General features: G+C 39.2%; 4 protein-coding genes and 1 pseudogene across 13 annotated transcripts; 1 reads left to right on the top strand and 4 right to left on the bottom strand.

Moving 5' to 3' along the window:
* Positions 1-29,690: 29,690 nt before the first annotated feature.
* MBNL2 (muscleblind like splicing regulator 2) lies at positions 29,691-191,623 on the bottom strand. Of its 8 annotated transcripts, XM_026003642.2 has the most exons (10): positions 190,848-191,354; positions 140,490-141,274; positions 85,379-85,543; positions 74,729-74,929; positions 71,739-72,002; positions 65,234-65,287; positions 64,425-64,578; positions 57,201-57,236; positions 55,834-55,928; positions 29,691-32,472 (listed from the first exon to the last, which is right to left on the bottom strand). In XM_026003642.2, the coding sequence occupies exons 2-10, from the start codon at positions 140,661-140,663 to the stop codon at positions 32,458-32,460; spliced, it is 1,158 nt and encodes a 385-aa protein (XP_025859427.1). In that variant the 5' UTR covers positions 140,664-141,274; positions 190,848-191,354; the 3' UTR covers positions 29,691-32,457. The 8 variants fall into 8 exon arrangements, with proteins under 8 accessions (XP_025859427.1, XP_025859432.1, XP_025859426.1 ...); XM_026003647.2 differs by lacking the exon at positions 65,234-65,287 and having other exon boundaries at positions 190,848-191,363; XM_026003641.2 differs by lacking the exon at positions 55,834-55,928.
* A 185,310-nt stretch (positions 191,624-376,933) lies between these two features.
* On the bottom strand, positions 376,934-377,049 carry LOC112923818 (U6 spliceosomal RNA; annotated as a pseudogene).
* An 8,631-nt stretch (positions 377,050-385,680) lies between these two features.
* Positions 385,681-392,974, top strand: OXGR1 (oxoglutarate receptor 1). The gene is made up of 2 exons (XM_072760437.1): positions 385,681-385,713; positions 390,598-392,974. Exon 2 carries the CDS (start codon positions 390,670-390,672, stop codon positions 391,681-391,683), a length of 1,014 nt encoding a protein of 337 aa, XP_072616538.1. The 5' UTR covers positions 385,681-385,713; positions 390,598-390,669; the 3' UTR covers positions 391,684-392,974.
* A 107,844-nt stretch (positions 392,975-500,818) lies between these two features.
* On the bottom strand, positions 500,819-1,141,193 carry HS6ST3 (heparan sulfate 6-O-sulfotransferase 3). Of its 3 annotated transcripts, none has more exons than XM_026003637.2 (3): positions 1,140,072-1,141,193; positions 504,384-508,138; positions 500,819-502,889 (listed from the first exon to the last, which is right to left on the bottom strand). In XM_026003637.2, the coding sequence occupies exons 1-2, from the start codon at positions 1,140,764-1,140,766 to the stop codon at positions 507,430-507,432; spliced, it is 1,404 nt and encodes a 467-aa protein (XP_025859422.2). In that variant the 5' UTR covers positions 1,140,767-1,141,193; the 3' UTR covers positions 500,819-502,889; positions 504,384-507,429. The 3 variants fall into 3 exon arrangements, with proteins under 3 accessions (XP_025859422.2, XP_025859423.2, XP_025859425.2); XM_026003638.2 differs by having other exon boundaries at positions 505,360-508,138; XM_026003640.2 differs by having other exon boundaries at positions 507,055-508,138.
* On the bottom strand, positions 609,867-618,180 carry LOC140599308 (large ribosomal subunit protein eL39-like). Its single transcript, XM_072760871.1, has one exon. It carries the CDS (start codon positions 617,168-617,170, stop codon positions 616,994-616,996), a length of 177 nt encoding a protein of 58 aa, XP_072616972.1. The 5' UTR covers positions 617,171-618,180; the 3' UTR covers positions 609,867-616,993.
* Positions 1,141,194-1,153,433: the final 12,240 nt, after the last annotated feature.

Raw genomic sequence — 1,153,433 nt, 5'->3', positions numbered from 1 at the left:
CAAAAGTTACTTAGCCATCCTAAGCCTGAATGCCTTCAACTATAAAATGAGAATAAGAATAGTTACTTTTCGGGGATCCCTGGGTGGCTCAGCGGTTTAGCGCCTGCCTTCGGCCCAGGGCGTGATCCTGGAGTCCCGGGATCGAGTCCCACGTCTGGCTCCCTGCATGGAGCCTGCTTCTCCCTCTGCCTGTGCCTCTGCCTCTCTCTCTGTGTCTATCATGAATAAATAAATCTTAAAAAAAAAAAAAAGAATAGTTACTTTTCAGTGATAGTATGAGGATTAAGTGTTTTATAGTATGTGAAGTATCCACTGTATGCCAGATTTAAAAATGTATACAATCAAGAAATAGTCCTTTTTCCTATCATTTCCAGAATGATAGCATCATTACTGAATATTTATATCACAAATGTGTGCTACATCTTCTTATAATTAAACTAAATATTGCCAATGGAGTTCTCTATTCCCAATATTGACTTTTACTATTAGAGGCAGTAGTTACACTAGATAAAAGCACATCCCTGATAGTATACATTATCAGAGTCAACATACCTGCACCCAAATGCTTCTCTCGCCTTCCCCAAATGACCTTGGGAAGGTTAGTCTCTGTTTCCTCATTTGCAAACAATGAATGAGTAATGTATATAAATCACATGGCCCAAGTCCTAGTTTACAGTCAATAATATACATGATTACTACTACTATAATTGAGATTAGAGAATAGAAGTCAAGATGTCCATTTAAAGTGGGGAACAGAGAGAGATGTTTCCATTAGAAGAGTTTTATATGGTACATGTACACTAGAAAAGTGTCTGTAAGTGAATAATGGCAGTCGAGAGGATAAATCCATGAGCACTTCATTAACACTGTGGTGTTCCCACTGAGCAGAATCTCATTCATGATCATTGTTGAACCATCTGTCATGGATGGGCCATGATGCTGTGACTCCAAAGAATCCCAACAGCTTTAGATTTACAGTAGGATTGCAGTTATGTTTCCCCACACAGGAACCTGACAATGAAATAAAAGGCTTTGATCAATGAATTCTGTAAACAGTGCTAAGTTGCTCTTACTCATTTTATTGATGAAGCAAAACATTTGATTAACAATAAACCAATTTTTCTTGAGTCCTACTTGCTTCTCTTCTAAATGTTCTTTTGGGGCAATTCACTTCTACAGTTTGTGAAGAAATCTGTGTGCAGTTTTGATTACATTTAGAGAATTGTACTGGGATATTAATTAGGACAGGCAATGTGGACAATAATGATTCATTCAACGTGCATAAGAAACAGAATTAGCAACCTGACTTTTTCTGTGCTGTCTCAATTAATACTAATTTTAAAAAATGACTTAGACAATGGTCAAATGTATCATTGTTTAGTAAAGATTCTGAATTTTCTTTTTTCCCAGGCCTTTTCAACTGAGAGTTAAGTTTACTGTCCAATTCTTTTTAAGGGGAAGGATCTAGATTTAGTATATTTTTGGTTAACTTCTGGTCCCTACTTCATGAATTCAGCACTTCCTTTAGGTCCCTGGCTAAGGTGAAAACTATGGGAACCATATGGATGCTAAAACCCCAACCTGCCTCCATTCCCCAGGACCTGAACTTGTATCAGGCTGCCTAATGGACAGCCTACATCTCTATTCCTACTTTCTATTCTGGGCTTGAATTTCTTCTCTGTTTCTATATCTAATGATTTCCTATTCCATCTTCCAACTATATGGTTTGGAATGGGACCAAAGGCCTATCAGTCAGTCTTCAGATGTCAGTATAAATGAGGATTTGACTTCTCCTGATCTTCAGATCTCCCAGAATGCTGTGTTCAATGTTTTCCATGAACAGAATTGGCATGAAGAAACCAGAGCCAATATCTAAAATCATAGAGGCCATCACAATATGATAGGTTGTTTGGAAAAACAAAAGAAAACAAAAGTCTTCTTTCTACCCTGAAATATTTAATATCTGGAGTAAAAGCCATAAACTTTAACCTTTTATGGCAGTAAGACTGCAAATTTTAAACTTTAGGGAGTAACTGAGATCATTTACTTTACTAGGGATATATGCAAAAGGTCAGGTAGTATTTGTGGAATATTCACTTTTGAATAGGAATATGGTGGTCCCCAGGGAAGGTATGCCAAAATCAACATGCTCCTCTTGGAACATGGAGTGTAATTAGGACAGAGATGTATATTCACCCTACCCTTGTAGTGTCAGGATTCCTATCAGTATGTCACACTGTTCTCCATTTTTCAAGTTCTACAGTCTTTTTAAAATTTTCTTTTTAAATATTTATTTTATTTATTTGAGAGAGTGAGAGAGCACAAGAGTCTGTATGAGTAGGGGGAGGGGCAGAAGGAGAGAATCTTCAAGCAGACTCCCTGCTGAATGTGGAGCCTGATGCAGGGCTTGATCTCACAACCCATGAGATCATGACCTGATATGAAACCAAGAGTCCAATGCTTCGCCAACTGAGCCACCCAGGTGTCTCTCAAGTTCTACAGTCTATATTTATTTTTAAATATTTTATTTATTTGTCAGAGAAAAAAAAGCACAGCAGGGGGAGCAGCAGACAGGAAGAAGGAGGCAGGCTCCCCACTGAGCAGGGACCTGATATGGGGCTCAATTCCAGGACCCTGTGATCACAACTTGAGCCAAAGGCAGATGCTTAACCAACTGAGCCACCCAGGCTCCCCAAATTCTGCAGTCTTTAAACATTTTTCATTTGGTACCCTTCATTCTACCTTAACTGTCTTCTGACAAAATGTGAATTTTTGGAGAAGCATCTTGTTTCCTTGAACACTAACATTCATATTCACACAGGGTTTTCCTGTTTCTGTTCCCCCTACAGGTTTAGTTGGCTGGCTCTCCAGGGCTTAGTGACAGCCCTGGGCAGCCTGAGCAGTCCTGAGCTCTGACGGGGACTGATGAGACCCAGGGCAGCAGGGATGTGTACAGACTCACAATAATTCTCTTCCTTTTTCTTTTCTCCTTCCTGGCGTTTAAAAAGTGTCAGATTACATTGTGAATAAATCCATATTGGAAGGTTATTAAAGTGAGTGAGCACTGCTTTGCCAACCACGTACATTTACAGCCTTCCCAGAGGAAAAGCTGGCTGAGGTTTGTTTCTGGATGCCGGGACCTGTGTCCCAAGAGTTGAGCCTCCCTGTGTTCTGCTGCCTCTAACAGAAATGAGAGAAGGGAGTAAGGTACTTAAACCAAAGTGAGATTTTCACATACTTCCACTGCCCTCTTTTCCCTCCACCCTCAGCACTCCCTTGTGAAAAAAGGCAAGTGAGGAGACAACCCAAGTGTCCTTCAACAGATAACAGATGTGGTTTAGCCGTATGATGGAATATTAGTCATGAAAAGGAATGGAATTCTGACACGTGCTACAACGTGCATGAACCTTGAAAACATTATACTCCGTGAAATAAGCCAGACACAAATAGACAGAAACGTTGTGATTCTACTTATGTGAAAAATCAATCTAGAATTGGCAAACTCATACCTATAGAAAGTAGACCAGAGGTTACCAGGGACTGGGGGCAGGAGGGGTTTGGAGTCATTGTTTAATTGGTACAGAGATTCTGTTTGGGGTATGCAAATATTTTGGAGATGGATAGTAGCAATGGTTGTATGACATTGTGAATATCATTAGTGCCCCTGAATTTTCATGTAGAAGTGATTAACTTGGCAAATGTCAGACTATATATATTTTACCACACACACAGAAGTTAAGGAGAAAGGGGGTGGAGTACTTCTATCTTTCCCACCAAGCACAGCAAAAACTCTGGATGTGACATATCAAACTCAAGAAGCATCTGAAAGGTGGAGAGAAGGCAAACCTGCCAGGGTCCTTGAGACCCAAGAAATGACCTGGCTGTGAGTTCCTTAGGTTTTCTTTCTGCCTTCTATGCCCCAGACTTTCTTCTATAGAAATCAGCAGCCTAGAAACACTAACAGTTGCAGGAAAAAAGAAAAAAAAGCCCTAAGAAAAGTCTGCTTGGTCTTGAAGGTGCCAGATTTCATGGAGGAGGGGCTGGGTTGGAGCTGACATCAAGGTCAAGGCAACTCAGTCTCTAGGCTTCAAGAGCAGCCCCTGGGATTGTTGTGGCTGCAGAACCTGCTGAAAAAGTCTCAGAGATATCTGTTCACTCCCTTCCAAGCCCCCTCTTACCCAGACAGTGCAAAGCCATTGCTTTCATCTACATTTTCACTCTTTTCCAATCTTTCCAGAAAATCTTCAAAGACTGTTTTGATGCCATATGTAGTGAGGGACCTCTTAATTGTTGTAGCTCAGTACAATGCCTGTAGAGACCTAGTGATCTCAGGTCACTATATCCAAAGTACATATACGGTTACTGGGGAGTTTACACCCAGAAGCATCAATCTCGTGGCACATTCAGACCAGAATCCAAGAATTCCTAAAATTCAAACCATCATGTCTGATAAGGATTAGTTAACTTTTAACCCTATGAGAAGAACAAAATTTACAAGTTTAACAACTAAAAGGAACCCCAGATGCACTCTCTTTGCTTCTCCATAAGCAAATAGAATAGTGAGTGGGATAAAGGCTGGAGTTTGAATTTCATTGCTCTTCACTATCTTTGCTGCATTGGACAAATCACTAAATTCTCTTCTCTGGGCTTCTGTTTTCTAATCTGTAAAATGAGAATGATAATTATAAAGATTCTTCTAAAGATTTAAAAAAATCAGATATGTTGCTTACAAGTTTATTATAAACAATTCTTGTAAGTTCTTGTAGAGACTCTCTTCATTTTTAGAATATTCCAGAAAAACCTGGTCTCCTGCCTTTGTAGACACTCAGGGTACACTTGACTAACCACAAAAGAGTCTCATGCCGAGGGTTCAGCACCAGCACTCCAGCACTCTCTGAGCTTCTGAGGGCCCAGCAGGACTCATCTTTCTATCCCTGTGGCCCAGAGATCCATATTGCCTGGTCGCAGAGCCTGTTCTTGATGGTTCAGTGGCCTAACCACTCTCCAGTGGTCACAGTTCTTCATGAAGGGCCTTGAGAAACAATCACATTATCTCTTATTTATATATTATCCCTGAAAGGACTCAGGATTATCCTGGTGTCCTCAAATCTAATTAAACCATGAAACCACCCTATAAACTGGACTTTTTGTTCCTACCTTGCAAGTTATGAAAGCTGAAGGGTTAGTGATTATGCTTACCAGTTTAAGTACGGCAGGGTTTAAACAAAGTTCAACTCTCACTCCATATTTTATTCACTGGGTTCTGCTCTCCTGGTACCAAAGAAGAAAATTTCATGCTTATATTCTTCATGCTTGTTTCTCCACCCCCCCCCCTTCTTTAGTTATCTGAGGGACTTTGATTCCTTAAATTAATGTGGTAGGTAGACTTTAGTGTTAAAAAAAAAAAAAAAAACCTGTACTCACAGGGTTTACTATTTGAGGAGTCTAGATATTAAGGAAACCTCTTGATAAGACAGATAACAGAATTTCCTTGGTTTGTAAACCAGTTTCAGTTAGGCAATGGTTTGTTAAAATGTATTTATAGGACATCCTAAGTCAAGAGTTAATGAAATTTGTCATTTATTTCATCTGCTGTAAATGGATAACCACACAATTTCATCCTGGGGTGTCTTCTGTTGGTTATTTGCATGAATTATTTATCTTACGTCTGGAAATTTAATACATGTCATAGAGCTGCAAATTACACAATCCATCTTAGGTTTTGTAGTTTGTTGTCTAAATGGGTAATCAATCTCAGCTATTATTTTTATTTATTAAACCCAGCTCAAGAAGGAGAGGTTTGACCCCATTTTACATTATGCTAAAAACATAGTTATGGTGAGCCCAAGATTGTTGGATGCAGTGAAGGTAGGAAGAAAACCAATTTAAGTGAAAGGCGAATTAATACCTGTAGCACCAATCCTGCATGTCAGGATGGGGGGGGGGGGGGGCGGAGATTAATGTATTGCCTGTGCCAGGGCCGAAATCAGAGCATGCTGGCCAGTAGGTAAAAATATTGAATTAAATAATGGTTTAAAAGTCATTCTGAATCAGCAAAACACACTGGAAACTTTAAGAAATGTGCAAAACCTACCAACTACCTGTTATCTAATATATATAGTTTTTATAATGCTGTTTTCCATCACAGTCTCCTCAAGCAAAATGTATCAGAATGCCTCATTAGCTTAGTTAGTAAGTCCAGTGACAGACTGCCAAGGAAAATGAGGGATGAAATCCTTTCTGAGTTGGCTTCTGCATGGCTGCCTTTCATTTGGAAGGAAGAGTGCAGAATAAAGGAAGGGAAGTTTTCCACCCTGTGACTATCCATCTGAGCTCAGGGAAGAGGAGGGGAAGAAGGAGGAGTTACAAAAACAGAAACTGAATTTAAACATTTCAGGACACACTCAGGTGTTCACATCTTTTTTTTTTTTCTCCCTGCCTCATATTATGTCTTATACTTATCACTCACCTTCTTCTTCTTCTTCTTCTTTTTAAAAGATTTTATTTACTTGAGAGAGAGCAAGAGAGAGCACAGAGGGGGAGGGAGAAGCAGACTCCCTGCTGAGCAAGAAGCCCAACTCAGGGCTCCATCCCAGGACCCCAGGATCATGACCTGAGCTGAAGGTAGATGCCTAACCAACTGAAACACCCAGGCACCCCTATTACCCTGCTTCTTAAAACAGTCTGCAATTTTAAGGTTTTCAAACTGCTAAATAATTAACTTTTATTAAATAGAATAGTATGAAAAAACCCAGGAACTTGGTCACTAAATCGCTTGCAGATAGTGAGAGAAGAGGATGCTGTGGTCACAAGGATTGGCTAGTAAAGCTGGTTTTTCCTCATTGTTGATAAACACCTTTTCTCAGGCAGCAAAGCCTTTGTGTACACGACTTCCCTCTGCCTCAAAAATTCCCTTTCCCCATCCTCCCTGCAGCCTGTCCATTTAACTCAGATTCAACCTTCAAAGGTCAAGGGGCATGTCTTTTTTAGGAAAGCTTTCTAACCCAAATTCCTTTGTTGCAGAGTCTCATGTACTTTCCACAAGACTTTCTTTCATAGCAGTTATATTTATGTTTATCTAGCAAGTTATTTTTTGGTATCTGTGTCTCCTAAGGGAAAGTAAACACCCTGAGGTCAGGGGCCATGCTTGCATTTCTCATCGTCTAGCTCTTAGCACAGTGCTTGGAGCATAACAAGTACTCAGTTAATGTTTGTTAAATAAATGGCTGAAAAGCAAGAGCAGTTTTGCTCTGGAATTTGGTGAGAAGAGGAATGCAAAACACAACTTCTGTGCCTTCCAAAACCATGAAGGAAGCATAATTCTTGTGACCAACACAAAGGGACGAGTTCTCTGTAGTATTTTAGCTCTGGGATGACCGTGTAAAATGAACAGCAACTTCACAATAAGAGTGGCTAGGTTGGAAATGACTATGAAAGGTGTTTTACATGGTCGATTCATTACTGTGTGATGAATACATAACTGGCTTTAAAATCAACAGCAATTTTCTATCATTTGGTTGAAAGAAGGAGAGAGGAGAAAATTGAGATGGACCCATCGAGCACCTTGGTTATTTATAATTGTATCATTCTTGCTTTTTCCACCATTGTAACATCTGCTGACCTTCCATGCCATATTGCATTACTCTAACGCAATGGGAGAGGTCAGCAACTGGACCATCTTGTGGAGATTAGGATATGAGACTTCCTTTCGCTTCATGACCTTCCCTCTCCATCCCCATTGTGGTGTTTAGTTCCTTTATCCTTTCAGGGAAGGTGTCACCTATGGGTTTCCTCTTCAAAACAGCAAAGGAAATTCATAATTTAGTTCCCTTTCAGCTTCCCACTTGGCTCAGTGGCAAAAGCCAGGTATTGTTTTAAAGATAAATATAAAATTGAGTGGTAAAAATTGAGATGAGTAAGAAGCTCTCTGCAGGGCCTTTCCATCTTGTCTACAATTAATTCAACACATGTTGCATGTCTTTGATACACAAGACACTATGGTATGTTTTTGGCTAATAAAAAAAAAAAGACCCACAGCCTAACGGAGAAGCAAAGATGTAGCTAACACCATAAAGTAGATAGAAATAAGTATTAAAATAGATAGGCCAAGAAAATGTTATAGGAACACAGGAGAAGGGAAGATTAATTTCAATTTAAGGATTTTGGAAGACTTTGTGAAGGATTTGGACCTTGAAGATGGTCATTATAATAATAGGGAAGGCTTCAGTGGGCTTAAAAAGGAAGAGGATTGGGGCACTGGGGTGTGGTTCAGTGGGTTGAATGGCTGGCTCTTGATTTTGGCTCAGGTCATGATCTCGGGGTCCTGAGATTGAGCCCTCTGTGGAGTTGGACTCTGTGCTCAGTGGAGAGTCAGCTTGAGGATTCTTTCTCTCTCTTCCTCTGCCCCTCCCTCTGCTCTCTCTCTCTCTCTCTCTCTCAAATAAATAAATCTTTTTTATTTTTAAAGGAAGAGTTTCTTCTAGGCAGAAGGAACAAAGGAAACCTAGAGAAGAAGATAGGAGAACACAGAAAATAATTTAGAAATGTATAATAATACTGTGTAGCTGGAGTTCCTAATGTTTGGAGATAAAATGAGAGGGATTATAAATGTTCATTGAATCTCTAGAATAGACTTTGAATGCCATGCAAGACAGTTGAGACTATTCTGTAGATAGTGTCTATCCAGGAAAGGTTACCATTATTAGAATCTTAGTAAGTTTTAGTATGTAAAAGTAGTATGGTTTAGTGGAATTCTATTCTGATGAGGTAGTGAGAGATTAGCAGGGGGGCTAGCCCAGTTTTTAGTGTCCATCTTAGGTCTGTATGGTTATTCTCTAGGGTTTTTGGTGTCACTTTACTTGGGGCAGGCACAGAGGCTCTGTTGGAAAGGAGGTAAATGATCCTGAGGTTGCATCAACACCTATTATCTGCAGAAGCAGTTGGTTGCCCCGGGTCCTGGTTGCTACCGACTGGACCCTTGAGCCCTAAGGAAGGCAGTAGAAGAGGAACAATGCCTTTCTATGCGCCTTGCAGGTCTGCCTGTGCTTTTTCAAGACTCATGGCATGTTTCCATGACATCCATGGAATTTAATGTTCATTTCAGTCCTATAAATTTTGTTAGTGGAATTTCCTCCCATAGTCTGGCAATAGGATGTCTGACAGTCTTTGTTTTCATTCTTTTTTTTTTTTTTTCTTTCTGAGTGTCATTTATATTTTAGTACAAAGTTGAGGAAGGCTGAATCTTGGGCTGCTATCCAGAAGTCATATCAGACCAGAAATGACCAGAAATGAGCACACTATTTTCAAGTTCGTTTTGATGATTTCTTTGTTCCACAATAATAGAAATAATAAGAAAATATCATGATCTAGTTCTTGACAGTAATTATTTACAAAAGTCAGAAAAGACCAAAGCATATTGGAAGATCTTCTGGGCCACTGTTATAGCAATCCAGAGGGGTGACTCAGGGCCAGAACTCAGGCCACCATCATGGAAGTGGGGCAGAGAGGTTGGACAGGAGAGTTGCCAAATGGCTAGAATATGTAGAGGTTTATTGCTGATTGGATGTAATCACTGAGAGCAAGGGTAAATTTATAGTATTACCCAGGTTTTGGGCTTCAGTGCCTGAGCTTACATGAACATGTCTCACCAAGAGGATGAGAAGTGTGAGAATAAGTAAAGCTTTCTGTGATATCAACCATGGGTTTGTTTTGGATGTGTTGGGACTGAAGCACCCAGGTGCATATATGAGCAGTGGGTGGAAAATGTATGCAGTAGATCTCAGGAGACAAATCTGGCTCAGATTTGCTGGTCATTAGTATGTTACTCTTTTTGTTAGTTTGTTTTAATATTTATTTATTTATTTTAGAGAGTGAGGGATGGGCAGAGGGAGAGAGAGAGAGAGAGAATCTTAAGCAGATTCCTCGCTGAGTGTGGAGCCTGATGCACGGCTCTATCTCATGATCCTGAGATCACCACCTGAAAAAAATCCAAGAGTCAGACACTTAACCTACTCCACCATCCAGGCACCCCTAGTATGTTACTCTTTTTGCTGAGGAATTGAATGTATTTCCCAAGGGTAAACATGTTTGATTATGCACATAAGAGGGCCAGGGTTAGAAGCTTGAAGACCATGATGTGTAGTGTGAGCAGAAAAAGAGAACACCAGGAATAGAGAAAGAAAGCCCATGAACATGAAACAAAAGGACAACCTGGAGACTGGGAAAGCTGAGGAAAGAAGAAAGAAGAGTCGCATTCAGGAATGGTTGAATGAGCTGGATTGGGAAATATCCACCTTCTATTTACAAACACAGAAATGGTGGTAAAAATTCACATTTTGCCAAATACTTGGCAGAACTCTAGGGGATGTTCTCTGCTTACTGGGAGAGAACTCAGCTACAGTAGTGAACAGAAGTTGACACATTAACATTGCTATTTATCCCAAGGAGGTAAGTGAATTTCCCAAGGGTGAGCATGTAGACTGTGAATATACAAGGTCAAGGATGCTGCAAACAATCCACTCATCTTCCAGGGCAGGAAACATACCTTAGTCAGTGGGTTTATAAAGCTGACTGGGGGTGGGAGTTGTGTCTGTAATTTCCCTATCTAGTGGGGAGCCAGGACCCAGAGAAAGAACTGTCTTGCTGTGGTTCTGATCAACTCCACCCACTGGCCTCATAAGGAAGTTGGGATTACTCCATCTGCCATGGATGCTGGACAGGAAAAGAAATTCCTGAATGGAAAACAGCACAGAGACTTCCCCAGAAGACAGTGATGCTGAAGACAGGCTCAGAAGGTTCATAGTACCAAGGAGACCCAACAACATGGGAACAACACTTTAACACCAAATGATGCAATCCCTCAGACTCTAAATTAAATGTTCAGAATGTTCAAAGGGGACATTTGGGACTGGGGACTTCTTTGGGAACTGGACTTCTTTGGGAAAAAGAGCATGTAGATTTGAAGCATCCCAATATTTTATTATTTATTTTAAAGATTTATTTATTTATTTTAGAAAGGGGAGGGGCAAAGGGAGAGGGAGAGAGTCTCAAGCAGATTCCATGCTGAGCTTGGAGCCTGACAGGGGGCTCCATTTCACGACCCTGAGATCATGAGCAGAAACCAAGAGGCACTTAACCGACCACACCACCCAGGTGCCCCAGCATGCAAACATTTTTAAACAATGATATTGTCAGTAAAATAAAGATTCTTAGATAGATTAAACAGTTGAGTGGATGCAGATGAAAAGAAAATTAGTGAATTGTAAAATACACCTGATGAAACCACACAAAATGCAGAAACAGAAATAAAAGGGCTGAAAAATATGAAAAAGGAAAGAAGAAAGATGGAGGATCAGATGAGATGCTTCAATACACAGCTAATAGAAGTTCTAGAAGCAGGAAGTAAAGAGCAATGGTGGAGAAAGGATAATAAAAAGAATTATCCAAAGTATTTTAGAGTTAAGTTTGAAAAAGCACGGAGGACCCCAAGCAAGATAAATACAACATCTAGAAACATTATACCAAAGTTACAAAACTTCAAGGATAAAGTGGAAACAATATAAAGCTACAAGAGGTAAAACAGATTACCTATAAAGGAACAAATCACAGGGGCAGTTGACTTCTCACTTGTGATCTCTGAGTTCATAGAAACAGAGACAATGAAATATTCTCACAATACTAGAGGAGAATGAAGCTGTGTATCCATTTATAGGTTATGCAGGAAAAACCAACTAGTGTCATACATTTCCAAGGAAGATTATTACTCACTGAATCTTCTAGAGGGAAGTGCTAAGGGATTCACAGCAACTAAAAAGAAACTTAACCTGGAAGGAAAGATGAGGAGGCCAGTACATATAGAAAATTGATGTCTGAGTGGGCACTGCAGACCAGTGGGGAAAAGACATATGAGTCGGTAAATGGTGTGTAGCATTCCATTATTCTCGAGAGAAAAACAAAATGAAATTGGAGTCTTGCTTCATTCCATATACAAAAATCAATGCTCAGTGACATAATTTGCAAGGCAAAATCATTATAGATGAAAATTTAGGAAGAGATCTTTATGACCTCAGAGTAAGGAAGAATTTATTAAGCTGTGAAGAAAAGGTTTGATATATTTGACTATGTTAAAAATGAAAAAAAATTTCCCCCTAAAAAAAAGATTGGTATGCAGAATAATTTTCAGAAAACTCAAAGAAACTTCAAAGAAAAAGGCTTAATGGTACTAGTAATTGGAGAAACACAAATTAAGTCACAGTGGGATAGCAGACTGGTAAAACATACAAGCGGACAGTGTCAAAGATTGGAGAGGATTTAGCATAAAAACCTGGAAACAGGGCAGCCCTGGTGGCCCAGTGGTTTAGTGCCGCCCGCGGTGTGATCCTGGAGACCTGGGATCGTGTCGGACGTCGGGCTCCCTGCATGGAGCCTGCTTCTCCCTCTGCCTGTGTCTCTGCCTCTCTCTCTCTGTGTCTGTCATGAATAAATAAATAAAATCTTAAAAAAAATACTGGAAATAACTAATGTCCACTCATGACAGTAAATGGGTATTTATAGTATTTACAAATCAGGACATAAGTTATAGTCTATTCATACAGTAGAATGCTACACAGCAGTGAAAAAATGAATGTAAGCTATGTATGTGAGCATGGATAACTCTCATACATAATGCTGAAGGAGTAAAGCAAGTTGCAGGAGAATACATATTGTATGACATCATTTATATGAAGCTAAAAATTCAAAACAGTATTACATGTGGTTTGAGGATATATACATAAAATTACAAAAAGATGCACAAGAATGGTATAGTTCAGATTCAGGAGGGAGAATTATGTGATCTAGACACATTCATAGGGGTTTCCCCTAGGGTGTACTTATCTTGTTTTTAAGCTGGGAGGTAGGAACATGGGCATTTGTCTTTTATTTTATGTACCTTTTTAAGTCTCAACTAATGCATAATGCTTTTCTAAAATAAAGAGTAAATCAGAGTTGAAGGAAGGGAGATGGCAAATGAGGACTATTCTTTCCACGTTTTTCTTACTGGGAAGGGAAGAGAACATGTTCTGTTTCTTGACACAAAATTATCTAGAAAAATTTGAAAGTTTGTGCAGTTGCATAAACGGACACATGAAACTGCAAAATGATGAGTTCAAAGCCATCCTATTCAACTTTATGTAGTGCTTTTTATTATTTGGATGGTACCAGGTACCAGGTCTGACTCATGACAACTTGGAATGATGTTGAATTATTAGGAAACATTAAAAAAAGGGGGGGGGAAGGGCGGGGGCACCTAGGTGGCTCAGTGATTGAGCACCTGCCTTTGGCTCAGGTCGTGATCCTGGGGATCGAGTCCCACATCAGGTTCCCCGCAGGGAGCCTGCTTCTCCCTCTTCCTAGCTCTCTGCCTCTCTCTCTGTCTCTTATAAATAAATAAATAGAGTCTTTTTAAAAATAATTATTAAGAAATATAAAAGCTCTTCATAGTTTTTTCTTTTATATTCTTTCTTATTCTCTAACTAACCTAGCTTTTTGAAAAGAACCAAAAGGATACATATAGAAAGAGGATCAAAATTAAACATTGAAAAAAATTAAACATATGGAATCTTTGAAGATATTTGTAAAAAATATTCTTCCAAAGGAGCTGCAATTTAATGATGTTAAGGTCTAAAAACCTGTCATCAAATATAGATTATTTGTGGTTGAGGTTTTTTTGTTTATTGTTCTCAATTCCATGCACCAAACTGGGTATCTTTACACATCTTATTTAATTTATTCACCATAAAATTTTAAAAAATGAAAGAACTCACCAACAGAATCCATATCTCTTCAGTAGATATGGGGTAGATATTTATAAATGTGTGTTAAAAATTATATGCTTTAATTGTCTCCTCTTTAAAAACTAAATCAGTCATTCTCTGAGTAGGGTACAGTGTGTTCTGTACAGAAAGAGAACCCCTGCTTGGAACAAAGGTGTTGCTGAATAGCTCTGCCAGAGACCTTTATTTCAAAGGCAGAATTTTATTTCACAGGAAATGTGAATCTGAAAGTATTTTACTAGTAATTAGCTTTTAAAATAGCAGAGACTTCATATTCTTCATTTATGCTTGGAAGCGGGACATGGAATCTGTGGGGTTTTTTCTGACTTGCATTAAATTGTTAGGAACATGCTATATTCTAGATGGAAAATAAAGATATACCAACCTTGGCCTTTGCTTGAGATGGCAACTTCAGGGTAGTCTCGAGGGGACAGAGAACCCAGAAGATAAGTAAACTCTGGGTATTCTCAGTAGGTCCTGTCCCTTCTATTTTCATCCTCATTTTCAGTGGTTTTAAAAGAATTAGTAATCATAATAGCATTTACTAAATGTTCAAGCTTACTGTCCCCATTTAGAGATGGTAAAACTGAGTGACAAAGAGCCTAACCACTCTGCAAAGGCCCACGACTAGTAGTAAGTGGCCAGAGTCCAGTTTAAACCCAGGCAATATGATTTCAAAGCCACTCACTTAACCACTGTGCTACAACTCTTGCCCTATTTGAAGACATTAAACCAAGGCATTGGTGTGAGCTACTGATATAAGTAGATTCCATCACAGTTTCTGTTATTACTGGCTGATGTTATCACAGGTAAACCGGGGCTTAGATTTCTACCCCCCGGTCTTTACCTATACAATATGCTACTAGTTAATAATGGCAAATCATTTTCTAAAATGATGATACCAGTTTAAACTCCCAACAACAGTGTAACACTGTATGAAAGTATGTTTTGTTCCACACTTAAAGTGTTTGCTGATCTGATAGGTGTGAAATAGTATCCCATTGTGGTTTTAAATTTTATTACCTTGATTATAGATACAATGGAACATTTCTCACATATTTTTGGGCCATGTATATTTCCTTTTCTATGAAATGTCTCATCATGCTTTTTGCCCATTTTTATATTGAGTTTTTTGGTCTTTTTTTCATATTGATTTGTAAGAGCCTTTTACATATGCCAGCTACTAATCTTTTCTTGTATGGTGAGGGATAGGATCCAATTTAAAAAACTCTTCAACCATCAGGTAACCAAATGTTCAAGTACCATTTATTACATAGTTTCCGTGCTCACACTGATTTTTCCATGTCCCTCTTTATTCTGTCATAAGTGAATCTTTTTGATAAGGGCAGATTATTTTTGGCCTTTCTATTTTATTCCATTGGTCTGACTATCTAACACTATATCAGTTCCACATTGTCCTATTTATTATTGTTTTATAATTAATTCTCATGGGGGCTGGGGAAGTCCTTTGCATATTCTCCTGTGAGGGTGTTTTGGCATTCTTAGGTGAGTTTTTTTATTTGTTTGTTTTTGCTTTCCCATATCCATTTTAGAATTAGTTTGTCAAGTACCATCAACAACTCTGTTAGTGTTTTGACTTGATTGCATTAAAGCTATAGATGAATGTGAGAAGAGGTGATATCTTAATGATACTGTTCTTTTCTCATTTGTGGTACATGGGATATCCCTCTGTTTATTAAGGTTTGTCAAAAAAAGTTGAAACCTTTCTCAAAAAGGTTTTGTACGCCTTTGGTTTGATTAATTCCTTGGTACTTTATACTTTTGTTGCTATCGTCACTGATAGCTTGTTTATTTTTAAGATTTTTATTTATTTATTCATGAGAGACACAGAGAGAGGCAGAGACACAGGCAGAGTGAGAAGCAGGCTCCCCACAAGGAGCCTGATGTGGGACTCGATCCCAGGAGTCCGGGATCACGCCCTGAACCAAACAAAGGCAGACCCTCAAACACTGAGCCACCCAGGCGCCTCTGATATCTTGTTTAAAGACTAATTTTTAAACTTCTGTTGGGTGTAATTATACAATTTTTATTATGTGGCAGAGACAACCTTGGTTTTCATCTGAAGTGTTTCCCTTTCTTCCTCAACATGCGTTTTTCTTCCTGGTAGTCTTTCCAATCAGATGTGGCCATATGACGGGTTGTTGACAAATGGGATGTGGGCAACTGTGATGTACGGCCAGTTGAGGTCTGACCCATGAAACCTCCTCTACAGCCCCCACTCCTTGTGCGTTGTTGGACGTTGATGCCAGCAAGGCTTGGGTAGCCACATCTCCACCAGGATGACATTTTGATCAACTGGGTCTGCAAGTGACTGGGCAGAGTGGAACACTATTTCTCATCTGCTCCCATTGAATTAGCTATACATGATGAGAAATGCATTATTTATTTTCTTAAGCTGCTGAGATACATCTGTTACAACAAATAAGATTATCTCAATTAATGCATATTAAGTTTAATCCCAGCAATTCTATAACCACATTTATTAATCTAAATATCTGTTGATTCTTTGCTGTTTACTGCATGAAGAAATTATACCATCTGTAAATAATGAGCTTTGTTTGTTTTCTTTCCTAGTTTTTACGGGCTTTAATTTTCTTGTGCTGCAGTACTAGCTAAGACCTCTTATGCAATACTGAATAAAAGCAACAATGGTTTGCAAGTTACCTTGCTCCTGATAGTAAAGGACATCTTTAAACATTTTACCATTAACTGTTACTCCCTGGGTAATTTTGCATATGTCTTTTATCAGGATATTGATATTCCCTTTTCATTACTAATTTGTCAAGTAATTTTTCATTATAAATAGATATTGTCTTATTTAATGATATATCTGCATCTTTGGAAAAAATCATGTTTTTTTTTTTTCTACTAAACTGAAAATATGCTGATAGATCTATTTTCATGAGTGACATTCCCCATAATTTTAGCTTTTCTTGGTGTCCTTTCCTGATTTTGTCATTACTTTGGTATTAATATGAATTGGGGCATGCTGCTTTTTTCCTATCATTTAAAAAAGTTTGTATAAAATTTGAATTTATGTTTATTGAATGTTTGGTAAAAATGACCTATATGTTGGCCTAGTGATATATGCACATGTGTATGAATGATTAATTTTAAGCTCTGGTTCAATTTGATTAATAAACTGTAGAATGTACTTTTATTTTCTATTTATTTTTGGAGTAGTTTTGATAACTTGTGCTTTCCAGGGATGGTACTGGCATAAATTGTGCTTAAGATATATTTCCTATCCTGTTAATCTGCACTGTGTCTTCAGTTATGTCATTATAAAATATTTCAATCAGTATGTTCTTTATTGATGCCTTCTTCCTCTGTTTGCTTGACTGACTTTTTCAAAGGTTTGTCTGTTGAATTATTCTTTTCTGGTAGCATATATTTGATTCCTTGATTCTCTATACTATACCTTTACTTTATGTTTTAGGGAAATTTTCTTATATTTATTATTCTCTTCTTTATACCTTTTTGGGACTTAAACTGCTTTTTTTTTCCTGACTTTTTAATTTAGAAGTAGATTTATTAATTTGGGGCCTTTGTTTCCTAATGTAACTATCTGAGGCTATACATTTTCCTTTATCATTTTATTTGCATCTTTAAAGTGTATATATATCTCATTTTTGTTCCATTCAGTGGAACAAAATTTCTAATTTCCATTATGCTTTCATTCAGAAGACTGTTTTTAAATTCCTAAATGAATGGACTTTCTAATTATTTTATCTTTAATTTCTAACAGTTGCCTTTTTATCAAAAAAATGTGATTGGATGCATGATATTTGTGATTTATTAACAACCTGGCACAGAATGAGTTTCTGTTAATATCTCGTATGTGCGAGAAAATCACAGGTATTACTTTATGTCTGAGTTTTGTGTTCATTAGAACTGACATTTTGATAGTGTTCTTTAAGTATTTCAGATATTTCCTCACTTACCTGATCTTGCTTGATCAGTTCATTACCAAGCAGATCTATTAAATTTCCTACTATGATGAGGATCACTCATAGTTCTATCAATTTTTGCTTATATACTTTGCATTCATGTTATTACATGCATACCAGTATAGCATTGATTTTTCTGGTGAATTGACCACTTGATCATAGAAAGTGGCCTTTTAAAATCTCTAGTATTGCTTTTGGCTTTAAAATTTATTTTATCTGATATTAATGCAGTTATAACAGCTTTCTTTTGGTTAGTTTTTCCTAACTTCTCTTTCATTCTTTGATTTTCCAACTTTCTGTATGTGTTTATGTTTTTGATATGTTGTTGTAAACATCACATACCTAGATTTAAAAATAATCCAGTCTGGCAATAATATATTAGAGAGTCCAGTCTACTTATATTTATTGTCATTAATGACATTTATAATTATTTCTACTATCTTATTTTGTGATTTCTATATATTTTGTCAGTTTCTCTCTTCTTTTTATGTCTCATTTCTCACCTTTTGGATTGGTTGGTTTTATTTTTCTGAACTTATTTTTCCTTTGGAAGTTATACTTGCCATGGTTACTCTTAGTAGTTATCCTGGAACAGTGTCTTTCAAACTATGGATGGTAAAATCAATTCCATGGTATTGATCAGGACTTTAAAAAAGTCAAGGAATGAGTCTCTGGTAGGATACAATGAAGACAGCTGAATAATATTAAAAACATCCCTTTGAATGCACCAAGGAGCTATCAAGAAAGTAAGGAACCACTTAAAGTCTGATAAAAAAAAAAAAAAGTGGGACTATTTTCATGTGAGCTAGCACCCAGTCTAGACTTTGCTTGGTGGCTCTTGCCCAATGTGGGAAATTGGATTCTCCAGGTGGCCCAGGAGACCAAAAGCAATGCTGGACCTGGTCTGGCAGGGAGGGGGCCTAGGCTTACTGTCAGCAGGGCTGAGGGAGTGTTCATGCGCCTGCCTCAGGCACCAAAAAACGCAGTAACCAACGTAAAGAATACTGTTAATGTACTATCTTTAAAAATCCAAGTAATGAGTAAAGTCTGTGATGAACAAAACATCAAAATTGTGAACAAAGCCTGGCTGTGGCTGTTTGTTCCATGTGCCACCCTGCATCACTGTGGAGCAGAAACCGACCCTTCCAATCTGGTCTCGCGTCCCCCCAATCCTGAAGTGGGTCTATGAGGGTAGACCCTGGCCTAAGGTCAGATTGGGCTAGATGGGGCTCTATTATTGTCATGTTCTTTCATTATTGAAGTCCCATTAGCTTTTTCCCCTTGGTCCACAATATGAGAGGATATTCTGAAAAATGTATATATTTTGCATGTGAGAAGATATCTTGAGAAGTGCATACGTTTTTCCTTTTGCTTCAGGATCCAGTATGTGGAGAGTCAGGATTTGAACACGACTAGCTTGGTTACCAATGCCATGCTCGTAACCACAATGCTAGACTGCCTTTAATGTCACAGAATGGAGTGTGGTCCATGTCAGCCCAGAACAATGCTCAGCAAAGGGTTTCCGGATTGACTCAGTTTCCTGTCTCCCTCAGGGGTTCCTGTGGGTGGAATATATGAAAGTTACAGTCCCCGTGTTTTTAGCTAGTCTGGCACTAAATATGTTAATTGATCTCTGTAAAGATATTTACCAGAGCAAAACCACCAAATATGTGGTTTTATTCGAAACATGTTGATGACTCTTCAAGGAGTTGGGATAATCTCAGTATTGATCACGTGTATATGTTTCCTTAATTACTCCTTGCTGTCTTAATGGAGGCTTTTATCATCGATAGTGCATATCAACTGCATTAATTCCCAAGTGTGACCTGCTTTGGCTTGCAAACACCATGAAGGATATAGAAGGATCACTTCAGTTAGCTTTGAAATGGCTTTGATGGATTGAGCAGGCTGCCTTCTGGAGTTTGATATTTCTTGTGTTCTATTGCTAAATCTGGCTTCAAGATTATATTTACCAAATGCAACCTTAGTGCACTTTACTTTAACCTTATAGGAAGATACTTGGCTTTCATAAGAACCAATTTCATACTTTTTCTGGTTTCTTTTCTTTTTTTATTAAAGATTTTATTTATTTATTCATGAGAGACACAGAGAGGCAGAGACACAGGCAGAGGCAGAAGCAGGATCCCTGTGGGGAGCCTGATGTGGGACTTGATCCCAGGACCCCGGATCACGACCTGAGCTGAAGGCAGGTGCTCAACCCCTGAGCCACCCAGGTACTCCTCTGTTTTTTGTTTTTTTTGTGTTTTTTTTTCAAATAAGAATTGACATATGACTCAGGAATTTAAGGCTAAGAGTAAAAATTTCAACCAAGTTAAACATGACTTTCACTAGTGTCTTTGTAAAATAAAAACTGTATTTCCCCCTTATAGTAGGTGAAATCTGGCCACGTTTTGGACTACTTAATAAAAAATACTTCAGTTTGGACTTCTTTCTTACCAATCTCCTTTTTTTACTATGATTACTTTAGTACTTTCTCAGGCAAGACAATTTTATAAGCAAATAATTTTCTTTGTCAAAAAGAATAAAATTGTGACTTTAAATATATTTCTTGCATCAATTTAAAAGGAAATCAAATACTTGAATAATGGAACTAATCAGTGGTAGATTAGCCTCTCTATCAAAGTTTGAATTCCCTGAAAAACAGACTCTAAGGTAGAGATTCCAACCCGTGTGGGAGAAAAGGAAGCAGGATTGGGCAGAAGGAGAAGTTGGGCTATGACACATTCTCAACAAAGGCCTCAGGCCACCCTGTGAGAGTGGGAGGTGACCCATCAGTGTTGCCTCCAGTTGGGCAAAGTTGGGCCTGTATACTCCTCTCCCAATCAATTGAACAAAGGCTCTGCTGGGGATAGGAGGAGACATTGGACAAGGCATCTCTCATTAGCCAATGAGATTCCAGTTGGTCAATGATTCTGTCATAACCTGAGGGAGAACACAAACATTTCAGGAAAAGGAACAGGAATCCAGGAAACAGAAAAAACTCTGTGTATTTGAGAAATAGAAAAGAAGTCTGAAAGATTGGACAGTGGTTAGCATGGTAGAGTATGACGTTGAATGAGGTTGAAGATATTATTGGCCAGGGTAAAGAGTTTGGATTTTACCATAAGAGCAGGAGAAAACCATTGCATATAAGATCTCATTTTATTTTGGTTTCTATTTTTCTTTTTTTCCTCCTTTTAAAAATTGAAGCATAATTAACATATAATGTTATATTAGTTTCAGATTTATGATCTAAAGGATTTAACAATTCTGTCCATGCCCAGTGCTCATCAAGATAAATTTGCTCTTAATCCCCTTTATTTCACCTATATTCCCCTTGCCCCCAACTTTCCCTCTGGCAACCACCAGTTTGTTCTCTGTTTTTAAGAGTCTGGTTTTTTGTTTGTCTTTCTTCTTTATTTTTTTCGGTTTCTTAAGTTACATATATGAGTGAAATCATGATATTTATCTGTCTCTGACTGATTTACTTCACTTGGCATTTTTACACTGTAGGTTCATCTATGTTGTTGCAAATGGCAAGATTTCATTCTTTTTTATGGCTGAGTAATATTCCATTGTATATCTATACCACATCATCATTAGCCATCTATGGATGGACATTTGGGTTGCTTCCATATCTTAACTATTATAATAATACTTCAATAAACATATTGGTGCATATATATTTTCAAATTTGTGGGTTTTTTCTTTGGGTAAATAGCAGTGGAATTACTGGGTCATATGATATTTCTATTTTTAATTTTTTTGGGAACCTCCATACTGTTCTCCACAGTGGTAGCACCAATTTACATTCCCATCAACAGTGTACAGGGGTTCTTTTTTCTCCACATCCTCACTAACATAATGTCTCATGTTTTCAATCTTTGCCATCCTGACAGTTGTAGGATGGTATCTCATTGTGGTTTTCATTTGCATTTCCTTGATGATTAGTGATGCTGAGCATCTTTTCATGCATCTATTGGCCATCTGTATGTCATCTTTGGAAAAACATCTACTCAGGTCCTCTACCCATTTTTAATTGGATTATTTATTTATTTGGCATTGTATTGAGTAAGTTCTTTATATATTTTGGATATTAACCACTTATTGAATATATCATTTGCAAATATCTTCTCCCATTCAGTAGGTTGCCTTTTTGTTTTCTCGAAGTTCTCCTTTGCTGTACAGTAGCTTTTTATTTTGGTGAAGTTCCAGTAGTTAAATTTTGCTTTTGTTTCTCTTGCCTGAGGAGATATACCTAGAAAAATATTTCTATGATTGATGTCAAAGAAATTACTGCCTATGTTTTTTTCTAGGAGTTTTATGATTTCAGGTCTCACATTTAGGTCTTCAATCCATTTTGAGTTTATTTTTATGTATAGTGTAAGAAAGTGATCCAGTTTCATCCTTTTGCATGTAGCTGTCCAGTTTTCCTTGCACCTTTTTGTTGACTAGACTGTCTTTTCCCCATTGTATATATTGCTTCCATTGTTGTAGATTAATTAATTGACCATGTAAGTAGGACCATTAATGTGACTGTATTTCTGGATTCTCTATTATGTTCTACTGACCTATGTATTATTTTTGTGCCAGTACCATGTTGTTTTGATTATTATAGCCTTGTAGTATATCTTGAAATCTGGGATTTGCTCTTCTTTCTCAGATTGCTTTGGCTCTTCCAGGGCCCTTTGTGGTTCCATACAAATTTTAGGATTATTCTTTCTAGTTCTGTGAAAAATGTTATTGGTATTTTTATAGGGATTGCATTGAAATCTGTAGATTGCTTTGACTAGTATGGACATTTTAACCAATATTGGTTCTTCCAGTCCATGTGCATAGACTTTCTATCCATTTGTTGTGTCATCTTCAATTTTTTTTATCATAACAGCAATGGAAAACCATTGAATATTGGAGCTTATTTTGTTTTTAAAGACTTTATTTATTTTTGAGAGAGAGAGAGAAAGAGAAGAAGCAGAGGGAGGAGCAGAGAGAGAGTGAGAAGCAGACTCCTTGCTGAGCAGGGTGCCCAATATGGGGCTCAATCCTAGGACGCTGAAATCATAACCTGAGCTGAAGGCAGACACTTAGCTGACTGAGCCACCCTGGTGCCCCTTGTTTTGGTTTTTAAGTAGTGGATAGAGGCAGATGTACCATGAAACTAATGAAGCTTAAACTTCAGGACCTCTTATTTGCATGAGTCTTTTCAAGGACCTGGGAGGAACCCTAGCAGTACATTTATATGGTCATGGTTCTAGACAACTTTCAATTGTTGAGGACCCCTGTCTTTTTCCACATTGACTTCCCTTCTGTCACACTCCCTGTTGTGGAGTGGCTTTGGAGTGGCTGTAGTCATTTTGGGGATCTGACTCTGAGGACTTTGAGCAGGGATACTTTTATTTGTGAAATGTAATTATATGGCCCATAACTATTTCTGTATGTAGTTATGTTGTTGGTAGCCACCTTGGTATAAGTACCACCTTACCTGGTATAATAACAGGAAAGTACAGGGCCAGAGGTTTGCATTGCAGTAAGAATGTATCCTATAGCACCCAGGTCTGGAAGTAAGTAGGTAGTGGAAGAGAAAAAAAAGATTTGAAGTCTTGTATGTGTGATGTATATGAAATTGTATATGTGTATAACTCATGGAAAAGTCATCCTAGACATCAGATGCATAAAATACTAAGCAGAAGATTTGGTCTTTATTGATGCTTATCTGTCAGGATATAAAATATAAACAATTATAAATGTCCAATAATTTTTCTTCTTTTTAGATCAGAAATATGAAAAATAGAACTTACTAAACTTTTTGTGTTTGTAGGGCACAAATCTATAAGTGTATAATAATCTGTTTGTGTATGAAGTTGTATGTTAAATTATCAATACAAAAACATTAATACTAAGAAAAAATGTAGCCAACCATGCTTGAAGATTGAATTATCTTTCTGTTCTCTCTATAGGAAATGATATCACAAAATTATTGTCATATGATGATGTGATCAAAAAGAGAGATAATAAAAGTTTAAGTAAAAATTATAGAGGTATATCAAATGGTTAATTCATAAAAATGGAATGTTGTTTATGTTTTTCTGTATGTTTTCATATTTAATTCTGTATTTATTTTTTTGGATTTTTATGCTGTGATATAATTTCTATTTTATGAAAATACTGGGTGCCATATGGAGAAAAGACAGAAGTAAAATCAGAGAGATCATAGTTTGCATCCAATTAATCACAATTCTTTTGAGCCTAGTTATTGAAGATGGGCATTAGAACAGTCAGTGTTGGTACTGGTTTTCTATTGGTCTACTTTCTAGAGTCAACTTTAGAGGGAGGTTGGCCCTGGTTAGCATAGTGCCACTTCTCAGATTTTAATGTGCATATGAATCACTGAGGATGTGGTTAAAATGTAGATTCAGCCTCAGGAGATCTGGGCTGGGGCCTAGGATTCTGCATTTCTTACAAGTGCCCAGGTTCTCCTGAGGCGGATTCAAGGACCACTTTTGGGGTAGTGATGTAGTAAAGCACTGTGGATGTAGAGTCAGATTGTCTAGTTTAAACACCCATTTTACTACAAACTTTGTGACTTTGGTTGTTAATCTAACCTTTCTAGTCCTTAGTTTTCTCGTGTAAATTGGGATGCTGATAATAGAATCAACCATAGAGGTTGTGAAGATTCATGCGGAGAGGTTATCACAATATAAAGGCACCGAAAATACTCAATATCTTTGTTCTTATTACAGATGGACACTTGGCCTTCCTAGCCAAGTGTCACAAAGACTTCTTATGCGTGACTAACTGAAATTCCTCATGCATGTGGAAAGAAAGGAACAGCCTGTCCCTGCAGCGTGGACTAAGAAAAATTAATCCAATCACCCCAAACTTACAAACAATGAAATAGATTTGTAAATCAACATTACCAAGTGAAATAAATATTGAGGCTAATCAAGACTGTGCTAGGTTGCTGATTAAATCACAGAACGTTGCATCTAGAAGTTAGAGTGCTTGTAGTCCAACCACTTCATTCTACAGACAAAAACAAAACAAAACAAAACAAATGAAAGAGACCTGGGGGTCATGCCTGGTTATGGTTACATCATGTAGGTGGGATGTCCTTACTGAAAAGACAGGACACCCTTTCGTTGATACTGTGGGATTTATAGAAACCAGTCTTTGTTTAGGCTGGTATTAGTTGTCATGGGTAGAATCATGTCCCTTGATATGCTATATTGACATCCCAGCCCATAGTACCTGTGAATGTGACCTTATTTGGAAAGCGGATCTTTGTAAGATGTAATCAAGTTAAGATGAGGTCATTAGGGTGGACCCCAAACCCATATGACTGGTGACCTTATAGGAAGATAGTGTGAAGATAGACACATAGGGAGAAGGCCCTGTGATGACAGAGGTAGAGATTGAGGCATCTGTTGTAGGCCAAGGAACATCAACGATTGACAGCCACCAGCAGAGGCTAGGAAGAGGTATGAAAGGATTCTATTCAGAATCTCAGAGGGAGCGAGGTGTTGCTAATGCCTCAATTTCAGACTGCTTCCAGAACTGTGAGAGCATCAGTTTCTGTGGCAAGCTGCCCTCTTTGCTTTGTTATGCCCTCTGGTGCTTTGTTATGGTAGCCCTAGGAAACCAATACAGTGTGCTTTGCTCTTTCTCTGTTGTTCCCAGCTTTATTTTTATGCTTCTGCCACATGGAAAGCTTCCTGAGGGTAGGGATTGGACTTTGCTCATGTTCTCATCCACCGAACAGCCTAGCAATGCTCAGCCAGGGCTCAATGAGCATTTGTTGAATTGAAATAATTGTAGGCTTCCATGGAAATAATGTGGCTCATTATTTGTTATTATAAATTCCCTATAATTTGCCTGCCAGCTTTTGACATTAATTGTCATCGAGGAAATTGAAGAGGTGCCTCTTAGTTGCCAAGAGACGTTTGGTTAGAAAGAGGAAATAAATATTTACAGGGAAACACAAGAGCCTATTTTAATATTATTTTAAGAATAGTAGCTCATATTCACGGTGGGTTTGCCATGTGTCAGGCTCTGTTCGGTGGTCAGTGTATATTCTTTTGTTTAATCCTTATAACGTACTTGTGAGGCAGATCCTATTGTGAGCCTCAGCTTACTGGTGAAAAACACCAAAGCTTAGAAGCTGTAAAGAGCAGAGTCCAACTTGGGCAGGATGACCGGAAACTGCTCTTTATCCCTCGACTCTTGTGAAGTGCAGACCCTGATATTCCTTTTCTGCAGAAGTGAAAAAGCCTCAACTTTGTATTTATGGATAATGCTGTGTTTAGGGGGCTCTCCATATAAACGTGTGTGAGAGTGCTGAATACATATTTAATGTGTAGTGTGCTTGTTATTTCCGTACATGTCCGATCAGGTCCCTCGGACATATTTAAAGCATAGGAAGCAGGTCTCCTAAGCTGTCATGCTACTTGGAATGTACTTCTCTCCCCGGCTAATACCCCAAGTTTTATATTTAAGTGAGTGGCTTTCCAGCTGCAGAGCTTATGGGAGGTTGCAGCTCAGGAGCTGAGAGCCCCTTGCAGTTAGAGTACTCTGCGACTGTTTTCCCTGCATGGAATAATTGTGTGGAGGAGGGCTTCTCTAGCACAGTAAGAGTTAGACTTCCCTCTTCCTTCATTTAGTTTACACATGAAGACTGATAGATAAACTTCTTCCTCTGTTTATATAAACCAAAGTCTTGGAAAAAAACCCTAGTAAAGTTATCAGAGAAAGGAACAGCACCAAAATCTAACTTTGCAGACTCTCCGGACACAGTTGGATTTTAGGGCTATGTGATTCATGTGTGATTTTTGTTGTTGTTGTTGTTGTTTTTCCTTTTTAATATTTTATTTATTTATTTATTTGATAGAGAGAGAGAGAGCACAAGCAGTGAAAGCAGCAAAGGGAGAGACAGAAGCAGACCCCACTGAGCAGGGAGTCTGATGTGGGGCTCAATACCAGGACACCAGGATTATGACCTGAGCTGAAGGCACAGACAGTTAATGGACTGAGCCACCTAGGTGCCCCCCATGTATGATCTTTATGCAGGAATTCATTTTTTTCAGGGACTGCTTCATCATGACTCAATGACAAGTTCTTACTGAGAAAATTATGATGGCTTTCATTATTTTTGATTTCCAGAGAACCATATGGAAGCTTGATTAAAGAAAAATCAACAAAACAAAAATGGATAATACTGGAGAGATGATACAAGGTAACATTCCTTCCAGTCCCCTTTGATCCTAATAAAGAATTAGGTTCCATCATAAATCTAAAATTGTACTTTGCAGGCAGAGCTTCAAAATATTTCGTAAGTCACATTCTTGTGATAGGGAAGAAAACTTGTTTATATAACCTAGTAAAGTGTTCTTATTATAGCTTTACCTTAAGTCTGGATGGATGCTTCACTCTGAATTCTTTTATGAAATTTTGACCTGGAAAGATGCCACAAATAAAGCCCATGTCAACCTGACCATAGAATTAGGACAAGTTGGGGTTTCAGAATTCTGCTGCTCTAAGTCATCTTGAAATAGTTACTTAATTTTTATGAGTCTTTATTTCTTATCTATTTGACAGGTCTACGAGCTCCTTTGTAATGCTAAGGATTATGTCAACTCTATATGAACAAAACGAAGTTACTGTCTGGTCACACCCTATCATGAAAACAGCTAGATGGTTTTCACCAGATTTGGAGGGGATATCTGAATGGTTTAATTAAAACACAGGCCAAGTGGTACATATGACATTTACTCTGTGGGGTTCAGATGGTAGCTAAAGGGACACCTCCAACAGGTGGGCAGTTTTCAAAATAGCTGAATGAGAGAGAGACAGTGAGGCCACATGCAGTTGCAATGACCTGCCTAAGATTTTTGGCTGAGCTGTAGCTCTAGTCATCCCTTGGGCAGACCCTGGAAGGTATTGTTGATCCAGAATAAGGCTATGTCTAAAGCAGAATCTCTGTATGCCTTGAGCAGGAATCTTTGTAGTAGTTAGAATTTACTTATCAGTTATTATTAGTAAGTCTCTTCAATGAAACAGGATGGGCTTGTAAAAAACCTACATAGACCATTTAGTTTAGGACTTGGCACATGAGTAGGTCTCTGGTGAATATTCTCAATTCCATACCCCATCCCCATTCCTGCCATCCACCTCCCTCATCAAGAGCATGTAAGGAAGTCATTATTATGTTTCATTTTGCATAAATCATACTTAGTCATAGTGACTCAGTCATTTCTGCCAAGATAGAGCAGTTCAACAGCAATAATAGCTTAGTATTTCAGACAAACTAGGATGTTTTGGGGAAGGAAGAAATCACTCTGTAGCAAGCCAGTATTTTATTCCCACAGATATTAGAATATTAAACTATATTTTGGTTTGCCTAGCTGCCCCTAAAATCTTTAAAGTATTGCAGAAGAACCTGGATTAATAATGAAAGAGTATGGGGTACCTGAGTGGCTCAGTCGGTTAAGCATCTGCCTTTGGCTCAGGTCATGATCTCAGGGTCCTGGAATCAAGCTCCTCATTGGACACCCTGCTCAGCTGGGAGTCTGCTTCTCTCTCTCACTCTGTGCCCCCTCCTTCTCACACTGTCTTTTTCCCTCTTTCTCTCAAATAAATAAATCTTAAAAAATAATAAAAGAATGTATTTCTGGGTTTGAAATATTATTTTTAATCTGGCCCCCCAATTGAAATAATGTTTCCTTATTGGCAGGTAATTGTAGAATAATTGATATTTTATATTTAACCATTTTCTATGCTGAAGAGGTGAACTAGTTTTACTCTCTCAGGCTTAAGTTTCACTTTTGATTTTGATGTGGTGCCACAAAAAGTCAGTCTGCTGATGGAAATGACACGTCATGAAGCCAGATGTGAAAATTTTAAGTACAGTTTGTCTTAAATCTTTTCCCTTAAGATAACTTGTTCCCTGCTTCACTACTAACAGAGAATGTTTTTTCCTCATGAGTGTCTGATGTGACAGCAGCTTTTCTTTTGCATTACAGTAAAAACATCGCTTGTCCAGACAGCCAGTTTTTCAAACATCTGCATAGGTGTAAGTATTTTTTACCCTTGGAAATCCCGATGACACAATTTAAAAACACAAGTGCCTTTATTTTGCATTTGCCTGATCTCTCTTCCTTGTAAGGGGTATCATAGCCACTGAGAAGGCTGAAGCTTTAAACCTGCCCTAAAAAAAATCCTTCTTGTCTCTCCACCCAGCCCTGCCCTGTTCCTGCCTTGACCTATAGAGGAGGGGATTTCTGCCAACCTCTGCATGTCAAGGACAGATCAGATCCAAACCAATAGCTAATACCACCTGCCTTGAGAAATACCCTTGTCCCCAAAGGGCTGAGGAAGGAGAAGTGTGAGAAAGTGCACAACACCTGGTGGGGGGAGTCGCTGCTGAACACCTGCCCTCAGGTGTCAGGTTCAGCTCTCACAGTCTCCTCAGCAAACCTGGCCAGGGTGTCTGCAGGGAACAGCACTCACCATTCTGTTTCCCTCTTGTAGCCACAGATGTTGTTCAGTGAGGCTCTTACCAGAAGCCTGTCCTGTGGGTTAATGGGCACTTTCTTGTCTTAATAAAGCTGATATTCTATTCCCATTTGGTTACTAATGTTCTCTTCATTATCAAGCAGAATCCTGAACAGGAGGACTCGGGTGGTGGGAGTTATCTTTACTTCTAATTTCAGAAGAACTTCTAAAATGATCCATTTAAGTTGCTTTTCTTATTCTTGAAAAGCCAAAACCAAAAGCAAAACCTGTCCATCTGTCAATCTCCCACTTGAAGACCGGAGCTTGCTTTCCTTTGAATGCACCAAATGTCTTCTGTGTAGACTGTTTCATTTGACTAACTGTCCTCCTGCCTCAACACAAAAAGGAGAAAGACTAGAAATCCTTTTAAATGCTTCTTTTATTTCATTGGTTGTACATTGGGTGAGTGAACTGAATATTACAACCAAAACATAGAGTTGATACAAATTAGACTCCTGTTTACACTGTAAGGTAATGAATGAGGGAATTCTTTAAGTGTTACAGAAAGATTTAGTAGAAATGTTACCAGTGGTATGGCTGAAAGAATATTTCGGTGAAGTGCTGTTATATCCTGAAAACCAAGAGTGAAATGTAGTTCCCATACAAGTGGCGAGTTCATCTCTTAACTACAGTATTTGTTGAATTGCTATCTTCATGTCTTGGATATTGGTGATTTTATTTTTGTAATTAAACAAAGCATTTAAGATTTATTCATCATAGTCAGACTTCTGAATATAAACAAACTTTTGGCAAATAATATTTATACAGAAAAATAGTTTTAGATCCTCTCAAATCCCAGAATTATTCTATAAAATTACATTATAAATAAATAAAAAGCAAAATCTGTTGTACATATATTTGTACATCTATGCATTTGCCTTGCCTCCTCCTTATTGTTAAATGGCATATTTATGACTCTTTGCATATTATAATCACAATTCTGGAAAATGATATCATAGTAAAAATACAGTCTTCTATATTTGTTTGGGGATACAGGTGATGTTTTTGATGCTCCATTATTAAAGGGCTGAAAATAGCTGTGTGCTAATAATTTTAAAAAATCAAAATCATGAAACAAAAGAAAGACAATGTGACAACAATTAGTCTACAAAAATATTTCAGTGATTCCCGTAATTTACCTTTTAGTAATGTATACTATATGTTTTCAATGAGTTTAAGTGAAATAACAAAGAAAGAGAAAAGAAAAAATGAAAACAAGTTTGAATGTTTTAGGCAAGTTGTAGCATAACTACATTGTTATAGTTGAGAAAATTACAAATATCAATAATACATAAAGATGAAACTACCAAAGAAATACAAGTTAGATACAATACTTTCCCACAAATTAAAACAAATGCAACGATACAAGCACTATGTAAAAATCACACTCAGAATGTGATTTTCTTTTGATGGGGTTATCAAATCTACAATGTAAGATAGTCATTAGACTTTGACCAACATTAATTAAGATGGCAGATTTCTTTTTTTCTCAAACAAAAATGATATGGTTGGTGCATCTAGTTTTCAGAACAGGCGGTGATGCCAAAATTTAAAATATTTTACATTCAATCTCAAAAGTCAAAATACTTCAATCACTAATATGTTCACAAAGAAAATGGATGTTTTAAACAATTACACATAATATTCATTTATAACAGCTGTTTTGTTTTTTAAACAATAATTTAAAAACTATGTAGGTACTGTATAGGCTATGTGCAACATATAAAATGTGAAATATGAAATATTTGGTACGATAGTGCTTAAAATAAACTTTAAAACAAACTTTCTGAACAAAATTTAATTGTATCGCTATTACCTTGAAGATCAACCAAGTATTTAAAAAAGTAAACAACATTAAAATATGTTTCATCCATATATAGTATATATATGTATGTGTATATATAATATGTATGTACTTGTATTAAAGTTTTTTATACTTTTGAGACATAAAATATGCTTTAAGGTGAAAGAATTAAAAGAACTATTTTTTCCATGCTGTAGTCAGTTACAACCCTTTAATCCAACTTTTTGAAATGCAAAACAGTAATGGATTTTTTAAAAAGTGAAACTATCTACTTTTTTGTTTACATAGTAATTTAGATTAAAGTCACAGTCAAATTTTCAGTGACTAAACTCAAACTTACTTAAATTAGAATATTATACAGATCTCCTCACCTACAGCTTCGTTGTTTGACTAGATTTTTAGTTTAGAAGTTATTCTGTAACAGGCAACCGGATGGTGAGTTGGAAAAACTAATCCCTTAGATGAGACTGTTGGCATGGGCCTCTCATTCTTGTCAAGCTGGATGAAGTCTGGCAAAATCTAGGCACTTCTACAAAGTCTCTCTTATAAAACAACTTTAAAAATATACTTGTAAAATAATACCTTCAAGACTTTGTTTGGTGGGGTATGAAGCTCATACCGTGCAAAGTTTCTTTTTCGATCTAGTTAATGTTATTCTAGAATCCCACGATTCAATGCGGCATCTCCAGGCAAACCAAATACCACACTTTGATGTGTCCCCCGTACTTGTGCTTGAGTTTCCATTCAAATTCTAGACCTGTAGGACAGGCGTGAGTTTTACTTCACTTCTCACCTCTGCTGCAGCATTCATGTTGTGAAGAAGCGAAACATACTCTTTGATCCATTGGGTAAATGACATGACAGTAAATTGGCGTTAGAATCAAACCTGCCCTCGGAATGGATTTCCTGACTAATGCTAATTGTTTATTGCTAACTTGGAAATATTCTCAATCGAAATGAGTACATTGGTTGGACTTTCTGCATCAGCTATAGTTATGGAGATAAGACAATATTCCTAGGACAGAAACTATGTTTAGAAACCCTTGAAAAGTAAACTTTATCCTTTATGTCTTTAAACGTCACAGCTGGTCTCAGGTAGTTAACTATCTTAGGTTGGAATATACTAAGCATACCATATTTAATACTCATATATGATATAGCAGCACTAGCTTCTTACAGTTGTGGTCTGTCCAGAAGAACTAAATCTTTATTTAGCATGCAGTTTGTGGCAATTCTATTGAGGAGGAAACAGGATAGTATGTACAGTAACAATGTTTAGTTATTCTCAATGCAGATTCTTGGCATTCCATTCCGTTTCTGCTGATTATTTCAGAATTATCTGTTGGAAAAAAAGACAAGTGTGCTTTAGACATCCTCCTGTGTGGGAAAATAACGAGTTTAAGTTTTACTCTTTAAAAATAGGAATTTTCTTCAATTTCTCATTTTGATATATTTCGATCTTTTGAGGGCAATTGTAATTTTGAGCAATCCCCACCCTTCATGCTGAAAAATTTTACATGTAAGCACTCCTGCTATGTGGCTGCTGTAAAGAATGGTGATTTGAATGCACGACTATTTGTATTTTCTGTAAAACTGACAGCGTATATGCGGGCATGCAGTGGTGCTTAGGCCCTGATCCTTTTTTAGTTTTTGCTTCATGTCTTTTTCTGATATGTTCACATTATCATCCAATTAATATTTGCTAAGGTGACCAAGGAGTCTAATCAGAGAATTCATTTGGACATGGAAAGTTGTGGGAAAAGCTTAAATATAAATATTTTTAAATGTATAATAAATCGAGTATTATTTATTTGTTAACTTGCATATAAAATTCAGAGATGTGTTCCCATCGAAAGTAATTTTGTTCCCAAAATATAATAACCACCAGTTTCAAATTCAGGGAATGTCTGAGTGTCCCAAATTAAAGGGGGAATGGGGCAACATTCTAATAAAGCAGTTAAAATATTCTAAATAAATCCAGAAGCACAGGCAAAGCTAAAGTATCAAATGCAAACTGTGCTCCCAGGAGCCTGATTTCTAAGTTTATTTCCAACTCCATACCTTTACAAAAGACAGGGAGTTTGCCCTGTGTGACCCAAGCCTCTAAATGTCAAGCTTTTAAAAAGTCAAGCTTTTGGCATGTTCCAACAAAAGTATTTATTCTTTGTGCAATGCTTCAACCAAACTTTGTGCAAGTAATGAAATATTTATTGATTAAACTGTCGAGAGTCTTTGTTTAGGAAAAAAAAACAGTGAAAGTTCTTTATGATCAAGTTAATATTCCTGCATACTAGGATCCAATTTCTAATAAAAGCCTCATTTCTATGTATAATTTCTTATCCTGATATGTTAGCATTCACACATATGGATCTTTTTCCCTTTAAGTGGGTGCTCCTGCAGTTTACATAAGACAGTTTTAGAATATACCCAAATAGTGCCAATCCAAATAATCCTCCCATGAAATAAATAGGAGTATCCTTTAATTTATCAGAATGTATGGATTTGTATGGAATTGACAAAGGTAGAGGAAGAACTCATTTATATTAAATATTTATACTAAACAGAAACTCAAAACTCCCAACAGATATTTTTGGGAAAAATATCATTCCTTGTCTCGCATACTGATAGACAAATAAAAATGAGGTGTAATGGTTTGATATGTAAGTATTATTCCAGTATCTTTGAATAGCCACTGCAAATTGCCACCATCAAATTCTTCAGATGGTTATATTATAACTTCACTTTTGGGTTTAGATATTTGATTGCTGAATAAGAATTATTCTATTTCATCCCTTTGCTTCAATGCTATCAGTAAGTTTTCCAAATTAAGAATGTGCCCCAAGACATCAAATTGTGTCCTCTTCTCTTTCTTCTTTCCTTTTACGTTATCCAGACTCTCTTTAAAATATTTATGGCACAAAATCTTGCAATTTATTAAATCAATATATAAATAATATATATTTCAGAATATATTCACATCCCTGCTTATTAAGTGACACTAAATTGCCATATAGAATGATATTCTTAACCACCTGGAAAGAGAAGTATTCTACAGAAAGCTTAGCAACAGGCTATTATAGAAATTAGTTACAGTGAGGCTTTGGACTCCTACCTGACAGGGAGTCAGGTACAACACCTGGTGTAAGTGAATTGTAAATTAACCTTGAAGTTAACTCAGAGCATTACCTGGACTCTCCCAGCTTGCCCTTCCCCTCTGCCCCTGTCAGATCCATTATATGGACAAAGACTAAATATAAACGGTCACTATACTATCAAGCTGACAGCTGTTACTGCTGCCTGGCATCTAGGCCAGGATACTCTGGCTCTACCCTGGTCTAGGTCTTTGGCTACCTTGTGGACTATCCTATGTGGTATATATATATATATATATATATATATAAATGAATCACTCTCCTAGCAGCTGCAAGCTTCAAGAGGTCCAAGAGATTTGATTTTAGAAGGTAAAAAAGCTTTGAGTGTTTCATTTTTTAGGTGGTAGCATTTTTTCTGGAAAATATAATTTGATTATTAATTTTTTTTCCCTGAGAAATATAGCTCGCAGGCACAATCTGAATTAAGTGTTCTCTAGGGGGGAAGTACAGTCTGGAAATACAGACAGGAGTCCAGATGAGCAGTTACCAACTGAGTGCCTCTGAAATCACCTGCTGCCCACTTGATTGCTGTTTCGGATGTCAGAAGACTTGTGACAGCGCAGACCCTAGGGCCCAGGAGGCTGAGGGGGGTGGGGAGACAAGGCAGTTTCCAGCTGGAAGATACCCCTCGAGACAAAAGAAGAGCCAAGTGTGTGTGTGGGGGGGGGGCGGATACAGAAGCCATTTTGAGGGAAAGAGGGCTCTTCTGTCTAGTTTCAAATATGGTCTTTCTTTAGTCAGATTATATTTTTAACTCGCACCAAAGAAACATAATTTAAAATCGGATGAAAAGGTACATTTTGTGTGCTTCCCTGTTGCCTCTCCTCAGAGATTTTCTTCCATACCAGTTCCTTTTTTTCTTCCATACCAATTCTGTATGTAGATATAAAATATGTTCTATACATCAAAATTTCTTCAATCTCCATTGTAACTTTAATGGCCAGCAGGATCAAAGCCTTCAGAGGGTGGCTGAGTATTTCAATATAGGGACAAAACGTGCATTCTTAAAAGAGCAGGCTTGGGGGCACCTGGGTGGCTCAGTCGGTTAAGTATCTGCCTTTGGCTCAGGCCATGATTCCAGGGTCCTGGGATTGAGCCCCACATCGGGCTCCCTGCTCAGAGGAGAGCCTGTTTCTCCCTCTCCCTTTGCCCCTCCCCACTGCTCGAGCTCTCTGGTTCTGTCAAATAAACAAAATCTTAAAAAAAATTTAAAAAAAAAGATTCTTTCCTTGTGCCTCTGCCCCTCGGCTCCCTAGTCTCTCTTCTTACATGGCCCTGGAACATGGGCTGATATCAACGAACCCCATATCAACAAGTCCTCATCCTGAGTCCATCCATTTTAAAGAACAGTTGATTACATCACAGTTCACCAAAGCGGCCTCACCAGACTGGCTCTCAGTGGCATCCTTTCCTGCCCTCTACACTTGCCCAAACTGAGACTGGGACCCAGAGTTCCTTCCTCCAGCTCCAGGCACTACAGCCCGTGTTTTCTTGGAAGGGGCAATAAAAAATTCTCCTGGAGTCTGGCCAGAGCATGTACAAGTCAGAGAGATGGCTACCGCATTGGGCTCTCCAGTAACCCCCTCCCTGAAGCATCACTGATGTTCTCTTTTAATTCGAATACATGCCCCTTAATTTTCCAGGGGGCTCTGAGCCCTGTTTGCCAGAGCCCAAAGAAGAGCTAGGTCAGTATTGCCAACCATATTTCTGTGGACACGGAAAAGGCAGCACAAATGTTTTTCATGATATATGAAGTGCTCGTGTGAGCCAGCATGAGTTGGAGATGTGGGCTCACTCTGCCTGCTGGCATGGCAGTCCTCTCCAGGGTGTAGTGAGAGTCTGCGTTGACCAGGGGGAGCAGTGATTCCAAAGGCCATCTCTTATGATGCCAGTGGAGATCAGAGCTTCAGAAGAACCGTTATTGGAGCCTGGGAACCAGGGAAAGGGGAGTCCATGGGGTGGGGTCTAGAGCAAACAGCGTGGGGTGGAACACCAGGCAGGAGGCAGCAGCAACTGTCTGCAGGAGCCAGCAGGGTAGAAATTGCTGAGGGACCATAGGGCTGCTAGGCCCCTCCCGAGGGAGTCCTTGCCTGGGTGGCCAACCACATCCTATCAGGGGGCCTCCGTCAGACAGATGCTGCACCCATGTCTGCTCACAGCAGCAGAAAGCCCTCCCCAGTCAAGGCCCACTGCTTCAGCTTCTGAGGACTCTATATGACAGGACAGAAATCAAATATATTGAACAGGATGTACTTCTGTTCATCTCTCTGATAGATTCGTCTCTCAAATTTAAGTATTTTCTCATATAAGGAGAACCATGATGAAGAAGGGGGATAAATTAGTAAAATAAGATTTTAGTCAAAATCTTGTTTGGTAAATCAAAATGCTGAATTTTGGGAAGTATTATTTTTAATTCCTTTTCCCACTATCAGTACACAAAAATGAGACTAGCTGATGATGCCCACAAAATTGGCGATTCTATTTTTAAAACAAAGACATACTTGATCTCAAAGCATGAATGTACAGGTGGATCTTCAGTGGACCCTCTGGTTGGAACAAGAGTATCTGTGATGCAAAAATATCAGTCAGCTGTAGGGGGGTCTACTTATTAATCCGCATTTCCTTCAGGTGGTGGATTTCAGAATCTAATGATTCTACTTAATCCATATCCTTAAATTGTTCCCATACAAACCCAAGACATAAGTAGTCTGATATTTATTTACTGAAGATAAAGCGTGAATGGCCCCAAAGAACATCAAATGGGTGGTTTTCCCATAAAATGTGTGTTGGGCAGTCATTTAATAATCTCTGCATCCTTGGTGAAGTGCCTGCCACTGACTTGTAGAGCAATGGCAGTCAGGTTTATTAAAAAGAAGACTGGGTTCCTGTATAGTAAACCTACTGACTTGGGTGGGGGGGCCTGGCAGGAAATGCACATAAGTGAGTGGGTCAGGTAGGGAGGGTGGCAGATGGAAGGCCCACACCTAGCAGGAATGCAGGAGCAGCTAGCCAACTCCAGCCAATTGTTACATGCAAAAACCCAGCTCTACATTGCTTGACCTTTCCACTTTCTGAAGCAGGCTGGGATTTCAGCACCTAATTTACATTACACAATCAACTTTGTGTGATTCAAATATATTTTTGGGCTGCATCCCCTTGGAGCCTTACTTGCTGGGAAGAGATATCCACTAAACTTGGACTGTTAGCTTCCTGAGCCAGGCAGCGACCAAGGCTGTAGGCAACACTGAGGGAGCCAGCAGTCACTGCTGCTGGGCTGGATCGGGAGACAGGTCTAATGGGGAGCTAATTCTGCAACTTTCAGACATTTGACTTTCACCCAAAAGAACAGGGTACTTGACCAACAGGCATCCTCTAAGAAAAAAAAAATACTATCCTCCTCTTTACTGATTTACCAGATAGGAAATATCCACATTGCCTTGTCTCTTTCCAGACGATGATAGATTCTGGCTTTTTTTTAAAGAGCCACTCCTTTAATACAGAATCTCCGTTAAAAACCAACCAACCTAGCCCTGTACAGCTGCCCTTTTGAATGGGGGGACCACTATGGGGTCTCTGCCTCTCTGAGTGGCGGCAGATGCTCCTGGCCACTCATTTAACTAACTATCCCCTGGATGGGGCCCAGATGGGAGGGCCTCCCTCCCCAGTGGGGACCCACCTTCCAGGGGACATTCGTGCATGTTTACGCCTTTTCTGATTGTGTCAGTGGCCGCGGCATGGCCACTGGGCGTCAATAAACGTCTCTGCGGAAGCTGGGGGGCTTGTGTGTGCTGGCATCAGGTGAGGGGCAGGGGCCCTTGCCCTTGGTGGACACTTGAAAAAGAGCTGACCAGTGAGGTATGCACTTGGTTAAAAGCAAAATACTCTGTGCAGAGGCTGAAACACTGAACTTGAGGGGGTCAGTATCACCAGTTCAACCACTGGACTAACTAGCCCTCATGTGAGAGGGTGCTAAAGAACACTAGTCAACGTAGGATTCTCCAGGGCTTCACAGGCACCAAGTATTACCACTTTCTGAGTTTTCTACCTTGTGGTGGATATCCAGGAACTGAACATATGAATAATTATGGAAATCGTGAGCTTCCAGATGACTTCTAGAAATATTCACACTTTTTACATAAATGTGTTCATTCCAAAGACTCAGGGGCATCACGTGAGCTGCCTTTTCAAATGTTAGCTTAATATTAAAGTCAGTAAGAGCACTTCCTGCTTGGCTTAATTGATAGGAAAATCATTTCAGTGAAAAGACCCAACTGTTCCTATGGATCCAAACCACAAAACAATTAGAAGAGAGGAATAATGTTAAATCCTCCTGTGAATAGCCATCCAATAGTGTCTTTATAGTGTGGAGTTTGAAGATGTGGATAAAATATGCCTTAGAAAATATTTGTGTGGTTTTGCTGAAATCCAAAGGAATCTCAGTGGATCTGAATGGCACCAGCAAGGGATCTCATGCGGACATGTCCAAGCAAGGCAGCTGCATTAACTGGGTCTCCAGCAAAACTGAGTTTTCTAAGAATGAGGCAATGTTTCATTCATCCTTATATCCCTGATGTCTAGGCTAGCGCTGGGCATATAGGAGAATTTATTAACTGTTGGGAGCACAGAGGGCTGAATCGATATTTACTAAAGACACAACACCACGATGCTGGCATCAGCAGACCAACAGACCACTCACGAGCGAGATACAGCAATGGAGGCAGGAGAAGAACCCTCCAGGCAATGTTTTTCTCTGCGGTCTTTCCAGGCAGTTAAGGATTCGGGACTATCTAAGGAAAACAAACACATTTCTCCCTTCCCCTACTCCGTTGTTATATACAGGTAAAAGGAAAAATATTCCAGGCTGGGGGAAGAATCACTCACAAAGACAGAAACATGGCAGATAAACAAAAATGCCACCTGAAGAAAGCTTCTAGACTCAGTCGATTCCCTAGAAGTCTTCTCCTGTGGTTACAAGGCCCTGTTTCCTTGGAAGGTAATTTTTAAAAGGGTGTTTCATGATCTCCGTAAACAGACTATTAATTTTAAAATTGAAAACAGAATGGAATTTCCTAAAACTATGGCCAAGTAAAGGAGGCTTGCCTGTTGCTCCTCATCCTAATATCCTTTCATTTATAGTTTTTCTTTTTATTCTATCATGTTTCTCTTCACTGCTATCTACTGCCCCCCCAATCTCTCCACTGTTTGATATTCTTTCCATCTTTTCCCTAGTACTCCACACATCTTCCCCATGGCAGTCACTAGTTCCTTGATTTTGTCTGAGAGGCCAAACTTGTGAAGTATTTTAGTTGAAGTAAACTGAACAAAGGTGTAGGGAAATTTGTACAGCTTTGGCTGTAAAGCAATTCTGTACTTAAAAATAGTATGGTTACCGAAGTCAAAAGCAAATGTCTTTGGTTTTGGTGAACGTAACATTATGGGAGCAATTCTAACGATATGTGTTAGTAAATGAACAACCTTTAAGCACTTTGGCTGATTTCAAGACTATGCATCAACTTGAACTGCATAAACAATTCAAAGATGAGCAGTTTATGAAAAGACACTTTGGAAAACAGTCCTATTTGTTATCTGGGGGGACTATTGTTCTGAGAGAAGGCAGTGTTTCATGCCACATTTGACTTGTTTTCAAAATGGGTTTTTATGTAGATAGAAAGGATACATACTGGGGAGAAAATTCTCACACTTGACAATGGGTTTCACTCTTCAGAAGAACAACCTGACACTGGCTGGAATGCCTACAGAATTCAGCAGAGCTTAAAGAGTAGTATAGTTAGGATTCTTGTTTTGCTCTCTGTCATTAACTCAAAGGTTACATTTACATTCAAAGTTCTAATTCCTTCGTGTTCAATGGCCTATCATTTTGCTGAGGACTCATTTCTAATATTTTCCATCTTATAATATTTTTCAGATATACTTTCCAAATTTTGAAAAACTATCATTTAGAATATTAATAGTTGAATTTTTTGCACAAAAGGCAATAATGCTGGCCTCACTGAAGATTATTGACCAGGGTCTACACTGACAATTTATATTATCTGGACAAAATAGGTATGTGGAAATTCATGATGTGAATGAGACTGCACTGCTCACATGAATCCATGTCACGTGGAAAAATCTAGACTCTTGTGAGTATGGGGTGAAGCTTTGATCATGATCCCCTTTTCTACTCCACATCCAGCCTCAACAAATCCAATTCCCTGGGGGGAATTCTGAGGATCATTTCTGGTGTTTTGTTTTGTTTTGTTTTGTTTTGTTTTTACAGAATCTAGTCCTTTGATCATCTAAAAATCCATATGTCATTCAAGGGTGACTTTCTCCTGTAGGATATAAAAGAAGAAGAACGAAAGGACATAGGAGAGACTTTTCGTTTCCCATGCTTCTCCCAATGCTATAGAAGTATTTAAAACAAAAACATATTCAGGAGTGTTGTGTGCTTGTTTAGGAAGAGAGGAGCTCTGGGGCCGTGTTTGCTCTGCAAATGCCAGGGGAGGTCAAAACAAAATGAAAATGAAACCAACTACTAGACTGGAGGGCCACACCACAGCCAGGAAAAAAGAAGGAGGCAGGTCAAGCCATGGTATCCACGGAAAATGGGCAGGAGGGTGGATGAATACACCTGGTAGTCAGGCAGGGACAAGTCCCAGATTTTTCTCTTCCTATTCACCAGCTGACATTCCTGACTCCACACCAGACATCACATCCCTCCACTCCCAACCTTCCCCAGGAAACATCCCAGTCACAGGATTCACCGTGGGTGATGGTTCCTCTACTCCCAGCAGGTGGAGATGGTGAAGGACTTTTCTATCACACAGCTGTCTGGGGCTTTGAGTTAGGCATGTGCTTTTGACATCTCTCTTGAATCTGAGATAGAGAAACATCCACACACACGGTATTTGGCCTGTGGTGTTAGTACCATATTATCCTTGAGCAATGTCATAAGTTAACTTCGGAGACCTTACTATCAAGTTCATCACTGTCTCTATAAGAACATTATTTGAGATTCCAACCAAATAACAAAGGGAGTTCTGAACAAACATTTTTAAAATTAGGGACTGTGGGGGATCCCTGGGTGGCTCAGCGGTTTAGCGCCTGCCTTTGGCCCAGGGCACTATCCTGGAGTCCGGGGATCGAGTCCCATGTCGGGCTCCCGGCATGGAGCCTGCTTCTCCCTCTGCCTGTGTCTCTGCCTCTCTCTCTCTCTCTCTCTCTCTTTCTCTATCTCTCTCTCTATCATGAATAAATAAATAATCTTTAAAAAAAATTAGGGACTGTGTCTGCATATTAAAGAAAGCTAAATTTCCCTACTACATCAAGAAACCGTAGATAACATTTGGGACACACTATATAAGAAAATATTCTAAAACACTGAGGAAAAATTATAAAACATTTATCTAGAAATACCATATTTAGAATATTTTCACTGAGGTGTGGCATGGGAGGCTACCTGGGATTAAAGAGGCTGCCCACATCTGAGGCTATTTCACTGAAGGTGACCTCTGGATGTGAAGGTGGAATCTAAGAAAGCTTTTTTTTATACCTTGAAAAAACAGTTTATGCAGCAAAGGAAAAGAGATTTCAAGGGCAGTCATTTATACCTGCTCTTTTCAATATGGGGTTTTGCTCCCAGTAATAAATGGAAGATTTGGGCCAAGAAAAATCACAGGAACAAGATCGTGTTGGATTCAACATAACGTCCTTAGTCCTGCTCAATATCCTGCTTTTGTATCCACCGCCATTATGTTAGATTTAGAATCCTGAGCACATTTTGGCCATGGTATTCATTTTAACAGTGGAGCAGAATGTATAATTCAGCCTGTTAGCAACTGGCTTTTAGGACGCTAAAGGCAGAAAAGCAATCAAATGCTAAGATTCAGTAATAGGAATGGTAAGATGAATGTCATGTGCAGGACATGAAGTGTGTCTTGGTGTCTTGTAATCATCTCGCACATTTCTGGAATTGGTGGGATGACACTGCCATCTAATAGAATTTCCAGCAAAATTAGTGGATTTTTTTTTTCTATTTTAGTTCTTTGCCTGTATGCTTGCACATCCATGTCATAGAGAGAAAGAGAAAGAGAGAGAGGTTGATTAACAAACTATTTAATTGTGTTTAAAATCATGGTGCAAAGGAAAAATCAAAGAACCCTGGAGTAGAATTTCAGGAGGTGTCTCTGCCACCAAGTTTCATGACCCTGTGAGTCTTAGTTTCTCACTTTGTCTGCGCCACATCAGCACCTCTGCAATGTGGTAGAGAGCTAAACCAGGTTACCATCTGTCTTCCCTAATAACTCCCAGGAGGAGCCAAAGTATCATGGTATAATAGATGGCAAAATGGAGACCAAAAAAAAAGAAAATACATAAAGAAAGCTCCTACATTCTCTTTTATTTCTCAATTGTCTTCTGTTAAAAACTCAGTGGTACAGACCATCCTTTTGGCATTTCTACTTTTTCAGATGATCCTTTTTATGTAATAATTGCTTTGACTGGAAATTTTTGCATGTTGGTTTACTGCCTGTCTCCCTTATTAGGTTAGACTCCTGAGAACAGGGACTGTTTTGTTCGGTTCTGTATTCCCAGAATTCTGAATTTTACACTATACATAGTAGGCTCTTAATCAATGTTTGTTGAGAAAAGGTATGAAGGTGCATTGCCACTGAGTTGAAAGTGGTTTTTTGTTACAGCCTGGCATATCTCAGAATAGATCCAGCTTCCAAAAAGGATGGCTCATTGAGGAGGAATTTATATTTGCGCTCAGTTACCTACTTTATGAAAACAGAACTCATAAAGGAAAACACAGCAACAGGAAAGAATTTTTAATGTAAAAAGCCTAATTTTGTGCTATGGATTTAATGAAAGTACAATCAGATCATCTTCCCAATCCTAATCCCTGCTTCTTTGGAGAAATGTCTATTCAGATCCTTGGTCTAATTTTAAAAATTGTGGTGAAAATAGGCATAGCTTAATATTTGCCATTTTAACCATTATTAAGAGTGTAGTTCAGCAGCATAAGTACACTCACTGGTGAGCAACCATCACCACCATCCATTTCCAGACCTCTCCAGCATTCCAAAACGGAGCTCTGTCCCCATTAAATAGTAACTCTCTATTCTCCCTTTATCCCAATGCTTATTTCCGACTTCCTTCTTCCCTCTCTCTTTCTTATGTTTGGCTTCAAAATGGGATCCCTGGCTTTCTGTGTCACACCTGAGTCATCAGCAACTTCCCAGGCTTGCTTTCTAATTCAGCTCCCTGGCCTGCTTACAACCAAACACCCTCCCAGTGGCTCCTTTGAGTTCCTCCTCGAGGCTGTCCCAACACTCATTTCCAAGTAGTGATGCTCAATTAACCTGAGACTGTAATGAAGTTAAGGTTCTGCAGAGACCGTGGAGAAAAACAGTATCTCTCTTTCTCAATTACCCTTGTTTGAAAAAGCAAAAAATGAAAATCCCAGCTGAGAAGATTCCTCTTGGTAGACTCTTCCCAGCTAAAAGTTATTTGCCATCCTGGGAAGGGTGAAATGGTGTCCTTGTCCATTTGCATTCTAGCTCTTGTTTACTGGCCTGAAATTTGGATTTCCTTGTGGTTTTATCAAGCAGTGATATTTTCAGGCTATTTGTGATATTGAACTTGGATTTCAAAAAGATTTACTTCTATGAAAACTTTCTTCTGAAATGGTTAAAACTTTAAAAGCTAATAGTGAAAAAAAACTAATAGTGAAACTCAATAGTTAGAAGTTTTTAAGGGAACCAGATAAACAGGCTCATCCAGATCCTACTTTTACCATAAGCTCAATCTCATTCAACTATGGTGGAGACACAAGAGAACAGGATTTGGAGGCAGGCAAACCTGAATTCTAAAACTGTCCAGCTACTTCCTACCTACTTGAATCTTAAACAAATTATTCTTTAAGATTTGTTCTTGTCTGGAAAAATGGATAAAACACTTCACGGAATTCTGTTGAGTAGTAAATTAAATCATGTATAGCCAGTGTCTGATATATGAGTGGTTTTTGCTGAATGCTGGCTCCCTTCCCCTAAAGGAGAAGGGAAAACATAAAATTTGGTTTCAGCTTCTATTTAAATGGGCACTCAAATAATAATACTGTGCACTTAAATTTATGCGATCCCTATGGCACTCCATCTATGTTGGTAATAAACCTGATTTGGATGAGATTAAGATGTTAAAAATGTCAAACACACTGACTTTCCTTTCTTTATTTGCATATCCTGACCAGTCACTGACAACTAAATAAATACAGGCTGAATTTCTTTATTTATTCATGAAAGTCTTAACTGTCACTCATATTAGTCATTTTTCAAGCTAAAACCTTTTATTACAAAGCATCAACAGCCATCAGTGTCTGATGGTCAGTGTCCACTGCCATAGAAAGTTAACATCCTATGAGAGGCAGGATCTCCCATGTTTTAAAGTTAGATCACATCCAAGCCCAGCTTCTTAGGCCCATTCTTATGCATGTGTTACCATGGGTAAGTGATTCAACACCTCTTATTCGCAGTATCCCTCATCTCTCCAGTGGGAACCAAACATTGTCCCTAACTCATTAGTTGAGAGGATTAGATAATGTATTTACTGAGTAGCTGGTGGTAAGAAGCACGTAAGACCATTGTTTTATTTGGTAATATTTCACCTATTTTAACTTCCTATGCTAAGCCACAAAACATGAATATTTTGAGAAGATATATACACAGCACTTACTAATAATTTGTAGATCACCATGCTTAGAGCAAACCATGATTTTTTTTTTTTTGAGTAAGGGACAGAAGTTTATTAAGTAAAGATACAGAGAAAATGAGAGTTTTCTCTCTCAGAAGAGAGAGGGGTCCCGACAGGGTTACCCAATGATTTATGGACATTTGTGCACACCAGTCTTGTTTAAGACACATCTATCTACACTTCTGTCTTGAGACCTTCACCTCCCCTCTTCCAGGTCCTGTATACACCATGGACAGAGCCAGGGGACTTATGTTATGAGCTTCTGTTAAACAACAACAACCCTTAAACACCTTTTTCCAAGGCAAAGAAGTATAATGGGGTTTTCTTCTCATTCTTGACACACTCCTTAGATTTCCCCTTTCTGACTCCCCTCCTTGTCCAAGGGCATCCTTCCTGTTCCAGGGATCAGAGAAGAGCAAAGAAAAGGCGAAGAATAGAAATTGATTCAGACAATTCCTTTTCTCCCGAATTCTCACAACTAAAACAGTTCTCTGGCCCTTTCAAATATTTTGGTGTAACAATGACAAATACTGAAAGAATGGCTGGTGGAAGAGCTATGAAATTATTACTGGAAAAAATATTTGGAGAAAAAGAAGGAATCAAGTTTAACACCCCTGGCTATCTTTTAGATTCCTCAAAAACCTTTTTAAATTCTAAGAAGGCAGCAAAGCTATTGATTATTCAAAAACAAATGTATAGTTAACACACTCCTGCTGCGTTGTGGTTTGACAGAGGACTAAGTGTGGTGGTAGGAGACAAGTGTCTAACCCTTATGTGACCATGAGGGAGTCACTTAACCATTTCTAGGGCCTTCTCATTGTGTCATGGAAGGTTAGGGCCTTGGGGAAGTTCTGAATCTGGTTCTGCCACTTGGCTGATGATCTTGGACAAGCTTCTTGGCTTCTCGAAACTAATTTCCTCATTTTCGTACTGGGGATAAGTACAGTCCCTTACAGGGCCATATTGGGTTTTAATAATTCTTATGAAAGGCTTCTTAGCACAACATCTGGCTCTTAGAAAGTGCTCCATAAAGGAGAGCTGTTGTCTCTGTGCTGTCTATGGGTTCTCTACTTTGTGGCCCTTTGAATGTTCATTTAAAGCACATTCTCAGGAAGAGTCAGGAAGACTGTATGCTGAAAGAAGAAGCAGTACCCTAGGAAGGACACAAATAATTGGGTTCTAGTCTTGGCTCTCTTAATATTTGGAGAAGCTTCCCTGCCGACCTGGGCTCCGCTTCCAATTTGTAACTTGCATCACAATTTCCTTTTTTATATTACTGTGGTGGTACGGCAAGATTGCAGTAAATTTGCTATGACTTACTGCTTTTCGGGACTAGGAGGAGTTGATGCCGGTCTTGGGTCAGACCTGCAGTGCCTGATGTAACCATGACTGTGGGGAAAATGGGTGACATTTACAATGACCAGCTTGATGCTGCTGCTACCAGAAATGCACTGTGGTGAACAATGAAGAGGATCTGTGTTTGATTACAGGAAGCTCATTGACATAAGCTCTGAGGATCTCTGGAAACTCCCGAGTGAAGGGAATGATGGTAAGAATAATATAATCTGATCGCTGAAAGTAAAACAGACCAAAAGCGCCGGCATATTAGACCTGATGCTGAGGCATGACAGATTCTAAACGCTAGAATAGCTACAGTTTTGCCAATGTCAGAAAATATCAGTCAACAAATTGGTCCTTCATAGCACAAATAAAAGGGAAGACATGTCAACAAGAACCATTCTTTCTATGTGAGTCATTGGAGAGATGTCTTGCGGAAGGCTGATGTGGCAGGGGTGAGGAACTGGTGAAATCCAGGTACTAGAGGAGCTGGAGAAGACCCTTCGAGAGGCCTGAATTTTCCTGATTCTTATCTATCCCTCTCCATATTTTGTTTTCTCTCTAACCCAGTTTCATCTCTTCAGTGATACAGTAGCTTCCTTCCCTGTGAACCTGACCTTGGCCTGTCCCAGCTAGTTTCCACCTGCTCCCTTGCCATAGATGAATGTTTCCAAGTCTCTCATTTAACACATCACTGTCCTGTGCTTATCACGCCCTCCCAGGCCCTCAGTAACAAATCTCTCCTTGCCTATACAACTGAGTTTTCTAGTCCTTCCCACACGCACCCTTCCCTCACTCCCCCTGCCCGCAGGGTGGCCTATGGCTAGTAGTTTCTGCCCTGTGAGCTAGTGTCCACCCCCCTCCTTTAGATCTGACAAAATAATAGCTGTCCTCTCTGTCTCCACTGTGGGATAAAGCCCAGAACTGATTCTGAAACTCCATCATTACCACATAGGCTATCGGGGAAGCAGGTGTAGCAATGAGAAGGCACAGACTTCAGGGTCAGGCGGACTTGAGGTCAAATGCAGCTCTAGTACTGACCACAGCTGTGGCCAATCTGAGCCTCAATTTTTGTCACATGTGAAAGAGGGAGAAGAGGACCCACCCAATAGAGTTAAATATGAGAATGCATGGTACCTGGGTGGCTCAGTGGTTGACCGTCTGCTTTCCACTCAGGTCATGATCCTGGATCCCCGGGCCAGGGATCTAGCCCCACACTGGGCTCCCCACAGGGAGCCTGCTTCTCCCTCTGCCTGTGTCTCTGCCTCTCTCTCTCTCTGTGTCTCTCAGGAATAAATAAATAAGGTCTTAAAAAAATACGAGAACGCACGTAAAGCGTGACGGTGGTACACTCGTAAGCGTCGGTTCCCTTGTCTCCTTACCCCACACCATCTCCAGCCCTTACGTTTCCCACCGGTTCTTCCTTGTCCAATTTCCACACATCCCTGAAGACCCACCTCCTCAGCCCCTTTAGGGAAAAAGTCCTGCCATGAAGCTTACTTCCCACATGGTAACGTTTGAGTATTTGACTATTTCGCTTTGTGACGTTTCCCGATGGCTCCGCGTTTCTGTGCCCAGGCAGGGAGCTCCAGGTAGCTAGCCCCTCTCCACACCGGCGGCCTCCAGAATGACAGCAGGCTCCGCTGGGTCTGACCTTGGAGCCGACGCTTCAAGAGATGTGGCCTGGAGGCAATGCCAGCAGAGCTGAGCGGCCAGACTGAACGCCAACGGTCTGTGACACACAGTGGCATCACATCCAGTAAGTGGAGGAACAGTCAGTCAGCTGGCTGCCCCCACCCCTCATCAGGAAGCGGTGAGGATCTCTGCCTCCATCTGCCCACACAGGAAGGCTGGCAACTCCCCAAACACGCAGGTGGAAGTACAGGAGGGCGGGCGGCATGGCAGGACTAGTGGAGATAAACGCCTAAACATCAGAACTTTACTCTGTTCCTAACGACTTTTATGAAGACTAAGACCCCATTCGTCTTTCAGCCCTTGAATGTGGATCTGAATTCCTTGTCACTCGGCTCTCTTTCCTTACAGATCTACAGCTGAAACAAACAGGCATGCAGGACGAACTGTACATTCACTCTGCTCAAGAGACGAAAGAAAACCCCAAGTTAGGAAAGTTGAACGTGGTTTTATTACCATCAACAAAAGCCAAAAAACCCCTGGGAATAGAACTTCTCGGTCTCAAAAGACTCACCCCAAATTCCATCAAAATGCAAAAGAGGATAATGGGGTTTGAGGGATAATAAGTAGGACAATTCACCAGGCAGTCAAGTTCCACGTAAGGACCCTTGACATTTTCTCTTCGCCTGCACAAAATTGGAGCTGATATTATGTCTTTAGGTGCTAGATACAAAAGAATTCTACCCAAGTTTCTCACCATGAGGTGTAAATTATTCATGAAAAATGAAAATGTACCAGATTACAATGCTTACATAACTTAGCCTTTCCTCTGAGAATCTGCAGATACGTTTATTAATTAAAACTCATGCAAAGCAGCTGCTTCTGAGGCAGAACACTGAAAGGTCTACTGTCTTCTTATTTTCTGATTTCTTGCAGAGAAACAACCAATATGCCTCTGTATGACTCTCAGAGATCCAAGACCCACCTCTCCTCTAAAAATGTTTTGACCACACTCATTAGTAAGTCTGGCTCCCGATGCCCTAGCCACATTGCGCATGGCATTTACATTCAGATTGCCCAGCAGCTTTAACCAATGGTGTTAACTGAATGCAAGTACCACAGTTTCAAAAATTTGTGGGGTTTTTTTTGTTGTTCTTTTTTTTACTTGAAGAGATACAGCAGACTCCAATCTCTACCCTGCACAAGAACAGGCGCACACACACACACATAAACACACACACCACTCTTTATTGCTGCCATTCTCCACAAAATATTTGATGTGACAATTCTGCCTCACTTGTAGCAACCTGATCCATTACTGAAATGGAACCCCCTTCTATAGTTAGAACATCAGCGAAAAGTTTAAGGTGGCTAAGCAACTCCGGTAGTCTGAAGTCTACTGCTGAGATAGATGTCCCCACCTGAGTACTAGTCACAAAGGGCTGGATTTTGACATTTGCTGTCTGGGCCTTTCTGAAGCACAACATAGTTGGGCCGCAGATGCTTTCTGTAATCTGTTCCCGGGAACCAGCAACCAGGAGAAAGGAGGAGTGTGAGCATCTGTACGTGGAAGCCAGTTACTACACTGTGTTCAGCAGAGGAATCTCACAGAAGCCTCCTCCCCCCCTACGCCCCCTGCACCAAGGCTTTGCAGAACCAAGATTTTTCTTATGAAAAAAACAAGCTTCAAATGGGTCAAGTGGTGAATAGTGGGGAATGTTTAATGCCTCCTACATTTATCCGAATATAGTCCTGACAGATGGCTTTGCATAATAGATATTTTATGAAACTCTTTGAGATGAGAGTTTAAAGTAAAACATGACCTTACCTTTCTAGATTTCTCAGTTAGTACAGGCTAACTTACATATCCAAAAATCTTTATACAAATAGCTTTGAAGTTGTGTTCACTTCAAACTTCAGAAGGAAGTAAAATCTAATGCTTTTAAGCTTTTTTTCTTCCCTCTCAAGTAATCTGTAGCAGGCCAGAGAAAGCATAATGTTCTGAATCCGGTTGCATGTAATTATTTTTTTTTGATGTGATACCGTTACCATTGATCATCATATACAGTACATTTATATCAGGCAGGTGTGGAAAATGGGATTTTCTGATGTAGCAAATATTCTAATAAATAAAGGTTATGTGTGTATATTATTAACTAATTTTCAATAAACCCTTCCTCAGGTCAACTTTCTGTTGAAAGGTTTTAATCTTTGGGGGCGGTGTTCAGAAGATGTGACAAGACCTTGAGGTCATAATTTTAAACCTGAATTGTCATTTTTTGTAGATGTGATTTTTTTTTAAACATATTGCCAGAAATGTAACTTGTTTTCACCAGCTTTGAAGGTCCTGGTGGGGTGGGCACTCCATAAAAAGTTTCCTAATATCCAAGGGTAAGAATTTTTCTTCCTAGCACAGGCTCATTTCCCAGAACAAATTAGATGGATAACCATCCCCCCTACCCCCATAGCCCTCACCGCAGAAACATGAGCAATGTGTATTCACTCCACACCTGGAGGGACTCTGTCTTTTTTTTTTTTTTTTAGATTTTATTTATTTATTCATGAGAGACACAAAGAGAGGGAGAGGTAGAGACATATGCAGAGGGAGAAGCAGGCTCCATGCAGGGAGCTCAATGTGGGACCCGATCCCAGGACTCCGGGAGCACGCCCTGAGCCAAAGGCAGACACTCAATATCTGAGCCACCCAGACGTCCCTGGAGGAACTCTTTCTTTTGAGCAAAGGCTTAGGAGGTATTTGAGTTTTTGTGGTTCTGAAGTCTCACTTAGGTAGGAAGTGGGAAGCCACATGTTAGAGGTATGCCTATGAGGTAGAGGTAGAGGTAGAGGTATGTCTCCACATGGAGACATGTGACCAATGAATGTGCTCTACTGCTGTCTGTGAAGGCACTTAATTCAGATCCTACAGAGGCAACTTCCTGTGGCTAACCCTTCATGTCAGCCCAAACTTCTCCTTCTGCCAATAAATGGGATGAGTTTTGATATCTGTTGGGTTAAAAGTAACTCTCCCCATGTAAAGAGCAAAGGCAAGATGAAGTAGGACCACTTGCCAATGGCCACCATCTCAGTTTGGGCTCTTGTGAAACCTCTCAACAGTCTCCACAGACTCCCCTGCCTCAGAGCCGTCTGCTCATTCTCCCCAGAGTTCTGTCCTTTCTTGAAGACCTTTATCGGCCAAATCAGTCAAGAGCCTCTGCCTTGGCTTTAAGACTCAAACCACAGCGAGGTTGGCACAGCGAGGCTCTGACCAACCAGACTGTTAGCTCCTCATCCTGATCTCACACTTCCCTGCCTGCCTGTGCACATATGAGCACACAGGTAGAGGGCTCGTAGAACTCAGAGGCTAGACAAAGCACTTCTAGCCGCAAGAGTCTACATAAACTATATTTTAGTTGGGCCTTCAAGGATATTAGGTAAAGTAAGTAAACTCTGTATATAAATGAAGAAACTAAAGCTTAAAATGTATTTATTTGAAAATTATTTCCCCCCTCTTAAAAGAAAATGTAGTTTTGAAATAAAAAATAATAAAGCCATGACAGCCCAGACTACCAGTTATAGGAATTTCAATCTGTACTCTTGTTTTGTTAAATGAAATTTCTTACAATATGAAAAAAAAAAACCTAGGTAATCCATATACTAAGCTGTATACCTGTATGGCTTTTAATGTATCCACTGAGATTAAATTTGTCCCAGTATAGGCATCTATAGATTTATACATTCCGACTATCTGTTAGGCCAAAAGTGACTGATGTATATGGTATTCTTATTTTCATTTCTATTTTCCTTGTTAGCGAGCCATTTGTTAGATGATGGCAGAAGTAAAAGTACAGTCTAGGGAAGGGATTCACACAAAACAAACACATGAACCTAGTGACATATGAACCTGCTTCACTAGGAACCTGCTTTACTTCTTACCTTATATAGGTACTGCTCATAATTCTTGGTTTACTCACTGGCTATTCTCTTACACAGAATATTCATATATGGTTATATATTACAATTAACATAGATCAGCTGGGTGGTTTCTAGACATAAGCTGGTTCTTACATCGCTGACTTGGAGCCAAGCCCCATTTCAGTTCATCTCCCTGGCTCAGGAGTGACCTTAGTTTGAGCTGCATTACAAGTGACTCTTTCACAGTGTGTTGCTATTGGGTCCCACATGAAAGATTGTTGTATTTGGGGAATGAAGTGACTTTCTGTAATTATAATTATGAGAAAAGTGGTGTAGCACAGTGGTTAAGAGCAAGGCGTTTGGAGTCAAACTGTCTGAGATTCACTTCCAGCAACATCATTTATTAGCTGTTTAACTCTGGCTAAGGTAGTTAACCTTTGTCTTAGTTTTAACATCTATAAAATAGGAATGACCAAAGCTGTACTCATAAGACTGTAGCAAGGATCAAGGGAATATATCTATACATATGTACCCTCTCTCATATAATATAAAATATAGGGTATGGTATATAATGTAATATGTAATACCTTATATGAGACAGAAACCATTTAGAACAGTATCTTGTACATAATAAGTACTTTGTAAATAATACTATTAGGTAGTAATAAGATTATTAAATATAATTTGTATGTTAAGGCCCAAAGACCTTAGTTAAAACAGGAAGCAGCTACTAGGAAATGTGTTTATTGTATTTTTGTTTATGTATCTATGCCAAGAACCAAGCAACCAAAAAATTGTTTTATATTTCCCCAAAGTATTTGGATTTTTTCTTCACTGAATTTTAAACTACAAGTCTAAGTTCAGTTAAAACTTTCACTGCCAGTTCCTTGATGAAGCTCTGAGGACAGAATTTTTAAATTTGTTGCTTGTTTATCTTTGCTCACTACAGGCTAACATGTAAAGGTGCCCTGGACCGGAGGCTCTGTCATGGGATGTTCTGGTCTATCTTCGGTCTTCTATGAATGACTTGGATCTAATCGCAAATACCCATGAGGTTTGAATTATTTGAACTGACAGTCTAAATTGATCAAATGAACTGAAAGGCTGTCAAAACTTCAGTACATTTTGTGTTAAAGACATATCACTCCATAAAGGAAAAAGGAGGTGGGATGCTTAGCACGCCCTGAGCTCCGAAAGCCCTAGCACCACTTGCCAAGTCTACTTGTGTCTACTTTTCTATCATCCCAGACTAGGGGCCCAGCAGAGCAGCTGAGGAACCACAGGTCTGCTGGATCTTGGGGCTGGATGGGCCTTCAGAGGTGATCTCATGCTAGGCTTCCTTTCACAAAGGAGGAAACTGAAACTTACTATGTTTAAATGATACCTCATTCATGTAGGTAGAATTCCATCTAAGTTTAAAGGGATAAATTAAGAAGAGGATAACTTGTTATGTCACAGTCATCAGCAATCGCTGACTTCGGCGGCCCTGGAAGGATTTCCAAGTTCTTATGTAGCTGCTTCACTCTTTAAAACTTGTTGAAAATATGTAAAAAATATTATGTCTGAAAAATGTATATTTATGACTATTTCTTCTTCCGTGGTTTTCTTGTGTAAGCAGATCTTCACCAAGAGCTGCTAACGGATTTCTGTTCTTCATCAATGAAGTGCAAACCTGCAACTGTTACATCCGATAAACAGCAAAATGCAGGGTCTGGGATTCTCGAGGCTACTGTCAAATACTTTTAATGATATATCTTTAAATTTAATTGAAGTTAAACCTGTTAGTTCCTTTACCAATCACAGTCTGCTGTAAAATGATATATTTGACCTCTGCATGTCCTATGCCTCCTAACCCTGCCTGCCCTACACACACACAAACCTACATGTTTGCATGCAATCACTCAAAGATTTTTCCACCAAAGGGAGCCAAAAAAAAAAAAATCACCAGTCTGGAAATAATTATTTATAATACATGATCAAGTATTTATCATAATAATGGAATTTACCTCAAACACCAAATAGTTTATCTTGACTTCCTTTCCATTAGTAGGAAAGATCTCTCAGTATTAGAAGTACTTAACTTGCGAGGTGCCTGAGTGACACAGTTAAGCATTCAACTCTTGGTTTCAGCTCCAGTCCTGATCTCAGGATCATGAGATCGAGCCCAGCATTGGGCCTGGCACTCAGCTCAGATTCTGCTAAAATGTCTCTCTCCCCTTCTGCCCCTCCCCTCTGTGCACCTGGTCATGCATGCACTTTCTCTCTCTAAAATAAATAAGAAAAGTGCTTAACTTGCTATATAGTATATTTCCATCATAATGAATACTGCTATATTATACTTCAACCTTGTTTTCTTATGAAAGGGCTTTGTCACAAAAATTGTCAAAAATCACAAAAAAATGTGGTTCAAGGCAGCAGGACTTAGACATAAATTTCCAGATATCTAGCTTTGTCATAACAAACAAGCAAAGGAACTGAGTGCTTTGAACCTAGTAACGGAAGGATGCAAACTGTCTCCCCCTCTTCCATCCCATCATTTCTTTGACTCTTCCCAGCTAAGAAACTTACTTGCTATTCTTTGCCATATCTGTTTGGAAGCTGAGTTGGCTTTCCTTAAAGGTAAGCTGGCATTTTTGAGGTGGTAAGTGAAGAACTAAAGAATTAGGAGTAGTGTGTACCTGCCTCTAAGAGCACCTGTGGGCTCATCTCCCCCCATTCCTTTCCTGCTTCGTTACAATTCAGAGGACACAGTGAGAACTATCATGGGATTTGACTTTTATTCCTTCATTCAAGTGCACTCACACTTGTCTCTTCAGTGATGAAACCTTCGGCACTGGAATTACTTATTCACTTGAACGTAGAAAGAGAGTGTGAGTCAGCCCTTCCCACCTGTAGAATGCAGTCTGGAGTCTGCCATTTATGCCCTGATGCAATTTCTCCCATTAGTTTGGATGTTCCCTCCAGCTTACTCCTCTATCTCTTTTTGTCTTTTATCAGTACAGTTGATTAAAAAAAATTAAGCTAAAAACAAAGCCAAAATCATTGCTCTTGTATGAAGGGAGGGCATGCACAATAACATGTCTTTCTAGGCGAGGTCAAGGGTTTGTGCTCACCCATCCTCATGCGCATCTCCTATGCCAGGAGCACATGTTTGCAAGTTGGTTGGCTGGGGGTTAGGGTTACAGTCAGCCTGTGATTACAGGGTGGGAGATGGCCAACTGGTTCTCACTGAGAAATAGAACATCCACGGTCTTACTGGCACATGCATTAAACCAACAGAGTTAAACATCCCTACTCAGTTATATCCAGCCTTTGTGAACTCAGCGCCCAGTGTTCTTCTTCCAGTACGCTCTGGCTCTTACGCCAGTTTCTAGACAAATTGTGAAGTGGGAACCAGTGAGTTTGGGAGCACAAGCGACCAAGGCGAGATGTTGAGAAGGATCATTCAGACCTCAAATTGGACACGAAAGCCAAAAGGGGAGACTTTTCTAAGAGCAGAATTTTTTTTCTTTTCCTCCCCAACAGGTGATAGGGTCTGAATGACCTGAATCGAAACATAGCCAGTTTTCAAGCACCCATGGGCAAGCTTTTACAATTTTTTTTCTGTGGCAATTCACAAACCACTGGATACGTAATGCTGTACTAAAAGGAATTTAAGCCTGTCAGGTTAATTACACAATATTAGGTACGAAAACAAACAGTGCAACACAAAACATAGCTACATCATTATTTGCAGTAAATGTTAACTCTAAATAAGTGCAACCTGTCCATAAATGCTTGCTATAAACTAATTAAAAAAATAAAATTTGATGGATAAACATGAAAAAAAAATTCTCACTGAGAATTTTTTTTTTAAATATCAGCACTCATTTAGAGTTTGGGATTTGTGAAAGAAAGCTTTAAAAGGAGCAAACCTGATTGGCTGTGGCTGTTGCTGCGAAGGGGACACTTGTTGCAGGAGTTGTTGCTGCAGAGACAGTGGCTGACGTAGCGCTGTGCATCATGGGTACTTTCAGGAGGGGAACCATGGGAGCAATGAACAGGAGGGTGTAGCATTATGGTAATAGAAGTGGTATTTTGGCATGGTGAATATCAGAGCAGCAAGCCATCATGGGTTAAACCAGCAGATGGCATGCAATCACAATGCAAAGCAAGGAAGCATGGGAGAGAAATAAAAAAGGGAAAATAGCTTATTACAAGTACAATTAAAGGAAGTTTTAAAACATAATCAGTGATTCCCAGAAAGGCCAAAGCAGATTACTTTGGTTGATGTATTTATCAACATTTTATTTCTAACAATTTATCATTCCCAATTTGGAATCTATGGTCATAGGTACTAATGGTTTCCTCTACAGATGCAAAATGTTAACATCCAATGACATAAGAATATATGATAGTTGGTTTTGTCATTATAAAACATCAAAGGCTCATTTGGGGTAGGATTCTTTGGAATTAATCATGGTTAAACTGAAGACTTTTGTCAATTTGGGGCTGCTTTCTCTAGCTGAAATTGTGGGATGTGGTGGTTTATTTTGGATTAATACATGGTAGTGCAAAAATCGTGGCCTTGATGTAAATTCTAACATAGTTACTGTGAAATAGGCAAATTTTGCCAATGTTTATTTCTCTTTATTCTAAATGGAACTCATCCATGCGTCCTAAAGACAGACTTTTGTAACCAAGGCTCTGGATCCATAGGAATAACTATACAGTATTAGAATTTAACATCTAAGGGAGTGCTAAGGTACAAATAATTATCACAGATAAATCAACACTTAAAATTAAAAAGGATAATAAAGCAAGGTAGTTCAGACATTTGTTTTCAAAATACATCCATGTATAATTTTTAAAAATAAATACTTCTGGGAAACTCTGATAACTCTAACACACAGCAAAGAGGAGATAAAGGCACACCACTATGAAACTTTAAAACATTGATGAAATTAGCCTGCCTTTCTGATAAAAGTAAGCCTTTTTTTTTTCTTATGCTAAAACAAATAAACTATAAAGAGAAACAAAATACAGATAATTAAAAAGCAGTACTTGTGGTTTTATGTTTTGTAGTGGTTGTTCTAGCACAGTGATTGTTCTGGTTACATTTAAACGATCATTTTCTTAAATATACAAGTACATTTTAAAAACCTATACATTAAATCTAAAGCCAAATAAGCCTTCAGATCTACCATTTCCTAAAGCATTTCTACCATCTCTGAAATAAATTTCAAGCAAGTGAAGGTACTGTACATAATATAAAAGACAAATAAAAAAGGTTGAAACCTACCAATACTGGTAGCGGGTGTCATGCACAAAACTGACCCTGCATGTCATGCAATGGTAGGTGGAAAAAGTGAATAAAGGGAAAGAAACAGGTTAGCGGTTTAGAGTTAACATTCAAAGTGAGATTGAAGCACAACCAGAAATAAGTAGGGTTAGTTAACACAGTCTTTTAGAGTTATTCACATTTTTAGTACTGACACAAATATATCTGACTGATTGTAAGCCAATATTATTCAAAGCTCACTCCTTAGATTCTTTTCACACTTTTTATTCATATCCATCGACATTCTTATAAGAATGACATGTGACAGTACTGAGAGTGTCCTTCCTCTAAGACCTCAAAGTATTTTACAGACATTATCAAGGTAATCCTCCAAGGTAGGAAGTGGGTATTTTACAGATGAAAAATCTGAGGCATAGTAACTACTCCAAGGTCATCATAGTGTAAGTCAAGGGTAAGGCTAGAAATAGAATTATATTCCTAAATCCAGGTCAAGTTTTGTATTCACTAGATTAGGCTGACCTTACTGCTTTAAAAGTTTGCTTCTTTGCTTGTTTGGTGTCAAAAATAATGTGAAAATGAAAACAGTAACTAAGATTCCCTATCCTCCAGATCAAAAGGCTCTCAGGTCAGGTGAATTTTAAATTATGACCTGGAAGCCCTACAGCATAGGAAGCCTGATGTTCTTGTGACAGAATGACCTGGCTGTGTATGGGATCTGTTTTCTGCTTCGAGATTCATCCTGATAAAGGAGCGGTGCCTAGCAATAAAGCCTAATGAGCATAGAGGCAAAACAATGCAGAACTGGAGCTGAGTTAGGACCAGGGCTAGTGATTTTGTCATGGCCGTGATTAGGTGATCCCTGAGGGAGATCTTTGGCAAAACTCCTAGGAAATCTCTGGTTGGTGTCCAAGTGGAGGGAGGGAAGAGGCGGAGGGAGGGAGGAAGGAAAGATTTCCATCCTTCCAGCAGAATAGCTGCCTTCCCTACCGGTGGCCTTATTAATGTACTTGAATCCAAAATCTCTGACCGTGAAGACATGTTTGTTGTAGAGTACTGGAAAAAACGAATTATCTACTTCTGGTTCCATTCCTTAGAATAAAAATCAAGGTAATATAAGGATTATATGCCTAAAGATTGGGTGTCATGTAGGTGACAGAGCCTTCATTTTTAATGAATGAATGAAAATTCTCTTTAACAAATGGGTGTACTCGCTTAGAGTTTTAGAACTGCCTTCTGAGATGCCAGGTGAAGACTCTGAGATGTGTAAGCCTTTGGTCTCTCCGCTGACCTGTTCATACTTGAGAGATGCTTTCTGCCTAATCTATGTTTTGGCCAGGCTAACACTGACTAGTCGGGAACAGAGGCTATTTAAACTGGGTTACTACTGGATTCTCCAGCAAATACATGTTAATATATCCAACTTCACACACACACACACACACACACACACACACACACACACACACACCTCAAGATCCTGTTGATGACACCTCTTTCTCCCTATCTTTCCAATCTTCATAAACAAACTTCTGGAAAGCAACCTGCTTGTAAATTTTCACTTCCTTTATTCCACTTACTCTTCCAATCCTCTCCAGTTGGACTTCCATATTCAGGTCTCTACTCCAACTGCTTATGCCCTCAAGAACTCCCTATTTCTGCAATCAGTAAGAACCCTTCCATCTTCATCTAACACGAGTCTTGGTAACATTTAGCACTTGGCCACTACCTCCGTAATAAACCAACCTTTTCCCTTGGATTTCAGATACTCCCTGCCCCTTCCCCCACCCCCGCCATGCATAGACACACACATACTCTATATCTCTAAATGCTGCAGTTTTTCAAGACTCAGTTCTGGTTCCTTTTCATCTACTCTATGCTTTTTCCAGGCATATCATTCAATCCAGGATTTAAATAGCACCTATAAGCTCAAGGCTTCTAAATTTATGCATCTACCTTCCCTCTTGAAATTCTCTGCTCCAGCTCACCAATAAGCCAAAGCAATTCTGTTTCTAAAATGCATCTTGTATTTGCCTGTCTGGCATCTCTACTGCCACTCCTCCAGTCCTGGTCACCATTATCTCTAGGCTGGACCATGTCATGATGTCCTAACTCGTCTTCCTGCTTGTTTCCTGTCCCTTGCTTAATCCACTCCACTCTTCACCTTCCTAAATACAGGTCTGTTCACTGCTCTGCTGGAATGATTCACTGCCTTTTCATTCCTTTTAGGATAAAGGCCCCCTAGGGTCCATTCTCTAACTATCTCCCCAGCTCGGTCCACCCCTCTCTGGAAACTGGCACCATGATCCGGGCAGATTAGCCTCTCATTTCTTTGAACTGAATACATCACACTTTTGTCCTACTTTTGGTCTTCCCCCAAGCTGTCCCCACTGCCTGGAATAATCTTCACCCCACTCTGCATTTTCTAGGTCTCAAGGTACATATCACTTCTTTAGAAAACTGTTTAATTATTCTTTTACCTACCTGCCATTTAAATCAGTTTTCTATTTCCAAGCTTACCGAACTCTACTTTTTCATTCGTAGGACTAATAAAGCATTTAAGTTATATATTTATAAGGGCATTTATTGACCATCCATCTCTCCTCCTTTCCTGTAAACTCGAGGAGGTTCATGTCTGTCTAGGTCTAAGGGACACATAGCAGATGGTCAATTGGTTGAATGAATTTTCTCAGCCATTAGTGAGTGTATTGGGAGCAACTGGTTCCTAAAGTTTATTAAAGTACCCACTGCATAAGTGACTTCATTTTAAAGCGAACTATGGCTGGATTCAAAGTTATCCTTATCCAAATTCTTCTATTCTTTTGCATTCCAATGTTGTGGGGGGCGGTTTCTTGGAGGGCTCTCCTGTGTCATGGCTGCAAATGTCACCAGATTGTGAACCACCACCACCAGCTCCTGTGAACACACTGAGCTGAGATTGAACGATGTCACTTTAGCTTCAGTTCAGGAAGTAGCTGAAATGCTCCACCAAATTAACTTGATGAGCCTCTCTTTCTCTGTGGTCTAAAAGTGATATGAATATTGGAAATGCATAGCTTTTGCTGTGTGTGACTCTCTTAGTCAGTGCCAGATTCCGCACCTCATCTTTTCTGCCTCCTCACCCTCTTCCTATCCCTTACGTACTTTCCACTGCAGCTAAAATGAACAACTTTGCAGTCTCTCAAATACGCTCTCCCCCACCTAGGCTGTCTCCCCCTGCCTGGGATGCTCTTCCTCCACTGATATACGCTTCCTTTGAAAGTCCTAAGCCAGTTTCTTCTCCTTGGCCAGTCCCTTCTTTCTCAGTATCCTTGTCCCCAACACCCACGGCACATGCCCAGGGCCCTAGTACACTGCCTCTTTCTGCACTCTCAAATGGCTTTGCTCAGGCCCCAGGGGGCCCTTAACGCTCACTCAGCACCGTATTGGTTTTTCCCTAGTTCTGAACTCCTTTGTATTCATTCTCATTACTGGATCTGGAACCCAGAACTTAACTATATGTTCAAGAACTGTGTGCCAAATTAAGGAGTGAGGGGCAAATAAATTTTGCTTAATAAATAAAGAGGTGGGGGGCAAATAAATTAAGAGGTACAGTTTCCACTAAATGCTGACAAATCTTTCACCAAAAGTGTGATAGATAACCTTATGTAACCTTGTGGTTTCTGATCATTAAGCAGTATTTATGCCAGTGCTTTTCCTGTTCTACTTATTTTGCACATCCAATATAATGAAATAAATGAAAGAGGGAGTTGGTGGGTCATTTTGTTCTGATCGGCTGAAGCATTTCACTAAGGCTCCTATCAACAAAGATTTCTCAACCGTTCCCTGCTTCAGTTGCATAAATTTTTCAACTCTAGAATCTATGAGTCAGGATACTCTGGATAATTTCATGAGTTACATATTCCACTTTGTAGCACAGACACACAGCCTCAGTTTTTCCACCTGCAAAATGCAAATAATTATGCCTGCCACTGGCAGACCAATCTTGAAGACTAAAGAGACAATGCCTATAAGAACACTTACAGTGTAACTCACAATAAACCTGTCAGAGAGATGCCAAGAATTATTACCCTGCTAGTTTTGTAAGTGTATGTGGTTTCTGCTTGCCTAAAGTATCAAAGAAATAGTATAACTCCTAGATTAAAATAATCCCTATCAAAAAAAAAAAAAGAGAGAGAGAGAAAGAGAAAAGAAAAAGTCTCACCCACTACAAATGTGCTAGGGCATCAACAAGGTGATAATTATATTAGCATGGTTTTGGAGAAGAATCCCCCTTTTTGCACAATGTTTTATGTTACTATCTCCACAGCCTGGAGACAGAATTCCTAAAATCCAAATTCACATTGTGTCAATGGAGGAGTTTTCATAAGCTATCAAAAACTTCACTGTGGGTAACAGATGGTAGGTAGACTTACTGTGATGGTCAAGTCACAGTGCCTACAAATATTGATCCCTTATATCATACACCTGCAACTAATATGTTATGGGACAACTGTACCTCAATGGGGAAAAAAAAAGAAATAAAAATGAGGGATTAAAAAAAAAACAACACCCAAAATTTCACTATGAATGGCCTTTCAGTGAAGGGTAACCTCCAGTAGAACATAAGATGCTTTGTGTTTCATATATATGATAATTGATATAAGGTATTTATAGAAAAATCAAAATCTGTCCATTTTAAAATAATGGGCCCACCATCTACCAAGTCACAAAAATTATTTTTGAACATCATCACTTAACTTGCAGAGATTTAAGACAACAGTGATTAACAATGATTATCATTACCATTTTAAAATTGAGTTGAAAATGTGGTTTATGAGAAAGAAAGCCTGAAATAAAAACTAGAGCCAAAATAAACACTGAGATTTCTGCTATGCATTTAAGTGGGGGAAAGATTATGCTAACTTCCTTTTGATTGAATTATTTTCTTTCATCATTTAAGGAAAACATGTGAAAACTTCTTAGAAGTTAAAATACCATTTCAGAGCATGAGAGCCACATAGTTTTTCACTATGATATTGATATCATGTTACAGATGGAAACCCTTGTAATTCACAGAATTAAGTGGGCTAGGACCCACTTTTGGGCTCCCAAAGTCCTCACAATTGAGGGTTGCTGGACACACTTGGACAGTTTTTAAAGAATCCAGCAGGGGGCAGAAGTGCACAACCACCGCAGCCAGTACAGCCTATCTGTCCTCGATACAATGGATTCATCAACAAATAATCCGTCATTGTATAAGGGATGTTATCCATTCTTGCTTTGGAAGTCTCTAAATGGTTTCCAGGTGAAATATTTTTAAATGAGAATTCTTTCAGCGATTTAACAGAGCACTCATTATTGGACTGAAGTGTTAAATACAAGTTAGAGGCCTTCAGACTTTCACATGACTTAGTTCCAGGGTTTCAAAGCATTCCCAGGAAATTGTAGTGAAATTATTACCCAGTCCCAGAAACAGACTTGTCATTTTATGTTTTACCCCTTGGTACATTCCTCCCTAATTTTTTCTCCTAAACTATCTAGTGATGAGGTCTATAAAGTATTTAAAGAAATCATAGAAGACCTCGAGGTAAGTTTACCTACGAGTAATTATTTTACAAATTTTACAAAGATGTTATATCTAGTGGATTACGAGTACAAGTACTGCTGGGCTACATCTGAACTGAAATGTCACTAGCTGAAGTTGTAATATAATAGCAGGGAAGCCCCAATAAATACTCATGTAAAGACTTACTCTATAGGTCTGTAAGTCTTCTTAAGAGAAGAGCAGAAGTGAAATATGAAAACTGAACACTAAGAACCATTTTGCTAACATAATTTATATTTTTACTATAATTAATATTGTCAACAGGTTGATAGTTTTTTTCAAAGTGTAGCTTTTATACAAAGAATACCGTAGAAATATTTCTTCTTCTCCCTCCTACATTAATGCCTAATATGCTACAGGATTTAAATAAATAAGAAGCCTGAAAAGTCCAATCACGTAGATTAGGACCAACAAGCTCTTTTTGACAAAATTTTTGTATATCTATATAAACCTTCAAGTCACTCTCATGGGATGAAAACTTTGACCTCAAAACTAAGCCCTGAATGGACAATCTCCTCATGAAAGCCTAAGTCACTCTCTGGTTCTTTTTTTTTTTTTTTAACCCTAGGAAATCTTATTTATTTTGAGGATATTATCCCTGCTTCTAATGCAGACCAAAAAGTCAAAACCGTGATCCATTTAAGGTGATTCTATGTTCCTATATGGTGTTTGTAGGTCTGTGGTCAGGGAGGTGGGTGAAAAAAAGGGGGATGGTTGCTATGGATCACACTTCTGTTTCTTCATTTTTATCTGGTGTTTTATGTCTGCCAAGCTCTAAGGGAGAACCCTGTGACTCCACATGTGGAAGCTCGGTGGTGTCGTGTCATGGTATGTTGGGCTGGTCACGGGGAAACTAGGTAGTGGTTTTTTGTGTCATTAGCTGTGCCACCTTGGGAAGTCACCTCCCATTTAGGGGGCCTCAGTTTTGTCATCTGTAAAACAATTGCCTGGATGAGGAGATCACGAAGAATCCTTTACGCTTCAAGATTCTGTGACTAACAGAATTCATCTCTTAGTGGAATGATACCGTTAATGGACCTTAGCAGCTACTATTATCAGGCATTGGCTTAGAAATCAGGATAAGAGCTCTATCTATTTGTGCACTTGGTGAAGTTGAGAAGGATGGCAAAAGAGATAGAATGAATGTAAAATATGAGTGGAGGATTGCTTTACTTGAATAGCCTTCGTTTGTTTTGTTTTGTTTTGTTTTTAGTGCTCTGAATAGGAACAGAAAAAAAAAAGGTTAGTATTTACTGGAATTGCTATTTTTTAGGTCATTCAGGGTTAATGACAAATTTCAATTGTCACACATAAAAAGGTCTCATTGACATAAACAGTCTTACACGGCATGTGTAACTACAAGAAACCGAAAGGCCTAACTGAGATCTCTCTGCTTCTCATGGGTTCCGGCTATCACTTAACTATAAAATATTTGGCTTTAGAATCCTAGCAGTCATTTAGCTATCCTTCCAAGCAAAGTAACTACATCTCGATAGCTAGGACAATGATGAGTCTCAGGCTTGTCTGGACTGTACCTTTACAAGCAAACTAGATGCCACCGAACAGCTGAGAGGAATGAGAAGAAAGCACATGACCGAAGGGCACACGGACACAGGACTTGGAACTGTCAGGGCACATACCTGTTGGAATAAACGCCGCGTGCTGCTGTAGCTGTGCGCTGGTTAGAGCCTGCTGGTAGTGCAAGACGCTGGGATTGAAGACCGTGCTGGCACCGTTGCTTTTTTCAAGTGCTTGTCTCTTTGGTAAAGGATGAAGAGCACCAGGAGGAAAGGCCTATAATAAAGAATTGGAGAAGACATGTATAACTCAAAGTAACCACACCTCCGGTGTCCACAGAGATCGTCAACTACAACATTCTGTTTCAAAATGACAGCTAAGGAGATGCCTCTGCCATGCACCTTAATTTAAAGAGCGGGCAATGTCGAATGAGTGAGAATTTGTTATTGAGAGCGAAAGCATGATTTCTGTAACCCAAAACGGTAGCATCTCAACTAAGGAAAAGAAAAACTATCAAGCAACACCAAAAATAAATAAATAATTAAAAATAAAAAAAAAATAGGCTCCAGCTTTTAAAATGAGTTAAATTATTCTAACGGGGGAAAGAAGCGTTTGTGTTATTATTAATACCTATTCTCTTCATTAACTAAACGGCAATTTCTTGGATTTAAAGGTTAATAAGAATTATAATGAGCACTTTCCGAGGCAAGAAGTTTAAATTTGCTTCACTTTTTTGGAAAAGGTATTAAAATTTGTTAGGATTAATTTATTTCACATATTACGTATGAAAATGAGATGGCTAAACACCTTATCGGATTTTCTCCATTCATTAATAATAATGATTGTTTGCAACCAATTTTACAAGTAATACAAATCTCAGATGGTTCTCTGAAAAGCTACATGCAAAGCGAAAGGTGAAAGGTCAAAGTACCAGGTCTACAGATGCTTCGAGAGGTCGCTTCATTGCTTTGGCAGTCGACTGAGTCTTTTAATAACAGGCAGCGAGCACATGATGGCAGTGGGCCAATGGGATTCAAGCGAATTAACATACAGGTAAACAGCAAGCAGAGGTGCATCATGGGAACGGCATTGCATTGTGGATAGGTGAGAAGGAAAAAAATATTCTGAATGCAATATACAACGTACAAAACACTAGGCATGCACAACAACAAAAATGTTCTCTAAAGAAATGAATATTACACCTTAAATTAGTATCGAAGCAAAAATGCATCTACTATACCTTAGTTAAAAGCATATAAGAGAGTAAAATATAGATGTTTGAAATTCAGGAAAGTTAATTAAAACAGCAGCTTGCATACACACCATCAGCATTTTTTATATTGCTTCAGAAAAAAAATGCAGAACTTTCAAGGGCCGTAGGGCTGAAGAACTTCTGATAAGTTAGTTTTCGAATGTAAAATAACGAATGCACTAAGTATAAGATCCAAGGCAAAAAAACAATTATATATATACATATATATATAATCTTTGACTTTTATAAAAAGTAATTTTTTAGTAAAGATCTAGCCTAACAAAATGAAGTGGCAAACTGAGACAAAAAATTCAGGCAAAAAAAATATTCAAACACAAGATTACTGAAGCAAAACTGTTTGGGTTTGGATCTTAATTTTTTGTCTGAATCATGTGGATAATTGTCTCAATTCTTCTCTTCAGTCTGCTAGTGTGAAACTGGTAATGCGGGATCAGGTTCCAAACTTAAGAAGTTTTGAATTTGAATAGTAAGATTCTCAAATTTCCCACACTCAGTCCATTGTTCTGTTTCTAAAGACTAACTTATCATCCATTCTATGTTTTCCACTACATTTGAAATTATAATTCAATTTATCTCAAACAACTTACCGGGTTATGCTAAGAAAATACCCTTTAAAAAGGTATTTAGTATTCTCAGCTATCAGAGTAATTTATATTTTTAATAATTCTGTGTGTACTTTTCGTTATAATCAATGACCAACCCAGTTAATGAGAAGTGGAATTCTCTCCTAGAATGAGTAAAACAGCTAAAAATAGCAAACAGCTAAAAAATAAAAAATAGCAAAGGACTGCTTGAAATATTAGATGTAAAATAATATTTTTAACTTATAACCATACTTTGGGGCAGATAGTCTCATTTAAACAGCTGAAATAATAACAAATATTGATTGATTTAGGCCGCAATGAGAAAATTTTCCTAATCCTTAATAATTGCTCTAAAAGATGGAAAATTTCTATGATGGAATTCTGTGAAAAAAAAACAAAACAAAACAAAACAAAGGAATAACTCCAATGCAAATAAAAAATGAAATACCCCTTTTCTATGTGTAGCACAATAGGTAAATCCCCAAGGTTTGTATAATCAACACAAAATGTGATATTCTAAAGTTCTGATAGAACTACGGCATTTGAAATAAAACGGGCTAAGTACTAAACTCTCAAAATGGGAAAAAATTAAGATATTTTCCTTTGCAAATAAAGGGTTTTTCATCATCATTTGATGATTCAGGATCAAAGGTATAGAGATGACAGGTGGTCAAGTAAAGATGGGGGGGGGGTGGGTAGAAATAAAGTAGGTAGGGAAAGGATTAAAGGCAGAGAAGAGATTTAGAATGACCAGGAGAGCAATGTTTTGGAAGGCAGTCTTGATAGATGCCATCAAATAATACAAAATCAGTGTTCTGAAAGTAGAACTCCAACATTTTTAAAACCCAGAGAGTTCCACAACAAGAAAGTTTCTTTGTGCTGAATATTCTTCCTTCAGATAGATAGAAGGCCCCCATTATGTAACTTCCATGACACCACGTTACTTTAAAATCTTTGGTTGCCGTAGAGTTTTTAGATTGCAAAATTAATGCATTTCTTTAAGTTTAAATATCTGTGCCAACTACATAAGACTGCGTAGCCTGTTCTCCCAGAGTACACGGAGAACACAAACCCAGAATCATTTTGGCCTCAACCTTCTGGACTCAGTTCTTGTCACCCTTCCAGTCTTTGGGAGTTCCAGAGCAAATCTACTGTTGGGTTGATTTTGTCTGCTGCGCTAACTGGAAGAGTGATTATGTCTCCAAAGGCTGGTCCTTATGAACAAAATTTCAATTTAACAAAGCAACATTTAATGAACTCTCCAAGTAGAAAAGGAAATATTAAATATTTCTCCCTAGGATCATCATCACCTGGAAGGTTAATATTCTTTTTTTTTTTTTTTTCTGATCTTAGACTGATGAAACTCAGCATCCATAGAAATTAGAATAATCTAGGAACTGAAGAAACTGAGAGCTCTCAAATATGCTGGACGGCAAGAGCATCTCCTTTTTTCCCCACTGCATGCTGTGGGTTACCTTTACTAGATGTAGCTGTCATGTCTTTTCAAGGAAACACTAAGGTTTTGGAGGGTTGAGCATACCTATAAGTATCTTGCACGCCTCATGCTTTGAGGCACATGTGTAGAATGTATTTTTTAAAAAATCTGTGTGGATTAATAATCATATTATAATATGAGCTAGTAGTATACAGATATTTTGTTTTAGAGGATACAATTGCCGACATATGTTTAGCTACATTGAAAGGTCTTCAGGCCCAGACTAGACCTTAGAGATTACGGGGCCTGGTGGGTCTTGGGAGTTTCCTTAGGCATCTAAGCAGAGAAAGAGGTTCTCTTTATTTGAGCGTTTACTCTATGTTCGACACTTGGCATCCATTCTTGCTGGCCTCACCAACATTTTGGATCCTCTGCACTCTCTGGGCCCACCTGCAGGTTTGTGTACATCCGGCCAGGTTTTCTTTTCTCTGGATCAAAGAACAATCCAACTGCAAGTCAAGGCGTGCAAACCAAGTGCCCATGCCAGGCATTACGGGCAAGGACCAAAAATCTGAGAAGTCAGAAAAACCGGACAACAATAATCAGAGCTGCCATTTTAATCTGGAATAAAGGGACGTGGACAAATAGGATGGAATTCAAAGTTCCTTTATGTTTTTTCTTGGACAACTGAAACTTATCAAGCTGATGGCAGCTGGTCCTGTTTCCTTTTACAAAACAGGAATCTCCTGTGTAGCCCCATTTTGTAGTGTGTAAAGAAAGATTGCTCGCTTGAAGATCAGATACCCTTTGTGTGAAAATTACCAAAGAGAAGCTCTGTCTGGCTTATTTTCACATTAAAAAAAATCTGGTGAGGATGATGCTCACATTTTAAGATGTATTGTAAAAGAATCAGGCTCTAAAAGAAATAAATGTCTCCTTTTCTGGAATCAAAGCTTTAAGTGCATTTTCAGGGTCCAATTAGTCAAAAGAAGAGGAAATCCCTGGACAATAATACAAATTGCACTACAGAAATTCTTTGTGTTGGGATATGGAACCCAGGTGAATGGAATACTGATATCTTCTGACTGCAACCATCACTCCCATTTGTTCTTTTAAATAAGGAAATAAAATAAGAGGTTTTTTTTTTTTTTTTTTTCAGTGTACTGAGTAATCTTGCCACTAGAGTAAGAATACTTTGACTTTATCCAACTGCATCTAGGCTGGTTCAAATAAGCCTCTCACTTCAACTAAAAAGACATGACAGATTCAATAATTTTCATGTCATTGTCAGAAAGAAGCTGGCTTTTGTTCTGAAACTGTATTCCTTTGGGTTGTCTTTGACGATGTTGCAAGATTCCCTGAAATATCAGAACTCCAAATTTGGGCACAGTATAACAATCCAGGGAACTATGGTAACTAAATATACTGACATCCACTGTAATAACCTCTACGCATCTTGATGGGTATGATGTGAAAATGAGCAGAAGGGCACGTGGCAGGGCATACAGAGGAGTACAGTCTTGATTTATTTTTATTGTTTTTAAAGATTTCATTTACTTATTTGAGAGAGAGGGAGATAGAGTGAGTGTGTGCACAGAGTGAGAGGGAGAAGCAGACTCCTGCTGAGCAGGGAGCCCAATGAGGGGCTGGGTCCCAGGACTCCTGGATCATGACCTGAGCCAAAGGCAGATGCTGAACCATCTGAGCCACTAAGTGCCCCCACAGTCTTGATTTTAAAATTCCTCTTAAGGAATGAGGTGTTTATGTCAGTGGCCATTTTTTCTCTTATCCCTATCAACCCAGGTCACCCACCATGGACATATACCATGTGCATTGTTCCTCGATGACTGAGGTACATATTGATCATGGATGTTAGAGTTGGCACTTCTCATAAACAGGCAGATCCAATCAAAGCTCAGATAAATTCAGGGCTCAGGTCGCAGGTCACGATTAGTACCAGTGGTTTGTTGTGTCAACAGGTATTTGAGGTGTAGGGGCTAATTTTTTTCATACTCCCAGGACCTCATCTCATACCCCCATGGCCAGAGATGGCTATTGTGACCTAGGCTGAGCCAATCATAGCGTGCTATTATTCTAACCATGAGGAGAGCCACCAGAATGACCTTTAATTATTTAGTTTGCTTGTTTCTTGTAGAATTAGAACCAATGTAGAAGATGCTGTTTTCTCTCTTGTCAAAAGACATAAGAATGTGTATCCAAAGATGTTCAGATTCATGGTCAATGTTGCATTGGAGAACCTAGTCTTAGAAGATAGAGCTGATATGCCAAGAGAAGCAGAAAAGAGAAAAACAACAGAGCCCTACTGGTTTTTCAGTTTCTGAATCCGGACACCCCTACCATCTTTTGGACTTCTTTTCCCTTTGGAGGGCACCACACGAAGTCCAAATTTTTAATATAAACCATTTCCGTTGGGTTTTTGTCTCTTGTAGCCAGAATCCTGACTAGCCTTGGGGGATATCCTTGGTACCCAGGTATGATGGGTACCTGGGTACCTGGGTTTCCATGCCAGTGCAATGGAAAAAATGTGTGCTATATACCTAACGATCAACACACCAGTTAGGGCAAGAAAACCTGCTTAATTTCTGTATGCCATCTAGCAAGTGTGCCTGGTGCAATGGAAAAAATGTGTGCTCCATACCTAACGATCAACACACCAGTTAGGGCAAGAAAACCTGCTTAATTTCTGTATGCCATCTAGCAAGTGTGCCTGATGCATGGCAGGTCTCATTACATGTTTTGAATGAATCAGTAAACGAATGAATGGATGAATGCACAGTGTCTTCTATATATTATAACAGGTTTCTGATAAGCCAGAGATCTCATGTTAAAACAAATTAATTAGCAATTTCTACGACCTAGTGTGATGGTTCTCAAACTGTGCTGCACGTGGGAATCCCAGGAGAGCTTCCAAAAAAGGCCACTGCCCCGGCCACACCCAGACCAATTAAATAAGAAATTTTGGAGGAAGGGGGCTGACTTTGGAACCTTTTGAGACCCTTCAGGTAATTCCAAAATACAGCCAAGTTTGAGAAACCAGGGTTGTAGGCAGGTGCTTGCGGACTGTTAATGTGCATCCATAACACCTGAGGATATTTTAAAATCAGAATTCTGGGGATCCCTGGGTGGCGCAGCGGTTTGGCGCCTGCCTTTGGCCCAGGGCGCGATCCTGGAGACCCGGGATCGAATCCCACGTCGGGCTCCCGGTGCATGGAGCCTGCTTCTCCCTCTGCCTGTGTCTCTGCCTCTCTCTCTCTCTCTCTCTGTGACTATCATACATTAAAAAAAAAAAAGAATTCTGATCGCCAAGGTCTGGGGTGGGGGGCCTGAGAGTCTGGAGCTGTAAACAGGCTCCCCAGGGATAAGGAAGAAGAGGAGGGAGAGGAGCAAGAGGAGGAGCAGCAGGAGGATGGAGGAGGAGAGGAGGGGGAGGAGGAGCAAGAGCAGGAAGAGGAGTAGGGGGAGGCGGCGGCAGGTGGTCTCTAAGGGACACTGCAGTGACTCAGGGGCTCCGGGCTGGGTTACAGCCCCCCCTCCCCGGTTTAAAGCACCGGTCAGGACAGCTCCGCTTTCATCCGTTTCACGGCTTGATGTTGTGCACACAAGTTCATTTAGAGGGAGAAAGCTGGAAGGAGGGTGGGAGAAGCAGGGGTGGGGAGGAACGGGTCCCCGGCCGGCTGCCTGTTGCCAGCCTCTGAGCTTGGGGGCTGCGCCCCGAGGCGCCCTCCCCGGGGCTCTCAGCAGCAGGGCTCGGCTGCATTTCTTGCCCCCGCCTGGGCGCGGGTGCGCCGGGCTCCGGTGGACAGCTCGGAGGAGGAGGCGGAGGAGGGGAGGAGGAGCGGCCCGCGGCCGGGCTCCCCGCAGGGGCGAGGGGCGAGGGGCGAGGGGGGGTGTCCCTGCGCCTCAGGGATTTACCTGTTGTGCTGCAGAAGGGAAGGAGAGGGGGGGGGGAACCAAACCGAACCAAACAAAACGGGGCGAACGACAACAGAACTTAGGCAGCGGAGCAGCAGGAATGCAGCCTTCCCTAGGTCCCGACTGTGGGGCAGCGTCTGGATCCCGCGGGGCGCCCGCGGCTCCCCGGGCCCGGGCGGAGGAAGGTGCGCGGCGGGCGCGCCCCACTTACCATGACTGTGGCCGCGGCCGCGGCTGCCTGGGCGGCCACCGCCGCTTGGTTGGCTTGGTGCTGCGCAGCTTTGATTTTGGCCTGCAAGTGTGCAGGAGGGTGAAAATATTTGCATTTCTCCCTCATGCAACGCCCCTTTATGTAATCCATACAAACGGTTACGGTGTTGTCGTTCGTGTCGATCATGGTGCTGTCCGCGGGGTGTGCAAAGCGGCAGTCGGTCTCCCCCCGGGCGCAGTTCCCTCGCTGGAACTCCCTGCATACCTAGGACACGGGAGAAGAAGAGCGGACGATGCACGAGAAGGCCTCCGCAGGCGCAGCCCTGTAGGCTAACGCAAAACCACAGAGGGATAAGCGCTTGTCCCTTCTTGTCGCGGTGGCTTTGGGGCCGTTTCCATAAAGATGTGATATTGTCCAGAACTCAACCAGAATCCCTGGCAAGCTGATGTGAGCTCTGCTGCGCCCTCTTTTCTGGAGTGAGACTCTGTGTTGAGAAGACTAAGTCAAAGTCTGCAGTGGAGCTGACATGAAAATCAGCAAAGCCTCCCTTTCTCTGTGGCTGGTGTGCATATCTCTGTATCTGCTTCAGATACAACAACGAGGACGCGATCTATGTGCATATGAACCTATATACAAGTACATAATTTGGGCATCTAAATGCAAATCCAGATTGTCTCCTTCCCTGACAACTCTGGGATGCCGTAAGTTTTGTTTTTTGTTTTTGTTTGTTTGTTTGTTTGTTTTGCACGGAGGGATGGTATCATCACAGATCAGGCCTCCAGGGCGTAGCATTGGGGGAAATAAACTTGTTCCTCCTCGTTGGAGGATGGGAAGCGGGTGGGGTGAATCTGAACACTCCTGTTTTCCCCTAGGACCCCTCACTCCACAAAGATAACTTATGCTTAGTATGTTAAGTCAGAACTACTACATCTAAGGCATTGAAACTTGCATTTCGGGTCACTATATTATTACTTATGACAGCACAGACAGAAAGATAAAAAGGAGAGAAATATGGGAAGAGATAGAGAGAAATAAGTGGAGGGAAGTGGAAATAGAGTTTGAAGTGCCGATGTGTTGCCGTTGCTTTTTTAGTCCTTAGTTATCCTTAAGCCTGGAGTAACTAGAATGCTCCATCCTCTAAGAATTCTGGTGGATCAAAAGTTTACTATATAAAGAAAATTTAAAGAGTATTCTTAATTCTGCCCTGAATATCAATAACATAAGATGACATGAATAATATATAGATATAATACTTATATCATTAGCAGGGCAGAATTACTAGTAAAATTGTAAGTTATTTTCCTTTGAAGCTCTAATTCCAAAGTCAATATATTTAAGTGGTGCTGGGCATCCCAACCATCAGTGATGTTCCATGAACGGTCACTGAAGTGACAGTCAAGCCTTGTGAAAGTCAAAGGAGCTTGCAAAATAGTTTCACTGACCAGTGGCCAAGAGGGTTTGAAGGATAAACAGATAAGTCACAAAATTGCTCGTCGTTTCCTCCTGTTTTTGGATATAAGCCAGTATTCCATCTTTAGTTTGTAAAATGTACAAAATAAAAATTACTCAGACGTTCCCATCAATTCTGAGTAAGCCTTCCTCTCTAAATGGAATCCTCTGGTCTGAGACTACATCAGAGGTGCAGACCAGCCATCAAGCATTTACCAAGGGTCTCTGTGTGCTGCCGACTTCATTCCTGGTTTGAAATGAGCTGGAAGCTGCCCTGTTGAAGTCTCTGTAAATTATTTTTCAATATCTACTAGTCCTGTTGGGGAGGACGATTTGTTCCCAACTCAGCTTGATTTAATTTGTTTTCTAAACCAGACACTTCAAAAACTGAACACTAAAGCTCCACGGGTCCAGCAGGTGGAGCCCCAAACACTTTCCCCGGACCAGAAAAGGTCTGTTCTACATTCACATGGGCAGGCTGTTAGGCTATAACTGTTAGATTCTATAGTCGTTTCATTTTGGGATCCATATACTCCAGATTGAAGTTGATATTAGGTAGCAACATTTTATTGCCTTCAATATTTATCAGGTAAACATTTTTATAAATTTTTTATTGGGTAAATATTTAAACAAATGCACATGGAAAGGATATTCTCCAGTGATCCAACATAAAGCACAGTGTACATCCTGACCATACATACATCACCTAACAACTTTAATGGGTAATGGAATTAAAGGAGATCATTGAAAAAGCTATCAGAATCTTTACACACCTGTATAAAATGCTCTATTAAATATCACAGGATATAGTAGTTAAGATAAATCCTTTAATTCTGATTAAAGAGAAATGTTACCCCGTCAGGGTTGGCTTGACTCATGACTTATGAATTATGTTCTGTAAATATATGAGTGTGTTTTCTTGACTTTTATAGAACACTTGAACTTAAGTTAAATAAAATATGTTCACTGATAAATAATTTGCCCAGCTTCCAGTTCCCCTGTTTGTCAACAATACTATCAGGGCTGATATTCTGGAACATACCAACATAACCATTCTAGTTCTTAAAATATTCAAATATGATCATACCAAGTGGTCAATAGTCAGTTCTCCTTAACTCCTACCCCTGTCCCAAAGTGTCCCCCATTGCCCTGACTGCTGGGCTTATCACTTGTTCATTCTCAGACCTTTCCAAGATCCATCAAAGGTTAACGCCGAGCACAGTGGAAGGACTTCAGGAGCCATGACTGATTCGTAGTTCTACTGGTTGTTAAATATTTTGCCCCTGAACACACATTCCCCGCGGGTGAATTTTGTTTGTACTAAGCTAATTTTTTTCCTACAGACTAATTTCCTTTATACTTTGCCTTAAATTGAAACCATAGAATTACAAATGCATGGCTTTTAGATGAAGTGTATGTGTGTGTGCGTGTGTGTGCATGGCTGTTTTGCAAGACTGAATTAATATCTTACAAGTGCTCACTTACAAATAATTACACTTCTACCGCAAATGCATCTCAAACCACAAATATAATTGAAGTACCTCCAGTTTGTCAGTCCTGAGAAGTTTCTGAGTTGCAGTTGAGCCCGGGACAGTGACGGGTGGACTTCCGGGAACAAGAACAGGTGTGGTGGGTAGAATTTCCGTTGGGACTAACCCAACTCCAGGGGTGACAGGTGCTAAGTAAGGAGCAAAGCTAATCGCCGTATTTGTCCCTATGGCGGGACCTACAGGAAAAGTGGGCTGTTAAGGGAAAACAACACAGGACAAAGATTTCTTTAGAATGAAACTTTAAAAAATCACCAGCAAGTGTCATTTGAGCAAAACTCACTCATTATTGATAAGATTCTTTGTGTCAGTTGCATAAATCACTATCTGTGAAAGTTCATTAAATTTCCATTTTGTTTTGCTTAATAAAAATGAAATCCATATAGATCATCTCTTCCTAAACCCATACCCCAAACCATGTGAGAATGTCATAGAAACCTGATTACAGCAAGCAGGTAAGACTTTTATTTCGATGAAGGTGTTCTCAAGAAAAGAAGATAATAATTGTCAATGTAATTGCTCATCATTCCAAACACTGAATGTTAGTAAGAGAGTAAAACCTATGGAATACTGACTCATCATCTTGGATCTCTCCTCCGTGGATCTCAAAAAGGAGATGAATAAAGAAAAATCTTGAAAAGCGCCTGATTTTCCAGTTGATCGAGTTTTTATGTTTTCAGAAAGCAGGGATTACTTGGGCCTATATTTGCTCAGACTCCCCAGCATGTTCCATTCTCATAGTCTGTCATTAGCATGCATGTGCCCATGTTCATAGGCAATGTTCATAGAGACCTGCTATTTCATGTCCAGCACAACCATTTCTAGATCCAACCCCTTCCTAAGAGGTTAGATGGAAGAGCATAAACTTTTCAATTGGCCAATTTTTCAACTGGTCATTAAAAGTTGCTTTGGTTTCCTAGGTCAAAATCAATGCAGCAGTGATAACGGCATACTGTACCTTACTTAAACTTCTCTATTGCTACACTCCTTGTCCGTGGATAAGAAGAAATATACAAGGGGCTTGATGGGATGATTATTTTTAAAAACCTCACCTAAAAATACACCTCTCAGAAAGGAAAGAATATAAGAGAATAATAAACTCTGCCTCACTTTTCTAGGACCAACGTTAAAAATTTAAGATGCAAAAATAAATAAATAAATAAATTTAAGATGCTAAAGATTTTTCTTAGAATAAATTTTACACTGAACTGTATCCAAACAGTTTTTGTTGGTTGGTCTATTTTTTAAGTTATTAGGAGATTTTTAATTTCTTTATTTTTTAGGGCAGGTTGCAGATATTTGCCATCACACGTCAATGCAATTTTCTAATACCGAACCATGCTATTGGTCATATCACACTACTGCTCTATTTATACATTGTGAGTAACATTCTTGTTTTCTATTTATGGCTCTGAATGAGTTGTTGAACATATGGGATAAATAACAATCTATGTTTATTAAACAAATTTTTTGTTGACAGCAATAATGGAAAAACATCTCTTATGAACGCTCATGTTAGAAAACAGTGAAATATTGATAGTCTGTGCTGGGAGTGCTCAGAGAGTCTGGAAGTCTTTACCGAAATCGCTGGGGGCTGCAAGAGGTGATTCTAATGGTCTGCGAGTGCTGCTGTAGCCCTCCCACGAGAGGATCTTAGATCTTTATGGCTCAGACATAAAATTCACTTTGGGACAGAGTTGAAACATGAGGTCTCAACATGGGAAATAGATGAAAATTAGGATTTTTCTTCTCCAAAATTTTATACGTGTATGTTTTCCATTTTCAACCCATTTGAGCCATAATTACAGAAAGGTGTAGTTTTCAGGAACTATAGCTTTCATGAGTTAGTGCTATTGAACAAAAGCCAAGTGATTTAAATGGTATGACTATATAATGTCAAATTAAAAAAAAATCAACCCCAAAAGGTCATAAATCACACAGTAGTGATTCAAAAACTTAGCTATATCAGAAATGCCTGTGGGGAATTTCTTAAATAGAGATATGGCCAGACTCAACAGGTCTAAATAGGGGCCTTGAAATTTGCATTGAAAAAAATTTACTACATGATTTGATGTGTGGCCCAGTTTGGGGACCACTGTCATAGATGAAGAGTGAAAATAAGTATTAAAGCTTCTTTGTACTAAATGTGTAATTTAACCCAGAGACCAATTATCAAAGTAAACATTGAGAGAAAAGAACCCTCCCCCACACCCCCAGTTTTGACTTCCTGTAGCAGGATATTCCCAACCCTCCCTCCTGTGGATCATTTGAAGCCAGGGTCAGTGTGGTGACATAAATACAGCTTGTACCTTGACCATCAATGGGATGTCAGAACCTCAAAACTCATTTCCTGAAACCTTTTTACATAACAACAAATCTATTACAATTAGGAAGATTGTGCTTTCCAAAATGAAAGTTACTTGTTCATCTAATTTAATGATCTAAAATGAATGTTGCAGTTTGTTTTACTAACGATAACCCTAACATGGCTCGGAGAGAGTGTTATTTAAAAATAAGATCACAGATTTTAGACTGAGAGCGATCTGAATTCAAATCCAGAGCTCTGCTGGTTAACTTTTATCCTAGGCAGTGATAAGTTAACCTCTCTGGCTGAAAGAGTTGGGCCAAACCAGGTGTTACTTCTACCCCACTTCCCATGGTCAGAACTCAGCAAATAGCACCTACCATTGGTAGCATAAAAGTGAGCATTAGTCAAGTTTTTCCTCCAAATGGCCCACTGATTCTATAACAGGAATATAATCAGCTTAGTAATGTAATGCTAGAAATATAAACTTTTATTAAACGATAGTAAATGCTTTCCTTTCCTTTTTAGCTTCTCCTTTTTGAAATAGGAGCTGGGAAAATGCATACTTTCATGTGTAGCTGAAGTTAAAAGTTTATGGGTCTTATGAAGATAGATTCAATTAGATACTTTCTCTCTTTTTTTTTAATACAGATGTTTTTTACTGAAGGTGATAAGTTAACAGCACAGTTACGGTCATCTTCAGAGATGGGCACTCTATTATTATTACTGTTGACAGTAATACCTTACGCCTCCGAAGGGTTCACTGTGTTCAAACCATTCTCATATGCATTGTCTTCTGTAACCTTCTCAATATCCGTGAAGGGCAAGGGTGGCTGTGAGAACTTATAGGAGAAAGCAATTTAGAGTAGAGACCAAATGGATTACGCAAGGTCAGTGCTGCTGAGACAGAGTCAGGGCAAAGCACCCAGGACTCCTGACTCCCAGTCTGGGGCTATTTCCATTCCTCTGTACTCCCTAGATATTGTTGGTAATTTCTTAAAACAGAAGAGAGACAAAACCTCCAGCTGCCCTGATGTCTTTGAGTGTGAAGCCAGAGCGCTGGCGGGATGCTGTGCCCCACCATCAGCCAGGGCCTTCCCCAGATGGCAGGTGCAAGGCTGCTCCCAACAGTGGTGTGGAGTGCTGAGTGCGGCTGCCCCTTGAAAAGTAGGTCTCAGATCCCGGATTCAAGTTAAACTCCCCAGATGGAGTCCAGACCGACACCATGTCCTTGTGTCTGAATTCAGTTCTCAGCCGCAGCTACGAAAAAAGAGCAGCCCTCTGAGTGATTCCGGTCCTGGCTCAGCAGGCCCCATGGAGAGTCGGCCGCATGGTTTCTGCACCAGGGCTCCTGCCAGGCTGTCTGCGATGGGATCTACTGGGTCCTTGTCATCTCTCAGAACTAGCTGCAGCCCAGGAGGCCAGAGGACCAGAGCCACAGCGTTTCCTGGATGAAAACAGCTTCTGAAATGCTGGCCTTGCTATTTCTAATCTCTGTACTTGGTTACACGTTCCTGTGTTTCTCTCTTCAGCTTCTCATACGTCAGGGTTCTTTCTCCGTGCGTGATACCCGTAAATCTAGGTCCAAAGACCTAGACCTCTCTGTCTCTGTCTCTGTCTCTCTCTTCCTCATAAACACACACATACACACACGCATGTACGCAGATGCAGTAGGCGTTCTTTGATATTTTGTAGCAGCAAGGAAGGATCAGTGCTGATCAGTAATGATTAAGTGGCCTGAGGTATTTTATGGTCCTAAAATTTAGTCTGTTGACTTTTTAAACCAGGAGCATGAGAGTTCATACATTTAGAAAGCTTTGACTTCAAAGGGTAGGTATTTGGCACTCAAACTGAAAGGCTTAAAACATGGCATCCCTTAAGCCCCCTCTCTTTACTTCCAGAAGCATCTCTGGAAGGCAGAATGCTCAATGCAAGACCTTGTCCCTGAGGACTGGGTTGATTAGGCTCTTAAATCTCTATCCAAATCAAGGCTACTCCCTCCCCCCCAACAAACACACACACACTTCATTCTCTCTCTTTTTTTCAAGTTGATGCCCAACTGTCATGCAACGTTATATTAGTTTCAGATGTACGATGTAATGATCAGTATTTGTAAATATTGTGAAATGATCACCAACCACAGTAAGTCGCTAACATCTATCACCACCTGCAAGTACAGAATTAGCCGTCTAATGATAAGAACATTAAGATTTACTGTCTTAGCAACTTTCAACTCTGCAATACTATATTCTTAACTGTAGTACCCATGCTGAGTATTACCATCCCATGAATTACTTTTTTTTTTGAATAACTGGAAGATTGTATCTTATGACCCCTTTATTCGTTTTGCCAACTCCCTTCCCCTGCCTCTGGCAACGACCAATCTTTCTATCTGTATCTATGAGCTTGGTTTTTGTTTTTTAGATTCTCTATATAAGTGAGATCATATACTATATTTTTTTGTCTGACTTACTTCACTTAACATAATATGATGCCTCTGTGGTCCATTCACATTGGTGAAAATGGCAAGATTTCACTCTTTTTAATGGCTGAAAATATTTCATTGTATGTATACCACATCTTCTTTAACCATTCCTCTATAGACAGACACTTGGGTAGTTTCCACATCTTGGCTGTTGTAAATAATGCTGCAAAGGGGTGCAGGTATCTTTTCAAGTTAGTGTTTCATTTTCTTTGGATAAATATCAAGAAGTGGAAGTGATGGGTCATATGGTAGTTCTATTTTTAATTTTTTGAGAAACCTCCACATTGTTTTCCACAGTGGCTGTACCAATGTACATTCCCAATGCAATGGATTTCCTTTTCTCCATATCCTGATCACGCTTGTTATCTCTTGTCTTTTTTTTTTTTTTTAAGATTCTGTTTATTTATTCATGAGAGGGAGAGAGAGAGGCAGAGACACAGACAGAAGGAGAAGCAGGCTCCATGCAGGGAGCCCTATGCGGGACTCGATCCCGGGTCTCCAGGATCAGGCCCTGGGCTGAAGGCAGTGCTAAACCGCTGAGCCATGGGGGATGCCCATCTTTTGTCTTTTTGATAACACCATTCTAACAGATGTGAGGTGATATATTTTTTCAAGATTTATTTATTTAAGAGAGAGAGTGTGTGCGTGTGTGTGTGTGTGTATGAGCGCATGCTCACGTGCATGAGTGGGGGGAGGGGCAAAGGGAGAGGATTGTTAAGCAGACTCCCTACTGACCACACAGTCCAATATTGTGCTCAATCTCAAGACCCTGACATCATGGCCCTGACATCATGACCTGAGCTAAAACCAAGACCTGATGTTTAACTCAATTGAGCCACCCAGGTGCCCCCATGTGAAGTGATATCTTCTAGTGATCTTTATTTTCATTTTCCTGAAGATGAGTGCTGTTGAGCAGCTTTTCTCATTACTGTTGGCCATCTATATGTCCTCTTTGGAAAAATGTCTATTCAGATCTTCTCCCCATTTTTTGCTATTCTGTTGTACGAGTTCTTAATGTATTTCAGATGTTAACCCCTTATCAGATATATGATTTGCAAATATTTTCTCCTATTCCATAGGTTGCCTTTTCATTTTGCCAATGGTTTCTTTTGCTGAGCAGAAGCTTGTTTGAAGCAATCCCACTTGTTGATTTTTGCTTTTGTTGCCTTTGCTTTTGTTATCAAATCCCAAGAATCGTCGCCAGGATTGATGTCACCACCTATGTTCTCTTTTAGGAAAGGAATTTAATGGGTTCAGATCTTCCACTCAAGTCTTTAATCATTTTGAGTTAATTTTTGTCCATGGCAAAGAGAATGGTCCAGTTTCCTTCTTTTGCCTGTAGTTGTCCAGTTTTCCCTGTACTATTTATTGAAGAGACATTTCCCATGGGATATTCTTGGCTCTTTTATTGTAAATTAATTGACTATATATGAATGAGTTTGTTTCTGGACTCTCTGTTCTGTTATATTGATCTATGTGTCTGTTTTTATGCCAATACTGTACAGTTTTGATTACTACAAACTTTGTACTATAGTTTGAAATCAGACAGCATGATGCCTTCAGCTTTGTTCTTTCTCAAGATTTCATTGGCTATTCAGGGTCTTTTGTGGTTCTACACAAATTTTAGGATTATTTATTCTAGTTCTGTGAAAAATTCCAGAGGAATTTTGATAGGGATTCTTTGAATCTGCAGATCATGTTGGGTAGCATGGCTGTTTTTACAATATTTATTCTTCCAATCCATGAGCATGGAATATCTTTCCACTTATTTCTGTCTTCTTCAATTTTTTCATCAATATCCTATAATTTTCAGTGTATAGATATTTTACCTCCTTGGTTAAATTTATTCCTAGGTATTTTATTCTTTTTGATGCAGTTATAAATGGGATTTTTTTCTTATTTTTCTTTCTCATAGTTCATTATTAGTGTATAGAAAGATGACAGATTTCTGTGTCTTGATTTTTGTATTCTGCAATATTACTAAACTCATTTATTAGTTCTAACCACCGATTTCTTTATCTTGAGTATACCCATGAAGGTTGTGTGTTGAGAGAGGAAGCATGCAGTGGGCAAGGAAGGAAAGAAAAGAAGAATTACTGTTATATCCTGTTAGGAATTAGGAAAAGAAAAACTTCCAGGAGGAAAAACGGAAGGAGACTTTTAAAATATAGTGAATTTGAGTTTTTATTCACTCAGTAAGTATTTATTGGTCCAGACAGTATACCAGGACTCTGTGTGCACATTTATTGAACTTAAACCCAAATGGAAAGAACAAATAAAATTACAATTTATTTTTATGTATTTTTATGGATAAGCAGAAATGAAAAGGCCTCACTGGTAGTGATGGAGATTGGTGGTGGGTCACAGGGGATGGATTTGGAGTCCTTCTGGATAAGAGGAAGCTAACATGTAAAGAGCAGCAGGATACTTCCAGCAAGGGCCAAGGCCATGAGGCAAGCAAGAGCTTTGTGTGTTCACAGAACTGAAAGTTCTGTATGGTTTCAGGGAATACAGAAAGAGTGGCCCATGATGATTTGGTGAGCTGATGGGGACCAGACCACAGACAACATTCTAGATCATAGTCATGGTTACATGTTTAGGCTTTGTCTCTAATGAAATGGGTGAGTACTAATGGGTTTTAAGTAAGAGAGCGATATGATGCATTCATGTGTTACAAATATTCCTCTGGTTGCTGTATGCAGAATACACTGGGATAAGGCAAGAGTGGAAATTGACAGATTAGAAAGGAAATGCTTCTAAGGTATTTTGAATAGAAGACTGATGGAGGCTCAGATGAGGGCTTGGGGAGGTAGAGAAAGAAACAGACTTGAAAGCAGATATGACACGCTGATGAACTGGATGTGAGAGAATCTGTTTAATTTTGGTTTTGAAACTACTGGTTGCATTTACTGAAATGGGACCATTCGGGCTTGAACACATCAAGTTCCTGTGAGAAATTTAAAGATGAGTCCAGTCGGAAGTTAGATATTCGAACTTAGGGCTCAGAAGAAAGTACTGGAAATATAGATTTGGGAGTTCTCAGCTTACAGGTGATTTAAAGCCATGGGAATGGATGAGATCATGAAGGAGAGGGTCAATACTAGAAATGTCCCATGCTGGGAAGCTCTACATATAGTAGAGGAACACAATGGGCAACGTCTCCAGCCCTTTCCCAAGGAGGAAGGCAGATTAGAGAGGAAGGAGCATTCCACAAAGGAGAGGTTGATTATATGGATTGGATATGGCTAAGAGTTCATACAAACACATCAAAAGCAAAAGAGACTAGTGCTTTAGCAATATTGTGGTCACTGGTGAGATCATCAAGGGACTAGCTTCAGGGTAGAAGGAAGCTAGGAGGGAGTGGAAAAAATATCCATAGTTTCTAGAGAAGGTTAGCTTAGAAGGGAACCTAAAAATGGAGTGATACTTGCTACTTGTGCTTATCAGTCTATTTGTCTTACGTAATTCCTGCATATATTAGTTTCTTGTGGCTGGTCTGACAAATTCTCAGATTTGGCAACTTAAAACAACACAAACTTACTCTTTCATTGCTCTGAAGGCCAAAAGTCTGAAGTCAGTTTCACTGGGCCCCAATCAAGGTACTGGCATTTGTTGTTCCCTCTGGAGGCTCCAGGGAAGAATCTATTCATTGTCTCTTCTGTCTTCTGGTGGCTGCTGGCATTCTCTAGTTCGTGGCCTCACCACCTATCTCTGCATTTGTAAGTAACTGCCATTCCCCTCTTCCATATGTGTCAACTCTCCCTCTGCTTCTCTCTCATAAGGCTGCTTGTGCTTGCATTTAATCCAGGAGGATTGCCCCATCTCAGGATGCCCCATTTCATCATATCCGCAAAGACCTGGATTTCTCATAAGGTGACATTTACATGTTCTCTGTACCTTTCAGGGCCATTATTTGGCCTGTTATACTATATTAGGCCACCAATTCATTCCTAAGACTGAAGTTATTTGTTTGTAGAGTTCGTGATTTTTAAGTTTATCACACTTTTTGTTCGGGGACTTCTTAGTACTTAAAAACTTTTATTGAAATATTTAAATGCAATATTCCTTTTTCCATAGGCAAATCATGGTTATTAACTTCTAATTAATATTTGAGACAATACATAAACATAACTTTCAAAAAGAAATTCAACTTATTTAACAACGGGAGTGGAATTTTCTTATTAACATTTGCCATTATTAGGTGCCAAGGTCAATCTTTATAAATTCTAAATAAATAAAAAATGAATGATTAAAATGAATGACATAGACACAGAATGCAGTGCTACTATGTTGACCTTGGTGGTTCTAAATTCATTTCTACAGACACTATTTAATATGGATAACTAAATTATTTTAGCTTTAGGTAATTTAATAAAATAATTTATATGTGTACATCAATAGAGAGCCATAAATTATACATGTATCCGGTTCTAAACAGATCCACTTAAATGCCTATATTTGATGTTAAGTGTACTCATAACTCTGTCTATGCTGTCCTCATATCGAGGCTCAGCCTGATTCACATCCTTTGGGATATACTCATCCTTTGAGATATACTCACTCTTTGAGATATACTTATTTGGGACCTTCTCCAAGCAGTATTTCCTGCCTCATTCAAAACCATAATTCCCTGTGTCTTAATCTTGTTTTGCCTGTCTCATGACTGTCTAATTCCAAAAGACTGTATTTCATTTATGTTGAAGTCCCCAGCACCTGGCATTTTTTCCCCCTCCCTGGGCAGAGCTGGGTCCTGGCTACTTTGTGTCACCATTCCTGAGCAGAAACGTGGAGACAAGCAGAGCTGCTAACAATCTTCCCTGATTCACTCGGTCTTCCAGGACCGTTCCCACCCTCTCCATCTCATCACACACTCAAGAAAGTACATCTCTAGGGTAGCTATCCTTTTTAATTCAGCACTTTTCAATAACATAGACTTTTCACACAATAAAGACTAATTTTTAAACAACAGTCTTTTGTGTATGTACTTCTTTATAAAAGCAAATTTCGCTCACTTTACTGGCTTTGTGTTTTTTTTTTTTTAATTAGCTTGTTTTTAACAAATAATTCACAAATGTAAATGAAAATCCACTGAAGCCAAATGCACTCCTTTCCCCCAGGGCCTCATTCCTAAAACAATTTCCAGACCTTTAAGGAAGTACTTGCAAACACTGAAATCAAAGAGAAAATATTACACAATATATATTCAAAGATGGAACTCCCTTGAGCATTTGATCTTGTGGTCCTGGTCACAGCTGAAACACCCTTTGCTGGCCTGGTGGCTAAGGCAGCCTTCTCCGGGGGTGCCTGCGGGGTTTTTGGAGGAGTAGACTGCAGAAAGCTTCTCACTCAGAATGTCTGAGTCCCAGTGCCCACCCCACTGCTTATGAGCTACATGACATTGAGTAAGTCATTTAAATTCTCCGGTTTCTCCCTTTGCTCATCCTTAAAACGATGCCATTGAACGAAATAGTCAATCTGCTGGGTTGCCAACAACATATTCGGCATCGAAATCTCTCCTTTACATAGATCATCACTTCATGCTCTAGACGAAAATGGAGAACACTTTCCATTCTGAGATGGTCCCAGTGTGGAGTTTACTGGTGAGCAAGAGTTGGAGGGACACAGATTTCCCAGACACCGCTTAGAAAATTCTTTGCCTACTGTTTCCCCCAACACATTTTATCCATTTAAATAATTTCAAAAACCCAATTTTCAGCATCCATTTAGCTTACAATGCTATTTGCTTTCATTGTGACCAGAGACAAGAGTCGAGGGAGGCCATTTTAGGTCAAAGTGGCACTGCCTGCACCAACACTTGAATCATCAAGCCCATCATTAGATGTGATGTACTCACCACTGGATGAAGTGGGGTTCCTGGAAACATAAATTGCATCTGCTGGGCAAGCATCGCTGCAGCAGTTTTTTGCTGGATCAAATTGTTCCTCCCATTAATTTCTAGTTGAGTTTTTAAATGTGTTGGAGGATGAAGATACTTGCAGTTCTCTCTTGAACAACGGCCCTGCAAAATGAATGTTTTGATTTTTAGGGCTGTTAAGAGTAGCTTTCATCTATTATCAACCATTTCACAACTGCTTCATGTATACAAAGGCAAGGATCCCCTGCGTGTGAGTGTGCCTGTGCACGTGCACACAGGTGCTCACGTTGGAACATACGACAGATTTGGGACATACACAGAATGAATCAGGCATCAGATGATTATCACCCTTGCTCAAACCTGTTCAGTGGATAAGTGTCCTGAGATTCTTTTGCTGTTGTTTTTTCTGATGGATTCCAACTCTGACAACAGACTCTAAAGAAATGTGAGTGCTAGGACTAAAGGGAGACCCCTCTCCTCGGCAGTATAGAAGGCAACCAGAGGAGCATATTTATTGGGACTTACCAAAAGCAGTTCTTGAAGTTGCCCTATGAGGGTTTGTGTGTGCTGGAGTGATGACCGAATATAAATAATTAGGTGCCAAATTTGTGCTAATTTGTGCTAGTGGGGAGAGTAAAAAGAACTTCTTGAGATCCATGTTCTGGATTGGCTGAAGATATCCCTAATTCAAATCACTGAAAAAGAGGCAATGGTCACATAGGAGTGGGTATTTCTTAGTAATAGAAGCATTAGTGAAAAATTCCAGGCATATACTCAGATAATTACCTGCAGCTAATTAGTTTGGTACCCAAAAGCTGTTACCCCATGTCCCTGCCCCACTCCTATGACAGTAGTATCAAATTTAATGCCACAATATGACACAGTTAAGAGTGTTTATGGCTAATGTAACATGTTGACGTTAAAGTTGGCACAGCAAAAAAAAAAAAAAAATTAGGTGACAGGTGTGCATAAAACCAGCCTTGAAGAGTAATTGCAAATGTAGCTTTCATACTCAATTCCCAAGTTTTCAGAATTACCAATCGAGAGAAACATGTTGATGTGTGAATTATGCAGTTTCTGGAGAAAGAAGAGCAAACTGTGCTAACCAGTGTGAGTATTATCATTCCCTAAAGAATTAGTCTATTTGCAACCAAGAAAAGAGAATATGGGTTTGTTTACCAGATATAAAAATAATTTTAAATGCCAAGCTTGGTGGATCTGGGGAAACAAATTTGTTTATAGTCATCCTAATTCTAAACATCTGGAGTTCTCACTCCGTTTCCTGCTAATTTCAGCTGCACTTTTGGCAGTGAAGGCTCCCTATCCCGTGTGAACCTTCCCCCACCACCGTGGAGAAGGGCAGATGTCAGTGGCAGGCTTAGTTCTGGTGGTATGGGCTCATAAACTGATGCTGTCCTGAGGCTCTACTATTAGCATTAGAGATTGTGTCACCCTCCATAGGTAGGACATGGGCAGGTACCGAGGACATCAGAAGGAATTGGTACCATTTCTGCTAATAAAATTCTGTAACAATAGTTATATCGCAGTATGTCTCCTTGGTCTCAAGCTCATATTGTGAATGCATCATGCAGCTTCCTATGTGTGAAACAGCCATCCCAGGTCAACTATTGCAAGGTCTCTCATAAAGACACAGGTAAACTGGATCTACAGTGAAAAATAATCTAAATCAAAGAGGCCCAGGAATCCGTCTTTTTCTCTCTCCATCTACTTTTCTCCACAATTTTGGGGGGATAGTTTTTATCCTGACTTTCCTTTGCTCTTTGTTTTGTGATGTCCCCCCTTGACAATTGCTGACTTTGCAAAAATTGAATCTCTAGGAAGGATTTGCACTGGGCTAGCTCCCACAACACAGGTGTGTGATCAGTCTCTAGAGTGCTGCCTGTATGCCAAGTGCCCAAATACACTCTTGTCATCCAGGATGGGAGGTGGTTCATGGGATACAACACATAGCTACTGCCCATCAGCAGGGGTAGGAGAGGATTAAACAGAATGATATTTCTTGTACAGAAGATATGCACCCCAGACTTCTCTCTGACAACGTCAATCCACACTCAAGGCACAGTCACTTCACCTGGAGGCTGACACCCAGAAAGGCTCAAGGAAACAAGATACCTTATAGGCCTGTGTGCACAAACATATGACTGGTCCTAATGAGGGCATTTGGGAAAGGAGAATACCATAAAATGGTGATCGAATTTGTGAAATGTCTACATTTCTACCAGTTTGGCTCTTCAATTTTGCTCATTCATATAACTGTCCCTTTGATTCACTAGTCTTCTAATGTAATCCTTTGTAGCTACATGTACAAATTTCGATTAGGCTAGAAAAATATGGTTTTCTTGTAAATGCTATGATCTCTTGATACAACAGGGACACTTAAGGAACTGTATAAACTATTTTCAGCCAAGAGAACATGATTTACAGCACTGAATTACTAATTTATTGATGGAACCTTCTTTTTCATGGGAATTAATGCAATTTCCCAGTGTTCTTACTTACACACTCAGACTAAGGCATATTATTGATCACCCATGTTGGAGACAATCTATACATGGTTATCTCATTTTCCCCTTACAACAGCTATAATGGTCCCTATCTTATAAAATAGCAAATGGGCTCAGAAATATTAAGGAATTTTTCCGAGGTCATATAATTGGTAGGTGGAAGAGCTGGATTCTAAACTCATGTCTACCTGACTCAGTGACATCACTACATGAAGCTATTAATTAGCAATAGCTAAAATCTAGAAAAGATAAAAATCTAGTGTCATCCTTGATAAAATAAAATGGGTGCACCTATATTACATAATAATAAGGATGCATAATACAGTTTAAAATATAGTAAAATACATATGAGAGTTTGGAAATGGAAAAAGATTATTTGCCTGCATCTATCCTTTTGTAGGAGGACAGAGAAATGTTTAAGTTCACAGGTTCTGGAGGCAGACTCCTGGGCACATAATTTAGTTCTGCTCTTTCCTATCTGTGTAACTGTGAGCAAACTACTTGCATTTCTTGTGCATCAGGTTTTTTTTTTTTAAAATCTGTGTTTTCCTCTAAGGGCTGTTGTAGTATTCAATGAATTAATGTATGCATAAGCTTTAGAGGTACATATGCCTGGTATATAGTCAGCATTGAGCAATGTTGTTAATATTACCAAAGAAGGATAAAATATTTGTATATGATTTTGTTTACAGGAAGTGCAGATCACAAATTTAGTTGTATTCTGACTGTCTTCTTGGTTCTTCCATAAAACAGTTTTGCTTCAAAACATGATGAAAGCTACTTAATTATACTTATTCAAGTATTGTATATTTAAAATTATTTTCAGTTCTCTGGGGTATTTCTGCAAGTACTCACATTTAAAGAAAAAGCCCTGGGGCGCCTGGGTGGCTCAGGTCATGATCCTGGGGTCCTGGGATTGAGGCCCACATCAGGCTCCCTGTAGGGAGCCTGCTTCTTCCTCTCTCTTTGCCCCTCCCCACTCATGCTCTTGCTGCCTTGCCTTCTCTCTCTCAAATAAATAAAATCTTAAAAAAAAATAAAAATAAAAAATAAGTGCACAGCCCTGCACTGTAGTTCAATCTAGTATTAATATTGTGAAGTGTGTTGCACCATGGATGTGTCTTGAATACTAATTCAAGAACTGGGAAAATCTAGGCCGAATTTTAGTAAAGGATCCTACAGGATTCTAAAATCCTAAAGGAAAAGCAACTGTCAAAATATAACAAGCTATTTGACACAGTAAACAATTTGTAAGGAAGTTTTGTTAAGGCGTAAGATTTGTCAGGATATGCATCATTGCACAAAACTGCTGATTATCATAGCAAGTTGTCATAACCGAATGGGAGAGGGCAGCATGCACAAATGTAAAGCATCTTTGTATATCATTGTAAAACACAACAGCAGCATCAAAAGTAGTGTCTCCCGATTTTAGTCCAAGAAATAAAGATAAAAATGTCTCAGAAAAGTCTTCCTGTGGCCTCTAGGATTGATTTTGTTTTATTTCAACTCTCCCTCTCTTAGTTCTTGGTTAAACCCTGTGTCTGGGGAAGTAAGAAAAGTAGGATCCAGGATCTAGAGAAGGGGACGGCACAGTTTCTGTGGGATAGAGATGGGAGGGCGCCATTGGCGAAGTCCATGTGGAGAGTCTTATGGAAATCAAACACTGGAGCCCAGGCAAAGGCAGGCAGATGGGCCCATCTGAACAGCCAGTGTGGGGATCAAAGCTCCTGAGACATTCAGGTGCTCTGCCCGCCCCTGTGGTGGTACAGAAACAACCAGTCGTCTGGATCACATTCCCCATTGTTCTCGGTGTACTTCCAGGCTAGTACTCATTCATTCACTCATTCAACATTTACTGAGCTCTCACTAGGTGTGTGCCAGGCATTGTGACAAGAGCTATTTAGACAAAGCCAAGCAAACAGAAGACATGCTGCCTACCTTCCTGAAAGCCTGCAGTCTAGTGTTAAAGATGTGTGTTAACCAAATAATGACACAGATAAATGTATAAGAGAAGAAAAAATAAAACGAGACTGAAATCAGAGTGGGAGACAAACCGTAAGAGACTCTTAATCATAGGAAACAAACTGAGGGTCACTGGAGGGGAGGGAAGGTGGAGGATGGGATAACTGGGTGATGGGCATGAAGGAGGGCATGTGATATAATGAGCACTGGGTGTTATACAAACTGATGAATCACTGAACTCTACCTCTGAAACCAATAATACATTACATGTTAACGAAATGAATTTAAATCTAAAAAAAGAAGTAAACAAATGTATAATTATAAATTGTGATATGTGTTCTGAGTAGAATGCTGAGAGAGAGTGGTGGAAGATGGTCAAAATTGAAACCGGTTGGTCAGGGATGGGAGCTGAAGAAGTGACATTTAAACTGGGACCTAAAGGATAAGAAGGAACGTGGCAAGGCAGAGAGCGATTGGTGCCCAAGTGTGTGTGTGTGTGTGTGTGTGTGTGTAGGGGAGAGAATACAAAGTGAGAATGAGAGGAAGAGAATGTGAGAGGAGAATGTGCTAGGTGATTGTACCATCTGGGGACAAGCTTATCAAGTTTCCCAAGGCTGGAGGATGGAAGGGGTTGTGGGTCGGAGCAGGTGTGAGAAGACAGGAAACAGGTAGCAGACTGGAGCCAAGGGGATTGAACCTATTGCCATAGCATTCTTCAGCAGGAGCAGAGCCTAGTCTTACACTAATTACATGCAAAACTGCACCCTGATTACTAGGCTTTATGCTACTTCTATTTATTACTTTCTCTACTTTTATGATAGCTTGCATTATGTGGAGACTACTTATTTAAAAACAAATGCAGAATTCTTATGGAGTCTAATAGAATTTCTGCAGTTTATTCTACCTTCAAAAATAATCTCTATCTCAGGAATATTTAGATTAGGGAAGATGGTTAGAAGTGAGCCAAATTAAGTTTATTTTATTATTATTTTTAAAGATTTTATTTATTTATTCATTCACGAGAGACACAGAGGCAAGGGAAAAGCAGGCTTCCCGATGAGCAGGGAGCCCAGTGCAGGACTCGATCCCAGGACCTGAGCCAAAAGATGCTTAACCACGGAGCCACCCAGGAGTCCCGAATCAAGTTTATTAAAGTGACCATGGAAGATTTGAATACAGAGCACCCATGCTGATTCTCACCAGAATGTGGAAAGATGCTACACTGTAATCTGTAGTTGGCCGAACAACAGATTGGAGCTATCAGAATTACACGGCCTTGCATTACATGGCGTGGGATCGGATAAATGCAGCCAGTCCTGGCTAAGAAAAGATTTCAGAATCAGGTCGGTGTGAGGGGAAGAAAGCATAATTGGAAAATGAGATTTTCTAAATGCTTATTTTAAAACAAGCAATTTTTAGAATCTTTTTCTAGTATGCTCCTAATTGAAAAAGTCAATTAAAATATGGAAGCTGAAAAGAAAACAGATTAATTAGGGGATTGTTAAAGGGATTAGCAATAGGAGTTCTTGCCCACAGGAATAGCTAAAGGAATACATCCCATTTGTTTTCCATGGGAAAAGCTATGGATTTTATAGGATGTACAACTCAAACAGTTAATAGGCCCCTGCTGTATGTATCACTTCGGGATAATTTGAATTGTGTCTTGGTGGGGGCTGACTCATTGATCAACAGACTCTACAAAGGTCCTTCTGGAGAAGAATATTTCCGGTTGAGGTTCAGGGTGACTGTCTGACCCCCTGAACTCTGCCTCTACCAGTTGGGTCTTGGCCACTCACTGCTCTTAGGATGTGATAGTGTTTTGGAGCTAGCAGGCCAAGCTGCGGCAGGGCAGGTGCCGACTCTGGTGATGGAGAGCAGATATATGTGCTCTGAACGTGGCCTGCAGGGAATGCTTGAGTCCAGGAATCTGCCTTGCACCCCAAAGTTGGCCATGGAAGAGGCTCTCAGATTCCTCTGCATTCCATGTGTGTGAGACCAGCTTAACAAAATCCTGATGTGAGGATCGATTCTCGTCCCAGACATACATTCCTGAGACCTGTTCTGTCTTGGAACCTCTCTTGGAGAAGCAGTTTGAACTAGGACTTTGGCTCCATTCCAGCTTTGCTGTTCTTGCCATGGGGCTTGGTGGCGTCTGGTTGCCACATCTGGAACATGGGAACCACAATAGTTCCTACCTCTAGACTCCTGGTAAAGATGAAGAGCTCATGCACATGAAGTGTTGGAACAGTTTCTGGCACACTGTAAGCCTTCTGTAAGATTTTGGTATTTTTACTCTTAGCATCCTCATCATTACTACTACTAACCAATGTCTTTGCTACATGATAGAGAAAAATAAGTGGTATTAAAAACTACCTCTCTAATCCTAGTTCAGTGTCTATCCCTGTGCTTCCAGGAGGTAGGAAGCTCTTTAACCCTCTGTTACTCTTGATCTCACGATCAGCACCAACACTGGCCATTCCTCTCTTCAGAAGAGCCTCAGATCTCTTTCTCTTTGATATTTCTCCTGCCGAAACTTGCCAGGGCTGATTAACATGGCATGACTCATCCAGAATTTAAAGCAAACAGGCATTACACAATGGGAAAATCCTGGAATTCTAGTTGTGGCTTCATCCCCAAATACTTATACGAACTTTTACAAATCATTATAATGGTCCTTGTCTCAATTTTCTCATCTGTCAAATGGGGGCAATCATATTCCCCTATCTCAGCTCCCTCTGTGGTTGTGACAGCTCAAGAGGCAGCAAAAGTTGCTCGGAAAACACAGTAATGTGCTACACATCATCTATTCCACATCCTTTTCCTCTTGAATGTTCCTAATCTAGTAAAAGGGGAAAGCTCCACATACCAATAGTTACAGTAAAGAGAGACACTTGGGACTTACTTGGCAACAGCCTCGGCATGTTGGGAGAATAGTTGAGAAGTCTACGTGACAGACCAGGCATGAGGCATGCCGGCAGAATGGTGAATTAAGTCAAAATTGATTAAGTCTAGGAGGATTTATTAAGTACCTACAGCGTACACAGCTTGAAAGTGAGAAATTCAACCAAACAGACCACCATTTTGGTCCTCGTGACATCCAAGTCATCCAGCAGACATTTCTAAGGGACTGAACTGGCTGGGAGAGTCACAGCCTATGGTTTCAGGAACTCTCAAGTTTTTTCAAAGTTGGGTGGGGGGTAAGGAATAAAAGCCTTGATTTGACCAGGTGAGCAGATTTGTACTGGTCTATCATTTTAATGGGTCTAAGTCAGGTGGCAAAAGCCTGCGTTTAACATTTGGCCTGAGCCTTCTCTTCCTCCTGCAGCACATTTCCGGAAGGATATGGGCAAGTAAAAGGGAATAAAATGGTTATTCACATCAGGGCCTAATTTATAACATTAACTATGCAGCTAATATAGCTGTACTCTAAGGCAAGTGACAGATTAGGCTTTTAAGCTTCTTTTGAATTTAAATAAACTAATTGAACCACATGAGCTCCTTGTATTATTAGTTCCAACTACATAATAGAGCAAATAAAATACAACCACAGAAGGACTTTGGAATTAGAGGAAACTGAATTCGGGGAATCGCTACAAGCAAATGATAACCAGAACTTCCATCAAAATGAGCAGTTGCCCGGATCATCAATACGATGTATGAATTTAAAATAAGCACTTTCTCTTTATTAGTAATTTAGCTCAATTATATTATAGCTTATCTTTTATAGTCTATGTATGTAATACTCTTTGGGTAAAAAGCATAAAAATACTGTACTTATTAAAGGCAGATTAAAAAGGGCATATTTACGATCTGATTTTCTCTTTTCTGGAGAGTGTTCCTTTATCCCTCACTCCCATGGTATGGAGGAAACGTGTGGGAAGATCTTGGGAAGACTGGAGAAGTGGCCAGATGGGGAAACTAGGGAAAAAATCACAAATGCTGATAGGCAGTTACCAACACCTCCAATTTTACCCACCGCCAACGACTGCACAGCTATGAGTTCGGGGAGGTGGGAGAGGAGGAAGTCTCAATCACATTGAGTGGATGAGAATGACTGGCTCAAGTGATAGTGGGAACTGTAGTTTAGTTTGCTTTTTCTTTCCAGAAAACCCCGGAACCGGCATTATGTGTCATTCTGCTGCTACACCTGGAGTATAGGGTGATGTCCAGAGCCCTCCCCCATGGATAATGTTTTTACCTTCCTTAGAGAGTGCTTCAAATGCTTCTGGGTCTCCATCTGTTATCCACAGAGGGCTGGGGGAAACTTAGAGCCATCACCAGTGCTTTGTGAATAGATTTGGGACTCAGGACCAAAATGCCAATGCACCTGCCCCATTCCTTGTTTCTTTTCTTTTTTTTTTAATTTTTGGTTTTTAATTTTTAAATTGAAGGATAATTAACATACGGTGTTATATTAGTTTCAAGTGTACAACACAGTGATTCAACAATTCTATATATACTCAGTGCTCATCATGTTAAGTGTACTCTTCATCCCCTTCATCTGGCACTGGCAACCTCATTTGTTCTCTGTATTTAAGAATCTGTTTTTTTTGTTTGTCTCCTTTTTTCTTTCTCTCTTTGTTATGTTTCTTGAATTCCACATATCAGTGAAACTGTATTCTATCTGTCTTTCTCTGACTTATTTTACTTATTATACCCTTTAGGTCCATGCCTAGATCGGACCAGGGATAGGCAAGATTTCATTCTTTTTTATGGCTGAGGAATATTCCATTGTATATCTATACCACATCTTTAGCCATTCATCTATCAATGGACACTTCAGTTGTTTCCACATCTTGGCTACTGTAAATAATGCTACAGCAAACATAGAGGTGCATATATCTTTTTTAATTTGTGTTTTTGTTTGCTTTGGATAAAAACCCAGTAGTAGAATTATTGGATCATATGGTAATTCTATTTTTAGTTTTTTTAGGAACCTCTATACTGTTTTCCACAGTGGCGGCACCAATTTGCATTCCCACCAACGGTGTAAGAGGATTCCTTTTCTCCACATCCTAACCAATACCTGTTGTTTCTTGTGCTTTTGATTTTAGCCATTCTGACAGGTGTGAGGTGATGTCTCATCGTGGTTTTAATTTGCACTTCCCTGATGATGATTGATCTTGAGTATCTTTTCATGTGTCTGTTGGCCATCTGTAGGTCTTCTGTTGAAAAAATATCTATTCAGGTCCTCTGCCTATTTCTTAAATTGGATCATTATTGTTATTATTTTTGGTGCTAAATTGTATAAGTTCTTTATATGTTTTGGATAGTAACCCCTTATTGGATAGATCATTTGCAAACGTCTTCTCCCATTCAGTAGGTTGCTTTTTTTGTTTTGTTTGTTCCTTCCTTGTGACAACTGCCTTATTCCTTAAAGCACTGCTGGTGAGTGCCATTAAGAGCTAATTTTGTGGAATGCCTGGGTGGCTCAGTGGTTAAGCATCTTCTTTCGTGCTTTCGGGGTCCTGGGATTGAGTCCCTCATCGGGCTCCCCTCAGGGAGACTGCCTCTCTGTGTGTCTCTCATGAATAAATAAAATCTTTTTAAAAAGGCATAATTTTGTAACCATTTTAAGTAGGCAAAGCATAAAAATTGATAAACAAGGAAGAAAGACAAAGAGGGTTGTTTGTAGTTTGCCATTTCAAAGCATGTTTAAATCTTTATTTTTAAATGGATTTTGGTTGCCTCTCCAGTTTTAGTTTTTCCTACCATTTTTGTCTTGTGATTGGAAAGAGCTGTTTGTCAGTTCTAATTCAGGAGCCACACCCTTTTTTCACTGGTCTTTCCAGTTGAGATGTTAACTGAAAATGTGCCAATGGAGAGAATCAGTGAGACCAAAAATTGCCCCTGCATTCACAAGAGATTTAAAGAAACTAATTTCTGGGCATCAGATGCTTCATTTGAAAATTATTTTATCTGCTGGAAGGTGAATGTCTTTTGTCGCAGGGGTACATGGTGAGTGTGGATTGTGAGAAAATACCAACATAACACAAAACCAGTTTAGCAGCTCTTTGACTTCAGAGTGTCTAGATTTCCTAACATCACATTCATAGATGTGTGTATTGCCATGGCCATGGGTGAAACAGAAGCTCTATGAAATATTAATATCACAGCAGTAAGAATTTTCCTGTGGGGAAGGGCACATGTTTCTAGTCTATTTATTATACTTCTCCTCAAAGTTCACAGTACAGAGACACTTACACAGAAGGCTCTCCATGCATATTATCAAATAATTGTCCTTTCTTCTGGTTGACAAATCTTATTGAGCCACTTTGAAGTGCCATGCCCTGTGATTATATATATATATATATATTTTTTTTTTTTTTTGAGAGAGAGAGAGAGAGAGAGAGAGAGCAAACAGGGGGAAGGGCAGAGGGTGAGGGACAGAGAGAATCTTAAGTAGGCTCTGAGATGGGCATGGATCTCACGACCCTGAGCTTAAATCAAGAGTTGGATGCTTAACCGACTGAGCCACTCAGGTGCTCCCCAAGCCCTGTGATAATAAATGGGCAACTAAAACAAGAGTGACCAATGCCATGAGAGGTGGAATTCAGGGTGCCGTGTGGATACACTGTAGGGAGCTCCAACTAGTTTAGGGGCCAGGGATGACTTTAAAGGAAGGTACATTCCACAGTTAAGCCAAAATCTCCAACTGATTATCTAGTTGGTTGTATGTGGAATGGGGGATGAGTAGGGAGGAAGAGTTGGCAATTTGGAAAATGAAAACAATCCAAACTCCTGTGGCAGTTAAATTCCTCATAAAGGCCTTCACACATCACCTGAACAAAGTAAATGCTCAGTAAATACTGGCTGCCATTTTTATTCTCATTGATGTTTAGCAATTCCAGAAGCTGGCTACTGTGACATCTATCTGAAGACATAAAATGTTATTATACATCTTCTGTTATTGTGTAGTCTTTTACAGTCTGATCTGTAAACCAAGCAGTGAATCACCTACCCCCCGCCCCCCCCCCCCCCCACCAAGTTGTTCCTGGAATTGGGACTCAGATAGGCCATGAACCTTAATGGCTGATGTTTAGGGGAGACAGTCCTATACAGCTGTGCCATTTATCAAAAGACAAGAAGTACTATCCCAGTTAGAAAACAGCTGCTGTCACAAGCGTCAGGTGTTTTCCTCACTTCTTTGGTCGCTCCAGCCACTCCCCGGAATCCTATACACACCCCCGCACACATACACTCCTGGGAATCAAAGCGTTAAATCTGGCATAGCAGGGGGCCTCCCTGACCTAGCTTTGGTGCAATCTGACTGCTCACTGCCCACCTGGGAGGTATTTATTTTAACATATTTTACACATCACACCTGATTATAAATATACTTGTGACAAAGCCAGAGTGCCCTAGCTGCTGGTGTTGGATCTGGGAAGGCTGTTCCAGAAGGAGGTGAGAGAAGGGTGGGTGAGGAATGCATGGAAGCATGGGGAAGGGGTAGGCAGCAAGGGGAGGAAGATTAGGAAAGATACCAGGGAAAAGAGGAAGACTGAGTGAAGAAGCTCTGTAAGAAGATGGCAAGACAGAGTGTCCTTTCAAGAGTGCATCATTTTTAGCAACACAAGAAGAGAACACTTCTCTCAGGCTGGTTTGCATGACTTGGTGGCACGGGATTGGCCAGCAAACTAGACTCCCAGAAGCAAGCTGCACTTTGTTCAGGAAAAAACTGCCTGGGAAGGTGTAGGCATAGCCGCCTGTACCACTGCTTGCTGGAGGAGAAGCTGAACAGCCACATAGCAGAAGTGTGGAAGCTCATCCCTCTGTCTCCTTAGGGCAGAGCACATGCTTCTGTTCCTTTATTCATTCAACAAACATTTTTGGAGCATCTGCTCTATGCCAGAAACTGGGATGGAATTATGCACAAGGTACTAAGAAGTGGTTCGACCCTTAACAAAAATAGCTAAGGCTTATGTAACGGTGCACGTATCATGTACCAGGCAGTCTCAGAGTGCTTTTCATAGATTATACTCTGATCTTCCATGCAAGATCTTAACAGAGGCACTGTTAATATTCTCATTTTATGGAATATGGAATATGGGAGGTACATGGGGTAACTAACCTCGCAGGGTCACACAGGTAGTCATGGCAGAGCCTGGCCGCCAAGGCTGCTTTCTGCAGAGCCACTATTAAGAAACTTGAAATCCAAAAGAACATTTGTATCACACCTTTGAAAAGCATTATTGAGACACAGTATCTTATTACAGCTTCACAACATTCCTGTAATATGGCACCCTAATTTAAAGGTAAGGAAAATGAAGCTTAGAGGGATTTGAAGCTACTTTCCAAGGCCAGGTCAGAGTCAGCCAGGACTAAATTCTGGTCCCAAGTTACAAAAATGTGTCCCCCCTCTCCACTGCCACTGGCAGTCAGTGGAAGAGCTTTGGTTAACAATTTTTTTTTTTTGGCCTAACATACGAAAGATGTGTTTAGAACAGGATTAGCAGCCTTGTGTGATAATGGATATTGGGGAGGTGAAGTGGAAGGTCAATGTTATCATCCCAGAAGGATAAGCCCCTGTACCTAGAATGTGATTTTATTTGGAGATGGGGTCTTTACAGAGCCATTGAAGTTCAGATGAGGTCATTAGAGTGTGTCTTATCCCAGTAAGACTGGTGTCCTTATAAAAAGGAGAAATTCGGATACAGAGAGAAACTTATACAGGAGGAAGATAATGTGAACAGACACAGGGAGAAGTTGGCTATCTCTATGCCAAGGAACGTCTGAAGTGACCAGGATCTGGGAGAGAGGCCTTGAAAAAAATGGTTCTCTAGGTCTTCAGAGGGAGTATGGCGGTGCAGGTGTTCCTTAATTTCAGACTTCTAGCCTCCAAAACTGTGACAGAATAAATTTCTGTTGTTCTAAAGCCACCCAGTTTGTGGTTCTTGTTATAGCAGCCTGAGGAAACTAATACAGTGACCCATAAGAAATGCAAGATAATGTTGCATTCCGTGAGACTGGAGGCTTTGCCAGCAAAAGACCCTGCTATCTCCTAACACAGAGATTTTGTTCTGCGAATGTGTATTCTAACTTTTTTCATGAGATCAGGCAAGAAGATCCCCTTTCCTGATCAAAATCAAACTGGAACAACCCCTAAATCCTTCACAAGCACAAAGATTTTTCTACAAATGAAACTAGCCAGCTTAAATGCTATCAGATTTTTCATATGGAAGATTTAATAGGAGAGATTTATTTTAGTAAAAGACAAAATGTTTCACTAAAGAACTCATTAGTAATGCATAAAGGCCTACTGAGTCTCTGAAGATCCATTTTCAAAGAGAAATGTTGGGATAATTTTTATATCCTGATTACAGAGAAAGACTTGATAAAAATTGTCCTTGATATTAAAATTGCATGGGATGGGGGAAGGGAGAATCATTCAGTGAAGCAGGAGGGAAGTCAAAGAAAATGTGTAAATTTGGCCAACGTTTTGAAGTTGCTTTGACAAAGGTCGATATGCATTTCTGTGGTCTCCCTCATGAAGCGAGGCACTTTGATGCGCTGAGGAAAAGTGGTAGAGAAGAGGGTAAGAGAAGGGGCCTGCTATGTTCAGCTCAGGTTTGCTGTTATTCCACCCTCCTGCGCCCCTTACCTGTTTATTTTAAATAAGATTTTTATTTATTTATTCATGAGGGACACACAGAGAGAAAGAGAAAGAGAGGCAGAGACACAGGCAGAGGGAGAAGCAGGCTCCATGCAGGGAGCCCAACATGGGACTTGATTCCGGGTCTCCAGGATCAGGCCCTGGCCTGGAGGTGTCGCTAAATCGCTGAGCCACCCAGGCTGCCCGCCCCTTACCTGTTCATTCATTCCTGGGCTCCTAAGAAAAATCCTGTACTGAGATCAGGTCTTTCCCCAGGCTGCTAGTGACTCAGTATCCCCAGTATTGATGGCTACATGGCGATCCTGATCCAAGCTACAACTTTCTGCCTTCTTCTTGACCTTATTCATCCACTGGATGTCCCAGTTCTTATATTCTAGGGTATCATGAAGCTTCTCTCTTCACCTCCAATTTCAAGGTCTAAGAACTTGTCTTCATTCAGGATCCTTCCCTGATGGGAGCTCTGCTTGGCCTCTGCATCCGGAAAACTCTGCCCCCAGGCTGGGGTCTGTGGCCTACTAGGGACAACTGTTCCTCATCCACACACCCACCAAGGATCATCTTTCTGGGTTTGCCCCCGCTGTCACCCACCCTTAGGGGACAGATGCCCTGCTAAGTTTTCTCAGACTTCTTGCTGCTGAATGTTTCTCCAAAGTGTACCTAGGAGGGTAGAGTCTTTGAGACAGAACTCTTGGGCTCAGGGACAGCATCTCCTTGGTCTAGAGGGCAGAACTATCTTCAGAGTCTGGGGTCCCTTCTGGTCAGATTTAGCCAAACACTGAAATATGACATTTCTTCCTTTCCCTCTTAGGACCTCCCCATAACCTGTTTATGGAAGATGTATTTTCTATCAGGGAACCCCAAATGTTCCCCATGCTATTGGTTGGGTACTTAAGCTTCTGAGAGTCCAGAAACTGCTGGTCAAATTTATGTATAAACTGAATCCACCCATTATTTAGTGAACCTCGTGCTTTTTTAAAAAGATAATTACTTATTTAATAATACTTGGTAACATTTATCAAATGTAGGTTTATTATTATTGACTACTTATTATATTAGCCAGGCACTGTGCTAAGTGTCTCATGCATTGTCACAGGCAGACCTATGAGACAGGGAGGTACCAGTAATACCTCCTTGATAGCTAGTTAGGAGAACTGACACCTGGGGAGACTGATGATCTTGTCCTAGGTCAAACAAGTAGTAAGAGAACCCAGAGTTCATCCCAGGCAGTGTGACTCCTGGGCCAGTGCTCTTCATCACTGTGCTTCTTTCACTTGTTCATATAATCATAATAAATATATGTTTATTGAATGCTTATGATATGCCCAGCATGGCAAGTGCTTTAATAAATGAACTTTTTGGTATTCATAATAAGCCTCTGCAGTAGGTCTTATTTATATCCGCCTTTTGCAATGTGGAAACCAAGGCTCAGAAAGGTTAAGTCATTTGCCCAAGGTCACACAGCTTAGTAAGATTTGAACATACTTAGGCTGACTCCCAAACTGCCATGCTCTAAGAATATAAATTATTGGGGATCCTTTGGGTCAAGTCATGATTCTAGGGTCCTGGGATCAAGGCCCACATTGGGGATCAGCAGGGAGTCGGTTTTCCCTCCCTGTCTGCCTCTCTCCCCACTCATGCTTTCTCTCTCTCTCTCTCTCTCAAACATAAATAAATAAAATATTTTTTAAAAAAGAATATAAATTATTGATTTCTACTATATGCATGGTATGATGCTAGGCCCAAGTGAATACAAAGATGAAAAATAAATTGTTCCTATCTTTGAGTAACTCTAGATATGTAGATTTGCAATGCATATACACATGAATAGAGAAAGGGAAGAAACCATAGTAATAAGTAGTAGTTAAGTCTAGTATTAGCCAAAAGGATCTACGTAACGTTTCATAAATCATTATGTTCTCACAAATCCAATTAAAGTGATAGAGTACATTTTATAAATATGGTTGAATTATAATACATCAAACTAATAATTGAAGGGGACAACCAAATTAGGCCACTCTCAGCACATCTCTGTGTATGAGAGCAGCAGGATGACCACTAACAGTCCCAGAGGCTACCCTCTGATGAGGAGATTGCAAGCTTTTGAAATCAGGAGGTGAGGCCCTTGGATTTCAGGGAGATAATTAGATTATACATATATCAAACTATAGCTTAAGAATTATGCATGCAAGGCAGCCCGGGTGGCTCAGCGGTTTAGTGCTGCCTTCAGCCCAGGGCGTGATCCTGGAGACCGGGGATTGAGACCCACGTCGGGCTCCCTGCATGGAGCCTGCTTCTCCCTCTGCCTGTGTCTCTGCCTCTCTCTCTCTCTCTGTATCTCTCATGAATAAATAAATACAATCTTTAAAAAAAAAGAATTATGCATGCATGTGTTAGACATGTATCTCTGCTTTGCTTATTGAAAAAGCCTATAACCCCAGCAGAGGGCAGTTTCCCCAGGAAGCGTAAGGAGGGGAGCTCTCCACCTCCTTTGGATGACTCCAGCATGAAACTTCTATCTGTCCAGGATGCAGAGTCTGACACTTCGTGGGGACTACTGAGAGGTTTTAAGCTGTTTTTACAGGACCAGTATTTTGTTCATTTTTATCTACTCAGTTTCACCTGGTTGATTCTGTGATCGATGGCAGTCCATAGCTCTGGAACACTGAATTTTACAGGACCACTTTACCCTTGTGATTGGTGCCTCATCCACCACAAAGCCCTTAATGGGGTTATCTGGCCCTGGATATATGGCCATTAGGTCTCCTGCATCACGGCTAGCTTTTCATTCCCATGCTACTTTCAGGCCAATGCAAGCCCTTGGATGTGGCCTGACACTGACAACAGACCCTCATCCACCTCCCCTCCAGCAGCACTCTGGCCTTCATCCCAAACTCACAAATACCCCTGTCTTCATGGAACTTAGCTTCTAGTTAGGACAGACAGGCAAGAATAAATGAGTATTACAAATAAGTAAGTTATAGAGTAGAATGTGCCTTTCTTTCTGAGGGAAAGAAAGGTGAGGTAAGTGGGATGAGAGTGCTGTAGGGGGGTGGGCCTCCCTTTAAAACTGAGTAGGCAGGGCCAGCCTTACTGAGAAGATAATTTTGGAGTGAAAACTCAAAGGGAGTGGAGAGCTGGGTATGGCCTTTGTCTGGGAGAAGCATGTTCTAGATGGAGAGGACAAATGGTACACAAGCCCTAAGGAGGAGGCATGTTTGGCATGTCTAAGACCAGTGAACCAGGAGGTGTACCAGGAGCCCATGCACCTGGTACCTTGAGCCGTGGAAGAGCTAGAAAGGAGGTTGGAGAAGTAACAGAAGTTTGGTCATGGAGAGCCTTCTAGGCCATTGGAAAGCCTTTCTTACTTTGAAGGAATGGAGATTTTGAGCAGCAGAGTGACATGACCCGACATTTTTGGGAATAGACAGGTGGGCCAGAGTAGTCCCAAGGAGATCAGCTCTGCTCAGCAGTCATCCTGGGAAGGAACTATGATGCTTAGACCAGGCTGGTGACAGTGGAGGCAAGAAATGGTAGGTCCTGGTATACGTGGAAGGAAGACCCAACAGGATTTTCCAATGTACTGGGTATGGATCGTAAAAGAGATCAGCAAAAGGACAGTAAGGGTCTGGGTCTGAGCCACTGGAAGGATAGAACTGATAGCAACTGAGATACAGAAGGCATTGTTCAAGCAGGTTTGGGGAAATGGCAGGAGTTGTGTTTTGGACACATTAAGTTTGAGATGCCCATAGCCTAGCAAAGTAGGGGTTTCTAGCAAGCAACTGTATACTGGAATCTCAATTTCAGGAGAAAGGTGTGATCTGGTGATGCACATTTTGGTAGGTCTGGGCATGTGAAAGCTATTGATGGCCGTGAATAAACCTCCTCAGTTATATATAGCCCTGGGTGCATTACTCCTCCCTCTCAGGACCCTGCAGAAACTCCATTCCTTCCTAAATCATGTCCACATGTCCTTCTCTGTGAGCAAGTTGTGACAACCATGTTGTCAGGCAGAGAGCTTCCTTTCCAGGCTCACCTCCACTAGAACCATGCAGCCTTGACCCAACTCCAGTCAAAGCTGGGAAACCCAAGGCCCAATGACTTCCTGCCTTCTCTATGATTATGTTCAAGTTGTTTCCATTCCTCTTTTTCCCTATTTCAAATGATCCAAATTCCACGTCCCTTCCAAGGCCCAGGTGAACTGACCTTCTTCCATGTGAACTATTCTCCAACCACCCTTGAGAAAGTGTCTTCACCTTCCCTGCACTTCTCGGATAGTGCCTTATACACTACACCTGTTCTTATCATTAGGATTCAGTCTCAGGGCTTTCTCGCAAGCTGCTCCTAAGGGGAAGCTCTCCCACGTGCCTCAGAAAAGTCAGTAATGGAGAGCACAGTGCCTGGTAGAGACATGTACACCATCAGTGTTTGCTTAACAAATGAATATTCGGAAGACACAGATTTTGTCAGGCCAGACCCTTGTAAACCTTGTGGGATGAGATCTTGTGGTAGGGAGGGCGGTAGGAACAGACAGAAGATGATTTCTACTGCTTCAGAGGCCACTTCTTCCCATTTAAAGATCCTTAAATAATACCAATCCACACTGGAATCTAATAGAAGTGTAGGTAGTAGGCTTATTTTTTTCTCTATAAGGACAAAAATACTATTGCAAGGAGTTTTAAAATAGACTCAATGTGTTCCCTAAAATTAAAATGCCAACAGGCATGTGAATTTCTACTTTTACCAATAATGCAAACAGCTACAAATTAATACAAACGATTAACATATATGAAAGAGCTTTCATTTTCACAGAGGCTTGCTATACGCCAGATGTTTTACCCTGACCCTCACAACAACTCTGGAGTTCTGTATTGTGAGCTTTCTTTCACATATTGAGTGAAGAGAGAGAAGCAACTCACCTACATTGAACAGCTTGTCAGGGTCACAAAGCCTATAGGTGGTAGAGTTAGGATTCCAACAAGCCTCTTGAGAGCCAAGGGCAAAGCTCCTTGCACCTTGTCATCTGGCCTCCTCCCCCTCACTGGGAAGCCCCCAACCCTAGGGTTGTTGACTTTAGTGTCTAACCTGCTGATTTTCTCAGTGGAAAAGAGATGTCATGGCAGATGCTTCTAATCATCAAGTCCCCAGACAGAATTCACTACCATGTCAGTCATTCACTCAATGCATATGTATTTAATACTTCCTCTGTGGCAGGCACTGCTCTCAGCACCAGAGAAAGAGTAATGAGCAAAACAGGCAAGAGTCCCTACCCTCAAGGAGCTTCCATTTGAAAGGGGCAGGAAAGACACTAAACAAAGTCAGTGAGTAAAATGCAGAGTGAGTATAGTGGTGATAAATGCTAGGGAAAAAAATATATATATGCAAGGGGCAGAAATGAGTGGGTGGATAATTTTGCAATTTTTGTTGGGGTGTCTGACAAAGGTCTCAAGGAGAACTTTCCAGGCAGAGGAACAAGTCTGGTAAGAGATCGCAGGAACTGCAAAGATCCTGAGACAGGAGTGTACCTAGAGTCTTCTAGAATAGCAACCAGGACAGCGTGGCTGGAGCAGAGCAAGGGCAAGAAGAGTAGCTGAGACTGGAGAGTTGAGGGGAGGGAGGTGACCCGAGGGTGCAGAACCTTATGGGTCGTCAGAAGGACTTTGGCTTTCACTCTGATTGAGATGCAAAATCAATGGAGGGTTAATGCACTGGACGATATTACCCAGAGGTTTCCATGTTCTTCGCAGATTTTTCAAATGTATTAGCAACTTTAATAAATTATGAGAAAGTGCATTATGTCAGACTCCCAATCACTAAATATTGCTGATCTCATACATATCCCCATTTAGCAGCACTGCTCTTGTGATCAAGCAGCAGGCTTGAGGCTGGGGCATCATGATGGGCTTAAATACTAGAGGCCCAGGAATGGGGGCCACCATATCCCCAGCATGCCAGCCCCCAGACCTGTCCCGTTCTCCTCCTTGAAAGGAGACAGCTGGCTCTCCGCAGCCTCCACCTCAACCTCAAAATCCAAACAGCTGGGGATGGATCAGGCCATCCACACCAGGTGGGGGTGGGGGGCAGGGGGATAAGGCTATCCAGCAAAGGCTGTTCAAGCAACAGGCTGCAGATGCTCCTCTAGAAGAACAGCAAGAGGAGGGGATACCTGGTGGCTCAGTGGTTGAGCATCTGCCTTTGGCTCAGGTCTCGATCCCAGGGTCCTGGGATCGAGAGCCTGCTTCTTCCTCTGCCCGTGTCTCTGCCTCTCTCTCTGTGCATCTCTCATGAATAAATAAATAAAATATTCAAAAAATAAACAGCAAGAGGAGAAAAGGTCTTTCTGACCACTCAGAAAAGTCCTGGTCAAACTGTGCCAACCTGATTTACAGCTTACAACAACAAAAAAATCATCCTCAAATCTCATTGCCTCCAGTTTTACCCTTCTGTTTAATAAGATTTTTTTTTTTAATTTGATGAGTAGCCCACAAAGGGAATATTGACTATTCAGAACATGGGTTTCTCCCCCTGTGAAGGGGCCCGACGGTGTATGGAGGGAGGGCAGGCGTACAGCTGGGTGTGTGGAGAAGAGGAAAACAGAGAAAACCACTGAAAATTTGCCTCAGGATAATCATATTGACGACTCAGTTTCAATTTTCAGGATTTAAAGTGAATACACTGGACCTACCTGTAGCCTGACAAATGTCAGGGTGCTGAGGCATTACAGCTTTAGAACTCAGGACACAGCACAGGAGTCTCCATCTTTAAGCTCGTGGCCCTGAGACAGGGCCATTTGCTTCTATTTAACATACATGCATGCAATTCCTTTGTTTTTTTTTTTTTTACTTTTTATTTTTTTAAAGTGTTTTTAAAAATTTTATTTATTTATCCATGAGAGACACAGAGAGAGAGGCAGAAGGAGAAGCAGGCTCCCTGTGGTGAGCCCAATGCAAGACTCGATCCCAGGACCCCGGGATCACAACCTGAGCCAAAGGCAGGCATTCAACCACTGAGCCACCCAGGTGTCCCACGTGCAATTCCTTCTAAGGGTTTTCTGGAACTCACTTTGCTCTGAAATAATCTGTTTCCCTTGGTAGAGCATTGCTACTCTGGTGAAGGGGAGTCTTTGTCAGGGGAACATGGAGACCTGTGCCACAAAACACTGCTTGGCAGTGAATAAAGAGTGTCTTGCAAATACATGTATTAACAGCCTCCCAGGTTATAAAATGCTGCCGTCAGGAATAAAATGCAGATTCAAACACATGACAGTTAACTGAATTCACAGTAACCTTTATAAATAAGGTGTGTTCTCAACATACAGATAATAAAAACATAATTGGTAGCATAGAGGCTCCGAGAAAAACGTTCAATGTTCCAAAAGGAATTTTCATTCTTCAAAAACCTGTAAGTAGTTAAGTGATAAATAATAAATGAATGTAAGTTGCAGGCTATTGACATTTCAATTCTAAACTCAATAGCTGTTGCTGGAGTAGACTAGGAGTAAGACCATGGAAAGAAAAGCATCCCACTCTCCTGGGTCTGAACCTCACCGTGAGAGACTCATTTTGAGGGGATAGTTCCTACTTTTTTTGGCCTAGGCCTTTTTTTTTTTTTTAAATTATTTATTTATTTATTTATGATAGTCAGAGAGAGAGAGAGAGAGAGAGGCAGAGACACAGGCAGAGGGAGAAGCAGGCTCCATGCTGGGAGCCCGACGTGGGACTCGATCCTGGGTCTCCAGGATCGCACCCTGGGCCAAAGGCAGGCGCCAAACCGCTGCGCCACCCAGGGATCCCTGGCCTAGGCCTTTTACTATGAAAATAACCTTGAAATTATTGAAACTTCAGTGTGAAATAATTTTTTAAAATATTTTATTTATTTGAGAGAAAGAGCCTGCGTGCACATGAGCACAAGCAGGGGAGGGGCCGAGGGAAGAGCAGACTCCCCGCTGGGCAGGGAGCCTGATGTGGGGCTCAATCCCAGGACCCTGGGATCATGATCTGCGTGGAAGGCAAACGCTTAACCAACTGAGACATACAGACACCTCCAGGGTGAAGTAATTTCTTAATCCCTTTGCTCAGGTAAAAGAAAATAGTCAATATCATAAAAAAATAAGTGAAATTAGGAGAAATACCTAGAATTGTAAAATGAGGAGGAAGACATGCTACTAGCAGAAGAGGAACTTCCCTCTTTTTATCATGAGAGGGTGCTGGATTTTATCAAGTGCTTTTTCTACATCAGTTGAAATAATGTAGTCTCCCCCACCCCATCCTGTTAATGTGGTTTTTATTACATTGGTTTTTTTTGTGTGTTTGGGAGTGCTTTGCCAGTGGCCAGACCAGTTTATGATACATGCACCTATACTTTTCTTCTAGCCAATTTTCTCAAGTGATTGCAGGGGCTGGCTCATTTCTAGACTGTTCTCACATGCCATGGGAATTTGAAAATGAAAACATTTTCAATGTTTCAACTCAATGTTAAGAGCTAGTTCTTGGTCGTAATTAGTTGGTTTCATTCAAATGAATACCAGGGGTCCACGCTCTTTTCCTTTCTTCAAAGAAATAACAAGATGGAGAGTGGTGCAGAGAATTCGTATCAGCAGTGAGCAATGGGGCAGGTCAAAGTAGGAGGAGGAATACTGGTGGCTGGGTCAAAGGAAGAGATTTAATCAAGATGGGGAGGTCTGGGAGGCCACCGTGGATCTAAGCCATCCCTAGCCCCTTACTAGTACTTTATCATGTGCTTCATGCCACCTGCTGCAAGGACCTCAGAAGCAAACAAGGAGGGCTTCTGCATGACCATCAACATCCACGCATGTTTATAAAAATCGTTTCTGAAAACCAAAAGCTGTTTCAAGGAATTAACAGCTTTTTCCCAAATAATACAGTTTCAGTTTGCTGTTTTTGCATTTCTGAAATGTTTTCCTTTTCTTTTAGCTAAAAAAATGAGATCCCATAAAGCAGAGCCGACGAGTAAAATTTAAATATGCAAGTTGGCTTGTTCTCTTAAATTTAATTGTAAACATTATTAAAAATTTGGTATATACGGGGGGGGGTGTTCACCCTTCAGAGTTATTACTATTTTGAGGACTCCCTTTGATGTTTTCCATATCTTTATGTTGTTATAATCTTGGTGAAGAAATAATTGTATCTCTTGATTATTCTCATGGAGGCTATCATCAACTTGTTCCTCTCAACAGCTGGGGAGTCTTGTTTATGATGCGTACACTAAACTCCCTGTATGGATGCATCACAATTAACTTAACTATTTCTCCCACTCTGGTTCTTTGCAGTTTTACACGTTCATAAATAGTTTCGTGACAAGCGTTTTCTCCCACACGGCTCCTCCCCCTGCCATTTTTATTTCCTCAGTGTAAGTGGAATCATTGGATTAAAAAGTATGGATTTTTGTGTGGCGTTTAATGTATCTTGAATCAGTGTATCCTTAAATGTAATCTTATCTGAGCACTCAGCCTATCTGAATGTTTTTCTCAAGAACTAATCATATTACACTGATTTTTATCAGACAATGAGCACATGTTTTTCTTTTTGCCTTCACTGCCAGGAAACTCAGAGTTAAAGTTCAAATCCAATACTGCAGGGAGTTCACCTCAGGTGACTGTAATATGTTTCTCATTTCCTTCAGATTGATTTTCTATTTTGTTGTCCCTTTTAAAAACGATATAGAATTCTCAAAGTTCCCTCAAATTCCTTTTAGAAACAGGTTGGATTATAAAGCTCATTCACACTCACGTAAGCACACATACAAATGTGTATTTATTGTACCTAACACAAAACTTCATGTAATTAGCATTGTAAAATCCAAATGTTCTCAGATGTGGAATCTGCCATGATGTGGTGCAGTCCTCTCTGTCTATGATGGGCACACCAGGCAAGTCCTAGGACAAGACTTGCCTGGATCACTAGTCAGAATCAGAGCTAAGACCAGCTAGGACCCTGGCCTTTTCATGCCTAATCCAAACCCTCAACAAAGCACCAGGAGAGGCTGCCTGGGTGGCTCAGTCAAACATCTGCCTTCAGCTCAGGTCATGATCCAGCCCTGCATTCAGCTCCCTGCTCAGCAGGGAGTCTGCTTTTCCCTCCCCTTCTGCCTCTCACCCTGCTTGTGCTCTCTTTCTCTCATTCTCAAATAAATAAAATCTTAAAAAAAAATTGCCCCAGGAGCTGTACCGGACACCTTGACATTTCTGCTAGGGGCCCAATAGGAAGCACCTCTCTCTGTCTCCTCATCTGATTTCCCATTACCCCCATCCCAAGAGGTCACCTTCTTGCATTCCTAGAGCATGCTAGTAGAGCACGCGTTCTGTAGCCCATCTCTCACATACTGATGCTGCGTGAGTCTGCCGGGACTGCCATAACACAGCACCAGAGCCTGAGCAACTTGAGCAACAGATATGTGTTGTGTTTTGGTCCTGGAGGCTAGAAGTCCAAGATCAAGGTGTTGGCAGGCCCACCCTCCCTCTGAAGGCTCCGGGGAAGGGTATGTTCCAGGCCCCTCTTGGCATCTTCTTTCTGTGTCTCTTTGCATTGTCTTCTCTCTATTCATATCTCTGTGTCCAAATCCTCACCCACCCCCCTTTTTTTTAAACTGGGCTTCACTCCCAGTATGGAGCCCAATGCAGAACTTGAACTCATGGCCATGAGATCAAAACCTGGGCTGAGATCAGGAGTTGAATGTTGAACCTACTGTGCCACCCAGGCATCCCCAAATTTCCTCTTTTAACAAGAACATTCATCACACTGGACCAGGGCCCACTCTAATGAGCTTGTTTTAACTTCTATCACTCTGTAAGGACCTATTTCCAAATAAGACCATATTATGAGATACTGAGGGTTAGGACTTCATTAAAAGAATTTGGTGGTGGTGGGGGGGATGCATTTCAACATCTAACAGTCACAAAGGTCATTTTTCTAAGTTTTCATCCCCCTGCTCAAAATCTTTCAGTGTCCTGTCTTACCGACTTAAGTCCAAATTCCTCACTTTGGTGTTCAGGCTCTCCCATAACCCTGTTTCAACATATCATTATTATTTTATCTCCCTACACACCCTGTATTCCTCTACACTGCAGTCTACCTATAGTTCTCTCAAATTCCAAACATTCTGCCTCCATGCCCACACTTGTGAGGCTCCTTCTGTGGAGAATGCCCTCTTCCTGAGGTCAACCCCCAACTCAGGCACCCTCTCCTCCACTACACACCTCCCTAGTCCCACTCAGGCATGTCTTCTCCTCCCACAGGGCTTTGTATTGTGTACCTGGCTGACAGATAAGGATTCGATCACTAGATGATGACCACTCTGTGTTTCTTCCAGAGTCAGGACTTACCCACCATCTCAGCCCTCCTAGCACCTTTTCTTTGCTAACTTCCCCCAACATTGTGGCAGGTGCCTTTTATGAACACATAAGAGGTAAATGAGATAGTCTGCTCTAGAGATCAATAAGAACACATAAGGGTCATGGGAGGCAACTCTTGTCCTAACGGTACATCCATGAAGTGTGATACACGTTAATAGTGGAATAAATAAGGATTGGAGGTATCACTTGAGATTGGTGGTTTGTGGGCATGGTGAGTGGGAGACAGATATTTTTACTAAGAAATTCCCTTTGTCCTCATCATTTTCTCCTCCTGACAGAAAATTCCATGAAGTTCATTTCTAAAGAAAAGTAAATATCCAGATGGCCAGAGGAATGACCTTTCTCTAATGGAGGGGATGAATTAGTTATCCAGCCAAATGTTTGAAATTCTTCTACCAGCATGCATAATTGAGAGAGATGTGTTAATTACCCTTAAGTGACATCTGGTAGGACTTCCTAGAGAACTCTGTGAGGAGTATTGATCTGGAATCATTGTAAGTGACTGTACTGTGGTGATATAAAGGTAAGGCCCTCACAACAATTTCTGAATGGGCAGGTCAATGCGCAGTTCTCTATCAACTGAGGCCTGCAGGCATTATGGCAGCTGGCCAATGCTTGTCAGGCAACAAAAGCACCAGCGTAGCTCTTTGTATGACATTTTGATGAGTGACACAGGGAAAATTCCAAAGACAAAATCCCTATTATTGTAATAGCTCTATGGGTCAAAATGGGCTGTTACCAAAGAGAAAGTGAAGTTGAGATCTTCGTTTTACCCCCTATGGCTGTGAATCTGTAGCAATGATCCACATCATTGACTGTTATTTAAGGGAATTGAGCGCACATCTCTTGACTCAGCACTGTGGCCATTTGAGGAAGAAGCAAAAAATACAATCCTTTCCCTAAAGGAGTCACCACCTTGGCATTGGTGAAAAATAATTTAATTCACTAAAGTCTTTCCCAGATTCAAGATTTTATGATTCTATGATCATGAAAGAACTATTTTGTCTTTAAACAGCAAAAAATGTCATGAATATTCTTTTATCTTAAAAGCAACATATTCCCTAATATAATTTGCCATATTGCTTCTACATTAAATTGTTCAGTTTTTATATCACAAATCTGAGCAAGAGAGCTTTTGGGTTTACTCTTCCTTTTCCTGTTGCTGACTAAATATTTTTTTCTTTCACCTGGAGTCACAAGAAATATGAAATTACCTGACCTCTCTGAAATCCAAAATAATGGCATATCAGCTTCTAAAGTAACCACTTTGTTGTTTATTCATACATTTCTGGAAAAAATATCTGATTTTGGTTTAGTCTAGGAAAAACACATTTAGTCTTTTTTTTTTTTCCCTTAAAGTGTGTAGAAGAAAAATATACATCTCTTTTAAACAACTGGAATCAATTTAAGGCTTTGGCACACACAATGGAAAAATCAATGGATGTTAAAAGTTGAAAGGTAAAAGTCTGCTCCACAACTGTCAATAAATTTAGGTCCACTAAGAAAAATAAAAGGAAGATCTTTGACAACGAACTAGAACAGTAGCTCAAATAATCCAACAATCAATTAATATGGTTTTATCGAAGATATACTATATGTTGAACACTGGGAGATAGGATCCATAAGATTTAGGCGTCCTTTCTATCTTCAAAAGAATTTTCAGTTTAACTGGGGAGATAACAGGCACATGCACAATACGATACTGAGTAAGTTGCTACATTGACAAGAATCAAGATTCAAAAGGGCTAGGCATGCTGGTGGACTCATGAACATTGAGTGACCTAACCAAGGTTGAGCCTCCCTATAAATTCCAGACATCTTGTTTGAGAACCCATCCAAATATGCTTCTCAGCTAGAAGAGAAAGTCCTTGAGCCTTGTTCCTGTTGCTTGGCAACCAGTATCAGTCTCTACCGAGCCCCAGGAGACCAATGGCCAAAGGCTTTCTACTTACCATGCATATTTTTTCCACATGGAAAATGAGCTAATAAGTAGGACACCTATTTTTCTCCCTCCCTTACTTGGTGTTGGGAATCCCTTCAGGCTTTTCTAAAAGCATTTGCTACTTTGTTCCTTGCTCAGAGGGAGCAAAAGTTAAATGAGGATCACCAAAGGGTGAACTTCCCATTTATGTTCCAGGCATTCACACTGGTAGCCCAAGGCCAGACTACCAGTAATGTGCACAAATCACTGCAATATCCTGCAATATGTATCATTTAAGTTACAGTGGTGGCAAGAGGAGGCCATCACCAGTTTGGCCTCAGATGGTGATTAAAGGCTTTACAAATACAGGTCTTGGAGGAAAGGAGAGGAAATAAAAGGTATGGCTTGGACAAAGTGATATCCGGTGAGAAAGTGAAAGTGCCCAGCATTGTCAAATACTGCTGAGAGGTCAACTAAAATTAAAAGTCACAAAAGTGATCACTGAATATGGTATTTAAATAGCTATTGGTGATCTGTTCAAGGTGAATTTTGGTGGAGCACTGGGAACAACAATCAGGTTGCAATGCAGCAGACAAAGGTTGAGAAGTGGTTATAGAAATGGTCTCTATTATTCCCCCTTCCTCTGTGTAAAGAGACAAATGGACTATGTGCAGACTAGTGGTGGAAGTTGCTCAGCCAGCAAGCCCCCATGCTTGAGGCAGAAAGAGGCCCACTGGAATTTTGTTCTGCTGTGTTTTCCCTTAAGCAGTGTGTGCGCACACGTACATGCAGGAGGGCACACACATGCGCAGGCCTGCACCCAGGCACGTGGGAGTGAATGCATTCCTTCCATTCCTTTCTTGTGCCTTCTCCACCTCTTCCTCTGCCTTGTTCCTCTTAGAAATGTCAATGACTGATTGAGGAACTTACTGTCAAATGTCTTGAACTCTTCCTGAGAAACCTGCTATGAGAATCTGACAAAAACTATAGATAGCCTGCAGATCTATGATTTCAAATTCTGAAGTAATGATTTAGGCTTTTAAACAGTTAAGCTAAAGCCATATCAACCCAGTATTAAATGAGCACTGGGGACTGATCGGTTTTCCGATTTGCTCATTTTGCCTGATAACATATGTAAATCTAAGATTTCACTCTTATTTCCAACTAATGTAATAGATTGTAATTAGCTACAAAGGAATTCTCTTATTATAGTAATTTCTTAATTATGCATAGGGATAGAAAGAAAATTAGAGAATAGTCATTCACCTAAAAACACACTTTAACCATTAGTTTTAAATTCCACCCAAGAATTTAACCAGAATTCCTGATAAGAAGTCAAGGAAGGAAACTCACTGGAATTTTACCTTTTTTGAATTTCTGTAAAGGTGATAATGAGCAGTTACTTGCTTAAGGGTGGGCTGGTAGTTAAAAGAAGATGAATATGGGCAAAAAGCCCAATAGAACACAGAAGATTTTCAATTGTTTTTCTTTCTTTCTTTCTTTCTTTCTTTCTTTCTTTCTTTCTTTCTTTCTTTCTTTCTTTTTTTTTTTTTCAGCAGCAGATTTCTAAAGAAGCCTTAGCAGAAAACCAATATATAAATCAGGTAGAAGGCAGAAAAGTCAAACAGAGTTTCTTTACATTGAGCAGAGTTAGAATCCCTCCCTTTCACGTTTCCTTCCCTTGGACACTGTCCTGGAGGTAACCTATTATTTTAATTCTATGTGGCAATGCACTTCTTTGTAAGCATTTAATAGTTTTCAAAGCATTGTCATTTTTGTCACGTCATTTGATGGCTTATGAAAATTCTATGAGCTAACAAGCAGCCTAGATATTAGCAGTGTTATCATCTCTTTGCAAATCACCTCCTTACGGTCAGCTAGCCTATCAATTGTATAGATATTGAATCTAAAGCCAGATCTCGGGCAGCCCGCGTGGCTCAGTGTGGCTCAGTGGTTTAGCGCCGCCTTCAGCCCAGGGCCTGATCCTGGAGACCTGGGATCGAGTCCCACGTCGGGTTCCCTGCATGGAGCCTGCTTTTCCCTCTGCCTGTGTCTCTGCCTCTCTCTCTCTCCCTGTGTCTCTCATGAATGAATAAACAAATAAAACTCTTAAAAAAAAATAAAGCCAGATCTTCAGAGTTCTTATATTTGATATACCATAAAATCCTTCATTTATCAGATCATTACACTGCTGGTCCAGGTCGGGTGCATTAAAGAATTTGGATGACATACCAGAGGACAATAGTAGATATCATTAAATTAAAATTAAAAGTAAACAAATCCATTTTTATATGTTTGACCTAGGCAAAAAAGTACACAAAAATTTTAATATGTCTTTAACTTGTAGTTCGTATAAGCAATTAAGTAAACACCTCTCTACTTAGCCCAATTAGGCCAATCCCTACAAGGTTTAGGTAGATATAATACGTGACACAGCTTTCTTCTCTGAATAGCATAGAACTGTGTTTTCTAAATATGACTTTCCAACAGAATTAATCAGAGAACGTTTAAAAAATGCAAATTCTTGCCCTCTCCATTGAAAATATAAACTACTAGGTCTAGGTTGGAGCCATTTTTCAGATGTGGGGTTAGATTTGTAAAAACACTTACAAAATCATAGAATAGACTCAACTTCCCCAGTTACTGCCAGAGAGTGAGCTAGAAGTTTTGGGAGAGAGCTTTTCAGGCCACAACAGTATCATTTATTCAATTATAGCATTAAATTTATCCCAGTGACCCGAAAGAATCGGTGCATATCCAATTATGCCTAATTTATACCCTGGGATGTGCTGGTTCTGGCTCAACATAAAATCCTGGTAGAATCACAATTTAACAAGCTTGACAGGACATCAAAATTGCTATGTTGTTTCCAAACCTCATTAAATGGAAGCCTACACTTTCCTATAACGTTCAGAGGGAATATACACTATTATTATTTTTCTATTTGTTTATGTAAGGCAAATGTTCAGCAAATACTTTATCGGAAAACAATAACCAGCTAGAGGGAGTTGCTGTGAAAACAGGGCACTTACCACCCAAAACAGTGGGTGCCCAAGAGAGTAAATACTTCATTGTCCTTTGTGGTTACAGCATTTAGCAGAATGTAATGTATTCTTTATGAATTTGACATGATTCAAAATATCACGGTGGCAGGCTGGGCAGACTGGAATGAATTGACAGCCACCTGGCGGAGGAGACACGCTTGGATTCAGAACCTCCCCTACATGTCCTCCATGTGCACAGGCTCTGATCACGGGCACCCTCTTATTTTCCCCTCTGGGGCCGGCACTTCTCCATCTCTTGTGCTGTCACCTGCCGTTTCTCCCGCCTGCTACATGTGGGCAACCCTACTGCCTGGCCCCCAGTGCCCTCTTCTTTTGACTACTTGTTTTTCCCTGAGGGGCTGGCATTAGCCTCTTGACTTCTGCCATTCAAACCAGCATTACAGCTCCAGTCCCCAGATATTTAAGAAATTTCTACCTAAACATACACCTGCCACCTCTCCCCCGGAAAACTTCTCTTGCCCATGCCTACTCACATGTTTTTCTCCCTGATGATTTCCCCACTTCTAGGAATGGCACTGTGATTCTTCCCCATGCCTCGGACTCATGCTCAAAGCCATGTTTGAAGCAGTGCAATGAGACACCGAAGACACCAGATTGGGAAGCACTCGAGGCACGGTTTGACTCCCTGCATTGCTACTCAGGAGCTGTAGAAGCACCTAAAATCTCTAAACCCATCTCCTCAACCACAAAATGGGTAAAATATGATCTTTTCCACAAGTTATTGTGGAGAGGGGCGCCGGAGTGGCTCAGTCGGTTAAGCGTCTGACTCTTGGTTTCAGCTCAGGTCATGATTCCAGGGTTGTGAGATCCAGCCCCGAGTCAGGCTCCACACTCAGCTCGGAATCTGCTTGAGATTCTCTCCCCAGCTCATTCTCTCTGTCTCTCAAATAAATAAATAGTTTTTAAAAAATTTATTGTGGAGATTGGTGATATGACCACTGACATATGCCTGGGTGCTCACTACGTGTCTCTCTCTCTTGTCTTTGACTTCCTTTTTGCTGTCAATCTGCAAGCCTTTCCTGTGAATGCCCTCTCCCTTCCTTTCAGTACTATTCCTGGAGCCATCAGACTTTGGAGCCTCATAAAGTATGGACTCCATACCAGCCTCCTGGGAGTTTCTCCATCTTCACTCTACTGACATACCTGTGCCCGCTGTATTTGGATTGAAATCCTTGGCATCAGACTGGGCTCTGCTACCTATCAGCCAGTGGAAACATGAAATTCTCTATAAGGTTCAGTTGCTGCACCCACAAAATGGGCACAAGCTCACAGGGTTGATGGTAAGGATTAAGTGAAACAATGCTTTTTAGAACCCTGGCATAGTGCCGGGCATATATTAATATTCTAGAATCGTGGTGAGACACAGTCTCTTTTTCACTTGCAATTAATCCTACATGCTGTTACCAGACTACAGGTTATAAACTTCAATTTTATCCTTTCATTCTGCTTAAGGAACTCTGGGGCTTTCCCCACCAGATCTCACCCCCAGCCATAATAGGAGAAATTATGAACTACATCATTTAGCATTCAGGTTCTCCATAATGCAGGATCCTCCTGCCGTATCTTTCTAATTGATTGGGATTTGCTTCTCCCATTTGACTGATTGGAATAATGAGGCCCTTCTAGAGGAAAGCTCTTCAAATAATAAGATTTGGGACTTGTCTGTGGCATGGGTCAGAGAATGAAAGAAGGGGACCTAGTGTAGGAAGAGAACTTTTGCTGAGGCTTCCAGATGAGAGGGGCTTCCTGAGGGAGAGGCAAATGAAGACATCCACAGTACCAGTGAGAGACAGCTAAGCAATCTCCAAGGCTGAGGATGTGCCAAACAATTGCTGCAGAAATCCAGAGCCATTTCAAAGGGCACAGTCTCTGAGAAAATACTGCAATACTGTCACCTCATGATGAACTGAGGAAGGGTCCAACCAGAAGAAATGTGACAGAAGTAGCAGAGTTTACTCTCGAGCCCATGTAGGTCAGGGACATGAAGACCTTGCCTGCTCTTGCCTCTAGTGACCATAAGTAATCTGGAACAATGCAGGGCTCTCATCACCATTTGCTTATAGGCTAGGGAGAGGGGGGATTTCTGCAAACTAAACCCCTTTCCTCAACTGGTTAAATTGTTAAGTTGGGCCAGTGGAGGTAGACTGACTCGTAGAGCTTCTTTGTCCCAGGGCTGGGGGATAACTCAGTGCCAAGCGAAGCATGATACAGCATTTCCTACAAGTAACTCAATCTTCTTGTACCTCAGCGCTCAGGCACCAGGATGACCTCAGCCTCAGAGTATATAGAATGACATCCTGCTACTGAACCAGCTCTCCTCCAGTATCTCAGCAGACCAGACTCAGATCCATCCCATTACATTGCCCCTGCTTTTCCTGCCTGAAAGATTTCTCAGACATGGTGAGGTAATTAGAAACCAGACAAATCTAGATCTATCCAGAAAATAGATAGGTCTGGACACAAATTGCAGCTATTCCACTTACTATCTCTGAGACCCTGAATTACTAATATAAGATCTCTTTGCCTTTGTTTCCTTATCTATAAAATTAGGCTACCTACCTTAATGATCTGTTGTGAGGATAAGTGGAATGATGAATGCAAAATTGCCTGGCACAGTATATAGTGTATAGTAGGCGAACAACAAAGGATCACTCCGTCTGTCAAATACATCAATAGTTTTATGTCTTGACAGCCACCCCATATGCCTGGGGACCCTATTCCAGTCTCATCTCACTGAGAGGTCTTTACTTAAACTTCCTTCTCCAGTCCCCATTCACCATTATGAAGTCCTCCTTCTTTAATGGGTGTTCCACTAACTTGGGCATATCCACTGCCACTGTAACTCATCTATTTAGACACTGGTGTATTGTTTGGCCAGTGAGACAGACCTTCTGAAAGGGAAAGTTAGCGTCAACCCAAATTCTCTCTCATTACTTCAATCTCCTACTGTAGTTAGCATTGTCATTAATGCTCAATATATTTGTGCAAGTTACAGAATGAACGGGCAAATCTCAGGGCACAGAGAAAAGCCAGGGACAACTTTTCTTTTTAATAAAATTACAATCCAGTAGGTGTTGAGCATTTCAGTGGTGGCTACCGTGGATGGATAGTGGAGTAAAGATATCGGAAACGAAGAGTAAGATGAAGAGAAAGGCAATATTGCATGAGTTATGAGAGGTCAGTAGAGAGGTCAAGTGGGCTGCATTGAGCTACCACCCACTCAGAGTTGGAGAGATGAGGTAACTGACCTCCCTGCCAGCTGTCAGCAGTCATAATCTCTCCTACTCTTGTTAAACAATTCCAAGAATACTGATAAAGCAAAGATTTCCTTTGATATGCTGCCCCATCCTCACTGGAGAGCAAAACTTCATGTTACCCCTGTTTTCTATTTGTGTTATACTCTCTATATAGTGGAGGAGACAGCTAGCTGTCCACCAAAATCATCCCCTTTCACTTCCACCTTAATAATCTGTGGTTGGATATGTGGTCATCTAGCAAGGGCCTGCATTGCCAACCACCCCCGCCCCTTTGCTGTTAGGGGTGGAAGTTTGGCTAAGTTTTCACCAAAAGATTGGGAGTGGAAAGAATGTGTGCTATCTCCAATTTGTGACCCTTGAGATAGTAAGTGGACTTCTTCCATATTTTCTCCTTTATTTTAAGGCTGGTTGGAACTTGGATATAGCAGTGAGCCAGCTTTGACTATGCAGACTTGAAGACTCTAAGGTTTAAAGAATTACAGAGCCATGATACGGGAGGAGCCCCAACCCTGATTGACTGTGGCGCTCCTACCACATCCTGTATGAAAGTGACATAAACCTTTTGTTCATTGGTCTGTATCATGTGGTTAAAAGCCATATGATTATCGGGTGTCTGCTTATAGCTTAGCTGTTGCAACCCAATTGTAGCACATATAAAATATATAAAATATTATACACTATGTAATATATACAATTATGTAACATGTATCACATGTAAATATTATCTATTATATAACACGTGCTATAACATACAATATGATATTCAATACATATATAATGCATACAGTATATCCCTAAATATTGTATAGGCATATATTGTACCTATAGAAATATCTTTTGGAATACATTTTAAATACAGATACTAATGTATAAAATATAGCAACTAGCCTTTTTTTTTCCTACTGAACAATATATTTTGGAGATTTTTCCAAGGCAGATGTGTGTATTTTATATAGATGACAGACAGAAAGAGTGGTTCCACAATGCTTTTTTATGTGTCACATGCATTTCATAGTAGCAGTGGCGCATAGTTTATTTAGCCCTCCCTGGATGACCTTCCTAATTAGTTTTTTATTGTTTTTTTTTTTACTTTTCACTGTTATTAATACTACTGACATGAACACTCTAGTACATGCTTTTTTTATTCACATAATTAGGTATTTCTTTAGTATAAATATCTAGAAATGGAATGTTGACTTGAATATTATCAACATTTAAGAATATAATTTGTATTTCCAAATTGTCCTCCAACAAGTATAAGCCAATTTATATTTCCATAGTATATGAGAGTGTATCATTCTCTATAACACTGTTGATATTAGGAATCTTTAATTTTGTCCAGCTACTGGGGAAAAATAGAGAGAAAAGAATATTAGAGAAAGAACCAGAAAAATCTAGAGCTGCAATTTCATGCGATAAACTACCCAATGCCTTGATGATCACACTTCATGAAACTGAGTCACTTGGACTATTCTGATGATCACAACAGATTGCTGCCTTTCTCCCAAACCAACCAGGTTTGTGACAAGTTAGGCACTTCATTACACTCTTGTACTTGAGATTACAGTCTGCCCACACATGCCTGGTTACCATAATGACCTTCATTATGAGGATGAGTCATAATGCATCAGTGAGTTTGTCTTTACATGTTAATAATGTAAATAAATTCTGTTGAGGAGACTAAGTTGTGTTGTCCCAGGAGTTGAAGCCCACCGCAGCTGCAACCCCTTCTTTTTTATTTTATTTTTTATTGTAAATATTTTTATTTATTTACTTGAGAGAGAGAGAGAGAGAGAGAGAGAGAGAGGGAGGGAGAGACAGAGGGAGAGGGAAAAGCCGACTCCCTGAGCCCAATGAGGGGCTCCATCCCAGGACCCTGGGATCATGACCTGAGCCAAAGGCAGACACTTGATCAACTGAGCCACCTGGGTGCCCCCAGACAACCCCTTCTGGCCTGTGTATTCCTCTATGGTTTTCCCAGCACCAGCAGTAGGAATAAAGCTTTTCCATTTCTGTTCCCCCCAAAATTATTTTTTAGGAAAGTTGATAATTGAAATTATTAACAGGTATGACCTAAATATTTACCAATATATGCTATTGTGCTAAGTCCTTAAAATAAAACCATATTGGTGAATGACAGATGGAAAAGTATCTCTGAAATTCAAGCAGGCCTGAGATAATTAGAGAATGATTGTACAGAAGCAACTTGACTGGTGTGACGTAAACGAAAGAAGAACATGGGTTGATGTGAGGTCAAGTCCTAAATGATTCCAGTTTATGTGTGATTTTGCATAAAATACTGAATTGTGCTAAGTCCCAGTTTTCTTGTCTTTTAGAGGTGGCATATTTATTGAGCACCTGCCATGTGCCAGCCTCCATTCTAGGTGCTTGGCATATGGAAGAAAGCAAAATGAGGGTTTTTAAAAAAGATTTTATTTATTTATTCATGAGAGACAGAGATAGAGAGGCAGAGACACAGGCAGAGGGAGAGGCAGAGACACAGGCGGAACTCGATCCCAGGACCTCAGGATCATGACCTGAGCCAAAGGTGGACACTTAACCACTGAGCCACCCAGGTGCCATCAAAATGAGGTTCTTGCCCTCAAGGAATTTATGTTCTCGGGGTGGGAGAGAAGGAGAGGCAGACACCAAGCAATTAGAAGCACTGATGTCTTCATTGATTCAGGAAATAGTTACCGAGCTCATACTTTGTGCCAAAGACCCTTCCAGGACTTGTTTTAAGAATCCTGCCTTCCATGGGGATCCCTGGGTGGCTCAGCAGTTTAGCACCAGCCTTTGGCCCAGGGCGTGATCCTGGAGTCCTGGGACTGAGTCCCGCATCAGGGTCCCTGCATGGAGCCTGCTTCTCCCTCTGCCTGTGTCTCTGCCTCTCTCTCTCTCTGTGGCTCTCACTAATAAATTTTTTTTAAATCTTAAAAAAAAAAAAGAATCCTGCCTTCCAGGACCGTTTTTAAAATTACATGTAACACCCAGACAATAGCTGGTACAGTTGACAATGTGTAGATATGCTCAAGAAATGGCAGCCATGATGATGATGATGATGATGATGATAATGATTTTTCTCTCATTTGTCTCTTTTCCTTTCTTTTTTCTTAAGATTTTATTTATTTATTCATGAGACACACACACAGAGAAGCAGAGACCTAGACAGAGGGAGAAGCAGGGTCCCTGTGGGGAGCCCAATGTGGGACTCCATCCCAGGACCCCGGGATCACAGCCTGAGCCAAAGGCAAACAGACGCTCAACTGCTGAGCCACCCAGGCGTCCCTGTCTCTTCTCCTTTCAAGGAACATTTTGTTTACCCATTTTTTAAAAATTCTTGAATGTGTGTATGTATTTATTGCTGCTCTTTTTTACAAGTTAACATTTTGTCTTAATTCTTGTTTTAGGCAGTTATTTCTTCTTTGGAATGGTGAGTAGAGCCATAGTCATAACTTCACCTGCAACTCCATACAGACCTCTGGGAATCCCTGTAGGAGAATGAATAGTCAGACTCCTTCTTTGACCTGCAGCAGGGCCTTTAAGCAGAGCTTATTCTTCATTGTTCCATAATGGTGCAAGGAATGGTCCTCACAGGGTCTGCTCTTTACTCAAATAACCATCCAATAGGAAGACATGGAAGGTGGATACTAATGGAACCAGGCAAAAGGGCAGAGATGGGATGACTAAGAATACAGGTGGCCTCACAGAATCAGAGAAGAAAGACTCAGAGATGGTGTGTTCCACCCTCTTACCCACTACCATCACCTCTTTTTTCCTAGTCAAGTCTGATGAGAAGTTTCCCTGATCTCCTTCAACCCCCAGTCTGAATTGGCTAGCTCCCAGATACTTCCAGAGCATATACCCTGGAACTTTCCATGCTCCTGGGCACACAGATACTCTTCCTAGTACTTATCATACCATGTGACAGTTGCCTGATACTCATTTCTGACTTCATCGCACCCTCACCCATCAAACTATCACCAACTTGAAATCAGGATGACATCTTCACTGCTATATTCTCCATGCCAAAGACAGTACCTGAGATATATCAAGCTTCAGTAAATTTGTTTGATGAATGAATTAGGCAGAGACAAAGTAGAAAAGTTAATAAGTCAAAGGCCTAGAGGTAAAGCCCAGGTAGAAAACGAATCTCCACAAAGAGTGAAAAGCAACATAGACCTTCAAATAGTGAGTCTTATTCAACAGGGATGTTAGGCAGAAAAGCCTAAGAGAAATTTGGAAAGAGGCAGGGCCACAGAGAAGACCTCCACGGTGGGATAACCTCTCCCATCAGAGGAGGTAAAGTTGGACTCTTGCCTTCTGAAGTCCACTTGTTTCTTCAGTCTATGTTCCGCCATTTAAATGGACCTATTGATTAAATGGCAATAAGCCAGGTTCATGTCATGCTTTAGCTATCAAGGCTTTTTTAGTCACATGGAGTCAGACTTGATATTTGGGGCCAAAGATCTAGAGATCTTCTGTGGGTCTAGGCTTCTTCATTTTCTAATATTTAGAGTGAAATACTCAAATAGAACATCTCAACTAAAAATAGTCTTTTTTCTCTTTTCAGCACCGTTTGCAACTACCTGCAAATTTAAATGATAAAGGAAAATTGATGGCATCATCTTTACTATCTTATTAAACCATACTTCTATTACTGATGATTCACTAGAGTGCCAAGAATAGGTATACCAAAAACTTCTATAGCATATTAATGTGTTAAGCATCACACCACATTTAGTTCCTGATATAATTTTGAGTTTCCTCTGGGGAAAAAAACAGTTCTTCTGGATTCCTTTTATAAAAAAAACCACCTTGAAAAAGATTTCAGATACTCAAAAATGTGAATCTTGCTCTATCCCCTTGTGTATATCTGATTTAAAGGTTAATAAGTAATTAGGAAGAACACTCATCCAAAAATTACCAATTAATATACCATCATTTTCATTAAAAGTGCTATTAATTATATTGTTGTACAAATGTCCTGGACTGGCTCATAAAAAGTTACCTAAAGCAATTCTAAATCTTTTGGGGAGAAAGAGAAATTAATCAAAATCAATCACTTTTTAAAATTATGATTTGGGTTTGAGAAGTCAAACAAAAGAGGGTGTTCAAATCAAAAAGCAACCAGAGACCAGCCTTGAAAATTTCCTGAGAAGACAAAAATCTGGCTAGTCATACAAACGAAGTTTAATTTATCTTATTTTGCAAGGTTAACTTGACCTGGATCATTTCTTGCTTAAGTCTCCGAACCTCAAAAGCAAAACGTGAACTGTCTCCCAGTGTTGATGGGAGGTAACCATGGACAAGTTCTCTATGATTTAAGAAAATGCTAGTACTATAACCAGTCACTGTGAATAATAAACCACTTGCTTATGACGTAAGCTGCTTTACAGCAAGGCACCCCGGAGCCTCACTCCCTGTCTTGGTCTGAGTTCTCCCGATTTGCAAACTGTCTTTTTGGTTGCATGTACAATAAACTTACACTCATTACTACGTTGATGATTGGCTGGTTTTACTTCTGTTATTCATGAACTTTTGACAAGGGGAAATGAATGTCCCCATTATTTAGTGTAGATAGAACCTGACATTGACAGGGTTGCATGGTTTATTTTATGTACCCAGTCATTAACACTAAGAAAAGCTACCTAATAAGATATCTTGGCAGATGTTTAATGTGGAAGTTTGACAAATAGCAGCTCTTTGGGTCTTATAATGTAAAGCAGCCCTTTATAAGTGAGATCAAACCTTGGAACTCTCCCCATATATTTTGTCAGTTTCTAGGGACTGTGACTGGAAAGTTATGATGAAAGTCTCTTATATATATGTTGCTCTATACTTAAACTTTATTCTATACCTTAAATGCTGGTCTAAGTCCCTTAGTAGAAACCCACAGAATCCTGAAGTTGGAGAGTTCATGATTAAAGTTGTACCATCACTCTAAGGACCTCACTAGATTAATCCCACTTAATAGTTTTACAGATCTCCAAATTATTCTGTTCTCTCCCTCCTATCCTGTTGCCTCCTGTATGGGCCAAACATCTATTTCTCCTGTGTGCATTTGGGCTAGGCTAGGCAGCTGGCTAGTGTTTGGTAAAGATTAGAACTGTGTAAAGTTGTAGCTCAGCACCATTTTGATGTAATAAACTATAACAGGAATACTTATCATCAATGAAATGAACCAAGTGTGGTATTAGGAACTATACAATCAACCCAGACACAAACCAATGATTTTCCATTGTGTCATAGATATTTACTGGTTGCCAGGCAACTAAATATTCCACCACTGACATCAGGGAAAATTTCTCTTGCTAAGCTTGGATTGGCCATTTTAGTAATTAGTTCTGCATGAGCCAGCCTCTTAAACTCCTGGCGTGGAACTTTTTAAAGGAGACAATACAAATCCCAAGCTTGCATTATTTGAACGGTTCTTGAGATGGGAACTCACCCTCCAGGCATGTTCATATATTTCTTACTCATCTTGAACAAACATCTGTCTTCATTCTTTCCATGGAGCTAGCTTACCTCTTTTTCATCATTCCAACTGTGAATATTTGGAGAGGGCTATCATGTTTTATCTGAATCTTCCTTTCTTCAGAGTAAACATCCCCAGTTTATTTGCTTATTCATCCCTATGGCTTCACATCCTGGTTCCTCTCCCCTCCCAGTGGTGCCCATGGCAATAACTGGTATGGCTTGCTATTGTTTTATAGTTTGCAGTTATGGTTAATCACTTGTAGGCTGTTGTGCTGTTGGATATTTCAGTTAAAACTGGCATAGGAATAAGAAGTCAAAGGGTATGGGACAGAGGCCTGATCTTTTTTATCCTGACTTGGAAAATGCTACCTGGAGACACCATATTTTTGTGCCTTATTGGAACCTTGGAAGACAAACGGAAACTTTAAGACTTTAAGTAATACTTTCAGGGATGCTTACTAGGTCTATGCAGTGTGAGAACAAATGGCTTCCGGGTGTGGTGACATCATCTAGAGTAATATTTTCTAAATTTGGCCATGCATATGAATCACTGGTGAGCTTCTAAAAATACAGATTCCTGGTATCTATACTCAGACTTACTGACTAGATGCCTCCAGAAGTCCCCGAGGAAAAATGTATGGAAGCCACAGATATAGGGTATCCAAAATGAAGGTCAGTCATTCCTTTGAGCTGATCTCTACCTAGCCCGGAAAGCTCTTCTTAACATGTTTTGGTCGCCTCTTGCAGGCCATATGTCTCTTTCCTAAAACAGTCACTTTCAAAAAATTAGTGCCAAATAGTTTAGTATTTGGTTGTTAATTCTGTATGGCTATTTGTCTCCTCGGTTATTTTATAAAACCCATGAGAGCCCGAACTATGTCTTACAGGTCCATGTCTCTCGAGGAATATGGCGCAATATTGGACAGCCACGGATTGGTGGGTGAAGGATTTGGGGGGCAGTGGAAGAAGTTAAGAGACAAAAGGGAGACAGAGGCACAGGAGGTCAGCTAGAAAAGTTTAAGATTAAGGAAATTAAAGAAGATTTTCTTTTAAAAGAAGTTTCTTCTGCATTGTGGCCTGCTACCAGATAGAAGTGATAGAGTTCATGGAGAATGTTGGTCTCTCGCTCGAATTGAGCTTGGTCTTTTTGGACACCAGGCAGTGATCCATAAGACTATGTTTTATCAACATGGCCAGGAGGTCTAACTAACTGAATCCTCTCTCTTCCGGTGCAATTCTTCCATCTGACAAAGTCTACCGTGAGGACACTGCAGACCCCTGATAAAAGTTCCAAACTAAGCATGAAGGGGTCCCTTGGATGGTCACACAGGCTTTTTAAAAAAAAATTTCAAAGACACCTGGAATTTTAAAAGTAATTCAATCTGGATGATGGAAAGACTCTCAAATGATCTTGAGGACCAGCCTCCTCCTGCAACTCCTTCTCTAGGCAGAGCGGCCATCTCAACAGGCAAATGGGAACATGTCATCCTCTTGTGTCAATCCTAGTCCTGAGCAGAGGACTCAAACTCCTACAGGATTTCTCTTACTTACTGTCTTGGGGGTACCCTCTCCCAATGGACTGATCAAGCTCTAGTCACCCTGTGTCCTGTCTTCAGAAAGAGGCAAGTACTTTTATCTCCAGGCTTCAGGGCTCCTCTCTCTCCACATGGTTGCCTCCTCCTCGTCCCTCAGGTCTCTGTTCAGAAAGCGGCTCCTTGAAGAAAGCATCCCAGGCCACCTTTTCTGTTTACATTCTTCCCTGATCATACCGGTTTCTATCCCAGTTTATTTCCAGCTTAGCATTTCTCATGGCTTGAACGTAACTAAATATTTGGAGGAGTGGGGGTAGAAGGTACTGTTTTTAGTGATTTGCTTTCTGTCACTCTCACTGGAACAAAAACCCCATGAGGTCAAGAAACTGTGCTGCTCTTATAACAGGCTATATTGCCAGTGTCTGGCCCAATGCCTGTCACTCTGTGGGCACTCAGTATTTCCTGAATGAACAGCAGTCTTGATAAGTTGTGATTATTTGATTAGTTTGTTGACTTGTCTCTTGTTTCCTCTACTCGACTGTGAGTTCCAGGGGGGGGAACTTGTGTCTTGTTTAGGCACCAAACATAGTGCTCAGCACTTAGTGGGGGCCCAATGACAGCTTTAGAATAAATCAATGGACAAAGATATTTGAATTCTCTAGGAAATGAACTTCGTTCTCTGCAGCTTTACATACCATGCAGAACATCTGGATCTGCCAGGATTCTTCATTAAGAATTCTGCTATCCCCATATTTTCCCGCGATCACCATTCCTGTTAACAACCAAGCACCCGACGGGAGCAGAAGAGAAGCGATGTGAATTAAATTTCTCAAATGAAGCTGCTGATGATTAATTTTACATCCTGAGCATCTGGGTCAGTGCTTCGTTTTATGGCAGGTGTGGAAATAATATCTTTGGTGTCATTATTAATGATTTTACTGAGGGCTGGGAGCACTTGAAATGTTCTTTTGAATGAGATTTGAGATGTGGACCAGACAGGTATTTTTTAAAAAACCAATATATAATGTATCCTACTTTGCAACAAGCATGCTTTTATATTAAGATGGTCACGAATGTACCTTAGTATCCATATCACTTATTCAGTCGAAAACTAAAAGCAATAATTTTTTAACAATACAAAATGTCACTTAAATGACAGTAGACTAAGTGACACATAAACATGTCTCAAGGTGAAATAGTCATTTTGTTTTCCTTTAACTGGGTCAAAACCTTTGAGTCACTTTCCCTTCCTCCTTCTCTTGGCAATATCTCACCTTTGAAGGGGCTTACCATTCATTACCCATACCGTTACCACCAGCTCGGTCATAAGAAAATACTCTCATTAGACATATCCCCAAAATGCTGGTGGGTCAGGCAGGATGGCCAGGTAAGGTTGGTCACAAACAAATATGTTAACATTCACTCCCTGAATCCCAAAGGTCGGTGCTGGGGGTGGATAAGATTTGTCCTCCGTCAATTTTATTCTTCTTGATCATGATGGTGCTGAGAAAGAGTAATACAAACTAGACTGTAATCTTTGAGCCAAAGGAAATTGAAATAAACCAAGTGGAAAGAATATACTACTTAGTATTAGCAGGTCAGTTCATGAGGAAATTATAAAACAGGTGCAGCCTGTCATTGGGGAAACCCCCCCAAGAAGAGCCCTGGTCTCCCCAGCCCCAGAAATGAGTCCCCTTTTCTGGTGTAGAGCCTTGCACTGGATGTCTACTGCCTCTGGCTCCTTGGGGACTTGCTCCCGCACACTGAAACAGACATGTTCTGGGTCTGTTCTAGGTTTCAAAGTCTCCATGAGGCTTGAGCAACCACCACTCCTCCATCTCACCAATGAAAATTTGCTTATTCAATGGATCAATCTGTCCTCCAAAAAGGCCTGAGGAACTTCTGGGTTCCTTTCCGGTAACATGTGGACTTACCAGTGACTTACTAATGCCAAAGCCTTTCTTGTGTGCATGACTCAAACCAGTGAGTCTGATGGTGGGGATTTCAGGCCAGAGAGTATGGATGAGTAGGTCCCTATCTTTGAATTTTATGGAGTAGTAATAATTCCTAAGAAGTATGGGAAACTGGCACAGAGTTGCCCACTTTTTCTTTTGCTGAGTAAGGACATTAAGGAAAAAAGAACAATAAAACTCATCTGTTAAGAAAACCTTTTTAGACACAAAAGGAATATTATGATAGTAAAAAAAAAGAAGAAGAGACAATCTCTGAATAAAAAAATAGATTTTTGAATTGAAAGAATTTCCCTTTATGAAAAAAACGTATTTTTATACAATTTCAGTTGTTCAAGATGAATAAATTCTAGAATGGTGCAGTACAACTTGTCTGTAGATAACAACATTGTGTCATGCCTTTAAAAATTTGTTAAGAGGGTGATCTCCTGTTGTATGTTCTTACCACAATAAAAATGAAACAAAACTAAAACAAAAGTATTTCAGTGTCCCTATTTTATAGCAGAGTAGTGGAAATCTTGTCCAATACCAGCATAAGTCTATAACCAGGCTTTTGGGAACTGAGTTGCTCACAGTGGCCCAACAAGCCAATCCATGAATTTTAATAGCTCTTAGCTGTCACTTATGAGCAAGTCTCCATGTGACCTATCAAGGCAGCCGGAAACATGAACATGACCCAGAAACACCTTTTGGGCTGTAAAGCAAAGAGCTTATTTGTACAAAGCCTTTACCTTTGAGGTTTTATCTGTCTGTAGATTGACGGAAAAATATTAAGCAGTAAGTAGCCAGAAAGGTGATTTGAATTTTGTCAGAACAGTGGTATTTAAAAGTATAAGACTTACGGATATATGTCGCAAATTTGATGGAGCCCCCCATGAGTGCTGGGTACAGGGATAGAATAGGGAGGTCCCTGCCCTACAGCCTCATCTTGTCATGGTGGAGACACAGAGAAGACACACAGATAGGTCATTCCTTAAGGATCATTTCTGAGATTGCTTTTGTGGATAGATGTTTGCCATTTTAGCGAAGTCCAGATGAAAGTCAAGCGCTGAGGCTTGCAGCTACTACGTGGGAGAAAAACATTCCAAGTAGAGAGAGCAGCCCATGCAAAGGCCCCAGGAAACAAAAAGGCCAGTGTGATAGCAGAGCAGTGGTGGTGGTAGGAAGGTGTGGTCAACTAATGGGGCCCAATCACAGGGTGCCTGTGGGGCTGTGATTTCAGAAATGAGATGGACACCAAGAGCAACATAACTGCTAGGTCACTCTGCTCAAGGAGGGAGTGAAAATGCAGGCACCATTATATAGGCTGGTGGTTTGGGCCAGGGCGGTCATGACAGGAGTGCTGGAAAGTGCTCGGGTTTAGGAAATCTTCTGAAGGTGGAGAAAGCAGGGCTTATTGATAGACTGGATAGGGTGGTAATGGTAAGAGAAGACTGAAGCTGAGTTTCAAAATGTTATATTTGATCAAGTGAATAAACAGCACCATCTGAAAATAGGGACACTGGGAACAGTAGGTTGAAAGGGAAGCCAAAAACTTAGTAAATGCACTGAATATGAGATGTCACTTAAATATCAAGGTAAAAATGACACAAGTGGAAGGCGATTTAATACATGAGCTTAGGGGGAGAAATCAGGGCCAGAGATAGAAATTAAGAAATGTTCAGCAAAGGAAAAATGTATACAGTCATTAGATTGTATGAGGTCATCTAGGGAAACCAGTTCTCTGGAATATGGGCGAGAAAGTACCAAGGCTCTGAGGCAAGATCACACCTGGTGAGTTACAAGGCTAAGGTGGTCACTGTGGATGTGAGGAAACACAGGGATATTCAAAGACCAAGGCTGGAAAAAAAAAAAAAAAAAAAAAAAAAGACCAAGGCTGGAATGATGTCAGCAGTCAGAGGTCAGAAGGAGGAGGAATCAGGAAGGCAGACAGAGCAGGAGTGGCCAGTGAGGTAGGGGGATACCGGACAGTGATTCATCAACATGATGTGCATAACGTCTTCCAAGGATGACTCAGAGCAGTTGATGAATGTGATCTGTCCTCAGTGATGGCTACTGATGGAGGGGTATGCACTGCTCTGTTCCCGGCGCTCAGCAGCACCTGTCCCACAATCAATATTTGTTTATTGGTTTTGAACAGAGGTTAAGCGTCGCAGCCTATAGACAGAATCCAGCCTGGAAGTGTGTTTTGTTTGAAAATATTTTAATTGGTTGTCAATATTTAGAAATTGGAAAACTTCACACCAAAATATGGATCTCTGGTTCTTTTCTAAAAATCCCCAGGATTCAGGGCACCTGGGTGGCTCAGTGGGTTAAGCGTCTGCCTTCGGCTCAGGTCATGAATCCAAGGCCCTAGGATCAAGCCCCACATCAGAGTCACTGCTCAGCAAGGAATCTCCTTCTCCCTCTCCCTCTCCCTCTGCTGCTCCCCTACCCTCTGCTCATGCTCTCTCTCTCTCTCTCTCTCTCTCTCTCTCTCTCCCTCTCTCTCAAATTAATAAACACATCTTTAAAAAATATCCCCAGGATTCTCAGAAGCCAGACAGCAGCTGTGTGTGGCTGAGTGGCAGTGGGGTCATGTGCTCTTCTATCATTCCTCTGTAGCCTGCACTGGTCCCCGAGTTTCCCCAACAGTGAGTGCAGATAGAGTGCCTCACTCATATTTCCTGCTGAGTCCTTCAGATTTTGCTTGTTTAGTGAAAGAGGGAATGAATGAATGAATGAATGAACAAAGGAGTGGATGTATGAATGAATATTTCTCCACGGGGCACCTGGAGCCCACTCAGAGAGGTGAAATGATGTAAGAGTAGGTGCAGGAAAGCCAGGGCTCAGATACACACTCCCAGGCCAATGCTTTTACTTAGTCTTTGCTTCATACTTCGCCGTTGTATGAAAAACATCCTAAGAGAAAAACACAAGTCTGAACAAAAGGAAGAAGGGTCCTGACAAAATGCTATTTCCATTTTCAGGAAAAAAAAAATAGTCTATTAAGCAAATCATGGTAAATGTTTCTTTCTCCTTAAGCCTTTGTGAAAAATGGTTTCATAAGAAACTGCTACACAGACTAACAAGTTAGCATCACTGCCCAAGGCAAATGGAATAATAAACAAATAGAATTATTAAGGAATATAATTAAGGTTAAAAGTGATACTTTATTCCATTTGGTTTTTGGAGAAAATAAATTTTGTCATTTTTCTCTGTAGATTTTTTTAATCTATTTTCACGTTTTAAACACAGGTTATTGTAATCATGGAATGTCAACTGATCACCTCTCTTTCTTCTACTCCATACCAAAGACTCTTGCCAACTCTGATGATGGCAAGTGGCTATGCAGGGCAGGGTGTAGAGGCAGATTTTGAAACCAGTCTGGGCTCATGAATTAGACTACAGTATTTGACTTCTGATGTCTTCTAGATTTCGATATTATTCTTATGTTTGAACTATGTCCCCTCCTCCACCCAAAAGATGAATTGAAGGATTAACCCCCATGCCCCAGAAGGTGACTTGATTTTGAGGTAGGGACATCGCAGATATCACTAGTATAACTGGTGTCCCTGTAAGAAGGGGATATTTACACACAGACTCAGAGGGAGGACCATGAGAAGAGAGACACATGGGAAGACAGACATCTACGAAAGTGGAGGTAGAGATCTGAGGTATGTTGCCACAAGCCAGAGAATACACTGAGTTACCAGCAGCTAGAAGAGGGAAGGAAGCGTTCTCTCACACCAGCTTCAGAGGGAGCATGGTCCTGCCAACACTTGATCGGACTCGCAACCCCCAGAACTGACAGATGATAAATTTCTGTTGTTTTAAGCTGCCCTGTCTTTGGTAATGTGTTATGACAACCCTAGGAAACCAATACAGAGATTATTTTGTCTGGCTCTTAATTTTAGACAGGTTAGAATATAGATTTCTCAATGGTAGAAGCTGTGTCCCCAGGAAGGTGGTGCCACTCAAAAATGTCACATACGTGCTATCCCTAAATAGGACACTGAGGCAGATGCCACATTGCTTGAGAATCCCCATTCCTTGGCTCACCAAAGGCACTGAAACTGATTGCACCTGCACTTACACCAGAGCAATGGCTGTCCTCTTGTCCTGGAAGCTAGGAGTAAATTCTTCTTTAGTGTAGAAATATCTCGAGCATCAGGAAGGATCTGGATGTTAATCTTGGCTCTAGGCAAATCTGAGAAATAACCCAAAGATATCTTTAACGATCCTTGGTCATCTTGTGCCCACTTAATGTGTGGGACTTCTCTGTAGGTGAGAGTTTTTTGACTTTCAGTCTATAGATAGTTTCTAGAGGCTAACATGAAACCCTTGAGATCTTAAGATTGTTGCAATTGTCCATATTGGGTAAACATTTCATAGTTTTTATTAATTCTTAAGGATGTTATACTTCCCCACAACGAGAAGAAGAAGGAAAAAGAAAGATTAAGAGTCCTGAGCAGGGTGGTCAGTATCAAGCTAAGGTTTTGTGCCTGGAGTACAAGGCATAAGGATGGAGTGGGGTGATGACTTGGGGTGAGGACAAAATGAAGAGTTTGGATTTAGATATGTTGAACTACAGGCAAGTATGAACCATGCATATGGGGTGTTGGGTGGGCATCTGGAGCCAGAGAGGTTGGCAAGGAAAGAATGGGGATTCTGGGGACACCCAGAATGGGGATTGATAGGCACAGAGGTAGGAACTGAATGCTGACCCTTTCAGAACTGACCACCGACCTGACCTACAAAAGGGGCAACACTGAGTCTTCCCATAGGGGAGTGAGTATTCACATAGGGGAGCAGGAGAGGAAGAGGTGGCATTAGAGGAGAAACTGGAAGGAAGGTTGCAGTGATAGAAGAACGAGGAGTGTACCATGGTGGAAAAGAGCAGGAGAGAACTCCAAAGAAGGGGCTGCTCAGGCTTGCAGAACAAAACAGAGAATTTTTAAAAAAGGATGAATCACCACACAGAGACATTTGGGGTGTGAGGTTCACTGATGATCATCAGTAAGTCCCTTTTGAAACATTCGGGGGACTCTTTCGTTAATTTGTGCACTCTTTGAATGGTTATTATTGCCTTTCTCCTATGTGCCAGATGCCATGCTAGGTGCTTGGACACAGAGATGAATAAGACTCAATCCAACCTTTAGGAGGCTTATGGGGACACACAGAGGGATAAACTGTTATATGGAGGTCTGAATAATGTCACCAAGGGGCAGGTGGTTGATTTGCCAGGGAGGGCAGAAGTCAGATGGCATGAAAATGACCTCTTATATGCAGGAAGTAGAATTGGCAGGTCCAAGAATCCTTAAAGTAAAACATGTCCTGCACTTTATCAGAACATCCAAAATCATATGTTGCACAATCACATGGGCGCACACAGACACCAAGACCTTGGACCAGTGCCACTTTTGTTACTGAGACCTAGTAAGTGATGATATACTGTTTGTTCACAAATACAAACAAAAATCAATACATGTGCCTGGCTCTCTCTCCTTTTCAAATATTTAATCTCTTAGTACCTAAATTGGTCTATTCCTGGGGGCTTCCAATTTAGAATGATTTTGACACTTCAATGTGTTAAACTTGTTAAACATGAATATTATTGAGATATTAAGAGGTTTAGAATTTATTAGACCAATGATTTATTTTGTAAGAGGAGTTAGGGGGAGGGATGGGGTGGTGGCAGCTTTGGCTGCCTCAATTAGACCCTTTTCCCACCATTATAAGTTACATGCGAGTCACTCACAGTTTTGAACCTGTATCCACAGCCATAATGGTTGGCTGAATGGCATTTACCTTATAGAGTTGTCAGAAGGAACTGATAATGCATGACAAGTGCTTGGCAGATAGTAGTCTCTATCTGACTACAGAGATTTCTATTGATAAGGAAATAATTATCTGAGATTATATTTTTCAAATCAAGCCAGAATTGAGCATATAACTTAAAAAATACTCAAGCAAGTTCTGCAAAGAATTAGCCTCTATTTGAAAGCAATTCAAGAACATAAAGTTAAGGTCAAGGCCAATAACATACATTTTTTAGTATGTTTTTAAGGACTATCCAAAATGGTCACCTATCTACCATTTTTTATTTTGAAATTTTCACCCATATATATATGATGATTAAAATTTTATTTGCCATCAGCCAACTTATAGCCAGCATCCTGTAAATAAGTGAACAGAATCTACTTTTTTACATTTTTGAAACTTAGAGAATAATAAAAAGTAGTTTCTGCATCCTGTGTAGCTTCAGAGAAAGTGAAATAATTTGTCAACTTTCTAATGCTGTATTATACTTCTAGAGTCATTGGTGTCCTCCAATTCCTGATTTTGAAATCTACTGGGATATTGAGAATGGGATCATAGCACATGGCTGCACAGGCTCTGCACTGCACAACTCCAGTGGATGCTGGCTACATAGACTATGTTGAGAAATGCAACCCTACTGTACAGCCATATGCAGCAGCCCTATCTGAGAGATTTGAATACTTTCCTGATGAACATGCTCTACCATTCAACAAATGCTTATTGAGTATCTAATGTGTATGAGACATTTTTCTAGGCTCTGGGGAATACGACAGTGATCAAAAAAGATGTAATTATTATCTACATAGAGCTTACATTCCAGCAGAATGCAGGGGGACAGATAACGAGCAAAAACGAAGTATGCATAGGGTTTATCAGGAGGCGATACCGTTAAGGCAAAGAGTAAGCCAGATGATGAGGAAATGGAGTCACAGCAATGGGGAAAAAACTATTTGAAATAAGGTTGGCAAACAGGCTTCACCTTTGGCATTTTTGATTGAAAACCTGAAGGGAATGAGGTACAGGCTGCCCATACAACCTACGCAAGAATATTCCAGGCAGAGCAAAGAGCAAGTTCAAACATCCTAAGGTAGAAGCCTAGTTGGCCCATCCAGGGAACAGCAAAGAGGCAGGGTGGCTGCAGTGGATTGGATGCAGGGACAGGAATAGGACTGACGTCTGGTGATTGGGCTGAGAAGCAGATCTCTTAGGGCCTAAACAGCTTTCCTGAGGATTAGTCTTTACTCAAATGAGATGGAAGCCACTGGGAGGTCTTGAATAGGGGAGTGACATCATCTTATTCAGGTGTGAAAAGAATCACACTATCTTTGAACGAATTTTTATTATGTAAAGTCTAAACAACTTCTCCAAATACTCTAGGAATGCTTTGGTTTCTTTTGCCAAAATTAGCAACAGGATTTTAATTTAATTTTTAAAAATTGTTTCATTTTTAAGTCCAGTTTGAATTAAAATGTTTAAGCAAATATATTAAATACCTCATCAAGTGGTGAAACCTCTAGTCTTGATAAGAACTAAAGCAAATGCATGTATTCAATGTTTCAATTTACAAAACAATCCAGATTAGTTCCTCTCAGGTTACAGGGAAAAGAACATGAAAAGAAAAACCTCAAACATCTCAACCATGAAGGGAGACTGTTTTATGGATTATAAAGGCACAGAGATGGGGTTGGTCAAGGCTACAGGGAAGTTCATTGCTCACAAAGCAATTTGCATTTTGTCAAGTGAACCTAGCTTGTAAAACACAATGTTCCGGAATGTTCTGGCCTTCTGGAAAAAATTTAAGCAACTCTACTGTTAAAAAAATATCACAAATGCCCTGCATGCCTGGTGGTTTCACTTAAACTGCAACAAGGTTAACAGTTGTGAATAAAGTACGGTTGTCATTCTAAGAACTCTGCTCTATTTTCTGGAACATTTTTAATAAAAGTATTTAAATATGTACAATTCTCTTTCCAAAGACCTCAGCAAATCTCTTTTCTAACCTCGTACAAATTTGTTTAGTATGTGTTTATGGATGTTTACTCATGGATGCAAATAACTCATCACGAAAAACAAACAAAAGGAATAGCTCAGGCTCACAGTAGACTGGTTGCTATATTGATATGCCAACATAGTTTCCTCTTACTTGTTTTCATGAATAAAAATACTCCATAATGTTTGAGAAAATTTTGTAACAAATAATAACAACAAAAATAATGTCTGCCTCACACTTAATTTCTTGTAATCTCATGACTAATTTGCAATGCTGAGTAATTTGCTCACACAGTAAGTAGGTTCTTAAGAGTTTGGATACATGAACAGTTGGATGTTTTATGGGTTGGACACGTCTTGCCTATAAAGCCAGTCATCGAAACCAACGTCTAGGCTGTGATACTTTATTATAAAGGGAAAATAACTAACATGACCAGTCCCTACCATGTCCCATCCTATGCTAGGCTTCCAGCATATCCTAGGCCAGTTGGTCTTTGCAGTAACCTTATGAAGATGGAATTATTACTTCAATTTTAAACAAGAGGAAACTGAAATCAAGGAGATAAAATAATTTGTCTCAAATGATATAGCTTGCCTGCAGCCAGCCAGAATTCATTCAAGCCCTGGCCTGACATCAAAGCCCTTGCACTTCGGTTTTAGGCTGGTTCCACTGAGCAACATGGTTTTATTTAACATATTAAATGAGGGGCATCTGGGTGGCTCAGTGGTTGAGCATCTGCCTTTGGCTCAGGTCATGATCCCGGTGTCCTGGGATCCCTGGGATCGAGTCCTTCTCCCTCTGCCTATGTTTCTGTGTCTCTGATGAACAAATAAATGAAATCTTAAAAATATATATATTACATGAAGTAAGATTAAACAGCTTAAGTATTATTGTCATCATAATTTTTCTTTTCAGCTCCCACTTTGGGGTGCCTTTTTTATTTGCCTGTCCTTATTGTAAGAACTCGTAATTCTAAAAAAAAAAAAAAAAAAAAAAAAGAACTCGTAATTCTTATATCCACCTTGCAAGGTGAATATGCCAGCATGGTGCTGGGTACTGTGCATTCCTGAGCCAATTTCAGTGGTGAATAGCCTCATTTTACCGACAAACAATAAAGCTACGAAGTGATAGGTGACCCACCCAAAGCGAGGAAGTGGTGGAGCAGGCATGTATACTTGGGTCTTACTCTTGTGCCTGTGGGCTCCTTTCACATTGTCTACAGTTTCACAACTTTAAAAATAAATAGCATCACACTCAAATTCGATAATCTGAAATTTTACAACTTTAAAAGGGAACTGATAACTTAGGAGAATATGCAACTATGCTTCAACACTTGAAAATGATTCTACTAGACACTTCTGAAAATGATCTTTAAAGCTCAACATTCTCATGGCTCGGTTCATGTTTTTATACTGAACATAGCCTTTCTTGATCCTTTCCCTGTGGGTTGGAATCCTCAAACAATTGTGGTCCTGGTGAATTCACAGTGAGGTAATAAATTATAAGGGTCTGGCAGCTGTCCTCTTGATGTTCAAGAAATACTTAGCCTTGATACATTGGGCATATCTCCCTCATATCTCCTTAACTAGTTTGAAGAATTAAAATTTCTAAGAAATCTCCTAAAATGCTGTTTTCATGCTAAATATGCAACCAGAGAAGGCTTGGATTAATAAAAGGAAGGAAGGGGGATCCCTGGATGGCTCAGTGGGGGAGATCCCTGGGTGGCTCAGTGGTTTAGCGCCTGCCTTTGGCCCAGGGTGTGATCCTGGAGTCCCGGGATCGAGTCCCGGGATCGAGACCCACGTCGGGCTCCCGGCATGGAGCCTGCTTCTCCCTCCTCCTGTGTCTCTGCCTCTCTCTCTCTCTCTATCTCTCTGTGTCTATCATGAATAAATAAATAAATCTTTATAAATAAATAAATAAATAAATAAATAAATAAATAAATAAATAAAAGGAAGTGGGATGACCTGGAAAATGAATTTCTTGTCTCTGACCTGTTTCCATATCTTGAAGTTCTTTTGATCTAGTTTTTAATCTATACTGCTTTTTATAGTGAATCCTTCCATTGGTGACTTCCACAGAAGCAAGTACATACTCAGTTTACTTGTTTGACTAAAAGCAAAATAAATACTAATATAAAAATATGCTTATACTGTTTTACTTTATATAATTATGATTTACCCATCTATTTCTGTGTAGACAAAATAATTCATACTTTTAAAGTCTGATCTAATAAGCTTTTGATAAAAAAAGGATAAAATAGGGTAGTTATTAAGATAAATAACAGCTAATTTTTCAAGTTTTAACCCTTAAAATACTTCTCTTAGACTACAAATGTATCCTTCTGCTTTTCCTGTCTAGACAAATTTTCCCTTTAAGATATACTTAAATATATGAATTCTTAAATTTCAGTTTTGACTTGCAAATATCATAAGACATAACTTTTTACTTTAAGCTAGAAATCATCCCCCAAAACATACCCAACCCTTCAATATCTAAGAGCAGGCTAATGTCACTATTTTGTAAACTCCCAGCAGTACAACTTCCCAGGAGCTTGGATCAACTTTTTTTTTTTTTTTTTTAACTCTTTGGTAAGCTTATTTATATGAAGTTTTGCAGAGATATAAACGTTAAGTTCTTTTTAAGCCATGTATCTTACCTCCATTTGAAACAATACATGATGATGCTCAGACTGTCTTAGACAATCTGGGATTCACCGAATTCATATTTTAGGGCAAAATAAACCTCAAAGAATTATGGGCTGAGTCACTTGTACTTCCTTTCAATTAGATATTTCATTATAATTCCCCTATTTCTGCAAGTCCAAACCTTGCCAGCATTGGTGTACAACTTGGGTTGCTTCAACCGTCTAAAAAATTTCTTGAAATAGTTAGCTGGAAGCCACCTCTCTCTTCTATGTATCCCCACAGAAGTCTATTTCTCCCTTAAAGCTTGTGTCCCTTTCTATCTACTATATTAGTTATTTGCTGACGTGCTATATTTTCCCTCCCAGATAGTGAGCTGAAAGATGCTATCTTGAATTACATTCATTCCTTCTGTGATGGGTTAACTAATACATAGTGGGTTCTCAGGAGTATTGAGTGTGTACTCAATAATTTCTCTTAGCCATGACGAATTGTCAGAGAGAATGAAAAACCTATTTAGAAGTATTTTAGGAAGCCCTTGGTCAAGAAAGAAAGCCACAAGAGTAGAAAATTCTTCGAGAGGAGAATCAGAGTAACTGGCACATAAAAGTGACACATTCAATTTCTTCACCTTTATATAACCTCCAGAAGATCAAACGTTAATAAAATATTTATCTTCAGTTGTCACAAGCCAGACTTTGATTTAAAACTCTTGGGTACATGAATGTCATGCCAGACCCAAAATACACCATCATGTATTTTTAATTTAAACATGGATCTGTGAAAAATTTATGTATGCCCGATACTAAAAAACGTGGGTGAAAATCTCCCACCAGTCACCACAAACAAGAAAATAGAGCCTAAAAATAACCATCGAACCCCCATGAAAGTACCACAGAGAACATTCCCTTGGAAAGTCCAGTGTGCCAAGGATGGGACACGTGAAACGCATCCCCTTACCTTGAGGGAATCGAAGCAGGCAATGACTCTTCCGTTCTCCACCTGGCAGCTCTTGGGGGGGTGAGCAAATTTGCACTCCTCGTCGGAGCGGGAGCAGGTGCCCCTCTGGAACTGCCTGCAGACCTCTAACGTCAGCCACTTTGTGTCTCTGACGGGGGCCACGTTCAAGGCCATGGTGCTCAAGGGACGACGGGGATTCTGTTCGTTTCCGTCAAATGATGAAATCAATCCAGGTCCCAGTGATTCTGAAACTACTGTTGTGAAAACCCCCACATGTGCGTCGGAAGGTAAGTGATAAATTGCTTAGTGAAGTCCAATCCAGGAAGCAGTGAGGAGGGAATCTATCGGCAGGCAGTCACTCATCAATCAATATGCCCCACTTGGAGACTGCGGGCCGCGGCAGAAGCATGCTCAGTGTCATCTCTGGCTGTAAATGTCCGAGTCTCTTGACCGATCTGCAGACACCACTGTTTTTAATAAAGTGACTTCAATATCATGGCACTCCTTGGGAGAATATTCAGTTCTGACGCTCACAGCTATTGACGGTGCTGGAAAATAAGTCACCTAGACGCCCAGATCTTGGCCAGATCTCTCTTTCCTCCCACCTTTCTAGATTCTGAAATCGATCAGTTGGCAAAGTCAGACAATCTGAGGTATCTTCATCCACTGCAAGATCAGGGTAATGTGGATTTGACGGAAGAACGATCTGAACACCACGAGAGCTCGGGCTTTTGCTGCAGTTCCCAGCAAAAGTGACTCCACACAGGCACTTTTAAATCATGAACCTGCAGAACACAAAGAAGACATCAACTTACACCCAAACTCGGTGGAATCAACACTTTGACAAACTGTTTTAGCTCTTACCTAGAATTTGCAAAAGTGCAGTGTAGAGCTTTGAGCTTAGAGGCTAGTGAGGGAAGTTATGCATTAGAGAGAGAAAGAGAGAGAGAACACACAACTGCAACCGTACTGCAGAAATAATCTAGGCAGCAGTCCAAAAGTTAGGAATGACTCAAACACATGAGTGTGGCAGACACAATAATTAGGCATTCCGAAACAATCCCATCTAATGCGCCTCATCGCCCAAACAGCATATTACAATCGTGGCTTCTGATTAATTTCACAGTTAGGCCATTGATTATATTGTTGGAGATGCTATCAACAATCATTCAGGATATGTCTCTCCTATATGATAAGGGTATTGGCATTTTGGATGAATCATGAGCTCCCTGTTCTTTACATCCTTTCCAGTTTGCAGACATTGGAACATAGAAATGGATAGGTCGAAGGTTCCTAATATTTAATTTTAGGTCTCTTAAGCTTGCTCTCTACTCCTACTACTTGCTTCATGTTAGAATTCCCCTCTACTGTAAGCCCTCAGAGGGCAAGGACTATTTGTATTTGTCATTTCTATGTCATTGGTGCCTTAGTTCATGGCTATTAGGCCCTCAAAAAATATTTACCGACCAGTGTAACTGATGACCATCTCACTGACTCAAGGGATGAACACAAGTTAGTTTTAGTTTAGTTCAGTTTGGGTTGTAACAGAGTCACCATCTGCCCTGTTCTGCAGAATGCTGGAGTTAAATCACATATCTACAACAAAAATATAATCAGTAAGTTCAGATTTCTAAAATCATCATATTTGGTTGCGTTTAATATTTTCAAGGATTATGGAATCCTTAAAATAGTAACAACATTGTTGGGTTCAGGATGAGTAAAGGACTGAGTATTAGACGCTGATCAGTTTCATAGATCTTATGTGCTACAAACTACCTTCCCCACATGCCTAGCCTTGGTGTCCTTCTAAGAAAATTTTAAATAAGAACTTTAAGGAAACTGGAAGTTGATTATTTTAAATCAGCATGTACAAATAAGTTCAAACAGTAATAATTTTTGCGCGGCTCACAAATGTCCCTGAAAAAGTAGGTCTCATGATAATTAAGTTTCGTTAACTCCAGGTAAACTGGGCTGAACAGGCTTCTTGCCATAGGGGTTTTGTTTTTTTGTGTTTTGTTTTTCTCTGCTCTTGAGTGAGTCTCTAATAGGGGAAGAGAAACAATGGCATCTCTCAAGCTTATCCGATCATGGAACATTTATTTAGCAAGACACCTCTTGGGACTAGTAGGAAATGCTGCTCCATCCCAGTACTTCTTTTACTTTTTAGTAGAAGTGTTTGAATGAGTAATAATTGGATGTGCATGTAAGAAAATTGGCAACCTCAAGAGCTATGACACATACCTAACTCCATTGTAAAATATTTGAGGGGACAGGCAGGCTCCTGCTTGTCTGTTTGGCAGCATTGTGTTCCCAGCAGCTAACATCAACCCGCTTAACTAGGCAGTTCAAGAAGATGAGTTTAATAACCAAATTTACTCTGGGTCAGGTTTCGCAGACCAGCCTGGACCTGCATCCTCATTACCTCAACCCCCATCTCTAACCCCCGTGGAGAACAAAGGATGAGGGAAGCAAGGGACAAGAAAACATTCCTGTCTGTGTATTCAGTGGAGCCAAGGCACTAATAATGAGGTTTAAAATGATGGGTTGGCCACATCTAGTTTATATTTACACAATATTACATAGAGTCCCTGAGTCCGAAGGACCAAGTCTGATGGGATTACAGGACAACAAAGATGAAGGAGAAGCTCATCCCCAAAGGCAGTGCAACCTTGGCCATGGATGGCTTCATGTGCAGGAAAAGAAACAGGCAAACATTTATGTATTTATGCATAGATGGCAAGTGAGTAATTATTCAAGTATTCCTAAAAACCACACAAGAATAATGCTCTCAACCCAGTCCAGTGAATGGAGTAGGAATTTGCTTATAGTTTTGGGTAAGCAGTCATTATTTTCCTGGGAGGAACAGACTGCCATCTCCAGTTACTAATGAAAATCCAACCAGAATTTGGAGGGTCAGATTCTAGGGAGATCAACTTGCTTTTAAAAGCAGAGGAGCCATGCTTCCCATTGGCAAGATTCCTATGCAAGTCAACAATGTTCCAGAAGGAAATGGAAGTACATCACGTTGTACCTAAATATATTGCTATCTTTTCATGAGTCCCCTCTTTCTTCCAGCTTGTTCTATGTTTCGATCCTAAAAGTTACAGAGCTACTGTGATCAAAGACACTGTCTCCCTTGGGCCATCACAACCTCCATCTCCTGGAATGGGTACCAGCAGGCAGTTGGTGGAACACGGATGAGAGAGCAGATTTGAAGGAGGTTAAGGAAGACCACCAAAGGAGATGGCCAATGATGTGAAAGGATGGAGGAAACCAATTTTTGTCATGGTTATCAAAGGACGAGACTAAACTCTGCTAACACATGGACCAAAATACATATTGGATCTACCAGACTGTAGATTCCCAGGAGGAAAGGTTACATGTTAAGGCTTTGCTCTCCAGTATGGTAGCCACAGCTACATGTGGCTTCTGAGCATTTGAAATGTGGCTAGTGCCACTGAGGAACTAAATTTTAAATTTTATTTATTCTTAATTGATGTAAATTTAACTTAAACATTGACCCTCAGTTTAGTTGTTGGAAAACTTTCAAGTGTGCTTGGAGTGGCTTGGGTACATAAATCCACGTCTAAGTCATAAATTTTATGAAACCTAAATACAGAATAAGAATTTCCAATGAATTCAGCTCCTTAAATGGGTGGTTCTTTTTGTGTAAAGTACACACTGATTTCAAATACTTCATACAAAAAATAATGTGAAAGTACTTCATTAATATTGTTTCATATTTACTACATGGTGCGTTGATAGTGTTTTAACAAATTGTATTAAATATTACCATTAAAATTAAATTCACTTGCTTCTTTTTAGCCCCTCCAAAATTCAGAGTTTGCATAGCTCTCATCATATTGCTACTGACTGCAATGTCTTGGGAGCTTGGAATTTTTTTCTCTCTCAGCCAACATAGAACATTCTGCAATGGCGGAAAGTTCCCTGTCCTATGAGCCAGCATCTAGCCTTTGTTTTGTAAAGTTTCCCTACATGTGACCTTGGGTAAGTCAATTTCTCTGAGATTTAATTTCTTCATCTGTAAAATGTTGATAATAGTTCCCACCTACATTACACAGTTGCTGCATGAAGGACAGGTCACAGAGGAAACAAAAAATACTCCGTAAGCAGTGAAGTGCTGTCCCAACCCAGGGCGACGAAAGGAGGAGCTACTCTATAAATACTAATTGAAGGAATGCACTTCCAAGCGTCCTCTCTGCTAAAATCCTGCATCATGGCTAGCCCTGCACCTCTCGCCAAGCCACAGACGCTGAAAGCAGGACGGTGCCTTCCAGATCAAAGGAACCGACGGAACGGGCTTCGCGGGGCCACTTATCCGGAGCATCCCCGCCGTTCTCTGACTTATCTGGCACCCAAAGGGAACCCACAGAGGAGTTTCCCCAAATGCAAATCCCCCAGTGTTCTTCCAAAAGCCTGACCCCCGCTTTCTTCCATCAGCTGCTACTAACTCCCAGGTGAGTCCAGCACTGTCAGGCCCAGGCAGTCACCCCAAACAGGCGGGAAGCATCCCCAGGGAGCCGACTTGGTCTGCGGGCTTGTTGGAAACGCGGCGGCCCAGGCCACTCCCCGGCACCCAGGGCGCCTGGGGACGACCAGCAGCACCTTCTAGTTCATCCGCCCAGAGGCGCCCCTGGGAAAATGTGTCCGCGTGGAGAGGGCACCTTTTTCTCCTTCTCAAAAAGGCCCCAATATGCTGCCATTGGTCCTGCGTATATGCAAGGCACCTGTTACCCTCCCCAGTTTCTGGGCTGCACCGGGAGGCAGCATCTCTGCTTACATTATTTTCCGGTTCCTTCTGTTTCCGTTTCTCCCAATGCTCTGCTCATGCTTCCATTTTTCTCAGTTCGTTCTGACTTCTGCTTCAGTTGTATTTCCAACGTGCCAGGCGATGCGATCCGGATCAGCCCCTTCCGGCTCACAGCCCAGCCCGGGCAGAACTCAGAAGTGTTCCTTCCCAGCTGTCTGTCTGGCCCTGTTTCTTCGCTGGTGCTCCCTTCCTCGTCCTCTTCGGGCATCCGGCAGCCTGGGGTTCTCTCGGGGTCCTGAGCCCTGAGCTGGCCAGCCTTCCCTGCCCTGCATCCTGAAATCCTGCTCCCGCCGACACCCCCCCCCCCCCCGCCCCCTCTGATGACCTCTCTCTAGCCCACTTTCCAGCAGCGCCTGGCCTGGTGCCCCTTTGGAAGTATGACTCCCCAATTCTCAAGAGCCGAATACTGACTTCTCCAGAACCGCCTGCCCCCAGTGTAAGCTCCGCCAGGCTTTGCCCTGCGTGCGTGATAGACTTTCCCCACCAGTTTCAAATTTTTAAATTTTTTTTTTTAATTTTTTATGATAGTCACAGAGAGAGAGAGAGAGAGAGAGAGGCAGAGACACAGGCGGAGGGAGAAGCAGGCTCCATGCACCGGGAGCCCGATGTGGGATTCGATCCTGGGTCTCCAGGATCGCGCCCTGGGCCAAAGGCAGGCGCCAAACCGCTGCGCCACCCAGGGATCCCTCCCCACCAGTTTCAAATCCTCGGAGCTGAGTTCAGGGCCTGGTGCGAAGAATATGCTCAACAAATGTTTGCCAAATGGACTCCTGATCCTCCTCCAACTCCAAGGAACTCATCTTCATTGTAATGCGGACCAAAGTCTAAACTAAAGGGTTAAGGCTCTGAATAGCGAATTTCAGTATTGTCCTGGGGGGAAACTCAGGCAGGGGCCAGGGGCTGACTTACCCTGTTTCTGCCAAGAAGGTCAGGGGTGAGAGGGAGGATGTGCCCGAGGGGTAAATTATTTGATCTTCAAAACCCAGGGATTTTCAAAGTGTTCTACTTGGACCAGGGCAGCAGAGGCCCCTGAGAGCTTATTAGGATGCAGATTCTCAGGCCTCGCCCAGAGGTCCTGGCTCGAATATCCGGGGGTGGGGCCCAGCGAGCTGCTTTAACAAGCCCTCCCAGGGTGACTGAGGCTGCTGCAGTTGGAGAACTGCTGTAGTAAGCATTCCTTGCTGCCCACCCCCATTTGCGTCGAGGAAACAAGGATGTCAGCCCTGAGTGGATCACAGGGCCTTGGGGTTACTCATTCCCGCAGAAATAATTTTGCAGGAGGGCTGGCTGGAGGCTTCTCTCAGTGGCTGTGTTTCTGCTCGATCAAAACACAACTCAAACTGAGCAAAAAACACCTGAGAGGTCTGTCCCAGACACGATTCTATGAAAATTCCAAGAATAAATGAACTCCCAGCCTGTAGGTTTTGTTCAGGGTGAAGCAGGCCTTTGGTCGGGGTGAGTCGGGGATTGTTTTGAGGACCCTTGACTGAGGGAAGACCATCTCAGAGGGCTGGTGGCCCCAGGTGAGCGACATCTCAGGCCTCAATCGCATTCCGCTGGAGCTCTTTACAGAGCGGCTGCTTTGTAGCGCCCCGATATAACGAATATCGAGGTTCACTGCGGGACCCATCTTCAAAGGAAAAGCAAGATTGAAGTTCAAGGATAAAGAAACCAAGTTCTGTAGTATTTCCTGAAATACCAAAGGACTTGCTGCTCAACTCTACAAAATAATCTCAAGCTATTTTTAGGGTCTTTACTTACATGACACTTCATTTTTCAAAATACATTTAAAACTCCTCTAGGTGTTAGATTTTCAGAAAGCTGTGGTTTTTGACTGTATAAAAAGAATGTGCTGCTCACGTTCTTTTGCAGCTGCTCCATGGTGCAGCAGGCCAGTCTGGAAAGCATGGCCTGTGCTCCCTAAACCAGGCGACCTCCCTTCATTCCAGACCCCTCAGCTCCCAGACAAGCCCGGGCCTTGGACCCCAGGTGTCCTCGCCTTGCTGACGCTTTGTAGCTAGTTTGTACATTTTTGAAGGGGAAAACATCAATCATGCCTGATCTTGAGGCTGAGATTGATCAAAATTTAAGACTGCCTTAAGGAAAACAGTTCACGTTCGGTCACCTACGGCATTTAGCTGTCTGCCAGACATGGGCCTCTTAGCGATCTCATCAAAGGGTCCCTGCTAAACAAACCGATTTCTGAGTCAGACAGTCAAGGACTCATTATCCCTTAAGTAATTTATGGGATGCCTTTAATTTTATTTTCCGTAAATCTAGTTACAATAAAGAAACTGTCTCCTTGAGTTTTATAGTTTCTAATTTTCAAAATCTTTGGGTTTCCTCCTCTTAATTTTTTAAATTCTCCAAATATGTATTTAAAGAACGATTTCTCCTTCCTGTGAGTGGCTTGACGTTTGAGCATCCCCACTTCTATTTCTGGAGCTTGATTTAAAATAGCTCTCAGCGTGCTCTGTCCCCTGATCAATGACTGGCCACACCCGTACCCATCAGATGCAGACCCCCGGGGGCGCGTGAAGGACCAGAGAGGCTGCGACCTCCCGGAGACAGAGACGGTGTAATCCTGCCTGGAATCACACCGCCCAGAAGAGGCCCCTCACTGGGCCTTCCCACCAGAAGCCCAACAGACCAATAAAAATACAGAAACCAAAGAGGCCCCAGGGCAGAAGTAGAAAGGGACTTCATTGACCCTTTGAAAAAAAGGAGTGAAGGGAGCAGCAGAGGTGACCATCCTTAAGACAATGTTTCTTTATGAAACCTTGAAACTGGTTTCTTTTTAATTTACCAAAAATATAAATGAAAGGGCATTTGGAGATTCCCGTTAGGGGTAAGAATCGATTTTTCTATGTGGGGTTGTAGTTGCTCCTCTACCCTGATGAGTTGTGTGATGTCACCTCAGCTCTCTGAGCTCGGTTTCTGTTTGGAATCAAGGGGTCGAAAACACCAAAGCCATAAATATATGTACCACAACCAGTATAGATTAAATGGTATATTCTATATAATGGTATATAACTCCCTTTACAGTGTCTATTCCTTATCAACGTCAGCTATGGCATCTATATGCCTAACATCTATGTGCAGGTACACACAACCACACACACAACCACATGCACACACAACACCACACATACACACACACAACCACACACATACAACCACACATACACACAACCACACACATACTACACACCTACAATCACACACAACCACACACACACCACACACATACAGCCACACATACACACAACCACACACAATAACCACATACACCACACACAACCACACATACACCATGCACATACAACCACACATACACACAACCACACATACACACAACCACACACATACAACCACATACACCATGCACATACGACCACACATACACACACACAACTACATACACACACAACCACACACACAACCATACATATGCACAACCTCACACACAACCACACACACATACACACGCACGTGTGCAAGTGACAGGTGGAAATGACTTCCACTCACTAAAAGTTCTAAATTTCTATAAATTAAATGGAGTCTAACAAAAGTAGAAAAATCCTTTCTATGAAATTCTAGGAGGTCCTTCCCAGAATATTAGTTAGACAGACTTTTGATGGATGCTCTTCTAAGACTCATTCCAAACACACATTCATTCTAAGCAGAGAAAGAACCAAGGCTAACAATGACGCCTTCATTTTACATGGTACTTTGTTCTTTGGAAGGCACTTTCACATACATTTCCTTGAGAAAAACAAAACTGGCCACCCAAGGTCACGATGGCAAGTCTGATAAGCCAATGTTCATGACAACAGTGATAAAATTTTCTTTTGTATCTTAAAATGCAAGTGAAAGACTCCTAAAATCCAGGTCTCATTTTAACACATGAAAATTTCCAGTCCATTTTCACTGCAATTTCCAGGAATGGGCAGAGAAAGAAATCCCATCTTTAATTAGAAGTCGAGAAATTTCTAAATATACTCCTGAAACGACAGCCAGATATAATATATTCAACACATATTTGTATTCAAATTATGTTTTTTTTTCACTGTGTCTGTGTTTTCTATCTAAACATTTATAATTCAGTTAGGAGATGCTCTTATTAGAATAAAAGCAATTGTATTAGATACCATTTAAGACTGACAGCACTTACCGGTTTCCTGGATGTCCAGGACTCCATGGCTGCAGTCAGAAAAAATGATTATTGAGCTGCAGGCTGCAATCTAGCCCCTGAATTCCCAGAGAAGTCTTTGTCAGAACTTCCATTTCCTTCCCTGACCACAGCCCCTGGTGGACAGGCCTGCTTTTCAGCTGACCTTTTTCCTTTTTTCTCTCTAGAATCACCAGCCAAATGGCTATGTTATCCTCCTATACACCTACAATTGCCAATCCTCCCTTTTTGGACAAAAGTGTTGTAACATAACTTTTGCGATCACCAAATGAAAATAATAAATCATATATCCAACAAGAACATGATTTGTAAAACTCAATCTATTGCCACATTGAAATATACGTAAGATGTCAAAGGCAGTCACGTTTAATAAGATAAACAATGTGTATTTTGAAATTTCAGCACTCAGGTACACGTATGTTAGAAGATAGGATGAGGCAGTCAGATGCTCACTCCTGGAGGCCTGTAGCATGATTTTGAGTGTGACAGGTACAAATGCAGACTGACAGGGGTACGACAAGTGATGTGGCTTTTCAAAATGTCAAACAATTCCTGTTACAGTTCCTAAGACATTAAAGAACAACCTTGCCTCAACTTATACAATTGTTGCATTCTTTAAAAATTGTTATGTTAGGACTGTCTAAAAAAATCAAAGATTAAATTAAAAAAAAAAAAACTTTGTGCAAAAAGCACAGTTTAGATCTTGACCCAGATCACTATAAACAGGATTTTTATCTATGTGAATGTCAAGCAGGACAGTCGAGAGTCATGAGCCTTGGGGTTGGTTCTTCCCTCGGAGGGAGTCACAGACATTGCAAGATTCCAAAATCCTGTACTCCTGCCCATTACATTTCAGAGATGCCCCTTAGTCATCTGAACAATGGGGGAAAAATGTTCCCTTAAATTTCCAAAGAAATGTTTCCTTCAATTTACAGGGTGGTACTGCCCCCACTGAGAACAGTGCCATAGGGTTGTTGCCTGTATAAGACTAAGTAGACTCAGGTATAAAACATCAGGATTATTGGTATGGTATATACTGGGAAGCATGGGTGGGATCTAGACAAGACCCTGGCTGAAGGAGGCTCTCCCCAGTAGATTCACCCAGGATGCATTCAAATGAGAAGGTCTCACAGGTGGATAGCTTTGGTTAGCGATCATGACAATGGTCCAGAGATTAGGTATAATCGAGGCTGCAAATTATATTGCAGTAGTGAGAAGGAAAAGGAAGAGGGTGTGGCTGGGGTAAATTAATTAGAAATGGATGATCTTTGGGAATGAACAGAGCAGGGAAGAAATTAGTCAAAGAGGGCTTCAAAATTTGGATCCCGTGTAGACACTGATGCTCTGCCCAGGAGGAAGGACATCAGGAAGTGGAAGCCAATTGAAAATAGGGCCATTAAAAAAAAAGAAGAAGAAAATAGGGCCATTAAGGTTGAGAGAAAGAGAGGGAGAGAGAAAGGGAGAGGGAGGGAGAGAGATCAATTTATGTGCATCTACATCTGTGTATATTATTCAGGGGAGACATGAGAAAGGCTTGAGCAGAGTCAAGGACAGTCCGTTCAGTTACTTAGAGGTGGCAAAAGGAAGAGGAGCAAGCAAGACTATAGAAAGAAGAATAACGAGAGACAAAAGATCCTCTGAATATTGCAGCTCAAGGGTGTGGGAGAGAATTTCAGAGCTCTTAGATGGAGGGAGTAGCCAGGAGGGTCACTGCCACGAGGAGGCCATGGACACGTGGACAGCTAGTGGTGGCTCAATGTCAGAATGGGGATGTCACTGCTGACCTTGCGGGTGGCAGTTTCCTTAGCTCACACCTGCAAGAGGGGAGTGGAAGGGACAGCTGGGAAGTGGACACTCGGTGTCTGGAGCTCTTTGGAGTATTTGGTGCTACAAGAACCCCATGTAGCAACAGGGAAAGTTTTGAACTCTCTTTGCTTTGCAGTCCGAAGGGCACTGGTTGCCTGTGTGCTCCTGGGGAGGTGACCCTGTGTGAACCCGGACTTTGCTCACAGAATTAGAAGGCTGCACTAAGTGAAGTGCCCAGAGAGCGAGAGAGAGCCTCCGTTTCCCATCTCACTTCCAGCCTTGTCTTTCTTTCCTGAGTGGAAGGGGGGAACCACAACAGAGACGTGGGCCAGACAGCTGGAATTGACCCAGGGGACCAGGAGGGATGAGGCCACCAGCTCCAGTGGAAGCCCCTCGAGAAAGAAGACACTCACTTCTCGGACGCAGGGCTGAGAGACGGTGAGGCGTGAAGGAGACAGCCTGGTTTTCAGCTGGAGAGCAGGAAAATGAAATGGGGCAGCTTTTGTCTGATGGCTCCTGCCCTCTGGGTCTGGTAGGAGACGCTCTACCTGCCCAGACAGGCAGATGTGGGGCTGGAGCCTTCCAGAGAGCTCCTGAAGCTTTAGATGGCCCTCACAGGCGGCAGCAGAGGACACGACATCAAGCCAAAGAATGTCAAGTGGCCCAGGAGGCACGACCTCGGTGCGATAGCGTGAGCCTGTTCTGAAAATTAAAGTATGGTTTTGTCACTTTCCCCGTCTGCCTTTGGCATTTGAGAGCCGGGGCAGAGAAGGGGTGCTGTCAATTTCAAAAGTCAAGGCTTTGGAGATGGGGCAATTTAAAGCAACGACAAGGCCTGAGTTCTAGCAAGAGTACCTGTGGAGGTGACTGGAGTTGAGGACCTCGGGGACAGGCTGTTCTCTCCTCATGGAAACTGTATCTGCTATCCGGGAGTGCATATCATATCCTGAAGCCTCTAGGTGTGTCAAGCATCTTGGGGGGTGGGGGTGGGTGACGTCAGAAGTGGGCATGGGGGGTATCCTCCAACCAAGGGGCACTGGATCAGTTAGTTCATGGGCGCTCTGGAAATGGGAGAAGAGCCAGTGGCTTCCCTGAGATTAGCCTGAGCAGCCACACAGAAGGCGCCGTGAGACGTGCACACATCTCAATGGGCAGGAAAAGGCAGGTGCTGGAGCAAGCCTGCGTGCAGAGCCGACTGACAGATTCCTGGGACATCTTTAGTGGTGAGATAAGACCCAGGTATGGGCTTAAAACAAACATTTCTTGAGAACCTCCTGCCAGTGTGTTTTTGAGGTAAAAGGTAATAGAGACAAGAGAGATCAAAGCGTCTATGCCGGGTGGCCCGTGCTGACCGGAGGAGGTGGAGGCCAGCATACCTGTGGCTGGTGAATGTGGAGGTGCTGAGGAACAGGCTAGCACGCAGGCGGTTCGGTTGCAAAATCCCCATGGCTCTGTTTCACCATTCTCTCCCCCGGTTTATGGCTCTCAGCCCACCAGACGGTGACAACGCCCCAGAGTTGTGCCCTTTCGCTGTCTCTGTCGCCTCTTCCCTCCCCTTCCTCTCTCTCTCTCTCTGCCCCCATCTGACCCATTAGGAAGTTCCTCTGGCTCTACCTTTCTAACAGATCCCAAATCTAGCCCCTTCTCACCACCCACATGGCTGCCACCTTCCTCTAAACTACCAGAATCTGGGTTAATGTGACAGGTTCCTAACCAGTCTCCTCTGCTTCTCACCTTGCTCCAATACGGTCCCATCTCAACAAATTATTCTAGAAGATCCTCTGAAAATGTGATCAGAGCATGTCATTTCTCTGCTCAGATATTCCCAATGGCTCCCCACCTCTTGAGTATGGAAGTCAAGAGCCAAGAACCCAAACTGATCTTTCTGAGCAGCCCACTTTCCCTGATCTCCTGCCTCCTTGTTCACTCCCCCTAAGTCACCCTTCCTTGCCTCTGGTGAGTCCTTGAGCAGCTAAATGTTGGCGTGCCTCAGGGCTCTGACCTCGCTGCTCCCTCTGCTGAGAATGTGCCTCTCCCACATAGTCAGATGGCTCAGATGTCAGCCTATGGGGACACTTCCCTGATGTAATATAGTTTCAGTCCTATCTCCATACTCCCGCTCACCTTGCTTTATTTCCCTCCAAAGTCCTTATCATTGTTAGATTCTCACATAGGTACTTACTTATCTTTTCAATGTCACCCCCAACCAGAACGACTTTGGTGAGGGCAGGTCTGTGTGTATCCCTGACAGTTAGTGCAACACGAAAACTGTAAGACATAGTAAGCGCTCAGTAAATATTTGCTGAATGAGTGTGTGGATGAATGGACAAATAAGTGAATGAATATACTACACAGTCCATAGTTTACGTCTGTCTTTAGGGTTTGTTTTGTTCCATCCTCATGTTGTGATTGGAAATATTTCTCATTGTTGTTATTATGTCAGCTTTCTGGGACTCCAGTTTCTTAGCTTTAAACTGGAAGGGGTGCAATAAATTTTAAGGCCACTTCTGCCCTTAAAGTTCTGTGATTGTACAGTGATTGGCAAGGCTGACTTAAGGAGAGATGTATTTTTAGGAACTCTTGTGGAAATCTTATCAGCTCTGCCGGGTTTGGCCTAGATTTGTTAGCAGGCTGCTTGAGCTGTGAGATCTTACAGGAGCATCTGTATGGGAAGGTGGCATTTGGAGAGCCCATTGTGTTCCTGCTCCAGAGTCCAGATCCAAGGGGGCACCCAGGTAGGGTGAAGAAGTGACAGGGTTTTGCACTGAGCACTAGGATAGAGCAGGTGTTGAATACTTAAGCGACAGCCTGCAAAAAGGACACAAATCTAGAACCTTGCACTCCAGAGGTTTAATATTTTTTTACTAAAAAAAATAAATTATTAAATAAATAAACTAAAAAAGTAAATTAAAAAAATACTTTTTTACATTTTCTCTTCTACTAGAACAGCACATTGACTGCTAGTGTGCACTAAAAACTCAATAATACCCCCAGCCCGGTCTTCATGGGTGTGGTGGTGGGAGCTGCTACAGTCTCAGACCTACAGGAGGGTCTCGCACTTTCTGAATGGGAGCAATACTGGCTCCTGGAGATTGCTGGGGGGAAGGTCTGCTGAAAGTGGGTGTGAATACGTTCCTTCATAAGACTGGGCTCCAAGTGGTACCATCCCTGGCCCCAGTATTCTGTAGCAAGTGAAGGCCCAATATTTGAGCCACATGGATTCTCATCCCAGTGTAGTCTGGGGGTTTAACATACCTCCGAAGGCAGACCAGAGAGAGCAAATCTTCCTCTGTCCTCATCCCCTGAGACACTGGCCATAGCCAGGTCCCCTTATTTCTGAGATGTGTAATCCAGCAGTTGAACATCCCAGAGAGGTTCTGATGGGAAGAGCCTCATTCCGCAACCTCTTTTCACATCCAACCCCACCCGATAACTTTGCAGAACATGGTTATTCTGGCATGGAACCAGATATGGAGTATCTGGATTGGACATTCCAAAGATTTAGAAGACCCCAGAAGGGTACAGAATGCTACTAGCTTGTTTGAACACTATGAAAAAGATACCATGAGGGTCACACATGCCAAGGTGATGTTATTTCATGAATATTTAACAAAATGAAAATTTCTTTACAAAGCACCATTTGACTTAAGCAGAACCTAGAAAACCAGGATGAGGGAGAGGTCAATCTATTATATTAAAACAAGTTTTTTTTTTATTTTAATGTCATTTCACTCACCCTAGAAGTTAAAAAAAAAAATCAATTTCCTGCCATAGTTTTTAAAATCGCTGTGGACAAGGAATGACTCAAGTCCCAAGTATAAAGCAGGCTGCAGAAATGAGTCTGAGTCAACGATCCCTCTTACCTTTCAGGAAATTGAACTAACTGCTAGAATCAAAATCAACAACAAATATTTAAGGCAGTTAAAACCCGGAGCTCTGAGTAATAAATTTTTTTTAAAAAAGGACAAACCTGGCAACAAAGTGCATATTCTAACATCGTAACACACTCTGATGTAACCCAGGTGGGCATCATTAGGTAACACGATGCTAATCGCTGGAGGCAGGTAGCACCACACGATCTGTCAAACCCAGCTCACCGGCCTGTTCCTTCCTCCACAGCCCCTCCTCCCCACAGCAGACAGGGCACTCCTCCCACCCAGGCTGATCTCCACTCCAGCTCTGCCTCCCCACTGCCACCAGTTGACGTTATTTCTAAGCAACGGCACCCTGTGCTGTGTCACCATGGCAACAGCGGGCCACCACTCTGATTTGTGCAACAGAGAAACTGGGGGAAAGGAAAAATAAGTCACGGGCTGCATTGCTCTTGGTCACGAGTAACTTCTGAGGGGGCAAACGTGCTTCCCATTTTATGGAAGGGGAAACTGAGCAGCCAGTGCTCTCCCTAAATCCCATGAAAGGAGGAGTAAAGTGCAAAATCTGATGATTACAGCCTACACCTGGGGCTCTGCTCTCTTGTGACATGGCCATTTCCACAAGCGTCCAGTGCAAGGGAAACAAACAGAGAGGGGGTGCTTTGGTATTACGTAGGTGAACCACGAAATCTTCAGACATCTATTTTAATGTACTAAACACTGCTCTCTCAATCACATGTTCTGCATATTTTTCCAATACACAATTCTTATTTAAATGTACATACTTTTGCTTTCCCAGGTCTAATGACCTGTGGACTTCACTCAGTTCCTTAATCTCCTCTACCAACTGCATTTCTTTCAAAAACGTATCCATTTTCCTTTAAGTGTTTTTTAAGAGGCATACTGCTGAGTTGGAAAATTAATAACCTGGCATAACCTGTGATACCACCCTCACGACAAGCTCTCAAGTTACTTGTTCATTATTTTCCAAAATGATTTTATCACCTGCGTTCCCATGTGCATACTTCAATTGCTCTTCTAAGGCTGCTTATTCCTCAAACTGGTCTGACCTCCTTCTCTAAGAGAACCAATAGTTTGAGTCAAACCAAATCTGACAAGATAAAATAAGAGGAAAAAAGAGTCTTGAACAACGCCTTTTCTGGTATGCAGATGATCACATGGCTACCTACTTATACCCTGTATATTCCACTAACTCCCCCAATTTTTAGTCATTAATGGTACATATGAAAAAGCAACTTGCCCACTCAGCAGTGCTTTTACATTTAAAGCAATATTTTGCTAACGAAGTCTCTTTTTAACTGGGGGTGAAATGAGAAATAATTTTTACAATTACAAGAGAACTCTATGTGCAGATGTAAATGATGTTTTGTTTACTGAGATATAATCAACATGACTTTCTTAGGATTTAACAAAAGTGTGTATCTAAATGAGAAATGTGTGGCTCACTTAAATCCACAACTGCTAAGAGTCAAGAGATGTAGTTTGCCCTTGAGCTAACCACTGAACTTGAAACTTCCATTGCCTCATCTATACTCGGTTGTTGCCAAGACCCAAGAGTTATACCGTCTGTGAAGGTATCTGGAGGACTTGAAGCAGAGCCCCAGTCAGAAGGCATCTCATCTCTGGGTTCTTCATCAAGCCAGGGCAGGAAGATTGCAACATTGATGGTGGAAATTTTGGCTGAGGCCACGCTGATAACCTCTGCAGCACTTGGCAGAGATGATCCTGTCTGCACTACTTTTTCCTGTAAGAATGACTCAGCAGCAGAAAATATTTATTAAGCCTGACTACGACTTCTTCATAGCTCTAGCTGCTTTCACTAACTCCCCGTTAGCTCTGCTAACAGGCGTTCTGAGAGTCATCCAGCTTCTCAAATGGTAGTCGCACTATTTTCAGAGAACCACTGAAGATGGAGGTCCTGTTCACTCCTCTGTGACTTAGGCCAATACTTTAGGCTTTTCCAATGGTTTCCTTCAGAGGGAGAAGCATTTGGTTATCAAGAGTTAGGAAAAGGATGCAGCGCTTGAATACACAAGTCCATGGGCAGATAGATTACAGAGCCTTCATAGGTAACTAGCTCACTCACCTCATCCCCCACTGAAAATATATTTAGCTCACTAGACTGCAGGCAGTTTCTAGAAGGCACTTATTTTTCCAAAGTGGAAAAGTGTAAGAAATAAAGGCTCTCTGAAATACACTTGACTACTCTGGGGAATAGCTTAATTGCCTAATTGTCAACAAGCGGGTAGGGCTGGCAGTTAGAAGAGTGGAGTTAGTTTTTGCATGGTCATGGTGGGGAGGGGGGGGAGGGCAGGAGATTTGGGATGAGTCACAGTCCCTCTCCAGGATTCAGCTTACCCAACCATGAGAAAGAGACACTGAACCAAGCAGTGGTTGTCAGACTTGGGTGTGAGTGGGTACATAGTCAAAGGCAAACATAATGTGTAGCTTATAGAAGCATCAGTTTTACTTTAAAAAAAAGGGGGGGTTGAGATAAAAGAGAAAGTCAAATAACTTCAAGGGTAGGTAATTTTGAATTTTTTTGTATTACTGCAGACATATATAATGGAGTAGAAGGTACTATTTAGAGTCTTCAGATAAATAAGAAGCCTTCTTCTGTAAGTCATTCTAAGACTCAGGAGACTAACACCTCTCTCCTCTGCTTTAGAGAGGCCTCAGTGGAAACACTTGAGAAAATACTGAACAACAGGGTCTCCAGGGCCACCTCTGCTCTGACATGCTAGGAGTCATGTTTCTTGCCTAGCAGTGACAAAGATCTTTAGGGAGATATTTGTGATCCAGTGGGGTTTGCTTTGTTACCCAGCAACAGAAACACAAAGTTAAAACTAAAGATTTCATCTGAATCACTAACCATCCTTGGAGGAGAAAACAGTGCTTCTCCAGATTATTCACATGCCTAAAATGACCATGGGAGCATACTCTGGATTTAGTGTCACAACTTTGGGGCTATGAAATCTAACATACTAACTTATTTACTACAATATTAGAGTCAACCAAGGGCACCTGGGCTGTTATTGCCACCAAAAAGTCACATCCATTTGGTTTCAATTGTGTTTGCTCTCACTTGGCACAATCAATCTTGCTTTAGGAAATCCATCAAATTAACTACTTTTCTTAGGAGTCTACACCATGACTGAGGATAATATGTATTTGGAATTGTAGATCATCTTATATCCCTACAAGTATAAGGACTAAATACTAAAGGAGAGGACTAGATTTAGGGTCAAAAGAAGTCAAAAAGGCAAGTTCAAATCAAATGGTTAGACTGAAAAATATATTTTCAAAATAGAGGCAAATACTTTGCAGAGGGCATTTTAAAGATAAGTTAGAGTAAATGCATTGGAGTACATTGATAACACTGGTTTGTGTCTTAATTTAAACTTTTACAACCAAAATTTTCATGAGCCACTCCTGGAATATTGCTAAGTGCCTTCCTTTTCATCATAATGTAGCAAAATCTTCCATCATGCTTTGAAAATTAGAACTAATATGTTTTATTTTATTTTTGGTGTGGATCATAGTTTATTTTTCAAAGAGAAATCATAAATACTAACAAATCTGGAGATGATTCAGTGTTATAATATTTTCATCTAAGTAGTTAAAATGCTTCTTATGCAGCAACACTTATCAGTCAAAATTTTAGATGCTTGAAAAATTTTTATTAGAAAACCCCTAAGAAAAATCTAGCACATTTTTGAGAATGTTAAGCTTCTGAAGAACACTACATGATGACTTCTGCAATAAGTATTAAAAATAAGCATGACGTTACTATAAAAAAATTTGTGTGCATCACCATTTACAAAGGGAAGATTACTGAATGATATTTTTTATGAATGTGAAAACCAGTAAACTTTAAAACATGTTTACTTCTCCCACATTCGCCTGTATAGCTGCAGACTTTCCTCAACCAAAAAAAAAAAAAAAAAGAGACCTGGACAGGCAGAAGGGGAAGCCCTCTAGTAATGAACAAACAGGAACTACAAGCAATATTTGGTTTTACTCACATGTCACAAGTGTTTGTTTTTCAGAGGATCAAGTTTTAGCTCATAAGTATATAATTAGTGTAATAAGAACTTAATAAGTATGTAAGTACTCACTTGATATCATTTAATCAAGCCATGAACATTTTTGGGTGCAGTTATGTGAGCAGAACTATGCATCCTTAGATTCTGTAGGGTTGGGACTAGACTTCTTCATTCTTTTGCTTTAAGCATAGGGTTTAATAAGTTATTTGTTGGATAGGTAAATGGATGGATGGATGGATGGCTGAGACAGAGCAAAAAAAAAGTTGGTTCTCTTTATTTTAAATATATATATCAGTTATATTTTCTATGAAGCAAGAAACTTATGTGCCATCAGTCTAAATGTACTACTCTGCATTTTTTAATATCATAAAACTAATATTTATGAGATACTTAAGTGCCTTGGATTTCAGTTAGCAAGATGAAACATCTACTGCTGGTTGCTATAATTAGTTTAAAATTCCCTGGGGAACCTTACATTCATAGCAGGATGTAAAATATAGAGAAACCTCTATCACTAGCCATTTCTTTTTGAGAATTTTCAAAAGATCAGCTATTCAAAATTTTTTAAAAGTCAGAAATAGTGTGGCCAATACATCAATAGGTAACAGAAATATATGGTATAATTGTTGAGAAAAAGGAGAAAATGTTGTCATTATCTCGATTTGATATGATTATATACCCAGAAAACTCAAGAGAATTAAATTTAAATTTCACAAGGAAAAAGTGATTTCTGTTAAGTTGCCAGAAATGAGATAACTAAATAAAGTAAATGAAACCAATAGGTTTCTTGCTTTGTAGCAATAATCACATAGGATATATAATAGAAAATATATCATTCATAATAGCTACATAAAACACAAAACAACTGGGAATAACGTTAACTGAAAATGTTTTGTATAAAAAATTAAGGAACTTTACCTGGAGATACAAAGTGTCATTTAAACAAACTGAGAGATATTTCTGGATTGACATTCCTATCATTTAAAAGTATTAGTTCTCACCAGATGAATTTATAGATTCAACACAGTTATAACAAAGCCTTGAAAGATTTTTTTGTTCTTGTTGGAAGAAGTTGTTATGAGTATAGGAATGAATTTAATGATTTTGAGATTTTTTTCTAGAAGAAGAAATAGATGAAGACCGAACATAAATTTCATAAAAAGAATCATAATATATGGGATCAGACCTTAGTAGATATATGTTGTATCAGTCAAAAACAAAAGTTTGTTCCTGCTGAAGAATACACAGACAAATCAATGCAATTAACCAAACTCATCTTGAAAGGAATGTCAGTGTACCCAAGAACTCAGGATCCAAGATAATAAGTACTACACATAGAGAAAGGATGTCTTATTCAGTAAGCATTATTTAGGAAAATTGGGGGGGGGGATGGAGAATAAATTAATTGAATTTATTAACTCAACTTGTGCTTTGCCAAAATAAATTGCAGTGTTGATTTGATTAAAAAGATAACTCACAAAAGGGCAAAAGAATATACCAGTGAATCTTTGGTAACAGGCATATAAGTGTCTCTGAGAATAAAAAAGGATGCAAACAACAAAAAGGTCAATCCATTTTTAGTGGCTTCGATACATTTTAACTAAAAACTTCTGACTTCTTGGTACAATATCAACTGAGCAGAAGGAACTACCTAACTCCCCTGCCCGAGTCCCCAGTGCAGGGGGATTTGCTATGAACTAGCTAAAGGTTGATAAAAATATGGGAAAAGAAAACTGGAAGAGTGTTAGAAATAGAGAAATCGTATCAGTTACATATTTTGAAGTCTCTACTGCTACCAGTTGTAGTGGAAAATCCAACATTTTGCCAAGTAGCTACATTAACCTGAAAGCCAGCAGGTCAGTGGTTTGTCTCCCTTGAGCAGTGGGAAGAGCAACAGCAAGGAGGCTTGGCTGAGTTGAATGCTTGGCATGAAGGCTAAGCAGAGGAAACGTTGGGTGGAGAGGAGTAATCCCTATGGCAAGAAAGTACCCATGCTGGTTACCCCTTGGCTGGAATTCCCTTCTCGCTGTACTGAAGCTACCACACCACTGAACTCAATCAAACTTACACCAAGGAATCCTCTGCCTACTATCTAGGAAAATAATTCTATTGATGGTCAGGTGGCAAGTGGGGAGCTATAAAAAGATTTCTGTGCCCTGTCCTGAATAAAAGGAAGCAAGCCTGGACAGGTCTCTTTCCAATAACAAACAAACACTTAGATATGCAATAAAGATCCAATATGACACCAGTGTAAAGAGTCTGCAAATGCAAAAAGAAATAGAAGGTCAAGATGGAGAGCTCAAAGTTTATCATAAAAGAAAATGAAGAAATGTTAAGGTAGCATCTTGCTTTGCATTTTCAATAAAATTCAGGAAAGCCCATTCTTTCTTCATAAACCTTGAAACAAGAAAGTTAAGATAGTAAGAGGGAACAACAGACCAAACTGAAAATGGACTGAAAGAGCAATGGGTAAAGATGGTGGCTGGATGGCATCAGAAAAGAATGTGAGGAAACCACCGCTTTAGTAGCAGAATTAAAACCTTAATTTAATGCAATAGAGAGCACTGTCAGTGTACAAAATGGAGTCAGTGAGGTGGAGAATACACTTGAGACATATTTATTCAACATAGAGAAAAAGGAAAAAGAGGCTTAAATGACCCAAGAGCTGCTCACAGATACAGAGGTCAGAAAACAAAATTGAAACTAAGAATAATTCATGTCTCTAGAGAGAGAAAAATAAAGGAACACACGAAATAGCAGAATTAAAAGACACAGAGTAGAAAATTGGGGGAGGTTCAAAGGGAGTCAAAAAAGAAGAGACTTCCAAGCCCTAGGAAAGCCAATGAAAAACTCTGAGAACCTAGAATATTCCAGTAATCACTAAGACAAGGGAAAATTTCTAAAATGATTTAGCCCCTCTGCCCCAAAAAAGAGTTAACTACAAACAAATTGATTGGCTTCTTTCTTGCAGTACAAAAATTAAAAGCCAATAGGAAAATGTCTATAGAGGGGCACCCGGGTGGCTCAGTCAGTTGAGCAACCAACTCCTGATAATCTTGGCTCAGGTCATGATCTTGGGGTCCTGGTATGGAGCCCTGCATCAGGCTCTGCACTCAGCTTGAGATTCTCTCCCTCTGCCCCTCCCCTCCCCTCTCCCTCTCTCTCACACACACACATGAATAGATAAAATCTTTTAAAAAATGTATTGGCTTCCCTTTTGCAATATAAAGTATTAAAAGCTAATAGAAAGATGTCTATAGAATGTTGATGGAGATTATTATTATTCCAGATAACATACTCTGACATTTATTTCCTACCTGAAAATGAAAAGTATTCTTTAATATTCAAGGGGTAAAAAATACATAGTTTCTAGGAATCCCACTTTAAGGGATATATCCTACAGGAAAAAGATCAAGCATAGGATTAAATATTTATGTATCAGTATATTAATCACAGCATAATTTATGAAAATAAAAAATCAGAACCAATGTAAATGTTAACTGACAGGAAGTGCTAAAGTAAATTATTGTACATTCATGTTATTAGATACTAGGCAGCTTTTAAATTCGAACAATGTAGAATGTCAGATCTAAATGCTTACTATATAATATTAAACATTTTGTATCTTTTCTTCAGGAAACAAATATTTTATCATCAGAAAATAAAATAAAACAAAAAATATTCATAAAATTCTAAAAATGCCCCCTGGGCTTTTATGCTTGCAACCATGTCATTTCCTCATTTAAAACTCAACAATAGGTCAAATGTCATGAAGATCTAGGGATGCTCACGTATAAAATGTGAATATACTTTCCAGACTGAACATCCTAAAATGCAAGAAAAGTAGTGAACTACGGAAGTCAAATTATTTTGCTGAGTTTGGACACATTTTCACTGATGTGAACTTTGCCCACTTAGTTGATACAATAAGCATATTGCATATCATAGTCGGTTGTCCAAGTTGCTTGGCAGAAATTATAATAATAAGTGTGACTGAAAAATAAGTCACGAGTAAAATACAGTTTAATATTTAAACAACTTGATGTTAATTTGAATAATCCAAACTCACAGTGAGTAGGTTGTGGTAGGGGGCTGGCCAACTTTTAAGAAAAGAGATTAAATAAAAGAATGAACAGAGTGACAATGGCTTGCAAATTGTAGCTTCCTAATATAGTAAAATTTGCATAACACTTCTCATAGAACTTGGCATGAAAATGTTAAATTATAACTCCTTATTATTACTTCTAATAATAAAACATAATTAATGTAAAATTAACCACTAAGGCACCAAATGAGACAGTTTTAACATTACATTTAGGATAAGGCTCCACCTTCTCTTCACCTCCTTTTATTATATAGGATTTCAGAATAAAAGGGGAAATTCTAAGGGGAAAAAAGCATTATCTGGGTTTTACTATTCTTAGCAGCAATAGTGAGCATGGAGTTTCCTTTTTGTATTTTACATGGTTAAAGATATTATGCTATGGCTTGATCCCTTTGGGGACTCAGAGCACATATTTTTAGAAGGGTTGGCTAAGGTTTGGGATGAAGCGTGAGTCCATGGTATCAGCAACCCATAATCATTGTCTCTTGCTTTAATCAACTAAGCTATTCAACCATGTACAAGAGCCTCAAACATGTCTATGAAATATTATGAAAAGTAAATTGTTATGCAATGAGTAAATAATTACATGTTAAATCCAGGACTACTAATAAATATGGGAAGGAATATCTGCCAAGAAACATTGTTTCTAGTGCAACATAAAAACATTGAACTAGAATGAGATTGTCTGATGACAAATTATTTTAGGTTTAAAAAATATAATGAAGGATTTGCCCTATTGGCTTTGAGGCAGACTAAATGTTTTCAAGATTGAGTACAACAGTGTTTTGGGGTAAAAATCACAGGTAGAGCAATTGGTCTACAGATTCAAATATTAACAGCTTATAAACTGTTTAAGGTACAAATAATAACCACCAATCAAGATGTGACTAAAATATAGAGTAGGTAACATTGTTAATCATCCAATCATTCTTTTTGTTTTTTAGCTGTCTAATGAATGAACTAAAAACATCTAGAGTTCTAAACAGTTTTCTTTTTTAATTTAAATTCAATTAGCCAACATACAGTACATCATCAGTTTCAGATGTAGTTTTCAATAATTCATTAGTTGTGTGTAACAGCCGGTGCTCATTATTACATCACATGCCCTCCTTAATGCCCACCACCCAGCTACCTCATTCCTCCCACCCCCCTCCTTCCAGCAAACCTTAGTTTGTTTCCCCAAACCATGTTAAGAGTCTCTCATGGTTTGTCTTCCTCTGATTTTCTTCCCATTCAGTTTTCCCTCCCTTCCCTTATGATTCTCTGTACTATTTCCTACATTCCACATGTGAGTGAAACCATATAATAATTGTCTTTCTCCAATTAACTTATTTCACTTAGCATAATACCCTTTAGTTCTACTCACATCAATATAAATAGTAGGTATTCATCCTTTCTAATGACTGAGTGATATTCCCGTATATACATACATACATACATACACACACATACACACACACACACACACACACACACATATATATATATATATATATATATATATATATATATACCACATCTTCTTTATCATTCATCTCTCAAAGGACATTTCTTTTTTTTTTTAAAGTTTATTTTTTTTAATTAATTTATTTATTTATGATAGTCACAGAGAGAGAGAGAGAGAGGCAGAGACATAGGCAGAGGGAGAAGCAGGCTCCATGCACCGGGAACCTGATGTGGGATTCGATCCCGGGTCTCCAGGATCGCGCCCTGGGCCAAAGGCAAGCGCCAAACCACTGCGCCACCCAGGGATCCCTCAAAGGACATTTCAACTTCTTTCACAGTTTGGCTATCGTGGACATTGCTGCTATGAACATTGGGGTGCAGGTGTCCCCACTTCATTTCACTACATCTGTATCTGTGGGGTAAATACCCAGTAGTGCAATTTCTGGGTTGTAGAGTAGCTGTATTTTTAACTTAAGGAACCTCCATACTGCTTTCCAGAGTGGCTGCACCAGCTTGCATTCCCACCAACAGTGCAAGAGGGTTCCCCTTTTTCCACATCCTTGCCAACATTTGTTTCCTGTATTGTCAATTTTAGCCATTCTCACTGGTGTAAAGTGCTATCTCATTGTGGTTTTAATTTGTATTTCCCTGATGACAAGTGATGTTGAGCATTTTTCATATAAACAATACCACAGCCTCAATCGCCGCAACACTTTACATTTATTCTTTTTAACACTTTACATTTAATCTACACATTAGTGTCCCAGACTGTATCATTAAGTTCAGTCAATAAGCAAGAGAAATAGGAGAGAAATGATGCCTTCCCTAAGAGCTCTGAGAAGGACTATAGTAACGTTCTCCTAGAATGAAAAGCAATCCTAGCTAGACCTTAGGAAATATCTCTTCTCTTGTCCCTCTTTCAAAGGGAATCAAAAGGCAATTCAGAATTTTAAAATTCAGGGTAGCATACCATTTTAAAGAAAAAAAAACTCAGCCTGTTCTCTGACAGCTTTTATGAAAGTCATATATACCCAGGATTAAGATGCCTGTTCCTCCAAATATTCTTGAACATAAAGAAACAAACAAAGCATACTGCAGTTTTTAATGAATTCTCTTTTTAAAGAAACACGGTGGGCAGTCTTAGAGCTCTCTTCATGTCTTAATTAAACATTTTAATACAATTACTATCATTAATATTATCACATGGCATTTACAGAGATTTCTATACAGTGAAAAAAATGTTTCTAGCATGCAGTATCTCAATAAATTTCAGAGGTAGACAATGGGATTGGTGGTGGAGACTACTGGTGCGCACAGTAAGAGAGAATTCTAATTACTGGTGCCATTATTGTGTCTACTCAACACTTTCTCCCCAAGATTACCAGTATCGGTCTCATTTTGACCCTGTAAGTGGTTCAGATTCATGATTGCCCCTGTGCTATTTACAGAACAGCAATAAGTATATTAAGAAAATCTACTGGCTTTGAGACAAAGCTGGCTGTAACCAGCTCATAAAGCTGGTATCTATGTCCTTCAGCAGGAAGGAAAAAATCCCTTCTGGGGGAGCCTGCCCTGTTGTGTGGTTTGGTACAATAGTTCTCTTTTTCTTTACAGGGTCAAAAATTCAGCAAAAGAAATTAATAAAAAGCCTTCTCAGAGAAAAAAAGAAGTTTCTCTCTACCGCCAACCCCCTACTGCCCCCTCCCACCAAAAGAGAGATGGAGAATTTTAGAAACAGGAGTTTATTCACAGTGCTTAACCAAAAGCAGACTTCCTCTGGATTAGAACTGCAATTTACATACTGTAGAAAATGTCAGGATGATATTCTGGTTTCTTACACACACTGCTGATTTTATTGTATACTTTACAGTCTTTATACTCCTATAAAAATTTACCCTTTCGAGGTTTCGTTTTCTAACATAAGAAGTAGGCATTCACTTAAAAAAAAAAAAGGTAAGGTGGTTTGCAATAAACATTTGAAGTTCAATAGGCATTCACACTATGTAGACACACATACCCCTAAAGGTATATATGTGCACACAAGAGAGAGAGAGAGGAGAGAGAGAGAGAAAGAGGGAGAGGGAGAGAGGGAAATAGCAGTAGTCAAAATTTACTGAGGACTTCTAAAATGCTAAAGTTCTAGAATAATTAGTCAATACATAAAATATCCCTGAAAAGTCCTGTTCAAAAGTTGGCACAAGTTAAAAAAAAAAGTTGGCACAAGTAGCTTATGTTTAAATTCTGAACTCCACACAGAAATTCCAGCCTGTGTTAGCAACTGGTTCCAATTTAAGCTTCATATTGACCTAATGGTCTAACCTTCCTAAACCTCATTCTTCTTATCTATAAAATGAGACAATATTCCATATCTGTCAGGGAAGTTGGGAGCATTAACTTAGAAGAAAAAAAGTTTTGTAACATTTTGAAAGCAATTGTCAAGGTGCCTAAAACATAACAGGTGCTTTAAAAGAGTTAGTTCCCTTCCTCTGTCCTGTTTGTTATTTGTTATTTAACTTAGAAATAAAAGAAAACTGTGAAGCTCTGCAGCCCTGGCCCTGAGTTTCAGATTTGTTTTAGTGAAGGGAAATAAGCCCCTGTTCACTTTCTTTGTGACAAATGTAATAAAGACACATGAAATTAAAACAAAATATCAAAATACTATTTCCCAAGGGCTCATTCCCACATAACAGCATCCTGCACTCCATTCCCCAAATATCACATGCAGTAGAAAGAAGGGTTGTAAAAATAATTCTGCACTTCAAACTTAGGAAAAATTAAAAATGCATTCCCATAGCTACATTTAGTAAATTCAGTGTACTTTTCTTACCCAGGGTTTTAAATGAATTAAGGGAGTTCAGTGGTTACCATTCTGGTAGAAAGAAGCTTCAGCTGCTGGATTTTGGAGCTACCTACCAACTGTTACCAGCATCACCGAAAAGTTACCATCAGTTTGCAGGCTGTTCTGGAGATGACTCAGTGACAACACCAACGGTGCAGCACTTCTGAACTGCCCAGCCAGGGGTAGCAAATGGGAGGGCACTCATTACTCCTATTCCCACCTTGCCGGTCCACAGCAGGCATGACTAATCAATCCCGGTACTTTCTGCCTATGAATCTAGACTTGGCACTGGAAAATTTCTCAAAACAAGTTTCCAGGCAAGCGGCCACCACCGACTGATCAGAGTTCCCTTGTGAGTTGAAGCCACCCCCAGACTAGGCTAAAGGTCACCTTTGAATTGCTTATGAAAAAAAGGGGACGGAGGGGGTGTGCTTGCTGAATAAATTAAGAGTCTTCACATCGTTCTTTTTTTTTTTTTTTTTCACATCGTTCTAATGGGATTATTTACCCTACTTATGAGACCAAACTTCTTAGGCATTTCATTACCATTCATTTAGATATAAATACCTGTAATACTACTTATAAATCATTCTTATTTCCTCATTAATAAGAACTTCTTAAGAGCCATTATGAGAAATACTCTCGGCCAGTTCAAATTGCCGTATGTTGTTATAATTAATAAAAGTGTACATCTTCATGAATAGTCTATAATTCAGGCTCTTTAGTAATTAGATTGAAATGAAGTTTTATTATATTTCATTTTCATTTTCTGTAGTGGTGGAAACACGGATGCCCACCCCAGTGCAGACCTGGGGTATCTTTCACCCAGATAAGCCTCTGTTTTTATGGGCAGTGTAAAGATGTACCCAGAACTGATTTCTTCAAAACAAGCACTATGAAACAAATGTCTGATTCTTTGGCCAGTGTGCATCAGCGGCAAAACAAACAGGCCATTATATTTGTGGCAAAGAATGAGATTGCAAAGTCAATGAGGAACAAGGCACATTATCAGCTGGTCTACATTGTAAAACAATGGCACAAAAGGGCCGTTAATACATGAAAAAGCCAAAGTTTCATGGTTCTCGGCGAACTTCAATGGTTTGTGGGACCATCCTGAATATAAGTTGACTTATTTCTATTAGTTTCCAGATTTTTCTTAGCTTTCCTGATCATGATTTATTCAGCAGCGTTATTAGGCACTGGCCTCCTTTCCCCTTGGGTTTCCCTCAATTTGTTGCTTTCAAAATTATAGCCCACGTTTATTCAGGACAGCTAAAAAAAGTCAGGCAAGCAAACTTAAATTCATGACAAAGATCTTCACAAGTGGGGTTTTTCTCGGGGCGTAGTGAAATATTTGCAACAAACCGAACATAACTAAATAATCACATTGGAATTTTACAGGCATTTCTATGACCTAATCCTGTAAATCAGCCTTTAAACTATGAGGAATTCTGAAACCACCATTATCCCATGTCATGTGAGATGAATTGTGTTTTTATTTCGTCATTTTTAGCCAGCGGGGAGGGCAAAATACTGTCCACGCCGTGGCCAAGAGAAGGGTGTGGCTCCCTCTCCTGCCCTTTTGATGCTGTGGGAGACAGAGATGTAAGGCGAACAAGAAGGAATCTTCGGCGAAGTTTTTACTCTACCCTTTTTTTTTCTTGCTGCTTCTGATGAATGTTAACAAAACAAGATCTATGCTGGAGGATAAAAATCTCCCTAAATATCCAGCCTTATCCATGCTGAATAAAATAGTTTTGTGTCTGTGCATTCACATTATGCTGTTTGCTGGCAAATTAAATCTTAATTCATGTGTTTTTCCCTTGAAGGGTAGGAAGGAAAAAAGAAAAAAAAACCCCAAAAAACAAAAAAAGGAAACAAAAAACCCCTAACTGCCTATTAGTTTTAGTTTATAGATGAGGCTTGATAAGCTTCAGAAGCCCCTAATTAGAAGGAACATGCTAATTAAAAGGCGATTGTGACACTCTTCTCGCCTTTCTTTGCTGGCTGCCCTTTGGTGCATCTCCACTGCTCTGGCGAACCACTGTCACCCTCCTAGCCCCTGCGCCCCCCTCTGTCTAGTCCTCTTGTCCTTGGAGTTGACCTTGTTGCTGTTGTGTCTGGCTAGAACATGATTTAAAGACCCTAATTTTTCATCCTCCTGAGTGAACTGAAAAGCTATCTACCTAAACCACAGTGGAACTTGATATGAGGAGCACAGTTTCCAGATCAACTTTGTCTCCTACATCCACTGGGCACACTGGCCACCGGCCACTGCTGCAGATAGTCACCTGGGGTGGGGGGGGAGGACGGACGCCTGAGGCATGTCATAGCTCTGGGGGTCCAGGCAGAGGCAGAGGGAGAGAGAGCATGATGGCACCGAAGCACATTGCTGGGCCCCACAACCAGCATGGAGCCCTATCTGGTCCCACATTTTGCCTTCTGCAGGCACCACTTTCAGAGGATGACGTCAGTGTAAAGGACTCCATGATACATGCCACTTATAGTAGCATCCCCACAGATCCAAGCTTAACTGTACTCAAACTGTCAATCAGGCCACACAAAGGGGAAGAAAACAACCCACAAGTCCTGCTCATTTCATGCTTTTTTAACCACTCACAGGTGCCCTTCCCCCACCCCAGCCAGGGGCTCACGGAGCCAGGGAAATTCCTATTTGTCCTGATGTTTACTGAAATGAATGCTCCTCTTCTAGACCCTAAGGTCCTTTTGACTGGGAATGTCATGCCTGTTCTGTGTTCCCCCTGGGGCACCAGGCAGCACCAGGCTGCACCCTAGAGAACCAAAAGCTCATGGTCAGGATTGTATTTTGGACAGAAGATGGCAGGTAGCAAGACTGTCGATGCCACTGTTGTCTAGCTGAGCAGCCTGCATGTAAAATCACTCTGAGCCCATTAAGAAGCCTCACTCCAGTTGGCCTGGCCCACCCCAGGAAGCCAAGAAAGGGCCCCCTGAAGAGACGTGACTCTGCCAGATGGGCACAGGCTGTGCCTCAGCTGGCTGATGGAGCCTGAAGAATGAGTGAGCTTTACCCATAAAGAGACCAGAACATTTGAGCCAAGTGCCTTGCTCCCCACATTTACCTAGATCCAAATACCATAAAGCACAAGGAATCACCTTTTGGGATCCTAAGGACTCATCTTATAATTGAAGTTTCTGAAAGTCTAAGAATGTAGGTAGTTCTGCAAAAATCCTACCCTTTTCACTGCAGCCAGCCCTGGGTTGAGGAAGACACTTTCTCCAGGTTGTGGGAACACAGGCCCAGCCTTTTCTTGTAGCTAGCTTCAGGAGGCATCGGAAGTGTCCTGAATCAGGCAATTTCCTTTCCGTGGAACCCCATGTGTGCACACAATACGAGCTCATTTCCTCCTATTGGCTTTTGTTTGAACAGTTTCCTTTGATACGGGATGTCTTCCGCTCTCCTTGGCAGTTATCTAAATCCAGGCATCCTCAATTCAAGACTCACTCCAATGGGAGTCAGGCCCAACTGGTTGCACTCCCACGGCCTCTCTCGAGCGCTTTCGACTGAGCATTAAGTGTCTGGGGCCCCCAATCCAAACAGGGTTCGTCTCAGCGGGGTCCCCACTGGCCTTCAGAGTGCGCACCTGTGTGCACGCACACGTGTGTCCTAACTCCTCGCTGCGACTGCTGGCTACCAATCAACTTTGTTTTGCTTGCTTTACGGAGCATCAGCGTACTAGGCACACAGTTGGATTTTAATCAGTGCTATCTGAATGGAGGGAATGAGCATTTTGAAAATGATTCACAATGGATTTGCAGATTTGCAGATATACTTTGATTTGGAAACATTTAGAAATCTTTCTCAACTGAAAGCTGAAACGGAGATGTTTCTATCTCAAAGTATCATAAATTTCTCTTTGTACTCCCTCCTCTATTTTTGTATTTCTTTTTCACTTTTCTGTCCTTATTTCTCCCTGTGTGCTGATCACATAAATGGACTCCATACCACACTTCTTTCCTCTGTGTTTATGTGTGACCCAAATCCTTATGACCTGGAGCACCAGTAGCCACCTAACTTGTGAAAATATCTCTGCTGTCGATGGGTTCTCGGAGGGAAGAAAGGGACGTGCCATATCGAGTCTCCCAACACAGGCAACTGGGTCACTACATCCAGGAAGGAAGGAGTGCACGGTCGCAGGAAACACCTTGGAGCAATCCTCGCTTATTTGTTCTCTAAGCCACAAAGGGCCAACCTTTCCCCAGGGACCAGAAGGTCGGGACAGACTGGCAGATGTCAGGAGCATTTCTTGGCCCCACAGGAAATTCGTTCCTTTATTCATTCATTTCCAAAAGTTTAAGTTCAGGAGTTTGGTCCCAATGTGAGCCAGTTACCATCTGCTTGAATGACCTAAAAACGGCCCGAGTGGGGACAGAATCAATTTTATCTGTGCCAAAACAGCTCAAGGCATGGACTGTCATGGAGCTGGGTCAAGTGCTCCATTTTCACACATGCACTGTACGAAGCTTTCCAAGCGTGGCCCGGTCCTCTTGTTTTCAAAAGCAACTGCATTCCTCTGGTCTGGGGGAATTCTGCATTCCTCTGGCCACTGTCACCCCTACCAAACATAAGTGCTCCCAAAAGTCTGGCATAAAATTATTTTGTAGAATATCCTTCTTGCATTTTGTGGTAAAACGGGTGATGCCTTTTTGAATGATAACAAGGCTTTTAAGGAACTGCAGAGATGGGCATGGTGGAGTCTCTACTCCTTGTGGAGTCGTTCAGAGGGTCCACAGCATTACTTGGGGTTTATTTCACAGTAGCTTCATGTTTACCCAAAGAAATCTATATCCTGATAATACACACTGAGTTTTTATTTTGTGCAGGCTAGAAAGTTCTTGGCATAGATGATCTCATGTAATCTCACCTAGAGAACTGGGTATTATTAAATACATTTTTTTTTAAAACCTGGGATGCAAATACGTGTTAAAGTTTGCCTGAGATGGCCCATCTAGTCCGTGGTGCAGCCAGAATTTGAATGCAGGCTTTAAATTGTCTCTTGCCCCCTGTTCCCAGAGGCCTGTTAATCATTTATATTCAAATCACTCTGCTTCTGCAGTAAATGTAGGTTCCTGGGCCCTGCCCCACACATCCCAAGTGAGAATCTCAGGGGCCGTGGCCTAAGAATCTGTCGCCTGCTTTTCTAAGAAGCTTCCCGAGAGTTTGTGCAGCCAACGAAACCAACATTTGGAGTAACTGGTGAAGGGCTTTGAAATGGGTTGGGAAGGAAAACACAACTTCTTTCTTCTCCAGGGGCTGGAGTTGGGTGGGGCAGAGAATGTAGCAGAGCAATATGACCTTGTCCCAGTGGCTGTAAGAGCTCATTCTGGCCTTGACTGTGGGCATACTTGTCTTTTACTTAGTTTTCAAGAGGCCCTCAAGGGTAAATAAATAGGTCACTCCATTCTGTGAGATGTGCTGTACACGCCGTGCAGCTGAACACAGCCAGAAGTATCTGTCCTGCGGCAATTAAACAACTAAAGCTTACTGTAAAAGTTGGGTTCTCCAGATCACTCCCTAGTTTATGCATTTTGTTCTAGTCTCTGACTGCCCATTGCCTTCAGCAGCCAACTTCTGCTCTCACGTCCAAGTGCAAAAAAGAACCCTGGCAGTAGGGGCGAGGGCTTAGCTCCCTCTCTTCCGCACTACAGTACAGCTACACAGACATGTGTACAATCTCTGGGGGGAAGAACGCATTCTCTCTTCATCTGAAATAGAAACTTCTGGGTGCCTTTGGGTGGATGATGGACTGTGAGCTCGTCGCTAATAACCATCTATACAAATACCTGTCTCAGCAATAAGACACTCCCATCATTTCATTGCATTCCAGGAACATTTACTGAGCATCTACTACCTGCCAGGTTCAGGTTTAAAATGCCTGGGGGATTGCTATGACAAAGAAGTCTTACTGTGGCATCTATATTGGCAGATTATTATTTAGAGGAAGAGTGCTAGGCCTGTGATTATCCTTTTGCTGGCTCCAGTGAAATGAGGGCAAAAGCTAAGGAAAATGACAACTAACCAGCAACTAGCACTGGTACAGCACTTTAGAAGGAAGCAGCGGATGCTGTATTACGGGGAAGCCTGCGATGATGTAAAGCCTATCTCTAATTAATATTTGGGGCGTGATGCAGTATGTTGGCCTCCCTATTACAGTTATTTGGAATAGAGCAGGATTCATTTCAAGGCAAAGGCTTCTGGGAGTCTCCCTGGAGAAGCATTTAGCCCTCAACTTACACTTTCCTTCCAATTTATCGGATGATTTTCACCTTTCCTGTTATAGCAGAATCACACCTGTTCCTACAAATCTTCAAAAACCCGGTGGTTTCATCCCATCCCCGGGAGCCTCTTCAGGCTCAAAGCTGCACCAGGTGCCCTCTGCCAGCCTAGCTAACCCTTCCTCAATTCCACACAGTCTCATCTTGGCCCCGATTCCTCTCCACATCCCTCCATCACCCCTTTGATTGCTCTAAATATTCCACACCCTCTGAATGTTTTTGCTTCCTCTCTCCTGGCACCTTGCCTTTCGACCTCCCAGCCACCACTCTCCAGGTGTCTCCCAAAGGTCAGGGTACCAGGCTCAGTCCTCATCTTCACTTGGTTCCCATTATCACCTGCTTGAGGAAAACCGAGTATGCATCTGTATTACATCACCGACCCATGTTTTTTCTAGGACACAGTGAATAGCACGATCGTTTCTCACAGATCCTAAGGCATTGAAAGATGCCTCAAGGCCTGCACACCTGTCCCAAGGAACACCTGCTGTCTCTGCAAGGCTCTTCCCTCTGGGCTTTCATGCCACTGGGAATGTGTCTAGGAAATCCCCTTAAATGTAAGCATTCCCCAAGGCTGTGCCAGCAACCATTTTCTATATCACACTTGCTTCCTTAGCTACCTCAAACTCCTTTATGATTTCAAATCCCACTCCTTTGTGGATGAGTCCCAAATGTACATCTCGCTCTGTACTCTACGGAAAGCCTAGACCTATACTTCCGTGAGAACATTCCAACTGCAAACTTCCAATGATCAGAATCAATCACCTATCTTCCCCTTCATCCTCCTGTGTGCATCTATCCTTGGTGTTGTAAATGTTTCTGTCACCTAAATCCATGGTCTCCAGGTTCTCCCGCACTCCCTCCCTTTTCCTTGGCTTCCCGAGCCCTGCTTTGTCCTTGGGAACCAGCGCATGGCCTCCTGCCAGATCCTGGTCACCACTATCCCAACTCTGTTCTTCATGACTCCCTGGTGCCCTCAGTTCTCAGCTCTATACTGTGCTCACAAGACGCCTGGGTGCTCAATGGTTGAGCAACTGCCTTTGGCTCAGGTCGTGATCCTGGGGTCCTGGGATCGAGTCCCCCATTGGGCTCCCCAAAGGGAAACTGCTTCTCCCTCTGCCTGTGTCTCTGCCTCTCTCTATGTCTCTCATGAATAAATAAATAAAATCTAAAAAAAAATAATAAACTGTGCTCACAGAATTATCTCCCCTCCCCCCCCAAAAGAATTATCTCCCCAAGCAGTGCCTGACTGCCCCACACACCTGTTCACAAACATTTGGTGGCTCTTTGTTGCACTTGGAATGAATTTCAAAATTCAAAGTTTGGCATTCAGGGTCCTCCATAATCAAGACACAACCATGCCAGGCATTTTAGCTGTGCCCTATGCTCCAGGGAAATCTGCATGGGTACTTTCTAAGTATAGGCACTGTGTGGTCTTGCTTTCCCCTATAGGGCATGTCAGAGGCTGTCTCCTCCAGGAAGATTTCCCTGCCTCACCTGGACAGCAGGAATCTATTGACCCTGTGGCATGGATTACCTTCATCGTGGCCATTTATTTACATCTTATCTGTCCTACCAGAGCATAAATTCCACGAGAGGAAGAGAAATGAGGAAAATTTAAGATAGACTCTTTCAACTTTTCACACAGTACTCTTTATTTTTTCCTGCAAAGTTTTCTGCTGCAGGAAGGAAACTTCACTAAGTAGAATGCATTTGCCCCAGCAAAACAGGTGAAGATGAACAGACATCGGCCCCTTCCCAATGACACGGGGCTTTCACTGTGTGCGCGGCACTTCCGGTATCTTGTTGCCCCGAATCTTTATCAAAATCCTAACACATGGCACCATCACCTGGACTTGTGCCAACCAGATCAAAGTTCCACATGACTTGGCAACTTTTGTTCATCATAAGGAGGGGAACCCAGGATTCAAATCCCTGTTGATGACCTGCAAGCTTCACATTCCTGCCATCCTTAGTCACCCTTACTTACTTTTTGAGACCTGCATTCCCTTGACTTATATGGACTCCCACGAATCCAGGGTGACACAGCAAGAAAGGGCAAAGGGTACCGTCATCTGCAGGCCCTGTGGGGTTCCTTCCCCCACCTCAAGTCTTGTTTGTTCAACAGGATAAAAAAAATAACCCCAAAACACTTAAAGCAAAACTTGGAGGGGTTTGTAAAACATAAAACGTCAGCACACAGAAAAGGACATGCTTTGCACACTATGACCAAAGTGGCATTATTATTATCCTTCTTATTTAACAGTGATGATCTCCTTTTCAAGTCTGAATTTGAAGCATTAACTCCCCACTGGCCCTGAGGGCAGGATGCTCTGGTGCTTCACAGACCTTGTCATTAGTGGGAATGGAGCCCCACTGCTCCCAGCTGGAGCCCAGAAAGTACGAGAGGAGAGGCAGGTAAGGAGAGGAGGCTGTAAGGTGAAAGTATACGGGGGCCCCTTCTGACTAGCTTTCCCTTTATCTTACGAGAGATGGTGCCAGGTAGCCAGCTACCTTTTAAATTGTATTAGGAACAGAAAGGAAGTGTCCAGCTGACTATATTTTCACAGAGTGAACACATCTGCGTGACCCACACCCAGGCTGAACAGGACCCTGGAAGCCCCTCTCTTGAGCCCCCAAAGGGTGACCCCTCTCTTGAACTAGCTACTACCTCTCACTAGCTGGCTACATTTTAAATGAACCCTTTGACTGTTCTGGCCAGGACAGCAATGTGTTCTTTGAGAAGCCTTTTCTGGCAGCAACTGCCATTTCAAAGCAGGAAGGAAAAAAAAAAAAAAGTGTGTGTATGTGTGTGTGTGAGAGAGAGAGAGAGAGTAATTTTGTGTGTAGGAGAAAAGTGTTTCTAATTTTCAATCCTGAAAATGTGAGGGGAAGAAGGAAGATGGAAAGAAGGGAAATAAGTCAGTAAATGCAGTCTCTTTCTGCGTCCCCCATTAAAGCTGAAAGAGCTCCAACGACATGTCATTTTGAGAAAGGAAGGGAACAGAATCGTCCCTCTCTACCTGCCTCAGCCGAGGCGGGGGCTGCTTGGCTCCTATTCCCGTAGCCTTCAAGTATGTGCATAGGTTGATGGTGATTATTTAATGGCACAGTGTTCTCTAGAAGCCTGATATTGTGTGGAACATATGGTTTTGATTTTGTTGTGTGTGTGTGTGTGTGTGTGTGTGTTTTTCTGTTTTTAGCCAGTGAGAAAGATGGAGAGTGTCACAAACCTAACTCCAGAATTTGCTGGGTTCTGCCAAACTGTACAGGGAAGCCCATCCCCATGCCGAGGGCCCCCCTGCTTTGGCAGCTTTGGGGGTTGGGGGTCCGCGGGCGAGCCACGGAGGGCCACGGGCTGAAACAGAACTGCCCTGGCCGATCCAAGACGGGGACTCCGTGCTCCCACGTGGGTGCTTGCTCGGCTCTCTGCACCAATTGTTCGGGCTTGGAAGGAAAAGACCAGACTATCAAGTAAAAATCCACAGGCGCAGAACCATCAACTCAAGACCCAACATGTATCTGGCAAAGGAGGCGGATATTAACTCTGGTCTCCACGATGCTTTAAACAGCGACATTCTCCAACTTCCCATCTTGGGTTATTGGCTGTCAATGTTTCCAAAAATAGTCACTCCTCTCAATTATTTTTTCTGATCAATTATTTAGCATTGGTCTTGGTTCTGAGACATAAATTTTACCCGGAGGGGGGAAAAATGTATGCTTCCTCGTGGTCAGCTAGAAAATTTGTAGTTTTAATTAAGAAGGCAAATTTTCAGCTTGGAGGAGAGTGCTGGCTGGGTTTAGGGACATTAATAAAACTAGTAGTAAAAAGGAGGGGGAAAAAAAAAGGCAGAGACAGGGCTTGGGGAGCTTTCGGTTAAATTTCAACCTGAGAATTCTCCTAAGCAAAACCGGGAGCACTGAGTGTTATTCTGTATGTTGGCAAATTGAACACCAATAAAAAATAAATTTATTATTAAAAAAAAAGGGGGGGGAGGCTTTCTTAACTCAAGTCTGAGAGCCTCTGAACAGGGCTTTCTCTAGATGGAAACCTGGCCAGCTAGTCGGGAAGTCGTTGGCCAGCCCTTCCTTTGTTTGCTCAGGGTGGCCCTGAGTGGGCCCACCCCAACCCCCCGCCCCTGCGGAACCCAGGGAGAAAATCCTTCCTGGTTGCTCCCTGTCGGAGGAAGGAGGGCAGGTTAGTGCAGCCACTGCTGATGGGAGCCAGGATTAATTCGTTCCTCTAGTGACCTTGGCATCTACTGATGGCGGAGTGGGTCTCCAAGCTGTCGAGGACTGTGCTGAGAGCCACAGAGGAACCCAGGAGGACTGGGAGCCCCGGCTACAATGATCACAGTTTTGTTGAGCTGAAAAACCAGAAACAACAAAGAACACCCACAACCCGTACTTGATCTCTGAAAACTGCTTTAGTGTGGTGTTCAAAGGGGGTGGATTATCTATCTGTATCTGCATATATACTGGACTGTATCTGTTGCTGCAAGGATATACATTAAAGTGTATATCTGTGTATATAACTATCTAGCTTATGTATATATTAATCTAACTACATAATATATTAATTTAAATCTCTAGCTATCTTTGTATCTATAAATATTAATCTCTATCTACACATATTAATCTAAATCTGTATCTACGTAGTATATCAGTTATTAAACTCTATCTCTACCTATCTGTATACATAGATGTCCATCTAAATCTATCTACCTATCAATCATCCTATAGGTTTTGCAAGTCAATGTCCAGCATCTTGCCAGGTGTTTCCAAAGGCATCTACGGCCTATTGTTGGGACTGAAGACACTTTGAAAGCATTCCCCATCCCCGAGGAAGACATCCGTCCTTCCTCACTTTGCCTCCACCCAGCAGCTCTTCTCCGTTGTGCTCAGCCCTGTACAGAGCTTAGGGACACGAAGTACCCCACCCCTTCCTCTATCACTTGGTGAGGAAGTTCTGTTGAACCTCTATTACTTGGTTCAAAGTTCAAGTAAGATAGTGATATGGTCCACAAGAGAAACTCAGAGTGTCTTAAGTTGCATAAATAAAAGTATTATAGCCTAAGGGAGTTGTCAACTGCTCCTATCAGAGGACGCCTGATAGTGGTCGGTGAATTTGTGAAGAGGCAGGCATTTGGGTCACTCCAAAAGCCCAAATGAGGGTTGGGAGTGAAAGTCACTGGACGTTCACATTTCATTTCAGGACAAGGATGAATTTTATAATAAAATGTTATGATCTGGGGACATCTGGGTTTCTCAGTGGTTAAGAATCTGCCTTTGGCTCAGGTGGTGATCCTGGGGTCCTGGGATCGAGTCCCGCATCGGGCTCCTTGCAGGGAGCCTGCTTCTCCCTCTGCCTGTGTCTCTGCCTCTCTCTCTCTGTGCCTCTCATGAATAAATAAATAAAATCTTTAAAAAAATGTTCTGGTCTGTAAGCATTCTGAGCTAGTGATGGTCTAGTCAACAGAGAGGCAAAGCTGCACTGAGAACCTACTTGTTGGAGCTGTGGTAGAGGATCGATATGAATTATGCTAGATGATCCATCCAATTCCTCCCAATTTGGGATTCCCTCTGATTTGCATTTTATGTTTATAGATTTTGTCAGTTGGGTGGATCTCTGGAGGAGGGGCTATTAGACTCTCGTGTGTGTGTGTACATGCGTGTGTGTGTGGAGGGGGGCCCTCCGCGGGCTCTGAACCGTCTCCCCAAGCCCCCTGTCTGTCCCGACGCCCAAACACCAGAGGAACCAAAGGGCAGGTGAGCATCAGGTCATGGGGAGTAAGGAGTTAAGGAGACCCAAGCTCTCGATGGGTCCCCAGCCCCAGAGGCAGTGAGTCCCTTTGATCCTGACTTTTAATTGCAGCCTCATTGCAACAGCAACTTTAAAGAAAAGCTAGGGAAACTAGAGATAGGGTTTGTTTTGTTTCCTGAGGGGCTGGTCTTTGTGGTGGCAGCCAGGAAGCTGATACTTTGGGCTTGGAGCGAGGGGCTTTCTAAAAGGGCAAATAAACAGACCTTTCTACCACTAAGAGCCAGGTGTGAAGGGAACCCCAGAAACAGTGGGCATCTATGCAGGCCCTTTACCAGAGATGCCAGGGGCCTCAGCAGAGAGGAGAGCCCGTGGGCCAGCTCGGGAGCAGGATGCGCCAGGGCACATGGGGACGGTCCGCAGGGGTGCCGGTGACAGTCACTGCAGGCCTCGGCGGAGGACGGGTGACACACCGAGGGAAGGCAGTGGACGGGAGGGGGGATTCCTAAGAATCCTCACAGAGCATACAGAGCTACAGAACAGCGCCTCTCACGTTAGTACAGGCCTTCCAGCCGATAATGGGCTTTTACATATGGTATTATCTATTTAAGGTATCTATAAGTTGACATCTTTAGGTCTTTAAGCTTCTTACACACACGCATGCGCGCACACACACACACACACAGGAGATGCAAGAGTCAAAAGAAGGCCGACTAATGACAATGAGTAACAGAGAGAAAGCTCTAGCCATCCCCAGTGATTTACCAAGTCCCTTTGCGAGGAGGGGCTCCTTGCTGGAACTGAACTCATGCCTGCACAGTACACCAGGAACTGCTTGTTTGTTGAGTGAGTTTGGCCAGCAGTATGTGCAAAGGCAAGAGAAGTTTCTTTTCTCTCCAAACCCCTAAGGAAGCACCATGGGAAAAGGCCTGGGCGTTTGGAGATCACTGAGTGGGGTCTCACCCCTGGCTCTGCCACGTGTTCGTGTGTGACCTCTGCAAGTAACTCGGCCTCCCAGGACTTTCTGTTCTTCAGAAAAAGCCTTAACTGAGTCCCTGAACATAAAGCTCTTGGCAGAGGGCTTGGCATATAGTAGGCGCTCAATAAACTCAATAGACACTTGTTTCCTTTCATTCCTAAAAGGTAAATTAAAATTCCTAAAAGGTAAATTAAAAATGCATAAAAACACTGGCCATCTGTGTGTGAAGTGAACGGGCATCTGGACAGGGAGGACTTCCTCTCAATCAGTTTAGCTAAACTTCTGGCCCAGGAGAAAGGCCACATGTGGGACACACAGGAAAATGAAACGCTCGAGGAAGGAACACAGGTGGACACAAAACAAGGAGGAAAACTTGTAGTGACATATAAAACTGTCCACAGTCAGTTGGACATTTCCCTTAACTTACCACCTTAGACGGCTATCGCCTCTAAAATTATCTTCATTGGTATCACAAAACGTGAAAACTAGGATTTTTATTTTTTATTTATTTATTTTTTTAAGATTTTATTTATTTATTCATGAGAGACACACAGACAGAGAGAGGCAGAGACACAGGCAGAGGGAGAAGCAGGCTCCACGCAGGGAGCCCGACGTGGGACTCGATCCCGGGGCTTCAGGATCGCGCCCTGGGCCGAAGGCAGGCGCTGAACCGCTGAGCCACTCAGGCTGCCCAAAACTAGGATTTTTAAACAGATGCGATTTTAACTGCATATTCCCTTTCCTCTCTACTCTTTGCAACTCTTTGGAGAAAATGAGGGGGGAACGGCATTATCTGCACCATCGAGGGAAATGAGGAGCTTGTCAGTGTTCCCTGAACTGACGCACTGAGGACTGGAGGGGCCCACGCGAGACTCCCAGGCCCCTGTCCTGGCCACTGTCCAGAGGAAAAAGAGTCTAAGGTTGCTTTTGAACACATAGATTTCATAGGAGAAAAGCATTTCCAGAACAAACATGTAAATAAACTCGCTAGCCGTCCCTGGAGACGGTGAGCAATTCTCTCAGGGAAACAGAGTCTCTGTCCAGAGAGAAGGCCGCCATCGCGAGCATGAGCATGGGAGACATCCAAGGACCAGCCGCCCCCGTGGCCACAGAAGCGCAGGAAACCACTCAAGTCCCCGCCCTTCGTCCTGGACCACAGAGGCTTTGGGGCAAGGCTCATGGGATAAGTCAGTTCAATTTCACCCCATTCTGAGCCTGGGCAGCCTGGAAAGTCTTAGTGTGTCAAGGACGTAGGTCCTGGCCTCCAGACCTATGGAGCCCCCCTTTAAAACTGTGCCAGACCCAGTGGTCTGCTGCCATCTACATTTATGCCAGCAAAGCTACCATCGTGTTCTAGAGCCTTGTGGATGAACAGGGTGTTCATCATCAGGGAGCTTGTTAGAAATACACAATCTCAGGCCCCCCTCCCCACCTACAGAATCAGAATCTAACTTTTAATAAGATCCCAGGTGATTCCCTATGCACCTGGAAATTTGAGAAGGGCTCTGTGGTTTACACGCTGTAGGTAGCTGGTGTGAGGACAACCACCATTTGCTCACTTTGAGGGCTTTCTCATTTTCTTGAGCAGTCCTTATGGCTGGTTCAGTAGAGACCTGCAAGATTCAAGAATAAATGGACCTCTGGGGCTGTGAGACTAGGATGACTGGTGTCCAGGGAAATCTCCAACCACTCTGGAATTCCCATTCTAACCAGTAACACCACCCCAAAATGTGTATTTCAAGATACAGATGCTGAAGTCTTGATAACTGCTGGTTTGAAGTGTTAAAACACAATAAATTGTGGTTATCACTGAAAATCTACTTTTTAAAAAGTCAATTGTATATAAATACAGCTACAAAGATTTCCTTATCCATCCAATATTCCTTTTTTAAAAAGGTTTGTTTATTTGAGAGAGAGAGAGAGAGATAGAGAGAGAGAGAGAGATTGGGGGTTGGGGGAGGAACAGAGGAAAAGGGACAAGCAGACTGCACTGAATGCAGAGTGGGGGGTGGGGGGGGTGCGGGCTTGGTCCCACGACCCTGAGATCATGACCTGAGCCGAAACTAAGAGTCTGATGCTTAACTGACTGAACTACCCAGGCAGCCCCCTCCACCCGACACTCCATAGTCAACATTCTGTGACTCTCACCACGATAGTGAACCAATATTTGCCTTCAAAAGGGCCATGGCTTGAGCACTCCTGCCAGAGAGGGTAAACCATGTACAGTAGGATAATGCATTGTGGGAGGCTACACTGTCATCCCATGGAACCACAGGCTGCGGCATGGTGTTGAGACTTGGTATTCATTTTTTGGTTAACAATTTTGCTCCTTTGTGGGTATTTATATTTTTGATTCTTTGCCAGCTCCTATTCTCTTCTAGGCCTCTGGCAGTCCTCCCCCAGGGCTCATCCTTGATCATCTGCCTGTCTCCAGTTACGGTCCCTTTGTCCTGGAGGTTGCGAGCATCCATGGTCTCAATTATGATTTCAACACAGGTATGCCTCGATTTACATCTGAAACCTTGCATCTAAGCTGTTGTCCATTCCTACATTGTCAAATGTCTACGGGATAGCCCATTTGGATGACCCACCATTAGCTAAAGCACCATGACCAGAACCCAAAATTCATCACCTCCTTCCATTTCTCCACTGCATTCCTATTGGTTGGTCCCTTTTTCTATCTACCCCAATTTTCTCTTAGGGTTCCGTCGATATTTCTCCTTTAGAAACTCCAGGGTCCTTTTGGGTTTTCTAAGCTCTCAGTATCTTCTCTTACTTTCCCTTCAGGACACCTTTTGGATTTGCCCTTTCTCCCTCCATCCTCTCACTGCTCTTCCAATTCAACTCTTTCCCACATCAAACTTAGAATATTACCAAAGTTTTTGCTTTTTTGTTTTTTGCCAGTGGCATCGCTTGTTACAAAATTTCAAACCTCTAGCCCTATCTTACAAGTCATAATTGTGCACTTTCAAAGCATTAGATGTGATGTTATCGGTAACAAAATTAAACCCTTCCTTATAGCTCTTCAGACCTTCCATATTCTGATTTCCCCAGTAAACCTATATCCCACTGCTCCCCAATATTTCATCTTTGTCCTCCAAGGACAAGTTTCCACAATGGCCTCTACATCACCTCATGCTGTTCCTCCCTCTGGAGATGACCTTCCCCTCTCTGATTTTGACTACTGTCCTCTCCCAACTTTTTTGAACATATCCCCATATCAGAAAAATACTTTTGAGCAGGAACAACGGTTGTAAGGTTGTTACTTATTTATAAATGTTATACTTGCATAACAATTACTAATTTGCTATATACATACAAAAACATATGAAAATTGACATTTTAAAAGGATGAGCTACATAATGTATAAGACGCAAGTTCAGCTATTCCTCACCTAGTGAATAATCTTGCCCTACCTAGGCTTGGGGTATAGACATTCCACTTTAGAACCACTGATTGGACAAAATATATCCTTTCAGAGCTACAGGAAGCATCTCTTCCTCTATAAAGTTATCTACTACCCCAGCCTAAACAGAGTTCTATTTTCCTGAACTACCAGAGCATTTAAATTTACAAGCAGTAAATCATTGATAGAATATACACTTCACCAATACTATTTAGTTGATTAATTGAAGCTTACATCTAGGATGCCAGAAATTTTATAGATTTTTAAAATAATTCAGTATCTTAATTAAAAACATTAGTGTCTTTCCCAAATTGCTTGGGTTGGGCTCTATCCACTATGCAACATCCATTACAAGAAAACTTCAACTCAGACTACAGGGTGATTTCATTTAAAGATTGCTTTATCTCATTGAATGTCATGTGCACAGATTCCTATAGTTTTGAGGACTAGCTTTTCTACTTTTTGGCTACTGAAATTTTTTTTTTAACACACTGCTTAACCTCACTCAAGTTCAGTTTTTGTTTAACTCATAAAATGGGGACAAAAGGGGGATTTCATGACTATTAAAGAGATGATAAAAACGGAAATGATTTATACTGAATGATTTAACGTAAGACATTACTATTATTATTACACTCGACATTTTTGCATTATAATGTAAACTATATCAGGTATATCTCAGATTTCTAAAAATAATTGACCTCCTACAGGCATAGGAAGACTCAATGAGATGCTCTCATGGGCAAATGCAGTACTTTGAATTTTGGTTTCATTCTTGACTTTGGTTTTTCCCAGGTCTACAGGCCATTTGCAACCATTAATAAACTTTATGTTCTAGAAACACCTCCTTGCCATCCATAACCAAACTCACCTTGCTACTACTGCGTCGCTAGGTTGAAGCAGGAAGCCAGTGTAGCTTTTGTCCCCTGATGCCTTCTGAGCAGTCAAGCTGAGAAAGCAAAGCCAATCAACCTCTCTTCTTGCTCTGCCTGGCAACTAAACTGCCTACAGTACTAGTTATAAGGGGTTGTGGGGACAGGAGACAGTGACATGCATACATGTAACAGGGACACTTAGAAGTTTTTCCTGCTCTTCAAAATTCAAGTCATCTAACCACAGACAAAATAAAAATGAATAGGGCACCTGGATGGCTCAGTGGTTGAGCATCTGCCTTTGGCACAGGTCGTGATCCAGGGGTCCTAAATCTGCCTATGTCTCTGCCTCTCTCTCTGTGTCTCATGAATAGATAAATAAAATCTTTAACTAAATAAGTAAAAATAAAAATGAATAAAAGTTTTTTTTGTTTTGGGGGGGTTTATTTTTATTTTTTGTGTGTTTTTTTGTGTGTTTGTTTGTTTGTTTGTTTTGTTTTGTTTTGTTTTTAATCCAGGGTATAACTCCTCTCTTCAGGAGCTTTAGCTAGTGCTCTGAATTTAGGCTCCTGGTTTTTAAACCCTCTTTTTGAACTGTTAATTGAGATAATGTCTGTGAAAGCCCTTTGTCAAGTGTAAGAAACTATACATATGTTAATTATCCTTCTGAAGACATTTGTGTGCTGACCTATTCTTATCTTGTTTGTAAGTATCTTGTTCCCCAGTGATTGTGGATTGCAAATACTTTAGACCTAGGACCTACCACGCTGGGTGTTTCCTGGCTCCTCTCTCTGTCCTCTGAGGGGGGCTCACCACCCCCAAAGCTCTCACAGCAGCCAGCTCACAAAGATGCTCATAAACCTTAGAACTGCCCATCTGCCTGCCAAGACTCATAACTAAAAAGACTTCTTTAGGCTCATTTACATCCTGGTCTGCCCTCTCAGCGCTCCACAAACTGGGTCCCTAACCTTGCAGCTTGTTTACACTCAGAAAATACACAGAGATGTTAGAATTTTACAAGGGGTGGGGGGGAGGGAGCCTGGATGGCTCAGTGTCTGCCTTCGGCTCAAGTCATGAATCCGGGGTCCTAGGATCGAGCCCTGCATCGTGCTCCCTGCTCATTGAGGAGTCTGTTTCTCCTTCTCCCTCTGCCGCTCCCCCTGGTTTGTGTGCTTGTTCTCTCATTCTCTCTCTCTCTCTCTCTCTCTCTCTCTCAAATAAGTGAATAAAATGTTTTAAAAAACAAAGCAAAAAGTTTATGTTTAAAGGGAGAAATATATATACATATATATTTATGTATATATATTTTTTTAAGTAACTGATTTTGGGGGTGGGGGAGAGTTAGGTAGGGGGACGTTTAAACCTCCAGGGTCGAGAATCAGGTTTCCTTGCTGGGATTGGGAATGGCAAGATAATTGCATCAGGGGCTCCCCAGTTACCCGAGGCTCAGGAGTGTGGGAGAGGGTCTAGTATTTCCTTTTGGTGACTGGTGTTTAAGGCTTTTTAGATGACGCATCCATGTTCCCCAATCACTTCGGGGCTGAATCTCGGCTGGCTGAGACTGGGCGATTGCTCTCAGCAGTCTCATATTTGGGATTTTTCAGAGCATTCCCATTTGTCTGTTGTTCCTCTTACATTTCTGTATGTTATTTAAACAGCATTTATGCTGAGAAGCATAACAGAGGTGAAGAAAGTACATAGAGACATTTAAAACTCAAAATCCTTCCCTCATTCTCCCCCTAAACACCAAGAACGGTCTGAAACCTACAATGAATGCCTGATACTTCATGCGAAATTAATGTTAGCCAATAAATTTACTATAAAAGTCTTTACAACGTACAACTTTGCATCATTTCTTTCTGCCCCCTTATTTTGCACATACACTAAGTCAGGTATTAGGTCATTGACTCGTTCTAACCAAATAGCAAAAGCCAGAGAACCCAAGAGGTGTTTAATAAACACTTGTTGACTGATTGATAGAATATCCTGACCCAGCATCTCCTAGACAATGCATTCTTTGTCAGAGCCCTAAGGTAAGTCAGTAGGTCCACTTTTATGAGCAGGCGGTCCTGCCATGTCGAGGGGTGCAGGCCTACTGAAAGTTTGTCCACGGGCCTGTGGCTCAGGTTCACAAAAGTAAGCCTAGGGCTTTACCTTTCACACCTGTTTTCACTCTCAGCAAGAGGCGGGACTAGCCGAGCTAAACAATGCAGAGCAGTTGGAGGCCTGATGCAGACCCAGCCATGACGCCACCTTGGACTCCTTACAATGAATATTACCACAGCTGCAACTAACAGTTTGTGCACATTAAAAAACAAAACATAAGAAAAAACTGACCTAAGGAAAAGAAAAAGAAGAAAAGAAAAGAAAGAGAAAGGAAGAACAGAAAGAAAAAAAAGAGACAGGAGGAAAACACAGTATTGTAACTAATTTACAAAGCCCAGCTAAGTCTTCCTGCCTTGTTCCTCCGAGAGAAAGCCGAAGTGTGAAATACCAAGTTCCCAGTTCCCAGCTCCCCACGGCCAGAGATCCCTGCCCATCCGATGCAGCTGAGATGCAGTTGACCGGTCCAGAGAGGCTGCCTGGGGGCGTGACCCCTTGACTTCCCTTCAAAGCCCCTTCCTCTCTTTCCTTGCTAGGCCTGCTGGCCAGCTTTGTGCAAGGAGCTGAGGGCCCTTTACCCTGGCTGCTCTGCCCCTGGGGTTCTGGAGCTCGCCTGACTTGACTCGACCTACGGCTCCCCGACTTTGCTCCTGGCTGGCCTGGATAGCTTACACCCCGCACCTTCCTGCCGAGGCCCTCGCCCCCACCGCCCACCTGCTCCCTGGAGCTGCCAGATTTCTCGGCCTGCCAGGACAGCAGTAATTGTCTCTGACCCTGAACCTGGAGATGTTAAAGGCCCCCAAACTATGTCTTCAACGACCAACATGCCCCACAGATCTACCACCTTTCATTACTCAGAATCCTTTACCCCTTGCAACGTTGCCAACCTACTTCTGCGTGGATAGGTTTCGTCATTTTGGAAAATGTAAACAGATCACGATGCCTTCCTCTCCATCTTCTCTTGTTATGGGTAAGAAAGTGCGGGAAGAGAGGGAGCGGGAATGCCTGCAAGACTGAGCCTAGTCAGTCTACCATCAGGAATTCTCTTAAACTCAAATCTAAACGCTCGTCTCCCGGTTCTTGCTCGGAATCTTGAGTACTTGATCTTGAATCTCGATGGCGCTCCCTGAGCGCGGGACTGGCTGGTAGCCATGTGATATTGATTTGTTTTCACCATAGCAACAGCAAATTAAAACAACTAGCAGAGAGGAGGCAGGCTGTTAACCAGTAAAGCTACATAACCGGTATATTTTGCAAGCATATCCTCCTCTTATTTTCTCTCTTATTCATTCCACTTTCACAAATGTAATGCAAAGTCACAGCAAAAATAGCACGAAACGCTTTGGGCACTACAAGGCCTGTGTCAGAAATATTCTGGTTGGCACAGCTTCTAGTATACTATACCAGATCGATGGAGAAAATGCAAGCACCGACGCTCTGATTTCCTCGGAAATTTTATTTGTTGGTCTAAGAATAAATATCCCTAGAAAATTGACATGAGCACGAAGTAGAGTGAAGGGTTCTGGAAATACGACTATCTTAATACCCTAAGGCATTTGCCAACAGTTTCGTTAATACAGAGGTTTTCACCCTTTGTACTTTAAATAGCTCATTGTAGCAAGAGACAAACGACTTTTTTTTTTTTTTTTGGTACAAGGTCAAGGCCTCTCAAAATGCTAGCATTATGAGAGAAAGTGTAGCAAGTATTACTCAGTTCTATCAAGAGAAAGAAAAACTGAGGTGTATGCTGGCTTATTAAGGCTACACAGGCAGCACGAAAGGAAATGTCAACTAGAACCAGGAACTCCCCAGAACTCCAATCTGTTCTGATGGAAATTCTCTCTTAAAAGGCCCTGTATTAAGAACTAACCTTCACCTGATCTCTATGACCAAGGTTACCACCTGTGACATGGATTATCAGCCTGCAGTATTGGACTTTCCTTCCTTCAGCCCATCTGCACTAGGACATGGTGCTCTTATGGAAAAGCAGCTGTTCCTGCCACCACGACCAGCCACGAAGTTGGTGGCCTAACCTTGGTCCTAAATAGTGGCTCTAGGGGAACTGGGAAGGAGGCCACAGGCACTGTCCACCCAGGTGGCCGCGCTGGGCTGTGCCAGGGGGAGTTGGGCCAGAAGCAAAGCCGAGCTCTGCTCCCCAGGGCTTCTTGCCAGCACAGCCAGAACCCTGCAGAGAACCTGCTCAGACCCGCCCGACGTGAGGCAGGTAGGAGAAGATGCCCTATTTATGCTGGAGATTGCTTTAGGGTTTAGAAAGGCCGGGCTAAAATATGAAGACATAACTCAAGACTTGCCAAGTGAGAGTCAGAATGTTCCTGGCCAGGACATAAAGCAATATTCCTCTCCACAAGCCTGAATAAAAGAACACACAGCAGAAATAGTTGGGGGATGACGTCAGAAGTTCTGGGCTAGTGTCCTGCACTTCTCCTTGAAAGTAAAAACAGTAGGTCTAGAAGAATCTACGTGGCATTGCCCTTCCTTAAATGAATATTTGAACTGGCCCTCACAAAACAGTCAGGATAGCCGGAGAAACTTCATCTTATTTACAGATTATAAGCAAGCCCTCCTCTTTTTTTCTTTTTTTTTGTTTTACTTTATCAGCCCCCCAGATTCACGTATTAACAAATCCACAAACATCTTCCCACTTAACCTTTGTCTCTTAAAAGGACAGTGATGTTTCCTGAAGAACATTCGCGGTGGTAGTGGTTAGGCAAGTCAGATTTTTTTTTTCTTCGCTTCAGTGCTTGCTAACTATTCTAAAAATGTTACACATTTATTGTAAACACATGCTTCCGAGGCCTAACAAAAAAGCACAGTTTCCTCATGCCTGGCAGAAATTTAAAACGGAAAAGGGCAGAAAGAATTCTTTAACAAATATATCATTTCCTTCTCTTGGGCCAAGTGTGTTAAAAATAAATCTCCATCATTTCTCCCTGCTGCTTCTCGGCAAGAAAGTTGATATGGTTCGGCATAGCGAAGACACAGCCTTAAAAGCTAGCCTGCCCTCATTAAATTATTCTGCTGGCTGTGTGTTCTCATTAAAAATGCATAAAGATCAGATAATTGCAGTAAGCATTATTAACCCAGCTTTACTTTTGAATATAATGGTTCCACTTTTAAGCTGGAAACAAAGGCTCAGACATGCCAGAAAAAGAAATGTAAACATTGAACTACAGTATCGAAAACTTGTCAGAAAGCTACCTCTTCTTGCTAGCTTGTTAAAAAATGTGCTTTTGAAACTCAAAGCCGTGGCATTACAGAGCGAGGTAGCTCCCTAATTTCTAATAAATAGACGTATTTTCAGCCGAACACCCGACCGATGATTATCGGCCACGAAGTTTTCTTTTTCTTCTTAATTACAAGCCCCTTCTCAAAGAACAGGGTCCACGTAAACTTTATTTATTCGGGAGTTAACTACGGCAGTGTGAAAATTTTCGATAGCAAGAAAATAAGCACGCTCCCCAGAATTCAAATGGTTCTTTGGAATAATAAACAGATCTATTCTCCGAATAAAAACTCGTTTTATGGTTTTATGCCTCACCCCCAGACAGGCGGCATAGAGTCAAGCTTTGCCATTTCTTTTTCCCAAATCCGAATGTTACGTAAAACTCCAGAGTCCCCTGCAAGTATTACATTTGAATTAGTGGAATCCGGTTTCCCTGGCTTCCCTAAGCAACACACATGGAATGCAGCATACTGCAGCAAACTCTTTAAACATTCAAAAAGGGGGGGGGGGGTGATTCTCTTACCCTGTTTAGCTGTCCCTCTTTTTCCCTTTTACAGTAACCCCGGGAACATCTGGAAGAATCAGGCGGCCGAGGCTTCTCCGCTGCATCATGAGGAAGAAATTTCCATGTAAATAGTCCTCATTCCCTGTGTATTGTACTCTGCGAGCCGTCTGCCGTATCTGGAAAATTTTGCCTTCAGATGATGAAGCAAAGACAGTCTAAACTCTGTTGCTGTAAGCTGCAGCCCTTCCTCCCGACAGGGCCCTCCCAGTGGTGGGCGGCCAATCCGCAGCCAGCTCGTCAGCCCTGCTCCTCCGAAACTGGTCCTCATAGGATGACTGACACAGCAACACGGCGCTTGCAGTGTGTGAAAACAGTGCATCCATACTGATGAAAGAGGAATTTCCCTCTCAGAAGAAAGCAATCATAGCACCAAGACAAAGTGGCACATAATTGGCAGAGCCGAGAGAGGGGTAGCTGGAGAAAACACCCTTGAAGACAGCCAGCCCCAAGCTTGCTTGCGGCTGCACCGTAAATACTTTGGAAAAGACCAACTCCGCAGATTCAAGAGAGAGCCAGGTTGCACAGGAAACCCAAGTCATTCTCCCAGTTGACAAAGCATGTATTTGTTTCTCAAGGAAAAACAATTCCACGTCGGCCGTGGAGAGGAATGCCTTCCAGAGCATCCTCCAGATGATTTCCATTAGGGGGAAGGATGTGTTAGCCCAAGTGCATATTCGAAATCAAAACATGCTTAACCCCCTCGCACACAGTTTCCCTGTAGAACATCTGTTACTGCAGTGGTTAATTGCTGTAGCTCGCACAGCTTTCAGCTAAGTTTTTCCACCACTGGGGTCTTCACTTAGGGAACTCTGAACAATGCATCCGATATGCACACATTACCCTTTTGTCCTGTTGGCAGGCACCCCTGAGAGGATTAGGTGTGCTTCCCTCTAATCCTAAGGGACCTCAGGTACCATTTGATAAATACTGTGCATTGGTCCATACTGTCACTAATGAAGCAGTGGCTACAGGGAGGTATTCACAGCACAACGCACACGGCACATGGATCCAAGGGGCACCAAGCGTCAGGTGCCGCTCCCCAAAGGTTGTCTAGAGGTGCCAAAGTTCCCTGAGATAAAAAAGGAAAAGAGAAATGGAAAGGTTAGTGTGGGTTATTTGTTTATTTTTTCCCCAGTCAACAGTACTGCTGCATGCTCTGAAAAAACCCATATGGCATTTGGAAAACACAAAAAGCATACATTTTCCTTACACTTAAACACATTTTGAATTTAAAAAATGAAGTGTCAAAAAAATAAAAATAAAAATAAAAAAATAAAAAATGAAGTGTCATGACTCCATGACTATACCAAACCAGGAACAAAGCCCCATTCATCTGAAAGGTTGAACCAACACACTATTGTTTATCAGCAACTGCTCAATGCATTTGCAATGAGGTAAGAGTTGAAGTGGAATGTAGTGGTTTCCTTTGATTTTGCTAACTGCAGTTTAAAAACACAACGTATCATATGACATATAGGCTATTTCTTCAATAGACTACCATGCTTTATTCCCCTCGGATTTTATACTTATAATGATGGTTACAACAGTTTTCATCCCAATGTAAATCTATCATATATAACTTTTAGGCTCTTGTCTACTATAATTTTTACTGATAATTTAAATAATCTCTGTGGTCAAACAGGCAGACAATTATTTTTAGCTATCGATATACTTAATATTATACTATTCTATACTACACTAATATTATAACATTATGCAAATGGACAGTCACAGGGTTATGAATCTCCTCTTTCTGGTCTCCCTGATTCAGACTACAAGACTACCATTCCCTTCATTTCACTCCTGAAATTGTAGTCATCTTTGACTCATTCTCCGACCTTCGCCAATGAAACGAGGTCTCACTGACTTTTCCTCTGGACTAGTTCAGAACTCCGACCTATTAACTGGATAATACAAATGCTGGGAAGCTGGCCTCTGGGACTCAAGCCTTCCCATGTTCAAGATGTCCCTGTGACGGGACAGGTTTTCCTGTCATGTAAAGTCATGTTTCTTTCATATTCAAGGTCTTCTCTTTTAAAATCCAGATTACAGACTTTCAAGGATTTTCATAATCTGGCTCCACTCTTTCTATTCAACTTCTTCCATACTGTTTTCCTAAGTGAACTTTCTGATGGAGTCATGCTTATTTCTCTGAGACCTGGTTCTAGCAGTCTATCCCCAGACCTGACTCCCAAGAGCTTCACTTAACAAAATCTTATTCAACCTTTAGACCTTAGCTTGCATCCTCTTTCCTCTGTCAGGGCTTCCTTCTCTCTTCACATCACCTTCTCTGATGTTCATATCTTTTGAAAGCACACTGCACTGTTCATTTTGCCAGACCATTAAACGCCTAATGATGAGATGATCTCCCCACCTCAGAAAGCAAGGATTGCACAGTATATTAAGATAATATACTTAAAACATCTATACAGTGGCTGGCCCAGGATCAGTGTGTGCTAAATGATGGCTACTCATCGCTGTTTCTACATTTCTGTCGTATCTAGCGACATGCCATGAGTAAACTTGCTGATTTCATGATTCCGGTCTCAAGAATTGGTATCATATCCATCCAACTGTACAAGCCAAAAACCTGATGGTTGTTCTTGATCCTCTCTCCCCAAACACCACATGAAATCCATCATTCAAGCTTGTCAGTTTCGGCACCTAAATATTTAGAAATGTTTCACTTCACTCCCGTTTCCACCAATGCAAGTGTGGTCCAAGCTATCAGTGTCTTTCACCATGACTATGAAAACAGACTTTTAGCTCGCTTCCAGCATATCTTCTTGACTCCTTCAGGCCCTTTCCTACACATAAGTGAAAATAAGAATTTGAAAATAAAAGTCTGATTATCCTACATTCCTCTGCTCAAAATCTTTGCTATGGAAGTTGCTGTGTCTTCTCCAAATTCCTGTGTTAAGGCCCTAAGGCCCATTGTGGACATATTTGGAGATGAGGTCTTTGGGAGATAATTAAGTCATGAGGGTGGAGCCCTCGTGATGGAATTAGTGCCCTTATAAGAAAAGATATCAGTGAGAGAGATCTTTTCTCCTTCTCTCACCCAAGGGAGTACACGGCAAGAAGGCAGTCATCGGCAAGCCTGAAAACAGGTCATCATCAAAACCTGACCACACTGCACCCTGATTTCAGACTTCTAGCTTCCAGAACCCGGAGAGAGTACATGTCTGTTGTTTAAGCCACTCAGTCTACATGGCATTTTGTTATGGCAGCGTGGACTTAGGAACCAGATAAAAGTTCTCAACAACACGGCCCACAAGGCCCTGTGCTATCCAGTCCTGGCCTACCTCTCTAACGTAATCAGAGGCCTTTTCTTCGGGGAAGCTTTCCTTGACCCCCATGATGAGTTTAGTTCCCACCTGTTGTTTTCTCTCACATCCTATGCACTCCAGAGAAGTGCTTCTCAAATTTAATATGGATGCAAATCCCCCAGGGATCTTGTTAAAATTCTATCTCAGTAGTTCTTGGGTGGATACTGAGATTCTGCTTTGCTAACAAGCTCCCAGGTGATGCTGCTGCTTCTGGTCCATGGACTACTCTTTGAGTAGCAAGATTTTATAGATGTTGTTTACTGTATAGCACTTTTTATAGGGTAAGGGGACACATTTATTTGGTTAATTACTTAAGATCTGTCTTCTCAACCAGCTAGGCAACATCAAAAGCCACTATTGTTTCTCCAGCATCTAACCTAGTACGTGATTGGCACATGACAGGAGATGCTCAATGGTAAATGTGTTTTGAATTAAGGAATTGATCAATACAACACATTGCAGATCCAAGCTGGGTTTTTCTTTCCTTTTCTTTTTCTCCTCTCCCTCCCTCTCTCCCCCGACAACCCTTCTTCCTCTTTTCTTCCTCCTTCAGTCTATAACTCAATAGTGGAAGCCCTGAAACTCTGGAAAGAAAATTAATATTTATCGAAGTCATGATATACTAAATAGAAAGGAGAATGGTTGAGAGACCAAATAGAACAAGTGTCAAGAAGATGATGAACTGTCAAAGTAAAGAAGGAGGCTAGAGGAATGAAAACCCACAAACATTTGTCCAACAAAAGTTGTCAATGATCTCCTCCAGGTCAATGAATTCAAGATCTAGAACTCCATCCCTTTCTCTAGATCTCTATGACCAATTCATCACTTGAATGGACAAGAGATAACTCATTTTCATCTTGTCCTTAACTAAAATTATTTTTTATTCTATTGAAACACACTGCTCTTATGTTTCCCACTTTAGTGAATGGAGCCACCATCTTTGATGCCAACCTCTGTCCCACTACAACATCAAAATATTTCCACATCCTATAAATTCCTATCTCTTGAATTCATCAGTGTCTCCCCATCTTCACTGCTGTGTCCTTCATTCAAGTCCTCATCCTCTTCCAGTTCTCGCCCTCACTTTTCACACCACAGCCATACCACAGCCAAACTGAAACACAAATCTTATCATGCCATTATCCACATAAAGGCACTCAATGACTCCCATTACCTTCAGGATGAACCCCATGCCTAAATTTCAAGTATATTCTCTCACCACTCCTCTTGAATTTACTTCCCCCTTAATACCCAGTTTTACTAAAAGTAGTCTTAATCCTTAGAATGTGTTATGCTCTTGCTAATTTATAGCCTGGATTCCTCTGTATGAAATGTCTCTGATTCCTTTCATACCCATCTCCATTTCATACCCATCTCACATTTCTCCATCCAGCAATACACAACGTACATGTCACCTCTTCTAGGAAACCTTCCCTTGACCACCATGACTTCCTTGGCCCCTTGACATAGTATTCATCATAGCAACTATCATGGTCTATTGTAAATATAATCTGCTTATTTATGTACCTCACTAGTCTCTGTGAGAGAAGTGACCATGTCTTGTTCATCGGTTTATCCTCAATATCTAGAACATATGGTCATATAATAGCAGACTCTAAATTATTGTTGAAAGGTTAAATAGATAAACTTAAAAATAACACTAGTAATAAAGTGGCAAAGAGAAATGCAGGGTTCAAGCAAAAAGTTGATAGTGAAGGGGTAGGCTCTTGGGTGGCTCAGTCAGTTAAGCAAACTCATCTTGATTTCGGCTCAGGTCATGATCTCTGGGTGGTGAGATTGAGCCCTGTGTCTGGCTCTGCACTGGGTATGGAGCCTGCGTGAGATTCTCTCTGCCCTCTCCTTCTATCTCTTCCCAGCCTTCTTGCTTTCTCTTTCTTAAAAAACCAAAAAACAAAAAAGCCCAACAAACAAACAAGAAACCCAACAATTGATAGTGAAGACACAGGGACAATGGATATAGCCTATAAACATATTAAAGAAAAAGACTAGAGAAGGGAAAGGAGAAGTGATATAAAAGCTAAAAGGTACAGTGCAGTTAGGAGATCACTCCTTTTGTTGGATGCACCAAAGTTAGCAAGCTCATAGGCAAGAGGAAAATGATCTCTGACGATGTTTAAAATGGAGGTGATTTCCATAGAAACAGATTCTTGCTTCAAGTGGAAAAAGATAGGTGTCCTAGAACAGATGGAAGTGCTGACTTGCCAGAAGAGATGGCTAGAAAGGAGAAGTTTGTTTACAGCAGGAGAGAAGTGAGACAGGAAGGCCCACTGTAGATGGGCTTGGCCTGTGACAATTTGGTCTCAGGGCTCATTTCTCTCTCAGTATAACCTCTCAGTATCCTGTTTACAGTGACCTATACAAGTCCACTTAGTCCTTTGGTATATACTGTTTTTTTTTCTCTTATCATTTTATGAATAAACCTTCCAAGTCCCTTGAGGGCAGAGACCATGCATTTAAGTCTTTGTATCCTCCACGGTGTCTAGCATGGAGCACTGCTGAATTAATTTTGGTTGATGGATTTCTACTGGAGAACATTTGCATACTTTAGAAAAGACTAGTGGCTTTTTGTTTGATTGATTTTTTTTTTTAATGTGCGAGTTGTTGAAAATGTAGCAGGGAATAGAAAAGTTGGTTTTATAATTGTCAGAAAAAGTTATAGTGTTTTGTTTCTGTGTAGAAAGCATGTTTCTTCTTACAGTTTTTATTTAAATTCAATTATCCAACATATAGTACATCATTAGTTTCAGATGTAGTTTTCAATAATTCATCAGCTGCACAGAACACCCAGTGCTCATCCCATCACATGCTCTCCTTAATGCCCATCACCCAGTTTCAGTGTTTTCAATCAAATTTATTGCAAGGAAGGTCAACTAGTTCCTAAATTTTCTCTTAAGATCCAGGGGCATAAGCCTCTGGGAACAATTAGGACTAACATTCCCAGGGTAAAGAAAATAGAATGAATAAATCGCATAAAGCATGTAAATAAAATGATATCTGAGAAAACCTTCACATAAAACATAGCACATAATTAATTATTAATATATGTTAGATACTACTATTACTACTACTGGTTTTATCATCTACTAGGTTCTAGAATTCTAGTGATATTTCCCTGAAGAGTGATTATGTGAAAAAATAATCACTAAAATAGAGATTTCCATACTTTCTTGATTTTTAGCACTTTTGATGTTCTGTTTTATTGTTTTCACCATGCTCCTAGACCAAAAGAAATACCTCTAAATGTTCTATTTAATAATTAGGTCCTAACAACTTAGTTGAATGCTTATATTTTAACAACTTTGTAGCTGTTTGAAAAATTAATATAAATACTTTGAAAAAAGTATTTTTATTTCATTCTTAAATAATCCTAATTAGTTAGTAATGGATTATGTGTGCCTTTGGGTACTGCATACAATTCTCAAAGCTTGAAATCAGACTGGAACCACCACTCTTCATTTCCCAGTCCATATTGATTTTTGGGTGGTACTTGCTCTTCATATTACCCACTGCTGAAACTCCAACTTTGCAAAGATAGGTGATATCACTGAAAGGAATATAGTATGATACTCATACTAAAACTGAATTACCTTGAATTAGTAATTTGCACACTGTCTGACACATGTTGAGCATTGCTGTGTTTTTCCTGGAAATAGAAAATGTCTCACGGAACACGTGTGAGTTCACTGAAGTTTCCCGAGGTGACTCACAGCACAGTTTAGGAACCTTGCACTAAGGCACAGGTTGGCCAGTGTCAATTGTCTCATTGTTTTGTTTTTTCTGGTGTCACACTTGCATCAGGTCTCCTATCCTGAGGTCCAGGAGCATATGAAGTTGCAGAAAGAAAGCCGGGTCAAAGGTTGCTGAACACACCAGCCCTGAAACTAAGGGCATTTGAAAATAAGCTTTTGAGATATGGTTGAGGCTTACAGTTCTCCAGAATTTCAGATGCTTCTGGGGTCAAGACAAGAGAATATGAGACAAGGAAGATACTGATGCTGTCAGCTATTCATGGGGAAGAAACTTTCCAGTGACCACTGTCTTTCAAAATGGTGAATTCTGGAAATAAGTGCAAAGAGGAAGGAACAGTGAATCTTTTCCTGATTAGTCCTCTTCATTAAGACCACACGTATCTTTTGCTGCCTGTCTCTACTTTTCTCCTAGGCAGGTTGGGGAATGGCCATGCTTCCTTCATATTCACTAGAGTTTGATCTTTTACATAAATTAAAGGATGAGCATTTTAAGGCCCTGTCTCCACCTCCTTGTATTAAAGTGGTATTTCTGACAGAAGAGAATCCTCCCAAACCTGAAATGCCATAGGTGGCTGGCATGCTCTCCCTCCTGTTGGATTACTTGGAAGATTTTTCCATCCATTACTTCCTGCCCATCTTCTGAGTGAGAGGTCAAACTAGACACGGGTCCAGCAGCAACTGGATAGGAGCAGAACTACTTGCTCTACTTTTCCTTCCTTTTCCGTAGCACCTGCTCCCATTTGCCATAACATATAATTGACTTGATGTTTACTGTTTGTTGTCCATCCCACTTATACTCCACTAGAGTATAAGCTGCCCGCCCCCCCGCCTTGTACAGGCTTTTACTGTTTTGTTTATTGGTATATTCGAAGTGCCTATTATAGAACCTGACCCATGGGACTGATCATAAATGTTTGTTAAATAAATGAAGAAAATGTGCAAGAAATGAAATATGGTACAGGATGAGTAAGAAACTGTGTTTGAGGCCAAGCATCAAAGCACCTCCTTAGGTGCTTCCCAGGGTCATGAGAGTCATGTGTGTGAAAACCAGGGAAGAGTCAAACCCCCTGATCAAGAACAACATCAGGGCCACCCAACGATGCATGCTATTGCAGAGTTGGGATTTTATGGTTGACCAATGTTCCATAAGCAGCACAGCTCCCTAGAAGGGTCTTTAATCGAACGGGAATGTCCTCTTTTCCAGAAGATTGAGAAGTGGGTGGGCTTGAGGAAAAAAGGTGATCTCAGTGAGCTCCTATGACTGCGGGAGGATGTGTGCTCACTGACTAGAGGAGAACACCGTCATCCTCGAGTGAAAGGATGGACTAGCTCTGGGAAATAATAAGTGCAGCTCTGATTACCAGCTTGCATTTAAAGAATGAATGCAACTGGTTTTGAATTTCTGCCATATAATATTCATTGATGAAACTTTCCAGAGCTCACAGTCCCCACTCTGCCTCATTTGGGTCCTCCCAGGATTGCCACCCTGCCTGGATCCACTTCTTCACTTGTCTGATTAGGATTTATCAAATAATTGCTACATATTGGTTCCAACAGAGACATGGATGATCTAAAAAGATGAGTAAGACACAGGCATGATGACCCCAGGGAGCTTGAAGAATTACACAGTGATTCTAGAAGTAAGATCTATGGACACTCATCTCAAAACGTTCCCAAAGAAAAGGATCCAGAGCCAAGTACATTCGGGAAATGTTGGAATAGCCATTAAACATGTGCTTTCACCTAAGGACTTCGTTTGCAGAGCTTTTATTCTGGGAATGTGCTTTTTGAATCTCAAAAAAAAAAGGGGGGGGGGGATATTTAGTTTGCCACGTTTGATAATTTATTTTACCACAAACCTTTTTATTTGAAAAACATCTAACCAGTATGATATTCTGAGGGATGCATTTTGGGAAACACTAGTTCAGATCAATCTTTTTTTGTTTCCTGTTCTTTGAGCCATACCCATATATGCTTGCCTCATTCACCTCAACATCTTTCTTCTGCTGCTTTGTCTTCCTACTTTATAAAGGCCCCTCAACTTTGTAAACAACTCATGAGGCATCTACCATGACTCGATGCTGTTTTCCATTCATTTTTTAGAACTGTGGTTCCAGGATATGTTGGCTGGACCAGACCTTCACTGCCTTCTTCCGTGGTCAAATCTCATTTGCCCAGGTATCTGTGGCCAGCAGAGGGTCCTATTTGCTGTTTAGTGACCTAGGGGCATAACTACCCTTTCAAATATTAATCCCTGTATTCCAAGAGAAACATCAGTTTCCAAGAGAAAACATGTTACTCATTGTTTTTCTCTACCAAATACCATTCATGACAAGTGCTTTTTGAGAATTCTGACAGTTTTTGGGGCTAGGGCCGGGTAGAGACTATTTATTAAACATTTAAGTAACAATTACTATGTGTTGAGTCCAACACTATGAAATACATGCTATTATTAACCCAATCTTACAGATGAGAAGAGTTACCTGAGCATCTAAGCAGCCTTTCTGAGGCCACAAAGCTAGTCAGTGGTAATTTCTTTAGCACGGCACCGTGCTGGCTCTAAATGTAACAAAACAGGTAACACACTCATCAGAAAGTGTCAAGTGTTAAGGAGGAAAAAAAAGATGGAACAGCAGGACACGGTAAGAGGGAATCAGACAGCGTGAGCAGGAATTGGGGGGATAAACTGCATAGACAGGACAGACGGCCTTGAGAAAGTCATCCCCTGAGAGATTTACTGAGGTAAGGAAGCATGTCATGGGCCCTCTGGAAAAGCGTGTTCCAAGCAGAATATGCAAACTCCACAGTCCAAGGACAACTCTGGAAGACACTCTTGTGGGAGGGGCTTCTGTGTTCAACCACTCTGGCTGCCAGTTCGTCACTAAGTTCTACCCTTTGTTTCTTAATAGTATTTCTTGGCAATGCCCTATTCTCTCTGTACAAACGGCACAATCCACTCTTCGGTCTGGATCAGTCTGGTTTCTGTCTTCCTGTCTTTGCACACCCAGGACACTCCTTACCAAAACCTTCCCTCTAACAGTAATCCTAAGGGGCCAGATCTTTCTTTTCACTTCTAGATGTTTCCCTTTCTAAATTCAAAAACACGGTTACTTCTTTCAGGTTGATTCATCAAAGGATCTTACTCTGATTTTACCCATTTATATCTCAGTGTATATTCTTGATAAATGAAAATTTTCAAACTTATATAAAATGTTCTGAGTTTTCTTCCAAGAACATGTGTTGTGTTTTATAATAAAATTTTAATCTTTATTTTAAAAATAATTTGTGCAAAGAGAAAGCATCTGGCTTTGTTTTATCTGCTACAGAAAAGGGATCATGTCATGGATATATTCTTTACCAGAAATGGGCAATTATTGAGCCTTCCATCTGGATTAGAGAGAAAAACAGCTTCACCTTAGCAACAGCATTCTGATGATGATGTCATCACCTTACATCATTTGGTCTCATGTCACCGTGTTTCTTTCTCTAACATCTCCAACCTGAAAAACCTGGGAGCTTTATAGATTTCTGCATTTACAAGGCTTAATGAAAAAGGAAGAAATAACAGTATTTAAATATTCACTGAGTCATTACAATCTTGAACTCTGTCAGCAGGTCTCTCTGCTCCAGCAAAACAAAATGAGAATTGTTCTTTTTGAACTCACTCCAATTTCTGCCACTGCTTTGCCCACACCCTCCTATCTCCCAAGCTAATGCCCACAAGCTCCCTCTCTGTGCCCCCAACCTGTTGCATTGCCAGCCTCCCCAACAAGCCTGGTCACTTACAAATGTAATTATTCTATTTTGCAAATCAGTCCAGTCCTGAAGGGATTATTGGTGAGTACAATCATGGATCCTAGGGCTGGGAGAAATCTGACTATTCATCTAGATTCTCGCCCCTTTTTTGAAAGCAAGGAAACAAACACAATGGTTGGCTTTTGTTAAACACATAAAAGACTCTACCTCTCTGGAAGTTTGTGGTTCCTTGAAATTCCAGTAAGGATTCTCCCACAGTGTCAGACCCCGCATTCCCTATCTTGCCCCATCAGATGCCCCCTCCACCATCGCTGCCTCCCTCACCCCCACCATCTCCTACACACACAAAAATTCATACACCCCAGACTGAATCAGCGCCAAGAATCCTTCCTGCACCAGAAATTGGGCTGAGACTCCACTTAGAAGTTGAAATATTGGCGTTGGCCTCAAAATTAGCAACATTTGAAAACTCCCAGTTGTGTGGAGTCATTTAAGTGATTTTTATTTATGGGAACAAACATTTGTATATATGACAGGAACTATTTGCTGTCAATGAATGGAAAACTATCCACATACATATGAAACTTGGGCAAAATCAGGCTCTCAGTTTTGGAAGCCTCAGACCATGCCACAAAGACAAAGACTTCCTTCATAGGCTTTCATCACACATTAACCGTCGTGCTCCAGAAGTAATTTTAAAAGTTCTCAATTTGCTGGATCCCTAAGAAGCACAGATGATATTTTTAATCTATTTTAATCTTAAAGTTATTTTTAACATAATTAAGCATTTATAACTTTGCTTTATATATACTTTCAGTTATATAACATCGCTGAGATAATAATTTGGACCACACTTTAAAAAAATTCTCTATTCTCAAGATTTCACATTTAAGTCTAATGTGGAAATTGCCTTTTGGTTAGAAATCAATATCTTCCTTTTAAAGGACTCTTTAATACTGAAAATAGCAAAACAAAAGATTCCCAAACTTTTCAAAAAATGTAAATTTTACCAAATGAGCAATTAGAACACATTTTTCATACTGAATCAACTAATAAGTACTTATTGCCCCAATTAGACTAACTGACACCCAAATACGGATTCTATCATTGTTCTCAGAGGAGACAAAAAGGCTGCCTAATTTATCTTTATGTCTTCAATATTGGAAAGATTATTATTAAGCATTCATTGCACACTCTCTTTTGAAAAGCACTTTACGATAATTTATCACTTCATACTCATATTCAGTCTGGGAGGTCACTGTCTCTACCTTCATATCACAAGCAGAGACATTGAGCTGCAGAAGGTTGAAGACTTTGTCCTAGGTTTCTAAAAAATCTACTGGCCAAGGTGGATGATGGACCCCAATTCTGAGCAAAATTTAGGTCCCTCAGTGACACAAACACTCAAGACACACTTTCATCCTAAAATTTGAGCAAAGATTCATACTCAATTGACATGTTTTGGCAGAGAGTTGGCAAGCAAAATTTTGTTGGGTTCTTGCATTCACATAGAAGAATATAAGAAAGGAAGAAATTTTCCTGGAAACATGGAAATATAGAAAACTGCCCAAAATGTTCTAAAGGAAATACAGAGGTTTAATTTAAAAATTCATAAGTTACCCAAATCATATCCTCATAATATTTTGAATTCACTTCTTGTGTGTTTTTAGCTGCATGGGTGGCCTGTTTGATTTTTTGCCCCTTTAAGAACTCTGCTAAATGGACAAACCACTTACCAACTGACAGACCAAATTGATACCTTGTAAAAACACATTTTCAGTTAGTTTACTTAATCACTGAGGTTAATGTCCAGGGCCACTGTGTATGACCAGGGAGGTTATGTTTGGCAAATCTCTAGTCCACTATTCAGGTTACAGTCAATATTCTAGAGTCACCATTCTTGAATTATGTGCACCCCTGGAGTTGTGCAATATATAACCTACTCAACCATACATGTCTGCCCAGTTAACATCTAAGAGTGTGTGGGTAGATAATAATAGGGCTGGTCACAGACTTGCCTTTTTAGATAATCTTTGTGTTTCTCCTCTGACTCTTTACTAGTCTTTTGTAAGTCTCCTCATTATTTTCTCAATTCTTTCTCAGGCCCCCGACCCATATACATCAACAACTAAGACTTCACTACACTGTCCCTAATAGCCTAAGGACTAGTAACTAGAGTTTCCATATCCCAGGAGATCGATAAGATAAATCCATGAATCAGCTTTTACTTCTTGAGTTCTAAGAACAATCTAGTTCTGTTGTGCAATCTGGGCCAGGCTGCAGCTTCCTCAAAAGGCTCGAGTTCCAGCTCTACAATGGAATCAGAGGCATGGTGCTAGTCTCATTGCCTTACTCCCTAAGTCGCAAAAACAATCCCAAGCACTGAGTCCTCCACTTATTAATTGGTGCCACTGGAATCCAAAACATTCCCAAATATTTTCCTGCTAAATAGTCCTAGAAGATGATCTGAGAAAATCAAAAAGGATTCCCTTACAGATACATTTAGGAAACACTGTATACTATATTGTTTACTTGGAGATTCATATAGCTTATTAGCATTTTAAAGGCTCTGAGAAGTCCTGCACGAAATAAGTCTGTTTAATTTTGTTTATACCCAAACTTATTTATTTTTGGTAACTCCTACTAATACCAATGATGCACTTGGGAAATGCAAATTTGCAGAAAAACAAGTTCTCCAAATGATGCTCTGTTATATGACTTAAGACTCCTCCCTGATCTCACCCTCATTAATTAGCTAGTTTTTAACATCAATGATAGTGTGCAGAGCACAACATAGACCATTTACGGGTTTTCCTGAGTACTTTCCAGGTTTTCACCATACAATGAGTTGAACTTTGCAGCAATTTGCATGCTGAAAAGAGAAGGGATACTGGCACTAGGGAGACAGGTGAGTAGAGGAAAACAAGCCAAGCAGGTAACAAAGGGAACTGAGCAAAGAGAACCCTGTCACAGGGCCTGTTTTAGTAAATCCATCTTACATAAGGGGAAACTGAGGCTTAGATAAATTAAATAACTTACTCTAGTTCACTCTACTAGTTGAGCACATAGGTTTAACAGGAACCCACATTATTAACCTCAAATCCCATGCTCTCCACTTCATTACATTTTGCACAATATGACATTGTCATGAATGTTGCTAATATTGGAAAGGCATGGTGGTGCAGTAGAGGAGTGCAGGTTCTAACCTATTCCGGAGTTCAAGTCCCATCTCTCCCAGTGAGTAGCACGTGACCATGCCTGTGGTCCCTGTGCCTAGGATTCGCCTCTGCAACAGGGATGGCCATCCTCACAGGATCCTTGAGAGAATGAAAGAAGTCAGTGCTCACAGAACACTTCGAACAATTCCCAACAATTTTCAAATAAACATGTGAATTGCGCCAATTGCTTCTGTTATTTACTATTCATTGCTGAATTCTCACATTTCACAGACTTCACAGCCAAGGCCTCATCTTCAATTGTCAGGAACGACTGGAACCAAACGTGAGGTATAATTCCCCTGCCCTGTTTTTCCCATAAAGCTGCGGGAGGGCTGAGAGGTCTTCATGTGTGAAAAATCACATACTTACCAAGTGGACTATAGGACGACCTTAGTCACTGTGTGGTAAAGGAGGAGTGAGAGGGCTGAGCGTGGAAGCAGAAGGCAGAAAACACGCTCAGAGCCTTGTGCTCCGAGGTTCAAAATTGTATGAGTCACAATTCAGACACACGGGTGAATTCTGCTGGGTCAATTGCTTTCTTGCTGATTCATTACTGCGAATATAGCTGATAGAGACCAAGGGATGTTTACAGAGAGCTACAGCCCTGCCCCAACTACTCACTGGCTTTCACTTTGATTGATCTAATAGCTTTGATCTATAATCTCAAAAATAACTCAGTGTTGGTTTTTTTTTTTCCATAACAGTGAAATGCTGTTAATACTTTCTGATGAGGTAGACTAGCACTTTACGTGGTTTAAAAACAAAGGAAAATAAATGTGAACTATCTTCTGCTATTTTTTAAACATTTCTCCGTCTAAGTTGTCTTTTGTCTTAATGAGTTTGATTAAATTTAAATTAAACTTTAACATTGGTAGTGCATCCAATACATCAATATATTTTGATGACACATTACTGCAGCAGAGATGAATTTTGTCTTCTATTTAGGTCAGCTATGTAAATCAACCACATTAATGAGCTTTATTAAATCATCTTAGTAAAAGCTCCACTGTCTTTAATGTTTACTTAAATCCATGTCCAACAAAAAACAGCTGTCACCTTCTGACAAATCTCATTCTGAGTGAGAGTTTTCTTCTTACAAGAGGAAAATTGACATACATTGTAATCCAAAAGAAATGTCATATTTAGACTCTTTTAATAGGATACTCTGTTATAAAATGCAGGACTTCTAAGATGCCAACTTATTGTTAAGGAAGAATGTTGGTGAAGGGAAGAGTCCAAGAAGAACACTGTACTCTGTCACTTACTTTATATGCAGAAGATCACTCTGCAGAAACCACTCAAATCCTTTATAGACAACTGTCTTGGTTTGAGGACTCAACATCTCAAGGTCTGGGGAGACAGGCCAAGGGAGACAGAGCTGCAAGCCCCTTCCTGCTCCTTCAGAAGAAAAGGTTTCCTAAATAAGTTGGTACATCATTCAACTGCTACATGGTTTAAGATTTTTTTCAACATTCTTAGGTATAGTTTGTTTCTCCCTTAAATAGTAAATTTAAACAGTCTATGCAAGTAAATGCTTCCAAGGTACGTGAACTAAATGTATTTGAGGAAACAAAGCTAGGAGTTCCTCATACTGGTAACTTAACAGCTTGAATGGCTTCTGTGTGCTTATATTAACAAAAGCGTCTACTTTTGAATGTATTTTGTAAAATATTTAAAATTGACGTCATATTATTTCAGATAAGCCTTTTCCTAAGACATCTGATAATGGATCCAGGCATGAAATCGAAGCACCGATCTAAAAAGTCTCCCCAGACAAGCTCTGGGACCCTACAACAAACAGTGCAGCCTCCACCCCTTGTGTGTACTTTCATATGAAACCTCTGTTTACTGACTTGAGATATTCTCATGCTGTGGGCTACATGAGAAGGTCACATGGCAGTGCTCCTAAGAAAGGGGACATCCATCACTGCTGTGAATATCCAAGGTAAATCAGATCCTCAGACGGATAGCTAGAACTCCGAAGACAGACCCTAGGTAGGCAGGAGAGGAAACTGGCCTTTGTCAATTCAAAATGAATGTACAACACCTTGTAATGACAAGTTTTACATTTATTTCAGTGCTTATTTCCCTTGTTCATTCATTCATTCATTACCAGTCATTTGATGAAATGGATATTTATTCAATACTGCCTCGTAGGGTTCTAGGCACTGGGGATTTATTAAAGGAGAAAACGGGTACAAATACATGCCTGCATGGGGTGGAGGAGATTGATAATCAACCAAGTGAATAAGTAAATCACATCGTGTGGTAAAAGATGATAAATGCTGTACAGTGTAGTAACGTAATGGACAGGATAGGAAATGCGGGTTCAGGCGGGGATTTACAGTATTTATAGTTTACCAAGGAGGCCACATCAAGAAGGGTGTATTTGATCAAACATTAAGGAAGCATACCAGGGAGATACTTGATAGGTCTGTTTTGGAGGTGGAGGCAAAACAAGTAGGAAGACCTTGAAGCATGGGCTTGCTTATCTGGAGTCCGCTGGGGTCGTGATGGAAGTGGTTGGCACAGAAGCTAGACCAGTTCCCATGCTGGGGTGGAAGTTGTGGTGGATGGTGCTCCAGACAGTGTGCAGACTCATATAACATTGTAAAGACTTGGGTCCCTATTCATAGGGTGAGTAATCTGAGTTGTATTTATCAATGCATATGTAAATTAACAATAGCAGGGTTTGTTTGTTTGTTTTTTCTAATTCCATATAGCTACCAGTGTTTACAGTGGGCACCGGCAAGAGAGTGATGACCGCCTCCTCCCCAAAAGTCCTCTTCAAAGTAATGGGTCTTGACTTTTTTATTAAAAGTGGACTATATTATGAATAAAGTGCTGTTCCTTAATTCTGGGCAAAGACATCCTTTCCTATAGCTTTCCCATCTGGGGAAAGATCCTTCTGGTCTACCCACCCCTCTACCATGGCACTTCTCCATAAAGAAAGGACAAGAAGGTCAGTGATGTAGGAGGGACTGAGGAAGAAAGCAAAACACAGAAGAGAAGGAGAGGAGTAGCTGAAGGGAATCACATAATTCCTTTGGCAGTGAACCAAATCTGCAGGCCCTGACAGACAACACATGGTCCAGCCCCAGGCCAAAGCCCCCAGGGGTGCCTACTTCTTAGCTGAGTGGGGGAGTATCAAGCTGCTTTGATTTGGTACAGGCTCATCTTTCCAATCAAGAGGATTTCTTTCTGCATCCTGTGGTCTAACCTGTTGTATTCCTTACTGCATGTCATCTGAACACTTCAGTGAGCCCTCTTTCTATCTCAGATCCTGGGATAATGGTATTCACATGTTTTGTTTATTTAAAATGTATTTTTTAACCATTGAAATAGGTGTGTTGGGGGGAACAGAAGCCACAGAGGCAATGACGTAATAATAGGTGAAATCTGAGTGATTACAAATGTGCTAAGAGCTGTTTAAGGGTTCTATTATGATATTGTTTCAGTTTTACGACCCTAGGAGGAAGCTACATTATGCCCATTCTATAGACTGAGTAAGATGATGCTAGTAAATGGCAGATCTGGAATGGAAATCTCCCCTGTTCTGATTACAGAGATGATGTTTGTTACCTTAATCCTTCCAGGGCAGTGCTTTTTTTTTTTTTTTTTTAAACTGACTTTTTGTTACTGAAAAATTCAAATGTTAACAGAAGTAGAGGGAATGAGGGAATAGCGTAGTAATAAGCTCCTATGTATGCATCACCCAGTTTCAATAATTACCAAATACAGCCAGTCTTGTTTCATCTGTTTTTTCCCCAAAACTATTTTATTTTGAAACAAATCCAAGATATCAGATCATTCAATCTATAAATATCTCAGTATGTATTTCTAAAAGAGAACTATTAAAAAATATAACCACAATACCATTTTCACATCTAAAAATATTAAAATAATTCATTAAAAACATAAAACATCCCGTCTCAAGCTGTGGTTTAACTACAAGGCCATAATCTTATAGGTGTAATATGATTCGGTACAGATGCAAAAGCAGATTTACGAGCCCTGTAATTGCATCATTTGTATTCTAGCATTACCACTTAAATGATGTTTTATCAAATGAGACTATTTTACATGCAAGTTGCTTAGGTCATATATTTCTCTAAGTGGTAGCCTAGAAAACAATAGGATTTAGAAAATCTAGGTTCAAGTTTTGACTCCTTGGCTTGTTACCTACCATTTTAGAGTCTCAATTTTCTACATATAAAATGAGAGGTTTCAGTGGTTTGTAATTCAGAACTCTCAAATTCTAGAACTTTCTGAAGGTTATAGTTTCTTTAAATATATAGAGCCCAAAAGGATATTATTTCATAAATAAGAATTTCTTAGTAGACAAATCTTCCTTAACTTGAAAAAGTGGGATCATTGTTAAAATAATTGGTTAAATTATTAAATACTTAATTGATCACTGTTAAAATAAATGATTTCAAATAGCCCCTTCCTCTCTGACACTCAATATATTATTTATCTATCCTACCATCCATCCACCCACCAATCCATTTATCCATCCATCAATCTATGTGCCTACCTACATATCTAGCAAGACATATGTCTAAAAGTAGTTTTTAAATAATATGTGAAAAGAAACTATTATTTTTTCACAGAACCCAAAACATAGTCATGCATGTGAATTATATGATTTTAAGTACAATTGTTTTGTTATGTAATATGGAGAAAGAAAGAAACAATGGCAAACTCAGAGGAGAATCAGACAGGAGAGCCGATGTGTTTCTAAAGATAAGATGGTCTTTGAAGTCCTGCTTTTCTTCTGATGGGCAGATGACTCTGACCCCCAGCCTCGTTCTACCAAGAAGAAAGTGATAGATCATTAAAAGCTCATCATTCAAGAGCTTCAAGGAAGAAGTGGCTTTCAAAGAACATTTTTCCCCCTCTGTTGCTAGTCTATTAGGTTAATGAGCAAGAGGGAGGAAATAATCTTAGAAACAGAAGAGAGTCAGAGGTCAAAAGTAGGGAAAAAGGACAAAGATGGATAATGAATAATGAAATTTCATAAACAAAGGTAGGGTTTAAAAGGAAATAAGTAAGAGCATAGTACAATGAGATGCTGGGCAAGCGGTCAGGCAGCCAGGTTCTGTAAGGAGCCACTTAGTTCACTTCCTTAAAGCATCTGGAACCTGTCTGCAGACATAGAAGGCAGAGCAGTGTGTTTCCTTACCATACAACTCAGTAAGTCTAGTTAGTTTAAGACACTCCATAATTACTTCATTCATCTTTTACCGCTGTCTGTAGGTGCAAGAATATTCACTAAGATGCTCAAATACAAGGAACTTCAGAGAGATTAAGTAAATTGCACATTTGAGATGTGGCCAAAATTTATTTAAAGCTATTTAGAGTCAAAATCATGAAAATTGTAATCCCAAAGATTTTTTGTTGCTATAATCCAATGCCTATTAATTTTCTTTTACGCCCATTCTATAGATGGGCAAGAGAACTTATAAAATGCAAGTATTATGAATAGAAATTCTTACAACTATGCTGTGTCAATTTATCTAAGCTGGAACTATTTCCCAGATAGCTTTCTTTGAAGGGTTCTGGGTTAATGGTGGCCACAAGAGACACGTGATGTGAATGTGGAAATGAAGCAATAGCCATGCATATTTCCTTCCAAAGCTGAAGAGGAGTGTCAGGCTCCAGATACTATGTCAGAGTAGCTAGCCTGGTTGGTGTGGCACCTCATTCAATCCATCGCACCTCTAGTTCCAGTAAGATCTGCCCTCCAGGCCTTTCCAAGGTTTGGAGCAGGGCCGTGTCCTAAAGGACACCAGCTTCTCCCCACCACAGCATCATGGTAGGAGGCGGTGAGGGACAGATGCAGGTTCCAAATTGTCCTGCAAGTTCCAATTAATTATGTAGGAGCGTCGGTTCATTGCAGTTGCTGTTTGCTCTTGTTCTCAACCACACCCAGCTTTCTTCCCCATTTATCCTTCTGGCTGATTGAAGGCTCTACGTTTCAGGCTCCACCTTGAGTTATAGACACAGAGACACAGCCCACAGAGACTGTGCCACCAGCTCGCACATCTGCATATAGGTCTAACCCCTATAATGGATCCCTTATGTTTTATCACACATAGAAATTCAGCTTCTTGATCCAATATTGGCTGATACAACAACCTTATGTGGTAGGAAAACTATTTGGAGACTAAAATTCATTCAGTACTTGAAGGAAAAAAAAATCCTCCAAAATTCATGGAAACCCCCAAATTGGTAAACAATATGAATATTGTGAATAAAATTGTATCTAATCTTTATTGATTTACCAAGATATTTACTAATCAATATTCTTTCAAGCTTGCAGGGTCAAAATTAAATAATTCTGAAAATTAAGTAATTCTAATCATTTAATTATTATTCAGTTAATTTAATAAAAAGAAATTAATTCTAAAAATTAGATAATTTTAGATGACATGTTAATCACCGAATAATTCTAATTCAAAAATTAAATAATTGTTACTTAATAAAATAATTCATTATTTTAAATGAATTATTTAAATTTTGAATTAAATAATTATTTGACTTATAGGAAGATAAATTTAAAGCTTAAAGAAATCCAACATCATATTTTTTTTGGCTTCATTGCATATTTTTTACTTTACCAACTATAACTAAATTCTCTAAATTAAAGAAACAGAATCAAGGAGAAATGTTCTAAAATCAAAGATAAATGAAAAGTTCAGCAAGTGGTTTCACACAATTGCTTTGCTCCAGCAATTTCCACCTCTGTATGACCATCCCAATAATGCTATTCTAAACTCCAAATCCACATTCAAATATCCACTAAATGTATTCCATTGAATTACTCCACTGGAATCTCAACTCCGAAGTCAGCTTCTCAGTATCTCTTCACCTCTAACCTCTTTCTTCTTGTTTCTAATTTCTATTAACAGTAAAAATTGATATTTGTCATAGTTGTGGCCTCTGAGCCTCTTTTAAATACACTACTTTCCTGGCCTTTCTTGCTACTCTGGTGCAGGTGTCTGATACATGTTACTACCACCAGCAGTAGCCAGGCAAGACTTCCACTTGGAGGGAACTTATGGGACAGAGTAGGCACCGTTTAAAATTCACATTCTGGCAAAGGTGGCAGTTAGATGCTTTTGGACAGCAAGGGTAGAGATTCTGGCTTCTCTTGCCCAGTTCCGAGGTGTGAACTGTGGTGTCCGTTCCCAGTGGCAGCAGTAGGGTCTTTGCAGGATGTTTTGTACAGGGTTCCTGTTAAACAGTCTCTGGGCCTGATTCTTTCATCGTTCTGAAAATTTTCTGAGCTAGATAGGCAGGATTAAACATTTAATCCAATAAGAGCAGATTCTCTTACTTGCAATTAAGGATGCTGGTGGCTGATACAGCTTGAAGTCTAGAATTGTAATGCCTCCAGCTTTGGTTTTCTTTTTCAACATTCCTTTGGCTATTCGGGGTCTTTTCTGGTTCCATACAAATTTTAGGATTGCTTGTTTCAGCTCTGTAAAAAATGTTGATAGTATTTTGATAGGGATTGTGTAGAGTGTGTAGATTGCTTTGGGTAGCATACACATTTTAACAATATTTGTTTTTCTAACCCATGAGCATGGAATGTTAGCCCATTTCTATTTCTGTCTTCCTCAAGTTTTTTCATAAGTGTTCTATAGCTTTCAGCATATAGATCCTTTACCTCTTTTGTTAGGTTTATTTCTAGGTATATATGGTTTTCGGTGCAATTGTAAATGGGATCAGTTCCCTGATTTTCTTCTTCCTCATTGTTAGTGTATAGAAATGTAACTGACTTCCGTGCATTGATTTTTATATCTGGTGACATTGCTGAATTCCTAGCAATTTTTTTGCTGAAGTCTTTTGGGTCTTTTACATAGAGTATTATGGCATCTGCAAAGAGTGAAACTTTGACTTCTTTGCCGACTTAGACGTCTTTTATTTCTTTTTGTTGTCTGGTTGCAACTGATGATTCACTAAATTCTACCTCTGAAACTAATAATACATTTAATATGGAAGTTAAATTGAATTTAAATTAAAAAAATTTTAAAGAATGTTGGCTGACTGGTGGCACCTGAGAGCAACAAGAATGGTTTTCAATTCATAGTGGTAGAAAGACCTGGGTACTTCTACATCCATCTGCAAAACATCTTCAGAATTTGTCCTCTTATTTCTCACCCAATGTCACTACCTTAGTGAAGCTCAGAAAAGAGATAACAGAGGGCTTTCCACATATCAGAACAATCTATGGTTTTTGTATGTATTAATAATAACTATTTAATCTTCATATGAATTCTGTGATGTAGGCACCACTACTGTCTCCAGGAACAGATGAGCCGACTGGGTCTTGGAGAGATTAAGTAACTTGCTGGCATGTTGCAGAGCTGGGGCTGGAGTCCAGGTTTGTCTTATTCCAGATTCCATGCTGCACTAGTAACTTGCACACAGATATCCTTCCTCCATGCCAACTAGAATCAAATGATCCTGATCATGCCATTCCAGACATGCTCCTGTGCAATGCCCTTCATGACTCCCTCATGCCTTTGCAAAAAGCTGACACCTTGTGGCTGCCATCCAAGTCTTCAGTGGTCTGGTCACAACCATCTCCTCTTCTTCTTTCTCCCATGTTCCTTGTGTGTGTCCCCCATGTCCAGAAAGATCAGACATTCCGCTTGGCATAGGCCACAGGCTATGCTCTCTCTGATCTCTGCACCCAGAGAAATTGTCTAGCAAGACGTCTTCAACCATGCACTAACATGTCCCTTTCATGCCAGGCTCCGGCGAGATGTGACATATACAGACCCTTTCAGTCTTCACATGAACTCTAGCAAACAGGCATTAGTAGCACATCTCCAGGTAAGAAAATGGAGAGGCAGAAAGATGAAGTGACTTGCCAAAGGTCACATAACTTGTAAAGGGCATGGTCAGTATTTGAATCCAGGTATGTCTGATGGAAAGCCTGAGCTTTTGACAACCGTGCTGTCAGCCTTCCATTCTATCAAAAAGTGGATCAGAGGTTCCTCAGGTGTGACCTGCCCTTGGTCTTTTAGCCAGAAGTAATCTTCATGTCCACACGCACGGCCCTTGTCTCAGATGGCTTGTATAGCAATCATACATTCAACAACAGTCACTAGTGCACATGCTTATTCATTCATTCAATGGTGATTTTTCTTTTCTTTTCTGTAGTTCCTATGCTGTACTTTACATCCTGTAACTTACTTTATATCTGAAATTTTGTACCTCTAATTCCCTCCACCTATTTCATCACCCCCACCGCACCCCTGACAGCACCATTTGTTCTCTGTATCCAAGTATCTCTGTTTTGCTTTGTTTATTCATCTGTTTTGCTTTTTAGATGCCAAATATAAGTGAAATAATAAGGTATTCATCTCTATCTGACTTGTTTTACTTAGTGTAATCCCTTCTAGGTCTACCTATGTTGTTGCAAATGGCAAGGTCTCATTCTTTTTTATGGCTGAATACTATTCCAGTATACACACACACACACACATATACACACAACACACCACATCTTTATCCATTCATCTATCAATGTGGATACTTTAATTGCTTCCATACCTTGGTTATTATAAATAATGCTGCAATAAACATTGGGGTGCATATATCTTCTTGAATTAGTGTTTTTATTTCCTTTGGGTAAATACCCATAGGTGGAAGTATGGCATTTCTATTTTTAATTTAACTAATGAATTTTAAACTGTATATATACTGTATATATACTGAAGTAGAAGAAGGCTTGGCACATTCTATAAACAACAAAGAGATCAGTATGACCAGCATAGATGGGAAGAAGGAAAGTGGAAGCCGACAGAACAGAGAAGTAGCAATGGCAAATCATTTTGGACCTTATAAAAGCAATTTGTGGGATGCCTGGATGGCTTAGCGGGTTGAGCGTCTGCCTTCAGCTCGGGCCCTGATCCCGGGATCCTGGATCGAGTCCCACATCAGGTTCCTTGCGGGGAGCCTGCTTCTGTCTCTGCCTCTCTCTCTGTGTGTGTGTGTGTGTCTCATAAATAAATAAAATCTTCAAAAAAAAAAAAAAAAGCAATTTGTAACATTTTGCTTTTACTCTGAGTCACACACGAAGCCACGGAGGATTTTGAGCAGAGGAGTGGCATCCACTAACTCATGCATGAAGAGCAGACAATGGGGTGCTATGGTGGGAGCAGTGAGGCCAATTAGAAGCCTATTGATTATTGTATTAGGCAAGAAACAGTGGTACCCTGGAAGGGAATGGAGAATTTGGAGGCAGAACCAATGGGTCTTTCTGAAGGATTGTTGTGGGATGTGATAGAAAAAGAGAAGCCCAGGACAGCTCCAAGGATTTTGGCCTGAGTTCTTGGAAGGACAAAGTTGCCATTTAGTGAGAATGGGAGAACTGAGGGAGAAGCAGATTAGTGGTAGGAAGTCAAATTTTGGTCACATGCTCAGTCTGGATATCCACTGGACACTCAATAGAGTGACACTCAATAGAAGGCAGCTGAATGTGAGTCTGAGGTTTGTGCAGGGGTCTGGGCAGGTGATACAGTTTGGGGTATTCTTATTTATAATAAAATCCTCCTGTCAGCAGGATCTGTGCTGGCTTAACCTTTGCATCCAGCATAGAACTAGGCACTCAAAGCATAACCACAGTGGGGGGAAAAATCCACAAAAACTAAGGGCAAAAGGCAAATGTTTAAGGAGTTAATAACCTTAACTAGTTTAATTGGATCCTAATATAATCCAAATACCCATTAATATTATTCTCTAAGGAAACATTACATTAGTGAAATCAAAATTAGGGGAATTATAAATACTTCAAATAAAGTAATGGTGCATTTGTAGACCAAAGAACACAAATATTTTGTTCATAAGACTTTTATCAAGAGAGCTAAAAGCAAAAGAAAGAGAGTCTAGAGGATGAGCACAACTGATTGGAAAAAAATGGCTAATCAAAAATGCTTGAACCAACGAAAAACTATCTCAGTGGCAAATGAAAAGAAAACAGATTGCATGAGGCACCTGGGTGGCTCAGTCGGTTGGGTGTCTGCCTTCTGCTCAGGTCATGATCTCAGGGTCCTGGATCTAGCCCCATGTCAGGCTCCCTGCTCAGCATGGAGCCTGCTTCTCCCTCTCCCTCTGCTGTTCCCCTGGCTTGTGCTCTCTCACTCTCTACATCAAATAAATAAATAAAATCTTAAAAAAAGAAAAGAAAACAGATTGCAGCAGAAAACTTTCGAGGGATTATCAATACTATTCCAGGAAAATGAATAAACAGAAACTGAGTTTGACACACTAATGGGATAAATGTAGGAACTCAATAACTAGGAATAGCAGAAATCATTTTTTTAACCACGGATGTGTAACAGCTAATTTCACTTACAAAAATATGAATTGAGATTATGAATTCATTCTGCAGTTAAATGTGATTTAGTAGAAATGTAGGGTAGAAGGTAGGATGTGCTCTCAAGGAACAGTAAATTTTTTAATAAAAGTAGGAGTATGGTATCAAGACAATCTACCTACATGGGAAATAGAGTGTTGTTACTGCAGTTAGAAAAAAGCCTTTCGCAGAGTTTACAGGTAGGAGAGTGAATATGGGAGCTATCTGAATCCCCCAGTCAAGTGGCAGGCTGGAGAATCAATGTCTTTTGAGGTTCGGTGACTCTGCTTTTTAATTTGCAGTATCATTGAAAGCAATTTCCTGGCATTCCACAATCTAGCCTGAGGGGCAAAGTAATTGGTGACCCTTGGTCTATGTAAACAATCTGAATAACAAAGATCACAAAAGGGACATTAGAGAGACATTCAATTTAAATTGCATGTTTCTAGGCTGCTGGTTCTCTGAACCAGATGGTGGCAAAGAATAGGTTGGAAATGGGGAAGGTTCAAAAAAAAGTGTGCAAGGGGATCCTAGTAATTAGAACTATGGAATTTAGGTGGATATTCTCCTTTTGCCTCTCCTTCAAGTCTACCTTCCTGTGCCCTGGAGTTGATTCTCTATGAACAGAGTCACTCAGACACCTAGAAGGAGGTATTTTCCTTCCTTGTGTTGAAGCTCACTTCTGGAAGTGACTGTGACCCACCATAGTTCCAGTGCTGGCTGGGCCTCAGGCCAGGCCTCCAGCAAGGGGATAGAATGATTTCCCACTTTTGCCTCCTATCCCACCTTGGTCCCCTTTACCCTGCCTTTACCTTGGTAGATAGCACCTTCTTTAAAGTCTTCTGAACCATTTAAATCGGATTCTGCTTCCCTAAATAACATGAGAGCTAAGCAATTTTTAAATGGCAACAAAAAATTAAAGGGTAGGAACTCTGCAGTCTTATAATCCCCAGAACACTGCCTATGGTGCTTCACATGCAGTGCAATCTTGATATTTCTGTGTAAAAACCATTCACTAATTATAGGTTCTATACAAAGCCGTTCACTTCCCATATCAACTGGATCCACCTCCCTCTCTAGACAGTCACTTTTCCATCTTTGAGGTTTTATCATGCCCACGGAGCATGCTGGAGGAGCAGACAGTCAACCTTGCCAGGCACAAAGGTGGTTTATATTTGTTATTGTTTTATGGAATTAATATAGGACACAGCAAAGGCAAGATTAAAGTTCAAATTATTTGAAAATTCATGTTCTCTAGGCTGAGACAAAAGTAGCAACTTACACATTTTTCTTGCTGAGGCTATGGAAACCCTTGGAGATTATCCTCCAGTTACCTTTGACTGATGCTGTCCAGTGTAATGAATGTGTAAAGCAACATTTGCTGTACCCTTAGAGAGAAAAACACCATGCTGTAGAATATGAGGCTCTCACAACGAAAATGGATTATCACCAAGTAACATGTCAATTGGCAATATTAAAAATGCCCAAGATTACAAAAAATCAACCATTAGTGAAAATGCACCTAGAACCTTTTAAAGTCACTTATCACATCTAATTATGTGATACCATGTATAATGATGCTATTATATATAATTTTAGTACCATGGCTTACATCATGCTAATTCACCCTATATGCCATGCTCAATTTCTAGGTTAAAATTACCAACGTATTGACTTTGGTAACACTAACACATGAATAGGATAATAAAGTTATTCTAAGAAGCTTCCAGAGAGGCATATTTATTAGACAAAATTTTCTGAGCACCAATTAGGTGCTATGTAAGGAGTTAGATTCTGGTAATCTAGTGACGAACATGTCCTTGAGATACACATAGTCCAAAAGAGAGCAGGATTGGGAAGAAACCAATATCTCCAAATAGGTACTCATGCCATAGAGCAGATCTATGAGGGATATGAGAATATCAGCTTGCATCTTTGGGGAGGGGCATGGTTGAAATCATAGAGGAGATGATGCTAGAGTTCTCAAGGAGGACAAGGACATAGGCAAAATAATTCAGGAAGAAGTACTATCCTGAGAGAGAATATTCCATTTAGAGGCTGCTGACAGATTGCTGTGGCCACAGCACCAAGCTCAAAGATGTTAGCAGAAGGGCCTGGATGAGTAGACAAGACCTTGTGTGCTGAGAGCTTTGATCTATGCTACGTAATCTCTGGAGACCACTGAATTTAATCAGTTCAATTCACCTAGTCATTGGATAAGTATTTCAGGAGCCTACCCATGGGTTGGGTACCGTGTCAAGCACTAAGGATATAAAGGTGAACCAAGTGGGAAAGTTCTCTATCATCAGGAAACTTAGATTCTAAAGGGGGTTGGTGCATACGGAAATAAAACCAGTTTTAATGAGTAAAATAAGTATGAATTATAATTAATGCTATAAAATAAATAAAGAGCTGCTGCTGAGATGATGGATTAGGGGAATGCACTTTGGGTGAGATATTCATAGAAGTCCTCTTTAAGGAGGTGTCACTGAAAGGAAGACCTGAAAACTAAGAAAGACTCAGTCATACACAGAGCAGGGTAAAGAATGTTTCAGGCAGAATGTTCTGGAAGGATGCTCCAGATAACATTATGCCTGGAGGCGGGCAAGGAGCTAAACTTGCTCCAAAAACTAAAAGACCAGTGAGGCTGGAGCATAGCAAAAGGGAGGAGAAGGACCCAAGATGCTGCTGGAGAAGTCATTAGGAGTCAGACCAGGGGAGGCTGTGAAGTCCAAGGCAAGAGGTTATGACATCCATTAAAAATGCTAAAAAGAGGTGTTTTAAGACAGTGAGCAGTGAGCTGACATGACACAATCCTGGCTACTAGGTAGAGAATGGATTGCAGATAGGCAAGAAGGGAAACAGGAAGACCAAGAACATGGCAGTTGTCCAGAAAGGAAGTGATGGAGGCTTCGATAGTGGCAGGAGAGATGGCAAGATGAGGATATACTTTGGAGGTAGCACTGTTCTGTCTTCTGTCAACATTGCTGTGGGATATGGAGAAAGCATTTAATCACAGATGATTCTTAACTTTATGGCCTGGAACCATGTCCATGAAGCCATTTACTGAAATGTGGATAACTGCGGGTGGGCGTAGGACAGGAATCACAATAAATTTATACTTTAAAAATAAAACCTTGCTTGTAGTTTGATGCTTGCTTGTAGTTTGATGGATCTATTAAGCTTTGTGGGGTGTAGGAGGCAGGAAGACTTCCAGACACAGGAACATTCTATATTCTAAGGGTAAGAAGGCTACCAATACACACTGGAGAAATGACCACAACAGAAACAGACCCTGGTGAGAAACGCAGAATGCCTGGCAAGGGTACTGAAAGAGTGGTGCAGGGGAGAGATGGCTTCATGGCATTGAGAAGGTACAATTTGCTCATGGAGAGCCTGGTAGGATGGATGACAGGAAGGGAGAGAAGCCCAAGAAGAAGGGAGTGGGCCAGGACCAGGGGTGGCAACTTCCTGAGAAGGCCCACGGATTTGACAATTAGACGGTCAGAGGCTTGGCAAGAACAGCTGAAGGGGTGGCAGGGGGTAGAGGCATAGGTGGATGGTTGGTGAGGAAATGACTTAGTAGAGATGAATCTTTCAAGCAGCTTCATTTTAAAACAAGGTTGGGTTGGGGTGTTAAACCACAGGGCAGATGACAGCGTGTATAGTATAGGCTATAGGGAATGTGTCAGTGGTCAGGGAGTGCTTGAAACAGAAGGTGGATGAATTGAGAAAGGCTTGAGAAGTTGAAGAACTTCCTAATGCAGCAACATCCACCATAGGGAGTGCCTATTCAGTAACTTCTAGCCACATTGCCTCCATGGTCTCTTTGAATCCCCACAGGAACCCAAGAGGTACAACCTAATCATCTGCATTTTACTAATGAAATAGTTGAGATTCAAGAATTTTTCCCCTAGTTTCTCAAGCCAAGAGGCAATACTGCCAAGATCCAAACTCAGTTTGGCTGTGGGAGCTGTCTCTTAACCCCTATGCTCTACTTCCTTCCCATTCTTCCCATTTAATCCCAGGACAAGCCAACCAATGTGTGTCCCCATCAGCTCAACATCCATCACTCATAACTTTCAGTGTCCTGCCTTTCCATTATGGTCACATCTTGCCTTCAACCATCCTAAGGACCCTCAAGGTGTGAGTATCATCTGGGAAGAACCAAATTCAGCTGATTGAGTGAATCTTTCCCCAGGGCTGGCTTGTCTAGGAAGATCGTATTTAGAGGAATGTGTCCATCCTCTGGACGGTGGCGCTGCTGTTACTTTATCAACTTCTGACTTCTTGATGATCTACACCTGGACCAGCCCTCCACACCAGGTCCTTGCTACCTTCAAGGTTCTCTCAAAAGAATTCCTGTTTTCTATGTATCACCCAGCTAAAATCATGTCCAGGCTCTCCAGACTTGGGAGGAGTGGGGATAGGGGCAGCTTGGGTCAGAGTTATCACATCAAAATGCTCACCATGTCTCTCTGGATTTATTTGTTTTGAGACCAAAGTTCAGAATGGTTCTAGTTTTAATTCTTCATCTGCTGATTTCCTTGGTGTGTTTCAACCTGCATGGGAAGCTGCTGATTGATACCGGGCATCTGTATCCACTTTGACTCCAGTTGCCCTTGATCTTAACTTACTCCCTTGTTGGTGTCACAGCTGACCTACTTGTTTGGGGGTGAAATCTAAAACTATCCCTTAGTACACTGTTTTTCAAAGTGTGGCCCACAGATTCCTGGGCCTGCCATAAATCGATCGAATCAGAATCTCTGCAGGTGGAGTAATTCTAACCTCTAGTGAATAAAAGCCCTTCCTGGCCTCTTCTCAGGATCCCGGTTTCCTGATTGTCAAACCATTGAGAGTAAATAGGGCAGCTCACCTGGACTATTTAGATTCAACAACTCACGGGCCCCTTTGTCTATACTGAGGGGCTCAGTTTTCTTTGCTTTCCCAATGGCCTACACCCTGAAGTATTAATGATTTTCTTAAGCTGTAGGATTAGCCCAGCCTTCGATTCCAAATTATTCAGCCTCACTTCTGCCTCTGAGTGTTTGCACTTCATACCTGCCAGATGGATCAGGTCTGGTCTTATCTTTCCAGTGACAGTTTGGGTCCAGTCCAGGGTCCTACTCATCCTAGCAGCAAAATAACATTGGAAAGATGGCAGCAAGGTCAGATAGAAGCTAAATTGAATAACTGGTTCATTTTTGTGAAAGCATGAACAAAGAAGGTTTTTTTGCTCCTTTTTTTTCCCTGAATAAATATACTTCAATCTCATGTCTGCCTCAATTTCTGAAGATGTTAGTCTCATATATTGCTTTCTACCTTTTGAGGAGTTGAATGTTAAACTTGAAAAGGCCAACCAAGCTGCCATAGTAACAAGGCTGACCATCGTGGGGCCAGGTTATTGCTGTTTTTTAGACCTTACGGTTAAAGACTGCCTGTCTTATATGTCTACAACAGGGAATAAAAATTAGGAAATGCATCATAGTCACTCCTTGACCTATAAACACCTAAATTATGAATGTCCTATAAATAAGAATGTCCTGTACTAAGCCCCAAAGCATCCGTGGAGCATTTTTTTTTCTTTTGAGATGCCATGGCAGAGGCAGGGTGAGAGACCCCATCTCATCCTGTACCACGTGCCAGCACAACTACAAAGGGAGTCTCCTTCCCCAGGAGACTCCTGTTATTTTGTGGTGGGGTGTGTGTCTTCCCCATCTCTTGTGAAAACGGGAATGCGTACTCATAGCCCCTTGAGTTGCCGTTCACGAGGACACTTTCCCATTGTGAATGGATAACCATGCTGGTCCACAAAATTCCTTTTAATTCCAAACACAGCAGAATTATTACTCTCTGTTCTGCCCACACTGTGATTATGTAGGCATTGGTTGGTCTGGCCTGACATGGATAACATGTTTTACTGTGTAACTTGAGTTATAAATCTCAACCAAGCAAGTTAAAAGGGAGACTTTGGAACACAATCTTCACGTAAATTGAAAATGCTCATACCTCTGGTTCAGATGACAATTATTTTATCAGAGCTACTCATTCCATTGTTTTATACACAATGGCAAGCCTTTGTTACAGGCACTACTTTCCGAGTAAATGGAGAAACAGTCCATTTCATTTTGACAATTTTTAATGAAAGTGCCCACCTCTTATTAAAACTTTGTGTTATCACCTGAAATCAAAGCAACAGGAGCTTTTTTTAGCCAACAGATGATAAGTTACAATAAGACATTAAACTAGTTCGTGATTAATGAATGTGTAACATGTTCTCCTGTGCATAAGGGTGTTAGGAGTTGATGTATTCTTGTGATACCACAAATTCAGCCTCTGGTTTCAAACTCTGTCATACTGGCCTCTGCAGACAATCACAGGGGTGACAACCATTTGTCACGATGGTAGTCAGCCCCTGGAGGAGGCTAGCACTTCTATAACTGACAATGTTCTTACATATACACCATTTCCTTGGACGTGCCAAGAGAAGATGTTTCTTTTTTAGTGATGAGAATAGCAGGCCCAGAGAAAGCCAGTGACTTGAGCAGGTTCTGTCAATGTATGTGGACAAGCTTAAATATCTTCTATCTCTAAGCCCATTGCTTTTCCACTGTATTGCACTTCTGCTTTGGAATAAATATCTCATGCAAGATAAACATCACTTTTCCAGGCATATCTTGAGTCATTTTGGGAAATCAACTTTAACTCTCTCTTCTCATTTTGTTCATTTGTTTTTGTGGAAAAAAAAAAACACATTCTGTCTTCCCTCTTCTATTGTTGTGGAGAGCAAACAAAATGATACATGTGAAACACTGAACAAACTGTGGAGTGCCATCCAAAGGAAAAGGAATTATTCTGGTTTTCATAAAGCATTTTTCTATCTGCGTTGATGATTGCTTCTTTTTAAAATTTATTTACACAGGACAAGGGAACTGGAGGGACTGGAAAATTTATTCAGAATATGGTCAGCAACAGCGAGGCCATGGGTTGGTTTCAGGAAGGGCTGAGCCTCAGCTCCTGTCACCTACTGTGGCCAGTTGGATTTGCTTTCTGTCATGCTAACACAGCACATGGAAACTAAGCAAGGGATCTGCTGTGGCAGGTGGCCAGAGCCCCATGCCATCTCACACTCCGTCACAGACATACATGGTTTGAACGCCTTTGCCCAAACACAGACTAAGTGGTAAAATATATATGAGGTTGGGCTATCTGGTATTTTCCTCCCTCATCTTTGTAACCAGGCATTACTGAATAAGCACTAGGTAGCAGGTGGCCCGGGCAGTGTCACCAGCTGCACATGCTATGCATGTGGTTTCAGAAGTAAACATCAATAGCCATTTTCTGAGCACTTAAAAGTCCTTATCTGTCCCATAGTTGTGATCATATTAATTTCATTTTTGTGCACTGTGGGTCGTGCAGATATGCTGATAGATGATCCAGGAAAACTAGAATCTTTACGTATACAGATCCAATATATACATATAAGCATACATATATATGCAGATATATATACATAGGCATATATGTACACAGAAACACATGTGTATATTTCCTTCCCCACAGAAACTACAACTATCTTGGTTCTTCTCCTATCAAAACATTTAGTTTCATCTTAAAAAAGCAAAATGTACTGCTTCCATCTTGAACAAACTTCTTTCCTTCCTTCCTTCCTTCCTTCCTTCCTTCCTTCCTTCCATCCTTCCTCCCTTCCTTCCTTCTTTTTTTGCAATAGGCATTTACTAGCACGTGACAAGTCCCTGTAGAACAAAGATGGAAGGTACAGTCCCTTACTCCAACCCTGAGGGACCCAGGCAACTGAACTGACCCCTTAGAATTCAGTGGATGGGTGTTCTGATGAGGTAACTATTGCACTGTGGAGCACATTCCCCAGTTTGGAGTGATAGGATATGCCTCCTACGTCAAGAGGGTGTATGAGCTGTTTAAATAATAAGGTGGTGGGAACCTGGGTGGCTCAGTGGTTGAGTGTCTGCCTTTGGCTCAGGTCATGATCCCAGGGCCCTGGATCAAGTTCTGCATCAGGCTCTCCTCAAGGAGCCACTTCTCCCTCTGTGTATGTCTCTTATGAATAAATACATAATTTAAAAAAAAAAAAGGATAAGGTGGTATCAGTAAGATGGGAACAGGAGAGTCCCAGAGTGGGAGATGAGCATGTGTAGATGATGGTGTGGAGGCCTGAGAGGGCAGAGCTCTTCAAGGAGTTTTAGGTAGTGCTGACAGAGAGTGAAGAAATTGGTGGAGAGTGAGACCTGGGTTGGGGGAAGGGAACTGGGGGTGGTACAGTGAATGATGATCCAGGAGAGATGAACAGGAGTTGAGTAATGGAGAACTTTGGATATCACAATAGGGAAATTAGAATGCATGCTTGTGGGAGCCCTGGCCTATGGCCCAAAGGAAATCAGGGTGGGTTTAGTGAAAAATAAGGCTTCAAAGAATTGTATTATCTTTACTTTCCTTCTTCTTTTGTCTTGGTTTTTACAAGGCTCAGTATTTCAGGTAAATTATATGTGCGTCAGCTGCATACAGATGCTTGATTGCCTCAGCCAATTGATTGAGAAAGCTATAAGAAGCAGCAGGTCAGGTGAAGGAAAAGGCCTTGTGTATTTCAATATGTATGGGGCAGATGTGAGTTATGTTATCCAAACAGAAACTCGGGAGGAGAGGCAAGTGTGTGTCTCCCACAAACATCTAATGCTCTGAGATGACAGGTATGATTATGGCCCCAGGAGGGATGATAATCCTTGATATTTGTGCATGACTATAGTCATCCAGCCCTTGTGTCCACTTGTGATCAGGGGAAGCATCCTGGGAGGGGACTTGAACTGGGATTTCTAGCCCCGTTTTGCAGAGAAGGAGGCCAAGCTCTGGAGAGCTGATGGAATTACCCTGTCTTTTTGATAATGGCTGCAACGGAGCCATCTATCAGCTCAAGTGCCTCCTAAGGACCCTCTTACCTTTTGTAGCTTCATTTTAAGGACAATTATGCTGTGGGTGAATTTAGGGAAAATATTCCCTCTGCAGTCGAAAGCAGCCTTACTCCAAGCATGAATCTGTCGGGGATGGTGATGAGAAACACAATATTCCCCAGCAGATTTTTCTAGTAAATCAAGGGCTACATCAATTCTCCACGGGTTAGGGGCTAATATCTCAGTCCTCAGTGCATTTAAGGAAAGATCTTGTGTCAGTTTCATTTTCATTTTTTTCTTTTTAGCTACATACTGCAAAGTTTGAGGGTTCCCAATGGCAGAAGGAAACAGATAGGTTTGGCTTCCTAATTACATTAGGGAATATTATGTGTGGCTCTGGGCTCTGACTCCTTATGTTTGCTGCCACAGCACAAATAGAAGATTGCTTCTCCTATTTTTGAACCTTTTAGCTTCTCTGTTTCATTTTTTCTCCTCTGGCACAGACAAAAGCTTTTGAATTATTTGCTACTTAGGCAAAATCTTGGAAGAATATGAACCAAATGTAAACAGTGATGAAATCTAAGTGGTAGATTTAAGATCGTATTTATTTTATATCTTAGTTTATACTTACCTTCATTTCTTTGTCATGAGAATATATATTTTTTACAGACAGAAAAACAATAAGGCTGGATCCCATTTGGAAAAATAAAAATTACTTAGTCTCTAGTCTATTCTCCAACAAAGTACATGGCTTGTTCATTTCCATATTGCCCATATGAAGTTCTAAGGAGTCATCTTTTAGTAAAAATCAGGTAAGATCTTTAAGAATCTCATCCCCAGTAGGACAAAGTGCCCAAGACAGGGAACCCTTTGGAGACAGACTTCTTACTACTCTAATTGAGGGTCAAAATAAGGCAGTGGAAGTCAGTGGATCTCCATAAAACAAAGTCATTCAGGGATCACCAGGTGAGCCCCTGGGATCCAATTTCAATACATCATCTCAATCCAGTAATACTTTTTGAGAGCTGGAGGTAACAAGTGTGGAATGCGACCCCTTCTTTTGCTGCATATGATCAAAATGTTAATGCCTATATCATGATTTATAGTGATCATTTTTACTACTCTCATCAAGGTAACCTGGATAGAGGAATAACCTCTTTCTGTTATATGAGACTGATATTAAAAGAAGGATTTACAGTAACCTCCAGAAGAATTGTAAAGCATTCACAGTAGGAGGGAAAAGAGTCTGTGATTAGACAGGTAAAGTCCAGGGAAGTTTTCTAGTTAGCAGGGAGAATTGCATTGTATATTTAAGAACTCATGCATTGCATATGGTTAGATTGTCACTCTGGGCTGTTTTATTAATTGACAAACTATTTTTACTGTTATATTTATTTATATATGAAAATTACATGTAATTTTTATTAATTGCTGATGATAGCTAAGTTATACTAAAATAAGATCTATCCTTTAACCACAGTTCTTGCTGGATATATAAACTATAAATATCCCAAAGTAAACAAGCGAGCAGTTGTCCATACCTGAGCATGGGAATGGCATATACTTTACAGGAATATATAGGAATCTAAAATAAGACAGGTTTGAGGAGGAGAAGACTGGGTATTACCAATAGCCAGGATTGAGAATGCAAGGAAAGAAGAAGGATTTGGGGAGATTGTGAGTTCAGTTTTAGAAACATGGAGTTTAAGTATCTCTGGGCACATCCAAGTAGCATGCCCAGTAAGTCACCAGACACATGCATCTGGAGCTCAGGGAAGTTTGGGGATAGTGATAAACTGCCCATGTTCTTAGGGATCTGGAAACCCTTATCTACTCTCCCTTTTTGGACAAATGCTGCACTAGGTGCTGTTTCTGGCCCAAGACTCCAGGTAAAGCCAGACATTGAAAACACAAAAGTGGAGTTTTCAAGAAAGAGGATTAGGTAAGTCAGCCTGGTTCATTCATCAAAATTCAAAGAGGCTGGGTACGGGGTGGGCGGGTGGGGCGGGGGGACAAGGCATCTGGGAAAAGCAGCAAAATGAGGAGGAGCAATGAAATTACAGGTGGGAGGTAGAATTCTGAAGAGCACCCTGAGTCACGAGAGCAATGTTTTGTATGGAGCTTCTGGAGTTTGGGCCCAGAGTGTGGAAGAGGATTGTGTTTTGTTCCTGTGGCTGATGTCACAAATTACTATATACTTAGTGGCTTAAAAAAACCACCACAAATTTATTATCTTACAGTTCTGTAGGTTGGAAGTCCAAAATGGGTTCTACACATTAAAATCAAGGTGTTAGAAAACCTGCATTTCTTCTGGAGGTTCTAGGCAAGAATCCATTTCCTTGCCTTTTCCAGCTTCTGGAGGCTGCTTACATTCTTGGCCAATGGCTTCTTCCATCTTGAAAGTATATCACCCCAACCTCTACTTTCATGGCCATTACTGTCTTTCACTCTCTTACCTCCCTCTTAGAAGGACCCTTGTGATGACACTGAGCTCCACATGGATAAGTCAAATTAATCCTCTAATCTCAAGATCCTACACATACTCACATTTGCAAAGTCCCTTCTGCCATGTAAGATAGCATATTCATGGTTTCCAGGGATCAGGACACAGACATCTTTGGGAGAATGAGTATTCAGCTTACTATAAGGATGTAGAGAGAGTCCAGAAAAACCTGATTCCCATTCAGAGGCATTCCAGATTCAAGAAATCTTTCTTCTATAAAATGATTATTTATTCAGTGAACAATACTGCATGTGAACTGTGGGTCACATACTTTGTACTTTGCTCCCATTTTGGAAATTTTCTTAGAATAAGTAATTCAGTCTATCATGGATATGAATTTTGTTCTTTATTATGGATACCAAATGTCATTGTAAGTTAAGGTATGAACACTCTACTGAATACTATGCAACAATTAAAAGCATTAAAAACACATAGAAACATTAAAAAAATTGAGATTATTTATGCAAAGTAGGAAAGTAGGCCAGAAGGAAATATATCAATTGAATAACTGTTGTATCATTAGAAATGTGGGAATATAATCGTATTTTGGTCCTTTTCTCTCTCAAACATTCTATAACTTAAAAAATAATCTAAAACTATTTTTTAAAAGTGTCATACCAAAGAACTCATGCATGTCTGACTAAGAGGAGATAGGCAAGTAAGTCATTAATGCCAATGTAAAGGAGGTAAAATAATGGAAATGGAGGAGTCATAGGATTTGGGAATGAGATGGTCATTGGCTATTGATGGTGGGGTAGCAGTAAGAATGTAGGTAAGATGGTGCAGGATAGTGTTGGAGTCCACAGGACAACAGTTAGAGATCACTGGTTAGGGAGAGAAAGATGAGAGCATAACATCATGGAAGCCAGGAAACAGTCCAGTCCAGGAAACAGAAGTCATTGTTTTATTTTTTTTTTAATTTATTTATTTATTTTACAGAGAGTGCAGAAGTAGAGGGAGGCACAGAGGAAGAGAGAGAGAGAGGGGGAGAGAGGGAGGAAAAGAAGCAGACTCCACACTATGTAGTCATACAGAGAGAGAGAGAGGCAGAGACACAGGCAGAGGGAGAAGCAGGCTCCATGCACCGGGAGCCCGACGTGGGATTCGATCCCTGGTCTCCAGGATCGCACCCTGGGCCAAAGGCAGGCACCAAACCGCTGCGCCACCCAGGGATCCCAGAAGTCATTGTTTTAAAGAGAAGAGAGGGATTCTCACGTCTTACCAAAGAATTGAGCAGAGCTGTGTTACAAGAGCTATATATACTGAATGTACACTTGAAATTTTCCTAAGATGATATTCTCCATAACCTGCAGGAAGGAGAAGCAGTGGCTGGTAAGGGAATGGATGTGAGAACAGTCTTCTCTCCTTAACTTCCATTGAATGGGCCTCAGTTTCCTCATTTTAACATGTGTGGTTTAGATCAGAAGGTCTCAAAGGAGCACTTAAGCTATAATATTTTATACTCATCTCTCAAAACTCCTGCTCCATTTAGGAAGCCTTAGTTTCACCCTCTCAGAGTGATCAGACCAAAGCATAATGGGGAAGACAGACCGGGGATTTGGTTTCATATCCAACTGTCTGATTCCTATGCAAGCCAAGCAACCAGCTTCCTTGCCTAGAAGCACTTTTATGGAAACAACTCATCAACTGAAAAAAATAATTGGTAATGGTATAGGAGGTAGACAATAAATTTTCCATCTCAATAATTTCAGAAGGCAGGTGAGCACCATCCATCCAGGCAAGGATCAGAAATTACCAATAAGAGAAAAAATTTCTCCCACACCTAAGAATAGAGGCAGATGGGGTTCAAGATATATAGCTGCTGAATTTTGAGTAATTACTCTGAGAGAGAGGATTCGCTACAATTTCCATCATAATAGAAGGAAGGAATAGTTGGGACAAACAGAGACACACAGAGAGACCACTGGTACTGAACAATCAAAGCAAAAGAGAAAACCAAATTAGAAACACATCCTGCAGCCAGAGTTAGATGAAATGTTCCTCAAATCCTTGTCAAAATTACATTACAGTTTATGAGAGGCCCTTCCTCTGTAATGCTTGATCTTGATACCCCTGCATTCATATAGTAACTGGTAAGCTTCATATACACAGCAACATATATATCCTATAGTGGTGAAATCTGACACTCTTACTAACACTATAAATACCTTGAGTTTAATTATTCTCCAAATATGATAGTAGACATAGTAGACATATCTATAGTTGGTGAAACTTGCTATAGACATTTGTCCTTTTTAGTTCTGTTTTATTGTTGGCTGCCAGCATGCACCCCCTTCCCAAGATTAACTCCATTTCCTTGCCAAGATGAAATAGACAATGGAAGGGAATAATTCCACAGAAGGAGGAATTCAGCGTACCCTTGGAAAGGTGATGGTTCTGGGCAAAAAAAAAAAAAAAAAAAGCTGATGTACTCTTAATATGGTCCACTCGGTTGCCTAAAATCTACCATATCTTTATTCTCATCTTGACAGTTTTAAAAATGCCCAAACTAGCTAACTAAGTTAGCTCTCCTGACATAGCAAAAGTGCACTGAAAGGAAGAGAACCCAAAGTCTTGCCAGCTACTCTATCCATCTCTAAGTTTAGATTATCTAAGTGACACCCACTCTTCCCCTGGTTCCGTTGTGTTTTATCATCCTCATTCCACCTACGAGCTAAGTGGCATATATGTCACTAATAAGTACTGTATATGATAGTGAAGCTCAGGAAGAGGAAAGGGAAGGGGACTCAGGTAAAAGATTTGATCTGCATAGCACAGCAAGGAAGAAAAAATGATTTAATGGCTGCCATTGTTACTTCTGTAACTTGCCACTGAGTGTGAACTGAGCATTCATGAGTTCCTTCTTCCAGCTCCCCTTCTTCTTCCCTTTGGCTGGAGTCTTTTGCATGAGTCATTCAATGGACATGGTATTGAAAGGCAGCATGCATGGGATTCCTTGGGTTTCATCCACACATTTTCCTTCCACCTATTGTCCCTTGACAGTCAGGGTCAAAGTTACCAGCTTAAATGCTAGCCCTTCTTTTTCTCGTTTGTCCAGGGGCATGATGAAATAACCAGACTAAGAGGAAGTTGTTACTTATTTGTCTCAAACAGTACATCTCAGAGTTACAGGGGCAGGAAACAACACTTACATGAGTACCTCACTGGATATAATCATGAAAGAGGTCACTTTCATGGTGGCTATGTACTCTGTGTACTGCGACAATGGCAAAGAAAGTCAAGATGCTAGTACTTTAAAGTGAGCAGACCAGGAAAAGCAGCCCCCTTATCACATGGTGTCATAACAAAACTTGATATGCCATATACTACAACTCACCAAACTCTAGGTTAGAATGCCTCCATAGAAAAGCTGGAAAATTTCTCAAGATGCCAGGATTCAGTATCATTTATTTTTCCTATACATGTTCAAAAGGAGCAATTTCTTTAGGATTAAAAACATATGCAACTTTTTGGGTTCCCAAAAATCCAAACAGCTTGGATTTCAGCAGTATTGTAAGTTCCATTTAGCTCATTTGTTGTACTTCTTTATCTTTCTGAGTTTGAGTCTGTCGTAGTCAAGGAGAAAATGTATCCTTTAAAAGACTTCATTTTTTAAAAAAATCACCGATTCAATAAACATTTACAGGGTTGTATCTTTGTGACAAAAAGAAGAATACCCCCCAGAGATATTCATGTCCTATTCAAGAACGAATATGTCAAAAGAAATTACATGACAAAAGAAATTTTTTTCCAGACATGATTAATGTAAGAATCTTGAGGTTAGGAGATTATCCTAGATTATCCAGATGCACTCAATGAAACCATGAGGGTCCTTATGAGAGGGAAACCAGAAGGTGAAAGTCATAAAGAGAAAAGTGACAAAATGGTAGCAGAAGTCAGAGAGAGAAAGAGTAGGCAGTGGGAGAGATAGACAGATTTGAAGCCCATTGCTGACCTTAAAAAGATGGAGGAAGGAGCTATAACCCAAGGAATGCAGAATGTAGGTGACCTCTAGAGGCTGAGAAGGCAAGGGAACAGGTTCACCCTGAGAGTCAACACCTTGATTTTAGCTAAAAGATATCCATTTTGAACTTCTGATCGCCATTTTGGACTTCTGACCTCTAGAAATAGAAGATAATAGATCTGTGCTGTTTAAAGCCACTAAGAGATTGTGGCAATTTGTTACTGCAGTGATAGGAAGTTGGTACACCTGTGACTACACCATTTTTATCTGTCAACTCAGATAATTCTTCTGTGCTCCAGAACTGTATATTCAACCAGCTTCTTAAAAATCATCACTTAGCTGTCTCAAACACATGTCAAGCTCAAAAACTTATGATCTTCTCCACAGAACTTGGTCATTATCCAGCATCCTCTTTATCTTTGATTGCCACCATGAGCTACTCAAGGTTCAAGTCAGAAATGCGGGGCTCACATGGGAGATGCCTTTCTCTCTTCATCCCTAACCAGTCATTACAGAGACTTGTTGATTTTACCTCCTAAATCCCTCTCTGTTTCAATGACATCTCTCCATCCCCACTATCACCCTAATCCAACTACTGTTACCATTCATATGCACTATTCCTGTTTTTCTCTCATCTACATCTTACACATTCTCTGCACTTCATCCAAACTTATCTTTTATGGAAATATGATCAAAACTATTTCATGCTCCAAACTATCGCACTACTCTTAAATAGAACACAAATCCTCAAGCTGAATAAAAGGCCTTGCCCCATGTAGCTCTAGCACCCTGCTCCAGCCTCATCTCTAGCTCTGTTCTCTAACTTTAACTTCTTCTCTGGATTCTTTTCTATTGCTCTAACATGTGTTCCTTCCTTCTTAGGGCCATGCTGTTTGTTTGCTTGGACAAATAGAAATGAGAATCTCTGGCTCAGGCAACAGTCTCAGGAGTTGGAGCTGGGCAGAAGAATGAGCAAAAGGCCCAGAGATTCAGGCTACAGTTCAAGGGAACCTGGTGACCTCATGTTAGATGAGAGCAGGTGAGGAGTCAAGCATGTCTGGAATTTAAGTCCAAGAGGCAGAGAGAAAGTATTCTGCTGAAGGGTCGGCCCTGGAACAGGGTCCAGAGAGAACCTGGAAAATGACCTGGGAATTGAGTTACAGGTCCATACAGCACATGTGCATATCTCCTGAGCACATTTGCTTATCAAATAGGAAAGCAGAAGCTTTGGAGGGAGTGAGGAGATAGGGAGTGACCAAAGAAGCACAGAAAGTAGGAGATATTCTTGTAAGGAAGCCCCAGGAGAATGCTGTTGACACTGTTAAATAAGGAAAGAGAAGTCATGGGATTGACCAGTACAGAGGTCCGCAAGCATGATGGCTGGATAAGTAAATGTAGGGACAGTGAGGACAATCACCATGAAGAAGCTGGCGTGTGAAGAGAAGAAAATAGAGCAGCAGGTTGGAGAAGTCAAAATGTCAAGGAAGGTTTGTGGTGTTCTTTGTCTTAAGATAGGAGAGACTGGTGAATGCTTACATGTTTGTGAATTAGTCATTGCTTTTTCTTATTGTAGAAGTGAGTAGGTTTTTTAAAGTTAATTAAAATAATTTCTACACCCAACATGGGGCTGGAACTCATGACCCTGAGATCAAGAGTAGCATGCTCCTCTGACTGAGCCAGCCAGGCACCCTGGAAATGACTAGATCTTTCATTTTATAAATAAATACATGTACAAATTTTTAAAAATCTAATGACTAGATTTATTAAATCTAAATAAAAATAAATTTATTTATTTTAATGCCATTAAAAATAAACATAATTCCCCTGTCTCAATCTTCCACCTCCAAGACTTACTCCCGGGAAATACACTCAATGTTGTTAGCTGTTTGCTCCGATATTTGCCATTGTATGCTAAGTAATGTTCTTTTTGGACATTTCCATGGACTCCTCATGAAAGATAAGATGGAAGACCTCAGAGAAACTTCATGTACTCACATATACATTTCTTTACCTCTGTTTTCCCAGAAAGGTTATATAATAATTTTTATTTAAATAAATATCTAGCATTTACTATGTTAATTATTATTCATGTTGAGCCACAAAGCACACCATTATTGTTTCTTCTTTCTTGTTCAATTTGTTTTTTTCATTATATTTCTCTGTGCTAATCATGAATTCTTACCCAGCCTCTCCAAAAGAATTGTATATTCCTCTCAGGATAGTCAAACACATAGATAAATCAATTCTGGTTTTGTAGATGTTAGTGGCATTGAAGCCTTCCTTACTGCCACCCCATACCTGCTCCAATCCTGCTTGCTGTTCTTTCCTCATGCCCAAGGGCTCTCATCCTGGCATTTCATTTTCTTTACCAAAACCCTGTGGATTAATTCCTGCAGACTGTTAGTATATTCAAGCCTCTGTTGCCTATATCCTATGTATTTTTTTTTCCTTTTTGATTTCCTTCACCATTTTCATAGTGCCACTGCTCCAGTAGCTTTCCAAGAACACAAACATATGTGGTAAATTTTTGAAATATCAAATGTCTAAAAATGTAAAGAATCTATACTCATACTTAATTAATAGTTTATCTTGGAGAATTCTAGGTAGAAAATCATTGACCTCCAGAATTTGAGACCTTGTTCTAGTTTCTTCCAGCTTGTAATATTGTCATTGAGAATTCTGGTGCCATAGTAACTCTTGATCCTTCACGTGTAACACATTTTAACTTTATGGTTGTTTTTGAGATTATCTTTTTATCCTTAGTATTCTTAAATTTAATGATAATGAGCCTTGTGTGTATTTTCAGTCATTTGTCTTCAGGTATTTCCTAAAAAGGTATTTCTTTTAATTTTGGAAAAATATTATTGTTATTTCTTTGATAATTTTCTTCCCTCCTTTTTCTCTATTTCTGAAATATTGGATCCAATCAGCTGATCCTCTATGTTCTTAGTTTCTCTTCTACTTGCCTTTTCTTTTTTGCCCCTTTGTTCTGTTTAACCTGTAAACTTCTACAGAGTTACTGATTTGTACTATAATGATTTCTAAACTTCAGAAGCCTCTACTCATTTTTCAGGTGTTCCATTTTGATGATGTTCTATTGTTCCTTCATGGCTGTGGTAGCTTCTTGTATTTCTCTGGTAAGGATAACCATGCTTTTATTCTGTTGCTCCCTGCTTCATATGCATTTCTCCATTTGTTTTTCCTTTATTGTTTGTCTCTGCCTCTCAAGTTAATGAATTTTCTCAATTGTCTGTGGAGCCCTGACTACTGATTCATATTCATTATCTATTGACTTTTGGTTTATATTCATTCTTTACTGACTCGTGTTCATATTTAGGTACTAAAGAATGCTGTTTGGAGGGAAATCACTTCTATAAAGGCTAAGCAGATCATTGCAGACTAGCCTTCTACCTAGTATAACTGAAAAAGATATGACAATATACATCAAACATCTGCTGTGAGGTATCAGAAGGCTACTAAGGTATCTAGGACTTGAGGGACCAAAGTCTCTGAGAGAAACATTTTGAGGTAAGTCTTGAATCCTCTGAAATTTTCCCCTCAGCATTGGCAAACTATTATGCATCATAAGCTGCTCTTCTTAATGATGCCATTTACCCTCTTGAAAGTACATTCCTGATGGTCTGGGTGACAGCTGCATCTACTGAGTCCTCTAGAGGAGAATAAACCTCAAGAGGGATTTGGGGCCTCATAATTTATCTACTCCAGCAGGCCAACACTCCTGCCTTCTATACCTTTCTCTACCATCTGCCAGGGAAACCCAAGCATTTCCACTTTACTCAGTGCAGGCCACACATGTTCAGGCTTACCTAATAGTGAGTTTACCCCAACTCCTGGGATCCTGGGCAGAGTATTTATTCCTGTGTTGCAAGAAAGTACCCCCAAATCAATTTAGTTTTGCTTAGCCAGATTTATTCTAGCCTCTTTGATCAGTTACCCTCAAATTCTAATCCCAGGCATACTCCCCTAGCTCCTCCCAGTACAGAGTAGCTCATTCTTTCAGCTCCTTGGTGAATAACATCTTATGTCCCTTATTAACCCAGTATATTCTCAGCCAGGTTATGCTGGGATTTAACTCTAGTTACCCACCTGGCAGGCAGGAAAGGAGAGAAGCATCCATTGCCTGGCAGGGAAAAAGCCTCTGCAGCATCCTCAGCATTGCAGAAGTAATAGCTTTTACTAAGAATGGGAGGGTTCAGAAGGTTCTGTGTGTTCAGGGACAACTGCAGAGCCAAAATCTTTGGGGGTCATCCATTCAGATATCCCAATCCCATGTTTTAAGGTTCCAGGTTTTCCTGACCATAGCTCTGATTTTAGCATAAACAACTTGGTTTGGCTTGCATATAAGCATCTCTGAAGGTTTGCAACTCTATCAGATCCTGAGTTTGCTCCCCAGCTGTGTCCACTCTTCAACTGCAACAAGACAAGGGTCCCTTTGTAAGCTACCAGAGTCTCTGTAACGCTCATACTTAGCCTTTAACCATGTGGTGCCAACACAAATTAGTAATTATTATTAGCCAACTCTGCTGTGGTTGTGGCCATTGTTTCCCTCTTAGCTTTCAAATATGTGATTGTCTTGAATCACGGCAATAGCAAAGTGCATTCACTTCTACTGAAACATTTTTCCAGGTCACCATCAGTGAAATCTTCAGCAGAGGGGCTACCACCTCATGCCAGGGACTATGTATGCTTCACATTCCAATCAGAATGGGTTCTTCTTGACAGCCAGGTGGTAAATGAACGAGTCTCCAAACCCCATATTGGCACCTGTTTTCTAAGACAACTCTTAACACCCCTTTGTCAGTCAGATCCTCAGAGAGGAGACCTCAGGGCAGCGTTAGATATGCAAGAACTGTACTGGGGGAAGTACCCAAGAAGGATGAAGGAGGAAGGCATGGGGTAGGCATGAAGAGCCATCAGACCACAATGCAGGTGTGGTGCCCATGGGAGAAGAGCAGAACAGAAGGAGTGGATAAGAAGAGCTCCAGATCACAGTGCAATTGTGGGAACATCTTGGCCAGGCTGTCCCTGAGCAAAGCCTGCCTGTTGGAAGAAGCCCCTGGCAGGCTCATATCCCTGAAATGTTCAGTCATTGGCTGGATATAGTCAGTGACAGCAATAAATATGTGGCTGCAGAGTTGGGCTTTGAAACCATTCCTTTCTGAACGCTCTCCTGTTTCCTCTTGTAAGCCTGTCTTCTCTCATATCCTCCCCCTGCCTCACTTATCCACTTCTGGAAAGTTGTATCTTTCCAGAAGCAACTTCTGATGAAATTTCCACTCTATTAAGAGAAATTTCCCTTTTCTGTTATTTTATACAGAATATAGGAAGCAATTAAAAATTACTTTATCACAAGCACTGCATACAAAGCCCTGTGTGCACAAAAAATGTGTAGCACGTGACCCTTGCTTTTAAGGATTTTACAACCAATGAGATATATGACATAATAAGACTATTTTAACATAATGGGTAAATTCTTATGACACAGGAATTTAGAAAGTGGAAACACAGTGGAGGGTCCCTAGGTCAACCTGGGAATCAGGCAAGATTCCTGGAGGCACTGAAGTCTCAGCTAAGACTTGGATGATTCTGAGTTAGCCAGGCAAAGGTAGAAGGGATCCAAATTCCAGAAATGGGTGACAGAATGGCCAGGGTGTGGTGGTGAGAAATATCCTGCTGTACGTGGTGAACCATAAAGCAGGGAGGACAAGTTGGGAGGTTGGGGGGAAGGAAGTCTTGCCTTTAACTATGTGGTGCAAGGGCTGGATCCAGGGGTCCTTTGGTGCCACTTCAGGCAATTAAAGGAGAGAGATAAGGTCTGATTTGGATATTGATATGGTCTGGCTTTGGTCATAAGGAGTAAAGAGAGACCAGGGCAGACTGGCAAGTAGCAATGTGGGCCTGAACTGGGTGGGTAAAAGCAAGAATTGAGAAGAATAAAGTATAGCAACTACAGCCAAAAGACCAGGCTGGAGTCATTATTGTGCCAGTCATCCATGCACGAAGTCATTCAGCCTCATTCCTGCAGAGCAAATCCACACTCTCTGCCCTGTAGCTAATTCTGCGCATCACAGAAGACAATCCCATGAAGAGTCTATCGTCATGCTTGGCACATAAGCAGTAATTTCACTCTCTTTCCTCACCCCCTGTTTTTAAGTAACTTCCAGTCTTCCCTACTGTTGTACTTTCAGTAGTTATTTGAGGATGATGGGAATGGTAAGTAAATATGCTCAGTGGATCTTCTTGCTTTAGATTAGTATGCACCACAGCTCATCCATTTATGTCTATAGACAAGTATACACACACACACACACACACCATCCAACCATCCTTTTTCTCCCCTGCTTTTCTACCATAGTCACCATTGTCCATTGCTCCCATCTTCCATCTTTTGTGCCAAGTATCCTGAAGACTTTTGAGGATACACAGAAATTCAAGATGTATCAGAGATTTCATGAAATTTGTGTATTCATTTGACTTAATTTTTTTTTGAGCACCCACTGTATGACATCAAACAAGAAAACTTCTTGCCCTCCTGGAGCTTTGGAAGGGCTGAGAGAGTTGGAAGCCTTCTGGCCATGCACTGGCTTTCTCAATCACCTGGAGGCATCATGTTCTAGGGCTAACTGATGGCAGTAAGCCAACTAACAGGTGTGATCATTTTATTTTGCCAACGAAATACCATGGTGATTTCACTTTTCAATCTCATGGTACTACTCTAGAAATAATTAACAATGAATTCTCACCTTAATCATGCTGTCTTCATCTATGCAAGCTTCTCTAATATCTAAAAAGCATGAGCCCCCAAGCCAACTCCAGTGGAAAATTTGCCATCATGTCTAGATTAGATGCAGATCCAAGAATCCATCTTCCTACTGTGGGACAAGACTTGTCACAAATAGCTTGGATTTATGGGTGCTCTTCTGCAGCAGAAACCATTTCACCTTTTGAGGTAACCTTTACAGAATCATAAAATCAATCAGTTTTATTTGACATCCAAATCAGAGCTCTGCCCTAAATAGATCTCTAGCATTTTATGTGGAGAACAAAACAGAGGAGAGAAATGTGCCCAGGGGTAGGTGGAAGAGGACATTGGAACAACAGCAGGATGGTTATTCGGCAGTACCCTGAGTGCATTGTGCCTTGGATCCTTGGATCTCTGCTCTCATCCTGGAATGGACCAATGAAAATGAGGTGGCAGGCTAAAAATGAATTGCACACAGGTTGATTCCCCTTTTAATCCTGTTTGGTTTGGTGTACACAGGAATCTGTGTAGACTTGTCTCGTGGGAAAGAGGGCAGAATTCTAGACGTATTCTCTGTAGACAGATGGGATACATCCAACTTAGTCAGTTTCAAACCTTCAATGAGTCATATGGTGAAGACTTCAAGAAAGGAGTGTGAAGTATGCAAACATCTGTGTGTGTGTGTATGTGTGTGCGTGCGTGTGTAGTGTACTATGTGTACACATTACATTTAGTTAGTTTCAAAGAAAAATTTTACAATTCTAATGCTTTTGCAGAACTATCTTCAAAGGTATTTGTTATACTGAAAAGCCAATATAACGTAATGGTTATCAGTAAGCCTCTGGCAATAGGTTTTCTGATTGCAAATTCCAATTCTATAACTTATAAGCTGTGTGACTTTTGGCAAGATCCCTAATCACCCTATATTTCAATTTCCTCAATTACAATAATGGCATTTACCTTATTTATGAGTATTAAATGACATAAAATACAAGCACTAATAATGCCTGGTTCACAATGAGTGCTAAGTGCTATGTATTAACTATTATTATAATTAAGTGGACATGGTTGAACTCTGGAAAAAATCCTGGTGTTGGAGTAGAGAGGCCATCCTATGTAGGGCTTGAGATCAGACAAATCAACATTTGGATTCTAGCACTTCCACTTGCAACCTTGGGGCCAACTTACTTCTTCTGGGGATAATTATGTCCCATAATTATTACTGGGAATTTTAAATGAGATAGCACGTGTAAAGCACCAACCATAATGGCTGATTCATTGTTGGTACCAATAAATGGGAGTGATAATCACTAGTAGCATTCACACATACATGCTCACACACACACACACAGACACACACACACATTTAAATTACATCACAAACCTATATGTAACTCTTAATTGTCTCAGCATTTAGAATTTAGGATGAACCTGGGCAAATAAGAAATTGATGTCCTACTACAGAATAGTGTCCCAAATGAAAGGAGTCACGATAACCCTATGATGTGTAGTGTCAGAATGACCAAAACAGCCACTATTAAAATGGTGAGAACTTCAGCTTTGGAGTTCTAATGATATAGGTAGGTGTCATGAGGATGTGGTAGCAATGTGAGTAAATATGACCAGAAGCTTCTTTATTAGCAATTGCATTTCTTTTCCAAAATGTACTAAATGGAAGCCATCTCATTGTGATCTAAGTTGTAAATCATTGAATCATTGAATGCACTACATGAGTTCCATGCTGAAAGGCCACATCAAACAATATGGCAGCATTTTAGGGAAACAACCTCCCAGAACACCATCCTGTCAGCAGACCAGTAAAATAGAGGAGCTCCTGTTATGCACATGCACCAGACGAGGTTTGGGAAGGGTGATCCCAGTCATAAATGGGAGGGCAGGCTGTAGGAACGGTATAAAGGAAGACTGTTGGTCCTGTTACTAAACTTTCTAACTTGATCTTTTCACATTTGAGCCATAAACACCAGGAAAGATGGAGAAATTTTAAATGCAAAAGACAATACATGGTTATTTTGCATTCATGATGCCATTTAGGGACACAAAAAGCTTTGAAACTATAGTAATATGTTTGGCTTCATCCAGTTTGAGTTTTACCAGAAAACAATGAAAGCAGAGAAATCTTGGTTTTGCAAAATTTCTAACCTAATTTAGCTCTGGCTGAGGACATTTGGGTGAATGCCCAAAGATTAGGTAGAAATGAAACCATCATAGTGTGTGTGTGTGTGTGTGTGTGTGTGTGTGTGTGTGTATGGGTGCGTGTGCATATGCATGTATTTATTAAGACTTTACTTTTTTTATAGCAGTTTTAGGCCTACAGCAAAACCGAAGAGCAGGCACAGAAGTTTTCCATAAACTTCCTACCCACACACATTTATAGCCTTTCCCATTATCAGTATACTCCACTAGGGATGAATGTTTGTTTTAATTGATGAACTTATATCAACCCATTATTATTCCCATAGTTTACATTATGGTTTACTGTTAGTGCTGTACGTTCTATAGGTTTGGATAATAACATGTATCCAGCATTATAGTATCATCCAGAGTAATTTTGCTGCCCTAAAAAGGTCTCTGCACTCAGTCTATTTATCCTTTCCTCTCTCCATTAACCCTGGGAATTACTGATCTTTACCGTTCCTGTAGGTGTTACCTTTCCAGAATGTCATATAATTGGAATCATACAAAATGTAGTTCTTTCAAACTGGCTTCCTTAATAAGATGCATTGAAGGTTACTTCATATCTTTTGTGACTTTATAGCTCATTTCTTTTTAGAGGTGAACGATATTCCATTGTCTGAATAGGCCATTGTTTATGTATTCATTCACCCGTTGAAGGATATCTGGTTGCTTACAAGTTTTGGCTATTATGAATTAAGTGGCTGTAAATATCTCTGTGCAGTTTTTGCATGGATGTGAGTTTTCAGCTCCTCTGGGGAAATACCAAGGAGCATGACTGCTGGATCACATGGTAGGAGTTGGTTTCATTTTGTAAGAAAGCGCCAACTGTCTTCCAAAGTGGCTGTACCATTTTGCATTCCCAGAACTGATATATGAGAGTTCCTGTTGCTCCATATCCTCATTAGCATTTGGTGTTGTCAGTGTTCTGGATTGTGGACATTCTAATAAGTGTACACTAGTATCTCATTGTTGTTTTAAACTACATTTCCCTGATGACATATCATGTGAAGCATATTTTTGTATATTGATTTTCCATCTCTATGTCTGGTAAGGTCTTTGGTCCATTTTTTAATTGGGTTGTTTTATTTTTCAGTTTAAGGGGTTTTTTTTGGTATATTTTGGATGATAGTATGTATTTTATCAGATATGTATTTTTAAAATACTTTCTCCCAGTCTGTGGCTTATATTCTAATTCTCTTTCTTTCTTTTTTATTTTCTAATTCTCTTGACATTGTCTTTCTTAGAGCAGAAGTTTTTAATTTTGATGAAGTCTTATAAATTATTTCTTTCTTGCATTGTATCTTTGGTGTTGTATCTAAAAAAGGCATTACCATTCCCAAGGCCATATGGTGTTCTACTATGTTATTATTTGGGAGTTTTATAGTTTTGCATTTTTCCATTTAGGTCTATGATCCACTTAGAGTTAATTTTTGTGAAAGGTTAAATTTTGTGAAAGTCTGTGCCTAGATTCTTTTTTTTTTTCTATGTGCATATCTAGTTATTTCAGCACCATTTGTTGAAAACTCTCTTTTCTCCATTGTACTGCTTTCATTTCTTTGTCAAAGATCAGTTGACTATATTCATGGAGATCTGTTTCTGGGCTCTCTATGCTGTCCCATTCAAGTATTTATTTGCTCTTTTGCTCATAACATGCTGTCTTGATTACCATAGCTTTATAGTAAATCTTAAAGTCATAGGGTCAGTCCTCCAACTTTGTTCTTCCCTCAATATTGTATTGGCTGCTCTGGGTCTTTTGCATCTCCATATACACTTTAGAGTCAGTTTGTTGATACTCAAACATAACTTGCTGACATTTACATGGGATTGCTTTGAATCAACAGACCAAGTAGAGAAGAAGTGGCATCTTGACAATACCGAGTCTTCCTATTTATAAACACAGACCATTTTTATTTTCATTTTTTCCTTTCATTCATCAGAATTTTGTTTTTTCACATAGATCTTGAAAATATTTTATTAGATTTATACCAAAGTATTTTATTTGGGGGGATGTTAATGTAAATGATGTTGTTTTTAACTTCAAACTTGCTTGTTCATTGCTGGTATATAAGAAAGTGATTAATTTTTGTATATTAACTGTGTGTCCTGCAACGTTGCTATTAGTTCCTGGAGTTTTTTTGGCTGATTCTTTCATATTTTCTACAGAGATAATCATGTCATCTGTGAACAGAGGTAGTTCTATTTCTCCCTTATTAGTTCCTGGAGTTTTTTTGGCTGATTCTTTCATATTTTCTACAGAGATAATCATGTCATCTGTGAACAGAGGTAGTTCTATTTCTCCCTTCCCAATCAGCAGACCTTTTATTTCCTGTTATTATTGTATTAGCTAGAACTTCCTGCACAACGTGAGAAAGGAGGGTGAGACATCTTTGCCTTGTACCTTATTTTAGTGGGGAAGCTTCTAGTTTCTCATCATTAAGTAGGATATTAGCTGCAGGTTTTTTTGTAGATATTCCTTCTCAAGTTGAGGAGACTTCTCTCTATTCATCGTTATACTGAGAGGGTTGTTTGTTTGTTTTTTTTTTTCATGGAAACTATCGTTTTTATTTTTTATTTATTTTTTAAATTTTTATTAAAGATTTTATTTACTTATTCATGAGAGACACACACATACACGCACACAGAGAGAGAGAGAGAGAGAGAGAGAGAGAGGTGGAGACATAGGCAGAGGGAGAAGCAGGCTCCATGCAGGGAACCTGATGTGGGACTCGACCCCGAGACTCCAGGATCACACCCTGGGCTGAAGGCAGGTGCCAAACCGCTGAGCCACCCAGGAATCCCCGAAAGCATCATTTTTAAGAAGGCTTTCTTGTTCATCACTGTTCTTAGTGTATAGCAGAAAGTCTGACACTTTGTAATACGTTTTGTTTTTGATCAACCATTATGAGACATGAATGAAAGAAAATGAAACCACCTGGGATAATTACATCCTCTATTTGATTTGGTAAAGTCGTGTCCAGTAAGAACTATAGGAACATAGTTGTCAAGTAAGAGTTACTTGAAGTTATGAAGCATTAAACAATCTGACCCTAATACATTTATGATAAAAAGTCATTGGTCACTGAAATGGCCATTTACACGGATGCTGCATAGAGGGAAGTTTGGGTGCAGCCTGCATAAGTTTGAGAGGAATCCAGAAATGAGAAGTCATCCAGCCGAGGGAAAAGTAGATAATCTTTGCCCTCAAAGGGCACAGCTTCCCCTCTGGGCTCTAGCACTTTCTGTCTCTGATGTTTTGGGACAAATCCTTTAACCTGAGATTCAATAACCTCCTTTGTGACAAGGTGAGAATAGAAAAAGCTCCCTAAGAGGCTGCTGGGAAACCAAATGAGACAATGCATGAGAAAGCACTTTGTAAATTGCTTAAGTGCTATAGAAATGTTATTCAGTTTATTGTTTCTGTAAAGCATAACCTAATCGTCCTTGAGAAAACGCTGTACTGTTCTAACTAAATACTGATAGAAAATTGGGCTCTGAGCTGTTACGTGTTTGCAGGATATCAGAAGGTTTTTATTAATTCACCAAATACTTACTATGTGCTTAGTATGTGCCAGAACTGCGTGAGCACTAAGGATGCACCAGAAAATAAAACATACAAAGAAATCCACATCCTCACAAAGCTTACTTTCCAGCAGGGGACAGGACAATAAACATTTAATATTATATATGCAATGTTAGTAGACACAAAGTTCTACAGGGAAAAAACAAAGTAGGAAAAGGAGATAGGGATGGGGTGTGCAGTATTTGTATATTTCTCATCTCTTTGGTCTACGTGGTATCTGTTCTTTCTTCACTGCTTCACAACTGTATTGTTGACAGTTCTGAGAAGCCACAAGGTAAATAGAAGTTAATTTGGTAACTAGTTGTGTTCAGTGTGTTTCAAAGGTGATCTTTTTAAACTTCTAGACCAATTTTTTTTAAAGCATACACCAGCAAAAATTGTAAAGCTTCCTCTTTTTCTCCTTGCCACAGTGTGTGTTAATATGGCACGAAATTCATCAATTTAAAACTTGATAAATATATAGGTTAAGTGACAAATAATATAGATACTTTTTGAGACATAGTAGAATGCACTCACTCCACAGACCTCATTTTCTGTTTTCAAAATGATCTCTACTCATTGGGACACAAAGAACCCTGGAAGGATGGGAAATGCATGACTTCTAAGACCATGTCTATGATCAATATAGAATGAAGTCCTTTACTTGAATACCCAACCCAGCTTTATGATTCAAATAAAATTCAGCCATAACCTGTTTTAAATATGCCAAATAAACTAGTTTATAAAAATATAAAATATAATATGGGAGTCCAATTTGAGATTAATTTTATTTTTTTGTAAAAAACGAAATATAGATTTATAAACAATTTCCTATAATTTTTGTTTATTTTTAATGCTTTATCCTCTTTACCTTCTAGACTCTCCTATAAGAATTTCTACTTTCTGGTTCCTATTTTTCAGACATATATTTTTTTAAATGATTAATTGATCATCCCATGTTTGGACGACAATGACAATAACACCATCATGGAGCATGTAGGTGAATGCTACAATGGAGGGGCCATTCTGGCAGAGATTCGATTTAGTTACCTCTTTAAACAAAAGGTACCCTCCTATATATGGTCTGTTTGATTTATTTTGTTATTTTTAGATATTGGCTGCAATTCCTGAGATTTAAAATTGAATGATTCCTTGCTGCTTTGTTCTATTAATTATTATTCTTAATATAGGCAGGTATCTGCCTACTATGTTAATATTCATTTACTCATTAATTTAAGAAACATTGGTCACTTACTCTATGTTGGGTAATATACAAGGCGTTGTCTTAATTTTGTAACAGGCAGCAGAACCAAATGAGGAAGTAAATGAGGAGAATTGGGGTACAAGAGACCTTCAGGCTGGTCCATCCTTCAAGTTGTTGGGGGCTCTCCCACTCCTGCATGCTGCAGTCAGGTTAATCCAAAAGAGGAAAGATGTTTCATGCCTTATGTACCTGTCTCATCCAGGCTTGAATCTAAGATGGTGAAAGCCATTCCTTTTTGTAAGAACATGAATATGCCGAAAGACTCTAAAAAGACTTTTGGAATTCATCTGATTCATGTGCTCCCTGATAATTGATTTAATTTGGGAGAAAATGTTCTGAACAATACATCTCCTAAGTTAAAAATCACCATGTCTGCACCTAATATTATCTTCAATGAACATGAAATACCATTTTCATATTCCAAAGAGACTCATGCAATTTTTTCTCCTCTCCTCTTAGGTCTCTAACAAAATGTTACTCTGTGTTTACATAGCAATTATCCCTTGTGATTAGAAAGGGTTTCTAGTTACTTGTTTTAAAACATTGATAAACAGTAATCATACAGGGGTCACCCACAATTTCAATGATGGAGGAAGTCTATCCAAAGTAAAAGGTTACAGCTCTCAAGTACGGGAACAGATTTCAAGGCTCCTGATATCCAAAGGCAGATATATATGTCATGGATAGTGTGATTTTTACGAAGAGAAAATGAGAGTATTAGGCATGGTGGTAACTTTTTTAAAGCACATGCCTCTTTTTCAATAAGCATAAATATATACATGGTATTCAAGTTCAAAACTGATAAATTGCATCCTTGGGGAGTAAACCTACTGCAGGTGATTTGCTCATACTTCAGATGTCTTTGTCCATACTGTTGAGGATTTGTCACTCTTTACATTCCATAGTTTGTATTATTAAAACATTTAAACAATTTTTTCTAAGAATAAATCTGTATCATAATGTTGAATATGCCTTTCAAACTACTCATGCCCCAAGTCTTCCAACTGAAATCCTGATTTACTATCTTTTCCTCTGAATAATTAATTCAGAACCGAAGGACTCACAAAAGACACTGGGAAATGATGTCAGGAAATTTTTTTTTTTTTTTTTAGAAAAAGTAGCTCATCTTGGGTCAGTGCTTTAGATAATAGACTTTAACTGTGTCACAGATTGAGAAGAAATGTAATAGCAAAGCCCCAATTAAATTAAGGTGACATTTCCCCCTTTAAGGGGATTATTTTAAAAACCTTCATTTCCCTCAGGCTATGTTTTTGCATTGCTCCTTACAGTTTGTTTTGGAAATAGAGCTTGTTTTCTTTTTCTAAGTGTCGGAAGTAAGGAGAACTATCTATTATACCCCCAGGAGGCCTCCACCAGACCTTTATGGGGTCAGGGAGACCTGGTCATTGATAGGATCACATCAGTGCAAAATCAGAACTGGGGTTCCTTATAACTTAGAGCCATTCTTCCTGTTGGCATTATTAGGAACTGGGAAAATTAATCACTTGCTTTTTAATTGTAAAAATCTGTCTAAATTTGGATCCCTCTAAAAGAAGAACATAGAGATTAATGCAATACTTTGAAAAAGTTTCTGCTAGGCTATAGCACAGTAAGAATATTTTGCAGAGTGCTATTTCTACTCCTCCCTTTGTGCTATGGCTGCTACTTCATCCAAACTCATCATTAAGTATTTCATTTTGTTTTTCCCTTTGCATGAACCTTCTCAATTGCTCATTCATTGACTCATTTTATATTATTAAGTATGTCTGTATGCCAGGCACTGTGCTAGGAGATACCAGTTAATATGGCAAGGTAGCAACACTTAACGAAATCATAAGTTAATTAGTTGTACAGAGATGCATGTAAATCCTAATGATCCCAATGGGATAGTGTCTTAATAAAGTATGTCCACATTGAGAGAGTATTAACAAACTGTGCTTGGGATTTTTGGGAATGGTCACTGTATGAGTTTCTTAGGGTTGTCATAACCAGCACAACAAACTGGGTGGCTTAGAACAACAGCAATGTATTCTCCAGCAGTTCTGGAGGCTAGAAGCCCAAGATCAAGGCACTGATAGGGTCATGCTGTCTCTGAAGGCTCCATGAGACATGAGAGAGTATGTTCCATGTCTTTCTCTTGGCATCTGGTGTTACCAGCAGTCTTTGGCATTCCCTGGGGTGTAGATGCGTCACTCCAATTTCTGCCTCCTTGGTCACAAGGCTGCCTTCCTCTGCATGTCTCTGACTTCATAAGGATTCTCCTTGCCGTGTCTGTTTGCATTTCTGTCCTCTTATATGGACAACAGTCACATTGGATTAGGGGTCCACTCTGCTCCAAAATAACCCCATCTTACTTAACTTACTTAACTACATCCACAATGAACTTCATCCACATCAGTTTCCAAATAAAGGTATATTTAGAGGAGTTTGGGGTCTCAATAGTTACTTCCTTAACAAAGAGGGTAAAAACTGATCTGGGTCCTGACTGATGAACAGGAATTGCCAAAAAGGAAGAAATGCAAGGTGTGTGTGTGTGTATGTGTGTGTCTATTAGTGTGGTAGTGGTGGTAGGCATTCCAGGCAAGGGCAGCAACATTAGCAAACAGGAATTTGTTGTTGGCAGTGGCACCAGACCAAATAAAGTGCCACCTGAAACCTGGTCATGGACCAGACCATGCAGCACTGGATCCCACACTTCAGTGTCCCCACGTATCTGACAACACAACACAAAGCATTTTCCCTTTGGTGTAAAAGAAATTGTCTGCAAGTTATTGACCAGTTGAGCAAATAGGAATGACTTGGGGAGGATGCAGGAAGCAAACTGAGCACTCAGGCCCGAGGATAGGACCACAATTGCTGAGAGTATGCAAGTGTGTGCAGAGGGAGGAGATAATCCCAGCTTCTGCCCGTGGAAACCAAGGAATGTGGGAGCTTTTGTCTAAAGTTGGCCATACCAGTCACTCAGGCAATGTTTAGGCAAACTGGGCTCCTCTTACAGCTGGAGCCCTCTTTCCAACTGCTCAGGTTGGCAAAGTTCTGAGAGGTGCTTAGGACTGCCTGATTTGAGGGGTGCCTTGGAGGCTCAGTCAGTTAAGTGTCTGCCTTCAGCTCAGGTCATGATCCCAGGGTACTGGAATCAAGACCCGCATCAAGCTCCCTGCTCAGTGGGGACCACTTCTCCCTATCCCCACTGCTTGTGATCTCTCTCACTATCTCTCTCTCTCAAATAGTCTTTAAGAAAAAGAAGAAGAAAAGAAGAAGAAGAAGGAGGAGGAGGAGGAGGAGGAGGAGGAGGGGGAGGAGGAGGAGGAGGAACTTCCTGATTTGGAATCCTGAGTTAGAAACATGCAGCGTAGAGAGGGGACACCTGTTTGGCCTGGCACCTCGTAGAGCTGTGCAGGGCAGCCCCCTCCTGTATATTTCCTGTGCCTTGACCAGCTTCCCCCCACCATCTATCCCCCAGCCCTCATCTGACACCAGCAGATGTGTTCTAGGTTCCTGTCAAGCTCCCTCATGGCAAGACTACCCTGGGAGAGACACGGCTCTGTTAGCCACCAGATTGGGTTTTATAATTTATGGATTTAAATAAATTAAAAAATGGTATCAAATCTCCATTAGTCCTCAGGTCTCAGGGCACAGATATTATAACCCAGAGGGGAATATGGGAGGTAGGGCCAGCTCCTAAAAGCTATACAATGGCACTTGCACTCCTCATGAGATAACTCTTTCTGTTTATTGCTCTGTTCCCCTCCTTTGATCCAGAAGTACAGAGCACATTCTTTTTGTTGTGATTTTGTTGTCATTGTGTGGGGGTAGTGGTGCTAGTTCACAAACCTGATCAATCTGTGGCTGAAGGTGGACCTATTCTCAGGCTGGCATGGAAATGATCTTCTGTGGTGTCCCTTCTCCTTCCTCCAAGTGTCCAAATCCCCCATTTAGGAGGCCCAAGCTTCTTAAGACCTTTGTTTCTTGCCATTTTTTTCCAATCTCCCCCACTCAATCTATAGTCTTCTCTAGTCACCTAGATCTCAGCTAGATATTAAGAATAAACTTGTTTTATGTTAGATCTTAAAAGTAAATGACTAAGAAATACAATTTTGCACAGGTTTGCACTCTTGGGAGCAAAACGCAAAGACAAGTAAATTGACTCCAACCAGTGTGAGTCAGTGGGGAGAGGCTGAATTGACCAATGTCCTTCTCCTTCCTTAGTAACTATCCTGACTTCCTCCTGAGGACCATGAAAAAACAGTGAGGAGCACAAGATGCCTCTTTTCCAGAGTTTTAGAACCTATGCTTCATAGTTTCATAATTTCCCTAAGTCACAGGAAGCAGGAACTGCAGTCATAACACAAAGAAATCTATGTGTGTGGATGTGTGTATTAAAAGTAACAGGTGTTATATAGAAAATAGACTCATCCTTCCACATGGGCACCCCCTCTGCAAGAATTCATGTCTGAGTCACTGCTTACAAATTGAATGTTTTCACTTATCCAAGGTTAGAGTCTGGTGACCAATCCATTTCCTGCCCCCCTGCCTTAGACTTTTCATTCTTAGGGTTGGTTTGATGTAGATCTCAGCTGACTGTACTCCTCAAACCCTATGTTTCTGTGTTAAAATATAGGGATTTTATCTTTCTTAAAAAAATCACTCATTGTATTTACAAATGGATCCCAAACACCATGTAAGTGTGTCTACCAATTCCAAGTAAATTTCAAAGCTTGGGGTAGCTGAAGCCCTGGCAAGCTTTTCAACTGCTCTTAAGTCCCCAGTTCTATCAGGAAGGTTTATTATTGGTTTAACTACAGAATTCACAGTCATCTAGAGTATGCTATTCCATTATACATGCGTATTTTAGATATTTTCAAAGTAATGCTTAACTTGTTCATTCACAAAAATATTAGAGTTATATTAATTATAATGAAAGCTCATAGTAATACAAGTTTTCCCCCAAACTATTAGAATCCAATAAAAGTAGTAAAAGTTCTTAGAATAACTGAAAGTTCCAACATGTTCTGGAAATTTCAGACCTTAAAGTCCAAACACTTGCATGAAACCCATTTAAAGGCTACCTTTACCAACTATCATGAGGTACAATTTAGCTGCAAAAGGAGAGAGATAATGATTTTAATGAACAAGCAAACAAGCAATGAGAATCAAGCCAAATACTTGAAAGCCTCTAGAGGTGCATGGGCAAAAGAAGATACTGAATTCTTAAAACCAGAATTTGATGTTGATTCGATTAATTTTCCTTTCAATGCCAAATGCCACTGGAATTAATCCGCATTGGTATCAGTGAAAGACAACATCCTACCCAGTGTTTCTCATATTTCATCATGCATATGAATCACTTGGCATTTTGTTAAAAGAGAAGATGGAGAGCCTGAGATTCCTAATTTCCAATATCTGCCAGGTGATGCTCATGCTGTTGACCACTGACTGCAATTTGCGTAGCAGGCACCAACAGACATCTTCCACCCAAACGCCAAAAATCCCATCTTCAATATCACAACATGACTCTGCATGACATTCTCCATCTCCATGGAAAAATTAAGTGTGAACTGCCTTGCCTCTTTTCGCTTTAAAAAGTAAACAATTGTTGGGTGGAATAAAATAAACCCCTCTTCAGCAGGCCAACCTCTGGCTGTTACTATAAGAGCAAGTTTGGGAAGCTGAGATTCCTGATTTTTATTCTAAGGTGTCTATCTTTGAGAATTAAAAGCCAATGCCAATAAATATGGTTAGCTTGGTTCTAATGAAGCAGAGAGGCAGCCACCCAGGTGTGGCAGGAGTGTGAACACTGCAAGCAGATGGACATTGGCCAGCCAGGGCTTCACGTCTTAGCAACACCCATCTGATGCCCTGAGAGCAAGGAAGAAAGTATTTCCACGCTCAGAGAATAAGTGGGGACTGAGAACTGGCTTAAATGGTTTGTGATAGCCTCATAAATTGTGTTCCCTAAATACAATGGTCCAAACACTGACTTGAGTTACTCACCTACAAAGCCAAGAGAGTTTAGTGCTGAGATCTAAAAGAGAATTAGTGGATCCAATATTTTTAATTTTCAAAAGATGCCTTTATAGTTGGTCATATACCTTTTAAGCATATTTATGGGCTCACCTGTCTAACTCTTTCTGTGGGTATATGTGTATGTGTGTGTGTGTTTTCACACCTCACAACCAAGCTACTGAAGGAATAGCCACCTCATTTTTCCACACTGTTTTCAAAGAGTTAAGTGCAAACTAAATGCAATTAGATAGAGACAAAGAAATGTCTGCTCTTTATTTCTAGTAAGCAGAAGTCATCCTGTTTTGGTGGCCCTACATTTATTCCTTCCTTGAAGCAATGATTCTTTTTAATGAAAGCAATCTGGGATTTATTAGGGGAGTTTCTTCTTGTCTTTTGCAATGAGCAGGGGAGCATCCAGCTCAGCAAGGTGAGCTAAATGCAGTCTGGAATTTCCTTACAACTCAACTGAAATCACTCAGCTGCCTTGAGAGACAATTGTTTGATTCCAGAAGGCTCTTTCACTGCAGAGTTAACATTATAATAGAGGTCTGTCTCCTAACAGCTATTACTGTCTTTTAAACAGAAGAAAATAACTTCCTTCCCAATACATATAATGACTTTGGATTTAGACAAGGGTGAGAATGAGTAGAACAGAATCTTATTTTGGAATAGAAAAGTTATTTTAAATCTGTATTTATTTATAGATTTTATTTATTTGAGAGAGGGAGCATGAATGGGGGAAGGGGCAGAGAGAGAGGGAGAAGCAGACCCCTTGCTGAGCAGGGAGCCCATTGCACCAGGACTCCAAGATCATGAACTATGCTGAAGGTAGATACTTGACCGACTCTGCCACCCAGGCACCCCTAAAACCTGTATTTAAAAAAGTAATTAATATGTATTAACTATTTTTACATTATGATATATATAAAATCACAAAATACATTATTTTATGTAATTTATATTACATATTATATATAATATATTATATAAAATTTATAATATATAATATATATAATTTATACATTATAAATATATATAATATATTTATACATGTGATATATATAATATATATTAACCTCAGTAAAGAGAACAACCTGGCATGTGTGCATGGAAAATGTATTTCTAACTCAAATAAAAATACCTAAAAAAATTTCCCAAAGTCTATGTGTGTAACCAGTCTGGTGGTTCCCTGAAATCTAAGCCAAGGAAACAAAGAGCTCCAAAATGAACACTTCTAAAAATGTGTGGCCCTTGGGAGTCTAGGCCCAACTCAAAATTGTACTTATGGAAGGTGAAGACACTGGAATATTCATGTTCTGACTTTACAGATCCATCCAAAGATTTCTTTTTTGGGATCAATGCAAATTATTGACAATCTCCAATGTATGGTCCCTCTACTCTTAGAATCAACTTCTTAGTAAGCCAAGATGAATTTCAGATAAACTAGCTCATCCATCTATTCATCCATTCATCCATCCACCCATCCATCCATCCGTCCATCCATCCATCCATCCATCCATCCATATTTCCACCATTTATTCATTCAAGAAACATTTAAGTCTATCAACCTTGTGACAAGGACTCTGCTAGGCATTAGGGATAGCAACAGAACATGATGTGCTTCTCTCCTATGTTGCCTTCCCTGCTGCTTCTAGACAGATTTAATCACTCCCTCTCTGTACTGCTGATGTGAATCCATACGCTTCAAAACTCAACCGGGTGAAAAACAGGGTTAACATCCTCTTGTGAACACTAAAAGCCTTATCCAAGATTCTTATGCGAATTAGAAGATTGATCCAACTCCAGTGGAATTTTTGTACACATCTTGTTCGCTTTTATGACTATGGGTTCCAAGAGGAAGAAATTTTGCCTGCTTTACTTACCAAGTTTCTCCAGCTTCTATACATATTAGATGCAAATAGGGAAGGAAGGAAGGAAGGAAGGAAGGCAGGGAGGGAGGGAGGGAGGGAGGGAGGGAGGGAGGAAGGAAGGAAGGAAGGAAGGAAGGAAGGAAGGAAGGAAGGAAGGAAAGGAAAAGAAGGAAGGAGGGGAAGGAAGGAAGGGAAGGAGGGGCAGGAGGGAGGGTGGTAGGCCCACTGGCCAGCTGGGCTTTGGTTCCTAAACACATTGCACAGTCTGGCACAGAGTAGTTGTCCTCTAGAAATATTTACTACGTGAAACTGAATTTACAGAGTCAACATCTAATGAACAAGACAGACTTAGAATGTGGTCATTAGAGTTTGGTTAAGTTCCTTCTATACAGAAGTAAATATGTTTAGCGAAATAAGGCAATCAGAGAAAGACAATTATATGATTTCATTCACATGTGGAATTTAAGAAACAAAATAGAGGAGCATAAGAGAAGGGAAGGAAAAATAAAACAAGATGTAATCAGAGAGGGAGACAAACCATAAGAGACATTTAACCACAGGAAAAATACTGAGGGTTGCTGGAAGGGAGGTGGGGGGGTGGTGAGGTAACAGGGTGATGGGCGTTAAGGAGGGCACATGATGTAATGAGCACTAGGTATATCACTGAACTCTACTGCTGAAGCTAATAATACACTATATGTTAATTAGTTGAATTTAAATAAAAAAGGAGTATGTCAAAGGGTAATGGTAGCATAGGGAGAAATTTATAGGCATATTTTATCTGGAAATAAGCATATTAGCAAGTTTTGCAAATATTGGAAAATCTCATGATAAGGTGGATATGGTTAAATTGTTGGCCACTTTGTTGCTGCCCCTTTGTGAATGGGCACCAGACCTCTGGGTTGAGTGTGACACTTATTGCTTGTTTCTGCCAGCAGGGTACACTATCCTTTGTTCCAATCATTTAAAGAATATTCAAGTGTTCACAGATAGTTCTAGCCTTATTAAAAGTTTTCCATTTTCTCTAAATGCAGTTATTTCTTTCTTGTTTTATGTGTATTGTTTAATCAACATTACATGTGTTCATGACATTAAAATGAAATTTTTTTCTGCAAGTGTCATTAAAAAAATCCCCGTAGCCCCTTCTTACCTGTCTCCCAACTACTTTAACTATTAACTACTTCTATTTGATGACTACTATTGATTATGTCTTTTGATTATACTTACATTTATATAAATAATGTGCTCATAACATTCCAGTTACTGATTTTAGTTCTCCACAGAACAGAATTTCATTTTTTAGCCCTTCTCCCTGCAGACACACACACACACACACACACACACACACACACACACACTTCCCTCCCCATATTCTTCTATACAATTATATTACAATGTCGGTTTAGATCAATATATGGCCTGTTATGTTGCTATGAGGCTACAGAATGCTATTTCCAGCTGAGCCATGTAGTGAACTACTGTTACATTTCCTTTCTTACACTCATTTTTGAGTCCCTGGTGTCAGTGTGTGCTTGTTTTTGCTTTCCATTTTTTTTGTGTGTGTGTGTGTGTGTGTGTGGAAGAGTTTGCTTAGTTTTCTATGTGCCTATTACTAATTAATCCCCAAATACTTTGCTATATATGTAAACATCCTCTTAACAGACGCGCATTCAGTATGCTATTGATTCTTCTGTTTTGAGACACACTTTCAAAGCCCGGGGCTTCCTTTCTTGCTAGGCATTTGTGTTCTCTGGATTTACTGCTTAGATGTCCCTCCAAGATCTCTCGCCATTGCCCTTGGGGATTCCCTTGACTACTCTGGGTTTGATTGTTTCGTGGATTCAATGTCTTTAAAATTTATATACTCCCTTGTTTTAAAAATTTGTCTTCTTTCATGGGCACCTGGGTGGCTTAGTTGGTTAAGAGTCTGACTCTTGGTTTCAGCTCAGGTCATGATCTTGGGGGTGTGAGATCAGGCACCATGTCAGGCTCCACACTGGGCATGGAATCTGCTTAAGATGCTCTCTCTCCTTCTTCCTCTGCCCTTCCCCCATTCCCCACCTCCACTCAATGCTCTCTCTCCCTAAGAAAAAATAAAATAAAATACAAAAATAAAAATATTTCCTCCTCCAGTTGCTCCCTATAAAAAGGTCCAAAGGAAGAAAATTCTGGTTTTTGATTTTTTTTTAATTTTTTAATTTTTAAAATTTTTAATTTTTAATTTTAAAGATTTTATTTATTTATCATGAGAGACACAGAGAGAGACAGAGACAGAGACACAGGCAGAGGGAGAAGCAGGTTCCATGCAGGGAACCCGATGTGGGACTTGATCCCAAGTCTCCAGGATCAGGCCCTGAGCTGAAGGCAGTGCTAAACCACTAAGCCACCCAGGCTGCCCTCTAATTTTTTTTAAAAGAAGGAATATTTGAAAGCTTTGAATATAGGACCATGTCTTTATCCTTTCAGTTGATGATGTGCCTGAAAACAGAGTACTATATTGCAAATCATATCCCCCTCCACATTTTGAAGGCATGTATTGACCATTTCTCTACTTTCCAGCATGGTATTGAGAAGTTCAATGCTATTCTGAATCTTGATCATATGTTTTTACTTTCTGAAAGTTTCATGGAACTTTTGCCTCTAGTGTTCTGAAATTTAACATTGATATGCATGGACTTGGGACTTTTCTGTCCCTTTTGCTCATATTTGGTAGTCCCTTTACTATGGAAACTCATGGAGTTCCATTGTAGACACTTTATTTGTAACATTTCTTGGATACCTTTCCTCTCCTTGCTTCCCCTTTCTTTCTTTATGGAACTCCTATCATTTGATTTTGGGTCTCCTGGGTTAATAATCTATTTAAAAATATTTTCCTGTCATTGTTCATTTATTTGCCTTTTCTCCTTTCTAGAAAGTTTCCTGAACTTTATCTTTCAACTTATTTCTTGGGATTTTCGTGCTTTCCTGTTATGCTTTTTTTAAAAAAAATTTAAGATTCCTTTCTGCTTTCTGAATGCTCCTTTACAAAGTCTTCCTTTTCTTGTTTCATGAACGTAATAATCCATCCCAGTCTTCTTGAAGTGTTTTTCTATGACATTGTTTTCTCTTTTTATCCCAAGTTCCTTTTTGCTCTCTCTTTTTCTCACCTCTGACTTTCAAAGTGTGCATATTTCCTAAAATAAGTGGTCATCATTGGATGTCTGCATATATATGAGTAGGTTGATAAAGTGCCATTGAAAGCTCTTTGTAGGGAGGGCTTGTTATCAGATGGACTTCATTATAAAGCAACCTGATTGGCCATTTCATGAGGGCACTCATGACTATAAGCATTTCCAGATCCCATTATCTTTTACCAACCAGTCATATTCTCCAAGGAAAAAGAAAAAATATCCAATCTACTCCCTATAAGGTATTATCCAGTAAGTCTGAATCTGGACATTAAAAGAGAAAATGACAGTGGGGGTTATCTCGCATTTCGGTGTGTAAAATTGCATTTAATACCTCTATATGCAGCATTTTTGGTGGTCTTGGAGCCAGCATGCCCAGTTCAAAAAAGCTAATTATGTGCATCTCTTTCCAACTCCATGATCAGAGACTTTATGTTGTTAGCTTAAAATTAGCTTTGGTGGGAGTATTTATCCCTCTGAATTGGCAGCGACTACAAACTATGCCCCCCTTCCCCAGCCCAAGCTGATTGTTAACAGAACTAGTGCTCAGTGGAGCACACTCTGCCTGCCCCGAGCTGTGTCTGAGTTTTCCCCATGCCAGAACTCCTCTGGCTCACCCCTCCAAAAACACACTTTTAGTTTCTGCCTGGGTTGGGGGAAGGGAACATGCTCATGGTGTTATGCAGAATGGGAAGGGGAGAGGGAACATCGCATTTAACTGCCTCTCAAGACTTTCAACCCACTCTCCTACCTCCAACTCTCTCTTCACCCCTACTTTGAAAAGCACCTGGCACCACCACTCCTGGTTTTCTGAAGCAACAATCAGGTTGCTTCTTGTCTCTACCTGCTGCTGGCTTAGGTTCCAGCTTCCCAGGATCTGCCAAGTCAGTGGCCATTCATCCATCTGTTTCATAATATGCAAAATTAGGTTTCTGTGGTCTCCTTTTTGTTGAGAGTGTATACCTTTGTTAAACCCTTTACACTCCTTTTAGTGGTTTGAGGGAGGGGCTCAATCTGCCTTTTAATTTTTTTATTTTTAATTAAAGTATAGTTGACATGTAATATTCTATTAGTTTCAGGTGTATGACATAGGGATGTGACAATTATATATATTATGCTCACCATGGAAAGTTTGGTTACCCTTTGTCACCATTCAACATTATTACAGTATTACTGACTATATTTCCTATCCTGTACTTCTCACCCTCATGACTTACTTATTTTACAACTGGAAGTTTGTACTTTTAATCTCTTCCACTGGTTCCTCCCTTTGCCCCTATTTTCCTCCCCTCTGCCAACCACTAATTTGTTCTTTGTATTTATGAGTCTGTTTCTTTTGTTGTCCTTGTTGTTCTGCTTGTTTTGCTTTTTAGTTTTCACATATATGTGAAATCATGGTATTTGTCTTAGTCTGACTTACTTCACTTAGCATAATACCCTCTGGTTTCATCCACGATATCACAAACGACAAGATTTCACTCCTTTTCTATGGATTAGTAATATTCCTCTGTGTGTGCGTGTGTGTGTGTGTGCAAAACATATACATCTTTTGTTATCCATTCATCCGTGGACGGACACTTGGGTTGCACCATATCTTGGCTACTGTAAATAATGCTACAATACACATAGGGGTACATAAGTCTTTTTGTATTAGTGTTTTCCTTTTCTTCAGATAAATAAAATACCAAGAAGTGGAATTACTAGGTTGTATGGTACTTCTATTTTTCTGTCTTTTTTACATGAAAATCCAACTGAAGTGTATTTGGTGCAGAAACATTCCTCATATCATGGGCCCACCCAGAAGTACCTCTCAAGACTCTGGGAGGCCCCACAGCCAAGGTGGCCTTTCCAGTGCTCCAGTTAATAGTATGCAGGTCAGCACTGCCCCTGGGGGCAGGAATAGAAGCACATTAAGTAAGGATGGAGTTACCGTGCATATTTGCTAAGTATTTGCCTGATGCTATTCAGAGCTTGGCCAATTGCTACAAACTTGGTAACTTTGACTTCTTGATACTCCTTCTTTTTGGCCTTTGTAAAATACATACATATTTCCTCTTGGAAAAGTTTCCAAGTACCAGGGCAACCTGAAGAGATCCTGTGGATTTGAGCCATTACCTGTTGGTCTATAAATTGGTTAGAATTTATTTGGCAATTGAGAAATAACTAATCTTGCTCCTGTTCCATGCAGCCTCAAGGTTCACACCATTCATCTTGTTAAATTCAGTTTTTCAGCTCCAAGAGGTAAGAAGGCATCTCAGCATGAATAACTCTGAAGAACAAATGGCATTTCTGGACTGATCACTTAACAAAAACGTGTGCTGGGCAAGGAAAAAGCCATGCTGATTCCTTTCATTCTGTGCCTTACGGACCTACCAGTGGTGAGTGTAGGATGGCTGATTACTGAGGACTGAAAAACTTTTCCACTTTCGGTTACAAGATTGGCAATAATTTCTCAGACAAAAAAAAGAAACCACTCTTGGCACTGCAGGCAACCATGCAGTGCCAATGTACAATTGGAAAACATGCTCTAAATTATTGGCCCAGACTCTCAGGAGACCTTGTTCTCTGTGGGCTGGTGTATGACATGGTGGAGCACCTACTTCACTTCTGGGAGGACAACTCACTTGTTGAGACCGGAGGGAAAGGCTTCTATCTCCTTAAGAAGCATCTTTTAAGTGTGGGAACCCAAGAGATAAATGACTCTAGGATAAAAATGGTGCCCCTCAGGGATAGAAGAGTAAGATGTCCACTATATAAACATGTGTGCTTGCAGTTAGATGCATCCAGGTCCCAGCCTCTCTTCACCAGCTCCTAGCCATTTGTCTTTGGGCAACTCTCTCTAAACTTCACTCTCTTTGATAAAATGGAAGTAATCATAAGAATTACCTGGAGAAGATGCTGGGAGTAGTGAAAATCAGGCAGCCCACTAAGAATTTGCTATTGTGGTTACTGTGGGTGACATCTGCCCCCAGTCAGCTCAGAGTTATGTCAAGGTGGCTTCTTTGGAAGGGATAGATCAAGGAATAGGGTCTACTGTCTGAGAAATTGCCAGGACTGCTCCCTGAGAAAGCAGAGGATGACTTAGTGAACCTGAGGAAGATGCAGAGTTGACATTAAATATTTACTAAGCAACCAGGGCACATGAGAAAGCAGATGGATTTATCTCCAGGAACATTTCACTTAACTTAAGACAAGGCATTAAACATCCATCTGAAGCTTGAACATGTCCTCATTGAATCACTAATGAGAAGGTACCTTAGGAAGCATAATATTACATTCTTTAATGCCTGCCAGAGCTGAATCTTGCCCTATCACTTTCTCTCCCATTTTACACCCACACAGTTCACTGGCAAAGCCCTGCATCTCTAAGACACACAGCCGCAATGACAGTGTATTTTGGCTTGAGCACAGGCACGTTTCATCAAATCCACACACATAGCAAACATATTGTGTGGCAAGTTCCCAAGTTCAAAGCTGGGTGTGAGTCTTTGCTCCTCTTTAGGCATTTTAAATATGTTTTGAATGGTGAAATTTCACAAGCGCACACGTGTGTATGTGTAAAAGTATATGTGTGCTAGTGCATATAAGTGCATACGGATTTATACTCATGGACCTAATTACCCCATTTCTCCTTTTAAATTTTGTTTTATTTTTATTTATTTATTATTTTGTTTGGTGTCAGAGTAAGACTAGTCATTATGACCCCCAAACATCTCTTTGGATTCCATTACATCCTTTGCAGAACATTCACTAACTCTGAAAATATCAGGTATAAGGCATATAAAATCTTGAAATTTTCCATGGATGATAGTAAATAATTAAGTAGTCCTGATCCATATCTTATTTGATGCTGCCTCTTCACTTTTTCATCTATATGATCATGGATTTTTCTTTCTTTTTAAAATAGACTTTACTTTTAGGGCTATTTTAGGTCTACAGCAAAATTGAGCTGGAGGTACAGAGATCTCCCATCTACCCCCTGCCCCCACACGCGCATAGCTTCCCTCACTCTCCACATCCCCCACGAGTGGGACGTATGCCACAACTGATGAACTTACAAGGACACATCACCATCACCGAAGGTCATAGTTTACCTTGGGCTCATTCTTTCACATTCTATAGGTTTTGACAAATGTATAATGACATGTGTCCATCGATTATGTTAATGGTTCTTGGGACTCACTGAATTGAAAGAATAGGACACTAATACAGGTTTTTCTCCTCAGGCTCCACAGGCACAACTGCCTAAGCTAGAAACACAGAGCTACCCTTCTACTCAGAGCATTTGCTAATGATATAACAAGGCTCCAACTTAAAAAAAAAAAAAAAGTCTTCACGGAAGTCTCAAATGAACACTGTCAGTGAATGAGTATGTTTTCCGGGACTGAGTCGTGTTGTTATTTTTTGACCCATGCCCAGTTGTTCAGCTTTCTTGTTTCTCAACCATCTATCCTCAAGCATGTGACTTCATTTCTTCCCACAGCCAAGCTTGCACACTGGAAGGCTAGGCTGAATGGAGCCCTGACCCATGCCTGATTCTGTGGTTATTTCTTCTTCTTTTCTAGCTCCTTCTGTCATTGCCCAGAGCCGGGGAGTCCTTGGCATTTCTCATCCCTCTCCCCTCCTACTCCTTGCATTATATGTCTTTGATTATTTACTGCCCCTTATATCTGGAGCCTGTTTGCTTTCCTCACTCTCATGCCCTGGACGTGAAACAAAGCAACCTCTGCCTTCTTTCCTTGGGTACCTAAATGGACGCTGGTTTTAATGCTGTTTCTTTCCTCTCCAGGTATTAAAGGCAGAGAAAGCTCTGGTTTTCATTGGCTCCATGACGTTATTATAGTGCCAAATATTTCCTAAACTATAACCAACGTGAGAAATGGATTACTTCATTTGCAAGCTGAGGAATCAGGTAAATATGAGCATTTCTTTATTTAGTTTAGGAAAAAAATCATCCTAGATCATCCATGTAGGACCATTCCTAGCCACTGGTGGGCTATTGCTTTACACTCAGCCAAAGTTACAGTGCCGGGTGGGGAGGCATGATTATAGAAACAGAGTTAGGGACAAATGCCAAAATGAGCATGTATTATATAAACACAGCTCAAATTACCTCCATACATTCTGAATTTAGAAATCTCACCAATCCACAGATGAAAAACATTCCCCCAAGTATCTAAGTCTGGGATAATATAAAGTGAACGGACAGTGCATTCAGCGCGGGAGCACTGTTAGGAGTTTCTCATGCTTTGTGCAACTTGCCTGCTTCACAAGCAACCGAAGGAACAGGAGAGCCCATCGCAGTAGTTCATTTAACTTTTCAAATTCCAGATGCTTCTTGTCTCTGCTCCTGTTTGGATAACTGCCATTACGTTTCCTTTCCAATAAAACCTGGTGTACAACACTCCTCTCTGGATGCTGCTGCTCTTACCTTGTGCCTACCGAATTATCCAAAACAAACAGGGGTCTGTTGTGGTCCACAGTACAGCAGGAGCCTCCCCAGGCCTCCTGCAGACCCAAGGGTTGCCTTTCCCACCTTGAGATGGCCAGTGTGGCTTTTACTGAGAAAAAGATAGATCCACACCAGAAGTAACCTGTAAGGCTGCATTTTAGTCTTCCCCACATCATCCTCAGGAGTCAATAACCATTATTATTGTTGGGAGACTGGTCATGGTCCCCGGAGAACAGACCCATCCCAGGTGTCCCTGGCAGCTGCCCCCTGGCTTTGAGAAGGAGGGGAGATCAGCCGTGCATTCTAATGAAAATGCTAGAAGACAGCTTTGGACTTTGAACAGGGAAAAGGCTTTCTGTAAAGTGAGAGCTCCAGGCAATTTTCCTGTTCAAGTCATTCCTGCAACCTAAAGGGACATCCCTCCAGGAAAGCTCCACTACAGATCTTTCATTCCCCACTGACCATTCTGAAGGCTCCCGATCAAGGGAGATCCCCGGCTGATAGCAAACTTCCCTTATTTTAAAGTCATATTTTAAATAAGTCATATTTTAAAACTGCAAACGTCATTTCATTCTGAATGAAGAGTTAATTTTATACATCATGCTTGGAGGGAATAACAGAGAAGTGTTTTTTGTGGTTTGTTTTGTTTTGTTTTAGAGAGAGAGAGAGAGAGAGAGAGAGAAAGCAGGGAGGGGCAGAGGAAGAGGGAGAAAGAGAATCTTAAAGCGGGCTCTACACCCAGCACAGAGCCTGACACAGGCCTCTAGCTCACAACCCTGAGGGCATGACGTGAGCCAAAAAATCAAGAGGTTGGACGCCTAACCAACTGAGCCACTCAGGCACCCTTAGAGAAGTGTTTTGGTATCTTGTTCATGGTGGACTGGATCTATAGTTAGAAAACTTTTTTTCCCTTTTAAAATGAGAAATCCTTTCCTCAAATAAAATCTTACCTGGAAGCCTGCTATACACATCAGATAAAAGTTCAACTGCTCTGGGGGAAACCAAGGTAGATCAATTGTTTGTCCAAGTAACTCCTGAGCCACACGGAAGCCTTACCTTGGGAAGCCCCAAGGCTTAAGAAAATGGTTGAAGAACCTGGAATCAGATGTTTTTGTCAGGCTTCTTCCTTCAACAAACTGTTATTTGATAATGTAGCTACACTGTCTGGTCTCAAACACCATCTCATGACCATACATTTTAGTTGGTTTCCATATAAAAATAATGCCAGTCAGTCTTAAATATACAGATTAGAGGCAAAAACTACAAAGATACTAGCTAGCAACCACTTAGCAAAATACACAGTAATATCGAGACCTCTATACACATGGCGGGTTATCAGCCCAGATATGCTGAGCAGCCATGTCTTCCATCATCTTGGTCCCTCACTCTTTGCCACTTTTCCCTTTCTCTTTTTGCCATCTTCTGCTCTTTCCCTTCTCTCTTACATACCTTTTTTTTTTTTTTTGCTCCCTCCTTTGCTCCATATCTTCCATGATCTCTTTTCCTTTTCTCTTTTTCTTCATCTTTAACTCTTTTACTTTCTTATTATGTTTGCTTCTGGCCTTTTCTCAGTTTCTGCCTACTGCTTCAGAATTGGTCAGGCTAGGCTATGTGGTACTAACAAACATCCTCCAAATCTCAGGTGCTTAAAGCAACAAAGTTGATTTCTCAAACATTCTACATGTCCATCTCAGTTCTGCTGGGAGCTCTGCTCACTGTAGTCATCGGGGGATTCAGGCTGATGGAACAGCCGTTTTCTCAAAGGCTGCTAGAACAAAAAGAATGAGGGGAAGCATGCATTGTCTCTTCCACCGAGACATGAAAGACATATCATCTGCCTCTTATTTTTTTGCCAAAGCAAGTTACAGAGCCATACTTCAAGCTGGTGGGTGAACTGTATTCTATCATATGCCTGTGAGGTTAGAAAGTCCAAACATATGAAAATGCCCCCAAGGAGTACCACACTCATTACGTAAACTCTGCAGATCTATTCCAGATTCCTCCCACTCCTCAGCTTCTAATTTTCTTTCCCTCCAAGCCTGTCCCTTGTCTTCGGCTGCGGTCCTTCCTGATTCCCTCCTCTTCCTCAGCCCATCGTGTGGTGGCAACACCAAGGATAATCATAACAAGTATCACTTAACATGTAGAGAGGGAAGCATCATGGTTTTATGCATAATTCCTGGTGTAACATGATGATAGTCCTCGAGGCAGAAGAGAAGGCCGCGTCAGGCCCTGGTTTGAGCCCCTCCCTCACTGAAAGGTACGGTCCTGACAGACACTGGTCGCTTCCACTGTTTGTGCTAAAGCTATGCTGCCTGAGGCTCGTGTGGAGCTCATTTTCCCTCTTCCTGTGCTACACCACTTCACATTAATAATCATTTAAACTTTTTCTCCATAACTGTCATTTAACTGCCCTAAGATAAGTCCGAGCACAATCATTTCCACTATACTTTATAAATACACAGTAAAGGCACAAAGCAAAAATATAAAGGCAGTTATGTAGTAACAATTATAGACATAATGAATCCAAGGAAATAGATGCATTATAAAATTATAAGGAAATCTCTGAGATAAAGCCAAACCTTACCTATCAATAAAACAGTACTCAAGAGTTGAAGAAAAGCAAGTACATTTTATTTGAATATAAGTGTTATTAACTTCATCTGCTTTAGTCAAATAGCACTGGGGACCAGTAAACAAGAAGCCAATATGTCAACTCTGCGAGTTCCTATTCCCTAACTTGCCGAACATCATGTGTAGTTTTGCATCTTAGACCTCTTTCCTGGGTAGCATTCATTGCATAGAGAAGGAAGAGGCTTCAGAAACTTTTTTGTGTTACCTGGAGTGGCATGGTTCAGGTCCGCTAAGGGCTACCCAGAAACAAATTGGGCTGGTGTTGGGAGTGGTTACATGTAAATGGCTGCTTCTATGAGAAAATTCAATTGTCTCCCCCAATGTTCACTACATTGACACAATTTTACAACTAGACAATTATTCCTTTGAGAACTAAGGTGGTTTTTTTGTTTGTTTGTTTGTTTGTTTGTTTGTTTTTAGTTTTCAGAAAAACCAATAAAAAATGTACCTGGGAGGCACAATATTAATTTTTTAAAACCATCATCAACTACCATGGTATTGCAGGGTTACTTAGTACCATAAATCTGGACCAGGTGGTATGTGGGAAGTGAAGAGTTATTGGTGTTAAGAGGAGATAGTTGGTAATTCTTGGGAAACTAGGACCAAAACCAAGATTTATCACCTTCTCATTTTTCCTCAAGGAACAACTCTGATTTTTCTTAAGGTCAACTAGAAAATTTTGTGACAGAAGCAAAACTAAATTTTCCAAAGCTGAAAATAAATAAATAAATAAATAAATAAATAAATAAATAAATAAATAAATTTTCCAAAGCTGTATGTTTCAGCCAAGAGATATAACCCAGATTTCCCCCTAGGGGAGGTAAATATGTTTCAATTCCCTGGGGAGTGTCCCTTCAAATTTTGGTTCCAAGATGGAGGATATGAAGCTGATGTGGAGGTCAGGCTGGGAGAAGATGCTCACAGGAGAGTGGAGGGTACAGAGTGATGTTGGATGCCGGGGCACGCATGACCCAGGCTGAGAAACCCCAAGGCTATTTTGTTCATGGGTGGTGTGTAGGGAGATGTGTCTGGCTTGTTCAACTACAGGTTTTGAAGAACTGAGACCTGAGATGTTTGAGTTTTCCTGCTATTTACAAACACCTTCCAATACACAGCTGGGATGGGAATTATTTTTCAAGGAAAAATGAAATAAGATGAAAACAGAGAGGGAGACAAACCATGAGAGACTTTTAACTCTAGGGAACAAACTGAGGATTGCTTGAGGGGAGGGAGGCGGGGGAAAGGGTGATGGGCATTAAAGAGGGCACGTGAAATAATGAGTGCTGGGTGTTATGTGCAACTGAGGAGTCACTAAATTCTACCTCTGAATTAATAATAACATATATATTAATCAAAAAATTTTAAGAAGATGCTAGTTGAAAGCTGCATTCTAAAAATAAATAAATAAAAATATAGGGCTAGAGACAAGGCCCCTGCATTCAGTATTTCATGATTTTATTTACAATTGAGAAGCCAGAGATGAACATATTACTTCTATAAGACAAGTCAAGTTCCATTCTTTGAGGAAATCAAGTACTATTGATTAATACATGAAAAATGCAGAATTATTAATATATTATTTTTACTAAAGATTCTTATTAAGGCAACCACTTTCTACCATTTTGTATATAATTAATAATAAATCATATAGCAATCACAATCATTAATTCTCATTAAATAAGAATGCTAGCATTGCTTCCACCTTTTTTGTTTTGCTTCCTTCTTACACCCTCTACATAGAATTGTTGCTTAATTTTTTCTTTTTTGTTTTGCAAATCAACTTCTCTTTGGCTTAGTTCCTTAAGGGACCAATGTTGGCAGGGCCTTATTTTAGGGAACCAAATACACAGAGCTGTAAAACCCAAGGAGAAAAGGTGACCTGGCTCTGGCTATCTCTGTTAGAGGGAATGCTCCATCATTCCTGGGTCACAGCTCTCCCTCTTCTGTAGAAGCCTGCTCTCCATCTGCCTCCAGAACAAACAAAGAGCCACAGGCCATGTAGTAGCTAACAACTCCAGCTCTGCACGGGAGTGACTCATGACACAGAGAATATGAGTCATTCTGTACTCCGAGGAGTTCACACTCTTTCCCTACCCCACCCCCCAAGCTTTGAGGACTTTGAACTACATTAAAGGATCTATAGAATGCAAGGGAGGAGTGACAGTGTGTGTAAATTGTAGTGGGCACAGATGCTTCAAACAAATTGTAGGCATAATATATTTACATTTCAGGACAGGAGGAAAAAAAAAACACGTGTGCTACTTTTAAATAAAGAATATTCAGCATACACAACAATTTAAAGAATTCTAACATGGATTACTGCCTCTAAATAAATACTACTTTCTGAAAGGAACTGACACGGTTGGGTTTAAGCATTTTCCTACTCTTATGAAGATGGTTGAAAATTGATTTGCATTTCAGATTTTTTTTAAACACTGAACATACATCATGTCATCAGACCCATCCTATGAAATGCCATCCTAGGAGCAAGCTCATGAGACTGCTGCTAGAGCTGTGTCTAAATGTCAGATGCAGAACAGGTATAAAGAATGATTTTGATCACAACCTAGGGTCAAAATGATTAAAAAGGGTTCTTTCCCTGTAAGTCTCTCCCAAAGAGCTTATGGCTTATCTGCTTATTCCTAAATAAAGCATATTATTTTTTATAAGAGATAAAAACAGAGTTTTTATGATCTAAAGATGGAAGAGTATATCCAATATAATATCGGAAGCAAATATATTGTCTTTACAAAAGACAATGCAAAAGCTTTTCTGGATGTTATCTCTACCAGAATCTGCCAAAGAGAGAAAAAGAATGAGACGGGGGCACAGAGAGTTTCTCAGAAGCCAAACCAAAAAGAAAAATGTTAAGAGAGATAAACATTATGTCATGTTTCTGAAACTTCCTGATCATCCTTAAAGTGGACCATCTGTCCCTGATGACGAAACTCACTGGATGAGACCTTGAGGAATGTAACTCTTTGTAAAATTTCTGAAACACTGAATTTGTTCTCCAGTATTCCAACTCTGTAGCAAATCTGTTACCCAGATGTAAATTTAGAAGCATCAGAGCTCTTGGCTCCCTGAAGGAAGAATTTCAATTTAGAAAAGGCATTATAGACTAACAAGAGAAGAATGCTCAAAACCTAAATTACCCCAAACAAACCAGGATGCAACATAAGGGAAGCAACTAGAGAATTCAGCAATAGGGGAAGGTGAGCTCGAGCTGCTCTTACCACTGGGAGGAAAATACTCTGACAGCCAACAAAAATGAAACTCAGCACCACGCTCCAAACACTAAGCATATAGTCTGATTTTGATGAATAATTCTAAGTATTTTCCTAAGTGCCGCTTAGCACATGAAAAATTCAAATTTGACATTCACTAAAGGTATGTGTACATGTTTAGGAGGACTCTGCATCACCAGGCCTCTTACAGAGAGGCAAATGAGACTGTGAAAAACAAAGTTATGATACAATCCTTAAGCAGAGTAAAACCGGAAGGAGTCATAAAAGTTCAACAAGAAAAGCTTCAAGAAAGGATAGATGAAGCACTTCTTCATGTGCTTTTTGGCCATGTGTAAGTCTTCTTTGGAGAAATATCTCTTCATATCTTCTGCCCATTTCTTGACTGGATTGTTTGTTTTGGGGTGTTGAGTTTGGTAATTCTTTATTGATCTTGGATACTAGCCCTTTATCTGATATGTCATTTGCAAATATCTTCTCCCATTCTGTAGGTTGTCTTTTAGTTTTGTTGACTATTTCCTTTGCAATGTTCATAGCAGCAACGTCCACAATAGCCAAACTGTGGAAGGAGCAGAGATGTCCTTCGACAGATGAATGGATAAAGAAGATGTGATATTATATATATATATATATATATATATACACACACACACACACACACACACATACATATATATATCACATACACAATGGAATATTTCTCAGCCATCAGAAGGGATGGATACCTACCATTTACATCAACATGGATGGAACTGGAGGATATTATGCTGAATGAAATATGTCAATTGGAGAAAGACAATTATCACTCATATGGTTTCACTCATATGTGGAGTATAAGAAATAGTGAAAGGGACCATAATGGGGGATGGACTGAGTGGGGAAAAATTAGAGAGGGAGACAAACCATGAGAGACTCCTAACTCTGGGAAACAAACAAAGGGTTGCAGAAGGGAAGGATGGTGGGCAGGAAGGGTAATTGAGTGATGGGCATTAAGGAGGGCATATGATGTGATGAGCACTGGGTATTACACTGTATGTAATAAATTATAAATATATTTATAAAATTATAAATAAAAATAAAAAATAAATTTTTTTAAAAAGAAAAGACAGGTGAAGTGATGGAAGATGTCAGGAAGTGGTGCTGAGTTGGAAAAATTTAGCTGGAAACGTGCTAAGCAACAGACACTGCGTAAGGGTAAGAGGAGCAAGAGATGGTTCCAGCCTGGATGTAGGTAATAGCCACAAGCAAAAACAGAAGGTGAGGGGCCAGAGGAGTGGATGAAAGAGGGGCAGGAGGACAGCCTCTGCCCTCCCAGTTTCAGGGCTGCCACTCCTTGCTCTGAAAGGGCTGACCCTGGGTGTTTCATGGGCTGGACAGCCTCCCACATCTGCCCAGTGGAAGCCCATGATCCCTCTGGCTCTGGGGTCTTCAGAGTCTCCGACAAGCTTCCTTCTATGTGCTTCTAAAGCTGGAGCACACCAGCCAAGCCGCTCAAGAAGGTTCTTTCTATTCCACTTACAACAGCCATCCCAGTACACTTGAACATAGTGGTTTGGGAATCAAAAAGACTCACCAAAATGAATCTGACATATTCACAATAGGCCTAATAGCCATTGTATACGTGGCAATTATCCTGTAAATAGGTCTTTTTTTTTCCATAAATAGGTCTTATAAATCACTACATTGCTTTTACACCGCTAAATCAAGGTGGTAATTTTCCATTTCATTAGATTTATCAGTCACCTTAACATAGTATAATGAACACCATATACCCATTACCAAGAATGAACAATTATTAACATTTTGCCACATTTGTTTTATTATTTTTTGATGTAGTCTTTAAAGTAAGTTTCATGACAGTTTCCTCCTGAAGATCTTAGCAACCTCTCTAAAAACTAAGGATATTTCCCGATATAACCGCCACCCCCTATGGCATCTACCAAAATCAACCCTAGTACCTGGAGACCAGACAGTCCTTGTACTATATTCAAATTTCCCACATTGTCCCCCAAATATGTTTTATGACTCATTTATTCAAAGCAGGATCTGATCAACAAATTGCATTTGGTCGATACATTTCTTTTTGTTCTCTGACTCTTGCGGGCCTCCTCCACATTTCCCACCTCTGCAGTTTTATTTTCATGTTATTGAAGCAGGTAGTAGAAGACGGGAGCAGGCGGCCTGTGGAATGCCCCTCTTCTGAATTTGCCTAAGCTCCTTGAGTCATATTCCTTTGTTCCTAACCCCTCTGTTTCCATATGCTGGAAGGTAGATAAACGCCTTTTCAGACATTTTTGGTGCAAGGACTTCATTGATGCTGCCACATGTTTCAGAGTTAAATGCAGTAGGATCCACGTGTTGTCCTATGTTTTGTGATGCAAAGATGGATCGCTAGGTTAAGGTGTGGTAATCTGAGCTATACAGTTTTTGCAAAACACCACTTCTTAACACCCAAACCTGCTGAACGTACTGCCCACCAGCAAGCCTTCCTGTGCTTTACCAGAAATAAGCCCACATGATTGGCAGCAGTAAGTGATAGTTATAAGTATTCATAGACTTCCAGCACCTCGGGTGCCAAGACACAGTTATATTTGAGAATAAACTAACTTAATATCAGCTGCTCTTTGGTTTGAAAGAAGGATGGAGGGCAGCAAGCAGCAAAGAGAACACAAAGGAGTAGAAATTTCATGCAGAATGAAGAGGTGAAGAGACGATGAAATAAAAATATAAATTTGGGGAAACTTTTTCTTTAAACTTGTAGAGTGATCTATCGTGGGTCTTGAGAGTTTAGGTTCTGAAATCAGGACACTCCAGCTCTCATTGTCTGACTCTGCCCTGGAGTATCTAATTTAACATCGCTGGACCCTCCTTCTTCAACAGTAACCACCAATAATAAGGGCACTTCCCTAGTAGGGTTTCTGGGCAAATCAGTGTGTGAAAAATGCTTAGCACAGTGCCAGACACACAGTAAGAGCGTGCTAGACAGAGGTTGCTACTATTGATAAATCCTGCACTGAGCTAAGGAGCCATTTTCTTGTCCTATATTTTTCCACAAAACATTCACAGGAGACTTCTTGAGGAAGTCAAAGGTGAGGGAAAGTCATCAGAAGCAGTGGTTGGTTGAACATTGGTTCAAAATTCCCCAAGGATGAGTCAAGGATGGGTGGGGAGAGCAGCTAAAATGGAAATCATCCTCCCGGTCAATGCCACAGGGTCGGAGTCTTCTGAGATAGAGATTCTTCATGCTCTTCTTCACTTGTGGCCACAGCGTTGACAGGACTCAAGGGGCCCAGAGCTCTCTCTCCACCTCCAAACCCCCTAAGAGACATGACCTGAACTTAGCAGGTCTGCAAGGAATACAGTTTAACAGGTAGTTTATGGCTCAAACTGACATCAACAGACCTAGTAGTCAGCCAAGACAAGGGCAGTGAAACAGAACATCATGGAAGGCCATGGAGAAATGCCAGTATATCCATCACGGGACACTTAGAGCGTCAGGCCCCTGATGGAATGCCTTCCTCTTCCTCTGAAGCATTCTCTCTCCCCTCCCCCACAACTAATTTAGTGGGTGCCTCTCAGACAAGAAACTTCGTATTCCTTTGGGACATTCATAATGCGGTATTTTATTTCAATAATCAAGGCAGTCTGCATTCTGTAAAAGGGAAAACCAACGAATTCTACTACTTGCAATTTTACTCTGACAGGAATTAATGTGGAAAGTTTCCTATTTTATTGAGCCACCCACAAAAGGGAGCGGAGAAAGCCTCGAATTCCTCTAAAAGCTCATATTCAAACAAAATAACCCAGATAAACACTGACGCTTCAGCTTTAAGATCATTTCCCCAAGTTCCATTTTTAACTTTTAATGCAGCAGAATCTTATCAGGATGACTGATCCCCTCCAAATGGGGCATCCACCGCTTGAAAGGAGATACTCAACTCAGGAGAGAGTTATGAGACCCTCCACTACCAGCCTCAGTGACCAATCCTGAGACCTGGGGGCTCCTGGGGGCTTTTGAAGGGGATCGCCTCCCCAGCTCCACTCACAGGCAGAATGGATAACACTGGTTTTTCATCTCAACAACTCATCAAACCAGTGCTATGTGGTCACCTGTTCTTCAGGGATAGCTTCCATTTCCACTGGGTTAACAGGAACTGCATGGAGCAGGAAGAAGCGGAAACCACTCCTCCGAGCCCTTGGCCACTCTTACGGCTGATGCTAATAAGTATACACTACACCTTGAAAAAGCCTTTAAAAAATGGCACCATTATGAGGGAATTATCGTCAATTTTTGTTTTGTTTTTGTTTTTCTTATCGTCAATTTTTAAAAATAATTACAATCCACTTTGGTTTCTTGTAGGGCTTTGGGTCAGTCCACAAACTCCTAGAAGCCATAAGACCCTCTACAGTATATAAGAGCATGGGTGTTTGGCTTTCTGACATCCCTCCATCACCTAAGCACAGTGCTGGGCTCATAGAAGTTGCTCAAATACTCCCTGCTGGATTGAACAGAAATGGTCACTAATGTGCAATTAAGTACTCTATCATAACTTTCATTAGCTCAATACTTAGTATGTGCCAGGCACACATACCTATACTAATTTCTTCACATGTGCTATTACAGTGATTTCTTGAAAAAACCAAATGAGGTAGCTATCATCCTCGTTTAAATATGAGAAGAATGAATACCACAGAGGTTTCACACAGGTAGAAAGTGCTGGAGTTATTTAAATGAAGGTCCTTCTAGCTCCATACCCTAAACGCTAAACAGCAGGAAAAGAAAAGAGAGAAAAAGAAAAAGTGGGAAAATGTTAATCTTGCCTTCAAGAGATTTGTAATCTCACCAGACAAACAAGACACACATTCATGAAATAATTGTAACACAAAATGCAATAAACTGTCTAAAATAGGCACTGGGTTAGTTAGCAAGTGCTTCCAGAGGTCAAAGTTGCTGCCGATTAGTGATCACAGGATGGTCAGGGAGGCAGTGAGGTTTAAGGTGGGGTTTAGAAGACTGCCATACTTCTGAGACATGTAGTATAAGGAGGGAGCTTTGGGTGCGATGGGAGGGGGATGGTAAAACCACACTAGTAGACATGCTGACTAGTATCATCCAGGTGTAATATGTCCTGAGTGTTGAGTGGCAAGTGGGAAATTACAGGATGTAAGAGAAAGAAGTAGTGAATGAAGGAGTTACAAAGCTTGGTAGATCTTATGGTTTTTATTTTTTTTAATTTTTATTTATTCATGATAGTCACACAGAGAGAGAGAGAGAGAGACATAGGCAGAGGGAGAAGCAGGCTCCATGCACTGGGAGCCCGACGTGGGATTCGATCCCGGGTCTCCAGGATCGGGCCCTGGGCCAAAGGCAGGCGCCAAACCTCTGCGCCACCTAGGGATCCTGCTTGGTAGATCTTAAAGGGAAAAGATGAGGTGTACAGATTCAGGCTGGAAGAACAATAGCATGGTGAAAACTGACTTCCAAGATGACTTGTCAGGTAGTGCTGGGTGGGATTCACTCCAGGCAGGGGCCCAGGGACAGGGAAGGCATCCTCTAGGTTTTCAGTCCCCAGAAGGATTGAGGAAAAAGAGTATCTTCCTTCCTTTAGCCATGCCAAGTGGGTTTGGACAGTTCCATGGAGAAGGTGCAGACATTCGCCATGGCTAAGACCAGAGTTAGATTTGGGTAAATATTTGCCTTGCCTCAGCTGGAGAAGATGGATTTTTAATAAAGAGACAGTGTGACTCATGTCACAGAGTGTACCAACAATTCAGGAAAAAGCCACTTCAGAAAATGCCAGAATGGCAGGCAAAGTCTCTTGATGTGCTCTCAGGAAGGCTCTCCTCTCTCTCTCTCTCTCTCTCTCTCTCTCTCTCTCTCTCTCACACACACACACACACACACACACACACACATACATTTTCTCCTCCCAGTGGCACAGGCACACTCTACCCTATGGTGTCACTATGGCCTGACAGGGTCTCCTGAGGACACCTTGGATGCAGCTGAAAGCACTGTACCATGTGTTGGCTGTGATTAGAGAATGCTGAGGGCCAACTAGATTATCCTCTATGACACCCTCATAATGAAACCCACCATGGTATTTGCATGGCCCCCTAAGATGGCCCCATGATCTACATTCCCTGGTATCTTGCCCTGTGTAATACCCTCCCCTCAGACATGAGCAGGACCTGGACTTGCTTCTAAGCAATGGAATATAGCAAAGTGATGGATGGGATCCAGAGACTCTTTCCTGATGGCTTTAAAGAAATAAGATACTGGGATCCCTGGGTGGCGCAGCGGTTTGGCGCCTGCCTTTGGCCCAGGGCGCGATCCTGGAGACCCGGGATCGAGTCCCACGTCGGGCTCCCCGTGCATGGAGCCTGCTTCTCCCTCTGCCTGTGTCTCTGCCTCTCTCTCTCTCTCTCTCTGTGACTATCATAAATTAAAAAAAAAAAAAAAAAAAAAAAAAAAAAGAAATAAGATACTATGTTGTGAGAGGACCAGATGGCAGCAACCATGAGTGACCTCTAGTTCCTGAAAGTGGCCCCCAGCTGACAGCATGGGCACCACAGTCCTATAAAAATAAGGAGATGAATTCTGCTAGCAATCCAAGTGAGCTTACAAGTGAATCCTTCCCTACTTGAGCCTCCAGATGAGAACACAGCCTGGCCAATATCTTGATGGTAGCCTTGTGAAACTCTGAACAAAGGACTTCACTAAGCCATGGTGGGAGCTCTCACCTGGAGAAATTGTAGGATAACAGATCTGCATTGTTTTAACCCACTATGTTTGTGGTAATTTGTTGTGCAGTGAAAGAAAGCTAATACAGCCCTCCTTTTCCTACCTTTTCACAGGAAGCCCAATAAAGTGGTGGTAATACAGGGAGTCAGAGATTCTCCAGAAACAAGCTGGAAGAAAGGAGTATGACCTGGAGTTCATCGGAGAGTATGGAGCCCAAAGAGTTTCAAAGACTGCTGTCTATGTAACCTTGGTCAGATCATTACCATTCTCCAGAATCTGGTTCCCCCACCTTTAATGAGATAGAATTAGATGAGAGATTTCTTCCAACCCTAATAGATTCTAATTTATTAAACAGATGAATGAACAAATTTAATGTCTATTGAGCATCTACTGATGTGGCATGCTAAATATTATTGTACTCTGTTTCATTTAAACTTCAGAAAACATCATTCTTGTGTTATTATTACAGTCTCTTGGAGAGATAAGTAAACGGAGGTTCAGAGAAGTTTAATAATTTGCACAAGACCACATGGTTTGAAAGTAGTAGAGCAGGGAATAAGTCTTACGACCTTTTCACTGCATTGTGCTGGACCAGCGCCCAGGAGAAAGTCTACTCAACTATTTAACTAGAAGCAATCAGGGAAACAGAGAAGCAAAGAAACCTCAGGAAGGGACCTGGAGTTGTAATAATCAAGTGGAGAGCCATGTAAGTGGTAATTCAATCTGACAGCTAAGACTGAATAGATTCCAAGTGATGGCTTTGAAAAAGTTAAATCACCAGGAAAGTTCATCAGAGGTCATTTTAGAGTGGAGAGAAGAGAGAAATTAGGATTTTAGGAGAATATTTCCCACCACACACTAAACACTGATGACTCTAAATGGCTTTCTGTGGGCCAGACATCTCTACTCAACCCCAGATCTATCTCTGCAGCCCTCCTTGTGGTTCTAATTTCCAACTCAATATGTTCCCAAACCAAAATCATCCTTGTACCCAAAGGTACCTAGCTAGGTCCCCTACCCTGGTTATATAACGATTTACTCATATGGCTTTCATCCCCAGTAATTCTCTTTGCTTGTCCCTTACTTCTTAGTAGTCACCTAGATCTATGACCTATGACCTTTAGGTTTCATTTCTTAAATGTTTTGAATCATTGTGCACTTTATCACTGTAAGTCAAATTGCCATCACTTCTCTGCTGGGCTATTTTGATGGCTCCTTAACATATTTCCCTATCGTCCAGCCCACCCCTCCACCCTTTCCTTACACAAGTCCATTTTCCACATTGCTTCCAAGGTGAACTCTCAAAAATGCAAGTTGCTATCATATTTAAAGACTCTTCTGAACTAACTGGATACATTTCAAACTCTTTGACATGACAGGCAAAACACTTCTTTTCTGGCTTCTGTCTCTTTGTACAACCTCATATCCTACTACACCTCCTCTTGTCCATTTAACACTATTCTTACCTTATCCATTTTTTACTCCATTGCTGGGTCATTTTCTGCAATGTCTTTCTATATATTGTCTATGCACTCGTTATTTCAAGGTTCAAGTTGAGTGTCTCATTCTCTATGAAGCCTTTTGGTAACTCTTCCCAGAACAGCCATGTTGCACATCTCCAGGGTATCACTCACATAGCAAATCATGTACATGATCCCTCTGGAGGTATGCAATAGAGCAGCACCACATGCCATCCTAAGTGAATTTGGTCACTCTCCCACTATGATTACAATCTGTCTCTCCCTACCAGACATTAAGCTAAGTTCTTTACCTATAAAGCCCAAGCCATATTCATCTTTGAATTCCTTTTTATAAAACATTTTTAAAAGATTTTATTTATCCATTTATATATATATATGTATATATATATATATATATATATATATATAGAGAGAGAGAGAGAGAGAGAGAGAGAGAGGTAGAGACATAGGCAGAGGGAGAAGCAGGCTCCCTGCAGGGAGCCCAATGTGGGATTCAATCCCAGGACTCCAGGATCAAGTCCTGAGCTGAAGGCAGACGCTCAACCACTGAGCCACCCAGGCGTCCCCATCTGTGAATTCCTAATACCCATCACACGTCCTACATCTTGAAAGTTCTCAGTAAGTCTCAGTTGAGTGACTGAGTGAACAGCTGGAAGGAGTCATGAAAAGTGTCATGAAAAGTCAGCAAGTGAAAGGGCAAGAACTTAAACTATACATTCAGATTTAGAATCCAGGGGAAAGGACAAGTTTCTTGAGCCAGTTTAAATCGGGCCCTTCTGACTATACACCCTAAGAAGAACAATGCCAACTAACTGACTGGAATCCGTTGGTCTGAGAATACTGGTGCAGAAAAATACAGTTAGTTCTTTCCAACTGTTTTTGTACATATACAAGGTATTTTTGCTTTCGGTAAAAATCTCAGTGAGCCTGATTCCAGCTATATGGAATGAATTTTTGTTTGTTTGGGGCTTGTTTTTTTTGTTTTGTTTTGTTTTTGTTTTTGGTCAATTTAGGAGAAATTTGGCTATTTCAGCATAGTTAAAAAAAAAATGTCTATGAAAGGTAAATTGGTGTCCTAGTAGTTTTTGAGGCAACCTAGGTAATTACTTGGTTGTAGCTAAAATACCCAAGTCTAGGACTATAAGAAACGTAATTTTATTTATATATTAAGAAATTAGGGGACACTGGGTGGCTCAGAGGTTGAACATCTGCCTTTGGCCCAGGGTGTGATCCTGGAGTCCCGGGATCAAGTCCCACATCAGGGTCCCCACATGGAGCCTGCTTCTCTTTCTGCCTGTGTCTCTGCCTCTCTCTCTCTCTCATGAATAAATAAATACAAATCTTTGGGAAAAAATAAATAAAATCTTAAAAAAAAAGAAATTAGGGTTCCCATCCCACTGTTTCTTCCTGCTGAACAGCTGAGTTCATGGTTTTAGAATGCAGGAGAGTCTGAGATGCTTCAGGGAATTAATCAATCAATCAAAAAATTAATTTTTCTCTATCTCTAGGAATTTTAACTCAGCTCCATAAACAGCAACACAGATATCTACATATTGAGAAACTGATTATAGACTTTCTAGCCCTTACTACTTGTTTATGGGCTATTTGTGTGTGTGTGTGTGTGTGTGTATTTACTCCAAGGTCCCAGAACTAGTCTGGTCTAGAAATTCTTCTGCCATCTGCTCTAGTTCAAAGTAGACCTACTGTCTGGGAAGAGTAGCTTCATAATAGCATGGTATGTATAGCTTTTCCTTAGTTTCAGAACCTAAAACTAAGCTTCTCCAAAGTCATAGTTGCCAGACTCATTGTGAATAGAAGCAGAATTCACTGAATAGTCCCAGTCTGGGGCACTGGGAAAAAAGAGACAATGAAGACATGGCATTTATTCCTAAGGATCTTACCTTAAATATTGGTAAACTGTTTCCCCTACTTTATTCTGGCATATCTCCACTATTCCAATTCTCTAGGATGGAGATTTAAAATCTTCAGAAATAGCCTGAGGGCCAGCCTCACAGGTCAGTGTGTATCTGAGAGGTATATGTGAGTCTGAGTTTCTGGAGTTAAAAGTTTTCAGCTCCAGAGCATCTCCATCAAAGGAAGTCTCCATTTAGGAAAATATTACATTGAATACCAGATATACCCCTTGCCCAGAGATCTGGAGTTCAGGATTAACTCTCAGAAACCCTCAAACCCCCATTATATCTGAGTAAACGCTGACAATGTCAATCCAACCACACTGACAGATCATACTAACGTGGCCATTTTGACTAATGTATTTGGGTCTTTGGGGAGAGGTCACAATAATTATGCTTTTAAATACCAGCTAACCTAATTTACAGATATGGTCAGTGGCTTTGGGTACAGCATAGAGAGCAGTGTATATCGAAACAAAATGTTGTTCAAGTGTCTGAGACCCATCAGACTGTTAGTTGGACAAAATAAGCCTGGTAGATATTATTACCTGATATGAGGTTGAGTTTTTGGGTATGTGAGCTGAAGTATAGTTGAATGCAAAAGAATCCAAGGTGAATATAAAGACAATACTCCAAAGAGGCACCACAATTTCCCAATGAAGCAATGATCCCTGTATGTTCCGTAGGTAAAATGGCAAATGCTGACTGTACTAGTGACAAACAGTACCACACTGGGAAATTGCACTCAGCAGCAGTCCCATTTGTCTGAACACATTTTTAAAAATCTCCGAGCTCATAAACTATTACATGTTGCATGGTTATCAGGAAGATCCTGACACACTGCAAAGTGTTTAGAACTGAAAGATGGAAAGAACAGGATTTTAACTTGGTTCTGGCACTAATTGGCTAGGAAAACTTGGGCAAGCCATTTCAATTCTCTAGGTCTTAAGCTTTCTTTTCCGTAGGCAAAAGTTTTTATGCAGATGACCTCTAAGACCTCTCTCAGTTTCAAATTTGGTTATTAGCTGATTCTCCCCCTCCTACACACTCAGTATTAATTATCTCTCACATCAATAAAGACAAGCCAGAGAACTGAATCTTATTGCTCCAGACAGCAAAGAGCAGTACAGAGAAGTTAAGAGCTCACCAATATTTAAGGTAAGCTCCTTGAGAGTAAAGACCATATCTTTTTGTTTGTTTTAAAGATTTTATTTATTTATTCATGAGAGACAGAGAGAGAGAGAGAGGCAGAGACACAGGCAGAAGGAGAAGCAGGCTCCATACAGGGAGCCCAATGTGGGACTCGATCCCGGGACTCCAGGATCATGCCTGGGCTGAAGGCAGGCGCTAAACTGCTGAGCCACCCTGGGATGCCCGTAAAGACCATATCTTAATCATCTTTCTTCCAAACACCCAGTACAGTGCCCCATGCTTTTTAGAAATCTGCAAAAATCAGTGCATAGAAAGATGATTTCTAGTTAGAATAGTGGCTGGGAAGTGACTGCACTTCCCAGGCTCCCTTGCATCTAGGTGGGACCATATGACTAGTTTTCTCCAACTAAAAATGAGCTCTAGTGATGTGTCCCTCCCGAGACAAGTGGATGTGCCTTCTCCACTTCTTCATAGAAACTCTGTGCTGAAGAAGACAGAATTTTGGGTCCTTAAGTGCCCACATGGAGCAGAATACCCCATTACTTGCTTGGATCAAACTGTTTCAAAAGTGAGAAGCAAATTTCCATTAAGTTAGGCCATTGAAGTTTAGGGGTTGATTTGTAATGACAGTTGTTTTTACTTTAATGAGTACACAGAGAGTAATAACTACTTGAATGCCAAAGCACATTAGATTTGCAAGAGACAGGATGAGGGAAAGAGGGAGGGAGAGAAGGAAGGAGGGAAAGAGAGAGAGAAATAAGGGAAGAAGAGGGTAGTGGGGAGAAGAAAGGAGGAGAACAAAGGAGAGGAAAGGGAAAGAAGAAGAAAGCACTGGCTTTGTTTTTAAAAGCATTTCATTTGGAAGATTGAAAGGTCAAGCTTGTAGGACTCAGACTGCAGAATTTTTACAATAAGCCTAGAAGAGAGAAGTACCTAGGACATTATGTAAGCATGACATAAGCAGTTTCCTCTGCATAGAAAGGGCTGGGGCTTGAACTAAGAAAAGTGTTGCACAGAAGAGCATTAGAATTGGGTCAATATTCCTGAGTAGCTTGGGTCCAGCCCCATTCCACAGTTGAAAGAGTATGGGAGAGAGTACCTGATAAGAGGCGACAAACACCAAAAAGGTAGGTTAAGAGGGAATCTGCGACCCTCAGAGTTTATGCCCACCATTGGTCTGAAACCCTGGAAGATTTGGAACACTTTGCATTATGTTCTGAGCTAACATGATGGCCTTGGATGTTGTGGTAAAAAGGGTCTGAGATACGTTCACTGACTCTTCACGGTTAAGTGTAAGGCAAGGCAGCCAAGAGACTGAGAGGGTCAGTGGGCTGCGGAGGTCTGGAGCAGGCTAAGGAGGAGACATGAACCCATGACTGGAGTTGCAGAAGGACTTTGGGCAGCAGCATCAAATACAGGTGCATGGCACCAGGGGCCAGCTACCCTCAGTAGGTGAAGTGGCCCCAGCTGTTCCGTCCACTCCAGGATGATAGGGAACAGAGGACTCCAACCAGACATCCCCAGCTACTGGGGGTAGCTGACCCCTAGTGCCATGCACCTGTATTTGCTGCTGCTGCCCAAAGTCCTGCAACTCCAATTATGGGTTCATGTCTCCTTCTTAGCCTACCCCAGACCTCTGCAACCCCCTCCTGAGGCTAGTGATACACATTTACCCCAACTTCCCAGAAGAGATGAAAACATGAAGGACTAGAGCATGATGTTCAATAGATTGAATTTAGACCAAGAGTTTTACCTGAAAAAGTCTAGTCTGAAGCTGAACAATCCTCAAAAGACAAAATGTTCCCCTCCATCAGTGGAAAGGAAGGCTCATGGGGAAATTTAATTAAGCTACAGAAAAATGAATTTTCTACTCATCCTAAATACAGTGCATAACTTTTATGTCCACTAAGTATATGTAGTATCCTTCGAGAGATAACATAAACCTGGTCAAAGAGCTGAGGTTAGTTACCGCCTTATTCTGCAGTCCAGAAGAAGTAACTTGGAGAAAAACCATCCTCCTCTCTATGACCAGAGCTCATCTCGTTGTGTCCCAAAACCTGTCTCCTGACTCCAGGGCAAGTAATCCTCTTGATTTCCTGCTGGAGCAGGAAGGCCAGTATAAGCCCCAGGACCCAGGGCTAATGTCTACACCTGAGGCCAGAAATGATCAAACAGCCAGACTTGTTAGGGTGACCAGCAGTCCCAGTTTGCCTGGGATGAAGGGGGCTGTACTTCCTGAAACATAAGACTTTTAGTTAAAACCAGGAGACTCGCAGGCAAACTGGGCAAGTTGGTCACTATCCTCTTCCCCACTGAAAGGCCAGGCCAGGTGGAAGGAAGTACAGAGGCCCTCCTGCTGGATGGAGCGTGGATGGGCAGGGGCTTCTCCTGCAGAGCCGTCTTGCAACCTTTCTTGTAAGTGTGGAGTTACATAATAAAATGAAGATGGATATGATTCATCATCACCGCAAGTGGAAGAACATACACACACCTAAATATAATTTACAAGTGGCTCCTCTTGATGGTATTGCACAACCAAATTAGCTCCTTTAAAAAAAAACACCCACTTTAAAGCACAACAGATGATCTGTACTTATGCTCGAAACCATAAAAGTTTGCTCTGGTGGCAGAAATGGCTGAGACAAACAGGACAGAATTTGGATTCAGTTCTGAGGGAATCGTATGTGTTACTGTACATCGCACATGTCCTGGGCAACTTCCGAGAAGACAATCCTGACCCAACTCCCTATGTCAAACGCTTGGCCTTCACAGGCACACACATTTGCAAGCGCATTAAGTACATCTTATTCCCTGGGCCACAAGGGAGAGGCGGATGATGACCAACAAAGGAAGATTCACAAAAGCTTACATCTGGAATGGCAGAGATCTCGACTGTGCTTCAGAATGATTGATTTCTCCCAGGAGGAGCCAGGATCATCGAAGACTGTAATGCTCAATGGTACTGAAGTTTCAAAGCCTCCAGAACTGGGGACAGGGGGGGCCTGGCTCTGCAAGCTCCCGGAGCGCTGCCCTGCTGAGTTTATTTTGGAAGTCTGTTTTGAATTTACAGCACTGCCTCTTTAGGAGGGTATTTTAAGATGCTCTGCCAACCCGCAAGGGCTCCAAGTAGCTTTTGTTTCTGTACTCACACAGATGAGGAGCTAAACTAATTGAGAGAGTGACCCAAATTTGTGAGTATCACAGAGAACCACAATTGGCCTGAATTCCCCGCACCCTTCGCCTGTATCTGCGTTCATGTCCATTTGGAAGTTGCTCTTGGATCCCTTGCAAAAACCTCCTCACTCACATATAATCAGTGAATAAACCATCGGTTCTGCAACTCCTCAGTGGTAATGTTCCAAGGTCCCAGGAAGAAAAATTTCAAGGGCTAAACTCTTCCAGGGGTTTTTGTTAATATAAACACAGCTTAGCAAAACAATTACTGTTTTCTTTCTTTGTTAGATGACGGCACAGTGCGGCTTGCACTTAGATACCGTCCTTTAATTGACATAATTTGGGTGTCCCAGTGTCAATCTACCCAAGGTTGTAAGAGGAGGAGATTCGCCTTACAGCCTTGGAATGTTTTCATTTTTATTCCTCCAAGTATAGTTTTCTAGCCAAGAGCATTTCAAATCATTGTCAGAATTCACTGAGGAAAATAAAAGGGAAAAACCTGCCCCCACCCTGCTCTTCTGAGCCCCCCTCCCCCCCAAGGCACACACAAAGTAAAGGGAGGGAGGCATTTAAGGTAACTGTAGGAATGGAAGTCCTACAAGGGGCAGCAGGAGTGGGGGGAGCGGCAGAGAATTTTCATTTCAAATGGACATTCTGCATTTACTTTATATGAATGTCTTTTTCTCCCTTTCCTTAGTCCCAGCTTTCAAACTCCTTCATGATTAATAGATATGCCAGAAAGCTTCTTATTCTCTCTCTGGGAATTATGCTCATAACAAAGAGTAATTTGTGCAAAAAAGCCAGTTGCTGAGAGAGGGTGGGCAAGCAGAGCTCAAGAGTGTGTAAGGAAGAGCGGCGAGGCAGGCGTAGCAGGAGGCATGTGGGTGGCCTGCCAAGCCCAGCAGTTGGTAGGGACAGAAGGCTTCAGATGGACACATCCAGGTCCGGGCTGCCGGCTCACAGTCACCTGCACTGCGTCAGGCTTCGTGCCATCGAGCAGGAGTTTGCCCAGTGTCCCATCTCCAGCATGGCTCAGCGGCTGCCCAAACCCAGAATTCTTTGCCCCATCCCTCTCTGTTGTTTTTTTTTTTTTTTCCCTTAGGCACAATACAAATAGGGATTTCACTGGGAGCGGACAAGAGAGCCTGAATCAGCCACTGAATGAAAGCTTAGAGCGAAAAGTGAGAAAAAGAAAGAAAGAAAAAAAGAAAAAACAAGGATCTAGAAGCTAGTTATTCCAAGTGCCATCCACTGACCAGTGGCATTAACATCTTCTGGGAGCTCATTAGAAATGCAAAATCTCAAACCTCAACCCAGATCTAGGAGAAAAAGGAATCTGCATCTGACACTCCTAAGTGATTCATATGCATAAGCAAATTTGAGAAGTGCTGACCTGAGCTATCACATGTGAGCTTTTAACAATTACCCACAGCTCATTCTCTGGTCTGGAGTAGGGCACACATCTCAGGATTCTTTAAAAGCTCCTCTAATTATTTGAATGGGTATCCAGAGCTGAGAAGCAATAGTACACAACAGAGCAATGGTTCTCAAATGTGGTCTCCAGAACAGCAGCATGCGCATCAGCTGGGGAACCTGCTAGAAATGCAGATTCTTAGACCCCCACTGAATCAGACACTCTGCAGTGAGGGACAGCCATCAATGTTTTAACAAGCTTTCCGAATATTTATCCAGGAGAGCTATAGAAGGATCCAAAATAAGAGTAACGGCTGCAAATACGTTCAGTTCGACTACCCAGAAACCTCCAGAAATATCCATTACCTGTGATAGGAAGTCCAGAGTTTTCAAACGACAATACAGGGTCTCTATGAGTTAGTCCAACATACCTTTCTAAATAAACCCCCCATAATTCCTTTTAACAAATGCTGCTAAATTGAGTGGAGTGGATTCTAGGGTCCCTTCTACCTATAAAAGAGTGACTCTATGCTTCTAAAGCTATAACTTTATTTTTTTAAGTTTTTTTTTACTATTTAAAAAATTTTTATTTAAATTCAATTAATTAACATATAATGTATTATTGGTTTTAGAGGTAGAGGTCAATGATTCATCAGTCTTATATGACACCCAGAGCTCATTACATCACATGCTCCTTAATGTCTATCACCCAGTTACCCCATCCCCCCACCCCTCTCCCCTCTAGCAATTCTCAATTTGTTTCCTATGATTAAGAGTCTCTTATGGTTTGTCTCCCTCTCTGATTCCATCATTTTATTTTTTCCTCTCTTCCTCTATGATCCTCTGTTTCGTTTCTTAAATTCTACATAGGAGGGAGATCATGTGATAATTGTCTTTCTCTGATAGACTTATTTCACCTAGCATAATATCCTCTAGTTCCATCTATGTCATTGCACATGGAAAGATTTCATTTTTTGATGGCTGAGTAGTATTCCATTGTGTGGAATATTTCATTCATTCAACTGCTGATGGACATCTGGGCTCTTTACATAGTTTAGCTATAGTGGATATTGCTGCTATAGACATTGGGGTGAAGGTGCCCCTTTGGATCACTACATAATTTTAGCCAAGTTCATTGTCTCCCTGAAAATGGCAACCTAGACACTCAACCTTCTTTGCTTGCTCATTCTCTAAGGCCACATATAAATGCTACCTCAGCCACTAATTGGTGCACCCAGCCAGAATGAACCTCTCTTCCCACATTTTTCATATCATTTGCTCATTGCATTCATTTCACTGTGCTCTATCAGTCATTCACCTGATGCTTTGGCTGTGTTCCTTTAAACAGAACAGTGTTTTATTCTTCCTTAATTCCTCCCAGCTTCTAGCACTGCCCTCTGCACATAGGAAATAGCACATAAACACTGACTGCATTGAAATGAATGGGTTTGAGGGCTCTCCAGAGAATTTGGACTATAAGATGAATCACGACTTTTTTTCTTTAAATACAGTAAGCATGCATAGAATTCCAAACCAGCCAACAAGATATCATGAGTCTAATAAAGGTGATTCTGTTCCAAAAATTTGGTTTCAAAATAAGTCTAAGTCACATCCTCAAAATTCCATAAAAAGAAATTATATCAAATTTTGCACTAGTTGGCACATATTAGTCATTCAGTAATTATTTTGTTAGATGAATTTTTAGATGAATATTGACAGAAAGTTTTTTGAACAAGAGCTCAAGAAAACTAAAAATGTCTTCTCATATATATATATATATACACACACACACACACACATACATATATACACACATATATATGGAATCCTTTATTGAAATGTAATTTGGCTTAACCCTCTGCCAGACACATTACAAAATTTATCTCATAATCTTCAAAACCCTAAGAGGGAGATATTTTTATTCTTCCTTCTGGGGGTAAACTCAGCTTCTAGAAGATTAAGTAAAGTATTGAGACCAACTGACTAGAGAGGAGGCAGGGTAAGGACCCATACTCACACTTTGCTAAGTCCAGAATGTTTCCACTCTCCAGTATATAAAGATGCTTGGTCTTTCAAAGATTTCAAAAACTTTATTTCTCCTCTGTGACTTTGTAGACTTCGTGTCTATTTCTCCTTTTTATGTTTGTCATCAACTACATGCTTCTGAATGATGAAGCAACCAAGAGAGAACTTCATGAGAATGATTCCTAATAAGCCCTTTCAGTGAAAATATTAAAGTAGAGAAAAAAAAAAAAAAGAGGATGAGAATGAGGAAGGAGCAGAGCGTGTGGTTTGAGTGTGGTATCTCTGCATTTGTGTGTTTGCTATGCCTGTAAGAATGTAAACTGGACTTTGGTTGCATCTGGTGAAGGACCTCACACACACACACAGGCACCATCAACCTACCACAACATGCCAAGGGCAAAGGGTGAAAGGGGTCATGGTGGTCTCTTGCAGATGCTGCCAACGGTGTGCTGAAGAAATCTGCAAAACAGGTGATCTTGCCCACCTACCTCCCTTCATCAATAGCACTACCAGCTCATACAAAGTGCTATCTCATATTCTCAGGCTCTAGGATCTTTCTATTTTTAGAATGTTTCCTTATAGACTCTGCCTTCCTGCCTTTTACCTTTAAAAATGATACCTATTCTCAATTTCAATCCCTTACCTTTATCTAGAACTGCCAAATTGTCATTGAATGATAATGTCATTTTATACTAAGGAGTGAATGACTGATAGACATTCCCTAACAGGGAATGTAGCTGGAAAAAAAGAAAAAGATACATGTTTTTAAATGAGTTTTCAATTGACTAAATATGTAGAATTAGTTTGAAAGGTCACCAACTTTAGAGGTGTGTATGTTTATTGAGGGTAGGGTTGGATTTTCTTAGATTTTTTTTTCTTACGTAATCCTTATTTTTGAGAGCAGAAAATTAATGGCCACCACTTGTTCAAGGCAGGAGACTCTTCATTTGACCTAGTTCTGCGTGATGGACAGAGATTAAAACTATGACTTTGATTCTTTCTGGCTTATCTGAGAACAAAACACATCAATATGTAAACTGAACTCAGAGAGGCTGAGGTCAAAGTCAAGCACAATAGAATAACAGAGAAGAACCAGGGATGTTTAGGAGAGAAGAGCTCAGTGCCACAAAGGAGGGATGAAATGGAGCACTGGAGTCAACATCACCACAAACAGAAGTTGTCATGGAAACCCCCGTTGGAAAGCAGGCGGTTGGATTCTCAAAACTGGATGAAGCAAGACTTGATGGCAAGAGAGGGGGGAAAGGCTGAAGCCCCAAAATGTAGCCAGATACTTGAAAGGAATGGGGTCATCATGCCATCATTGTGTCCCTGAACGTGCACATCACTGTTATAGAACTGTAGCATGACAGGTCTGTCCAGCCAGGAGGTCTATGAGTAAATGTGTTAGAATCTTCCTTTTATGGCACTGCAGTGCTCATGACTCATCCTGCAGAACAATGTGATAGGTGGGTGGAATCGCTTTTAAAAGATTTCCAAGAAGAATAGGTAGTGTGTCCACATCTAATTTTTAGCAGAAATTCTTTCTCCACTCAAATGTTAAGAGTAGAGGGAGGTAAAAAAATTGCTGCCATGATTTCTTGTATTAAATATTCCCTTATGAATATGGACATGAGGATTGTGCAGGCATACCAAAGACTGACTTCCCTGTTTTCTGGCTGAAACAAACTCTGAAATTATATGATTACATGGACTTGTAACATTGGCACTCATAATGCACATGGATTGGTTTTCCATAAATTACCTCTTAAAGAAGAGTCTGTAGTACTAAATGTACACATGTGGTTACAAAAATTTTCCAGAGAGGAAAAGCAGACAGTGTGCCAGAGAAAAGAAAGAACTCTTTCAGCAGCACATAAAAACTATAGAGGGCTAATTCAAAAGCAGAGTATAAGTGTATGTTCTGTTACCTGACTATAGAATAAGAGATTCTTTGGGAAAGCAAGTAGTATATGTGAGGAAAAGCTAAAGCAAGTTACCTTAATGTAATATGTAGGGGAAAAAGAGCAGGTGACTTTAACAATATGAAGAGTAGTTCTGACCAGATTAACTGGTCTACGCTTCTATGTTAAATATGTGATGTCTGTTCCTTATGATCCTTGTGACTTCCTTTTGTATTGGTGAGTTATACCCTAACTTGAAGCTGGGTACAACAAGGACTTGAAGTGGAATGACAAAGATAGAAAAACGTTATACTTTTAGGCATTTGATACATTATTACCTTCATAGTATAATCATGACAGGCTCGACTCAGGGATGTGCTGGGTCTTCAAAACTAGACAAGCAGCAGAAGGAAGGAAACAAAACGGATGAGGTAGGACTCAGGCCATGGGAGCAAACTTGACTGTATGATTTGTCACCTGGAGAGTTGGGGCAATAATTCAATGTTAACCAACATTGGTTAGCCAAAATGCAAATAAAGAATGAAAGCAGAAGATTCCAGGCAGAAACAAATATCAAAGTTGGGTCTTGGCAGCCCTGTGGATCCAGAGAGGTTGTCTAGTTTGGAGCGTAAGTCCAGGAGATAGAGTAGATAAGAGGCCATTGTGAGTTCCTTGGAGTGATAGTCCAGCAAAGTTTAGAAAAGGTATCAGGTCTTAGCCAGGTGGGCTGGGACCCATTGCAGGGGTTGAATTCTTGCAGAAGATTCAGAATACAATTCAATATCTGAAGCAGGAGTGGAGTCCTATAGATTTATGCAACCATGGATGGAACAGAAAGGTTTATCTCAGTAAGCTGGAAGCTGTAGCTTGGCTTAAACTCATTTCCATATCATTGGCTACCTGATCTGTGTTAGTCAAGGATAAACTACTCCAGATATTTCCAGAAGAAAAGATTCCATGCAGAGAGTTAAGGGCGCGCAAAACCCCTGGGAGAGGAGGGGAACAAAGGTCAGTAAAAGCTGCTTTTACAATTTAGGGAATGAGTATGTGCAGGAATTTTGGGAAACTTTTGGTCAGTGATTTCAGATGCCTGTAACAGCATTACAGGTGACTACGGGAGTCCTGGAAGCCATGGGTCAGAGCCTCCAAAGCTGCCTGCTGCTGTTACAGGAACAATGTTGATATCAACTTCTTCTCTACTATCAAATCTTACTTGAGATTTTCCCTTTGGTACAATCTAAGTAGGAAACTTCTGAAAAAGCTTCTGAGAAATGTAGTTTCCACATTTTATAGCCCATGCGATTCTGGAAGAGCACAGAATGGGGAAAGAAGTGATCTGACACAAGATCTAAGTAAGAAACACTAATCATATCCTACTTGCTGGTGGAGATGTGATCCTGAAATGAGTTGGTAAGGCTGACCCAGAAACTTGGCAAGGCTGATTCTGGGTGGGATTGATGCTAGGAAGCAAAGTCCGGTAGACTCCACAGGCACAGCCAAATGGAAGGATGGCTTGATGGGTGTGTGGGACCTCATAGGAAAAGACAAGCCACATGGGGGGGAACACCACATGTGCCATGTGATGACCTCCTGAAACAATCAAGCCATGTTCTGTTTATGACTTTCACTGGAGGGGCATCTGGGTGGCTGTGCTCAGTGGCTTAACCAACTGAGCCACCCAGCTGATTTCAGCTCAGGTCATGATCTCAGGGTTGACAGATCAAGCCCCACATGGGGCTTTGTGCTCAGCATGGAGTCTGCTTGAGATTCTCTCTCCCTCTCCCTCTGCCCCTCCCCCTGCTATCTCTCTCTCTCAAAATGATTAAATAAAATCTTTTTTTTTTTTTTAAAGAACTTTCACTGGAGTCTGGAACATAAATGGGAGACAGAAAGCATAACCAACCAGGGGCCATCAAGTTAGGAGGAAGGCTTTATAGCAACCCAGACATTCAAATGATAGTTATCGAGAGGATTTTATGAATAAAAAAATTATTCCAGACCAGGAAAAGATTAGAATAGTCTGAAGTAGGGCAGTGATGTTGGAACTAGAAGGAAAGCAGTAGAAATGTGAGGCATTGAAAAGGAAGTTGATAACTCAGTGGATAGTAGGGAGGAGGAGACCAAACAGGACTCCCTGGTTTGTGATCTGGGTAACCTTGTGAATGATACTACTAATTGAGATACTACTTGAACACTGACTAGAAGCTGGATTTGAGTTGTTCTGTTTTGGGCTTGTTCAAAGTGAAGCCATTAGGATGTCTAAATGGAGAGGCCCAGTAATTCACTAAAGATGGCAATGTGGGTTGGGTTGGTCTTCCCCATTCCATGGACCATCAAGATAGGTCTTATGCATAAATTAAAGTTAATGATAACCTCCATGTGTGACATTGTATGTCCCCTAGTCTTATTTCCTCAACAAATTTGTTGTCTGAAGTTCAATAATCAGCACTTCATTTTGGTAGCTTTAGGTTAAAGCCTTAAGCTTTTGTACGTGCATGCTTCCTGCAGCATAGGTGATGGGATTGCTGCTTCCATCCACCACTTGGCCTGAAGACAATTCAGAGCATTTCTATGTGACTCTTACAACTCACTTCTGCTCTCGTATCTGACTATGTCAGGAAGAAGTAGAGCTAGAAGAACCCTTCAATCTAACATGATGCAGGGATAGTCAGAGAGAGGTGTAGGGTTTGCAGATAGAACCTTCCTGTGATTTCTCTTCTATCTTCACAGGCTTCTCTCCTGATTCAGAATTTTTATAACGTTATTAATAACTTGATTCCTGAAATCTCAGGTGATTCCAAGCCTATTTCTCCCATCAAAACAATGATATCTCCCATCATCATTTGCTAGAATCATGAGTCCATTAAGATCAAATGGTATATCTCCATAAAATTATGATTTACATCGTATGACAGATTAATAAAAATTAAAGCACTCTGTTGGGAGGGAAATATATAAAAGAATCTCTTAGGGCTATCTAACTTACATGAAATAATACTGTGAGAAAACCTGGAGAGAGAGAAAACAAGAGACAGAGAAAGGTATTGACTGAGAAAAAAGCAGAACTGAAAACCCGCAGGCCAGTTAAGTGGTGTGACTCATAGCTCTCGGTTTTGGGCAGACAGCTGAAGCCAGAGAACATTCAGAGTTGCAGACAAACACTTAAATTAGGCATCCTGGTAGAGCAGGGGCTCCCACTGCAACGGCCTGTCCTGCAGCTCATATGAGGTCATTATCGGTATGCTGATTAATAGGGCTCCTGAGAGCCCCTCCTAGCCAAAAGCAATGGGCTTTACAAGTGGTTCCAAGTGGACTAGAATCATCGTTCATTTCAATCTCTTCCAAAGAGTTCAAGAAAACAATCACATGTCAAGAGCTATGTAATATTTTCCATATAATTCTGATCGTTTCAAATGATCAAAAACACTAAACGGTGCAGTCCCTGTAGCTATAGGATATCATAGAGCCTAAAACCCCTCCTAAACCCTCATCCAGGCTGGCATTGCTTTTATGTACTTTATTTACTGATACAAACATAAAGACCTCTGGCCAGAAAACAGTTTGGAAACCACCGGCTTAAAGGATTGGTATGTCCAATGGGATTAGATGTAGATAGAAACAAGATGCAGGATGGGACATGAAAAAATATCAATGGTCATATTCCCCTGAAAAGGTGATTACTTCCATGATGTGCTAGAGCCAGCCTGTACGTGCCAGCTTGCAAGGAAGTAGTGGGCACATCTTTCCCTAACTCTGCATTCAGGGGGTTCGTGTTAGCGGCTCAAAATTGGCACGGTAGGAGTATTTACACCACAGAAACTGGCAAATGCCACACATGAATCAGGGCCTTTTGTTTTTTTTCCTCAGACAGCTGGTTATAAAACATTTGTTAGCCTACTACTGGAACTTAATCCAAAGACAATGTAGCCAGCAAAACAGCTAAAGCCCTAGGAGGCTCTGACCAATCGCCATCTGGGCACGGTCAAGTGAGGGACTGTGTGGAAGTCTGTAGAATCCAGAAAGAGGGAAGGAGTTCTGCTTGGGAAACACACCTTTGCTAAGTAGTCAAAGACATGGCCACCATGCACAAGGGATCGGAGGGCCGATATGGAAAGGGCCATGTGGCAGTCACTGCCCACGACTGGAGTGTGGAACCTTTCTCATTTGACCAAAGACTCCAGATAAGGGAAGGAGTTGGGGAGGCAAGAAAGCTGGAGCTCAGAAGGACCAGCACACCCGCCATTCTGACAGCTAACCTCTGCTTCTGTTGGAGTCCAAACAGAAGAAAAATGGGCTCCAACAACACATTCCTTAAGCATCCCAGAGAACTTTCCGAGAGCAGGGGTCAGCAACCTCTGGGTTAAGGAACTGAGTGACATGGCAGAAACTGTTTCTGAGAGGCTCTGGATGGATCCCATCCATCTATGATGTCTGTAGTCCCCTCCTGACTGAAGCAAAGACTGGAAAATCTCTTCTGCTTCCTTCCTGGGTCCTAAGACTCTTCTGGCAAGATGTGTTATTAACTCTGAAATCACTTCAGCAAGAACTAGGAGGAGTGGAAGCTGTTACACACAGAATAAGAAAGACCCTACAGCCTAATGGAAGGAAGTGTTCCATTTTGAGGGAGAAACCGACTTCTTTGCAGGAGTCAGGGACAAGCCTGCCTTGGCCTAAAAGGCCCCTCTGTAAGTCTTTCTAAGCCATATGTGTTTAAGACGTAGAGACCAGCTCACGCAGTGAACACACACAGCACTGCTGGGCCACGCAGCGTGCTTCCCATTTTCACCAGCTGCTTGACCATTGTGCGTCATTGTCCCTGGGCAGCCAAGCAAGAGAGTGCAGGCAATGGTGCTAGTTCCTTTCATTCTTGCGACCCAGGTTCACAGGCGATGTCTTCCCAAAGAAGGCTGAGCAGAGGCACGTTTTTCCTAGAGGGCGGCATATTTCCCTGATGGCTTACTCTCGAGGAGTACATTTTGCTTTCTCAAGAAAACACTGACTTTATCATTTAGAAAAAGATCTGAAGGAAAGCTTTAAGAGCTGATGCTCAAAATAGTTAACAAGTATGATACAGGCACTGATCAATCAGAATAGACGCTGGCCTCTGTTTCTGGAGACCCTCGTGTGCCAGCCTAAACCCCTTAGATTCTGGATCATGGGGAGGTTTGGGGTGTCCTGGAACTGGAGCGTGGGTGACTGGGCAGCAGGAGAACCCTCTGGGAGTGAGGGTTAACACCGACCACTATGGAAATATTGCAATGTCTTATCCACCAATCAAGTTGTGCCTGTGCATTCCGGCTATAGGAACTTGACTGTCCAGGACTTTGTGGGCCAAAGGGGAAGTCACTTGTGGCTGTGTCTGTTTATATCCTTGGTATTCAAGGGCCTGACCTTCTGAGTGTCGGCTGGAAGAACAGAAGCCAAGGATTTCTATTTCTTAAGCACATATGAGATTTCAAGTCGGTTCTTCATTTTTCTATCTTTGCTAATCTTTGCTGTTTTTTAAGAGCACTCTTTGATGTCACTTTGATGACGTTGATTTATCTTCTCCAAACCTGCTACGGCACTGGTACCTTTAGTCGCAAAAGTGATTCACGCTCAATGTTCTATATTTAGAACCATCTGAGAAAGATCTGAGTCTGCATTTAGCCCTAAGTAGCTACAAGTAAGGGAGGAGCAGCAGCACCCTTCAAAAGCTTCTGTAGGAAGTGCTGTGCCACGGGTGCTATGACATCCAGGGAGTTACAGGTGTGCAGAAGAGCTGTAAGGTGAACGGGAAATCCAGGTAGTGGCTGATGAAAGAATCTGAGTGGTGTACTATGAAGCAGTTTTCCCACTTTTTCCAGATGGGTGTAAGGAAACATTTCAGCGTGTTTATCTGTCTGCCCAACCCTATTTAGCAAAAAAAAAAAAAAAAAAAAAGATTGCTCTTTGCTTCTTGTTACCATGCTCAGATGATACTATGGCAACCAGGCTGCATAAAGGGAGGGGGGGGGGTTGATGCTGCTTAGCAACTTGAAGATTTTTAAAAGGCAAGTACTCATTTTAACAGCAACAGTTTCTAAAATGCCAGTTTTGAGGAGAGAAGAGAGAAGAACATTAGAGAAAGCAAATGGAAGGACACAGTAGAGGAATGAAACCAAGCTTGTGGGAGTTTGGCAGGGTCTCTGCTTACTGATGGAGACACCATGGCTCACGAAGGGTGAGTTGTGTCCTTAGGGTTGGCCAGCTAGGCAAGGGCAAGGTCGGATCTCACAGGCAGACATCCTGGTTCCAAATTCCACACTGTATCACACCATGCTTAAAAAAAAAAAAAAAAAAAAAAGTAATGGGAAAATCTGAGAGAGAGAGGATAAAATTTAAAAACCACATGGACCTGTCAACAATATGAAAAGAGATGGGTATCTGCTTTTCAGGTAGAAACTCAATGGAAAGGACAAAAATACATTTGAATGTATTCATTTAGGGCAAAAAATGGTGACAAGCAGATGGTACTGAATTCCTGCATCCCTTGAATGAACTAGAGAGGTTGCCTGTTCCTGGAACACACAGCATCTGAGGAATTCCTGGACATTGCAAAGACTCAACACAGAGAGGCTGGAGGATAGGTGAGGGAAGGGAAGAGGTGGAGAGGGAAGCGGAGTGGGGAAGGCTCGCTCTGATTTAGGGAAGAACTGTCTTGAGTCAGAAAAACAGGCCTCAAAATTAGTGACCACGTGGGGATGTCTGGGTGGCTCAGTGGTTGAATGTCTGCCTTTGGCTCAGGGAGTGATCCCGGGGTCCTGGGATTGAGACCCTCATTGGGTTCCCTGCATGGAGCCTGCTTCACAGGCTGTCACCTGTGTTTCTGCCTCTCTCTGAGTCTCTCATGAATAAATAAATAAAATCTTAAAAAAAAAATAGATGACCATGTTGTCTCAACCAGGACCACATCCAAAGATGGCTGGAGCTCCCACTGCCATCCTCCCGCTATGTTTCCCAGTTCCTCTGCCACCCCAGCCATTGGGCCTGGAAGACAAAGTACGAGGTGACTTAAAAACTAGAGAGTTCAATCACGGAGTCCTTGTGAGGTTGAGCGGGATGCCCGTGTCCAAGAGCAGGCGCGGGGCTAATGAGCATTCCCAGAACGTGACATCCTGGGAGTTTCTGGATGATGCCCCTCCCTTAGCTACCTCAGTGTTTGAGAGATGCTAGTCAGGTCAGATGGAAGGCCTCAATTAGGCCACCTTACGCCAAGCTAGGGGAAGTTCTGTCTCTGTCTCGGGTGCTTGCAGGGCATGTAGGTGGAGATGCACAGGGATGGAAAGGAGCTGCTGGCTGAGCTGTCTGCTCTTGGGTCACTATTCCACATGTTCATTCCAGAAGCCCTCTCGGAGGGCCTAGTGTGTGCCTGGCGCCAGGCCCAGCCCCCATGCCCATCCTCTCCACTCTGCTGCCTGTTGCTGTCCGACAAGGGGACGACCCCCCAGGCCTCGGGCCTCTAGCTTCCCAGGCCTGGCACATGCCTCCCAGCAGAGGCATCTCCTTCCCACTTAATAGCACAGGGCTGACAAGACAAGTGCAGCTTTGGCTTGCAGCGGTCACAACCAAGTTACGTGCTGGCTCTTCCCTGCTCTGTTTCCGCTTGCTCCTAATTGTGTGGATGCAGAGGCAGCAAGAAACAGTAAACAGACCGCTTTTTCCTGCATGTAGTTAACACAAAAGGTTTTGGTTGTTAAGTCAGGCTCCTCACGAACCAGACGCCCCCTAGCATGAGTTCTAAGGAGCCAAGAGTTTGAGGAGTGGGGAACTGCCAGACGCTCTTCTTACTCACCACATCATAAATGGGAAAGGAGTGAACTTTGTGGTTCTAGTCCTAATTTTGGCATTGGCGCTCCCATCCAGCTTCTCATCACCACCACCACCCCTCACTGTCCCCATGTGCACCACACGCTCAGGGGCAAATACTTGCACACACCTGTTTGCTCTGTCCCCCAGGTCATGATGAGGTGTGCACACCTCACAAGGCAACATTCCGTGTCGGGCTGGAGAGAGTCGTAACTGTCATTTGTGTCATATTTTAAAAAGCACAGATCACTTTCAAACCATTATCCTAATGAATTAAAAAAAAAAACACAGTTTTAGTTGTTTAGAGAGCAACATTCCCCTTTTTATGGATAAGGACATGACAGAAATAGTTTAGCGGGACTTCTCCAGCATAACCCATCTGGGTGGCTAGTAGGGAGCTAGTGGGGTTTGGCATAAGGTCCAACTCCAAATCCCCTGCTCTTTAAGGATTTGCAAACCTCCTTCTCTTGTGGCTTACATTAATTAAACCCAAACCTGCCTTTTAGAGCAAAGCAAAACAAATAAACCTCTGCTTTCAAATATTGGCCCTCTAAATATTTGAAGGCAGCTACTGGCTGTCCCCTGGGCCTTGCTTCTCACTTGAAAGGGCACAAAACTTATGTGGCAGGGAGTTTGTGAAGCTACAGATTCCGATTTGCTGGTTCTGGGAGGGGGTCTGGGCCTCCCATTGCTAACAAGCCCCATCTCTTTTCCAAATTAGTTGTTCAGAGAAGAAAAAAAAGTTGTATCATCTTCATAGACAAGAAAAAGACTTGCCCTATTCTTTGTTTCCTTTCCCTCGCATTTGTAAGAATGCCTAAACTCATAAGGAACACTTAATAAATGTCTAATATCTTGGACAGACACAGTCAAATAAAATACCTCCTCCTTCTCTTCTTTAGAAACAGCCTTTGTCTGTTACCCGTTACTCAGCTCTATCTGAATAACACAGTCATCACCTCTAGATCCAGGATGACGGTGACGCTGCAGGTCAGGAGGCCAGTGTGCACGGTGCCTGGTGCACAAGGAGGGGGACGTGTAAGCAATGTCATGATTACCCCAACAAGCAAGAGCAAACCAAACATAGCAACCACTGAAAGAAAAAGCAAAAGCAAAACAAATTAAAAAAAGAGAAAAAGAAAAAAACCTGGGCACATAGTTGCTGCCAAAACAGTGTGTCCTCCGTGAAAGGAGACAGGAAAAATGCTTCCTCTGAAAAAGCACCCGCGGCCAGCACACTGCTTAGGCCTTCCCCAGACACACCAGGGCCGGCTGTTCGCGGCCACACTGCGGAGGGGCGCCCGGGCGAGCTCTGCTGCCCTCTGCTGGACGGAACGCCCACCCCGCGCCAGCCTGTCTGGTCACATTGCTCCAGCTCCCGGGGGACCCATGTCCTGATCCAGCAGCTTATGCAACACCAGGCTGCAGCCAGAGCACGTCCGAGGAAAGGAAATCACTGACTGCATGGCGCTTCCATAAAACCTGCGATAAGAGGACGGGAGGGCCTGGAAATAGCAAGTGCCCTCCCAGGTGGAAGGCGCCCAGCAACGTGGGTGAATGCAGTCTGCGCTTCTTAGAACCCCTAAAAAGCAGGAGGGATTGCTCCCGCTTTGCTGTAGATGAGGAACCTGAGACTGGGTACATTACAGTGAGAAGCTTACCTGCTTAAAAAGCTTAACTGTTGGGATCCCTGGGTGGCGCAGCGGTTTGGCGCCTGCCTTTGGCCCAGGGCGCGATCCTGGAGACCCGAGATCGAATCCCACGTCGGGCTCCCGGTGCATGGAGCCTGCTTCTCCCTCTGCCTGTGTCTCTGCCTCTCTCTCTCTCTCTCTCTCTCTGTGACTATCATAAATAAATAAAAATTAAAAAAAAAAAAAAAGCTTAACTGTTTAGAATCAGGGCCTTTCTGACTTTGGGATACCAAGTTCCCACACCTGGATGTGCCCTTAATTAGCTGTGGGAGCTGGACCAAATAATTTCCCAGTCGTGTTGGGTCTTGGTGCTCTTCATTTTCCGAACAAGGGGTTGAATGAGGTAAACTCTGAGTTCCCTTTCAGCTCTCACATTCTGAATACAAGCCTTTGTTACTAGTTGCTCTTGTTGCATAGAAATGGACTATGGGGTCATCTCTCCCCAGGGGGCCATGCATTTCTCATCAAGCATAATTACGGGAGACAACTGGCACCCCTGCTCTGCAGTCCCAAGCATGCCAGGTCTCCTGCTATATTCTCCAGAGCCTACCTGGCCTGTGCCCTCCCCCAAATTACGTCAGAGGGTTAGAGAGTCATGTTTTCTAATCAAGCCTTCAAGCTTTTCAAATCTGACCGTTGGTGAAATGTACCAAAGAATGAGCCTTGTCTGTCCAACATGCACAGTTTATGTTGCAGAGAAAGGAATACTACAAACTAAGCTGGTTCATCTAATGCCCACCAGAGTCGGGGAGAAACATTCATATATTCTCCAGGGAAGGTCCCTGAGGTCCCATTGAAGAAGCTGGTGGGACCACTTACTTTTAGTGTTTTTTAAAAAACTTTTTTACTGAGGTACGATCAATGCACAAAAAGCTTTAGATATTTAACGTATGCAACCTGATGTGTTTGGCGGTAAGTATATGCCTGGGAAGCCATCATGACGATCAATGCCGTACATGTATCCATCACTTCCAGAAGTTTCCTCCTGTCCCATATTCTGTTTGTGTTGCTTTGTTACTTTTGCTCTGCATCAGACCTGGGAGCTTCTTTACTGGTCTGACAGGGATGGATGTCTCAGTCTAGTCTAGTTTGGATACTGATTTATGACATTCTTCTAGTTCACTGGAATCTTCAGGTTGTAAAATATTTTAAGGATCTCCTTTTCCACGCGGGGCCAGGAAGCATCTCTGCCTCTCAAACAATTTGACAGAAAAATCCAAAACCCAAAAATACAAAAGCTGGAAGACACCCTAGAGATTATATGATCCCATTTCCCTTATTTTATGGATGACAACCTGAGCTATCTGTCCAAATTAGGAGAGTTCTCTAGAAACAATTTTTTTTTTTTAAGCAATAAAACAGAACCAAAAGCAAGCCAATAAAAAGAAATGGACCAAACTTCTCTTCCCGGGCTCCTGGTACCTTCCACGCGTTGGCAGGAAGGCATTAGGAAAGGTAAGTCATTAGGGAATCAGGGCGGCCACCAGAAAGTCAGGGTTCAGCCCGATTATTATATTCCCAGCTAAGAAAGTCAGATCTAGTGCCAAAAATGCCTTAGTGCCTTTCCCGGAGCTCCCCGCTCCGAACCCGGCGCCTGGAGAGCTCTTCCTGTCTCACGGCCACACGGTGCCACACACAATCTAAGGAGGCCCAAACCATGTTCACCCCTGAACTGAAGATAAAATACCGATCAGACACTGATCAAACCTCTTTAAGAGGCGGCCAAGTTGCAGTTGGAGACAGTATCTGGCAGAGTTTCCAGACTGAGAGCACATGCCAGGCGTAATTGAATGTGAGTATGATCAGCAGTGATGGACCACTGACAGCCTGCAATGCTGTGAGAACAAGATTCCCAGGCGTTCTGGAATTACCGGGAGATACTGGGAGGTCCAGCTGCGGGCCCCGAACGCTGTCATCCCAGCTTAGAGAAAACTCCTACTCTTTTGCCCTTAAAAAAAAAAAAAATTAACTGTTTCAGTCTGGTCTTTTGTTTGGCTGGGTATTTTTTTTGGTCCCATCCACTGTTTTCCCTATTAACATGGAACTTCTGTGGCTTGGGTTTCATTTCATCGCCTCAGGAGCAGTCAAGAAATTGCACAGGACTGTGCAGCAACTCCCAGGGTGCTCGCAAGTGAGCGGGTGAGGCAGGGGGTTCTTAAAGCCCCGGGATGAACCCCCAGGAGGAACGTGACCCATGTTCCAGGAACACATTTATAACTCCGCTAGTTTTTATTTTGCAGGGAGGGGATGAGGAAGAGGGGACTGACATATTACGAAGTAGCAAGTAAATTTGCATGGGTTTTAAGGATAAAGCACAAGATTTTAAAGAAGTTCTTTCTTAGCAGCTGATTGCTTCCAGCTACGGCCCCCTGACCCCACATATGAAAAGTATCAGATTAGACATTTCATTCCATCCAACTCTTTGCCTTGGAAATATGATGACTACTCCTGCTATCACTGCCACCTCCGCCCCTCCTACTTACTACTATTACTCCCACTATTCCTTCCACTATTACTACTACTATGCACTCCCCCTTTTCATCTTTTTTATAATTTGGGAGAAATCCCAGGATTCCCGGGGAATAGGACTGCTGTTAAGGTGTGCAGAGCCTGGAAATATGGTGCTTCCTTTCTCTTCCCACCTAAGGATACATCTAACTAAGAACTAATAATGGCTAAAAATAATTATTAATGATACAGGCCAATCTGCCAACATGCTGGCCATCTGTTCTTGCAAGCCTGTTCAGACCACCATGCATGTCCCACACTACTGTCTGGGTGACACAGTGGGAGAGTGGATGAGGCTGCTCAGGGCCAGTAGTGTGGAAGAAAGAGTCCACCTAGCCCAGGCCTTCTCACAGAGCTGGAGGGAGGAGTGTCACACCTGTAACACATCTGGGGAACACCAGAGAAAGATGGGATTTAGCCTCCTCACAGCAGCAAGCACTTTGAACAGTTTTTCAGTTAGAAAACAGAAGACTTCTCTTTGGGCTGATTAATCCCAGATGTGAAGGAGAGTTGATTGAGAGAAGTCGGTCTGTGACACTGGTCACATGGAAGTCTGCTGTTTTCTCTGCTCGGTTCTGAGATGCCCATTTGTTGATGTTTCTGAAAGATTGGAGGCTCAGTCTGCTCCTAACTGGAGGAGAGAAGGGGGATAGGATAGGAAGGGCAGGGGAGACCAGAGTTCTGGCAGAGGCAGCAACTGGAATCTATTAATGATGTCCCAGCGCAGGGGAGCAGGGCTGCCCCCATATCAGGGCCATTCTCATTGTTGAGGCTACCCAGGTGAGGCCTGCTTCTCCACTGCCCCTGAATTTAACTGCGGCTGTCCCACAGACACACTCCCAGTTGCTGAGTGCAGGAGACTTTGGGTGGTAGTTGGGTTCCTGCCAGTCATTTCCCTCCTTACAAAGCCTCTGGATCCTCACCCAGGCTGGACCAAGGGCAAGGGAAGATGTCTGTTCTCCAAGCTGGAAACAAGCCTCTGGAGAGACAAAGCACACAGATAGGGCTACGTGGCTCCCTTTTTTGCTTTCTGAGATGCATTCCTAGATCTTCGTGATCCAGAAATTTTTATCACAATGTGGAGAAGTCCTAAACAGTTCAATTGCCCTGAAGGCCTTAAAAATGTTATACTAGGGGATCCCTGGGTGGCTCAGCATTTTAGCACCTGCCTTCAGCTTTGCTTTGGATGATGATGATCCTGGAGACCGGGGATCGAGTCCCACATCAGGCTCCCTGCATGGAGCCTGCTTCTCCCTCTGCCTGTGTCTCTGTCTCTCTCTCTCTCTCTGTGTCTCTCATGAATAAATAAATAAAATCTTTAAAACAAATGTTATACAAGCATTACCTCCCAACACAGTTTTTGGGCCTAAATATTTTTTGGTGAATTCTTTCAAGTCCTTAATGATTCAATTCCTATTTTTCCATAAACTCTTACAGATAGAAAAATATAGAATATGAGGCACCTGGGTGGCTCATTGGTTGAGTGTCTGCCTTCGGCTCAGTTCATGAATCTGAAGTCCTGGAGTTTAGTCCCACATCAGGCTCCCTACGGGGAGCCTGCTTCTCCCTCTGCCTCTGTCTCCGCCTCTCTCTGTGTCTCTCATGAATAAATAAATAAAATTTAAAAAAGAAAAATATAGAATCTTACCCAATTCATCTTATGAAGCCAGAATAATCTGTTAAAAACTCCTGACATATCTCCCTCTCCATCCTTCTCTCCCTCCAATCTCTCTCACACAAATAGAACTATTGGTCAAAATTTACTGATAGTTCAAAAGCTCCTACAAAGTCCCACAAAAAGCTAGAAAATTAAAATTTAAAATTAGCAGACTAATAATTCATTACAACCAAAGATGTCATCATAGTTTAAGATAAGATCTATATGATTCCATAGTATAGCCCATTATATTGTCATTTTAAAAAACAGTAAACACGTAAAAGGCATTCAATAAAGCTCAATGACCATTCCTTCTTAAAAATATACAAAAGGAGGGTGCCTATGTGACTCAGTCAGGAGAGTATGCAACTCTTGATCTCAGGATCGTGAATTCGAGCTCCATGTTGCGTGTAGAGATTACTAAAAATAAATAAATAACATTTTTTAAAAAGAGGACTGGAAAGATATTTCTCAAAAATATAAAGAATGTTCACCTCAAAATAACAAGCATATGTAAGAGGACAAACTAGACCTATTACTACTAAAATCAGGTCCATGAATAATGAGCACACTAGCATCATGATTAATTAACAGTGTTCTGGAGGATATGGCCAACACATTAATTCATGAAACTTAAATAATTATTGAGAAAGAAGAAAAATTATAATTACTTGAAGAATATACAAATCATCCAAAATAAATCATGGAGGACAGTAAAATGAATGGATATGAAGCAAATGTCTAAAAATGCAGATTTTTTTAGATATATCACAAATTATTTAAAATATAAGAAATAAAACCCTTCATAATATCAAAAAAACCCATAGCATATGTAGAAATAATGTTACATCAAAATTATATAAGACCTTCATGTACATATAATACTAAGACTTAAATAAATGTAGAAACCTACTCTATTTTTGGATGGGAAGATGTAATTTTATAATGATTTGATGACTTTTACCAAAATCCAATGCTGAAATCTAAGAGTTTTCTTTACAACTTATCAAAATAATCCTAGAGTATATAGAAAAATCCACAGGTGAAAATAGCCAAGAAAAATATTGAAAAAGGAAATTGATGATGAAGGACTACCACCACCAACCCCCCCAAAAAAGGGAAAAGCATAGAATAAATAATAATAAGTCAAAATGCAACTTCTGAAAAATATACAGATAGATTGATGAAATAGAAGAGCACCTTAGAAATTCATTATATATAAAATGTAAATGAATAAAGAAAGCTTTAAAAGACAATAGGGAAGGTATTATTCATCCATTGTTAAAATTAGGAAATTTAGTTAGTGTGGCAGATGTCACTAGTTGCTACCCAACTTTTAGTCTTCCATTCTTCCTTGGTGGCAAAGATTGAATTTGTCAGGAGTGGTTATGTGTCTCACTATCAGCTTATATTTCCCAGCTTTGTTTATGTCCAGTGACGGGCCTCAAGAGTAATCCTACCCAATGACATATGAGTGGAAATGCTGTATGGCATTTTGAGGAAGACAGTTGAACAGAGCTGCCTCAGCCCTCCTCCCCAACCAAATCCCTACCTTCTTTTCTCTGCTGGAGTATGGAAGCCATGTCTGAAGTTCAGTATCTATGTAAGCAATAAGGGGACCTTCAAGCTGGAAGTCATGTGCTAGAATAGTAAAACAGAATGGTACAAGAAACCAGTATTCCCAGTGATGAGGAAGCCACCATAGGGGGCTGTACTATCTACCTCTGAACACTTTTTGAATGGTGAGGAAATCAAGTTCTACCTTGTTCGAGTCATAACTATTTTGGATTCCCTGTTGTATGCAGTTAAATCTAATCCTTATTCCTACAGGTAGCTGGTAAGGGAAAGATAAATTTGGATCTTTATATAAAAGCATCAGCCAAAACAAATTCCAAATGTCTTAAAGAGTTAAATGTAGAAAAGAGACTAGGCATCCACATGTATTCAGAAAAAGCACTGACAAAAATCTACAATTCATGTACAAACATTTAGCAAATTTAGGAAAACAAAATCCTATGGTGAACATTCAATTCTGTGGTAAAACTTTAAAAGTTTTCTTTTTAAAGTCAGACAACAGGGGTGCTCATTATCACCTCTCCCAATTTATTCCATACTAGAATTCTAGTATATAACCACAGGTAAAATTAGAATTAAAACCAAACCAAACCAAACCCTCCAAAATGTATGGTAGAGAAGATACAGTAGAAACTTTTATCTTGTTCAAATAAAGTACTACTTAGGCGTTCTAGATTGGTGGATTGCTCATCTCTTAGTGTTGACTTAGGGACTAAGGCTCCTTTCACATCCTGGTTTCTTCCATATTTAATACATAGCTTTGATAGTTGACACATTCATGTGTATCAAGTTAGCAGAAGGGGAACAAACAAGAGTATCATGCCTGGGAGGTTTTAATGGGCAGCTCTTTAATGAGCATGCTTTCCTTCTGCTCACATTATCTTAGCTAGAATTTTCTCATATGGACCTCCTAATCACAATGGGCGCTGAGAAATGTAGTTCAGCTGTGGGTTCCCAGGAAGAAACGTAAAGCAGGTTCAATGGAGAGCTAGTCAGTGTCTGCAATAACTAGTTAGTACAGTAAGAACACAAAATAAAATGAATCATAAGAATTGGGAAGGAAAGAACAAATCTATAGTAATCTGCAGATAGTAAGACTGTCCATAAAGAACCCCCGCCAAAATTATACATGAATAATTAGAATAAGAGTTTAGCAAATTTACCAAATACCAAATCAATATGAAGAGCAAAAAAATATTTCTATACATTAGCAACCAAGGATTAGGAAATGAAATTACAATAATTTAACAAAATTTAAGAGCAAAATTACCAAGAATCTTAGAAAAGACAAAATAAAGATCAGTAAGGAAAAAAAAAAGAAACTGAAACTGAATTTAAAGAATGAAGACACATCTGTATTCATGGGTAAGAAGATTTAATAATGAAAAGATTTAAATTCTTCCCATGTTGGTATATGAAATCAAGGTCATTCCAACCCAAATCACAAATAGGATTTTTTTTCATTAAGCTTGATAATCTTATTCAAACCTCTATATGGAAATAAAAGAGTCAAGAGAAGCTGCAACAACTGAAGAACAAATGGGGAGAACTGCCCCCTCAAATATTAAGACTTATTACAAAGCTATAATAATTAAGATAATGCAGTACTGTATGGAGATAGACACACTGACCAACGCAATAGAACAGGGTAGCTTCCTAGAGGGCAACTAGCTCAAGTGGAACTGAAGACCAGCCCAAGAAAGAACAGGCCATGTGCCTGTCAAGGCACCATCTTCTGGGAGGAAGGGACATCTTGTTCTAATAGATATGCTTAGAAAAATGTGTTTGCTAATCAGCTCATCCAAATGGGATACCTTTTGCCATCTGACTATGGGAGGACATGCTTTTCCAGCTTCTAAAGCCGTCCATTTGAAAATTGATCACCATAGAAAAAATAAATATTTCCATAAATGACACCAGGCAATTAGGCATCCATATGGAAAAAATGGAATTGGTTGCGAATCTCATACCATTCATAGAAATCACCTTAAGGAGGTTTAAGGAACTGTAAGTAAAAGGCAAAACTTCAAAACTTTCTCAAAACAGGTAATAAAACACAAAACATAAAGAAAATATGTGTAAAATTGACTGCATTAGAATTAAGGACTATTGTTCATCAGAACACTCTACAGAATAGTAAAACAAATTACTAACTGGCACACACACACACACACATTTACATAACTGGAGAAAGAATTTATATCCAGAATCTTAAAAAAAATGTACACATGAATCGATAAGAAAAAAAGCAAATAATGAAACATAAAGTGGACTAAAAAAATTACCAGAGGAAAACATATATATCCAATTAAAATATGGAAAGATTTTAAGCTTTCTAATAATCATGGAAATGTAAATTAAAACCACAATGGACTACTTTTTCATACTATCACATTGGCAAATATTAAAATACCCAATTCCAAGTGTTGGTGAGATGGTGAGCAAGCAAGAGTTTAATGGTACAAACAATCTGGAAAACAATCTGGCAATATCTAGACATTTGGAAATGTACATCCCCTAAGTCCAGGATTTTCACCCTCACATATGAGAGGTAAGGACAACTCATGAACACTTTCAACAGGGACACATAAAAATAGTCATAAATGCCTTATCTGTAAAAGGTAGCAGAACCACAAACTAAAATCAACAGAAGAATGAATAAATAAATGTGATATCTTCTTACAGTAGAATATTAAAAAACAGTAAAAACAAATTACAGTTACAAGCATCAACATAGATGGATCCTAAAATTTAATGTGGGTGCACCTGGGTGGCTCAGTTGGTTGGGTGTCTGACTCTTGGTTTTGGCTCAGGTCATGACCTCATGGCTGTGGGATAGAGCCCTGAATCGGGCTCCATGCTCAGTGGGGAGTTTGTTTGAGATCTCTCTCTTCCTCTCTCTCCCCTTACCATTCCCCTTAATTGCTCATGCTCTATCTTTCTCTCTCTCAAATAAATAAATTTTAAAAAACAATGTGGATTAAAAACAAAAATTGTAAAAAAAAATTATATATCATTGATTCCATTTTATAAAAGTTAAAAATTAGCAAATTTGGTAATTTTTGGTATTTATACTACATAGATGGTAACAGTACACAGAAGAGCAAGATAATTGGATTGTCTTATACTTTAAAAAAATCCTTGGAGATCCTAAAATGGGCTTTTATTACCTACATAATAATAAAAAAATGTTTTGAAGAATATTCCTCAAGAGGTTTTACCAGTGGGAGGCCTTGGTACTTACAGATTTCCATTCCTCAGGGCCTCTTGTCCTATAGTCCCCCAAGATCTTATTCTCCCTGAAGTTTATAACTTGGCCACCACTTGAGGCCTTGGGACCTACATAAGTCACCGTTTCTGTGCTACTTAACTGACAGGGAGTGAGACATGGCATGCGTCAAGTCCCTTGTTCCATGGATTTGGGGAACAGAGGGAGAATGGATAAGGAGATACGCCCTGCCAAAGACTCATGTATATACTCAGAGGTTAAGCTCAGGATGACCCAAAATGTTTTCTGAGATTCCTACATTTGAATTACAAAAGAACACATTTAAAATAGGGAGATTGCATGTTCTTCTGATAATATCAGAGTCTATTTTGCATCTCAAAAGCCTGTCCTGTTGCTTGGGTGGTAGGAACTCTGGGCTGCCTAAATTAATCTTGCTGCAAATCTTAACAGTTTAAGTCTTCATTTACCACTGATATAAATCCATATCACCTCATAACGAAGGTTGCTCCATATAAACAAAATCAGAATGTTTCACCCTTCTCCTACATCTTTGATCTTGATATAGTTTTGGAGTGTTTTTCAAATATTTAAATGAATTTATTTTGAGTTATTTAAAAAGTATATCTTAAAGAGTTCCTTCAATTTAATTTTGTGTGTGTGTGACTGCAGAAGTTAAAATTAAAGAAACTCATGCATGTAGATCAATGGTTCTCAACTGTGAGTGATGTTGCTCCTGAGGATACGTGGGAATGTCTGGAGAAGATTTTGGTGATGGCAACTGTAGATCTACCTACTGCCATCTATTGGGCGGAGGCCAGAAATGCAGCTGAACATCCTAATGCACAAAACGGCTCCTCACAGCAAAGAATATTCCAGCCCCAAATGTCAAGAGGGCACAGATTGAGAATCCCTGGTGTTGATTTACAGTGAAGATAAAGTGCACTGGTATGCATGCCTTTTTCTGTGTTTTGAATATTCAAGTGTTAGTGCACATCAGTCTCATTGCTTCACCCTAGACAACAGCCATTTTGTTAATGTCATACTTAACCAAATGGGTCAGGCTATTTATGTTTCTGCAAAGCCAAAATCTCTTTACCTAATAGAATCTCTTTACCTAATAGAATGCCCTATTTGAGAACATTTTGTTTTGCCCTACACCACTTCACCTACTGGCTTTGCACAGCAACCAAATCTGGCTGCAAAGCCTCATTAGGTTTTTTATTTTTTATTTCCCTGATGAAATCTAATGCAAAAATGTAGTGTGTATCAATGTCCCAGTGATTAAAGATTTCACTTTTTTCTTCAAAATCTAAATGTTTCCATTTTCTGAAGCAATCTAGTCATGTTAATTTTGGATAATGAATGAAAAAATTCTAATTAAAAATAACCCAAAATCATTGCCAGTGTTAGTTCTCAGACTGATCAGAGACCACAGCAGCTTCAGAAAGACAGTTGCACTCCAAGTAGCCTAAGAATCAATTCTTTTTCTTTAATTAACTCTGTCAGAACAGTCACCTGGGTCTCAGTGAGGTGAATATTGCAGCTATCATGGAAGAGTGCCAGAAGGACAGTAAGGCATTGTTTTGTACAGTGACCTCCATCTCAAGAACTTTGGCTGGGAAATCATAAAAAAAAAATTATATAAATGGTTCACAAGACAGTTCCTTAAAATTATGCAGATTCCCAGGCTTCATCTTCCCAGCTTAGCAGGTTCAGAATGGGAGCCTAGAATATCTCAGAGGCAGCCATGAGTGATCTGAAGCAGCTTGCAAAGTCCCAGTTTAGGACAGCATGTTTTACTTCCTTGCCTTCCCTATCAGTAAGTTATTAAAGACATTTCTCTTTCATGCCTGTCATTTAGTGAAAAGATAAGTAATAATGATTTAAAAGAAGTAATCTTGATTAACCACTGCTGTGGAAATATTTGGCCTCAGCACCATCTCTTTTGCCAAGGCAAAATAAAATTAGATGTTACATGTGAAATGCTTTACAAATTGAGAGGAGGAAAATAAGCCTATTTTCATGCACTCAGCAAATAGCTTATATGTTGCCTCTCACACAAAAAGGTGCTTAGTGGCATGACGAAGCAGAGAAAAGCTACAGAATATCAAAATGTGACTGCATTGTTCTCTCTTATTTAGAGCTTAGAAAACAAGGAAGGATCACAAGGCCGGGATTGATAATGTTCAACAGGATGAAAGGAGCCCCTAATTCAAAGAACTTTTGAATCCTGGCAGTCCATCAAAGCAGAAGGTCATCATTCTGAAAATGACTCAGCAGAAATATATAACCCTGCTACGAGTACATCAGCAGATTTTTTCAGGAAGACTCATACATTTGGATTTAGAATCTTCTAGAAGGCTTGGGGGCCTGGAGTGGCTCCTGACTATCCTCCATTCAAGAACTTACTACATGCCTAACCTTGATCAAAATCCTTAAAAGCCTCCAAGATTACCTTCCCCTTTTATGGAAATGAGACAACTGTATTTACGTCAGAAAGTCACTGTGAGTCTTAAAAGAAATAATAAGGACATAAGGAATGTCTACACAATAAAAGTATCTGATCCCCTCCGTTTGAGACCTATGTACCAGACTATAAGTTTGGGCATGCTCAAAAAAGACTAAGTGCCTAGTAGTGTGTAAAAGCCAATTTATTATTATATGCCAAAGCAGCCAACCGTGCTGGGAGCTTGACAAATGGGGACTGAAAACGCACAGTACTAGAAGTTTAAATGTTGGTACTTGATATCGTATGCAATTTATCTCTGAGGCCCATTTCTGAGTCCTTCTGTTCTACCCACCAACACACACACCAACACACATACCAATGCACAGACACACACAGAGTTTCATTATCTCCAGCAAAGGTAGCTCCACTTCTGCAATAGAGCTTCCACCTTTAAAGTCTTGATTACCATCGTTTACCATCCTTTAGCTTCACTAAATGCTCACTACATCCTGAAACTTGCCAATAAAAACCTGAACAGGGCTGCACCCAGTGGTCAACCCCCATCCATTCAGTCAATTATCATTGCTGCTCTATAAAGAGCAAGTCTTTTCTGAGAGGTGTAAACCACACATTTTTCTTAAAGCGTGCTTTATCAGTGAAGGAAAGTTGGAGAGAAGCACAAAGTAGCCAACAGAGTGGACAAAGATTCCCGTAGAAATCTTGACTTAGTGATGTTGGTGAGGCCTCTCTAAGTAGGATGGAGCTCCTCCTTCTGAGAATCAACACTCCAGCATTTATCTAAAACCACCTTCAGAAATAGCTTACATCAATAGGAAAGGTGAGTCACTTGATTCTACTCACATCTCTTTTTTAGACCCTTTATGATGCCACCCAGTTTCCCCCATCTGAATCCTTTGACATGACTCTAAGCACCAGTTTAGAAACCCAAGTTCACCTTCACAAAATTAAGATTTTGAATATATTAAAGGAATGTGCCACAGGCTCTCCAAGAAATTCTTAAAAAGGAGGACCAGCAGAGTTTAAAAATTAGAATATGTGTGTAGTTTTCAAGTTAATTACATTGAAATGCAACATTCATGTGAAAGGAATATTTGATGTGCTTGCTTAAAGGAATCAGTCATATACCTTTTTTCTCTTTCATAGAAGAATCATAGTAATATTTCCCCAAAGGCACGATATCAATTCTTCGTTCTTTGAGCAGCACATAGGCTAGCGAGTATTGAGTATCTCCTAGGAACTGTTTTAGTTGAATTAGAAGGATACTGCAACACGGCTTCTTTCTTCCCACAGACTGAGAATATTTAGTGTTGGATGGCATTGATTATGGATGCAACTTCCAGAGAATAAGAATATTCGGTGTTGGGTACTGTCTATTATGAATGCAAATTAATTCAAAGACGAGAAACAGTGTGCCCTAACATGGTAAGGAAAGCTTCAAGGAGATTGGATGGGCCTGGAAAGATGGCTTGCATTGGTATCAGCAAAGGAGTGGAGGTAGCAAACACATGGAAGCAGGGGTGTGTGAATGGGCTCACGTGACTAGTGTGGCCCTTGAATGTTGGGGAACTGTGAGAAATAAGGTGGTGTTGGGTCAAACTGTTGAGTATTTAATACTTTGGGGAAGAAGTCACTATGGACTTTGGAGCAGGAGAAATAGCGTGATAAAAGAAATGTTTGAGGGAAATTAAACTAAAAATGACATCTAGGGGTTGTTTAGAACACAAGGTGGAGAAAACTATTTCACTTACAGAGTTATGAGAAATCAAGACTAGAATAATCAGCCAATTGCTCACAGAAGCCGTATTTTTATATTTTTCTTATTTTCCTCAGAATTTCTAAACATTTATCTCTACTATTTACCTGCCATTTAAGTTCTACCTATGTGTCTTTTTTTTTTTTTTTTTTTTTGGCATTTCAAGAGATTACATACCTCCTCCACTAGATTACTTATTAGGACCAGATTATACATTTATACTTTTTAATGCACTGATATTCCCCCTAACATTTTTTCCCCACAGTTGGAAAAGAAGAAAACAAAGCAAAATTATTTATGTTGACTAAATTAGAGAAAAACTTTTAAAAGATTTATTTACTTATTTTAGAGAATGAGCACATATACATGCACACACAAGTGGGGGGTGAGGGGCAAAGGGAGAGAGAGAGAGAGAGAGAGAGAGAGAGAGAGAGAGAATCCTCATGCAGACTCCTCGCTGAGCACAGAGACTGAGGTGGGGCTCAAACTCAGGACCTGAACCAAAATCAAGAGCTGGCCACTTAATCAACTGAGCCATCCAGGCAAATTACAGCAATTTTTAAAAATCTTGACACAAGATGAAGAAGCCAGCAGAGATAGTCAAGAGCATCTCTCAATTTTCTAAACTAAGAGATTAAAATGATAGTATACTTAAAAAATAGTTTGTTTTAGGGAAAGCTGATGAGTTAAGTTTTAGCTGTGTTGGTACCCAAGTAGAAATATCATGTCAACTTTTGGAAACAAACAAACAAAAAGATGAAAAATGATCCATAGTTCATTCATTACTTTTCACTGTGTTCTTACGACATTATCCTATTATAACATTATTGATTATTCTGTTTCAAACAAATGTTTTATCTTTATAAATATGGTGAATGCAGGATCAGTATCTATCTTCTTAGATTATAGGACCATATTGTCACTTTCTTGTAGATAAAGTACTTTAAATTCCTCAAAATATTTAGCATAGTGGGGCGCCTGACTGGCTCAGTCAGTATAGCATGGGACTCTTGATCTCAGGGTTGTGAGTTCGAGCCCTACCATGGGTGTACAGATTACTTAGAAGAAAAATTAACATAGTGAATTATACATGGTAGGTTATCAATGATATATCAACAGACAGATTAACAAATGTTTATCAGTGTTTCTCAACTTCAGCATTATTCACATTTTGAGCTATATAGTTGTGGGGCTGTCCTGCGTACTGTAGTGCCACCTTTGGCTTCTACCCACTAGATGTCCATAGTATCCTCACTCCCTAAATTGTGACAACTAAAAATGCAACTAGACATTGGCCCTGGTTGGAGATCTGCTGGTTTAGTTGGATGCTGGATTGGAGATAACAACTTAGGAAGTCATTTAAATAAAGATTGTTCTTTAAGTCTCAGTTCCAATAAAAAATGAACAGAGAAGAAACTGCTGATGGCTAACAACAAAACTTTGGGTAATCAATATGAAATTAGGGAGGGAGTTTCCAAACAAATTTCTAGTTCCATGATATACCTACCTAGACCTCATATACAGTGTCTGCCAGCGTTTAACAGAAATATGTGTTAGGAATGTAATTTAAAATTTTTTAATAGTTGTATTTTAAAAAGTAAAAATAAACTGATGAATGGGGTGCCTGGGTGGCTCAGTCAGTTAAGCATCTACTTTCAGCTCAGGTCATGATCTCAGGATCCTGGGATACAGCTCCATGTCAGGCTCCCTCCTCAGCAGGGAATCTGCTTCTCCCTCTCTGCTTCCCCCTCAACTAGTGCACACGCCCACGTGCTCTCTTTCCCTTGTGTGCATGTATATGCACGCAAATAAACAAAGTCTTTAAAATAAACTGATAAAATTAATTTTAATTGTATGTTTTATTTAATAATATATATACAAACTATTACCACTTCAACGTGTAATCAATAAACAAAAATTATTTATGAGCTATTTACCTTTTTTTGTGAAATCTTTGTGATCTGGTGTATATTTTACACTGATAAAACATCTCAATTTGTCTATTTCAAGTACTCTTTAGCCACATATGACTAGGGGCTGCCAGATTGAATGGAGCAGGACAATTTGGTCCATGTAAATAAATGTTTTCTGGTCCTTTTAATTCATATCATTGCCCTTTTAATAAAGGGAGCTACAAGGGTTAGTGATGTGTCTGAAACTTTTTATAAATTTACTTTATGCTTTATAAACAGCAGATGTTCTTTTATTGGCATAGTGTTCTGTGAATTTTGACAAATCCAGGCAGCCATGTAGTCATCACCACCGTCAGGACATAGAACAGTTCTCACACCCCCAAATTCTTCTGTGCTGCTCTTTTGTAATCAGATTCTCTCCCACCTCTACTTCCTATTTTTTCTCCTTCCTTCCTTCCTCCCTTCTTCTCTCCCTCCCTCCCTCTTCTCCCTCCCTCTTTCTTTCTTTCCTTCCTTCTTTGCTTCTTTCTTTTTCTTTCTTTCTTTCTTTCTTTCTTTCTTTCTTTCTTTCTAAGAACAGAATTCTCTCCTTTTGCCAAGAAATATATGTCAGGAAAAAAGCTGGGTGGAAAACAGACATAGTGGGGAAGATGCAACCCTTGACATTTGGGAGTCTATTCCTTTCCAAAGCTCATGTACAGTGAGCTCTGCTCTACTTGAAGTCACACAAGCCCACTCAGAGAGGGGGCCATGTGTTTTCCCTTCCCCCACATTCATCTGTCATTCCTCTGCAGGTTACAGGAATAGGAAGGTCTCTCCCAGAATACTCCGCATGACAGATGGTAGAATCACACTAGGAGAGACCCAGAGAGGAACGCAGGCAGGGACTCCACAGGTGGGAGCCTTTCCATGGCTAAGAAACAAGGCGCTAAGGTGGACCCACACTGCCTGCTAGATATTCCTTATACTCCAGTTTCTGGATTTTCTGTTGTCTCTATCTTTTCATGGCCTTTTTGCTTTATTAAGGAGAGTAACTTATGAAAAAACAGCCTGTTAGAGCATGTGCAGTTCCTACAGTGGACAGGCCTGGACTGCTGCTTTCAACAAAGCATAGATGACCTGGGTTGTGCCAAACACCATGAGGGCAGGTGTCCTTGGGCCAACTGACAGCAGTGGCTCTGGCTTTGCTGTGCCTCTCAGCATCTCCATTCTGTTCATGAAGCCTAGCAAGCAGATGGGAAGAGGCATGTGGAAGCACCTCCCTCACATATATGTCACTATTGGCACTCAGGCTGGGAAGGGGAAGGTGGTCTGTTTGCTTGACATGGTTCCAGGAGTACATGCCTATTGTGCTGCCCATAGAATCGTGCTCCATAAATAGAGTTCTGCAAGTCACTCACACACCCACAAACACACAGGAACCCAGAATCCGCATACGCAAGCACATCACCATGAGTTCACATTGTTGAACGTTTATCTTTGCAATTTGCAATTTTAAGACTACAATTATAAACTTTAGAGTGTCTATCTTGGACATTTCCTTAGTATTCTTTACACTTTAGATACTTTGGCTAACACTTCTCTTATCCCTTAGCCTCCCTCACATAACGTTTGGAAACAAAACCCCAAGAGATTGAAATAACATAAAGGAAGGCACTGACCTAAAGATATATGTGTTAATTGGCTAAGTACTTTGAGTAATTATGTTGTAAAATTTAAGTAGGAAGAAATCCTACCAAAACTAGAAAATCCTTTTAGCTTCCTAGTTCATCCCCTGCACAGTCTTCCAGCAACACGCCTATACTGGAACACCTGGGACCATCTAAAAGCTTGTATACCTGCAATGGATGACTAACAACTAGTTGGCCAAGCTATTTACATGTAGTTCAACAAAATTAAGTATCTTCACTGGCATGCACTGTAAAAGGTGCAATGTCTTATGCACATTGGGACTTGCCAGGCAAAGAAGGAAAAGAGGGAAGTAGTGGCAGTGGCCATACCATGTATTCACAAATTATTATTTCATTTTCCTCTGGGCATGAGAGAAGGTTACCTTTTCCCATTCTCCCCTGCCACCTGAATTCTGGCTAATGAGATGTGGACTGGAAATGTCGCATGCCCTGTTAAGACCTAGGCTATAAAGCCACTTGCTGAAACCACCATGCACTCTCCTTGAAGGCCAGCCAGATTCAAGACATCCCATGAAGACTCTGAGCCCCCTGGTGATGCTGGAGCCACTCAGTGGAAGGAACCTGGGTCTCTCCTTGAGTAGAGCCAATACTTTCAATCTCCACCAAAGCAAAATGAACTATGAGATGAGCAAAAAATAAAGCTCTTAAATCACTCAGTCAGTGGAGTTGTTTGTAACAACATTGTTTTCACTTCCTTATCAACACAGGTAGCAACCACCTGACTCCCAAGTTTACTTACCTTGGTCTCAAGTTAATCATACCAGGTGCTCCTTCAGTTGGATGTAGATGTGAAGGATATGATAATTATGACTCTTTAGGGGACAAGGCTTGTCTACTGCCCTGATCAATCTTATTACTGTTCAATTTAGTACTGCCTACTGTTTCATTTTGATTTGTTGGGTTTGGTCCACAGGGGCAAAATGAGTGACAACTTGGGTCTCCTAACATCATTGGGGCAAATAGCTGTTACATGCTGGTTGCAACCTGCTTGGTAGTGTGCTAGTAGATGTTTAACAATTGATTCTATGGGAAAAAGTCATATGCATATACATTAAGTGTAAGTCTATTGTTAATTTTACTGATATTAAGAATATATAGCACATAATTTACTTATAATAAAGTGTACAATACTTTTTATTATAAATTTTATATAGTCAATTGATTCTCACAGAATGCTTTCAGCAAATTTTCCCAAACTCTTGCATCCATAGGCAATCTAGTATTGCAATTCAATCATGATCTGATAAAAATTGCGTTCTAGTCTGCTGATTCTTTTCTTAATACATTTATTGTCATTAAGTCTGATATACTGTCTGTTAAACTATTTCTCCACCTCAACCAAATTATATTCACTAAAATGAAATTTCCACTTCAGCACTATACGTATATAATGGGAATTTCACCCATTTGCCTACTAACATGAGCAACTTTTTTGCTGAATTGGATCATTGTTTTTGAATCCTGGAAGATTTTTACAAGTTTTCATGCTAGCCATAATGTAATGTCCATACATACAATACCCTTTTATGTTTAACTTGTACTATCAAATATCTTCCCCATCAGTTTCTTCAGTCTAGGTCAGGGGCTGGGGGACATTTTCTGTAAAAGGCCAGACAGTAAATACTTTAGGATTTGTGGGACAGAGGGTCGCTCTCACCAACTACTCAACTCTGCTGTTGTAAAAAAGGCATCTACAGACAACACATAAATAAATGAGCATGGCTGTTTCCCAATAAAACTTTACAAAAACAGATCTTAGGCTAAATTTGGCTCACTGGCTGCAGTTTGCCAAACCTCGTAGGCAATAAACAAAACAATAAATCAAGCCTTGACATGTAGAGTTTGCCAATTTGTTTGATGGAAATACTCCCACTGTGGTCAATTTCAGAACACTCATGTGGCATCATTGAATGCAAAGTTGGGAAGAGATGTGCAGTAGCAGAGTGCTATGTCATATTTCCACCATACAGATACAATGGAAAAACTGCAGGGCTGAATTGTATCTGTATATGGTAGAAATATGAAAAGATGGGAGATAATACCAAACTGTAACAAAATAATTAGGAAGTGTTGCTGAGTATTTATCACTTTGCTCTTAATGTAATTTAATTGCAAAACTCTATAATTTAATTTTTAATAATAGCCACTTTTCACACTTTGCTCACAAAATTCCTGGATGTTTATTAGTCAAGTCTCACAAGACAGTACAAAATGTTTCTAACACACCACTTTTTTTTTTTTTCTAACACACCACTTGATCCTACACAGTTTCTCTTCTCAATGGTTGTTGGGCTGTTGTTGTTTTTTTTTTTAATTTTTTTAAAAAATTTATTTATGATAGTCACACAGAGAGAGAGAGAGGCAGAGACACAGGCAGAGGGAGAAGCAGGCTCCATGCACCGGGATCCCGACGTGGGACTCGATCCCCGGTCTCCAGGATCGCGCCCTGGGCCACAGGCAGGCGCTAAACCGCTGCACCACCCATTGTATCAGAGTATCTCTCATTGATTTATTTTCTCCTGAGGTACAGTTACAGTTGTGAAAAGGTAAATATTATTGAATCAGTTATCTTGCTTGAAAGATAACTCTATCAGCACTTAAAGCTCAAAGTATCCATCAGTTTGTACTCACATGTTCAAAATTATTACAGGTTTGCTGTATACTTTACACCAAAACATGCCCAATATTTTGCTTACAGATAGTGTGGAATTGATCTATCTTTACTTAAGGGGAGGTATGATAGATTATGATATTGTGTGAAAAATCCTTATGTACCAACTGTTATTCCTTTTAAGCATCCACTTCAAGGTAAGATTATCAAAAACCCAAATGTAAATAAAGTTGACCGTGACAACCCAGGTTTAAAATTGCATGGGTCCACTTGCATATAAATTTTTTGGATAAATACAGGACAGTTCTTGTAAATGTATTTTCTCTTCCTTATGATTTTATTAATAACTCTTTTCTCTAGCTCACTTTATTGTAAGAATACAACATTTAATACATGTAACATACAAAAGTTTGTTAATCACCTGTTTATGTTACTGGTAAGGCTGGTCAACATAGGCTATTAGCAGTTAAGTTTGAGGGGGAGTCAAAATGTATATACAAATTTTCAACTGTGTGGTGATCAGCACTCCTACCCCCCACGTTGTTCAAGGGTCCACTGTATCCTAGATTTAAAAAGTCCCTACATAGATTGTTTTTACATGAGGCAAACATGGTTTAATTGAAAAGGCCACTAACTTTAGGATCAGAAAAATTTAGATCAAATCTCTGCTTTGATATGTGTTTACTATTTAGGGTAAATTCCCTAACCTTTTCAAACCTCAGTGTCCTCTGTAAAATGGATCATGAAGTTTATGAGGCTTAAAAGAGGGGAAAAAAATATGTGATGTACCACAATGTGCAGCTCTTATAAAGCATTCAGTAAATGGCAGTTATTATCATTCACTGAAACTCTCATATTACTCCATTTAGTTTTCTAATCACAAAGTTGATGATACAATAGTTATGTAAATGTCAGTGATTATTCACACTCAAATGGTTTGGAATTGGGATTGGGATTGGGACTGGGGAGCCTGTGCTTCAGAAACCTATGTCTTCTTCACCATACTTGGGGTACTAGCAGTTGCTCTCAATAGTCAGAAATTTTCAGCTCTACAAGTTTGAATTGGCAGTTGGCAGTTACTCATGTGGTAAACTGGGTTTCTTACACTTTTCAACTACACGTAAGAAGCCAAAAGTGGCACACTACCACTTGAGAATTAATGTAGTGGTTCACCATTTCAATTTGTCCAACTTACTTGATAAAGCCATCTTAGATGGTGTGCCAAAGATGAAGAGATGCACTAGCTTTTGAGTGAGTTTAACTTTTACTTTTCTATCTCATTGATGGGTAACATGACTTTTGGCCATGGTATTAAGATGAAAGCATCTACTTCCTCTTGTACTGCTATAGGAGTATCCTAAACTATACAAATGTTCAAACAATTCTTTAGGAAAGATTTCTCTTTGACTTCAATACGAGGTAATGCACAATGCCATGATATGCACTTGAGAGTTCCAACCTAGTATTTAAGGAGCATGCTGGCATCTCTCACTATTGTGAAGTATTATTGTCTGTCTCAATGATCCCTTATCTCCTATAGTTTTTAGTGAGAACTTTTGCTATAGCAAAGCTACATTAGGAATCTGATTCACTATTGCATTTTGAATCTTCCCAAATTCCCACTGAAATGTCCAAAAATATAAAGATGATGATCCTTGACCTTCAATACAATCATCTAATTTTATTATTTTATCATAACTTAGATACCTATGCAATAAGCAAAAGTCATATTCTTGCTGATGACATTAAGGTAATGTCACCATGGTGCCAGATAAACTTGACACACTTGGTGAAATTGTTTTCTTCATCATTTTAGCATACGTAGTTGAAAAAAGTTGAAAAATAACTAAGTGCTCATTTGCTTCGATTTCTATCAACAGGTTAAATAAAACAGTCACTAGGCCCAATATTGTCAAAGTGGTTCCTGAAGGAAAGGAGTTAATGACTTTCTTTCTTTTTGTTTCTTGTTTTTTTCTTTCAAGCAATCTGTACTTAAATATGACTTCTACTTGCTATACTTTGGTAATCATATATCTTCCAGCATGGTACTTTTCTGGAGCTACTAAGCTGTATTTTACTCCTTGTATATTTTAGTTCTCCAATTTCAAGCACATAGCAAAGCCCTTAATATTTTCTTGTCTGAAGAATTTTTGAGAGTGCCCAGCTGGCTCAGTCAGTAGAGTGAGTGACTCTTGAGCTTGGGGTTGTGAGTTCAAGCCCCACATTTGGTGTGGAAATCACTTTTAAAAATAATATCAGGATGTCAGCTCCATGAGACCAGAGACTGTCTCATGCTGTGCCCCCTGTGCCTGGGACTGCCTGCTGCACAGTAGATGTTCAATAAATATTTTGGATGCCTGGGTAACTCAGTGATTGACTACTTTTGGCTCAGGTCATGATCCCGGGGTCCTGGGATTGAGTCTCACATTAAGCCCCCCATAGGGAGCCTGCTTCTCCCTCTGCCTATGTCTCTGCCTCTCTCTCTGTTTTTCTCATGAATAAATAAATAACGTCTTAAAAAAAAAAAAAAGAATTCTTGAAGCTGAAAGCAAAAGCCCTCAGCTCTTCCTGCTTTTTTGGGGGGAAGCCTAAACACAGAGAAGAGATTATATTGGACTTCCCAGAGGGAAACCAGAAGGAAGGGCAGCACTTATCATAGAGAACATGAGTGAGGGTGAACAGGGGAAATATTTTTTAGTAGTGGGCTTTGTGAGATACCAGAAACGTCCAGCATGAGCAAAAACTGGCTTGTAGTTTAGGGGGAAAAAAACTGGTTTTCTTAACTTCAGAGGACCTTAAGATAGATCAAGTGCTCATTGAGTTGCAGGGGCTCCCAATGAAAGCAGTGCAGTGGCAAACACAGGTAAGAAACTCCTCAATACGCAGAGAATTCTTTCCTGAACAACTCTCTTAACAGGTAGATAAAACTCTATGTAGGCAACAAGAAGATGGATAGATTGATTTTTCCTGTTTCTCTTTAAGGATAAAAAGATGTGAATATATATTCAATATATACATTTTCAAGACAACTTATTTGAGCTCCACATACTGGATGTGTCTGAAAGGATAAGAAAACAAAGAACATATTATACAGGAAAAAAAAATCCTGCAGTTCAAAAGAGTGCATGCAGCTAAGTTATCAGAGGAAACATTCTGTGATGAAACAGATTATGCACCAAGCAAAATCCAGGAAAAAAACTGTTTTTTCAAATCTAATTTATATTCTCAATAAGATTCCCTAAGATATTATATAAATGAAAAAGGAAAAAATTGAGAGCAGTGAAGATTACTTTCAGAGGGAAATTGTTATACTAAAAATGACAAATATAGTGGAGGCTCTAAAGAACAGAATGAATAGTAAATCAAGAAATTAGATAAACAGCTTGAGAAATCCTCCAAGAGCAAAAAAACAACAACAAAAAAACCCCACAAGTAATGACTATAAGAAAAATATAAAAAGCAAAGAGAATAGATCCAAGAGATATAAACAAAATAGGACAGCACTTTTCATACATTTTCCCACAGAAAAACATATTTGTATGCAGGTGTGTATACATGGTGAGCAGTAGGGAGAATTGGTGCAAGATGAGGAGGTTCTGACTAGGGTTAGCATATCGAGTGATCCACAAGGAGCAAAAAGTATGTTTTAAGTCTTTTGCTTTATCTTAAACGTTCTTGAAAATTTAAATTTTATCCCAAATATATCCAAGTTTTATTCAACATCATAAGAAAAAAAAAAGAATGTTTCATATAGCTTTCTGCAACTTGTATTGGCTGCTAAAAGGAGCTAAAAATTTGGATGTATATTATTAAAAGTTCTGACTAAATAATAAATAAATGAGTACCCCAAAAGGTAAGAAAGCACAGAAGTCTCTTTTACCTTGAAGATTTGGTATCCCAATATATTAGAATCTTATTTTTGATGGGATTCTAAGTGAGAGGAGATTGAAAAGAAATGAGTCTGTATAAGATGGGGCATGGGCTATAGGAAACTCTCTGCAGCCAATTCCCTCCACCATCCCTCCCAGAAAGTCGCTGAGCCTCCAAATAGCCATGCATTCAAAGGTCAGAGCATATCAAAATGGCAAAGCTCATGGGGGAATTTCATAACAGTTTCAAATCCTTTGGTTATAATACAGGTAATGTAAAGCCTAGAATTTGGTTTAAGGAAGTCAGGGAATTATAGCGACCCCAGGCAATCTGGAGAAGTAGAGTAAATTCTTTCTGGAGGGAAGCACCTGTACTATATGCCTCAAGTAATTCCTAAAAAATATTTTTTTCACATGCAGTGTAATATACAGCCAAAAGTAATCAGATACCCAAGAAAATTAGTCTTCTTGAGCAAAACCAGCAAAATAAAACACAACAAAATACCTTCAAAGTCTCCGTATACTGACAATATTAGAAACAGACTGTAAAACACCTAGAACTATGCATAAATAAATACCAGATAAGCTTACCTGCAGAAACAGGAAACCATAAAAAAAAGTCACATCGTACATTTGAAAAATAACCAATAGAAGTTCTGGAAATTAAGAAGAAATTAACCTACTTAGAAATAACTGATGACTTTAACATCAAATTAGGAACACCAAAAGGGAGAATTACTAAAAATGGAAGATAAATTAGAATAAATTATCCAGAGCGTAGCACAAAGTTGTAAACAGAACTAGACATAATATAGAAGAGCCAAAGAGAATTATAGAACACAGAGTGAAAAAGTTCTATATGGAAAAAAATTGAATGGGACAGAGGCATCACTTCATAGCAGATTGAATTTGGTGAAGACAGTATTGATGATTAGGTAAACAGGTCAATAGAAATATCCAAACTGAAGACATGGAGAGAAGAAAGAATGGAAGTTAACATAAAAGAGCAATAGTGATGTGGGACAGAGCAGGAATATGTAAAATATGTGAAATCACAGTCCCAAAAGAAGACAGAAGAAATGAGACAAAACCATTACTTAAAGATATGATAGTTGAGTTTCCCAGAAATGATAAAAGGCACTAGTCCACAGATCCCATGAAGCCAATGAATCTTTTTTTTTTTTTTTTGAAGCCAATGAATCTTAAGCAAGATAGAGAAGAAATCTACACCTAGATAAGTTGTGGAAAGCCTACAGAAAATCAAAGGGAGAGCAGACAAAATAAGAGTACCCTTCAAGAAGCTATGGATACTGACAGCTGACTTCTCAACATAAATAATAGTATCTAGAAGTCCATGGAATGATACCTACAATGTACATTAAAAAACAAAAACAAAAACAAAAAAAAAACAACTAGGCTAGCTAGAATGCTATAGTGTTTGAAAATATCTTTTAAGACTAAGATGAAATAAGGATATTTTCAGTCAAATAAAAACTGAGAGCATTCACCACCAGCACTGCATTAAAGGAAATTCTAAAACATATAGTTTGGGTAGAAGAAAATGATTCCAGATGGAAGATCTGAAATTTAAGAAGGGATAAAAAGCAAAGGAAGTGGGAAATATATGGGTAACTCTAAATGAGTCTGACTGTAAAAAAAAATTTTTTTAAATCAATACCTTTTGGAATAAAAAAATCTATAATTAAAATATTGGCAAAAGATGAAAGGAGGTTAATAATGGTAGAATTTTCAAAAGATCTTTGTATTGTTGAAGATGAGGATGAAAGTATTAATTAACATTAGACTTGATAAATTAACCTACACTTTAATTTCCAAAGTAAAAATAAAGAATAAAAGCAAGTTATATAATTACAGATAAGTAGAAGAAAAATATAAAATGCTAAAAAGAAAGCCCAAAAGAAGTCAAGAAAGGATAAGAGAAAGCATGGATGAAGTTAGACAACTAGAAAACAAAAATTAGATGGTAAATTTAATCCCAATATATCAGTAGTTGTTAATGTATATGTAAATGGATTACTTGACTGATTACTGTCAGGATGAAAACAAACAAAATAAATTATTTGTTGTTGTTTGTTTTAACAAGAGATATAGATAGTACAACAAAGAACGTTAGAAAGGTTGAGAAGGATATGTTAGAGCATTACTTAGAGAAATGTAGTCTTGAAACAAATGTGTTAGAAATGAAGAAAGGCTGCAAATTAATAAGCTAAGTTTTCAACTCAAAACATGGAAAAATAATAGAGGAATAAATAAATAAATAAATATTATTTAAATTTATTTAAATAAATAATAATAGAGGAATAAAAAATAGAGGAATAAATTGAGGAATGAGACTGAAGGAAAATAAAGTTAGGATAAATAAAATAAAGATAAATAAAGAGATAAATAAAAATACAAATACACAACAGAAAGGAGCAATGAAACCCACCAAATATTGGTCTTTTGAAAAAAGCCTAATATAACTGTTAAATCTCTGATGAGACTGACTCCAAAACCAGAAAAAAAGAGAGGAAGCATAAAGCACTACAGAGCCCTCAGACATTACAAAAGTTCATAACGGCTCATAACAGGATATTATTATTTTATACCCCAAATATGACAATTGAGATGAAATAGACAAATTCATAGAAAGGTTTTCAACTAAAAACACTGGCTGAAAAAGAAATAGAAAACCTGAGCAACCCTATAACCGCTGAAGAAACTAAACTAACTAGTAAGAAAAAAATCTTACATAAAAGACCCAAAGTGGGTCAAGATCATCCAATCCCATTGAGGGGGTTAAATAGAGCAAAAAGGTACAAGAAAGTTGCCTGACTGTTGAGCTGAGACATTGATCTCATGGTCTTGGCATTCTAAGTTCTCAGGTCCTCAGACCTGGACTGGAATCTACACCACTGTTTCTCTGGCTCTCAGGCCTTCCTTTGAACTTTACCAACTTTATCATTGGTTTTCCTGAGTCTTCAGTTTGCAGATGGCACATCGGCTTCCATAACCCCCTGAGCCAATGCTCTATAATTCTCTCTCTCTCTCTCTCTCTCTCTCTCTCTCATTCTGTTTCTCTGAAGAATCCTAATATACAAAAAGATATCTTGTTTCTTCTCATGATGCTACAAGCCAAAGATGGATTCAGACTCCCAAATAAATTTCAAGTTTAACAATGGATGAAATGGAGCTCAGATATAGTCTAAGAGAAGTCATGGAAATCCCATTTAACTTCCATCCTAGGGACAAGTGCCCCTCATTGTCCAGGTTGGCTACTTTGGGACCAGGATGGATGGAGAGACTAATGCCAAATTTATTCCCAGATATTTAGGACTCTTGATTTTATAAATAACTGGTATTAAGAGTGCCATCAGGGCAATTCAGTGGTGAGAGGGAACTAATAAAGATTAAAATATGGAATGTTGGCAATATGTTAACTAATCCAGTGATTCTACAACTAAGCAGCCCCCCTTGCAGCTTTTAGACTCTCAGGAGAAGCCTCAAGAGCTGCTGACTAAATACATCCCTGCTGCTTAGAAACTGCTGCATGAGCTGTATAATCAAGAAGCTACTTGATTCCATGTGCTGCCACCTCCACCCAGGACTTCTATTTGCGGCCCATGTCTGAAGACACTGTTGCTTGCTTGGTCCAAGGCATATCTAACTACTCTAGTCTGATGAACCTTATTGGCAGTCATATCATTAGTTTTTGGTCTCGGTATCAACTGTTCTGGAAAACAACCCCAAATCTCCCTGAGATGCTCCATCCTCACCTTCAAACACTAACAAAGTAAATTTTTAGTATGTTTAATTACCTATATTTTAAGTAAAATCATCCCAATTCTACTTCTCAATTTTTGCAAAATTTGGTAATAGAAAAAAATATTTGTGGACATTTTTTTCTATTAAACATATTTCTCCATTAGAGATTTTGAAAAGACTGATGAGAAATATCCTTAAAATGATAAAATCAGTAGTATCTGAGGGATAGGATTGTAGATGGTTGCTCTCTAGAGTTTATGAAATGCTAGGTCACTTTAGTAACGGGTAGGTTAAATAAATAAGAAAGTAATCTGATTATTTCACAGAAATTTGTATATTTGTTAATGGATAAATGCTTCAGAATTTATATACATACAAAAATGTGTTGTATGTGTGTATGTTTACGTCTAAAAGTGCATACATTAATATGCATACTAATATACACATCAACTCTTAGAGCTAAAAGGACCTTAAAAAATTACTTGCCTCCTTCACAAAATCTAAAATAGTCTGTTGTGGCCTGTGGTCATTTTAAACCTATTTATATTTTAATTTTTATAATAATCAGTTGGTTTGCCTGGAACTGAGAGAAGCCAGGAGTCATTGACTATTAACGCCAGAGGAAACTTAACGGACCCAATTCAGCCCCTGCCAGGAAAATGATGAATTCATAATGATAACAAGAGGTGACTAAGGAAATCAAGCCCAATTTTGTTAACAGGTGTATCTTGGGAATAATTAGGTCTGGGCCAGAAGCCAATTTCAAGATCACTCTTTTCTTCTAAGTAGACTTTCATGTTCAATCCTTTTGCTATGTTTCCACAATGCCAAAACCAAATTGCAACTGAATCATTTTAGTTAAAATGTCAAAATATCATTCATTTAGTTGGGCAACATGATACCAAACCATTGACTTAACAGATGTCTTGCCCTAAATTGAGGAGATGTTTTGTATCTATTGGCATAGTCTTAGGACTTCACCTTCAGATTTCCAAGTATCGTCCAAGACACACTGAACTTGTATATACAGTACACCCAAAAATCAATTAGTCTATCTCAGATAGACTGAAGACTGACTTACCTGTGAAAGATAAAACAATAAATATTCTAAAATATAATATGGGAGAACATTTTTAGGATCTTGAAATAGGCAAAGATTTCTTAACAGTACACACACACCAAAAAAACGCTAATCATAAAAGAAAGACCAATAAACTGAAAACTTTTGTTCCTCTAAAGACATTATTTAGAGAGAACTACAACAAGATGATTATTTTCAATGACAATAAACACATATCCACAATATTTAAAACACTTTTATAAACTAATAGGAAATGTACAGACAACTCAAACAAAACATAGACAAGAGATTTGAACAGGCATCTCGCCAAAAACAGATGTCCAGAAGGCCAATAAACATACTAAAAGTTATTCAACATCATTAGTCATCCCAAAAATGCAAGTTAAATCTAAAACAAGGTACCACTATATACCTAGCAGATGGTCTGTAATAATTGAACAACTTGACATGACCAAGTGCTGATAAAAATTGGAACAATAGCAATTAATTCATGTACACTGTGCTTGAGGATATAAACTGATGCAGTGCTTTTTAGCAGTATCTGGTAAAATGAACACAGGCACACTCTATAATCCAGCAATTCCATTCCTACATATGCTTACATATTAACAAAAAAAAAAGACATTAACAAAAATCTTCAAAGCAGTGATATTCATATTAATCCCAAACTGGAAACAACTCAAATGTCTATGAGTAGTTAAGTGGGTAGATAAAGTGTGTTAAGTTCATACAGTGGAATACTATAAAACAATAAGTGAATACAACAACACTGCAGCACACAACACCTGAATAATAAATCTCAGAAAGATGTTAACAAAATAAACCAGACACACAAAAAATACAGTATGGTTCCATTTATACAAAGCTCAACCCTGTACAACACACCAATAAGAAATGTTTACAAGTAAAGGCAACATAATCAGGTATGTTGTATGCTTGGTCACAATACAAACTACTCAGAAGCATGACTCTCCTATAAATACAGGACACAACATGCCAGTTAGATTTATAAAACTGATTAATGAGGGAAGAAGTAAAAAGGCAAAGCTGGTTCAAACAAGAATTAGGGTCACAGGGGTGATAAAATCCACCAGGAAAGACAACATATTGAAACAATTTTCTGAGTCGGAGACAAAACCATTTAATGTCCAACAGGGCAATAAAACTCATTTTTGTGATTACTAGTTCTACCAGATGGAAATATACTTCGGTCTGACACTGAAAACACCCAGAGCTATCCTTTGTGGGTATCAATGCTGTTAAGCATTTGATTGATCATCTTGAAGGACTCAGGGTGTAAAAGGAAGTAGATTATAAAGAATGAGCAAATAAATAGCTATATATTTGGAATTTGTATAGGTTATCAAAAATAAAGAAAGTTCCAATTTTGTACACATGGTTTCACATTCCAAATTTTCTACAATTCCTACTGGACTACCTAAGCTAGTATATCTGAATTAATGGTTTAAAAATAAACATTACATGAAAAGAGGAATGGGGAAGAATGTGAAGTTCTTGTTTTGCTGAGAAGTAAGTGAAAATTAGCAAGCCATGAGATTGCTGTGGAGAAAAGTCTCTAACACAGTAAAACCCATCACTGGGTTCTCTCACCTCTGCATCCACATGATGCCACGTGAAAGATCTGATGATGTGAAAGGTCTGATGATGTCACGTCACTTCAATCTTTTAATTTATAAAATTATAAGTTATCCCTCCCATGCAATTTCAAGGCATTCAGAAAACAACACACAGTGAGGAACTTGTCCTGTACAGGCAAGTACAGGTCTAAACGCTGGGTGGCAGGAGTCAATGTATAGGAAGTGAGTAGACATATTAGGGAGATATTTTGATGGTAAGAGGATGATTTTTCTAATGAAGTGAAAATGAGTGGCTAGGAGGTGAGATACAAATCAGGAGTTTCATGATCCCATGGTTTTTTCCTAAGAAATTAGAAGGATGGTGTTACAATTTGCCAAGGTGGTAAAAAAAAAAAAATGTAGGAAGATCAGCCTAACTAACTTACTAACTTGAGAAAAGTAGAAGTTCCAATGTGGACTCATTAGGTGGGAAATGCTTATGCGACATCCATCATGGCAATGTTGAGCATGCAGGTACACACCTGAGCCTTACATTCAGGAAGATGTCCAGACTGAAGATACAGGCACAGATGGTTTTTAAAGCCACAGGACTGGATGTGGTCACCAAGCAGGGGAGTATGGACAGAAAAAAGAGCTGAGGACAGAATCTCAGGGCACTCCAAGGTTCAGAGCTCTGGAAGATGAGGAGAAATGAAGCAAAGGAAATAAGGAAGAAAGGATGAGACAGGTAGCAGGAGAGCCAGGAGGGAGTGGGTCCTGGAAAAAGAATAGGAAGAAAGGCAGAGTACCAAGCGAAGCTTCAGGTGGGATGATGGAGGAGACATGAAATTTCTCTTCCACTTGCTTCTAATTTGCAGTGAAACAGGAAGTGGGTTTCTGACAGGAGTGAGGATATGACAAAGGTAGTGGAGGGCCTTGGAAGCTAAACTGGGCAAAGAAGATGGTGGTGCTAGGAGCAGGTAGAGAGAGCAGAAGGGCGGAGGCTCAGTGGATTGGAAATCCCAGTGGGATGAGAGAAGTTCTTGTGTTGAGGGGATATGAGGAAGCGAGCTGGCAAGTGACAAGAGGTGGAAGTCTCCAAGCAGGGCCTTGGAACTGAGGTCAGGAAGAGGGGAGCATGTAGTAATGGGAAGGTGCAAGGTATGGTTATGGGGGCAGAGGGCTAAGAGGGGTGGGGACATGGTCCCTGGTGAAGAAGAAGCCTGAGAGCTGATACAGCAGAGGGCTGGGAAGGTCGATATGCTCACTCCCCAAGAACTACTGCAGGGCTTCACTAATGGGCTCCAAACAATAATTTTCTGCAAAAGAGGAGGGCCCTGGCCACTGCACACGGAAACCATGCAGGTGGAGGGCTTGGTGGTGGAATCTTATACATGAGCCTTAAAGATGAAGGGGGAGAATGTTCTGAAAGCCCAGTGAGAAGCCCAGGGTCAGGACCTCCAGCGCTGAGAGGGAGGAAACTGCCAGGGGTGGGGGGGTTGCCCAGAATGTGTGATCCACAGGGGAGACCCATTCACATCTCCTTAGAACAAGAGACTAAGGATTCAGGAGCTTCTGCTACTGAGTGGTCTGTTTAGAGGGCGGAGGGAGGGAGGGGGTCTGTGATGGGGTCAGAACAGAGGGTCTCAGAGGGATGAGGATCCAGCGTAGAAGAAGGATATGGTGCTCTTTGGGCTCCTGTGGCACTCTGAATAAACACAGGCAGTGGACGCAAGAGGATTAGTCCCCAGGCTGTCCCACTCTTTGTGAGGCTGAGGGTGGTGGAGAGGCAGGATGGGAGGTAGGGGCCTGAGCTCCAGGCTCCTCTTGGGTCTGCCAGTGTAGGCTTGGAGGATAAAGAGGCAGTGGTGATAGAGGAATGCACACTTCTCCAAGTCAGGCATTGGCATCACCACCCCTACAGAGAGCCAAAACAGGCTTACTAAGAGCTGGAAAACGGAGACAACAGGTATCTGCAGTAACCCCTTCCTCGTTGTACCACTATCACTGCTATTTCCAGGTCAAGTAGAAGTATAGTCAGTATACAAGACAATCAGCCCTGCGGTCACTGATTAGAATGGCCTTCCAGCAATAAAATAGGACTCCTTGCTGCTCCTTAAATCCTACAAGGGGTGGGGATTTAAAATCTTTCCTGTCTGTATGAAAAATTAGAGTACTGGCAGACATGGTTTTGGAAACTGACCATAGGTAAAGGAGAATTCGTAATGGTCTCCACCTCTTGTGTTTTCAGTTCATCAGGACGTGTGAAGAATTAATATTCAGCTTTCCCGAAAGTGAGGGAGCTCTTGTGAATGGAAGGAGACGCCTGACTCCACGTTCAGATGTGCCATTCCTGCTGCCGTGCAAAGCCAAACAAAATGAAGTATAATGGAAGTGGGGAAAAATGGAAACTCAGCCAAGAACAGAAAACTGCACTTTAAGTGGATAATGGATAATGGAGATCACTACTGGCCTAAGATGCTGTCCTCCAAAAAGAGTCACCTTTTAAGTGATTTGATTTCACCGCTAAGCTGTTTGCCCATAAGATAAGTGCTCAATTAGGGCAGAGGGGGAGTTGCATTTGAAGAGATTAATGTTTCATGCTTTTAGATTCCATGCGGGAGGAAAAAAAAAATCAAGAATCAACTGTTTCTTTAACCTACCAGAATGATGTTTCCCTTCCCCTGGATTATTGCTGCAGGGAGAGGCCAGCCTTCCCCAACTAGCATCCAACCTAACTGCTGTCCCTGAAGCTGACTCCTTGTGAGGACAGGTCTGGAGGAGCACTGAAATGCCATCATCATGTTGCCTTACAGAGGTGGCCCTCTTTGCCCAGAAAGATCAGAGGGTACTTTGTCTGTGCTACTCCTTGGCTGGCTGGAAATCTTTACCTGGTTTTTAAACCTTAGGTCAGGTTCCCCAGGGCCCTGACATCTCATTTCTGGAATGCAAGGTCAGTTTTAATGGTGGAAATTAGTATGGAGAGAGGATGAGCTTCAAGGTGAAGGGCAGGAGCTGTTTAAATATCCAGTGTTTACCATTCCCCTGGTGGCTATCCGGGCACTCCTGCTTATTCTGGAGAATGTGTTGGTAGAAGGCATGGCTGCAAACAAAAGTGCAGACATCACATTCCACTTAAACACTGGATGCATTAATCTCTAAAGTGTTCTGGGCCCAACTACCCCCCCACCCCTGCTTCCCTGCCTAGGGAGCCCATTAGGTGGGAGGTCCCAAATCACTATTAATTGCAGTGGCTTTCCTTGCACTCATCCCTTATCAAGTGGAAAGGCCAAAAGCAAACTGAACATCAGTAACGCTCTGCACCACCCATCAGGATTCTGTAACACCAGAGGAAAGCGAATAGGCATGATGGTCACATATTCTAAGAACTGTCGAGATGTTGAGCAAACAGGTGATTTATTGCTGTGAAAAGCCAATAAGAGATTACTAGATGGAGCAGGACACAGGAGATCAGTGACTAAACGATTTCCTAATGGCCTGAAAGCCCCAGTGCCTCCCTCCGTACCTAATGTAATAGCAGAGAGTGTCCTCTGGACCAGGGAGAGAATCTGGATCATTAACCCTCGCTGGGTGATTCCTAAGACAAAAGGAAAGTCAGCTGAGGCTAAGGGAAATGCAGATAGTTGGGAAATTCTTCTTTACTAATAGGGATATATCATACACAGACTTAGATCTGTGGTTTCTTGGATCACAGCACATCCTCTTGAGAAATTAAAAAGTTTTGGATTCTCACACTCCAGGGTATTTGTGTGTGTGTGTGTGTGTGTATGTGTGTGTACATACACATAACAGATTGTATATACAATTTCAGAGAGCTTAAGTACTCCTATAGCCCACCCATTATATCCAGTTTAAGAAGTCCTGTCCTATACATATTAAGAGGGAAACGCCTTATCTAGTAACAGAAGCCTTATTCAAGAAGTTTGGAAGTATTTTACTAAGAAGGGGATATTCCTCATTAAAACAAATAAATAGATTTTTTTTTTCTCTTACTGAAGCTGAATTTCTGAATATTTGTGTCTAGTTTCTCTTCCAGGCTTCCTTTGTGAATGTGTCACCTCCAGAATTCAATGTGGGTAAAGTTATTTATTAACAAAATATGTACTTACTATGAATAATGTGCAAAAAAATATGCTAAAAGCCCAGCCAAGTACGCAGAGATAAACAAGGCCCATTCTAGATGCTTGAGAAGTGTTGGAACCTGTTATAAAAATGATATACTTTCAGCAGCAACTCTGATGCTACATAGAGAGTGGCTGCCAGGCAGGAGTCCAAGAAGGTTAAGGGAAGTGAGTCTGTGTCTGGGCCGCAGAATCCGGAAAGATTTCACGAATGACATGCAGTTTAAATGGATGGTAAAAGTGTTTTTCAAACTGTGTTTTTCCAGAACCTTCCGTGAGAAATATATTTCATGTCACAGGATAGTACATATATTCATATATACGAAATAAAACTTTTGCAAAGCAATATTTTCCATTATCGGCCAATAGAGTCTGTTACATCCTATTCTACTCTGTTGTATGCACTTATTTTCACTGAACCAGAAATCATGATTGGAGCCCATAAAGTTTACTTCACACCCCAATGGCTGTCTTCAGTTTGATAAATGCTGCTAATACTGCTTTAAAGGATAACAGAGCTGGGGTACTTTGCATGATTAATATCACTTGAGAGTTCCAGAAATTCTATGCTCCAGGTATCATGATCATCATGGTTTGTCAGATAAGGAAACAAGATTGTGGACGGGAAACGTAACATGTCTGAGGTCATGCAGCCCTTACGCAGTGCAATGGGGATTGGAACTCAGTGTAGGAGACTAGCTAAGGCCCAAGAGCATGAAAAAGCACAGAGAAAGGAAACAGTATTGGGGGAAATATGCAGTTTGGCTGCAGTGTAGAGTATAAGTAGGAAAACTGGGAGAGATGACTATGAAAGGAATCACATCATTTTTATTTTCAAATAATTTAAGTAAAATTCTTTCCTTTGTTTCATTCTCAACTTCCTCCTGAAAAATCTCCCTGCACCTAATTCTCCCATACTTGAACTGCAGTTAGAGTTTTTTTTAAAGATTTTATTTCTTTGAGACAGAGAGAGAGAGAGAGAGAGCGTGTGCGCTCCAGCGCATGAGCAGGGGGAGGGACAAAGGGAAAAAGGGAGAAGCAGACTTCTCATTGAGCAGGGAGCCTGATGTGGGGCTCAATTGCAGGACCCTGAGACCATGACATGAGCTGAAGGCAGACGTTTCACCAAGTGAGCCACCCAGGTGCCCCTGTAGTTAGAGTCTTTAGGAAATACAATTCTTAATGTATTCCTCACAGGATATAGTTGAAAACTTACATGGTTTAATGCTCAGGAAAACAGAAGAAAAAAAGATGACAAGGCTTTTCTTAGAAACTTATACTGGGGGATCCCTGGGTGGTGCAGCGGTTTGGCGCCTGCCTTTGGCCCAGGGCGCGATCCTGGAGACCCGGGATCGAATCCCACGTCGGGCTCCTGGTGCATGGAGCCTGCTTCTCCCTCTGCCTGTGTCTCTGCCTCTCTCTCTCTCTCTCTGTGTGACTATCATAAATAAATAAAAATTAAAAAAAAAAAGAAACTTATACTGGGCAGGCAGCTCTTACATAGGTGATTACACAGGTATATTAAATATACACACACATAAAGGGAAACATTTCTCTTTAAAATAAAATATATAGGAAGAATTATAGGTACAAGTTAAGGGTAAAGAAAGGAATAAAACCATTTTCAGTTGGTTCTTGGGATGCTCTAGGAAGTAGATGGGATTTAGAAGGAAGATGTTCCAGATAACTTAAGAATGGGGGAACCCAGGGGTCCTTGAGATTTGGGTGGTAGGAGCCAGACAGAGCAAAAGGTTATGAGGGGAAGGCAATCAGAAAAGATGAAAAGGGTGGTAAAGGGATTCAAACCTGGGCCTGGATTGTGGAGGACCATCAACATAGTCTTAATTCTCAATTCCCATACTTTTTAAAAAAGATTTTATTTATTTATTCATGAGACACACACACACACACACACACACACACACACACACACACAGAGGCAGAGACACAGGCAGTGGAGGAAGCAGGCTCCATGCAGGGAGCCCAATGTGGGACTCAATCCTGGGTCTCCAGGATCTTGCCTTGAGCTGAAGGCAGGTGCTAAATCACCGAGCCACCCAGGCTGCCCTCATTTCCCATAATTAATAGTAAACATGTGCTATATAAATGTCTGATAAATCTAAACTGAGAATCTGACTCTTATAACAGCAGAGGGGAAAGGTCTAAGCATAAAAATATACCCCAAATCTAGCCTGTGTTTATAGTTTGAAGAGTCCTCCATCATATCTTTTAAGTTAGTAGTAGTATGATTTTGATGAAAGCACCCACATTTTGAACTGACCAGGGGATGCTTCAGTGACTGCTGTATTTACACTTTGCAGAAATAATGAAATACTCTTATTTTTTCCCCATGTCTCATTAAATGCTGCTTAAAGTAAAAAAAAGACATATGCATTCAAAAGAAAACACAGGACTTTGAGTTCAGGTTTTTAATAATGACCATTACTGCAATGCTCATGAGACCATGGATAAGGATCCTCTTCCTACTCCAAAAGTGATCGTTTTTGTTCCGAGTTGACTTGGATTATCTGCCATATATGTGTGCATATTTTTTTGATGATTTGTGCTTTACTTTTAACATCAATATAATGGAAAGAGTAATTCATTAAATAGATCCACTATGATGACTGTTTGCACAAAACAGACACTTAAAAAGGTATCATTAACAACTTACAGATTCTAAGACAACTGGCCTCATAGTTTTAACTGGAAATATGCCTCCAGTAGCTCAGACTTCTCTCCTTCCAGCTCTGATCTAGTAGGGCAGAGACAAGGATGGTTCTTAGCTAATATGAGAATACCAACATGGTAACCAGTTGAGAACCTTGTGAATGTGCGTGTATGTGTATGTGTGTGTGTGTGTGTGTGTGTGTATGCATAATTTTTGAATAACTAGTCAGACCTTATTTTATCTATTTTATGTGAATACAATTAAAAATGGTTTGACTGCCAAACATTTCTTCTCAAAATCTGCACCTGTCTGAAACACATCAGATTCTTGTTTTTCATGGGAGTTAGGTTTTATAAAGTTGCCGTGAACACTGAATTGCTCCTGGGAGAAATATAAGGTTAGGTTCCTGTAAGCCTCTGGTCACATTTTTGTCAACTGATTAATACATGGCTGTTTTATGTGTGTTTCTGTAAAGACACATTGTTTAATATATATTATTGATTCACTGACATTGAGCTTGGCCAATAGCACTATAACTCATGCCCAAAGCTTACTAACTTGAAGGGGTGTTCTATATGCCTAAATATTGAAAACTGGAAATTAAAGCGTGATGTGTTTAGTTTGTCCCTTTCTTGTAAAAACAAAAAGCGAACAAATTCCTATGTAAGTGTGTATTTGTGCTTTCTCAAGCATTAAGAACAGAGCGGAAATATAATACCAGGCTGTTTAACATTATCTCAGGGCTTAAGTAAAGGGCAGAATGGGGAGAGGAGTATTAACGTTTTCTTTATGTATGTTATACATTTTAAATGAAACATAAAGATGTGTTATTAATGAATTATTCTATTTTTTAAGATCTTATTTATTTATTCATGAGAAACACACAGAGAGAGGCTGAGACATAGGCAGAGGGAGAAGCAGGCTTCCCTCAGGGAGCCTTATGTGGGACTTGATCCTGGAACCCCAGGATCATGATCTGAGCCAAAGGCACTCAACCACTGAGCCAGTCAGGTGCCCCAATAAATTGTTTTAGGAAATTTAAATGTATTTTAGAAAATTTAATTTTAAAATATTTATTAACTTATAAAAGGCGGTCTTTTTCCTGTTGGATATTCTTTCCTACTTCATCAAAGATTAATGACCTTAAAATTGTGAGTTCTTTTCTAGGTTTTCTACTTTGTTCCATTGCTCAATTGTCAATTTTTGTGTGGGTACCATACTGTTTTGATCATGACAGCTTTGTGATGTAACTTGAAGTCCAGAAATGTGATGCCTCCAGCTCTGTTTGTTTTTTTTTTTCCCCCAAGACTTTTTTGGCTATTTCGGATCTTTTGTGGTTCCATACAAATTTTAGGATTGTTTGTTCTAGCACTGTGAAAAATTCTGGTGGCATTTTGAGAGGGATTGCATTTTATGTATAGATTGCTTTGCGTAGTACAGACCTTTTAAGAATATTTGTTCTTCCAATCCATGAACATGGACTTTGTTTTCATTTCTTTGTGTCCTCTTCAATTTCTTTCACAAGTATTCTATTGTTTGCAGATACAGCACTTTACCCTCTTTGGTTGGTTAGGTTTATTCCTAAGTATCTTATTGTTTTGGTATCATCATAAATGGGATTGATTCCTTGATTTCTCTTTCTGCTGCTTCATTATTGGTGTACAGAATTGCAACATATTTTTGTATGTTGATTTTATATCTATGACTTTACTGAGCTCCTTTTTCAGTTCTAGCAGTTTTTTGGTGGAGCTTTTTGGGTTTTCTATATAGAGTATCATGTCATCTGAAAATAGTCAAAATTTTACTTCTTCCCTGCCAATTTGGATGCCTTTTATTTCTTTTTTGTTGTCTGATTGCTGAGGCTTAAAACTTCCAGTACTATATTAAATAACAGTGGTGGGACTGGACATCCCTGTCTTGTTCCTGACCATAGAGGAAATGCTCTTAGTTTTTCCACACTAAGAATGATATTAGCTGTTGGTTTTTTCATATATGGCTTTTATTATGTTGACATATGTTCCCTCTAATCCTACTTTGTTGACGGTTTTTATCCAACGGGAAAAAGATAGTCTCTTTAACAAATGTTGTTGGGAAAACTGGATAGCACCATGCAAAAGAATGAAACTGGACCACTTTCTTACACTATACACAAAAATAAATTCAAAATGGATTAAAGTCCTAAATGTGAGACATGAAGCCATAAAAATCCTAGATGAGAACATATTGGCTACAGCAACTTCCTTCTAGATATGTCTTCAGAAGCAAAGGAAACAAAAGCAGAAATAAACTTTGGGACCACATCAAAATAAAAAGCTCCTGCACAGTTAAATAAACAGTCAACAAAGCTAAAAGGCAACCTACAGAATAGGAGAAGGTATCTGCAAATGACCTATTTGAAAAGCATAGTATCCAAAAATATATAAAGAACTCATAAAACTCAACACCCTAAAAATGACTAAGTCAATTAAAAAAATGGCCAGAAGGCATGAATAGTCATTTTTCCAAAGAAGAAATACAGATGGCCAAGAGACATATGAAAAGATGTTCAACCTCACTCATCATTAGGGAAATACAAATCAAAACTACAATGAGATATCACTTCACACCTGTCAGAATAGCTAAAATCAACAATACCAGAAACAACACGTGTTCTCGAGGATGTGGAGAAGGGGAAACCTTCTTACATTGCTGGTAGGAATGCAAATTAGTGTAGCCACTCTGGAAAACACTAGAGGTTCTGCAAAAAAGTTAAAAATAGAGCTACCCTATGATCCAACAATTGCATTACTAAGTATTTATCCAAATGATACAAAAATACTAATTCAAAGGAATACATGCACCCCAGAGTTTATAGTAGTATAACCTACAATAGCCAAATTATGGAAATGGCCCTAGGGCCCACCTATTGATGAATGGATGAAGAAGAGTACAATAGAATACTACTCAGCCATAAAAGAGAATGAAATCTTGCCATTTGCAATGACATGGATGGACCTAGAGAGTATTATGCTAAGTGAAAAAAGTCAGAGAAAGACAAATACCACATGATTTCACTCGTATGTGTAATGTAAGAAACAAAACAAATAAGAAAAGGTAGAAAAAGAGAGAGAGATGCAAACCAAGACACAGACTCCTAACTCTAGAGAATAAACTGATGGTTGCCAGAGGGGAAGTGGGCAGGGAGATGGGTGAAATGGGTGATGGGGATTAAGGAGTACATCTGCTACGTTGAGTACTGAGTGTTGTATGGAAGTGTTGAATCACTATGTTGTATACCCAAGACTAATATTACACTGTATGTTAACCAATTGGAATTTAAGTAAGAACTTCCCAAAAAAAAAAACAGAAAAAATAATTTACTTATTTATTTACAAAGGAATAGAGGTGCCAATCAAAGTAATAAATCATTGGCTCTCCTTAGCCAGGCAAAAGAAAACAAATTAAACTAAGGAGGAGTTTTAAATTGTTTAAATTAAATTATAATTAAAATTTTTAAATTCTAGATTTCAGAATCTTGATAAAAGCTCAGTTTTACAGAAAATATAAACTATTACAAGGACCTGAGAAAAAATAGAAAACCTGGAAAAAGAATAACTATTAAAAAATGAAGTTATCAAAGAATTACTTTTCCAAAGAGACTAAACCATGATGATTTTAACAGCCATTGCTTTTAAACAGGCCGTTTCAATACCGTAATAACAGTCAAGGGAAGGAAAAGCCTATAAAGCTACCTTATTCATTCCATCAAAATGGAAATATATGTGTGTATCCGACACACAAACACACACACACACACACACACACACACACATATAAACACACTGAAAAAGAATACATCTATCACCTTGCTGGGGAAAAAGTGTGAAACTAGAGAACCAGAAACTTTGAACAATGTTTGGAAGAAAAAGCAGACTGGAACAGAAGGGCACAGAAACCAGAGAAAGAAAAATACTACACGCAGAAAAGAAATGTGCATATTAAAACCACACTTTCCCTGTGGAAGCCCTCTAGCCACTTAAACTTGGAAGGGATCATGCAATTCATAAAGCAAAAGCTGCCTTTGCTTTCCACCTTGAAAAATGTAACAACTTTAATCTTGTATGCACTGAATGATGCATATTAATGAAATGTACAGAATGAATAATAATAAACAAATAACAATAAAAATGATAGAACTATAAGGAGAAATGGACAAACTGCCCACACAATGAAAACCCTTTCAACTCCTGAGTAATTGATAGATCAGGCAAACAACAACAACAAAAAGCTATTGAAAAAGATATACAAGATGTAAACACCACCAATAATAAGTGCAATCTAATGGATATTACTAAAGTATTCACCCATATGTTTATCAGTCAAGAGTCAACCACGGAAAGAGAAACCACTTTAAGTCTTTGCAACAAGGGGTGAGGGGATTTAGTGCAAGAAATTGGTTACACATGTGATGGGAAACTTGCAATGACAGATGGGTGTTGCTGAGCCAAGAGATTAGCAGCAGCAGGAAGCCACCACCACTCCAAAGCTGGGATCAGTAGTAACAGACAGCTTTTTCAAGCAGTTTTACCATAATTAGTTGGAAAGGGATTTGGGGTCAGGGTTGGCTTTGTTTTGCTTTTTTAAGGGATCTCTCCCCTTGATCCTGGAGGAAGAGGTTCTCAGCCTCCTCTTCAGTGCTGGGGCTGGAGGTTTGAGGTCCAAGAGGAGAGTAACTTAATAACGAGCAGATGGAGGTCCAGGTCGGCCTCTTTCTAAAAAAGAAAGAAAGAGAAAGAAAGAAAGAAAGAAAGAAAGAAAGAAAGAAAGAAAGAAAGAAAGAAAGAGAAGAAAGAAAGAAGAAAGAAAGAAAGAAAGAAAGAAAGAAAGAAAGAAAGAAAAGAAAGAAAGAGAAAGAAAGAAAGAAAGAAAGAAGAAAGAAAGAAAGAAAGAAAGAAAGAAAGAAAGAAAGAAAGAAAAGAAGGAAGGAAGGAAGAAAGAAAGAAAGGAAAGGAAGAAAGAAGAAAGAAGAAAGAAAGAAAGAAAGAAAGAAAGAAAGAAAGAAAGAAAGGAAAGAAAGAAAGAAAAATCCCTAAATATATTATATAAGGATCATTCTCTGAAACAAATCTGGAGATTGGAGCAGGAGCATACTGCGTTCCAAAAAAACTGTAATGGAGAAAGCTTAACACAGAGGCATATCCTGGTGAAGTGGTTGAACTTCAAAGATGAAGGATTTCTTCAGGCATTCGGGCAGCAATATCATATGACCGAAACGGAGGAAGCTGTCAGGCTGGCCTCCAACTCCCTCCAGTGATGGTGAAAGCCAGAACACATTGGTGCTAAGTTCTGAAGGGAAAAGTGACTCAGAACTAGTATCTGCAAATACTTTGTATTTCAAGCACAACCAGCTACATAATTTGAGGGTCCCAAGGCAAAATGAAAATGCGGGACCCCTTATTTAAAAGAATATGAAGAGGGGCACCTGAGTAGCTCAGTGTTTGAGCATCTGCCTTTGGCTCAGGGCATGATCCCAGGCTCTTGGGATACAGGCCTGCATCAGGCTCCCCACAGGGAGCCTGCTTCTCCCTCTGCCTATGTCTCTACCTCTCTCTGTCTCTCATGAACAAATAAATAAATAAAACCTTAAAAAAAAGGAATATGAACAATTTTAAGACTTTGACCACAGAACATGAAACCAAGCACTGGGTCCTTCTGAGTGCCAGACCCTGGGTGGTAGCACAGGCTGCACACTAATGAAGCTGGCCCTGCTTTCTAGTAGAAAGGAAATGCTCAGGCATACACACAAAATACAGTATAAACCCTCCTCAGCAAATTATCTGATGACAAAAATCCAGAGATGATGTAAAGCAAAGAACCCAGAAGAGACTGTAGTAGCAGTGAGCATTGAATTTATCATATACATACATGATATATATATATAAATACTGAACAACTTTCAGAATTACGGTTATAGAAAATATATATTTGACAATAAGAGGAAGGGCAAAATTGCTAATGCACTTATCTAGCCCTGCAGGTAATGAGCTGATACTGCTTAGAATTATATTATGTATTTAATGAGACATAATGACTCTACATTCTCAAGATTTTATTTAGTCTCTTTCCTTAATTTTAGAGGAATCTTTTATTGAGAAATGTCTCATGGAATGAAGAAATCTTTATGTGAAGGTTAAGGGATCTCTCTGGTTTTACTTCAGCTTATCTTTCTTCTATTAAGTTCAGATAAATTACATTTAATACTTTTATTGAAAAATACATGACTCTGTTTTTATGAAAATCCAAATGTTAATGATTATTCGTGGGTGATAGAAACTGATTTCTTGACCTTCATCTTTGCCTTTTCTGCATTAATTGAATTCTTTATAAGTGGCATGTGTAAACAAAAGCTACATTTATTTTTATTTTATTACAAAATTTTAGTCACATTTTCTCACACCAAAAGGCTCCCAGCCAGAGGATTTTATAGGCGAGGTCTAAAACCTCAAGAAGTGGAGTTTCTATATTTAGGTTGTTTTATAACACAGAAAGCTAGAAAATTTCCAACTCATTCTACAACAAGTCGCTGATATCAAAACAAGACAATTTATTACAAAAAAAACCAGTATGCCAATCACTTTGAATATAAACACAAACACAAATCACTTGGAATATAAACAAATATAACAATGTTCAATAAAATCTTTCAAGCAGGTTAGTCTCCTTCTGATCCAACCCAGTGTGTGTGTGTGTGTGTGTGTGTGTGTTTGCTGTGTTGCTAAGAAGTTAGATTTTGAGAGCTGATCCTACTTTTGCATAGAAGCAAGGGAGATATTCACCCAACACCCTGAAGAATCTCTGCTGGTTGGAGAAATGTGGAGAGCCATGGGCCACAAAGAAGTCTCAGAGATGGGCAGAGCCTAGATTGGACTGCGTGGGTTCAAGCTGTGGAGCTGTCATGATAACAGTGCTTCTCCAGTGAGGGGGCACTGCACTGGGTTGCTGAAGATACCAAGGTGGGTGGCAGGAGTGATACACCCAGAGTACAGACAAAGAAGGGGGTCAATTGCCTGTAGTCAGTTTTATTTATTTATTTATTTTTGTAGTTGGTTTTAAAAACAGACACATGAAAAGTGCTCCACATCACTTGGCATCAGGGAAATACAAATCAAAACCACAATGACCTACCACCTCACACCAGTCAGAATGGCTAAAATTAAGAAGTCAGAAAATGACAGATGTCGGTGAGGATGCAGATAAAAGGGAACCCTCTTACATTGTTGGTGGGAATGCAAGCTGGAGCAGCTGCTCTGGAAAACAGTATGGAGATTCCTTAAGAAGTTAAGAATAGAGCTACCCTATGACCCAGCAATTGCATTTCTAGATATTTATCCATAGGATAGAAACAGTGATTCGAAAGGGCACCTGTACCCCAAGTTTATGGCAGCAATGTCCACAACAGCCAAACAATGGAAGGAGCCCAGATGTCCATGGATCGGTGAATGGATAAACAAGATGTGGTCTGGATAGATAGATAGCTAGATAGGTAGACAGGGATCGAGAAGATGGAATACTATTCAACCACCAAAAAGAATGAAATCTTGCCATTTGCAATGACTCAGATGGAACTAGAGAGCATTATGCTAAGTGAAATAAGTCAATCAGAGAGAGACAAATACCATATGATTTCACTCATATGCGGAATTTAAGAAATATAACACATGAACATAGGGGAAGGGAAGGAAAAATAAAATAAAATAGAAACAGAAGGAAGCAAACCATAAAAGACTCTTAACTATAGGAAACAAACTGAGAGTTGCTGCAGGGGAGGGGTTGGGGGGATGGTGTAGCTGGGTGATGGGCATTAAGGAGGGCATGTGAGGGCAGCCCAGGTGGCTCAGTGGTTTAGCACCGCCTGCAGCCTAGGGCGTGATCCTGGAGTCCCGGGATCGAGTCCCACGGCAGGCTCCCTGCATGGAGCCTGCTTCTCCCTCTGCCTGTGTCTCTGCCTCTCTCTCTCTCTCTCTCTCTCTCTCTGTGTGTGTGTCTCTCATGAATAAATAAATAAAATCTTTAAAAAAAAAACACACAAAAAGGAGGGCATGTGAAGTGATGATCACTGGGTGTTCTATGCAACTGACGAATCATTAAATTCTACCCCCAAATTAATAATACTCTCTGTGTTAACTAACTTGAATTTATATAAAATTTAAAAAACAATAATACAAATAGCTACAAGCTAGTCAGCTTTGTATTATCACCAAGTTCTATAATTCTAACACCAGTGATAAAATATTCTCTTGTGGAAAAAAAATTGTCCCCCTTGGAGTTAATGTTATATCTGTATGTATGTTTTAATTACCTATCCTTTAATAAATATTACATTTTACATGACATCTCACTGAGAGAGCTTTGAGCTATGTCTTCAGCCATCAAGCCATCAACATGCAGAATTTTCTACACGGGACTTTTTTCAAGGGTAAGTTTGCAACGGTTTGGAAATTTTGAGCTTGCTTCAGGAGCAGCTTGTGTCACCAAACTCAGTGGTATGACACATCCCTATGTTTAAACAGTAAATTATATATAAGCGATGACAGCAAAAAGGATTATAAAGTCAAAGAAACAAAACTCACATTATTTTAATTCTATACATCGTGTGATTTCTTGGACCTTTTCTTTGGAATTGAAAACTGTGTAAAACAGAGGGCTCACTGAAAAGTGTAATATTTTTGTTTGGTAAGTGAAAAATCTTAATTCACACATGAAACACACTCGTTCTCTTTCATGACTATTACTAAAGATCATTTCATAGTACAGAGATGGGGTGACAAAGAAGGATCCACTGCAGGTGTGAGATGTGTTGCTTACACCGACACCCCTTCACAATGGTGACAGCAGCCGGCAGAGAAGGGTGCAGGAGTCTTTAAGGCATTGAGTATACTTCCTGTTCTTATCTCAGGTCATCAGATGGACATTAGTCCCGAACTCTCTGGACTGAGTAAGAGCCCCAAACTACTGAAAGCAGCAGATCCAAGGGAAGAAAGAATGGATTTCTCTTGATTCATTGGGTAAAGGCTAGTATTCTTATTCCTCTGGATTTGATATGGACACTTCTGGTTCAGCCATAACAGAGTAACTGGAAATGAATTTACCTTAGAGAGAAAACCAGACAAAAGAAACAAGACAACTATGTTCCTTCAGATATTGGGCCACAGTCAGTGCAGTATGGTGATACCCGTGATGAGGGAAACAAATGAGGTGAGCCTCAACTTTCTTCGTGAGACTTCCTGCACAAGAGCATAGTAATCTCCCAGAGGTGAGGCAACAGAGATTAGTGTTGGAGAAAGGCGAAGCTTCTGGAATCTGTGGGGCTGAGTAATGGAGACGAAAGTGCTCCACAGAGTAAGAGCTGAACAATGCAGAGGCTTCCCGTTGGCTCTGAGGCTGAATAGGTAAGTTTTGCATGTGTACAAAACCCTGAGAACTGGTCAAAGACCCTCCAGGGAGCTTTCAGCTATCAAGTCTCAGAGCTCACAGGGGATGAGAGAATTTGCGGATCCAACCAGCCTGAATGGAAAGCCCCTGCTGCAGGCCCAGGCATTCCATAAGGACAGCAGAGTCCAGCCTTTGTGGGGGACCTAAGCCAGATTGAGATAAAGACTACTCGAAACCTATCTTAACAAAATACAAAAGTAAGTCTCAAAATCATCGGCTGGTCCGCAGGTGACTCAAGCACCTTCTTAAAGTCCAACCTTGTTTATAGGAAGATAACAAAACCCAGAATCCAACAATATAAAATCCACTGTGCCCAGCATCTAATACAGAAGGACTTTGTAATCCAATTTTTGCCACAGAAAAAAATATCAGGTCCAGATGGCTTCACTGTTGAATTCTATCAATCATTAAGGAAGAAATGATACCAAACCTTCATAGACTCTTGAGAAAAAACAGCCTTTATGAGGCTGGCACACTGGCACAAACTCAAAGGGCTTAGAAAAAAAAAACTGCAGACCAATATTCCTCATGAAAACAGTCACAGGGATCCCTGGGTGGCGCAGCGGTTTGGCGCCTGCCTTGGCCCAGGGCGCGATCCTGGAGACCCGGGATCGAATCGAATCCCATGTTGGGCTCCCGGTGCATGGAGCCTGCTTCTCCCTCTGCCTGTGTCTCTGCCTCTCTCTCTCTCTCTCTCTCTCTCTCTCTGTGTGACTATCATAAATAAAAAGAAAGAAAGAAAGAAAGAAAGAAAGAAAGAAAGAAAGAAAGAAAGAAAACAGTCACAAAAGCTTTGAGAAAATGTTAGAAAATCAAATCCAGCAATATATTATATAAGCAGACTCCATATGCATATAGACTATATTATATATACACACACACATACATGTATGTGTGTACATGCACACATATAACACACACACCAGTTTTTATATATTAAATATGTATATATTAGTTGATCTGTACTGATGTATATTATACCTCATTTATAATTATAAAAATATAAATGGAACAAACTAATTGGAAAAATAACTTGCAAAGCATAGATCTGATAAGGGATTTGTATTCAGATTATATAAAGAACTCTTATGAATCAATAATAAAAAGATAAATGACCCAATTAAGAATGGGTCAAGGATCCCAAGAGCCATTTCTCTAGAGATGATATATAGAAAGGACCAATAAACACATCAACAGATGCTCGGCATTATTAGTCATTGGGAGAAAGTAAATCAAAACCTCACTGAAATACCGCTTTACAGGCTCTAGAATGAATATAATAAAAAGTTAGTAAGAAATGTTGCCGATGATGTGGAGAAATCAGAACAGAACTTACACATTCGTGACTTATACACTGTGGAAATGTAAATGGCTTATACGCCTTGGAAAACAGTCTGGCAGTTCCCCAAAAGGTTAAATGCAGCCTTATCATGTAACCCAGCAATTCCCTTCTTTCCTAAATGTACACTCAAGAGAAATGAAAACATATGTTCACATAAAATCTTGTACACAAATATGCATAGCACCATTATTCATAATAGCAAGAAAGTAGAAACGACCTAACTATCCACCAACTAATGAATAAATAAACCAAATGTGGTATACCCATTGTATGCTAATGTTCATAGCGGTGTTTTCATCATAGTCAAAAAATGGAAACAAACCAAATGTCCACGAATGGAGGAATGAATAAACAAAATGGGGCATATTCATGCAATGGATTTGGCCGCAAAAAGGAATGAAGTAGTTATATGCTGTGACTTGGATGAACCCTGAAAATATTATGCCAAATGAAAAAAAGCCTGTCACAAAAGACCACATAGCGTATGAGACTGTTCTTATGAACGTCCAAAGTAGAGAAGTCTATAGACACAGACAGTAGACTAATAGTTGCCTTGGGCTGGGGCAGAGGACGAGGGGATGGGGAGGTGACCACCAGGAGGCTGATAGCTAAGGTGTATGGGGTTTCTTTTTGAGATGATGAAAAAGTTCTAAAATTGTGGTGATGGTTGCATATCCGTGGCTATATTAAAAACCACTCAACTCTACCCTTGAAACAGGTGAACCATACGGTATATGAAATTATGTCTTTTTAAAAAAGTGTTTCTGATGTCTGTTACTGGAACGAGGGTCTATGTTGTCAGAGGAATAACACTCCCCGGGTGCGGGCAGGTCCCCAGGCTACCCACAAAAGACCCCAGCCCGGATACAGCCACACTCCCGAGAAATACCTAAAGAGCTGGTGCAAAGAACTGCCCCCAAATGCAGCCTAAATCCTGTTTTCTTCCTCTTTTTTTAATAAGATTTTATTTATTTATTCATGACAGACAGAGAGAGAGGGAGGCAGAGACACAGGCAGAGGGAGGAGCAGGCTCCACGCAGGGGCCCCGATGTGGGACTCGATCCCGGGACTCCAGGATCACGCCCTGGGCTGCAGGCGGCGCTAAACGGCTGAGCCACCCGGGGATCCCCTAAATCCTGTTTTCAAGGGAGAGCACATGCGGACATCAGTCGGGGAGCTGGGGCACCCTGATGTGACCCGGTCCCCAGGAAGACAGCTGCGGGTAGAGGCAGGCCTGCAGCCCCTGGACCAGCCCCGCGCAGCCTGCGAGCGACCCCTCCGGGCCGGGCCGCTCCGCGCAGCGCCGCCTCCCGCCTCCCTGCGCCGTGTCGGGTGCGCAGCCGACCCCGAGAGCCGCCGCGCCCGTCCGCTGGGTGCCCACCTCAGAGGTGCTCACCTCTGTCACCGACGCTCCCGCTCCTGGCCCTGGAGCCTGCAGCACCCCAGGCCGCGCCACCGGGTGACACGCGCGAGCCCCGCACACTGGGCTCCACCCACCCCCAGCGCCACGCGCCGCGTGCACACACGGTCCACGTGCTCAGCACGTCCAGGGGCCAGGGGCACGCAGCTGGTGAAGTCGTGGGTCATCACTTGGAAGATACCGGGCCTTGCACGGTTTGCGGAGCAGATGGGGAGAGCCAGACAGCCTCTGTGTGACCCCTACTGCAGCACTAGCTGCTCCCTCTCAGCGTCCCCAGGGCTGTCCTGACCGCTTTGGGTTGGATTCCAGATGCCCAGGGCCCCCTCCCGTGGTCCTCCAGTTCAGCGAGGCGCTGGGGGCTGGTCAGGTGCTGTCTGCCTCTAGGTGCAGGTGCAGCGGGAAGAAGGGATGGGGGGGCGGTGCTTGGCCTGGGCTTTGCGTGGAAGAGGGGGAAGGGGGCATGCTCTGCACTACCCGGACTATGGGCCTGGCCTGGCCCCCTTGCTGCACCCCCAGCGGAAATATCATTTGACCATAAAAAGGAGTGAAGTAATGATACATACTGCGACATGGATGAATCTTGAAAATATCCTGCTGAGTGAAAGGCGTCAGTCACTACGTGTTATACAGACTACATATTGTATCATTCTGTGTGGGGGAAACGTCCAGAATAGGAAAAACTGTAGAGACAGAAGATAGATTGGTGGTTGCCTAGGAATGGAGGAACAGGAGGGTCGGGGGCGGGGTGGTGATAGTGATAGCGAAAGGGTATGGGGGTTTGGGCCCAGAGGTGGTGAGGAAAATGTTCTAAAGTTGATTGTGGTGCTGGTGCATAGCTCTGTGAATATACTAAAAACCATTGGCTTGTATCATTTAAATAGGTGAAATGCATGGTTTGTGAATCATACCTCAAAAAAGCTGTAATAAACAAATATTTTTAAAGAGTGGGTAAGAATGGAAAGAGTGGGGGGAAAATGGGACTCTTCATGATATTTTGCTTGGGTAAATTGGGACAATCACTGTGGAAAGCAGTTTAGTAGTACATAGTAAAATGGAAAGTCACATACTCTCTGACCCAGAAATTTCACTTTTATGTGTGATCTGGAGCAGTACCAACCAATCCATGATTAGATGAAGAGCTTTCACCAGAATGTAAATCAGAGCATCACTGCCTTCCTTAAAAAAAGCCTTGCTGTGAAATGTCACGTGAACTAAAAAGTGAGCTTTGTGACATAGTTGACCTGTTCTGTCATAGACTCCTTATCTTGTCATGGACCACGGCCAGTTTGTGAACTACACGTTAAACAGTCTAGAGAAACTTGCCTGTGTGCAAAAAAAAAGTAAACAATTACAGAATTTTGTGATGGTGAAAAATTAGGAACCATCTAATAGTCCATCAATAGTGAATGAATAAATACATCACGGATTATTGATTGAGTAGAATACCATATAGTCACAGGAAGGAATTTAATACATACTTGTATATAAATAGGTCTCAAAGTGTGTAATTTTGTATAAAAACAGATAATATGCTGTCATTTACATGAACTAAAAAACATATAAATCAATGCTCCTTTATGCTCCTGCAAGCAGGTGTGTGTGTGTGTGTGTGTGTGTGTGTGTTTCAATACACTAGAAGGTAATGCACTCAATTCATGACAAGGGCTACCTTTGGAGAGAGAGAGAGAGAGAGTTCAGACTAGGAATTGAGAGCAAAGTCACTTCAGATTTATCCATCATGCTTTTTTATGGTTTTTTTTAAAGAGTTGACTCAAATGTGTCAAAAATATTAACAACACTTAATACTGGGCGGTAGTTCATGGATACTTGATATATGCTATTTGCACTTTTCTGTATTTTTAAATTTCTCAAGAAAAACAACACAATAAGGTGGCTGTACTTTTAGTAAATTAAGGCTGCATGTTATCCAGATATCTGCTCCAGTTATATTGAGAAACTGGAAGTGTGAAACTCCACCATCTGCTAAAGAAATCTTGACATCCGTGGATAGCACAGAAACATCAAAGACTGACGTTTAAACCAGATGACAGAGCAGATATAGTTGGGGACATGTGGACAACTGTAACCATTTGGGCAACAAATCCTGGAGACAAAAATCAGATTCCATCACAGAGTTGGGGAGGAGCATCTAGATCTCCCAGAGGAAATTATCAAGGATATTGATGATGGTTTCATATACGACTTTTCATTAATTTTTCTGCTAGGTGAGAATGAGCTTTTGAGCCGAATAAAACTTGTTAAAAGTGCAAGCTGTTCTGAGGAATCCTTATGTCTATTCCAGTCTGTTATTACAGGATTAAAGCGTTAAGTGTGAGCAGGAACCCAGAAACATATGAGGAATCACAGCTTAAGCCCACCCCCCCCACTAGCAGTGAATTGTTTCTCTGACTCATCTTTTGTGCAAATTCATTAAAAGGCACTTGCATGACTGTGAGGTTATTTCCTTCAGAATGCTTGTGCTGGAGACCTCCTGAGGGCTGACTATGGTGCAAATCTCTGCAAGTAGGTGCTTCCCCTGGTAAATAATGCCCCGTTTAATAAGTAATTGTACAATCAGGCCGTCATTTTTTCCCCATTAAAATAAAATCACATGTACTTATGCTCTAATTCTATCTTCTGGTTTAAGGCAGACAAATCTACAAATTATATGTCACAATACTGACCCCTAAGAGTGTGTAAATATTAGAACTTTTAGATAATAAAGTTTGGGGCTTTATTAATTCCATTCAACCAACTTTTATTTAGTTTTTACTGAGTTCCAGATACTCTGTAAGGTATTGAAAAATACAAAAAATAAAATTGCACTTTTTGCCTTGGAGGTCATTGCCAGAGAGCAAAGACAACTGATAGTAAACATCTATTTATAGTTCAATGAGATGCTAAAAGATAACTATGAACAATAATAAGGCTCCCAAGGGCAGGACCATCTTCTTTTCTTTCATTTTTCACAGCTAAGTTCTCAGAGTTAGCCTAGTGCCTAAAGTATTGAATATATTGGATGAATTTGTTTACTAATGAGCAAAAGGACTACAGATGAGAAAATGATTACAATGAAAGCCCTTTTTTGTCAGATGTTATCAAGGACAGTTGGTTAATTAAAAAATTTGGTCAAAGTGGATATTTAAAGAAAAAGAAAGCCCACAAACCTTAAGCATTTTATTTAAAATAAAAAGTCATTTTGTTGTTGTGTGTTTCTCAATCCTCTTGCCTTCATCCCTTGCCAAGTTCTATCCAGTGGCTAAGCCCACAGATTGGAACCCTTCTTATGCAAACCACATTTATAATGAATCTTCAGTGATTTCCAGTTTTGATGTATTCTAGGCAGTGAACCCCAAAGGCTCTTAGGAACTACCCTAACTCTCTAGATTTTTCAACTTTTTCTTAAATTTTCACAATTATTTTGCCTATTAGTTTTTACATGATTTTTTTTTTTGTATTTTTGAAGACTTACCTTCACCAAGTCTTTTCAACAGAGTATTCAAATTAGTTTTCAGAGAAATATATCTTTTGCCCATGTGCATTTTCCTGGTTTGTGTAAGCTTTAATTGAATTGCACGATTACAATAACACACACCACTGGCACAGATGATTCGAAGTGACTCTTGGTGAGCACATGCTGAAATGATGGGAGAATCCCACTGGAGCGCTGAAGAACACTGGGGAAGAAAACTGCCCTGGGTGTGCTGTGTAGAGCAGCACAGAGCAAGGGACATGCTGGTTAACATGAAAAGCTAATAAGTGAGCTTGGTAAGACCATTCATCTAATGTCAGATGAGTTGGTGCCAAAGCCATTTAAAAGATGATTAAGATTTACTCTGTGGTCTAGGAAGAAACTTCTTCCAGTTGAAGGGTCAAGTCTTGCAAAGATACAATACTCTTAAATAGGACTATACTTCGGGGAATCTGAATTTTGGATGTGCCCTAATAAGGGTTGTTTTGAACAAGAAATGGCTTTTCGGAGATAGTTAACTAGGATTACCAACCCGGTCTTTAGTAAGGTGATTAGCTAAGATAATTAATACTGTTGCTATATGCATGATCCTATTTTTGAACATACCCTTAATACAGAGTTAAAGTTTGACTTTGTATGGGAATAAAAAGAAGAAAGAGAAGAAGGGAAATGGAGGGGGCCAGGGAGCATACATAAATTGATTCAAATAAAAAGTACAAGAAAAATTCTGACTTGTGTGGTGCCATGCTCTAGTATGTTTATCTAGAGGTCTTTCTTTTAATTAAAATTGAAAGAACAACTTTAGAAATAATTTCATTTGTTCACGTATATACTCACCCCATCTGCCCACAGATGCACATGCAATACATACACATTCAGTCCCTTTAAAATATAATTTTATTTTAAAATATGGCCATAAGATTTATCAGAAACTCATAATGTTAATATAATTTTATTGTAAAAATGATCTTTATATTCCAGTACAACAGCCAAATTTTCATGAGGAATCTTTCCCCCAGAAAAATGGTATTTCAAATGAATGCTCACAAAATTTACAAAATTATTATAGTCAACTGACTAAAAAAATATTAAAAAGTGAAGACCATCCCTTAATTGAAAGTTTTTTGAGAGTTTATAATTTTCTATCCCAAAGAAGGGAAGGGTATGAACTAACAGAAAATTTACTGTACAGATTACTAGATTTCTTAGTTTTTTGCGAAAATTCTTCTCCTCCAGTGCTCAAATTCTCCTGTCAGAAACCTTTCTCATGTTTTAGAACACCTAATCTCTATAGTGGGTTTTAGCAGACCCATTTCAGACCATACAGAAATATTTGCTCGCAAACCATGGCAACAAACATAAAATCAAAACATGGAGACAAATCATTTTTGCTTTTACAGTTTTCTTTATTGAAACTTGAGAAGATCTGTTTTCATGCTTTCCTCAGTTATTTATGGATAAATAATAGTTCAATTAGTAGCAAAATAAAACATGCACATACTCTTGTAAGTTAAAATTTCCAAAGAGGAAAAACAAAGATCTTCTGTCCAGACCCTCTGATACCTTTCATTTAAAAATCTTTAAGTCATTTTTACAGGAATTTACATCATGTTTGAAAATATGGTGTCAAAATATTATTTGTTCAATTCATAGATTTAGATACCTATAGATTCTCACAATGATAGATGAAAAGTTAGCCCCCTACTACCTCTCTCTCCATTTTCCCAAAATACCACAGTTCTTCATTAAGTCAATATTCATCATTTCTATTATTGTGACTTATAAATATTCACAAGGGAGCCATGATGTGCAATTATAATTTTTTGCTTGCACATCTTTCTGTTTTCCTGTAATTAACACTGCCTTATTTTATTTTTTGTTTGTTGAGTTGGCCATGTCTGTCCAGCTAATTTTTCTTGAAACTCTCCAGGAGAACAGTACAATTCCTCTGGCTAAACACCATTGCTTTCGCTTTGGGGGGACATCCCTCTTGGTGACTTCTGTTGTTCTGCTCCAGTATGGAAGAGCTGTGCTCAGATCCATTGACCCACTTTCTTCCAGGGACCTCTCATTACCTTCTTGGTGAGTGCTTTTTGCCTGTCTCTTCCAGTCCAAGACTCTGTTCCTTGGTTCCCAGGTCTTTTCTCTGAGTGTACCCCCTTGTTTTGGTCCCCCTTCCAACTGGAGTTTTCTGCACAAGAAGCAACAAGTATGAGACCATGAATATAGGAAAATAATATTGTTCACCTTCACACTTGTTTTTCCAGGTTGGCTGATACAGAATCCTATTGTAGCAGTAATTTCCTCCACAAGTGTTTGAAGACATAGCCTCATTGTGTTCTAGCTTTCAGAGCTGTGAAGAAGACAAATGCCAAAACAATTCCTAAAGTTTTGTAACTGATTTTCTTTTCCTCTCTGTTAGCTTTAAGATTTTTTAAAAAATATATAGTGTTCTGAAGTTTCTGATGATGTGCTTATTAAGTTTTCATTTTTTTTATTGTGTTAGGTATTTAATGACCTCTTTAAATCTGTAGACCTATGTCCTTCTGTTCTGGAATTTCTTTATAATACTCTTCCTTCTATTTTCTTTTTCCTCTCTAATTCTTAATAAGCATATGTTGGATTATCAATTCAGAATACATTCAGATTATCCACAATTAAGAATATAAAAATTAGGATTTTTGTCATATAACAGGCCATGTGGATAGAGGCTCAATGATGACCAGAGCAGTATCTTTGTAAGATTCTTGGACTTTTATTCATCTGTGTTACCTTTTTAATAAGATGCTTTCCATGATAGAAAAGGAGGAAAGGAAATGTGAGAAGGACCATTGTAGTGCAGGGACCCAACTGCTTTTGTTTTGGGACCCCTGAGAGTCAATATCTGCATGACTTTTCTCTAAGGGCTAGAAGTTTCTCTAATACTGAAGGCCATGTGCTCTTTCCAAGAATCTCAAGAGAAAGGTAATGGAGGGAAGGGAAGAGTATGATGAGAGGAAGCTAGAGAGGTAAACAAGAACGGGACCATGCAGGATCTTGCGCTAGAAGATCATGTAAATGCAAAAAAAATGAACAACGCATGATTCCTATCTTCTGACTGGTTAGTCTATGTGAAAGAATTGTTATGAATCAAAGAAATCTTGCTAAAAGATAGTCCATGTTCTTAACTATGTTCTTTTCCATTTAATAGTCTTTAAAGAAAAGGGAATGTTCATCAGACCTCAGAGTCACCAAAATATATCCACTATTGTCAAAGATTCTTCTGGGGCAGCTGATGTGCAAGTGTTCAAGTTAATTCCTACTGCCTACTGGTTGACCTGATACCTGAAAGGTATAATTCCGACGGGGGATAATTTTTTTTTAAATCACAGCTCCTCTTTATATCTCATAAGAGAATTGGCTCAAACACTTGACTGGGTGCAGGGGCGATCTAGAAGCAACAGTACTGCTGCATCAGCCTTGGATGGGCTGCCTCCAGAGTCCTTTACACATGAGAGAAAAATAAACTGTCTTTTCTAGGTTATAGTTATTTCTGTTTTCTATCACACTACTGAATCTAATCCTGTGTGATATACCCAGAATGACTTTCCTTAGATGATGAATACTGAGTATGTTATATGTTTGAATATATACAAACCAATTACTTATAATTGTCTGAAATTGAAGATTAGAAACAAAAATATATGTTCAGAACAAATAATTTGTTTAGTAACAGTACTCCAGACTTAGGTAAATATTGAAAGTTTCAATTTCTTAATATAAAATTTATTAAGATCTGTTCACTATTAAAAGATTGAGAAATGGCTTTTTTTAAAGACAAGGAAAAATGTTTTATATTTCAGAATTTAAGCTTTACCAGGTCAAGAATTGTTACCCATTTTATTTAATAATCTTTCCCAAACATGTCTCATGTAGTGAGAATTCAGTAAACATTTGCTGAACAAATGAATGAGCATACGTAACAGGACTGAATTATTGCCAGGGCGAAGCAGAAATTTTGCTTCATTATTATATTAATACAGGCCCAGTTATTATATGTCTAATTTTTATAGATATATAATGAAAATATATGCACATAGAATATATATTTATTTTAAATTAACATTTAATATTTATTTTAAAGTTGAATGTAATTTAAAGGTGAGTTCATCAAGGCAGATTTTCTCGGTAGAAAACACAGTACAAGCAAAGGCTAAGGAATAAATATACCTGATCAGCTCTATAATTCAAAGCCTTGTGGGTCCTCATAAGTGCCCAGAATTTAGATGCTGGGCAGTAGGGTGGGAACTGCACTGAAAGTTTAACTAAGATAAAGACATGACCAGATCTACACTTCACATAGATGAGGCTGATGGCCATGTCAGAGATGGGTTCAAAGGAGGCCAGAGGACAAGTGGAAGGCCTACTTTATGAAAGTTTCTGCAAAGGACAAGAGAAAGAGGTGGGATTGAGAAATATTTGGAAGGCGGTCCATCAGACTTAGTGATCAATAGTAGGATCAAGGTGAAGGACAGGAAGGGATCAAGATGTCTGGGCAATCCCTGGATGGCTTGTAGGACCACACAATGAGATAGGGAAATATAAGAAGAGGTTGGGGGTGAGGATGTGGTAATGAGTTCCAAGTTTTAAACTTGATGCTTAGAGGATATTCAATTGGAAATGTTTTGAGCAGTTAGATAAATGTAAAGTTTGCTTTAGAAATTTATAAATATCGACAAAAATTTCCAGGTACATATGTACACACACACACATTCTTATTCAGAGCTACACATAACTATTTATGTGACGATGCAGTTTATCTTTCAGAGCTATATATAGATGAATTTATCAGTAAATATTGTTTTTATAAGCTTATATGAGAATGGAGTGCATGTTCATATATTGAATATATACATATGAAATAGAAATAACTATCTGCAACTTTATGTAGATATTTCATAAATATAACATATACATCTTGATATTCTAAAAGGTTACAGTAGGTGTCAGTATATTCTAGACTGTTAACTCTGAAAAGTCACCATGGTAAAAAGAAATTGGTACATCATTATTCAAAATGTTTAAGTTCAATATTCTGAAAAACTCTTAGATTAAATAATATAAAAGATGAGAAGTTCATACAAAAATTTGGAAGGAACGAAGAGAGAACCTCAGTTGGATAACACAAGAATGCTAACCAGGAGCTAAAGCTTCTAAGGTCATACAGCAAGGCTTCACCTAGGACACACTGACTCCAGGATTCTATAGCCTCCACTTGGGGTAAGTCTGGGAAGCAAGTTTTGGTTGCCATGTTGTGCAAATTATTTTTAAAAGCAAGCAATTTTCAAAAATATTTTTCTTTGATGAGCACATTTTCTGTATCAGGAGTCAAAATTTACTATCAAATTCCAAGGGAAAACAGGGAGGAAACCTCTTATGAACCTAGAAACAGAGTCATCTTGCTTCAAAAACTTCTTTTTGAGTTTTCTATTTCCTTCTCAGCAAAATGAGACAAGGAAGATTGTGTTATGTCTCCCCCTTGCGGCTATAACATGTACCATTAGGCATAGAGCACTAAAATTCCTACTGGAAATATTTATTTTCACTGATTTAACCTAAAATTTGTTGTCCAAATCATTCCCTTTCATCAGAACCCTCACTTGCATCTTCTATACCCTTCCCCACACTCTTAATAATTATTAATGATCTCAACTAGCTGTAGCTTTTCCAATGTTCAGTGGGCTAAGATTTATACTTTAAGTAGAGTGCAATTTGGAATATAAAGTTTAAAAGATTATCTTAAGTAACTCCTCTACAAGTTTTTTGTTTGTTTGTTTGTTTGTTTCCATTCTCCTCCTCCCCCAAAAGATGTCTCTTTTTTTTGGGAAATTTAAGAATTAACTAGCTGAGTTTTGGAATATTTGAAACTTTCACCTTCTCAGAAGCTGAATCTCTGGCTTACATGAAATGTCTACATCAGTAGCTATGTACATGACTTAAAAAGTTTTATTTTTTTTAAGATTTTATTTATTTATTCATGAGAGACACAGAGAGAGGGCAGAGACATAGAGGGAGAAGCGGTGTCCCCACGGGGAGCCCGATGTGGAACTCCATCCCAGGACCCTGAGATCATGACCTAGCCAAAGGCAGATGTTCAACCACTAAGTCACCCAAGTGCTCCGACTAAAAAAGTTTTAAATTCTCAATTATTTTAGCACTGACCAACTACTGTGCAAATCAGGTGCCCCTCAATCCTTGTCATCCCTTATCAGCCTCATCTCACTGCCAGGGTAGTGATGGAAACAACATGGGGTCAGGCATCGTGTGGCAGATCCATCATAAAGGCTGTAGTCATGTGTCTGCCATGCCCAATGATCAATATACTAAGTAGAAACAAATGTAGCATGAAAATGAAATATTTCTTTCAGAAAGACATCAGACTTGAGATGCAGATTGTTCATGGTACCTGAGAATATGCAGGTTATATTGCTTAGGATCATGCATAGAATCTTCTGAGATCAGCAAAGGACAAGATATCTGTAGTTAATGTAGTAAGAGTGATATACTTTAGGTTGTGACAGTGGGGAGGTCAGGGGTAGGCAAGGCAACAATCAACAAAAGTTTGTATTTTAAAAAAGAAAATAAGTTATTGTTTTACCATATAACACAAAGGCTATACAGCTTGGAGAGAAATTCTTTCTGAAAGGCAGCTGTGAATCTCTAGGAGGGAAGAAAGATGCTGAGATTTTCATGCTTCTCGGGATGAGCCAAGCATTAGAACTATATTGAAAAACGTATCTGAGAAGGGAGACCCTCTACCCACTTAGACTCCCCATTTAAAATCTTCGTTAGATTGGAGATATGCCAGGAAGTGGGTTAGTGCCAGTCCAAAGACAATGATTGGAGCACAAAAATGATCATACCATAGAGGAAACAATGTCAATCTTAAAAGATTTCTTCTGTAGTTTGGAAACATAAATAAGGGCCATTATTAAAATATTTTTATATATTATTATTGTATTAATAATAAATTTTAAAATAGATCCCAAACTCCTCTAGGACAATGGTTTCATGGGACAGACCTCCTTGAGACCAAAGCTGTTATGAAAGTTATTTTAAAAAGTTGTTTTTCATTTCATTTTTTTCATCCCAAAGATAATTAAGACTTCATATAAATAAGTAAATTCATGGACATGAATTATGGACAAAGAGGAAGTGAAAGTAGTCTCTGTGTAGAGTGAAGATCTGATATGGATTGGGGCTCCTGGCTTGTGATTGTAGCTGGCAGGACTTTCACAGGCTGACAAGGCCGTTTTGTGGCAGCGACATCAAAAATCCTCTGCAGAAGCGTTCAGCTTCTGTGGACATCGCAGGGCCTGACACTAGGGGGCAGACAGGTCTACGTTTATGGTTGAACCTTCCAGAAACAAGATTGAGGCTTCAAATAATTGCAGACCTGATGAAAGAAGAAAAAAAAAATCTGAAAAATGAACCAAAAACTTTGGCAACCCTTTAAATCAAAAAATAAAGAGACAAAGGAAAACTGGTCTTTGTATTTTTGCTCAATTCAGTAAAAACTCTGACAACTAAGCGGATGTATATGTATGCCTATGAATAAAACACACCAGTGAAATAGTGCTTAGGGAAGAAGATCCCAGTACAGGATGAGCGAGATGAAAGACCCAGGCAGCAGGGCACTACGCCACACAAGACAGCCCTATTGCTGAAACCAATGTGGCTGGAGGACAGTGTTGCAGGGGTGAGTATCCACATGAGTTTAGAGAGGTGAGCAAGGTCATTCTTGCAAGATCTTGTAGTCCTAGAGATGTCCGGGTATTCCCCTCTTTGGCTGTACAGATACCTTTGTAAATGGTACCACGTTTCTTGGGGAAAGGATAGGGTGACGGTGATACAGACAAGAAGCATCATCATGGCCCCTGTTGGAGTAAGAACAGATAGGGTAGCTTGATAAATGGAGTCCTGGTCTAGGCCAGCTCTCAATGGGTCCACGGATCACATAGTGCTAATATTCTCAGTCCCCAAATGTATAGCTGAAACGAACACATGTAGACTGGAAGAAAAAAATATAGGAAAACTTATACCTTGGAAATGTTAAAAATAAGAAAGCTAATATGACTTCCAGACAAGTATTGCCAGAAGTACACAGGGAAATGTCATGATGATAAAGAGTCATTTCATCAGAAGTACATGAAACTATAAATGTATATGCCCAATAATGGAGCTCCAGAATACATGAAGCAAAAATTGACAAGACGAAAAGGAGAATAGAGAGTATGTAATCAAAATTCAAGACTTAACACCCCCCCCCTTCAAAATTGGTAGAACCAGACAAAAAGTTGGAAAATTTATTGAAGATTTTAACAATGTTACTCATCTTGCCTTATACTCACAACGGCAGAACATTTGATCTTTCCCAGAGAACAAAAATGTTAGCCAAGATAGACCATGTGCTGGTCCATTAAATAAAGTTTAAAGCATTTCAAAAGATTACAGGGTATGTTCTCTGACCGTAATACAACTAAGTTAAAATTAGTGACAACAATGTATGTTTTTAAAAACCCAAATACTTGGAATCCACTGGTCAAAGAAGAAATCTCAGGAAATTGGAGAACATTTCAAACTGCATAATGATAAAAAGATAATATATCAAAATTTGAGGGATGCTGCTAACATAGCACTAAATGGGTGATGCTTATATTAGAAAAGGACAGGGACACCTGAGTGGCTCAATGGTTGAGTGTCTGCCTTTGGCTCAGAGTGTGATCCTGGGGTCTTGGGATCGAGTTCCACATCGGGCTCCCTGCATGGAGCCTGCTTCACCCTCTGCCTGTGTCTCTGCCTCTCCCTCTGTGTTTCTCATAAATAAATAAAATCTTAAAAAAAAAAGAGAAAAGGACAGAAATTTAAAATCAACGATTTCAATGCACCTTACAAAGCTAGAAACAAAACAGTATCTTTTTTAAAACATAGGCTCCATGCTTAACGTGGAGCCCAAATCAGAGCTTGAACTCATGACCCTGAGATTAAAACCTGACATCAAGAGTTGGACGCTTAACGAACTGAGCCACCCAGGTGCCCCCAAAATAGCACCCAAATCTAATGAATTAGAAATGAAATGGTAAAAATAAGAGTAGAAATCACTGTAAAAGGGAAAAGGCAACAATAGGGAAATTGAAACCAGAAGACAGTTCTTTGAAAAGATAAATGTAATTGAGAAATTGTACTATACAGGAAAAAAGACAAAACAAAAAATAAATATTATGATTGAAAGAGCATCTCACTTCAGATTCTATAATACTAAAAAGGTAGAAAAAGGGAATAATATGAATAACTTTGTGACAATAAGTTTAATACACTCAAATGAAAAATAAATTCTTCCAAACCCAATGCAAAATAAATAGAAAATTTTATTTAGGAGATTGAATTTGCTATCAATAACTTTCCCCAAAGAAAACCTCAAGTTCAGTTAGTTTCACTGGTGAATTCTATCAAACACTCACAGATGAAATCACAGCATTTTTAACTCATTTTATGAGTTTTTAACTTTTTAACTCATTTTATGAGGCTATCAGCGTGTAGATACCAGAACCTAAAAAAAGAAGATTTTACAAAAAAGAAAAATTGTAAGCCAGTATCTCTCAAGAACTTACAAGTGAAAATCCTTAACATAATATTAGCAAAATGAATCTACAATATAAAAAAAGGTATACTTGTGGAATGTGCATACTTTTATAGTACCTCAATCTAAGCACATATTATATATATAGTATTTTTGTTGAATATTTTATACTAAAAAAAGTATTCCTTTTTTTAAAAAAGATTGTATTTATTTATTCATGAGAGACACAGACGGGGGTGGGGGGTGGGGGGAGAGTCAGAGACACAGGCAGAGGGAGAAGCAGGCTCCATGCAGGGAGCCCGATGTGGGACTTGACCCCAGATTCCAGGACCATGACCTGAGCCGAAGGCAGGCGCCCAACTGCTGAGCCACCCAGGCATCCCAAAAAGTATTCCTTTTTATCTGAAATTCATTCTTAACTGGGAAGTCTGCATTTTTACTTAATACATCTGATAACCCTATGAGTTTGAGATGCCTGGAGACTTCCAAATGGTAACATTCTTTAGGCAGTTGGAATGTATGGGTTCACCATGCAGTTTCAACTATTTGTGACCTAGGAATTAATGTTCCTCAGGAGATGTAATTCTGAATATCCATGTAAGTTGAAGAGTACTCTTTGGTCCCCTCATAGCAACGGAGTGTCACCCTCTAGCTATCTTCCTACTGCCAACCACTTTGACCAAAACATAGTCCATATCCAGAAGCAAAGATTGTCATCATATCCTTCTTATCAAAGGAACTTCTGAGATCACAGGACCAAGTAAGAAAAGTGTACTGATTGATCTTGGAAAAGTTCCATAATGTACCCTAAAACAACATCTTAAAATTTAGGTGAAATATATAATTTAGGTGAGATGTATTAAGTAAAAATGCAGACTTCCCAGTTATGTCCTGACTACTGAACAAAACAGAATTTACTAGAATATAAAATAACATTTTCAAGGAAGAGTTATTTTTAAAAATCCAAATAATTGATGCATCTAAAGACAATTACAATTTAAGGTATCCCATTACTTGCTTATGGGATCATTAAAGTAATTAATGATTTTACCCTGATAATTGCTGAAAGCAGTAATCACAGCAAAGTTTTAAAATAGTAGGATTTTTTTAAAGAAAAAAAAGTGTACAAAGATCACATCTATATTTTTCTGGTTTACCAGGGTGGTTTGTGCATTTTTTCTGCCTTCATGGTGAAGGCAGGGCCAGAACCCTGTCTGGTTACTTCTGCATTCCCAGACCCAGCAGAGATGCTCTGAAGGACTTTGTGTGAATCTCATTTCCATTGCCTTTGGTCCCACGTGTCAATAATAGTGCTTTCAGCCTCTGCAAATTCTCTCCTGGTTATTTTTAAGTATTAGAGTATGCCTTGCACATGCCCACAAATAAGTTCTCTTCACTCCTATCCTGTGGCTCTGGCTATTTCTAGAACCTCATGCTCTTGCTGAGCCCTTGTGGCTATGTGAGATGAGAATGACCCCACCCCCCACCTCCCTTCACCCCTAATTCCTCAGTCTCCCTCCCCGGACTACTGCCTCTGACCTATCAGGAAGGCACCAGGCTGTCTGAAACTTCCTCTGTGCTCTGTAGAAGTGGGGAGACATGTTCTCTCTTTCTTTAGCATAATTCTTTGTCTTTATGCCAAAGCAACATGGTTGTACCCAATGACTTTCAGAGATTTTAGTAAAAAAACTCTCATGCTCTCTCCATCATGTTGATTTCCAGTGGATGCTGAACATTCCTGCTGAGAGGCAACAGTGACATCTGGTGGTAAAGGGAAATATTTCCAGGAACTACTATTTTTTTTTTCCCTTCAGAGTTTATAAAACTCTACAGTCAGGTCAAGATAACATTACCCAATAAGAACAGATCTCATTCCTGACTGGTAAAAATCATTTTATTTTTAAAGTATTGTATATTTTTACTGTCTAGTGTATAATATTCACTATTTCAGTAACTACAGGAGATTCTAACCAAAATGGGTGAGCAGCCTAAGGATCAGAAACATAACAGGGATGTCTACTCTCACCACTGCTATTCAACATAGTACTAGGAGTCCTAGCCTCAGCAAGCAGACAACAAAAATAAATAAAAGGCATTCAAATTGCAAAGAAGAAGTCAAACTTTCCCTCTTTGCAGATGACATGATACTATACATGGAAAACCCAAAAGACTCCACCCCAAGGTTGCTAGAACTCATACAGCAATTCAGCAATGTGGCAGGATACAAAATCAGTGCCCAGAAATCAATGGCATTTCTATACACTAACAATGAGACAGAAGAAAGAGAAATTAAGGAATCAGTTCCATTTACAATTGCACCCAATTGCATCTTATGCTTATAAGATACCTAGGAATAAACCTAACCAAAGAGGTAAAGAATCTATGCCCTAAAAACTACAGAACAATTCTGAAAGAAATTGAGGAAGACACAAAGAGATGGAAAAACTTTCCATGCTCATGGAATGGAAGAATTAATATTGTGAAAATGTCTGTGCTACCCAGGGCAATGTACATGTTCAATGCAATCCCTACCAAAATACCATGGACTTTCTTCAGAGAGCTGGAACAAATAATCTTAAGATTTGTGTGGAATCAGAAAAGACCCCGAATAGCCAGAGGAATATTGAGAAAGAAAACCAGAGCTGGGGGCATCACAGTGCCAGATTTCAAGTTGTACTACAAAGCTGTGATCATCAAGACAGTGTGGTACTGGCACAAAAACAGACACATAGATCAATGGAACAGAATAGAGAACCCAAAAATGGGCCCTCAACTCCATGGTCAACTAATATTTGACAAAGCAGGAAAGACCATCCCCTGGAAAAAGGACAGTCTCTTCAATAAATGGTGCTGGGAAAATTGGACAGCCACATGCAGAAGAATGAAACTGGACTATTTTCTTACACCATACACAAAGATAAACTTAAAATGGATGAAAGACCTAAATATGAGACAAAAACCCGTCAAAATCCTAGAGAACACAGGCAACACCCTTTTTGAACTTGGCCACAGCAACTTCTTGCAAGACACATCTATGAAGGCAAGGGAAACAAAAGCAGCAATGAACTTAAGATAAAAAGCTTCTTAAGATAAAAAGCTTCTGCATAGCAAAAGAAACAACAAAACTAAAAGACAAACTACAGATAAGATAAAAGACCATCTACAGAAAAGCTATTTGCAAATGACATATCAGATAAATGGTTAGTATCCAAGAACATATTAAACTCAACAGCAAAGAAACAATCCAATCATGAAATGGGCAAAAGACATGAACAGAAATTTCACCAAAGAAGACATAGACATGGCCAACAAGCACACGAGAAAATGCTCCGCATCACTGGCCATCAGGGAAATACCAATCAAAACCACAATGAGATCCCACCTCACACCAGTGAGATTGGGGAAAAGTAACAAGACAGGAAACAACAAATGTTGGAGAGGATGTGGAGAAAGGGGAAACTTCTTGCACTGTTGGTGGGAATGCGAACTGGTGCAGCCACTCTGGAAAACTGTGTGGAGGCTCCTCAAAGAGTTAAAAATAGAACTACCCTATGACCCAGCAATTGCACTGGTGGAGATTTACCTCAAAGATACAGATGCAGTGAAACGCCGGGACACCTGCACCCCGATGTTTCTAGCAGCAATGTCCACAATAGCCAAACTGTGGAAGGAGCCTTGGTGTCCATCGACAGATGAATGGATAAAGAAGCTGTGGTCTATGTATACAGTGAAATATTACTCAGCCATTAGAAACGACAAATACCCACCATTTGCTTCGACGTGGTTGGAACTGGAGGGTATTATGCTGAGTGAAGTAAGTCAGTAGAAGAAAGACAATCATTATGTGGTTTCACTCATATAGAAAATATAAAAAATAGTGAAAGGGATTATAGGGGAAAGGAGAGAAAATGAGTGGGAAAAATCAGAGAAGGTGATAAAACATGAGAGACTCCTAACTCTGGGAAATGAACAAGGGGTAGTGGAAAAGGAGGTGGGTGGGGGGATGAGGTGACTGGGTGATGGCCACTGAGGAGGGCACTAATGGGATGAACAGTGGGTGTTATACTATATGTTGGCAAATTGAACTCCAATAAAAAAATATACAAAAAAATGGGTGAGCAAGCCAAGGAATTGACTAGAGGATCCCACATTCTTAAGATTACATTGAAAAATATTAATTTACCAGATGTTTTGATACTATGTAGGAAAAATTTCCACTTCCAGTTCTACAAAGACACAAAACAAACAAATGAACAACAAATCTGTATCACACTCAACCATTGTGATTTAGAATCCTGCTTAGACATATGGACTCTTAGAGCTATGGAGTCTGCGTTCCAATCCCAATTGTGCCAATTAACAGCTATCACCTTAGCAAGTAAATTTCTCTGTGGCTCAGTTTTCTTATCTACAAAGTGAGGATAAAGATAATATTTACCTCATAGCATTGTCATGAGGATTAAATTAAATGAGCTAATATGTGCAAGTAATGGTCTCTAAAATATAGTAAGGACTCTATGAATGTTAAGTACCATTATCTTATTTAAATAGTGTTATTAAATGTTTCATATTAATCCTGACTATCTGGAGAACACGTAGGGGTGAAATAAAAGAAACAACTCAAGAAATGTTAAATATTTCATCAGAATCAGCATGAAATCAGACTGAATCAGCCAGGCAATCCTAAAATTTACCGACCTTTTTGCCAATGTAAAACTAGAAATTTTTTGCAGTTTTGAAGTTTCACAAATTATTTTCTTTTTACTGCCCAGTGGATATACTGAAAAGGATCAAGAAAAAAAATAAGAAGTCATTTTTTGCATAAAGATAGAGTTCTGTTTCTTTTAGAATTCCAAATGAATGGTTTTATTTTACAATTTTAGAGTAGCTTTATACTCTCAAGATGAGCAAGATATTAAATCTTATCTTAAATATAAGCAGATCCCCAAGACTAGCATATGGTAAATGGCATCATTTGAATCACGTTAATGGAAACTTTACCTAATATAGGAAACCACTACAGTAGTGTTTTGAGACTTGAAACAAGGCATGAATTAAGAATTAAGAATACTTTGTCCCCTACATGAAGAGGGAGAAAAAAAAATTCAGAACTATTACCATAATAACAGAAAGAGTTACCCAAGGTCAGTGCAAATTTAGACTATACATCTCTGTTGTTTTAAGACAGAGGTTCATTGGGGTGCCTGGTGGCATAGTTGGTAGGCTACTAACTTTTGGTTTTGGCTCAGGTCCTGATCTCAGGGTCATGAGATCACTCTGCCCTCAGTGCAGAGTCTGCTTGGGTTTCTCTCTCCCTCTGCCCCTCCCCCACGTGTCCCTCACTCTCAAAGGTAAGTAAATAAATCTTAAAACAAACAAACAAACAAACAAACAAACAGAGATTCACATATCGCGGGGACAGAACTATGTTGGGGGTATACAGACTCACAGGGAAACAGTGGTCCTTGTCAACGCTTTTTTTAAAATGAACAATTTAAGTAGTTTTTCTTTTCTTTTCTTTTCTTTTCTTTTCTTTTCTTTTCTTTTCTTTTCTTTTCTTTTCTTTTCTTTTCTTTCCTTCTTCTTCTTCTTCTTCTTCTTCTTCTTATTATTATTATTCTTTTTTGCCTTTCTAAGTTTTTATCAAACATATGCACAAATAAAATTTGAATTCCATGGCTCCATTTTATCTAACGGAATGATTCAGGTCATTTTCAGAATCACTTTGAAATATTAAACTGATGTAAAAGGGCAAACAGTGATGCTGTTTTATACTAAAGTGACTTTAAATCTGTTTCAAGTAAAAGAAAGAGAGATAGAGAAACAACCTATCAAAAAACACTTGTCCCATAAAAAAATTCAAACACCAAATTTTAATGTGCTCCAAGCACAAGCTTAAACAGCTGATTGACTGAGGTTAATCCAAATGTTCACAATATTTGCAGGAAAGCATCGAAGTGAGGTACTTGGTGTTTTACTATTTTTTGCTTAATGTATGAAATGATTCTGATCAATTTGTAAGGAATTTCATGGTGAAATATTGAAGTGCATGAGTTTGTTGTCTGGTTCTAATTAAAGTCGCTTTCAAATGGGAGAAACAAGCAGGTGTCTGCAGGCAGGGCCCATTAGTGATGGCAGCCCTACTTCCAAACATGCCAGCAGTCACTGCTTTGTTCATTGGAAATTTTTTTTGGGAAGGCGTATATTCAATGGCTAGTAAAAATAGAACAATTGGCAAAACTTTTTTAAAAGCAAGCAAAAATTATCCCAGATGGAATGCTCAGCTAAGCACAGGTTGTCAGTTCTCTGGCTCATTCTGACCAGCCCTGCAGATGCCAGGAGAGAGGTGAAAGATACAGCTCTATAAAATGCAGAATCAAAAGAGAGAGATAACTGAAATATTTCAAAAATTTTACATTATATATATATATATCTTTAAATATATATAATACATGACATGTACACACATACATAGAGTATTTTGTATATACATATATGTGTGTATATAAAAACATACAATATATAGAATATTATCTATATGTGTATATATTATACAACTAAATTACCATAACTTTGAAAACCTCAATGAAAAAGATAAATTTCTAGCAAAAAATGATTTTTTAATGGCACAGGGAGAAATCAAAACAGAAAATACAAATGGGCTAAAAACCATTTAAAATATTGTCATTGTAGTAATCAAAAGCACATGCCAAAAAGTTTGTATTCCACCAAGTGGGGATACAAGTGCATCCCACCAAGCTTTTATTCTTATTATTTTTTAATAGATTTATGTATTTATTTGACAGAGAGAGTGCAAGCAGAGGGTGGGGCAGAGGAAGAGAGAATCCCAAGCTGACTCTCTGCTGAGTATGGAGCCTGGCATGGGCCATCCTAGGATTCTGAGATTATGACCTGAACTGAAATCAAGAGTGGGCTGCCTAAATCACTAAACCACCCAGGCGCCCTTCCACCATGTTTTTAAAGAACAGATAATCTTCACGGCCTTCTACAAAAATAGAAATCGAGGATTCTTTTTAGTCTTTCATGTAGCCATCTTTGAATCTCTGCTAGTAATAACGATCAATAAGAAATCAATAATAATCAATAATAATAATAATCAATTCTCATACTGAAAGATTATCCCAACTTTCTCTACAACTAGTTGCTTAGAGTTTGACTCCTGCATCCATATCCAAGGCCGTAACACCAGCCTGGGTTTATGTGTCCTTTACTCAACCCACTGAACATGGAAGGTGTGAACCTTGTCAGAGCTGCTGATCCAACTAAAGCCAGCGGATGTATGGCTGCATCTGTCAGACTTTATTCTTGATAGAATACAGTTCTTGATCTGTAGATAGACATCCTGAGAAGTTTCTTAGCAGGAGGGTTTTATGAACCCTATTATTTCAGTAAATTCACGTTTTGTCCTACACCAGCTCAGTCTATCATCCATAACGTAAAGCAGTAAGAATCACCTTCCAACCTGGGAAGTGTGGGCTGAATTCTGGCTAATTCATCCAATGCAGACAATTTTCAAGTGGTCTTTTTTTATAAAGCACACACATCAGCTAAACCAACTTACAGCTGTAGCTTGCAAAAAATGCATGCTAAAGTATTGCCTGAACCAGGCGCTTTTCTTATTATAGAATTGTCCTTGGCCCTAATTCACCTAAATATGTAGTGTAAGACTGCTATTACTATCCGTTAAAATGCTTTTGAAGTTATAAACATTTACTCATTTATACCACATTCTTTTATATGATCAACTATAAAGGACACTAAGTTCATGATGTGAGGGAGAAACTAATGAATAAGACAGATGAGGTCCTTGCTTTTATGGGATTTGTGTGCTAATGGGAGAAGACAAATAAATAAGTAACGTAACACAGTTTCATTTAATAAATAAAATAAAGGGAAAAAAGCAGGGTAATGAGAGAATGACTTAATGGGCCTAGGGCAGGAGGTTAGATACAGTGATATGGGAAGACTTCCTGAAGGAGGTGGCATTTGAACCAAAATATGCTGAATACTGAGAGTTATGGGAATATCAGGCAAAAAAAATTCTAAACAGAATGATCAACAAACCTAAAAGGTCTACATTGGAAATGAGCTTACTGTGGTCTAGAAATATCAACAAGGCCAGAGGGCCTGGAAGTAGTGAATGAGGTAGATGATGGTCCAATCCCACATGGCCTTGCACGGGATCCTGGGAAAGATTGAGACACAAAGTAATACGCCTTGATGCCAGCTAATTTTAAGATAATTTGTTATTACTTATGAATTATTATAAGAAATGCTTCTTAGATTTCTTCCTAGGCTTACAAGAATCTTCTATAGTCCTTTTATGTGAGTCAGTTTCACTAAAGAGAGAGGAGAGAGGTCAGAGTGAAATAATTATCATGAGACTGGTGGACAAAATCCATCTCCCATAAAAAAAATCAATTAACAATTTCAGGTGAATGAACATGGTGTGTGTTTTGTGTGGTTTTGTTTTGTTTTGTTTTTAACAACAAAACAATCTTACAAATGTGATTTCCTATAGTAGACCATTTTAGTCTCAAGGACACATGTCAACCAAGTCCTGGAACTGTTAAGAACCCTTTCAAGATAACAGGAGAGCCCTTTGATCTCCTCAGCAAATAGATGGACACTCACTCACAAAGACCAAATAATAAGCAGAGATGTCACTTAAGTTTGTGGGTAATGAGTATGTATATAGATTAGCTACATTCTCCTATTATATATCTAGCAACAATTAATGCTGGTTGAATAGTTTGTCTTCTTTCCAATATTTGAAAATTTCTTACTAAACTCTGAAGGCAGGCATGTGGTTTCCAGCTTCAGCTACTTTTTCTGAACGAGCGAATGTAGGGTTCATGATTTACTCTTTCTACAGAAATTTGATTTTATTTTAGTTGTAGCAGAAACCCATTGGAGGTTTCTGAAGCAGGAGAGCAATATGATATAATTCATATTTTAAAAAGAACACAACGTCTGCTGTCTATGAAGTGGATGTTGGGAACTAAGAGTGAAAACAGAAACACTGATTAAGAGGTCATGGAAGCCTACTAGGTGTCAGAGGGGGCTCAGACACAGGTGGGTAGATTGGTGATCAGGGATCAGATTAGGTAAGCATTTTGGAGTTGGAGCCGATAAGATCTACTGGTACATTGGTGGGCACCAGGAAGAAGAGGTTGAAAGAGTAGAATCATGAGTTCAGGATTTGAGGTCTGACCAGTTGGGTGTTATGATAATGGGATGGAGAAGATTTTGCAGATGTGTAGCAGAATCAGAATTTCTGGTGGGTATCTGGAATGTAGAATGGTCCATGAGACATCATGTTGGAGATTATTAATACATAGTTCATTATATGCTTTTGGTAATGAGGGTCAATTTCCGGGCAGATGTGAATTAATTCTGTGGGATTGAATGGGATTTTCTAGGACAAGAGTGTGGATAGAGAAGAGATGACTGGAGTGAGGCCTGGCTCATTTCAGTGTTTGCAGGACAGAATGGCAGAAGGATCCAGCAAAGCTGCAAAAAAAGGAGAAACCAATGAGGGTGAAGGAATTCCAGGAAAGCACAATGTCCCAGGAAGCAAATGAATAAACTATAAAAAATGTATGAGCTTGAGAGATTGCCCCTGGACATGGGAGTCTGTGTGTACTAATCAGGACAGGCCCAATATGCTGCCAGAACAAATGGTCCACCAAATATTCATTTCCCACTCATGCTACATGTGCAGCTCGGGTTAGCTGGGGGCCCTGCTCATTGTAGTTGCTCAGGGACAGAGGCTGGTGGAAGTTTTTTTCTGACACGTGCTTCCAGGATTGGCAGGACAGGGGAAGGTGTGATCATGCATTGGCTCCTAAAGCTTTGTTTGAAAAGAACACAGGCTGCTTCCTTTCACATTTCGTTGGTCAAAGGAAGTCAGGGCCACAGTTAACTTCAAAAGAGGAAGGCAAGAGCAATGCTGCCATGTTCCCAGCAGATGAAAATCGGGTACCTGTAAACAGCCCTAGTGACGATAAGGCGGTGGATTGCAGATGATAAGTAGAAGTGGGATGTCAGTGGTGCTATTCACTGCTTGCCGACATTTAGAGACCAGAAAAGGTTTTAAAGAAGATTGTTCAATGTATTTGACCTATCTCAGCTTCAAAGCTAGCTCAAATGGGGGACTTTCATCCATGTCATTTCACAGGAACAGTGGAAAGTTGAGGATTGCTAAAAGTTCCAGTGCTATCTCTTAAGACACAGCTTGGCTGTGTAAGCATGACACCATGCCACCTGAGGTATGAGTTCCTGGTCCACTGCCCACGTATCAGGGTCCAGACAGGAGATCAATATTTTAACAGAGGGAATTTGTTGAATCGAATTCAACAGAATTGTTGACTGGATAAAAGGCGATGATAAGAAGAAGTAAAATAGAGGGATTTCTGGGTGGCTCAGTGCTTGAGCATCTGCCTTCAGCTAAGGTCATGATCCTGGGGTCTTTTTTTTTTTTTTTTTTGATCCTGGGGTCTTGGTATCGAATCCCGCTTTGGGCTCCCCACAAGGAGCCTGCTTCTCCCTCTGCCTATTTCTCTGCCTCTCTCTCTGTGTCTCTCATGAATAAATAAATAAAATCTTTAAAAAAGAAGAAGAAGAAGAAGAAGTAAAAAAGAGCTTTCAGGTTTAACGGGGCAGCGATGGTGGACGGCAGTTACCACCATCATGGTGGAGGGAATAGTGGACAAGGAAGGAATTTGGAAATATTGAGGAAGGCCCTTTAGAGATGAAATTCAGGTATCTGGGCTGAAGGAGTGGTCAGTGGACAGACAGGCTCCTCAGAGAAGAAAGTCGCTGGAGATGACCTGCTTCTGGAGCTTGAGAGCCACAACCGACGTGCCATGAACTCTTCTTGGACCACAGCTGCCTTGTTAGTGGATGTCCCAGGGAAAACAAAATCAAAGAAAAAAATAGTCCTGTGTGGATAGAGTTCATTCCCCCAAAAGATATACTGAAGTCCTGACCCCTGGAACTTGTGAATATGACTTCTTTTGGAAAGAGGATTTTCGCAAATGTCATGAAGATGTAGGATCAGATAAGGTCCGAGTGGAGTATGGTGGGTCCTTAATCCAATGTGACTGGTGTCCTTGTATGAGAAGCAGAGACACAGAGTCGGACACACAAAGAGAGTGCCATGTGAAGACAGACACGCGGAGGGGAGATGGCCATGTGGTCATGTGTGGAATTGGGCATCTATAAGCCAAGAAACACCAAGGACTGCCACAAACACCAGATGCCAAGACAAAGGCTTGGAACAGATTCTCTTCTACCGGCGTCAGAGAGAGCATGGTCCTGTCCACACTCTGGTTCCAGACTTTTACCATCCAGAACCAAGAGTGAGTAAGCCTCTGTTGCTGTAAGTCGCCCGGTCTGTGGTAGCTTATGGCAGTCTGAGAAAACCTGCTCTCCTTCTTCTTGTAGCCTGCAGGGCTCCCTTTACAACTACCCATGGTCAGGCGAGGAGAAATGAGGTTCTTGGGGTCCTCACTTCACAAAGCAGAATAAAGAATGCTGTGTGGAGCTCAGAGGTACTAAACTAATAACAGAAGCAGCCTGGGAGAACTTGGACAAGCCGAAAAGCTTCTAAGATGCTCATTTCCTTTCATATAAGATGGAGAATAGTACAACAGGGCCTCAGAGGTGGTGTTGTGAGGTTATTTGTGAAATGTGTGTGGTTGGCTTATTTTCGTACTTGCCAAAAAACCCCACCATTTAAGATGTCTCTTTGTATATTTAATAGTTTCCACAAGAGTTGAAAGTAAAGGAAAAGGTGCCTGATTTTCTGAAGGAATTTATGGCATGCTCATCTTTCCTTTGGAGAAATAATAGCACAATAAAATGTCAGGTCTTGTGACAATTTAAAGCCCCAGCATCTGGAGGTGGGGACAATCCATGTGTAATCCCCACAAAAAGATGCTACATTTGCAATAACTCCCCAAAATACCAAAATTAACTTAAACTCTTAATCTTTGGGGGGTGCCTGGGTGGCTCAGTGGTTGAACATCTGCCTTCGGCTGAAACCATAATCCCAGGATCCTGGGATCGAGTCCTGCATCAGGCTCCCCGCAGGGAGCCTGCTTCTCCCTCTGCCTATGTCTCTGCCTCTCTCTCTGTCTCTCATGAATAAATAAATAAAATGTTAAAAAAAAAAAACAAATTTAACTTTTCAGCATCCCTACTAAAAAACTGAACTTGAGGTGAAGAACAGAGCAGTCAATTTAAAATAAAAGGGATGTTATATAACAAACATCAATGATGCCAACATCAAAAACGCGGGGCTCCTTTAGTTCTTCAAGAAAGTGCCTCTGCCCCCTCTAACTCATCTGGGTTGTAAATTTGTATTGCTCCCAGACCCACAGCACATTTCCCATAAAAAGGGTGAGTGGTCATCTGCTTCACTCACTTCCATTTAGGTTAATGACCTACATCTTACAATGAAAACTATTTGAGACTCCTTCTAAGAGACCAGTTAGGTCAAGTTTGCTCAACTTTAAGAAGGCTATAGAAATAGAGATTCATCTCTGTTTTCCTGAGACATGGTTATGCTCAGAATTCACAGGAGTTGATTCCAAGGGGAGGGGCAGCATGAAAAACTGGGGTTTACTAATATACTGTGTATATTACAGGGCAATGACTGGGTCCTGAGGATGTGTCACTGGGTCAGATCCTGTAGCTTGGTCCCTAGAGACATACATCGCCTGAAATAGGTCCAGCTTGTTGAATGGCTACCATATGCCAGAGTCTGTACGAGACACAGGGCAAACAGAGATTGACAAGATGTGGACTTATAGCCTAGTAGGGAAAGAAAACCCTGACCAATAATTGTATGTGTGATGATCCTTCTGCATCTCACTGTTTTCAGAACTTCCAGATAACACATCATTTAGGTCATCCTGGGGCTGACCTGTGGTTCCTCATTAGATCCTTGAAAGGCATGTCTTAGTCCAAAGCTTGCTCTGTGGAGCACAAACATCCAAAACTCAGCATGCATCATGTAGCTGCAACTGCAGGTCTGACTCCTGCTGACCATCATGGGTTCTTTGACCACATCCCTGGCTAAGTGTCAGTGTCCACTTGTTCTATCTCCCTTAGAAACTCACCTAAGAAAGTGCTCTAAAAATTGTCTGGTTTTCAATCCTCCCACTGTGATACCTGGTTCTGAGGGAGCACTCTGCTAAAGGCACAGATCTCCAAGAGATCTCTAATGGTGGGTGTCCATCAGTAAGTGGTCACTCGAACACCAAGTTCAGCTGCACAGGATTGGTGTTCAGTACAGTGTGCTGGGACCGTGATTGAAGAGACTGCTCCTCAACATTTAACATTAAATGACATCTCAGGAAGGAAACTCTTGAAAAATAAGCCATTCAGGAAAAAATACCTCATTTTCTGATGTCAAGAAATCTATGGAGCTTTCACATTGCTCTCCCAAGCCCTTAGAATATGGCTTCTATGTTTCTTGTGGCAGTGAAGGGAGACAGAGCTGAAATGAACACAAGATAATCATTAGCAGAGTCAGAATTAGGAGCAGTCACATCAAGATTTTATGAGTTTTGGAAGGAGGAATCAAAAGATGTAAGTGAGGTTTCAGGAACCAGCGAATTCTCTCAGATATCTGAAGAAGGAATATGGGATGGCTCTTAAGTTTGTCATATTCTACTCCAGATCAGCCTTCTCACTAAGACCTCTTCTTCTTCTTTTTAAAATTGTGCTACCTTGGTGTGTTCAAATTGCTTTTTATAATCTAACATACACTTTTGCTCCCTCAAGAGCCAGGAATGCTATTAAATTCTATTTCATTATGAATGGGGCCAATATTGTTTCAAAGGAACTATGCTAGAGTTCAATATTTTTAAGCAAAAGGGCACACACAATGACGTAGTCCTAATAAAATATCCTAGTAAATATGGTGTTCATCGGCAGAATTAGCCACATGTGTGAGCAGAACTCTGACATCCATAGAACGTGCTTGGCAATTTCCTGAAGATCCCCCTTCCACCAGCCTTAGAAGCTTAGGTCTGAGCATCCCATAAAGGCCTTCATCACAAGCTCCACATTTTAAATAAGCTGACAGATTTCGAGAACTTTCAGAAGGGGAGCACAGTAAGAAGGCTTAATTTTTATGATTAGACTATTATTGTAACTTATCATAAAGCTAAAAGTAAGGATCTGCAGGGAAAGATACATAGGGTCTTTGAGAGGATTATCATATTGATCTCCTCCACAACTAAGTCTGCTTAATTATTGCCTATGCTAAATATTTAATACTAATAAAAGGACATGGCATGGTGTCAAGGTGAAGTTCGGAGTCTGGACTTAGACTTCATAGGTTTCATATTTTGGGTTTGCTGTCTTCCCTGCAGCTATGCCTGTGACCTTCAAGCACTATGCAGGATCACTGCATCTCATTACCTCACATGTACAATGGAAATAATCACAGAATCAACTTTATAGACAGAAGTGTTATTTGTTCTTTACAATACATGATGTGGAGATCTAAAAGCACATATTTGTACCACATATAAAGCCTTGCCTCCCGACCAGATTGTGAGCTTATTTCAGAGAAGCATACAGTCTTACTTCTCTTTTGTTCCACACCACCTGGCATGGTATTAGGCACCTGATAGGAATGCCTGACATTGCAATAGACTTTAACAGCTTTCTTATGGTGTGTTATAATATGTGCAGGTTTTTTTCAAGGATATGAAGTTATTTTATTTCACTTCTAAAACTTTATAAATATAAATTCATTAACTAACATAAAACGTATTATTGGTTTCAGAGGTAGAGGTCAGTGATTCATCAATCTTCTATAACACCCAGTGCTCATTCCATTCCATGCCCTCCTGAATGTCCATCACTCAGCTTGTTGAATGGCTACCATATGCCATACCCCATCCCCTCACCCTCACCCCTCCAGAGACCCTCAGGTTGTTTCCTATGATTAAGAGTCGCTTATGGTTTGTCTCCCTCTCTGATTTTGTCTTGTTTTATTTCTTCCTCTCTTCCTCTGTGATCCTCTGTTTTGTTTCCTAAATTCCACATATGAGTGAAATCATATGATAATTGTCTTCCACCGATTGACTTATTTCACTTAGCATTATATCCTCTAGTTCCATCCATGTCGTTGCAAATGGCAAGATTTGATGGTTGAGTAGTATTCCGTTGTATATCATATGTGCAGTTTTAAACCTTGTTCAGTCTCTCAACTGTGAGGTAGGCAAAGAGGTACTTTCGTGCTCCAGTAAACTATTGAGAAAACAAAAGCCTGCAACCAAACAACCAGTCTAAGGTTATCTGGTTAGAAATACGCAAAGGCAAATTCTGAACTGTGGTTTTTATTATCTCCGTACAGCAGCTGCCCTGTTCCTCACCAGCAGATTCTTGAGAAGGCCCTCAGCTAATGCCTTGTGTCTGTTTTGGTTGATTGCTAGCAACACAGTCATGGTGAGTGATGGGTGCTCAGAGAGGATCCTTAAGGACAATTTTTGAGGCCCAGAAGACACAGTACCTTTCTACAGCGTTCTAGACTAGGCCATGCCACTCCACTCCCTCAGCTTCAGGCACAATGTTCCTGGCACACTGCTGTGTACTGTGGCCGAAGGATAGGTCACCGAGACATACCGAGAGCAAAAGCAGAGGCAGGTCCAAACTAGTCTTTGTTGATCCCCGTGGACGCAGAGGGCTGAGGTCAGTGTCCAAGGGCAAGGAGAAGAAGCCTGGTCTCTGCTGCTCTGACTGTGGAGCAGCCCAGGCCCCTGAAGCCAAAAGACTAGCTTTTTTTCTTTGGTTGCAGGAAAAGGACACAGGGGTGTGGGAGTGTCTCTGCCCTCCCTGGTACAAATGTGGTGACACAACCTGGCTGCAGCTCCCTAGGAAACCGTGTGCATGCAGCCCCATGGTTATTTCCATTGATTTGCAACATGTTCAGTCTCTGAGAGAAGTTAAAGATGTAAGGAGCGGTTGGCAACTGTCCTGATGTGTCCAAGGAAAACAGGTTGTTTGGAAAGTCCAACTGTCCTCCTTGCCATCATTTAAAAGGACAAAAGCTTAAATCGTGCATAGAGCCACCTTTAAAAATGTCAGCTAAGAAGAGATAACTTGCTCTGTCAGTCCTTGAGGAAGAAATCCGTGTTACTGCTTCCTCACTGCCCGGCTCTGCGTGTGTGTGTTTGTGTGTGTGTGTACACAATGCTGTGTGGTGATTGTATGACTCCTTTGGGCAAACTTCTTTTTTTCTTTTTTCCACAGTTCCCTTTTTGTTTCTCAAGGCATAATCATCTACCTATTGTCCATTGTGGATGGAGGGGCAGCCGTTGCTGATAAAGTCCACCTGGAATCAAAGCCTTTAATAAATCACAGATGCGTGTCCAGAAGACGTCATCAGTCAAGACTCTGAGAAGGAATGACCCAGAATGAATAGCAGGGGGAGGCTCTGCAACCTTGAGCCTCGGCTTATGTGCCCAAAGCCATTCAGAGATGAAACTGTATCTGAAGCCAGAGGCAATGCATTTCATTCACAGTTTATAGAACTCCTTTGTGGCACAGAACGGGCAACCAGAGGCAGTGGAAGCTATCCCCATGAACTCATTCAAAGGTAACCAGAGTTTGATATCTGGGATGGTTCACACACATACGTAATCGTAACTTAAATGATTCTTCCTAATTGACACTTCCGAAAATATCCCTGACTCTGGTAACTTTTCCAAGGTTGAACCAGAATCGGTCAAGTAAGTGATTTCCTAATTCAGGGCCTGGCTGACTTCAGGGATGCGTAGCCTATGCAGGAGCCCAGGGCCCATGGCCTCAAAAGGGTCCCTCGTTTGGCTACTGGGGTGTGGTTGCTGTCTTGACATTCTTTTTTTTTTTTTTAAGATTTTATTTATTTATGAGAGAGAGAGAGAGAGGCAGAGACACAGGCAGAGGGAAGAGCAGGTTCCACGCAGGGAGCCCCACACGGGACTCCATCCCGGGACTCCAGGATCACGCCCTGGGCCAAAGGCAGGCGCTAAACCACTGAACCAACCAGGGATCCCCTGTCTTGATATACTTAATGATGCTACCTTTGAACTTGTGTTTTGTAAAGGAAATATGATAGAAAATGCACATGTGTGAACAGAGAAGTTACAGGCTGCATGCAAGTGCACGGCCATTCCTTGCGACCCTGTTTACAAATGGCATTTACAGATAGCCAAGTGTTCCCATGGACCCATGAGGCATGGCAGTTCAGTGACTCCAAGCAAGTATAGTATGTTGGGTCTGTGACTGGGTAAGAGGGGTCATTGACAACCCCTCTTGGCCATGCTTTCTGTTTAAACCAGAACTTGCCTCGGACCCAGAAGACAGTGGCCCTCTAATAAACACCAAGGAGCCCCATCACACCATTTTTTCACATGTTATTTTCTTGCATCGGTCAATGTTATTAGAAATGAAGACATAGAACGGAAGAGATGGGGCAACGGTTTATTTTCCTTTCGGTCTTTCCTCACCCTTCAGTAAGCTGAAAATAGAGTTGGTGGAATGTGTGCTATGAAAAGCTGAGTTAGTTTTGTGCAATGTGTCCACTGTCATGATAAAACCGAAATACACATACACGTATAAGCTTCGAAATATGGCTTGTATCATTTTGAGGATGCTACATATGAGTCAAATGCTCTTCTATTTGCATTTAAAACTGGTATTGCACCATATAAAGATGAATGGTAAATTTCATGCTGATCACTTAAAATGTTGATTTTTCTTGATTTAGAATGACATTAAATAGGAAATTTAAAAAACCTCAAATACTATAATAAAGCAAAAGGAGACCTCAGAAAAACGGAAAGGCTGTATATTTTAATAGCTTTAAAGACATTTTTTTTCTCCTTTCTTTCCTTTTTTTGCATGTCATCCTGGTGCAGAGGCTGTGCTAATCTTCTCTATATGGTTCCAATTTTAGTATATATGCTGCCGAAGCGAGCACTCTCCACTTTTTAACAAGAAGCCCAGTATTTTCATTCTGTAGTGGACCCTGCGGATTATATAGCAGATCCTGTTCAAGATCTGTCATGCAAAAGAGAGACTGCTGTAAATGTCCACTCCAGGTGACAATGTCAGGAAAGAATATCGTGCAAGAGCTCAGCCTTCAAAGGGCAAGTGGCTGAAGCCCCTGGTGCACAGATGATAAGAAGGCTTCCTTAGAGCTGCTCTTTGGTCATGATTGCTCCGCAGGGTATCTTCTCAAGAGGAGAGACTTCCAGCACTGGCCTGGGGTCTTCCCAGGCTCCTGCCCCTGCTCCACCCATATGGGCATCTGTCACTGTAGAATAAACACAGGAACAAAGCAAACAGGTTTGAAAGCAGTTATGAGGGACCTAAATGGCAATATTTCCTTTTTAGATAAATATGTAATAAAATTACCAACTACGGATGTATCACTTTCAGATTTTGGTGATCTATTTGCCCAGAGTTAAAAATAAAATAAAACAGAAAGGTCAGCTCTGCAGACTCAAAAGCCACGTAAAACCACAGGACCGGTGATCAGTATATTTGACATGGACAGGGGGTAGGGGAGGATGGCAAAGGCCAGGCACAGACCACTTTTGAAGATGGGATATAGATGAGTGAGACATTTGTTCTCAAAGTGTAGACTAACCAAATGGAACATGCTGTCTCTGATTATCGATGGACAGTGGTAAGGATGTCATATAAGTCTGAAGACAATTAAACTCACAATTGGGATTAAAGTAGGATTTACAATTAAAGGGGATTCATTTTTAAATTTAATTTCATGAAATATCAATATGGTATAATTTGGAAGGGAGTAACATGAAATAGCTTACTGATTTCAGCTGGCAATCATACATCAGTGTGCATAGTGGAAGGGGCAAACTCTCAAGGTCTGTCTGTGAAAAGTCAGAGAAAGGAAGAAATAGCTTCTTTAGTTAAATCACTTGTGTTTTTACTTTTTCTAAAAGTGAGGACTCAGATGAGCCTCTCTAAGATTAAAGACGATGCTATCGTTACATCTCATTTCATTTCAAACTCTTCTTACTCACCAGCAACTTTGAGCATAGAGCCTGTCCATCACAGAGATGAACATGTCTGCTTATTGTTCAGAAAGCCCAGGCTAGTTAGAAACTATTTTGGGTTTCTTACTCAAATCAGATTTCAACTTTTATTTCTCAAAGGTTAATAGGTTAGTACAGTGGTCTGTTGTGTCAACAGGGCCCTAGACAAAAATTAATCATGAAAGCATTATCAAAAGGTCAAAAGAAAGAAATTGAAAAATGCTATAATAAAGAAATTATATAAGCCTGTTATGTGCGTTTCCGAGGCATTTTAATTCAAACGCAGAAGCATGACAAAGAAAACAAGACAACATTGCTCAGCGTGGTCTCTGACATAAGACATAAGACACTAGCTAGGGAGGGAGATGAATTTCAACAGCTCAGGATGGCCTAATGTTCCCTACAGAGCCTGGTGAAACAGGAGAAGTCTGAATGGAGGTAGGAAGGGAATGGAACCTCTGGTAACAAATTATTTTTTTAGTGTGGAGTGAAGTTAATGCAATCACCGTTGGCTGCTATAGAACATGCAAACAACCATTACCTCAGCATGGAAGAATCTGAGTCTCTGAACTTCCTTTAGGGTATAAGTGTGATTAATGTTCCGTACACATGGCAAATGGAAAAAAGTGGGGAATCAGAAGGTAAAACCAGTGCTGGGACAATTTTCTTCTATTTGCTTCACACTAACCACCTTGTGCTGGTTGATCGTAGTGCCCACTGGGACTCACAAAAGCCACACATCGCATTCTGGGTGCCTGAGCAGAGGACAGAGCATGAAGGTAGTTGTATATGCTGAGTGTCTGTGTGTGCATGGGTGGGTGGGGGACATTCTTAGATGTAAAGACAAAGATCGTGTCTGTGCAATGTGCTGGTATAGTTAAGCTTCCTCTTCCTGGTGAGAGACTTAGCGCTGGCCCCTAAATCTACTTGTCTTTCATAAAACAAGAAGATAGCTTGAGGAACCATGTGATTCTGGCCCAAACTTCTTTCCATTGTTTCAAAGGTCCAAAGAAGAAAACAAGAAGTTAAACCTTAACCACAGAAGTAAACACCAGAAGACGAAATTTTGAACAAATAACCAAAATATAACATATACTAAATATAATGACATATAAATAATATAAGAAATACCAAAGATTAAATCTTTAAACTGAAAACTATAGATTGGTTCCTTTCTCTCAACAGTTTTCTAGGATATCCTTTTTATGTAGTAGAACCTTGCTGATAAAAGATTTGAACTAAATGCCTTCTCAACAGAAAGACTAGTGGATAATAAGGTGCTAAATGCATTTAAAATAACTTTTATTACACTTTACACTTCCCCACTCAACCACTTCTAATGGTTTGCCATTGCATGTGTAATTAGATAAGTAGATATAAATACATGTAATAAAATTCACAGATTTTAAATATACAGTTCAATGTGTTTGAGCAAATGTATTTAGCTCAGTAACTGACACCCCAGTCAAGATACAAGATATTTACATCAGCCTAAAAGGTTTTCAGTTGTTCATTCTGGCCAACCCTCCTCCTCTCCCAAAAGCAAACACTATTCTAACTTTTATCCTCATGGATTTTTTTTTCTTGATCTCAATGGAATCACGATGGCATACAAAGTGAGTCTCTTTGTTTCTGGCTTCTTTTGCTCAACATGATTTTTTCAGTTTTTTTGTTTTTAAAGATTTATTTATTTATTTATTTGAAAGAGGGAGAGTGTGTGCACAAGACAGAACAGGAGCAGAGCAGGGAGGGGCAGAGGGAGAAGGAGAAGCAGACTCCCCACTGAGCAGGGAGCCCGACATGGGGCTCCATCCCAAGACCCAGAGATCATGACCTGAGGTAAAGGCAGATGCTTAACCCACTGAGCCACCCAGGAGCCCCTCAACATAATGTTTTTCAGATTCAAAATGGCTACCATTAGCATTATTTAAAATTTTTGAAGTATTTACTTCAAAAATGTGTAGTCAAACTTGAGAAACGAAATTTATCCTAATCATTTTCAGCTTTATGTAGTGTGTTAATCTGGAGAGTTTTTAAAAAAATACCAGTACACATGCCTACCTTCAGAGTTTCTGATTTAAGTGGTGTGGGGTAGGAGGAATCCAATGGTATTTCTGAAAGCTCCCCAGTTGATTCTGATATTGTGCCAGTGTCGAGAACCTTTGGACTAGCTTCAGAAATTATGGAATTCCACCTCAAGTTCATGGTATTCTCATATCCCCTTCTTCTATCTCAGAGGAATTGGTGACCTTTCTCCATTCCATTTGTGCTCCTGACTTAATAGTATCTACTATTTTATGAAAGCTTACACTATGCTATATACTTCTATCTGTGATCTCATTTAGGTCTTACAACAATCATGTTATCCCAGTTTGACACATAAACAAAATGAGGTTTAGAGAGAGAAGCTAAGCAGTTTGTAAAGGTAGAAGCCAGGATTCAAACACATTTATTATTTGCTGAGTCATACCTCCTCACCATGATCTTATCTCCTGTCCATTAATTATCTTTCCAATCTTTTCTCCTTTGGCTTTTTAAATTTTCCTCAGTCAACACCATGCTTAGAGTACCTTAAGCCTAAAGAAGGAATAAATAAAGAATTCTCCTTTAAACATGTCAGCCTTCAAACTCCATCCTCATCTCTTTCCTCCTGTTTTACTCTTCTACCCATTGCACAAAATAGCAGCAGCCCCTATCATGTGACTATGATGGTTCTCAGGTCAGCAGTGATTTCCCCATCACCCCATTCAATCTGTCAACTTAGTTTGCATTCTGTTCAATTCTTGGCCTTTTTCTCTCTCTGTGTTCTTTTCATATGCTCAACTGATTGGACAGACACCAGTGGGAAACTGCTTGGTCTCCATTTGTAACTGAAAGCCCAAAGAACTTAGTATTTAATTAAGATCAAATGAGGAATCAGTTTCATGGTTATAGTAACAACTGCCAAAACAATAGGCAACTGTTAATGCCTGCTATGTATCTATGTAACATGCTGTTGGAGAGTCAAAGAGGAGACTATAAAGTCCCCTCCAACAAGATGGAGACAATCTTGTTGACTTAGGCAAGACTCAAGTTAATAAAAACAATTACAGTTTATTAAACTAGTAAACAATCTTGCTGACTACAAGTACAGCAAGTATCCAGGAAAAAAAAAGTACTTCCGGGCAAAGAGACTCATAAAGTAGTTAGTATTTTGTAAATCTTGTCATATCTCTAAGTCTTTTAATGTCTTTCTGAGTCATAGAGTAGTTAGTATGGTCAGAAAGATGGGATATGGGGACCCTGTACCAGGAAAGGCAAAATAATGCTTTTTAATGATGCCTTTCTCTCTGGCTTGTTTAATACTCCTCTTCTATACCATATTTTCTTTGTCTTTAATCTCCATTTCTATTTCCACTGGTCACCATACTTCACATTAAAACTCCTGAGCAGAGTGACAATCCCATCCTCTGCTTGGCCAACAGTCTACCTGTACTAACTGCCTGGCTCTTTATCCACTCAGAAGACCCTACCCATCTTCCAAATTTTACTGGGATTAGATCTAAAGATAGACAATCTAGTCAATTTCTTTCCCAAGAGTCTCAAATTTCCCAGAAAAGCCACTTTTTCAAAGAAGTCTTCACAACAATGCATCATTTTGAAAACACTTAAAAATCATCCAACGATGTTCACAGAGAAGCATAGCAGATGACTCACATTGACATAGCAAAGTCATATCTGCTTTTCTAAGAAACAACGCTTTGAGCGTCTCCTAGGTTTTCACAACTAAGATCCCTTTAATCTGGAACTGGCCATAGAAAATGTCTTGTCCAACCTCTGCTTTTCCTGGATGGAAGCCCACAAAGGGAATTTCTTTTTCCAGATAATTGAGTTGCTTTCTAAACACTGAAATTCAGGCTTCAAACTTCTGGGCTTCTGTCCACCACACCAGAATGTCTTCTTCATTGGAGAAATATTGCAGGAATCTGGAAGGCATCACAGTAATTGAATTTGTTGCCTAGTAGAGCATAGATCAAAAACCTGCTTTATTTAAACAGCGCATTTTCACTGAGCAATCCATTTTAAAGGCATTAGAAAACAAGTTAACCATTTTTTAAAATCAAGACAATTAATCTCATGAGAACACTGCTATCATACCAAGATATATTGTGTCTGAAGTTACAAAAAAGTCTGACAAGGCTATAAAGGGTGTTTCAAAATACAGGTTTGTTATTATTCAGGTATGGCGAGGTCAGTAGATCAGGAAATGATTGAAAAGATTGTTATGTTCACAGATCCCAAGAGGAGGGAGCACACCACACTAGGGTTTGGGACACACAGGCAAGCATTGGGGTTGGACAGGAGGCAAAAAGAGAGGAGGAACTTTACTGCAGTTTCTGTGGGAAGGAACAGGCAAGGCAGAGGAAGCAGATTTAGGATTGGCTAGTTTGAATAATTTCAGTGGGCTCTAGAGCACAGGAGCTGTCCCTATTTGTCTGGTACCTGGTCTTGGGGATGATTAGGGCAGAGGGATAGTGACCCACAGTTGAGAGCCTGATAAAGGAGGTAGTTGAGGATATGAGCTCTGGGTTGACTGCTCTGCATTTGAAAGTACACTCTCTAGTGAGTTTACTCTCCCTAAAAATTGCCTAACCCTGGGAGAGGCAGTCTCTCCCAGGTCAGCAAAGCCCCTACTGTCAAAACATCAGAATATAGAAAATAAAACACATGGTTAATAAAATGGTCCGGAAATATAAGTTCAGCAGCCATAGTTGAAACACTGGCTGGAAACATGATCATTTGACATTTGGGTCAGGATAACCAGGGGAGAAAGAAATGGAATGGTCTGTATTGTCACCAACCACGTGTCCCTTTCTCACCCAACTGAGTAAGAGCTAAGGCTAGTGCTAATGTGTTACTCCTTTCTCCTGCCAGCCCACTACTCAATAATCAATGGCTCTTCAGAGAATGCTACTTGAATCTACCTTCTCTGCAGAATTCTGCAGAGCTTTTTGGAGCAGGAGGCTTTAAGGTGTCAGTGCTTCTTAACTAGAGAAATTCTGAGAATCCAGATTTTCTTGAAGATAAGTCCCATCCTCTGGTTTGAAGGAGCAATTGCAGCACATTGCAAGTGGCACCTGTGTTGCTCACATAGCTGTGAATGTAAGTGCTGGAAACCTGTTCTATTGAATGTTTCTTTAAAAGAAGAAAGTGGGGATCCCTGGGTGGCGCAGCGGTTTGGCGCCTACCTTTGGCCCAGGGCGCGATCCTGGAGACCCGGGATCGAATCCCACGTCGGGCTCCCGGTACATGGAGCCTGCTTCTTCCTCCGCCTGTGTCTCTGCCCCTCTCTCTCTCTCTGTGACTATCATAAATAAATTAAAAAAAAAAAAATAACAGAAGAAAGTGCATTTCTGAATCTGGGCAAGAGACCAATTTTAAATGGAAGTTTAATTTCACCCTGTAGGTCTTTGACTTACGCTGCTAAATGGACCTAAGTTTGAAGCTTAAGCATAGTCTAAATTAGTGATATCATTTTCTTATTCAAATTGTTTTAAAGATGTGTAAATGATATATTTTTTGATTAGAGAATGATTAAGATCTATATTGGTTAGTATTTTTTCCCTGCAAATGACTACTTTGTAGGTGAGAATTTTGAACTGTAGTAAGAAGTTATATTTACAGGTAAACAATAAAAGAAAAGGCAGTTCACTCATAATAATCATCTTGTTGATAGAGCCAATTTAGAGTGTCAGATTATAACACATTGTTTTCTGATAAAATGGTGGCTCTATTCTGTCTCCATGAATTTGACTACTCTAAGTATCTCATACAAGCAGAACAAATATGGTATTTGTCCTTCTGTGACTGGCTTTTTTTTTTCTTTCACTTACCATCATATTCTCAAGATTTATCCATGTCATAGACTGTATCAGAAGGTTCCTTCCTTTCTAAAGCAGAATAATATTCCATTATCTGTACATACCACATGTGTGTTGCTTCCACATTTTGGTTATTGTGAATAATATTGTTATGAACATAGATGTACAAATATCTCCCTGACTCTCTACTTTCAATTCTTTGGGTATTCACCCAGAAATAGAATTGCTGGACACATGGTAATTCTATTTTTAATTTTTTGAGGAACCATTATACTGTTTTTTTTTATAGTGGCTGCACCATTTTATATTCCCAGAACTGGATATTTTTAAATGTCCCTTGCACATTTAAGATTATAGCACCTAACACTTGTTCTTAAATAATTTCTTTCAGCCATTTCCTCTTTACCTGGAAATCCACTCATCATAGAAAATTATTCCAATGTCTTGGAAGCTTTTCCTGACCTCTCTTTCTCTTATACTTGGATTATGCACCTTCTAGCACCCTTATTTACCAGTGTCAACACTAATCACTTTTTAAATTGACTGGTTTGTGTGTGTGTGTGTGTGTGTGTGTGTACATGAGTTTCTAGAAGGCAGAGATCATGTCTTATTCCTTTTCTCCTCAATACCTGATACAGAATAATCAAGCAGCAAATGTCTGATGAATGAAATGTGTGGATGGATTGGCATAAAACAGGGTCAAATAGTTCCAAATGAGGAATTGAGAAAGTGATTAAAAACAGCAAAACTGGAGAATAATTTTTATCCTAATGCAAAGTATTTCCCTGGAAAGGCCGGGACTCAAATAATAATAACGATAAGCATAAAATGTAAAAGGCTACTATAGTGCTGTCCCAACCATCAGCTAGCGGGGAGTCTTCTCCTTGGGCTCTGGAATGCCTGGTTTACCATTCTTGCTTCACCGGGCTTGCATGCCCACAGAATGGACTGGTTGTTTTACTGCCCACCAACATGGAATTGCAAATGGGCATTCTATGCTCATCCGTGGCAGAGTGCAGAAGGCACTTTCTCCACCCCTCTCCGTTAGGCAATGCAGGAAACCCGTCTTTAATGCTGGAGGGGACCGGGACCGTGGAGTCCAATGGCTCAGAGCCCCGTTATCTTGGACGAAGTGGCTAAGTTTCAGAGAAGGCAAGAGGCTGTTCCCAAGTCCTATGGCAAGAGGGCTTCGACCTAGATCTGGGCATCCAGACAATGCTCTTCTCACAGCTCCAAACTATTTTTAAACGACTTTGCAGAGTGGTGGAGGACAGGCCTGTAATTGGATACGGTGGAAAGACACTTCAGTGGAAGTCTTTCATTTAGAGGGTCGGACTGGAGCTGCTTCCTTTCCAAGCTAGATAAAAGGCCGAGAACTGCGGGCAAGCGGGCCACGGTGGTGATTGCTCTGGGGCCAGACAAGAGGACCCCAGCCCTCCTGGGGCGAGAGCCCAGCTCTGCAAAACCCCCTCCCCTTGCGGCGTGGAGGATGTCCAGGGGTCCCCGGGAGTGCCGGCGGCCGTCCCCGCCCCCCTCCCCGAGCGGGCGAGGGAGCCTGCGGTGGGCGGTCTGCCGGGCGGGACCCAGCGCGCGCACCTGCCGCCCGGCTCGCGGGGGTGGGAGGGGCGGGGCGGGCCGGGGCGGGGCGGCCTCGCTCGCGGGTCCAGCCGCGGGGGCGCAGCCGCGCTCCGACGGCCGCGCGGGGCACAGGTGCAGGTGAGCGGAGGTCCGAGCTGCCCGAGGGCGGAGGGAGCCGGGGCGGGCGCCTGCGCTGATCCCGGAGGGCCGCGGGGCGCCCCGAGCCTGGGGACCGCAGCCCCGGGCACGTCTCTGCGGCCGGCCGGGGGGGGGCAGGCGGGCGGCGGGGAGGGGGCCGACGCCTCCTCGGGGAGGCAGCAGGAGTACCCCGCAGCCCCGCAGGGACGACGAAAGGCCAGGAGGGCCCGAGGTGCATCCCAAGAAGTTCCCGCCTGTCAATCCCATCTTGTGCCTTTTCCAGGACCAAGCATGGGTGTCCTTGGTAGGTGCTTTGGGGCAGGAGTTCACCTCCGACCTGGTTGATTGTGGCTTCTGGATGCTTCCCTAGCTCTTACTGCATCTTCCTGAGTTAGCCAAGTCCATAAAAAGACACTGCCCCACAGTCTCCCTCCCCGACCAGTAAAGGAACAGCCCCTCCCCTCTAGGCCTTTCTTTGCTTTATTGTGCCAGGGATTTAATGATCAAGTTAAGTACTATCCCTAAACCTCCAAATTCTTTGTGAAATTTCTGTGTGTCCCTACATGTAGTTTTCCCAGGAGAGCTTCCATAGATTTTATTTAAAGATCAAATAGCTAAAATCAGAGCTTTGGGTCCCATCAACACTAGGAGTACTGACCGTCTTTAGGGTAACTGAGTGGCCTGTTCTTATTTGAGAGCTGGGACTGAGGATAGGGTTAGGGAGAAGGATGGATTCCTTCAAATTCTGGGAGGACAGCATTCATGTGCCTCTCACATTTGCCTGGGTTAAGGGTTGGTCTGTTTTTCACTATTATGAAATCAAATTAGTTTACAGATATGTAGAGCAGGAAAGGAAGATGAATCTTTGTGAATGAAATGTCTCTCTGCGGCTCTTCTTGATAACCAAATGCAACCCCAGCTGCAGTTTCCAAGGACTCTGAAGGAATGTGAGAGGTGCCGTGTTTCAAGTTTATATGTCCCTGGTTTACTGGCAGCTTGAGAAGAGGAAAGAATGTTAACTCAGCCTTGAAATAGCACCAGAAAAACCTAGGGTGTGTGTGGGGAGGTAAAGGAACTCTGACGTGGTGGGGTCGGGGAAGTTGCATTAGGAGCTTACGGCAAAATTAACAGATAACCCTGGAAAAATCGCATTTCACCATTAATCCCACTGTTCCCACCTCACGGGCAACAGTGTGCTGTGACATAAAGTAGACTGTGCTGCCACTTGAGTAGAATTATTTCTGGTCCTGTCTTCTATATGTGCTGAAGCCTGATATCCCCATCTCTGAGGGTCACGGGCAAGTTGGCATTTAGGGTAGCAGTCCTCAAGCTGTGTGTGTTCAAAACACTGATGTCCTGCAACTAGCCTCAAGCGATCACAGTCTCTTCCCAATCTCAGAGAAAAAAATTAGAGCCAAAATGATATGTTTTTTTTTCTTTATAAAATATGGCAAATCTTTGGTGTTTGCTTTTGCTTGTGTGTTATTTAGTTCAAACACATATCTGGTTACGTTGAAACGTAATGGATCATTATTTTTTCATTTATAGAGTCCGTAATTCTAGGTGGTCTGTAACCTCTCTCTGATTGAGATCCACTGTTGTAGCAAAAAGTAGGGAACACATCACATTATTCTTCAATGTCCTTTGAATGTAAATGATTCTTTTGTTTACATGTGGCGCCCTGGGTGGTGGCCGGGAATTGCACAGGACCCTGGAACCTGCCTCATTCTACTTTGCTCACATCCTGAACAGTTTTGTCCGCTGTTCCAAACTTGACCCTTATTTTGTAAACTCAAACCACTCTTTTGCTGAGGTTTATGGAAGAGGGGTTACATTTCTTAGTCAACCTCTCCTCCCTTACAATTGGTTATTCTGTCTTCATTAAATCTGAACTGTTGTTTTTCAAAACAATGAGGTGGTTGTTTCTACCTACAACCTGTCTTTTCCTGATGTGATTGTTATTTAAAATGGGCCCATCACATGACCAGGGGCTTATTGGGCCGTGACAGAAATTATAATTGTGCTTCTTATTTAAAAAGTGGTTAAAGAAGCAAACTTTAAAAAAATAATATTTGCCACTTCATTAATCCTTCAGCTCAAGATAAAATTTTGCTGATGTCACTCATTGTTCTTTTTTCCAGTAAGTATATATTGAGCACTTTCTTCGTGTCAGCCCTTGGGCTTCCAGGTGATTCCATGTTTCTGCTTTCAGAGAGTTGACAGACAAGCAGCGTGGGCTTGAACCAGGACTTACTAAGAAGTGATTTCTGGAAGTGCTGCCTCAGGGACTCTCTGACCATGACCTCTTTCTTTCAGGTTTAAATACTTGCACATGAGCCCATTTAAAGAACCTGGCCAAGGAAAAAGCTGTCTGCAGTTTCCTGGGCTCAGAGCACCCCTGCTGGTCAGCAGTGCCTGACTCCTATCACCTCCAGTACTGTGTAGGTCATAGTGCTAGGAATATTGTGTCCAGGGAGAGCAAATTAACTTGACAAGGAGGGAAATGTTTGTTTTACATCTGTAATACACAGTCCCAGCGAGCACTGGCCTCTTCCCTGGAGGATCCTAACGGCTGCCTGCCCGGTGGCCTGTTTCATACCCCTAGGCTAGTCTTTCCCCAATCCATATGGAATAAAGCCATAAATGTTTAAAGGCATCCTCATCTGCATCCGGAGTGGGAGCTGGAAGAGTGAATTCAAGGCCAACAAACAGGGGAGGCTCCTACCGGTTTCAGATTAGTGAAGTTGGGCCAGTCTGAAATATATTTCTTTACTACACTGAGGGAAAGCTTGAAATTATAGATTTTGGCACCAGGTAATAGTAATGATGATGGCAGACAATGATATAACAGTATGTGCCAAGCATCCTTCTAAACACTTAATGTACATTAATATATTTACTCACTTAACCTCTCTCAACCCAAAGAGGTGAGTACCATTATCATTGACAGTTTAGCCCGGCATCACACAATTTATGATGTTTGATTTACTTAGCCCTTCCGGGATACAGTCAAATTCGACCTTGTGATTTTAGAGCACTTATCTCAATTCTTGCCTATCCATTGTGAGAGGCAGCCTAGCTCTGCACACAGACTGCCCTAGTCTGTCTTGGTTCACTCCCAACCAGCAGGGTGACCTTGAGCAAGTCACCACTTCTTACTGCCTCAATTTCCTCTGTAAAATGGGCGTGATCACAGAACTACTTTGCCAGGTGACCATGAGGACTGAATGGATTTATACACGTAGGACACTTAGAGTAGTAGTGCCTTGTACACAGGAGGCGCTATTATTTTTGTTATCAGCTACTTTTTCTTCTGGGCTTCATTCCTGCTGCTCCCTAATACAACAGCCATGCCGAGCTACTTGAGCTCCCCTGAGCCTTCTGAACTCTTCATATATCTCAGTGGCTTTGCACATGCTATTCCCTTTGCCCAGAATGTCTTTCCCTTCCTATCGCTACCTTCAGCTTAAATATTCCTTCCTAATGACCTTCCTTTAGTGCCCTCCCCCCTTCACCAGGTAGCCATCCCCGCGCTTCCTTGTGGTCTCAGGGGCTTCGTTCTATTCATCTATCAAAGGACTTAGTGATGAACAACTACCCAACATTTATTGAGTGCTTACCATGTGTTTTTCTTGCTTATATATATATATATATATATATATATATATATATAGACAGCTCCATGTGGTAGGGTTATATTTCGTTAAAATTATGTCCATGTCCATCTCCCCTGGTAGACTGTGAGAGTGGCTTATACATCTGTGTGTGTTATTCATTTTGTATCTCTAGGAATTGGCAGAGTGCCTAATTAATACACAGTGGGCACTCCATAAATGTGTAAGTGGATGCATTTTACCAACATCTATTTACAACCAAATAAAAAGCTAATTTTCAGTAATTCTTCTTTGGAATAATCTTCATGCTTTTCTCATCGCAGAAGTTCACTGACAGAATTTTAGAAAAGACTAATAAGTAATAAGAAAGAAGTTCAAATCCCACTGCTCCCAGCCCTGGAGGGCTCAGCCATGTGATTAGGGACACACAAGTTCTCAGCGGCGAAACTGAGAATCGAGGTCAGGCAGGCTGGCTACAGAGCCCAAAGCTCTTACCGCTGCGTGAATCTGCTGCTCGTCCTCCCCCCAGCAAACAGACATGCCCTCCCATGAACAAATTGTGTTAGCTAGTAAAATAGGTTGGAAGAGCCGATACTTGAAAATGAAATCCACCATACATACGGTGGGGCAAGGCATGAGATCTACATTTAAAAAATGGCCAGTATCCTGTCTTATCATGCCCTCCCATATCCTGTTCCATCACACATTTGGGGGAATCTGATTGGAAAGGGCACAGTGAGCTTAGGTGGAATAGAGGAGAGCTTCTAAATCAGACAAACACAGGTCCGAACCCCAGCTGTGCCACTAGATGCCTTACCAGGGACAGGTTGCAAAACCTCCCTCAATCTTTGTTTCTTCTGTAAAATAGAGATAATAAGAAACACTTCTCAGCATCTTGTGAAGTTTAGAGGTAACACGATGGGTGCAGTGCCTCCCGCTTGATTAATTGTGGGTCTTGTTGTGAAGCCTCTAACGGTGACACCCTATGGCTTCCCCAAACAGCAACCTTGCCAAATGGTTTTCCACATCTATTTGCATTTGTTTTTTCCAATCCTTCATTTTAGTTCTGGTGGTAATTTAACTTTTATATTATTACTAGATGTCTTGCCTCACAATAGTTTTCTTAGAAATTCAATCTCTTCTCCACAGGGTCTCTTTGAGATTAAAGAGAAAGAAGTGGCAAATTTAGGATCTTAGAGCAATTTTCATTTAAAAGAAGATCATTGTTTTCATTACCCCATCATTAATGTTTTCTATTTTCCTTTATCAGCGAGTTATTTCAAAGTCGATTTGAATTGCCAAACCGAACTCTTGTTTTCCTGCAAGATGAAAGGAGACAGCCATGAATGAGCCACTAGACAATTCTGCAAATGCTTCTGACTTCTCCGATTATGCAGCACCGTTCGGAAATTGCACTGATGAAAAAATCCCACTCAAGAGGCACTACCTCCCTGTTATTTATAGCATCATCTTCCTGGTGGGCTTTCCAGGGAATGCAGTAGCAATTTCCACTTACATTTTCAAAATGCGGCCCTGGAAAGGCAGCACGGTCATTATGCTGAACCTGGCCTGCACAGACCTGCTGTACCTGACCAGCTTCCCTTTCCTGATTCACTACTACGCCAGCGGTGAAAACTGGGTCTTTGGGGATTTCATGTGCAAGTTTATCCGCTTCGGCTTCCATTTCAACCTGTACAGCAGCATCCTCTTCCTAACCTGCTTTAGCATCTTCCGGTATTTTGTGATCATTCACCCAATGAGCTGCTTTTCCATTCACAAAACTCGATGGGCCGTGGTGGCCTGTGCTGTGGTGTGGATCATTTCACTGGTGGCTGTCATTCCCATGACCTTCCTGATCACATCCACCACCGGGACCAACAGATCTGCCTGCCTTGACCTCACTAGTTCGGATGACCTCACCACCATCAAATGGTACAATCTAATTTTGACAGCAACTACTTTCTGCCTTCCCCTGGTGATAGTGACACTTTGCTATACGATGATCATCTACACCCTAACCCAAGGACCTCACAATCACAGCTGCCTTAAGCAGAAAGCTAGAAGGCTAACCATTCTGCTCCTCCTCGTGTTTTATATATGCTTTTTACCCTTCCACATCTTGAGGGTCATCCGGATCGAATCTCGCCTGCTTTCAATCAGCTGCTCCATTGAGAATCAGATCCACGAAGCTTACATTGTTTCTAGACCCTTGGCTGCCCTGAACACCTTTGGTAACCTGCTACTGTACGTGGTGGTCAGTGACAATTTTCAGCAGGCCATCTGCTCGATGGTGAGATGTAAAGCAAGTGGGGATCTAGAGCAAGCAAAAAAAATCAGTTACTCAAACAACCCTTGACATACTTCAGCTAGTTAACCATGAAGAAGGCCTGCTGAGAATTTAACTTCTAAGAAGTCCAGAATAACTCTCTCAGTGACTCTCAGTAAATATTGTATGTCCAGGTAACTATGTGCCAAAGCTAGGACTGGGCTACCAGGAGTTCTTGGCAACCTGTTTATTGAGATCTTCCCTAGAGTCAATATAAGAATGGGACATGCGCTTATCAGTAGAAGATTCACATGTAGAATCAAAACTATTGGAACTCAGGGACATCTTGAAAAACATCTAGTCTCACCAACTTACTATATTGAAATAAAACTACTAGTTTTGGGGCATGTGGGTGGCTCAGTCCGTTAAGCCTCTTCCTTCGGCTCAGGTCATCATCTCAGGGTCCTGGGATTGAGCCCTGCATGGGACTCTATGCTCAGGGAGGAGTCTGCTGCTCTCTCTTCCTCTGCCTCTCCCCCCACTTGTACTCTCTCTTCCTTTCTGTCTCTCTCAAATGAATAAATAAAATCTTCAAAAAAGAAAACTACTAGTTTTAGTACTTTTATAAAAATTGAAAGTTCACACACTTGACCCAGTTAACTTAATGCCAAGACTGGAGAAATCCACTCTTCTCACCCTTGGTTTCCTGTTCTTTCATATTGGGCCTGTCTGTATTGAACCCTTAGACTATCCAAGGCAGTACTTGTCTCTTTTCCAGTATTCTGTTTGTTTTCATTTCATATCTTTAGGACTTTTTTTCCTCAAAACTTTGCTTTGAGATGATTAAACTGTGTGTCTCACTAGGCTTTCATCAGTTTTGTAGATTCAAGCCTGCCAGTACAATACACTTGAGACAATTCAAAGATCTTGATGCAGGTGGCTGACATACCCATGAGATATTTGGGGGCATTATGTCTTTATTGCTGTAGACCATTTTAAAAGTTGTAACTGAACTGAGGAAAATTACCAAGTTGTATTAGTGATTATCAACACATCCTGGGAAAGAAAGGAGGGGCCTCTTTAGGGGAACAGAAGTACTTTTAAATACCCTGTGCATATTGGGTAATAAGTAAAATCTAACATTGTTTTGATTTCTGTGGAAAACCATCCCAGGAAACACCAATTCTCTTTAGATACCTTTCTTTTTTTGTAACTCTTTAAAATATGTTATCTATTTATTGTAACAGCTAGAGCTATTTTTGAGTTATGTGTGTGCTTAATTATCCCTAAGTGTAAATATTTGAGAAAATGCCTAGTCTGGATATTTAAAACCTTAGTAAATGTGTTGATACAATTAATAAACTAATTTAGAATCACTGAATAAGCTGGTAATATTTTTCTGTGAAAACGCAGCTTTACCACCATCATATTTACAGGAAGCTTATGTTCTCTGTGTTTAGGGAGAAAAAAAAATTTAAGAGTCAGTTTTAGAATAAGGCTGGAATAGATGGTTCAAACAGAAGAAGGAGTACCGTAGGAAGGCTTTATGAGTTTCAGGTGCTTCTAGAACATTAAATCTGACTTAGACCTGAGTGAGGACATTTCTAGGAGCCTGTGCCAGGCATGCAGGGGGAAGAAAGATGAAAACCAATGGCTCCGCATATGGGCGTTTCTGGATGATGACACTGTCTCCACCATCCACCTTCTGGTGCCTTTCTATAGCGTGAGGAATGAACCCTTTGACTGGAGGGCTTGACTTGCTCACACACGCTGGCCACACAGCATGGAGCAGCCTCCAGAGGTCCACTGGAAACCTGGAGGTTGTGTAGCTGTCCTCTCCTGTCTCCCAAATGCCCAGACCAGCTCTGGGACCCTCACAAATGTGTGGCCAGGTTAGCCTTCATACTGCAGCTATTTTTTTAAGGTTACTTATTTAGTTATTCCTGAGAGACACACAGAGAGAGACAGAGACATAGACAGAGGGAGAAGCAGGCTCCCTGCAGAGAGTTCAATGCAGGACTCGATCCCGAGACCCTGGGATCACACACTAAGGCAAAGGCAGATGCTAAACCACTGAGCCCTGAGCCCACCCAGCCGTCCCTATACCATAGCTATTGTTATTCTAGCCCTGGACGCAAAACCCTTTCCTCTCCCTCTGTCTTTATCTTTCCTTATTTCAAAGATTTTGCCCACCAGAAAAAAAGCTACCTCCACTTCCCTTAGGTCTATCTCAACTTGTTCCTATAGAATCTTTTTTCCTTTTCTTTCTTCCCACCAATGTACAGAACAATAAATCATTTCCCTTTCTTTTTTTTTTTTTTTTTTATCATTTCCCATTCTGATACTAATTCTTCCACTGTGTCTTTGGTCCTTATTCTGCTCTCTTAGGGACCTTGCTCTGACATTTAATCCCACTTTCTCAACTTATTAACATTTCTAATACCTTAGTTTGAGAACATGCATAATTTTCCTTTATCCTCAGAATACCTTCCCTTATTTGACTGTATTGTCCTTCTCTTATCTGGCCTGCTCCCTGCAGTTATGGGTCAGGTGCAGAAGACTGTCTGCCCTCCAGGGTTCTGCTGATAGAATATAATCACAAAGATCCAAGCTAAATTGGATTCAAAGGGTCAGTTTTATTTTCCAAAGTAAAGAGTTCTGGGCTAATTGTGTTTGGAACCAAAGCCAAAAAAAGAGATTGATGATACTTTCGAGACTAGAATGGGACCCAGATGACCTTGCCTCATACTTGTAGGCCAAGAAAGTATAAGGACAAAAGAGCAGAGTCTGGAATATCTGCCAGAGCGGGAGCTGCTCAGACTGTTCCCCACGTAAGGAAGCCATGTTCAAGTTAGGCCCATTTCACTTGAAGGCAGGGAATCCAGAAAACCCTGTTCCAAATTTTGGAAACACAGTAGGCCCTCCACTTTGTTTTTAACTGGATATCATGGAAAACTAAATGGTCAAAGAGGGGTGCCCTGGTGGTTCAGTGGTTGAGCATCTGCCTTCGCCTCAGGTCATGATCCCAGGGTCCCGGGATCGAGTCCCACACTAGGCTCCCCGCAGGGAGTCTGCTTCTCCCTCTGCCTATGTCTCTGCCTCTCTCTCTCTCATGAAGAAACAAAATCTCTTTAAAAAGATAATAAATAAATAGTAAATAAATAAATGGTCAAAGAATTAGATAGAGAAAGTAGCAAAATGACCCCACGTATCCCTGACTTCAGAATTTCACCAGTGATCAACATCCTATTCTTGTTTCGCCTATCCTTTTCCACACTTTTGTGCTAGAGTATTTAAAAGCAAATTGTAGAAAACATAATGGATTTACCTATAAATGCTTCAACATCTATCTCTTTCAAAAAATGGAAAACCAAAACAAAATAAAAAGTGATTCCTCAAGGGACGCCTGGGTGGCTCAGCGGTTGAACATGTGCCTTCGGCTCAGGTCATGATCCTGGGGTCCTAGGATGGAGTCCCACATCGAGCTTCCCACAGGGAGCCTGCTTCTCTCTCTGCCTGTGTCTCTGCCTCTCTCTCTTTCTGTGTCTCTCATGAATAAATAAATAGATCTTTTAAAAATTATTCCTCAATATTATCTAGTATCGAAAACTTATTTTCTTTCTTGGTTACCTCAAACATGTCTTTTTACTTTTTTTTTTTTTTTTTTCAAATCAGGGTCCAAACAAGGCCCATGTATCACATGGGGTTGAGAGGTCTATTAAATTTCTGTTAATCTATTAGATTTCCTTTCCTTTATTTGTTGTCATCTATTTTCTGAAGAAATTGAGTCATTTGTCCTGTGAAGTTTTCCTCTTTGTGAATTTGGCTGTCTTAATTCCATTTTGCTGTTCGTCATGTCCCTCCATGCCCTGTGCTTGGTGTAAATTGGAGTTTAGATTAGAGGCAGATTCTTTTCTCCCACCTTCTCTCCCCCCCTCCTCCCTTGCTCTCTCTCTTTTTTAAGATTTTATTTATTTATTCATGAGAGACACACACACACAGAGAGAGAGAGAACGAGAGAGAGAGAGAGAGAGAGAGAGAGAGGCAGAGACACAGGCAGAGGGAGAAGCAGGCTCCATGCAGGGAGTCCGATGTGGGACTGGATCCTGGATCCCGGAATCATGCCCTGAGCCAAATGCAGATGCTCAACGAGCAAACCACCCAGGGGCCCCTCCCTCTCTCTCTTTTGCCTTCCTCCTTCCTTCCCTCCCTCCTCTCATTCCTTCTGTTTTCTCACCACTGGAACAGTTCTCCACCTCAGAAGGGGCACTGTCCATTTAACGATTGAGCAGGAGTTTCAGGATGCATCAGCCTCATGCTCGTACCCTAGAGACCTCCAGCCTCCTTTGCACTTTGTAATTTATCACTCATTGCTTATCCTTGTCTGGACCCACTAGGGCTTTCACAATGATGACTTTTTACAACTCTCACACTCTTCTGCTTTTGTTCATTATAGCTTCTCTGTAAAGATCTTTAACCTCTGTGTGTGTGTGTGTGTCTCATGAATAAATAAATAATTTTTTTTTTTTTTTTTAAAAAAGGAGGGTCAGCCCAGTTGGCTTAAGCGGTTTAGCGCCGCCTTCAGCCCAGGGCCTGATCCTGGAGATCCGGGATCGAGTGCCACTTCGGGCTCCCTGCATGGAGCCTGCTTCTCCCTCTGCATGTGTCTCTGTCTCTGTCTCTCTCTCTCTCTCTCTCTCTCTCTCTGTGTGTGTGTCTCTCTCTCTGTGTGTGTCTCTCATGAATAAATAAATAAATAAATAAAATATATAAAAAAGATCTTTAACCCATACACTGTGGTTGACCAATTCACTTTGAACCTTGACCCACTGATCAGACTTAGCTCCTCCTCCTCCTTTGGGAAGAGACAAGTAAGGGATAAAAGACATCAGTAAGCTGCCCCTCCAGGGCTCCCTCCAGGAGAGGGAGCCTTACTAGATGGGCCACATTTTTCTTTATCGCTTCAAGGCTCACAGGCATGTGTATGAGGTACAGGGTTAGAGCTGCACCCTTGGGGAAGGAGCTTGCCTTACTGCTGCCTCGCTTCTACAGACCTACCTGGGTGCCTCTGTGTGTCCTCTTGGACCAGAGCAGGGCACTTTAACTTTCCCCTAGAAGGCTCTGAAAGGAGGTAGAACAGACGTTAATAACTACAAGGCCATGTAGCACTTGAAGGTAAACCTTAACTTTCTGTTCTAATTTTATTCTTAAATTCTACCTAGCAAGGCCCTTGGATATAGTCCACCTGATGTTCCACGGTGAGTCCAGGTGATATCAAATGATACAAGGCCCCAATGCAAAAATCCCTGATGGGTGAGAGCCCTTTCCGTTATTGAGTTTCTAGGAAGAAAATATATTTTTATGCACATTGATCTGTTTTCTTTTGATTCTATTTCCCTTTCCATGCTTCAGTCTGAATATTATCTATTTATCTTTCATTAATCCTGGCTTGTACTGTATACAATCTGCTATGAAACCCATGCATTGAATTCCTAATTTCAGATTTTGTATTTTTTTAATTTATGCAGTGTACTTTTGGTTCTCTTTAGTCTACTGCTTCCGTGAGGGTTTTGTTTTTTTGTTTTTGGGTTTTTGTTTTTGTTTTTTTGGTCTTTTGATCTATTTTGTCCCTTTCACTGTGCTTTCTAGAACTGAACAATCAGTTATTTTAAAGTCCATGCTTATTGACTCCAATATCATATAGCCATTGGCTCTGCTTCTTTTGCTCACCATTTTACTCATGTTCATTGGTCGTGTAATCCTGTCTCCTTGCACATCCATTAATCTTTGCCTGAATGACACAAATTGCTTTTGTAGGAATCAAAGGCGCTCCCCTGAGAGGTTTTTATTTCAGTCACTTTACTTTTCAATTGTAAAATTTCTTTTTAATTCCACTTCTCTTCTGAAATTTCTTCATTCACTAAATAAGTCATTCTTCTTTAGCTCTTTAAACATATTTAAACACTCCTTTAACATCCTCGTCTGTTCAATCTAGCATCTGGTTTGTATTACTTTCCTCTGGATGCTGTGACATATTACGACAAATTTAGTGACTTAAAACAACATAAATTTACTCTCTTTTGGAGGTCAGAAGTCCAAAATCAGCTTCACTGGACTAACTTCAAGGAGCTGACAGTCCTAGCCTTACTTCTGGAGGCTCTAGATGGGAAGCCATTTCCTTGCATTTCCCAGCTTCTGGACACCCGCCACCTTGTTCCTTGGCTCATGGCCCCTCCTTCCATCTTCAAAGCCAGCAGCACAGCTTCCAATCTCTCTGACTTGTGCTTCTAGCTAAAAAATCTCCCCTGTCTGACTCTGATTTCCTGCTTTCCCTTTTCTTATAACTCTTGCAATTACACTGGGCCCACCCAGATAACTCAGAATGATCTCCTCAAAATCCATAAAAATCTCAAAATCCATAACTGAATCACATCCTCCAAGTCCCCTTTTCTGTATAATGTAGTATATTTATAGGTTCCTGGGATTAGGACAAGGACATGGTTTGGAAGGCTTTTGGGCATCTGACCAGTATTGTTTTTTTAAGATCAATTGACTAACATCACAATAGTAACAATGTAAAGTGACCCTGAGGTTGGTTGATTGGTTGGTTTCTTTCTTTCTTAAGATTTTTAGTTATTTATTTAAGAGAGTAAGTGAGAGAGAGCAAGAGCATGCATAAGTGTGGTAAGGAGCAGAGGGAGAGGGACAAGCAGACTCCCTGCTGAGCATGGAGCCCAACTTGGGGCTCAATCTCACAACCCAAGATCAGGACCTGAGCTGAAATGAAGAGTCGGAAGCTTAACTGATTGAGCCACCCAGGTGTCCCAAGGCTAGTTTCTAATTCCCTTTAAAAATTTTTTTCTTGGCTGAGAGATACATTATTCTGTTTTGCATGTCTAATCTTTTTTTAACTGAATATAGGATATTGCGAATACATCATTGTAGAGACTCTAGTTTCTATTATTGTCCTCTGAAGATTGTTGGCTTTTCTCTGGTAGACACATCAATTACTTGCTAATCACTTTAAAATTGTGTTGACCTGATTTTCCAATTTTTTAAATAACAGATTTGTAAAAAACAAAAAACAAAAAACAAAAAAACAAAACAAAAAAAAAAAAAACCGAGATGTTTTCCATACCCTTCTAATATAGCTGGATCCAAATACCAAATTCTGTTTCTCCTCTGGTCTTGACAAGACTTGGCTTTAGGCTTTTTTTTTTTTTCCCCAAAGCATATTTAAAATAAAACTTACTCTGGGGCATGGTCTTCACTAATAAGATATGATTTCCTGCTGTCTCAGCGAAATTAGTTATTAGTTGGTGAGACTTTTTCTTTCCTGGCTGGGCCAGAATGGCAATGTCCCCTAGAACTGCTTGAACACTCGTTTCTCTGATGCCGTAATAGCCTCTTGCTGGTGATCTCAAATGGTCTCTCCTTGCAAATACAGACCCAAGAATCACAGGGAATCTCCATATATTTCTCCCCCTACACTCCCCATGATTTTGTCACCCCTGGTGCTCTGCTCCAAATATTTCAGATGCTTCAGCAAAGCCAAGCTCTGGCCTCTACCTTCTTAGCTCAATGGGACCATTGGACTGCTGTCCTCTGCTTAGACTTCAGATCTCTGCAGCATAGTTCAGAAATTAACACATGGACAGAGAGTTGGGGTGACTGTGGGGCTCACAGTATTGCTTTATCAATGATCCCAGTCTGACCACATTGGATCATGTTTTGTCCAGTCCTATTGTTGCTAACAGTGGGAGAGCTGGTCCCTTCTGTTCCACTTTAACCTATGCTAGATGAGGGAGCAGTGCCCTTGTAGGATGTCTTCCTGCCTCTCCAATGCTTTCCACTATTCACTCTTCTGAAATGTGGGAGATTTTAATTTAAACATGGAGGTGGGGGCACCTGGGTGGCTCAGTGGTTGAGCATCTTCCTTTGGCTCAGGGGATGATCCCAGGGTCCTGGGATTGAGTCCCACATTGGGCTCCCTGTGGGGAGCCTACTTCTCCCTCTACCTATGTCTCTGCCTCTCTATGTGTCTCTCTTGAATAAATTTAAAAATCTAAAAAGAAATAAAAGAATAAAAAAATAAACATGGAGGTAGAAACGCTAATCTCCTCCCCTAAAATAACACTAAAATTAACAACAGAAACATAACTATAAAGATATTGGAAAGTTTAGAAACTGAAAGCCTGTGGCTGAATGGTGAAGCCAAATGAAAACAAAGCTGGTCCCTCAGAGAATCCAGAGGCAGGCTAATGTAATCTGCTTAACTACAAAATGCTCAGGCATCATTAGGACTACCAGCTACTTCTCAGAGAGGGTTGTAAGTGGGGCTGGTGGCAAGAAGTTTAATTTATTTTTATTCTATTTAATTTTTTTAACAAGATTTTATTTATTTATTCACAAGAGACACAGAAAGAGAGAGAGAGAGAGAGAGGCAGAGACACAGGCAGAGGGAGAAGCAAGCTCCATGCAGGGAGCTCGATGTGGGACTCGATTCTGGGACTCCAGGATCATGCCCTGAGCCAAAGGCACACGCTCAACCTCTGAGCCACCAAGCCATCCCAAGAAGTTTAATTTAAACCCTGTAAGGGGATCCCTGGGTGGCGCAGCAGTTTAGCACCTGCCTTTGGCCCAGGGCCCGGTCCTGGAGACCCGGGATCAAATCCCATGTCAGGTTCCTGGTGCATGGAGCCTGCTTCTCCCTCTGCCTGTGTCTCTGCCTCTCTCTCTCTCTCTCTCTGTGCGACTATCATAAATAAAAAAAAAAAAAAAATTAAAGCCTGAGTAAGAAATGATGGCATATCTGGATACTCTCCTTTCTCCGATGCAAACCAGTGACTGTCCGTTTTCCACACCAGAATGCAAAGCTTTTCATTTCAGGGAGGCTGAACCAGGAAGATTCTTGGGGGCAATGGATACAACTGAAGGCAACAGAAAAGCAAGATCCTAAATATCTGATAGAAACATGTGCTCTGATACCACTGGTAACTCATGTTTGCATTTCCTAGCAGAATATTGGTGCGTTCTTCTCCACGGAAATTAAAATATGGCAAGAATCAATATAACTTAATAGCACTAGTCATGTGGTGGGCTCTGTTTTCACTGCTTTCTTCATGCACCCAGGGAATCTGACTTCAGAGCTACTGCAGAACCACTACACCCTCCTGACTTAATAAGAGGAGAGAAAATTCTAGATCCTAATCACTGGGGAACAGCTCAGCCCACTCACTCACAGGGCTGCCTCCTGGTTGACCCACTTGTCAACCCCCTTTCTTTGTGCCTCACTCTTCAGAACCAGTGGACAACCACAAATAACAAGGCAAGTGATGAAAGCCCATCATAGAATTGGAGACCCCAAAAGGAACAAAAGGGGAAAATGTGTGCAGGGAAACAGAAATACGCTAGGGAGCATAAGAAAATTTCAAAAAAACTTATAAATTAATCCTCTCAGAGACACCTTGGAGACAGACCAGGAGGCTCTAAAGGGATGACCATTGAAAGAACAACAGAGAGCTCCTGAACACTGAACTGGGGGAGATTAGCAGGATCATGCCCCTCACCTTTCACTAACTGCCCATGACTTGGTAGGGACTTTGCACTGGGGAGTTGAGAGTTCTCTTGGCATCTTCTTTCAATTTATTCTGTGTGATAACTGAAAGAAAATCTCAGAGACTGGTAGCAGGATGCCAGAGTAAATGCCTGATTTCAGTGCAGGTGAAGCATTCTCTGATTTTTTTGTAATTTTGTGTTCATTTCAGAGGTTTTCCTAAAAAGTTTCCTAAGGGCACCTAAACCATGGAGTTTCTTCAAATTGCCCTATTTCCTTATTCTTATTTTGCCTCTATGATTAGGTATGAAATCATAGAAGAGTATATGTTATGTGATTACATAATAGCATATAATTTGTTTTCTGGGATTTGAAAACATGCTCATAGCCTGAACACATTGTTTTTCTTTCTAGAAATGCTCACTAACACTACCTTAATGTTTCTAAATGATGTAGTTTTTTTGGATTAATCACAATACTTTCTACAAACATTTAAAAAATCAAACAGATGCATAAAATCTTCTTTATTTTTTATTAATAGTGTTGCTCATTGAGTACACGGATTTCTAGAACAGAGGCATGCATTTTAGGACTCAATATCATTTTTAACTCTATTCAGGTTAACTCACACCAACATCTTCTAAACCTCTATACCATGTGCAAAGTATTGTGCTACCCTCTGGAGACAGAAACCTTAGTGGTAAGCAAGTCTACTTTTAAAGATCGTGTAATCTTGCAAACTAGCTGCATTATTCACATGTACATTTTAGGTTGATTATTTACGCTATGCTGCATTTACCTTAAATCTCAGTGAAATGTTTATCCAGTTCATTTTGCATCATAGTTTATCATTATTCTAGTTATGTTCTGAAGAGCTCAATCCAAAGGAATTATCTCAGGAATATATATATAATTATCTAAATCTCTCTCACCAATAACTCTAAAGGGTGTTCTAAGTGGCAAATCCACAGAAATATCTTAGGGTACTAATTGTCCATGCTTAAATGCCCCATTTATCTGTTTAAATCCACCTAGGAGATGAACAATACCACAGTATTTGGTATTAAGAACTTAGTATTATCCCATTATCAGAGGCACCATTACAAATATATGAATGTTATACCATGAAAGCCAAAAAAATCTACATATGCACCACAAGTGATGCTCTCTGTATCAAATAACAAACTACTTTCTTCTTGCAAAACATTTTCTGATTCACATAGTCCATTTAAAAGTTTAAATAATAATGCTGTTTCCCTGTCTAAATCTAGATGTTATTCATATTAAGGGATTAAAGCAAGGCCAATATTAAGGCCCTATTCAAATCTCAACCATTCACAAAGGTATTGCTGAAGCTCAGCATTTTTAAAAGATTTATTCATTTATTTATTTGAGAGAGAGAGAGCGCACAAGTAAGAGGGACAGAGGGAGATGGAGAGTGAATCTCAAGGATACTTTGTCCTGAGCACAATATCCATGCTGGGCTGAATCCCAGGACCCCGAGATCATGGTGTGAGCTAAAACCAAGAGCTGGGCACTCAACTGGCTATGCCATCTAGGCACCCTAAAGTTTACCCTTTGAGAACCTCTCTCCAACTACCTAAGCCTAGGATCTCCAGCCTACAACTTCTCTTTCCTTTTCATGAAGCATTTTGAGCACTTTATTACACAGGATTTGGATTACCAGTCTTCCACTCCCCTCTGTCCTTTTGGTCCACAGAGAGATTTTAATGCCTCCAATACATAGTCACATTTATTTTTTTAAAGATTTTATTTATTTGTTCATGAAAGACACAGAGAGAGAAAGGCAGAGACATAGGCAGAGGGAGAAGCAGGCTCCAGGCAGGGAGCCTGATGTGGGACTCCATTCTCAGACCGCGGATCACGCCCTCAGCCAGGGGCAGGCACTCAACCACTGAGCCACCCAGTTGTCCCACATAGTCACATTTACGTGTGTTTCCAGCTCCTAGCAATGTGCTAGAAGGTATGACATATGGAACAACAAAAATGAGCCCCTCTTAGACTAAGAAATACCTGCTTATAATCCCAATTCTTACCAGTTTCTGGTATGGAAAATTCATGCTTAAACTGAGTCTCTGCATTGCCTTTGAAGATAAGGAAGAAGACTGTTGTTACTGATTACATGCTAAATTAAATCTGCTGCATGACCCTCCAGTTGGAGACAGCAAAAATGGCTAAATAAAATATTTTCATAAACACCTGTAAAACTGCTCACTGACCTGGTAGGAAAGTAAAGAATCTACAAAAGGTAAAAATACATATACAGATGGGAAACTAGAAGTCAGGAAGCAGCAAAAGCAGCAATTTTCCAAGTAGTATCTGGTGTTTTGAGCCTAAGTTTTGGTATCTGTGTTGAAATGAGTAGGGTGATCATACATCCTGGTTCACCCAAGACAGCATTAGTTAATATCTGTTGCCTTGGTCTAATTATTAAGAGCACCCACTCTTATTCTTAAATGTGTCTTAAATGATACATGGTCATCCTAACTGTAAGAGATAGGACATAATGTAGGAAGCTCAAAAAAGTAGGCATTCCAATAGGAGATCTTGCAAAACTCTGCATATTAATGGGCTCTACTCTCCATGTTAGTAAGAATGATAAATAAGGTTACAAAGCAGAAGGGAGCAGCATGTGAAATAGCCTGCATTTATTTTGACACTGGATAGAAGGAAAACAAGTCTGCCCCTGAGAAATCAGAGTCAGCATCAAGCCCTCATGTAAATTTGTTGTTATCTGGACGTTAAAATTGAAGTTCAAGTGGAGAATTGCATTTAAAGTGATTTCCAGATGGGGAGTACCACAGGCAACTGGCAGAGCATATGGGAAACCTCTCTGAGGGGACACAGCTTCAACCTAGGTCTTCAAGAATTCCTTGTGGTAAACTTTTCAAGGAAAATGAGAAATACATTTAAAAAGAAATCACAAGATGTGTCAACAAAAAGGCACAATGAGTGAAATACATCAGTTAGTGGACAAAAGAATCAGGTTGCCAAAGGTTTCCTATGTGAGAAATATCAGGCCTGAGTTGTAAAATAGAATGTGTGTTTTGTTTAAGAACTTAAGAAAACTTTGAGAAGAGTGTTGAAAATAAGACTATAAAATAAGCAAATTTAGAGAAACAGACTTCTAGAAATGATAACTATAAGTTGAAAAAACAATATCAATGGATTGGTAAAAGCGGACATTGGACACAGCAAAAGGAGAATTAACAAATTGGAAGTGAAAAAAGAAAGAAAAAACCCCATCTGGAATGCAACCCAAAGAAACAAGAAAATAAAAAGTAAGAAAGAAATCTGGAGGGGGGCAGCCCTGGTGGCTCAGCGGTTTAGTGCCTCTTTCGGCCCCAGGGCCTGATCCTAGAGACCGGGGATTGGGTCCTGCATCGGGCTCCCTGCATGGAGCCTGCTCCTCCCTCTGCCCCTCTCTCTCTCTCTCTCTCTCTCTCTCTCATGAATAAATAAATAAAATCTTAAAAAAAAAAAAAGAAATCTGGAGGGAAGACTGAGAAGCCCGACATATACAAGAGCAGATTTTCTGAAAGGACGTGGAAAAGAGAATGTGGGAAAAGTAAAAGCAGTCATGCAATTAGGTCACAAGTGTTTTTTGTATTGCTTAACAAGCAAACAAATAGATCATACAAAGGAAGGTTTTGCATAGAATAGTGATGAAGGGGCCCCTGGGTGGCTCAGTGGGTAAGTGTCCAACTCTTGATTTTGGCTCAGGTCATGATCTCAGGGTTATGAGATCAAGCCCTGTGTTGAGCCCCATATTGGGCTCCACTGGGTGTGGAGACTGCTTAAGATTCTCTCCCTCCATCTGCCCCTCCCTAACTGTCAAAAAAAAAAAAAAAACAGTGATGAAAATCTATCATAAACCAAGGATTATGATAAATCCAATTCTTTTCACCTGGAAGCTATAAAAGATAGTCAACAAGCCATTAATTAATTAATTAATAACAATTTATTCAAATGAAGTCAAGAAAGGGGAAAAAGAAACAGAAACCGTAGGACAAACAGAAGCTAATAAAATAAGGTGGAAAAATAAATACAAATATGTCAGTAATCACAATAAATGTGAAAATATTAAATATCTCAATTAAAAAAACAAGACTTTTGGGCTACCCTTTCATTTAATATAATGTGTGCTCTTTTAGAGAGACACAGACATAAAGCAACTTATTAACTCATGAAAAATAAAAAATGCAACACGCTTATAACAATGAAAGAAATAGAACTAGATATTGTCTCAAAATAATAGAAGTTTATTACTCATGAAAAAAAAAATCAGTGTGGGTGTTCCTGACCAGGAGGTCGCTTGTGTCCACACAGTGATTCGACCTTTCATCTCATGAGGTCTATGCTGCCCAGGGCCTGGGAGGCTTCTCTTAACCACCTTCCTCCCATTCCATCAGCAGTAACTGGTCACAATTCTCTCCAAATGGTCTTGAGATTCTCATTATCTGGCTATTTAGGAATTAAAAGACATGATTATCTGGCAACTGTCCCCACCTCAATATATAGAAACAGAATAAATTAAAGATAATATCAGTGTAAAAGCTCCTTCAGAAAAAGGAAAAGAAATAAGGTGATAGTCATGGGAATGTTGGAATCCAACCATGCAGGCATTGGGAAGACTGTGGTGTTATCTACCTTGATTAGGCTCACTTCTGTTCTCTAGAAGAAACTTCCTTTCCACTGTTCCCACCATACAGGACATTCTTCCCGATTGTCTTTCCTCTAAGAGAAGGGTTTCAAGCTTTAGCAAGCAGCAGAATCTCCTGAAGAGCTTATTGCAGCACAAATTGCTAGGTACCATCCCTAGAATTCTGATTCAGTGAGTCTGGGTAATTTACATTTCTAGCAGATTCCTGGGTGATGATGAAGCTGTTGGTCTGGGGACCACACTTTAGGGGAACCACTGCCCTAAGGCCCCATATGAAATGGGCTGGAGGAATATGTCCTCCTTGAGAAAGTTCTGTTTTCACTGCCAACTTCCTACAGGGATAAATTGGGAGGCATGGGAGCTAAGTTATAGTCATAGGGTTTTTAAAACCAGACCTCAGTTTATTTAGCAAGATCATTCCCACAGATACTTACTAGATTCCTCATCTATTTGCTTTCAGTAAATTCCATGTATGAATAACCATATTAATTCTCCCCTGGATAGAATTCTCTGATGTGTGTCTTGGCTTTTTGCTCTCCACTTCCCATGGTCGACTCTCTCAATGCAATGACAAGTATCTTGAGGCTATGTCATAAAATAACCTTGAGTTGGAAAGAAATAACCTTGATGCGATCTTTGCCACAGAGCCAAAACCCTCTATGTAACTAAGAACCCCTACTGGACTTTTGCTGTTCGAAGTCCTTTTTATTCTAACTTTTAAAAAATATTTCTTTATTTTTTTGAGGTGGGGAGGTGGGGAGGTAGGGGAGAGCAGATGGAGAGAATCCCAAGCAGACTCCACACTGAGCCGGGAGCCCAGCTTGGGACTGGATATCATGACTCATGAAATCATGACCTGAGCCGAAACCAAGAGTCAGATGCTTAACCAACTAAGCCACTCAGGTACCCATCATTCTAACTTTTAATCCTGGTTTAGAGTGCAGAAACAGTATTGCTAGTATTGGGGACTCTCTATAACTTTCTGCCTTTGTTCTCGAGCCAACCACTACTTGCCAGGACTCATATTCTTTTTTATACTTTGTTATAAGCAGAGAGTAGAAACCAATACACTAACATTCCTACCTCCTTCCAACTACTGCTTGCAGATCTACACATCTACTAGGCACCAGATACATTTTCAGAATTACAGCAGGCAGAGATTTATGCTATCATGGAATGGAGTTCTCTGTATTTCTGTCTTGCTTTATTGTTTTCCTTGCTGCCTCCCACCTACTCATTATGTCAATGTTATATAGCATACAGTTTATTAAGAGGGCTTCCCACTTCGAGATACCAATTTCCATACTGGTTAGGGTAATGCTAGCTGATGAAACAAAATAGCCCCCAGAGGTTAATACAACAGAGGTCTCTTTCTTGCTTAAGTGACTGACCAACATAGGTGTTCCTGGTTGGTAGGCTATTTACCTTTGTGCAGGGGTTCAAGCATCTCTGTTCCTTCCATCTGTGGTTTCACCAAATCCCAGTATCCCAGAGTCCTTGCACCTTTGTGGATGAGGAGAGAGAGAAGGCATACACACTTCTTATATTACAGCCACATCACTTCTACACATATTCCATTGTCAAGAGCGGGTCATTTAGGCTCCATCTCCCTGTGAAGACAAGTTAACTAATTGCTGACTGAGCAGCTACTTCCCCACAGTAGCTGTCCTCAGAAAGGGGAGAAGGGTATGGCATGAGTTCGGGGGAGCCAGTAGGCAGTTAGTTTTCCTTTCCTTGCCACAAATATGAAAGATAATACAGTAACACTTTAGAAGGTAAAGGAGTCTGTCTTTGAAAATCTGAAAAGGAGAGGATTTTTAAACAAGCCACGAAAGTTACAACCCAGAAATAAATTGATAAATACAAATACATAAAAAATTAGGGGTTTCTGTTCATAAAAACGCACCATAAAGAGCAAAAAGACACGTATTGAATGTCTTGAAAGGCTGTCTCTGAAGATATTTGCTATAGAAACAGCTGACTCTGCATAGCCAGGATACACACACACACACACACACACACACACACACACACAAAAACCCCTTACAATTGAATAAAAGAGAGAATTCAGTAGAAACAATAAGTAAAAATACATAGAAAGCTATTTCCCAGAAGTAGCATGAGTGGCCGACAGGTACGTGGAAAGCTGCTTCAACTCCTCGGAATTCAGGGAAATGTAAAATGGAACTACAGAGAGCTGCCATTTCACTCCCGTCAGATGGGTTAAGTGTTCAAAGGTTGGACAACACAAAGTAGCAGTGAGGAGATGGAATGACGTAATTCTCTTACAGCACTGTTAGGAAAGAACATTCACACATTAATTTGTAAAAAGCAGATTGACATTACCTCATAAGGGTGATGGGTGTGGGGGTTCTTGTTTTCTCATTATTCAACAGTAAACTCTGTGTGTGTGTGTGTGTGTGTGTGTATGAGAGAGAGAGAGAGAGAGATCTATTTCAAGATACAAACATTTAACACACTACTCTTTTGAAAATCTTCTGAAAAAAAAATGAAAAAAAAAAAAAAAGAAAATCTTCTGGAAGCATTATGGCAAAGATGGTGGTCACATCTCAATTGCATTGGACACGTTTGTGCCATATTACACTGCCTCTGCTGCCAGGCTGCACACTTAGAAGCGGCCCTTTCTTCTATCATTGGGTAAGCAATGGCTAGCATGTCCTCTCAGATCACAGGAAATGCCAGCCTGAACGGATCCACCTCATCGTTTCAGGCTTCTGAGTCCTGGTGAACAAGGGAGGCGAGAGCCAAGCGACGGAGTGTTCCCCTCCCCACTCGCAGGCCTCTGCACAGACACTCACAGACGAAGCACACCTTCTGTTTATGTCAGAGGGGTTAATTAAGAAGAGTTGGTGTCATTTCCAATAATTACTAGGGATCAAAATTTACAGAAGGCGCACTGAGGCCTGGAGGCTCTAGCAAAATAAATCTGCCGCTGACCACACAGCCACAGATGTTCCGCCTCAGAACAGATTTTTCCAATCACCTTGGCTTTTCCAAAGCCCGAGCGTGAGAGGAGCCTGCCCCCTACCTCGCACACCGGACCTGAAAGCAGGAGGGAAGGACCCCACAGAATGCCATCTGGCTGCATTCAGTGGCCTTAAGAACGGACACAATTCATTTTCCACTTTCTCAGAGGAGTGGGTTTTAAAGCTGCTTCTCCAGGAGCCAGGATTTCAGGACAGAAATAGGCCCTAATATGTCAGCTTTCAAACTGAAATAACCAGTTCTTATAATAAACTATCAAATGCGGTCTAAATGAGGCAGAATTTTACGCAGCCCGGTGCTGGGGAGCACAGGAAAAGAGGTTGGAAAAATAAATTGGAAGTTTGCACCTGTCTTTGTGGAACGCGAGGTGAAGCCGTTCTAGGATTTTCCTCTCTCTGAAGACGATCCCCAAACGACTTCACATACTACAATGAGTGCACAGCAGGTTCTCCTTTATCCCCCTCAGGCAAAATTTTGCTCCCTAATTGCACGTTACCTTGCCTCAAACGCCAGAAAGCAAACAACCACTAGAGGGCATAGAAAACCTTATTAGAAATAAAAACGCCTCGGAGAAAACCCTCAGTATCCGAAAAAATGAAAAGCTTAAAATGCTCTTAGCCAAAGACAGCTGGGAAAGGCGAAGTGAGGATGCATTTTTAAAATACAATCTCTTTCTATAAAATACGATTCTCCTTTTGGAATATGAATTAAATAGACAAAATTAGTACATGGGCACAGTTTCCCACTGATGCGAAACAATTTCTAACCTACCTTGCAATTTAGAACAGCCCGTAGATATCAGAGTGGTTTTCATCCAGAGAAGTCTTTCACAAAAGTACTGTGGTGGCTATTAAACATTACAGCACTATTGGCTTACAAAACCAACACTTCCCTAACTCACGGGGCTTGGAAGCTTCCAAGGGACCCCTGAACCATAAGAGATAGGGTCTAGTGTATGGAGATTTTGTTTGGGAAACAGTAGGATCATCTGTTTTAGGAATCTGTGCGCTAAACTCACCGGGATATAAAACGATCATTTAGCTAGCTAATCCTTCATCCATTCGGTTTATGGTCCTTGTTTGCATTGATGCCGGTGGTCTTGGCTGGAGGTGGTGGTGGTGGTGGTGGTGGTGGTGGTGTTTGTGTTGGATCTGTGAGTCTCTCTACACAATGTAGGAAATGCATTTCAGCTTTGGAATCCTGCTTTGTGATAAAAATGAATTGCTAAGTCATGCTATGATTTCACTTGCCAACTACATTCCTTCAGTACAAAATATCCCAAGGTTGCTGAAATGAGCGTGAGCCACAGGCGAACTCTTGATAAGTATTGACGCATAAGGAAGACAAGGATGTGTCTTGAGGCTGCATCTGGCTGGGCAAGAATGGGGCAGAGGGTGTGGACTGGAGAGGAGATGCTCCGGAAGTTTTGTTTTTTCCAACAGGTAATCACTTGTTTTAAACATGCGGAGAGGGATCCCTGGGTGGCGCAGTGGTTTGGTGCTTGCCTTTAGCCCAGGACGCGATCCTGGAGACCCGGGATCGAATCCCACATCAGGCTCCCGGTGCATGGAGCCTGCTTCTCCCTCTGCCTATGTCTCTGCCTCTCTCTCTCTCTGTGACTATCATAAATAAATAAAAATTAAAAAAAAAAATTTAAACATGCGGAGAAATCGAAGTCAAAAGAGGCATCCTCAAGAAAGAATAAAAAGTTACTCTGTGAGTTATTTGGTTATATGGAGTTTGTGGCAGAAAAGAAAGGAAAAGGAGAATGAGAAATGAAACAAAGGGATAAGGAGTTGTAACAGAGCATATGTCGATAACATTTCAACATGGAGACAGGCTCTTATGATTTGTCTTTAGGGATAGGAACATGGATGAAGTACAGAGAAGCTTTTGGAAGGGACTCTCATCTCTAGTGACATGTACAGTTTCCAGACTAAAGAATTCAGAGGAATCTCATCTAAAATTCCCTTGGGTGCCAGAAGTATCCTAGAGAAGCAGAGATTTGGAGGGTTAAGTTTTCTCCTAGAAAGGCTGTCCTTCTGCATCAGTGTTTCCTGTGTGTTTGCCTTGGCAGGTACAGTCATGGAGATGTTTCAGATCAGAGCTAAGAGGAACCATTAGACCATAGAATAATGATGATGGTAATGATTATGACGATGACAGAAAATTCTATAAAATGCTTGGTTGCGAGCACTTTACATATATTAACTCATTTAATCCTTACAACAACCCTACAAGTTAGAAATCCCTAGTGTTATTCCCGTTTTAGAGCTGGCACTGAAGTACAGGGTGATTATGTAACTCGTCCGAGGTCATGGGGAGTAATAAACAGTAGGAATGGAATTGGCTTTCCGAAATCTGTCTCAGGGTCTGCAATTTTAACCACTGGCCAAAGTGCTTCTCTAATAAATAAATATGCTTTGCTAGCATTTTTGTCTGATATTATATTACTCCATTTTCTATTAGCACTTGTGTGAATGAAAGGTAGTAATCCACAAACTCTTGTAGTTCAGGTGTCCCGTACCATCTGATAGACCCCTGCATAGGCTAAGAAGAATGCCGTCATAGAAGAGGGAGCAGTAAATAAATACCCTTATCTGTTCACAGTTTCATCTCGATTGTGTATCTTAAAATATACAGTTGTATCTCAAATAGTTAATTCTAAGGAAACAGATCTCAACAATGTTCTTCATATTAGAACATGCCAGAAATGTCTAGATTCCTAGTCACCTGGAAGGAGTAGTTTGGGGTGTTCGGAAAGCAAGTGCAGACACTGGTGTCACCAACTCGGCATGTCTCATCTCCGGCATTATCCTCTCCCACATCTTCCTCTTTCTTTTCCAGATCTTTCCTCATACTTGTGATTGTAGGCAATTTGCTCTTGCCAAGCAGTCCAGAAACTTTCATAAGGTAGATATCACACAGTGTTGGAACTTTCTTTGAAGATAAGTTTCCCTCCTATCAGTCATTTTTAGGTAAAGCTTAATTTAAAACTCTATGACTTTGATGGAGCCTAACAAAACTCATCAACCAGAAAAGAATGAGGGAGCGCCCATGAGTCACTGTTGGTACTGGCATAGTTTCCCTAGTCCCATACCTCCCCTCACCAAGCTAGAAGACATTCAAACATAGGTTTTATATCTAGTCCAATCATATGAATTCAGGCATTTTGCTTACCAAGTTTGAGCATCTGCCTGAAATTTTCTAATCATTTCTTTCAGATAATTCTTCAGACATTACACAGGTTTTGAAAACCACACAACAATGCCACTCTCTTCACAAATGTTTCCTGCTTTGGTCAATATAGTTATCTTTCAGAAATATACATTATTTGTGTTAACATATGTTAGGTTTATTGTCATTTTCAAGTTAGTAAACAAACTTAAAACTTTTTTTAGCTTTAATATCTAATATCACATTGATAGATATAATCCAGGAATCAAAGCTCTTTTAAGTCCTCAATACTTTTTTATGAGGGAGAGTGGTCCTGAGACCACAGAGTTTAAAGACATTTGCTTCAGACAGTTGGCCTTAGTGGCCCCAACCTCCACGAAATCAGAGGATGTGCCACCCTGCAGCACCACGACCGTGGGGCTGGATGGAGTCTGCAGACTTGATCCTGATCATGACTGCCTGTTTACCAGGTTGTGAGCCCTCTATCCCTTCACCTGTAAGGCAGAGAGAAGAGTAACTATTTCTAGGAATGTGAGAAAGTCTGTATAAGTTGCCACAGGTAATGTGCCTAGTACAGTGTCCCAAATCAAGTAGACAAGAAAGACACAGTAGATCCTCTGTTTACCCAGATGCCTTGTGTCCACCCTACCATTACATCATATTGTCTTTAAATCCTTTGCTTTTATCCTAATAGTATAACAAAGAACACCTGCTTATCTCTCTCCTAATTAATACTCTTTCTAAAATCTCATGACAAAATCTTCTAACGAAAATGACAGCTTACATTTGTACAGTGCTTGCTGTGCACTCGACATGGTTCTGCATCCTTCATCTGTATTAATTCATTGAATCCCAATTACAAACACAAGAGTTAGGAGCTATTAAATAGAATCGTGGTTTTACACAAGAATAAACTGAAGCATAGTGACTAAGGTCACCCAGCCATTGGGTGCTGGAGTCAGCACTTGAACTCAGGCTCTTTCTGTATTCTGTGCACTTAACTTCTACTCTTGGTGTCAAATATTTTATAAAGGCTTCCAAGGACCTCTGCACAGGACCCCACTGGCTCTGTACACATCCCGTTAAAATGCAACTAATGGCCAATTGACTTAATAACATAAATATGGGGATGCTCTCTCTCTCATAAATAAATAAATAAATAAATAAATAAATAAATAAATAAAATCTTTAAAAAAAATAGCATCAATATCTACTCAGTTGAGAGATTACAATAGATCTTTTCTCTCATTGTATCCCTGTCCCCTTGGAAAACAGACAGACCCATCATTATTTAAATAGGGTAGGACCAACAAACCCACGCTTGTGCTTCCATATGGTAGCTCTCTGGGACTGTAGTTACCTAAATACAATCAGATAATTGCCTCTGGCAGATAGACAAGAACAATTTCATATTTTCCTTCCAAATAATTGCATTTTAATCAATCGATTGGACTAAGCCCTCTGAGTCAATCGCTACTTGACGGGCTATGTTGACCATCTTTAAATTGCCGAGTTTGGAGAGAATGGGACACTGCTGTTTTTGCTGATGTTGGCATGTTTGTATCCACAGATACTGGAAACTTTATATTAATAATGTAATTACATAAATGTATGACACATTGTGTATGCACTCAAGTAGTAATTTCAAAACACATGGTAATTTTTAGAACAGATCTACACAAAACTGCCAGAAGAATCTGAACAAGCTTTTGTTTGGTGCCATGAGGATACTTCTCTTAATTTTCTTTTATACCCCCCTCACCCAGGTGTTAAACAACTGTCATTATCTGTGTCATCTCTGGTGACTAATCAAGTTAATTCAGAGTAGCAAATATTTTTCTACAATAGGACATAACTTTTATTAGTATCCCATAGCTCAGTGGAAAGTTTAGATTTGTAGAATATTAAAGCTGGAGGGCACCTGAGGGACCATCTGGTTTCTCCCTCTAATTTTACAGGTGGGGAAATTACTGGTATATGGTTCACATGAGGTATATGATTTGGGCGGAGATTCTGAATGCGGGATGGATGGTATATCTATTTCTATTTCCTTTTTTTTTTTTTTTTCTTGCCAACTCTGGTGACCCAGTTTTATTCAGAATTCTTTTTTCTCTGATCTCTGTGCCTTTCTCTCAGTCTTAGTCACACAGGGGGTCACAGAGCTGTCTCCTTCACACTTGAAAAGTTCCACTCATGTCATGGTGCCATATTTTCACTGGAGGTGAGTGGGAGTAACAGCACGGGGGCATCGCATCTCATGACCACATGGTAGACAAATTTAAGTTGAATATCAGATCCTTCTTTTTGTCAATGTCTCTGCTTAGTCTAGTGATGTACATTCCCACCTTCCACCTCATTTTCTTGATCCCTTCAGCCCATCCCCCAACTGCTCTGCCCTCTCTTCTCTCCAAGCTGCATCCGGCTTTTTGTGGGTCACAGTTTTTCAGTCTGTCTCTGTGTTGCTCCTGCTTTCTCTTGAGGCCTTATTTGCTGTCAGCTGCAGCTTTTCAGTGTATTTTCCTAAATAAAAATGGTTCTCTCCTTAATAGGAAATTGGTGCCAACAACAAAATAATACAATTCTTTTTACCCAGTTATACCATCACTGAAATATATTAAAGAGTATTTTGAACTATGAAGCAAAAGTGGCTAATTCTATTAGGAAAAGCCATGTATGGCAACATTTGCTCTGGGAAATGGAGGAGGCAAGATGGGGGAGGAAAGCCCAGTCAGGCAAGTAGACTCACCGGGAGGGGAATGTAGAACAAGCAGCAATCTCTAGGGCCTGGAAGGTGCCCAAAGTTCACAGTTGCTGTGGGTGATGGTGATGGGCAGATGGATATAGGGGCAGACGGCAGAAGGTCTTCATGTCATGGTGAAGTATTTAGGTGGGGAACACAAGGTACCAGGATCTACTCCCCTGGATCTTTAACTTCTCTACTAATCATACTCCATCCACTCTGCCATGACCACCGCTGCCATATCTTTTTCTTGGACTATTACATTGCTTTGACACACAGAGAGAAGAACATGATACATTAGGCACATGGACTGTTAACTCAGGAGAGTTAGAGGAAAAATATGTGATTAAGTGACAGGAGATGAGGGGAAGAGACAAGTAAGGCCCAGGGCTCTTTCTAAGGCGGATTCTGTATCCACTCAACTCTTAGATGCCAATTAACCCAGTTAACGATCTACCCAAATCTGTTTATTCAACCTCTAGGAGGGAGCATTCTCACCATCAAAACATTTGTCCCCACCCTCCTCTGAAAAAAACATGAACAATTTATGATTCTAGCAAATTTCTGGTGTAGCATAAAAGTTTCTTATAAAAATTAATATCAAAATAACATTTTATTGGTAGAGATCAAAGAAAGTAGTAGAAACTCTCCACATTTATAAGAACTGGTTGTAATAATGTTTAGTTATTCTAGACCATCTGTGCGAACATGGAAATAGCCTCATTATATGTAAACACATAATAATACTAGTTATTAAAATTTGATTTTCTTTGTAGTGTATTCAAACAAAATGAGAAGCAGAGAAGCTAAGGTACATTTTCTATGAATGTGAAATTGGGAAAATAATTAGATGTGAAAGAAACTGTAGAGTTTTAAATTTTTTTCTAGGGTAACTGTAATTTTTTAAAATTTTTATTTATTTATGGGGAGACAGCAGGGAAGGGGCAGAGGGAGAGGGAGAAGCAGTGTCACATGGAGCATGGAGTCAGACATAGGGGTCGATCTCACAACCCTGAGATCATGACCTAAGCCAAAATCAAGATTCGGACACTTAATTGACAAGTCACACAGGCACCCCTGGAATGCCTATAATTTACATTAGAAAATCCAAGATACCCCATAAATTAGCCTAGCTACTGGCCTAACTGTAGTCCCCCAGAGCTGGCAGTGTTCTGTAGGAGAAAGTTCAGAGTCATCTAAATCAGCAGGCTGCCTTTGGAAGTATTCTCTGTCACACCTTGCTATGCTATTGTACTGAGTAAGATATTCTCTGTCAAAATCCCTGACATGCACTTAGCCTGTAATAGATGGTAGCTTCCTGTCCTTGCTGGGTGGGAGAGGGCTCTGCTACCTCCAGTGGATTTTTACTTCTATAACTTATATTTTTGGTTTCTTTTTTTACATGATTTTATTTATTTATTCATGAAGACACACAGAGAGGCAGACACATAGGCAGAGGGATAAGCAGGCCCCCTGAAGGGAGCCTGATGGGGACTCGATCCCAGGACCCCAGGATCACGACCTGAGCCAAAGTCAGAAGCTCAACCACTGAGCCACCCAGGTGCCCCTATAACTTATGTTTTGATGCTTTTTGTGGTTATAGAAAATATGGCAATAGTTTGCGGGTCCCCAGTATCTGCTAAGCACTATTCACTATAGTTTTCCATTTGTATACCCACATTTTTTTTAAAATGCAGAACTAACCTGTACTGTTGGTTTTACCATCCTTATTTTACAGATAAGGCAAAAGTGTTAGTGAATGAGGGCTCAAGACTGGAGAAATGATGAGCAAAAGAGCCAATATTTAGGTTCTTGGTTCTTGGTTCTCCAAAGCTGGTCCTCTTCTAGCACCTTCCTGTTCTCATGCCATTAGCTGTTCCCTGTGGGACTCATAAGCTAGTTAAAGAGCCTTAAAGCCTTTTCCTTGATATACATTGAAAAAAGATGTCCAACGTTTGAATTGCCTCCTTTTGGGTTTCATAGTTGAAGCACATTTACTATTCACTTAGTAGCTTTTGAAATTCCTTTGAATATAGGTAGTCCTCACTTTGCAGATGCCAGCCTGAAACTTGCAAAGTGATTGGAATAATCAATAGGAAAAATATTATGATTGGATTGTTCCATGGCCCTTAAAACTTTACGTCAAAACATTAAAAACTCCCTTATGTCAGTTGTAAAACATTAGAAACATTGAGACTAGAAGTGTTTTCTTTGTAAAAAAAAAAAAAAAAAAAAAAGGTGTCAAGAGTCATTTGAAGAATGCTTACTTTCTTCTTGTCCTAGAACTTAGAACACGGACATGCCTCTTTCCTGCACTGTGTTGAATTGTCATCCTCCTTTCTACATTTGGATCAGCTTTCACCATTGTGTTTTTTGTGCCTTCAATGTCACAAAACACCTGAGATTTCCTTTCATGTGAAGTTTTTTCGTCTGCTTTGCTTCGTCTGGGACATCTTTATCTTTTTATTACAGCCACTTTCCTCATTTATGTTGATAAGTTCACTTTCAGTAAATACCCCTTGTTGCACATCCAGAGTCTCTCAAGTGGAGGCAGGATCAACATTCCTGTGTCCTGCTGTTGCTTCTATAATTCCTCTTATGTTTGATTTAAATTTCATTGAATTTCACTTACGTTGTTACTAGTTTTCATTTCTTTGTTTTCAATTTCCTTAGATGGCCCTCATTGGTCAAGGCAAGTGTATAGATACATACAAAGTACTCTCGTGGAAGTTTGCAAACCACTTTTAACTCTAATATAAAAATTAAAAGATAAAAATATTAAGAGTAACCACAAGTACAGAAACTTGCCAATGGATATATAGTATAAAGGATATATAGTATAAAAGATAGAAGTATGAAGGATAAAAGGTTCAGCATGGGGAATATGGTCAGTGTTATTATAATAGTTTTGCATGGTGACAGATAGTGGCTAGTGTTGTGCCCAAGATTGTGAAACTGAGAAACCACCAAGGAGCCCACACCTATGCAAACACACGAGGGTTTATTTACAAGCTCGAGCTTGGGTCCAGGTATATCCCACACAGTGGAGCAGGGACTTGGACCCCGAAGCCAAGAGGTGGAGCAGCTTTATAGGGGCCAGTGGCCAATGGGATTGTAACACACATAGAAAGTTGCAGTCATGTCGGTCCACACGCAGGTGGCCAATTGAATCACAATTTACCCTATAGTGACCATTTGAACTGGCCTATCACTCTGGTCAGAATTGGCGTGCAGTTTCGGTGGGCACAAGGCGGGGTTACATTGTTATGAGCTGATTTCCGGTAAGGGTGTGCCCAGCAGCTTGACTAGGGTGGGGCAGCACCTTAAGCAATAAGCAGGTCATGTGGGGGTCATACAGGAGGTGGCGGGTGCAGCACATAATGGAGTTAGTCCTGCTCTGCTTGTCCAGGGGTAGGGGATTTTTGTTAAATTTCCTGGGTCCCATAGCTAGGCTTGTGGTGAGCATAGCATAATGTACAGACTTGTTGAATCACTATGTTGTATATCTGAAACGAATGTGACACTGTGTTTGAACTATACTTAAAAAAAAGATGTAAGCATGACATCAATAACATCAAGTGGAAGGGGCCAATATGTAGAGATTTCGTATGCAATTGAAGTTGTTACCTGCCTAAAATAAACGGTTGTAACTATGAGATGTCTTATAAGCTTCATGGTAGTTACAAAGAAAACACCTGTAGTAGATATACAAAAGAAAAGGAGAGAAAGAAATCAAAGCATATCACTGCATGAAAAGTCAACAAATCACAAAGGAAGATGTCAGGAGAGGCAAAGAGAGAAGGATGAAAGAACCACAATCAGATGGGAAAAAAAAAAAAAAACTAACAGAATGGTAATAGTAAGTCCTTACCTGGCAATAATTTCTTTGAACATAAACGGATATAGCTCTCCAATTAAAAGATATAGAATGAAATCAGGAAGTGCGATGGCTATAGCTTTGTTTTTCTTCTTCAGATTCACTTTCTCTATTCAGGGTATTTTAGGATACCCTAAAATTTTAGGATTGCCTTTCTTTTATTATGAACAGTGCTATAAAGATTTTAATGAGGATTGCTTTGATTCTGTAGATTTTGGGGCAGGGGTAGCATGGACATTTTCACACTATTAATCTTTCAATTCATTTGTGTCTTCTTCAATTTCTTTCATCAATGTTTTATAGTTCTCAGTGTATAGATCTTTTACCTCCTTGGCTAAATTTATTCCTAAGTAGTTAGTCTCTTTGAGGCTACTGCAAATGATTTCAAATATATTACAAAGCTATAGTAATAGAATAGGTATATATACTGCTGGCATAAAAACAGACACAAAATTAATGGAATATAATAGAAAGCCTAGAAATAAACCTATACATATACAATCAATGGCTCTTTGAGCCATTGATATATTTTTATTTTTATATTTTTATTCTTGAGAATACACAGTGGAACCACATGGAATCACAGTGTCTTTATGAAATGGTGTTGGAAAAACTGGATATCCAAATGGAAAAGTGAAATGAGACCTTTATTTTACACCATACACAAAACTCAACTCAAAATGTATTAAAGACTTAAACATAACTACAAACGTCCTAGGAGAAAATATATGGAAAAAGCTTTTTAACGTTGGTTATGGCAATGATTTCTTGTATATGATACCAAAAGCAACAATAGCAAAAATAGGCAAATGGGACTATGCCAAATTAAAGAGTTTTGTACAGCAATGAAAACAGTGAACATTATGAAAAGCCAACCTATGGAATAAGAAAATGAGAGAAAATACTTGCAAACCATATAGCTCATAATGGATTATTATCCAAAATATATAAGGAACTCATAGCAAAAAAAAGGTAACCCAATTTAAAAATGGACAAAGGATTAAACACATTTTTTCCAAAGAAGACATGCAAATGGCCAATGAAAAGATGCTCAGTATCACTCATCTGGGCATTGCAAATCAAAATACAATGAGATATCATCTCTGCACCAGTTAGAATGGCTATTATTAAAACAAACAAACAAACAAAAGACAAGTGTCTGCAAGGATGTAGAGAAAAGGGAACCCTTATGCATTGGTTTTGGGAATGTGAAATGGTGAAGCCAATATGGATAACAGTATGGAAGCTCCTCAAAACATTAAAAATGGAAATACCATATGATCCAGCAATCCCACTCCCAGGCATAAACCACAAAGAATTGAAATTAGGCTCTCTAGGTGATATCTGCACTCCTATGTCATGGAAGCCTTATTCACAACAGTCAAATTATTAAACAACCAAAATGGTCATCAATAGATGAATAAAGAAAATGTGGAATATTAGCCTTAAAAATAAAGGAAATACAGCCATTCGTGACAACATGAATGAGCATGGAGGACATTTTGTTAAGTGATATAAGCCAGTCATACAAGGACACATACAGTATGATTCCACTTACATGAAGTACCTAAACAAATGAACTCAATGCAGAGACTAGAATGGTGGTTATCAGGGGCCAGGGAGAGGGGCAAATGAGGAGTTGTTTAATTGGTTAAAGTTTCAGTTATGCAAGATGGATAGTTCTAGAGATCTGATGTCCAGCATAGTGCCTAAGTCACCAATATGTATTATGCCTTAAAAATTTAAAAGCTCTCAGGTTAACTATTCTTACAAAAAAAAAAAAAAATATATATATATATATATATATATATATATATATATATATATATATCCCCAAAGGGACAGAGCAAACTTTGGAAGTGTTGGATATGTCTATTACCTTGATTTTGGTGATGGTTTCATGGGTATACACATATGTTCAAATTCATCAAATTATATACTTTAAATATATGCAGTTTATTGTATGTTGATTATACTTTAATAATAAAGCTTTTTTTTTTTTTTTTTTTTAAAGCAAGCTAAGTGCAGAAAAGGAAAAGTGAATTTCCTGGAGAAACTCAAAGGTTGTTCCTGCTTTAGGTACCACATGAAATAGTTGTCCTCTGTCTTTGCAACACAAATTTTTAACTCTGCTCTTTGGAGAATTATTTCCATGGTCGTGTATTTACCCAGTTCTTGGAGTCAATGAAAAAACTGCTTTCACTAATATTTACTTACTGCTATTAACAGATCTAAATGTTGAATGGCAGCTGGCCACTTCAGTTTCCACTGGGAGCTTATATCTTCTTTTAGAGACGACTTTGTTTGACTATGTCATCCCAGACTTTCTTTATGATAAGTCAAGATATTTGCTCATATGAATATTTCAGGAAGCAATCCAAAGAGCCTCGGAAAGAATTCTTGAAGAAGATACAGATTTAAGTCTAGATTCTTTTCCTATGACACTTAAATTCTTCCTGTTCTTTGAACACAGTTCCAAAAATACTTCATCAGCACAATCTCTCCAGATTTGAAGTGTCTTCCAGAGAGGGTCTAAAACAGGCCTAACCAGGGGCTGACAGCAGAGCTGCTGTCTCTAGTCTGTGGCGCGTGTGGGACATCACACTCTCATTATAGTGCAGGGCTCTGTTGTGATGGAATAAAGGAGACAGCATTCAAAAGACATATCTTGGTATTTTGAAGAACTTTAATTATGACAAAAGTGGCATTTTGACAATTCTTTAAACACTGTGGAAGAAAAAAGCCTCAAATGGCTTACTTCCTTGATTATTCTAAATGTCGTCCACCTCTGGAGATGGTCTTCCCCCAGTGCAAGGCAGAACACTTGGGTATTTGGGGAGAAGAAGGTGGTTCTGAGTTCCACAAGGTGGATTAGCCACAAGGATGTGTTTTAATGAAAGGAACAATGAGATTCAAACTGCATGGTGGTGATTGTAAACTTCATGCTTCCAGATTCCTCTAAGCTTTGGAATAAATTACTTTCAGGGCCTTGTTGTCTGCAAAACAAACATATAAAACAAACAATAATGATTCCAGCTGTGTCTCCTCCTATATTATCCACTTATTCCTTCAAAGAGCTAATTATAGAAAGAGTCAAGTTTCAAATAAAAAGCATACGTCCTCTTTTAGTAGACCAGGTAAGACATCTTCGTGAGGAGGAATGAGTTGTGAGCCTTCCCAGATTGAAATTATCTTGCAAGTCTGAGCTTCTTGTTTGGAAAATGATAGCTCAATCATCTTCAGAGAAATTGTTCAAGGGTGTTTTAAAGCAGTAAAAATAAAACTTTTAAAGGAAAAAAAGGATCAGTAATAAATCAAAACTAAAGATAACTAAAATTAATTCATCAGGAATTTAATGAGCAAATATTTTGTGCCAGGCAAGTCTGGCATGTGTGATTGTGTGGTGTGTAGACTGCACAAAAACCCCTGTCTATTGACAAAGAAACCATGTGAACTAGTGGAGGCCTTAGAATCAGAAAAGTTTGGATATTGCATATGTGGAATGCCACGGGCACACTCAAGAAAACTCTGATCCAGGTAGAGGCTGGAGACAGCAGAAAAATAGGCTAATACCAGAGGGGGAGTAGGGTCTAGACAAACTGCCATACAGAATGTGGACAATGGGAATGTTTCAGACAGAGGGAATGAAATTGGTAAAAACTCAAAAGTGCTACTGAGTTTGGTACTTCCAAGGCTCTGAGTGAATTCCATTTTAGTTGGAGCATCAGAAGTAAGGGTGGAGAATGAGGTTGGAGAGGCAGACCAAGGCTCACTCCTACAGAGCTCAGCTGACCATAGTAAAGTGGTTAGAGCAGTAAATAAATGTTTTTGAACAGAAAGGGCAGGAGGCAGGGGTGACAAGATCCACCTTTTGAAAAGACCATAGTGAGTGCAAGGTTCAGACTGATTTAAGAGAACCAAGAGACAATGAGTCTGCTTTGGGTACACCCCATATTGTAGATTTTACTTTGGAACCATGTAAATTATTTTAGCTCTGTTTAAATAAATTAAAAGGTAATTACTCAAAATTGAAAGTAAAATTAAATGGATGACCCTAAATATATATATATATTTGGAGGCAAAACCACACAGAGAAGCATAATTCCAAGTGACTTTAAAAAACAGTAAATTGATTGACCCTAGTGCGATAGGCTTTGAGGAAAAAAGCACTGTGAAAAAATCCTTAAGCTGTTTTTAGCAATCATTCTGTTGGAGGAAATGTTAATATAATTATTCTGTGGTTTTTCTGTATGTTTTAGGAACAATATCAAACAAGTAATTATGTGAGCTTTTCAGCAGAGTTGAAAGAAGATATAAATATTACATCAATGAGGTTAAATAAAAACTTTATAGGCCTGAATTTGAATTGCAAGTATTATGATAAATTTATGCTCTATTTTTTATTTAAGAAAAAAATATGTTATTTTCTGCTATCTCCACTGAAGAGTTTAGCAATGATGACTGACCCATTTGCCATGATATCATTAGTGCCCAGAATGCCATCCATAAATAGTGAAAGGAATCAGGGATCTTGGGAGAAAGAAATTATCCTAGGTCTTAGGCCAGAATATGTTCAAAATGAACCTGAAATGTCTTTTTTTGCACCAAAAGAGCCTATCTGAATTAGTTCCTACTGGCCAAAGATGAGGAGATTCAACCGTGAGTAAGCACAATGGATTTGATCACAACGTATTAGTATGTTTGGGCTACTATTACAGAAATACCATAGATCAGGTAGCTTATAAACAATAGAAGTCCAAAACCAATGCACCAGTATGGGTGGATCTGGTGAGATCTGTCTCTGGGGTTGCAGACCACTGACTTCTCACTGTGTCTCACAGGGAGGAGAAGGGAGGGGAGACAAGTTCTTTCCTGAGTCTAAAAGGACACTAATGTTATTCATGAGGGCCCCACCCTCATGACCCAACCAAATGCTAAATTACTTCCCAAAGGCTCCATCCCCTAAAAGCATTGCATGAGTGGGTCGAATTTCAACAGGTGAATTTGGGCAGGAGACACATTCATTCCAGAATAACAAATATGGTTATACCCATGAACTCATACTGATATGAAAACAAACCAATAAACAAAAATCTCACTTGTCAGACCTGGAGGATGAGAATGATTGACCATCCTTAAAGGTTTTGGCATATCTGAAATCTTGGAGCAAGACAGCCAGTTCGGGGAACAGGGTTAGACTTCAGGTTTAAGCAGTGTCACATATGTCTGTGGGGTTTCTGTTTTGCAATGCTTAAAAATCCCATTTACACTCTGAGTCTGAGAGAAAGCCCATTATTACTTAAAGCAATAGGTCTCATTCACCGAGGCGATACTACCTTTCCCATTAAAAATGGAACTACAGCTCTCTTTGGGTTGCAACCAAAAATTTCCTAAGGAACATCCATCACATAAATGAGATTTTGTAATCGTTTAAGCACAAGGATTTTCCAGCATTCTAAAGAAATTGATTCCCCTCCGTTTAAATAAGAAAATGTGTCTCTCTTTTCAGATATAAACAGTGACAGCTACACTAATACTATATCAAACACAAGAAAGAATTTCTTCCATTAAGTAATTTCCAGAGAATGTCATTTTTTTAAAAGCAAAAAAAAAAAAAAAAAAAGACTAATACAAATTTAGATGACTGGGAAAATATTGAATTTTGCCAATTTATGTCACTGTTATTTCTCTCTAACAACAGCAGCAAAGTAAACATTATTGGGAAGCTTTGCCATTTAAAATAAAGTTACCATGGTTCAGAACCATGTAATAGTTGCTAATTCTATATATTTAGTTGGTTAATTGATTTTTTTCATTGTATTTTTATTTATTTATTTATTTATTTTGGTGCCGAAACCCAGGATCATCATTGTATTTTTAAAGGCAGGAAGAGTTTCCACTTGAGGAAACTGTAAGATACTGAGAGGTAATCTAAGAAGGGACCCGATTTGTATCAAGAATCCCACTACACATCTCCCATTAGCCTGTGCTCTCTCCAGTTTGAGATAGTTGCCTGCAACTCAAACAGAAAAAGGACTGACTTCGACCTGCATTCCTAGTGCTCTTAATTAGTCTTTCTTACAAATCAATAAGGAAGAACAAATAAATAGGAAAATATGTAAGGAATGTGAAGCTGCTACTCACCGAACAGGAAAGGTGATGATCAATAAGCACATCCCACTTATAAAGGGAGAAAAGGAAATTAAGCAGCAGTATCATGCCATTTCATACCTGCCTAACAGACTGGCCAAAAATTAGAAGTCTGACCAACCGGCCCTGGGTGAGACGCAGGGTAATGGGGGACCCCACTCAGTGCTTGCGGGATTAGAAATTGGTACGCACATTCTGGGGGACAATTTGTATCATCTGGAAAAGCTGAGTGTTTGTTTCTTTTTTATGATAAAATATTTTGAGTATGTAAACAAGCAGGGAAAATAACACACACATCCATGTACCCATCGCCCAGCATGAGGCCTGCACATGGAAGACGTTCTATAGGAAGCCCATTGTCTTGAATTTGGTGTTTGTCATTTCGATGCTTACTTACCCATGTGTGTGTTCACATGCCAAGTCTTTGAACTTTGTGAAGATGATCTTATATTGTATATTCCTTCCGGGAACTTGGTTGTTTTTGTTTCTATTATCTTTTTAGGATTTATCCATATATCCACTTCTCTCTATATCCATGATAGATGTGGCTTTTGTTTTTTTTCATTTTAACTTCTTAGAGTGTTCCTTTGATAAATACACTGAAACTTATTTTTCAATCCCCTACAGATGATCAATTAGTTTTCTTTTTCCAGGGTTTTGTTTTGTTTTTGCCATTTTAAACAATGCTGCAATAGGCTTTCCTGTGTAGATAGTTCCTGGAAGATGCAGGTGATTTTTCTGGCTATGTATTGTACTCTGGCATGGAACAGTCTAGCTCAAAACTTCCCAACATGGGATGCATGCAAATCTTTTTTATTTTATTTATTTATTAGAAAGAATCTCTACACCCAATATGGGGTTCAAACTCACAACCCCAAGATTAAGCGTTGGATGCTCTACCAACTGAGCCAGCCATTGGAATCTTTTTTAAATACAGATTCTGATTCAAATAGTTCTGGGGTGGGAAAAGAGATTACATTGCCAAAAACTCCAAGGTGATGCCAGTGTTGCTGGGCTGTGGGCCACTTGGGGATTTATGAGATATTCACAGCCATTTGCTTTCCAGGAAGCTTCTTAGAACATTCCCATACTCATTCATCAGTGAGTTTGTAGTGTCTTCATATGCTATAAATGCAATTGGCTTGCTTTACTCTTTAATGCTGAAAGGACCGCTTCTCACAATTTACTCTCTCCAATCAATTCAACATACTGCAACAGTGTTTTTAAGAGCTATGATGAGAGTTTCTTTACAATGTCTTAATGTTGTCATAAGACACACCTTGGTTTTCACATGTGGGTGAAATCATATGTAAGCCTTGGCCAGGCAGGGGCACTGAGCTGTCACCGGGCACATACAGTCCTGGAGTCTGGGTGTATGATGATTGCCAAGTGAACAAAATGCTTTCTCCCTTGCCTTATATTTTATTCTCTTCACCGATTAGTAAAATTTTGGTTTTATGTGTGCATCTTTTAATTAAAAAGTAAACAATGTACCTGGGAAAAAAATTAAATTGTGAAAAAGAATGAAAACTGAATCCAACCCGACTGCATGGTATCATATAAGGTTATATCACTCATCTTGCTTGAGTTTCTTGCTATCTTGCTGGCTTTGAGGAAGCAAACAGCTCTACTAGGAGTCGCATGTTACAAAAAACTGTGGGCATCCTTTAGGAGCTGAGATGGGCATAGGGGTGGCGGGTGGTCTCGGCTTCTGCCAATAACGACAGGACTTTGAAAGCGAATCCATCCAAGTCAATCTCAGGTGAGAATAGTCTGCCTGCCACCATGACTGTACCCCTTAGACAGAACCCAACTAAGCCACTCCCTGACTCCTGGCATACAGAAACTTCGAGATTGTTGGACCCTGGCTCACGGGAGCCAACGTGTCCCGGTGGACGCCCCAGAGACTCAGACCCCAGACAGGCAGATGCAATTAGCAAGAGGGTTTATTGGACGTTTGCGCAAACGGGCTCTCTGCCTCCGAGGAGGAAGAGAGCCCCTATTAGCAATTACAGGTATCTTTTAAAGGCAAAAAACCGCTTAAAGACAAAAGAATCGCGGGAGTCACATAGCATTCAGATTATTGATTTCTCAGAAGGTCAACATGAACCTACTCAGGGACATTTCAATCAGGGCGTGGGGGGAAATGGTTTTCTTATCCCGGACAAACAGAATGCTTTTAGTTGCTAAAATTTCAGGAAGGCGCCTGGATGGGCTGCCTCTGGATTAGGGCTGGTCCTACTTACGGGTGGGGGGGGGGGGGGGGGTTTCTTCAGAGATAATAAACATATATTTCTCTAATCATTGTTTGTAATAACATGAGTGCTTGGCAATAAGAAACGAATACACTACCCTTCCATAAATGGTAAACATGTGCAAAAGATTTATACAATTTTTTTTGCTCCAATCTTAGAAATTCGGCAACATGATTTAGAAATTATTCAACATAGATATATACATCTACTCTCTTAATTTCTAAGGCTGTCTCTTGTATTCCAGTGAGTGAGGTTCCCCATTTTACTATTTAATGGACTTCTAGGTGGCTTTCCTGGGCCTTCAAAAGATCCTGTTCTATCACCAGGAAAAAAACACAAAAGTGGCTTCAAATGCCACTAGGGATGGAAAACCATTTTTAAACAAGTATCTACTATAGTTCCTGCTTCCCAGTCCTTTCTGTCTTTCCATCCTTTCTTCCAGCTGAGGCTTTGTTTTTTTATTGTTTCGGTTTTGGTTTTGGTCGGGAGAGAGGGAGAGAGAGAGAATCTCAAGCAGGCTCCACACTCAGCATGGAGCCTGTCTCGGGGCTCAATCTCCAGACCCTGAGATCAGGACCCTGAGCTGAAATCAAGAGTCAGACACTTAACCAGCTGAACCACACCCCCCCAGCTGGGGTTTCAACTAGGCTTACTAACCATCTTGGTTTGCTCAGGACTAGAGTTTTCTAGAATGCAGGACTTCTGGTGCTAAAACTGGGACAATACCCCTGCCCCCCAAATGGGGCAGTTGATGGGCCTGTAATCCCTTTAAAAGTCAAACAAAAGGAAAAGGAGCCATTCTCAACAATTGCAGGTGATTTCCTCTACTCTCAGCCAACAGGGAAGGAAGAACAGTTCCCATGTCTGGTTTCTGCTGGGTAGCCGGGCCTACTCATCTCAGCTTGGGGCTCCCTCTGAGGCCTCTGCTAAAAGTAAATATGTAAGTGCCTTTATCTAACACAAGAATGAAAGGAAGACTTTGGATTTTCAGAACTATAATCTACCTCTTTTTATCAGAGGGATAAACCACTCAACCTAAAAGAATAGTTACCCACACCGGGCTTGGATTACTGCCTCATAAAACAGCAGGGCTCTTCTATTATCACCTAAATAAAGCTGCCATCAAGCTGGAACAAATAGGCCAGCCAGAGAGAGTCTCTGAGAAACAAGAGGCAACAATGAGTTTTAAAGGCTTCAGAAACGCACAGCAGGGTGGTGATGCTGGTGTCTGGAGTCAGACTGGCTAGAGCCCTGGAGCAAATTACTGCCTGCCTCAGAATCGCTGTTCTCATCTGTAGGGCTTAATGCATGGTAGATGCTCCACAAATATCCATCCCACCCGCACCCTCTTCCAGAAGAGGACATGCAGGTCGCTGGACAGATCCAGGCGAATGTAAATTTCCAAAGCACGTGGGAACTCCGTGCCACCCAAAGCACGAAGAGGGGACAGGTACCTGGAGGAGCCTCCAGAGCATGTAGCCCTGCTCCTGCACCCAGAAAGGTGAAGGGCTACGTTTAGAAGCACGGGCACACCATATCCAGAGACAGACATCGAACATCTAGGTCGCATGTTTGAGAGTTGCCACAAGACTAATGGTTGGGATGCTTTCCAGTGCCCAGTGGAAGGATTTCCATTTTTACAGGACTTTTTTACATGAATCACTTTGTGTTTCGTTGTATGTGTTCAAAGCTACAATTCTAAGGGGGGGAGGGGTGGTGGTGGTGGGGAAATCCCACGCTTTCACATACTGGAAGCCTGTAAAATTAAAGTACCTTTTAGCCTTCTCTTCCTTGGACTTAAAAAACCCACTTCACATACCATTTCCTCAGGAACAGCGAATGCATTTGTGTGGCAGCTCTGAGCGCTCCAACCAGTCATCATTCCGTAGTCATGGTGCTGGGAGACTCTGGGAGAAAGCTGTTACCTGCGCTTGCCAGTTCAATAGTCAGGCTAAGTGGAATCACACAGGGCCCCAGGCAATGGGTACCCTCCTTTCACTCACGGTGCTTCTAAATAGAGACACAGGTGCCAGTATGTTTGCTATTTTTATTTGCGAGTATCCTGTCTGCAGAAATAACAACAAATAGGCATTTGTTGGGGAAGGAAAATTAAATTATCAGTTGAGAGGAATGAAAGTCTCCTGATGATTATAGAAGGCATCACAGATTTTTAATAGACAGGAATCTGGGGTCACACGTGTTTCACATCATAAGGTGTAATCACAAAGAGACCTGGAGGGGCACCTGGGTGGCTCAGTGGTTGAGCATATGCCTTCGGCTCAGGGCATGATCCCAGGTCCTGGGATCGAGTCCCACATCGGGCTCCCTGCATGGAGCCTGCTTCTTCCTCTGCCTGTGTCTCTGCCTCTCTATGTCTCTCATGAATAAATAAATAAAATCTTTAAAAAGAGAGAGAGAGAGAGTTGGATTTGAGCCAGGGTTCCTGGGCTATGGGGACAGGGAAGAAGACTGACCTCTAAGGAGCAGCTGATGAACTTCCCTGTGTCTGGGAGCTCAGACAGCAGAAGAAACAATTCATAGATTCCTCCTCTATATTTTGCCCTCTTACCTCCCTTATTCCCTCTTCTCACACTCTAGCTCTGAGACCTTTTAGTAATGGGTTTTCTAAGGCTCCAAACCTATCATTTATATAGTCATTTTAGGAATAAGCTAGGATTGCATCCCTGAAAATGTCACTCCAGGTTTTTGTGGGGCTTATTTTGGTCTCCTTGGTTACTCCAAGCCATCCAGACAACGTGTGCATCTTTCCCAAGCACATGCTTCGAAGGGGCAGTTGAGAACCCCAGTGTCAGGCCACGGGGTATAGACTACCCGCATTCCATAGCAAGGACAGTAGAAAAGGCAAATTGATATACAGGGTTCATTGGTAACTCAATAACGATGCATATTTCCACTTTGAGATTTTTCATTGTCCCAAGTCATTCATTTGTTTACCGGATATTTATTCCACCCTAGCCACGGTGCCCCCATTGCTCCCAGCTTCTCTGCAAACACCTTTAATTCCCTTGCTCTCTACCAACATGATGGATACCAATCCTGGAGGAACCAAATATCCACTTACTCCATTCCTGCAGCTGAGTAGCCAAACATTGGCTAAGCAAAGCACACGATTTCGTGTGTTTGTCTCGCTTTAATTCATGTTCATACATCCCAAACGGGCATACAATGCAGTTTGCTAATCTTATTATAGATCCCTCGTGGTCTCCCTCCCATTCCCTAAAGTGACTTTTTAACACACTGCCCTCCCTACTCAAACATCTTGCTTCCTCTCCTCCCCCTTCCTTCCCAACAAATGACCTTGCCCTAAAGTTCTCAGAGAAATTAGAAACAATGAAATAGGAATTCCTTCCCTTCCCTCCACTAAATTCACCATGAACCTAAGCTCTGCACCTGCCCTTCAAGGGCAGGGAATAAACTGTCTCCTTGTCTGTCAATCACATGTCAGCCCTCTTTTCCTTCCTTCTCAAGAACATCACTCGTGTAAGTATCCCTTCTTTCTCCTGCGTCATTAGTTTCCTCTTTATATTCTAATGTGAAACAAAAGTGCCTCCAATCTTTAATATGAGACAGAGCCACAGGATCCTCTCTTGACAATCTACCAATCTATTAATCTTCTGTACCTTCCCAAGCAAACATTATTTAAAGAATTCCTGTCTTTACTACACACTGGGACTCCACTACACTGCTCATTAAAATCCCCAGTGACCCTGATTTTGCCATAATCTTTTTCTATTTTTGCCTTACCTGATTTGCAAGTAATAGTTGATGCAGTCAGACATTCCCTCCTTCTTCAAACACTTTTCCCCCTTGGCTTCTGTGCTGTCACACTTTCCTGATTTCCCTTTTACTTCATTGTGATCACTTATTCAGAGCCACTCATTCTTAGACTCCTTTGTTGACTCTTGCTCTTCTGCTGGGCCTTTAAATGTTGGAATGTTCCCAGGGATATGTCTGGGACTCCTCCTCCCAAAACACACTCTCCCTAGGCAGTGTCAGGCATCTCATTTCAATGTCATTTGTTTCATAAAAAGTGTCAGATTTGTGAATATGCAGATTTTTTAAATGCCAGACTGTTACATTTAACTGGTTACTAAACACCTTTACTTAGTAACATATCCCCCAGTCTTCCTTATATCCGTAAGTGACACTTGCAACTCAAAGTCAAAAACAGGATGGAGTCTCCTTTTCCCTTATCCATTATATTGAATTCATTAGAAGGCTTTGAAAATTTTTCTTCCAGAACACATCCTAAATCAATTTGCTTCTCTCCATTTCTATCACTACTACCTGAAGGAAAGTCAATGTCATTACTTCTCTACATTATTCCATTAGCCCCTCAATGATCTCTCTTCTTCCATGTAGGTATTATCTTTATTTTATACATGAGGAAACTAAAGTTCAAGAGGGTTAAATGACTTTCTATTTTCATTCAAAATTATTTCTGAGCAACTGCTTTGTGCTGCCAGATGCTTGTCTAACTTGCATGATGTAAATGGCAGTGCCAGTTTTGACACTAAAGCCCATTCTCAATCTCACATGCCATATTGGTACCAGGAATTTTCCAGAACATTCCCCCAGTACAAGGAACAAATGTATAGAAAATATACTGGTATATAAATATATTACATGCTTTCTAACAACAGAAATAAACTAACTCAGCCCGAGGCTTTGGGAATGTTTCTGAAGGGAGCCAAATCGATCTATAGAAATTTCTCCCAAGGATCCTGATCTCTTTTCCTTTACCAAAATGGCTTTCTCTACCTGGAATATCTTGTAGGTCACATGCCTGGCTAATGACTACTTAACTGTGCAAAAGCATCATCTTATCTAGGAATGAGCTATCCTTAACCTATCCATGTCAATAAATGTTCTCTTCCACTGTGCTCCTTAGTTGTCCAGATTCGGTTATACCATGATATTTATTCTACTGTATTGCAATTTGAGGTTTATACCTACAAATAACTTTGTGAAATGCTTCCAAAAACATTAGGTGCCAATGATAAGTATAGATGTACTCAAAAAGTCCACAGGGGATATCTGACTATTTAACTTTTCTTGGCAAAACCTGATACTCATCATCACATTCTTCTCCCTTACTAGCCTAAATGTCCTGAAAACAGAAGTTAAAAATGTTTATTGAACACACGGTTGAATGGAAACGTTATCCATACCAGTCACTACACAAGAGCGGAAAATAAACACAGCCCCTTCTTTTTGTTTTTTCCAATGAATCACAAGGCTCATCTGCTTTTCTTAGCAAAGTGGTGGTGATATGGGAAACGAAGGCAGAAGAAAAATTACTAAATTTCCTTACTATCTTCAGCCCACTGACATGTCCTTAAAACAGGCACAGTGATTTTCCTCTAGGGATTCAACTGCCTTGATGTTGATAACTTGCTAAGGGCAAAAGGCAATCTTAGCCCAATCCCCAGGATGCTATGAGTCTACTTTAACGTAAAAATTCCTTTGAAAACTTCCTTTGTCTCTTCCCCCAATGAAGATATATGTTGACAATCACCCTCTAAGCATATGACCCACCATATACATGTGAAGGGTCTCATGACTGAGTTTTTATTAAACAGTAATAAATGACCTTTCCTAACAATAGCTAGCTCCCTCAAAATCTTGGAAACTTTGTTTCCAAAATACCTGGGAGGCTTACACTATCCTTAAGCCCCTCCCAACTTGAAAGCATATAATGGGCCAGTCTCCATGACCTAGTACAGCCCTGTCTGCCCATGGGTCATGTCCCTGTGATTTAAGAAATCCACATTTTTGCACCAAAGACATCTCAAGAATTCTCTCTTGGCCGTAGGCTTTGGACTCTAATGTCTTTTCCTACATCAGTGGTACAGTGGTGATGCTACATTCCCCAAGGCAAAACATAAATCTGAAACAACTTTCCTCTCCACTCTAGGAAGTTGAGACTCTATAACCATGTTAAAGATTAAGCCATTCCCAGCCATCAAAGGAAATGGGAGCTAGGTGTTTTGTTTTCATATATATGTATTCTTTTTTAATTGGAATGACCTGAGTTTTAGGATTTAATGTCTGTTGAGGCTCCTCATTCAAGGCTTTTCACCTGGAATTCACCTTTATTCAAACAGGGTTGGGTTTATGGATGCTCAGTGCAGCAAGCAAGACTACACACTTGGGGAACCTTGGGACATTTCAGTCCAAAAGGATAAGTAGCAGAGGATTTGGGCTTCAGCAAGGTGTTTTGGGGGAGGTTTAAGAAAGCAGGAATACTCTCTGCATAGGGTACTGTCAAAAAGCAGGATTAATTCTGTAACTGGGTATCTTAATGAATTTTATCTAGAAGCCCCCATCCCTTCCAAAGAATAAGGTTAAAACTTTAATTGGTAAAGGAGAGGTTCACCAGGAGAAGGGCACTGAGATGTTGTGATTTATAAGATATATACGTATTTGGGATGCCTGGGTGGCTCAGTGTTTGAGCATCTGCCTTTGCCTCAGGGCATGATCCTGGGGTCTTGGGATGGAGTTCCACATCAGGCTCCTTGAAGGGAGCTTGCTTCTCCCTCGTCTTATGTCTATGCCTCTCTCTGTGTGTTTCTTTTTTTTTTTTTTAATTTTTATTTATTTATGATAGTCACACACACAGAGAGAGAGAGAGAGAGAGAGAGGCAGAGACACAGGCAGAGGGAGAAGCAGGCTCCATGCACCGGGAGCCCGACGTGGGATTCGATCCCGGGTCTCCAGGATCGCGCCCTGGGCCAAAGGCAGGCGCCAAACCGCTGCGCCACCCAGGGATCCCCGTCTCTGTGTGTTTCTCATGAATAAATAAATAATCTTAAAACAAAAAAAGAAATACATATTTGATCTTCATTCACACTGCCTGGTTCACAGCTCCCCAAATGCTTGAAATTTCCTGAGTGATAGGAGAAATGGGAGCATCTTTTGTTAAAACACTTGGTCTCTTGTCTTCAGTTCCTGAAAGTGCTTCAGAGCCACAAAGGTGAAATGGGTGTCTTGTTATTCTTAACCAGATCCTTTCTGCCACAACTGAGTTTATGTTAATGAGGCGACTTTTGGAAAGCTCCTAAGAATTGGGGGCTGGTTGTCAGGGGAACCAGTCCTAGGATGGGAGGGGCCAAACTTTAGCCACACCCACTGATTTCCTGGCAGGGAGAGGGGTTGGAGGTTGAACCAATTCCCCAAAGGTCAGTTAGTTCATCAGCCATGCCTAACTACTAAAGCCTCCATAGAAATCCAAAAGGAGGGTGTTTGGAGAGCTCCCCAGTGGGGGAAACAGAAAGCTTCAGCAAGTCACCACACCAGCCCCAAGCTCCAGAAGGACAGAAGAAGCTCCTTTGTGCACAGCTCCTCTGTATCTCTTCATCAGGCTGTTAATTTGTATCTTTTAATATTCTTCACAATCTAGAGAGTAAACTTTCCTCAGCTCCGTGGGCCACTCTAGCAAATTAATTGTCCTCAAGGAGGGGGCATGGGAATTTCTGATATCTCAGCAGTTGATCAGGAAACAACCTGGACTTGCGAGTGCTATCTTGAACTGTCCCAGGGAGGAGGTACTTGGAACCTCCTATTCATAGCTGGTTCGTCAGAAGCACTTGCTTGTTGCGGCATCTGAAGTGGAGGGGGTCTTGTGTGGCAGAGCCCTGACCCTTCAGCATCTGCTGCTGTCATTGTAAGATGGTGTCAGGATTGAGCTGAATTTTGAGATAGCTAAGGATTGTTTGTTGGACTGCCCCACCATCTCAGTGGAATTGGGTGTAGGGACCCCAAAAGAGAGATGTTTGGCCATTTTTGTGGGTAGTGCAGTGGTCCTGGTTTTGTCTGTTTTGAGAGGATCATGTACTAGTCTTGTTTTTACTGCACCTCATCATCTTCTCTGAAGGTGGTGGTCTGTGAGATGGATTGTGTTCAACAAGAGAATATTGAGGGGCTTTTGGGTGGCTCAGTTGGTTGGGCATTTGCCTTTGGCTCAGCTCATGGTTCTGGAGTCTTGGGATCGAGCCCCACATCAGGCTCCCTGCTCCATGGGGAATCTACTTCTCCCTCTGTTCTTCCCTCCTGCCCATGTACTCTCTCTCTCTCTCAGATAAATAAATAACATCTTTTTAAAAAGAGAGAAAATATTGAGGCCTGGCTGTGAGTCCCAGGCCATCTGTTGGGACATCAGGAGCTACCTTTTCTCTTTCTCCTGGGTCCTTATATGAGTAACACTGAAAGGGAGAAAGGGCTTTAATATTAGATGAGGAGGAGTGGATGGAGAGCTTAAGTGAGGAGAGATTAGAAACTTGCACCCCAGATAAAAGAGTGGTTCACATTTGGGCCCATTGCCTGAGCAATGCCATAGAGTGTGCCAGATAAAATTTGCTCAAGTTTTTAGGACTACTGAATCAGTCCTTGCTAGGGAACCACCAAGTCATCATCATCTGACTGGACAGCAGGAATCGGCTGGCTTTTGGAAGGGCAATGGGATCCCAAAACTACCTGCCTTTGGTCCACCCAAGACTCTGAAGTCAGACTACTTAAGTTCGAATGCTGACTCAGCACCCCTTTCCTAGCTTTGTCCATCTATTCTCTGTTTCCTCCACTGAAATAGTATTTGCCTTTTAGGATTATTGAAAAAATCGAATACTTCCATGCACGTGAAGTTTCTAGACATTACTGTGCACACTGCTACCGTGTTACCCTTCAACTCCACTATGCACACATATTCCCAGAATCCTTGGACTTCTGCAGAATGCTGAGATGGGGTCCCTGTCATACCTGGACTTAGTGGTTAGACAAATCCAGTTAGAGCTCCCGGGGGAGGGGGATCAGAGAGTGACTGGGCAAGACTGTTACATGGTATTTGTGGAGCATACAGAGACGAGAGTCTGAATCTGTCATGAGGAGTATGGATTGGTCCTTCCAGTCCCCTGGGCCCTACAGAGAGCTGCCTCTGAGGCAGTGGCCATGGACCATGAGCAGATCAACACACTCTTGAGTACAGTGGGTCAGAAGTGCTATTTTTCTAGATCTCTTTCTTTCAAATGTGCATTTTCTCACACAGTGGACCCCAATAAAGCCTGTAAAACTACCACCATTTCCCCATTTTAAGAAAAGCCAGCTTCCAATTACAGGGAGGGGCTGTGTGCAGCAAACGTTAATGCTGTAAATCATAAGGATGGCCTCTGCATACAGCGACTCCTTGCTTATTAGCCTTTTAATGTCTTCTTCCATCACTGTGGAAGATGTTATTTACTCTCCACCAGAGATTTGGCTTCTGCTCTTCTACTGGCCATAAAAGTAATAGCCAGTGTTTGTGCACAATGACAAATCAGACAAGGCAAATATTATACCTGTGGAGTACAAATCCACTTGAACTCCTTCTGATCCCTATCGCAGGGTTAGGTTATTTAGATGTGTCACAGTAAGAGAATTTGGTTCTGTTTCCTTATCAGTGTAAATCTTACAAGCAAGCAGAGCAAATAGGAAAATACAGAGTTTGATTTGAGGGGCACAGATGAGAGCCTTTATCCAGCTCCCCATCTTCCACAAAATCTATCTTTCCCATTGATCTATTACCAGATTTCAAATCTGGAATTATTTGCATTTTAAGGCATGGCAAGAGTTTAAGTTGAAGAATATACCTCCAGTTGCATAGTTCAATATCAGTTAGTTTGTGGGGGAGGTTTTTGCTGCAACATGGCAGATTGAGGTCCAAGGATATTGGGCTACCATTTGCATTGGATGTGAAATTGGTTTAGTGCCCACTCAGATTCTAATGATATAACAATTCTTTTTAGACCATATGTCCCATTGTAGCCACTATATTCTGCTTTGGCTCAGTAGCCTGCTTATGATTCTACATTATAAGCAAAAAGCTACCATCATGGATCATGATGAAAATAATTTAATTAACGGCTTGATGGAAAGTCAGAAATTCCAACATCCAACCTCTAAAGAATGTATGCTAGTTTCTAGGAGCAAAATTCCCAATTGGATAGAACATGTATGAGCTTGGAGAAGGCTTTCTTTCTTGGAGCTTTGTTCTAAGGGAAGCCCTCTGTTCTGACCATGGGAAAATAAACTATAGACCTAGGTCAACTGGTAATCACAGGTCAACCATTGTAGAAACATTTTTCCACATATTCAAGATGTAGTTTGAAGTAATTTTCTAGAAGGATATTTACATGATGTAGTTAATAAATATTTTTCTAAGTATAGGGATCTGTGGGAGCATTTCTCTAGGTATTTAGGGGACAGGCAAGAGATGGCAGGATGGGATAAGAAAAAGCTTTAAGTCGTTACAGTGGAGAGGACATTAAACAGAAACAGAGTCCTGGGGGTAGTCTGAGAGACAGATCATGCCTTGGTTCTGCCACTAAACAATTCTCTATGGTTGGGTTTTCCTCCTGGACTTCATTACTCTCAGCTGTGTAAAGTAAGGAAGATGACTAGCAAAAGCTCAAAGGTTCTCTCTGATGCTCAAGTTCTATGACTCTCATTTCTAGGAGTCCCAGGGGATGCAAACACCATCGGTGCTCAAGGTAAAATGGCAACATTCTGAAAACACTTCACAAATCTTGCTCAGAGAGCATGATCTCTTGCTGCCTCAGAAGCCTGTCATTGAGAATCTATCAGTCAAGTGAGGGCAGCTGTTGTCCTGCTTGCTTAGTGATCATCCAGGTGCTAGCCTATCTCTTTTGCCAAGAACTCATCTTCCAGCAGCTTTCTAAAATGGAGGCCCGAGAGGGAAATTAAATCTACTTTTATACTCCCTACTCATACTTTATTGATCACTTAGTGGGTATAGAATTCTGAATTGAAGATGATTTCTCATTTTAACTTGAAGGTGATGCTCCACTGTCTGTTAAGCTTGTAATGGTAGCATTTCTTCTTTTAAAAGATTTTATTTATTTATTCATGAGAGAGAGAGGCAGAGACACAGGCAGAGGGAGAAGCAGGCTCCATGCAGGGAGCCTGATGTGGGACTCGATCCTGGAGCTCCAGGATCATGCCCTGGACTAAAGGCAGCACTAAACCACAGAGCCACCTGGGCTGCCCTTGTAATGGTAGCATTAAGAAGTCTAAAGCCATTAGACCCCTTACCCTTTGCTTTTTGTTCCTGGAGCATTTAGGGACATTTCATTACACTGTGATGTTTTGACATTTGGCAGAGAAATAGTTTGCTGTTGCCATCCTTGTTTTAATTATGCTGAGTACTCATTTTCTTTATTTCTCAGAAATCTCATATTGATAACTTCTCCATTTACTCTGTTACTCCTTTCTTTTTCATTTTTATTTTTATTTTTTTAAGTAGGGTCCCAGGGCTCAAACTCACAACCCTGAGATCAGGACCTGAGCTGAGATGAAGAATCAGACGCTCAATTGTGTGAGAGCCACCCAGGTGCCGCTTTGTTATTATTCTTTAAATGAAGGCATTTTTAGTTGGATGTTGATGTTCTAATTTGATTATCTAAATTACTTATATTTTCTCTTCCATCTTTCCACTTTGTTTTATTGTTGTACTATGTGATGTTTTGTAAAGAGTATGTTTCCAAATATTTTATATTTTCATTTCCCAAAATACTCAGTTGAGTTTATTCTTTCCTTTCCTACTTCAGTCTATGCATATTTTCTGTTCAGTAGTGTCATTTCAATCAAAAAATTCTCCAGAATAATAAAGACATAAACAAAACAGATAAACCCACAAGACTACAAAAGTGTCTTGAAACTCTTGAAATACACATGATACTCTTCTACTTCAATGTCCCCTTTGTGGCCACATGAGTTGAGATATTCTTGTAGCTCCAGTGGCCTACAGTGAAATTTTTACCTTCCTCTAAAATTCTGATTCAACCAGAAGTTTTGGGAAAGAACTAAGTTGTCATTGAATCCCTACATGGAAGGGGTATGTAATCTTTGTAGCCAAACAGATGAGCAAAAGCATGAACTAGTAGTTCTTTTGAAACATTAATTCAGATGATGGAAAAGCAGCATTCCAGAGTAGGGAAGGTGTATAGTCATGACCCTTCTGCTCAGTTTCAGAATTAAAAGCCAGACTGCATCACTTTTACCAACTGCAGACAATCAGAAAAGCCACTGAAATTTTTATTGTTATTGTAAATCTTCTTACTGGCAACCCAAGCTCAAAATTCAATGGTAGCCATATGCATGTACCCATACTCTGTTGAGATTAATTTTTTACAAGGAAATATACATTTTTTTCTGGTTTTTGTTCTTTGGGGTGTTGAGATCTGGAATTCATAACTGCAGATCTAAGAATGCTAAAACCTTTTCAGCCTCAGGCAGTTCCCTATTTAAAAGATAGATTCCAAATTGGCATTTATCTTCAGTTCCAGAGTTGGAGAGTGGGTAGCAGCTTATAAGTGCCTCCCTGCTAGGAATAAAGGGCTCTTGGGGTCAAGGAGACCAGGAGAAAGCAAAAACAGAGGTTCGAAGATTGTCTGAGGATTGTGGAGTATCAAATATGCACTGTTCTGTCTCTAAAGACACAACAGTAAAGGAAAAAGTGTTGTAAAGGCCCTATCTGAATATGAGGGGTCTTTCTGTATTGTGAGTCTGTCCACTGGGAAATACGATTTTAGCAAGTAAACCGTGTAGAAGGTGGCTTGGCAGTTGTTTCTCATCCATTCCTTAGCTTCACTCCAGAAATGCAAACTTATTAATTCCATCAAGCCCAGGTATTTCCATTAGGATAATAATACAGATCCCATAACTGTGTTATCACACTGCTGGGTATTTATTCCACAGAAATAATTCTAGATAAGAAAATATAGTTATACCTCTCCTTTGCCACAAAATTACTCATAATTGCAGAACTACTGGGTTGAACCTTTGTGTCACACACAGGAATGATAAGTAAACTATGCCATCCCCTTTGTGGGTCATTAGCAATATGAACTATTAAAACCATGTTATTATTAAAACCATGTAACAGGGGATCCCTGGGTGGCTCAGCGGTTCGGCGCCTGCCTTTGGCTCAGGGCACGATCCTGCAGTCCCGGGATCGAGTCCTGCATCAGGCTCCTTGCACGGAGCCTGCTTCTCCCTCTGCCTGTGTCTCTGCCTCTCTCTCTCTCTATGTCTATCATGAATAAATAAAACCTTTAAAAAAAAAAAACATGTAACGGTAAGAAAAGAGATTTGCAGTTACCTTTTAGTGAGAAAAGAGGAATACAAAATATCACCTATATTATGATTACTACTTTTAAAATGTATTCATATGGCCCAGGATGAGAAAAAAATGCAAAACTAAAAAATATTTATCAACAGTTGCTGGTGGAAGTTTGGTCGGTCTCTCTTTGTTGTTATTTGTCAAATAGTGGTTACTGTGGCGTCTAATTCTGGAACAGCTGCTCTGCAGAGCAGAAATTGGGAATCCCTGGTCTCTGATAATACTTCCTAGGTGTGTTTCATGGTGTACTAGTTAGGTCTAGGATGTTAAGGCGTTCCATGAAAACAATACAAAGTAAAACAACAAAAAATTATTTTTAACCAGATGAATGTTAAATCCATTTGCTCTCACAAATGTTACCGTGGGTCCCCTTAGAGACTTCAATATGCCAATATAGAAGATGAAATTCCCAGAAGGTAAATAAATATGCAGCCTTTTCAAGATACCTGAGACCACAGATCTCATCTGCTTCCTCAGCCCCATCTCCCTCTCCTTCTATCTCTCTCTCTGTGTCTCTCAATCTCTTTCTCTCACACACACATACACACACACACATACACACACTCAGGGATTCTGTAGGGATTGGTGTCCTATTGAACAAGCTGAGTCATTTCTGATTGTGACTCAAGTAGTCGCTTGGCTCCACCAGAATTAAGCAAGCATTTCTCTGGTGTTTGTAGTCTAACATGTGGTAGCCAAGCAATTTCTTTTCCTCTTTCAAGGTTTCACTTGAATGTCACATCCTCTATGAAAACCCTCCCAACCCCTCCAGATAGAACTAATGTTCCTTCCACTTTGTTCCCATTCCACTTTGCCTTTTGTCATAGCGCACTTTATTCTTTGGCAATTATTTGTGTTTGCTCTTCAGCTAGAAAAGCGATTTCCAGTCCTCCCCATGCTTCGGAATCAACAAAGGTCTGTACGTACTACGGTACAGATGCCCAGGCACCGGCCCCAGAGATTTGGTTTCTTTGGGTTTGGAGTGAGAGCTTGGCAAGGTCTGATGAGGCTGATGGAGAGAAAGAATCGGCTCCCCAAGGCCAGGGGTTTTATTGACCTTTGCATTACTAATACCTGTCACTAGTGGGCAGGCACAATCTTTTGCTAAATTAATGTACCCTAGTGAGGAAAGAGGAAATGCTTACTTAAAAACTGTTAAATTCCTCTTCGTGAAATAACATGTTTTGATTAACTAAATTCCTTTATCTGCCATCTTAGTGATGGAAAGACAGCTACAAAAGCATCCAGGAGATAAGAGAAAGGACACATAAGGTCAGCATATGGGAGAGACCATGCAGAGTGGTCTTCTGGTAAGAACCGGGATGTCCAATATTCTGGTTTACCTCAATGCCACACCTTGCTGTTGCTCTGAAACCTTAAGGAAAGAGTATTCCAGCATAAAACTCTGAAGTTCAATTGGTCAGGGCCTGGGCTGGGCTATCCCTCGTGTTTTGCCCCAAAAGAAGGGAGGCCAGAGCCTGGTTTGGGGTGAAGAGAGCATGGTGCTGCCTAGGACACCAAAAATCTCTGTAATCAAGATAAATACTTTTTTAAAAAGATTTTTTAAAAAGATTTTTATATATTTATTCATGAGACACACACACACACACACACAGAGGCAGAGACATAGGCAGAGGGAGAAGCAGGCAGGCTCCATGCAGGGAGCCTGATGCGGAAGTGATCTGGGACTCCCGGATCAAGCCCTGAGCCAAAGGCAGGTGCTAAACCACTGAGCCACCCAGGGATCCCCGATAAGTACTATTTTAATGCAATATTTTAAAAGGTCAAAATGGAAACAAAAATAAAAATCTGTGATCAACAAAATACATTTTATTTTTTAAAAATATTTTATTCATGAGAGACACACAGAGAGAGGCAGAAACACAGGCAGAGGGAGAAACAGGCTCCCTAAGGGAGGCTGATGTGAGACTCGATCCCAGGACTCTGGGATCACACCCTGAGCCAAAGGCAGATTCTCAATCACTGAGCCACTCAGGTGCTCCAACAAAATACATTTTATTTATTTATTTTTTTTAATTTTTTTTTTAATTTTTATTTATTTATGATAGTCACAGAGAGAGAGAGAGAGAGAGGCAGAGACATAGGCAGAGGGAGAAGCAGGCTCCATGCACCGGGAGCCCGATGTGGGATTCGATCCCGGGTCTCCAGGATCGCGCCCTGGGCCAAAGGCAAGCGCCAAACCACTGCGCCACCCAGGGATCCCCAAAATACATTTTAAATAGAGACCGAATCAATCACAGCTGTGTGCCTAACCATACTAGAGCCTGAGGCAAAGGAAAAACCAGTGATCCTGAGCCTGTCTTCATTTAAAACTTTGGTATTATGTTCATCATGGAGTTTGGGGTTCATTTTGATTGTTTAATATGTTGTACTAAATAGTATTTATCAAAAACTTTGCTTATCTTGATCACTGAAGCATTTGGTACCTGAAGCATCTGGCTTGCTCTGCCCTAGCCCCAACCCAGGGATGGACGCTTGGACACTCCTCTGAAATTGGTCTTCCAACCTTGCAAAGGATGCTGTGTTTGAGAACACACATGCCTAGTTACATTCCAAGGAAGGAAGCTAAGCAGCAAATTGTCCAGATGATACAGTATAACCCAATATCTATAGTCACAGAATTCCTTAAATAATAAACACCATTTTTTTGATAGTGCGAGACTTCAGACTGATCTGGAAAAGAATCCCCCATTGGATTTGCCCACTTGAAGCAGACTGCTTGCAACCCCAATCCGGGATTGTCTTGGGAGTGACAGAAATTAGGAGGAGGTTGAAACACGGAGAGAGAATACATGAACGATCTGCTGAGGCAGAAAAGCCTTTTTCTTCTGAAGCAGAAAAGCCAGGAGCCCCTCTACTGGATCAGTGTCTTGGGCACAGGACTCGAAATGCCACAGTGCATGGAGACTTCTGTGTCACAACCTGCAAGTGTTTGTTAGGATGAAATACGACCAGGGCTTCTAGTCTGCAAAATATGGATGATGCATATATGCTGTTTGATGTATACAAATCATTTTCTCTTGGGGATCAGTGTAAACTCAGCTTCCCCAAATAAATGATGTGTTTCTTTCCTCCAACCCCACACATTACTTTGGGGTGAAAATCTGAGGGGTAGGTACCCTTATGGGGGCTGCAGAGATTTTGCTGAGAGGAGAATGCAGCAGAACCAGCACCCCCCCCCCCCGCCCCCACACACACACCCTGCAAAAAACTACTATTGTTGGTATATCAGCTGGTGGCAGGATTCCTTTCTACTGAGACGGAGAATTTTGTTTGTTTGTAGTGAGATACCTGGATGGGTCCTGTTGGTTGGGGTGAGTGAGCAACCAGTCACAGCCTGGATAGTCAGGGCAAATCAGAGGGAGCCACGTTGCTCTGCCTTGAAAAGTGGGAGAAGCTGTGAGTTTCAGGACATTGCCATGAGGCACGGGATGTCCTTCTGGAGAATGGGCATGAAAGGGAATGCTATAGGAAGGTCAGAAACAGGACGAGTGCCTTTGGGGCTTGGGGAGACTGTCCAACACTCTATTTAAAGTTACCTGCTGTGTCGCGCTTTGTGTCACTTACAGCCTCACCCTCACTCCCTCCATCACCAAATTCATCATTCAAAATCTCTCAAAACACAAGTGGCTTCTGCAAACTGTTTTGAAAGAAAAATACCACAAAACTGAACAGGGTTAGCATTCTGCATTGGGGTTGAAAGTGGGGTGAAAGAGAAGTGAAATGAATAGTCAGAGAATGTGAACTTGAGGGGAAACTGAATGAAATTGAAATGGAACAGAAGCAAGAAGCGATAAGAAGAAACAAAAGCCCTTGCAACTCCTTAGCCTGTGGCAGGGGGGCAGGGAGAAACTGGTAATGAGGGTTCTTCCTTGCAGGGGAGCAAAGTTCCAGTCACCCCATCTCACTATTACAGGAAAAGGTGACCCCATAAGGCGGACTGAGGCGAGGACTTTCAGGTGACTGACATAGAAATGAGAGCTTAAATGCCATCACGTGTCACATAATGGCATAATAGAGTTTCTTTTCCCAGAATAATAATAATGCACTTGACAAAAGGCTTTTATATGAGTAAAGAGAACATAATTTCTGAATATTTAATGCAAAATTGCCATAGAATAAAATGATCATTAAATATGTAAATGCTATTTACACGTGCTTATTGCTCCCATAATTCATCTCTTATATAATGCGAACTCTGTGCCCTAATTTGTTACTTGGTCATGAGCTCCACAAATCAAAATCTGGGGCAGCTTTTCACAAAGAAGCAAGTTGATGAAATGCACAGAAAATATCTCCTTTCAGTACCAACAGAGTTTCTGTATTTGGCCTTTTTGCTCTTGATCCAAGGAGGAAAGATGGAGACCAGCACCCTACGGGGACCTGGTGTAATGCCAGGTGGTTAAGGGCCATTCCAATCAAAGAGAAGCCCAAATATCCAGTCTCAAGTAGGCACCAGGAGTCTCCTTAGTCTCCTTTAATGTACTACTAAGCAAAAGATTAAGAAAGTTTTTAAAATGGTCCCTTGATCATCACAAGTGAGCCAATTTTCTGTGTTCTCGTGAGGGCTGCTTAGGCACTATTTATTATTTTAAAAAGAAAACAAAGTGAAGCTGGTATGAACAGCCTTCCTCATCCTGACCCGCATTATTGTGCTTTTCTTTCCCATTTTCATCGAAGAGAACAAGGCCTGCTACTAGTGCAGTCTGGTATCACCCATGCATCTGCGTCAGAAGCTACATTTTTAACAGATTCCCCAGGTGGATTGTATACACATCTGTGATGGTTTTAAAATAGTGGCTAAGAGGGCCCCAAATTAGGGTTGGCCAAAATAAAGATTTGTGGGAGATTGACAAGGTGGAAGTGAAGCAGCATGTGTCCTGCTTTGGGGGCCTCCCCACTGAGGCTCTCCCTACAAACATGCAGTTGGGTTTCAGCATTTCCCTGCTCTCTCCTCCCCCATCTCCATCTCTTCTCTTTACTGTCAGCCCTGCTAACCAAAGAACCTCCAAGTCCACCTCCAGATACAGAGACAACAGCCTTCCCCAGACTTCAGCCTCCTTTCTGCTTCCCACTGGCTCCCGAGATTTCTCTGAAAGCTCCTACTTGTTCACACTGCTTCAGGAAACTTCCTTAGTGACCTTTCTGATTCTCCATATCCACTTCCTGGACCTTACCTCCCATCTCATCCCACAATTACTATAGGTTCAATTCCTATAATCAACCCTTTATTCTTTATTATGCAATGTGTTTTTGCTTTCCTGGTAGAACCCTTACTAGGAATGCATTATAGCTCAGAAGGCACTAGTCTAGGTTAAGGACGTGATTAGCTAGAAATATTGCAAGTTATCTATTCCCCACTGGCCCCATCCCTTAGAGGGTTTGTCTGAATGAAGTATGTGGTTTCCAAGCAGCAGCATAATAAGCTTTGAAAGTCTCTGGTAATTTTTGGTAAGTGCTCCTTATTTATATGAGAACTAGTTAAGTGGAGACAGTTAACCTGGGAAGGCCCATGAGCCCCTTTAGCTAGGTTGGATGTTTCAGCTCAGAAGAGGAAAAGGTGAGCTGTTCTGACTTTGGACACTTGATCCCAGTCCTTAAAAGTTTCCCTGGTTCCTTTTTTTTTTTTTTTTTTAAGATTTTATTTATTCATGAGACACAGAGAGAGAGAGAGAGAGAGAGAGAGAGGCAGAGACACAAGCAGGGGGAGGAGAAGCAGGCTCCATGCAGGGAGCCCGATGTGGGACTGATTCCTCCTACTCCAGGATCACGCCCTGGGCCGAAGGCTGTGCTAAACCGCTGAGCCACCTGGGCTGCCCTCCCTGGTGCCTTTTTGAGTGATTGTGAGCTCTTTGAGCTCTGTGTTGATTAGTTCTCTTTCATTTGCAAGTGATAGAAACCAACTCAACATCAGCCCAAAGGGGTTAGAAGTACCGGTTTTTAAATTTTTTCTTTCTCCCTTAATTTTTTTTTTTTTTTTTTTTTTTTTTTTTGTGGGAGAATGGCTGCTGGAGACAGTTCGTGGCTCTAGATCCAGTGGTACACAAAAAAAGTACCTCCTTTCTGGCCATGCAGGCAAAAACTCTGGGATTAGCCTAATGGGACCTGATGGACTGACATGCCGCCTGCTTATTCATGATCCAACCATCTGGCCAGGAGCAGGGATGCTCTGATGGTCCAGGCCTAGGTTACACGCCTACATCCACCCTAGTGGCTGCAATGGTGATAGTCTCTACCGGAAGTATCCTGCAGTCCTGGGGACTGAGCACAATACGGCAGAGGTGGTTTTCTAGAGACTCGCTGTAGGCAGGCACAAATCACCGCCATCATCATGAAATGAACAGATGGACCCTTCCAGTTCATACTGTAACATTGGTATGGGAGAGCCTGGTTCTTGTCTCATGGAGTCGAAGAATGAGTCTTGCAGACAACAGAGAGTGAGCAAAGTGATAGAAGTTTATTAAGCCGAGATACAAAGCAAGCTCTTGAAAGTGAGAGGGGTCCTACAAGGTTGCCACTGCGGGCTGTTAGGGTCTGTCTTTTATAGGAAAGTGACCAGGGGACTTGGTAAATTTCTTGTCAATATCAGAGTAGATATTTGGAACAAACATGGTAGACTTGTAACTATCATAATAACAAACAGCAATGGTTTGGATTTTCCTGTCAGGATTCTAGAAAGGGAAGAAGAATATCATGGCTTCTAAATTTAAACTCATCAAATGTTCATTGTTGAAATTTTAGAAAGTACAGGAAAGCATAAAGAAGAGGGGAGAAAAATCACAGCAATCTTACCACTAAGTGAAAATCATTGTTATTGTATAGGCAAGTAAACTTTTTTCCAAGTAATTTACTGAAGAGTATTTTCTGTATCATTAAGTACACTTCTACACTGTGCTTTTCAACAGATGTAGTTTTTCATTGTATGTTTGTTCTACGCACTCGGTAGTCTCATATTGTAGACCTCTTTATTGTTTCCAAATTATGAATATAATGTGTAAAATGCTTAAATGTCAATCTTTGTGAATATCTATAATAATTTCCACAGATAAATGCCAAGCAGAGAACTCACTAGGTTAAAAGGCATGAACATTTTCCCAATTTCCAACATTTTGCTACCCATAAATGTATCCATTTATGTTTCTATCAGATGTGCATTTTGCTGCTTCCTCATAGTGATTATTAAAAGGATAATTTAAGCCTGCCAGTTCCATAAGCAAAAATGTCACTGTGGTCTTCCTTTATAATACCTTGTGACATTAACACACTTGTTTATATGAATATTGGTGCTTTTGTATTTTTGTGTGTGTATGTAACTACCTCTTGAAGTTGTTTGCCCGTTGAAGAAATTGGAGTATTTATCTTTTCCTTTTAGTTTTGTTAGACTCTTTGTATACTAGGGACATGAATTTTTAAAATATATGTTATAAATATTTTCCCCAGTTTAATGTGTACTTTTTAATAATTTTTAATGGAAATTTGTATGCCACCCCTTTTTATTTGTAGACAAAGCAACCTTTCCATTTATGTAACTTGCCTTTTAGTATCATTATTAAAATGCCTCTTTCACTACAATAAAGGGGGAAAAATACAGAAGAAAAACAATGTAACCCTTAAAGTTTCTTTCCAGGCATTCTGAGCTATTCAACAGTTAGTAATAGATATTTTGGTACCCACTGATATGAATTGTACCAGCTATGTTGTTGTTCCTCCCAATCGCTTCACCCAAGAAGGGAAATTTTGTTGATAGCCATTTGTGATATAAAATAATGTTCTTTTGCACAGCATTTCCCATATGAATTTGGGTTTCTTTTCATTTGGGCCATTCGTTTCTCATAAGTGTGTAGGTTCTCGTTCCATCACTAGTTGGTAGCATATTTTATTTGCTAGAAGTCTAAGTCACATCTCACTACTTTGATTATGTGAAATTTGACTACTATTTTCTTTCTTTTTTTTTTCATACACCGTAGAATAATTTTGTCAAGCTAAACAAGTCCTTCTGAGATTTTTCTTGGAATTGCTTTAAATTTATGAATTAACTTGGGGAAAATTTATTTCTTCCCATTCAGTAGAATTTCACCATCCCTTCTTTTTCTCAAAGAGTATCATCCCCCAAAATGAATACGTTTTAAGCTCCACAAAACCGTGACACCTTTCCTCCCACACTTAGAAATCTCAGGCTTGGGGCTGATAGCAGTAAAGTAGTTTATTTGTCTTCTTTTTGGTCAGTTTGCTGATCCTTCTGGCATAGCCACAGCTTTCCAGTGAGGCCTGGGGAGCTCTCTGTAAAACTCTTCATAGCCAAGTGAGATCTGACCTTCATCTCCAGCCCTGCCATGAGAAAGAGAGGAACGAATAGGGCCCTCCCAAATTCTTCACTCTCTGAGGGAAAAACACATCTTGTAGACTACTCAGGCTAACCCAGGCTCCTCTGGGAAAACTGGCCAGAACCCATAGTGGCAGAACCGGTCATTTTCTTCCACCTCAGAGCAAATTCTTTTAGAGCAGCAGGAAATGAAATGGTATTCACACTATCAATTACCCCAGCTGTTTACCTAATGAACTCAGCTGCAGAGACAGCCATTTTCAAGACCAAAAGAATATAATAAGCCCACGGTAACCCTGCAGTAACAAGCACCTTGGCAAACTCAAGGTCTGAATTCACACGATTACAGCCTAGCTGCCAGGAAGATGCCATCCCATTATTGACTTATAATGCCATGTTATTTATTGGGATAATTATGCTTTTCTACCCTTCAGGAGCCAGAATCAGAGAAAGTAAGCAATTTATTCTTATTCATTCAGCATGTGAGCAAATTTCAAATTAGAATAGATCTCTCCAAGATCTATTATACTGTGTGGAGGCACTCTGCAGGCTTTGGTCCCTACCCCTAAAGATTACAGGGGCTTAGTGGCATTGTAGGAATCCGTGGGAAGTTGGTTCTTCTAAGTTCAGAAACAAATTTCTGTTTTGTCGGAACTCTCCCTCTCCGCCCCCAAATGTTAGCATCTTGTGCCTGCTCTCTGAGCTGCACATGGTAGGCAGCAAAATGAAAATGTAAAATAGTATTACAGCTATTCCTCATAACCCTGCAAAGGAGTTATTATTGCAGATGAAGGAAGGGAGACTCAGAGTAGTTATTAGGTGACTTCTTTGGTAGACACAAGTTAATAATTTTCTTTTCACTGAACGTGATTCACTTGTTTGCTTTATCTAACTTCCCACTAGGTTTCCAGGTCCTTGAAATCAGGCATCTTCTTGCCACATCTCAAATGCCTCTGGTTCTGGTATAGGTCCTGATATACAGTGGGAATTTAACAATTGGCTAGAAATCAGTAAAATGCTCAGGTTCAGTCTCAGAGCTAATGCTTATTATTAGCCTTGTGAATTTAGGTCTATCACCGTCCTTTGACCTTCATTTTTCTCATTCCTGAAGGGAGATAATCATGCCAAACTTTTCTTTCTCCTTCTCACAAGTTGTTGGTTTCTTTCTTTTCTTTTCTTTTTTGTAAGAATTAAATGAAATTTAGGGGAGGAGAGGGCTTTGAAATAAATTATGAAGTATAGATAAAACGAAATGCATCGTATTAAAGACTTCTTAATAGAAATTGACTAGATTAGAAGAGGCCATTATGAATCCTGCTCTCGTGCCTCTTTAATATGCAGATCAGAGCTGGTTTTATGTCATGGGGTTTACTGAGTCTATTTAAGTGGGCTCTTTCTTCTGATCGGTGGTCTCTAGTTTCTGGGCCCTTTGGAATGGTGCAGGAGAAAGATCTCTGAATACAGAATCAAAGTATTCAGGCTTAATACCTGTTTTGCCGTGAATAACCATATGGTCATGTGATTTAAGCCCTGGGTCTCAATTTGTATTTTCTTTTCTGTAAAATAATGATGGTGATAGTGTTGCTGGTGGGGTACATGGAGAGGGGGAGTAGGGTGGAGGAGATTGTGTAGATTATCTCCAAATGTTGCTGCAGCTTTAATTTTCCACCTTTTCACCTTTGTGACTTTGAGGTGGCATCATTAATGTCCAACTAAAGTTTAGTTAGAGTGTAGTTGAACAAGATGGAATGTTCCACATTTGAGGCATATGTGTAAGCACAGAGGTCACCGCTAAAGAGTGGGAATCAAGATTACCATTTCCCCTTCTCCCCCTAAAAGAAAACATTTAACATACGGCAGCTGGGAGTAAATCCTGCTCTGAATGTGGAACTACTTCCCCTGGAGTTGAGGTAAATTAGACTCCAGGTCTATCCCTAAGTGCCTTCTAGATTGGATGGCTTTCTAATGGCCATTGGAGCTCAGGCAACCCAGCTTCACTGGCAGGGTGTGAGCTGTTGGCTTGTTCAGTGTGAGGAGGGTTCTCATGGGGATGTTGTCACACGCAACTTTCTGAGGCCCACACAAATTGTTAGGCCACGACTGCTTGTGTCCTCCTCTGACTGTTCTTCAAGTTCTTTTTCCTCCTGTAGCCGCCCAGGCTCCATTCTTTATTTTGCTAATGAATATTGCCTACAAGTTGCAATTCTGCTCCTTTGGTATCTCTGGGAAATTCCTCACCTTCTCTGGCAGGCTTTGAACTTAGCTTCTTCCTTAGAGGATAGGATCTAAAATAAAACTGGCTTCTGTAGCAGTGGGATTAATGCAAATTTCATAAAAATCAGAGTCCCATCTTCTCTGTTGTATTTCACATGAGTTGAGATCACGTGATTCACACAAGTTGCCATATTTTACCTTAAGAAATGGACGCTTTGTGTAGGGAAAAAATATGTATACTTGAAAGATTTTCCATGGAAACTTTTCTTCCATTAGCCATGTTCTTTACAGACTCTGCAGAAGCCTGATTCATATTCATAGGAAGAGAAGACAAGCCGCTAAAGACATCTTGAACTTAAGGGTGAAAAAAAATGCCTTGAGGAGACATTTCAGCTACAGAGAACAGCTCAGAGCCACCAAATCTCTGAGAAAGGTGATGATGAAAGACAAAAACATTTTTTAGTCATGGGTTTTATCAGCTAAACCCTGGGGATTAGTTCCTGGTGGTAGAAGAATGTGAGTCACATGGGCAAACAGCCTGCTCAGTAATTTTAATGACCTTTCCTATGAATAAAATAGTCTTATTACTTTGTACCTTTGCTGAGGACTTAGGGCCTAGGAAAAGGCAGGCAGGGCAAAAAAAGATAGATAGCTTTGACTTCTCTGGTAGAAAATATATTCCCCAAATAATCACACAGGGCTGTAATGTGCTACTGGAAAAGCTTTTCTTTAAAAAAAAAAAAAAAGACACTGGAAATGATGGAGATCCAAACTCCACTGGGGTCTGAGTACTGTCTTGCTACTTTCAATCTCCTTTAGATGGCTGCCTTCCATTGTTCAGAGTGGCTATTTCAGGTCTTCTCCATGCATCCCCAAACACCCCATGCGTACTATCCCAGGGACTCCCCAATGATGATCTTGGGTTCAAAGTCATAGTTTAAGAAACAACCACCAAGTTCAAACTCCCTTGACTTCTTGCCTCTCACCTATAAACTCACCATGACTGGTTCCCCATGAGTTAGCTAGGTCTGCTGTAACAAAGTAGCACCAACTGAATGGCTTGAATAACAGAAATGCATTGTCTCCCAGTGCTACAGGCCTGAAGTCCAAGATCAAGGGTGGGTTCCTTCTGAAGGTGCTAGTGAAGAACATGTACCAGGCTTCTCTCCTAACTCCCAGTGGTTTGACGGCATCTGTAGCCTCACCTTGATCTCTGCCTTCATCTTTATGTGACATTCTCCCTGTATTTATTCTTTTAAGGACATCATACATATTGGATTAGAGGTCCCCTATGTCCAGTATGACATCATTTCAACTAATTACATCTGCAACGACCTATTTTCAAAGAATGTTACATCTGGAGGTACTTGGGGCTGAGATGTCAACCTATGAATTTTAGGAAGACACAATTCAATCTGTAAGAGGGCCCCAGGCCTGATCTTTCCAGAAGTACATTTCTCTTCCATGTGGCTACTCCCTCCATGGATGTTTTGGAGACCAACCATTCCTGCCTCCCCCAGAAGCACCTCTCTTTGTTAGCTTCAGTTGTTCCTTCTATATTGACCCTTCTAATCAGCCTTTAAACAAATTCACTTCTCTCCCATCTGAAGAACCAGCTGCAACAACAAAAACTTTCCATGGCCCTCATATCCCACTTCAGCCTTGAACTTGCGCCATATTTGCCGTGACCCCCTCCATCCCTTCCTTCCATGTGCTGCTCCTGTTCACCCAACTCACTGCGGTGTGGCCTTCACTCTCACTGCTTCACTGAAACAGCTCTTGCTGAGAACAGTGGGTGCACTCCTTCTGCTACGGGCTGCACTGACTACATCTTACCTGATTTTCATCATGGCTTAACATTGGCTTTCACATTGACCTACCGTTGACTTCTGGAAATGCTCACCTGTTTCAGTTTCCCCAGCTCCTCATTCTCCTGACATCATGTTGTCTGGGTTCCTTCTTACCTTATTGGCTGCTACAACACAGTCTCCTTTGTTGGCTTTTCTTTCTTTAGCAGTTCCTTAATATGTCAGCACTTCTCAGGGTCCTACCCTCAATCCACCAGACTCCCTCCTCCTGTGATTTCTTTCATCACTAAATTTCAACAACTATCTGTACGCTATAACTTTTAAATATACTTTAAGCTCAGTTTTCCTGAGCTCCAGGCCCACATGTCTAATTATCTGCAGACATCTTGAGGTGGATAACGACAGCCATCTCAAACTGTTCCAATCTGAATTCATCACAGACAATCCAAATCTATTTCTCTCTCTATGCCCAATATCTTAATCACTGGTACTACAGTTTTACCCAGTTTTTAGGTCTTGGATTCTTCTTCATGCTTTCCTTTCTCATGTACCACACCTGTTCTTTAGATTCTCTCTTCTTATCTTTTGGAATTCTGCTTCTGGCAGTGGCTTCTTCAGATTGGGGACATCACTTTTCCAGACTATTACTGGAGCCTATGGATAAGTCTCCCTGTCTCTGATTTTGCAGTATTCTGATCCATTTCCACATTTCAGCCAGAGTGAACTTTCACAGTGCAATACCACTTTCCTGCTAAAAGAAATTTTCAATGCTTTCTGCTTGCTCTACAATTAAAATGCAAGCTCATTAGCCCTGGAGTTTCACACCCTGCCCTGTGCTGGACTCCTCAGCATCATTGGTCAATATTCTAATGGAAAGCTCCAGTCTTCCTGAAATACTTGTAAGTCCCCAGGACACTGTGATTTCTTTCACTTTGTAGCCTTTATGCATGTTGCTGCATGAAACATCCACTCTTCACTCCTTTCTCCCTTACTATCAACTCAACTAGGAAACTCACCCTCAAAGCTGACATAAAAAGTCGTCCTGTGTTTTCTTACCAAAGAGGCTCCTACCAGCTTTCCTAACTTCACCACATTATATGTTACATACTGCATGCACATTCATATATTCCTTGAAGACTAGGACTTTGCAATCTATGTGAAAGAAATGGTCTAGCTTGGAGCACACAGCACAGGGACTGGCATAGAGTAGTTGCTCAATAAATGTCTGTTAAATAAAATGCGTGGATCAAGCCTCTAGAGATAGTCAACTTAGCCACGTTCAGCTTAAATAACAAAACCAGAGACAGCATGCTGATCATTTTGAAACCCCCATCAAATATTGTCAAATGCAGGTAAGTTCCAAAAAATCAAAAAGGTCTCCAAAAGCTTGAGTATATGGATAATGTTTAAGGACGTATTTTGTCGAGAGTTTAAAAATACTACCTAGGTGTTTTTAATGCATCCTCAAGGTAAAATTTGGAAGAAAATATAAATTCCTCTTCATTTGCACATTGATTAAAAAACTAATCCTCCAACTGTTCCTCGTCAAAACCACTACCAAACAGACTTACTGGGATCTGTGTATAATGAAAACGAAGCCAGTGGCAGATTTATGCTGCAAGAAGCAGCACGTTCAAGGCTGCTTCTGTCATTGTCTCTGAAGGAAATCTCAGGAATATCCCAGAGGGCTTGAAGCTAGCATAATAAAATTGCATGAAGAGTATGGCCTTCTAATTCTTCTATGTGTAATATTTCAAGGTAAGATTGTGCCCTCTAAGGGGTATGGTGGAGACTGCTTGAGTATATAACCTAATAACAGACAATTCTGTCAATCCTTCCATCAGAATATACCCCAAATCTAGTTACTCTCCACTACTGCCTCTGCTACTCCTTTGGGCCTAATCACTATCATATTTTGCCTGGATTGTTCGAGAAGCTTCCTAACATCTGCTCTTGCACCTTAACTTTGTATTCTTAATACAATAGCTAAGGGAGTGGTAACTTCTCACTCCCGTGTATAGTTCATAATAAAACCCAAAATGCCTATAATGAGCTTCAAGATCTTTAAGAGCAGCCTCCCCACTTCCAGCCCTGAGCACCCTAACCTCCTGTCCTGCTGCCACTCCTTCACTGTCCCCCCAGCTACACCCCCTCCTTGTTGTTCTTCCCACACTTCCAGCATGCTCCTGCCTCGAGGCTTCTGCACTTTCTCTTCCTTAAGTCCACATGCTTTCTCCAAATATCTCCATGACTGCCTCATTTGCCTCCCGAGGACTTTGCTGTGATGGTTTCTTTTCAGTGATGTCTTCTCTGTTCACTCTATTTTTTAAAAGATTTTATTTATTTATTCATAAGAATACACAGAGAGAAGAGAGAGAGAGAGAGAGAGAGAGAGAGAGACAGGCAGAGGGAGAAGCAGGCCCCATGCAGGGAGCCCGACGTGGGACTCAATCCTGGGTCTCCAGGATCACGCCCTGGGCTGAAGGCTAAACCACTGAGCTAAACCGCTGAGCCACCTGGGCTGCCCCGGTTCACTCTATTTTAAGTTACAATCCATTGTCACCACCGACATTCCCTGTTACCTTCCTGCATTGATTTGCTTTATAGCACACTATTCCACCTGGTGACCCATTGACTTGTTCATGTGTTTGTTTCTATTGCTTGATTTTTCCACATTGTAGGCTCTTTAGGAGTTTTACCTGCTCTTGTTCACTGATGCATCCCCTGCATTTAAAGCAGTGCCTGGCACCTAGTAGCCACTCGATAAGTATTGGAGGAAAACATAAAATCAAATATTAAGACTTCCACTTTCACCATAGTTGAGTAAGAGGGACCAGATTAATCTTCCCACTTAGAAAATCATTAGAAGGGGGAAAATAGAGGAAATAATGTTTCCAGATACTGGGTAATAGGAAGCACAAGAAAGTTATCTGTAGGAGAAGCACATCAAAAAAAAAAAAAAAAAATAAGACTCAAGATTGCTCCAGCTCACTGCCTTGAGATAATTCATAGGGTATAATGGAGGGAGAAACCCAGTAGAATCCCTAAGTCAAGGAGGAAAAGAGATAGAATTTGAAGAGTTCAAAGTAGCTAGAGCTCATAGGGAAGAGTACTGGAGAGGAGATACCTATATATTTATATATTTATGTATCTATATCAACCTATCTTTTTATAGAGGGATTGAGAGAGAAATAGATCTCTGGAAACCTACAGAGGATTCCCTTTGTATCTTCATCTAGGTCTGGCCAGTGCATCTACAAGAAAACTACATGGGACCAGGAATAGATAGCAGGAAGGATCAGATGGGATCCATCCCCAGTAATCACATAGGGCTAAAAATAGTTTGTTTCCCACATAGGGCTAAAAATAGCCAGAGTGGAAAGACTTCTTAATACCTGAATCATCAAATATAATGCCCAGAAGGGTATTTTCACAGTAGTGCAGCAGATAAGAACCAGAATTAAAAATTGTTCTGAACCTATTGAAAAACGTGAAAAGAAAACATAAAGAAAGATCGAATTATTTCCAAGTTAAAGTAACTTTACTGTATTACTGAACAAAGCTCCACATTATGTAAGGGAATTCAAAATTCTCTAGCAAATCATAATGCTAATTTTAAACATCTAGCATCCACCAAAAATTAACAGGTATGCAGAAACACAGGAAGCTCAACCTATAACAAGGACAAAAATAAAAATAAATCAATAGAAAAGATCCAGGAATGATATTGTTATAACTTGAATAGTGTCGCCCCACCACCTCATTCCCTAAATTCATATGTTGAAGTTCTATCCCTCAGTACCTCAGAATGTGAGGCTATATGGACATAGTATCATTGTAGATACAATTACATAAGATGTGGTTATTAGGGTGGTTTCTAACCCAATATGTCTGGAGCTCTTATTAAAAGGAAAATTTGGGGATCCCTGGGTGGCGCAGCGGTTTGGCGCCTGCCTTTGGCCCAGGGCGCGATCCTGGAGACCCGGGATCGAATCCCATGTCGGGCTCCCGGTGCATGGAGCCTGCTTCTCCCTCTGCCTGTGTCTCTGCCTGTCTCTCTCTCTCTCTCTCTGTGTGACTATCATAAATAAAAAAATTAAAAAAAAAAATAAAATAAAAGGAAAATTTGAAGACATAAAGGAAGGTGATGTGAAAAAAATGTGGAGATGATTACCATCTTCAAGCCAAAAAGAGAGTCTTCGAACAGATTTTTCCCTCATAGTCCTCAAAAAGGATCCAATATGCTGACACCTGATTTTAGACTTCTAGCTTTTAGAACTGTAAGATAATACATTTCTATCATGTAAGTCACTTATTTTGTGGTACTCTGTTAAGGCAGCTCACACAAACTAATGCAGACATCAGTGGTAAAATGAGTAAAGAATGACATCATAAAAACTAATATAAACGTAAAGTATATGTTCAAGAAGGTAGAGGAAAATATGCACATAATAAGAAGAGACTGGGAAAATATGTTTTAAGGACTCAAATTAAAGTTCTATAAATAAAAACTGTATTATCTGAGGTAAAAAAAAAAAGCATATGGAGGGAATTAGTAACAGATTCTACCTGTGGAAGAAAATATTAGTGAACTTGAAGACACAGCAATAGAATAATTCAGAATCAAGTACACAGAATAAAACAAAATAAGAGCAGTGTCAGTGGGTTGTGCAATAACTTTAAGTAGTTTTAACACACAGGTAATCTGAGTCCTGAAAGGAGAAGGAGTTGAGGAAGAGCAAATATTTGCAGAAACAATGCCTCCAAATTTTCCAAGAAGCTCAAAGAATTCAAGAAGAAGAAACAAAGAAAATTGTACCATGGCAGATATAATCAACCAGTGTTAATTTAAAGCTAGTGTTAATGAGAAAAAAAATTAAAGCAGTCAGAGAAGCAGAAAAAGAAACATTATGTATACAGAACAAAGTTAGAGTGACATCAGGTCAGACAATACAAGCAAAAAGTAGTATAGGAACATTTTTAATGTTGGAAAGGGGAAAACTACCATCATAAAATTCTACACCCAGCAAAAAGATCTTATTAAAAAAGAAGAAAGAAAGAAGAAAGAAAGAAAGAAAGAAAGAAAGAAAGAAAGAAAGAAAGAAAGAAAAATAAAAGCAATGTGGAATGGCCCAGTTGGAAGTTGCTCACACTGTGGTTTTGTGTTGCAACCAAATAACCCCAAGTTTAGGAAATTCTGATCTTCTAAAGGGGCTGCCAGCAATGTCCTCCCTTTTTCTTCTCTATTACCTTGGTCAGGAAACAAATTTGGACTCTACTGTGGAGAAGAGAAACATTTCTATATTTGCTTGGAAATCTGAACAAGACAGCTAAGGAAAAAAATAAATAAAACAAGAATAACAAAAACCCAATAAACTGTTAGTACTTCTCCACTGTTGAGAAAATGCACAGAATTGCAAGCAGTCCATGGTCACTTCTCTCCCAATCCTAATCAAAAATTTTATGCACCTAATAACAAAAATTTAAAATACCTGAAAAAAAAACTGTTAGAGGTGAAAGGAGAAATAGACACATCTAGAATTGTATAGGATATTTCAATCTTTCTCTCAACTGTTGATGAAACATGTACACAGAAGGTTGGTAAGGATAGAAGACCTGAAGGACTCAGTTGACCAACTTGACCCAACTGATATTGGTAGAACACTCTACCTAGCAGCAGCAGAATAAACATATTTTTGCAAATAAACTTGGAGCATTTACTAAGTTAGGCTATATACTGGTCAAAAGGATATTGAAAAGTTCTAAATTATATAAGATATGTTATCTGATCACTAAAGAATTAAATTAGAGATCTGTAATAGAAAGATATGTCAAAATTCACTAAATATTTGGACACTAAACAACATATTTTTAAATAATCCACGCATCAAAGAAAAAATCTCATGGGGAATTAGAAATTATTTTGAAGTGAGTAGAAATGAAAACATGTAATATCAAACATTGTACAATGAAGCTAAAGCTGTGTTTAGAAGTAAATAGCCCTAAACACTAATATTAGAAAGGAAGGAATGCCTCAAATCAATGACTTAAGATTCCACTCTAGAATCTAAAAGAGGAACAAATTAAAATCAGGCAAGCAGAAATAATGAAATAACAAACATAAGAAGAGAGACTAACAAAATAGGAACCAACTTTAAAAATCAATAAAACCAAAAGCTGAGTCTTGGGGAAGATTAACAAAAAAAGGAGAAGAAGAAGATAAAAATAAATCTCTAGCCAGATTGATCAAGATAGCTAGGGGAAAAAAAAACTTTGAAACCCCCCCCACAAATTACCAGTACCAGGAATTAAAGTGGGGCCATTCTATGGATAGTGCATTTATTAAAAGGATAATATGGAAATAATACAAATGATTCTGTGGCAATAAATTTGCAACTTACATAAAATGAACACATTCCTTGAAAGTCATTGACTACAAAAGTTCATTCAAGAAGGTAACCTAAATAGATTTGTTTCTATTATAGAAATTAAATTTACAGTGAAAAAACTTCTGACAAAGAAAATGAGGCTGATATTTCTCTGTAAAATCTGACAAAGCCATTACACAGAAACTATAGACCAATGTTTCTCCTGAACACAAATTAAAAATCTATTCATAAAATGTTGGCACATGATATCCAACAATATATAAAGGTATAATACATAATGACCTAGTTGATTAAACCACATTACTTAGAATAAAGGAATAAAATCACATTATTAGCTCCACAGGTACAGAACAACATTTGACAAAATTTAACACCTATTTTAAAATTTCGGGGGGACGCTTGAGTGGCTCAGCGGTTAAGCATCTGCCTTTAGCTCAGGGCATGATCCCAGGGTCCTGGGATTAAGTCCCACATCAGGATCCCTTAAGGAACCTGCTTCTCCCTCTGCCTATGTCTCAGCCTCTCTCTCTCTCTGTGTCTCTCATGAATAAATAAATAAATCTTTAAAAAAATTTTTTTAACTCTCAGGAAACAAAAAAGGGAGGAAATTTCTTCAGGAGATGTACAAAATCATATAGGTAACATCCTCATTTAAAATCTGTGTGGACCTAATTTAGGACATAGGAATTCTCCTAGATATTTACTCAGAAGAAATAAGTCATAGGAGTTTTTGTGTATATTCTTTGCAGTATTGCAACTATCTCCTCTCACTCTGCAGCATGCATTGCCCTCTCTCTCTCTCTTTTTGAAGTGTATTTGTTTATTTGAGAGAGAGTGCATGTGCGCTGCGCACAAGAGTGCACAGGGGCCGGAGGGCATGGAAGGTGGTGCAGGAAGGGCAGAGGGAGAGGAAGAAGCAGATTTCCTGCTGAGCAGGGAGCCTGTTTGGGTATGGGGGGCAATTGATCCCAGGACACTGGGATGATGACATGAGTCAAAGGCAGACGCATAACTGACACCCAGGTGCCCTGCATTTCCCTCTCTTAATATGACTTTTGATCAACAGAAATTCTTAATTTTGAAGTAGTTACATTTATCAGTCTTTTCCAGTTATTGGTTTTTATGTGCTGATTAAAAACATACCACCACAAAGATGATATCATAGACAAAACCTGGAAATGACTCAAAAGTCCAGCAACAATTTACTAGATAAACAAATGATGGTATTTTTACACAAACACTGCTAAAGAAAGTGAAGAAACCAGATATAAAAGAATTTACACTGTGTAATTAATTCTATTTATATGATGTTCTAGAACAAAGGAAACCAATCTCTGCTTTTTACAATCAGAAGTGGGGCAGGGCCTGAGATGAGAAAGGGCAGGAAAGAGGTTTCTGGGCTGATGGAAATATTCTAAGTCTTGATTGAAATAATTGTTACACAGATATGTACATTTATCAACACTCCTAAACTACATTTAAAATCTGTACATTTTGTTGTATATCTCTATAATTTAAAAATATTTTATTTTTAAAAAGATTTATTCATTTATTTATTTACTTATTTATTTAAGAGAGAGAGAGCACAAGTAGGGTGAGGGAGGGACAAGGGAGAGGAAGAAGCAAATTCCCCACCGAGCAGGAAGCCCACAACATGGGGCTCAATCCCAGGACCCTGAGATCATAACTGGAGCCAAAGGTAGACACTTAACTGACTGAGCCGCCCAGGCGCCCCTAAAAATATTTTAAAGAAAGGCCTTTCTTTCCTGTCTATGAAAACATGCAGTAATAGGATCAAGAAGGAGCTCTGGCATTAAAGGAACAAGATGAGTGTGAATCAGGCTCACAGACATAGGACAGATGAGTATCTCATCTAGCTTTTTGGAGCATGTGAGTATCTTCCCTTGAGTACATAGAAAGAAATGCACTCAATAGAGAAAATGACTCATTATTGTTCAATGGCTTATTACCCAATGGCAAACATTGATATTTTTTAAAGTTTCTAGAGTTTTTTTCTAGAGGTCCTGCACTTTATAGCCAAGAAAGAAGGGCTTGGGACTGAGCAGACATTTGGCCAGCTGAGGATTTGACAAAAAATCAAGCATCAAGTGCTACTTAGATGAGATATACATTCTGCAGCCATTTAGCAAAACAGGTAGAGGCTAAATGAGTACCCTCATCTCTCAGGAGAAAGGGTAAGCTACCCCTGAAGTAAAATACGATTAGGTAGGATTTCAGTGCTCCTTGCAGCCTGACGGTTACATGGTTCTACAATTAGCCTTACATATGTCCAGCCTTAACTGCAAGCGAGAGCACGGGTCACAGTTTCAATCCTTCTCTGGAGGTTAATGCACCGGCTTTCGGCAGCGTTTGACATGACACAGAACAAGGTGCTGTGTTATTAACTACTCGAGAATTACAAATAGGTTTATGGTAGTACAGATCTGATTTGGAGATTGTGTAAAACAGAATGATGTGTAACTCACATTAACACCAGAATTAAGAAAATGTTGCCTTTGCCTATATCGCCTTTGTCCTAAAGTTCAAATCTATTGAATCCTCATTATTCTGGCTTTACCTCAAAGGCCCTGGGCCTTGTGTTGTCAATGAGCCTCCTACCTTAGTCAATGAGATGCAAACAGGGGCAGCAGTAAGATAAATGAGTTGAGGTGCAGAGCAGAAGGGGCAATTCTCTGGAGCTCCCTGCTGAGAGGCAATAGTCAGTTGTCCTGGAGAGACATGGCAACCAGCCTGCATGCTGCTGCATTCTGCTGCTCCCATGCAAAAACATTATCTGAAGCTCCTCCTGTGCCTACAGCTATTTTTCTCTCCCAGATGTCCAGCAGTGCTCTTGCAAACCAAAGTTCTTAGACACCCACAGATGACAAGCCCCAAACAGCTATCATCTTTTCAAGTACCATATGCCATAGATACGGAAAACAAAATGACAAATACCATTCATATAAAGAGCTCTTGTGGGCACCTGGGTGGCTCAGTGGTTGAGTGTCTGCCTTTGGCTCAGGTTTTGATCCCAGGGTCCTGGGATCGAGTCCTGCATCAGGCTCCCTGTAGGGAGCTGCTTCTCTGCCTATGTCTCTGCCTCTCTGTGTGTCTCTCATGAATAAATAAATTAAAAATCTTTTAAAAAAAGAGCTCTTGTGAATCAACAGTATAATACAAATAGCTTGAAAAAACTAGGCAAATAGCACAGAGAATTTACAAAAGAAGAAATGCAAACCTTGAATCTACATTAAATAGACCCAGGTGTCAGTAGTGAACAATTTAAAGCAAAAAACAAAACAAAACAAAACAAAACTAAGCTTTACATCTCAGGTTGATGATGATTTGAAAAATATGTGTGAGTGTATAGTAAGACAGGCACTCTTATGTACTGTTAATGGAACTGTAAATGTCATAACCTTTTATGGAAGTGATCTGGCAATAAATACTGAGTGACTTAAAATGTTCTTTGAATCAGTCCTTATCTTTTTATGACATGGTCCAAAGGAAAGACTCTCACATGTAGACAAAGGTTTACGTGCAGATATTCTTATCACAGTTAGTAAAAATTGGAAATCACTTAAAGGCCTAATAAAAGAATAATGATTAACCAAGATATGACATGTTTTGAAGTATTATAAGCCCATTATAAATAATGTTCATGGACAGTATCAGAAAATATTCAAGGTGTATGATAAGTGCAAAGATAGGATAAGTGGGCAAAATTGTGAATAGACATTGCAAAGGAGAAGGTACACAATCCTACAAAAAAGGGTTGAAACACCAGAGCAATCAGACAAATACAAATAAGAATGAGAAGATGATTTACAGGCCTCAAAATAGCAAAAATTAGAGGAGTATATAATACAAAATGTCACTAAATATATGAGAATATGGGAATTTGAGTAACACTGGAAAGTAATATGGAAGTACTTAGAGAAGTTTCCTCCATGAGGACCCAGGACCCAGTAATTCTGCTCAGCCCTGGACACATCACAGAGACATTCTTACACAGGTCCCTACAGGAACATGTAAAAGACATCTGACATAATATTGAATGAAAGAAGTAAAAACAGAATGAGGTTTTAGTACAAATGAATATTAAAGAACACATATATGAAACAATGCAGCACATTTTTCAAGAACAGGTGGATATGCAGAAATCGGCAGGAAAGCATCTTTATCAGAAGGGAGTAATAAATATTATTACTATTACATGATTACAATAGAAAAGGACCTTGCTTAGACTGATGTTCAAAGATGGAATGCTCTATAACTGAAAGGCATAATAAATTCAATGCTCCCATACCTAAGATTTAAAAAAAAAGAACCAATATTAATTACACTTATACCACATAGTTCCAAGTTTGTAATTAATGTGCAAAAAACACTGGAAGGGAAGAAAAACATTAAATGCTAAAGTTATAATGTTTATTTTTATTTTATTTTTTTTTTAAGTTATAATGTTTAATGATGATTTGTCATTCACCTCCTTCGTAGTTTGTAATGAGGTGCCAAAGTCTGGCACATGATGTGTCCAGCTGTTGGGATTTGAGGATGTTTGAGCATGATGGTGTCAGGTCGGGTGGGATGGTGTGGCCTGAGAAAGTTCAGATTCCATTCAGGTCAATGTTCTCATGGAGGAAGCCCCAGAGTTTAGGCACCAAAGGGGCAGTATGTGTCCCCTGAAGACCCATTCTTTGGATTTGAAACTTAGGCCAAGAGAGAGAGGGCCACAGTCAGAAAGCAAAAAGTCCTTCTCTAGTGTGCTAGTCCCTCAGTAGGGTCTGACTGGGCGTGGAGGTGGAGAGTACTTTCCTCCTATCTGCATGAAACCTCAGAGCTTTAGTTGCTCTGAGTGTACTTTAGCAACGTAGAAGACTCCAGAGCTCCAAATCCTTAGGGAGGGGATGCTGAGTGATCCCGTAAGGAAGAGCCCAGGATGAGGGGGCACCTGAGGCAACTGACTGACTCCTGGTTTCCACTTGGGTCATGATCTCAGGGTCATGAGATCTAGCCCTGTGTCAGGCTCTACACTCTGTGGAGTCTGCTTAAGATTCTCTCTTTCCTCTCCATCTGCTCTCCCCTCCCCAAATAAATAAATAAATAAATAAATCTTAAATATAGATATATATAGAAGAGCTCAGGGGTACCCTCATTTAATTTTGTAGGCAGCTGATCACACTGAGTATGGTTGGATGTGGACGGGAAATAGGTCAAAAGCTACAAATGATGGGCCAAGCTAAATTGTGAGCATTATCCCCCAGGCCCTTGGGTTCCTGATCTAGAAATAAGAGGATGGAGTGGACAATAATTGGTATTTGAGAATTTACATTAGGAAGGAAGAGAAAGAGCCAGTGAAATATGAGTTATTACTGTTAATGATCTTTCAGGGTGCATGAGCTGCAGAAATTTACATATTTTCTCTATTTTCTGAGCATATTTTCTACATATAAAGAAAATGTATTTATAATAAAAACATTATAATAAGTTAGAAAATTAAAATCTCAACTATAAAAGAAAAACAGAGAGGTAAAGTATTTCAAAGAAAAGTCCTAATAACAAGTTGTTCTTCTCATTCTGGGCTCAAATTGTCTGTTAGTCCACCCCGTCTAGGCTTTGTGTTAGAGTCTGGGCAGGAGAGAGGGAAAGCCCTTGCCTATTTTCAGATGGCTCAGTCTTGTTCTGGAAGATCTTCTAAAAGCAGTTATTTTGACATAAGAAATTTTAATTCTATAGTTCAAGTTCAAGGACTATGAATGTCACATTTCGTGGAAGACGGTCTTCCCACACCACTACCTTCACTGATGAAGATATACCAAATGTTTTCTGTCTACAGCAGGAAAGAAGTAGGTCAGAGTTATCACAGAGTAACCACATTCTGGAAGAGCAATTTCTCCCTGGCTAGTTTCCGGAGTCCTGTGGTTAACAACCCTATGGTCCTTCCCGCACAGGTCTCCCACTCTCTTTCCCAGGGCTGGATTTTGGTAACACCGATTGTCTTCAGTACCTGGCCCCTTTTTCATTTCCCTGGCCTTCGTTTCCTCCATCCCCAGGGAGAGCAGTCTCTCCTGATGCCCCACACCTCCCCTTCTGATCCCCTACATTCCATTACAGAGCCTCTCACTCCAATATTTTCTCTCCCTCCACCTTCATAGTCAGTCTCAGAGCTCTGTTTGAATTTTTAGACATATGTGTTATTATCAATGAATCTGTTAGGCAGGCTGTACACTTTACTTGTTTGTTTCTTTTCTGCTTCTCTGTGTACGCTCTCCCATTCACAAACTACAATGTGAACACCGCAATGTCAGTGATTCGAGTTTCTCATTTTTTGCTGCAGTTCCACTGTCTAAACTGGTGCCTGGCTCAAAGAAGAAAAGCCTAATAAGCATTGATGAAAGAATGAGCAGATCTGAGGGAAATAACATGGGGTAAAATGAACTTCTGGGAAGATAGATCTTAAATAAGACCTGGTAGATGGTTGGCCATTCCATTCTCTCATTCATCAGACATTTATAGGATACCCACTAAGTGTCAATCACTAGTATTGGGATGGAGGTGGGGATTCAATTCTTTTCCTGGAGGAGCTCACAGTCTAGAAGGGCTGACAGGCCAACAGAAGCAAAATAGTGTAAAAAGCGCTATAATTGGATAAGCATTGGAGCACAGAGTGCGGGCATCCAATTGGGGGTTTCCATAAGGGTTTCAATGCCTACCTAGGCTGAAGCCATCAAGTAAGGATGAGCCCCAGAAAAAAACAGGGCTAGAAAGGTATGAAATAGGGAGTTTGGGGCAGAGGGACAAATTGTGCCAAAACTTAAGTGAGAGAAGCTAGCACATTCAGGGCCCAGGAGCTACATCGCTCAAGAGGATAATGTTCACATCATGCCATAAGTGAACAACTCTTTCAGGCATTTACAAATATATAGAAGCAAAGGCTGCAAGGGGCTGGGGCCAGGTGGCCACGGGAGTGCCTGGAGCTTTGTAAATGCTCAGCGTGCACTGGCTCTAACATTAAGAGAGAACAGGAGGCTTCAGATCAGAAAACAAGGAAGGTAGGGCTGATGTTCCTAAGACAATAAGCATGTATCAAACTGAGAGGGATTTCTGCCAACAAGGAGGTGCCTCAGATCATTTTGGAATGATCAGTGCAGCATTTGGAAAACCTAGCACAGAGGGATGAAGTCACAGTTGTTGATGGGATTGACCCAGGAGACAATGCAATCAGGTCTAGTTGAGAGTATTGAGGTTATTCAGTTGTAAAGTGGCTCAAAATGTCAAACAGAATGCAGACCATGGAGCATGAAACAAAGGGGTTCAGGTGGGTAAAGGGAGGATTTCTGGGATTTTGACTAATTACATGAAAGAGTAAAGTAGGTAGATGTAAGGAGCATCCCTGTAAGCCCCAGGATCCAGGGCAATGATGGTGACGTGGATAGAATGACACATGGAGCCGGAAGAAGAGTTTGCTTTCTGGCAGTCAGCCCCTACTAAGTTAAGTGTCTGCCAGCAATCTGAGCTGCTCTGTAACTGCCCACATGACAGGAACTGTCCTGTGCTGCAAATATCCAAAAAGACTCAGGATGTTTCTGTTCTCAGCATTTTAATAGAAGGTGAGAAATGTGAAACCAAACGAGTGAATCTCTAATTATGGAATTGGTTATCAAGGAGCAAGCTAAGGATATCCAGGGAAGGAGAAATAAACTTCAAAATGCCTCCAGCCCATAAACAAGAGAGTGGACATACGTATTAGAAGGGCTACAATACAAAAGATGGAAAGTAATGAGTGTGGGTGAAGATGTGGAGAAATTGGGACATTTGCATATTGCGGGTGAGGATGTAACATGGTACAGCTGCCGTGGAAACAGTTCAGTGGCTCCTCAAAAAGGTAAATATAGAATTGCCACATCACCCAGCGATTCCAATCCTAGTTGTACTCCCAAGAGAACTGCCATCAGGCACTCACAGATACTTGCATGTATGCCCATTGCAGCACTATTCACAAAAGTCAAGGGCCAGAAGCAACCCATGTATGTCAACAGATGAGTGGGTAAGCAAAATGTGGTGCATACATGCAGTGCAAAACTACTCAGCCTTCGAAAGGGATGAAGTGCTGACATAGGCTACAACTCGGATGAAACTCGAGGACATTATGCTAAGTGAAATAAGCCAGACACAAATGGACAAATGTTGAGTGATTCCATTTACCTAAAATCTGTAGATTTGTAGTAGATTAACAGGGAGAAAAGAGAATGCAGAGTTACTGCTTACTGCCTACCGAGTTTTTGTTTGGGAAGATGAAAGTGTGGTAGAAATTAATAGTCGTCGTGGTGATGCAGCACTGTGAATATAACAAATGCCACTAAGTTGTACACTTAAGAATGGTTAAAATGACAAATTTTATGTCACATATATTTTACCATAATAAAAAAATGTTAAATACGTAGACTAAATATGTAGGAACAGGTACTATAAACGTATGTCAGGGATTAATACAAATATTATGGGGATTTTTTCTGTATTTGTGATGTTTGAGGTATATTTTAGCATATACATATATACATAAAAATATATATATGAAGATTTTATTTATTTATTCATGAGAGGCACAGAGAGAGGCAAAGATATAGGCAGAGGGAGAAGCAACTCCCCATAGGAAGTCCCATGCAGGACTCCATCCCAGGACCCTGGGATCACAGCCCAAGCGGAAGGCAGACACTCAACCACTGAGCCACTCAGGAATCTTTTAGCTTTTATATTTTGTAATTTGTTGTGATTTCTTATTTTGAGTAAATTTCCATGCTGAAAAACAAAAAGTCAGTGAGTAGTTGACATAGCAGTTACCCAAATGAGACATTTGAGGAATAGCTAACTAGCTATTGGACCTCACTCTGTCTTCTTTAGTCCTGCTGCATTCCTGGACCATGGATACTCTGTCCTGTGTTCACAGAGAGGGAAAGGGAGCTTGAGAAGTGAATGGACATGGACTTGCAGAGAGCTCCTCATCAGAAGGTCCCTCTGATTCCAAAGAATGTGCTTGTGGATGAGGCTGCTTATGTTTGGAAAGTCTACTTTGGACTCTAATATGGTTGAAGAAAATAACCATGGTGCACATCCTGTAATTCCTTTCCAAGCAAATGTATGCCAAGAAATGTTATTTTCAGACTTAAAACAGTGAGTTTTCTGTTGGAAAGAAAAAGCTGCTATCCTGTCCCAGCTTAGCCACTGACGAGTCATGGAGCACTGGGAAAGCCAGTTAGCTGCTTTGGGCCTCAGTGACAGCATCTGCAAAAGCCAAGTCAATAATATTTATTGAGAGGCCATAGAGCTCAAGATGCCAAGTGAGGATCTACAGGATAGGGAGGCAGTATGAACAGCTTTGCTCTCGGTGAACTCAAGATCCAGTTGAGAAGACAGGATCCAGCTGAGCAGAACCGAGAGGCCCATGAAAGACAGCGGAAGCCAGAGGACGCAACCATCAATTCTATCTGGGGGAGCAATGCTTGATGAAGTGTGAGAAGCAATCTGATAGACATGCAACTGAGTCACCAGCATCTGTTTCTTGGAGACTGGGGATGAAGACTTTCCAGGAGCAGACAGTGAAATCAGTGTTTCTTGTTAGCAGGTTGGCTGAACTCCCTGCTTTGCTTTCTTCCATTCTCATAGTCTCTGGTTTAATGATCTCGAATGCCTGCAGGTGATTTCTAGGAGTTGAGAGAGGCCATGATCTATTCTTTATCCTCTGCTCGATACACAGGCAGTGCACACACATACACACACACACTCTTGAAAAGGTCATGCATGTGATTTCAGTTCTTTGTAACAGAATGCCCTGTACAGAGCTGGTGATTCTCAGGCACTCATATCTATGCTTGTCCTGACTCATGGCTTCCTTGTTCCCACCATCCTGGTGCCTCCACCAGCATGTGGACTTTAACTCCTTCCATCCCTTGGGGTCTTGATCTTCACCATTCTCTTCCTGGCCCTCCCTCAATGTTGACCCTTAGTTTCAGAAACCTTAGATGTGCATGTGAGTCCATTCTGTTTGCTCTTCCCTTTGTTTCTGCTGTTGGGTTGGTCAGGAAGTGGGTATGAAGAACTTTGGGTATAAGAGTGCAGGAAGCTAGAAGGGTTATTTTTGAAAATAGCGTTTCTGAATGGCAGCCTCTTTGTCTCTTCTTAACCTTTAGTTACACCCTGAAGTCTCATTATGTTACCTTTACTTTCTTGTTATTCTTAATTTTTTTCAAACTTGACCACCCAATAGGCAAAAGATAAAAGACCATCCTATCTCAGATACAAAGGAGGGAGATGTATTTCTGGCAGAGCGAACAGAAGGAGCAAAGTGAAAGAAGTGGGAATAGACAGGACACACAAAAAGCATGGGAAAAGTCTAGTCCATCTAGTGAGTAGGGTCTTGGAAGATGGTGGTAGATGAGTTCTCACAATTAAACTGAGGACACATTGTGAAAGGTCTTGAGTGTTTCTATTGGACATGGTGACCTTCATTCTATAGCAAATGGGAGGCGATCATGGAAAGGTTCAGAAGTGTTGCTATCATTATGTCTTTGTTTTAGTTCATTCTGATGGTTGTATAGGATGAATTAAAGGGGGAAAGAATATAGGAATATATTTTTTCATTTATTCAACAAATATTAATAAGTTGCTAGAATATTCTAGGTACTCTGTTAAATGCTGACACTAGATAGAGAACAAAATGGACAAAAATGCCTATCCTCACAGCGCTTAAAGGCTGTGGTTAGATCACTGTGGGACTGCTGTGGCCTTCAATGGAGAAATGATAGCAGGAATATGTAGGAAGTGGGAGATAATATTTTGGAAGTTCAATTAATAGGATGTTCAAACTTGGGATATGAGAGAAGGTAGTACTATAGTTGACTACTTTTAACCAGTGTAAAATACAGAAAATAAGAAGAAAGTTTTGTATCATTTTCAGGAGAGTACGTTGTAGATATACTAAGCACTAAGCATGAATATTTTCTAAGGTATTCCTGTGGTGGTGTCTAGAAGGCAGTTGGAAATGTGTCTGGAGTTTGGAGGCAGTGAGAACTACTGAATTGAGAGACCTCCGAATATAGGTGATAATGAAAGCCATGGGCAGAGATGGAGTTATCCAGAAGGAAGACACAGGGTGAGAAGAAGAAAAAATGAATCTTATAACTTTTGACTTTAGGACCAAAAGACAAGAAATCAGTGAGAGACTAAGATAACGCAATCAGAGAAGTAGAAAAGTAGAGGATATTGATGTCTTAGAATCCAAAGTGTTTTGGGGAGGAATGGGTAGAGGTAACGTGTGAGGAAACTCAAGGTAACCCATGAGAAGGTCAAGCCCCTATGGAAACTTTGAGAGAGCAGCTTCTTTAGAGCAGAAAAAGGTTCAGGGAGGGAAGTCTGATTTTATGAAAGGAAGAGAGTTGAAGAAATACTATAAGGCATTCTTCAACTCTATTTCTTTTCTTTTTTTTTTTTCCAACTCTATTTCTTAACTTTAGTCTAGATACATTAGAGATAGTAGTCTGGGTATTCTGTGACTTCCCCTGTGACACTTACATGACAAAGTTCTTTCACTATAATTTGTCCTATGAATCCCAAAAGACTCTATGTAGGGAATGCAAAAGAATCAAACTTCTTCTCAAATAAAACAGGAAATGTCTGACTTAAAAGAGGTCTTGTTCTCACTCCTCATAAAGCTGGGGGAGTGCCTCAGATTCCCTCTCCACTATCCATAGAAAGGATTCCATAAAAAAAAAAAGGATTCCATAGTTACAGTGACTGAGTGCTACCCCAACATCTTAGGAGATGGCATGGAAATATTTCTCCATTTTGTAGAAGTACCAGGAAGTGTCTTCAGATGGAAGAAAAAGTTCCTGTGAAGGCTTCTTTGTGGTCAAGAAGCTGAGAAGTTTTTGACTGCAAAGCTCTCAAACGTCCTACAGGAAAGAGGGTCCCCTTGGAGGTTCCAACATCAGTTATTCTGAGGCATCTTAAATCAGTAAACAATCTTTGGATCAGAAGAAACTGAGTGAACCTCAGCTGAGAGCTCTTAACTGGATAAGGCCTGTAGGATATTTAAGGGATTAATAACTCAAATTTCTTCCAGCCCACATGATGACACAGTTTGATGCTGTCATAGAACAGCCACTACCCCTCTTTATTTATTGGAGTTCAAGTGCCTCTTCTTTCCTCCTATGGCCATTTTCAGTGAATTTTGTGGCCAGCTCCCACTAATATATTTGTTCAAGTTTGCTCCCCTTCAGCTTTCCACAGAGGTTACAAAATTAAAAATTGTCAGTACCCATAACTGCTTGACCTTTTCATTTGGAAAAGTTCAAAGACTGGCCCATTGGGGCTAAGAGGTAATTCTACCAGGAGCAGCTGTGGCCTCAAAGAATCAATGTAAATATTTCAACAGGTAAATAATCAGACATAAGGCTTGGGCCAAAAAAACCAGAAATGTGGAACCAGACACAGGATATCACAGGTGGAGTAAATTTAAAAGGAAAGCCACAGAAGTGATATTTCACAAGAATAAAACCTTATCAGGAGAAGAGTTTTGAAGTAGAATAATCTAAGTTCCAATAAATGGCTACTCTTCAAAGGAACCCAAGAGAACACATGGGAGAATGTATGTGGGCTTCCATTCATCCTGGACTTTGCATTGTAAGTGCTACATCATCGCAGTGGCCAAATTTATTGTTTAAAAACTACTCAATTTTTTTTTTTTTTTTAGTCTTCAGGAGTTACTCTGCTGTTGGGCAATAGAAAAGAAGCCAAGAAATCTTTAGTGAATGAGGGAAGAAAGATTAAAGTATGATTACATGCATGTCCCAAAAATCTCTCGAAGGTATTATAATCAAGGGAAATGACCAAACTGGAACTTACTGTGTTGGAACTCTTCACCATGAAAGTTCTATAAAAATAGAGGGGTGTGAACATTGAGAATGGAGAAATAAGCCTATACATTTATGGCCAATTGATTTTTGATAAAGGTGCCAAGACCATTTAATGGAGAAAAAAAAAGTCTCTTCAACAAATCGCGCCACAACAATGGAATACCCACATGGGAAGTTTAGACCTTTGCCTCACACATATATATAAAAGTCAACTCATAATGGAGCAGGAACCTAAATAGAAGGCCTGAAACTATAAAACTCTTAAAAGAAAACATAGGGGTAAATCTTCATGACCTTGGATTTGGCAACAGATTCTAAGCTGTGGATACCAAAAGCATAAGAAACAAAGGAAAAAATAGATTAATTGTAATTCATTGAAATTAAAAAGACTTTTGCACATCACAAGATATTATCAAGGAGCTGGAAAAACAACCTATGCAATGGGAGAAAATATTTACAAATCATATTTTTGATAAGGGTCTCATATGTAGAATATATTTAAAAACATTACAACTCAACAATAAAAAGATAACCCAATTTTTTAAATGGGCTAAGGACTTCAATAGAAATTTCTCCAAAAAACTATCTGAATGGCCCACAAGCAAATGAAAAGATGCTCAACATAGTCATCAGGGAAATGCAAATGAAAACTACAGTGAGATATCACTTCCCATTTGTTAGAATAACTATAATAAAACAAAACAAAACAAAACAAAAACTCCAGAACATATTAAGTGTTAGCAAGGATATGGAGACTTTGGGACCATTGTACATTGCTGATGGGAATGTAAAATGGGGTAGTTGCTGTGGAAAACAGTTTGGTGGCTTCTCAAAAAGTTAAACATAGAATTATCATATGACCTATCTACTCCTAGGTATTTACCCAAAAGAACTGAAAACAGGTATTCAATAAATGCATGTGCATGCATGTTCATAGCAGCATAATTCACAGTAGCCCAAAGGTAGGAACAACCTCAATGTCGAATTGTAGATGAGTGGATAAAGAAAATGTGGTAAATATACATGATGCAATATTATTCAGCCACAAAAAAAATGAAGTACTGATATATGGTACCACGTGGACGAATCTCAAACACATTATACTGAGAGAAAGAATTCAGACATAAAACATTACATATTGTATGATTCCATTTACATGAAATATTCAGAATCAATAAATTTATAGAGGCAGTAATTTGGTGGTTGCCTGGACTTTGAGGAATAAGAGACTGGGGATGAACCATTTAATGGTATGAGGCTTCATTTTGGAAGATGCAAATCTTTTGGAACTAGACAGAGGTGATGGTTGCACCATATTGTGAATACTAAAAGCCATTGAATTGTTCATTTTAAATTGGTTAATTTTTTACTCTATGTGACTTTCACCTCAATTTTTTTTTCAAAAAAATAGAGAAATGTAGGCCCCAATTCTATTTAGAGTGACTTGGGCTTGTTCCTTTAGGAAGCATCCAAGCCTTGTAATATAAAGAAATGTGTTTCCATAGAGCTCAGCCCAAGGACATGTGTGAAGTAGCTTTGGAGAATTTTCCCTCCGCATTTTATGGCACCAAGGCTGTGGGTGCATTAGGGGGAGGTTTCTTTTCACTGTCAAGCTCTCATGCTTTCTCTACCCACCCCACATCCCAGAAAGCCCCCAAACAACTACCCTTAACTCTCCATTTCACCCCCCTGCCCGGTAAATGTCATGTATCTTACATGCCATGAGCTTGGGGCCTCTAGAAGTGATACCAGATAGAGTCAGGCTTGTCAAATAGACGAATAAATTCTCCTGCTACAGTATTATACTTCTTCAAAGCTATTAATCAGACTCATTCTTAAGGCTCATCCTAAGTGTTGCCCTCCTCTGGGAAGCTTGCCCAGTGTCCTTAGGCACAACTCCTCCCTCTCTGCTGGCTCAGCTTGTTCACGTTGTTGGTCTCATCTCTCTAGTCGTGCCAAAGTCCAGTGCCTAGCAGAGCACTGGATATATAAGGCACATGAATGCATTGCACTTAGACTGAAATACCTGTCCGGTAATATGTCTCAGACTCAGTAAAAATGCACTTGGGTCCTTAGCAATATATCCAAGTGTGTTTGCATGTGTGTGATGTGGATTGGGTGGAATGTATTTGCTTGTGGAAGCCTTTTCTTGCACCAGATGACTTCTTGTCAATGTCTATGGGTATATCAGTCTTGCTGCCACAGAATTTCTGCCCTTCAAAGAATAAATTTATCATTCAGAAACCAATTAATTTAACCTAATTCTGTCTTCAAAATAAATTGGGAGCTGCTTTATCTGAGGCTGGCTCCCTGAGATGGAGCTGGAGAAATGTGTTTGACAAGCAGCCAGTCGCTGGTTGCTGAAAGACTGGGGGGAGCAGGGGGCAAGGGACACCACCTGCTACTCTGCACCTGGCTGTGATTTTGTCACCCCAGGCAAGCTATGGAGGACTTGGACACTGTCAGCCTCCAGGAGGGGGGGAACAGGAGAACAAGAATGGGGTAATGCAAGAAAGGAATGCAATCACTAAAGCAAAAATTCCCTTTTCTCCCCAAAACCAGAGTCAACCCAATTACCTCCACTTTCTCATTATATAAACTCTCTCTGAACAATGTCCGATTGTTCTGAAAGTGAATTCAGAACCTTGGGTGGAATGTGGGCTGGTGGTGGTTGGTGGTCAGGGAAGAGGATGCAGAAGGCAAGGAGGAGCTGCTAGGTCATTAGAGTGTGCATTCCAGGCACCCAGGTGCAATGCTGCACACAGCAGGGTGACGGCCAATTTATTCAGGCTAAAATACAAGGTTTAATATACAGTTGACCCTTGAACAGCATGGGTTTGAACTGCGCAGGTGCCCTTCTGTGTGGATTCAGTAAATACAGGACAGTATTGTAAATGTATTTTCTCTTCCTTATGATTTTCCTTAATAATATTTTCTTTTTTCCAGCTTACTTTATGGTAAGAATATAGTATATAGGGGCGCCTGGGTGGCTCAGTCAGTTAAGCATCTGCCTTCAGCTCAGGTCATGATCTGAGATCCTGGGATCCAGCCCCATGTCCACTCCCTGTTCAGAGGGGAGCCTGCTTCTTGCTCACACTCTATTTCAAATTTAAAAAAAATTGAATCTTTAAAAAAGAATACAGTATACAATAAATATGCTTACAAAATATGTGTTGATCACCTGTTCGTGTTATTGGTAGGGCTTCTGATCAATGGTAGGCTATTAGTAGTTAAGTTTTTGGAGAGTCAAAAGTTACACTTGGCGTTGTGGCTGTGCAGGAGGGCAGTGGCCCAACCCCTACACTGTTCAAGGGTTGAGTGTATCTCCATTTTACCCACACTGCTGCTGCCACTGCTGCCCATAGCATACTTTGGTTCCAATAACTTCCAAAGACCCTGCAGCGTATTCTTTCTGCTAACTCTCTGGGAAAGAACCATTTTATATGCGTGTTTCGCCAGTATGTTCTGCAGGTGTTTCCTTGAATGCTTATTTTGGGGCTTACGGGCTCAGGCCACTGGAAATCATTTCATGATGTGTTATCCTCTTACCTCGTCTGGTTGGCTCTTCTTTGGAAAGCCACAAGGGAAAGAACAAAAACAAAAACTTAAATCACATTTGTGATGTTTTAAGGCAAGAGAAGAAGAAGCTGGAGTCCCTGGCACAGGAGACACAGGGCGGTGGGAGCTGCCAATTAAGTGGTTACATTATTACTATACAACTTTGAAAGAATCGTAAAGTCAACCTAAAGTTGCATTTCGTTATCACCACGTAGTTGTAATCCTAAAGCATGCTGGGGCGAATCAAACCACCAGCTTGAGTGTATGTATGACCAAGGTAAGCCTGTTCCTGAACTGGGCATTTTAAAATATTTTTGAACATAGAAACATAGGCTATTAAGACCAAAAAGCAACTTACCTCTTTCATTCTTCTTTCCTTCCTTCTTCTTTTTTTAAAATTTTATTATTTGAGAGAGAGAGCACTAGAGAGATCAAGCACAAATTAGGGGAGGGGGCAGTGGGAGAGGGACCACAGACTCCCCACTGAGCAGGGAGACCCTTGGTGGGCTGGATCCCAGGACCCCGGGATCAAGACCTGAGCCGAAGGCAGACGTTCAACCAACTGAACCACCCAGGCGCCCCTCTTTCATTCTTCCTTTATTCCCTCTTTCACTAAAGAAGGATCTAAGTGGCCACTGATAGAGAACACGTTTACCAAGACCCGCCCCTGCCCTTGAGAAGCTTGTAAGTGGGAGAAAGAACGGTTTATTATGACCTTCTCAAGGTCACATGAATGCCAAGAGGCTGAGTCAAAGCAGGATCCATGATATTTTCAAATGGCCTTCTTTCCCTAAGGGATTTAGAAAAGCGAGAGCCCAGGAACCACAGAAATGCCAGGGTCTTGAAATACCTTCCAACCTTTAACTAAAAAAAGAAGTTTAAAATTCCTGATACTGTTTCTTTTTTTTCTGAAAAATTTGTTCTGGGTTTTGCTTTTCCCCTGCAGGATACAGGTAGTTCCTGCGGTGGCTTCTCCCAGCCCCCATCACTTAGTACAGGGATTTTTTTCCCCCTGGCATCACAATTGCATTTTGAAGTCTATGCTTCAAAGTTAGAACTAACAGTGCTCTCCCCAGGTGCCGGAGCTGAGGCAACTCCCCCAACACCACCTCAAATGACTTTTAATTAAATCGAATTCAGTCAGTCATGACTTACGCATTGTGCTTCTGTTTTCCACATCTGAGGTTCTATTTATAAACCATTTAGTCATATGGGCTACTGGATCGGGAACCTAATTAGAGCTGTATTACAGGATGGTCGCCTCAAACATTTGCATCGTTTTCATATGAGGCAGGCTAATTAATTGCTGGGTAAGGACCGATTGTACTTCCCTCACCAGGTTTGTTTGTGGATTCCATCTCTGGATGCACTCCCTCTAAAAGCCCCAAACCACAAGCTACTCCTTGGCCACTCCCTTTGCCCACTGGTTGAGGTATGTGTTGTTATGGGGGGAAGTCACAAGGCAGCCAGCCCCTCCCCGAGCTGTTGGCCCTGGTGACTGCAGGTTCCTGGTTGGCCTGCAGGACTCTGATAACCTTACAGTCTGCTGGTGGACCTGTGTTGTAAGGGTTGGGCCCATTTCTCCTCCTGTCTTGGATGGAAGCCAGGATTTAAATAAAAGAAAGAAAGAATAAGAAAAAGAAATCGAATAGAAATTCAACCACTGGAGTCAAGGGCAAGCGAAATTGATTTTAAAGGGCTGGCTTCAAGCCACAGAAGCAAAGAAAGTTGAGATGGAAACCGTGCTTGGGCTCCTGGTTGAATCGTGGCCACTGCTGAGGGAGAGGGACAGAATGAGAAAGGGGACATAAATGCTTCATTTTCAGCATGCCTAGTGTACTGAAAACTAAGACAGTGGCATGCTCCTTAAAATTAGAGGAAAACATGTCCCCAGAGCAGTTCTGTCTGCTTGAAATGGAAGCAAGAGACACCAAAAAAAAAAAAAAAAAAAAAAAAAAAAAAAAAGAGGCACCAAAATCAGGGCAAAATGAGAGCATGATGGGGAGATAAGCACAGCTTATATCCTGCAACTCTACTTTGTCCCTTTATTACTTGATTTGTCTAAAGTCACGTAATTTGCAGCATGTAAATAAGGTGTCCAATTTAGACATTACAGCCCCACTTGTATGTATAACAGACTGCAAGTAATGTTAGATTTATTAAGAGGTGAATTGCCTTGTGGTTAGGGGAGCTAGTTCTAAAGCCAGAATGCCTAAGTTCAAATGTTTGCTTTGCCACTTATTAGCTGTGTGACTTTAGACAAATTGCTTGACTTCTCTGAGCCTCAATCTCTTAATCTGTAAAATAGAGATCATAACAATAGTAAGTCTAAGCTGTAGTATATAAAATGAATGACATATGGAAAACGGGGGAGGGCAGTATTTGCACCTAAGTGGTAGAATGTTTGCTATTTTTGTTACTGAATATTAATATTTTCTGCTGCCTCTCCTAAGTTATCTGTTTAATTTCCCTCAAAAATTATCAATGCAAAATATCAAAGGGGGAAACAATGAATTTTTACCTGATGTTATACTGATATTATACATAAAAATTAATTCCAGGTAGATTGTAGATATAAATAGTAAAGTTTACACAATAAATCTTCTGAAGGAAATGAAAAAAATCTCCTTAGGACTGTGGTTAAGGCAAAAATAATTTTTAAGCAGGACATAAAAAGCACTCACCATAAAAAACACAAAATTCTACTTAAAATTATTTATGCTGTGGAAGTTAACAAATAAACATGCTAAATAATTTAACCCCTCAAGTCTTAATATTTGGTTAAAATCTATTCACATCTAAATGAACCGTGTGTGTGTGTGTGTGTGTGTGTGTGTGTGTACGCATGTTGTTAGAATGTAAGTTCTATGAAGACAAGGATACTTGACTATGAGATTGTGGCTCCCATCTCCAGCCACTTCAACAGTGTGGCTGGAGTAATATGTAGTAGCCACTCAATAAATATTCGTCAAATGCATAAATGAAGAAATGCCTTGTGTTTGATAAATTAAAGGAAAGTTAATTTAATACTATATTTGTGGGCCAGGAAAATGGAATGGGTTCCTTCCCAGAGGTATAAATATTATGATTGATCTACTTTTATGTTTTCTCCAGCCAGTTTTTCTCAAGCAGGGTTCATAATTGGAGGGGGTGATATATGAGTAACAGTCAACAGTGGGAACCAGTGTGCAAGGCCATGAAACATAAAGGAAATTAATTTCTGAGCCTACCAAGATATCTCAGTATCTATCACTTAACAGAATACATGCATTCCAGTAAAGATAACTCTAAAGCAATTTCTTTGGTAAAAGGAAATCTATTTTCCTATGGGAACTCTCAAAAGAAGTTGAATGGGTGTTTTCACAGGGAAAAGTCCTACAATAAATGAAAGTTACAAAAAAATCTTTCTGTGAGAAAAGGCACAAGATGGTGGTCAGCTTCCTGACAGACTAGACGGGACAATACCTAGGACAGCTCCTAGAATATGCTTCTATTCTAGTTGTTGTCACTTCCACTTTATTTATTTGTATAGGTTTCCCAATTTTAGCCTTCTCTATATTCATCAGGGAACACATTTCTGTTAATTCTGCATTCCCCACCTTCTCTTTGGGGTCAGGTATTTTCTGCACATAGTGAAGCTAATGTGTGACAGCGTGAGTCACCTGCATTAATAATGATGTCACACTCTAGCTTCAACACCCTTCAGATTTGAAGTCAATGGGATGCCTGAGTGGCTCAGTGGTTGAGCATCTGCCTTGAGTTCAGAGTCTGATCCTGAGATCCAGGATCGAGTCCCATATCGGGCTCCTTGCACGGATCCTACTTTTCCCTCTGCCTGTGTCTCTGCCTCTCTTTCTCTCTCTCTCTCTGTGTCTCATGAATAAATAAATAGATAGATGATGATAGATAGATAGATAGATAGATAGATAAACAAAATCTCTAAAAAAATTGATCTCAAGGGTTGTGAAAAACAAATCTTTAATGTGGAAAATTCAAAATCATGTAAATCAACCTTAATTTTACTAATGGATGTACATGTATCATTTGCATACATAGCTTCCAAAACAAATCAATAAGTGATACCTTCATCATCTTCATTATCATCATCTTCACCACTTACATCCAGACAGCTGAAACATAACCAAGCGCTGGGATCCCAATAGTTAACTGCTGGTTATTGCCTGGATGGTCAAGAACTGGAATTGAATTTGGCTCTGAGTTGGTTTAGCAACCTGGCCTGAGGCACTGATTGTGGGGAGACCGGCTATTGTGGCTGCTGTTTCTGGCTCTGTCAGTGAAGAGTAATTCATCACCATGTTTCATATTTCCATCTGCAAAATGGGGCTATACACCCACAGCCACTCACACCAGCAAGAAATTCTGCACTGTCTATCTTGAAAACTGGCTGTGGAGCAAGCAGAATTAGCAAGGCAGTGGGGAGGTAGGAAGGCCCTTGGGTTGCTGGTTGGAAGCGGAGAGCTAGCTGGAAATAATTCTCTCTGATCTATTGCCTGGAGAACACCATGAGCCAGCTGGTCTGAGAAGATAAGAGAATTGTTCTTCTCCAGGCTAGGTGGTGCCATTACCTATCAAGGAGTTGGGCTAGATGCTTAGCAAGCCGTACGTTCACTGTGTGCCAGAGTCTGCCTGCGTTTCATCTGGATTTGAGAATTAAAAAAAAAAGTTTATATTTTAAAAAGTGACTTGGAATAACTTTGGAAATAACAGTAGCTTTGCATAAATACTAAACTGCCCCTCATTGCCTCCTCTGTTTGTATACTTGCTCTTGTTATTGCACTCTGCCTTATTAGAAGCAGATGCTCCACAACTCAGAGGAAAGAAGGGGAAACAATTGGTTTTTGTCCCTGCAGGATGGTGGCATAAGAACAGAATGGGAGCATGGTGATGGGTAATTTTATGTCTACTTGGCTAGGCTAGGTGCCCAGCTATTTAGTCCAGGACCAATCTAGGCATTTCTGTTAAGGTATTTTTCTAGATATGAAACATTTAAATTAGTAGATACAATTCTTTTTTTTTAAAAAAGGATTTTATTTATTCATGAGAGACACACACAGAGAGAGGCAGAGACATAGGCAGAGGGAGAAGCAGGTTGCCCACAGGGAACCCAATGTGGGACCCGATCTCAGACCTCAGGTTCACACCGTGAGCCGAAGGCAGACGCTCAACAGCTAAGCCACACAGGCATCCCAGTAGATACGATTCTAACACCAATTCTAATGTGTGTTTTCCAACACCATTACCCGATGCCACCCAGATGTCCTATAGTTCAACTCAATTCTTGATTCTGACACTGACTACCTGGAGATAACATCAGATCTCACAAGTTAAGGGTTCAGTCCCAGAAGATGCTCCCCAACATTTTCAGATGCCAATCATAAATCCAGAGCTATCGTGTAGTCAGAAAATTTTAAAGTTTTGCTTCTGATGACCAGCTGTAGAATGGAAGTTCTCATGAAGCCCTCCTTAATTCATTTGCTAGAGAGGCTCACAGAACTCAAGGGAAATATTTTACTCACTAGATTACCTATTCATTATAAAAGGACATAATTTAGGAATAGTCAGATGGAAGAGACACATAGGACAGGGTAAGAGGTAAGCGGGTAGAGCTTTCGTGCTCTCTCTGAGCACACCACTGTTTCCAAAGCCTCACATGTTCACCAACCCTGAATCTCTCCAGACTGTCCTCTTCTGTGTTTACAGAAGGTTCCTTACTCAGGTAGGATTGATTAACTCATTGACCATTGGTGATTGAACCCAATCTCCTCCCCAACAGAAGGAAAGTAGAACTGAGAGTTTGAATCACAAGGTTCTCTGGTGATAAGCCCTTACCCTTAGTTGACCTAGGGGCATTCAAATGTGGTGTTATTAACATAACACAAGACACCTTTATTTCATTGTTTCAGAAAATTCCAAGGGTGTTAAGAGTTCTGCATCAGAAATGGTGAACAACCAAATGTACATTTGTTACTATAGAAATAGAAGAAGAAATTCTAAGGTCCAACATAGAAACCCTGCCTGAGTTTCTAGCTTGCTGCCCAGCAGATTTTGGACTCAAGACTGAGATACCCATTCTCACCTGTCTGCAGCCTGTCCACCTGCTCTCCAAATGTCGGACTTGCTAGCCAACCGCCAATTGCGTGGTCCAATTCCTTGCAAGATTTCTCTCTCATTCTCTCGATAGATGATAGATAGATAGATAGATAGATAGATAGATAGATAGATAGATATAGATAGATGGAACAGAGTTCCCTATTGGTTCCGTTTCTCTGGAGAATCCTAGTGCAAGCATCTGACTCTTACAGTTAAGGGAAGATATGCTACTCCCCAGGAGGTATGGTGGAAGGGTTGCCAAAAGATGGCCCATCCTCAAAAGTCTTCCTCCTCTCTTCATCCCCCAGTCTACCAGTTAGCTTGCAAATTCATTCTGGAAGGTCACTGAGATTGACAACATCACCTGTAGAAGGCCATAGAAGTATTCTTACCCCGTTAGGCCATTAGCTTGGCAAATTTTTGTTTGGGTGGGCCCTGAACCCTGAAGAGAGAGACATAATACTGACTCCTGAAAACAGAATTATATTGTAATGTCCATAGCCCTCAGGGGTAAAGGCAGGTAAAGGTACTCGAATGGGATGAGACAGGAGCTACAAGGGATGCCTAGAAGGAAGGTGAAAAGACCGAAGGGAGATGATGTGTTATGTTGGAAAGTATCATAAATGATCAGCATTATCAGATTGGTAAGCCCCAACCTGGCCATCTAGTCACAGGGAAACAAATCCTTACTTAAGCAGATCATATGTTCAGCCAGGCACTGGAATGAGGTCCCACACCCCTGGAACACTTCCAGCACCCATTGCTCACCTAAGAAAGAAATTCAGATAACCCCAACCCATTGGCTTTCTTGATATGGGAAAAGACACTTCAGGCTTTCAGGTTTTAAGGACTCCCTGCATTTCCCCTCCCTGACATGTCATCCCTGGAAACCTATAGCCTGTTCTGCAGTGGGTTCCTTAGCAGCAAAACTTTTCTTCTCACTACTCATTCTTTGGTCTCTTGTCATTCTTTTTCTCTTAAAAAATAAAAAACAAAAAACAATTACCATTGAGGGGTTCCCGGGTGGCTCAGTCAGTTAAGCATCTGCCTTCAGCTCAAGTCATGATCACAGGGTCCTGCAATCTAGTTCTGCATCAGACTCCCTGCTCTGGGAGGAGTCTGCTTCTCTTTCTGCCTCTAGCCCTTCTCCTCTGCCCTTGTGCTCTCTCTCTCAATCTCTGTCTCAAAAAATGAAAAACAAAACCTTTTTAAAAAATTACCATTGATCTAATTCCCATTCTCTTACCCTTGCTTTTCTTTTTCTTTTTTTTTTTTTCTCTTACCCTTACTTATAGTCCTTTGGAGTTAATATCGCTCCATTTTGCAAGCGAGGCAACAGGCTGGCCAGATGTCAGTGGGAGATCAGGGCTGAGAGTAGGTACTTGTGCTGACCCACTAGAGACTCCAGGAATGACAGACTAAGAAATGCCAAGACTGAGACCCATTTGCCTAAGAGGGGCTCCGAGGTAGGGCCCCAGCACATGCCAGAAAGCAAGAGGAAAAGAGATCTATTTAAAATGAAAGCCAAGAGGCTCTTTATTCTGTGAATTTAAATGCAGACATGACATTAACGGCATGATAACCCAGGAATACTAGCTCGCTGCTCGTAATTAGACCTTGCATGTCTTTACTCTTTGACAGATGTGGAGAATTTCAAAATATAATTAAACCTTCCAATACCCCTGTGAGGAGGTAGCATCATATTCATTTTACAGATGGGTGAACTGAGGCCAACAGAAGACAAGTATCTGAAAGTTAACTCCTGAAATCTGTAAGAAAACATTAAGAAGACCCTGTGGTTCTTTGTTCCACTATGTTTCAGCTTCCACCAGTTCAGAGCAGTGGTCCAGAATTTTTAAGGGAGGAATCAAGATTGAATATTGTCAGGAAAACTTTCACCTGTATTTATCCATCCAAATACTTAAAGCAAATATGTAAGGTGACAGAACAAAAGTCAGTTCATATAAGCATTTAGCCCTGGCATGAGTTGCAGTGGATTTATCCAGGGTTCCCTGCAGACTTCTGTCATAGGAGGATTCCTGTGGATGCTATTTGTTAATGATATAGGTCTTTTGGATTCTCCCCTGGAGATTCTGATTTGATAGGTCTGGGGGTAGATCTTAGGAATCTACTTTTTTGACTAGTTTCTGGGTGATTTTTTTTATAAGTAGGCAAGTTTGGGGAAACACTGGATTCATGTTTCCCTAAGTACTTCTGAAGCTTATTATTCCTATGCCTAGTGCTGTGTTAGGTCCTGTCAGGTATACTCAGAGTATAAGAAACAGCCTCTCGAGTCCCTTTCTCCCCCATACCCAATGTCATGGAGGATGCATAGACAACGTCTAACGTATACCTGCTCTACAGAAAGCCTTAGCTCTTGGGCTGGGTGCTACAGCTGTCACAAAGATGAAGAAACCAGAACAGGCAGATGAGCAGTAATTGTAATCACATGAGACAGTGATACAATAGAGGTTTATACAGAGCATTCTGATGGGAGAGACAAGGGAGCAAGTAAATATAGTTGACAGGAAAAGAGGGAAAATGTATACACAGCAAGGGAAGACCTAGGAGCTGGGTTTTGAAGGATGAATAGGAGTTTGTCCACTGGGAGCACATTACAGGGATAAAAACCCAATAACATAAAGAAATATATGGATACGTGCATGTACACATGTACTTTAATCATAACTCTGGAGACAGGGTAATGATACAGCATAAGTCTGTGACAAGGTGTCATAAGAGCTGATTCCTAAGGGTTTTGTTTGGTCCTCTTGTGTGTCTTGCTCATCACTCAGTAAATATGTATCAAGTACCTGCTGGGTGACAGGCAATGTCTTAAGTTCTGGTGATTTATCAGTTACAAACTAACTTTTCAAAATACCTTTCCTTGTGAGTTTATATTCTAGCAAGGGTAGAAAATCAAAAGTCACATGAAATATGTGGGATGTCAGATGATAATAAACACCAAGAAGAAACTGAAGACAGAAGAGGGGAATAGGGAGTGCCCATGAGGTGGTTCTGGCTGGACAAGGCTTTGCTCAGAAGGTGACACTTGATCCTTGCTCTGAAGAGATGAGGGCAGGAGCCAAATGGAGGAGAGTTCTTCAGATAGAGGGGAAAGCAAACAGAGAGGCCTTGAGCATGGACTTTGTCTGGGGTCTCTGAGAGACAAAGAGGAGGCCAACAGGGCAGGAGGGGAGGGAGATGGGAGAGAGTGTAGGAGATGAAGTTAATAAGGTGACAGTGTTAGAGTGGGCTAACCTAACTAGCTAGTTAGGTTTTAATGGGAAGCTTGGAGGCCAGCAAAGGAGGAGTCAGGGTCAGCTATCAGGAAAGTCAGGGGCCTGTCCTGGCAGCTCTCCCAAAACAAAGCAACAAGGAACCAGATCAAACCAGACAGGTCCAAGACAAAAAAGTCTGGAGACCCTGACCAGGTAAGGGAGAAAAGGCAAGGCATGAAATCCTGCTCTCAAAATATCCCCTCCCCAAGTAATAGACATTCCACCCCCTAGTTAACAACTGTCCAGAAAAGATAGAGACCTAAACCTCCAGGTGCAACTCTCCCTTGAGCTCACCTACTCTCATATCTCAAGAGTGTATGCACTTTAATAAACTTTTCCATTTGCATCACTCAACAATTGTATCTGGTCTATCCTTGAATCTTCTTGCCATGAGACCAAGAGCCTCCAGTGACATCCTGGGGATGGGCTGAATGGAAGTCTCAGGGTTGGGGATGTCCCCAATCCACCTAGCAATAACAGTTGGCCGAGAGATGGGGGACCTGATTGTGAAGGGTTCTCTAGGCTATCTTATGGATTTTTGGCTTTTCTTCTGAGTGAGAAGGAAAACCACTGGAAGGTTTTAAGTTGAGGTGTGATGTGATCTGATTTTTCTTTAAGGATGTGTCATTCTGACTGCCATGATGAAAGCAGCATGCAGGGGCTAAGGGCAAACCAAACAGAGGACTACTGCAATGATCCAGGCACAAACTGATGGCGGCCTGGGTCTGTGTAGAAGCAGTGAAGGTGGAATAAAATGGTAGAATTCTTGATGTCTTTTGGATTGTTAGAAGGATGGATATGGGACATGAAGAAAAGAAGGAAGTTGAGGATCTTGGTCTCATTCTAGAAACCATGTGCAAAGGCATTACCTGGTTTTCATTTAGAGGGCAGGCAGAAGTCTACAATAACAGGCCAGGTGAGAGACAAGGATGTTTGACCAAGACTGGGTCTGTAAGTTCCAAAGAAAGAATCAAGGTGAGAGAAGTTTTGGAGGAGCAAGCTATAGAATTTGATGACAAATTCAATATATTTAGTGTGATTGGTATATGAATGGAGACACAGAGTAGCAGTCAGATTCATGGCAGGAGAGAGGATGACTTTGGATTTGGGCTTGTTGATCTTGAGACGTCATTGATCTTTGGATGAACAATCGTTAGAAGACCATAAGCAATTTAGCTCTGCTGTTTGGGAAGGAGGAGATAGCCAGGAAGTTGTAGGGACAGCTAGTAATTTTGGATATTGCTGCTAATTTTAAAGTAAGACTTCTAGATTTTGCCCAGGATAATGATTTTTACAATGCACAGTGCTCATATCTCTAAATGTAAGCACCAAGAGAGCTTAGGTAAAAATGGCCCAGCAGGATGAGCATGAATATTGGGGTTGGGTGGAGGAGGGTTGTATGGGCTGAGAAATGCCCCAGCCGACTCGGATCGGCCATCCTCTCCAAGCAGACCGCATTACTGGTGAATTTTGTCTTTGCATCAGTGCATAAGCACATTTATAAATTGTCTTTGCATTTTTAAAGAATGTAATAAGGATTCCCAGAAAAATCCCTGAGTGGGCCTTGAAATCCCTTTCATGCTCACTGTGTCATCTCTTTGCTTTGGTCATTGGCTGGACAGTTGACATGCTTCTAATGAATAGAAGATGGCCAAAGTGATAAGATATCATTACTAACATTAGGTCACTAAAGACCGTGACTTCACCTGCTGGCACTTTCTCACCCCACCTTGATGGTGCCAGCTGCCATCCTGGGAGCCACCCTATAGGGAAGCTCCTGTAACAAGAACCAGTGGCCTCTGGCCAGTAGCTTTAGGAGAAGCTGAGGCCTGGCAAACACTGGTCCATAAGCAACTGAAGCCTGACTAGAACTATCAAAGGAGCTTGGAAACAGATCTTACCTCTGTTGAGCCTCAGTATAACTACACCCCAGCAGAACCCTTGATTACAACCTTGTGAGGGACTGGGGGCAGGGGCATCCAGCTCAGACATGCCCAGATTCCTGACTCACAGAAAATGTAAGGTAATAAAAGGGTATTATGCCAAGCTGCTAAAATTTGGGATGATTTCTTACACAACACTTAACTAATACACAGATTACCATAGGATAGTCTGGGAAGGTTCTGGAGGAAAAGAAATAAAAGATCTGACATAATGACCCTGTGTAGTTACTAAACATGTGACCCTGACATGGAAGAAAAGCTAATACAAGAGTCCTCAAGAAGCACTGTGGCAGAGCATAGAAGGACAAATGTAGAAATAAATGAAGACCAACCAAGTGAGAAAAGGAGAGGCTACTTAGAGCTGGCTGGAGCGAGGGAGAGGTTGACCATCACCTGCATTTGGCAGAGGCTCAAAGGCAGGCAGAGAATGGGAGAACTTCAGAAAAGAAAGGGGAGGCTCCGGGGGTGCCCTGATAGGAGGCTGCTGGCCTGAGAAGGCTGGAGGTGGGCTAAGCAGAACCTGGAGTCCTGGGTGATCCGTTAGGGGTGTAGATGAGGCTTTCTCTGGTTGACCCCAATTTAGAAGTGAGGACAAAAATTAGGAAAGCTGGCAGTCATTTATCAAGTCCTGGCCATTTGGGGCCAGTTGTTATAGGGATTATTGTTTGGTTTCCTGGGTTGTTGATAAAGATAGTGGTCTGACTGGCTTTATGGACAGCTTAGCACAGATATTGGGCTGGTTGCTGCAGATAGTGGGTCAGAATTTCATTTTTATATATGGTCTGGCCACCATTGTCCTTTCATATCCTTAGTCTCTCAGAATGAAGAGTAGCTACGAAGACACCACGTCAAGGAGATTCCCACAGATGGACTTAGGACCTCCCTAGTCACAGAGGGAAAGTATCAGGAGCCCCTGCTGCTTTTTCACAGGCTCACAGATAAATCCATAAATGAACACCACAGTGAAAGGCTGGGCTGTTCCACGCTTCAGAAATATGGACCTATGACAAGTGACTGGTCCAATTTAAATTGCTTGTGACCATGTTTTAGCCACGCCTGTTTCTCCTTTCATGACCTGGGACTGAAAGCAGATGTGCAATGTCACTCCCATAACACACCTGTTTTGCTCTCGGCTGCATTGCTCTCCATAGAGCCAGCATTTAAGTGGACTCTTACCACGGCAGCTTTTTTTCTAGAACCAGTCCCAAGAGAGTCTTTAGCTCCATCATCCTGAGCGCAGCATAGCTTTCTTAACTGGACCCCTTTTATGATGGTCTTTTTTCACAGTCAGACTTCGGGAAGTTTTTCTCTTTTTCTTTTTATTTTTATTTTTTTTTCTTTTTCTTTTCCTTTTCCTTTTTCCTTTGCCTTTTCACCTGCTGACTCACCGGGAAATTACCCTCCACATAGTAAACGTTATCTCATCCCGTTGCGCGAATAAAAAATTATCTTGTAACTTTGCTCTGCTGGGCAAAAAATCTCTATCAGATCAACACCCCCTCTTAACAAGCAGAGACTTTCAGAAGAGGGACCTGGGTCTGGATAATAGCAGGGCTTGTAATCTTCCCCGTGCTAATGAGGGTCGCATCCTACCTGACTCGCAGGCCTTCTGCACAGAGGCTTGCCGCTTTCCCGCTCTAATTAACGATGGCTGATGGAGGTGGAAGCCTGCACCTTTAAAGGTATCCGTGCAAGTGCTTTGAACAATGCAGAGAACAATTATTTGCGGGCCCAATGGCAAAGACGGTTAATTAAAATAGTGATGATGCTGATAAGAGGCATGACAAACGGGGTCTGTCTTTAATGAGAATGGTCGTATCCTCTGCTCCCTTCTCCCCTTGCTCATCAGGAAATAGCAGAGCGGAGTCCCCAGGAGACTCCTGCTCCATTAGGCCCCACAGGCAGTAGAAGCTGCCAAAGGCCCTGTGAAGAGAAAATTTAACCACCTAATTTGGGAGGGAAGGAGAGAGGGCACAGGCTTTAATGGAATATGCCTCCGGCACTTCCAGGTCCACGCTGATGGGATGCGCCTCTTGAAACAGTTCTCCAGAAGGCCAGAGCGTGGCAGGAGCAGGAGATGTGGGCATTGCCGCCACCCAGCCCTACACTGGGAGCCTCATGCTGGCAGTTTTCTCATTGACAAACAGAAAGATAATGATAATCACCTACCTCATCAAGGGCTGTGTGAGATTATGTGTCTATATGTAAAGGGGGGCGGGGAGAGAAAGAGAGAGAGAGAGAGAGAGAGAGAACATACACTGGGCACACACATCACACAAGGAAAAATTGGCACCTTTCCTTCTGACCTCCTTGTGTCTCAACACACCTGCCCTGATGGACTCATTCCTGTCTGCCCTCTCTTTTGCAACTTGCCCCTTCTAGTTGATAGGACCCGTTTACAGTGGCCCATACTTTGCCCTACTGGCTGACATTGAAGGTGTCTGAAAGATCTTTCGTGGGCATTTTGTGTTATTTCTTCTAGAAGCCAGCACCCTAAGAACAGGAGCCATTCCTTTCTCTGCCAATTTCCCACCATCATTCCTCAATAGACCCCAGGTGTCATATCTGAATTGGACATATCTCTCCCTCCTCCACTGGCCCTAACAAGGGAGGGTCTTTAGAGGGACTCAGAGCTAAAGAACCCTAAATCTGTCTCTTTCATGTTTGAGGAAACCCTCTATGTTGCCAACATCTATCTTTGTAAAGCAGAGGCATCTTGCTATCTCAATTTTGTCCTTTCCAATGACCTTGTGAGGTTGATAGGCTGGCTGGGTAGAGATTCACAAAGTAGTTTCACTTGTTTAAAATCCAAGTTTTCGGAAGAGGCAGAACTAAAGCCAAATATTCTGAGGAAAAGCTGCAACACACTCTCCATCTTCTGGAAATAACTAACATTGGACTCTGTATCTCAGGATAAGTTGTGGAAATCTCAGTGGCTTAAAATAACAAAGATTTATTACTCTCTCATGCAGCCTGTCCATCATAGGCCAGTTGGGGTTCTGCTTACTAAGTCACCCCTGTAATCATCTGCACCCCGAGACCTGGGCTGATGGAACAGATGCCCCTTGGAGCATTGCTAACTGCTGGGGCAGAGGAAAGGCAAGCATGCTTAAGCATTTGCTTGCTCCTAAAGCACTGGCCTGGAAGTGATACATTTCACTCCACTCCCATTTCACTGCCCATGCCTGAGTTTAGGGGGAAAGCAAGGTACAACCCTTGAAGAGTGAGAGGCATGGACAGTGGTGAACACTGATGCAATCCACCATTGGCCCCACTGGTCTTTGTCCCAACTCCTTGGTTTTCTTGAAATAAGCAGAGGCTGCCAGTGGGCTACTCATCCTGGCTAGTGATTGTTGATATGGATGGAGGTTTGTGGACCCCTCTTCATGCTCTTTTTTGAAAGCAGAGACAAAGCAAAGATATCTACAACAGTATTTGCTTTGGAAGAGAAGTTAGAAGGTAATATTTATGCTTGGTGATCAATAACATGGTTAAATCCTGGACTGAAAGTTAATATACGAGCAACTGCACAAGGAGAAGTGCTATGGTCTGTGTTCCCACCTCTGACCTCTTACCATAGAGACTATTCCAGTCTCTGAGGGGTTCAAATACTTATGGTCTTCAACAGTAAGGCATTAACATATCCCACTTTTTTGGTTTGTTTGCTGAAAAGAAGCTAGAACTAAGTAACTCACTAGTGATAAAGGGCCGCATAATCCCTCCAAGAACAGCTGAAATAGAATTTCAAAAGCGTTTGGCATTGATACCACAGAAGATGGCTGCAGGCCTCAAGTAAAGGCCCCATGACTGAGTTCTCCTGGAACTGCATGCAGGTCTCTTGGGACAGGCTATGTGACTTCTCCCTCTCTATCTGCCTGTACATTGCATCTTTATCCTTTAACTCATTTGTTTGCAAAAAGCAACAACAAAAAATAAGAAGCCAAAGCTTCTCCTTCCAGTTTATGCAACTTGTTCCCTACAGATAAACGTCAGATATACTGAATTACCTTCTCAGACTTTATATGTCCTCTACTTCTAGGAGGGCTTGTCTGTTTTAAATTTTACATGAAATAGGATAATTGGAACTGAAGCCAGAGCAGAGACCGTAGAGTGAGTAGATGTTTCCACATCCCTAAAAACAGCTGATAATGTTGCTCAGCACAGTCTCGCTTCTGTAGGTTCCAGGAGCTAAGGTACAACCAGACCACACTGGCCTCTTGGGAGGATCATGCATCTGATGATCCAGGTGATTATGTAAGTGAAGTGCCACTTTGATAGCCCAGCCTCACCTGCTTTGATAGGACTACCTGTCTCCTGCCTGAGCCTTAGGAAAGACTGACTTACTCCTAGGACAGGTACGCAACAGAATCTATCTATCATACCAGCCTACTGACCAACAACAGTGTATGTAGCCCTCTCTCTATTCTGGCCCCTCCTACCTCTCATGGGAAGAAAAACAGTTTGATCTACTTCTGTGTTCAGATGTCATTTGAGAAGAACTCGAGACATGACCCGATTTAGGGGTTTGTATTCATTACATTTATCTAACATTTATATATTGACTATGTATTCAGAGCCTGGAAACACGAAGATGAAGAAGACAGAGCATCTGAGTGTGAACGATGATTGGCAGAACCACCCTGGGACCCACTTTGGGCCTCTGACAGTTGTGCTCCCACCCTGGAAGGAGGGATTCTACTGAGACAGGAGGGATGTGTCCAACTGAAGCCTTGTGACTCTCCCTCCTACTATACGATCCAGGTACCCAGAACCCCAAAAGTCCCTGTCCAAACAACCCACAGCAGCATAAGCCTCTTCCCAAAGTCCAATCTGGCCTGTCAGGAGTCCATGCAAGGGGGTGAGTGGTGGAAGAGAGTTATCCATGGCTGGAACTTTTGGCCTGAAGTGTCTACAGACTTGAGACCACCTCCTTCACAGAGTGGGATGGAGCAGGAGTGGGAGATGGAGCAGAAATGTTAGCAGGCCAGGGCCTCTTTGGAATATTGCCCAAGTCCTGAAAATGTGGAGGTTGCCTCGTGACTGGGCATTTTGGGAGGTAATGGTAGAGCTAGGATAGAGATGAGCTGATATCAAGTCTAGAATGGGTTTCTTCTGGCCGGCAAGGGGTTAATCACCCACTGTTAACTTATTTCTGATTGTTTACGGGAAGATTTGATCATGAAAGGCCAATGAAAGTGTTCAAGAGTCTGATTCTTCTTGTCTATCTAAATTACCATCTCAGGAGGTAAAGCAAACCAATTTACCTTGAAGCTTTCATCAAAGAAATCCGTAGACAGTCCAGGAACTACATGCTAAGAAGATAGTGAGTCCTAAAACAGGAAAACAAACTAAAAAGCCAAACTCAAACTGAAAGGTATAGCTTCGTGATAAACTCCTACTTGTTTGGGCAAAAGAATCTAAAGATAGCACTATCATGGGAAATACAATTAGTTTGGTTAACCAGATGTTAAGTTAGGATTATTTGTCTTCACAGAATTAAATTATTGTAATTTATAATAATTATATTTATTATATAATATTAAAATTATACTAAATATAATTATATCCCTTCTTCTTTGTTACCAACTTCAGTATTTTGGCAGATTGCCTTTGTTGTTATTATTTTTTAAGTTGCTAATGTGTACTTAGGGTCTCTCCTCCAAAGAGTCTAGGCAGTAGAAGTAGGGCAAGATGTCCCCAGTGGTCCTCTCCTTGTTATGACTGAAGACAAATGCACAAGAACTTCTCCTTGGGGAGAGTCAGAAATGTGACCCCCTGTGGGTGACTCATGTTGTGTTAGTGTCTCGATCTTCTCAACTATAGTCACTCTAGAGTGTAGAGCTCACCAAAGAATTCTTTCACGAGAGAATTCCAGGTTTTGCTCTGCCTTCTGTTTTGGGGGTAGTGTGATAGTTGTCTACTCAGACAAAATGATTATCTTGCTATTTAAGTTCTTGTACCTGAAGAATGCAAAGGTTTCTGCTGTCCTTTAACTTCTTCCCTTATCTTTTTTTTTTAATTTTTTATTTATTTATGATAGTCACAGAGAGAGAGAGAGAGGCAGAGACACAGGCGGAGGGAGAAGCAGGCTCCATGCACTGGGAGCCTGATGTGGGATTCGATCCCGGGTCTCCAGGATCGAGCCCTGGGCCAAAGGCAGGCGCCAAACCGCTGCGCCACCCAGGGATCCCTTTTTTTTTTTTTTTAATTTTTTATTTATTTCTTCTTCCCTTATCTTAATCAATACCATCCTTACCCATCCAATAATCCTTTTAAGGTATCCCTTGTTCCAGACCTTTTGGTAGAATTCTCCAGAAATTCTATGTAAATAGAGGAGAAGACAGATTTAGTGAGGAGCAAGATGAAATGGGAGAATGTAGAGGGGGAAAGGTTGGTAGGTCCTAAATGCCATGTTACAGTGTTTACTCGATCCTAAGGTTAATGGATCACCACTGGGAAGGTTGAACAGGGAAGTGATATGACTAGGTCTTTGAAAAAGTAGAATCAGCCTGAGAGGAAAGAGTTTGGAGGCTGGGAGAACAATTATTTCATAGTAGAACATGGGCTTTGGGTTGAAGCAGAGCTGATCTCAAATCCTAGTTCTGATATTTCTCCACTACGTATCCATTAGGTGGTTATAATTTACTTTCTCTGATAACTCAATTTCCTAATTAGAAAAAAAAAAGTTGGAATGCCTCATTGCATTGCTGTGATGGTTAAAATGGGTGTAAGCCAGTGAGAATGGGGAAAATTAACAAGGCAGGAAACCACAAATGTTGGAGAGGATGCGGAGAAAAGGGAACCCTCTTACACTGTTGGTGGGAATGTGAACTGGTGCAGCCACTCTGGAAAACTGTGTGGAGGTTCCTCAAAGAGTTAAAAATAGACCTGCCCTATGACCCAGCAATTGCACTGTTGGGGATTTACCCCAAAGATACAGATGCAATGAAACGCCAGGACACCTGCACCCCAATGTTTATAGCAGCAATGGCCACAATAGCCAAACTGTGGAAGGAGCCTCAGTGTCCATCGAAAGATGAATGGATAAAGAAGATGTGGTCTATGCGTACAATGGAATATTACTCAGCCATCAGAAATGACAAATACCCACCATTTGCTTCAACGTGGATGGAACTGGAGGGTATTATGCTGAGTGAAGTCAATCGGAGAAGGACAAACATTATATGTTCTCATTCATTTGGGGAATATAAATAATAGTGAAAGGGAATATAAGGGAAGGGAGAAGAAATGTGTGGGAAATATCAGGAAGGGAGACAGAACATAAAGACTCCTAACTCTGGTAAATGAACTAGGGGTGGTGGAAGGGGAGGAGGGCGGGGGGTGGGGATGAATGGGTGATGGGCACTGAGGGCGGCACTTGACGGGATGAGCACTGGGTGTTATTCTGTATGTTGGTATATTGAACACCAATAAAAAATAAATTTATTTAAAAAAAAGATACAGCATAGGGAATATAGTCAGAGGTATTGTAATAGCATTGTATGGTGACAGATGGTAGCTACATCTGTGGTGAGCATAACAAAACACATAGACTTGTTAAATCACTATGTTGTACACCTGAGACTACTGTAACACTGTATGTCAACTATACTCGAATACAAAATTTTTAAATATAAATAAATAAATAAATAAATAAATAAATAAATAAATAAATAAAATGGGTGTAAGAAGCTCCTATTAGCAGACTGGTAAGACAGAGGAAGGTCTAAAGTGGGGCTAGACACTAGAGACAAAGTCACCAGGAATGTAAGAGGAGTTTAGGGTGAGTTGGCTTTCTACCTCGAGTGACCCTGTAAGCTGCACAGCTCATGACTGAGTAAAGGTAAGGTAATACAGAAGGAAGCACAGATTATTTCAGATGGAAAGGAACAGATGAGTTTCATTTTATATAAGTTGAATTGAGAAGTGAGTGGAAGACGTTTAGGTGTAGGTGGTCATTAGTTTACTAAAGATAGGGATCTCGAGAGCACTGTTTATTTGGGACCGATCAGAACATGGGCCATAGTGGTTATTATGGGATTTGTTTAGCTTGTCCAGGAGGACAAATTGGATTCACTTCCTCATTGATTCTTTCACCTAATAATTCATTCATCAAATATATACTATTTACTATGTGCCAGCATCATTGCTATTAAACAATTGTGAATACGCAAAAGTTGTCCCTGATTCTCAAGATCTTATGTCTAGGATTTAGGATCAAAGGGGGCCAAGGATACCTCTGATCTTCAATCCTGGGCAATCAGAAGGCCAGGCTGGTATGTGAGCTGGATGCCAGGGTGCTGAGCCGGGTATGAAATGAGGTAGAGGTGGTCTGTGATTATAGGTCAGGGCACAAGAAATGGGAAGGTTGTCCAGGCTGACGGTGTCTGAGAATAAAGCAAATGCTGACCTGGAATCAACTGTGTACAACAGTGGACAAGAAAGGTAGAGTGTCCAGGTCTAGATGGTGGAGAGTGGAAAGGTTTTCCAAGGATAGAGCCTTTTCCAGAACACCTGTCACTTGGCCTGTGAGTGCTAAAGAGATTGCTGAAAACATCAGATGGACTCTATTTTTTCAACTTTAGCATCTAGCATCATGCTTGCCTTAGAAAGTTTAGTGAACATTTCTTAAAATAAAAAGACAATTATAATTTCTAAGACTTTATTTGAGAGAGAGAGAGAGAGCATGAGTGGAAAGGAGGAGGAGCAGAGGGAGAAGGAGAAGCAAACTCCCCACTGAGCCACAAGCCTGATGTGGGGCTCAATCCCAGGACCCTGAGATCATGACCTGAGCAGAAGTCAGACATTTAACCAACTAAACCACCCAGGTGCCTTCAATCATACAAATGATTAATAGGGACAAAAAATTGCTAATCTGAGCTTTGGGGCTATTGAAAATTAACGAAAGCTCGCTCCGATGACTTTGAGTAAAATTGGTAATTATTAACAACAGGATGTGTAAAGTCATAGTATGGTCCTGAATATCTCATGCATCTTTTCCAAAGTTCAGAATCTGATAAGATATAGGGATGGCTTTCCATCCTAGAGAGCAAAGAAAATGACGAAATTAGATTGGGTTCGCATTAGATGGGATGTGAATGAGCTTACTACATGGGGTGCTGGTCTACCTTCCACATGGGGAGCACCATGGGGGTGGCAGTAGGATTACTGGCTGTGACTTGCAGCTGCACACAGGAAAGCTAACTGTCAGCAGCGACTTCTTAGAACAGTAATATATATGCTTCTGTTTAAAACTTAACTGGCAGACTTCCTGGCAGAGCTCCTGGGAGCGATGCCCTGATTTGCAAAGACTTAATGACTTCTTGTCATCCAACACCTGTAGGTAGAGAGACAAGAGAGGAGGGCATTAGCACCTGGCTGTGCCCCAGATAAAGTGAGCTGCTTGGAGTTGTGAAGGGTCTACCTTTTTAGAAAAGAATTCTTTATGTTCAATTTATTCAATAACTGTTACCCTGATTTTAAGATTGCCAGTGTTTTCATTCAGAAATATTTTAAATTATATTCCTAAATTTAAAAAAAAAACACACAAAAATGCTGTTTCCTACTACAGAAGGTCATTTCAATTCTCTCTTTTAAGCATATTAGGATGGGCTTAGTTAGTCATAAATTAAACAAGGACAATTGCATTTCTAGAGTCTTGATAAAATTTTCACTCTTGTAATTTTTTTTCTCACCAAGCAAACATATTATTCACAGGAACCGATGACATCCTGAAAGCTAGCTGTCCCCATGGCTTTCAAACACCAATCTGTGAGGTCCTAATGTCCTCTTTATCATCATATCATCATATTTCACATAAAACAACTGTTTAAATAATTTAAATGATCAGATACATGCAATGTTCTGCCAGAAGTGTGAAGACTTCGGCTTTGAAAATAACTCAGTATTTCCACACTAAGATGAAAATAACAGTTTGCCTAATTTTTACTCTCCCATCTCCTTTTGATATAATCATAATGCTAACTATAATGACAATATGACAACAGCAGTGACAATATGAATCTAAACTCCATATTATTTCAAGTCTAGGGCTGTTACTTCAGATATTAAAATAAACACTTGGAAGTAGGATGAAATGTGTATATCTTCAAACTTCACAAGGAAAGCCAAATAAATATGATTGCATTCTTGCCACTGATTCCAAAGAAATCATAGCCTATCAAAACAACAGAAAATAAAACAGAAAAGAAGCATAACTAGTAGAAATCGTAAAATAACAAAAGACTATAATCTATATAACTTTTCAAACTAAGACTATGACTCAAGCTATGTAAAGAAAACTAAGCTACATGTTAATTGAAAATTACACAAAGCTGAAAACTATATTGAAATGAAAGTAAAATTGAAATATTTTAAATTATACAAAAGGGGTATTTTATATTAAAAATGGTAGCCTCATCAATAAAGAATGTGGAAGTTATAAATACTGAATAATGAATAACCAAACTATATAAGCTAAAAACTGTCATGAAGTGATACACAGATTTTAGTATGCACTCTGTCTTTGATAATATATATGCATATATACACACAGACACACACAATAGAGATATCACTATATAATATAGATATATACATAAAATATATATATAGAATACATATATATGCTGGTATATAATCATTTAACTTGTATACTTTGTGTGTGCGTGTGTGCATGTGCATGTATGTGTGTGTAATTTGATAATGCAATACATTTTCTTTTCTGGTATCCATGAAATTTTTACAAAAACTGATCACTTGTACAGCCCCAAAGTTGGTCACCTGGATTTCTCAATCAGTTGAGTGTCTGCCTTTGGCTCAGATCCTGACCACAGGGTCTTGGGATCGAGCCCCACGTCGTGCTCCCTGATCAGCGAGGAGTCTGCTTCTCCCTCTCACTCTGCCCCTCCTCCCTTCCCCCTCTCACTCTGCCCCTCTCTCTGAAATAAATACAAACTTAAAAAGATATAAAGCCCAAAGGAACCTCAGTAGAGTTTACAAAACAGAAACTGTGCAGGTGGATTTACCTAAGCACAACATGTTGACCAACAATAATAGGAATAAACAAATTTGTTTCACAGGCAAGAAAAGGGACAACGACAAACAACAATTACAAACTGAAATAAACTTCTATAGAAAATTGAGTAAAATGATAAACTGTCAATAAAAATGAAAAGCGGAGCATTCAGAGTTAGATGAAATTGTCAGGATTTGAAATAAAATATAAAAATTAAGACCAATGGAAAAAAACTATAAATAAAAAAGTTAAGATGAAAAAATCCAAGCATAAATGTAAGATTAATACTGGAAAGTGAAAATTAGCAACTGGAGGGATAGAGGCACCTGGGTGGCTCAGTGATTGAGCATCTGCCTTTGGCTTGGGTCATGATCTCAGGGTCCTGGGATGCAGTCCCGTATAGGGCTCCCTGCAGGGAGCCTGCTTCTGCCTCTGCCTGCCTCTCCGCCTCTCTCTCTGTGTGTCTCTCATGCATAAATAAATAAAATCTTTAAAAAGAAAAAAGAACTGGAGGGGTAAAGTAAAATATGAGCAAACATAGGAAAAGAAAAATATTATTAAAGAGAATGACTACAACAGAGGTTTATGAAAGCACTGAGTAAACACAGAGGAGAGCCCCCTGCTCCCCAAAGCAGAAAGGGAGTGAAAGTTATTTGTGAAAATCTGGAGTTTTGAAATAGAACGCGATGAAGAGGCGAATAATGAAAGAGCAATGGAAATAGAGAATCAAAGAAGGTTTAAAAATTGAAGAACAGACTTGTTTCTAGAAACTTGTCAGACTGAGTTAACACAGATTCCTCTTTCAACTATAAACAAGTAGAAATGTTGGACAAAATATGCCACAATAACTTTTCAAAACAGAGCTGATCTCCAAAGCCAGGACGGGAGCTAGAACAAAGCCCAGGAGGCTAGGACGTGGGCAAGACTCCGTGCCCGGAGAGCAGAGTCTATATTTGGGGGCGTGTGTGCAGAGAGTTGACTATGGAACAACTAGCAACCAGTTGAGGAGTAGGGTGCGCAGAGGCGTAGGCGGATAGGCAACTGAACCGCATTAACAGTGAAAGTCTTAGCTGACCCTGCAGTGTGCTTTGGAGCTGAGAAGTCCCCACTTAAAAGACATGGCCTTGGCCTCTGCAGCTCCGTTATTCAAGATGGCCTGGCCCCTACAGATGGCATGACCTTGGGGGTGGCAAGTCCTCTAGGGAGACTCAGATGACAATTGTCAGCCAGTAGTCACATTCCCAGCATCTTGGGAAATGAGCCCTTCCATCCAGGGCCAGGAAAGTGGTTCTGGGAGACATACATGTATTTTTTTGAGTACATGAATAATTTTCATTTTGATTTTTTCCACAATACATTTAGCTGCATGTGCGTAATTTTGACAATCTTGAATAATTTTTATTTCTCAGTTGTTGGGGAGATAAAGTTGAGCAATCCACTGTCCTCTCTCAGACAGGTATACAAAGACATTCACAGAGATGCTACTTAGGTACAAATGTATTCATTTCAGTGTTAGTTACATCACTGGGAACGCTGAAAATGAAAAGAATGCCCCCTAATATCAGAATGGTAGAATTACATGCAGCTATTAAAATTATATTTTCAAAGAATGGTCATTAAGAGGTTAATACATGTATTTACATTATGTAGATTGTGTGATTCCAATTCCCTAAAACATTTGTTATTTTAAATTTTACTCTAATTGCCAATACATAAAAAATGAGAGGAGATAGATCAAAATAATGTCAAGATTTGGCTCTTTTATGTATGCATTTTGCATTTTTTTCTCACAGTTTTTCAAATGATCTAAAATCACGTACTACTTTGTAATCACAAAAATTTAACATTATGTGTAAAATAAATAAGTATGTTGAATTAGGTCCTCTTAATTTTCAAATTTATTTTTATATGAAAACTGATCAGTGAAAGGGAAATCTTACTATATTGAGAGCAAATTTTCAATAATATTTTTGACATTTCTTTCAAGTCTTATCTTGAATACTATTTTCATGGTGAATGGAGGAAAAGAAGTAAATCTCTAGTGTTCCTTGGTTCTTCTCTCAACTTACCTGTTTTGTTTTGTTTTTTTCTTGGAAGACAGAAGCAAAACCTCTGTGCTTTGTGGGCGGGAGGGGAGGTGCACATCTGCATGCATGCACCTGCATGTGTATTTAACTTCTATTGCCTTTGGATCTTCTCTTATGGCCACTCCAATTGCTCTGGAGTCAAGGTGACTTTGGCTATGATTCCCATGAGTTACAGGGACATGGTCAAAGGACGTTTTTCTAAGGCTTTATATCTCAAGAACCCATAAGCAAGGAGGAAAGCCACAAATCCCACTTCTACAGAATAAGAACACGATAAAATGCACCCACTCTCCAAGGGATTTTTGAATGAAGGGACTTTACTAGACATTAATTTTCTCTTTCTTTATATTTGTTATAGGAACTACATACTTACTTAAAAATCGATGTGGACAAACCCTACACTTTGAAATTGTGTTGAAACCCAAGCCAGTTGCCATTGTATTTTTCTTCTTCCATTTTGTCTCCCTTTCTCCCCTTTCCTCTCTTTCTCTGTTCCTTCCTTTTCTCTTGTCTTTCTTTTAGAGTCAGTGCCAGACAGCTTTGCTTCAGTTCCTGCTTTTGTCTCCCAACACTCCCTTCTTCTCCGGGCTGCTTTCCCACGTTTCACAGTGAATTTCAATGTGCGGGGGTGGGCGATAAACAGGGAGGGCCACTAAAACCACCGTTCTAGAAGCTTATGTGTTTCAGAGCCTGTGAAATCCTCCCTGGCCTCGGAGATTTTAAATTGTTTCAATCTATATTTTCTTTGTCTTTTATGCTTCTAAAGCTTCACATCCAATAGCCACATTTGTATCCAAAGCATGGATTTTTAAAAGTTTGACAAAGCTGATCCCGTGGATTCAATTTCCATAAATCCCTTAAAGTGTCTGACCAACTTTTCTCATTTTGCAAAAACGTCTAACAAAATCACAGGGGAAAACAATTGTTCTTGACATCACAACAGTTTAATATGTTAACTTATTCATTAAATTGTGCTTCACATCAATGGAGATCCTCAGTTCTACAAACTATCATTTTTTAAATAGCAATAAGGGTTGATAATGTCACAATACAATCTCCTAGTACCCGAGTTCATACATATTATTACACAGAAACGAAAGGAAATATCTCTTAGGTGAAATAATTTACTATCTATTGAATAACTAACTATCTTTACATCTAAAATGGGGCACCAGATAAAAGTCTAGACTTTTCTTTCCAACATTTTCATCTTTGATACATTAAATGAAAAAATAATGCAAAACAAAACCCAGAAAGTACTTCCAGGGGACCAAAAAAAAAAGGAAAGGATAGAAAAGGAAAGAAAAGACGGCCACATGATCAAAAACAAAAGAAATGACAGGTTGGTGGAAGGCAAATATGGCAATAACTAAATCACACAAACTCTGCTTCCTTAGAACATGGTTTTTCCCTGGCAAGAACTGAGGTTTTTCAGCACTGACATCTGGCCCTTTGATGAGTTCCCACCAGTGCAGCAGAACATGGACCGCGCAGAGGCTCCACTTCATGTGTCAAAGGATGACAGTCGCAGTCTTTTTTATAGATAGCTTAGAACACAACTGTTCTTTGGTGCTCTCAGATCGGGAGTTGGGTTACCTTGAGTCCTTGTGTGCAAGTTCAGGGGCTTTTGTCTTGCAGATGTTGCTGGTGTTCATGGCAAGGCCAGTCCTCCGGAGATCTCAGCACTTCTGCAAGGTAGGTTGGTTCTGCCAATGTGTGGTGTGGATGGGTCCATGTGTGTTCCATCCATGAGGCTACAAAACACACAGGTCTCAGAACCTACCCACTTGCCCAGAAGGGCTCATTCAAAGTTGTAGGAGAACTAATTCGTTCAGATGTGTCCAGGTGAAATGTGGTGAGAGGATGGAAGGATTATTTTTGGTAGAGAATGGAGGAGGGGGATGAAGGAGGTGACTCGAGAAGGAAGCTCTGCATGCTCCCCAGAGGTGACACAGTCAGGTGCAGTCGTCAGCCTCAGCCAGCCCTGAGGCCCAGCCAGGAGATGTTCAGTTGGAGTTCTGATGTTCAGTGGAGGCACACTAACCATGGAAATAGAAAGCCTTGGAGACAGGCTTTCTGTGATCTGATCGGATCAGGGTATTCTTTGCCTCCGTCCACTCTAGCTTTCCCTCTGACCCGACCCCTCCCACGCATTCAGCCTTTATTTCAGTCCCTAGAATGCTGTCAGTGCTCTGGTCCTGTTTCATGACCCTCGTGCTCTTGTCAGCTATTTCAAATGGCCCAAAGACTTATAGTCCACGTGTCTCCACTCTACCCATCTTCTTGAGGACAGAAACTGTATGCCATTTTTAAATTTTTCAATATTTCCTGACACATATTCGATTCCTTGTCTTTTTGCCTTTCAAAGACCTGCTTCCCTTTGAGGAGCCCTATTATCTCCTCCATAGTTACTCCTACTTTCCCTAACCCCCACCCCTGCATGATCCCATTATACAGGACTTTCTTCTCAGCTAGAAGTCATGGCTAGAGAGTAATCCAATAAACTCTGTGTGAAGACATTAGCCTGTGACAGCCACTGCTGCATTTCCTCTCTCTGGCAAATGTGCAAGGGTGCAAGGGGACTCATTTAACACCAAATAAAACCTTTAAGAACCAAAGTAGTAAGTTGCTGATAAAATTCCAAAGACCTGGGGAAGAAGTAGAGAGGAAGGGAGATGTTTTTGAGCAGGGGTTCTATTGATCATCCCTTACACCTAACTATTTAGGCTGTTACTGATTCTGTATATTTCTGACACTGAGCTTCCCTAAGGAGTTGTGAGCATGTTCCCTCAACCTTCATCTTGAATCAGTTTGGAATTGTCTGGGGGTGAACAGCCAGCATGAGGTGTTTGAACGTCTGTGCTTCTCAGGCTCCCCTGAAACAGTGCCCGTCTCTTGGACATTTCACTCCTAATGAGATGATTCCTCACTGGAGGCAGGGGTTGTGAGCCAACTCTGTCAGTCTCCTTGGCATCTTCTAAGTCACTGCAGTTCTACAAGAAGGTAAGGAAAGACATAAATCAATAAAGACTTAGATTTAATATTCTTGCAATTCCCAATCCTGATACTGATGCTGAGCAGTATAAAGTCATAGGGAAGGCTATGAAGACAGGACTGGGGCTCTAAGCAACTTCCCTGTTAATAAACTAGAAATGAGAAATCTTTAACATCTCTGAATCTCCATTGGAAACTACCAGATGGAATAATGAACAGAGGTCCTATGTATCTAGTATACAAGAAAGTCGTGAAGATCAAATGGGATACTAAATGTACAAATGTTTCGAAAGCATTAAATACCATACAAAATTATGAATTTTAATCTTTTCCTTTGCAAAACATATGATGAAATAGATAACTGCAAAAAGCACTTGAAATATTTTTCAATTCTCTTTTGTGTCAGAGACTGATAGTTTTATCAGTATTAATTTTCACATTGTTTTTTTTTTCATAATAGAACCTTCCCCCCATTTATCAAGGCACATGGCAACCAATAATGCCACATTTCTTGGCTTCCTTTGCGTTTAGTTGTAGCTAATCACTAGGTTCTAGCCAGTGAGAGATGAATGGAAGTGATATCTGCTACTTCCTTCCACGTCCTCTCTGCTGTCTGAAATACAAATGAGATGGCAGGAGCCTCAGCAGTCACTTTGGACTATGAGGATGGAAGGCACATGTTAGTAAGAAAGAGCAACAGGAAGAGGGCCTGGGCTCCTTTAATGTCACTCACCAGAGCTATCCAACCAGTTTGCCTTTTAAATGAGAGGACAATGGCTTTGATCTCATTGAGGTCAATTATTTTGAATTTCTCTCTTAAAGTAGCCAAATAAGAATCTTATCCTGTGGATTTAATATTTGTTTTCTGATGATCTATGCTCATCTCCTTGCCAGATCGACCTCAAGTAGACTTTCTTCCCCATATAAATACTATCTCTACTCAGACTTTTGAATAAGTCCTCATATCAAGTCAACAAACCCTTGCTTGATTCAACTGTGACAAAGTAACCTCCTTGAGATGATAAGAAACACATAGCAGGGCAGCCTGGGTGGCTCAGCGGTTTAAGCGCCTACCTTCTGCCCAGGGCATGATCCTGGAGTCCCAGGATCGAGTCCCACGTCAGACTCCCTGCATGGAGCCTGCTCCTCACTCTGCCTGTGTCTCTGCCTCTGTGTGTGTGTGTGTGTCTATCATGAATAAATAAATAAAATCTTAAAAAAAAAAAAGAAACACATAGCATACATGATATCCTTAGCTGTTGCCCAACACTGATTGCTAACGTTATTAGTTATTAGAAGGAGTATCCAAAGAATTTTCAGGGCAGATTTTCTCTGGTTACCAAGAGTAGATTGCCAAAAAAAAATCAGAAGGAGACAGAGGAGATAGTAGGCCCTTTAGTTTGATAACTTAAGCACACACACAAACATGCACACAAGGCCACCCCATTCCAATCTGGGGCTGCCCTTGTCAAGAGAAGGGAAGGAATGTCTACCTGGGAGTTGGAGTCAGTAGGATGTGGAAGTCCCTCTTGGGCTTTTAACACCAATGTATCAGGAATTGATTTGGTTTTGGATCTTAAAGCTGACTCCCCATGGATCCCAAGGCCCAGAAGTCTTCTGTTGGCATCCCTTCTCTGAGAGTCACTCAGCATGTAGGTGTGCAGTCAATTTTTGAAGAACAAACTGTGTCCCTACCTCTTCATTTCTATCAACATAGGACCCCAGGGATATGACAAGCGTGCAGCTTTAGAATGAAATGATATGAGGGTGGAAGCCCATGTCGGTCTTTTTAATTTGCTCAGCACTGGCCTCGGGCCAACACAAAGAGATGGTTTCTCCTCTGAACATCCTGATATCTGGTCTCAAGTGGAGCACCATACATCACGCCTTCAGCGGCAGGCTGTGGAGAGCCTTTTGATATAAATCCCGAGATGCCTAAGGAACAGTGTTAAGTTAGCAGAGGCTGCCTCCAAGTCTCAGCTATGCATGAATTCCCTGCCAAAAATTTAAAGTGAGTTTAAAAGAAACAATCTGAATGCTTTCTAACTTGTTTTGATTTTCTACATGACAAAACACTGGATTGTTATTGTGTGTGCGTGTGTGTGCGTGTGTGTGTATGTGTGTGTCACAGTGGCAGACTGAAGGATAATTTGCAGCTCTGCCATTCTAGGCAGAACATTAGATCTTAACATCGAAATGCAAAGAGAGAGAGAGAGAGAGAGAGAGAGAGAGAGAGGGAGAGAGCGAGCTGCTCATTAATTGTAGCCTTAATCGTCTTCCCTCTCTATCTCAGGAACAAATTGTCAGTAAGGGAAAAGCTAATATTTTGTGAGTCTAATTTCTACCAGCTAGCAAGCAATATTTACTTGGTCCCTTTAGTATGTATGTCTCGAAAAGTGTAAGCGCCTAAAAAGTAATCGATCTCTCAGCTTGTTGGTGGGTCAGGGATGTGGAGAGGGCTGGACTCACCCAAGGCAGCATGGCTCTGGGTCACTGCCGGCTTGGTGCTGTCGCAGCTGTACCACACACGTGGGTTAGAGACCAATCCTTCAGGGTTATAATAGCTGGCTTCTTGCATGATTGGCAGGAAGCTTTTATCCCACATGGAAAACATGATGGAGTAGAAAGAGCTTGCACTCTGCAGTCTGCCAGGCCTGGCATACAATCCAGGAGGAAGCTACTTATTGTCTGTGGGTTTCACTTTTCTTATCTACGTAATTGGGCCTAATAATATCTACCTTGTTGTGAACAGATTTAAAGTATGAATAGTCTCCCACAGTAACTGACACAAGGGAGGTCCCCAATAATGTCTTCCCTCACATGGCAGATGAAACCAAGGGTAGTGAGAGAAGCATCAAAGCCGCTTCTCCAAATCTCTCTGATGGAGACACTGGGCTCCCCTCTGTGCAGCCAGGCACTCTATGAATGCTTGTGGGTTGATTGACTCTCAACCCCAGAGAGAGTATTCTGGAGGCTGAGACGTGGCTTATGTAAAGCTGGCTTAAACATCAAACATGCTAGATATCAATGAAATAGGCTTTTCAATCTGATTTAGGGGTTTCAGTCATTTTGCCTTGAGCTCCTTGAAAGGATTGATCAGATCAATGTTGTGAAACTTTCTACCCACTCTGATCGAGCTACTGAATGCCAGGCAAGGGCTTTCTATTCCCTTTTCCATACTTCTCCCCTTATTATTCGATGAACTTTGTGTTATTGTAGTTGTGACTGGGAAAATTTGAAAATAAGAAGCAATTGGCAATGTGGCACATTTTCCCCTCCTGCTTTATACACTCCAGCCAAGCTGCCAGCTACAGCCACAGCCTAACAACAGGTGAAGATTCCGTGGGTAGAAGAAAGTTACCAGGCTGGAGATATTCAAGATGTTGGGAGGTAGAGTCTGTCTAAACTCCTGGGACAACCAGCCCACTGAGTTCCTCGGTGTCTCCTGGCCTAAACTGACTATCATTTATTTAGTGACCTTGAAGATCTTTTGCATTTGGGCTAGCTAAGCTCCTAATTTTTGGGCCAAATTTGTTTTAAACATCTTTGCCTCTGTGACAACAGGATTTCAAACTTGTCAGTACCATATCAAAGATGATGCCTGCTCCAAGGAGGTAAAATGCAAACATTCCTGAAAAAAACTAAAAGTTCTGAAGCCTGTTTGGAGATTTGAGACGTCATTTAGTTATCCTCCTGCTTTTCTCCCCCCTTTCATTTATTAGTTCTTTTCGAATGAAAATAAAATCGATACAGTGTGATCTCCTTAGGCATTAGTTAATAAGCATATTTTCTCCTAAATGGTAGGGACCAACACTCATTTCTCAGGGGCCTGGCACATCTGTCCTGGTTCCACTAGCTGTTCCCTAAAAGATAGGGAGAGGAAGCGTGGCTCCGGGCTAAGACGTAGGGGCTTTGTGGGGTGCAAGTCTCCAGTGATGGCCAAGAGTAGGATAATCTTGTTTAAAAACAACCGCAACAACAAAACACTGCTACTTAGGATTTAAACCACATTCAAACAGGGTTTAAGACGAGAGCCAACAGCCAAGTGAGGGTTGGCATAAAACCTCATCTAGGGGCTGGAAGGGACTTCTCTCTCCCTCTCTCTCTCTCTCTCTCTCTCTGGACAGACCAGTATTTCCATTACAGAGACAGTGTGAAACAGACCAGTTTTAGCAGAACATCCAAGCCATAGTCTGGCTTTTTATGTGTGCCTCTGTGGGTTCCCATGGTGCTGCAAAGGATATTTTCAACAACTGTTTCCTTTCTGGTGCTTCTCTCCTTGCCCTCCTAAGGATGTCTCTCTTGGATTCATTCCTACCCTACTTAATATCACAGATTGAACAATGTCAGGGAAAAGAAAGAAGACAGATCATCTCCAGCTGGATAAAGATGAAGACAAAGAGGAAGCAGGTGTCCAAATCAAGCCACATACAGCCAGATGTCCTCAGAATGGCCCATCGTCCTCCAAGGTAACCAGCGCCACAGAAGGTCAGTGCACCTGCTCGTCCTTCCCCTCCCGAGGAAGGAGATGGCAGGGGGTCACCATCTCACCACCTGGCTGTTGTAGTCCTCAGTGACTGCCCTCTCCGTGTTCCCATCCTCTTTGGGCCACCGGTGGCCCCTATGCTCCCGCTGCAGCCTGCGCTCCTCCCGCCTCTTTTGCCGGTCCCTCTGGTGTTCTAGCTGCTTGGTGTGGTGGTAGCGCTGCTGGAAGAGATCTTTCGCGTACTCGTAAAGCTGCACATCCAGGAAGTTGAGCTCCTCGATGTGCTGGCGGGCGCCCTCGTTGATGTCCACGTTGGAAGCCCGCGTGATGTTGAACTGCGTGAATGGGGAGATAAACTTGAGGTTGAATGTCCTCTCGAAGAGAAACTGTGTCTTCCTCTGGAATTCCGTGAGGCCGAAGAAGGCCATGTTCTTCAGGTTGTTCTTGGCACTCTGCAGCAGGATGGTGTTCCTCTCGCTCTCATTCATGAATGTCAGGTTGTAGCAGCCCACCAGGCTGAGGTCGGCCAGCATGCGCACCTGCCGGTTGTTGGCCAGGTTGTAGGGACAGTCCATGAACTCCCGCAAGCTGACCCCAGACCAGTCGTCCCCGGGGTAGCAGGTAGGCAGCTCATCGGGGGTGGGGCTTCTCCCATCACACATGTGGAGGGAGGTTTTCCACGTGGCCCCCCTCTGGACGTGTTTCCACTCGCTCAGGTATCGTGACACTGGATCCCGTAACATGGTGATGTAATAGAAATTCCTGGAAGAAATGAGAAGGAAGAGCATCAGTCTCTGACAACTATGGCTCTGGGATTCTCTACCTCCATAGTGTTTATATCAGCACTGAGTCAACGGGCTCTTCTGCCAAATGCTCCCGCGAGAGTGGTTCCCTGGATTTGTACCTATCAGGCAAAATGTTCCATATGTGCATATTTTCATAAACATGCATGGACCAGTTTTCAACACCATTTGTTGGGTGTTTCCTCGCTGCTCCAGTGTGGGGAGAGATGCAGTGGGGGGAAATAGGTGATTCATTCATTCAGCAGTTTACTCGCTGGTAAATTGCTACTGGAAATAATAATACCTTACATTAAGAAAACACACCATGATTTTTGAAAGTTATTCCTCCACCGATATTTTATTTGTAGCAGATGTGGGACTGTGTGACAGGGAAACATGCAAGGAGGCGTAGTGATTTATCCAAGGTTCCGGGACTGAAGAGGGCAAACCTGGAAGCCAAGGCTCCCTAGTCTTTTCCATTTACACTGCTATTCTGGATTACAAGGTAGGTGGAGCTGGAGGGAGGATGTGTTGTGTGTGGAGATCAATATTTACTGGGCACCTACCATGTACTGGGAACTGTGAGAGATGCCTTATGATACCAACACCGATAATCTTCAACACAACTTCGTGAATGGGTTTATTGTTACTTTTTTTTTCTTTTAAAGCTGAGAACCTAGAGACTGAGAAAGGTGAAAATATAGCCCAAGATCCTAGAACAAATTAATACTTGAACTGCAATGGAGCCTAGGTCTATTGATTTTAATGCCTCTGTCTTTTCCTGTGCAGCATATTGATATTTTAGAAACAAAAATACAAGTGGTATTTACTGAATGCCTATCGTCAGTCAGGTACTGTGGTTATTATAATCACAGGTCTTACCTAATGGCATCAGATGGAACATTGAGAAGAAATATATTTTTTTAATGGTTAGATTCAGAATGATCCAGTAAAAGATCAGAGTGCTTCTGGCCTCGAGGGGCAAGAAAAGTGTAAAGAAGCAAGAAGAGAGTTGGAGAAGTCGACAGGTAAAGACACAACACAAAGCATTAGAGGAGAGTAACTATTGATTTAAAACAAGGAAAATCCTTCTCATAATTTGAACAGCCTGCCAATGGAGTGGGCTGCCCACCCTGCCACTGGCACCAGGAGTGACACTCCGAGTTCCCCTGAGCAGACAGATGATCCTGAAGAGCTCTGAAAGGAACACTGGGCTTCCCTTTGCCAAGCTAAACTGGATTCTTAAAAAAAATTAATACCCAGTAAAAGCGATGACAAACATAAAGACTTTAAGGATGTAGTGCTTTTTATGCTGCTTTTTAAAAAAGAATCAATGAACTATAATATTTAAAACTACACATTCACTATATTTGGTTATTTTGAATGTCTAGCCAGACAGTTTTGAAATGTGCTAAGGGAACTACAATATCTTAAGAAACGCTTGCTTCTCCTTAAATTAGAAAGAACATGCTGAAACTGCCACAGACAGGCCAGCTTGAGCCTTTGCTTTGCCAATCATCATTTTACATTACTCTGTTGTCTTTTGTGGTGACAGAATGACAATTCCATCAGTGGAAGGAAATTTCCCGAAAGGTCAGTAAGGAAAGCAGAAAAGTACTGACACAGCTTCTGGGCTCCACAAGGAAATGTCAACGGGCAAGTTTTGTTTAGAGTGGGCATTACTATAGTTGAATATTATATGACAGGTCATTATTAATCCTGCTTTGGTCCTATGTCAGGACTTGTTCATGTTTCAATTTTACAAGCGGAGACTGATTTTTATTTCACAAGGCAATTGCATAATAAATACAGAAACACAATAACAATGATAGCGATGTGACTCAGGTGGGTTAAGGATGCCAAACAAATCAAGACAGAGGAATTTAAATCAAAGAGATCTTTGCACTGAGTCAAAGAAGACCACAGATGGAAAATTTATAATTTTCCTGTTAATTGGTCAAAAACAGATAACACAAAAAAAGGATTTAAGGAAAAAAGATGATGACAGTCAATTTGATGTCTCAACCTCATTCGTGTATCTCAGATTTAGAAACAATCCAGATTTTTAAAATAATCATAAGAGCTGGAGGATTTTAGAGGCAAAAATCATAATGGGTTGGGACATATAAAGGCTTAACCAGAACCTGCCTCTGGAATCTTGGTGGCTTTTGTCTCACTTGGGAAAAACTTGCCATAGAATTCCCAAGGCCTTCATTCCTTTGAAAACTGACATGGTCTCAAAGCTGACCAAAGCTGGCTTGTTTAGGATGGCATTGGTTTCAAATTTAAGCTCATTCAATTTAACATTGTACTTGACAATGACTAGCCAAATGGTAGGATGATGTTTCCATAAGTAAAATAAGTCCCAAATGTCTGCAAGTTCAACCAGCCAAATAGATAAGAGATCAATTTGTAAGTAAAACTCTGACATCAAAGACACAGAGATGTACTGGTGGGACATTTATATTGGTAAAGTACAACCTTGTCCCATTTCATGGTTTGGAATGGAGTGGCTCATAGCATTTGGGCATCACTTTAGTCAGATATCGTCTTGTGTATGCTTGATCTAATTGCTTAAATTCTGACAAGGAGTCAAAATGATAGTTAGAAAAATAGTAAAAATAAACCAACACTGTTGAAGAGTACTCGACTATTGGAGAAGGAAAAAAAAAACACTTAAAATTGATCAATTGTATAATTTTTTTCTCATTTCTATTTTTTTCTCTATTTTCATATGCTTCTCTACTTTCAGACAAAGAACTACAAAGATCACTATTGAAATGATGTCGACGTCCAGGCCACACACTCAGTGGTTGCTATGTACAGGCTTGCTCCAGTTTCATAAATCTGCTCACTCCAAAACAACGTGAAGTCATTTACTTCTATTCTCCAAAGTCCTGATTCAGTTTCTAGGGAGAAGTCGTAGAGGGTTGTGTACTACTTAAATTTGCAAGTTTCTTTTTCACTGTTCAACAACACAGTGGAAGGTAAAACAAAGCACAGAGAAGGACAAGCACCCCCCCGCCCCCCACCCCCAGCAAAGGAATTTGTTAATTCTGCAAAAGTTAATTGAGCCTGGCATTTGCCAAGCACCCAGAGCAAGACATCAGGGATTCAGAGATTACTAACACATTGCCCTCAAGGGGATCGCCGGCACCCAGGGATTTTGGTGCAATGAAAGAAATGCTAACTACCCCATTAAGGGAATGTTCTACCAATCTCCTGGGACCAGAGCAATCTCCAAGACAGATAACTTTATTTGTTGGTGACAGCGTCCTGTCAGCAGGTCAGCTGCTTGCCACCTACTTCACTGAGAGTTTTGGGTGAATTCATTTAAGAGTCTCTGCAAAGCAATTGCAGCTCTTTAGAATTGTCATTCTTGTGGCCCCAGCGTAATGATGGCAGATGCCTGTGTACTCGGGAAGATCAGGAAGCAGAGCACTTTGGTTAGTTCAATGACGGCCTTAACTGATAATGATCAGATGGGCCGTTGTGGAGGACTGAAGTTCAGAGACACAGAACAGACACTCTTTCACGGCTGCTTTAGAACCACTTTAGCATCTTGCTCTGCTGTGAGGCAATGGTATTATGCAATTCTAAATGCAGCCCAGAGGCTTGAGTGGCCTTCCCTCCGTCTCTGCTTTGTCCTTTGCTCATTTGCATCCTGCTTCCTGGTCTTTTCTAGTCCAGCTCCAGCCTCCATATCCATCTTGCCTGACTTTTTCAGTCCCTGGCATCACTTACTGCACTTTTAACTCGCATGTGAATGTCTTGGTCACCTCTAGTCTCTGATCTCCTCTTTGATAACCGGACTCGGGCCTCATGTCCCAGAACACTTCACACAATGTCCTGCTCACGGTGGATGTTCAACATCCGATGCTGCATAAAAGAAATTATCATTGTCTAAGATAAATGTATTTGAATGACTAAGGTTCATATATTGCCTTTGGTAAATACACCTTTCTTTCCTTTCCTAAAACTAATCTGATATTATTTTTGACTCTCTAAAATAGGTAACGAGTAAAAAGAGACTTAATCTATGAGTGTATCCATCATTTGATGTGATGGCTCACATGCAGAGAGAGATAGTCAACAGAGACTTTGGGTAAAAAGTAGAGTGTTTCAAACAACAGGTAATTAGTAGCAATGAGGTGGCTTTTTAAAAATGTGAAGCTTACTAGTTTTCTTCCCTATTGCTTCAAGAACCTGTATTTCACCAAGCAGTTTATTGTATAATTGCTCATTTCTTTAATTAGCAAGCCATTTAATTAACACACGCTTATCGAGGGTTTGTTATGTGTAAGGATCTGCTCTAGCAAACGTGGAGAACATAAAAAAAAAAAAAAGAATAAAACGCCCTCAAGTGTTGTGAGTGTAAGGATGGTAGATTAGAAAAAGGCACTCGGTAGCAAGCTATGAGGTAAGGAGTGGGCAAGTGATATTTAAGAAAAGTAGTTAAGAATGTATAGGGAGCAGTGGTCAAATTCGATCAGGAAGTTCATGTTGTACATTTCACAAAATGTTTGTTCTATAAACGAATGAATGGTAGGAGGGCATAAGCTGGAAGAGGATGCTGAGACCAAGTGGCCATGGGCTCTGAATTCAACTGTCTATTGCTAAAATGGGAAAAGCATTGATTTAAGAAGATTCATTTAGCAACAGTGTTCGGGATAGACAGAAGAAAGCAGAGCCAGGACAGATATTTGGTAGCTGTGGTGAAGGGCCAGCAGGAGAGAGCCCGGAACCATTGGTGCTAATGAGGAAGAATCAGGGACAGGTTCATACCATACACCCATCTGACATCATTCTCTCCCCACTCAGCATTGCCAGCTTCCTCCAAACTACCTTTTCCTCCTCTGTATTTTCTTCTTCCTTTCTACCTAATTCCTCCCTCTCAATTCCTCAATGAAAGAAGGCAGAGCTAGTATGTTCATCAAAATGGCAGAATGAGGAATATACCTGTGGAATGACCCTGCCTGTGGTGATTAAAACAAATACTCACTTTTATGAGGTTATCGCTTGCCTAGCCAATGAAAACACATCTGGAAGAGCCTACAAAATGCTATGGGAGATTTAATAAATGTATTCCTTCCACCACTAGCCTAGCCCTAGTAAAATTAAGCAACCGAATTAGAATCTTCAAGGTTCAAAGTTCTCTGCATTGAGAAAAACCAGCTCAAGTAGAAATGCCTCCAGCCAACCTTCTGTGATATCCTCTGAGGAAGGGATTTCTACTCCCCTGAAGTTTGTGCCACTCGTGTTTTATCTTCATTCCAGTGACCAGTGACTGCCCTATCCCTTAAACAGGCCTCATGCCTTACTCATTATCCCTAGAGCATCTAATGCATGACCTTATACAACATGGTTGTTCAGTGTTTGTGGAATGAATAAATATTTTATCAGCTATTGTTTCAGGGATTCTGATAGTCATATCCCTGGGAAACTGAACTTGTTGCCTTACCCAACAAAGGTTGCCCAGGCTAATGGTTCCTCTTAGCCCAGACCTTGTGAAATATATGGGAAATAATCCATTTCTCCACCTTCCTCTTGCCCTACAGACTTTTCAAGGAGTTTTCCCTAGATAATCAAATTTTGCCAAAGCACAAAGAACATTGTGAGCAGTTGTAAGGTAGAGCTGGGAGGTGGGGGTCATCTGAAGGAGACCCTTGGTCCTCCCATTGGAGTAGTACAGACGTTTAACAGTATACATCTTAAACATAAGCTGATGTGTGTAATTTCAAATAGTGAAACTTAGCTCCCCCTCTACCCCATTGTACTGTGCTGGAGTCATTTTCCGAATGCTCAGAATGGAATTAATTTCTCGACTCTCTTTAGAGCTGCACACTCATTATGGGCTACCCATTCTTCATTATCTCAGTAGAGTATTATCTGTGCTATACTGTATCTGATAGGGGGAACTGTGGCAGTTAGAGCTTGGCAATCAGGCTGCCCTTTGACACGGTGATGAAAAGGCCTTTTATTCAAGCCTTGAAAACAAATTAAGGAATTTAAGAATGATGTTCTAAGCAAATGGGAAATTGGGAACTATGATTGTTAAGTATGGTAATAAAGAACTTTCAGAGGCTGACAATGGTGTGTGTCAGAGCAATTGGTTCCAAGGATGTCCAGTATTGTGATGAGAAAATGGAGACATGCACATGCGGTTATCTTACTTCACACAGAAGCCACGCATCCCCCACCATGTGGCCGCCACTCCTCCCTCACGGCGACTTACAAAGCAGCCAGATCCTTCTGGCTAAGGCATCATTTTACATGCTACCCAGAGATCTTGACCCTTTACAACTGGTAAGATAGAGAGAGAGGAATGCTTCAGCCCATAGTGCTTCCCTTAGAGGAGAGATGCTTCTCATTCCTTTTTTTGCCAGTGTACCTGCTACCTTTAAGGGAGAATATTTTAGATGTAGCTGGCCTGACTTTTTTTTTTTTTTTTAAATCAGTGATTCCCCACCTTCCTCGAGTTAGAAATGTAGTACATTGTCACTGTGGAAAATATGAGCAATGCAGAACAGCAAAAAAAAGAAAAAAATTAAAATGATCTATAATGACTTCACTCCACTCAGATATAGCAGTTACTCCCAGTTAAATTCATATTTCTTTCTTTACCGATTTGAGCTCATAAATGAACATTATATTTCTAACCTGTATCTTTAAGTCAAAACTACAGAGTTGAACGCTTTTTCTGTTTTATTTAATATTCTTCTATAAGAGTGTAATATTCCAATTATAGATGTACCATAATTTATGTGACTAATCTCCCAGTTTGGGACAATTAGGCTGATTCTGTTTGAAGGAAGATACATATAAACAATAATCTGGTGAATATCCTAAGCCATAAATATCATAAATATTTATGCTGGGAATAAATTGCTAGGAGTAGGATTTTGAGTCGAGAATTGCCCCCATTTCACTGTCATAACGCCAAAATATAGCTGATCATAGTCAGCAGAGGAGAGGACAGGGCCGTTCTCGGGGCCTGACATCATGTGCCTACTTGGAAGCCAAGGCAGGGCTATGAAACAGGCTTCTGGCTCTGCTCCCTCCTGGCTGGACCGGGAAGATGCCCTGCCAGGGACGTGAACCTAAGATGGATGTTCAAGGACCCGCCAGGGTGGGGTTTGTGACATGATGGTGTGGAAACGTTCTTCCAAAAAGATGTGTTTATCTTGCACTTCATGAGCAGCTGGAATATGAAATGAGAGACAAAACATTTGTGGAATCAAATCCCACTCATCAGTACCGCAGCTATATTAAAGCCGACATCTGGATCAGAAAGACGGAGGTTCCTCACCCGCCTATATTGGGGCCAGTCCTCAAAGAAACAGCCCCCTAAAGCTGCAATTTTTAGCTGTCAACTAACTTTAATTATGGGAAGCCACACACGGCACTAAAGCAACCAAACAAAAGCGTGAAATAAGCGGCTTCTGGACCACACTGGGCATTTCTCAGGGATGATCCTCCACCCTGCAGCCTCCCCAGAGGAAGGGGTAGTATTTATCAATAAGATAGAATTTTAAATCCTGTCACGTCGCCGCTTTATACTGACACGAATCCTAGGAGCCTCAGACTCACTAAAATGCCATGATTTTCAGGTGGTTGACATATTTGCTTTCACTTTCCCCCAAGTGGTTGCTGCAAGAATAAATTTCAGGGAATGCATGTTCCAGGGGCTTGTTTTTGCTATCTTGCTGAGTACAGTTCCTTCTAGTACAGTTCCAAATGTGCCAGGGAGGGTCCTGCTCTCATGCATTATTCAGGGACTTCCGTGATTATTTGGTTCAGAGGCGCCCTGCTTTGCGCTGCCTTGCTGGGATTTCGGTGCGAGGACGTCTCAAGGCGCTCTGCTCTGCAGAGCTGTGGTTTATGCATGTGGGCATCCACCTGAAGCCTGGAGCCGCCCCACAGTGAGATAAGGCCCAATTCCGTCTCACTTGCAGCTCTAATCCCAGCCGGGCAAAGCAGAACACCAGATAGTACACTCAGATTGTGTTATCAGGCCATGCGTGTTCAGCTGGGCTCTCTTCTTAGCTAATTTCCCAGACGCCGCTTTTAGCAAATGTGAGAATTACACAGGGTAGAAGCAACGAGGTGTTTCCATTGCAATTGTTTTGCTCTAGCCAATTTGGAAAGGAAAAGAAGTAAATCAGGATATTTAAGAGCAAGGCACGTGTTTCAATATTTAGGTTTCTATCTGACAGCTTTGATACAGATTTCCTAAAAATATCCCGGGAGCTGAAAAAAAGTCGTCTCTGTCCAGATTTTGCTGTGCTCTTCCATAAAAGATTCTTCTGAGTTAGGATTTTCCTAGACTCTGCTATCAGTACTTGGCAATCATTTTAGGATATTTCACAAAATATCTGAGAGATCCTCGCTTGATTCCATCCCTTGCCGGTTCTCAAATAAAGAGTGATTTGGAGGTCACCCAATTAGGCAATGATGGAGGAGCAAGCTAAAGTAAAGTATGCAAAGTTTCACGTGGAACAAAAATTGGTATTAAAGACAATATAAATGGCTAACAATTTTTGAGTGCCATCTGTGTCTGGGTATAGTTAAAAGTTACATATGTCTTCATACTTGAAATAACCAGTTTAGTCAACAAAATAACCCGTTGAGTTACACAGCCTTTTAGATGATGTCAGTGATTTCACAAGGATCTCACAAAGAGTTCTGATGGTCTTCTAACCTCTTCTAGGAGTCAGGCTGTCTTAGAGATGCAGTTTGTGACTTAATGCTGTTGTGGTCCAGGCTTTGTTAACTCAAAGCTCTAGATCCAAAGTGAGCTCTAGATCCAAAGTGAGCATCTTAGGGTGAGGGGTTTGTGGTTACCTGTGGAGAGTGAGCAGCAGGAAATGAGGGTGACACAGCATCCTGTTGGGTGGGGTGGAGTCAGGGGGCTTATCTCAACCTCTGGAGTATTTGGGTCCAGAAGGTTCTCTAGATAGTCACAGCGTAACTGTTCAGAAACAATGCTCCTGACTCCAGCACACACACAAAACTGCATAACAAATTTGCGCTTGAGCTTGAGAAACAAGTGGGAAAGTCTGCAGTGCAGCTGCATTCCTTTTTCACACTCCCGAGGAATCCAGAAGCCAAAAACTGTAGTAATCTCAGGACAATGACGGATGCTTGGAAATTGCAGTACAAGAGAATTCAGATAAGCCAAAGCCCGTGCAATGCCATAATTCTCTTCCTGGCTTTAAAATAAGTCTTTTTTGAACACAATAGTACGAAATCTCAGAAATGTGTTCAAAGGAGGTTGCTGAATCCTGAAGTTGACCTTTACTTAGGAAGATTCAAGAAAATACAAGTCAAATTCTACCCATCTGGACCCAGCAAGAGCGCATAATTTCAAGCATGTTGGAAACTTCACTTAAGGTGCACTGGTAAGACAATAGGTTGGTTGTCTCAGAAAGATCTGGATTTCAATTTTGAATCCACCTCCCTCTTCGTGTGACCTGGTTGGCTTATGTGACCTCTGGGAGCCCTGATTTCCTCATCTAAGAGCCAGGGTATAAATGCTTACTTTATAGAGTTGCCAGAATAAATATTAAGTGTGACAGGGCCAGCAGTAGCTGATGCACAGCAGCTCCTCCACTTACACGCACACCCTCCCCTTTCAACACCTTTCCTTCCTCGATGATGATCACAGCCTCAGAAACTACCGAAGTACAGTGAAGTTTTAAATGTTAGAAAGTTGTGTTAATCACAAGAAAAAGAAAAAAAAACAAAAAAACAGAAACCGTGAATGCTTTTCTATTTGTAAACATGCTTACAGGTTTCAAAATACTTTCCTCTTCCTTTATTTCACTTGATCCTCAGTAAAGACTATACCATAGCAGCATTTTACAGATGAGACTGATACCCGGGGATATGGAAGGGTGATCCTGAGGTAAAACAACTCAAAGGCATTGCAGTAAGACTTCTCTTTGTCTTCCTCTCCAGCCACTCTACCCATTTGTTTATTTAAAAATATTTTTCGGGGGCAGCGCAGGGGCTCAGCAGTTTAGCATTGCTTTCAGCCCAGGGCATGATCCTGGAGACTCGGGATGGAGACCCGGAATCAAGTCCCGTGTCAGGCTCCCTGTGTGGAGCCTGCTTCTCTCTTGGCCTGTGTCTCTGCCTCTCTCTCTCTCTCTCTCTCACTCATGAATAAATAAATAAAATATTTAAATAAAAAAATAAAAATATTTTTTGGTTCTGTCATGCCAAACACTGTGCTAAGTTCTTAGAATGTAACGGTCCATAACATGCAGCCTGACCTCAAACAGTTGACTGTGTAGTCATCTTTGAGATCCTACACTGTTGTGTTTTGCTCCAACATAGTCAAGTTAGAATGAAAGCATGGAATTTGCACATTATTCTACAGTTTGGAGGTTTCTTTGATTTGTATATTAGCTCATATTCTCTTTGAAATCCGTGGAGAAGGGAGACGGAGAAGAAACAACCAGAAATGCCAGGATATGGATATACCTTTGGTTAATATTTAAAGTTGTAGAAAAAAAATCTGAAATAATTAACTAGTATTTCTAAGTAAGCAGTATTGCGGACCTCAATGTGGAGGCACATAATGCCAGTCTCTCTTTCTGTGATGCCAGCAGATCATTAGAGGTGATCATTTGAGGATTGCAAAAATGGTGATATTCTAATTCTATCATTTTCTGCTTCATTTGTTAGCTGCAATGTTTCTATAAGGAGAAACTTCCCCTTACCCACTGTTTGATCCCCCAAGGTATAGTGGATATATGCAGGAAAGGTAGATGAATGTTTGACTCATGTTATTTACTGGTTTTCACAATAATAGACTGCTTTCCTAGAATCCTCCAGAGGAGTTTTGTGTGTGTGTGTGTGTGTGTGTGTGTGTCATTTGTTTTTTGTTTGTTTTCATATTATTATTACCTTGTGAATCTAAACAGAGTGAGTTTCAACACATTGCAGGCATTATACTTATTTGATGTTCAAATTATATACTTTTTGGCCAGCAGGAATTTATTCAAGATGGAACCTGAGTCCCTTTATACAACCCTTGTAAGCCCCTTATGCATATTTTTAAAGGATCTTGAACATCGCAAAAGTTCCATATTAACAAAGACCAAGAAAGATGGCGAGTGAGAGCCGGAAATATGCCACTGTTCCTACAGAACAAAGTGATTGCTGCTCAGTCTCTCCTCCTGGCCATCGCCACCTCTCTCGGTCCCCACCAGGCAGTGTAACTGTGCTTGTGCTAATCATACCTGAACATTGAGAGGGAAACAGACCAGAAACCATCTTTGAATTTCCTACGTCCTATCTAGTCCCAAACATCAGGATTTCTGCTTTAATTTCTTCATCTTAAATTAAATATCACGTGTACATATTTTCCTCTGTGCTAGGAACAATAACCAGGACTAGTGATTCACTTGTGACTGGATGCCAATGTCCCTCCACAAACTGATCTAGGAGAAACCAAATTATGCTCAGAGCTCCGATCAGGTTCTCTCCAATAACCACTGATTCCCTATAACAGCCTGAGCACCTTCCAGAAGCCCAGCCTATCATGTGGACACTCCATGGGATCTTCCAGCTGTAGTGGACTCTAAAGCCCCGCTGTCATACTGCCTAATTAGTAAAGCAATGACAGAAATTTAGAAAAGTATATGCACGATAACTTAAATCTCCCAGGAAAAAAATCAATTCGTTCTGTCTAAACTTTGCCTTGGGTGTTCCCTTCATCAATTCAAGTGTGCAGCACGATAACCTAAAGTTGCAAATATTTTTCTTCAGGCAATTGAAGCATCAGAGAGGTAATAGCTTTCAACATGCATTTCTTAGAGATTTAAAAACACTCAAATGAGGACACTTATTTTCCCACTTTACTCTGCTATATGTAAATCAGAGAAAATAGTCCTTAAGATGTTCCAAATAAATGTAGCTTGGGGTTGCTAGAGTTAGCTTTACCTTCAGGCAATAAATACCTGGATTTAAAAAAGGGGACGCATCCTCTAAGAAGCAGAATAATATAACTGTAACGCCTTTGCTTTGTGAACTTCCCTAAACATACCCCTCTGCATTTATTATTTCTCTTGGTGATAAGAATCTGAGTTTAATAATCAGTAAAGAAGTAGTCTGTCTTTTAAAAATTGACACCGCTCCCGTCTGAGTCTTGCATTGAAATGATGTGAAATATGCTGATGTTAATCTCAAATGAGAAACAATTCAAAGCCATAACGCAAGCAAACAAATGTAACCAAAAAGAGAGAAAGAGAAAGAAAAAAAAGAAAAAATCAACAGAAAACCGGCTGAAAGCAGTTCATCAGCTTTAAGTTTAGTTTTTATTACAGCCACAAGAGGGCTCTCAAATCTTTCCAAACACTAGGTAAGTGCTGAGAACTGTTTTTCTAGTAATTAATTTCCACAAATCAATACTACCTATTAATGTACATTACAGAGACAAGCTACAGACTTCTGACACTTCATGCTCAAGTTAAAGAGAGAATATCCTATAAAAATTCTAGGGGCCTGCAGTGATTGTAAGTCAAAACCAAAATGAGTTGCACCTGTGATTTCCTGTGTCTGCTCTAGCATAAAAAATCCCAACACTGCACATTTCATCAAAGGTTAAAACTGAATTTGAAGCACTGTGTACATAATGGAATACATTGACCTCCAATGCATTTTAAAGGCTGTCTGCCTCCTTCCACCACATCATGCACCCCAAAAACAGCCAAAGAGGCTGATACACAAAAGTTAAAATGCAGTGACCCTTTCCTGGGGCCCAGTGGGAGGGTGGGGGTGGTAGTTGCTAGAGTCATTAGTTCTGGAGGGTTTTAGTTCATGCTGAGAGCTTTAGGGTGTTGATGTTTGCAGCCTACACTACAAAAGACGCTCAACAAAAGAGGGTATTTTAACTCTCCGTTAAGCCAGAAGGTAGGGGTAGGATCTATTAGTGGCACTTGGGCAGAAAAGGAGGTTTCAGCAAATGAGAACAGTCTGGAAGGCCCGCTTTCTCCAAAGCTCTAGCAAAAGAGAATGCCACCTATCACGCCTACCTCAGGCAAAATATGGGAACAGAACAGAAGTGCTCCTAAAACATTGTGTCAGACTCATTAAAATATCAAAATCATCCTTGTACAAACTCAGAAAGCCCCTCTGAGCTTTGATATGAAATGGCTTTTGATAACTGCCTTTTCTCTAACGGTAACATAGTTCCAGTGAAGGGTAAGGATTGGTAACAGCTTTATTGCCATAGGGCAGGAGTATTTCCAAGGCATTTTGGGGGATGCAGACCTTCTTGTTCTGGACAGCTTATTCTAGAACCGGCAACACAAGATGGGGGGAGGGGAGCGGGGTGGACACCAGCAAGGACAGAGCAATTGTCCCTCCTGATCAGTTTCCACACATTCATTTATTCTGAAATTAAGAATTTCCATAGAGTAAATGCCTGGTTGAAGAAGGGCCAGTGTTCTGCCTCTGACGCAGGCACCCAGGAGATGTGCTAGGGAAAAACAAATTCTCATGAATCCTATACTGCTTGGCATGTGCCCCCAATGCAGATTGAATTGAACCTTGATGTAAACTGTGTGAATTTTTAAGTAACATTCTTTAGAGTTAGTGGTCCTCTAAGTTTTTTTTTTTTAATTGAAGTTTAACTGACACATAATACAGTTGAATGACCCTTGAACAGTGCAGGGGGTAGGAGCACCCACCCTTAGCACACTTGAAAATCCATTTATAACTTTTGACTCCCCCAAAACTTTACTAATAGTTTACTGTTGTCCAGAAGTCCCACCTTTAACAAGTGATGAACATGTGTTTTGTGTGTCATATGTATTATATGCTGTGTTTTTACCATAAAGAAAGCTGGAGGGATGCCTGGGTGGCTCAGCGATTGAGTCTGCCTTTAGCTCAGGGCCTGATCCCAGGATCTGGGATCGAGTCCTGCATTGGGCTCCTTGCAGGACTCCTGCTTCTCCCTCTGCCTATGTCTCTGTCTCTCTCTCTGTGTCTCTCATGAATAAATAAATAAAATCTTAAAAAAAAAAGCTGGAGAAAGGAAAACGATATTAAGAAAATCATAAGGAAGGGGAAATACATTTACAGTACTGTCCAGGCGTTTATTTTAAAAACATCTGCTTGTAAGTTCAAAATCCACATTGTTCAAGGATAAACTGTATTATAGTAGTTACAGGTATATAACATAGGTATACAACATTTATATACATTATGAAATGCTCAACATTATAAGTGGAGTTACTGTCAGCAAACAAAGTTACCACAATATTATTGACTATGTTCCATATGCTTTTCTACCCCCTTGACTTATTTATTTTATAACTAGTACCTCCTTGTACCTCTTAATCCCCTTCATCTATTTCATTCATTTCCACCAATTTCTTCCTCTCTATTTTTGAGTCTGTTCTCTTGTTTGTTTCTTTATCATTTTTTGTATTTCACATATAAGTGCAATTATATGGCATTTCTCTTTCTGTGATTTATTTTACTTAGCATTATACCCTGTAGGTTCATCCACGTTGTCACAAATGGCAAGATCTCACCTTTTTTATGGCTGAGCAATATTTCATTATAATATATATGTATATATATCTCACAATCTCAATGATATACATACATATCTCACACATCTTTTTTTAGCCATTCATCTAATGAAGGACTCTTGGGCTGCCTCCATATCTTGGCTATTGTAACTAATGCTGCAGTAACATCAAGGTGCATATGTCTTTTCAAATTTGTGTTTTCATTTTCTTTGGTTAAATATCTAGTAGTGGAATTGCTAAATTGTAGGGTAGTTCTATTTTTAATTTTCTGAGGAAACTCTATACAGTTTATCACATTGGTGTACCAATTTACATTCCTATCAACAGTGCATGAGGGTTTCTTTTTTCTCCACAATCTCACCAACACTTATTATTTCTTGTCTTTTTTATTCTAGTCATTCCGACAGGTGTAAGGTGATATTTCGTTGATTTGCATTTCAGTAGTTTCCCAAGTTTAATTCTCAGTTTAAGTGGCAGTAGTCCCTCTGAATTTGCCTAAATAATTTATTTTTTGGAATTTCAAAAGGTGCCTTCTAAGAGATCATGTTTTTTTCAGTTCTAATCCAGACTTCTACTCAAATCCTTCCTCTTTATCACTTTACATCTTACTTTTGTGCTGTCCCACATGTATCCCAGGATACTTTCATTTATGCCACCTCGGAATGTTGACTTCTCATGGGACATCGCTTGTTAAAACATTCTGGCCATGACCTGGGATTGAAGTTTAGTCTAGGACTGAGGTGTACCCATGAGGGCCCTCAGGTTGGTCTTATCTCAGAACCCTGCCCTTCCAGAAGGCAGCTAGGACTGAGGCAGACCTTGGGAAGGAGGACGTCAATCAGTAAGGAGATAGAAATGTATACTTAACCAATCCCATGGCATTTTGTTTTTGGACAAAGCACATCTAGTCAAGTTTAATTTTTTTAAAAAATACATTTTGATCTGTATATTTAAAAATCACTCAAGGTTATAAAGAGATGGAGGGATCCCTGGGTGGCGCAGCGGTTTGGCGCCTGCCTTTGGCCCAGGGCGCGATCCTGGAGACTCGGGATCCAATCTCACGTCAGGCTCCCGGTGCATGGAGCCTGCTTCTCCCTCTGCCTATGTCTCTGCCTCTCTCTCTCTCTCACTGTGTGCCTATCATAAATAAATAAAATAAAATAAAATAAAAAGTTTAAAAAAAGAGATGGAATTTCCCATCTCTCAGCACAAGACAAACTTTATAAACTGCATGTGTGTGCCTCTGCCCCTAAAATTCACATGTTGAAACAGTAACCCCCAATGAGATGGTATTGGAAGGCAGGGCTTTGGAGAAGTGACTAGGTTTAGATGATATCAGAAGAATGAAGCCCCTATGATAGGATTACTGTTCTCATAAAAAGAAAAAGAGACCAGAGCTTGCCCTCTTTTATTACCATGTGAGGATACAACAAGACAGCTATCAGCAAACCAGGAAGAAGGTCCTTACTAGACACCAAATCTGTACCCTGATCTTGAACTTCCCAGCCTCTAGAACTGCAAGAAATAAATTCTTCTTGTTTAGGCCATCTAGTCTTTGGTATCTTATAATAACCCAAATTGACCAAGAGAGCAAAAGGTGTTTTTGAGAAAATAGGGGAACACTTTGTCCACCATCCTTCTCTTCTCATAGAATATTTGTTGCAACATATCTGACCATGCTAAAACCTGCTTTCTAAAGAAATTAAATGACTAAACGATCTTATGTCATGGGCTGGGGTTGGGGCAGAGTTTTTGCCGGACTAATCTTTCTTAATTTAGAATTCACCAGCCCAACTGCTTGTCTTCACTAATCAACTCAAAACCTATCATTGATCTGCCATTGAGAGGAGTTGTGAGTTGAATTATGTTGGTTGCCCCAAGAGATATTGAATCCTAACTCCCAATACTTGTGAATGTGAACTTATTGGTAATCAGGTCTCTGTAAAGGATCAAGTTAAGATGAGGTCATTAGCATCTCCAGTATGGCTAATCCAGTATGGCTGATGTCCTTGCAAAAAGGAGACATTTGGACTCAGAGACAAAGTGAAAAGTGAAGACAATGTGAAGACACAAGGAGAAGATGATCATCTATAAGGTAAGGAATATCTAAACATACCAGAAACTATGAGAAAGGCGTGGAACAGATTCTTCCTCACACAACTAGAAGGAATTAACCTTGCCAATGACTTATTTTAGACTTCTGGACTCCAGAACTATGAAACAATACATTTCTGCTGTTTTAGCCACATAACTTTTAGTATTTTTGCTAAAACAGCCCTGGAAAACTAATGCAGGGGAGATATTTATTAGAGAAACAGAAGAACATAGTGCAGAGGAAACCCACACTAGCTAGCCACATTAATAAGCCTAGTTTTTCTCTACAAATATGGATGAACCATTAAGGTTTATGAAACATTTTAAGGAAAAAAATGAATAAACAGAGTAACTGCCTGGGAGAAATAGGCAATTTAATAAATAAAATGTATTATTTATGACAATCCTGAAAAGTTATTGCATCCATTAAGTAAGAATGGGATAGTAGGAAAAAGAACATGAAAGAGTTCTTGGAAATTAATTTATATTCATATATGTGTTGGACCTGAAAAATATCAATAGATGGAATAAGCAATAGGATCCAGGAAACCTGGCAGATGAGGAGGGGCAGATGTGCAAAATATGAGAAATTAAGAGATTAGGAAATGGATTCTATAGGTCCAATACCTGTCTAGAAAAAATTTCCAATAGAGAGTAAAGAAAAAAACAAGAAACTATGGAAGAAATAATGAGTAAAAGTAGAGTATTTCCTACACCTAAAAAACCATGAATTTTCAAATTGAAAAGTCCTGTGGAATTCAAGGAATGTAAATGAAATTCTAGAGCCTTAAAGATAAAGTTCCCAAAAACTTTCAGAGAGGAGGGATCGAAAAAGAGATGAGATAAAATAAAAAATTAAATTGTTAACAATTTTCTTTTTTTTTAATTTTTATTTATTTATGATAGTCACAGAGAGAGAGAGAGAGAGAGAGAGAGAGGCAGAGACACAGGCAGAGGGAGAAGCAAGCTCCATGCACCGGGAGCCCGACGTGGGATTCGATCCCAGGTCTCTAGGATCACGCCCTGGGCCAAAGGCAGGCGCCAAACTGCTGCACCACCCAGGGATCCCTGTTAACAATTTTTTTATCAGAATTCTGAATGCTAGAAATATTGGATCAGTGACTTCAAAATTCTGAGGGAAAATGCCTTTAAAAATTGAATTTCCTGGGACACTTGAGTGGCTCAGGCAGTTAAAGCACCTGCCTTTAGCCCAGGGCATGTTCCTGGAGTCCCGGGATCTAGTCCCACATCAGGCTCCCTGCACGGAGCCTGATTCTCACTCTGCCTATGTCTCTGCCTCTCTCGCTCTGCATCTCTCATGAATAAATAATAAAATCTTTTTAAAAAATTGAATTTCCTACCTACTCAAACTATCAATTAACTGTAGACTAAGAAATATTGATATGCTCAGGAAATTTACCTCTGCTACACTCTCTGGAAAGAAAAATCTATATTCTAGAAAACATCCAAACATAAGTAAAAAGAATTCCATGAATAAGAGGTGCTATCTAAGACACTGAATTAATAGTCTATAAGGAAACATTTACTATGACGACAACTCAGACAACCATCCCCAAGAAGAGGAGGAAAATGAGAGGTGAAGTGAGAGAAAAGTGTTTTCCGTTCAACAAATATCAGGATTCATAGACTGTATATTTTAGATAATAATGGTGAAAGAACTCTTCTTTCCATAAGATAAAAGAAAGACAATTGACAATTCCAGGAAAAACAAAAAGATGAAAGAAAAAGTCACAATAAGATGTGAAGCAAACTAAAACATGGCAGTATTTTAAGGACTGAATGGAATGCATGAAAGGAGAATCCACTTGATTTGGTGCACTTTGGAGGAACCAGTGTACATTTCTTTTTTGTGTGAATCCAACCACACCATTTGCGAATATTTACATGGTTACATTAGGCATGTTGCTTACTGTTTTGTTTTGTTTTTAATTTTTAGAATCATCTTACAGAACAAGTTTAGAAATCTGTGTTTCAGTTAAGGCCGGAATGAAAATATTCATAAAAGCCTTACAAAATGAAGGTGAGGCTGACAGATGTTGAGGGTGGGGTGAATTGAGGGGGAACAAAGGAATTAAGTGTACCTTAATGTCCCCATTTTCCATAGGGAAAGTCAATACGACTCTTAGAAACAGAGAAAGAAATAAGCTTTTATTCATTGAGAAACAAATACTTGTTGAACCCCTACATAGCAGGGGTAAGAGCAGAAGTGGCACAAGAGTAGAGGCTGTGGTCCAGGGTCTTATTCCCTATTGCACAGTGACACCATCAGGGACAGAGTGCCTAATGGAGTATATCCTTCTCAAGAAGGAGAGTTGCAGGTTGATGCTTTTTCCCACTCTTGCATTCAAAATTACATAGGAGAGGTTCTTTTAAAGTCAGATGTAGAGCCCACACCATACCCCTTTTCTGTGTTTTTTACATTTTCTTTCCTATTTTTGTTTTTATTCTTTTGTCAGAGCCTAGGATAGCTGTGAGATACTTAAACCTCCACATATGCTACTATTTTTCTGGAAGTAAATTGCAAGTTTATCTTGATAGCCAACTAACTTCAGAACCAAGGGTTTTATATATAGTTCCTCTGCCATGCCAGATATCAGATTAGAGAACAGATAGGGCTCATCTCACAGGTACTATGATCAGAGAAGAACAGAAGGAAGCAGGCCCTGAGCCCTAAGAAACTCTAAAGATAAGAAGTTGATAACCCTCTACCATATTCCTTCAGGTTCAAATCTGCAGGAGTCACTGCAAACATGAAATCTTCCAGCAAATCCTAAATCAGGGTATCAAAGATATGTCTCCATTGTCCAATAACAACGCTTAAGAGGAGTGTGCGTGTGTGTGTGTGTGTGTGTGTGTGTATGTATGTTTGTGTCCATTTCAGAAGGAACAAAGACACCACATAGGATATTGTGATTGATAATGAGAAATACATATTTGGTGTTCATCTAGTTCCTGGCACAGAGCTCCCAAACCCTTGGAATTTCCTTAAGTGATGAGAGCATAAAGGTGTCTTTTATTATGTTAATGAGGTGGCTGTTGGAAAGCCCCTAGATAACCTAAGGATAGGAGATGGTTGCCAGGGGAACCTACCATGTGAGTAGTTCCACCTGAACCTTCAGTTCCAGACCTGACCACTCAGGAGGGAAGAGGGGCTGGAGATTGAGTTTGATAGCCAATGGACAATGATTTAATCAATCAAGTCTGTGTAAGGAAATCACCATTAAAAAAAAAAAAAAAGATTTCTGAGAGCTTCCTGGGTTGGTGAACATGTGATGATATGTGGAGAATGGCATCTTGGAGAGGCCACAGAAGCTTTGCACCCTTTCCCCATACCCTGTCCCATGGATCTCTTACATCTGACTGTTCCTGAGTCATATCTTTCTATAATAAACTGGTGATCTAGTAAATAAAATATTTCTTTAGTTCTGTGAACCTTTCTAGCAAATTAACTAAACCTAAGGAGGATGTGGAGGGAAACTCTATGAATTTGTAGCCAGTTGCTCAGAAGCACAGGTAACAGCAGCCTGGGCTCACAAGTGGTGTCTGAAGAGGTGGTGGTGAGGTGGGGGAGGCAGTCTTGTAGGACTGGGCCCTTAACCCATGGGGTCTGATGCTATCTCTTGGTAGATAGTGTCAGAATTTGCTTGAATAGTAGGACACCTAGCTGGTGCCAGAGAATTACTTGGTGGTGTGGGGGAACCCTCCACACGTAGTAATTAGGATTAGAATTACACCATGATTGGTTGACAGCTTTATAATGAGCAGAGCTTCAACTAATATTTGGGAGTAACTGATAGCTCAAAGCTTAAAAGTGAAAGGTTAGCAAGTTGACAACTGTTAGCAGGCAAACTGCCCTTCTATGCAACCTTCCTTGTTCCTATGTGCTAATGAGAAGGAAAAAAATGTTGAAAGGTTAATTTTTAAGATTCAACTTCCAAACTCTTCTCAGGAAAAGAATTCTTCTAGCTTAGGGGAGGCCTCATGGTAGAGGCTTGTTGGAAAATATTGGCCAGCAGGAAGTTTTTAGTGGCAGAGTGTTTGAAACATTTGAAGAACAGAGAAGACTAACATTAACTCTTCAATTGATCTTTTGGGATTCTGTATTGTAAGCCCTCCTTGTCATCCCAAAGTATTGGTAATGTCCGATATACAAACAAACATCTTGTACGGGTGGTGGATTGGGACAATCCAGGACAAACGGTTGAGTTCTTTAGCTGAGTCAGGATTGGAATGCCACTGAATTCAGGGCCTCAGAATCAAAGGTGACCTTGAAGAGGAATGAAGTTCTCCCAGTGAATAGAAAACATGGGGAAGGAGATATGCTCCCCTGCCTATCCCCCACATCTTGATTCTGACACTAAGATCCCAGCCCACCTGGGGGATCCCAGTCTTACCCGCAAGCGCATGCACTCTCTAACCAAGGGTGCCCCATGACCCAAGTCTATTCTGACCATATTCCTTCTGATCTAATAGAAATTGAATCTTCTAGCTTGGCTGTGACTTGGGCTTGAGACCCAGATATTCTTGGTTCTTCCATACTTCCATCTTGGATTTCAAGCTTTAATATTCTTCACATTTTAAACAATGCTTTCTTGGGGTATAAAAAGACTAAATTACAGTGGTAGGTACAAATGGTTATTTATTATAATGTGTTTGACTTTCTAATTTGTTTTTAATGAGGACTCCTATTCATGTTTTTTATTCATTAATTCACCCCGCAGATACTTACATACCCACTATGTTGCAGCCACTGTACATTCTAGTCTATGAAGTAATTTTGCCTTTTTGTACATTGTAACAAATGTATTTGCTTCGCAATATAAAAAAAAAGTTGAATAATATTAAGCTTTTCTTTGGTATTCTTTTTACAAATAACTGCACTTTTTCTATTTACATAGAGCTCCAGACATTTATTGAACATTTTCCAACAATTCTTTTACACTCCAGCCAAGTGGGTAAAAAAGAATTGCTGTTCTGATTCCAAGATGATTTAGGAACAGGGCCCAAATCATATCAGAAGTAGAAAAGCCCTTTAAAAAAAGGACTATTTCTTTTGGATTCCTCTCTGCCAAACCAGAGCAGGGCAGGTCTCGTGATGGTGCCTTATCACTTCCCAGCTAACATGCTGAAGAGATTTCCTTTGCAGCCCCAAGGTAAGTAACAAGAATGGCTTTTCATTTCTGTTGTTGGTTTTACACCACTAAAAATGTTCATTTTGCTTCATTAACAAGAAAAAGATTCACACTGTCTAGGGGCCTGCTGCTCCTTCATACAGAACATTGTTTCCTTATCACTTGTCCTAAACAGACCCAATGGAGCTGGGAGGTCTCTAGAGAATTTGTTTTTGGATGGCCCCTATTATTAGTACTTAGTGTATTGTTCACAGCACAGAGGCCTGTAATTAAGCTGCAGGAAAACTTGAATTGTAATTTCTCATTTTTGACTAACAAGTAAGAGAAAAAATCATTTAAGCTCTTTAGCTACACTTCTGTTGTTATTTTGTTTTGTGTTTCATGGATGGTTTTCCATTAGATAAAGACAAAGCAGATCCCCTCACCCCAAAGCACACCCAAGAAAATGCCCCAAAGTCAGGGCCACTCATATTTCCCTCTATTTCAACTTAACAATTAATCAGTTTTTAAAATTGTTCTAAGATTTGCTCATTAGACAGAATCCAAGCTGTGACACCACTTACTTGAACAAATTATTTAACCTTTCTGAGCTTTACTTTCCTCATGTCTAAATGGTGATAAAAATAGTACCAAGCTCACAGGGTTTCCTGTGAGGATTCAGTGAGACACAATATGGAAAAATCTTGGCACACAGCCGATCACATAATAAGCATTAAATGAAGGTCAGCTATTCTCATCATTCACAGTTTAATAATAATAGTAATAATAATAATAATAATAATATAATAGTAATAAATGAAAACAACCCACATGAATACCTTTCATGGAGCACTCCATGTGCCTGGTGAGGGGAAGGAAATTGGTCTGTTTCCTCCTATTCTCTTCTGGATCTTTGTCTCCCTCACTGAAGGAAGGAGAGGGATTTGTTATCAATTGGTTTGAGTCCGGAACATGATGAAGCCATGCTTTCCTGTTAAGAAGGGCTACCAGACCTTCAAAGGAAGCCACTGTGGTGAGACCACCCTGTACTTGCTTCTCTCATGTGGGAGAGCCATGATGTTGCACCATACCCTCCAGATCTACACCACATTCTCCAAATCAGCTTTGACCTGATTTCAGCCTTGCAGGGTATTGGATACCATCTTAGTCCTTCATCAAGAGGAACTTTGATTCCTACTTGGTATTTCTTCCCTGATCAGGAACCCTGACTGAAGCATTCTTGTGTGCTGGCCATAATAGCATCCTAATAGTACCAAGATCTCATTCCAAATCCCTGGCCCTAGGCACTGGAACAAGCTCTATGGAAACATGACTTCATGGAAGCTCCATATTCCTTAGTGAGGAAGGCATCATTTTCTTCAACCTTCAGAAGACCATGCCAGGTTCAGAGAGGTTACAGCCTCTGTCCCTGAACTAATAAGTGTTAGAGCCAGCATATAAATCCAGGCCTGTTTGACTGCAAAGTCAGCGTCTGTAAGTCTTATTCATCATTGCCTCTGATATGGATTAATAATTAGTGCCAGAGAGAGCAAGATAATCAAAACACAGCCCATGGTCAAAACAAAGCTCATGGTCAAGTCTGGAAGCTTAGAGTCTGTGTCCTACCAAGTGCAGACCCCTTATATATTTGACTTGAGCTTTCTATTGTGTAGGCTCCTAGCCCCTGTCTCTGTCCATTCAGGCTGTGATAACAAAAATACCATAGACTGAGTGGCTTAACATAAGCATTTATTGCTCACACTTCCAGAGGCTGAGAAGTCTAAGATTAAGTATTGGTGGTTTCAGTGTCTGGTGAGAATTCACTTCCTGGCTCACAGATGGGTGTCTTCTTGCTGTGTCCTGATAGGGTGGAAGTGATGAAAGAGTTCTCACTTATATCTCTTCTTATAAGGGCACTAATCCCATTCACGGGGGCTCCACCTTCATGACCTAATCACCTCCCAAAGTCTCACCTCCTAGTCCCACTACATTGGGGGTTACGTTTCAACATATGAGTCTGGGGCCAGATGTAAACATTTAGTCTATAATACTGATCCTCCCCTATTTATGCTGAATTAGAATCACTCTGAGGCAGATCTGCAGATTCTGCATTTTTTTTTAATGGGTCACCAGGTGATTCTTAAAGTAATTAAAAGTTGAAAATTACTGGCTTTAAGTTTAAAAGTAAAAGACGAGACAGAATAAGAAATAGCATCTTCCTAGGAAATCCTCCTAAAACATTCATCCATAAGGGTGTTCTTTTTGCCCAATGTATCTTTTTCTAAATTCTTAGCCTGAATATTTTCTGGGGTTGCTTAAATCCACCAAACATAATTCCTAGTTAGGAAGAATCATGTTAGCATCGGATTACAATAAAAATTTTATTACTAGGCTTCACTTAAAAAAAAAAAGAGGACATTATTACAGGCCTAACAAGGACCATTACTCAAGCGTGATGAATGTGAAATCAGAGGTCCAAGAGCTTTTTCCTTGTGTCTGAAATATTAAGCTAATAGCTCAAATGGTTAGGGGTGAATCTATAAATTCTGCCCAGATTAGCATGTATTTTGTTTTGTTCTGTGTGTGTGTGTGTGTGTGTGTGTGTGTGTGTGAGAGAGAGAGAGAGAGAGAGAGAGAGAGATTTAAAAGAGAGGAATGCTCCCAGTTTAGGAAAACTCTTCTCCCATCCCATCTGCACTCCACAGAAGCCTGGCTAGGCTCCCTTCTTGAATGCCTTTGGACCACTGCCTTCATATGAATCATCACATTAACTTCTTACAGTGAGCCTCTACTCAAAACCAGTAACAGACTCCTGAAAGAAGACCTTGCTTCTCACTCTGACATGCAAAATTCACAATCTGGGCTCCTTCACTTTTTTTTTAGAATGTACTTCCCTTCAAAATTAAGTTTTTTCAAGGAGTTGACCTAGTTAAGATTCTACATTCCCATAACTATGCTTTCTCTTCTACCTTTTCTCCTACAAGTGCTGAATCAGTAAGAATTCAGGGTATTGGATACCATCTCAGTCCTTCATCAAGAGGAACTTTGATTCCTACTTGGTATTTCTTCCCTGATCAGGAACCCTGACTGAAGCATTCTTGTGTGCTGGCCATAATAGCATCCTAATAGTACCAAGATCTCATTCCAAATCCCTGGCCCCAGGCACTGGAACAAGCTCTATGGAAACATGACTTCATGGAAGCTCCATATTCCTCAGGGAGGAAGGCATCATTATCCTCAACTTTCAGAAGACCATGCCATGTTCAGAGAGGTTACAGCCTCTGTCCCTGAACTAATAAGTGTTAGAGCCAGCATATAAATCCAAGCCTATAACAGTAACAAAAGAACCCTTAATTCTCAGTGGCTCAAAACAACAGACTTATTACTTTTTGCACAAGTCAGGTGCCTCTCATGAGTTAGCATGGAGCTGGCCTCATCGTACACACTACAGAGTCAGCAGGCAAAGTAGCTATGTTCAACACTGCTGGTTGCCATGCCAGAGGATAAACAGAGTTTGGGGAGACTCACATTGGCAGTTAAATGCTTTGACTTGTAAGTGACACATATCACTTTTGCTCTCCACTCGTTCATTAGAACTAGTCACATGGTCCCACTTAGCCACAACCCCATCAGCAGCTCAGATGGGAAAAAATATCAGTCAATAGCATTTTGACCAGCCGAGGTATTTTTTCAAATCCTATCAGTACTAAAGGTTGAGTTCAAATACTTCCTCTGTTGCTTTTCCCACAGAAAAAGAGTCTTTCTCCCTTCACTTAGTACTTTTATTTTTTGTTCTGTTTATTTGGTATGGTCAAGTCCAAACATATTCTAGGTGATTATTTCACATACATGTATCTTATCTCTTCTGAGACCAGAAATTGTCTTTGGAAATCATTCACCCAATCTACCACAGCTAAGAGCACATAATAGATATTTAACAGTATATATAGGCATTGGTTACCTTCTTAAATTACATTTAAAATATGGCATCTATCCTACAGTACTTTCATTTTTTACCACTATACATTAGAGTTTCAAACTCCTTGTTTACCCAGTTTAATTCTTATGCTAACCATTTCAAATACTATATCCTTCATTGCTTGTTTTGTCAAGCACTCATATTTTATCAAACACTCCCTTGATGTTTTCTAATGTTTTACATGTATCCCAAATACACAGGACAATGACTGGGAAAAAAAAGCATCCAACAAGTACTGGTTGAATAATTCATTCTGTGTTCAAATTACCCTAAAAGATACTTTCCCCTAGGAACGCCTGGGTGGCTCAGTGGTTGAGCGTCTGCCTTCCACACAGGGCGTGATCCCGGAGTCCCAGGATCAAGTGCCCCATCGGACTCCTTGCATGGAAACTGTTTCTTCTTCTGCCCATGTCTCTGCATCTCTCTCTCTCTGTCTCTCATGAATAAGTAAATAAAATCTTAATAAAAAGAGAAATTTACAGATGAAGAAATGAGTTGTGGCTTAGGGAAGTCTCATAAACGATGTGCAGTGTAGTATAATATTCTTATACAAAATAAAGCTTCTTTCAGCAAAAGTATTAAGGTTATGGTTTTGATTTAGGACGCAATTGATATTTCTGAAACTTTTCAGCTATTATTTTGGCTGGGTTCTTGATGGCAATCAAGAGAAGCCAACTCTATCTGACTTTGGCAGAAAAGGAATTTGGGGGAGGAGAAGGTATAGGAAGCCTGTAGAAATGATGAACTGGCTAGCTGATAGGCTCAGAAAAGAAAAATGGAATCTAAGGGAGGCAAAGCCTAGCTACAGTCCCACAGCAGGAAGACTGCTGAGGAAACCACTCCCCATGCCCTTCCCACTGGCCTCGGGCTCCCTGGCCGCTAGACTTGTCACTCTGCTATAACTCTGACCATCTTTCACTCTCCTCGAAGCTGTGAGCCAATTCTTCAACAACTGACTGGCTGGTACAAGCCTGAAAGAGCCTTCTCACATGTTTGTGTCATAGATGCCCAATGGTAGAGAATGGGGCCCTACCACTCTCTACCTTGGCATAAGAAAAGCAATAAATGAACCAAATGGCAAATTTCCAACACAGTTATGTGGAATTAATCAGATTCCATGAGCAGAACTGACATTCTTGACTTCAGAACTAAAAGATAAGACCGATACTTATATCACACACACAAGAGTAGAGAACATGCTTCCCCAGACATGATCCCCTAGGGGTAGGCATAACTACTACTGGCATTTCACATTGAGAACACAGAGTCAAGTTGGTCACCTGACTAGAATGGTGGAGGCAGAGCCTAAATTCAAGTCTTCCTTTCTAATGATACTATACTTGTTTTACGATGTTATATTGCAATCCATGTTGGAATTCAGGGAAAACAAAAAAATATATTGTTTGTTTATTTTATTTATTTATTTATTTATTTATTTATTTATTTATTTATTTAAGAGAGAGAGAGAGAATCTTAAGCAGACTCCCCACCCAGCACTGAGCTTGACATGGCTCAATCTCACAACCCTGAGATCATGACCTGAGTCGAAACCAAGAGTTGGACCCTTAACCAACTGAGCCACCCAGGTGCCCTCAAGAAAATTATTTATAAAAGATAGAACCAAGTTGTGTTCATTTAGACACTGCTTCCCAACTCCTTTCATGTAATGGCACATGTACAAAATGGTCATTACTGTGCAGCCATCTGGGGTAAAATGGATGAGGCTGGTGAGGCCCAGACTGTTTCAGACTCCACAGAAAGCTGGGGGCATCAGTACAGCTACTAAGAATGACCATGGAAAGTGGAGTATTGACCCATGTATCTGGGAGTATAATACTAATACAGCCCGTGACCAGGGAGAGTTCTCCAAACACTGACTTCTTATCTACTATGGGCCAAACTGAGTGGTCAGGGCAGAAATAGACAGGTCAAGGGGTGCCTGGATTGGTCAGTCAGTTGAACATCTGCCTTCCAGTCAGGTTATGATCCCGGGGTCCTGGCATCGATCTTCCCTTGTAGAGCTCCCTGCTCAGCGGGGAGCCTGCTTCTCCCTCTCCCTCTGCCAGAGGCTCCCCTTGCTTGTGCTCTCTTGCTCTCTTTCAAATAAATAAATAAAATCTTTAAAAAAGAAAGAAAGAAACAGGTCAACATGCATGAAGAGCTCAGATTTTCATGGGAGAGACAAAAATGTAAGCAGAAAATTGCGATGCAGTGTGACATAGCCACAGGGTAAGGAATGCGGGCTGCCACCAGATGCTGGGAGAGGCAAGGAGCGGTAGTCTCCCCTAGAGCCTCTGGAGGGAGGGGGGCCCAGCTAACACACTGGTTTGGGCCCACTGATATTGATTTTAGATACCTCACCTCTAGATCCACGAGAGAATAAATTTCTGTCATTTTTAGCCACCAAGTTTGCAATAATTTGTTATAGCTTTAGCTATTTGTTTTTGTTTTTGTTTTTTTTGATCAATTTGGGAGAGATATTGCTCAGAATCATTTTCTCCATATGGGCCGAGTTAGAGGAGTTCAGCAAAGCAAATTATGTGAGATTTGGAGGTGGAATTGAGGCAAGATTACACTCTGAAGGTCATCACTGGTTAGGAACTAAAATACAGGTAGCAGCGCAGGCAGGTTCTCCTCTGGCCCGTCACCCACTCTGTACCCACATCTCCATCCTCATAGTGACCCTGCTGACTGCCAGCCACCACATGGGGACTCCCAGCTCTGATAGCCATGAGGAATCAGGAACTTTCCACAGGCTTTCTCCACCAACCACCTCATGGCCCCACTGCTCATGCTTCCCTTCAGGATCTCCTTGTGAGCTTCCACCCATTCACCCATACCAAGACTGGACAGTGATTTTCTTTTGATTTTAAAATTCTCCTTTTCAGAGCTTCACTCTTCCTAGCTGCTCTCATAGTTGTGAAAGCTCTTATTCCTACGACAAATCCCTTTATATGTATAGTGGTTTACTTCCTTGACTGAATCCTGATTGATCCATCTGTGCAAGATGAGCTAGGCCTCAGCCAAATACGCTTGGAAGGGCAGAAGAGATGTCTGCGAAAGTACAGGATGAGAGCCAGGGATGGCTGAACGTGGTGACTGGAGGGAGAGAGGGTTAGGGTGGGTCCCGGGTTTCTGGCTTGGGAATAGGGTGGGTTGCTAGTATTAGTTTCCTAGGTTTGCCATAACAAAGTACCAGACTGAGAGGATCAAACAGCAGAAATTTATTTGTCTGGCAGTTTGGAGGCCAGAAGGCCCAAGTCAAGTTGTGAACTGGGCTATGTTCCCTCTGAGGCTGCTAGGGGAGGCTCTGTTCTAGGCTCTCTCCCAGCTTCTGGTGTTCTGCTCTCTTTGGTGTTGGCTTGTAGATGCATCATTCCAATTTCTGCCTTCAGTTCATGTGATATTTTCCGTGTGTGTGTGTGTGTGTGTGTGTGTGTGTGTGTGTATTTTATAGGGAGACCAGTTACATTGAATTAGGAGCCCACCCACCCTACCCCAGGATGATCTCATTTTAGTTAATTACATCTGCAAAGAATCTCTGTCCAAACAAATCACATTCTGAGGTAATAGGGGTTAGGATTTCAATAGGGGTTAGGGGACATAGTTTAACCTATCATAGGAGGATCGAGACTCAATGAGGAATTTAGGAACAGAGATAGGGAAAGATAGAGTTCAGTTTCTGCCATAATTGTAATAAAAACCATCATCTTCTTGAGTGCTTACCATGTGCCAAGAACTGTGTTCATTTTTTCATGTGCTTGAGTTCACTCCCTCTCCATAAGCAATTCTTAATAAATTATTAAAATTGGCATTTGCACTTTCCAGAGGCTTAGAAATGAAGCTGGAGGGAGTTGAAATCATTTGGACAAGGTCACACAGCTAATATGGGCCAGATGAACCCAGATATTTCTGGGACAGAACCCTTGCTCTTAACCTTTGTGATATTCCTCATGTGGGGAATCCTGGATCCCCATGCAAGAGGGGATCTAGTAGGCAATTGTATCATGTGAAGATACAGATTTGGCAAATAGTAGCTTAGAAAAAGCTTGGACATCCTCGGATCTGTCCAAATCTAAGAACAAACTTGAACAATTGCAATCTGCAATCAAATAGTAAACATTCAATAGTTTCACAGTTATTTTATCTATACGTACATCAATTCATTCAATTAATTAAGACTACAATTGACAAAGTAGCCCGGGTGGCTCAGTGGTTTAGCACCGCCTTCAGCCCAGGGCCTGATCCTGAGGTCCCGGAATCGAGTCCCATGTCAGGCTCCCTGCATGGAGCCTGCTACTCCCTCTGCCTCTCTCTCTCTCTCTCTCTCTATCTCTCATGAATAAATAAATAAAAACCTTAAAAAAAAAAAAGACTACAATTGACAGCCTGATAACCAGGAAAATGGAAGGTGCTCTATGTGCTTTACTGGTGCTGATTTTTTTTTTAATGAGTCAGGTAAAGATTTTGTATTTTTTGCTTTAATATTTTTTTCCAAACCAGCATTATTGGGGTTATAATCTGACTAAATCATAATATTCGTTTCACTTTCTATTTAAATGCCATGCCCTCAGAAAGTTTTCTCTTACCTCCTCCCAAAATAAAGCAGTTACCTATGATGGGTGCTGCCCTGTATCACAAATCTATCTGATCCTGGTTCTATTGTGCTTCACGTTAATGGCTTATTTAATTATCAGTATCTATTAGTAGATCATATGCTCAGTGATGAGAGGGGCTGAATATATTCTGTCTCCATTATGCCTCTAATACCTGGCACATCTCAATAATGTTTCTGTGAGTGTATGAATATATAAATTAATTGAACTTTGATTATTCGTCATTCTGGGGCTTGGAAACACTTCAGAAATGCTTTATAAGAAGTGTTTTGATTCTACCCACAAACATGCTCTGGGTGAATTCATAGTGACCTGTTTGCTTTTGTTTCCTTGTTAGTCTCCACCATATTTATAAAATAGAGTCAATCCCTCTTCTAGCTATGGGCTGTATGTAACAAGTGGTATAGATATCTACAATTCCAGGTATTTCTCAGGGAATATAGATACTTCAAAAACATTTTGAGGTAGAGTTTATGGAACATTGTTTTGAAGATAGAACTACTCATGCCTCTAGATATCCTACAACAGATCCTTGGGTTAGACTACAGTAGTAGAGGTGTACATACTGAAATAAAGTTGTATAGCTTCTAGAATTTCATTAGCAAACTGCTCTTGGATGTAATGTAACATTGTAGCAGCTGAATAGTCTTTCCAATGCTTTTTAACTCAATAAGCTTCACCAGAAAAAATATTTTTGAGTATATTGGTCACTATATTGCATTGTGACCTCTTGTTAGTGACTCATGGAGCAAAACTGAGCTCCATAATTTACATCCTTTGGAAATCTGTTATTTTTACCATACTGTCAAGCCTTGGTTCCTTTTTTGGAAAGATGAAGACAATAATACTATCTGCTTCAGAAAATTTGGGACAATATAAAATGGAATAGCACCAAATAGAATGCTTGCTTAGCATAGTGCTTGGTGCATGGTAAGCAATTATTAAGTACTGACTATTTGTCGCCATCATCACTGTCATATTACCTTCTTGGGATTCATAACTGGAAAGTGCCAAAGCACATTTCTGACCACCTCTATCAAGTGAAATTACCTTAACTTCCTTCTAATTTCTCCTATTCTTACTTTTCCCTTGAACCAGTTTTCTCATTTACACATTTCTTTTTTTTCTCTCATTTTTTTCTCTTTTTACACATTTCTAAGTACTTTTTTATTCATACTATTAGACACTGGCTTATAATCTTTGCAGAACCAAGTGAATTATTAATATGCATGTATATATATACATTAGTTTTCAAAGGGCAAAGACAGATCACAGAGAAGTGACTTTGACTTGCACTCAAAGTAGCAAAGCAGAAAGAAGTCTTGTGTTTTAAAGCTTAGTTCTAGTTCTTTTTGTCTAGAAGGCCACTGAAGCTTCTCTTTTGCTGAATTCCTACGCAGTCCTGTCAAAGAGTTTGATGTGCTTTTTGCCATGTTCCATGCTGCCTATTGTTGAAATGAAAGCCTTCCTTCTTATTCGGTGCAGAAACTTCATCAAGGGAAGGAAGGACCCTGAGAAGACAGACCACAATAGCTGGAAAGAAAGAAAGGCTTCCTGGAGTGTTGTGTACTGCCTAGGTAACCTAAATATCGCCTAGTGAACTAATATAAGCAGGGATTTTAATATTACTTTTAAGGAAAGCAAAAGTCAATTTCTTTTTATTCCCAAAGGTAGCTGTGATTAATCTGTGGGGGTAAGAAGAGGGAGCAGCCAGACACAGAGCCCTTGAAGATTTATGGCTTTGTACGTGTAACGAACATAAGTTTATAAATACATTTGTAAGCCTCAGGCTCTACCCTTAAATGCTCAAGACACTTCCCTCCTCCCTCTGTATACCACATGGCTCAGAAGCCACTTACAGGACACTTGGGGCTGCCATCTGCCCTACGTTCCTCTCCAGAGACTGACTTTTCTCTGTTCTGATCACTTCAGCTGCATGTTTTTCCATCCCCACACTACCACCCCACCTCTGGCTTTACATTGCTATTTTCTCCATTTGGATTTGGTAACTTGACTTCAAACCATTTGCCTTGGCACAAGAGAACCAGAAACCCCACCAGGATTGTGGACATAGGCAACTGCTCTACTGCTCAACCTTCAAGCTGGTAAGCCCATATTTTAGGTTCTACCTTTTGAGCTGCCAGGTGCCCAGGTTATACAAGCAGGCATGTCCAGACTCCTGCTATAGTTAGAGGGAGAGATGGGTCCTTAGTATTCTTCCTTCAGATATGCTGCAGCCTTTTGAGGGCAGGTCCCACTTGATGGCCACAGCCTTCTCAGTTCTGAAGACCAGGAACCACATTGAAAAAAATTTTTTTTTGTACATTCCCTCCCACCCAAAGCACAGACACCACCTAGAATTATATTTTGCATGACTTAATAAGTGCTCATTTAAGTAGACTATGGAGCAGAAAAGGATTCCTAATTTCCCTCTCCTGCTGTCAAAGACTCTGATAGAATACTCATACCCTAGTACAAAACTTCTTTCCCATGCACTCTCAGTACTGGATCGTGAACTATAAACAAATAAACAAATTCTGGCAAGATTTCAAATTTGAATAGAGCCTGTTTGTGAGAAAATGTTGAGTGCCAATCTTGGCTTTAACTCAGAGTCTATTTTTGTCTTAAAAGCAAAAACTGAAACAAAACACATTTTCTCATCAATTTGTGCAAAGTCATTCTTACCTGCCCCTCTGGGTACAGTGAGGATTAATGACTTCTATTCCCTAACAATATCCTAGTCTCTCCCTGGTAGTAAGTTAGGGATATGGGCCCATTAGCTGCAAATGTTGCTCCAGTGGCCTTATAGGATTAATATACCTCCCAAAGCCCTTAACTTACTGGGACAAATCTGGCTCAATGAGTTAATTGGCTAATTAGTTAATTGTCAACTCTGCAAGATGAAAAGTATGGTTATTTTCACTTCATCAAATTCTTGAGGATTAGCAACTATAGGGAGTACGTGCTAAGAGGATTTGAAGGATGCTGGATGATTGTGACACAAAGTGTTGGCTCTTGTCAACAAGCTCTTGTCCAGCTTTTCCTGGGAAAGCGAGGGGATGAGGCTATTCACTCTATCCCATGGGTAACTGACAACCAGAGTGGTTGGGAAGAGATTAGAATCCATCGTATAAAAGCCCTCTTGATGTCAAAGTGCATATCCTAAAGTAGAATGAAGAGTCAGGGTGGTAGAATAATTGTCAGTTTCCATGTCTTTGAGTGAGAGAGAGAGAGGTTAGGTAGTGATGTGTAAACTGAGGAAAGAATTGGTCTGCAGCATAACTGGGTATGCAGAATGGTGAGGTACTTTTAAGTAAGGCTTTATAATGCCACTTGAAAATATGGTTAGCTTTAGAGCCAAAGGAAAGAGCATGGGGAAAGTATTTGAAAATGTGAATACTCTATAAATAAGAATGAGTGAGACCAGCATGGGGCATCTGAGTCACAGACAATATTAACAAGGGAACGTCATTGGAAGGTGTTCAAATTGTTAGTTATGATCAGAGATTATGTAGCTCAGACAACTTGTTTCTAAGAACAAACTTTAAAATTGCATGAGTCTCTGGATGGTTTGGGAATGTGTTCAATTCCTTTGCAGACCAGTGTATGTTGAAAAATTGGAAATTCTACACAGAACAGTCACAGACCAAAATGATGGATAAGTAACCATTTCTGGTTCCACAGGAAGCATATTTTATTTAAGGCTCTTGACAACAAAGTAGCCAATTAGACTTTTAGAAAAAAAAAAGGTATGTATGAAGAACAGCTGAAAAGTTGTTCTTAACAAAGTTATTTTTTATTTTTTTAAAGATTTTATTTATTTATTCATGAAAGAGAGAGAGAGAGAGAGAGAGAGAGAGAGAGAGAGAGAGGCAGAGACACAGGCAGAGGGAGAAGCAGGCTCCATGCAGGGAGCCTGATGTGGGACTCAATCCCGGGTCTCCAGGATCACACCCTGGGCTGAAGGTGGTGCTAAACAACTGAGCCACTCGGGCTGCCCAGAAAGTTTTTTTTAAAGGAAAAATGGCTTCAAATGGAACATACACAAACACAGATGGGCAGTTATAGAACCTGAAACACTCCCTGAGATATGGAGTAGACCCTCTTGGATGTCTACCAACAGTCATTTTCTTTTCTTTTACATTGTCCAAGCCCTGATTTTCTTCTGGTTTCTGATCCTTTTTCCTTCCCAAGGAATCAGAAGGTCCTGATAAATCTCAGCCATTAGCAATGGCTGCCAACGTGGGGAGTTTACAAATGGGTACATAGTCAGTGAGATGTGAAAAGATGTCTACTGGAGAGCTTCTGAAAGTTTTCTTTCCTGATACATTTTACAAGTCAGAAATATCTCCTTTTCTATTGCTGGATGATGTTGTACTTTGATGTGCTTCTGTAACTACTTGAGCCATCTTACAGTTATAAGAAAAAACAGCCGTTAGATGAAGCCAACATAGAGGACAGCAAAATAAGAGCTGGTGTGAGCTTGGATTCTTGATGACATTCTGAGCTACTGGTCTTACTATGGTATAACTCTTGAGTTCCTTTCAGGAAGAAAATAAATCCCATTATTTATTCCAGGTGAACTGAGTTCCCTGTTGCTTGCAGCCAAAGGCACTCTGCAAAACCAAAACAAATGACCCCAAATTCCTGTTTGCCCTAGAAATGCTAAATGTAACACTGCACACTTATGAAGAGCAACAGCAATAGAGTCAGACATGGGGTCCGAGCCCGACTTTGCCAACAACTGTGTGAACTTGGATAAGTCTCTTAAACTCTCTAAGCTTCAAGTTTCTGTCAATAAAGAAATAATAACCACTATTTCCTAGGGCCCTTGTAAAGATTATGTAAGAGAACACATGCAAAGTGTACTCAATAAATATCTGAAATACAAACTCTGACAGCTGTTTTCAAATAAAAAACAAATCAAGTGAGAAAATAAACACCATTCAAGCAGCAGGATAAATAAAACTAGAAAGACATATGGTATATCGGACAACATCTGAGTAGAGAACGTAAAGCCTATTTTTTTTATACCCAATTCACGATTAAGGGCAAAAATATTGGTTTCTTTTGTTTTTGTTTTTTTAGATCCTTAGGAGCTCAGAATCTGAAGGGAGAATCCTTTAGAAATCTAGGATCTGGGGCATACTCAGTGTTTCAGGTTCTTGAGATGGTCAGAGAAGGAACAAACAGTGAGATTGAGATAGAATATCCAATGATGATAAGTAGAGCAAGAAGAAATTGAACATTGAAACCACAAAGCCAAGAGAAGTAAGTGTTCATGAAGTATGGAGTGGACAACAGTGCTGAATGATGCTAACTGACCAAGGAGTATAAGAACAGAGAAGTGAACATATGGATTTCCATGGAGGATGATGATGAAGCATTGTGAGAGTGGATGAGTGGTCACTGAGGGCTACAAAACAGGAAACAATGACTATACGTACCCTTTCTATTTTACTAAGGTAGGATAAAATGAAATGAGACAGGAACTAGTGGACCACCAGAGGTGTCTTTTCTCCTTTTTTTCTTTCTTTTAAGATAAGAGATGCTAGAACAGAAACTGACAGAGCAGAGAGAAGAAGATGATCCCAAGAGTGAAGTAAAGTTCTCAAGAACAAAAGATAATGATGGATGAGACATTTGGCCTTAGATAGGAGTGGGGAAACTATTCATTATAGTTAGATGGGAGGTATGGTTATATGCAGACCGACACGGGTACTTTGGTGGATTTGGAAGATAAGTGGATTTCTATCAGTTGGCTTCCATCTTGGACAATGGACAACAAGATACAAAAGTCAAAAAAGTCAAAAGATAGCATTTCCCAGAGACAGAAAAGTGTTATACATTTCCCTTGTTCTAGATTTTGAAGTTTTGACCTTGGGTTAAAATTTCCAAATTTTAAAAAGAAAGCATAAAGAATGCATAGAATTCGCCTTAATTAGAGAACATTCTAATTGCCCAGACACTGAGCTGCTTGGATGAATGGCTTCCTTGGCAGAGATGTCATATAAATGCTTTGGGACAGGATAGACTTGAATTTAACAGGAAAATTAAATCTCTGACAATTGTCCAACTACTTCATGGCAGCACAATGTGGTAGAAAAACAGTTTTTGGGGGTCAGAAGAAATGAGGTGCACTCCCAGCTTTCAAACTGACATGTCTTATGTAATATTGGGCCAGGATTTTAATTTCTCTGCACTTCAGTTTCCCTACCTACATATAAAATTATTATAATAATTCGTATCTAATATATTGATATGAAAATCAAATTATATGAGAATAACAATAATAATGCCCCTGTTGGTAATAAGGGCTATTACTTAGGTGCCTGCTTTGGGACAGTTATTCTAAACTCTGTTGTCTATATGTACTGCTGTTGGCTGAATCATAACTACTCCCCCCTCCCCCCAATTTATTTGTTGATGACCTAATGCCCAGTATCTAGAATGTGACTATATTTGGAGATAAGGCCTTTCAGGCAGTGATTAAGTGAGGCCATTAGGATGGTCTCTAGTCCACTCCTGACTGGTGTCCTTATAAGAAGAGGAAATTCGGCCATACACAGAGACACCAGGGGAGCATAGACATGGAGGAGAGACCATGTGAAGACACAGGGAGAAGGTGGCCATCTGCAAGCCAAGGAGAGAGGCCTCAGAGGAAATCAACCCTGCCAACACCTTGATCTTGGACTTCCAGCCTGCAGAACTGTAAGGAAACAAATTTCTGTTGTTTAAGCCCCCCAATCCCTGGTGTCATGTTACAGCAGCCCTGCAAGCCCTATTTTATCTTATATATAAAACCTCTCATCCCTGCTTCAACTTCACAAGGTAAGTCTTGTTATCCTCATGTTACAGATGAGGATGCTGACAGATTTAGTGACTTCCTCAAGATCATGTATGACAGGCCAATTCCTACAGAGTGCATATTAACTTTAGGATCTCTCTTAAAGTTAATCACTAAAAACTGAAGTCATAGAAATAGAATTTTTTTTAAAAGCTTTGTTTCTCATAACCACTCTCTTAGATTCTTAGTTTATATACTCTGCTTTCATAGATGTTGGCTGTTGTTATTTCCAGAGCTCCTAAACCACTATCTCATCAAGGTTTATTAGAATTTTTAAACATCCTTCTTATTGCACCTTTTATTGGTCCCTCATTGCAATTCTATCATTCAGACTCAATTAACCAGATTGTTTATTCTCTCGGCCTTTGTTCCCTTCTCAGCTAGGATCACTTTAGGGGGTTGCAGCTTGCCAATTCTTCAATGAGGTGCTCAGATCAGAACTCCGAGTGGGACCCTGCTTACTGGACAGCGTTGCAATCGGATGACGCCATGTCAGTGCAGCTTGGGACCTCATTTGTGGCTTGCAAACATCTGTGCTCTCTGCTCTCCCCTGCAGCAATTCACTTCCATTAAAAGCAGAGTCTCAAATCTCCCTTGTGCATCCATGCCTGGGTACTGGGTGCCTTCCAGTTGAAGGGTCAATAAATATAATTAAAAGGATCATTCAACTGGATCTCATTTTCTGAGTGTCTTCTCGTGGAGGGCCAACCCTTTCCATGTCATAAATGGATTTTTTTTTTAACCATGAGGGCTTTGAAAGGTTGCAGATGTTCTCAGCCTATTGATTTGCATAGTAGAATGTCTGTCAAGTTGTAGTCAGGGCCTTAGACTCAAATCTTATATGCTGAAAGTGGTCCCCTACTGAAGAAATATCACCCACTCAGATCTGCTCATGAACAGGTAATAATGATCATGACTCATCAAGAAATAATAGTGAGAGAAAAACAATAGTAGCCAGTTTCTTCAACAACTATCATACAACAGGGCATATCCTTGTATTTTTATATACGTTAGCCCTATTTCTTAAATTAATCCAGCAAACTGCCAATTATTACTTCTCTCTCATTACTAAGGAAACCAAAGCTTGGTGAATTTAACTAATGTATCCACAGTTTCAGAATCATAAAGTGTCTGAGATTGCCTCTCCATCTCCAAGGCTTCTGTCTTCTCACTATTAAATTTTCTTTCAGCCAATCATCACTGACATTCCCAAAATATGAGTTTTCTTTAAAAAGTTACCCTTTGAAACTTCATTAGGTTGAATGTTGCTTTCTTACATGAACAGTCTGAGCTGCTCTCCTGTTTTAGAAGTCTAGATGTTCAGCGATCCTTTGAATTATTGGTTTATTGCCATATCAGTCAAAAGAAGTGACAGTATGGTTCATTTTAAAAATTTCTTTTGCGTCGGAGGTTTTGCCAAGATCTGTTTATTGCTGTCATGTGGAAAAAGGGAAATATGATGAGGCTTGAAACATTCAAATGTGAAGTTTTCCTTTTCCCATTCAAATAAGGGCCAGCACAAATCAAAAGGCAAGATTTCATCTTCAATCATTGACTTAGACAAACTAACGGCTGAATAAATGCCAGGTAAATTAGATGTGGTGACTGCCGCTTAAAATACAGGAATCTTAATGCTTTAGAAAGGTAATAGACAGATTAGAAACATATCTCCTATCAATACTAATGGTAGCATCAAGGATCGTGATGATGGTAATTTGGATTTGTGTTGCCTTTGTCCTTCCCACCATCTCAAAGCTGCCAACAGAACAAAGCCCACAGCTGGGCAAGTCCCACGAGTGCCATTGTGCTGGACCACTGTGCCTCATCACCAATGAGCAGCAGCCCCTTGAGGAAATGCAGCTTCTTGCCATTTGGTGGAGATTGCAGAGGCGAATTCAGTCAGATGCTTGTTGCCATGGGGATAAGAGTCAGGAAAAGACATGTTCAATGAAAACTGGTCTCCCAACATAAAACCCTTCCCTTTAGATATAATTCTCTTCAAGCTCTCTGGGGGCCAGGATGAAAATGATTTGCAAAAAAGTCAGAAATTGGAATGAGTAAGAGAATGGGTTTTCAACACACTTTTAATAGTTAAGTTTTACTGGATTTTGTTTGAAAAACATAAGGCAAGTATTAGTGAAGGAGTAGCAGAAGCATCAAGTTCATACAATTTTGATAGCATAGCAGTGAAGAGAATGAGATTGGGATTCAGAGACTAGCTTCAAATCCTGCATCTGCCACTTATTAGCTATGTGACCTTGGGGAAGTTACTTAACCTCTTTTGTCTTTAGTTGTCTCAAATGTATGCTGGAAATAATAATACTTAGCTTGTAAAGCTGTTGGAAGAACTTAAGAGCCATAATGAATATCAAGTGTATTTCAAATGCCCAGTACAAAGACAACATCAAAAAATAGCAGATTTCAATATTAAAAATGATTATTAATATTATTATAGCACTGTGATGACAAGAGTTGGTAATAATGTCATCAGTCAGTTAGAAAGGTAGGTTTATAGTATGCACTTCCAAAGCTAATAAAGAGGATGGGCAAGAGTGAAAGCTTTGCGTGACAAAAAAAAAGGACTTGTGCCAGAATGACTTTGATATAAATAGGTTTGTTTTGGAGGTGGGGTGTTTTAAAAGAAGCTAAGCAGAACATTTTTTAAAGCCACACAGTGGGGTACTAAGGTGGAAGTCACAGATGAAAATCAATATGCTTTTCCAAAAATATAAATAAGAAAATTCATCAGCTGGAAGAAGCATTGCTACGATGTGCATGTGGCTTCCATCTGGAAGAAAAATGCTAGAAAGAAACTTAATATTCATGACTGACACATTTTCTTTGTACTGTCAGTCAGCTGGAACCAAAATACACAGCTGGTTAGAAAGCCCATCTCTACTTCATGTTTCATCTGATGACCTTATACATCAAATCAAGAACTGTGGGCTGAAACAACACTCTTCACCTAGTTTTGTTTTGTTTTTTTTTTTTTTCCAGAGGATAGCACGGTGACCAAAATCTGTCACAATGAAGGCTGTTTCCTTTCTTCACCTTTCTAGTTCTTATCAGAAATCAACACCAGAATTCGGTAATATAAGTCCACTTATCAGCCCAAGAAATAAGGGAGAAAAAAAAATACACACTTGGTCAAACACCTTATTTGCAGTCAAAGTAATTTGTCAAACAGAAGATTCATTTTTGCTTTCAGAGTGCTAAAATTATGTAGAGATATCTTAAAATACATTTTTTTGGAGACTTGGCTATGAACATTCAGGAAATCTAAATGTTGGAAAGACTCTCCATTGTTAAAAAAATGTCTATTTTTTATAGATTGTAAGTTTCTGAAGTCAGATATCACCTTTTTTAAACAGTTCCCTGGAATTGTTATCTGCACAGAGGAGTATTTATTAGACAGTTTTGCACACACATGGAACTCATGTGCCCAATTATAAGTTCAGGGCTATATATTTTCACAAAGAAGATGAGTGTCAAAAGTTTTACTGTTTAATCTATCATCAGGGATTGAAATAAAGGAATTGACACATAAAGAATGACACTTAAGTGTCTGGTCTCAAGCAAACAAAATCAGTGGCCATTGCCATTTATCTTAGTGAAAACTATCCTAATTGCAAAATCACTAGAAATAAAAGTAGTCACGTAAATGCACACCTAAATCTTCCTAGAAGATTCTATTCCTTCTTAGCATGTCATATTCAACCAATATGAAAATATTTGAGTGATGATGAAAAACTAAAATGAAATTCATTATTATCTTTAAGCAATATTTTATGAAGGAAATAAGTCTTAGAACCATAATCATGCCCTTATTCCCTCTCGAGGGATTACTTCAAACTAACATAGAAGTCCTAGAGCATTGTAGTGGAAATAAATTCTTAGCACTCTGGTCTTCTGAGAATTGATTGCAGATTTACGTATCTTTGCTTGCTATGGTATGGAGCAGGCTGTAAAGACCCCTGAATGACAAAGTGTGGCTGTGATCCCGCGGTATGAGAGATTTAATTAGGCATCCAATGTGCATTGCCTAATGATGGTTGTTTAAATTATCAAGGCGCATGCTGCAATTCTCCAGCCACACACTGGAAGGTAGCATGAGGTAAAAATCCAGTAAATCCCCTTTTGACATAATGGGATGCAGAGAACTATCATGTTATCTTTGGCGGGCACACAACTTACCATCTCTCCTCTAATGTCTGGGCTGTTTTGTATTTCACAGATGATTGCTGCTTATTCTCTGTCTCTCAACTACCCAGTCTACTCACCATCACACTGATCAATTTAATACCTTGGCTAATTTCACCCCAGAATAATGTTTCTGTTTATAGAAGTCTGCCTCTAGAAGCAACGAACACTCAGGGGTTTCCAGGGAAGCGCTGATAGAGGATACTGGAATGACAAGGAGAGCCTCTACAACCAAAAAACAGTCGCAACTTTCCTGTTTTGCCCTCCCTCCCCCACCAGGAGGAATTGGTGATTAGAGTCCTATGTGCACAGCTGTACTCCATGCAGCCTGTTGGAGTAGGATGGCACAGAGAGGGTTCCTCATTACCACAACTCTCAGACTGTAGGGTAAAGAATGATATGAAATGGATCCTTTCAAGCCAAGGTTGGGGCTTCTATGGTATGTTGGCAAGACACAAACTCACTTACTTCTCAGACGAAGTGATCTGTTTTTATTTCCCTCCATCCTTCACCAGGCATGGACCACGCATGGCCAAAAGGAAGCAACTCTTGGTCATCTCAACAAACTGGTGTGGTGCCAGGAGGGAAGGAAAAGTTGCTGATTAGAGAAGGATTGATGACTGCAAGTATTTTCCAGGTATAAACCATCTGGGCAGGTGTCTTTTAACTAAGATTAATAAACATATGTTGCCGCAAGTTTCTCATTACAAGAGGCATGATAGTGGAGAATCAAAAATTTCAAGTCAAACTGCCAGGCTGCCACAGAGCAAAATCTCTCCAGATAAACAAAGCCATGCCAGCTCAGATAGGAAAAGCTGCCCTTACTGCACCTGAAATATTATGCCCAAGGTAAATAGTCCTCTTTGTTTCTGGAAAAGTGAACATGGAACAGAGGTCTCTCAGTCCAGGCCAAAATACAGATTATAAAATTTCCTCTCAATTGGCAATCTGTGCTCATTATGGACAAAGCAATGCCCTGGTCTCTAAGTTAATGCCTGAAGCCAAATATGGGACTATTTTAGAGCCTCTCGCCGGAAATTGGTGGCCAGGGAGCTGAATAGATCAACAATTTCATGGGGTAACTACAAAAGATGAAGAAAACAGTAACAAATGTAGGAAGTGTTCCATGGAACACCAGAGGGGAAGATACATGGTCAATTCAAAATTTCGTTTCTCCCAAAATGTCAAAATAGGCCAGGGCTGTAAGCTCCCAGGGAGCCATCTGAATCGTGGTTTGTATTTCAAATTCAGGATCAACGTGTATTTCCATTTTACAGCTCACGTGTGTAAATCCATCACTGAACATTCATTTAAATCTTGCTGTGAAGCTGTGGTCAAACTGTTTTCACAAAGACTATTAAGGGCTCAGAAAACAGAACATCTAATCTCTTTGCCTACAAAAAGATAATTATTAATTTTTTCCATTTGCTTGAACTTTTGCTTGACTGACCCTTCGTTTTTTTGTTTTTGTTTTTTTTCACTTGAGATGTAGGGTAATGTTTGTGTTACCCTACATGTTAACATATATATGATATGGTGTGTGTGTGTGTGTGTGTGTGTGTGTGTGTGTGCTGTTTATAGATAAATATATATTAAGACACAGGGAAATAATGACTACATTATTTAGCCTCATAAAATCATTATGTTGATAAAAAGTAGGCAAACCCTTCACAAGGACTCACAGGGTATCATCATTAATTTGAAACAATTATCTAGAGCAGTATGTCAGAGATCTAAAATACATGATATTTCTAAAGAATAGCATGGACTATGAAATAAAAACAGATAAAAGAGAAGGACAGACAAAGGAAGAGGTCGTCAGGGTCATATTGTCAAGGTAAAGACATCCATCCTGATTACTTTGCCATACAAATAACGATTTTTAACATGTGAGTGAGAATAGGTGTTATTTTTCCCAGATGACACACATTATTGTCTTTTATAGCCTGACATAGTTATAGCAACTAAACTTTATTCCATGTGTCAAGTTTGAGGGCTTGATGTGGCTGCCTGGACCTCTGTGCTGAGAAGGTTTCTGAAGTTGCATTTGAGTCAAAGAGACCAAAGACAATCAATAGATAATTCCTGCCATGGCTTTAAGACTGGCAGACAGTGATTACATGATATACACTTGTCATGATTCACTTGGTGCCTAATACAGTGCTTAGTAAATGTTTATATTTATCATAAAGAATGGAACATTAGTATGCAAGATGCCAGAAAACCAAAGGTCAGAGGTTAAAGGTTAGTAAGGGCAACAAATGCTAAATTTTTTTTAAAAAATGGAATTATGTCAAACAAAAAAGCTCTTGCACAGTGAAGGAAACCAACACAACAAAAAGACAAGCTACTGAATGGGAGAAAAGAAGATATTAGCAAATCGTACATTCAATAAGGAGTTAATATCCAAAAGACATAAAAAACTTATATAAGTTAATATCAAAAATAAAAAAAACAAATTTTTTTTAAAAAGGCAAAGGATTTGAATAGATGTTTTTCTAAAGAAGACATACAAATTGCCAGAGGCATAGGAAAAGGGCTCAATATCACTCATCATCAAGGACATGCAAATCAAAATCACAATAAAATCACCTCACACCTGTCAGATAGGCTAATATTGAAAAGATAGAAAATAACCAGTGTTGGTGAAGATGTGGGGAAAGGAGAACCTTCATGCTTTGCTGGTGGGAATGCAAACTGGTACAGCCACTCTAGAAAACAGTATTAAAAAATTAAAAGTAGAACTAAGGTTCTTTACAGCATTTCCACTTCTGAGTATTTATCTGAAGAAATGAAAATACCAATTTGAAGGGATATATGCACCCCTATGTTCATTGCAGCATTATTTCCAATAGCCAGGATATAGAAGTGATCCAAGTGTCCATCTATAGGTGATGAATAGAGAAGATGTCATGTATATATGCAATGGAATTATTGCTCAACCATTGAGCAATGAAATCTTGCCATTTGCTAAAACACAAATGGACCTAGAATGTATTATGCCCAGTGAAATAAGTCAGAAAAAGACAAATACCAAATAATTTCACTTATATATGGAAACATGTAGTCAGGACTCCATAATGCCGGTTGAATTTGAATCCTGAGTTACTTTTCAAGATTCCTAGTATTAAATATGAGTTAGGTCTTGGGACCGATTTTGAGTGTTTCTTTCATTTGCAACAATGATTATAAATAAGGGCTGCATATAGTGTAGAAAGGGGTGTGTGTGTATGTGTGTGTGCACATGTGTTAAAATGTTAGAATGTGTGTTAGAATCTGATTATGGAGTTAGTTTCCAGGAAACAAGCTTATAATAAACAACAAGGTTTTTTTAAAAAAAGATTTATATATTTATTGGGGGCAGGAGGGATAAATGAAGAGGGAGAGAGAGTCTCAAGCAGACTCCTTGCTGAGTATGGAACCAGATGTGGGCTTGATCTCAAGATCCTGAGATCATGACCTGAGCTGAAACCAACTGCACAACCCAGGCACCTGTAAACCATGAATCTTAAAGCACAGAAGTACCTGTCCACTGAGTGGTCAGTCTGCAGCAGTGCTTCTCACTGCAGAGGGATATACAATGTTTCCACTGCTCAGTCTGACACTTTTCTAAAAAATGATGAGATGACTGGAGTAAGAAAAGTTGCAGCTCAGAATTTCTAACAAAGCTGATTGTTCGTTTGCCTTCTTTTGCTTAGTATTAGAAACAATACCCCTTGTTACTGGTTTCAGAACCCATTTTTAGCTAATCTGACTTGGTGATAGTTTTGCCTAGAATTGGAAAACACGACATAATTTTAAAAAGTCTTTCTTGAGGTTCCAACCCTGGTAAGATGGATTAAGCAGAGCCTACCTTGTGTCTCCTACTGAATACAACTAAAAACCTCTGACAGAATTCATGGAACAAGTATTTGAGGATTTGGGAAAATAAATGTTAACAGGCACTCTGGAAGATAGATCTTGACATACCATCAAGTCAGAAGGGACTTTCCCAGTGATCTTGCCTCGGTTCACCTGGCATGACTCAAAAGAAGTCTGAAACACCCAGAATGGCACACTGGTTAACAGGCAGAAAAATCTCCAATGGAAGTCCTCTTTTTATTGTTTGAGGAGTGGGAAAGAGACCCACTCTGGAGGTCAGAGAGAGTGGGAAGAAATCTCTGTTTTGTTTTGTTTTGTTGTTTTCTCTTGCCCAAGCTTCCAGACAATTTTATGGTTTAGGTAGGGGCCTAAAATGCTGAGAGAGGGAACCTTTCCTATGACCAGAAAAAGTATGGTCCTGATGGCATGGGAGAGGGGTCCCTATTGCCTTTATTTTACTCCCTAGCCCCAGAGGTGGATGCAGTTACAGAAGGTTTATGACAAAGAAGCCGAATTATGTCCTGGGTTTCTCCCAAGTGTGGCATGAAGGAGTGCTTTTGAAAGCAAGAATGTATAAGGGAGATTCTAGAGGTGAAGCACCAAAGAGAGCGATATCATAAAGCTGTATATGATCTCGTGAACTCACCACCAAGCTAGGCATAGGTGGATCTGAATCTTTCCAAAGCTTTGAGGACTGATGTATGAGGTAGACAACTGCCCAGATCCTGGACTGGCTATAAGGACGTCCATATATGTGACAGATCCAAAGAACACAGCAAAAAACTTTTAAAAATTAACTAACAATAGAACTACAACTCACACAAGGTGGGTAGGAACTTTTGGCCTGAACATAATCTGGTTAATTGCCTGTCGAACAAAAAAATCAATGTTCTCCATACATTCTCTACAGAGTCTTATAATATGACAACTAAAATGTGTGGGGTACAATGCCAAATTACTTAGCATGAGAAGAATCAGGAAAATGTCAACATCCTTCAAGGAAGAAGATAATCAAGAGATGACAACAGGGCAGCCCTGGTGGCTCAGTGGTTTAGCGCTGCCTTCAGCCCAGGGTGTGATCCTGGAGACACAGGATCGAGTCCCACATCAGGCTCCCTGCATGAAGTCTGCTTCTCCCTCTGCCTGCATCTCTACCTCTATCTCTCTCTCTGTGTGTCTCTCATAAATAAATAAAATCTTTAAAAAAAAAAAAAGAAAGAAATGACAACAGATGTTAGATGTCGGAATTATCAACAAAGACTTTGAAGCAACTATTATAACTATGCTTTAAGAAGTAAGAATGAATATCATTGAAATGAATGGAAATATAGAAAGCCTCAACAGATATATAGAAGATATAGAAGAATGACAAAATTAAAAGTTTAGACTTAGAAAATATAATAGCCTAAATAATAAAAACCACCAGATGCACTCAATAGCTGAGTGGTGGTGACAGAGTGAAGTCAGTGAACTGAAAGACAGATTGACAGGAAGTATGCAATCTGAAAAATGGAGAGAAAAAAATTGAAAAATTGAACAACAAATCAAGGACCCAGGAGACAGGGACACCTGGGTGGCTCAGTGGTTGAGCATCTGCCTTCAGCTCAGGGCATGATCCTGGGGTCTGGGATTGAGTCACACATTGGGCTCCCTGAAGGAGTCTGCTTCTCCCTCTGCCTGTCTCTCTGTCTCTCTCATGAATAAATAAAATCTTTATTTAAAAAATAAAAAATAAAAAGGACCCAGGAGACAATACCAGGAAATATTTATATTATCAGAATTCCAGAATGAGAAGATAAAGAATTGAAGAATTAATGGCTGCAAACATCCCAAATTTGGTAGAAAACAAACTTACATATTTAAGAAGCTCATAAATCCCAAACAAGACAAACTCAAAGAAGTCCACACCTAGTTACATCATAATCAAACTTCTACAAACTAAAAGCAAAGAAAAAAAATCTTTAAAATAACCAGGGAAAACTGTTGTATTATATGCAGAGGAAGAACAATGCAAAGAGCTATGGGGGGGTCTCATCAGAAACCATGGAGGCCAGGAGGCAGTGCATTTTTTCAATGTTTAAAGAAAAGAATGTCAACCTTAAATTCTATATCCAGCAAAAATATGCTTAGGAAATAAAGACATTCCCAGAAGAAAACTAAGAGAATCCATCAGCAGCACACCTAAAAGACAAAGTTCTTCAAGGGAAAAAGAAATATCAGCGGGAAACTTGGAACTTCAAGAATGATAAAAGAACATCAGAAATGGTAAATACCTGGTTAATATAATGGACTATTCTTCTTATCTTACTCTTTAGATATACATGATGGTTGAAGGCAAATATTAGAATGTTTGTGATTGGAGCTTCAATGTATAGAGATTATGATGATCTTGAAATTAACATAAAGAGAGGGGGAAAGGACATTTATGGCAGTAAATTTCCATATTCCACTGGAAGTAAAAATAATAAGTAGACTATAAAAAGTTAAGTACATATTTTGTACTCCCTAGACAAACACAAAAAATAACACAAAGAGAAATATTTAAAATTCAGTAGATAAATGGAATAATAAAAATATTCAAATAATCAAGAAAAAAACAGGAATGAGAAAAGAGAAGAATGTAGAGCCAAGGGAACAAATAAACAAACAAAAACCAAATAATAAAAATAGTAGATCTAGCTCCAAGCATATCATATACCAAATATAAAGAGGGCACATACGAATCAAAAGTGAAAGATTATTAGAATGTAAAGGAAAAAAAAAGACTCAATTGTTTGTTGTCTTAAACAACCTACTTTAAACGTAGTAGCACAGGTAATTTAATAAGATATCCATACAAACACTAAACAAAAGAAAGCAACAGCGACCACATTCAGGACAAAGAAATTTACCAGTGTTAAGGAAATTATATACCGATAAGAGGGTCAATTCACCAAGAATACATAACAATTCTCAATGTATATGTACCCAAAACAGAATTTCAAAAATTGTGAAGCAAAAACTGTTAGAATTGAAAGGAAAAATGGACAATCCACAATTCAACATTTTCCCTTCACCTATCGCTTTGACAAGTAAATAGGAAATCAGCAGGGATATAGAACTGAATGACGTCATCAATTAATGGATCTAACTGACATTTACAGAACACCCCCAAATAGAGCAGCAAAACTGTATGCTGAAAACTACAAAAGGCCAATGAGAGAAATCAAAGAACTGATAATTGACCTGACATACCATGTTCATAGTGTAGATGACTCAAAATAGTAAAGGTACCAATTTTCCTCAAATTGATCTTTGCATTTAGTGCAATTCCAATAAAAATCCCAGGAGGATGTCTTGCAGATGTAGGCAAGATGATTCTAAAATTTAAATGGAAATAACATAATCAAAACAATTTTTAAAAGCTAGTTTAATGTTGGAGGACTCACACTATTTGGTTCTAAGACTTTTATAAAGTTAGAGTAATCAAGACTGTGTAGTTTGGCCAAGGGGTAGACATAAAGGTAGCGGAACAGAGCAGAGAACCCAGAAAGACCCACACAAGTATGATAAACTGATTTTTGACAAAGGCGCAAAAGCAATTCAATGGAGGAAGAATAGTGTTTTCATCAAATGGTACTGGAAGGGTACCTGGGTGGCTCAGTTGGTTGAGCATCTGATTCATGATTTCAGCTCAGGTCATGATCTCATGGGTCATGATCTCATGGTTTGTGAGATCGAGCCCTGTGTCAGGCTCCATGCTCAGTGGGGAGTCTGTTTGGGAGACTCTCTCTCTGTCCCTACCCCAACTCCCACACTGTCTCTCTAAAATAAATAAATCTTAGGGGAAAAAATGGTACTGGAGCAACTGGAAATCCACAGACAAAAAAAGAACCCAGACCTAAACTTGACTTCTTACACAAAAATTAATTAAAAATGGATCATCAACCTAAATATAAAATGTAAAGTGAGAAACATATAGAAGAAAACAGGTGAAAGCCTTTTTGACATTTGGTCAAACAAAGAATTCTCAGACATGATACCAAAGGCACAATCCATGAGGCAAAAAAAAAAAAAAAAAAAGATAAATTGGATACCATGAAAAATGAAATTTTCTGGCAGTGCAAACAACACTGCCAAGAGAAAGAATAGACAAGATACAGACTGGAGGGAATATGTGCAAATTACATGTCATACAAAAAGCCTGATTACAAAATATATAAAGAACTCTTATCATGCAATTATAAGACAAAAACCTCAATTTTTAAGACATGCAAGATGTCTGAATGAACATTTCAGGAAAAAAATATATAGATAAAAAGACACTTGAAAAGATAAGGAAATGCAAATTGAAACCAAATGAGATACCACAACACACATATAAGATGGTTAAAATGGGTAAGTACACACATAATATACATATGTACATACATGCATATATAAATGCTAATGCCAAGAGCTGGTAAGGATGGAGAGCATCTGTCATTTTCATACACTGCTGCTAAGAATTCAAACTGGCACAGCCAATCTGGGAAACATTTTGGCAGTTTCTTACTAAGCTAAACATGCATTTACCACTCCTGTGGTAAGAATGGACTGACCCATTCATCCCATGCTTACACATTTACCCCAGAGAAATAAAAACTTATGTTCACACAGGAACCTGTATGGGATGTACAGTTGGTTGAATCTATAATTGTCAAAAAAAAAAAGAATCTGTAATTGTCAAAAATTGGAAACAACCCAAATGTCCCTCAACAGGTGAACAGATAAACTGTGGTGCACTCATACAATGGACCACTACTCACCGATAACACATAAGCAATCAGTATACCCAACTTGGACAGTTCTCAAGGCAGTGACGCTAAATGAATAAAAGTCTATCTCAAAAAGTTCAGATTATATGATTCCATTTACGCCAGCTGAAAAGGTAAAACTCTAGTGATGGAGAACAGATCAGTGGTTACCAGAAGCCAGGTTGGGAGAAAAGTTCTACTTATACAGCTTAACAGCTTTGGCACTGTTCTGTGTCTTGGCTGTGGAAATGATTATAAGAATCTATACTTGTTCTAAAACTCACAGAATTGTCCATCGTAAAAAAAGTCAATTTTATTTTATGTAAATTTTTTGAAGTCTTTTTTGATCTCATGTCAAGCATTCCTTAAGTTTGTAACGTTTTCTCATGCAAAGTGTGTGTGGTTTTGTGTGTGCGTGTGCATGCATTTTGCCTCTGTGTGTAGTTCTCTATTCATCTGTGCAACCATCAATAGGAGGTCCTTACAGTCTAATGGGAGAAACACATGCTTTAGGGGCAAATCAAAATTTGAATTCTTGTCTCACAGATTTATCTAATTATTAGTCACCTACTATATGCTAGGTATGTGCTGGGTTCTAGAAATAGAAGGGCAAATAAAATAGGTGTTTTGACACTAAGAAGCTTAAAATCTCATGACGAATTCAATCAGTTAGCAGATAAACACAAGAGTAGATAAATAAAATGGCTATAGACTGTTCAGAGAGCAGAGGGGGAAGTCTCTGGTGTATTCAGAGAACAGTAAAGATGTCTAGGAGCGCTGGGGCAGGGGGAGAGGAGACAGAAGCTGCCTTGTCATGGAGCCCCAAAGGACCATAGTACACAGTGTCTGATTTTTTTTATATATTTTATTTATTTTTGAGAGAGAGAGAGAGAGAGATAAGCAAAAGAGAGAGCATGAAAGAGAGAGGCACAGGGAAAGGGAGATGCAGACTACCCCCTTCTAAGCAGGGAGCCTGATGTGGGGCTCGACCCCAACACCCCAGAACCATGACCTGAGTTAAAGGCAGCCACTTAACCAACTGAGCCACCCAGTCTGGCTGATTTTCATTGCAATGGGCAGCCATTGGTTTTTGTGTTTTTGTTTTTGTTTTTTTAAGCAAGGGAACAGCCATGATTTGGTCTATGTTATTAATGGCGCCTTTGGAAAATTCTTTTAATTCTAAATCTCAGTTTCTGCATATGCCAAATGGGAGCAATACTTACCGAATAATACTTCTGTGAAAAATATACATACGTGTATGTATGTATGTGTGTGTCTAGAATTGTGCAGGTGCTCAATAAGACATGGGCTTCCTTTATTTTATTGTGTCTCTTTTTCTCTATGTATGTGTGTCCCTTTATTGCTTTTCTGTTTGTGTGAGCTTCTCTCTTTTTTCCTGCCATTCTATCTTTTGTTGAACTCTGTGATCTTGGAAGGAATCTTAGCAAGTCCTCACACACTAGGACAGTCAAAGCCTCTGGTTTCTGCCCTAAAGAGTTTCTGGGCAAACTCTTCAAAGAGGGTTTCTGCCCTCATTTGCAGCTCAGATTCAATTTGGGTGAACCATATGAAGTGGCTGTGTTGGTAGATCACAACTGATTGAATTAGGTTGAACCAATTTCAGGGGACTGAGTTTTGTAGCACACAAAAATGTGACCATCACAGATCTCAGTAGTTTCTTCAACTGCGATAGATTAGATTATTTTTGAGACTCATTATGGTTATAAACTCCATAATCAAGCCCACATTGATCAAAGGCATAGTCTTTCTCACTGGTATAAGTGAGCATCCATCTCTCTTGCAAACTGCCTCAATCACCGACAAATTCCTGGGGTGCTCTTTCTAGAGTCACAGCACAGATATACAAAAGAGCTTTCCCAAATACTGAACTCTGTATCAAAAACATTCACTCCTTGTTATCTTTTTATTAGGCAAATTTTATGGTTTCATTGCATGAAACAGTATTTCTATCACTTCCTTGAGGATTGGCTTGATAGAGGGTACAACAGGATTAAAGAATCAAATCTAGCTAATTCAGTCAACTGATAAAGCTCTAGTTTTCATGTTGAATTTGAGGCATCTAATTTATGGTTCTTTAGGATAATGTGTATCATCTATAAAATGCATTTTGAGCAATGTTTTTTAGCCCATCAGTTGTTTGAAATAGAAATCCATTCTCTACTGCTTTCTAAGCAAAGCCACCTTACTTTATCTGCCCATGAGCAAGAATAACATAACCGTGCATTAGCTGAATGCTGTCCTGCGACGTTGAAGGTAGATGTATAGATCATACTATAGTTCAGCATGACAAAATAATGCTTGACAGTATTTTGGCAAAAGAAACAAAAGTAAACGGATAAAAATTAAAAAGTTACAAATCTCAAAAGCTCATTTCCTGGAGAGCAGATGGACCCTCCTTCCCTTTTCTCCTGCTCTGTGCCACATCTGCTAACTCCACTTCCCAAAGCACTGACTTTTACCACACAGGTCAGTTGAACAGGTCATATTCATTTCCAAAGAGTTTTCATTACCACCATTAATCTTTCACCAGATCCTCATGAGGAGATAAAGCAGATATCAATACAGATAAATATGCTGCCTATTTATTCCTATCAAAGCCCCTTTCTTCTCAGCAGGAAAGTAAATTTTGGTCTCAGTCTCCAATCTCCCATTAGTGATTCATCAAAGGATCACAGCAGGGAGAGCTTGAAAATATTAAGGTTTAGGAGGCCTCCAGGGCCTGGCCATCCTCTGCTTTTGCTACTGAGGCTTTCTTTCTTGGGGTGTTGTCATCAAGCTCTTTGTAAGTGCTGGGGTGTTGCATAGTGGGAATTTAGAGTGAGGATCAATAACACAACAAATATGATGATTTTAAGGCACCCTCTTCTCACTCCAATCAATAACAGCTTTAATGTGATCTTGTGATGCAAAGTTCTTCCACATATTACACCCGGGCTCTGTTTCATCATGTCTCTTCTTCCTATTTGAGTTCGCAGGGCTAAATACTGTGCCACTAGCACCAAAAGGAATGGCTTTATATTGTCTCAAACTGCTTTGCCAAGATTCACTGGCTCCATCCTGTCCATAAGCTGAGGTATCATTGCTCAAGCCCCTCAGAGCTTCTTCATCCTTTCGCAAGAGAGAAGAAATACCTTGACATGTCTAGTACCCCATAGTTATGGGGCATGCTGGTAGTAATTGATTGTGGGATTCAGTTTACTAGAAAAATAGAAACTGTTTTGAATTTCAAACCCAGAGAAAGAAATGAAGGTCGAACATGAGGGAGATTGCTACAGTCTGTAGAACACTAAAATATTGGTACAAATAATGAAAACTTCAGCCAGCCTGTGTGATGTGTCGCTGGCAGGGTGTTGATGTCCAAATGGGATGAAAGGTAAGGGAGGCAGAGTCATGGCCCATTATGGAGACAAATCAGGCCAGGTCGGGATCCCAAAGACTAGCTATAGCCATTAGTTCCTAAGAAAGAAGTGACCCTTTGTGTACTGACAGTAAGCACTCATTCAGGGCCACACATTGTTTTTATATTTTTGTGTCATATCCACGTACCCACCTAAGACTCTTATTTGTTCCTTTGACAAATGATACATTTTGTTTTGTCCTCGTTTGAGCACATGGTTTGAAATAATTTACTCAGCTTACTTATAAATTATTCTGGATCTGGTGCTTCTGTCTGTTCTCACAGAGGAGAAACTCTGGCCTTTATCAGATCATATCTTTCCTACCGTAGAGAGTTTCTGTGTGTTTTCTTTTTCTCCCTTCACCATAGAAACCCAGAAATTTTAGTATTGAGGTATTTGGAGGGCTTCTCCACTCTCCACTGAGAAGAAGGGGTTTTAAGTGAATTATCAGATTAGCCTTATTCAACAAAGCTTCCCAAATTCCAAATCTCCCTTTGTATGTCCATCATTTTAGAGTTGGCCAATGGCCACCCAGCAGCTCATGGCCACATATCCATGTGCAAGGAGAGACACTAAAGCTTAATAGGAACAAAGAAAATTCATTTTATCTGGCAATTATGTGACATGTTCATGGCAACCATTTTGGAGAATATGGCGAAAATTGGCAATCTGTAACTCTGGGATAATCTTACTGCCTTCAGTTTCTTAAATAATTCAATGGCCTTCACTTGAACATTAGCATATATCATCAAAGGAAACTTGGGGCAGGATCAGGGCTAGATTGGTAACTTGATTGTGTTCTCCGAAGAAAAGCATCAGACTCTAGAAAAAACAGTGTAGCCAAGACAAGCGAAAGTTCACAAGCAATATGGATGCTAATATATCACAAAACATGCCTTAAATTTCTATTTATTTCCCTAACAGATTTCTAAGTTATCTACAACCATTCCTGTTCCACATGAGAAGTTTATATTAAGGCTATGTGGATATTGGACACGAGATAATTATTTGGGAACATATTTATGAAAATAAGATTACTTTTTCAGGGTTTTAGTCCATGATTTTTCCTTCAAGGTTTGACAACTGACTAATAATAATGCCAATAAACACCAACAATAACATATTTGTCATTCCACTATAATAGCTAAGTGGAAGCAATTTTAGCTAAACATGATCATCTCTTGAAAACAAGATTTGGATTTGCGAGAAATGAAAAAAAGGTTCACGTTTTCCCTAATAATGGGAAAGAGATTATTTTTGAGGCCCAAAGACAACATAAGTTGTTTTGAATTGGGCTTCATCTCATTATTGATATATTTTCATTTGCTGAACTGCAGCAGAGTTATGATCTTCTCTGGTTTCCTGTTGAGAGTTTTATCTTTCCATTTTTATAGTGTATGCTTTTTCAAAAGAGTAAACTTCCAGAGCAATTTGTTTAAAAAAGATACAGCTACTGAATATCAAGATCGCTGAGAAACTGTTATGAATACATGACAGCTTTTCCTGAGAACAAAGCTTTGTCCTTAGCTCTTCACCTCTGATAGCATTTGGGAGAATTTGGCTCAAGGCTACTATGTACAGTTAGGTAGGTTGTTCACTGAACAAGGGCATCCGGCCAAGAGATAAGGGGGCTGAAATCTGGCCCATGCTTCACTTGCACAACTGTGTGTCCTGGCATTGGGCAGCGTCCAGCTGGAAGAAGGAGTGTCTTTTCCTAGTTCTCACAGAGGCATTTATGCACTCGTGGTGGTCTTTATTTAGCTTGGCAACTGACATATAATAGGAAAATCCTCACGTATTAAGACTAAGTTTTGCTCTATAAAGTGCAGAAAGAAAAGACTGTCCCTACAAGCAAGATGCAGGAATCATAGGTGTGGAAGGAAGAATTCCTCATGTGAAACAGACATAGCTCTCTACCTCAAGATAGTCAAAACGCCTCCAGACTACTTCCTAATCAGTAAATTAGCTGTAGTAATGTTTATTTAGCAGGGTAAAGTGTATCCTATATTGGCTGGTACTTAACAGGCCTGTAGTACTTGGTGGTAGTTGCTGTGGTTGCTGCTGCTACTGTTTTATTGTGCTGTGATTAATCTCTCTTCCTTCCCCTCACTTCCCAGTTAAGACTGTCACTCTGCCAGAATCAGCGTTTGCATACATAGATGTGCAGCTAGGAACACTCCAGAGGTGGGGACACAGCTCAACCCCACCCTTGTCTTCCATCTGCTCTATGTACACTAACGTAGGGAGACAGAGCCTGTAACTTTCCCCCAGAGAAGCTAGGGGGTGCTGCAGAAGAGCTGACTTATTCTCATCCGGACTAGAGTTCTCATTCTGAGGGGACTCTGTGAACCGTCATAGTGATGGGAAATATTCCAGGGTTCGTGAGCCTCTGTAGTTCTGTGAGGAGTGGGTCTCTAGCATTTGCTCCATTCTGAAATCGCCTCCCACCCGAAGGCAAAGACTTATAAGCTTTGGATTAAGAGAAGGGGGGAGGAATTAAGGAAGATTATTTCTCTCTTACCCCCCGAAATGGAGTTCTTATCCAGAATGAATGTGTCAAGAACTGCCCTGTCCAACTCTTTGCCTCCTATTATCTCTTTCTATAAGACTTGGGGGGTCCAACTAAGGCTGCTGCTTCTTACTAATGCAGGGTAATTGTCCCAACTTAAGTGGAAGCAAATACTTGGCATACAGTGTCTACAGTATCTACTGTTGCTTTCTATCTATCTATGTTGTCAACCCTCTGCATGGATCCTTAATCTTTACTATCCATTTTCTCTTCCTTGATGGCTATTTACTTCTTCTGCTTGGTATACCCATCCTCCCTAAGTTCTAGCTGCTAGAGTTCGAGACCTGAGCCTTGTCTCAGGAACTGTGTTCCATGCCTGCCACTGAGACCAGTCTCCATGCTTGCCCTCTGCTCATTCTGCTTTCTGATCTCATGGTTCTAATTCTTTGCCTTAGTCTCCTGCTCTAAGCACAGGCTTTTAAGAATGAATCATGTTATTCAGAAATACATTCCAATAACTACATTTTCATTCTGTGACTGGATAATAGGTCATTGAGGCCTGCAGTTATGATTCATCTTGGCTTCTTCCCACTACTTCCACTTGAATTGCAATCTTAGTGAGCTAGACAAGGATTCAAGTGTCTTTCCCCCACCCCCCCAAAAAACAAAACAGTGTAAGATCAGAGGTTTTAAATAAAGGAAATATACCTGCTTGATCTTGGGGTCAAATCCCACTACTTTACATTTTCATCTCTCTTTACTTCTTTATTTTCCTCTTGCACTTTCAACAATGATCACATTTATCCTTGCATAGATGTTCTGTTAGCAACTCACACTCAAAATGTCCAAGTCCTCAATTTGTTGTCTTCTCCCAAAATGATCTCTAAGCTTAGATGCATTTTTCACATTATTGTCAGAACAATCTTTCCAATATGCAACTTTGATATAGCTGTTGGCTACCTCAAGAAGTTCCAGTAACATTCCATTCCCATATAACAAATTCCCACAAAGTGAGTTCTATGTCCATTCCCACAGAAGGAATTCTCATCCAACCTTCTCCCATTCCTATAGAACAAATGCCAAACTTCTCAAGATAGCATTCGAGACCACAGTCTACTCTGGAGGGTAAGGGGGGAGTGTTGAGGACCACACTTTTGCCAACCATAACTTGGAGGGATGCTCTTCTTATTGAATTCCATGCCTATTCATAAATATTAATGTACCTATATAATTTAATGATACACCTGTATAACTTGCTGCTTTCTGGCACCATGCATGGCCCACAGAAGATGCTTAATAAATATCATTTTATTTCCTCATACCTGTGCCCTGAGGACAATTTTTCAATATTTAACTCCAACACAGAATTTTTAATTTCTATTTCTATTTATTATAAATATTTTTATATTACAATATTCTGAGTGTTTGACGACCATGAGTCAATAACCACATGGCTTTTTTTTTTTTCTCTGAGGTCCATTTTCTTCCTCTTACAAACATATTATTGCTCTCCTTGTTTTCCTTTAACTATGTTTCTTTAGACTAGAGAATAGCACTGGACTCTACCATCCATAGTTCTGATATGTGCTGGAGTTAGGCCTCTCACAAATCCTATGAAAATAAGGCAAACCTTTACCTCTACTCAGTGAATCTCCAGATTGGGGATGGGTAGGGGGCCAGCAGCACCTGATCTAAATAGCACCAAATCTGATAGTCTTGCTGAATTTCACTTCCATCTTGGGTCCCTCTCACTTTAGGAGAGTGGACTGCACCAATATCTTGACTGCAGATGTGTGCTACTATCCATTACAAGTCTGGCTTATGCTGTGAACCCAACAGTCTTCCCTTGCCAACCCTTAGCAAAGCCAAACACCAATGAAATAAAACAAACAATAAAGACTCCACCAAATACGAAAGAAGAATAAAAATACAAGGAACAGAATAAGAAGCCTAAACTTTGTCATGATTATACCCTATAGACTTGTGGTATTGCATAGCTAGTACTTCACCATTGCTGTTCATTGCCCATCCTTTTGGAAGTAGAAGTTAAATGCAAGATGGCCTCCTTGCAAAACACACACACACACACACACACACACACACACACGCTATATAAAGTATATAAATTGTACTTTCTGGTAGTCTTGTCTAAGGTTGATGCCTAATATCTTGAGACATTTTTAGTCAAGTTGGGGCTATGAGTATCAAAGGCCCCAGCCTCTCTAACTACGTGGGAGAAGATGGAATGTCTTCTGTGTAACAGGACAAAGCTGCCAACATCTTGGGAGGCTTGGCACCTTAATAGAGGAGGCAATGAACATTTGTTTATTGCAACATTCCTAAAAGGCACACTACGTTCTCTGGGATTTGGAGCTGGAATCATTAAGTTTCTTCTCTCCTCATTCCTCAGCCATTTTTGGTCTGCTTATTTTATACTTCTGTGAATAGTTGAGTGATTATCTCATTAGAATGATTACCTAGGTTTCTCAAATTCTTTAAAAAAACTAACTCTTACTTTCAATGAACAGGTTCCCCTCCCTATCTGAAAGTAGGGTGTTCCTATGAAAACTTTCACAAGCAAAAATGACCTAAAATGAAGAAGCAATTACCACTAACGTCTATGGGAAAAATTTTAAGCATTCTTAGATCTGAAAAATCACCTCTCTTAAGCTTTTCTAATACTGTAGTGCAAATCTTACAAATGGATCCACAAAATAAGTCAAGATAAAGCATAGATGCCCACAGACACAAGTTCAAAGCTCTGGTGGCTGGACGCCCAGAAGCTGAGTTTGGTTCCCAGGAAAGTAGCTAGGTGGTGCCACACTGGCTTCTCTGCTCAGGGTGCATGCTGCCTTCTTAGATGCTCACTGCAAAACCTATTTCTGTGTTTGGCCTTTTCTTTCATAAAAGTGAAAATCCTCTTTGAATTTCTCGTGGTTAGTTAAAACACATACCAATGAAAGTCATTTCATAATGCAAACCTTCTAAAAGTGAAGTGTATATGTATCATTGAATTTGCTGATGTAACCAGCCATTCTGCCAATGGATTAACTACCATCTACAGCACTGCCTTCCCTTCAGAGACATACTGATCAAGCATGTGTAACCTCATCCAGTCTTCTCTTGATGGCGTGACCAGAATACCTGAGAAAGGCTCCCTAGCTGATAACCTCAGATTCCAATTCACAAGTGAGTACTATTTCAAACTTCTGTTGATTTCTGATAGTTATGACACAATAATTCATCAATCCATAATTCAGTACCAATCTATTGAATATTTACATTGCCACAGAATCTACTATTTTCCCCCTAATATCTCTTATTTCATCCCCAGCAAGAACATCATAGGCTCTTTGTTTTGCATTATAGTTTTCAGCATATTATGGCAGGCAAGTTGTTGCCTTATAAAATCACTACTCCTATGATGTAAATACGATGTCCAATCAAGAATCTCTTACTTCTGGGGCACCTGGGTGGCTCAGTAGTTGAGTATCTGCCTTTGGCTCAGGTCGTGATCCTGGGGTCCAGGGATCGGGTCCCCATCAGGCTCCCTGCAGGGAGCCTGCTTCTCCCTCTGCCTATGTCTCTGCCTCTCTCTCTGTGCTTCTCATAAATAAATAAATGTAAAATAAAAAAAAATACCTCTTACTTCTGTAAGGCAGGTATGTAAGTAAAACATGAAAGTATTAAGTCTGACATATTTGTCTAAGTTTCTGGTCATTTACAAAGTAAGAATACGCTATTATTAAAATTACATGAAAGAAATTGTTTGAGAATTGTTAAATGGCAAAAAAGCACAATCAGGATCCATTTCAATTAATAAGTTCATCCATTGGAGTTCCAGTTTGGCTTCTACAAACAACTGAACTGCATTGGGCAGGAAAGCCAATATGTAGAGACAATAGATTTGTGCACACACAGTTCTGGACAATTTATTATTCTGTACAGTAAATGGCTAGCCCATAATTCACAAGCTGAGAGTTAATGAGAATATCTGTCCTTAATACCCATAAGAAAGATAAGGACTGGCATAATGTGGTTTATCCAGTACTTCTCAGCCCTTCAAGGGCAGGAGTGAAAGCCTCTGACAGCAAAATGCAACAAGAAATATAGTACTGACCTACAGACTTCCCACTCTCCCATCAAACCAATCCATGTGTACAGGCATTAAGGAACAATTCATTCTGAATAACTGTTCCCAAACAACTAGATCCTTTATAATTGCTAGCATAATTAACTTAATGATATAACTGCATTGCTCCAAATAAGAAAGGGATAGAGTAGAGAGAATAATTTATTTCTCCCTCATAACTTAGCTGGCAAAACTAGAATATATATATATATATATATATATATATATATACACACATACATAATATTGTAGAATTATATTCAAACCCATATATAAAATATATGTCCTATATAATAAATTCTATTCAAAACAATAGAAATTTCTGTCTATATTATATATCTATACTTAAATAATGATACACAATATAATACACATATACTACACATATACAAATGCATATATATATAACATATATACACAGAGGGAGAGGATAGGAGTGAGAAACAAATTAAACAGGAAGAAAGTCTCCCAAATGACTAATTGTTTATCAGTTTATCTGATTTTATTACCGATGCTTAGAAAGTAAATATATGCTGGGGGTTTCATCAGAGCAGTAATAAATATTAATAATTACCGATTGACTGCAGGTTTTAAATGGTCCTTCTAAAGCAATGTGTCAGCAATACTGTGTTTCTAGTAAGCACAGAATGGATGTCTGCATTAACGGCTTCTCCTCTGTGTGGGGTTTTAAAGTCAGGGATGTTCTCAATGGTCTATCCTAATGGCCTCTAACTCACTCTGCTATTTCCTTGAAGGCAGTTGAAGTGTCTTGTAAAGAAGATGTGTTACCACTCTGTTGAAATGAACCTACCAAAGGCCCCGCCTTAAATAAAGGCAGACTGTGTGTGTGTGTGTGTGTGTGTGAGAGAGAGAGAGAGAGAGAGAGAGAGAGAGAATATGTGTGCTTGTGTTATTTTAGGTACTGGATCGTGAGGGGTTCAGCCAGGACCAGTGTTCCTCCAAGTGGTTCATGGACTGGCAGCATCAGCATTCCCTCAGAGTTTGTTAGAGCTGAAAATTCTCAGATCCTTTCCATTGTCAATCTAGTAAATTGCTGGAGAGGAGCCCAGGAATCTGTGTTTACAAGCTCTGCAGGTGATGTGTTTGCTCACTAAAGTTTCTGAAGTATCCATCTAGAGTTTTTCTTGACTCAATATTGTGCTATGAATAAAGTGGGTATAAGCAAGCAGATGCTAGAGACTTCATAATGTGATCACTGGCATTTTAGATTTTATATAAATGGTCCATAGGATCAATGGCATTGCTTATATTCTAATGGAAGAGTTTGATATTGCCTTTTATGAAGGACATGCACATGGGACCAAAAAAGTAAAGCGGTATTAGAAGTCTTTTCGTCCCCCTCCTGCATTGTGGCTTACGTGGCAGGAAGGAATTCATTTTCTTCTGAGTTTAATCACACTTCAGTCAGACTACAAGAAATAGAGTTTGAGTATTCATGTTAAAATTCTATTCCCTCAAACAACTGTGTCTGAGGAGAAATGAAGAAAAAGCCAGATAAGAATACAAAAGTGACATAGTCAGAGTTTGTGATCATTTGCTAAGAAAAGCTTATGTATGTACTTAAATGCACTGCCTGCAAAATTCAGGCCCCAAATCACTGTTGGCAATTACTTTTCTACACGGTCAACTAGCTGAGGGAGTGACACTGAGCATTCTCCCTTTTGCATAGACAGTGTTCATCCCCCCTCCCCTTAATCTGTTGCCTCAAAGTCAGTCGAGAGTGGGGTCTACATGCAGAGCAAGTGTGACCTATCTTCCAAGCATTGGCAAGGTAAACAGAGAGGGTGAAGTTGAAGCTAGTGATTGGAAAAATCATGACAGCCTTCTTCTCAAGCCCTCGGAGGAGAGTGTGAAAATCTAAGACTCTACTGCATCTGCCTAAGTAAGAAGAGAGAAAACAAAACAAGGTATGGCATGACCTTGGAGAGGTTTTCCTTTCTAGTCCCTGGTCTCATCCTCCTTAGCTAAAATGGGAGAGCACAAATATTTAGATTTCCAACTGAGATAGAAGAAAAAAGAAGTTACCTCATTTTTAATACTAGCCTCTTCCAAGGACTCAAGGTATCTTGAACCTGGCTGACTTCAGCCACCATTTACCAGCAGATAGTACCCAGACTTCCAATGGCAGAAATTTTTATCAAAATCCATATTTGCCACAGCATGCACACACCCAGCTTGATTTCAGGATCACAATTCAAGACTTTGTCAGATCAATAAGGAAGCAGTTCACAATATGTGTAACAGGCTACAAATGGGCAACATTTTCGGTGTTTTGCAATTCCCACCACTCTCCAACAAATCACCATTTCATAACTGCTCAATATTACACACTTTCCCAGAATAATGGTAATGAAAACAAGCAGATGGAGCTTTTATCAGATAGACAAAGACATAGATGACCCTCATTTTCTTAAACCTTAAGGGTGGGGTGCCTGTGTGTGTGTGTGTGTGCACACACATGTGCATATGTGTATACCTGTCACAGTGCTCTGCTCCACACTTGTGGTAAATGTTTGTTGAATGAATTGTTGAAAATATTGAATATATCTGTTGGATACTCCGTACATAACTAGCAATGTGCTGTAGCAGATGTGAAATAAGAAGAGCATAGTTAGGACTTTGACAAAGGGCTGAGGATGCCAGGAATGATGACATCACTACAGTCTCACAGTCAATAGTTATTTATTAACTACAACTTAGTAAAGTTGCTCGAAGCCTTTGATGAATAGATGCTAAAAAAATAGGGTAATAATTATACTCTGCAAAAAAATACACTAGACTTACAAATGCTTAAGGCATTTCATTCATGGATTACCTCAGCTCAAAAGCTGTACGACACTGTGCCTCAAATTAGCAATATGGTATTGAACACTTAAAAATAGAGGGTAGATCTCATATGAAGCATCCTTACCATCATAAAAACAAACAAATAAATGTATGTATGTTATCCATAACAATTAATTTAAAAAGCAGGCTACTGCTGGAGTGAGGTCCACCTGTATGTTAAGTACCTCAGTCAGTAGGGATCTACTAAAACAAAGTCAGCACATAATTTCTAGCATGTGACCAGAAGAGGTCTCAAATAATCTTGTCGAAGGGCAAACATCCTAGCAGGGGATGGCCTCATGGTCATAAATTGTATTTTGGTGACAAAGGGGGGATTATTTTCATCAGAAAATAAAAAAGACCAAAGCTGGTACAAGGTTGCCTCAGAAATATTTCTTGGTGACACCCCAAAGGAAGCTTATCCTTAGAGAAAGCTGTAATTCTTTTGATGGATTACGAGTGGAAGGATTCCCCTTAAAGATGTTAGAGACTTTCCAAGTCCCACAAACAATTAGCTGCAATCATGTAATCAGTCATCTCCCAATGTTATCCCACCTAGGCTCATAAAACTTCTACTTAATGATTTTGTCAGGCAACTCCACCTAAGGGAAATTCTGCCTGAAGAAAGTAGTGGGAAAATAGACATATGCTAAGAATCTTCCTAGTTAAGGGATTGAAATAACAAGCAAAAAGACAATTAGCACTATAATCAGCACTTTGGAAATTTGCCGTGTTCAAGGTTTTAAAATTTGCTTTTTAAAGATTCAGATTAACAACACACTGTCACATTTGCTTTTCAAAGGGATATAAACAGAACTTTTGTGTTATATGATTTTTTAATCATTTGTTTTCATTTGTAAACTGAGGTTCATAAATGTTTCTCACTAGATAATTAATTGCTGCCCTTTCACGTAGGTAGTAGGCAGAGGAAAGGAAAATTCTAATCTCTACCATTTTAACAACTATTTTTCTTACCCTTTTTTTTCTTATAACCTCAGGGCTCAAAAAAAAAAAAAAAAAGAATAGAACAGAAAGCAACTTGTAGTTCTGATTGATTGACAATAGAATACTGCTGGTTTATGCTCAGAATGTGTACCTGGATATTTGGAAGAATTTGCCTCATACAATCAAATAAAAATCAGTTGCTACCCTGATTTCATTAACTATAATAGCATTTATTACAGTGTCATTTCTACATCTCAGATGAAGCTTTTATCTCAAAATAGAATGTGTCCTCATCTCTTTCTGAGACCTGTTTCATAGTAAAACAGCTGCCAACACTCATAAAAGAAAAAAAAAGCTCTTTAAAACTCTGAGGCTATATTTAGTACACAAAGCCTTTGTTGAATACATTACCATATTCTTTGTCAAGCACTTGGTTCCAATATACAAGGTGAATATAAGAAAGGTAGACTTTGCTAGATGAAGAGAAAGAAACTGAGACAGAGTAAGTGAGCCACTGACCATAGAACCCAAGGCACAGCTGCCAAACCCAAGAAAAATGCTGGAAAAAAATTACAGAATATTAGTGCCAGAGCCATCTTATAGTCATCTAGTGGAAAAATTACTGAATGCTAGTGCAGGAGGGATCTTAGAGTCACCTAATGTAGTCTTTCCACTCTAGAGATGAGTAGATTGAGGCTGAAGCTGAGAAGGATAATGCATTGGCTACTATGCGCTTGAAATATGGTTAGCGCAACTGAGAGACAAATTTTAAATTTTGGTTGCTTTAAGTTCCAACTTCAATTCAATAGGCTCATATGCCTCGTGGTTACCTGTCAGACAGGTCGGAGGCCCTTTGTAGATCCTTCTTTTCAATGGGGTTTAAAGTCCTGGCCAATGGGTTAAAACTCAAAAAAGACAAAACTCATTCAAAATTAACGAAATCCTCAAAACCTTCTGAAACCATCCAAGAGTGAACATGACAGGCATTCCCGGGGAAAGTGATCAATAAAACAAAAACCTACAAAACCCAAAAACATTTGTGAGGACTTAAATTCTGCCTCAGGAGGTGTGCAAAGGGTAAGAAAGAGCCAAAGTGGCACCAGAGACCAGCCAGGGAACATACTTCTCGTTCTGACTTCTCCACGAGAATTTTGCCTGAATGGAGATGGTGTGAAGGACAGCTTGTGGAGAGGCAATCAGTGATGAACAAAAGGGGAGCCACCGAGAAAGATGGCAGGGTTGGAAAGACCGAGAAGATCATCCTGCCCATCTCCTTTGCGCATCATGCATGGAATCGATGCCAGGAAGATGAGTGGGCAGCGGACACTAATCAAGTATATTGGATTTTTATCGGTCTGTTAGCAAGTTGGTGTATGACCTTGGAAAGTACACTTTAACTGGCTATCTCACTTTCTTCGTCTGCTTGAAGAAATGGTAATGAGACTTGGTTTCAGGTGCTTGGGGAAGCATAAGATGAAAGTGTAAGATATCATCGTCACTTGTTCTTTTTTTCCTTTTCTATCAGGCCATCCTTCTCTCTCCTCTTAATAAGACCAGTCACTTTCAAACTATAGCCTAGTGTCTAGTTATAGAATCATTCTTTGAAAACAGTCAGGCTAAACGCTTTTTTTAGCTTCTTTGAAAATATAACAATTGGAGCTAAAATTAGTGTTGTTCGTGTACTCAATAGAAAAGGCTTTACAATATTTAAAGAAGGAGCAGAACTGTGTGAAGTCCACAGACTCTAAAGAAGTAAATGTGAGTAAACGTTGAATTAAGAATACTCTGAACTATTCTTAATTAAAGTTCAAATGATTGTGATTCTGGAAGTATAATTGCAAGTTACTGTAATGTCTTTCACTTCTACTATTTTTCTGCATGCCAGAAAATTTGCTTATTTCCTAACTTCAGGATGACTCCAGAATAATTATCTTTGAGAAGCATGTTGTTGTAATATGACCTTTGTCTTGCTCTCCCATCTAATTTTTCCCCCATCTACTTTTTAAATTTCATCTATTTAGGAAACTATACAGTGCTTGCTGTATATCCAATGTTATACTAAGCACATTCTAAGTGTTAAGGCTTTTACACAGCACCGTTAGGCAGTAGGTACTATTATTATGTCCAACTTACAAAGGAGATGAAGAATCTTGTCCAAGTCCTCGCACTCCTCATGGCAAAGCTGGGGAATGAGACAGTAGTTTGAGTCTCTCAAGCGCGAGGCCACACTGCCTCGTTTTATATATATACTTACGTCATATTAAAAACTAGTCTTTCTAAAATTAACTGACTTGAAAACCTTTTTAGGGACACTGGATGGCTCGGTGGCTGAGCATCTACCTTTGGCTCAGGTCATGATTCTGGGTCCTGGGATCTAGTCCCATATCAGGATCCCTGCAAGGAGCCTGCTTCTCCCTTGGTCTAGTCTCTGCTTCTCTTTGTGTGTCTCTCATGGATAAATAAATAAATAAATAAAATCTTAAAAAAAAAAAAGAAAACTTTTTTAGTAGGCCCCATTTTTATCTCAGTGTGCTTGCCCATGCCATCAGACCCTACTCACTTCACTTCTAATGAATCTCATATACGTGAATCATTTGTCTCAAAAAGAGATAAATCACTACTGGAACAAGGATCATAAAAGGAGAAAACATCAAAACCAGTCTCAGTGTGGTGTTGTTCTTTTTGTTTGTTTGTTTTTGTTCTTTTACTTTATTGTTTCTGAAAGTTAAAGGACAGAAATGGGAAGAAGGTGGACCAGAAACATCTGGTAGAGGAGATCCACGAAAGAAGAGAAAGAACAACACAAGGAATAAAGAAAAGAAATATAGAAGAAAGACACAACACATGTCAGCTTTGCAGAGCCTCCTAACATGTTCAGTTCTCACAGGACAAATTTAGTAAGTGCTAATTATTTAGAGTCAGTGAGTTGAGAGGTTAAAGAATAGGTTGGCCTTCAAATAAATATACCTTACTATCCCAATAGGAAACAGTCTTGAATAAGGCCGCTGAGCCAATGTGTAGCCTTTTGTTACTTTTCTTCACTGGCTGGGAAGGACAACCTGAAGTAGAGAGAATAAGGCTTCAGCTGGAGTTCCAGAGAAACCCTCTAGGAGAGAGATGGGCATGACGGCAAACACTTCCTTCTGTGCTGAGTAAATCCAATGTGAGAGGTTTTGAATTTGTGTCCTCACCACTGTTGATATTTAGAGATTTTAACACCTCCTACACTTGGATTTGATGGCATATATCTAACCATGCATTTGAACTGCAAGCAATGTGACTTCAATCTCATCAGTTTACATACACATGCACTACATACACACAAACTTCATTTTCTTCCGGTTTTATTCGAGACACAATTGACCTACATCACTGTGTAAGTTACAGGTGTGCAGCAAAATGGCTTGATGCAAATATATTGTGAAATGATCACCACTATAATTTTAGTTATTGAGCAAGCCCAGCATCTTATAGAGATACAATAAAAAAAAAGAAACAAAAATTGTTTTTCCTTGGGACGAGAACTCTTAGGATCTATCCTCTTGACAACATTCCTGTGGAGTACTGGGCAGCGTTAACTATAGTCATCATCTTGTGCAGCACTTAGTTATCTTACAATGCGAGCTTTGTATCTTTTGACCACCTTCCTCTACTTTCCCTACCTCTACCTCCCACCCTTTGGTAATCTCATCTTTTTCTATGTATTTGTTTTTGTTGTTGCTGTTCTGTGTTGGATTTCACATGTAAGTGACAGTGAATCCCTAATATATTAAAAAAGATAATAATACATCATGAGCAAATATGGTTTGTTACAGAATGGAAGATTTGTTTACCATTTGAAAGAGTGAACAATATATTTCAATATATACCTTAAGTGAAGAAGAAATATTATATGACCATCTCAATAGATGAAAAAAAAAAAGAATGGCAATATTTAATACCATTCATCACTTAAAAATTCCCCAAATTACAGAGGCGGTTTTGATGGCAGAAGCCTTTCAATAAAGTTAACCACATCAATAAATAAAAGAAGAAAAAATAATACAATCTCTTAAAAGAAAAATCATTGATAAAGTCGATTTACTCATGATAAATGTAATGGGTAAGCTAGAAATGAAAGAGAACTTCCTGAACCTAATAAAAAGTAGTTCCAAAAAAACCAAAAAACAAAACAGTGGTTCCAAAAATTTAGATCAAAAAACATTCCTAAAAGTAAAATGTTAGAAGCAATTACTTTAAAATCAAGAGCAAGAGAAGTATGGCCACTATCTGCTTCTATGCCGATTGTATTCTAGGCTCTTGCTTGTGTTGTAACACATGGAAACCAAATTTCAAAATATAAGATTTAGAATGGGAAAAACAACAAAAAAAAATATCATCACAGATAATATCATTACCTACACAAAAAAATCCAAAGTAATTCAGAGATATTAATTTAGCCATCTGTCTAGAGATAAGATCAATACACTTAATCTATATGCCGTTAGTGACAATTGAGAAAATGTAGGGTTTTTATTAAAGATAGCATTTAAAATAGCAACAGAAATATACAGCACCAAGAAATCTAACAAAAGATATAGGGCACTATGGAAACAATTTTACAACCTTATTGAAAGACATTGAAGAAGTCCTCACTAGATGAGGAGATAGAATGTGTTCAGGGGAAGGAAGCCTCACTATCATAAGATGCAATTCTCCCCAAATTTATCTAAAGACCCATATCCCACTCTTTTTTAAAGAAACTTACCTAGGTGATTCTAAATGTGCATTAAAAAAGCAAAATGGTGACACAGACTACTGAAAAAGATGAATAGTTGCAAAGATTTGTCCCACAAGACCAATTTAAGGCAAGAGCAATGAAAACACCGTAAGATAATTATAAAGATATGTAAAACAAAACAAAACAAACTCCAGTGAAACTGAATAGAGAGACCAGATAGTTGATTTATGAAACAGATGGCAACACAAATCTCTAAGAACAGAGATGCCTCTTCAAGAACATGTTCTGCGGGATCCCTGGGTGGCGCAGCGGTTTGGCGCCTGCCTTTGGCCCAGGGCGCGATCCTGGAGACCCGGGATCGAATCCCACGTCGGGCTCCCGGTGCATGGAGCCTGCTTCTCTCTCCGCCTGTGTCTCTGCCTCTCTCTCTCTCTCCGTGACTATCATAAATAAATAAAAATTAAAAAAAAAAAAAAAGAACATGTTCTGGGACAATTGGTTGGTGACATGAGGAAAGAAGTGAAATTTGAATACTACCTCTAACCTCATTCACAAAAAATCAATTCTCCATGTTTTAAGTATAAAAAGGCAAACTTTCAACACTTTTAGAAGAAAACATAGGAAAATATGTTTATCCTGCTAGAGGTTGGAAAGCATTTTTAAAAGTCACAAATAAAGGTATTAATAGATAAACTTAATCACATTCAGTTAAGAACTTGTATCATTAGGAGAGATTATAAAAATGGTGAAAGATAAGCCACAAAGGAAGAGAGGATTTACAACATATATAACTGATGAGGTAACTAAAATATGTGTAGAAATCCTAAATGCCAAAATGAAAAGGACAAATGATTTAGTAGAAAAATGAGCAAAAAATGTGGATAAACTTCTCACATAGTGGGGAACAAAGATGATTTAAAATTTTCAACTCAGCTATTAATCAGAGAAACACAAAACAATATCATAACTAGATTCCATTTTATCCTCACTAATTTGGCAAAATAAAGGAACCTTATGCTATCAAGTTTCAGAGAGTACGTGGAGTAACAGGAAAGTTTCCTACACTGCACGAGGAAGTGCTAATTGGTGTCAACCCATTGGAAAGCAATTTGACATTACCCTGGACCCCAAAAATGTGTGCATCCTGAGAATCTGCAAGTCCGGTATACAATGGTACATGCACAGATGTATTGTAAATAGCAAAATGCTTCAAACAGATCCAATGTCTGGCAACAGAAAAATAAATACACAAATGAATGTAACATGTGGATAAATCTTAGAAGTGTTCATTGAATGATTAATGCATCTCTAAAATGACTACATTGAGGGGCACCTGGGTAGCTCAGTGGTTGAGCCTCTGCCTTTGACTCAGGTTGTGATCTCTGGGTCCTGGGATGGAGTCCTGCCTCAGGCTCCCCATGGGAAGCTTGCTTCTCCCTCTGCCTGTGTCTCTGCCTCTCTCCCTGTGTCTCTCATGAATAAATAAATAAATAAGTCTTAAAAAAACTAAAATGACTACATTGAGTATAATTCCATTATATAAACCAAAAGAAAAGCAATGCAGTATTTAGGAAAATATGTATTTTTAGAACTTTTAGAAAACACACGAAATGATTTTAAAAAGTCAGAGACTAGTTACATTTCAGGATCACGTGGGAGCAGGAGGACCACACAAAGTAGCTTCATCGGCACTGGTAATAATCTCGCCCTTAATTTTGGTGGTCAGCTGATGATTCTTTGTTTTTAAATTATTTGCTTCAAAATTTTTCTTTTTCTTTTCTGTTTTTTTTTTTTTTAAGATTTTATTTATTTAATCATGAGAGACACAGAGAGAGAGAAAGAGAGGCAGAGACATAGGCAGAGGGAGAAGCAGGCTCCACACAGGGAGCCTGACTCGGGACTCGATCCCAGGTCTCCAGGATCACGCCCTGGGCTGAAGGTGGTGCTAAAACGCTGAGTCACCTGGGCTGCCCCTCAAAATTTTTCTATATGCAACTTAAGCAAGTGATTCTATATTTCTGAAATTCAGAATAATTCTATATAGATATACACTTTAGATTATGTGTGTATATTTGTAATGTATGTATATGTATATATTATGTGTATTATATGTAGATGCATAGAACATAATCTTTTTAAAGAGGAAGGATACAGTATACAATATACATACAATATATTGGAAGCTGATTTCTCTAACCTGGAAATCAGCTCTTATTCTTTAAACACGATATCCAGTAAAAATCGTTGCATTAGCTATGATTAATTACATGCTCTGTTCTGTCCCTTGCCTCTTCCAGCTTCTGGCGGCTGCTGGCATTCCTGAGCTTGTGGGTGCAATGTGTCCAATCTCTGTCTCTTCTCACTGGCCCTCTTGTCTGTGTCTTTAATTTCCTTCTCCCATTCTTGTATAATGACAATACTGGATTCATAGCACATAGTCCACAATGATTTCATCTCAACAACTGTACTTAATCATGGCTGCAAAGGCCCTATTTCCAAATAAAGTCCTACTCATAAGTTCCAAGTGGACATAGTACCATTCAAACCACAACAGCAGGTCACCCATACTCATTTTATTTTAAATTTATTTAAAAATATGAAATAACAATCACAACATATGATGAGGGAAACAAGTTGAGTGATTCTCTTAATTCACATATAGACAACATAAGGATGCTTGGGTGGCTCAGTGGTTGAGTGTCTGTCTGCCTTTGGCTCAGAGTGTGATCCCAGGTCTGGGGATTGAGTACCGCATTGAGCTCCTTGAAGGGAGCTTGCTTCTCCCTTTGCCTTTGTTTCTGCCTCTCTCTGTTTGTGTCTCTCATGAATAAATAAATAAATAAATAAAATATTAAAAAAAATATATAGACAACATATATACAGATGTCTGTAAAGGGCATGGATGTTTCATTTTGTTTGGGAGAAAATAGCAGGTTTAATTTTATATTTTTCTGTATTGTTTGAAGGTGTTTCATTGAGCCTGTAATTTTTAATAACCCCCCCAAAATCAAGCTCTTTTCTCTTTAACACTAAAATGCTATTGATATGTCTCTATTTTATATTTTAAAATCTTCGCCTACATTTCAACTTAGGTTGACGAAATTTTAAAGGAAGCTAATGATATTTCACAATCTGCTATGCCATGGCTGGCCTCCGGCCTGTTGGGCAAAGTTTCCAGTCCTCTTTGAATGTCTTCATGGCTAATTGCTTCCTCTCAACAGAAAGCAGAGGGGTCAGACTCAGATCTGAGTCCAAGGCCAGTGGAGCATTTCTTCTTTTAAAAATAGCCTCTTTTTTGTTTTTGCTTTAGCTTGGGCAAGGACCTATGGAGAATTTTAAAAGCATTATCTCATGAGCAATAATACTCCTGTTGATATAATGATATCATGAATGAGTTACTTAGATGAAGTATGTGGCCATGGCCATGCCTTTGTTTTCACTTCACTGTAAAAGACAGACAGGGCTATGGCTTGTCAAGGCCATCCAATGATGAAAGGGTGGTCTAGGACAGGACCTAAGTTGATGGCCACTGGTCCTAGGCCACTGGAGGCAGTAACAGTGAAATACAACATTTCTTAAAATTGCTGGATTTCCTTGGGACTTGTGCAGAATGAAGTAGTATGCATAGAAGCAACTTCCAAAGGATGGTAGTTTTAGTTGAACCATCTATCACTTTGATTTTTTTTTTTTTTTTTTTTTTTTTACCAACTGCCAGCCTTGAAATGTGTGGTAACTGCTACAAGTTCTTTCCAGGATAATTTAAATATGTAAATGAAAGAATTGGGAACTTCTGATTATTCCAACTGTCTTCTTGTTAAAGTAATGGCATTTATTATAGGCAAAACACTTGTGGGAGATTTTGCAGTTACTAAAAATTCTTTATACAAAATAATATCTTCTTGGCACTGAGTACCAAGAATTTAAGTTTGATTTATCCTCAGGCCCCTAGATTAGGGTAATTGATAAGTCAGTGTATTTGTTAATTCTGGATTATGATAGGAATATTATGAATTAAATAATAAATTAAATGTAGCAAAATAAAGCTAACGAGGGTGGAGTAGATTGAGGATTAAAGTAGAAATTAATTAACTAGAAAACTATAAAACAATAGAGCTAAATAAACAAAAATGTGAAATATATAGAATTTTGACCAATCTGATAAAAAGAGGAAAATACAAATAATAGAAGAATGACATTACCATAGATAGGAAGATTGTATTAGAAATTATAAGAGGGTACTCTGCAGTCTTATGAAGTACATTTGAATATACATGAAAGGGACAATTTTAAATGCAAATATACATCACCAAAATTCAATCAATATTTAAAATATTTCAGTGGGTGAATGATCACAGAAAAAATTAATATTTAGGCAAACTTCTATCCCTAATTTGAGACTACCGACCCAGATAATTTTGCGAGTGAATACCAAAAAAACACAGGGCAATGAAAAACATCTATCTCACTTACATTATTCCAGAAAAATGAATGGAAAATTTCATATTCATTCTACAATGCATATATAATACTGACTCCAAAACTGGACAAGGGGAGCTCTCATGCATACACACACACATATATTCATGATCTAAAATTAATTTCATTTATTAATTGAGTGCAAGAATCCTAAATTAAATACTGCCAGTGTATTGGCAAATTAGTTAATTCACACATGCATTTATATGTGTATATATATATGTGTGTGTAATTATATATCATTATATATGACAAGACTTACTAAACTGTATACATTGTGCTTATTTTTATTTAATATGTGAAAAATATTTTGATTTCTTATCATCTTCAACAATAATATTTTATTAGATGCATAGTATTCCACTGAGATCACCATTTTTTTTTTGAGATCACCAATTTAAGGCAAACTAAACAGTTAATTTGTATTGAACACAGAGTGTATTTGCAGTGATATCAGGAAAAAAAAACACACACTTGTCAGTTACTCATTTTATGCTAGTTTCAATAAATCTCCATGCAGCTATGGAATCAACTGTTAATTTTCTAACCTCAGTAGGAGACTAATTAACATAGCAGAGAGAAAAGTGTGCAGTGCGGGGGCGGGGGGCGGGATTCCAAAGATCTGTTGATCTAAAAGTATTTAAATGTCTGGGCTCTTTATTTCCTAAACTAAGGGGTAATAGAAGAGGCAGAGTGGGAAAGGCTAGGAATTTGAGGGAGGGTACTGAATGCCAACTCAGAAGACAAAATGGCAAGAACTCACACTGTTACAGAGCAGTTAGTGCCAACTAAAGTCTACTGCTTGCTCTACAAAAGTAAGAAAAAACATGATTATCATTTCAGAAATTTTAAATTTTGGTCCAGTTGACATGAATGTTATGCTAGCTTCGCTGTACAACATAGTGATTCAACAAATTTATGCATTATGCTGTGTCCACCACAAGTCTATCTACCATCTGTCCCTGTACATCACTATCAAAATACCATTGACTACATTGCCTATGTTTTGACTTTTATTCCCATGACTTATACATTCCATAACTAGAAGCCTGTATCTTTCACTCCCCTTCACTCATTTTGCCTAATCCCCTACCCTCCTCCCTTTGGCAGATATCAGTTTGTTCTCTGTATTTAAAAGTCTGATTCTACTTTTCATTTGTTTACTTTTTTTATATTCCACTTACAAATGAAATCATATGGCAATTGTCTTTCTCAGTCTGAAATATTTGACTTAGCATAATACCATCTAGGTCCATCCATGTTGTCACAAATGGCATGATCTAATCTTTCTTATGGGTGTGTAATATTCTGTTTCATATGTATGTATGTATATATGCATGTGTGTGTGTGTGTGTGTGTGTGTATACAACCCATTTTTCTTATCCATTTATCTCTTGATGGACACTTAGTTTGCTCCCATATTTGGTTATTGTAAAAAATCCTGCAAATATCTTTTCAAAATAGTGTTTTTATTTCTTTGGGTAAATACTCAATAGTGGAAAGGCTGGATCATATGGTATTTCTGTTTTTAATATGTTGAGGAACCTCCATACTGTTTTCCACAGTGGCTGTACCAATTTACATTCCTACCACATATTCTAAAATTGTAATTATATAGAGAAGATTAGCATGGCCCCTGCAAACTTCACAACCATTTTTAAGTTTGTACAATAAGTCAGGCAGAGCTATAGGTAAGATAAGATATAGTCACTTAATGAAGTTTGAAAGTTTACCCCGTAATGAATGACAGCAGGCAAAACATTTATATAAAAGAAAGTATACAAAAGATTGTATACGGATTGCATGTGAGACATTTGCAAACTAGCCTAGCTCCAAGTAGCTAAATATAAATACATGAATTAGACTGATTAGTCCCACATAGGATTAGCCATGGTTAATTAATTAACCAGGATCAAAAGTTTTTCCTCTGTATTAATTGAATCACCTTTTCATACCACCCTATATTCCTGGATTGCAGAGGTGCATAGCCCTGACCCAAGCCTGGTCAAACAAGCATTGGGTCCCCATTTCTCCATCCTTGATGATTGGTTCAGGAGAGGATACAAGATCCAACCAGGGCTACAGAAATCTTTTCCTGGGAGTTTTATGTTGGTTCTGTAAGGCACAAGTTCTCTTTAAACTCTGCTAAACAAAAAAGTTAGAAATCTGGGGATGCCCATGGCCATCTTTCATGCCATATGGAGAACACTTGTTTGCAACAGCAGAGGATGAAATAAACACAAGAATGAAGGAAGACAAGCTGAGAGATGGACCAAGAAAAATGCCCTGCATCATGTGTAAAGTGGGATACACTTCAAGCCTTCCCATTTATATGAGATAATTAATTTGTTTTTTGCATTAGTCAAAATTTTTGACTCTTGTAATCAAATACCTCCTGAATATATCTTCCCAATATCTACCCTGCTCCTGAGAGACTTTTGTATGTGAAGAATTCATACAACACTCTAGCATCACCATTTTTTTGATTATAGTGTCTCCAGGAGCCCTGAGTCTCAATCTACTTCAAACACCCTTGGACCTTTGTCATTACCCAGAACTGTGCCATGATAAAATGCTATCCCTAATAACCCAGTTGCTCTTAATTGCAGAGATACGCATATTTATTAGCGGCTAGATTATGAAAAATCAATAGCGACAGATTGCATAATATAATTAGGTGTTATAAAAAGTTTTTTTTTTAATTCTTATTGGGGGTAGTAATATTGAAAAAAGCTCAAGTGTTCAATATCATTTCTAGCTAAACATATGGCATGAAGAAGAGATCTTGTTAATGCTTTTCATTGCCCCTATTTTAAAACACATGGTATTCTTATATATTGATCACTCTTTAACCAAAATAGACAAAAAGGGAAAACCGTATCATTCCAATCCTGCTGAACGCTAAATATAATTGATCTTTTTTTCCTTCACTTTTTTTTAGCCTTATGCTGCATTTTTAGGAAGCATATAGAATTAATTGAATGTGATGAACTACTGAAATGTTCTGAGATAGCACTGGGATAATAGAGAGGTAAAGAGCTGGGCCACTGTTAATCATAACAACAACCCACTTAAAAGCTGGAATGTATCAGCAATCTGCTCTTGCCATATTGATTTCACTTAGCCCTTCTGGATGGAATACAAGGGAGATTTTCCAATGTGGAATCAAAACAGATGGTAGGGAGGTTGGGGAAAAAATAGTCTTTCAGTATAATGGAAGTCACAGCAAAGCTTTTTGAAAAATATTATTATAATTTCTTGACAAACAACTGACATAAAGCCAAAAACATCTATTGGTACCATGGCAAGAATCAGTGGCATAAGAACCTTACAGTCTTCAGTGATGTTCACTGGCTGTTTGCTTTTTATCAATGAAGTTAGACCTTACTGAACTGGTGATACGACTCTCTTGTAGGGAAGTTCCTCAAATCACTTTATAAATCAAATGATATGACACCATTGAGTAGATTAGAGCTTCAGGGGAAATCTTGACCTGGAAATGGAATTTTCAAAATAACATTTAATCATAGAGTAAGTGTTTAAGTGTTATATTTTTATAAAAAATGATCATTCATATTCATAACCAAACATTTACAGCAACACCTCATGATTTCATATGAGATTAATACGGAAGTCAAAATCTTCTTCATATTCAAAAAAGATGAAAGCCCAATATCATAAGGAAGCACTTATGGTTTTCTTTATTCTACCTAAAGCATTGGAAGTAACCAGTTTAAACTAGTTAACCATATATAGTTACTAGATTCTATCTCCCTTGTGTATCTCCCTTACTATCCTTTCTTTGATCTTTAGAATTTGAGAGGAACTAAGGCAATTGCTATTCTATGTACTTGCAAAACACGATAGCCTGGTGGGAAAAAAATAGAAATTTTAGTTCAAGGATTTTAATCCAATTCTATCACATATTAAGTCTTTGACCTTAGGCAGGTTACTTAACCTTTTAAACTTTCAATTCCTCATTGCAAAATTGGAATTATATCAAATAATGTTAAAGGTTATTAAGAAGATTAGATACACAATTATATAAAACTGCCTGGATTAGTCCCTTTACTTTCCCTTAGTCTTGGCAAGAAAATACATTCTCTCTTTAAAGTGGGAGTGGGGTTGGAATATTGTCAAGTGGAGATTTTTTTTTTCATCTTTGAAGAGTCTAATGCATTTCTAGTCTTAATACTGGGGGACTGATTCCCTACTAAGCCTGCTATGTTTTTTCATGTGCACCGATGATTTATGCCAGTGGGGAAAGGCAGTTTGATCAGAAATTGCCATTACCACAGGTTGCTTGGGCTTGTCTTTCTGCAGCAATGGAAAAGCAGGCACCAGGAATAAAGCCAAATGAGTAGAAGCAGAGTCCCAGAGTAAATCTGCTTCTGCATCATGGCCAGTAGCCAGATGGCTATGAGAGCATTACTGGAGTCAAAGTAGAAGGTTTCAGGAGTGGTACCAAACCACCTCAAATGTAGGGCAAGCCAAAGACCTAACGCATGTAATCCACTAAAATGAATTCTGAGATACTGAATAAATATTAAGTGTAATTGGCCCATCCTGGAAACTCTTTGCCCTCCACAAAAAGAGGGCCTTGCCTTCTTCCCCCATGCCAAAGCCAACTTTTGGTGACTTTTGGTGCACTACCAAACCATAAATGTTCCCCCCACTCAGCTCTGACACATAGCTCCCAAAGAGATTTCATTCATCTCTTTTAAATGGACATGGAGTCATGTATGTCTAGCAAGATGAGAAGTCATCACTTTCACAACATGATTGACCACTGCCTTAAATCCTACCAGTTTTGTCCCCTCCATTGTTTTGCACTTTATTTTTTCTCTTTTTGCCTTTTGATCTCCTCTTACTTCCTCTTCTAGAGGTTAGTATATGGGTTCAGTTAAGTTCACTGATGCTATAATGTTTGAACTGCAAGGTGCATTAGAAACTATTTAAATTTCCTCATTTTCACAAAGGCCAAGATATTGGGTCATCTATAGTGGTCATATAACTAGTGGTAGAGATAGGAGTAGAACGCAGATGTTTTGAGTGATCTCTTGTACTTAACAAAGCAATGTATCTTCTCCGGGATATGAATCACATAATTTTCTGGGTACTTAGTAGGCCTTCAGCAATAAATATTGGGTTAGTAGTTGTTCAACAAGTAATTTCCACATAAGACATTTGATCTATAAAAAACTAGAACCCTCTGTGAAGTTGATGCCAAATAGAAAACAATCTGATTTATAGGTTAACAATTTCTCCCTGTTTCTTTGGATTTGAGAATGTGAAGCACAGCATAGGTGAGTGGAAAGAGCCTAAGTAACATGTGCTGGCAAACACACAGGCAACAGATTTGGTTTTGGTGGGCAAATTATGGTCGTATTTTTCCCCTTTCATCTTGGCTACCTTGCCACCTCAGAAAGTTCTGCCCTCTGGGCTACAGTGCATTTGCTTATGCGAAGTTTGTATTAAAAACCTGGTTCATCAAAAGAGGAAAAGAAAAAAAGATGATTGTCACAAGGGGAAGGCTTCTCAGAACTGAAGACAAGCTGCTCCTTTCCAACTGAAAATGTCAAACACTTATTCATACGGTTCTTACCAGACTTGATTTATATGAGCAACTGCCAATCCTTAACCTCCCCCTCATGCAAGTGCAAATGGGAAACCTGCTCTTTCAGCCATTAAAATCATGTTAGTTTTGTTGGATATCTTGAATAAAAAATTATTTCTTCCCTCCGTGTGGGAGTTATTGATTGACCCTGTCATTCGCTTTAAAATCTTCTAGTTTCTAAATGTGTTTGTTGTTTACCTGTGGTATTATAAAAAATACGCTTATTTCCTTTATGGTTTTCTAGGAGTTTGGCTTAAAAAAATAAACATTGCTTGCAACCTGACTGATAATTTGAATTCATATTTTCTAAGCCCTGTGAAAATTATAGTCTTTACAGAAAGAGGAAAAAAATCAAAGTAAGATAAAATTTCATGTATATCATGTTTCCAGTAAATAACATGGCTTATACACTGAAACCTATGCATTTTCTTAAGGACACAAATATTTTAAATTTTTTACTTTTGCATTTCCTAAATAATATTTGGCTTATAGAGAAATATTCTTTAAAGAGCATTCCCAGATAATGGGAGAATTACTAGGAAAAATGACATGTACATGATTGGGGCAGATGAAAACAAGGTTTTCAGTGAAAATGAAAAAAAAAAAAGAAGAAAAAGAAAAAGGAACAGGCTTGATCCTACAGAATGAGTCACTTATTTCAGAAAGAGAAGAGGGAATCAGAAAGCATGATTTATAGTGCCGTGGTCCAATAAATCATAGCCAGGAAAGAGTTGTAAGATACAAAACGTTTCCTGTGATATGCCTCTTCAAGCACCAGATTGATAAATCTTCAAAAATTAGTCCCTACCCCCACATGTATATTACAACAGAGAGCTGTCTTGAAATGTCCTGATTCACAACACCTTCATTGTCAAACTAACAAAGAAAAGACCACAAGCTGTGTTTTGGGTTTATTTCATACAGCACAAGGACTAGGAGCCCCAGAAAAACTATAAAGAAACATGCCCCCATTTCCCCACTTCAAAAAGAATAGAAAGATCAGTTATTCACGAAGCAGGATTTCCACTGTCATTATGGGATTTTACTCACAGTATGGAGCACTCCTACAAGAGAAGAATAGAGGATGTTTAATGGCCATGTTCTCCAGGGAAAGCTGGGTCACCTCAGAAGCTTTCCCTCCCAGTACAAATCTTCAGTGCCAAGACAGCCAAAGAGGCAGGGTTAAGTCAATACTGGGATGTCCGGAGCAACTGTCCAATATCCTCAATATTTTTAGAGCATGAATTTTGAACTTCCCAATTTATTTTTGCATTTGCTTTTTCCACATTAAATGACTTTCTTTTGAGACACTTCTGATGAATAACTAAGAACAATGACTTGAGACAGCATATTCAACCACTGTTTGACCAGGAGACTGACCATGTCCTCCAGGATTAGTGAAATCAGACCTGATCATCCAGCTTGGCACTGAAGCATGGAAAAGACTGGAGGTTCCTTTGGAGCTCTCATGCACGTGAATGCAGCCATAGTTGGAAAGGTATTACCACTTTAAAAAACCAGCCACATTTCTCTATAAAGTTTGGAGGATATGACAAATGTTAGAGGGCACCCTCCATAATTTCCTGCGAAGAGTCTCTCTCCACCTCAACGTACGCAGTCTGAACTGGGTTTATTCGGGGAAGCTGCCAGTCTTTCGCATCTCATCAGTTAATGTTATGTGTCACTTAGCATAGCCTTGCAATGACTCAAGTTCATGAGCTATGGCGAAAGAGGGTGCAATTTCCTATGGAAACATGTTTTGTATAGAATGCGTTTTCATCTATAGCATTTTAATAAGTAAATGAAATTAAGACCTCTAATCATAGGAATGCAATTCTTTTCTGAAAATAAACTCAGAAATTGGCATTTTCTAGAGAGAAAAAATGAGCTCAGAATTTAAAACAAGCCTGAATATTCAGCTGAACTATCGTGCACCTGAAATCGTGGTATTTAATTATGTGTTCTTGTTCCTTTAAAATGTGCAGGAGCTAGAAATCTTACAGCTACAGGGAACAGAATAATATGACTGCAGTGGCCTCAAGTACATTTATCATTAACATTCGCCTGGTATATCTTTTTTCTTCCTTTCACTTTCAATCTTTCCCTGTCCTTATGTTTTAGCTGTGTCATTTTATGTGTGTCACTTATAAGGAGAATAGAGCTGAATTTTGGTTTTCTTTTATTCAAACTAGTACCTCTGTACTTTACAGTAGAGGGTGTGGCCCTCTTATACCTTTTGAGATTATTAATATATTTGGAATTATTTCTAAACATTCTATTGTTCTTATTTTTTCTGGTTTTACCTCTTTTTTACTTTTTTCTCCTTTTCTGCCACATTTTTTAATTCAAATTTTTAAATTCCATTCCCCCTACCCCTGCCACTGGTTAGGACATGACATAATCTATTTTCTAGTCTCTTGTAACCATATCCAGTAACTAGGATCTGCTGAGACTAGGTGAAGCACATTGTATTTTTTATTTTTATTTTTATTTTTAAGATTTTATTTATTTATTCATGAGAGACACAGAGAAAGAGAGAGAGAGGCAGAGACACAGGCAGAGGGAGAAGCAGGTTCCATGCAGGGAGCCTGATGTGAGACCCGGGTCTCCAGGATCAGGCCCTGGACTGAAGACGGCACTAACCGCTGAGCCACCCGGGCTGCCCTGCACATCGTATTTTTTAATATCATCATGCTGGTGTAGCTTCAAAGATGATAAGGCCCAATTTTGCTTAAAGAGATGGGGCGTGTTTTGTTAACCTTGTGAAACCAAAGAATCACATGGAGGGCAGAGGAGCATAGGAGAGAAGCAAGTATACCCATTATGCTCCCATACTTGGTCAGAACTGAATTCGTTCATTCAGCCAGCCATGTATTCAAGTGTACTCTTTGCTGAGTGCCTTGCTTGCTATTAGTATATTGCTTGATAATACAACCTAATTGCTTTCTATGCAAGATGTTTATTTCCACTAACTATGGAACAAAGGAACAAAGACATGGTCTGTTCAAAGGAACAAAAACATGATCTTCTATTTATTTTCATCCTCTTGTTCAGTATTTCTCAAACCTAAGTGAGCAGTAAAATCTTGGGGAAGTTGATGGTCATGGGGAGGCCTAGAGATTTGCATTGTCGACAAGGCACTTCACCTTTAGAAGAAGAGGAAGTATGACTATGCTTTCTTGGTCTGTCCTATCAGTTCTGCACACGGTGGTGATCCAAAAATTTTGCCACAGTGAGGCACATAGCTGCTATAGAAGGTGAGTAGAAGTCTAAATTTCTGTAAACCAGTAGTTCTGTTGTTAGTTGACAAGGCTTTCCAAGTGTGGTTTGCAGAATAAAAATTAATCCAAAGTAATAATAGCCATGGTTACATTTGATTGTTATAGCAGTCTGACCCATTTAATCCTATAAAGTTGTTCCAAGAAACTGACTCTCTCAAAATCATCTCTGGCTGAGAAGCTCTCAAAATAAATTATGCCAGGTAGAACGGCATGGGAATCTGGAATTGTGAAAATGTTGCTCACTGGCAAGAAAAAAAAAAAGTACATTAAGAGAATTTCAAGACTTTAATAATGCCACATAATGTCAAATGGCAGCCAATTATACACTTTTCTAAAAGAAGACACATTTCTGTTGGCAGTAAATTGTTTTCCAGACAGAAAGTTACAGTTAAAAATAATAAAGAATGTATTGTTTCCCCTTGTGGGTTTATATTTCAGTTGAAGGGGAAAATGCTTAATGCTAACAAAGTGCCTTTGCTTAGCAACATCCTAACTGCGACTTCTAACTTCCCACAATAACATGCTGGCTGGTATCTGGCATTTGTTTCATCAAGTATTATTTCTGTCTCTGTTTATTGACAGACACACTGAGTTCATCCATTGGTGAGCAGCCATTTATCTGTTGACCTAAGGCTGGCCTCTGTCTCCCACTTGGAGGAAAACACAGAATCTTGTTGCAGCTCAGAGCTAATCTGACTCTGATCTCAAGAGCCCTATCTCTCTAGACACTACTTTTCTGCAAGTTCTCTTAAAACAAAACAAAACAAAACACCTATGATAGTAAACACTAATTCAAAGGAATATCTGCACCCCTATGTTTATTGCAGCATTACTCACCATAGCCAAATTATGGAAGCAGCCCAAGTGTCCATCTACAGATGAATGGATAAAGAAGAAGTGGAATATATACACAGTGGAATACTATTCAGCCATAAAAAATGAAATCTTGCCATTCCTAACAACATAAATGAGCTGGAGAGTATAATGCTGACAAAATAAATCAGTCAGAGAAAGACAAATACCATTGGATTTCACTTGTATGTGGAATTTAAGAAACAAAACAAAAGAACAAAGAGAAAAACCAAAACCAGACTCTTTAACTGTGGAGAACAAATAGATGGTTGCCAAAGGGGAGGGTGATAGGAGGATGGGTGAAATAGGTAAAGGAGATTAAAAGTGTGCTTATCATGATGATCACTGAGTAATGTACAGAATCACTGAATCATGATATTGTACACTTGAAACTAATATAATACTATATGTTAACTATACTGAAATTAAAATAAAGAAACACATAATAAATAAAAAAATAAAAGGCACTCCTCCCCCCCTCCAAAAAAATGAGTCAATGGAATGAGAAAGAATGATCTAGGGATGGAAAACTTCCTCCCTCCAGCACTTCTTACTGACTTACATTAAATTACCATATGATTAGCAGAGAGTGTTGGGTCCAGGGCAAAGAGTGTTGGGTGACTTTGAATGAGTATGGGATATTTCACATTCTTGGTTAGAAATCTGTTACTTTAACCGAACCCCCAGCTGAGATTAAAGCCTTTACCTGATATTTATTCATTGTGTATAAATGATCTATTGTATTGTTTTAAATATATAAAAGCATAAACTTAAAAAATCAAAATACGTAGAGTAATAAATGTTTCCCTTCCCTATTTGTCCCCCAAAATCCACTTCCCTTCCAAAGAGAAGCCTCTGCCCTCATTCTGTTGTAGTGTCCTTCTAGAAATATGCTGTGCCCATATAAGGAATTAATAACTCTTTTGCCAAATCTTTATTTAGCACTCAGTATGTGTCAAGCATTGAATATGGTGTATATATATCAGTGAGGAAAGAAGTCAATATTCCTTTTCTTCAAGTAGTCTACATTCTAGGGTGGGGAGACAGGCAATAGCTAAGATAAGATAAACACGCTAATTTTGTAGTCTAGTAGAAGATGACAATTCTTATGGAGAAAATTCAAACCGAGAATGGTGGTAGGGAGTCTTGGGAAGGTGTAGAAAGGAGTGACAAAATTTAGGGTGCTCAGAAAAAAACTTCATAGCCCAAGTGACATTTGAACAGACTTGGAGGAAGAGAGGAAGTACGTTCTGTGGCTACCAGGGAAGAGCATCCAGGAAGAGTGAGTTTGGCAGCAAAGAGTAGGAAATGGGAGTCCAGGTCTACAGTGGACCAAATCAGGCTGGGATTTGTCAGTGTAATAAACTTGGATTTAATTCTGAAGGAAATAGAGAGTATTGGAGGATTTTGAGCAAAGAATGGTACTATCTGGATTCTATATTGTCAGGATGTCCAGATATCTTGTAGAGAGCAACCTGAAGAGAAGCAACTACTCTCTTCATTGCAGTAACATAGTCAAAAGATTGACCGGTGGCTTGGATCGGGATGGGAGCAATGCAGAGGACTAAAAACAGCCAGACTCTGGATATACTTTGAAAGCAGAGGCAACAAGAATAGACTAAGGCTTGGATGTGGGCTGCAAGTGACTCTAAGGACTTTAGCTAGAACAAATGAAAGATCAGAACTGTCCCGATCTGAAGTAGAAAGACTGAAGAAGAAATAGGTTTGGGGGGAATGATGAGAAGTTCAGTCTTAGATATCCTAGGCTTGAGATGCTTAGTAGACATCAAATTTGGGCACGCTAAGCAGACAGTTGGATACATCAGTATGAAATCAGGGAATAAATGTGAGTGGGACATAAAAATTTGACAGTCAAAGGCAAATAGAAACTGCTCAAAGCTGAGTTTGGAGGAGCCCCCACAAGAGTGAATGCAGATGGAAAAGAGAAAGGGAATCGGGACAGAGCCCCGGGGTCTTGTAACAGTGCCGAAAACCACGAGGAAAAAGCAAAAGCAGTGAGGATGAAAGAAACCAGTGTGAGGTATCCTGGCATCCAAGGGAGGAAAATTATTTCAAGGAGGAGGCATGACAATTTGTGTGTATTGCTGCTGAGCCATTTATCAAGATCGAGGTCAATGGTAATACTGAAGAGAAGAGTTTTAGTGGGACAAAAACGAATTAGAATGGATTTAAGGAGTAAGAAGCCAAAGAGAAACTGGAGAAAATGAGTATAGATTAAGTCTCCTGAGGAGTTTTGCTGTAAAAGAAAGTCAAGAAAAAGAGGTATTAACTAGAGGGATAAAATGTGATCAAAAGGAGCTTTAGGTTTTTTAAATCAGAGAAATAAAAAGCTTTTTTGCTGGTGGTAATGATCTAATAAAGAGGGAAACTGTTTGTATGTTACACAGAATTATTTTGTTGCACACGTGATACAGTTACATGCTAATTTGAACTTTTTTTCCCCACTTAACTACAGTATTCTATCAAATTTTGGTTCTCACTGACCAGAAGATACATCATTATTTCACTGCTATGAAAGAAAAGAAATATTCTACCATTTAAAAATGACAGGTCATTATTTGAAAGACACATCCTGATTTCAAAATGTAAAAGAACAAAAACAAAAACAAAACAAAGACGAAAGTCAGAGCAAAACAAATAAACAAAAAAACCCCATAAACAATGGGCCTTTCATAAACAATGACATGTGATCAGCCTCTTGGCAATTATTTTTTTCCATTTCGATACAAAGAGAAAAGTGTCCTTCACAAAGGGCTGCCGTATATTCCATTTTATCAGTGTACTATAGCATATTAGTAATGATTTATTTTCAATTCTTTAATGCTACAAAAATGCTGTAGTGAGCAGACTCGTATATATATAAAACCATCTTTACCCCATCTCAGTGAATCTGAAAGAGAAATTTTTGGAAGTGCAATTCTAAACTTACGGACAATCCAAATGGCTGTGCATTAGGGTTTTACCAACCTTCAGCAAAGTCTGAGAATGCTTATCGACCACCTTCGTCCAATATGTGATGTTATCAAATATGTTAACTTTGCCAGTATGGTGTGGGAGGCAGAACAGTGGCCTCCCCAAAGATACCCATATCCTAATCCACAGAACCTGTGACTGTACTACCTTACCAGGCAAAGAGGACTCTATGATTAATTGAAGGATCTTAAAATGGGGAGTTTATCCTGGATTATGCAAGTGGATCCTATGTAATCACAGGAGTCCTCATAACTGAAGGAGGGAGGCAGGAGATCAGAGAAGGAGATGGGAAGGGATGTCAGAAAAACAGAGGGCAGAGGGATACAGTTGCTAGCTTTAAAGACGGAAGCCAGCCACCAGCCAAGAATGAAGGTCTGCCAAAACTGGAAAGGCAAAGAAACAGAGTCTCCTCCAGAGATGATGGTTTTTTCTCCTTCCTCCTATACTCTGAAACAGTCTGAACAGCATCAGACTTCTTTCTTATCTAACTTAGTAGAATTGTGCTTTGAAATTCTCTCTCTTATAGAAGTTGGTCTGCATAGATTTTCTATATAGTCCATAATTTCCTATGAATTCATCTTCGTCTGTATTCTTTATTACGTTTGTGTAGAACTGAGCAAAACAGTGTCATAATTTTTAAATTTCTATTGCATTGGTACTCAATGTCATTTTTTTTTTTTTTTGGTAGTTTGCGTTATCCTCTTTTCTATGATTAAGTCAGCTAATAATTTTTTTCTCTGTTAACCAGCTTTTAATTTGCTTGTTAGTTCTATACTTTTTCAATTTTCCCATTCATGAAAATTGGTCTCTATCCATTTTAAGTATTTCCTTTGCTTTTTTTTTTTAAGATTTTACTTATTTGAGAGAGAGAGAGAGAGAGAGAGAGAGGGAGAGAGGGAGAGAGAGAGAGAGGGAGAGAGGGAGAGAGAGAGAGAGAGCATAAGAGAGAGAGGGAGAAGCAGACTCCCTGCTGAGCGCAGAGCCCAGACTCAGGGCTGGATCCCAGGACCCTGAGATCCTGTTAAGTCAGACACTTAACAGACTGAGCCCCTCAGATGCTCCTCTTTTCTTAGTTAGAGTTTAAAATTTTGTTCCTGTTTATAAGTGAATTATTTAGTGTCGCGACTTTCTTTGAGTGTGAGGAGAGGCACGCTACACATTCTGCCCTCTTACACTTTCATCAAGCTCCCCTAGACGTATTTATAATACAGTCTGTTTCGATTTTCTTATTATCTTAAAAACAGTTTAGGGGAAAAATTTAAAATCTCCATGTGGCTATGTTTTTCCTTTGAAATTTTTCACTTTATTTTTTATTTTTTTATTTTTATTTTTTTTTAATTTATGATAGTCGCAGAGAGAGAGAGAGAGAGAGGCAGAGACACAGGCAGAGGGAGAAGCAGGCTCCATGCACCGGGAGCCCGACGTGGGATTCGATCCCAGGTCTCCAGGACCGTGCCCTGGGCGAAAGGCAGGCACTAAACCGCTGCGCCACCCAGGGATCCCCATTTTATTATTTTTGATCAAAGAATGCTTTTGGTCCTAAATCAGCTTTGGTGAATTTGCTGAAGTTTTATTAATGGCCAGTATGCTAATTTTTGCAAATACTTTTTGAACACCTGAAGAAAAAAAACCGTAATTCTCTGTCTTCAGGATAGTAGGTTTGATATATAGTTATGTAAATTAAATCCATCTTATTGTTAGCTAGATTTTCTGTACCTTTAATTATATTTTTTTGTCCATGTGGTCTATTGATAACTATAATAAATAATTTAGAGTCTCCAATTTTGCTTTATATTTCTGGTAATTTTTATAGTGATGATTTTCATAACTTTTTTGTGATCATTTTCATAATGATCTTGATGTAGTATTATTTGGTGATTAGGTCTTCACAGTGGGAGAGTTCCATTGCGAGTTGTTCTCTGCATCATTTCAGTATCATTCTTTGTCTAGATTTACCCTGGATTCCAATTCATCTGATCAACATTGTGGCCAATGCTTTATTTTTGTCTGCATCTGCCTCGGACATCTTTGCATCTCCTGTGACTTTCTTCCTTTGCTGGTCACTTGCTTTTTGGAATCTTCCTTTCATACAGAATGTAAGTGGGTTTTATGTTGTATGTCTGAGAGTCTTCCCCTTAGATGAGTTTAACCATCTATATTTAGTCTTACCTCCTCACATCTTTTACTGCTTATTTTTTAATTACTTGGCATATGGGAGGAGAGAGTACCGGTTCCATTTATTTAGCCCAGAGATCTTGGGAAGTCTGGAGAGAGGCCAACTGGGCCCACTCTTAAATGCCAGGGATGGAGCTCTTGGCTCTTTTTACTGTTTTTCAGAATTCTATATCCTGTGTTCTGACCCAATACCCTTTCTATGTTTTGAATATGTTTTCACCTTTTGTGTTTAATATTCTTCCCTGTATGTTTTTTTCCCCCTTAAGTAGGCTCTATGCCCAGCGTGGAGCTTGAACTCATGGCACTGAGATCAAGGACTGAGCTGAGACCATGTCAGGTGCTTAAGGGACTGATCCACCCAGGTGGTGGATCAGGTGCCCCCCTCCTTTTATATGTTGATGCCTCTTTCAGAGTGAGTGCTTTTCATGAGTAAGAATTATCTAATTGACAATAAGTATGGGTCACTCTTGTGATGAGACTGATAAACATATTACCTTTGTGATAACTTTTAATAGGATTCTGAGCATTTCTGAACTTGCTCATTCCCTTCCCGTGTGTCCATTCCATCAAAGAACACATCAGCCCTTCTCAGGTTTTTTAAATAAAAATAATTTTGTCTTTAGAGACTTTGTGCATTCCTTTGTTTTGTGCTTTAGGTGATTTTCATCACACGTCATCCCAGCTCTTCAAAAAAGTCACGCAAGTAAGTAGCACAATAGAACTTTCTGTCTAATGTACTTGGCTGAGCAGTCTATTCCAATGTGCCATTGAAAATCTGATGACTTGACTTTCTTTGTCAACTTAATATATTATGTTCCTAATTTGAATGAGTATAAATGCCAAAACCCAGCCTCCAAAATAGCCCTGCAGCATCTCAACCTTCAGCTTTGGGGAGAATGCCAGAGTCTGTTCTCTGAGATGCTTCTTAACTGCTAATGATTAGCACCTCAAAGCTTAGAGGCACTCATGACTCTTCATCTGAAAAAAAAAAAAAATACCCATTAGCAGAAGCTACACTGGGGTGTGTGAATGAAGGAAAACAAATTTCTCCAGACACCATGTCTTGGCGAGAGAATCAAATGGGGGGCGGGGGAGCTGTGCTGTCACTTGATCCTTCTCTGCATTAATGCTGCTTCAGGCATTGCTCATTTTAGTTTTGCATTAGCAAATAATCTTATTAAAAAGATGGCCGTGATAACACTGATTGATGGAGAGGAAACATGCCTGGTTTAAAATATCATAATTTATAATCAACTGTGCTTTAACAATGTAAAAGTGTCATTTAAAATGCTGTGTATATTTAATCTATTTCTGAGGGAGCAATTATATCTATATGAAATTCTAATGATTCGAATGTAATGTTCATCAAAGTGTTCTCCATTTTAATTTCAGTCCCCTCCTCTTTAACAAATAGTTGCTTTAATCCATAAGAACTGCATTCTTGAATACTCAATGATTATTAAATGTCAGTGTCTGGATAACGAAAGTGAGGCCAATATAGGAGCAATCATAGTTTTACCATTTGTCACTGCTAAACATCTTTGAGCAATCTATTTTAGAACACTGACCTAACGAAGAGAGTCTATGACCAAGCTAGGAGAAAAGTCTCTCTTTTCCCTTGCAGCAATAGTGCAGAGTATTTCCTTCATCCAACAAATATTTGTGAGGGCCTCCTGTGTGTATGTGTTGCAATGACAGACGGGTCTCTGTCCATGTGGAGCTGTGGTTTGAGGGAAGTAGGCAGATCATGGGTAAACAAGGGGGCTGGACTTTATTTCAAGTCAGAGAGAAATCTCTGCAAGGTGTCAGCAGCAGACTGGCAAGATCTGATTTGCGCTTTGAAGAGGTTAAATCTGACTGTTCTGTAGGCAGTGAATTGGAAGAGGTCTCAGTTGAAACAGGGAGCCATAGTCCATGGCAGGGACCTTGGGGCAGTGGGTGGATCAGAGGGACCCTTGAGAAGGCAATGAGACTTGCTCTTTTGGGATGTGAAGGTGAAAGAGGAAGCCAATCACAGGTGTTTCTGAACTTCTGGCCTGAGCAATGGGGCAGATCTATCTCCTGATATCACTGGGATGGTGGCAGAACTTGCCTAGAGCCCATTACTGGCCAAAAATTTTCCTAGGGCCTGACTTACATCATCTGTGACCTTCATAAAACCTCACGTGGTTTAATACTTTTATCCCCTTATCGCTGACAATGAGACTGAGGGCTGGAAAGGGTTAAGCAGCTTGCTGAAGCCATTTATCTAATGAGTAACAGTGTCAGAATTCAACCCTATTCTGACTTCTTATTTTTTCCCCCCTATTCTGACTTCTAAACTCAGAACCTCCTTTCTTCTCTCCTCTGCCACTCTTGGCATAGTTCTGAAGGACTTTCAAAAATAGGTTTTCTTTCTTTCCTTCTCTTTTAATTGTGTTCGTTCTTATAAGGTATGTCAATAGGTACTGTCTTACTTTAAATATCAATTTATTATAAGATCTCTCAAATTCTATCAGGACTTTGCTAGGGTTATAAAGGCACCTGATTAATATTAAAGTTGATATAGGGGCAGCCCGGGTGGCTCAGCGGTTTAGCGCCGCCTTCAGCCGAGGGCGTGATCCTGGAGACCTGGGATCGAGTCCCACAGCGGGCTTCCTGCATGGAGCCTGCTTCTCCCTCTGCCTGTGTCTCTGCCTCTCTCTCTCTCTCTCTCTGTGTCTTTCATGATTAAATAAATAAAATCTTAAAAAAAAAGTTGATATAGAACACATATAGTATTTGGACGTCTTCCTTGCTAATTGTTTATATCAGCACCTGAATTAAGATAATTTCTAGACTATCAGAAGAAATGTAGCATCCTTAATATTTAAAAGTAGAGAAAATAGCTAAAAGCTGTTTTTATAAAGTCTGTCACAAAAAAAAAGACTCACAATTTTTGTTGGTTTGTTTCATTCTGTTCTGTTTTTGGTAGGGCTGAGGTTGCCAGACCCACAAAAGCAAATGGCTGACCTGGTGACCCAGTTTTGTTCTATTAATGTTTACCTAGTGCTCATTATGTGCAAGGGACTCTATTGGAGTCTGAAATGCCGATCACAAAATTAATTTTAAATGACTGGATATAAGCAGTCATTTAAAATTGGAGGATTGGAAAGTAGCTGGCAAATCCTCAAAAAAAAAATTCTATGATGAAGGGTAATGTGTTGAGCTGCAAGAGGATGACCAGAAGGGAGCCACGGGAATAAATGTCAGGTTCAGTTTGAGGTACAACTTTATTAATGATCTGAAAGAAGATGTACATTAATGAAATTTCCAGATGATACTAAATAGGGAATTGTCAAGCACACCAGTGAAAACAGAGAGATAATATTCTGTACAAAGGCTAATAACAGCAAGAAATAAAGGTTAAGCATACAGAAAAGATCTTACTGCATGAAGTTCTATGTTAAAAACCACCATATTCAACATAAAGAGTAAAGATTCAAAAAATAAATACTTGCTAATTGGATTGAACATGAACCAGAGGTGAAAGAAAGCAGTAAAACAATAAATCTAGAGATTCCAAGGTGTTATATATGCAGAAAATGAAGAGGAAGCTGGAAAACCAATTGCTAACCAAATGCACTAAAAATATTTTGTGATGTTTTGAGTATAGAAATTACAAGCCATTTTGAAAGCCCCTCAAAACTGATAGCAAAACAGAAGACTGAAAAAGTTTACTGAAATAAGCATCTTATGCCATCCAGTTTCTGCTCCATCTTCTTGGTTTTGTAGTTCAGAGGGCAGAATGGCCCATGCCTTCCCCTACTCCTTTGAAGGCAGAGCTTCTTTTTGTATCTATCTCAATTATCTTGAAATAATTCAAGAATAGAATTACTTTTTTAAGTCAGTGAAGGTTCTTTGTTTCAAAGCATCTCTGGGGGTTGGAATTCCAGCCTGAGCGGGCATTCTACTTACTATTCTAGAGGACAGATCTCCTTCCCACAACCCATCCCCAGCATGGGCACTGTAATTAACCGGTGATACTAGAAACCTCTTCCCTCCACGTTCTGATATTCTAATTTTATTATTTATTATTTAAGTTTTTCTTTGGATTAGACAATGAAAGGAGGCCTCAAGCCTTGCTCCTCACGTGCTGTGTGTGCATTTTCACAGATGATTCACAGTGCTTGTTAAGTCATGTATTACTCACCTAAGGATAAAAACTCACAATTTGATATTAAGCAAATCTTTTGCTCTCTCTCTCTTTTACACTACACCAAATAAAGGAGGTAATAATTTTCATTACCATTACCAATCTGATTCATAGTTTGGTTGTAAGATGAATGGTAGAAGGCACTTTTTTAAAAAACAGAATTAGTTTTTACTTAGCAACTATAATATGCTGAGCCCTTTGCTCATAATAGCTCCTTTATGCTCCATAACAATCTTATGACATAAACATAACTGATTCCATTTTTAGAAAGTACTTCATTTAATAAGATCCAGAAAGAAAATTGTGGTTTTCCCTTGAATATGATAAGGGACCAGGGGCAATCCATTAAAATCTTAATTGTGGGAAGGTGCCATGTTCACTGGGTTCCCAGATAAAGCTTTTCAACATGTGAGCTTGTCATATAATGAGAATGGTTACAAAAAAAGAAGCTGAGAACATTGACCTTATAACATTGAAAATAACTCACTATTATATTTATACTTTGTATGGTGTAACATTTAGAAAATACTCAAACAGTAGGTAGGTGGCCTTTCCTTTTAGGAGAAGATAATTTTAAATATTAGGAAAAAAGAACATTTTTTTGTTAGTATTTAAGGCACTTCTGAGTTATGTTTAATCTCACTGCTAGGGTATCTCTCATCTATATTTTAAGAATGAATGATGCCATGAAAAGTACCCTCCCTAACAGAGATGAGTTGCAACCTGAATTGTAGACATGGTCTAACACAAATTAGGTAAATGGATATAAATATTTGGCTTCTTTCTTCATTCAGTAAGTATTTATTGAGCACTAACAAAAGCAATTTCTCTCGCCTTTGATATTAAAAATATACTTTTATTATCTATTTTTATATTTACAGTATTTATATCTGTGTCCTTCTTCTTTTATTTCACTCATTTATTCAACAAGTATTTATTGAGTACATTTGACCAGACTGTGTTCTTAGGTGGGTACTGTCCTTGCCTTCAAGATTTACAATTTATGGATGAGACAGGAAAAATGGATAGTTATAATCAGTATAGCTAGAAAATATATGTGAGGAAATTACCCAAAACCACATACATGTGAGGAACCTGCCGGAGACCAAGGAAAGAACTACCTCTAAAATTAGAGGGAATAGAACTTGGCTTCTCACCCAGGGCAGGGAACTGTGACTGTTTCTGTAAGTCAAACACTAGATAATCTCAAAATTCATAGGTTATTGAGTAAAATACTATTTTCTGCCTCCCCAAATTTAGCAAAAGACCTAAAAGAATCTATTTCCAAATAACTGAATCCAAGTAAAAGGTTTAAGAATATTTATGAGAATATAAAATATCAGCACCTAATAAGTAAAATGACAATGCTTGGTAGCCACTCAAAAATAATCAGACATGCAAAGAAGTGCAAAATACCACCCATAATGAGAAGATAAGTCAATCAAAATAGATCTAATACAGACCCAGATATTAGAATTAGCAGATAAGGATACTAAAATAGTTATTATAACTGCATTTAACATGTTCAAAATTTTAGTGGAGACATTAAAAATATATAAATGATTAAGAGTTAGCTTTTAGACATGAAAACAATTTATGAGATAGAAATGTGTACTAAATAGAATGAATTCACAGATTATAGATTGCAGAAGAAAGGGTTGGTGAATTAGAAGATATGCAATAGAAACTATCCAAATGAAACAAAGAGGGAATGTCTTTTTTTTTTTTTAATAAAAAGAATATCTGGGCAGCCTGGGTGGCTCAGCGGTTTAGCACCACCTTCAGCCCAGGGTGTGATCCCGGAAACCCAGGATCGAGTCCCACATTGGGCTCCCTGCATGGAGCCTGCTTCTCCCTCTGCCTGTGTCTCTGCCTCTCTCTCCCTCTCTCTCTCTCTGTATCTCTCATGGATAAATAAATAAAATCTTAAAAAAATAAAAATAAAAAATAAAAAGAATATCCATGAGATATCAGACAACTTCAAGAGGCCTAACATATATGTGATTTTAGTACTTGAAGTAGAGGATGAAGAAGCAAAAAATAAAAAAATATTTGGGGAAATATAGTTGCAGCTTTAAACACACTGATCCAAGAAATTCAAGAAATACCAAGTAAATCCTGCCAGAAAAAAAAAACACACACACACAAAAATGAAGAAAACCACACCAAAGCACATCATAATCCAGTTGCTCAAAAAAAGTGATAAATAGGAAATCTTAAAAGTAGTCAGAAAAAAAATACATATAACAAAGAGTGAAAACAATGATTGGAGATTTGTCTTTGCCAGCAACACAAATGAGAATAAAATGGAATAACCCTAAAGCACAAAAAGAATATAGAAACTGGCTACAGTGAAAATATCTTTCAAAAATAAAGGTAAAACATTCTTTCAATAATACTAAAGGTGAAATAAATCATCACTCATTCAAAGAAATGTTAAGAAGTCCTTCAAGCATAAGAAAAGAGATACTAGAGGGCAATATAGATAGACATTGGGAATTAAGGTGTAAATTTTCCTTTTTTAAAAAGATTTTATTTATTTATTTATTTGAACGAGAGAGAGAGCATGATTGGGGCAGGTATGCAGAGGCAGAGGGAGAAACAGTTTCTCTGCTGAGCAGGAATCCTGATTTGGGGCTCAATCCCAGGATCCCAAGATCATGACCTGAGCTGAAGGCAGACTCTTAACCAGCTGAGCCACCCGGATGCTCAAGAAGTAAATTTTTCTTTATTCTGGATGACATTATTGTCTATGCAGAAAATCTAATGGATTTTCCAATGTAACCAATGGGATCCAGAAGGAAAGCTACAAAAAAATAATTGAATTCAGCAAGGTCACATGATAAAAGATCAATATTTAAAAATTCATTACTACTTATATATTAGCAACATTGAGGATTTGAAAAACTTAAAAACTATACTATTTACAATATCAAAATATGAAATACTTGGCCATAAATCTAACCAACTATATGAAAGACCAGCATAATGAATATTGCAAAACATTTATGAACAAAATTTAATGGAAAGTTATACCATATTAATGGATAGGAAGAATCAATATTTTTTTAAAATTTTATTTATTTATGATAGTCACACACACACACACACACACACACAGAGGCGGAGACATAGGCAGAGGGAGAAGCAGGCTCCATGCACTGAGAGCCCAACGTGGGATTCGATCCCGGGTCTCCAGGATCGCGCCCTGGGCCAAAGGCAGGTGCTAAACTGCTGCGCCACCCAGGGATCCCAAGAATCAATATTTTTAAGATTTCAGTTCCCTCCCAACTATAGATTTAAAATAATTCAAATAAAAATTCCAGTAGGCTATTGTGGATAATGCAGCTATAAACATCAGGATCCCTTTCAATTAGTATTTTTTATTCTTTGGGTAAATTCTTGGTAGTGTAATTGCTGCATCATAGGATAGTTCTAAACAGCACCAGTGCCATTGACTGATGAATAAAGAAGATGTGGTTTGTACATTTCTATTCCAAACTTAAAGGAATATTATTCAGTCATAAAAAAGATGAAGTCTTGCCATTTGCAACAACATGAATTCAGCTAAAGAGTATTATGCTAAGCAAAATAAGTCAATCAGAGAAAGACAAATACCATATGATTTCACTCATATATGTAATTAAGGAAACAAATCTCTCTCTCCCTTTTTCTTATTTTTTTTTTATTTTTTTATTTTTTTATTTTTTTTCCCTTTTTCTTATTAAACACACACACACACACACACAGGAAATTCAATGAAGAAAGAGAAGATAATTCTTATCAACAAATGGTTATGGAATACATTGGATATCCTTCTGTAAAAAATTTTAACTTTTATCCATATCTTGTACCTATATAAAAATTAACTTCAAATGGGTCATAATTCTAAATGTAAAACCCCAAATTTAAAAACTGATAGAAAAAGCATATGAGAAAATCTCTGTGGCATAGGTTAGGTGATAATTTCATATTTAATACACCAAAATCATAATCATAAATGAATATAATGATAAATTTTACTTATTCAAAATTAAATTATCCTGCTCTTCTAGATACTGCTAAGATAGTTTAAAAACAAGCCAAATACTGGGAAAAAATCTTAGGAAATCACATACCTGACTAAGGGTTTATATACAGAATATATAAAGAACTCACAAGAGTCAATAACAAAAAGCCAAATAACTCAATAAAAATTAAGCAAAGATTTGAAAAGAAAATTTACTAAAGGTGACATATAAATAGAAAATAAGTATATAAAAGGATATTCAATATCATTAGTTGTTAGGGAAAATCAAACATACAATCAGATATCACTACACATCTGTCAGAGCCTACACATCCCTGATACCAAGAACCTACAGGGGTACAGCTGCTTTGGAAAACAGTTCCATAGTCCCTGAAAAAGTTAAACATGTGCCTATTCTATGATCCAATCATGCCACTCTTAGGTATTTATTCAAGAGAAATAAAAACAAGTGTTCAGGGCTCACATAAAATATTCCCAGCAGCTTTATTTGTAACATCCCCAAACTGGAAGCAACCAGATTATTCACCAATAGCTGAATGGATCAACAATTATGGTAATCTATACAGTGAACCACTACTCAGCTCTAAATGAATAAACTATTGATGCACACAAAATATGGATGAAACTCAAAACAATTATGCCCAGTGAAAGAAAGAAGCTAGACCAAAAAATAAAAGTATGTATTTTATGATTTCATTTGCATGGCATTCTCAAGAAAGAAAACTAATCTCTAGGCACAGAGTAGGTCAGTGTTTGCCTGGATGAGGGTGAGAAGAGGAGCTGAAGGAAGGAATTCCAAAAGGGAACAAAGAGAATTTGGGGGGTGATGGATCTGTTCACAATCTTGATTGTAGTTTCATGGTGCATACATGTGTCAAATTGACCACACACTTTATACTTGTATAGTTTACTATATGCTAATTATACATCAGTAAAACTGCTTAAAAAGTTACAGACATAACAAAAGACCCTATTTCCCTTCTCCCTGCCTCCACATAAGTAATCACTATCAAAGTTGATATGTATCTACTTAGTGCATTTTTCTCACTTTGTCTCCTTCTTTGTGTACCCATTCAATGTAGACTTCTATTTTATGTGTTTTAAGTGTACATAACGGTTAATATAACGTGCACATTACACTTTATTGCTTTAATCTCTCTAGAGTGTTGTGAAGAATATATGAGCTTTGCTTCTGAAGCTGTACTGCCTTTTGGGAAGAAGCCAGTCTAATCCCACGAGGAGAATAAAGCAATGGAAAGACAACTTTTTCTAAAATGGAAAAGTAAGACTACAAAAGAAAGCAAGCAAGCATAGATGTGATGAAGAACTTGGAAGAGCGGAGGCAAAAAGAGGAGGCCTAATAAAGTATTTCACAATGAAACATCAAAAGATTCTTAGAATCATAAAATGGGAATTAAAGGGATTTAGGACAAGACCATTAAAAAGCTCTTTAAGAGGCAGGAGGAAATGACAGTAAGATAAAACAGAAATGTCATGAAAAATGCCTTACAAACAGACTGCTGGGTAAGCCAAGATCATGTTCAAGCACAGAGAGGAGGAAGGCATGGCCAGGAGAGGGTATGGGAAAGAGGTAACTACAGCCGGGCTCTGAATGCACCAGAGGAATTAACCAGTAAGCTGCACCTGGAAGGTTCAGAAGACCTGCAGGGAGAGTCATCTGGGTACCAATGAAAAGCAGATTGTGAGAACAGCTCTGGAGAACCAACATTTATTGAGAGCTTTGTCAGTTAGAATCAGGTTCATCTGTAAGCATCAGAATATCCAAAATAGCAATGGCCTAACAAGATGGACTTGGGCATCTTGGTCTCCTACAGGAGATCCAGAAGTAGGCAACGCTGGGCTGGAAGGCCAGCTCCAAAGTGCTGCTTCAAGCTGCCATCTCCAGCAGCATAAGGGGGGACGTCCTCCATCATGGTCCAGGGATGTCTGCTGGAGCACCCTGTGAGGCTTACAGGGTCGCGGAAGGAAAATAGGGGAAAGAACAAAGGGTGCATACCCACTGTTTCCTCCAGATTCTTGGCAGGTGCTGTCTAGAACTTCTGCTTTCATTTCATTTCAATGGCAGTGATTGTGTGTCACAGACGTATCCAGCTTCAAGGAAGGCTGGGAGAGGCAGTCAGCATTTATAGTGGCTATGCAGCAGCGCAAAATTAAGATTCTTCCATTAAGCAAGAGGAGAACAGGGACATTGGTACGGTTAGCTGTCTTTGCCACAAACCCCTTTAGGCTAAACTTATATCTATACTATATATGTATTCTACATTATATATATAGTCTACATTATACATGTATATGTATTATATATACACAAATGTATATGTACATTATATATTTATACATTATATACTCATTGTACACATGTACAATATGTGTATTATGTAGTAATATATACATATATGCATTATATACATATATGTATATGCATGTTATGTGTGCATACATGGATGTGCATACATGTATACATGGGTATACATGTATATATTTAATCCACACAAAAACCGTACAAGAGAAATATTATTATTCCCACTTTAGAGGTGAAGAAAATGAGGTATCAAGAGTTCAAATATATTATGGAAAGTCACAGTAGGATTAACATCTAGATCTGTCTGGCTCTACCACACATATTCCTTTCACTATTAAAAATGGGAAATTTAAGAGTCATGATCCCAGGGTAAAGATTCTTGAGAACAATATAAAAAAATGTGGTTGCAAAAAGAAGGCAGAAGGCCCAAGCAGAATGATTAAATTTTTTTGAAAAATAAAACAGTGTATTTATAATTTTTTAAATAAGAAATTGATAAGCAATGTCTATGGAACATTTCTGGCCTTTGTTAGTGAAAACCTGAGTCTTTGACATATATTTTGTCTAGCTTCATGATCATCTTACTTATATACCAAATCCCCACATTCTGAAAACCAATTTTTTACCTTAAATCATTTATTGGCAAAACCTGATCCAAACTGATATGAGAGTCTTAAAATCTATTACTTAGTTTCTTTGGTGTGATTATTCATGAGCTTCACTACAGAAATATCAATGAGCCTGACCACAGGGACTCCTGTACACTCCATGGATGCTATGTAATAAATGGTACATGTACAATATTACCTTTACAAGCCTGAAACTTTTTTTTGAGAAATATATCTGGCTCCAAGTGTTCAGATATGGTAACATAGACTATTATAAAAATCCTCCTACTACTGAAAAAAAAACAAATAAGGTAATATCTGTGGAAGTGCATGGGGATGACTTAAGAAATCCCTGTCAATGTGTAAATACATCATTATAGCCTGTGACCAGATGCCCTCCTTTGTCTTTAGCTCAGTAAGTCAGTACCTGAAGTGTGCTGTCTTCCATAAAGAGAATGTATCTGCAAATTTACCTTGAATATAAATTTCAGAGACATTATTATTATTAGACAAATATTGTGATTTATGCTAACATTCTAATTAGCTTGGCTTAATTTGGTTATAGAAAAATCTTCCTCAGAGACAACACTTCATGTGTGGTTAATCCCTGAAGACTCCAGACTGGAACACAAATCACCCGCAGAGGCAAATATGAGGTCATTAAGGAGATAAAGATATAAAAATGCTGTGTCTTGTTCTAAAATAATATGTCTAAGCACCTTGCACTCAGGTGATATGCACCATAAAAACACATAAACACCTTGTTCTTTGAGAGGAATTATCATTAGCCTCAGTACAGAGGCAATCAGCGTGAGAGGGTTTTGAAGAATTTAAAACTTTGCTGCCACTTCTGCTCGTTAATTCACAGTTTCGAGGTCTCCACTATCTGCTCACCATGTGTCTTTGTACAAATTGTATGATTTTTCTTCAGTTCCCGCAGTGGTTATCATTACACAGTCTTTCACTGAGCTCTTACAAAGATACGCAATGAAGAGAGAACAGGAAGATGTGCTAATGTGAATTGTTCTTTTAATGACACTCTTAAACATGCGATATGAATGACATAAAACAGTATTTCCTAAGTGAGCAGCAAACTTCAAAATACTACCAGGCACATCTATATCATCATCTGAGGAGCCAGAGGCCTGTGAAGATACAAGGATTATAAACAAAAGAAGAAAATCTTTATTTCCAGATTGCTTTCGTCAATAGGAGAGACTTCCGTTCACAGGATGTGTTGCTTTTTCACCGTATCAGGATGAGGCTAAAAGCAGAAGATGTAAAACAGAAACCAAACAGGCCGTCCATGGCTTAATCAGTGAGGCTAATCATAATTAAGGAGCTAGGTTAGCTCACCTAAAAAGAAATCTGAGAGAACACAGAAGACCAGCATGCCATTAAAAAGCTCCCTGTCCATTCATTCTTTTCCTGACTCTCATAAACTCCAGGAGAAAAAAAGAGAAAGCTAGTGCCAAGCCCATGGATGGAAGGAAAACAGAATGTGCTTCTCTCGAGGGGAGAGCCCCCCTTCCACTTGCCCCGTGCTTTCAGCAGCTGCAGAAGCAGCCTGCAGGGTTAGAGTCTCTCTGTAGTTCCTTACCACCTACTATGTGCAAGTAGCTAGGAGTCATATGAAAGGGAAGAAGAGAGCCATGGCCTCGTGGAGTTTGTAATCTATTTTTTGGAGAGAAGAGGACAAGAACAAAACAAATTTTATAGAAAGTACACATGAGTGACAACAGGGTCTTAGAACTGATATACAATATAGAGGTTTAGAGGAGAAGCAGAATATTTAGGATGCTTCCAGAAGCTGAGTGACTTATTATTTTATTTTATTTATTAGAGAGAGAGAGAGAGAGAGACTACACAAGCAAGGGGTAATGGCAGAGGGAGAGGGAGAAGCAGGATCCCACTGAGCAGGGAGTCTGAATGAGGCTGGATCCCAGGCCCCCAGACCATGACCCAATCCAAAGGCAGACACTTAACTGACTGAGACACTGAGGCGCCACAGTGACTTCTTTTATCACTGCCTCCAGTGTCCGGGAGACCAAAAGAAGAAGATAGGAAGGAGGAGCAGTGGGAAAGAACAGGTGAGCCAAACCAAAGTCTTGGCAACTGGTGCTGTGAATACACATATCTGTGATTTGCCAGCACTTGGTCAGCGAGTGTGGGAGAGCACCCCCTTGAGTCTGGGGAGGGATGTGGATGCCCAGGATGGTGTGAGTTCCTTTGTGGACAGAGCCAAGGAAGACAGCCAGGGTGTTAGGACACTGGGCTCTCAGGCAGCCAGGAAAGTGTGTGTTTTCTTATTCTAGGCTTTACTTGAAGAATCTCTAGGACAACTTTGTGGAAGGTAGATTCACAGTTATAGGTAACGGCAGAGGTGCTAAATTATTTAACTACATTTTCTTTAGTCCTGCAAGCATAAACCTGTAGAAAGACAGATTCACTGAAAAAGCCGAGTGCAGATCATGGAATGTAAAACAGTAATTATGCTGGCAATTACTCATTTTAAAGTCTAAGCAAGCTGGCTTTAATAAACCACAAACCACATATCACCAATACTCTCCTTTTTATTACAATAAAATAGCACTTTCAAGCTTGTAATTGCTTTATAGTCCTAGAAATAGAATGTTGATGAGATTATTTCCACAGGGTTCAAATATTTATGAAAATCCTAATAATTTTAAAAGTCAAAACACAAACATTAACAAAAAAAAACCTTTATAAAATAAAAGAGTCTTTCTGTTGCTTTTTCTGTTGTCTTTAAACCAAAAGGAAGCATTGGTCTCACATTTTCTGGCTTCTTGAAGTTGGAGCTTCTTAGTTGCCATTTTAAAGTAAGGATTTTGAAGAGAAGTGTGCATGGGACACACTGAGGCTATTTAGAAAGGACCAAGCTTCTTTACAAAGATATACTTTACTACAGCTTTAAAAAGCTTCATCACTGAACGAAAGATGTAGCTGGGAAGAGAGAAGTGATACAAAGTAAAAGGAGGAACATGATGATGAATAAAATGGAAAACAATGGTTAATGTAGGCATTAACTAAGTGTCTTAGTCTGTTTGAGCCACTATGACAAAGTACTATGCCGGAGGAGTTTATAAACCACAGAAATTTGTTTCTCACGGTTCTGGTTCTGGACGCTGGAAGTTCAAGATCAGATGCCAGCATGGGCAGGACTGGTGCAGGGCTTCTTCTGGGTTGCAGGCTGCTGACTTCTCTGGTATCCTCATGTGGCAGGGAGCAGAGACGAAGTAAGCTCTCCTGACCCTTCTAATGGCACTAATCCCATTAATGAGGGCCCCACCCTCACGGTCTCATCTTACCTAATGACCTCCCAAAGGTCCCACTTCCTCATACCAGCACATTAGGGAGGGTATGTTTCAACATGGGAATTTTAGAAGGTACACAAACATTCAGTCCCTAACACCAAATTGAGCATTCATTCATTCCTCCATTCATTCATTATCTTATTTAACATATTTGAATTAGGGCTTCTTCTGTGCCCAGCATTAATTTTTGAAAGTTACATTGGTAGTTATTCAGTTCTGTTTCTTTCTTTTTTTTTTAAGATTTTATTTATTTATTCATGAGAGGCACAGAGAGAGGCAGAGACACAGGCAGAGGGAGAAGCAGGCTCCATGCAGGGAGCCCGACCTGGGACCCAATCCCGGGTCTCCAAGATCACACCCTGGGCAGAAGGCGGCACTAAACCTCTGAGCCACCGGGGCTGCCCTATTCAGTTCTGTTTCAAATAAAATCTTACACTGTCCAGATAAAACAGATTAAGGAGGAGTTTTAGGAAGCTAAGATATATGTCATAAGTTCAAATTTATAATCTTTATTTTGTATAATCAATCACCAAATAATATGGCTGCATTCACAAACCCCCAAATTTGAGATCAGTAATTACAGAAGTCAATATCCAATTTTTTTTTGCTACCCCTCTCATTTTTTTTTGTTGTTGTTGTTGGTTTCATAATATAGAAAGAAATTCTGATTCACTCTGAAAAGGAGTCACAGTTGGTAACAGTTCCTTAACAGCATGACAGCATGTCTTGTAATCTCAGGGTGCTCTTCAATTAAATAGAGGCAGAAGGAAAGCTTTGATCTGAGGTGTGCACAAAAATGATTTAACCTGGCATTTATTTATAAATTCAATAAGTCACCGCTAGGGATACAGTGGTAAGAAACTCTTTGTCACCCTGCACAATTTAAATCTGGCAGGGAAGATAGACACTAAATGAAATTAATTTCGCAAATTATTATTTAATAATCATTGCAGTAGATGCTATGCAAGTGTAGCCGGGATTCTGACCCAGGCTGAGGATTCAGGAAATCTCATGCTTGGCTGATTAGTTGGAGGTGGATTAGAGGCTTGGAACAGGGAAGTGCCAAGGAACACAGAAGAGTGTCTGAGACAGAGGACCCTGGGTTTGTTACTATTATTTTATTTTGCAGGGCAGGGGAAGTCATATATGCAATCTCCAGGGTGTTAGAATTTGGAATATCACATTGTTGAATGTATTTTATTTTGCTTTTAATATACAGCTAAAAGATGCATTAAAAATGAAAATTTCCTCTACATATGTGGAACCTCTAAAGCACCTCTCTGGGATCGCCATGCCGCCCTCTCATCAGAGAAGTTCTTGAGAACACATGCCAGGGTTCAGTCCAAGTTCACCAAGTCTAGCTTGACACACCGGGCAAGTTCTGTCTCATTTTTGAGTGTTGATTTCCCCACCTGTGGAATGGAGGCGTGAGGAATAAATAAAAGTAAGTATGATAGGCAGCTGGCACAGTACTTAGTAACTAACAGCCAGGTAATGCATATTATATTTTCATTCCCTTATCTCCTTCATTTTTATTCCTCTGCATGACAGGAATGAGGATATACACTCACTAGGGCTAGTGTGTACATTAAGTGCCATTCTCTATGTGAAAGCACATAGTATGTGGTATACCTCTAAAAGTGTTAGTAAGAAAAAAAAAACTGGAACAAGCACAGCAGTATGGTATTTCACACTTATGTGGGACCAGACACTTTCATTCTTCCCTCTCAGTGCATAATCTATCAATTATAGAAGGGCCTGGTATGCCTGGGTGGCTCAATCCATTAAGCGTCTACCTTTTGCTCAGGTCATGATTCCAGGGTCCTTGGGATCGAGCCCTGCATGGGGCTACCTGCTAAGCAGGGAGCCTGCTTCTCCCTGCCCTCTGCTAATCCCCCTACTTGTACTCTCTCACTCTCTCAAATAAATAAATAAATAAAATCTTTAATATATATACATATATATGTATATACACATATGAAGGGCCTATATGCTCTCCTTTGCCTAAACACTAGTACCTGGTATGCATTGTCGGAGACATGTTCATACAGGTAGACAGCAGAATCATAGGATCCCCTACACAAGTGTCCCTCCTCTATAAAAGTATACTTCTTCTATCTTGACTGGATGTTTTCAGATATAAGATTTCAAAAATTGATCATTGTACACTGCTCACAAATTACTCCTGGATGTTTACAGGCAGCCCAGACCCAAAGGCTAGAGCTTCTCATGCTGCCCAGTTTCCACACAATTTCCCATCAGAGTGTCACATTTCAGACTTTGGATTTGCTGGTGGCTCACCTGGAGAGAGGAAAGTGAAAGTTACATCGGGCATTCTTCCATTATAGTCTGATATAGTTCACGACCTCTGTGGCTGACGTTTGCTCCTTTACTAGGCCCATTTACACTGATGGAGGGGTCAAAAGCATTTGCAATCTTTACCCATGCATTTCTTTTCCTTTTCACTTTACTTTTATTGCACTTTTATTGCATGGTGTCTTCTCTAAGTCCAAAAACTAACTTGTGTCCTTTCTGCTACAGAACTAGAAATAAAATGGAATAGAAATGGGCATATATTTAGAAAGATGGATGGCAAGCCAGAGAGATGATAGATTATGTAGTTATGTAGGTAAGCAGGTAGGTGAAGAAAGGAAAGTGATAAGCTTGTGGGCAAAATAATAAAGATTCTACCCCACAAATTCTCCTACCCTAGTTATTCAATCCATTGCTTATCTAGGTGCTGCTTTTTTTAAAAATTTTTTTATTTATTTATGATAGTCATACAGAGAGAGAGAGGGGCAGAGACACAGGCAGAGGGAGGAGCAGGCTCCATGCACTGGGAGCCTAACGTGGGATTCGATCCTGGTCTCCAGGATCGCGTCCTGGGCCAAAGGCAGGCGCCAAACCACTATGCCACCCAGGGATCCCGCTAGGTGCTGCTTTGAAGGGATTTTGCACATGTAGTTAAAGCCCCAGATGACCTTGATCTAATCACAGGTGCTTTTCAAAGCAGAGAGCTTCCTTCAGATGATAGTGATTTAGAAGTCACATTCCAAGTTTGAAGATGGAGCCAGTCTTTCAAGCAGAAATACTGGTGGCCACCAGGAGCAGACAATAACCACTGGCTGACAACCAGCAAGGAAATGGGATTTCATTCCTAAAACCACTAGGAATAGATTTTTTTCTAAAGATTTTATTTATTTATTCATGAGAGACACAGAGAGAGAGAAAGAGAGAGAGAGAGGCAGAGACATAGGTAGAAGGAGAAGCAGGCACCTTGCCGGGAGGCTGATACAGGACTCAGTCCCAGCACCCTGGGATCATGCCCTGAGCCAAAGGCAGACACTTAACCACTGAACCACCCCAGAGTCCCAGGAACAGAATTGTTGACCATCTGAATGAGTTTGGAATCTGATTCATTCTTAGACCCTCTATACAGCTTGGCTGACATGTTGATATTGGTCTTATTAGACCCTAAGAACCCACCTAGGCCAACCAGACTTTGGAACTACAGAATTATTAGCTAAGTTTGTGATAATTTGTTATGTAGTAACATAAAACTAACATAGACAGATAAGTAGGTAGATTAGATAGATAGTAGATAAACACCTACATAGATACATAGATGCATACATCACTGCTGGCATTTCACATTAATTAGAATATTAGTTGAAATTAGTTACTTAATGACATGAAATAGGAGGACTGTTTGGTAGTGAGTCTAGATCAGTCATATATACCCTCTTGGTTACTGCTACAGACAGAAATTACATTGTACTTTTAGTAGTCTAGGAGGTTATTTTAGTTATCTGCCCAGATTCACTTCTACTTTAACAAAACAAAACAAAGTCTTCTCTAATCATATCAGCCCCCCAAATGGAATGCTTATGGGATATTGAAACAATTCAAAAAATAATAATGGTAGCTAATTCAAGAAATAAAGACAATTAAAATTTCTAGAAAAAGCAAAAAGCAATATGAGAAAAGTAATAAAACCATGATACACTGTTAGAGTCTGTTTTAAATCACATTAAATAATCACAATAATATAAATATTCTTTATTGATTTTGATCTTTTAGAATTAGCTCAAAGACAAAGCACAAAAGATTTAATTATGATTATAGAACAGAATGTAGATGTTATCAACCTGAATCATATAAAAGCACAAAACAAAAAAATCTCAGAGGTGGAAAGGGAGGAAAACAGTAAGTAGGGCCCATCTTAGAAAGTAGAGGAGTAGGAAACACTCTCTCTAATTGATGGAACAAGAAATTAAGATTTAAGTATACTGTGTTTCCTAATACTCAATATGACTAATAAGGGAACTAGAAATCTTGATACAACTATGTTTTAAATGTGGAGGGAAGGTAGGAAATGATGTAAGTGAATACAACCATTAACTTTCATCATGAGAAATAGATAATATCTACCTTAACTAGATAAAGATAAATAAATAAAGATAGAGCAGTAGTAAGTGCTAGAAGAAACAGGTGGTTTCCTCCCCTGGTTTGTTTGTTTGTTTGTTTGTTTATTTATTTACTCCTCTGGGAGTGCCAAATGGAATGGAAGGGAGTCAGGAAGGAAACTGGTGTGTAATTATTTTATTTATTTTTATTTTTATTTTTTAAGATTGTATTTATTCATGAGAGACAGAGAGAGAGATAGGCAGAGACAGAAGCAGAGGAAGAAGTAGGCTCCATTCAGGGAGCCCAATGTGGGACTCGATCCGTAGACCATAGGATCACACCCTGTACGGAAGGCAGATACTCAGCCACTGAGCTACCCAGGTGCCCCTGTAATTATTTTAAATTGGAAATATTTCAAGAATTTAAAAAATATAGGGTAATGAGATAATAAACATTCAAAATACACCCAGCTTTGTCAAATTTAGTATTTTCCTATATATGCTCCAGATTTTTTCTAATTTGAAAAATGTTGAAAAGTAAAATACAATTGTAGAACCCAATGTAACTCTCTAATCCGTTTCCTCAGAGTTAAGGACTGGCTTGGGGTCGGTGTTTCATCTCCTTGAATGTTTTGTTTTCCTCTTCATATGTATAAATTCTTAATACATAAAGTATTACTTTGCATATTTTTAAACTTTAAATTGCCAGTTTGCTTATTTTTGCATTCTTTCTTTGAAACTTATCCATGTTGACATGTAGCTCTACTCCACTTAGGATGTCTGTTTTTGCTATTAGTATATTAAACAAAATGATATTTGTATTTAAAGACTACTCCACAATTTATTAACTAATCATTCCAATTAATAGACAGCTGGACTATTTCCAGATCTTCACTATTACAAACAATCATGAGTATCCTTCATCATCTACTCATCTACTTCTGTATGGATATAGATGTACAAAAGTTGTTCTAGGCTATGTAGCTAACAAGTTGCTAGAGAGCCAGGAATGCACACCTTCACTGATACATCTAAGGCTGCGATGCCAATTAAAATTCCCACCAGCAACACATGAGTGTTCTGTGGCCTCACAATCTCCAACTCTTGGCATTCTCAAACATTTCAATTATGCATACTTGATGAGGTAAAATGGCACTCCTTTGTGCTATTCTGTCTTTACCTGATCATCCTGGAAGAGAAAGCACCTTTTCATATGTTTGCTGGACACTTGGGTTTACTCCTTTATGATTATCTCCTACTCCTACCCTCTACCCAATTTTTAATTCTGTTGTTTTCTTCAGTACTATGTAGAAGTTATCTATTTACTTGAGATACTAATCCTCTTGTAATATATATATTACAAATATCTTTTTCTAGATTGTCTTTCCACCTGATACACATTTTTATAGAGATGTTATACATTTAAATATAGCCTAATTCATCTATATTTTTCTTTTACATTTGTGGGGTTCTGTACTTTTTTTAAGATTTTGAGAGAAAGCACATGAACAGGGGGAGGAGCAGAGAGGGGGAGACATGCTGACTCCCCATCAAGACCTGAGCCAAAGGCAGACACTTAGCAGACAGAGCCACACAGGTGTCCCTTAGCCACACTTTAAATACTTCGTTGTCAGGGCCATTTCTATCACTGCAGAAAGTTCTATCAGACAGTGCTATGTGAGATCTGACAGGAGGGGTAATTCAGTACTTCACAAATCAGGACACAACAGCAGCTCAGCTGAAAGGTCTCACATTTATTACTGAACCAACCTACTGGTATAGAGGCATAGTAACAGAGAAAATCATTCCCTTGATAAGACATGTCTATTGGCCAGGTAGGAAGGATGTTTCCATAATGATAGGATAGGAACATGTGATCTCCATGCGGCTTAAATATGTGTGCCAATTATGTTTGCTATTTCATGATGTCGATGCTTCCTCATAGACCCAGCTTGGTTCTTCTCCAGTGCCTCCTCTTGGAGTTGTACCTGATTTTATTACCAGTTTTCATCTGAATCCACTGGGGAATAGGACGATTCTGCTTTTGTTTCTTGGCCAGGAATTGCTTGATTCTGAAAGTCTTGTGAGAAGACATGGCGATCACAGTCAACCACATGCCGGGTTTTGTACTTTAAATCTTTTCCTACCCAAAATATTCCTAATACTTTCTTCTAAAAATTTCAATGTTTTTCATTTTCACATTTAATTTTTTAATCCACAAAGGAGCTACTTAGGGCCCAATGTAAGGTAAGGGTCTAATTTTTTCCTCATGGATAACCAATTGGCCTCACTATTGGCTAGCCCCACTATTTTTCCTCCCCTGGTTTGTTTGTTTGTTTGTTTGTTTGTTTATTAAGATTTTATTTATTCATGAGAGACACAGAGAGAGAATCCCCTGTTTATATGCTACCCTGCCTACCAGGTTTCCGTACATGTGAAGGAAGTCATGAGGCTTTTTGTCCTGTTTCAGTAATCATTGTTTCATCACCAGGTCTTCTGGAATATTTATTTTAGCCATAATATAGATGAACTTCAAAACAATAAATGTTAATAAAAATAGAAAATCTAATCATGTTTACTGCAAAGGCAGAGAGTAAATCGGTGCAGCCACCATGAAAAACATTATGGAAGTTCCTTGAAAAAATAAAAATAGAACTAACATACAATCCATCAATTCCACTTCTAGCTATTTATCTGAAGAAAACAAAAACACTAATTTGAAAAGATATGTACAGCCTATGTTCATTTCAGCATTATTTACAATAGCCAACATATGAGAGCATCCAGGTGTCCATCGATAGATGAATGGATAAAGAATATGTGGCATATACACAGTATAGTATTACACAGCCATATAAAGGAATGAAGTCTTGCCAGTTGTAATAACATGGATGGACCTAGAGTGTGTATTATGCTAGGTGAAATAGGTCAGACAAACACCACATGATTTTACTTATATGTGGAATCTAAAAGATAGAACAAAACAAAAACAGAATCACAGATACATACAACAAACGATAGTTGCTAGTGGGGAGGGAAGGGGTGGATAAAATAGGTAAAGGGGATTATAATCTTCCAGTTATAAAATAAATAAGATACAGGGATGTAATGTACAGCATCGGGACTATAATACAATATACTATAATTATAAATAATGATAATTATAATTCTGAATAATTTGAATTACAAATTATGATCATTTTGCAACAATTTTGTACGCTGACAAATGGTAACTAGACTTATTGTGGTGACCATTTTGTAACATATATATGTATCAAACCACTACGTTGTACACCTGAAACTAATATAATATAATATGCCAATTATTCTTCAATTAAATAAAAGATTTAATTAAAGAAAAAATAAAGGTAAAGAATCTTCATTTTTCTTTTGAAGCACTATTAAAAGAAAAACGCGCTTTCAATAAAACCATGGCTGGCTGCTCCTACCAAAGCATCACTCAAAGCAGGTTACTTTTACAAAGAGTCATAAAACTGTTGAACACACATGCCTTGGAAAACATATTTTATTTGAAACATTGGGTAAATTACGCAGTAGCATTATCTCCTTCCTTGGTATAAAATAAAATTCATACATGGGAGGTGTTCAGGATCTATTCTTGGAAAGGAGTTATAAATGGACTCTAATGCATCTTTTGGAGCCATTAAGCCTTGCCAGGTAAATAATGTGTGTTTTAAACATCCCTGAATCTATATTTACAGTCATATGATAAATGGTAATGGCTCTAAAGAGAAACGTTAAGATCTAATGGACATTTAAAACAGTCCTTCAATATGTATTTATGCAAGGGATCCAAAGAGACTCAAAAGCAGTTTAGTCCTATTTGATCAATGGCGATCAATGGTTTTGAAAGATGTAGAATATTTAGAGTCCATATTTAAAACTCTTATAACAAGCAAGCCTACAAGCTTATGGTTATAAATGCTTCTTTGTAGCTTGGGACAGATGTGGAATTTTGAAAATATCCCATTAACATCACACCCAAAAAAGGCCAAGAAAATTTAGCACAGAATAAGATGACATTTCACAATAGTAAAGTTGTGGTACCAAACAAGGGAAGCTGGTGCATCCTTTTTATATCCTCAGATGGATTTTCATTTTATGTTACTCGGTAGGAGTCACTTTGAAGACAATTTCTTCTGAAAATAAGCTTTGAAGATTTACTGTTTTAAAAAATCTCATTTGATTCAGTTTGCACAGACCTTGGTTTCTATTTCTGTCCTCTCCTCCCTCTACAATCACTTACATTTCCATTGTATTGTTTGAATGAAAGAATCACTCACACCTACCGAATTCTTTATATGAGCTGGGTGTCTGGGGAAGGAGAAGGTGTTGTAGAACTAGAATTTGTGTCAGGTTCCTGGAAAGTCTTTATTGACTAAAGAGTGTTAGGACACTGTGGGGGACCTTTGGAAGCTATCCAACAGTTGCCTATCAACATATGAAATGGAATCATCTTGACTGATTTGGATTGTAAGCCCATACTCCTTAGTCTGGAAAAATGGCTATTTAACATTCCCAAAGCATTAAGTTGCAGCCTTGGAGGTTAGTTCATTCTCGTTTGCTGTCTGGCCACACAATACCACCCCAGCCCTTACCTTGTAATAATAGGGACTGCATGGTTTTGCTTGGGTGAGCCTGATATCTCATTGAGTTCAGCATATGGAATTCCAATGCAACAGAGTCTATCAGCATGAAACTTAAAATTCCATAGCTCTAAATCATCAAGTGACCCAATCCATCTGTTCCCCACTTTATCGTTGTTCCAAGTTCTTACGGGGCTATCGCACCAGGAAGTATTTACAGATACAGGTGTCAAGAAAGATGAATCTGTATCTCTCAGTGTTCATTAGTGTTTAAGCCCTAAAACTCTATTTAACTCTCTCTCCCATTCACCTTAGTTCAATTGAGGCATTTTTCATGAGTCTAAGCAGCCCTCACACGATCACCAAACTATAGGTCACTGAGTGAAGTGAAGAAAATCAGAACTGGTTCACACAATAGACAAGAAATGGAATCAAATCATTCATTCCTAGCTTATGTATCTCTGAACAAAATCCCATAATAGAGTAAATCATCTGTTATTCCAGAAAACTAGAGTTCTACACAATTCATATGTTTTATATTCTGTAGGGGCAGAGAATCATAGTAAGACATCTTAACTTCACAGATGGAATACTAACTGATCTACTCAATCTATTACAGTTAAATTTGATGCCATTCTCAAGAGAGTTTATACCAGAAATTATAAAACAATTCAGGTTGATCGCAATCTAGATTATAGAACCACAGGTAGAGGTATAAATAAACTTGGAGATATAAAGAATAGCCCACAGAGAGAGTGTGGCACAAAATATATTGGGAAACACATGGAAAGTCTGAAATGAGAGACATGCAATGAGATACATAAATAGAAAATATGTGGGAAGGCAGCCCCTGAAAAAGTCCTATGGATATGCAGGTGCTTAATTGATGCTTTGGATAGTGGCTTAATAAGGAGACATCCTTAGAAGTTAGGAGAAAAAAATATATGTATGCAAAGTAGAAACTAAGAGGTTCATAGAAGGACATGAAGTGACAAAGGCCAAAGAGAATGAAGACAAGCAAAGATGAGGACCATCTTTTCATAACCACTCATACTGTATTTTCCTACAGAGAATAACTTAATAAATTTATATACTTCCTACATAAAAATGATTCATCTCCATGTGAAAATGCTTACTTATTTATTTCTTATTATTATTTTATTACTATGTATTACTTTATTAATAAATTATACATATATTTAGGCATTTATGCATTATGTATCCTTAGAGGGCCTGGTTATTTTATTTTCACCACATAATTATATGACTGCTGGGTGTTCTGTCTGGCCAGGTTCTGAGAAGAGTGGGTCATTCAGGCTGAGTTGACATGTGGTCACCTGGGGGAGACAGGTCAGGCTGAGGTTGCTGGCCAGTGGCAGGCAGGTCAATGTCTAAAAAAGATGGCAAAGCTGAGTATGGAATACAGGTTGCTTGCCTCCATTTATAAGGGCAAGGTCACAGGTAAGCAGGTTCAGATATAGGACTGACTTGGGACAAAAGGTACAGTTTTGTTGGTAAGAATAGCAAAAGACCAGTCAAGGTAGGTATGGAATCATTGAGAAGTCTGAGAAAAATGTTCTATTCTGATACCAGCATGGTTCATTGAGGTCCAGCTGGCTAAAGTCACTCTAGGATACCTCCCATTTCATCTTCAAGGGCAGAAACAGTCCACCTAGGCTGGGTTTCCCAGGGCAGCAGGAGATTCAGCTTCCATCCAGAATTCTCCATGAGGCCCTCATCTCCAGTGTAGAAGCATTTCTCTGCACACAGAGTGAGGCTGTTGCCTGGAAGGCTGTGCCTACAGGAGGCAGAAGTGATGATGTCCATCCCGCTGCAGTAGGGTCAGACTGCTTTTCCTTGTGGCAAGAGGAGGCTGGGGGTCAGAACTGTGCCTGGCTTAGTAGGTATTTAATAAACATTTGTTGAATTACAAATGAAAGAGGAGTTATCTGCCCTACCTGTACTTTTGTTTAGAGAGAGAAAGTCCATTGTTACTTACATTTACCTGAGAAAGGCCATGGTCTGATGTGGGCCAGTTTTATCATTTTAGTCTCTTGGACCTGAAACAACCATCTGTGAGTGGGCTGTGTTCAGGAAGTGTCATTGGTGGGTGTGGGCCTCAGGGGTGGCCCAAAACCAGTTGCCTTTGGGCACAACTCTGCTGAGTCAGAGCCCCAAGTGAGGGTGGCTAGCTCAAGGTTGGGACACGCACTATGCTTTCATTTCTAAACTCCTCGTTAAGTGACACTGGTTAATACTTCATCCTATCTCCTGTGGCTATCTTCTTAACCATTTTCCAAATCTTGAATTATATATTGAGTATGCTAATTACACATAGTGGGAAAATTAGAATAATAGTCATTGCAGTAGATATTACTACCAGCAAGTTATTACTTACTGTGCACCAGAACTGTGTCAGCTACTGTACTTCCCTTACTTCTGCAAGTGACTAAGAAGAAGCACAGAGCTGCAGTCAGAGACTCAAGTCTCAGTATGGCTCAGCCACTCATCTGTACCACTCATACAGCCTTTTGTTTGAATTATAAAATATTTTCTTTACATCTTTTCCAAGTTACAAAATGGTAATCATCATAAGGAAGATGGAGCCTTCTATTTCAACTTACCACTTTATATAGATATTAAAATTAATTAATACAGTATCTTAAAATGTTCACCTTGAGTAATCTATTTGACAATTAGTGATTCTTACAGTCTTAGCTCGGGCTGCCATAAAAAATACCATTGAGAGAGTAGCTTAAACATCAAACACTTATTTATCACAATTCTGGAAGCCTGAAGTCTGAGATCAGTCTCCAGCATGGTCAGGTTTTGGTGAGGACTCTATTCCTAGTTTACAGAGGGCCACCTTCTTGCTATATTATTACATGAAGTCATCTTTCTTCTGTCTCTTTTTATGAGGGCACTAATTCCATTCTCAAGGATTTAACACTCATGGCCTAATTACTTCCCAAAGTCTCTCTTCCAAATACCATCGCATCAAAGATTAGGGCTTCAACACATGAATTTGGGGGAAATGCAAACATTCAATCCAGAGCTCTTACCAATGGGAAAGGCTCCAGGGTTCCATAGATGATTAAGACACAATTCCTACACAGAGAGAAACTGGGGTCATGTGCATGTGTGCTTGAGTGTGTGAGTGTTAGAAAGAACTTAAGAGGGGGATGCTGTGGGGGTAGGGCAGTGGGGAGATGGCATTTAGGAATGAGGGAAGGAGTATCCAAACATCATTTTCTCTCCTATCCTTTCATCCATCCCATCAACTACTGAAAAGCTTCTACTTTGTGACATTGCCTTTCTATTCCCTTGTCCTTCATAGATAGGCTTATCATTTTGCATTTTCTCCCATAATCTGTTGTACCAGACAGCTGCTCCACAGAGGAGTTAAAAGAAACAATCACATTCCTCCAGCTCAACAGGTCTGGTCTACCCAGAACCCTGGGATCCCTCACCACTGGGCTATTTTTGCCTTGGGGACCCACATCTCCCTGGAGAGAATTAGGCTCCAGGCTGTGCATATGGACTGCTTAGCTAAAAAAAAGCCTGACTCATGTGTATGGAGAGAGCAAGGACCAGACGAGACAGGGAAAGAGAGAGGAGAGGAGAATTGGCAATGAGGAAGTAAGTGAAGAATGTGTTAAGCAAATTGAATATTATTGATATCATGCATCAATATTTTCCTGACCTTCTTTGCTGAGACAGTTCGCCTGACAGAGATGAGAGGAGGAGAATGATGCATTCTCAACCTGGCCTGACCGTGCCTTGCAAAATCAGAATGCCCACACTGAAAATTCCATAAATGTTACATGCTAAAATAAGAGGTCCAGACTTTCACGTGGTCTCATGTTTTTCAGAAACCGAATCCGAAGTCATTAGCTACAGTCAAATAATTATGGCAAAAAAAGTAAAGTGGCTTCTAAGTGCCATGTTTATTCATTTTCCACAAACATACTGTGAGGTAGCAAACATGTAAACAAGAGTCCCAGAATGATTTCTGGACACTGTTTTCTTGAACTCATGACACCAGAACTTAGTGTTTTTCTGAAGGCTGCCTGAAAGGTTCACAAATCCAATATCCCCAGGAGTTATTTCATTAGATTTCCTAACTTTAAAGCCCATCTGGAACTCCCTTATTCCACTGCAACTCATATCGACTGACACTGATTATGCCATCAGCAAACCTCACAAACTCCACTTCTTCATTTAGATCACTAATGGTGCAAGGCCTGAGTTCACCCTTCACTTCTGTTCATTCTGAGGACTGACATTGAACACTTTTCCTTTGTTTCTCACTATATGCTTAGCTTGGCTCTCTATGGGGGAAAAGAAGATGAGAGAGAAACAAACAAATCCTAGAACGTTCCTACATGCTTCACCTACGTGCATGAGCTCTAGGATTGTCAGAGCATCCCTTGGTGAGCTGAGCACACAGTGCCAAGAAGAAAATATCAGTGTGTTTGGCTCCCAATGCACATATGTAGAAACCAGAAGGAGGCCCTGCCAACCACAAACCATGGCCAGTGTGCTATAGGAGCCCTTGTGTCAACTCTGGGGCTCAGGCATGGCTGGATGCATCAAAATGCTATGGAAAAACTTGAAAATGCAGATTCCTTGCTGTTACATTTCCAGTGATATCTTAGCTTCCAGAGATTTTTTTAATGCCTTTTTGTTTGAGACTTAGGCTCCCCCTGCCCCTAGTCCGTTTTGGATAGTAACACATGACCCCAAACACAGTTTCCTGGGGCTTCCCGCTCATTTTCTGTGCATCTAATCCTGGGCAAAGAGAACATACTTACTTCCTTTCTGCTCTTAGGGATGGATATACTAAAAAGAAATCAGTCTCCTTATTTGTAAAGAAAAATATACAATTTGAGATTTTATTTTGTAGGAAGAGCCCTCAAAGAAAGGAGTCAATGGATTATTCTGGAAGAAAAGACTCCTAGATGAGCCTGGGCTGGGAAAACTAAAAGAGAAGAACAAGCCATATATAGGAGAGAAAGCAGAAAAGAGGGTGAGGGCCAGGGAGAAGTATCTGTCTCTGTCACTGTCCTTTGGGTGAAATAAGCAAGAGTCTGATTGATGGGACCTATGGCTGGAGATTCAATGAGACCTCTGCCACCTGTGCACTTGTGCAGAGCGCCAGGATTATGGATAGGTAGAGACCTGTTGGAACTGCTGGTGCTTGAGCAGGCTGCTTTCCTGCCTGCCTGTTAGGTTTCTCATGCGCTACAGGCAAGGACTTGCTTTGGGGAATGAATGAACACAATGGCTCCTTGAGGACATGTGTCATGGCAGGACTTGGAGGCTTCAACCAGAAGCTACCTGCTTTCAAATATCACATGTGGGCTTAGAAAGGCCATCAACATCTGGGTGGAAGAACGGAACACTGAGCGGCTGGGATGGCCCAGTGAGCTCCAGTGTCTTTTTGTGGCATCTTTATGTAACATCCAACTTAGACACTCTCATGAAGGTAAATATGGTAAAATGCATCCAATGCTATCATGTCGAAGAATCTGACTAAGAATCTCATTAACAGAAGAGTTCATTGAATCATTCTTTTGGCCACTCCTACCCTTCTAAAAGTGATTCTTACACTGCTTCATATGCAATTTTAAAAGTTTTTTGGGTTAAGGGAAAAGGATGATGAATAGACAGAGCACAGAGGGTTCTTAGGGCAGTGAAACTGTTCTGTATGATACAGTAATGGTGGGTATGTGACATTAGTACATTCATCCAAACTCATGTACAACATTAAGAGTGAACTCTAACATAAACTGTGGACTTTGGGTGTAATGACACATCATTATAAGGTCATTGGTTGTAATGAATGTACCATGCTGGTGGGGAGCGTTGATGTTGGGGGAGGCTGTGCATGTGGCGGGGCAGAGGGTATATGGGAAATCTCTATTTTTTGCTCAATTTTGCTGTGAATCTAAAATTGCTCTAAAAAATAAAGTCTATTTTTTAAAATGCCCTAATAGATTCTCTTAAAATTATTTGCATAGTTTCTGAGAAGAGATCAGATAGCATGCCCAAGGGATCCTGGGCCTCTTGGACCCTTAATGGCTCCCTTCTCATTACTGATAGAGACCTCAGGTTACCTAAGAAGCTTATTTGCAGATTCAGATATTTAGGAACTTGAGGGAATTTCTCACTCTTCTAGTCCCCTGTGGACTCCAATCTCTCTGTGGCAAGTGTCCCAGTTTTCCTGGTTTCCATCCTGCTTCCTCCTATGTGGCTCCCTCTCTGCTAAGCCCCAACGAGCTGACTTTCAGGTGGCCTGGACCTGGTATCTTACTCACCCTGTTCTTCAGCTCAGGCTCTGGAGAACTCAGCAGAGGAGACATATGTTCATTCCAATGTAGAATGGTAGACATATTGCTTCTAGATAGATTCAATGCTTTTAATTTCTTGTCTTTGTTCTTGATCAAATTATAATTTATTAATCTATAATTATCTTCCCACTCGAAGCAGGCACATCAACCTGACTGATTTAACTGCTAATGTTTGCCCTCAGCAAGCTAATTGGGGGAAATGAGACCTACAAACTATCCAGATTAGATCCAGATTGTGCATGGAGAACCAAAGACTTTTGGGTTGGGATTTATTCTGGAGAATATCAGGTCAGAATCCCATCTGATCTGTGTGACTGTGACTTGAGACAGGGCTTGGTATCATCTCTGTTTCCTCTAGGGCAGGTTGCAGAGATGCCTAAGATATTTGGGGCCAATTCAAAGTGCCTGTTTAGAACTATTTTGAGAGCAATGACTAATACCAACATGTTAAGAAAGTTCTTTAATAACAGAAGACACCTAGTATCCTTTGTTAAGCTCTGGTGAAAATAGTAATCACAACAAATCCAGCAAACAAGCATAATACAGTGATTGTCGGTAAGTAACATCGATGCCTGTGATTTTGCTGCATTTTCTTTGTTATTCCCACTTTAGACATATGAAAATATTTGCAGCAATTTTATGCTGAACAAAAAGCAAGCGTTCAATCAGGCTAATAAGTGCCTCTGATGAGAGCATAACATTATTTTCATTTTCCATTTTTAATTAGGACGCACCAGAAAATGACAGGTTGGTTACTCTTCTCACAACCTTAACAAACGCGGAGGAGCAGAGCTGCTTCCAGGGTTGATGCTGGAAGTTCTCAGGGACGCTTGTTAAATACAGTTCGTAAGCAAGCTTAAGTAAAAGCATCAGTTGATGGGCAATGCCAATTCAATAGGATCACTTAGAAAAGTTCATCATTAGTGGAAGGCACCTCATAGATACACATGGCTTGCCATTTGGAAGCAAAACTCTTCCTGGTAACAGAGGTCATGCCCAGTTTTAGAATTTGATTTTATCATTAATGGAAGTAATTTGGAGAGCAAATATGCCCAATATATGAATATTTTAAACCTGGAGGCAACGAGGCTTTGGAGAGCCTATAGTTCAATCATATTATTATTAGACAAAGAAGTCTTGTACTAGTTGGGTGGGCTAGCTCAAAGTTACAGAGCAGAAAATAACAATAATAATTGCACCTTATGATTTATTAACTTTTATAAAACATTTGCCAGTGTATTATTTCTGCTCTGGAAACCTAAGTTCACAGAATTTAATTGACTTGCCCAGGTCACTTCCTGCTTCCCCTTTTACTGTAAGTTTTGTTCCTGGTCTAGTTGGTACACTTTGTGAATGTGAATACTTATGGCATTTCATGATGGATATTTAAAAACTCTTTAAAGAGATCCAATTCTATTAGCTTTATTTCTCTTGCACATTGAAAAGACTGAGCCCCTCAAAATTTCTTTTTTCTGTATATAGAAGCAAGAGATTTGTTTCAGGGATGCCTGTGTGGCTCAGTGGTTGAGGATCTGTCTTCAGCTCAGGACGTAATCCTGGGATCCTGGGATTCTGGGATGGAGTCCTGCATCAGGCTCCCTGGAGGGGGCCGGCTTCTCCCTCTGCCTATGTCTCTACCTCTCTCTCTGTATCTCTCATAAATAAATAAATAAAATATTTTAAAAAGAGAGAGGGAGAGATTTGTTTTGTAGGTTTTCAATAGAGACATGGGCAGAAGATTTGATACAGCTGTGCTGATGCCTAAGTGGTATCAGCGAGAAAGGAGTGGGCAATCCTCCTTGCACAGTACAGTGGTACTTTCAACATTAGACTTTAAAAGTATGGTAGAGGGGCAGCCTGGGTGGCTCAGCGGTTTAGCGCCGCCTTCAGCCCAGGGCCTGATCCTGGAGACCTGGGTTTGAGTCCCCCGTCAGGCTCTCCTGCATAGAGCCTGCTTCTCCCTCTGCCTGTGTCTCTGCCTCTCTCTCTCTCTCTCTCTCTCTGAGTCTCTCATGAATAAATAAATAAAATCTTAAAAAAAAAGTATGGTAGAAATGTTCCATTGATTAATATTATTAATTTGGTTCATTTGCATATTCATTGGGTAAATGCACTCAATCGGGTATTCATTAAATCCTGAGTGTTTTCTTTAAAATGTGCCAATGAACTGTCCAGACATACTGTCCCCAGAGGGCTACTTTAACATGGAACCACCAAAATGGTGTGTTTGAAAGGCAAGGAAATCTCTATAGATAAACCAAATTGCTTTTGTATTTTCTTGCTGGGATGACGGCAGACAGCTTTGACCTATGAGAAATGGATTGCATATTCTTTAATGGTGTTTTCTACATCTGTGGTCCCTCCCAACAACTAAAATGGAACAAACAACCAATATTGCCTCCAACTGACTTCACCTAGATATTTAATCCCATAGGTATTTGCACAGCTGTATTTGCTGTTCCTCTCATCCTCTACCTCTTCACACCCTCTTTCCCTCCATTTGTCTGTGAAGTCCAATGATCATCTTGATCCGGTCTGTGCTCTACATTGTTTTTTCACCTCTCTGTGCTTATAGGTAATTCTTTTATCTCTCTTGTCCTCCTTATTCAGTAACAAACAGTTTGGTCATGGGGACAGTTTAAGTCCTCCAAGTGCTCAGGATCCTGTAAAGTGCTCTGAGTATTAAATTTTGATTTTTCCTTCTCATCTTTGTGAGTTCCATAGTATTAAATTTTATTTTTGTGCCCAGAAAAAAAAAAGAGTCTAAGGCAAGTTAAATATGTATTTTTAACCACTTTCAATAGTTATTTAAAATCCAGCCTCTTCTATTTTTATTCTTAAACACTATCATTAGGATTTGTCTATACATAATGTAGAATCTCAATGAGCTACCACATTATTCGATTAGTCATTCTCTCCATCTTCAGACCAGTAATTAACATTTCACCTGTCTCAAATTGTGCATAGTGTCTTAGAAGAAATGAAAACAAAGTGAAAGCCTGGTTTTAATAATACACCATGCCAGTTGTCATGATAGAAATGTTATGACTTGGGTAAGTATAGTACCTCTTTTGTTAGATGGTAATTTTGATTGATAGGTCAACCCAACTATTTAAAATAGCTGATTATTATCCACCATGTTTCTTCTCCCCAAAATCAGCCCAAATAAAATTGTTCTCCTTATTATGATGATCAAAACAACTCTGTGGGTAAATCATTCACCTTTAAGTTGTGACCAGGTCATTGCAGGATGTGAATTTCCACTAGCTCCACTATTTCTTTGGGTGAACTAAATGAGACCGGATGTCCCAATGTCCTTGCTTCACAAGGAGTAAGGAGTTCACACTCATTAAGTCATTATCTAGCCTAATGTTTAAACCCAATGAAACGAGAATCATTGGCTCTAGGGGAAGTATGTCATCTATTTTGGGCCAAAAGGAAACAATTTTGCAAATGACCTTTTCCAGTGCGACAAGCAGTCCCTTTGGAGCCAGGGGGAATTAAGGCCTCTTCTTCCTTACAGTGGATAATTTTTCCTCCTCTCCTACACAGATCCAGATACCATAAGATGACACGCAAAGGATTCAAGCTGTTTCTTTTTGCTTTAGGACTAACAGATTTATTAGTTTAGGTTTCATGTATTAAGATAAAAATCAGATCCACAAAAATGTTGACAAAGTACATGATGGGCTACCTGAATAAAAAAAAAAATTGAAAAGGGATAAGGTGAAGCTTTGGGCCATTGCTACCAACAAACAAATAAGAAAAAAATGCTGAGGTCCTGAGCAAGGGAGATATGCCTTAGGGACATACAAATGAAAAACAGTTTAGGGGCTTAGACTGCCAATGTGTTCAATAGGATTCAGCAAAAACTACTGTCACCAAAGAGGCTAATCCAATCTTAGTTCACTACTCAGTAGAAATAAAATATTTTAAATGAGTTATGTAACAAACTTGCACGGTTAAACACTGATTATACTATATATGGTCTCCTGTGTTTGTTTCTGTGACACACACTTAAAAGTATATAAAAACATATTATAACAGTCTCTGGAGAATATCAGAGTTATAATATAAAAGTGCTCCAAAAACAAATAAAATAACCCAGCAATTCACCATGCAAAGGTAACCATTAGCAAGTAGAATTCATGATCAAGACTATTTTCCCTTCTAGTTTAAGTTTAAAGACATTGTACTATAGTCTTCAAGCATACATTGTTGTTGATGAGACCTCCTTCAGAGGTTATCTGTAGTTTTAAAATTTCCTATCTGGGAACTTTGTGGATATTCTCTTTCCTCTTGGCGTTCTAAAATTTCACATTGATGTGTCTAACTGGGTGTTATTTCTTTCAGCCTATTCAACACTCAGTAAAAACTTTTAATTGGAGGGATCTTAACCTCCCCTCAGTTCCCAAAATTTTCTTGCATTGTTGTCTTTAGTTTCTCCTGCTATATTTTCTCTTTAATGTTTGGTGGAATTTTTAATTGTCATACATTCAAGTGCATAGATTGATTTTAGTGTCTGTAATATTTTGTCTCAGATTTTCCTACCATTCAAATTTCATGATTTTTGGATTTTTTTCCTCCTTCTCTTTCTCTCTCTCTCTCTGTCTTTCTCTCCATATACACACACGTATGTATATATATACATATACACACACACTATATAGGGACACACACTTTATATATATATGCTATATATATAGACATACACATATACACACACATATATATACATATATATGAAATGTATCATATATATAAATATCATATAATCATATATATCTCTTAGGATACTTGTCTTTTCTCTTGTAGCATCTTATTCTTGTTTTATGAATTGTATTATCTTTTCAAATATTTCTGAATATAACAGTCATTATAGTTATCATTAGTTATCCTCCAATTCTTGAATTTTCTTTTTCTGAGGCAGTTTTTCCATGTACTCTTTGTTTTTTTATATTTTCTTTTTCTGGGGAAGTTTTTCCATGTACTCTTTCTTTCTTTCTTTTCTTTTTTTTTTTTTACACTACGTTTATCCTCAAATGTCTGAAAATTCTGGTTGTCCATTTATATTTAAGGATGAGAAAGCAGAGGGGCAGCCTGAGAGCAGTGTCTGTGTGTGTAGACTGCACTTGTTCATTGTTTCAGTTTAGTAAGAACAGATCTTGAGCTCATTGTCAGGTGAGGCCTCTTCTAAACGCTAAATGCGGCAGGTTTCACTCTCATCTGGAAGCACCCACATTGGCTGTCCTCCTTCTTCCCAGATGTTAGTTCTGCTTCCTTAGAGGAAGAACTCTGAATTTTTTTTGCTCTGGTTTAGAAGTCATTTTTATGCTGCCATGCAAGAGCCCAAGGAAGAAAGATGAGAGGAGGTCAACTGACCTCAGTAAATATCCACTCATCTGCCTTACTTCCCAGTCTCCCCTAAACCTGCCCCTGGGGTTTTGTCATGTTCATTGGGTCTCTCCCCTGCTGTGGTCCCATCAATGTATTACATATGCTGGGCCCTCTTGATTTATCCCATATATTCTTCGGTCCATTTGTGTCTTCCAGAGCCAAAGTTTTATGTATCTATTTGGTGAGACTACAGTTCCCAGTTATTCAATAAAAGGTTAATCTGGCAGCTGCTGTGAAGGTATTTGTAGATGAAATTAAAAGTCCCCAGTCAGTTGACATTAAATGAGAGAGATCATTCTAGGTAATCTCGGTAGGCCTGATTCAATTCCTTGGAAGGGTTGAGGCTTCCTTGAGAAAGGAGGTAATCCACCTGTTGGTGGCTGTTTCAGCTCATACCTGAGATCCAGTCTACCCTCCTGAGCCTGGACTGTGGATTTCATACCTACATAGTGAGACACAATGATCCTGTAAGCCAATTTTTTGCAATGTATCTCTTAATACATATCTCCTATTTCTCTGTTTGGACTCTGATACATTAAAAAATGTGTTGAATTCTTTCATCCAGTCAGCAACTCTTCACCCTATATAGTTCTCTTTATTGTTGTGAATTTATACAACTACATTTCAATGAATTATGGTGAGGGAAGAAGTCAGGTACATAAATTTTCTGTCTACCATTTGGTGCCAGAAGCCCATGATTATTTAATTCACTCGTTATTTAGGTTTTCCCAGGCTTTCATGATTATTATTTATCATTACTAATATTAATGTTGTGTTGCACATTGCTGTGTATGAACCTTGTACATCTCAATCTTTCTTTACACTAAATTCCCATAAGAGCGATTGCTGCATCAAGGATTTTGAAACCTTTTGTTGTATATTGCCAAATTGTCCTCAGGAACTCAATACCTCTTTCTCATTCCCGCCTGCAGTTTGTGAGAGTGGCTATCAAACTTTTTGAAGGGCTATGGAACCGGAACACTTTCAATGGGACTGCTATTACAAAGGACAGAATCTGAAGGTGTCCCATACTCAGAAGAACTAGGGATGGCCAACCCAGAGGAGACACATGTGGTACATGAAAACAGTCTTCAATAGTTTGTCTCAAAGAAGTAAACTAGGGCCAATGACCAGAATCTAAAGTGAGTGATTTTTTTTTTCCTGGCCAACCTAAAAAAGAACATTAAATTAAAGAAAATCAAAAATAATAAAAAATAATTTTAAAACCATGATAATAGTATCCTTACATGAAATGGGTGTTCTCATCACTAGACCTTTCATGCCCTTCACTGGTGAGCTATCAAATATCAAATAGTTGGGACTTTGAACCAAAACATTTTTAAGGATACTTTCAAAACAAGGATGCTTGGGTGGCTCAGTGGTTGAGCATCTGCCTTTGGCTCAGGGTGTGATCCTGGGGTTCAGGATCAAGTCTCACATCGGACTCCCCTCAGGGAGCCTACTTCTCCCTCTGCCTATGTCTCTGCTTCTCTGTGTGTGTCTTTCATGAATAAATAAATAAAATCTTTTTTAAAAAAGGATACTTCCAACCCAGAGCTTCTAGGTGTCTGTGTTTCTGGGCAGATGTGTATGCATGTGAGTGTGTGTTCATGGATCCCTTATTTTGAGATACAAGTGTTTTGTTTTGTTTTGTTTTGTTTTGTTTTTGCCATAAGATTTAAAAACTATGAACAGGGAAAGAAGACACAACTGCCTGCAGATAGGAGAAGGATATTGCTGCTTAAGCTCAGTTGCTTTCAGAGTTTCAGGTCTGTAGGTTGTAAATGGTGGCTGAGGGCAGCAGTGAATGTGTATTAAGGGTCAAATCTGGGCTTGTGGAACTTTAATTTAAAGATGAGTCTCTATGACAGGGCTAGAGCCAGTTGCCAAATGAAAGATGTTCAGAGATTGAGAATGTGAATATGGAAGCAGTCCTTTCTGGCTTTAACCTTTGTGAGCTATGGTCTCCTACTAGCTCTGCCTAATTTCCTCCAACTTATGCTTATAGCCAATCATCATTTTACCACAAGAATAAATAGCTGAAATAATTTGGATTATGCAGTAATGCAACTCTTAAAAATCTGGCTAAATTTTTATTTTTTTTAAAGATTTTATTTATTTATTAATGAGAGACACAGAGAGAGAGAAAGAGAGAGAGAGAGCGCAGCAGAGGGAGAAGCAGGCTCCACGCAGGGAGCCTGACATGGGACTTGATGCTAGGTTTCCAGGATCAGGCCTCCGGTCAAAGGTGGCACTAAACCACTGAGCCACCCGGGCTGCCCGAATCTGGCTAAATTTTTAAAAGTGGAATAACAAGTCACATCTATTTGGCCTTAGGGAAGGTTGTTCTATTTTCAATGATGAAGTTGGAATCTGTTTTCATATTTTTATTAAAAACAGGTGAAGCAGGACAATAAGCTTTCTTGTCTGCCACCTGTAGCATAGAGAAAACAACCTTATCTACATAAAAGTGAGGTCCTAGATGAAGGGTTGATTTCATCTTAGAGAACCAAAATGAAATTGTAAATTAGGACTGCAGGTGGACATCATACTGGGGAGTTATTGTACCTGAGTAGCAAACTTAATTTTTCCATGGGAATTATCATCTGGTCACAATGGCCTTTTCAAGCAAAAAATTCCAGCACGAGCTTGGTAAAATACAGACCATACCACATCCCTCAAATAGCACAGCAGAAAACGTACCAGCCTGACAACAACATATTTTCTCCTACACAGTAATTTTTGAGATTAGTAATTGGATTTGCATAATTCTGAATACAAAACAACAGATAAATAAGACACAAAAGAATTAATAGGAGACCAAAATTAGTAAATAAGTGAATGGAAAAAATATACATTTCTGTTTCATAATTTGACCAATAATAGCTATGCCAGAAAAAGAAAAGAAGTAAAAAAGGAACATCTGTTATTCCATGAAATGTTATTAATATTCATATAGAAATAGTTGTTGCTGAATCATTCAGTATGGAATCTTAATGGAGTTTAATTATTTCCATCTTCAGGATTTGTGCAAGTTCCCTGAAAGCAATCTGTGATTAAAGTTCCCAACAGATTTGGGAATCCGTAGCTGTCCTCATGGTGGCAACTGTCCTTGAATATTCTATGAAACAGGCCATGCCCCCAAGGCTACATGATTCTGCAGAAATGAAGATGGTATTTCTTTCCTAGAAATATTTGTTGATTGAATGAATCTGAAAATTTCAATTTTAGCTGATTACTGAATGGTCAGTCTTCTGCATTTTCAGTGTTAGTCTTTTTCTTAATCACACTAAAGGTGATTTAGCACAGGTCGGGCAAGGGGAAGTACACTGCATCGAGGGCTTCGTCCCAGTCTGAACGCTGCTTCTCTCACTTGCATGTCGGGTGACTTCTGAGTATGCATCGTTTCACATCTGCCACCCGTTTTTCCTTCCGTCGAGTGGGAATATTAATGCCCACCTAATGGTGATGGATTAGAGTAAGAGCTAAATGAGATGAAACAGTCTCTTGATTAAAAGTTAGTTAAGAGCAGAGACTCACAATAAGAGTTAATGTCTTTAGGGCACACAGCCACCAAGTTAGCTATTTTTCTTTAATATTTTCTCAGTGCTGAGTTGGTGTTCAGGCTGTTCCAATGACAGAGGATGAGAAACGTTAAAAGGTGGGAGAAACAAAATAAAGGGCACAAGAGGGGGCAGCCCAGGTGGCTCAGAGGTTTAGCGCCGCCTTCAGCCCAGGGCCTGATCCTGGAGACGGGGATCGAGTCCCACATCAGGCTCCCTGTGGGGAGCCTGCTTCTCCCTCTGCCTGTGCCTCTGCCTCTCTCTCTGTGTTTCTCATGAATGAATAAATAAAATCTTTTAAAAGGGGGGGAAGCAGAAGAGGAAGAGAAAAAGAAAAGTTCTAAAGGAAAGCAAGGCAGAGCGCGGCCTAAGCTGGCCAGCAAACTCAGAATGTGTGAGGTCAGTTTTGGCAGCTTACGAAGCCAAAAACGTCATGTTTATGTAAATTTCAACCGATTGCCTCTTCCTTCTCTTCTCTCTCTATGACTACTGGTCGTAAGAAGAGACATGCAGTGGCATTCTGTCACTGGCCAACCAGTTGCGAGACCATGGAGTTGCAATGAGTAAGGGCAGAGGCACGTGGAAGTTGGTCACTGGTTCCACGTTTCACATCCCCCCTTCAGATGTTTCATCTTCAGTCACCTGTCACTAGAGCAATCACTGACACACGGCCCTCTGACAACTTATCAATTACAAGACAGCTGCAAATTAAATATTTTGGCTGAAAACACCCCCTCCTTATGTCAGGACACATTAATTTGAAATAAACATTTTGCTGAGATGTGAAATGAAGCAGATCCATGAAAGACTAGTAGTCATGTGTTTTGATTTATCACTTTCTGATGTATTATCTACTGTTGGGCAGACACAGTAATAGTGGACCAGTGTGGGGGTTCCTGGGTGGCGAGGTGGGTTAAGCATCTGCCTTCAGGTTAGGTCATGATCCCAGGTCCCCAGATGAAGCCTCGTGTGGGGCTCTCTGCTCAGTGGGGAGTCTATTTCTCTGCCCTTCTCCCCTCTGCAACTTCCTGCTTGTACCCTCTCTCTTTCTCAAGTAAATAAATAAATCTTTTAAAAAATAGTGGACCAGTTTGATGTATTCTCCATGGGACAGAAAGGAAACTGGAAATCACAGAGGGTGTGCTGTGTGCCAACGACTGTGTTAGACTACTTTTTGCCCTAGAATAATCCATCAGGTAGGCATTTGTTTCCAATTTGGGAGTTGAAAAACCTGAAGCCTACCATAGCTGAATAGAGACAGGAAGAAGAATAAAAACCATAGTCAGATTTTTTTTTTCTTATATTTCTTGTGGGCATTCATTCCACAAGGGACCAAACCTTCCCACATGTTCAAAATGCATTTTCTTATTTCCCTATCTCTAGGTCGTTTTCATGCAGAGTAATGGTCTCTGCACAGAGGCACTTTGAAAAGTGATCCAAAAATGCATTTCAACAATTTCATAAGCCCTTGCCACTGCTTAAAGGGTAATCTCTGTCTATGGAAATAGAGGTAAGCGTTACGAGATGCCAGAGCCAAGAGTACTTCCTCAGAATTCCCTCCTGGCATGGGAGATGACTTTCATTTCTGATGATCCATGAAGGTCTTGGGGAGCACACTAGAGAGGTCTATGTTGTATTTATAAGATAGCCTATTATCTGGTTTCAAATACCAAGTCGGAAGGGAATCAGGCAATAGTGTCTAGAAAAGCTTTTGTTATGAAAACTCAAAATACCAATCTATCAAACAAAGATGACTTGATTGCATTTTGAATAGTAAATCATACACAGCATACTACGTCTGCATATAAATTATAACCTGAGTAATGAAACCAAGTGCTCAAGTATCCGTGTACTTTTGCCTGATGTTTGGAGTCCATTGGTTCTTTGTTTCCAGCTTTTTTTTTTTTAAGATTTTTTTCTTCTAGGTTTTTATTTCATTTAATTTGAAGATTAATTTATGTTTATATATATAATATTGTAAAATGGGATGGTATGAAACTCGCCTTGTAAGGATTGAGTCAAATCTCAAATCCATGATGTAGCAATGTTCAGTGCATAAGAGGTGATTTCTGTCCATAGCATCCATCACTGGTTTTCTTCTCTATAATTCAAAACATGAGCAATTAAAGGACCTCTAGGGGTTTTCTCAAAATGGCCAATTTCCCCTGCTTATACACCCTTTCCTGTGAATCTTCAACTTGGCAACCAGTCTATAATATAGCTAAATTCTTGATACTGATTCAAAATCAAAACTGGATGCTGCATATTATCATAAAAAAGAGGTCCCTATGGCCAGTATCATCTGAAGTTAGTAGTATATTTCTCAATAAACACTGATTATCAAGCAGACTTTAGGATACTGAACAAAGAAAGAAAAGCCAAAGAAGCAGTCTTCCTCTTTCTAGGAGAAAGATGAGCCAAAATTTGTACTGGATTTCCTTTATATATAAGTAGGTGTACTTATTTCTACATATCAACCAATAGCACAAACAAGTACAAAGACAAAACAAAACATAAACCCACAAATACCATTCATGATCCCGATGACTAAACAACCAATTAGCTCATTTCTTGGAGACCCTCTTATAAGTATAAACTATGAAATTGTGCCTGTCGTTATGTCAGTGGCAATATAGTTGGGGATATAGGGCATATACATAAACTGCACCGGAATATAGTTTATAATGAAGCTGAATTTGCTAAAGATTGGTATTTTAGGAATTTAGGTGAGGGAAGAATGTGAGAAACAAAGAGGAGCCTGGGTTTTATTGTCTCACAAATTTGATTCTAAATTCCAGTTCCACCACTTACTAGCTGCCACTGCCAAAGAGATCAGAAATACCTAACTTCTCCAGACCCCTGTGAGGATTGGAAGTGATAATCATTTGGTTGGTGCCCACTATGTGTACTGAGCTAACCTTTATGGATGCTATTTTGTGTAATCCCCAGAGCAAACCTGAAGGGCTGTAAAAGATTGTACTTTGATGATCTCCGTTTTACATAGTATGACACCAGGACTCAGAGGTGAAGTGCACATCAATACCACTGCACTAAATTGTCTCCTCACCAGCTTTCTCACAGGAAATACAAGGACCTAGTCAGGACGTGGAAAGAACAGGTGCTTTATAAACTGTGGCTCTTTGGACTAGGGTAACAAGAAAGGCTTCAAGGAGGACAAGATTTAGCTGGATTTTATTTTATTTTTTATTTATTTTATTTTATTTTATTTTTTATTTTATTTTAGAGAGAGAGAGCATGAACAGGGTGTGCAGGGGCAGAGACAAAGGGAGAGACAGGACAGATCCCAACACGGGGCTTGATCTCAGAACCCTGAGACCATGACTTGGGCTGAAATAATGAGTCAGATGCTTAGCTGGCATGCCAATATCACCTGGATTTTAAAGCCTAAGTCAGATTCAAATAGGTGGCAGTTAAAGGATGCATAAATTGGGGAATAAGGATTGGCGAAGCATCTTTGGTATGTCATAAGCTGACCACAGTGGCTAGACAAAAGATATATATGCCAGGGACTAGTGGGACCCTTTGCATGGTGATGGGCAACTTATTTAATGAAGATTATAAATCTATTTCATCAGGCTAAACAGGTCACCAAAGAGGAGAGAGAGTGCTTACACAACTGACAGATTCATAAGTTCAAGAAAAAACTCATTAACAAAAACACAGTTAAATTCAGAGGTTGTGAATATGACAGCTGATAGGGTCAGAATAAACTTCTCTATCAAGTGAATGTCTCTCCTCTATTATTCCTTCAGCAGTGTCATTTAAGACCTGAAAAGGTGGGGGCAGAAATTAAAAACAAAAGGAAGAAAGTGCCTTCAATCTATCTTTTGGATCCACACTAAACTAACCCTACCTCTCCATGTCACCAGCTGCCAGCTGGGTGAAAACACGTAAATCACAATTCACAAAATCCATTAAAAAATAAAAACAAATTTTATTTGTGCATAAAAGCACAGCATCCAGCCAAGCTCCCATAGCCTAGCATCAGGGGGAGGCCTGAAAGGTTTTGGTTGACAAGATTGGTGCTGGAAAGAGTCAATTCCTGTTCACAGATCTATTATCCAAATGGTACAAATAAGGACTAAACCAGTGATTGACTATCTCATTCACTGTCTCAGCCAATTTTTGGTAAGAAATTGCCCTATGTCAGCCATTATGCCTCACTGGATTTTTCCTCTTCATTTATTGTCCATGTCCCAAAAAAACAGAGGGTCTCAACCCTAGATATCACCACCACCCCACTCCCCAGCTTTTACTACTCTATTCCTAATGCCACCAATGAGCCTGCCTGCCCTCCTTCTCAGGAATAATATTTAGATACATCCAGCTCATCCTGTGATTGACATGCATGCTACCAGATTATTTTAGAGATGGAAAGTGCTTCAAATATTTCAGAGATTGGCTGATATGTGAGTTGGAAATATATAATCATTTCTGCCCTTCATTTCAGACAAATCTCAAATACCAAAGTGAGCTCAACTGTGGGCATGTTTAGAGACATTCCACATATTGTAGTCATTCTTTAAATGCACCCTCTCTAGATGTGTTACAAACATAAGTTGCCCAAATTCAAAGTAATTGACTTTCAGCCAACTGTGACCAAATCACAAAAAAAGAAGACGCCATGTGTTAGAGCATAAAACCCACCCCAAACTCTGAAGTTCCCACCCTAAGGAAACTTTTAATAGCCTGCCTTGAAACTGAACACATATTCTTCAGTGGATAAAAATAATGTATTCACTGGGAGTGGAGGGTGTAAATTTGTCTCCCTGTACAGATTATTCTTTAACAGAATGATTTTGTGTATTTGTTATACTAAAAATATTCACAAAACGAACATTTTTACCATCATATTTATAAAAAAATAAAGGTTCTTTTGGCTGTTTCAGAATATATTTGATATTTGCTCAGTGTTTCTTTAACGAAAAGGAGAAAAGAGAGCCTGGAGGAAAGAGAGCAGCAAGCATGCATAAATTAAATTGCACTTTTATCTCCCGTGAATATTAACTACCAAAACCCACATTTTAATATATCTGATTATCACATGCATTGGACTTCACAATGGGGAATAGTGTAGAATGTAGCTATAGACAATAGATGCCAAATAAAATGTATCTATGACATATGGCCATGAATCCCATTCCTCAACACCAGTGTCATACAGTTCACTTCTAAGTCGGTTTCTACAATGGAAAAGTCAAGCTCCAGAGCTATAATTTTACACAGGGACAGTGATTAGAGAACTGGAACAAACATATGGCATTTTAACTTTCCTCAACTGTAAGCGTGCCTGCTTTATCAAGGAGGCTTTTCTACTTTATTATTTAGTTGCACAGATCACGAGCTTCTTGATGGAAGGGGCTGTCTTGTGCATTCAGTGTCTTAGGAATAGAAGTTATTAGATGTACTAAATTAAAACAACAACAACAGTGATAAAAAAATGACCATCAATCCTTCTCGGATGTGTCTAGCCACCATTAAACCCGAAGAGGTTCAGTTACCTTGCATTCAATAGAAAACTACAATAACTCAAGACACTTTTTAGATGGCTTTGGCCTCTGAGCTGTATGTACTAAGCACCACTTCAGCACTATTTACACAGGTAATAAACCATAATTATTAAGGGGGAATAAATGCATTGCTGTGGGCTAAGCCACAATCTGGTCTTCACATCAATAAAAATATCTTTTCACTTGTGACAGTTATTTTCTTGGCTCTAAAGGTCATCATTTGCTTGAATAAATAGGCAAAAAGGAAGCTTTTCAAGCTGCGTCTGAAGGAAAATGAGACCCCAAATTGGAGGAGACGTGCATGGTAATGAGAAAGTGTGATGATGAGTTGTGCATAACTGCAGGCAAACACCTTCTCCCTCGTATGAAATTTTAATGATGGGTTACTTTTCCAATGGGAAAGTAATAACTTAGGTGAGTATAGTTGTACACTCCAAAAATGAAATTATTTTCAGTTTTAAAATATAAGTCCAATGCTATCTATATTTCTAAAATTTCATCTGCCACTGTCATTAACTGAGCACCAGAAATGACCATCTCATTCTCGGGGTTCCTCTCTGGTCCTTATGATCAGGCAGGGAGACATGGGTATAGATCACGTTTCTCAGGTCCTCAGACGTTCTGGAGAATTATTCTGGGTAAAGGAGGGAAAATGGAAATTAAATACAGTTGTTACCATCTTTTCCATGGTATGTCTGTGCATAAGAGGTTCTATTTTAGCTACTGGACATCTAATTCCACTTCTTTTCCTTTCCAATCCCATCATGGGATAGGTATACGGTTAGGTAGGGGGATATAATTCATACATGTCACATGCTTACAGAATGGAAGATCTCAACTGCACAGTGCCATAAATGTTGATGCTCATCATATGTTAAATGAATTGAGGAGTTAATGTCATGTTTATTCTCTTTGTAGTATCTTGACACACAAACTGCACATGGTAGTATGGAACCCACTGCATAAGTGACTGATTAGAAACATGAACTTGTGTGTGTAAGATAAACTTGAGTAAAGAACAAAACACAACGTAGATTTTGTCCCATCCATATCCTGTGTCAGATGCATTGGAATTAACACTCCCTCAACAACCACAAGCAGCCACCTTATTTCCATCTTTTTCATGACAGAAAAAGCAAAAGCAAGGATGAGGTAATAAGAGAAAGAAACTATCTGCATATAATCCTTTTGACTTACTAAAATAATCCATTTCTGGTCTACTTAGCGCCAAAATGATTGGTTTGGCCCTCATTATCATTTTTCATTGGTTTGTTTTGGAATCATGGCAGAGAGAATAGCAGTTAAATGATACTTACCTGTTAAAAATAGAAGACTGCCAGCTTAGAAGAACCAGCCCCAGCCAAATAGATTGCTTCCTGTACTGTGTGCTGAATACTCCTTTTATGTATTGATCTTTTTTTTCACCTGTATATCTTTGCTGCAAGCTAAAAACCAAATAAAAATGCTGTGCAGGTATGTTTGTGTATGTGTGTACATATACACACACGTGTACATACACTAAGCACACACACACAGAGCATTTTTCTACTATTACTGCTCTGGCAAGCAGCTTTCAAATGCACCTAGCAACTTCTTGCTTGGATGGGTCTTCTGCTGGCATTCTTGCTGTCATCCACCACTGTGAAGTGCATTGTAATTAGCTGTACGTTTCATGTCATAGAGCTGCACAACCAAGTGATAACAGGTTAGGGCTGTCAGTTCAAGTGTCAAGAATATGAAAGGATATTTAAGTGCAGATGACAACACAATGGGAATACTTCAAATCCATGAGACATTCAAAGTTTGGTCCTTTATCAAGCAACAGGCTACCTTTGCAAAAGATTTTATTTCTAGGATCAACTAGCCCTCATCATGCCCCCCACACTCCCACCCCCAATATGTGCAAGCAAACTGAGAACTTTGTTCCTAGCCTTGAGTCTTCAAAAAAGCCTCTAATTAAACACACACATCTCCCAGTCCCGATGCCACTTACATTTCTGACTGCAAATGAAGATTTCATTTTAAAAGTGTTGGATGGTATCAAATATTAATGCCAACATTTAATTCAGCTACTTAAAACAGTTCAAAAAGTAGACGTCTCCTTTTGCCCCTGTACTTGGTTTTTCTGGATATATGGAAATGTAGTTTAAAACAGACTACCTTTTGGAGCATCCACATAGAAACCAGTGAAAAAAGTACACTAAAAAAATCAAAATACAAAAAAGAGATGAAAAGATAATTATTTTACTCAGGTTCCTGGAAATTATATATATATATATAAAATAGAAAATTTTCTACTCTGAGCAAAATAGTTTATTGGGGCAACAAATGTATGTGTAAATTCAGTGTTTAAACTGAGCTACCCACATCTACTTTCTCGATAATTACAACTGCTCAACTATTTCTATATAAGTTAATATTAGCAGACTTGCAGAAAGTGACTTAGCAGTCAACATAACCTTTCAGATTCCGCAGTACACAAAGATCATTCCAATCTGAGGAATATACATAGTAATGTGGCATAGAAATTACTATTTCTTAAAAAAAAACACAATAAACATAGCCTTTAAATCCATCCACCCACGTTTCACTTGTTTTCAGATTCTCCGTGGTTGATAATTCTTATACCAGTTTTTATAAAAACTGAAGATAGTAGTAATTGTGTTCTATTATGCTAAATGACTTAGGAGTTCCTTAGGTTTTGTTGTTGTTATCATTACTTAATATTTTCCCCTTACAGAAAAATGTAAGACTCTTTCTTGTGCAAGCAAACAATGGTCCAGTAACACCAACAGAATTTAAACAGATGATGAGAGTATTTCCCAAAGACTGAAGATTATTTGACAACAATGCAATGACTTAGCCAAATTAACCAACATCTATTAGTACAAATGACTACAATCTTGTTTCCACAGTACTTTGGCTAGTGCTTGCTTGAACCAACGTGACAACAATAGATGAATTATGAATGCACTATACCAATGGTTAAATAATACTGCTGGTATTCATGCTTTCACAATGTCTTAGTGAACATTAAGGAGGGAAAGAAGACTGCTTTAGAGGATTGTCTCCATCAGTTAAAATCCCACCAAGGCATACCAAGGTTTAATTAAAACATCAAAATGTGGGGGAGAAACACAATTTGACAGATAAATGTAGATATCATGGCATTGTCACTGAGCTTTTCTAATGAGATTAGATTCCTACTTTAATTGACATTTCCAACTGAGGCACAGATAAGACAGATTTAATGGGAGCAGTTATATATAGCTGGACTCTAGCTAGATGAACAAGTGTTTGACATTTAAATATCATAAACGGTATATTATATGTTCCCCTCACTAATGCACTGTCAATGTTTAAGAGGGATAAGCAGATACTTTAAATATACAAAGCACAGAGGAGAGCACAATGGTGTAAATAAACCTATGGCAGCATTGTTGCATCAAACATACCTTCATGAAATCACTTCCATTCCAGGCGTGCAGGGAAAAGCCTCACATAGAATCCCTAAAAGTAATTTAATTCCAGGCTTATAAAAGGAAAGGGAGAATATAGAGTTGCTTCTCTAAGTGTGTCAAGGATTTTTTTTAATAATGCTAATAAGGTGCTTTTCTGGAATTATTTTCATTTGGTAGTAACAAAAGACACAAGAAAAAAAATCGATCAAGTAATGCAGGGTTGCATTATGATCAAGATAAAAGAAATAAGCCCATCATTTATTTAAAAATATCAATACAAGAGCCTCTTTCTTTATTGGCCTTTAATGAGGTTTCTACCATGAATTCACCTTAAAGCACTTTAGCTTAATGAACAAAATTTGCTATTATGAAGTCTCTTTTGTATCGGGTCTAAAATCCAGGTACCATGGCTCTGGGATCTATGTGCAGTGCAGTACATTTGGTGCTCAGAGGGTCACTGCTGGCCACTGGAGTCAAAGTCATTGTCCTCATTTGTCCCATTTACAGCTAGAGTTCTCCTGAGAATTCTGCACATACCACAGAATCACCATGTTTCTACAAATCTTTAAACCTAACTACACAAGAACAAAGGATGGATGAAACCTAGAAGAGGAATAAAGCATTCAGCTTCAGAAAGCAAAGTTTTACTGATCATGGTAAATACAAAGAGAAAATAAATGATATGAAGATTACATGCTTTAAAAAGTTGTTATTATGCCACCTAAATATTTATGCACAAACATAATTTCAGTGAGTTGAGAATATATTTGTAAAAAGAAAGACATCATATATTCATTTCCAAATACATGTACATCTGCTTGGTGACAAGTATCCTTAATATCCAGATTGAGCCCTGTGTGTTAATTAATGTTTTTGGAGAGGAAAATAATGAATACGTTTATGAATTTTGTTTTCTTTGTTCCCCAGATATTTATGAAACTCCCACGATGGTCCACATGCAAAGATAAATAATGCATCTCACTCGTCTCCAGCAGCTCAGTCAATGGGATAGATAAGAATATATCCAAGCAATCATATTCAACAGTCTCTTGATTTTTGCCTAAGGAGTCAGCACAGGCTTTGCATGGGTTGAGGGTGAGGGTGGTAGTGATGCTGAACTGAATACAAAGGAAGAGGAGATATTTTTCACAGGGATCAAGTGGAAGAGAAAGGAGAAAAGAAGATTTCTAGATGAGGCACGACACAATGAGAACTAGTCAGTAAATGGCCACAAGCTCAGCAAGTCCACACTTGGACTAGTATAAAACAGAATCTCTGTGCAGGAAAAAGTGAGGGAAGGGAATAAAGATGAATGTCCCACCTCCACCCCAGTACTCAACTGGAACAGTCCATTTCCATTCATTTCCATATCAGGCTTTAAACTGGATTTTCTTCGAAGAGGTAGTCTACTGTGAAGAAAATATATTAGAAAATTAATTCATTAGCAGCACATAGTCCATGGTAGAACATATTGGGGATGATACTAAAAAGAATCCAGGTTAACCAAGGGCTTTGTATGCCCATCCAAGAGGTATGGACTTTAATCTAGGGCAATAAAGCCAATGAAAGGTGCAATACGGATAGCGATGTGATCAGTTTTGCTCTTTTTGAAAGGTAAGTCTAGTAGCAGCAGGATGGAGAGTGGTTTGTGGGGGTGGTGGGGGGTGGTGTAGAACAACAGAAACTAAGAGATCATGAGAATCTAGAGCAAAGGAAGCTCCAGTGGAGAGAAGGTATTGTCAAGTATTTGACTATGAGGATGAGAGAGAAAGAACAGAGTACACTGTTATCCCAGGTTTGACAAAGGGAATTGGTTGAAAACAGGTGTCATTCTTACCTTGATCAGTGTAAAACTTATTCTGGGGGGACTAGTTTTATTTCTAACATTCATGCATATAACACATGCAAAGAAAATGTATATGATTAAGTGTTATTCTTATTGGAGTCAAAATTGTGGAAAACCCATATAAGCAGAGCCCACTATCTCAACTAGGCAAAGGAAGCAGCTACCTATATGGTACCTTTTGGTGATTTTTAGGAAAAAATAGCCTAATGATGGTAAGTAATTACCTCCCATTTTAAAGATTTTAAAACTGAGGCCCAGAAAACTTAAATACCTTATCCCAAGTCATATAGCTAAGGAGCTGTGAAGCCTGCATTGCAAATCATGTTTATGTAGCTCTAAAGCCACCACACTCTTCTTCATCCTTTACCACCTCCCTATGTGCTCCCAATTCTTCTCTATTATTTCTCATCATGCCTAGGATTCTAGAAATGACTTTTCTGAAGTATAAAGTCTACTGGAAGTTTAAGTATCCCTATAGTGGGTAGAAAATTATGCCCAGGTTTGAAGAATGGGACAGTTGCACCAAGATGGTGGGTTAACCCCTAGTGTAACAGTGTTCACAAATTGGCCATGCAGACATGACCAAGAGCTATGGCCTAACCTCGTAGGAATATGGTGGTGCTAAAACCTTCCTCAGCTGTGCTAGCACATAGTCTATACTTCTGTTGAAACACATTTCACTGGACTTATGTAGTAGAAGTGTCCTCTCCCCTGTGTCCCCAGACTGGAGTACACTAAAGCATCTTAGTTCATCCCTGGGTAGTGGTCCCTTATGGGCCCCCTCTCCAGCCTGCATTCTAAGAACATTTAATCTGAACTCATTCTCCCTAACCTCTCAGCAGAGTCCTGCCATCTCATATAGCTTACAAATGTATGGGAGGAGTACCCAGTTACATTTATTTATACTGCAAGGGTTCTAATGCAATACAATATACTTTGGATTAGACGAAGAGGTTGCTAACCTGTGCAATGATGAGGTGACAAGATTCATCAATTCCATTGTGAAGTCATTAGGGCGCCAAGGACTGTGTGGTAGCCTGCTTGGGTCAAGTGTACCCCAAAAAGAGATGCAAAGGATGGGTACAGGGTCTTTCCTAGCAAATCTCCCATCCATAAACTCTGGCATCTCCAGGGGACAAGCCTGTCCTGGAGCATTGTGTTGGATGGGCTCAGAGGCTCTACCCTTACACCCAGAGCTGTATCCCTTCTCTCCTCTTGCACTCCTTCTCCATGCTTCTACCAATCTCTCTCTCTCTCTCTCTCTCTCTCTCTTTTTGGTTTGGAATAGAGCCTTTGGGGTTTTGGGCACATTGTTTCTTATTATACCCAAATTATCCTGACAGATTCTAATGTTCTCAAGGCCAGGACCTGTTTTCTTGGAACTTTTGATCCCATTATTGTATCTTAGCCCATACCAGAGCCTTAAATGTTTGATGAATGAATGTGTGATGTCTACCTCAAAGAAAGAAATGGCAGAGAACAATCTGCTGCGTACAGCGTGGTTGCCACAGTAACCAGTGGGTGACCTCCCTAAAAGAAGGTGTCTGTGGGGGCAGAAAGCTAAGGAACAGCAGCATTTCAAGTGAGTCCTCACAGGGAAACAAAAAGAAAGCATCCAACAAAGACCGGGAAGCAGCAACAAGTGCTAAGAGTAAAGTGTCTTTGGACCTGCCTTGTAACAATTGCTCAGGTGGGCTGGCGTTTGAACGCCGAAGTGGGTGTGGGTGATGGAAGGAATGGAGTAGGGAGGATAAAACTCCTAAATAAAGACACCCAAATATGCAGGTGTGAATCTGTCTGTGCAATCCTCTCACATTAAGTAGCTGGGTAGTTGCTGATGTGCAGGGTAGGGAGTAGTCTCTGGCCCAGACTTCTGGGGTGAGGCAAGCAGGGATGCTACAGTGGGCTTTCACCATGCCTGTTCAGAGCTTTTCAAAGTGATGCTCATGTTTCTCATCATTAACTAATTAATTAACTAGTTCAGTCATTAGTCAACTTTTGATGGTCATATTAAGAGGCCAGAATGCCAGCAATCTGCAGATATTATTAAGATGTTCAGGACCCAAAGGTAAGTCCTGGCTCTATCCAAGGAAACAGGTTGGTATTTGCAGAGTATATCCGCATGTAGAAGGGAAATAATAAGCACAGAAGAACTTTGCTGAGGCCAGCCAGAGGGCAAGGGTGTGGTAATTAAGAAAGCAGAGCCAAGCCACTGCCTCCTCTGGTTCCCACAGGAGTGACCTCTTTGTTCTATGACCATTCGAGGAAATTGATGCAATTTTCCTATCATCTGCACACGCAGGGTGAGTCCAGGGTTGACATTTTAATAAATCGTTCTATGGGTAACAAGAGTACCTGTTTGAAATTCTGCTTTCTTTGTGCCCTCTCCCAAATTCTGTGTGGACTATACAAATAGCTGAATTGTTAATAAAAACAAATAAATAATGAAGTTCATAGTGTGGTAGTTAATAGGTGTATAGTTAATGAGATAAATTGGAATCCAAATCAAAGCAACTCTATGTCACTGTCCCTTCTTCATAGTGCTTTTGAGATCAGGTAGCCAGTCTCATTTTTACCTGGTTTTTATTAGTCAGAATACTACAATAATGTATGACAGTAAGAATATTACCAAATATTATAGGCCCAAGTCCTAAAAATATTTCTCTACATTAAAGAACTCACTATGAAACAATAAATAAATAAACATTTTGTCCAAGTACAATATTCACTTAAATTTGAAATGAGATTTATGTGAATCTAGCATGACTCAAGTTCTCAAGGAGAGAAAAAAGATGTAATCAAATATTTACAACACAATGTCATAAGATATATAAGAAAATTGAGTGCAAAGTGATATGGGCACGGAGCTGCTAATAATATCCTGAAAATAAATCTCTTTAAAAAAGAAATATAGCACAAGGAATGAAAATGACATGTAACCTTCTCTTCCACTTTAATTTTTCTTAAACAACAAAAAATGTATGATGTATATACATACATACATATGTAAATACATGCATACATACATATGTAATACATGCATGTATATACAGAGTTGGCCCTTGGACAACACAGATTTGAACTCTATGGGTCCACTTATATGTGGATTTTTTTTTTAAGTATGCTCCATATCTAGCATGGAGCCCAATGTGGAGCTTGAACTCATGATTCTGAGACCAAGATCTGAGTTGAGATCAAGAGTCGGATGCTTAACTAACTAAGCCACCCAGGCACCCCTGGATTTTTTTTTTCAATAAATATAGTGCAGTGCTATAAATGTGTTTTCTCTTCCTTATGATCTTCTTAATCATTTTCTCCAGCTTACTTTAAGAATAAGGCATATAAAACATACAAAACATATGATAATCAACTGTTTGCACTGTTGGTAAGGCTTTCCAGTCAGTAGCAGGTCATTAGTAGTTGTTTTGGGGGAGTCAAAAGTTATATGCAAATTTTGATTGTATGGAGTGTTGGCTTCCTTAACACTCATATTGCTCAAGAGTCAACTGTACACACACACACACACACACACACACACGCCTTACTGAAATTTAAAATGCCAAGAAACACTTACGACTATTATAGAAAGAACCAGTATTCACATCCTGTTTAATGGAGAGGTTTCTGATCCAGCTAGATACCTCATATGCTGTGGGGTGTACACAAAGCCAACCAAAATGTAATCAACAGAAATCTGACTCATTTACCTCCTTTTTAAATGGTTGTTTCTTATCTTACATTTTATTTCATTTTTATTGGTCGAGAAAAGTATATCTTACCAAAATGCAAACCAATTCAAGCAACTCACTTTAATCCAAAAACTCTTGATTCTCCAAAGACAACAACATAGCTATTCTTGTGTTTTACCTCCATTTACTATAATCTAAGAGCCAGGGATGTGGCAAACAACTTTTTCTTTTAATTTGAAAACCTCCCCAACCACCCACAGAGGTGACCCATGTGTGCTCTACCTCAGAGATTGGCTGCAGGTATCGTGATGCAATATTTGACAAAAGGCAAAACATAAGGCTAACTTTGCTTTACTGACTACGACCTTGCCTCTTGTCCTGTTTCTAGTTTACTTGGAGATGTTTTAACTAATAGAACCTGCGGATCACCAAACCTAAGGAGAGGGTGCTGGAAAAATCAAAATAACTTTTTGAGGAACAAATCACAGCCATCTAAATTACTCCTTTGACAGAGTAATGGATCTTACAGATGAAAGAGAGTACAAGGTGTCATTTATCTTGACTTCACAAGACTTGTCAACTTTTCTTGGTCTTTTCTGAAGAACAAAATCATAAATAATTTAGAAAATTATGACTGAGACCTCAAAAACTTTAAGGGAGACAACTACAACCTGGGAATGGGGACTTTAAAAAAACAACAGTTGCCTTTGTCTCCTGGGGTGGAATGGGAATCATAAAGTAATTTGTCAGGGAAATTTATCGAGCCTGGTACTACCTATAATTGATATGAGGCATTCATATCTTGGACAATTCAACTGCATTCAATTCAGTAAAAATACATTTGTTTAATGGAACTGTCATGGGGTTGAACATTGCACTGGTTGTGTCAGTTATGACGTTTACACCCTGAGAGTTGGCTTCTGGTTCAAGCAGCTCTGCTTGTTGCCAGTCCATGGTACTTTGTTACAATAGCCTGAGTAGAGTAATACAGAGCTCTGTGCCAAGAAGCAGTACTGGGTTCCTTGTGTTGCACAGGTAGCTCTGACTGGACCAGGGATTAGCAAGTGACATTAGGGTAACTCATCTAGAAGGCTGACTGACCCTATATGATGGCAGAGAGCACAGCTCTATGTGCAACTGGGCAAGCTACTCAGCCAGGCTGGCTCATCTCAGCACTTGAACTGGTGGGTACAGTGCATTAATAGTCAAAATCTAAAGAAGGTACAGACACATACAGAAAAAGGTGACAGTACAGGGAAAGACCATGTGGTATGTTTGGAAAACTGGACAGGGAGGTTAGTCCTTCAAACTGCTTCAGACATATTTCCAAATCTGATTCCAATCTTCCTTTAGCCTTATAATAATCTCTCCTGACTCACTCCTGTTCGTTCTTTCTTTCTTTCTTTCCTTTTTCTTTCTTTCTTTCTTTCTTTCTTTCTTTCTTTCTTTCTTTCTTTCTTTCTTTCTTCTCTTTCTTTCTTCCTTCCTTCCTTCCTTCCTTCCTTCCTTCCTTCCTTCCTTCCTTCCTTCTTTCCTTTCCTTTCCTTTCCTTTCCTTTCCTTTCCTTTCCTTTTCTTTTCTTTCTTTCTTCTAATCTACCTACCTTCCTTCCAGAATATTTAAGTTCTATTCTCTTACCAATTTTTAATTACATAATACAATGATGTTAACTCTAGATACCATGATATACATTAGATCCTCAGACCTTATTTATGTTAAAGTTGAAAGTTTGTACCCCTTTACCAACCTCTCCTTACTTCTTCCATCCCCCAGTCTCTGGCCATCATGCTTCTACTCTGTTTTCGTGAGTTTGACATTTTTAAAAAAAATTTCTATATATATAACTGATACCATGCAATGTTTATCTTTCTCTGCCTGGCTTATTTCACTGAGTACAATGCTCTCAAAGTCCATCCGTGTTGTTGCAAACAATAGATTTCCTTTTATCCCATACTGAATAATATTCTATTGTATATATACCACAACTCTATCCATTCAACCACTGACAAACATTTAGGTTGTTTCCACATCTTGCCTCGTAATAATACTGCAATGAACATGGGAGTGCTAATGTCTCTTTAAAATCCTGTTTTCATTTCCTTTGGACATATACATAGAAGTGGGGTTGCTGGATCATATGATAGTTCTACTTTTGATTCTTTGAGGAGTCGCCATACTATTTGTCCATAATGGCTTCACCAATTTACACTTCTACCAACACCACACAAGGGCTCCCTTTTCTCGCCAATACTTACTTCTTGTCTTTTTGATGACAACCATTCTGACAAGCATGAGATGATATACCATTGTGGTTTTGATTTGCATTTCCCTGATGATAAGTGATGCTTTCTTAAAACACTTTTATATAACTAGATGTCCAGGAGAGATTTGATCCTCCATTGTTTTTGAAATTAGAAAAATTGTTTTTCGGAATTGGAAAAAAAATTTTTTTCTCTTCTAAAAAAGTGGTACCTCTCATTTTGCAAATATGAGAAAACTCCTGCCCATTTTACCATTTTATTCTTGAGGAAGCCCTGCACTCAGTGAAATACCTAAATTGCTCTTTCTTTAGAATAAGATAGAAAATATACCCTTTAGAATTGGAAATTGAATATATAATATTTAGTATATAATAGAGAAATTTTATATATATTTAGAAGAGAGTGAAGAAGGATTCCCTCTCAAAAGAAAATACATTTTCTCAAATCTAGATTTAGCTTTAGATTTAGGGATATCTAATTTACAAAATCAAATTTATACTTAAAATTACAGTTTATACTAGGGGTGTGTATGTTGGGTTTTGTTTGTTTTTTTGCATCCTTGCCCAAGTACTAGCTTCTCAAAGATAAGGCATGAAAGCCTGAATTTCTCTTCATGTTATTCTGGATGAAGGCAAGGCAAGGCAGAACTAAAGCTAGAATGGATTATTTTGGATGCTAAATTTACTGTTATTTCAGATTAAGCTTTAACATGGTAAGTCGAATCCAGGCATGTATCTCTGCTCACTCCTGAAACATGATTCTTGAAAAGATTTTTGAAAAACAGTAAAGGACTAGAAAGGGCATAAACCCGCAAGGACATTACTTTGGGGAATGGAAAAGGAAGCAGTAGCAAGTAGGAGACAGCAACACAAGTTCTGAGAGGAGAACAGCACTGCAGGTCTGGGGGAGGGGAGGGAAGGGGGGGGCCCAAGCCAAGAAGTGGGCAAGGACATAGGTGTGGAATGGAAGAAGGCGCACAAGTCAGAGGTGCCATGTGTTTCCAAGGCTTTTCCCCAGATGAAAGAAGGAATGTTGACTCTCTGCTAAGAATGAATCAGACAGAGCATATGAACTCAGGAATATCACGTCCATTTGAGGGTCATGGAGGACTAAATGAAAGTCCTCTTGTGAATGGTGAAAAGCTGGCCCCTTTCCCCACTCAGTAACCACAATACTAGCAGCTTGGCCCACACGCCCTAGAAAAAAGTTGGAGGATTTCTCTCTAAGAGCAAGGGCCATCTAAAGGGGAAAAAAAAAAAAAGTTACAGAAATGGACACTCAGAGGTCAAGGTCACCCATCAAAAGAGCGGACTCACTCTTGGATCACCTTTTAAGTGTTCATTACCTCACCACTAAGTTTGAGCAAACATCCAGACACTGAAGAAACCTTCCCACATAAGTGAGAGATGGAAAAACAGACAAACTCATTTCTTAAAGCCCTGGGAAGAAAAAGAGATGATACGGAAAGTTAAAAAAGAAATTAAAAGATCCTCAGAGATGAGAAAATATTGTGGATATGAAACAAGAATTGGATGCTATAAAAGTAAAGGCCACTATTATTAGATGTTAAAAATTTAATATCAGAAATGCAAAATCTAAGTTTAAAGCTCCCAGGAACTGGAGCAAAAAGTTCAAGGGCCAGAAAACATAAGAGAAAACCTAAGTGATTGGGGAATTCATCAGAAAGAACCAGGAGGTTGCAAAAATGACAGACAGGAACTCTTGATATAGATCGGGAGGACATAGGAGAAAAAAGTTCAAAGAATCAATAAAGAAAATATCCCTGAAATAAAGGACATGAGTTCTAGATTAAATTGCCCACAGAGTGCCTACAAAGCATATGATTAACAAAACACATTATTTTGAAATTTTAGAAAGGAAGATTATATTTGCTTTGAGCTATAAAATACTAGCTCCCTCCTCCAGATGGCTGAACAATGGTTGCCCAAAGATATCAGTTCCTAATTTGGAGAACCATAAATTTGGAAAAAGGGTTCTTGCAAATGTTTTTAAATTCAGGTTTTTGGAGTGAGGAGATTATTCTGGATTATCCCAGTGGGCGCTAAATGCAATCATCAGTGCCCTTATAAAAGAGAGGCAGAGGGAAAATTAACACACACAGAAAAGGTAATGTGAGGACGAAGCAGAGGCAGAGGAAGATGCTGGCCTACATTATTTCAAGACTGCTCATTTCCGGCACCAGAAGTTACCCTGTCCCCCAGAAGATTGACAGTGGCAATTCCCTTCAACTGGATCAGATCGATACTTAATCCCAAGGATGGGTCCTGGATCCATGTCCTCAATAGGAGAACTGCCATAAAGGAGTTCCCAGTGTATTAGTTTCCTAGAGCCACCATAACAAAGTACCATCAACTTTTGTCAGAGTTCTGGAAGCTGAAAGTCTGAGTCAGAGATGCAAGCTTCTGTTGGGGCCTCTCTCTTTGGCCCGTAGATGATGTTTTCTCCCTGGGTCTTCACATAGCCTTTCTTCTGTCTATATCCAAATTTCCTCTTTTAAATATACCCATCTTCTAGGATTGGGGTGCACTCTAATGACTTCATTTTAATTACTCTTTAAAGAATGGATTCCCAAATAGGGTCATATTCTGAAGTAATGTGGTTCAGAACCTCAACATACAAATTTTGGGACAGGCACAATTCAGCCTGAAGTGTTGTTGTAACTTATACAGTCTGAAAATATTTTTATCAAAAAACAAAATAATAGGGGAGCCAGGGTGGCTCAGTCCATTAAGCGTCTGCCTTGGGCTTAGGCCATGATCTTGGGTCCTGGGATAGAGTCCTGCTTCCAGCTCCCCAGTCAGTGGGGAGTCTGCTTCTCTACCTCCCCAGACTCAGGCATTTTCTCTCTCTCTCCCCCTCTCTCTCTCTTTCTCATAAATAAATAAAATTAAAATAAAAACAAAATAATAGTTTAAACAGCTAGAGTATTACATAACTTACGGTGAAATCAACACCTGCCCTTCTAGCCCCATCTGTGATATTTGCTCTTCCAAGGTAGCCACTTTCAAATATTTTTCCTTGTCATTTATACTCACATTTCTAAATACCATGTTTATACTTCTATTTAGTTTTCCATTGTAAATATGTATTGGCTCCATAGTGTGGAATGTAAAGATTTTACTCTCTTGTAGCCTTACACACACTTCCCATCCTGCCAGTTAGTCAATATTTACTTTTTTGTCACTATGTATTGTTCACAGACAATCCAAAAAGGAATTATGTTTCCTTTCTTGTGCTATATTTTGTTTTATGTGAAGCTTAAAATTGCCTTCATTTTCCTTAAGTGTTCAGTAAAACCCTCTTAAAGTGCATAGCCCATTCTTGTTTCATTGGGGAGGGGGGTTAATTCCAGGTATAGGAAGGTATGGCCAAGTAGTGGTAGCCCCCAGGGAGGGCAGCTATGCCTGGCAAAATGCACTTATAAGATCTTTGGCTGCACAAACACCACAACACATTCTTTTTTGATTAGCTGCTCATTATCCATTTGGCACAACGGGCCCTCTTCCAAGGGCCAATGGATTATTCACAGAACTAAGAAAATATTTGATTACCTGAAACAAATCTGATTCAAATATCTATAAAGAGGCAGCCCTGGTGGCGCAGCAGTTTAGCACTGCCTGCCGCCCAGGGTGTGATCCTGGAGACCTGGGATTTAGTCCCACGTCGGTCTCCCTGCATGGACCCTGCTTCTCCCTCTGCCTGTGTCTCTGTCTCTCTCTCTTTCTGTGTGTCTCTCATGAATAAATAAAATTTAAAAAATATGTATCTCTAAAAAACAGTTTAATATACTATTTAATGAGATAAATCTCTAAACCTCCTCCATATTTATTTATATATCTAGCTTCCATCTGGTAAGTATAGATGAGCTAACTTGGATAGATCTAGGATCAGTACTTCACTTGTGTGCATTGGATACCATCCCCTCCCAGGCATTTCCTTTCTCTCTGGCATCATCATTTCTCTCTTTCACTGAATCATTCCCACTAATATACATTCTTGCTGGTAGATCTCATACCTTAAAAACATTTACTCTAGATCTCACATTTTCCTCTGCTGCCATCCTGTTCTCTATTTTCCTTTCTATTAAACTTCCTGAAAAGGATGTCTGTATTCACCTAGCTCTGCTTTTCATCTGCCATTGTCTCTTGAATCTACCTCAAACAGACTTTGTCCCTATTACACCACTAAAAATGACTTTGCCAAGGTCAACAAGGACCTTCTGTCACTTGACCTCCCAGCAGCATCAAACACAGCTAGCCACTCCCATCCTCTTAAAGCATTTCTTTATTTGGTTTCCAGGACACCACATTCTCCTAATTTTTCTATTCATCTTTGGCCTCACTTCTTCTGAGTCTTCTTCACTGGTTCATCCCTCTCTTTTCATACCTCAAAATGCCAAGGTGCCCCAGGCTTGGTTCTTTATATATGTAACTTTGCTTTCTTCATTCACTCCTTCAGTTAGCTCATTCAATCCCACCACTTTGAAAATAATCTATGAACTGATAACTCTCACCTGTAAATCTCTAGCCTCATTTTGTCCCCTCAACTCCACATCAGTGTACTCTCTGATACTTAATCTTCAGTTCCCTGCTTCGTCTCCCACACCCACTTCTCTCTGCTTCCCTGTCTCAAGGAACAGCAATGCTCCTGGTGAAGTCAGTGTTAACAACTCTGGTGACAATTTCCTGCTACTTTTGCCTTAGGATGAGAAGTTGTTAGAGAAATTTTAACATTTTAAATACTATGCCTTTCAGAGCAGGATTCAGTGCAAAACAATGATATGAATATCATATGAGTATCAAAAAAAATTAACTGGTAAAGAGAAGAAAAGTATATCCAAGTATAGGAGAGTCGAAGAACCACCAAGCTTATATCCAGCTCTTCAGAAATAAAATAAGAAAACTGAGATATAAACCATCGCTGGAAACACTAGGAGGTGCATGAGAGAGGACTTCCTTACCCAGGTGGGTCCTGGCTAGAAATGGGCACTGAGGAAGGGAAGCCACATTGTCTCTCTGAGCACTTACAAGATGTGGGTTGGTAACAATCTGTTCTGAAAGATTTCAAGACATAGCCTCCCTGGAGGGAGAAGAGAGGATCCAATGACCTCCTGAGGGCCCATATAACTCCTAGATTTACAGTGCACCATTACATTACCACCACACTTTAGCGACACAGTGCAGTAAACATGTAACATTAAACCAGCCGCCATCTGGGACCTTTTTTGGCTTAGACAAACTCAGTAGCTGTCCAGGGTTTACACCTAAGGAGGTGTTCACATATGTGTGTGCCTCCAACATAGTTTATTATAGTTTTATTTTATTTTATTTTATTTTATTTTGTTTTATTTTATTTTATTTTATTTTAATACATAGTGCCCTTCAAGTTTTCTTTTACGTCTACCACAAATAACAGGTTTTAGCACATCAGGTGATATTTTGCTTCCTGAAGCATTTAAATTAATTTTCTATTACCAATGCAAATGTGTACTTTCCAATTTACCCACTGCACAATAAAACCTAATTTAAAGCAATTAATGTTCATTAATGGCCCCATCTGCATGTTTATCGCTTTATCCTTAAATACTTGAGACATGGTATCCATATTTTATAGCTCACTTCTTATCAGCAAGAATTCTTATCCTCAAGGGTAAATGTAAGACTAATGCACCAGGATCTCACATCTTTATACGAAAATTACATTGCCTTTTTTTCTCCTTTCTTTCCTTTTTTCTTTTTTCTTTTCTTTTTTTCAAAGGCTGGATGAACAGGTTGAATGTACATATTACCAAATGAACCTAATAATGAAAAAAAAAAAAAAAGTGTGGGGAGGTGGGCCAGTTATACTTGTGTGCTCACTTCCCTCTTCTGTCTTCCTTTTTCCCCAGAACTGGTGGGCCACAGCACTGAGTGTGCATCCGCCAGTTGTACAGCCCTTAGACAGGACTGTGGCAGGCATAGGATAGAATACAGGCACAGTAACGTTGAGAGGTTTTCCCATCTTGCCTCCTGCTCAATGTCCTGCACAGAATGGGCCAGTGGGCGGCGCTTCTGAGGATGTCAGAATGCATTCTGAGCATGTGCCTTAGTAGCAGCCAGGCATGCTTTGCTCTTAATTGAATTAGTTGTATACAATCAAGGACATTGTCTAAACTTTCTGAGCATCAGTTTTCTCCCTCTTTGATTAGGTTTTTCTCAGGACTGAGTAAGACAATATGCTAAAAGGTAAAAAGGAAAAAACAAAAACAAAAACGAACAACCAAAAAATGTCATCTATAAAAAGGCAGGTTCCACCCAACCAGACTGTCTGGGTTCAAATCCTGTCTTCACCTCTCACCTCTATGTGTGAGTGTGTGTGAGACCTCTCTGTGCCTTGGTTTTCTCATCTGCCAAATGGGCATCAAACAGTATCTATCTCATGGGGTTCTAAAGAGGATTAAAAAGAGTTAATATGCATAAATAGCTTAAAACAGAGCATGGCAAGTATTAAGGACTTGGTGAAAGTTAGAGGAAAAAAACAAAAGCAATCGGTACTTTGAAAATAAAAGCAATTTTTATTAAAGGCATTTTCCTAGAGTCACTGTCTGTGGTGTTAAATGTGGCTTCTGGGCTTTGAGACAAGAATCCTGGCATAAGGGTACGTGCAGGTGGCTAGTCTCACTACCTCTCTCCCCCAGCCTAGAGGAAGGCACAGAAAGTACCTCTTCTATGACACTATTGTATCTAAAGCCCTGACAGCCAAATGCATGTATAGTTCTTGCAAAAAAAAAAGGGGGGGATCAATAATATGTTTACACCATTGTAACAAGGAAAGCAAATTAGTTTGGGAGGAATTTTTAATATAATGTTGCTGAGCCAAAATCGACACATCTGATTTCTCTATTCTTTAAAAAAAAAGAAAGAAAGAAAAGTTAATAAATGTTTCCACACGTGTGATTTCAATGAAATTTACATTTACGAGTCATTATCATTTTGGCGGAAGGCAGAATGATATTCGGCCTGTCACTGGAGGGGCAGATGGAGATGGAGTTTAGGAAGTTGACACACTAGCTGACAGAAATGAGTAAAATTTACGTCCCAACCAACCTAATGGCAAGCAATTATCTCTGAACTAGGATAACAAATGTGCTTTTTTATACTCAAAAGATGACATGCATTTTAGAAGTTTCCAGAAGGCATATTTTCTGTAAGGAAGCAACTGCTTCTGTATTCAACATTTAGTACAAGAGTTTAATTGGATACTGACCCTTTCAGAAGATTTTGTTACAAGTTAAAGTTAAATATTAAGAGAATAGAAAAATCTACCTGAAGTGGTGACTACTTTTGGTTACCTATTTCTGAGTTTAAATACGGCCTTACAAATGTGCTTTTACTTCATCTTCAATACTGTTTATAGACTTTGGCATTAGCAAAATATAAATTACTCTATGCACAATCCATAGTCATACTATCTTGTGAGTATCATAAATAAAACAAATACAAGTGGAAATCTAGTATTTATGTTGGCTTAAAAGACTATCTATCTTAGCATGAGAAAGATGTTTTTGATTCCATGATTAAATGACATCCTACATAACAAAAATTGGCGAATATACTGGTGTAATTCATCACGGATGACATTATATAATTAAAATATATTGATATTATCCTTTAAGACACTTTAAATGTCTTACAGTGTAAACCTCAAATGTTTTGGTTCATAAATTTATTCCACATAAAAAAGTCACCTAACTAGATGCACCATCCTATCTACAAATGATATATCTTGAAACAAGATGAAATACTTACATAAATGACTTTCATCTACTTATTCTTGTGAAGGCATAAAATATAACTACTATTTGATGAAGAAGTAAAATTTTGCGATTTAAGTTATGTGGCAAGTCCAAAAAGATACATTCACAGCCTATTAGAGATGGAAATAACTTTACTTACTCTCTCGACCAAATCCCTTGTGTTAGAAATAGAGAAGCCGAAGCTCAAAAATGTTGTTGTGACCTTCTAGTTGTGATATTAAAGAGCAGCAATGGTAAAGAGAAAATGAAAACACCTTCAGTCAGTTAAAAATTACTATCTCTGTTTAATTGTAGCAAAATCTTAATCTAACAAAAATATTGGAAGGAAAGGAATACTGGGAAAAAATCAGCATGAATGTACTGTGTTTCAATGAATTGATGATGGCCACATGATATCAAAGGAAAGGGCAAAAGAAAGAAATAGGTAAAGAAATCATATCGAGCTCTTACTGGATGCCAAAATCAGTGTAACATAACTTACTCCAAAAGACTTAGTAAAGTCTGTATTAACACTAGCCAGTGTCCTTGAGCAAATCAAGGCCTATGAATCTCTGATCCCACATTTCAAAATGAAGGTAATAATACCTAGAGTTACTGTGAGGAGTAAGCGAGATAATATATGTAAAGTATAAAGTTATTCATGCAGGAGAGTAAGACTATACTGTGTTCTAGATCTTCAGATGGACTCTCACTCCACTGCTCATGACCACATCATGACACAACGTCAGTGGCAGAGCTGGGACTCAAACTATGACTGTCTAGTCCCAAACCCAAGCAATTCTCCTATATTTGGCTTCAAGACATTTGTATATGTTGGTCCCTCTACAGGGAATTCCTTTCCCCACTCCCCTGTCCTACATCTCCAACTGTCTGTTAAATCCTATTCATACTTCACAAATCATTTTAAATATAACTTTCAGTGATCTATCTCTGGAGTTTCCACTATATGTTCTCTTAGTATTCCATTATTTTTCCTTTGTTGTACTTATTAATTATTAAAGATAGTTAATTAGTCTTCTATTTTTTAAAAGATTTTATTTATTTATTCATGAGAGAGAGAGAGGCAGAGACACAGGCAGAGGGAGAAGCAGGCTCCACGCAGGTAGCCTGACGTGGGACTCAATCCCGGGTCTCCAGGATCACACCCTGGACTGAAGGCGGCGCTAAACCACTGAGCCACCCAGGCTGCCCAGTCTTCTAACTATTTTTAACTACCGTTTCTCTACTAAACTGTATAAGCTCCACGAGAGCAAGGGCCATTTTTCTTTTGCTGATCATCATGTCTCCGATCCTTGAGAAGGGATTTGGCACAATGTAGGCATCCGATAGAAATTTGTTGGATACATCAGTGAAGGAATGTGTATAAACAAAGAATGAAAAGGAGCTTCAGATTGGCAAATATTTTGTATTTTGTTTATTACTGGCAGAATGCTGATAAGGTCCTTGAGGAAGTCAGAGGACTTCATCCAGGGTATAAGCAAGAATTGGCCCAGAAAAGGAGGAGGAGGGACAATTTTCACACTAGGAGAAAGAAGATGGAAAGATCACTGGACATGCAGAAGTATTTTCAAAGGATCCCTTCATAGACGTGTTATTCTCTATGAAGTAGGAGGTGACATTCATGTGTGAGTGAAAGGAGGGAGATGGAGTTTTGAAGAGCTTTGACAACAGAAGCTTCTGAGAGATACAGAACTGTCAGGAGGCATTAAGCATTCAGCCAAAGTTAGAGACCACGGATTGTGAATGTTACCAATCTACACTGGCTTGGGTAGTATTTTTCGCTGCCCAATTCAGCAACTACAGTCTTGAAGACAGATGTTTAGATTCCGTATAAAGATAAGGAGAAGGAGGAGGAAGAGGATGAGGAGAACAAGGACGATGATAACAAATATTGACTCACTGTTACTCTGTCAAACACTGTACAGAGTTGTTTCTACGAATTATTTCATTTCTTAGACACATGCACAATGTTGTGTATATCATTTTTTAAAAAGATGGGAATACTAAGACTTTTTATACCACATTTTAAAGGTATAATTCACATGTCATAAAATATACCCATTGCATATGTGTAATTAAATGATTTTTATAAATTTACAGAGTTGGCAGCCATCACAAGTCAGTCTTAGACCATTTCCATCGCTCTAAAACTTTCCCTTGAGCCTTTGCACTAAATCCTGTTTCACCCTCCAAACCCAGGCAACCATTGATCTGCTATGTGTCTCAGTCAATTTGCCTTTTCTGGACATCTCATATAAATGGAATAAAAAAAATAGAAATTTGTGTTTTTTGTGTGGCTTCTTTCACTTAGGATAATGTTTTTGTGGTTCATTTGTGCCGTAGTATGTATCAGTATTTTGTTCTTTTTTTATTGCTGAATAGCATTTAATTATATGGATACACCACATTTTGAAATTCATAGGCATTTGGATTGCTTCCAGTTTGGGACTATTATGAATGATGCTGCTGTGAACATAACAATTCTTTGTGTGCACATATTTTTTTTTTTTTTACTTCTTTCTCTTGTGTAGATTCCTAGAAATGGAACTTGGAACCAGGCAGTATAGTAAGGTTATATTCAAACTTTTAGGAAACTCACAAAATGTTTTCCAAAGTAGATGTATATAGCCCTACCAGAAATGTATATACAATATGTGTTTTCTGTGGCCATTGAGATAGCCATGTTGTTTCTGTTCTTTATTCTATTAATATGGTTATTCAATTAGTTGCTTTTCAGCTGTAAAACCAAGTTTGCACTCCTAAGGTAAATTTCACACCCTCATGGTACAGAATCCTTTTGATATGCCACAGAATTTTTTTCACTAATATTTTGTTAAGGAGTTGTATATCTATATTTTTGAGGGATATTCACCTATAGTTTTCTTTCTTTGCGATGTTTCTGTCTGGCTTTGGGATCAGGGTAATTCTGGCCTGAAACAAAATGAGATGAGAAGTGTTCCTTTTTCATCTGTTTCATAAGCTTATAAAAAATTGCTATCACTTTAAGAACTTGACAGAATGCACAATTGAGGACATGAGAGGCAGGACTTACTTTGTGCGAAGATTTAAAATTACTAATTTAATTTCTTTACTTGTTTTGATCTTTTCTGACTTTCTATTTCTTCTTGAGTCCATTTCAGTAAATTGAAAACACACAATTTTCTACTTTAATCTTTATTACTTCCTTCCTTCTGCTTATTCTTGATTTAGTTTGTTTTTCTTTTTCTATTTTTTTAAAGATGGAAGCTTAGATTATTGGGATTAGAAACTTTCTTTGCAGTTATAAGCATCTAGAGTTATAAACTGCCCTCTAAGCATTGTTTTAATTGCATTCTGTAGTTTCTATCTGTTTTGTGTTAGTTTTCATTCAACTCAAAATAATTTTTTATTCCCTTTTTGTTTTCTTTTTTGACCCATGGATTATTTAGAAGTAGATAAGTACCCAAGTATTTGGCACAGATTTCCTTCTTTTTTGATATCTAATATAATTGTTTTGTGGTCATAAAATACATTTTGCATGATTTCAATCTTTAAAAAATCATACTGAGAATTATTGCATGGCCCAGCATATAGTCCATTTTATAGAATATTCCATTCCAAAAATGTGTGCTCTATAGTTCTTGAGTGAAATGTGCTACAATATCAGTTAAGTAACACTGGTTGATAATGTTGTTCAGTCTTTCATGTCTTTGCTGATTTTCTGTTATGTTATATTGATCATTGGAGTGAAGTACTGAAATCTCCAACCATTTTTAATCGTGTATTTCTGCTTTCTAATCTGTTATTTTTTGCTTTAAGTATTGCAGATCTCTGTTATTAGGTGTGTTTACATTTATAATGATTATATCTTTCTAATACGTTGACCCTTTTAACCTTAAGAAATGTCTCTCTTTGTTTCTAATGATATTTATTATATTGAGGTTTACTTTATTTGATATTAACATAACTACTCCAGAGCCATTATGGTTACTATTTTATGGTGTATCTTTTTCCAACCCTTTTACTCTCAAGCTCTTCATGTCTGCATTTAAGTTATGTTTCTTCTAGACAGTACATAGATACCACAAAACACCAAAGAAGCCGTGACTTTTTTCCTCCTTAATTAGCACTCTAATAAATTACAAAGCTAATGAAGACACCCTCCACCTTCACCAAACAGTTATAAGAATAGATAATAAGATAAAGAAGCTTTAACACCCTATTCTTTGGAAATTTTGCACAGCATTCCTTTTAGGTTATCTCTACAATTTAGGATTAAATGTTTATTCTGGGAGGACACAGATCAATGATTTTGAGTTTCTCAGTCACTCTACACCCTATCAGTTCTAAGAATACAAGGAAAACTTAAAAAACATTTCACTATTCATATCATAATAGTCCTTCACTGAAACTAAAGGAGAATGCACTTTTTTCTTATCGTTCACAAAACTGTGAACCAGGTCAGTGACTGATATACCAACAAAGCAGGTATGCAACATTTTACCCTCAACAATTTCATGACTCTGTTGCAAATGGCACCTACGAGTAATGACCCATTACTTCTTTTAAGCAACCTCATGTGGACATTTCATCTTCTCCTTGCCAATCAATAACATGTATTCTTCTTCCAAAGTCTGTGTTTTCAAAACACTCGTAACGATAGATTGCATTCTCTATGAATACAATTTCATCCAATTCCAGTCATTCAATTTTTAGGAAATGCAGTATCTCCATGTCATTTAAGTTATAATTTCCACTGGCTAACATGCAACAAGCAGGACACTCTGTTAACTACAATATCACAAGACTGGGACTAGTGCTCTGAATAAACCCGTATTTTCCTTAAGCTCAGGAATGTAGGCCTGAGAACTATCCAAGGAGCTAAGTGTGAGGAGCAACATCTTTGAATAAGCAAAGACAGACACATCTTTGTTGCTCTCTACTTTGGGAAGGCTGAAGATGTCAAGGTCATCATGTCTCATGCAGACCATTCTAAAATATCTAAGAGGACCATCCTTCTGCAATGTCATTGCTGAAATTGCTAGTGTCCAAGCAATGCATAATTATCTGACTCCAACCATAGTAAATTTATGGGCTGTTTTATTCTCATCATTTTCCCAGGTCTTTGAATTTATGTCTGAGACACCTTCATTGATTTTTGCAATCTAGGCAAGCAAGTCTGCCTGCCATGCCTCATCAGGTGATGACAAGGAACACAGGGGAAGTTCTTCTCGAAACTTTTAAATCATCTATTTGATTAGCCCAACAATTACAGATTTAAGGTGGCTCCAATTTTGGAGATAATACAGGTACTTAATGTTTAAAAGGTTACCACAATTTAAAGTTACTGAAGATTGGAAGTCTCTTCTGAATTAGACTCTTGTCCCAGGTAAGGTCTATTTCCTCATGAACAATGACTTTATGTTTTTCAAATAAGCTAAAATATTATGCTTGTCAAGCTTTTATTATTTGTTAATAACAAAAGGTGTTTTTATAATAATTTGTAAGTTTCAAAGTATTCCCATGTCCATTAATGTGCTGTATTCTTGTTATAATTCTGAGAACGAGGGATTATTGTGTCCAAATTATAGCTGAGACCTAATAAAGTGGCAGAATCTTGATTGGAATTCAGTTCTTTTGATGCTATGTTAATGCACTTCACACTGTGTAATAGAGCTTCTCTTCATTAAAAATTTAATTGTCTTGATATTCTTACAGCATTTGTATGGAATAAAGATTCATAATGATTCAGTATACATAAGAGAGAAAATAAATTTAATAACTGAATTCATAAGCCATAGGGATTAAGTAAATTTTAGTGCATCTATAAATTAAATACTGTCTATTCATTAAAAGGGCATTATGTTGAATATTTATTATCATAAAAATATAACCATAATATGCTAAGAGGAAAAGAAATTTGCAAAAGACTATGTGTACACAGAATAGGCAGTCCAGAAATAGATGCACATATATACAGTCAATTGATTTATGACAAAGATGCCACTAAAATTTAGTAGGAAAAAATTCATTTTCAAGAAATGTCTCTAGAGAAATTGGGTATCTATATGAGAAAAAAAAGATGAATCTTGCCCCATTATTTCACACCATATTTTAAAATTAACATGAAATGGCCCAAGAAACCAAATGTGAAAAAAAAATTTTTTTCCAGAAGAAGACAGAATATCTTCATATCTTAGGGTAGAAAATAATTTCTTAATTAGTACGCAAAAGCAATATATATCAAAGAAAATATGATAAATTATAGCTCATTAAATTTAAGAACTAATTTACCAAAAGATACCAGGAAGAGAATGAAAAATAATTCAAAAGGAAGAGAAGATATTTATAATATAAATATCCAACAAAAAGCTTAGTATAGTATATCTCAGAAACTCCTACAAACTAGTAAGAAAAAGACAAACCTACTTTTTTTTTGAGTGGGGGAGAGGAAGAGAAAGAATCCCAAGGAGGCTCCATGACCAGTGTGGAGCCCAATGGGGGTTCAGTGTGAGGACCCTGAGATCATGACCTGAGCCTAAATCAAGAGTCAGATGCTCAACAGACTGAGCCACTCAGGCATTTCACAAACCTCCTTTTTAAAATGGACAAGTTTACAACATACAGGCACTATACAAATGAGAAAATCCACATGACAAATTAGCAAAAATCAATATAGTTAATCATTAATGAATTAAAAATTAAACATTCCTCTTAGCATAGCTAAATCCAGAAGACTGATCATACCGCTTGTTGGCAAGCATGTGGAGAAACTAGAACATTCATATCTTCCTCAAGGAAGCCAAACTGGTGCAAACAAATTTGAAAAACTGTTTGCCATTATTACCCTATTATCCAGCAAGCACACTCCTAGGCATTTTCCTAAGAGAAACATGTGCATATATCCATCAAAAGACATGTATAGGAATGTTCAGAGAAGTCTTATTCATAATAGCCAGAAACAAAACAACCCAAATGTTTATCATCAGAAGAACAGATAAATTGTGACATAAAATAGAATAGTAGACAGCATTAAAAATTAAACATGTTAACAATACAGAAAATAATGTGGATAAATCTCATAAGACATCATGTTGAGGAGCCAGACACACACAAAAAGTTCACACATTGTTATTTCATTTTTATAAACGTCAGGGATAAGGCATAATTAATCAATGGTGATAGAAGTAAAAAATCATTGTTGCCTCTGGGGGAAGTATACAGTTGAACATTCTAGAATGCCAGGAATGTTCTTAATCTTGATTTGAGTGACAGTTATATGTAACTGCAAAGTCAGATGCTGCTTCAGTTTTGATGTGCTTCTTTATGGCCAGTGCCTTTTAGTCATTTTGTTAAAGCCTGAGTTCAGCTATGACGCCTTTTTCTTCACAATTGTCTGGATAGTAACTTTGAATACTGAATTTGCACTTGTTAAAACAGAGTTTTAGAGCAGACACTCTTCCTTTCCGCTCTCTCCCCACGTCCTTTTCCACATCTACTGCTAATGTAAGTTTCTGAAAGACTCCACTGAATCCTTCTAGCGTCAGTATGACCACAGCCAAGTAGCTTCTTCACCAAAGTTCCTTCTGCAAAAGTTGCCAATAGCATCTCTAAAACACATTCACAACACTCACAGCAAAGCACTTTCAAGACTCCCCCCACAAATTTCTTTTGAAATAATGATGACAAGATGCACTTTTGCATTCTTGTTCCAGTCCATTTTTGCTCCAGCTTAAAAGTGAAGGAGTTCTAGATGGCTTTCTCTTTTTTAAAATTATCCCTGTTATATTTATAATTTTTGCTTTGAAATAAACAAAAATAAGAAAAGAATACCTCTTTTGTTTGTACTGAGTAAATATCAGAGTTGGTTGAATTCTACCTTTTTTTCTTGCTTGCTTTGCTATGTGAGGTATGTCCAGGAAAAAAACAAAAACAGCCATAGAAATACGTGCATTCTCTCTTTCTCTCTCTTTTACACACACACACACACACACACACACACACACACACACTTAAAGAAGTCAGGGTAATCCATTTGGCTATGACACATAGGTTTTAACAACCAGCATCCAGTGAAGAGGCACCCCAAATATGGCTTTAGAGCAACCATGACACTGTTTTAGGTATAATATACATAAATCCAGTCAATTTGCTATGAGATATAAGATTTAGAACCCACCTAAATCTTGGAATTCAAACATATCAGCCTTAATTTCTCAGTTTAGTCAGGTTGTTGAAAGACCCAACCAGTATCACTCTTTTGCCCTCCTTTCTTCCATTCTACCATGGAATGGCTCAGAGTAGAGCACTGACCAAAAGAAGAAACTTTATGGTAGCCCTGATTTTAAGCCCAGAGCCTTGGCCCCAAACACACCTCTTCTATACGATTGTATTTTGGTTTCATTTAGTTTCCTGACCCTTATTCTAGTCCCAAAGTGAGTAGAAGTTTGAAATAGGATGAAAATGAGCTCCAACAAGGTATTTCTGGTCTATCTTTTGAAGATCAGTACATTATCTAATAACTTACAGATCTGAACTTTTGATTTGTGAGGAATAAAATGAAGTTTCCCTTAAAAAATGAAAGGGTATGTGATTTTATTGGGATATTCTAAAGTATCCTGAGGATCATGGATGGAAAGCATTAATAGAGAATAAATCACTAATTACATTAGTGGTTTGTTCTGCTCAACTCAGTGTATAACTTTTAACTATACCTGGCATCTAGTCCCATTGCTATAATTTATTTTTCTTGCCTTTTTAAAAACCACATGAGTTATTTTTAATAATGCTTTTTCAAATGCAGACCAAAGACAATCTTCATAATTCTCTCAGGTTATGAACAAAGGCACAGAAATAGGTGTCTAAATTGGAAGTTCTAGAGGGGATTCTATCTATTGCTATGTTTTATACATTATCTAATTTCCTTTTGGCAACCACAGATTCTGAATTATAATTATGGTAATCATAATAACAATGAAAATGAGTGACATCTTTTACTAGCATGAACTATGCTCAACCTACTCCTTTGTTCTTGAGATGCAGGATCTCCTTCCAGAATCTGTGGAGAGCCCTGAACAGCATGATAGAAGGCTGACAAGTAAACAAGTGTTAGAATCTTTACTTTCTATCACCATACTGTCTGTCTCTCCTTTTTTCCCAGCCATCCTCACCCAATTCCCAGGATCAAAATGTGCATGTGACACGTATGAAAGGGACAACATCGGTGTGTGGTAGAATTTCATTTTACTCTTCAACCACAATGCCTGGTTCTTCTTGGCACTAGCAGTGATATTCTTCAGCATACAATCAGTATTTTCTTCCTGGAGACAGCTCATTACTGATAACAGACGGTCTTCGAACAATCTTTGTAAATGAAAGGACTAGTTTTTTTTTTTTTTTTTTTTTAATAGGCTTCCAAGAAGACTATTTTGGGATAGATACAAATGAAGAAAACCTAAACAAAAATCAGCAGTCCTCCCTTTGGCAGCCCGTTTACAAGTTTCAAGTAAGAATTCAATGATGTTTTGAACATCAGTAATGATGTTTTCTAATGTATTCACCCTCCTGGAGATAAGCAGCAATCTGTGTGTTCCAACACTTTGGTATTCCCTGTTGAACTAGACTTTGAAGCACATTTTCTAACACATCTGCAATGCCCCCTGATTTAGCCTCCTCAAGGAAGGTGGAAGACCTACCGACTCTCAAGGTTTCAGTTTCTCTAGCCCTGACCATCATAAGTGTGTTAGATTGAGAAATTCAGTTGCAATGAAAAGCATAAAGTAAGGAACTAAGAGTGCTCATTTCACTCTCCCCTGACAGATATTGGCAGAGAGAAAATATAAATTTAACAGTGTCCTAAGGGCTCAGGTGAGTTTTACCTCACTTACGAACACCTTAAAAATAACAAAAATTGCTGGTAAGCCAGCTAACTCAGCCAAGAAGTTCCTTTTTCCACATTTTGTAATGTAAACTCTTGAGGGAAAAAATTGGTACTGCCCTTGTCAAATTAAATAATCGCTTCAGACACGTTAACTCCAGGCTGTTTTCTAATAATGATGGCTTGAGGACAGGCGCATCTAGTATGTGTAAAAGAGATAAAGATGGAATGTGTGTTCTTATATTCATGATTAAAAATGGACCATAGAGAGTCTAGTTCTCTATAGATTTCCTTTGTTTCAATCAGAATATTTTTTTGCAAGTGGTGATTTTAAACAAAAATTTCATAAGATTTTATACATTGCCTACAATTCAACCTCAGTTTCTTGGGAAGGGGTGGAAGAAAAGAATCAGGCACATGCTGTGAATAAACAGTTGGGTCTTCCAACCCTCTTAGTTCAAGACCAGGATGAGTAATGAAGTGAGGTTCTCCTGCCTTCATATTTACCTCACAAAAGATTTTAGCAAACACAAGACGCCAAATACCATTGACATTTAAAAATACATGTTTTTTTTTTTTAAAGCATTTCTATTTTCTTGTGGAGCAGTTAACCGCAAGGGTTTGGTTGTCAATTCATGGATGATTATCATGATATGATTCGAACTTTGTGACAGGATCAGAAAATCCTCCTCACTTCCTCTAGCAGTGCTGCTTGTCTTTATGGCATTTCTAAAGCTACCAAATATGAGATCAAACATGGCCAGCAATGCCTTTTTAAATTCAGTTTTAGAGTAATCAAGAGTCCTATTGCTGACTGCAGCAATATTTTCAGAACCTGTACCCACAAAGGTCTTCAAAGACTGGAGGCATAATTCACAGATTGCTAATTACCTGTTTAAATTCCATCTTTCTTTCAAAGAAGCATGTAAAATATTTCTAATAAACTGTGCAATCAAGAACAAATAGATGAAATGCTTTCAATCCATAAGCCTACATATCAACAATTCAATATAATTACTTTAACCATCAGAATGTTTTATTTGTGTACCAAGTACACCAAAGCAGAGTCATATCTTAAGGAACCAGAAGGCAAGAGATAGGTGGACAGACAGAAAGGGAAGGAAAGGAGAAGGGAGGATGAGAGTGGAAAAGAAAGAAAACAGCTGCTTGTGCGTCTCTTCCTGGGCCTCAGATCGCAAAAGGGAATTGACTGATGTGGTAACTGGCAGGGAGTGAGTTATCTATGTTTGAATGGGGGTCAGGTGAGGGAATGGATTCATTTTTCACACAGAAGAGTCATCCTGCATGCCCTAGCACTATTTTTGCCAGTGCTCCAAAAAGCCTAACCTCTTGTTGGAGAGATGATTGCTCCCTGAGATGGAAAGAGAATCGGGAACTGATAATAAGAGGGTTGGCCTGACAGACACAATACCAGAATGTCTGAGACAAAGGGACAAGGTCAGGACCTGGAAAAGCACCATTGTTTCTGACACCCATTTGGGAGGGGTAGGAGATACTCTCACAGTTTATAGCATATTTCCTGTGCCAGGAGGTGTCCAAGTGGCCTGTGCCAACATCACTCAGGTGTCACCACTTTCACACATGTAGCCCATGTCCTGCACTAGACAGCCATGAGACCATGATGTTCTAAACTGTACTTCCTGTTAGTTAACTATTGAGCTTTCTGAATACATTTAGCCCAGGAGAAGGCAATCATATTAAATTTCTATTATGTACTAGGGACTACATACCAAATTTTATATGTATATACATACATGCTTATGTGTGTATATATAAAGAAATGTGTTTATATATGTGTCTATACAGAAAGACTATACTATTTGACTGTATTATATAAAATAGTGGAGTTTAATACAGTATTATATATACACACATGTGTATATATAAAATAAATATATGTATCTACTATACACATATACACACAACAGATATATAGTAGAAACTTAATATGGTATATTTTATACATACACAGATATGTGTATGTATATATGTTTATATATAGAATGTATTATGTGACTGCATTATATATAGTAGAATTTAATGCCATTTATATGTCTGAGACCATATACCTGAGACTATATACCAAGCATTAAATTCTTATATATCTGATATCAGTCATAACAGTCAACATATAAAGTCAAATATTCATTCTGCATTCTGCATTAAGGCATTCCACACTTATTAAAGGCTTTCCTATGAACAGAGCACTGTGGCACATATTGTGGGGATAGAGAACCAAAGAGAATATGGTTCCTGTGGTCCAAATGAGCTTCAAGCCATATGAAGGAGAAGGCATGTCATTAACTCATAGAATACAAAACAATATGAAGCAGGTACACCAATGCAGTCAAAACCAGATGCTAAGAATGTCCAAAGGAGGGAGAGATTGGTAGGACTTGGTCAAAGAGTGAGAAGGAGAAATGTTTCTTGAAGGAGATGCTTTTGAACTCATTTTAATGGCTAAAGGAGTAAGAGTTATATAAGCTAGTAAAGGAATGTGAGCCAGAGCATGAGGTAAGGAGGGTATGGCATGCTCAGTGATAGCAAGTAGATTCACTTGCCTGGATATAAGGGTACAGCAAGGGAGCCAAGCTACTGGTAACAGGTGGGACAAGATTGTCTATTGGTGTGGATGCCATGGTGAGTCAGTATCTGAAGATGGGGCCATTATGGATATGGTCAGGGCTGACAATGTGGAAGACAAGGCATTTCAACTATGTAATGAAAGATAAATATTATTTCTATAGTCTGAGGTGTGATGTAAAAGTACATTCCAGGATAAAAGGATTGCAATAGAGAAGGGGCAGAAAAAATAAATATAGTGTGGACTTAGGGAATGGTACAAGTATGATAAGAAACTTTCATTCCTGGCATATATTATGGGTCAATAAAAATTTGTTGAATGAATGAATAAATGATTGATCACAGAGAAGTAAGGCAAAAAGAAGTTTCAAAATCTAGGTTGGAGCCGAACTTTGAATTATTAGACTAACAAGTCAGGTCTTTATTCCATAGCCAATGGGGAGACACTAAAGGATTTTAAAAGGAAGGAGTGACAGGATTAACACTGTGATCTGGAAGATGAATCTGGTATTGAGGTAAAGGTTGGGTTAGAGAGTGGTTGTCACAAAGAATAGGCTATTTCTATATCAAAGGAAATAAAAGTCAAAGATGAATTGTCTTTCAAGGCAGATCATTCATTCATAGATACTTACACATTTTCCACTGTATGCCAGTCATAGATTTATACAAATCAGGGAACAAATGGCCTACAGTCCTACTCTCAAGTAGCTTGACTTCTAGGCAGTGGAGACAAACATTAAACAATAGGTATCATAAAAAATATAAATGATGTAGCATGTTTGAAGATGTTAAGTATTATGGAAAAAGTAGAGCAGGGTATGGGGAATTAGCACTGAGGGAAGAAGTAGGATGGGATGCTATATTGAATAAAGTTGTCAGGGTAGACCTCATAGAAGAGGGGTGATATGAGCAATGCCATGAAAGAGATGGAAGGAATTAGCCAAGCTTGTATCTGGGAGAAAAACATTCTAGGCAGATGGAATAACAGGAGAATGTGTAGCAAGTTCAATCAACAACAAGAATGGCAGTATACCTACTTCAGAGTAAGCAAGAAGGGGCAGAAGAGGAAATGAAATCAGGATAAATCCAGGATAAATCTTGAAGGTTTTTTATAGGCCATCATAAGGACTTTGGCTTTCACTCTGAGCGGACCAGGAAACTTTGGAGCATTTGAGGCAAAGAGTAACACCATCTGGCTTATACTTTTTAAGGAATACAGGAGTGTGCATTGAGGGAAACTGTAAAGGAGAAAGGACAGAACAGGGAGATCCATGAGGAGGGCACAGCAGTAATCCAAGTGAGACAGGACAATGGTCACACTAGGATACAACAAGGAAGGTGGTCAGAAGTGAGCAGGATATATTTTCATGGTGAAACCAATAGGATTTCCTCCTGACAAATTGAATAGAGGTGTTAAAGAAAGGGAAGAGTCAAAGATGAGTCAAAGGGTTTGTGTTTGTTTTAGGCTGGACAACTAGAAAGATAGAATTGCTATAAAATAAGGTAGAGAGGATTGAGGTTGGAACAGATGTGTGCATGCAATTCAGTGCCTGTCAAGCTCAAGATGTCTATTTAGCTATCCAAGCAGCTATGTTCAATAGGCAATGGTATGTAGGGGTCTGCGGAGAGGTCTGAGATAGAGACATAACTGGGGATGTGCTCCGCATATAATCTACATAAAACAGGATGAGACAGGATGAAATTACCAAAGGTGCAAGTACAGATGAGGGAGAGAAAAGAAGAGGATCAAGGACCGGTTACAGAGGCAATCAACATTAAGACATTACGTGGAATAATGGTGTTGTCCCTAAGAAAACAGATAATCTGAGTATGGTGGGAAATGGTTGGTTCAATAAATGAATTCTATTTTCTACATGTTATGTTTGAAGTGAAATTATGAAATTCATGTGACAACTAATGGTGTGCTGGTAAATATTAAACAGGGGAGAGGAGTATAATTTGTAGACTTTGCCAGTTTCTCTGGTGTATGTGCTCCCATCACCAATTTAAAACTACCAACTTGCTTTAGTGGCTGATGGAAAAGATCCAAAACAAAAATTTATTAATTTTTTGATTTTGAGAAATCAGCCCTAGGGTGGGGACAATTAAAATCATAGGAAAGGATGAAATCTTCAGAGGACATATTGTGATAAACAGGAGAAAACTAAAGGCAAGATATGGTAAGTGTTCCTATTAAGGGGGTTTGAGAGATTTCCAATGAAGAAAGAGGAGCAAAGAAGCTAAATTCTGGAACAGTTTCATAAACTGGGATCATTTTGCTACTGTTGCAAAGTATTTATTCTCTCTTTTTTTTCCTACTTTTTCCCTGATAGGTGAAAGTACATCAGACTCAGATAAGAATTTTTTTTCTTTTAGCCCCTGAGAGAATGGTCACAAAATTATTTTCATATCTATATAAGAATTCTCATATGAACTTGTTTATGAATAATTTTAACCACTTTCAGCTTTCCTTAAAATAAAATGTCATCAGGATATCTACATACTCCAACACAAATATCATTTGGATTTTCCAAATGGTCAATGTGGTTTTTCAGATATGTTCAAAAAAATTTTAAGTCAATTGACATTTGATACAAGGCATTGGATTTAGCAGCCAAAAGCCCTGCTATGATTAAGAAAAACCATGAGGAAACAGTTGTGTCTAGACAGTTTGCTTTTTTGAGTGCAACTTAGCTTCACTGATAAAGAATAGATTCAAAAGAGTATGGTTAATTCTTAGTCACTTAGATACAAGTCATGCTATGAATAATGAGACATATAACAATCAGACACATACTACAACTTTTTAAAAGCTCTATGTATCTTTGAAGTATAGTCCATATGTATGGTGATCACAGCTCTAGAATTTTTCAGGACAGTCTCATTGTCCTCAGAAATGTATTTGTAATTGTCAAATCATGTATTCTAATTTTTGCATTTGAAAAACATGAACACTGTTAGCAGATTTGTGTTGGGCTAAATTAAATTTAGATTCCACCCCCAATGTCTGCTGGATGGTAGACAGAAGCCTACTAAATCTAAGGATTCCTTGTAGAAAATGCACTCAAAGCCTAACCCACATGCTCCTTAGGTCTCTGCTTTCAGGAGAGCTTGGCCAGCACAAGCTTGCTATAATATTACAAGTTTTCTCAAATTGTAGTTGAACGTTCGCCCTAGTTTTTAGGAGCCCCTCTGAATCAAAAGAGCTCTATGTTCACAGGACATTGAAATTATGACTTGAAAAGAAAAAAAAAGCCAGTTATTGTATTTTCCCTGGATTGAAAATCACACTGAAGACAGTGAACCTCTTCCAAAAGGCAAAGCTCTGCCTCACCATTTGGGGTCCTTGTGCAATCTCCCTTAGGACCCATACACAAAATGAGGACAATACGGAGACCTGCATGTTCACATAATTGATCCACTTTCATCCACATAAAGGGATGAGAAAGTCTCAAATTATTAACAGTCCAGTGCTTTTACAGCTCCCACCTACCATGCACTTATCGCTTTCGGATTTCTCCTAATTGAATTACTCAGAGCAGACCAAATGACCTTAGTTGTCCAAGCACTATTTATCACATTGTATTGTAAATGAATTACCTTATTGGAAGAAAATATTCTCTTGATCCATTTTCCATCTTATAGTAATTATTTCCGCAGTGTCCTAATTTTTCCATGACTTTTCTTTTCAAGAAACAACTATTAGCTTTCAACATAGTGACCTTGTTTGGATGACTCTGTCCCCTCAGGTGACCTTGAAGCAAAAATTATAGAAGCATCAATTGGCAAGTTTGCCAGCATTCAGCAAAGTATGAAAAGGGTAAGAGCTCTTCATTTCCCAGCACTGGCATTCATCATGGAAAGACACATAAAAGAAAGGGCAAATTCCAATGACATGCATCCAATAAATTGGAGACTCTTGTCACAGTAAACGCCAATTCAGCAGTTTATAATCACAATGCATAATACGGCTACATTACTTATTTTTTAACCCTCTAAACAGGAGCTTTTAATACAGGTCTTTCTGTGTCTTCCTCTTTATCACTGAAAATCCTAAGTACTGTCAGCTATGAGGTCATCTTTCTGAGTCTGTTGAATTTCATCTTGACTATTGGTAACAAATCTTTTTTTGCAATGGCATCCAATCAAGCATCATAGATTGTGAAGAAATCTGAAAGGTTACTTCATTTCAAGTAAACCATGAGCAAACTAAACTAGAGGGGAAATAAACTACCAGATTGTTAATAAACTATTTGCATGTTCAACAGACCCAGAAATTCTCTTAGCAATTTACATGGCACTTCATTCCCTTTAATCTGGTAAATGGAGTCCAAATTCTTTTGCCTGAATTGGAGTTAATTCCAACAAATCAACAATCAAGATGAATCATCATTCTTAAATATATTTACTTATGAATCAATAGAGTATTGTTCAATACAGATTATAATATTGTCAACAGAGGATCCACACTAAGTAATATTCTCTATTATATGTGTTTGATTTTTTTTTAAGGTAGTATGAATCCTGTAACCAAAGTGCACATAATAAGGTCAAACATACTTATGGAGATTTCCATGCATGTTTAGGCTCTCTCACCTCTTTGTTATATTTTACCAAGTATATTATTTAAGGTAGAGCAGCAACATGGAACAAGCACTGGCCAAAAGGAATCACAGGTTTGGGGTTAAATCCAACTCTCTGACTCTTCTGAATTCTATTAGTCATTCAAATGCCCTGGGCTTCAACTTACTCATTCAAAAAACTATTTTCTGAGGTCATATGATCCTATAGGTCTGTGTTGCTACAAGCAAGCACCAGATTCACAGCAGGTTTGTGCTCTCTCTCCCTCTTCTTCCAAAGCAAAGCAAAGCAAATAAAATAATAAAATAAAATAAAATAAAATAAAATAAAATAAAAAAGACAGAAAAGATGGCAAGGACACAGCTGGCTCTAGTTTGTATCTGAGATGGTGCTAAATTTCCCAGTTTGGCATGCCTGCTTCCCAAGCACTTGAGAATATTTGTTAGCAGTGAGAAGTACTACTGGGGCAACCCTTGCTCAGATGTTCTGATGGTGCTCTGAACCCTATTAAACAATACCTAGCTTTTTAAAAATGTTTCTCAAGTTTTAGATTTCTAGATCTTTTCATGGTTCATGTCTAGTTATCACAGCATACATACTAGAATTTGAACAGTTAGTATTTCTGGTACAGGATTGGTCTAGGTAATGAGGTAAAATATTTCCTCCACCTAAAATAGAGTCTTGTTTGAGATCACCTTTAAATAATTGCCATTTATGGAAGTATATCATTTTTTCAGCTAGATCTACTTAAGAAAGACGGTCTTAGGACATATCTAAGGTACAGCCATGGGTTTCTGGTATTGATTTCCACATCCAATTTTGAGTTTGCTGGCTGCATGTTATGAAGCCAGTCCTTACAACATTCCACCAAGAATGTCAATCGGTTTTCCAGGCTGTTTCTACTCCCTGCACTCCACATCCCTGAGGCAGTGGTCTAATCATCTCACATGAGCCCTGGCTGATCTCCATGCCCACGGGTGGAGTTGGACTCCAAACTAGATCTACTAACAAGACTAAGGTCTCCTGCCCATACAATGCTATTTCAGGCATCTCAAGGGCTTCCCTGCCTTAAAAACAAAATTCCACTTTTCTAACTGATTCTTCAAATATCTTTAATAAAGACATGCTTTGACTCAGTACACATTTTCCTGAGAAAGGAAACATATGACCCGAAATCTATATAATCTGACAAAGTTGATTAATATCAAATCCCTTCCTGAGGATGGACTTTAAAGGAGGAGCCCCACTGGCTGGTGAAATGGGAAAAGTGCAGCAAAAGGAGGTAGAAGACACAAAATATGTTGCTCCCGTTTTGCTTCATTATTATTTGTAATATAGAATAATTCCATCTCATGAGGTTCTTCTGCTAACTGATAATAAGTAAACACCATTTACTGAGTCACTCAATAGTGAGAGGTAGCATCCATGAAAATGCTGGTAAGCTCCAAAAAGTCTCTCCTCCGTAAAAGCAATGAGAACACTGGCAAATATTATCAGAATTTACTTTATAACTCTGAATATTAGCTGAAGGGTTGCAGCAATTCACAAAACTTTTTGTTGTTGTTGTTAAAGGATAAGTCTTGTTAAGAAGAGCAAGCTTCATTATTTGCCCTATTTTCATCCCTACCCCTTAATTTGCAGCACTCTTAAAAACTGACAGCCACTATCACTGTTACAAACAGCAGTCTGGCAGCCATCACAAGGGGCAGAATAGAGCTGAAGTGCCTTCAAGGCCCCAATTCCTAGAGAACTGGTAATTTTTTGATCTGTCTAGTGGCTCCCCAGAAGACCCTATTTGAAAAGCTATCTTTTTATATGACATGACTTAAAGCTCATCTAGTGTGAAAGCTTTGAGGAGAATTTGCCCTCCTAAAAAAAAATCAGAGGCAACTGTTTAACACTGCAGCAACCTGAGGCAGTAGGCAATAATTCAGACAACTGACTAAGCAAAAGCTTAAAAGATGAGATGTCCATAGGAGGCTGTGAAAATCTCCAATATATTCCTAGTAATCTAGAAGCCCATGTGCATGTGTAGTGCATATGGCTAGGACTATGTGCATGTTCAGGAAGACCTAAGAAACTCTACCTTCTTGCTAAACTTGACATTCTCTGCAAGCAGAAAATGAAGGCTAAGAAGAAATGGCCTAGCTGAGTGCTGAAGTACAAAAATAGAGCTCCTGGTAAAGACTGGGAGCTAGTTAGTTGCAGGCGTTTAAGGAAATCTCTATCCAATTATTAGCTGACCATTAAGAGACCTGAGCCGAGAGTCCAGTGGCCATATGCAAAAAAGAATTCAGAGTTTACAGAATTTGTTCAAAAAAATCACTGAACAACAAACACCAACAGCAACACTGGGGAGGAGGAAGAATCTGATTTCCAGGGTTCCCACATTAAATTAGCTTAATTGTTCAGTTTTCAACCAGAAAGTAGGAGACATACAAAGAAACAAGAAGGTATGGCCCATAGACACACAAGGAAAAAAGCAATCAATAGAAACTGTCCCTGAGACAGACCAAATGTTGAGACTTACAACAATGACTTTAAATTAGCTATTTTAAATATGGTCAAAGAATGGTCACTAAAGAGAGTATGTCAATAAAAAGGTAGAAATTATAAAAAGGAACCAAACAGGAGTTCTGGAGATTAAAAGTATAGTAAAGGAAATGACAAGCTGACTACAGGAGCTCAACAGAAGATCTGAGGAGGCACAATTAAAAATTAATGAGCTTTTATTGGGTATTTACCAACTCCTTCCAAAGAAAAACCAAAACAACTAATTTGAAAAGATATATGCACCCATATGTTTGTAGCAGCATTATTTACAATAGCCAAGATATGGAAGCAGCCCAAATGTCCACGGATAGATGAATGGATAAAGAAGCTGTGGTATATACACAATGGAATATTACTCAGCCACATAAAGGGATGAGGTCTTGCCATTTGCAACAACATGGATAGACCTATGGGGCATTATGTGAAGTGAAATAAGTCAGAGAAAGACAAATACTATATGATTTCACTAGGCATGGAATCTAAAAATTCAAAACAAATAAATGAACAAAAAGCAGAATCAGACCTGTAAATACAGAGAACAAACCGAGGGTTGCTGCTGAGGAAGGGGGTGTGAAGGGATGGGTAAAATGGATGAAAGGGAGTGGGAGGCACAGGCCTCCAGTTATGGAATGAAAATATCACAGGGATAAAAGGTACAGCAAAGGGAATACAGTTAGTGGCACTGTGATAGTGTTGTATGGGGACATGGCAGCCACACTTGTGGTGTGCATAGTATAGTGTATAAACTTGCTGAATCACTATGTTGTATACCTAAAACTAATGCAACATTGTGTGTCAACTATACTCAGATATACAAGTAATCAACATCATCATCATAGTAATAAATACAATCTGTACTTCATGATACAAAAGGTATCAGAGAAGGTGTGTGTGTGTGTGTGTGTGTGTGTGTGTGTGTGTGTGTGATGTTAAATGTTGAGTTTTGGGAAAGTGGTGTCCAGGACTATCACCAAATCATATATATGTACATTTCAGAAATAAAACTATTTCAAAACAATTTAGTGAGCTCAATGAAGATAGGTCAATTGAAGTAATCTGGTAGAGAGAGAACAGAAAAAAAAAAAGAATAAAGGAAAATGAATATAGCCTAAGAGCGCGGAGTAGATTAGCATATGCTAATGAAAGCCCCAGAGGAAGAGAAGAGAGCAGGAGAAAGGGGCAGAAAGAATATTTGAGAAACTAATGGCTGAAACCTCCCAATTTAAAGAAAACCATCAATCTAGGTATCCAATAAGCTCAAAAAACCCCAGGCGAGATAAACTCAAAAAAATTCACAGCTAGATAGACACTTCATCCTCAAATTGTTGAAAGCCCAGGACAAAGAAAGAATCTTGAAAGAATCAGGAGAGTAACAACTTATCATACCCAAAGGATCCTCAATAAAACTAAGCCTGATTTCTCATCAGATATCAAGGAGGCCAGAAAGTGGTTGTTGGGAGGTGGGATCAAGGGGGACCAGGAGGTACCAACAAAATGGTGGCAGACCCCCCACCTTGTTGCCCCCACCTCAGAACTTTCCCATCACCAGCAGACCACCCGAGGACACCTCATCAGGGGGAGACTGGACCTTTGCAGGAAACCTGAACCGCACCTTACCCAGACCCCATATAAGGGCACGGGCAGTTATTGCCCCAGGCCGATTCCACCAGTTACATGCCTAACACCTATTGCCTGGCACAGATACCCCACTCCTTACCCCTCCCCCCTTAAAAAGCCCACTTGACCTCCCCTGCAGGTGACTTCCCCACTCTCTCCCTCCATTGTGGGTCGGGGAACCTCCCCGAGAGCGCGTCCCATTAAAAGCCTGTTTCAACCAACTTTTGCCTGGCCTCTCTATTTCATTTCACCACCAATCGGATTAAACCTGACAGTGGTGATACAACAGAATCAAAATGCTGAAAGAAAAAAGACTGTCAACCAAGAACTCTACATCTAGCAACACTATCCTTCAGAGATGAAGAATTTAAGATAGTCACAGATGCAAACTGAGAGAACTTATTTGCTTGCTTTTCTGCACCACAAAGATACAGAGGGAAGCCCTTCAGGTTGAAATGAAAGGACACTAGACAATAGCTTGAATCTACATAAAGACATAAAAAAGCGCTGTTAATGGTAACTATTTAGGTAAATGTAAAACGTGGTATAACTTTTTGTTTATTCACTTATAACTCATTTTGTCTCCTATCTGATTTATTTATTTATTTTTAAGATTTTATTTATTTATGAGAGACACAGAGAGAAACAGAGACACAGGTAGAGGGAGAAGTAGGCTCCCTGCAGGGAATCCATCTGATCCCAGGACCCTGGGATCACACCCTGAGCCAAAGGCAGACACTCAACTGCTAAGTCACCCAGGCATCCCTCCTATCTGATTTAAAAGACAACTGCACATATAATACTTGTGAATATGTGTTAATGGGCACACAACAACTAAAGATATTTTCATGACAATAGTAGCACAATGAGGGGGAGGAAATGGAGCTACATAAGAGCAAAGATTTGTATACCACTGAAATCATATTGAAAATAACACTAGAGGGATCCCTGGGTGGTGCAGCGGTTTGGCGCCTGCCTTTGGCCCAGGGCGCGATCCTGGAGACCAGGGATCGAATCCCACATCAGGCTCCCGGTGCATGGAGCCTGCTTCTCCCTCTGCCTATGTCTCTGCCTCTCTCTCTCTCTCTCTCTCTCTCTCTCTGTGACTATCATAAATAAAAAAAAAAAAAAGAAAAGAAAATAACACTAGAGGGGTGCTGGGGTGGCTCAGCAGGTTAAACAACTGCCTTCAACTCAGATCATGATCCCAGGGTCCTGGGATGGAGCTTCATGTCAGGCTCCCTGCTCAGTGGGGAGCCTGCTTCTCCCTCTCCCTCTGCCTACTTGTGCTCTCTCTCTTTCTGTCAAATAAATAAACAAAATCTTAAAAAAATAACACTACAATATATCTATATAACACAAAGGAAGGCTTTCATGGGCAAAACATTAAAGGCAGAAGACATAGAAAACATAGCAAATCAGCAGAGGTATATCCTACTTTATCAGTAAGGTCATTTAAGGTAAATGAATCGAACAATCCAATTAAGAGAAAGATATTGGCAGAATATATAATCCAATTACATGCTGTCTGCAAGAGACACACTTTCAAGATGCAAAGAGGTGGGAAGTAAAAAGATGTATCATGCAAACAGAAACCAAAATAAAACCTGCAGCACTTATACTGACATTAGACAAAATAGACTTTAAAACCAAAATTGTTACTAGAAATAGAGACATTTTACAACGATAAAAGAGTCAATCCATCAAGAAGATATAGCAATTATAAACATATATGCAACCAACAATAGGATACCAAAATACTTGTAGCAAAAACTGACAGAATTAAAGAAACAGACAATTCAACTATAACAGATGAAAAATTTCAACAACCCACTTTCAAAAATGTATAAAAAATTAGCAGATGATCACCAAAAATACAAATCTTGAACAACACTATAAGTCAACTAGACCTTACAGATATTTATTCAACACTCCACCCAACCATAGAACATATATTCTTCACAAGTACACACGGAACATTTTCCAAGATATATTATATGTCAAGCCATAAAATAAGTCTCATCAATTTTAAATCTATATTACTAAAATGGAATGAATAAAAAAATCAACAGCCAGGTAATCTCTTAAGTGATTTACATGATTTTAGTTAATTCTCAAAAATATTCAATGAAATATGATATGATCAGGTATAAGAAGCATGATTAAGTATGATGATTATCCACTTATTAAAGATGAAGAAACTATAGTAGCGAAGACCATAGACTTCCCTAGGAGGGAACAGTTCATACGAACAAAGATGGGAGCTAAACTTAATGTTCTACTTATGTTTGAGGTCTCAGCTTAAATTTTGCCTTACCAGGGATAGTTCCCACCCAATCTACACAAGGTCCCTCCTGCAATTCACTCTTATAGTATCCTATTCTTTCTTCATAGAACTTTCCACAGTGTGAAATTATGTATTTCTGGGTCTAATGATGAACAGGGGGATAATATAACTAGTGTGAGAAACTTGTCCTTGTTTGCCTGAGACTTTCCCAGGGTTCACACTGATAGTTCCAAGTACTGGGAATCCAAGCTCTGGGGAAGCTAGCATGGTTGGTCACTACTAAGGAATAAACAGGCTATAAGTGTTTCACCATTGATGCCACACAACAAGGCATTCCCTCCATAAACAATCAGAGCTAACACCGGAGCATAAGGGTTACAGCCAACCCTCTTTCCCCTGACAATCCTAAGTGGCTTCTAAACCACAGGAGCATCTCTGCATCTACCCAGTACAAGGTGCCCCTCTCCGTCACCATGGACACACACAAACTAAACAGAGATGGGGTTTTAAACCAGGCTTTGAACTAGAAACTCTGTGAGAAGGAACTACCAATTTGGGTACCATTACTGTTTGTTTATTCGTTTATTCTTCGCAGAAGCTATTTATTCCATAAGAGCAGGGTGCTCATATTTTTGTTCTCTATTGGATCAGCAGTATGTGTTAAATGCCTGGCACCTGGTGAATAGTCAATAAATACTTGAAAAAGGGACCATGCAACTTCTAAGGCCTTGCTCTTAATCACTATTTATTACCTTCTTTGATGTAATACTTTAATTTTCCTCTTCAATAGTAACACAAGCTGAGAGTATGAACTACTCATAAAATCACAGATATGATATTATCACAATTAAGGTACAGAATAAGCTTTTGAGGTAATTATTTCCATTTTCCAGACAAGGAAACTGAAGAAAAGAGAGATTAAATAACCTATTCAAGACCTCAAAGTTAATTCGTATTTGTTCCACAAATTTGCATTATAATTTTCCAACTCTATCATACTTGTGGCAAGAAATATCTCTGTATCCACACAGCGTAAAGCACAAAATATCAAATGCTGTACAAATGTTCTTTATATAGACTGCGTCTCATGCTTCCAACATTGTTTATCATACCAATCTGGTAAGCTGAATATTTTTCATATCTGGCATAAAGGCAGTCTCAGTTGGGCCCCTCTCCCATTAATAAAGTTTAACTTAACACAGAGTTCTATAAGGCCATAGTGGTAATAAACCTCTGAATTCCTCAGGCACCAGCAAATTTTGAGTCCATACTCATATAATTTGCCAAAGTTGTTTCTTTGTTTTCTAAGGCAATCAAGGAAACCACTTTCTTTCGCTTTTAATTTCTAATTTATTCTATTGTCTATAACCAACATGGCTCTTAAGTTCTCCCTTCTTCTTCTCCTTCTTTTTTTTTGAAAAGAATCCTCAGGTGTACATGTATGATATTTAAACTAAACTCCCTAAAGCTGAATATGCTTTATCTTCAAACAGCAGAGAGGAGGGAGGTGAGTTGAAATCTTCAAATATATATAGATTCATGGCTAGCTTCAACTGAACTCCTGCCCTTGTCAACTCGTTTAGAACACAATTTTCCAAATGCCACTGCTTTCTGGGATTCAGGGGAGGGTAAGAGAGCTCTTTCATTTCATTAGATTTGTGTCAACTCCATTCTGAGTTTCTAGCAATGGGGACTCTTGGAAAAATATGCTGAGTTCCCCTTTGGGGCTGGGCTGCTGCAAGTCTGGCACCACAAAGCACTGAAAGTAAATAAAATGGCTCATATTGTGCTCCAGGCACGAGGGAGCCCAAGAGATAGGACAAGAAATCCAGTGGATGTGCCCAGACTCTACCTCCAATTGCATGCTGCTGTTTTCTCAACAGTCAGAGCTGTAGCCATGGCCAAATTGCACACTTGGAGCCAAATCCTCCCTCTGCTCTGTGTAGGCAACTTCATCCAAAGTCAGTAGGTGTGGAATGCATATCTAAAAGTGACATTTGGCAATACTGGCATTTAGTTCTCTTATCGACCACATACTTACTATGCAGTAAGTGCCTTTCTACCAATTTCTGCACAAACGTGAGCCTGTTTGCTATTATCAGATGGCAGTGCTTGCTGTACAATTTCCTCACTTTTTAAAGCTTTTTGTGTTTTGCCAGTCAGGAGCACATTTTGCAAGTCCCTGGCAAACACAAATGTACTTTCTCCTTGGCTTAAACACTTGTGGAAGCCAGATGAAAGAAATAGCTCCCAGGGAAAGCTCAGGATCTCATCAGCTCATCAGTGAAGTAGTCCTCTGCTTCTCCAGTCAGGTTTTGAAGGGATTGTGTTTCCTTAATTGAAGAAGTAGAAGTGCAGAAGAGGGTAAGTGAAGAAAAGCGCTGAAGGTTCATCTCATGGAGAAGTATTTTCTGATCCTTCTCTCAGCTCTCCTTCCTCAGGCTGAGTTGGTGGTTTCTACTTCTTGTGTGCATCTCACATCCTATTGTGTAGGAGTGGAACTTACCAGGTACACAGGTCTCCCACTGTCCAGTGTGGGCTCCCTGAGGCAGGTCCAACGTAGCGTGTGTCTCCATATTGCTGGCATGTAGCAAGGGGTCTAGCAGTCAGGTCAAGAAAAATGTGTTCTCTCCCTACTCTGTGTTAGGCACTGCACCTCTGCCCAGGAGATAGGAGGGGGTTGCATACTTTTACCCCTTGAGGAACTTAGAGTATAATCAGGACACGGATGCTTAAGCATAGCATTCATGCACAATGTGAATCGAGGTTATATAGAGTATGACCAGGGTGCCAAAGGGAATACAGCAGATGTGTGTGTAATCCTGGTGGCATAGTCCAAGAAGACCGCTGGGAGAGGACTATGCCAGAGCTGAATGCTGACCATAAACAGGAATTACATTAAGAATGAGCAGGACAGGGATTTCTAGACATGGGGAGAGTTTTCGTCGGGGAATGGCATCTAGTCTGCCCTGCAAATCTCAATATCTGGGCTGGGAGTAGGCCATTAAAACTGGAGAGATGGGCAATGTCCGGCTAACCAAGGATTTTCTTTTTAATCTTATAAATTTTTAGAAAGCTAGACATTGAGTAATTTCAACACTGAGAAAACAGATTTGTATCTGTTTTAAACAGTTTGAATTGGGAACTTAATAAAGAATATGGATTTTATTTGCACAAGACAGAAAACAAGGAGCTCAACTGGGAAACAATTCTAATCATCTCGGTGAAAGGCAAGGGGAGCCTGTGTTAGGGCAGTTTTATTAGGCCTGTGAGGAAGACGATGCAAAAAACATTGACAAAGCAGAATGGGGAAGATATCATGCTGGGAAGTGAGTGGTCTGAAGTACTCACTGGGCCTTGGGTTATGTGAACTTGAAGCCCAGAGAAGAGAGATGAAGATTATATTACATGCCTTCAAAATTTATAGGAGTCAAAATAATCCTTGAGAATGGATGAGATTCCCCATGAAGAACTTGTTAAAAGAGCAAAACAGCAGCTGGGAATTCTTGGGGGAAAAAATACCATTTGGAAGGGGGTCTGGGGGAGAGGTGCCTCTGAGGGTGATGAGACCTTCCAGAGACTTACATGTGTAACAAAGATAGGGTGGGATCCAAGAAGCTCAGCAGTAAATATTCTCATAGAAAAGGCAGAAAACAGTGTCAATGTCACATTGTGGTAAAATCAACATAAAGTAATGGTGAATAATTTCAGCAATAAAATAGTCTTTGAAGACCTTTTCTGTAGTAAAGACACTCGTATATATTGTTTACTTAATACATGATTGAATTGAATGAATGAGACCAAGTCTCCAGAGACTGTGTTTCCTAAGGAACGTGGCTTAATTTTTTTGGGTGAAGGTTGAGTTTTAGAGGAGCCCAACCTCTAGCCTTATAAACCCTTACTTAGTAATGGTGATGCAAAACAAGTCATTCTGTCCTTTTTTTACACTTTTCCTCTCCATATGCCTTGCCACCTTGCATATTAGCAATGATAGATGAGACAAGCACTAAGGTGGAAATGCAGAATCCAAGGATGAGCTCCCTTCATCATTTGCATAAATAAGACCTAGTCCCACATTTCATGTATATTTAGGGTCACAGGTCTGTGTTTGGAAAACGCTGATAATTAGATGCCACAAGGTCCATGTTTTAGCACTGGCTCTTTCCTTGTCCACTCAGCACCCAGAAGAGCTAAGCCCACTAAGATATCTCTGGCCCCACATGTCCTCATCCTTGAATTGAAACAACAGACAAACGGACTTCTATGTTCTTTTCCATTTTAAAGTTTTTCTAGACACTCACTCTCTGATGCCTTTGAAGCATATTATATTCACTCAGTAATGCTCAGCAAAGATTTCAATCACTAATTCAGTCCCTGGAGACTAAAAGTTTTATACTTAAGCAAACAGAACTGAGTGTTGTTTGTTCCCGAACCAAGCTGAGATTTATTTTGCTTGCTGCAGTAGCTCTTCGTTTCTGCTCTCCCTGTTGTGTGTGTACATATGCCTTCACTTTATATTCCTGCCTTTCTCTCTGGAAGTCTGAGAAACACTGGTTGCTGCCAATGCGGACGCCCATGCTGACTGATCCAAGGAGTGGTACCGAAATCCGTTCCTCCATGTTTGACTCACTGCAGGGAAGGAGCACGCTGCCAAGCTTGCAGCTTCCACTGTTAGAAGAGTGACAGGAAAGCAAGATGAAAGAGTAAGAAAAGAATTAGAAGAGGTTCTGATTACAAGTGTGGCTTGCAGCACAGTGAGAGGAGAAACACAAACAAATGACCTGGCGGATTTCACTGTAAACACGCACATCTCACAATCACATAGTCCCAGATTTTTATATCTACTAACGTCTTGCCTGGTGTATTCAGATGACACACCATATGGACAGAGGCAATGTTTTCCTTAATCCTTAGTGTAGTGTACAGCCCGAACTATCAAAGTTCTGTCACCAACACTAACAATAAAAAGAAATGGTACTCCTGCTGAAAACCAGTGACTCGCTTTCAGTATGGAAGCTGCTAAGGGCAGGGATCCTGTTCTCAGAGCTCACCAGGCAGTGACTCAATAGCAAAACCAGCAAGCCCATCTTCTTCTACTGAAATACCTCTAAGTCCTAAATTTTCTGGGTTTTCAAGGGTTGGTGCTTTGGAACTGCTTTGCAAAGGTATTTAAAAAGACTGAATTGCAGAAAGCAAGCAATATTTTGATGTTTAGAAATCAAGTTATATTAGCTGATATCCTGAGGCTCCCCCAAAATAACAGTCCACTATTTGATATTCTTGAATTAGGAAAGCTCTCCATTATGTTCAAACGAGAGAACAGCCAATTTACTCCTGTCTCAACTAGCTGGAGTTCTAACTTACGTGTATTTCCAGATATGTCTCCACTGGGCTGGCCAAATGGCAGCCCTTCTCATTCTGCTTTGGCACTCATACTCCATTGGTTTTCTTTCAAGGAGATATTCATGAGTCCCAGAGCCCTGATTTTGACTCTGATCATTATAAGAAATGTTTAAGAAATATATGACATCTCTACCAAAGTGAATTGAAATTAATTGGCTTTTTGAGGAGTTTGCAATATTATCCATAGATATCTGGAGAAAACCTTTAGGTGATGTTTTTAAAATATGACATACAACCAAAGTATATTAAATTTAATTGTATTTTAAAAATTTTGCAACATGTCTGAGATATCAGTAGGTAATATGCTACAGACTGGAGCTGAAAACCAGTCCCTAATGATAACAGAATCTTCCAACAGAATGACTGGCAGTAGGAGGTTGGTGCAGAAAAAAAAGAAAAATAGAACAAATGGCTATTTCTCTTTCCACACAAACAACATTGTTTACTCCTAGAATATTCTTGTTTATCTCATTAAATTTATGATTCTTGGACAAAGTCAGTGCCTTATGTTACCAGCCTTTTATGAATGAAATTTATGGTATTCATTGCTGTTATTTCATGATAAAAACACTTATCATTGCTGTGCCCTTTGATCTAAACAGGGCCATGGGCTGCTATACTTTTATTTTTAGAAACAGAGAAGAATCAATAGATGATACCCAGACACAAAGGAGAGAAAAGGCCCATAACCTATGTCATAATAAAACTACTCTGAAGAAAAGTTGGGGAAAAGATGAGCTGTTTTGTATATGCTTTAGTTTGCCCTTGAAACCAGAGGGGCCTGTCTGAAATATCACTTCCACCTCCCAGCTCATTTGATTACAACCCAGTTCTATATACCTTTATTTCCTGGTAGGAAATTAGCAACAATCTCTAATCCATATGCATTTGTACTCTCACATTTAGAATGTTTCTGCCTTGATTTTACATTTTAGAGTACTGAAAACCATTGATTTCTAATTATAATGGTGAGCTGCATTTCTAAAAAAAAAAAATGTAAAACTCAATAAAATAAATTTCATTCATATCCCTATTCCAACAGGCACTATAGAAAAAGCCCACTTGGGGAGAACTTCCCTTTTCTAAAGGTATGGCAGGCTAAATTTTCTGTTTCCCTTTGAAAGCTCCCAAAATGATTAAATAAAACCTTTATAAAAGCATAGCTTTTCAAAGCCATCTTGGAACTCATGAGAAAAAAAAGGAATCCCAGATAAACTGAATCCTCAAAATGAAATAAAAGCCAGCCCCAGAGAGGTAAGCCAGCATCAAAGCCTCAGCTGTCCTGAGGGTATCGGCCAAATTGTGTGACCTTGACTTTCTATTTGGATGGACTGTCAGGGCATACAAGGTAGTAAGAGATAAGAATTAGGGTCTACTTCAAGTGAGGGACTTAATTGACCAATACAAAGAGCTCGAATTTGTGGAAGAGTAAATAATAAATAATAATAGCCATCAGGAAAGGAGAATAAGGGAACTTGCCTACCGTAAACTTGATACTAAGTATGAGGAAAAATAAATCTCCCTGAGAATTAGTAATCACAAATCAATCCTCATGGGCGATCTGGGATTTGTAACCCACATTTGTGCTTTCTATATGTATTGAAAAACATAAGCATAGAAAATATTTAAATGCGCAGCCAGATTGGTATTAATCGTGGACATCATTTAGAGAACTCAACATCACGGTAGAGCTCTTCTAGTTCTCATACGTAATTCTAAGAAAAACAAGGAAATCACAATAAAAATGACCACAACACACACAAGAAACAGCACACTAAAAATGAGAGATGATGGAATAATCTGCAAAGATCTCAGATATTGAAAACATAATACTCTCAATATAAAAAATTAATATGCTCCAAGAAATAAAAGGTTCAGAAAACATGACAAAATAAGACACTTTTAAAACCAATTCACTTCTACAAGTATACATTGGATTTATTAATTTTTAAGTGAAATTTAAAATTTAGTAGGATAAATTAGCAGATTCAACATAGCTGAAGAGAGAATTAATGACCTTGGAGATAAATCTAAAGTAATCAACCCAGAGAGAAAAATATTAAAAACAGAAAAAAATTGAAAAGAGATAGATAGGATAGGTTCAGAAAGCTTGAAGTATATATACAGTTTCATAGTTTCATATATTCATAATGAATAAAGTTAGAAGGAAATGTTGGAAAAAGAATAAGTAATAAGATAATAAGTAATATTTTCAACAATTAGGAAAGACACTAAATTCATACCCAGAATGCTTAATGATTTCCAAGCATACTAAATAAAAAGAAATCCACATCTAGACATATTTAAAATAGAAATGCACATCAATGAAAATGAAGAACAGATATTTGAAAGAATCAGAGGGGAAAAAGGAATGTCATTTATAAGGAACAATTATTCTGATGACGGACTTCTCAGCACAGCCATGGATATCAGAAGACAGAGTATAATACACTGAAACAAAGCAATCATCACCCTAGCATTTCATACCCAGTATAAATAACTTTGCAAAAACAATGGCAAAATAACTATGTTTTCAGAAAAGTAAAACTTGCAAGTTTTCGTCATATACAGACTATCCCTAACTGAAACTCTAAAGGATATGCCTCAAAAAGAAAGAAAACTAGTCCAGATGGCAGACCTAAAATGCAAGATGGGATTCTGAGCAATGGTATCAGTGGTACATGGTAAATACAAATATTGATGTATAAAACACTTTGATTTGTGAAGATTTAAAAAATATAGAACATAATAAATGGACAACAATAGCATATAAATTGGGAGGGTAGTGATAAAGCTAAAGCATTCTAAGGTTTTTGTATCATGTGGGATGAGAGTAAAGTTATGATTAATTTTAAGCTGTGCTAATTTATGGATGTTAAAATATCCATAGTAACCACTAAAAAGAGGAATAAAGAGTAAATTTTTAAAAATAAGTGTAGAGATGAAATTTAAAAGAAAGCAAGAAATTAGAAAAAACCGTGAATAATGGGATGCCTGGGTGGCTCAGCAGTTGAGCATCTATCTGCCTTTGGCCCAGGGCATGATCCCGTGATCAGGGATCGAGTCCTGCATTAGGCTCCTTGCAGGAAGCCTGCTTCTCCCTCAGTCTATGTCTCTGCCTCTCTCTCTCTCTCTCTCTGTGTTTCTCATTAATAAATAAATTTTAAAAAGAAAAAAAGAAATAACAAAGTAAGACATAAGGCAAAAGAGAAAAAAAGGTAAAATAAAATTCCAGTGAAATAGTCTCTCCAGGAATATTTAAAAGATTATTAGAGTTTACACACACATATGTATGTGTATATCTATGCATATATGCAGGCACACATATATATATATACAAATATATATATATATACACACACACACATTCTGAACAAGTAAGAATGCAAAGTGATTAGTTAAGTCAAATACTAACCCGAAATATCACAAAAAGAATAGACTTTAAAGGAAAAAAAGCGTGAGCAGTGAAAAATAAGGTCTCATAATGATAAAACATTTAATAAACTGATAGATCTGGCAAACAAAAAAACTAGCATGGAGATGAAGATTTAAATAGCATATTTGATTCAAATGGTGTAATACAGATCCCCAAACCAAACAACTTCAGAATTTACTTTGAACTACTAATGAAAATTGTCTATATGAGAGGCTACAAAGTATATCTCAATATTTTTCAGAAGACAGATACCAGGTAGATTTTATTCTATAAACAGAAAGTAATTAGGTTAAAAAATCTAAGACAAAAGGTATGTAGACAAGAACTATATATTTGGGAATTAAAAAAATATATGCTTCTGAAAAATACATGAATCAGAAAAAATCATGACGGAAAATTTTTTAATGAACTGCTGAATGATAATTACAATAACTGCATATTAACACTTGTGGGATTCTGCTAACAAGTTCAGCTAATAAGTTCTGAGCTAATAATATCTGAGCTCTGATATTTATATATTTTTATGAATATATTTAGAAGGATAAAATCTTTAAATAAATGAGTTAGGTACCAAACTTAAAAAGTTAGAAAAAAAACAGTATAAATCCAAATAAAGCATGATGTAAGTATTAAAGAAAAGCAATCCACAAAAAATCAGAAAAAAGACCTACAGTGGAAAGGATCAAAATGCCAAGTCATTTATTTGAAAATATCAATTGAATAGGAAAACCACTGGTAATATTAATTTTAAAAAGGAGAAAAAGTACAAATAAAATAATTGGAATGAGAAAGAAGGCAGCTTCAGATGTAGAAGAGATTTAAATTATAATGAAAGGCTATTATAAACAAACATATAAATACATTAGAAATCACAGATGAAATGGGTAAAATTTTAGAATATACAACTTATCAAAATTGGCTCAAGAAAAATTAGAAAGTCTAAGGAGTCATACAATCAGTAATAACAATTAAATCCATTGCTTAAAATCTTTTCATAAAGAAAATGCCAGGCCCAAATTACTTTAGGGAAAAGCCTATTACACATTCAATAAATAAAAAATACAAGGCATAAACAAACTCTTTCAGAGAATACAAAATATGCATACTCCTTATTTTATGTGACTAATATAGCCTTAAGAAACAAACAAACAAAAGGAGAAGAGTATGAGAGAATAATAGGCCAGACAAATCTTGGACATAGTTTCAAAATTCTTAAAATATTAGCAAACAAAATCTAGCATTATATTAAAAATACACTCACTGTAACCACTTGTCTTCCTCCCATAAGTACAAAATTGTTAGAAAATTCATTCTTTTTTTAAAAATTTATTTATTCATGAGAGATAGAGAGAGAGAGAGAGAGAGAGAGAGAGAGGCAGAGACACAGGCAGAGGGAGAAGCGGGCTCCATGCAGGGAGCCCAGTGTGGGACTCCATCCCAGGACTGCGGGATCACGCCCTGGGCTGAAGGTGGCGTTAAACTGCTGGGACACCGGGGCTGCCCAGAAAATTCATTATTCTAACTCCTCACATCAAAAGATTAAAGGAGAAAAGTATATGATCCACACAACAGATGCATAAAATCATTGGTTAAAATTTAACATGCATTCATGATTAAATCATATGATATAACAGGGGTGCTAGCTAATGTTAATGATGACAATCATATTGCAATATATAAATGTATTAAATTAACATGTTGTAGACCTTAAACTTACACAATAATACTTATAAATTATAACACCACTTAAAAAAATTGGTTGAGAGATCTCTGCCAGGAAGAAAATACAAATAAATAAAAATACAAGAATCAGAATGGAAAATATGAAATTATCCCCATTTGCAAAAGATATGAGTGCATCCATAGAACACAAAAGGAATATACAGATGACATATTATAATTAATAAGAAAATGTTAGCAAAACTGTTGGATATAAAATAAATATTACAAATTAAATTATATTTCCAATATTGCAGCAATAATAAGAAATGTAAATTTTAAAACACACCATTTAAAATAGTACTAAATCATATTAAGTGCCAACAAATAAACTTAACCAATGATATGCAGTACTTTAAAAAAATTACTCATTTCGAACAAAAAGTCTACAAAAAAACAAAAAAAATTGATTAAAATGCCAAATTAATTAAGATTTATTTTTTTAAGATTTTATTTATTTATTCATAAAGACACAGAGAGAAAGAGAGAGAGAGGCAAAGACACAGGCAGAGGGAGAAGCAGGCTCCATGCAGGGAGCCCGATGTAGGACTTGATCCGGGGTCTCCAGGATCACACCCCGGGCTGCAGGCAATGCTAAACCTCTGCACCACCAGGGCTACTGAAGATTTAATATTATGAGAATAACAGGTCTTCCCCAATTTTTCTATACACAAATAGATTCTAAAATTTACATGGAATATCAAATAATAAAAAAAGCTAAAATACACGTGAAGAAGAAAATAAGGTGAGAATACCTCCCTAACATGTATTAGTACTTATTGTATAATAAGAGAGGAAGATACTGATTCAAGCACATATAAATAAACCAGGAAAGTATAACTGAGAGCTTTCAAACTGACCCCAGCATGTACAAAAACTAATAATTGACAGAATTGGTTGTAAAGCTATAGGGAAAGGGTATACTTTTAAATAAATGATGCTGGAGAATTAGTTTTCTATGTTAAGTAAATAAAGTTAGTTTCCCTACCTCACATCGTGCACAAAAAATCAAATCTAGGCATATTAACAGACAATGTAGGAGAATATCTTTGTAAAATTGCTACAGACTAATATTTATAATTTTAAAAATTGGGAAACATTGATAAATTGGACTATTCTAAAATTAAGAACTTCAGTTTATAAAAATAATCACAGAAGCATCTGGGTGGCTCAGTGGTTGAATGTCTGCCTTCAGCTCAGGGCATGATCCCGGGGTCCTGAGATCGGGTCTTGAATTGGGCTCCCTGCAGGGAGCCTGCTTCTCCCTCTGCCTATGTTTCTGCCTCTCTTTCTGTGTCTCTCATGAATAAATAAATGAAATCTTAAAAAATAAATAAAGATAATCACAAAAAGAGCAGCGGGGCTAACAGAAGTTGGGATAAATTATTTGCAACCTATATGATGTACCAATGGGACCATACATACACTTTACCATTCTTTTGAAAAATGGTGGGTTAAATAAGTATATGACCTCACTTACACACACACACACACACACACACACACACACACACACACACACACAGACTGGGGTCCGGGTGAGTCAAAGCTTCCCTGAGAATATACACTCACAAGTATGTTCTCACATAGATTTAGAGTCTGAATCTTTACCGCAACATGATATAGGAACCTACAACTTGATACTTAACATAGAATATTCTCTGCCAGTATATTCCTGAGATTCCTGACTCATCCCCATCTCCACTCTAATGCTGAACCCAGGCTGCAAAGGATTCCAATGAATTAAGCCCCAAGAGAAAAAAGTTCACAATCCCAAGTTACTAAATAAAAACAGGAAAAAAAAATCCATCAAGCAAAAGTCAACAGATAAATAAGACTAGGTCTCTAAATAGATTTCAGATAATAGAACTATGAGATACAGAATAAAAATTAAGTATATTCAAAATGATTGAGGACATAAAGAAGAAGTTGAAAATATCTAAAAGGAATGAGCACTATCACAAAGCCAGGCAGACTTGGAAAATAACCACCTGGAATTTCTAGAAATAATTGAAATATAAAACCCAAGAGACAGATTAACAGCTAAATAATGACCTAAATGAAGACAAAATTCTTAAACTGAAATATAGAGAGGATAAAATTATTAAGGAAGCAGGACTGGGAAAAAAAGTATAAAATATGAAAGAAAGAGTCATAAAGGTTAGAATAGACTAAGGTCATTATGAGTTCCAAAAGAAGCTCTAAGATGTAGGCAAAGCAGACAATATGGAGAGCCATGAGAAGAGAAAGAAAGAAGACACTTAGTGATTTTCAAAAGGTGATTGATCAAACCCTGCCTGAAGTCCATTCCCTTCCTCAACCCTTCTGTTGTTAGTCCATATATTTTCTTAACTACTGAACCCTATTTGTGTTGAGTATTCTTTTTCTTTGCTAGTTAAGTTTTTCTAACTGACATGGGGAGTAAGAAGAGAAAAGTTAGTTAATTTGAGAAACTAAAAAAAATACCCCTTCCTGCAACATCTAGAAAAATATAGATGAAAGCCAGCTGGAAGTTAACAGGAAACCACACTTCTCCCAAGTACATACTTGGGAGAAGATGTAAAGTGTCTCAACAAACACCTTTGGGTGACTACTGGTTTTTTACTCACTGAACTACTTCGTTCTCTAAAATCATTAACTATCAAAAACTTTGTTTTTTGGACATTGTATCAGTAAAAACAAAACTTCTTTCTCTCACATAGAGGACCTAAGCCACTTTGACCCAGAGGCAGCCTCAATTTCCAATCCTGGTGCAGAGCTTCAAATAAGGGGTTTCTGGACACTGCATTATCCGTCTGTCTTAACTTTGTAGTTTCCAAGGAAACAGGACTTTAGATCCACTTCACAGTCCAGACTTGATGTTAAACTCTTTGCACACAGCCCTGCTTTGCTTTGAGCCTATCCAAACACTGCTTTATTTAAATTTAACCTAAACTCCATTATCCCTCAAAATCCTATAATAACCCCTATGCTTTCCTTTGTTTGGTGAGATGCCCCACAGATCCCCTGTTGAGGGGGTCTCCCTCACTGGAATGGCACAATAAACCTGATTTTTCTGAATAAAAACTCCTTTCTGGTGATCTTAGGCCAACTAGGCTAGGCTAGGAGTCAAAGGAAAGCAAATAAACCCAAATACAAAATTATATTTTTAGCATTTGCCCTAAAGAGAATCATATAGAGAGTAATGAAAGAGAGACAAATTATAGAATCGTTTGGTTGGTCTGTAACAAAATAGGGAGGGCTTTCTTGGGCGATATCCTCTTGAAGCCTAGTTTTGGAGAAAGAGAATTTCCCTTCCTTCCACTAAAAACATGGAACTAGCAACAGAGATCTTTAAAGAGACCCATCCCCCTGCCCAACTACATGTACACTTCCAGACAGGGACAGTTCCTCCTTCAATGCTGGTGGCCCATGGGGCTCCCAGAAAATTGAGTGCAGCCTAAAACAAGTGCCAAAGCACACTCTGGGATCCAGCTGCCTCCCAGGGCCAGGGCTGAGCTCCTGGGCTGTATTTTCAGCAGAGAACTGGCAGTCATAAATGTCAAGCCCTGATCAACATAATCCCCTTCGTTCTTCTGGCTTAGTTCAGAGCAAGTAAAGGTGACATCAAGAAGATTTCCTATTTCAGAAAAAAAAATAATTGCTAAACTCAGATTGGCATAATATTAGTCGCATTAACATTATCTATGGCTTTTATCGCCAGCAGGTTCAAGATTATTTAAACATTTGGGAGAATTACATTTATTTGTCATCAAGACAAAGCACAGCATTTTTGCGCCTTCTCTGATGGCTAAGAATGGTTATTTTTTCAGGTGGGGGAACTTATAAGAGATACCTGGTGTAATGCTGCAGTAAAAACAAAAAATGAAACACAGTGAAGATATAGCTCCCTGATATCTTCAATTTCAAGAAACTCCTGTTGCTCTTCTTGCCTCCTTCAAGTCCTACGGCTTTGACCTTGAACAATGAAAGTCATACCCACAAGGCTTGGGTAGGCTACTCAGAGTGCCTTCTTGCATGTAAGATACTTATGGAAGTAAACACTAAGGAAAACCACACATAAACCAAGAACAGTTGCATTTGTAATAGCTTGAAAATTGTTCTAGTCCTAACTTGTTCACCTTTAAATTACTATAACTTCCTTGGCTCTACCAGTCCATGTGTCTGCTCTGCTAAGCATGTTTTTAAATGCCAATATGTTGATTTTCTTGACTAAACCATACTGAATAAAAAGCATCAAAGTGTGTTGGCAGGGGAGGGAAGGGTTGATTCTAAATCCAACATTGAGAGATTGTTTGAGGACACAACTTTTTTTATAGCAACAGTTTGGGTGCTTTAAATAACTCAGATAGGTCATGCATGGGTACCCCCATCCCCAATGGATAGCTCCATCACCAAACTCCATCCACTTGCCAAAGATGCAAAGCACATCTCACCTGCCAATCTCTACAGGTGTCAGCCTTGCGCGAAGAACATGACAACCAGCTTCTCAGAAAGGAAAGGGATCTGCCAATTCACCTCCCCTGTATATTTCACAGACAGGAAATTTTAAAAGGTTTCAAGTTCCCAAGTTTGGCTGTTTACATCGATCCTGCCACTGATATGTTGCCAGGGCCTGCCACCTGTCAACATGGTCCAACCTACCCAAAAAGGAAGCTGTAAGGTGCATGTGCCATTACTGTAGAATATGGGATATTAAAATAAAAAATATTCTAGCTCTTTGATTTCCTCTGATTTTGTGGGTAATACAATAACCAGAATGAGATAGCTGAAACCAATAAAATCTGATTTATAGCATTAAAGGCAATCTTTATAGCACTTATTTATGGTACATTACATCTAAAATCCAATTTCACAGGCTGCTGTTTGAAACTTTCTGTTCAATCATAAATACACTACATACACTGTACCTCAGTGCCACAGAGTTAGATTACATAAATGTCTGTATCCCCAGAAGGTATTAAAATTCGGTTACTATGGTGGTGAGTGAGCTTGACAGTAATTTTCCTAACCAACTCTTCAACCAAAAAGATTCAGTCAGCATTTGATAAATACTGAAAATGCTAGCACTATTATCATTAACCACCACCACCCACTCGCAAATCACTGCTCAGATTAACTCTACATTCTGGAATGAAATTAATTGAAAAGAAGTATAGAGAAATAAGATAATTGATGATGTTGAAGGATACTTGCATTAATGTCATTGGGATACATTTTTAAGCCAATGAGCAAAAACACCTTTTGCACAACACCATAAGTATTACGAAGAGACACATGGCTAAGTCTATACATGCTACTTTGGAAATATAACCTAAGTGTCTACATTCATACACTTCAATAGAGAAGCCTATATTCTGCTCAATTACTATAATCATTGTCGAAGAAAGGGCAAAGAATACAATCTGACTTTCAGAGAACTGTCATTTGAATCTTAAGCAACTTCACATTATTTTAAAAAGATTTTGTTCTTAAAAAAAATTCAACTCTCCATACATTTTGCTTGCCATGTATTAGACAAATGTAAACAAAGTGGCTGGACTCTTCGCCTGGCCTGATGAGTAAGGAGACTCTTGCTTGATGAGAGTTGATACCCCTCAGCACTTAAGTTTTGTTTCCTAAACACATTTCAAACTCATTGTCCTCCAGAAATGTGTACCATGCACACATCACCTGGCTTATGTTCTATGCTGGGAAATCATTCCAGAACACAATTCAGGGCTCAAATGTAGATGGCAGAAAATGGCAGTAATAGGGAGTAGACTCACTACTCAGATAATTGACACTCACTGAGCCTCTGTACTGTGCCAACCATTGTACCAGCCCAGGAGTGCAGAGTGGGATTCTGTGGGTTCTGAAGCTAATCCAATTTGAGGGTCCTCCTTAAGAAAAGAATAAAAACTTCAAAAAAATGTAAAATTTGGTTCAGAATTTAATATTATCTAGAAGGGACTTCAGCAAGTGAAGGCCCCACATTAAAGTCTCATTAGCAATGTGGTAAAAGTATCTCTGGGTCTTGCTTGTTATGTATCATTCTAATCCTCATGACAGCCCAGCAAAGTGGGCATTATTCGTCAGATGACAATATTTACAGGGATTATCCCAGATAAGGCGTTAGGAATCAATTCCTTGGCTAGGGCACCTGGGTGGCTCAGTTGGTTGAGATCTGCCTTTGGCTCAGGTTATTATCCCAGAATCCTGACATCAAGCCCCACATTGGGCTCCCTGCTGAGCAGAGAGTCTGCTTCTCCCTCTCCCTCTCTCACAGTGCTCTCTCTCTCTCTCTCTCAATTAAATAAATAAAATCTTTAACAAAAAGGAACTCATTCTTTGGGATGCAAGCTCGTTTTTCTAGTTGAAACCCATGTACACTGTTGAGTTTCGGTTTATATCAATGAAGGTTTGGGTTCTATAGCCTGGAACTCCCCAAAATGGGATAATACTTTTAGTTGCTGTAGGCCCCAGAGAATGCTCCACATCAAGGGAAGACTTGAGCGTGAATTAGAGTCACCTGGAGGGCTTGTGAAGTCAGATTGCTGGCCTGCTATTTCCAGGAATTCTCCAGTGGTGGTAAGGGTGGAGTTTGGGGGCTGGAATCTGCCAGGTGATGTTGATGCTGCTGTTCCTGGACCATACTTTCAAACATGGACCTAGAGAAGCTGAATTAATTCTAGACTACACTGTTGCCTTCCTCTGGTAAAACCACAACTCCTATCATTCAGGTTTACTTTTACTGGCTCAGCTAAAATGTAGCTAAACCCCATCCTTTCACAAAAGCCTTTAGGCTGGATTAACAGTAGCTGAAATCCAAAAGATGCTGAAAAGGAAAAACGTTAGTGAAGGAGTATGTTGGACGTACAGTATACAACTGGACCATGATAAACTCAGTGTATTTAAATTAGCTTCACTATAGCACAATTTAAAATTGTTAAGTAAATGTAGTTAATGTAAATTCATAATAAATACCCTATTTTTTCTGCAAACTAAGAGGAAAACAAAATCAATGAGTATAGTAAGAAGTCAAAGAAAGACAATCACCATGTAGGGGTGGGGGAAAAAAGAGACTACGGGCATGAAATGTCATTTGAAATTGAGTTAGTAGGATTTAATCAAGGTATTTAAATGCATTCTACAATAGAGTACAACTTACATTCTGTATTTAAGTCTGATTCAATATAATAATGATGGACTTTTATTACACGACAGCTATTCAGTGATACTTAAAAAATGATTGTAGACAAATTATCTCTATGACATACTACAAAAGTCACATCCATAAATTAAGATGCCAATACTAAGTATATCAGGATTTGAAAGACTTCAGTTCACTCTGAACTCTTATGTCTCTTGAATGTGTTTATGGAAAGAAAAATGACCCTTTTGTCACTAGCATCTCATGAATTATTCTGTAGTAAGCATCCTGTGTATTTTGCCCTTTGGTTGAAAGCCTATGAGGCACTTTGCTTATTCAACAAAGAATCACTGACACCTACTAGGTGCCAAAGATACACAAATTAATAAGATACTGATCCAGCCTTCAAAGAATTAGTCGACTACATTATAGTCTTTGTCTACTTTACTTGAATAAAGAATGTAGAATTATTAATACAACTATCAGTAAGTCCTGTCAGAGATAGAAAGAAATAATTAGAGCTTTGGATTCATGGAGCATTTCCTCTGATAATTCTATGGAAGTTAAAAAAAGGATGTTCATATCCAGACTTTTCTCATGGGTGATCTTTGTATTGAAAAACATACTAATTTCTAATATATATATATATATATATATATATATATATATATATTTTAAATATATATATATGGTGAATAAGGCCCTGGTTAGAATACTTTTTACTTTCAGGAGCAGAAGTTCATAGGCAGAGTTGTGTGCATCGGTGTAGGGATTGTTTAAAGAATAGGAAAGTGCTGATAATGAAATTTAGTATTTTTCCAAATGGAAATACAGATTTTCAGAAAAAAGAACCACAGATTTCCTGAAGAACTAATGATAAAATTTTACCTTTGATCTAAGATGATACTCAATTAAGTTCTGTATCTTCCTAGAAAATGTACCAAAGTGACAATAATCTTAGCTCTGACCTCCAGTCGGTTACCTAGTTTATGGACCAGAACACAAGAAAACAATGATTTTCCAATAATTATCATGGACTAAAGGCACCTTCATTTATAAGACATTCTGTAAGAAAATAAATATATGTTTATTTATTTTTTAATTTTTATTTATTTATGCTAGTCACACACACACACACACACAGAGAGAGAGAGAGAGAGACAGAGACAGAGACACAGGCAGAGGGAGAAGCAGGCTCCATGCACTGGGAGCCTGATGTGGGATTCGATCCCGGGTCTCCAGGATCGCGCCCTGGGCCAAAGGCAGGCGCCAAACCGCTGCGCGACCCAGGGATCCCTAAATATATGTTTACAATATCAACATTTGATACTATTCTCATTTTCTAAAAATGTCTGCTTTAAATTTATTTTAACTATACGTTTCATAGGCAGACAAAAAATACTGTTCAACTAAAAAAAGCCCAAACAACCCAAACCAAAAATCAACACAAACATTTCCTAGCCAGTGTCAACTGTGTTTCTATTAATCTGCAATATCTGGAAGTGATTCTTTTGATCCTCTCTTAAAGTTGTTAGCAGAAAACTTTCATTTGGTATAACTAAGGGAAATCATAAGTTTCTAATAGAAGCAGATCACTTAAATGGTGCAAATGCCTTACCAAAGTAGCTTCAAGTCATATATATAAAAAACTGCCTTTGTCAATATGAAACCAGCTTTCAGTACAGTCCACATATGAGGAATGCTGCCCATGTGCACAGTGCCTATGACGACATGTCCAAACACACTTCACTGGTATCACAATATCTTAAAACCTTTATGCTTCACCAGAGTCTTCTAACACATTCTTCTAATAGTTTTGTTTACTCTGGTTCATTGACTTTCAAGTTCACATCAAGTCTTGAAACTCTGAACTAAAAGGAACCTTGGAGATGATTTAGTCCCTTCCCTTCCAGTTCACTTTCAGATATGATTTAAGACCCAGAGAAGTCTAGTGATATGTCCAGGGTCCACATCTGGGTGATGAAAGAGCCACAACTGATTGAAGCCCTGGTCACATGACTTCCTGTCCATCCACATCACTCTCACTGTGCTCCTTGATCAATTGTCTTGCTTGGTGCCCTGGCACCTTCTTTGGAATTACATGTTCTCAGCAGCTGAGTGCATTGCATCTGGACATTGAAGAGCAAGTAAAAGAGAAGCAGGAATTTGTACTTGGAATTCTGGACTAGCTAGCCTTTGCTAACACACCAAACTATTGCTAGAAGCAACAGATACAAAGTAGGTAAAGTGTTAAAACAACAGACTTTGCAAATTGTAAAGCATGGTGCAGACAGAAGGAATTTTCAAGGTCATAAAACCTAAGAGAACATTATTATATGAAAGTTTCTTTTTTTAATTTTTTAAAATTTATTTATTGATAGAGAGAGAGAGAGGCAGAGACACAGGCAGAGAGAGAAGCAGGCTCCATGCATCGGGAGCCTGATGTGGGATTCGATCCCGAGTCTCCAGGATCGCGCCCTGGGCCAAAGGCAGGCGCCAAACCGCTGCGCCACCCAGGGATCCCATATATGAAAGTTTCTTAAAGAAAAACCTAAGTGTCTGGCAAAAGATGTCTGGAATACCATAAAATATCTATGCCAAGTTTTATCCACAAATAAACTGATTGGATACATTTTAAAGATATATTGGGGGTACCTCGGTGGCTCAGTCAGTTGAGCATCCAGCTCTTGGTTTTGGCTCAGGTCATGATCTCAGGGTTGAGAGACCTAGCCAGTGTAACATCAGTGGGAAATTGACTTGAGATTTTCTCCCTCTCTCTGCCCCTCCCCCAGCCTGTGTGCTCTTTCTCTCTCTCACTCAAATAAATAAATCCTTTTAAAAAAAAGATATATTGTAAGTAAATGTTAAAAATAATCTTATTACAAAAATGTATTTGAGATCGAAACAAACCTGAAGTTTAGCCAAAAGTTAATAGCATTTGTAGAAATTTAGCTGCTTTCAAACTGTACCAAAATGCCAATTCCAAGGAGTTAAATAAGACTATAATTTCGCATTTTCATAATTAAAAGGGAATACATTTTTAAACCACCTATAAAAAGATAGCACATTATTTTATTTTCTGTCAGCAATTTTTATACATACGCAATTCTGAACCTTCAATATTCTTGTAGGAATTTATAGAATTAATAAGAAATTGGATTCTCACAAATAGATTTTTTCACAATGAAAGAACAACTTGAGCAAAGATTCATAATATGGTAAGTTTCCATTAATCTTGCTTTTTTCCTTGTCTAGAAAGCCCTCCACCTATCCTCACCACTCAAGTAGCCCCTACCAAGTCGACCTTGTGAATGCTCACCTAACCCCCTCTCCTCCACTGTACCTTTCCTGTCACCTCTCCTGCTCTACCCAATAATCCAAATGTATAGCTCTATGCTCCTGTTGTACCCTTGTGATCATTTTGTACTTACTTACTTATTAGTCTAGCTCTTAGATCAGAGAGTAGATTCCATAGATGAGGGATCATAAAGGTCTTTATATTCACTGCACAGTGCCTGGCACTTGCCATGATCAATATAAGCTTGCTCAGTTTGATAAGGTTAACATTTCTTATCAAATATCTTTTTACTGACTATTTCCCACAGTGCAATTAAGAGGAGAAACTTTCAGAGACAAGCTTATTTTGATTAATTTACTCAACTCAGCACGTGATCATAAAAAAGCAGTCAAGTATTTAATATTTAGTATTTACTGCTGAGTTTACAATAACAGTGTTTTAATAGAAAATGGAATCATGCAGGTCGATAAAAAAAAGCTTAAAAAAAGCAACTTGAGTGATACCCTCAAAAGAAATAGTATATGGTGATTGAACAAAAACAAACTTGCTGATTTTTATCTTTCTATATTTCCACTTGTTTCTGAACACAAGAAAGAATGCTATATCACCATCTCAAATTAATAAAGCCAAAGTTTGTTTATTCATTAAATACTGAGTCAGGCCACATCCTAGGTACCAGGGAAGCAGCATTACAGTGAACAAAACCAAATCTCTGCCTTCAAAAGAGAGAAAACTTCGTGGTGGTAAAGATGGCTAACTACCTGAGTTTGAGTCTGAGCTCCACCACATAGGAGCTGTGAGAGCTTATGTAATTTACTAAACCCCTCTATGCTGCAATTTCCTAGTCTAGAAAATGGGAATAATACTACCCATGTTGTGGGGTTATGAGAATTCCATGAGTTAATATTTGTTAAGTTCTTTAAGGAGTGCCTGGCATACATGTTTGATATAAGTGTTTCATAAAATTTCAAGGTGCTTCAATTCTACCAAAAAAAAAAAAAAAAGATAGACACAAAATGCATCCCTACATGATAGGTCACCTGGTGACAACTATTGTGACAGAAGTAGGAGGCGAAGGGAGCAGAATGCGTAGGTCACTGCTATCTTATACTTGGAGCACTAAAGGACCACAGGAAATAAAGGGGTAGGAGACTGGCCAGAGGCCAGGTCAGAGTAGAACCAATGGAGTACAGTAGCCTCCCCTTCCATGGGAAATATGGTCCAAGACTCCCAAAGGATGCCTGAAACCACAAATAGTTCCAATCCCGATATATACCACATTTTCCCTATACATACATACATATGATAAAGTTTAATTTATAAATCAGGCACAGTAAGAGATTAACAACAATAACTAATAATAAAACATAACAATAATTGTAACAATATACCATAATAAAAGTTGTGTGAATGTAGTCTCTCTTTCAAAATATCGTACTGTACTCTGCTCTCCCTTCTTGTGATGACGTGAAATGATAAAATACCTATCTGAGGAGATGAAGTGAGGGGAATGATGGAGATCTTCTGCTCTGGACCTCAGGTAACTGAAACCTTAGAAAGCACAACCAAGCAAAATCATGGATAAGGAGGGGATGACTGTAATCCCACAAGGCCTTGCAGGTCATGGGCAGGACCACACATTTTAATATGCATGAGGTGAGAAACCACTGGGGGATTTAGAATGGAAGATTAATGTTACTGGGTTTTTGTGGTAAAAGAACAACTCTGCCTGCTACGTAGAGACTCTGAGGTGTGGGGCCAAGAGTAAAACAGGAAGATCACTGAGTAAGCAACAGTCTAGGTCAGAGATGATCTTTCTTCGATGATGATGGTAGCAGAGAAGAACATAAGACATGGCCAGTCTCAGGTTAGTTTCTAGATATAGTCCCCAGGATTTCCCAACTGGGGGAAGCAGGGAGAGAGAGGGGGGAGCCCAGGGTGACCCCAAGGTCTTGGGTCTGAGCCTCTGCAATGATGAAGTTGCTATCATTCGAGATGTGCAAACTAAGGGAAAGTTTCATCGCACACCAGTCAGATAATTTTCCTCCTCAGAAATCTCCAGTCCTCTGGGCATTGGACTCAAGGTCATACTGGCTATCATCACAATTGTGTCTCCATCCACTTTGTCCACGATCTTTCTGCTCCAGCCGCACTCCACACCACCCACTGCTGGTCCCCAAACCTTCACAATTTGATGATCTTTTCATGATCTTCCCTCTCCTGGAAGCACTTCCTCCTCTTATTTGCCTTAGAAAAGGCTATTCAATCCTTCAGTGCTTAACTGAAAATTCCACTTCTCAGATGAAGCCTTCTCTGACATTTTTTGGCAGAAGATTTTGGGCTCTCTACTCTTGTCACATGTATTTCATTTCACCTTAAATTATTTTACATTGTTGTTGTCCTGTTTCATCAAGTAGACTGAATGCTCTTTGAAGGTAGAGATCATTTTTTATTTATGTCAGTAGGTCCACAGTTCCTAACACACCCACTTGCATTAAGAAAAACATTCAAATTTTTGTTGAAATGAAATGAGTATCAGTGTAATTTACAATGTCTTTTGCTAAGAAAACAGGCAAATGCTCTCTTCAAACTACTCTGATTTCATGATTTTGCTATTTTTTATTTCATCAAATAAATTGAATTAAAATTTTTTTCTTCACTTATAAAATGCTGATAGGAGAAAGGAAAGGAAAATGGAAAGGGAGGATTGAGGTGTCTCTGTTTTTTTGTGTTTATTTTTCAGCCTGATACATTTCTTTGGCTGATCATGTAAGTAATACTCTTGAGCTTTACATGATAAGGTGTAAATTTTTTTCTATGATATCCCAGTATATAGTTCAGGCAATATGCCTTAAGTTTTTATTTTTTCTTTTTCTTTTCAGCACAGCTATAAGCTTCTCTGGGGAACCAGCTGTAACACAAAGATTTGGTACTATCTGTCTCTCCCACTTCAGAAAAGTACAAATTATGTGCTTGGAGACACAGGGAAGTAAAACATTGATTGTATACAACATTTCAGTAGAGTAGAAGCTATTCTAATTAACATAATAATCAGTACAGTCCTTTTCATTGGAGGAGATTGTATAATCAAATATTCTTTATGGATTTTGATAAACATACTCTACTCTCTGAGGAATTTCAAGCTTCTCATGCTATTTCTCTTTTCTGGACACCAAGGTATACAATTAAGGCAAAAGAACAAAGGAAGAGCCTGACATTAACTTATAAATTAGCTAACAATTGACTGATTACATGAGGGAATAACACCAGTCCCCAACTCTTCCGGGTGCTGATTAGGATAAATCATACCAGGGAATCCTGGGAATCAATAACAGGGTCTCAGAAATCCTCTACCATTATTTATACTGGTGCATAAAAGCCTTACTTTCCATCTCAAATTTTTGCTTAAAAATAAATAAATAATTTTATGTGGAGCAGGAATATCACAAACCTTATTAGATGAAAGAAATACTATTAATTGAGCACAAACTCAGCCAGGCATTGAACATTTTACATATAAAATCTTAATTTTTACGATAATACAGAAGATAGCTAATATTATCCCCACAGGGTTCCATTTAAATTGAAGTTTAGAGAGATTATGTAATTGCCCCAAGGCTTCAGAAGTCATTAATATTCGGAGCTGGGATTTGAACCCAGGCTACCAGATGCCAGCATCCCGTCCGGAGTCATCTCTGTATATTACTATTTCCTGAGGTCTTCCTGTGTGCCCATCTGCCTGTGTTGTCCCTAGGGATACCATGGTGGAGAACAGAACAGTCAATTCTCTTACGGAGCCTCCCTAATCACTCCGTGAGAAAGGGAGGAAAATGGTTTCTATCGTGTATATTTTCTTCAAGATTTAAGTGAAAGGCTATATCGCCCTTCCAAGTTCATTTCCTATCACCATATTTTGTTAGAAATATTAATGCATTATATATTTCAAATTAAAGTATGTTTTAATGGAATTATTTCCATAAATTCACAGGTCAATTTTCATAGAACATAAAGAAAATGTTTCTATGGTCTTGATTCCATCTGAGAGGACTTACTGATAAATTTACTGGCACCTATTTGGAGTCAGTGTCAGCTGAGTTCTGTTGTTACCACGACTGAGTCGGTTCTCCACTAAAGACATGCCTTGTATGCATGCCTCAGTTTATAACAGATTGTTGTCAATAAACACTGATTTATTATTGATGTTTTATAGCTCACAGAAACATTTTGAAGTGTCATTTCTCTGAACACTAGTTCACAATCATGTCCATATAGTCTGTTTTGAAACTAAATTTTACAAGGATGTAAAAAATGAAAAATAAAGTTCCTCCAAGGTATATAATCCACAGAGAAAATGTCTCTACAACTTGGCACTATCTGTCCAGATATTTTTATACTCATATACAATCACACAGAAATCCTTAACTTATTATATTAACTAGTTTAATTTTTCTGAGTCTCTTTTTTAGTTGGTCTTTAAATTTTAATGGAACTTTCTTTCAAAAAAAATTCCAATATATAATTTTCTTTATGTACTGGGATGGAATAATGCTAGTTTACCAAGTCCTCTGGTTAGTAATATAGGGAAATATTGGGTGTGGGAGAGCTTACAAACAATGTTTGGGATCCAAGAGTCTTAGGAAAGTAATAAGTGTGTAATATTTCACAGACAAACTCTAAGGAGTAAATAAAAAGCTACAGCTTTAATTCTTCCAATCCGATAGAAAGAAGATACAAGTGAACTCTGATGGGATTAAAATGGGTGCCTGTAAGATGGTTCGTTTATTTTAGACATGACGACTAGTGCGTTGTCATATTTTCCAGAATTTTGTAATTATTCAAAATAATATTAATGTAGGATAAGCTCCTGTAAACCATAGGAATGCTACTACTAATTATTTTCCATACTCTCTGCACAACATACCCCTTATCTTTTAAGGGCATAATATATCTCTACTGATAGGTAAGAATACCCTCAGGTCCCAGAACCTATAAGAACTGGAATAGAGGCTTTTAAAAATCTGTTGATAAATTATTTAAAATCAGCTGAGCTAGAAAACCCACCAGAAGAGAAAATATTTGGCAAATGATGTAGAAATCTTAAAAATCATCAATACCGGAATATTTTAAAGTCTTTTCCCTTTTCTTCTCCACCTCTCACCTCACTCATCAATTCTCCAAATGTCAGCTTAAACCCTCTGGCCAAATCCTGTTTCAGGGAATCTACTTGTGGAAGTGGCACAGCAGGCATTAAAGATGCCATTAAACTGACATCTGCTCCCGGACACATGAACCTTAAATGGCCCAAAAGCATATATTGCATATAATGTGCCATGCCAACTTAAGAGAAATAAAAAGACAGAAGCAAGAAAACAGAAACAAATTAAAAACGTACTAACATGAAATTTTAATTTAAATGTGTGCACATGCACGCATACATGCATTAATATGCTCAACTTGTTTTAGATTCATAGCATTGAGTACAGAATCAGAATACCAGAAGCTCCATTCTGATGGTGACATATGTTTTGCATTATTTTTAAAGAACTAATCCTTATACTCTTCTGCCAAAGCATTCTATTATCACTGATGCCATTTACATCTCTGCAACCTTTGGTCATATGGAGAAAGGTTCTCTTCTTGTACTTTTCAAATAAGCCCAAACATACATATCTTAAAAAACAAAGATACACACCTATGCAGTGTCATCCCAAAGAACTGAAATTCTTTTCCCAGCACCCTGACCCTAATGATGCTCTCAGTATCTCCATCTCTAAAATATACTTGAAATTAATGGAAAGTTGAATTACACCCACTGCCTTTATTTTTAAAAATATTTTTACAAAGTAGCAAATTGTTTCCACTCGGTAAAAATGATGGATTATTGTATAGTGTGAAAAAAATTAATGAGCAGATGGAATACCAACCCATTATTCATTAAAATATTGCACTGGGTTAATTCAGCAAATAAAAATGGAGAAGAGAGCAGATGGCCATTTATAGTTCTCTTGATTTCTTAAACTACTTCTTTACAGCCAGAACTGCTCCTATATTTAACTTGAAATGCACAGCTCTTACCATATGCACAGTAAGCAAGCATTCATGTGACCTCATAAGCTTTTCATATAACACAGCCATGATTTTTATGATTTAGTTAAAGGAACACTATACAATCACAGACTAACTTATTCCCATATCCCCAATATTCTGGGGATAATTTGAATTTCCTAGACTCAGTAGATCCTTGCCATCATTATCTGGTCTGGAGGAGGTTCAAGTAGGCACAGGGGTAAAATTTCACAAAAGGAAGTGATCAGCTTTGTTATAAACGCTTAAGTTTGTCAAGCGTCCATAAAATTATTACAGAGTAGGCAGTGTTTCTCTTAAGGCAACTCTTTTGTTTTTTGTTTTTTGTTTTTCATCATATCCCGGTCTTTCAAGCTACTGTCTTTTAAAAAAATTCCTTTCTTATGTAGAGCAAATGGAACGCTCATGCAAGTAAATTGAATCAACCACTGTGGGAGGGTGTTTGGCAGTATCTATTACAGCTGAACATACACATGGTCAATGGGCTAGCAATTCTACTCCTCGGTACATACCCAACAGAAATGCATACTCATACCCACAAAAGACACAAATATGAATAGTCACAGAAGTACTATTTGAACAAGCTCAAACCAGGAAACAACCCAGATAGAATCAATACATAAATTGTGACATAGTTATACAGTGGTATGATCTAGGAAATGAAACTCAAGGAACAGTAGCTACCAGAATGACCTGAGTGAATGTCACAAACACAAAGCTTCGCAAAAGAAGGCAAACTCAATAGTACGTGCTGTATGATTCCATATATATAAGCTTCAAAGGTTGACAGAATCACTCTGTGACAATAGGACTTGGCATAGAGGTTCTCTGGGGGTTAAAGTGGGGAACAGTCACTGAAACAGGAAGGGGGCTCTTTGCTGGGATTTCCTGATCTGGGAGGTTGTTGTACGGGTAGATCCCTATGGGAAAATGTATCGAGTAGCACACTTAGGATCTATGAACTTCTTAGTAGGTATGCTGACTTTACGTTTTTTGAAGTCTACTTTAGAAGCTGAACAGGCACTATAAAAGAAAGGAAGAAGTCCTGGGTGTTAGTTCCACATAAAGAATTGATGCCATGAATAATTGCAAGTTATGTTCTATCAGAGTTAACACAAGTGACATAATATGACAAATATTATATGAACACTTTTTTCATAAAATTCTCCAAACTCCATATTCCAAGAAAGTCTTCAGTATCTTCTCTCCGGTACCTTTATCCTGTTAGAGGAGACGTGCTATTTCTCCCAAGCACTGGACCTTCTTCCTTGCTGTGAGTAATCTAACTTCCATTTGTGAAACTTTCCTCCATGGTGTGTACCCAATGACGTTCTCACCAGCTGCTGAGTGCTGAATGGCTCAAGCCAGTGTTTCTCTCAGGGACAATGTTCTCATTGGGGTGGGATAATTCTTTCTTGTATAGAACTGATCCAAGCACGATGGTGTGGTTAGGTTCCCTGGACTTTACGTAGGATGGCGGTAAGCCTATAGGGGCCTGTAATACTTATTACATGTAACCTGGAGCTCATGATTGGGTTTCTGTATAAGATGGAGAGACAAGAGACCAGGTATAATGTCTTGTTCATTGTTATTCCATCTAAACCTAACTATGCCTGGGGCATGCTAGCTCTTCAATAAAGGTCATCTGAATGTATCTGGCATATATTCAATAAATGGTTATTGAGCACCTTTATGTAGCATGCATGGTTCTGGACAATAAGGATAGAGAAATGAGTAAAACAGATCAAATCTTGCACACATTATTTCTCTTTAGAGAGAAAGAGATGATAAACAAGTAACAAAGAAATGCAAATAGGAAAACTGCAGATAGTGAAGTTAGGAAAATAGGATCATGTGATAGAAAGTGGAAGGGGGCTAGTTGCTTCACTGGTCCTCAACCAGGAGTGATTTTGCCTCTGGGGACATTTAGGTGAAACATTTTTAATTGTCACAACTGAGGGCCTCTAGTGAGTAGAGGCCAAAGATGCTGCTAAACATCTTACAACGTACAGAACAACCCATCCTCACAAAGAATTATCCAACTCAAAATGTTAACGGTGCTGAGGCTGAGAAACTGTACTTGATAAGCTGACCAGGGGAAGCCTCTCTGAGGAGGTTCCATTGGAGCTAAGATCTGATGATGACAGAGATGGGTGAGCATATTGTTGGAGAAAGATTTCCAAGGTGAGAGAATAACAAGCGCAAAAGCCTTAAGGTGCAAATCAGTGTGGGTAATTTGAAGGAAATGAAGGATAGAGAGTTTGAACTTAGCCAGGGTGAGGAACAGTGTAGTGTGTTCAGGACAAGTCTGGACAGGTGATTGTACATGCAGGATCAGATTGGGCAGAGGGGCATGGACTAGATCATTTAGGGCCTTGCAAATCACAGTAAGGAGTCTGAATTCTATTCTAAGTACAAAGGGAGGCCCCTAAAAAAGTTTTAAGCAAGGAGGTGACCATAATGACATTTTAAAAATCACCCTGGGGCAGCCTGGCTCAGCGGTTTACGCCGCCTTCGGCCCAGGGCTGAAGTGATCCTGGAGACCCGGGATCGAATCCCAGCCGGGCTCCCTGAATGGAGCCTGCTTCTCCCTCTGCCTGTGTCTCTGCCATTCTCTCTGTGTCTCTCATGAATGGATGAATAAAATCTTAAAAAAAAAAAAAGAAAGATTTTATTCATTTATTCATGAGAGATACAGAATGAGAGAGAGAGAGAGAGAGTGAGAGAGAGAGGCAGAGACACAGGCAGAGGGAGAAGCAGGCTCCATGCAGGGGAGCCCGACGTGGGACCAGATCCCGGGTCTCCAGGATCACGCCCCCCGCTGAAGGCAGGCGCTAAACCGCTGAACCACCCAGGGTTCCCCAATAAATAAAATCTTTAAAAAAAATCACCCTGCCTGTTTTGTGAAGAATGGCTTATAGAAGAGCCAAAGTGGAAACAACGGGGTGAGAGAGAAGACTCCATCCAAGAGAAACAGGATGGTGTATGCACCGAGTGACCAAATAAAATACAAGATGAAAAGCAAAATTTACATTTCAGGGAAATAATTGAGACTTTTTTGTTTAAGTATGCCCCATGCAATATTTGGGATACGCTTACAAAAATTATTTGTTGTTCCTCTGAAATCCAAATTTAGCTGAGCATCCTGTATTTTTATTTGCAAAACCTGGCAACCCCAGGCATGCATGAATGGATGAATATCTGCAAAGATAAACATAGGACAAGGTGTATTTGAAATATGAGCCAACTGCTACATTTCTCAAATTCAAAAATAAAAGGCTCTGCATGAATGGCAGAATGTGGAAGAAGGATGTGTTCAAATAGTGTTTATATGGGAGATCAATTAAGTCCCTTAATTAGTTTAAAATCTAATGAAAGCAGGAAAATATATAATAAATTGGTTTTCATTGCTGTTTTCTGTCCCATTCACCTAGACCTCCAAGTTCAAAACCTTAGGGTAGGCTTCTTTCATGGATTTAATTTTCATATGTGAACTAAGGATATTTCCAACTTGTCAATTTGTTTTCAATTCCTCTTAAATTAGATCCTCCGTTCCAGTTTCTATAAACCCATTTTTGTCTGGATCTGATTCCTGTTCATTTCTTGCATGGTTGCAAGGATCCTCTCTCTTTTTCACTAGTATTGTGTCACTCTCAGGTTTAAACCTTCTCATGTTCCTTGTCCTGGGAGCTGTAGACTGGTCATTCTTAGGCTGTATCAGCCCAACAGGTATCTTTAATTTAGTTCACATTGTAGTGAAAAAGAGTAAACATTTAATATTAGGAGCATTTCCTTTAAAATCTGGGTATCTGGCTGCATTTGAAAGATCTGAAGATATGGCCACACCAGATCTGCATCGATTCCTGAGTAGAAACTTCCTTCTTTAGACAGTATGTCTGTCTTCATCTGTTTCAGTGACTTGGCTGGCAGCTGACACTGGATTATATTCAAATGCCTCTATAGTGATTTTTGGAGACTTCTAAAATATCTTTCCTGTCCTCCACTTTAGTCCAATACCCAGAAATTTCCTTTTGGATTAGGCCAATAGCCCTAGAAATCTCCTTTTGTTCCCTGTTACTTCACCTTGAGTAGCCATGAGAAGTTGAATCCACATTCTCTTCCTCAGTTCAGCCTATTTTGTCTTTATGTGGAGTCCCTATTTAAAATGTTTTCTGTACAATCTCACCAACACTGTTCATTACCTGGATTTTCTTTCTGAAAGTTAATGTGCAGATATTCTCTAGGTGTTTCTTAGAAGCTTGACTTTTCTTGCCAGGATGACTGTATCAGCTCCCTGAGGACAAGAGCTTTCCTGGCCACCTCTTCTAGCAGTTCTGGGTATCCAGAAGTACTCAGAAAGTAGTTGGTGCATGAAATGACTATACCACAATCTAATCAGCATGTAAAGAGAAAAGTGGGCCTGAATTTATTCCTTTTCTGAATAGTATACTAGTATGGTTTGAAATTAGTCATTTTCCTGACATCAACTATTTAGAAAAAGTAGCATGTAAGAAATAGAAACTGAGAAAGCTCTTTTAAAGTTCTGTTTAAAGTAATTTAATAAAGCCCCTGTATTAAACCACATTATCTCACTTTATTCCGTAGATATATTTGATTCTATGACCAATAAAAACTAAAAATTTCATTTGCCCTTACTTCTTATGAGATTATTAAACTCAAAGATCCAATTTTCTATCATTTTAAGAAGGCTGATTATTTAAATGTTAAAAGCTTGAAATGAGGAAATAAAGCATTCTCTTGGTTTGTATGTATCTATTAAAGCACAAGGGAATAAAAGCAAAGTCTGAATCCTAAGAAAAAAATTAGCTATGTGAGCAGGTACCAAAATCTATTTAAACTGATATGTAAAAAACAGTAAGTTTTAAATAATTTACTTTAATTGTACATCTTTAAAAAATAAGATTCAAAGCAGTCCAAAAAGCAGTATTTCCTCGTTCAAAAATTTTTTTTCTATATACTATAATTACCTTTAAAGAATATTTTTAAAAGGTTCAAAGTCAAAAAATAATTAGTAAGAAATCCACTCACAGTAGGGATTAGCAAACAATCTGTGTTTTCCTAAATCAGCTCCTCTTGATATGTTGTCAGGATCATGAGGCATGACAAATGTTAAATGGGCTTACTGCCGAGAACTCATCCATAAGGTATAACCATTTCTCTCTTACACAGACACATACATACACACACACACACACACACACACACACACACACACACACGGAGACATGAAACTCAAGTGAATAAAATAGCAAACATGCATGGCTTAGCCACTTTCATTATAGTCAGTGAAAGTGAAAATAACATTATGAACAAATCTCTTAGGACAAGCTCAGTGTGCCGATATACTATGTGAACTATGAATTGTATTGTTCATAAATTTAACGTGTATGTAAATTTATATATAAATTTATATGTAAATATATGGCTTGGAAGATGCTTATTCACTAACAAAAAGAACAAAAACATTGCTCAAGAATTGAATCTTTGAGTTAAAAATAGACCTGCCCTACGACCCAGCGATTGCACTGTTGGGGATTTACCCCAAAGATTCAGATGCAATGAAACGTCGGGACACTGCACCCCGATGTTTCTATCAGCAATGGCCACAATAGCCAAACTGTGGAAGGAGCCTCGGTGTCCATCGAAAGATGAATGGATAAAGAAGATGTGGTTTATGTATACAATGGAATATTACTCAGCAATTAGAAACGACAAATACCCACCATTTGCTTCAACGTGGATGGAACTGGAGGGTATTATGCTGAGTGAAATAAGTCAATCGGAGAAGGACAGTGTATGTTCTCATTCATTTGGGGAATATAAATAATAGTGAAAGGGAATATAAAGGAAGGGAAAAGAAATGTTGGGAAATATCAGGAAGGGAGACAGAACATAAAGACTCCTAACTCGGGGAAACGAACTAGGAGTGGTGGAAGGGGAGGAGGGCGGGTGTTGGAGGGGAATGGGTGACGGGCACTGAGGTGGACACTTGACGGGATGAGCACTGGTTGTTTTTCTGTATGTTGGTAAATTGAACACCAATAAAAATTAATAAAAAAAAAGAAACTACAAAAAAAAAGAAAGAAAGAAAATGTGGTGTGTATGTGTGTCTGTGTGTATACACACACAGACACACACACACACACACACACACACACACACACACACTGGAATATTACTGGGCCATAAAAAGGAATGAAATCTTGCCATTTGCAGTAACATAGATGAAGCTAGTGTATAATGCTAAGTGAAATAAGTCAGAGAAAAGCAAATACCACATTATTTCACTCATATGTGGAATTTTTAAAAACAAATGAGTCAAGGGGAAAAAAGGAGAGGCAAAGCAAGAAACAGACTCTTAACTATAGAACAAATTTAGTTACCCAAGGGGAAGTGGGTGCAGAATGGGTTAAATAGGTGATAGGGATTAGGGAGTGTACTTGTTATGATGAGTACAGGTGTTATATGGAAGTGTTGAATCACTAAATTGTACACCAGAAACTATTATACTGGATGTTAACTGGAATTTAAATAAAAATGTCAAACAACCAAACAAAAAACAATAAAAGGTGTAAGGTAAAAAAAAAAAAAAAAAAAGAATTGAATCTTTGGAGAAGTAGAGAAGAATTTTGGATAAAATATATAGAAGGACACTAGTTTCTGATTAGATTAAATTATAAGATATCATATACTAAATAAAAAAATCAGAGAAAATATAAAAAATCAGTAAGCAGAGAAAATTCATGATCAACTCAAATATGAGATAGCAGCCCTTAATTATCCAAGGGAGATTATATTGTTCATACCACAGCACATAACTGACTGATATCATTTGCATAGAATCACCTATCACATTAGCACTTGGAACAGGATATTAATCAGTGTCTAAGACCTGTCACTCCAAAAATACCACCAGGGAAACAGTATACAATGACTTGCCCAAGGTCACTCAATTTGTCAATGACAAATTGAAACTTGGGACTTCCTGCTTTAGAGAAAATACTGAAATTTATTGAATTAGTTTAGCTAATTTCTTGCTTGTTGTTGGCTTCTTTGTTTGTTTGTTTGTTTAAATGAAAGGCTAAATAGTCTATTCTAACAAAGTTTGGGAGAGGTTTGAAGGGCTCTTTGGTCAGGGACCTAAAAACACTATTCCCATCAAGAATAGACTGGGAGATATTGAGCAAGAGATAAAATTGAAAAATGACTCTAAGATATTTTCACTTTCAACCTTATCTAAATATCTATGAGCAAAGGGAGGTCCAGAGAGGCACTATGGCTCCTTCCATGTTAACACAGCTAGCTGGTGGCAGGAATGGGACTAGAACTCCGTATACCCATCTAGTCTAGGGTTCTTTCCTTTGCATCTTGTCCTTGAATTGTGTCTTCAGGGTGAGGCTTCATTGTAACATTGAAAAGAAATTCTTCATTGAATAAGATAATCATATTAAATATAAATGCAAACACCACATTCCAAAATTTGATATAGATGATTTTTTGATTATGTGGTGTTATACGGTGTTATTCGATGCGTCTATTATTGCTCCTTGCCATTAGAATGGATAAAGAACCATAGCCTTAGGATATTGCTCATGTGTCTTTAATGTATTAGTGCATCATGGGCAAACAAATCCAGCCAGCACCAACAAATCATATGGTTTTAGGATTAAGAATTGTGTCAAGCGCTGGCTGAGCTTAACACACTAAAGCTTCATTGACTCAGACTATTTGGGAGGAATGTGGTACAAAATGGGGGCAAATGCATTGGTGAAAAAAACAAAGTCTAAATGAAATAATTTTGAAGAAATACAAATCAATTACTTCAAAGTAAGTAAAAGTAACCCATTTAAATACTGCCAAATATAAGTCCTGTAGGGCTTATTTTAATAACTGAATAACTCATCTGTAATTAGCAAACAAATTGTTTATATGCAAATGGCATCAGAAAGCATTTGAAAATACTTTAGCACATTAAAAATGTGCCATTGAATCTTATGTATTCCAAACTTCACATGGAAAATTCTTCCCCACCGGGAGTAGAGAGATAAAAATAGGACTATTTCTAGTTAAACTATCAAAAAGTCTCAGAGTACTACTGCTCTTACTACTAAACAGAATGATAAAGATAGTAATAATAATTCATTTCAATTCCTCATAGGGAGTCCACAGGTATTATCTCATTTTACTCTAAGAGAGTTCTGTGGCCTGAGGGTACATAGACTTGTCAGGACTTGACCCCCAAGACATAATATAAGCTAGGTTCTACTGTCTGAACTAGAACCCAGGTGCTCTGGGCCCTGCTAAGCACTCTTTTGCTCTTCCACGTATTCTCCACAATAGAGCACAACACTCTGGTTTAAGCCAGATGAGCCCCATGTCATATTTTTGCTCGCAGGACATATATTTCTATGGCTTTATGTGCACTATGATTTCAGGGAGAAAGGCACAAAATCCACATATGTGCAGTTGGGGCTTAATTTCCCTGGATTGCCTTTCAGTGGTCTGTTTTCATCGTTTCATGGATCAGTACCTGTGTTCACTACCATAAATCCTTGTTGGTATGAGTGAACATAAATATTCAAAATGGCAGCTCCTTATCTACCATTAATATCACCAAGAGCTAAATATATGGATAATCTCTTCTCAGGCAGCTACAGTGAGCCTTTCTTTGGTTGGCAGAGATAGCAGACACCGAAAGAATCTGGAGATTAATTTGTTAAATGAAGAAACACATGCAGGATAAGAAAAAATCTTTATGCTGTTAACTTACTACTACAGAGGAAGCCTAAATAAACATGCACTTGTTCAACTCTAGAATCTTTCACCTTACACTGTATGTATGACAGTATTATGTTTATTATTGACCTCACTTCTGTTGAGATAGGTATGATCTCAAACAGGGCTCAGTTTGAAGTTTTTAGTAGTAAAATGTCACTTCTTAGCCTTTCTATATTGATGAGGGAGCAGAAGGCAACCTGAAGGCAAAGCACAAGCTGACACTCCAGGGTGGAATGTGCATGGGATATGTGTGACATTCCTCTTGCACTCCTGGCTGCTCTAAAATGAAGGGAAGGGAAAAAAACAAATGGTTAACTGATAGAGATCACAGTCCTGCAGGACAAAAGTCTCCATCAGTTAACAAATGTCTTTGTGATTTATAAGGGAAAAGCATTCTTATCAATAATCTAACTTCCAGAGACTCATAGACTCAATTTCCTGGAGCCCTACCATCACCCATCACATCCATATTGATGTGGGAAACAAAGGCAGGAGGGAATGTAAATAAAATTAAATTTCTTTATAACCTGCAGCGCATTGACAAATACTTGAGATAGAGTATAACCTTCCTCCGGGAAGCTCCCAACTGTCTTAATGTTAATGCCTTGCTAGAGGGAAAAACAAACAACCTTAGCTTGACAGGACCCAGGCCCCCAGTATCTTTTAAGTCCTCTCTAGCCCATGAAAGTCCTTTTGGACACCTTTCCTTTTTTCCTTATTTCCCCCAACTCCCAATTATATAATCAGTCACCCCTCATAACCCCCACGCAGCAGCTATTCCCGCCCATGGGTCCTGTCCCCGTGCTTTAATAAAATCACCTTTTTTGCACCAGACACATCTCAAGATTTCTTTCTTGGTCATTGGCTCCAAATCCCAACAACAACACTTCAAAACCACATCATATGTGATAAAAGGGGCATCTTTTTCGACTGCAGTGTGTGCACATATAGAACTGCCTTGTGACAGCAGATTAGGGTGACCCAATCCATTATTGACTGATCAACTTTTGGAGGTGACTAACATGAGAGAGGAGGAGAGATGCCTTGAGCCAAAAATAATGCTATGAGTGGATTAAATGAACCTTCCTTACATCACTCTCTCAGTCCTTTATCACCAAAATTTTTCAGCTTGATCTCTCACCATGCATAGCCTCCCCAGTCCCCCATAGCTACTTACTCATGGTTGCTTCAATAACTGTTTTCTTATACTACTCCTTGGCAAATGATATTTTCTCACCTGTAAAGCCCCTTTCTCCTTTCTCTTCTCTGCCCATGGAAACCTACTCATTTTTAAAGAGCCAGATTATATGTCACTTCCTCAGAGAAGCCCCAAGTAAATGTGCACTCATCTGTATTCAAATGTAATCTGGTCAAACCATTGTTATAGCACTGACCATAATGGGCTGTGATTACTTAATTAGCTACCTCTCACACATTAGATGGCACACTCTTCATGGCTTGGGTCATTGTGTTATTCCTTGCTATATTTCTGCTATTCCTTTGTCACCTGCCCCTTACACTTGACCCTTGCCAATATGTTTCCCAGTGTCTTACACACCGACGGGCATAGAGTAGGTGTTCTATAAGTGCTTATTGACTGAGCCAGAATGGATGTGGCCAATGGATAATCAGGATCTAATGGGTAGCTAGATTTATGTGTGATGAAAACCCTCCTAAATATAATGCATAGACCCAAAGTCTCAACTCTCTGACCTTTCATTTATGCTGTAAACCGGAGTGCATGGATCTTTGTTTACTTTTTTTTTTTTAAACATACTATCCACTAAGATTTCAGCCTTACATTAATCTGGGATATTCATTCCACCAGCACTTTTGGTAGAAGCTATAATTTATACCACTGAAAAACCTTCCTGTGGCTTCATATTCAGATGTGTAAAAATACAAATGACATTAAACATTAACTAGGCAAAGAAGTATGAATAAAGAGATTGTACTATGTAAAAACTTAGAGCAAAAATTAAGGCTGAAACATTTCACAATTAAAACAGGATGAAATGAACAAGTGTTACAGGCTGTGTGTTAATCAGAAAGGACATAAACCAAACCAGAAGCGTATTTATTGCTTAAAAAATATTCTCAACTCCCTAAAGCACCTATAGTTATTAATTATTTATAAACAACACTAGAAGTGTTGACACTGCATATTCCTATAAAATGAAACATAAAATAATAATGCCTCAATTTTATACAATCCCTTCAAGTTAATGATACATTTGACAAAGGATCCTGTGAAGTTTTAGGTGGGCAGGTATTGATGACCAGCCAGAAATGGCACCTATTGAGTTAATAATACCTCAATATCCTCTCTCATTAAATATTCTCTCTTGGACACTAACACCGAATAAAGAAAATATGAAGTGGCTGATCCAGCCCTCAGATCTTCTCTTGTCATGCCACCAACTTACTGAATGACCATGAGCGAAGTGTGTATTTCTCTGGGCCTGAAATTCCCAACTTAAATGAAAGTACTAGAATAATTCATCTTTACTTCCTTTCAGTAAATATTCAATCATCTCTATTTCTAAGGTTGATTCTATTTGTTTTCCTTCAATTTGTCCTCTTCACTCAGAAGAACATGGTAGTTTGATAAAAACATGTAATTTTTTAGCATTTTTGGTTAGTTGCAAAGTCAATTTCTTTAAAAACTTTATCCCTTTTGGTGTTTCCAGCCCCAAGTAATAGAAAGTCTGACCTCATGCAAGTATTATCTCATATAATAGGACATGCAGGGTGGGGATGGGCTTAGGTGAAAGGTATCATCAAGGATCCAGGTTCTTTCCATTTCTTGCCCTACCCTTCTGGATGTCAGTCTGTTCTTCAGATTGTAGTAAGATGGCTGTCTTGGTACAATAGAGAATACAAAGATCAAACTCAAAACTTCCTAATCTCCTGGGAAGATGCCATCATTTTCCTCCGAGCAAACAGCCAACAACTTAGCTAAGCATCCTCTCCTTTCTGTCACATTATTAAGGTAGCTTGGCAAGCAGCTAATGAAGCTATTGGGTGCCTAGAAGTCCAGTGTGATGATAGGAACTGTTAGTCACAGAACGAAAAGAAGTATAAAGGAAAATCCGCTCAGTCTTTCATTGTGGAATCATAACTAACACAGAAAATAAAGTATATCTATTTCAGAATCTTAAAGCAGGACAGAAACACTCTCCATGAGGTTAACCCAGCCCTAGATGAATCTCCAGGTACAGTGAGACAGTGTTGCCTCATTCTTACTTATAGAACAGAACACATTCCATGCTTCAGAATGATTTCTTTTATATGAGTCCATTATTGTAGGCTACAGTGACTTTTTCTTGAAGTAATTAAAGCTCAGTAAGGTAGAATGCATTTCAGATTGCAGTGGGTAAAAACCAAAGGTTACCTGAGATATCTAGAATAAAATTTTCAGCAAGAGAAACATGGGATAATCCAAAACATAATCATAGTTGCTATAGTTAAAATATATCATATATCACATATGATAGGGACAGTTCATCCCCAAATCCACTGTTCAGATATGACCTGTTTTAGTGGTAGTGAGTATTATATTAGGGTGTAAAAATGGAGTATGTGATGAAATAGTAATCATAATATCAAGAATGTAAAGATTCTCAGAGTCAAGTTTAAAAAACAAATACTGCCATAGCACAATTATATCTAACCAGGTCCTTATCTCATATTTCCAACAGTGTGGTACTAACACTCACATGTATGCGTCCTGGAGCATATTCCTGACAGTTTCTTTGTGTCGGAGAGCTAGTAGTGGAATTTCGTCTGGGTCATAAGGTATGCACATTTTTCATTTTCCCAAATGCTGCCAAATTACCTTCCAAAAATGGTTGTACTAAATCCCACAAGCTGTATATGAGAGTTTTTTGTTTCGCTGAATTCTCCATAAACACATGATAGGATAAGACATTCTAATTTTTACCATTCTGGTGGATGAGAAATGGCACCTCATTTTTTAATTCATTTGCACTTCCCAAATTCCCAATGAGATTAAACTTGAACACTTTCTTTTATGTTCTTAGTCACAATAAGGCTTTCTCCTTCTAAAAAATACCTACTTGTTCTGTTCGCTCATTTTTCTATTGGGGTATTTTTTATTTCATATGACTTCTTTACATAAGTTTTTTCATACATATGTTGGTTCTTATGGGTTGATGCCTCTTTATCCCTTTACACCCATTTTCTTTTTTTTCCAGTTTTATTGATGTATGGTAGAAAAATTAAAATTATGTATATATTTAGGTAGTTCAATGTGATTTTTTTGAAGGAGCACAATGTGACAATTTAATATACCTATATATCGTGAAATGATTAGCAAAATCAAATTAATTCATATATCTAGTGCCTCATATAGAAATGCAGATATCTCTAAAAGATACTGATTTCATTTCCTTTGGGTATATACCCAGAAGTATTGTTGAATCATATAGAAATTTGAATTCTCATTTTTTAAAAAAGACTTTATGTATTCATGAGAGACTCAGAGAGAGAGAGAGAGGCATAGACATAGGCAGAGGGAAAGGCAGGCTCCCTGTGGGGAGCCTGATGCAGAATTTGATCCCAGGACACTGGGATCATGATCTGAGCCAAAAGCAGATGCTCAACCACTGAGCCACCCAGGTGCCCCTGAATTTTCATTTCTGAGAAACCTCCAAATTGTTTTCCAAAATAGCTGTGTGCCAGTTTACATTCCCACCAACAACAGACAAAGGATCCCAAAGGAAATTCCACATCCTGACCAAAACTTGTTATCTCTTAGCTTTTTTATAATAGCTACCCTAAGTATAAGGGTGATAGATCACATTGCGATTTTGATTTGCATTTCATTGATGATCAGTAATGTTGGGCACCTTTTCACATACCTGTTGGCCATCCGTATGTCTTTTTTTTTTTTTTTAAATATATCTGCGAAGGTCCTTTGCCTACTCTTTAGTCAGGTTGCTTAGGTTGCTTTTGGTTTTTTTTTTGTTTTTGTTTTTTTGCTATTGATTTGTAGGAGTTCCTTACATCTTTTGGATATTATGCCTTTATCAGATACATGGTTTATAGATATTTTCTCCCATTCTGTGGGTTGCCCTTTCATTCCGTTGATGATTTCCTTTAGTATCCAGAAGATTTTTAGTTCGATGTAATTCTACTTATCTATTTTTGCTTTTGTTGTCATATCCAAAAAAAAAAAAAAAAAAAAGCCAATGTCAAGGAGCTTTTTCTCTGTCTTCTAGTAGTTTTGTGATTTTAGGTCTTAATTTACACCTTTACTTCATTTTGAGTTAATTTTTGTGTATAAAGTCCAATTTCATTTCTTTACTTGAGTACATCCAGTTTCCCAGTTTTAAAGAAACTATTCTTTCCCCATTATGAATCTTGTCACCACTGACAAAGATTAGTTAACCATTTATGTATGGGTTTATTTCTAGGCTTTGTATTCTTTTCCATGGGTCTGTGTGTCTGATTTTACACTATTACCTTACTGTTTTGATTACTATAGTTGTGTAATAAAAAAGAAAGGCATCAAATCAGAAAGGAAGAAGTTAAACTGACATGATCAATCTTATATATAGAAAACCCCAAAGATTCTACCAAAAACCTGTTAGAACTAATAGATTCAGTAAAGTTGCAGGATATTAAATCAATATACAAAAATTAGTTCTGGGATCCCTGGGTAGCTCAGCAGTTTGGCGCCTGCCTTTGGCTCAGGGTGTGATGCTGGAGTCCTGGGATCGAGTCTCACGTCAGGCTCCCTGCATGGAGCCTGCTTCTCCCCTCTCTTTCTGTGTCTATCATGAATAAATAGATAGAATCTTAAAAAAAAAAAATTAGTTCTGTGCTTATATGCAAACAGTGAACTACCTAAAAAAGAAATTAAGAAAACAATCCCATTTACAATAGCAGCAAAAAGATAAAACACTTAGCAATAAATTTAACTGAGGAGGTGAAAGATCTGTACACTGAATACTACATGACATTGATGAAAGTAACTGAAAAAGACACAAATAAATGGAAAGATATCTCATGGTCATGGATCAGAAGAATTAAAATGTCCATACTCTCCAAGGCAATCTATAGATTCAATAAAATGCCATCACAATTCCAATTCTAAAATCTGCATGGAACTACAAAAGATCCTGAATAGACAAAGCAAACTTGAGAAAGGAGAACCAATCTGGAGGCACCACAATTCCTGCTTTTCTTTAGTCTCATTTTTGTAATGAAAGAGGAGAGTAATATATGTGGCCAACTCACCACGTCAGCTAGTACTCCTGAGCCCTCTCTTCATATATGAAGCACATCTGGACTCATGCTCTGTCATACATGCTAGTCTGCATATAATTTTTTAAGTCATTTTTTTAATTTTAAAGATTATTTATGATAGACATAGAGAGAGAGGCAGAGACACAGGAGGAGGGAGAAGCAGGCTCATGCCGGGAGCCTGATGTGGGACTCGATCCCGGGACTCTAGGATCGCGCCCTGGGCCAAAGGCAGACGCTAAACCACTGAGCCACCCAGGGATTCCCTAGTATGCATATAATTGCAGCTAGAATAGTCCCATGACCTCCGACCTCGTCCCTCTAACATACCATCCACCATAGCACTTCTGATATCTTCTCTTACCAGAGACAGGTGGAGAGAATGCTTTTATTCTGCAAATACACATGGAAAATGAACATTTTCCATGGATTTAGTGTGAATATTGTCACTATGAGTTCTTTAAATAATTTGGGTTTGTTTGTTCTATTCTTGATATGTTTGAACACTATCCCAGAAGTCAACTGAGTACTTATTTTGGGTAATGAGGAATGTCTTGCTTGTTTTAAAACTAGGGACAGGGATGAGGAAAGATTCAGTTTAATGAGATAGTCTATCATTTCTGTAAATTTAATTAAGAGCTCTTTATTCTAGATTTGCCCAGGTCATTTTGTGCAGAAAAGATGTCCACATCAACTCTCATGACCTTGTGCTTTCTTCTTCTTCTTTTATTTTCCTGTGTTTATTGCTACAGTTTTAAAGAGTCACTTCTAGTCAAAGAGGGAATTTCTTCTGGTTGTGTGACTAAATGATGCTTAAGCAGTATGCCAATGAGACATTCATTATGCAAGGTGCTACAGCAAAGCACCCAATGATCTGTGAAGGAAATAGAACTTCATCTTTGGTATTTTAAAAGTACTTTCCAAGACAGATTATAGCAGTTCACCACAAAGGGGAGAAAAATAGTCTCAAGTAATTTTATAAGACAAAAGAATAGCAAGTATGTACTATCTTCACTCAAAAACACAAACGCTGCATGCACTCTGAGTTTTTCCCCAAACAAAGAGTTCCTGACTAGGTAGAGAAAAGTTCTACAAAATGCATCAGCCAGAAGTACTGTGCTAAATTGCCCAATTACTCATGCTCTCCAGAAACTTTCAAAATGCAGTTCACACCACTTGCAGAACTTGTTAGTTCATTTTCAATTGCAAGGAACAACAAAGGAATTTCTTTTTCCTATTTTTGGGTGGTGAAAAATGAGTAAGCTCATATACTAGATATGTATCATTATCATTTATCTCTGAAGAGGGCCACAGCCAATTATATTATTTCCTGTGTTATCTGCAGGGCAACAAAGAGAGGCAGGAGAAAAGCCAAGATGGTGTTTGCACAGAGGCTGACCATACTGATACAGCACAGACCTCAGGCTTGGGGCCAGAGCTGTGGGAGGGGATCAGGTGGAGATGTGCATGAGAGGCTCTTTGGGCTCAATTCTCTCCCAACAGCTCATCAATCCAGAGGAGGCTGTACCATAAAGGAAGGTGATGAATTTTGGCATCAGTATGTCTCCCCAAAACATGGATATTATCAAGTCACTCAACCTTATGAGAGAAAGGGTATGATAATACATACTTCATAAGGACTCCATGAAGATTGATAGATTCAATCCAGGTAACAGAAACAGTACAATATGTTGTTCTTAACAGGTGCACAGTTAAGCTCCTTCAAATCCTTCCTTTCAGGCTACATGGCGGTTCCTGATCATTAAATTGGGCCTGGTGATCATGCTGGGATGCTAAAGAGCTGGGCATACTTTCCAAACCTTTGAGCCGCTCCATGTAGAGTGACTATTTCTGGACTTCTCTGGAATTATCAGAGGCTCCATTCCTGTATATCCACTAAACCTTCGGCCACGAAGCCCTGTGGATTGTGACTAGCCTTCCCTTCCCTTCTTATACACTTCAGATTCTTCCTCTCAAATGTAACTTGAAGTGTTTCTTCCCCATTGCTACAAGACTTCTTTACGCAAAAAAGTACATATCTGAAGATGGAGCAGCTTTCTGGAAAAAAAATTGTTTAAGACTAATGGGTGTTCATTCTAAAAGAGCAAGGATCAAAAAAATAATAATTTTCAAAGCAAAACAAATGCTCTTGCTCTGTCTCCATCGAAGACACCTGGGGTTTGATTTCTTCTTAAGGTTTTTTTTTTTTTTTTCATTCCTTTGAAATATACATGAGTGTGATAGGTTTTCCCATTTAATCAGGAATGGGTCTGAAACAATGTAAAAGAAACCCAGCTTTGCCTGAGCCACCGCCAGACCTACATCATGGGATCCTTTTACTAAAATTTCTATGTAAGATGACTACAAGTTTGATTTATTAGAAAAATTAAATCAAGATCAAAAGAAAATATTTTCCTGGTTGAACTGCTAACTAGCTTTCCATCTTTGTCTGCTTCTTCTAGTTGAATCCACTGTTCTGTCCAGCCCCACTTGCAGGAAGAGCTCTTTCTCTTTCTTCACCAGATCTCAGAAGCTTGAAGAGTTTCTAGCTGGATCCTTGATCTCAGTGCTTGTTTTTTTCTCTCTCTGCTTCCCTATCCTTTAGTGAACCACAAACAAGTGGTTGTTTGCAACTTGTCTTCTATGCCATCACTGCCTGCTACAAGAAGCGCTCCTGATTCCTTACTTCTGGGTGGGAGATGTGGATTCTAGTCACATCGGTCCCCTGCCCGGTACATGGATACAGTGAAACACAGCTGATTATTTCACCAAAACTCAAGAGCTAAGAAAGATTTTGATCTCAGAAGAGACTCAACTTGCTTAGCAGACCTTTGAATTTATATTTTAAAAATCTGAATTGTCAAGGATGATGTAATAATGACTGTCTTAGAAACTGGGTGGGAAATAAATCTAGATTTACTGGTTAAATATAATCTCTGATGTCCAGCATTTTATTTTGAAAGAGCTACCACCTACTGAGCACGTGCTAAGAACTTGGTGCTAAGGATTTACTTAATACAAATCACCCTATTTCTCACAAGGTAAGGCTGTTCACAGAGGTTAACTAGGTAACATGTCCAGTGTGTGGCCACTAGTAGGTTAAGTGCATGTCTTTGAACCCAAACAAGCATATTCAGAAGCCCACACTCAAATCCCCACACTAACACTTTCTAAATTAACAATGTGTCCACCCGTCCTTTAAGAGGTTGGATAAGCTTCAGGGTTGTTTCCCTGAACTATAAGCTTGTGGAGGGCCTGGCTAAAACTCTCATAGATCTCAACTCAGGAATAAGCACAAAGGAATTTTGAATACATGCTTTTTGATTAGGATGATAATAATTAAAAATAAAATGGTATGAATGATCATAGGGAATACTGATTAGACCAATTTAATAAAAGCCCATCACCACTCCTGTAAAGATACATTTTAGCATCTCAATGATTTAACAGAAGATTGCTATATTGCAATACCCAGCTGCACAAAACCTATTCTCAAGCATGATCATTATAATCTCGTGCTTTATTAAACATCTGAAAGGAATGGCATAATGGTCCTTCAAGGACAGCTCCATTAGGGGGGAAAAATAGAATAATCTACAGTATAATGTGTTTAAAATGCTTTTTAAAATAGTGTTGTCATTAAGGTGATCAGCACCTGGGTTATTCTCACTGAAACAAGCCTGAGGTCTGCTGATTAAAGAGACAGCTACACCCCCTTCTCCTGACCCATTAAATGAACCAAAGATATAATCTACACATGTCTTCCTGTGGTCTAGTTTCATTAGGATGGAAATCTTCAAAAACCAGGTAGTCATCAGTGCAATAAATAGGTTGCGAAATAGAGGAGTGGAATGACACAGCTTTATTGACCAATAAAATTTGATTGACTATATACTCTCACTTAGAAATTGTTCAGAATGACCCCAAAATTCAGTTTGATGCTAAAAGAGCTGCCTTCTAAAGTCAGAACACAGTTTTTTAAAAGCACAAGCCCACCATTCCTCATCTTTGCCTGGCCAAAATTTTTATCAGTCACTCCAAACGATCTTTCCCCAACAGTTAATTAATATTCCCCAATCCGAATCTAAGATTATAGGTGGAACTCTACTGGTCTGAAGACAAATAATAGGATTAATAAAACTTACATTTATATTGTGACATAAAATCTACAGGCGATTTTAATGTCTGTTTCCATTTTTAAATTCTCAACCTTGACAATATTATGATTCCCATTTTTCAGATGCCGAAAATGAGGACCAAAAAGAGTACCCGACTTGCCTGAGATGACAGAGGGCATAAACAGCTAAAAAAAAAAAAAAAGATTCCAAGCCAGAACTTCAAACCAGCCCCGGGATTTTTATACTCAGCTATCTTTTTTTTAAAATTAACACTTGCCCCTTACCTGGCACTTACCATACTGTCCAAATTCTCCAGAACATTATTATATGCTTTGTAAATGAATCTGTAAATGGTTTGTGAAAAATGAACCCCTTACATGCAGCAGGCAGCAGGCAGTGATAACTGCTATCTGCCTGCTGTGAGACTTAAGGCAAGTTAGTAAATCTCTCTGAAACTTCACTTTCTCTTCTTAATATCAAAATAATAACATACTTGTCTATTGAGACACCAATAAAATAGCACGTCAGAGGAGCTCTCATAGAACTTGGCACATAGTAAGTTCTCAAAATGACCTATTTGCTATGCATCTCAGTTTGAGCATTATCAGAACTTCTAGATAATTAGAGTTGAGGGTGCAGTCTTTCTTTTCAAAGATGGGACTGTTGGAGATAAGGTCAGTGGAGAGTGAACTTGATGGCATGCTCGTCTATCAAATAGGAAACAAGAGCACTGGAAAGAGAGAGAAAAAGAGACAAAGGTTAAAGCTGAGGGAGATCAAGAAGAGATTTTAAGAAAACTAATGATGCCCACCCATACACAGGTATCAGCCTGTGGACAATGAGCACATGGCCTGAAGCAGATAGAACATTTATGTAGTTATTTACCCTCCTGCTAACCCTATGATAGCTATTGGCACTGTTGTGCCCATTTTACAGAAGAGTAAATTGAAGAACAGAAAGATTAAGTATCTTACCCAAGGCCACACAGCCAGTAGGTCAGAGTTGAGATTCAAATCCTGGCTGTCAGACTCCAACATCTGCACTCTTAACTCCACGCTGTTGTGTTCCTAGTCAGAGCTGGCCATCAGAGGCAGCCCAGAGGTAGAAGGGGTCCTGCGCATACTGAATTACACAAGGAGAGATCATGTGCGTTGAAGGCGAACAGTGCCCGACCATGCTAGGGTGTGGCTATGCCGGCCCAGCACAGCAGTTCAGTAAGAGCTTGGGATAGTAAGAACATAACACACACTGCTCTTTGCACACTTGTTAAGATGGTTGAGAGGTCACTTCTGGTGCATGATTATGGCTGAAAGACACTACATTTCCCAAGCAATCTTTCTACGAATCAGGCTTGTTAGGACTGCCCTTTCATTGGAAGTCCACAGAGATTCTGGGAGAGCTGGCTGCAGTCTGCTAGGCTTCCACTTTGGTGTGGCATCATTATGGGCTTTCCTTAATCTGCCTGCCTTACTTATGAGCAATGCCACGTCACCTTGTCCCTCAGGGGCTGCCTTAGCATCTCACTGCCTGCCTTTACCACACAGACCCCAACAGCTCAAGCCCTTCAGTACTGGCTCTGCAGTTAGAACTGTTCAGAACAGGTTGCACCACTCTGGCTGTGTGACCTTTAACTTCCCTGAGTACATCCCCATCTACAAAAACTGGTACAACAGGATCTAGCTCCCAGGATAAGTGCAAAGGTACAATGAGATTATGCCTGTGAAAATAATCTGGTATTATATAAGCATTTGTTGAATCTGGACTTTTGGAACAAATATTACTTTTGAACAGCTGGACTGGCTGTTTCTAGACCCTCACTGTTGGTCAATCTATCTCAACTTTAAAGATGACCTATAAATCACCTGGATTAAGCAATTGAAGAAATTGGATGTGACATCAGATATCACGCTACCTCGTCTCAGCATACCCCACCATGGCACCATGCCGTACCTGCTGCTGCCGACAAAAATGAGTGCAGCCAAAATATCCTGAGCCATTATTATATACCATTAATGTCACTTTTAGCATTAGAAAACTGCTTTTTGTCATTTTTATGAGGAATGACTCACCTGTGCCTGGGATGCAGTTACCATTGTTCACTGTTCTCATAGAAGTGGATGGTTTGGAACATACAAAAGGGTTGGTATCAGAATCTGGATGAAAACTGCTTTACTTGTATTGCCTATTGTCAAATCAAGCCTCATGAGCCAGGATTAAAATACACTCGTATTTTCAAAGCAAATTATTTTCTCAATTTGCCCTAAAGTACACCTAAGCAGGATTTTTTTTTTTAATGGTCAAGGAGTAATTCCAATGACAAATTTAGGGATATTGAGTTCTGGCAAAATCTAAGGGTGATTATGGAAAACCAAAGATGCCCATTTAGATATAAGTTTCTAGAAACGGATTCGTAAGAATGAGGGTAAAGCCTAAAAAATATATTGCTTATTCTGCAAAGGAACTTTATCTTAAAGCTAAGGAAATGGGAGACACAACTCAAACTACCTAGCTACATGCCTAGTTAATACAAAAACTAGCAATAAATTCAAAGCCTCTTCCCCCCAAGTCCAGGGTTTTTTTTAAAGCATTATAAATATAAGATTATGAAAACCTAAGGCAGTTTTATTTTATGAGCAACTCGGCCCCTCCTACCCACATACTAGGGAAAGCCCAGATGTATATCTCTCCAAATGTAAGAACAGCCTAGGAAAGGCCATAGTCAGTAGTGGGTTGATCAAAAATTCATTCTGTCACACTAAGAATGGTTTAGATCCAAAGGACCAAAGTGTAGAGCCATCTCACCCTTTAGACCCTTCTGAAATTTTCCACTTCTCCTTAATTCTTATACACAGGAAATCAACATATCATAGTTTATGGTGCTAACTTAAGGTGGCTGAGATCCTGGGAAAATAAATTGTTTGATGCAATTTTCCCACTAAAAAATCTATAATTTATTGTCTTTGCCTGGCATTTATTGTCATTGACATCTGTGAAGATTTTCAGACAAGAATGTATTGTCTTCCACATCTCGCTCCAGTTCGGTGCACCGTATTCCATCCAGGACTTTTTTTTTATAAAGAACCATCTGTTTAAAATGACTTTATTAATTCCTTTTGGTGTATTTTTTGACATGTCTACAAATTACAGATCATAAATTTTCTAATAACAAATTGTTCATGGAGCTCTAGGCAGAACCTAACATGAGAATCTAAATATAGAAGTGGTATTTATATATGTAGCCAAGTAATTCAAACATAATGGAAGCCATGTTTGCTAACACCAATATCACCAGTAGACAAGCTCTGTTAACACGAAATACAATGGTCCTGTAGAGTTTCCGTTAGGTCTAGTCAACTCTGCAGTAAGGTTATAATTTTACTCTTGTTATAAATCTCCATCTTATTTCATTGTTTTCTTTAAAAATATCATATGCGACTTGAATTTAAGGCATATGTTTTCTGGAAAGTTGGCACTCAGACCTTTTTTTCCTTTGTGAACCCTGTTTCCAGTGGTATTCAAAGGAGCAGAAGGGAAAAAAAAAAAAACAGAAGGAGAATTAGGTCTAATACTCTTAATTCACAAATACCCATACATCATCTCACTTTATTCTGCAGATTGTAACATTTTTCAGCCACCACACTTCATGAAATCCCACAGTGCCTTTTTCTAGCTCATGATGAGAAGTGCCTCAGGGAGTTTGGGACTGTAATGCTGGATTATGCCCTGGGAGGGTGTGGGCTGCTGATGAAAGAGGTGGGGCTTCTGTGCCCCGAAGCTGATGAGATGGGCTTTGCTGCCATCTTTCAGGTTGAGACCCACATATCCGGAGATTGCGCCTGGACTCTTCACCAGAGAACCCAAATAGAACATTACTTGTGCAGTGAGCACTGGCTTTGTTATAGCAAAGACAGGGGATTTCTCTCAGCTATTTTTCAGGTGTTCTCATTCTGAAAATGGATGTTAATAGATAAATGTACTTGTGTGGCTATAATACTGTTTTTCATCTCAACTGTTGACTTTTACTATATCCCACTGTAGTTAATATCTCAAACATGTTTAAGTCATAAATACATATATTTTAGCAAAAGCAAGAGATAACACCTTCTCCATGAAACTGTCATGTCTTGGCTTGGCAACACTTATACTTACTGGTTCTCTTCTATTCTGAATGGTCCTTTCTCTGTTTCTTTTGCTCCTCAATTTTCTTCCATCCCCTTAAATGAGGATGAACCCTGAGGTTCTGACCTCTCTTCTGTTTTAATCCCTAACATATTTCCCGAGCTGGTACCAGTGGTATTCCAATTACCCCAACATGTTGACATCCATTTCCACCTAGCTGCCTAATCAATCTATTTGTATTACTGTTGTTGGCATTCATTACCAAGCCTAGTCAAGTATGTACATGTGCCACACAGACACACAGACACACAGACACATACACACACACAGGCCAATTTCTTTTTCTAATTTCCCTAATGCTATTCATTGTACCAATATTCTCTGAGTCAATCAAATTCATATCCATAGCTATCTTTGATTCTTTTCTCTCTGTCACCAAATTGTGACCATCATGGGCACTTCATGATGGTGTCACAAATGCATATGCTTTCTGACATGGCCTTCTTCTTTGAGTCTCCATTTAATTTGATCTGGATAAAACCAAGCACCTCTTTGATTGTATTAATCTTATGCATAAAATAGCCAATAAAGTTCTGGAACTACCATACAAAGCTTCAGTGTAATTTAGTAGAATTAATCTGACAAAGAAGACTCTATCAAATGTAGGCATGTCTGCGCAAGCCTGTCTTTCCATGCTAACCTTTTGTCTCTTGTTGTCCTAAATACCAACAAGCCTAAAGAATGCTTTCCAGTTTATCCACCTGCTATTTCCTCAGTCTTATCCCCTTCATCTACACTTACGGGGAACATTCCTGGGAAGCTCTTTTTCTGCCCCTGATTACTGTGGCATGCTAGGCCTCTCATAACACAACTATGATACAGAACCTTGACTTGTCCTCATCTGTATCCTTGTCAAACCTCTCCACTGTCATCAACATCATGAGATGGAAATCATGCCTTATTGACCACTGTGGCCCTTGCAGCATCTAGCACATGGCCTTTATAGAATAGGTGCTCAATAAGCACATGTTAAATTTTGGAACAATGGACATTTGAGTTCCTAGGAAGAGGGAAGAAGTGCTATTAAACCAAGGAATAGTGGGATCCTGATGCAGAACTGACAGGGGATAAGGTAAATAAATTTCACATGTAGAAGTTACAATGGATCCCTGAAAATACACTTTGTTTCATGATGTCTTACTTCTTCCACCTAATATTCCAGTCTGGTAGCTGTATTCTTTTGCTTTGTGCTATGGCTACAGCTTATGAATCTCCCCTGCCCCCAGGCTCCTGAGGTTTGGCTGATTCTAGTTTGTGTTTCTCTGTGCAACCCTCACACCTCCTTCAGTATAAATGCCTACACTTGAACCTCAGCTGCATGTCCTTGACCTGCTAAAGTAGCTCTTGATACCAAGTGCCTGACTCCTGAAAACCCACTGCCATGCTCCAGCCACCTGTCCAGATGCCCCTGTTGGTCCTTACTGCATAATCCCTCCTGTGTTGGCTCTTGCTGGCCTGGATACCCACTTTGGCAGCCCATTACATTTGCTCCAAAAGCGAGCAGCTGGATATATGTCCACAGTGTCTATAGTATCCAGATGGGAAGGTCTGGGTCAGAGTCCTGGATTCTTGCCTTCTGACTCTTTCTGCTATAGTTGACCTGGCACTGACCACAGATGTAACAAGCTGGTAAAAGGCCAGCTATAGAGAACCCAGAAACACACAGCACAAACACCATGCCACCTTCAGAGCAGTGAGGATCAGCTGCCTCTAGGTGCATCTGACCTCAGATGACCCTGTAAGGCTGTGGTCAGAAAAATACAAAGGATCATACTTCAGAAAAGTTAAACACTTTTAAGAGCAAAGACACTGAAAATATAATAAGCCTCTGTACTCCTAAAATAGGTGTGCAGCATGCATGCATCTAAGCAATAAATACATGCACTTTGAATTGCTCCAAATCATTGAAATAAACCAAATTTCATTTTTAATGCATGCAATAAACTTTTTCCATAGCATATCAGCTAGTATTGCTCTAACTTTAAAAAAAATAACAACTGACTCGTTCTGTATTCCTATAGCTCAGAATAAATAGATCAACTAACTTTAAAGTTGGCAGGTTTATAGTTCTCACAGAGAAGAGAAATTAAAGCCAAAGTAAAGATAAAAAGTAAGTATTTTTTTATATTTATGAAGTCTTAAAATTACAGAGCTGAACACACAAGGTCAATACAGAGATGGCAGCTGAAGTTGGATATCTCCTACATTAGCTTTATTTTCTGAACTGAGAAAAGTATAATCCAGGGGGTGGAGATGTGTGAGCTGAGCAATGGGAAATGGTGGGATGTGGCTCCTATACTCTACACAAACTGCTCATGCGGAGTAAGCATTTACAGGTAAATCCTTAACTCAAGACTCCAGCTAAATCCCTTCCCAAAGAAATGTCAAAATATGAACTGTGAAACAGAATGCTCTCTTGAGTATATGCAAGTTATTATGTCTTCATTTTGTAATTATTTGGTGTTTGTTTTCCTATGTATTTTCATCTCCTTACCCACCAGCAGTAAACTCCCCAGGACAAGATTTCTGTTTCCTTGTTTGTGGTCATAATCTCATTATCAAGAATGGTGCCTGACCCATGGCAGTTTCTCAATAGACATTTGTTGAATGAATGAATACATTTTTATTCCTACTATGACCCTCTCAAGGGAGCTCACCAATCTTAGCACCTACTCAATGTTCAAAAAAAAAAAATTGCTTGTTCACTCTCTATATAGGGATATCCAAGCATTGTAATTTAAGATGTCACTTTCAAAGGTAACATTTTATTTTATCACTTTGAGAGCCCATCTCTAAGCATGAGAAAGAATATTAATCTTCCTTGTATTTGTCTCTCTGATCACTAGAAATTTATTAACATTTAATTGTCTTGAATTTGAATTTGGTTTCTGGGAAGCTTCAAAGAACTAGCACACTCTGACTAAATCCTTGTATGATATTAGTTTTCGATCTCAAAGGACAGTTAATTTAGCTTGTTTACATGACAGATTTGGACAGAGTTAAAGGTTAAATTCTACCTTGAAAGTCTAAATATAACTGACAGTTTATATTAATAATTTTATAATTACTGAAACTATGATTAGAATTGTCTAAATATCTTGTGCTAGTAAAAGTGTCATATGATTCCAACTCGTTCTCCCAGGAGATGACCTGACTTTTGAATTTTCATTACCCCTAAAATTATCAGCTTCAAAACAGCATTTATGAAAAGAAATTAACATAAACCTTTAAATGAGGTTTTCTCTCAAAAGCTACTTGCTCATATAAAATTAGAAGTCAACAATGAAATTACTTAAATTAATCATTCTTTCATTCACCCAACACATAATTATTGAGTATCTGGTATGTGTTGTTTATTATGCTAAGTTCTGGGAATGCAAAAAAAACCAAAACAACCCATAAGATACCATCCTGTTATTAAGGAGTCTATGGGGAGTCGATTTTTATTTGTTGATTTCATAAGCACTGGTATTTATAAAGATGCTAAGACTTGGGTTCACATCAGGCTTGAAGCTCCATGAGGGTAGGAGACAGGCTCTGTTGCTCACCATGGAATGCACAATGGCAGCAGTATTAATAAGTATGTGTACGTGTGTGGTGCTTTCCAAGGTGCTGGTGTGGTAGAAAGACCGATGTGGAAACAGAGACCAACAACACACTATGTGATAAGTGAAGTAACAGAGGAATACAGCACAGTGCACACTGCCTGAATGCCTAAGTTGGCCCGCAGAAGCCAGAGAAGGCCTCTCCCAGGAGCCACTGTTGGGTGGAAGCACCTTTGGGATGAAACGTGAAACGTTACCATATCAGGCATGAGAGGGTTTTCCAGGCAGACAGAACAGCATGTGTCATGGCATGGAAGCATGACACAACATGGCATGCTCTCAACCTATGTTATGGTATAGCTGGTGAGGAAATCTGAAGAGTTCTATAGACATCATCAGAATTTTCCTCAGGTTTCTTTCTAAACTGTTGTTACCTAGACAAAAACAATGCTTCTGCAAGTCATCTAAGTGAAAAATTATTATTGGCCTGGTGTTTACTTTTTATAATTATTTAATCAAAGGATAGAGGAACTTTCACTATATCACTTACAAAGTTCAATTAAGAGTTTTCTTTTCAAAACTAGTATTTTTTTTATTACTTCCAGAAGCACAGTTTGACAGTTTCTCTATAAGCCTGGAATCAAATGAGAGCCACAGCTGTTCCTTGACTCAGTGAGGATTTAATATTCTAATCTCCTATACTCTGAAAAAGCCAGCATCAAAAATTCCTCATGCCACTATTTCCCCCAGTCAGATAAGCTATCTCAACTGTGTATTGAAAAACAAAATAAATTAATGCACACATCCAACCAACAAATAAATGGTGGTTTGTGGAGGCTGTGGAAGTTCTTTATTTAGTGTGCACACCCAAGAATAATTTCCACTGAGTGCCTCAGAAAATAAAACCAAAAAGACAAGTGAGGTCTGGTCACTCCTGGAGAAATGGAGAAGAAATAGCTCTCCTCCTTTGGAACTAGGATGGTGGGAAACAAGGTGCAGTATGAGTCATAGGAGTACAACTAGGGCACTAAAGTACTTCAGACTCAGCTGTAGGACGAATGACTAAAGATCTGGGATGTTTAGGTTGAAGATCTGTATTTTGAGGGGAATAATAACAACTGTCTTCAAATGTTGTAGGGGAAGGGTGATGGCTGATTTTATGTGTCAACTTCATTGGGCCACAGGGTGCTCAGATATTTATTTTAGTCAAACATTATTCTGGGTGTTCCTATAGGGGTATGTTGTATGAGGTTAACATTTAAATCTATAGACTGAGTAAAGCAGATTGCCCTTCCTGATGTGAATGGGTCTCATCCATCTAACAGAACACAATGATGAGCCTCTCCCAATTAAGAGAGAGATTTCTCCTGTCTGACAGCCTGAAGACTGAGTATCCACTCTTCCTGGTTGGTTCTACAGTAGCTGGGCTATTAGCTATGTAGACTTTGAACTTGCCAGCCACCATAATCATGTTAGCTGATTCCTTTTAAGTTGAGAGAGAGAGAGAGAGAGAAAGAGAGAGAGACCTATTGATTCTGTTTCTCTGGGAAATCCAACTAATATAGGAAGTTGGAATAACCATGAAGGAATACCATGAGAAACCATGAAAAACTGAGAAAGTAGAAGATATTTTTGGTTGGCAGTGGATAGGTCAGTTTACAGGATGAGAGTTCTAACTTGGGCATTGTAGAGTAGAAGGTGGAATGGTACATTGGAGCCACGAGATTGATTCCTGCAGGTTTCCACATCATTGGATGTCTTTGAGAGAGGTGGGATATAATTAGTATAATTCCTTAGGAAGATATGTCTGGATGGAGTGTATAACCTTCTAGAAGAGGAAGAATCCAGGGGCCCTGGGTCTGGTCTTACACTGAAGAAGAGTGATTTTCCCCATATGAACACAAATTTGAACCATAAGAACTGGAAAATATTTTCAGTTACAAATGAAGTTGACCAAGGTGGAAAGGGGGAGCCACACTTCCAGAAAAACAGAACTACTGAACAAAATGTAAGGAGACTGGATTTGTCCTTCTCTATAAATAATAATTTTGCAACTTTTGCATTTTTCTGCATTTCTCCTAAATAAAGCTTCAGGGTAGAAGGGAATTGTTATGACTTCTATGGGTGCCTCTGTGACAGCTTCATCTTTCAAGCAAATCTCTAGGATTAAAAAAAGGATTCTCAGGCCTTAAAACGCCCATGATACTGTTAAGTCCTTTAAGCCAGAAACAAACTACAAACCAAGCAACCATAAGACCTAAAACTGGAACCTTTCCCATTTCAGCAGGTAAACACACTACTCATAGCTACACTGGCCAAACACCAAGCAACTCAGATGACAAACGAAAATGAGGCAAAAAGCAATCAAGGTGGTAGATAGAGCATTAAGACTGTATTAAGGACAGAATGCATTAAGATCCTTAGGCTGAATTCTCTCTCTCTCTCTCTTTCTCCACCTTTCTCTTTTTTGGCAACAAGAGAACCACTAAGGTTAATCTTAAGGAAAACTGTTCTATCATGTTGAAGTTTCAAAAGCAATACTAAGAAAGTAATAAATACCACATTAATAGAGTCTCTCTAATTTTTCCCTGATGAAAGAGATCTACTGATGTAGCACTCTGGCTCTAGTGCCCTTTAAGGAATAAAGAAATACTAGTCTGAGTTGCTGGGCAAAACCTAAAAGGAGGAATGAGATGCTAGGATCAGTTGGTGGATTTGCATTAAGCTGATTTTGGTACCAAGTTAACACCCTGATGTTAATAGCTGCCTGAGCCATACCTGAGCTTACCTTAACCTTCACACATACCCTCTATCCCCCAAGCTGTTCTCTCCAGGGTTAATTTCTTCTAGAAAATATTTATTGTACCCTGCTGAGAGGAGCTCTCCCCAGCTCTCCTCACTTCCCTTCTGTTCTCACAGTACTTGTTAATATCAGCAAGTTTTCGCCTAATTCCCATAAAAAGCCCAGCTCTTGCCAGGGACAATGATGCCACAAGACTTTAAGAAGTGACATCCAGATCACAGTAGCTTCCCATTTCTGTAATTTACTGTTTTCTTTCTGGCATCAATGGTGGGCTCCCCAGATCAGATTCTCCTCCTACTATTATTTGTAACAGAATACAAAAGGTCACGTGGCTGGAATGACTGTGGACACTGCTGGCCCTCTAGCAATCTTCCTTACATGATCCCAGGTCAAGGCTGAAATATGTATTGTAGGGTAAGTGCCCATTGTGACTTGGGAGTTTATTTTAAATTGAATCTTTAATATGCAAATGTGAGATTCACCTGGGGCACCATAAGAATGAAATCTATCCTCCATCCTGTCTTGCGCTCTTACATTAAAGGGAAGAAGAGTAATTTTTAACACACCCCTACGATGGTTTTATGCAAATTCTTCAAGCTAGGCAAATTATTTTTGTGTTAAAATTTTTCAACCCCATAAAAACAGGAGTGAATTTATGTGGCATTTTAAAACGATGTTAGGCACATTGTAAAGCTATTTCATCTCATTTATAAAGAAGAGTGAACATAAAAACAGGCCACGGCATAATTAATAGTGAAATGATATATCGCACCAACTCTTTTTCCATTCATATTTATGTATTTTCTGCAGTGTGGTGCAAGTTTTCCCCTCCATACCCCCAATGCCTGCCCTTGCCACAGAACAGAAATGGTATTGGGTGAAACTGACAATATGGAGCTTAAATTGCCTTACACACATGCACACACGTGCACATATCTGTGTACCTTACTGGTATGATGGTCTTCAAACTTGATTACATGCTAGAATTTCCTGGTGGGTGCAAGAAAATATGGATACCTGGCTTCCACCCCCAAAGGATTTGTTTTAATTGATTTGGGGGACAGTCTGGAGCACTGAGATTTTTCAAATGCCCCAGGTGAGGTTAACGTATGGTCTAGATTGAGATTTACTACATTAAAGTATTTTAAGATTATTATTATAGGCAAAGCTATTAACATGGAATTTAAGTCCCTCCTGTTAAATAACTTGAAAAATAAATTCAGAGAACACCCTATAAGGCTGTTCCATTTCTAACTCACCCTGCAATTTATGATGTTAGCAAATTCAACAAGTATTTATTAAGTACCTACAATGTGCCAGGCACTGCAGTATACCCTGTAGGTATAAGAATAATACAGATATGCCTATCTTCACAGAGTGTAGAATTCAGCAGATATTTGTGGGTAGTGTTTCCTACTTTCTGTATTCCAGCTAATGTTCCACCTCTTCTTAATATTTACTTTCCATATCATGTGGTTCTTAAAGTAAGTCTTGGATTTTTCTACCTGGAACTTCTGTTTTTAAATTTCTTATAAATAAAGATGAAAATGAGTGAACTTGCATAATTTTATAAGAGCAATAAGAACACAGGTAATAAATTCTGAACTATTTAACATTTCAAAAACTATTTGAAAGACTAATAGAAACTATTAACTCCTCATGAGGATTTGATCCTATGTTGTGAAGTTTATGAGAGAAATAAAATTTCAACACAAACTATAGTGACTGCTCTTAATTGATCTCCATCAGAAGTAGGGTATTGAGTTATATCACCTCCCTCCTTCTTGTGATTATTGATGTGGGTTTGAATATAATTTGAGATCAGCTCTAAAATATCTCCTAAGCTTTTCAAAAGAGTAGTTTTGGCTATAAAGGGAGTGCAGAATAGTAAATATGCCAGCATCATTTGTAAGATGTCCTTTAATTTTTCTTGACTATGTTCAGCTGAGAAGCATGCTCACAATGGTTTGATGAGGTAAATTGAAATAATTGCTCAATTCTTACATGGGAGAACATGAGCACAATAAGCTAAGTTATCAAACTCAGAATCCAAATAAGTAGCAGAAATTTGAGTAAGAATTGATTCAAATGAAAAACAAATTTCAGTCTTGTACAGAAGCCACCACAACTTTCTCATGGCTGACACAGGCTGCATAGATAATGCCAGCAAGACTTAGTGGTATACAGAGATGTTCTCAAACATTTCTGTTATATATTCACCAGGCAAGGAGTGCATTTTCCGTTTTTTAATTAACAAAGATCTGTTTGATTCTCTCTAGAATACCAATTTTGAAAGTAGTTTCTTTATTGTTATGATTTCCCAAAACTTCTAGTGCAAGCTTCATTTCAAAGCAATACAGATGTGAATTTCTAATGAGGCTCATTTTTAAACAGTAGAATGAGCCAGACTTTCTCCGAGTGCCCAAGTCACTCCTGGGAAGATTTCCTGGCCAGCAGGGGACTACTTACCACATTCCATTAGACATCCAAAAGCAAAGATGGTACTGTGGAAATTGATGCAAACATTATGCATGCATAGGAAGGTAGATAGATATGAGACTCAAAACTAGAAAATAATCAAGTATTTTGGATTTTTCCATATTGTGGGTCAAAGAGGAAGACTAACAATGAGTTGTCTTGAAGATCACAATAATAACTAAAAGATAACAGTGGCTTATATTTTGTAGATTTATTCAAGCTTTCACTCGATCATTGTGAGAAAGCACTGACCTCTTTATTACGGAGCTTGTTCCACTGTTAGATTATTCTAGAATTCCTGTATGCCTGACATCAGTTCTATCTACTCATTCTTCCATATGCTGCCCATGTAAATATTTAAAGAAACTTATGTCTACTACAAGCCTTCTCTCTGTGTGTTAAATTCCTTAGTTCCAGAAACAGTTTATTTTATTACACAGTTTTCAGATGCCCTTCCATTGGATTCAACCTATTTTGAATGCTCTCTGGTTTGTAAATATCTCTGTGAGTGAGTTAGTGTCCAAATTCGACACAATATTCCAGATTGCAGCTTACCAGTGCAGATGTCTGTGGATCTATATTTTCCCTTGTTCTGGCCACTTGCCCTTTTGTGGCCATGCCACACTGTAGACACAGGGTAAGTTCACAATCTCCTAAATCCCTCAAGGTCTTTTTTCCACCTCAACAGTTAGAAAGTCATGTTGGGTCTTTCCAACCCTATGCTAATACGGATAAGGTTTAGAATTCAATACCTTACATTTAATCTTGTCATATTTCATATCCATGGCTGAAACACATCATTCCATCCTATTAAGAAAAAATTTTGATTCTGTCATCTATTTTTGGCTTTGGCCTGTTCAACATTTTTTTCTTAGAATATCTCATATGAAGACATGTTTTAAACTTACTTGCCATCCTTCATAGTTTGTATCTTACACATAACCCAGAAGTGTGTTTTCAATGTGAAACTGAAGCATGATTCACTCCCCCTTTTCTAAATGGTCACTTGGACACAAGAAGAATTGATTCGGAAACTGATTCCCTTCACACAAACATTACAGGAAGATATTCTGGTCAAGAAATTGGCTTGGCCTAGATTTAAGTAAAAAATATATTAATTGCAAAGGTTTTGCTCAATGTTTGTATAGCTAAGAGATGGCCCATATGGAGCAGTGGGTTCTGTAATGGTTCCATTTTTTGTATTCCTATAATTTTCAGTGTAAAGAGCAAAGATCTGCAAATCAGTTAAGATTCTTGAAGTTGTTCATGATCTCTCTGCTGTGGGCAGGGGCAGCTGTGAAGATTATGTTTCTCTTTCTCAACATGTGTTTTGACTCTCATGTCTCTGAGAATTGTTCTTGGAGTTGAGGACCCAATTGGTTTCAGCGATCACCCAGTGGATGATGACCAAAATGAGGAGAGCTATTATATTACTTGCTGGCAAGACCTGGAACCAATCAGCCCTGGGAGAGAAGGGTGGCTAAAGTCTCCCTGCAGATTGTTCTAGACTGAATAAATTAGGTATCCAGTAATACTGCTGGGGATGCTGTGTCCCAGACTGTCTGTAGGGGAGATGGGAGGAAAGAGAAATAGAGTCCTGTCTATGAGTGGGAACAGCACTCCTTAAAAGGAGTCCATCATGAATGTGTGAAGATAAGGATATGGACATGTGGAGATTAAAAACCATAGTGTCTTTTTTTTTTTTTCATAGCACTAGTCACTATCTGAAAGCATTTGTTTGATTATGTTTTTTTCAAGTTTCAGATATTTATTATTCAGTGCAAACCCCAACACAATACATCAACATGATTTTGTGTATTTAGAGGGGAAATCTTTCCTGGATAAGTGGAAAATTGTGCAGATGGCTTCTGGAAGACCTTCATTCTAAGCAGCTTTATAGTGAAGCATTTCATTTAGAAGACTGGACCTTCTTTCTTCAGTTTGCTGTAATCTACATTCACTGAGTAGAACTTGTATTGATCATTGGGACCCAGATTGTTCCAAGGTTCTGGGTTATTCTTCCTATCCCAACTAACATCTGGATGATTACTATTGTCTCTCTCCTACCATCAGAATGTAAATCCCATTTGAACAGGCATTGTCATCTTGTTTTGTTTTTTCATGTGTCCTAGAACAGTTGCCCAGAGAGGCTCTCAATTACTATGTGACTATAATGATGTATTGAAAGGCAGACAGAGGGCAGGATTTAGACTATGTCCCTAAGAGAAAATCTCCGTCAAAGATTGAGAAAGGTGAATGCAGCCATTTCCACACTTACCATGCTGTTGAAGTTTAAGAAGGAAGAAATAGAAAATATAGGGGACTGTGGTCAGGAGGTGTCAGAAAGGAATCAGGAATGAAGAAAAAGCCTCTAATTGCACTGGCAATATGAGATCAAGTTCTGCTTTCCTGAGTACTTCCAGAAGAGATTGACTCTTAAAAAAGTGGGAGGCTGTTACTTTGTTTAATTATGCATTTGCATAATCATGAATAAAAACCCCAAATGGATCTTTAAGGTGACATGAATCTAACACTTTACAGATAGGTGTTCAATCAAAGGGTCCATGTGACTCTATTATTATGCCTTCCAATTTCTCCCTACTCACCATAGGCATATATATCCATACCAGCAGAAAAGCTGCTGGATATCTTAATGAAATAAAGATATATTGGTTCTATGGTTTATGGTTTATGGTTTTTCCCTTCATCTGCCAGCCCAGTAATCCTATCTACAAATGTGAGGAAGTCACTTTGTCGTGCCTTGTTCTTAATGAGCCAGGAACCATCTTTTCCTCATGTAATTGTTCAAACATAATTTGTTAACTATTTGTTACTGAGGTTTTCTGCCCCTGGGGATTTTTGAATCAGAAAGGTTTCAGGTCTAAGGATATCCATAACTAATCCACGGGAAGTAAAAAAATATTTTGATTCAATAATACCAAGAAAAAATGTAAAAACAAAAACTCTCAGGAAATGAATGTGATGTCCAACTTTACCTTCACTGTGTTAAACAGTTGACATAAGAAGAGCGGTTGATAAATTGTTGAAGTGTCTCTAAATCAAATGACAACGAGTTGTAGTCTACCAACAAAATTACTCCATGAATAATTTAGCACTAATGAAAATACTTGATGTGTTGGGCCCCTAGTGACTATTTTGGGCATCATGGTTGCAAGCCATAGCTAATGGTAATGGGCAAACATTCCTCTAGAGTCCAGGAGGTCATACAATACTGGTTGATTTAAAGAAGCACTGCCCATCTGGCCCTGGGCAGGCATCATATCATCCCATTTTCAGAAGCTTCTCAGTAAAGTTATCATTCTCATTACATTTTGCATTTTTACAGCACCTGTAATCATAGCTCCCAGGCACTATACATTGTTAATTTATTACAGGCATTTCAATTTTGCTAGTTAACTCCCTGGTCTCCTGCGCTAAGCCCTAAAATCAGCATGGAGAACTGAAACACTCAAACCAGTATATGCTCTCAGGAGCCAGGAGGCCTGGGTTCCAATACCAGTGTGTCCCCTGACTGGCTCTGTCATTAGGGGAAGTCGCTTCCTCTTTCTGGGTCTCAGTCTTCTCCTGGATAAAAGGTTGAGATTGGACTCCATGTCCTCTAAAATCCTCTTCAGCTCTAAGCTTTTCTGGTTTTGGTTTTGTGTATCGGAGCTCTCAGGAAGATGTGTCTGACATATATCTGTGCATAGATATGGATTAATCTGTTCCTGAGGTCACTCTTCCTCTACACTCTTTAAGTGCATCATCCATCCTGGTGCTTGCAGCTGACAGCTCCCTGTGGAGGACCCCATGCCAAATCTAATTCCATAAGGTACTCAGAACCAGAATTAAATAGGAATGCCTAGGGCTAATTTAGATGTCCCAAGCTAAGCAAAGAGAAGTGATTCCTTCATGAGATTTATTTTAGAACAAAAATGGTTTGCAGAGTGAAGGGAAGGAAATGGTATTAAGTTACAAGAGCATGTTAGTTAGTAATTAATGGCACAGCTTAAAACGTCAATTTAAGAGATTATCCTCAGTGAGGAATCCATTAACCAAATTTAAACAATGCTGACAAGGTCCCTTTCGCTGAGGAGGAACTGGGGATATTGAGGTAGGGACAGGAGAGTAGAAAATGTCCTTATGTGTTTCTTGCCCTTCACATGCTTAAAATTTAGCAGATAAAATGAATCAAACATTTTAAGGAAGGGACAAGTTAAAAAAGTAAAAGAAAGAAATGTCTGAACTGATAGCACATGATAAATATTTATAAAACACTGCATCAGTTTTACATTTACCAAGTGCCATAAAGACCTCGGAATGGGCATCCAGGGAAAGGTGGAGGTTGTTTTGGAAAGTGGCTTAGAAGAAATAAATACAAAGCATGTATTAGAAAATATTAGGAAGAAATGCAATCAGGTTGAACTCGCCAAAGAATCCATTGCGTATTATGGTCTAGAGCAACGCTCCCCACACAGCAAGATCCAACATGCCAGGAAATTTCAGAACTTTGCCTGGTCATCCCAAAGTTAGTTCTCAATTTTGTATCACCATAAAGGAATTCTCTGTAGACATTGGGTTTTAGCTGAGAGCCACTGCCCCCTTGCCGGGCCTGTCAATGACCTCTACCCAACACTCTGCTCTAGTTATCCAGCAGAAAAACCATGACATAGAAGGAATCAAGCAGATTTTCATTTGGAAAAGATCTAGCCCCTGGGCTACAGGAAAATACCAAGCACATGTATGGTGAAGGGCACAGGGAAGTGAGAATCGGGAAACAAAAAACCAGAGCAGTAGTTAAGGATATTATCCAGGGAACTGGTAGAGCAAGTGGGTATGTCAAGATACAAAAGGGAGCCACTGTGGCTTTCTGAACCTGGCACTGGTTATGTGTGGGGACTCAACACCTATTATTGATCAGCCAATTAAAGGGTTTCCTTTTCAATTCCAGGAATACACTAAAACAGAATGAAAACAATGAAGAACCAGTTGAAGATACAGACTTTCACATGAGCACTCAAACTGAGTTGTGCAGATGCCTTGATTGTGCTGGATGTTGTAGAGTCATTGCAGTCATATGATAGACACAAATCTGAGCTCAGGTTAAAATTTATAGAGAAAACCAGTAAATCAACAAATGCTTAGGACAGGACATAAACTGGTAAGGACTTTTCTTATAACTATAATTTCCCTGTTTTTCAACAAGTCTACACAGAGGAAAAAGCACTTACTTTGTACCAACCACTCTTTTCTAGATGGCCTGGGCATCATTCTCTGTTGAGGAATACTGTGCTGAGCAAACCTGGAGGAATGGACCACTCTTACGCCTGCAACAGAATGATGTCACATCCTACAGAGGCACTGGGGCAGGAAAAATGTTGAAATCATGCAAAAACACAGAACAAGGGACAGGCCCAAAGAGAACTTAGAGACTAATTGGAGATTCAGGATCTCCTCTGACCCAAGTTCTCTGTAACCTACCCTCACCAAGGAACAGTAAACTGGTATAAAAAAAAAATCCACTGAAAAAGGGGGATTGGTAAACATTTAGAAATAAGATTTTTCCTAATTTAAGTCTTGAATCCTCAATATGATCTAAATATTGCTAAAGTCAATTCCCACATGGCCAAATATTTCAACAGGATACCTCCAATATTTTAAAACAAAACTATTTTCCTCCCAAATTGTTAATAAATGCACAATGCAAAATATTTCTATAATTAATATATAAGGCAGGAGAGGGCCATGACCATTGTCTCTATTTTTCTTCAAAGTGTGATTAAAATTACTTCATAAATTATTCACATGTTCTGCTAGAATAATAAAATAGCATCCCATTTGACATAAATCACATTACTTATTTGGAGCGTGTAGCAAAGTTCCTTTAAAATGTTTTGATAACACGTAAGACAAGGTACCTCAGGTTGTGATTAGTGTTTGGTTCATCACATTTTGAAGTATACAGTGTAAGCAACACACGCATGAGCATCCACTTCATCTGCATCCATTAGGTGTGGAGCATCACCTTTAAGTTCACCAGAACTTCAGTGGAACTGTGAGGTTGAAGAGAAGAATCTCTTTCTCTCTCTCCTCCACGTTTTCTGGTGCCCACTTTCCCCTTTGAAAGCACCACAACCCATCTGCACCTCATGCTACCCTGAAGCTGTGTCTCACCATAAGCTTCTGCCAACGGAGGCAGACTCTCTTCTACTCTTGTTTAGAAAACAGATTTCTGCCATCCAATCAACCATCAAAACTTACTGTGTCCTAGCACTGGCTTATTCGTTAGTGCCCTTCCTTTTTGAGACACATTAATGAAATTAACTGATCCAAGATAAGAGAACTGTTTTCTATTATATAATAATTAACATTTAGTTATGTGAATGACATTCTGCTAGTCATTAGGGAAATAGATGATACAGCAGTGTATGAAACATGTCCCTTGAGCAGCCCGAGTGGCTCAGCAGTTTAGCGCCGCCTTCAGCCCAGGGTGTGATCCTGGAGATCCGGGATCCAGTCCTACGTCGGGCTCCCTGCATGGAGCCTGGTTCTCCCTCTGCCTGTGTCTCTGTCTCTCTCTCTCTGTCTCTCATGAATAAATAAATAAACAAATCTTCTAAAAAAAGAAACATGTCCCTTGTCATGAGACATCTTTTTGATCTTACGATCTACATGGAAATAAATAAACGGATACAAGTGATAGAATGAATATTTTGAAATGGGGGGGATCAGCACAGAAATATAAAATGTCCAATATAAGATACACATGGAAGTAGATGTAACTGGAAATAGGGATCCTTTTTTAATCATGACCCATCGTAAAATCTTCCTCAGGTCTTGGAGGCAAGAGAGAAGTGCTTTAGTCTAACTAGAAGACTGTGAGTTTCTCAATGGCTTTTCACATCATACACAGAGCAAAGGCCCAACTAAACACTTAAAGAATGATTTTTTAAATGAGAAGAGACTAAAAGGGAAGGCTATCGGGTACATGGGCAAGTGGAAGGATCTCTCCCAAAACAGTAGAGCATCGGCATCGTTTTGAAACCGCACAGCTTAGGTAGCCTCCCACACTTTTGATAGCTTTTCTTCTCTTTTTTGCATAATCATCCCTGAAGAAAGTACTCTTCATCACTCTTTGAGAGCACCTAGGACCACATTCTACCTGGCTGATTCAAATTATCCCAAAAAGAAGATGGCAAGCACCAAGCAGTCCCTCAAGGGACATGGTTTTCCACCTTCTTTGGCCAACCAAAGTCAGCATTCCAGGCATTGCTTTGCCTCTGCTCTCCCTAAGCACAGATGGACAAGAGCCACAATCTCCAGCTGTCTAGAAACTAGCACCCTTAGCTAAGAACGCCCTTTATATTTGATCATTCAGGATCTGTACAGAGTATTTCTCTAAGCATCCCTGTGTGTGTTATTCATGTGGAGAGAGAGCATCTTGTTTTTATGTTGTCTATAATAAATTAGAAGTGTAACAGCGGGAGCTTTTTCAATACTATTTGTAAATGCAGCCAGAGGCTATTAAGTGATTGGTGTATCAAATAAATATAATTAGTAAATAGCAAAATAACATGTTTGTAAACTGCCTTTGGAAATATGTGATTAGACCAAAGACAATGATTTCTGCCAATGTTTTTAAGTGTTTCCAGGAGATACCAGGACTGAAATGCTTTAACAATTTCATAACAACTTTGAAAACTGTCTATGTAAATCTCTTAAGAAGGTAGACAGTACACTTACTTAATCCCAACTCCTTTTGAATGCCTCGCGTTGGAGATTTAAGTGCAGGGGTATGCTTAAGTGTGCAACATAATTTTTTCAAGGGAGTTAAAATGTGCTTGATTATTGACTATATACGTTTTTAAATTGACATTTGATGAGGTTAAGAAGAGTTATAAATATACCTCCATGTGCAGAGTGCTCTCAGGCTGTAGAGTTATTCTCAATTGCTAACACTTAAAATGATCAGTTTAAAGAAAGGTGAATCAGTTTAAAGCAAGGTGAATTCACCCTGCCCTTCTCTCTTATTGGCATTATGAAAGTTTGCTCTTCACCAATGACGTGATTCTCATTGTCTGGCAATGGAAAGTGAAGAGTTGCCCAAATCTGCTGATTCTTCTCTTAGAGATGCAGAGAGACACTCATGCTTGTCCTTTACTCATCTCCCCTTAACTCATATGGGATTGCTCCAGGACCCTGCTTCACTCATTTCTCCCCTCCCAATCTCTCATCCCAGGCCACATTAATGACTCTTCCAAGAACCTCACTTTACATGTGACTTCCTGCTAAAGAACACAAAATAGATTTCTAGGGCAGCATGGGTGGCTCAGCGGTTTAGCGCCACCTTTGACCCGGGGCCTGATCCTGGAGACCCAGGATTGAGTCCCACGTCAGGCTCCCTGTATGGAGCCTGCTTCTCCCTCTGCCTGTGTCTCTGCCTCTCTCTCTCTCTCTCTCTCTCTCTCTCTCTCTGTGTGTGTGTGTGTGTGTGTCTTTCTCTCTGTCTCTCATGAATAAATAAATAAAATCTTTAAAAAGAAAAAAGTAGATTTCTTTTTTTTAAAGTAGATTTCTATGCACACATATCAAGCCACAAGTTTAAACCCTTCCAAGCTTTCAAGATTGTCCTGAATTTAGCTCCACTCATACACAGAAAATTTAGTTTTCTACTAACCTCCAATCAAACCCTCTAGTTTAAGTTAAAGTAGTCTCCTTAATGTCCCTGGGATCTACTCCCAGGTATACCTCCATCCCCCACAACATTCAGGACTCTCTGCTACAATGACTTGCCCTCTAAGACCCACATACTTTCCCACCATAACAATTTCTCCATACATACCTGAGCAGGCCCTACTTTTAATTCTTTGCATTTATGGTCTTTTCTGCATTTCCCTGGTATGTCGTTCCTGTATGTGTATCTTTTTTTTTTTTTCTTCTCTTCCCAAGCCCTTAGAAATTCCTTCTGGGAAAAGAAAAATTTTAAGCCTCTTGCCTCTTCTACATTGCCAAGACTGGTGCTGACCAAAAAGCATGTAAGGAATGACAACCGTGATGATGATGACTGTGACTATATTGTAACGATTATACTGCTATTTTGTTTATGGAGCAGGCCCCAGGCTACCAGTGGCAATAATTTATTGCACCTAAGTCTTTTAACAACCACATGGGATAGATATTGTTAAATACATTATTTCAAACATGAGGAAATAGAAACATAAGAGGTCAGTTTGATTAGCTAGTCAATTACTCAAGACTGAATTTTAGGGGCTCCTGGGTGACTTAGTCAGTTGAGTGTTTGACTCTTGATTTTAGCTCAGGTCATAATGTCAGGATTGTGAGACTAAGCCACATGTCAGGCTCCACACACAGTCCAGAGTCTGCTTCAGATTCTCTCTCTCTCTCTCCCTTTGCCCCTTCCCCCACTCAGACACTGAGTCCCTCTAAATAAATAGAATAGATCTTTTTTAAACCCTGAATTTTGAAGAGGTAGGTATATTATTATCCTTGAGATATTTATGGAGTCAGCATATACATCTGGCTCACAATCAGAAATATACAGCTCTTAATCCCCTGATCAGAATATTCAGCTGAGTTTCATGATCACTCATTTACTCATTCATTCAATATACACTAACTGAACCACCTCTATGTGCTATATGCTAATTTCTAAACTCTAGGGATAAAGGAAATCAATAATATATGCACCCCCCCCATCCTCAAATAGCTCACAGTCTTGGCATTCCCCAAAATTATACCTAGAATCTTACTTCCTATGATTTGGAGTCTGCAGGAGAATAGTGTGGGATGGTAGACAAGGAGTATTTTAAAAGCCATCAAGATCCAATAGTCATTTGGGGGCCTGGATGATCAATGCCTGATGGGGTAAAGAATGATGAGAAAGGCAAAGGTATATAAGGAAAAGACAGATTAGCTAAGTGACTGGGAGAGCTCTAGCAAAAACTTCTGGAAAAGCAAAGACCAAGTATACAGATTTCTAGAAAAATAATCTCTGGATCCCTGGGGCAGTGCACTAAAACCCATATTTATCTGTCCAGAGCAGAGGTGTGAACGTGTGCAAAGACCTCAAGGCCAGATCAAATGAGACTGTGCCTCTTTCCAGTTTGGGGGACTCTCGGGATTACTTTTAATACTGAGCACTTCGTCATCATGTTTGATGGCTTCAGCGGCCTCATTTATCAAGGATCTATAGTTAAATTTAATTTTCCTGTGAGTGGAGGACAGCCATGGCAGCCAGGCTCCTTGTTGCTGATCCGTCCCCGTTGATGCCTTCTGAAGTGGAAATGATGGATGCCACATGTTCTGGCTGTGATTAAATTTGCTTTGACAAAGCAGCATGGAAATCTGATTTTCAATAGACTTCTGCATTTCACCTAGTGCTGAGTAAACAGATACAGAACATAATGCTTACATGGCTGTCAGGCCGATAGCTAATTCATTGTGCCCATCTAATCAGGCTGTCCATTAAATTATTATTTGTCAATAACATGCAGGATCATTTTTGAAACTCTGAGGAATGGGAAACTTGTTTTTAAGTAAATAAACGTGGAGGACTTGACAACAGCAAGGGATTTTCTTAGGAAGATCCAAGTAACTCATCTGTCTCTATGTCCCCACTCCCCTGAAGAATCAAAGCACCATTTAAGAAGTTTTTAGTTTCACTCCACTTGGTTCCCATTTCAAATGCAAACAACAGCATCCAATTACAACGAGAAGGAAGCTACAGAGTTGACACTTTACCTCCCCAGTTTATCTTTAAAGGAGAATGAAGCAGAAAATCACATTAAGTATGCATCTTATGTTAGGGCTTTTAACCTCCTGCCTGGAATTGCTGCTTGCTGACCACCTCCTGGAAAAGGCTCCCACTTTTGGGGAACACGGAGAGCATTGTCTCAAGAGGCGAGCAAAAGTCACAAGAGGGTGATGCTAATGCTTGTTCTTTTCCCCAGTCAGTGGTGTTAAGTATAAAATCTGGGTCCTTGTCATATCAGGAAAGGTCCTCTTGTAACCTTTGCACAGTGGGGCCCCACTCAGCCCAGCTCTCAAACTTAGACCTGCCTGCTCTCTGTACTCATTTACTTCCAGAAGTTCACATTAAGCATTCTCTCACCTTGCCTGAAGCCTTTCTTAAAACATAGGAGCCTCCATCAACACTCCTTTTGAACCAACTCCTGGCCAACCACCTGCATTGCCCTGAAATATACTTGCCGATGGAAGCCACAGACCTCACGCCTCCTGCATCACCGAAGAGCCAAGAGTGGGCACCGCAGTTGCATAGCCACGCTGGCTGAAGACACTCGAACACTTTTCTTAATCTGTCTAACCCTTGTATTTCTCCTTGGAAAAATACCATGCATGTCAAAGTGCAGGTGCCAGGATGGAATAAGGTATGTGTAGAAGAAACCATTTTCTCTCTCAATTAGCTACTCCCTTGCAATGCATCAGATAGGAATTACCCTCTCTCAAATGTCTTGGGGACCAACTATTAGTCTTCTTACAGTCATTCTTGCTGTCCCACAGAAAAGGGCTAAGTACTCCAGGAGGTCTGGCTGCTCTCTGGATCCAGCTGGGGCAGATCCTACCTCTGCGGGGACAGTATGGGGCTGCCATGTATGCAACAGCCTGCAGTTACCTCTCTAGCTCATTGGCTTTTGAAGGTAGGTCTGTTGCATTCAGGAGAAAAAGAGAAGGGCTCACATAATTGGCCTCCAGTCCATGGTGTGTTCTTCTACTGAAGCTGCTATCTGACAGTTGTGTTTATTTCTCAAAGGGGAAAGGACCGGGGAGAGGTGCAGCATGAATAATTTATTACACACATCGCCCTAACATGGATGGCTGGACCTACCAGCTTCGTCATTTCTGGTGGCTTTCACAATAAATAGGTGACTTGACAAGATATAAGATGAGAGTGAAGTTTCTTATTCCATCTAGCCTTCATGACACCCCAGGTCAGCAAGTCAGGCAAATAAAACCTCCATTTCACATATGAGAAAACTGAGTTTCACAGATGTTTGCTGATTTGCTCAAGTTCACCAGACTTAGGATCCAGGACGAGAAGAACCAAACTTTAATTCCCACTCAAGTGCACGTTCTACGACTACACATCGTGTGTCCGGGAAGGGAGGGACCCTTGAAATAGCCCCCTGGGTTCTGAAAGTCCCTTGGATTTCTCAGCGTAAGGTTTCAACTCCCATCACCCCAGGCCACTGTTTGACTTTCCCCACTCAAAAGCATTTTGTTGCACCTTCAGGGAAGCTAGTATTTCCATAATGCTTACTCTAAAGATGACCAGGGATTGGCCAATGACCCTGTCATAGCCAGAAAGATGGTCCTAGCTGCAACAGTGGATCATGGTCCACCCTCTGCCCTGCTGACCTGTACTGAGAGAGCAATAAATACAAGAAACAGTTCAAGGCTTAACGTAATTAGCATGAATTGAAATTCATGCTAACACTCAGCCAACAGTGAGATGTTCCCAGACCACTCCCCTTCTAAAGTTTCAACACATAGTAACCTTATAGAGTTGGAAAAGAATCAAATCCTCTGCAGTATGTCTAAAAGGCAATAAAGAGACATGGCTAAATCCAAGGAAAATCCCCTTTTTCCAGATATCAATTTGCCACCCGACCTAGAAAATTACAATCTCTCAAAGCCTGGCTGTGCAGATGAGGTCGGAGATAGAGGGTGTGCAAACTTTTACTTTATGCAAATAAATTCAGTTTATTAAGAGAGTAACTAGAACAAATGATGAGGGCAGAGAGGAGGATGAGTGGAGGAAGAAAGTGTTAAGAGATGTGGCTAGCAATACAGACTGGACAGTTTCTGATCAGCATTGAATGCTGCTCTGAGGGTGAGGCATTGATTAGCCATGAGGAATGCTCTACACCCCTGCTACTCTTCATGGCCAATGGACCAGCAGCATTGGATTCATGTTAAACTCATTAAAAACAGACTCATCAGAGCTACTAAATCAGAATTTGCATTTTAACAAGACTCCAGGTGATTCTAATGATACTTAAGATTTGAGAAGGACTTTCTGGTTATGGCTTTAAAAAATGGGGATGATACTGGGATGCCTGGGCAGTTCAGTCAGTTAAGTGTCAGACTCTTGATTTCAGCTCAGGTCATGATCTCAGGGTTGTGAGATCAAGCCCCATGTTGGGATCCCTGCTGGGTGTGGAACCTGCTTAAATTCTCCCTCTCCCCCTCACACAACCCTCTCTAAAAAAAATGGGGATGATACTAAGAAATCTATGTTTCAAGCAGGGCTGGGAAGGGTGGGAGACCAATAACAGTAGGGGGAAAAATTATCATTAAGATTATAATATCAGTTCTGCATATGATCCATTTTGATATGTTATTTTGGTGGAAAGATATGAGAAAATTTACCTCTCACAAATAGGTAGTTGGAAATGACAGGAATATTTTCAAATCACTTTTAGATAATTATGGATATTTTTCTTTGGTATGACATGTAAACTTGAGTGATAGTTTCTTCATGGTTAGTTGCAAAGTGGAATCTAAAGCTTTATCAATGAACATTTGTAAGGTATTGTGATAAGGTACATTGCTCTCTCTTAAAATTTGAATGAATCTTTACTCAGGCATGATTTTTAACTTTATATATTGGTCATTAGTTCAATCGGTTATGCAGAACTGTCAAATGTTAACATATTTCATGACACAGTATTTAAAAATCACGTTTGTTAACATTACCACCAATCTCATCAATACTGGGCAACTGTCAAGCTCATGGAGGCTGATACAGGTCTTCCAAAAATTCTAATTTTCTCTTGAGAGCTCAAATTTTATCATTAGCAACCAATAATGCCGTTTGTTTCCCTTGAAGTGCCAGGCTCACTTTTGAAGAGATAGGTTCATTTTTGAGAACATTTCTGCCAAATACCTGAGTCTGAATAACCATAGTTTGTAAGACATTATTTCAAGTAAGGGAAAATGATGTTCCATTGAAAACATTGCCAGTTGGACTCACAATAAATTGTGCCCATGCTCTTCCTTGGGACAACCATCATATTTGGGTATGCAGCAGAATTGCTTAATATGTACTTCCATGTCATTAGAAAGAATGTTGAAAGGATGTGTACTCACAGCTCAAGATTAAATGCAATTAATAATTACAGTGCTTTAGGAAGGTCATTCTTAAGTGAACCTGGCATTATGTGTACTGGTCCCGAATGGCAATGAAGAATACAGTGACTAGTACAGTTTGGTGCCCTGCCTAGATGAGCTCTAGGGCCCCACCATTACCTTTCCATCAGGAGTGCAAATATTGACAGAGTAAAATAGTTTTGACCTTGCAGATGCCCCCTGAAAGGTCGTGATATCCCCAGAGGTCTGCCAAGCAGATTTTCAGAACAACCTCGCCTTCTTCTCCAAGGGACCTTTTACTACTACCCACCTCACTCTGCCCCAGCCACACTGTCTTTCTTGCCATTTCATCAACACTGAGCTTGTTTCTGTGTTGGGGAGGTGAGCTCTATATTTGTGGTTTCTTCTGTTGGTGACACTCCTACCTGCAATGCTCACTAGCTGGCTCCTCCTTATCACTTTCAGTTTCTACTGAAGTGATATCCCCCATAAGACACTTTCTCCAATGCCACCCTCCCCATATTAGGCTTCATCTTCACCAGCAGAGCCTCGGGAAATTCTCTACTCCTTAAGCTGCCCTAGTTCTTTACATTACTCACACTAACCAGAATTCCATCAGGCATTTATTTGCTAACTTGTTGGTGATTTGCCACGCCCACCAAAATACATTCTCCATTAGAGCTAGGACTTTGTTTACTCATCATGAAAAGTGTTTGACATATAGTATTCAATAAGTACTAGTTTTATGAATAAACTAATTTACTTAAAAACCCCTTAATACCTTTGCTATTAAAGGAATAAAAGAAAGCCTTCTGAGTCAGTGCCATCCAATAAAAATATCATGTGAGCCACAGATACAACTTTTGATTTTCTAGTAGCCACTCTAAGAAAAGGTAAAAAGAAACAAGTGAAAATAATTTAATAGTTTATTTTATTTAACCCCATCTATCCAAAACATTATGATTTCAACATGTAACCAATACAAAATTATTAGTATACTTTTTCTTACTAAATCTTTGAAATGCAGTGTGTATTTTACATTGCAGAACATTTCCATGCCGATCAAAGAGCACAATCTAAGGGAAAATCAGAGGAAACTAGATCATCATATTTGCCTTCCCTCAAACTTAATGCAATGAAGAGAAAAATTATGAATAGTAGCAAAGAATAACAATAATAATTACCAGCAGCAACCAAATGAAGGAAAAGTCCAACTTAATGCCATGTGTTTTACAAAAATGAAGGCCATGAATGAGGCAGAGAGAATGTGCCACATCACACCCTTCTGACCAGGCCCACTCAACCCTTAGAACCAGTACTAGGAAAAGTAAGTGAGTTATCAGTTTGCTGAGAATTTTCACTAACACCTCCTAATCTGAAGGAGATTAGAAGGAGGGGTTGAGCAGGTAGCCCAGCCCGTAACTATCACTGCTGGATCTCAGCAGAAATAAAATAAATCTCCCACAGCACCACATAGATTCGAGGGAATAATTCTAAGTCTCCACACAGCATCCAGAGTGACCTTTCTAAAATGCAATTCTGATCATGACACTCACCTATTTTAAATCCTTCACTCGTGCACTTCATCCTCCAGAGAAATTCTGAGCTCATCAGCACATCATGCAGGCTCATTGTGGGTGAGCAGCTCTGTCCTCCCTGGCTCCTCATTCACCTTTATCTCTATCTCCCCATTTGCATCATACTCCTTCACCACACCAAACACATTCTCCAAGTCAGGAACCTCTCTTTACTTTCATTGAGCCATGCCATTTGCCCTGAATATACTGTATCTTCCCCTTTCCAGGCCAACTCCAAAAATTCTCCAAATTCAGCTCAATAACAGAACAAAAGCTTTACCTCTCCCCCTGGTTTATCTAATGATGGGTCCTTGTGTCCTGGAAACTTCTAGGTTAATGCATACACAGCACAAGCATTGTAGATCTACTTGTACATCTTGTTGACTGAAGGGCAAAATTGTCAAGATCAGAATGATGTCTTCTATTGCTTTATCACCAGAGCCTAACACAATTCCTGGTTCATGATTTATACAATACATAGTTGTAGAACAAGGGAATTCATGTTTAAACTTGTCATTTACTGGCTTTCATTACACTTATAACTAAAAGGTACATTACAAAAGAAAATTGATAATGATGCAAAAGCATTCTAACTAGGCACATAATAATTACAAGTGAAGTTCATGCAAAGTCACAGATTACATCTGAAATAACTGATAGCAAAACAGATTTTTAAGACCCCAAATTAAGTTTGGGGGGATGAGTGTGTGTAATACTGAAACATTAGGAAAATGTTCAAAGCTTTTTGTCAGTATATTTTCAGTAGCTGGTGTATCCTGTTGGTTCTAAAGTAAGAGCCAATCCTCCTGATGAAGCCTTATGGTGGCAACAAAGTTTAGAGTCAACTGGTACCCAGGATAGGTGGAGAATGAAACAGATAATGAGGTGGGTAATTAAGAAATATGTCAGTCTCTAATCTCCCATCTCTGTTCTAGCCTGTGCCCACAAAGAACAGCTCAAAATTCACTTCACAGCAAAAGTAACTTAAGACTTCTCTCTCTTTCTCTCTCTTTTTACAGAAATTAAATAATTTGCCTGTGGCATACTGGTGTGAGTATATAGAGGGACTGAGGGTCAAGTTGGTAGCTTATTTCACACCCAAAATATAAATTTAATTGATGCTGGAAGAAACATAATTCAGAGAATAAAACACAACTTTCAAAAAATGAATTCTAACTGTTGTAGCCATTTAAGAAGATACTGCCACCATAAAATAAAAATAGGATGCTATGAGGAAGAATCATATGTGAAAATAAAAAGAATACAATTATCAAAATAAAAATTCAAATGGCAACAGAAATTATTTTTAGGAAATTTTGTAACATAGAAACAGAAGAACAGGAGGCAGAAGATATGAAATAAAACTTAAGAGAGAAAAAGATTCAATTCAGAAGCATCCACATTGAACCAATAGGAGTTCAAAAAAGAGAGGACAAATAAAATGGAAGCAAATACATAATAAAATAAATAATAGAAGAAAAAGTTTAAGAATGAATGGAAATAAAAAATTTAGCATGTGGGCACATCCTTGTGAAATTTCAAAACAATCAAGATTAGCAAAAATTCTAAGTGTCCAGGGAAAGATAAAACATGAAGATTATCTACAAAGTTATGCACGTGTTAGACTTTTCATTATCAACACTAGACTCTAAAAGGCAACGGAACCATGCATTCAAAATACTGAGGGGACATTCCATTGTCGTAGAGAGCTGTCCCAACCCAAATTATCAGTTATGTGAGGATAACACACTGATACGCTCAAGCATTCAAGGACTCAGAAAATCTCCCTCCCAGGCACCCACTCTTAAGAAGTCACAAAAGTGTGTGCTCCAACAAAGCAACCTGTATTACTTGGCTTATTAAAAATTGTAACCCTCAATCAAAAGAGATGAGCTATCAAGCCACAAAAAAACATGGAGGAATCTTAAAATGCATATTTCTAACTGAAAGAAGTCAGTCCATATGATTCCAATTATATGGCATTCTGGATAAGGGAAAACAATAGAGTCAGGAAAAAGATCAGTAGTCACCAGGGTTTGGGAAAGGAAGGTAGGAATAAATGGGTAGAGCAGAGTATTGGGGGACAGTGAAACTGTTCAATGTGATACCATAATGATGGATACAGGACATTACATTTTAGTCAAAATCCACAGAATGTTCAATAGGAAGAGTGATCCCTAATGTAAACTGTGGACTTTGCTTATAATAATGTATAAATATCTATTCATTAATTGTAACAAATGCACCACACCATGACAAGATAATGATAGTAAGGGAAATGGTCAGTAGGAGGTAGTACATAGGAATTCTCTGTACTTTCTGCTCCATTTCTCTATAGGTCTAAAACTATTCTAAAATATAAAGTACTTAATTTAAAAAAATAAATAAATTGTAACCCAGCCCCTCATCAACCCTGCTGGTCTCCTTTACCCTGATCTACATAGCCCATTTTTGTCTTATATCACTCACTCATCACCTTCTAAACATGTTAATATATCTTTTTTTATTGTTTATTTTCTGTTTTCCTGTCTTCTAGGAAACTTGCACAAAGACAGAGATTTTGTCTTTTTCATACACCAATGTATCAAAAGTATCTGGCACACAGTGTGCTCAAAAAGTACCTGTTGAGGACAGCCCTGGTGGCTTAGAGGTTTAGCACCCGGTCGGCCCAGGGTGATCCTGGAGACCCGGGATCGAGTCCCATGTCGGGCTCCCTGCATGGAGCCTGCTTCTCCCTCTGCCTGTGTCTCTGCCTCCTCTCTCTCTGTGTCTCTCATGAGTAAATAAATAAAATCTTAAAAAAAAAGTACCTGTTGAATAAAGATAAGACAGTAAAAGAAACCAAAGAACTATAAAGAAAAATAAGAACAGGGATTCCTGGAAATAGAAGACATGACCCAGATGTCAGTAAAAGTTGCTTCCTGCCTGATGCTGGGCTGTAGACCTAGAAAGAATCCCATCCACATTCAGATAGGAAGTGATCAGGCTTTAAGAGAATAACTTAAAAGTAGACTCATGGGCACCTGGGTGGCTCAGTTGGTTAAACATGCAACTCTTGATTTTGGCTCAGGTCATGACATTAAGGTCCTAAGATCAAGCCCCGTGTAGGTCTCCCTGTTCAGTAGGGAATCTGCTTGAGATTCTTTCCCTCTGCCCCTCCCCACTTATGCTCCTGTGTGCTTGTGTGTACTCTCCCTTAAATATATAAATCTCAAAAAAAAAAAAAAGATATACAGTAGACCCAGGAAGATGATAGATAAATAGATGATAGATAGATAGACAGACAGACAGACAGACTAATGTTCATCTTACCCTTAGTAATAAGAAATAGTGTAAGGGGGAAAAGAATAATTAGGCCCCCAAAATAAAAAACAATAAAAATAACTTAAAGTTAATCAAGGAAGTCTTAAAAAATGAAATAAAATGTAGTATGCTTTTGAACACTTAATGTCATTTTTAAAACAAGGATGCATTGATTTTGAAGACTGAAATGTTCTCTCATGGATAGTATAAGACTAGAGGTATCAGTTTCCATATTTCTAGAGGATCAATCACAATTTGATTCTTCAATGAACCACATTTCCATAATCATGATAATATAGATGTTAGCAACTTTTTTATAGTTTTAAAATTAACTGAAAGACAAAAATTATTTAAATTATGATTTCAGAAGAAAGGATAAATTTTATAAACCTTGATGATATGACAATAATGGTAGAGTTAGAAGGAGAGATGGAAAAAGATAATAATGTAATTTCCTTCACCTTTTATGGTGAGGAATAATGAAATACTGCTTAGAGTTAATACAATAAGCAACAGAGGTTCAAATATATTATAAAAAGGTAACCAGTAAAATTACTAAATGTAATAATAAAGCAGTCCTTAATTTGGTGAAGTAAAGGGAAGAAAGCCTGGAGAAAACCAAGTAATCCTTCACTTTTCATATTAATAGGTCAAAAAGTAACATTTAAGTTTTCCAAGTCAATATATAACTTTATATGCTTATAATTTAGCATTACAGAGATTATCACCAGCAGAACTTCATTTTCAAACCACTTTATGAGGTAAATGCTATTATTTTACCTACTTACACAGGAGGACATGCAGACACAGTAAGGTTAAGGAATCTGCTTAACGTTTCACAGTTAATAAATCACATTAGGTGAGATATAAACTCATTTGGCCTGAATTGTGCTTATAGCCATTATACCATATTGTCTCCTAAACTAGAAATGGACCAATAAACATTGTCTCCCCAAATAAGTTTAAACTGCCTACAGGCTGAACTATTTGTTACTCATCTTCATATATCCTTAGGTGGTCAGTTCATTACCAGTCACATCATTTGAACCCAATAAATGTCCACTGGGCATACCATGCCCAAAAATATTCATTCATTTGCTCCTCTGTCCCCCAGTGGTAGGTCAGAGCACCCAAAAGTTCAGTTTAGGACACATTCATTCAAAGCACAGAAACAAGAACTATCCCCAAATAGCCCATCTCTCTCCTATAATTTAGGGAGAGTATATAGGTCACTGGAGCAAAGCGATCATTCTTCTCTAGCAGACAATTAAACACTACCAACCAATTAGGAAAATGTTGGAGTCAATGAAAACCAAGACCACTAGTCATTAACAAAGTGATTCCATTGCAGCATTAACCATGCTTTAGACCAAGAGGATTCTCCAGGCATTTCTCAGTCCTGTCCACTAAGAACACAGCTTCTGAAAGCCAGGCAGAATGAACTCTATTACCTTGTGCTAAGTAAATGGCTTTTAAACAAGTGTTCTATCATTTTAGACAACTTACCAATAAAAAAATAAAATAAAACAGAATGCACATATTTGGATCATAAACTCTCTATCTATTCTAAAGTCATTTTCAGCCAAAATGTGAAAATAAATGTTTTCTAAAGGCTTGTACATAGAAAGGATAGAGATAATGTTCCAGAACATAGAAATCTGTCCTTTTTAGAAATAAGTGAAATGATTTTAGCATGAATGCTGCTTCATAAAACAACCTGAAAACTGTAAGATGACTTTGAATGAAGGATAGGCATTATGAAATGTACCCTAATAAATAAGAAGTTCAAAAATGCGATTAAACACTTCCTTCTCATTTGACAGTTGCCTTTACTAGGTATATAATACAGACGAATAATTAAATTACTGCTATCGTAATCCAGACATCTGAATTCCAACAACTGAAATATCTGGTTAACTACTTATTTAAATTAAATAGCTACTTATACCAAGCAAGTAATAAAAAAGAATGTTTGCTGACTTTATATTTACTACCCAAGGGGGAAAGAGGACAGGTGGTGGTGGTATATACAGTACAATATTCTTTTTCTATATTTTTTATAAATAGTTTCAAAGTGGCTATATTGCATACCTAACATACTACATAGATCAAATAAATGGTATTGCTTTCATGAATATCATGCTTTAAGCAACTAAATTAACTAGTACCATTCCAAATGCTTCCCATAAAAAAGGAGAATAAGAATTAATTTGCAGTCATGCCTACCACTCACGTAAGATATATTTAATTAACATGTGAATGATCTTAATCAAAAAGAAATTCAAAATGTTCTAGGTACCACTGCTTTTCTTTTAATAAAAATCTGCTTAGGAGATGATGTTGCCTCTATGGAAAATGAAGCATTTCAAGGAAACTCAAAATGAGCAGAGGAAAATCAGAGTTTAATAAAGGTGTGTGGGCCACTACAATTATCTTAGCTTCTATATCAAGGAAAACTTAAAAGCCCAAAGTGATAGATTTGATTATTATCCCCCCTTCATGGTTCCCAACCCTTTACCTCTACAGGAGGCTATGATATTATTATTTGTGATAAGAAATGTATATATTTCCGGCAGCCTGGGTGGCTCAGCGGTTTAGTGCCACCTTCTGTCCAGGGTGTGATCCTGGAGATCTGGGATCGAGTCCCGCTTCAGGCTCCATGTGTGGAGCTTGCTTCTCCCTCTGCCTGTGTTTCTGCCTCTCTCTCTCTCTCTCTCTCTCTGAATGAATAAATAAATCTTTAAATATATATATATATATATATATATATATATATATATATATATATATATACTTGGTCTATGTCCCTATTTCTGGCACAGAGTTCCTAAAACCCTTGGAATTTCCTAAGGGAAGAGAGCAACCAAAGGGTCTTTTGTTATGTTAATGTGATGTGCAGAGCCCCCCTTTGGTTGGGGACTAGCTGCCATGTGATTAGAGGGTTGGAACTTCCACCTCCACTCCCTGGCCTCTGGGAAGGAGGGAGGGGCTGGAGGTTGGATGGCTCTCCAATTTTTAATGATTTAACCCATCATACTATGTAGTGAGACCTCCAAAAAATCCAAAAGGACTGGGTTCAGACAGCTTCCAGGTGGGTAGACAAGTGGGGTGCTGGTAGACAAGTGGGGTAAGTGATGCCCCGAAGAGGACATAGGAGTTCCTCTCCTCTTCTGCATACCTTGCCCTAAGCAGCTCTTCCATTTGGCTGTTCCTTAGTTATGTTCTTTTATAATTAACTGGTGATCTAGTAAGGTGTTTCTCTTGAGTTCTGTGAGCCATTTTAGCAAATTAATCAAACCCAAGGTGGGGGTTGTGGGGTCCCCTAATTTGTAACCAGTTGATCAGAAGCACAGGTAGCAGGCCAGGCTTATGACTGATAACAAAGTATGTGTGTGCCAGGGGAAGAATTCCTGTTCAACTGAACCCTTAGCCTATGGGATCAGACACTATCTCCACATAGACAGAGTCACACTTGATTTGAATTGTTAAGACACCCATCTTGTGTCCAGAGCATTGTTTGGTTGTGTGGAGGGAAAAAAAAAAAAAACTCCCTACCCCCCTACATACACATTTGGAATTGGGTCCCAGAACCCAAATTAAAGGCATATTCTTCTCTGCCTCACTGTTGTCGGGTTGGCCATAATGTTTGCTTTGGTTAATGGGACATAGGCGGAAGTGATGATATGTCAGTTCTGAGCAAGGCCTCTTGCCCTTCTGAGAGCTTCCAACCACTGCCACAAAAAGAGCATATCCCTGGTGGCCTAAGAGTCACAGAGGAATGAGAAATATGTGCAGCTGACCTGCATCTCATCATAGCTTTGAGCCAAGACTCACTAAGCCCGGATCTGATCACTGAACCCCAAACGCCTCGCAGAGCCATCTGTAACCAAAAAATGCTTCTTATTGCATGCCACTAGATTTTAGGACAGTTTGTCACACTGCAATATTGTGGTAGTGGTTAAATTAACACCTAATGGTTTTGAAAATTATTTAGGTTGTCAATAACCTAGACTAGAATAAATGCAATTTTTTCCAGTGTGTTCATTGAGGTTCTAATGCAAATGATTACTGAACCAACAAGGGTTCTTCCATTATTTTTCCCTATGCATAGAAAAGAAAATCGAAAATATATTTTAAATCCTTATTCAAAAAATTATGTAAATTTAAGAACATTTAAACTTCAACAAATATTTCAGGGATGGAAAATGTTTGGCTATTTAATAGATTATTTACTAAGCACTTAGTAAGTGCTCAATAGATATCAAAATATATAATAAGAAGTATAGGTTACCTAAAGAGGGTAGTGTCAGCCACACAGTAAGTATTTACGATATAAATATTAATGCTGTGGCTATCTTCATAATCACCTAGACAAACAATAGAGTGTACTATAATGATGTAATATAGTAATGGCTAAAATGGAACTCTGCACAAAGCTGAAAGAGGAGTTTGTAGTACAGAGTCTCCATTTGCTCTAAGGAATCTGGACAGTCTCTTAGAAGAGGTAGCATTTAAGAGGCAGGAAGATGCCTAAGAATTTGCAAATACAAGACCAGGGGAGAGGCATTCTAGCATATATAAAGGCATGAAACATGAATGTGCTCAGCATGTGTAGAATGATTGAGGCATGAGCAACTCTACTGAAAGGAAACAAGGCCAACCCCTCAGGCCTACCGCCAGCAAGGACCTCACTTGCTCAATGCTTCCCCACAATTTGGACTGAGAGAGCCCTCCTGGTGAGTTGCATACTGATTTGACAAATGTAATTGCTTTCTTGAATTCTTATAAAGAAGCTCAACAGATCTTATTTTTATTTGAGTTGCATGTTAGCGATTTATTCAAGTTTACCAATATTCGGTATTCATAATCGAACATTATATTAGCCTGAAAGTGCCTACGGACTCCAGTGAAGGAGCTGACTGAGGGAGCCACCTCCCACACCAATTGCAAAGCTCCCTTCCCCAAGGCGAGGGTGCATATAAAGATAGATCGAATTCTTACCAATTTCAGAAAGAACGCTTTGTTTTTAGTCAAAATCAGAGTCGCCTTGAGGTAGCTCTGACTTTCAATTGCTATTCTAGGCTTTTTATTACAAATTACTGTGAGTTTACCTTCATCATTATTAACACTTTTTCCCTGAACTGCTTGTTACCAGACAACACCACTTGCATGTCTAATAGAATCTCAAATTTAACTTGTCAAAAACTGAACTCTTTGATTAATAACACCACCTCAAAATAACTAAAGTAACTAAGTAAAGGTGCTTCACTCAGAGTTCCTGTATTAGAGTGCTCAATCTCCCATAACAAAATACCATGGGTTAGGGGTACTGGGTGCTTAAACACAGACATGTATTACTCACAGTTCTGGAGGCTGAAAGGCCAGACAAGGTGCTGGCAGGGTTCGTTTCCTTCTGAGGCCTCTTCAGGCTTGGCAATGGCCATGATATGGTTGTGTGTTCACATGACCTTTTCTTTGTACAGTATAGAGAAAGAGAGCACTCTCTTCCCTTTCTTAATAAGGCCACCAGATTAGGACCCCACGCTTAAGATCTCATTTAACCTTAATTACCTCCTAAAAGTCCTATCTCCAAATATAGACATGTTGAGAGTTAGTGTTTCAACATACAAATTTTAGAGGCAGATACAATTCAGTCCATAACAGTGAGTATGGTAAAATGTACCACCATTCACTCCGATGATGATCAAGGCCAAGGAAAACCTTGAAATTGGTCTCCTTTCAAATGTTTTATGACTCACATTGAATTTGTCACCAAATCCTGCTGGCTCTACCTTCAATATAGGACCCAAATCCAGTACATTCTACCCTGCTATACTCTTATCAACCAAGTACAGGCCAGTGTCATCTAATCTCAGGATTATTACAGTTGTTTCCTATTTGCCCATATGGGCTATGGTTCAAGTATAAACCAACCAATTCCTCACTCCTAAACTAAGGATGCAAACCTAACGCTCCACATTTGTTTCCTACTTCCTCATTGTACTGTTGTTGTTTTATTTTTCCACTGGAAAGTGGAATCTCACAGCACCACCATAGCTAAAATGTTTGAGGACCATTGTACTAACCTGTAATGAACAAATTCTCAGCAAACATGATGATGAAGAATTCTTGATAGTTTCACATAAACATGTCCTTACTTATACAAGTGTACTTTGTGTAAAGTATACAATAGACTTTATGAATACATCTGTTATATACTGTGAAGCCCAGACCAAGGTGAGGGAACACCTGAGAACAGGTACATATTTCCTCAGAACTAAAGCTAAACACAAAAGTTTTCCAATTTAAATACATGATCTTGAAAAAAATATTAGAGATCTTGGATCAGTGTGATGAGATCTAGAGTCATGGCCACAGGCCTGAAGAGTGGGTGATGACTTTGTAAATCACAATTAGAATCAGGGAAAGAGGGGGAGATTGCTGAGAGAGAAACATACCAGCATCTATTTCTACTGTTTTCTCAGAGAGATCATAGCCAATAAAGTGGAGGGAATGAAGGAGACACACATGGAGGAGCCACATGGTGATGTAAGGTGTCCTGACCCTGAATCATACCAACCTCCTGAACTCCCAATCTGAGAGAAGTGTCTCAAGTGATATTGAGTAGAAGAGGCTTCAGATTGTTTCAGCTCTCCAAACATCCTGCTTTTGTTGTACATGGGTTTTCCTTCAGTTAGTGGCTGAACCCTTTACTATAAAAGTAATCCTCTAAAAAGATCTAGTAGCACAATATGCATAAAATCTGGGACAAGAGAAAAGTTAAGGAACATAAGCAAGGCACTTGGGCAAAATATATTATAAGAGACAACACTATCCAGGGGAAAAAAGGTGAAGTTGAGATAGTTCTCTGCTGCCTCAAAGAGATTATTGACAGTGTGATGCTTCTAAAGAAAAAAAAAAGCTCCAGAAAGAGATCCAAGGGTTCAAAGAATATTTAAGACACATAAGGAAATAAAAAGTAAGCTGGCAGAGCTCAGACAAGAAGTGAAAGGGAGGGACGCCTGGGTGGCTCAGCAGTTGAGTGTCTGTCTGCCTTTGGCTCAGGGTGTGATTCCGGAGTCCCAGGATCGAGTCCCACATCGGGCTTCCTGCATGGAGCCTGCTTCTCCCTTTGCCTCTCTCTCTCTCTCTCTCTCTGTGTGTGTGTGTGTCTCTCATGAATAAACGAATAAAATGTTTTTAAAAAAAAGAAGTGAAAGGGAAAGGCATATAAAAGTTATAAAAACTAGAATTAACACACAAAAAGTAAGGATAATAGTGAAAATCACACAAAAGGGAAACTAGCCAAATATTTAAATGATTATGGCAATGAGCAGAGACATGAAACAAAGAAAACTCCAAATGACTATTATTGGTATTAAGAAAGTTGAAAACAGGTAAATAAATAGATAGATAAATAGATAAAGTGTTCAATGAAATAACAGAAAAAACTTTCCTAACACAAAGAGTTGAATCTTCTTCAGATCTTACCCCCACCGCCACCCCCCCCACACACACACACACACTCACAATGCACAGAAAGATCTAAGCCAGAATGCATTGTGGAAAGTCACGGAATTTCAAGGATAAGGAGAGAGATTATATGGATATCCAATAAAAATGGGGGAGGAGGAGGAAGAGGCATTTAAACAGGGAAGATTATAGCTTGATCTCAGATTTATCCACAGCAACACATGCTGTGATGTCACAGTACAGGAGGCCACAGAATTTCAAGGAAAAGGAAAGTCTTTACCATAATTTTAGAGTCTTCCAATTGCTGTAACAGAAAAATGTTCTCAAGCTTACAAGAAGGATGGGAATGCAACTTCATGAAGCTTTCCTCAAACTACTGGGGAGCAGCACCATTGCTGCTTCCTTAGAGAAAGATGGTACGTACTATACATACAACAACATCAATGAGAGGTTAAAGATCGGAAAAATGAAAGAGAAAATATGACCATGAGTATTTATAGGTGATGTAACTGCCCACAAAGAAAAACCAAGAGAATCAACAAACGACTAGAATTAATAAGAGGGTTTAGTGAGGTTAACAGATACGAGATCCACTTATAAGAACAGCATTTCTCTACAACAATGAAGTACTAGAAAATATAACTAGGAATTAAGACAGCATTTGCATTAACAATAGACATATGAAGTTGTCTAGGAATTTTTAAATAATTCATAAGGCCCTTATATAAGAAAAATCTAAATCTACTAAAGTACTTAAAGAAAACATAACAGATGGATGGTTTAAACTCGGGTGGGAACACTTAATATTACATCAGTCCTTCCCTATTCAATCTAAAACGCAGTGCAACCAAAATCATAACTCCAGCTGAATTTAGATAAACTCAATCTAAAATTTATTTTAAAATTTAAATAAAAGTTCCAAAAAGAGCCAGCTCAACACTGCAAAAGAAAAGCAAAAAAAAAAAAAAAAAAAAAGCAAAGATGGAGGACTTGTCCAAAGAGATATTTTGAAAATAAACTTAAAGTAATAAATGCCATATGATACCAGAGCAAGAAGAAGAGGCTATAGAATCAAATATCTTTTTTAAAAAACAGATTTTATTTATTTATTCATGAGAGGACACAGAGAGAGACAGAGACATAGGCAATGGGAGAAGTAGGGCTCCCTGTGGAGAGCCTAATGTGGGACTCGATCCTGGGACCTCAGGATCATGACCTGAGCCAAAGGCAGATGCTCAACCACTGAGCCTCCTCCACTAAAATATATTTTATATGATAAAGTTCATACTTTAATTCAACTGACAAATATTAGTCCACATAAAAGTAATGTTAGGAAAACTGAATATGAGGAAAAAAATAAAATTATATTTGCATATAATAGCATAAGTGGAAAAATGGATCTCAGAAAATGTGGGAATTAAAACAATAAAGTTAATAGTAAATGATGTAGGGGAAGACTGTTGTAACCTAAGAATACAGAAGGACTTCTTAAATATAAGCCTTAAAGCACATTTTAGATAAAGCAATGTAGATGGATTTCATTGAATCAAAATAACAATTTCTGTTTAACTAAGGACACCATGTGCAAAGTTGATGACAACAATAAAGTGAGAGACTGAGAGATAACACCAGCAAGGAAATCTTATCTAGAAGCCTGCAAGTCAAAATCAAACAAACCGAAGCAAGAAACCCAATTAAAAAAAAAAAAACAGGCTCTGTATAAGTACAGGCCATTCATCAGAGGAAGAAACTCAAAGGCTAGCAAGCTCAAGCTCATTAGTATTTACAGAAATTCATATTCAAATAGCATTGAGCTATTACTCTAAAGCATCAGATTGCCAAAAATAGAAAGCTACCTCATGTCAGCAGTTGGAGGGATGTGGCAATATGAGAATCCCCATGTACTACTGATGAAGTTTACACAGCTGTAGTCATCCTAGAGTGCAAACTCGTTCGTTAGACAAATTAGTCATATGTACACCTCTGACCCAGCAAACTCTAGGTATAAATTCCAGGAAATTCTCACAGAGTTGCATGAGGGCATATATAAGCATAGCCATCTCGGTGTAGTTAGTGGTGGCAGAAAGTTGGACACAACCTAAGTTTCCGGAAAACATACACTATGGATAAAGTGACCCTGCCTGAGTCTACCCCAATTTATGCCTACTGCCCTGCTTAATTAATTAATACTGTGTTTGAGCCTCAATAGTGTTCCATTTTGGAAATAAATTACGCGTAATGCTATGTAGAGACAAAAGTTACGAACTAGGGGCACCTGTGTGGCATGGTTGGTTGAGCATCTGACTCTTGGATTCAGCACAAGTCGTGATCTGGGGGTCCTGGGACTCAGTCCCTCACAGGGCTCCATGAGCAGTATGGAGTTAGCTTGGGACTTTCTCTCCTTGCCTCTCTGCCCTTCTTCTCCCCCACCCCAGCTCACCCTTTCTCTCTCTCAAATAAATAATAAAACGTAAAAAAAAAAAAAAAAGAAAAGAAAAAAGAAAAACCATGAACTATACACACAGGAACATGGATAACACCTAAAAATAACCTGAGTGAAGAAATTTAATGAAGTCCTTAGCACAGTGCCATTTATGTAAAAATACACTACATGTTTTATAAGGAAGCAAACTTACTCATCAAACACATGCAATATTCATCAAATGCACTAGAATGATTGTCTATGGGGTAGTGTCAGGAAAATGAAATTGGGGAATAAAAGAATAATAACAATAATAATATAATTATCGTAGTTTTTTTTTTTTTTTTTTTAAAGAGAGATTGTGTCTCATGAATCGAGGAATCGAGGAGCAGGATTAACCCAGCCTCTAGAACTTAAGTTCAAAATGATGGGGGTGGAGGCATGGTCATTGCTAAGGGATCCAGCCAATTATGGAATTAATCAAAGTAAAACTAAAAATGGAAGACCAATAGTAGAAAGGCTTGAGTTGAGCATTCCATTCCTGTAAATGCCCATTATGATTATGAAACCATGGGGATGAATGCTACCCAGCAAACGGTAAATGCTGTGAACCTTGATGATGGAGAACCTAACCATGTAACTAATAAAAAATAGTGGGTCCTGGGGTATAAAAGGGTAAAAGTGTGCTAATTTCCTCAGTTTTTATAGCAGGAAATCAATAGATAAAGTCTAAATATCAAACATGTAGCTAAAATAAGCAGTGTCATTTCAATTTTTAAAGTTCTTCATTGGTTCTTATTAATTTTGGATCCCTTCAGGTTCTAATATTTCTTGTGAAAGATTTACCTGAATTTCAATTCCTTTGGGTTCATTCAGCTTCTCTTGTTACCCAGAACTAAAATTCAACTGGATAGTTAACCTTAAAATTGTTTAAGTGGCATAATACGTTCTAAAGTTATCTCAATTTTATTTTCATCAATCCCTCTACCTATCTGCTTAAGGCAACATCTGGAATAATGCTCACCAAATGTTAGTGATGATTACATTTGAATGTTTCTGATCATTTTCCTTGTCTTTTTTAATTGTTTAAATTTTATGATGCTTATAACTTATTTAGAGAAACAATAAAGTGATTACCAAAAAAAAAAAAATGAGAGGAAAATAGTGTGTGGTGACTATGGCAGGAACTATGCTGATTACCTGCTGCATGACACAAGTCAGTAGAGATATGGGGAAAGAGAACCAAGCTCCGTACGCCAAGATTGCCCAGTACCACATATTAATTGCAGAAAATTGAGAGCAAAAATGTTATTCTGAGTGAGTTCCCAGTTGCAAAACCCTACTTCCTCCTCCAGAGATAAGATCTATCTTCTTAGGATCTCAGAAAGGCACAGCCAAGCCAAGGTCTGGCTTTCCTCCACAGTTCATTACTGGAAAGGCAAAAACCACAGGAGACAGTGAACAGAAACAATGTCAGACTTGTCATTGACAGCCAACTACTCTCCATTCTACTCAGACACACATCATTACATTTTACATTAAAAGGTAAGGTTACCAAAATAGTGCCCATGACTGATGCACCAAATTGCCACCCAGAATTCTCCAGCGAAGGCTGCAGTGTAACATTCCCTGATATCCTTAGTTATTTGAGTTAAATGAAGTCTGACATATTCCCACATGGAAATAGTAAGGAGAAACATATTTTTTTTTTCAGTCTATTAAATTTAATTCATTGGGTATGTTTTTCTTCCTTATCAGCAGTTCAAATTAATTTTTCTCATTGTCAACGGGCTGACAGACTCCCACATCCTTAACTCCAAGCACACAATATTTGCTAGGACTATCCATACCCACGGGTGTGGAAAACAACATGTTCATTCCATTAGGTCTTAGCCAGGCTCTAACAATTACACAAAATAATTTATCCCTCGACGATCAGGTACAGCTGTATCTAACTCCTCCTGTCAATTCCATTTCAGCAGCAGAAATTATGATGTTCTCGGGAGAGAAATGATTGGTTTTCAGTTACAAACTGCTACAGGTGGAAGTCATCAGAAAACTGTAATGCCAGCATATGGATAACCTGCAAGGCAGCATAACGGTATCTGTACGTACCTTACAAGTGCTTATTCAGGACTATGGCAATGTAATCAATTTCACAGGGGGGCAGAAATAACATGGATCTCTCCAATCATTTATTGCATTGAGTACTGAAATAATGATCACCATCTAAAATGGAAGGGCAGCATTCAATAGGAAAATAAGGGGTAACTGCAAAGTGAGATTTCTTATCCTACTTAAGAAATGAATGAATGACAGACAGAATTTGTAGAGGCGGCCTTCATGGAATGTTTCCCCTGCTCATATATAACATGTCATGGAAGTACATTTGCCATTAAAATGAGGAAAACCTCCCAGAATCAGAAATGCTGTTTTTGAAAATTAGTACTCATTCCAACATCTCTCTGCCTCATTTTTGCATCTGCAAAATAAGGAAGTTGGTACTTTCCCCTTCTTACCTTGAAAGGGTATTCGGAGGGCAAATGGAAGAATAACGTAAAAGTGTTTAGTGCTTTCAGAAGAAAAGTTCTGTTAATCCAGGCCATTTCTATTATTATGGCCGCCAACTATACCATGGTTTCAAATCCCAAATCTAAAAGCTTTTCAGACATCTATTATTCAAATCTTATTTTTTTAAAAAAAATCCTGCATTATTTAGCTCTTTATTAGAAGTGGGTAAACTGAGATCTCAAAAGAATAAGAAACTTCGCAAGATCACACCACGGCAGCTAAAGAGCAGCTAAAGAAACAGAAATATTGATTCTGTGTACAACGTCCCACACAGAGGCAAAGTGAAACTCAGAACCATTAATATCAGACAGAGCCTGAACCAGCAGCTTTCGCATTTAAAAAACATTCAATTAAAAACACTAGCCCAGTAAAAATCTTAGAGAAACCCTTTGCAGAAAAAGTATGCACAGACCATTCTTCTATCTTTTCCTTAGTTCTATTTCTTGATGTGACATATATTTGTTATCAAGAGTAAGCAGGAGAGATGTACTTCTATGTATGCATTCTCTCTTTGTGTTTATGGCAGCGTTTTTTAAAGCCCCCCAAATTTCTTCATCAAATAACTAGAGGTCTACCCACATGAAGTTGTCTTAATTTGCAATGTATTTTTAGAATAGATGAAGGCAAGTGAGTATCTTCCTGCCAATGTACTTCCCTCAATTCACTAAAGTGTTTTCTGAGTGCTTTGCAGAAGTCAGTATTCTCTGGGTAGAGAGAGATATGAGGGGATGTGTGACCAAAAGGCATGTGTGCATTGGGTAGCCCCATGGCACAGTGGGGCAACACTCTGCTCTAACTCATGGCCCATTCCAACTTCCAGCCTGAGTTATACATTGAGAATTCTTAGAAATATTTTCCAATTACAGAGCTCCACCTAAAAGGGCTCACTCCTGTCCAAAAAGGTGCCCGCTTTCATGGCTGTCCTACAAAGGTGCCTACTTTCACAACCCACATGCTGTATTTATTAGCACTTTTTCATTTTAATGGAAACCTGCCTGTTCATATTTTCTCACATGTTTTTGATGGATTTAAACTGTAGCCTGCCAATCTTTTGGGATTTCTCCCATGTGATTACACAGGATGTAAAATAGCAATTACAAAGGAATAAATTTGTTCCACATTAAAGATATTTTCAGCTGCTTTGGGAGATCACTTAGAAAAATTTGGAAATGTTTCCATCTTGTTGAAAAAGCATTATGAACATCCTCATAGGGAGGATGTCACCAAAATTTAGTGCTTGATTATATAATGCAGTACTATGGATCAGGGTTGTCTCATTGGCATGATATTTCCCAAAGGTGTCAGGCAGGAAAGCTGGACTCTGGATCATCTATTATTTTGAATTTTATTTCTTACATTTTTCAGTTTCACTTTGAAATTCTAGTATTATTTTATTCCTGTTGCATAGGAATTATGCAACAGACTTTTTATATATTTCAAACACTTGTAAGCTATTCTATCACCACTGAACTTCTTTGAAGTTGTGTTAAATCACAACATGCTCATAAGAAATAAACTGAAAGCAAAAGAGAGAGAGAGAGAGCGCCTCACTTTCTAAGGGGAAAGGTCACATTTAATTATGTCAAGGACTAGGTAGAAGGAAAGGAGAGCAAGATGCCACTAAATGTCATTGAGTGTCATTCAAGGTTTCCTTTTCTTATCTACATTCTAAGCCTTACTAAACTCTGCTAGAAACATTCACAGCTAAGCAACTGCTAACACCTGATCAGAATCTGCTTCAAACATCTGCAGTATCCAAGACTCCCCACCACACACCAACTATCACAGCCAGTGGCCACGAAAGAGACAAAACTGTATAGTAGTTACAGATGTGAGTGTCACAGTGTTTGGAGTCATGCTGCCTGGATTCAAATCCCGCATCTGTCCCTTATGAGCTATGTAGATACCTGAGCAAGTTACTTCATGTCACCATACCTTAGTTTATGTTCTGTAAAGTAGGAATAACTGTAGCAACTACTTCATAAAGATTTTGGAATCTGCTGATGTATTCACAGATATAAAGTATTTAGCATATGACATGGCACACAGTAAATTCTGAATAAATAGGAACTATTATTATTAGGCTAAACCCCTCTACCCTACTACCCCACTCAGACTGGTTTCTTTGTTGTTCTAGAAATGCACCGTGCTCCCACATGCCCACTCTCCCCCCATGATGATCTCTTACTCTGTCAATCTAGAATGCCCTCCCTGTGTACTTTCATTTATAAATCCTACCCTTCCTGTTACACTCACCTCCACCATAAGCTATTCCTGGGACATGTCATGTCACAGTGATCTCCCACTACTTCTGTCATTTATGCTCTCATATCCTTTCGTTATTAATTACATACTTTAGTGTGCTGTTCTCTAGTTGTTTTCCACATATTGATGTTCTCTTCATAGCTAAATGCCAGTATAGACACTGTCCTGACCCTCCTTGTGTGGCAGATGCTGCCTGATGGTAATTTCAAACAGGTGTTAGTTCACTCCTTTGTGAACATCTTAAGGGAATATGCTGGGCGTTTAAAAAAGAAGAAGGAGAAAAAGCAGTGTTCCAACTGACTTTCTTTTCATTTAATGCAATACAAGAATTTAGAAAACAAGCTGTATAGATGCAGGAAGGGTTCCGATTATCACACACACCCCAAATGAACTGAATGAAGCTCACTCACAGCACATGTAAAAGGGAAAGCTCTTTTGTGAATAGCAGAGATGGTGGGTAGACAGTATGTATGTAATTTAGTTAAGTTACAACCAAGTTATACTCAATTGAGCTAATCAGGAATACACAATCCAGGGAACTCATACCAGTCCACCAATCCTATAGAGGAGATTCCATTATCTGTATTTCAATCAACACCAGAAGCTTTGCTCATTCGTACAATGAATTTTTAACTGGTGAAATTCATGGTTGGTTTGTCTACCCTAGGATATGTTTAAGATATGTGGTTTGGGTAAATGTCTTAGAACTATTCCCATACTTGAACAAACAAGCTATAAGAATTACTGAAGCCTATAACTTGCACTCTGAGGGGCAGTGCAGACCTAGTATTGGAAGATCTCTGGTTGCATAAAGCCACCTACAGAAACTTCTACAGAATTCTTACTTTGGAATATTATATATGACTCTAGCGACTCTTTCTGGCAAGGTCATGGTTGCAGACCCCAAAAAGAATGGAGAGTTGGCACTTCATCTAACTTACAGAGCAAGCTGTATGTCTGCTTTGTCCCTGCTTGCTAATAAATAGGTTCTTTAAATAATAATAGTCAAAAAGCTCATTTGTGAGAAAATGTCAGGAGGGAACCAGTACTTTGAACCATTTCCCTCTATATGTCGAAACTTATGATCTATTCCCATTTAGAGTGTCCAAAACTGACAAATCAAAGAAAATAATGTGATATAAATGTGCATACACATGGACAAGGCAGGGTATGCTGGCACTTTACTAACCAGAAAGCTATGGAAATAAAATCAATCAATCAACTGATATTTACTGAGTGCCTGCTAGGTGCCCAGAACCATGAAACTGCAAGATATCAGAAATTGGCATTTCAGGTATCACCTAAAATAAATCTCCAATCTGGTCAGAAATAGTAGGCTAACTAAATACTGCAGTCTACACAGTGAGGTTAGGGTACCTGAGGGTTGCAAGAACACTGTTATTTATTATTCCAGCTTTTCTTGAGGGGAAAAGTTAGATATCTGTCATATAGGGCCTTAACAAACAGTCATGATTTATGGTCCTTATATTTGGTTATAGGTCTAAGGAGAAAAGAAAAGGGTAGAACAAATGTAAGTAGGAGTATAAGAAGCAACATAAATTAAGTCTCATTTTCCATGAAAATTTGCCTCATTCACCATTACTATTCTATGCTAGACTGCAAAAGTTCTGTGGTATGTGTCAAAGGTCAAGTTCCTAAATTGGCTCAAATCCTAATCAACCAACAAATTCAACTGGACTTGTTTGATGCTTTAGAGGACTTTAGGTCCCTACATTCATCAGGATTTCTTAGCATACCAGAAATATAACAGATAAATTAAGAAAGCAATAAATCATGTGTGATGTGTTGTCCTTACATATATTGCAAAGAGGCAGCATGTAAGGTGAAAGGAAACAAACCAGGCTCTCTGGAAGAACTTAGATCACATTACTGCACTGAAGACTCACTGTAGGTTAGGCTCTGATCTAAATACTTTGAATATATTAATCCTTACAACTATCCTCTGTGGTAGTTTATCAGTATTATCCCCATTTACAGGTTAAAAAAAAAAAAAAACAAGCACAGCACACTTACATAACATGCTCCAAAACAGCAGTTAATAAGTGGCAGGGGCTAGAATTTGGAGACAGGGAGTTTGGCCCCAGAATCCATTCTGTTAGCCACAGCACCTGCTCAAAAAGTATAAGGAAGGTTAACACATAAAAATATATACAGTAGTAGGCACTCAATACATATAATTTCACTTTTCTTTACATAGGAACCAATTTTGTGTACTATAGGTGCTCAAAGAATAGACATTCCTCTGTTAAGTAAACAGATCATTGGTTTCTAAACCACAACATCGGCAAAGTATGCCAAGGGTGTCATCAACTGTGGGCATCAGAACTTGACAGATGTGGGCTGTGACACTCCTCTCTCTCTCTTGCTCTCGCTCTCAGTCTCGCTCTCTCTCATCACCCCCAGAAGATATGTTATAGTCAGATGTTGGGCTCTATTTTTTTCTATCCATATCCATCTCTTCCCACAATTCCTTCCTCCTAAATTTTATTCTACCAAAGAAAAACTGAGATGGCCAAAAGTGTCATAAATTACAGTGCAGTTCACAGCTGAGGAAGCCTACAATTGGTGAAAGCATTTAAATAATATGGCCACAAATTTATTCTTTGCAAGCCAACTACAGTTATGCTTTATGGCTCTAATATTATTGGGCAGTTGTATTTTCATAGATTTCATGTTGATCCAGTACAATATCATTAGATCCATGAATAGAAACTCTCTAGAAAACATATGCTACAGAGTGCTAATTCATTAAATGTGGGGCTTTTCATGCCATTTTCAGGATGGCAAGCAGACTTGTTGATATGTTGTGATGGCACCATCGTGAGCAGTGGCTGTCTCTAGGGTCTACAGCTCAGTCATATCCCAGGATTTATCATTGGTCAAAAACCTGCAGTTGCCATCTTCTGGCATCTGGATTACTACAATGACCTTTACTTTGACCCCTTTCAGTCTATTCTCAACACAGCAGACAATGTTTTTTTTTTTTTACAATGATACTTTTAAAACAGAAATCATTCCATTCACAAGTGTATACACAAGAAAACTGAAAACATGTCTCCATACAAAAACTTGTACATGAATGTTCAAAGCATAAGAGCCAAAATGTGGAAACAACCTAAATGTCCAACAACTAATGAATAAATAAATTATGGTATATCCATACAGTAGAATGCTATTTGGCAATAAAAAGCAATAAAGTACTGATAAATGCTACATCATGCATAGACCTTCAAAATGTATGACATGGTTATTAAATGAAAGAAGCCAATCACAAAAGACCATGTATTGTATGATTCCAATTATATGCAATTTTCAGAATAGATAAATCTATTTAGACATTCAACAGTAGCAGGCACCACATGAAGCAGAAAATGAATAACCCAATTCATCCTGGCCCAAATTTTCATTCACATGTCTTGCATTTCAACCGTGCTTGTTGGACAAGTTGGAGAGAGGTGTGAGGCAGCCTGGGTCTTCCCATATGGCCTCTCCATTAGATTTATGTGGGCACTGTAGTCTCAAGTTGTCATCTCTTACTTGGAAGGCCAAGAATGTCACATCTGCTAAATTATACTGGTTGAAGCCTGTTAGAAGGCTAACCCAATTCAAGGACAGGAAATAAAGACTCCACCTCTTGATGGATAAAGTGGCTAGAGGATACAAGGTGGGAGAAGTTGACAGTGGCCATCTTTGGAAACAAGTTTCCAGAGCCTCGTGGAGGGATTTCTAGGAATTTCAGACATTCTGTCCCCATGGTCTTCACTCCATTTCAAGGAAGAATGAAATTTGCCCAAAGTTAAAGACAAACTAAGTACCAAGAATAGAATGTAGCTACTGGAGTCAGAGGTGGAACTTTCCAGAATGTGATAAAAAGGATTTTAGGTGGAATTGGATTGGAGCACAGACCTATCCTTGGAACTCTTGGCTTTGGTGAGTGCTTTTTGGATCACTGCCCTTTCTTCTTACCCTCTTCTTCTAATGTGGCCCAAACAGCAAGGTAATCCTGATGCCACCTCCCACTTACGAGTACTTCTGCGTCTGCCCATCATCCCTGGACATCCCAGTTATCCAGGGAAGTTCAGCCAAGGATGTCTTGGATTCAGGGCAGGCTGCTCATGCCTGCCTTGTGTCCAGGCCTCATGCTGAAGGGGACAAGAATTACAAGCCTGTTCATAAGGGTGGCAGGTACGTAAGTCCAAACCTTAATGAGTTACATGCAAAAAAAGCATGCTTTGTTCTGTATTTATAGTTCTCATAAATCTAGTATTAGTAGTATGCATAGGCCTGTGTTCAAAAATACAAAGATTCAGGTCTTGGGGGATCCCTGGGTGGCGCAGCGGTTTAGCGCCTGTCTTTGGCCCAGGGCGCGATCCTGGAGACCCGGGATCGAGTCCCACATCGGGCTCCCGGTGCATGGAGCCTGCTTCTCCCTCTGCCTGTGTCTCTGCCTCTCTCTCTCTCTCTCTCTCTGTGACTATCATAAAAAAAAAAAAAAAATTTAAAAAAAAAAAGATTCAGGTCTTGGCCATACATTTACACAACTAACAATTTGTGGCCCTCTGAAGTCGTATCAATTATACTCCCACTGCCCTGGGCTGGGATGGCATTAGAGTCTTCATTAAATGGCTCTTTAAGTAAAGAGGCAATATGCTCTTTCATTAAGCTGTTAATAATCTTTTAGAGCAGGACTAAAGAAGTTACTAGAAGAAGCCATCGACAAAACAAAAACAATCTCCCCACTTATTTTGTGGCTATTTTCCTCATCAACTCTTTCCACCTAAGATGGAAAACCACAAGTGCTCAGTGTTTAAGGCACTGTTAAAATTCTAAGGAAGAAATGGCAGAGTTAAGGCTCTTTCTCTTAATGAACACCATTATAAAATACTGGCAATAGAGGAACTGCTAACTAGCCAAAAATGAAAATTAAAACAAAAGGAGAGGGATATTTCTTACAAGTGGCAACAGTCCTCTAAATAAAAACTCTCATACATAGTATCCTCAGCTAATACTGAAAGAGAGGGAATCTCATTCCATTAACTTATTCCACACCAATAAATTCTTGAATCCATGTAACAAGAACTGGGTATTATAAATGGGATGTGGACAAAACATAAAAATCTCCCTCAAGGTGATTGTGGAAAAGGAAACAGTATAATATCAGTCAGGAGGAATGAAAGAGATGTCAGTGCAGAATAAGAAAAGAAAAGTAGCAGGTCTGTGACAGGAGGCAGAGAAGCAGGAGAGAATACAGGGGAAATGAAGAGGATGGAGAAAAATCATGAGAAATTTCCACCATATGTAGTCAAACTCGATTTGTCATTGGGGCAAAGATATTTCTAGTTATTCTTCATGTTGTATAATCATGAAGCATGTACCAAAGAGACATCTCAAGGAAAGGTCTCCTAACAATAGTAGTTAAGCTGAAGCATACATTATTAGTGGAATCAGTAGCAATAAAGCAGTCATCCCATCACCTCTTCGTTAATATCCATCTACTGAAGTTGCTCCAGCTAGGGCAGTGCTCAGGAGCATTTCTCTTTTCTTATCACTTTCCCTCATGTGTGTGTATGTATTTTTGGTGATTTTGAAATGATATTGCAAAATTTCCAGTAAAGCTTGACAAAAGCACTGATTCCTGGACCTCACCTATTCAGAGATACTGATTTACTAAATATATGGCAGTTCCAGGCACCTCTAATCCTAAAAGTGTCCTGAGGTTATCCTGATACATCACAAAGATTGAGAGTCCTCAGCACAATGGAAACACTTGTACAGACATTAAGGATAGTATGCTTGACTTCTGACTCTGAACTGATGGCTTAAGCAGGACCATGAGATCTTCAGTAATTCACTTAGCCATTCTGAAAAATTATATTAATAGTCCTTATATTCATTTCAAAATGTGAGATATTGACATTCATTCTTTAATAAATCATATTTCTCATAACTTTCTATATTTGCCTCTATCTTTTTATCATTCTACTACAATTCCCAGCACATGTCATTTGAAGTTAAAAAGACATGACCACAAAAAAAGAAAAAAAAGAAAATGAAAACTTATCCTTTTTTCACAGCTTTTTGGCAAAGCAAAATCATGGTAAAATTAATATTTTTCTATTGAGGAATATGCAGTTCAGTTCATAAGTTAAGATATTAACTTTCCCCTATCATTTATAAAGGTCAGGAGAGTAACATTCATTTATTTGAGCTGCTGAGTGCCAACCCCCCACACTGTGCCACATATTGTCACAAAGGAACGTGGTAACATTGATCTTGAGAATGGTTATGAAGAATAAATGCAATAATGAGTCACTTTAAACCCTGAAAAACATTTTAAAACCTAAAAGATGATTATTATTAGGTATATACATAGCCAAATGCTCTATTTTGTTTTTCAATATTCTATTAAAAGAGGTGTCAGAGAATTACTTTGAAATCCTCAAGGGAAACGTTGAGAAGGATGCCTCCAGGCATAAAGGGAACCTCCCTCAGAATGGGGAACTGTCTGGGAAATGGGTACAGTGAAACCTTCTGTGTTTTAAGAACAAAAAGAGAAAAGCTGTCCAATCTCTAGGTACAGGTCTCCAGGAGTAGTAAGACAACTAGTGGTTCTAGTTCTGAAAAGGGACTAAATGAACTGACCAGCAAAACCATGACCTTGGGAAGCCAAGTGAAGGGCAACTTTTTCGGAGCATGGCTCTGAGAAATTAAAGTTGTCCTCGCTCAAAAGTCAACATTGGCAGAGTGCCCTTGGCCAGTGTGGAGATGTGAATTAGCAGCATCTGTCAGAGCAGGGAGCCTGATTTTGTCAACAGCCACCAAACTTGGCAGCCGCAAGCAATAGCATTAGCAAACTGAAGAGGATTCAATCTCTCCACTCTTATAATGGAAATTGAACTGACCTTTCAGCCCCCATTTGGATCGGATAAGCCCTCAGGTTTCATGGAAATTTTAAGAGAGGGAGGATCCCCAAAAGGGAAGCTACTGTACTTCCTGTCAATATATAAGAAGACTCAAATCAATTTTAATTTGTGCTTAAAAGTCATGGAGGAGTTCAAACTCAGTTATATGCCCACATATATGTATTAGGGTCTCAGCAAGGGACATTCTTCAAAAAAATAAAATAAATTTCCCTGTTAGAAATGCTGAGATGATCTTGGGACTGATCATCTATCTGTAGACACTAGGACTAAAACTCTCAAGGAAGAAGAGAGAGATAGAATACCCCAAAAGGCAAACTTCTTTATTTCCTATGGAGGAATTGAAGGATATTCACCCTAACATAGGACCAAGTCAAGATCAAGGGGGAAGATGCACCTGTGACACAGAGCAGTACCACACAATAGCCCCTAAGCCTAGCTTCTTGAAAACTGGTGTATGTACCTTAATAGAACATGTTTTGAAGCAAAGTGAGATGTTAATCTCTCTTAAGTTGGCTGAAAGAACTGAGATTCTGTCCCATTGCCACAGAAAGAGTGTTAATACCTGGAGAAAGTGTGTATTTAGCAGAAAAGCTGTGAGAATGAACCAAGTCTCTTGAGAGTGTGGAATAACCAACAGAATGACAATGTCTGTGAAATTGGACTTGAGACACAGTGGCTATACTGGGCAGAACAACCACAATAGCCAAAGTGACCTGACCTACCTACAATCCACAGGGAAAGATAGGAAAAGAAAAATTAGGAGGTTTCATTCTCTGGTATATAAATACACCCTTTAGAAGAGTCACAAGTTGGAAGCCAAGTTGGAGCACCAGTAGCAAAATCGGGTTGAGACTAGATCTATCCATTTCATTCTTACACTAACTTTTAATATTTCTGTTAAGTGTAGACTTAGAAAATAAAAGTGTCTCTGTCATACGTGGGCAAAAGAAATCACTGGTAATGATGACACCTATGCAGCTACTGAAAAGATTGATGGGAATGACCCAACAAGAAAGTAACCTTCATTCTGATGACCAAAATAAATGCTTGCTAACTGTAACATATTAACTAACAATGGGCCATAAAGTTTCTATGGATCATACACTAATAACATGGGAAACAGAAGAGCAGTATAGGATGTTCAGCTGCAATTATCAGAGAGGTGTGATAGGGACGTCGTATTAGAGATTTTTGATTCAAGTGAACTCAATCTTGATGTGCCAGGAACAACTATGTACCCAGTACCTCCAAAGGAGGCACAGACAAGGAAGGAAGCCAAGATAGGAACATAACTTACATAAATGCTGAATGCTACAGACAATTCCTGGGCAGCAGTCAGAATGAGGCATGACTCTAAGGAAATGGAAGATATGTATTTATTTATATTGATTACCTGGGGAAGGAGAATAGTGGGGGAAGTACTGTGAAAAGATTTATTAATAAACACGAATTATGATTCAGATTGTATAATGAATTCATTCTCTGGGTGGGAGACAAGAACCAAGTGATAACAAAGTTGTCCAGGAGACCTTTGAGACATACTTTTCAGCAAGAGTGGCTGCAACTGAAAGATCTGGAAATGAGGGGAAATGAGCACAGGTATCATGACCATGGTCTCATTGAAGGGTTTAGCATATGACTGAGATTGGAAGAAGATACTTGTTTATAGATTGCTTAGCAGGAAATACTGCAAACAGCTAGGGTATAACTTACCACTGTAACTGGCCCAGTGGGGCCCACAGGGCTATTCGTATGCAAGCTGAGGATGCAGGCAGGTGATAGCAGATTATCCATTTATGAAAGATGGCACATTCAGGGGCAGACCACTGGGAACCACACTTCTACCATGCCCTGTCAAAATCTCATAACCATACGTCTGCACTGTTCTGGGTATTTTATGCACATTAATATTATAATTCTGAAGTCAGTAATAACTATGTAACAGGAAAATCCCCTTCCATTCTTTGAAAACAAAATCTCTCTCCACTTTTCCTGCTCTTTTATTAATAGCAGTATAAAATGTGTTCCTGTGTCCCTCCGACCTACCACAGAATACTGAAACAATAACCATGAGGATAAATACCAGATGGCATGCATATGGTTTCGGGGATAACTTCCAGTAATGGTCACTTTTTTTTTCTAGCTTTTCAAAATGCATTTAGTTAGCAAAAATAATGGGATAATTTACTCAAATAAATGGAATCTCTTTGAACTTAATTAGCTGAAGTATAATATTCAGATTAACATGGGTCTTCATCAGTACTGGTCCAAGAAGGTAAATTATGTTAAGAACTAACCTATGTCCTATGGTAACCCCAGCTTGATTATCAAGGAAGTCATTATGATAAGTGTTCAGAATTAGCTCACAAGCGGTCACAAGCCGCACACTCATGTCCTAAATACACAATAGCAGTAAGGGTCCTTGTATGGTTCACCAGAGGTGGCTTGCCCACATTGTCCACCTGTGATTCCATATTGATTGTTTAGACAACAAATAGCACACTATGACCCCAAATTTGAAGCAGTTTAGTCTGTATTAACACAATAATAGAGAAACAAACAAGGAGTAGTGAAAGGGGAGGTGGGCGGGGAGATGGGGTGACTGAGTGACAGGCACTGAGGGGGGGCACTTGATGGGATGAGCACTGGGTGTTATACTATATGTTGGCAAATTGAACTCCAATAAAAAATATACAAAAAAAAAAAAAAAGAAATTGAGCATGCGGTTAGGTATAAGTTTGCTTACTACTCTATCAATGCTGAAAAAAAAACCCTACCTTTAATAGGTTACTACTCTGTAAGTATTTTAGGGAGTTCTATTTATAGATCAGATGATACAAAGAAGTCAATAAAATATGTCTCTCAAGTGATATCATAGCCATGAAATGCAGTTGTTTGGTACTTAGAGTCTCTAACCATGTCATTTAAATATCCTCAGCATTTCAGGACTGTAATATGTACACACATTAATATTTTAAATGCATTCTTAGTCTGGTCAACACGAAATAGTCATCTCATAAATCTTTCAGCATTGTAATACTGTTTTCATTTTATTCATTTTAATATCCCTAAAATCTGCCTTGCATACTTATTTCTATGTACGACCCTCAAAAATACATTGAAAATATTTTCATGGTTGAACTCCTATGGCAATTTAGACTTCAGTTTACTCTCTGAGATTTTGATTTAGGTTGCACATGTTCTACTTTCTCCTTTTGGATTGTACCATGAAGACACATGTCAGATGCCCTTATTCTGTTGTACGTCACAAACACCAGTCCTAGAATTAAGATTCTGGGACTGAATTAATTAGTATGTTTTCCTATTGAATCAAGTTCAGCTACTGCCAAGTCCAAGTACGTTTTAAAAAACCTTACTCCAGAATTGGTACCATTGATTATAATTACTGCCTCTATAACTGAAAGACCTAATTCTCAGAAATTTAATACTTGTCCCTATTTAATGCATCTCCAGGTTTCTTTAAAATGCAAAGGAAGGCTCAGAGTTGAGTATAAATGGAAGGGCCAAAGGGAGCGGATTTGTTCTACATAAGAAAACAGTGAAATTCATATTTATACAGAAGGAAAGGACAGAAATGAGAAGAGAGAAAAAAGACTGGCTGAGCTACATGGAGGAGGATATTTTAAGAATAGTATTATCTGATATGCTATGATATAAATATACTCTTTCCCCAAACATCAACAAAACCTGTTCCAAATTGATAAGAAGCATAGGAGTACCCACATGTGAATTAAACAAGTTAATACCAGTGTGTGGCACTTGGGAACTTTAAAGAATGTTAGGTCTTGTTATGATCCATACTACTATTATTTCCCATTTAAAATGTTGAATAAAGGTAGATTCTCACAATGACTATGTACAGAACAACCTACAGTTAATGAATAGCACAATAACATAAGCAGTGCTATTAAAATGATGGGTGTTTTTAGAAAACATGGTAAGATATTGAAAAAAAAAAAGAATTTCACCAGGAACTACAATGAACTAGGTACTATAATCAAGAACAAGATTTAATCTACATGTCTTAGTTGGCAGTCAAAACCAGAAAAACATTTTATTTTTTCCTAATTCGAGAAAAAAATATATGGTTGTATATACAGAAAAAAAGTTCCTGGCACAAAATCTTATGTTTATTGTGTGTCTTGATGAATTAGGAGCCATCAAGTAATATGAAGAGCTATTTATTAACTGTAGTTTGTTCTGTATGTAGTCATTTTGCTATAAAAAGCCTGGTTAAAAGCCGGAGATGTAACATTAAATCATAACTTAAAGGCAGTTCTTTGGGGAAGAAAGCTAATAGAGGCTAGAAATGCTATTTCCTCTTACTTCAATAATATAAAGGTATATCTTAGAGAACCTAACGAAATGGCTTGGTTAACATGCCCATTGTAATGTCATGTACTATTTCTCATGACTACTTCTGAGTATCACCATATCTGCCTCCTTAGTAGATAAGGCACACATACCCCAAAGGGCACATATGCTGTCTTACATATAGAGTGTCATTATACACACATTCTTTGAAAAATTTTTAAATCTATTTTCCTCAAGAAGTTTAAAAAAATGTTTTTTAAGGATTCTAAAAGTTTGGCGTGTGATATAAGAGACATTCACTTATACCAAAGGTAAAAGTGATGTGGAAGCATTTGAAGTGACCAAGAATATTATTTTAAATATATAGATGCTTCACTTAAAAAATTATCGTACAGATGTTAGTGATTATTTATAATATCAAAGGTGATTTGATTGACGAGAGGCTTCATGGTCATGTCCTTACTCATCACGTGCATTTTCTTGATATTTATAAATAGCCAACTCCTTGATGGCAATGAAGCTAGTGAACAAAGGAAGCTTAGCTTTGAAAACATAAAGCAGCATTGCCAATCAGAAGCTACAACAGGAGTCAATGGGGAAGGATGAATCAATTTACAGTCTGATTTTCAGGAACCCATCCCTCTTACTAAAATGCTTTGATATCCAAATACAACACATGATCTAAATAACAATGTGCAGAGTATATCATCAATAATTTAAAGATTTCATCTCTGAGGCATCCTAAAAGGTATCAGTTTTCAAGTTTTGGAGCATATTCTCGGCATATTAAAGTACAGCAACGGAACAGAAAAGTGAAGTTTCTCGCTAAATATAACTGAAGCATAGAAGCAGGAAAATTGTCCTTTCTTACCTGTCATGGGAGAGAAGGTGCCAAGTTCACAGGGTCCATACACATCCAAAGAGAGGAAGCCAAAGGAGGGAGAAAAAAATGACACAAGGATCACCTTGGGTAAAACTCAAATGTGGGTAACCATAAAAATGAAACATTTTGCAAAGAATATTGTATTCTTCCCATACAGAAAGCATCCGATTATGGGGATTTATTCAGTTAAGTCATTTTGTTTTTGTTTTGTTTTGCTTTGTTTTGCAAAGTAAACTCAAGTTAATTGGTTTATAATGTGGTTGTTCTCTCACACTAGACACTCTTAGGTGGTACAGCTGCTTCTACTCACAATGACAGATGTACAAAACCAGCCTCACATTTTAAACATAACTTGGCAATATAGAAAACATTGAACATGCCTCATGGTATCTGTGCACATCCTCAGCTGCAGAAACTCTGCAGTCAAGTTCAAAATCACATTGAAAAGGGATTATAGGCCAAAAATGAATGGTCTCAATGTGACCCAGGATCTAATTATTTGCTCTGCTTTTTAAAAACTGATTATATCTCTAGGAGCCAATGCTGGGAACTATATACATATAGATACCAAAATGCCCCAGTCCTTTAATATCTAATATTCTATATGAACGTGATGCTCATAACCATATAAATGTTTGTGTCATATAAATATCATATAAATCATATAAATAAATATCATATAAACTGAATTCTGAATTTGTGATCGCCAGAAGGATCCTCGGACACCAGATCCACCAGGAAATTTTGGTCCCTGTTAAAATCCAATTGTTGTTTTTTGTTTTTTTACTTCACAGGGATATCACAATTAGAAATGAAATTTAGGCATACAGTATTTTCTCAGATTATTTATCAGTCACCTATCAAGCCTCTAAGGCAATGGCTCAAGACCCAAGCCAACAACATATGCTCTAGGAAACCTCAAATATCCCCATGCAGTTTTACCTCTCTAAATAACATAGCTCTGTTAGAGTTTTCTTATTTTTTTTCCATTTTCTTAACCATTCTATTTTGTTTGAGGGAGGTGGACAGGAGAGCCTGCATAAAAGAAGTCAGGTTTCCTTTAAGAACCAACAAAACAAAATGCCAACACCAATGGGTTTGAGACAGTTAACAACAGACTGACCATAACTGAATAGGGTCTAAACTTATCCACCATATCCCTACTCACCTTCTATGGATGCTTTCCAAGTAATGTCTCACTTATTAGAGTTCCCAGTGATCCTATCCCTTTATCCAACTTTTGCCAGATTTTCTATTCTTGAAACAGAAAATTCTACCTGTTTGTAAAGTCTGACCCAAGGCGTTGTTGCTTCTGAATACCAGTCATCCCACTTGACTGCCCCTGTAGCTGAGAATGTCATAGATCAGTTGGAGACTCCCCAGCCACTGATATTAGTTACTATATGCCTCTAATCTATATATTCAAGGTTTCCTACTGTATAGAGAATTAACAAGGAAATATGTAGATTTCTAAAAAGAATTAGAGAGCTTGGACTGTATAAACTAGGTCAGTGCAATCCCATATGTCTTCATAACATTACTATTCATTCTTTTGTTCATATCGTTCCTTCCATCCATTTACTCAGAAACAATTTCTTGTGTATCCAGTACATTCCAGGCACTATATTAGGTCCTATTGTGTAAAAAGATCCAAAACTAAAAATATTCTTTTCTTAAGGATGCTCATCTCTTGAGTGAGACAAATAGTCCACAAACATACACAGTAATGTAATGAGTTATATGCTAGTAAGCCAAAGAACCGTATACTCCCCAAATTTCTTAAATTGAATATATTTCCTAATTCTGAGAGTACATTTTATCCCTTCTTTACTATGAGGCTAAACACATTTTTATTTCTTATTTTTTAGAAGATTTTATTTATTTATTCATGAGAGACTCAGAGAGAGGGAGAGAAGCAAAGACACAGGCAGAGGGAGAAGCAGGCTCCATGCAAAGAGCTCGATGTGGGATTCAATCCTGGGACTCTGGGATCACACCCTGGGCTGAAGGCAGGCGCTAAACTGCTGAGCCACCCAGGGATCCTAAATACCTCTTTTAAAAATAAACATCTGATTATGTCCCAATCCTTACTGAAAAATACTATAACCACTTCACATGACCTTGTATGGGTGGCCTCAGGTGCCTTGGCTTTGTCTACTTCTCCCATCTCATCCTAAACCACTGTCCCCTTGATCTCTAAGCTCCAAACACACTGTGTTCTTTTCAATTCTTCAAAGATGCCAGACTCTTTTCACCACTGGCCTTTGTACCTGCTATTCCCTTTGTGTGGAATAGTCTCCTTATAAGCTCCATCTTTCATCTGGGTAATCCCCACTCACTCTTCACATCTCTAGGATTATTTCCCTGACTGCCATGCCTTCAAAATCTGGTCATTTTATGGGGTTAAATGCATTCATAAACCATATTTCTTTCCTTCAGACATTAGATCTCAGTTTGTCTTTACACTTTCATTAGTATGATTACCTCGTTAACGACTGTATGTGCCATGAAAATGGAAACTGCATCCGCTTCTTTATTTTATTTATTTAAATTTATTTATCTGCTTTTTCATATTAATGGTATCTTCTTTAGCTAGTATCCGGCGCAGTATAAGTGCTTGATAAACACTGCTTATACCAAATCTGGTTGATGGATTAAGAACCTCACTAAGTGTATACGAAATGTAAAAAAGTAACACCAGGGGAGAAAAAGAACATTTGTTGGGGGAACATCAGAGAAGCCAGAAAAATGTCCTCAGCATTGAAGACATTGGTATAATTATAAGTGTTCTCTATTTAACATTTTTTCCTAGGATTTCCTCTGAACATGATTATCAACAACCAAAAGGTACATAGCCTTGAAGACTAATCTGTTTAGTTTTATACTTTCCTATAGATTTCTATGTCCTTATATGTAATGTTTGATTGAACTGAAGTAGGGAAGACAATTGCTGTATGGGATTGAAGGAAAGTCATTTTGAAAGTGGCTTGGGATCTAGACAGATTAAGCTGCCTCAGCCCAGGAAATGACCTTAATCAAGTCATTTGATTGTTATGGGCTTCTAAAAGTGCTGCCAAGGACACCAAATAAAAAGTTAGTCCCCATAGGACAGACAGTGTGATACCCACGCTGAGCTTATGGAAAATACAAGAGTAGGAATGTGAATTCTAAGATATTGAAAAATATTGTCACATGAGCAGAAAATACATTCTGTTTAGTTTCAAGGAGCCAGATTTGAAAGCTAATGATCTCAGTCTCATAACCAGCCTCCCCATCAGTCTCCACTGGGACGTATGGCAAAGCAAACAGACCGACAAACCAAAATAATGAAGCTGCATCTGCCACAAGAGGAAGAACCCGGAAGATCAGTGTTAGAGGTTACTGGTAAATATCATTGCCCATGTAGGAAGAGGGAAACCTCTGGGTTATTATGAACAGGAATATTTATAAAGCATCCACAGTATAGAGGAGGTGCTGTGAATAATATACCCGAGGACAAGAAAGGAGAAAGAGAAAAGAGCATTTTGCTGAAGCTTTCAGTGGTAGTAACAGGTTTCTTCCCATTTGTATTCTTGTATTTTGGGTGTTGATGAAACACAGACGGTGGAGATCTGAAAGCAAGGAGGTGAGCATATTGTGAAGAAGAGAAAGGCTAGTGGGACACAGAGAGAACAAAGAAGGGAAGAGGGAAGCAAAGGAGAGCCAGGCGGGAGAACTGCCAACAAAGAGAACTCTGAAAATTAATTCGTTTTCTTTTAGAGATCCTCCTAAGTCATCTCCCAGTTTCCAAAGCAGTTTGCACACATGACTTTATCCTGCGTCACATCAAGCCTGTGATACAGATGGAGCAGGGTCACCACCCTCATTCTTGATCACCTGATCACCTTTTGCTCAGAGAGGATGCAAAATCCCAGACCCAGTGCTCAAGGAACAGGATGGATCTGTACAATGTTTCTGACCACAGCATGCACGTGGGAAGGGCCACACCACACTCCACATGGTGTGGTAGGTAGACAGAGCAGGAGCCCTTGGAACTGCTGGTCCAATTACCAGCTCAGGAGGTAAGTAGAGCTGCTTCCAGAAAAGGAGAATTCCTTTAAATCCTGTTCTACTCTCAACTCATTCTACAAATGTTTCTTGCAGGCCTCGTTTGGTCCTACTCTTAAGGGAAGTGGAGACCCCATCCTTCTCTAAACATGTACCGCTTCCCTCTGCTTACATGGAGGAAAAGTAAGAAGCACGAGTTCTTGTTGTGACTGCTTTTTGTAATCAACAAACATTTTTTTTAATTTCTTACTTTACATCATAAGCTTTTCTCAACAGCCTTGACAAGAATTCTAAATCCTGGGCTCTTGAGTTTCAGAAAGTTTCTCTAACTTTGACTTAACTGATGTCTAAAGAATAAGACAAAGATGTCCATGATGTACTTGGTGGTTGATATTTCAGATCCTGAAATTTATTATGTGGAGAAAATAGACATTCTCCTTCCCTATTAAAACCCTAAATCCCATGTTATAAAATAGAAAACAAGGGTTTTTCCATGGAGCAGGTAGCTTTGTGACCAATATTTGTGGTTAAGACTTAATCTAAACAAAAGGTGTCCAAATCACTTAGCTTCTCCTCACCACACTGTCATTTTCAAGTGCATGTACACATTGCATAAGTACCTGGCACTGTGGGCTCCAGAGGACATGGAGGTCACACTCAGATGAACTCTCATTCACAAAAAGACTGAGGATTTCTGGTGAGTCACTTCCCAGTATGGCACAAAACTTCCCATAAACCATTTATGAAGGGACACTTAATGCCAAGATGGCAAAAGGTGGACAGGAATAAGGGTGGGGAATAGTGAGGGCAAGCTCCAGAAGCCTAAGGGACCTATGATATGCAAACAACACTCTAATAAACATGGATTGTCTTTTGGACCAAGCAGCCAAATCTATAAAAGCCACCCTTCACGCCCTTCCCCAATTCATGAAGCAGCCCAAAACTTGTAATGTTAATCTACTGCTGTCACACACACTAAACTCTGTTCTGTCCACACACACATACATGTATTCTTTTTCGCTTTTATTTATTTATTTATTTATTTATTTATTTATTTATTTTATTTTAGATAAAGAGCATAAGCGAATGTGGGGGTGCAGAGGGAGAATCTCAAGCAGACTCCCCATCATGGGGCTTGATCCCACTGCCCGTGAGACCATGACCTGAGCCGAAATCAAGAGTTAGTCCTTCAACCAACTAAGCCACTCAGGCACCCCAACATACATTCTCATAATTCTTAAAGTGGAGAACTTGCTGGTCCTTGAGGGAGACATACAGTGCATTCTTGCCATTGGGTGGGCCTGTGACAAATTCTAGACACTGAGATGGAAGCAGAATAAAGTGGATCACTTCTGGGCTAAGGCAGTGAAAAGCTCACACACACTCCAAGTCTTCTTCTCCCCCATCAAGATGACTGCAGAGGAGTTCTATTGTGGAGAAAGAGCTAACACAGGTTGAAGCTACTCAATGACTGAGCAGGATAATTGCCTGCAAGAGCACCTGGACCTACATGGCCACTGTGTGAGAAAGAAATAAGCTTTTGTTATGCTACAGAGATTTAGGTGCTATTTTTTATAGCAGTGTAACTGGGTTTAATCTGACTCAGTCCCTATGTCTATATTATTAATCATCAAGTTCTCTTAATTCCATCTCATCAATATTTCTCAAATCCACCTAAATCTAACCACTGCAACTACCTTCAATCAGGTTATCATCCCTCTAACCTGTATTGGTGGAAACAGTCTTCCTGCTTCTGGGCTTGATCCATCCCAACTGATTTACTGAACACCCAGGGTCATCATTCTAAAGTATAATTTGGTGCCTTATGTTTCTCTACCTAAAACCATTCAATGTCCCTGATTGCTCTGAGGATAAAATGTAAACGCCTTTCCATAGTATTCAAGGCACTCTGGTTACCTCGCCACCTTCATCCCTTGACATTCCACTCTCCATGCTTTAGTCCTATAAACACATCTGATGTCCCTGGATTTACCAAGGTATGGACTCATTATGCCTTTTTCCTAGAACACTGTAGTCTGCCTTTCTTGACTTTCTCTACACTAATTCATCAGGAACCTGTTCTGGCAACACCTACGTTTTGACTCCTTAAGACTGAATGGAATGTTCCAGAGTCAACCTCTGCTCAGCACCCTTCCCACTCCTTCACTTCTTCAGGAGATAATAATCACCTGTCTCCTTGACACTCCTCTGCTAGAATAAGAGCTTCCTGAAGGGCCTAGAACACAAAAGATCTTTAACAAGTATTTTTCAAATGAATAAATGAATGCTTAAATCCAATAACCCTCTCTCCCAGCTTCCTTTCTTCATGATTATTCCCTTCTCAGTTAGCTTGGGCATAGAACAAAAAGGAAAGAGAAAAGACTTAAAGTTTGATCAATCTGGCTTTAAATTCTTCCTCTACCATTCAGAAACTGTGTGACCCCAGACAAATAAACTAATCTTTTTAATCTTTCTTGGCCCCCAAATCTCCATTTGTGAAATGGGAGTAATCGCATCTCCATTAGGGAGTTGTAACAATTGGACTTGTAAACATAAAGCAGCCACAGAATGCGAGGCACAAAGCAAATGCTACATATAAATGGTAGGTATAATATTATTCTTTTTTAAATAATATTATTCTTATTATTGATCATATAAAAACTAGTCTGATGGCAGCAATGGAAATGCACTTTACTTGAAAGTGAGATCAGCTTCCATTTCAAGCACGAACAAAGAGTGAAGAATTAGAGCAGAAATGAGTCTAGGGAGCTACGTGGGGGATAATGGACTTCTACTCAACATCCCTGCCAGCTCCGTCTGTCCTCCTCATCCTTTATATTTTTCTAAAAACATTAATGTTTAAGCTACTCCCAATGTTCTTTCCTTGTTTGCCTCTTAGGACTCCTGCCATTCCTTCCCACACTCTTCACACTCCTATCTCTTGTCATCCTTGAAACTCCTCTCTGTACATCTCCCTTTTTGTATTCCTGGCCCAGAAGAAGAAGGCTGTTAATGAACACAAATAAGACACAGCTATCTATCCTCACTGAAAATACTAAGTCTTAATTCCAGGTGTTCCACAGTCCACATCAGTCATTCACTGGACACACACACTGATTGAGTGCCTGTTGATCTAGGCATGGGGCTCTGAGCAAGGTGCTATTTTTTTTCTCTAAACAAGAATTAATTAGTTACAAACTACTAGGCATACCTATAAGAATAGAATTTCTTGGAGGAAAAGCCAGTCCCTTCCATACTCAGGTCGTCTCAGGACCCATGCAGAGAGAGGGGTTTTTATTTTGTTGTTGCTGCTGTTGTTAATGAATCACGAAGCAAATCGGTAGCACAGAATTTGGTTTTCGGCATATACGAGACTTGCATTTTAATCATGAAAATTAGCCACTCCTTTGATTGAACCAGACGTGAGGGCCTGCATGCATAAATGTCAGTTGTGCTACTCGAAGAACCTGAATCTATTGATACCTTAGTGCATTTATCTTTCTAAACTAAAAATCTCATAGGTGTCAGTATAGTGAGAGCATGGTCACATATTAAAGGACATGGTAATTTCTTAACTTTTCTGTTTTAAATCTTGTAACTCAAGGTTCTCATTACTATAGAGATCTGATGACCAAAAGGAAAAGTCAGTTTATACACTTTTATTCTTCTCCTATTTCTCCCCCACCTGCCACAGCCTTCTGTACAAACTAAATGAGGCAATAGTATCATGGGCAGTATGCTGGTCAAGAATGGTGTGTGAGGAAGAAGTGGCCTCTGTTAGACTCTGGGTCCTCATGAGGACCTGGAAAGAAATGCTACATGACCATTGTTTTACTAAAATGAGTTGATTTAAATACACACACACACACACACACACACACACACACACACGAAGTTATTAACCCTCCTCAGTAACTCATGTCCAGTATTAAGTAGCCCTGACTTTCAGGAAACTCCTTACAACTAACTTATTCCAATCCTTGGTATGTGTGAAATGCTCTGAGTTATTTAGGGGAACTCAAGGATACCATCAAATCAAGGTGGTGTCCTTGTAAGCTCTACTTCACTATCCTTTGATATGAACTCTTCCTCAGAGATTGGTTTCCCATCATTAACAGCATGATAGATTTCCCTTTCTGATGATTAAAGTATAATACAAGATACTACACCACAAATATACCCCATCCCAGTGAGCCACATTTGGCAATATCCACAAGATCTAATGTCACCACAGGCACTAAACAGTTTCAAGGAATGATTCACATCTTAGTTCCCTGTGTCCTTGATCAGCCCATCATTGGATTTGTCTGGGGATCCTGAGTAGCTATAGAAGAAATTAACCTAATCATCTGTGTTCTTGGAGTGTTCAGGCTCCAGCAAAAATGAAAACAGCCTCTTTGTCTCATGTTTGTGTCAGATTTATTCCTTAAATTTAAGAGCTTTCACCACTATGAAGAAACCCCATCCATCCCTTCCAACAAAAGGACAGTTCTCTCTTATTTTCAGATGGTGTTTGTTTTCTTCAGGTAAAAATCTACCAGTTGCCAAGGCTGCTGTGCGTCTCAGTAGGTGAGGCTATGTTTTATTTCATAGTTCTTCCTGCTTTCCTCCTTTTGCCCATTTTTGGATAAAGATTTTTAAATGTAGGTAAGCTAATTATCATAAGTTCCCATTTCAACTCTGAATTCCTCATTTTGGAATACGACCACAGATGTCTTTATGTCGTAGCAGGTTTACCAAGGGACAGAGTTAGGATGATTTCATCTCATTTTTTTTTTCCTGAGACCACTGTTGGAGTAAAGTTCCAAATTAACCAGTTCATATCATTAGCAAAACATATTTAGAATAGTCCAGGACTTCATTCTCTCTTTGTAAAACTGTTTGATAGGTAACACTTGCTATTTTCTCAGGGCTATATTATAGCCAAATAGCTTCTGCCAACATGTGCCTTAAGGTGCTACTGATGGTCAAAGAGCAGGCAGAGGTTTCCAGGGAAATAAAAGAAAACTTGTGACAACTAGCTTAAGGAACACACTACATATTTATTATCAAGCAACTAAGCTATTATGTTTGTATTAGTGCCCAAGGCTGTATGGAAAACATGCATTCATGGAACCTATTTTAATAACTGTCATCAACCTCCTGTCATCCCTGTTTCATGTGCCCAGAGCTACATAAGCACATACTGTGCTGTTAAAAGGCATTGCTTAGACCAGAGAGAGCACGCTTTTAAGTAATTGCCCACCTTTCTGGTCAAAAAAAGTAGAAGGCTGAAGAGTAAAGACGGCTCAAAGATTAGAAAATGTTCTTTTTTTTTTTTTTTTTTTTTTCAGAAAATGTTCTAAACTCAAGAATGTTCAGGACACTTTGGTGTTAAATACTGGAGCAGGAATTTCCAAATGCAAGATATACAAAGTCTATTTAGGAACAAAAATATGGCCTCACTGGTGAAAAGAGAGTTGTGATTTAGCCTTGAACCTTGGTTTTTCTACTTGGGGAAAGTCCTCTGTCAACTGCTCCCTACAAGTAAGTAAGTCTCAAGAGCCAATCAACAGACTAAATGTTTAGGGTCTTGAGCTCTCATCCAAGCACTGTATTTAGCTTCTATCTGATATTACCAAAAAGAAAAAAAAAATTTAAGATATTCTGTGCCTTAGTTTCACACCTGAAAATTAAAAATGTGAAGAACCATCCAATGCTTATTTGAAAGGAATGACCAAAAAAAGTTCTATCTAGAGACAATAATTGTTGAGGGCTACTAATTTTTTCTTTTGATCTTTTCCACATTAATGTGAACCAGCCTCCCTGGAGCAAACATTGCACAGAGGTCATGATTTCTGGGTTTCTGACATTTCTCCAGGACAGCCAAATTATTCTGCCACCTAGTGTAGTCACCGAAAACATGATTAACTTATTACATTAAACTTATATTACTATAAACCAAGTGTTCTTTTTTTTTTCCTTTGCATTCACACAGCAACATCGATGCAGTAACTGTGTTTGCCAAAGGGCACCTCTGAAATCCTATCATGAAGCCCACACAAATTTGGGACCACTCATTTCCCAGGGCACTAAGCTTGCTCTTCATCCTTGGGATCTGTCCCCAGTTCTTTTGCCTTTTAAATAATTCCTATCCATTTGGACACAATCAGTATAGTCTCTCAACTAAACTACTCAATCCTAATGCCATCAGCCCCACCATTCAATCTCTGCCTCAGACACTCCAACATCAGAAGCAAGCATCACATTCCCCAAGCTTCAGTTTCATCTCCCGAGCTCTTCTCCAAACTACCAGATCGCCATCACTAACAGCCTTCTATGATTCAAGGAACTGTCACTCTCAGTTCTGCGCTTGATGCAGAGCACTAACATTAAGATGTGCCCAACAGGGAAAAACATTGAAGGAGGGGGGTACATAAAATGAAGAGGATTCATTGACCAGCAAAAATCAATGAAGCAGAAATGGACCATTTTCCTCTCATTGATTTTCACTGTCCATTGTATGTTGACAGCCATTTCTGCAACTTTCCACTCTTTGTGGTTCACAGGGACGCTGTATAACAACATGGGATGCTCATCACACTTGGCCGGGCCCTTCCCATTCCACTGGTTATAGCACCAATACTGGAAAGAAATGCACACTAAAGGAAACAACAAGATTCTTTCTTAGTAAATTTCAGCCCACAAATTCGTGAACAAGCTGTCCTCACTAGAGTCTGAAGAAGTCACACTGTGACCCCCACTCAATGGCCTCTTGACTTTATCTGGCCATGTTCTCAGATCTGCTGTCCTGTGAGAGCCAAGACCTACCCTCTCCTGGATTCAACCTCCCAGTATTCTAGAGAAATCGCATTTTACAAAAAGTGCCATCCATCATCTGCAAACACCGGGAAGTTTAAGTCCCTGCCAAGAGCAGGGGCAGATATTCTGAGTAATTGGATGCCGCCTCTGTAACCTAACTGCTGCTGAGCAGCTGGAGACAAGAGGTGAGGTGACGGGAACCTTCCCGGAAGAGGCTGCAATGCCAGACACTTCGGATGCCACCTCCGAGGCAATCAGGTGTGTGTCAAACTCCCTACCTATTTTTAAACAGCACACGCATTCTAAAACAAGTCAGCATATACTTTTTTTAAGAAGTTATTTACCATGATGTGTCACGCAGTCACTTGGGCCCCGGAGAAGCTCAGATAAAGATAAACTCTTTTTGATACATGCCTGGAATATGGGAGAACTCAGCCCGGGCTACTTTCAATGCCCTTTGTTTTATCAAAAATAAGATGATCTAAATAACCACCAGGTCCCCATTTCTTATTAGCATTCTACCAGGCTACCCGAGACCATGCATTTCACTGCAAATCAGTCAATAACAGGGCCAGAGTGCTCCAGGGTAATTAAACCCAGCCACATGCATGCAGACATCAATAGGCCAGGTAGATGCCATAAAGTATTCACAGGGAAGCAGAAAGGGTGCAAACTTGGCTTTGGAAAGGGATCTATGATGTAAGCGTGTGTTTCCAGTACTGATTGTCTGGATGCAGCCCATGAAAGAACGTTGTCTAGAAAACTGGGCTAAGAGTGGTATGTGGGTTAAGGTCTAGCAGCATCTGTTAATTACATTCCTAACATAAGCTCACAGGATGCACCCAGGGAATGAGCTGTTCCACAGGTAACAGGCTACCACCTTTCCTTGCTTCTTTCTGCCCTCCCTCCCTCCCTTCCAGTCTCTCACCTTGTCACTCTCCCTTCCTTTTCCACACACACTGATTGAGTGCCTGGAAGTGTTAGGTGGCTATGCTAGTTCCTGGGAACGCAAGTCCACTGAGGTGTTGCCAGGGCCCTGGAGTAACTGCCTCAAGCCCTTTCAGTTCTATCTGAGGGAACACATAGTTAAGGCAATGAGAAGGCACCGAGGGGATAAGTACAATGATAAAGGTAAACTCCAGATGCCAAGAAGCCCAGAAGAGGGGCATCAGTGTCAGTTTAACGGAATCAGGGAGGGCCTCTGGAAGGGTCTTTTCTTGACTTTAGTTTTTAAGGTTAGCTAGACAAAGAATGGGAGGAAAGTCCAAAAGAACAGCATGTGCGAAGGTATGAAACAAAATGGCAGGTTCAACAAACTAGAGGGCAAATGAAAGAGAAACGAGGCTCCAGACATCAACCAGAGGTGGTTACAGACCCAGTAATCTAGTATACCTGGCTAAGGAAATTGAATTCTATCTGAAAAAACTAAGAACTCATCAAAATCATTTAGGCATTTAAGGGCTGTGGTGGTTGAGCTTACCCTGTTTCTGGCTTTATTAATTTCTTAAAAGAATTATTCATTTGTGAGAGAAAGAAGAATGAGTAAGGGAAGGGCCAAGGGAGAGGAAGAGAATCTCAAGAAGACTCCCCACTGAATGTGGAGCCTGACACATGCTCATTCCCATGACCCTGAGATCATGACCTAAGCCAAAATCAGAGTTGGACGCTTAACTGACTGAGCCACCCAGGCACCCCCCCTCCATTTTTTTAAACCAAAATAGTAAGATAATGGTCAACTCAGACTCCATAAGAAACCCACACTTCAGATAAAAATAGCCTTTTGATAAGGGCAACACAACCCAGTGTGGGAATAAGAAAAGCACAGAGGAATGTTGAAACTATCCTGGATAAGATCTCCTTCTTGTCGATGGGAAATATTGGTGTTTGAGGAGTTCAGATTGCTTAAAGGAATGAGAAAATACTGGGAGATGATAGATGCTTAGTCCTCACCACATTTTTTTAAATGAGCACTGAAATGAGCCTATGCTGTAGTACCTGCCCAGACCTGTCCTCTCCTCACTGAGCAGCCCGCACTCCCTCAGGGAGCACCATTTCTCTTCCACTCCTCCCTGCTTCCTTGGCATTAAGGACAGAAAGTGACGATGCAAGAGGAGGGACAGGAATCTGAGAAGCAAGAAAAGCTGGTCTGCAGAGAGAGAAAAAAAAAATGAGGCCAAAGCACAGAAAGTAGCAGAATAGTAGTTATTTGGCCTCTGAGGGCAGAGGACATCCAAGATAAATTGCCTTGATTCCCACAGCTGTCTCTCTTATTCTCACTCCTCACAGGCCTGGTGGCATTTTCCGCCTTTTGGCTCAAAATATGACTCTGAATTACAATAATAGATCCTCCATTTGCTTAAGCTCAAGAAAAGATCTGTTACTTGAAACCAAAAGAAACTTGAGGAAAACTTTGTCTGTTCTGTGCCATACATGTGCAAGTTATGAGGGGTACAAAGAAAAGGGAAAGATAGACATTTTCAAACAATTCCTAAGTTATGATGGAAACACAGATGCTAGGGGAGTTGTTTCCCACACATGGAGTGATCCAGAAAGTCATCTTGGAGGAACTTATATTTAATCTGAATATCAGTCAAATAGTTTAACAGAGAGGGTATAACTGGCAAGGTCAAATACCATCTAGGTGGCCAGTAAGAATCTGAGAAATGACCTACCTCTCAGTTGAGCAAAAATGGCCATTGGCTAATATTGAAAGGAATTTTGAGGAGTGTTCAAGACAGAGGCCAGACTACAGTGGGTTGAAAAGAAGAATAGGAAGTAGAAACAAGGGAAGAAAACTCTTGCAGTATTTTCAAGAACCACGACTTGGAAGAGGCAAGGTTTAGGTGGATGGGTACATGGAATGGAATTGAAAAGTTGTCTGTTGTCTAAATAGGAAAGGCTTCACATCCCAGACATGGGGATACTGGCTAATATATCTAGAAAGGGCTAGATGATGGAAAATGATGAACAGAAGGAACAGTACAATGAAATTAGGAAATAATGTGTCAAGACGATAAAAACAGGCCACTTGGAATATGTAAGTTTATTATAAACCAACTGCTTGGGAGGAAATTATTTTGAGGAAGAATGCATTGCCATCCTCAATGGAATGCCTGAAAACTAATTACTATTCCTAACTTATTCATGTTCAATGCCTCACCAACATGATCTTTCTGTAATAGATTCATAGTTCAAAGTATGGAATGAAAAAAATATATAACAACTAGCAATGACACAGAGACAATGATCTCAGGTATAACAACAATTGGAAAAGTGAATATGGGGAGATTTTTAACTCTACTAAATTTATGGGATTGGTTTCCTTTTTTACCACCCTCATTTCTCAAGGGTACTGAATATATATACAAGCAAGTAACTGAAAATTAATTTTGTTGACTTTGAAGACTCTTCTATACGTATGCAGTATAGCTATTAAAGACTTGTCCTGTTGAAATTAGTCATATTTTTAGACACAGGAAAATATTAGTGAAGAAAGGGAATACTTGTGAAATGTGCAGAGCATAGAAGTAGAGTGTTGCACCAATTACATTTCCTAGAACCTTAACTGGGATGTTTATGAGCCATTGCTATGCCCCTGCCACCACCACCATCACTATCATTATGACCAACACCACCACCATCATCATTAACATCACCACCATCAGTAAACCATCTCCACTACCACTCCTACCACCATGTCCATCACCACCACTATCCTCACCATCCTCACCATCATCATCACCATCACCACAATCATTACCAGCAGTATTGATCATCTCCAGCACCATTCCTATCACCATGTACATCACCATCACCACCATCACCTCTACCAACATCAACACCACCAGCTAGTTTCCAAGAATGATTTCTGAACCATGAGTGGCACCAATGGTTTGAATCACCAATTTTAGATATGACCCATTCAGTCGCAATACAGTTCCATGCTACTTTTTCTCCTGAAACGCCTCTCCTTCTTTATTTGTATAATAAATATACAAATGTAGGCCAGTGGCAGGGGTAGAAGTGGAGAACTAAGCCTCGGGGTGGGAGGTGGAAGTAGCCGTGCTGCAATAATGACCTGACTCTCAAAGCACACTGGCCTGCTGCAGGATGGATTTCTGATAGGAACTGACAAAAATAGCATGTGCAGCCAGGGCTTTATTTTTAATGTCCCAGCATTGATCAAAAAAAGGGATTCAACTAAGCCAATGATGGAGAAAACTAATTTCATGGTAAAATAATTCTAAAATGTATTTAAGGTGCACTGGCAAGACCATTTTCAAAGACATCTGCATTACAAAACATGCATGGGAATTGAAGACTCTATTCAGACAACCTCCAGCTGCTAAAGAAAACTGTTATTCTTTAGCTCTTTCCCACTGTTTCGTGTAAACAATTTTATGAGGGAGAAAGCTTCCTCGCCACATCTGCCCTTGTCAAAAAGAAAGGCGCAGCATGGTGTAAATATTTTGCTTTGTTTCTTCCATTAGCAAATATTTCTTTTCTCTAGTAAAAGACATGAATAAACAAGAAGGAAACAGTGGTGCTGAAATTATTTACTAGTTTCCGTGAAGGAGATCAATGTGGAAGAGCAATCGAAATTGTCTTTTTCAGGTCTTGCCAAAGAGTGAAGGTGTATCTTCCTGTGAATTGTGATATTTTACATGTAATGCCAAAGATCCAAGATAAATATTTTTACTTCCTAAAAACATGTAAAATCCTCATCTTATAGCTTCTGTAGCCTCCGTAAACGCGACTCCTTAGTATATTTACTTAGTAGATTTTCCTTGTTGTTTTTGATCACCCCTGGCCCCAGCGTGTGTGCTGAGTGGACTTACATGGGTAGTAGGATTAGTATGCCTTTTTCCTCCCCTTTCCTAGTTTTCCTTGCAGAAAAAGGAGATGTGATTGATTGTATAATGTGTGTGTGTGTCTGTAGCCTTTTAAAATTCAAATGACCACACAAAGTCATTCAATTAAATGACCACATAACCAAATAAATGTTCTATCAGTCCAATTTCTGTGTTCTTATTCACACTTACTTCAGTTTAAAGACATCCAATTTCTGGCTTTCTGGGCCTTCTCATAATTTATAGGGAAAAATGTCTATTCGAGATGCCTAGTGCATCATGTCATACATTGTTTATACATGTGTTTCTAAGCCTCATTTGTCATTTTCCTAAACTTAAAGGCTTGAAGTTCTCATTTAGGATCGTGTGCAGCAATCTCTGACATTTTAAAATGCAAATAGCTGCTGGGAAAAGTCAACAATAAGGTAGGCTTAAAGAAAACAGAAGTTTTAATCATTAGGAAGACACAGCCCTTGGGTGTCAACATAAAGAAACACAAGATTCAGTAACACTAAATACACCACTCCAGGAATAGGTCTTTAATGAAGTCAGTTTCAAATTCCTGGATTTCAGATAGAACCTTACCACTCACTAGTGCTCTTCTCAATCCATACCTAGCCCTTGTGTCAATCTTGTTCTCAGCTTTATTTTGTAGTGAACGTGAAACACCATGTGTGTGGTGGGTATAAAAAGTGGTCTTCAATTGGGCTACCTGGGGTTTGAGTGCTGACTGCACCCTGCAGTAGTTGTATGAGTTTGGGTACATGATTTGATTTCCCTGTCTCAATTTCATCACCTGCAAAATGGTGCCAAATAGGACCCACATGATGCAGTTGTTATGAAGACAAGGTGAAAAACATATGGAGACTGCTTATTACCTAGGAAATGCTAAAGTTAATTCTATGGTTGTTATCATTTATCCCTATAACAATACTTATTTTCAATAAGTATTATGTATATTTAAGGTATACAACATGATGTTTCGATACACATATACTTGTGAAACAATTAGTACAGTAAAGCTAAAAAACATCCACCTCCTCACACACAGTTACCTTTTTTGTGTTTCTGTGGTAAGAGAACCTGAAATCTACTTTCACTAATTTCCAGTATACAATGCAGTATTTTTAAGTCTAGTCATCCTCTGTACATTAAGTTCCTAGGCTTATTCATTCTTCATAACAGTAACCTTCCTACACAACTGGATCCTATGTAGCTGTATCCTTCAACTAATATCTCTCCATTTTCCCTACCTCCTGATCCTTGATAACCACTATACTACTTTATGTTCTACGTATTCAACTTTTTAGATTACACATATGAGATGATGCAGCATTCTTCTTTCTGTGTCTGTCTTATTTCACTTAGCACAATGCCCTCCAGGTTCATCTGTATTACTGAAAATGTTAGGATCTCTTTCTCTCTTTCTCTTTTAAGGCTCTTTTATATTTATATTTATAAAAATCACAATTTTTTAATCCACTTATCTGACAATGGACACTTAGTTAGTTGTCTCCATATCTTGGCTACTGTGAATAATGCTGTAATGGCACCAAAAGTTCAGGCAGAAAAAGCAAAAATAAACAAGTAGGACTACATTAAACTATAAAGCTTCTGTATGGCAAAAACTACAATCAGCAAAATGAAAAGGCATCCTACAGATTAGAAGAAAATATTTGCAAACCTAATATTTCATAAACAGTTAATTCAAAATATATATCCAAAATATATAGTAAAACCCCCCAATTTATTTTTTTATTTTTTTTAAACCCCCCAATTTAAAAATAACAAAGGACTTGAACAGATATTTATCCTAAGACATACAAATGGCTAAGGTATGTGAAAAGGTGCTCAATATCACTAATCATCCAGGAAACACAAATCAAAACCAAAATGAGATACTACCTCACACCTTTGAATGGTTGTTATAAAAAAGACAACAGATAATAAATATTGGCTTTGGTGAGGATGTAGAGAAAAGGGAACCTTTATACACTGTTGGTGGGAATATAAATTTGTATGGCCATCATGTAAAACAGTATGGAGGTTGCTCAAAACATTAAAAATAGAACTACCAAATGATCCAACAATCTCACTTCTGGGTATAGGCCCAAAGGAAATGAAACAATACCTCAAAGAAATATCTGTGCTTCCCTATTCATTTCCACATTATTTACAAGGACTTGTTATCATTAACATGGCTTTCTGTTCCTTTGAATTACAGGTTCCTTGAAGAAAGGTACATGCCCTATATATTTGTGCAGTCCAAACAAAATCTTGTACATGGTAGATGCTCAATAAATTAAATCTATCTAGCCTCTGGTTTTTATTAGAAACTCTACTGAGGTAAACATAAAAAATGACCAGGGGCACAATTATAAAAGAATAATGAGAATTCCAAAAATATTCCATTTTCCAGCATGATCTTACTTCTCTTTTCCTATGGGACTAATTAAAGAAAAATGAGACCAAGGACAGATTTAAGCAGAAGATGGTGCCAGCTGCTAAGAAGACATTCCTGAGAGTTGTACTGCCATCTTTTTCCTTCAACATCATATCAAATGGAGATGCTTGAGATACCTTCTCATTTTTTATAAGATTTTGTTTATTCATTTGAGACAGAGAGCACAAACAGGGAGGATGATCAGAGAGAGAGGGAGAAGTAGACACCCTGCTGAGCAGGGAGCCCCATAGAGGGCTTGATCCCAGGACCCAGAGATGATAACCTAAACAGGCACTTAACTGACTGAGCCACCCAGGCACCGTGAAAAACTCTCCCGTTTAAAGGAGATAGAACACAAGGAGATGTGGAAAGCATAATCATATTTTAAAACTTATCATAAACAATGACAAATGAGATCTATGAATGTGACACACTGAATTCAAGCAAGCATGGTAGACTTTGAGATAGAAGAGCTGATAAGTACCACCACTAATATGCAAACAAGTCCCTAGACAGATCCCTGAATGTCTACCCAGGATTGTACTTTCTTCTCCACCCAAAATGAAAGTAGGCCATGATGCCAAGTTAAGGGAGGGAAAGCTAAAAATTCAGAAAACACTAATTTTTCTCAAAGTCCAATAAATTTGTCTCCCATTCAACTTGTAAACAGGAGTCAGGAGAAACAGACTACAAACGTGTATGTAAAGGCAAAATAATTGAAACAAAGGAAACTGGCTTCTAGGGACAGTATTTTTTTTCTAACTTTTTCTCCCTAACTTTTCTTGCTAAGAAATATGAAAAAATCGAATTCCACTCAGGTAACACCACCCTTTTCTTCTATGACCAGAAGCTTTCATATGTAATGCCCCCTCTCATCAGATAATTGTCTCTAATTTGAAGAGTGATACATGATCTATGTCATTTCTTTTTAGTTATTTTCATCACTCTGTAGTATCCCGTAGAATGAATAAGCTCCCAGGTATATTTTGATTCTACTGCCAATGGCTATCTGAGTTGTTTCTGTTTGCCACTAAAAATATTTTTATGCAATTTCTTGGTGAAAATCTGCAAACATTTTCTAGAGTTTCCACCTAATATGAACTTTTTAGGCTCATAATTTATGTGCAGGTTCAAATTTACTAGGTAATACCAAAGTGTTTTCCAGAGTGTTATGCCAGTTTCTACTCCCAATAGAAGCAGATGAGAGGCCCTGTCTACAACCTAACATTTGGTGTTTTCTAACTTTTTAGTTTTTGCCCATTTGGTGAATATGTATAGTTTTAACATTGTTAACTAATGAATTGGAGAATCTTTTTCAATCAGCTTTGCCATTTGAGTTTCTCTGTGTATGTTTGTGTGTGTGTGTGGGGGGTGTATACGTGTGTGTGTGCAGTGTGTATTATATTTACTATGGACAGTATGGATAACTATGTGGTGTTTTTAAATTGAGAGAGTAAGAAGTACTTCTCTGGCCATCTTGCTTTTAAAATTAAAAATATGTAGCAATAATTAGAAATAATACCAAGGCCAATGGCATCACTATTGATATCATTGACCAAATAGGAACTAGAAGTCACTCTATTGCTCTCACTTTCTGTTATTCTACCTTCCAGAAAACAGATCCTGTGCTATCTTCGAGTAGGTGATCAAATTCTACTGAGACTACTTCTTAGAAAAGTGGTTTCTCTCTTTCCAAGGTATAATATACAACAAGTTATTTATATGTTCTACTCTTGTCTCTTGAGTAGCTATTACAAACTGTGCTGCTATGAATACTTTTGTACAACAGTGTGCAAGTGTTTCTCCAAGATGTATATTAAAAGGTAATGTTTAGAATCATGAAAGTGTGTGAGTGTTTAAAGTTACTAAGAAATCCTGAAAGTGAATGAGGAGGGTTCTACTGTCGTCACAACCTCACAATAATTTTTGGTTTGGGAGCTTTGGTGAGTAGGTAATGGTATCTCATGGTTTTAATTTTCATTCCCCTGAATAATAGTGTTATTTCACAACCTGTCATACATTTGTTAATCTTTTAATTTTCACTTCTTTTTTCTTTTTCCAATTTTTTGAGGAAGTTCTTTTATCTGGATACTAGTTAATTGCCAGTTGTACATTTTGCTATTCTGTGTTTTGCAGCTAGGCTTATAGTATCTTTTGATAAGGAATATCTCAATTTTAATATGATCAAATTGAATCATTACTTAATGGTTTTACATTTTTATGTCTTGTATTATTTGTGTCTTTGTTTTAAGAAATATTTTTGTATCGTGTGGTCATGAAATATAATCCTACATTTTCTTCTAAACATTTTCTTTCTTCTAAACATTTTATTATTTTTCTATTTCACTTCTAAAATTTTAATAATTTTAATTTGCTTCTTGTGGACAGACAGGAATTCAATTTCAACCTTCTCATCTGCTTAACTAATTATCTGCCTTATTACCATATACATTTACCCCTTTCTGCAATGCTTTCTTGATAAAGTTTCCATATATGCGTGAGTTTGGTGGGGTACTCTGCAATTCACCCCATAGTTCTCCTACATAGCCAATCCTGTTGTCTAAATTGGGATATAAACTTAACTAAGTTCGATTATTTGAAAGAGTTTGCCTCACCTTGCTGTTCTTCATTGGTGTCTTCAGTAATCCTTGCACTTTCCTTTTTCAAATAAAAAATTAAGTTTATCTAGTTACACAAATACACACTATGCTAAACTGGTATTGAATAAACCTGGAAAAAATTACATTGTCCTACCTAGAAGTATGATATAACATTCCATTTAGATTTTATTTAGCTTTTGCAATATAATTTATAATATTCTCTATTAATTCCCTAGTTCTAACATCACACATTATTCAAACGGAATATAATATTACAAAATTTTTGTTAGATTTATTTCTTGTTACTTGACATATATTGTTACACTGACTTCCTGTGTATTTACATAGAGAAATGCAATTTGCTTTTATGTCTTGATTTTACATCCAGCAATCTGTTAAACTGTCTTATTAATTTTAGTATTTATTTATAGATCTTTTGAGTTTCCTACATAGATAACCTTTGAACAATGACAGTTTTGTTTCTGCCTTTCAAATTTTTTTTTTGTCTTATTACTTTGGCTAACACCTCCAGTAACAATGAATAGAAGTGGTGACAGCTGGCATTCATACTTATCTTGTTCTTGATTGTAAAGAGTGCTTTCAGTATTTCACCATTAGATGGATATTCACTGTAGATTTTGCATAAATTCCTTTTACCAGAATAATGAAGTTTTATTACCCTCCTAGTCAACAGGAATTATTCTAAGTCATATATAAATGTTAAAATTTATCAAATTCATTTTTTTCCTGAATCCATTGGGAGTTTTAAGAAATCATTCAATGTGCTTGGGTAATATATTACACTAACCAATTTCCTAATATAAGTAAACATTGCATTACTGAAATAATGTTATATACTATCTCTTCTAGATGTGTCTGGATTTCGTGAGCTACAACTTTAACTAGATATTTGCATCTATATTCATGAGAAGAGTAGCCTATAATTTTTCTTTCTTCTAATCTATTTGCTTCCTTGCCTCCAATGTTTTGGTTGCCCCATATAATAAGTTTGAGACTGCTCCTTCTTCCTTCTTCTCCGAAAGACTTTATGTAACATTGGCATTACCCATTTCCCAACTGTCTGGCAGAGTCACTTGGCCCTGATGAGAAGGTTCAAGGTCTTATGGATTTGGCAGGACCCCTGAGGGTGAAAGCCAGCTTTGGAGCTCATCCACCTTGCAGAATTCCAACTTTTACTTCAGCTTTAGCTTCTTCTGCTTCATTTTGTGTTCATTCAGCAAAGCATTTTGAAAGATTTTTAAAATGTATTTTCACTAGCCTGTGATTATTTTGGTCAGGTGGTCTTTCACACTGAAAGAAATGGATATCCCACCGGGTATGTTCTACTAACAACAATCTATCTTTACTTCTGAGACCAGGTCTACTCTGGCACATAGTAAAGGTTCAAGTAATATTTTTCAAATGAACAAATAAATACTACAACTATGTCAAACATGTTTTGTTGTTGTCCTTATCACAACACATGATAATTTTTACTTCTGTGTTTATCACCCCTGCTGAATGGTCAGCTTTTGAAGGACAGGAGCTGTATACATCTGGTTATACATCTTATCCCCAGTGACTAGCACATAAATATACTGAATAAATGAGTGAGTAAAAATACAGATAAATCAATCACTGTAGTTAATTTGAATATATGTAGGTTAAATTTTATCCAGATGCTTTTTAATCTGCTATCAAATAGGCAATTAATGCAATGCAGGGAAACCAAGATGTAAATTATTGAATTCTGCAGCAAAGTAAATTTACTGTCATTTAATTGGGTGTATCTCGCATTTTGTGGAAGTTGCTTATGTAAATCTCAGATAATTGAAAGCCTACAGTGAGTTGTTCAATAGCACTTATGATGCTTTTCTTGTTTCTGCCCCCAGGCCGTTTGTTTTTTGGCAGTAGATGTCCAACTCACATGCATTATTTGAACATAAGTTATACTTCTTGACAGGATGCTCTGACCTCACCATTGAAAGAGAGGGGATTCAAGTAGGCCTGTGCCGAGCAGGCACGCTGCCAGACCTCTTTCCTTAAGTGAAAACTACCTGTAAATTGAATTTTGAGTCATATGAGCTGTCTAATTCTTAAAGCCATGGTTATATGAAGTAATGGCCTCCCACAGTTTACTGCTAAGTATAAAGACATAAAAAATCAATACCAAAGCACACATATTTTCTGAAGAAAGACAAATGCATCTGCAATAACTGAGCATCTAGTCTTAAAGTGTGTATGGACCATGCTAATGGCTGTGTGATTCTGCTGAGGTCAAAGTCTGAAAACAGCAGTGTGCTTCCCAAACCCTAGAGCTCAGAGAATATAAACCAGCTAAATACATGTTTGCAAAATATTATGGGGTCTTACAAAAATATGAGCCCTGAGAAGGAAAGTGCTCCAGAATGAAGCTTATTCATCAAATTAAAAGAAATTTATTTCCCATATATAAAACCATCAACAAAGTTAACTAAAAAGTAGAATTCCAAACAAATAAATTACTTTCACAGTTCAACTCCATTAATTTGTTTAAATTACTGGTAAATGTCTGATAGTCTGAAGCCAGAATTCTCTATCCATTGTTGGATTTGCTTTCCATTCCCACATACTGATAATGGCACAGTGGCTGGGCTAAAAACACACAAAAGAATGGTCCAATCCTGGGGAAAACAATACTCTCACAGAAATTATTTTTTTGCTGTTATATCGTGTACAATATTTTAGCCCTATCTTGATTTCCAAGTAAAAGAATTTAATGAGACTCTTGCTTTTAATAATTGCAATATAGTGAATTTAGCTACTCGAAAAGTATTTAAAGTAAACTAATCTGCTCATTAATCATCATTACAGTTACAAAGAGAATCAAGCAAATAACCTTTCAAAATGTTTCTCAGGTCAAACTTCAAATCACTCTTGCAACTTTTAAACACTGAATTTTAAAAGGTAGTTTACAAATACATGCACACACTGTAACCAGTTAATTAAAGCAGATCTTAATTATGCCATTATTCAATTTACCATTTTTAAGTTACAAAAGCAAACGTGAACACAGATCAATCCTGTTAGAGCTTGGAGGGCATCATTCTCGGGAAAAAGTTACAGCCATTTGTGTACCCAAAACTAGAAAAGGAACATACAATGCAATCTTACCAAGAGTCACTGAAAACAAGAAGATAGGTAAAACTACCCCTTAATCTCAGTGATTACATTGGAATGGACACATTGCAATATACTGGAACAACAGAAATACCAGAGTCCACCATCATTTTAAGACCACATGCCTAGTCCTGATATTAGGGATATAGGTTGACCTAGTTTAACACTTCCAGATATATTCAGTATTTCTCTTTCCTGCTTTATACTCTGCCCTGAAATCAATATGACCTTCACAGTTCGTAGGACTTATCCAATTCAAGGACCAAAATGACCTTTATAAGTAACTCTGATGACCCTGACATTCCTTTTTTTTTTGAGGTCATGCAGGTGTTCCCGTTTCAGAATAAGATTTTTCTCCCTTGGTTTGATGACTCCTACAGGGATTGATTTGTTTTGTCTTACTTATTTAAGATAAAATTAATAAAATTCAAATGAGCATGGATATTATCTCCAGAGAAGGCCTACCATGAGCTTCCAGGGTCTCTTCTGTTAAGACCAAACACAATCCGAATTGTCTCCTTCTTTTAACATCACCTTCTTCTTATAAATCATTTCATTTTTATCAGTGTCTATTGCAGTCTCCACTTCCCTAATGGTTTTAATAACATCTTAGCTCCCTCAGAATACGTATAGCAGGAAATGGAAATATGATCTGGGAATTTCAAACCTCAAACTGCAATTCAAAGATCATTTTTTTTTTTTGTCTTGAGAAGCTGACAAATGTAACAGATTGGGCAGGACAGTCTCTTAGAACCTATTCCAAATGTTATAAAAGAAAGACAAATCAGAGCCAAAGCACCTTGAGTCTGAAATGTGCTACTTGCCAAGGCTTTGTCCCTTCTCGATTACTTCCTACTTCCTTGAGTGAGTCTGAATTTTATTTTAGCACTCAGAAAAATGGCTCCATTAGAAGGACTGAGGAGAAAACATCAAAGAAAGACTGCTTTGGGTGTTTTGTTATGAGATGGAAATATCCTAAATCAGATACCACATAACCAATCCCTACACCTTATATAATTTGGTTACTGCAAGTATGGTTGTGTGTATAAATGCTTAAAATAGAAAATAAAATTTAGCATTCCTAATATGCAGTGTACTCTTGATTCCAAGTTATCAACCAGTTACCCTTGAGCATAGTAAGGCTCAATAAATGCTTTTTGAATGAATAAAGGTAATATCACAGTAGAACACAGAGTACAAAGCAGGAGTCATGTTAACCTGGATAATGATTAAAGAAAACGCACTACCACGCTATTAGCCAAAATAGTCCTGTTTTTATTATTCAACTTTCCCCCAGTTCCTAAATGATTTATAAAAAAAGGGTCAAAATACTGATTATATAGCTAAACCAATCTAGTCTTGTTCAGTTTTACAGAGTAGTAATTATAACCAAAGGATCAAAACAGTGATTATACAGTAACTTTATATGTAGAATATTTACCATATTCATCCAACCTCACCCAGATAAAAAGACAGAAAATGCCATACTACAGAAAAAAAAAAAAAACTTATCTAGCAGGATAGGGTGCTTTAGGCATATTATCTACTAGTGAAAGCCCTCTTAGCATTCTTATTGAGGAAAAAGACAACTCAAAGAAATGCCTAACATGTTTTAAAAAAGAAGATAAAGAAAAACAAATTTTACTGTGAAAAATGCCAATGAGCAATTTTTATCTTGACTAAAATATTTTAAATCTTATTACTCAAGAGTATCTAATGATGAGATTTCCAGGGCTAAATTAACAGAGCTACTTCTTGATACAGAAATAGGTTCCTATTGATCAAATTCAGCACAGGGCAAACTAAGCAGTCCTGTCTGCATATCTGTATGTGTTTTGCCAGCTCAGAATATCCCTAAAGAGGAACAGAAGTGTTTGGAATCAATACTGTCCAATATAATTTTTTTTCATGGCTATCAAAGAGAGTTCGGTAATTAAGAAACAATTCCATTAAAATGTCTAGCACCTACACTATAATCAACAGGGACTCAGATGATTCTCTGTTTCTGAAATAGTATTTATGTGTTCACTTTGTACATCACATTTATGTAACTGCCACACTGTCACCAAGCAAATAACCACTTTCTTTTTCTACTGCCTGAGCTGCCAGAGGTCGTAAGTTAAGGGAAATCACTCTATATTGTTTGAGGTTTGAGATTCTTTTAAGGAGGCCCATCCTGGGATTATGAGGCTTGTGACATTAGCATTTTTTCAATTAAAGTTGTTTCCAATAAGTGTTTTAAAGATAAATGCCAATCTGGCCATATTCAAATGATAGAAATTTTTTGCTAAAAGGATAACTGTTTGGCCTCTGAAATAAATTTCAGAGCAAGGACAAAATAAGAGGGGGAATTTTAACCAGGGTCATTACATTAATTGTAATCAGCTCCCATGTAACTGACAGAATTTAAGGTTATACACATCAATATTTTTGCCTATTATTTTTCTCTTTTATTAAAATATCTCCATTATAAATTCTAGAGATTAAAAATGATTTGCATGTACTAAGTAAGGACTGCTATGGTAAAAATTTAAAGAGATTAATTTCTTTCATAAATACACAATTACTATAAATATGTACAATGGCTACACTTTCAAAAAACAAAAATAAAAACTTCAGACAGTAAACCAAATACTTAACCTGAAATTGAAAAACTTCCACACATTCAGGACTACATAGTCAAACCCGTGACTTGTACCAAAAAAATTAGATGTAAATGTAAGTAAAGTTTTATAATTTCATATAAAGAAAGTTGTAGGGAAAAAAACAGATTAGAACAAGAAAATCTCAGTTTAAATACCACCACCCAGGGACGCCTGGGTGGCTCAGCGGTTGGGCGCCTGCCTTCGGTTCAGGTCTGATCCCAGGATGCAGGATTGAGTCCCACATCAGACTCCCTGCAAGGAGCCTGCTTCTCCCTCTGCCTGTGTCTCTACCTCTCTCTCTTTCAGTCTGTGTCTATCATGAATAAATAAATAAGTCTTTTTGAAAAGGTACCACCATCCATGAGGGGGGAAAGAAGCTTTTGCCAAGTTTCTAATTACATAAGTCACTTTCTCAGATGACTTGAAAATAAATTAGAAGTAAAACTGTCCTCTAGGAACCTAAAATCTCAGACCATCAGAGCTGACAAAATTAAGGACGTGTATTGTAGATACTCATAATAGACACATATATTACAGGATATGTATATAAGATCAAATACTGTATAACTCATCCCTAAGAAAAATGCACTTGCTTATCACTTAGGAAGATATATTGACACATCAGTAATTTGTGTAATTGAAGTAGGGCGCTACTGGACGTTCAAAGCTGGATATAGGGGAGCACTCTGCCTCATCTGAAAACAGATTACAAATGGATAACACATAGTCTGATTAATCCACTCATCTTCACTTTTACACAACAGAAATGATTTGCAGTGAAGGGTCAAAATGCTGATTATACAGCTAACTGAATCTAGTTGTCTTCAGTTTTACACAGTGGTAATTAGAACACAAGGATCAAAACATTGATTATACAGTCACTTTATATGTGGTATACTTACTGCATTCATCTTACCACACCCAGATAATAAGACAGAAAATAAATCTGTTCTTTCAAAATTTACCTACAAGAGCCAAGTTTTTATAAATCCATTGAAGCCTCAGAGTTCAACTAAACATACCTGTAATAAAAAGCATCCAGAGAGGTTGGATCTTCTGCAAAAGATAATACAGCTTCATCACTCTGCCATGAACACCAGAGAGACTATATTTAACTCAGGGGGCTGAGGTTTAATCATCAGCATTTAAAAGATATTTTTCTACAGCAATTCTACTGATCTGGTTAGCTCTGTTTCACAGAAGTATAGTCTTTCTGTTTCCACTATAAAACCAGCATTAAAGAGTTTTAAACTGATCTAAAATCCAGGAGATCAACTTGACCATGGATAAATAGTTCACTCTGGTTTACAATAAACACAAACTTCTAAATTATCTAATCACTAAAATCCTATTTCAAAAAAGTACTAAATGTACTAAAAGTAGTCTGTTATTCAAGCTCAAACCTTACAAGCAATTAATTTCTTTTAAACTTCTATCTATCAAGGGCTAGGGACACAATTGTGTTGCCTACACAGTAGATATTCCATATATGTTTGATAGACTGATATTCAAGCATCCCCCTTGAGGTGGAGAGAACATTATTTATGGACCTAATACTTACTAGGGATCCTCTTATTCTGTTAGGATGCCTTGCTCTGTTTTACTTCAATCTAATATTGTGCCAAATAAATAAATTTTAAAGCAAAGTGATCTTGGCTAATATATAGTGTTGAAACCATGTCAGACTGACAGACAAAAATGTAAAGGAGAAAGCTGAGTCCTCACCCATAAAGCAGGAAAAGGAGGAATTTATATTACCCCCCCCCTCACCCTCCCACACACAAACTCATACAGTTAATTCCTGAGCTTCAATTTATTTCGGCATATCAAGAATACTGTATACTCCTCTGCTTGGCTGGCATGAAGGTAGACATCATATTGTTTAGAATTCAATAATACCATTTCTCAGTAATAAGGCAAGTGGCAGAAATAAAACAAGAGAACTAGATAATGAGCTACTAAACTCAAAGTCTAAAATGCCACTGCTCCTGCTATTCCTAACCACTGTCCTCAAGACGGTCAAACTGGCTTCAGACTTATCCTTTCTAATGCAAAAGAGTCTCTCCATTTGTTAAAAACAAAAAACAAAAAACACCCTAAATGTTTTCAGTTGTAAGAAGAAAGCCCTGATACTTTAGCAGATGCCCATCCAAATGAAGATGGAGCATCACACGTGAGCAGCTTTTATTGTTATAATCAATGCAACTTAAAAACATTGATCTGACACATATTAAGTATTATGAATAATCGTTGTGCTGCATGGTAATTAGGGATAAATGCTAAGTTATTCACATAAATGACAAAAATTGTTAGGTTTACACAGCAAAATCAAATTTTCATAGGACTACACTTTTCATTACCCCCAAATCAATGTCTGCTATCACATACAGTAGCTCTGATACCCAGCAGCTCTTACTAAAAAGGCAAAGGTCTCAAATCTTAGCCCCTTGTGGCTGATGGATGCTTCTACCATGCATCACTACAGACCCACTGTGGATTTCTTAGTGGCCCAGAGTTGAGGCATATTTAGTTCCTAACAAATGCCCTAATCTCCAGTCCCTGGTTCACAAGCCCCACAAAAAGACTCGATGTAACACATTCAATCCTTAACAGCATTTACTTGCCAAAAAGCCAACACTACAAGACAGTAGAAACCTTGAGCTCAAAAGGCTAAGGGTGAGCTAGCTAGACGATAAGAAGTGGGCATGGGAGAAGGGAGGGATACTTCTTATTTTCTTGTAACTTCTCTCAAGGATCTTATTATAATTCCTTACAATAATATCCAACAGGGCAAGATAGGGAGAGTAAAATTGAGTGAAGGAGTCCCAAAAAGGCGAGTATCATTACCCTTATGACAGACACTCTTTTCTTTACCAACGTTTCAGTCAAGATTGACTGGACTATAACCAGGTATAGTTGGTCGAGAAATATTTAAATTTTCTAGACTACTCAGAGGTAGGGGTAAGAAAAAGTTTTAGGTACCAAGACTTCTGGGATGCAATCCTAGCTTCCTGTTGTTGATTTCCAGATGTTTGATGACTATGGCAGCCTTCCAAATGAGCAAAATCACCAGCAGCTAATGAGATGACTTGTGGCTGCAATAAAAATATACTAGAACTGGTTTTCTTCTACCTCCATGTACTACTGAAAGAACACTTGCAGATATGCTATTAATGGAAAAGTAGCTTGAGGCAAGACCTGGTCATTTTCACTCAAGAGCATTGAGAGACAAACCTCCAAGGTATTTCTTCACATCTTGTAACAGCTTTTGTTCTGGCCTAACTTTTCAAGAGTGTAGAGCAAACAGTCCTAGGAGATCAAGATAGTGCCTCTCTCCAGGCCATGGGTTGATTAGGTTATACACAGTCCGTTATAAGATGTCCTTAGCTGTGCCACAAACCACTGGGTGCACAACATTTACATGGGCTGCTCCTTGTAACTCCCATGGGACTTGGGGATGAGGGAGAGAATAGAGAAGAAGGCTAACAAAAGCAACTATGAAGCTCCCGCCATCTGTTGCACCATGAGTAAGTCTTTTGTCTCAGACTCAAGAGTCTCATGTCTTTTGCCAGCATCCAAACCATGGCAGGCTTTTTAGTTTGCAAGTAGAGTAAAATCTCATTCCTTTAAGAGTAATCCCTGGAAAGATAAGACTATCCTCCCAGGTAGCAGGGTAAAAAGTTGCTATGGTTTCTCTATCCCTCCTAGGAAAAAAATATAGAAGTGCGTCTTATCCCCATATACCGGTAGTTATACTTTTGTAATTTTATTTCCGGCTTTTTGTTCATGTTTCATAGGACATTATTTCCTCCAACATATTAAAAAAATTACCTGACATTAGAGGAGAAAAAAGAAGGGATAGCTGGCAGTCACATTACCCGTTTTCTACAGTTAAAAAAAAAAAAAACCCAAAACCTCAATGATGTTCACATAGGTAACATAACTTTATCCTTAACAAAAAGCTTCTGAGACCAGCCATGTTGCCCCAAATACTCTAACAATTCCTTTCATTGTGCATTAGAAAAATGTGTATTATTTTAAGACATTAGATTCCTGATTGAATTAGAATAGCTGATCATTCAAATAAAATTAAGACACATTCAGTAAACTAAGAAAGTCTTCTTAAAATTAATTTAAAAATAGAATTGTAATGACATTAAAAATCAAGTTTTTTATCTCCCCATATAATTTCCTGGCTGCCCACAAAATATTAAGTCCAGTCATTTTCCTATCATGAGTTTTTTGTCAGTCTTTTGCAGTGAGAAAGGGAAACCTTTATACTCTGGAGTATGGAGAAATGTCTCCTTCAACACTTGGGTTTCTACTTCTCAGCTGTGTCATTCGGTTGGGGTACAAACTCAATGATATAGTTCCAAAAGATGGCTATTTCCCCCCAAGCCTTAAGCCTCTATGAATTTCACAGGTTTACTGTATAAATTCTGCTGATGATTATGGTTCTCCTTGGTTAATTAATGCTCTGCAACATTTAATTTTGCATTACATAAATACCAGTAAAGAGAGTGAAATATAAAACTAGATGCAAATTTTATGCTCATTGCAATGCACAAATTAGGCCATAGAAAAATCCCTGGCTGGATCCAGAGTTTTCTTGTGCCAACTAGAGCCTCGAAAAAAATGTCAAATTATTTTTCACCAATTCAACAGAGGTAAAAATGATCACATAAAAATCAGACTAAACAGAAACAAGTCAATGAGGCTGCTACACATAAAGCTTTATATAAATGAAGCACTGTCAAAACATTTCAAAATGTCAGAAATCCGTTTAGAAATTTACAGTCTCTTAAAAAAAAAAAAAAGACTCCTAGTATAAATTTGCCTTTCTGTAAATTTAGTCCCGACCTCTCATTATCACAAAAATGTCAGTCTTCTCAATTTCTAGAACTGTATCTATAATATTAATTTGCAGAGTATAAGCAGTCTGCCAGTGTCATGTCCCAAAGGTGGCCTACTTGATCGGAGTGCTGGAAGAAGACAGCCTAAAAGGACAAAACTGTGCACAATAACAATCAACCCTGCACAAGACGGCTTTACAAAATCATTTTTAGATATGCATAAATCAGAGATGCATTTGTGTTAGCTAATCACTACTAATGAAGCCTGAGCTAAGAATTCAAACTCCAATATTTAGCTAAAATTTTGAAGTGCAGCATCTAAATTAAACCAATACTATTGCTTGGAAAGCTAAGATGAGACATTTTTACATCTTCTAGATACTCAGAGCTGGATGATACAACCATAGACTGAAACTACTAAAACATAGTGAGTTTGGAAAACAATCCATTCTGATATGGAAATTCAAAATAAAAGCATATTTTGACTTTTTATTAAGGATAAAGTTATGTTATCCATGTGAACATCATTGAGGTTTTTTGGTTTGTTCTTAACTGTAGAAAATGGGTAGTGTGACTGCCATCTAACCCTTCTTTTTCCTCCTCTAATGTCAGGTGATTTTTTAATGTGTTGGAGGAAATAATGTCCTATGAAACATGAAAAAAAAAAACCAGAAATAAAATTTAAAAGTATAGACATAACCATAGGAGACTAAATCTGCCTCCATAATATTGGTTGGTCTTTTGACATAGCAAAAATTGGCTGTTGGTTCCAGCTGGGGCCTTCATATGGGGGTTTGAAGAGTCCCCATTATGACTTCACAAGCCACAGCCACATGTTTGTTTAGTGCCAGCGCACTTGATACCCACCCAGACTGTTTTGCCAATAACATAATTTCACCTCTTTAGCAGAGATGCCAAATGCTCTGTGACAGACTACAACTGCAATTTCAGCCACATCTACTTCATAATGAACAAGGATAGTCACTGCCTTTCTCTCACCAGAGAAAAATATTGTCTGAGCATAATTTCTTATTAATCAGATGTACCGTTTCTGAGGACAAGTTAGCCAGAAACCTCTTGAGCAATTTGTATGCTCAAGACAATCATCTCAACTTCTTGTGGGGCTGGTAAATATTTGTACTGAAGAATGAAAGATAGATGGCCTGTCTCCAGGGTATGGAAAAAGTACTCAATAGACATTCCAATCCAGGCAGGGGCGGGGGGGGGGGGGAGGGGGGGGCGGGTGGCAGAGGGCGGGTACAGGGTGGGGCACAGACATAGGGAAGCAGAGGTCTCTATTCAAGACAAAATGCTTACAGACATCTTTACTAAAAATAAGCAGATCTCAATAATAATTCTATAAAAAAATCAACTTTGGTGAGATACTTCACAAATATCAATGTTTTGTTGAGATGAATAGACAAGTTTTTAAATAAGTTTCAAAACAAATAATAAAAGTTCCTATGGCAAATACCATTGGGAAAACAAGAAAGTAACAGTCCATCAAAAAGGCTCATAAAACTAATAAAAAGCCAACCATACACCCCCTGAAAAAATGATTTTGTTTGAACCAACTCATTTTTTAGAACTACCCATCTCTCGGAGACTGAGTTTCTGAGCAAAATATTTGTTTGAGGTCAGACCAGGGTGGGCACCACAAGTGGAAGGACTAGCAGGGTCTTTGGGAGCGGGAGGCATAAACATGGGGAAAGGAGAGGAAAAAAACTCACTTGCTAACCTGAGGCAGCTCCATGAAGCGGTTTTAAAAATCCAAGCTATATACTTGATCTGTGGTTTTCATAAATCCAACTAGAGTTTTAGCAGGCAATATAATTAATGTTAATGCATAACACCTTTTATCTGTGGAAAATTCTCATTTTCAAATTATATGATCTCAGGGCACCTGGGTGGCTCAGTGGTTGAGCATCTGCCTTTGGCTCAGGTAGTGATCCCAGGGTCCTGGGATCGATTCCTGCATCAGGGTCCCTGCAAGGAGCCTGCTTCTTCCCTCTGCCTATGTCTCTGACTCTCTCTGTGTCTCTCATGAATAAATAAATGAAACTTTTTAAAAAAAATTCTATGATCTCTTTCTATATGGGAGAAGGGCAACAGAAGCCCTCAACATTGTTCAGGTTCTTTGAACATGTTCCTGAGTAATAAGTCGATTGTGATAAATAGCTAGATAGCCCACTACACCTTCATTCTTTTTAGTAAAGAACACCTAGATTGGTATATCCTACATAGGTATGTACATAGGTAGGTAGGTAGATATAAGTGGATACACACACATGGAAGTATAATCTTCTGAAGATATATACATGTATATGTGCATTCATTCATCCATTCATTCATTTATCTCAAATTTAACATGAACCCACACCATAAAGAGATCTGTTTATTTATATTATTTGGTAACAATGGAGTCACTGTCCATGAGGTAGAGTTGAGACTGAGTCACATGAAGCATACTCTCTTAAAGGAACTCTGTAAGAAATGGATCATGCAGACTCATAGCAGAGACATAATTTTATTTCTCCAGGCCTGGCATGGTAGATGTCATAAAGAACATTAGCACTATCTTCCTGGGGTGACAGGGAAGAAAGGACATTTAATTGGACAATAGTTCACAGCCCTCAAACCATTCTAAAGGTTTCCAGATTAGACCCATTCATCCCAAATATGTGTGGTGGAGGAGACATAAAATTACACATCATCCAAAAATTATACTCAATCTGTGTCTGCAAAAGTTCTAGGCATGACATATAAAGATGAGCAAAACAAATATTCTCATAGTCTAATGGAGACAGGCAATTAAATTTAATTGCAATACAACCTAAGTGCTACATTAGAGCTATATAAATAAGGAGGAAAGGCATTCTATTAGGGAGGGTTTCGGCATTGGATGGGATGGCTCCCCAGGAGGGGCTCTCTACAGTTGAATCTAGAAAATCAAGTGGATAGGGAGAAAGAGAAAACGCAGAAGTATTAGATGGAGGGTAAGGTACAGTGGCAAAAGAGAACATGATTAATTAGAAGCACAAGTAGGATGGATACAATTTTATTTTTTAGTATTTCTTAAGCACCCCAATAGACATTGGAAATATCCAAAAGGAAAATTTTAAAAGCTGTGTTCAGGAGACTGAAAGTTAAGTCAGAGGCAGAATGGAATGAAGCATTGGGTACTATTCTAAGTGATTTTTGGCCTTCTGTGTAGATGATTAAAAAAGAAAACATTGAAAAATTTTAGGAAAGGGAAAAATATAATCATATTTGCACTGGAAAGAGACATTTTGGTGGCATATATGAAGATGATGACAGCAGTTGATTATTTAAGGGATACATGGCATAAGTGGGTTGATAAAAGAAGCATAGAATTTAAGACTATAAAATGTATGTTTAATGGGTTGATTTTTAAAAGTAACCCAGAAGTTTTGTGCCAAGAGAGAAAATAAACTGCACAAACCTCACATTTTTAGATAAGAACTAAAGATTAAAGGGTGTGGGCAGAGTAATAGCTTCGGCTTCAACCAGCTGCATTGACTCTACCATGGACAATTAATTAGATGAAAGGTCTCCACACAGACACAAAACCCCACTCCATCCTCAAGAGGAAGAGCACCACCTCCTCAGCCTATAGAAGATAGAAATGAAGTGAACCTTTCTGGAGATAGTACACAAGGGTAGGGCTTCTGGGAGCTGAGAATCGAAACATAAAAGGGTAAAATGAAGGAGGAAGAAGGGATGGAGGAAGCAACTGGTTTAACTGGATAGTCATGAATGGAGAGAATGCAAGAAAGCTGATGACCCTGCCAGTCATTGAGCTCCACCTCCCAAAATGCTAAGCAGGTAAAGTTGTTGCATGAGACTAAAGTAGAAGTCAATGCTTTTCTGAGTGTCCTTATCTGGAGACCAGATATTGAGGGCTGTAGTGAGGAAATGGACAAGTTGGGAAAACCTCGAGGAAAAGGTGTGGAAAGAAGAGAACTTCCCAATTTCTGACTGGATAATGAGGTTGATGCTAGTCCCACTAAGTAAACTACAGAATCCAGAAGGACCACACTTAGAGGTTTCTTCACATCCATGGAACGAGGGCATTGTCCTGGTGCACCCTAAGGTCCACACCAGTGTTGGCTGTCTCAGAAAATAGGAATTCATCAAGAACATTCCATTTTCAACTAATGGATCTCATCCCCCCAACTCTCCTGGACCTGTCAGCATGCCTCCTCTTTTCCACTACCAAAGCTGTGTCTGAATTCAGCAAAAAAGAAACTTCTGGAAGAGGAATAATGAAGCCCAGTTCAAGGCCATTAGGGGTGCCAAGTATTCTTTTTTTAAGAGGGAGGTCACACCACAGACCTTGTCAATCACGTTCCCTTATCATTATGAAGGACGAAAAATACTCCCACTTGCAACCCCATATCAGTCTTCTCACAGATAGAGAATTCTTTCATTATTAAACAGCAGCAGTCACAGAAAAGCATACATATTTGAAGGTGTTACTGTTGGATAGGTCAATATGCAGAGTAAGATGCTGCTGATTAAATTCAGCCCCAGTTCACCAGTCTAAAAAGAAATCCTACACATAAAAAAATTTATTAACTTACTTTGGAACTCATCTTTTGTAAAGGATACAGATATTAAGACTGATAGCCATCTTGCACGAATTCCATAAATAAAATATTTTTATTTCAAAAAGTTTAACATTATAATTTTTTTATTACTTCCACCAAAGTGGAATGAAGGAAAATATATAGTACAGTGTACTCTCATGAGGCTTATTTGAAGTCTTTACTGGGTAATGTTTTGGTAATAATGGATTTTATTTGCTCTCTCAAGAAGGCATTTTAGGTTTAACAAACTATAATCTATAAGACTTCAAAGTACTTTTTTGTTTAAAACATAAATGTTACATATAAATGAATATTTGGCTGTCATATACACATATACCAATACTGATGTCAAGCATTTCTCTGACACACTTTTTGCCCAACTGATTGTTTTATTTCATAAAAAAACGTAATAGCTTCAGTGTTTTCTTCTTCAGTAAACACTGGGTGATATCTGGTTCAGTGCTTTTCAGCACAAAATTACGCCGAAGAAAGGCCAGTGTAATAGGTTTGACCTATTATTTTTACCTATTTCTTTCCAATTTCCACAACTATTGTAGCATCCAGCATCTCTAATGCAGGGTAATTCATTTCTTACTCCACAATCGACCCCTAACTACACCGAGGTCATTTACTACATTTGATACCCCTATTTTTTTTAACAACTTCTCCTTACATTTAGATTATGCTATAGCTTAGACAGGGTATAGTATGCTCTAAATCTTCTGATCTTCAAAGAATAAGTTTACGAGCTTTGAGTGCAGTTTGAAAATGAGGGAAAAAAAAAATCTCTGAAAATGCTGTTTCAGCAGATGCCATCCACTCAGTCTATTTATAAGAAACTAGCAGAGGAAGCCTTGTCTCACATCACTATCCAGAGAGATGTCACATACAAACAGCTTTGCTACAATATCTGTTTTATATACCATGTAATTGTATACTTGATCATGTTCAAATCCTTTTATTGCCTATAAAAAGATGAACTCCACAAAATATATTCCTACATAAGAAACCCTATCATTTAGGTATCACTTCGAACCCAGAAAGCATCGTATAAAATGTCAATTACATACAAACCCATTTGTGTTCTATATGAAAATAAAAGTTTCAAGATTTTAGTCTATAAAAATTAAGATGAATCACTTCATTATTAGACTATTCTTGATGTCCAAATCTTGTTCAGCTCACAAAAACAAGAGTGAGACCTCACTGCTTTAAGTAAGTTTTGATTAAACATGCAATGTCCACTAGTAGGAAGTCTTCTTTATAATAAAACTTCCTTTTTGGCTTGTTCCCACACCAGAGCCCATTCTAGAATAACCAGTTAGTGCTTTGAAATCTATAGGCCTTGTGATATAGGCACTGGTCATTTCCAAGCAGCCATAGGGCTAACTGCCTCAAGTTACTTAGCACTGCCCTTTGTACACCTCAACCCTGTGTACCACCACATTATGTAATCTGGTTTTATCGTTTGGTCAAAGTGCATCTGCCCATGAATTAAAAAGCAAGTAGTCCAAGAGGATCTATAGTAAAAAGAACCAGCTCCTGCCCCACATTCCATACTTTTCTCCATCTCTCCTTTCAGCTGCTTCTAATTGTAAATGAAAACCCATAATATGGGAATAATAATACCACAAGCAGTTCATAGTAAGGGGTAAATGAGTTTTTACATACAAATACTTGGAGCAGTGTCAGGAGCATAGTATACACTATGTAAGTGTAATCTTGTGATGATAATTACTTTTACATTATCAGGACCAACAATATCAATAAATACAACAGTTATATTCTGTCTTATAACTAGAATTAACTATTGGCCTACTAATCAACCCAAGAAACTGAACGCTTTCTAGGAAAGGACACTTATTAGAATCGTGGGGAAACTGTTTACTTCTCCATTCCAGCAGCATACCTATTACAACCCAGATACTCTTCTACAAGGTTAGGACAGAGTGGTGAACCAGCCCAACACAGTGCTTACATCCTAATAAGGAAGACAACTAACAAGCCAATAAATAAACAATACAATCTTAAATACAAATTGGTATTATGGTTCCCCAATCATGCCCTGTGACTTTTTTTGACAGTCCACGATTGCCCAAAATTTGCCAACATTTTAGTGTGCTTCACATTTACATAACACCTCCTTGGGTATTTTCCTTTCTTTGTTCTTGTTGGGTGTATACTCTCTGACCTTGTCCCTAATATGATCCAATTTACTCATTCTTTCTGTTGACTGAAATCTTTTCTATTTTTCTTGAAGCCTAATAATGTCCTAATCTAATTTGGGGCTGGATATTTCATATTTGGACCATGATTTTCTCATTAAATTTTTTTTTTAGAATTTCAAATTTAATTTTGTGTTAACATTTATCATTAAATTCACAAATATTTTTCTTACTGTTCACTGTACTTTTTTAGTATATTGAATCTATCCTTTTCTCAGAACTGCCCTCCTTAAGATCTTTTTTTCTTTTCTCCCATCTGATCTCCCTGGGTATGCTACAGAAATGTCATCCTTCAATTTTTCCACCTTCCTTGGATATGTTTTTTTAAATCTACACTTTAAAAAAAATTATTGATTTATTTAGAGGGAGAGCAGGGGAAAAGCAGAGAGAGAGGGAGAGAATCTCTAGCATACTTCCTGCTGAGCGTGGAGCCCACCATGGGGCTTGATCCCATGACCCTGAGATCATGACCTACACCGAAATCAGGAGTGAGATGCTCAACCAACTGAGCCACCCGGGTGCCCCCAAATCCATACCTTTTAAAGAATTCTCACCTTCTTTTTGCTCTGTATTGCCAAGTAGCTTTATAAGAGTACGTGTCTAAAAATGACTTCATCCTGGGGCACCTGGGTGGCTTAGTTAGTCGAGCATCTGACTTCGCCTCAGGTCATGATCCCAGGTCCTGGGATTGAGCCCCACAAAGGGCTTCCTACTCAGCAGGGGAGTCTGTTTCTCTCTCTTCCTCTGCTGTCCCCCCTGCTTATATTCACTTGCTGTCTCTCTCTCCCCCTCTCTGTCAAATAAATAAATAAAATCTTTTTAAAAAGCAAAAAACAACTTCATCCTGGCTTCTTGATTGATAATTTATCAGAATATAGAATTTTTGACCAAAAATCTTTTCTTTCAGATTTGAAAGTCAATGCTCCATTGACCTCTAGGATCCGCTGTACTAATGAGCAGTGAGAGGAAAATTCAATATATTTTTCTTTTAGGTAATAAGTTTAATTCTCTCTGTTAACTTTGATGCCTTAAAATTTTTTAATGGCATCACTGTTCTGCTTAACCCTATCTGCAATGTGAAAATATGTGACAAGCTTTAACTCTGGAAGCTTTCTTATATTAAATGAAATTGGTTATCAACATTTTTCACTTATTTATTCCTGAATTTCCTCTTAGTTGAACACTGGACATTTCAGATTGAATTCTAGGTCCCTTACCTTTCTCTCATGTTTCTTGTCTTTTCATTTTCTATTCTTCCAGACCTCCTAAAATTTAACTTCCAAATCTCCTGCTGTATTTTGTATATCAATAATACTTTTTTTTTAATTTTTAGGAGCTCCTTCTCATTCTCTGATTATTCACTTTCACAGTATATTCTTCCTTTTATGGATGTAACATCTTATATCTCTGTGAGGAAACTAATTGTAACTTTTTTTATTTTCCACATGTTCTGAACTCTGAATCATCTGCTTCCTTTAGGGTCAGTTTTCCTATATTTTTTGTAGGTCTTTCTTTAATTTGAAGATCTTCCTCATCTATCTTGTGCTTCTCTGTTGCTCATTTATAATAATAATGGGGCCTTTGTGTTCATGGGTAAGACTTATCAGCTGGGGGCAGCCCAGGTGGCTCTGCGGTTTAGCCCCACCTTCAAACCAGGGCCTGGTCCTGGAGACCTGGGATCCAGTCCCACGTCAGACTCCCTGCATGGAGCCTGCTTCTCCCTCTGCCTGTGTCTCTGCCTCTCTGCCTCTCATTCTCTCTCTCATGAATAAATAAATAAAATCTATTTAAAAAAAGACTCATCAACTCGAAAACATGTTAGGGTGAGCATGTGAAGAGCAGTCACTGAGCCAATGGCTCCCCAAGTCCTACCATGTGGAATGCTTTACTTTGTGACAAAACAAAACAACCCCTCCATTTGCTTTCTGGGTTATCCCCTTCCAAAAAAAAAAAAGTGCATTCAGTTTTTTGTTAAATTCACTCTCTATTTTTCATCTACCTAGTAATAAGTATTGGAGAAAAGGGGGAGGGCAGTGAAGGGATTAATGGTCCCTGATTGTGGCTTCATTGCTCATTTCCAACCCCTTCTTCTAATGGCTTCTAAGGCTATAGTCTTGCTGAGGCTCTTTAGTTAAAACCACTCCAGTCTCCACTGTTCTAGAGGCCATATATAATCATATTTCAAGGCAGAAAAGACCTCAGAATTTTGAACCACTGGACCATACAGATGATTTCTTAAGATTCTTGGGGAGTTTCATTAGCATCACCCACCTACAGGCAGTATTGTTCTGAAACACCTGTAATGTCTTTCAATGGAGTCAATACATTTTTATTAAAGTGGTGTTCATGGTAAGGCAACTCTTCCGATTAGGAAATGTGAATAACATTAGAATGCTCAAAGAGCCCACTATGACCCAATATGGGTCAAACATGAGCCAAATAAGAAAAAGAGAGAGGAAAGAAAACACAAGATTAGAAGATAGGAGATCTGAATGTGGATCCTCATTCCGTCTCTAATCAGCTATGAGACCTTAAATAAGTTGATTCACCTTTCTGGACCTTATCTGTAAAATAAGAACTTCATGTATCAATAAACAGCATAATGAAATACTAAGTTATGGTCTGAGATTTATGTATACATTAAACATACAAAATGTTCTTGTTTTATATACCAAAGGTGGAGAAGGAAAGAAATCAAATTGTTATACAACAAATAGAGTGTATTGAGACAAGAACCAGCTGGAACTAAAAACAGACATCAGTCCCTTGACACAGTAGAGTATATACTGAATGAATGAACAAGTGGCAAGAAATATATGTTTAGAGCTGTGAAACTCTTAAAAGATGAATGTTGCTGACATTTGTAAAGAGTAAAAAGTCATGACATCATAACAGAGTGTCCCCCAGCGAGTTCACTGTTAAAAGTGTTACTCCTCCCTAAGACAGGTTGGAGATTTCCAATAACATTTGTCTGTGCCTCTGACTGTCAAAGGAATTTATTGTGCATTTACACAAGCAAGAAAGAAAAATTAGAAGAGAGACCAAGCTTCATACTTTTTAACATGAGAAGTATCCCCAGCAGAATTACTGGAGAAACAAAAGTTCCCCTTAAATAATTCAAGGGTCTTTTCATCAGATGTATTGAACCGTCAATAGCAATTCTCTGTTCCCTGGCATATCATGAACTGACTGCAGCAAGAAAGATACCAAACAAGAGAAGGCAAAGACTTAATCTAGCATAATAAATCTATCTTTGTGTTTAGACATTCCCTTTATTTCAGAAACAAATGTTGATAGTTCCAACCAACCCTATTTCTGATTGTTTCCACCCCAAATAGTCATGAGGATCAGAATTGTCAAATCCAGGGCACCTGGGTGGTACAGTCAGTTAAGCAACAGACTCATGGTTTCAGCTCAGGTTGTGATCTCAGGGTCATGAGATTGATCCTCATTCAGTGTGGAATCTGTTTGAGATTCTCTCTTCCTCTCCCTGCCTCTCCCACTCATGCTCTCTCTCTCAAATAAATAAACCTTAGGGGTAAACAAGGATGGTAAATCCTCTTAATTTAATTCAAGAAATAAGCATCCTGGGTACACCTGAGTGGCTCAGTGGTTGAGTGCCTGCCTTCCGCCCAGAGCATGATCCTGGAGTCCCGGGATTGAGTCCTGCATTGGGCTCCCTGCATGGCATATGCTTCTGTCTCTGCCTGTGTCTCTGCCTCTCTCTCTCTCTCTCTCTCTCTCACTCTCTCTTTCATAAATAAATAAAATCTTAAAAAAAAAGAATTAAGCATACTCAGGTGTTCATTGGTACATGAACCCCTCTAGGATGGGGGCAAAGCAGAGATGGTTGGGAAGGATGTAAATGAGAGAAGTTATAGTGCTTTCCTTGCATTCAGGAAATATAAAATTCATATAAGACAAGGAAGACAAAATATTGAAGAGGCTAAATAATGAAAACAGCTGATAATGACATTCACCAACAAGGAAGCAACCTCAGTGAATTACATGAACAGCAAGGAACTGAGAATAGAGAGGGAAGAGATCAGCATAGACTGGGGAATTGGGATGATCTCCAGGAAGGAGGGGAAATTAAGATCATGCAGATTTAGAAATTGTGAAACAGTGAGGAAGAATCTTTAGTGGGTAAACTCAGCACTCGACCAGCACTCAATGGCCAAACTAAAAATAGGTTAATAAAGGGACAAAGAGGGAATGAACTATAGGTGTATTAAGTGTTCAAGGAACACTCTTATGACATATTTGGTAACTACCATGGCCTTCTAGACCACTCCCTTGAGGCCTGTCTCCATAGTAAATTTGTGAGTATAACAGGAGGGGGTCAAAAGAGAGTAATGGAGGAGAAAAGGAAGGTCCTTTATTCCCCTCCTTTAATATTCTTCACTTGGAACTTGGAATCATTTGGAATCAATATAAATATACTTGAGTGTTTGTTTTTGCTACAAGGATGTATTAGTCTGCTCAGGCTACCACAACAAAATAGGACAGATTGGGGGCTTAAACAACAGAAACTTATTTTATCACAGTTCTAGGGGCTAGAAGTCCAAAATCAACTTGTGGGCATCTTGGTGTCACCAGAGGCCTCTCTTCTTGGCTTGCAGATGACTGCCTTCTTGCTGTGTCCTCAGATGGTCCTTTCTCTCTGCACATATCCACAGTATCTCTGTGTGTGCCCAAATGTCCTCTTCATTTAAGGACACCAGTCTGATAGAATTAAGACTCACCTTCAAGGCTAACTTTGACTTAATAAGCTCTTTAAAGATCTATCTCCATATGTCACATTCTATGGGGATGTGAATTCCAACATAAGAATTTAGGGAAAACAAACTCAGCCAATAACATGGATTTTATGTTTTTAATGATAAGAGAAATGACACTGGAAACTATTTACAGTACTGTAAACACAGCATGAATGGTGGACATTGTTGTGAATGTGAAATGTGATCTAAAAATACAGATTTATATAAAAGTACAAATAAATACATTACAATTCGAAGAGTTAGACTCCAAAGTCTTGCAAGACATGGAATCACAAATTTAGACTTGGAAATGATTATGTCAACCTTCAATTTCCCTTCCATTGGATTGATCAAATATCTCAAAAGATAATTTGATGGTAAGACTTTTTGATAAAACAAAGGACTGTGTCCTAGAGAAATGTAAAGCAGAGTAATATAGTAGAAAGGGCCATGGACTAGGATTTGGGCATTCTGGATTCTAGCTTGAGGCAGTCTCTATCCAAAGAGACTGAGGAAAGATGAATTAGGAAAGAACACTGTAGCAGCCAAAGAGATTCAAGATCAAAAAAGATCAACTGAGAGCCCCCTGCTGTGAACATTGCAGCCAAAACAAAGCCTGAGAAGATTGACTTCAGAGATCACCCTAGCATCACAAAAGCAATGCCAGGAAAGTTGAGACAGCTAAACACATATTGAGTGATCAAGAAATGAATGAGAAATAAAGTGTAGAGAATTCATGATTCTTTTGATTGTAAGTCTGACCACTGGAGAATTTCATGGTGGCTTAGGGGAAGACCAGACAAAAGGGTTTTTTCCTCCCTTCTCTTCTCTTCTCTTCTCTTCTCTTCTCTTCTCTTCTCTTCTCTTCTCTTCTCTCTCTTCTCTTCTCTTCTCTTCTCTTCTCTTCTCTCTCTTCTCTTCTCTCTCTCCCTTTCCATAAAACTAGAGCTTGTATTACAGGTTTAAAGAAAGGACCCTGCTTAGAAGTTGGGCTTGAGGGATCAAAGAAATGAGGGAATTCTCTAATGGTTCCCTTAAGCAATATGAGAGACTCCTAGCACTGTGTTGGTCACTCCCTGTCCTCAAGGGGTTTATAGATTAGTGGGGATAGAGACATTTACCCTAAGTTATTTGTTTTAATGGCTGTATGTCCAACTGAAGAGGACCCACAGGGAAAGGAGCACTGATGTGACCTCAGGAGTGTGAAAAGGCCTTTCAAAGAAGGAAAGTTGGAGCTGAGCCTTGTGGGATGGGCAGTGTGTCAGGTAATAGGAGAGAAGAGGCATTTCATGCAAAAGTGTCTATACAAAACCAGAATCATGAAGAATACAGACAGACTCCAGAGGAAGGTTCACCTAGAAAAGGAATGAGACATTTCCATAATTCATAGAAGAAAAAATAGAAAACATGGAGAACAATGTGGTCAAGTTTGGAGAAAATGGAGGGGAAATGAGGGGAAGTTATGTCTTCCCAGGGAGCCCATTTTCACAATTTTCTTCTTCAACCACATAGACTATTGGTCAAATATAACCATCACATTTTGAATGCTCACTTTTAAGACTGCCAAAGTTCTTCAAAGGGCAGTTTAGCATCAAGTACTGACACTCTCAGAAGAAAGGAAATAAGAGGGAAGGTTTGAAAATTTACCTAGAAAGAAAGGCAAAAAATTCAGACCAGGCAGACAAGGGTACTGTCCATCAAGATGAACAGCTCAGTTGTAGGCTCAAACAAGTATTACTTGTTCAAGAAAGAAGACATCAAATTGTGAATTCTTTCAATTAACTGCCTTATAATTTACAAAGAATTTGTTAAGGCACTAACAATCTCACAGGAGAGGTACAACATGAACCAAAAATATTGGTATACAAATTAGAATATGAGAAGTGCATAAAAGATAAGTAATATTCAGTCCTCATAAAAGCAATCAATGTAAAGTTAATCCCATCTAGGAATCAGATCACCCCAAAAAGCAAAAAAATAAAACCAAAACAAAACAGAACTCCAAAGAAAGTGTGAGAAACTCGGGGAGAAAACCATGGATCTCTGTAGAGTTGGTAATTCAATACTTGGTAAAATTAGAGGAAAGCCACCAGCAACAAAAGGGGATTGTGATATGGATGCATCTCTAACTCTCCCACCATTCTTCAGAATAGTCTTCAAGGCTAGGTGAACCTGACCTGTGTTAGGAGGCCCATAAGCCATCTGAATGGAGGGCAAGGGTGCCTGAGAAAGCTACCTAGATAAATAAGCCCAAGGTTGAGGCAGCCACCAGTCAAGGAAGGCAGAGAGCTAAGGCATTCAGGTAATAATTAGGGTTGACACACAGCAGAAAAAGAAGAAAATACCTGGGTGGTGTATATTAATTTGCTACAGCTGCCATAATAAGTCCCACAGTCAGAGTGGCCTAAGCCATAAAAATTTACTTTCCCACAATTCCAGAGGCGATCAAGGTGTTGGTAGGGTTGGTTTCTTCTGAGACCAATCTCTTTGGCTTGCAGATGGCCATCTTCAACTTTTACCTTCATGTCCTCTTCCTTCTGTGTATGTCTGTGTGTTCAAATCTTCCCTTCTTATAAGGACACTACTCAAATTGGATTGGGTTAGAGCTCACCTTAGGACTTCATTTCAATTTAATCACTTCTTTAAAGATTGTCTTCAAATACAGTCATGTTCTAAAGCACCTGGTGTTAGAACTTCAACATTTGTCTCGGGAGCAGGAGGAACAACTCAGTCCCTAACAGATTGTAATTATAGGATTCTTTTAAAAATTCTCCAGGTAATCTTCCTGGTCAAAATTTAGTCATAGGCATACTTGCCTAGCTTTGGAAAATATAGCAATATTCTGATGACCTTCTCCACCATAAAAAGATATCATCCTCACTTAGTTGAAGACCAAGAACACTAAATACAACTTTTGTTACAGGCTCCTTTTTATCAGAACTGAGAATTTTATCATATCCAATCATTTTATCTCAAATAAAAACACAGAACAGAGAGTCAGTGGGAAAAAAATGCTTTTAAAAAAATTAATCTGTGGCTTTGGCTAGTTCCCAGCTTCATTTTTCTTACAATTTATTACCTAAATAAGCCTACATAAGATTTAAAATCAAAAAGAGGAGGGAAAATTGCCATGTTCTCTTCACTTACGATTTTCAATATTTTAAAAAGAGCTTAAAGACCTTTTATTTTATACAATTGCCCGTAATTGTCTTTATAGTTTTATTGGTATTAATTTCATACAGCTCATTTAGAATGTCAAGCCACATATGCAACATAGTAATAAAGCCATTATTACTGCATAGAGATATAATTATAAGTAATTTTGATTCTCTCATTTTTGTCCTCTCACTTTCTTCTCATTTCTGCCCACATTTTATAAGAATGAAGATGAGTTTGCTGACCTTTTGTGAAAGAACATCTACTATGAAGAAATTGATGATTTTATCCTGATAGAGGCCTGGAAAACTTTTATTTTCTAGCTCCATTAGCTTTTTCAGAGTAAGTCTGATTATAATATCACTGCATTACAAATAAACTTCTAAATTCAGAGGAGAATGCTAATGCTACAAAACAGTAAATAATTCAAATAATATGGAGCCCCTTTTAGCCAATGAACCATAATTTAATATAAATACAATGCTTTTTCCCTTTATTAACAATATACTAGAGAAGATATTATTTAAAACAAAAGAACAGAGGGATAAGAGAAAAAATAAAATTTCTCATTTTTGGTTAAAGATGTGATGACATACATCATTAAATATAATACAATAAAGTTTCTCAGTATTAGGTCAGTGATTTAAAATATGTAGTAAATGTAATCTATGCCCACTAAGGTAATTTGCATATTTCTATAGGCTTCATTAGCCACAATTTTAAATAACTTAGTGGATCTATTAATTCTTACATAAGAGAGCACACTATTAGGCCCAAGGTAGGGATAAGGTATCATCCTGGCTAATGTTTAAATTCCAAATGTAAAGGTAAAAAAAAGGCTAAACGAAACGGAAGATCCTATTTTTAGGCCATGTCCTGGGGAGGGAGTAGAGTAACACTGCCTTCTGGGTAGCAGGACTAGAACCTGGAATCTTCAGAGGAGAAAAAAAAAAACCCACTAATTTCAAAGCATGTACCATGGAGGGATGAAACGGGATGAGTGGAATATACTTAGTGCTGACCACACCTTTGTTCTGGGAAAGACACATGTGTAGACCACTGAGTTATGCAAATATAAAACAAAGAACATATTGTACAGTGAAAAGTTTGAGAAGCTGGAGCTTTGAGGAACTAAGTCAGTCTGCAAGAGATGATTATGTAATAGGCAAGATTTGCATCTCTGAACACAATCTTCTAATTGGAGGAATATTGCTTGCCAACCATTGCTCATTCTTGTGGCAAGTGTATGTTTTATTTAAGCTCTCTGCTCACAGGTAAGCAGAGCCTGAAAACATTCAGATGATGGAAGATCTCTGAAAAAGAACCAGACCAGGCTTGACAAAGCTCAACCCACAAGTCCAACCCAGGGCGGTAGATAAAAAGGAAATCCATAGACACCCAGAAATGTCTAAATGAAAGGATCTGTCCTTTGTCCTTAAAATTTAGGAGAAAACATGAGAAAGAGGTTTAGTGTTACAAGACGACAGCTTTCTGGAGAGTGACTGTGTGTGTGTGTTTTTTTGGGGGGTGGGGTGGGGGTGGGGACATTAAAACACTGCCCTATGAATAGAGGGTGGAATCTGCAGCAACTGGACATTCTCACTGTCAATCACCTTGGAAATTCAGACAGCAAGACCTGGAGGGTAGGACTAAATTGAGAAAAGGGACACTCCATTCTCTCTCTTCGATTGTTTTCTTAGGTCTAGACCCAAAGGAATCTACCTCAAGTGTAGACATGAATAGTGGAGGAAATATGCCTCTGACAGATAAAAACAGGTAGGAGAGTGCTGGCAAAAACACACCCTGTAGTCAAGCAGGGCAAAATAATTTGCCTGAGCAGGGAAGCAGCTCAGCTGGAAGGGCTGAACAAGGCTATAACTGATGAGAAGAGCCATAGCTAGTGGCCAATGGGAAGTCAGTCTGGGTGATGCATTTCCCCTGGGCCATCTCCGAGCTTGTGCTGTAGGTAAGCTTGCAACTGGAAATCCAAGGTAGTAAACAGAAAAGCAGGGCTCTCTGAGACTAGCATGAAGGGCAGGGAGATAGTGGCAACAGCCCAGCTGCCAACACAAGCAGATGACTTGGGATGGAAGCTCCAGTCATGGCAATGGTGAGGACTGTGGTTCCAGGAAGAATCTAAAGTCAGCTGTTTGCAGTGGGGCAAAGGGCCAGCCAGCGACCAGCCTGGCATCAGAAGTTCAAGGAGGCAGTGTCCTGGAAACATATTTGCCAAAGGAGGTTATCTGTTAGAATCCAGGGGGAGAGAGTTCACCTAGCAGTTGGATTTAGATTTAATTTAAATGTGACATCCTTTGTATTCCCCATGCTGGTGAGACTCAAAACATATCTACGTTACATTTATTTATTTTTAAAGATTTCATTTATTTATTCATGAAAGTCACAGAGGGGGGGAGAGAGGGAGAGGGATTGAGAGAGAGAGAGAGAGAGAGAGAGAGGCAGAGACACAGGCAGAGGGAGAAGCAGGCTCCATGCAGGGAGCCCGACATGGGACTCGATCCCGGGTCTCTAGGACCAGGCCCTGGGCTGAAGGCAGTGCTAAACCACTGAGCCTCCCAGGCTGCCCTCTGCATTACATTTAAAATAAACAACTCTCCTAGGGGCACCCAAGTGGCTTTGTCAGTTAGGCATCTACCTTTGGCATATCATGATGGGGTCCTGAAATGGAACCCCATGTTGGGCTCCCTGCTCAGTAGAGGGTCTGCTTCTCCCTCTCCCTCTGCCTTTCACCCTCCCTCATGCTGTCTCTCTCTCTCTTTCTCTCCCTTTCTCTCTCTCTGCTCTCTCTCAAATAAATAAATAAAATCTTTGAAAAATAAAATTAAAAAAAAAAACTCCTATGAAGCCAGAAATTAGGGTTATTCTAATTTCATAGATGGGAAATTTAAAGACTGGGAGATTTCCTCAAACTAAAAAGGGTAATACCCCAAATTAGAGCCCAAAGCTGCTAACTAACATTCACAGCGACTCAAAAACACTAGTGGCAATGTTGTCTCAGAGAGGGAATACCCAGCAGGCACACTACATCAAATTGTGGAAGCATAGTGATCAACGTCAATTTGGATTCTATGAATGAGCCCCTAGATCTTACCATGCCTTTCTGTCAGGGTTTATTATCTGTTAAGGGGTTTAAATTGACAATAGAAAAGTATTTCTGTGAAATCCGGTAATACACAGTGGTTAACCATAGCCGAATTGTATAAACTATGATTTGTCAAATAATTCATGCTTTTCCCCCAAACACAGCCCTGCATTATTCTGACAGCAAAAAGAGTTTACCTAGTCCCTATAATTTTCCACTGAACCTACAGCGTATCTGTTTTATATGGATTCTTTGAGGGTTAGGAACTTAAGCTCCCCCTCTCCCAAACTACTTCATGATAGAAAATGTAAAGTCTTCCAGCTAAAACGACTGGAAGTATTATTTCCCTGGATTTCTTTTTTTCTTTTTTTTCTTAAGATTTTATTTATTTATTCATGAGAGACACACGCGGGGGGGGGGAGGGGGTGGCAGTGCAGAGACACAGGCAGAGGGAGAAGCAGGCTCCATGTAGGGAGCCCGACGTGGGACCTGATCCTGGGTTCCCAGGACAAGGCCCTGGGCTGAAGGCGGCGCTAAACCGCTGAGCCACCCGGGCTGCCCATTTCCCTGGATTTCACATGGAACCAAATATACCAGTTTAGGTTGAGCAGAGGAAAACGTGCTCTTTGACACATCTAAGAAATGAAATTATACAGGAGAGAAAATAACAGTCAAATTAACAATTATTGAGTGGCAAGCTCCCTTCTCAATCTGCTCAACTGATATTAGTGACTCTGCTTAAATGGCTTCCAGTGGCTCATTTAGTCCTTAAAAATAATGAGGCTGATCGTGTTATATCATAGGGGTTAAGGGTTAAGTTTTTGTCCAAGATCACACAGTTGCATGGTAGAGTTGGTATCTAAAACCAGCATACCTAACTCCACCATCACTGTTCTTTGTAGAATACCATGCTTCTTCCATCTGTAACCTTTCTGGTATTTAGCCATTGTTTCTGTCAGGAAATTTTTATTCTGTTCTAAATCTCATTCATTTAAGTCCGTTTACTTGAAATCTGTTCTCGTAAAGTTTTGAAACAGCTGGTCACTGTCCTTGGTTTAAGAACTCCCTCACATACAGTACTTGGAGATAATTAAATCCCCCATCAGCGGTTTCTTCTTTTGGCTGAATAAGCCCTTTTCCGTGTTTCCTTAAAAAAGATTTCTGTACCCTTAAATATCCTGCAGCAGCCCCACATCGTGTTGACTTTTACAGCTGGAGTACTGGCCCACAGTTTCTTGGGACTCATTCTTAACCCCCAGGACCCACCCTTCCCCCATTGCCATCATGTTCTTTAACTAACTGTCCTGTATTTAATGCTTAAGCAGCTTGGTTCCCCTGACTGAGCATTTTGTCCTCATTGAGTTTCATTATGTTTGCAGGGACCATTTTCTCCAATGTGCCAAGAAGCTGCTTGTTTGCCAAGGAGCACTGTAGATCATTTGCCATCCTGGTAAAATCCTTTGCCTCTTCTGCTAAAGTGTGTGTATCTACTGAAGAGGCACCTGTTATAAGCTAAATTGTGCTCTCCCAATCCATATGTTAAAGTCCTAACCATCAGTTCCTCAGAATGTCACTGTGTTTGGAATTAGGGCATTTAAAGGTAATTAAGTTTAAATGAAGTCATTGGGGTGGGCTCTAATCCAATGGGACTTGAGTCCTTATAAAAAGGGATTAGAACACAGACATATGCACAGAATTAAGACCTTGGGAAGACACGACAAAAAGACCAGTCACCTACAAGTCCAGGAGGGAGGCCTCAAAAGAAACCAATCCTGCCAACAACATCTTGATCTCAGCCTTCTTGCCTCCAAAATGGTGAGAAAATCCATCTCTGTTTTTAAAGCCACCCAGTTTGTGGTACTTTTTATAGCAGTCCCGGGAAACTAGTAAAGTTTCCTATGATGTCTCATTCTCCTAACTATATTATTAATTCTGTAAAGAATTCTACACATACCAAAAATCCCCCTCATACTGAAAAGGTCACATCACTTCTATGGTATTCATGCCAAAAATGCCTCAACTCTATCCATAAGTAGGCGTGAGACAATCCTAAATCATGAGGCATTCTACAAAATAGCTGACCGGGTACTCTTCAGAGTGAAGAAGTCATGAAAGCAAGAAAAGACCAAGAACTGTCACAGAATGGAAGAAACTAAGGAAACAGGAACACTAAATGAAAAGTGAGATCCCAAAATGAATCCTAGGACAGGAACAGAGAGCTAGTGAAAAACTGATGAATTCACTATAAAGTCTATTCTTAATTAATAGCATTGTACCAACATTGATCTCTTAATTGGGATGAAAGTATTACTGTTATGCAAAATGTTGATATTAGAGAAATCTGGACAAAAGGACTTTGGAAACTCTTAGTCCTACCTTTGTAATACTATTTGGAATCCCAAAATTGTTTCCAAATAAAAATTAAAATAATAACGAATACACAGCAATAAATAATATAGCATAATTTTAATAATATAAAAATTATATATTCTAAATACATATATTATAGAATAGATATCATAATAAATGTAAATAAATAAAATAAATGAACCAATAGATAACCACTAGAAGAGTAAAACCACAAAATTACACACTGAAGTATCCTCTGAAATAAACTCTATTAAAGCAGGAGAGAAAGGAGCTACTATTCATTGAGATCTCCTGGATGATAGACCCAAGCACTTAATCCTCACAACACTGTCATCTGTAAAATGTGACAGCTGATGAGACAAGCTCAAAAATATTTAAGTAACTCATTCAAGGTCACATAACAAGTATGAGGCCTGAATTTCAGACCCAAGTCCATTTAAATCCAACGCACACAGTCATTCTACTGGCCTCCCCACTAACTAAACATTCATCTAATTATACCTGTTCTGCCTTTGAGACTCCCATTCTTGGATGCATATGGGAGTCACCTGGGAGCTTTAAAAACCCCCCCAAGGCCTGGATCCCACCCCAGAAGACCCGGATGTCATTGTTTTAGGGTCCAACCTGATCTCAGGATTTTAAAAAATCTCCCCAGATGATTCAATATGTAGAGAACAACTCTAATAGCTTATCAATGCTAGGGTCACCCATAACAGAACTAAAACCTTCCTAAAGACAGGGCAATCATATCTATCATTTGTCTAGGAGTAAGCACATATCATCAAAATCAATTAAATCTGACTCGTGCAACATATTCTTTATGGGAATAAGAGAAGTAGAAATTCTTCTGAAGACACATGGAGAACAGGGACCAGCTTTAGAAGAGCTGCCATCAGCTAATTGCATATGTGCTAAGAATTTAGAGGCAGTTGACTTAAGAGATAAATCTCAAAACTCTTTCAAACAGAGAACAAAGTAGCAATCTTTTGACAAGTAGAAGTCGAATGACTTACTGTCTTTGATTTTAATTTCCTCTGGTCCCTTTAAAATGGCAAAGGGAAACTATTAAGCTATGTAAGACTCTAATTGAAAATAAACATTTTCCTACTTTTGAATGGAATTAAAGCAGGGAAAAAACTGAATAGCTTCAAGGTGAGGAATGAAACAGAAAGCACCATCACAAGGCTGTGATGAGAGGATTGGAAAAGCATTCTGTTTGCTGAATTGTGAGCCATGCAAGCACTTAGAGACAATTACAACCCTAGAAAACAAATAAAAAGTGTGTAAGTAGGCACTTTGATACTTCTTCCTAATTATAGGGTTTACGAGCTGGATTCTAAAAACACAAATAGAGGCAATGCAAACAATATTAACCCTGAAATGAGGTTATGAACTTATTAGCTTTACATAATTACACAGCTGTGACAGGTTGACAAGCCCCCTGCCTGAGACACAGAGCCTCCTCACTGTTGGGCGTTGGAGCAAGGGTGCCACCTTTGTATTTTAGCTTTTGAGAAAATACAATTTAGGTTGAATCATATGGAACTGCCAATATTTGGCCTACGAAAATTGCAATTCCATATTTTGAGATATAATATGAAGATCTCCTTCATCTCCCTTGGGTTTCTCAGGGGCACAGACTTCTTTTTCTAGAGACTTTGAAACATCCATAGCACCAACCACCGAGCTGTGAATAATAGAGCAAGCTTAGTAAAGGAATATACAATAAAAGAATAAAACTCACCCACCTATAGAGAAAAGCTGTATTTTCTAATATCCAACAAATTGAGAAGCCCCAGAAAGCACCATCTGTGATATATATACCAAATAACATTACATTCTGGTAATTGGCCCAGATATCAAATTGCACCTGCAAATCGGCTGTCTGGGGTTTTTAGGGAATGATTATTTACTGTCCCTTCTGATTTGTTTGTATAGGGCTTTGGAAATTTAGTGGGGTTAGAGGTCTCCCACTGTATTTTCACACACACACACATATACACACACACAGACAGGTCTGTAATGAACTATTTTACATTTGCATGATTTACAAATGCTAATGATTGATCTTCCATTTTTTTAGCTATAAGAAAAAAACCTAGGAAAAAAAGAGCAACTTCCAAGAAAGGCCAAACTAATTCTTGACTGTCTGACTTTTCTAGTAATGAAAACCTGTATGTGAATTCCTACGTCACACTTTTGTCTTTGAAAAGCCAAATATGGACTTGGGAGATTTTTCTCATATACGCGAAAGAGAGATTTCTATAGGATATTTCATTCAAAAGAAGAACTGCAAAGTTCTTCAAGGCTCCAGGCAGCCAACTGCAGGATATAGTAATAAAAGCTCACATTTATTTAGTGCTTGCCATGTTTGCTGTTCTAGTGCTTTAAACACATTAGCTATTTAATCCTTGCAATGATCTTCACAGGCTGGTACCATGTTTATTCCATTTAGCAGAGAAATGAGAGGCTTCAATAGGTCATTTGCCCAAAGACACATGCTTCTTAAAAGGCAGGGCCTGAGCTCTGTCTTATGTGGCCTCTCGCCAGAGCAGGTGCTTGGACCCACACTCCTGCCTCACGTGGGTAGCTCACACCAGCCAAACTACAATGCAACCACAATAATATTCCAGAATTACATAACCCGGTTGTGCATCATTTTGATTTGTAGAGTAGGTTATTAGCAGCTATCTTGAGTGTTGCTCAATGAAAACAAAGTGAGAGGCATCATCTTCCAGGCAGACATACAGTAGAAGTTTGTTTCATTACGTTTATCACTTCAGGGTTTATTTCAAGTTCATTGTGTAAAAGAATGTTTGCCAAAAGAACAGGAGGATGTACCCATTGAAAGTGTACTGTGTTACTAAATGAACTGCTAACAAATGATGTTAGAAGGTTTATCATTCTTTCAATTTATTAAACAATTTTATTGTTTTGTGTTTGGAAACCGATTAATTGAAACCATTTGCAGTATAATTACTAAACAAGAATTGGTTGGACTCACATTTTATCAAAATAAGAGTAAATATAAATCAAGATGTCTTCATTTTAATTGGAAAGATTCCATTGCCAGAATTCATTTGTTGGGGAATGTCAACAGGGGGAAAAATTTATCTCTAATAAATGTGGTCATTGTAATTGGATTTCATAATACTGATCTCATTGGAAAACGGTGATGCTTTATAGGAAACATCTGCATGTAATATGAATACAACTGGTCCCTATGATAGTTTTGAATCCAGTCTTCATGAAGTGTAAAATTGGGATAACAGGCTTAGGGTATTTAATGCACGTGAATAATTTGGATTATTGCAGCCAAGATACAGTTGCATGTTTGGGGGATGAAGCAAGTTTAGAAATCCACAAATTGTGTTACTGTGCAGTCACCTAGAGTACTACAGTCACCTCCTAATTGGTCTCCCTAATTTCATGTTATTCTCCCCATGTAGTCTGTTCTCAACACAGCAGCCAGTAAAATGAAAGTTAAATTAGTCTTCTGAAGTGTACTATCGTGAGTGAGAACAAAATATAAAATCCTCACAGTGGCCAACAATATCCAGCCTTCATTCTGCCCCAGTCACAATAGCCTTACACTTGCCACGTGGTCACCCATCAAAGAGCTTCTGCCTGTAATCCTTCCCTGAAGAATTTCAAATGGCTAGTATTCTCACTTCATCCAGGTGCTCAAATGTCATGTCTCCAGAGACCTTGGCCATCCACCCCATCTCAGACTCACCCTTCTCCCACGCTTGGAGCATTCTCTACAGGAAATTGACCCATTTGATTTCTCACTTGCTTTTCATTCCCTGAGAACATGTACCATTTGTTTATGTGTTTGTTTCCTAACCTCCCTGCTAGAAAATAAACTCACTGAGGGGAGGAACATTTTTTTTTTTGACTTAGGACCCAGAACGGTGCCAAGTACACAGCATACATTCTCTTAAAATTTTTGGAATGGCTTAATCTGAAAAATTAAGTGACTGTCAAAGAATGAATAGCCCATTTTGATGTGAAGTGAAATATCATAATTAGAGTGAAGATGGAACCTTAATTCATTCTTAAAGAAAGAATTCATTAATTCTTAAAGCAGGATTTGCAGATTCATGGATTCTATTTGAAAGACCACCTTCCCAAAATCCAATAAACCTGGGGGCATCCTGAAAAATATGAAAGGAAAAATTGAACAAAAAAAGAAAAAATTGTTGCATTTTCCCTATTATTCACTGAAGACTTTTGTTTCAATTATGTATTTATTTCATTTTAGTGCTATTTACTTTTAAATATGCATGCCTCATTTAATGTCCACATTACACGTATATTACCTACATTTTTTAAAAAGATTTTATTTATTCATTCATGAGAGACTCACACACAGAGAGGCAGAGAAACAGGCAGAGGGACAAGCAGGCTCCATGCAGGGAGCCCAATGCCGTACTCAATCCGGGATTCTGGGATCACGCCCTGAGTCAAAGGCAGACGCTCAACTGTGAGCCACCCAGGTGTCCCTACCTACAATGTTATTATAGTATTATATAAGGTAGGTGGCACGGTCAGATGCTTTAAAAAGCAAGAAAAAAAGGAAAAAACATGCTTTAAAAAGTAAAAGACAAATGGGAGTATTTATTTTTTTGTTACTACCTCTCACTACTTTGTTATTTTCAATCCTTTCTATCACATGCCTTGCTATCTTGCATTTAATTCTAAGAGTAAATAGACATCTCATTTTAAAAATAGGAATGAGGATGGGGGGGGGGGTGCATTCCCAGATAGGAGCCATAAGAGAATTAGTTCTAGTGCAATTTACATGACATGAAGTCATTATATCTTTGCCCAATGGAGATGTATCCCACAGAGACAACAGCTCCTTCATCCTTCTCAAAATTTCCTAGAATCATGATAGCCCTTCTACCATAGTTTCCTGTAGATCCCAATCTTCTGCTGAACATTCTCCCCAGTCTTCAGTGATGTATATATGCCCTCCACGATGTCAATGGACTTCTACCAATCTGATAAATATTATCTTCTATTTTATAAAACATTACTTGGAGGACTTTTAAGCCACTATATAAACCACACTTCAACATCACAAACACTGCTACTTTGCAGAAACGTTTGCCAAAGTACAAAATATGTGAGAGAACATATTCTCTCAGAGAGAGAACACCCCAGACCAAACTACATGTGTTGCAGAACCCACTCAACTCAGAATAGTGCAGTGGGCTCATTGGCTGAGAGAGTGTACAGTCATGTGCCAATGCAGTCTGGCCAGGAGTATATGACACAGTCTGCCATAGTGCTCACTGGCTGAAAGTGCACGGCAAAGAGTATATATACAGGGTGCTGTCATTTTGTTTTAATTACAAAAACACTTCTATGATAAATAGTGCTAAAATGAAACAGTATTACGCAGGGAAGCATGAAACATGCAATATATTCAGAAGGAGGTGATAATTATTTCATGAATGATAAAACAATTATGTAAAAATATGAGAAACTGAATTGTGAAGAAAATGAGCCAAGGCATGAAAACATGCATTCATTTAATAAACATTTACTTATCTCTGTGCCGGGGGGGGGGGCACTCAACCAATTTATAAACTTAATTTATAAACAAGACGTGACAATGAGAAGTCATTGTTTCCTGACCTCAAAAAGCTTGCAATCTACTATGGGAAAATCAATATATAAATAAACAATACATTGACCCTTTTACTAGAGCTGTGTGCAAAATATGATGGGAATGTGGAAGTGGAAGACATCAATTCTCCCTATTTAGTCAGGAATACCTTTACTTAATATTACTAAAACAGAACCTAAGGAGATGATTGCACATTGGATGAATCCGGCAAAGAGGGCTTTCTAGATAGAAGGAACAGAATGTGCCAAGGTGAGAAGGAAAACATGCATTCAGGTGACTGCATGTCATTGAGTGGATCAGAGGTCAGATCATTAAAGGCCTTCTATACCAAGCTAAGGAGGAGCTTGGTCTTCATCCTGAGTAAATTGAAAATATTTTAAATAAGGGAGTATTATGATCAGAGTTTTAATCCAACCAAAATGGACTATAAAGCAGTACTATCCTTTTCCCTTCCCTGAGAATAGGGTATTAACAATACGCTAAAGTTCTCCACAGAGAGACAAAGTCTTGAATGAATGAACGACTTAATAGTTCACTAATCTCTCTTCTCTTCTATCTGTGGTGATAAAACAATCCTAATTTTACAGCCAACCTACAAAAGGAGTGTTTGTGCAACAACTAAAGAAATGGGATTTTAATAATTCAGTTGTAGTCAGCATTAACATTTGTTACTAGCTTTCTTTTGCAACTCTAATTTCCACTGCAAAGAACCTCCAGTAGAGTCAACACAATGGAGTCTATATTGGTCAGAAATTCTTAATGAACCATCACAAAGAGTAAATCATATGTAGCTAAATTTTCTAAAAAGTGGGAGAAAAACAAAGGTTAAGTTGCATAGAGAGTGATAGTGGGGTAGGAAAGAAGGTCAAACTGGAGCTAAAAGAACCAAGATTCAAAACACATTCTCAAGGTTCCGGGGTGGCTCAGCTAGTTAAGCATCCAACTCTTGATTTCAGCTCAGGTCATGATCACAGGGTCATGAGACTGAGCCCCACATTGGACTCCACGCTGGATATGGAGCCTGCTTAAGATTCTTTCTCTCCCTCTGCCCCTCCCTCACTCTCTTAAATCAATCAATCAATCAAACAAACACATTCTCATTCCTTAAGGGGGTCAACCTCAGTTCACATTCTCTCAATTTTACTCCTTCCAGACAAGGTGGGAATAACTATACTACTCCCTGACTATGCAGAACTGTTTCCCAAACCAAATGAAAAACATGCTTATAAGTAAAAAGCACAAAATATATAGGTTATGAAGACCTCATCTATCAGTGCATGTAACATAAGGAGGCATGAAAAGTGCAAACATGGGCACTATTGTGATAAAACGGTCATAAATCCAACACTTGTACATATTTAATCATCAGTTATGAGCTGTTTTTAAATATTTAAAAAGTGAATTGGTTGATCTAAAGATAGTTCTTTCCCAAATATTCACCACACTGGCAAAATAGTAAAAATAAGTAAAATAAATTTTTCAAATGAAAATTTCTCATCCACTAGAGTCCTTCTATGTGTTACATTACAGTGCATTCCGATTCAGTAAACCAAGAATCTCATGGAAATAGGATGGCATAAGGATGAAGGATAAGGAAGGGGGAAATGTATAAAGATCTTTAGGAAAGTAAATGTAACACAAGGATGCTTTCAAAAAAAGAACAAAAAAAAAAGTGACCTTTATTCCTCAAAGATGTATTGTAAATCCCTCCATATAAACCCAGGTGTTCATCAGGTAATTCCCAGTACCGTTTCCCTACCTAGCCAGAACACAGTTGGTGAGAGTACATGGCTCCAGGGCACGCCGATGCCAGCTGTGTGTTGTTTGCTGCTGCTGGCTGGAGAACTTGAGGAACACCCCAGCAGGAGAGAATTGGAGAAGTCCACAGATGACTCATGACTGTAAGTTATATATAAAGTTATACATAAGATTTTCTTTTTTTTTTTAATTTTTATTTATTTATGATAGTCACAGAGAGAGAGAGAAAGGCAGAGACACAGGCGGAGGAAGAAGCAGGCTCCATGCACCGGGAGCCTGATGTGGGATTCGATCCCGGGTCTCCAGGATCGCGCCCTGGGCCAAAGGCAGGCGCCAAACCGCTGCGCCACCCAGGGATCCCTATATAAGATTTTCATAAACAATATGGCAACTCCTCTCTTATGGGGTTGAATCTCATCTTCAAAAAGATAATGTTGAAGTCCTAACTCCTGGTACCTCTGAGTGTGACTTTCATTGAAAATAGGGCCTTTGCAGATGTCATCAAGTTGAGATCACAAGAATGGGCCCTACTCCAAAATGACAAGTGTTAGAAGTGGGAGATGCCATGTGGATACAGAGACACATGGGCGAAGGCCACCAAGTGACAGTGAAGGCAGAGGTTGGAGTAACGTCTCTCCAAGTCAAGAAAAGACAAGGATTGTTGGAAACCACCAGAATCTAAAAGTGGCAGGTAGGATTCTCCCCTACACATTTCAGGGGGAGCATAGCATAGCTCTGCTGACACCTTGACTTTGGATGTCTAGACTGCAGATCTGTACAACAATATACCTCTGTTGTTCTAAGCCACTCAGTGTGTGACAGTTTGTTATGGCAGCTGTAAGAAACTAAAACATGCTCTCAATACAAATTCATCTATCTGCCTACCTCTCTATTGAGCATCGTCATCAAAATACCATACCAAGCAGAGATGATGCTTCAGTAAATACTATACCCAGAACTCAGCTATATTCTCTGTCCATGCCCAGCCAAATGCAAACCAGTTAAATTTACTCTTTTTTGAAAATTGGCTGTTCTATTTTCTCCACACACTTTTATGCAGTTTCAGTATTAAGGTGTCCTTTTGCTGCAGATGCCTGAAGGATGGTTTTACATCAAAATAGAAAAGACGCTTATAATTAATAATGTACATTTGTTGACTAATTGCATTCTAATGGAAAAGCATTCACACTAAATTGTTACAAATGAGCATTTCTGTGATCTTTTCCTTGCTGCTATATTTCGGAATGAAAGGGTTTTTTGCCTCCCTCAATAAAAGAATTTTAGGTATCCCCTTATTCAACTAGTAATAGTTGAAACTTGTTGACACTTGAAAAAAGTTTAACTATAAACTTCAAGTGTCAATAGTTGACACTTGAAAAAAGTTTAACTTAAAAATCAGTAAAGAAGGGGCACCTGGATGGCTCAGTCAGTTAAGTGCCTGCCTTCAGCTCTGGTCATGATCCCAGGGTCCTGGGATGCAGCCCCAAGTTGGGCTCTCTGCTCAGCAGGAAGCCTGCTTCTCCCTCTGCTTGTGCTCACACTCTCTCTCTCTCTCCCTCTCTCTCTCTCAAATAAATAAATAAAATCTTTAAAAAAATGTTTGCCAAGCCAAGGCAGATATCTCTCAACAGGGCTTCTGGTGAATAATAAAAAAAAAAAAAAATCAGTAAAAAGCCTGAAGATAGTTAATCAATCAAAAAGGTACCTGTGTTAGGAGCTAGGGGTTCAGAGCGAAATAAACTGGTGAGGGGATGCTGGTGAGGAACTTCAGTCTCCTGGGGCAATAGGTCAGGTCCCATGTCCTTGAAAAGACTCCCAGTCAGCTGGGAAGGACACAGTCTTCAGGAGGCTGGGGCTGGCAGGCTTCTAAGTGTGCAGTGACTCAGCGAAGCCTGGAATTACAGCCCAGAAACAGAAATCTGGCCCAAAATAGGGAACAAGGCCACGCTGCCGCCTGGTGGAGTTCTGACAGCTTCTTTTCTTGTGTTTCCATACAATCATCTCTGCCTGCATCTCCGTTCCAGCCATTTCTTCCCCAGCTCAGTATTCTCCATCCCTGGGACATGGTTGGTCAGGTGGTACACTGGGGATAACTGAATCACTGCACCATCGCATTCTTCTGGCCCCTACCGGGGGCCCCTCCCCTTTGGGCAGAGAGAGGAGGTCTGGATTGCTGAGCCCGGCACATGGGGGAGAGAAGTCTATCTGGCCTCCGTGCTCTGAGCAGGGAAACTGCATTCCCAGCTTTGAATTACAACTGGTCCAGAGCTAAATCCACAGACAGCTCAGAGCTCACTCAGAAAGACAGAAGATGCAATTCAATCTATTTCTATATATAAAGGCAATCCTCATTATTTGCAGATTCCATATTTGCAAAATCACCCACTCGCTAAAATTTATTTGTTAACACCAAAATCAATATTCATAGTGCCTTTGTGATTCTTTTGGACCACGTGCTCAGAGTAGCAACAATCCTGAGTCACTAGACGGGCACATTCCCAACTGAGGTTGAACAAGGCAACACTCTGCTCTGCCTTCTTGTTTCAGCTCTCATAGTGCAAACAAGTGTCTGTTTTGTGCTCTATTTAGTGCCATGTTTTTTACATTTTTATGCTTTTTCTTGGTAATTTTGCTGCTTAAAGTGGCCCCCAAGTAGAGAGCTGAAGTTCTGTCTGGTGTTGCTAAGTGCAAGAAGGCTGGGATGTGTCTTACAGAGAAAATGCATGTGTTAGATAAACTTCCTTTCAGGCAGGAGCTCTAGTGCACTTGGCCATGAGCTCAATGTTAATGAATCAAGAATAGATACTAAATATGATATCTTTAAACAGAAACATACATAAAACAAGGTTGTGTGCTGTGTGACCAGAGGCTTGAGGAATCTACACCTGCATTTTCCCTAGGAGTAATTAGTATTCACTAACTTAGTGTTCACAGCAACTTTTTGGACCACAAATACCACAAATAAAGAGAAAACTCTCTTTCTACATATATATACACACACACACACGCAATTATGTATGTAAAATTGACTATATACAAATATAAATGTATTTATATAAATATAAAAGATCATGTTTTATGTGCATATATACAATTTATATGATTTTATATTATTTTCTCACTATGTTGACTCTATATAGATGGTGGTCAGCAAAACCAATATGGCTTCACTACCCATGAACCTTAAAGTCTAGTAAAGAAGTAAAATATTAATTAGCAAACCCCCTTGGGCTACTAAATTGAAAGCCACATTCTCCCATCATCTTCATCCATAATAAAACTTGATGTGTTTTTTCTTCACTGATTTCTCTCTCTCTCTCTCTCTCTCTCTCTCTCTCTCTCAACTAGCTATGAAGTAGAGCAAGGAAGAGCATTGCATTAAAATGTGAGCTCAATGGGGCAGGCATCTTTGTTTATTTCGCTCTGAACCCCTAGCTCCTAACACAGGTACCTTGTACATAGCGGACGCTAATAAATGAATAAATTTATTGGCCCACTGAACACACCAACATCTGGCACCAATACGAAAAGGGAGCAGAAGGAAACTGCAAAATAAAACTGTAAAATATATTCATTTATGTGATAATAATTCTTCTAATTTCTTTCTCCATGCTAAGAATTTCTGAACGTGTCCTGGCAGCAGGAAAGTTTGCCCAGGATAAGCAAGCAGGCAGGTTCTCTAAGGGACAGTGGGAAATTATTAAATGAACTATCCAAAAACATGCTTGGCTAGTTTGGTGTTTTAAAGGATACTTCTTTGTGACTACCTAATACCTTTATGTTCTCCAATCAATCGGTTTATTGAGTTCAGTTGCTCAATAAATTTGGCCTGTATAACCAACAATGAAAATATCTAAAGTACTTTAAATATGATCAATAATAGTAAATACCATTAATGAAAAATCATCCATAAGCTGTTTGTGTTGTCACCTCTTTCTTCATAACTCTATACTCATTGACTGCAAAATTGATACCACTGCAGCTATTAATCTTCGTAGCTGGCTAATGGGGAATTCCCCAACGTGACGATGCAAATGATTAAAAAATTTAAAAGGAAAAATTCTTTTTTCAATTGACTGCAAATACATTTTAATGTGTGCATCCCAAGATATTGGCAACACCAACCGAATGAGAAGAGGCAGTCTGGCCAGGTGCCATTTTGCCACTAACTAAAAAAGCTAAGGACTGCTCTGCAAATCTCCTAAATAAAAAAGCAATCTAGTTTCTGGCAAGGAGATCAGCTATGGCCATTTCATATAAATGAATCTGTCATGATTTCATTTGCGCACAAGCTCGATCATCCAAAATAGCAGAAACAGCAGGCTGTGGTGTGGCTTTTCTTTATCTGTTTTTGATAGACTGCTTCTCCCTTTCCTGCCCCAAGTGATGACTGCCACCGATGAAAAACTGTACTGTGAAATTGCAAGAAAATTATTCTCAATTTTAATAGTCAACTAAGTTACCAAAGAGAAATTGTACCTTTTATTTGTTAGTGCTTTACAGATTCCTAACACAAGATCAAGTACAAATGTGATCCTCCCTTTATATATCTTCATCAAAATAAGATAAGTGGAAGATGACAGGCTATAAAGCACATTCTTTGCTTATTGGTATGCCCACCTGTTCCAGATCATTTGCAGGGCTGCCAGTAACAGAAGGAAGTGGCATAAATGAAACATGTCTTTTTCAGTAAGATTTTCTTGCAAGATCCACAGAGAACATCAACCATTATTTTCTAAAGCCAGTCAAAGGTCTTCCGTGCCAATATGCAAGCTGGTCTTATTTCCCCAACTCCGGCTATTCCAGTCACGTGGTGCCTAAGCTGCTTCATTAGGCAGAACCAGCAAAGACAGAGTGAGGAAATGGTGTGCCCTTCATTCCAAATAAAAGCAGAGCACTTTATTTTTTCTTTCCTTCAAAAGGCAGTGAAAATTGTTATAGCTTAGCAAGAGGATAATGGAAGTGCATCACTGGGCTAGGGGAGGCTTAAGAGTTGTATTATGCTGTGTGCCCTCTTCATCAACACAACTTGGGGGCTCCTCACGGATGCCTGAGATCTCCCGGGTGAAGGAGTAAGATGACTCTACCTCCCTCCCGCTTCTCATCTGCTCCCATTCCATCTGTACTGAACATCATGTTCCCAGACAAGTTCCCTCAGGAACTGTAATTTTCTGATTAATGTTACACAGTGAGAAGATTCAAAATGGTTGAGCAGGTCATTCCAATTCCCTAAAGAACCATAATTGTAAGGCAGCAATATCTTAGCCTGAATTTTTTCGGTTATGTGTAAAATATCCTATTTTTAAATCTACCTTTTTGAGGAGTTAATTATTATAATGAAAAAGGCTAAATTTAGGAAAATAAAATTTGTTGAAGCCTCAAGAAATGTTTTGGGTTTTGTTTTTGTTTTTTTTTTTTTAAAGGGACAGCAACTTTAATTTCTTGCTCAAAGATCAGAGTGTTCTAAGAAAGGCTCCATGATTTCTTATAAAATATACCATTTTTAAACACCCAAGTGTCAATTTTGTGCAAAATGAAAACAAGCCCATATTTATTCAGCAAGAACTAGCACTATGTTGAGAAAGAGAACTAGAATATAAATCTAGGAATCTGAGTTGAAGCTGAAATCATAAGACTAGCTAAAATTTGGCTTTCAGTAAATATACTTCTTGGATTCCATATATTTTGCATATATATATTAAAAGGTCAGGCTAAATGATACTGAAATCTCTTCAAAGTCCAAATCCATTATTCTAATAAGCGAAGGAGCAATATGAATAAATATCATTTCTCAATTGTTTTATTTAATACTTAGTAAACCACAATGAAATAAATTTTCTCTCTGCAGGGCTGATCTATGTGAAAATTCTATTTTATTTTTTTAATTTATCTCCTAAAATGCATTATTAGAATGCCTTCTTTCTTAAAGATACAATTAAACAAGGCCATTAAATAAGAATTTTAGAACTGTTACAAAATCAGCAAAACTCACCATACAGGTTTGAAGAGACACTGAAAGCCTCTTTCTCAGTTTTGACTTTACCATCCTCTGAAAGAAATTTGGCTATTGTCCAGTTTAATTTATGTACCACTTTGTTGTTTGTGTTTAACATAATTTCAGGCATGATATGCATTCATAATTGAAACCTAAGCTCTAACAGTCTATTCTTCATTCATCAAAAACTAGCTGGAAGAAGAAAGGAATTCCACCATTGATCCTGGTAAGATAAATGCAAGACAAAAGCAGTAATGAAAATTATTCACCAGACAACTGTATTAGGCATCATTAGCCATTAAAGTTCAAGACTGATGATGTTTGCAAATCCTAGGAGATATAGACCCAAAACACAAATTGTAGCAATTATCACATAATATATATTCAAGCTTTCAATAGCCACCAAATATAACATTATTTACACACCTATAAACTTTATAAGCAAAATAAAAAAGGATTTGAGAAGGAAAACAAAATCTAACATACAGCAGACACTTGGATGTTATTGAAATCAAATAGTAAAGTTTTCCTCTAAAAAAAATAAGTTTTGCTACACTATCCTCTATAAGGTCTCCTGTTAATATTCTGCAAGAATTAGTGGATAGCTTGAAAATTCTTATGATATATTACATAGAATAATGCATTGGTTTCCTATCTCTTTCACCCCAATTTCTTCTCTGGCCACATTTACTAAGATTATCCTCCATGCCCCAGTGGTACCAGTGTATTTTCTGTTCTTCTAAAGATAACACTGTGTGCTTTAACCAATTAAATTCTACACTGTGTATACCCACTCACTTGATTTCCAGATTATTTTCAGATGTGTTCAAGGTACTGTCACTGGCAAATTTAAGAAACACTTAGACCAACCAATTAATAATACTCATGAAGAGGTGAAACAATATCGAGTCCGACGCTAGAATCTCAAATTCTAATTAAAAATAATGCCAGCTGAAAATTAGAGTAAAATACAGAAAGCATCCTTCCTAAAAGCACCCTTCCAATGGGAGAGGGCTCAGGTAACATACCCAGGTATCCATGCATCTACAGTGTACTGATGGTCATGTTCTCTGTGCCTTCAACAAAAGTGGTTCATTTCTATCCTCAGGAGCAGACAGGAAAGTAACAGAGGCAGATTGATTGGAAAAAGGTAAGAAGAGGGGATAGTGCTCAAGGGGTCTCTCTATAATCCTTCTTATCTACTTTCTTTCAATTTTTCATTCCATAAATACTGAGCCAACACTATGTATAAGGCTTATAGCTACATTTCTGTGTATGAATATATATTACATATGCAAAAACATATTTTAAAATGGAAATTTGCAAGTTTTAATGAAATGTATTTCTTATAAAAATTGACCATTTCAAATTGAGTTGCAGATGTTTACACTGAAAAAAAAGAGATTCAATCAAAGCCATCGAATATATATCTTACTCACCTTCTCTATGGCTTTTGACATTCTCCTATTGCAGAAATTCTTTCTTATGATTCTAGAATACCTTCTCTTGATTCTCCTCTTAGCTGTCTAGACATTGCAGTGGACCATCTTTCCTTATTTTTTAAGATTTTATTTATTTATTTGAGAGAGAGAGAGAGAGAGAGAGAGGAGCAGAGGGAGAAGGACAATCAGACTCCGAGTTGGGTGTGCGTGGAACTGGATGAGTATCTTGATCCCACAACTCTGAGATCATGACCTGAGCCAAAACCAGGAGTCAGACACTTAACTGACTGAGCCATCCAGGTGCCCCTGCACTTGACCATCTTTCTTGAGAACCTTCTCAATCCATCTTATTCTCTAAATGTCAACATTTCGGGATCCCTGGGTGGCGCAGCGGTTTGGCGCCTGCCTTTGGCCCAGGGCGCGATCCTGGAGACCCGGGATCGAATCCCACATCAGGCTCCCGGTGCATGGAGCCTGCTTCTCCCTCCGCCTGTGTCTCTGCCTCTCTCTCTCTCTCTCTCTCTCTCTCTCTCTCTGTGACTATCATAAATAAATAAAAAAATTAAAAAAAAATTTAAATGTCAACATTTCCTACTATTATATCAACCACCCTCTTTTCTTCACAAAAACTCTCCCAGGATGTGCTCTCATTCTTGCTCTTGACTTAGAATCTTTATCTCCAATCTAGATCTTCTTCTGGGGCCCTAAGGACATTTTCAGTCCCCTTCTGTACCTCCCTTCTTATACATGGTTCATACATGCACTGAGCATACCACCACCCTTCTCTGCATCCCAGCTGGTTTCTCCTATGTGCATAAAGATCTCCACCATTCCCGTGAGCCCTAACCTTGAAGCATCAAGTCACTGTATTCCTTCCTCTGACTCATCCCTCCCTTATTCATTTCTCACCTAGTCCTGTTGTTTCTCTCACATTTGACATTTACATTTACATACCACATACTTGTGTATTTTCTGATAGCAGAGTTGAAGAACTTTATCTTTTTTATTATTTTTTTATAAATTTATTTTTTATTGGTGTTCAATTTGCCAACATATAGAATAACACCCAGTGCTCATCCCGTCAAGTGCCCACTTCAGTGCCTGTCACCCAGACACCCCCACCCCCCGCCCACCTCCCCTTCCACCACCCCTAGTTCGTTTCCCAGAGTTAGGAGTCTCTCATGTTCTGTCTCCCTTTCGGATATTTCCCACTCATTTTTTCTCCTTTCCCCTTTATTCCCTTTCACTATTTTTTATATTCTCCAAATGTATGAGACCATATAATGTTTGTCCTTCTCTGACTGACTTATTTCACTCAGCATAATACCCTCCAGTTCCATCCACATCTAAGCAAATGGTGGGTATTTGTCGTTTCTAATGGCTGAGTAATATTCCATTGTATACATAAACCACATCTTCTTTATCCCAGAAATGCAACATCCCCATTCCTAGCTAGGGGCAGCAAGCTTCACAGTAAATTTCAAATTGTGTAGCTAAGCTTTTCTCATTACTTTAAAAAAAATAATTATTGCTTTATTCTCTTACCATTTCTTAATTATAGTGAATTTGGAAAATATGATCTTCATAATGTAACCAAAGTTAGACCACCATGATTACTATTTAAAAGCATTGCTTCCAATCATTTATCTATATTCCTATTTAACAAAAAGATATTATCCTTTATGCATGTGCTGTTTATTTAATACAAGGCACTTATTGTAAAATTAAATATTGTATCTAAGTGTGGTTAACTAATATTCCAGTGGATATAATTGGGATAATTTGGCTAACAATAATTATGATTAACAAACAGTAATTTAGCACTTCTCTATTATATATTTGTTTTTCACAGCTGGTGGTAACACTGTCAACAAATATCCAAACAGTATTTTAGAAGGTTGTTTTTTTTTTCCAGAACTTCTTCTAGGACAAAGGTTTCGTTTGTTTTTTAAATCATTATCAATTTGATAGATAATATGAGGCTCTTATTATAGGTTTAATTTTTACTTCTTGAGTATCAGTGAGGTTGTACGTGTTTCTACATGCTTATTTATTTGTATATTTTTAGAAAATTGCTTCTTCATTTCTTCTGCCCATTTTTAAATGGGAAATTTGTATTTTTCTTATTTGTAAGACACTTTAATATTATACTGTGTCATACTGTATTATATTATTATATCATGGATCTTAACTTCTTTATGCATATTTTAGGTTTTCCACAATTTGCCATTTGCTTTTCAATTTTGTGCATAATATCTTTTTATTCTTTTGATTTATGGAAGTTGTAAATATTTATGTAGTCAAATCCATCATTATTTTCATTGTCGCTCCTTTCTCTACTTTGATACACAGAATGTCTTTCTACCTACAAATATGAGGAAAATATTAAGCTTATGGTGCTCTTATAATTTATTTATTTTGTGTTTAACTCTGTACTCTATCTGGCATTCACACAAAATATTGTTTCAGGTAGGAGTGGACCTCTTTTTCCACTAAAATTAACACCTTATTCCTACTTATTGAATACATCTCTATTTTTGCACTAGTTTTTAAGACCATACGATCATAGCCTATTTTCTTTTGTGTAATAGATCCTTTTAGGAACTTTCTGTTTCTAGACTCATTTTCAGGTCTTACTGATTTTGTGTGCTTGAATAGGTCAGTTTACTTCTTGATGTCTGATTCTATCACCTACAAAACAGAGTTGAATCTATCTACTTGCAGATCATTTTAAAGATTAGGGATGATTCAAATGAAGTGCTTATCATAGCACATGTAAAGTTAGAAGCATTCAATAAACAGAAGTTACTATATATTGTTTTATTTATTCATAGTTTTTATTGATTTGTATCTCATCTTGTGCCAGTATCACAATGACAAACACATTTTGAAATTTACCATATGCTCTGACACATCAGCCATGGGAAAACTCTGACGTGTTGACTTACCAAATCAGACTATCTATGAACACCCCCCTCACTCAACTGTCATAAATCTAACAAATATTTCAGAACCTACAATGTATAAGACACTGTATTACGCACAGTAGGGGATATAAAGATAAATAAGAAATAGAGGTGCTAGTCGGCATTTTTCTAACCCATGTCTCTTCTGTTAGTGCACAATGTAAATGCAATATTTATTTATTCAACTAATTATTTATTAGCCTCTTCTATGTTTGGATACAGTGTTAGGGGCTGAATAGAAGCATGGGAAATTTTGTCCAATATGTCCCACACATATCTGATGCTGTACATATCAGATATGAACCAATATTGGGGAATTTACTGAGATAATTTCCCTTCCATATTCAACTTAAAAACCTTCTTCATGAAATCTCCCTTGATTTCCCTACTAGAAGCCATTATTGTTTACTCAGAATCCTCTCACCATTTCTCTTCATTCCTCTTTTATAGTAGCTCATGTGACACATTCCTCTGGCCTTCCAGAGCATTTGTACAAAATTTGATTAGGGCATTTTTGTTTGGATATTCTGTTTATCTGTATGCTTGTCTGTCATTTTAGACTCCCTTTAGACTCTATCCTCCTCAAGGTCAGGGCTGTATCTTTTTTACCTTTGAATCTCTGGCAAACCATTACCATTCAATAGTAAGCACCTACAGTGACACTCCGATTCTTTCCTCATTTAGGACATGTTAGTTGAATGATCTTATACTGCATGTCATCTTATAGCTACATGTGTATTTATCTGTGCAATGTGCTCCAGGTTAGGGGATATGTTTCATCCGTTTTTGCATATCCAACTGGGCCATGTTGGTCCTCCTGTAGAGAAGTACCAATATCACAATTTATTTTTACACTATCTACTCTGAAATATGAATATTGGGAGGAGAATAGGACACACTTACCATAATCAGTATTAAAAACTTATAAAAATCCCAAATATTCTCAATGTCAAAATTTTGAATTCTAGCAATCTTCCTTAAATCCTGAGACTTGAAATTTTATTTTACTCCTATGATTTTTATTATCTCTATTACTTACTAGGGACTTCTTTTATCATTTCACATGTTACTTAAATTCAATATTACTCTTGAACTTTTAAAATTTTCAGTTCTTATCCCCCATCTTTAATTGTAATATAAATTCCTTATGGACAAAGACAATTTCTTCTTTTGTTTATATGTCACACAGCACCTAGCACAGTTTCTTAATCTTGGTAGGTCATCAAAAATCTTACTTACTGATTCAAGTAATCAGCATTTACTCAATAATATATGTAACAGATTACCAAAGTGAATACAATTTATCCATCCAGGTGTTTCAGAATCAATTTTCTTTTCAGAACCCCAATACACTGATTTATTTATTCAATAAGTAATTTTGAGCATGGGCAAGATACTGTGCCACGTAATGGATATTAAAAATGAACATCTATTGAGCCCCTCATATGTGCTCAATATTGGGCTCTTCATTTGGTCTTGCTTATTTTATCATTATAATTCTATGAAGTAAATATTATCATGGTTCCCATTTCATGAGTAAAAACAAGACAACAAACAAAAAGCTGCTAAATTTAAACAGGCAGTGAATACATGAGCAAAGATATGATCCCAATCTATTCAAAAGCCAAGTTTAGTATCTTAACCAGTACACATACTGCCTGTAGAAATAAGTATACATGCAAGGTTTTACCACCGAAGAGATAAATAGTTTATCAGATGAAATTGATCAGATGAAACTTTATAAGTAGTTCTCTCCTTTTAAGCTTAAAATTTCACAAAGAATATTTTGAATTTCAAAATTAACAAATTATTGCACTAAGTTTTGATACAGTTTTGATAAGTTTTTAATATATCCGTTTCAAAGACATTCCTTGGATTTAAAGTCAATACGATAAGAAAAATGCAGTTTTTTTGTAAATGATTACACTGTAGAGTTGTTAATACAAACATGTAGAGGTTGAAATAGAGAGTAATGATCAGGATGCAGCTTCCACTGAAAACAAAAAAACTACATTTCAAATGTACAGTTGTATGTGTATCTTGTCTGCAGAAAATGTTTAATGAATGTTGACCTAATGAGTCAATATAGGAAGAGACTTTCTACACAACATCCCCTCAAAAGAGGATAGCCTCTGCCAAATCAAAAACCTAGAGTAACTTCTGCCAACTGAGGATTTTAAATCCCTGATATGTACCTTCATCTAACTCAAAGATGTGCATTCTCCCCACCCCCGAGGGCATGAAGACATGCTATGCTTAAATATGTTGTCAATGTTGCTCTTTTACATTTTACAATTCCTGTTGCCTGAAAAGAACACTAGCTGCATTTTTTAAAAATTAAGCCATTCTAAAGAAAATTGAGAATGAATATAGAGTCAGTTCCTACCTTCCCATTAGACTTGTCTGGGTTGAACTGCTCCCTGGTCATGAAATGCAAATGACAGACAAAACATTCTTGTAATTCCAAAGTTCCAACTCAAGATGGATTAACATGGCACTTTAGTGTTCCAGCCTATAGCTAATGGAGAGCATGGGTATTTTCAGACGTGAAAGCAAAGTAAGTACCATAATTTCATGAAGCTAAACAAAATGTACAGGAAGTGGTTATGGTGGTATTCATTTGTTTTTGAGAAAGAAGAAATCAGTATTATCGAGCCTAGGAATTATGGTACAAGGTTTTATACTCTTTGAAGTACAAGTTTATTTTTTTATATTAAGAAGCTGTCATAATTATCTGTATGTGATACCAGATTAATGTCTGAGTAAAAATATAAAACCGATTAGAAAAGACTGACTGTAATTAAACTGAACTAATCCAAAATAAACACAACAGTTTAATGCCATTAGTATTCTAGCTCCTTAAAAAGTTGTGGCACCTAGTGCAAAAAGGATTACATATTCCCAAGGAAGCTAAATTAACCACATAGCTGAAAAGTGAATGAAAAAAAATTTCCAGTCTATTGAGCAAACAAGAATTTTCTTTTCTGTTGTTCTACATTTCCAAAGTTCGAAGGTTCCCTTTCTTGCTGGAAAACCAAATTGATCTAAAACTCAGCCATGAGAGTTTATGAATTTGAATCTCTTTAAAAAGTAACTAAACACCATACGAAAGACACTTGCAAGAAAATGTAAATATCCTCTGAAATTCATTGTTCTTCCAAACAATGGCCTTATAACACCAATGGAAAAAAATCATTCCAAAGATTCTTGATTTGCTATACTGTAAGTATCTTTATCTGCAGTAGAAAGGTAATTTATACCAATAAAGAAGGTAAAAATGTAGCAACATTGTTGGATGTACTTACTATTTAAGAAAAGGGGTTTGTGGAATCCCTGGGTGGCTCAGCGGTTTAACGTCTGCCTTCGGCTCAGGGCGTGATCCTGGAGACCTGGAATCAAGTCTCACATCAGGCTCCCTGCATGGGGCCTGCTTCTCCCTCTGCCTGTGTCTCTGTCTCTCTCTCTCTGTGTCTCTCATGAATAAATAAATAAAATCTTTTTTGAAAAAGGGGGGGGTGTTACATTCCATCAAGAAAGATCATTATTAAGAAGTATCCTCATTTGGTAGAAATCTCCTAAATCTGATTCTATTCCATTAACTGATGCTCCCTGTGTATCTACTAGAAGCAAAGCATGATGTTAGATCCAGAAGATATAAAAATGAAGATACAGATCCTTCCTTCTAGGAGTTTCCATCAACTTTGACCAAACAGCAACATCGTATTTCCATATATAGCAGTATCTTCGTATTGTTAACCACCTCCCCACAAAAGAAAACATCAATATTTATTAACAAAAAAAAAAAAATGCTAACCAATTGAAAATTTACACACCTGTCTTTATGAACTAAATTTTCAAGTGTTTGTACAAATGATGGTTATATGGATGCAAAACATAGAAAGACCCTTAAATTTTGGCTACTCAGATGTCTTCTGTCCTTAGGTATCTCTGGATATGCTATAATTTATTCTAGTATGACTTCACTCTCCAGTCCTTCCCTAACTCAGTGTGGCTCTGGTGTGAGGGGATGGCTACTCCATGCTGTTAAGATAATGACCTTTTTTGAGCTTCTTGCCTCGTTTGCCTGATTTGGCACTGAACTCCCCAACTTTTCCTCTCAAACTTTGCCTCCTATATGCTCCACAAAATGTCTTCTATTCCTCTCACACCACAATTCTTACTTACTCTAAAATTTTTCCCCAATCCTTCATCACACTGACAGATGAGAGTCTGCAACAAAAGGTTCAAAAATATACCAGCCCACTCTTTAAAATGTTAAGTAATTTCTCTCCTTGTCATCAAGTAAAAAGGAATATTGAGCCGGGTCTTTCCAGGACAAGCACTGCCTCCTGAGAGCACATTAGACTCTTTTGGAAACTATCTTAAAATTTTTGGGTCACACAGTATAACACTAAATTGTATCCTGGGGGCATATAAGGCACAGAGCAGCTCCAAAGGAATTCATCTTATTCCTAGGGAATAGTTGCTTTTTTTCCCCCCAAAATAACATTATTTAAAATGAAATAATTGACCCCTCAACTCCACCCATAGCTTCCCTCTTGTATCACCACCACCTCCAAACCCCTATTTCCTGAATTGTCTAAATTTTTTTAACAAAACTAAGAAACAAAAACAAAAAGAAATAATTGGAGGATAACTTCCTCAGTTCTAGAAACACAGTTGACTGTTAAAAGGTATGCTCTTTTAGAAATGTTTTATAATTGTAACCCTTCTCTTATGAACAACAGATGCTAAAAGAAATCACCATTCTACAGGAACAGTTCATTTTAAAATAAATCAATTAGAAGATGTTACTGAAGACAAATAAAAATATCAAGATATTTCTCATTTATATTCAAAGCTAAGGATTAGGAGAACAACCCAATTACTCATCCAATCTGCCCATTTAAGCACCTGTCAACTAAAGGGATTAATATGCCTTATGTTTATGGAATTAAGGGCAGCTCTGTCACAGTCTTTGCCTGAGAACCATTAACAAACATATTTTCTAAGTATGTATTAACATTTCTTAGCTGTCACTACTGTAATGACCCTGATACAAGCTAATGAAAGAATTCAAATTTCACAGCTACATTATTGTACATAGAAAGCAATGCCCCCCTCAAAAGACAATTGATCCTCTCACCTAAAAAAATTTTGTTGCATATACCCAATTCATAGAAACTAATTATTCACATATTCTCAAAGGGATTTTGTTTCCTTGAAGAGACCAATTAGAACAAGTATAGGAAGGAAATGATTAAGTCACAAAAGTGTAAAAATGTAGAGAACTACATAATGTAGGATCTGAGTTAGTAGAAATACCATATGTAGCATCTGCAAATGATTATCACTCTCAGATGGTAGCAACACCTGCTTTGGCTCTAGTTTTGGTGTGAAACTCTGAAACAAAGGTATTGATACTTTACTGAGTCTATTTGAGGATAAGTAAACCACTCTAGCAGTGATTTCCTTCCTTTGACAAACGGAATAAATACATAATAAATGTCTTGTACATACACGAAGAATGTAATAAGTATTGAAATTGTGTAAACACAATCAATAATAAAAACAAACAAACCAATTACAAATTAGCAAAATACCTGCATAGACACTTCAAAAAGGAAGATACATGAATGGCCAATAAGCACATGAAAAGAAGCTCCTCATCATTAGTGAACAGTGAAATGGAAATGAAAACGATAATGAGATCCTTTACCCCACTAGAATGGCTGAAATAACAGATTGAGATCAGTGTGAACATGGAGCAACTGGAAGTCTCATACACTGCTGGTATGAATACAGAAAAGGCAAAACCATTTGGGAAACTGTTGGGCAGCCTCTTAAAAAGCTGATATGTGCCAGCCTCCTTGGGTGGCTCAGTGGTTTAAGTGTCTTTTTGATTTTGGCTTAGATCAAGATCATGATCTCAGGGTCGTGAGATGGAGCCCCACATTGGGCTCCATGCTGAACATGGAGCCTGCTTAAGATTCTCTCTCTCCCTATGCCCTTCTTACCCCTACCAAACAAACAAACAAACAAACAAAAAAGCTACCATGCACCAACCTGCTGATTCAGTGATTCTACTCATAGGTGTTACCCAAGAGAAAGGAAAACATATATCCACAAAAAATGTATACAAGAATATGCATTGCAGTTTCATTCATAATAATCCTCAAATTGGAAATTACCCAAACATTCGACAATAGGAGACAGGGTAAACAAATTGTATGTCCATGAAATGGGATACCCCTCACCAATGAACAGGATCAAACAACTGACACATGTAACAACATGAGTGAATGTCAAAAATATGTTGCAGAAGAGATGCAAGACACAAAAGAGTATATATTCTATGATTTCATCCATTTGGAGTTCTAGAACAGGCAAAGCTAATAATTGGTGATAGAAATCAGATTTTTTTTCCTCTGGGAGACATGGGATTGATTGCAAAGGGGCACAAGTAACTTTCTGGGGTTACATAAATGTTCTAGATCTTAGCTGGAATATGAATTACATAGTCGTACATGGATATCAAAAGTAAAAAAAAAAACCTGCACAATTAAAATTAAAAATTTTCCTGCACGTAAATTATGCCTCAGTTAACAAATACAGAATCAGGAATTATCAGTCACATCAACATTGACCACTTCAGACCACTCAGTAACTAAAACATGTATAGTATACATATATTCCAGGCTGTTATAATCAGTTGGTGTATATTATCTCACTTAATCCACCTAACAATTTTATGAGGTAAATGCTATTATTGTTCTCATCAGATAGACAAAAATCTAAGAAGCTAAATAACTTGACCCAAGGTCTCATAGCTTGTGCATCCATCTGTCCCTTATATAGGGAGTAAGTTAAACATATGTCATATCAAGTTTAAAGAGTCTCAAGTAGTTCAGAGAGTTTGGGTTCATGAGCTCTTTAATTCACAAAATACTGAATTATTATTACACAAGATTACATGGTAAATAAAAAAGCTTTTAAAGAATATTTCTGAATCATGAATGTGATGCTCATGACAATTATAACACTTAACAAATAAAACTATATGAAAGTGAGAAGGGATAGTTTTTACCAAGATTCATTGAGTGCATTCAGGCACTTCCAATCTGTACAGGCAGGTGTATGCAGCTCTGGGAAAGCTATCAATTTACTAAGGGACATCCTACAAGGGAACCAGAGATCCGGGACCTGCTACCACTGGCATGTCGAATACTGACTTGGATTATGAAAATATAAAAGATGCTGGGGCACTGAGTGGCACAGTCAGTTAAGTATCATATTCTTAGCTTTGGTTCAGGTCATGATCTCAGAGTCATGGGACTGAGCCCTGCCTTGGGCTCTGCACTGAGCCTAGAGTCTGCTTGAGTTTCTCTCTCCCTCTCCCTCTGCCCCTTTCTTCCTGTGTGCTCTCTCTCTCTCTACCTCTCTTGCAAATAAATAAATAAATAAATAAATAAATAAATAAATAAATAAATAATTTTTTTTTTTTTTTAAATGAAAAGGATGCTTACTAAGTCTGTATTGACACCCGACTGGGAGGTCTTAGAGGATCAGACACAGTATCAAATGATCCCCACAAGCTGGGAGTTAAAATTAGAATGATGTTCAATAGTAACAAAAATAGATCTTTTCGATTAGAAAAAGGAAGAAAAAGATAAATACAAAAGAAAAGGAAAGTCTTCTGTTAAAAGATGCTCCATTAAAGAAGAATACAGCCTCTTATGTGTTCACCTGGTTTTCCCACCACTTTAATTACTTCAATGTCTTCCCTATCCTTGCTTAAAATAATTAAACATTCAATAATCAATATAGTTTAAATTAAAGATATTCTGTTTCACATTCATATAATTTCATTCCAGGAAGTTATACTTAAAAAAATTTTTTTACTAGATCTTAGCTCTCTATACTGTCTATCCTCATTATCTTTAAATTAACACTCTGGGTCTGGAAACCAGGGTTTAAGTTTACTCTTAGGAGGAGGAAAAGAAACTGCTCTGGAATTGTGATAGAGTATAAGTCAAGGACATTATAGTGACATAACATGAGGAAAGGAAAAATCCTGTACAAACCACAAGATATTTTCCTACTCCTGGTCAGGGAATTATCCTACACATCCAATTCCCAAACCACATGGCCCTATGCCATTGGCGGGATCTTCCCTCAGCCACAATCTCAATGCCTCTTCTCTTGTCACTCCTCCTTAGTGGCTTCATGTTCCCAACAGCACCCCTTTCCTGATCTGCTCCTGTTATTAGGTCTCTAATTATAGCCATTACCAACTCCTTGCTTCCCATCAACTATGGTAAGTTCCTGTTATCACCCCTCTAATTATGTCCATCATCCACACAAATCAATTAATTAATTAATCAGTTAACAAACATCAAATTAATACTTATCAAGGCACATTTCTAGATACTGCAGAGGATGAAAACTGGCATATGACACTCTTTGCTCAACTTAAAAAATTTAGTTTGTTTAGGGAGCCAAGAGTATGACTGTGTGTGTGTATTGTGTGTGTATGTGTGATTTAAGCTTTCGGTACTACCAAATCAAAGAGAGTATTCCTAGTGTGCTGAGATGAGCAGAGGCAGCACCCACCAGAGAGATGGAGGGTTTGAGCTTCTCTGTCTGAAGGAAGAGCAGAGTTCAAACTTGTAGTGAGTTGCATGCCCAAAACCCAGAGGTGGAAATGACAAGACTAGTCTCCTTTGAAAAGAAATTTTGAGAACTTTCTTACAGTTTCTTACAGGACTGAAGCAGAAAATGAGGACAGATCACTGAGGAAAGACCTTAAATAGCAAGGTACAGAGTTTTTACGCCTTCTATAGTCATCATGAGTCAATGACTTAACTAAACACTATGTTCTCTGCAGTAAACACACAAGTCACCCAACCTTAAATCAGAAGCCAACCTACTGATAGTTCACAAAAAGAGGAACAGCATGACTGATGACAACAGCCAATGGACATGGATGATTCTTAGATATACTTAGGCCTGTTTCCACTCTGGCCACTAGCAGATTTCTGGAGGGAGTATAGAATTTTTCAAAGAAAGAATTAAAAAGAAAGTAATTAACCATAAGATACACTCTACAAATGTTCTCTCAGGTAATCCCTGATTAACCACAGAAAGTAAGTATTATTTCCCCCATTTTACAGATAAGAAAACAGAAGCTCAGGCAAACGTCCTCAGAGCTAGTAAGAGGCAGGTCTTTCTACCTTTTCCTCCCTTCCTTGCCTCTTCTCTACTTTTCCTACTTTCTTTTTCCTTCCCTTCATCCCTCTTACCTCCCTCTCTCCCTCCTTCTACCTCTTACTGGCCCTCCTTTATTATATGTTCATCTAGTTTTTGCTATGCTCAGGAGAGTGTGCCTGGAACCAGGTATATGACACACTAGGTGGAAAGAACCACATGGGACCTGAGAGAGAGAAAATATATTCATATTGCAACAGCAGACTGAGCACTAGACCACTTACTTAAAATTAAGAATGGAGTTTATTTAGTCTGCTATTAATGATAAATTTGACTTAACATAGCTCATTGTTTTTACAAAATAGGAACAATTACAGTTGCTAGAAACTCCACAGGAATGCTCTAACGCTAATGAAACCTCTCTTCATTGTTCTCCAGAAATACTATAAAAATTTTTTACAATAGTATTATTATCACAAAAAACATTACTTATCTTTTAATTCAGATGCTGGGGCAAAAAGAGTCTCTCCAACATCCTCTGGAGCATACAGAAATCTTCCAAATAATATAAGCACATTAGCCAAAAGCTTTCCTTTTGAGAAGACCACAAAGCAATACATGAATAAATGAAAACTTAACAGGAAGATCTTGGTGCATATGTGGAGAGGCAGTAATATTTTAATGTTTTAGCCACCTTTACCACTTAATTGTTTTTTCTACTGTTAATAAAATAATTAAATATCTATTAGCTTTCATATAGTATATAAAACTGAATGATTGAGTGTTTGAGATTACAATTCTCTTATCTTTGTATACATTTTTCTTTATTTTTCTTTATTTATTTTAACATTTTTTCTTTAAAACATATAAGCCTCACTGTACAAAAATGATTTTGGATTTGCAATATTGTTACACTATCTATCATAATGCTAAACAAGGTACCATAAGGGAGGGAAAATTCAAATAAAAGGACTCTGAGCTCTTTGTTAAAGATTATTGGCAAAAAGCTACGTTCATGCCTTTCTTCATGTTCTGCTCAATGAGATTACACATTTCATACAAACCATATTTCTACCAGATATGAAACCTGTCAACTCTAAAGTTAATTTATCAAACTTTAGGTGTAGCCTTAAAAAAAATGATACTATGCTGATTTTAAACCAAAATTACAAAAGATATAAAAGCCCCTATGCTATTGAGAGAGTCAACATGAAAGCAGGATAAGACTTAAGACTGGAAGAGAAGCTTATTCCCTGGCTAGAGCCTAAAAAACATGGTCTACCTCTTATCCCAAGATGTGTTAGAGCCCTAAATACTACTGAACTCTTGATTACCAGCTGTGGTCATTCTATTCTGGAACAAATTAGGAAAACTGACTAAGCCTGTCTTCAACGGAAGCACTCTTCTCAGTAGGCATTAAGGACCATAAGAACAGCCTTGAAGAAAAGCGGGAAAGCAACCACAGCTACAACCAGACATCTGGTTTACCCTGCTTCCTCAGCACATATATATTTGAGAAAGGAAGCTAAGAGAACACAGAGGTTACAATCTGCCAAGAGTGGTGGAGAATATTTTTAAAAAGAATACTCCAGTGTTTCCATATTTGCCTAATCTTTAAAATTGGTATCTTATAAAAATGTTTCATACAACATGACTATGACCATTCCTCCCCCAGAATTACTTTCAGTATTGAATAATTTTATGGAAACACAGCTTAGAAATGGTTACCAGCATCTGAGATGCCAACCTACTGACCTCATCCACTAAGAAGAAACCTTGGCCTGTTCAAGCTCTGGCTGGTTCATTTAACTTGGTGATTTTAAGAAAGCCGAACAGTTTGGGATTAAGACAAGACATCAGATACAGGTGGCCCAAGTAAGAGGCTATTGTAAAAATCATCCTAGAAGTGATATAGCCTGAATTAGTGCAGTTACAGGGAAAAGGTAAGGAGGAGAATATGCACTGGTATACACATAAGAGATAAAAATCAGCCAAATTTGGTGACAGACCTAGTGTGGTGAGGCTGAGTTTGTTGGAGGAAGGAAGAGTTTGTTGAAGACTGGGAGAATCATCTAAGCATACCACATGGTACTTTTAAGAATCTACAAAGATGTTTTTAATATCTAGGAGCCCTTAGATGAGAATTATGAGCTTCTCATGGAAGAAGATCATTCAATTCATGCTTATTGGGCTTAATTAAATATCCTATGCAATATTTTGAATGATACTAAAATAACATAATTTTAAATAAAAACGGCTTAGCTTGTATATTAAAGACATTCTTACGTTTCACTGAAATTAAAATGGCAAAGAAAAATAACTTAGTTCAGCCCTAAAGAGATACTGTCATTGACACTACAGAAAAAGGGTAAGAAACTTCAAGCCCAGTTCAAAAGTGACAGCCTGTCTCCTTGCTGAGTTAGTCCTCAGTTAGCATTAAGTATTTTGAATGTTCTGCTTTCTCCAGGAACGTGAAAAGAATAATGACCAAAGAGACAGGAGAGCAGAACACAGACATTGACTCTGTCACTGTTAACATCTTGGGTCCCTCCAGCTATCTGGTCCTGAGTCTTCTCATTGCCAAAATGAAGATTTCAGCCAGATAATTTATAAAAATCCACTCATTTCTTACAGTCTTTCAACCATTGTGCTAATTAAGAGCTTAAATATTATACACTCATATTCTCATTTATAGTATTTTTTGTAGAGGAAAGGGGAGTTTAGAGGACTGGAAGGCACCAATTACCTTCCAGGTAATTGCCTCAATTTTTAAAATGCCAGGCCTGCATATCAATGGGTTTCATACAGAGAAGAAAAACCCAATGTATATTTACATTGCACAATGAGATTACACATTTTTAAAATAATCAACTATTATTTATATCAATCTGGCATACACATTTATTTCTAACTTATAAGTTTATTGAATATTTAAAAAATTAATAGTATTTCCACAATGCTTTCCCAGCTGTTAGTTTAAGGATGTAGCCAGTTAGAAAAAGAGATCAGACTTGTGGTTACCAGAGGTGAAGAGGAGGCAGACTGGAGGAAGGTGGTTGAAAGGCACAAACTCACAAACTTCCAGTTATAAGTAAGTACTAGGGATGGAATGCATAACTTAACAACTGTAGTTACCACTGCTCTATAAATATACAGGAAAAGTTAATAAAGTAAATCCCAAAAGTTCTTATTACAAGAAAAAGAACATTTTTTTTCTTTTTCCCCCCATTTATCCTTATGAGATGATGCATGTTCAATAAATTTATTGTGGCAATTATTTCACAATACATATAGGTCAAACCTTTATGCTGTATACCTGAAACTCATAAAGGGCTATATGTCAATTACATCTCAATAAAACCAGGGGACAAGGTGGCAAGGGATGTAGCAAATGGTAAGTTTCAGGAACTTTCAAAAAGGATAGGATGAGTGACACATTTTCCTTTAATACTGTTAGATTTTAGGTGTGATCCCATTTTTTGCTCCAAACCAAGGGGTCCATTCGAATTTGAAGGTTTATTTACATGAGCTGCTTCATTTGCAGAAGCGTTTGAAATAATTTAATTAATTATTCCTTATAACTACTATCTCATTTAGCAAATTAATATTGCCTTAGCATGTTCATGAAGAATATATTTCTTAGGCATAAATGTGATGGCAACCCTTCAGTAACTATATCATACCATCCTTGTGAATATTAAACTCTTCTAATTACAATCCATGGACTCACTGTTCCTAAAATCATATCCAACTTTTACTCAAATAACTCAACATGGCTATTTTGGTTCATTCTGGACATCCATATAGAATTCTTTCACACTTGCTCCATGATTAAGCTGCATAAATGCAAATGTAACACACACTAACTTGGATGTAACCAAAAGTGTATGATTAAATATCTTGAGGTTTATTTTCCAGCAAACAAACCACAGATTAATCCATGGTAGTCAAGGCAGACCAGAAGGCACTTGACAGTTTAAAAGCCATCAAAATTGGCCAAATGATTGCTCTATACCAGAATGGGTGGTAAATCTACTGCTGGGAGCTCAATGGCTCTAGGACTCAGAGGCCAAAGCTATACCAGATGGCCAGTAATCAAATGACCTGTCATGGTTACCTGCAAATGGCTCCTAATGCACAATGTAGGACAAAAGACAGGCTTTGTAGAACTTCCTGTTGAGAGCAGCATGCAAAACTCCCATTGATGGATCCTAAATAGTAAATGAATGAATAAACAAACAAATAGTAACACATGAAAGCTTTACTTTTGGTAATTGATTGATTCAGGCAATAGTTGGGATCTTGGGGTAGTTGAAGTAATCCAGTTCATCCATGACTGCCAACATGTTTTTCCCCTAATGGAGAATGAGAGTACAATGCAAATTTTAAGCATACTTTATAAAATACCAACCTCTTCAGTGGATTCTGTTCGACATGGATTTTGACTATATTATAATTCTCGGCATTCTGAGCCATTTTTTTTATTTACAGAATAAAATGTTTTAACCAACATGCACAGATGGATGATAAATAGCTCCATGAGAAGAGTGATTCCTATACGGAAGAGCATAATGGTTCAGCCATTTAATCTTATATGTAGACAAAGAGTTTAAATGATTACTTCTGCAGGTGTGGATTATTTGCTTTGAAGATCATCCATGGTTAGTTTTTAAAATCTGAATCATTCAACACACCTCTGGTTATCCTTCCACAGTGTTCAAGTTTATACTCAAGTAACACAAACTGATCATGGTCTTAGACAAACATAATAAGGATGATATAAAAGGATGACTTTTCAAAAGTCACATAATGCATTCCAAAGCTGTATATTAATGTATTACCTGTGTCACAGCATCTTTTCAATGCTGAAGACTATCAAGAATTACCTCCATTTGAAAAAGAAGCAAAAGACTTTAAAACAAAAAAGGCATTACAAAAACAGAATTGACTCAGAAATGTTTCTTAAGCACTTAACTTTGGTCTAACACAGTACTGAGTTCCTTAATGAACAAGAACAAAATGGTAAAAGATATACATCTGCCTTAAGGGAACTTAAGAGTCTTATTGAACAAGACTTACCCAATACATTCACATACATTAAGAAAATTATAGCATCTTACAAGGCCGGATATTATTGATTAAAATAAGCTTACAGTTTAGAGACTATAGTGCTATGGAAATTCAGAAAAGATAATATCACTGTTAAGCAGGGTTAATCAGAGAAAATTTCTTGGAGGATATGGATCATAGGGCTGGACTGGAAGGAGACCCCTCTTTCCTTCATGTGTCCTGATCACCTGGCATACTGCAAGGATCACATAACAATTTTCTGAATTGAACTGAAGGGAATATAGGATTTGCAATATTGAAATGGAAGTGAAAGAACATTCAAGCTAAGAGAGTGATATAAAGAAAGAAGTAGTAAAGAAAGTAACAAATCAATATCATCTATATAGGATTTTTGCTAAAATATTTAACAGGAACATAATCATAAGGAAACCATCAGACAGATCCAAGTAGAAGGTATCCTACAAAATACTTCAAGTGTGCTCTTCAAAAATACTAATGTCACAAAAGATAAAATATCATGCAGGAATGTTCTAGATTAAAGAATACTAAAGAAACATAATAATCTAATGCAGTTCAATTCCTTAATTAGACCCTAGAGGAGAAAACCAGCTACAATACTTCTTCCCCCCAAATCACAGAATTGTGAACAAGGACTGCATTTTAGATAATATTACTGAATCATTGATGAATTATTGGATGTGATAATAGTTGTGTAGGAGAACATCTTTATTTTTAAGAGATGTAGCTGAAGTTTTTAGGGGTGATGCATCATGTCTACAGCTTAGTCTCAAATGGTTCAGTGAAAAAAACAAATCTATAAATAAACACACACCCATGAAGAGAGATAAAGCAAATGTGGCTTTGGTGAATCTCAGTGAAACAAATAGTTGTGGGGAGAGAAATAATGAGCCAGATGGGACTAGATTAGGAGGATGGATGGCTTTGAGAAGTGAGAAGACAGAGGCTAAGGTCTGTGAAGAAGGAGAGCATGAACAACTGATGGAGATCTTTGGATTGTCAAATGAGGAACGTGGTCTTGACTTGAAAAAACAGCAGGAACACAGAATACATGACAGGCTTTGATTTCAAAGTAAAACAATGACTTCACATGACAGGAAATAAATATGGCAGCACTTGACAGAAAGCACTAAAAAAGGAATGAATTGAAGGCCAATTAGAACAGTCTCTCATAATAACCAAAGGGGACATTTGAAAGAAAAGCTTGGCTTCACAGAAGCAGAGGAATGAAAAGACAAAGACAGATCCAAGAACCAGTAGGAAATACAGATTGTGGATGGATTGCTTACAGCGATATGTATCCCTTATGATTATTTCCCTCACCTGTCTCACCTAAACCTTAAAGTAGACCTTATCATCTCCCTGATGATACTCTGATTCCATTAGAATTTAACCAGGGCAAGATACCATGCTGGCTGGAACTGTTCTCACAGGATTCAAAGCCTCAGTGACAAGTGACTCTCAAAAAACAGCAAGCTTCAGGCAACAAGTGTCTATCTGGTTCAATATTAATGCCCAGCATCTACACAAGAATAAAAAGAAGAGTGACAAACAGGATTCAAAGGAGAGAAGGAGGTCAAAATGTCTGTGAGATTTCTAACATGGAGGCTGAGACATGGAGACATCTAGAAGTAAAACTTACTTAGGGTGGAGGTATCATTCTCCATGTTATTTCAGAGGTGAGAGTATGTTAGTAGAAGGGAGAAGTTATATCGGTAACTGTCTACAGCAACAGTTTTCTTCCCAGATTGCTTTTGGGGCTGCTTTGTTTAAAATACAATAGATATACCTACTCACATAATTAGTTTGTCTAACTTCCCGTCAAATCAATATTTATTCACACAAATCAATCTTGTTGCTTTTACCCTGAAGGTATTTGGTTAATTTGTGTCACTATAAAGAAACTTTCTGGGGCTTTTTCTCTTAGGAATTTCTTTTCTTTTCTAAACAATTTATTCCTGGTCTCTTTTCTTATTACCTAACTCATTTTTCAGATTTCAGTTTCCTTACAGACCAATCATGCCTGAAGATTGGTTTGCGTATTTTTCTGCACGCACTGTATGTACATAATAAGAACCATATGGACCTGGGTTTGAGCCTCAGATCTGCTACCAACTAGATAAATGATTTGGACAAGTCACTTAACAACTATAAAATGGATATACTAATATGCACCTTATATACACCTTAATTAATAAGATAACTCATGCAGGGGCACCTGGGTGGCATAGTCAGTCAAGCATCTGACTCTTGATTTCTGTTCAGGTTGTGATCTCAGGGTCCTGGGATTGAGCCCCGTGTTGGGCTTCCTGCTCAGCATGGAGTCTCCATGGGATCCTCTCTTCTCTCTCCCTCTGCTCCTCCCCCTCCCCAAAGCTCTCTTTCTAAAATAAATAAATAAATAAATAAATAAATAAATAAATAAATAAATAAATAAGTAAATAAATAGTTTAAAAAGACAGATAACTCATGCAAATTACAGTATCTAAAAAATAGTAAGCATCAAAAAATTAACTATTATTCTAATTGTTATTAACATTAATTGTACTTCACTATATAGAATAATAATCCTATGACCAATGATGGCATTACTATAAATTTACAGATTAAGAGATGGACAAAAATTTTCAAAAGAATAAATTTGAGGACCATTGCCCAAGTCTCTCTAATGCCATAAATACCCATAGAGATTAAGTGACTTCTCTGTAGTCACACAGCTTATAAGTGTTAGAGATCCAGCTCATCCAAGGTCTTCTGTCTTTTAAGCGAGGGGGTGTTTTATCCACTTTCCTACAGTGCTATCCATCTGGGGAAGAGCCGGAATTATTACCAATGTTTACTGTGATTTTAATACATTCCTACAACCAATATTATGCTGCAGTGTGAACAAGTTAGCAAAGAGGAATGTTAACTGAGGTCTTATGTACATGAAAGAGTTGGCAGAGCAGGGAAAGATATTTTTTTAAGGGCAGCAAAATGTCTTTTGATAAATATTGACACATATTCTTTTTTAAAGATTTTATTTATGAGAGAAAGAGAAGGCGGGGGCGGGGGGAAGATGTAAGAGCAGAGAGAGAGAGGGGCAAGCAGACTCCATGCTGAGTGCAAAGCCCAATGCAGGTCTCAAGCTCACAACCCTGAGATTATGACCTGAGCCAAAATCAAGTCTGGCACAAAACCGACTGAGCCATTCAGGTGCCCCAACACATATTCTATTGTGAAACTCGAAGTCCTCCTTACACAAAACCTCCTTTAATCTTAAAAAAAAAAACTTCTTTAAGAGTCCTTTTTTATTATATCGATCCAATGCAAGTTTCCGATACTTTACCTTTGTGATATACGACATGTCAAGCTTACCTAGACTCTAAGCTTGAGTTAGTAAGTGGATGGAATCGCTTTGTTCCTTACCCACAGCCATTTGTATATAGAGGTTAGAGGTTGTTAAAAAGGGATTATACACATTTGCAATTTAGGGGTGTTCTGGCATGGCAAGTATTGAGAACTCAAAGCCTTCTCTCTGATGCTCAATGTTCCCAAACCCCACTGAGTTAGCCCTAAGGTCAAGCTGACCAAATTCAGAAGCCCCTGATCAAATTCACAGTAAAAGGAATGTCACTGGCTGGGCCTAACACCAGGTTAGGGAAGAAACATTCCCATCCACTGCCACAACCATATCAGTCAACAGGGTTACTTAGCCATAGCAAAAACTCTCATTGGCAAAGGAAGCAATACTCCCAACTGCCTGGACTTAGTAGAAGACAAGATCAAGGAGGACTGGCCTTTAGTTTTCAGTAGCCATCCTTGACAGTCTTGGTAAAAGATGCGAAGAGTTCTTGAGGAGATGTAAAATTAGATTTATTGCAAGTAAGGTAGAATCAGAATTCTCATTTGAATATTACAATAAATACAATGTGAGACGTCTGAGTAGTACTTTTCAGTTAAGTGGCTTACTCTTGATTTCAGCTCATGTCATGATCTCAGGGTTGTGAAATCAAGCCCTGAGTTGGGCTCACATTTTTTTTTTTTTTTTTTTACTTCCTGGGATGGAATGAACACTGCTGGTGTGGCTGGATGTGACATTGCTCTTTGAGTAAAAAGGAATGTTTCTTTATTGCATAAATGGCATATCGCCCGTTCCCCACCAGATATTTGCTCTTTTTCTAAGAATAGTCCTGGTTTGTGGGTTAAGTGAAAGCAACTGTTTGCTAAGGGAGGGCACCTGGCAGCAAGGGGCAGGCCGGCATGGTGGCTTTGGCAGAGGCAAGTATGTGCCTACAAAGGTGGTGCTGTAGGGTCTGGAATGCATGGGGACTGTGGCACCCTGTGTAGGATAACTGGGCATTTCCGGGACCAGTGGCAGAGACACTCAGGTCAGTATGAATGAGGTTGGGGTCTGGATGTGGAGTCTGCTTGAGATTCTCTACCTCTCCCACTGCCCCTCCCCCCACTCTTTCTAAAAACTAATAAATATAACATAATATATAATAATAATATAATATGTAATTTGTAGTCACAAGCTGAAAGACTAAGGACACCTCATTGTAACATCATATGATAGTATATAAGTAAACCCAACTATGGCTCAGGCAAAGGCCCCTTTCCATAAATAGATATTCAGGTTCTCAAATAGCTTCCACCTTTCATGGCTTGCTTCTGCCTTTGGTAGCTTAGAGTTGTCAAGAGGTGTTTCCCATGGGGTCAGGGCTCCCTCCCAGGAGCCACCACAGTGCCACCCCTGCACTGTAGTGAGTCACTATCTGCCCTGGACCCTTCCTTTCTTCAGTGTTTCTTCTCAGGCACTCACTCTACAGCATGGAAACTCTGCCCTGGACTGCTGATGCTCTCTCAGACTGCACTGACCTGCCTTATGAGGCTCAGGGCTCCCTCGGGCTTGGGCTTCATCCTGACTTCTGATCTCCCTCAGATGCTACCCTCCAATAACATTCACCCTGAGGCCAGCTCACTGCTCTCAACCACTTTGTGTTTACCTCTTGCCCAACCGGGGTCTGCTCCCCTTCCTCTGTATTCTCTCCTTGAGCTGTCTGGCCCCCAGGATTTCATCCTTTTAGATTTGACACCGAGTGTTCATCCCTCAGTTCACACACAAACTATCAAGGGCCTGGCACACAGCAGGATCATCAACAACCTCATAGCTGACCCAGAAATACAACTCCCTCTGAGCTTCAGACTCCTCTGCCAAGTGTGCCTTGTTGTTCCAGAAATGATTCTCCAAGGATGAATCCTTATACTCTCTTTTATAGTTGGGTTCCCTTGAGTCTCTCTCTCTTTCATCCTCACAGCATCCACTGCCTCCTAGCCTTGCCTCTATGTGGCTGAACCTCAATCTGTATGACTGAATCATCTCAATCATCGATTCTTTTTTTTCTACATTAGGTCCCTTAGTCCCATAAATCAGTTGATACAAATATACATCATGATATGGAGATGGATTATTGGCTTTTCACACTTAGGCAAGGATATGCTTTAGATTCAGCAAAAACATACTTTATACACAGACACACACACACACAGCAAAAAAAAATTTTTTTAAGATTTATTTACTTCAGAGAGAGAAAGAGAGAGTTAGGGGAGGGGCACAGGGAAAGAATCTTCAAGCAGATTCCCCACTGAGCGTGGAGCCCAGCACAGGGCTCAATCTCGCCACCCATGAGTTCATGACCTAAGCCGAAACCAAGAGTCAGAAGATCAATTGACTGAGCCACTCAGGTGCTCTGCAAAAAAAAAAAAAAAAATGTTTAAATATATGTATGCATTCTTTCATTTTTCTCTGACTATTCATTCCCATGAACGAAATGTACTGAAAAAATTAATTATAGATTAATCCTGGATTAAGGGAAGTAAATAAGGAAAGAGAAGAATGTCCTTAATTATATAGTTCTTCATAACTTTGACATTATTTGTCAGATGCAAATATTGACCTGAGAAGTAAAATAGCATGATCAGCCAGAAACACTAACTGATGTCTGCCATCTACAAGGTAAATTTTACTAGAAGTGCATGGCCCTTGGGCTTCAATTACTAAAGTGGTATGACCAAGTTTGACAGTTATGTTAGTTATATTATCATAGATGTTGCTAAAATTCATTAATTTTTTATATGGAAACATAGTCCTTGACTCTAAAAGAAAGAAGTTTTAATAAGAATATAAGAAAGACCCTGACTTTTGCAATATAGTTGACCAAGAGTTGATTTTTTAGAGGACATTACAGTCAAAATATAGGCAATAGTTTCTATCTAAATCATATTCTGTAGTAGCTTATTTAACAACACTGCATATTTGTGGAATACACAGTCAGTAACATACATTCATTTTTAAGTCATACCTGGTTTACAGAAGAAGAAGCATAGTTGCAATGGGATGAGAGTGAACTTTTCAGCATCAGAGTGTGATGTATGACCTATAATTAAGGTTCAACATTATGTGCTGCTTTGACATCTGGATAAAATTGGTTGGGACATGAATAGCCTCACTTAAGTGCCCCTCCCAACACTGAATCCATGGAAAAAAATGCCCTGGCCTAATAGCCTTCCCTCATTAAAGGGGCCAAGCCCAATTTTTGCTTCCTCCCTGAGCAGAAGGTTTTAGTTCCCTGTTGGCCCACAAAATTATTCAAACAAGCCAATCACATCTTCCCACAGGACCAAGGAGACACCTTGCTCTATTCATTCTGGTCTCAGGTGCAATCCTGTGTGACTCTGCATGGTACACCGTCCTCCTCCTCAGGCTGTGAATGTGTGTAACTAAAAACTGCTCTGTATCTTATGTATCTAGTAGCAGGTGTCCTGTGTTTGGCCATCCCAACAACTCTGGGTAAGAGATCCCTCCACTCACCAACAGGGTAAAGAGGAGGTGATCAAAACACCAAGCAAGCACTTGGCAGAGAGGATGTTCCAAGCCAAGCTTTCTAACACCACAACCACTTGCTATTCCAGTTCCCAGAGCTATCTCCACTGCATTATGACAGTTAGCACTTAGTGGGACATTTCTATGTATCACCTCTTGTGCTGAGCTCTTTACGTGGATTATCTCACTTAAGTCTCACAACTATCCTGTGAGGTAGGTACCATTATTCTTACTATTTTACAGACGATGAGATCAAAGCACAAAGAAGTTGAATGATCAACTAGAGACTGCTGGAGCTGAGATCTCATAGCCTGCCACAGCCAAACCCCACTGCCAAAAGAACTACTGGCTTCCCAATGGATGAGTCCTCTGGTAAATGGAATCTATAGAAACACTCTGCTACCAGATGAACAGAGTTGAAAATATAAGTTTATGAGTACAAAGTTGGGTTTACAAAGGTCACTCTGATTTGTAACCACCATTGAGTAAATAGTGGTGTCTACTGAGTGCACAAACTGAAGGAAAGACTTGCCTCAGGCATAGTTAAGGAAAAGAAGCACACAATCCAGATAGTACTATCCTCCAGAGTCATAATTTTTATTAAATAGTTAAAAATAGCTTAGTATATTTAGGTCCTCTCTTTTTTCTATACTATACTCATTTTCAAACACAGATATAATCATACAGAATGACATGTCTAGCTCAAGCTACCTCTTCTCAGATTTCTTGAATCCAGCTTTTATGCTTCCACCTGCCTGCTGAACATCTCAGTCTAACTCCATTATGTCCATATCTTTCTCCTCAATCTAGACCATGATCTGCTTGTGAGTAATTACCAGGTTTTACTCATTTCTGTTTTATATCACCAAAATCTAGCTCAGTCCCTCAATGGTTTTTGGAAATGAGCCAATAAATGAATGTAAAAGTATATAAAGTCAAGCAAGGGAAACCATTTATTTCTAAAAGCATGTCAAGGTGTTAGAAACTATTTTATTTTTGTCCAAAATTAGTTCTTCATTGAGAGGCTAGATTTTTTTCTGAACATTTTGACAGATGTTTGGTACAGAATTTATAGGTTTCATAGGAAATGATAAAGTAGTTCCCTAAAAATAATTTTTTGAAATTTGTCATCTTTTTTTAAAAGACATAATAATTTAGAACTAACGTCTGTTATACAATTCATATGTTGTTTATGAATACAAACACACATACATGTATACATGCAGTCAACCAACAGAAATTGTTGATGACCAACATTGAAACAAAACTATGAAGCAGTGAGCTCCTCACAGAAAACAGAGTGCTCAATGGCCATTCATCAAACATTTCCACTTCATAAAAAATATCTTTCTCAAAGCATTTTTAACAACTGTAAGACACAATTTTACAGAAACCACACACATCTTATCATTCTAATATAAACCGGGGTTAGGAGTTTTTTCTTCCCTCTTGATTCCCCACTCAAAAAAAAAAAATGTTCTCTTATGTATTAGGCTGTGTCCAAAATTCTAGAAATTTTCCTTCCAAAAAACTTTTTGATAAAGCTCAGTCTCATTCTACGCAACATTTAACCCAGTTCCCAAACCTAAGTTTGTAAGAATTCTCTAGGGAGGTTATTGAAATGCAGATCCTAAGTCCCAGCAAACCTCCCACATACCTCATATCAGAGATTGTAATTCAGTAGATCTGGAATGTGGCTAAGGGATCTACATTTTTTCAGGTCCTGTCGAATTTGCAGGTTGTATCAACTATACTTGGAAAAATATTGCTTCAGAAAATGTGAAGTCAGCCTGAACAGCAAACTTAAATTTAAGATTTTTGTAAGATTATTTGCAGTAAAGTGGAGAAGGATTTCAGAAGCAAGAAGCTGTAGTCAAGAAAATCTGTTACCATAATCCAGATGAAAGTTTACGCAGAATTGAAGAAGAGTATAGGATGTAAGGAGGATGGTAACAAAAGTATTGGAAAGGTTTAATACTTACAAACCAAATCAATAAGATTTGGTGATTCAAGTAAGGCAAAGCAGGGTGAAGAGAGTTGGGGTAAGATTGGAGTAGTGAAGGGCAAACTACCTTGAAGATTTCAAGCTCTGGAGATGGACTAGCTGGAGATGCTACTAAGTGGGACAGGTTATTAGTTAAGTTCGGGACCTGTACAAACTAGCAGGAATACTGCCAGTTCATAGAGTATTTATGGAAAAATTTGGAAAAGTCACCACATTTTATGGAAGCCCTCACCACTCTGCCTTACACTAGGTCAGATATTACTGAAGTGAGAACCCATTTAGGGGAGGGAGTCTTTGCTGTTGGATTCAGAGTAACAGCCCCAGGTAACTCCCACTAGACTGCTAGATGGAAGAGGGCAGGGATGGTGTTTCATTCACTGCTATATGTGCAGCACTTTGGACAGCACCTGCCACACTGCTGGGATGACTGAAGTCGTTTTTGATGATAATCTTCACTTCATTTGCGGAAACATGATTTGGAGTTCTCTGTTCTTGTTCTAACCTTCCCTGGTACAGTAAAATAATATGAATAAAACTAACTTTATAAATGACAATTCAGCCTGGGCAGGGTGGGAGAGGGGATGGATTAAATGGGCGATGAATGTTAATTGAGGACGGCACTTGTGATGAGCACTGGGTGCTGTTTATAAGTGATGAATCACTAAATTCTGCATCTGAAAATAATATTATACTGTATATTAACTAACTGGAATTTAAATTAAAACTTAAAAAAAAGAAAAAAAGAAATGATAATTTATTCAATTAATCTCAACAAAACTCAGCAAATAAAGCAAAATAGGCTTCCTTTGGAGATTTCCCAATTGTAAAAGAGGAAAAATTCTACCAGGCATTTTATTTATTTTTTTTTTTAAATTTTTTTTTTTTTTTTAAATTTTTATCTATTTATGATAGTCACAGAGAGATAGAGAGAGAGGCAGAGACACAGGCAGAGGGAGAAGCAGGCTCCATGCACCGGGAGCCCGACGTGGGATTCGATCCCGGGTCTCCAGGATCGCGCCCTGGGCCAAAGGCAGGCGCCAAACCGCTGCGCCACCCAGGGATCCCTCTACCAGGCATTTTATTGCATCTCTCTTTCTGTTCACCCAAGTTGCAGGTTATTCTATAATAAAACGTTTGTCTGATTTTAACTAACTCTGGTCCTGCAAGATGTTGCTTTGTATACCTATTCTAGATTTTCTCTCCTTCTCCAACGGTGTCATTTTTTTTTTTGTCACAGTAATTTAATTTCCTTGTTCTTTTTATAACAGTGCTTAAATTGTTTTGACTGAAGATGTGCATCAGATGGAAACAGCACAGATGTCAGCACCTGTATGCTAAACCTGTACCTTAATCTACCATTTGGTTCATTATTTTACAGATTTTACAGCCATTGTAGGAATTGTAGCTTTTTTATTTAAAAAAAAAAAAAAACATTTCAAGAACCACTGTTTTTATTTCTTCTGTAAATTCCTACTAATTGTTAGTGCTCATAACGCTGTGTCTAAGAGACCTCATTAAATACAGAAGAAATACTTGAGAACTACCACCAATAATTATATGTGTGCGGGGGGATTACTTTTAGAATTAAACTACATTTTCTTAAAAAGAACGACCTCTTAACATTCAAGTCAAAATGTCTAGGGAAAGGGAGAACAGAAAAGAGCAAATAAATAAGCATTTATTGAGTACTATACTCCAGAAATTTACAATATTTCTCAAAATAATTCTAACAATAATCCTAACAATAATTCTGCGATGTTGGTATTGTTCACTCCAGTTTACAGATCAGCAGCTTCATAAAAGCAAAGGAACTTCCTGGAGATCATAAATAATGTCATAATCAATACATGTTGTAGATCCTGGTAAAAGGCAGATCAAGGATTCAATCCCTGGTATGTCACGGCTCCTGTCATGCTACCAGGCATGGACATTTTTGAAGCAAAATAACTTTTTCTAAACATCACAATTCATTTTCAGATCATGACATACCAATGTCATGCAAATGTAACACTAAAGACCAGATTTATCTCTAGATTGAATCACATTGCTATCTGTCTGCTTGACATGAAGAATTACAATGGCTCACAAACATTTGTCTATTTACCAAAAGCCTCTTAAATGAGTTTACAGTAGCAAATTAGCATCTGTAGTTAATAATCCAAAAGCAATTTTATATATTAATCCACAAAAAGCACAAATGCTACTTATAGTATATTTGCACACATGTTCTGTAAGAGATAAAATATACTTGTATCTTAGTTAAGCAATGGTGGCAAGGTTATTTTTCTTTATTTAGGTTAGTCCCTAAATATTATTATCCCCCCTTTACAACTCCTTCTGCTCTTATGACTCAAGTCACATCACCTACTTGGTGGAAGCTTAGATTATGTTGATCATTCAGGATTCCATATGCTTCTGGGGGCACGGTTACCATATTGCCTGACTTTCAAAGCTCAGAAAACAGATTATTAAGGAAATGCAATGCCAAGAACTCAAAACACTGAAGACAAAATATGTAAATAAATCCACAGAGAAATGTTGGCTGAAATTACCATTGAAATGTGGCCTTAAAAACATATACACAGGGAAGCTTTTATCTTCCCAGGGCCTCTGGCATCACTAATTAAATGTTAGTGTCACAAACAGTAATATTCATTTAAAAAATCCTTACCAGGAACATCTAAGTTATTTAAGTCCATAGGATATATTTTCCACATCAAGTAAATACCAGCAATCAATTTTTATTCAAGGTCAAGTGTAGTTGGTATATTACAATTTTCTAGAGTTTTGGTGGCATATGTTAATTGGCTTTTAGCTCATGTTGAGAGATATTAATCAGCAACAAAGACAAATAATTGAGAACCAAAATAAGCACCCTGCTATACACACTGACTCAGGTCACAGGCTTGAATATAAGAGATTCTTAGAGTGATCATGATAATTTATTAAATGTGCTTTATTGAAGAGCAATGTGATCCACTCAGGAAGATTCATTCATTCAATGAATTTTTTTTTCAACATTTATCTATATACTCTTCTAGGCACTGGGATACAGCAGAAATAACCCAAAGAAGATTGCTACCCTCAAAGTACTTACATGCTGGGATGCAGAGTGGAAGTGGACAACTAAAAAGAAAGTAAGGAAGCAAGATCATTACCAATCATAACAAAGGCTATGAAGAAAATAAGCAAAGTGATGGGAAGCAACTAGGAGTCAGAGGTGATTGGACAAAAGGTTAGGTCTATGTAGAAAGGCCAGGAAATGCTTACTGAGAAGGTGGCATTTTTGCCAAATCTTGGTAAGTGAGAAGAAACAAGGCAAGGGAAGAGCTGAAGAACCATGTGTTGAGCAGAGCAAAATGCAAAGAACCTGAAGCAATAAAGAGCTTTCTATGTATGTTCAAGGAGTACCAGTGTGGCTAGAGTGTTGTGAGCAAGGAGGGTGGTCTATGATGCAGCTAAAGAGGTGAGTAGAGGCAGATCTTCCTTGTGTGATGTGAAAGACTTAGAAATGATAAAGATAAGTAAAAGTTCCTTGTAACTTGGTTGACATATAAAATTAATGCTGCCTATATCTGGGCCTGCTAGTGAATTCAAAGAACAAAATAATAAAATTGTAGAATTGGAGGGAAATTTATGGATTATCTATTCTACCCCTTGTTTCATAGAACCATGAAGGGGAGGTGAGTCAGAATTCTGGGTTCCCTGTTGTCTAGTGATCTGTCATAATACCTGCAGGTTTACAATTTTTACCACGTAAACTCTAATGGCTTCCTACCAGATCCTGTGCATTGCAAACATCTAGCAGCTGAAGAACGCCATTCAAATTCTTCTCAGAAGATGGAAATGAGAAAGAACCAAAGATTGGTGCTGTGTGCCCATGGGAAAAGGGTCTGGGAGGGCTTCATGAATTGCTATTTCTTAAATGATAGCCTTGAATAGCATCTAAGAAATAGACAGGGATGAAGACTCAGTAAGTGCTTTAGGACAGAGAAATTTGATAAAATTCTAGAGAATGGGGAACCCCACAGGAGAAATGCCTCAAGTAGCAGATAACAACAGTTAAATAAAGTTGGAAAAGACATGAAGCCTGCCAGAGAGATAAAATAAACATATAAAAACACACTAAAAATAACCTTTAAAATTCAATATTAGCAAAAAAAAAAAATCTCCAATTACTGATTGTCAATTATGTCAGATTCTCTTTCCAATTGCAAGCTTCTTCCATTCTTTTTTTAGCTGATCAACATAAACCAATAAAAATACTATAGAGAGTAAGATAATAATACAATAACAGAAGGACACACAACAGGATGCTTACTTGAGGAATGGACTAATAAGGGTTAAGGCAGGTCCTCTCTTTCTGAAGAAAGAGCTTTGAGTAGTCTGGTCAAGGTGTTTACCTGTCTGGAGGTGAGAAGCTAGACCAAACAGCTTTGTCATTAGTGCTCCCTGTAACAAGACAGAATCATCTTGTTCTCCCTGAATGCAGAGCATGATTCACAGGGTCAAAATTCTTTAAGAGAGAAGGAAAGCAGATTTATACTAACATCATGACACAATAAGATAAATGCAACATGGAAGTCGTGATAGACACAGCAGTGTTTTTAATGTCGCTATCAGTGTGTCAGGCAAACCATGATTTGTATACCCCTGGGATTATATTGGGAAAAACCCAACCACTTATTTCAATCAAATTGATGAGAACAGACATGATTGAAATAAGCAGAGAATGCTTGAAGAAGATTTTGCTTAACACTCACAGCTTCACATAAAAGAGTCCTCTTACATCTCCTTAAACCACATATTTGTCTAAATGGCCCTGTTTTCAAATTGGTGAAGAAAGCAAGCAAGAAGACAGACAGAAAACAGAAAGCTTATCCTTCAGGAAGCTTCATTCCAATGTGATATTTATAAATTATTTAAGTAACGATTCTTTTAATAAAAATAATGCATTGCCCAAATCCTTTAAAAAAAATTTTTTTTTAATTTTTATTTATTTATGATAGCCACAGAGAGAGAGAGAAAGAGAGAGAGAGAGAGAGAGAGAGGCAGAGGGAGAATCAGGCTCCATGCACCGAGAGCCCGACGTGGGATTCGATCCCGGGTCTCCAGGATCACGCCCTGCGCCAGAGGCAGGCGCTAAACCGCTGCGCCACCCAGGGATCCCCCCCAAATCCTTTTAAAGTATGTTTCTTAAAAATGTACATATAGCTCTATTCAATTTATGCATATACTGTGCTTGATCTCCAAATACTGGAACACTTGAAGGTCACATACTTGAGTAGGTACCTACAATAAGGTAGATGTTTCTAGTGGCTTCATCAGTGGCCCTCAGAATAATATGTTCACATCCTAACCTCTGGGAACCTAATGAGTGCGATCTTATTTTTAAAAAATATCTAAATCCACTAACAAGTGTCCTTATAAGAAGTGCCCAGAGGAAAAGTATGGAAAGAAGAGAAGGCCAGGGGAGGACAGAGACAGCAGTGATGTAGCCCTAAGCCAAGGAATGACTAGGACTGCCAGAAGCTGGAGGGGGCAAGCATTTCAGAGGGGACACAGCTCTGCCGATGCCTTGATTTTGGACTTTCAGCCTCCAGAACTATGACAGAATAAATTATCTTGTTTTAAGCCATCATGTAGCCCTAGGAAATTAATACAGGGTCTTTCTGTTCTTTTTCTTTCTTTCTTAAGTTAGTTAGTTTGTTTATTAATGAGAAAGAGCATGAGCGACAGGGAGGGGCAGAGGCAGAGGGAGAAGCAGACTCCCTGCTGAGCAGGGAGCCCGATGCAGGGCTCCATCCCAGGACTCCAAGATCATGACCTGAAGCCAAAGGAAGGCAGATGCTTAACCAATTGAGCCACCCAGGTGCCCCTCTCTGCTCTTTTTCTTAATGACTACAAAAGCACTATTGATTGCAACATTAAAGAAAACTTTGAGCAGAATATCGAGACAAATCATTAAACATTCAATAATCTATTTTGTTTTTTTTTTAATTTTTATTTATTTATGATAGTCACAGAGAGAGAGAGAGAGAGAGGCAGAGACATAGGCAGAGGGAGAAGCAGGCTCCATGCACCGGGAGCCCGATGTGGGATTCGATCCCGGGTCTCCAGGATCGTGCCCTGGGCCAAAGGCAAGCGCCGAACCACTGCGCCACCCAGGGATCCAACATTCAATAATCTAACAGGCATTTTCATTTTAGCATACTCCTGTGGAGTCTCTGCCCTTATACTCACATTGCTGTACTCAAACTGAGCACATGATGTTTCATTATCCTTTTCTCACTAAACATTACATCATAAGCATATTCACTATGTCTACAAAGGTCTTCAAATGTATTTTAATTTCTGTATAAATTCCACTGACCTGATACGCTATATATCACTTAAATATTTTGCAGGTTTTGAAGGTCTGGACTGATTCTTGTATTATTCTAATAAATGATGCAGAACTACAGTCAGACACAAGTCCTAGATATTTTTGATGCAAATATTGCTGAATTATGCACAGAGAACCATCAGTCAGTCACTAAGTATCAGGCACTGTTCCAGGTCTTAAGAATGCTGCGGTAGGGAAAGCCCGGGTGGCTTGGTAGTTTGGCGCAGCCTTCAGTCCAGGGTGTGATCCCGGAGACCCGGGATCAAGTCCTGAGTCAGGCTCTCTGCATGGAGCCTTCTTCTCCCTCTGCCTGTGTCTCTGCATCTCTCTCTCTCTCTCTCTCTCTCTCTCTCTCTGTCTCTCATGAATAAATAAATAAAATCTTAAAAAAAAAGAATGCTGCAGTAAACATAAAGAAAGTATATACGCTTTTGGTTTATATCATAGCCAAAAGGTAAACTGATAAAAACATAGTCAACATATTTTATGGGGATCCGTGGGTGGCGCAGCGGTTTGGCGCCTGCCTTTGGCCCAGGGCCCGATCCTGGAGACCCGGGATCGAATCCCACGTCGGGCTCCCGGTGCATGGAGCCTGCTTCTCCCTCTGCCTATGTCTCTGCTTCTCTCTCTCTCACTGTGTGCCTATCATAAATAAATAAAATTTTAAAAAAAAAAAACATATTTTATGAACATGATAAACTGAAAAATCTGATCAACAAAGAACGAACTCTTAGCAAACTAGAAATGGAAAGGAATTTCCCTAATTTAATAGAAGGCATTTCACAAACTACAGTGAATATCAAGCTTCATTGGTAGAATGTTAGGAGCATTTCCTTTGAAGCCAGCAATAAGGAAACAATACCATCTGTCGCCACTTCTACTTAACATTGCACCAGAAATCCAAAAAGCACTACAAGATAAGGAAAAGAAAATACAGGATTGAAAAAAAGAGATAAAACTATCATAATTGCAAATGATATGACCATCTATACAGAAAACACCCCAAATATCTATAAATTTTTAGAATTAATGAATTTTGTAAGATGGCTGGACAGAACAAGCTCTTATAAGAGCTACACAAAGCACAGTTATGAAAGAAAAGATCGATAATTTGATCATATTAAAATTAATCATTTCTCATCAAGATATCATAAGAGTGATCTTTGCAACACATAAAACTGATACTTCCAAATATGTGGCTTGCTACACATTAATACTAGAAATGTATAAAGTACTACATGTTGAAAAGGAAATAAAAGCAACCACTAGAAAATGGGCAAAAATCTTGAACGGGTCTTTCATGGAAGTGAAACACAAATAGCAAACATGTTAAAAGACATTTAGTAATCAGGAAAATGCCAATTAAGACTGCCATGATAATACCAATTTGTTCACACTAGATTGGCCAAAAACAAAACAAAAACCCTATAGGTCTGCAACAGTGTGTGTTCATATGGACTAGAGTCACATGTAACACAAGATCCATTGTCAGGAGGATGACTAAATCATACTGTGCTTTGTTCACACAAATAAAATATTACAGTGCAATGAAAATTAATGAAATAAAGCTGTGTACAGCAGGAAAGACTCAGAAACATTACTAAGTGAAAAGAACCCCAAATTGCATAAGATAAAACAGAGCACAGTATTATTTTTATAATGCTCAAAATTCAGCAAAACTAAATAATATATTGTTTGGTACACATACCTGAAGTAATAAATATTTTTAAAATATCAATGATGAAGGCAAAACCCATAACACTGATAACCCTTGAGGAAATGAGATGGGAGATTTTAGAGGAAAACATAAACAAGTTCAAAAGTTAGGGTAAAACCTTTAGTTGTTAAGTTGATACGTTCAGATTTTCAAATTATTGTTATGCTTCAAAACTTACATATATGTTACTTAAATGTTTCATATACTACAAATATTACATAGGAAATTTTTAAAAGTAAAAATCAAAGTAAAAGAACTGATGAAATATTACTGTTCAAAGGGAAGAAAGAAAAGTTGCAAATGAACAGAAAATATTGCTACTGAAAATAACCATAGGCCTCTGGCTTTCCACCCTAGCTATACATTAGAATCACTTGGGGTTGCAGAGGTTTTTTTTTTTGAAGACCACTGCCTGGATCCTGCCTGAGAGCCAATAAATCAAAATTTACAAGGCTGGACACCTGTCATCAATTTGTTTGTTTTCTTTTGAGGCTGCCTTCAGCATTTACCAGATGATTCTAACATGCAGCCAGGGTGACAAATCACTGATCTAGACCAAACCTCCTACTACCTGTTGAGAAACTGAGGCCAGAGAGAAGCGACTCTATTAGTGGGAACCCCAAGCCTGAAACCATCCACTTGCTCACCAATATAACCGTACTGTCAGGAAATTTCACCCAACTTTTACTAAAACTAAGCCCAAGTGGTGGAAAGAGTACATTTTAAGAAGCTCTCATTCTGAAAATAGTCACCAGCACACTCCTCACACATTTTCTCCAGGCGAAAATTACATAAAGCTTCATCATTTTTCCCTCCCTTTCTTGGCTGGGTGGGAGGAACCCTCCTCGCTTTCTATCCTTCACTCCACTTTGTACTGACTGAAGTGCAGTCAAGCCCTCGAAATCACCCCAAAGAGGTGTCTAACAGCCTCTTCCCGGCGCTCATCAGTCTCTTTATGCAACCGCTGCCCAAATAACAGAGGCCAGCAAGGTACTGACAAATGTGCAGGGCTGCCCAGAAGGAGCACAGAGTAAAAATATACCTTGCCGCATCTTCTTTCCCTAGGCTTTGCCCAGCAAGGCTTCGTGGCAGCTCAGTGGCCATATCGTGGGATCGCACATTACACTCACGTGGAGTCATCAGACAGCTGTTAACAGTACCTAAGGCAATTGGGTATGTTAAGGCATCTGCTTTCTGCTTCACCATGCAGAAAACTGTGCAGAAAACTGGGGAAGGAGGGGGTGGTCTTTTGATTCAATAACCAAAAAGCCTTCTTGCCTGCCTCTCCTGAGGTTGGTTCTGATGGGGAGTCAGCCAGTCATCGTTTGGTGGTTTTGCCCCAAGCACCTTCAGTCCCTCTCTCTAATAGCGTTAGCCCCCACTAACCCTCTGGAGGATTTGGTTTTTACTCTAAAGGAAGGAGTAACCATGTTGAGACACTGAGCCCATACCATCCTTCCATGAAGATGGGCACACACACTCCCATTTTTCTCTCACAAACTTAATCCAAAGACCATACACAGTACCCTGTGATGGAGCTGTATGTCTCCCCCAGATCCCAGCGATATGAAGATAAATGTTTCCTGAAGGCAACACGTATCCTTACCTATTTACACCAAGAAATAAGTATTAGGAAATCTGCAAAGGTGTGGAGTGTTAGTAATAATAAATGCTGGCAGGTGTGTTTGTTAACATTTCATGTAATGCTTACATGAAATGTAAGCATTTCAACATGGCCTACTCTTAAACATTCCTATAACCCTTACTATATCATAACTAACTTGCTTGAATTTAGACTCCTTTCATTTTCCTGGTGGATCCAGAATGTTTTTTCTAAGCTCCAAAAAGAAAGAGGAAAATGGATGGACTAATCCCCAACTCAGACAAATTCTAAATAATTGATAGTTGACTAAGAGAAAATACATAAATATGCAAATAAAAAATAGAATTTTTACTCCATTTTATTATGTTTCTGTTAAAATGAAGAATTATATTGTAGATCCTGAATTAAAACATGTAATTTAACATAAATAAGAAAATTATGGTTTTTTAAAAGCTCTGAACATCAGGCTTGCTGGCTAGAGCCTGAATTCATGCTTATGATGTGAGAAGTCCCTTTTTCATTGAACATGTCTACCACCTGGACTGAAAACATGTCTTCTTCAAATACAGCAAAGCTTAATATAGCTATTTATATACAAAGCAGCCATTCTTTGATTACTGTGTCTTGAAAATGCTGTTATTTATAAGCACCCATCTTCAATTCAAAGAGGGTGGCCCATGCCAGGAGAGCCCTTTATTTTGGGCTGGGTAATAGGAGTTGGAGTGGGTGGGTATTTATTTTGGAGTAGGTAATAGGATTCAGCCTGCAAGTGGAGAAGCAGGACCTGAATTTAGTGGACTATTATGCCTAATAAAGGTGAGAAAAATGTAGGATGTCTGAAGAAAATGAAAAATAAGAAGCCAGCAATGTGGGTTGGGGTCGGCTGGGCTGGATTGGGGTTGGTGGGGGGAGGATGAAACAACCAGAGGGGATGTTGAGCAACACGTAGGAAATTTTGGAGGTTCTCTGGAGTAAATATTGTGTTCTGTGAACTTCCTCTTCGATCTCATACATTTACGGAGTTGAGGGGAGTGACTAAAAATCATGAAATGAGTTTTCATTGACTTATCAACAGAATCATGAGAAACTGAGCAGTGCTTGGTGGGGGTCAGAAGAATCATCAAAAGGAAAAAAAGAGGGACGTGGACCAAAGGGACAGAGATTAGCTTATAAAACCCACTAAATCTCAGACAGTCTCAGCCAATCAAGCTGGATATTGCCAGCCACTCCTCCTGTGGGACTTCAATAGTAATTGCATTCAACAACGTTCTAAGTTGTTTGCAACAACAATGATGGGCTGCCTGTGTTTTTGTCCTTATATTTTGAAGAAAAAAAAAGCTCTCACATTATCTCATTCACATCCCCTTCATTTTCATCATTATTAACACCCAGAGAGTGAACCACTCTTAGGGAATAGGAAAACGAGCCAGTAAGAACTGAGAAGCAGAAAATTAGTTTATCTCAGAAAATAAGCAATAAGCATAGTAAGACTATACCAGCAACACAGTCAACAACTATGATTTGAGTAAAGCATGGATCAATATTTAATTAGACACATTACACACAGGAAACAAAACACGAAAGACATCAGATTTGCAAAAATGAATTTGAATCCTATCATCTTGGAATCAAAAGATTTAAAAATACAAATCCTTGTATCACTCATTTTTCAATAAAAATTGTTTTTATGATAGCACCATTGTCTAAGAATATAATCTTAGAGTTATATAAAGTTTTACCATACAGAATTAAGATACCTGTTTTACTTTAGATTTTTTACAAAGATATTTTTAAATATTGCCATTATTCGGGCCACCTGGGTGACTCAGTTGGTTAAGGCTCTCTCTGCCTTTGGCTCAGGTCATGATCCCAGGGTCCTGGGTTTGAGCCCTGCATCAGTCTCCCTGCTCAGTGGGGAGCCTGCTCCTCCCTCTGCCTCTACCCCTGTTCATGCTCACTCTCTCAAATAAATTAATAAAATCTTTAAAAATTTATTGCTATTAATCTGTGTTATGACAACTATCTTCTTTATATAACAAGAAGATGCAGATTGTAATCATTCACAGCTCAGTTTACCAACCTATTCTTTAAAGCCGTGTTTCCTAAGTAATGGTTCTTAGACTACTCACACCAGAGTTATGCAGAGGATTCATGCCTAGGTCTCATCCCCAGAACTCTGATATAACGAGTCTAGTGTGCTGACTGGGGATGGGGAATTTTTAAAAGTTCCTAGGAGACTCTGAGGTGCACTCGAGATTGAGAATCACTACTCTAGATGCACTAAAGAATTTCTGGTCATTGGTCCTAAAATCTTACCAGGAAATATCAGGTCCCCAAATGATGCTTACATATCATAAATTATAAGAATATAAAAAAATGTTTTTGATTGACATGTACCTGAAAAGGATTCAAAAACAGTCAAGTGTTTGACAAAGTCTAGTACCCCCCTAGACCCCTCCCTAGAAAAGGAGCAGAACTAATTCAATGGTGGATGTAATCATTTTAAATATCTCTAGAGTGCCTTAGCATTTCCAAAGGTTGTCTTCGTAATTTATCTCATTTAATATGACAACAATTCTGTGAGGTAGTCTTATGACCCTCGTTTTAAATTTAATGCAAATTTAGATTCAGGGCTTTTGAAACACCCAAGGTGAAATTAGCTAGTTGAGTCATGAAATCAGAACACAAGAATCCCAAATTTCTTCCTGAAATAGCTGCTTTTTCTTCTGTATACACAAGGACCATATTTCTTAGAAGGAAATCATAGTTCCTAGCCTGATAAAGGCACTGAACTTCAAAACATATTCCATACTCATGGCCTCTCCTACATCTCCCTCATTAGACAGTTTGAAATAATAGTTTAAGAAATGGGCATCTGGCTGGCTCAGCGTTTGAGCACCTGCCTTCAGCTCAGGTCCTGATCCCAGGATCCTGGGATGGAGTCCTATATCCAGCTCCCTGCAGGGAGCCTGCTTCTCCCTCTGACTTTGTCTCTGCCTCTCTCCTGTGTCTCTCATGAATAAATAAATAAAAATTAAAAATAAATAAAAGCAGGAAATTGACATTGGTATGATCCATAGAGTATAGTCATATTTATGAGCACTCGTGTGTCTGGGTGTGTGAGTGTCTTTCTAAGGAACTTTGTTCTATATGTAGCTTCATGCAGTATAGTGGCACCACCCCAATCAAGTCACACAATTGTTCTGTCACCCACCCTACACCCTTATTGTCACAACCTCCCTCTCATCCTTAACCCCTGCCAACCCCTCAGCTGTGCTCCACATCTACAATTTTGCTGTTTCAAGAATGTTGCATAAATGGGATCATACAGTATGTAATCTTTTGGGATCAGCTTTTCTCACTCAGCAAAATGCCTTTGAGATTCATCAAATGTGTTGCATCTATCAATAGTTTATTGCTTTTTATTGCTGAGTCGTATCCCATAGAATGGATATATCACTGTTTGTTTAACTATTAACCCACTGAAGGACATGTGGGTTGTTTCCAAGTTTGGGCTATTATGGGCAATAAAGCTGCTATGAACGTTCACGAGCAAGATTTTGAAAGCACAGGCGTTTTCATTTCATTGGCATAAATGCCCATGAGCTAAGCATTTGAATAAGTGGGTGTGCCTCCTCCACCTTCCCTCCCTTCCACCAGTGGGATGCAAATGATGGCAGGGCCCTGGGGCTGACACACAGTCACAAAATGGAATGAGCCTGGTTTCTGAATCACTGAGTGCAGGAGAGCCTCCTGTGTCTCAGAAAAACCCACCTTGGATGTAAAGTAGCCAGAAATAAACTTTTATCATGCCTGGGTCTTACAGCCTATTTTGTCTAAACAACTAACAAACTAAATGAAGCCCAACAAATGAAGCCCAAATGATACATTCTAACCGAAGGATGATATATATATTTTGTAAATAAATGACATTCAAAAACAATTTTTAAATGTTAGCTATTTGGTTAGAAATCCTTATAAAACATGATTTACTTTATTTACTTAGTTATAAAATAAAGTCACCACACTGCATTATCGCAGCAGTGATAATGTGTTGTGCAGGTAACTCCCTACATGAAGTAATTCCCAAACACCATGGCTTGATCCATTTGTGCCTTCCTTGATTGTTACTCTCCTACGAGACTGAAAATGCAACTCCTCTCTCCATTTCCCAGCACAGTGGTTCTCAAACTTAAGCTGCACCAGATTCACCTCGAAGGACTAGGACTGTTCAACCAGTCTGTGAGGGTGGAGACGGGGGCAGCCCCAGAGTTGCTGGTCCATTTGCATTTCTAACGAGTTTCCCAGGTGACACCAAAGCTGTTGGTCTAGGAAACAGTATTTTGAGAACCGCTGACCTAGAAAATCAGGAACATAAACTTCCAGTGTTTTCAAACCAGAGCAGCAAGACCCTGAAAGCCTACATCCATGAGTGTGTCTCTAATGAGCAAGTAAGCTCCGTTTAGATAGCCAGACTTTACAGCATCTACTTCAGCTTGGAGGAACTGGGTATTGCTGTTGTCCTTTGTTTGTTATGTTTTCCACTTATTTCCAGTTTCTCATGGAATCTCATCAGTCAGGCTTAAAGGTTACCTTGTCAAACCTCTTCCCAAAGCAAGAAACTCCTCTACCTCCAAAATAAGCAAGCAACCTGCTGTCTGTAGCACTCCCAGGGATGGAGAACCTACCCTCACTGTCTTTTCGGAGACTTGACCCTGTCGGATGGGAAAAGGCTAATCAGGTGTTACTTTAAAATGACATGAATTGGGGAACCTAGGTGGCTCAGTGGTTGAGCACCTGCCTTTGGCTCAGGTCATGATCCCAGGGTCCTGGGATCAAGTCCCGAATCAGGCTCCCTGCACCAGGCTCTCTATGTCTCTGCCTCTCTCTGTATCTCTCATGAATAAATAAATAAATAATCTTTAAAAAAATAAAATAATGTGAATTATAATCCAAACTCAGACATGGGAGAAACCATCTTAGCATCCCCAACAGCTTTTTGAAAGGAATCTTTAAAAACATTTCACACAGTTTTACATTGTTTTTCCTATTACACATTATTTCAGAATAAGAGAAAATAAAGTCATTGAAGAAGAGCCAAAAACATTGTTTTATTAGGATCAGCAGAGCCTTGTGATAAGGTAAGGAGTCAAACACTCATCAATTCTGGTATATAAATGCCCTTTTGCTCCACTTGCATTTTAATTTTTTTAAAAGAATTTATTTGAGAGAGAAAGACAGACAGACAGAAAAAGCACAGAGAGGAGAGGGAGAAGCAGGCTCCCAACTGAGCAGGGAGCGCATCCCAGAGGCTTGATCCCAGGACCCTGGGATCACGACCTGAGCCAAAGGCAGACACTTAACCGAATGAGCCACCCAGGTGCCCCCTCTTGCATTTTTTTTAATGCAATATCATAAATCAAGGATGTCTATGCCCTGAGAATCTCAAAATAACCATAATGTTCCCTAACACTCAACCTCTCCCAGGTGTTCATGATGATGGCTTCAGCCCAAACTTTAGCCAGCCTTGGAATGAACAGAAGCCTAGCCTGACAGGACACAGCAGCTTTCCTTCTGATGGTGGATGACTGAAATCTTTTTAGAGTCCTCCCCTGATTCTTCCTGCCTATATTAATATCAGAGATTCACCTTGCTTCTCAGCTCCTTTCCCACCACCAGCTTGAAGGTCTAACCTCTCCGAAAGCCATAGAGGGATCTAACATTAATCCCATTTGTCCTGTACCCAATAAAGGGAGCACTGGGGAAGGCATCTCCCCCTTTTCCCCTATTTCTATCAGTAAGTCCTACAAAATACCCAGAGTGCCCACCCTTTTGGCCTAGACACTTATTTCTGTAAGTCCTACAAAATACCCAGAGTGCCCACCCTTTTGGCCTAGACACTTAGGTACCCTGAGTCTTTTTGTTCCCTCCCTGCACAGCAGAATGGACGGTCTTTTTAACCTCTCCTGGAAGGTTCCTCACTGCTTCTTGGATTGTGCCAGCACCCAATCCTTCAACAATGGGTGTGACTCCCACTCTCCCCAACTCTGCTAAGGGGTAGCTCTGAGCTAGCCAAACATACGGTTCACTTCATCTTTGCCCTGTCCTCCTGAAGTATATCCTCACTTTCTATCTGGATGACCTAGACTAAGTCACTTCCCAGACTTGCCCCTGGACCCTCAGCCCTCCCCAGGGGTGGGATGGGCTCTAGTATGTTCCCATTCTTCCACCCCACACCCCTCCTATTTTATTGTTAGCTTCTCCTCTGCCAGGTCTTCCCTTAGCCCAGGTTAGAAGGGCTTTACCCACTCCTGCTGGAGACAAATACTGGATAGGTGTTTTTGCAACTGGTTATCTTTCTGCTGCTCTGCTTTACTAGGTCAATCTCCTAGAATTTCTCCTAGTGCTTTCAGCATGTTCAGATCAGTGGCATGAAGTCCACAATCTGTGTGATGTTCCCCTTTCCCCACTCCAAGCAACCGGACCCCTGGTGGCCACTCCTGACATCTATGTTGTCAAGGAGAGGACCTGTCAATTTCATTCACTGAAGGCTTGTTAGAGCCAGATTGCAGGGTCCCACTCCCAGAATTGGTGATTCATTTACATTTCTAACAAGTTTCCCAGGTGCTGTTTTGGGGAACCAGTTAATTGAGAACCAGTTAATGTTAAAAGAAAAACGAATGAGGAACCACGGTTTTCTAGAAGCATACTTTACCTATATAACTAGGTGAATTTCCACATTCCTATACAGAAATTCAATCCAAAAATTTTAAAAGCATATGTGTTTATGATAAGCTGTTCAATACTCTGTCATTCAATTCTGGAACACAAATAATCCCATCAAATGCATAAGCAGTTTTAGAAGGAAAAAAGTGACCACGGATAAAGCTGCCTCAAAAGTGCATTCATTTACATTAGCAATCAATAATTTGTTTCTAGTAGAACTAAGAGCTCCACTCATCTTGTCTAGTTAGTTCCTTCCCAGGCATTTTTTCTCAAACATTATAATGACCCTGAAGGCAAGGTGAAGTCAGCACCACAGACATCAATAAATAGTGCAAAGCATATAATCCACACTTAGTGTTTTTCTTCTCATTTTGCAAAATTTCAAACCTAGAGAATATTAGAATGAATACCAAAGTGCCCCTCCCCTAAATTCAGCAATTATTATTTGCCACATTTGCTTTATCTATATAAATAATCTTTCCTGGGATCCTTGGGTGGCGCAGCGGTTTGGCGCCTGCCTTTGGCCCAGGGCGCGATCCTGGAGACCCGGGATCAAATCCCACGTCGGGCTCCCGGTGCATGGAGCCTGCTTCTCCCTCTGCCTATGTCTCTGCCTCTCTCTCTCTCTCTCTATGTGACTATCATAAATAAATAAAAAATTTAAAAAAATCTTTCCTTTCAACTGCATGTTTTTTTAATTTTTTCTTTTCTTTTTTTTTATTTTTTTTTCAACTGCACTGCATCTTTGATAATAAAAATATTTTCCTAAGTATCTACCAAACCATTATTGCACTTAAGAAGACTAACACGACTTCCATTTATGATCTGTGATATAGTCTACACTCAAGTTATTCCAGTTCCTCACAAGCCTCATGTGTCTTTTATAATTTTCCCTCCATCTTATTTTTAATCCAGCATCAAAATTTCATGTACTGCATTTGGTTCTTAGGTTTCTCTAAAACATTTTTTATAAGATTTTATTTATCTATTTATTTATTTGAGGGGAAGAGAGAGAGAGAGAGAGAGAGAGAGAGAGGGAGAGAGAGAGAGGCAGGATGAGCAGGAACGGCAAAAGGAGAGGGAGAGAGAGAATCCCAAGCAAACTCCAGGCTGAATGCAGAGCCTGATGCAGGGGCTGGATCCCAGGACCCCGAGATGATGACCTAAGCTGAAACCAAGAGTCAGACGCTTAACCAACTGCACCACCCAGGCACTCCTAAATCTTTTATCCCCTTTGCTTTTTTGTGTGTTTCATGTTACATTAATTTTTTTTTAATCCAGACCAGCTGTCTGTCACAATACCCCACTTTGTGGATTTGTCTAATTGTCCCCCATGATTGAATATAATTTAACATATTTGGCAAGAATATTCCCTAGGTGATATTACATCAAATCAGTGGCATATAAAATCAGATTGTTCCTCCTGGTGGTACTAAGTTTGATCATATGGATACAGTGACCTGCACTGTGTAGGTACAAAAATTTTCACTTTGTAAGAACATAAGTAATCTGTAAAAAGATACTTTGAGATTATGTGAATATCCTGTTCCCAACCACCTTTCTCCAAAAGGGTTAGTACTAACTAGTCCTGATGGACTGATTATTGAATTAAGGGTTGAAAAACTGTGATTCTCTTATATTATCTGTTTTTCTATAATTACTGGTGTTCTTCTAGTAAAAGGATCTTCTAATAAAGGGATTCTTCTTAAAAAGGGATCGCTCTATACATATTTAGGTATATACATACAAATATACATATGTGTCACTATTGCCTCATGTTTTTACTTTTTATTTAATGTGTTATAATCCCTTATCATATTTATTCCTTTTTGATGTTCAGATTGTCCAAATTTAGCCAGCTATATATATATTTCATGCCAATTCCTAAAGGTGGACACATTCTCATTTGGGATAGTTTTTTGTTGAATTGCTTAAGATTTTCAATGAACTCTCACTTTAAATGGATTTTGATATTTTCTATGAGAAACAGTTTATATAACTTTGGTAGGTAAGTTACCGATCATTTGAAAAAACCTTAAATCACAATAGTTTGGGCTAGTATACTTGGAAATACTGACATACAACATGATTACGTATTTGAAAGCAAGTAGTTCATTAATTCCATTTAGTGGGGTTTACTTCAGGGTACTTTTAATAAAACTATTAACACTAATAGTAAAGTGGTATTAAACATTGAAAATTACCAAGAATCTCACAACTTTTAAATTACCTTGTCCATTTTAAGACACCTCTATGGGTTTTACATTGTTGTAATAATAATACATATTATTATTTGTTGTTTTCACCTAATAGTAATTTATCTAATTTTTCAGAGGACACAGACATAAAACTCAGTGCTATATGGAGTTTCAAAACATGTATCATGAAACCAAACCCTCCACACTAATTATTAATTAATTTTTATTATAAAAACAATTCAAGGGGATCCCTGGGTGGCTCAGCGGTTTGGCACCTGCCTTCAGCCCAGGGCGTGATCCTGGAGTCTTGGGATCGAGTCCCATGTCAGGCTCCTTGCATGGGCTCCTCCCTCTTTCTGTGTCTCTGCCTCTCTCTCTCTCTCTCTCTGTCTCTGTGTGTGTGTGTCTCTCATGAATAAATGAATAAAATATTTTTAAAAAAAGCAATTCAAACACATGACAAAGTCAAAAAGTCTAAGATGAAATATACTGAAATCATGTTTTCCTTCTACTCAACATGGTCTCTCCCTCTTCATTTTTTTTTAAATTTTTATTTATTTATGATAGTCACACACACAGAGAGAGAGAGAGAGAGAGAGAGAGAGAGAGGCAGAGACATAGGCAGAGGGAGAAGCAGGCTCCATGCACCGGGAGCCTGACGTGGGATTTGATCCCGGGTCTCCAGGATCGTGCCCTGGGCCAAAGGCAGGCGCCAAATCGCTGCGCCACCCAGGGATCCCTCTCTCCCTCTTCAAAACCATCCATTTTCACAGCTTCTTGAAGGAAGGAATTCCAGAAATTTTAAATTCATAAACATACATGTAGGTAAAACCTTTGTTGTTGTTGTTTGCTAAAGAAAGGAGAATTTATTACAGCCAGCATTCTGCATTTAACTGGTTCCCCAAATGGAATCTGAGGACAGATTTTCATTCCACATCAGCACACCCCTGGTTGCTAACTCTCTTTAATGGATACATGCCTAGTTTTTCACCAGGCAGCTATGCCATAATTTATTGAACCAGTTCCACATTAATCAATGGTTTTCATTTGTTTATTTGCTTGTTTTTTACCATTTCCAGTAATGTTGCAATAAACATAAGTGTGCATGGACACAGATGGGAGTATCCATTTAGAATAAATATCTAAATATAAAAATATTAAGTCAAAAGATCAAAATGGATTTTAATCTGAGAGATATTGTGGATAGTATATGAGTTACCTCTTCCCCTACATCCTTAGTGAAACTATAAAGTAGCAAAATTTCAGTTTCTGCCATATCCTGAGATAAGTGAAAATTAAGTTTAATTTCTTTAAATAGGAGAGTGAGCATTTTTCTTGTTTATGAATATTTTATATTTTTTGTCAATAACTATCTTTGTGATTTTCCATTGAACTATATGTCTTTCCTTTATGATTTTGTAAGGACTCTCTTTAAAGAGGGAATTAGGGCTTTGTCAGTTGCATAAGTGAAGGCATATCTTTTCCCCTAGTTTATCTTTTGATTACTTATGGCATGTTTTGCATATGTAGTCAAATTAATCAGTGTCTTGCTATATGATTTACTGATTAAGAGAGTTTTCCTGGGGCACCTGGGCTGGCTCAGTCAGTAGAGCATGTGACTCTTGATTTCAGGGTCATGAGTTCAAGGCCCACGTTGGGCATGGAACCTACTTAATAATGAAAGGAGAGAATTTCCCCTAATTGTTATTAAAAATTTTGGTAACATTTTATTCCAGCATTTTTAACTTTTCTTATCTTTTAAAGAGTTATTTACTTTAGAAGGGGAACAGCAGAGGGAGAGAGAAAATCCTAAGCAGGCTCCCTGCCCAACACAGAGCCCAAAGAGGGGCTTGATCTCATAACCCTGAGACCACGACCTAAGCCAAAAGCAAGCTTAACCAACTGAGCCATCCAGGTGCCCCTCATAGTTTTATATTACAGTACTTTATCCATGGAGGTTTAACATAAAGAATGATTACAGCTTGCTTTGTTTTCCCAAATGGCTAGCCAAGCTACCACAATACCATTTATTTTTTCCACAGTACTTTGAAATGTCACTCACATTCCATGCAAAATTCTCACATGGCTTTGAACCTATATCTCTATTTGGTTCTGTTAATTTCTCTATTTCCATACTAGAACTATTTTCATTACAGTAGATTTAAACATGTACTGAATCTAGGAGGCATACCTGCCCTTTCCACTTAGACTTAAGGACTTGAGCTCTAGAGCCACACTTGCCTGGGTTCAAATCCTGCCTCTGTCACTTGCTGTGAGACCTTGGTGAAGTTATGTAGATCTCTCTGTGCCTTCTTTTCTTCACCTGTAATAGGGATAATAATAATAAAACCTACCCTGTAGGGATATAAGGAGGTGTAAATGGTATAATTGATACAGAATGGCTATAATTGTGCCTGATAAAGAGTCATTTTTAAATAAATATTAATTTTTTTCTTTCCAAAAGATTTCCTGGCCTTTCTCGGATTTTCATTTCTTCATATGGCCATCAGGATTGATTTGCCCATGTTCAAACCTTCTATAGTAGCCAGCCTCCAAGATGGTCCTCAGTAATTCATGACTCCCAGAATTCACACCCTTAGGTAGTCTCCTCTCACTTTAAATAGGACTGACCTGTGTGGCCAATAGGATATTGCAGAAGTAACAGTGTATGACATTTAAAACTAGGTCATAAAAGACATTGCTTCTTCCATATTATCCTCTCTTGGATCATTTACTCTGGGAGAAGCAACTACTATGTTGTGAAAACATTTATGCATCCTCTGGAGAGACTCACATGGGAGGAAGTGAGGCTTCCTGCCAACAACCATGGTCATGAGAATAAATCTTAGTGAATCTTCCAGCCCAAGTCATTCATGCACATGACTGAAGTCTTGCCTACAACTTCATGAGACTCCAACCCAAAACCATCCAACTAAACTCCCCCAAATCCCCAATACACAGAAACCCTGTGAATCAATAAGGCCTTAATATTTATCAGTTTGGTTTCTTCCATTATTCTGAGCATTCTTTTTAATTAATTAATTAATTATTGGTTTTTAATTAATTAATTAAGAGACAGAGGAGAGAGGGAGAAGTAGACATCCAGCTGAGCACACTGCAGAATGTGGGGCTCCATCCCAGGACTCTGAGACCATGACCTGAGCTGAAGTCAGATGCTCAACCAAGACACTCAGGCGCCCCCATTATTCTGAACATTCTTGCAGTTAAAGACTGCCAGTTTCCCCAGTTGGGTTGAAATAGTTAACATTTTTATTTTATAACATCTTGTTTTAATAGAAATATTAATAATTAACTTTTTAAATTATGCCAAATCAAATCTTGCTTTCAAGTTCTTAGTAACAGGACTAAAAAAATGTTTAAGAAAATGACTAAAATATGATACTCATTATCCCAAATCACAATCTTTCACTTGCTCTCCTTAATCCTACTTGACCTTTAACCAAAAGATTTGATTATCTTCCTAACCCACGGGAAGCAGAAATCAGAACTACAGAAATAAATAAAAACATGCTTCTCAATAAAAAGGTTTAACATAAAAGGGAGCCACATCTTGAGATTGCTGAGGGGAAAAAAAATCTTCCTAAATAAATTTTCCTATTAATAACTTTTAAAAGTAATGCAATTTCTGAGATATTTCAGTTGAAAAACAGTTTCCAGATAAAACAGGACAGGAAGGAAGCAATGGGGAACATCTTCAAGACCCAGGAAAATGAGAACACTACAGGGTAACTGGTAAATTGATTTTTAATAATGTTAGAAGCTTGCAAACCCTCTCTCATCATTGTGCTGCACTAAGAGAATACATTAGCAGGTGTTAAAACACCCTCCAAGGATTTTCGATTTCATTATTATATCCATGCAAAGGAAAGGCAAGCCAAAATAACACCTAGGCAAGTAAAAAGTTCTTTATTCCCTAGAATTGTTTAGTGTCAAATTTACCCTTACCTAGGTCTAACAGAAGAACATCTTGCACTGTATACAGAAGGCAAATTAATAAATAAGTTTAGATCTGGAGACCCCACATTTTACTGATTTTAATTCCAGAAACATTATCTTGCATATAAATGATAATTCTGCTTGAGAAGATCCTCTTCTGTGTTTCCCAGGAAATGTTATGCCAAGACTTTCCAAAGTCTTATTACAATGCCAGATTGATAAGCAGGTTTGATCAACACTAGCAGAATCATCTCACACCAAACATTATAGGATTTACAAGAGTATAGACCGTGACGGTAACATGTAAGCTGGCTTTTTCTATGCTTAACTTGGAACCACAGACGTGTTCAGCTCAAACCTTTTCAAGTCTTAACATCTGTTATGAGCATGATGAAAAACAATAGACTTGGGAAATTGGATTCATTTCAATACTCATTTCAGCAGCCTGACTCAATGTAGCTACAGGATTGACATAAATAGTGGCAAGAACAAGAAAGACTATTTAATCCCGGCAAGGAAATTTGTGATTGTTGAGACTGCAGATTTGGGGTCTATGTGTAGGACATTGTGGAATATTCTTTTCAAATATCTGACTAATCTCTTCAGAAGTCCAGTGTAAGATTTATTGTAGCATCTTAGTCAACAACTAAGAGAGGGTTTTATCTTCACTTACTGTACCATGTGAACTGGAGTTAAATGGTTTCCTTTAAAAGAAATACTTCATTGATTTTCTTAGCCCCCAGTCACAACTCCAGTCAACATTTACACCAACATTATTTGGTTTTCAAATGAATAGATTCTCCTTAGTCTGCTTAACAAACATATCAAGGTCTTGGCATTAATTCAACTGTATTTTCTTTTCTTTTTTTTTTTAAGATTTTATTTATTTATTTGAGAGAGAGAGCACAAGCAGTGGGGAGGGACAAAGGAAGAGGAGAAACAAGCAGACTCTGTGCTGAGCAGGGAGTCCAACATTGGCCTCAATCCCAGGACCCTGAGATCATGTCCTGAGCTGAAGGCAGACTAAGCCACTCAGGCACCCCTCAACTATATTTTCTTTGTAGATTTTCCTCTTCCTCTTTCACTTCTGCTGAACTTGCCTTATGTTGCAATAAAGTTCAACAACATATACTTGAAAAATAAACTTGCTTTCAATAAAGATGACTGGCAAGCTAAAACTTGCACCAAACTACACCATCAATATACTTTCAGAAGTGGAATGAATCTTCATGAGGTTGAAATATAATATCCCTGGATATTTCCTTCTTCAGAAGGTGTTGTGACATTTTATTTAAATTTTTGAAAATGTTATGCAGCACTTTTGGAGAGAGGTGTTTGGAAAGGGAGAAAAATAAACCTAATCAAAGAACAATATGATTCTAAACAAACAGAACACCACCACAATATCTTCCTTAAAAATACAATATAAAACATACAAACACACTTGACTTGTATATTTCAAATTACAGAAAAAAGCCGAAAACCTAGGAACCCGTTGTTCTACTTTTTAATCTTAACCTAGCAGCCTGATCCCCATTAATACCTCAGAAGATGTTAACTGAAATTGTACCAAGACTTTAAAATTACTACAAATTCAGAAGAAAATCAAAGTCAAACATTCGACCAAACATAAAAATCAAATCTTTCTTTTTAAAAAATATTTTATTTATTTATTCATAAAAAACACAGAGAGAGAGGCAGAACACAGGCGGAGGGAGAAGCCGGCTTCCTGCGGAGAAACTGATGCAGAACTCGATCCCAGGACCCCGGAATCATGACCTGAGCCAAAGGCAGATGCTCAACAACTGAGCCACCTAGGTCCAAAAATCAAATCTTTCATTTAAGTTTACAAATTTCTATTTATAGGCAACATAACATTTAGGGTATCATTAGTCAGCGAAGGACAGAGTGTTCCAGGATATAAATTGTCATGAAATTTTAATTCTGTAAACTCAAAATGTGTTGAATTTCTTTCCCTGTAGGTTGTCTGTATTCAAAGCATGTGATGAGCACTGGGTGTTGGAGCTAAGTGCTGAATCACAAAATCGTAGACCTGAAATTAATATTATACTGTATGTTAACTAACTAGAATTTAAATAAAAACTTTTTAAAAAGCATCCCTGGCTTTCATCTCCAATATAAACCCAACTGCCACATGTGACAAAGAACACTTTGATTAGTTTCAGGCTTTTCTTAACTTTTATTCCTCTTTGAGCAAAAAGTCCAATCTTCAAGAGCATGTGGGGCCTGAAGAAATGTAGACGTCGAGAGACTGGCTATTCCCAGAAATGCCCACCCCTCTGCTGAAGAGTGCCTTGGGAAATTAGTTGAGACCTTTCTGAAGCTGGGCTGTTCTAGCTTCCCTGGCTGGTCTCTGGGTGGCAAAATTCGTTCCTGCAGCCCTCGTGAAGACAAGTTGAAGTCCCTCTGTGAGGGAGCCTTTCACAGCCTACCATTGAACAATGTTTCACTGAATCCACAAGTACACATGTTGGTTTCAGTAACCTTGACAAATAGTTCTTTGGGGGAAAATGCTATAGAAGGCATATTTGCCAATTATGTCACAATCAGAGTTCCGTTTCATCTTACTTGGTTAGTCATTGATTAGCAGTATTTCAAATGTTGATGTACTTGGAGGCACATTCCTTCAGACCCACTAAATATGATACCACAGCTTTCATTGTTAAGTGAACAGCCAGCACCTCCAGATGCTGAGTAACTAGGACTATAGTAACAGGTCCTCGACCAGACTCTAATGGATTTTGAATGTTACACTTCCCTAGATGGCTTTCTCTTTTGCACAATCTATACCAGCATTCTTAAATTTTCTCATAGGATGTTTGCTGTAATGCTTTCACAAAAGCAAGTGTTAGTAGTTTTCCATGACCTGTAGATTTTCTGGGGCAAGCACCTCCTCCCACATTTTTGCTGACTCCAATTTGGTAAGATTGCTCTGATTGCATTTTATTGACATTTAAATTTATTTATTTCTTCAGCGAAATACTTACTGAGTGCTCACTCTATACCAAAGAGCATGCTAGATGCTATAGATACTGGATGGATAAGAGAATTATACTCCTTGCCTTAATGGGCCCAAAGCCTAGTGGGAGATACCAATAATTAAATGATAGCTTTTCAGTATAAGAACTCTGGGATGGAAAGAACAGAGTGCTGGCACCCAGTTTACTCATGGTGGGAGGGGGAAAAGTGAAGGAGGGAGTCTGCTAAAGTATCTGGAGAGGGTATCATTCAGTTGAGATCTAAAAAAGTGGGAACAAAGAGATTTAGCAAAAGGTGGCAGAGGATAGAAGTGGAATCCTTCCTAATCACAGAATTGTGTAATATATTCCATTCTCCTGAATTCTAGTCCAAAAACAACATGGTATCCCTGGCCAGCATCTTTTCTGATTATATTATTAATTTCTATTAATGTTAATTCTGGACCAGTCACAAAAAGAAGGGATTTATTACAGGTTTCAAATATTAGGGAACCCTGCAGTATAAAATTTATAAATTCCCCCAAATTGCAAAGTTGGAATATGTACACAGGGATGCTTTCATCAGGCTACCGGTTTGATTTTTACAATCCGATTTTCTGAACAATGGCTGATGAAACAATGGTAATTTCATCAAGCCTGGGTCTTAGTGGAAAAAAAAAGCAGCAATGGAACATAATGAGGCATGAATATGGTTGGGATGAATGGTCAACCATGACATGCTTTTGTTGGCAATGTCATCATACATTTTACGACAGAATGGAGGCTTGGGCAAATAAATCTAGGGAAGCAGACTATATTAACTGTCTATTTCTCCATAACAAATTACCACAAAACTTAAAGCACTTAAAACAATGTGGCTTATTATCTCATAACGTTTGCACATTAGGAATCCAGGCACAACTTATCTGAGTCCTCTGCTTCAGGATCTCTCACAGGCTGTAATGAAGGTGTCAACGTTGGCGTCTCAGCTGTAGCCATGACTTCAGAAGGACTCACCTGGATCTTACATAGTTGTTTGCAGGATTAAATTCTTTGCTGGTCGTTGGCTAAAGCCACCCTCAGTTCCTTGAAACAGGGTTCTCTCCAACATGACAGCTTGCTTCACCAAAGTGTATAAGCAGAAAAGTCAACAGAGTCCACTATCAGATAGAAATCACAGTCTTTTGTAACCTAATCATGGAAGTGACATTCCTCCAATGTTAACCATATTCTATATGTTAGAACAAAGTTACAGTAGGGGAGGGGATTACACAAGGCCCATCAATACCTAGAGGCTGGGATTACTGGGGGCCATATAACAGGCTGTCTGCCTTACCTGCTGCTGATTGATGGTCCACTCTCAGTGTCACAGGTTGGGGTCAAATGTGCTCAAGTTTTAGCACATTTTCAATCCTCTAGCCAAAATATACAAACATGGAATTACAGTACCTGTTTTTCTTGGTTTTATTTTTATAGGTAATATTTAGTATGGTCAAAGAACAGCTGGTTCCAACAGAGGATTTTATCATAGATAAGGAATCAAATATATCTCAAACAAACAATATGGTAAATTGTCCTCTAGTACACATGAAGGTAACAGTAGGAAATGGAAATAGTAAATATGGGTGTAGTGGAAATGAATTCTACTGGCCAAGTAAAATTCTTGCACACCTGGTGGTTTTTGAAATCCACTAGCAATATAACAACCTCAGGCTGGTCCAATATAGCTGGCACTAGCTATATACACATACACACACACACACAGATCCTTAAAAATTAATCTAGTCACTAAGACAAACATGCATTAGAAAAAACTGTCTAGCCTGAAAACAACAATGCTCTGAAACAACAATATGAAGAGGAATATTTCAGGTAAATTGCTAAAGGCTATATTTTGTTTTGTAAGTAATTGCATTTTTCAAGGATGGATGATAGTCTTATGAAACACAAGGCACTATAAGCTTACTATAAGGAAGAGTTCCTCCAAAGGCTGCATACTTCAGTGCAAATATGTCTCTAAAATAAAACAAACAGCAAAATGTCTCTCCATACCCCTCATTCTTATGTGCTTCTCAAGGGCTGCCTTCATCCATGCTGTGGGGTGAGATTATTACTAACCCAAATGTTTCTTCAACATGAAACCTGAAGATAATTTTACTAGAAACTGTGCCTGTATTCCATTACTTTTGTTCAAATCTGATCCTCACACAACTGAAAAAGAATTTCCTGTCTGTCCTTACTATTTACATGTGGACAAGAAAATATTAAGGCGTAAGTCAAAAGACCATGTCATAAAATTCCTCATCTAGGGAAGTCTGGGTGGCTCAGTCAGTTATGCATCTGACCCTTGCTTTTGGCTCAGGTCATGATGTTGGAGTCCTGAGATTGAGACCCACTTCAGGCTCCACGCTCAGTGTGGAGCCTGCTCGAGATTCATTCCCTCTCCCTGTCCCTGTGCCCCTTCCCTTGTTCCTGCTCTCTCTCTCTAAATAAATAAATACAATCTCAAAAAATAATTAATTAATTAATTAATTAATTTCCTCATCTCCCTATGGGAAAAACAGGCATTCTCATGATACTTCTATCAGTTGGCTCATCACACTGATTCTTAGGATGGTGTTCCAGAAGACCAATGACACCATTCACAAGCAATGACCTTCATTAAACAGAAACATCCAGTGTGAAAGTAACATCAAAAGGAGAAACTGAAATACAAACTGAACACTTCTTTGTAGTAAAGCACAGTTTAGGGTTAGAATATGCTACTAACTACCACAAGAGTGAATACAGATTCAATAAACACATGCCAAAATTAAATAAGCACACTCACTATGTTTAAAAACTAGCCAATCAATAACACAGAGAAAGAGCAGTGGCAATGCATAACCAAACCTATAAATATTCATTGGGCAAGACAGTGTCTTATGACACAAAAATCATAAGTTTTGGTGTTCCAACATAGTTGTTTGACCTTGGGCAAGTCCTCTAAGTCTTGAGACTCAATCTAGGAAATCATGACAATTTTACCTATACCTCACAGAAGACATTTAAATAAGTATCTCTTTCCTCCTGATTATTTCTTTAGTTGTTTTTCTTTCTTTTTTTTTTAAAGATTTTATTTATTTCTTCATGAGAGATAGAGAGAGAGGCAGAGACACAGGCAGAGGGAGAAACAGGCTCCATGCAGGGAGCCCGATGTGGGACTCGATCCTGGGACTCCAGGATCACGCCCTGGGCCGAAGGCAGGCGTTAAACTGCTGAACCACCCAGGGATCCCTTGTTTTTCTTTCAATCATAAGTAAAATGTATGAATAAGGAAGGATTGTATTGATTGTTAAAGAATTAGACAAATTGCTATTTTTTCTGAGCCCCAATTTCGTCAACTGTAAAATGAAGAGGAAAATATGAAAATAGTACCTATCATAGGACAATCTTATAGAGCTCTTAAAAGGTGGTAATATTTTTTAAAAAGCTTCATCTGGCACTTGCACACACACACATGCACAGGTATATAAATGTATGTTAAATAAAGTTAAAATTAATACAACATAATAAATGGATAAATAAGGGATACTATGAATAAGGAGTGACATGGGAGAAATAAAAAATATGGAAAGATAATTACAAGTTTAAGAGAAGGAAAAGAGATAAAAAAGCAGGACCCATCTATTTGCTGTCTACAAGAGACTCATTTTAGACAGAAGGACACCTACAACCTGAAAATAAAAGGTTGGAGAACCATTTACCATGCAAATGGTCCTCAAAAGAAAGCAGGGGTAGCCATCCTTATATCAGATAAATTAAAATTTACCCTGAAGACTATAGTGAGAGATGAAGAGGGACACTATCTCATACTCAAAGGATCTATCCAACAAGACGACTTAACAATCCTCAATATATATGCCCCGAATGTGGGAGCTGCCAAATATTTAAACCAATTAATAACCAAACTGAAGAAATACTTTGATAATAATACACTTATACTTGGTGACTTCAATCTAGCTCTTTCTATACTAGATAGGTCTTCTAAGCACAACATATCCAAAGAAACGAGAGCTTTAAATGATACACTGGACCAGATGGATTTCACAGATATCTATAGAACTTTACATCCAAACTCAACTGAATACACATTCTTCTCAAGTGCACATGGAACTTTCCCCAGAATAGACCACATACTGGGTCACAAATCAGGTCTGAACGGATATCAAAAGATCGGGATAGTCCCCTGTATATTCTCAGACCATAATGCCTTGAAATTAGAACTTAATCACAACAAGAAGTTTGGAAGGACCACAAACACGTGGAGGTTAAGGACCATCCTGCTAAAAGATGAAAAGGTCAACCAGGAAATTAAGGAAGAATTAAAAAGATTCATGGAAACTAATGAGAATGAAGATACAACTGTTCAAAATCTTTGGGATGCAGCAAAAGCAGTCCCGAGGGGGAAATACATCGCAATACAAGCATCCATTCAAAAACTGGAAAGAACTCAAATTCAAAAGCTCACCTTACACATAAAGGAACTAGAGAAAAAGCAACAAATGGACCCCACCCACAGCAGAAGAAGAGAGTTAATTAAAATTCGAGCAGAACTAAATGAAATCGAGACCAAAAGAACTGTGGAACAGATCAACAGAACCAGGAGTTGGTTCTTTGAAAGAATTAATAAGATAGATAAACCATTAGCCAACCTTATTAAAAAGAAGAGACAGAAGACTCAAATTAATAAAATCATGAATGAGAAAGGAGAGATCACTACCAACACCAAGGAAATACAAACGATTTTAAAAACATATTATGAACAGCTGTACGCCAATAAATTAGGAAATCTAGAAGAAATGGACGCATTCCTGGAAAGTCACAAACTACCAAAACTGGAGCAGGAAGAAATAGAAAACCTAAACAGGTCAATAACCAGGGAGGAAATTGAAGGAGTCATCAAAAACCTCCCAAGACACAAGAGTCCAGGGCCAGATGGCTTCCCAGGGGAATTCTATCAAACGTTTAAAGAAGAAATCATACCTATTCTACTAAAGCTGTTTGGAAAGATAGAAAGAGATGGAGAACTTCCAAATTCGTTCTATGAGGCCAGCATCACCTTAATTCCAAAACCAGACAAAGATCCCACCAAAAAGGAGAATTACAGACCAATATCCCTGATGAACATGGATGCAAAAATTCTCAACAAGATACTAGCCAATAGGATCCAACAACACATTAAGAAAATTATTCACCATGACCAAGTAGGATTTATCCCCGGGATACAAGGCTGGTTCAACACTCGTAAAACCATCAATGTGATTCATCATATCAGCAAGAGAAAAACCAAGAACCATATGATACTCTCATTAGATGCAGAGAAAGCATTTGACAAAATACAGCATCCATTCCTGATCAAAACCCTTCAGAGTGTTGGGATAGAGGGAACTTTCCTCAACATTTTAAAAGCCATTTACGAAAAGCCCACAGCAAATATCATTCTCAATGGGGAAGCACTGGGAGCCTTTCCCCGAAGATCAGGAACAAGACAGGGATGTCCACTCTCACCACTGCTGTTCAACATAGTTCTGGAAGTCCTCGCCCCAGCAATCAGACAACAAAAAGACATTAAAGGCATTCAAATTGGCAAAGAAGAAGTCAAACTCTCCCTCTTTGCTGATGACATGATACTCTACATAAAAAACCCAAAAGCCTCCACCCCAAGATTGCTAGAACTCATACAGCAATTTGGTAGCGTGGCAGGATACAAAATCAATGCCCAGAAATCAATGGCATTTCTATACACTAACAATGAGACTGAAGAAAGAGAAATTAAGGAGTCAATCCCATTTACAATTGCACCCAAAAGCATAAGATACCTAGGAATAAACCTAACCAAAGAGGTAAAAGATCTATACCCTAAAAACTATAGAACACTTCTGAAAGAAATTGAGGAAGACACAAAGAGATGGAAAAATATTCCATGCTCATGGATTGGCAGAATTAATATTGTGAAAATGTCAATGTTACCCAGGGCAATTTACACGTTTAATGCAATCCCTATCAAAATACCATGGACTTTCTTCAGAGAGTTAGAACAAATTATTTTAAGATTTGTGTGGAATCAGAGAAGACCCCGAATAGCCAGGGGAATTTTAAAAAAGAAAACCATAGCTGGGGGCATCACAATGCCAGATTTCAGGTCGTACTACAAAGCTGTGGTCATCAAGACAGTGTGGTACTGGCACAAAAGCAGACACATAGATCAATGGAACAGAACAGAGAACCCAGAAGTGGACCCTGAAATGTATGGTCATCTAATATTTGATAAAGGAGGAAAGACTATCCATTGGAAGAAAGACAGTCTCTTCAATAAATGGTGTTGGGAAAATTGGACATCCACATGCAGAAGAATGAAACTGGACCACTCTCTTTCACCATACATAAAGATAAACTCAAAATGGATGAGAGATCTAAATGTGAGACAAGAGTCCATCAAAATCATACAAGAGAACACAGGCAACACCCTTTTTGAACTTGGCCACAGTAACTTCTTGCAAGATACATCCACAAAGGCAAAAGAAACAAAAGCAAAAATGAACTATTGGGACTTCATCAAGATAAGAAGCTTTTGCACAGCAAAGGATACAGTCAACAAAACTAAAAGACAACCTACAGAATGGGAGAAGATATTTGCAAATGACATATCAGATAAAGGGCTAGTTTCCAAAATCTATAAAGAACTTATTAAACTCAACACCAAAGAAACAAACAATCCAATCATGAAATGGGCAAAAGACATGAAGAGAAATCTCACAGAGGAAGACATGAACATGGCCAACATGCACATGAGAAAATGCTCTGCATCACTTGCCATCAGGGAAATACAAATCAAAACCACAATGAGATACCACCTCACACCAGTGAGAATGGGGAAAATTAACAAGGCAGGAAACAACAAATGTTGGAGAGGATGCGGAGAAAAGGGAACCCTCTTACACTGTTGGTGGGAATGTGAACTGGTGCAACCACTCTGGAAAGTGTGTGGAGGTTCCTCAAAGAGTTAAAAATAGACCTGCCCTACGACCCAGCAATTGCACTGTTGGGGATTTACCCCAAAGATTCAGATGCAATGAAACGTCGGGACACCTGCACCCCGATGTTTCTATCAGCAATGGCCACAATAGCCAAACTGTGGAAGGAGCCTCGGTGTCCATCGAAAGATGAATGGATAAAGAAGATGTGGTTTATGTATACAATGGAATATTACTCAGCAATTAGAAACGACAAATACCCACCATTTGCTTCAACGTGGATGGAACTGGAGGGTATTATGCTGAGTGAAATAAGTCAATCGGAGAAGGACAAACAATGTATGTTCTCATTCATTTGGGGAATGTGAATAATAGTGAAAGGGAATATAAAGGAAGGGAAAAGAAATGTTGGGAAATATCAGGAAGGGAGACAGAACATAAAGACTCCTAACTCTGGGAAATGAACTAGGGGTGGTGGAAGGGGAGGAGGGCGGGTGTTGGAGGGGAATGGGTGACGGGCACTGAGGCGGACACTTGATGGGATGAGCACTGGGTGTTTTTCTGTATGTTGGTAAATTGAACACCAATAAAAATTAATTTAAAAAAAAAAGAGAAGGAAAAGATAGTGGGTCGTATGATCATGAGAAAAATTACCTTGCCTTCAATCCCCAGCAAATATGTCGATGTCTTATCTCCAAACCCTATGAATGTGTCATGTAATATGGCAAAGGAGAATTAAGGTTGCTAGTCTGCTGCCCTTACCACAGAAATTATCCTGCATTATGTAGGTGAGCCCAATTTAATCATAAGAGTCCTTAAAAGTAAAGAGAGAGGCATAAGAGGAGGTCAGTATAATGCCCCCTGCAGAGGACTGGACCTTTCATTGCTGGCTTTGAAGATGGAAGGGGCCATAATCCAAGGAATGTGGGCACTTTCTAGAAGCTGGAAAAAGCAAGAATAATCTTCCCCTGGAGCTTTAAGAAAAGAATGCAGTCTTGTTGGCACCTTGATTTTAGCCCAGTGAGAAAAGTATTGAACTTCTAACCTATATATTACACATTTGTTTTGTTTTAAGCAATTAAGTCTGTAGTATTTTGTTGCAGCAGCAACAGGAAATGTACAGAAAGAGGGAGGAAAATCAGGATAACACATCTCTCAAGCAGCAAAGGAACAGACCATTGAGTGCAGCTGTCATTGATGCTGAAGAATAAGAAACCCCTTCTTTTTTTTTTTAATTTTTAATTTATTTATGATAGTCACAGAGAGAGAGAGAGAGGCAGAGACACAGGCAGAGGGAGAAGCAGGCTCCATGCACCGGGAGCCTGATGTGGGATTCGATCCCGGGTCTCCAGGATCGCGCCCTGGGCCAAAGGCAGGCGCCAAACCGCTGCGCCACCCAGGGATCCCAAGAAACCCCTTCTTTTAGTACATAATTTACTTTGGATGAAAGTAAAGGTTCCATGACCCTTTGGCATTTTGGCAGTTATGACAAATTCCTTTAAGAGAAGAGAGAAAGAGTACAATATTAAGTATAGAACACACATAGACTCTGAAGACATAGCATTTATCCCTGAAATTTAGAGATCCTTTATCTCTAAACTAGAGTCACAGATGGAAGCATTTCTTCTTGAATAACACAAAGTGCAACAACAGTGAGAAGAACAGAATTGTGCCCAGATAAATTATCTGCACTTGACACAGCATGGCTTCTCTCTAGATAGGGTAAAATTTTTAGCTGATAATTAAGCACCAAATGAACCATTTGAAAATTTCAGTGCCATGAGCAGAAGAAAATTAAATTAAATCAAAATTAACATATTAAGTCTGGGTTGAGTAAAGACAGATTATGGCTTTGTCTGGATTCTGTCTTGTTAAAGAGAAGCTATTCTTCAAAACATCCAACTCTAAAATACAATTGATAGGATGACATTAGCAAGTAAACATTATAATTAAATCATTTAAGTTCAAACTAATGTGCAACAAAATGTTCTATTGGTTACAACGGCAATGCTTCAGGGGAGTTGTATGAATGTGTTTGTTATTCAGTTCCACTCAACACCTACTATTGAGCCAGGCATAATATTAGATGTTTAGACTTTAAGGCTAATAAGACATAGTCCTTACCCTTCATGAAATTAAGGGTCTAGAGGAAGAAGATGTGGTAAACAAATAAATCTAACAAATAATATGCAAAGAAATACAAACTGCCATTGAGCCTCATAAGCCAGAAGAGTCCAAATTTGGAAGGTGACCATTTGCCCATAGATCCCCCAATCTGTGAATGACAAACTTTTAAAAATAAATTTAAATCAGTAAGTTCTTAATACTATTTTCACCAAAGATACCTTCATGAATCTGATGAAAATCATGGATCTTTTTTTTGAGTGGAAGATTAATGAGTCTGGTTGTCATTTATGCTAAAGAGTAAAAGTCTTTTTATCAGTATATAATTCCTATTAGATAAAAGAAAGGTTCAGTAGTGGAGAAAGGGTACCAAATACAAACATATTCACATATGGTTGCATTCAATTTTGGATGTACATATGAACCGTTGATTTAGAGCATCTTATACCAACTGAGGATATGTAAATTGCAAATCACCTCTACATATGGTAATTCAAATAAACATACTGAATAATTATCTTTTAGCAAAGTTTATAAAAAATTTTACAGTACTGGTAAAGAAGAATGAAGAGGCCTCCCCCAGAGCTTGGGAGCCCAACTCAACATATTCTCAAAGTCTCTGTGTTCAGTTTTTTAAAAAGTTCATAAAATTTTTATCCAATTCCACAATATATCTACTTTTTCATTATAAAAAGTGTTTTAATTAACGTTTAATAAATACTTAACTTGGCCCCCAACTTCCATTTCTCAGATTTCTCAGTCCTGTATCTCTCCAAAAAAAAAAAAAAGAAAGAAAGAAAGAAAGAAAGAAAGAAAGAAAGAAAGAAAGAAAAGAAAAAGAAAAAACTCCAGCATAATTGACACCCCAGGTAGGTATGCCAAGTGTCATTTTACCCTAGGGCTTTGCAGTACCCCTGGCATTTACCCTATATCCCCAGGTAAGAATATCTCATTTTTAAAAGCACCATGAAGAACTTGTTAGAATGGTCTCTTCCTGGAAAGGAATTTGTACAGAATGCAATTTCTAAAATGTAATAAATTTATATATGGGCTGCATCTGATATATTGAAAACTGTCTACATATACATGCATATATATTTATTCATAAATTGCTTCATTTTAAGATTCACATGGTGCAAGGTACCATGCTGAAGGAAAAAGTGGTCCTACAAAATGAAATAAGAGCCCTTTCTAACAGACAAAAGCATGCTTTGAGTTTAAAGTCATGTAATTTTTAACAGATTAAATTTTAAATTTATTTTTTGTTTTAATCTATACACTGAAACATAATCTAAAAATTAACACCAACATTTTAAACTACTTTTTATAAACAATAAATGTTTTTGAAAGTAATATATCAGATTTTCTCTTCCATTTTGAATACTGGCCAAACACTGCGCACAGATCTAAATTAAAAAGATACTTCATAGATTATTTTTATTCCACAGAAAAGGAATGCCATTTTTCCCACAAAACTGTAGAAGCCTACTTGAGTATAAATGGCTGATTTTTTTCTACATATAACTAGAAAAGATGGTACTTCAAAGCCTTTCTTTGTTAGTGTAGCCATTATGTCTGAGAATAAAACATCCAACTTTTCTCTAAAATAAAAGCTGGAAGCTAAGAAAATCAAAAACATTTTGTGTCTGTGTGTACAAATATTAATTTATGAAAAGAATTGGTGATAAGTACAAATACATATATACACACATATATGTATAAACATATATGCATTTAAAAAACATTTACTGAGCATCTATTATACAGCATTGTGTTAGGCCATGAAACTTAGAATTATAAAATGAATTGTGATGGGCAAGCAGAGTACAGGGTTTGATAAGAGAAACAGACATGCAAATGAAATGACCTCATGAGTATTGACATTTTAGGAAATCTTAGACCAATTCCAAGGACCCCAACCATGCCACCTACTTCTATACATCTCAGTACCTAGTCTCTGTAGCATGACCATCATCAGAATCAAGATCAATACATAACAGTGACGGCAGGTTCCCTCCACACCAGGCACCCTGCTTTATGCTTCATATACACTACCCTCTGTGATCTTTGTTATCAATCTACGAGGTAGGGATTATTACCATCCCTACTTTATATTTGAAAAATAAGCAGTTTAGATAGATGAACATGTCCAAGGGCACACAATATAGATGACAGAGCTCAGATTTGCACCAGGTCTGTCCACCTCCACATTTTCTGCCTTGAATCAACCACCAATTGCTCCTAGCATGTAAGGTGTCTTTTGGATAGTACTACTTCTTGTTTCCATACATTGAATTCATTTCTGCAACCAACTCCAAGTTCAGGACCTCTGGACAACACCTTGTCCATTTCTTAGAATCTGGGAGGGTTCTGTTTCAGCAGCATAACATCTAAGAGATAAATTATCTATTTCCAACATATCTAATTTACAATAGTCAATAAGGACCCAATAACAGCAATTTTTTAAGCTTAAAAAAACTCAATTCAGAAAAAGGGATCCTGGAAACATTGCAGAGAGCTCCCCAGTTGACATTACAGATCATACTCAGCAGGACAGAAAGAGCCAGGACTCCTCTGGATAGGAGTAGGTTCTTCATCAGCAAACTTATGGACCTCAGCTCTGTTCTAGGGGATTTTCTTGATCCTTTGTCTTCCGAGGTCTTTGTTTTTACTGGCAAGGAGCATCTTCCACTGTTCTCCAAATCCACAGAGGTTGATAAGAAGCCCCTTCTCAAGATTTGAATAGTAACTCACTGCTAATTCATATTGAGAGGAGGTAGTGGCCTGAGGATTATGTTAGGAGATAAATAATTTTAGGCTATAATTCACTGGACTGGGTTTCTTTGGCAATCCACTTCAATTATTTAATAAACTCCTGGTCTACTTCATCCTTAAAAAATATTTGCCTCTCCAACATTTGTTGTTTCCTGCCTTGTTAATTTTCCCCATTCTCACTGGTGTGAGGTGGTATCTCATTGTGGTTTATTACTCAGCAATTAGAAACGACAAATACCCACCATTTGCTTCAACGTGGATGGAACTGGAGGGTATTATGCTGAGTGAAATAAGTCAGTCGGAGAAGGACAAACAGTGTATGTTCTCATTCATTTGGGGAATATGAATAATAGTGAAAGGGAATATAAAGGAAGGGAAAAGAAATGTTGGGAAATATCAGGAAGGGAGACAGAACATAAAGACTCCTAACTCGGGAAACGAACTAGGGGTGGTGGAAGGGGAGGAGGGCGGGTGTTGGAGGGGAATGGGTGACGGGCACTGAGGTGGACACTTGACGGGATGAGCACTGGGTGTTTTTCTGTATGTTGGTAAATTGAACACCAATAAAAGTTAATTTAAAAAAAAAAAAATATTTGCCTCTGGGAACTCCAGTCTCCCTGCCACGGGCTTCTGGGGACCTGACCATCTTTTGGCTTTCTATTTAAAGGCCTCTACTTTGGTGACATTCGAAACCATAGCCTTGGGCAGGGAAGCACCACCAATAATTCCTTCTTTCCCTTCAGGCATGATCATGTTGCAGGTCCAAATGCTCAATGAGAGGAATTTGGGAGATTTCAAACTCACTGCCCCATTTCATCTCTTATTATGCTTTCAGCTCTTCTTGCAATAGGGAGAGAATTTGGTATTTTAAACAATTTCAGGCCCTAGACAAAGATAATATCTTTTTAAAAGATCATTATTCCTGTACCTCTTTTTTACATTTTTTAAAAAAGATTTTATTTATTTATTCATGAGATACACAGAGAGAGACAGGCAGAGACATAGGCAGAGGGATAAGCAGGCTCCCTGAGGGGATCCTGATGCAGGACTCCAGGACCCCGGAGCCAAAGGCAGATGCTCAACCACTGAGCCACTCAGGTGCCCCTCTTTGTTACATTTCTACCAGTCCATCTTCAGCTCAGTCTTTTTCTTTGTTGCAGCATATCATGAAGGCTTCACAGACGGCCAGCATGCTCCACATCCTGATTTTCCTTGCTACCCTAAGGCTCTAGCCTTGGTAGGAACAGCATCTATATCCCGAGGCACAGCCAGCAGCCACTTAACTGATTGTTTTGCAAACACATTTTAAAAATCATCAATTTTTGAGCCCAGAAACAGAGGGCCACCCCCTATTCTATTGACTATCCAAGACCCCAAATCAAGGACCTTATTCTGAAAGAGAATGTCAGTGTAATGTTGTTCTTCCAGAAATGTGATAGATGGAACCAGTATGGGTACTGCCACTCCCTCTTGAGTCCCACTAATATCAAGAAATAGGCACCAGTAGTGTGGCCCTGCAACTATACAATAGAAGAGAAAAACACTGGTGTAAGAGATACCTAAAGAAGTTCATGCCTGAGCTGGCAAAAGGCATCTCAAAACAAAACAGAACCCAAGAATTACAGGCACCAGAAATATCTGAAGTTAGGGGAGTGTATGAACAGCCTACAGATACTAGTATACTGGTTGAAAGAAAACTCAGATCTCCAGATCCTTTCTCCAGCAATTCCTGGATAGGTGACTGCCCTTCTTCTGCTCCAGTAGAAAACCAGAAGATGACTCTGGAGGTAGTGAAAGAGAAGGACTGTGAGAATCTTCAGAGAACTCTGAGTGGCCATTTACTAACTCCCAGAACACTGCAGCCATGCACATACATCTCCTGTAAACTGACAACCCAAAAGAAAAAGACCTCCACATCCTGCAGGTTGGGATTCCCCCAACAACACAGCTCATCAATCATTTTCCAAGCTTCAATTAGCCTTTCATGTCTCACCCTTAGATAGCAATTTTAGTCAAAGAACACAAAGTATTCAAGGACTGTCTCTAGAAAAACTGACACTTAAACCTAGAGGTAGCAAAGGTACAGGAGAATAAATATTTAAAATACTATTATAAAAATCTCAGAGGTAAGAAAATGTATCACATCTATAAAGTAGAAAAAAGGAGGTTATCAAAATATTTGGGGAATGAGTATTCCCAGTCTTCTGATGTATACAAGAAAAAAATTCTTAAAAATTAAAACTTGATATCACAAATGAAAAAATTATTAAAGAGTTGGAAGATAAAACTAAGGAAATCCTCTAGAAAGTAAGGCAAAGAGTTGGAAAATTAGAGAGAAATTATAAGATATTAGGTCATCAATCCAGGAATCCCTACTTCCAAATAATGGTTGCTATAGAAAAAGAAAAAAAAAGAGAGGGAGAAAGTAACAAAGAAAAATATTTTTTTAGATGCTCCAGGATCTAGAAGGTGAATTTCTAAAATGAGAGAACCATTAAATGTCCAACTAAGCAAATGAAGAAATACCTGCCCCAAAGCACACATCATTCAATGCCATCATCATGAAATGTCAGAACACTGGGAATTACAATGTTCCAAGTGAGAAGACACAAGTAAGGTCACAATGTAGGATCAGACATGAGAATGACCTCCCATAACTCAGCAGCAACACTGGACTAGAAATGATGGAAATGCATTTTCCATGCTAGAGTCCTTTGTAAGAGAAGAAGAAAATTTTACATCCCATAACCCTTTCTCAGGAAACTGGAAGATATGTTCTACCAAAATGAGAGTAAATCTTGAAAAAGGAATCCAGGAAATAGGGGGTTTAAAATAGACAGATCTTGGGAATTTTTGGCATCATAGAAAAAAGCAACTCAGGAATAAAGCTGACCACAATACCCAGAAGAAATTTTCCAGAGAAAAACAAAACTGATCAATTATTTCATGTGTTTGGGTGTACTGAGAAGAGATTCTTACTTCCATCAGAGTTGAGAATGAAATAGTAACTGGTCAGAGAAAACTAACCAAATGAGAAATGAAACAATTATTAATTTCAGGAAGAATAAGAAGTTTATCTAATTATGATGTATTTCTTAGCTAACCTGTAATAGTAATAATTTTTATAATATTACAATCCCAAAGATTGATTTATTAATATGAGAAGGTTACAGTAACTTCAGATGTTGCTAGGGCTGTGTGAAATAATAGGAAACATATATATTGGTCTCTGCCCTGGTTCCTGACAGAGCTCCTAAAATCCTTATAATTTCCTAAGTGATAAGAACATTAGGAGCACTTTTTGTTCTAATACTTGGGCTTTGACTCTGACTCCTGACACATTGCTCCCAAATTCCTTGAAATCTCCTGGTTAATAGGAACGTCTTTTGTTCTGCTGAAGTGACTTTTGGTGGGCTTGTGAATAGCTTCCAGATAGGAGCTGATCACCAGAAAGACAAAGCCATGATGAGAAACATGGAACTTTGAATGCCACTACCTATCATCTGAGAAAGGGAGAAGGGCTAGAGATTAAGCACATCTACAGGATGAAGTCTCCTTAGAAATCCCAAAAGTAACAAGATTCAGAGAGCTTCTGGGTTGATGAACATATGGTAGGAGGGCGGTACACCACACTCTAATGGGATAAAAGCTCCTGTACTTGGGACCCTTCCATGTCTTTCCCTATGTATCTCTTCATTTGGCTATCATTTATCATAGGATAATCATATCATTTATCATATCCTTTATTATATATCATTTATCATATCCTTTATCATTTATCATATCCTTTATTATATAATAAACTGGTAAAGCATTTGCTTCCCTTTGTGAGGTATCCTAGCAAAGAATCAAATCTAGAGAGGAGGGGTCATGAGAACCTCCAATTCATAGCCAAGTCAAGATAGAAGTTGAATAATCTGGGGACTTATTAATTGTGATTTGTATCTGAAGTGGGGGGCGGTATCATGGGACTCAGTCCTTAATCTGTTGGGTCTGTGCTAACTTAACCTCTGTCAGAATGGAACTGAATTATAGGACACCCACCTAGTGTAACAGAGAATTGCCTTGGGTGGGAAAAAACTGACATACTTGGTTTCAGTGTGTTAAGTGCAGTGGTGCTGCAACAGGACAGGAGGCAAACAGGAGTGTGTTTTCTACTCAGGCTGCCATAACAAATCCCACAATATGTAGAGTACCAAACAACAGAAATGTATCTTTCCAGCATTCTGGAGGCTAGAAATCTCAGATCGAGATGTCAGTGGGTTGGTTTCATTCCAAAGCCTCTCTCTTTGGCTTACAGATGACCGTCTTCTTCAGGTGTTTTCATGTGACCTTCCTCCTGTCCATGGTCATGTCCTAATCTTCTCTTGTTCTAAGGACACCATTTAGTTTCAGTGAGGACCTACCTATCCTAATGACCTAATTTTAATTTAATTACCTCTTTAAAGGCTCTCTCTAAAGATCTTTATTTTAGAGAAACATAGATAGCAAGAGAGAGCACAGTTGGGAGAAGAGGGAGAAGCAGGCTCCTTGATGAGCAGGGAGCCCAATGAGGGGCTCCTTCCCAGTGTCCTGGGATCATGACATGAGCCTAAGGCAGATGCTTAACCCACTGAGACAGCCAGGTGTAAAGGTTCTCTCTAAACGTGGTCACATTCTGAAGTGCTGGGGGTTACGGCTTTAATACACAAATTTTTGAAGGACACAATCCAGCCCAAAACAACCAACAGGTCAGTAAATAATAATCTAAAAGTGAAAAATGATGTTATTAAAAACATGGAGGCAAATAAAAAAAGCTGAAAGAATTCAAAGTACTTGTCTCTGCAGAGTGGGTGTCAGATGCCTGGAAAACGGAGGGGAACTACTTTTGTGTTATGAACCTTACAGAACCAGTCTTTTTAAAAAGCACATATTTAAATACAATAAAAATAAACAAATTAGAGCATTTCAGCATAAAAATAATTATGAAAATGTGAGTAATAGCCAAAAACATATCATTACCAATTAGTCCAAACTTTTAGCTTATTACCAGATGCTTCGGGGAGCAATAATTTATAACACTTAAAGCATAAATAAGTAAGAAAAATGGTGATAAACTAAGCAGAACTCACAGTGTTTTAAAATGTCAAACTCAGGTTTATTATTTCCCAGGAACCAATAATCTAAAGAAAGGCCAAGTCTATAAGACATCGTAAACCTGAAGAAAAAAGATATTCTTCTACCACACACACACACACACACACACACACACACGGGTATTTTTCTTTGTTTTCTATGCATCTTTTGGAAAAAAAAAACAACAACAACAACAAAGGAGGAAATTATGTAAGCCGTTAGTATCCTATCAAAGTGGACCCGAAGGGCTGGGGGAAATAAACTCCAGAGAGGGGCATTATACCAAGTCCCATCTGATTTATAAAACTAGAGTCCATAAGCAACAAGTCAGTCCACTGGGGCCATTTGTCATATTGTGCCCCCTCACAGATACCTCATTCCAGGAGTTAGAACTGCCATGGAAACCTTCTCCACAGCTATAAGTAGAAGAGAGCTGCTGTGGGCGGTACATAGAGCCCTCTTCACAGAGGTACCAGAGAGCCAAAGACACAAGGGATGAAAAGGGAGGCAGGCACTATTAGGGCAAACTACTGTGCTGCTCAGTTGGCAAAGCCAGTAGTCAGGTCTCTGGGGCCACAATACAACCTGAACTAATCACTGAGGTCTGTGCAAACTTCTGAATGGCTAGTATGACATGGATGGTAAATACACCTCCACTTGGGGCACCATCTTGGTCAAGAACAGGCATGGGTGACTCCAAAGACTGTTCAACTTGGATGACATTAGTCCATTTATGATCCTAAATATCAACCTATCACCCAAAATAAGTCCCAGCAGGGTGCCTGCATTACCATCTCCTTTCCTCCAGTAGATGTCAAAGAGACACTTACCTATGTGTTGCTGATAGAACATATAAACAGGCACTATGCAAGTCAGCACATAGTTTAGATACTAAACAATTCCCTGTACAAAATGAGAAGTGCCGTCAAGTGCCACCGTCCCTAAAATCATATTGGCATCCTCCAAATTCTCCTGGATGGAGTGGTACTTTTCCAAATGAGATATCCAAAGAGGGCCTCAGCTGATTAAGGGAAATGAAAGCTAGTAACAGAGCAAGATAGAATGCCCACCTACACCAAGAGGACATTTCAGATGGCACCACAGCTCTAAATTCACAGGAGAAAGAATCACTTATCTAAACTTTGTCAGGCCCCACAAAGACTGTCAAGAGGCAAATTAAACAGATTGTTAGAGTTTTATAGATGACAAAAATGAAATCAAAAAGGTGAAGAGACTTTCTCAAGGTCACAAGTTACTTGGTAGTAAAAACCAGAGCTACATCTAAGATCCAAAATTTACAAGGCCTACAAGAGCCATATATATACTCAGGCCTTCAGGACTTTTATGTATTATACAAAACTGTCATGTATCTTTAAGGTAACAAAATTTAAAACTATGATATAAAATCTGCAGGAAAGAAACCTGAAACATGAAAGAAAGTAATCACATATCTCAGGTATGTTTAAAATTATGGATCTTCATAAATAGAGCAAATTGGATGATATTCAACATTATTATGTGAGTAGTTTTTCCACTGTCTTAAGTCGATAATTCACTTAGTGTGCAAGGTTCCCTTCAAGTTCATTATCACTCTGGAATTTTAAGCCAGTGATCTCTTCTTAGATCTTTCCTTTCTTACAATCATTTCAAACTAAATTAAGTATTTTAAAATATAGTTTGTGTATATCTTACCATATCTTAAATTGCATAATGAATACAGGAGGGAAAAGATTTTAACATACAAAACCACTTCTTCCTAACATTAAAGTCTGTCAATTTAAATGAATTTCAAATGTCTTAAAAACTTTCTGCACCAATTTAAATGACCAATTTTAGCCCCTCAAAGAATAATCGTTATTTCCAGACTCCATTCATAGTCCCAATAGCTAATGTTCAATGTGTAAGATTATGTAAAAATATTACCTTAACCTCAGAAAATTCTGAAGGGGTATCATTTACATAAATTACATTTGGAAAGCAGTATTTATCAAAAATACTTCTTAAAGTCTGGCATTAAATAAACATAATCTGTCCTTTTATTTGTAAAGTCCGCCCCCTAAATGACACATTAAAAAACAGTAAAATTATACTTCTTTTCATTAAATGTCTGGGAATATTACCATACACACCATGATTTTACTAGGGAATAAGAAACAAATGGAAATTTTCTCTAGATAATTAAAATCTAAAATAATATGCTCAACCTACACACAGTAATTAAATTAAAATAAAGTAATATATTGGTTTCCTAGGCCTGCCATCATAAAGTAGCACAGACTGGGTGGTTTAAACAACAGAAATTTATTGACTCATTGTTCTGAGTCTGGAAATCTGAAACAAAGGCGCTGGCAGGGCCAGTTCCTTCTGATGGCTGAGGGAGTATCTTTTCCAGGCATTTCTCCTAGCTGCTGGTAGCCTCAGCCATTCCTTGGCTTGCAGATGATGTTATACCTGTGTCCTCACATTGTCTTCTCTCTGTATGTGCCTATATGTCCAAATTTCTCCTTTCTTGAAGGGCACAGTCCTTATTGGATTAGGGTCCCCCCTAATGACCTCACCTTAACCTGATCATATGCAAAAAAATCTATATTTCTAAATTAAGGTTATAGTCACAGGTACTAGGGAATAGAAATGCAATATATCCTTTCGGAAGGGGACACAATTCAACCCATTAGAGGTACTAACTAAATACCATGCAATTCTGCAGCAGTGGTAATCGCTTCCCTTAGAATTCTTTAATCTACTAAAATTAAGGAAAAGGATAATTTACACCCGAATCCTAAAGATATCTCTGAGGCCATCAATCCTATCCGTGAAGCTGTCAGCCACATAATAAAGCTTTTGAAGACGTCTGGAGAAGGATTTTCTACAACTTCCGTCAGCCTATTTGTGCTAAACAGCTGCCTCTGTAAGTTTCCTCTTGGAGTCTAGCTTTCTACCCACTATTGCTACAAATCTTCATGGCTGGAGCAGAGGCACACAGGACTGATAAAGTACCCTTTGGTTTCTCAGTGTGGCTCATTGAAGGGAGACTTGTCACCTCATGCAGTTTGTGGGAAGAGGTAGGTTATAATAAGAAAGAAGGTCCAATTTAAATCCACATGGTATTCATTTGGCAAATATTTATTGAGTTCTTATTATGACAGGCACTGTTGTTGGCATTGAATGAAATGGACAAAAATCCCTTACAAAGTCTATATTTTTTGCTGGGAGAAAGGACAGAAAATAAACAAAATGAAATGTAAAATATATAGCAAGTTAGATGGTTATAAATGCTATACAAAATAAAGAAGGAAGGAAAATAGAAAGTACCAGAAGGCAGCAGATTGTAACTTTAAATAGGTTCTCCAGGGAAGATGATGCTGAGCAAAGAAGGGAAGAAGATATAGGAGCAAACCCTCCAGGCAAAAGAAATAGGAAGAGCAAAGGCCCTGAAGAGAGTTGTGTTCCAGGAACAGCAAGGAGGCCACTGTGGCTGGAACAGAGTGAAGAAGTCACCAAAAGACCTTGAGCAGAAGAGTGCCACACTCTGTCAGACAGTGATTGCTATGCTGAGAATAAATTATAGAGTAGCAAAAGTGGAATTGATGAGACCAGCTAGGAAGCTATTGGCTGAGACTAGGGGGTAAGGGTGCAGGTGGTGAGAAGTCGTCATATCCTTGGATACATTTGGAACACAGTCAGAAATATTGGCTTAAAGATTGAATTTGAGAGACTCGGAAAGAAAAGGAGATTGAAGATGACTCCAAAATTTTAGCCCAAGCAACTGGAAGAAAAATTTTCTGTTTACAAAGCTAGGGAAGATGGTGGGAAGAGTAGATTTGGAAGGAGGTTCAGCTGTTTGTTTTGGGTGTTAAACTGAGATCATCTCTCCATAATCAAAGAGAAGATGCTACATATACAATTAGATAGACAAAGAATGATGGGAGATGTGTGGTCTGGAGGTATAAGATATATATGGTATTTAAAGTCATGAACCCAGATAAAACCACCAATGGCAGAAACAGAGGAGAGGTTCAAGTATTGAGCCTTGTGATGTGCCAATAGAAGGAGGTTGGAGAGGTGAACAGAGACTAGCAAGGGAGACCAAGACCGAGAAGAATCAACTGTGAGGCAGGAGGAAAGCCAGGTGAGTATGGTATCCCAGAGGCCAAGTGAAAGCAGCCTTTCAAAATGGAAAAAGGGATGGACTGTGTCAAGGCGCTGATAGGGCAAGATAACTGGCAACTGACTGCTGAATCTAGCTACACAGAGGTCTTCAATGGCCTGGATGAAGCAATTTCAATGGAGGGGTAGGAACTGTTAACAAGAAAAACACAGGACCATAACAGAGCCACTTAGGTTAAAACCCAAAGTCAATAACCCAAGACTTAATACGTAACCTCACTGAAGTTTCAAGCCCCCTGGAATGTAATCCTCAACCAGTCAACATGGGAGTTTCCCAGTCAGTACCAGGAAATTTACTGATAGACACCTTCTGTACCCCCAAAGAGGGCAACTTTGACTAAAACAATGGATTCATTGCTAAAAATTTCCTTTTTTCCTGCTCCCTCTCTACTTTTAATTTTTTTTTCCTTTTCTGTAGTTCATTGGAGCCCCTTTCTACTTATGAGATGGGATGCTCCCAATTCATGTATCATTTAATGAAGCCAATTCAATCTTTAAAATTTAGTTGGCTGAATTTTGTTTTTTAACAAACAAAGCCTGATTTTACAGGCTTCATGAAAGCGTGGAAAGGGTGGGATGGAGACAGTAATTTCAGACAATCCTTTTCAGGAGTTTTGCTGTAAAGTGGAAATGAGAAAAAGAAGAACAAAAGCTTGAAAGACGTGGTGAGTTTGGGGAGCATTCCTATTTTTTATAAAAAATAAGGGAAATAAATAGCATTTTTCTATGTTGATGGAGATGATCCAATAGAGAGGGGGAAATAGCTGATGCAAGTCAGAAAAGGGGAAATTCTTGGAGCTCCTGAATAGACAAAGCAGTAGAAATGATTAACTAGGTTGAAGGACTGACTTGCTACAAGTGCTAAAAAGTTTGTCTACGGTAGTTGTTATAAAGGCAGAGTATGTGAATAGATCGATGACATGACGGGAGTCTGGAAGTTCTTTTCTGATTGCTTTCTCTTTTTTTCAGTGAAGTAGAAATAAAGTTGTCAACTGAGAATGAAGACAGGAGAAGAGGTATTAGGGGTTTTGGGGGGGGAGGTATGAAATAGCCTAGGAAAGTGCAGATTGAATAGACTAGGGAAGGACTACAGGTGCATTTGAGGTTCATGGTCATGACTTAAAATGAAACGTATCAGTCTGATTGTCTATTTTTCCCTGGCCCCATTCACCTGCATGGGTACAGATGCAGAGAATAGAATCTACTGAGGATTGTGGCTTTACTAATGCAGTGACACAGGAGCAGGACATTGAGACAAAAGGCAAAAGAAAGAATACAATGACTGGGGACTTTCCACAGAGTCTGGAGGGAAGTAGGGCATGAGGAAATGAGAGACAATGAAAACACGGTGGTCAATAGATTGTAGTTTCAGAGAAGTTGAAGAATTACCTGAGTCACATTCCAGAAAACGTTAGCAGGAAACACAGGACATGGTAGTCAGAGAATGAGATTCTTGAAATTAAGATGCAGAAGAGCTGAGGCAAATAGTAATAATAAGATCTGGGCTAGACCAGTTGGGGAAAACTGGAGGGAAAAATCATCATCAGAGGAGAGAGTGGTGATCAAGGAAATTAGAGGCAAGAATACAGAAAAGATAATCCTCACAGATACTGAGGAAGAATGAGCTAAGGGTAGGGAGATGCCTTCAACATGGAAAACTCACAAGTAATTTAGTCTAAGAGCATGAGATTCAAAACAGAGGGATTAGAGAATATATTTTCATTAGTATTCTTTTGCATTAAATAGGAAAGCCAAAAGAAGACAACCCTATGTTACATTTTTTAAAAGTTGAATTTGCTAAACAGAGTCAAAGAAAAGTATACTGATTATTCGTCACAGCCAGGAAGGGATGAGAAGGAGTAATCATAAAAGGAATAGGACCTGGACCCAAGAAATCAACCTTGCTGCATATACCAGCCCTAGGAATGGGTCAGAAATCCAGATTAAAAGATTCAAAGGTGTGAGGCAGATGTAGGTCTGGTATGGACCAGCATCCATTCCAAACTGGCCTGCCACAATGGGCTTTGGCACAGAAGCAGCAGCACAAGGAAGCAAGCTCAGCAAGCAACCACAGGCTTTAGACTACAAACTGATACAAGATCCCACTCATTACAGGAAATCGGGATCCCAGTACCCTTGCTCTTCCCTGACTCTGAGATATTGAGAACCAGCCTGAAGCTGTTCAGCCAGCCCCTGGGCCATGGCGGGGCTGATGGCTGCTGAAGGTGAAGTCAGCTGAAATGTTGTCCTGAACAAAAATAAATACACACTCTGAGAAAATTTGAAGTGGAAATCGGCATTGTGATGAATCTCAACTCAATCTTAAAGATAACAAAGCTCATTTTCAAACCTTCTGTGTTTCTTTGTCAGCTTTCTGTACACATTCATGCCTTAACACACTCTATTTCCATAACAACACTGTGATGCCCAATCATGAAGAGTGAGTAAAACTTATTAGAACTGAATGTTTTCCCATCTCAATGCAAACTTTAGGGTGGGAGACGATATAACACAAGGCACTGCGAAGGCTTGGAATCTCTTCCTCCAACAGTTCAATTTTGGGTCAAGAAACACATTTATATGTATTTGGGGTTGTGAATGAGAAGTAAACAACACTCTCAGAATCCAAAGGGGAAGAACATAAGACAAGCGTCTTGCTAAGAAAACTGTGAGTAAAAGATCAGTGTTCACTTAGGCACGCAAATGACTTTTCAGGACAAAAGGAGGAGGACTCCACAGGAAGCTGCATATTAATTCTCCAATAAACAGAACCAAGATGGTATGTCAGAGATCCTGGTAGATTCTCTCTCTCTTTCTCTCTCTTTCTTTCTTTTTTTTTTTGAAAAGAGTCATTTGAGAAGTGAAAACCACACCATCATGGAAGCACTCACAACAAACCTCATCAGAAACCAAAACCAGGTATAATGTCCTCAGAGAACAAAGAAAGGCAATTTTTAGGGCAACAATCTTGTTTCTCTGGTGTTCAGGGAGCTCTGGTATTGGTAAATCTTCTGACTCCTAGCAAAGAGCTATAGAAAGACCTCTCTCCAATACTATATGACCAATTCTTTAAAACGCACTTGCAAAAGTCCTAACAAGTTTGATCATTATTGGCTCTGGTGTTGACACTGCAATCCTGAGCTAAGTATAGACTTTTATTCTAGTGTGGCTCAGTAACAAAAACCCAATGAAAAGCAAAGAACAAAGAGCAACCAAAACTCTCATATACTCCTGGTCAGAATGGAGAATAGCACAACAGCTTTGGGAAGCAGACTGAGACTTCCTCAGAAAGTTAAAAAAGCGTTGCCATGTGATTCAGCAATTCCATTCTTAGGTATATACCCAAGGGTAATGAAAAACATACACTCAGGCAAAAACCTGTATATGAATGTTCTTGTCCACATTATTCATAAATAGCAAAACATGGAAACACTCAAAATCTCCACCAACCTGATAAATGGAAAAATAAACTGTGGCACATAACTGAGGAATATTATTTGACAATAAAATGAAGTATCAGCATATGCTGTAACATGGATGAACCTTGGAAACTGATAAATCAAAGAAACCAGTTATAAGGATTATATATATATTTTTATCTCATTTATATGAAATGTCCAAAATTGGCAAATCCTTGGAGACATAAAGTATTCTGGTTGTCAGGTGCCAGAGGAGGTTGGAGAGACATGGGGAGTAACTGCAAATGTCAAGGGGTTTCTTTCTGCATTAATGAAAATGTTCTAAAATTAATTGTGGTGATGTATATACGATCCTATGAGTATCCTAAAAACCATTGAGTTGTACACTTTAAATGGATGGAATGTATGATAGATTAATTATATCTCAATAAAACTATTGTTTTAGAAAGCTAAGGCCAGATATTAAGCCAGCATTAACATTTTCCCTTATGAATATCTTTGTGCCAAAAATTGTTTTTTCTCTGAATGTTGTTAGAATTTGGACTTAACAGGTGAGCAACATCTAAAGAGTAATTCTCTGTGATTTAAGAATGTCTGTCCATTTTTTCCACGTTACTTTATATATAATTTAGAAAGTTGGGAAAAAGGGAAAGGGGGGTGGGCGTGTTTGTTCCTATGAGGAGAAGAAATGTCCAGAAGCCAGAAAAGTAGCATCTGCTCCTGCTGGCTGTGACTAAAATTAAGCTCTAATTTAGCTTTCAGCTAAAATTATCATAATTGAAATAAAACTAACAAACTGGATGTGACTTGCAATTTTCTCATCACTTAGGAGAGAAGAGGCCAAATGGTAACTCCAGAAGAGTGGGCTTCTCCCCTGAAGGGTAGCCTTATGGTTTTGGATGGACAAAGACTCTTTCCGTTGATGGGACTACACTCCCTCCCAGATCCTCCAAATACATGATAAATAAGTTGTATTTGGAGAAAATCCAATGAGGCAATGGAGATGAGCACCTTGGGATAGCTTGGAATTTAGGGAAATTATGGGCGTGTTTTTTTTTCTTTATTTGACTGTTCTTTTTTGGTTCTTTCTTAAAAAGAAGCTTTCACACATTTGCAATCATGCACACCCCCACACGCTACACATGCCCACATGAGTATGGGGTGTGTGTGTGTGTGTGTGTGTGTGTAATCTTATACCTGTATTGGTTCACAAATACTGATTTAAGAAAACAAAACAGCACTTACCACAAATATGTGCTGCAAATATTTGTTCAATACAAACTGTAAATATTAACACAATAATGATAATTTTAAAAAATACAGCCAGAAGTGAGCACTCCAGGGTTCTGGAAACAAGCCAAGCACTAAAGTATGTCTGGCTTGCTCCACAGTGGTGTCAACTCCTGTTTTTCTTACAAAAGGAAAAAAGGGAACATGGCCTTATTATAAAGAAAACCCACTGACTTCATACAAGACTTGGAAAAAGTCACATCTCTCTTGGGTATCTATTTTACCTATTCAAAGGACTCGCAAGCTTGCTATTGAAAATGCAGAGGAATACAACCTCAGCTGAAAAGTATCAAGTCTGTGAAAATACATATAAATGTATGATTAACACAAACAGTCTTTTAAAAACAAAATGGCATTTTTCATTTGTTACATTGGGAGACAAGGAGAATCGAGTAAAAATACAGAAATTAATGCATACAAATGGGGAAATTACACTCTGTTACATAAAGCTTTAATTTCCTCATGAGCTTTGACACATTCTGTATAGAAACATTTGTTGGATTTTTTTTTTCATTTTTAATCTCTGAAAGAGGATTCTATTGAAAAACCTAAATGTAAACAATGGCAGTGATTTTTCTGAATGTAAATAAAAGCAGATTCTTGCACTTTAAGTAACAGATCCCTAGCTATCAGGTTAAATCTGTGTTATGTTTATCCTTATTTATTTGCAACTATTAATAATAATCGGCTATATTTAACTTTTCTGTTTCCACAGAAATGATGATGGTCTGTTTCTTTCCGTTTCTTAGTAATGGCTTGGGTCATAACCAACCAATATTGGTTGTCAAGATCTTAGAAAAATATGTCTGAACCTCCCAAGAATAATTAATCTAAATCCTTTGTGCAGACACTGGGTGTAGTATAATATGAGTCACTGATTTTCTCCTCTACAGTTGATATATTCAGCAAAAAGAAAGACTTTTTGTTTAGTAGCAGCAATTGTACTTAATTTTTTCCCCAAGGTCAAATACTTTTAGATAAGATTTGTTTACCCATAGATAGTTCTAATGCAGGCTTCAGAAATGTAAGTTTCTGGGAGTAAGTTTCTGTAAGTATCCTGCTTTGTGATATGAGTATATTGTTGATGTATATCAACATAATTGATATCAATTATGTATGTATATCAACAAAGTTTTTTGTTTCTAAAAAAAAAAAAAAAAGTTTTTTGTTTCTGTTGGCTAATTTATGTATTTATTATACTTTGATACATAAAATATGTACAAAAGAGTGCACAAAAATATATAAATACAACTGTAAAAAGAACAGTAATTAAATAAAATACTTGCACCTGACTTTCAGACCAATAAGCAGGACATCCAAATATATCCCCAAATTATTTTTACTACTTTTGTATGCAACCTTAAACAATTCATAGTTTGGCTTTACCTGTGTTTTATACTCTACTTAAATGAAATAATACAAATGATTTTCTCTTCTGAGAAAATATGTTTTTGAAATTCATCCGTGTTGATGAGTGTAGCTACTGTTCACGATGTTGGTTTTTCACACAAAATACCTACTGCCTTCTAAGATATATAGACTGATATGCCTCTTTGAAATGGAATAAGCATTAGATGAACAGGCCCAGGCTGTTGAACCCAGCGATGTTGAGATCCATGATTTCAGGATGTGAGATATATAGTTCTCCATTTCTGTCTTTCTTCCTTCTTCCCCTGCATCCCACCCTCACATGCCCCCTCTAAGAAAAAAGAAGCCATTTTTTTGTGGAGTTATTTCAGTTTTTCTTAGCTTGGAATGCTTAGAACAAAACATGAGGTACAGCACTGGGTTCAGAGAACAGGTAGAGCCGAGTAAGAAAATGCTTTAAAAAAATGCAATATAGTTCTTTTCTTCTGCTCAATCACACCACCAGAAATAGCTAGTACCAGCTGCATCTTGCCACCTGGGTCCTTATGTCTTAGTGACCACATTGCTAAAGGAGGGTTTGTAAGACAGATAGCTACGGGCTGCTGGAAAAAGATATTCTCGATTTGGATCTAGGAAACTACTTTGATAGATTACTTGATGGATTAGTGAGAACCTGGGAATGTGGATCTGCAGAAGTGAAGGGAACATTTCTTCTAATACTTAGCATTAGAAATAACTTTTTTAAATTGAGGGTACTTGGAGAAGAGATGGGGAAAACAGAAAAGCCAAAAAGTTGATGTAAGGCTGGAGCAACATTGGAAGTGAAGGTATTAAGGAACATTATTCCTGATGATGAGACAGATGAATGATTTTTAAGAAAAGATATGGGAAATAATAAAGTTAAATTTACTTGCATTTGCTGACTACAAATCTCCCAGTACCTTAGTGAAGTGTATTATAGACAAGAACTGCATGGGTGAGTGTGTTTTCTTGTAGAAATTAAAAGAATGAATTTCATATCTGAGTTGGTGTGGGGAAAACAAAAACAGCAAGTACAGCATATAAATATGACCCATAGCATATAAACCTATGAAAACAGGAAATTGGAGACAGAGGTAACCTTGAGAACCATACCTCTACTCCAGTAGAGATATGGTTCTACTCCAGTCTAGAAAAGGCCAAAAGGCTCAGAGGGTTTTGGACACATGCTCAGTGTGCACTGATGGTTCAAGTCAATCTTACCTATAATTAAAGAGATAAAGAGACTCTAGCTGACATCGGGGTTTGATAGAACAAGAATATATTAACCTCTTCCTGGTTTCCATCTGAGAACAATATAAAATGAGGACATGAAAACAAGGCAAGATTATAAACCATAGGTGCTATTTCTGTGACATTAGGTAAGAAAGTAATAGGGATTCGGAAATGGAACACATCAGTTGAGGAGTTGGATATCTTCAACCATCAGGCAAGACATGAAATTTATGCTAGACTTAGAAAGAATTTATGGCATTTCAGAAGATGGGCAGAAAGAGGGAAGACATTGTTGGGCACTAGATGAAATGAGTTGCATGAGCTAAGGTATATAAATGAGAATTGACTGGCGGAATGAAATCAGTACTAAGTGGACATATAAATAATATGGGGAAATCAAGAGGAAGGGATGATTAATGTCTGACAGAAGAGTTCTCTAAAGTGGTAGCTTTAAGAGCATTTAAGAATGATAAGGATCTAAATAGGCAGACATGGAGGGAAATCTCTGTGTCTCACTAGACAGCAAATAAAATAAACTTTCCTAAAATGTTGGATAAAATTCTTTTTAAAAAATTCATTCTAGTGCATGTCTCTGCTTGCAAGACAATAAGAAAATGAAGTAAACCCCAAGAAGATAATAGAAAGCAAGAACAAGAATCCAAGGTGATACAGTAGGCTCTCAACCCAGCAACTATCCTAAAGTACTTGGCAGTTCCCAGTAATCTAGATGGAAGTAGTCAATAAGCAAACATTACCCAAAAGGAAAGTGATATTGCTATTTATATTAAACTTATATTAACTTAAAATGTATTTACATTTGAAGGCAATAAGGACTTTCTGGGAAAAAGAAATAAGTCCATAATGCTAAAAGACTGAATCCCCAAAGATATAATAATTCTAAACTTGAATACAGCTAGTAACATAAAGTTCAAATAAATAAAACAATATGTGACTGAACTAATACGAGAATTTAAAAGATTCATTATAATATTGAAGTTTTTTTTTACAGAGATCTTTCAGTAACTGATAACACACACCAATAACAGCAACAAGTAAACTAAAACAGATAATAAAGTAATTTGAATGAAGCTAACAAAGTTAATATAATTTATTCATCTATATATGTTTTGTAACCTACTTTTTTACCTAATAGTTTTAACTATTGATTTTTTCTACCAATATTCCTCTCATTTAAAGTCTCTTAAAATTAAGGCTATTAATGCATTTTTTAAAAGATTTTATTTATTTATTCATGACAGACACACACACACACACACACAGAGAGAGGCAGAGACACAGGCAGAGGGAGAAGCAGGCTCCATGCAGGGAGCCCAATGTGGGACTCGATCCCGCAACTACAGGATCACGCCCTGGACCGAAGGCAGGTGCTAAACCCCTGAGCCACCCAGGGATCCCCCTATTAATGCATTTTTAAATTTGAAAATATCAAACACAGTATTGAATTGGAACGTATGTTCTTATTTCATTTTTTTATCAAAATTCAATACAAATGATAAATCACAGAGAGAACATATAACTGACAAAATCTGGACTTTTCACCAAAATAACTACTCTTTAACTCATTTTTAATCTTAAGTTAAGGACTTATTTAAGAATCTAATAAAAGCTTTGAACCTCTCTCCAGAAAAACACACATGCATGTGATATTTGCAAATTTTTCCAAAGAATTTGTATTAAAATTAAACCCATCTGTGGAGTCCTGGGGGACTACAGAATTTGATTTAAGTCTCCAGGTATATGTGAAAATTTTGCTGCTAAAGAAATTAATTTTACTTACAAAGGGAATTCAAAGAAATATTTTTAAAAGCTAAGTTAGCCCCAGTCTCTAAAAATGTTACATTTACATTTTTATCACAGTTAAAAATGATGCGTCCGGTCATTTTGAGCATCACTAATGTTGTCTATCATCTTTCAATTCAACAGTACTTTGAGCACTATCTATGTGCCATGCTCAGCACAGAACCAACCAGGTGCTAAAATCAATGCGGTCTCCCTCAAAAATGTATGACTACATAAGAAAAACAAATAATAAAACCAGAAAGTGATAAATACAAAGTTAAGAGTAGATCAAAGTGCTATGGAATCCCAGTGTCTAACCTGGAACAATATTAGAATAAAACTTGAAAAAAATAAATATTTGCAAACTATGCCAAGTGTATGTTTGGTCAGAAAACTCACTTAGAAAATATTTTAAATTAGTTTTCCTATAGTGGAAGACTGTGTAAATATTTTGTACAAATATAGGAGAAACATGCCAAATGTAATTTTTCTTTCTTTCCCTCTAGACAAAGGTGAATTTTCCTAATCTTCCCAGGAAATTCTTTAATTTCCTATCAGTGAAACTCTTCAGTCAACATGTGGATGCAATTTCCCCACTGTAACAGACTATATCATACATGCTGCAAGACAGCAAATTGTCATGGACAGAATCTTTGCTTCCCAGAATAGCATGCATATTTATGAAGCTGTGAACGTGAAAAGAACAAGCTAATCTTAACCACACATGGCTGTTGAGAGGGGTTCTTGCTGGATTCCAGACTTAAGAGAGTACAGGAAGAAAGGAATAAGAGTGGAATGGAAGTGGAAACAAGGATAAAAATTGCACCTCAAGAGTTCACCTAGCCACTAATTTCCCAGAGTCAGTAACAGTATTTAAGTGTCCTGCTCTGTCTTTTATGCAAGTCGGCTGCCTGACGCGATACCTACTAATTAATTACAGACAGAGAAGAGGAAACAATGTTGATTATTTTAATGACTTTTAGATCTAATTTTTAAACCGTCTACAACTCAGGTGCCTTAGCTTTTCTGTTTTCCTAATGCTTCAATCTACAGCATTGTCTCGGTACCAGCAATAAATATTTTCTGTCTAATTATAATTATTTGACTAAGAAGAACTGAAATGAATCTCAATTACCATTCTCATAGGATAATGAATACCAAATTCGAAGATCATCACAAAGGCTCTCAATGAAGCAATATATAGGGAATCGATTGTGTTCCTTTGAACATAACATCTAATGTTGTCAGTTAAATAAAGTGAAAATTATCTAAGGAATCAGTGCGCTAAATATAAGAATAACTATTTTCTTAAAGACTGAAAAGTATCCATAAAGCACGACACTAACATTTTAATAAATGCTTTCTCTCATCTTACTGATCACCATACTAAAGTAGTAGTTAAATGTCATTACTTCCCGGTGTTGATGTCCTCAACTCTTCATCTTATCTTTTTCTTTAAAATAAATTAGTTCTTCATTTCTCAACAACTGATGGAAGTAATGTAAATCCAAAAAGCAGCAATTATGCAAAAACTAAAGTCAAAATCGTTTTCTTTTCCCCCCTCTCTAACAGCTTGTAAGCATAATTAATCAAATCAAGCTTCCCTCTCATCGTGAAGAGCTGTAATTTCAAAAAGCAAATTACAGCATTCTTGCAGTAGCACATATAAAGTATATTAAGAAAATATGTATATGAAGTAGGAGTTTGTTCTTGGTGATAAATTTTATTTCATTAAATCCTATCCTGTATCACAAATTCATATGCATAATACATACACTGCCCATTAAAGGAACTATCTTATTATAGAAATTTTGAATAACTCAAATACAATAAATTAAAATGCTTCCTATGTCATAATAAATCAGTCAGAGGAACAAAATTAATGGACACCACAACCTCAGGAATAATCTCAAACATATCTAATGTATTATATTAATAAACATACTTTGGTAGTTCCTTTTTTTAACAGACTCATCACACACATGTAAAAAACAAAAAAGTGCTATTTTAAAAACTCTGTCTATAGTGTCCCCAAATGTCCACAATTAGGATATTACCAACTTCCAGGAAGATAAGTTTTTTCTTTTTTTTTTTTTTCAGGAAACAAGACGTAATAATTATTCCTATTTGCAGAAATATGGCTATTGTTCCTTTAGTTTTAAAGATTCACTAGGTCTATGTGTCTAAATAATCGCCCAAGATTATGAATGCAGGCAAAATATTGAAAGAGTAATCTCCTATCCAAAATATAATATTAGGGGATCCCTGGGTGGCACAGCGGTTTAGCACCTGCCTTTGGCCCAGGGCGCGATCCTGGAGACCCAGGATCGAATCCCACGTCGGGCTCCCGGTGCATGGAGCCAGCTTCTCCCTCTGCCTGTGTCTCTGCCCCTCTCTCTCTCTCTCTCTCTGTGTGTGTGACTATCATAAATAAATAAAAATTTAAAAAAAAAAACAAAAAAAACCCAAAATATAATATTAGAGAAAGCATTTTCTTTCATTGAAGCATATCTTAAAATCCCTCCTCTTTCTTAAAGCCTCTCCAGACTAATTGAATGTAGAAGACTAACAAATTTTATGGCTTCCTACTACTTACTACCACCCTTTCCTATATAATTATTCCCCTGAGGGTTATAATGCTATTAAATCATCTATTTGACACATGCACTTTTTATTTTAACATTGATTAAGCTGTCTGCATCTTCCTTGTATTTATTTGAATCAATGCTGCCCGTCTACTTTGCACCCAACCCAGGACCAGCTCTAGATAAGGCACTTTCAAAAGCTATTTGGTATAAATGATGATGATGACAAAAATTATTTGTTAAAGTCAAGATTTCTTATCATCTAGAAACCAGTTTTATAGGGAGGTAAATGTATTTTTTCTTAAAAGCAAAGACCTTATTTATGGGGTTAAACACTTCTTGACGGAAATCCTGGAACACAAAAAGGAGCTATCACAGCTTGCACACTGGAGCATGTATATGTGCAGAGCAAGCATAACAGGCTTCCTGAATGGAGAAACAGACTCAGTAAATGGGACTCTTCTCATTCTTCTGAAAGGATAAACTACTAACTAGCTCTTTCATTCTAAAAGAAACAGTATTTAACTCACCTTCAAATAGGTTATATGAAGCAAAAATACTAAGGGGGAACAGCCATGAACCAGATAATAATTCCTAGCAGGGCAAGTAACAAACCAATCTTGAACCAATTATGTATGTCTAAGTTATATTATGTATACTTTTGCGGGATATGTGTAGATTGCAGTACGGATCACTAACCATTACTTTTATTTTTAACAATCGGCAAAGATATTAATGATTTCCATAGGACCCAGTATTAGATTCTAAAGTTAATTGTATTTTATACAAATATAGTAATGTAAAAGAACTTACACTATTTTAATTTTCATATATATGAGAAATTCAATATGAAATGCAGTATGTAGAGCTACACAGTAGATTCTGTACAAATACCACAGTATAAATTATATAATTTGTGAAAATACAAAGCTGTCTAAAATTTGATGAGGAGAATAAAGAACAATACAAGTTAGGAAACTCCATAAATAATGTATTTTATATGTTCTTTGTATTTCAACAAAAACTTGCTATCAAAACATATTACCTATCAAATATAAAAATTAAAACATTCAAGAAATGCCTTAAAACTAAATGTTTACTTAGGGGCAAATATGGATTTTTCAGGAATATTTATAAATATATAAATCAAACGTGAATCACATTATTTGACAACCAAGTCTATTGCTGTCAATAGTGTTCTCACAATTTTGTTTCTAAATAAAAAAGCCCTGGGTTTTCCAGCCATAGTAAGATCCAGGCACACAATGCCCACAATCTAGATATGGGAATTAACTTGGGAGGAATTATTAGATGGCTCTGATCTCTTGATAATTCAATAAATGTGGAAGGGTAGAAATATGGAAAACTCAGGGCAGGAAAATCATTAAAAAAACATCAAATAATGATGCTCACGTAGTTGAGCTTGGAAGCCTTCCCAACTGTGTATTATTCTCTGTTGTCTTCTCCAGGCAATCAAGGAGTTCACTGTGCCCTCCAAAGATACTCTCAGCTCCAGAACGATCAACCCTCCACCTCTAATCATCGTCATTAACTAAGGCAGCTCTCCATTAGATGGTCACTTAAGGAGACTCTGGCACTAATGTATAATGAATAATGTCATGATCCTTATATCTGATCAGAGTTTTCATCAAATAATTATCTACTCGGAGAAAAAAAAAGGAGAAAATACTTAGAAGCAGAGGAGACTCTAGCACTCTTTGCTATTTATTCTGGATGAGATGCAACTCTACCCTCAGAATAAGCCACCAATGAATGTAACTCCTCCATGACAGCATGGAGGGTTGATCAGACTGGAATCCATATTAGGTAGGTAGAAAACTACTATGCAAAGCTGAACATCTTCAAAAGCTACAAATTGCATTTTTTAAAAAGATTTTTAATTTATTTTTTGGTGAGAGATACGGAGAGAGCAAGGCAGAGACATAGGCAGAGGGAGAAGCAGGCTCCCCACAGGGAGCCTGATGCAGAACTTGATCCCAGGACCCTGGGATTACAACCTGAGCCAAAGGCAGACACTCAACTGGCTGAGCCATCCGGTGCTCCTGCAAATCACATTTTTAAGCAAAAATCTTCCAAGTTCTATTCATCAGAAGCTGATAAAATAGGGGCACCTGGGAAGTAACGGTTTGCAGCCCATAAGGTCAGAGCACAGAAGAATTAGAGAAGGCACGCATCTCTAAACTTCTCTGATTCTTCAATGAAAGAGTCAAATTGAATCTTGCTCTTTCCTGGTCCTGTGAATATATTATTCAAAAGATTATTTATTTATTTTTTAAAAGATTTTATTTATTTATTCATGAGAGACACACAACAGAGAGAGAGAGAGAGAGAGAGAGAGAGGCTGAGACACAGGCAGAGGGAGAAGCAGGCTCCATTCAGAGACCCCAACACAGGACTCGACCTAGGGTCTCCAGGATCATGCCCTGGGCCAAAGGCAGCACTAAACCACTGAGCCACCAGGGCTGCCCACACAAAATTATTTAAATAAATCATACATCCTTACAGAATTTGAGGCATCAAAATTTACCTGAAATTATAATATTAAACTATATTTTAACTAAATTAGTGTGTTTTTTAAATGATGGAAATTTCTGATTCAACATTCTAGAACAGAGGTCAGAAAACTGTTTTCTGTAAAGGGCCAGGTAATAAAATATTTTAGCTTTTGTGGGATATAAGGTCTCTATCACAACTACTCAATTCTACCCCTGTTGCATGAATATAGCCAGAAGTAATATGTAAACGGATGGGCAAGACTATGTTTCAATAAAGCTTCATTTGCAAATTCAGGTAGCAGCCAGATTAGATTTCGTAGATGTTAGTCTGACAAACCATGTTCTAAGATAAAATCATGGGATAATTAGAACCTTAGAGCCAGAGCCGGCACCATGAATTATCTAGTTTAGCAACCGTTTTGTAATCAAAAGTATTACATAACAATTATTGTCCTCTGTGAAATATTTAAGCATTCCACAGAAGAATATTTCCAAAGAAAATAATCAAGAAAGCAAAAGTTCTCTCTAATTTCATGACACTAAGATAGCTACCGTTAACATTTGCTATTTACCCTTATAATCATTGTGTATAAATCTCATATATAAATTTCTTTTTTTCTTATTATATTTGCACTTTCTTGCAAAGTAATTATCATACCACCTATGCAATTTCGTGAGCCATTCATCTATTTAACAACTTTTCAAAAGCATTTACTTACATCCTTGAATAATCTTCGAGTATACTTTTAAAAGGCTATGTAATTTCATCATCAGCTACATTTGCCATAAATTAATCAGTCCCTTAACAGGAGACATTTCTTTCGAGTTGCTATGCTATTATAATTAAGTAGACAATGGATCTCCTTGTGCATAGATCTCTGTATGACAATCAGATTTCCCCATAGTAAATTCTTAGAAAGGGAATCCTAAAGTCAAAAAAGCATGAAAACCAGTTGTTGTTTTTTAGTTTTGTGGCTTTTGATACACATTGCTGGATTGGCCTTCTGAACAGATTTATCAACTTGTGCCTCCATCATCAGTAAACTACAATATCCATTGCCTTCCAATCTTGTGATTTTTTTTTTCCTTACACTTTCCACCTGATGAACTTAAATTGTTATCAATAGTTTGACAGGTATTTCTTCTACTGGTGAAAAAACTGGTCCTTTTTCCTAATATTGGAAGACTCTTTTTGTGAATTTCAGCTCTCATTTGAAAGACAATGAAGATACTGAGGTTCAGAGAGAGAAAGTATTATCTCATGATCATAAAAGTTAGAGAGACAGATCCAGGAACCAGAACTTAGGTCTTTGGCTGATAGACCAAAACTTTTTCTTTTTTTTTTTAAGATTTATTTATTTATTCATGAGAGACACAGAGAGAAAGGCAGAGACATAGGCAGAGGGAGAAGCAGGCTCCCCATAAGGAGCCCAATTCAGGACTCAATCCCAGGACCCTAGGATCATACACTGAGCTGAAGGCAGACGTTCAACCACTGAGTCACCCAGGCATCCTGACCAAAGCTTTTCCCATTGTACTATGCTACTCCCATGCTACTCAACTATAACTTGTATATTTGGATCAGTCTTATAGAGCTTAAAAATTGTTTCTAATTCATCTTATTACTTCAGGTTTAAGTGGAAGATAACCAATTTTTCCTTTGTTCTTTCCTCTTGCCAAAAGTGTTTTGGACCAAGTTTTATAGTAAGTTGTTTTATGTTTTGCTTGTTTAACTTGTATATTGGAGAGGATTTTAAAAAGTAAATATTATGAATAGCAAATATGTCAAATAAAATATATATTCCTAGTGTTGTATGGCTTGTTCTCAGAGATGGCCATACATCTGGCTTTGGCCAGAGGGACTGCCTAAGTTAACACCTCTTACCCAGCAAAATAATTAACAGAACCCTCTTTCATTCTCAAAAATTCTCTCATGTGGAAGAGAAGGTTAATCATAGCTGCACTTGAGAACCACTGCATAGAAAAAGGAAGTGCCTCTCTCTTATAGAACACTAGGCTTAATGTTCTATAAGCCTATAATAACAGAAGCATCTTCCTAATGATACTTCTGGTATTTTTCAACGTCTAGGCAAACTGCAGTCCAGTCAGCACTCTAAAAAATTTTTTCTCATGAAGTCATTATAGTTTTACTAATATTAAAAAATCTTTCAAATAGGAGTGCCTGGGTGGCTCAGTCAGTTGAGCATCTGACTCTTAGTTTTGGCTTGTGTCATGGTCTTGGGTTGTAGGACTGGCCCCCTTGTCTGGCTCCACACTCAGCAAGGAGTCTGCTTCTCTCCCTCTGCTCGCACTCTCTCTCTAGAATAAATAAGTAAATCTTAAAAAAAAAAAAAATCTTTCAAAGTAAATTAAATGATGCCTTTTTACCATGAATTAATTCTTAGTTTTATAACCTAATAAAGCAAACATGATTCTTTTCTAAACATATATGTGTGTGTGTGTGTGTATATATGTGTGTGTGTGTATATATATATATATATATATATCCAAAAAGTGACTTGTTAAAAAGACCCTACATAGCAAATAAATGTTCACCTTCCCTAAACTTTTTTTCACAAAAGATAGACTAATCTCTTCCACTGATTTAAGAGTTTTATAAGTTTTATCTCTGTAGGTCAAGACTTCTTCATATCATAGTTTTGAACATTTGAGTTGTCTGATCTGAGTTATCTCATTGCCATCTCCCTTCAAAATATCAATGTCACAACATAATCATTGCATGCTTTCTCATGCTATTGTGTTTTTTCTACTCTGCTCCATCATCTTGGAAGGCCCTTCACAATCAGTCTCATCTGGTGGCCATTTTCCCTATACATGGTGACTTGCATGGTGACAGACATATCCTTCTAAACTTTTCTCAGGTAGTACCATCTGTGGGAAATCTCTCTCAACTGAATCAAGTACCACTTCTCCAAGTTCTTCCTCAGCAAAATCCCAAATAACATCAAACCCAGACTTACTCAGCTTTTGCTATGACCAAGGCATTGTGCTAGATGCCAGGCAATGCAGCAGTGAATCACACAGACATATTCCTGCTCTCTCACGGAATTTTACATTTTAAGCTCACAGTATGTTACCCTATTTTCATCATTGCTTTACTTGGTTACCCCAGCCAATGGATTATAAATCCCATCCAAGTAGAGATGGTCTTATTTGTCTTCGAATTTTTAGAGCCTGGATTAAGGCTTGGAATTAATAGGAATTTAACCTACCATGAGAAATATCTTGAAGATACCTGAAATCTGGAGGTGCCTGGGTGGCTCAGTCAGTTAAGCATGTCCGACTCTTGATTTCAGCTCAGGTCATGATCTCAGGGTCCTGGGATAGAGCCCTGCATTGGGCTCTGGCTCCATACTCAGCTGGGTATCTGCTTGTCCCTCTTCCTCTCCCTTTGCTCCTCTTCCCCCACTCATGCTCTCTCTCTCTGTCAGATATATAAACAAAATCGAAGAAGAAGAAGAAGAAGAAGAGGAGGAGGAGGAGGAGGAGGAGGAGGAGGAGGAGGAGGAGGAGAAATATGACATCTGGACTTCTATTTTCCCCGGGGTAATAGTTTTAGAAACACTTACTAAAACAGGAGAGTTGGATGAATCACATATGTTTAAACTTCCAGTTTACTTAAAAATTAAATATTTCAAATATTTTTTTCTCTACTGAATTTACAGGTTGAAGAGGTTGCAATATTGTTTTTCTCTCATCTCCGATAGTACTGCTAATCTTCATTTCCGCCCCTGCAATATGAAAGTTCTTCCATTTCATTCCAGGTGTTTGGCAGAAGTGAAAGCTGCCATGACAAAGAATAGGTACTCAGCTTCACTTCTGCTGAGCTGTTAGTTCCTGCCCTTAAAATAGGTAGAGGATACAAAGGTCAAGCACGATAACCTCATTCCTTGTGACAGGTCAACTAATATCTATAAAGTTGAAATGGAGCTCAGTAATAAAAAAATTTTGCAATTGCTGTAGAACAATTTGGGTGCTACTTTATCTTGATTTAGGTAGCAGACTATTAGAGATGTCTCTGGATTCAAAGAACGTGCACAAGAGGAGGGCAAAGTGGTCAGCCTTAAAGGGCCCTCGGTAAAAATGAACAAATACAAGCCTGTGTGCTGGATCTCAGAGCCAGTGTTCTTTGTCAAGAAGCCTAAGGAGAAAACTCGCTTTAGAATACTTATCTTAGCATCAAACCTTCTAATAACTTGTAACTACTTTCTTTTCCTTTCTCATTTCTCCACTGCCTTCTCTCCACTGTGTACTGTGTGTTCTGCGTGTGTGCATACAAAACCACGGTCACACACGTGCAAACACACCCCTACTTTCCTCCTCATAAATACCGACATCTTAGTGTTTAAGCACACCAAGGAAGAAATCTATGAAACCCCTATAAACAAGACACCGCCCGATGTTTAAATCTTACCAACATGAGCATTTCAGGAACTGTCTAAACACATCACATCCAAACAGCTAAAATAAGAAATTAATCACTCCCCATCTTACTCCAGAGTTCATTAATGAACAAATTAGCAGGTTTCTCTAAAAAAATTTTCATTTAAAATAGGTGTAGCTTTGTAAATAATGTTTAATGAAATGTTCAAGCTTGGAAATAAGTGATTCCATTCATTTATTCATTGAAAACATTTTTTTATTTCACTTTTTTTTAAGGATTTTATTTATTTATTTATTCATGAGAGACACAGTGAGAGAGAGAGTCAGAGACATAGGCAGAGGGAGAAGCAGGCTCACCTCAGGGAACCCAATGTGGGACTGGATCCCGGCACTCCAGGATCATGCCCTGGGCTGAAGTTAGGCGCCAAACCACTGAACTACCCAGGCATCCCTAGTTTCACATTTTTATTTAAATTCCAGTGAGTTAATATGCAGTGTACTATTACTTTCAGGTGTAGAATTTAGTAATTCATCATTTGCATATCACACCCAGTGTTCATCACAACAAGTGCCCTCCCTAATACTCATCACCCATTTTTTCAGCACGTCCTAAATACAAGATTGTGTGGTACACATTTGGGGGAGGGGGAGGAAAAGCTGAAAAAGCCATAAATTATTACCAAGATGCTCCTCCTCAGGTAGCGAGCTTATGGTTGCCAGCAGAAGTGATGAAAAAGTGTCCTAGGAGTGTAGATGAGGCGTGAGCTTTGCACACTGGGGCATTTCTGATTAGAAATGCCTTCATCTGGGACACAGCTTTTGTCTGGATGCTGAAAATCATTACAGGCAAGGGAGAGGAACATTTGGAAGAAAGAGCATTAGGCAAGGCAAGAGAGTAAGCAAAGCAATGCATAGAGAATTAATCCCATTTGCATGGACCACTGAAGGAGGGAACACCCTGAGGACAACACTGGCAAAGTCGGTTTGGGCCAAATCGTGGTGTGCCTTGAACGCCAAGCAAAGACCTTTATCCACTTGAACCTGCACTCTACAGGGGAAACCACTGAAGTTTTCCAAGTAAGGATTCAGAGTTTGGCTTTAGTTGATGTAACTGGATGGAAGAGATACTTCTTCCCACAAGAAGAGTGGAAGAAAAAGAAAATAGAGGAAATATAGAGAAATTTAGAGCCAGGAAAGAGGGAAGTCACAAAAACCACCTCAAGTCCTAGAATAAAAGAAAATAAAAGTCCTTGCAGAGAGCAAGTAGATATGGGTGAGGTTCGGAACCTCTGCAGAAAGTGAAAGTTGGTTATGAAGCCTTACAGATTTACTAGAAATATGTTATAGAATAAGAGGAAAGGTTAAAAAAAAAAAAAGGAGGGTTGTTGGAAATGGAGTTAGAAGGAAGATAGGAGCCAGGCCATGACAGGCCATTGAACAAATGTTAAGGGCTCTGACTCTGATAGAGCAAGCCATGGGAATATAACAGGACATGATCCAAGGTGCATTTTAGGAAGACAACCCTAGTAGCAGCATTGAGGAGAGGGGATAAACTGGAGACGACAAAACCAGTTTGCCGGCTAATCCAATAAGCTGGGAGAGAGATGAGGATATTTGATTAATTGTGTTAATAAACCAGAGCATAATCAATTTAGAATACAGAGAAGGGCAGATCCAACAAAATTAAGACAAACATTCCCTATAAAACATCTGAATGAAGCTATGTCACTTGAAAAGATATTTCATATTACAAGAGATCCACGTAGGAAAACTGGAAAATATTTGAACCCATTCACTAAAAATAGGCAAAACAAAAGGGGGGGTGGGTAGTTTCAGGGTAAAGTAATCATGATCTCATCCACTGAAAGTCATTCTAACAGCTACATAAGAATAAATTATTTTATTCATTACATAATATACAAAAAAAGTAACCTGGAAAATGTTGGTAGTTTTTAAACATTGATTTTTTTTTCTTTTTAGAGAGAGGCAGAGACATAAGCAGAGGGAGAAACAGGCTTCCTGAAGGGAGCTTGATTCAGGACTCATCCCAGGACCCTAGGATCATGACCTGAGCCAAAGGCAGATGCTCAACTACTGAGCCACATTCTCTAAACTCTGAATTTTGTGTCAGCTTTTCTCCTCATAGTTCTGCAGTTCAGAGATATGCAGTCTACCATACACTTCTCAGGAGTCTCCTCTTGAGGGTTATATCCAGGTCTCTAAAAAAATTACCTATTCCAAGAATCTATTCTAAAATCTCTAAGTATAAATAAACTGTCACCCAAGATTCAAATGTTAAGCTAGAAAAAATAAGAGCTGATCATTACTGTAGGGAAAAGGGTGATGCTTTTGATTTTAATACTTTATTAAATTTAAATTTAATACTTTATTAATGCCTCTCTCTCTGTGTCTCTCATGAATAAATAAAAACTTTAAAAAATAATACTTTATTAATAATTTAACAAAATATAAATTATAAGGAATCACAAGCCCATTGAAGAAATCTTTTTAAGAATATAGAAAATAAATGGGAACCCCTGTAGCATAGCATATGGTTCACTCAAGTATTTAAAGAGCAGTACAATGCTGTCCAGTAGGATTTTCTGAAACAATGGACAAGTTCTATGTTTGTGTCATCCCACACAGTAATCATTTGCCTCCTGTAGCTACTGAGCACTGGAAATGTAGTCAGTGTGACTAAGAAACTGAATTTTGAATTATATTTCATTTTTATTTAAATTTAAATAACTACATTTGGCTAGCAGCTTCTGCATTGAGGGCTCAGGTCTAGACTAAAGTATGGCATACACTTGGAAACCCAGACCCAACAATTTGATAATAGAGGACAACTCTATTCACATGGCTCCAAAGGAAGTAAAAGTCTGTCTTCCATTAGCAACTTGTTTGTGGAAAATCAGAGCCCCTCCTATCTGCTACAGTTGCTACAGTTATTCCGTATGACAATCTGCTAATGGTTTCCATTTCGAAGTCAAGTTGGCAGCGAATATCAGACATCCTTGTTAGCCTATGCTAATGCTTTCCATTTTATACTTACGAGACACCAAAAACTGTCCATAGAACAAAAAGTATAAACACAATGTTCAATAAGCCTGGCAGGCTTTTAATAAGACACATGGGAACCTACTAATCCAGATTTCTGTAGGCAGATACTTCATAGAAGGTTAATCAAAGTCTTGGGCAATGTGAGAACATCTGTATCAGGCTCAGCACTATTTTTTTTAAGAGAGCTCAACATCTGCATGGTAGGCCAAGATTGCTCCTTCGGGACAACCCTGAGCCTTAAAACAGAAAGATTTGCAACTGCATCAACTGTTGTTATGTTAACATAACTTCTCTTCAGCAACCACTCCTAAATCACAATGACACTTGGGAGGGGGGGAAAAAAAGGAAAGCCCTACTGTGTTCTGATATTCAATATTTTTCTTTAAAAAAAAAAACCTAATAATTTAAGGGAGAGTTAATAATAACCTATAAAATATTAAAGATATATCACCTCGGTTAAAAAGTTTGAAAAAGGAAAAAATATTTGATATATTATCATCAAGTTAATAAAGTTTAAATGGAAGTATTTTCATGCTATTACACGCAACCTGTTTAAAAGGTACAAAAATACCTGGCACTGGCCATCTGGTGAAACAGCTGGATTGTAAAGCCTATCCACCGATTACCCTCTTTTGATTGCTTCCACAATGCTGGTTTTAACCACACACTATTTATTTTTAAAAAAACAACTGATTATAGGGAGGTGGGTGGGGGGATGTGGTAATTGTGTGACAGGCACTAAGGAGGGCACTTGATGGGATAAGCACTGGGTGTTATACTATATGTTGGAAAGTTGAACTTAAATTTAAAAAAAGATTTAAAAACTGATTATAAAAATCCAATTGTTCGGTTTCTTGCTATGGTTCCTTTAAGATGACTTTCATTTTATTCACACAATTCACAAAGGAAAATTTAAATTTCAGAGAATCACAGTGATGCTGTTAAGGACCAGGCAGGATTTCTATCACATGCCTTCATTCTACATAGTATTTATATAAATACACATGCCTTATTCTGGGAAAACAAACAAACAAAAAAACAACCACTTTCATTAACAACATCCACAGTTTTACAGCTTAAAACATACAGTACATAACATCAGAATATTTCTTAAGTATCTAAAAATAAGTTACCCTACAAATGGTCACAGAATAAAAAACCTTGTTTAGCCTATTTTATATAAAAGTATGAGGTTATAATTGCAGTGTCTTTCACAAACTCTCATCTGAACACTATTTCCACCAATTTTCTTCACCCATCTTTATTGTTCTATTTAGGTTAACGCCGTTCACCATGACAAGAAAGTGACGGGCTTTGTTTTTTTGTTTTAACTTAAAGTATTACTTGGGAACCAAAGTATTGTAGTAACTTTAGCCATGTTCAAATATTACTTTATACCATAAATTAGGCATAAAATTCTCTATCTGAAGGGGTTCCTGAAAAGGTAAGCTGGATATATTAAGTGTTGAAATCTACCAATGACCCCTTGCTCTGAGCTTAGAAATAAGGTCTAAGGTTATTGACAGGCTCTAAAAGCACCAATGCTGGGGGCGCCTGGGTGGCTCAGTCCAATAATCATCTGACTTGATTTTTGCTCAGATCATGATCTCAGGGTCATGAGACCAAACCCCAAACCTCGAGTTGGGCTCTCTACTAGGCATGGAGCCTTCTGCTTAAAGTTCTCTCTCTCCCTCTTCCTCTGACCCTCCTCTCTCTCTCTCTCTCTCTCTCTCTCAAATAAATAAAAAAATAAAAATACCAATACTAAAGCAAAAGGCCATCAGAAGCCCTGACCTTCAGAAACTGTTGAGTTGCTATTCTTTTCTGAAGGAATATGAAATAACTGTTCAATAAAATCCCCAGATACAATGAGTGCTTAAGCTCCTAATGGAACCCAACTGTTTAATAATTTTCCAAGTTCGGGCAGCCCGGCTGGCTCAGCGGTTTAGCACTGCCTCCGGCCCAGGGCGTGATCCTGGAGACCCGGGATCGAGTCCTGCATTGGGCTCCCTTCATGGAGCCTGCTTCTCTCTCTCTCTCTCTCTCTCTCTCATGAATAAATAAATAAAATATTAAAAAAAATAATTTTCCAAGTTCTTCTTGCTCTATTTCAAGGCACTATTGTTCCATAAATACCCATCTTATTATTTGTTAATATTACAAACCTTGGTTGACAGAAAAGAGAGTCATACTGTCTTCATATCTCTACAGTCTCCCAGTTTTAGAGAGAAACTGCAGGATTCATTATCATTGAAGGTCATCATCCATTGTTGTAAAATAAGCCTGTGACTTGAAAATTAGGATGTGATACTACAGCATATAAAAGCAGCAATTCATGTTTAGCATAAACTATTACGTCTAAAAATCATTTTAAGTAATTTAGAATCTTCAGTATAAAATTTGAAATCATTTGAAATGGAACAAAACAGAAAAACTGTTAAATTGTTTTTCTTTTATAGTTAATAATTAGGAAGAAGATTAAAGTTATTCTAATAATCTTGCTATTTACTCACCATGATGAATTCTGCATTAGAATGAATATACCAAAAAAAAAAATGAATGAATATACCTTGGGGATGGAGATTTTCTCTCTTCTGCCTACACGGAACCTGGCACAATTGCAAGCTCAAAAAATATTTGTCAATTTGACCGTTTATTTTGCTGAAGTACTATATAAATATATATATATATATATATTATATATATATATACACAGTTTTGTCCTCTTAATAGAAATTTAACTAGAATTGAGAATTTGAAATACATTTGTTTCTTTCTCTAGATTAAAAAATGTCCTGAATAATCAGATGTGGTTTGACTTGAATAAAGCACTTCTAATTTAAATAGTTATTTTAATAACAAATATTTGAACACACACAGCCCCCCAGATCCATGATGAATCATTCTATTGCTCTGAGGAGAATTAAAATTAAAACTATTATACCAAAATTTACCTTGCTAAAATAAAATAACCAGATGACTACTGTCTTTTATGTGGAGTGATCCTAAATTGGCTTGTATAAAATAAAATATCATTCTCAAGTAAGTTAACAAGTGTCTGATAATAAAAGTATTCCACGATATGGAAATTATATTTCAAAACCCCTCTTAGATTTTATAATCTTAGGAGTCAAGGTCTTCTAAACATAGATAATCACATGAATTTTTTTTTTTGCTGTCCAGCTCTTAGCACCTTGCAATATTGCTTTCCATGGAACACCAGTTTGACAAATGAGGCAAAGAAAAGGTACTCAATAAATACTCGATGGTATGAACAAGAATGTGTTTTTTGCCAAAAACAAACAAAACAAAACAAACCAATCATTGGCATCTTCCTGGACAGTGAATCAGATCATTATTTTACACTGATTTCATTTTAATGCAATCCTGCCTAGATAAGCTTTTCAAAATCAATCATATTTTTGGTTTGATTTTGCTAGCTGCACCTTTCTTTCAAACATTTTTAAGTCATTGACAGAAAGCTCTGTCATAGCACAAAACAATATTTCAGTAGCTCTTCCCATCATGAGATCAAGAAAGTTTTTCTCTTTTGATAATGTAATTTTTTGAATAAATGCATTCATCTTATTCACTTGTCAGGACCATTAAGTTTTATTAAAAACAAAAGTTTATTATCAAACTGAATCCCAATCACTTCATTTTCCCAGCGAGATTCCTCTATCTTTCCCCTAACACATCAATTTCCCTTAATCCCTAATGCATACTCAAGAAGCCAACAGTTCCTGTCCTATCTCAAAACAGGGATGCAGAGAAGTCAGGAGTGCCTCTTTCAAATTCCTCACACCACCACCAACCCACACTAGCAACACTAAGACCAGCAGCACTCAGACCCTAATCTTGTATCATGACCATTTATTCACTCGACAAATACTTAACTAAGCATCTACTATGTGCCAGAGACTTTTCTAAGCCTAGGAATACAGTAGTAAATGAAACATATAGGCCCTGGGACACCTGGGTGACTCAGTGGTTGAGTGTCTGCCTTTGGCTCAGGTTATGATCTGAGAGTCCTGGGATGGAGTCCCACATCAGGCTCCTCAAAGTCAGCCTGTTTCTCCCTTTGCCTATGTGTCTGCCTCTCTTTGTGTCTCTCATGAATAAATAAATAAAATCCTGGGACACCTGTGTGGCTCAGCAGTTAAGCATCTGCCATCAGCTCAGGTCATGATCCTGGAGTCCCAGGATTGAGTCCCACATCAGGCTCCCTGCATGGAGCCTGTCTCTCTCTCTCTCTCTCTCTCTCTGTCTCTGTCTCTCATGAATAAATAAATTAAATATCTAAAAATATATAAACAAATAAAATCCTTAAAATTATCTATACATAAATATATGTATGTATAGGCCCCATTGGGCTTACATTCAATGAGTGAAACAGACAATAAACAAAAAAAAAACAAGTAAAATATACAGAATGTTATATTAATAAATGTTAGAAATTTTTTTTAAAAATCAGCAGGGTGGAGGGACATAAAATGTCATTGGTAGGAGTCTGAAAATTTTTAATGGGTGGTCAGTAAAAGTTTATTGCAAAGATGTCTTTTGAGTAAGTGATGAGACAGGAAAGATACAAGCTGAACAGATAGCCAAGGGAAAGGACAAATGCCAAGGCCCTGAGGTAGAGTATGCTTGGCCTGTGGGAGGAATAGTGCCTAAAGCTAAACAAAACAAAGGGATTGTGGTAAAAGATGAGATCAGAGAAGTAACAAACCATGTTACATGGGGACTTACAGGTTATCTTAAGGACATTAACTTTTCTCTAAGGAAGATAGGAAGCCACAGGTGAGTTTTGGTGGTGGTGTTTTTTTTAACTGACCGAGTCACCCAGGTTATCCATCTCTAGGTGTATCTCACTTTATTTATTTATTTATCTTTATTAGTTTCAGGGGTAGAATTTAGTGATTCATCAGTTGCATATAATACCCAGTGTTCATCTCATCATGTGCCTCCTTAATGCCCTCATCAAATTACTACATCCCCATCCCCATCCCCCTCCCCCAGAAACCCTCAGTTTGTTTCCTAGAATTCAGCATCCTATTTGATTTGCCTCCCTCTCCCTTTTTGTCTTGTTTTATTTTTCCTTCCCTTCCCTTATGCTCATCTGTTTTGTTTCTTAAATTCCACAAATGAGTGAAATCATAGGGTATTTATCTTTCTCTGACTGACTTAAACTTTGCTTAGCATAACAACCTCTAATTCCATCCATGTTGTTGCAAATGGCAAGATTTCATTCTTTTTGATGGCTGAGTAATATTCCATTATATATATATTCTGTCGTGCGCGTTGGGGGCGACAACCGTCCAGGGATGAGGGTAAGGGAATGAGGAAAGAAAAAAGACATAGACAGATTGGGAGCAGGAGGGACATATGGCTGGATTCAACCACAATGCCAACTTTATTTGTATTATTCACTCTTTTATAAAGCAGGGTTGCATAACAAGCAGGATATCTTAAGCTTAGTTCTCCAGACATGTCCTTTCACAATAGATAGCAATAGTATGCGCCCTTGAATAGATAGCAATAGTATGCGTCCTTGAGCCACAAGCCTTTAACAACAAGGGTGAGACAGGTGGGCCTCAGTTGGAAGAGTCAACAGAGAGCCATTGCTTGATCCATTAACCCCTTCCTGGCACGCGGCCCCCAACAATATTCCGTATCTTCTTTATCCATTCATCAATTGATGGAAATCTGGGCTTCTTTCCATATTTTGGCTATTGTGGACATTGCTGCTATAAACATTGGGATGCATGTGCCCCTTTGAATCATTATGTTTATAATCTTTGGATAAATACTGAGTAGTGCAATTGCTAGGTTGTAGGGTAGCTCTATTTTTAACTTTTTGAGGTGAGTTTTGAGCACAAAAATAAAGTGCCCTTATTTCTACTGTAATGGGATTATTCTGGCTGCTATAATGAGGACAGATTCATTGATGGGAGAATAGAAAGAAGTAGGGAAGACAATTCAAAGGCTAGTTCCTCCTAAGTCATGCATTAGAGAGACAATGGTAGCTTTAACCAGAGCAGTGGCAGTGGGCATCTGTGAGAAACAGATGAATAACTCCAAGGTTTGGGCAATTCTTAACTCTTTCCGTGGCAAATGCTTTGAATAATACTGAGAAGGTCAAACACCTTGTCATATTGCCTATTTGTATTTGAACTTCTATAAAATGCTTTTTTACATCTTTCTGCTATTGTATTGGATATAAATCTTCAGTTCCTCAGACCCCTATTGTTATGCTATCTCTTTGACCCCACTAATACCACTGGGTTCTAGCCAGTCACCATTTCTGCATGTGTCAGGCCATCCCCCATGGTCATTGCTGTACTGGGCTGACCAGCTGTATGTTCAGAGTTTTTGAAAGCTTTGTCACATTCAGACTAGAATGAAACAATGAGGGACATGAGAACTGGCATGTAGAAGAGCCATTAAAATGGTCTTGAAAAGCTAACTGCCACTGGACAAGCTTTGGCCAATAGGAAAGGAGACCCAGAAGGGAAGTAGGCAGATATTTCCCCTCCAGCCTCCCTCCCATGGACTTCTCCATAGCTGAGATCTCTTTGCAGCTCATCTAAGAAGTTCTATATGCTGAGTAAATACACCTTCTAAGCAACCTGTTGTGTCTTACTATGTCTTGAGAAGCAGTAACACATCACCTTGGATCACAGCATATCTTCCCTTGCTTCTCTTCCTTTAATCCTGACCCTCATAACCTGGGTTTGCACCTCATAAGTAAAGCACTGGCACTTTAATCCTGCCTCAGGCTCTATTTTCTTGGGAAAGTGGGCCAAGAGAGCCATCAACTTGTCAGACTTCTTTGATGATGATGATGATTACATTATCATATACATTGGAAATAACTTCTGAAGCTACATTCTGTCTGTTGTGTTTGTAGCATTTGCCATCCTCAAAATTTTCATTGTTACGAAGCCAAAAGTTCTTTAGTATTTTCTAGATTTCCTATCTTAGTTAGAAAGGTCTCCATAACCTATATATTACCACATGAACTACTAATTTTCTTCTAGATTTTATTCTTAAATTTAAGTCTTTTACTCAGCTGAAATTAATTTTATATACGTATGAAATAACGTACCCATTTATTGTGATTTTCAGATTGTGAGAATAATTTATTAAATAAATCATTTTTATAGTGAAATAAAATGTCAGCTTTATCATATATTAACTTTCCATATATACTGAGAACTATTTCAGAGTATTTGTCCTACTCTACCCCTCTATTACCAACCATACTGTTGTTAATACAGTTGTTTTATGGTGTTTTGGTATTTGGTAAGAAAAAGGGCTCTTCATTATTCCTCTTTCTCATATTTTAATTTTTTTTCAGATACTGATTGCTCCTAACCTTGAATTTTTCATTAAATTCCAAAAGCAATTTGAAATTTTAAATGAAATTGCACTGAGTTTATGTATTATTATGAGTAGGATATTAGATCTCTTCTTTGTTTTAAACCTTTCAATACTACTTTGTAATTTTATTTATATGGATTATGTGACTTCCTTGTTAAAAATTATACCTCAATATTTTATGGTTTTTATAATTCCCAAGACTGAGAAATTTTTACAATATCCATTTTAAATGGATAAAAATATTATAAATATTATAAAATATTATAAATATTTTTATAAATATTATAAAATATTATAAAAAATAATATTTTTCTTTTTTAAAAATTCTATTTTTAAGCAATCTCTACACCAAGTGTGGGGCTTGAACTCACAACCTCAAGATCCAGAGTTGCATGCTCTATTCATTGAGCCAGCCAGACACCCCTTAATATTTTTTTATAACCAGTTTTTATATAAAGTTCCATTACCAATTTTACTCATTTTACTAGCATATCTTGGGGTTTCTAGCTATAGAAGAAATATCTTCAAAAACAACCCAATAACCTTACTTTTTAAAATTTTTATAGCTATTATTCTATTTTCTATAATTTCTAACTTGACTTTCTGCATTTACTTCAACCAACAAAACAATATTAAAAAATAACAGCAATAGAAGGCATCTTTTTTTTCTATCCTAATTTCAGTGGCTATAAATTTAGTGTTTTATTATTTAGGCTGAATTTAGGATGATGTTTGTTACTGGTCATAGTAAATAGCCTTTATCATAATGTAGTGTTTTCCTTTTATTCCTATTTGGCTTAATTTTTTTCATATTAGGGATGGCTACTAAATTAGTCAAAAGTTTTTTCAATAAATGTATGAATTTTTATCATTTGGTTTGCTGATGCAGGAAATTATATTAATAGTTTTCTGGATACCTGATCTAACCTTATCCTCCTAGAATTAAACCTAGTTGGTGGGATCCCTGGGTGGCGCAGCGGTTTGGCGCCTGCCTTTGGCCCAGGGTGCGATCCTGGAGACCCGGGATCGAATCCCACGTTGGGCTCCTGGTGAATGGAGCCTGCTTCTCCCTCTGCCTGTGTCTCTGTCTCTCTCTCTCTCTCTTTCTCTCTCTCTCTCTGTGTGTGTGTGACTATCATAAATAAATAAAAATTAAAAAAAAAAAACCCTAGTTGGCATAGGGCACATTTTCTAATACATTACTGCATTGCTAGATTCTCTCTGGTAACATTTTGAGTTACCTAGTTTAAAACAAAAATTTCTTAAAACCTAATCATTAGAATAAACTATAAGAAACCTTTTTAAACAAGAGCTTTCAACAATATATTAAGAGGTAAAATAAAATGTGACACAACGTACAAGAGCAAATTCATCTGAGTACATTTATAACAAAGGGGAAGGTCAACAATAGAGAATGTAATTTTCACACGGAGTTCAGAGAAGAATGGAATCAGTGGTTTACAAATGGCAGCGTGGATCAAAATCACTCCTGAGACTTGTTAAAGCGCAGACTGACAGGTCGCACCTCCTCTTAAGTTTCTTATTCTGTAAATCTGGGGTGATGCCTAAGAATCTGCATTTCTAACAAGTTCCCAAATGATGCCGATGTTGCTGCCGTGCCATTCTGGGGCTATATTCTGAGAATCTCAGCAGCGTGGCCCTCGAGGCTTTCAACTTTCTAACTGCTTAAACTTTGAAGCTTCTGCCTCAACATCTGAAAAATGGAGAAAATCATCATTCCCTGGAACATCAGCATGAGAATTAGATAATCTAGTGTATGCAAAGCATTTAAACAGAGACTGGCACATAGTACACATTAAATAAATGTGCATTATTTTTCACTAGGAAAGTAAAGAATTAAAGAATAAAAAGGAAATGGGTAGAAGAGCTAATAAGAAGGAAGATGAACACAACACCCAACACCTGTGGACTATTGCCATTTTGTGTCAATATCCAACATATGAATTATTGGTAAGAAGAATTAAACTAAGAGGAGTATAAATAGCCATCCCTGTATGTGGTGAGCATAAAAAATATCATAACAATTTTCAGTACGGACTCTTAAATCCCCTGAAAAGAAAAATAAAGTAAATCACCAATGTCACTTTAAATTTGATGTTAGGTATTATTCCACTTTGGAATTTCTGCTAAATTACTTTCCACATATAGCTTGATATTACATAACAACTTGTATAGAGCTATATGTAGATAATACTCTTTAAAGATCTTAAAATATCTAAAGAGAAAATGCTCCTTAAGGACCTTAAAATAGCCAAATATTAAAATATTTCAAGGTATTAGATAAAATTTTCCTGCATATTTTTATGGTTGAATCAACTTGAAATGAGGTCACTCAGATTTATTTCATAGATGTTAAACATTTGGAAGTATACCTTAATTAAAAAAAAGATTCGTTTAGATTTTTAATTAGGAATTGGACAGGGACTTGTAGGATGTTATATGGAAGCTCATCTGATTTACTTTTATGCAAAAACATGAGGGGTTAGGGATTATGACTGTTGGAGTCCATTTCTACTGTGTTGTGCCTTGGCAACAAAGATCTCTTTGTGTTCCAAGGTCCCCCAGAAAAGAGGCTCTGCTCTGGCGGTGCTGCCCTGAAGACACCTGGGCAATAGATTTCGCTCCCAGATCTCTTTCTCTGCTTTGGACACGGCCTGGCAACTCCACACAACACACACTCACACTCACACACACACACACATACACTCACACTATCTCTCCTCACGCATAAGGGCATGCATGTGTCCCATCCTGAACTCAGGAGCATTAAATGAAATTCTGCATACCCAGTGTTAAAGCTCCCAGTCTTATGCTCCACTCAGCTTCCAAGGTAATGGATGTATAAGCAAATATATTTGCATATACAAGCACATCTCCCATCAGGTTGAGTGAAAGAGCCTTCTTTGGGGAGTGTAAACTGCCGAGAGAAAAGATGTCAGGATACTAAGCTAAATTTTTGGAATTTACTTAGGTATGATTAATGTTAACTCTTTAGGGTCTATCCTGTTGAATATCTTCGCTATTACCTGTATATCATTATACCTATAGACCTAGATATTCTACTCATATGTGTTTTAAAAGATATCACACTCTACAGGTACTTTAGGATCTGCTTTTCTACTGTAGGTATTGTGAACATTTTTACATGATGTTAAATATTATACAATATTATTTTAAGTGGCTACAGCAACAAACCCCACCTTACCCTCGGACACAGATGCAGAACTTTCAATCATCTTAGGCATACAAGGAAAGAGAGGAGATAATTAGAGAAGGAAATAGGACATTCTAAATGAGAGTAACTGAAGAGTTAAAAGGTTAAGAGTTAAACTGCTGAAGGAGAAGAAGAGAGAGATGAAAATAATAAGAGGGGCGAACTAATTTTTTAAACTACCCAGAAAGCAGCGCACTCTGCTCTCTCACATTGCCACCTAACAGATGACATCAGCCTCCAGCTGCAGGTGGCAAACTTGGCCACTCCCTTGGCTACACCAAGGAAAACAGAACGGAGCTAGAGAGAGACACACACACACAGAGACTGAGAGACAGAGAGAGAGTTGGTAACTTGATTATACCCCAGATCTACCGCTGACTGAAGCTAGAAACCCCTAAGAATTTGCCAGTCACATGAGCACAGAAATGCCTCTTTGAGCTTAAAATCATTTGAGTTCCTGTCATTTGCAATGAGAAGACACCTCATCCTTTAATTAAATTTCAACTCTCCTATCTCCAAACAGGTCAGGAAGACTCTCAAATACAAAACACACCTATCAAATTCATCATTATTTAGAGTAGTGGTAAATATTGGGGGAAATAATTCATGACTTATTCCTCAGAACACTAATTTCTCTCACTAAGGCAGACTACTATTAGAATCAAAGAGCTCAATTTCCTCTTCTATCCCACTTTATTAAATAATGTGTAATATGTGTCCACATTTTCCATTTTTTCAAAGGCTAAATTGCTCTTCGTAAAGTGGAAGTTGATTGTAGCTTCAGAGTTTAACAACTGAGAATTCAGAAGTAGAATAAATAGCACTAACAAGTATCTTTTAGTCTCTCTGAAAGTAAAAGGATAGCTACATAGTGTATCTTTAAGAAGATAGGGAGTACCAGGAGCTCCTTGAAATGTATGTGCTGGGGATTCAAGGATGGTAAATCATCTACATATCAGAGCTACCCATCTTTCAGCTGAGTCACACTGAAGAGGTGCCCAAAGTTATGCCACACAGCTTCCTACCCTTTTCTTCCAGGTTATCTTACACTATAAGGACTTTCCCAAAGCCAAAGATTCATGAAGTGATGAACTAACTGCAAGACAAAGAAAGTAAAAAAAAAAAAAAGACTGAAAGTAAAAAACATTCAGTCCTAGAAACCCCACATATTAAGATATCCATAGCCAACAGACATTATCATTGGCTGAACATCCCAGTTTTCTTTTTAAAAATGACCAGTATTCTCTCTACAGGAACTAGGATACAAAAGCAGCCCTGGGGAAAGCTGGTTTAATATTAACCACGTGGGTTTCAGTCAAGGGCATCTCTCATCCTTACTCTTAGGTCAAAGGGAGCCAGTCCCCTAATTCTTCTCTTAATTCTCCATCTTTCCACAAAGGTGTAGGGGAAGAAATAAATGTAATGAAAATGTGTGTTTTCAGGAGGGCATGTCTGAGCTTAATAAACTATATATCTTAAGAGTAAGGCACCATCTATTAATTGTAAATAATCTGTGCCCCCTATAACTTTGCTGGTCAAAGTGTGACAAATCAGCAATGTGAGCAAGACCTGAGAGCCTAACACAAATGCAGAGCCTCATTTCCTACTGTGGATGTCCTGAACCAAAATCCAGATCTTAAGAAGCTCCAAGGTGATGTGTGCACACTGAAATTTATCTTTTTCTTTACTTCATTTTAAATGTTTATTTAAATTCAATTAATTAACATATAATGTATTATTAGTTTCAAAGGTAGATGTCAGTGATTCATCAGTCTTATATAACACCCAGTGCTCATTACATCACATGCCCTCTTTAATGCCCATCACCCAGTTACTCCAGCCCCCTCTCACCTCCCCTCCAGCGACCCTCAGTTTGTTTCCTATGATTAAGAGTCTCTTATGGTTTGTCTCCCTCTCTGATTTTGTCTTACTTTATTTTTTCCTCTCCTATGATCCTCTGTTTGTTTCTCAAATTCCACATATGAGTGAGATCATATAATTGTCTTTCTTTGATTGACTTATTTTACTTAGCTTAATGTCTTCTAGTTCCATCCACGTTATTGCACGTGGCAAGATTTCTTTTTTCTTTTTTTTTTTTTTTTTTTGGATGGCTGAGTAGTAAGTAGTCCATTGTATACACATACCACATCTTCTTTATCCATTCATCTGTCAATGGACATCTGAGTTCTTTCCATAGTTTGGCTATTGTGGACATTACTGCTATAAACATTGGAGTGCAGGTACCCCTTCGGATCACTATGCTTGTATCTTTGGTGTTAATACCCAGTAGTGCAATTGCTGGGTCATAGGGTAGCTCTATTTTTTAATTTTTCGAGGAACCTCTGTACTGTTTTCCAGAGTGGCTGCAACAACTTACATTCCCACCAAGAGGTTCCCCTTTCTTTGCATCCTCACCAAGATCTGTCGTTTCCTGTCTTGCTAATTTTAGCCATTCTGATTGGGGCAAATCAAAACCACAATAAGAAACCACCACACTGAAATTTTAAAAAGCACTGCTCTCTAAGGAGCAAATCACAGAAATTTCTTAGAAACATAATTTTGTCTCAAAAAAAAAAAAAAGTCATAGAAAACTGTATACCTAAATACCCATTTTATGATCACGAAGTTAATGAAACCAATTGGCATATTGTTTAAAGATTTAGACTTATTTGATTAAAAGTATAAATTAAAAAGCAGTTTAAGACATTGTTTATCTCTGGGGGCAGAAGAGGGAGAGACCAGATAGGAAAGTAGAACAAGATCAGACTCCATAGTATCATCCTACTTCATAATTGAAAGGGTAGATTTGCAGTTGTTCCTATTATTATGCTACATATATTTTGTATATTCCAATCTTACATAATAAACATTTTCAAAAGGGAGGAAACATAACCTCAACCAGAATAAAAATAATGTTTTGCAGTCATAAAAAATCACCTTTTGCATAGGCCAAGAAGTGTATAGAGAATTGAAAAGGACCGACTTAGCAGCCCTGTGGGGCATGACAAGGATGAAATAATCCAGGTGGGCAATAAAGAATGCTTTATTACCTAAGCATGTGGGTAACAAACAACAAATACATAAATAAACTGATGAGATCAAGCATTTGTTTGCATTTTTCTTCAAAGAAAAAAAAAAACCCACCCCACATCACCAAGATCTCTCTGAAACATGAGAAGCAAATGGTGAGTCTGGGGCTGCAGATGCTTAGAGCACAGTGAGGAAGAGATGCTCAAGAGATGCTGAGCCAGGTTATCCATCAGGGACTTTTGGAACTAGGGATTGATGTGGAGTGAATGGATTTTTTTTAGCCAACAATGATGCCCTCAGGTAACCAGGCATGTGTTCCTTATTTGCAATTTTGCATTAAACAATAACATATTTTAAAAACTCATGCTCACAACAACACTTTGTCTAAGCCTTGAATTCTGACACTCAGCTTGTAAGGAAAGCAACCTGAGTGTGCAAATATGCAGCCTCACCTGCACACTGTGTCACAAACTTGCTCTCATGTGTGGTGCCTGATGAGAAAGTGAATCTTCAAACCATGGATGACATGTTTGTAATTAAAGCTTTATATGAGAATTTACATATTCTTTAACATACATAGACCACCCTAATGCTGAAAATGAGAGGTAGAGGAGAAACTAAATAGATGATGTATTCAAAAGTTGTAGGTTTGACTTTTGGCATCCTGTTGATTGGGGAAGAACAACCTTGAATAAGTAAGTTTGGGGCAGCCCTGGTGGCTTAGCAGTTTAGCGCTGTCTCCAGTCCAGGGCATGATCCTGGAGACCCAGGATCGAGTCCCGCATCGGGCTCCCTGCATGGAGCCTGCTTCTCCCTCTGCCTGTGCCTCTGCCTCTCTCTCTCTCTGTGTCTTTCATGAATAAATAAATAAAATCTTAAAAAAAAAAAAAGTTAGCTCACCCATGCATTCCTCATTGGTTAACTAAGCAAACCAAGCTTTTTTGAACATGTAGACCTCACATTCATTAGGTATAGATATATCTCCTGAAATATCTTCCCTGATCTTCATCTATTTCACTCTTTCCTGAATTCTAAGATATTGACCTTCACCTGCTATTGGTTTGTGCTTCTGCCAAAGCATGTGTTCAGCTAGACTTCTTCTGGCCACCAGACCTTGGCTAGGTTTCCTGACCACTAACTTTCTCTTTCTCCTAGGGGATAGATACTAACTCTAGAAGAGTCATCTCATTCTACCTTCCACCCATATCTAGCTTATCTCACACCTATACATGACTGGCCCCAAGATGAGGATTCATGGCATCCTGTATTCCCATTCCCAAAGTAGACACAAGCTGTGATTTTGAAAAGTTTAGAAGAGTTCCTGAGAATAACTGGGAAATCAAAATACAGTGGAGGTTAACCTGTCAAAAATATTCTTAAAACTGATTAAATTATTTTCCCAACTCTGACAGAAATTTAGAATTTCACCCATCTATTATCACAACCAGAGGCCTCAGATCCAGCTGTGTCATCAAGTAGACCCATTGGAAGATTCTTACTGCAAATTTTCTTAATCTTCTCTAGTGGCATTGATTACATATGAGCTTAATTTCCATAAGGACAACAGAGAGCTACGCAAAATATCATGACTGTAATTACTGGATGCTACATAAGGGAAGTCAAAAAAACTCACAGCTCTTAGTAAGGTAACCTTGGAGAGAATCCAATATAACTCCCCTGTTTTCCATTTTTAAAAAATATTTATTTATTTATTTATTTATTTATTTATTTATTTATTTGAGAGAGAGAGAGAGAAAGAGAGAGCATGAGTCGGGTGAAAGGGTAGAGGAAGAGAGAGAATCCTCAAGCAGACTCCCCAGAGTGTGGAACCAAACACCAGGCTCAATCCCAGGACCCTGAGATCAAGACCTAAGCCAAAATCAAGACTGGTCCACTCAACCGACTGAGTCACCCCTTTTAAAATATACCTTTGAGCATATAATTAACTACTATCAGAACTAGAATCCATGTTTCAGTGTAAAAATGATTCCAGTAATTTCATAATGTCTGGTAATACTTTTGAATGCAGTCAATGTAACTACTTCAGACTGGTGACACAATGCTATTTTTAAAGCCACCAGGACAAAAATTCTACAATGGCCCTCAAAATTCTGTGTGGTGCTAGAGTGATATTTCTACTGATTATTTCTCCTCATGGTTCTTTAACTCACTCTTTTTGCAATTTTACCCTTTCTCTTCCGTTGGAACTGAAAGAAAAAAATGTACATTTGTTTTCATTCCTCACTACTGCAATACTCAGATTTATGAGAAATTGAGTTTGTTTCCCCCCACAGAGCTCAAGGCATTAACCACTGTTAGAGACATAAGCTCCTGTTGCTGTGCTGGAGTCTGCTAAATAGAACTGCTCTTAAGAGAAGCAACACTATCAGAAACCAATACTACAGTTCAAACACCTGTTCATTACTTTGATTTGAATCTTATGTCGAAATCACCATTTGTTTTATAAAGATATGGTATCTGAATATGTGTGCTTCATCCCTCTGGAATGTCAATTACAATAGACCTATGTTCTATTTCAATATTAGCTATTACTTTAGAAAATGACTATCATATTGAAGTTACCCTGCAGAAATTTTGTTTAGGCCACAAAACCTCTTTTAAGATAAACTACACTAGCCCTATCCTTTAGATTACTCTCTGGTGGAAATACATCCAGCAGGTTTTGTGTTATGTGATACAAGACAGACAAAAACATAATTCACTTTATATTGATTACAAAATATATACTCTCCCACAACTCTCTGTTCAAACAACTTAGGAGAAATCTCCTTTTCTATTTCATTTGTTGTTGGATGGAACACATCCTGAATTTGTCATCTCTTCTTTCTCTACATGGAATCCCTCATGCTGAAGGTAATCAATCAATCAGTTTACAATAGAATGCTTGATAGACTGGTGTTTCACATCACTTCCCTGATAGGGATAATAAACCTAAAATGGAGAAATGGTAGATATTTTTTAAATGAACAGAAAAAAAGAAGGTCTCATTGGCAATTTTTTGGCAAATATATCATCAAAAACTAGAATATATGGCCAAGAAGAAATGGTTCATTCCTTGAAGAACAAATATTTCATCACAGCCATTAACCACCAGGTAAGAGACATGTCAAAAAAGAAAATTTCGGTGACACATCACCTTTGCAGAACCATCCAGGAGCTAATACTGTCCACAAAACAAGCTTTGTGTTGACAGACAATAAGAACCTGCCAGCGTAATATGTTGCCAAGCTACTGATCGAGGATGCCAAGGCAAAGAACTGACAAACTCAGAAGCTAAGTCCACCTACAATTAAAGCCACAAAGGCAAAAAGTCACAACATTTTAGGGAGCTGTGATTTCCTGCCATTTTCAAGACAATTTAACCATTTTCCAAAATGTACTGGATCTCTTATAAAAATTAAGTATGAATAATCTTTAAAAATTAAGTTAAACCAGCACAAAGATATGGTTTTATAAGATGACACTGAGAAGAAACCCTAAGCACCAAACAACTGGAGACACAATTTAATAAAATTTCCAACCACTGCCAAATTATGCACAACACAGAATGAAAGAAGCATACTGATTGAATGCCAATGACTACCCTTTTATGTGATACTCCAAAGACCAAAGAGGAGTTATGAGATAAAGAAGGCAAGAAAGAAGAAAGGAGAACAAAGCAGGAAAGAAAGTAGACGGGCAACTAACAGAACCATAGAATTCAACTGGCAGGGACAGCCTGGCTAGGGTCTAGATAAATTCTACTCAGCTTTTAGTTCTCAATTTGCCCATTTACTTTTTAAAACAAACCTTTTCTGGTCCCTCTACACAAGATTAAGTTTTCCTCATGACACTTTCAGGGTACTCTCCAACACCCTGAAACTTACCCGTGGTATCACTTATAATTTGTATAATTGTCTAATGTTTAACCTCTCCTGCCCCTCAATTATAAGCTCTGTAATGGTAGACACTATATCTTCAAATGCACAGTAACTAGTATATGATATACATATACTCAATAAATATTAAAATAAATGAATTAAATACAATCGTTAATGTAAGTGTTTGGAGAGAGTAATGACTAAAGGCAAAAACTGGAGCCTGCTGCCTGGATCTGAATTCTGTTTCTGGGGATCCCTGGGTGGCGCAGCGGTTTGGCGCCTGCCTTTGGCCCAGGGCGCGATCCTGGAGACCTGGGATCGAATCCCACGTCAGGCTCCCGGTGCATGGAGCCTGCTTCTCCCTCTGCCTGTATCTCTGCCTCTCTCTCTCTCTCTGTGACTATCATAAATAAATAAAAATTAAAAAAAAAATTAAATGAATTCTGTTTCTGCTATTCACTATTTATACAAACTTTGGCAAGTTTCTTAGCCCATCTGTGACTTTGTTTCCTCCACTCAAATTGAGGTTAATAATAGCACTCTTCTCACAGGGTTATAGAAATATATCAATATTTATAAAGCAGTTAGAACAGTAAATATCCATATTAATCACTACATAGTATTAGCTAAATAATTAAATATGAATGTCAATAAATCATATATTTGTCAACAATAAGAATTGAATTTTTAAATACATTAACTATGAATCCAAATTTTATATTCCCAAGTACAGTCTTGGTAGTCTCAAGACTACCAACATATCCTGTTCTGGCCAATATAACCAAAAGAGTAAAAGTAAAACTTACCCCCCGCCCCAAGGTTTCAAATTATTTGTTAAAAGTCACCTAACTTGTTAAAAATGCCCAAACAATAATAAAATACCTATAAAAGCCATAAATATGGTTGACAGAGTGACTTCAGCAAAAATGTCAGAGTAAAAACCTCTGAAAATTCTTTCTTCCATAAAAACAGTAAGAAAATTGGCAAAAATTGTCAAAAATAACTTTCTCAGAACTCTGCAAATTAACCAAATGCTTGCAAGTGCCCAGGAGGCATTTCTGCAAGAAGAATAGCTGAATATCAGTAAAAACTTTGTGGCATTTTGACATGCCAGCCTTTGCCCTTGAGGTCACATAGACGTTGAAGTCAGCAACCTGGCACCCAACAGAGCAAGGGAACTTCCTATTTTACTATCTGATTTGAAAAAAACTGCATAACACAATGACTATAAATCTGTGTTAATGGGCAAACAATGGAAGTATACATATATATACATCAAGATATACACATATTACTGAGAACACCACAAAGGAGAGAATGAAACATGGGGCTACAGAGGAGTACAGTTGTTTTACGATCCTGAATGAAGTTGGTATTAATCCAAAATTGTTAAAAATTATGATGGCAGCCTGGATGGCTCAGCGGTTTAGCACCGTCTTCAGCCCAGGGCATGATCCTGGAGACCCAGGATCGAGTCCCACGTCGGGCTCCCCACATGGAGCCTGCTTCTCCCTCTGCCTGTGTCTCTGCCTCTCTCTCTGTCTCTCATGAATAAATAAATAAAATCTTTTAAAAAATTATGATGTTAATTGCAATCCCTTGGGCACCCATTAAAAGTCAATTCAAAAATATATAGAAAAACACAGAGTCAAAGAAATGACATGGGAATTAAAATGCCACTCTAGAAAATACCTATTTAACACCAAAGAAGGCAGTAATGGAGAAAGACAGAGACAAAAATGATGACATATATGGAAAGCTAAAGACTAAAAACAATCTTCAACTTTAATGGGAGTGTTCAAACATTTAATATAATCACCGATATGATAGGATTTATATCAAAAGAAAGCAGGAGGGGCAACTGGGTGACTCAGTGGTTGAGCATCTGCCTGCAGCTCAGGTCATATTCCAGGGGTCCTGGGATCAAGTTCCCACATGGGGATCCCCATAGGGAGCCTGCTTCTCCCTCTGCCTATGTCTCTGCCTCTCTCTATATATCTCTCATGAATAAATAAATAAAATCTAGAAAGAAAGAAAGAAAGAAAGAAAGAAGAAAGAAAGAAAGAAAGAAAGAAAGAAAGAAAGAAAGAAAGACTATACTAACATCAGATAAAATAGATTTTTAAGGTAAAAATTGTTACTAGAGACAAATAGGATATTTTATAATGACAAAAGAGTCAATCCATCAAGAAGATATATAAAATTATGAGAAATTATAATATACAAAAAACATAAATTATAAACTTATCTGAACAGAGCCCCAAAATATATGAAGCAAAAACTGACAGAAATTAAGGGAGAAATAGACAATCCAACAATAGCAGCTGATGGTTTCCATATGCCACTTTCAATAATGGCTAGAACAAGTAAACAAAAGATAAAGAAATAGAAAATTCTGAACAATACTGTAAACAAACTAAATCTGACAGACATTTATAGAACATGCCACACAACAACAGCAGAATACACATTCTTTCCAAGTATACAAGGACCATTCTTCAGGCTAACCATATGTTAGGGCATTAAGCAAGTCTCCATAAATTGTAGAGGATTAAAATCATACAAAGTGTATTCTCTGACCACATGAAGTTAAGTAAGTAGTAGCTATAACTTTACCCACTCTTTGAGTTGGAGATACTCTGAGGCAGAGAATCATCCCCACCCAGGGAGGGCTTCTGTTATGCTATTTCCTTCTATGAAATGTTTCCAGCTACTCTTCTGCTGATCTCAATTTTATCCATTTATATTGGGATATAGAGTTGGCTGTTAACAAGGACCCTCAAACTAACAATGGCTTAAATGAGATATTAGTTTATTTCTTTCATGTATAAAATTCTTAGCATGACAACTCTGATGAGGTTAACAAGGGCTCTTGTTCCTTTTATTTTGTTATCTGCCATATTCACACGACTCCAGTATCATGGGTGACCTAAGATGGATGCTCCAGTTTCTAGCTATTTTATCTGTCCCACCCAGTAAGATGGACAAGAGTGATATGAGGCAAGGGGTTCCTGGGGAGTTCAGTCAGTTGGACATCTGCCTTCGGCTCAGGTCATGATCCCAGGGTCCTGGGATGGAGCCCCATATGGGGCTCACTGCTCAGCAGGGTGTCTACATCGTTCTCTCTCTCCCTCTGCTACTCCCCTTGCTTGTGTGTGTGTGCGTGTGTGCGCACACACACGCTCTCTCTCTCTCTCAAATAACTAACTAACTAAATAAATAAATAAATAAATAAATAAATATCTTTAAAATAATAAGGGGCGGGCATCCTTCTTGTTGTAACAGCATGATCTAGAAGCTACACACACAGTTCTGCTTACAACTCACTATACAGAACTTGATCATGCATAGATGCAAGAGGCCTGAGAAGTGCAACATTCAGCAGCATTCAGCTAAATTCTACTCCTATCTAAGAAGGGAAGAACAGGTCTTAGAGAAAAGCAGCAGACTCACCCACACCACACCTTAAGTCTCTACCCAATTCCATGTCCTCCCAGGACCTCAGACTACTCAAGCTTTCCTACTTTTCTGCAATTACTTTATCTATAATCAGTTAAGATGGTACTGGAAGTCTGTTTTTCTTGATTGTTATGTATGACCAGGCTGTCTGTTCCTCTATTGATATCAGAAAGTCTTTGAGAATAAGACCCATCTCTTCCACTGCTTTTGACTCACTTCTCTGCCTCCGTGGTACCTGGCACACTGTCGGAAATACACTAGGTACTCCTATATTATTACTCAGTGGTTAAAATAAAACAGGTAAAATACCTGAAGAACACAAAATTACATTAACATTTCAATAAATGTGTTCTGAAAAGGTATTGAAAATGCGATTGCTGAAAGTTAGGAGAAAATTGATAAGTTGTAGTTCCTCCAAAATACAGCTAAAATCATTTATAAGCTTTTGAATAAGGTTAGATAACCTATTACTTATATCACTGCAGCAATTAAAAAAAAAAACACCTAAGGTTAAAATTACAGCTGATTCATTTTATTCACAGCTGATTAATTACAAGACTTGATAAAATTAAGCAGTTGATGTGAAACTTCAAAAGAAATTATTGATTCTTCTCATGAGCAACAGCCAATTAAAACAGTATGGTGCAAGACTGCTCTAGTTCTTAGTATTCTAATTTTGGATTTTTTCTCTTCATTTTTTTAAACAAAGAACATTATATAAAGACTTCAAATTAGCTCTTGGCTTTTCCTATTCAATATCAACCACTTACTGAGTGCCAATCATTTTGCTGAACCTTCTTTAAAAAAGAGTTTTGCTAGTGGCACAGCAAATGAAGAGAGATGATGAGATAATCATAGCTAAATCTTATCCGGTGTGCTGCCTTTTCTTCCCTGATGAAAACCCCACATGACATTGTTATGTGGGAAAAGGACATGATGATTCAAACACCAGAACTGTTTCTTTCATGCAAACAAAATACAAGAGCCCCCAAAAGATGTGGATTTTGAACAAAAGAAGTTTAGGTTAGGTCTTGAATTCCAGATATCCTCCTGGCAGTTCTACTTCTAGGGGGAAATTGAAATTGATGTTTATTATGTAAATGGCAGGATTCCAGGGTGGATCTTCTAAGACATGGTAGCCATGTCTTTAAAATGTCTCCAGTATTAAGTGAATATTCATTATTGTTGAAGATAAAAAGTGAAAGCACAAAACTATCTCGATTAGTTTACGCACTGAAAGCTCTTGAAGTGTCTATATAACTCATTTCATTTTCCATCCCCAGAAACTGAGTACTTTTTTCCATAGCTGACCACAGTCTGAACAATGCTGTTTCTCAGTTATTATAAAAATAGTATTCTAGTATTAAAAGAAAGTAATTCACTCATTTATCTATCACCCAAATATAACTATTTTTATATTCACATTCTTCCCCAGCCCTTATTCATGTTTTCCCACAGCTGTAATTGTGATTTAATATAATTTTATCTTCTATTTTCTTCACTTAAAATTAAATAGAATTTGTGACATTTTCATGATGATATATAATCATCACAGTTATAATTTTAATGAATGCATATATTCTATTTAATTAGTACAATATACTTAACCATCACTCTTTTCTAGGGACTTTTGGAAAATGTCACCTTTCTGAAAACTTCTACTTTTAAAAGATGGTATTTGCCAACCAGAGACTCTGCATTATAATAGAAATGATAAATACCCAGAAGGACAACACATGATTCCCAATTGCAACTAATTTACAATACAGTAAATGAGGTAAAAAAGCAGAGGATAAAACTTCAATTAGGACTTCAGGATAAAGCTCATTAAGGTAGGTTTCACTGGGCAGGTCAAACTTGTGTGAGGCCTGGAAATATGAAGAGAGTGTTTGGATCAGCAGAGAAATGTCGGGAGAGCATTCCAGAAGGGGAAAAGGTTATTTGACTATGTCAAAACAGGAGCTTTGGCAAGAGTGGTGAAATCTGTCCTAGGCTGAAACAGGATTGGACCAGTAAGCGGGCATTTCATCCTTTCTAGTTCTGAAGGTCGGTGTGAAATCAAGGTCAGAGAACTGGGAAGATGAAAAACCCACTCTCTTGGCAGTATGTGTCCAACAAGAGCGGGGAGGGAGGTAAAGACTCATAGGTAATTCCTCCTTTACATATGTATCCCCAGGTCCTTCCCTTCATTGTGTAGCTTCCCCTGTAATCACTGCAGCACACAGGTGTGGCTCACAACGTAAACAGGGTATAGCTACTTCCTGGCCTATTTTTTTAGGCATTAAGACATGAAGAATATCACGACATGGAAGATATTCATCATATATTAAGTAAAACACAAAATATACAATTATAAATAAGTCACTACCATATAAAAGTAAATATAGACATAAAAGTAAAAATGATGCTCATTGGGTCTTGAATTATGACTTGACCTAAGGAAGCAGGTAAGATGGGAATCCTTCTGATGGAGAGTTGCTCCCATCTATCTTGATTTTTTCCCAATTCTCTTCACATTCTGTAGGACCTGCATCTCTTCTTCAGTGGAGGGAGAGTGGGGGATGACGACTCAGTTTTATATCATAATGTACTTTTCCAAATCTGTTGTTTCTTTCATACCTTTAGGGCAAGTCTCTCAATTATATCTGCCATGATTTTACAATGCCTGTATGTCACCTTTCCTGAGGCACTAGGCTAGAAGTCTCTAGTTACCTGGCCTAGGCAGAGCATGGGGTATGAGGAGGTACATTCAGAAAAAAAATCCTGAATAGTTTCAAATATTAGACCACAGTACCCAGACATATTTTTTTTTAATTTTATGGGAGATATGCCTGAAAATAGGCCCAGCAATTTTAGAATTAAAATGTAATCTCGGGATCCCTGGGTGGCTCAGCGGTTTAGCACCTGCCTTCGGCCTAGGGTGTGATCCTGGAGTCCCAGGATCGAGTCCCACATCGGGCTCCCTGCATGGAGCCTGCTTGTGTCTCTGCCTCTCTCTCTCTCTCTCTCTCTCTCTCTCTCTTTCTCTCTCTCTCTGTGTCTCTCATGAATAAATAAATAAAATATTTTAAAAAATGTAATCTCATCATCAATTCCAAATTATAAAGCAGCTCTCCAAACACACACTAGCTGGGAGGAAGGCATTCCTGCTTATTTCAGGTTTTCTTCCAGAACTTTCCCCCACAGGTTTAGCTCAAAGATGAAGGTAACTGATGTAAATGAGGAAAGCCCTAGATTATTCACCGCATATTCAGATTTTTACATGACCAGTCTATCTATGGAGAGAGGTAATATTTTGGAAAGGTCTATATTTAGGTACGGTGGCCACAGGTTCTGTGGGAGGAATTACCAAATAATTCAGAAGAACTATCCAAGTAAGCTGAGCTTCTGAGCATGGACTCTGAGCTAGGTTTTGCAGGATCCCAGCCCCATCTCAGGGTTAAGGATGCAGTCCAGCAGCATTCCACTTGTAACAGGACTGTTAATAATATCTCCTCCAGAGTTACTCAGAAGCAATCCCCAAAGTCTGTTCACCTACTGATAGTTACAGGGGTGTTCTTCTCCAGGCACACTATGTACCACACTTCATTCCATATCAACTGCTTCTTTCAAATATAAAGAAAACACAGCACTGGGCAGCCCCTGGTCTTTCCTTGTCTCACGCTCAGCCTGCAGTCTCCCATCCGGTGTTTCTCAAAATGGAATACAACCCACATCTGGATCAGAATCACTCAGATCATGGTATAGATGCTATACCATGGCAGAGATGTGCCCCCTTCAATTCACATATTGAAGTCCAAAGTTCATGTATTGAAGTTTGCCAGTACCCCAAAAGGTAACATTATTTGGAAATAAGGTCTTTGCAGATGATCAAGTTAAGATGAGGTTAGTAGGATGGGCCCTAATCCAATATGACCATGTCCTTATAAAAAGAGGAAATTTGGAGATATGTGCACATAGAGAGAACACCATGTGAACATGAAGACAGAGACTGGGATGATATATCTATAGCCAGGTAACATCAGAGTCTGCCAACAAAGCACCAGAAACTAGAAGAGAGCACTGAATAGATTCTCCCTCATAGCCCTCATTAGGAAACAGCCCTTGATCTTGATCTTGAACTTCTAGCCTTCAGACTGTGAGACAATAAATTTCTGTTGTTCAAGCCACCCCCTTTGTAGTACCTTGCTATAGTAGCCACTGGAAACTAATCCAGTGCTAAACTAATAATAGTGCTTATTAAAAGTACATGTGCTCAAGTCCTCTAGGCAAACCTAAAACCAGAATCTCTGGGCATAGGACTAAGAAATCTATCTCTATAAAGCACCACAGATGATTCTGATATGCTTACACACATAGAAACCTTCTACATAACTTATGCCAAATATTAAGCTATAAGACCAGTTTAGAACTTTCTAGGATAAATCAACTAATTGAGATTTTAGAGATTATTCTTCAACAGAAATCTAGATATATACCTCCAATGAAATGAAACAACTAACCTCTATACAGCAACTTATAAAAGATACTTTCAAGTGCTTTACTGTATTGAATCCTCACAACTGTGTGGTAGATGAGGTAAATATTTATATTAGTCCCACTTTGTTAATACAGAAAGTAAGGTTCAGAATGTTTCCAACGTACTGAGCATCACACAGCCAGAAAGTGCTCATAGTCAGGTTTGGGTACATGCTCAATAAATGTCTGCAGGGTGTTGAAGGTCAAAGCTAATTAGGCATTGGGATCAGAAAGGGATATTATGGTTCCAGATAACTGTCCTGTTGGAAGCAGGGTACCAGTCAGGATAGTGTTCTGGGTCCTGCCAGCAACTAAGGGCAGGCACGAGGCTATCAAGGCAAAATAGGAACAGCAAGGTATGATGGAACAGTGGGCTAATCCTAACAGAACTAGGCCAACTCTTTCCTACCCCACAACCATAAGGCTATATCCAGCTTGTGCTTAACAGGCTTGAGGAGATTTTGCAGACCTAATTTTATGTATGTTTCAGAATTAATTCAGAACCACCGCCACTACAAAAAAAAAAAAAAAAAAAAAAAAAAAAAAAGAAAAAGAAAAAAAAGAACGTCAGTGGCATTTAGATTATTTAACTTCAGCTACTGACATTTCAGAAAAGCCATGATTATCACCTTGAGCCTTACATAAAAGCTAGGAAAAACAAAGGAACACAACTTCAGTAAACAAAGATTTCAAAGAAGAATGCTTTTAACCAAAATGATAGCTTATGGATATGTGTTTCAGTCCTTTTACATGTTGAACTTTTATTCCAGATACATAATCCATTCTTAACATCATATAGCTAACTAGGGAAAGTACGATGTGATACTTTTACTGTATAAACATTATTCTATTGATTAGAAATTTCAATAGAAGTGGAGGAAAACAAATACATGGAAATTCTCTTAAAAATAAGAATGAAAATACACTGCCTGTTGCTGTACAACACAAATTTTCCAAATAATTATTGGTAGGGTCCATTGCCATATAGTTGTATAAACATAAATGAGCCCAAGATAATACCCAAAGCTCAAAGAGTAATGATAAAGGTGGCAGAGATGGTCTAGTCAGGCATGAAATTGATTTTATAATAACAAATATCTGTTGCCTTCCATGTGCTAAGTAAATAATTCTGAAGCAGGGGGTAAAGATAATAAAAACAAAATCATTAACTGCTTCTACTAAATCAAACAGAGAAAGAAACCCACTGTCATGCTGACCCTGAAGCCTGCTTAATGGCTAATTAAAGCTATTATTTTCATCACGACACAGTGCTCAATCATAGGTACCTTCAAAGCTGTAGGCAAGTTGGCTGGTAACCTTGTTGGGACTATATCCCCCAAATTTACATTGAAAATATGTGAGACACCATGCTCAGGTGAGGCAGGAGAGGAAGCACAATAGGAATGAACCCAGTGTTGGAACCTGTGACTTAATCATAGACCCCACAATCTAACCTTCGAAGGCAGGCTTAATATGATGTAATCTAACTCTTTAGTGTGTGTGTGTGTGTGTGTGTGTGTGTGTGTGTGTGTGTGTGTGTATGTTTAAGGGACTAAGCTAATTGCAGATAATGGAAGTTTATGGTCAGCTTTAAAAAGTCACTCTGAATGTCATTATGTCATTTATGTTCCCACAGCTCAGCTCAGTTGATTAAAATATAATTCCACGGAGAAAAGAATTTCTGGTTCAATGCCCAGGTGGGTCAGTTAGCTTTACTTAGTCCCTTGGCCCCATAACTCATCATTTTCCACCCAGCTATTTTCAAATGTGAGGCTTTTATCCAAAAGGAGTCACAAGAGAATATACACAGGGGAGGGGAGGGGAAAAATGTTGAAAATGCTTACAAATTTCAGCAATGACTTCAGAAAATCTCTAAGCTAGGGTCTTATTAATGATGTCAGCCCACATCCAAGAGGACATATGAAATAAATATCTAGTGTTTTTGTCTTCTTAGTAGGCTACTCTTCTTCTATCCCAGTGTCATTTCCAGGGAAGCACTGCCTTGGTCCTAAATGACTCAACGTCCAGGCACAGTATGTTGTTCAAGAGGTTGACACCTTTAAAAGACTGAGCCAAACAGAAATCCTTGCCTGGGATTTTCTGAAATTGGATTCAAAGAACATATGTAATTCTGTCTTTCTTGATGACATGAGTAATCAGACTTAGAATTTAGGAGCTGGTGATAGCCATAATTCAACCCCCTACAGAAGAAATTTGGCTTTAGAGAGAACCAATGGGGTTTCCACACAAAGAGGAGTAGAGACAGAAGGTGCAAGCAAAGGGGCTGCCAGCATTCAGTCCCATCCCACAGCTCAGGCTTTGCCTGAGGCTCAGCTCCATCTGTACCCTCCGATTGTTTTATTTTTTAACCTTTCTTGGATTCCAAGTGCTGCTGAATCCCTTCATTTTTGCCTCAATAAGTCTGAGTTGAGTTTCCATCACTCATAACCCAAATGATACATTTACACTCATTTACAGGCAATGAATCAAAAAAGAGAATGTCAGTTTTCGTTCTGACATTTTCGTTCATGGACCCCATGTATCGGTCTGGAGGTTACACTGCAGTAACAAACAACTCCACACTCAGTAGGAGAAAAATAACAAAGAGTTAGTTCAAAATGACCGTATGGCTCTATTCACTCAGGACAGTTCTGGTTTATGCCTCTCATCTCAGCCAAATTATTAGTAGAGGCTCTTCTGAGTCTCAAAAGTGATGTGGTTTGAATGAAAGGATTATATGGTCCACACTGCTTATTTCTCACTTACCTTATCTATGAGGGAAAAAGAGTTCTAGTGTCTAAACCGGTAATTAAATGCTCCAGGTTAGAAACATCATCTAGCTGTATCATGTCTCCTCACGACTCACTGGCCTGAGTTACTCACAGTCCCCACCTCATTGCAAGGGGCCAAGAAGTCAAATTATTTGATGAACCGTACTAATAACTTCCAAATTCTAACTCTCTCTTGTTATATATTGGTTTTCCTATTTGTAAATCTAAAATTCTTATGCATTTTTTCTAATGGACTATTATATAGATCCTTGGATGAAGAGATTATTTTTGTTTATGCTTCCTTTTCTAAATTTATCTATGACAACCTGCATCATGTCATTTGACATTCACTGGATGCCTGTTTGTAAAATAAAGTGCTAACTCTTGAAGGATAATGCAATGATTAAGACATGATCCCTGCCCCTAGAAACTTATAGCAATTTTAGTATTCTTTAGAGTATCTTTTAGTTCATTGTACTAGTAATTTACTAAGTGATTCCTTTAAGAGCTGCCAGAGTTAATATCCCCAGGGTATGGTTCACTCACCTGGCAAGACCTCTAAGGAAAATCTCTATGCAAATTTAATATAGCTTATTCTCCTAATTTAATTTTAACTCTATAGCTTATATCCTTATGCAATGAAAACTCTGATCTTAATTAAATAAGCATAATACAGAAAATCCTAATATAAAGCACTTGCAATGTCCTTTACATTGAATTGACTTTTTCATTATAGCTACTGGAACTCTCTCCCCCATCCAGAATTTTCTATCTACTGCTTCTAGGGTACTTAGAACTGAAGTTGTTCTATTATGACTAAGACTAAAACTACAAGATGTTCCTATTCCTGTTGCTTAAAGTCTAAACAGGAATTGGGGAGGAGGAATTTGTACCGCTGTTGCCAGAGATGCAAAAGAAGAAAATGTAGATCTGGCATCAGCACTGGAACTTGAAGTATATTTTCTTGCAGAATATTATATAAGGTGGTGAGCTATGACATTATGACTGCTATATTTCAGCGACAGTATGAGTGAAATGGGCTTTTATGGACTGGTCTAGGGACCTCACTGCCATTTTTAACAGAAATATGTTTTAAACTCCAAGCTACAAAAGTTAACTTTCAGAATACCATTTCACAAGTTGGTTTATCTGAATGCTACAGGTAGTAGGTGAAGATAACTAAGTAAGATGTCCAAATAAATCCTTTGGCTGTAAAGTCAATTACTCTTTGTCATGGCTGTGCCATACCCTTTCAACACCTGGGCCTCAATCATATAACCAAGATTTACTGAGCACCTCCTATGCATAAGAGAATATCCTAGGTACTGGTGATAGATTAGTGGGCAAAAGAGATAGATTATCTACAACTAACTTGGTGTCTTCTCTGCTCCCTTCTACAGATACTACGCATTGCAGAGAACACAGAAATGAACCTCTTCAGAATGCCCTTCCTAGCATGGCACCAAGGGAAAGCCATCCCATGAGAGGAGTCTGCATGGGATTTTGACATTTCTAGGGAACTTGCAGGCAGACTCATGGGCAAAAGTCTAGTTCTTAAGAATCCCTAGAATCAGCAGTGGACGTTTCCACTGATAATGGGAGATTTTTCTGAGACAGCTTCTCTGTTGGTTCCTACAAGTCAACTGCGCCCAACCATCTGTTTCCATGACCTTCTCCAGAAATTAAGATAAAATTTATAATTCAAATTTTAAAATTAAACAAAAATACTAGATTTTAAGTGACATATACACATTTACCATGTATATGCACTATGAGTTGGAAAAACCAAAATTTAAATAATTTAAACTTAAACTTATTCAATACTAAAAGATGTTGTATTGTCTGCCCCAGTTGCCATAACAAAATACCATAGACCAGGGGAATTTAAACAATAGAAATATGTTTCTTACAATTCTGGAGGCTGGGAAGTCCAGGTCAAGGTGCTAGAAAGCACGTTTCATTTTGAGGCTTCTTGTGACTTGTAGGCAGCAGTCTTCTCATCATATGTTCACATGACCTCTTTGTGCACACGTATAGAGAGAGAGATCTCTGGTATCTCATCCTCTTTTATACAGGATGCCAGCAGATCTGTTGGATCAGGGCATTCCCCTCACAACCTCATTTAATCTTAATCACCTCTTTAAAGGTTTTATTCCCAATATAGTCACAAAAGGGTTAGGATTTCCAACATGTGACTCTTGGGGAGGGGGACACAATTCAGTGCACAGTGATACGATTTAATAAAACAACATATGCCAGATATTCTATTCAAGAATACAGAGAAATCCTTTCTAAAATTACATCCATAATCATAATAGCCACTACTGGATACATCTTGTATATTCTATAATACAACGCTACACACACACACACACACACACACACACACACACACACACTTTAAAAACCATACAAATCATATCCCTTCAAAGCTGACAGCTGAGTAGGTTGACCACAGACAGCATCTCTCATTCCTACAAGGCAGCAGCACTTTGGCTAATAAGCAGAAATATTAGAAATAAAAGTATTTCATGAACCACACTTGGCTTTATAGCCTTGGAACATCCTGAATGGTTTTGTGACTAGTGCACTATTATTTTAATGTTCAGTACTATTATAATTTATAATTGTTTTTATATCCCATAACAATATCTCAAAATGCACTGAACGGTGATGCCTTGAAATGCGCTACCCCCCAAATCAAAAGCCATGGAGTGAAATTACATGTGATAAAAAAGCTATGAAAGGGTCAAGGTTTTATAGTTTATTTATTCATGTGTTATTTTTATGTTATTTGATATACATAAAAATCATATTTAAAAGTAAAATTACACTACAATTGTGGTAGATTTATGAGCTCTGGGAAAGCATCCCCTGCATTACAATTTATTACAATAAGAAAATTAGTGTTGAATTATGTGAGTTTTGAAAAATGCAAAGTCTTTATGAAGCTATTTCTCATATAAAATGTGACTGCACTGTGCATACAGCTGAGAAGCATGGACATCTTGTGAACCCAGAGGCAGGGCAGGGAGATCACTCTGCTACTTTCCAAGAAACATTTGTTCCTGCCTGTTCAGAAATGTACATCTCTGCGATTATTTAAATAACCTGTAGTAGAAAAATTGTGTCCATTTCCTTGAAGCATTACCAAGATGGAATTGAAAGAATAATATAGGGTGTACCAGACCTAAAGGAAAGCTTCTTTACCTCTAGCTGAGCTTTCATTCTAAAGTCATTTGATATGTGAGTCACACCTCCATCCAGAATCATTAATGCACAATTTTGCCAAGAAGCAAGAGGATAAGCAAGATGATCTGATGTCCTTTGCAGTCTGATAAATGTAAGTAATTGTTGGCAGTTCAAAATGTAGCTATGTTAGATTTTATCTTTTGTTGAGCCTAACCTTCTCCTCTAATCAACTACTTCAGCCACTTGGAGAACCACCTGATAAGACTTGTTGGTCTCTAGCTCTGCACACAATCCCTTCCTCCCAGCAAGATTCATCAGAATGCAACCAAGGGCAACCAGACTGTGTTCTTGGGTCAATAGTGAGAGGTCAGCTATACCTAGTTATCTGTCTTAAAGCCTGATTCTTTCTCCACTCCAAACCTGTCCCTTGATAAACCAATTCCTTTTTCGGGCTCTTTCATGACCTAAATATCCAGAATATGTTTCATTTCCGTTCCTATCAGTAAGATCCCCACATTTTCTTTTTTTTTTTTTTTTTAGATTTTATTTATTTATTCATGAGAGACAGAGAGAGAGACAGAGACAGAGACACAGGCAGAGGGAGAAGCAGGCTCCATCCAGAGAGCCTGACGTGGGACTCGATCCTGGGTCTCCAGGATCATGCCCTGAGCTGAAGGCAGGCGCTAAACGGCTGAGACACCCAGGCTGTCCCCCCACATTTTCATCATAAAAGTAACCAAGCTCCCAGCAGGGACAATGTGCCCCCTGTACTCCCCTCAACACAACATAATTCTTGATCCATCTAAAAGAATTTCCCACCCTAACTGGAACTACCAAGCAAATGTTATAATATAGCATACACAAAATTGGTATCATACCCCAAATTTCACAAAACAGTTTGTGTTACCATGAAGAAAATGAAAAAACGTAGGGGCACCTGGGTGGCTCAGATGGTTAGGCATCTGCCTTCGGCTCAGGTCATGAACTCCGGGTCCTGGGATCAAGCCCTGTGTTGAGCCCCATGTCAGGCTCCCAGCTCAGCAGAGAGTCTACTTCTTCCTCTCTCTCTTCCTCTGACTCTCTCCCCTGCTCATGCTCTCTTGCTTTCTCTCTCTTTCTTGGTCTCAAGTGGATAAATAGATTAAAATATTTTTTAAAAATGAGAAAATGAAAAAAAATGCAACCTACTAGTTGAGTTCATTATGGTACTTAAGGTTACCACATGGTATCACACTTTTACAGTACTCTGAAAAAGCCTGACAGATATTTAATAACATAAAAGATATTCATGTAGTCAGAAGAACAGATTTTCTCCTTTCCCACTGCGAAAACACAGAAGGGAAAATGCTCAAGTTGAAACCAGAGGAGGTTTAGTTAGATTTAAAGATTTAGAAATTGTTATGTAGGATTAGGTGAAGAAATCTAAAATATTCTTTCTTGTTGTAAGAAGAGAGAGGCCTATCAGGAATGCCTAGAAAATATCACAGGACAGCCAGACTGACAATTTCTTTGGCACCATATTTCTTTTGTCTGCTTTTGATTTATCAGTCACTGGAATGTATACATATAGGCATTCTGGCACTTACTGAATTCAGTAAGTATTTATTGAATGAATGAATGTCTAATCAAAATCAAAAGTCAAACATCTTCACTATTGTGTATCCACTTTAGCCAATCCTTATAACTACTGAAAGTAAGGGAGATCTTAGAAATCCAAGTGATGTGTGCACGGTCAAAACAGCGAGAGAGTGGCAAATCTTAAACTTCAGTCTCCCACTTTTAAGTCCTGTCAATTAAACAACCATGGGGGCAGCCCCGGTGGCTCAGTGGTTTAGTGCCACCATCAGCCCAGGGCTTGATCCTGGAGACCCGGGATCGAGTCCCATGTCGGGCTCCTCTGCCTGTGTCTCTGCCTTTCTCTGTGTGTGTGTGTCTCTCATGAATAAATAAATAAAATCTTTAAAAAATAATAATAATAATGAACAACCATGGAACTCTGTCCAAGGAAAAATAATTAACCTCTATTTTCTCCTTATATTATAAATCAATATATATGTACCCTGAGTCCCAATAACTGGCTATAGATTCAGACCAACCAAATTAAAATACCTTGTGTTCATCATTGGCCAAGCATCATTGTGGCACTCTTGCATTCATGGTTGTTATGCAAAAATCAGGGATATTCTGTTAGTAGAGATTTGAAGCCAAATGTTTTGATTCTACTTCATTTTTTTTCGATATCTTGAGAAATCATAGAATTCACTGGACAATTAAATAGGATGACCATTTATTTCATAATCCAAATGAAACATTTTGAAAATGAAAGGATTATAACATCAAGCATAAACTGGCTCTGGCCTGGGAAAAACTAGAAGATCATTCTGGTTCTGTCCCTCGATCTCTTCCTTTAACAAAGCATACCTATATAACCATAATCCTAAATCACTCCTTCATAAAGATTTGCTACTTTTGGATCAGCTTATGTGTCTAAACTTCTTAAAATTCTTTAGTAGGAATTTTCACTTTGCATACTATAAAAGTAGCTAGAGTGTTTCAAGGGATTCTAAGTGAATCAGAGTTAATAGTGTTGTAATATATTAATTAAATTATGATTGTTTACATAAAGTCAATTTCTATTCAAAATTTCCAAGGAACAGCAAACTCTTTTTCTGTGTAGGGTGATATCAATAGTGTTTTACAAAGGAACTGGGGTTGGGAGTAGGCTAGATGCTAAGACCCCAATTTCTTACACAACACCACAATGTCATTCTATATTTATATAATGACTTTGGGTTGGAAATTTGAAAAGAAGGGGTTATTAGCTGGGTAACTTCTCAGTGAATAGTAGAAAAAGTAGAAAATGTCAATTCCCACTTACTACAGCTTAATTAGAACTTTTTAAAAGTTATTTTCAAATTTCAGCATTTTGAAATGTCAACTTGTAACACTTGCAAATAATTTCTAAAAAGCTGTACAAACTAAGCCTTATACCTTCACCTTTTAGAAGGAACCCATAGTGACCCTGGCTTGCTTTGGAGAACTATAAAACCTCTCATCTCCCTAGAGCTCACCTCCCTGTACCGTAAAATAAAGCTAAGAAAGGGGCTTGAATTGAGAGTTCCGTAGGTTTGAACTCAGAGTCGATGAGTTTACTTTCTGTTTACAGCCATCTGTGAGGGTCAGGTCAGACCAGGTTGTTCATTGTTTGGTGGTATCAGGAACATAAATAATCTAATTTCCTGTGGTCTATGTGCTGTGTAAACTGCCCCTTAAGTGTGGACAAGCCAGAACCAGTCAGGACCCTTCCAGAGAAATTTGAGGATTTTATGTAGCTAGGGAGATGCTGACAATCTGTTGTGCATCCTTAGAAACACCTTTCAGTGAAAAGCTAGCTAAGGAGGACTTTGCCTGAACAAAAGGCACATCTCCTTCCATGATCATTTTTCTGCAGATTTCACCCGTCTGCTAACATCTACACATCTTCCAGCTGACACAGCCAGTTTGGAGCCATAGTGATATCTGTATGAACGTGGAAGATGGATTTTTAATAGTCTTCACTAGGAGAAACTGCATGATTTGAGATTAAAACAAAAAAATATATATCACAGGCATAGGTTTGTATCCATCTAACTGCACCCCATCTGACCACCCAGATAAAGTCATTAACTCCGGAACAATCTCATACATCTAGGGGTGGGGAGTAAAATGAAGCTGTATCTCCCACCCTGACTGGTTCCTAACCCCACAAGGTGGGCTATGAAATGGTTCTCATCCCACCCTGAGCCTAAACGTGTGGCTGTCACCACAGGGAATTCCCTGACCTCTCCCCAACTAGAAGCTCTTTGGCAAAGAAGATGTTTTTCCCCCTTGGGAAGTATTAATCAAGATAACATTGTTAATGAGAAGAAATATCCAGACCTGGACCCGGGCCAGTGGTTGCTCTGTTCTTGTCCAGATTTGGTTTTTATAAGCCAATAGTCTACTCCATGCAACAAATGTCTGAATCTTGGCTCCTGCCACCAATAATCTATACCAAATCTTTTGTGATTCATGAAATACTTTAGAAATCCCTCATTTTTTTGAAAGTTTGCCCAGAGCTTTTTCATAATGTTCCACACAAACTATACAGATGATTTTATGTCTTAAAAAGAAAGCTAGGGCTAGCAAAGTATACCCAGACACATCAATATTTTCTATCAGTACCTAGTATTCTAATTATAATAAATATTACAGGATTACTTTATTTTCCACGTATTATATTAATGTGTATATTTATATCTATTTTCCCTTCCTCTGTGAATTTTTTTTAGACTTATTTTATTTATTTATGATAGGCACACAGTGAGAGAGAGAGAGAGAGAGAGAGAGGCAGAGACATAGGCAGAGGGAGAAGCAGGCTCCATGCACCGGGAGCCTGACGTGGGATTCGATCCCGAGTCTCCAGGATCGCGCTCTGGGCCAAAGGCAGGCGCCAAACCGCTGCGCCACCCAGGGATCCCTCCTCTGTGAATATTAAGTCAATTGTAGAACACAGGCCAGGAAAACCTTCTGGCTATGGTTATAAACCTGGGATCCTGGAACTCTCAAGGAGTCGTAGGAGAAAACCAGAGAATCCATTAATTGGGATAGGAAGAAAAAAAAAACTGCACCTTTATTTTCTCTACCTTGAGTGAAAATTTAACATTTCATCCAATTATGAATGTAGACAACATATCATCACAGTATTAGTCAATCTTGTGACTGTGTTGCCAATAGAATTCACATATGTTTTCATAGCACATTAGGTTGTAACAGCTGTCTCACAAAACCAATTATATTCATCATTACTTCAAAATCATGGTGCTTAAGACAGCCACCCCTATTACAGTTTTATTTAGTACAACTTTTTTGTTTATAAACTTATTAATTTATAAAAATGACTTTTTAAAGTTGTATTTTTATTGAGGTATAATTGACATATAACACCATATTAGTTTCAGGTATACAACATGATGATTCAGTATTTGTATATATTGTGAAATGATCATCACAGTAAGTCTAGTTAACATCTGTCACCACACACAGTCACAATTTTTTTTTCCTTGTGATGAGAACTTTAATGATACACTTTCCTAGAAACTTTCAGGTATGTGATACAGTATTCTTAACTGTAGTCATCTATTTTGTACAATTTTGAAAATAGTGTTTTAACGCAAAAGACTTTTTTTGTAATCCTATGTATTTTATCTTATTTTATACACCTACAAACCCTATTCTGAGAAGTCATCCTTGGCCTTCTACAGACCAACCAAGAGGTCAGAAGTACAAAGCAGGTTAACAATCACTGATAGGGGGCACCTGGGTGACTCAGTGGTTGAGTGTCGGCCTTTGGCTCAGGTCGTGATCCTGAAGTCCTGGGATCAAGTCTCGCATCAGACTCCCCGCAGGGAGCCTGCTTCTCCCTCTGTCTATGTCTCTGCCTTTCTCTGTGTCTCTCATGAATGCATAAATAAAATCTTTTTTTTAAAAAATCACTGCTAGGGCAGCCCCGGTGGCTTAGCGATTTAGCGCCGCCTTCAGCCCAGGGCGTGATCCTAGAGACCCAGGATCGAGTCCCACGTCAGGCTCCCTACATGGAGCCTGCTTCTCCCTCTGCCTGTGTCTGTCTCTCTCTTTCTCTCTCTCTGTCTCTAATAAGTATAAATAAATAAATAAATAAATAAATCTATCTATCTTTAAAAAAAATCACTGCTAGGTGCTCATATTTAATAGCAAATAAATACAGGTGACCACAAAAAATAAAAAGTTTTTTATACTCAAATGCTTAAATAATATTTGACAATATCATGTGACTCATATCAAATTAAGTGAAGATTTCAATTCTCATTAGTTCATTTTAAAAGGTATCTTTTCTTTTGGTATGTGGCTGTCCAGTTTTCCCAACACCATTTGTTGAAGATACTGTGTTTTCTCCATTGTATATTCTTCCCTCATTTGTGATAGATTAATTAATCATGGGTTAATTTCTGGGCTCTATTCTGTTCCATTGATCTATGTACCTATTCTTGTGCCAATACCATACTGTTTTGATTACTACAGCTTTGTAATATATCTTGAAATCTGAGATTGTGAGACTCCAGCTTTGTTCTTCTTTTTCAAGACTGCTTTGGCTATTTGGGGTCTTTTGTGACTCCATACCAGTTTTAGGATTATTTGTTCTAGTTTTATGAAAAAATATTGCTGATATTTTGATTGGGGTTACATTAAATATGTAGATTGCTTTGAGTAGTATAGACATTTTAACAATATTATTTATTCCAATCTATAAACATGGAATGTCTTTCCATTTGTGTCATCTCCAATTTCTTTCACCAGTGTTTTATCATTTTCAGAGTATAGGTCTTTCAGCTACCTTGTTAAGTTTATTTCTAGGTATTTTATTATTTGGGGGGTGCTATATACAAAAGAATGAAACTGACGCACTTTCTTACACTTAAACAAAAATAAATTTGAAATGGATTAAAGGCCTAAGTGTGAGACCTGAAACCATAAAATTCCTAGAAGAAGACATAGGTAGTAATTTCTTCGACCTCAGCTATAGAAACATTTTTCTAGATATGTTTCCTCTGGCAAGGGAAACAAAAGCAAAATTAAACTATTCAGACTATACCGAAATAAAAAGCTTCTTCATGGCAAAGGATACCATTAACAAAACAAGACAACTTACTGGATAGGAGAAGATATTTGCAAATGATATACCTGATAAGGGAATAATATCCAAAAAAATATAAAGCACTTATACAACTCAATACCAAAAAGAACCTAATAATCCAATTTAAAAAATGGGCAAAGGACCTGAAGAGACATTTTTCCAAAGAAGACGTACAGATGCCCAACATACACATGAAAACATGCTCAACACCACTAATCATGAGGGAAATAGAAGTTAAAACCACAATGAGATGTCACTTTCATCTGTCATAATGGCTAAATTCAAAAACATAAGAAATGACAAGTGTTGGCAAAGATGTGGGGGAAAAGGAACCCTTGTGCACTGTTGACAGGAATGTAAATTGGTACAGCCACTGAGGAAAACAGTATGTAGGTTCCTCACAAAATTAAAAATAGAATTACCATATGATCCAGTAATCCCAAAGAAAATGAAAAATGCTAATTTGAAAAGATATATGCACCCCTATGTTTTTTGCTGCATTATTTACAATAGTCAAGATACCGAAGCAACTCAAGTGCCCACTGATAGATGAATGGATAAAGAAGATGTGGCATATAGACACAATGGAATATTCCTCAGCCATAAAAAAGAATGAGATCTTGCCATTTGCAATAACATGGATGGACCTAGAGGGTATTATGCTAAGTGTAATGTCAGATAAAGATAAATATCATATAATTTCATTCATATGAATAACTTAAAAAAAAATGAACAAACAAAAAAAGAGACTTACAGAAAATACAGACTCTTAAATACAGAGAACAAACTAGGGGTTGCCAGAGGGTAAGTGGGCAGGGGGATGGGTGAAATATATTAAAGGGATTAAAAGTACCCTTATATAGATGATCACCAAGAAATATATAGAACTGTTAAATCACTGGGATGCCTGGGTGGCTCAGAGGTTAAGCAACTAACCTTTGATTTCGACTTAGGTCATGATCTGAGGGTCATGAACTCAAGCCCTATGTCAGGCTCCACACTCAGCAAGGAGTCTCCTTAAGATTTTCTCCATTTTCCTATGCCCCTCATCCTGCTACCTTGCCTGAACTCTCTCTCTCTCAGAAACATAAATAAATAAAAACAGTTTAAAAAAAATGAGTAATTGAGCCATTATATCATACACCTAAAACTAATATAACATTGTATGGTAATTATACTTAAATAAAAATAAAGTGCACTGCACATAATATGAAAAAAACAAAATAGTGTCCTCTTTTGAAAGTTGAAGTATAAAGGAGCCCTCACAGCTCTCTGGAAGGTGTATGATATAGGAGTCCAGTGGGCTGGATAAGTATAAATTTCTGTCATAATAAACCCAGGGTGGGTAGGTGGATACATAACTGATGACACTGTTCATGAAGGCTATTCAAAGAGAATCTTACTCATGTATTCTTTGCTGCCTGTTTTTTTATTTCATTAAATCTGCTTAAGAATCAAATCATTCGCTGTGTAAATGAACAATTACAATCAAGGTTTGAACATAATTTCCTTGATTTTTCCCCATAAAAGCACATGCTCTCTTCAGACACATAAGTTACAAGGGACAGAAATATCCATCTAGGCTCTTCATGAGTTTCAGACTTATCTAGGCACTTAAACACCTGTGACGATACAGCCAAAAAGTCCAGACTAAGACAAAAGGTCCCTCTGACTTAACAGTTTGGTTTTTTTAATAGAAAATGTTCATTTTCTTCCATCTCATTTTTCTTTATATTTTTCACCTGCTAATAACTATCTCCTTTGTCCTTATCTTTATTTCAGTAGAGCCAAATATGTAGTTACTTGGTCCTTCTCAGTGTTGTGGGATTGAGGTACCTCATTGTGATGTTATCATCTTACTTCTCAAACACTCTTGGGGTGCCTGGGTGACTCAGTGGGTTAAGTGTATGACTCTTGATTTCAGCTCAGGTCATGATTTCAGGATGGCAAGATGGAGCCCCTTTTTGGGCTCTGCACTGGGTGTGGAGCCTACTTAAGATTCTCTCTTTCCCTCTGCCCCTCCATCTCTCTCTCTCTCTCTCACTCTCTTTAAATAAATAAATAAATAAATAAATAAATAAATAAATAAATACATACATACATACATACATACATACATACATACATACATACATTCCTGAATGACAGTAACCATTCACCATTCTGACAACCTTCATTCATCCCAGGAGAGCACCACCAGGGATAAATCTTACTATGGTTAAGACGATTCTAGGTTTCATTGTACCTTTTTAAGTGCAGCTGATCCTCCTATCAGTTTCTTCTAGGAGAAACGTGGTTCAGGTGACCTGTGTAGTACCTGCTATAAATCCCTAACACATTCACCAGACCTGGCTGAAGGGGATTAGCCTGAGACCACAAAATTCCTTTATTCTGATATTTCAATGTCAAAAAAAAAAAAAAAAACAGGGACCAATTTCCCTATAGATCCACAGCTTCCACATATTTCTATCTTCACACAACTTGCCAAGCTTTGAAGAATAACATTTTAAAGGCGCAAAAGTTCAAATGTTTCAATCTCTCGACTTTGTAGATAAAGACAGGTAAACCGAAGCAGGTCGAGTGACTCATGCAAACCCATACAGCTGCCCGAGCTGAAGAAAATATGTTTCCTGTGCCTTTTTCATTTCACCATGATGCCTCCTAACCCTCCTTGTGTTTTCTTGTACTCATAAACATCATCAAGGATATTTGCTAATGCTTTAAAAACAACAGCATACAACCAATTTTCTTCTGTCATTCAAAGCTCTGTATCCTCTTTTCCAATTGGTGCTTTCCTATAACTGATTACAGCTCAACAATTGGAAGCCTACCATATGATCCAATCTATACCTACAAAACTGGACTGCTTTAAAGTGTGTATACTAGCTTTCCAACTACTAAATGAAGAATCAATTCCGTTCTATATTATTAAACCAATTGGTATTTGCTGATGAATTTCTGTGAAACTATATATAAAATTTTTAGGATACAACTCAAAGACATTTTAAAGATAATGGATTTGTTCAATCGAATAATCTTCAAAAAAATTCCCAAATATGTGAATTTCTGTTCTTATAAATAAATCCCATTTGGCTTTTACTCCAAAGCCCAGCAAAGTCAGCCATTGTAAAGGGGATTAAAATAAAAGGCAAACAGGCTACACTATAAAGAAATAAAATAAAGAAAGGAAATAGAAAGGAAATATTTAAAAGGCCATTGAAGCTTAGAACTTAGAAAAGTAGCAACCAAATGATTTAAGCAAAGACATCAAAGAATATTCAAATATGGTGGTAGTATTGAACACTTTGTTTTTGGTGGTAATAACAAAAGATACAATACATAAAAGGCTCAGATTCTTAACTCATTTTGTTTATCTACAGAACTCAGATGGAAACTCACCACCATGCAAAGGTACAACCAAGAAAACAATTTTATAGAAAATATTGCTGTGCATCCAAATCATGATTTAATATAGGCATCGATTTAAACTTCATATTGTAATATAAATTTAATTGGAACTAACAAACAAGAAACAAAGTTTTACTCCCACTCTTTATGGCTCTTCTCTGACAGAGATGCTCATCAGTGGTTACTTTTCCCCCCAATCAACAGCTGCTGATTTTTTCCACCAATGGAAAAATCCAAAATTATAAAAAAGAAAAATCCAAAATTAAATGCTCGAAGCCAAATGTTTGTAAGGACATGAACTAGAAAGAACCGAAGAAAAATTAAAAAGATGACAGACGAGAGTAATAACTTTCAGGTGTTAAAGAACACTATCTTTACAGTTAAGTAGAAAATGTAATGAAAATTCAAAATACAAAATATTTTCTATGTCTCTTAAAATACAGAAGAATCGGGGTGGCTGGGTGGCTCAGAGGTTAAGTCTTTGTCTCAGGGCATGATCCTGGAGTCCTGGGACCAAGTACCTCAGGGAGCCTACTTCTCCCTCTGCCTATGTATCTGCCTCTCTCTGTATGTCTCTCATGAATAAATAAATAAAATCTTAAAAAAAAAATACAGAAGAATCTCTGCTGTTACAACTCAAACCAGGATTGGATTTCTCTAGATTTTACTTCTAATCATCCCAAAGTCCTTTTGAATCCATCCCGTCAGTCTTCCCAGAGCCACTGTGTGCTCCCACATCCTCTTCTGTCTCACTTGGAATACCAGAGTAGTCACCTAGTTACCTCTCCATGTGGCAGCCAGAGGGTCCTATTCATATCAGTCCTGTCCATCCTTTCTTGAAATCCTCTGAAGGTTCTCCGTTACCTTTAAGATACAGTTCAAATGCCTAAAAAAATCTTACAAGACCTGTCATGATTCCCACCCTGCCTAGCTTTTCAACCCAGATTCCACCAATCCCCTCCCTCCACCAGCCCTCCCCCCAAACACACACACACACACAGCTCTCCAGATGTGTGGAAACACTTGCAATTCACAGATCACAGCATGTGCTCCCCCTCTCCCTGAGGGCTTACACATGTAAGTCCCCCTGTGAAGACTGCCCTTCCCCTCACAACATCTGCTGAGTGGATTTAGCTTAAGACCTCTTCTGCTATGAAGCTTTCCCAGACTTCCTCAGTTAGAGTGAGGTATTCCCTCATTTGTGCATACATGGCACCTTGTACAGACTTTACAAGGCACTCATTATAGTTCTCTCCTTCTCATCTGTAAGCCCCCCCCCCCCCCCGCATAGGGAGGGTACTATATACCATTTTCATCTATGTTTCTCAAGTTCTTGGCATAGTAACTGACATAGACTGGTTACCTGATTACTGGTTGATTAATGAATAGATTTAGTTATACCATTATTCATTCAATATTGAATAAATATCCATTCAGTATCTACTTGATGTCAGACACTGTTTTGGGTGCTGGGGATACACTAATATAAAGGCATAATCTCTGAGACCAAGAAGCAGTCCAGTAAATGGTAGGGAGAAGGAAATTGCTTATACCAAATACCACTAAGAACAGCTGCTTTGACATATGATCTCATATGTCATATGTCATGATCTCATATGATCATATGATCTCATTTAATCTTTACTCTGACCATATGAGGGAGTGTCGATCCCATCTCACAGATAGGCTCTGAGAGCCTAACAAATTCTTGAGGCTCATACAAATGATCCCAGAGCCAGATTTTGGATACAAGTCTATCAAATTCCAAACCCCTTTCTTCTGTGTCTTTCTTTTTTTCTAATATTTAAACTTCTTGGGTTCTTTGTTATTTTTTTTTACTTCTGACGTAAGAACTGGGACCTGGAATAATAAGATGACCTTGCTCCCATAACTCTGTAGCAGTGATTCTCAGATGACTCTATCTAAGATACAGTCATTGCCAGCTGCTATGCCATCAGCTCCATGAATGTTTCCATTTTCCTATTTCATTCAGAAAACTCAACAGTAGACATACATGAATCCACTGTGGTCTCATCCAGACTACAATAAGAAACTATCATTTCAGAACCTCTAAGTCCTGAGGCTGGACCACTGTTTTAAATAATACAGTGAACTACCAAAACCAAATGGAATTTAATAGTTTATATAATGATCAAAATATTGATAAGAGTGATGACAATATTAACAATGACTAAAATGATTGCAGTAGCAACCCAAAAAAATTCAACAGTGCTCAAAGAAGAAAGCATAGGAAAAACCACATTTGTCTCTTGGGTTCATGATACCCAATAAAATACTGGTTCTGGTAACACAGAGATTTCCATCTTTAAATTTCCTGAGGAATGTATTTCCTATTTTTCACAGGGCTATCTGAAGCTCTCACTTTTTCTTTGGTTCTTTCTCTTAGTCCCACATTTATGCTGATGAGCATTTCAAGTTTAATACCACCAGCACCTGATTATATGTGGAAGCTTTATTTTTTTTTTGCTTACATTTATATAGTTCTTGCTAAGTATCACACACTGTGATGAGCATTTTACAAGTATTAATTCATTTAATCCTTACAACATTGCTAGGAGGTAGATATTAAGACTATTCTTATATTGCTAATGAAGTTGAAGGGGAAAAAAATAAACAACTTGTCAAGGGTCACAAAATTGATGTGGGTAAAGCAAGGGTTCAAATCCAGGCCATCTGGCAGCTAGAGTCTGCCAGACTAGCCTAGATTCTAAGTACTAGGCTAGTGTGCTCTCAGATAAATAGGATAATCCATACAGCAGTCCTGGAAAGGAATGTCAGCATGCGTCATTAGAAAGCTGCAAGTAATATGTGAATACTCACTGACTTTGAATCATATGGCTTTATATTCCAAGTGCTACTGCAAGACTAATTAAAAATCTCCAGTGGGGATCCCTGGGTGGCGCAGTGGTTTGGCACCTGCCTTTGGCCCAGGGTGCGATCCTGGAGACCCGGGATCGAATCCCACATCGGGCTCCCAGTGCATGGAGCCTGCTTCTCCCTCTGCCTATGTCTCTGCCTCTCTCTCTCTCTCTCTCTCTCTCTCTCTCTCTCTCTGTGACTATCATAAATAAAATTTAAAAAAATAAAAAAAAATAGATCACACATAAAAATCTCCAGTGGATATACAGTAGGTAGATGGGGAATGTTCTCCTGGGGCTAGAGGTATCAAGATTAAGAGAGGGGAATCCTATGAACTCCTGATATATCCATTAATCTCAAGGTCCCAGTACCATTGCTCCATTAAGGACAGTCAAGTAGTGCTAAACACCTGTCTCCAAAAGGATCCCTAACACTTATAAGAAAGGCCATCCTCAAGAAGAAGTCTACTCATGCTTTGAATGTGGTTGTGACACCAATTCAACAGAAACAGGAAGTCCTTTTGAGAAATGCTCCACCTTAAATTAAATCAGATCCCAAAGGAAGAACGTCAACCCTAAATAGGATGACCATCTATCTCTGTTCACCTGGGAGAGTTCCAGATTTCAACTGTGATCCAAGTGCAAATATACAGAGCACGCTCTTTCACTCTCAAAAGCATACCAGTCTGGGTGAGAAAACAGGCTGTAATACTCACCATAGACAATCAACCAACTCTTAGTACATCCAGGCAAGAATGAGCTCTGAAGATAAGCATGTAGGGCTTTTCTGAAAATGTCGAAGCTAGCCGTATCTGTTTCACAACTCTTCATCTAAAACCTAATAGCTACATTGCCTCCACATCCCAGAGAAAATTTAATAAAATTTTTAATGTACTTCATCCCTATTATAACAACTTGTACAAAGCCCCATAAAGGCATACCAGACGGGGCCCCTGCCCTCCAGGTGTGCACCCTCCACCAGATGAGACTCAAGTTACATTTTTGGTGCCCACCATGCAGCTAGTTAATCTTCACAGTACTACAGTAATGCTGTGAGATAAGCATCAGGACTCTCTTTTTAGAAAAGGGAAAACAGGCTCAGAGGTCTCTGTTGAACTGAGAAATATAATAATCTGGACACTGTTGAAATAACGTGGAATTTTTCGCTTCCATCCCTCCCACACTGAGATGACGGAATGTTTTAATATACACATGACAAGAGTCTTAGAGGTTCACACAGCCTTTACTTTCATTTACTAGACAGTGAAACACCCTTCCCTATCTAGGACCAATTCTGTGTGCATATTTCATCTGATGAAATCCCAGGCTAAAATATGACCTGATAGCACTACATTGTCTGCACACAAGCATTTGTGTAAATATTTGAATATTGAATTGCCTTTCCTTTCCTGTTTTTATACAACAGAGTGGAGGACAGAAAAGTGAAAATGTTAATACCAGTACTAATACAAGTTAGGAAATGCAAAGTATCATCAAGAATACCAAAAGCAATCTTTGAAAAAAAGGGGGGGGGGCACCTGGGTGGCTCAGTGGTTGAGTGACTGTCTTTGGTTCAGGTGGTAACCCCAGGGTCCTGGAATCAAGTCCTGCATCGGGCTCCCCATAGGGAGCCAGCTTCTCCCTCTGCCTGTGTCTCTGCCTCTCTGTGTCTCTCATGAATAAATAAATAAAATCTTTTAAAAAAATACTAAAAGCAGGCTAGCGAAAGCTCAAGGGACAAAATCTGGTCGATGGTGAGTTTATTTGTGAAGGAAATAGCATTTCCTCAGTGACACACATGAAATGATGGACTGGGGTCAAAATCTTGTCTATAACTAAAGTGGGGGGACAGAGAAAAAGGAGAGATTCATAAATTTGTGGATTAAGAATCAGTATCACAAAGGGATTTAAGGGATTCCAATGCAAAGAGAGACTCAGAAATCATTAGAGCTGTTGATTCGGATGAAGCTTTCTACAGATTTCTTATCAAGGGAAGAAAGACAAAAGCTAGTTTCAACTCTTCTGAACACATTTTGTATGGAAGTCGGTAAGTCTCATGAAAGTCAGCATCAAGACTGCCTGCTAAGTCCCCCAAAAATTATCACCAGAAAGCACACCCCATGTTTAAATTTCTTCCAACTCCCCAAGTCACGCCAAGTAAGTTGAGAAGCCTAAAACCTGAGGTAGGAAATTAGGTTTTGGGGGGTTTAATTGTTGGTGGGAATGCAAGCTCGTCCAGCCACTCTGGAAAACAGTGTGGAGGTTCCTCAAAAAGTTAAACATAGGGTACCCTATGAACCCACAACTGCAATACCAGGTATTTACCCCAAAGATACAGATGTAGTGAAATGCCGGGACACCTGCACCCCAATGTTTATAGCAGCAATGTTCACAACAGCCAAACTGTGGAAGGAGCCATGATGTCCTTTGACAGATAAATGGATAAAGGAGATGTGGTACAAATACACAATGGAATATTCCTCAGCCATCAGAAAAGACAAATACCCACCATTTGCTTCAATGTGGATGGAACTGGAGGGTATTATGGTGAGTGAAGTAAGTCAACCGGAGGATAATCATCATGTGGTTTCACTCATACGTGGAATATAAGAAATAGTCAAAGGGATTATAGGGAAAAGGAGGGAAACTGAGTGGGGAAAAATTAGAGAAGAAGACAAACCATGAGAGACTCCCAACTCTGGGAAACAAAGGGGAGGTGGGGGGGATGGGGTAACTGGGTGACGGGCACTGAGGAAGGCACTTGATAGGATGAACACGGGGTGTTATATTATGTGTTGGCAAACTGAATTTAAATTTAAAGAAAAAAGAAAAACCTAGGGCCCACATAGCATGCTTGATGCCATCATCAGGGATTTTATGACATTTTCACTTCTATGGAATTTTCTCTCAACTACATGCTATTTTCTATTAACCAGCCAGTCTGTGTTCCTCAGCTGTTGTACATGAACACCCTTGTTTTCGGGAAGATATTCTGCAATAAAATAGGATAAAATGAAAATGGTTTGCTCTCACATTAAGCCTATGGTAGGGGAGGTCCCACAGGCCTAATTTAAGTCACCGTGGGTGGAGACTGCCTTCTCTGAGTCTTCAATGCCTTGCCTTGTTCCAGCAAGGTGGCAGATATTAATTGCTTGTTGAATAAATTTTTAAAATAGTCTCAAAAGTTAAGAATATTTCCCAAAGTAAGAAAAAATAGAATGTCTTTCCCAACCTAACTTTCACCATTTCTACTTTGATTCACTCTTTCGCAATTGGTCTTTAAGCAGTTGAAATCCACTTATAATTCTCACTGAATGTTAGCTTTCTATTCACTGCTATGGAGAAAGCTACAAGGTCAGGAATCAACCTCGTCAGCTTTTTTTTCTTCAGGTTTTCAGAACATACAGCCTTCTCTTTTCTGGAACAACTTGAAGTTCCTTCTTCTAAAGCAAATTCTTTTCCTTTGAGGCAAAAAGTCTCCTTTCTTTGGTTCCTCCGAGCTAGGGAATTTCTAAGCTTCTCTCTGGAGTCTGTCCATCCCTTTGAGATTTTCTACATCTTTATACCTTAGAGGCCTAAAATGACATCACTTTCTTCAGCTGATCCCAACTGAGCTCTTCTGACAAGAAGTATGAAGATTAACAACAAATTTAATTTTAAATGGCCACGCTTTTTGGAAATAATAAGGTAGACCACTAGGCACTAATCAAGAGGAGCCGTCCATGATGTATTTGTTAAAAGGAAAAAGTATATTACAGAGTAATATGCCCTTTTGTGGAAAAACTATATTTGTAATGATCTGTATATACCCACAGAATGAAAGGATACATTCCAAATGTTGGAATTAAGGGTGACACTTAATTCACTTTCTATACTTGGGCAATGTTCGAAATTTTAATAATAAGCACATATTTCTTCTGCAATGAAAACAGGAAAGAATGGTTAGGCTTTTTACATGCAATGCCACCTTTATGCAAGGCCCTGCCCTAGAGACCAGAAATATGAGGATAAACTAAACGGGGCCCCACCATGGAACAGTTCATGATTGCGGGGAAATGGACACATGCAATTAGTTGTACTATCATCATTTTGATGTCAAACCAAAAGAGTTAAATAAATATTAGCTATTGAATATTTAGAGAGAACATAATTTATTCATTGGTGCCACTGAATCCTTAAAGGAATTTAGAGTGAAAAGAAAAATGAGGGGCACCCGGCTGGCTCAGTTAGTTAAGCTCTGCCTTCCACTCCGGTCATGATCTCAGGATCCTGGGATTGAGCCCTGTGTCAGGTTCCCCACTCAGCAGAACATCTGCTTCTCTCCCTCTACCCCTCCCTCCCCTTGCTCATACTCTGCCTCTCTCAAATAAACAAATAAATCTTTTATAAAATTATTTCAAGAAGAAAAAAGAAAAGTTGACCGGTTTCTATTGGAAAGGACATGTGCTTTCTAGACAACAAGAGATGGATTCAAACCTTCACTGCACCTTTTACCTGCCATTACACATCAAGCAAATTGCTACTTAGAGCAGCAGTGGTTATCAAAATCCAATATGAATGAGTATTACAGGAAAGTGATCATACAACATGAAGATTCCTGGAGAATATGCCCACAGTTTCTGATTCACTAAGTCTTGGAGAGGGCCCAGGAAACTGCAGTCCAAAAAACACCACAGGTGATTCTCATGCACATGGTACACAGATCACACAATAACCAACACTGGGGTGGGGGGGCTCAGTTTCTCCATCTAAGACTACACATGTTGATGCCTACCTTTTTTGGGGTTTTCTGAACATGAACCAGATCTAATTAGGGTGGTTCTGTTTTTCTATAACCTAGAGGTCAGTAGAGAGGTCTTCAGGACGCTGATGGAATCAGCCACAAGTCAATCTTCTCTGCAATGGAAGTTCTTAGAACAGCCTGTGACTAGTCAGATTTTGCAGAGCATGGAAGAGATGGTGGTTGTATTAGTTTCCTAGACCTCCATAACAAATAACCATAAACTTGATGGCTTAGAACACAGAAATTTATTCTCTCACAGTTCTGGAGGCTGGAAGTTGAGAAGCAAGGTGTCGGTAGGGCCATGTATCTCTGAAGGCTCTAGAGAGGATTCTTGCTTGCCTCTTCCAGCTCCTGGTGGCTCCAGGCACTGCTTGGCATCACTCCAATCTCAACCTACATCTTTACATGGTCTTCTCCTATTGTTTTGTTTCTTCTCCTCCTCTGTCTCTTAGAAAGACACCCATCATTGGATTGGAGGCCCACTTGGATAATCCATGGTGATCTCATCTTGAGATTCAAATTTAATTACATCTGCAAAGACCCTTTTTTCAAATAAGGTCACATTCACAGGTTCCGGGGATTAGGACATAGACATCTTTTAGGAGGCCACCATTCAACCCACTACAGGGATTTTATGGAGTCTTTTTCTCTCTGTGGTTCTATAACCCAACCTCTGCTGAAGTAATTCAGTTTTATATCATCTTGCATCCTGCACAAACTGTTCAGACATGGTATACAGCCTCTGTCTCCATATTTTTAAAAGAAATTTATTGTGGTAAAATACTCATAAAATTTTACCATTTTAACCATTCTTCAGTGTATAGTTCAATGGCATTAAGGACATATACATTGCTGTACAACCATCACCACCATCCACCTCCAGAACATTTCCATTACCCCAAACTGAACCACTTAAACATCTGTACCCCTTAAACAATAGCTCCACATTTCACCCTCCTTCCACCTGCTGGCAACCTCTAATCTATATTATGTTTCTATGAATTTGATTACTTTAGGTACCTCATATAAGTTGAATTACAATATTTTTCCTCTTGTGTCTGGCTTTGTTCACTTAATATAATGTCCTCAAGATTCATCAGGTAGCATGTGTAAGAATTTCATCCCTTTATAAGGTTGAATAATAGTATCCTACTGTATGGATACACTCCATTTTGCCTATCCATTCATCTGTTGATAAACAACTGGACTGCTTCAACCTTTCAGCTGTTGTGAATAATGATGCTCTACTCTAATTGTCTCTAGATTTTGACACAGAAAAATTCACCCATAGAAGGCTGTTGTGAATGCAAGAGATTATACTGGAGAGATGAAGACATTTATATTGCAAAAAACAACAACCACCTAAATCTGACTATCAAACCAACCTGTCGTTATAAAGTCCATTGGCCCTTTCTGCCAACTCTGTTTCTACTCCTCTGTAAGTTTTCTGGCCACTTTCTTCCTTCACTCTCCTTACTCCCTCTTTGACTCCTTCCCTCCCACCTCCGCCCTTCCCACCTTCCCTTCTAACCACAAATCTCTGGTCACCCACATATCCAGGGTCATTCAGCTACCATTTCTCACCTTTTTTTCTTTCCACCTTTGTTCTTAGGGTCCCAATTTGTAGCACTGATTGGCTTGTGGGGCATTTTCTCAGGCAAAGCCCACTCCCTCCCAAAATGGATCTCTGGGGCCCTCCCCTGCTCTGTGACATTTGAAGTGTCACTGGGACACAAATGTAGAGCAGCTAGTTGAAAATGAGGGACAGGAAGATGGAAGAGAGAGAACAGGGTTTGAGATGAAGAGTTTAGCAAAGGAAGGAGAACAAAAATTTCCTTCAGGGTATGGAGGAAAGAGAAAACCAGAGGACAAAGGTCCTTCAGAAGACTCAGAGCCAGTCATCTAGAAAACTGTCAAGAAATGCGCAAAAAGTTATAATAATATTGGTTGACAGAACAGGTAGCCACATTTTTACACTAGATGGAAAATATGAGAATTAGTCATGCAGAAGTTTTCAAGATAACTTCACTAGTACTAGCTACTACAGGAATTATATGTGCATGTGCTCAAAGAAGAAGTATAGGTACCCCTCATCTGAATTCAATTGTTTTCTGAAAGTATATTATGTAGCAATTTTCAGGTTGTGGGACTCTTCCTATTATCATAATCGGGAAAACCTAATCCATCTAACCATTCAGGTTCCCAATCCATCTAACCATTCAGTTTCCCCAAATATCAATAAAACACTTATAAACATCAATATAGCAATCCAAATCCACCAGGACTTCTGAATTATATAAATTAAATCATTTGAAACACCAATTACTTAATCTTTTAAGCCAAATGAAGCATATAGAGGGTATGATTGCATGCAGTACACATGGAATCCTTCCTTACAGTTTCAAATAGGAATAATGTTTTCCTTTTACATGTGCAAGGAACATATACACATTATAAGTAAACAATGCCATAACATGTTAGGGACACTAAAGATCCTATGTAAACTAGGCCCAGATTGGAAGTCCTCGCAGATCCTGGCAAAAGGATTGGAGATGCAGGAAGGGCCAAATGCTTAAGGCATGAGGAAGATTGTCAGCAACTATGTAAACACTTCAAACAACCTTAACACAGGCTGAAGCCTGCATCCCACTCACTCCACATCCTCTGGCCTGATTTCAACAGCAACAAACCTTTCTGTTATATGCACATGCATATTGATTATGGTGAGATGCTAATTCACACAGTGAGTTTTGGGTAAAAGTGCCTATAAATCCTTATGAAAAATATTTGCACAATGAGAGTTTATATACACCTCTATATTTTAAAAAGAAAAACAGACTATAGGGAATTATTCTCACATTACCTTATTATATTAATATTAATATATTCCCACATTACATTAATTCTAAATTAAATCCAAATTTCCATTTCTGTCTCTAAGGGATTAATGTTACAGAATTGACACAGAATGAGAATCCAGCTGGAAGGTGTATCAGAAACACAACTAACTCTATTATTATAACCTTAAGAGATTACATAAAATTGAAAGTTCTGTCAGCTAAATACACTAGTTTACGAAACTGCAGTCTGCAGTATATACTTGAGAATGTATTAGGCTCAATAAAAGCATGTACTTTAGATTCTCATATTCAATCATATTAAAAATAGCCTTTGTTACAGATAAATGGATAAACAAAATGTCACACACACACACACACACACACACACACAAATGGAATACTATTCCTCCATAAAAAAGAAAGGAAACCTTGCCATCTGCAACAACATGGATGGACTGGAGGGCTCTACGCTAAGTGAGATAAGTCAGACAGAGAAAGACAAATACTATATGGTCTCACTTACATGTAGAAATTCATAGAAACAGAGAGTAGAATGGTGGTTAACAGTGACTGAAGGGTAGGGAAATGGGGAGGTGTCAAAGAGTGCAGATTTCCAAGCTATAAGACGAATAAGTCCTGGGGATCTCATGTACAACACGGCAACTAGAGTTCAGAACACTAGTATATCCTCGGAAGTTGCTAAGAGAGCAGATCTTAGACGTTCTCAACACACACACATACACACACACACACACACACAGTTAACTATGTAAGGCAGTGGATGCGTTAACTAATCTTTTGGCAATAATCACGTAGCAGTATATATGTTCATCAAATCATCACATTGTACACCTTAACCTTACATAATGTTATATGTCAATTATATCTCAATAAAGCTGGGGGTTAGGGTCTTACTATGTTTTCACGTTATTTGATTTTGGCAGCACACAGTCATTCACTACAAAGTAGAAGGGCAAGGGGGGAGGAAAGATGTGATGGAGGGAGGGAAGGAGAGAGGGAGGGAAGGAGGAAAGGAAAGGGTACATTCAAACAGGTGTTTCCTCTATCAAAAATCCTGTTTAAATAGAAACATTGCTAAAAGGAAAAGACCCAAGGATTGGAGTATACACTGGGGTACAGTATTGGAAAGAAAAATTCTTCTGGAAAATCTTTCTTTAGCTAAGATTCTACATAGTACCACAGGAAAAGGAAATGTCTGATTGACTTTCCAAAATGCAGCTCTCTTCATCAGGGAGAAATGAAATACAAAATAATCTATCTAAATCTCCACACATCCTCTCAAAGACATGAATATTTTGCTTTAACCTTTTCTTTTCTTTTCTTTTTAATGCAACAGCCTTCCAGGTTTGTTTTTAGCAGACACTAAGCAAAATCAATTACTATTCCCAAGAAATAGTCCCACCGAAAAATTATTTTTGAAACCTGTCACATCTTTTACACTATCTGGCCCATAAAGTTATAAATCCTCTCCCAAAAGAAATCCATTCCATTGAAAGGAAGAAGCTAAAGTTGTATGCAATTCAATCTTCTCTAGGGATCTGAAGACAATTTCACTCTTCTGTTTTTAAACATCTTGAAAAATCCTTACATTTGCTGGAAAGGGCAAACTAAATGTGTGTTCCCTACACACACGCACATCCACACATATACAGGAAATAACACAGTAAATTCAGAGAAGCCACAGGGGCAGTTTTGGCAGTAAATATTTCGATCAAGTCTATATTTGTAAACGTTTTCTGAAGTATCTGCCTCAAAATCATGTAATCTAAAAAATCGACTTCAATAAGCCACATCTTCACTGATTCCACAGGACTGCCCCCAGGCGAGAGCAAAAAGGTAGCTGCCTAACCATTTTTTAAAATAACCACTGCAAATGTCCTTGATAATGTATTTCAATGTTTCGACCTATTAGCCTCAAAAAGTTCATCCTGATTGCTAACCTAATTCCCTTCAATTGCAGAATCATATCATTCCCAGGCAAGGAGGAAAGAAGTAAGCAAAGAATTCCAAGCAAGTCAAGGAACCTGATTTGACATGCCGGTGGCCACATTTGCTGTATGACATCATGCTAGTTCTGGGTCTCTGTTTCCTTATTGTTAAAATAAATCACTGTCTTTAAGGTATGGCACTGCTCTAACAGTAAATAACTAACTGGTGAGCACAAGACATATAAAATAGTCATTCATATATATGTACTGTTATATTGGATGGTGTATATACACATAACTATCATGGATTTTCTTTACATATTAGTCACATATAACAAACTTTATACATATAATTAATTCATTATATATATTTTGCACATATATATTTAGTAAAATTATATATCATATATAACTTATATATATACTTATATATAATATAATATGCATAAATATATAAATACTTTATAAATATATAATATATAAATACTTATATAATCTATATTATATACATTAATAATATATAATATATATTATATATAACCTATATATAAAATATAATTTATATATAATTATATATATTTAGTACCTATATATTTAGTAAAAATACAGATAAAAGTAGTACTCTAGGGGATGCTGGGTGGTTCAGTAGCTGAGCCTCTGCCTTTGGCTCAGGTAGTGATCCCAGGTAGAGTCCTGGGATCGAGTCCCACATCGGTCTCCTTGTGGGGAGTCTGCTTCTCCCTCTGCCTATGTCTCTGCCTCTCTGTGTGTTTGTCTCTCATGAATAAATAAATAAAATCTTTTTTTTAAAGTAGTATTTTAGATAGATTTCTTTTACTCAAACTGACCAATCCTACTCTTTTTCAACATTTCCAAAACTCTATTCAGTTTGCCCTTGTAGAGAAAAATGCTTTTAACGTATCAACTGATTTAACATATTAACTAATTTTTCCCTCTATATTTCCTATTCGACCAGAGCACTCCCTCACATCCAGGTCACTGCAGTCCAGGAGACAGGTAGGCATTTGGGGGTTTCTATTTCAGAGAAGAACCAAAGAGGCAAATTCTTGACTTTTGCAACTATATGGACAAGGATGGAGCATGGGCAAGAGATTTCCCTGGAAGAAGAAAGTACTGTTTCCCAAACCTACCGAGAGGTGGCTTCAGTTTGCAGGGGAACAGGCACCCTCAACAAACCCAGGAGTACCAGATGGGTAGGGAGTGGCTCTTTGGAGATCCTGCAGACCTATGATCAGAACCAGGAAGGTCTGTGGCAAGCTGTAGGGATCAACACATAGGGACCAGAGACCAGAAAAAGCATCCCTGTGGACCTTCATGCCTTGGCATCTACAAGGTCCCTCCAAACTAGCTGGAACCTAGGAGAAAATGGAAACCAAGAGCTGACTGAGGAAATTCTGAACTGACGGCTATCACCGTGAATTGCTGAAGGACTTGAAATGAAAAAAAAAATTGAGTTACATCTATTGGAGACCGTGAGGTTCTGGTCTTCATGCCACGCCTCTTGCACTCTTCTCTGACTCAATTCTCTAAATCCTGTATGGGTGGCAAGGTACAAACTGGACATGATTGACTGAGGGGTCAACTCTAGGGAGTCCCAGAATAACCTCATTGTTTGTGGCATCATACAATGATTCCAAATCAGCCCTAGAAGCCTGATTTCAACCATCTGAGATGATTTAGCAACAGCACACAAAATTAGTGCCACTGGAGCTGATCACATTCATCGAAGTGGGTTATGAAGTAAAATTTCACTATTGCTGGAAGAGATTATAATTAATATTCAGTACACGCTGTGACTTCCTAGCATAGACAGTGAGTAACATTTAAAGTTAATAGGTATTAGCAGCAACAACAATTTTACTTTCAAACACAGTTACACCAAGCTTAAAAAGAAGATGCAACACATCCAGATCTCCCTTGAGGGAACACTGACAACAGTTCATGACCTACGTACAAAATATATCATGTTTGGCAGACTTCCATTATGAGCCACCCATAGACTTCACTCCCTAGCAGAATGCACCTCAATAATTAGCACCAGAGGCATCAAATTTCAATTCAGTGTCTCCTGATGAAAGTTTAAAACTAGCTTATTCAATCCTCTTTCCATCTGAAAGTTACCTAGAACTAGAAGAATACAGTTGGGTTTTTGATTAATACAAAATAGATGGGATGCATAACAACTCAATTTGCTTTCTATGGTGATAGGATTAAGCATTTCTGATTCATCACAATGACATCGCCTATTCCCGTAAAGCTTTTAGGAAATAAATTGCATCAGTTAGAAGTAAATTAGCACACCTTCTTGATTGCTTTAACATAGTGGCCATAATTACAGGGGGAAAAAAATCCCCTTTCATGCAAAAGACCTCCATTCTGCAACTGATACAAGGATTTCTATTATAAAACTGATTTTGATATGATAAATTTATTTTAGCATAAAGTCATTAGAACAAAGTAATCACTCTGTCAACCCTCCTCCCTACACAGGACACCCTGGAGGTTTTCTAATGCCATAGAGCTGCTGTTCCAGAATTTGTACTGTGAATTCATATTATTGCATTCACAATGGTGGAAACAAACAAACAAACAAAAAAATCCTGCAACTCTGAATAATTACTGCATTTTCATTGACCCTGAACTAAAGGTGATGTCATTTCCCCAAAGGAATGGTTAAAATACTGTGCTAAAGTTCAGAACAGCTTTTAAAAACATCTTTATTATCTTCCTATGTTCATTTTAATTTGAACAAATTAAGATTCTCAAGGGCCCTTTTCCACTTTGTTTATCCTGAAGGCCACTGCTCTCAACATAAAGGCTTATCAGAAAGAGATAATGACATTTTCAGAATCTAGGCAAGCCCTCTCCTCTCTACTGCCCTAAAAAAAGTGGAAAAAAAAGTTTCTAAGGGACTAGTTGGTACAGCTTAGCCAATTTATTTCTAACCTAGGTTCTCAGATAAGTCAAATATAAGTATGATAATATTAACCAAATCTATAAGCACCCCAGGGAAAATTTAAACTCATAATTTATTTTAAAGAGCATCTAATGCTTTCCAAAGAACTATTAATTTGTGTGTAAAGATGTTCATACTTAAAATAAAAGTTGTTGTGACTAGATATAACTGAAAAGACACCACAGTCCCGCCCCCAGGATGCTCACAAATTTAAATGATGGTCTAATCACACAAGCAGCAGCTATTAACAGACTTGTCAATTATTTAAAACTCTGACAGCTTTGTTGTTCCAAAAAGAGCTACCCTATTCCCAAAGGGCCAGTCAACAGACTGGTATCGTCAAGGTGGTTTAACAAAAGTTTCAGAAGTCAAAATAATTCAACAAATATAGTAGATCATTTTTTTCTAACCATGACTGACTGAACACTGAGCCAGCCATAGTATATTCATATTCATATTCAGCCATCGCATTGAGCATATTCACCATCAAAGAAGTTTCAAATATAATCCTTGCCCTTAAGGATCTTAAGGTCTGCTAAAAAAAAAAAAATTTTAAAAACCTGAAATAATCAGCAAATCAAAATGGAATTTTTAGTATTAGTATCTAGTATTTGTCACAAATTTTCACTGTCTGACATGGTAGCCACTAGCTACATATAGCTATTAGCACTTGAAATGTGACCAGTCCAAATTGAGATGCGCTATAAATGTAAAATAGATCCTTCACTTTGAATATTTATGTAAAAAATATATAAAATATTTCATTAATAATTTTTTGTATTATACATTAACGTAATAATATCTTGGATATACTGGGTTAAATAAAATACATTAAAATGAATTTCAACTGTTTCTTTTTAGTTTTGTAAATGTTCCTGGGTGAAAATTAAGAATTATATATGCAACTCACCTTTGTGGTTTGTATTCTTTTCCCTCTGCTGATACAGACGATAAGTATAAGTGGAGTTGGGAATATTCAAGGCCTTTAAAGGATCCAGAGCACCTGGACAGGTGGAATTAAGAGGCAGACACGTTCCAGGCAAGAACTGAAATGTAAAATTCTAGAGCCAGAGAGGACATTGGCCAGGAAGTGCATTTGGGGTTTTGGGTATTTAGGTTGAGACCAAGTTTTGGGGTGTGAAAGAAGGGCACACATATACCCTTTTACTAACTACTTCTCTCACTTCTGATGTGCATTATAAGCAAACTCACTGTAAGAGATGCCATAGAGAAATACAAGATAAGTTTCTAAAACCTTGAGTGAAAAAACTGAGATTCTATCTGCCAAAGGTAACCTTATGTAAATGACTTACCATTTCCGCCTCTGATTATCTCCCACAGTCCTTTAATATTATGTAATTTATAGTATTTTTCATAATGTCAAGTTATCTATTAACTTTTAGAATTTTCTGCCAAGGGGCACCTGGGTGGTTCAGTCAATTAGGGGTCTGCCTTCAACTCAGGTCATGACCCGGGGGTTCTGGAATCAAGCCCCGCATCAGGCTCCCTGCTCAGCAGAGAGTCTGCTTCTCTCTCTCCTTTTACCCCTCCCCCTGGTCATGCTCACTCTCTCTCTCTCTCTCTCTCTCAAATAAATACATAAAATCTTTAAAGAAATAAAAAGAATTTTCAGCCAAGAAGTGCTTGAAGAACATCACATACCAAACAGATTGGTGCCACTCTAGGATCATGGTCAGCCAACCTTGAGAATGGCTCTTCAACCATCAGCTAAAGCTCCCAATCTCCACAACAGCTAGTCCAAACACCATACTCTCTTTGGCCATCCTCCCCCATCCTTCTTGCCCTCTCACTGATAGTCTAATCCCAAGTCTCATAGAGACAACCTACAAACTTACATTCAGCAAGACTTTCCTTGCTTCCCTTCCTTGTACACTGAAGGGAGAGGGATCCTTGTATTATGGTGCTTCTGGAGACCGAACCTATGCTTCGGCCTACTTTTCTTCCTAGATCAGTGGTCCTCAAACTTGTGTTCTCATAGGCCCACAAAAATTATTTTGAAACACACTTCTAACACTTTCAAGTTGACATCTGAAAATGACCACATAATGTAAGATATCATTGGCAAAGGATATAATTCCCTCCATTTTGTAAATTCTGTAACAACACTTAAAAATATAACCATTACTTCATTCTTTTAAACATGCCCAATGTTTAAAACGTGTGAAATCACTATGGGCACTTCATTCCCATCTTCATCTAGTTAAAAAAAAATACACAAAAAAGCTTTTCTTTAACATTAGGAAATATTACATCATTCTTTTTTCTCTTGGAACTCATAATTCTTTTCTCCTTCTCCAACAAAATTGCAACCCAATGTAATATGTTTTATGCTTGGCAGTCTTTTATTGATGACCTTATCCTACATCTCCAAAAAAAAAAATATGTTGATAAATTTGATATTTTTTAATCGCCTGGGACCATAAGTTTCTAAGTGATAGCATTTTTCTTTTGGATTGAGTTCTCATTAAATTACCATTATGTCCAATTGATAAACACAATGTAACATATTTTACATTTGACAGATATTTATTAATTATATAAAACAGAATTTAGATGGAACTATTAATTGAAGTGGTTTTTATTTTTTTCGATCAGTTTATGGGTCCATGGATAATATAATGTATTGTCAGAATGAAACAATGTTCTGTTTTTCATTTTTTGCACCCAAAACATTTCCTATATACTAGGTAGATAGAAATAGAGTTTTGGGATCCCTGGGTGGCGCAGTGGTTTAGCGCCTGTCTTTGGCCCAGGGCGCGATCCTGGAGACCCGGGATCGAATCCCACATCGGGCTCCCGGTGCATGGAGCCTGCTTCTCCCTCTGCCTGTGTCTCTGCCTCTCTCTCTCTCTGTGTGACTATCATAAATAAATAAATAAATAAATTAAAAAAAAAAAAAAAGAAATAGAGTTTTATCATAGGAATGTCCCTCAATTATTAACTCCTTCTGAGTTATATGCTAAAAATCAAATAGTGATCTAGCATGACATAATGTTTTTCATTATCTATCAGCTGACAGTTCTATTAGGCATTCTTTTAATTTAATTTCATGGAATTACGAAGGAAGGAAGGAAGGAAGGAAGGAAGGAAGGAAGGAGAAAGAAGAAAGAAAGAAAGAAAGAAAGAAAAGAAAGAAAGAAAGAAAGAAAGAAAAGAAAAGAAAGAAAGAAAGAAAAGAAAAGAAAAGAAAAAAGAAAAGAAAACAATGTACCCAAGTTGCAAAAGGATGTATTACCCATTTGGGTCATACATTTTCTCTTTATAAATATGCTATTGCTTTTATGTGGGGCCCACAGAGGCACCATGTCAAGTAGGAATAAATTGCAGGTCTGCCCTTCTTTTTCAATGGGAAAGAACTCTGTGAAAGGAGATGTGGGGAGGAACAATCTATTTGATCATAGAAGGATCCTCAGGAACACTGATCTTAGAAAGACAACATATGAAAGTCAAGAACCTAGCAGTTGGATTTCTTTAAAATTATTTGTGTGCCCACATAAATCCTGGAGTCTTTATGTATCCCCAGAAGTACATGTACCTCAATTTGAAGACCACAGCTATAGGCCTTTCACTGATTCTCATGACATCAATTACAAAATGTCTAAGTGCTGATAACTCTCAAATATATATCAGGTTAGTCCATTCTCCTGAGATTCAAAACCACCTATCTACCAACCTGTTGGCCATCTTAACACATTAACATTACCTGAATCTATCTACTTGTCTCTGTCCCCTGCCCTTGCCCATACTTTATTGACTGCCATTTTAACATCCTCATCCATTCATCTCCCTATACCCAGTCTTGTTTACTTCCCACCCATTCCCCACAGTACAGCTAAAGTGGTTAAAGGGATAAAATAAAATTGGGTCATGTTCTGAATCCTCTTAAAATCTTCAGTGGTATCCCAGCAGTTAGGATAAAATACAAACTTTTTATTATGACTCACAGGGCAATCTGAATCTGGTTTCAGCCCTTCTCCTGGATGCATCTCTGCCACTTTTCTCAACATTCTAAGCTCCAGCCAATCTGGACTTCCTTCCATTTTTCAAAGGCTCCTATATACATACATGTTCTTTCCTCTGCCCCCTTTGCCTAACTTCTTCTTCTTCTTTTTTTTAAGGACTTTATTTATTTATTCATGAGAGACATGGAGAGAGAGGCAGAGACATAGGCAGAGGGAGAAGCAGGCTTCCTGTGGGAAGCCCGATGTGGGACTCAATCCCAGGACCCCGGATCACAATCTGAGCCAAAAGCAGACACTCAACCTCTGAGCCACCCAGGTGCTCCTGCCTAACTTCTTCTTAAATGAAAGACTTTCCCTGATCCCCATATTAGGTTAGGACCTCACATGTAAAAATGTTCCTGTGGTACTCTTAATTCCTCTATCACAGCACATATCATATGTCCCTGGAGCAACCTATTTAATGCTTCATTTGACCTTGAGACTATCAACTCTGTACTGCCAGGACCACATATATCTTATATACCTAGTACTGAACCAGAATTATTATAAATGTACCTAAATGAATAGTTGGTGTTAAAAAAAAACATTCTTATTAATTTTATTACCAGTAAACTTATCATTCTCTAACAAAATTTGTTTAAAATATATCATTCTCCATTACCACTTGAAAGTAAGTTCAGAGTTCCTTCCTATGACTCATAAAAGCAACCAATACTCCAAAGCAACTAAATATAGAGACCTAAGCACCAGGAGTTTGCTTGTCTATTGTGTTAAAGTTGCTCTTAAGGAAAAAGCCAGCTCTTTTGAGAGGACCCTATAGCTTATACCAGCATTCCAATTACATAGAATCATGTCAGTTATCAACATGGACCCAGGTAGAAATAACAATGATTTAAAAGGTCTCATTCCCTGAATTTTCTGAAGAGGCCTAAAACAGAAGTTATTAATTTCTGACAGATTTCCGCATACATATTTGTGTTTGCCTTGCCTCTTATATACAAACTCCTTGTGTGATAACATTCATTATTTTTATCTGCATGCTCACAGTAATTGACTATTAAGTATTTCAAATTTCTTTTGTACAGCAAAAATTAGCAAAAACAAGTGTATAACTGGCTTTAATAAAACAAATGAGTGCATTGCAAAAAGTACTATGCATAGTACTATTTGCTATGAACATAGTCAAATTGTACTCTCTAACAGTGTTTGCCTTATTAAACCACCCATTACAATTGCCTTAATGGATAGCATCTTTCATATAAAGTAGTGCAATATGATAAGCCAACTGCTGCTAAATGATTGATTTCATCTCGGTAGCTGGATGAAGAGATGTCTTCCATATCAACACTCTGAAGCATAGGACAATCACCCAGGGAATTCTTCAGTAATCAATAAGCACAAGTCATGAAAATAATTAACCTTTCTATTAACCATTTCCATGGTCTGTATTCACATAATCACTAGTACCAACATAAATACTGAGGACCGAGTATCTTTACACTTTCTCAACTTAAGTATCTTTGTGGTTTCTACTCTATATTCTATCCTGAGTAGTTTCATAAATTCTACTTTTGAGGCAGGTTGCCTGAAGAGATTTTTTTTAAGTATAAGATCTCCCACAGAAGGTAGAGAATACTGAGTTCCTAGAATTCTTTCCTCAGACCTTTACACTACCTTATTTCCTCATTCCCACAAAGATATAATCATTTTGCCATTTTTCAACTGCTAAACCTTGCTGTTGTATTTCCTATTTCCCCATATTATGCTGCCAATCCTTACCACTTATCGTATATCACCCAGGGACCATGATAATCATCTTACAACTTAGATCATTTTTATACTTTCTCTTCACATCAGCACCAAAGAAAATCAACACTTGGCAAATATTCATGTGTTCATTCATTTCACAAATATCAATTGAAAACACACTATCTACTATGCATAAGCACTGTGCTAGGTACTGGGGTAAAACAGTGATCAAAGGAGACTTGAACTTTGGTCGCAGAAGTCTCCCACCTAGCAGAGGAGACCCAATAAACATGTAAATATACATAATTTGAGATGGTAAATGTTGTAAAATAAATGAAAATGGTTCTACACTAGAGAATAATGATGGAGAGATCTTTTATCAGGAAGTTGAGGTAAGCCTCTTGGAATTAACTACATTTTAATCTGAGACCTAAAGAATATCTCAGTAGCAAAAGGGACGCAAATGCAATGACAGACAAAAGAGCCTTAGAAGTAACACTTCACCACAGAGAACTGGTGGCTGCCAGAGGGTAGGTGAATGGGGGTATAGGTGAAATAGGTGATGGGGATTAAGAGTACACTTACTGTGAGGAGTCCTGATAATACACAGAATTGTTGAACCACTATATTATACATCTGAAACTAATGTAACATAGTAACTGTACTGGAATTAAATTTTTAAATAAAAATAAAAAACAAATTCCATAAAAGAGCCTTATAGACTGTTGTAAGGAACCCACAGTGTATCTAAGTGGCAAAATCATATTTAACCTAAAAGAAGAAGGCACTTTTGGCTGAAGAATGGATGAAAGGTGACAAGATGGAGCAGGGAAACTGAGGAGGCTGCAGCAGTTGTCCAAGGAAGGCACCATCAGGTGTGGCTTAGGATGCTGATGATAGAAGTGGACAGTAGTAGAAGGTTTTGAGATCTGGAGATTTTGGTGGTAAACTGGATACTAGAGGTGAAAATGATGAATTAAGACTAATATCCAGTGTTCTTTCTCAAACAATTGGGTAGATGGCAGTAGTCTTTACTGAGATGGGGAAGACTAAAATAGGAAGAGATGTGGAGGATAGAACCCAAGGTTCCATTTTTGGAAATAAGCCTGTAAGACAATTAACCAGAGGTATCAACATGGCAGTTAGAGACCATAGGAGATTCATGGGTAGAGAGCAAAACCTATTAGAGAGAAAGTATGGGGTGGGGAGTAGCAGGAGGAAGGTTCCGATTTAACTGATAGAAACACCAGGGTTCTGGGGCAGAGTAACGAAAAACCATTAAGTGAGATAAGAATAAGCCAGGAGAGTCTGAAGTTGAAAAAGCCAAAATGAGATCACATTTCAAGAAAACAGTGGTCAACTGAATCCAGTGCTGAGTGAAGTCTAAAAACAAAAAGAGTAAAGATGTGGCCACTTAATTAGACCACGTGAAGGTCATTTGTGGCCTTGACAAGAGCAGCGATAACTGAGTATTGGGGTTAAAACCAAGATTCAAAGTAAAGCATTAGTATGTGTAGATGATTTTCCAAGGAGGGGGATTACCAAGAAACTAGAAATGGAGCAAATGTTAGAAATATGGGACCAGAGATTTTAGGTTTATTACACACTGATCTGGTAGTGAGGAATAGATCAGTGATGCAGGGAGAAGGGGTAAGTGAGAGAAGGAAATCTTGCAGAAGACAGAAAAGTAGGAATGGAATCCAAGAACAGGCTTGGATAGGAGGAGAAGGGATACTTCCCCTGTTGTACTAAGAGGGAAGAATAATAATGCAAGTGGGTTTACAGATTTGGTAATGAGAAGACAAATCAACATCTTCCTGATGGTTTCCACCTTCTCGGTGACATAAGAATCAAGGTCACCAGCTGCAAGACAAGTGGGAAGAAGAAGTCTGAGATTTGAAGAGAGTGGATGATAGGAAATAGTCATGACAGGAAGTAGGAAAGGAGAATTATGGTAGGATACCAGTTTTGAGTTTGTGATCATGCCTTTCAATGCATTTAAAATTAAACCAGACAGCCCTCTTGTGTGTTTTTATTCTCGGGGAATATTCAGCCACTTGGGTGCTGGCAAGGAGATAGTAAATGACAGATTCAGCGTCAGAGCTTTTCTAGAAATAAATAATGGAGGAAGAAAGGTAAGAGAATTAAGGAAGTTTTTCATGGAGCTACTATACTAGACAACCATGGAATCTCAGCTGGGTATGAAGAAAAAAGGAGGGTGCTGGAGGTGAGGAATGGACAATGGGAATGGATTGTGAGAAGGGACCGGCAGAAAAGATGATTGTTCGGGAAGGTAGAGGAACCAAGCTGGAAGAGTGGGTGGGTGTTCTCATCACCAAGAGGAGACCAAGGACAAGGTTGGGAGAGAGGACTAATGCTATGCAGTAGGAGCTAAAATCTTCAATGAATGAAGAAAGATGACCAGGAGATCAGCAGCTGACTAAATGGATTTGAGGGTGAAGGTGCTGTATCTATTTGATGTAACAAACACTCAAAGGAACAGGGGTCTTTGATGTGGGAAAGGGGAAGGATCAGTCTGAAAAGAGTAAGAAAGAACAAGGAGAAAAAAAAACAACTATGCCTCTCCAGAGTTTTTTTTTTTTCATTGATTTTCTACATTTCAGTGATTTTTTTGGGGGGAGGCCTTTTGGATAGAAATAGTTTATTTGCCATGAAGGATGATCCCATCTTCCTTCTTTTGGAACCAGTGAGTGGCCTTCTCTTTCCTGATTGTGTTTGGGCCCAAAGCAACCTGTCCTGCATTTGAGGCACTCAGGCTATAAATGGAAGTTACTGCTTGATGGAGCTATAAAGAAACCTACCAATACCAGTTGACTGCCTACATTACATAGTACAAATGCTTATTATCTTGCAGTTCAATCGTAGGACCTCTTATAAGTCAGATTTCCAGATAGTTCTCTAACATATGTTTTTCTATAAGAAAGTATATGTAAGGGATCCCTGGGTGGTGCAGCGGTTTGGCGCCTGCCTTTGGCCCAGGGCGCGATCCTGGAGACCCGGGATCGAATCCCACATCAGGCTCCCGGTGCATGAAGCCTGCTTCTCCCTCTGCCTGTGTCTCTGCCTCTCTCTCTTTCTCTCTGTATGACTATCATAAATAAATAAAATTAAAAAAAAAATTTAAAAAAAAAAGAAAGTATATGTAATGATAGGATACCCAGTATCCTCCCATATAATTAGACATATACAGGTTTCCCATATTGTACAAACTGCTTGCAAAACCACTTCTTTTCCACTTAGCAACGTACCATAAAGATTTCCCAATATTATATATTCTTCTACAACATGATCTTAATAAACGCATTGCATGTCATAAGATAAATCAGCTAAGACTCATTTAAGCAATGTGCTATTGTTATATGTCTAGGTGGTTTCCAAATTGGGGTATTACAAAAAATGCTATAGTGAACATCAACAGGCATAAATCTTTGAAGATACACCTAATTATTATTATTACCTATAATAAATCTCTTGAAGTACTATTATTTAGTCATAGGAAATAGATAATCTTAAAGTTTTTGAGATATATCATCCAATTATCTTTCCAAAAAGTTTGTATACGTTGAAGACTTCCCTTGGATTTTGCCAAGGTTGGGTAGATTCTTTGCTTCCTTTCTTTCTGCTCTTTGAATAGATGATAAAAAACAAGTACTCAAATGAAAAAGTTTTGTTCAGAAGTCAGCATCGGGATGTACTGATGTGCCAAGGCATGCCCGTTCCAACATGCAGCAGGTAACAACATTCACTGCACATGCTTCCCCTAGGAGGCCTTCCTTTCTGCTCTTGCATCCTGAATGTTAATTATCTTCCCGCTGTCATTTGACCATGTCAGTCCCTTACACAGAATTCCCCCAAAGCTCCCTGGATTAAATTTAAATTCCTTCGCAATTTTTACTTCCTATTTACAGACTTGCTCAGACCTCATCCCTAACCTCCCAGAACCAAGTCATTATCAGCTTCCTTCCCAGCCTCCCCTAATCCTTCACTCCTATCAAATTTAATTTCTGGATTAAAGCTTCCAGGCAAACACAAATTGCTATCATTTCATATTTTTTGACTATGTTTCATTATCTCTTATTATTTTCCCAATTTCCTATCATATTTTCCCTCTTCCCCACAACTGGTTTCATTTTGATTTATTAGGTATTTTTCCCAGTCCTCATCACTGTATCTCTTTCCATTTCAGATTTATTTTGCTGGACCTTTTCAAACTATAGTTTCTTTCTTAGGTATTTCAAACCCTCTGTAATAAAATGAATGCTCTGTATTTGTCAAGTTCAAAATTACATTTCCCACTGGCTATTGCTTTCAATAGGACAGTAATAGTTACCACACAAAACTAAAGGAATAAAAAGAACAAAAAAACAATATAGCAATATTGTAATATCCTACCCATTCTGATAGACATGACAAGTCTTTTTTGCATGTGCTATGTAATATAGCTTCAAAAGGAAAGGGGCCTTTTTCTGGATAGAAATTCTACTCCTGAGAGCCTGAGAGTGGTCCCAACTTAGGGAAGGAAGTTAGAAATTCATTCAACTGTAATTTTCTGTTTTCTAATCTGTAGAAGACAAATATTTCCACACCACAATTTGAGGAAAAAGCATTATCTTTAAAAAAGTCCAATGTTTTAATAAGGGAAAACAGATGTATCAATTAAGCAATTGTTCTGTACTGTCATTCAAGAATACATAACATGCTTATCAAAATTATGGAATGAATCTTTTAACGTCTTACTTGGTATGCATAAAATAAGCAGATCTCTTTTTTGGCTGACAAGACCACACACAGTATGAATGAAACTGGGCCTAAATCCCCAACACATCCTCCCCAGAACAAGTTTGCCGATAGCCTTGTGAAAACCTCTTTTACCCAAGCTTCAGCCAGAACCCAAGACCGGTCAATGCATCTCTACCATTCTCCTTGCTGTCATCTTTCACCACTGCCCAAAGGTAATCTCCTTAGGTACCAAATATTTTCTCTCATTGCTCTTCCCTTCCTCTTGGCCCCTTCTACAGCCAATCCCTCATCCCGTCCTCAGGGCTCAATGGAAGCAGCCCTGCCAGCCTCCATTCTCCCCCCAACTCTACTGATGTATTCTCAAGCTCTTCTCAGAATGCTCAGATTCAGGGGCACCTGAGTGGCTCAGTTAGTTAAACAGCTAACTCTTGATTTCAGCTCAGGTCATGATTGTGGGGTCCTAGGGTTGTGCCCCATGATGGGCTCTGTGCTCAGCAGGGAGTTTACTTGAGATTCTCTCTCTCCTTCTCCATTTGCCCCTCCCACTGCTTGCACACACACTCTCTCAAATAAATAAATAAATCTTAAAGAAAAAAAAAAGAATGCAAAAATGTTCAGATTCTTCCCTACCCTATCTAGATCCTTATTTTCTAAGGATTCACTTTCCCCTTGTAGCCCTCTCTAGAGGAAACTGCTCACCCTCACCCCATACACAATTCTTCCACTCTTTATCACATTTCCCAGAGGCTCATGGTATCTGCCTATTGCATCAACATCTTCCTTACCTGGAGATTATAATCCTATGATCACTCACACAATGGATGAGGGCTTTGGCATCTATCTTTCTCTAGTCCTCAAGTTGACAACCATCTGAATACTCTTGGAAACCTGCTCCAATAGCCACTGTCATCTCCCAGTCCACCTGACCTCCTTATCTTAGACTGTGAATTCACACTCTCAGAATACAACCTCCTGACATTGTTTTCTCACTCTTATCCCTTAAACCTCCCTCCCCTGACTATGATCTGTACCATGTCTCCAATCAACATCAGATCAACATGACTTATTTCTTCAAGTGTCCTACCACACCCCCCTTTGATCCAACTATCCATGTTCAGTCCATTTACACCCACGAAGACAAACACTACTGGAAACAGCACGTAATCATTCAAGCTGGTATCATCACTTTAATTTCCAACTTTAGGGGAGAAAACAGCTTTTATTCGCCCTTTATGATGGGCCAACGGGCCAAGGCTAGCTTCAGAAGCCATTAACCCCCGCTTTCTGTCTATCAGCACTCTTCACCAAAGCCTTTCCCCCATGTAAATACACAAGTTTACATGTTTACTTAAACTTACTTACAAGTTTAAGTAAAAACAGTAAGTATATGCAACAGCTTCTAGAAAGTTTGGTGATATGACATGTAACACTTGTGGCTTAGCAGCTTGTAAGAAATTCAGGACATGAAGCCCCACCTCAGACCTAATGAATCAAAATCTCTATCTAACAAGAACTCAAAACGACTGACAAGTACATTAAAGGTTGAGGAGCACAGCCCAGGCCCTACCTGCCCTTTGTCCAATTCCTCCCTCAATGCATGCACGCGCGTGCACACATACACACACAAAGTATAGAGAGAGGTTCTAGGAGCTTCACTAGACAGCACCTTATCCACTCTCCTAATTGGCTACTCCTGCCTTTTTCCACTCACCTGAAGTAGGTAGCCTTACCATTTCCTTTATAGGCAAAAAGTAGGTCATGAGATGAGAGTTCCCTCACCTTTTCAACTCCACCCTCTAAGTCTGTCGATCTCCACAAGTATCTTCATCTCTTGCTCTTCATCTCAGATTCCCCTCCTATCCAAGGCAAGCACTCCTCTCCCCCCTAACCCCTTCAGCATCTTGCCCTAGGACTTTTCTCCTTTCTCTGCATTGTCAGGAGCTATCAGTCTTCACATCTGATGGGCTCCATCGTTTCAGCTTATAAACATATTCAGATACTGCTTACCTTTTACAACGCTTCTCATGACAAGCTCTATCTTGTCATTCCCTTTAATTCTGTTTCTTGAAAGACACCTAGACTATCACCTCCACTTCCTCTGTCCCTGCCCTATCTTCCCTTACCTTCTGGGTAGCTCCTCTGCTCTTCCTTGGACGCTGGCCTCCAGAAAAGTTCTATCCTTAGATCTCATCTTCTACATGACTCACCCTCCCTGCATACTTTCTCAGGTCTAAATGCTTCACCTATAACTTCATGCTGATTAATTCCCAAAGTCTCCAGACTCATATTTCATCCTGAGGCCTGGCCAATGACACTTGGAAGCCCATATTCAGTATCTCCAAAAACCGAATTTTCCTTTCCCACCAAATTAATTCACTGATCCACATCTGATGGGGTATCGATGAACACATCATCTATCCAGTTTCCAAACCAGTACTTTGAATTTTTTGAGACTCTTCCATCCCCTCCTGCCACCCTCTTCATTCTCATTCTCACACTCTGTTTAACTTTCTGTCACTTATATGGATTAAGACAATGGATTCTTAACTGGTGTCTCCCTGCTTTAGCCTTATGCCCACTCCAGTCCATCTTCTACACTGAGCCTGAATAGATAACCAATCTGTTCCTATCCCTACTCCACTCAGGATCCTTCAACAACTCACTATTACAGGGTAAAGCTCAAACTCTTTAACATGACATGAAAGACCTTTCAAAATCCTAAGCTCTTCTAAGACTCTTTTCCTGACAATCCAACATGCTCTTCTCATGCTCCAGCCAAGCTGAGTAACTTGTATTTCCTGAATATATCTCATGCTTTCCCAACTCTGCCCCTACTGCTAAGTCTGTTCTCTCCCACCTGGTTCATTTGTACTCATCATTTGAGATCAGCCAAATGGTGCCCCCTCTATGAATCGTTTCCATGCCCGAGCCCCCAGGCAGAAATAATCACCTCTCCTGTGTGTTCTTCTTGCAAACTATATGTCCCTTTATTTTAGCACTAAATGGGGTATCTCCTTGAGATGATGACCTCCAGGATCATGTGATTGTGATTGTGCTCTATTTAATTATTTATATTTCCAGTACTCAGCTGCTATGCACTTAATTGTGTCCCCATCCCCAAATTCATATGTTGAAGCCCTAGCCCCTAGTGTGATGGCATTTGGAGATGGTCTTTGGGAGGTGATTAGATGTAGATAAGGTGATAGGGTGGGGCCCTCATGATGGGATTAATGATCTTATTAGAAGAAACCCTAGGTATCTCTCTCCCTCTCTCCCTCTGCTATGTGAGGACACTAAAAGATGATTGTCTGCAAACCAAGAAAAGACCCTTCACCAGAAACTGAATCTGCCAGCACGTTGACTTTGGCCTCCAGAGCTATGAGAAATAAGTTCACTCCTCCCTCTCCCTGGTCCCTCTTCCTTCCTTCTGAGCTAGCTAGAGAACTAGTATGGTTTAGGTTTTAGCATTTAATTATATGTTGTTTTATAATACTGATGTCTTTATGCAGTTGACTTTTTCTCCATCTGCATGAAAGGTTCCTGAAGGCAGAGACAACACTTAATATTTTCTGTGTGTCTACTCTAAACCCAGCACTAATTATGTAGCACAGAATTTCATGAAATGCATTAGATGGGGTTTAGCAAACTGTGGCCCATTAGCCAAAACCAGCCCACTGCTTATTCTTCTAAGGCCCTGGAGCTAAGGATATTTTTTACATTTCTAATTGGTTGCAAAAGAAAAAAGAAAAGAAGAATAGTAATGGCACGTGGAAATTATATTAAATTCAAATTTCAGTCTCTATACAGTTATGTGGAAGCACAGCCACACTTATTCATGTTGTGTGTTGTCTGTGGCTGCTATCATGTACCAACTGCAATATAGTAGTTGCAATAGAGACCATACAGCCCACAAAGCCTGAAATATTTACTATTTATCCTTTACAGAAAGTTTGCTGATCTCTGCATTAGAAAGTTGAAGCAACTGAACTAAGTTCACCAAGACTACTGAAATATTCACCTAAAATACCTCACCCACAAAAAGAAAAAAAAAAGCACTTCAAAATAAGTAAGTAGGAAAAAATGAAGAAGAAATCGTAAGTCTTTTATTGGAGAACCTAAGTGCAGAATTGTCCATAGCAGAATCTGATACTAAGAGATCACAAAGCATTATGAATTCAGGAGGGAAGGTCATGTCCCTGTATCATTTTGCACTGAAAGTCTTTCTAGACATGAAGCAGTAAGCAGTGCAGGCATCCTGCACACTCCTTACCTAGACGATCTATACTGAAATTAATGTAAGAAGACATAAAAGAGCTTTGTTTCCAGCAGTTTAAACCCATGTTGTGCAGAAGGAATATGAATCATGGATTGGAAACAATGAGGCTTCTTGTCTAATTAATCATTTTTATGCACTTGTCTCTCACTGCGGGGTAGGGATCAGTAAAAAATGACCTAAAAGAGCTGAGACTTCCATAGCTGCCTTGCCTCCTGCAACACTGTGAACAGATGAAAGTTGAAGCCAGTGGTGTCACAACACAGAGATATTTTGATCAAACAATGGGAGATACAAAACTTGGGAGACTCGACTAAGTTAATAAAGTGCCACCTTTACCTCGTTGTAACATCTGTACTCGTGCAGCCCTGGCCCTATAGGTGCCAATGCATTAACTCCATCGGCTTCCTACCTGAAATCTCAGCTTAATTAGGACCATTTATCAAAATGACACCTGTTTTCGAGGCTGGATCAAATTGATTACTGTTGTTCTGCTGGATCTCCACAAATGCTGTTAAGTATCTATTTTTAGAGCAAAAGATGGATAAATATTTACCCCAAAGATTATAGTAAATATAGCAGGTTGATGAGAAGGACTATATCTCACAAGTTAAGAATAGCCATACTTAAAAAGTCAGACCATATTTTTACTTTCACATGGAACCTGCAAAATCACCGTTTTAGCACTTACTCTTTCAAAGAGATTGTATCTAAAAATAGTTCTAGCTCATCAAGGTAAAGTAACTACTCCCAACAACCACGGATTTAACTGGCCACAATTTTAAATACAATAAAAATATTTATGCAGAACACTAACTCGATAAAGTCACCATGGATCATCATGAAGCTACTGACGGTGTAAGGATCAGCAGATTGATATGGATGACGTCAAGATGAGCTGGCCCCCATCAATAATATTCATCGCTAAAATGCTTTGCCTCTAATGTAACTGACAAAAATATCTTCTCATATCTTGGTTTAATATTTCATCTTACTGTATGTAAGTGCCATTTGTGTGCATTCATACCAATGTCTCTAACCTAGGTTAAGACCTCCAAGGACATGATTGTGCCACTATATTTCTTTAAACAGAATAGTAGTACACTATTTACGATAGAGCTTGAAACTACAGAGTGTGTTGTGTCCCATTTAAATGGTATGTGTTTAAAAAAGAGTTCACATTTTTTCACAAAAATATAAACAACAGCAACAACAACAAGACAAAAGACCATATAATGTCCTAATTTCCCGCATCTAAATCCTAAAACTGTTCAGGTATTTCCCCTTTGAAATATATATAAATCCAGTTGTTAGTTATTTTTAAATGCTCTAAAATCTTTAAGTTAGTCCATCAAACCATTTTTAAAAGTGCTATGCCCTCTCCAAATTCATCATTCTACACTAAAGTGACATTTCTGGCCATATCTTCACTTAATTATGTCTCCTACTACTGAGGGAAACACAGAGGCCCAGAGATGCAACAAAAAGCACTTATTTACCAAAGACTGGCCAGGTTGTGGCAAGACCATAAACTAAATTTCCTACCATATTGCCCAGGACTCACCATAATAAATCATTACATGCTGTAATCTACTTTTCTAGAAAGTCTCCTTGCTCTTCTAGGTTTCTCTTTTATTTTCTCCCCTGGTTGAAGTACGTTTTTCTCTTCTTTCTTAAATCGTAAGATACTTAGTAATCATCAATTCTAGTTGATCACAAAGAGAAAATACTTACATGATAACCAAAATATCTGGTTTTTGAGCAGTGCCAGAGAAGGAGCCAATAGGAAAGAAAAGGAGCAAACAGGTTGTAAACCAATCATTGATTAAAAACAGGAAAGTATGAAAAATATACATAATAAAAATAATAAAATCAGGAAAGCATAGTTATTAAAATGAAATGTTAAACCAGGTACATCCCGATGGAAGTAGAGATGGATATACAAGAACTTTAAGACACACTGCTTTGCCTTTTCCTGTACTGCCCCTTCCATTAAAAAAAAAAAAAAAAAGTTGCAACATAATTATCTAAAATAATCCTATCTAAACCATGAAAAAAATATTTTCAAGTATGATGTTTATTTCCAGTAAAAATGTTCCACTTTGGGAAGAAACATTGACTCTTAGAATATTGAAGTCTGCTGTTTTTTAATTTATGGACTTTGGAAATGATATGACAATTGGTGAAGAGGTTTCCAAAAGGAATATTTCCAGAATAACTCATTGTTTGCACCTCCTAGTGTAGGCGATCTGTAATAACAGCATCAGAATTTCTACACACTTATGTCCCCTGGATAATTTAATTATGCCAAACTCAATTTGATACACATTTACTTCTCAAATGGCCTGGCATATGGGTATACCTATCAGGTACGACCAATTAAGTCTATTGTCTACAAAGGATTTCTGTGATCAAAATTTACATTTTTAAGCTACCAAAATACTATGATGCTTGAAGGAAATGTTTTATTCTTAGTGACTCCCTCAATTGCCAACTTACAAGCTAATATATTGCTGTGCATAAACCATGCATTCAACTTCAGAATAATTCAATTACCCTTTGGAAAAATTAAACTCACTCTCAGTAACAATGCAAACATGCTGCACTTAAACAAACATAAAAGTCTACCCAAATTATTTAAGAACAGTCTAAAAGAAATCTAGGTAATGGATGATGGAGAGGACATTCATTTTTAAGGTACTGTAAGATTTTTATCAAAAAAAAAAAAAAACTCATAAAAAGATCACTGGCCAGGAGAATCCAGGAAACAAGTAGCTGGCCTGTAACCTCGGGCCAACCACTAACTTTCTCTAACCCTATACTCACTTATCCTAAAACATAGATAATTTATATTCTGTCTAGAACACAGGACTATGAACATATACAAAAATGCAAGGCTGTTTTGCTAATTTCTCATAGGTGCTGAACTTCTAATTTCAAATTAATTCTAATGTTAGAACTTGGTGCAAGCTTGAAGATTTTATCTTCCCTGTCCAAACCAGCAGTGCTCACAGTGATAGGGCTCTGGAGTCCCATTTGCAATCATTAGCCTTAAGAACCACAGAATAACTGAAAGCACCGCAGAGGCTAATATTCTGACATAGAAATTAGAACATCTTAAAAAGCCGCATGTAACATGCAATAGGAGTTATGTGTATCACTAGGATGGACAACTTGGTGCTATAGGGCTAAGTCATGCCCATAAATATTCAGTTAATTCACACTCTGCAAAGGGAGAAGGGGGGAAGAGAGGAGAAAAGAAAGGAAGGGATGAGGGGCAGGGGAACATGCAGAGGAAAGAGGAGGAAAGGGAATGGAAGTGACTGGAATATTGTTTGAACTTCTATACAGAACTAACTTCCACCTGTTTAGAGCAGGTGAAAGCAATTGCCACTGTTTAGAGAGAGAAATTGGAGTTCCTCAACTAGATATCCAAGGATAGCATTTTTGACCTTTAATGGTAGCAACTATTAGGGTCAGTTTTATAGTTATTGCCAAAAATTGTAGTGTATATGTTATTGCAACATCTATGCAATTTTCTTCCTTCTCTTACCACCTCCCCCCCCCCAAGTTAGACACAAATCAAGGAATAACCTAAAAAATGAAAAACAGAATGGTTTTTCCCCCCTGCATCCATTCCAGAAAGAACATCCAAGGGGTTATTTTGTGTCACTACAAAGTATAGGTATTCTGTTCTGAATGCAATTGCTCTGGTCCCATCCATGAATGTCAATACTAGAAATGGTTCTTGGGTTCAGGCCCAGACTGGGGCATCAGAAAGACACTCTGTATAACTCAACCCTGCCAACACCAATGTGGAAATTAGCTGAATGGTGTCAGTGGCAGGTTTGAGCAACTATGGGAGCAGCCATATTGCAAAGGGCATTGGAACAGGTTGTCTTGCTCTGGTTTTGGAGGCTGTGCTGTCCAGTGCAACAAGAATGTCTACGTGTTATCACCTCAGCAATGGGCCATTTGCTAAATAGCCACTATCACATTTCCTATTGCAAAATAAGGGTGACTCATTATCCCATCTATCTCTATGTCCCTCTGCCAACCTCACTCACAACTGATCCCATCCTTGTTCTGATTGGATTACACAACTGACATACTAACACTGAAAATTAAAACCAGAACATAAAATACTATTTTTTTCTGCTTTGATGAAATAAAGTAGTCTAAAACAAGTATGGCTACTTAGCCCACAAATGCATGCTACAAATCATCAACAACTACTAGGACACATCACATGGCTACACTCCATTTCTAAACTGAAACACACAACTACTTCAATTTTGCAGTTTCGAGATATGACAGTACAACAGAAGCTTTGGTTTGACATCTTTTACCAAGTTCATATCCATAAATGCCACTGAAATAGACTTACACAAGCTACAAGAAGAGTTATCTCTTCCATTAAAAAAAAAAAGAAGAAAGAAAAAGAATCCTATCGGTGAAATGTGTGAGCAAAAGCATGCTTCCAGATAAATAAAAAATTAAGTTATGAGACAAAAGGAATGAAAATCCAAGAAATTAATGGGTTAGTGGTCCCAAGTGTTAACTCCCTATTTATTCCCTTAAAATTCACTAACATACACAATAATTTTTCTATAAATAAGTTCAGCTTTGATTATCACATTACTGATTCAGCCACCAGAGCAATTACTAGTTGTTAGGCCTGAATAATACACCCTTGTTTAAAGGGTAGTGCTCAAGAAGTGAAATCATCCAGGAACCAGGTAGAGCAACTAAGCCCATTTACCTGGTCTGACTTCAGTGGGCAATTTTCATTAAAGAAAGTTAAAGGCTCATGTTAGCTTTCACTGATCTTGTTAGCTTCTTGCTTGGATATTGACCTTGCAATTTTGCCTCTGGTTTTCTCTGAGCTTTACTACATTCTTGAATTTCCTGTGTGATTAATCTTAAGCCTAGGGAAAATGAAGCTGATGTGGAACCATAAGAAATGTTTCTCATCACCTTTCCACACAGACATCTGTAGTATCTTCTAAGGCCTGGAAATTATTAAAGTCCATTTCGAGGCCTTAACTTTTTTTGGCTTATGTGATTTGTGCCTTGTTAGAAAGGAAATCAATGTATTCCCTGTTACATCATAAAGTGGCTAGGAGGAAAGTCATATTTACTCCAGCATCTCTAGATTGTCTTATGAAGTTAAAAAAAAAAAAAGAATTGAGATTGGTATTTTATGGTTACCCACGGAAAAATAACCTTGATTTTATCCAATTGTATTGTCAATTTCACCATCTGTATTTCAGAACATGAGCAATTTTAAAGTCAACACACTACAGTTTATTGTTCAATCATTTAGAATCAATTATAAAATTTAAAATAGCACTTAATTTACCATCCAAAAAGAAAATTTAATATTATAACTAAAGTTTATTGACTTTTTTCCCATTTTGAAGGGGAGAATATAACCATTTCTTTCAGTCATCCATGCTAAAGAGACAACCCAATGTAAGAGACCACATCTTATTCATTTCTGTATCCCAGCACCCCAGTACACATAAGCTTACATCTTACAACATGCTAATAGATATTCCAACTGTCTAGAATTCCAGTAGGCCAAATATCAATGGCCTCTTTCCCTCTGATCCATGAGCTTTTGGGGACTACCCTGCTAGTGACTCTGGAAGTCACCTGTTTATCCATGCAACTCCTTGCTGTCTGCACTATGTTTTCCCTCTCCTGTTTGCTGCTGCTGAATGAACTTTATTTAGGGCATTAAGTTGAGTTCATTCCCCCAAATCCTGCCTCTCCACTCCCCATTCTATTACAGTTCAATAGAATTTGAATAACAAAATCACTCAATAAATTATTTATTGGAAGCTGCCATGGGCATTATTCTTGGTGTCTGGAACAGTATAGTATTTAAGGCAATCACAATCATTAGCTTGAATTCTACAGATGGGAACAAGCCATAAGCAATGAAAGAAGTCAGTGACAATTTGAGGGAGTGGTGATCACCTAGCAGTGATTTGAGTCATAGTCTTATTTGGCCCACACAGATAGATGTAATTTGATTATTATTTCCCAAAAAGACTTCCCCTGACCCTAACTGCTTTCCATCCAATCAAAAGGTAAGGGTGTCACAAACCAATTCCCCATCAACAAAGCACCATCTGTTTTCCCCATTAAAAAATGTTTTTAGGGGATCGCTGGGTGGCTCAGCAGTTTAGCACCTGCCTTTGGCCCAGGGCTGATCCCAGGGTCCTGGGATAAAGTCCCACATCAGGCTCGCTGCAAGGAGATTGCTTCTCCCTCTGCCTCTGTCTCTGCCTCTCTCTCTGTGTCTCTCATGAATAAATAATAAAAAATAAAATAAAATCGTTTTTAAAAATTAATTAATTAATTAATTAAAAATGTTTTTAGGGGCACCTGGATGGCTCCATTGGTTAAGAGTCCAGCTCTTGATTTCAGCTCAGGTCTTGAACTCAGGGTAATAAGTCCAAACTTTGTGTTGAGCTCCATGCCCAACATGGAACCTACTTAAACACATAAACAAACAAATAATAATAGTTTTTTGTTTTTATTTTCTTTTATAATGGGGGGAGGGCAGGAGGAGTATTTGAGATATATACACACATATACACACACACATACACACCAAGAAAAAGAAAAGGCCACATGAGTACACAAGAAGAAGGCTGAAGGGATCCCTGAGTGGCTCAGCGGTTTGGCACCTGCCTTCGGCCCAGGGCATGATCCATGATCCTGGAGTCCCAGGATCAAGTCCTGCATCGGGTTCGCTGCATGGAGCCTGCTTCTCCCTCTGCCTGTGTCTCTGTCTCTGCCTCTCTCTCTCTCTCTCTCTCTGTGTCCCTCGTGAATAAATAAATAAAATCTTAAAAAAAAAAAAAAAAGAAGAAGAAGAAGAAGGCTGCCATCTGCAAGCCAGGAAGAAAGCCTTCATCAGATACCCAAACCTGCTGGATCCTGATCCTTGCCTTTCCCACCTCCTAAACTATGAGAAAACAAATTTGTTGTTTACATCACTTGGTCTACTTTATTTTGTTATAGCAGCCTAAGCCGACTAATACAAAAGGAAACAAAGCAGGTGGAGAAGGATGGGAAGTGGATCTAAGGAGGCAAGCAGACAATATTCAGCATGCTCAGATGTATTTCACAAATAAAAGTTATTACTAGTATGACTCAAAGTACAAATTGGTTGATATCCAAATTATTAATTCAGTCAGAAAATGTGTTATTGCTAAATATGTTTATGTACTGAGTTTCTTTTAGCCACCTAAGGATAGAAGGCCTCCTCAAATATGTTTGCCAGCTTGCACACACCATTAATAAACAAGCAAAACATTTTAAAGGAGTTGGCAAAGCAAATGTTCATTTGTGGTCCAGTAGTATTATGGCTTTAAAAAAAATTTTTTTATATTTACTTTCTGAATGAGATTAGTATTTTGTAGTAGACTGCCATGGTTTCAGGATCCATACATTTACCCCAAATAGGATGCTTCAGTCTGGAGGCATAAAAAATGAGAAAAATCATGACATTGTCAGACTACATTAATTTCACAATTACATAATTAAATCCCTGAAGCCAATGGAAAGACTTAAAATTTTACATCATATGGCTTAGCTCTCTAATATGTGAATTTATAGAAGCCCTGGGCCAAATAAAATGTCACAGATTTATTAGGAGATATAAAACCATTATCAGGAAAAGAAGTTCAATAAAGTTTCTTTAAAGTTTTTTTTTGTAAGATGGAGCACCTTGGGTGGCTCAGTCAGTTAAGCATCTGACTCTTAATTTCAGCTCATGTCATGATCTCAGGGTCGTGGGATTGAGCCCTGCACTGGGATCCTGCTCACTGTAGAGTCTGCTTGAGATTCTCTCTCCTCCTTTCTCTGCCCCTCCCCCTGCTCGTGCTCTAAATAGATATATAAATAAAACTTTTTTTAAAAATGCTTTTGAAAAGTTTTGTTAATATGAAATGTCCATATGAAACAGATCATCACAAACAACCTAGCCAGCTCTAATAAACTGATAGTTTTGAGAAAAGGAAAATCACCACAATTTCTAATTAAAGCTCTTGAAGTAGCAGAAAAAAAGAATGCTGACTTCAGATGTCTGCAAGGTAACTGCTCTACCTTACACCCTTAAAAAAAAGTGTCTTTCCTTGCAACTTAAAAGCAAGAAAACAAATCAGAAAATTTTAAACTTTAATGATGCTTTAAATTTATCTATTTAAAAAGGCCTTTCAAAAATATTTTTCCTCCAGATGCTCTTTCACAAAACTTTCAAAAATATATTATCATGTTTATTATCTTCAGGGAAAGGATGACAAATACAGTTTAATAAACAACTACTATGTAAAAACTCTCTGTTGGTTGCCTTACCTACCCCATCTCATCCTAAGCATCATCCTCCAGAACAGAGATTATTTTCACCATCTCATAAAGGCACCTGCAGTCAGCTTTGTCTACCTCCAATTTGCCAGAGCCTAAAAATGTACCTGATACTCCTATCAGGATGTACTCAATAAATGTTCCTGGAATGAATCCATTAATGAATGAATGATGTTAGTAGTTTAAGTACCTACGGTCACGTGAGCTCAGGTCCATCTACCTCCACCATTCATTCTTTTATCAACATGCCGTGGTGAAAGTATGAGGTTCAAAATAGTTACAGGACAAAATCACATAATATCGTTCTCAGGAAATGCAACCTCTTTAATGTACAGCAATTTATTCATATTATTTAGATGCTGTGTCACATTTAAATACCTTCGCAAGACTGATAAAACTATAGTGGAAGAAAGAGTGGACAAAAGACAAGGAAAGAAACATGCTAAGAATTTAACAGAGCAGTTGTCTACGGTGGGAACTTCAGGCAGGGGTGAGGGAAAATAAGACGATCCGGGAGCCAGGGAAGCTCATTGAGTGAGTGAAGTTCTAGAAGCATATACTTAAAAGTTTTACTTGAGCCAAATTATTCAAGAGGAAGATGTACAAGAACTTTCCAGGTGTTACAATTGTCCCATATGAAAAGATGCACCTCTATATGAGGGTGGTTGAGGGAGCCATTGGTGCCTTTGTAGGAAAACGAAAATGGCACGCCAGACCCAACTGTGACCAACAGCTCTAGGTTCTTGCAGTCTCCATCACTGGCCAGTTCTTGATGTAAGCTTTAAACATATCCCTAATTCTTGCCCTCTCTTCACAGGGCTCCACATGACTGGGGTATTTGATACTTGGTAATAGGCATGCTCCCATGAAATATGAAGTCCTGGAAAGAGCCAGATTAGTAGAGAGAAAAAGACATCATATACAGTCATTTTCTGGCAGATCTCATCCCTTGGCCCCCCAGGTCTTTCCACCCTTTTCCACTCTGCTGACTGCCCTGAGGATCAACTGTATATACTACAATGAGCCACCCCTTGCTCCATGGCTTCCACTTGTGTTTGGCAGATGGGGAGCCCTGGCAGGAAGCAAGAGTTGGTGGGGGAGGAGACTGGGTCCTGGGTATTTATTCTGGATTTCTCTTCACAGGGTTCCCTCTAGATGGTGTGTCCCACATCCAACAGTCATTGGTCCCCTTGAAGTGGTCTGTTCTACATAACTTCTCCCTTGCTTTTGGGAACCTCTATCCCTGCCCCCCACCCCACCCCAGTCCCTTAATCTCTGTGGACACAGAAATGCAAAGATTGGGATCCCTGGGTGGCGCAGCGGTTTGGCGCCTGCGTTTGGCCCAGGGCGCGATCCTGGAGACCCGGGATCAAATCCCACATTGGGCTCCCGATGCATGGAGCCTGCTTCTCCCTCTGCCTGTGTCTCTGCCTCTCTGTGTGTGTGTGTGTGTGTGACTATCATAAATAAATAAAAATTTTAAAAAAATAATAATCACACACAACAGACACACCTACTGCTACTCTGCAGTATAACATAGTTATTAACAGTACAGACCGCACAGGGCTCATCAGTCAAGTATCTGCCTTTGGCTCAGGTCATTGATCCCAGAATCCTGGGATGGAACCCTGCATTGAGCTCCCTGCTCATGGGGGAGCCTGTTTCTCCCTCTGTCCCTCCCCCTGCTGGTGCGCTCTCACTTAATCTCTCTCTCTCTCAAAAAAGTAAATAAAATCCTAAAAAAAAAAAAAAATTAAACAGATTCAGTTATATCATAAACAGGTAATGGTGATCTTAAGCATAGCACTCTAATTCTCTAAGATTCAGTTTTTTCATCCATTAATTAATGTGAGAAAATAAACCCTATCTTGCAGTTTGAGGAAGACATAAATTAAATTATATATGTAAAACACCTGGTACAAGGAATCACTCAATAAATACTCCTCGTCTTCTATCCCTTTACTTGTTAATTCAGATTCCTTGCTCTTAGGCTACACAGGATGTTCAAAATAAGCTTTGCCTATACTGACCCCAGAACATCGATCTTACTCTCTGACATCCCACCATGGCCCCAAGGCAAGAGAGGATAGGCACTCAGAGAATGTGATAAGGAGGGTTGCAAAAGTGCATCCTGGAGTTGCAGGTGGGGCCCAGAGCTAGGCAGAAGCCAGGGTGGAGACACAGCCAGCTCTGTAAACTAAGGGGACCAGGGGCGTCGGGGCCCAGGGGCAAGCATGTGGAGGATAGGTAGGCAAAGCAAGGCCAATGCTGACAAAAGAGTAGACTGCTATGCTTCATGTGTGTTCCATTCCTTCCCCTTTTCTCCTTATTTTTAGTAAAAGTCTCTTTAAAGTGGCAAATGGGTGGGGGGTGGCGGCAGCACCTGGGTGGCTCAATCGGTTAAGTATCTGCCTTGAGCTCAGGTTACGACCCAAGGGTCTCCAGATGGTTCTGGGGAGTCCATGCTCAGGGGAGAGTCTGCTTCTCCCTCTGCCTCTGCCTCTCCACCTGCTTGTGCTCTCTGTCTCAAATAAATAAATAAATCTTTTTTGAAAAAAAATGGCAACCTGTCTTAGAGTGCTCAAGAAACCAGAAGCCGCAGACAACTCATGCTTAGGCCAGGGTAATGTACAGTAAGAAGTCACCTCTGTGGTATGACGGAGGGGTCTGGGTCAGAGACAGCCTTCAGTGCTTTCTAAGAAGAGCTGTTTGTCAGATTATGTCCCCCTCCCATCACCTCTCTTACCCCCACCCACCCCATGATGATATCTTTTCTCTGCAAAGGATAAATCAAAACTAAATATGGTAACATGTTAGTTTGCGTGAACCCAGTTGTGGTGTCTCATAGAATCTTCTATACTTCTTTGAATGCATGAAGTATTATAAAAATTCAGATGATTTTCCACTTTGGGGAAGTAATCAGAATTTTCAACAAATGGTATGCACAATAATATTTCTCTAGTATTTATCAGAGAGGAAGACAAAAAAGGAAAGAAACACTAAGTGCCAATAGTGAGGCTCAGGGAATCGTAAGTTCCCACTCTGTGGAATATTATGTAGTCACTAAAAGGACTGCAGACAAAACAAAACTAAACAGATCAAAAAATGTATATGCAACACAAACAAATAAAATATGCTAGAATGTCAGCATGACTGCCTAGAAATTGCACAATAATGATAACAGTTAACATTTACTATGTACATAGTAGGTTTTATTTTATGTTGTTTATGTACGTGAATTTACACAGTTCTCAGAACAAATCTATGATTAAAAACTATTATTATCCCCATTTTATGGATGAGAAAACAGAGAAACAAAGAAATGAAGCAATTTGTCAAAGGGTATACTGCTAGGAAGTGCCACAAATGGGATCTGAGCCTAGGCAATAGGCTCTAGAAGATGGTCTTAACCACGCTGCTATACTACCTCCCATAAATAGGCTAATAATCACAATGGGTACCAACCGTTATGGCCAGAAATCATCTCAGTTAACCCACACAACAATCCTGTGGGTAGAAATCATTAATTCCACTTAAAAAGATGAAAAACTCATCAGAGAGAGGTCTACATAATACACCCAAAAAACACAAAGCCAGAGGCTGAGAAATCACAACCCATGCCCTAATCATGACACTACATGCTCTCTGCTTTCCTAATAAACCTTCTACAATGATGAGCACGTATTACTTTAATTAAATTTTTTTTCAAAACCAGAAAGACAAAAGTCCAAAAGAAAAGGTACTTTTCACAATCAAAAATGTAATGTAATAAAACATTTTAGATAGAAAAAACAAACTCTAAATTCCCATTTTATAGCTTTCCATAAGTGTTCTTTCATATTCCTTTCTCACATCACTGTAAGAGACTATATACAACTATCACCAAGAAGCAATTTTGACCAGCAACACTGGGGAAGGGCAACATTTCTTTATATGATTGGTTGGATACACCCACTGCCATTGGCAGTTCACATCTAGAATTCAATTTAATGGAATGACCAATGATTTTCTCTCCAAGCTATCTGGGTTGTGTCTCATTACCCATTAGTGACCAAGAATTACTAATCACTGGGTGAGCTGAAAGCCATACATACAGGAACATAACACATCAGCCTCCTGCTTCTTTAGGGAATATTGTTTATATACCTCATCACAAATTGGAAAAGCAGGTCTGTGATATTTTGATGTTGCTGTTGTGATACAAGCATTTAGACTGAGCGATGGAGGGCATGAGAGGCAAGCTGCCTTTACCACCATCCTCACCCCATCTGGAAACCTTCCTTCGTCTCTGAACACCTGCCTCCCACCTGGGTACAAAAAAGAAGGGGGGCAAGGGAGAAAAGACTCACTGAACAAACTACAAGTAGGCTGGCACCCTCTCTGCTGCTGCTCAGCTCACATGCTAAGCAACATGCCTTTTTCCCAGAATTCAGTTGTATTTCAATATCAAATCCCTAATTTTGCTCTTAAAGTTATAATGGTCATCTTCATTTACTTTCAAATAATACAACCCCCTGTTTGATTTCCTTTCTTAAAATTTTAGAGATAGAAATTTCTAAGATCTGTAGATCTCCTAATTATGCTAACTGAAGAAATATTCGGGTCACAAGGTTAGTTACTCACAGCTGCAGGCTCAGTTAAATTTTGACCAGTTCTGGGCCTTCAATAATGTACATTCACAGTATTTAATAAACTCCACTAAAATAATCATTTTGGGGGATAGGTAGCCCACCCTTAGAGGCTTATCCAGTTAATATAGACTTTAAAAGTAATAAAGGCTTTTAAGAAATAATTGTAATGAGATGGGAAATTTTATTTACCAGAACTCCAGGGGTCTGGAAGAAGCAGAAAACCATGGCAGGGCTATTCCCCAAGAAAGAAAGAGAGAGGAAGTGAGATTATATTTCCTGGGGGCTTGGTGGGATACATGAGCAACTGTACCTCCATGTGATTCCTCCTTATCATGCATCCCACTCACCCAAGTGAAATTCTGCAAAATCGACTAGCTCACAAAAATGCTGAGTATGAGTAGATTTCACATAGAAATGATCTACAGGTTGAATCCTGGATCCTGGTCTGACCGGTACAGATCTATATACTAGTGACACATGTTGATGAGATTATAAAAGTAGAATGGAGCCACAAAGATACAAACTACAAAAATGAAAAGGCAGATAGTAAAACTCTTGGAGAGTTTCTTAATGATGTGGAGTTAGGGAATAATAACTTAAATAAGAAGCCTAAAGGAAAAAACTGATGAAATAGATTAATGAAATGTAAAAAGTTACAGTTCAGCCAAAGACACAATTTTTTTTAAAGAACAGACAAGTCACAGATTAGGAAAAAGATCTTTGCCATACATGTAACAAAGGATTAGAACCCAGAATATATAAAGAATTCTTACAAAACAAAAATAATTATCATTGCTGTTATGGACAAAATGTTTGTGCCTCCCCAGCAAATTCATACGTGGAAATCCTAATGCCCAATGTGACAGTATTAGGAGGTGAAGCCTTTAGACGGTGATTAGGTCACAAGGCGGTAGTCCTTATAAACAGAATTGTAAAGGTCCTTTAAAAGGAACCTAAGAGCAGGAACTAGGGGCTCAGTCTGTTAAGCATCTGACTCTTGATTTTGGTTCAGGTCATGATCTCAGGGTTGTTAGATGGAGCCCCACATAAGGCTCCCCACTGGGCATGCATGGAGCTTTATTAAGACTTTCTCTCCCTCTCTGTCAACCCCTTCCACCATTTCCCTTAAAATAATAATAATAAATAAAAGAGACCTCAGAGTGCTCCCTCTCTCTCCCTCCACCAAGTAAGGATACCAGTAGTTGGCCATCCACAACCTGGAATTGGACCCTCAACAGAACCCACGCATGTGGCACTCTGACCTCAGACTTCCAGCTTCCAGAACTCCAAGAAATAAATTTCCATGGTTTATAAGCCATTCAGTCTATGGTATATTTGCTACAGCAACCTGAACTAAGACAACCACCCAAAAAAAAAATCAAAGGCTATTAAAAAATTACTCACTGAAGAAAAAACCTAAATGACCAATTATGATATGAAAAGATGATTAACTGTACTAGTTGTCAGGGAAGTGAGAATAAAAAATACAAGAGAGTGGGATACCTAGGTGGCTCAGTTGGTTAAGCATCCAACCTTTGATTTCGGCTCACGTCACAGATCTTGAGTTTGTGAGATTGAGCCCTGCATCAGGCTCTGAGCTGGATACAGTGTCTGCTTGGGATTCTCTCTCTCCCTCTCCCTCTGCCCATCCTTCCCCACTGCTCTCATGCATTCTCTCTCTCTCTCTCAATAAAAAAATAAAATATAATAATAAAAAAATATGAGATACTGCTTTCTATGCACCAGACTGACAACTAAAATTCAAATTTAAAGTCTGACTATACATACCACTGCTGGTAAGGATACAGAGCAACCAGAATTCTTACACATCACCAATGCAAGCATAAATTAGAGAGACATTTGGCAATATCTAGCAAAGTTAAAGGTATATATACCCTACAACCCAGGAATTCCACTTCTAGGTATAGATGCCCTAGAGAAAAATCTCAGATGTGAGGAAATGTAGACCTCATCAACTGCCTATATTGGGAAAATCAAAACTCCCACCAACAAGAGGAAGGATAAATAAAATTGGATAGAGTCATACAATACAAGAATAAATTATATCTATAGGTATTAATGTGCTCAGTCTCTGAAAACAATAGTAAGCTAAAGAGCAGATTGTGAAAGTATGGCAAGTGTCATCATGCCTTTTACATAAAGTTTTTAAATATTCAAAACTATCATCTCATTTTTTATTTAGATTTTCAGGCACACATAATAAAAGTATACAAATTTGCAGAAAAAGATCACACTACATTTAAGTTAGGTTTGCATCCAGGAGAAAGGTTAAAGACTTGGGAGGATCCACAGGGATCTTCAACTGTATTTATTAGGTTTTTTTCCTTAAATTGGGAGTTTAAGGAAATTTTTATGTTATGCTCTGTCCTTTATATAGGTATAAAATATTTCATAATAAAAAATAGAGAATAAAAAAATCCCACTAACGGAAGTAGGTGTAATTGGTGAAATAAGGACATAGAGGTTCATAACACATATGCTCTATAATATTATTCTATTAACAAGATATCCAAACTTAGCATCTGGGATCCACTTGCAAAAGTTAATGTATTTTGCTTACCTCTGAAAATTACTAAATGTATGTGACCTAAACACATAGGTATAGGTCCACATACAAAAGCGATTCCAGGGATTTTCCTAAGTTTGTCTTTTGTAAAGGGGCACTGTTTGTGAGTGAGACAGACGCACACTGAGATTCACTGTTCATTGACATCATAACGTCCTGCCCTGAGGCAAGAGTCAGTTATAAACCACAGAGCAGGGAACATTCATTCACTTACCTCGCTCTTCACCTCAACTGCCATGTCACAGGCAGAAAAAAGGTGACCCCACAGAAAAAGAATCTTCATGTGCGGACAGAACAAATGGTTAAGAATATATCGCCAGCCAATTTAGAGAGCAGAGGAACACAGGGACCACAAGAAGAGTAGTATGCATAGACACGGCCAGGCTACACTCCTTGACTATTCGAATGGGTGCCCTTTTTATGGCTACGTGACAGGAAACAGCTGACAAGTGCTTGTACGAGCAGGCCAAATTTTAAGGGAAATCTGTGGCTTATGAAAACCCCAATGGGTTAAATTAAATTTTTTTCCCTTGAAAAGTCAATATTTGGATTTGTAAAGTCCAAGATAAGCCAGTACAAAATAGCATAAAAATCCCTTGACCTAACTCACAGTTTATACATTAAGTCAAACCAAAAATAAGTTATCAGCTGCTCTGTCAGTATAGAAAAATCAATATTTTCCTATCATACCATCTGCTTTAGCAGTGCAAGTTAATAAATTTAGCTGGTGAAATTTTCTCCTCTCTTTGGATTCTAGAGAAAGAAGATATATTTTCTATAGTTAATCTAGTCATTTACTGTATAGAGCAATGAAAAATGAAATACTATTATTTGAACATGTGAGTTTGCCATGTTCGGGAATAGAATTCTTCACCACTGAAAGAGCAAACCTGTATTACAACTATTTTGCAGTACACTCCACTTCGGTCCTCCTGCTTCCAAACTTCTTGCCCTATTTGTTCCCCAAAGGGTATCAGTCAATCAAGAGGATAAAATAATCCAAACTCTAGAAAGTAACTTAGCATTTGGACCCCAAATTCAATCCCGAATATATTTTTTCTTTGAAAATATAAAATTGACTACGTTTATATAATTTGAATCTATGTGGACAAGATCTACAAACAGATTTAGAGAATTTTCTAATTTTCTCAAATTTTGTAGGAAGACATTGTTATTGAAAGAGATGTGCATTGAGATTCATCATATCCTGATAATACACATCTTTTGAAGAAAATAAATGAAATGTGCCTTCAACTTTTAAACCACAAGCAAATAGTCAACAATGGAAATAGAAATTTTCAAAGCAATGACATGTGAGTATCTACTATGTGCCTAGCATATACAGCGATACATAAAGAAATCATGTTTTCTTATATGCACTGCTATAATACCCAGGCATTAAAACTGATGCCAGTATTTCAATTCAATTCCTTTTATTATAATATTTTTTAAATTCTACAAAAAGCTCTCTTCTAATTTTTACCCTAGAGATATTTTCCTATTAGTGTGGCTGGCAGCAAGTGCCCAGTCAGATAAAAGTGCCTTTTGATGTAAGTTTCCTAGTTAGAGGAGTATGTCCAAATTGGTAGAATCATCGTAATCAGAAAATATTCTAGTCTGAGAAGTTGTGAAATTAACAGACCTTTCTTGTTTCTGGTGTACTCTACAATGTCAAGAAAATCATCTATCCATCCTGTAACTTTCTTTCCAGCTACCATTTATCTTGTCCTCTGGGGTTGTTGAGAGTTAATATTTATAAAAGGCTTTGTGTTTTCTTGACAAAAAGAGGGTAAGTGGAAAGCAAAGCAGCAGTATATCACTGCGCTGTGTAGACATTTAGGTGAGTTCCATGCAACCTGAATGTAAAATTTTAAGTTCCCTACAAACACAATATAGAAACAGCCACCTATGGTGCCATACTTCCACAAGAAAATAGCATCCTTTCTATTATCTTTTTTTTTTCCGGAGGAGAAGAAAATAAAGATTTTTGGAGTAAGAAAGTATCTAATAAAATAATAGAAAACAATATGTTTAAAGAGTTTCGACATTCTCACAATATAAAAGACATTCAGACAATACATAACTCTGTTCTCTAAAAATTGGAGCATCTAATTCAGTCCTGCAAAGTACTGAACTGGGACTCCGCAAGCCTGTTACACATCTGTTTATGTAAACATGAAAGAGCCGGCTGAGAATCGTGGCCATGGTTCAATCATTCCGGGTGGACACTGCTGACCTCACTCCAGGGGTGCTGTGGACCATGGTTTGAAGTGGGGTTAGTGGTGGAGACAGGACAGGCTGAGGATTGACAGTGGTAATGTCTGCATATGCCCAAGGGCCAGAAGTTTGTCTTGCCATCCAAGTAATAACCACGATAATAAAAACAGAAGTGATAACAATAATGATGATGATGACATAAACAGGTGATGAAGTTGGTGTCACAAGAGAAAAAAATATAGAAAGACAACATTTGTTCTCTTTCACTTCTGCTAAGGCTACAGGTATGTGAACAGGGGATTGCTGGATACTCTGGAAACCCAAGGTAACCCCTCAGGACATGCCGAAACTGGCATAGCCTTCTCCCACCCAACAGTGGCTCGCAGAGAAGTGGGGCTCCCTAGGGAGGTTATAAGAAAAAAAATCCCTCCTTTTTCTAGTAACCACAAGTTAGATAAACGACGTCCAACCTAAGAAAGTTGACCAACATGAGAATATGCTGGGGTACCTGGGTGGCTCAGCGGTTGAGTATCTGCCTTTGGCTCAGGTCATGATCCCTTGGTCCTGGGATCAAGTCCTGCATCGGGGTCCCGGCAGGGAGCCTGCTTCTCCCTCTGCCTGTGTCTCTGCCTCTCTCTGTGTCTTGTGAATAAACACAAGAAAAAATCTTAAAAAAAAAAACATGAGAATACACTGAAATGGAAATATTTTCACTTGCAGTTATCACTTCTTTAATTCCTAATGTAAATTATTTTCTGCTTTTGAAAACTGGTTTTGCGATCGGTTCCTAAAATTCTGAGAGGCAAAAACTCCTTGAGCTTTCTTGGGACCGTAACATGATGGAAAGAGGGAAGTGGCTGCTCAGGTTCAGTATCTTAGGGTTGTATCAAGGATCCTGACTCACAGCTCATCACAGGATGATCAGCAAGGTGCCACGGCAGCACAGGATGGAGGATATAACCTGCACAATCACTTTGTGATGGGACAGCTGTGTGAATGGCTGTAGACGATTGGGGTAGGAAGCAAAGATCAAAGCATTTTATGATCACTGTGGTTACATGAAAAGGAAGTGGACTGCAGAGGGGATAGTAGCCAGAAAGCATTAAAATCTTTAATCAGGAATTTCAAATGGATATGAGAAGTACCTAAATAAGGGGAATACATTTCCCCTTCACCCTCTCTAATTGTTTCATGACGAATCAAAGCATTAAAATGCAGTTCTCTGATGTGATTCATTATAACAAGTTTCATGGGTGTCAAACCAATTCATTTTTTAAAAGACATTAAAAACAGGATTTAGAGGACGAAATCCTTTAAAACCATCACAATGTATCATTGTGTGTATATATGTGTGTGTACACATATGCATACAAGAATTATCTTGTGCATTTATACTGAATAAGTTCAACAAATATATAGATGGAAATCTATTTTATGATGAAACCATGCACTCTCATTACCTGGTAAGTATTAAATATCCACCCTCATCAATTTCATGAAAATGCATTTATGTCGTTTCCACATGGTGCTTGCTGAGGGCTATAAAAGCAAGTGATACAGCGAGTCGTCAGTCCATTATTTAGTATCTTTCCAGGCACATATGAAGCTTACACTCTAAGAATAGTGTTAACACCAACATATTATATGGTTCATAGAACTGTGTCTCTTGAGTACTGGAAGAGATACTATGCAGTAGGAATTAAAAATTAATGTAGCATCCTTCATGCAATGGCACCAAAACACAACTCTCCATAAAAATTATGGATCTTCACTTTCTATATCAATTTCTAAATTTTTCTATTTTGTTAAATTTCCTGTGGGTTTCACAAGTAAAGACCAATATTAGTCACAGAAACCTGGGGTGTAAGATATCATTATTCCAACTAGCCTAATCTAGGCTGGCTTCCACTATGCGAGGGATTTATAAATTTGAAATGAAAACTAATTGGAAAGCAGATATGCTCTCATCTGAATTTCTGATGATGCCATTTTGCAGGCCAAGCTTCCTTTTAGGCAAGGAATTTTGTCCTTTACATCAGGCCCCAAATAGCTCCATCTATTTAGCCACCATCATCAGAAATTCTGAGACATGCCAGAGCTCAGAGTGAAACAGGTGCATCTGCATACAGCCGTCTGAGGGATACACACCCAGCCCCAAGCACAGCTGGGATCTGGTAATAAATGCTTGGCAGGCTGGCATTTATCAACTGTGTCCCTAATCTCAGAGATAACCAAGCAGAATACCATGGCCACCTGCCATGAACTCACAGCCATAAGTTTTCTGGCCTGGGCTTTGTCCTGATAGGTCCATGGGTAGCACTAAAACACACACAAAAAAGGATAAGGTGGGACCAGGCTAGGAATGAATAAAAGTTACAGTTATATAGACAGTATGGAACTAAACATGATCTGTAGTTCTTATTTGGAGACCTGAAACGCATGGATGTAATTAATTATCAGTGTCAGAAAATCTTTTTCACTCCTGGCAAAGGGCAAAGAAGTCTGTTACTCTGAGAAAGTTTAATTTTAATCTTATGTTCATTGGGACTGCTAGCAAACTATTCAAACAATCACATGAAACCAGAATCTGCGTGTCTTTTGACTCTGACACTGGCTAAAAGGTATTGCTAGGCTTTTCTCACTAAATATGAACAAGATTACCAATGGGTCATATCCTGGTAGGCCTACCTTCTACTTTCATGTCAAATTTTAAAATAAAGCATTTTATAACTTGAAAGAGGCTCAGCCTTGTCTTAAACAAGTTATAGTCTACATTCTAAAATTAAAAATTAAATCGTATACACAGAAGTGATATAGAAATCAGAACCAAAAATTAATAGATGTGTAATGGTTCTCATTTCTTTATCGCTAATACTCAATTACTAAAATGAAGTAATGCTGACTAGGTACCTGGCTACATAATAGCCTACACATTCCTATCCAGTGACCTTATAATTAATTTTATAAATAATATAATTGAGATATGTAACTATCAAGAGATCCTCTGTGGTCATTCCTTTTTTAAGTAAAGCAATATATACCCAATATGCAAAACCACCTCTTCACTATAATTGTTCAGCTGTATATATTGAAAATACATACAATTTCATGTTGCTAAAGTCCCATTTTAACTCAATAAAACAAATTAATTTATACATTATTAGCATTTAGATGTAGTTTAGCCCTAAAAGCCAAAGAAAATTCCTATCATCTACTATTCAATATATGTAAATTACTGCCAATGAACCAGTGCTCCATGAATCACATAGATCCATCTGGAGGTCACAGAGAGAAAGAGGAATAGAGCCAGGGACATGAGCCTCAGGATGGTGCAGACACACTAGCCAGAAAATTGCATTTCAGAGCAAAGAAGGCACTTCTTAACCCTGAGAAACAAAAATTATGAGAAGACTGACAGCTGACCATTGAGAGGAGTATGGGAGAAGCCACAGCCTTGGGGACCCGCCAGGTTTCAATTCAAGTCAAGAAGATGGAAAAATATTTGGGTATGTAAAACGAACAGGAAGAAAGAAGAGTGAAGGGTTGGTTCATGAAGATAATAGTTTGGGTATGATGCGTGAACAGAGGGCCTTTGATTTGTAGCATTGATCAAAAGAAAACAGGCATATGGAGCATGAATCAATTTAGCACTGTAGGGTTTGAGAGTGATGAACAATAAGGCTGAAGGGGACTCCACTGTGGCCCTTGCCAGATGCCCAGCAGTTATGGCAGGAAAGCTGGGGTTTTACTTTCCCAGGGTCCCCTGCAGTGGTAGTTGGTAGCAATGAGCAAATATAAGCCACATGGCCCTTCGCCCAAAAGGTAGGTTTGCACATGTGGTTGGTACTTCCCAATGCTGAGTCCACTTCTGTCACTCTCAGTGGCCTCATGACTAAAGGGGGTCAGACAATAAATGGGTGAGCCACTAGTTCAGAGTTGATTCCTAGGTCTTGGACCGAGTAGTGGCTGATACAGAAAGCTGGCTCACCTATCCCCTTTATACCTTGAATTCTGGAATGCCAAGAGCTCCTCTGTCTTTTCCTCAGGATCACCGGGTCACTGGGCAGATTCCCTGGTGTTTGTTTGACCCTTCATGCCTGTTTCCACTGTCCCTTGTGCCTTTTCTCTCCCCTCTTATATTTTTATAGTTTTCTTCTAAATACTATTTCACTTAACTGTAGACTTAACACGGACTTAACTGTGTTTCTTGTACACACTTGGTGATGAAAAAGAAGTTTCTTTCTTTCTTACACAACATAGTCCAGAGAAGCAGTTCAGATCTGGTTTGACAGCCTCTTGGTGTCATCAGGGAACCAAACTGCTAGTGCATGGCTTCACACCCTCAAGGTCATCTCATCGTCAGAGTCATGGGCCAGGAGAAGGGAAGTCTGAACAGAAAAAACGCATCCTACTGAGGATGCAATAATCTCAAAAGCCTCATCAACACTTAATTTACAACCCACCGACCAGAAATGTCACATGGCCACACCTAGCTGCAAGGAAAGCTGGGAAAAGCCGTCTACATCCCATAGCAAAAGGGGTAGCTAAATATCAGGATCCTGAAACAAATAAAGAAGGAGAAATGATTACTGGGTAGAAACTGACTGTATCAGTCTCATCTGTGGAGCTGTGTTTCACTCCTGATCCTCTTGCAAAGATCCCCCTGAGATCTCTCTCTCCTGCCTAGGACAGCTCTCCCCCTACTGGTACTACCATGCCAGAGGGTAAGCAGTCACACCACTGTCTTCCTAAGTCCCTGAACAGTTACCAAAGTCACCAACCATCATCAACATGGTCTTCAAGGCCCAGGAAATAATTAATCTGTCCTAGAGCCTTGGGGAGTTATTTATTCTCTCTATGCTATTTTATTCTCTCTATTCTCTATGCTGTTTAGTATCAAATGCACAAGAGGATAATAAATGTTTATGGTAATAGGGTTGTTGTGGGGATTTTCATAAACACACCTTTCCTCTTCCTGACAGTAGAGTGCTGAGGGGATATCTTGAGGGGAGGCATGTAAGGAGATGCCAATCAGAAACCCAACAGGCAATGGGTCACAATCCAAAGAGTGGAGACCAAGAGGGACACAGCAGCTGATAAATCTGACTAACAGGGTGGGATGCAGGCCCTTCTGGGAGGTTGGCTCCAGTAATTCTGTGGGCGGCCAGTGGTGGCTGCCCCAGCCTTTCATAGGCCCTACAGAGAGGAAGCAGTTAACGTGCTGGCCCACCATGACACTTCACACTGAATCGTTTTTCACTTTCACTCACATCTGTGCTCTCAGGAACATACCAGAAGAGTACAAAATTACGCCTTGCCCTTCAGGAACAGAGCACACGAGTAAAAGCAGATCTAAAATAAGAAGAAATCACATGGTTCCTGAGATTGATGAACTCAGGCTTATGCTGAAGAACCAAGAAAAAAAAACTGCCATAAACTAACATTTATTGAGAGTGTCTTTTACTACGTGCCACACGGCGCATGAGATGTTCTGGGTGCTCTATTTCAGGTAATCCCATAATTAATTTACAATTGTGATACAATAAAACCTCCATTTGGCAAAGGAGGAAACTGAGGCAGAGAGGGATGACTGATTTAAGCTGACTCTGAACATCTGGAGTGATGGGGTATGGGGGTTGTGGATGACAATTTATGGCAAGTGACGCTTTTTGGGCACTGACTCTGCCATGGATCATCAGATGGTGACCACCATGGCGAGGAGCTCCCATGCAACCTTACCACACTAACTAACCAAGTAGAGAGTGATCATCCAGGGCCATGTTTTACATCAGGCAATAGAGCCCCATGCACAGCGCTGCCTGCAGTTATTCACGATGAGGTCGTAGTTCCTTCCTGACAGAATTTATGCACATACTTGAAGATATGTAGGGCTGTGAAGATGGATTAAGCATGCCACTGGGAGTGCACTTATGCGTGGAGACAAGAAGATGCTCTGGAAAGGATAAACTATTTCTGCAAAGCAGTTTTAAAAAAAAAAACAACAACAACAACCTTCGAAGCTATACAGCAGTTCTTTTTATCAAGCAAAAGCTCAAAGATGGCATTAAAGATTGTCTCCGTTATTCATTGCTATTTTCAGGAAGCAGGAAAGTCTGCAAAAAAACATGTTCCATCTTCCAATTTGACATCCTCAAATAATATAATTTCCTACATGGGTCTGTTAATGTTATTTTTGTTTCCCTTTTTAGTTTTGACATTTCAAAAAGAAAATCCTTGAAACTAGCGACAAATCTTGAACTAGTAACAGTGAAGGCATCATTTCCACACACACCCTCCCCCCGCCAAAGTATTGCTCTCTTGAAGGATGTAATGGTTTTATTCTGAAATCAATAAAATTGCCTTTTAAAATAACCATTACACATAATATTCTCATTAATTCCATGAAAAGCACATGACCTCTAAGCGTAATCAATAACAAAATGCTAATTAAAGTTTGGAAATGGGATCAATTTACCTAACAGGAATGATAGATAACCATTACATGAGAGGCTAAAGGAAACAAAAAGAAGTAAGAGGAACATAATAAGATGTATTTTCTGAATAAAAAGCTAAGTCTAGAAAAGAGAGACCTCCGTATTTCCTTGGGGTGAAAATTGACAACATGCATCTAAGGAGATATTTTTAAAATTCAGAGACCAGGACTAAATATTGTCAAATGTGTTCTGTGTTTTTTATATTGACTTTTGATTTGGTTTCATGGCAATCAGGTTTAGGCAGACACAATACATTTCCTGTGAGTGGATTTTTTGGGTCTTCTTTGTTCTACAATATTATATAGATAATGAGATGAGGACGCCAGGGACACAGTTACAATATGTGAAATGGCAGCCAATAAGGGGACCAAGGCTTTGAGAACAGGCTAGGGACAATCATCCCCCCAGGATGGCTCTGTAGATTCACAGAGAATTAGATAAAGCTCTGAGCACAGTGCCTAGCACATGAGCAATGTCCAACCACTCCCATCTATTGTTATTATTACTGAAAAGCAATACAATTATTCCTAGAATGCACATTTTGAAGCTTCATGGGATCCTCAAGGAGTTCCACTTAATGAAGTCGCAGATTACCAAGTGTATTAATTAGCTCTGGTGTCCTGAAAGAGTTTATTCAATTTCCAAAATAATAAGATGGGTAGAAAGGGGCTTAGTGAAATCCCAGAAGAAACTTCACTACGCCTCTCTCTAAATGCCCTGTACACTTATGCAATGCACACTCAAATACTACACGAGCACCCACCACCTTGAAGCCAGAGGCTAGGTCATTGCTCTTTGCAGCCTCCTCCACCCCTATCTCTCTCTCTCTCTCTCTCTCTCTCTCTCTCTCTCTCTCCCCCCCCCCACCCCACTCCCTCCCTCGCCTCCTCCCTCCCTTCTTCTCTCTTTCTCCTCTGACTTCATTTTACAATCTGAACGATCTCCAGTTTGGAAGAGCATACCTATAATCAGTATTATCCTAAATGTCTATGACATATCCACAACACAGCCTCCAACCTCCTCAAATCAATTGCCTTTTCTGAGAGTTCAGCACTTTTGTTTATCCTTCAATTCCCCATCACCAGTGTCAAGCTCCTAGACAAAACTTACACCAAAGCTCCCTTCATTTTTTTTATCCTCTGCCTTTACTCAACCACTTATTCCCCATGTTTTTATGCACTACCTTAATGACATCTGTAAGACATATAGAATGAAGTACCCTATAGAAGGAGCTGAATGAAATTGAACCGTCAGGCCAAGTTCCTTCTGATTTCCTTGAGCTTTGAGTGGATGAGTCTATTCACAAACGCATGAGCAGTTTGGTCAGTGACAGGGTAAAGGTCAGAAAATTCTTTGGGTTCATCTAATCTCATCCAAAACCTAAGAAGAGAGATCTCTGGACTGTGGCAACCTTGATTTCTCTCCTGTGGCTCTAAATCGAAACCTGCAGCCAAAGGTATCAGAGGACCAAAGGAAGGGCTAGAGATAGGGCTTGTGTGGAAGAGGTAATGGACTTAGCATCTGTGATCTGCCAGAGAGAAGAATGAAACAGCACTGAAGGATGGAGAAGGATGCTCAGGGACCTCTCAAAAGGCTCTTGAGCACCACAATACTTCTGGGAGAGTTCAAAAATTCTTTCCTTCAAACTTGCCACATATTGCCCTATTTTTTACTTCTTCCCAGCCTAACACTCATTCTAACTGAATATATTTCTATATTAATTTGCTATCAATATTGCCTTTTAAAAACCATCATACTTGGGATCCCTGGGTGGCGCAGCGGTTTGGCGCCTGCCTTTGGCCCAGGGCACGATCCTGGAGACCCAGGATCGAATCCCACATCAGGCTCCCCGTGCATGGAGCCTGCTTCTCCCTCTGCCTATGTCTCTGCCTCTCTCTCTCTCTCTCTCTCTCTCTGTGACTATCATAAAAAAAAAAAAACCATCATACTTGATCAACATTATAATTCTTAATGAAAATATTCCTATCTCTATTTTAGTACTAAGATAACAATAGTAATATTTGTCAGGCACTTCTGTGAGCATCTCCTTATCTCATTTAATCCTGACAGCAATGCTGAGTGTAATAAGCCAGAGAAAGACAATCCTGCATAATATCATTTTTAAGATTTATTTCTTTATTTGAGAGAGAGTACAGAAGTAGGGGGTAGAGGGAGAGAGAGAATCTCAAACAGACTCCCCTCTGAGCATGGAGCCCTACATGGGGCTCAATCTCACAAGCCTGAGATCATGTCCTGAGCCAAAATCAAGATTCAGTTGTCTCACCACCTGAGCCACCCAAGAGGGTGAAAATGATAATTATCATTATAATTATTATATCATTATAATACCGTGGTATTATCATTTATATGGAATCTGGGGGGGAAGTAGATTCATAGAACAAAAAGTGGAAAAGTAGCTGCCAGACGCTGGGGTAGGGGAAATAGGGAGAGGTTGGTAAAAGGGTACAAATTTTCAACTCTAAGATGAGTAAGGTCTGAGGATCTCATGTAAAACATGGTGACTACAGTTGATTACACTATACTGTATAATTGAAAATTTGCTGAGAGTAGAACTTCAATATTCTCACCCCCCAAAAATTAAAAAGATAAATAAATATGTGAGGTTATGAATGTGTTCATTAAACAGATGAGGGGATTCTTTACACAATGTATACATATGTATCAAATCACCATGATGTAAACTTTAAATTTAATCTTACCATTTTGTCAAGTACACCTCAAGTATGCTGGATTTTAAAAAGAAAATCCTCATAGCAGTCCTACAAGGTGGGTAGCACTGGCTTTCCCATTCTCCAGAGGATAAGTAATTTGCCCATAGTCACAATTAGAAAATGCTCCAGATCCAGATTTGAACCCAGTTCTCTGGCTCCTGCACATGTGCTGGGTAAGTTAATTGACTAAAGTCACACAGTGAATCACATTAAAGACTCACCTCTGGTGCTCTGACCCCAGACTCAATAATCTCTCTGCTGCCCTCAGCTACGTTTGCTCTATCTTGAAGAGATGCTCTCTTTTTCTTTTTATTCACCTACTTCCAATTCTGTTGCAAGAAATGACTCATGTCCCCCAGCTTTATTTAACTCAGCTAGCTTTTGTAGAGCACCTTCTATTTGTAAACACTCAAATAGAAGGTGCTCTACAAAATAGTCACATTTTTGGCTGCTTGAATTAGACACACATATTCATTTGTTCAATCAACAGATTTTTTTTAAACATCTAGTTCTGGACACCGTGCAAAGCCCTTCATGAACAAAAGTAAGACAGAGCTCACCCTCTCTCTGATGGGAAGACAGATGAGTAAACTATGGAATGATGCTAAGATGGGAAGCAACAACACACAAGAAGTAATGAGTGCACAGAAGAGAGGTAATGAACCCGGGCAGATCTTTCAGGAAAATCTACACCAGGACCTGGAAGGAGAACTGAAGTCATGAAGCTGTGGGAATGGGAACAGAAGGAAGAGAATGCATAGAGACTACATGTGGACAGAGACTAGTCATGGATTTGAAAGAGGTCCTTCAGAGGACAACAGGTATGCAGTGCAGCAGGGCTAAAAGATTAGCTCCTTTGGAGGGCGGGGGGGCGGGGTGTTGGATGGGCAGCAGAGCAGTCACCAGGGGCGACTGGAATTATCAAAAGGTCTTTATGCTGAGGCTGACTTGAACAAAGCTGCATTTTGAAAAGATCACTCTGGCAGTGAGATGGAGACCAGGCTGGAAGTGGGCAAGTCTAGAGGCAGGAAGACCAGCCAAAAGCCACCTCAAATGGCAATGGCATGGACTGGACAAAAGGCAGTGAGGTGGAAGTTCTGAGACATTTTGGGGAAAGAGAAAATCATAGACATGGATTAGATACAGGAATGAAGAAGAAGAATCAAGAATGAGGCCTAGGCTTCTGGCTTGATGGTGGGAGGCCATATCAATGGCTTTTCATCACTCTTGGACCACTTCTACTACAGCCTTTAGAGCCCATCATGTCTGGGTCCCAGCCACCTCTCAAACCCCAACTAGCTCAGTATCACTCACCACGCTGCTGCATTCTCCTGCATACCTCAAGCTTATCCCCACCTAGTTCTCCCTTGTACCTGAAGGGGATGTTCCCCAGATTCACCTTGCTGGTTCCTTCTTGTCCATCAGGTCCCTCCTGAAATGCCACTTTCTCAAAAGACCTTCCTTGACCACTCAATCTGCTTTTTTTTTAATTTTTATTTCACAGTACTTCTCATTAACTGCATATAGTTTCTTTATTTATCGCCTGCTACCTGCTATCTCCCCCACTCCTAACTGAATGCTCTTAGGAAAGCAAGAGTCTTGCTCTGTTCATTGCCAAGCCTCCCATAGCTCCAGCAGCACCTAACATATGGTAAGTATTCAGTAAATACGTGCTGAAGGAATAAATAAATGAATAAATCTGAATGCATGAATGGGTGGGAAACTCCTAGGGACACAAAGTTTGGGACGCACGAAGAGTTCCATTTTTAACATGAGGTACTAGAAGCATATTACCAATAAAAGCATAGTTACCATCTCTGAGGTACTTAATATGCAGCTCATAACAGAGTCTGTATCTGCAGATGGATTCAGTCGTCCATCTACAGACGAAGGCCTGGGAGTGAAGGCAAGTGCCCAGGCAGAGGGGAAAGCTAAGAAGGCAAGGGAGCCCACACCTAGAACAGCACCTGGCACACAGTAAATACCTAATAAGTATTTATTGCACAAATCAACAAATGAATGGATGGATATGTTACAGTTACTTGCACACACATCTGATCCTATAAAATGCTATATAAGTTTCATTTGGACATCAAGTTTGGACCATTTATCTTTTTAACACTTACAGTCTACTGCATGGTTCAATAAATGCCAGGTGAGGGAATTCACAATATGTTATAAATTTTTATCACCTAATTTATCTCTTAACATCTAGGGTCCAGAAGATCAGTGTCAATGTGGGGTGGATTGCATCACTGCTCACAAGTATCCACTTTCCCCTCTTGTCTCTGCCCTACCCCTGCCCTGTGAGATTGGCCAGGTGATTTGCCTTAGCCAATGGCCTGTGAGCAGGCATGAAGCATGTCACATCAAGTCATGGCTTTAAATCAAATTGTGTGCTCAATTCAGCTTCTTGGGTTCATTCACACTGCCAGGAGCTGTCCCAGATAGGAGCTGCTCCTTTTGGTCTGTGTTCCAGAATGATAACACAAATGGAACAGACCCACAGTAATTCAGCCTGGACAACCAGATGGTAGGATATACAGACCCACAGGCAATCCACAAAAGCCACAAGGAACATGAACAAGAAACACATTTTTTGCCAGTGAGGGTTATCACTGCAGCAAATGTTGACTGGTTCCAGGATCCCCAGAAGACAATGAAGGACTCTGGGATCAAAGTAAGAACATGCAGACCTCCAAGACAACATCTTCCTGGACAAATTCCACACCCAACAACTCTTGAGATTACAGTCCTACATCCTTTTCTAGAAAGGAGTCTCGCCAAGAGGATGTGATTTACACCTTACGTAGTGGCATATGTCCAACTGAAAACTAAACGATGAATAATCCAAGAATTTATATTCGCTATTAAATAAGATTCAATTGAATCTGCTGTCACAGACTCTATTATGACCCCTGTGATCTATTTTGCCATCTTATATTCAGCCCCCCATTCACTACCTCTGTCTTGAATGCTTTCAGTTTTAAGCCCGTAGTTCTTAAGCTCCTCTGAAAGAAAACTCAATAAAACTATAAACATAAAGGAGCATTAAAATTAAAGTAATAATAATAAAAATAATCAATTTTCATTTATTTTACAGTCCTATTAATTCCTATAGATTTAATCGAGTCATGGAATTTGATTTAGAGAAAATTATAGATGAAGAAAAATGAACTGAAGTACACTTTTTCCATTCTTGCTTGATCAAAATGAGTTCCTCAAATAGGACAATATAAATACCTATATTAAGAAGTTTATCTTTGCTGGCTATAGCTACATATTTTTTTAAGCTGTGGCAATACGGATCTTAAAATTTGTATCAAAAATTAAATAAAATATAAACTAGTATATTGGGAGAATGCTTTTAAATTAGCATACAAAGTAACCTAGACTCTCATATCTATATTCTTTAATGACAATTAAAGGACAATAAGTATCCTAAATGCAGTCATTCGATAACAGTAACAATTATATGTTGATAACTATAGTGATAAAAGTAAGCATGCAAAGAAAATGGGTTAAGAATTATTTTGCAGGATTCACAGCTTATAGAGGAAGAGAAAGGCCATTTTGATCAGTAATATGCCAGACGCATACTACAAGGCACTTTATATATATTTCCTTGCATTAAGAATGCCTAAATAAAAAGCATATATGTTATCTCTGTTTTACTGACAAGGAAAATGACTCAGAAAAGATCTAAAAATTTGGCCAAGGCTTTACTTAATTTTCTGGAAATTTTACTTTGATTTTGAAATGAAAAGAATGTTATATGTAAATTATAATGAAGACTGGTATTGAAGTTTATCTAAAAGTTACTATACACATCATACTTACTTAAACCATAGCCCTGTATATAACAGTAGAACTCTAAAGTTTGTTAAATAAAACAGAATATATGGTTAGCATTACTTGTGACAGGATTTAAGTGATCAACCCAGAGATGTGAGCAGATGCCACTCCTGTGAGCCAATGCTGACACAGAAAACAAGAATATACCTGTTTTTAATACAATATATATAAGTAATTCCATCACCAGCAGCCTTCTACAAATGAAATGATTACAACTTGAGTGCCAAAAAGTTGATTGTTGCCCAAAGAGGATCAGCAGAGACACCACCCTTTGCTTAGAAGAATGGAAACTCAGTTTACAGGTGTCTATTAGCAATAGAGAGAAAGAAATTGTCACTACATTCTGCTACCTGGGGAGCAAGCTCTTGGACAGCAGCCTAACAGATCAAGAAGTAGCCAGCCACAATCAGAAAGCCAACATGGCTTTCAGTAGGCTGGCAGACAGAACAGAACACCAACACGGCATTGATCTGCCACTAAAAGGTGACAAATCCACAATGCACCGAAGTAGAAGAGATATACTACAAGGAGAGTCCTAAAAACTGGTCATAAGAATCACTGAGTCAGGGGGATCCCTGGGTGGCGCAGCGGTTCGGCACCTGCCTTTGGCCCAGGGCGCGATCCTGGAGACCCGGGATCGAATCCCGCGTCGGGCTCCCGGTGCATGGAGCCTGCTTCTCCCTCTGCCTGTGTCTCTGCCTCTCTCTCTCTCTCTCTGTGATTATCGTAAATAAATAATAATAATAATAATAATAATAATAATAATAATAAAAGAATCACTGAGTCATACTTCCTTAAGGAGAGTCAGAGAGCCAAAATCAAGTGCTAGGACCTGTGATGCAGTCCAAGGTGAAAGCCATGGGCACTATGTCACATCACAGAACACTTGGGCTTTGGAATCAGAGAGACACTGGTCCTGAACCAACTCTTCCACTTACTAACTGAGACACCTTGTGCAAACCGACACTCTGAATCTCAATCTCCTCATCTGTAAAACAGGGAGCATGTCTTACATTTCTGGGGAAGTATGAATGAGATAGCATAGGTAAGATGTCTAGCACTTAACAGGTGCTCAGTAAATGATGGTTATTTCTGTTATAAATCATTTGATCAGCTTGGAAATAGTGTTCTCAGCAGTATATTCACTCAACCAGATATGGGCTAGAAATGTGGTATCACAAAGGTTGCCTCAAGGTGAACAAATTTAGGTAAGTACAAAAGCCAGCAGAAAAGCGTTTGCAAGGCACATTGAAGCAGAAGCTCAAAGGGTGTGCTTTTCCCTGCAAAATGCCGATAAGCAGCAGCTGCCGCTGCCACATAACTGGAGAACGTGTTGAGATGCCTCCCTGGTAGGGACGGTGGTAGACAGATTGTGGAAATGGAAGTAAATTGGATCTATCATAGCTCAGAGTCCTGTGCCACAAACCAAGGAGCAGTTTTCATAGCAAATTGCATCACCAAAATTGTTCATCCAAGTGGCCTCTTCGATCATGTCCACCCATCCACCTTCATGCCATCATCTCTGCACCCGAAGGACAATAAAATAAAAGATGCTCCCTCAATCCACGTGAGTAAAGGTGAAGAACATATGCCGAGAGTTATGAGTATCCACACATAGAACTAAAACAAGGAAAAGAGGCTTATATATCATAGAGTCTGATTAGAAATAGATACTTGAAGGAACATTCAGGAGGATAAAAAAGAAAGCATAGCTTTCCTCAGAGAAGTGTTTTACACATTCGCCCACAGAGTCAAAAATAATGAAAAGTAGTGACCTTAATGTACACCATTTACTTAGAATTTCAAATATCTTTAGATAAGGTTTTAAGTCCTACAGTGTTTTGTATACACAAAGGTGTCCTTAGTGGAAAGGCATCCGGACATTAGTTCGAATCACATCAAGCTTTCAGGACCCCTCCACATAACACCCACCCGCATAACAATGTAAAGTCAAAGTTTAAAATTGTGTACGTGGGCCGTAAGGCTCAGCAGGAGAAAAGTCACTAGAGCCAGGTTAAAGAAGCATTCAATCATCATCCACCATCACGTATGCTGGCTCCTTCAGGATTTCTGTGGTTAAGGAGAATGGGCAGAGCAAATTCTAATGAAATCCCTGGAGCTCCACCTTTCTTGTACCATGAAATGTAGAAAACAGAGCAGGTATTCATAGTGCTCTGAGCCAATTTCCTTTTCTTCTTTCTTTTTGCACAAAAGAGAGAGCCTTTAGGAGAGCCTCATCTGTTTATAGTGCACACATGAAAGGTGATGGCTCGAGAAAAATCATCAGACTGTTTGCTCATCACCAAAAGGAAAAAAATTACATATACACATATATATGTACATGTGTGCACATATACATATCTGTGTATTTGTACATATGCACATTATATACACATACCATTTACACATACAAAATATATATACACACAACACACATGGACATAGACACACACATATAAGTACAGATACGTGCATACATACTGTAGATCACTCCATTTAGACTGATTCCACTTTATTTTAGCATCTCTGCCCAATTTGGAAGGAGCAGATGGACCCTATATATGTGAATAAGTGCTTCCAAATGCAAATATCACATGATAAATACCCTCACATGACCAAAAGCATGATCAGCAAAAGCAAACGGAAAGAGATATAGGGTCAAATTCAGGAAGCTAAATCATTTCAAGTGCCTTTATTTTCACCACCTTGCAATTCAAGTAAAATAAAACATTTGGGAATTGAACAAGTGCTACTGAAAAAATTATGTAAGGTGTAGATTTATGTGTTTTTGTATGCCACTCAGGTGCTTAATCAAGTATTATGCAAGAATATACAGCAAACTTATATACGTAAAACTCAGCATGGTTAAAAGTTGTAATGGTAAGAATGTATTCTCTAGCACTTTAGAATATTCAGAATGGTGTCCATCCCTCTGCTGTGGTACAGTGAGCGGTCAGCTGCCATGCCAAAGACAGAATAACAAATATGCAGCCAATGGCCTCAGTCTGAGTTCCACCTTTGCCACTCACTAGCTCTGGAATATCAGAAATCAAGATCCTCTTCTATAAAAGACAAATAATCATACCTACTTCACCAGGTGCTCTGAGGCATACATAAGAAAACACTGTGTAAATGTTAAAGCACTCTATAAATAAGAAATTTAAAAAAAAATCTTTCTAACTATTCTAAATGGATAGGACAGGTATTATTGTTTTCTAAAGATTTTATTTATTTATTTGAGAAAGAGAGAGACTGAGAGAGAGTGTGTGCAAATCAGGGGGAGGAGCACATGGAGAGAGCCAAGCAGACTCCCCGCTGAGCACAGAGCCTCACACCCAGCTTGATCCTATGACCCCAAGATCACCACCTGAGCTGAAACCAGGAGTTGGATGCTCAACCGAGGGAGCCAGCTAGGCACCCAAAATAGTTATTATTATCCCAATTTTACACTAAGAAAGTCAGTGTGAGGGGCACCTGGGCGGCTCAGTGGTTGAGCGTCTGCCTTCAGCTCAGGTTGTAATCCCAGGGTCCTGGGACTAAGTCCTGCATCAGGTTCCCTGCAAGGAGCCTGCTTCTCCCTTTGCCTATGTCTCTGTCTTTCTCTCTGTGTTTCTCATGAATATATAAATAAAAATATTTTTTTAAAAAAGAAAGGAACTGAGTGTAGTCATAGGACAGATAGCATTCTGCAATATCCAAATTGGTGACTGGCTGATCCTAGCCCACTTGTCTTCAAGCACAATTCCTCATTTTTATGATTAGCTATTAAGATCATACATTTATTTTTTTATTTAAATTCCATGGAGTTAAAAAAATAAAAATAAATAAATTCCATAGAGTTATCAGACAGGGATCTGTCAGTTTCAGGTGTACAACAGAGTTATTCAACAATTCCATACATCACCCTGTGCTCATCATGACAAGTGCACTCTTTAACATATATGTTAAATACCTTCAAAACAAACTATAAATACACAATCTCTTGAAATCCATGTTTTTAGAATATCATGATGAACTATGTAATACATCTAAAACTTGTGTGTTTTTAAACTGTGAAAGTGAGAAATGTTATACAACTACACATTTTTTGTTCATTCACTCAATAAATTCATTAAATATCTACCAGATTCTCTACCCTGTGCTGGGGCTCTGTGGGTTTAGCCGAGGAAATAAGATCCCTAACCACATGGAGTCTGTATTCTCCTTAAGAAGATAGTTAATAATCAACCAAGTAAACAGGAAGAGGCCATGATGGTAAGTGTGCTGAGGAAAGGATGGGGTTAATATAACTGCTCAGACCAGGGAGGGAAGTGAATAAACACCCCGGGTACCCACAGCAAATTCCCCAGAGACACAGTGAGCAAAGTGAAGATAATCCAAAAACTTTTCCACCCTGAAGCATCCAAGTCTCCTGGGTCACTGGTGCTGGGCCATGACCCTGTAGAAACCCACATGATCTGCCCTAGCTTTCCCCTCATGGAACATGACGCCAGACCTAGACAAAGGCAAAAATCAACTTCTCTACAAGTCCCCCCCGCCCAAGGCTTTAACATAGCACTCTGTAATTTCCAAGCTTATATTTTCAATTCAATCATTTTCCAAGAAAATGGAGGTGATCAAAATGATTGTTATTATCCACAACATTTGATAACAGAAAAACAACAGGGCCATGTCTCATGTTAGTCTCTGCTGCTTTCTAGCATCAGCTTGCAAACAATTTCTATTACCTCTTTAATTCACCCAGGAGGAGCCTACTGACAACAGCCACCCTCCACAAAATGGAAATTCTTAATCTCCAAATACTGGGTAAAGAAGGAAACTGCAGAAGACTTGGAAAAGGAAGCTAATAATTTTGGTTGGCGTGATGGGCTGGCTACTTTTCTGCTATTCTGTGTTTCTGATTCCAAATCTCTCAGAGATCCATAGTCCCGATGAGAACTTGCAAAGACAGGAAGGTAAAGACAATGACATTATTTTGCAACTAAGTACTCGCACAAGGAACTTTGTTAAGGATCTTATTTGGCTACTCCCAACAGGTATATTACATTTAATGTTATGTCTGCTACAGGTTCTGAAGAATTCTATGCCTTTAAGCACAATAGGTACGGAACAAGAAGAAAAGGCAAAGTAACGATATCAAGTTCTTTACAATCTGCAACAGATATAACAGCAAATGTAGTATAATTAAGCTAAAATAAAATCAATATCTCCCCTTCATTAACATTCTACTTCACAAACATAAGAATATTACCCATGAATATCTAATTGCAGTTTTCCCTCAAGAAGTTCTATTTTGAAACCTCTGTCAAACTGAAATTGAGCTCCCTGATCACATTAGTGAACAGAATTATTTCAGGAATAAAAGATTCTTGTCTTAAAATTATTAAGACATTGCATCTCCATCCCGGCATACTTTGAGCAGTTTCTGCAACTGCTGTGCCCCAGAAGTCATAATGAATTGCGGGGTTCAACATCATTTTAGGAAAAGTCAAGGGTTGGCAATACAGCAAAGCCTCAGAAACTCAAATTAATTGAACTGACCAATTTATGAAGAGTGCTATTTTGAAAACGTGCTACATGAGTAGCATGGTCTAGTCTCAAGAGGTGCAGACCAATAATCACAAATTTTAACCTGATGTTTTGATTCCTTTTCCAACCAGCTGTGTCATCACATGAATCCCCAAACTCCTTCCAGGCTGCAGTTTTTCATCTAACAAAAGTTCTTTTCCTAACTCCTGGGCTTATGGAGCAGATAAAACAAAAGAGGGTAGGTGTGGAGGCTTTTAAAATCAGAAATTATTAAACCTATAAGGTATTAAGTAAAAATACCAGCTGGATAAAAGTCATGAAGTAGATGTTCTGTGATAGCCTGCTCTAAAAATAGGTAAGCCAAAACAAACCAGGACAGAGATGCAGTTATAATTCCAGAGGCTCTGTTTTAGTCTAGAGAAATGGCTTTCAAACGACGGAGTTCAAAGATATGGATTCTGCTCTAGGAAAGTCTTGGTGACCACAAGAGTTTTGAAATGGAAGTGAGCATCTCCATGTGGATCAGCCTTCCAGACCACCCCATGCTTCCCATGGTAGCTTCAAGGGAGGGATTTCCAATGAGAGGTTCTAAAAAAGCAGACTAGGGCAGCCCTGGTGGTGCAGCGGTTTAGTGCTGCCTGCAGCCCGTCGTGTGATCCTGGAGACCCGGAATCGAGTCCGACGTCAGGCTTCCTGCATGGAGCCTGCTTCTTCCTCTGCCTGTGTCTCTGCCCCTCTCTCTCTGAATAAATAAATCTTCAAAAAAATAAAAATAAAATAAAAAAGCAGACTATATGCAACTCTGCTGGAGAAGGTCTGTGAAGATGCCAGAGGACAGCTAGATAACCTGGAAGCCTCTGGCTACTGAGCTCAAACAAGCCAGAAGAAATCTCTTCTCTCCTGAGGAAAATATTTGGAGAGAAGTTTTTCTAGTTATTGCGAACTATAATAATTGCATTTGACATTTTAGGAGCACGACTCCATAAGTAAAACATGTAAATGTAAATGACTTGCAGTAAGAAATATAAATGGGCATACATTCAAAGACCAACTGCTCCTCTTCTGAGAAAATGTGCCTCCAAAGTTTCTTACAGTTGTAAGTTTAAAAAAAAAAGTTCTGTAATATGCCACAAATTTAGAGTTGGGAATTTTTTTTAATATGGTACCATGCACTACAGAAAATAAAATATCTAAATTCAATTGTATTGAGTAATTTATGTAATAAGACAATGTATTTCTTTACTACATGCAGAGTAAAATTTAAAAACTGAAGTTCAACCGGTGACCACTGTTCACTAATAATAAAAACACAGTGATACTTGAACATTAATATTAGTATCTGAAGCAGAATATTATTTTTAAAGATTTATTTATTTACTTGAGAGAGGGGAAAGATGGGAGAGGCAGGGAGAAAGGGAGAGAGTGATTCTCAAATAGACTCCCCATCTAGCAGGGAGCAACTCAGGGCTCCAGGCTCGATCCCGTACTCTGAGATCGTGACCCGAGCCCAAAGCAAGAGTTGGACACTCAACCGACTAAGCTACCCAGGTGCCCTGAAACAGAATATTATTTTTTAAAAATGAAGTATGTCATGGTAAATGAATTGTCCACAGCACCATACCAAATATAGTCATACATTCTGGTTCCATACACCTGTTTATAAGCTAGCCACAAAAGAAAGAAAAAGAGAAGGGGGGTGGGGAGAGAAAGGGAAAAAGGGAAGGGGTAGGAGGGGGCAGTGGAGGGAGGAAAAACCAAGCAAGGAAGCATTCTATTTGATACTTTGATATAATTGTTGTGATTCGGTCAAATCTCAAACTCACCACTTGATAGCTATGAACAAATTATTTAATGCCTCAGGGTCTTTCTCTGCAGTAGAACAGAGATAGGAAAGATACCTACCTCATACAATTGTGAGGACTAAATAACATATTCCCTATAAAAGACTTGGCTTGGTGCCTGGTACCTGGATGTACTCAATCATTCTTATTGTTTTTATGTCAGATGCTTGCTATACGGCAATTAATCTCCAGGTTTCAAGATTCTATTGATATCATTTAGAATAGTTGAAAAGTTTTTATAAATATTTATTAACCGTTTGTTATTTCTATTTCTCTGGGAGGAACCCCTGAAGTTTTATGAATAAAAGCTACTTTTTATTTTCAAAAGCAACCCCCCATAAAAATTGTAATTGAGGTGGAAGAGTTCTAACAGTAACGCTCAATATCAGAGAAAGGAGGCAGATGAAATTTTCACTGTCCTCCTGGTAGGAAACTGACAAATAGGGAGGAAGGCATCAAGCTGCCGGCTGAGAGAGGCATGGTGCTGTGTAAGGCATCTGGTCATCTGCTTTAAAGTCTCTCACCACTGCACACAAAGGGGATTTTGTAGGCTAGCTGATCTGTGTGTGTGTGTGTGTGTGTGTGTGTGTGTTGGTGTGTATGTGTTGATCAGAAATCACATACTTGCATCCTGAAACCAGGAAACACAAAACATATATATAAGGGTTTAGAAGGTGGGAAAGAAAAATAGATTAAGAAATGAATTCTGCTCCTGACCTAATGGAAGTGATAGTCACGTAATGATCATCTAAGACAGACTGTGGTGAGGATGATTTTTAGAGATGCCAAGGAAAAGGTGATAATGTTGAGAGAAACCGGACTGACCCTGTCCATTAGCCCTAGGGAGAGGAGAGGGGCTGTGAGTGATCTCTGCTACACTCTTAACCCTGTGAATGCTGCGACCACCACAATCATCTTGTTCACCACAGTAGCCCCAGCACCTAGAACAGGGCCTGGTGGATGCAGGCACTGAGAAATGTGTGTTGAATGAATGCCTGGATAAATAATGATTTCGAGGTTATGAGCACAAGGAGTGCAAAGACAGCATTACCAGGAACTTCAATGGAAAAAAAAAACAGATGCTAAATAAAGATGATGCTAGTTTGCAGCAGGGAGAGGGAGAAAGATAAAGAGTTTGGTCACTGATCCATGAGTTCGTCAGTATTTTTGCAGAACACAGAGTTAACAATGGCCTTCAACAGTGCAGCACTCATAGAGTGGTTAAAGAACCTAGCTTAGGGGACTCCTGGGTGGCTCAGCAGTTGAGCATCTGCCTTTGGCTCAGGTCGTTATCCTGGGGTTCTGGGATTGAGTCCCGCACTGGGCTCCCCACAGGGAGCCTGCTTCTCCCACTGTTGTGTCTCTGCCTCTCTCTCTGTGTCTTTCATGAATAAATAAATAATTTTTTTTAAAAAAAGAACCCAGCTTAAAGGGGATTCAGACTATTTCAGAGACAGTCTGTATCTCTTATTTTAAAGATACTTTGCCCAGGGCTCACTCACATTCAACTCTCGCTTTTCTGTCCACTAGTATTTTATTTTACTACCTCATCGAGTTTGTTATTTCCCAATCTGGAAATCTCACTGCTCAAACCTGTCTTTCGACTTCACTATGTAAAAATCTGACAGTCTCTGCACTATTTTATTTTATTAATCTATTAACTTCATCCACTGAAAGACTCATTTATTTCCTTAGTGTGAGCCAGTGTCTCCATTTCATAGTATTTGGCCTAAAGCCAATATATGTCAGCTTTTAACATAGTCCTTTATACAAGACCTGGTCAATTACTATTAGAAATCTAAATGAAAGATCAGGCTCCGGTTTTAGCTTCATCAGACATGTGCTTCATGAGGCGATAGCATCTTTTCTTTTCTCAGAAGAAAACGCCAACTTTTCATTTTCTCTACTCCTACCTGTAAAGAAGTATTCCTGGTCTGCAGAAGAGCAAGAACAAAGCCATTTCCCAGGTGGTCTGATGGAAATGATGCTTTCAAACAGATAGATATACTCCAAACTAAGAGATCTTATATTGAAATGTGTCCCCAGTGGGCTATATAATAGTAATCAGGCTAACTTACTCAAAGACATATTTTTGGAACACTCCTCACCCTCACAGAGGTGGAGAGCCAGGGCATTTACTCTGAAATGAAACCTAAGAGCTGCTTTGCAAAGAATTTCCTAAAACAGAATTCTGAAGCTCAAAGTGAAGTCCCCCTTCTTCTTGCATGTGAACAAGCCGTGTGTATCTTGCACACTCTCAAGTGAAGTCTGTCAGTTAAAGCTCCTCCACCTAGCTACATGAGGCTCAAAGTCAGCCCTCCTTACAGGAAAGAAATCTTACAGCTAAAAAGTTCCACTGAATCACCAAAGAAATACATGCTGGCTACCTATTTTCAACCCAAACCAGTTTTTCACTCTTTATTCCTTTATGCTTTTAATTACGGAAAATTTCAAACATACGCAAAGGTAGACATCCCTATGTACCCAGAATCCACCTTCAGAAGTATTAATTCATGGCCAGTCTTGACCTTTACATACCCTAATTTACTTCCCCAATCCATAAAATTGTTTAGAAATTCCCACTCTACTACTCCATTATTAAATTAGGTATGTTTCCCTAAAAGACAAAGATTCTCCCTTTCAAATCATAACCATAATAAGTCACAGGCCACCAAAATCAACATTTCCTTGATATTGTCATTCACTATTCATACACTTGATTTGTCCTATAAATGATCTTCTTAAAATTACAATTTGTTTCTTTAAATCAGTACCAACACAGGGAACATTCACTATGATTGGTTGGTAAGTTTGATTTCTTATAGTCTATAGATTTCCTGTCTCTTTTATCTTCCCTGCAATTTAATTTGTTGAAGAAATCACATCGTTTGTTCAGTAGAGTGTCTCAAAGTCTCGATTTTGCTGACTGCCTCTCCATAGCATCACTTAACTTATTCCCCCTCTACTATCCACATTTCTTAGACATTGATAGATTTACCAAACGCTTGGTCTAATACTGGTTCAATTTGGGCAGTGACAGGCAATACCACTTCAAATACAACATGTATACTTCCATCAGGAGAGATATGATGTCTGGCTGTCTCTCTTTTTTACAAAGTTGATATTGATAATCACTGCCTCAGTCAAGTAATTCATTATAGTTGCATGAAGATAATACTCTCATTCAATCATTCCTTCTTCATTTATTATCTGGAAGATTCCTACAAAGTTAAGCTTCTTCTCATCAGATATTTGGTTATCCTCTGGTACTGTTTATATAAGAAAGCAAGCTAAGTACTAATTTTTCCCTTTATTCACCAATTTTTTTAGAAAATTGAGTTTTGGATCTTAGAAAATTGATTCATGAACTTGGGAGGAGTTGTTTACTATGAATCCATGGATGTAAACATATCCAATATTTTGAAATTCATTGCAGTTATTCTTTTTGATGTTTAAACTCTTCCAGCTTTATCCAGCAGAAGTCCATTAGAGTTGGCTCCTGACTTCTTTCAACACGACCCTAGCAATCTTTGATATTTTCCTTGATCTCTAGAATGATAAAATATTGTAGGTTCATTTTGTATACTTCTTACCCCTGACCAGGAATCAGCCATATTTAAAGAAGTTCTTTCATTTTAGATAAAGATGGTATCTAGGAACAGCAACCACGGTACTACAGGTGTTCACTGCTACTGAATTGGTCATTGTTTCTGCAGTTTTTTGATGGAGAAAGCTAGTATTACACACAAACATACACACATGCATGCATATGTTCACATAAATGTATGCCCATACATATACACAAAATACCTCATGAGTTAATAATGACACTTCCAATTCAGAATCAGGACCACAGAGCTTTAATTCAAAATCACTGATCATGTATCTATCTCTTAACATCCATCCTCCCTGCCCAAAATCCCAGTACTCAATAACACCAACATAATTACTAGTTTTATTTATTATGTATCACACAAACAGTCTGATTTCAAGACTACCATCAATGACATAATTGCTAAAAACAGTTTAAGATTTTTTGCAATTATTTTCATCCTCGGGGGCACATCCTTCTAAGGATGTTCAGATCACTGTTTTAAATCACTTGGGATGGCTCATCCCTTTGTGGTTACATTGCCAAATGAATATACAATCAGATTCATCTATTTCATTTTACTCCTGATTTGAGAGGATTATCCTTTAAAATTCAACTTTGTATTATAATTATGTAAAATATGTACATGGTTCCAAAGGCAAATTGACAAAATAGCATAATTCAATTCCCTTCCTCCCTCCTGAAAGCTAACATTTTTATTTAATTTCATGTTTATCCTTCTATGTCCTAAAATATATGTGCATGTGTAATTATATTTATATTTATATCTCTCTTTTCTCCATAAATAATATCACTATTTTACACACACTTACTTTATACACACTTTTCTCTACTTTACCTTTTTTTCTACTTAACATTATATTCCATAGATCACTCCTCAGATAGGTAGGTAGAGAGACAGAGACAGAGAGACAAGATCTTCCTAATATTTTTTTTTTACAGCATCACAGAACCCCATTGTTAAAATGTTCCATAGTTGATTCAACAAGTCCCAATTGATGGGCATGTGGGTTTTTTCTAATCTTTTACTACTACAAATAGTGCTGTAAACAATAGCCCTGGTCATACATGTTTCCATACTTTTGTCATTTCCTCCAAGTGGGGAGCTCTTCATTTTACAATCTAAACAGAGAAATAAATGTCACCAAAATTTTAAAAATAAAAAAACAAATGCAAGAAGCCTGAGAGGCATAAAGACTAAAAAATGACTCTAGAAAAAGTGAAAATAACTTAAAAACCTGGGCAGCTTGGGTGGCTCAGCGGTTTGACGCCTGCCTTCAGCCCAGGGCGGTATCCTGGAGACCCAGGATCCAGTCCCAAATCAGGCTCCCCCCATGGAGCCTGCTTCTCCCTCTGCCTAAGTCTCTGCCTCTCTCTGTGTCTCTCATAAATAAATAGAAATCCTTAAAAAAAAAAAAACCTAGTTATATCCTCAGAGGGAATCAAGAAGATACTGTACTCACAAAATAAGAATAAACTGCTTTAAAAATGAGAGAACAAGAGTGAAATACCACCTGGAGAAAGTGTAAAATAAACTGTTCTTTCATGATTGGTATTCAACAAATACTGTCTAATGTTGATTCACTGGGGGATAAACATGTAATCTGTTATGTGTATGTGTGTGTATCTATCTACCTATCTCTACATTTTAAACTATTTACTTTAAACTATATTTAAATTAAATATATATTTATATAAATAATTAAATATTAAACTATATTTAAAACTATTTAAATATTTTAAATCATATTTTAAATTCTCTTCTGTATACAGAAAAATATGGAGGTGATTGCCTCTGGGCATGGTATTAGAGCTGGGAAACTGTTTTCATGCATACCTAGAATTTTTTCAAAATAACATTTTAATTAAACATAAAATAAGAGAATGAATAAATAAATATGAGCTGGTATTGATATGCTTTCATTCGCAACATGTTTCCCAGAGCACTGAGGAACCAAAGACTATTCTTACCTGCTGAATACCTTCCAAAAGAAATGTTAACAGGTGATAATTTACTCTGATGTCCAAAACACAGTGTGACAAGCATGATTTACTTATAGCTAACACATTCCCCTTGGAGCTTGCTCAGCCTCCTTCTTCTGTCCATCATTCTCTTGCTCTCTTTTCCATTTAACTGGTCATAATAATAATAATTAAAGTACATTACTATCCTTTATATGTTGTCTTTCTTCCATGATCCCTTTTCTGTTCATAAAATTCAGGTGAATGGAATATTTTACTTTCCTTTCACAGAAAGCAAAATTAAGTTAATTTGAAATGCAATTCCCAATTGATTTTCCTCTTATTTACTAGCCAACAATTAACAAGAAAATGATCTCTTTCTTAAACTAAATAAATGTTATTGTCCTCCAAATGCCATTTTTTTCCCAACCTGAAAATTTATCTCTTCTAAGAAGCCAAGTCTTGTTTGTCCTCACTCAAAGAAAGCATTTTGTTCTATCACACTGGACATGTTTGCTTGTGTATTCAATAATTCCACTCTTATGATAATAGGTTTTATCTCCTTGATAAGTATGTAAATGAGACTGATCTTTCTGTAGTTTTCAAGTTCTTTATAGTTGGGAGTTAATGTTAGAAAATTTCAGCTACTCAGACGCACTGATATGTCAACTCACACACTTTGACAAATATGTTAATAACTTTATCCTTGAATTAATTCAAGACTCTTGGTTGCATTGCATTAATTCCTTGATGAGAGTGATCTGAATCCCAGCTAAGGTCTTTATAACTGTGCTACAGTGGACAAGTCACTTAACTTCAGTGGGACTTAATTTCTTCCTCCACAAAATGGAGATAACACCATCCATTTCAGAGTTACACTGGACCACCGGACCTAAAATGATATCTTCATCATTTTCTTTCCCCTTTATCTGATCTATTTTTCTTAATCACGCACTTCTATCTGTTTTCACTCTATTTTATCTATTCTCTATTTACTACCTGTCTCCCATACTAGACTGCAAATTTTCTTTTTTAAAGATTTTATTTATTTTTAGGGAGGCAGAAAGAGAAAGAGAGAGAATCTCAAGCAGACTCTGTGCTGAGCACAGAAGCCAATGCAGGGCTACATCTCAAAACCCTGAGATCATGACCAGAGCCAAAATCAAGAATCAGACACTTAACCAATTGAGCCACTAAGGTGCCTCTAGATGGCAAGTTTTTTGATGGTAGGGCTCTTCCTGTTTTTTTCACATCTATATCTGCTGCCCCCAAAACAATCCTTTGCACATAGCTCCTGCTTAATAAATGTTTCTAGAATGAATGGCTGAATGTAGAACATTGCTGAAAGATTAAAGTGAGATGATGTATATATAATGCTTGGTGTTTTGGCAAAAAGCAAGCACTAAATGAAAGGTAAGTATTAATATTTTTCTATGTCTATTGAGTCAATACTTTCTATTTTTTACCTAATATTAAAAGACAAGAGGAGCAATACATCTAGAGATGAGGACAAAGAATTCATTTTGTTCTTCTGCTTTCTCCTTTTCATCACTAACTGTATGAGTTCTTCTCTCAACAATTAGAAGCAACATGAGGTACCTGAGCCATTTGTGGACAGACGTCCACAGTGATTATTTTTTGGAAGCTTAAAAAAAACTAATAATACTGATTGTAAATAATAATTTATAAACACAGATAAAAATGTTACTATGTTCCTAACAAAAAGCAGTAACAAACGTTCATTCTAAAATCAAAGTATAGTATAATGTTGAGGACAACCAGGTCAAAGGAAACTAACAGATGAACTCTATGCTAAATGGATCTGTTAGTGGGGAGAAAAAAGCTATATGGTGGTTCTCAAACTAATGCACTGTAGGGCACTAGAAAATATTTTTAATTTTTGAGAAAAACTAGCCCCATCTGACAGATACTGCATGAGTTATTAGTCAAGACAGTTCACAGTTTCATTGTGAGACTGCATTACACACCTTTGATGATGTATCTTTGCAAAGCTGGGTTTGGGGCAGTTGATGTGAGAAAACACAAGTACTGCACGAAGACCAATGTGGAACAGAAAATGAGAGTGATGGTGTCCAATCTGATTTCAGGGTCCATGAAGTTGCACACTGCTCAATAATATTCCATTTATAAGAATTAAAATATTTTTTCTTTCTACCTACATGAATGAACTTTTTTCTAACAGATACAATAGTTAGGACATAAATATTCATTAAACTGTCTGAACCTAACCACTTCATAAGCAGAACCATTAAGTTTATTTGTTTGGTTTATGTCTGGGGCCCCCAGGGAAAATATTACTGAAAACTAAGGGCTCCGTGAATCAGTGAGGTTTGGAAACCTCTGCTGTACAAGCTATAGACAAACCACAAGATCACATGTTGAGCCGAAAACAAAACACATAATTTGCCAAGACATCCTAATATCCTGTGAGATGTCCTGGAGGCCCACTGAGAGAAGACTAGTGTCCAAGAAGAGATATTCGAGCAACCAGAGGGCTGAGCAAGCAAGGATGTGGAATCCAAGTGTGAAATGCAGCTCTTGGAGGGTGTTTGATCCCATGGGAACAATGCCCACAGCCTAGGCCATGCTTGCCTGTGGCCAAAGAAAGAAAGGAAAAAAAGGCATTTCAAACACACAGTGCCAACTCTGAATCAGGAAGCTACTCGACAGGATAGATACAAGAGGGGAGGGATGGGCAGAGGTCAATGGATGAAGACTGGTAAGAAAGCTGGAAAGGCAACATTTCTTGTCATTGGTACTTTGCCCTCAACCACCTTCTGGAAGGTTTCATCTTAATAGATATAATATTGGCTTTTTAATTAGATATCTGCATATTTCCTATCGTAAGCTGATCCTAAAACTAGGTGATTTAGCGGTCTTAACCAAAAATCTAAGGTCTAAGTTTCTTCATTAAAAGATATTCATCTAATCTATCTGTAGATATACTGACATCTCCCTTGCCACAGCCTGGTCTGCTATTACATCTTTCCCAATCTTTTTCTGTTTTTAACGATTTTAATATAATCTCACTAGACCACATGCAGGTGCATATGCATGCATACAAAATAAGCCCCTTAGTTAATCATTCTTATTCTCAGATTCAATTCATTTGCCTCTATCTAGTTTCTGTGCTATGCCAAGGCCTCCTTTGCTGTCCATCTACTGCTTGCTTCATCATTTTGCATTCTTATAGGTTTCCAAAATAATGAAGCATTTCAACCATTTCTATGTGTACCAGCTACACAGTGAAGTGGATGCACTGGCTCCTCACCCCCATCTCCCTACTCCACAGCACTGAGTTCCCCCTGACAGTCCCAGCAAGGTCTTTATCAATCGTGTCTTTAGTTTTTTCCTTACTCATTGGCTTTTCTCCAGTTGCTAGCCTTAAACACACACACACACACACACACACACACACACACACACACACACACTTCTCCCACCATTTTTAAACTTCAGGAGATCTGCAGACATAAGGAAATTCCTTGGCTGCATCTTTGCTCCAGCAGGAGAAGCTCACTAACAGGATCACATGAAATGGCTTATTTTTAGGCAAGAGGAAGTAAATGTAAGTAGGCTGAACTGCACCCATATCAAGTTGCTCTTCTCCACTTAAAGTTTTCTCTTCTATTGGAGGCAGCAGGCCAGATTCAAATCCTAGCATCCCCATTGATTAGCTGTGTCCCCTTAAGAAGGGCATGGAAACTTCCTGCTTCCCAGTGGCCTCATCTGTAAGACAGTGATAATGATACACCTGAGTCTAAGTGACAGACAGACAGAACACGGCACCCAGAAGTACCATCATTCCCTTTTTCTTTCCTGTGTTGCTTACTCTCGACATTAACTGCTAATCAATTAAACATTAAAGTTATCAGTATGGATCATGTGATGGTCCTGAAATGCTATCAATGGAAACTCTAAAATACAAATCAGGTAGTTTCATTTTTATCATCAGCAAGATCTCATTTTTCCTCATAGCTATGTTTCCAGTCTCCAGCAAGCATTTTCACCAGGTAGGCTAACAGAAACAAACAAAATGAGCCAAATTGGCTTATTAAGACAGATACCCTTGCTCCTGAGCCCTGCTCTCTTCACATTGTGTACATACACATTTTGAGAACTCATTGTTGGGATGAGATCAGCAGAGAGCATGTGTAGTATTAAAAACACTCCTGTTGGAGCCTGGAGGTGGCATGATGGATGACATACTTGCACAAGGTTCCTTTCCACTCTGTGATTCCATAACTCTTCCAAGACAACTTCTAAAATTTCAACACTACTGAACAATTTTCCTACAGCAGTGTTATTTAAATATGGGACTTTGATTTACATGGAAAGGGTAGGATTGTCCTCAGTCTAAAGAGAGAAAAACACCACTCTGGAAATCGGAACTCAAAATGGATATCCCACTTCTCTGATCGGTCACTGGATCTGAAAAACGTGGGCTGAAACATACAGTAAACTTGTATGTTTCATTTCAACTGTGACATTCTGATTCTAGGGTAGGGTTGCAGCCAATCACAGTGCCGGGTACAAGAGCAGGCCTCATACAATCATGGAAGAGCTGCTCCCTCTTCAGAAGTGCCCTGGGACCCTGGCCACTGTCAGCACTGCTTACCTCTGAGAAAGGGGTGGGGGTAGAGAAAAAGAAAAAAATAATAGAAGTTGATTAGGATCTGTAGATTCTCCTTCCTCTCTATTCCAAAATAGTAACTTCACATAACTGATCAAGGATGTGCCTTTGTGCACCAGAAACATCCAAGAAAGAATTCACATAGGTCTTAAAGAGAATGATCCTCCATATCAATGATGCTATTTTCTTTGGGAGCTCAGAAATTATCCAAACTCCCGGCTGCCACAGTCCTCTTTCCCCCTAAACAGCATATACATTTCCTCCTTGCCTGCCCCACAGAGTGCTTAATTAGCACTATCATGGGCCCAAAATAAATAGCAGACTAGTCCTCAACTGTCTAAAGGCCCAGATTATTTTAATATTCCAAGAGTAACCAAGGCAACCAGAATTTAAGAAACAATATTGCTGCCAATAAAGCCTCTGATTTGTTCGATTTTGTAAGACAGTTACTCTTTTAAATTGAAAAAAAAAATGGTGCTAAGTTTTAACAACACTTGGAAAAATTCTTCGTATTAACTTCCAGCTTTATAATATAAGCCCACACCAATAAAATCTTAATCATCATCAAGCATTTCACACATACACACACACAGGCATGCACAGTATATTTATATATCAGAGATACCACACGTTAGGCATATATATATATATATATATATATATATATATATATCCAAAGAGGATTTTCATAGAAACGTTAATAATTTCCATAAAAATCCTCACATACTCACATGCATGACACTTGCATACAACATTTCAATTAATTACCTATTCCTGAAACACTTGGGTACTTGCACGATTCAGCAGAATTAATGCAGCATTAGTGTGAGGACATAGTAAAAATTGTCTAATAAACCCTTCCTCAAGATGCTTCATGTTTGCAAAGCACTGAGGCTCAGTAAATGACCCAGAAGCCTGGCAGAAATGCTCCAATCTGTTCTGCACAACATCAGGCCTCTTCTGGCCCTGTTTGATTTAGGCCAGGCAAGTCACATGGGAGATCCTCAGGCAATAAGGAAAGATAGAGCGAGAGCACATGGCACTCTGCAGCCCCCAGAAGCCAATTCAAAAATAGACTTCTGTCCTTCCTCCTGAACAAATACTGGAACTGTGATAGGCTGTGGCAAAATAAGTCTGGCAGAAGGGAAAGTAGAAGAATTAAAGATGTCCCTTTTTTTAATAATAGCTACCATGTTAATACACCAGCTCTGTGCACTCTACAGACATTATTTGATACATTCTCCAAAACTCTCTGCAAAAGATGCATGAAAACTCCATTGATCTCATGGGAACCTGGAGCTCAGAGAGATAAGGGACAGGGTCCTAAACTCTCATTTTTGTAGCTGCCCCCCTGCATCTCCTTTGAAGGAAATAAGTTAGGAAATCTATAGCATGTTAAGGGAGATTTTCATATTCCTAACTGATAGACATAAGGGGTTTTGAAAGCCTCAACTGTCTACTCACTTCATCTTATTGCATGGAACTTGGAGGACAGAGAGTTTCTGTCTCCCAACCACTCAGAGCCCTACAAAAGGAGCTGGGCAGTTACAATGGGAACTGGGTAGTCAAAGCCCTGATGGCCATCAAAGGGTCCCACAGATGAGATGGGTAAATAATTTCTACAACTTTCTCCACAACTGCTCCATCCTCCAGGAGTGGATGTGAATGGTTGCATGTTTCCTCTTTGTTTCATCTTGCTTTGTCCATCCAACCTTCTCTTTGGACAGGTGGGTAAGAGGATAATTCTAGCTATGTTCAGTCTTGCTGGAACTCATTACTCCCACTTCCTATTACCAAAGCCAAAGTTTGGAGCTCATCCACTCCCAAATAGCCAGGGGCCAGGGCACAGGTGTGCAAGGGAGATAATGTCCTCCTCATGATCCAAGGTGTGCAGTCTCAGCTCTACCAATCCAATATTCTAGCCCAGACCCTAACTCCAGCAATACTAGAGCAAGCCTGAAAAAAAAAGCTGCTATGGCCAGCCTTTTTTCACAGCAGCTGCAGAAGTGTCTGGTGGCAGCCACATTTTTGCCCAGCAGTGACAAAGTTCTGACTCTACCACCCCTGTTTACCACCCTCTTTCGAGAGGAGGGACTGCCTTTCAGGACCTGTGATATATGTTCTTGAGATCTGGTTCTTCAGTTCTCATCAGTTTTGTGCCCTGCCCCCACCCTCATAGGCCAAAAGTCTTCAAAAAGGCATTTTTCTGTGTAAGGCAGCTAACATTGGTTTCAGTGGCTGCTGTCAAGAAAATACACACACACACACACACACACACACACCCCTACCCTGTGGCAGACTACATTACTGTTCTTAAATACAGACCAAAATGTCCTCCAGGTTCCCCTCAGGCTTGACCAATCTTTACCCAGGTTTCTTCCTGACTCAAGGCCCTTGACCTGCCATATCTTAGAAGCATTTACTTTAGAAAACCTGTAACTGTGGATTCCGTCTCTGCCCCTTGTGGGTGTAAACCTTTTTAAAATTCTCTTGCCAGTTTTACAACCCAGGAATGGCTTCTCAAGGATCTGGGAGCCACCTCTTTGAAATGCCATCAGTAAAGAAGAAAGGGCTCCTGTCTCCTGGTTTCTGTGGGAGGCAGGGTTGAGAATAGAAGTCTTACTTAGGTGGGTGCCTTGCTCCAAATTTTCAAACTATCTCCTAGCATAAAGATATGAGAAAAATTACTTTTCCTTTCTGTGAGGCCAAAGAGCAAACACAGATGACCAATGACCACCCTACCCTCCATCTCTTCAAACCTCCCTGGGCCTTTGTTTCAGTGGAGTTGAGTGCTGACTCTATTCAGGTCTCTCCTCTATTGCCATGTCCTTGGATAAAGTCTTCCTTGCCTCTTTAGCTTTGTCCAGTGTAAATTCTTTGACAATATCCACTGCCCCTCCCTAAGAGAGGCCTACATTCCTCACATACACCCCCTGGCACCAGGTTTGGTACTATGAACTTGCTCCAGTCAATGAAAAGGAAACTGAAGAGATATGCAGGTTCCAGGCCAAAGCTGTGGGAGCTAGCCCATAGTTTGCCCAAGTTCCTCCTCCCCAGATAGAAGCCGATCCATCTACCTCAATTCTCAAGTGAAGACAATAGCCACAGTCAGTGAATCCACTGTATGCATTCACATCACAAACAAGAAACATATTCTGGCAACTGTAAGCCACTGAGATGTTGGCAGCAATTGTGACCACAGCACAACCAGCAGTATTGACTAGTCACGTGCCTATTGTGATATCCAGCCCCGCAGAAGAGAAGCTCTGAAATGAACCCAGCATCTCCTGGAAACCCGCCCCCTGACATTGCCTTCTGCAAACCAATAGTGAGCTTCAGATGCCCTCCTAGACAAGCCATCTCAGGGAACACTGGGTAAGCCATGAGGCTCTAAAAGCAGCATGTGCACTGCATCTGCAGAGGTAAGCTTACAGGAATAAGGGGCCATGAACCCCAGATGATGGTTCAAAGAGGTCTTTATTCAGTGTTTTTCAAAATATTCCACTCACATTCCTTCTAAAATATGAATGCACTCCCTGTACATAGTTTTTACTTGTCGGCCCAAAGTTTCAAATTTTAAGAGTTAATTTTTTGTTAATGGAAGATACGAAATATTAAATATTTTGAGACAAAATAAGAATAAAATCAATTTTAACAGAAATGAGGATTTCATGCTACACGCTGATAAAATAGGTTTTAACTATCATATTGAGCACTGCACTGAATTCAAAAGGAACCACATGAAATATGTATTTGCAGTCCTATCCAATATATCTTTAAAACTTTGTGAGTCCTGGAAAACACAGATGTTAGCTTAGAAAGAACTGGCACCACGAACCTATGTTACAAGGTTCAGCTTCATCCTTATCAGATAGATGTGAGACACAGAAAGGCAAGAAACTCACTAAGTTTAATTTTCCTCAGGTAATCATTAAAAGAGTCCTCCTCCAAAACTAATATTTCTAAGCACATCTTTTTTTTTGGTGTATAGGGTAGTTCTCATCCTGCAGCAAATGTCCCACAGTAACACTTCAGATCAGTGAAGGGTAGGCCTTTCTTTGCAAAGTGAGGGAAGAAAGGTACAGAGCAGGCCCTTTCTCAGGCAATTTTTGAAAACAATCAGTGTAAAAGTAGAGAATCTTGAAAGCAGCCTATTACTGCAAATTCTTGAGGTGATCCATGCATGAGTATACTCAGAAAGTGTGCATGCCGCTATTGGAAGAAATGTTTTATATACATACAAAACACAATTGGTGTATATGTGACAAAGAAGCAGATGAGCAGGCTAGTTCTCACAGGTGCTCTCTGGACTCACAAAACAAGTCTGAGCAGAAAGCCTACTCCCACTCAAGTGATCTTTCCCCAAGACAGGGGGACAACTTCTCGCTGCAATGGTATCTGCACAGCTCCAGTAAAGCACTAGGAACGGTTCCTAAATTAGCACTAAGAACTGAATTCCCCCAGAACTCAAATCATGGATCTTAGAATGCCTACACAACCATAAAATTTGTTTCCCAGTTTTATACATATTTAAGAATTCGTGGGTAATATATCTAAACTCTTCTACTAAAAAGAACCCTGCTAGCAACTACACTTTTGAATCAAGAACTGTCAACACTGGCAGATTCAGAACTTCTGCTGAGAAGAATTTACCACAACAGAATGATCTAGGTACATCATGTCATGCAGTAGTTGTTTAATAATGATATATTCCTAGGCTGGGAGAGAAAGAGGTTTTTTCATTAAGCTATGGATACATTACATATCATTATAAATTAATCCTATGCCATTATTTCGATGGCATTTTCTGAACAGAGGACTCTAGTGCAACATACCACCTGGGCAGGCACCAAAGAAAATCTCATATACTGGAATGGTTTTAAAAAATATTATCTCAGAAAGACTGACATAACAAAATGCATGAAAATGACACAGGAAAAAAATATCGTGCTTATATGCCCACTGCCCTATTGAAGCAGCATGCTACTCAAAACACAAAAGAGCAACTCTATAAATCAGTAACTCTCCTCCTTTCTTAAGAATTGGTGACTGTGATGATTCTAGTCTTATCAGAAGTCTGAGATCAGATACCAAAATAAGGTTTTATATATATTAACATCAAATTACTTGGGCAACCTCTTGTGTGAGTAACTTAGTAGCTATGATGATTTTATCATACATTTCTTTTGGGAAGGGGGGTAGGTAGGACAAAAAAGTCATTACATTTTACATGGAAAAACATTAATAATAATCAAACATAATGGTTAATTAACATATCAAGCATAAACTAAACTACATAATCCCAACATGAAATCTGAAAAAGAACTGCTAGATAACAAAATGCAATGCCTTTCATCTTAACTGTGATAAATTTTTAATGGGCCAGAACTCTTTGTATCACAATCGACTTTGATTTGATAAAGCTAAATACCATAGTACAACAATCACAAGACAAACAGAATCCATACCACATTTTATCTCATTTTCCATTATATGAATTCCATCAAGTACTACTTCTGTGATCTCCTCCCTACTTCGCCTCTGAGTTTCGGGATGTAAAATTCTAGTACTGGATAAAAATATCCAGATAGCTATTTTCCCTGCATTTCCAAACCAAAAGGTCCAAAACCAAACTGTAATTCTTTCCTGGCAACTTTCTTTTTCTTCCTGTATTCAGGAATACTATCACTACCTTAGGATGCTCTTCAACCATCTTCACACTCTATATCCAAACACTGGATGGGTGCCTTGCATGCTCAATCATTTGATTCAACAATTTAACTCCTTCTTTTATGTTTCAATTAGCCCATTTTTCCTTCTTTTTTGTTTCTTTACCTTCTGTCATATCATTAGAGGGGTGTTGGAACTTAGGAGTCCATCCTCCACATCTCTTAAATTTTCTATCATTTCTTCCACATCTTTATCTCTGCTGCATTCTGGGGAATTTCCTTAGGTTGAGTTTCCAAAACGTTGGTTTGCTATTCAGCTGCTTCCAGGCTGTTATTTAGTCCATTGGCTATGCTTTCATTTTAATAATTCTATTATTTCCAATATTTCTTAGAACACTTACTTTAGTCTTATAAAATGTGAAGACATTTATCACCCTGAAGATATTAAATAGCCTCATTTTAAAGTCTTTTTCAGACTATTCTATTGTCTCTATTTCTTTGGGAGAAAATCCCTGTGTGTGTTAAGTGACTCTGATCTTCTTTAATGATGGTGCCCTTTGTAATTCCCTACTGACTTCCTCTTTCATGTGAGAAAATTTTCCCTTGTGCTCTTATGCTGAACCCAATCTATGTTCTTCTTCTACCAGAAATATGTATTTTTTGACTTTATAATCTTCTCTTTTACATATCTTATCTGAGCTTTGTGTGGGTAAAGGAAATTTCGACATATCTCTATCAGTCTTGAACTAAAGGTCTTTTATTACTTGTTTGGGGATTTTGACAATAGCCTCCTAACCCAGCTCTCTTCCCTAGCCTTTCAAGTCACCTGGCAACCACTGCAATCCTTAACAATTCTGCTAAGAACTCAATCTTTGGGTTTAGTGTTATTCTTCTACCTAAAGTATATTTCAATTAAGAAAAAAAAGTGTAGAAAATGTGCTTCTAGATCCTTCACTCTCAAGAGAAAAAAGAACTGCAGAGTAGGAATCTTAGCAAAGACCATGAAAGGTAAAACCCCTAATCTTAGCCCCATATCTTTTTCCAACCTCCCTCCCCACTCCATCTCTTCATAATCACCATCCCCTAACCATCCCAACTACTCAGAGAATCAATGCAATTTCACGTTTCTCTGCTTTTGCTGAGGTTTCACTTCACTTCCATGTCCCATTCACTTGCCAAGACCCAGATAAAATCCCATCTCCTCTATGAAATCTTTCATATGTTATGGACATTTCATGATCTGGGCCTCCATAAGATATTACTCATATCCCTATTGGTGTATTTATCTCATTCTGCCTTAATGCTTAGAATCCCCAACCAGGGGGCACCTGGGTGGCTCAGTCGGGTAAGCAGCCAGCTCTTGATTTCAGCTCAGGTCATGATCTCAGGATCATAGGATCAAGCCCCAAATCGGGCTCCATGCTGGGCATGGAGCCTACTTAAAATTCTCTCTCTCTCTCTCTCTCTCTCTCTCTCTCTCCCTCTGCTCCACCTCTCCCCAGTCTCTCTCTGGAAAAAAAAAAAATCCCTAACCAGGCCACAACTTATTGATAACAAAGGTTTCTTAATATTTCTTTCCCTATTTCAGCAGCACCTAGCCCAATGGTCAGCATATAATAGGCTTTCAACAACCTTTTTAAAATGAAAGATGACCCTTATTCCACTGACTAGAAATGCTATTTAGCAAATATATAATCATAAAATTAAATTCAAGGAATTAAGAAATTAAAGAAAGTGAAGATATGCAAACTAGGATTCAATATCATAGCTTTAGAGCGTAGAAAAAATAAATTTCTTCTTCTCGACATTCTGAACCTGTACCAGCCCCAAATACCACCTCCCTTTCTAAAAAGCTTCCAGTCATAGCCCAGTCCTCTGGGCTCTTTTGTGTGCCTGCATGCCTCTTTCATTGGATTTACCCCCCAAAAGGCAACTGTCTGTGTATCCATGTACACCACTAGATTATGTCCCCTCTGAGAGCAGAAACCAGATACACTGTTTATGAGAGAATAAATAAAAATTTGTTGGCTAAATAAATGCTTAAATACCATATCTGCCCTTATTTGTCCTCAGAACAACTGCGAGCTGTAAGAAAAGCTATTATTATTCTCATTTCCAATAAATAAACCAGAGTAAATGGAAGTTAAAGAACTCATGGTCACAAGAGAAGGGAACTTGGTAGCAGAATTTAGGTCTTCTTGAAATAAATCACCACCTTTCTTTTTACTCCTATATAATAGGACACATCCATGGTCAGAAATATATAAATGGGACAACTTGGATCTCCTTACATAAAGGAAATAACCCTCACAATAACATAGTGAATAAAACCAACCTTTAAATAACCCAGAGTTCTGTTTCATCCATTCACTCCATACTAAGAGCTTCCAGAACATAACTAATATTATAAACAAAGTAGCATCCACACATTGGTCAGCACAGCATCACCATTTCTAGGTGCTCAGGGTAACCATATAAATTTAACCTGTTCTGAAGAACTCCAAAAAGTTATAAACATCACCAAATTTAGTGTATGTTAATTTGTACCCATTCAGCATTTTCATTACATGTCATATACCTTCTCCTACGAACAAGATGCTTTTACTAAAACCTCACATAACTATAGATTTTAAGTTATTATTGCTCTTATTATTCATTTCATTAGCTATTTATTGAGCATTTACTACATGTAAGAGCCATGTAAATTATCTCATTTTCTCTTCATAAAAATACTATGAATTAGGTACTATCATTACTGCATTTTAAAAATGAGAACTAGGGCTCAGAGATCCAAAGTAATATGCCCAAGGTCATGCAGCTAAGAAGACAGGGAGATGAGAATAGCTCCTTGTCCCTCTGGTGCCACAGTACTGGCTCCTCCCCACTATGGACACTGACCTACATTAGTGTTCACTAAAAGAATATATTTGGTCAGATATTCTCATAAGTTTGATATTATCATCAGGATGAACTGTATGAAATTGCTACTTTTATAAACTAAAAATAGTCAAGTGGCTTGACCTAACAGAATTAACTCAAAATCTTAGTATCTGTAGTTTTGGCTTCCTTAAAAATGTATCATTTTCTCTTTCTTTTGTATAGTATATGCATTTAGTAACTCCTGAAATTATTATTACAAATTGCAGTATAAGCAATAAGACATAAACACCAGTCAATCCTTCAAGTAATTTCCTAATTCCGATCGCAGATTGAATCTATGAGAAAAGAATTCTCCCCTTCAGAAAACGTTCCTCTGACCAGTACATGCTAGAGTTAGAGAGGGCAACCAGTTTCTACAAACCCGCAACGATTTATTAGCATAGTATTCCCATTTCCTTTAAAACACAAATAAAAGCCTAAATAATTCCAAGAAAAGGAAAAAAATAAACAAAAGGAAATGCTAGCATTGGGGAAAGAGGGCTTAAAAATGAGGGCATTTGCCTTTTGGCCAGAACTGCCATCTTCCAGTAATTCGTCAAAATGACCAACACAAAGGGAAAGAGGAGAGAGGTACCTGCTATATGTTCTCTAGGCCTTTTAGAATACATGGAGTTGTTCCTTTGGCCACATACATGTGAATCTATAAGAAAGGTGATATTGTGGACATCAAGGGAATGGGCACTGCTCAAAAAGGAATGCCCCACAAATGTTACCATGGCAAAACTGGAAGAGTCTACAATGTTACTCAGCATGCTGTTGGCATTGTTGTAAACAAACAAGTTAAGGCCAAGAGAATTAATGTCCGCATTGAGCATATTAAACACTCAAAGAGCCGAGATAGCTTCCTGAAGCGTGTGAAGGAAAATGATCAGAAAAAGAAGGAACCCTTACTTGGGTCCAACTGAAGTGCCAGCCTGCCCCACCCAGAGAAGCACACTTTGTGAGAACCAATGGAAAGGAGCCTGAACTGCTGGAACCCATTCCCTATGAATTCATGGCATGATAACTGTAAAGAAAATAAAAGACCTCAGGATTGTAAAAAAAAAAAAAAAAAAAATGAGGGCATTTGTGCAGCCCATTCTCCTTTTCGCCTTCATTAGTCCCTGTGTCTTTCTTTCCTGTCTTAGAGGAAAAAGTGTCCTGCGTCTTCAACTGTTGAGCATTAAGGAGGGCATGTGATGCCACGAGCACTGGATTTTATACACAACTGATGAATCACCAAATTCTACCCTGAACTTAATAATTTAATTAATTATTAATTAATGTGTATGTTAGCTAATTTGAATTTAAATAAAACAAAACAAAACAAAAACCGAATAATCCTCTCAACCACTCTCTTCATCCCAGCCTGACTTCTGCTCTGAGAACTTCCTCTGTAAATCTTTCCCTCTCGCTGTTCCCTCCCTCCTGGATTCAGCTCTCAGATTACACACAAGCTTGCCAGGGTCTCCTGCATCTACACAGAGGCCACCATTCCCTGGGACTTTCGTCCCCTTCTTCCCCTTCTCTTCGCTGCCAAAAGGATTAACAAAGTGATATGTTCGCCTGTACTCCCTCACCTCCCACCCACTTGTCATCTCAAAGCAGCCTGGCTTCGCTGCCACTTCTCTGAAATCATTCTCAGCAATGGCCCCTGCGACCCCCTAATTACTAGTCGCTGGGTTCTCATCCTACTTGATCTCTCCCTAGCTGAGACTAATATCACCTCCTCCAGCCCCAACAGTCTCTCTGGGATTCACCAACACTAAACCTGTCTGGTTCTCTCCCTACCTCTATGACTGTTCCTCTCTAAGCCCTCCTTCTCTCTCTGTCCTCTTCACAGGTCCCTTCCTAGGCTCTTCCTTCCAAGAATTCAAGATTCTCATTGTTCTTCTTGCTCTACTCTTCCCAGTATATTCCTAGGATGCTCCACATCAAAATACTCAAAGCCATATTAGCTTTTTCCCCTCAAACCCATTCCATTTTTGCCCTAACTTAGATCCATTTTGTCTCCCATATGAAAATCACCCTGCCCTTTTGAGATCCCTTCCCAAACTTATTCTGCAGCCTCACCTCCTATGACCCCTCAAATGCAGCCAAGCCACCATGGAGAAGCACCAGAGTCATCATCCGGGTGGTCCATGGCTTTCACGCCTTTATACATTTTGTTTCCTTCACTCGATATACCCTGTAAACTCAGGTTTCCACTGAGCGTCACGTTCTTTGTGAAGCTTTCTCTATTCCTCCTAAGAATATTCAGTTCCTCCTCAGCATTCCCAAAGCACTTTGTATATGCCAGTAATTTACAATATCTACTACACTGTTAGCATGGTAACTCTGTATGGCCTATCCCTTCTCATTCCTGTTCTTTTCACTGTTTCTTAAAGAAAGGGACTGGGAAAAAAAAATTAAAAAAAAAGGGACTGGATTATATCCCTCACCGTTCAGGCACACTAAACAAGTGCCTGGCTCCTAGTAGGTCTTCAAAAATATCCGTTTTATTTAACTGATCCAGCTGTCTGGTCAGGTTTATATACAATATTGTTCAGACCTAAGGGGTCATGCTAACTAATTTTTTAAATTCCTTTAAATACTAATAATTCATTATGTAACATATACACACACAAACAAGAGGTAATTAACAGATTACTTTTTTTCCTACTGACATAAATATGTTATCACAAAATACAACCCTTTCAGGTTCGTGTCTGGAGAAAGTTGCCTCCACTGAACAAAGAAAACATATTCCCTTGAGAACACATATCCGTTTTGCAAGTCAGCCAACTGCTCACCACTGCTTTCTTAAAATCCTACTTTAAAAGTCCAAAATGACAAATTATCTCACAGGTCCCTAGGCAAATACTTCATTGCTTTCTGAAATGTCAGTGCTGATGTCTATCCCTCCTCAGTTTTTGCCTCATTTTAAACCAACAGAAATATCTCTTCCTGCCAGCCTATATTTTGTTTTATAAAACTCTTTTTTTCTCCTTTGTCCTTTTTCAGAATATAATTTCTTTGATAAACCACTCTTGATTTTTAAACTTTGGGAGTTAAAATACCTATAATTTCATTATCCTGTTAAAGGGCAGGAAGAAGAAACTGAGTAAGATGGCCATAAAAGTGAAAACTGGAGGGGCACCTGGATGGCTCAATTGAGTGTCCCACTCTTGATTTTGGCTTGAGTCATGAGCTCAGGGTCATGGGATCAAGCCCAGTGTTGGGCTCCACACTGGGCATGGAGGCTGCTTGAGATTTTTCTCTCTCTCCTTTCTTCTCCAGCTGCCCCTCCCCCTGTTTGCTTGCTCGCGCTCTCTCTGTCTCTCTCTCACTCTCTAAAATAAACAAATCTCTTTTAAAAAAAAGTGAAAACTGGAAAAATCATAGCAAAAGATTCTTCCAGCAATAACACTTACTAAATGGCACCAACTACTAAAGAAATGAGAAAGTAGGTTAGCAATTAAAAACATTATTATCACGTTTTAATCTTCATCAAAGTAAATGTCGCTATCCTTGTTTAACAGGTCAATAAACTGAGGTTCCAAGAGGGTTAGTAATTGCCCAAGGTCACCCAGATAATAAAGGGTAGTCCCTTGCCATATGGTGGAATGACTTGAAGTAATTTTCTCAGGAAAAACTGACCTGCCTGAAGGTTACTGTTTCTGCTCCCTGGCATGTGGTTCCTGGTCAATCACCATTGTCCTCATAAGGGAACAGCAATCCTATACTCTGCTTGCATTTATGCTGTGCAGCATGCTAAGAGCCTTCCTCCACTGTTTCATTTAGTCACTGAATGAGTTATACATGAGGCAGAGCAGAATTATCACCATATAGATGAGGAAATGAAGTTCAGGACCTGAAGCTCAGAAACAAACCCAACATCTCCCAGTTAGTGGAGCACACTCAATGTATTCTCAAAGCCAACTATGCTCCTCAACATGGCCAACACAGCCCTAAATCAGCAGGATCTTGCCTGAGACCATCATCAGGAACTTGGCTCTATGATTCTGAAATTCAGTTGTAATAACTCATATTCATTCCTATTGGTCTAGGTGAACATGAAACATACCCTCCTGTCATGATGCTTAATCAGAGAGCAGTGCATCTTTCTCTCTTTGGATTTCTCATTGCAATGCCTATCCTCACCAAGCCACCTTTGGATTTTCAGCCACTGTTCACACAGAGAGTCATTCTAAGAAAAGAAGGGTACAGTTGAAAAGTACCCACGCTATAAAACCAGGCTGCTGCTGGGTTCCAATCCCAGCTCTGCCATTTACCATGTGACTTAGGCAAGTGATTTAAATCCTCTGTCCTCAGTATACCCACTTGTAAAATGGGGAAGATGGCCCTACCTATCTCAAAGGGCTTCTATAATTCTATAGTGAGTTAATACCTCTAGAGTGCTTAAAACAGTATCGTCTACATAATAAATTCAATAAATAAAAAAAATTCAATAAATAATAGATATTTCACAGTTGGTCAGAAGGGTCCATATTGTGAGAAGAGAGAAATAAAAGGAAAATCACAGTGCGCCTTGTGCGACTCAGTCAGTTGAGTGTCCAACTCTTGGCTTCAGCTCAGGTCATGATCTCGGGGTGGTGAGAATGAGCCCCACACTGGGCTCTACACTTAGCATGGAACCTGCTTGAGATTCTCTCTCTCTCTCTCTCTCTCTCTCTCTCTCTCTCCCTCTGCCCCTCTCCCTGCTCATGCTCTTTCCCTGTCTCTAAAGCCTGATGCTTTCAGAGGTCATTGTCTTGGTCTGCTCAGGCTGCTATAACAAAATCCACAGACTGACTACATGGCTTAAGCAACAGAAATTTACTTTCTCAGAGTCTGGAGGCTGAAAGTTAAGATCAAGGTGCCAGCAGGGTTAGTATTTTGGAGAGCTCTCACCAAAGAGAGGAAATCAGTGTGTGAATGCAGGGAGAGAGAGTTTAAGCTCCCTGTGTCTTCCTTTAAAAGAACACTTATAGGGGCAGCTGGGTGGCTCAGAGTCCTGGGATCGAGCCCCGTGTTGGGCTCCCTGCTGAGGAGGTTGCCTACTTCTCCCTCTTTCTCTGCAGCTCCCCCTGCTTGTTCTCTTTCTGTCTCAAATAAATGAATAAAAAATTTTTTAAAAAGGCACTAATACAATCAGACAGGGGCCCACCCTATGACCTCATTTAAACTTAATTACTTCCTTGGAGCCCCCATTGGCAAATATAGCCACACTGGGAGCTGAGCTCCAACTTGTGAATTTTGCCATGGGGGGGGGGGTGGAATTTTAGTCCCTAACAGTCACCAAAATAGTAACTTTTGGGTTTAGCTAAAAGGAGGTCTTTGGTGAGCTTAAAAATACGTTTTCATGACTAATTTATTCACCAGACAACATAGCGTGTCTATAATTCCTCTCTATTTATTCAGGGAAACCCTTTTGGAAGATTAAACAGAATCTTAAGTTTCATATATTTTGACAGAAAAATAGTATGATAAATTACAGACCAAGGTAAACTAACTATACTTATGTTGATGGCCAATGGGAGAAAGAAGTACTTGGTATATACAAAAATATTTTTTCTATTATCAGTTTTTCATTATTAAAAATTACTGCCATTCTTAGCCTTTAAAAAAAGTCCTTAACCTTTTTTTAAAGAAAAACTGGCCAGAATATCATGGACATGAATTTTCATTGTATAAATTATCCCAATCAAAATTTGTATTAACCTCTGACATCTTCATTCTCCCCTTATACCAAATCTAGGGCTAATTAATACCTATTTAAGTATTCAATTTTTGCCCTAGAGGCCACAATAAACTTGTCCATAAGACAAGAATATATTTGCCCAATAGTAAATCTTAATGAGGAGAGAAACTCTTTTTTTATTTCATAAAACATTTTGTATAAAATTTAACTATAGCAAAACTTGGAGATTGTACAAAGGGGTAAAGATTTATGATATCACCTCTATTAGGTAATAATTGCTACCATTCTTTGGGTTCTCTCTTCCAAGTTTTATTTCCATGCACATTTTTATAAAACTTTAATTATGGTGTATGTATGATTTTATATTCTGTTTTTCTCAATTAACACTTCTATCAGTACACAGTCATATATACACATGTAAGTAATACATATGTGTTGACTACACAAAATATAACTGAAATACCAATTTAACCATTTCCGTGGTGGTGCACATTAATATTGCTTCCAGTCCTCATAATTTTGTGATGGGCATAATTGTGATGGACATTTCCTATACATACCTTTTTTTATCTTTGTATTATTTCCTTATGTTTGATTTCCAAAGGTAGAATTGGGAGTCTACAGGTATAAATATTTATAAGGCTCTTGATATATATTCTAAAACTGCCTCTAAATTTTACTGCCACCAATAATCTTAGGTGAGTATCACTGTCACTAGACCCCATGCTATGTGGCAAAAAGTTTTCCTACCACAACAAGCAAGAAATAAAAATAGACACTTTGCTGCATTAATTTTATTTCCCTTATTACAGAGGACATTTTTCCTGTCATGGTTATTTCCTGGTTTTATTTTTCCTTTGTGAATAACCTATTCATTATCTTTACCTGTTCATCTATTAGAATTTTCATTTTTTCACTGATTTGTAGGAAGCCATATCCTTTACTCATAAATTTATTTAACAGTAAAAGTAAGAATATTAGAAGGATCCTTGACATTTTGCTGCTGTTATACTAAGTTGAAGAGTAAAATCACAATCACTAATAAATGAAAATTAAAATATTTTAGGAACATTTTGCCAAGTTCTGACAGTCTTTGAGGGACAATTTTAGAGGTTTTAAAAGTCTTTACTTTCACTGAAACTCACCTGTTATAATTATACTTATCTTTTGAAATTAAAGAGTTTATTTCCCAAACATGGTACATCACCCAATTAAAGACAAATTGTCTTATTTCCTATCCCTCCACCTTTTAATGCATTGTTGAAACAATTCAATGAATTCAAATAAAACAGATAATTCTGCCCCTCTAAAACTGATGTTTACACTAAATTTCAAATTATCTGACATTGTTTAATATTACATTATTATTAATCATCTCCATTCACTGAAAAATTACTAAGTGCCAGAAGACGTGCTGAGTGTTTTAGATCATTATATTCTCCAAACAAACCTTTGAGGTGGTTTTAGCCACTCCACTTTACAACTGAGAAAATATGGGTTCAGAATGGGTAACCATCTGGCCAAGGCCAGTCAGCCCACAGGTGATGGAGAGAAATGCAAACCTAGGCCCTGTGTCCCTCACCACTAAGCGTCCAGCCTGATATTTCTGCAGCCCTTACCAGGTTACTACCATTGTGTAGTAACCAATACTGACTAAGACAACTTAGAAACAGACATTTATCAAGCGTATTTGGTATATACATTGGGACTGGAAATTCCTCAAATAATATTTCCATTAATAAAGGTTAACGTATTTTTAAAGATTCATTTACATCAACGTGGATGGAACTGGAGGGTGTTATGCTAAGGGAAATAAGTCAATTGGAGAAAGACAATTATCATATGATTTCACTCATATGTGGAATATAAGAAATAGTACAGAGGACTGTAGGGAAAGGAGAGGAAACTGAATGGGAAAAAAATCAGAGAGGGAGATAAACCATGAGAGACTCTTTGGGAAACAAACTGAGGGTCGCTGGAGGGGAGCAGAGTGGGGGGATGGGGTTAACTGGGTGATGGGCATTAAGGAGAGCACATGATGGGATGAGCACCAGGTGCTCATTTAAACACAACTGACAAATTACTGAATGCTACATCTGAAACTAATGACGTACTACATGTTGGCTAATTGAATTTAAATTTAAAAAAACAAAATTGCTTTCAAAAACCTCAAAAAAATAAAGATTTATTTATTTGAGGAGGGGTTTGCTCCAGGGTGGCTCAGTTGATTAAGTGTCCAACTCTTGATTTCATCTCAGGTCATGATCTTGGGGTTGTGAGGTCCAGCCCCCCATCAGCTCTGTGCTCAGCATGGAATCTGCTTGTCCCTCCCCCTCTGCTTCTCTCTCTCTCTCTCTCTCTCTCTCTCTCTCTCTCTCTCAAATAAATAAATAAAATCGTAAAAAAGAGAGAGAAAGAGAGCAGGGGGAGGGGCAGAAGGAAAGGGAAAATCCTCAAGTAGACTCCTTGTGGAGCCAGATCCCAGGATCCTGAGATCATGACCTGAGCAGAAATCAAGAGTCAGATGCTTAACTGAACTACCCAGGTGCTCCAAATGTTTACATTTGCCAAGTTTAGCCTATCATTACTTTTTAAAAGTTCAGCCTATGTAACATACTAAAATTTAAAATAGAATTGTTAACTGGTAGTTTAAAAGGCAGAAATCACTTTCCTGTGAACATTGTAAAATTCTCAAATTAAACACTTTGCTTACTTTTGATACATTAGCATATAGAACTTTAGGTTAATCAGATAAACAATATGTCCCTGAAAGTGAACCAAATGCTCCATCTTCGAACCATTTTCAGAGGAAGTACAACCTACATCCCCACAGGCACAAGAACCTCAGCCCAGTTAGTGGGGAAATGGCAAAGAAGAATTCAATTCTCTCCCACAGATTTCAGAGGGAGCATGGCTCTGTGGACACTGCGATTTTAGACTTCTGACCCCCAGAGTTGCAAGACTATCAATCTGATATTTTTAGGCCACCCAATTGGTACTTACCAGGAGCCCCAGGAAATTAATACAGTGATTTTTTAAAATAATATTTACTGGACTTTTCCCATTAAATGGACATCTTTAAGTGCCACTAATGCATCCACTTAGGAATACAATCAACCCATTAACCATCCAGCCAAAAGGAAATGGTGATAGATTTGGTATCCAAATTTCTCTACTCACATTTCCCTTCAGAATACACACACACACACACACACACACACACACACACACACACTCAAAAGTTTGATACATTTAGATTTTTTACATAGGTTATCATAAATTTTGAAAAAGAATTCAAGGGGCGCCTAGCTAGCTTAGTTGGTAGAGCATGCAACTCTTGATCTTAGAGATGTGAGTTCAAGCTCCACGTTGGGCATGGAGCCTACTTAAAAATCAATGAATAAAAATAATTTTTAAGGGATCCCTGGGTGGCTCAGCAGTTTGGCGCCTGCCTTCGGCCCAGGGAGTGATCCTGGAGACCCGGAATCAAGTCCCACATCAGGCTCCCTGCATGGAGCCTGCTTCTCCCTCTGCCTGTGTCTTTCCTTCTCTGTATATGTGTCTCTTATGAATAAATAGGTAAAATCTTTAAAAATAATAATAATAATTTTTAAAAAGAAAGAAAATGAGAATTCAAAAGATAATCAGAGTGCCCAAAAAGATCTTTCTTGGGCATCTAGCCTAGGACAACATGAGAACAGAAAGTTGAAGTATCCTGCTCAAAGTCATAGAGTGTACCACCCAGACAGGAGCTCAATCTCATTTCCAACACTATTACTGTTCAATGTGCTGCTTCTGACATAGGAATTATTTTTTAAATTGGTGTAGACCTTCCTTAAGAGCTTCTAGATAAAGTATAGACCTTCACCAGAAATCTATTTGTTTTAGTAGTTAATTTTTTAAAAATTCAAAATATTCCATTGAAATTACACCACTAACAGTTTGGCTGCTAGTGGAACTAGTTGTCTTCAGATAATTAGATATCTTCAGATAATATATATATATATATATATATATATATATACACATATATATATATACTGCTCATATATATACATACATAAAATTACATATAAAATTACAAGTTGTACATTGTATTCTGTCCTAGACATAACAAAAAGCTGTCTTTACAGGGGAGGAGATAATTTTTTAAAATTCATACAGTATATTTTCTTTAATTAACCCAAATAAGAGATTTGCTTTTCGAAAATAAGACTAGGGTGCTGACATAAGGTGCTGCTTTCGCTTCACTCCTCCCTGATGTCCTGCCAGCTTTGGGACACAGAGATTGCCTTTTCTCACCTAGACAGACCTATAATTCTTACCATGAATGCAACTTATTTTAAAATGAGGTGAGCTTCTTCCCATAGCATCCTGATACAGGAAAATGGTAGTCATCACACTACTGTGGTTGTACAGAAAAAAAAAAGCTATAAAAACGAAGGCAATTTTTTAAAAACATGATCATGGGGACGCCTGGGTGGCTCAGCTGTTGGGTGCCTGCCTTTGGCTCAGGTCGTGATCCCAGGATCCAGGATAGAGTCCTGCATCAGGTTCCCTGTGAGGAGCCCGCTTCTTCCTCTGCCTATGTCTCTGCCTCTCTTTTTCTCTCTGTGTCTCTCATGAATAAATAAATAAATCTTTTTTAAAAAATGATCATGAACTACTTTCATAATAAATAAATAAACTTGGGATCCCTGGGTGGCACAGCGGTTTGGCGCCTGCCTTTGGCCCAGGGTGCGATCCTGGAGACCCAGGATCAAATCCCACATCAGGCTCCCGGTGCATGGAGCCTGCTTCTCCCTCTGCCTGTGTCTCTGCCTCTCTCTCTCTCTCTGTGACTATCATAAATAAATAAATAAATAAATAAATAAATAAATAAATAAATAAATAAATATTTTTAAAAAATTTTTTAAATAAAAATAAAAAAATAAACTTTCATTTTTGTGTCCTTTGACATAAAGCATAACGCAGCAGGCACTCACAGGTCACAGTGATCTAGAAATCACTAACAGTTTCCTACTATAACAAAAAAAGGTGTTATTTTTAGCACCTTGGAGCTGGAATCATCAATAATTGGCATTCTAATTTGAAAGTCGTTGAAGTCTGTTTGTTTAAGTGATTTTGATCAATTCCCTGCCAAGTCTAGTTTGTTTTCCTGCCCTTCAACCACATTGTTTCTTATTCTACCTTCCAAATTATACAGTACATTTCCTCATGAAGACTAAATTTTCTGTAAAAACTGTATTCTGCTTTTTTTCTTTTCTTGGTACCAATTCTCTTTTTCTTTGCATCTAATAGGATATGCTTTTTCAGTCTTCCTTTTGTCTCATATAAACCTAAAGAATATTTTCTTGTCATCTTTGGTGCATTTCACCTCCTATTCACCATTTGTTTCCTGGTTTTACCCTCATATGCTATCACTGATATGCACTATTTCTAGTGTAATATTCTTTTGTAATCCCTACTTTGTTGGCCATTTCAAATCCGCAGCTCTGTGTAGTTACAAGGGTTCCACCCTGTTCTCTTCATCCTCTTGCTACCCTTACAAGTACTGCTTTAAGAAGCAAACAAGTGCACATGGATCCTTCCACTTAGAGATCCTTTTATCATTTATTTAAGCTTACTGAAGTTGACTTTCCTGAAATTCATTTTCTTTAGATTGATGTTTTCACTTCTTTGAAGTTTACACAAAGACTACCAATCTTTAAATGCATCTCTTAATTTAATGAAATATTCACTAAAGAAAAAGCTCTAGTGTGCAGGTCAAAGGTCAAGAGTAGCTATAAACACCAACACAATCTCACCTCTTTTTGCTCTCTCCCCAGACCCTACCAGAGGTGTTTCTACAACCATGTTCCATGTACACTCTCTTGCCTTTAATCCACTGACTGTAATTCTCTCATTAAATAGTTGTGCCCAATACGCACTCTGGATGATGGCTAGTGCATTTTCAATCTCATCGTGATTTATCAAGACAGGTGAAATCTGGCAACATGTGTCAGAGATAGTTAATAAACTGGTCAAAGGGCAGGTTAACTGGCAATAAGTGATTCTGAGTAGTCTAAAAAACACAGAGTAAAATGGGAAAAATACGTAGCCTGAACTTAATAATGAAAATAGATTTCTCCCCTTCTAAGTACTAACCAGGTCCAACCCTTTTCGCTTCCGAGATCAGATGAGATCGGGTGCGTTCAGGGTGGTATGACCATAGACTGAAAATAGATTTCTTATGAATGACATTCCCCACAGTGATTAGTAATTACGTTAATCCTTCATTATGTGCTTCGTTGATCACTATCAAGAATAACAAAACACATTTGCCCTTTTTTCAATTAAAATATGTGGGAGTAAGTACAGAAATCTAAGAAAATGAAAGTTTAGCTCTTAAAATGTCCCTCAAGTTGGGATGCCTGGGTGGTGCAGTCTGTTAAACAACCAACGCTGGGTTTCAGCTCAGGTCATGATCTCAAAGTCTTGAGATTAAGGGCTCCGAGCTCAGTAGGAGTCTGCTTAGGATTCTCTCTCACCCCCTCTGCTCCTCCCTACCACACACAGGAGTGCACATGCAGATGTGTGCTCTCTTGCTCTCTCTCTCAAAAATAAATAAATAAATTTTTAAAAAAGTAAAGTAAAATAAAATGTCCCTCAACCCTACTTGATCACATTGTTGGCTTTTCTGCATCTCTTGGCATCTCAATTCCACATCTGGAAGATACAATGAACTTTCCTGGTGTTGTTAATGACAAGCGGTACAACCACCTTCTTTCGCAGCTTGATTCTCCCAGTCAATGCCATGTGCCACCTGATTCATGGTTCAACTCCACTGAATAATTCAATGCTAGCAAATGCAATGGTTTCCTTATTAAAGGCACTTAGCCTTATGTTCTCTGAATTTTTAAAAATAACTTTAAATAAATCATAACTTACTTGAAAAACAATTTTTCCAAGAGTTTTCTGCATATGGTGACTACACCTGGGTATCAATTAGCTTATAAAATTGCTTTCATCCCTGGCTAGCATGAGAGCCCTGGGAAGCAAAGCCAGGCAGGAATTAGGAGACATGATCCCCATGTCATGATTTATAACATATTTTAAAGAAATCTAAAAACATATTATGGAGTATGTATCTGAAATTTGTCTGATTTCTTTGAACATCAAAATTTTCTAATCTATTTGTATCTCTACTTTTTAAAAAGCATTTTATTTATAAGCAATTTCAGGATCACATCTAGTCCATAAAGGATATAAATTGAGATCTTTTAATACATGACTATTTGATAGTGAACACAGCCTGAAGAAAAACAGGTCTACAGAGTTCTCACTTTAACCTTTCTCTCCTGTGTTTGTCTCCTAATTCTGGTGGAAATCTTTTATACTTTAAATAAAAGTGATGAGTGCTTTTCTATGATTTAGAATAGCCAGCTTCACAGAACTATGTGAATAAGGCATCATTACATTGATATAACAAACCTTTGACCACTGGCATTTCTGGTAACTACTCTTCATAGTATACTAAGAAATCTTAAAATAAGTAATGAATATGTTCTAAAAAATTGAGAGACAGATTCAGGTAAAAGGTATGAATATGCTATATAACAGATTTTAACATAAATCATTATTAATTCTCATAAAACTCTGTATGACAGATATTTTATCCTCCATGAACCGATGAAAGAAAAGAGGCTAATAAATTAAACTATCTTGCCAACGTCGTATGGGTAGTAATGGCAGAGCTGGGATTTGAACTCCACTGTGTCTGATTTCAAAGCTTCTCACTGTATCATGCTGCCTTTGTTTTCAATTAAGTTTAGGATTCCCTAAATTTCTTAAAGACACACATCCCATAAATTAGAATCAACAGTACATTGAAAACCTGATTTTAACTAACAGCTTTCAGGCAAAACACTTTCTTCACATTAATAAGGAAAACACTGACTCATCTAACTTGTGTTTCTTCTTGTGCTGCCCCTCCATCACCCAGCCCCATCAGAATGCTAGTAAGCACTCGTATGAACAGAAGGTAAACAGCAACAGCAGAGAAGAGATACAGAGGGTGTGAGTAATCTACAAATTGGGTAACCATTCCCAAACAATCAAGAGTAAACTGAATTAAACAGTTTGTGTAGTGTGTGTGTCTAGAAAGGGAAAAAAATTATTTCAATTACAAAGACAGTCTTTATTCTTTTTTCAGTAAACTGCATTCATTTTTAAAAGTGAAAAAATGATCTCAAGTACTTAAATCATACTATTTTCAGATATCTCTTCAACTTAAGTAATTTAGAGATTCAATTCTAATCACTTGCAGTAAAAACACTTACAAGTATTTAAGATTATTCTTGAAACCACCCTGCCTGTTAATCTACATATATTGGGTCCCTTGCCTAAATATAAAGCTGTTAAGGAACATTCATGTATCACTATTTTTACTCTAAGTTTTGTTTTGATCTTCGAAAAAGTTTTTCCAGAGCTCTGTAAATTTTGGAAGCTCATTATTTTATTTTATAGGGATATTAGCTTCATTATGCAAGGCGTTCAATCGCTGCTATCAATAGGATCTGTGTTCATCCACAGAGACATTTCAAATGAAGTGAAAAACATTTGCAGACTACATTATGTTTTGAGAGTGAATGATTTTAAAAGATGTCAAGTTCTACTTAAGGAGTTTTCTATGAAATAGCATTTATATTAGAGAAAGGGTAGGGGGAGGTGAAAGATATAAGTCATCAGAATTTCATTTATTTTTAAATATAATTAAGCTCTCAGAAAGCATCAGCATTTTAACTTTGAAATATCTTTTTAAAGACATTACTGAAATCCCTTTTCTAATGCATCTCTGAAAATGAATTCACTTTAATAAGTGGGAGGATTTGTGAAGAAAAACAGACTATAAGCACAAAGGAAGGATAAAATGTTTAATTGTATTAATTATACTTTCATGATATGTCATTGTCACTGACATACATATTTACTACATTTATAAACTTCCAGAACAATACACTGTAAGATATGGTCATGTGTATTAGAGTTGCCTGAAGCACCATCCATAGACCTTTGTGCCACAGATAAATGGAAGTGCAATATAAAGCCTTCTCATTGTATGAGAAATCATCCATGCCCTTGTGAATATTTTATTGCTTGTAATATCATGGGTTTACATTTTGGTTGAGAACTGAAATCACTGCCTTCGGAGGTGATTTGATCCTCCTTGATCCCAGATCCTTTCCAATCAGTCTTGTTTTACCTACACTAATCCTAGAATTTGGATGCAAACTAATAAATTATTACTTCTTTTAAAAAGTGATTTCCAGGGCTCCCGGGTGGCTCAGCGGTTTAGCGCAACCTTCAGCTCAGGGCCTGATCCTGGAGTCCTGGGATCGAGTCCCACATCAGGCTCCCTGTATGGAGCCTGCTTCTCCCTGTGCCTGTGTCTCTGTCTCTCTCTGTGTGTGTCTCGTGAATCAATAAATAAAATCTTTTTTTAAAAAAAGTGATTTCCAGGACAATGACTTATCCAAAATTGGGAAATAACAATACTAAAAATAAATGAGAGGAAAAATAAGCTTATTTTCACATTTTTTTTAATAAAACACAATCTTTTTAAATGACCTACAAGCTAATTTTAATGGCAATTGAGAATTCTATTGATCTATGCGAACACTTTCATTTTCTTTTATTATAGTAATGGTGAGACTTGAAAATACTGATTTTTTCAGGCTCAAAAAAGATACTTGATTTAAGGCCCAACTGCCACACCCAAAAAATGTATGAAACTTTATGTGGCTTATGAGCAGTGGCACTACTTGCTCATTCTTGTATTTTTCATAACATTGAGCAGAGTCCTACTAACACAGGATAGGAAATTACTGTTTTGTTAAGTCAAGAAGTGAAATTAAACATATCAACTTTGTAAATTCCTGTTTATGTTATGCATGCTGTAAGCCCTACGCAAAACTCAGGAAGAAAAATTACTCTTTCCTATGAACATTATTTATTTTAAAAAACTGCTTACATCTAACAAATTATTTTAATTTATATATGCTTTTTTTGCTGAATCTTTCAGTATTTCAGAAAAAAAAGTTTTTATTCCCAACTGACAATAGGGAACAGCAGCTCATCCTTAATTCATTAAGTGCCATTTTTTTACCCACTGACATTTGTCAAATTATAGGATTCATTATAACAGGGATGTAGAGTTATGGCTTTAGCTCTTTTTGTTCTAATCCTTTTTTCATGTATTCTTTCTTTTGATTTGTGACCTTCATTACCCAGAGAGCTCATTTAATGCTTTCAGTTCAGTTCCAGGAGGATAAGCAGTCAGATACTGTAGGAATTATTTTACATACCATAGTTATTAACATGATTACTCAGAGAAATTATATTAATATCCAAGGCACTCCAATACTTCCAGGAAAAAGAAAGCTTCTTTATCAGAATTTTTCCTTTAGCATAGAGAACACATTCTTAACTATTTACAGTTAAAATTCCCAAGTGAAAGTTTCTTCAGCCAAGTAGAAATGGATTAAAGAGTTCATTGTATATGCAGATCACTTAGGTCACAGATTTCCTTTTTTTCTGATTATAAAATAATGTATTCTGATTATACTAAATTTAGAAAATAAAAAATAGTATAAATTAAATAAAATCACCCACAATCCCACATACCTAGAAATAACCCTATCATTCTAATATGTTTCCTTTATCTTTTTTCGATTCAGGTTAAAGGTATTTTGTGTGTGTAAATTTAAGATTACTCTATATTTAGAATTCTAAATCATTTATTAACTAACATTATATATGAGTATTTTTCCTGTAACTAAATAGTTTTCAAAAGTTAGGGTGCCTGGGATGGTTCAGTCAGTTAAGCATCTGCCTTTGGCTCAGGTCATGATCTCAGGGTCTTGGGATAGAGCCCCCATAGTGGGCTTTCTGCTTAGAAGGGAGTCTGCTGGGATCCCTGGGTGGCGCAGCGGTTTGGCGCCTGCCTTTGGCCCAGGGCGCGATCCTGGAGACCCAGGATCGAGTCCCACGTCAGGCTCCCGGTGCATGGAGCCTGCTTCTCCCTCTGCCTGTGTCTCTGCCTCTCTCTCGCTCTCTGTGTGACTATCATAAATAAATAAAAATTAAAAAAAAAAAAAAGAAGGGAGTCTGCTTCTCCCTCTCCCTCTGCCCTTCCACCCCGCTTGTGTCCACACTCTCTAATTCAAATAAATAAACAAAACCTTTAAAAAAATATATTCTTCAAAAACATCATTTTAATTTTAATAGAAAATAAATGTACCATAACTTATTTTATCTTCATTATTTTGGTTATAATGATAGCTCCAAAGTAAAACATATTTCAAAACGTATCAAATATTATAGACTTTAAATATTCACAGTTACTGAATGTCAACCATACCTCATAAAGCTGATAAAAATAATTTTTAAACATTCTCTCATTGCATAGGACACCTGGCTGGCTGAGTTGGTAGAGCATGAGACTCTTGACCTCAGTTCTCACCCCACATTGGTTGTAAAGATTACTCTAAAAAAATAAAAAAATAAAACGTTTTTTAAAAATATTCTCAGGGCACCTGGGTGGCTCAGTTGGTTAAGCATCTTATTCCTGATTTTGTTCAGGTCATGATCTCAGGGTCATGAGACCCAGCCCCATATCAGGCCCCGCACTCTGCAGAATCTTCTTGAGATTCTCTTTCCCCTTCACCCTCTGCCCCTTCCCCCACTCACACTCACTCTCTAAATAAAGAAATACTTTTTTAAAATTACTACATAATTTAAAAAATTATTACATAGTAGATTGGTTCCCATGTTTAGCTAAAATAATGTGGTAAGAAATACAATTCTCCACTTCATTTCAAAAGGAATATAACTTTGTATACTTATGGCTTAATTATAGATTTGATAAACACATTTTGATTCTTCCACAGTTCAGAAATTCTTCTGAAACTTATTTTACTAAAATATCTACTATGCCACTTAAGTTTAGAACTAAAAAATATTTGGGGGTTAAACCAGGCAAATGTTCATTGCTATCACAATGGCTCACATTAACTGAAGACTTTCCATGAGCTAGACAATGTGTAAGCATTGTATATTACACAATAATTATCTTCTTGTTTCCTTAAATAAAATTAGGCAAAACAAAGTAAAAAGTGTGATAATACTAAGTAATGAGGTCAGGAGGAAGCTTACCCACAGAATTCAAAGTCCTTGGAAATGTTTAGCATTATTCCCTAGATTTCAAGAAGCAAAATCTCCAGAAAGGCCAGTAAGTATGAACTAGGTATTCATACAATGAAATACAACAAAAAGAACTACTGATACCAGATATCAGAATTACTGATACTGTAATGAAACCATGAATGATGAACATCCAAAACACAATGGTGAGTGAAGAAAGTCAAACACAAATGAGTATATGTTGCATGATTCAATTTATATGGAGCCCAAGAAGAGACAAAACTAATCTATACCTTTCAGAGTCAGAAAGTGGTTGATCCCGTAGTGAGGATGGGGAGAGAATCAATTTAAAAAGGTATGAAGGGGTGCCTGGGTCTCAGTTGGTTAAGTGCCAACTCTCCATTTCAGCTCAGGTCATGATCTCAGGATCATGGGATCCAGCCCTGCGTAGGACTCCATACTCAGCACAGTCTGCTTGGAATTTTCTTTCTCCTTCTCCCTCTGGACCTCCCACAATAAATAAACAAACAAACAAACAAACTTTTTAAGGGGATGGGAGCATGAGGGAACTTCCAGGAAGTGACTACACAGGTGTATACAGTTGTCAGAACACACAGTAAACATATAAAACCATGTATTTTATGATACATTACTTATCCTTATTAAAGTAAAATGAAATAAATAAATCTCTGGGAATCTAAGGATTAGCTCTAAAATAATTCCAATCCAATGCTCATATCTTTTGCATAGCATGACCCTGTGACATTTAATGAATCCTACTGGATACAAGGACAACCACCATCACATGGTGGCATATAACTAATGATGATGCTGAAGAGAAAGAATTTCCTTTTCACAATCAAAAAATAAAATTAAATGAGAAAACCCATTTCATATTTAAATACTCTACTTTTAAATAAATAAGATCGATAAAATCCAATATAAGGTCAGAAGTAAAAATGAACATAAGGTAAAAGAATCACAGACAGAACCTTCTAATATCCCTCTAAAATCAGCCTATCGGGGGATCCCTGGGTGGCTCAGCAGTTTAGCACCTGCCTTTGGCTCAGAGCATGATCCAGGAGTCCCAGGTTCGAGTCCCACATCAGGCTCCCTGCATAGAGCCTGCTTCTCCCTCTGCCTGTGTCTCTGCCTCTCTCTCTCTTTCTCTCTCTCTCTCTCTCTCTCTATCTCTATGTCTTAAATGAATAATAAATAAATAAACAAACAAACAAACAAATAAATAAATAAAGTTAGCCTATCATGGGGTGCCTGGGTGGTTTGGTCAGTTAAGTGTTCAACTCTTGATTTTAGCTCAGGTCATGAGCTCAGGGTTGTGAGATCAGGCCCTGAGTCAGGCTCTGTGCTCAGCAGAGAGTCTGCTTGAGATTCTCTCTCCCCATCTCCCTCTGTCCGTCCCGTTGCTATCTCTCTCTCTCTCTCTCTCTCTCTTTCCTCTCTCACTCTCTCCTGTGAATGGATAAAATCATTAATTAATAATTAATTAAAATTAAATTAGCCTATCCTGGTCCACTTCGAAGCAACATATTGTGGAGCTAAATAGTTTTCATATTCAAATTGTTTTTCTTCCATAAACACAGCCGAAGCTGACTCCCTATAAATTCCACCCATTGCATCTAGTTCTGCCCTAGTTAGCAACCCTCTCTTCCATGACAGCCCTAGGGATATGTGCCAAGAGCAAGCAAATTTCCTTTAAGTTCCTGTTATAATTAGACTACACAATTCCCTCAACTCTTCCTCATTATAGCACGTCTTTTAAGTTACTTCACCTTGCTATTTTTAAAGTATAGTTTCATTCATCCAGCCCTCTATTCATCCATACTTCTATGTGACGTTTAAAACAAAAAGAAAGAAAAGGAGCCCTGTTGGTGATGATCACAGCCAATGTATTCCCCAAAGTGTAAGATGAAGGATGAAGACAGAATCAGCCACGATTCTCCCATTGACTACCAAGAGAGGTGGTAGATACAACTCAACACATAAAGCAGACAGCAGGAGAGAGATTTCAGAAGCATGACTCTGGTGGTCTCACTGGAAGCTTCCTCAGCAAAGCCAGGCTTCCAAAGCCCTCCCCTCCTGACCTCTTCTTTGAGTAATGCAGCACTCTGCAGAAGAATCTGATGGTCCCAGGGCTTGTGTGGAAGAACACCTGTGAGACTATCCAGCTTTTAAGAAACAGTTGACCAATATGGGTTATACGTGGAGATAAAAACTTAACCAATTCAAATATAAAATGTGCCTCTTCCATAAAAAGGACATTATCAGTCCTTGAATAAGAAATGTATCATATGCAACTCTGCAGGTATCGATGATACAAGTTTTCCTGGAGAATCAACATTGAAGGGAAATGAAGAGATGGTCTACAAACTCAAAGGAACAACTGTTACGGATGGTCAGGAGAAAAACATCCAAACTCTGTAATTACTGGGAATTTCTTTGCAATTTTCAACCCTGGCAAAATGCTTAGAATCTATAGTCTTAAAAAGTAATAATAAAGGAAGTTAAAGGAATAGGCCATGATAGGAAAATAAGAAATAGATAAATAACATGAAAGGGCTTGGGATATTACAATACAAAGAATTAGTAAAATGTAAACCTAGAAAACAGATAAAACCAAAACCTCAGAAATAAAAAGTATTACACTGCGAAAACATAAATGAGTAAAAAATAAGAAGAAAAAAACTAAAGAAAAAAAATCTCAAAGATAGAAAATTAAGAAAGATAAATGAAGGTAAAACCAAGGCACCAAAAAAAAAGAGGGAGTAAAAAGTAAGACAAGTGAAAAAGAATAATTACTATGTAATTATTAAAAGAATTAGATAAATTCAAACATTAAAAATATGTAAAACTATAAGCTGAGACATACACAGAAATATGCCCAGTGTCATGCATTATCAGGGACATGCAAATCAAAACCACAATCAGAGAACACCTCACAAAGCGTCAATATGGTGGTATTATAATAAAGCAAAAAAAGTGTTGGCAAGGATGTACAGAAATTGGAATACTTGCACACTGTTGGTGGAGATGCAAAATGGTGCAGCCGCTCTGAAAAACAACAGTATGAAGTTTCCTTAAAAAAATCAAAAATAGAACTAGCATATGATCCGCCAATCCCACTTCTGAGTATTTGTCCAAAAGAATTGAAATCAGGATCTCAAAGAGAGATTGGCACTCCTATGTTCATTGCAGCGTAATTCACAATAGCAGGATAGCCAAGATGTGGAAACAACATAAACATCCATCCATTGACAAATGAATGGATAAAGAAACTGGTGTGTGTGTGTGTGTGTGTGTGTGTGTGTTCCAGAAATATAAGTGTATCTACCTACATATCATTGAATACAACTCAGCATTTTTTTTAAAAAGGAAATTCTGCACTGTGTGACAATATGGACAAACCTCATGGACATGATGCTAAGTGAAATAAGGCAACAGAAAGGCCAATGCTGCATGATGTCACTTACATGCGGTATTTAAAATAGTCGAATTCATAGACTCAAAGAGTAGAACAGTGTTTCTGGGGACTAGGGAAGGGGAAAATGGAAGGCATTGGTCAACAGGAACAGTTTCGGTCAAAAAAGATGAGCAAGCTCTAGAGATCTGCAGTAAAACACTATAACTATGGTCAACAATCGTATGTTACACACTTAAAATTTTAAGAGGGGAGATCTCATGTTAAGTATTCTTTCTGCAATAAAATAAACAAAATAATAATAATAAATATGATAGAAAATAAAAGAAGTAGTAAATGGCAAAAAAAAAAAAAAAAAAGATGTTTTAAGTTAAACCAGGAAGTTTTTTTATAATTTTAAAGGGAAAATATTCTAAGCATTAAGTGGGCTAATAAACCAAGACAAACACTCTAAAGAAGAATAAACAGAAACAGTTCAAATGCATAGAAGAGGTTCTTTAAATAATAAAGTAAGACAGATGATTCTCTTAGATGCAGTTAAGAATTTGTTTTGAGTTCAGTGCAAATGTGGCAGATCTCCTGCAGATTAGCCCAAAAGACTCACAATTCCTGACAAAGGATATCGAAATAGTTTTAATGGAAAGCTGAGGGCAGTGAGCTAATGAAGTCTCGGAAGATCAAAATAGCCCACTTCTCATGGCAGGTGCTCACCCAGCCCTGATATCCACTGGCCCTCGAATACCAGGTAGGAAGAGGAAAATGAGAGCATAGCTTTAAAAATGCATGCAGCTGAGATGGGCTGTGGGGCCACAGGTGTGTGTTTCAGGGATTGGTAAACCGAGGAAGACTTGAACACTTTGAATAACTACAGAGAGTGAGGCATCAGAGAGAAGGAAGTTGGAAATGTGAGAGCAGTGATAATTGAAGGAGGAAGTTCCAGACTAGATAGGCTAGGATAAAGAGCTCAGAGAAAACTGCAGAGAAATTCATTAAATGTAAATCCTTTTATAAAGCAGTTTTTAATGCAATACTACAGAGCTCACTGAAAAGCCCAAGGCTTAACCAAAAGGGCCAATAATGAATGCAGATTTGGGGATATAGTTGCTCTCGGCATTACTTCACGAAAAAAGGAATTAGGGAAAGACAAGTTCACAATGATTGGTTAGGTAACTTATTTCTCCCCGTGGGATGTACCCTATGTTTCATAGACCCTAAAACCTTCCACAGCTGGGATCTAATGACCACTCCCCATTACAGCATATATCTAATTAATGACTCTCCCAGAAATTATATTTTGCCTAGAGGACAATATAACTTGCTTCGATGGTAGCAAATCCTAATCCATGCAAAGAGTCTAATTAACCCCTCAGGAATGGTTCCTTCTGGGTCAATTCAAATTAGTTGGCAAGAGTATTCGCAATGTCTCTCAAAAGGCCCAGGATTCCAGGCCACCTACAGGATGGGTGACATGGAGAGGGGCAGAGCAACCAGTTCCCAGACATACATATGCTTTTTCGATCAAAGCAACTCAGTCTGTTATTATCACCTTTAAAATTATTTTTTAGGGACACCTGGGTGGCTCAATGGTTGAGCATCTGCCTTTGGCTCAGTGTGTGATCCCAAGTCCGGGGATCAAGTCCTGCATCAGGTTCCCTGTGAGGAGCCTGCTTCTCCCTCTGCCTGTGTCTCTGCTTCTCTCTCTCTCTCTCTGTCTCTCATGAATAAAAAAATAAAAATCTTTTTTAAAAAACTCTTTAAAAAAAAAAACTCTCTAACAAAGAAAATTTGAAAAACCCTATATTATTGAATTTACCAAAAAGTTAATATCTTTCTCCTCAAAATTTCAGAGCCTTCCTTTCTGGTGGAAATATTTTTCAAACTCTTTGTTATTATTGTCTCCTCAAACCTTGGAGCTAGATTAGTCAGCCTAACATTCTGCAAAAGGAACTGCAATTTAAAACATACTGTAGGGCAGCCCCGGTGGCCCAGTGGTTTAGTGCCGCCTTCAGCCTGGGGCATGATCCTGGAGTCCTGGGATCCAGTCCCACGTTGGGCTCCTTACACGGAGCCTGCTTCTCCCTCTGCCTGTGTCTCTGCCTCTCTCTCTCTCTCTCTCTCTCTCTCTCTCTCTCTCTGTGCCTCTCATGAATAAATAAAATAAAATATAAATAAATAAATAAATAAATAAATAAATAAATAAATAAATAAATAAAAAATAAAACATACTGTACTAGTTGTTAGGGCTGCCATAACAAAGTACCACGAACTGTAGGGCTGCTTAAGCAACAGAAATGTACCATCTCACATTCTCTAGGTTAGGAGTCTGAGGTCAAGGTGTCAGTAGGGCTGGTTCCTGCTGAGGCCTGTGAGGAAGGATCTGTCCCAGCCCTCCCATGTTGGCTTGTAGGTGGCTATCTTCATGCTTACAAGGAAAAGGCCATTCTGATAAAAGACCATCTCCAAATAAGCTCACATTCTGAGTGTCAGAACTGCAATATATGAATTTGGGAGAGACATGATTCGAACCATTATACTTACTATTTGCATATGACCATTACTACTACTCAAGATAATAATTGAGATGAATTTTTTAAAGATCAGACTATAAATGCTCCCAAATAACTTTGATTCTTGGTTGCCAGCCATTCATGGCTCCATACAAACTAAGATACTGATCCCAAGGCCTGTAAATGAGTTTATTGTAATATCACTACAAGAATCATAATAGATCATGTTTTGACAAATCAAACCCCCAATTATGTCAAGCAAAACTATGCTGCAGCTTCTAGCCTCCATAATTAAATTATTAGATTATCTGTATGCATAGTTGCCTGCCACAAAATCCTCCTTCATGGGAAGACTGGGTGGCTCAGCAATTGAGCATCTGCCTTCGGCTCAGGGTATGATCCCAAAGTCCCAGGATCCAGTCCCACATCAGGCTCCTTGCCTGGAGCCTGCTTCTCCCTCTGCCTGTGTCTCTGCCTCTCTCTCCCTCTCTCTCTCTCTCAAATAAATAAATAAATAAATAAATAAATAAATAAATAAAATCTTTTTTAAAAAATCCTCCTTCAGAAATAAGAAATGGCCTTCTTTCAGAAACTGATCATAGCCAGAGTAAACCACTCACAATATTGCCTATAACACCCCCAAAACTGTCATGTTTAAGAAACAACTTTGAAAAGAACATCTTAAAAGTGAGACAGAAAAAAAAAAACTTATTTCATCCCTTTTAGCAAGAGGACAAAAAAATAAATGCTTTCGAATGAAGGCAAAGACTCTAAGGACAGTTAAATTTTTAAATGACCATTATGAAGCTCTCTACATCAAATAAGGAGGGAAACAGAGTGAGGGAATGGGAATAAGGGGAAGACAAAAAAGGAAGACAGGCAGGGAAAGGAGAGAACTTGGAGACACAGAAAGGCTGCCTGATGTAAAATACTTTCCACTCGAACCCCCAAATCTCCAGGAAACTAACAAAGGGAAATGAGGGCTTTAGGAACTTGAAGATGCTGAAGCTTTGTACCCACATGAGCATCCTTCTGGAGAAGCCAGGTAGGGAGGAGCATCTCAGCTGACATCTGGATGATAGGAGTAACTTCTTCCACCTGGTTATCTCAGGATAAGGCTACCCGGTCATGCACACATCACGATACGGCATGATCTAAAGCCAGAGACTGTCTGTGAAAGGACACCTCTGGCACAGAACATCAGAAAATCCCCGAAATGCTCTGGGCCACCACACGGCTAGCACTTCATGAGACAGAAACTAATAATTAATCAACTTTACTAGTTGTAAGAACATTCAAATCTGCTTTTAGAAGAAAGCTCTGATCCTGCCTTTGGATCTTCCTATAGTCAGAAAGCTTACCTATCACTACAGAATACAGATAAGACTTTTAATTTCCATAATAAAATGTTGGTTTTCCTAACATAGCATGGTACCTGATATACAGTAAGCACTCAATAAGTGTGCATCAAAAGCAACTCAGGAATGTTTTGACAATAACAGGTTCACAGGCCCCATCCCAAACATAGTAACTCAGAAACTCAGGGATAAGGCCGGGTAAATATATTTAAATGATTCTGTTGCAGCAGATGTAGGGATCTTACTTCAAAACCTCCAAGAAGATGTTAGCTGTCACCTCATCTTGCTTCTCCATGCTCTCACTCTAAAACAGTCCAAATCACCAGAACACTGCATGTCAAGGTGGCCTGACTCAGCTTCCCCATCAATCCACAAGCATACAAGGCATTGACAAAATCATAAAGAAGTGTAAGATCTTCCAAGGAGAGTGTCCAGGATAAGAGCAGAACTAAGGACATGCATCTAAATAATATCAACATTTGCAGGGCATCTGAAGGAAAAAAGAACTTTGGAAAAACCAAAAAGGGGCAGCCTGGGTAGCTCAGCAGTTTAGCGCCGCCTTCAATCCAGGGTCTGATCTGGAGACCCGGGATTGAGTCCCGCGTTGGGCTCCCTGCATGGAGCCTGCTTCTCCTTCTGCCTATGTCTCTGCCCCTCTCTCTCTCTCTCTCTCTCTCTCTCTCTCTCATGAATAAATAAAATCAAAAAGAAAAACCAAAAGGGACTACTCAAAAACATAGAAGGAGAATGGAGAAAACCTGGTAACTTGAACAGATAGCTTCCACCAGTAGTTAATCACACAGAAGGGTAGTGGGTATTTATTGGAGTTAGCATAGTAGATGTTGCCAGCAACCTAAGCAGTAGATGTGACCAGCAACCTTACTTAGCAAGGGCAATGTTACTGTAGTGGCAGAGACTGAAAACCACCTGTAGTACCTGCAGTGAAGACATAGTAAGAAGAATGACAGAAAGTGCAAAAGCATGAAGAAGTTGGAATGCACTGGGGACAGAGTGAGACTTACACTCAACCAAGAGTTGTTGCTATTCATGTTTTAAGGAAGAGAGACACTTGAGATCCTTTCAAAGCAAGGAAAGGCTGGGGCTTGGGGGGTGGCCAGTTCAGGGAGGCTGAACTGTTGGTGGAGCAAGAGCACAGAGGTGGGAGACCAGAGCAAGGGTTTGGGTGGGTGGCCTGCCATTAAATGAAAAGCCAAACACTTCATTGTCTTTGATGGGAAAAAAACAGGGTAGAGATGGGTGAAACATAGGTAAATTTTTAGGTGGAAGTGGGAAGAGATAACCTTGATGTACCCAATTTTCTTGATGCAGAAGAAAACAAAGTAGTTAGAGGTGAAACTTTGAGGTCAGGTCATTACTAACTAGAGAACAGGTGTAAGGATGGCCTGAAGGTTCAAATGAGCCAGAATTCCATGATAATGGTATGGCAACAGCCTGCACAGTTGTGTAGTTTGTTGTGGGTTTTTATTTTTTTTTTTTTGTTTTAAAGATTTTATTTATCTGTTTATTTGAGATAAAGAGAAAGAGAGAGAGAGCAAGAGCAAGCTGAGGGAGAGAGAAGGACAAACAGGCTCCCTGCTGAGCACGGAACCCGACTCTGGGCTCCATACGGGGCTCGACCCAATGACCAGAAGACCACGAGCAGAGCAGATATCAAGAGCCAGACACTCAACCAATTGAGCCACCCAGGCGTTGCAGCTGTGTTGTTTTCTCCAACAGGGTTCAGTAGACAGGGTCAGGCGAGAGGAAGCAAACTGTAGCATCAACCCCATTTCAGATTTTGCAGAGTGAAGTACAGCAAAAGGATACATGTAGCATGGCTAACAGCGCTGGTGAAAGAAGAGCGTGGACAATAAACCACGTGGCCCCTTAGTAGGTGGAAAAGGAATAGAGGTCAAGAGGGGACTGACTGGTAGCTGCAGAGAAAAAAGAGGCTAAAAGATTAACGGTCTACTTGAAATCAATGAGCAGGTATAGCAGAAGTGAAATTATGAGACACCAGGAAGGAAGGAAGCACACACACTTACAGAAGTAAAATTAAATAGCCACAGTCACTGGTTAAAATGTCCTAACAGACCCTGACCATATGCTGTTACTTGCACAATTTTATTAATCCAGTTATAAATGTCTACATTAAATTAAGTTCAATATGTTATAAAAACTGCAACTGAAGGCTGTATAGCATGTTGCTTATTTTACTTTGTTTAACACTGTACCTTTATCCTATGTAGGATGTGGGTGGTTTACAAAGTTATAAAAATATAGCGTGATGGAATAAATTTAAGACAAGAGAGATGGAGCAATAAAGTTAGGTTAATAAAGTTAGGCAAATAAAGTGAAACTGGAATAGAGATTGGTTTATAAAGCTTAATGCTCCTCAAGATCTATGAAACAAATTCTTAGAATTTGGTGCCAGATGAAAGTTTTCTCCTAAAACACTAGTATATTCCCTACTTTTAAGCAAGAAGAATTACTTCACTCACTACTTTTCCACTTGGATCTTGACTCCAAGAAACATGGAAACAAATATTTTCCCCAATTATAATAATGATGCTTAACCTGGGTTTTTCTATTAAAACCAATACCTAGGGCAGCCCTGGTAGCCCAGTGGTTTAGCGCCACCGCCGGCCCAGGGCATGATCCTGGAGACCCAGGATCGAGTCCCACATCAGGCTCCCTGCATGGAGGGGGTTGCATGGAGCCTGCTTCTTCCTCTGCCTGTGTCTCTGCCTCTCTCTTTTTGTGTCTCTCATGAATGAATAAATAAAATTCTTTAAAAAAATAAAAAATAAAATAAAATAAAACCAATACCTTCCTTCATTATTTATATCTTGCTCTTTATCCTTGATGTAATAGATTTTGGGGGAATTTTTAATTGCATGCCACCTAACACTGTTGGGAGTAGATGCAACACAAATTAAAAATAAATATTCAGAAATCTCATTTCTAACAGTGATCCAAATAGCCACTAGACCTTTAGTTAAAATTGCCAGCTCCATACTGAATTTCAAATCCTAATTTCTCAAGTTATCCTACAATGTTTTCTCTCACTTTCCCATATATGGCAGAATGTGACATAGTGAAATACCCTCTATGATTTTGGCATATCACATAACATTGATCAGTCCAAACAATATTCTACTGCAGAGTGTCACTGATAACATACTGTATGTAAAACCTATCATAAGTTGTGATCCTTATCATCACTCTGTACTACCTACCATCACTTATTTGTATCCTGTCATCAAAAGCAAGGATCTTCGATAGCCAGTCATAAATCAGGTGTGCTTAGATGAGGAAACTGCTCAAATACACTATGTCTTAATGTGGATGACTCACTAGATTAGCAAAACATGTGTCTGTCTGGTTATGCTCCACCAGGTAACCCATGGGCCTCTGGCTCAAGAGTAGATATCCAAGGTAACTCCAAACACCATACCAAAGAATTATCCACTCTCACTGATGTTAGATGCCTATAGGCTTTTTAGGTCAAAGTGGTTCATAACTTCATTACTAAGAGAGACTAAAGTAATATCTATGTTTTCCTTTTATCTTATTTTAGTTATTTATTTCATACCTATTCAATTAAACAAAGAATGAGGAGTGCCAAAATAAGGAAGCAGACTGGTGGGGCCAGCCTGCCAAAGAAGCTTGGCTAAATAATTTTGTCCCCAGGGACCTTTAATGCCTGGAATCAGTTCTTCCACTCAAGTCCCCAATGGTCTCCTTGTCCTAAAGGATGACCCTCTTGAGATGGTTAATAACTTCACACCTAAAATCGTTATTCCTGGCAATTCAGTGGAACAACGGTCTAGAAACTGCCATCAAGAGAGCAATAAGCCCCACTTCTAAAAACTATTAAGGAAAGCTCCTGAATGTTTCACTTTTTTTCTTTTTAATATCTGGGATGATTCAGTCCCTAAATGACAAATATGAGAGCTTAAATCCATGATCTTCAACAGGCTTAACCTTATGCTATCAGGCAAACCTCCTAACCGGCCCATGCACACAACAACTAACATTTCAATAAGCTCTGCACTTTTAATTTTCTAAAACAACCAAGTGGTCCTTTTCTATAATGTTTCCAAGAAGGAGGCACAATAGAGGATCTTTATCTACATTATTTTACATTCTCGGCAAACTAGCTTTCTGGAACACGCTTCAAAAAGATTTTTTCATCATATGCATCTTTTATCTGCATCCTTCACTCATGAAAATTAAGAGATAGTGGAGTATAAAGGCAGTCATAACCATAACAGCCCTGCCCTTTTCACAAATAATATCATGCCAAAATTCCTTTGGCAATAAACTCTAGTTGATAATTCCGGATCCCTTCAAGGGAAAAGAATTTATATGTACGCTAGTCATACTCAATGCCAGATTTCCAGGAATGGTTTTCCACAGTAATGGAAACTAGATGAGAAATTTCTTTGACAGTTATTTATATCTCTGTAAGGATGACAGAATATTCTCATAGTTGACATCAAGCAGCTCAAAACAAACTATCTGGGCGCCTGAGTGGCTCGGTGGTTGAGCATCTGCCTTAGGCTCAGATCATGATCCCAGGATCCTGGGATCAAGTCCCACATCGGGCTCCCTGGATGGAGCCTGCTTCTCCCTCTGCCTGTGTCTCTGCCTCTCTCTCTCTCTGTGTCTCTCATGAATAAGTAAGTAAAATCTTTAAAAAAAAAAAAAAAAAACTATCTGAAATGAAGAGTCTGAGCATTGGCTCTAGTTCTCCTTTTCCAAAACCTTTTCTGATATTTCTACCCAAAGTCCCCCAATCAGAAGACCATTTGTCCAATGCTCATTCTTTTCAATCCAAATACTTCTTACTCACCAGTTGATGATAGGTGAGGAAATCTATTTCATTTGAGTAATATACGCTTGCTCTATTATTTAAGAATACTCAATTCTTCTAAAACAGGCAAGCAAAACAAATAGAGTGTATAAAACTCAAAAAATGTTACACGTAGAAAAGAAGCAAACTAATAGCTTAAGAAAATGGGCAAAATTCATAGGATGCACTAAGTACAGACAAAGAGTAGCTTGTAAGACATAGGCAGATGATGTGTTAAATATAAATAGTAAGTTACTAACCTGTATGATGAGTTAAAGATGAAATAAATGGAATGTATGATGGAATGGGCAAATGTATTACTTTTCAATTATAAGGTTGAGAATAGATGCAGTGAGTTGAGCCTCCATTTGGGTTTTGGCTCAGGTCATGATCTCAGCATCGTGAGATCTAGCCCTGCGTCAATCTCTGCCCTCGGCGTGGACTCTGCTTAGGATTTCTCTCTTCCCACCCAGTAAATAAAAAAAACCTTGGGGCAGTCTGGGTGGCTCAGGGGTTTAGCACCACCTTCGGCCTGGGGCGTTTAGCACCACCTTCGGCCTGGGGCGTAATCCTGGAGACCCACAATCAAGTCCCTGCATGGAACCTGCTCTGCCTCTCTCTCTCTGTGTCTCTCATGAATAAATGAATAAAATGAAAGAAGAGAAAGAAGAGAAAGAAAGAAAGAAGGGAGGGAGGGAGGGAGGGAGGGAGGGAGGAAGGAAGGAAGGAAGGAAGGAAGGAAGGAAGAAAGAAAGAAAGAAAGAAAGAAAGAAAGAAAGAAAGAAAAAAGAAAAGAAAAGAAGAAAAGAAAAGAAAAGAAGAAAAGAAAAGAAAAGAAAAGAAAAGAAAAGAAAAGAAAAGAAAAGAAAAGAAAAGAAAAGAAATCCTGAAAAAAGAAAAAGTTGAGAAAGACCAAGCAACAGCTTTCTAAAGCAACAGCTATCTTATCCTTAAATCAGCTATTTAATGTGGTTCAACTCTGGCTGAAGAAGTGCTCTCCCCAAAAGAACACAAATAAAACCCAAAGATGTTCAGCAGGCTAATTAGCAACCTAAGTTACTGGCAGGTGTACTTGCACTTGTATCCCTCTGATAGAGCAGTGTGTTCCTGCAGACACCTTCCACCTTCCACCTGTCCACTGGGACTTCTTCCTCAACCTCCACTGTCATCTTAACCACACCATCAGTTTGAAGGGTGTGTCTCAGGAAAGAGACAAGATAGATGAACATTGTATATCCCAGAATTCAGGTGGTAAGTTTACTTTCACCCCATCTGCATGCTATCCTAAGTGCCTTAACTTACCCCCTTCTTTCTCCTCTTGATTCTTTTCATATGTTTTTAATTGACTTATTAAACCAGATGATGGAAGCATCTTAATTTTGTCCATGAGACTTTCTTTTCAGTGGTCTCCTTTTGGGAGGCTATCATTGCATTGGTATAATTTCCCATACAACAATATAAGTGGGAAAATGTATTAGTCTAAGCTGAAAAAAAAATATACATCTGGTTAGAGGATTTGCAGAAGTATAATCGTGAGATTATATTAATAGAAATATACTACAATAATAGATTTAGAAGAACATGTCTCTAAATGTTGTCTTGTGATAACTAAAGATATAACTGATAAGACATAACTGGGAAGAAGAAAATGCATATAGCTAAATGTCTGAGCTTTTAAGATAAAATACAAATGCATATAAGCAAGTGCATGAGCTCCTGAGATAAAATCCTGGCCCCACCACTTTCTATCTTTGTGACCTCAGATAAATTTCTCTCTGTGCCTCTATTTCCTCATCTGCAAAACAGGGATAGTTAATAGTAATAAAATATCAGTAGCCATACTTGAAGGAGTTACTCTGATGATTAAAGATATTACCAACATGTAAATCTCTTACAATAGCCAGATGATAGGAAATGCTTTACATTTTTCAGCTATTGATAAAGAAAGAGTGTAAGTTAGTATGACCAAAGAAAACAAAACTTTTGGTGACAGTGGTTATTCAAACATTATTCCTCATTTCCATGATATTGAGACTCTCTTCTCATGGTACTGGCATGACAAAGAATAAAAATTACAGTATATAAAGCAATAGCAAGTAATCAATATGGAATCACACATAGTCTTATGGGTTCGTCATCAAGGTTGGGATGAATTTTAGGAGGGCTGAAGTATCAAACAAAAAATGAGTTCATTTGGGGAAGGGATTAGGTAGTAAATGATAGATGAGTCAGAGAGTCCAGCAGCTGGAAAATTTGGGGAGCCCAAGGCCAGCTGCTCCTCCAATAGAATGACTGGAGCCAATATAAATGAGCCAAGTGTTCATGAGCCTGTCATGTCTTACTCATAACCATTGCTATTAGAAAAGACCTTGGACTGGCAGGGATTTGAGCTCACTCGTGAGGTGGCTGTTACGAACTGGCCTGGAATATTAGCACTATGGTCATTTGCTGCCCCATTTGCTTTCTCTCCTCCTCAGTGGCATCAGAGAGGTCCTAGCTGCCCAGAGGAAAGATAGGCCACAAGCTGTCAACACACATTATAATCAAATACAGCAATAAGAACATGCACTTTCCGCAGACATCTCCATTCTACACCTCTCAGTGTGACCCTACTTCATATAATCCTAGCTTTACTCTACATTTACTTGACTCTTTAATAAACCTCTAATAAACTGTACCAAGAAGCCCAAAAAACCTACCTGCTTGGGTATATCTTAATTCAGCTAAATTAAATACACATAAATTTTTTAATTTAGTAAATCAGCAACTCTGAAGTTGCATACTTTTAAAACCCCAAGGAGAAATGAAGGCATTTTGAAAACTCTAGCATAGTTGGGAATATACTTAACAATAATTTAAAATATTCTTTAAAAAGGTGTGCAAACGAATCTAAATCCTCTGTGACCAGTTTTAACAGTATCTATTTTAGGAGGTCTGAGGTTTGGAAACTTAAATTCTTGGTGCCCAAGGTTTATTAGTTACTCTTCCCATCCAGCCCAGACCAGAAAATTTTATTATAGGTCAATGGATCTCCATTAGCTTTGGAACTTCTTATATTTATCCCAAACCTTATCCAGTTTCCAGATGAGGCTTTACTGCTATGAGTCTTGATGTATAACTTTCTAATGCTTTTGTAATATATGTCCATTAGATATGTCAGTATTCCATTTTTTTTTTAAGATTTTATTTATTGATTCATGAGAGACAGAGAGAGAGAGAGAGAGAGAGAGGCAGAGACACAGGCGAGGGAGAAGCAGGCTCTATGCAGGGAGCCTGATGTGGGACTCGATTCTGGGTCTCCAGGATCAGGCCCTGGGCTGAAGGCGGCGCTAAACTGCTGAGCCCCCCGGGCTGCCCCAGCCTTCCATTTTTATACAACTAACTGATTTGTCCATGTTAGGCCCCTATGTGCCAGAGCTGGTAATGGTTCTGCTAAGCTCCATGCATAGAAATTTAAATTGAAAAAAAAAAAAAGAAATTTAAATTAAAAAACAAGCATGCTTATTACTACGTACTTTTCATGAAGAAGCATAGTTGTCTAAGTCATAGGAAGACAGTTCCAAGTAAAATACATTTTTCTTCAAAAAAGATAACATTTATAGATTTTTATGTCCCGATAAAATTTGAAAAGTTCAGAAAAATATAAGGAAAGAAATAAAAGATGTCCAAAATGCCCCTAACCAGACGAAATCAGTTTTAACAGTAGGATGCATAGAAAAAAAAGTGAGGGAATGTACATACATACATTTATGTATTTTTTTTTAGATAATAGGAAAGTACACAGAATACTTTATAAACTGATTTCAATGATTAATATATTGTAAGCATTTTTCATATCCTTAAAATATTCAGAAATATGCCTTAAATTACTGCAAAAACTGTGTAGTTCTTGAATTCATTTCCTAGGGCTGTTATTATAAAGTATCACAAACTGGGGTGGCTTAAAACAACAGAAATTTATTCTCTCACAGTTCTGGAGGCCAGGAATCTGAAATCAAGGTATCAAGAGGCCATGCTCCCTCGGAATCTGTAGGGAAAATTATTCCTTGCCCTCTTTGTAGCTTCTGGTATTTGGGTATCTTTGGTGTACCCTTGCTTATAACTCTATAACTCCAATCTTTGCCTTTGTTCTCATATGTGTGTCTCTCTGTTTTCATTCACATGGCCATTCTCCCACAAGGACACCAGTTATATTGGATTAGGGGACCCACCCAACTCTACTATGACCTCATCTTAAACTAATTACACCTGCAACCACACTTTCCAAACAATGTCACATTCTGAGATCCTAGGAATTAATACACCAACATATTTTCAAGTAGAGAGGACACAATTCAATCTGTGCTAGAACAGTTTCCTTTTTTTTCTTTTCTTTTCTTTTCCTTATTTGCTATTCTATCTAATGCTGAAAACAGTCTGTGAAAGTAATTTTAATTTTGATGCATTAGTCCTCATAACAACCTTGTCCCCATTTTACAGAGTGAAAATTGAGCAAAAGTATTACATAACTGCCCAAGGGCACTCAGATAATAAATTAAAGAGCCCTCTGGTTCCACAGTCTTTGAGATTAATCAGATTCTAGTAGAAACGGAAGTAGAAAATGGTAGAGATCCAGAGCAAATTTCATTAAATCAAGGATCAAAATGACTGATCACTGAGAAACAGGCAATCTTTGTTGATCTCAATCCCTAAGTATTTTAGACCATCCTAAAATCTACTTTCCCCTAAAATTCTTGAGTCTCAATTTTGCTATCCTAAACTCTAGTAATAAAACAATATCTAGTATCCAAATCCGTATAATTTATAAAGTGTACCAGTATCTATTATACTTCGTTCCATTTAATAAAAAGATATTAAAATCATTAGCATACTTAGTAAGATCATTCTGGAATAAAATATTACTCTCTTTTTCCCAGTTTTATTTTAAAAATTACTCTTTTCCAGTTTTTCTCCCATTATTTTAAGTTCCCTTAAATAGCTTTCATATCCCACATTAAGTTAATTGACAGTTATTTAATGCTATTTTACTATTTATAAAGAGATTAATTTTTATGACATTTTACAGGTGCATGAAGCCCTAGGGACCAGGGACATATTTTATGTTTTAATTGTGCAGAACTCTATTACTATAATAGTTTTTAGCTAATTTCTTAGGGTTTTCTATATGCATAATCATGTATGTATTTAGTAACATAAGTTATTCATCTAATCCTTCATACTTTTTTCCACTCATAGTCCTGCAGCAAGCATCGCTAACATTTTTAGGTATTGATAGAAAGAATTTCAACATTTTTCCTGGTTCTACTTTTATAATTTCTCCTTTTCTATGTTAGAAGCCTCTACTTCCTGGGGCGCCTGGGTGGCTCAGTCAATTAAGTGACTGCCTTCACCCCAAGTCATGATCTCATGGGTCCTGGGATGAAGCCTCCCATCAGGCTCCCTGCTCAGTCAGGAGTCTACTTCTCTCTCTCTCCCTCTCCCCTTGCTCATACTCTCCCTATCTCTCTCTGTCTCTCAAATAAATAAAATACTAAAAAAAAAAAAAAAGTCTCTACTTCCTTCCTGTCGTTTTCATATGATTCTCCAATATTTTTGGTATCTGTATTAGTTTGCCAAGGTCACCGTAACAAAATACCACAGACTGGGTAAATTAAACAACAAAACTATATTTCCTCATGGTTCTGAAGGCTAGATGTGCAAGATGAAGGTGTCAGCAGGGTTGGTTTCATCCAGAAGTCTTTCTTTTTAGCTGTCAACAGCCTGCTTCTCCCTTTGTCTTTGCCTAAGCCTCCCCTCTGTTTGTGTCTGTGTCCTAATCTCCTCTTCTTAAGAGGATCCCAGTCATATTGGATTAGAGCCCACCTCAATGACTTCACTTAATCTTAATTATCTCTTTGAAATCCCCATCTCCAAATACAATCACATTCTGAGGTACCAGGGTTAGGATTTCAAACATGAATTTTGGTGGGGGGGACACAATCCAACTCACAATAGTATCCCTATTTTTCACAGGTCTATTTCAATCTAATTTCTGTGTTCATTCAGTCTATTACATGTTTTTAATTTAACCACTTAGCGTTATAGTTTACAACTAATGTAAATCTTTACTCTTGTGCTCTAAATCTATGCTTTGTAGCCTATCTTGTTTTCTGGTATTTCTGTAGCATTTCCATGTGCTGCAGTCATTCATCATCACTGCATATTTTTATAGATATTATGTCTTTTTTTCTATTATCTCAAGTGGATATCATCATTCAATCTAATCTCTTTGTGATTCTTGATATTTGCTTCCCCATCTCCACCAGTGCAAAAGCTGGGTCCTGCGAATATGTTCTTCCTCCTTGGTGCTAAAATATTTTCACAATGAGATCTGTTTTTTTATTTTAAATTTTCATTTATTATTTTCAAAGGTTATTTTCCCTTTGTGATGCTCATTATGATTTTTGTAATTCTTCTGCTATTATTTTGATATGTTTAAACCACAGGGGGCATCTTATAATGTTAATCCATTTAGCATTTTCCTGGAAGTTCTTGTCTTATGAAATATTCAGGCCCAAACAGTCTCTTTCATGCTACAAAAATCAGGACTCTTAGGACTCCATTCAGAATAACTCTCAAAGCACTTAAGGAGGTAAGAAGCAAGGAGAGAGAAAGGGAAGGGAATTATGTTACTAATACCTACTGCATCCTAGAAACATTTCACAATCTTATTTGATACTCTATCCTAAAAAAAATGGATTAAATTATCTATCTCACTTTATAGATGAGTAAACTGAGGCTCAGAGAAGTTAGGGACTTTCTCAAGTTCATATATGTAATAAATAATAAGCCTCAGGGTCAAAATTAATTAGTATACTCCAAAACCCATGCTTTTCCCATGACTTCATATTAACTCCCATCAATTCCTACATACAGTTTTAGCTACCTTCAAGTCCCCTGAGCCTCTCTGCATAAGGAGGATGTTAGAATACAACTCAGATGCCCACAAAATGGTAGCAGGGTGGCGGTTCTGCCACCTGCACCTCTCAGGACCTCCTCTTTAATAATGGTTTAAGATAGGGTTTGCAGGCATTCATTGGAAAATTTACTGCAATTTAGAAAGCTCAGTTCAATAAATATATATTGAGCACTTTCCACATGCCTGACATCAGGCCGGTTGCCTAGAATACATAGATGAATGAGATACTCACCTGCCTTTGAAAAATTTATGGTTTGGGAATCAAGTAGAGAAGGGAGACTGCTCTACACTAACATGTTTTGGGGATTTTACCATGCTATTGTTACCTCCTCAAGAATAACAAGCTACATGTCAACCACCACCCTCAACCCAGTTCGGTCAAATAAGGTAGGCCAGTCAAATGTCTCAGCCAAAAATTCACAATTAGGCCTCTAAGAAATGAGCCAGATCACAGCAATGTAAAAGAAGCCAATGAATGAAGAGAGTATGTGGTCATGTCAATCATGTCATGCATTCCTGTCGCCCAGTTCCAGAAGTTGACCAGATTAAGACTGAAGACTCTTCCAGACATCTGTTGTTCCACTGTCCTGCTTTCCAGAGATGTTGCTGTGGCCTGCTGGCATCTTAAATAAACACTGCTTCTGGAGTGAGCTAATTAGATTGGTTTCTGTCACTTGGAAGTAGGTGAGCTCCAACTAATGCAAAATGTAACTATAATATGATAAATGCTGTAACAGATACAGGGTTCCATGTCTGTGCCATGAAAGAATCCTCAACAGACAACACCTGACCTGGGTCCTGCAAAACTAGCAAACTGAACAAAGACACAGAGATGGAGGAAGGTAAGGCCTCAGGTAGTTAAAAGGTCAAGGAGGAAAAATTGCTATGGTTACCTAAATTCTAGCCAACTATTAGGCCAAATCATCCAAAAGCTACATACCTTGACTAATCAGTCAATTAAAAAAAAAATCTTGATTGCCTACCAGGAATCAGCACATTACAGAAATGGGTAAAATTGGAGACCTTATACTAAAGGAAGTCATGGTCCAGTGGCAACAGCTCTGCTCTCTACATGACTTATAAGAAGTCAATGCCTATTTATTAAGCCTTAGGTGATGGTGTTTTGTGAAAATAAAGTTTTATTCATTTGGGATTTTTACACCCTTTTATATCTTATCAGAATCAACATGATACTAACTGCTAATACTGACACAGTGTTTTATATGTATCAGGTACTTCTCTAATAACTTTATAAATATGAACTCACATAATCTTCACAATTCTATAATTAGGCACTATTATCATCCCCATCTTACAGAAGAGCAAAGTGAGGCATAAATATGGCTGGTTAAGTTGGATGCCTGGGTGGCTCAGTGGTTTAGCATGTGCCTTCGGCCCAGGGCGTGATCCTGGAATCCCGGGACTGAGTCCCACATCAAGCTCCCTGCATGGAGCCTGCTTCTCCCTCTACCTATGTCCCTGCCTCTCTCTCTCTCTCTGTGTCTCTCATGAATAAATAAATAAAAATCTTTTTAAAAAATAAATAAACAAATATGGTTAAGTAACTTTTGCTACAGGTAATAAGTAAAACTTGTCTATGTACCCAGAAATCCGAGGATCCACATTTTTAATCACTACTCCATGCTTTTAATACTAAAGAAATGAACAAATAATAATAATAATAATAATAATAATAATACTAAAGAAACTAGGAGTCAAACTAAAATTACCCATCCTTTCACAAAATTCTTTTTTCATGTTATTACATCCCCTTGTAAAACTTTACAGGAGAGATAACAAAGGTGACCCCTGAATAGATACTATTTTAATTTAACAATGCCTCAAATTTTTCTAATATGCTTATCTTCATAATTACCATTTTAATGGGGACAAAAATATTCCATCAATTTGTTGTACCATAGCTAAACCTACCATTCCCCTTCCATCCAATTTCCTAGGTATTCCCTGGCTTTCTATTTCCTTGCCATTATTAATAATAGTAGAAGAAGTAAGTTAGCAGCTTTTTTTTTTCTTCTCTTGAATTACTTCCTTAAGATAAATCCCCAAAATGGAGATCCTCGGTACAACTATCCAGGAGCAGTTTTTTGGTTCCTGATATATAGTCAGATTATGTTCCAAAAATCAGCAAGGGAAGGTCGCAAACTTGTCCATGAACCCATTTCACTACAATTTCATGAGCACTGGATATTTTGCCTGTATTTTTTAATGTTTACTAGTTAAGTAGGTATAAGTTATGGTTTTTTAAATTTACATTTTAGTTGCATTCCTTACTGAAGAGGTTAATATTTTCCTAGTTGTTTACCTACGAACTGAGGCTCTTAATGAGAAAATTCTCTGTACATAGTTTTGTCCTATTATCTATTGAGAATGTAATAGTTTTTCTACCAGTTTGAATGCCTTTAAGAAAATCATTAATCCCTTCCTGTCATACTTCAAATGCTTTTCCTCAGCCTGTTTACTGGGGAGAGAGCTTTCTGAGGTCCTGGGAAGCCAGGAACAAAGATGCTGCTCGGTGACAACTGGCCTCTGAGTCTGCTTTCTCCCTGTAGAGGAAGCAGTGACCTTGAGGAGGCTGAGTCTGGCTAGAGAACCAGGAAAGCCTGATCTGTGCAAACATCTCCTTTAATTTAAAGGAATCTACTTCTGTATGATTTAACCCTGGATGGTGATTTAAGCCTTGAGTATAGAAGAGCTGAGGGGCATAGCAACACGAGTTTCTCAGATGTGGAGGGACCCCACCCCTTGGGGACAGTGCCATGGCACAGGGCTAATGCACCCGCCTCATTAGAAGCCCTGCAGGCAGAAGAGAACTGTAGGGACCCATTGCATCTTCTCTGGTTCTGTGTGACCTTCTCATCCCAATAAAACCCTGCATCCTTGGTTAAATAAATCAGGAATGTAATCTAATCTAACAGTGGCATGTGTGCATCTCTGGTCTTCCTGTCCAACCATGCCTTTCCCCCTTTAACTTCAGTTAGTCGTGTTGCTTTCACGATACACATTTCACATTTTTAATAGAGATAAATCTCTCAGGCTTGTTCTTGTGCTTTCTTTTATCTCTTCATATTTTGGAAGGGATCCCTCTTGCCAAGGTGCTCTTGCATTATTCTCAAGCTTAATTTTTATGTTCAACTATTGGGTTCACCTGGAACATAGTTTATTGGATAATAGAAGACATGGACCTGAATAACCTTTTCTAAAGGTTGTTGGGAATCTGGTTATTAAGTATTTCTATCCCTATTGCTCTGTAGTAATGACTGCATCCGACATTCAAATCACAAATACAATTTTATCAATTTCTAGAGCTTTTCCTCCTATTTAAGTACTATTTTCCTTTTACCTAGCGATGCATAAACATTCTAACATGGTATATATCTGGGACTAACTTCACCTCATCACTTTTCTTCTTTAGTCACATTTCTGGTATCCTGTGATTTTTTTTTTCAGAACGCTTTAGAATGATTTTGTCAAGAGTCTAGCAGATTTTTTTTAATTTTTAAACTTATAAATTAACTTACTAAAAATTTGCAGTCTTTACAATATTCATTCTTCCATTCAGGAAATGTTTCTCTGTTCATTCATGCTTCAAGCATATCTCCAGGGAAGTGTTGTAGTTTTATTTATGCAAGTCACAGTGATCCTCTAATAATTAAGCTCATTCCTAAGTATTTTATATCTTTGTCACTATAGTAAATGAGATTTTTTTCATTATGTTCTTCTGTCACTTATTAGTGATACACCAAAATCTCTATTCGATAAAGCTGATGTAAGTAACAGCCCTTTGAAGAATGTTTCTGTATCTTTGGCAAAACTATCATGAAAACATTGTTCATGATGTCATCTCAAGTACCTTTAAGCAATAAATTCCTTCCAGAGGTCAGAAAAAACAAGTCATCTTTTTTTTTTTCCTAAGACAAACTTAACCCAATGACAAAGGCTCTCTAAGTCTTTAATTTTTTGTCTTAGCAGCCAAGATATTAAAAGCTTAAGTTCATGTTTAACTGCATAAATGAATTAAACTTAGATGGCTGGCACACACATCTTTCTGTTCCTTTTAATTGGTTTTCGTTTTATGCGTATTTTTAATTGTCCTATTTTAATTCTGTAATCCACCTCAAATTGTCTTTGGAGGTAGGCAGTTAGCCTAGGAAGGTTATGTACCTTAATATGCACATTCACAAGTAATTAAGCTATATGATAATTGAATAGTATTGTTCATCTGTTCCTAATTATATATGCTAAAAACGAAGTAATCAACCTTTTCCCTTCAGGACACACTGTAAATCTATCCTTTTGTATCCCACTTAAGAAAGCATCACAGAACATGAGAGGGAACCCACAGGTCACCTTGAGTCCACTTTAATTTAAAGACAAATATAATCATTTTTCATAAACTTGTGGTACTTCTGACATTTTTAATAAGAAATCATTTATGATACAACTTAATAACTGGTCAAAGTGGAGCAAACAGCATGTCATGGAGACATATTCAGGACACCCAAGGGTGAGAAATGGTGAAAAATAGTTTTGGAGGAGTTCCTTGACAAGGTAAAGTAACTCATGCACAGTTCCTAAATAACTTCCGAGGTCTTCACCATACCCTTGGCAAAATTAGCAGCTCATTATCCTAAGTTCTGATCACCCTTTCTTTTTACTCTGTGTCCTCCTGGAGGTCTCTCCTGCCCTTGCCGACCACACCTCTCTATTTAGCAGGTTCCTACTTCACCTGTTCTAGCACATCCCTTGGTATAATCGTAAAACTGTCCAGTGTTAGGTCTGTCTGTAAAGTCCTTGAGAACAGGGCAAATGTCTGATTCACCTTTTATTTCCAGTGCCTTGCCAGCACCTGGCACTTCCAACCTACTCACTGGATCTTAGCTGAACAGATTGCTCTCTCCCATCCAAAAGGAGTTTTTTTTGTTATCTTGGCTTTTTTTTCTTTTTATCAGCAGGGCCTTAGCCACCTCTGCATGCCCAAACTTGTGCAATTACTAAATGTTAAGTATAAGAACTTAAATACTGGTTGTTTGCCCACCCACCTTTCTGTACCTTGCTAGTCTATAGATTTCTTGGACCTTCATTCCAAAACCCTTCCTTGGTCCCTGGTCCCTCTTGACCTCTCTGATACTTCAAAGTCACAAACACCAGTATAATTTATTGTACTGCCTTCAGCCCCTCTCCAGAAAAACAGGATATCAGTTTCTAAATAAATGTAAATAGCTCTCTCAATGTGGAAAGAATCAAGCTTTAGACAAAACACAGCCCCAACTATCTATGAATGAGCCCCCTTCGACATATAAGCAATGCATAACCTTCTGGAAATCATAATTATCCCCTCCCAGTCCATCTCATGAAAACCACAAGTTTTGACAATGGTCAAACCCTCCTTTATAAATGCGAGCTGTCTCCTTGAGAAACCTTTATTTCTCAGAAACCTACCTACTCACATACTGACATATGATGGGCTGAGTCATGGTTTGTTTCCAGATTCTGGGGCCCAGCTCTCAGCCAATGGTCAGGATTTTATTTCCTATGAGGTCATCTGTCCACTGGAAAATCTCGTGTATCTGGCAAAATACAGGAATAGAGCTTTCCCTCACAAGGGAGGTTTGCAGATAAGAGAATTTTAGTCCCTTTGATAACAAAGCCTAAAATGTCTAAATGCTTTTAGAAAAAACTTTACAAATATCATTCCCATTACTGCTTTCATAAAAAAAAATAAGTTGAACAAAACTGTGTCTTGATAACTGTGATTGAGTGATAAACATAACAATAGCAGAAGTCATAGGCCCTAACTTCTCATGGAATGCTGCACTCTGACCTCCCTACATGGGAGTTCCGATGCCCCTAATGGGACATTGAAAGATAGAGAGCCAAAGTACATATCATTCTTTGCCACCCTTGACCCATGGTGCTATCACCACTGACTTCCCAACCCCCAGCACTAGGCTCCTTACTTTCCTCTTCAATTCCATTATTCTTGACTTCAACATTTACATGAATAATCCACCCAACATCCTGTCCCCACCATTCTCCTTAACTCTAGAGATCACTTCTTGCCCTACCTCAGCCTCTCTTCCCATAGATCACACAAGCTGCAGCACCCACTCCAGCATGTCAACCTCACACACGCTGTCCTCTAAGCATCATCTCCTACAGTCCAGCGCTCTTATCCCGCAGTCCAGCTCCCCTCCCACAGTTCCCCAGACAGACCTATGGTATCAACCCTAACACACACCCTCTAACTTTGCCTACCTCCTAACCAGCCTGGATTACATGATCTGGCACCATAAATGCCTCCCTGCAAACATAACTCTCCCGCCCCTCCATTGGTAAAACCCCAACCCTGGTTAAATACCCTATGCACTTATCTCATGCCTGCACCAGAGCAGCTTAATGTTGCTGAAGAAAATCACAGAACATTGCTGGCAGGGCTGGTTTCAAATTTATAATCATGTCTCAAAACACAACTGAATACTGCCAGACGGCTTACTTCCTAGGAAATTTGTTTCCCCAACTTCTGAGATAATTACACCTTCTCTGCTCTCTTCAAGTTTCCAACATTTCTTCCTCCCTGCTCCCCTCTCAACTAGTGACCTTGCTTTGTACTTCACAGAGAAAAGAGTTGCAATCGGATTAGAACAACCTCATCTTTCAACCAACAGTTCACCAGCCTTCCTATATCTGTACTCAAATACTATGCCTTCATTTCTGTTAAAAAGAGAAGAAGATAGATGAGATCTTGTGTTCCATGATTGGATCATCTGTCATTGTCTTAAAAACATCGCTCTTACAATCACCCATCTTTGCTTTATCATTGCTGTTAGCATTCAAACATGGCTTAGGGCCTCTTGCAAGGTTGCAGTCTCTGAAGACTAGACAGGGGCTGGAGGACCCTCTGCCAAGTTCACTCACCCTGCTGCCAGCAGGAGGCTTCAGTTCCTTGCCAAGTAAGCCTCTCTGTAGGGTGCTCAGAATACAACTTTACCCAGAGCAAGTGATGAGAGGGGGTGGGTGTGAGAGGGGTAGAGGGCCGAGGAGATCACCAACATAGAAGCCACAGTCTTTTTATAACCTAACATCTGAAGTGGCATCTTATCCCTTTGGTTGTGTTCCCTTCATTAGAATCAAGTCACTAAAGTCAATCCTGGGCATAAGTATCAGAGAATTTCTGGACATATTTGTAAAACTATCACTGTTTAAGAACTGAAGGTAATTCTAGAGGGCACCTGGTGGACTCAGTTGGTAGAATATGTAATTCTTGATCTCTAGGTCATGAGTAAAAGCCCCATGTTCGGTATAGAGATTACTTAAAAATAAAATCTTAAAAAAAAACTTAAGGTAATTCTAAATGTAATACTGAACAAAAAATAATCTTCTCAGTCCAACATATATTTCAAGCTGCCTATAAGCTATCCTACATCCATCCCAATATCACCCTCTCTTCAGCCAATTCAAACTCTTTATTATGCACGTGTTTATTACTGGAAAAAATCATACATACAAAACCATGAATTGACTTAAATGTTGTGACATAAATATTTCCAAGTCATTTTTTCCATGCCTTACAAAATTGTGATTTCATTCCTTGAGAGCCAAGACCAAGTCTTCTCCCTCATCTCTGTCCTCCACAGTGCCCAGTAGCTATATACAATCATGAATCATGCAAGCAAGCAAGTCAGCTAGCTATAGAAATAAAACCACTTCAAAATAAAGCTAAATAACAAAAACACTAATTCAAAGGGATACATGCACCCCTATGTCCAGAGCAGCATTATTTAACAAAAGTCAAGATATGGAAGCAGCCCAAGTGTCCAAGGATAGATGAATGGATAAAGAAGATATGATACACACATAGACACACACACATACGAATATTACTCAGCTCTGAAATCCTGCCATTTGGAATGACATGGATGGAGCTAGAGAGTGTAATGCTAAGTGAAAATAAGTCAGTCAGAGAAAGACAAATACCATATGATTTCACTCATATGTGGAATTCAATAAAGAAAATAAGCAAAGGAAAAAAGAAAGAGAGGAGTCAAGCCAAGAAACAGCTTCTTAACTATAGAGAACACGCTGATGGTTACCAGAGGGGAAGTGGGTGAGGGAATGGGTGAAACAAGATGGGATTAAGTAGTGCACTTGTGATGAGGACTGGTTGATACATGGAAGTGTTGAGTCATTATATTGTGCACTGGAAACTAATCTCATACTGTATATTGACTAACTGGAATTAAAATAAAAACTTTTTAAAAATGAAATTAAATTAAGTATTATATCACTCTTGACAACCAGTTGATGTTTTCACAATACTGTTTAAATCATAAGGGATCACTTGGTGTCAGAGCTCTACAGTTCTTCCCTTTCCTCCCTCTGTCCTCCTACATCCATGTCCTCCTATAGCTCAGAACCATCTGACCTGAAGACTTGGTTCCACTCCAATCCCTGCAACCAATGCAGTCTTGACTATAGACATGAGAGCACTGGTAGTCTAATCCAGGACCCAGTTCCAACTCGACCTTGCATCTGTACTCTGATCACTGGTTTTTACTCTGCTTCTGAACCTACTTTTACCATTCTGTTTTTGATTAACTAGATTCCTTGTCCTATATTTGAGTTCCATTCTTGAGAGCTGTTTTAAGGATTTGGGGATTTCTTTTAAACATGTACGGGAAGAAAAGCAGACCCAGAAATGACTGTAATGAAGGAAGGAGTTCTGTACACTCATGGACCCCTAGCAACCAGAGGCCCAGCATGCCACACCAGGCCACACAGGAAAGCATCGTTGTCGGGTGGCAGAGGAAGCAAGGTAGAAACTTGGACAAGAGACTTTACTGTGGTTTCTGAGGGAAGGAACAATGAAGGCAGGGTAAGCCAGTATAGGACTGGCTAGTTTGATTAATTGCTGTGGGCTCCAGGGTATAGTGGCTGTGCTAAATGGTCTGGTTCCTGGCCCTCAGGTGATCAGCACGAGGGGGATAGTGGCCTGGCATAGAAAAGCTTGATAAAGGAAATGGTTGGGGAAATGGGCTCTGAATTAGTTGGTTTGCATGTGAAAGACATGCTCAAAGAGGGTCCTATACTACATATCTAGGAATTAGCTAATTCTGGGGGGGCAATCCCTCCAAAATCAGTAAGGCCCCAGATGTCAAAGCATGAAATATAAAAACTAGCAAACATGGTTATTATAATAACCCACCTAGCTCTACCTTGGTCTTGCATTGCTCTTGATGGTATTCCTCTTACCTGCCTAGACCATAGTCATATATACACAGTATCAGCACAGTCTAGAGTTAAGAGGTATGGTCCTACAGTACACTCATCTTGATGAGCATGGAGTAATGTATAGAATTGTTGAATTATATTGTTATATACAATTATATTGTACATCTGAAACTAATATAACACTGCATGTTAAGCATACCTGAATAAAAAAATAACAATGTACTTGCTATTCTCAGCTCAAAGAGAGAGAGAGAGAGAGAGATGATTCTGAAATCAGATACACCTGAATTAAAATATCTTGCTACTCCACCAATGATTAATTCTGCAACCATGGACAAGTCACTTAACATTCCTGATCCTCATTTTCTTACCTGTACAATGAATATGATAATAGTACCTACTTAATGCATGTACTTACATAATAAAGCACTTAGCCTAAAGCAACATAAGCAATTAAAACATGTCAGCAATAATTACTATTTCTTCACCCTCTGATTTCCCCCAAAGTGTACTGCATGTGATTGATATGTACTAGACACTCAATAAATGTATGTTGAAGTTCACTAAACCAACAAAGAAATGAATGAAAAAAATCAATGAACAATCTTTGACTGATCATAGAAATGCAACACTTTTCATATATGTAGTTAGAATAACTGGCAGCCCAGAACTTGGGGTGAAGCCTAGATTTGAAGTCTAGTTTTACAGTTTAATCATGTGTCTGTAAAACAGGTTGGAGATTCTATTGGTAGGCTCTCCAATACCCATCACGCCTTCCCTTGTTGAAAGGCCCTTGATTTTGTTCTGCTATCAACTCATAACTTGGCGGGGGGGGGGGAGGGGGGGAGGATTAGCCTATCCCAATCTTCAGGGACAAATCATGGAGGTCCCATTCCCATTGCCACTGATTGGATCAGGGATGGGAACGTGATCCTTTCTGCTCTAAATATCATCCCTCTGGCCAAGAAATTTTGCCTGAATAGCTGCAGCCTCCATGCAACCAACATGAGGGGGGAGGCAGCCCAAGTTTAAGGTGGCAGAGTAAAATAAAGGTGTGAAAAAAACACCTGAGTCCTCAGTAAAATAAAAACACCTAACATTTAATGAATACTTACTATGTTTCGGGTATTCCTCTAAATGTCTGTATTACCTCATGTGATCCTCAACACTAACACCAAGGAGGAATGTTTTCATCATTGTTTTACAGATTGAGAAACTGAGGCCTATAGAATTCTTGTAATCTATGCAAGGTCACATAGCATTAAGGGCTAGAGTCAGGAATTAAACTCACAGTTGGGCACCAAAACTTATGTTCTTTGCCTCTTTGCTTTATTGGATTTGGAAATGCTATCAAGACAGAATCAACCAATTCTCTCTGGGCTTGTTGCGAGATTTAAAATGTCTTAGTATTAAGACAATTGCAATTTGACTTTTTGTTAAAAGCAGCTGATGGCATCCCAATAAATATACTCCAATTCTTCATCTGTAAAGTGGGGATACTTCTACAAGCCTGGCGGGGGCGGGGGAGTGGGTGTTGCTGTTTGTAACAGAGAGTGCAATAAGTGATCTTCTGCATCACCTCCTATTGCCAGTCGTGAACTTCTTCCAAGACCCGGGCCCAGCTCAGGTGCTTTGCGTACGTTTAGATTTCCCCCAGAGCAAATGTGCATATCCTCCTAAAGTGGAAGTGACCAGGGACACCTCACATATGAAAACCAGCTCATTGCTAAGCAAAGTTACTCTGCTGATAGATCTTTATTATAACACAAACTCCTGATTCTAGATTTTATTTTCTCTTCTAAAGCAACTTTTTGCTCTCTCTGTAATTAGCTTCAAAGACAAGTATGTAGAGAACAGCTCGGTGGATTATCGCATGCTAAATCAGCTTAAAGGAAGGAGTCACATCCTCAGCTCACTTTCAGGACATATGAGCCGAAAGCCATAATTTATAGCTGTCATATAAAAATAATGATAAAGTCATGAATACAAAATTAAAAATAACAATTTTAGGATCGCTTCCTCAAAGGGGTAAAGCATGGGGGGGTGGGGACATTTATACGTTGATCTGTGTCAAATCCCTGGTAAAAAAAAGGTTTCCCTGTGGTCTAAGGAGAAAACCTTAAGCATTTTGATAAGCTTTTCATAATAGATTATGTCCCGCTTTAAAGGAAACTGCTCATTACTCTAACAAGTTGGTGAACTGAATGTATATTTTACATATTTTTCAAATGCATCTTTGTCATTCTTAATTTTTGAAACTCTCTGTAAAAGCTGAATTATATATTCATTGCATTTTCAAAATCCAACTCCCTTTCCTTTTCCATTCTATATCAAAATGCTTCTCACCATCAATGTAAATTTAAATTTGTATAGTACTTTATATTTTACAAAGTGCTTTCACTGTCATTTCCTTAAGCCTCCAACAAGTCCAAAAAAGGAAGACAGGATACATATTCTTATCCAAATTGTCCAATAAATTAGTAAATTTATTTATGCTTGTTTTCTTTCAGTCCTTCATTTATTCAGCCAACATTTGTTTGACAGCCTTTATGACCAGGCACTACTCCACACATTGAGGATGCAGAAAGGAACAAAATAGTCACTATCATCAGGAAAATTACATGTTGGCAGGAAGGCCACACAATAAACAAGTAAACGAGTTCATGAAGAAGCCTAGATTCAAACCATGGTTGCTTAATCATAAATGTAGATGCTCCGTGGTCCAAATAAGCGCACCCAAAGGTTCTCTTTGCCATGAATTTTGGCAGTTTGATTTCTTGGACTCAAATCTCTTTGGGTTTCCAAAAGCTCTTGGATTGTTCTTACTCCTCTGAAGAAATTCAATGGACAACCATCAAAGCAACACTTAAAAACCAATGCATTCAGAGCATTGTTGCAGATAATTAGGAAGATTATTCCTTATCCTCCTCCCCCGAAACAAAACAATTATGGATTTAAAAATTGACTTAAAAAAGAAACACACACAGCTATAGATGTTTCTGAGCATTCACTTATGTGATCCTCATTACTGACTGTTGGAAGAAGTCATCTAGAGGACAGGACCAATGGCTGACCTGCCACAAGCTAGACCCAGCCAATCGGAGGCTTCTCTCTGCTGGTCCCCTGTCCTTGGAAGGCATTCTCTGTCTACACCCCCACACTAGGAGCTATCTTGAGGACACAGCCTTGAGACAGTAAGATGTTGAGACCACCTGGACTGAACTTAGTTAAGGCTCCTATATAAACTCTTAAGACTCTGGCAGGCAGGTACAGAGAGCTACTCACCTTGGGGCCACCAGAGACAAGCCCCCGATGGAAGTTCCCTTGCCTATCAAACCTGCCACCTACCTACCAGTCTGGAGTAGCTACCTCTCCCTTGAGTCTTTCTTTGCCCTCCATGGACAAAGGTGTTTCAGATTTCATCCAGGGAGCTCCCAAGGTCTCAAACCAACACTAACCCCCAAAATAGGAATGTTTTTATCACTGTCTTATGGATAAGAAAAACGAGGCCTGGAGAACTTACTCACTTCATGCCAGGTCACATCATAAGTAAGAGGTTCAGGATTTAAGCCCACAGTTGGGTTTCAGAACATATGTTCTTTGCTTCTTTCTTTTACTGGATCTGGAAAATGCGACTGAGGCAGGATTTGCCAATGCTAAGGCTTTCTTCTACCTGGAAAAACACTCTCACATAAAATTTTAAAGTCCAAATTAATGCCCTGCAAGAGTCTACTCATTTAGTTATTAGCGGTTGTCAGACTACACAGGCTTTCCATGGGACTGCATTTCAAATGACTCCCCTCTGCCTGTTTTCCACCTCACGGCACTCACTAGTAGGTTAACTTCTTCCATGTATCATTAGTAATTCATGACTTATTTGTGAAGGTGTGAAGACAGCACTACTACAGACCCAATACAATGAATATCTTATTAGGAAGAAATTAACAAATGAATTGTTGCCAATCAATAGGTGTTCAAGAGAAAATTACAATGATAGTAAAGTCTAAATAATTTATACACAATATTGATTTTTTCATTACATTAATTATTCTTTATAGCACACACAGGGAACTTGGAGAATAAAACTTTCAAAGCAAAGAAATTTATCTGCGGTGGTGCTGTAGGCTTAAGTCTGAATTTAAAAGACAAAAAATGGGCCATGAGAGCTGACAAATATTTTTAGATTAAATACACATTGGATAATAAATTTGACAGCTCCAGTGTACCTGAGTTCCTTCATGTTGTCCAGCGTTTTTATACACAATACTTTTGATATTTATTTATCAAGATAAGTATTGATAGAACTGTTTCTTAATAGAAACATTAGAAATAGAACTACCTATTAATCCACCTCTTTCATCGAGTGTTCAGAAGGCAGAATGACAAACTTGATGAAGCTATATGGGAAAGAAAACCTCTAACTCCTCTCCTGGAATCTTTTAAGTTAACTGGACTGAAATTCAGTTGAACGGAGTTATTAGCTCTTTCATAGCCAGCAGAATACAATTCCTAAGGCAATTTTATCATTGCACTTGCATACAGAGAGGCAAGGGCCTGATGATGACCCTCATGTTTACACATCACACGATGGGGTCCCAGGAAACAAAAAAAAGGAGTGATGTGTGTAAGGGCAGCTGTGAAAAAGAGGATAGAGGTAGGTAAGTTCTTTATGGTTGATGTTGTTCCCAGCAATGCAAAATTCCATCCTGTGGATGAAAGAAATGAACTTGGGGAGGAGCACCTGGGTGGCTCAATCGGGTAAGCATCTGACTTTGGCTCAGGTCGTGATCTCAAGGTCCTGGGATAGAGCCCTGCATCAAGCCCCAAAATGGGCTCTATGTTCAGCTGGGAGTTTGCTTCTCCCTCTTCCTCTGCCCTCCCCCCTACTCACATGCTCATGCTCCTTCTCTCTCTCTCAAATGAACAAAATCTTTTTTTAAAAAATTTTTAAAAAGAAATGAACTCAACACATATGCACCAAGTTCAATAGAGGTACTAGGAACAGATATTGCATTGAATATTGTTTTTGTCACCTACAGATGCATATATTGAATAGTGTTTTATTCATGACATTTTGACCTTGGAATTAAAACAGTGACTTGACAGTTCTTACTCGAGTTTTCTCAGCTACCAACTTCAACTCTTTCTCAGTATCTAATGTTAAGATTCCACCTTCCTAATGTTTTGCAGAGAGTTGCACATATGTATGGCATCAAGTGTATCATATCTTCCCCAAAATAAATACAGAAATAGTGTTTCAGAAGCCTTAAAATTAAAACCAAAAACATTAAAATAGTTTCAAATGTGATACATTTTTTTCTTTCCTCACCTTTTACCTTCAGAGACTGATAGCCACATTAATATTACTTTTAATATTCTTAATGTTCTTGGAAGAAAACCTAAGCAGCAGGAAGCATCTCATTGCACAAGTATGCTTTTGCAAACTACAGCCAGTTTTGCAAACTATTCTGTCGTGTCTTAATACTGCTATATGACTTCAAATTTATAAAATACTAAAAAAAAAAAAAATTTATAAAATACTATGCACAGATATAAAATGTGTGTTGTCCACCTTGCATCATAACACAGATATGATTTTCCAAATTTGTTACCATTACCAGCTGATGATGGGGTACTACAGTGACAAAACACCCAAATTTAGCATCATTTCTACTATTCAGTGAGAAGTCACTTGTCTATGGTAACTGCTCCTCTGCTGAATGTCCTTTGCTATAGTCCCCACTCTTCAGGTGGAGACTAATGGTCCATACAGAAAACATGTGGTAAGGGTACTAAAAGAATGGGTATGTGTACTGGGTCTTATTTGTAGAACTGAATGGGACATTCCTAAGATGGATTAGAAGAAATTTCAAACTATTTAAAGGCACTGTGCAAGTTATTCTCCATTTTCATCCCACCCATCACCACCACCCCAAACCCACATCCATTCTCCGCCTTTCTCCGCCCTGGTAAAGCACATGCAGTGTATCACGGAGCTCTCTTCTCATTTAGCTTCCATGTGAATTCAGCCAGTGGAAGACCATGGAAAGAGCGGGACAGATGCGAAGAGAAAGTGATCAAGAGATTTCTTCCCCACCCATCCTCTCTGTCCCAGCTTCCATATTTGGAAGGGGCTGCTTTCTGCAAGCAGCTCCTATGGGGAAGCCCTTCCTACCTCTGAGGCTGGAGCTCCCGTCAGGCCCCGGTGGGCAATGGATGGTGACAACATGTTTTTTTTTTTTTCCCCTCTGCCACTTCTGACTCAGAGGAGATAACAATTTCCCATTGTTAGTAGCGAGCGACAAGGAGCCCGGGGTCCAGTGTTGGCCCGTAACCAGTCTATATCTCTGTAACAGTCCCTTCGCAACCCCAGAGTGTGCCTCTGTCTGCTGCCAGGACCCTGACTAATACAGCTCCTTGTGATGCAGAAGATCATGTGAGTAAATAAAAGAACACCACCAGCACACCAGCCCTCCAAGGCAGAGAGCCGCCTAGATGGTGGATTACTCCCCATAAATGCACTAATGAGACAAACCATTGCATACAAGATAGATTGCTGACCTCCACTTTCAATATTCTTTCTGATTTCAGATTTTTAGGGTTTCATTCTTCACCTTAACTACTTTGTCCTTCTTCTCTCCCTGCTCTGTAGCATCTTGTTAATTTACACTTCAGGTTATCAGTGCCTGTTCTCTCTTTCCAAAACATGTCCCCTTGTTTTTCCCTGTACTATGCAGATCTTTCCTTCTGACTTCCACACACAGGTCAAGTCATCACCTAAATATGTTTAAAGTCACGTGTACCGTTCTCCCTAGGTCTATGTGTTCGCTTTTTAAGCAAACCTATAAAATTCTACGAGTTCATGATTAATTAGAGTTCACAAAATATAGAAGCTATCATCCAGGCTCACAGTTATACATCTATAACCTCGATTCTTTTGGAAGAAATAGTCTGTAAAGTCTAACAGATAAATGTGGAGGCCAACAAGGAGGTTAGCATGTCTATCCTCTTATGTTTACAAAGAAACAAGAATGCAGGGGTAACCATGAACACACAGCATTAAATGCAAGGTTCTGACAACAAATGGCATAGTACTTACCAATAAAAGCATGGTAAGATATTAATAATTGCAATGAACTGCAAATATTTATGTGCCCACAGGCAACTAATTCAATTTCACTGCAGGATTGCTCCATTTATGAATTTAATTGTGTGTGTTTAAACATTTTTGCTGCTGTTTCATTAATTTCCCATAAAAAAATAAAATGATATGCTAAAGAAAGAATGCATGCAGTTTCTATTCACCAGCATGAGAAGTCCCAGCTTCAAAAAGGACGGTACACAGGTTATCACTCATTTTATTTTCACGCACACCAGCATGGATGTGTAAGACAAGCCCATGAGAACAAAATAATGGCTAACTCTTAACATGTGTCAGGCTCTGCTCAAAATGTGCCGCACGTACTATTAGCACTCACCAGGAGAAGTACCACTTTCCTCCCATTTTCCAAAGAAGGAAATCAAACTACAGGACAGATACAGACTTATTCAGGGTTATATGGGAAGAAGAGGTTGAGCCAGGGAGGTGGGTGGGCTAAATGGGGGATGGACATTCAGGAGGGCATTTGTTGGGATGAGCGCGGGGCGTTAAATGTCAGCAATGAATCACTAAATTCTACTCCTGAAAGTCACACTACACTATATGTTAACTAACTTAAATTTAAATTTATAAAAAAGAAAGACTTGTATATTCTAAGTTAAAAAAAAATCCAGCTCATTTGACATCACAGCCCATGCTCATAAACACCGCCCTAATCACACTGGCAAACTGGAACATCAGCAGGATTTCCAGTGATTTTCAGTGGCTGGTAAATTTGTCACTGATTCTTCCAATTTCCCTTGAAGACTTTTTTCCTAATTCAGGATCTCCTTCCGATGCTCTTCAATAACACAGTCTCCAACCACAACCACTTCAACCATCTGACCTCAACCAATAGTTAGCCAGTCCACACTGTTTATACTTTTCTCAGCCTCCCAACCTTCATCTAAGAGCCCATGCTCTCTGGTTAGGCTGATTTTTTTTTCCTAACATAAGAATGAATGAGACTAACCTCATGCCTCAATGAATTCCTAATTCCTAGCCTACTGTCTTGAAGGAGAACCCTCCTAGAATGGTCCAATAAGCCCTAGCCTCTGTCCCTACTTTTACTCCTCCTCTAGAGAATCAGGGCAGTTGACATATTGCTAATTATGGAAGGCAATTACTAATAATTAGAATTTTCACCTGAAATAAGAGAGAGATGCTATAAAACATTTGATCAGGGGTGCCTGGGTGGCTCAGTAGGTTAAGCATCTGCCTTTGGCTCAAGTCATGATCCCAGGTCCTGGGATCAAACTACTGGTCGGGCTCCTTGCTCAAGGGAGCCTGCTTCTCCCTCTCCTGCTCCCCCTGCTTGTGTTCTCTCTCTCTTCCTCTCTCTCACTCCGTCTCTTTGTCAAACAAATAAAAATAAAATCTAAAAAAAATAACATTTAAAAATAAAGCATTTGATCATTCCATGAAGAACACAATCTGGTCAAGTTATGCTGATATTTTTACAAGGGAATCTAGATAGATTTTTAGCTGACATGTATTGAGAATCTTTTATAGCTCAGTCTCTGTGCTTGGGAACTTTATATGTGTTTTATGGAGCAAATGTATATGCTAGAGGAGATATAGACAAATAACACTAAGTTAACTGTTCAGTACACTTTGCAACACATAGTTAAATGCTCAGCTATAATTAAAATAAAGTTATATTAACCAATTAAAATCAATAGAGAATTTATATATGATACCCATAATTTAACAAACTCAAAAACAAGATAATTGATTACTAGGAAATAATTTGGGTTCCCCATTTAATTGTTTTCATACTAAACCTATTTCTTGGCCCAATAATTTATTTCATGAGTCTTAAAATCACATTAAGATTTGGAAGTCTCAATTAAACCTGTTTAATTCATTATCAAGCAAAAGTAACTTTCAAATGCCATAAGCTTCTGACTGTCCTTTGTCAAGATGAGATGATAATAATTAGCTTTTGGAATAATAATGTAAGAGTCTAAGATTAAGCAAATCTAGATTGTTAGTGGCTAAATTTACCTAGCTTCCAATACATACCTGAGCATTGCTATTTCTCTAAAAACAAATCAACCTTTGCCAACATCCCAAGGTAACCAGCAAGAAAAAGGCAGAAAAACAAATCATCGATCACCATTTACCAGTTCCAGTTTTATCTTCAACTCAAAAAAAAAAATGGCATAGGTTTAATTCAACCTCCTTCTGATTTATAGCAAATATTGGTGGTTTGGATCAGAAGCAATACTTTCAGAGACTCCGTAATGAACCTATAAGTGGATATGGCATATAGACAGAACAATTTCTTATCTACTTAGTTTCACACAGCACACAAACCTGATGGTGAAAATTAACCTCCTTTGCAGTTCAACATTTCTAATTAGAAGAGACATCAAAAAGATTATGCTTTAGAAAGCAGTATGGCCATAATATTCTAGACAGCCTGAAACAGAGCTCTGCAACCTCCTTATAGCCTTATAGCCTTATAGCCTGCTGTCTAAAGGAAAAAGCAATAACCAGATGATGTTTCAAAGCAGTGATGGCTTTTGCTGGCAAGTTGTGTTGTATTTTCTCATTTTATCTTTTTATACTTATTATTAAGAAGCGATGCTCTGGTACACAAGACTTGTCCACTGCTTTTAGCCCTGATTGTGCACAAGAGTCTAAACCATAAGACCATGCTTTACCAAAAGTTTCCTTGGTAGAAATATTTACAACTGTTTCAGAATTGAGTAGTTCATTTGTAATCCTTTTTGGGTTTGTTTTGTTTTGTTTTGTTTTTGTCTTGGTTTGTTTTCTCTGCATGGGGCAGGAAAGGGGGCAAAGAAAGAGACCCTGAATTCAGCTTAGATGAGAACACAGGACTTTAAAATAGAAGGCCATACAAGTTCAGCCCTTCCTCAAGGAGGAACTGCTTTCACAACATCCGTGGTTGATCAGCCACATTTAAAGTTTTCATTGCTAAGGAGTACACCATTGCACAAAAAAGGTCACTATCATTGTAGACAGCTATAAATTTTTCTTTAAAGATTTTATTTATTTATTTATTTATTTATTTATTTATTTGAGAGACAGAGAGAGAGAGAGAGAGAGAGAGCAGGAGCAGGGGGAGAGACAGAGGGACTAGCAGACTCCCTGCTGAGCAGGGAGCCAATGTGGGGCTTGATCCCACTACCCTGAGATCATGACCTGAGCTAAAGGCAGATGCTTAACTGACTGAGACACCCAGGTGCTCTAGACAACTACAAGTTTTATGAAGTTCTTTCTTACTCTGAGTTGAAAGCTAATCCTACCACTGGTATCCCATGTATCCTAGTTCTATCCTTTGAAGGAATACCAAGCAAGCTTCACCATCTTCCACACCTTCCTCCTTTGAGTAGTGGAGGCAATTTTTATGTCTCTCTTTATTTTTCCCACCTCCATATTAAATACTTCAAATACATATTAAATACTTCAAATTATTAAATATTAATATATTATATTAAATACTTCAAATTAAATCCTTCAAATTATTCCTCATATGATATGGTTTCTAGCTGCTGCAAGTAAACTGGAGCTGTAGCTTAACTTAAAAATGTTCCGACATGATAGGGCACCTGGGTGGCTCAGTTGGTTGAGCATCTGCCTTTGGCTCACGTCATGATCTCAGGGTTCTGGGATCCAGCCCCATGTCAGTCTCCATGCTCAGCAGGGAGTCTGCTTCTCCCTCTGCCTCCCTCCACCACTGCTTGTGCTCACTCTTTCTCTCAAATAAAAAATAAATAAAATCTTCTTTTTAAAAATGTTCCTACATGCAAGTAGGCAAAAGAGAAATCTGAAAGTTTACACCTGTAATTGACACAACTGGAAAGACTATCCAGAACCAAATGGTTCATGTGGGAGCTACACCTATGTGAGCTCCCCTTCGTATCATACACACACACACACACACACACACACACCAGTCCCATGGGTGGTTCTGTGATACCAGGTGGGTCTGAAAACCTCATCGCCCTGGCCACATGGACTAACAGAAAGAATAATCACAAGTTCCAAGCCGGACTAACCAGAGTCACTCTCCAAGTTTTTAAATTGGAACATGGAGAAGGCTCGCTATCCGCTTAGCCGCATAACTCTTAGATATGACAGCCATTTACCCATTTAAAGGAATAAGCCAATTTGATGAGGTCAATATCCAAAGGAGTATGGGGAGAAAGACTTCAAACCTCCAATTCCAGTCATTCTTGGAACCAACTCTACCCTTATGTTTCCTGTGGTCTGGTGATTAAGCCAATAATGCCCACCCCCTCGCACCCAGCTGAATTGAGTTTGAGTTAGATTTGTATCGTTTGCAATACAGAGGATCCTATCTACTACAATATTTATAAGATTCCAACTAGCCTAACAGGACCAAGAGAAAGCAGGTCATAAAAGGGAAAAAATCACTACCCCACCCTACAAAAGATGTGAATAGAATCTCTCTCCAGCAGTGAGGCACCTGGATGGCTCAGCTGGTTGAGTGGTGAACTCTTGGTTTTGACTCAGATCATGACCTTATGGGTTCTGGGATCAAGCCCTATGTGGGGCTCTGTGCTCAGCCTGTAGTCTGCTGGAGATTCTCTCCTTCTGCCTCTCCCCCCCACACACTTTTGCTCTCTCTCTATGTCTCTAAATAAATCATAAAAAAGAATCTCTTTCCAGCATTATTTAAGAATGACGGTGATACCTCCAAAAAAGAGCAAAGTCTTTCTGCCCTAATCGCCTAAGCTCCATAGGACTGACACTGTTCAAAACTATATTCCTAGAACTATCACAGTACCTGGCACATATTAAGTGGTTGAAACACCCTCCACTATAATTTTCATAGTACAAAAAAAAATTTCATAAGTACACAGAAAAAAAAAACAATAGGTAAAACATCAAACATAACTTACTAAAATGAAGATTCAAGTTCCCTAAGGAAACCTTCGACATGTCATTTCACCTTCTTAGGATTAAATTGCCCTTTTGCCATATATATGATTCAATTACCTCTTTGGTCTTTTTTTAACCATAAAGTGCTATGACTCTATACATACCAACAATGGTAAATAATAGCCTTCTAAAAACCTGAACAAAAAAAATAAATAAATAAAAATAAAAAAAAATAAAAACCTGAACATGTAGATAAAAGAAGGAAACACAGTAATAAAGAAGGCAGCACAAGAATAATCAGAAAGAATAGCCCACCCAAAAGATAGTTTTGGGGAGAAGCAAAAGAAAAAGAATGAGAGGAAATCACCAGTGATGGGATCGAAGAGGTCATTCCCATGTGGCATCTTGCGATTTGCTTCCTATTTTACTCCAATTAATCTCTGTGGTCAAAAAGCCCTCTGTGTTGGCCCCAAACTGCCAGCCCCAGGACCTTGTCCCTTCCCGGGTCCATACATTCCATATGATGGCTCCTTCACCTAAACCATGCATCTCCTTTCAGCACTGGCTTCCCACTTCTGTCTCTGGTCCTCGAAATTCCCACTTGCTCACACCACTCCGGACAGGTTGGATTTTGTTTGTTTGTTTCGTCACCAACAGAATATATACCCAATTATATTGTCCGCCTTACGTCCCTATTTCCCATCCTGTCCCCTACCTGGACTGATGCCCAAATGTCCATAAAATTTTCCACTGATTTCTTAGGTTTGGAACTTTGGATTCGGTCCTGACGCCTGTAATCACAAAATAGCATCTCTATAAAACACGGTGACCCATTTACAATGAGCTGCTCTAAGGAACTGACCTCAGATCCTTTCATGAAAGAAGGCCTTGATTCAGGAAAACAGTGTTATTACAACTAACAACTGATGTTAAGTATTACTACATACCTGTGCATTACACTATGCGTAGATACTGCACTAAGCATTTTGCACACATTTGTTCATTTTGTTCTCACGATACTCCTATTAGAGAAGCACTAATTTCCACCTATGCTTCAAAGGTGAAGAATCTGAGGCTCAGAAGGAGTAACTTACTCCTGGTTACATAGCTAGTAAGGGCCACTCTTGGTTGCACACAAGAGCCATATCCATCTGAATCTGGAATCCTTGCTCTTGCTCACTACATGACTTACAGAGGCACTAATCCCTGTGACAAATGGGGAGGCAGACCTTCAAGGAGGCCAAAAGCAAAGAGACCAGGGAACTAAAATCAACATGATCTACTTCTCGATTTTGCTTAGAGTCAGCCCTATTTGAGGAACCTTGTTCCTATTATGTAGCAATAGATTATCTGCCATTTTGCATTGTGGAAATGTACCCTCCATTATCCAGGCTAATCTGGTTGACTTCAGAATGCTGTACACAGGCATTCCAATGACACACCACTAATTCAATCTTCTCTGTGAGGAAGATGCTACTGGACATCCCTTCAACTTTTTCCCTACAACTTTCAGTGCAGGGTGCCTCACATAACCCACAACCCTTCTCTCCTACAATGCCTAGAGCAAAAGAAGTAATTTAGAATACCAGGAAGGAGACAGAGGGTAAAGAAGGAAAAAGAATTAAAAGAGTGGTGACCGACCCCCGCCCCCCCCCAAAAAAAAACCTACTATGAAAATTGAAAATTAAAAATTAAAAAAAAAAAGCAACCCAATGCAGGATGATCATCTGATAACTTGTGATTCAGAGAGAAATAAATGTCCATGGTCCATCACTAAACAGAGAAAAGCATCTTACTGTGCAACAGAAACTGTACGTTCAAATAACCACAGAAGAATTTTCCTACATCACAGAGTAGAGAAATACTGAGTATCTCCTATAGGAGTGAGATCTTATTGCTATAATCCATGTAGCAGAAGGTCTATTGCAGAAGCAGCATCTCATCACGAAGCAAAAATCCAATCACTTTCAGGTTCCAGAATCTCTAGTTCTTCCAAAACTCCTCCTCTATCCATTGAGACTCTTACAGATATTGGTGGAATTGAATGCCAATCCCTACTGAAGAGTCATCCGATGCTTCTATGTGATAATCAAAGTCTCTAGTTTTACTGAAATGGAAGCTGAGAATCAGACTAGCAAACTCCTTTGGATCGGTCAGTAATTAATACGTAAAGGTCTAAGTACTGAAAGTACAATCCGGGGTAAAATGCAGCATAGATGATTGTCTCTCATTTGTTAGGAAGTTTAAAAGTCATAACTAATTGAAAAATTGTTTTAAGCTAAAAGAGAGGGGCAAGACCTAAAACATTTCATTTTTAAAAGTAAAAGGTCCTAAAAATATGCTTAAGGAGGGAACCTCATGCCTTCATTCCATGTCCAACCAGCTTCCTATTCTAACCAATTTCCATTACCCAGGGAAAAGAGCAGGGAGGAGAGAAAGTATTTGAAAAACTGCCAGAGTAAAAAATCCTATAATGAAATTTTGCTCATTCTTGGAGAAATGAGGTAGAATTAGATGCTTCAGCGGTGGTGAATTTCAGAATCTGGGTAGCTTCCAGTAAATGAAGTTTTTCCATAATGTCAAATGCAAAAGCTATCTGATATCAACATATTGAGCTTGAGTTTTTAAATTCCTATTTCCTTACACCAAATTGTTTGAAACCTTTGAGATAAAAACTTCAATAAACTAGTGTTCCAAGCTTTTAATATTTTAGTCCCTTGAGCAAGCATGTCAGATTAATCTTCAAATTGCAATGGGCAGAAAGAACATTCAACCAAATTCTTAAGCCCATGCCTCTCTCAAAGGATGTTAATAATGTAAGCAGTTTCATTGGCTATTAAGATTCCAAACTTTCCTAATTCTCAGCACTACTACTATTTAAAAGCAGGGGGTATGGGGGAGAGAAAACCACCTACCCTGAAAGGAAGGGATTTTACTTATTTTATCTTTGTATCCAGGTAGCACTTAGCACCTTGCCAGGCACACAGTAGGCATCTAACAAGTACCTCTAGAATGTGTTGATGGACTGGACTGGGGGGTGGGGGGGTGGAAATCTTGCTGAGAACAGCATGAGTCCAGATCCTGGCACTGCTCGGCAACAAAGACCATCCCCAGAATTAGGGTTATCGAGGTACAGCAGGAATTTGGAAGCGTGTCCTCAAAGACACATCAAGAGGACTGTTTCCGGAGCTGGCGAGGAGCCAGCCCAGAGCCACTTGCAGAGGGATCAGACTCGTCTCTGGCTTTTCAGCGCGCCTGCAAGTCCTGCCCTGCCTGTCTGAGCCCAGCGCCTCCAGCCTTCCACGGGGCTGAACCGGGTTTCCACTCACACAATTTAGGCGTGAGATCCGACCTCGCTAGTCTAACCCGGGCCTCCTCCCCGAGCCGCGGTCATGGGAGGCCGCGCCGTCCTGGGCGCTTGGAAAAACACCCGCGACTGCCCGGGACACCTCCGAAGGTGAAAGCGGGGAGCGGGCGGCGGGGCGAGGAGCGGGGCGGGGGGGGGCCAGCCCGGGGCGCCCTCCAGAGGTTTCTCGGCCCACTCCCAAAGCCCCGGCCCCCGCCGCTGGAAGGCTCCGGGGCGGGGGGGGGGGGGACCCGCGCTCGGCGGCGCAGGCCGCCCTGGGTCGGGAGCTGGGGGGGGGGGGGGGACGGCGCGGGAGGCGGCGGCGGCGAGGGGGCCCGGGCCGGTACCTGGTGTGGCTGTGGTTGCGGGGACAGTCCTTCTTGTCCATGATGGCCGGCACGCAGTTGGTGAGCTCCGTCCAGTCGGCGTGCAGCCCGCAGCTCCAGCCGGTGGAGAAGCGGGAGAAGAGCCACGTCTCCTTCTTGCCGGGCCGGTGGCAGGTGCACTTCTTCTGGCCCGCCTTGCAGCTGCACGGCTGCTCCAGCCGGATGTTCTTCACCAGGTGGCGGCCGAACGTGGTGCCCCCGGTCTTCTGGATGTGCAGGAACACGATCACGTCGCGCCCTTTGATGTTGAAGTCCACGAAGCGGGTCAGGTCCTGCAGCGTGAAGTTGAAGCGCGGCGCGAAGCGGGGCAGGGAGCCGTTCTCGGCGGCCTCGGAGTCCGGCTCCTCCTCCTCGTCGTCCTCCGGCTCCCCGAGCTCGTCGTCCTCGTCCTCCGGCGCCGCGGCCCCCCGAGGGCCCTCGGGCGGCCCCCGGGGGGGCGGGGGCAGCTGGGGCCGCCGCTCCCCCTGCTCCGGCGGCGCCTGTGCCCGGCGGGCGGGACCCGCGGCTGCGGGCGGGCCGGGCTCGTCCGCGCGCGGCCGCTCCCCGAAGTTGGCGCAGGAGCTGGTGCAGGAGGGGGACACGTACTGGTACATGATGACCACGAAGAGGAGAGTGAGCACCGGCGTCAGCAGCCACTTGTTGAACCTTTCATCCATGGTCCCGCTCTCAGGCCGGCAGGCGAGGCGGCGGCGGCGGCGGGGACGGGGACGGGGACGGGCGCCCGCTCGGAAGTTTCGGGGACTCCGGGGCGCGGCTCGGAGCCCGCCGCTCCTCCATGCCCCTGACGCCGGCGCGTGCGGCTGGCGGGCGGCCCCGCGGCTCCCCGGCACTCCGGGGCTGGCCGCGCCAGGGCCTGCGAGCCGAGCGGCGAGGCGGGCGCCGGCGCGCGCGGCTCCGGCTCCGGCTGCGGCTGCGGCTCCGGCTCCGGCTCCGGCTGCGGCTGCGGCTGCGGCTGCGGCGCGGGGCGCCCTGCGCTCCCGGGGGCGCCCGGCTTGGCCCGCTCCCCGCTCCCCGCTCCCCGCTCCCCGCTCCCGCCCCGGCGCGGCGCGCGCGCTCAGGCCACGCGGGGCATCCCGTGGCCGGCGCTCGGGCGCTCGGGCGCTGGGCGGCGCGGCGCGGGTCCTGCACCTGCGCGGGGCAGCCGGGCGGCCGCGGCCGCGAGCGCGGGGCGCTGCATGAGGCTCGCCGGGGAAGGGCGCGGGCGCGGGCCAAGGGCGAAGGCGCGGCCCGGCCCTGCCGCGCCCGGAACGCGCAGCCGGCGCCTTTGCCCTCGGGGCGCGGGGCGCGGGGCGCGGGAGCCGCGGGGGCAGCCGGCGCCGCCGCAAGTTTGCGGAGGAGCCCCCGCGGCGGCTGCCCGCGAGGCGTCTGTGCGGAGCCGCCGCTCCGGGCAGAGTCGCGCTGCCGCTCCGGTCGGTCCGCCCAGGCGCGGGCACGCAGGCACACTCGCACACACTGGCTGGCACCGCCACAACCCGCCAGCCGGTGTGACAGGAGCCCTGCTACCCGCAGCAGAAACCTGCCCTAGGTACGGAGCATGCGCCAAAGCCTTCCCCAGCCCCGGAGGAGTTTCCAGGGGAGGAGTCCGCTGCTCCGCGGGGCTCGGAGGAGGCAGCTGGGGGTGGGAATCCCTTCAACCTTAGAGCGAGGAGATACTCGGGAGAGAGGCAAAGGCGGAGCAAGGAGAGAGGCCCCGAGGAGAGCGTCGCCGGTACGGGTCCGAGACCTTTGCATCCGCAGCCCTCGCTTTCCGCTCTCCGCTCTCCGAGGATGCGCGCACATCTGCCGGCCTGCGCGCGGGGGTAGCGCTTGCACACGGCCGGGCAGGCGCTCCGAGGCTGGGCTGCCCTCGAGCTTGCTGGGGAAACTGGCTCCAGACTGCTTTCGATTTCCACCCAAGACATTCTAACAGTTGCTCAAGTTTTATTCTGGACCCTCCTTAACTACAAACTTGGTGTGCCCAACTCTACAGTTTTATTCAGCCGGCATCCATCCATCAAGTATCCATTAGGCACCCGCTATCAGGCTCTTTGTTGAACATACATACGCTTCATTTCCTCCAGCACCAGACCAACCGACTCACAACCGTGCAGAACTTAGAATCTAAGAGGAGCTCAGGGGTCACCTCTGAAAATTCATCCCACTAGGGGCACCCGTTGAATGTCTGCCTTTGGCTCTGGCTCGGGGCGTGATCCTAGGGTCCTGGGATGGAGTCCCACATCAGGGTCCCTGCTTCTCCCCCTGCCTATGTCTCTGCCTGTGTGTGTGTGTGTGTGTGTGTGTGTGTGTCATGAATAAATAAATCTTTTTTTAAAAATCATCCCACATTGACTTCCTAAATGTGCAAAACTCACCCCTCACCCGCCCCCCTACCCCACCACCACCACCACCATGTGGATGGTAAAATGTACACTTAGGTAGGTCTTTCATTGGCTAAATAAGCTTTTGCTTATATGCAGATTTTTAAAACTTTATTTTTCAAACGTCTCAATTTTGCCTTTACCTGAGAATCAAATCGTTGTTTAACAACGGTTTCTGTTTTCCAGGTAACGAATGGATATGCCATCAAATGGGAGTAACTGCCCCTTCACAATCCCTATACTCGCTTGACCCACGTGGAGAGTGGCAGTGTGTTGAAGAGGGGAACAATGCAATTTGATCCCCTTGCTGGGGTCATCATGTCCTTTTGGGCTACCCCACCAGTCCCAGTCCACCATGCCTGGCATCCCATGCCTTTAGAGCAGCCATCCTTCCCACCTGACCTCTTTATGGATCTGTGTGGTACTTGTCTTTTCTTGAGACACTGTACCAATCTCTTCCATTTGTCAGACTCCCCTTCACAGCCATCGGTTAAGATCCAGATCTCTTTTAGGGAAGCTAACTCTTTCCCATGGGAAGTTATTTTTATTGTTCTAGACAGGTGGGATTTTTCTCAACAAAGCTTCTCCGCCTCTGCTACCTTTCCTGTTTTCAACTCTATAAACAACCACAAACAGTGTCCTTCCTGATACTGTATGAGCTTATATTAGTAAAAAAGGTGTTGAGTGAGATGAATCAGCTTCTCTAAAGCTTACTTAATTCTATTTATTTTTCTCTCACTTAAAGTTTAAAATCCTATTAATGGCATCACACTACTCTCCAAAGCAAGAAACTGTGATAGGACAGAAAGCAAATAAAACTCAGCAGTTACTTCCTGAATGCATCTGGTTAATGGTATTGCTTATTTTTAAAATATACACCTTTACCAAAGTAAAAAATTTATTGTACTTTTTTTATATTACTTTATTTGAGGAGTTGCTCATTTTCTATAAAGTTGTTTGATATCACATGGACAAGTATAACCTTGTTAGCTACCCAAATGTATAACCTGAGTGCTTTGGCAATTTATAGAGTGGAAAGCACTTTCTAGATGTTATCTCATTTGCTTCCCAGAACAACATTCTAAGGAGATAAGAGAAGTATAATATCCCATTTTAGAGATGAGGAGATGGAACCAAGGACAACCAGGAGAAAGCAGAGCCAGGATTAGCAACCACTAATATCCCTGAAATACATTCAAATCACCATTGAAGAAACCCAGTGAACATCAACAAAAGAGCCCACAATTTCCTCTCTCTCCTCTTGAGACCCTTTGAGTCAAGAGGCAGGAAGAAGCAATGGAATTGCAAAAGAACAATTAAATTTTTCCCTCTCCCTCTGGCTTTATCGGCAAAGCTGAGTGATCTCTACATCCTGCAGTATTTTGGCACCTAGTCTGTCAGTGTCCAAATAAACAGAAGAAAGACAATAACACTCTTAACATGATTATGTCATTGTTAAAAGACATTATTTAGGAGAATTTCAGAAGAAACTATGATGACAAACATATCACAGTTACATTACTAACAAAATGTATATTTCCATAAATAAATGCGTTGTAATCCTTTTCAAAGTACATTATCCCAGAAATCTGCTTTTGCTTTCAGTACAATAACTAATAGAGTGCACCATTTCCTCGAGGTAACCACAGGGAAAGCAATGCATAGAATCAAGCAATTACACAGACAATTCAAGCATGTACCCAAGTATTCATTTTGTTAATATTTATTTGTTTTTATTTTAGAGACAGAGTGCAATGGGGGGGGGTTGAAGAGGGAGAGAGAGAAAGAGAGAATCCCAGACTCCCCGCTGAGCATAGAATTCTATGAGGGGCTCCATCCCAGGACCCTGAGATCATGACCTGAGCCAAAATCAAGAACTGGATGCTTAATTGACTGAGCCACCCCGCCCCTGCCCCCAAGTATTCATTTTTAATGAGAGATAACATTGCTTGTGTAAACATGGTCTGTCCCAGGTGTGGTCTCCCTATTACCAAGTTGTGGAACTTGGTGTGAACCTAATCGAAGCTCTTAAATCATGCAATAAACAGGTTTCCTTATCTACAAGGGCAGACCTCACATTCAGGCAAAAATGAACAGAAACTTTGGAAAATTGAATGCTCTCCAGGTAAAAGGAAAAACATGTTTGCATTCAGCCTGCTACAGTTACTCCACGATGACACCAGCTGGCAATTGTTTCTGGCTAACAGATTGCAGCTACTATGAATCCTACACAAATTATTAAAATAATAAAAATAATGTTTTCAAAGAGCTTTCTTCCACTTCCTTTGCCAGTCTAGCAATAAGCTTAACACTATCTGTGAAGCAATTTGTTCACCTAATTTTATGCCTTAATAAGCTTTACTACAATTATTTTCTTGCCTGTTTCCTTCTACACTGTGACTTTAGTACTCTTCTTCCCAGTTCTTCTTGAATATTCTCAAAACCATTAACAACATTGCACTCCCCTAGGATTCAAACTTTTGATTAGAACGGTCCTCATTTAATCAAGTTCAATTGGGAGATAAAATTGCATCTCAACTTCTCCATTTTCCCTTTGGGGTAAGAAACTGCCTTGGAGAATGTTGAGGAAACCCTGGAGAGATTAACAATCCAAACAATCACAGAGACTAGTTTTGGACTCCCTACATTAGCACACAGGAATATATAGATACAAATGCCCTTCAATACAGATGAAAAACAAAATAGATTATGTAAGTCATTGGCAGCATGAATCTCTCCTTCAAGAACACAAAGTGTTCCTGTACAATGACATGACTTTTTTTTTCATCTTTGTAAACAACCCCCCCAAAAAAGGCCCACAGAGTAAGCAGTTTTGCAAATCACCAGGAAAGCAGTGGCTTTTTTCCCTGAGGAAGTTGAGAAGAGTTTGCACAGACAAAGCAAACTGCAGAAAAAAAATAGTGTTATATACTGAGCATATTCCAGTTCACTACTTGATTGTAACTTTGGGGCAACCATAACCCTACATACTGCTTCCCATAAAGTTCTATTTATATGAACAGTTCATTCTTTGCTTTATTGTATAACACTCTTTATCCACCATAGATAGCTGCCGATGTGATGGATGCACTCTATGCTACCTGTATGTATAATGTATTCACTAACTCTGTATAGCATAAGCAGAGGCAATAGCTTTTTTCATAGTAGGTATCCACATGTCTTCCCTAGGAACCTATTAAACATTGGGGTGCCTGGGTGGCTCAGTCCGTTAAGAACCTGCCTTTGGCTCAGGTCATGAGCTCAGGATCCTGGGAGGGAGCCCCACATCGAGCCCTGCATGGGGCTCCCTGCTCCATGGGGTGTCTGCTTCTCCCTCTCCTAGGCCTCTTCCTCCCTGCTTGTGTGCTCTCTCTCTCTCTCAAATAAATACAATCTTAAAAACAAAACAAAACTTGTTAAGCATTTACCGTATACCATATGCTGTTCTGAATGCTTTGGATACACTAAACAAGACAAAAAAGAACCCTGCCATTGCCTTTCTTACATCCTAACAGTAGAAAAATAAATGATGAATAAGGAAACAAGATTCATACATTTAATCCAAAAATATTTATTGAGTCACTACTATGTACTATGTACTTTTAGGTACTTGGGACACTTCCATGAATACTAAAGATAATAATTTTTGCCCTTAAGAGTGTAAATGCCAGAACGGTGAAAGAGTAGGAAAGAGGTTAGAGGGATAAGGGGAGGAGGGTGCTGTCGGGATCTGTTGGCCTCTGTAAGAAATTTACTGTGAAAAAAATGAGGAGCCACTGGAAGACTTTTTTTAAGGCTGGAGCATCCAACATAAGCCTTCTTTTTTTTTTTAAGATTTTATTTATTTATTCATGAGAAACACAGAGAGAGAGGCAGAGACAGAAGCAGGTTCCGTGTGGAGAGCCCAATGTAGGACTCAATCCCAGGACCCTGGAATCACGACCTGAGCCAAAGGCAGACACTCAACCACTAAGCCACCCAGTTGCCCAGAGACACTGGAAGATTCGAAAAGTATCCAAGTTCAGTTCACTCACCATTTCTCAGTTAACCTCTATCTCTTTGGGGTAAATTTTCAAGGTCATGTGTCTCCTCTTTCTCTTTGCCTTCCTCCAGGGTGAACTGAGCTAAGGAAGTTTATGTAACATCTTCACATGGGCTGAAGAAGATGTGGTCTGTGGGGAATCTCCTGTTCCCACAGCCCTCCCTGCAGTGTGTGGCTAGTCTCACCAGGACTCATTCACTTGTAGGGCTTGACTCCTACTAGGTCATCAGCTGCCATGTTAGAACCCCAACCATTATAGCCCCGTCTATACAATCTGCACTTTCTCAGCTGAACTGTGGCCCTTTCTTTCTGTCTGCCAATGCCTTTAGCTCTTCTCTGGCCTTTTCTCAGGGGCACTTTTGCATCTAAATCAGTGGTTTTGGGTATGCCTGGGTGGCTCAGTGGTTGAGCTTCTGCCTTCAGCTCAGGGTGTGATCCTGGGGTCCTGGGATAGAGTCCTGCACTGGGTTCCCCGTGGAGAGCCTGCTTCTCTGTCTGCTGTGTCTCTGCCTCTCTCTGTCTCTCATGAATAAATAAATAAAATCTTTAAAATAAACAAACCAATCAATCAGTGGTTTTCAACTCCATCAGACCCAGAACTCGTGTATGTTGAAAAATATTTTTGGAATAGTCCCTTTAAAAGTCCCCATTTAAATGTTGTAGAAAATAGAACCTACCTACACACGATTTGCAAAATTAACATAAAATGCCCCAATTGTAATGTGAAGGAGATATTTTTTAAAGGCATTAATAATAGAACACTGTATATTTTGACATGTAAATGCTCAGATGAGACTACAGTAGACAAGATAAAAACATTAGATGCTTGTGTCTCCTAACTATCTTGTTTGGATATAAAAGAAGTGAGATTGGAAGCCATCCTTTTCAAGAAGAGACAGAAAGAGCAAAAGGTGTCAGTGGAAGCTAGAATTAAAAATGGTGGTAGGATAATTAAGAATAGATGTAGTTTATAAATACATAGATAAGACAAGAAAAAGAGGGGAATAACCCTAAATGAAGCAAAGATCACACACCAAGACAAATCACCAAGATGGATTTGGGGATTGTTCCACAGGGAACAGGGGAATATGATATTCTTATAAATGAGGTAGATTTTTTAAAAAATATTTTATTTATTTGACAGGGAGAGCACACAAGCTAGAGGAGCTGCAGGCAGAGGGAGAGGGAGAAGCAGACTCCCTGCTGAGCAAGAAGCCTGATGCAGGACTTGATCCCAGGACATCAGGATCATGACCTGAGCCCAAGACAGACTAAACCAACAGAGCCACTCAGGTGCCCCAATGAGCTAGGTGGGTCAAAATACTTCTCAAAAAACATACCTTCTATCTTAAAATCCTACAACACATCAAGGTTAATCTGATTTCTGAACGTAGTAAAATATTTGGAAGTCACATTAATGCAAGATAATTCTAGCATTGCGCCCACCAATTAAAGGCCAGTAAAGACATCCCCCAGGCATTGATACCACACCTACTGAGAATCTAAGTACTCTTCTTTCTTTCTCCTGTCAAAATAAAACAGTTTGGGGGAGATAAAAAGGACAAATCAGTACACATTTCCTCATTCAGGGAGAATTTGGCTCTTGTTAGGTAAAGCCACGCTTTTAGATTTTTTTTTTGAAGATGCCTTTTTTTTTTTCTTCAAAAATATGGTTTTGCATTTGAAACCAAGACTTTCAGACATTAATTATTCAAGGTCACCTAGCTAGTAAGTGACATAGTTGGATTTGAACCAGGTGGCCTGATTCAGAGATGGCCAGAAGCGGCTAGATTCTAGAGGTTGGAAGCCAAATCAATAGGATTTCCTGAAAGATTGGATAAGGGGAGAAAACAAGAGATGAATCAAAGATGATTCTGAGGTTTGTCATTTGAATGACTGGAAGGCTGACAGTTCTATTTACTTTTTGAAAAGGGGGAAATGAAAGCAAAACAGGTTGGGAGTCTGGGGATTCAGGAAGGGTGAATTCCAGGTTCTACTTTGGATAAGGTAAGTGTAAAATACTAATGAGAAAGCCAAATGGAGATAGCAGATAAATAGCTGTTTATGGGCTCTGGAGCTCAGTGACAACAGGAGATAAAATGGAGGTGGTTTTAATAACATAGGAAACACACAGAAGTAAGTGCTCTATAAATATTTGTTGAAAAAAAAACCTGTGAAAGACTAAATAAGCAATTACTATGGTACAAGAGAGAAATGAGACACAAACACACACATGCAAAGAAATGGCAATGGAACAAAAGAGTCAAAATTTGAGAAATCGTCCAGAAGTAGAATCAGTAAGATCTTGTGACTACATGTGAAGCAGCAAGATGGGAAGAACAGCTCCAAGTGTCTGAGGTTAGAAAGCTAAGTGGATGGCAATGCCATTAATATGGGAGAAGAAATGGCTGAAGGACTGGGAGTGAAAATCAGTGTAGATAATTACTAGTTCTCTCAGCAAATCAAAATGTTTGCATTTTTTAAATGGGTTTGAGCTTCAAAACATTAACATTTCATTTTAAGGAAGCAGTCTTTAAAAATATACTTTCATTTTTCTGCAGTTAGACAGATAACCTTAGTCTAATTACTAGCTTTAGCAAGAGAAGTCTAAGAGTACCTGAATGGGTCAGTCAGTGAAGTGAGGTCTCTTGATTTTGGTTCAGGTCATGATCTCAGGGTCCTGAGATCCAGCTCCTCCCCCACCCTTGGGCTCTGTGCTCAGTGTAGAGTCTGCTTGAGATTCTCTCTCTCCCTCTGCCTCTCCCCTCACTTGTGCTCTCTTTCTCAAATAAGTAAATCTTTGAGAAAGAAAGACAGGGGGCAGCCTGGGTGGCTCAGTGGTTTAGCGCCGCCTTCAGCCCAGGGTGTGATCCTGGAGACCCAGGATGGAGTCCCACATCGGGCTCCCCTCGGGGAGCCAGCTTCTCCCTCTGCCTATGTCTCTGCCTTCCTATGTCTCTCATGAATAAATAAATAAAATCTTAAAAAAAAAAGACAGGAAGGAAGGAAGGAAGACCGAGATACAAGTGTATTTTGTGAAGACTATTTTCTCTTTTCTAATGTTTCATATGATAAACCAAGATGCAGTGCTCCTCTTTTCCACATTGGCAATGAATTTTATCCTTTCTTTCAATATCTTATCTCACTCTAAATCTGTCTCTCAATAGATAGGTAGAGAGAGAAAGACAGAAAGAGATCTATCTCTATAGATCATAAGAAATCAAATCTCTAAAGCAGGTTCTAAGAGATAGTGTAAGTGGCTGTGCTCGGTAGGATGGTATTTTGCAATAACACAGGAAGACAGGTGATCTGAAAGCTCCCTGAGGGCATACTTTAATTCCAACTCTTTCTTTTTAAAGCTCAGTCCTTTACACTTAATAGGCATCTGAACAAATGTTCTTTGAACAGGTTGAAAAATATATATGCTCTTATTTTAGATTGCCAAATGAGTTCCACAAAATCCCTCGCTAACGTGTGCCTAATCTCAAACCCCTGACAGTTCTTGTCCATGTCTTTTCTAACGTGAAGTGAACACTGATCCCCTTAGCAAATCATTCAAATGTGTTCCTACTGCAGATAATAGTGTTTTTAGCATGACCTTTTGCTAAGATTTCAACTGATGCTCCTACAATCTGACGAACTGTATCATACAAAAGCCAAATTCTATTACATATATGAATATATGTATTTATTTATCAAAAATACTGGTCACTTTGCCAGGGCAAAGTTATTAGCTACTGGACAAAATTATTTTATGCTACCTTCTAATGCTTGCTATATAGAATTGTATTATCTTCCAAACTTTGTAATTACTTCCTTTCCCCCCCAAGGAATTAGGCAGTAAACACTTACTGTCCTCAGAGCATTTTCTTAAAGCTTTCTGTTCTGCTTATTTTTGTTCTAGATTTCTATTTCATCAAGAAAACATATTCTGAATGTAAAAAAAAACAAGTTTACTGTAGCTATAAAGCTGCCCAGCCAGACCCAGGTCAAGGTTCTACACACAACCCCAGAGATGTATATCCATTTTTATTCAATTAATTAATGTAAGTACTCATTTTTAAAATCATGCTGTGAAATGCATGGTTTTTTATCCAATGAATTCTTAATTGTGCTCATACACCCAAATTCAATATACATTTTTGAATGAAAAGTTATTTTGAAACAGTTGCTCTTTCATTTTTCCTCCTATACTCCATGGAGTATAGCTGTCTACTGATCATTCTTTCCTGTGAATTGCTCTTAAGCATTTAATGTTAATTCTTCCCAACTATTGTTAGTTAAATGTTGTTCTTGTGATTTTACAAGGCAATGATACATCATTTAAGTGTCTAGCACTGAGGTGCTGTCCTAATGTAGCAAATGCAAAAACATCTCATTTCCCTGGAAAAAGGGAAATTGAAACATCTGTCTTTCTGGGTGTTTGTTGTGAGACGTTCTATTTGCTAAAAGTGCAAAATGGCAGAGGAAGATAAAACAGTCGTGTGCTTCACATGATGGCTACTTGTACAAATCTAATGCACCATCACACAGAGGTGGGCTGGGGAGGTTGGTTTGTTGGTGGAGTGTTAAAACAAATACTAGAGCTTTGACCACTGCTGTTCCCTGGGTCGGCTTTACCAGCTGCTGTATATGTTATCAGTCCAGACTCTCTACTACATTCCAGTGGCAGACCCATATACCTCCTTACCGCACACAGATGTACGTATGCACGCACACACACGTGCACGCGCACACATACTTTCTGGTCCTTGCAACCTTCTATCAGGAATACTTTTCTGCCCCCTGTCCAACTGCTGATCCAGTGTACCCTCCCACAATTCATTGAGATATCTCTTTTTCTATAAATCTATTTGGGCACTCCATATCAATCTATTGCAGGTAAAGTTAATCATTCCTTTCTTCCTCCTCACTACAATTAGGTAGCTCTAATACCACACTGTGCATTTTATTTTAAGATTTTATTTATTTATCCATGAGAGACAGACAGACAGAGAGAGAGAGAGAGAGAGAGGCATAGGGAGAAGCAGGCTCCATGCAGGGAGCCAGACGTGGGACTCGATCCCGGGTCTCCAGGATCAGGCCCTGGGCTGAAGGCAGCACTAAACTGCTGAGCCACCCAGGCTGCCCCCACATTGTGTATTTAAATCATTGGTATATGACTGACTCAAGTGAGACTATGGATTCCTGGTGAGCAGGCACTACTGATTATTATTAATATCTGTATTTATCCAGCTGAGGTAGGCTGAATTCCAAGGGGATTCCCAGTGTTCAAGTGTTCAATTCCCAGTTATTCAAGTATGAATATTCATACTTGTATATAATAACTTGTATATTCAAGTATTATATACAAGGTTATTCCCTTGTATAACCCCATCCTGTTAAGTATGGGCAGAGTTGTGATTCTGTCTGGTTATATGGTAAAGAGGAAATAATCCTTGTTAGACCTGAGTTCTTTAAAGGCAGAACATCTTCTCCAGAGATGGTTTCAGAAGAAAAAGTCAGGGAGATTCATTCCTGCTGACCTGGAAGACTAATCATGTTATGAACTGTACATGGGGACAACCTGGCAAGGAACTTCCAGTAGCCTCTAGGAGCTGAAAGCAACCCCTGACCAGTAGCCTGCAAGACCTCAATCACACAGCCTCAAGAAAATGAATCCTGCCAAAATCTGAATGCACTTGGAAGCAGATTGTTCCTCAGCACCCCCAGACAGGAAATGACCATCTGACCCTTTGGTTTTAGCATGGTGAGACTCTCAGTGGAGACCCCAGCCATGATATACCTGGACCCATGACCCACAAACTGTGTTTTTTTAGGCCACAGTGTTTATGGTTATTTGTTACATTGCAAAGGAAAAGTAATACACTGGCCCAGTGCCTGGTACATAATAAAATATTGGCTGGTTATTTGTTGAGTGGATGCTTTGGATTAATCAATTAAGTCATGGAAGGAAGGAATAAGAGAGGAGGGAAAAAGAAATAAACTATTTAGGACAAGAGTTTTTCTTGTGCCCCATTTAAGTACAAATTCGTTTGGGAGAACAAATAGCCAATTTCTTAGAATGATTGATGGGCCTTTCTAAGCTGAACAAAGGTGGCAGACATATTATGTCTGCTTAAATTAGTTTTTTCTGTTTATGTTTCCCAACTTCCATCCCATTCCTCATCCCTGAGTTATCCTTGACCATTCTGTCATCCCTACCCTGACGCCAACATGTCTGGTAACCCCTAACATGCCCTAACAATTTGCCAACTGGTAGCTGGCCTAGTCTATACCAGCTAGGCCATGGTGTTTTCCTGCTGATTATAAACAGCTTCACACAATATCAATATCAGTAGAAGACTTTCCATGATTATGAACAAGACAAAAAGAAGACCACTCCATAAATACACCTGAACAGAGATCAAAACAGACACACTGTGCAACCACAAAATAACTAAATGTCTCCTTCTCCCAGAAAATACGAATCACAAATGTTCCTTTTCCCATGACGACTCTAGCTTCACTGTATTCCTCCTGTCTTCTAGTACATGTGCTGCCAAAGCAAGGACATTTCCTCCTGTCTTCTAGATAAAAAGTAGTAAAATTCTCAATTCATTCCCTCTGAATTGTCCTGCTTTCTGATAAAACCCAATCCATTCCTTTGCTCTTTGTTTTTTTTTTTTTTAAGATTTTATTTATTTATTCATGAGAGACACAGAGACAGAGAGAGAGAGGCAGAGACACAGGCAGAGGGAGAGCAGGCTCCATGCAGGGAGCCCAACGTGGGGCTCCATCCCGGGTCTCCAGGACCATGCCCTGGGCTTAAGGTGGTGCTAAACTGCTGAGCCACCCGGGCTGCCCCTTTGCCCCTTTGAATTTTCCCCAATTATTTCACACATACCCAAATCTTGTAATAAACCCCTCCTAATTCAAGACAAG

Source organism: Vulpes vulpes, chromosome 6 (assembly GCF_048418805.1).
Source record: "Vulpes vulpes isolate BD-2025 chromosome 6, VulVul3, whole genome shotgun sequence".
Classification (NCBI taxonomy): Eukaryota; Metazoa; Chordata; class Mammalia; order Carnivora; family Canidae; genus Vulpes; species Vulpes vulpes.
Note: the sequence above shows the minus strand (reverse complement) of the source record. Positions and strands in the feature narration are given on the sequence as shown.

Coding starts and splice junctions, on each gene's coding strand:
- OXGR1 (XM_072760437.1), top strand. CDS start 390,670: ATGAATGAGCCACTAGACAATTCTGCAAATGCTTCTGACTTCTCCGAT.
- HS6ST3 (XM_026003637.2), bottom strand. CDS start 1,140,766: ATGGATGAAAGGTTCAACAAGTGGCTGCTGACGCCGGTGCTCACTCTC. Junction 508,139..1,140,071: donor CGCAACCACAGCCACACCAG/GTACCGGCCCGG, acceptor CATTTCTTCCAG/GAATTTCTATTACATCACCA.
- LOC140599308 (XM_072760871.1), bottom strand. CDS start 617,170: ATGTGGTTGACTGTGATCGCCATGTCTTCTCACAAGACTTTCAGAATC.
- MBNL2 (XM_026003641.2), bottom strand. CDS start 140,663: ATGGCCTTGAACGTGGCCCCCGTCAGAGACACAAAGTGGCTGACGTTA. Junction 85,544..140,489: donor CCTGCTTCGATTCCCTCAAG/GTAAGGGGATGC, acceptor TTCATTTTGCAG/GGCCGTTGTTCAAGAGAGAA. Junction 65,288..71,738: donor CGGCCGCGGCCACAGTCATG/GTAAGTGGGGCG, acceptor TGTTATTAAAAG/ACTCAGTCGACTGCCAAAGC.